At 40.7% G+C, this 1,088,444-nt stretch overlaps 6 protein-coding genes and 1 long non-coding RNA gene across 10 annotated transcripts; 3 read left to right on the top strand and 4 right to left on the bottom strand.

The window, feature by feature from the left end:
* Positions 1–8,384: 8,384 nt before the first annotated feature.
* On the bottom strand, positions 8,385–165,739 carry LOC124605205 (protein lava lamp-like). Of its 2 annotated transcripts, none has more exons than XM_047136744.1 (13): positions 165,557–165,739; positions 165,284–165,466; positions 140,139–140,359; positions 119,872–120,070; positions 113,887–114,233; positions 102,349–102,571; positions 90,974–91,040; positions 71,589–71,717; positions 52,035–58,312; positions 44,004–44,257; positions 43,421–43,557; positions 25,875–25,929; positions 8,385–9,557 (listed from the first exon to the last, which is right to left on the bottom strand). In XM_047136744.1, exons 2-13 carry the CDS (start codon positions 165,458–165,460, stop codon positions 9,533–9,535), a joined length of 8,112 nt encoding a protein of 2,703 aa, XP_046992700.1. In that variant the 5' UTR covers positions 165,461–165,466; positions 165,557–165,739; the 3' UTR covers positions 8,385–9,532. The 2 variants fall into 2 exon arrangements, with proteins under 2 accessions (XP_046992700.1, XP_046992699.1); XM_047136743.1 differs by having other exon boundaries at positions 90,932–91,040.
* Positions 58,265–82,735, top strand: LOC124605206. Its single transcript, XR_006978622.1, has 2 exons — positions 58,265–58,329; positions 82,541–82,735. It is a non-coding gene; the product is annotated as an uncharacterized LOC124605206 (long non-coding RNA).
* Positions 165,740–166,119: 380 nt separating the features above from the next.
* LOC124605207 (39S ribosomal protein L28, mitochondrial) lies at positions 166,120–204,864 on the top strand. Its single transcript, XM_047136745.1, has 6 exons — positions 166,120–166,274; positions 166,362–166,537; positions 203,015–203,273; positions 203,413–203,556; positions 204,073–204,251; positions 204,340–204,864. The coding sequence occupies exons 1-6, from the start codon at positions 166,254–166,256 to the stop codon at positions 204,401–204,403; spliced, it is 843 nt and encodes a 280-aa protein (XP_046992701.1). The 5' UTR covers positions 166,120–166,253; the 3' UTR covers positions 204,404–204,864.
* Positions 204,865–238,694: 33,830 nt separating this feature from the next.
* LOC124605322 (probable phosphorylase b kinase regulatory subunit alpha) lies at positions 238,695–489,021 on the bottom strand. Of its 2 annotated transcripts, none has more exons than XM_047136918.1 (25): positions 488,773–489,021; positions 477,298–477,456; positions 476,825–477,041; positions 435,368–435,450; positions 435,082–435,273; positions 403,910–404,098; positions 401,753–401,905; positions 390,638–390,811; positions 388,934–389,147; positions 381,658–381,767; positions 366,559–366,706; positions 338,347–338,419; positions 332,986–333,077; positions 320,147–320,311; positions 319,867–320,017; positions 315,260–315,396; positions 310,773–310,945; positions 308,254–308,376; positions 297,591–297,680; positions 279,335–279,473; positions 279,178–279,230; positions 265,482–265,640; positions 244,427–244,480; positions 244,148–244,351; positions 238,695–239,254 (listed from the first exon to the last, which is right to left on the bottom strand). In XM_047136918.1, exons 1-25 carry the CDS (start codon positions 488,848–488,850, stop codon positions 239,027–239,029), a joined length of 3,558 nt encoding a protein of 1,185 aa, XP_046992874.1. In that variant the 5' UTR covers positions 488,851–489,021; the 3' UTR covers positions 238,695–239,026. The 2 variants fall into 2 exon arrangements, with proteins under 2 accessions (XP_046992874.1, XP_046992873.1); XM_047136917.1 differs by lacking the exon at positions 366,559–366,706 and adding an exon at positions 370,087–370,234.
* Positions 489,022–489,397: 376 nt separating this feature from the next.
* Positions 489,398–494,477, top strand: LOC124605490. The gene has a single exon (XM_047137214.1). The coding sequence runs from the start codon at positions 489,605–489,607 to the stop codon at positions 490,724–490,726; it is 1,122 nt and encodes a 373-aa protein (XP_046993170.1). The 5' UTR covers positions 489,398–489,604; the 3' UTR covers positions 490,727–494,477.
* A 27,622-nt stretch (positions 494,478–522,099) lies between these two features.
* LOC124605380 (fatty acid hydroxylase domain-containing protein 2) lies at positions 522,100–732,768 on the bottom strand. 2 transcript variants are annotated; one of them, XM_047137019.1, is made up of 8 exons: positions 655,627–655,891; positions 633,564–633,738; positions 618,004–618,107; positions 608,472–608,617; positions 565,799–565,980; positions 565,120–565,392; positions 560,079–560,247; positions 522,100–523,330 (listed from the first exon to the last, which is right to left on the bottom strand). In XM_047137019.1, exons 1-8 carry the CDS (start codon positions 655,682–655,684, stop codon positions 523,259–523,261), a joined length of 1,179 nt encoding a protein of 392 aa, XP_046992975.1. In that variant the 5' UTR covers positions 655,685–655,891; the 3' UTR covers positions 522,100–523,258. The 2 variants fall into 2 exon arrangements, with proteins under 2 accessions (XP_046992975.1, XP_046992976.1); XM_047137020.1 differs by lacking the exon at positions 655,627–655,891 and adding an exon at positions 732,584–732,768 and having other exon boundaries at positions 522,101–523,330.
* Positions 732,769–768,750: 35,982 nt separating this feature from the next.
* On the bottom strand, positions 768,751–944,973 carry LOC124605612 (adenylate cyclase type 9). The gene is made up of 9 exons (XM_047137419.1): positions 944,709–944,973; positions 943,602–944,213; positions 942,333–943,390; positions 914,053–914,262; positions 866,955–867,308; positions 859,539–859,639; positions 837,469–837,624; positions 827,992–828,091; positions 768,751–776,415 (listed from the first exon to the last, which is right to left on the bottom strand). The coding sequence occupies exons 2-9, from the start codon at positions 943,895–943,897 to the stop codon at positions 774,629–774,631; spliced, it is 4,062 nt and encodes a 1,353-aa protein (XP_046993375.1). The 5' UTR covers positions 943,898–944,213; positions 944,709–944,973; the 3' UTR covers positions 768,751–774,628.
* Positions 944,974–1,088,444: the final 143,471 nt, after the last annotated feature.

Consider the following 1,088,444-nt stretch of genomic DNA (forward strand, 5'->3'; position numbering starts at 1 on the left):
ATTATAGTAATGTGTAGGAAGTTGTCTTTTAGGGGGTGGGGGTGGGACTGACAGGAGAAAGGACAGAGAGAAATTAATTTAATAGCAGTTACTTCAGAATGATACTGTCCATCTTATGACTGCTGGAGTACAAAGTTCTGGAGATATGCAAAAGATGAGAATAAGGAAGAATCCTTCAGACCTCTTGAAAAAGCTTCTCTTATAAAAAGTTGGTCATTTGTTAGTAATTATGCATTCATATGCATAAAGAAGTGGTTGGCTCGCAATGTTACTGACTGGACCACATAGTATTGTAACAATATAATGAAAAGGAACCACCTGACATCTGTACCTGTCCAGTGTCTGAAGCTCACTGTCCATAAACAATCAGTACAAATCAAATGTTTTAAAAATACTAACCTTTCTAAATATGGATTGTGCACTCTGTTCAGTAACTTGCATACTTTCTCTCTATTCAACAATGATTGCTATGCAATTAGTTTAACTACTGCCAGTACTATTCTATGTGGACTTATGATGAAACAGGACTATTAAATTCAAATTTTACTTTTCTGTCTGTCAGACTTTTTACACCACTGTGTAAGTGATCAAAGATTTTTAATGCAGCACTGTGCAATCCTTTTTTTTTTTTTTTCAGTAAAGACAATCTTAATGTGGAGTAATGAATGTCATTTTTCCATCTGGTACTGTAATTACATACCTCATTGTTCCTTTTTGTTGTGACTCGCCGATCTTTCAAAGTGCCGCCGCGCAGTTACGCGCGTCCTCTACATGTGGTGCTGTCTGCCAGTCATGCACCAGCAGCGCCACCTAAGCGGCCAACCAGCCAGCGGCCGCTAGACTTAGACTCAGTTATGATTTGACTGTTAAAGTGTAGACACGTCTTACTCTGTTTACTTGATATGTGACTTTCATGTATTGCGTATTCCTTGAAATATATTTGTTCAACTTGAAGTTATAATAACTGTCGATGATGATGGGATTTTTCTTTTCCATCATTGATGTTTTCATGGCTACTTTAGAGCAACTATTGCAAGGTCTCATAGAACAGCAAACGCTTCTCACAAATGCGATTCGTGATTTCGACGCGGCATCAAATGCGGGGCGTCTCTCGTTGTCGTCTCTACCTACTTTTCCTCCTTACGCCGAGATGACGGAAGGCTGGTCTAATTACGAAAAACGTCTTTGACAGCACTTCTTGGCATTTCATGTCGTGGACAAATAAACATGTAAGTCTCTGTTCCTTTCATGGATTTCACCTCAAATATATTGGTTGTTGTCACAATTGGCTCCTTTGAAAGATCCTGCATCTTTGTCCTTTGCTGAAATGTGCTCACTTCTGTCCGTCTATTTTCAAAAGCAAACGCATGTAGTAGCCTCTCGTGTTGCCTTTTATTGTTGTCAAAAACAACCGAACCAATACTGTCACGCTTGGGCTGCTGAACTTCACGGCCTCAGTAGAAAGTGTCAATTTGTTACTGAAGTTCACAAAGAATCCTACGCCGATTCCAAGGTATGGGATGCTATTATCCGATCGGCGCCCGACAAAGAAGTTAGGCAACGTGCCCTTCAGTTGGCAAATCCTACTCTAGATGAATTCCTATCCATTGCTCAGTCTTTTGAAATTTCTCGCACCGCTGGAGCGCAAATAGAGGCATGGGGCGATGTCGGGGAAATAAAACCTCTGTGCGATGTTTACGAAGCGTGTGGCGTGCCCCCGCCGGCAGACGTGGCCACAGTACGCTCCCCAGCGCAGCCTCGGCCTAACCATAAACAAACCTCTAAGAAACTGCAGCAAAACCCACGGTAACTTCCTTCATGTCCGCGGTGTTTTACGAAACATTCAGGAGAAGACTGTCCACAACGTTGGGCCGTGTCTCACAAATGCAAAAAAAAGGGTCATGTGTCATCTGTTTGCAAATCCGATCACATATATGCTGTTCATGAATGTGACGCTGTTTCTGATTCTGTGTTGTCTGTCAATTGTACTTCTTCCCTTTCAGGGAAGTTATTCCTCACTGTCCAAATACTTGGTCGAGATATTCGCATGCAGGTGGATACTGGTTTTGCTGCCACTATCATCAATTCTCAGAATGAAACTAATTTCTATCTGGCCACGGAGGTAAAAAACATAATCACAGATACTTATCAGCTGTTAACCCTCACTGGCTGGCTCCTACGGAAGTGATGATTTGGTGTGGAATGTTGGTTTCTCGAACTGCTGAGCCTTTCTTCATTTAGGTTCACTATTAGCAACCTACTATCCACAGATGTTAGAACAACATGTGCTGCCACCACCTCTGTCTGAAGACGGGACACTTCCAACTTCCCTTCAGCAAGACGGTGCCCCATTTCATTATGAGCCCGCTGTCTGGGCATATTGGGTATATAGTTTCACCGGAGATAGATAGGTCCAGTGGAGTTGTCGCCACATTCCCCGGGATTAGATTTCTATCTCCGAGACATATGAAGACAATTGTGTATATGGTGAAGATCGGAAACCTTGCACTCCTCAGTGAGCAGATTTTTTATGCTTGTACTCACATTTTGGTACAAGTGTTAATCAAAGTCCATGAGGTATGGATGAAAAGGAGAACATCATCACAAACTGCCGTACAACTCATGGATCATATTCTGTAGTGGTGTTCAAGAAGTCATCATAAGCCTCACGTCATTGTACAACTGTAGAAATAAATAGCTGTTTTATTGGTGTCCCTGCTTTTGAATCTGATAAGGAATGGTGATATATCAAAGTTCACACAGTCGGAATGCTGTTTTCTAGTCTAAGGAAAATTTCTATTATATGCAAGAATTAGAAATGAACCCATCTCATGTTATGATGTGGGTTGGCATGTCATAAAGATACAAGTACCTACCACATTTTGTGAAGGGTAGACGAATGGAAATTTTGATAGGAACAGGTATACCTGTGATTAACATCTCAGCTTAAAGACAGGGAAATCATGGATCCTATGTCACTACAGCAGGATGGAGCTCCAGGCCACTTTGATATTAAGGTGCAAGAGTTCCTTGATTAATGATTTTGAGGTTGCTGGGAACAGCAGGCTTTAGCAACATCTCCCACCCCATTGAAATGGCCACTAAAAAGCTCAGACCTTACCACACCACACAACCTATTATGAGGAATAATCAAGCTCCATTTGGCTTAACGTTGTTACAATGCTAATGAAGAACTACGCCAGTTGATGAAGCCTTCTGAAACATAATTCCTGAATGCTCCACAAGATGTCAAGGAGGTTATGGAGATGCATAAATCACTGCATAGGGCATGACAGTTTACATACAGATCTGCTGGATATGTAGTATTTATATGTAAGTATTCCAACATAAAATACTAGCTGACAAACCCAGCATTGCCTGGGTATACATTTTGCCAGTTTTCTATTAGAAACAAAAACAAAATAATGAACTGTGTAGTATAATATCATGGACAGTTTCTGTACGCTCAGCACAGCTGCTTTGTGTGCCTATAGCACAATTTCGTGAGTGTCTCTAAGGCAATGCCTCTTCATAGCTCTACAGACGGTGACTGTTTTTCCCTACAGTCGTTTGTGCTTCGTAGTTGAAAGCTTTCAAAAGCACTGCCATGTGTCATGGATTACCTTAAGTTGACTTGACTGTAATAGTGTCTTAGTAGTACAAAATAAATGTATTAAAACATTATGCATGATGCAGAATTTTCTCACACATCTGTATATTTATGTCTTCATATCTCCTAAACTATGTCTTGTACAATGATATATTAGTGTAGGTACATGCAACAGCATATGTAGATAATATCTGCAAAATAAGTTGCAAGAAGAATTAGTAGCAAAGAAGTAATAAATTTGAATGTCGTGGACAATAGAGCAGTTTTTCGTGCATCTCAGTGTTTATGATGCCATATCTCCTGAACTACACATGGTACCATGCTGTAATTTTGTAATAGCATTTAGTGACACCTGTGGATACTGTCTGCAAAATTTATTGTGAATGGAGATCGTAGTACAAAGTAATAAATTTAAAAGTCATGACTGATGTGGCAGTTTTTCACACATCTCATTGTTAATGATGTCATGCCCCATGAAGTATGATAGGTAGGTAGTTCATACTCCCAAAGCAATTGTTGCCAGACAGTAAGGGATGTGTGTGCCAAGTTTGGTTGAAATCGGTCAAGTGATTTAGGAGGAGATGTGAAAATATAAACAAATGCGCGCGCGCGTTCCTTTCATGCATTTCACCTCAAATGTATCAGTTGTTGTCGCAATTGGCTCCTTTGAAAGATCCTGCGTCTTTGTCCTTTGCTAAAATTTGCTCACTTCTGTCCGTCTATTTTCAAAAGTAAACGCATGTGGTAGCCTCTCGTGTTGCCTTTTATCGTTGTCAAATACAACCGAATCAATACTATCACGCTTGGGCTGCTGAACTTCATGGCCTCAGTAGAAAGTGTCAATTTGTTACTGAAGTTCACAAAGAATCCTACGCCGATTCCATGGTACAGAATGCTATTATCCGATCGGCGCCCGACAAAGAAGTTAGGCAACGTGCCCTTCAGTTGGCAAATCCTACTCTAGATGAAGTCCTATCCATCACTCAGTTTTTTGAAATTTCTTGCGCCACTGGAGCGCAAATAGAGGCACGGGGCGACGTCGGGAAAATACAACCTCTGTGCGATGTTGACAAAGCGTGTGGCATTTCTCCGCCGGCCGACGTCTCTGATGCTATTCCTTATGCTCAATTGGATTCCTTGTCGACGACATTTTCGTCCCTTTTTTCTACTGGGTTAGGCCGTGCAAACCACTTTGAAGCTCATATCATGCTCAAACCCACTGGTCGGCCTAAGTTTTTTTTGGGCTCAGCTCATTCCTGTGGCCCTTCGTGATCAGGTCAAACAGGAGCTGGATTGTCTCACTGCTTCAGGGGTCTTGCTTCCTGGCAATTCCAGTGAGTGGTCCTCTCCTGTCGTTGTCGTTGCTAAGCCAAATGGTGATATTCATCTCTGTGGCGATTTCAAAGCCACTGTAAATGCTCAATGGCTTATCGGCACTTACCCTATGCCTCGGCCTGAAGAACTGTTCACTAAACTTGCTGGAGGCCAGTATTTTTCTAAACTTGACCTGTCAAAGGCTTATCATCAACTTCCTCTCGACACTGCCTCCCGGCAGTTTCTGGTCCTTAACACGGCTTTCGGCCTCTATCAATACCAACAATTGCCATTCGGGGTTGCCAGTGCCCCTGCTCTCTTCCAGCAATTCTTGGAACAATTATTGCTCACTGTCCCTGGGTGTATAAATTACCAGGATGACATTGTTGCCACTGGCTCCACTACTGACGAACATCTTCAAAATCTCCGTACACTTTCTCATGTCTTACAGACTGCCGGTCTCAAGTGTAATCTTCAGAAATCAAAATTTTATCACGTGCTTGGGGTTTCAACTCTCTCGGGATGGTATTCATCCGCTTCAGCAAACTGTCGCTGCGATCAATGCCCTTCCTCGCCCTACATCTGTTAAGGAACTGCAGGCCTTCTTGGGGAAAATAGCATACTATCACAAGTTTTTACCGTCTGCGGCTTCAGTGGCTCAGTCGTTGCTTTGCCTGTTGCATAAAAACGTGCCTTTTCACTGGTCCGCGTCATGCGATGCGGCTTTCCAGAAATTGAAGACTATGCTGAAACAGGCCCCGTGCCTGGCTACTTATCGACCTGGCCAACATCTTGTTCTTGCCACGGACGCCTCTCAATACGGGGTCGGTGCAGTCCTTGCGCACAGTTTTTCTGGCGGGTCTGAACAACCCATTGCTTATGCCTACAAAACGCTCATGGATGCCCAACAAAAGTATTCTCAAATTGAAAATGAAGCTTTGGCTATTATTTATGCTCTTCATAAGTTTGGTGTTTTTCTCTATGGATGCAAGTTTCATCTTGTTACGGATCACAAACCACTTGTTCCCTTGTTTCATCCATCAACGTCACTTCCTGACAAGGCTGCACACCGCCTCCAGCGTTGGGCTCTTTACTTGTCTCGTTTCAATTATGAGATTATTTCCGGCCGATGGCTCAACATGTGAATGCTGATGCACTGTCTTGCCTTCCCATGGGTCCTGATCTGGCATTCGACAGGGACGAACTTTTGTGTTTCCACCTGGATGTTGCCGAGCAGCAGGTTGTGGACGGGTTCTCCACCACCGGGGACCGCCTGGCGGCTGCTACGGGTTCTGACCCTACACTCTCCCGGGTTTTACGCTGTATTCAGAAGGGTTGGCCAGATCGTCCATCCACTAAGACTTCCCATCCGTTGTGGAACTACTATGCTTTGCGTTACTGCCTCACGGCTAGGGATGGTGTTATCCTTCTTTCCACTGACAATGCTTCGCCACGTGTTGTGGTACCTGCGTCTTTGCGTGCTTTGGTCTTGCGCCTCCTTCACTAAGGGCACTGGGGTGTCTCTCGCACAAAATCTCTGGCGCGCCGTCATGTGTACTGGCCCGGCATCGACTCTGAAATCGCACAAATGGTCGCTGCCTGCGGCCCTTGTGCGTCACAGGCCGCCGCCCTGAAGTCATCTTCGTCACCGTGGCCTTCGCCTGAGAAGCCCTGGGAGCGTATTCATGCTGACTTCAGGGGATCTTTGTTAGGTACTTATTGGCTTCTCATTATTGACACTTATTCTAACTTTCCTTTCATTGTCCGTTGTACGCTGCCTACCACCGCGGCAACCACCAATGCTCTAGCTCGCATTTTCTCTTTGGAAGGCCTTCCCTCTACTCTTGTTACTGATAATGGTCCACAATTTGCCTCTTCCGATTTTGCGGATTTTTGTGCCCGTCACGGCGTCTTGCATGTCACGGCCCCTCCATTCCACCCACAGTCAAACGGTGAGGCTGAATGATGGGTCGCACATTTAAGGCTCAGATGAGGAAACTCCTGACTTCTTCTTCTGCTGATGATGCGCTTCTCCAATTTCTGGCTTCTTACCGTTTCACCCCCATGGGCAACCATAGCCCGGCTGAGCTCTTACATGGCCGACAGCCCCGCACACTACTTCATCTTCTGCAGCCTTCCACGTGACGGCCGCGGGTGCCTTTGCTTGACCGGTTCACCGCCGCCGACCCTGTACAGATACGGGGATACGACAGGCGGCCAAAATGGAGTCCTAGCCACATCTTACGACACCGTGGCCGACGCCTGTATGAAATCCAGATGGACGTGGGTGTTGCAGTGCGTCATTCGGACCAGCTTCGGCCTCGTGTGCCGCCAACGCATGTTCCGAATGCCACTATACCACCTTTGGCTCTACCTGACGCTCGGGATACTGGAATCTCTCATTACTCACAACACAGTCCTCTCACCATCATATCGGTGCCAGCACAAGAACTGACGCCACCAGGAGACATGCCCATGCAGGAACTAGATGACCATCATCTGTCGGAGCAACTCTACTCGCCTCCTTCTCCTACGGACGCGGATTCATCACCCATGCCTCCTGTTATAACAACAGGACTTGACACAATGAGCAGATTGGTGCACGGGGGGCCAGCAGATTCGACCCCCACGTCTCCTGTCATCTTGACCCGTTATCATCGGGGACACTTCCGTCCGTACGGGAAGCCTCCTCCTTGAGACTTTACGGCCAGTTAAACAACGCCTATGGACGTTAGCAATCTACAGGCCACCTCCATCAAGACCTGTGCAAAAAATTCAAAGGGGGGGAAAAGTGTTGTGACTCGCCGATCTTTCAAAGTGCCGCCGCGCAGTTACACACGCCCTCTACATGCGGCGCTGTCTGCCAGCCATGCAGCAGCAGTGCCACCTAAGCTGCCGGTAGACTTGGACTCGGTTATGATATGACTGTTAAAGTGTACACACGTCTTACTCTGTTTACTTGGTCTGTGACTTTCTTGTATTGCGTCTTCCTTGAAATATATTTGTTCAACTTGAAGTTATTACATAGACGTAACACAATTCAACTTTTGTATTAAGTCAGAAAGGTAACTTCAAAACTTCTAAAAAACTTATGCTATCAATTTCACTGACCATTTATCAGTATCCTGAAAATATGACAATAAATTCTGCCAAGTTACACAGGGAAAAAGTGACTTAACCTTATATCCTGTTGTAATATGTCGTCTGATGCAAAGCACAATGGGATTTGCTACTGAATCATGTCCTTTATGTTAATACTGAATAGCTTCTTTTAATAGCCTTCAAATAAAAGGTTCGATGATAATGTTTAACATGTAACGTCATAGTCATTCATAGTCATTATGAGAGTATTACTATGATGGAGGCAATAACTTTGTCGTGGCTGACGATTTGTACAAATTAAATAAAAAAATTATGAAAGCCAAAACAAAAATGAACAATGATCAGAACGGAAACCAAGTTCCACACATCCGCTTTTCTTTATTTTGTGTAAAAAAGCTCTCATCAACATGATAATTCAGACATTTTTCCCACCACTGGGGTCACCTCAGTCCTGTCAGTCACTAACTGCGCTTCAAAAATATGTACATGTGAACTAATATTGCACAGAAAACTGTTTCTGCTATTCAGTTTGAGCAACCTGCCACAAATCTCTTTTTCTCCCTCTTCCTACAGCCGCTGCGTAACCTCATCCTAGCACCTACATATCTGTATCTTCCATTTAATATTTCATACCATTCATTTTAATTTATACCGTGTACATTATTTAATTGGTTTGAGCTACTATTCCAGAACGTATTCTTGTCTCATTTCACACTTCTTAGAATTCTGGTTCATATGCATGTAGTAACATGACTTGCAGAAACATTTCAAAATACCTATCTCCACAGGTTGGTTTTAAAGACAAATCTCATAATTTCAATTATGTTTTGAATACCATTCAACAATACCCATTCCTACACCAACCTTATTAGTACAGATATCTGAGCACAGCTGTTGATCTGTGAACAACATTTTTCTCCCAAAGAATAACACAAACTAATGCAAAATTTGAACAGTTTCTTGCTATCCATTGTTTAAAAAAACGGTCAGTATTACCAGATGTTCAATTTTAATTACGTGTTTTATTCTAATGAACTTTGCACTTCACCTGGAACTGGGAGCAATGCCTCAAAAACCACATGAAATCTGTGGTCCTTTCCAGTGTTGTAAAGATAAAATAATCACAAATTAGTTGGTTTACTTATATACACATACATTTTCATATACAATATGTATTGGACAATATAAAGTAAAAAAAAAATGGTCCGACAATCAGTACATTAAAAATAAATTCAACTTTTTCTTTCAGTAAGCACTTGTTCCATACTCAGTATAGTCACTGGGATAAAACTGATATCGCATAACAGTAATCATGTAGAAAAACCGCAACAACATGGAAGCACTCCCAAATTGCTTATCACAGATGAATGAACTTGCTTCATGTTTATGGACTGCAGCAAAATAACAAAACTGCACTTGGCGTTTGTGAAATTTTAACCACATTAACCAATGTCACCAGGATGTCCAATTCCTTCAAAGTACTTCACTGTTCAGTGATTTATCAGCTCATATATGCATCACCTTGGGTGTGCTGGAAACAGTAAAACAACGCAAATAATGATTCGTATGTTCTTTGATTTAGGGATATTCATATTTCTTAATACACAGAAATATAATTAATGAACAAACTAAATTATCTGTAAAACAATTACATGCATTTACTGTGAACTTCCTACAGTTAGGTTCTGAGCTTCTTAAAATTGCACTGAGCACAGAAATCTATTAGAACCATTTTCAGAATGATGGTTAAAGTTCTACTTGAATCAAATGATAAATAAATGGACTAATAAATAATAATTACCATATTCTAATATAACAAGACAAATAATAAACTTTTGACAAAATAATTTAATTGGATAGATAAAAAATCTATTCACCAAGCAGCAGCAGCAGAACGCACACATAAAAGAATAATTACAACTGTCTTTTTTGTATGTGTTCTGCCACTGCTTGGTGAGTAGATATTTTATCTATTCAATTAAATTAATTACCATCTTCTGTTACATATTGATTATGTGCTTAATTAGTGCACAAATAGCACAAAGTCAATATATCACTAACTGGCTAAAGTGATGTTGAGTCACAAACAATACATTTCAATTTCATGTAAACACAATAGCAATTCCAATTATAAATTTTCTTACCCCACTCAGAAAACCATTAATGTTTTATTAATTTAAAAGTAGAGAAAACAAGAGCAAGATGAGTTTTAGACCGCTGTTTGTGGAATCTATGTCGATTGACAGAGAGGAGATATCTTGGTCTTCAAAAAGGTTCCCCATATAGCAACAGTTGATGATAGGTCACTGGACCAACTAAATGCTGCTTTTGATTGGAAGAAGCCACAGGCAGATGTGCACAGCTAAAGGCCTGCTGCTACTGCTGGTCAGTGGCTGGAATGAGCTCGCAGGTTCCACATTCCTATCCCATGCATCCGCTGCCTGATCTTCTTACCCATCAGCCACACTTCCCCAACTCTCCCTCCCGCTCCCTGCCTCCTTTCACCCCTCATTTACTGCACTTTACAAAACCCCTTATCCCAGTCAATCTGCAGTGTTGGCATAATTTAGTCTGCTAGAACAATTTTGCAGTACAGGTTTGTGTGTGTGTGTGTGTGTGTGTGTGTGTGTGTGTGTGTGTACTCAGTGAGTTGTTATCTTTAATCTTTAAATCATTTATACTCCACCAAGGACTTTCTATTACTATTATTTACACAATACTCTTGTTACTTATTGAAACTCCAAGCCCTCACCCCAAGAGATTAATACCTAAAGTTAACACTACTCTGATGTTCTGCAATTTGTTTCTTTTTCAGATTTTCTCAGTGCGATTGATTAATAGTGTGATTCTGTGGGTTTTGACAAGCCATTGTTTCTATTTTACGTACAATAATTCGATGACTGGTACGGCCATCTTTTTCAGGTGCTGCATGTTTTGCTATTACATGCACTCGCTGGCTGACTCCGATGACTCTGGTAACTATTCTTTGTCTCATGCTGCTATTTATAGCCAAGTTTGATTCCTGACATACATTACACTCTTTGATGCACTTTTCTTCTTCAGAACTCACACTGATATTCTACGAAATACATATTCTACCATTGTTTTCAAACTCTGCTGGATGCGATGGTTGGCGAGATTTTAATAAATAGACTGCCGGGCCTCAAGCATTATTTAAACTGAAACTACCATTCCCATTTATTAGGTTTTCTGACACCCGCCTTGCATATAATCATGAAACAAAATACAATGAGACTAGTATCATGATGCAAACACCTCGTTTCTGAGACAGCATAACTAAGGAGTCTGTTGAAATAAAGATGACAGAAAACCTAATAAACAAGGACAGTGATTTGACTCTAAATAATGCTTGGCAACCAGCACTCAGTTTATCAAAATCTCGTCAGCCATCACATGCAGCACATTTGGCAGATGCTGAGAAAATGTGCATTTCACAGAATGTCAGTGCGAGCTCTAAAACCCACAAGAGTATCAAAGGGCATAGTAGGCATCAGGAACAGAACTCTGCTATAAATAGCGGTGTGAGACCAAGAATAGTTCACAGTCTGGTTGGAGTCTAGGCAGTGAGAACATGTAACAGCAAAACTCACAGCATCTTAAGAAGAAGAGTCGATCATCTTATTATTGTGCATAAATGGAAGCAACATCTCCACAGAACACACAGATGCACACTATTAATCTGTTTCCTGCTACACCTATAGCAGAAATTTGTAAAACATTACTTAAGATTCCAAACAATAGAAACTCCAGGTTCAAATTTCAACAATATTAGAAAAGTATACACCGCTACTCCCTGCAAAGATGACCCACTGAGTTGCAGACAGGCATAATGGAAAAACTGTTACACATTACAACTTTTGGCCAACGCCTTCTTCGAAAGAGGAAACACACACGCATTCACGCTAGCATGCACACCCTGGAGTGGGGCAGGGAAGGGGGAAGAGATAGCAGGGCACAAGTGTGGGTGAGGTTAGAGAATAGTGCTGCCTGGTGGAGCATGCAGGGGCTAGATGGCAGCAGCCTGACAAGACTACCATGTGCAGGAGGTGGTGTGTTTGTGTGTGTGTGGGGGGGGGGGGGGGGGGGGGGGGGAATCTGGGAGGGGGGAGTGGAAAAGGAGAGGAGAAGAGAAGGGGAATGGATGGGCGCATGCATTTGTGGAGGGCACCCCCTGCCAATGTAGCCGCCTGTCCATACCCCTCCCCCCTTCCTTTCTTGTCTCCTTTCTCCCCCCCCCCCCCCCCCCCCCCCCCAAATTGACACGACAGTGTTGTCAGGTCACTATCTTCTCCCTGTGCACCCCACCAGACAGAGCACCTTCCCCACCCCCGCCCCCTTCTACATCCACCACTTTCCCGTCCCATTCTAGATTGCTATACAAATGACAATCGCATTCCAGTCAGACATGCCAGAGATAGTGGTCACTTATGCACGATGTGCACTTGCTTTGTGTGTGTGTGTGTGTGTGTGTGTGTGTGTGTGTGTGTGTGGGTGTGTGTTTCCGCTGCTGAAGGAGGCTTTGGCCAAAAGTTATAATGTGTAACAGTCTTTCTGTTGTGCCTGTCTGCAACTCAATGGCTCATCTTTACAGTGAGTAGCAATCTATTTTTTCTCCTAATACTGCTAATTTTCGAAAGATTCTTTTTGATATTAAAACAGCCTTTCAGTCACATTTTTTTCTGTATGCTAACTGAATAAAAATGTATAGATTTACTAGTTAGCACATCTTGAAAGTTGCCTTCATGTGTTGATTCTTGAACAAACTGCTCGAGATAAGTAAAAAAAAAAAAATAAAAACCATTTATAACATTTACGCAAGATTCTCTGCCTTGGCACCTATTTTATTTCCACGAGTCTTCAATTTACAGCTGTCAACTTTAAATCTACCTCTGCTGCCATAGATTAGTCAAGAGCTTTATGGAAGGTATTCTCCAAATTTTCTCTGAATTCTTCTGCCACTAAAGCTCATGAGGCAAGTGGTCTATAAAAGCATTTGATTATCATGTTTTACTCACCTTTGATGGTTACTTCCACCCAGACTTGTTTTGCTTCAGAATTTGTAATATCGTTGTGAGATACTACCCACTCCTTTATAGCAATAAATATGCCACCACTATTGATGATATATATTCCATCGAAACTGCACAAAAGAATAAAGGGGTCATTTTTTTTTGAAACCCCATCATTATTACCTGTTGTGACATAGGAGTATGAAATATGGATAACAGGTGCCTACGATCTTCCAGTGTAATGGTCCAAAACTGTGGAGCCCTCCAACATAATTATCAGGCTTGGGGACACATCATATGGCATGGTGTTGACACATGCGAAAAAAAGGCCAAAGCTCTGAAGTTCATGTCAAGTGTAAGGTGGGTTAATGATGTCAGATTGGCACCAAATTTCACAACAATTCTGCCAAATGCCACTGTGGAAATGTCACATGATTGGAAGGTCATCATCCTCCCATCCCCATCCAACCACAACTAAATCCTTCTCTTGACACCTCTGTCAGAGCCGCAGTGCCCAGAGTCGAATCATGCAGTTTACTTATGAGTGGCTAAAGAAAACATTTCACACACACACACCAGTGCTTAGAAGTGACACAAGAAAGGCCTCAGAAGGTCACGTAAAGGACATCGATGAAACCACCCCTCCCCTTGGAGTGTCAATTTATACACATTTCGCAGTCAAAAACGATAGTCTGCAGTATGATATGCAAGAGAATGTCGTTCTTCACAACCCTTGACATTGCTGACATCCACCAGATAATTAAACCCGCCTCTACAGACACTGTCGGGCTGCAACCCCTCCAGAATGTGATCAGACCCGCTTTAGAGTGCAACATAAACACAGTTTTTGCTCTGGTATACAGGGTGGTACCACTAGAGACCATTCACAACCATTTGACAAATTTTAATAATCTAAAGCAGTAAAGTGTTGTTTACGCTTTTTCAGCCCTCCTCTATTGCAAGCGCTGTGATGTGACACTGAAATAAAATGGCAAAGGGTCCCTCTAAGACCTCACAGTTCGATAACATGATCGGTGACAACCACCCACCATTGTTGTGCACTTAAAAAATGTACTTATACAGTGACAAACCCTGACTGATTCAAAGGCACCTGTGTGCAGGCTCCCCCTTTGACACTCCTCAGGTTCCGCATGCAAGCAAGCAGCAGCTAGAGCAGCACCGTAGTGCCATTCAGCTAAAGGGTGTCGATGGGAGTCTGCCGATGGTACCAGCTGCATTGCTGAACTGGGGGTCTTAGGGTACCCTCTGCCATTTTACTCATGCACATGTCAATGTCACACCACCTCATGATGATCCCACGGAAGGACGCAAAACAAGAAGGCTGATAAAGCATAAATACCCTTTGCTACTCCAAATCAAGTTCAAATTTTGTCGAATGGTTTTGAATGGTCCCTACTGGTTCCACACTGTATACTAAAACTATGGTCACATTAAACTCCAAAATAGTCAGATTACTTTAAAGGGGTTGCAGCCCCACAATGTCCTTAGTGAAGGGTTGAATCTTCTGTGGAATGTCTGCAGGGTAAAAGATTGTCAAGAACGTCACTCTGCTGCACATTGCACTGGAAACTGTCATTTTTGACTGCAAAATGTATGTAAATGAATGCTACAAAGGAAGGGGTTGTTTTGTTGGCACCCTTTTGCCACCACCTGTGGTCTTTTCATGTCAATTCTGAACAGCAGTGTGTGTGAAATGTTTTCCTCCACGACCTATAAAGAAATGCACAATTTCAATGCTGAGTGTTGCGATTCTGACTTCCATCACAGTGGCATCAAGAGAAAGGGTGAGATGGGGTTAAGGGCTGGTATGAGGAGCTTCCCATCACATGACACATCATGGCAGTGTTGAGCAAAATTGTGTGAAATTTGGTGAGAATATGACATCATTTACCCACCTTAAATCCCACATGATTTTTTTTTTTTGCATGTATTGGTACCTTGCTGTTTGAAGTGTTACCAAGGCCTATAGTGATGACACACGACGTCACACTTTTGCACCATCATGGAAGAAGGTTGTATGCACCTTTGAGCCCAAACTTCAAACTTCTGCATCGCAAAAGGGGAAATGATGGCGTCACCCTTTAATTCTTTGGCACAGTGTAGTTTCGGCCAGCTTTCTGTTCTTAGTACATAGTGGGCTTTATTACCATCAAGAAGAGAGGCTAATCAGGGTACTTCCATCATGCACACTCCTCCTGCAGTTATATAGTAGTACATTCATATTTTCTTTTTTGCTTTGGTATGACAAACATTTTCCCCTGTGATTAAAGTGGCCGACTATGATAAGCAATTCATCGTCAAATCTTCAGAGGGGATCCTCTAGCCTAAAGCTCTCCCATTTCCCAGCCACACATATTACATATTCTACTGCTCCAACAGCTACTTTTTGTGGTGTAATGATGTGTGACCTATGAGGGAGCTCCGTCAATTCTCTAGTCCATAGCAGAGGTAAACAAATCTGCATCCAAAACTGTCGCAGAATTGTCTGAGTCTGTTACTGAAGCACTTGAGTACAAACCGTAGAACCAAGATTGATTCTGGAAACAACATTGCAAATCGTGAGCAATGGTTCCACCTCTCCATCCAAGTAAGGACAGCCGTTTTGACCAACTCTGCCAGCCCTCTAAATAAATGTGAATGACCTCTGGACCCAGGCAACAGGCATCATTTATGCTGAGATGGGCTACGTCCAGTTCATTCAATAACAGCAGGCAGAACCTCTTTCAAATCTCAGACAAGACCCATCAAAAAATACACCAAGTACAGATATTTTCCCACGGGGCTCCATTATTCGGCTAATGATGGAACTGTCAATGACTAGTACATCCACCCTATATGCTTATCTGGACCTTTTTGGTACTTTGACCATAATTCCAACTGATGCATTCTGAGCTGGCTGAGTTGTGCTGTCTTCAATGGATAGAACCTCATGTCCATTGCTAAGATGTAAAGGAACAGACATGTGGCCAATACCCACATCTGCCATCTGCCCAGGGATTTGTAAACTGGAACGTCCACTACCCTCTTTCAGGTGATGACTAATAAGCCAGCCACGCACACTGGAAGGTGCAGCAACATCAGGATCTCACAGGGATTCCAATGACATCACCACAGGTGCCCCAATATCACTGGAGCTCAGGGTAGCAGCCTGGAGTCTGTTGACTGTATTCAACACAGCTTTTAACTGTTTTAATTTTATCCATGAAGGTGATTTATTCAAAACTTGACCAGTTTTGGGGCTCTTATCCACTTTGAGATAAGTACATTCAGTTTCAAGTTGAATGTGTAAAGACAAAACTGAACATAACCACTTGAAGTGAAGTCAAGTTCTAAATACTGGGTGGTTATAATATAAAGGCAGCTACTCACAGTGATCCAGTGTTCACTTTAATTATTGTATGGCAGTGAAACTTGTTAAATATTCTAATGCGTTAATGACGAACCAATTTATGCTGAGAGGGTTTAAGTTTTAACCCCCAGGTGCAAATCTGGCATCGTGAACGGAAGAAAGACGCATAGAAATGTTTCCATATGTAATGGATTAGTAACAGGATGTGGGAAGGAAAGATCAAACAAGTGAGAAACTAATGTTGTGCAGTGCCAGTTTTGCACTTGGTGGCCAAAATAAGAGCTAATTCTTTTCCCAGTGTAAATAGATTCTGCATTCATGCATCAGAATATCTATCAATTTCGTTGCCATACAACAATTATACCCCACACTGGACCTCTGTGCATAGCTGCTCTTTAATTATACCCACCCTGTAAATCACATTCAAAAATGATTAGTAGTCAATTTTATTCAACGTTGTCAGTTTTAATTGTTTCGGGACACTTGCCAATTGCCCTTCAATCTGCACTCAACAAGCACAAGTTCCTATCCATTTAGTACTAAGTATAACTGTATAACAAACATGACAGTGGTTAGTAACCTGAGAAACTGAAAAACCAACTAGACACTACACAGAGACTGCTGCAATCAGAGATCAAATTGAACTACTAAGGTGTTGCAAGTGGTGCTTTATCAGGTGGATAATTCTGTAAGATCCATAAGCCTGTTTTAAAATAATACTATTGTATATAGGACAATAGCAAACAAGAAAACTGAGCGGAAAGTCAAGATGACCTGCTGCGAATTGGCTCTCAGTGCAGGGATTGTCATTTGACTCTCGACACACATAAATGTAACATATTTTGCATAAACAGATGGAAAGACACCCACTATGGTATGATTACACTAAGGGCAATCAATCACTTGAAATAGTAACAATGATAAAATAAAAAATTTGAACATAGCTGCTGTTTAACAATGGAGAATGTGAATGATTTGAGAAAATCAGTCAACGAGTTGCAACTATAAAGGCTAACAACCCTTGACCACAGTTTAAACAATTGTAAAATTGTCTTCTTCAGAAGTACATTGACACGTCGTCATTGCCAATATATAATTTTTACGTGTTCATATAAAAGACAGTTTTACAGTAGTTTCACTCCTGGTCAAGGGTTGTTAATAGACCTTTATATTTACAACTAGTTGGCTGATTTCCTCAGATGATAAAATATCAAGCAATAATCTTGTGGGACAATCTGAGCAAAAGAACTACTTCTAGGATTGCTAGAGTGATATTTACAAGAATCCTAAGGAAATGTAATTCACCCACAATAGTAATACTGATCCCGAGAAGAACAGTGCATTTCATCACGGGTTCATCTGGTAAGAGGGAGAACTTCACAGAAATGTCTATCAAACTCTATTGGCAAAGGCTAAAACCGGGGCGCTGTGCATCACAGATAGTTTAAACTGTCAAAATTCAGAATGTGCAGTTCAAAGAGAGTCAGCCAATGTATTATATACTTTCACATGCTTTATAATAAACACAGTAACACCACAGAAAATGAATCTATCATGGATGTAACTAAAGTATATCCTACTGCACACTTTAAGAGTCTACATCTACATAACTACTCAGTAAAGATGCTGTAACTTACCAAACGAAAGCATTGGTATGTTGATAGCAGACAATAAAAAACACACACACACAAATTTCAAGCTTTCGCAACCCAAGGTTGCTTCATCAGGAAAGAGGTAAGGATAAAGCAACCTTGGGTTGCGAAAGCTTGAAATCTGTGTGTGTGTTTGTGTGCTTTTTATTGTCTCCTATCAACATACCAACGCTTTTGTTTGGTAAGTTACAGCATCTTTGTTTTTAGATATATTTTTCCCACATGGAATGTTTCCCTCTATTATATTCATAACTACTCAGTAATTTACACTTAAGAGCTTGACAGAGGGGTGTATCAAACCGTTTTCGGATTATTTCTCTACCATTCAACTCTCTATCAGCATATGGGAAAAATTAACACTTAAATCTTTCCATGTGAGCTCTGATTGCTCGTTTTATTGCAATGATCATTTCTCCCTATGTAGTGGGTGTCAACAAAATATATTTGCATTCAAAGGAGAAAGCTGGTGATCGAAATTTCATGAAAAGATCTCATCACATGGAAAAATGCCTTTGTTTTAACAACTGCCACATCAACGCACATACCATATCTGTGCCACTCTCTCCCTGTTTCATGATAATATAAACGTAAGGATACCATACCCTGGAGCAATACTTCAGAAAAGGATGGGCAACAAAGGTATAGGCAGTCTCTTTAGCAGATCTGATGCATCTTCTAAGTTTTCTGCCAATAAAAAGCAGTCTTTGGTTCCCGCTTTCCATGTGATCATTCCCATTTAAGTTGTTCATAATTGTAATCCCTAAACATTCAGTTGAATTTGCAATCTAGTAGAATATGTAAGTGGATGTACATGTATAGAATATAAATGCAGGCCTCATCAAATTTTGAAGGACAGCCTTTTGTACAAATTACTGAGAGATTCACTAAATGCAAATGATTATGACAATGTTCCAGTGATCAGGGAACAACAGGAGGATGAGCTAGTCCATGAGGAATATCAAACATATTACAGGCCTGACTCACCATGGAGTTGCTCCCTGATCCATCAGTGGTGACTAACCGGCCTCTAGACACAGGCTGGTTCTAAAAACCCCTAATTAATTTGCAGAGAACTGCATTACTTATCTTCATGATGACCTATTCGATTCACTCATCATGAAAATATAATCATGCTAGGACCATACAAAATATAAATATATAAAGGAAGTGATCGATCAACTCGTCTTGTCTTATGCATTTTAAAATTCTGAATGCTTTGAGGGACCTTGCTTTCAGGGCCTTCAGGTGTGTGACAATCAAATAAGTTTATCACTGAAAATAAGGCAAACTGAAAGGAACTAATGAGCCATCTGGGTTCTAAGATTCAGACAAACCTGTGGTTAACCATCTGCTCCAAGGGCCCTCACCCACAGCTACTGCCTGCACATATACAGTTTTCATGGATTGGAAAATCATCTTCTTGATATTTGTAACTTCATACATAATTAGGATTTATTTAGAATTTCCCAGAAGGTTATGCATCATATGAACTGGTGATAGGTCACATACTGCTGACAGTGGTAAGTCCAGCTTCCTCACTGTGAAAATATTATGTAGACTTCATCAGTGGTGGAAGTGAAGTCCCAATTCCTGGCTGTGATGCAAGTGCAATGTCTATTGTGCAGGTCCAATGAAGTGTATTTTTCTTTACACAATTAATGGGGTAACCACCACATTTCTGAGAAATACTCATGATGTTCTCTCATATAATCAATGATTTAGTGGAACATTTTACAGAGTTTGCAAATTACTGTGATGATAACATCGAATCATCTTTTGCTTGACAACCAAATGGCTGTGAGATTCTCAATGGTTAGTGATACACAAACATCTGCAAAGTGTGCATGCTTCTCCGGGTTGCAAAGTGGTAAGCCTTATCTGAGAACAACTTGGATTGTTCTGGTGCTGTGACCCACTGTCTCATTGTTCAGATATCTGCTGAATACACAATGTTCAGTCAATAAAGGGGTCACGAGATCACCTGGCTCTATATCTCTCCTGTTTCCAGCCCATTCTGTGTAGCTGCTTCCACATTCAAGTGTACATCCCCCCTTCACCTGAGATTACTTTTTTAATTCCATCTTAGCTACCAGATGGAGTCTCTAATTTGTTCTCCTACTATGACTCCCCCCAACTTTCCCCTGCACTCCCAATTTTATATTCAACATTCCTCTAACCTACTCCTGCAAGCATCTGCAGCGTCTGCAAAAGCATGATCTTTGCTAACCCCCTCCAGATCTCTTGTTTTCTCTACCAACTGAGATCCCTTCCATTACTACACTATCCAGCCACAGCCAAGATCCCTAATTGTCTTAATGGTGTAATGAAAGAGAGAGAGTGTGTGTGTGTGTGTGTGTGTGTGTGTGTGTGTGTGTGTGTGTGTGTTTGAAGAAGTATTTTAATCAAAAATTAAGCAATAATATAATACATCCTTCCAAGGAAGAAAGAATAAAAGAGAGAACGAACCCGCCCCCGAAAAATTTTCTTAAGTGAACTGGTGAAAACTGCTTGGCATCCTCACCAGACAGCAATGGGCAAATGGAATGATTCCAGGTTCTGGCAGATGGTGAGATTGATATGGCCATCATACATTGTTTTCGAGGAGTTAGGCACTTGGTTGATGGGTCTTGCTCTAGCACAGGAACGGCCTCTGGTCTAATATCCACAACAAAGTGGCCAGCATACCAAGCCACATAGTCAGATCACCATCTATGAAACTTTCAGCTATGCACCATATACATTCTCACTACATCAAGCCCTACTGCGTTTCTGGCTTTCTCTTGGTCTACAATTATTCTCTTATTCTAAGGCTCATTAGAACCCTGGCTTCACTTTGAAGTTATATGTCAGCTCGCAAACAGTTCAAAACATTGCTTGTTCTTGAAAACCTTCCCTGAAGTGACTTGTGATAGATACCCATAGAGCTGCCCCTTTCAGTCACTCATAAATAACGAACTTGCTACGGAAGCGTGTTGTGGGATAGTAAAAAATTACTAATATATTTATGACTCCAAATATACATTTGTTCCCTTGATGCAATGTACTGCAAACAATGTTGTACTGCAATTTGCTGTTGATATTTGCTGCCACTTTTTTAATATGTATACCATGCATTCTGAAAGTTCTATGAATCATTCAGTTCCCATTCACTGTTATTCTTCCGAGAATGATGTGCAATAGAGGCAGCCAAGCTAACTTATTGTTGCAAGTTTCTACAATGTGGAACTATTAGAAACTCTGAAGGAGCTCTGTTGTTATGTGACATGTAGTTGTCAGTCACTGCCAGAAATGGAATTAAAATATGTAAGGATAACTGTACAGAGATTACTGTAAATTTAAATGGAGGTTCATCTGTGAACTAGTACCTCAACTGATTGGATCTGCCATTTTGGGTTACCCTCCACTGTCAGAGCCTTCACTGCCTCAGTAACCAGAAATTTGAACAACACTGTGTTGGAGATAAAACTCTTGCTACTGGAGAGAAAAGAATGATTTAAGCAGAGGCTGGTTACATCTACTGAGCAAACTGTAAGCATCCTCTTGGGTTCAGAACTTACATGATTTTTTTTGTCTGCAGAGTCTGTGGTCAGAAGATACAATACTGTTTAGCCTGAGAACAGAAGGTTATGTATTTAGAGTGGTCAAAAGAGCTGGACAGGTGGCACAAATTTTATCCAACGACAGGACAGTAATCATTCACATCAATGTTCCTTACTGATGTTTGTCCAATAGAAGTGTAGCACAAAGACTGAGGGTAGGCCTATACAGAAATCTGTTTTATACAACAGACTGTCCTGATAGAAACAAAATAGCTGTTGATAACATGGATATTCCTCATGGGTGTTTGTCCAAACAAAATGAAGTACAAAGATTATGGGTAAAATAAAACAACGGAAAATCCAGGATGGAATAATGACAATATTATGAATAGACTGATACCCAGTAAATGGCGGATATGTTGAGTTGCTCACAGTCTAGCCTCAGCAGGCAGACACAGTGATCATTTGTGTGTGAGCTGTTTTTGGCATGAATGTGTGTGTGTGTATGTTATCTAATTCAGAAGAAGGGCTTTTGGCTGAAAGCTTACTTTTTTAGTAGTCTTTTTGTTGTTTCTGTCTGCAACTCAACATCTCCACTATATGATGATTAGCAATCTATTCTTTTCATTATATTGTCTTTGGTTAGGCATATAAAGTAACTTGTGTTACAAAACAGACTGCCCTGACAGCGACAAAACAGTAGCCACTGTTCCTGTATAGAAAAATGCACACAATAAGGGAAAGGCAACCACTCACCTATAGCACACCTTTATCATCATGCAAACCTGGCTAAAACAATACGTGACAGCCTCTACTTCATTCACAAAATCCTTTTATTTTGTAACCACAGCTTCCTGAAAGCATCACTGCAATAAAAACTCTTTCCTTTCAACAGTTGGAACAGCATTCCCAGCACTATCTGAGGAATCAAAGTTCAAATGGCTCTGAGCACTATGGGACTTAACATCTACGGTCATCAGTTCCCTAGAACTTAGAACTACTTAAACCTAACTAACCTAAGGACAGCACACAGCACCCAGTCGTCACGAGGCAGGGAAAATCCCTGACCCCGCCGGGAATCGAACCCGGGAACCCGTGTATGGGGAGCGAGAATGCTACCGCACGACCACGAGCTGCGGACTATCTGAGGAATCTGTCCGAGCTACTCCTGTTTTATGCCTGCATGGACATGCCAAGAAAAAGCATAGCAGTCAGATTCAACCCCTCATAGCTCCCCTACCATGCTTTGCTGACTTACTTTACCTTACACATTTTCAAAAACTTCCTCCACTCTCCATGAGACATACAACTCCCGAAACACCCATCTGATAACACTATTGCCAATATTTCTGCGAAAACTCTGTCCTCTGCAGAAGTCTCTGCTCTTTCTAAATCCTCACCTGTAGCTCCATACCTACGTTCATCCATGCTGCTGGACTTGTAAAGGAACTTATCTCCTTTCCTTGTTCCCTGAAATGGAAATATTTCTTTGCCAACTCCTCCGCTCCCCACCTGACAACCGTCAACCCAAACCCCTATAAAGATTCTTATTTAAAACAGTTTCAACATCCCTCCAACTGTGGCCCTCTTCCTCTTCCACCCAGTTATCCCCTCATTATCTTTCTGGAATTCCTTATTTCTAACCTGGCTTCACCTTCCTTTCCTAAATCCCTCCCCACTGAGTTTGACACCACTTGTATGGAACACAAAGCTATCTGTAACCTAAACACCACTCCATGCATGATCACTCCTTCCACAGACAAAGGTTCCACTACAGTGGTCAAGAATCTTAGTGACTATGTGGCTCAGGATCTCTGACAACTTTTGGACACCTCTGCATAAAAGCTTACTATCAGGATCCCATCCCAGAAGTCCAACGTTATCTCCAGCTGCTCCTCTAGGCCTTAGGGGTAATCCAAAGCCTGACACCTCAATCCATCTCCCTCCTCACACCAGCAACTCCCCTATATTTCTACCTTTTATCTGCTCCACAAACCCAACCCCACACTCCCTACTGGTCATCCCACTGTGGCTGGATGTAATGCCCCCACAGAATGAACATCTCCCTTTGCTAACCAGCACCTCCAAATTACTGTCTGTAAGCTCTCATCCTACGTAAACTCTCCGCCATTCCTGTGCCATTACCACCACACTCCTTGTCAGTTACTGTGGATACGACATCCTTGTACAACATACCCAATGCCCACAGCCTTGTGGCAATGGAAAACTATCTTTCTCAATGTCCTCCTGCCCACCAGCTCTTTCCTAATTCTCCTAGCTAACCACACACCGAACCACAATTATTTCACTTTGGAAAGCCATATATACACACCTGGAGGAATACTTCCTATCCAGTCGACACCTAAACCCCTTGTTTGGTTCAGGTTCATTGATGACATTTTCATGATCTGCACTCACAGTTAGGACATTCTTTGCTTTTCCTTCCATAACCTCAACACCTACGGCCAAATACACTTCATCTGATCCTTCTTGACTCAATGAGCCACCTTCCTTGATGTCGATCTCCAGATCTCAGATGGCTCCATAAAGACGTCTGTTCATGTTGCACAGTGACCTGCAATGAGGGACATTCTACCCAAAACCTTACCCACATCAATCAAATTAATGTTCAGCCACCCACTCAACTTACAGAACATCCTTCCCCATCCCTATTACAATCCTGCACCCCATGGGTCACTCCTGTCCACTCCCTTGTGGCGCGTCCAGGTGCAAGACCTGTCCCATAAAACCACAGACCAATCACAGGCATTTTCTAGACAATAAAAGGAAGGCCACATGTGAAAGCAACCACGTTATATATCAGCTATGCTGCAATTATTGCACAGCATGCTATGTGGGCATGACAAGTAAACAACTGTCTACTCGCACGAATGGCCTCCACCAACCTGTAACAAACCTGGCAAACCACAAACTAGATCATCCAGTTACTGAAACATGCTGCATACCACAACACAAATTACTTCAACAGCTGCTTCACTACATGGGCCTTTGGACACTGCCTCCTAGCACAAGTTTCTGTGAACTACACAAGTGGGAACTGTCCCACCAGCATATCTTAGACTCTTTCTATCCCCCTGGCCTAAGCCTCTGCTTTGCCAATGCCTCACCTTACGTTTCCCCTTCTTCCTTCAGTTCACACTACTCCTTTTCCATCCATATCACGTACTGCCTTCTCCCACCACTCTTGTTACCTCCATGTGGGCTCTCTCTCTCTCTCTCTCTCCCTCATTCTATTCATCTCCACCTTCTCCCCCCTTCGCTTCCCCCTCCCTCTTTCACACTGTACTCTTCCATCTTGTTGAGTCACTTGTTGAAAGAGCTGCCTCTTTCCCGCTATTCCCTTCTTGCGTCATTTCCTAACCTAACCTAACCTTTCCCTTCCCCATTTCCTTCAGCCCAGGCAATTGATAATCATTAATCAGTCTCACAATGGCCACTGGGGTGTGCATTTAGATGTCTGTGTTGTTTGGGTGAATGTGTGTATATTGGCTAGAAAGAGAGCAAGAGCTCGAAAGCTAGTGTGAATAGTGTTTCCTTGTATGTGATTCTATGCTCCAGTCAGATCCAACCCCTCATAGCTCCCCGACCATGCCTTGCTGACTTACTCTACCTTACACACTTTCAAAAACTTCCTCCACCCTCCATGAAACATACAGTCATTCACGTGGAATGGCTCACTGATGTTTGTTCAATGGAAATAAGCACTAAGATTGTGCCTAGATGTATAATGTAATTTGTGTTACAGATTGCCTTGACACTTTAAATGGGAATTACACACAACATAATAGCATTAGAAAAGTGTAATTATTTCCATTTAATAACTGTAATCAACATATTAAAGCAATGATCAAAACAAGGGTTAGTTTGTAAACAATAGCACTTCATAACATATGTTCTTGCTCAGGGTAACATGATTTCCACTATCTCTGAAGTCTGAAACAACTCACAAAATGAGTTATTGGATGAACTACAGTTTAATAAGGAAGCCAAACCATGATGTTATTTGGTGTTTTCACAATTAATAGCCAAAGTCTAAGTTATATTATCTGCAAGAAGACGGGGATAAATCAACCAAATGATCAACTCAGAACCTTAGTATCATTAATCTGACACTTTACCATTTGATTTTCAAATGGCTGTAATCAGATACAGACCACATTATACATAAGTAATAACAGAACTAGCTATTTGTACCCATGATTTTGTATAAGAAATTGAAACTAGATTTTTTGTTACCTGCGGCCTCTGATCCAGTTCAGAAGCACAGTGGACGGACTTTGGACATCCCGAGCTGTAAAGAAAAGTGGTTAAATTAAACTTCTTTAGAGTGAATGAAATGTGCTGGAGTTAATGAAATATTATGTTTAACAATAAGGACTATGAAATGTAACTTCCCAAATAAACTGGATGAAAGCAATATAATTATTTCCAGCTACAGATTTCTTGAACACAGCACAAAACAATGACAGTGGATCTCAAACTATTGAATGTTGGGGTATTTATTGTATATTGTATATTGACTGAGGGAGGGGACAAGCAAAAAGCAAGTAACAAAAATAATAGCATAATTTCTGTCTACAAGTTTCTGATACGTCTTCTTTATTTTTACAGAATGTGAATATTACTTTCTGTATTATATGCAGTGCTGGCCCCTGCATATTTGGCCACCACACTCATAATGTGCTTCACGAGCCACATATGGTCCCTGCTTTAACACTGGAGGTTGTGAACATAAGTTTCGCTAGGCTGTTTACCGCCAAGTCTGCTGCAGTTGTCACAGCATCTGGGGGCAGAAGCTGCGCCAATACGTGGCATGCACATCACGGAAAATGATGCTGCAGTTGCAGACACTAATTTGAGTCAATGCAGTCACTTGTCCATGTGACACCGCATCTGCTTTCCTCTGCAGACAGGTACTCAGGTCATGGCATGGCCCCTCAACAGCAAGTTGCATTCCAGACCGACTGCCAGCTGCCAGAATTCTGCTCTGGCTCCAGATCGACTGTCAGTTGCTTTGAGTTTATGCTTCATATCACAATGCATGTCACTGCTGCAACCACCAGAAATGCTGTCTCACACCTTCACTGGCAATGTCAATCACTTGATGTCTGTCAGTCGCTCCTGAAAACTGCACCTGCGCCTTGACAGCTCACGAGCTCACAACTGTGAAATACAGTGCCACTGATCATCCTCTGCACTTCTCAGCTCTCCCCCATTACCAATAATCATGGACTTCGTCATAGTGGGCACCCACTACACATCACTTACATGGACTTTTAAGTTGTACCAAGTGTGGACTTCTGTCCCATAAAACTGTACCGAGTTTAGTTCATGCTTAATAAACAAAGAGCGGCTACACATCATGTGTATTCAGTCACTGCCTGTTACACCACTCGACCAAGGTTGTAACAAATGGTTCAAATGGCTCTGAGCACTATGGGACTTAACATCTGAGGTCATCAGTCTCCTACAACTTAGAACTACTTAAACCTAACTAACCTAAGGACATTACACACATCCATTCCCGAAGCAGGATTCGAACCTGTGACAGTAGCGGTCGCGCGGTTCCAGACTGAAGGGCCTAGAACCGCTCGGCCACAGCACCTGGCAAGGTTGTAACACTTTCTCACTAGATACGCTAATGGGAAATGAGAGGAAAAATATAAAGTATTCGCTTGAAAGAGTGCTAACTTTATCTGGCAAAATAATTTGTTCAACCACAGCATAAAAGCACATGAAATTCTATTAAATGCAACATTTCTGGTAACGAAAACTTACTTTTTATTGTTACAATTTTTACTTACATCTGCTTACGCACTGACTGCTGTATGTACCATCTACGCAAGATTGCTGTATGTACCATTCACGCAAAATCATACCTTTTTGCACAGGTACACATATCTCTCTCTCTCTCTCTCTCTCTCTCTCTCTCTCTCTCTCTCTCTCTCTGTGTGTGTGTGTGTGTGTGTGTGTGTGTGTGTGTTAAAAGTTATGTCAGTTATGTGTGACCCACACTACAACCGCAACAAACATCTACATCTACATCTTCACCTTCATAGTTACTCTGCAATTCACACTTAAGTGCCTGGCAGAGGGTTCATTGAACCCTTTTCATACTACTTCTCTACTATTCAACTCTCAAATGGCACGTGGGAAAAAGGAACACCTAAATCTTTCTGTTCGAGCTCCGATTTCAGTATGATGATCATTTCTCCCTATGTAGGTGGGTGTCAACAAACTATTTTCACATTCGGAAGAGAAAGTCGCTGATTGAAATTTCGTAAATAGATCTCAAAGCAAAAAAAAAACCGCCTTTATTTCAGTGACTGCCACCCCAACTCGCATATCATATCAGTGACACTCTCACCCCTATTGCATGATAACACAAAATAAGCTGCCCTTATTTGCACTTTTTCGATGTCCTCCATCAATCCTATCTGGTAAGGATCCCATAACGCGCAGCAATATTCTAGAGGAAGACGGACAAGTGTAATGTAGGCTGTCTATTTAGTGGGTTAGTCGCATCTTCTAAGTGTTCTGCCAACAAAGCACAGACTTTGTTTCACCTTCCTCACAATATTATCTACGTGGTCTTTCCAATTTAAGTTGCTTGTAACTGTAATTCCTAGGTATTTAGTCGAACTGACAGCCCTTAGATTTGTGCGATACCAAAAATTTATCAGATTTCATTAAGTACCCATGTGGATGACCTCGCACGTTACTTTGTTTAGTGCCAACTTCCACTTTTCGCACCATACAGAGTTTCTATCTAGATCATTTTGTAATCGGAATTGATCATCTGATGATTTTACTAGATGGTAGATTACAGCGTCATCTGTGAATAATCTAAGGGGGCTGCTCAGATTATCACCTCGATCATTTATGTAAATCAGGAACAGCAGAGGGCCTATGACACTACCTTGAGGAACGCCAGATATCACTTCTGTTCTACTCGATGATTTACCGTCTATCACTACGAACTGTGACCTCTCTGAGAGGAAATCACGAATCCAGTCACACAACAAAGATGATACTCCATATGCATGCAATCTGATTAATAGTCACTTGTGAGGAACGGTATCAAAAGCCTTATGGAAATCTAGGAATATGGAATTGATCTGAGATCCCTTGTCGACAGCACTCATTACTTCATGGGAATAAAGAGCTAGCTGTGTTGCACAATGCGGGTAAGCTACTACAAACAGCATAGTGAATGCATTATTGTGGCCAAGATAGACAAGAAGCCCATACCTACTACAGTAGTACAAGTTTATATGCCAACTAACTCTGCAGATGATGATGAAATTGATGAAACGTATGATGAGATAAAAGAAATTATACAGGTAGTGAAGGGAGACGAAAATTTAATAGTCATGGGTGACTGAAATTCGAGAGTAGGAAAAGGGAGAGAAGGAAACATAGTAGGTGAATATGGATTGTGTTGTTGTTGTGGTCCTCAATCCTGAGACTGGTTTGATGCAGCTCTCCATGCTACTCTATCCTGTGCTAGCTTCTTCATCTCCCAGTACCTACTGCAGCCTACATCCTTCTGAATCTGCTTAGTGTATTCGTCTCTTGGTCTCCCTCTACGATTTTTACCCTCCACGCTGCCCTCCAATACTAAATTGGTGACCCCTTGATGCCTCAGAACATGTCCTACCAACCGATCCCTTCTTCTGGTCAAGTTGTGCCACAAACTTCTCTTCTCCCCAATCCTATTCAATACTTCCCCATTAGTTATGTGATCTACCCATCTAATCTTCAGCATTCTTCTGTAGCACCACATTTCGAAAGCTTCTATTCTCTTCTTGTCTAAACTATTTATCATCCATGTTTCACTTCCATACATGGCTACACTCCATACAAATACTTTCAGAAACGACTTCCTGACACTTAAATCTATACTCGATGTTAACAAATTTCTCTTTTTCAGAAACGCTTTCCTTGCCATTGCCAGTCTACATTTTATATCCTCTCTACTTCGACCATCATCAGTTATTTTGCTCCCCAAATAGCAAAACTCCTTTACTACTTTAAGTGTCTCATTTCCTAATCTAATTCCCTCAGCATCACCCGACTTAATTCGGCTACATTCCATTATCCTCGTTTTGCTTTTGTTGATGTTCATCTTATATACTCCTCTCAAGACACCGTCCATTCCATTCAACTGCTCTTCCAAGTCCTTTGCTGTCACTGACAGAATTACAATGTCATCGGCGAACCTCAAAGTTTTTATTTCTTCTCCATGGATTTTAATACCTACTCCGAATTTTCTTTTGTTTCCTTTACTGCTTGCTCAATATACAGATTGAATAACATCGGGGACAGGCTACAACCCTGTCTTACTCCCTTCCCAACCATTGCTTCCCTTTCATGTCCCTCGACTCTTGTAACTGCCATCTGGTTTCTGTACAAATTGTAAATAGCCTTTCGCTCCCCGTATTTTACCCCCGCCACCTTTAGAATTTGAAAGAGAGTATTCCAGCCAACATTGTCAAAAGCTTTCTCTAAGTCTATAAATGCTAGAAACATAGGTTTGCCTTTCCTTAATCCTTCTTCTAAGATAAGTCGTACGGTCAGTATTGCCTCACGTGTTCCAGTATTTCTACGGAATCCAAACTGATCTTCCCCGAGGTCGGCTTCTACTAGTTTTTCCATTCGTCTATACAGAATTCGTGTTAGTATTTTGCAGCTGTGGCTTATTAAACTGATTGTTCGATAATTGTTCACATCTGTCAACACCTGCTTTCTTTGGGATTGGAATTATTATATTCTTCTTGAAGTCTGAGGGTATTTCGCCTGTGTCATACATCTTGCCAACCAGATGGTAGAGTTTTGTCAGGACTGGCTCTCCCAAGGCCGTCAGTAGTTCCAATGGAATGTTGTCTACTCCGGGGGCCTTGTTTCGACTCAGGTCTTTCAGTGCTCTGTCAAACTCCTCACGCAGTATCGTATCTCCCATTTCATCTTCATCTACATCCTCTTCCATTTCCATAATATTGTCCTCAAGTACATCGCCCTTGTATAGACCCTCTATATACTCCTTCCATCTTTCTGCTTTCCCTTCTTTGCTTAGAACTGGATTTCCATCTGAGCTCTTGATGTTCATACAAATGATTCTCCTGTCTCCAAAGGTCTCTTTAATTTTCCTGTAGGCAGTATCTATCTGACCCCTAGTGAGATAAGCCTCTGCATCCTTACATTTGTCCTCTAGCCATGCTTGCTTAGCCATTTTGCACTTCCTGTCGATCTCATTTTTGAGACGTTTGTATTCCTTTTTGCCTGCTTCATTTACTGCATTTTTATATTTTCTCCTTTCATCAATTAAATTCAATATTTCTTCTGTTACCCAAGGATTTCTACTAGCCCTCGTCTTTTTACCTACTTGATCCTCTGCTGCCTTCACTACTTCATCCCTCAAAGCTACTCATTCTTCTTCTACTGTATTTCTTTCCCCCATTCCTGTCAATTGTTCCCTTATGCTCTCCCTGAAACTCTGTACAACCTCTGGTTTAGTCACTTTATCCAGGTCCCATCTCCTTAAATTCTCACCTTTTTGCAGTTTCTTCAGTTTTAATCTACAGGTCATAACCAATAGATTGTGGACAGAGTCCACATCTGCCCCTGGAAATGTCTTACAATTTAAAACCTGGTTCCTAAATCTCTGTCTTACCATTATATAATCTATCTGATACCTTTTAGTATCTCCAGGGTTCTTCCATGTATACAACCTTCTTTTATGATTCTTGAACCAAGTGTTAGCTATGATTAAGTTATGCTCTGTGCAAAATTCTACCAGACGGCTTCCTTTTTCATTTCTTACCCCTCCATGAACCATGGACCCTGCCGTTGGTGGGGAGGCTTGCGTGCCTCAGCGATACAGATAGCTGTACCGTAGGTACAACCACAACGGAGGGGTATCTGTTGAGAGGCCAGACAAACGTGTGGTTCCTGAAGAGGGCCAGCAGCCTTTTCTGTAGTTGCAAGGGCAATAGTCTGGATGATTGACTGATCTGGCCTTGTAACAATAACCAAAACGGCCTTGCTGTGCTGGTACTGCGAACGGCTGAAAGCAAGGGGAAACTACAGCCGTAATTTTTCCCGAGGGCATGCAGCTTTACTGTATGATTAAATGATGATGGCGTCCTCTTGGGTAAAATATTCCAGAGGTAAAATAGTCCCCCATTCGGATCTCCAGGCAGGGACTACCCAAGTGTCGACCACCAGGGATGTCCAAATCCGAGGGTGCAGTGGCAACAGAGATCCCAGGTGATGCTATAGGTTCCAGAGTAAGAATGGCAATATAATTAAATGAATGGCGTTTTAATATGTGCTCAACTGGGCAGTATTACCTACATGAACAGTGCTTTGTCACTGCAACGTACTATTATCCAAACCATGTTATCATTTGTGTTACAGCTTTACACATACGAAGGAAGGATGGTTTGGGTTTATCACCCCACTGATGATTAAATCTTTAGAAACAGAGAAAATTCTTGAGTAGGACAAGGAAATAAATCCGAATTTGAATTGAATATGAGTCTGATGTCTTAACTACTGCATCATCTTGATTGATCTTACATAGAGACAAACTGTTTCACTGTTGTACAAGTTTTATTAGCAACCAAGCAAAACCTACTCATGACAAAGATTTCAAACTTTCACCATTATTAACCATTACTTCTTCTTTCAGGACAGCATTATAAGCTGGCTGTGGTATGTTCTGATAGATGAAGTTGAGGCGTAACGCCTTATAACGATTCTGCCTTGGAGGCGGTTAAGTGGGAGATGTGTTTCAGAGCTGGAGAGTGACAGATGGTGACGTGAGACTGGACGCGCACGTAGTTTATGTATCAGCCGATAGAGGACAATATTGGATACGGGGACTGCGATTTTAGTTTCGATTGTGCCAACTAGAGTGCACTAAAGTAATAGAATGGTTTTCATAAGCTGTTATTGTATTTTCATAAAGTGTTAATATGTCTTTTTGTGTATGTAAAATGTTATAAATGTATTTTAGCAGTATGAATGATGCATGAGTGTGGATTAATGTTAATATGAAGATAATTGTTTAATGAGTTATGTAGTAGGTTTTAGTGTGGGAACATTTCGAAGAAGTATGGATATGAACAAAGGGGATTTTTGTAGAATAGATTTGTAAAGTAAGTTTATGGTAAAGGGAAAGTTAATTCAGGTATAAATAACAATAGTAATGCATAAGCAAAACTTCAACATATTAGATAATTACGTCGGTAAAAAGTGCAGTCATGAGGTTTACTATTTTGCGATTGGTTATTGATGAAAAGTGCGGACTGCCACGGGAGAATGTTGTTTTGCTATTGGCTGTTGAGTAAACTGACCAATGGTAAAGCAATATTCTTCGCGCGCCTTTCTCTGCTGGTAGAAAAGACTTAGATTATTCTAGAGAAGATTCAAAGCCTAGACATGAAACTGATCGGACATGTGTAGTAGCAGTTCCGATGGAAACGATAAGTTGCTGGATCTAACAGTGTTCCATACTTCAAAAGTGTTGGAAAGTGACGGCATAATTATTCCGATGTGTGTGTAGAAATTTCAGAATTTTTAAGTGAATTTTGTGACGAGAACAGGTCGGTGGCTAAAAACTGTGACTGCATTTGGTACGGACAGACTTCACATTTCGCGAGCATTCTCAATCAACAACAATCAGTATTTTTGTAGCTATTATGTTTTCGGGAAATGCAACACCATAAACTTGCTAAGGTGAGCGAAAGGGATTGAGAGTGACTGTGTTAAGACTAGCATGGGCTTGGGAGTGATACTTGTTCACCTAAGTTTCAGAATCTATTAATTGAGGACAAAATTTCCAACCTTTCATTTAGTGACAAAACTTTCTCCCGAAACATAGATTGGTGACTTTAATTGCAGCCTGGTTCATGTCGAAGTACAGAAGGTTTCACTCAGCTTTCCTACTGATGACCTGCTGAGACAATGTTCACAGGTAGGTGCAGGTCCGTCGTAAAGGGACGGAAAGAACCGCACCGCCGCAAAGTGTATGAACACCATCCACCTACCTCGAAATGGCTGCCTGTGGTTTTAGGCGATACCCAGGATATAGTAGATGTTTGTCTGGCACTAAACATTGTAGTAGCTACTCAAGTGATGTCACAGTTCAACCCAGGTTCTGTTTTTCACAGCTGTCTGGAACTAGGAACTGTGAAACTTCCCCAATCCACTAACATCATCCACGCATAACGGACAACTTGTAATTCTTATGTTGCCCAAGTCTTCTGAATGACTCACAGTTTTATACCCAAATCCTTGTTATAACTTCACTCAAATTTCCTTAACAGAAAGGAGTGCCTTATGTAACTCAATCACAACTCCCATAATTTACACCAATTTCAGCAGATTATGGTACAGGGCCATGAGTGTGACTCTGTGGTGGTGGATGCCATGCAGACGACATATGGATATTTGGAGTAGGCATCAATGATAAGTAACTGCATGGACCCCAAAAACGGGCCCGCAAAATCAAGATGAATGTGATCTCAGGCCCAGTGAGGCACAGGCCAGGGTGAGAATGACTGAGGGGGGGCTTGTCTGGTGACGCGCACACACAGTGCAGCTGCGGACCAGGCGGTCAATATCGCCATCGATGCCGGGCCAATACACGTGCCAGTGGTGTAACAAACTGAGCACGCAATGTCGAAAATCCAGAGGGATGACCACCCAATGGGCATCCAACACCGTGGCCAACAGAAGGACATCACTGACCACGGAGAGCTGGTGGGACACATGGCACCAAGTGCTGAAGTCAGTTTGGATCCGATGAGTAAGATAGGATGGCCAACCGTGGACCATGTAGCGGAGAACCTGCTGGAAGACAGGGTCTCGGAGTGTAGCCATGGCAATGTGAGCAGCCATAAGAGGCAGACCGTCCAGCGCATCCTAGCGAGCGGAATAAATGTGAAAGCAGAGGACCTCCTGTTGGTCAAATGCAGGATCGGGGCCTGCTGGGAGATGTGACAAAGCGTCTGCATTAGCATGGTGGGTGGTGGGCTTATACCAGATGGTGTATGTGTAATTCCGTGAAAATAACGCCCGCCACTGGAGACACTGAGCCGTCCTCTCTGGAAGGTGAGAGTGGGGTCCAAAAAGCGTGACTAAGGGTTTATGGTCCATCAGGAGGGTGCACTTTGCCCCAAACAGAGAGATGTGAAATTCTTGATCTATGTTACGTAGTGGTGAAACTATGAGGAAGAAGTGATGAAAAGAGACAGTACATAAAAAGTGGTAACTATGTACTATAAAAATGTTTGTAAATAATTGTTTATAGGAAATGTGTTTTTTACCATTAAATATTTTCAAGTTGAGTGAAAGTTAAACAGAAAAAATGAATATAACCTTTGCTTGCAATAGCAACTAGTTCTTTTAAATTCATTACGTTTTTGGAAAAGAAGTAAATTTTAGAAAAGATTTTCGAATAGATTTGATCTTGCCGATTTGAGTAAGCAATACTCTGTTAATTTACTTTCATTTGAATTCAAGTTAATCTAACTAAATAGTAAAAAATGAAAATAATCTCCTATACTATAAGTAATTGTATATTAGGATGTATATAAAGGAAGTAGGCTTAGACGAAAGTATGGTTTCAGGGACAGCAATGCATGTAAACCATGGAGGGACCAATAAGTGGAGAACACAGGTGTGTTATGGACGCTACAATGCAAGGTGCCATACTCAAGACTCACGGAAGAATGTGTGATAAAGAGGCGATAGTTATGTGCAGTTTTTTTTAAGGTAGGACAAAATACTATTATTAAATAGGACACCAACCGCAGTGCCTGAAAAAAGACATTCAAAAAGTAAATGTAAAAAGTTATTAAAAAATAGTTAGGAATTTTTCAAGTAAGAGGATTATTATAAAAGAAATTAAAGATTTTAGACTAGGTTAGTTATAGACTGCCAAGTCCGAAGTAAGAGATTTGTGATTTTAGTCTATAAGAATGAGAATACTTTTTGTAAAATATTTTGTAATTTTAAGTCAGGATCAATATTAGTATAATATTAAAACTTTTTGGAATCAAATTTTATAATCATAGGGGGTGTGAGGCGTAACGCCTTATAACGATCCTGCCTTGGAGGCAGTTAAGTGGGAGATGTGTCTCGGAGCTGGAGAGTGACACATGGTGATGAGAGACTGGACACGCACGTAGTTTATGTATCAGCCGATAGAGGACAATACTGGATACGGGGACCGTGATTTTAGTTTCGATTGTGCCCACTAGAGTGCACTAAAATAATAGAATGGTTTTCATAAGCTGTTGATTGACACTTGAGTCACAAAGGGGTGTCTTTTGATTGGACTCCTGCCTGTGACCAGACATTTCTCCCTTTAAATTCGATGCTGAAGTCCGCCCCTTGCCTTATTCCTTTCTCTCTGAACCGCCCCTTGGTTGTGGTGGCTGATATGTCGGCATACGGTATTGGAGCAGTCCTCACACATCAGAATACCGATGGCTGAGAACAGCCCATCACTTATGCATATAAGACGTTGACCCCGGCACAACGGAACTACTCTCAGATTGCGTTGAGCAACAGAGGCAACTTGGGTAAGACCTTTAAGTAATTATAAGAAACCTTGCCCAAAAACACCTGGAGTTCAGATAAGTCCTTGGGACGAGGAAGAGCCTCAATGACTGCGACATTGCGATCCGAAGGGCGAATGCCATCTTTGCTAAGTCAGCGGCCTATGTATTCCACTTTCGGAAGAAAAAAACAGCACTTGTCCAGCCGACAGCGTAAACCTGCAGATTGCAGAGCATGAAATAAGGCGCTGAGGTTGTGCAAATGTTCCTGGCGGGTATGCCCGATGACCAAGATGTCATCCAGATAATTCACACAGGCTGGGAAAGGCTGTGTGGGCTGCTCCAGGAACTGCTGGAAAATTGCTGGCGCTGAAGAGACACGAAATGGAAGGCACTTGTAGTTGTATAATGCGAAAGGTGTGTTGATAACCATGATGTTCTGGGAATCGGCATACAAGGGTAACTGGTGGTATACCTCAGCCAGGTCAATCTTAGAAAAGTACTCTCCCGCCACAAGCTTGGCAAGAAGGTCTTCCTGTTGGGGAATGGGGTAAGTGTCCACTAAGGACTGAGCACTGACAGTAGCACCAAAGTCCCCACACAGCTGAAGGGACTCATTGGGTTTCCTTATGATCACCAATGGTGTCGCTCAAGCACTATATGTTCCAGGCTCTAGGACGCCAGCAGCCTGGAGCCAATCAAGTTCCTGCTTGACTGCTGGCCGTAAGGCCACCGAAATGGGTCTGGCCTGGAAAAAGCGATGCTGCGCATCTGGCCAAAGAGTGATGAGCGCCTGAAAACGTAAAGCACACCAGAGATCCGTTGCAAACAATGATGCAAGAGGCTAGCATAGATCATCCTGAAAAGGAACAGCCGTGGAAACAAGCTTAACTTTGAGCTGTGGTAAAAATTACTGTTTTGAAGAGCGCGCCGTAGCGCGTAGTGTGAAGCAGTCGCCCTCCGTTTCTGGCGGTGGCGGCGCTGTGGCAATCGCAGCTTTGGTGTCTCCCTCTGGTGAGAAAGGGGGAAAGGTTGCTGGTCATGTGCATTTAAGGGGCGCTATGAGCTCGCCAAGGACCATTCTGGGTCAGTCTCTCGTCCCCAGCTTGCTAGTCTGTCTGTCGTCCGAATTTGTGAGGCAGTTAGTGTCTGTCTGTCGTCCGGAGTGCTAGTATATCTTTTGTTCGGATCAATCTTCAAAGCTGGATAAATGAGAGTCTTTCCACTCCGCCAGTAAGAGAACTCAGCGAGTGGTCGCCTGGTCGGGACTTAGTTTCTGCATCTGAGTCTGCGCATTATGCCGCCAGTCTGCTTGAGTTGCTCAGGCAATGGTCAGTGGCGGTTGGATCGATTGGTCGGTCGGTCACACAGGGAGACACAAGATGACTTGTCCGCCTTGAGCGTCGGCGCTTGTGAGGTCGCAACATGAGTCCAGTGGGCCGCACCGTATAGCGAGGGGTAGTGGCTTCGCGGTCAACATGAGAGCATCAGAAGTCAACCAACAACATCGGTCTGGCTGGTCAAGCTGCAACGCTGTGATATGGGAGATCGGCGTGCCTTCCTGCATCCGTTGAAGCGTCTGGCACTGGACGGTTCGAGAGAGGGATTTGGAGGTGCTGTGCCAGGTTTTCTCCAGAAATCGTAGTTTATTAGAAGTTAAGTGATTGGTGATGTGTTGTTCCATTTACTTGTTAAATTCTAGTTGTTTTCTTGGTGAGGTCACCAACCGCTTTGTTTTGGGGTCGTCCCACCATTCTTCTCCGTTTGCCCACCCGCAGGAAGGCGGTTATTTATGAATTGGGTGGTCCGTTTTCTTTTAAAATAAATCACAGTTAAAACTTCATCAGAAATTGAAAAGCCAAACAGCTGAAACGCATCGAGGCCAAAAATATTTGAAGCCGACAGATGGCTGACGATAAATAGGGTAAAGAGCCGTGGAACATGTTTGTATGTCACCTGGACGATGAACTGCTCATGAAGGGGAATGGAACCGTCACCATAGGCAACCGAACACTGAAATGGAGGTGACAATGCAGGGAAGCCCAGGAGGGTATATGACCCAATATTAATCAGGGAAACAGTGGCCCCAGTGTTGACCTGAAAACTGACATCCTCAGTAAAAAGACTGAGCGTGAGGAATAGCTTCTGTGCTGATGGGTCCTCCAGCGGGACGACCAATTGCAGAGCATGTACGGTATCCTGGGGCCCAGGAGGGGCAGGATGGAAGTGAGTTGAGCGACTACAACAAACAGATCGGATGTGGCCCTCCTTCTCACACAGCATGCAAGTTTTCCAGCAGTGGGGGTAATTAGCTCAAGAGTGTGCGGTAAAGCACTGTGGGCAAGACGGAAGTGGGCTGCATGAGGCTGTGAAGCCATAGAGATGTCGGAAAAAGAGGAGTCCCGATGACGCTGGCCTCTGTTGGCTGGGCCACGTCAACGTCGTGAGGACGGAACCCGCAGAGATGCACTGATAGCCGCCACTTGCGGCCATGCCATGAGATGCTCATTAGCCACCTGAGCAATTTAAAATTAGTGGGCAATGTGGAGAATCTCTTCCAATGAGGGATTATCGAGTTTCAACGCCGCAGTGCGGACCTCAGGATCGGGAGCCAGCTGAACCACCACATCCTGGATCAGGGAGTCCACATATGAAGCCTTACACTGCTGATTGGTGCACGTAAAATTGCATCGACCCTGCAAGTCCGTGACCAGGTTGTTTATGGTACTGGTGGAACTACAGCTGAGAGGCGACCACATGGTAGCAATGTGAATAATAGTTTGTCAGCAACAGACATATCTCCTGGAGAGAGAGAGCCACAGGACAGGACAAAGGTGCCAACTTGAGGAGAAGAAAGAATGTGTCTGGGGAGGCCCAAGACAAAAACAACGAGTGCTGCAAGGGGTCATCCGTGACCTGAAAAGCCATCAAATGTTGTTTCAGCCGATGTAAGTTGTTTCCCAGTCTTCATTAGCGTCATTAAATGGTGGGAACGACGGCGGACATGGGAAAGCATCGGACATCCAAGGACTCGGAAGCTGTTGTGGTAGCGTGTCCCTGGCATCGACTTTGTCCGTTAGCAACCGCATTGACTTATGTAAGATGTCTAAATGGATCTGCTGCTGCTGCTGCTGTTGTTCCAGAAGACAGACCAACTTAGCTCCATGACGACTACCGTTTATGTCATCGGCAAAATGTTGTAACTGCGATGGGAATGGTCGCGGGGTTGCCGCAAATGAAAATGCGGCGGGACCAAACGGGAGCGGCCCACAAACAGACAAGACGGACGAACGGGAATGGAAGGACAGGGACGAATGGGAATGGAAGGACAGGCACGACAACAGACAACCGAGCAAGACACCAAGATCAATGACAAAGTATTAAGCAACAGGCTCACAATAGATAACCTCACAAAATCAAAACGACATCCACTCGTAAACGGGAAGTAAGCACACACAACGTAAACACAATGTCTGTAAGCAAGATATCAACCGACTCAACGCGAATACCAGACTGCCTCACTGAGTGAGAGGCAGCCGCCTAAATACAGGACAGGGTATGTCGCTATTGGCTGCTGGGATCACGTGCTCCACAGTGGCGCCCTCACGTTAGACTCGAGCCAGGAGCACACGCAGCCACAGCTAAGGGTGCGACTGCTGCAGAGTCCTCTAGTGGTCATCTAGTTCCACTCCGTCTGGCACTGACTTGAAACCCACTGCGCTCGGTATCAGACTACCCTAAGCCTATCCTTTTTTCTTGTCATTTTCAATTACATACAACATAGTGGTGAAGCCAGTTTCCCTAAGGGAGTAACCCCGATACAAATCCAGGTCCTCCAGGTTGGCGGCTGATCATGGGGCTAACAACCCCATACCGGAAAAAAAGTTATTGTTAAGCAACCAATTCACAGAGAGAACTGGACTGTCTCAAACTTACGACAACCAGCACATGTCAAATGGCAACGATTTCGGTATATACAAACATGGAATGTAAGAAGTATTTTTCAGGTGGAGCCAGTAGGAAGCTCGAGGAGGAATTATTGAGGTACTGAATTGATGTAGCAGCATTGCTAGAGGTAAGATGGAAACAAACAGAGGTGGCTGATCTCCAGCATTATACCTTGATCAATAGCGAGGAAGAAGAAAATAGATTGGGAATAGGTTTTATGACAAAGAAGTCCGGTGGAATATGAAACAATAAACCCCAGATTATGTCGACAGAGGCTGAAGGGAAAATTTCTCCAACTTGTCGCAGATTAGCGTGCATGCCCCAACGGAAGATGCAGCTGAAGAAGATAAAGAAGAATTTCATGAGAAATTGGAGCAAGTATATGACAAGCTGCCAAAGTATGTTGTCAAAGTTATCCTGGGGGATTGTATTGCTAAAGTAGGTAAAGAGAAAGAGAACCAACTGGTGACAGGTCTCCACAGTAAACATTTGGAATCAAATAACAATGGTTGGAAACTGATTGAATTTGCTTTTAGCAAAGGATTAATGATTAAAAGCATGTGTTTCCTGCACAAAGACATTCATAAGGAGACTTGGGTATCACCAGATGGGTTGACGAGAAATCAAATAGATCATGTACTATAGATGGATGGCATGCCTCAGATATTTTGGATATGATTAGCCGGCGAGGAGCGGATATTGACTGAAGGCCATCTTTTGGTAAGAATCAAAACCTTAGAAAGGATTGCAGTAAAGCCAGAAGGGCTGGGTTGGAGAAACATAGAGTCTACAATGTGGAGATGCCCAAAGATCAGAAGAAAATGGAAGAGTATAGGAACAAAGTGCAAGAGAAGTTGCAAAGGATCAGTGGGATGGAGGGAAAGGATATCAACGTACTATGGGAGGAAACTAAGATAGCTTTAAATACAACAGCTCAAGAAGTACTTGGAGAAAGAGGAAAACAGAAAAGAAACAGATGGTTTGATGAGGAGATGTCAAAGGTGCTATATGATAGAAATCAAACTCGACAAAGAATGTTACAGAGACCAACATGAAATAATGTGGCTACATTTAAAGAGAAGAGAAGGGTAGCTAAGAATTTAGTGTGGATTAAAAAGAGAGTACAGGAAAGGGAATGGATGGATGAAATACAAAACTACTTTGAAAATAAGCAGGAGAGGAAATTCTTTTATGGTGTGGGACAAATAAAGAGAGGATATCAGCCAAGGATGGACATGCTGAAAGAAGAGACAGGCAGTTTTATTGTTGGGAAGGAAAAAATAATAGAAACAAAGGCACAACATTTTGAAGTGTTACAGTCAGACAGACACATTGTAAGTGAAGTGAGAAATGGAGGGGCTACAGAAGAAACTGAAGAAGAACATGAGGTGGATGGAGATGATAATGCAGTGGACACAGAACCACCATCGATAGAAGAGCTAAGAGCAATTATAAAGTAACTTGGGAATAACAAAGCTCCTGGATACGACCTAGTAACAGCGGAATTGATAAAACACGGAGGTGAAATATTAGTATGGAGGGTACATAAAAAATTACAGTGGCCTGGGAAACAGAGAAAATGCCAGAGGACTTGACGTTAGCAACCATTTGCCATATACATGAGAAAGGATCACGCAACCACTGTAAGAACTACTGACGAATATCTCTGCTTAGTATCATCTACAAAATCCTTTCTCTACTTACTCTCAAGGAGAGTGGGAAACAATGTATCCATTCAAATTTCCTTAGAAGCTAATAAAATTAACTAAGATGACCCTGAAAAACAGTAAAAGCTAGGTTAAAGTTCAGGGATGTCTGTCGAGATCATTCCCAATGGAAGAAGGCCTAAGACAGGGAGACCCATTATCCCCAGTAATATTCAAGCTAGTGTTAGAGAATGCAGTCAGATCAATAACCACAAACCCAGGAGGCAATATTCACAATAGACTTCTGCAAATCTTAGACTTAGATGATGTAATAATAAGTGCTACAAGTACGGAGGCACTTGCATGAGCCTTCTAAGAGTTTGAAGCTGCTGCCAAGAATCTTGGTTTAGAAATCTAAGTATATGGTAACTGACAGAGTTAGAAGAAACACAGGTGATCTACAGTTAGAAGGGTACAACTTTGAAAGAGTAGATAGCTTTATTATCTTGGCTCAGTAATAACATCAGAAAAGAAAGTGGAGGCAGATATAACAAACCGAATTAAGGCTGCAGACAGACCACATAAAGCACTACAGACCATGCTCAAAAGTAAGAACCTAAGTAGGAAACTAAAGCTGACACTCTACAAAACAGTGATCAAACCAGTTCTTGCATATGGCAGCGAGACATGGGTATTGACATAGGCTTTGGAGAAGAAGCTAAATATATTGGAAAGGAAAGTGCTGAGGAAGATTTTTGGTCCTGTAAAAAAAGGTGAGATACATTGAATTAGGAGTAATGAAGAAATATGGGCTCTGTACAAAGAACCTGATTTGGTAACCTCAATCAAAATGTGAAGGCTAAGATGGTTAGGATATGTCCAGCGTATGACAGAATAAAGGCTCCCGAAGAAGAAGAAGAAGATGATGATGATGGAACATCCTGGTGGTAGGTGGAGGAGAGTACAACCGCATGTGAGATGGTTGGAATATGATGTGGAAGCCAACCAGAGAGTAGTGGGAGTGAGGAGATGGTGCAGGCGTGCTGAAGACCAAGACGATTGGAAATCTGTGATTGATGAGGCCAAGGTCCTCAGAGGACCATAGTGCCATGGAGTAAATAAATTAGTAAGAATCTTATAAATGAACTACACACCTGTGTTACAACTTGAACTAGATTTATGAACATGAATTGGAAAAGACATGATCCAGCACCTTTATTTACAGCTATTGTTAAGTGGGTAGACTTTAATGTTTCTAAAGTGTCTGTCTAATTGCAATAAGTATAAGTATTATGAGCACTAGCAGATAAACTTTATATGCAAACTCCTAATTTTAGCTTTTTAAGCCTAAAGAATCACACGGGCTTTCCCTTCCTCTTTCTGATACTGTTATCACTAGACTTGGCTCCATTAACCAATTTTTAAGTACAATATTAGCAAATATCATAAAAAACAGAAGAAAATGAAAAACAAATGAAAGTAAAAAGAAATACTGACACGTAAGTAAAAATATCGCTGAAATGGATGAAATAATGTTTTTTACTTGCTTAAATATTTTCAAATAAATTAAGAAGACATGACAGCTACTTATATAAAAATACTCATCTCAAGTACTCACACAATGTATAGCTGGCATCAAGTACAATGCCACTTCCTCTATGCTGAAGCAACTGTATCTGCTCACTGTGTCGCTGTTCACTTTCGTCCTTCAATGTGACATCTCGTCTGTAGTCTACACTATGTAGTTGGGACAGCCTTTGGTAGCAGGAGAGGACAAAATACAGGGTTAAAATAACAAATACAGCAGATAATTCTAGAAAGCAGTTGGATTCTTTCTATGGAAAGCATATCACCAAACTGATGCTAAAACAAGAATACTTCCTTATCTTCAAGCTAAAACAAGAATTATTTTAAGTCTAATAAATATTCACATGTGATTGAGAACTACTGTGCAACCAAATTAAAGATGTTTCAAACAATGGTCTGTAGCCAATACAAACAACAGAAAGGTAATATGATAAGTTTAAGTTTTCTTATTCATTTAAGCTTTCACTAAATAGTCTGCAAATTTGTACCAGAGTGTTGTGCTTAGCAATGTGGAAGCTCATACATGAACTAAACAACTGTGTGATACAAACAGAACATAAGTTGCAAAAATACAATGTCACATCTTTATTTACTAGATCAATGAAAGTACTAACTTATCTGCAAGAGCCTGAAGATCTTCCTTAGCCTCCTCAGACTGAGGAGGTACTGGTGTTTGTCCCACTTGAACCAGTTCAGACTGATCCAATGAGGCTGCACCACTCAAAAGAGAGTGGTGTGGGGACGAAAGTGACACACTTCGAACTGGTGTGGAGGTCGCTGATATTTTCCCCAACTTATTTCGAAGGTCCTCGTTAACTTTTAAGGCATTCGAAAGTCTTAGTTGGAGAGTATCACGTTCCTCTAACAACTGATGACAGAAAAAAATAAACATGATCTGCAAAACATGTATATGTCATACTTGTATGCATCTGAAATAAGCCATAAAATTTATATTATAATGAAAAATAATTATAAAGAGCAATGGAAATTAAAGCACAGTATTCATCAAGCCCAATTTCATGATGAACACCACAATGCTTTAGTATAAGTGATCCATTCGAGGTAGGCACTATTGGCTGAGTAGACCTTAATCAACCAGTTATGAGAATTGGCATACTCTAACTGAATGTGAAATCTAGCCAATAGTGTAATTAACATTTTGCACATATAAAGCCTTCCAAGACATGAAGACCAATTTGATTCTTGTCAAACATATTAAAACTTAGCCTTCTGCCACAATGTGTGTGATGAAGTGGAACAAGCGGATCTTTTTTAGTTGCAGTGTGGGACTACGTGACCTTAGACATACTTAAAATTCCTCTTCCACATAGTTCCAGGTCATTTAACATCTATACTTTTGGGGCTCACACTCAGCTTAACCACACTGCATCAGATGTTATCCTTTCACCTTGTTCTGGATTTTTTCCCCTTCCTTCAGTCTGATTGGGTCTTCTGGACAAAGATTTGAAACACAGTCAGTTTTCAAGCATCTTACGTACACGTGCAGTCCAATGTAGCATTCTCTTCCTCAGTACCTTGTGGTTTTTCTAAAGCATAAGTAGTTCTTCATTTTTTCAGATTCTCCAAACTAGGAGGCACTCACTTTCGAACTGAAAAATGTTCATTTTTTATTTTCTTTCAAGTATTAGCAGCTATTTTTCATCTTTGTTTCCAAGAGTGTATCATCCACATAGCAGAATAGGCTCAATGACTGGTAGAGATATTTGAGTAGTGTGTTTTCTGCTGTGATAAACTAGTTTTTAAATCTGTGCAAGAACACCAGGAGCAATGTAGTTACTGATATAATGTTCAGAAGTGATAGAAATTGTGACCATTAGACTTAATTTGTATAAATGTCTCCATAAGATTTAGTTCAATGCTTTGGTATCCATCTCAGTCAAGAAGGGGTCACTCCTAATTATACTGTTAAGTGCCATTTTTTGTCACTCTACAGAAGTTCAATAAATCATAATAAAAGGGGGTGGGCATAGAAAGGGGACATAAAACTCTACTACTGTAAAAGACCACTTATATGTTGAACCACATATATCTGTAAAGTTATTTACAAGTATAATAGTACTAATCATGTGTGAAAAATGTGTACAAAGCCACATTTTCCTTAATATTGTGGAATCAGTGCAAGAGGATTGTGCACTGTGGTTTCACTGTGGTCATTATCATTTCCCTCATTCCCTATTCCATTCATGAATGATGCAAAGAAAGAATGACTGCTGACAAATATCTGTTTTTATGTTGCCAAGGTAAATATGTATGAGCGAAACCACAGTTTAATCCTAGTTTAATTAAACAATGATAAAATAAACTTACACTATGTGAGATAAACCACTGTTTAATTAAACAATAATAAAATATACCTTTCATTATATCACTCTGTTACCACATACAAGTCCTACCCCGTACTAATAACCCTCCCAAAGCATTGAACACTGCACAGTTGCATAACATCCTTGCCAAACTCTTATTTCATTACTAATTATCTCATAGACAACTGCCTCATTGGAGTATTGTACTGCCAGCTCGGAATCTGGATAATTTTCTTGCACGTATCGTAAATTTCTTCTCACTTAGCTTGCTGTTTATTTTATATTACTGCAACTCATTTGGATTTGCGACAACACAACTTATTACTTTGTTAGCTGAAGCAATAATTAACAAATAGGTACTGGCTCACAATTGTAAAACAACAATGGAACACTACAAAATAATGTTATCTGTGATTGGCGCACTTTGTACAAAGGCATGCCTGCCCAAGGGTTAATTATGTATCGAGTAGTATATGCTAGGAAGTGTTGATTCCAGTGACAAATCTGGTATGTTAAGCTTATACTTTGTTCACTAAACAACTGTGTGGAACTGTACTGAATGTGTGGTGCCACCGCCAGACACCACACTTGCTAGGTGGTAGCCTTTAAATCAGCCGTGGTCTGTTAGTATACGTCGGAACCGCGTGTCGCCACTATCAGTGATTGCAGACCGAGCGCCGCCACACGGCAGGTCTAGAGAGACTTCCTAGCACTCGCCCAGTTGTACAACCGACTTTGCTAGGGATGGTTCACTGACAAAATACGCTCTCATTTGCCGAGACGATAGTTAGCATAGCCTTCAGCTACGTCATTTGCTACGACCTAGCAAGGCGCCAGTACCAGTTACTATTGATACTGTAATAATGTACCGTCAAGACCGATGTTCACCATTAATGGATTAAAGTTAAGTATTCCAACAGCTACGTCCATTTTTTCTAAATTCTAATTTCCTTGTCCTGTTTCAGACCTCATGCCAGCCTCCGTGAGCTAAAACACGTGCCTTTCAGCCTCCTCTAGTAACCCGGTGTTGGCTCTCCTGCCAACCACAACATTGGCGATGAGGCCAAACTGCGTTCTTATCGATATTGCCCTGATTTACTTGTGTAATGGCTTCGCCACTATCTCCAGATGTACTGTCCGAATTTTATCGCTTACAGAATCAGCAGACGCAGGCCTTACTGGATGTCCTTAGACAGCTCGTCCAGGGTCAGAGTGTTTGCCAGAAAAAGCTCAGATCGGACACTCACAACCATTCCAGGCCCTTTGCTTCGCGCCGACTTCAAACCAAGGATACTCAGGCTCGTGAAACTTTGCCCATGGAAATTCATGTAGTTCATTCCACTCCGCCCAGTGCCACTCTCTCTAACAGTGACTGTGTTCATCCCACAAATAGTGTGTGTCGACATCGCCGGAACTCCCATCAAGTCGCAAGTGATTTTGTACCAGTGTCAGTTCACGTTGCACGAGACAGTCGCTCTTGTTGTCAGCAGGACAATAAACATTTTGTAGACTTGGACATTAACAACAAAGTGATACCATTCCAGCTCAATACGGGAGCTGCAGTTTCACTGATCAATCAAGACACGTACAAACTGCTGGGCACACCTCCGTTGCGTGCCGCAACTGTTAAGTTAAATAGCTATTTGGCTCACAACATCCCTGTATTAGGACAGTGCAGCCTTCTTGCAACATACAAAGGACAAACAAAACTTGTGTCATTTTACGTCCTTCGTTCTTCTTCTGCAGTGAACTTGTTTGGTTTAGATTTATTTCAGTTGTTTAACTTGTCTATAGTAAATCAGGTCCTATCAGTGAACCAGACTGTGCCTTCAGACAGTGTTTCTCGTCTATTTGAAGAATTTGCAGACATTTTTGAACCGGGCCTTGGTTGCGCTAAGAACTATAAAGCACATTTGGAACTGAATGTCAACACGCAACCGAAATTTTTCAGAGCGCGCAATGTTCCCCACGCATTGCGTGATGAGGTCGCAAAAACATTACACGATTTGGAATCACAAGGTGTAATTGAACGTGTGCAGGCTTCTCTCTGGGCTTCACCCTTAGTAATTTTGCCAAAACCTTCCGGAAAATTGAGACTTTGTGTGGACTTCAAGGCTACAGTGAATCCACAACTAGTGATTGCAACTTTTCCTTTACCCCGCCCGGAAGATCTTTTTGACGAACTGTGCCCAGGTAAATATTTTTCGAAGTTGGACCTAGCAGATGCGTACTTGCAAATACCGGTGGATGAAGAATCAAAGCGCGTTTTGGTGGTTAACACGCATCTTGGTTTGTATCGATTCAAACGACTGCCATTCGGGTGTGCATCCGCCCCTGCATTGTTTCAGCAATACCTACAAACTGTTTGTGCGTCAGTCCCTACTGCAGCAAATTATCTGGACGATATTGTGATCTCCGGAAAGATGGAAGAAGAACATTTAGCCAATCTCAGAACATTATTTCAGGTCTTGCGACAAAATGGTCTTCGCTTGCAGAAGGACAAATGTGTTTTTTGCTAGGGACTTGCCCTACCTGGGACATGTACTCAATGCCCAAGGCATACATCCCAGTCCAGAGCACCTCCGTGCCATACAAGACTTGCCTTCGCCACAGAATTTGAAGCAGCTACAGAGTGTGCTGGGCAAAATCAACTATTATCATAAATATGTGCGCCACGCCTCTTCCATTTCAGCTCCGCTTCATTGCTTACGCCGTAAGGGTGTTCCGTTCGTCTGGACGACGGAATGCGAACGCGCTTTTCGCCAGTTGAAATCGGCGTTGCTTTCCAATACTTGCCTGACGCCATTCGATCCCCAGAAGCCCCTTTTGTTGATGGTGGATGCATCGGATTTTGGGATCGCTGCTGTGCTTGCGCACAAAGATGGACCACACGATCGCCCTATCGCCTTTGCCTCCAAATTGCTCTCGTCTGCACAAAGAAATTATTCACAGATCGAGAAAGAAGCATTGGCTCTCGTATTTGGTGTTACAAAGTTTCATGATTTCTTGTATGGTCGTCACTTTACCATCATCACAGACCACAAACCTTTGACATCGCTTTTTCATCCGAACAAGCCTGTACCTCCACGTACAGCACAGAAATTCATTCGCTGGTCTATTTTCCTCTCGCAGTACCACTACGATATCTTGTATCGGTCCACTGCTAAGCACGGAAACGCCGATGCGTTGTCCTGTTTGCCTGATGCTTGCATGTTCATCGATTCAGAAACCGATGACGTGGTCGAATTGTTTCTGATTGATTTTCGTCGTGTAGCTACTGCCACAGCTGCTGACCTTGTCCTTGCTACCGTTCTACGTTTTGTTGCTACGCAATGGCGCTTGTCAAAGTCACGGATCGAGGATCCGTTGGTTTGCCGATTTTTTGCTCACAAGGAGAGACTTTTTGTGCGACGTGGTGTTTTGCTGTTGCGTTCTGATAATGATCAGTCCAGGGTCGTGGTCCCACGTTCGTTACAGTCCTCTGTCTTACGGCTTCTCCACCAAGGACATTGGGGTATAGTGCGAACGAAACAACTTGCTCGTCAGCACTGTACTTGGTTCGGAATCGATGCTGCGATTACGAATATATGCTCTCTTTGGTGCAACACATATAAAGCAACATCCAATTCATTTTGGTCCGGTCAGTGCCCTGGGGACCCATCTACTGGCTCGCCTCAGCCCCAGGTGTTACCGACGCTGCCTTCCATTTTGCCCCATGGCGCCGCGCAGCCGCCGCCGCCTGTTCTCCCGCTGGCGACGCCCGCAGTGGACGCGTCGCTGCAACCGCCGGGCGCCTCCCTGGGTCACGCGCCGCCGATCGCTTCCCGTGACCAGTTGTCCTCCGACATGGAACTCTTGCACGCTCCTGACCATATGTCGTCTTCGCCCGTCGGGTGCCTCGGCCTGATGGAGGTCGACCCTTCGGCCCCTCCTGTATCTCTGCAGGTGCATACACCGCATGTTGGCGTGCAACCTGGAGCAGGTTTTCAGGCGTTTCCTAGCTCCCCGCGGTCCGAATGGCAGGGTGCGGGTGGCACAGCCTTGCCTGTTGTTAGGCTCCCCACCTCGTCGCATACGTCAACATGGGGTCCTCCCCACGGCGGGCGGAAGCCTTATGCCACAATCGTACACTGATTTGCGGGGGAGGAATGTGGTGTCGCCGCCAGACACCACACTTGCTAGGTGGTAGCCTTTAAATCGGCCGCGGTCTGTTAGTATACGTCGGAACCGCGTGTCGCCACTATCAGTGATTGCAGACCGAGCGCCTCCACACGGCAGGTCTAGAGAGACTTCCTAGCACTCGCCCAGTTGTACAACCGACTTTGCTAGGGATGGTTCACTGACAAAATACGCTCTCATTTGCCGAGACGATAGTTAGCATAGCCTTCAGCTACGTCATTTGCTACGACCTAGCAAGGCGCCAGTACCAGTTACTATTGATACTGTAATAATGTACCGTCAAGACCGACGTTCACCATTAATGGATTTAAGTTAAGTATTCCACCAGCTACGTCCATTTTTTCTGAATTCTAATTTCCTTGTCCTGTTCCGGACCTCACGCCAGCCTGCGTGAGCTAAAACGCGTGCCTGTCGGCCTCCTCTAGTAACCCCGTGTTGGCTCTCCTGCCAACCACAACAGAATGCCTTCTGGAAGTCAAGGAGCATGGCACCAACCTGATACCTTTGTCTTTGACACTCTGTTCCACATGATCTCTGCTAACAATGGCTACGTTTATTTTTAAAATTGAGATTTTTATTCTCCAAATATGTCTTAATACGCATGTTCCATAATACTAAAAACTAGCATCAAAGTGGTTGTTGAACTGTTGGGTTGGTGCATAATTTCGTAGTGTTTTACCATCAGTTTAATAAACACAACAGATACACATGGCAGAGACTTTAGTCACCATCACTATTTTCAATAGTATGCTAATGCTGGGGTAACTTTTTGATTTTACGACTGTATAAATCATACGTTTTGAGGTGAAGCCATGTTTGGAGTGCATTTTCATCCAGGAGGTAAGTTTCTTGAAGGGCGTTTGATAGAGAGTGGAAAAGATGAAAACCTGACGACACAAGATCAGGTTAACAATGTGGGTATGGGATGACTTGCCAACTTAACTCATGTATAGTGTTTTTTGTCAGTCTATCAGAATGTAGGCAGGTGTTATTGTGGAGTAGCACCACTTCATACAGTCTTCCTGATTGTTGCTCTTGGAGTGTGTCTGCAAAATGTCTCAGGTGTTGACAATAAATGTCAGCAGTGATGGTTACAGCCTGTGGAAGCAATTCGTGGCAACCACACCATAGTTGTTCCACCAGATGAATAACATTATCTTTTGTGGATGTGTACAGGTCTTTGTACCGGGAGTTGCTGCTTTGTTTGGGCTCAACCATTCTTTTCTTTTCCTAAGTTAGCATAAGGACACCATTTCTCGTCAACAGTGACAATGCAGGATACAAATGTTTGGTGTTGTTCACAAGCCAATTGGCAACAAGCAAGCAGAGGTGCACATATGCCCACCAGCTGATTTTTTGATTTTGGCTTAGACCCATAAATCCGATTCTGAACCTTCCCCATTGTATGCAAATATTGCACAAGGGTGGAATGATCACAGTTCATCACAGTTGCCAGTTCTCGAGTAAACTGACATTGTGAATTAATGCATTTAAAATATTTCCATCAAAACATGAAGCTCTTCCTAAATGTGTAGTCATTATTGTCAAAAAGGTCCTCCTTAAAAGGAGAAAACCATTTTCTTACCATGCCCTATCAAATGGCATTATCCCCATACATGATGCAAATGTTTCTGGCTACTTTCGCTGTTGTCACCCCTCTACAGAACTCAAACAGTAGAATATGTCAGAACTGTTCTAATTTTCCCACTTGGCACTCCCATTTTCTAGCACCCACAACTCCACTTAGCACTCCGTTTTCTAGCGCCCACAGTTCCAACACTATCTTCAAATGACAATACATAAACTCAAATAGCAACAGTGAACTACAAATAAACAATGGCAATCAATAAATAAACCTAAAGCAACCGGAATAAACAGGCAAAACAAAAATGCTACGAACTTGTAACCAACCTAATATAGGAGCATCCTTTTCTGTTCATTTTAAGACTTTCAGATGCAGGGCAGTTCACTAATAGATGAACGTGTTAAGTAACCAGAAGAGAGAGAAATCTGATTACATAGCTACAACATGAAGAGAAGTGAGAGATTATCACCAGTTTTCTGTGGTAGTCTGATGTGAAATGGACAAATTGTAAACAACCAAACTGCAGCAATATTACATAAATTATAATGCTTACTTACCTGCATGAGTTCTAAAGTCAATTCATCACATCTAACATCTCTTTGGTGCAACATATATAATGCAACATCCAATTCATTTTGCTTGCCCTCAGCCATTTCCTGTGCAATATTATCATTGCTTATCTGTGCCATATCTGAAACATCTGAAGCAGTTTCTGCCTGTTGTAACCTGAAGCTCTGATATTCCAGTTCATGAAGAGCAACCTTCTGCTCTAGTTCAGCAACTTTTTGCTCCAGATGAGAAACTTTCAGCAATTCTGCATGGAGTTTTTCAGTAAGGTGGCCGATTTTTTCATCCTTGTCAGCAATTTTTATTTTTAGATTTTTTATATCCTCTTCCTTCACACAAAGTAATTCATTTGAAGTCCTCTCTTTTTCAGCCAGCACAATTCTTAAATTCTGTATGTCCTCATCTTTAGCAAATATCAAGCTTTCCATTTGTCTCTCTGTTTCATAAATTCTTTGTCTCTCATTTTCCACATCCTGATTCTTTTCATACAAGCACTCTTCAAATTTCTGCTCTTTTTCTAGTAATTTTGTTTGTAATTCCATTATATCATTCTCTTTAGCTGCAATTACTTCTTCAAGCTGTTTATGAGAAAGGTGCAATGAGGTTTCTTCCTTCTTTTGCAACAATGTTTGCAACTGACAAATTTCTTGTTTCTTTTCTGCAAGCATTTCTTCATAGTCCTGAATTACTTTAGCCAACTGAGTCTTCACTTTGGTAACATTATCTGTATCTGAAGTCTGCTGGATACTTGTCTCCAGGTTTTTCATGTCTATTTCCTGTAGTATTTCATTTTGTTTCTGAAGCTCATTTCTAAGTCTTTCAATTTCAATGTTCAAATCCTTTTCAGAAATAAAGTGTTTATTTCTGTCACTCTCAAGCAGTAACTGGAAAGCTTCAAGTTCAGAAGTTTTTTCATTTAAGGCTGTGGCCAGAGTCTCTACTTTATTCTCCAGCTCTTGCAATGTCATATAGGTGCAAAGTGTCTGTGTAAGGATAGATTTTTTCAGATAAGTACTTTCCGTTTCAGTTTCTTTCTCCAATTTAACAACTTGCTTATCGTCTTTAGTGTCTGAATTTGTAGAAAGATTTTCGGTGTCGGTTTTCCTTTCTATTATTTGCAATGACAATTTTTCATTTAGGGATACATTTTCAGTTTTCAGGAAATCTAAAGTCGTATTTAGACTCTGAATATGTTCCTGTAAGCTGTACAGCTCATGTCTTAAAGCAGAACACTCATTTGATAAACCTAGATTTTGTTCTTCCAGTTGTTCCTTTTGGAGAGCTAGCTCCTGTATTTTACCATTATTTTCTCCTGCAATTGCTTTAAAATCCTCCTTTTCCCTGCAATGCACATTTAAGTCTGAAACAATTTTCTGATTTTCATCAATTAGCATAATATTTTCTTTTTCTAGGTTACTGAGCTTTTGCAAGCATTGTTTGTACTCATTCTCAATAGTAATATACTTCTGGATATCTGCTGACATTCTATTTAGCTCAGTACAAGCTTTGTCATATTGCTCTTTTACCTTCTCATAGTCTAGTTTCAGTTCTTCAATCTCAGCATTCTGATAACCTACAGATACATTATTTCTACAGACATTCTCAATCTGTAGCCTCAAATTTCTTTGCTCTTCCAAGAGCATTTGCAGATTCTCATTATCAGCAGCCAGAGCTGCAATCTGCTGCTCCAGTTCATCGATTTTAGAATTGTCTGATATTTCCAATTGCTTTTCTCTTAAGCTCTCATTATCTACAAAAGCTTCTCGTGCTGACTTTTCTTCAATTAACTCTGAAATCTTCCAATGGAGACCTTCAATTTCATTGCTGAGTTCACGGTTTTTGCGTTCCCTCATTTCAACTTCTATGTCTTGCTTTTCTTTCATTTCAAGAAACCTTTCATTTGCTGAAGTTAACACATCAATTTGCTTCAAAAGTGACTCCTTTTCTACCTTTGTTGCTTCTCTTTCATTCTTGTACTCTTTCAGTTCTTTTTCTAGGGTGTCAATCTGAATTTTAAGCTCTTCTTCGATTGCAGAGTCCAAGTTGCAGAATCCATCAGCTGTCTTTAAAGCTAATTCTTGATTTTCTCTCATCAAATTCTCATTTTTAAGTTTGAAATCTTTCAGTTTTTTGAGGAGCTTGCCATTTCTTATTTGAGCTGCCTGCAATTCTTCTGATAATTTTGTCTTTTCACTTTCTAGTTCTCTTACTTGTTTTTCCAAGTCTGCAACATGCGTCTTCATAAAAGTATTTGCATCAACAGCAGAGAAAGTTTCTTGTTGCTTCTGCATGTGCTCCTCTTCAAGCCTTGCTTCATTTGCACTCCATCCCCAGCCATCATCATCATCTACTGTTTCTACTGTGTCCGTAGGTTCTAAAGGAGAGTAATGCAAGCCAAAAACAAAAGACTTTCTCTGGTAAGTTTCAACTGCTTCCTCTGGCATACCATCAATTTCTAGTAGTTCTGGTACATTGGACAGTCTCTGGTTCATGTCACTACTGTCTAATGCTGCTGCTGAGAAAGAATGTTCTGCAGCCAATGATGAGTTTACATTTAACTCAATTTTCTCTAAGGCTTTATCTCTCTCGGTTTTAATTACTTCTAGTTCTATTTCCAGTTTCTTTAGTTTATCTGTTAAAAGTCTGTATTCTTCCCCTGTAGGTCTAGGTTCATCTACCGGCTGCTGACCAGTGAAAGCACTTGGATTCTGCAAATTCGGCAGATGCTCAGTCTCTTTCATGTTAACACATTCAACAGCTTTGTTAATAATTTCAGAGACTTCACTTTCAGCTGTAGATTTAATGAGTTCTTGATAAATTTTATATCTTTCCTGTTTCAAATCTGATATGCATTGTTGATAGCTAACGCACAAATCCTTGAACTGCAATAGCTCTTCAATAGAGTTTGAGGACTGCTGAAGTTTTGCTTCTTTATCTTTTACTTCATTTTCTAGAAGACCCACCTTGCACTTCAATTCCTCTATATGCTCTTGTGATTTTAGAAGGTCTAACTTAAGTATGTCAATCTCTTCATTTAATTCTGAAACACTTTTGCTCATATCGTCACTTCTTGCTTCCTGGAAAGAAGGACTGCTTGTATTTTTATTCACTGATGAAAATGCATCTCCACAGACCTCAGGCGAAGGCACACCTTGGTTTGATCCAAACTGCAACTGAAGCAACCTTTGTTGATAAGTATGTAATTCATTATCTTTTTGTGACAATAAGGTTTTCAATTTGTCAATCTCAGCAGACAAGTTTTTAAAGTATTCCTCTTTACAAAGTTTGGAATCATTGTATTTTTCATCATCAGTGACTACTGGGTCAGTTTCTTGTTGTATCTTCTGGTGATCAGTGAAAAGTTGACTGACTGCCGATCTCTCACTTGGCTGGTTGTCTGCAGAAGAATTAAGTTTTCTTTCTTCCTCTAATTCACTTATCCGTGAACTGGCAAGTCTAAGATTCTCATTTAAAGACTCAATTTCATCCTCAAGTGTTACCTTGACATCATTCAGCTTTTCGAGCTGTTCGTTAATATAGCGTTTTTCATTTTCTGATATTTCTAACTGATGACTTAAGCTCTTTAAGTCAGATTCCAAAGTTTCTCTGTGAAGTTTTTCCTGTTCACTTATCGCTTTCAGATTGTGTGCATACTCTGTGGCTGACTGTTTGAATTCAACTTCCAAGGACTCAATTTTCTCAAGAGCAGCAGTATATGAGACCTCAAATGAAGACAGTCTTTCCACATCTTTCTGCAAGCTCTTTGTGGTCATTTCTGCTGACAGTAAAGATTTCTGTAAGGACTCATTTTCATCTTTCATTTCACATATTCTCCTACTGAGATCTCCATTTTCCTCTTCTGTCTCATACAAACGTTTCTTGAATGTTTCTACACTTCTCATGAGGTTAGATATTTGTGCTTCCAAAATTTCCTCACTTTCTTCAACTTCTTCTTTCTTCCTGTCAGCTTCCATCAACATATCTCTTAATGTTTCAAATTTTACTTCTAACGATCTACGCCTTTCTTCCATATTGCAAAGACCTTCCTCCAAATGTGCAGCTCTTTCTCTACTCTTTGTCAGTTCCTGTTCTAGTGCCTCTAAATACGCTTCCCGTTCTTGCAGCTTTGCTTCCATTGCAGAAGAAGTCATTTGATAATTCTCAGACATACTGCTTATCTGCTCTTCAAGATCAGCAATTCTTGCATTTTTCTGTGCAGCTGACTCCTCCAAACTTGACAATCTTTCAAGTTGCAGCTGAAGATCTAATAATTTTGCATCCTTCTCTGCATTTACTTTTATAAGAGTCTCCACTTCATTAGATTTTTTTGTGGCATCAGTTTCCATAAGTGATAATTTACCATGGAGCTCTACCAATTCATTTTCAAGCTCTATCCGTTTCATCAATATATTTTTATTTTCTTCCGTTAATTCATTTTTGAGTACATCTTTAGCAGTAAGCTCTTCTTGCAATTTATTGATGTCTTTCATAAGACTATTGATCTTTTCTTCTCTTTCCTTCATTTCTGCACTCATTTCCTGCATGATACAGCTTGTATTATTCCTCTCCTCTGATATCAGCTGAAGTTGCTGCTGTAATTCTGCACATGTCTGGGTAAGATTAGAAATTTCATTCTCAAGTTCACTGCATTTGTGACTATATTTCCTCAGGTCATCATCCTTTTCCTGTAACTGTTTATGCAGTGAAAGTATTTCACTTTCTTGCTGAGCACTAATATTTTCCTGAAGAGATTTTCCAATAGCAGCCTCTTGCTCCTTTGACTGATTTGCTGCTTCCCATAATTTTTCTTTCTCTTCATAATTTCGGACAACAGCTGCTTTGGCTTTCAGGCATTTTGCAAGCTTTTTGTTTTTTGAAATTTGCTCTGTAATTTTCTGTTCAAGTTCACTGATAGTTTTATCTTTATTGCTCAGCTCATCCAATTTCCTTGCAAGATCTTCTTTGACATTAGAAAGTTCATCATCTTTCTTTTTCTGAATTTCAAAATTTTCCTCAAACTCAGCAGCAACCTTTACCATGTGTGACAGTTTTTCACTCATTTCTTTTAAAGCAGTGTTGTTTCGTTCAGTAGTGCCAATAAGCATTTGATTTTCTGAAATCAAATCGACACACTTTTCTCCAATTACTGACAAAGCAACCTCCAGTTTTCTACAAATGCTGTTGTTCACATCAATGCTGCCTAAGCCAATTCTATTAATAACATCATCAACTTGTACTGATAAATTTTGCATTAGTATGTTCAAACTATTTACTTCTTGTTCTTTGTCATTAAAAGTAAGTTTCAGTTCCAAATATTCAGAATTGACTTTTTCTAATTCCTGTGTTCTACACATAAGTTCAGCTGCAAGTTCCTGATGTTGCTTATCTACTTCTTGTTCTAGTTCTTGTAGCTTCTGAGAAACATCCAACAAAGCAACATCTTTACTTTCCAGAGCTTTTTGTTGCTCCTTTACCGTATCTTTCAGTTTATTAATGGCTTCATCTCGTGTGGCAAGAATTCGATACTGCTCACTTAGCTTTGCTTCTAGCTCCTCAGAAATTTCTTTCTGAAATCTAAGTTGTGTAGATATGACCTGATTTTCATTTATCACTTCTTCTAAATGTCTTTCTAGTTGAACTTTTTCATTTCCCAGTTGCTCCAACCTATCCTCTACTTCAGAGCATCGCTTCTTCCATTCATTTAAGTCTCCTGCCATCTCTCCAAGTTCTTTCACAATTTCAGAAATTTTATTACCATCCTCATTACTTTCTTCTCTTTGTTGTACCTGATCCCCTAAATTTTCCAATTTTGAAATAATTTCCAGTTGTAATTCCATTTCCTCTTCTCTTTGTCTGAGTTTCTCATTTAACTCTGATATTGTTTCTCTTTGTTCTGCAATTGTTTTCCTTGCATGTTCAAGTTCACTTTCAAGAGGTTTCAATGATATTTCCAAATTGGAAGAATCCTTCTCCTCTTTTTCTGAGAGTTCCTGTACATCCCACGTTTCATGTTTTTCGTGAAACTGGTTTGAGAACTGCTCATCATTTTTAAGAGGCTGATTATGAAACTGAACTAAAGCTGTTTTCGTATTTTCTAGTTCACTGGCAAGATCATCCTTTTGTTTTAACAACATGTCAACTTGCTCCTCAAGTTCCACTGCCTTCAGTTCAGCTGTGACCTTACAGTTCTCAGTTTCTGATATGATTTGTTGCAGGTCTGCTACTTTGGCTTCAAGTGAGTTTGTTGCATGTGACTTCTCTTGTAGTGCTGTAAAAGAAAGAAAGGTTTGTATAACTTAATTTTACAACATTCAAAAAAGCAGGATGAATTAAAACAAATAACTGATGTAAGGAAACAATGATCCCATGGGCTAACTAGTTAAGATATTCCCTTAAAACAGTTCTTCTACATAGTATATACTTTGGGGAGACAAGATAATGTTTATGAAATTGGTTTGTTGTGGCAGTATACAGGTTGATTCTGTGACGACATTACAAACTTTCGGGGATGATGGAAATCGTACAGGGTAAAGGACGCTGGTTTGGAAATACTTGAGTTGAAAGTTATAAGCGAAAATCTTTCTGATACCTCTGACGGTGGACCTCTTTTATGTAAGCTCTCTGCTTTCCATATTCTGGGAGGAGGTAGTATGGACCAAAACAAGAAAAATTTTTCCAAACACAGGCTCTAAAATGCACACCTTAAATGCTGTGAGCACTTGTTCAGCGTAAGAGATGTGTTTCACAGTAGCAAAGACAAACAAATGCTCATAGCTCCTAGGGTATGCACATTAGAGCCCATATTTATTCGGCATTTTTCTTTGCTTTGGTCCATACTATCTGCTCCCAAAATATGTACAGCAAAGACCTTGCAGTACATGAGATCCACTGTCAGAGGTATCAGAACAATTTTCGCTTATAACTTTCAACTTTGTTGTTTCTGGACCCTGGCTCCCTATCTCAAATTGATACATTTATCCTTTGCCATCATCCTTAAAAGTTTTTAACACAGGGTGTATACATGGACAAGGAAAAAAAATCCCAGATTTTTCCCCAGTTAGAAATACACTTTCTTCTGGGCAAAAATACACTTTTTCCATGTTAAAATTACAGTTTTCTTTTCCTCAGAACTGTAAAACTTATTAATCTTTTGAATTGTTATGGTTTTATGCACCGGTGTAGAATTTCCCGGCACTTCAGAAAACGAAACTCAGGAAAAAAACACGTTTTGGAAAGGTCTGTAATGTGCAGCAACATGTACACTGCATATCTTTGCATTATGAAAGTATAAATTCGAATTCCATCAAACACTGCAGGTTACTTTCCAAAGCATCAAAATCGATATTGCAATGTGCTTTTGTAAGCCAGTCATAGCTCATGTCACGTGACCTCACCAGCTGATGACAGCATATATTCAGAGCAAACATACAAATAGGAGAAGTTAATGGTTTAAATTAACACACACAGTGTTCCTTTCACATATAATATTGGTATCGAAGATTAATAAGCTGCAAGAGAAGCTAAGCTTTCACATATAATGTTGATCTTTTTTGCGCATTTAAGATATATCAAACAAACATGCCAATAAAATTTTTAATAACGACATAAATGTCTGCTCATCTGGTCTCAAAATTCTTATAAATGGTCATCCTCAGAGTTGATTTTTTAAATGAGAATCAAATGCTCTGTGATTTAAGAAATTCATCGTACATTCTCGCAGATAGTTCAACTTGCATAAAAGGAAATTTACTTTGAAAGTAACACTTTTCAAACAACCATTCGCAATATTTTCCCGCAACTTGTTAGAAATAGGTTTGTTTCAGCAATTGCCAGAGAGTGCCAAATAACAGGTGTCACTCTGCTTGCGCAGCAACGATAATGCAGGAAGCCCGTATGTTTGTACATGTTGTGTCATAACAGAAACAAGACATCAGAGGATACGCCAAGAGCATCTGAATTTTATGAACCACACTAAAATGCATAATTCGGCTTAAAGTGCACATTTGTATGTCCAGATTCAGACATAAATTTTCTTGGAGTACCAGTACTGTATTATCTCAAGTTTGGTTATTTATCATAGCGTAATGCCATACACTTGGAAATGAGACACTTAAAGTGGTAAAGGAGTTTTGCTATTTGGGGAGCAAAGTAAGTGATGATGGTCGAACTAGAGAGGATAAAAAATGTAGACTGGCAATGGCAAGGAAAGCGTTTCTGAAGAAGAGAAATTTGTTAACATCGAGTATAGATTTAAGTATCAGGAAGTCGTTTCTGAAACTATTTGTATGGAGTGTAGCCATCTATGGAAGTGAAACATGGACGATAAATAGTTTGGACAAGAAGAGAATAGAAGCTTTCAAAATGTGGTGCTACAGAAGAATGCTTAAGATTAGATGGGTAGATCACATAACTAATGAGAAGGTATTGAATAGAATTGGGGAGAAGAGGAGTTTGTGGCACAACTTGACAAGGAGAAGGGACCGGTTTGTAGGACATGTTCTGAGGCATCAAGGGATCACCAATTTAGTATTGGAGGGCAGCGTGGAGGGTAAAAATCGTAGAGGGACACCTGGAGATGAATACACTAAGCAGATTCAGAAGGATGTAGGCTGCAGTAGGTACTGGGAGATGAAGCAGCCTGCACAGGATATAGTAGCATGGAGAGCTGCATCAAACCAGTCTCAGGACTGAAGACCACAACAACAATGCCATACATGCTCGAAGATGAAAACGTGCATCTGAAATGCAGCGAACAATTGAAACTAGCCAATAGTGTGGAATTAACCACTTCGTTTCAAATAAATTGACTGTCTCAGTTGAAAAGATTAATAAAACACAAATTTCTTTAGCAAACCAATAAAAATAACTTCCATTGTTCTGGCAAGGCGATTAATGCTTGACTGTTAGAAATGTGGGAAAAAATAAAATCTGCAACTAATAACACATTTTGGCCTTCCAAAATTATGTGAATGTGTTTTAATTCACTCGATAACTCCTGGCTACAGAAATCCCTTTTATTTTCATTTGACGTAAGAGCAATAAACGAAGAGGAAACAGCAAAATAACTGAACATAAACATGGGTCACATGGAAACTGCCCACCTCCCCACTACAACTCAGACTGCTCTGTGTAGCAGTCCCGGATCTACAATATTTCCGAACCGGAGCAATACTAGTTAGTAGCCCCCCCCCCCCCCCCAAGCTTTTGTGGTAGGACCCCAAAAATTTAAAAAATTGACTTTCCAAAAATGTGTTCATTCTGTAGTGCATACCTTTCTGAAGAGCCTGATACACAAAATATGTGTGTTCAAGGAAATGTAAGACATATTATTTGGTCTTAAGTATACCAAAGTGCAGTGCCATGCCTCTTCACGCAGCATTCTTCTAATGCACGTCACTGTATTTCTAAAAACATCCTATGGTGTCTGTGTTGATGGATGCCATCAAACTATATTCAGGACAGTGGAAATTAAAGTGTCCTGTCGTGCCTTTCCTGCTCCCAGTCAGCCAGTTTGACATCCTGTCCCTCTCAGTTAATACTGGATGGGATTATTTGTAAACAGGAGAACAAGATCTCTCAGAAAATTTGCACCCTTTATTGCCTATTAACTAATAACTTGCTGTTTTGTGTGACATACAAATAAATATAGGATACATAAAACCATCAAAGACAAGAGACAAGCAAGACAGTACACATTTCTTCAGTCCTTAAGTCCTAGCATTTTTCTTTCTCTAATCTTGCTACAGCTTTACATGGCGTGCTCTCCTTTCTGCGAAACAATCTATTACCTCATCAATGTTCGTCAAACATTTTGCTATGTGAAGAAACAAAACATCATTGTATAATACTGAAAAAGCTGTTAATACAAACGGCACCGAGACTGGTGCAGTTTCTCAATCTGATCATGAGTATTTTGTCACTATCTGCCTGTCTAATATTGCAGCAACTACAACACACACCAAACAGATGAGACTGTTTTGGCACAAATTGTCATTTTTCTAACATTGCAGAATATAATTCTCGAAGTACCAATATCAAATGCCTGTTAGGCCTACTACAAGCAAAAAGCTTTATGTTAGTACATGTTTAAACATTTCATTCACACGCTCCAGCTTCTCAAGCATGAGATTGAAAAGTAGTAGTTTGAACTTTTTATATAAATTTGGGATCGCCATATTCTTCCGTAATTTGTGTGATGTCCTCGTTTCTTGTCCTTCATCGTTCTAACAAACAATTTTGTCATTACTAATTCCTGTAACTATTCCTGCCAGTGTCAAAACCTATTCTCCTGTTAGGCATTATTACATGTTTGTACAAGGCGTTTTCCGCGCTACTCCCAGAATAGAACAAGCGGCTTCTAGCCAGGGACTGTGCAACTGACTCTTACTAGTGTAGTAGTCTGGCCAAAAATTTTCTGTCAAAATTTTATTTTCTTGGATTTTATTTTATTTTTTGAGTCTAGGACATAAAATAATTACAAAAACTAATAAGTATTGATTCACATAACAAATTTGCGAAAGTAAATATGTACAGTAGTATTTATGACACAGATTCAATAATATATACAAACAAGCAGCAGATAAACAAGCAGCAAGATGATTATATTTTTTGACAGGCCCAGTATTCGGCAGTTATCACAGCAGTTTTGCTGGCTGCAGTAAGATCACAGATAGTGCATGCACCCGGTAGGTTTCTGCAGACTAGCAGATGTTGTTCGTCCTGTACGTCACCACACTGGCAAGTTTCCTCCTCATTACTGAAGCCCCACTTCCTGAGATTGGCTTAGCACCTTGACACCCCATCTCGCAATCTGTTCAAAGTCTTCCCGGTCACGTATGACAGGTCTGAACCTTCGACTATTTCCTCCTTGACTGTTATGTGATTGTCTACAGCTAGGGAGTCTCGCCAAAGCTCCTCTCTGTGAGTTCTGGAAGATGAATGAATTGCCATAGTTTTCTGTAGGAAGCTTTTTCTTGACTTCAGTCTTGGCTGTTGAGGGTCATGTCCGAACAAAGGATGTCTAGGGTCGATTTCTTCTTTTTTCTTCTCCACTTCTGTTGCAGCTTGCCTTCGAATGCGTGGCGGTGCTATATACCCATAATTTGGTACAGCTTATTGACAGGAGTAGGTCGTAAGCAGCCTGTAACAGTGTGTCCTGTTTCAGGGCTGTATCTACATGTCTAGCATGTGCAGAGTTTTGCCAGACGGATGCTGCGTATTCTGCGGTGGAGAAACATAGTGCCAAGGCAGATGTTCTAAGCAGTTTTGGCTGGGCACCCCAGGTGGTTCCTGTAAGTTTGCGGATGATGCTGTTCACGCTTCTACTTTGAGGCTTGTTTCTTCACAGTGGGCTTTGAATGTGAGGAAACGGTCCATCTTCACCCTAAGGTATTTGGGAGTTTCGCAATGGAGTAGTTGTTCTCCTCTCCAAGTGATGTTCAGTTTCCTTTTGCCTTCCCTCTTTCTAAGATGGAATGCACAGACTTGGGTCTTTCCAGGGTTCGGTTTCAGTTAGTTTTCATCGTAATACTTGGTCAAATTTTCAAGAGCTGTTGTCAGTTTCACCTCTACTTCCTCAAAGGTCTCAACGTGGGCAGCAAGTGCTGTATCATCAGCGTATATGAATGCCTTAGTTGAAGAGTTCATTGGCTGGTCATTTGTGTAGATATTATATAACAGCGGAGACAGCACACTTTCTTGAGGGAGACCATTTTTCTGCATTCTCCATCGACTCTTCTTGTCTTGGAGAGAGACGAAGTATCTCCTGTTTTGCAGCATACACTGAAGGATCTGAGTTAGTCGGTAATGCTTTGTAGCTAAGTATACTTTTCTAAGCAGCTTTTTGTGGTTAACAGTATCATAAGCCGCCGTGAGGTCGTTGAAAGCCACACCTGTTATTTCACCTCTCTCATACCCATCCTCAATATGCTGAGTCAAATTAAGGATCTGTCCACAGCAAGACCTTCCTGGTCAGAAGCCGGACTGCTCTTTTATGAGTATTTTATCAATATACACTGATTTTCGATTTAGGATCAGCCTTCCCAACACCTTGTACAAATGACAAAGGAATTAAACCAGACGGAAACTTTTTGGGTCTGTTGGTTCTTTCCCAGGCTTTAAAAGTGCTATTACCTTGGCTTTACACCAGATCTTGGGGATTTGCAATTTTGAAATGCAGGTGTTCACAAGGTTTAATATCCACTGTTTTGTGGCAGGTCCAAACTTTTTGATTCGTTCCGTCCGTATTTTGTCTAAGCCAGCAGATTTATTACTCTTTATAGTTGTGAAAACTGTTTCCAGTTCTTTTAAGGTAAGAGGAGTGTTGAGATACACCTTTTCATCTGCCTGTCTAATGAATTTAGATTTTTCTCATCCTCCTTTAGTCTTGCCATTGAGAAGTAATTGATGAGCAATTTGGTCAGGGGTTATCTTTGAGAGGTCAGGGGGAGTAATGATAGGGTCATAGTTGAGGGTCTTCAATAATTTCCACGCTTTTCGGCTATTCTGTTTCATATCTAGGTATGATAACAAATCACACCATTTTCTGCTTCTGGAAACTGATATGGAATTTAATAGGTCCTCACCTGTTTTTATTGTTTTATCAGAGAGTGGATCTATTTCAAATAGTTGTTCATATCTCTCCAGCAAGGACTTGGAGTCTTCATCGAGTCCTGGGATATAGTTCGTTCTGCATCCCCTTGGGATATATTTACGTGAGATGACTTGGACTGTTTCAACAAAATCATCATACCTCTCTGGTGATGCGTCGAGATTTAGGACTTCCATATCAAGTTCTTGTGTGAAATTCTCCCACTTTGCTTTATTGAAGTTAAATTGTCATTTGAGCTGGACACCCTCTGGTTTCACAGCTGCTTCAACAGAACAAACAACAGGTCTATGTTGTGTGCGTGGGATTACGTCTGTAACATACTTCTTTAATTGTTGGGCAATATGTTCACTGGTGAAGATGTTATCTGGGTTATAACCTCTACGCCATCTGCCACTGTTGAAGGATCGTGGTAGCTTCGGGTCATGGTTTATCATCAGTCCCATTCGTTCCTCCAATCTTCCAGGTCTTCTCCATTTTTGTCAGTTTCCTTGTAACCCCATGATGTACTGTGGTAGTTAAAGACGCTGATTACTAATTTTGTTGGTTGAGAGTGGAAGTTAGGTGGCTCCTTGAAGCAGAATTTAGTGTTAGGTGGTTTATATATGGATGTCACTGTACATGACTGGATGTCCACTGTCAGGATCTCTATGTCGTTATGTGACGTGGAACCTACTGAGATGATGTTTTATTAGGTTCAGTAAACACTGTACTACCATATGTTATACTTGGTCTTTCAATGATAAGTTTCATTCCATTTACTTTTGGTCTTCGATCTTCTGGGCCTCTATGGGTCTCTTGAATTAACAGAAAATCACAGGCTGTTTGTTTGCAGATGTTAGATAATAAAACTTCTTTATCAGATGAAATACCTTCTATATTAATGGATATTATTATAAGGGCTGGCTTAGATAAAAGCCTTTGTTCTTTTTGGTCCTGATGGTGGGAGGATTCGCCGCTAGGATTCTTCCCAATGCCCAGGGTACGCCCGATCGTGCTAAAACTCATCCTTTCTTTGTCAATAATAACCCTTGCACAATCTTCGTGGAGGCTCCTTCCTTGTACCCCCTCCTTGGATATACTGAGAAGATAACAATATTATCTTTCTTACCTGCTATTCCTGTTAGTCATTTATTTTCACTCTGGTAGTCTCAATCTATGGATTTCGCTAGTAATTATAACATTGCAGATCATTCACAAACCCAGTCAATCATATAAACTAACAGCACTGGGCATTCAACCATTTGGCTTTATTCCGCTCAGCTCGTTTACCCGCATCCCCTTCTGTCTGCAGGAAAGTTTATTCCTAGATGTGTCTGGGATTCCCCTGGCAGAGACATCACATACACTATGCATGCTTTCAAAAATCAACTTAAGATTCATTCAGAAAACAGCTTAGAATGTGTTCAAAAACCAATGGGGATGTGTTTCAAAATCATATGAATACTCAATATACCAACATACGCTGGATGCTAGGCGTTTTGTAAAACAATGTTTTTCTCCTCGAGAATATGAATTTGGACCCGAACCCCCCCACCCCCCTTTCCACCCTGAAATTGCTGCCAGAGGTAGATACTCCAGTTTGCTGCCGCCCCCCCCCCCCCCCTTTCCAGATCCGGGCCTGCCACACTTTTGTAGACAGCAGTGGGAGGAGGTACTACTCATACGTAACTCAACTATGCGTGTGCATGAGCCCGCTCTCAACTGCTCAAACGAATCTAATGTAAACAGTTGTGATGTCATGCTCATCGGAGGCAATTTGTTGTTATGAAGCATTGCATAGTTTTCCTAAAGCGTTTGACACATTCCACTGTTGGCAGACGCTTGTACGAGCAATGTGTTTTGTTGTTGTATATGGCACATTTCATTTGCAACCTAAGTTTTATTTTTCGTTTTTTTCTTTCTCTCATTCACGTTTTATTGCTCCAGTATTACTCTGCAGTAGCAGGATACAGTAATATCCTTTGTTGGAGTAGTGGTTCTTACCAGTCAAAATTACAAAAATCTAACTGAAAACTAAAAAAATTCACAGAATTCTAAAGAATTCCCTGGTTTTTCCCAGATTTCTCTGGGATGAAAAAATTCCTGGGTTTTTCCTGGGTCTCCCAAGTCATTTACACCCTGAAACATCATCACAGAATCACCCTGTGTTTATGATAAAGTTAGCCATAGAAGAATTGCAGCACTGAGTAAGAGTGAAGTAGATTTTTGCAACATTCCAGGTGTTTTATAGTTTGTTTTTTACAACAGCTTGTACTTAATTTCCATTTATATAATAATATAACCTCCATCTAGTATGACTGCTTCATCAGACTATGGCAAAAAGTCTCAACTGCAACTTGTAAACCTTGAATATCTTCTATATGCAATACATACAGATAATTAAAAACACGATATACAGGCAACTGGCAGACTTTTATCCTAATGAACTGGCTGGCTTAAGCAGCAAGACAAGCTTTCAGAAGGTGAAAGATTAGAGATTAATATGTCATCCATAGTGAGATCATTGGAAACGGAACACAAGCTCGAAGTGGGGAAGGACAGAGAAGGAATTTGGCCATGTCCTCCTCAAAGAATCAATCCTGGTACTTGCCTTAAGCAATTTAGGGAAACCATGGAAAACACAAATTTGGATGGGGATATCGGGATTTATATCATAACCCTCCTGAAAGGGAATCTAACACCTTACCACTGTACAACGATGCTCGCTGGGGACAACCTTGGCTGCTCTGTAGTTTGTTTCATCCATGTGCGCAAGACCTATTAACAAATGGAATGATTGGTTGGCTGATTTGGAGGAGGGGACCAAAAAACTAGGTCATCGGTCACATTGGATTTGGGAAGGATGAGGAAGGAAGTCGATCGTGCCCTTTCAAAGGAATCACCCCGGCATTTGCCTGGAGTGATTTAGGGAAATCATGGAAAACCTAATTCAGGATGGCTAGATGTGGGTTTGGACCGTCATCCTCCTGTGAATGTGAGTCAAGTGTGCTAATCACTGCGCCACCTTGCTCGGTAACAAATGGTATTTACTTTTTAGATGCAGAACTACATGTAGTTTTCAGGACATTCTACCATAGGAGATGTAACAAAACTTAATTCTCCATGTACACTGACTTAGTGATGGCCCTGATGCCATCAAGCACTAGTGGTCACCAGAGAAATGATGCCAGTTCACCCAAAATACCCCGCTTCTATTGCCACACGTAACACGTCGAGAAGGTAGTGTTATTCTGCTGAGTAGCAGGGCATGCTGGAATTTAGTGCCATGAAATTAAGGGAGTGGCTGCCAAGGAGGCCTGCAAAATAACTCAAAGACTACTGACTGTAGAATGAAATAAAATCCATCTACATGCAGCAACTTCTTGTTGAGGCACACTACTATGCATCATGGGTGGAGGTGCAGCTGGAAGTGAGAGAATAGGGCATGATCAGAGAAGTCAACTATCCCTCACACTGTACTATGACGTACATATTGCTTTTATAAAGATAGGGATCCCTCCCCTCCCACCCACTGCCCAACAAGAAGTGCTTGTGATATACAACTATCTGTTGGTTGGTTGGTTGGTTGGTTTTGGGGAAGGAGACCAGACAGCGTGGTCATCGGTCTCATCGGATTAGGGAAGGATGGGGAAGGAAGTCGGCTGTGCCCTTTCAGAGGAACCATCCTGGCATTTGCCTGGAGTGATTTAGGGAAATCACGGAAAACCTAAATGAGGATGGCCGGACGCGGGATTGAACCGTCGTCCTCCCGAATGCGAGTCCAGTGTCTTACCACTGCGCCACCTCGCTCGGTCAACTATCTGTAATCACATTTTGAGAGAGAGCATATATTTTGCCAATAAGAATGCAGTCCATATTTTTGACAATGGTTTTGCTGTCTATTTTAAATGAAGATACACAATATGGTAAAGGCTTGCAGGTGTTTCTTTATCTTTCTATATTTTACACAGAGTGCTGGAAAGGAACATTTATCTTGGCCCTCAGAGTAGTTTTAACCAACTGTTACAAGTGAAATGACTTCAGAATATTTCTCATAGATATTTTGGCGAACTTCACCTCTTTTGCTAATTCAGCAATGTTATGAAAAGGGAAGTTGCTACTCACCATATAGGGGGGATGCTGTGTCGCAGATAGGCACAACAAAAAGACTGTCACAAATAAAGCTTTTGGCCATTAAGGACTTCGTCAACAATAGACACACACACACACACACACACACACACACACACACATTCTCTCTCTTCATTTCCCCAATACTGCAGCCATGTGTGTGAGTTGTATTTGTGTGTGTGTGTGTGTGTGTGTGTCTACATCTATTGTTGACGAAAGCCGTAATTGCTGAAAGCTTTATTTGTGACAGTCTTTTTGTTGTGCCTATCTGTGACTTACTTTTGATAATTTAACTACTCTATTTTTTATTACTGTTTTTGATGAGTCAGTTTATTAGAACAACAACAACAACAACAACAACAACAGGAGGCCAAGTTGTCATAGCAATTTGTGAGGGTTTTTGTTTGTTTGTTTGTTTGTAGTAAATGAGGCATATTGTTACTCTAAATGGTACTTGTAATATGACAGCAACTGATAAAGACTGTAATGTGGAGGGAATTTGAGGAGTAATGTGTGCTTCCCCAAGATACGTACATTCATCACTACAACGAATTTCTTGCAAGCATGGAACATTTATTTTCCTTCCATCAAGTGTTACTGCTTTCCCAACACCAAGTATTACTGTTCCTTCAAATGTCCTGAAACAACTTACTTACTCTACAGCTTGGAACCATTTTTTTTGGTGACGTTCTTCTCCACCAAGATGAAGTAACTCTGTGGATTACCTTAAGCAATACGTATGATTTACATCATGTTATTGTTGTCATCTTCAGTCTGAAGACTGGTCTGATTCAGTTCTCCACACTAGCCTATGCTGTGCAAATCTCTTCGTCTCTGTGTAACTGCTGCAACCTACATCAATTTAAACTTGTTTGCTATATTAGAGCCATGATGTTTTTGTTGTTGTTGTCATCAGACTAAGGCTGGTTTTATTTAATCCTCTCCACTAGTCTATGCTGTGCAAGTCTCTTCATACCTGTGTAACTACTGCAGCCTACACCAATTTAAACTTGTTTACTGTATTTGAGCCTTGGTCTCTCTCTACAATTTATATCTGTACACTAACTTCCATCACCAAACTGACAACTCCTTGATGCTTCAGGATGTGTCCTACCAATTGAGTGCTTCCTTTAGTCACATTGTACATGAAGTTTTTTTTTCCCAAATTTGATATTCCTATCTAATCTTTAGTGGTCTTTTGTAGCATCACATTTCAAAAGCTTACATTCTACTCTTGTCTGAATTGTTTATTGTCCACATTTCACTTCCGTTACACAAAAGACAAATACCTTCAGAAATGATTTCCTAAGATTTACATGTACATTGAATATTAACGAAGCTTGGCTTTTTCAGAAACACTTCTTCTCACTACTGCCAGTCAGCATTTTATATTCTCCTTACTTTAACCATCACCAGTTATTTTACTGCCCAAATAGCAAAACTCATCAACTACTTTGTGTGTCTCTTTTCCTATCTAATTCTCTCAGCATTGCCTCATTTAATTTGATTACATTCCATTAACCTCATCTTACTTTTTGATTACACCACACAGCTGAAAATTCAAAGCACAGTAAAAATATGAAAGATCTCTCCTTTCTGTAACACTCCATTGGTTTAAATCATAGCTATCCATGAAGTGATTACAGATACAGTCAAGTGGAAAGGATGGAGGGAAAATTAGGGTTTACTGTCCCGTTGATATCAAGGTCACTGAAGATGGAACAAGCTCAGAGTGTTTCAAGGACAGGAAGGGAAATCGGCTGTGCCTTGTCAAAGGAACCATCCTGGCATTTAGCTGGAGCGATTTAGGGCAATCACAGAAAACATAAATGAGGATGGCTGGAGATGGATTTGAAATGTCATCCTCCAAAATGTGAATCAAGTGTGCTAAATGCTGCACCACCTTGCTCAGTAATATAGCGCAAAATGACTGCAATAAAAATACTTGAATAATGTCTGTACATACAAGAATCAAAGTAATCCTAATTCTGAGCTACTTTCAGTATTTACTCGAATAAATTGCATTATTATTGCTTTCCTCCTGATAAAATTTAAGGCTTTAGCCAGGAAGAGAATAAGATGGTCATAATTCAATCTAATATCGCATTAATTAACGTCTTCCTATTGCTAAGCAAACAAAAAATTTCTCCAACATGCTGTATGGATTCCATTGCAAACATTAAAATATCAACATGAAATACAAAATGTCAAATCAACATGAAATACAAAATGTCAAATCAACATGAAATACAAAATGTCAAATCAACATGAAATACAAAATGTCAAATCAACATGAAATACAAAATGTCAAATCAACATGAAATACAAAATGTCAAATCAACATGAAATACAAAACGTCAAATCAACATGAAATACAAAATGTCAAATCAACATGAAATACAAAATGTCAAATCAACATTAAACACAAAATGTCAAATCAACATTAAATACAAAATGTCAAATCTGTTGATAAAATGAGAAACAGGAATGGTTGACAAACATAAGCGGAAGAGCAGTTACTCAGATTAATGGATTCCGATATAAACAAGTAAGCTGGAAGTAACACTGAAATGCAACAGCTGATATAATGTTCCACTGCACTAATTACAAGCTACATGCAGTTGACAGGCATAAAACACCAGTTAAAAGTGGAACATGACCAACAAAATAAAGACAGAATAAATAAATGTGTAAAATAAAGAGAGTGTGTGTGTGTGTGTGTGTGTGTGTGTGTGTGTGTGTGTGTGTGTCTCTGAGCTACAGGGCAGGGAAGACTTTATTTTTGTGCACTTCAAATATTAACGATGCTTGATTGTGTGTTTACCTTGTATTAAATCCAGTTTCTCAGACTCAATAAGAGAAAGTGCATGCAAATGGGAATCCAAATCGAGGTTTTGCTGTTTCACTCTGTCTTCTAGCTCTATTACCTTCTGCTTCCACAGATCTTCTGATCCTGAAAATCAAATCAATTATGAGTCTTTTGAATATGTGAGAGTAATTAAAAGAGTTACAAACAACTGTTGGGTTGTTTGGGGGAGGAGACCAGACAGTAAGGTCATCATCACATCAGATTAGGGAAGGACGGGGAAGGAAGTCGGCTGTGTCCTTCAAAGGAACCATCCCGGCATTTGCCTGGAGAGATTTAAAGAAATCATGGAAAACCTAAATCAGGATGGCCAGACGTGGAATTGAACTGTCGTCTTCTGAATGTGAGTCTAGTGTGCTAACCCCACCTCGCTCGGTTTACATACAACTACCTGATACCTAATTTTCGGGCTGATACTGTAGCCTTTGTAGAAACGTGTAATTTACATGTTCATTTCTTTAGCAGAATAGACTGTTTCACTTAAACATTCTGAATATGTAATATTTTCCACAGAGTCATGAGCACAACTCATTGTAAAGGTACAAGACATGACTGAGGATACTTATAAGCACCAGGATTTATTTCTAAAGTAGTTTTGTAGAACATATTACATAATAGATCATTTTAAAAACACTTAATTTTGTGTTACTGGAACTTTTACACCTTCAACACATAAATGATTCCATGGTATTTAGTTGCCTGTCTGGATGAACAGACATTAATGATGATTGACATCTGACTGAAATAAATGTAGTGAATGCTAATATCTTGGCATCATCTTTTTAGGTATTGGTGTCTATCTATTAGTGACATATGAAAACTTGTGCCGGACTGGGACTTGATCGTGGATTTGCCATTTATTGCACATAGTCACTTTAACCACTTTTTCTATCTGTGCATGCTTCTCTGAATGACCCAAACTTCTGTGTGTCACACTGTCCTCATCCCTATACCATAGAGCCCTACATTCTCCATTTAATGCTCTCAGCTTTATTCTGTATTGCCGCACCAGTGAGAGTGAGGCTACGAGGAAAAGTAAATATTACATGCCAAGACAGGTAAAAAAAATGTTCATATCATAGTTCGATGGCTCACAAGAAGCAGGAAATATGGGTTGGAGTCCCAGTCTGGCATGAATTTCACAAGTCACTAATTGGTAGCACACATCTATAACTAGCACAGCTGATTGCACGATATTCACGTTCAGTGAATTCATTTCGAATGCTTCTAGATAGTTTTGCAGTACAACACTCAAGATGGACAAGCCACACTGTACTTCTGTGTACCTGAAAATCTATCTATTAGACACAATGTAGCCACGTGAACAGCCATTCATTTTTTTTTTTTTTTATGCTACTGGTTTCAAGCTGTTCTGGCACACTGACATGTAAGTTATAGGGTGTTGATCCACACATTGCGCACCACTTGGCACTGTGGATAGAAGCCACTTACAGGAGGGAAAAATAGACAAGAGAGGAAAAAATTAAAAATGACAACTGAAGAAAGCAAGAACAACTATACAAAAAAAAAAAAAAAAACCTATAGGTTTTGATCAGTGAATTTTCAAGTATCAAAATGTGTGATGTAAATGGCCATATCTTTTGGTTGCACTGATTCTACTTGATGTGGCTACCTGTACTTGATGGACAATAAAGTGATTCTATATGGGTTTTCATTTTGACTGACTGAGGTACGGAATCCTAAAAATGAAGAAAACTGAACACAATAATAACGTTAAAATATAAACAGCATAACAATAAAAGTGAAGGAAATCTGGCAATCTTCACTGCCTACACACGAGTATCTTCTAATTCCTAGAATATGGGTCATTTATTTACTTCACTTGCAACACCTGCAGGAACTCTACTCTCTTCTCAAAGGCTAACTGCAGTACAAATGTTATGGCTTTCTATTTGCCATACATTTATGAGTATGCAGACAGGGCCAAAGAACCAGTGTCCCGTGCCTATAATGCAACTATTCTTCTTGTGGATCACTGTACTGTTCAGTACTGGCCCAAAACAAACACTGAAACATTTCTTACCCAATTCAACACCTTGATCATTCCAGTTAACTATTGTATGACACACTTTCAAGAAACTTTTCCTTTCAGCCCTCTAACATCTCTCTTTATTTATTTGATTTTTATTTATTTATTCATCCAGAGACCATCTTAAAATGAAGTAAGATTTGTCATCATAATACGATGGTAATAAATAACTCAAAAATATAGATACAGAATACGAGTATCCTAGATGCAAATGCGGCTATGTGACTAAAAAAACAAAAATTCAGTTAGAGCAACCCTCTTTTACAGTTTTTCAATGGCTGCCTAAAGCTGTATCAATCAGGCTGCAAAAATTACTAAGACATTTAAAATGAGGCGGGAAAATTGCATGTGGGTGCAAAGGTAGCCATGTCTTCAATGCACTGAATAGCAAAACCAGCCAAATCCTAATCCTCTGCAATAGAGGCTTAGTCTTAATGAATCACGGCTGCTGATACGGATGCAGAATCAGACATGTCATCTTGCCACACATTACACTTCATAAAAGTTACTTTTTTGAGCAGCCTGTGACTAAAATGTTTATGTTGGCAGTATTGGAGAGAACCTTATATGTTTTTGCTTCTATTGCTCCTTCATAAGAATGAAAATATGAGAAGGCATTGTTTTATGACAATGGGACTGGCTGGTGTGCTCATGTCATTGATGATTTTAGAAGGACTTTGTGGTCAGTTTTATTGTAGGATACTCCGAAATGGATGAGGGTAATGGAGAGAAAACTTCTACTACTGAAGAACATGTCAAAGAACCTCACAAGAATAATGCTGAGAGCACTGTTAACAATAACAGGAAAGAGGCCATGAGAAGCTGTAGTTCCAAGAAGAGATGAACAATTAAGGAGCAATGGAAACAAAATGCCAAGAAACAGAAGTAGTAAGGAAGACCTCTTCTTATAGTAATATTTAAATATTTATAGGTTACATGTTTAATATTGCTGGAGCCATGTAACTTCACCTCTGCTTAATCTCTTCATTGCCGGGTAACCTCTGCAAATCTACAACATATTTCTCCCTTTGAACACATTTCTTGTTAAACAGAAACACTGTACTTCTAATTGTTTTGACTTAAAACCAGTACCTGTTGGGTTTCAATTAATTTTGTTTGTCATCTTTAGCTACCATCTGAAAGGGTTTCCACAGATGCTGAACCGTAAACATCTAGCTAGAGAGCTGAAATGTAGGATGCTCACTAAGCAGGGCATACGGCAGATCTATGAAAAGTTTTACAAGAAATTAATTGAGACTGGCAGAGCAACTCCATTTCACAGCATGTGAGCATGTCCTCTCCTCAAAAAAGTAAGATTAGAGGAGACAAATGTCAAGAAAGCAAACAACTACAAATTTTGTACTCCCAAGAAGATGTGAATGAGCTTCTAAAAACATAAGGGTTTGCAGAGTGGCTTTCATTGGGATCTTGCAGGTCAAAAAATGAGACTCAACCCATTTTGTCAGAGTATGATGAACGATTCCTCACCTGCAAAAGCCGAAAGGAGGGGAGGTGACAGAAGAACAAAGATGTATGAAGGTGTGAAAACTGCGGCTGCCAGACACATTGAACAATTCAAACCTATTGAAAATCACTATTCTAGAGGAAACACGCTTCATCACCAATATTTGAGCAGTAAGTTAAATATGAGAGTAATGTGAGCAATGTTCAGTGAGAAAAATCTGGACATAAAGTATAACTATTACTGGGCAGTATTCTGAAATAATTTTAATATTGGCTTTGGAGCACCTGGTGTTGACACATGCTCTACATGCTTTTCCCTAAAAAGTATGATTTCCTTGGAAAATCGACCAATTGAAAAGAAAAATTTAGAAAATCAGCACATAGCTCACAAAAATTTGAGGTAATGATAAGGATGACATTGACGGTCAACTTATTTTAAGTTATGACTGCCATAAAAATTTAGTCCCTCCAAAAGTCCCAGATCAGGCGGCCTATTGTTCAAGATAGATGTCACGGTGACATAATGTCATGTATGTATCTTTAAAATTTTCCAAACTGAGCACAATTGAAAACCCTGCAGTCTATGTCGGCACACCGGAGAAATTCATTTCTGTAGTGCCCTTAGTGTTGGATGACTGCAAAGTGAGAGACTGAAAGAAGTTTGATGATGATATCATCAAAGCTTGTGGATCTTGGCACTTCCAGTTTCTCTTTTCTTCTTCTTTTCTTTTCTTTTTTCAATAGTGCTTACACAGATGGCAAACACAAATTCATGTCTTGTGCAGGGAGAGCCATTCTTCAATTTGGAGAAGGGAGAGTAAAAATCTCTTTTTAAAAGAGGCAAACAATTCATGAAAAAAGCTCTTCCTACGGAGATTCCAAAAGGAACCCCCTGAGAAAAGGTAAAATTATGGACATCAATTAGCTTCTAGCACCTCACCAGGGAGAGGCATGACCCAAGGAGGAGAAATTAAAAGTACACCAAAGTTTTTGACCATCAGGAGGTCACGGAAATGGGCAAAAATCAAAACGGCAAAGCTGAAGACCTTGATTTTGAGCTTTTGGACGATGAGGATGCCCGAAATGTTGTTTAAGTGCAGTTTAAGTCATTTTATCTTGTTATCCTTTTTTCGAAATATTTCATTTACTGATGATTTGTTTCTAAAGATTTCCCATTTTCATGAAAAGTGTTACTAATATTACGTCTGAATTGAATTACGTCTGACTAAGATTATTACTGCACCTTGTGATAGTTCAAGTTTTATATTTTTATGTAAGGCTTTAAAACAATACAATGTTCCAGCATTTTGTTCATTTAAGCTTCTCTCTTTCACACTATTTTAAAATGCTTCTGTATTCTACCATACTTCCCGACACAGCCAGATGTGCACCAAAATTATTTTTGCAGCTTGTTTTGCAACCGATTACTTTTTGGTCACAGCCACTGATGCAGGCTAAACATAAATTTTGATATAAAAATAATAATTTAGTAGTTAATGAAAGATTGTAGATATTTTCATCATTGGGTTGGTATATTTTTCCCTTTTTATTGAGAAAACAATCACATTTGTAACACTGCAATAAGAGTGAGGGTAATTTTTCTGCTTTTCCCCAAAATCTTTTAGCACTGATATAGCCACATGTGCACCTGGGCTACTCATATATAAGTAGGCTTTTATGAGTGTAGGACATGCTGTGGCCTTGATGAAGGAACCATTCTGGCAATTTAGGAAAATTACGGAAAATCTAACTCAAGATGGCTGGACAGAGCAAACTCCATTCTTATGAATAGGAGGCCAGTGTCTTAACAAGTGCCCTGCCTTATTTGGTCAGTCTCTATTGTACAACGTTACAAGTTTCTTTGATATAAATTCTATTTGCTCCAGATAACTTATATTTATATACAAAGTTTCAGTCTTCATTGCTGCACACATAAAGGACACCCACTGGTTAGTCCTGAACCATGAACATATTGCTATACCCCTTGCACCAACTCCAGACTGTTTGGAAAGCCAAATCCAGGTCTGTAAACATGCTACTATGCCCCACATGCCCTCATCTCAATGAACATGAAAAACTAAGTCAGCATCCCTCCACAATGAGTGAGATACAGAACTGAGGAGATTGACAAGACATTACTATCATGTACTACAGATCTTGACATGTGATTTTCTTGTGAAACCATTGTAATTTGATATACTGTTATAGTGATACCCTTCATTATTAACCATTACCCTGAGTCCTAAAAGTAGTTTTTCATAGTATGTATTACTTATGAGAAATGTTTTAGCTACCTTTTTAAACAGATGCATTTTAGTGATCTTTTTCACTTCCTTTAGCAATTTTTATACAACTTTACTCCCTGAGGTAAAATGCTATTTTGAGGTTTTTGTTTGTTTTTCTTAGTATGCAAGTCTAAAGTGGCTCTAGTTCCACAATTATGTCTAAAGTGGCTCTAGTTCCACAATTATGTATAGAACTATTAGTGAAATATTTAATAATGTTTTCCCTGATATGCATAGCAGATTGGAAGGTGTATTCACTTGGTACAGTAAGGATACCCAATTTTTTAAACAGTTCTTTACGATCTGCCCAACTACTGTTTCCAGCTATTATTCTTAAGGCCCATTCTGCAGTTTAAAAATGGTGTCCATGTTTTGTGCTTTCACTCATGTGCAAAGACTGCTTTAAACATGAACTGAGTGTATGTAGGAGTAGTATATCTCCATATGACACTTCCTGTTACAAAGTGATGACAGAACACTAAGTGCAAAACACAATGATTACATTCTTTTTGCCAGCATCTTTGTGTGTTTACTCCATGCTGACTGACAATCAATATTCATCCCTTTGTGCTTGTTACAAAATCTATAGATTTATCACTTATGCCTCTTTATGCCAAAGTGCATAATGTTTATTTTCTTTGTGTTCAATATTAATATTTATTACATACTGCCCGACTGTAAACATCACTGAGGGTTTCATTTTCTTTCTATAATAGGAGTACTGGTGTTTTCTCAGTGACTGTGACGTTGCTGATTCCTTCCACACTGGCATTTTGGTACATGCAGCACAGGCAGCTACAATATGGAAACAGATGCCTTTCCTATTTTTTTTTTTTAAAAAAAAAGAGAAAGGAAGAAGATTGGCTAATATGTTTGTAACTGATTGAACTTATTTAATCTGACCCAAATCACTCTCCTGATTTAAGCAATTTCCAAGAACATCCACTACATGTTTCCAAATATATATTAGTATGACAACACAAGGGTATTCTATTGTGATTGTTTGCTTGCATCCACAAAAAAGTATCACCATTTTTGTGGAAGACGATTTTCAGCAGTCCACTCCAAGAATCTAGCCTTTTACTTTAAGGCTGTAAATATCTCTTCCAACATCCGCCTAGCTCACTGCGGATCAAACTCAAGCATATCTCCAACACTGGCATTTCCTTGCTTAGCAACACTACTAAGTACATCCTTCTTCGCTCCAGTTTCAGCAACAGATTTGTATATAAATCTACAATGGAACCTTAGGCTTATACGATATAGACCACACCAAAATCTTTATAGGTACCCAACGAACATTTACATCTACACAAAACTCTACAAGCCACTTTACAGTGCATGGCAGAGGGTATACAGTACCAATATTATTTATTTGTTTTCCTATTTCATATATCGAGCAAATGCACAATGCACAGTCATTTTAGAATACAGGTTCTTCAAATTTACTCAACATGGTTTCATAAGAACTACATAGCTTTTCTTCCCGGGATTCCCATTTAAGTAACTCAATCATTTCTGTTACACTTTTGTACAGGCTGTACCAACCTGTTTATCAGCCCAGAACTGATTCTCCGAATTTGCTTTATGTTTGTTGTCATGCTTACATGACAAGGACTCTAAATACCACAACAATATTCTATTAGGTTGGTGTATCAGTTTGTAGAATTTTTGTTTTCATGTTGGCATTCTGGTTGCTATGGGTTTATTTGTTGGTTGTCATTTCTAACTTTTAGTTCATTGTTGCTATACAAGTTTACATATTGTCATATAGAGATAGTGAGTGGAGCTGTGGATGCCAGAAAATCGAGTGCTAAGTGGAGAGAGCAGAACATTTCTGAGATATTCTTCATTTGAATTCAACAGAGGCGTGGCAACAATGGAGGAGCCAGCAACATTTGTGTCATGTAGGGGGATAATACCACTGGACAGAGCATGGCAAGAAAATGGTTTTCTCATTTTAAGGAGGATTGTGACTCTCCATGTTCAAGAAAACCTTTGGGCTTTGAAGATCATTTAAGTGCATTAATCCACAATGATCCATGCCAGTGTACTCGATAACTGCCAAATATGATGAATTGTGATCATCTCACCATTTGCGACATTTTCTAGGAATGGGAAAGGTTAAAAAATTGGGTGAATGGGTACTGCATGCTCTCAGCCAAAATACAAAAATCAGTGGGTGGCCATATGTCCATCTCTGCTTGTTCACATCAATAGGCTCACAAAGAACACCCACCATCACTATCCTATATGGATATTGGTGATGAGACATGGTGTATTTATGCTAACATATGGAAAATGAAGGAACGGTTGAGCCCAAACAAAGCAGCAACTCCTTGTACTAAGACCTGTGTGCATCCACAAAACATAATCTTATTCATCTGGTGGAACAGCGACTCTGTGGTGTACTATGAATTGCTCCCCCAAGGTATAACCATCACTGCTGACATTTATTGTCAACAACTGAGATGTCTTGCACATGTAATTGAAGAACAATAACCAGGAAGACTGTGTGAAGTGATGCTACTCCACGATAACACCTGCCCACATTCTATTAGATTGAGAAAAAAACGCTATACAGGAGTTGTGTTGGGAAGTTATTCTGCATCCACAATATTCACCTGATCTCACACTTTCAGATTTTCACCTGTTCCACTCTCTATCAAAGAACTCTCAAGGAACTTCCTTTCCAGATGAAAATACACTCCGAAAATGGCTCAATGAGTTCTTTGCCTCAAAACCACAATTTCTAATCGAAACGTTACTCCATTGTTGGCAAACTGTTGTAAATAGTGAAGGAAAGTACATTACCCATGACCTAAGTCTCTGTTATGTGTATTTGTTGTATTAACAGAATTCTTAGTAGAACAACATTACAATAAATGTAAAGCACCAGATTGCTTTAAAGCAGAGTTGGATACAATAAAATTTATTGCCACAGCCAATGGCTACAATCCAGTTCTTATTGACCACATCTTGCACAGGAAACAAAAACGAAAAAAAAAATTATACCCCTCCTCTATGGCCCACCTGCTTCCCCATCCACTGTCTGTAAGAAATGGTGTACACTACCATTTCTAGGTCAGGTATCACAGATTGTAGCCAAAGCATTGAAATCCTGCAAGTAAATGGTTTCCTACTACGTTAGGAACATGACAGCCCAGTGTGTTTTTAATAGCAAAGACAAGATATAGTTATTAGCCAACAGTGGGGTATACAAAATCACCTGTTCTGATTGTGACAAATTTTACATTGGTCAGTCAGGCAGAGACATATCAACTAGGCTGGCTGAACATGAATGCAGCTGGAGGTTGCAGAATTCAGACTCTGCATTTGCTGAGCATGTACTGAGTGAGGGTCACAACTACCAGCCAGTGTCCCATGTACTTCACTTAGCAAACAAAGGCCATAAACTCAACCTGCTCGAAGCCCTGTAAATTAACAAACATCTTGCTCACAGTCCAGATCTCATCCTAAATGACCAGACACAGCTCAACACTTCCCCTCTCCTGAACTTTATATAACCATTTTTGTTGTTCATTACTTCCCACACTCTCTCTTCCTACATGTTCTCAATTTCCTGTATTCGTTAAGTTGTTTTGTTTTGTTGAAGTTGTCTTTGTATTACACATAGACTGTAGTTTCAATAGTTAAGGCTTTCTTTTCACTGGTACTTGTATTACTGTCCACGTTTAACACCCCTTGTAGTTGCCTCAAATACTGTTCATATTTTACTTTGCTCATTTATTTAATGAAAACGGTTACACAGCCACTGCTTTGATTATAATGTTAATGCTAAAATGCAGTACCACCACACTCTTAGACTGTAGGTTTCCTCAAACACCTTCATTTTCCTGCATTTATTTATTGCTTAATTTTCTTATGTATTCTGTATTTACATTGATAACTGTCTCTTCTTTTAATTTGTTGTGTATCACTCTCCATGTTCCATACCTCCTGATGAAGCTTTGTCTAGTACTAATTTTATTTTATTTTATTAGTTTTGTTTATTAGTAGAAACTGTTATGTAGGCATGCTATTCCTATTTTGCGCTAAAGGTTTTCCTGTCTACTCCATTGTTATTCATGTACAGTTCAGTTTTTACTTTTTCATTGCAAAGATGTTACTTACTGTATGTTTCTACATCAGTCTAGATTTGTTACTTCTCTTCCATTGTTGTCTGCTAACATTTAACTCCTTTGGTGATAATACTCAGTAAATGTCTGAAGATGGCCCTGTAAGCCGAAAACCGGTTTACAATAAAAGTAATATTGTAGAACAAAAGCAAACTGGTGCTTTTCATTTATTGTATTGTTGTATTTATTAAACATATGGAAAAATGCAATGAAATTATTCAGCAATCTAATACAACAGGTTGCAATAACATCTTGTTCGCAATTTCCTTTACAGATGCACTGCACTTTCCCAGAACCATTACAAGAAATCTTATGTTTGCCTGCCTTCACTGCCCCTTTCATATAGCTTTTTAGTATTATCTCTAAATAATTGTATTATATGCAAGGAGATAATATCCAATCATTTCTCTTTGGCATAGGAATTATCTATATTTATCCACATTTAAAGAGAGCTGGCTTTCATTACACCAAGTGGAAATTTTGTCCAAGTCTTTCACCAGTTACTTACGACTGTCCAATGACAATACTTTCCTGTGAAGAACTGCATTGTCAGCAAACAATCTTGCGGTGCTGCTGGTCATGCCTGATTATTCATTTATAGACGTTAACACATCATTGAGGCAAGTCTGATGTTATAATCATTTCTGTGGAATATTCACTGTTCAGTCAGTCTATTAGTCAAATATTATTTGAGGCAATCAAGTATTTGTGTACATATTACACATGATTGTATCTTGGTCAATAGTTGTGTGAGTGCACAGAATTTTTTGTAGTTAAATTTAGGATTTTTTCCGTTGAGAGTCAGGGGTGCAATATTTTCTGTACCCTCTTTGCCCATAAATGAGTAATCATATTGTTTATTAATGTTACGCTTTGAAGTATGCTTCAAATAATGCACAGTTCCACATCTTTTCATCTAATACTACATGTGAGTGCAAATATTTGTTTATGTTGTATTATTATTTCTTTGAGGTACTCCCCAGGAGGCATTCAGTGGTTGGAGTTCACCAGCAGGTGCCTCTACAGCACGAGTACATCATGGTGCTTCTGACACCAAGTGGACCACTGAAGGGGAGCATGGGAGAGTAACCAGTGTTAAGATTGACCAAAGAACAATATTTAACAATAGAATTACAAAAATGTTTTGAAATATATCGGTTGACTATATTTTAGAGAGTATTAAGGATGTTTCCACACTGACAAGTCCATGCAATAAAATGTTCATGGTCCTGTAAACAAGTCGAAGATCACTTCAAAACCTTAGAAGAACAGTTGGCAAATAATATACTTAACTAAATATACTACACGATTATATTTTTAAATTTTTGCCACCCAGAACCCTTTCAGTCAACAATGTGGTACAATATCGAACATCTTAAGAAAATTTTGAGAGAGAGAATCTATCTGATCACCTGCATCTATTGTTTTCAAAAATGTCATGCACAAATATGAATAATTTGTTAAGAATACTATGCTGCTTCTGTGCCTCATGTTTATAAGACATTCTTTGGTTTCCATTTTTATGTGGTTTAATGCTAATTACCAACCTTTCTACTCCCTCTCCCTTCTGTGTATCTGTTCCTCATACTGTCTCCCCACCCGCCAAACTGGCATTTCCATTGTGTACCTGTTCCTCATACTATCTCCCCCCAACTCCTCTTCCCCCTAACCCAAATATGTATTTCGTATGTTCCATTGCCCTTCTTATTCTTTAACCCAACTACTCTCCATTCCCTCTCCTTCCACACTTCTGCTTATTTTGCTTTGAGCAATACTTACAGTAGTTACGCAGTGGTAATAAAAGAGATCATTTCCTCATTATTTATGTGGAATTCATCTTATGTAGAAATATATTTTATGAACTCAAACCCATTTCTACTCTTCGACATATACGTTGTAGTCCAACATTACCACACAAATAATTGCTTTATGCTAGCTTCATTTTCCTTCATCTTTACTGAAGTGTTCTCTTAAAGATGCAGGGTTGTCATAGTAAACAATCCACACTTTCATTTCCTCTCAAAAATACACAATGCACATGCGTGTACACACAGTTCTAAAGCAAAGTACTGGCACTGTTAGAAATAGACATGGGAATCAAACTTGGTGTGGCCTTTTTGGAACCATCCTAACTTCCTAAGTGATATAGTGGAACCACATGAAAGTTAAATCAGGATGATTTTAAACCCCCTCTTCACATATGGAGAGGGAAGAAAAAAGGATTACATTAAATGTAATCTCAATTGAAAATATGGATAACCACCAGCTGTAGAATGGAATGACGACAATTAAAATTTATGTCATCATTCCATTCTACAGCTGATAGTTATTCATATTCACAATTGCAATTACATTTGACGTATTTTGTAATGGCTGTAGTCACTGCAGTGCCTGTTCCTTTGGATATGCATGCATGGCCAAAGGAACTTTGCTTTGTAATTCAGAATAACACAGGCACTGCAATATTATATCGTATTGGGAAAAAAAACATTAGTGTTTCAATATTGGTAGTGACAAAGGCGTTAGAACATGCTCAAAATGGACAAGAATGGAAAAGGAAATAGGCCATAGACATTATTCGAAAGAATCACCTTGGCAGTCTCCTACAGAAATTTCGGCAGACTACAGCAAACCTAAATCCGGATGGCCACATGGATCTCACTACTCCTGAACTCAAGGGCAGTGTCTTATCCACTGTGCCATTTTACAGATGACTCATTCTCTCTTCAGTCTCTCTGTACAGACAAAGGAGTCATTGCTTCTGTGTCTGTTTGTTGATCTTCTGCCTTCAGCAAGACATGATTTACAGTACGTCCTCTTTTACCTGAATTAACATTTCTTACCTACTTTCCAGGGGTAGAGCTATCTTATGTGATTTCAAGGCAATGCAATTTTAGAACCACCAACTCCTATTTTTGTACAAAACTATGGCCACTTTTAGTTTAGCATTACAGCTGGCTGTCAGGCTGAAAAAGTATCCTAATCTTGTCAATTAACGGAAGAATAATGATTTATCTCTAAGAGATATTATGCAGAAACATGCAAGAATATTCTAACACTACTAAGCAGTTAGAGATACTAAATGTCTTCATATAGCAACACAATTATGTTTTAAATAGTTATGTTCAATTAAACATGTCATACCATGTAGCACCCAGGCACAATGTATAGTTGTAAAATATCTGCCCTTGTAAAGCATTTTCCCTCATGCATGTGTGTTATAACGTGTCCCTCATAAAATAATGATTAATTAGAAACATTATATACCAACTTATATTAAAAGGTATGAAATAGTTGAATGAGTGATTCCTGGCAAATGAAGGGACCAAACCCCACAACATTAGGGAAACACAAAAGATTCTAATTTGCTTTACGCCAAAGGACAACAACAACAACAACAACAACACATCTACATCTACATCCATACTCCGCAAGCCACCTGACGGTGTGTGGCGGAGGGTACCTTGAGTACCTCTATCGGTTCTCCCTTCTACAACTAATTCAGTAGAAATTACTGAAAACAAAATAAGTGCACAGCACAAAGAAAAACAATAAACACTGATCAAACACTGTGATCCAAACTGCTGCAGATATTCATTCCCCATTCCTCTTATCTGTTTTGTCAAACTATCAGAATAAATACACAGTAATGACAGAACTGAAATTATATTACATATGGATCTTCTCTTTGTCCATCTTTATTAACTCTAACCAACTATGGACCACATAAAATAACTGCTCACAATGTGTGCTTCCAATTTATATAATTTTTTCATTACTCGGTTGTTTTCTCTCCTTCTCTGTGTAAAAAAATCTTCTGCATCTTTTTTCCTAACCTTTTTTGTAAACCATACAGGAATTTAAATTTTGTTCTTATTCTTTTTTGCTTTAAAAATCTTTGTCATATTGTCATTTTTTATCTGCATAACTTTTCCATTAGGATACTGGCAGATTTGTTTAATGTATTGGTGATCTATTCTTTCCATATGCACAAAAAAGAAGCACATACTCAGCAGATTCTAACTGATGATTTTGAAAGTTTTTCTGTAGTGTTCTCTGTTGTTTTCTAGTATGTAGCTGCCATTTTCTTATGGTCCTTTCACCAATTTGAATTCATAAAATCTGGATATCAGGGTAGATCTGTATATAAAATCACATGCTATTCTGAGATCTACAAATCAGATGATATGATACAGCTTTGGTGTTATGAATGTTTGTTTGCAAGTTGAAACTGAAGAAGTGCTTGATGCACTATCTGCCTTTTCAAAATCATCTCACATATTCTCCTGTCTGTTTGTAAAATTGTTTGTGATCTACTTGATACTGTGGGGTAAGTTTTGAAAGTTACCCTGTAATTTTTTACGCCTGTTTTGTGAAGTTGATTGATTGCTGCATATTTCCAATCTTCATTTCTGCTCTCTCTTTTTTTTGCTTGCCCCTCTTCCATAGCTAATAGGAGTGTGTGAAACATTTCTGTCCTCCATATCAGATTTAAAAAAAATACAATGATCATGCAGTTGACCTGCTGTCGTCTCCCCTGCCCCCCGATCTTGGATCTGACAATTGACAAATTGTACCATCTGTAAGGATACTTCAAGTTTAATGTCCTGCTGACAAATGTGTAATACAGATGAAGCAATGGCTCTGCTAGATGAGGATGTGGAAACAATCTGGGGCTCACCTATTCAAAGGAAGCATTCCATCATTAGCGTGAAATGAAATAAAGAAAGAATAGAAAATCTAAATATGGTAAGTCTGAAAAGGATTTTAACTCACCAGCACCTGAGTCTTCTATCACATCTAGTGTAATTCTCCTCAAAGTCAGCCATAAACTTTTAACAAAATGCCCCACACCACCTTAGAATGCTATCCACCCCGTTGATTACATATCTCTAATAAAGTGTTTGTCTCCCACAACCATTAAACTACCATCCATGACACTGCCCTTTCTGGCACACAAGCCTAACCTGGTCTACCTCCGTAATCTCCCACTCCCAGTGCATCTCCAATCAAATCATGATCTTTTATCAGTCTTCAGATTGGTTTTATGCAATTCACCACAAATACTTATTCTGTGCCAATCCCTTCATCTTGGAGTGGCATTTACAACAAGTTCTCAATTATTTGTTCTATATACACAAAACTCTGATTTCCACTACCATTTTCGCTCTCTATGACTCCCTCTCCTACCATGGAAGTTATTATTTGATGACTTGACACTTATTCTACCATCCTGCTCCTTCTTCTAGTTAACATTTTCCGCACATTCCTTTTCTCACCAATTCTGACAGAACCTCCTCATTTCTTATCTTACCTATCACTTAATTTTCAAGAGCCTTCACCGAGCGAGGTGGCGCAGTGGTTAGCACACTGGACTCGCATTCGGGAGGACGACGGTTCAATCCCGTCTCCGGCCATCCTGATTTAGGTTTTCCGTGATTTCCCTAAATCGCTTCAGGCAAATGCCGGGATGGTTCCTTTGAAAGGGCACGGCCGATTTCCTTCCCCATCCTTCCCTCACCCGAGCTTGCGCTCCGTCTCTAATGACCTCGTTGTCGACGGGACGTTAAACACTAATATCCTCCTCAAGAGCCTTCGATAATATAATATCTCGAATGCCTAGGTTCTGTTCTGTACTAGTTTTCTCATGGTCCATGATACATTTATGTACAATGATGTGCACTAGACATATATTCTCTGTGAAGTTTTTCTCAAATTAAGGACTATGTTTGCTGCTTTTTTTTCATGTGCTAGTCTACTTGTTATGTACTACTTGCTTCATCTGTCATGTATTATTTTGCTTCCAGGACATCAGAATTCCTTCACTTTATTTGTTATGTGGGCCCAAAGTTTACTGTTATGTCTGATGCTGCTGTAAGTTCCACAATAGTTCAATACTTCTATCATTATTATAGCCTCGATCTACATTCGTGCTCGGTTGACTTTCATTTTATTTAGGATGTCCTTTAATTCTTCCTCACTTTCATGGTGATTGGCAATCTCATCATCACATGATATTAATTTTCTCTCATTTTGAATTTTTCTTTCAGTTAGAATTTTTCTTTCACACAGAATTTTTATCTCAGTTCTAAGCCTTTCTTTCAATTCCTTTGTTTCCTGTTTGATCTAAAACTTGAACAGCAGACAAGAAAGAATCCCTATCATACAACCTTCTGATTGTATTTTTTTCGTGGTACTCCATTCTTATTGTCACCACTTGGTTCTTTTCTGTGGTTTTCAAACATCTTGCACCATCTTATACTGTTGAATGTTTTTTCTAGGTTGATCAATCCTAAGAAGGCGTATTTATTTTTCTCATTTCCTCCACTCACTACAAAAAAACACTGTCAGAACTGCTCTTTGGTGCCTTTATCTTTTCTGAACCAAACTGATCATCTAAAAGAGCCTCAATTTTTTTCCCACTCTTCTGTGTATTATTCTTTCCAGTAATTTGGATGCATAAGCTATTAAGCAAAGATATGGAATAGGTCTTGCATTTATGTGCCTTGTCTGTCTTTGGGATTGTATGGATGGTATTGTTTCTAAAGCCCAACAGTATGTCTTTAGTCTCAAGGACATAACTGTTGGGTGCCACTCCCTCAATAATTCTGGAAATTCCAAAAGTATGTTCATTACAAAGACAGTCGCTGTACACTATAAGCTGCACATAAAAATATCTAATTGCAAGACCAGTATTTGGAAATACCATAATCAGTAGTATATATTGTGTGTCAGGAAATTGAATATTTTCACAAGCAACTCAAGGTGTACAGCAAGAAGTCTTTTAACAATACTTACAAGATGCAGAGCATCAAGCATTCCAGATTTTCACAAAGGAACATGAATCCCATACATCATCAAAATCAACACCCATTTGTTCTACTATTGCATTAGGGGTAGTTTCTCCCTCTCACAAAGACCCTCAGTGTACTCTTTCTACCATCTACTCTCTTCTCTGCATTTAACGGTGGAACTGTCTTTGTGCTCTTTATATTGAAGCCATTGTTTTTAAATTCTCAAAAGTTATTTTCAGTTTTCTATATGCCCTTCTGGCAATCATTTCCTCAGCAATTTCTTCATATTTATCTTGCAGCTTTTTGCTTTTGTTTCTTTGCTCTTCTGACAGATTTCATACCAATATTGCTGTACATGTTTCTTTTCCTAAACAATTTTTTCCCTCCTTTAGCTGATTATATAAAGTATTTCTTCTGACACCTAAAGTTTCTTTACACTTACCGTCCTTATATCTCAAAACGAGAATTCACTTAAGAAAACCGTGAAATTACAAGGAGCCAGAGATAGCTACATAGTGCTTATTTTTGGGAGCTAAAATTGCAGTACTAGAAAAAAACTTTTGCTAGTTTTTAGAATTATTAGTTTACAATAAGTGGGTCCCCCTCAACCTGAGGTCTGAGGAACCTACCCCGCCTCCCTAATTCCATCACTCTTTTATCCCTAGCAGTTCCAAAAGCTAGGAAGAGATTTTTCACTTTCACTGTCTCTGTTGCCAGTTATGAGATTTTGCATCCTGAATGTAAGAGCTGCAAAACATCTTTGTTTCCTTGTAATTTTCCAGCTGTGGTGATATTTGCTTGTGTCGTTTATGTGATTAGCGTGTTTAGAGATGTCCCTACCTCATCAACTGAGCTATTGCTTTGTTTTTCCATTATCACAGTATTAACAGCCTTAAAGAAATTAAAATGCACTATATTATTTCTGGATAACTCAGAATCCAACTGCAGTGAACACTAATTCTTCCTGACAGTTTTCTTAAACTTCAGCCAATTCATCACCATTATTAAATTGTGATGTCACTCTGTATCTGGTTCTTGGTAGATTTCACAATGCATTACCTGATTTATCCTCTTAAAAGCCTTACGTTCAGTTCTAGACCTCTCACCAATATTCCTCTCTGATCCAAAGACATATTTCTCTTTTGAAAGGCCTAACCTTCTATCCTAGAACGAAATTCAGTCATCAACCCTGGTCAAAGATCTCCCTCCTCTCATTCATTTTAACCTAAAGTGGAAACACTTTTTCACTATCCTGTATCAACCCACATCAACAGAGTGACTGTTGAACATTGTCTAAAGCAATTCAAATTCCAAAGAAATTTCTTCTCCTCCTCTGAAAAACCAACTGCTCCAGGGATTTTCAGATTTTTCACTTTCAGCATAGTCTCCAAATCTTTCCTGAATTCTCAAACCTTAGTAAAGCTGGAAAAAATTCACAGCTGTACAAGTCTCAATGGCTTCAAATCCCTATGAAACAAATCTCAGTCCTTGTACACCAGCACCTCCGAACTCATCATGCTGAGCCTCCCATCCTACATAAAAGACATCAAGTACTTTCTGGAACATATTGAATACATTGACATCCTTCTCCCACCTGGAACCTTTTGTGTCACTTTAATATGATCTCATTCTACACTAACATCCCACACACACGACCTTTCAACTCCAGAAGACTAACTTTCCCAATACCAACCTGAAAGCCGTCCAAACACCTTGTCTATGTCACTTTAGGCAACTTGGTCTTCATCATAAGACATACAAACAGAAAAAATGTCTGACTTGGGGACAGTCAAGTACCCAGATGCTGAGTATACATTACAGCATCACTCATGAGACGTGAGTGCCTGCTCCATCACATAAGCTATTTCAGTTCTCCAACTTAGTATTAGTTTCCCTGAACTCCAGAGACACGAATTTACTTTCGAACATATTGTTGTACCTTATCAATCTCCTAGACTTAATATTCATTAATATCACCTTCCCTCTTTCCTCTCTTCACCCTTTTATTACTCTTGTCATTGGTAGAATTTCATTATGAACTGCATTAATTTTAAACCTTCTGTATCTTTATCTTTCCCCTCTCTTTCATTTTGATATTCCCCTGCTCTTCTTTTTTCCTACTTCTTAACTGCACTATTTGTTCCACTTCCAAAAGCTAGGCATAGTTTTCCCTATTTTCAAATGTTTCTACAGGAAAGTTCTTGGAATTTTGCCTCTCAAAAGGAAGCACTGGCTGGCCATTTTGTTGTCTTATAATTTTTTTTCTATTTGATTTGAATACTGGGTTGATTTTTGAATACTGGGTTGTTTCACAATGAAACATGTACGTCACATGCTGGGTTCAACTATCACTCTTTATAATTTGTTTGTGGCTCGTGTGAACGTGAGACAGAACACAACAAAATAAACACTAACACTAACACTGACACACACACACACACACACACACACACACACACACACACACAGACACCATAAACCACAGTTCCACAAGCTATATGTACAGCACCTTTTTCCAGAAAAAGAACCCGACCCTGAGCACAAATTTTCCATTGGCTTTTGTTTTTACCTTTCAGGTCATCAAAGTCTACCAGATGTAACTGTAGGTTACCTTTATCTTCTTCAAGCTCAGCAATTCTTTGATGCAATAGCTCAATATCTTCATTACTTTGTTGAATCTGGGAGCAAAAGAAAAGGTGAAAGAATTAGCCATTTCCTTAATTCTGTCACAATAAGTTACTATTTATTACATAATTTTATGCATCAAAATTGAAATGGCTGTGACTGTAGTAATTTAAATAAATATAATTAGATTCCATTTCAACCACAAATTACCTTATATTCAATCATACCCAGTTACATTTTAAATCCTGTGCATCAGTCTTTGGCATCCACAAGTGTGCCTTTATACGATTTATGTGTCAGTGAGGCAAGTCATCTTAACACTGGATGTACGAGCAAATCACAGAATTGACAAAACATAGTGCAAGTTGTTAAACAGTATGTTGCCACACTGAAGCAAGAAACTATAAAACAATGCATGTAGATGCTACAGAAACCAGAGAATCTGCAATTGAATCAGAAGGATCTGAAATGTTACTATGCATAATTCATGACTGAATGCAGAGCTTATATCATTTCATCTCTCTAATTTATCGAGTTCTTAATTTTTAATACAAAGAGAACTTATAAACTAAGCGATGGTGAGAATACTAAAACTTCATAAATAAACACCTTGTAAATGGTAGAAGTCAAAATCAGCCCAAAATTAATATGGAAAATTTGAATGGCCTGCAGTGGTTCTTCTTCATGGGGGAAAATAAAAAGAACTTGAAATAAAACAAGATTGTGTGGGAAATTGGCAAAATAAATATTTAGTAACTTTCATTATTTTATCCGTTATGGTTAGAGAACACCACAGTTGTTTTTATAAATTAGCATGGATCGTAAAAGAGAATCAAACCTCTCTCTTAAAATATGTAAAGGAGAGCTTTTCATGAAGTCATGCTGCTCCCTGAGATAAACTAAATAATTATATAACTCTTCAGGCTTTCCCGGCGAGATCTTGACATGTGGAATAATCAGGTCTACTGCCGGATGTTTGTGTCGCTCTGGCAAAATATTTTGGCCACGTAACTCGTTGCCTTCTTCAGGTGCTACCTGAGACTGCCGTATTGGAGGATCTTGTCCAGTATTTATGCCCTGAGTGCGCTGGGTGCTCTCTTTGCTGTCCGCACCCACCTGGCGCTGCTTGTAAGGTGTTGTCTCTTCCCTGGTGCTCCCTCGGATGTCCGCGCCCGACTTGGTCACCATCTGTGGCAGCTCTCTGAGGCCCGTCCTTTGTTGGGCATTCCGATTGTGGTCCGCGCCTGCCTGGCGCTGCTGGTAAGGTGTTGTCTCTTCCCCGGTGCTCCCTCGGATGTCCGCGCCCGACATGGTCTCCACCTGTGGCAGCTCTCTGAGGCCTGTCCTTTGTCGGGCACTCCATTCACGGTCCGCGCCTGCCTGGCACAGCTCCTGAAGTGTTGGCACTTCCCTGGTGCTCTGACAGTCGTCTGCGCCCGGTTTGTCCATCATCTGTGGTCGTGGCAACTGTCAAAGGCCCGTCCCGCGTGGGGAATTGTGTTCGCGGTCCGCGCCCGCCTGGCGCTGCTCCTGCGGTGTTACTACTTCTTGAGGAGTTTCTTTGTTCCTTTCGTTGGGTCCTGATAAGCTCCAGAGCCGGACTCCACACCGAGCTGAACTGGTAACCACTGTCTTGGTTTATTAGGTTGTCTGTGATCTTGATCTCGATGGCCTCCTTTATGACACTGTCCCAAAATCTTGGCGTCTGTGTCACAATTTTGGTGTTGTTGTAGTCCATTGAGTGGCTGAGCTCCAGACAGTGCTCTGCTATGGCAGATTTAGTTGCCTGTCCGAGTCTGGTGTGCCTCTGGTGTTCTTTGCACCTGATGTCCACCGTCCTGGTTGTCTGGCCAATGTATGACTTTCCACACTGGCATGGAATGTTGTAAATGCCTGGTTTACGTAGCCCCAGGTCATCCTTCACACTCGCTAGCATTGCCCTAATTTTGGAGGGTGGACAGAAGATACTCTTGATATCATATTTTGAAAGAATTCTGCTGATCTTTGCAGAAATAGGTCCAGCATATGGCAGGTATGCCACCTTCTTCGCCTCCTTGATTTGGCCACCCAGATCCCCCAACATTAAGCCCATCAAACTTTTGGGGATGTAATCGAAGGGTCAGTTCATTGCACAAAATCTTGCACTGGTAATGCTTTTGCAATTATGGACAGCTATAGAGGCAACATGGCTCAATTTTTCTGCAGTGGACTTCTAGCGACTTGCCGAGTTCATGCCACGTCGAGTTGCTGCAATCCACTGGGCAAAAGGAGGTCTGGCATGATATCAGGAGGTATCCAAGACTTTTTGTCACCTGAGTGTGTAGATTTAGCTTCTTCTGTGTTTTCTTAATAGCATATTTCTTAAATTTCGTGCAGTTTTTTCCCTCTAGTTACGAGTTTTAGTCTCACGTTTTTGTTGCTATAAAGTGTTGTCAGGCAGTCTGTAGTGCAGTTTTCATTTCTGCTGAACAGTTGGCTTCACAGCTCATAAGGTGTCAGCCTCCACTGGTGACACATAAAGTGGTTACCAAGTTGAATATCTAGGTTACTGTCTGTGCCTTTATAGTCAATTCTTAAGTTACGAATACTGGAATGGGTAGGGTGTGGGCAGGCTACGTGCGGACGCAGGAGCAGCTGGCCAAAGTTTATGAATGGCTGAATGCTGTTTTGGCTACGGTCAGTCATATCCAGGCAGTTGGCTCAGGGTGTAGCGGTGACAGAGAATCTGGCATGTTGCATGAGACACATCAAATGTCTTGTTTTGCTTACAGGCTCTGTTACTGAGGTACCTCCTAGTGTCCCCAACATGGTGGATCCATCCACTCTGGAGGATGAGTGGCAGGTGGTAAAGCGACTGCGTAGCTTTTAGCAAAGGGCTGGTGTGGAGGCTGGCAATTTGTCCTTGACCATTCGCCCTGTGAATGGACAGGTGGCCACTGCTTCAGCCATGTCTGAGCAGGTTCATGGGGGAAAGGGTTTACTAGTTATCAGAAGCTCCTACACTGGGAGTGTTATGGAACCCCTTAGGAAGATAGTATTCAGGACTGGAAATCTGAGATGTAGAGCTGGCCTTGCCTATGACTTTTGAACATGCAGGGTGCACTTGTCTGGAAGTTGTCACTCACATCGGCATCAACAATGTCTGTCACTTGCATTCTGAGACCATCCTCAGGTCATACAGGCGGCTGGGGCAGGTGGTGAAGGCTGCTGACTTTGTGTGCACGGTGCAATCAGAGCTCACAATTTGCGCCATTGTTCCCACAGTTGATTAGGAGCCCTTTTGTTTGGAGCCATGTGGAAGGTCTTCACCAAAGGCTTCACCAACTCTGTGATGGACTTGGCTGCAGATTTCTGTACTTGCCTTATTGGGTGGGGAATTGCAGGATTCACCTTGATAGGTCAGGGGTGTACTACACAAATAAAGCAGCTACTAGGGTAGCTGAGTACTTGTGGAGGGCACATGGGTTTTTTTAGGCTATGTGGTAGGTTGAGGTTCTCTGCCGAACACTCGCCAGACAACTTGCAAATAGCGATATCATACCGTGCTCAGAGTAAAGACACTTCGATTAACAAAATTTTATCAGTTAACTGTCAAAGTATTCGTAACAAAGTTCTCAAATTTACTGCCCTCCAGGAAACTTCTCATGCTCAAATTATTCTGGGACTGAGAGCCAACTGTAGCCCACAGTAAAAGGCTCAGAGATATTTAGTGATTTATGTAAAGTATATCAAAAAGACAGATTAGACACCATAGGAGGGTGTGTGTTCACAGCAGTTCACAAAAATATTGTCGCTAATGAGGTCAAATTTAAATGTGACAGTGAAGTTATCTGGTCACGCACAACAGGTCTAGGTGAAATCCAGTTAATTGTTGGATGTCTTTACCAACCACCCTGCTATGACAGTTTTAGAGTCACTAGCAGAAAGTCTACGGTCAGTAATGCAGAAATACCCAGATCATGCAGTATTAGTTGGAAGCAATTTTAACACACTGAGCACAGACTGGGAGATCTATGGATTCACTGCAGTGGATACAGGCAAACATTGTAGCGAAGTTATTTTGGACACATTTTCCAAAAACCTCTTTGAAAAGTTAGTTCGAGAGCCCACATGCAATGGAAATATTTTAGACCTTGTAGCTACATACAAGACTGACGTAATCGACAGCATCATTATTGAGAAAGGGATTAGTGACCATAATGTGATCATAGCAACTTTGGTTACCGAAATTAATAAATCAGTTGAGAGGGCTAGGAGAGTATTTCTACTAGAAAGAGCAGACAGACAGTTGTTAGTATCTCACTTAGACAATGAACTGACATAATTTAGTTCCTGTATGATGGACGTAGAGAAATTATGGGCAAAGATTAAATAGGTTGTAAATCATACTCTGGAGCTGTAAGTGCTGAGTAAGTGGATTACAGATGAAAAAGACCCACTGTGGTTTAACATCAAAATTTGAAAAATGCTGAGGAAACAAAGGTTGGTGCACTCTCAGTTCAAAATGGAATGTGCAAATGATGACAGGCTATAGCTAACAGCAATTTGTGCACCTGTAAAAAGATCGATGCACAAAGCTTACAACAACTACCACTGTCATACCCTAGCAACAGATTTTGCCGAGAACCTAAGAATTCTTGTCCTTTTTAAAACTGCTAAGTGGGTTTAAAGGCTTCTATCCACTCATTCTTTGACTAGTCTGGTGTGGCAGTAGAAGACAGCAAAAGTGAAGTCGACATTTTAAATTTCACATTTAAGAAAACATTCATGCAGGAGAATCATACAAACATACCATTGTTTGACTATCACACAGACTCCCGCATAGAGAAAATAGAAATAAGCATCTCTGGTATAGAGAAACAACTGAAAGAGCTGAAAGCATTTAAGTCTTCAGGTCCTGATGGAAACCTAATTTGGTTTTACAATGACTACTCTACAGCATTTGCCTCTCACTTGGCTTGCATTTATCAAATCTCTCATTTGCAAGTCCGAAGCAAAAGTGCAGGTGACTCCGGTATATAAAAAGGGAAGAATGAACCCACAAAATTCCAGGCCAATATCTTTAACATCAGTTTGCTGCAGAATCCTTAAACATATTCTCAGTTTGAATATAATATACTTACTTGAGAGGGAAATGCTTCTGTCCACAAATCAGCATGGTTTTAGAAAGAATCACTCATGTGAAACTCAGCTTGACCTTTTCTCACATGAGAGCCTCTGATCCATGGATGAAGGACAACAGGCGGATTCCAAATTCTGAGATTTCCATAAAGCATTTGACACAAAGTCACACTGCTGGTTTCTAACAAAAGTACAAGCATACACAATAGGTTCGAATGTACGTGAGTGGCTCAAAGACTTCTTACATAACAGAACCCAGTATGTTTTCCTTGACAGGGTGTGTTAATCAGGGACAAGGGTATTGACAGAAGTGCCCCAGGCAAGTGGGACAGGACCGCTGTTATTTTCTATATACACAAATGAGCTAGTGGACAGGGAAAGCAGCAGTCTGCGGCTCTTTGCTGGTGATGATGTGACGTGTGAGAAGGTATCGTTGTTGAGTGACTGTAGGAGGATACTAAATTGACTTAGACAAAATATCTAGTTGATGTGATGAAAGGCAGCTAGCTCTAAATGTATAAAAATGGAAGTTAATGCAGATGAGACGAAAAACAAACCCATAATGTTCGAATATAGTATTAGTAGTTTGCTACTTGACACAGTCACATTTATTAAATATCTATGTGTAATGTTGCAAAGCAACACAAAATGGAATGAGCACAAAAGGACTGTAGTAGGGAAGGCAAATGGTTGGATTTGGTTTATTGGGAGAATTTTAGGGAAGCATAGTTCATCTGTAAAGGAGACCGCATACAGGACACTAGTGGGACCCACTGCTGAGTACTGTTCAAGTGCTTGTGATTTGTACCAGGTCAGATTAAAGGACGACACCAAAGCAGTTCAGAGGAGAGCTACTAGATTTGATACCAATAGGTTCAAACAACACACCAGTATTACGGAGGTGCTTTGGGAACTCAAATGGGAATCACTGGAGGGAAGGTGATGTACTTTTTGAGGAGCACTATTGAGAAAACTTACGGAGCTCGCATTCAAAGCTGACTGAAGAACAATTCTACTGCCGCCAAAGTCCATTTCATGTAAGGACCATGACAATAAGATTAGAGAGATTAGGGCTCATATAGAGGCGTACAGAGAGTCGTTTTTCCATTGCTCCACTTGGGAGTGAAATGGGAAAGGAAATGGCTAGTAGCGGTAAAGCGTGCCCTCTACCATACACCATACAGTGGCTTACGGAGTGAGTATGTAAGTGTGGATGTAGACATTTTGTGAAGATGAACATGCCTTTGCACTATACTAGCTTAGTAGTTAAACTAAGTGTCTGACATGTTGAAGAAACAAAAACGTTTCAGTAGATATGGGTCCACAAACAAACTATTTGTGAACAACTGTGAATGTATGATTATATGCCATTTTATTTCAGTTTGAAATGTAATCTTTTCAATTAAGTTTCCATCTAACTGGTCTCAAGTTTCACCCTTGGCTCATGGTAAGGGAATGTAGTAGATACATGATGGGACAGTTGCACATTATGCTGCTGACACAAGATGACACCTAACAAGCCAATATTATCCAAGATGTGTACGTCCAAATTTTACATTTTCCTTATCTTCCACCTTGTTTCCTTCTATCAGTTTTCAGTGTCAGTAATGGTTTATTAACACCAAATTGTTTCTAATCAAACCTATATCTGATCTGACTCTCTCAGGTCAACTGAATATGAGAGATGGTCAGTTACAATTCTGCTTATAAAATTTTGTACATGTCCTTGTCTAGTTATGCACACATAATTAATTTGTGCAAAGTAATGAAATATATACTTATGGTAATTAAAATAATGGAAATTTCTTAGCACATTTGATAAATGTGGCACTCGATGTCCTCTAGTCTGTTGTACAAACACAAATCCGTTATGATTGGAACGTATAGTGAATTACTCCAAATAATTTATGCCGTACAATGCAATGAAGCTCTTGGTTGCAACAGATATTACAGAGGAGAAAATCTGCTCTAGATTTTATGCTCTACAACTGAGTACATATGTTCAGTCTGTCATGTTTAGCTAGGCCAGGGTAGATGGTTAAGTTACATGGAAGTTTGTTACACCACACGTAAAGATACAAAATTTAATGACTGTATCCTTTCAGACAATAATACCTTTGTTACACAATACATTTAGTCACATACAATATTCCTCAGCAGTAATTCAGCCTAAGAATATAATAATAAATGCAATAGAATGGTAGATACCATCTTAAACAGCATTTGTACTCCTTTCAATACATAAATTTCCTAACATGTGAAGCATACATACACCATAAATGATATAGGGAGGAAAAAGTGGAGGATAGCTCAGTTTCTCTCTTTCAATATCGTGTTCTGTGCATTTCACATTTTCAGCGCAATGTAAAAGCTTGCAGGGAAAGTGTGCCATTACTGTTTATCCTGCCAACCGTCATAGTATGATGGTGGTATTAATCCGAATATATTATAAAAATATGTGTGTGTGTTTTCCACATCTAGGTCTGAACAACAGGACCGATTTAGCAAAACTTGGTGTACTTATCCCTTACTGTCAGGCAACAGTCGCTGTGGGAGGTAAGAACCACGTACCTATCATAGTTCAGATGATATGACATCATAAAGAATGAGGTGCTGGAAAAACTGTCACATTGTGCATGATATTTAAATTTACATAGAGGTGACAAAAGTCACAGGATACCTTCTAACGTCGTTATCAAATCTCCTTCTGCATAGTGCAGCAATTTGGTGTGTTACTGACTCAACAAGTTGTCGGAAGTTCCTTGCAGAAATACTGAGCCATGCTGTCTCTACAGCCATCCACAATTGGCAAAGTGTTGCCAGTGCAGGATTTTAAGCAAAAAATGACCTTCTGATTATGTCTCATACATGCTCAATGGGGTTCATGCCGGGTGATTTAGGTGGCCAAATCATTTGCTCCAATGTCTAGAATGTTGTTCAAACCAATCACAAACATCTGGGACCTGGCAGCGTGGAGCATTGTTAAGGGAACATGAAGCACACGAATGGCTGCAAATGATCTCCATGTAGCCGAACATAACCATTTCCACTCAATGATTGGTTCAGATAGACCAGAGGACCCAGTCCATTCCACGTAAACACAGCCCACACCATTAGGGAGCTACCACCAGCTTCCATAGTGCCTTGTTCACAACTTCAGTTCACGGCTTCATGGCGTCTGCGCCACACTCTAGCCCTACCATCAGCTCTTCCCAACTGAAATAGGGATTCACCTGACCGTGCTACGGTTTTTCTGTCATCTAGAGTCCAACTGATACAGTCATGAGTCTAGAAACGGCGCTGCAAGCTGTGTCGTGCTGTTAGTAAAGTCACTCACGTAGATCGTCTGCTGCCATAGCCCATTAACACCAAATTTAGCCACACTGTCCTAACGGATATGTTTGTCGTACGTCCAACATTGATTTATAAGGTAATTTCATGCATTTTTGCTTGTCTGTTAGCCTTGACAACTCTATGCATAAGCCACTACTCTCGGCCATTAAGTGAAGACCGTCGGCAATTGTGTTGTCAGTGGTGAGAGGTAATGCCTGAAATTTTGTAGCCTATTCACAAACACGTTTGATTTGATACTTTGGATCTCGAGTATTGAATTCCCTAATGATTTCTGAAATGGAATGTGCCATGTGCCTATCTCTAACCTCCATGTCGTGTTCAAAGTCTGTTGATTCCTTTTATGCTGTCATAATCAAGTCCAAAACCTTTTCACATGACTCACCTGAATACAAATGACAGCTCTGCCAATGCACTGCCCTCTTATACCTTTGTGTACATGATACTTCCATCATCTGTTTGTGTGCGTATCACTATCCTATGATGTTTTGTCACCTCAGTTTATTACTTCTTTGGTACTAACTCTATTCGCAACATATTTCACTGGCAGTATCCGTATTTGCCACTGAATGTACTTACATAAATATATCATTGTAAGACACACAGTTCAAGAGATTCGATGTCGTAAACACTGAGATATGTTGAAAATGCCATGTCATGCATGATGTTTTAATACATTTATAATTTGCTACTAAGACACTCCTACAATTGAGTCAACTTAAGGAAATACCTGACACCTGGCAGCGTTTTAGACAGCTTTCAACTGCAAAGCACAAAGAGCTGTAGGCAAAAATTATAGCTGTCTACAGTGAGGAATAACATCTCTTAATTTGTATACTGTACTTATACATTTGCAAGTAATGTACATTTCTTTGTAAAACTGTTTCATAATTTCAAATGTGTTTTCACAAATATATGTATACTTCACTACAAACACAGAAAACTGGAAAAATGAATACCAGGACAATGCCAGGTTTGTCAGCTGTTATTAAACAAAAAAAGGTTCTTGTGGTCAAAATTTATTATATAGTTATGGTACCCATACACTGCCATGCGACCTCATGGTCTCCCACACATTTCCTTTCAATCAGTGCAACAAACACTGACAACTGTGTAGCAGAAAACTGTATCAGATCCCTGCAACAAAGTAATCAAGCAAAGCCTAATGGCTATATCAGATGAATATGACTAATCACAACAAGGTTCTTTAATGGTCCAAAGATGGTGATACCATTCATTAGCAGATCAGGTGTCAACCTACAGCAATTGTGAATTTTGTTGCACTGTGGATGGGACATGAAGCATTTTGCTTAAATGGTGAGCTGATACCTTGCTCATTCCTCTCTCTTTGGGTCACAGAAGAATCATCTGAGTGGCTAGTGATTCATATCCAAAATGGACATACTATGGCCTATCCTGGGTTAGCCAGCTTGTCGAAGTAATTGTTACCCACTGACAATGTGTTCAGATATCAGGGGTGGATTAATGAAGTTTTGTGGGTGGGGGCATTTACCTAGACGAGAAAGAACACCCAGGGGTCCTCTCCTTGAAAGTTAAGGAAAAAACCTTCAAAAATACTGTTTAAGGCTGTTTTGATACTTAAAAATATCAAAAAATTGCAAAAAGGTGTTTTATTTTAGACAAAAAAAGTTTTAAATTTCTTGAAACGTGTAGCATTCACAACCTTTTTCTGAATAACTTCTTGTATATAATTGTTAACACACACCAGCAAGCTCATAAGCCTTCACAGAGGTGTCAGTTCAATTCAGTTCACACACACACACACACACACACACACACAGCAGATTATATAATTGTAAAGCATGCCACTATGGTGTTTAACTTTGGTGCAGATTACAAAAATTACCATCTGATTTTAATTTAGTTTCAACTCTCGGAGGGGGCGATCCGGGGGCGATCCTCCCCCCCCCCGTAATCTGCCATGCCTGAAATAGTGATTGTTGTTGCTCCCAGTACGCAGTTAGCAGTTCAGTACAGGCTCTGTGTCTGAGCTGGCATTAGTCAGACGTGCTTGCTAAATGGACTCACGTGGAACACATGGTTTTGGAAGTAATGGATTCTGTATAATTATTTGTGTCACGTTCTTTGTTCTGCAACCTCATGTTATTCAGCTCTATTCAAACAGCAGTAGCAGTTTAGAGTTTGCTACAATCTGTTCTGTGGTTGGCTGCACTCGCTAGTGTGTTTTTGCTTTGATGATCTGTGCTGCGTTCCGACAGCTGTAGTTTCAGTGTAAGTGATTAAGAAGGTATTGTGGCACATGGGACATAGCTAAAACTGGATGTAGTTAAATTGTTTGAAACGAGTAAAAATTTTGGCAATAAAACATATGCAACAGGCTGTGGTTTGCTAAGAACTGTTCTCACTCAAACCCTCCATTGTCTGCTTCCTAAAAAGTATTGTGGCACATGGGACATTGCTACAATGGGATGTAGTTAAATTGTTTGAAATGAGTAATAATTTTTGTAATAAACCATATGGTACAGTCTGCAAATTGCTCAGAACTGTTCTCAACTGAACCTGATATTGTTTGATTTCTAAAAAAGTACCAGCAAAAGATTAGCTCCTTAGAGTGGAGAGAGTAGCAGCACATCAGGCAGTTGTGTTATATTACCAAATAATCACATTATTAAAAACCATACTATCTTCATAACTACCTGCAGAACGTAGTTTGTCTATGAGAGCTCTAAAAAACCTCATCTTCTGCAGGAGGAAGGTATCGGAGGATTTTATTTTTGATTGTCATCATCTAAAAAGCCACCCCACTTCCATCCATCCATCTCCCCCCCCCCCCCCCCCCCCCTCTTTCTCTCTCTCACACACATGCACAAATATATGTGAAAACGGAAAGAAATTAAATGTTTTCACCTTGTTTTCATGAATAACAGATTTCAGGCTACTAATCTCATTGTTTGCTTTCTCAAGAGCCTCTTCTAATGCTCTTACATTATCAGTTAGATGATTTTCTTCAGACTGTTTCTGTAATTCAGATTGCAAAAGAACAACTTTCTCTTGGAGCTCTGCATTCCGAGTACTCAGCTCAAATCTTGTCGATTCCAGCATCTTGTTTCTGTCTTCCATCTGTTGTAACCTGCAGAATGAAAAACAACTTACTAAAATAAAACTTAAAAAAATATACATGACTGCTGCATGAAATGATACCTGCACAACAGAACACACAGTAATAGCTCTGCATTTCTTTTGCATCTACATCAATACGCAAAAAATTCACACTTAAATGTTTCCGTGCTTTATTATGCAGTGACATGCACGTGTACTTTAAAAGACAGTGCTATGTAATCTGCAGAGGGCACCTCAGTCTTGTGTGTTTGTGAGATTTCACAAAAAACAGGAGTGGGGACCGAGAAACCAGCCATGAGACACAGCGCCAGACACTACAGATTTTTCCTGACACTCCCAAGATTATGAAAACATGACCCTAGAGGACATACAAGTCTTGTACAGACGTTGGTCAGCACATCAGCGATCAGAGGGAAGCATTGGAGCCATGCCAAGCGGGTGTGCACCGGAGGTGGAACACTCGCGCAGCACGAACCGATTACGGAGCGCTCAGGAAGAGACAGAAGTGGAAATCGAGGAAACAGCCAGGATACAGAGCACCAGACACTACAGATGATGACTGCGAACCCAGAGAGCGGCCAAGCCATATGCGGATTGCAGTGGGAAAACCAGTGGCCAGAGGGGCCCATGGGAGCCTGGCCTGGCGGGCACGGATCGCGGAGGGAACACCCAATGCAGTGTGGGCTGACTAGGGAGCGCCTGGCACCTTACAGGCATAAATACTGGACTCGGTCAACTCGAGGACCATTCTCGGGTAGCATCTGAAGAAGACAGAGAGTTACACCATCAAAATATTGTGCAAGAACGACACGAACATCCGGCAGAAGTCCTGTTTTTTCAAAATATCAACAGATTGCCAGGTAAGCCTAAAGAATTACAACACTACTCATGATGGAAACATATTGCATCTAATGGCAACAAACAGACCTGACCTCTTTGAGGATCGCCATAGCGAAACTTCAGTGACCATAACGTTGGGGGGGGGGGGAAGAGAGTACGGTCATATCTCAATGAGGAACTTGAAACTTACAGTATAGGGCAGGGGCATGTGGAGGAACTCTGGCTCAAATTTAAAAGAATAGTTGACCACGCACTGGACAGATACATACCCAGCAGAACAGTTCATAATGGGAGGGAACCTCCATGGTTTACAGTCACTGTTAAAGAAACTTCTAAGGAAACAGAGATTACCGAGTAATTGGTGTAAAACAAAGTGTAGGGCTATAGATAGAGCGATGCTGAATGAAACGCGTTTGGCTGTCAAGAGAGCAATGCACACTGCCTTTGTATCAGAATATTGTCCAATGATCTTTCAAAGAACCCAAAGAAATTCTGTTTTTATCTATAGGCTATTAGTGGCACCAAAGTTAGCTGGTGAATGAGACAGGAACTGAAACTGAGGGTAGTAAAGTAAAAGATGATATGCTCAACTCCATTATCAAATGTTATTTTACAAAGGAAAACCCAGGAGAATTGCTCAAATTTATTCCTTGTAGCACTGAAAAGAAGAATGAAATACGTATTAGTGTCAGTAGTGTTGAGAAATATCTGAAACCGTCCAAAATGAACAAAGCTCCAGGGCCCAATGGAATCCCTGTCAGATTCTATACTGAATTTGGCTGAGTTAGCCGCTATTCTAACTATAATCTATCATAGATCCTTTAGCAAAAACTGTGCCCAGTTATTGGAAAAAGGCACAGGTTACACCTGTCTACAAGAAGGGTAGTAGAAGTGATCCACAAAACTACCATATAATACGCTTGACATCGATTTGTTGTAGAATCTTAGCTCGAATGTGATGAGGTACCTTGAACAAAATGACCACCTCAATGACAACCAGCATGGATTTATAAAACATCGATCATGTTAAACCCAACTTGCACTTTTCTCACATGACATACTGAAAGCTTTGGATTAAGGCGATCAGGTAGATGTTGTATTTCTTGGTTTTCAAAAAGCATTTGTCTCAGTAAAACACCTATGCTTACTGTCAAAAGTATGGTCATATGGGGTATCATGTGAAAATTGTGACTGGACTGAGGACTTTTTGGTAGGAAGGACACAACATGTTATCTTGGATAGAGAGTCATCGTAAGCTGTAGAAGTAATTTCGGAGGTAGCCCACAGAAGTGTGTTATGACCCATGCTGTTCATGTTGCATATGAATGACCCTGTAGACAATATTAATAGTAACATCAGGCTTTTTGCAGATGATGCTGTTATCTATAATGAAGTACTATTGAGAGAAGCTGCATAAATATTCAGTCATATCTTTATAAGATTTCAACATAGTGCAGAGATTGGCAACTTGCTCTAAATATTCATAAATGAAAAATTTTATACTTCACAAAACGAAGAAACATTGTATCCTAGGACTATAATATCAATGAGTCACTGTTGGAATCAGCCAAATCAAATAAATAGCTGGGTGTAACACTATGTATGGATATGAAATGGAATGACCACATAGGTACAATGGTGGGTAAAGCAGGTGGTTGACTTCGGTTTATAGGTAGAATATGGGGAAGTGCAATCAGTCTACGAAGGAGATTGCTTACAAATCACTCTTGCGACCAGTTCTAGAATATTGCTCAAGTGTGCAGGACTTATACCAGATAGGCCTAACTGGGAATATTGAACATATACAGACAATGGCAGCACAAATAGTCACAGGTTTGTTTAATCTGTGGAGAATGTTACAGAGATACTGAAGGAACTGAACTGGAAGACTCTTTAAGATAAGACGTAAACTATTAACACAGTTTCTAGAACCAGCTTTAAACTATATACTACAACCCCCTACATTATCACTCACATAGGGGCCATGATTAGAATAATTACTGCCTGCACAGAGGCTTTCAAAGAATCATTCTTCCATGCTCCACATGTGAATGGAAAAGGAAGAAACCCCAATAAATGGTACAATGCGATGTACCCTCTAGCATGAACCTCATGGTGGTTTGCGGAGTGCAGATGCAGATGCAAATGTAGAAATTCAAAGAATGTGCTTGAAAATTGTCACAGTGTTCATTGCAATCTGGTTGAGAACAAGCTTTCAGGGGCATCACTGTTCTTTAGTGAATATGTACTTTGCGATTACATGGCTCTGAGCTGGTGTAACACTGTTCTCAGATTCTGATTCCTGTATTGTTGCTACTCTTTTGCTATACTATGAGGCTAAAAAAGTAAAGTCTGAGGTTCAAGCCTGTGACTGAGCATTTGACCTGACTGAATTGTAGACTGCAACCTTTCTTCGTCACAGTACTACAAGGAGGGGGTGGTGGGCCCATTGCCCGGCCACCTTTTACCCCGGGTGAAGACCTCTGGCACTAATTTTGTAGCAGGCTGAGTGCAACTGATGTTCTGGAAGGACTAGAATAAGAAAAATCCCCATCCCTATCCGGGACTGAACCCTGGGTCTCTAGGGCTGGACTCTAGTATTTTAACATTTAGACCATCACGGCCACATACCATACATCCACCAGCAAAAATTACTCTTTTTTTAATTCTGGCATGAAAAGCTTAAAGGTTAACCTGCAGAGTAAGAAGTTGAGTAAAGGAAGCACCTTATGCTGCTTGAAATTCATTAGTGAGTCAGTAGTGCCAGAGTGGGAAAGAAAACTACGTTAGGAATAATGCTTAACCCTTTGCAAATAAATAATTACATTTACCCAATTCAGAAATTTAATTTTTGAAGATTTTTATTAGTGTTAATTAAGCCTATGAATAGAATCATTATAGGGATATAGTTTATTTAAAAACAAAGATGATGTGACTTACCATACGAAAGCGCTGGCAGGTCGATAGAAACACAAACAAACACATGCATACACACAAAATTCTAGCTTTCGCAACCAATGGTTGCTTCGTCAGGAAAGAGGGAAGGAGAGGGAAAGACGAAAGGATGTGTGTTTTCCCTCTCCTTCCCTCTTACCTTAGGGTAAGTCTTTCCACTCCCGGGATTGGAATGACTCCTTACCCTCTCCCTTAAAACCCACATCCTTTCGTTTTTCCCTCTCCTTCCCTCTTTCCTGACGAAGCAACCATTGGTTGCGAAAGCTAGAATTTTGAGTGTATGTATGTGTTTGTTTGTGTTTCTATCGACCTGCCAGCGCTTTCGTATGGTAAGTCACATCATCTTTGTTTTTAAATATATTTTTCCCGCGTGGAATGTTTCCCTCTATTATATTCATAAGGATATAGTTTGTGAGTCATATTCATAAATGATATAAATAACAGGAATCGTGACAAAGTCAGAAAGGAGAAATGTATATTGTTAAGTTAGGGCAACATAATAAAGGTTACAAAACTAATGCCTGAAGTGATGGAGCTTGCTCATAACAATGAGAGGACTGTACCAGGTAGTCACTGATGGCCACCAACAATGTCCTGTACTCTGATTAAAATTACTTTATGATTGATGTTTCACCAAGTTGGCCCCTACAGCCAACTGCCATCCAATCATAGTTCTGCTTTGAGTGCCACATGCTCACTGTGTTTTTCGTTTTGTATGTTACATGCAGCACCTTGTGAAGCTTGGTTGACTGCAAGCTGGCAGCACTGCCCCCTGCCACTACAATCTGTCAATCCAAAAGTAATTTTAACCGAAGTACAGTGATGCTCTATGAGTGTAGGGCTACAGAGCAGTGCCACTAAAATTGTTGAGGGTTATGTAATTATGTTGCAACTGAAGAGGAGAGAATGTCAAGGAACACTGGTCAAATGTGTTCTTGTTTCATTTATTTCATGTCTGATTTACATTTATGTATGGCAAGGAACACTTAGGATCATTGTAAAATTTATAAGTTTGTATGTGATATATTGTCCTTTATGATGCTTGATCATCATGGATTATATTGAAATTTTATGTGTAAATTCGCACATGTCCCGAATGAATATGAGTGAAGTTTCATGTTCATCAAAGCAATACCAGCCAAGATATATTTTCTTGTTTGACTCCACGCACAACTTTGAAGAGAGCAAATGATAATTTCTGGTGACTTTGGGCTATTATGTTTCGGACAATACTTTGTTGAAAGAAATTAAATGTGGTCATCTTGAACAACTGTAAGTGTTCTCTTAAGAATAATAATGAAAGGAGTTTTACAAGCCATACTCAGCCAAAAAAATTTAGGCAAAATAGGCTGAAAAAATTACAAAGTCTGGCTTCCTATATCTCAGGTACGATGAACATGACACTTAGTATGAAGTAACCCAACACACAGTTCTCAGATATAAAGTTTCATTTATGTACTGCTTTCCAATACTGAATAAATTAAGTGCAAAGTTGAATATTTTGTAAAACGGTAAAAAATGTGGCATTTTCAACCTGATTTTGCAATAACCTATGTCCTATAAAAATTCCAAACTGGGCTCATTAGAAAGACCATGGTTTTTAATAGCAAAAAAGAAGTTTATTTGATAAGCCAACACAGAATAACAATGCTAATCAATTTCAATCAAAGCTGGGTGTGAAAATCATGGCATGACAAAAATGTAAACTTCAGATTCATATATCTCATAGAGTAAATGCAAGCTGAATGTGAAACTTAATACACAATAGGTCGGTAGCACAAGGATGTGGAATACAAAATTTCATTCAAATACTATTTTCCAGTGACCTAATAAGTTGTCAAAAAACCACGACTTTTTTAAAAATGCGAAAACAGGGTATATTCCTCTCTCTCTCTCTCTCTCTCTCTCTCTCTCTCTCTCTCTCTCTCTCTCTCTCTCTCTCTTTCACAAATACCATAGTGTATTACAGCTTCAGAAGCTGTCCCCCTCCCGCGAACAGTGGTTAACAGTGCTACATAAACTGAGGCAAAGTAATAGAAAAATCCTGCTGTGAAGAAATTTTAACATTGGCTTCTTATATATTGTTGATTAAAGACATATAAACATGAAACTTTGGAGACAACAACTAAGTAATGTAAGGTTTGTCAATATAAAGTATCATTCATGTACTGCTTTCCAAATTTCTACAAAATCATCTCAAATTTGATTTTCATAAAAATCACAAAAATACATCACATGCAGTTTGCTTTCAGAAATACCTTTTTTGCATGTTCTGAGCATTCAGAAAATCATGTTCGATTTTCCAACGTGCACTAAAAATACCTGAAAATTATGGACAACTTTGAGAGACTGTACCATGGTAACAGGTAACATTGCAGTAACCCATTGCCCATGTTTCATTTGCATGTGGTTTTTATTTTTAAACTGACTAATAATATCTCACTATGTTGCACTGGTCCATGGTGTCATTGTCGCTATTTGTTCAAGAACATGAACCGATAATCCCATTTCCATAGGTGTTATGCTCGCTCATTGTGCAATACCAACCAGTGGGGGGCTTCTTCATCCAGTTTCTCAAGATTGTAATTTGGTTTCTTAATTTAGGTTTCAAAGCCCTGTTGCGCTTCCTGTCTGCTTACAGAGCTGCTAAGTACCTTATCTCTTCTGTTCTTTACATGAGCACTACTGATTATTTACTTCAGCCATTTTCACAGTAGGTGGCACACAAGAACTGATCACAGCATAAATTGTAAACAATGTCACTGTGGACCAACACAATATAGTGAGATATTAATTTTCAATAATAAAAAGAAAATTGCAACAAAACACAATCAACAGATTTCTCAAATGCAGCCTCTTCCCATGGTACTTTCTCTCAAATTTGTCCATTATTTTCAGGTATTGTCAGCGTGCAACAGAAAATCAAATGTTATTTCCTAAATGCTCGGAAACATGTTCTTTCCAACTATGATTAGTTTAAAATCGGTTATGGAAATCAGACTTTCTAAAAGCAAACTGAATCTGCTGTATTTTTGTAATTTTTATGAAAATCAAGTCTGAACTGATTTTGTAGAAATCTGGAAAGCAGTTCATGGTTCATGAAGGATATTTTATTCTGGAAACCTTTCTGTTGCTATGTAGTTGTGCCAAAGTTTCATGATTATCATGTCTTTTATCAATGAGATATAAGAAGCCAAACTTAAAATGCTCTCTTTTATTTCAAAGCTTTAATAGAAAATGGTCTTTATAAAAGAAGTGCCCTATTTTCACCTTTTCAGAAAAATGAACTTTTTTTTTTTTTGACAAACCTGAGGATCATTCTAAAATAGTAGCTAATTAAATTTTGTATTCCACATCCTTGTGCTACTAACCTATTGCATATTAAGTTTTGTGCTCAGCATGTGTTTGATCTATGAGATATAAGAATCCAAAATTAACATTTTTCTCATACTGAGATTTTTACAGCCAACTGTGATTGAAGTTGTCTAGGATTGCTAGCTCACGCTGGATAATCGAATAAATTTTTGTTTGTTGTTAAAACCATGGCACTTATTAATGAGCCCAGTTTGGAAAGCTTTAGACAACATAGCTTTTTGGAAAATCAGGTCGAAAATACCAGTTTTGATCTTTTTACAAAATCTTCAACTTTGCACTAAATTATTCAGGATTGGGAAGTGGTACATAAATGAAACTTTATATCTGAGAATCTTGTGTTGTTAAGTGACTTTACGCCTAGCATCACATTCAGCATACCTTTAGTCCCTGGGATATAAGAAGCCACACTGTGAAATTTTTTTTACATCAATTTTATCTGGTAGTTTTACCTAAGATTTTCTTGCTGAATATGGTTCGCAATATTCTTTTCATTAACATTCTTAAGAGAACGAATGGAGTTGTACAATATGGCTAAATTTCGTTTCTTTCAACAAAATATTGCCCAAGATACAACAGCTCTTAGTCACCAGAAATTTATGCTCGTTCTCCGTAATATCATGCATGGAGTGAAAATATCTTGGCCAGTATTGCTTCAATGAACGCTAAACTTTGATAATGTTCATTGGGGACACTTATGAATGTTCGCCTGTTATTTCAGTGAAATTTGTTCCGAAATTAGGCAGTTTAACATGGACTGAACCAGTTAGTAGTCCTAGGATGGACACGTGTGTACACGCTGCGTGTGGACACATGAGGAACTGGCCAAAGTTTGCCAACAGCTGAAAATGCTTTCAGCTGTAATGAGCCATCTACTGGCTGCTGCTTCAGGGTGTAGTGGTGGCAGAGAATCTGGCATGTGTGGGATATGTCACGGGCTCTGTTACCAAGGAAGCTTGTAGTACACCCGAAGAGAGGGTTACGACCTTGTAAGGTGAGTGGCAAGTTGTAACGCGTTTGTGCCGCTCGAGGCAGAGGGTCAAGGTGGACACTGGCTGGCCTCGACCAACCAACATGTAAGTGGACAGGTGGCTGCTCCTTCAGCAGAGTCTGAGCAGGCAAAAAGGAGCAAGGAATTGATAGTTATAGGGAGCTCCAATGTTAGGTGTGTTGTCAAGCCCCTTAGAGAAACAGTGTCCACGTCTGGAATGAAGTTCATTGTGCGCTCGGTATGTCTGCCTCAGGGCCTCATCTGAGAAGTGGAGGCAGTGCAGCCTGTGACTATCAAGGGTGCAGGGTGCAGACGTCTGCAAGTTCTGGGTTACGCCAGCACCAATTATGTTGTCACTTGGGTTCTGAGGCCATCCTCAGTTCATATGGGTGACGGGCAGAAATGGTGAAGACTGCTGGCCTCACTCGTGGGATTCAAGCAAAGGTTACAATTTGCAGCATCGTACCTATAGTTGATTGTGGTCCTTTGCTTTGGATACGAGTGGAGGGTGCCAATCAAAGGCTCTGTTGATTCTGTGACAGTCTCGGCTCCATATTTATGGGCATGTGTTAGGGGATGGAGAATTGTAGGACTCCGCTCGATATTTATGGGCCTGTGTTAGGGGATGGAGAATTGTAGGACTCCACTGGATAGGTCAGGAATGCACTAAACAAAGCAAGCACCTACTCAGGTATCACAGTACTTGTGAAGTGCACAAGTTTTTTTATGCTAGACAGTGAGTTGAGGTCCTCTGATGAAAGCTCACCAATTGATATGCAATGAGTGAAATCGGAGAGCATAAAAAGTAAAGACATTTCATGTGTCAAAATTTTAAAGTAAATTCTCACAGTATTCGTAACAAAGCTTCTGAATTGATTGTCCTGCAGAAAAGTTGTTGTGCTCAAATTATTTTTGGAATCAAGTGCTGGCTGAAATCAGAAACAAGAAACTCGGAAATATTTAGTGAGACATGGAATGCATATTAAAAAGACAGATTAGATGCCATAGGAGAGGTCGTGTTCATTGCAGTCGACAAAAATATTATGTCTATGGAAGTAGAAATTAAGTCTGACTGTAAAATTACTCAGATGCATGTAATTGATCTAAATGAAGTAAAGTAAATTATCTGATGCTTTTACTGGCCACTCAATTCTGACTTGACAGTTTTAGAAACATCCAAAGAAAGCCTATGCTTAGAAGTGTGAAAATATCTATGTCATGCAATATTAGTTGGAGGCAACTTTAACCTACTGAGGAAAGATTGTGAAGTCTATGGATTCACTGAAGGTGTTAAGAACAGACAGTCTTGTGAAGTAGTTTTGAATATGTTTTCCAAAAACTGTCTTGAGCAGCTAGTTCAATAGCCTAAAGCAATAAAAATATTTTAGACCTTGTAGTGACAAACTGGCCTGAGCTTACTGATTGTGTCAGTTAGAGATAGGAATGTGATCATCTCATCACAGTGATGATGGTTACTAAATTTAATAAGTCCATCAAGAAGGTCGGCAGAGTATTTTTGCTAGAAAGAGCACATAAACAGGTTTTAGCAGCCAATTTACACAATAAATGGACATCATTTAGTTCCAATATAACAGATATAGAGAAACTGTGAGCAAAGTTTGAGCTGACTGTAAATTGCACTCCAGAAAAGTATAAGCCGAGTAAGTGGATTAAATATGGAAAAGACCTACTGTAGTTTAATAAAAAATGATGACAGGCAAAAGTTAGTAGACATTCATGAATCTGTAAAAAAGATCCGTGTGCGAAGCATACGACAACTTCCATCATCATATCCAAACAAAAGATCTTGTCGAGAACCCGAGAAAATTCTGGTCCTATGTAAAGTCGCCAAGCACGTCAAAGGCTTCTATACAGTTACTCACTGACCAGCCTGGTGTGGCAATAGAAAACAGCAAAAGGAAAGCTGGAGTTTTAAATTTCATGTTTAAGAAATCATTCACATGTGAGGTTTGCACAAACACATCACTGTACAGACTCCCATTTGAAGGACACAGAAGTAAGCATCACTGGCAGTACAGAGAAGCAACTGACAGAGTTAAAAACAAATATGTTGGTGGTTAATGATGGAATCCCAATTTAGTTTTACAAGAGAGTACTCTATGGCACTGGCCCCCTCACTTAGCTTACATTTATTGCGGATCTCTCACCCAGTGCAAAGTTCTAAGTGACTGCAAAAAGGTGCAGGTGTGTTCAAGATCAGTGTATTCAAGAAGAGTAAAAGAACGGACCCGCATAACTGCAGACCAATATTGTTAACACTGGGTTGCTACAGAATTCTTCAACATATTCTGAGTTTGAATATAATCATTGAGACAGTAAAGCTTCTGTCCACAAATCAGCATGGATTTAGAAAGCATTGCTTGTGTCAAACTTGGTATGTCCTTTTCTTGGATGATATCTTGTGAAAAATGGATTCATTAAGTATCTAGTCGTAATGTTGCAAAGTGATAAGAAATGGAACAAGCACGAAAATGCAGTAGTAGGGAAGGTGTACTGTCAAACTTCGGTTTATTGGGAGAATTTTGGAAAAATGTAGTGTATATATAAAGGAGACCGAGTACAGACCACTAGTGCGGCCCATTCTTGAGCACTGCTGACATTTTTGTGATCCTCGCCAGGTTATATTAAAGGAAGACACTGAAGCAATTCAGCAGCGGGCTCCTAGGTTTGTTACGAGTAGGTTCAATCAAAAGGTGAGTATTACAGAGATGCTTCATAGCCTCAAATAGGGATCTGTGGAAGAAGGATGACATTCTTCTTTCAAAATATGGGTGAGAAAATACATCTCATGCAGAGGAACACAATCATTTTCCTCTATTTGCAAGTGGAACAAGAAAGAAATCGACTAGCAACAGTACAAGGTAGCCTCTGATATGCACCATACAATGGCCTGTTTGTAGTATGTATGTACATGTAGATGTAGATATGTACAGTGTTTCGATTTTCAAACATACAATCTGTCTTACTCTGGAAAAAATGCAAGAGAAATGGATACTTACTTTACAATATCAATATTTGCTTTTCATCACTAAAACTAGTATTGCCATTAAGATTGCATTCCTGGGAATCCATATCAAGTGATATAAAAGCACGCAGGAGAAAAGAGTGAAATGTAAAAATGATAAGTTATCAGAAGCTTTCCACACCTCTTGTTTTTTGCTTCCAGTTGTTTATTCAGGTCTTCTTTCTCTCTTTTCATGTTTGCTTCAAGGGCAACAAAATTTTGCTGCATTGTCCTCATCTCCTCACGCGTTTCATCTAAGGTATCTAAAGTTGCCTTGCTTTTGCGTGACAAGTCTTCTGACATTAATGTTATTGCCTTTGTGCGAGCTTCAATTACAGAATCCTTCTCCTTCAAGTTCTCTTGAAGATCAATTATTGTATTTTCCAGTTCAATTATTTTACCATTAAGTTCTGTAATTCTATTGTCTCTCAGAGATATCTGCGAGTGCAGTTCTTGAATCTGATGTTCTGGTGACATTCCTTCTGGTATCTGCAAGAAATAAATAAAGTAAAAATAAATAAATAATACAGACTTGTGAAAACTGCATAAGCACGACCCTGGAAATGTTTTCTCTAAAGATATCTTCCTAGATTTTAGAAATGAATTTTAGTTACTTTGTCAAAATTTATGACACTGATATTTTGTCTTGCCTGAGGTTCTGAACAAAAATGAAAAAGCAAATGAAAAGAAAACGGATAGACATGAAAAGATGCTTACAACACAATTATCAGCTGTTGGCAGCATCTATGACTTGAGCTCAAGAAACAAATTAGTATAGTAAGAATTTATCATTTACTAATTAGTAAGTAAACAGGGGACTCTAAAAGAATGAAATTTAGATTCGATAAGTTTCCAAGTACCATCAATGTTTCAACAAATTTAAAAACTTAAGAAACACGAAATTTTGGGAATATGATTGGCAAGGAAACAAAAAATACTGTTGAAGCACAATTGAGACAAAAGAGGGTACAGAAAAAATGAAAGAAAAACCAAATGCTAGAGAGAAAGAACCAAAGCAAAGGAGCATCTACAACAGAAACTGAAAAAAAAAGGAACAAGCGAAAAGGTGAAACAAATCTGTTTGAAGGACAGAAAGCATGTGAACGTGAGTGTGTACCTGCGAAGCTGGGGAAGGCAACGGGAATTTGAAATCCAATGCCTGGCAATTTTACTTTGCAAAGAGTAGCGTGAAGTGATGAGGTTGAAACCCATGTTTAGCAGACTGTGATACAGCTTAATTATTGTATTCACAAGGATGGTGGGTAATTAATTAAAGAAGTAAGCAAAAAGAATACCAAGCTGTGGTTCTTGGTGCTGGGAGGAAAAAAAAAAAAAAAAAAACAAAACATTTTGTGCTTTTTCACTTGGTTTTAGGTCAAGCTACTATCCACAAGTTGACAAGTTGGTTACATTGTTGTTACAGAAATATACTCAATAAATTTTTCACGAATGATGAGTGAAACTACAACAGGGATCACTAATCTTTTAATATCCACAGATTGCACTATCAAAATCTGAATATCTTGTGGGCTGCATGCTTCCAACTTCACATTTTAAAGGTGTCCAATAAACAGTATTTTTAAATACAAAAAGTGGTTTTGATATAAACACTGTCAGAAAATACCCTAAACTGAAACATGTTTAAGGGAAGAAACATACAAATATTTTTAAAGGACAATTTTATTTAAAAAGAAAAAGCTAAGAACAACATACACAGTCTTTTATAGCTATATGCTAGTGAAATTTATGAGCACAAGTCAGTTTTACTGCAATTTAAGAAAAAAATCTAACACAACATAATGGGTTGGAGAGAAGGTTTGTTCGTAATCTGCAGTAGTTGGCTTCACGATTGCATAATTCTGGAAATACTTCAAGCTAGTGTTACCAAGGCAGTCAAGAAAAGGTCATGTATTTTGGATTCAAGTAAAAATTTAGAAGAATACTAACAAGTTCTGAAATGTATTTACAAAAGGTGATGAATGTGGTTCAACCTGCCACAAATTATTAGTGATGTTTTTGAATTTGATGCATTTCTGATTAAAAGATTGATGCTGCTTTGTTTAGAAACTTTGATTTCAAATATCTTCTCAACAATGCACTTAAAAAGGAAATAAAAAATGACAAAACCTGAGCATTATCAGCACACTACCTACTATCATATTTCTGAGGAACTACGCATTGATTATGAAACAGTCTTAGACCATTCAGATATGATGGTATAGTAACAGCTGAATTTCATATAATCTGATAGTGAATCAAAACTCCATCTGTGAAAAAAAAGCTACAGCAGAATAATTTTCACAGTTTTTGAAACAGTTAGTTATGGATGACAAAATTAGATCATGCACGACAAAGATGTTCATTAAAGTTAGGCGAAGAACTGGCGAAAGAACACTGCTGCTCCACTGTGTGATGGAGTTGTCTTTGAACTATATTTTATTGTACAAGAAACACACAAAATCTTTGCTAGTTTTGTTCCGAATACCATAACCAAAACAATGAATGCTTTATGTGACACTGAATGGTTTCATGGGCTGTATGGGGCCCATGAGCTGTGGGTTGCTGGTCACTGAACTCTACTATGTAGCAATGAAAACAGCTATTGAGGATTATGTGAGCTACACTCAGCTACAGGAGACCGCCTATGTGAAGTCTAGAGTCTAGTCAACAAACCTCTGTTGGCAGTAGGAGCATAACCGTACCACATATTATATCATCCTGTGTTAGCTGAGTGAGTTTCTATTGTCTACTAACTCACCACAATTGCTTGTACAGTGCTTGTGGAAGTAAATCTACATCCTCATCCCCCTCTCTCTGTCCCCCTCCTTCTCCACTTTCTCTATCCATCTCTTCTTCCACCTCTATCAATCATCCCCTACTCCCCCTCCCCACCCCCTACCCCAACGAGAGCTAGTTGGTTCTCACCTCCACATTACTCCTTTCCAGATAATATGTGGCATGTGTACCAAGTATCAAATTTAGTTAAAATCGATTCAGTGTTTTTTTATGTGCAGAATGTATCATAATTAATGGCACAAATGCATACAGTTGAAAGTACACAATACTAGAAGCAAAAATGTCCAGTGAACATGGGCTCTAAAACGCATACCTTACGAGCTACGAGCAGTACTTCATCTTTGATACTGTAAAACAAATCTCTTTTGTTGCACCCTCTTTGTTTCCCACATTTTGGGAGGAGCTAGTACGGACCAAAACAAGAAAAATTATCTAATAATCATGGGCTCTAGATTGCATATCTTACAAGCTATGTGCACTTGTTCAGTAGAAGAGACGTGTGGCATGGGATCAAAGATAAACAAGTATTCATAGCTCTTTAGGTATGCATTTCCATTTAGGAGCACATGTTTATAAGACTTTTTTTTTGCTTGCAGTATCATGTATTTTCAACTGTACACCTTTAGGTCATTAATTATGATACACACTGTCTGTGTGTGGGAGGGGGAGGAGGGGAGGGAGAGAGAGCGAGAGGGGGGGAGGGAGGGAGGGAGGGAGGGAGGGAGGGAGGGAGGGAGAGAGAGAGGGAGGGAGGGAGGGAGGGAGGGAGGGAGGGAGGGAGGGAGGGAGGGAGGGAGGGAGAGAGAGAGAGAGAGAGAGAGAGAGAGAGAGAGAGAGAGAGAGGGAGGGAGAGAGGGAGAGGTTGGGTGCCCGGTGACTTAATGGTAACGTGCCAGACTTATTAAAGTCCAAAGTTCTCAGTCTGATCCAGTTCAGACCTAGGATTTTTATCTGTCACTAATCACTAATTTCACCACTGGCAATGTTTGTTGATGTTAACAGTGCCGAGTTGTACTGTGGTTTGGAATCTACATTAAACTGTAGGTCCTTCTATAACTGGCTGGGTAAGTCAGTTCAAACATCAGAGGAAGGCAACAGCACCACCCTCCAACAGGACCGTTCCTAGCAAAGTATTTTGTGTTCAAAATCAGCAAGGGTGTACCCAGGATTTGAGGTAGTGAGGAAGAGGTGGTGGGGCATCTACGAGGGCAGTTCAATAAGTAATGCAACACATTTTTTTTCTGAAACAGGGGTTGTTTTATTCAGCATTGAAATACACCACGTTATTCCCCAATCTTTTAGCTACACAACACTATTTTTCAACGTAATCTCCATTCAATGCTACGGCCTTACGCCACCTTGAAATGAGGGCCTGTATGCCTGCACGGTACCATTCCACTGGTCGATGTCGGAGCCAACGTCGTACTGCATCAATAACTTCATCATCATCCGCGTAGTGCGTCCCACGGATTGCGTCCTTCATTGGGCCAAACATATAGAAATCCGACGGTGCGAGATCGGGGCTGTAGGGTGCATGAGGAAGAACAGTCCACTGAAGTTTTGTCAGCTCCTCTCGGGTGCGAAGACTTGTGTGAGGTCTTGCGTTGTCATGAAGAAGGAGAAGTTCATTCAGATTTTTGTGCCTACGACCACGCTGAAGTCGTTTCTTCAATTTCTGAAGAGTAGCACAATACGCTTCAGAGTTGATCGTTTGACCATGGGGAAGGACATCGAATAATCCCTTCAGCGTCCCAGAAGACTGTAACCATGACTTTACCGGCTGAGGGTATGGCTTTAAACTTTTTCTTGGTAGGGGAGTGGGTGTGGCGCCACTCCATTGATTGCCGTTTTGTTTCAGGTTCGAAGTGATGAACCCATGTTTCATCGCCTGTAACAATCTTTGACAAGAAATTGTCACCCTCAGCCACATGACGAGCAAGCAATTCCGCACGGATGGTTCTCCTTTGCTCTTTATGGTGTTCGGTTAGACAACGAGGGACCCAGCAGGAACAAACCTTTGAATATACCAACTGGTGAACAATTGTGACAGCACTACCAACAGAGATGTCAAGTTGAGCACTGAGTTGTTTGATGGTGATCCGTCGATCATCTCGAACGAGTGTGTTCGCACGCTCCGCCATTTCAGGAGTCACAGTTGTGCACGGCCGGCCCGCACGCGGGAGATCAGACAGTCTTGCTTGACCTTGCGGCGATGATGACACACGCTTTGCCCAACGACTCACCGTGCTTTTGTCCACTGCCAGATCACCGTAGACATTCTGCAAGCGCCTATGAATATCTGAGATGCCCTGGTTTTCCGCCAAAAGAAACTCGATCACTGCCCGTTGTTTGCAACGCACATCCGTTACAGACGCCATTTTAACAGCTCCGTACAGCGCTGCCACCTGTCGGAAGTCAATGAAACTATACGAGACGAAGCGGAAATGTTTGAAAATATTCCACAAGAAATTTCCGGTTTTTTCAACCAAAATTGGCCGAGAAAAAAAATGTGTTGCATTACTTATTGAACTGCCCTCGTATAATATTAGTTTTGCAGAGAATGGCAAAATAGATTTGAGTTTTCACAACAAACGGTTCTAGGTGCACTTGCTAGTAACCAGTGCCCATTCCATGTTCTACTTTCTTCGAAGTGATACTGAACTGACACACGCTGTCTGTGTGGCAGTGCAGGATAAGATTACACTTTATGAAGGTAACACTTTCTTCTATTAACTGGGGACATTCACAGATGGGTGCATGAAGTAAAAATTAAGACTGCTCTTACTTTTAGCCCTTATCTTTAATTACTGTAGTCCCGGTCTTTTAGTCTGAACTGAGTATATATGCCACAGCTCTAATAAAATAATTTCATTATTGACACAATTGCAGTACAGCAGAGATGGGCAGTGGTGCTGGTATACAGCCGGCCACACTTGACAAGACTCTGAACATAGATAAAGCAGGCAATGCGGGAAACACATGGCATTTGAGAAAAAAAATGCAATTTGCTGGTGACTGGCCCCTGTGATTTGACCTGCTCACCCATCAATCAGGATATTTTATTCAAATTATAGCTGTTGTTACTTTGTTCAGTGTATATATGACTCATTCAAATAAAACAAGAGAAAAAAAGCTGAAAATGAGAACTGGACTAAAGATAAAAAAAAATTACCTTATGAAAACTACACAAACTATTCTTTCCACTTTTACTGGATGTGATATAAATTTTTTCTCACAAAGAATAAACTCAACATCTAGATTAATGTCAACCCAATATGTCACTATGAATTCAGAAAATTATCACATAAAAAAACACTGAAATTAAACTTACTTCAAATGATTGAGTGACCTCTGCAGTAGGAACTGTGTGTGTTAAGGAAGCAGCTGCTAATAACCTAGTGTTAAATTCTCCTTTCAGTTCTTGAATAGTCTGTTCTCTCTCTTCCAACTGTGATCGTAAGTGTTCAACCATCTCCTCAATACCACGCTTATTTTTTGTAACTTCCTTGTTTCGCTGCTCACATTTTATTCTGCAACAAGTAGTTGGATAAAGACTACAGTTCATAAAGTTCACATGAGATCACAAATATAACGAGTAGCCACTGAATTATTATAAGATACCAAACAGTAAATATAGCAGAGTGGAAACATGACTTACTACTGCAACTCACAATAGTGTAAAACAACAGCATGAGCATCTGAGTGAGATAGAGAAATTAAATGATTTTTTGGAATTTAATAAAAATGTATCATGTGGGTATGAAGAGTTGATGTCAATATCTCGCAAACAATGCCATTTTTAGAGTGTTAGTGAACTGCTGTTGGTCAAGTGTTTTAAAACTGCTGTCTATACAGAAAGACAATCAAAAAGCAATACAAGTGTGGAAAACAAGGAAAGGTCAATTGCTCATACAAGTGTCAGGCTGGTGACTAATTCAAAGCAACAAACGCAGTATTGATGGATTCATCATTGAAACAGTTAATCTAGTGCAACGAGTATACCCGTGAGATGTTGTTGGTTGAAGAAAACAGCTACAGGTCTGACAAACCATTTTTTTATACTTTATTATCAGTTGGTTTGTATATGTTTAATATTCCATCTTTGCAGAGATGATAGGCTTTTCCCAGTTTCATAAACCCCATGATCCTTTGATGGCCAGACACTTTGACATTATTAGTTCTCCAAGTTATCTGCAGGAAATAGGTTGTAGTTTAATGTGTCATCCTATGGTGCATTTCTGATATCTGTGATGACCTCTATCTTGTTGATGGTTATCTTCAACTCAAGCTTAACTGCTATGTGGTCGAGGGAGGAGAGTTGGATGCTAAGAGTCTGGGATTGTGCAGACTACGGAATTGACTTTATTTATAATTATTTATTTACATTATATTTATCCATACGGTAAGTCTCCCCTGACCTGCAGTTCTGGGTGACTTTCCCAAAATCTACCCCTTTCCTTAGACCTCTCCAGTCCTTTTCCTTCACCCTTCTTCCTTCCTTTGCAACCCTTCTGCCTGAAGAAGGAGCCACTAGTTCCGAAAGCTTGCCCACCACAACAGTCTTTTATGTGTGTGTTCTGCTGCCTCTTTGGTGAGTAGATTTTTTATCTATTCAATTAAATAATTTTATCAATAATTGACTGTTTTTGTCATTTTATTTGTTTACATTGCCTGACGAAAAGAGTGAAGCAACCAGGAGACGTGGTTGGATTTCAATGTGACTTCATACACATTCACATCATTGGCAGGTATGTATGATTAGATCTGCAATCCTTTGTGACAGGCAGAACAGCCACCAGAGTGGATTAGTGTTGCTACCAGGCCTGGTGGCGTATATAAGGAGCATGAACAGTATCCGGCATTGAGTGATCATTGTGAAGGACATTGAAGTGTTGCATACTCATGTGAAACAATGTTATCAGCACTTAACAGCTTTTGAAAGAGGCATCACTTTTGGTCCCATTTGGCCAGCTGGTTGAATCATGCAATGTACAGATTTGTGGGGCATTAAGATGTGACCCTATCCCAGTGTTGAACTCCATGAGAAGCTGAGGGCAGGTGTACTCGTCATTAAGGTTCTAGTTGACTACATCTGACCTCACAAGGAAGGATCATATTATTATGCACCAAGACATCATAGCCCCTTCACATCTGTGCCAGCCATCTGATAACAAGTACTGGACTACCTGTAACATTCTGTGGCATCCTAAACCACTGGTCTGAGACTAAAAGAAGCCGGGCTATGGAATTACCATCCCTTGCATATCCTGCTATTACAACACAAATGGCTGTTTTTGGAGTGGTGCCATGACTGGGAAGCATCAACTGCTGATGAATGGTGTTGCAGTTGGATGAGTGATGATTGCAGTTCTGCACTACCCCAGATGACTACCAAGGACAAGAATGACGGTGACCTGGTGAGGGGTCCCATTCTTCCAATGAGAGGCACAGTGATGTTATCCCTGGCATCAAGGTATGTAGAGCCAGCTGGTATTACTTCCAGTCATGGCTGGTAGCGATTTAGGGAACTCTGACAGCACAATGGTGTGCGACAGATATCATGCGTCTGCATGTGTTACCTCTCACGGAATAGTGTTAAGGGGCCATTTTTCAAAAGGACAATGCTATTTCACACATGGCATGTGTCTCTATGAACTGTCTGCATGATGTTGAGATACTCCTGTGGACTGCAAGATTCCAAGATTTGTTTCCAATAGAACATGTGTGGGAGGACCAGCTCAGATGTCAATTCCATCCCATTACCAGTACTCAGGATAAGATAAAATGACTTCAGGAAACCATTCCCATCTGAAACAGTGATTTTATCCAGGCCAGATGGGGTGCAATGTCATACTGATAAGTGGGCCAAAGTGCCAAGTTCTTTGTAAATGAGTCTCAATAATGTTAATCACTGAAATAACATCACATACACAATCAAACTGTGACGTTTCACCTCTTTCCTCCTCCCTTTCTGCTCCCCCTCTTTTTGGTCAGGCAGTCTCTCTCTCTCTCTCTCTCTCTCTCTCTCTCCCCTCCCCCTTTTTACAGCTTTAATCTTAATTCTTGATTGCTCTATTCCAGTTTTCATCCTCTTCCCCTCAATCCATATATACTTCTCACATTATTCTTGTATCAACTCTGGACAGAAGCCAATATGTTGGCTATTATGTACTACACTCATGCTCATAAATTAAGGATAATTGCAGAATGTGGTGAGACTACACAAAACTGGCACTGATAGCATAGGCACTGGATCAGGTGGTTGACCAGCAGCTGGGATATCGCCTCCCATTCTTGCACCAGTGCCTGTCGGAGCTCCTGAAGTGTCGTAGGGGTTTGAAGACGTACAGCGATACATCAACCGAGAACATCTCAGACGTGCTCGATGGGGTTTAGGTCTGGAGAATAGGCAGGCCACTCAATTCGCCTGATATCTTCTGTTTCAAGGTACTCCTCCACGATGGCAGCTCGGTGGGGCTGTGCGCTATCATCCATCCCGATACACCTGACCTGCTACAGTTACTCTGTCAAATACACGCAGGGGTGTACATGCACCAATCATAATCCCACCCCACACCATCAAACCACGACCTCCATACAGGTCCCTTTCAAGGACATTAAGGGGTTGGTATCTGGTTCCTGGTTCACACCAGATGAAAACCCGGTGAGAATCATTGTTCGGACTATACCTGGATTCGTCTGTGAACATAACCTGGGACCACTGTTCCAATGACCATGGACTGTGTCCTTGACACCAGCCTTTATGGGCTCTCCTGTGACCAGGGGTCAGTGGAATGCACCTTGCAGGTCTCTGGGTGAATAAACCATGTCTGTTCAGTTGTCTGTAGACTGTGTGTCTGGAGACAACTGTTCCAGTGGCTGCAGTAAGGTCCTGAGCAAGGCTACCTGCAGTACTCCATGGCCGTCTGCAGGCACTGACGGTGAGATATCGGTCTTCTTGTGGTGTTGTACACTGTGGACGTCCCGTACTGTAGCCCCTGGACACGTTTCCTGTCTGCTGGAATCATTGCCATAATCTTGAGCTCACACTTTGTGGCACATGGAGGGCCCGTGCTACAACCTGTTGCGTTTGACCAGCCTCCAGTCACCCTAATGTTCTGCCCCTCATAACGTCATGAATGTATGTTCTTTGAGCCATTTTCAACACACAGTTACCATTAGCACGTCTGAAAACATCTGCACACTTACTAGCTGCACCATACTCTGGCATACACCAACACAACTCTGCATATGTAGACTGCTGCCAGCGCCACCGTGCGACAACCGTAGGTCAAATTCACCGCATGGTCATACCCCGAGGTGATTTAAACCTGCAAACCACCCCCCAGAGCATTGTTTCACCATGTATCAGTATTATCCTTAATTTATGAGCATGGACTCTTACACTGAAGCTTCCCTGCCTTTCCCCCTTGATCTTCGTCTTCCCTCATTGCCACAACAGGTGGGTCTGAGTGAATGGCTCCCCCCCCCCCCCCCCCCCAACTTTTCCAAATTATCTTTCTTTCCTAACTAACAGTTTTGAAAGCTAGGAATAATTTTTTTCCCCACTTATTATGTGTCTGTCGGCATTCTTGGAATTACGGCTCTGGTGGGTAAAGTACTGTCTCCTTGTAATTTAATACACTGTTACCTCAGAATACATGTATTTGATTCTGAAAGTACAGAATGAATGGGAGACTTCAAAGAATGGTTGCCACCCCAATCTACAATAAAAGTCACTTAAAATTTTTGGGAAAAAGCAGCAAATGTGGTTTTTTTTCTTTCATGTTTTTAAACAAGTCATATCTTGAAATTATGTTATGAGTGATGTTCACCTATTTATCACACCATTCTCTTCCCAGTCTGAGAAGTTTTCTGGATCAGGAAGTATGACTGTTCTAAAATTATACCCAGTGAGGTGCTGCAATAATTAAGGCACTGAATTAGCTTTTCGGTTCAAATTACCATTTAGTCATTCAGATTTATGTTTTCCATGATTTCCCTCACCTGATTAAAGAAAATGTAGGGGATCTGGAATGAGTAACAGTGCATATTAACAAGCAACTTCTATAGACATCATCGGTACACCAAATCAATGACAAACTATCACTCTGCTATTTGTGCTTAAACCAGTAGACAGAGTGAGTAATAAGGTATGTTTTTAATTTTCTTTTGAATTTGTTGGAATTATCAACTTCTTGTTCTACTTTAGATGGAAGCTTGCTTAACATCTTTGCACCACATTACATATTTCCACTCTGAACCCTAGAACAAGATAGCAATTCTAAGATCCTTAAAGGAACCTCTGCAAAATGAACAACCTACCGTACACAATGTTCTTACTGCTTGCTTCTGCCAAAGAAATACTTTATTTATTGCAGATGCATTGACACAATAACAAGGAATGAGAATATACAAAATAACGTAACACCTTTGTCTTTAGGTCATCACAGTGAGAGAGATAAGCCTGAGAACAAAGATGTTGATCTGAGCTCGATTAGTGTATCTGTAGAGTGAGTTCATTACAGCTTGTTATCTCGCTGGACTGGAGGAATTTAGCACATAACATTTAATTTAGTATATGTATACACATTAATGTCAGGCTGTGACACTGAAATGTCTCATTTGAGACTGCATAATATGAATTTTTGTATGAGGAAGACCTAAACTGTTAGCTGTGAACCCGTTACAGTACTGCTCAACTACCGTCTAGCAGTGTAAGGTTGAATTTGGAGATTTGGTTAGAACATTTGTGTAATCAACAAACGTTAAAATTTGCCAGACATTTCAGCAAAATAAGTGGCTAGTGCTGTCAAAAATTCTTCCTACTTCACTGGTGGTGGCAGATTAGAGTCAAGGCTGCAGTCAGTGGTTATAGATGTACTTGCTGCACCAATGTCCGAAGGCCTTTCCCTGGTCATTACCACAGCAGTTTTCCCCTTATTACCTGCAACGATCATTTGCTGGAGGGTGGGAATGCTAGCCCTATTTATCTGGAGATTTTCCTCTTTATAGTTGAAGCTATGTTGTGCCTGTGAATTTTGATGGCTTCCTTGTACAAACGTGCATGGCTGTTCTCCACTGTGAGAATCTGCATTTAAGTAAGTTTTATTGCACGTTTGGTCCAGACAGCGCATGATATACCATGGATGATTTCTCTCTCTGTCAAAACCTGCAATGCTGGTTATATTAAATGACCCAGTCACTGATGGATGATTCAGTCATTCCAACATAGGCTTTTCCGCATGTACATGGTACGCATTATACTTTTGACACTGCAATTGTGTCCTATTTGTTCTCTGCCAAGCTAAGACACTTCTACCTTGGTTTGTGTACACTTTTATACAGTGTTTATTCTGTCCACCACTCTGCAGATGTATGGTAGAAATGTGCTGGACTACATTTTGTTTCTAGATGTGTCACACTGGCAAGTGTTTGGTAGTTTAATATTTCTCATATCCCTGGTGGAATAACAATTCTTCCTCGGAATGCATACCAAGTGTTGAATGTCAACCCTGCAGGACTATGGCTCACATATTCATCTCATGTACATTACAAGCATGCTAACCATACCTCTTTTCTGGCTTGTGTGATGATTTGAAAGTTTATGCAGGTATTGATCCACATATTTTGGTTTCTGACACATGCTGGGGCGCAGGTTCTTACCTTTCCTCATAACCAGCACATCCAGAAAGGAGAGCCATTAATCCTTCTCTACCTCCATAGTAAATTCAACTATGGGACGGAGACTCTCCAAATGACTTAACAAGTCACTTAGACATTCCTTACCAAATCTCCATATGACAAAGGTGTGGAGGTAGAAAAGGCTCAAGAGTTAGTCTCGCTCCTGAAGCTCAGTCTGACAAAGTGAACCTCTGCTTTCTCTTATAGAAGTGAGACACTACCCTTGCAAATGGTATCCAATTAATTTCGTAACACTTTAGTTTGCCTAGTGGAATTTTGTTGTCAACACAATCAAAAGTTTTAGTAAGGTCTCAGAATACACCAACCAGAGAATTTTTTTGCTTAGTAACTCAGGAATTTATAAAATCTTGTGTGGCTATATCTGGGGGAAATTAGTGAATCCTTTCTGAAAGCCACTCTGAGAGACAATAAAAAAGCTCTGGACCTAGTGTCAATGGTATGTTAAGAACATAATCTTCCTTCTGGGATAGTTGCTTGTCTCATTAGAATTTCCATATTCAGCGAGCACAGACACTTGATATATGATCAAACTCTTGTAAATTCTTGTTGTTATGTATAAATATACAATTTAAAAACTTTAGTTAATGATTATTGACGATTGTGTCATATTTACTAAATGAACACTGTAGAAACACAGGAAAGTACAAGAAAGATTAAGAAATTTATTACTCTGTATTGACATGCAAACAAATGCACTTCTATCCACAGAGTACAGATTATTGTCACATTTAACCCATAATCAAGTCCAAATCCAAAAACATGGTGGTCAATGAAATCCAACACTCAGTATTAAAAAAACTACATTTTTGACTGACACTAGCTAGTACCCAGTGCTGCCCAGGTATATACAGGGCTATTACAAATGATTGAAGAGATTTCATAAATTCACTGTAGCTCCATTCATTGACATATGGTCACGACACACTACAGATACGTAGAAAAACTCATAAAGTTTTGTTCGGCTGAAGCCGCACTTCAGGTTTCTGCCACCAGAGCGCTCGAGAGCGCAGTGAGACAAAATGGCGACAGGAACCGAGAAAGTGTATGTAGTGCTTGAAATGCACTCACATCAGTCAGTCATAACAGTGCAACGACAGTTCAGGACGAAGTTCAACAAAGATCCACCCATTGCTAACTCCATTCGGCGATGGTATGCGCAGTTTAAAGCTTCTGGACACCTCTGTAAGGGGAAATCAACGGGTCGGCCTGCAGTGAGCGAAGAACGCGTGCGGGCAAGTTTCACGTGTAGCCCACGGAAGTCGACAAATAAAGCAAGCAGCCGACGGTTTGGAAAATCTTACGGAAAAGGCTAAAGCAGAAGCCTTACCGTTTACAATTGCTACAAGCCCTGACACCCGATGACAAAGTCAAATGCTTTGAATTTTCGGCGCGGTTGCAACAGCTCATGGAAGAGGATGCGTTCAGTGCGAAACTTGTTTTCAGTGATGAAGCAACATTTTTTCTTAATGGTGAAGTGAACAGACACAATGTGCGAATCTGGGCGGTAGAGAATCCTCAAGCATTCATGCAGTAAATTCGCAATTCACCAAAAGTTAACGTGTTTTGTGCAATCTCACGGTTTAAAGTTTACCGCCCCTTTTCTTCTGCGAAAAAAACGTTACAGGACACGTGTATCTGGACATGCTGGAAAATTGGCTCATGCCACAACTGGAGACCGACAGTGCCGACTTCATGTTTCAACTGGATGGTGCTCCACCGCACTTCCATCATGATGTTCGGCATTTCTTAAACAGGAGATTGGAAAACCGATGGATTGGTCGTGGTGGAGATCATGATCAGCAATTCATGTCATGGCCTCCACTATCTCCCGACTTAACTCCATGCGATTTCTTTCTGTGGGGTTATGTGAAAGATTCAGTGTTTAAACCTCCTCTACCAAGAAACGTGCCAGAACTGCGAGCTCGCATCAACGATGCTTTCGAACTCATTGATGGGGACATGCTGCGCCGAGTGTGGGAGGAACTTGATTATCGGCTTGATGTCTGCCGAATCACTAAAGGGGCACATATCGAACATTTGTGAATGCCTAAAAAAACTTTTTGAGTTTTTGTATGTGTGTGCAAAGCATTGTGAAAATATCTCAAATAATAAAGTTATTGTAGAGCTGTGAAATCGCTTCAATCATTTGTAATAACCCTGTATTTATTTCAAATCTATTAATCCATCTCCTCCTTCCCCATCCCTCTGTCTACCTCCTCTGCCTCTCTCTCTCTGTCCATCTCCTCCTGCCCCCCCCCCCTCCCCCCCCCCCCTCTCTCTCTCTGTCTCTCTGTCTGTGTGTGTGTGTATCCATCTTTTCCTTTTTACTCTCTCTCCTCCTCTTTCCTATCTCTGTACATCTCCTTTCCCTGTCCATCTCCTTCACCTCTTCTCCCTGTCTATCTCCCTCTCTATCCTTTTTCTGTCCACCTCATCCTCCTCCTCCCCCTCCATCTCCTCCTCCACCCTTTCTCTGTACACTTCTACCTTGCCCTCTCTCTGTCCATCTCCTCCTCCCCGTTCTCTGTCCACAATATCTCTGTCCACAATATCACTGTCCCCCCCCCCCCCCCCCCCCAATAAGAGGTTGCTGACTTTTACCCCCACAGTATTTCTTTCAAAGTAGTAAGATGGCCTTGCCCACATATACACGCCTCATGTATTTAGCATATTTCTACACGTATTTCACCTGCATCTCTAACGAATTTCACCTTGCAGTTTCATTTTCACTCAGCTCAATGTTTATGAAGTTATATCTCCTTCACTATGTATCATACAATGATATAATTCTGTAGGTACATTCAGCAGCATATGTGGCTACTGTTGGCGAGGTGTTGCAAAAGGAATTAGTAGCAAAGAAGTAATAAATTTAAATGTCACACTCGATGCAGCAGTTTTTAATGTATCTCAGTGGTTATGACATCACATCTCCTAAACTATGTATCATACAATGATATAATTTTGCAACTACATTCAGTGGTATATGTGAATACTATCTGCAAAATGTGTTTCACTGCATGAAAAGTGAAAATGTAATAAACGCTAATCTGTTTTCCTTTCATCATCTATATGAGTTATCAGTGAGAAAAAGTTTTTTAAAGGTTTAAAATTATGTGTAAAGTTCATTGCGAGTCACTAAGTGCTCTCTTTGTCAAATACTGGACGAATTAAGTCTGGCTATTCATACGTCATGTACTATACTTCTTTTTCACCACCACCCCTTTGATACAAGGTGGTTCTTAACCCCACATCAGTTCTTTCCAGACAAGAAATGATACACGTACCAAGTTTCGTTGAAATCAGTCAAGTGGTTTCGAAAGATGTGGAACATACACATGTGCTTGCAAACATTTTTATAATATACTTTGTATAGACTATACTATAAGATATAGTATACTACTATAATATCTACGACTATAGTAGTATCTACTATACTACTAGTATTTACTACAGGTAGACATAGTATCTACCATGAGTTGAATAATATGTGTAGACATAGTATCTACTAAGATTATAGAAGTTGAGAAGTGGAAGATGACTCTTAGGTGTTAGAGGAGGTGCTAAGAAGTTAGAGGGAAGTGTAAAATAGATTTTACTTTTACCAGGAAATATTTAATTATAGTGTACATAAAGATGTATACTTGGGCAATGAACCATGAGGCCTACTCATACAGGATAAGGGAGACGTACCAAGCATTTACTAAGGATGTAGGGCAGGCGTACCTACAAAGAGATAGGACAACCTATGGCCAGATCCTATTTGCAGTTCCACAGTAGCTTCCTCCACCACGTTGTCTGTAGTAGTGGAGGAACAAGATTCTTCACAGACGGAACTGAGCTCTTCATCCAGGATTGGTTTGGCTACTCCAAAGCACAAACTTTTAGGAACAATTTTTGGCTGCTCATGACAATTAGTGATCTAAAATTCTCCTTGACCACCTACAATGCTTATGATCGTTGCCATTGTGTAGATTTCTTTTGGAAAGCTGAGTAGCTTTCGCAATGGACAAAAGCTTCACAGTTTAAATAAGCAGCTCGACTGATGACGAACTTGTCTCATTGATGACGGTGTCTTCAAAGGCAAACAACTGCTCAGAGCAATCTTTGTTACGTTGTTGGAATAGCTTTGACAATCTGGACTCTGGTCTTCTGAATTCTATGACTTCTTTTGATAACTGCAAGAAGTCCCATCTGAGAATAACATCTTGACTACATTCTGTTAAAATGAAAAAATTCAAGGGCTATGTTCCATATATTGATAGTTATTCTTGAAATACATGTTCCTGTTGGCTGGACTTACTTCCCATTTGCGACCTTCAGCACAACTGCTTTCATACAGCAGAAAACATTCTTCTTTACTTGGCAACAATAAGCACCCCATATTACAAGAAAAGGAAGCTTCTGAGTTGACTAGCAACTGGACAGTTTGGCTGTCAATGATGATGTCAAAGAGATTTCCTGACATCTTGGTGACTGTCATCTATTGAGCATATGAATCTGTGATGGCCTCACGACCATTTAGTTTTGCTGAAGTCATTGGCTTGGAAGGTGACTGGTACTACCATGTGGCTACGGAGAATGGCAATGGCACGTTGAGGAGTAATCTCATGTAGGGTGCAGCGATGGACTTTGTTCCACAGGTCGACTGTAATCTTCTGCAACTGACTGGCAAGAGGAGAAGTGTTGTGATAATTAATGCCTGGCAGTATAGTAGTCTTCAAAAACTAGCCTTCTTTCTCTGCAGTAGTGAACGTGTCCAGGGTATTCACAGTAGAAACACACCAGATTGTTGTCCCCTGTTCTCCAAGTGTGTTCTTCTACGTGTTCTACACTGAGCTGAGAAAAGTCATACGATAGTGACATGCACACATACATATGGTGGCAGAATCATGTACACAAGACATAAAAGGGCAGTGCACTGGCTGAGCTGTCATTTATACTCAATTGATTCATATGAAAAGATTACCGACGCGATTACCGTATTTACTTGAATCTAAGCTGCACCTGAAAAATGAGACTCGAAATAAAGGAAAAAAAAATTTCCCGAATCTAAGCCACACCTGAAATTTGCGACTCGAAATTCAAGGGGAGAGAAAAGTTTTAGGCCGCACCTCCATATCGAAACAAAGTTGGTCCATTGTAATATGAGACACAATTTATGTCGAATGAATGACGATACAGCGACAGTAGTTTGGTTCGAGTCGTAAACTTAGCAGTTAAGCTTTACCAGGTAGCCATTGCTATGCATCAGGCACTCCGTCCGTATTTATACGAGTACCCTCCCTCTTTTTGACGTGCTCCGTCTGGTTTGAATCGATTGCTTATTTTGCTTTGATCTGATAAGTGCCGTTTTCTTTGTTATAGGTGTTCACGTCACTCTAAGCTGAAAATGCATTACTGTACTGTGTCATGCATTGTTTGTCGCATTCTGATAGTGCGTGTTTACGGCCTGTTGCCGCTCGTGGCACGGCCTGCTTTTGTGCGCACTACCACCGCTTACAAATTTTAAAAAAAGGGGAGAGGAATTGTCTCGTTAGCGAAACAATGGCAAGAGACTGCTATTTGTTGTTACTTACACTGCTGCTTTCTTTGATAATGATCAACAAGAACCAAATAATAGACTGTGTATGATAGAACATGATCTGAACGAGAGTTAGGTGAAAATTTTTCTCCATTTGAAAATCTTTGCGGCTGCTTCTTTAGTACATCAAATTCTGACCAGAAATTAGAGTCATCTTAGATTTAAAAATCTAGTCAGTTGCCGTGCTTCATTTCTGACTGTATCACTATTACGCATAAGAATAATATGAATATAAACATGATACAATACGTATATTCTTCCGCGTTTGCTATTGTCTCACTCTAGTTTCGTAGTTTATTACGCAGACAGGATTTAAATGAGATAGCAGCAAATGCGAAAGAATACATGGCAAAATCTTTATATTCGTATTATTCTTACGGTGGAGAGAATACTGCATGTGATTCACATTTCATCAGGTTCCTATTAGCAACCATCTCTTCTCACAGGTAGGAAAAAATTCAGAACGTAGAGTTGGCCATATTGACATACATCCTAAACAGTCTTGCCAGTCGGATTTTTGTAGTACACTGAAAATCTGCTACATTTGAAGATGAACAATATGGAATTTGTATTTACTTCGTTGGATAATGTATGAAAATGCAGTGGTCGAAACTCGGGGCGGAGAAAAAAAAGCTCGTCTTCCACCTTTCTTTTTTTTTTTTTTAAATTTATTTACTGATGCAGAGGTTTTGGCGCCAGTATTTATCTTTGTGCCTACAAAGCATGCCTGTGTAGCGCTACATATATTCGACAGCAGAAGTTAGTTGTAGCGGCACCTACCAACATTTTTCAGAACTTCCGCTTGCTTTGCACTCGATTCTAAGCCGCAGGCAGTTTTTTGGATTACAAAAACCGGAAAAAAGTGCGGCTTAGATTCGAGTAAATACGGTATGGTCGAACAACAGAAATTAACAGATTTTGAAGGTGGGATGGTAGTTGGCGCTAGATACATGGGATATTTCATTTTGGAAATCACTAGATAATTCAATATTCCAAAATCTACAGTTTCAAGAGTGTGCCAAGAATACCACATTTCAGGCATTATCGCTCACCATGGATAACACACTTAATGGCCAAGAGCAGTAGTCTTTGTGTATAGTTGTCAGAGCTAACAGACAAGCAACACTGAATTAAATAACCACAGAAATCAATGTACAACGTACGACGAATGTATCTGTTAAGCAGTGCAGCAAAATTTGGTGTTAATGGGCTATGGCAGCAGACGATTGACATGAGTGCCTCTGTTAACAACACAACATTGCCTGCAGCACCTCTCTTGGGCTCATGACCATATCAGCTGGAGCCTAGATGACTGGAATGCAATGGCCTGATCAGATGAGTCCAGATTTCAGTTGGTAAGAGCTGATGGTAGGGTTTGCGTGTGTCACAGTCCCCATGAAGCTATGGAGCCAAGTTGTCAGCAAGGCACTGTGCAAGCTGGTGATGACTCCATAATGGTGTGGGTTGTGTTTACGTGGAATAGGCTGGGGCCTCTAATTAAATTGAAGTGATCATTGGTTGAGCTGCAGACAGGCACAACGAAAAGACTATTACACATGTAGCTACTAGCCAAAGGATTCCTCAGCAAAGAAAACATACATACATTCACGCACACACACTCAGCTGCCACCACCAGCAGTGCCAATCAGAATGTGACTGCCAAGTGAATAGCAATCTGGAGTGGGGTGGGGAAGGGGAAGGGATAGTAGGGTACGGGTGGCAGGGAGAGAAGAGCACTGCTCTTCTCCCCTTCCTTTCCTCTCCTCTTCCTATCACCTACTTTTCCTCTCCTCTTCTTTTCCACTATCTTCCACTCTCCTCCTCTTTTCCACTCTCCATCTCTTTTCCACTCTCCTCCTTCTTTCCACTCTCCCCCTTTTTTTCCTCCCACATCTCACCTTCTGACACTATCCCTGGCAGTTTCTAATCCTTGAATTCCCTGTCAAACAGCATTCTTCTCTTCCCACACCCGTATCCTGTCCCCCCCCCCCCCCCCCCCTTTCCGCGCCCCTATACACGTGACAGTCTCATTCCGGTTGCAACTGCTGGTGGCGGCGGCGGCTGAGTGTGCATGAGGTGTGCTTGCTTGTGTGAATGTGTGTATGTTTTCTTTGCTGAGGAAGGCTTTGGCCGATACCTACATGTGTAACAGTCTTTTCACTGTGCTTGTCTACAACTCAATGTGTCATCTTTATGATAAGTAGCAATCTATCCTATTCCTAATATCATTGTTATTCCAACCTTGAGTTTTTAATGTTTGAGCTGATGAGAGACTGGAAATGGCTATGGTAGGCTACTTGGAGACCATTTGCTGCCATTCATGAGCTTCGTGTTCCCAAACCATCATGTCATGTCAACGGGCCTTTTGTGATTGATTTGAATAACATTCTGAGCAATTTGTCATTTGATGGCTGCAGCCTATGTTCAAGTTGGCTTAGTCCATTCTTACTGGCACATTTGGTTGGTGGCAGAGATTGGTGTTAAAGACCGATACACTTTTTCTTCAAAATTCTTTATTACCTCCTGACATATCAGGTCAACATTCAAGGCTGCTATCGAATGAGTACTCTGTATGACATTTCTGGCTGCCATACACTGCTGTATCTCTTCTCTTACTATTTGGTGTATGAAAGAGGCTAGTTCATTGTGGTCTCCCCCAACTATCATAGGGACCACATTTTGCAGTTGGTCCTATTTGTTTCATCCATCTCTTTTCGGTTCCAGTTCTTCAATTCACTGGCACCACCTCACGAATTCCTCTGTGGTCATGACATCCTTCACCAGAAGAGCTTGGTTCATATCTTCTGTGACTCCTTTCATCAAGTGTGAGATTTTGCCCGTTTCTATTATGTGTCATATGTTTCAAACATTCTGTATGTACTATTAAATCATTTCCTTATGATGTTGGGCCCTGTTCATCAGTTGTTCTTCCACTGAGTAGATTTGCTCCCGATTCTCGCCAAACTTTTCTTCAGATTGGCCTGGAATTTGTCACAGCTACTCAGCTTCTCTTCGTTACTCTTAAACCACTGCTGGGCTGCGACATCCATATAAAAGTACACAACTGTGAAACACATAATATCTGCCCAACTATTGTATTTGACTCGGTTGAATAATTTCAGCCATTTAGTCTGATCCTGAGCATAGTCTCCTTAAAAACACTGATGGATGCCCGATGTACAGCTGACTTACAGCTGTTTTGGAATCACCCCATCTCATGAATATGTGAGTCCTAGAAATGATGTACTAATTGTACTTTGATTTCCGTCCATGTGGGCAATAGCTTTTACAATGTGTAATTGTAGTCCTGGTGGTGCATGTGTTTTACTTGAAGTACCCAGTGTCACTACACAACAATCTCGTGTCAAACCACATCATCATCATCATCATCATCATCATCATCATCATCATCATCACCATCATTTAAGACTGATTATGCCTTTTAGCGTTCAGTCTGGAGCATAGTCCCCTTTATACAATTCCTCCATGATCCCTCATTCCGTGCTAACATTGGTGCCTCTTCTGATGTTAAGCCTATTACTTCAAAATCATTCTTAACCGAATCCAGGTACCTTCTCCTTGGTCTGCCCTGACTCCTCCTACCCTCTGCTGCTGAACCCATGAGTCTCTAGGGTAACCTTGCTTCTCCCACGCGTGTAACATGACCCCACTATCTATGCCTGTTCGCCCTGACTGCTACATCTATAGAGTTCACTCCCAGTTTTTCTTTGATTTCCTCATTGTGGACACACTCCTGCCATTGTTCCCATCTACTAGTACCTGCAATCATCCTAGCTACTTTCATATCCTTTACCTCAACCTTATTGATAAGGTACCCTGAATACACCCAGCTTTCACTCCCATACAACAAAGTTGGTCGAAAGATTGAACCGTGCACAGATAACTTAGTCTTGGTACTGACTTCCTTCTTGCAGAATAGAGTAGATCGTAGCTGAGCACTCACTGCATTAGCTTTGCTACACCTCGCTTCCAGATCTTTCACTATGTTGCCATCCTGTGAGAATATGCATCCTAAGTACTTGAAACCGTCCACCTGTTCTAACTTTGTTCCTCCTATTTGGCACTCAATCCGTTTATATCTCTTTCCCACTGACATTACTTTCGCTTTGGAGATGCTAATCTTCATACCATAGTCCTTATATTTCTGACTTAGCTCTGAAATATTACTTTGCAAACTTTCAATCGAATCTGCCATCACAACTAAGTCATCCGCATATGCAAGACTGCTTATTTTGTGTTCACATATCTTAACCTCACCCAGCTAGTCTATTGTTTTCAACATATGATCCATATATAATATGAACAACAGTGGAGACAGGTTGCAGCCTTGTCTTACCCCTGAAACTACTCTGAACCATGAACTCAATTTACCGTCAACTCCAACTGCTGCCTGACTATCCATGTAAAGACCTTTAATTGCTTGCAAAAGTGTGCCTCCTATTCTTTAGCCACTTCTAGTACTGTGTCCCTGTACCTTGTCCATTCCTTTTCCAATGACTGTAATTGACTACATTCACCTAACTGGTACCTTTCTGAGATCATTGTTATGTACTTGTGCCTGATTTCCTTATACTGAAGTTTCTCCACTCTTATCCTCCTACATATGGACCTGACCTCCTGCACTTTCGGCCTCACAATACCAATTTCACTGCAGATTAAATAATAATCAGTATCGTCAAAGAATCCCCTGAATACACGTGTGTCCCTCACAGCCTTCCTGAATTCCTGATCTGTTATTAAATAGTCAATGACAGATCTGGTTCCCCTGCCTTCCCAAGTATACCAGTGAATGTTCTTATGTTTAAAAAAGGAGTTTGTGATTACTAAGCCCATACTGGCACAGAAATCCAAGAGTTGTTTCCCGTTCCTGTTGGTATCCATATCCTCTCCAAATTTACCCATAACCTTTTCATACCCTTCTATTCGATTTCCAATCCTGGCATTAAAATCACCCATGAGCAGAACACTGTCCTTGTCCTTTACTCTAACAACTACATCACTGAGTGCATCATAAAAACTATCCATCTTATCTTGATCTGTCCCTTCACAATGCGAATATACTGACACAATCCTAATTTTCTTGCTAGACACTGTCAAATCTATCCACATCAGTCGTTCGTTTACATACCTTATTGCAACTACGCTGGGTTCCATTTTTTTCCTGATGTAAAGCCCTACACCCCATTGTGCTATTCCTGCTTTGACTCCTGACAGGTAGACCTTGTATTCTCCCATTTCCTCTTCTTTCTCACCCCTTACCCGAATGTCACTAACAGCTAAAACATCCAGCCCCATCTTACTTGCAGCCTCTGCCAGCTCTATCTTCTTCCCAGAGTAGCCCCCATTGATATTAATAGCTCCCCATCTCATTGCCATTTGTTTGCCAAGTCGTATCTTAGGAGTCCCTGGTTTGTCAGTTAGAGGTGGGACTCTGTCACCTCCAAAGGTCCGAGGCATTTTGCTCTGATTGTTGCCAGCATCATATTTAAAGTACCAGGGAAGCAGGTTGCTAGCCTTACTTGCCCCGAGTCCCATTGAGTTTTACCCCTAACGGTTGAGGGACTACGGCGGATTTGGTAGTCTTTGCCGTATGAGCACAAAGGTGACCACAACTCAGAATATATCCGAGATGCCCAGCCTTATTCCAAAGTAACTGGTATCCCGACTGTCGGGACCACTTACTTGGCCACTCATACGTTGCCCATGGTTCATGAACTAGGACATGACTACAGGAACCCACACCATGAACCACAATCAAGTCCAAATCCAAATGCAATGTCGTCAATGAAGTTCAACAGTTAGCAATGAAAGCATGTTTATTACTGACATCAACGTACAGCCACAACAGAAATGAACTCCTGGACAGAGAGTGCAGCTATTTATATGAACAGTGAATATTCCAGAATGCTATTACTTATACATGGAATACTCCAGAATATAAAAACATTACAACCACACAATATTTCTACAAACTTCCAAAAATGATAAATTCTGAACAATAAATAATTGCTGGTGGTTGGATTGGGCTCACAACCCGCAGGATGCCAGCCAGTGATGCTAACCATTATGCCACATTGTTAATCCCACAGCTCATGGCAATATTAAATTATGTACCTTGCCTTTTATTACCTGTCCTACACCTATACTAATATTTTATCTTCTTAGTATACCTAGAAATGGGGCATGACTGCTTGAGATCAGTCAGTCACGGTGTTGTAAGGCTGTTCCATTTTAATATCAGGTGGTTATAATTAAACTTTCCCTATTTAACACATTACAACACGAAAACTAATTATTGTGAGAGGGCAAACTTGGTAGCATTAATGTCAAGGCCATGGGGAAGGCAAATAATGCAGAATCATCTCGGATATTAATAACTGATTCAGCTGTATTTAGTCCTTTATTATTGGATCACTACTGGTTTTGTGACACTAAAAGCCATATCTTCTGGTGAATATGTGACTAAAAAGCTAGAGAGGAAAAGCTTGAAATCTTTTTACCCAACATTCGTTGTCCGTCAAAACAAAACACTGCTAAAAGATGTATGTTTTTATTCTATGAGACACCGTCTTTTAGTGGGATTTTGTTATTAATACCCAGGATGACTACTCATAACTGTGGTTGCCCCACCTACAAGGTTACCTGCAGCAATACAGAATCAATTCAATAAACATTTTTGGAACAGCGATCAAAAAAATTAAAAAAAAATTTTTTTTTTTAAGAATCAATTCAATTGAAACACTTTTAATGTGCTGCTAAAGCACATCATTTAATTACATACTGGTACCATTACGCCTACAAAAGGGGCTCAATATATGGCACCCATCAGTGACCAGAACAGACTGAAAGCACAGAATTGCATTCTGCACAGCAGAAGGAAGGATGCCCATAGGTATGCTGGTTACATCTCTTGATACGCAACACTTGAGATCAGCACGTGTGTGAGTTCCCCTGATAAACCCTATCTGTTAGGTAGCCCCACAACCAGAAATCTCTGGGAGTGAGCTCAGATGATCGTGCCGGCCACCCATTTGGAAATGATTGGCTCATAATTCAATTGCTTCCAAATGTGTTTTGGAGAAGCAGCTGAACTACACGAACGATGTGCGATGAAATCTATCGAGTTCAATGTGTCTCTCTCCTGTATCGCAGGTATGGCATGCTGGTGAAGCATATCGCATTAATGCTGGCCAGTCACATTGCACATCTTTAATCCTTGAGTGCCAGCCTGTTAAAAAATGAATGGGTCCATGATGAACGTAGCCATGAAGCCACACCATTCTTTCACCATACAGAGGAACTTCATGCACAGTGACTGGAAGTGACGATCCACACTCTCGGCAATTCTGTGTTTTCACCTCATCCGTGAGAGAACAACGAGCTTCGTCTGTCCCTAGGAAGGTCCAGGGCCAGCCCCCGTCAACTTAAATCCTTGCGAGGGAATGAAGAGCGAAGTCAACACGTCTTTGTGTGTCCTGTGGTGCAAGCAGCTGCATGATATGGATCTTGTATGGTCACCATTTGAGAATGGTTCGAAGTACCTTGCGTACAGTGGATGACGGGATGTTCAACTGTCATGATACAGCACACGCACTGTCTGACGATCGAGGATTGCATGCAGCACTTCCTGCCGTAGCAACAGCTATTTCATCAACCACCTGTGGTGCAACCGATCGTCAGCCTCTTCCCAGAGCAATGCCCAGTTCTCCAGTTGATTCGAACTACTTCATCATGCCCTGCACAGCATGTGGAAAAAGAGGACCCTTCCATTATTGTTTCAGCCAGCGATATTCTTGAAATGCACCTGCAGCATTACTGTTGCTCTGATAATAAGAACTTCACCATTAATGCTCTGCTCATTATGTCCAAGCTCACACACAAGTGCACTGCGACTGGTCAGGTGCATGAGGCTATGAATCACAATGACTGATCAGAGAACCTGGTGTTGGAACAGAACAGTGGTGCTGTAACACAAGGAAATCATGCATCCCATACTCTGGACATTAATGCTACCAAGTTTGGTGCTTGTACTGTAATTAGTTTCCGTATTATAATGTGTTAAATAGAAAGTCTAATTATAACCACCCAGTGCAATGAATTTGATTCTGGGTAAATGCCTCTCCCACAATAGTTAATCTGCCATTTTTCATTACAAAAATGTTCTATTTGAAAAATTTATAACTAAATATTATTAATGCTAAGATGTAACTGTATTTTACATACAACTGTATTTCAATTCTTACCCTCACATATATCCCCCCCACTTTCCATTTCGCTGCACAAACATTTACCTGTTCTCCTCTAATTGTTTTCTTAAAAGAATCAGGTTGCCTCTCTGAACTTTTCTTTTTCCAGTTGATTTCAATTCCTCATCTTTGGCATCTGCAGTTGCCACATCTTGCTGAACAGCATCCGGCACACTTTCAGAAACTGTAGCTTCAGTTTTTTCTGCTTTTGCACGTCCTCTTTTGGAAACCCGAGACTTAATGCCAGAGAGTTTGGTTGCATATTCCTGGAAATGAAAATTCACAATGAATTATAAATAATTCATTACTGCACATCAAATTGGGTCATAGTTAGGGACGAAGACAAGAGATTTAACCGTGTTCTGAATAACACATTTTAACATTACTAATAATAAAATGTGAAGGTATATGCATTTGTTTGTTACAGGATGTCACTCGGAAAGAAGGTATTTTGAATGTAATAGTGGAAGCCCTGAAGAGTGGGTAAAATGTTGAAAATGTCATCTCTCCACATGCAACTTGTTGCTTTCCAGCAGTGGATTGGTCCACAACATACATTTGGCGCAAAGGCACTTTGCGAGTATGGTTACACTGTAACTGCTGCTCGATACTTAAAAAGTCTTGCCAGAGCATCCATGACAACTGTTTGATAGCTCTGTGATATCCATGTAATTTCATGATTTTGCAACACTTATTGGCCCCTGTGATCACCACAGTCGTCAATACGTAATTTTTTCTTCTGGGGCTATATCATTATAATTTAGGACATCATGGTCATTTTACATCTTACCATGCTATCAAGACATGGATTGAGAATGTTGACAAGAAGGGTTCATCTTTAACAAAGAACCCACCAAAAGGTCAAAGCACTGAGTGAATCACAGAAAACATTGAAGTGATTCAATAGAAAGAGCCCATGACAACTGGTTAATCCTAAGCCGACACCTGTCATTGAATACTAAGCAGTAATCTTTCAAAATTCAATATGTACAGGATTTGAAGCCATCAGACCAAATGGAGCAAAAGCGATTTTGAGAGAGAGAGAGAGAGAGAGAGAGAGAGAGAGAGAGAGAGAGAGAGAGAGAGAGGGGGGGGGGGGGAGGATGAGAAAATTAATGACCTGCTATTTTGTGACAATCTTTTCATGTCCAATGAGGTTCATTTCCACACTTGTGTTACACAAACAAGTAGAATATTAGATACTGGGCATCTGAAAACACTTATCTATTCCAAAAGACTTACGCCACATAAAGGTTAAAGCAGAAAATAATACGATGAGCAACTACAATTTTTCCTTGAACTTTATTTGTGGACCATTTCCTATTTTTAATGCTGTATGCTGTGCCAGTAGGACCTCACACCACACACAAGAAAGTCACCACTAAAAATTCTCAAAATGTGTCTCATGCAGTCAATGTCCACCAACAAAGCAAATGAAATGCAATGCATCAAACATGAGGCAGAATCTGAGAGTTTTTAGAGGTGGTTGTGTTGTGCGAGATAATACTGGTGCATCATACAGCTTGGAGAATGGAAATAAACTTTTGGAATCCAATCTATAAAAAAATTGTTTGAGGAGAAATTGAAGCTGTTTGGTGAATTCTTTCCATCTACAAAATGAGTAATACTGTTGCACACCCAAACCAGTCATACAGCACGTGGAAACGTAGCAAGATAAAGGTTACAGTTTGGTGCACCAATCAACGCAATATGTGATGAAATCTTACTTCTTGGAAATGGGGGTGGGGGGATGGGGGGAATGAGAGGATGCAACAATAATAATTTATGAAGAATAAGTGGATATGCTACAGACTTTTATAGAACACAACTTCAGAACTTTCCTCAATTTTCATAATCCTTGGTTTTAGAAACCTGCAGCCATGGCCGATACTACCAGAGCATCAATGGCTACCAATCAACTGCTTTGTGGCATCAATGTCATTTCATAATTCTGCGACATCTATCGGCCACAATGACAACCAGTGTTGTCAGAGTAAGATTTTTTCCTCATGGGGTGACGTGTACTCCACTCACCAAAGAACAACTGCTAGGTTGGAAACAAGGACTCCAAAAGCAATTGCTGTGATTTCCAAGGAAGTAATTCAAAGTGCCACACAAAATCTCAGCATTCACTGCCAGAAATACATACATTTGAATGATCACCTTATTCACGTTACTTTTAGAAAGGTTTTTTTAACGACACTTAATGATGTTTACTTTGTTGTTAGCTTTCAAGAATAAAACGTTCAAATTAATTTTCTTTACTTTCCTGTGAGCTACTTCAAATTTTTTGTTCTTTATGCCACCTAGTATTATATTTTTGGTCTTACAAAGAGAAGGAAGAAATAAAAGTTTTCACAATTGTAAAACAGAGAACGTACAGCCATTCACAAAAAAATAGGAGTTTACATTGTTTATAATTGTGATTTTATTAACTTTGCAGCATATGAGAAACACCTGGAAAATTTAACCGGTTCAATATTAGAGGAATATTCATGCAGTTTTGTTCTTGCAAAAGTACAGGAACGGTTAACTCATTGCTGTATCTCTATCGCCTACAAAAGGCAACTCTTCAATAATTGGAAGTTATTCATTTCTGTGTTGTTAGAAAATAAACTTGTACCTACAAATAAAAGAAAATAATAAGCGGGGGACTTGTCTAGCAATGTCATATAAACTGAACTTCATAGTTTTGACATGGTATGAGTATTAATGGACTGTCAATCTGCACACCAAAATATGACCCACAGTCCCCTTCATGGTTACAAGGGGGTACAGCAAAGCATAGTAGTAGATTTTACTAGCTGTTGTTTATTGCCCATCACATCCTGCTACTCTTTCTTCTCAATGATGCACGACTACCTCAATAAATAGCAAGGATACAGCATGTCTGGGGACAGCATGTTGAGTCGTGGGATTTTGAATACATGGTTCTTTGTCTGTCAGATCTGCTAATTCATCTTCCCGAATTGCCAAGGTACCCAGCTGAATAACACCTCCTTTCTCAGCCTCTGTAGGTGGAGAACGGAGTTCTGAATGTTCTGGAAAAACCTGCCTGCGAGTACATGTATTGTATAGATTTAAGGGCAGTCACGTAGTAGCAGCAGTTAAGCAATTTCTTAACATGACTACATTCCGTCTACTCCACTGTTCTCAATATTGCACGGGATTTTGTATCGAAAACAGAAAAAACTTTTTTGGTAAATCAATGTTGAAGGCACACACTGCAAGAAACATAAGCAGCTAAGAGAGCAGCTGCTTAGACCCAACCACGAATACAGCCTTATAAGTGTGGTGCTCATTCAAAATGTAAACTACTGACAGTGTCGGATTAAGCCAGTGCAGTGCCCATAGCATATGTTAAGATGCCCTTAGTTTGCTTTAGACATAAATGTTTTTTGCTCGTGTACCATGTCGTTCCTGGAAATCCAGCATCTACTCTGTAGGAATCAACATTGATTCCGGAAACAGCGATTGTGTGAGACCCAACTCGCTTTGTTTGTTCATGAGACCCAGAAAATATTAGATACAGGCTCCCAGGTAGATGCTATGTTCCTTGACTTTTGGAAGGCGTTCAATACAGTTCCGCACTGTCGCCTGATAAACAAAGTAAGAGCCTACGGAATATCAGACCAGCTGTGTGGCTGGATTGAAGAGTTTTTAGCAAACAGAACACAGCATGTTGTTCTCAATGGAGAGACGTCTACAGATGTTAAAGTAACCTCTGGTGTGCCACAGGGGAGTGTTATGGGACAATTGCTTTGCACAATATACATAAATGACCTAGTAGATAGTGTTGGAAGTTCCATGCGGCTTTTCGCGGATGATGCTGTAGTATACAGAGAAGTTGCAGCATTAGAAAATTGTAGTGAAATGCAGGAAGATCTGCAACGGATAGGCACTTGGTACAGGGAGTGGCAACAGACCCTTAACATAGACAAATGTAATGTATTGCGAATACAAAGAAAGAAGTATCCTTTATTGTATGATTATATGATAGCGAAACAAACACTGGTAGCAGTTACTTCTGTAAAATATCTGTGAGTATGTGTGCGGAACGATTTGAAGTGGAATGATCATATAAAATTAATTGTTGGTAAGGCAGGTACCAGGTTGAGATTCATTGGGAGAGTCCTTAGAAAATGTAGTCCATCAACAAAGGAGGTAGCTTACAAAACACTCGTTTGACCTATACTTGAGTACTGCTCATCAGTGTGGGATCCGTATCAGATCGGGTTGACGGAGGAAATAGAGAAGATCCAAAGAAGAGCGGCCCGTTTCGTCACAGGGTTATTTGGTAAGTGTGATAGCGTTATGGAGATGTTTAGCAAACTCAAGTGGCAGACTCTGCAAGAGGGGCGCTCTGCATCGCGGTGTAGCTGGCTGTCCAGGTTTCGAGAGGACGCATTTCTGGATGAGGTATCGAATATATTGCTTCCCCCTACTTATACCTCCCGAGGAGATCACGAATGTGAAATTAGAGAGATTCGAGCGGGCACGGAGGCTTTCCGGCAGTCGTTCTTCCCGCTAACCATACAAGACTGGAACAGGAAAGGGAGGTAATGACAGTGGCACGTAAAGTGCCTTCCGTCACACACCGTTGGGTGGCTTGTGGAGTATAAATGTAGATGTAGATGTAGAAAATTTAGGATATAAAATGAAACAGCACTTTACTTTCATACCAAAATGGAAAGTTACATTTTCTGGGATGGTTATCATCATACAAACATTTAAAACACAAGTTCTATTTGGCAACATGAGAAAATATGAATTCTACGTTACGGAAAATCACTTTGCGCAAAATAATAAAGTTAACACAATGATTGAAATGAAGCAATCAAGGAACATAATTTAAATTTAAGAAAATAATTATATTTCAAACCAAATTAAATGACTAAAAATAAAAAGAAATAAAGGGCACAATTATTTTGATTATATTTTTAAAATAGTTATCATTCTCTAACAACTGAACATGTGACCTTCATCTCAGGAGCCTAGAGCCTCAGCCATTATGCTATGGAGCTACTGAGTAAACTCATGGTAATTTTAGTGGTTTAGTGACTCATGAGAAATTATTTTCATCATATTTTCACAAATGAGGGAACATAAGTGCGGATGGCTGTGTGGTGTCAAATCTGGCACCCAATCCTACACCACTATATGGGTAGTTTCAAGAAGTCAAACCCACCACTGGTGTCTGAGTTGCAAATAAATTTTTACGGTGTTCAGAAGTAAATTGACTGTAACAATAATTTTTTGTTATCAGTTCCAACACTGATAACTGGTAACTATACTGTTATATACATCACACATTCAACTTATTTGTCTTTATAACTTCGAAGAATATCAAACAAAACAAATAAGCTCAACTTATTCTTCGGCGCTTCTCGTTTTCCTGTCAGCAAATTTCACAATCATTAGATGACCAGATTAAATTATATTTCGCTGTCTTAATATTTTCTACTGTTGTTAAAAAGTAGTATTGCATCCTAATAATCCACAGCAACTGGCAAAAAAACAATGTCACAAAATAAAAGGAGGCACTGCAAAACTACAACACATTATCCAAACAATAGTCCAACAACATGAAAAGAAGCTTCACTCTAGACAGCTTGTGTCAAAAGTACTACATGAAAAGTAGAAGGTATGAACAATTGCAATAGCAGACTTATCAACATCAATGCAGTATTCATTAATTACTTTCATATAAGTAATAAACAGAACACCAGTCTAATTGATTGGATTATTAGGACTAGCTTGGGCAATATTAGGGAATTCCCCAAGTTTTATGTTGTTGTGAGCTTACAACACACAGTGTATGTTGTGGCCACTGCTCTCTTCTAGACACGAGCTAAAATTATTACCACTCACAGTATATTTGGGCACAATAGTATTTCCATTGGGCAGTAGGTAAAATACCATCTCCCATAAGTCCAACCCCTCGTCCAAGTCGTGGGAGATGGGCAACGGCACAAAGTAGGGGACTGCCTATAGGGGCGATGTACAGCGGGGACTTCGTGTGCCCCAGGACCGCTACGGTAGCTGAGAAGGCCCTATGGGAACCCTGAAACGTGACGGCTAACGGGGCTCTGGTGAAGCTGTGATAGGCCTAGCAAGCCGGTAGTGGATAAATCAACTGCTTTTAAAAAGGGAACATGCCTCGGATCACGGAACGGATTTAAAGGAAACCGACCAAGCAATGGAAAAGGATTACGAGATGGTTTACGACTGGGCACCTTAAACGTAAGGACTCTAACTGGGAAGTTAGAGGAAATTGTAGAAATGATGGAAAGGAGGAAATTGGACATCTTGGGACTTGCTGAGACTAGGTGGAGAGGAGTTGGTGAAAAACCACTAAGTAAAGGATGTAAACTGTACTGGATAGGGAATGAGAGGGGAAGGAATGGAGTGGCAATAGTGGTCAGAGAGGGTCTGCAGGAGGAGGTGGAAGGTATCAATGATCGAATGATAAAAGCCAGAGTACGGGTGAAAGGAAAAAGCATTGAAATCATCCAAGCATATGCCCCACAGGTGGGGTGTACAAAAAAGGAGAAGGAGGAATTTGAAGATGACATGCAAAAGCAGCTAAATGGAGGAAATCAGATTATAATAGGGGACCTCAATGCACACGTTGGCACAGACAGGAAAGGATTCGAGGAGATAATGGGACCAGAGGGCTGGGGGAACCGAAATAGAGAAGGAAAATTGTTGCTGGAATTCTGCAAGAGGAATGGGCTGGCGATCGCAAATTCCTGGTACAAGAAGAGAAGTAGTCACAAAATAACTTGGTACAGTGGGAACTGGTCCCAAACTTCAGTAGTAGACTATGTACTAGTGGATAGGCAGATGATGAGCAGCCTCACAGATGTTAAGGTCATTCCATCTGAGGCCTCAGACAGTGACCATCGGCTGTTGGTAGCCACCCTGAGAGAGAAAAAAGATAGGAGGGCAACAGATATACAGGAGAAAAGGTTGAAGACATGGATGCTGAAAGAGGATGAACGGAGGACCCAGTACCAGACACTGATCAGGAAGAAGCTGCCAAAGGAAGATCAGAGAACAGTGGAAGAAGAATGGGGAGATTTTAAGAGGGCTCTAGTTGAGGCAGCTGAGACTGTGTGCGGAAGAACTAGCACAAAGAGGAGAAGTAGGGAAACCCCATGGTGGAACAACATATGTAAAGAGGCAGTACTTCGAAAGAACAAAGCGTTCAGAGAATGGTTCCAGACCCGAACAGAGGAAGCTAGGCTAAAATATAAGGAAAGCAAGAAAGCGGCACAGACCATAGTAAGGGCGGAGAAGAAGAAGTGGATGGAAAAATGGACAAGAATGTTAGAAGAGGACAGTGAAGGGAACAAAAAAGTACTTTACACCATGGTAAGAAATAAGAGGAACGACAGAAGCGAGTGCCTGAGGATCATGGATAATAATGGAAGAGCTGTGGAGGAAATGCATGAGCTAAAAAAGAATAGGAAGGAGTACTTTGAAGATCTGTTGAATGCCGCCAAGCGGGTAACTAACAGCGATGGAGAGCCTAAGGCAGCAGACGATTATAACAGTGGGGAAATTGATGATCTAACTTGGAATGAAGTGGAAGAAGCCATAAAGAGGATGAAAGGGGGCAAGGCACCAGGTTGGGACGAAGTAACAGTGGATATGATACGAGCAGCAGGAGAAGTAGGAACCCAGTGGCTATACAGAGTGCTGAGGGTGGTGTGGAAGGAGAATAGAATTCCTGAGGATTGGAAGAAAGGAATTATAGTCCCGATCTTCAAGAAAGGGGATAAAAGGAGATGTGAGAACTACAGAGGAATCACCCTGCTATGCCACTGTGGAAAAATCTATGAAAAGATCCTGGAGAAGAGAATAAGAAGCAGTATTGAAAGTAGACTGCAAGAGGAGCAGTACGGTTTCAGACCGGGAAGATCAACAACGGACCTCATATTTGCGGTAAGGCAACTGCAGGAAAGGCACTATGAGTACGGGAAGGACTTAATCATGGCCTTTTTAGATATTGAGAAGGCGTATGACAGTATCTGTTGGGACAAGCTCTGGGATGTGCTGAACGCAAAAGGGATAGATGAAGAGATAACACGAAAAGTCAGAAAAATGTATGAGGGAGGTGAGAGTTGTGTGAAAGTGGGGAGGGAACGTACTGCATGGTTCAAGCTGGAAAATGGGCTGCGACAGGGAAGTGCACTTTCGCCTTTATTGTTTATTATTGTTATGGATGAAATCCTACAGCAAGTATCAGATGCAATTGGAGATCATAAAATGAAAGCAGTGCTTTTTGCCGATGACCTGATGTTATGGGGAAATTGCGAGAAGGAGGTGCAAGAGCAGTTAGATGCATGGGAGGCAACGGCAGCACAATATGGAATGCATTTCTCTGCAAAGAAAAGTGAAATAATTGTCACAACAAGGAAGAAGAATAGGCCAAATGTGGATATAACTTGTGGAGGGGAAAAACTACAAGTGGTAGAGAACTTCAAGTACCTGGGAAGCGTGATTGAAAGTAAGGGGGGAAACGCAATGGAAATAAATGAAAGGTGCAGAAAAGCAGGGCAGTTCTACAAATGCATTAGGGGGCTTATTTGGAGCAAGGAGGTGCCACAGAAATCCAAGGGAATTATATACCGAACCTACTTTGTCCCCATATTGGCATACGGAAGTGAGACATGGGTAATGCACAAAAGCGACAAAAGTAGAATACAGGCTAGTGAAATGAAGTTCCAGAGGAGCAGGTTGGGTGTAACAAGACGAGACAGATTGCGAAATGTGTATGTGAGGGAAAGACTAAAGGAGGAACCAGTACAGGACAGGATAGAAAAATCAAGACTGCAGTGGTATGGACACATGAAGAGAATGGATGAGGGAAGAATTCCAAAGAGAATGTTTGATCTGCAACTGGAGGGGAAGAGGCCCAGAGGAAGACCAAGAGATAGATGGGTGAAGGGAGTGAAGGAATGTGTGATGAGAAGAGGAGAGAACTGGACGAAGGTGGAAGAGGGGGAATGGTGGAAAGACAGAACACGATGGAGAGGCTTGTGTTTCCAACAGACCCAGCCAGTGGCTGGGAACTGTCCAAGATGATGATGATGAGTAGGTAAAATACCATTCATATCTAACTTGAGATAGATTTTTTACACCCAGGTGGAGGCCCCCTGTATGTGTGGGGCCTGCAGGATTTGCTATAGCTACTTAGTTAATTTGTCAATGAGTATTGAGTTAAAATTATTCTGTAGGTACTGTCCCTCTTGTACCTCAGAAAGTTTAAAATACCTCTTGGCAGTAGTCAGCTTCAACCACAGATTGTTGGTGGTATTTGGGCCCCCACCGAATTCCAATATGTCGTGCTTTGCATGGATATTGAAAGGCTGTATTTGTTTTGTGACAGTTGTTTCAATGACATAATTCTTCAAGCTTTCCCGGTGAGGAGCAGTCATGTTGATTAATCAGGGTTCTGCCAGTTATTCACGTCTTTCCTGCACAATATTTCAACTGTGTGACTCGTAGTTGAAATATCATGTAGGAAAGACGTAAATAACCGGCACAAACACAATTAATCAATATGTTTCAATGACGTTTGGTACTATAGCGGTCTTGAAACAGCGAAGAAACTGTACACATAACAAATTATAAAGAAGTGAAACCTGATGGGAAGTGGCAGTTCATTTGCCTCAGAACAGTAGCCAAATATAGGACTGGTCCAGTACATACCTGTGACAGTATAATGCTCACATGATGGATGGCACTGACAGTCTCAAGGTATATAGGACTCACAGATCCATAAACTGTGCACCCATAATCTAACTCAGGGTCATATGACAGCTTCATGAAATTGGAGCAGACAGTGTCTGCCTGCTACTCAAGATTTGTACCTACACTACTTCAAAATTTTCAGTGTTTGAAGGGACCTTGGTTTCTGGTTCCTTAGGTGTAATAACCAAAACAGTATGAAATCAAATATGAAACCCAGAAATCTAATTGTATCATTAAAGGTTAAAATGGTGTTTTTCATACGCTGATCATTTGAATTAAAAGTTCAACAAGAAAGGTTAAAATATATACTTATTTGTAGAATGTAAAATCAATATAAGCAGCTCGCTCTTCCAAACTCTTAATTGTATCTTACAGTAATTAGCTACAAAAACAGGGCTGGAGGAGGATCAAAAACCTGCACAATAATCTACAAATACGAGCACTTCAATGGTCACATTATATTATCACAGACATTATATACTTTTTATGACAAAAGATTTACACTTACAATACGCTCTAGGGGCACCATTTCCTGCTCAAATCAGTCAGTCTGAATACTACCAACTATGTATCTAGAAACACGGTAATAGAAAGCTCAGTATCACAAAAGCAGGTGTTCCGAACGGCCCACTGCTGAAGCAGTCTTGAGAGTATAATGTCCCCCAGCAGTACATATGACTTTACTGCATCAAACACTTTGCCTATCAGTTATTGCCTGCACAGAAAAAACATGTTCTCTCTGCAGCAGAGTCCATTTGTCAATGGCAGATTGATATCTCAAAAACTCACACTGAAAACTGCTATGGAAGTTCCTACATATCAGATGACTGTTTACCCCGGATCTTTCCTACAAATCCAATAAAGGCAATGTTCTGATAGCAGTTGAGGTATGTTTGATGTCTCCCTGGTTTGTGTGGGAGGACCAGAACTGCCTTCCTACATTAGCTAACTGCCTTCCTAGATTAGCTAGGCAAGTGTCTTGTCTACCATATTTTATCCACAAGTTCTACAAGAGTTTCCTTTGACATATTTCCAAGTTGCTTCAGCATTATTCTGTTGTGACTGGGTGCAATATTATTAGCCTCAGAAAGTATAGAATCCAGCTCCCACATGGAGAGAGCCTTTTATAGTAATCAACCTAACTGAACCTGAAATAAAACACTCCCCTTTCCACAATCACAGGGTGCCAATGGGACGACAGATTAATCTATAGAAGAAACTGTACCATTGCCACCTGAGCCAGAGTAGAAAAAAAGAGAAAAATCTCCCTGTCTCTAGAAAGAATTCATGGCAAGGAAAAGAAGCTGAAAAAAAGAAAACTACATGACTGCTAGAAGTAGTTTTGATATGAAACCACAAAAAAAGCTGACATCCTGGAGAAGAGAGATGCTATGTTCTGTCTATTTTACAACAGATCATACAGAGCAGCGAAGAAAGTAGGGTATCATTCATATGTACTATAAGAACCTAAATTTGGATGAAAATGGGAATTAACTTATATCAGCAATCTTAACAAGTTGAGTTCTAACAGAATGTCAGCTTTTGGTGTGAAGGTGAAGCAAAATGATGATGCTGTAGACAATGAACCACTGGGGGTTGTAAAAAAAATAACAAGTGCTACAATATTATGAAAATAATAGTCGCTACTTACCATATAGCAGAGATGCTGGGTTGCAGATAGGCACAACTAAAGGACTGTTACAAAATAAGCTTTTGGGCAACAAGGTCTTTGTCAAAAATAGATCCTCCCCCCCCCCCCCAACACACATGCAAACGCAACTCACACACTCATGACCACAGTCTCTGGCAGCTGGAGCTAGACTGAAACTTCCTGGCAGATTAAAACTGTGCCAGACTGAGACTAACTCCGGCCTTTGCCTTTCACAGGCAAGTGCTCTACCATCAAGCTGCCCAAGCACAACACACAACCCATCCTCACAGCTTTAATTCCACCAGTATCTCGTCTCCTACCCTCCAAACTTCACAGAAGCTCTCCTGAAAATCTTGCAGAACTAGCACTCCTAGAAGAAAGGATATTGCAGAGACATGGCTTTGCCACAGCCTGGGGGATGTTTCCAGAATGAAATCTTCACTCTGCAGTGGAGTGTGCATTGATACAAAACTTCCTGACAGATTAAAATTGTGTGCCAGACTGAGATTCAAACTAGGGCCTTTGCCTTTCACGGGCACAGTTTTAATCTGTCAGTTGTCCCCATACTCACATTGCTGTCTCACGTTTTACTCCCAGAACTTCCTTTAAATGTACAAACTGGTTGCATCAGTTTGGCATACAACATCAACATGGATTCAGATCAATATGAACAGCAATCTACATGTATTCTGTGCAGTCCACCATATGGTGCACGCAGAGGATAGCTTGTACCCCTACTAGACACTTTCTTTCCTGTTCCACTCACAAATAGAGCATGGGAAAAATGACTTTCTACTGAGTGTTTCTGTAAGAGTATGCAGAAATGTAACAGGACATAAAGAATGCTCCTCTGAACAATTTGAAGTGGGTGGGGAGGGGGGCGGGGAGTCGGAGAAGCTAGCTTAAGGAGATATGGAAGTAAACTTGTCAACCACTTTGTCTATAATGACTGTTTTCCAGCTTATTTACAACTAACATGTGTACAAGTTTACACGTACTGTACTGTTTATTTACATGTACATTGTTTACTTTCTGCAAGGAAACAAGGAGTGCAAACGTGATTATTAGGAAGTGATGATGCAAGTTTTGTTTACTTTACTTGTCCCTAAGGTGGCTCTGTTGTATCGTATATTTACACTGTCTCATCGTCCGCCCCGGTAGCTGAGTGGTCAGCGTGACAGACTGTCAATCCTAAGGGCCCGGGTTCGATTCCCGGCTGGGTCGGAAATTTTCTCCGCTCAGGGACTGGGTGTTGTGTTGTCCTAATCATCATCATTTCATCCCCATCGACGCGCAGGTCACCGAAGTGGCGTCAAATCGAAAGACCTGCACCAGGCGAACGGTCTACCCGACGGGAGGCCCTAGCCACACGACATTTCCATTTTATACTGTCTCATGACAAATGTGCTATGAGTCAACAACAGACCCACTCATTACTCAATGCTATTCAGAGACATACAGTACAATATGATGGAGCAGTACTGATAGAGTTTCGCAGAACTCACTGACATGAACCTCGTGTATGGAGAAGTATCCTGCAGTGCTCTCGCTGTTGAAAGACTGTACAGAAAACAATTTCCTAACAGGCATCACTTATCATGATGGGTGTTTATTTCTCTCAATCAACGACTGCGGGAGATGGTTCACTGGAAAGAAGAAATGAGGAACCTGGCAATATGGGTGCCTCTCGCACATCCAATTTTGAAGAGAAGTGCAGGAACATTTTGCAACGGACCCTACCACAAATATCGTGCTGCACTTGAAATGGACGCTAGTACTAGCATGTTGCAAGTGCTCCATGGTACTTCCATGAGTATCGCAATGACAATCAGTAATTGTTTTTGCACTTTAAGCATAGAAAAGACCAAGAAACATGATAAAAGACAAAAAAATTTGATATCTCATTTTCTACATACGCAAAGGAACACAATTTTTTTAATTTAATGGTTTCAGTTTCATTTGAGACTTAACGTAAAAAAAAAAAAAAACAACTTTCTGGTAATGGAATGACATAATTCAGACATGCATATTGTTCTCATTTACAATGAAACAATAATTCAGCTCGACCATTTCCAATAAAAATTCACAAAAATTATATTGTCCAGAGGAATAAATGGGAAACAAAATGGCACAGAAGATAAATCACTAAACTCATATGTTACTAACAAAATAAAAAAAATCACTGGTAACGGAAAGACACTTAATAGTAATGGAATGACACTTTCACTTGAAAATTACCAGTTTTATTCTGCAATGCTGAGTATGTAGGGAAAATGGTACTTATTCCTCTGGTCTGTAGTAGGTGCAGCTAGTTTCTCTACAATTTGGTCTTTTTCTACCCAATATTTATCTTCCTTTTGAGTGAAACGTAAACACCTTCCATTTGCATCATTCTTTCTAAGAAATGAAATTTTGTAAGCATCTTCAACATAAATCCACTGCCCCACAAAAAATCTTGATGTGTTTCTTCCAGTGTAGGAAACCAGAGCTAAATCCCCTTGATACAAGGCCGTATGATTGATCAGGCCCTGTGAATTTCCTTTGGCTGAAGATCGCTTTTTGAAACAGTGCACAAACGTCCAGGGAGATAGCGAGTAATGCTGGTACTCAATAATATAAGGGGCATTCAAAAAGAAACGAGCCAGAGGTGTAATTACAGAAACCAGTACCTGTATGTTATAAGTATTGACCCTGGGTGTTGAGACATTTGTTCACTGTGACACAAGGAGGCGATGGCAGTCTCATAAAATTCCTGGAGCTGCGATGTTAACCAGTTCCGCACATACAGCTGGACGTCATCGATCGAGGTGAACTGTTTGCCTCTATATTAATGTACTTCTTTGACCAAGATGGCCCCCTTCCGATTCACTTCCTGCAGCAAGGGACAACAGTGAATGGCCAGCATTCCTCAGAAACCTTGACCACCCTTTGCCAAGCGATCAAATCAAAATGACCAGGCAATCTCACCTGTGGATTCATTCTGCTCCACGAAAATGCAAAGCCACATAAGGCCAACACAGTCGCGGCTCTTGTGCAGAAATTAAAATGGGAAGTTCTCGGCTGTCCTCCATACAGTCCGGACCTCTCCTCCAGTGATTACACCCTTTCTGGTCCCCTTAAAAAGGCTCTAAGGGGCAAATGATTAATCTCGGACGACGTCTAGCTGTACGTGCGTAACTGGTTAACATCACAGCCCCGAGAGTTTAATGAATCAACCATTCACCGACTTGCGTCACAGGGGGACAAGTGTCTCAACAGCCAGTGTCAATACTTCTAACATACAGGTACTGGTTTCTGTAATTATGCCTCCAGCTCGTTTCTTTTTGAACACCACTTATATATGGAGTGATAAGTGTAACAGCATGGATGGTTTCGGTCTGCTCTATTGGAACTATTCCCCATCCATATTTGATCTAATTCCTCCTTATTCCCTGCAATTTTCAAGGCAGATTTATAAAAGATGTTTATGCCATGACATCTTTCACATGCAGTTTTTGCCAAGTCCTCAGCACCAGATAGTAAGTGTTTCCCAGATTTGCAGATATTCCAGAATGCACACTTAACAGTTCCACAGTCCCATCCAAGGCACCTTTGCTGTGTTATGTACCAAAGAAGTCCCATGAAATATTTATTCCATTGCATTCTCTGAAAAATGCCAAGTTGGCAAACAGGAAACACTGCTTAAATCAACTGGCTGCACCATCACTCATGAATGTGATGATTCTACCTCCAGGTTTGTGGATATAATGTGCTCTACAATCTTACCTACGAAAGCATGCACTGAATATTTATTATGATCAAGTTCATCACTAACAACAGCACAAGAACACGCATCATTCTGTGAGTCCCAAACATATGCTGTAAACAAAGTGATTTGTGGTTTTAACCAAGAGGCATTCTGGACTTCATTCTGCAGTTGAACAGTATAATTTTCTGCAAAATCTACTTGCACCAAGATGATGTTCCTTGTTTGCAGAATACTTTTTGTTTTCAAAAAAATTTGATTGTTGTCTTTTAATGAATGTATTTTGTAAGAACTGGGGCAGCATGCTCGAAAGAGCCTCAAGACTCTGATCAACAGTACCATGAATCTCTTTGAAAGATTCGCTGGTTCACTGCTTGCCATTAGGTCCATTTGATCAGCTTCTTCATTAAGTTCTCATCCTAAGAATAGTTATCTTTCAAAGATACATTTGCGCACTTTTCACATTTTGACATCACGAACTTCTTTCTCTTGACTGCAAACTATTACGCTAATTACGTCAGAAAATGTGGTTTTCACTCGTGGAACAACCTCGTTTATAACTTTCAAAAGGAGCTTTACTTTCTCGTGGTAGTGGCAGAGACACACGTTGTGCGGTATATCCTGTAAGGTGCACACTAACTTTAGTCTCAATGCACAGAACTTGGACAATTTTATTGGCATCTTGGGGAAATCCTCTTGATATATAGCATGTGCCTCTTTCAAGGTCTGGATCATGTACCTCTTCTCGACTTTGGTTTTTCCACCTTCTTTATCCCTCATTATCAAATAATCTTTTATTCCAAGAGTTTGTCATGAAATATCATCTCGAACATAAAATGTAGCAACAGCTTCTTTTGTGCCTAGATTTAAGCATTGAATCTGATTTTTCACCTGTTTTTCATTTACCAAATCTCCATGAGTAGCAGCTAATTCCAAGACAACTTCTTGGAGTTCTAGATAAACATAGTTTCCAAACATTTAATTGCTTTCCTTAATGTAGCTGGAGATTTATATGGACGATTGGTGTAGATGATGCAAGCATCCCCACCACTGCCTTCACTGGTGCCTCTAACTTTATTTTTGAATTTCCCTTGATTAAGTTTCTCTTCGCTTCTGAAGTTGAGCAGCAGTTAAAACTTTGCCATTTCAGCCTTGTCCTTTCCCTGTCCTTTCTCTTAATCTCATCATTAACCCTTTCCCGTTGAGCCATTTCCGGTACTTTCTCATTTTCTCAGCTGATGTGAGAGGCACGATTAACAACTGTAAAAATGAAAGACCTTGTTTGAGAATTATTGTGGAAACAGTGTAATTGCTACAAATAACCCAATATCTATTTTAAATAAAATGTTCTATTCAATATAGTGATCTTCTAACAACAAAATACATAAAAATATGTCTGTTATTTAGGTATAGTACATAGTAACCTTCAAAGATAATCAACATTCTGTTGCAGTTCATAGGAAGTCAGTAACTTCTATTGCGGCTTTCTTATAATTTGGCATTGCCATTGCTTCCCAGAGAAAGAATAGGTTATGGAAGAAGAAATACTGTTTATCAAAATAATTAACTCCATTCTACATGTGGTATGCAGCCATTTAGTCATTTCATTGTAATCTTTACTAAAGAAGCTTATTAACCCATCTTTCAGCAATTACTCTTCAGACTCACTGAATATGAGATTCTTCTCTCTGAAAAGTACATTCTTGGTTTGTGGGACTTCCCCACTTTCCCTCCAATTTTTACTAACAGTATAGCTAACATACAAAATTGCGGTATAGCCAACATATAAATGTATTTGATCTACAACATCTTAAGGAACGTCAGTCAAATTCAGTAATAAAATTATTATCATTCCATTACTCCATTTATACCATTTTGTTACTGCATGTGTGTCATTCTATTACCTTTACAAAATATTGTTTATAATGAATATATTTTCCTCTGCTGTGAGACTTTTATCTAGCTTGTAAATCTGTATTTGCACGCCTACTTTCAGGATTCTATGAAATTGCATTGACCCCGAAAAACAAATTTCAGGCTTTTTTCGGTAACAGAATGAAGGATATAACAACAAAAAATAAGTCAGCCTTGGGACTTCACTAATTAAATAAAATCAATATAACCTATTGAAATGGGCTGGCTTAAGTTCTTCAGATATTTTCTGTTAATAAATTACTTTACACTAATTTTTAGAGCTTATAGAAGCTGAAATTTTAGACAAGGTATAAAGCCATTTGTTCAGTTTCAGCACTTCGAAGCTTCAAATAAAATAAAAAAAAAAAAAAAAAAAGTTTCAGCTAACAGAACTGACAATCAGATTTGTAATAAGAATATTTTTAATTTTTAAGGGTTGTGTCCATGTTCTCATGGAACAGCCTACCGCAAACAACAATTACATCCATATCACCCACAACGAGTCCATGCAATGCTTGTGACTGACTTTGCACCAAGGGTCGCAATGACTCATTAGTTACTCCAACAATGGACTGATCAACCAGATTTCCTCCAAAATGTGCTGCTTACTGATGAGGCCTCATTTGATCACACCAGATTTCCTCCAAAATGTGCTGCTTATTGATGAGGCCTCATTTGATCACAATGGTATTTTGTACAGCAGGAATAGCCATGTGTGGGATGAGGCAAACCCTCACACTGTAGTACAGCAACACCATCAAGTACGTTTAGCTGTGAATATCTGGATATGGGCGATAATCTCATTGGGCCATCTGAATGGCCTACTGCACTTAATGTTCATGGAAAGAATTCTACCTGAGTTGTTGGACAACGTACTCTATGATGTTCATGGGAGGATGTGGATACAACATGACTGTGCACCTCACTTCAGTGTGGATGGCTGCAACCATTTCAATGCTGTATTTCCTGGTCGCTGGATTGGAAGAGGAGGTCCTATTCCTGCGAGGTTACCTGACCTGAATTCACTTGATTATTTCGTTTGGGGACGTGTATGAGACACCAGTGGATATGGCGATGGAATTTGTTGGCAGAACTGTAGCTGCCTGTGGTATGACTAACACACCAGGGATATTTGTCAGGGTGCATCAGAATCTTGTTCGCCGATGTCATGCTTGCACTGAGGCTGATGGCCTTCAGTTTCAGTACATTTTGTAAGATACAGTACAAATGTTACGTTCATTGTGTTGGTGATGGTATTTGCATTTAACTGTAACTAATGTAAATAAAAAAGTACAAAGTAATGTGATTTTATTCCTACTATCTCCTTAAGCTGGCTTCCCAGACCCCAGGTTCCTCTATGTCCTGTTAAATTTTTGCACGCTCTTATGGAAACACCCTGTATTTGATATAGCATGAGAACTGATTTCTCTTACCTTGTCTTTGCAGTCCTTCCAAGAGATGTATCTTGATGGCAGTAGAATTGTTCTACAGTCTGTCATAAGTATCAGTTCTCTATATGTCCTCGACAGTGTTTTGTGTAAAGAACATCAGCTTCCCTTCAGAGATTCCAATTTGAGCTCACAAAGCATTTCCACATTACTTGTGGGTTGACTGAATCTACCAGTAAGAAATCTAGCACTACATCTTCGAATGTTTCTGATGCCTTTATAGATTAGCTTCATTCTTCTAGAACTCTCCCAATAAATCAAAGTCAACAGTTCACCTTCCCTGCAACTGATCTTACATGCTTGTTCCATTTTATACCACTTAGCCTTGATATTTAGGTGATGTGACATCAAGGAGCACATCACTAATTCTGTATTCAAACACTGCAGGATTGTTTTAATGACTCATATGCGTTGACTTACATTTTTCCACATTAGAGCAAGTTGCCACACATCACATCAAACAGAAATTCTTTCCTAGTCATTCTGTATTCTCCTACAACAACAAAGGAAGGTTTTGGATGAAAGAATACATAAAATAAAGGAAAGGCATCCTCACCCATACCTGCCTGACGTGTGATGCACAGAAACACGCAACAGAAAACACTTTATACTAGCTTCTGAGCTCTTGCTCTAGTAGAAGCACATACATTCATACACAACCACAGTCACCCAAATGCATACGCCTGTGGCCACAGTGAGACTGACTGTTGGTTATCAATAGCATTTGGCAAGGCAGATGAAAATGGGAAGTGGGTAGGGAAGGATGTACAAGGCAAGGAGGGGCTAAAGACTACCATAAGACATACCGTTCCACAGATGACTCAGTCTCTGCAAAACAAGGCAAAAGGAGTTCAGGTGGAAGAGGTATAGAAGATACTATCAGTAAAGGAGTTGGAGTTAATAACAGATTTTGAGACAGTGTAGCACATTGTTTTAAGACTAAAAGAAAGGGTAAGCAGTGGCAATGTTGAGAAATAACTGTGTAATCACATACAAAGGAACGAGTAACAGACAGGATATGCTAGCAGTATTAGAGTGAACACAGGAATTAAGAGTGGAAGTTACATGTTCCATATAGTCAAAGTTTCTGTAGTAGCTTCTAATGATTTTCCCAAAACTTACATCTGAGATGTCTTCTTGAGTGTTAAGCGACATACTATGGCTACATAACACAATATTTCTTCAGAGTGCATCACTGCTGACATTGTTAGTTACTTTCTGGCATACCAAGATGTGGAGGGAGATGCTTTTTCGTAACACATGAGCTCTACCCTCTCCTTTAGCCTTTCATGTTGCCACAAGCATGAAGAGCTACTTAAGCATTGTTTGCCCATATTGATGTTGATGAACTCTGTCTCTTGTGTTTATATGCAAGTGCAGTTGCTCCTTCAACGAATGTAAGGCAGAGTCTCAAGTATTGTTAAGGTGATAGGTAGCCTGTGTCCCTACTCATCAGGCTTTTACCCAGCTTTGTCTGAAGATCTCCACTTGGTGAAGCCTCTATATTTGAGCAGGCTTTTCATCTCACAATAATTCATGCAATGATGGTGTTCCAAAACAGTCCTAAAAAGTGGTGTTGAAATTCCATGGAATGAACCTCACTATTCTGCAAGTTTAGATAATATATGACTTTTGACATTAACACAGGTGCTGTAGACTCCTAGCTTCCATAAGCCTTAAACTGTGAAGTAGGCTGTTTGTCTTGTCATGGGTTATACCAAATATCTAATAACGTATTTATATAATAGAGAGAAACATTCCACGTGGGAAAAATATATCTAAAAAGAAAGATGATGAAACTTACCAGACAAAAGCGCTGGCAGGTCGATAGACACACAAACAAACACAAACATACACACAAAATTCTAGCTTTCGCAACCAATGGTTGCCTTGTCAGGAAAGAGGGAAGGAGAAGGAAAGACAAAAGGATATGGGTTTTAAGGGAGAGGGTAAGGAGTCATTCCAATCCCGGGAGCGGAAAGACTTACCTTAGGGGGAAAAAAGGACAGGTATACACTCGCACACACACACATATCCATCCACACATACACAGACACAAGCAGACATTTGTAAAGGCAAAGAGTTTGGGCAGAGATGTCAGTCGGGGCAGATGTACAGAGGCAAAGATGAAGTTGAAAGACAGGTGAGGTATGAGCGGCGGCAAATTGAAATTAGAAATTAGCGGAGATTGAGGCCTGGCGGATAGCGAGAAGAAAGGATATGCTGAAGGGCAAGTTCCCATCTCCGGAGTTCTGACAGGTTGGTGTTAGTGGGAAGTATCCAGATAACCCGGACGGTGTAACACTGTGCCAACCTGAAAACAGCTTTTGCATCCCGTAACTACCCTCCCGACCTGGTACAGAAGCAAATAACCAGAGCCACATCCTCATCTCCTCAAACCCGGAACCTTCCACAGAAGAACCCCAAAAGTGCCCCACTTGTGACAGGATACTTTCCGGGACTGGATCAGATTCTGAATGTGGCTCTCCAGCAGGGATACGACTTCCTCAAATCCTGCCCTGAAATGAGATCCATCCTTCATGAAATCCTCCCCACTCCACCAAGAGTGTCTTTCCGCCGTCCACCTAACCTTCGCAACCTCTTAGTTCATCCCTATGAAATCCCCAAACCACCCTCGCTACCCTCTGGCTCCTACCCCTGTAACCGCCCCCGGTGTAAAACCTGTCCCATGCACCCTCCCACCACCACCTATTCCAGTCCTGTAACCCGGAAGGTGTACACGATCAAAGGCAGAGCCACGTGTGAAAGCACCCACGTGATTTACCAACTGACCTGCCTACACTGTGAAGCGTTCTATGTGGGAATGACCAGCAACAAACTGTCCATTCGCATGAATGGACACAGGCAGACAGTGTTTGTTGGTAATGAGGATCACCCTGTGGCTAAACATGCCTTGGTGCACGGCCAGCACATCTTGGCACAGTGTTACACCGTCCGGGTTATCTGGATACTTCCCACTAACACCAACCTGTCAGAACTCCGGAGATGGGAACTTGCCCTTCAGCATATCCTTTCTTCTCGCTATCCGCCAGGCCTCAATCTCCGCTAATTTCTAATTTCAATTTGCCGCCGCTCATACCTCACCTGTCTTTCAACTTCATCTTTGCCTCTGTACATCTGCCCCGACTGACATCTCTGCCCAAACTCTTTGCCTTTACAAATGTCTGCTTGTGTCTGTGTATGTGTGGATGGATATGTGTGTGTGTGCGAGTGTATACCTGTCCTTTTTTCCCCCTAAGGTAAGTCTTTCCGCTCCCGGGATTGGAATGACTCCTTACCCTCTCCCTTAAAACCCATATCCTTTTGTCTTTCCTTCTCCTTCCCTCTTTCCTGACAAGGCAACCATTGGTTGCGAAAGCTAGAATTTTGTGTGTATGTTTGTGTTTGTTTGTGTGTCTATCGACCTGCCAGCGCTTTTGTCTGGTAAGTTTCATCATCTTTCTTTTTAGATATAATAACGTATTTATATATAAAAACAAAGATGAGGTGACTTACCGAACGAAAGCGCTGGCAGGTCGATAGACACACAAACAAACACAAACATACACACAAAATTCAAGCTTTCGCAACAAACTGTTGCCTCATCAGGAAAGAGGGAAGGAGAGGGAAAGACGAAAGGAAGTGGGTTTTAAGGGAGAGAGTAAGGAGTCATTCCAATCCTGGGAGCGGAAAGACTTACCTTAGGGGGAAAAAAGGACAGGTGTACACTCGCACACACACACATATCCATCCACACATACAGATACAAGCAGAAATATTTAAAGACAAAGAGTTTGGGCAGAGATGTCAGTCGAGGCGGAAGTGTAGAGGCAAAGAAGTTGTTGACAGACAAGTGACGTATGAGTGGCGGCAACTTCAAATTAACGGAGATTGAGGCCTGGCGCTCCGCTAATTTCCCTCTATTATATTAATAACGTATTTCTTACAGATTTTTCTGCAGACCACTCCTGTGCAGCATGGATTGGTCTGCTATATAATGTGCCTAAATGATTCAGCTGACTTCTGCTTAATAAGAACATGTATGACAAGTACATGTTGTTAATTTTTGGTATTTGTAACAAGCAGACAAAACACATGACATCTGGAATTGACAGAGACAGGAAATATTTACAACAGTCTACGATAACGCACATCTTTGAAATGTTTCCTAAGAATATCAACCAGCTGTCCCTTCAAACACCTTTCAATGTACATTTTAACTGATGCTGATAAGTAGTTTTTCAAGAAAACTTCAGTAACAGGCACATGGATGACAGAATTCAAATGTAAATTTATACCTTGAAAATAAGCCGTACTTGAATTTACTCTGGACCATCCTGACACAAGATTTTTTCACAGAATACAGAAATAACGTTAATGGATAAAAGAAAACAATGCCTATGGCAGAATATCTCTTCAAATTTGTTGAAAATTTCATTGCTTGTGGGACCAAGGTGGATCGTTCACCGAGTTCCAAGTCTGAAAATCAAGACCAGTTGCATAATTTCTCTGAAAACTGATCCTTACTCTTAGTGAGTATTGGAATCTTCCTCATGTCAATGTCACATTGGTCCAGCATTTAATATTGATATCAGCCACTTTGATGTGATACTTACCACAGGAAGAAATAAACGACACAATACCATGATGAAAGACTGATAATGTCATTAACATGACAAAGATTTGACTCTCAAGAAATGACGAACAGATGACATCATTAAAACACCAGACCATTCACAATACAAAAACCAACAAATAGAATCTCTTCTGAAATAAAGGGTGCTTTGGGCAGTGATGTACTTGTTATTAATGATTTGAATGATATTAAAAACTTGAAAATACCAGAGCACAGAGGGAACTAGGCTTTTTTTTTCTTTTTTTTTTTGTTAATCAGGCACACAAGTATACCTATGGAATGTACAATAGCTATATAAATATATTTCCACGAAATATTTATCGGATTTGACAGCTCGCCTCACCTCTTAACTAGGTCTTTTAACTAGGCCTCGAGTTACACAACCACAATATCTCTTTCATTAAATATGTGTCATAGTAATCACACTGACCAAAGTGCAACAGTATCATAATCTTCAACACACTCGTTACCTCCTCTAGAACTATACAGAGGTTTAGACAACGGCACAATCCAAGCCACCACAAACAATAACAAACATAACACCTGCAACTAAAATATACAAATACAGACATCGAAGAAAGCATCTGCACAATATACAATGCCACACTTCATACAATATACTGTTGGCTCGTGTTGTTCACTACACTCCTTTTTCCTTCATTTTTCAAGAACCTTTAACAAGTGCTACTGCTTTCACACTCTACTACTTATTCTAGAGCCACTGTGACAATTCCAATTCCTGGATGGACTTCGTGATCAGTGCTACTTAGTAAAATAAACTGTAATTGTTGCTAATGTTAACTGGATGAAAGACAAAGTATCTACATCTACACCTTGTAATATATGACAGAGCGTACTTTGTGTACCAGTATTTCTTTCTCCCCACTCACACCCTCTTTCCTGTTCCAGTCGCAAACTGTTTGCGGAAGGATAATTGCCAGTAAACCTCCACGTTTTTGAATCCCTCTAACTTTATCTTCTTGGTGCTTTTGCGAGATACTCGTAGGACGAACGCAAATATTTATCGACTATTCTACGAATGTATGCTTTTCCTTGTCTAATGCCTCCCTTCCTTTGTCTGCCACTGGAGTTGATTGATCATCTCTGTTGCACTTCCATGCTTATGAAGAGGACATATAGTGAAACGTGCTGCTCTTCTTTGGATCTTCTCTACTTCCTCTATCAGCCCTTAACTGATACCAATTCAACAGTGATGAGCAAAATTCAATTACTGATCACACAATGGTTTTGTAAGCTACCTCTTTAGATGACAGACTATGTTTCCCTAAGATTCTTGCAACGGAAATCAGTTTGACATCCGTCTTCCCTGCAATTAGTTTTATATTGTCATTTCGCCTTAAATCACTCTGTATACACATACTCCTAGCATTTTATCGAAGTAATTACTTCCAGTGATTGTTCTGAATTGTGTAACAATAATATGCCATTCTGCCCACTTATATGCATTATGTGACATTTGTTTCTGCTGACAATCAGTTGCTACTCCCTACACCAAGTGTCAACCCTCCACAGGCCTTCCCGCATTTTGTTAAAATTTTCCAAGTGTTGTGATTTCTCTGGATGCAATAGCATCATCCAGAAAAAGTCTCATGGAACTTCCAATGTTACCTACTATGTCATTTACATATATCGGGAAAAGTAATGAACATATATCACTACCTTGGGCTACGCCCAAACTCACTTTTTTGTCTGAAGACTTCTCTCCTTTGAGTATGACATGCTGTGATGTGTTTGCTAGGCTTCACTTCTAACATACAGTTAGTTTGATATTCCACAACTCCACATTTTGTTCATAAGGCGGCAGAGAGAAACCAGAAATTCTGATTCCTCACTTGAGTGTGAAACTGCTAGATGACATGTTATTTATCCAATACAGTGTGCTCTTTGTTTAAGTGTAGAATTGTTCTGAATATCATCATACATGACATTAATTAATGTAAATAAAGTAAGTCAAATGCACATTAGTTGGGCTCAGATGATCCGCTGATCATAGATGTTTTCTATTCTACAAACCTCAACTTCCTTCTCTTTTGTGACAAGCTGTTGCTCATTTTTCCTCAACATCTCCTTCAGTTGGGCGATTAGCGTTTGCTGCTGTTCGAACTGGTCTTGAAGTTCTTTTACTTCCACATTTTGTGCAGGCGCCTGCGTCTGGTCGCCTGGTGGATCAGAACTCTCGCTCCACCACATTGTCACCTAGATGACACACAAAACATAAGCCAAACAATAATAAATCGTTTCTCGGATTGTTACAGGAACATGACACGTCAAACAATATCGCTTTACCTCACTGATTTTTTTTCTGGGCTTTTAGGAAGTTTAATTAGAACACTTCGCTCCGAGAAGTGACACATACCCTTCTAAGAGTCGTTCGTTTCGCTTCGTATTATCGAATGTGATATCAAATACTGAAACACGATTAACATTATACTAAAATTTAAAATCAAGAAATTACTTATAAACACAGAAGCCTACAATATATCCACGCCAAAGGTAGGTAATTTAACGACCATAACATCGCATGCTTATACTCGTGTAAACGAAGTAAATACATCACAATAAAAACATATGTTTCTTCACGCACTTGTCACTTATTTCGTTAACTCGATACGAAGATATGTTACTCTCTGTTAACAGAAGTTGGTGCTGCAATGTTACCACGGTGTCCTTATTAAAGAATTTTCCACGCAGGGGCGGCCAATATAAGCGGTTCATCTGTGTTCCCAACGATTAAATATCCTCCAAACATTATTTTACTGGCCCACGTATTTCAAATCTTAACTCTTTTCTTTCCTCCTCGACTGCAGACAGCTCGAATCACAGCTTAACTTTGATGTTACTCAACGTGTGTCGTGTACCACAGTCGGTGAAACAATTGAAATCAGGTGTAAACACTTGATCAGTAGTAGGGATGAGAGGAAGGTGCGTTCGGACTGTACGGATGTGTGGATGCACAAAGCGAGGAAAGCGGTTATAAGTTGAAATGGAATCTAGGCTAGCAAACGTAATGCACTTTTCTTTGTGCAATTATTCCTGCTTTAAAAAAATCTAAATACTTCGTAGAAGGTAACCCCCATACTTAATATTTCAGGGTCTTAAACTCTTATATTTTAAGAGGCCGGGGCCATTTGATCCAGGACGAGTGGGTGCACGACTTCCAGAAGCATATAGAAAATTTTGGGATGAATGGAAGGTTAGAAAGCCGGAGCCTGTCCACTACGTGCCAGAACCAGGGAAGTGGAGGCGTGACCCAGTAACTGGTGTGGTGTAAGTCTCCTTTGTGCCAGGCATTTCATTATATTAGCCATACCCCATAGATCCTGCGGATAGCGATCTGTAGGATGTGGAAAGAAATCGAGGATGTAATTTAATTTAGGTACAATAAAGTGAAATGAAAGTACAGTACTGTATTCTATTGCTAAATCTAATTATACATCATCTAAAACGTTTAATTTAAAAATTTCTTTGAAGATATTTTTCCGTGAAGTAGAAGGAATTGGCCCATAGATCCTGCGGATAGCGGTCTGTAGGATGTGGAAAGAAATCGAGGATGTAATTTAATTTAGGTACAATAAAGTGAAATGAAAGTACAGTACTGTGTTCTATTGCTAAATCTAATTATACATCATCTAAAACGTTTAATTTAAAAATTTCTTTGAAGATATTTTTCCGTGAAGTAGAAGGAATTGGCCAGTAGAAAAATTCATTAATTCAGTTTTGAACTCTACCACATTAACAAAATGATATTACAGGGGGTAGGTTGTTGACTACATATGTACCCATGTATATGGCAAGTTCGTGTACTAATGTTAACTAACTTCTTGAGGCCTTTGTAGAGGTTGTTTTTGGTTCTGGTGTTCTGTTCATGCTTTTCACTAATGTTGTGAACACTGTATTGGAAATAGCAAAGGACATTAACGAATACATGTATTGTGAAGTAGTAGTTAAAATAACCATTTTTTTTTTGATAGGTCCCTGCAGGATGATCTTGAAGGAACACCAGATATTCTTATAGCACAATTCTGTATTCTGAAAATATTACCCCAATAAATTTAATTTGCCCAGAAAATGCTTTCACAACTCATTAGCGAATGAAAATATGCAGTATAAACTAGTTCCTCAGTTTTTAAATTTCCTATAGCAGTAATCGTGTGTACTGTAAACATAGCTGAACCTAGGCCTTTACTGATAAGACAGTGGATTTTCCAACTGAGGTTGATCCGTCTTTATTTCCAAAAACTTAACACTTTGTTAATTGTTCCATTGTCTTTTGGAGCTCTGTGAGAAATATTGAACTATATGTACTGTGTCTTTTCAAAATTCAATGATGATCCATTTGCCTTGCACTATCTGTTGAGGAGGTGATTTGATTTAGTCATCTGTAGATCATCTGACAATGATATAATGTGTGCCGTTGTAGTACGCTGAATATAAATAACTCAGAATATACATAGACACAGAATATATAAATATGTTATGTATTTTCAAATATTTCAGTGTCTATATTTTAATAAGGGAAATTGGTACTATTTTGTATTATCATCTGGAAAAAGTACAAAAGTTGCATCTTCGAAAACTGCAAGTAGGTAATCATTTATGTATGTAAACATGTGGATGATAATCTAGAAATTGGGTGTACAGTTTTTGCTAATTGATAGGCTGAATCACAAGGGCAGTTTGGATATATGTTATTAGTAATGATGAGTGTGTAATATATATGTGTATTGTTATTTGTTCCATATTTAATTGGTGTTAAGAGGGAAAGCATCAGATTCCACCTGCCTGATTTGACCCATGATGGCATCGGTATGGAGGAAACACCTACGTCCAGCACGTACAAGATATCTACCATAACGGTACTATATACACACGCCAACAAATGCTAACAAAAATAAAAACACAAGGGCATATCACCCCAACAATAAAATAAGACTAATGGGACAGCCACGGGAAGTAGGGGGTTTAGGGCGGGGACAAGCTAAATACAGAAGGGGGAAAAAAACTACACCATCACAAAGCAAATATTATCCCTAAAATCAAAACAATTCTGAACTTATTATGTTACATCACAACCACAAAAACCGTAGGAGTGGTTCATTTCACTCAACCCATATAGCTCAAACGAAGCTGTTGGTACAACTCTAAAAAGCAGACACGTGCAACTCTAAAAAGCAAACTCAGATATTTCGTTCCTTCTATATAGCTCAAAAGAAGCCTTCAATACCAAATTCCAATACATGCAACCCTGAAAAGTGGAATCGAACATTTCCTTGACCTATATAGCTCAAAAGAAGCCCCTGATATCAAAAACATGACACATATAATTCCAAAATGTGGAAACGGAAAAAATCCCTTGACCTTTTTAGCTCAAACAAAGCCCTCCATACCTATTGCCAAACCAAAATTGAAAATGCCAGAACCACAAACTTCACAAACAAACCAATGATACCAACCCCCCCCCCCCCCCCAAAAAAAAAAAAACAACATATTCACTAGGTTAAATAAAATACAACTGGAGTGCCATAAATACAAACAGATAAAACATCAAAATCACTAAAATAAAACCAAAACAAAAACTGTTAGTTTGAAAACTTCCCCAGCATACATATTGTTCCACAAAATTTCAGGAGAACTGCCGGATGTTTGTAACTTCATGTCACAATATTTCAGCACAGAGTCTTCTGGCCATTTTCAGATGATACTAGCGAAAACTCTCTGAGCTCTGGTATTTCAGGCCCCGCCGGCACGTGTGGTAGATTCACCTGGCATTGCGCGTGCACTACTTCAGCGCTTTTTATTCTGCTGTGCCGCGCGCCCTCTGTGGTGAAAACTCGCTGCATCGATATCCATTCAATTGTCCTCCCGCAGTTCCATCACAGAACCATGCTGGCTACGGACGACACCAAGTTTTTCGATGATTGGATTCCATGCCGAATTCAATTTGAAACTGCCATCATGATTAATAACAGACTCACTGTCACACAGCCGTATTTCCTAGGATTCATTAATAATCGAACTCTGAAAGTAAGACTTATGGGCCACAATTTTTGTCTCATTGTATTCATGACATGAATAGTGGAAATACAGTGTTGGGCGATGGCAGACTTAAAAGGCTGAAGGAGGTGAGTATGCCACTGATGTTCTACAATGCGATCCTGCACAGTACGTGTCGTTTGCCCTATATAAGATTTGCTGCATTCACGTGGAACCCTGTAAACACCAGCCTTGCCCAGCTCTAGATTGTCTTTGGCAGATCCCAACAGCCACGAAATTTTTGCAGGAGGGCGAAAGATTGCTTTCACTTTATATTTTCTTAGTATTCTGCCTATTTGCACTGAAATATTACCAATATATGGTAAATAGGCAGTCGTTTTAAAGGTCTCTTCCTCTTCTTTGCTCCGTCGTTTACAGGTTTGCAGCACTCTCTCCACTTGCTGGGACGAATCCCCATTCTTCGTAAATACAGTTTGCAGGTGCTCCAGTTCCATTTGCAAACTATCGTTGTCAGAGATGATATGGGCTCAGTGAATCATTGTCTTCAAAACACCCATCATTTGTGCCAGATGGTGGCAACTAGCAGCTTGCAAGTAAAGGTCTGTGTGCGTGGGCTTTCTGTATTCTGAATGACCAAGTTTTTAGACGTCTTGGTGCAACGTAAGCGATGGCACACTTGGTCATTCAGCATATAGAAAGCCCATTCACACAGACCTTTACTTGCAAGCTGCTAGTTGCCACCATCCGGCGTAAACGCTGGGTATTTTGAAGACATTGATTCACTGAGACCACGTCATCTCTGCCACCGATAGTTTGTATTTGCATCAGCAAGTGGAGAGAGTGCTCAGATCTATAAACAACGGAGCAAAGAAGAGGAAGAGGCCTTTAAAACGACTGCCTATTTACCATATATTGGTAATATTTCAGTGCAAGTAGGCAGAATACTAAGAAAATATAAAGTGAAAGCAATCTTTTGCCCTCCTGCAAAAATTTCATTGCTGTTGGGATCTGTCAAACACGACCTAGAGCTGCGCAAGGCAGGTGTTTACAGGATTCTGTGTGTTATATAGGGCAAACAACACGTAATGTGCAGGATCGCATTGTAGAACATCAGCAGCATACTCACCTTCTTCAGCCTTGTAAGTCTGCCATCGCCAAACACTGTATTTCCACTGGTCATGTTCTATTATTAATGAATCTGTGGAAATATGGCTGTCTGACAGTGTGTCTCCTATTAATCGTGATGGTGGTTTCCAGTGAGTGCACATGCAACGCCAAGTGAATCCACCACGCATGTGCCGGCTGGGCCTTAAATACCAGAGCTCAGGGAGTTTTTGCCAGTATTACCTGAAGATGGCAGAAGACTCTGTGAAATATTGTGGCAGGAAGTTACAAACATCTGGCAGTTCTCCCAAAATTTTGTGGAACAAAACAAAAATTACTTAACAAAAGCCTCCTTACCTAGGTAGCCTCCCCCCCCCCCCCCCCCCCCCATAAGTACAAAATTCCAAGACACACACACACACACACACACACACACACACACCATTCCCCACAATCTCCCACCCATAAACCAACCCTATTCTGCCCAATACCACTCCCAAACACAAAACCAACAAAAATAAAAGGAATAAATAAAAACCAAAATCAATCACATCAAACCCTTTAAACACCCAACCCATAACCTACCCCATCAACCCCACAACCAATAGCCACAACCTCATCCCCATTCCCCCACCCAACTGAACCCAGCCCTTCAACTCACTACCCTCAGCCTGTACATCCTCGAAAGCCCCAAAAAAAAAAAAAAAAAAAAAAAATTCTCAGGGGTATTCTTCCACCAGCAGTGCTCCTCTAAATGGGATTGCAGGTTGGAAGAGTGCTTCTTCTCCTCCGTATAACAGATTAAATTGCCTCCCAAAACCCCTCTTTGATATTAGTGCAAGCCCCAGTGTCATTATCTTTAAACTGAATTCTACAGTTAATGACTAAATGTTCATAACCCCTCTTCCGCAAACCCCTACACAGTGAAAATACATCTGCCATAACAGTACTAACCACCTCAATATATTCCTCAAAAAGCCCCTTAAGTTCCCTCTTGCTATGACTGTACAAAACCCTGAAAACACAATCAGCATACCTAACCCCCTCCCCCAAAATAAACAAACAACCCCCCCCCCCCCCCCACTTCCATACTCATACATCAACCCGAGAATCACCCATCCCTAACTACTTCTTACCAATCTGGGACTCACCAGTTTCAGTGATCCTCTGGCCCACCCTACTTTGCTCGATATTTAACATATTCTGAACACTCATGACACGAAGAAAACCAATCTAATACAGTTTTAACTCTCATACCAGTCTCAAATGCACAAAACTTAAAAATGACTTATAACAAAAGCAATATGTAAGCAACACAGTCTTGCACAAGGCCAGCCTAGGCTTCTTGAATCAGGTACCATGTCGTATTGACAGCCGGATGTTGTCATGGTGGCACCTCTGCATGTATTGGTGCCTGGTCTGACACACTGGAACTCTCATCAACTTCATGCACTGCCCAGAAGCCTGTTAATCCAAAAAGCTGCAGAAATGTTAGGATGACAACATATCATTGCCTGAAGTAGCATGTAACAAAAAGCTGGTAAACTTATCAGTCATATTGATCCCTGACAAACATGAAAAAAATATTAAATTTCATTCTGTATGATGAACACCAGATTAATCAAACCTAACAAAAACACACAGCGCATAAACCACAGAAACCAAAAAAATCATAACAACTCACTGGAAACAGAACACACACTTCCAAAGCCACGTTACAGCACTGAGTACCCAGACTCAAACAAACCCATGTAACCACACTGATGACAAAGACTGAAATGACCTCAATATCCATGTTACACAAACAACTTCACATGTCAATCCACCACCAGAGCATGTCACCAGATACAACAACACATCTACAAATTTGAACTAATTCAAAAACGCCGTGCCGCTCTGATGTCACACACCAGACTGCCATTATGTCAAGGATCAAAGCAGGTGGGTGGAATTGCATGTTTCCAGTAACCACAGTGGTGGGAGCTATGAGCTGGTCATCAGAGAGGAAGCAGTATCTGTTAGAAAAAGTAATAAATTAAATAGTTATTGGTACTCCATAGAGCTGCGCAGCTTGACCAGACTGTACATAAGTAGTCCCACACCACAGTTTTCTTTCTTTATATGAAGGCTAATCTCAGGAACTATTATAGGGATCTTTGTATGGTTTTCACCAGTAGACTGATTCATGAGAGAGGTTTGTGTGCAATACTACATATTATAAACAAGAGCTCCGCAGATGATAAAGAGATGAGGAAAATTTAATTGTGATGGAGGACCGGAATTCAATAGAAGGAAAAGGAAGAGTAGGAAAAATAGTTGGTGAGTATAGACAGGGGGAATGGATTGAAAGAGGAAGCTGCCCAGTAGAATTTTGCACAGAGGATAGTTTAATCATTGCTAACAGTTGGTGTAAGAATCATGAAATAAGGTTGTACACATGGAAGAGACGTGGAGACACTGTAAGGTTTCAGATTGATTATCTCATGGTAAGACAGAAATTTCGGAAGCAGATTTTAAACTGTAAGACATTGGAGGGGGAGAACTGACCACAGTTTATTGGCTATGAACTGTAGATTGAAATCGAAGAAATTGCAAAAAGATAGCAAATTAAGGAGATGGGACCTGGAGAATTTGTAAGAACCAGAGGTTGTTGAGAGTTTCCGAGAGAGTATAAGGCAACATTGTATTGGAACAGTGGAAGGAATACAGTAGAAGACAAAGGGGTAGCTTTGAGAGGTGAAATAGTTAAGGCAGCCGAGGATCAAATAGTTAAAAATACAAGGCCAAGTAGAAATCCATGGATAGCACAGGAGACGAATTTAACTGATGAAAGAAGAAAATATAAAAATGCAGTAAGTGAAGTGGGTGGAAGGGGATACAGGTGTCTAAAAAATGAGATTGTTGGGAAGTGCAAAGTGGTTAAGCAGGAATGGCTAGAGGACAAATGTAAGGTTTTACAAGCATATATCACTAGGGAAAATATAGATACCACCTACTGGAGGATTAAAGAGGTCCATGGAGAAGAGAGAACCAGCTGTATGAATATCAAGAGCTCAATGGTGAACCAGTCGTAAGCAAAGAAGGGATAGCTGAAAGGTGGAAGAAGTATATAGTGTGTCTATAGAAGGAAATATATTTGAGGGCAGTTGTTATAGAAATGGAAGAGGTTGTAGATGAAGAGGAGATGGAGATATGTTGAAGCGAGAATAATGTGTCAAAGTGCTGCACAACCTAAGTCGAAACAAGGCACTGCGAGTAGACAACATTCTGTCAGAACTGCTGGTAGCATTGGGAGAGCCAGCCATGACAAAATTCTTCCATCTGGTGTGAAAGACATAAGAGATAGGCGAAATATGGTCAGAGTTCAAGAAAATACAATAATTCAAATTTCAGGAAAGCAGTAGCAGACAGGTGTGAATATTACCAAACTATCAGCTTAAATAAGTCATGGTAGCAAAGTACTAGCATGAATCCTTTACAGAAGAATGGGAAAACTGACTGAAGCCAACCTCGGGGAAGATCCGTTTGGATTCAGAAGAAATGTTGGAACACACAAGGCAATACTACCCTATTACTTTCTTAGAAGATGAGTTAAGGAAAGGCAACTCTAAGTTTATAGCATTTGTAGACTTACAGTAAGCTCTTGAGAATGTTGACTGGCCTACTCTCTTTGAAATTATGAAGGCAGCAGGGGTAAAATACAGGGAGCAAAAGGCTGTCTGCAACTTGTAGAGAAACCGTGAAATGGATGCAGAGGTTGTGAAGGGAGTGAGGGAGGGTTGTAGCCTATCCCTGGCATTACTGAATCTGTACAGTGAACAAGCAGTAAAGGAAACCAAAGAAAAATTTGGAGTAGGAATTAGTCTCTGTAGAAGAAATAAAAACCTGGACATCTGCTGCTGACATTGTAATGCTGTCAGAGACAGCAAAGGGCTTGAAAGAGCAGTTGAATGATGTGGACAGTGTCTTGAGAGGAGGATGTAAGATGAACATCAACAAAAGTAAAACAAGGATAATGGAATGTAGTCAAATTAAATCTGGTGATGCCGAGGGAATTAGATTAGGAGACGAGACACTTACAATAGTAGATAAGTTTTCTATTTGGTCAGGAAAATAAGAGATTGTGTCCAAAGCAGAGATGGTGTAGGATGTAGTCTGGCAATAGCAAGAAAAGTATTTCTGAAGAAGGGAAATTTGTTAATGTCCAGTATAGATCTAAGTGCCAGGAAGATATTTGTTTGGAATATAAATGTGTATTAAAATGGAACTGCTGGCTAGTGAAGAAGTCAGCATTGTGTCGGATGTGTGTGATATGGATTGCTGATAAATAAAATATTTGCAAACATATAAAAGTTAAAAGTTTATGCCAAAAGTTATACTGAGTTTTGTGGCCACAATAACAATGTGAACTGCAAGAATATAAAAAATGGGCCTCATCCAGCTGAGAAGATACAACTGTCTCAACAAATTGATTGAATTAAAAAAAATACAGAACTGTTCATTAATTTAAAATGAAATGTTGTTACCAAAAATGTTCATGAAATTTACGTCAGTTGTAAGATCTACATTCTTGAGGTGTATCTTTGCTGTAAGTACTCCTGAGCTCTTCTGCTATGCTGCTGTAAATGCAAAACTAATCATGTAATGTACAAAATAATTTCCAGGTACAGATTTTTGACAAAACTGCCTTATCTGTATGCAAGATGTTAGGCGGCGAAAAATATTGCTGTTGATGTTTGCTACAAACTGCCTCCCTGCTGTATGCAGTCACTGGTATTTATATAATTTATAACAGTCATTGACAATCAGAAGTTACAAATGTTAAGAAGTGATAAATAAAAGTGTGTAATAAAATTAATTCACGGTGCATAGAAAAATAATGAAAATAATGCTTTACAATTTTGTGTGGACATGGACATAATTTTGTTGAAATAATTTACAAGCTTCCAGAAAATAAAAATACACATTACACTTTAGTTCATTACAGTCAAAAGAAAGAACGAAAAGTGTTCCTGCATGTGTATAAATTCCAAATAATTCATTTATCAAAAATAGTTAACCAATTTGCTGAAAATAAATTCCTAAGCTGCAAAATGCTCTTTGTTTATGTGGGTCATTATGGTTTATGTTAAATGTTAATTAACAGACTTATCAGTGTAGCAAGTTTAGATCAATTACTTAGTAATTATTGAAAACAAAATATTCCTAGCATGTTCACAAACTTTTTATTGACTGCAGAATACAATAGCAAACTCAGATTTTACATGAGTTGCCTCAAACAGACTAATTACTGGTATAGGTGCATTGTAGCATTGTACATTAAACAATTAATTAAGCATAAAATAATTGTGGTCTATTCAGGGGGTGGCAAAGGATGCCCAAGTGGCAGTTTTATTACAGCATGGAATCAAAACATTGACAATAAACAGTTTGGACAAGAAGAGTAAAGAAGCTTTTAAAATGTAGTGCTACAGAAGAATGCTGTAGATTGGATAGATAGATCATGTGACTATTGAGGAGGTACTGAGTAGAACTGGGGAGAAAAGAAATTTGTAGAAAACTTTGCTTGAATTGGTTGATATGACACGTTCTGAGACATCAAGGAATCACCAGTTTGGCACTGGAGTGAAGTGTGATAGGTAAATTCATAGAGGGAGACCAAGAGGTGAATACAGTAAGCAGATTCAGAGAAGATGTAGGTTGCAGTAGTGAAGAGGGTTGCCCAGGATAGAGTAGCATAGAGAGCTGCATCAGGTCAGTCTTTGGACTGAAGACCACAACTAACATCAGTACCCCTATATGTGCAGAACTGAACATATTGAGTATTTTTAAAGTTGATGGTAAGGCCATTTGTAGAAAACCAGCCAGTGATAGTTTAAAGAACATTGTTTACCATTTCTTCTTCTTATGTATGCTTGTGTCAATTAAAATACTAGTGTTGTCCACGGAAAGAGCTAAGTCTGCTTGTTGTATATTAGATGGGAGATCATTTACATATATGAGGAACATTAGTGGACATAAGATGCGAGTCTTGGAGAACCCCGTACACGATTTCTCCCCAGTCAGAATAATGTCTCTGAACTACATTGGTTGAATTACGAAGTACAACTTTCTGGATTTTTTTGGTTAGATATGACATTATTCAATGGTTAGCTGTACTATCAATCCCATAAAACCTCAATGTATTTAGGAGGATATTGTGATTCAACTGTCATATGCCTTAGATAGATTACCTAACACATCAGCCAGAGCCATTTTGTTAATGCTTGTAAAATTTGGTGAGTGAAATGTAAATGGCAAACTCATTAGAACAACTCTTTTGAAATACAAACTCTGATTTATTGAGGATATTATAGCTACTCAAATGAGATACCACTCTAGAATACATCACCATCACAAAAATTTTGGAAAATGATGTCACTAGTGAAACAGGTTGGCAGTTGTTTACTTCTTTCCTATAAGACAGGGATTATCATATGGAAACAAATCTTTAGTACTCCATTTGAAACACCATCAAATCCTGATGAGCTTTTATTTTTGAGAGAATAAATATAATTTTTTTAATTACGGGAGGATTCACATGATTGAGTTTATGAGAGATGATTTTTCAACGTACTGCTGTTGTTCTCCTCTTGACCTGTTTGTCCCTGTACTTTCTACTATATTTAAGAAATGATTATTTAATATGCTTGCTATGTGTGATCATCATTTATAGCCCTTTGATTCAGTTCAATTGAGATGCTAGCTTCTTCTGTGGTTGGATGTCCTGTCTCTTGTTTTACTACACTCCATACAGCTGCAAGTCTGTTGTCAGAATTACTGATTTCTGACATTCAGTGCAAGTTCCTTGATTTTTTAATAATTTTGCATAGTAATTTGAGTTTTTTTGTAGGATGGAACTACTGCAGGAACTCTACTTGTTCTTACCAACAGTTACAGTTCCCTTTTTTCTCTCAAAAGGTACTTTAATGCCACTAGTGATCCACGGTATTTTACATAGCTGCTCAATGTCCTTTCTGACTAGCTTATGGGGAAAGTTGTTTTAATATAATGATATGAGTTTATCATGGAATAGATTAAATTTGATGTCAACATGTGGTTAATTGTCAATTTCATCCCAGGTCATCTCTAGTAAACTATCCCTAAAAACATTTGTATTTGAGTCATTAATTATGCCAAAGAATTTCCACTGAGGAGTATCAGTACTGTGAAGAACTATCTTATTTATCCTAAGTCACTGTGTGTCATGATCAGAGAGAGTTTTTGTTACTGGATTATTTTCTTGCTTTGAGCTTCACCAAAGAAAACCTTAAGCTTCACCAAAGAAAACCTTATCAATGAGTGCCCTACTGTCTTTATCCGCCTGTCTAACTTCTCAGTATACCTTTCATGTTGTTTCACTTTTAAAAGAAATAGTTAAAGATTCTGTAGCGTACTTTACATAAAAATGTTTGCAGTCATAAATTCTTGTCCCATTAGAGGACACTTTGCAACTAAATTTGAAAATTTTGCAATAGGTAATATGCAATCAGCTTGTTAATGCTTGAGTAGGTGCACCACTTTTTGTAACGTGATGGATGCCCAGTGTACTTTGTACACATGTAAATAATAGCTGTCTTTATGTTACGTAGGTAAACTTGTATAAGCAGAATCACAGTTTAATCTTAGTTTAATTAAACAACAATCATATGAACTGCCATAATATGAGCTAAAGCACTGTTTAATTAAATAATAATAAAATGAATGTTAATTATATTGCTCTATTGCCGCAGACAGTAATGACTCACTCAAGCATTAAACAGTATAGTTGCATCAGATTCCAACCAGCCACTTTTATGATTACTAATTAGCTCATAGACAACTGCCTCATTGTGGGATTGTGCTGCTATCCCATAAACTGGACCATTTTGTTACACAGATCGTAAACTTTTGCTCACTTATCTCATTGTTTATTTTATATTACTGCTGCTCATTTGACACATGACAACACAATTTATCATTGTGTTAGATGAAGCAATGATAAAGGAACAGGCATGAGCTTGCAATTTAAAACAGCAGTGGAATGGTAAAAGACAGTATTATTTGTGGTTGGCACATTTTATATACAAGCGTGCCCACTTGAGGGTTAATCATCAGGTTATATTGCCAAGTCACAGTCAGGATTTCTAGAGGATATTGATATTGAGAATTCTGTTTACACATACAAGGAGAATGTAAGGCTGCTTAACATCCATTCCATAGTAATGGGGGGAATATCAACAATGTAGGAAATGACAGATTGCTACTTACCATAAAGAAGACACATCAAGTTGCAGACAGGCACAATTAAGACACTCACATATAGCTTTCAGCCACAGCCTTCATCAGTAACACACACACACACACACACACACACACACACACACACACTACTGCCAACTCCAGCATCTCGGGCCAGAATGCCACATCACATGGGATACAAGCAGCAGTTTGGAAGGGTGGGGAAGGGGAACGGGAAGGGATAGTAGTGTACACATGGGGAGAGTGATGAATGCTCTCTGGTGAGGTGTGCAGGGACTAGACTGCCAACAGGTGCAGCGTCAGAAGTCTGTGGAGCAGGTAGGTGGGGGAAAAAGGAACAAAAAAGGAGAACAACAAGGAAAGACGTGGATGCATTGGCAGAAAGCTGCAAATAAACAGGGTGGGAGATGAGAATGGGGAAGAGATGATGGGACAGAGGGGTTGGAAACTGTTTGGTGGAGGATGTGAGGACAGTATGTTACCGTAAGTTGATGCCGGGATAATTGCGGGAGTGGAGAATGTCTTGTAAGGATAACTCCCAGGTGCGCAGTTCAGAAAAGCTGGTGATGGAGGGAAAGACTCATGGCTTGGATAGTGAAGCAGTGGCTTGGGGGTGGTGAAACCAAGTATTTTATGTTCAGCTGCATGTTGTGCCACAGGATAGTCTCCTTTGGCCCTCGCCACAGTTTGGGGGTGGCCATTCAGCCTGGTGGACTTATAAAAAGCTGTGCAGTGATTGCAGCAGAGCTGGTAAATGACATGGTTGCTTTCACAGGTGGCTCGCCGCTGATGGGTTAGGATAACCCACTGACAGGACTGGAATAGGAAGCTCTGGGTGGGTGGATTGGGTCGGTTTTGCACCTGAGTCTGCTAAAGGATTATGATCCTTGTAGCAAGGTGTTGGGATTTGGAGTAGCATAGGGATGGACTAGGGTGTTGTGGAGAGTGGGTGGGTAATGGAACACCACTTTAGGAGGGGTGAAAAATTTCTTGGTTAGAATGTCCCTCATTTCAAAGCATGATGATAGGTAATCAAAGCCCTGGGAAGGATGTTGTTCAATTGTTCCAGTCTGGGATGGTACTGGGTAATGAAGGGGACGCTCCTTTGTGACTGGTTCTTGGACGTGGTAGGAGGATTGGGGGAAATATTAATCAAACTGCAGCCAGCCAGATCCTCCCCTCCACCACCAGCTTTTCTGAAGTGCGCAGATGGGTGTTATCCTTACAACATATTCTCCGCTCCTGTGATTATCCTGGCCTCAACCTACAGTAACATACTGTCCCCACACCCTCCACCCAATAGTTTCACCCCGTGTGTCCTATTATCCGCTCCCCGTTCTCATCTCCCACCCTGTTTATTTGTAGCTTTCTGCCAACACATCCACCCATCTTTCCCTGCTCCTCTCCATTTTTGCTCTTTTTCCTCCCACCTCTCTGCCCCAAAACCTCCTGACACTGCACCGGTTGGCAGTCTAGTCCCTGCACACTCCAGCAGACAGCTTTTTGAATGGAAACTGGCCCGTGTTATTCACTGGAACTGGAACAGACACTTTTAGTCACAGAGATATTTTCTGTTGAAATTTTTTTCTCTCTCTGGCCAAATCCAGAAACTACCACTGCGATGTATGTAATTCATTTGTATGTCACATCTTTCTGCATTAATACCAGTTACCTCGGCATAATAGAGAATTTTCCTATTCATTTGAACTTTGCTGCATTTTGGAGTTTCCATTTCTAGAGCGACTTGTACGAAATTATGCAGTGAAATGTCCTGGGTGGAGATAATTTGCTCAAGATATGCTAATAACAAATCTAGAGGTCCAAGTTCAGATTTATCAAACACGCTGATAGAGTCCAGTGCAGACTTGACCATTCTTCCCACTAAAAGATGTTTCCCATCCTTTACTTCAAAGTGTTGCTTAGATTTCTTCCACAGCTCTTTTGAACACTGATCTGTGTATAGCTACTTTCTCTGTTGGGGCATACAGTTCTTGAATCTCTGACACATGTTGTGAAACGCTATTGTAGAAGTCAAGTGCAGAATTGACAATAGTTTTCCTTGTCTTGGCATGGATGAATGCTTTATGCTTTACAGTGCCACAAATACTATCCACTGTCCCTTTGCCGAGAAATGTGGCAAAAAAATTCCACTTTCCTGTCACATGGAAATCTTCAATTGTGAAACACAGATTCAGTAGCGTATATCTGTTTTTGAACTGCAAAGAACATCCATCAGAAATCACAAATACTTTTTCCTTGTTGAAACTCTGTTTTCAGCCTAGTGAGTATAGATTTTAGAAAAACCCAGACAGCCACCATATCATGAGAAAGTTCATCTCTTATAATTACAATTGGCCTCTTTGTACTTTTAAGCCAAGCACAGCCGGTGAGCACTGTTAATTGTAAATGACTCCAGTGTGCACTAGATATCTCGTCCTGATAAAAGAGCCATGTAATTCTCGGCATAGTCAACTTGTCTCTATGACACATTTTTTGCTCTCAAAATATTCAGACTGGACAGTTTTAACATAGTAGTGGATTTTCATGTATGCAAGTTTACTGTCAATTTCACTTATGGCATCTAATAATGAGCCATCAATCTCTACAAGCCTAGCAAATCATTCCACTTCATCTCATTGTTTCAATGTCAAAGGGCTGTCAAAATCCACTCCAACATGTAATAAATTCTGAACAGAAGTCTTACATTCAAGCCAAAAATCAGTTATACATTGTTCATCTTCAGTACTGCAACATAACATACTTGAAACATTCTTAGGATTTCCTGAACTCTCAGGATCTAAGGATCTCACAGATTTTATCAGGAAATCAAAATAAACGTGATACTTGAAAATTCAAACATTGCTAGGAGTTTCCTTGATTGGTATAACGAACTGAGGGCTAAGATCATAGAATTTTGATTTGTTTGAATTCATAGTTTTATTATTTTCCTTTTTAAATGGGTCATATACTTCACTAATAGTCATACACATATGTTTCTTTTTAAGTGGCACTTTTTTGTTTACTCATAGGACATGGTTTTTTTAAAAATCAAGACATAACTTTTCTAAGTGATTGTGCTCACTTGTAGATCCTGTTGGAGAAAATGTAGTTGACAGTTGTTTAGTAGTTCCAGTTACTAATAAATGTTTCTTTAAATGACATCACATCTGCCTTTCTCTGTCGTTTGGCCTTTTCAACTTAAGTTTATTTCTGCACAGTTCTTTCTTATTATTTTCACATCTTATTTTATCTTGTCAACATTCTCGCTGTAGTTTTTCTTTCCACTTCCTTTCATCTTTCTTAAGCTTTTCATGGGACAGTCTCGTCCTCTTTGCTGTGATTTAGCCATCTTGTGAAGTAAACAGAGAATTAATGTAACAGTGCCTATAAATTTTTTTTTACCATAAGCATTTAAAAGGTAAAATTTTGCAGGTGAATATCATAATTTTATGAGACATCCTTAAAAAAGTATTTATTTTAGTCAGTCATTGTAACAGGACATAACAATAAAATCTTAATATGTTACTTTTAACAATTGTCACACCCTTCACTGGTGAGCATCACACCCATCACATGAAAATTCAGGTAAGTGCATTACAATTTCAACATAATATTATACGCACATATTTGGTATCAACATAATCCAACTTTTACGAAATTTCGTCATTACAGATGAAATACGCTTCTTATAATTGAAATAAACACATACTTTTTGTGGCTGTTGTGGTCATAGTGCATTTAAAATGGTTTTCATGGTAAATCCAGTAGTGCTTGCTTTGAATGACTGTTTTATGTTAGTAATGTTTTCAATGGTATGTTATTTTCCCTCTAAAACAAAAGGCAACTGGAAATCAGAATATTTAGTGGTTGTAACAAGAGGGTAGCCACCTATCAGAATCATGACTTCCCCTCATTATAGGTATCATGCATTTTCAATTTGTATTACTGTACTAATGACAATCAACTAGATTTTTATCATCTTTTTGCATTCTTCATGGTGTGGGTTCCTGTAGTCATGTCCTAGTTCATGAACCACAAGCAACGTATGAGTGGCCAAGTAAGTGGTCCCGACAGTCAGGATACCAGATACTTTGGAATAAGGCTGGGCATCTCGGACATATTCTGAGGCGTGGTCACCTTTGTGCTCATATGGCAAAGACTACCAAATCCACCGGTTAGTCCCTCAACCGTTAGGGGTAAAACCCAATGGGACTCGGGGCAAGTAAGGCTAGCAACCTGCTTCCCTGGTACTTTAAATATGATGCTGGCAACAATCAGAGCAAAGTGCCTCGGACCTTTGGAGGTGACGGAGTCCCACCTCTAACTGACAAACCAGGGACTCCTAAGATACGACTTGGCAAACAAATGGTAATAAGATGGGGAGCTATTAATATCAATGGAGGCTACTCTGGGAAGAAGGTAGAGCTGGCAGAGGCTGCAAGTAAGATGGGGTTGGACGTTTTAGCTGTTAGTGACATTCGGGTAAGGGGTGAGAAAGAAGAGGAAGTGGGAGAATACAAGGTCTACCTGTCAGGAGTCAAAGCAGGAATAGCACAATGGGGTGTAGGGCTTTACATCAGGAAAAAAATGGAACCCAGCGTAGTTGCAATAAGGTATGTAAACGAACGACTGATGTGGATAGATTTGACAGTGTCTAGCAAGAAAATTAGGATTGTGTCAGTATATTCGCATTGTGAAGGGACAGATCAAGATAAGATGGATAGTTTTTATGATGCACTCAGTGATGTAGTTGTTAGAGTAAAGGACAAGGACAGTGTTCTGCTCATGGGTGATTTTAATGCCAGGATTGGAAATCGAATAGAAGGGTATGAAAAGGTTATGGGTAAATTTGGAGAGGATATGGATACCAACAGGAACGGGAAACAACTCTTGGATTTCTGTGCCAGTATGGGCTTAGTAATCACAAACTCCTTTTTTAAACATAAGAACATTCACTGGTATACTTGGGAAGGCAGGGGAACCAGATCTGTCATTGACTATATAATAACAGATCAGGAATTCAGGAAGGCTGTGAGGGACACATGTGTATTCAGGGGATTCTTTGATGACACTGATCATTATTTAATCTGCAGTGAAATTGGGATTGTGAGGCCGAAGGTGCAGGAGGTCAGGTCCATATGTAGGAGGATAAGAGTGGAGAAACTTCAGGATAGCCGGCTGCGGTGGTCTCGCGGTTCTAGGCGCTCAGTCCGGAACCGCGCGACTGGTACGGTCGCAGGTTCGAATCCTGCCTTGGGCATGGATGTGTGTGATGTCCTTAGGTTAGTTAGGTTTAAGTAGTTCTAAGTTCTAGGGGACTTATGACCACAGCAGTTGAGTCCCATAGTGCTCAGAGCCATTTGAACCAAACTTCAGGATAAGGAAATCAGCCACAAGTACATAACAGCGATCTCAGAAAGGTACCAGTTAGTTGAATGTAGTCAATTACAGTCATTGGCAAAGGAATGGACTAGGTACAGGGACACAGTACTAGAAGTGGCTGAAGAATGTCTTGGAACAGTAGTGTGTAAAAGTAGGATGAAGCAAACAGCTTGGTGGAATGACACAGTCAAGGCAGCCTGTAAAAGGAAAAAGAAGGCGTATCAAAAATGGCTACATACTAGAACTCAGGTAGCCAGAGAAAGTTATGTTGAAGAAAGAAAGAAAGCCAAACAGATAATTACAGCATCCAAGAAGAAATCTTGGGAAGACTTTGGAAACAGGTTGGAGACTATGGGTCAAGCTGCTGGAAAGCCATTCTGGAGTGTAATTAGCAGTCTTCGAAAGGGAAGTAAGAAGGAAATGACAAGTATTTTGGACAGGTCAGGAAAACTGCTGGTGAATCCTGTGGATGCCTTTGACAGATGGAGGGAATATTTTGAAGAGATGCTCAATGTAGGTGAAAATACGATCAATAATGTTTCAGATTTTGAGGTAGAATGGGATAGGGATGATGATGGAAATAGGATCACATTTGAGGAAGTGGTGAAAATGGTCAATAGATCGCAGTGTAATAAAGCAGCTGGGGTGAATGAAATTAAGTCGGAACTCATCAAATATAGTGGAATGTCAGGTCTTAAATGGCTACACAGGATAATTGAAATGGCCTGGGAGTCGGGACAGGCTCCATCAGACTGGACTAAAGCAGTAATCACGCCAATCTTTAAACATGGAAACAGAAAAGATTATAACAACTACAGAGGTATCTCTTTAATCAGTGTTGTGGGTAAAATCTTCTCAGGTATTGTTGAAAGGAAAGTGCAAGTATTAGTTGAGGACAGATTGGATGAAAATCAGTGTGGGTTTAGGCCTCTTAGAGGTTGTCAGGACCAGATCTTTAGCTTACGGCAAATAATGGAGAAGTGTTATGAGTGGAACAGGGAATTGTATCTGTGCTTTATAGATCTAGAAAAGGCATATGACCGGGTTCCTAGGAGGAAGTTATTGTCTGTTCTACGAGATTATGGAATAGGAGGCAAACTTTTGCAAGCAATTAAAGGTCTTTACGTGGATAGTCAGGCAGCAGTCAGAGTTGACGGTAAATTGAGTTCATGGTTCAGAGTAGTTTCAGGGGTAAGACAAGGCTGCAACCTGTCTCCACTGTTGTTCATATTATTTATGGATCATATGTTGAAAACAATAGACTGGCTGGGTGAGGTTAAGATATGTGAACACAAAATAAGCAGTCTTGCATATGCGGATGACTTAGTTGTGATGACAGATTCGATTGAAAGTCTGGAAAGTAATATTTCAGGGCTAGATCAGAAATGTACGGACTATGGTATGAAGATTAGCATCTCCAAAACGAAAGTAATGTCAGTGGGAAGGAAATATAAACGGATTGAGTGCCAAATAGGAGGAACAAAGTTAGAACAGGTGGACGGTTTCAAGTACTTAGCATGCATATTCTCACAGGATGGCAACATAGTGAAAGATCTGGAAGCGAGGTGTAGCAAAGCTAATGCAGTGAGCACTCAGCTACGATCTACTCTATTCTGCAAGAAGGAAGTCAGTACCAAGACTAAGTTATCTGTGCACGGTTCAATCTTTCGACCAACTTTGTTGTATGGGAGCGAAAGCTGGGTGGATTCAGGTTACCTTATCAACAAGGTTGAGGTTACGGATATGAAAGTAGCTAGGATGATTGCAGGTACTAGTAGATGGGAACAATGGCAGGAGTGTGTCCACAATGAGGAAATCAAAGAAAAACTGGGAATGAACTCTATAGATGTAGCAGTCAGGGCGAACAGGCTTAGATGGTGGGGTCATGTTACACGCATGGGAGAAGCAAGGTTACCCAAGAGACTCATGGGTTCAGCAGTAGAGGGTAGGAGTAGTCAGGGCAGACCAAGGAGAAGGTACCTGGATTCGGTTAAGAATGATTTTGAAGTAATAGGTTTAACATCAGAAGAGGCACCAATGTTAGCACTGAATAGGGGATCATGGAGGAATTTTATAAGGGGGCTATGCTCCAGACTGAACGCTGAAAGGCATAATCAGTCTTAAATGATGATGATGATGATGATGATGATGATGATTGCATTCTTCAATCTTTTATCTTTCATTTGATGTATTATAAGTTTGTATTGAGGCAAAATACTGATTAACTGTAAATGTCCTTGTTTGCATGGAATGGATGTTAATTTGTTACACTGTAAATTATGGCTACTGATATACTTTTCAGTGTGTCAGAGTCTTTTGACTACATGTAACTCATAATATTCTTTTCAGTATATTAGAATATTATTGAATAACAAAAAATTCTGTAGAATAGACGGTCATATCTGTCTTACAGTAAACAAAATATGTCAGTAGGGAAGAGTCTTGTATTAAGCTGTTCCTATCACCACCACCATTATCATCATCCATCTGGGAACTCATTTCATGTTCTGCCCTACAATATTCCCTCTTGAAATATGTCTAGTTTGTTATGTATGCAAATAAGAGAAAAGTTGCAGTAAATAACAGTCAAGTATAGTTTTAGAAATAGTGATTAATAAGCTTTTCATGGATATTACTATTTAGAGAAGTTTGATCACTTCCACTCTTTGGAACTGTTATGTTGGCTACTTTTCAGGGTGGTGATGACGTCATTCCTAGAGAATTGTTGGACAAATTCATGAACTCTGACATAGAGCAGTAGCAGCATGGAATGACATACCTGTATCTGTCATCCCAGCAAATTTTGGCTCTTTCTGCAGTCAAATTACAGCTGTTGTTGCCACTGACAGAGGTTGCAGGTCTATGTACAAAATTTTGCATACTGTGTACCCATGAATCACCTACAGATTTAATTTTGTATTCCTCTACTACATTAATGGCCAAAACATTGTGGCTATTGCCCATGGTGATATTGGATGCCATCCAGTGGCAGGCATGCGATGTGGTAAATGAACTGTACTAGCAGACCAGCAACAAATCGGGAATCTTTCTTGCAACAATACAGGTCACAAATGGGGCAATCTGTTGACATAATGGACTTTGACAAATGACGATTATTATGGCACGAAGTCTGGGAATGAACATATCAAAAATGATGAATCTACTCGGTTGTTCATGTGCTAGTATCCTGAACAACTATGGTAAGTAGTTGAAGAATGATGAAGCCATGGGTAGTTAACAAGGTGTTGAATGTCTATGCTTCATCTCAGGAAGTCAGAGTCAGAGGCTTGTCCACTGTGTAGAGCAGGATAGATGGCCTTCTGTGGAATATTTCATGGCAGAGTATATTGCTGGTGCAGGAACAGTCATTTCAGAGCATACTGTGCAGCACACATTCTTGAACATGTGGCTCTGCAGCCGGTGACCACTGTGTGTTCCCCACAATGTGTTTGACCTAATGACATTGTCAGTTAAGATTTCAGTGGGAAAGGGATAATTGACATGGGACTGTGGATCAGTGGAAACATGTCACCTGGTTGGATGTATCAAGCTTCTTCTTACACCAGGTCAGTGGTCATGTCTGGATATGCCATCATTCCGGTGAATGGCTGCTCAAAACAAGCACTGTGCCATTGAAGCCGGCCAATGGAGTCAGCATTATGCCATAGTTGATGTTAACCGGGGCTTACATGCATCTGTGGTAGTAACCAAAGGTCAAAGGCACCATGACAGCTAAGGGCTACATGAACATTATTGCAGGCTATCTGCATCTGCTCATGCCGTTTGTTACCCAATGGTGAGGATAGGGTAATTGACATGTCAAGGCCAGAATTGTGCTGCAGCAAATAATTACATGGTCCCTTGGTGTCATGATGATTAAAATTCTTCTGGGTGTTGTACCGCATCATTGTATAAAGTACTTTAATTATAAACTTAAATCAAAATTTTGACCATATTACAACAGCATAGGGTCTGTTGTAATATGGCCGAAACATTGACTTCAAGTTTATAATTAATATATTGTATACAATGATGTGGTACAACACCCAGAAGAAGTTTGATGATCATGTGTTACAGTAGTTTGAGGAGCACGATTGTGAAGTCATGTTGCTGTCTTAGCCACATAATTTGTCTGATCTGAATCGGTGGAACACATCTGGGACACTGTTGGGCGCCAGCTCTGCGTCCGTGAATCATTGGCCTGTAATTTACAGGATTTGCTTGACCTGTTTGTCTCATACCTCCAGGAACCTACCAAGGACGTGTTGAATCCATGGCACACAGAATCGGTATTGTATAGGATTCCAAAGGTGGGCCAACACACTATTAAGCAGGTAGTCATAATGTACATCTCATTAGTGAACGATGACAATCTTAAATTCATGGGGTAACAGCTTCATAATAAATTAAATAAGGAGCGTACCACAGAAGTGCTGTAGCACCTAAACAAATCTTTATTTGCAATGTAATTGATGATGACATATAACATTAAAAAAGCTAACATACTTCACATAGTTCCATTCATTAGTGCTTGATAGGATCATTGAAATGAAATGATAGTATGGCATTGTTGGCCGGGAGGAGGCGGGGAAGTTCGGCCGCCGTATTGCAAGTCCTTTTTAGTTGACGCCACTTCGGCGACTTGTGAGTCAATGATGATGACATTTTTGGGGGTAACTCATCAAGTCATGCTAAAAAGTCTTTTGATTCCAAAAGTATGTAATATCAAATTATTTATAATGTGAACTCATGAACTTGATGCAGAAGCCTGTTCAAGGAACTTGGGGATACTGACTACTGCTTCCCGATTCCTTAATGAAATGTGTCATAAATAATATGGTACCATATACATCTTTTTCAAACAAATAGCTAAGTGCATGTAATCAATGCAAGAAATAAAAATTATCTAAATATAGATTTAAAGTTGCTTAATTTGACCCAGAAAGGTGTTCATTAATTAGGAACACGCATTTATGGTAACTAGCTAAAAAAAGTTTAGTTATTAACAAAGCATTGGTAGCCAATTACTCCTATTCCATTGACAAATTTCTTAATAAAACCATTTGCTGTACATATTATTAATAATATCAAATAAAGTTAGTATTGTGTAAAATCATAACTAGACATCTTCAGTGCAGTAACAAGAACACTTCGTGTTGTAAACTGCTCTCTGTCCGGTGTTTTGTGCTTAATAGCCTAAGAATTTACTTACATACTGTAAGTTTATTTAATAATCCTCACATAGTTTATAATATAATGAATCCATATAACACTTGAGGTCCTAAGTTCGTGTGCCAAATGGTGTAGTGATTAACAGAAATGTCCTGATTGATATTCGTTGACATGACAACCAACTTACTATCATGCCAATGTATTATGACAATATTAATTGAAATATTTCTAGACAATGATACAGTAATCAGTCACAAACAAAACATTTCTATACCACATTCTAATAGTTCTCACTGCAGCTTAAGTGGACTTTGATAGACCATAATGGTAAGAGAGTGAAATGCTACTGTATCCTGTGGAAGCCTCATCATCTCCGAATAACTACTGCAACCTACATCCTTCTGAATCTGCTTACTGTATTCATCTCATGGTCTCCTTCTATTATTTTTACACTCCGCACACACGTACACTTCCCCTCCAATACTAAATTGGTGATCGCTTGATGTTTCAGAACATGTTCTGTCAACCGATCCCTTCTTATAGTCAAGTCGTGCCACATATTTCTTTTCTCCCCAGTTCTCTTCAGTACCACCTCATTAATTGCATGATCTACCCATCTGATCTTCAGCATTCTCCTGTAGCACCGGATTTCAGTAGCTTCTGCATTCATTCAAAGTGCCAATAAAAATTTAAAGGAAACTACAGCAGGCCAGGTTTTCATTATGTTGGCTACAGTAAGTTTCCAATGGAAAAGTTTTCGAACTGTTTTCTGTTGTGCAGTGTGTCATTAAGAAATCATAAGTGTGTAGTAACCATTTTTAGTTGTGTCAATTCATCAGTGACTATTTGCAACAGTGTTAATGATCTCAAAAAAGGCAAAAGAACAAAAATACTTTGAAATTGCAAAACATGGCAACTAGAAAGAAATTCCTCATTTATATGCACTGCTTTGTTATTCATTACAAAAGCTGCTAGTTTTCTATTAATTAATTAATTAATTTTCTTTTTCTTCACAACATTTACTGACACAGATTTTTTTATTGAGTCAATGAAATAAATCATTACAATTATTACCAGTGGATTTCTTTGTTCCTATGCTTCTTCCCCTACAGCAGGTTAGAGAAAAAAGAGAGCCAGTTAGAAAATGCCTGCCCGTACAAACCAATTTTTACAGATGTTCCTGTACAAAGATTGGTAGCTAATTTATCGGTGATATTACTTTGTAATTTTATGCTTGACATCTGGTGTTAGAAAAATATACTGGCTTGTTCCTTGCAGCACTACTAGGATGTGCTATCTTCTATTTGCATACATTGTCTGATATGAAAAGGAGAAAATACAGTGTCAGTATTTGCTCTTGTTAGCTCCTCTCTAGTTTTAAAGGTTCTTATCCTACTGATCATAGAATGAAGACTTTCACAACTGGATGACATAGCTGCCCATAAACCTTTTGGGATGTGAGGTCATTGTCCAAGAAACTCTTCTGTTCCTGACGTTTCATCCAGGACTGCACTGGACATCCTCAGGGGCACTCCTCTGCTGAGTCTTGCTGACTGGTCGGACGTCCGAGAGCAACATAAATACTCTAGGAAGGGGGGGGGGGGGGGGGGGGAGCGTGGTAAAAGTAACATGTGATGAGCAAAGATAATCCTTGTCAGCAATAAAACTTAACTATCAATTGTCGTCTTGTCAAAGATAAAACTGTGTAACGATTCTGCAGAGCTACTGTCCATATATCGCTAAGTTTCATTGCTCCCTCTTTCCTATTAAAATTATCCTGATGCTTATAAAATGGCTACTCAGGGAAAGGGGTAAAGAGAATTTTGCGACCAAAGAACAGAAGACCGAAGGACAAGGATGAACTACGACGACGGAAAAACACAGTTTCTCTCCCTTTTATTAAATAAGTAACGGATCAGATTGGTAAGATTTTACAGAAACATAACATCAGACCAGTCTTTAGGCCAACAAAGAAAATAAGCAGAGTACTCCGATCTGTGAAGGATAAACGCCATCTTCTGTCGACATGGTGTATACAAAATTCCATATACATGTGGTAAAGTTTGTATTGGAACTACCAAGAGGAGCATAAATACATGGCTAAAAGAGCACAAAAGTCTTTGCCGATTAGGAGAAACAGAGAAATCAGCTGTAGCTGATCATGCTATTCAGTCAAGAAGCCACAAAGTGAAGTTTTATGAAACAGAAATTTTATTAACAATGTCACATTATTATCCGCAGCTCTGTAGAGAAGCCATTGAAATTTATGAGCATTAGGATAATTTTAATAGGAAAGAAGAGGCAATGAAATTTAGCGACATATGGACAGTATCTCTGGCGAATCGCTAGACAGTTTTATCTTTTTATCTTGGACAAGACAACAATTGATAGTTAATTTTTATTGCTGACAATAATTATCTCTGCTCATCGCATGTTACTTTGACCACACCATCTCTTCCTACAGTATTTATGTCACTCTTGGACATCCGACCGGTCAGTCAGCAAGACTCAGTGGAGGAGCACCTCTGAGGATGTCCAGCGCAGTTCAGGATGAGACATCAGGAACAGAAGAATTTCTTGGACCATGACCTCTTATCCTACTCCCAAAAGTAAATCCCTGATAGTGCATGTTTTTTGACAGTCAAGCAGCATACATCTAGGGTCAATGGGAGAGCATAGAAAAACAGATACACAATAACAATGAAATGTAGAGTGGTATACCAGTTGAGTAGATTGTTACCTTATAGCATTTCAGTGTATGCCTGAATACCTGTAGATATTTGTGACACGTTTGACGTTACCTCTTAAATAAAAATTTATTCAAGGACTTTTGACATACACCTTTCATAATTGTTATAACCTTTAATCACTACTAAAGTGCGTGGAGATACAAAAGTAGAAACACTAGCGGGTTACATGTTACTAACTCCGTATCTGTCATTCGACTGCCGGGCCGTGACATGCGGCCGGCGCCGTTCATAACCAGGTGGCGCTCCCGCGCTCGGCCGAGCTGCGGAGCGCCTCTATCGCCGTGTTCGCGTACTAACGTAGCGGCACTTTTGAATGTCGTGGCACTGTCACAACACTTTTCCCCCCTTGAAAAAAAAAAACGCTCACTTTCGTGGAGACACGGACAGTGCGGAGACATCCATGGCCTCTTGGGAGGTCCCGAGAAGATCCCGCGGAGAAACACGAGAGTATGGTCGAAAATGTCCAGGACGGAAGCTGGCGCGTGGAACGTGCCTCCTGGACGAGATGATGGGTGAAAACTCCGGAGCAGCATCCATAGGTGTCGTGGACCTGGGGGTGTGCTCCAGCGAGATGGGTCCCGGAGAAGGCGGCGTCGCGACTGGGGCCGGTTCCGGCGTACTCGGAAGCGGTAGCGACGGCGGCGGCAGCAACACGCCCGGAAGATCGGCAGCAGCGACAGGACTGGCTTCTCGGGCTGGTGGAGACGAAAGAAAAGGGCGGTGGTACCGGCGTGGCCACCACTCGTGGGCGCATCTGGTCGTAATGGCGAACAACCATGCCGTCGTCCGTACGTATTTCACAAAGCCGGCGGCCGCGAAGAGCCTGGACCACCCCTGGAATCCATTTAGGGCGAGATCCATACCCCCGTGCCCACACGTCGGCGCCCACCTGGTATTTTCCCGCACTAGGGGACACAGTACAAGGCCTGACAGGGTGAAGCAGATGCAGTAGGGTGCGCGGTTGGCGGCCATGCAAGAGTTCAGCAGGGCTGCGATCACCCAGAGGCGTGAAGCGATAAGAACTCAGAAATTGCAACAGAGCGTCATCTGTGGAAAAATCACTAAGGAATTTTTTCATTTGGCTTTTAAAAGTGCGGACAAGGCGCTTGACCTCCCCATTCGATTGCGGATGGAAGGGCGGTGCTGTAACATGATGAATCCCTTGTCCAGTACAAAAATCACGGAAGGCCTGCGAAGAGAACTGAGGGCCATTGTCCGTGACAATCGTGGATGGAAGACCTTCTAGCGCAAAGATTTTTGACAAAGCCAGCGTCGTCGCCGCAGTGGTGGGCGACGGACAGCGAACAACAAACGGAAACTTCGAGAAGGCGTCAATCAACAGTAGCCAATAAGTGCCGAGGAAGGGGCCGGCAAAGTCAGCGTGCACCCGTTCCCACGGCTGCGCCGGATCAGGCCACGGAGAGGGCAGAGTACGAGGCGCAGCCAGTTGTTGAACACACGGAGCACACGCAGCGACCATGTGGGCGATGTCCGAATCGATACCGGGCCAATAAACGTGCCTGCGGGCCAGGGACTTAGTCCGAGAAATCCCCCAATGGCCCTCATGCAATAGTTTGAGAACAGCTTTGCGAAGAGAGGCGGGCACCACAACCCGTGGAGATGCGCCATCCGTGGCCAGAAGAACAACACCCTCACGAACAGACAGACGAAGGCGCAAGGCATGGTAGTTGCGAAGGGGATCCGACGCCCGGCCCTTGGTCCTGTCCGGCCAACCCCGCTGAACAAAACTGATCACCTGACGCAGGACCGGATCCCGCGCAGTAGCCGACGCGACCTGCGAACCTGTAAGTGGAAAACCCTCGACCGCACGACGTTCTTCCTCATCAATGTGGAAACAGAGGAGTTCATCGCGATCGAAAACCGGGTCGGGGCCCATCGGCAAACGCGACAACGCGTCAGCGTTGGCGTGCTGGGCCGTGGGGCGATAGTGAATCTCATAGTGAAAACGAGACAAGTATAAGGCCCAACGTTGCAGGCGGTGAGCGGCCTTATCCGGAAGCGACGCCGAGGGGCTGAACAGAGAGACCAGCGGTTTGTGGTCGGTGATGAGGTGAAACTTAGAACCATACAAAAAAACGCTGAACTTTTTCAGAGCATAAATGATAGCGAGCGCCTCCTTTTCTATTTGAGAGTAACGCCGTTGGGCATCGTTGAGGGTCTTGGAAGCGTAGGCGATGGGTCGTTCCGACCCATCCTCATACCGATGGGCGAGAACAGCCCCCAGGCCATACTGTGACGCGTCAGTCGCCAGAACCAAGTGCTGACCCGGACGGAATGTGGCAAGACAAGGCGCCGACTGCAAATGAGCCTTCAGGCGGACAAAAGCCTGCTCACACTCGGCGGTCCAACAGAAAGGAACGTTTTTGCGTAACAGCTGATGCAGAGGATGAGCCACCGCCGCCGCGGAGGGAATGAATTTGTGATAATAAGCAACCTTGCCTAGAAACGCCTGAAGTTCTTTGACCGTAGACGGCCGGGGTAGAGCGGTAATGGCCGCAACGTGCTGTCGTAGAGGACGTATACCCTCATGGGACAAGTGGAAACCAAGATACACAATGGAGGGTTGGAAGAACTGAGACTTGTCCAGATTGCACTTCAACCCTGCTGAATGCAGAACCCGAAACAATGAACGCAAATTGCGAAGGTGCTCCTCAGTGGAGGCCCCCGTGACAACAATGTCATCCAGGTAGTTGATGCAGCCGGGAACGGAAGCCGTGAGCTGTTCCAAAAACCGCTGAAAAATGGCCGGCGCGCTAGCGACGCCAAATGGTAACCGCTGGTACTGATACAACCCACAAGGAGTGTTGATGACGAGAAATTCCTTGGAAGATGCATCCAACGGCAACTGATGGTACGCCTCCGATAAGTCAAGTTTGGAAAAGAACTGGCCCCCAGCGAGCTTGGTAAATAACTCCTCAGGACGGGGAAGAGGATAAGTGTCAATGAGGCTTTGAGCGTTGACAGTGGCTTTAAAATCACCACACAATCGCAGACTCCCGTTTGGTTTAGAAACCACCACGATGGGCGATGCCCATTCGCTGGAGGTAACAGGAAGGAGAATCCCCGAAGCTGTTAACCTGTCTATCTCAGCTTTGACAGGCGCACGCAACGCCATAGGAATAGGGCGTGCCCGGAAAAACTTAGGGCGAGCCGTAGGTTTAAGAGTAATGTGGGCTTCAAACTCCTTGGCACGACCCAGACCAGCAGAGAACACGGACGAGAATTCAGAATACAAGCCATCCAGCTGTGGATACGGAATGTCCTCAGATATGAGGTGCACATCATCATCAATGGAAAACCCGAACAACTGGAAAGCATCATAACCGAACAGGTTTTCAGTGCCCGCATGATCCACCACATAAAACGTGAGGGGCCTAACAACAGACTTGTAGGCAGTGGAAGCATCAAACTGGCCAACAATAGGAATTTTCTGCTTATTATAAGTTCGTAGATTTCGCGTAATGGGAGACAAGGGAGGGGAGCCCAACTCCAAATACGTGCGAGAATTAATGAGAGTTACTGCAGAGCCAGTGTCCACTTGCATGCGAATGTCTTTATCCAGAACACGAACAGTAACAAACAACTTATTCGTTTGAGAAAGCACACAGTTAACATCCATGTCCGATGCCTCGTCCTCGTCGACAGGAACTTTAGGGGACTGACACACAGAAGCAATGTGGCCTCTTTTCCTACATGAATTACACGTGGCCCAACGTTTTGGACACGCGGCTCTGTCATGCTGTACGAAACAACGTGGACAAGAAGGAAGGGCGGAACGAACCTGCTTCTGTGGTTGCTGTTTTCGCTGCGAGCGTGGCGGCGCAACGCGACGTTGTTGACGCGAGTGCACCGCCGCCACATCGTCGTTTCCCTGTGAAACAGGCACATTGTCTGCGTCGAAAGTGGTCTGGACAGCGCCTACATCACACCACGCGTCTATTTGCGCACCAGCAGCGTGAGACACTTCAAAGGATTGAGCGATGCTGAGAACTTCCGACAACGACGGGTTTGGCAATTGTAAGGCACGTTGCCGAACTTCTTTATCAGGAGCAAGCCGTAAAATAGCGTCCCGAACCATTGAATCAGCGTAAGACTCATGATGAGTGTCCGTGACAAACTGACATTTCCGACTCAGACCGTGGAGTTCCGCCGCCCAAGCCCGGTAAGATTGATGGGGCTGTTTACGACACCGGTAAAAAGCCACGCGGGCGGCAACGACATGGGTGTTTTTTCGGTAATAGTTAGACAATAAGTCACACATTTCTTGGAAGGACAGAGAGGCAGGTTCCCGCAGAGGGGCTAACTGAGAGAGCAGCTGATAGATCCGTGGGGAAATCCAAGATAGAAATAACGACTTACACATAGGAGCATCGACAACGCCGAAAGCCAAGAAGTGTTGCCGCAAACGCTTCTCATAATCCTCCCAGTCTTCAGCGGCCTCGTCATAAGGAGGGAACGGAGGCGGAGAAGAGGAAGACAGACGATGAGTAAGCGACGTCGACAACGCCTGAATAGCAGCCGTCAGCTGTGTTTGTTGTTCAATAAGCGCTTGCATAAGCTGTTCCATGTCTGCCCCGACACGAACACACAAGTCCACAACGCAGGAAAAAAATTATCCGACCTCGTCGCCAAAAAGTGTTATAACCTTTAATCACTACTAAAGTGCGTGGAGATACAAAAGTAGAAACACTAGCGGGTTACATGTTACTAACTCCGTATCTGTCATTCGACTGCCGGGCCGTGACATGCGGCCGGCGCCGTTCATAACCAGGTGGCGCTCGGCCGAGCTGCGGAGCGCCTCTATCGCCGTGTTCGCGTACTAACGTAGCGGCACTTTTGAATGTCGTGGCACTGTCACAACAATAATCTTATTCCACCTTGGATTTTATATCGCGTTTTCTTGTTTCATGACAAGTTACACATCGTTGAGGATCTCCTTAATTTGGATCCACAGAGTGAGCGGTATATTTAATCTAATGATGTGATACTGCACATGTGAGTTTGTGAAAACATTGAACAAACAGACTATAAATACAGAATGAATGCATGTGCATAGATGTACTAAATGGCTGTAAGGCAAATAAAATAGCTTCTTTAATGCCCCATTGTAGATGTATTGTAAGAAATTCAGTTGAATTGGTGAGCCTCGGCTTTGCCAACAAGTAATGTGAAAGTAAACTGCAGAAATTAAGTTGTAATGGAGTAAGTCTTCATAAAGTTGTTTCCATTGCTTTCAGCATGATTATGTCATTGATTTCGCTTGATTCTTGTGGCTTTAAAGAATAATTTCATAGCACAAAAAGTGAGAGGAAGTTATGCAGGAGAGTTCGAATTTTCATGGAAAAACTTTTTCGTTATGGGCTTGAATCTTCTTCTCTTCTTCTTCAGTAGCTCTACAGCCCTTGGTGAGCCTTGGCTTCTTCAACAATCTTCCTCCACACTTCTCGGTTATTTGCTGCTCTTTTCCACCCCCGGACTCCCATATTGCTGATATCCATTATTACCTCATCGATCCATCTTCTTCTAGGTCTCCCTTTTCGCCTAGCTGAATGGATCATACGTTTCATCATTTTCTTTGGCATTCTATCCTCTGCCATTCTCTCCAAGTGTCCTAGCCATCGTATTCGCTGTGATTTAACAAATTTTACTATGTCCCTGCCTTGTATTAACTCCTGTAATTCAGCATTGTAGCGTATTCTCCAGCCTTCTTCCTCCCTTATTGGCCCATAGATTTTGCGTAGTATTTTCCGCTCAATGCTTCTTAGAGCATTTTTATCGTGTCCTGTCAATGTCCATACCTCTGAGCCGTATGTGATAACTGGGCGGACTAGGGAATTATATATTAGCAATTTAGTTTTTCTTGTAACAAGGCTACTTTTGAAAAGCTGCATATTTGCAAAGTAAGCTCTGTTTCCTGCTTGTATTCTTTCCCTTACAGCCTTTCCAATACTGTTATCATTTGTTATTAGGGCTCCCAAATGGTTAAAAGAGGACACTCCATTGAAGCATTTCCCATTGATGTTTAGGTTTTTAGGGGTTCTTCTGGCCTCAGATTGTGACATTACCATATATTTTGTTTTGTTTACATTTACTATGAGGCCAATTTTTAAGGCTTCTGTTTCCATTGCCCGGTATGTTTCTAGGAGTGTATTGGTATTTCTTCCTACTATAGCAATGTCATCAGCGTATGCACATATCTGGCTAGTTTTCATAAATATGGTGCCTCTTTTGTTGATTTTATTTACTGCACTATGCAGGGCAATGTTGAATAGGACAGTGGAGAGGCTATCCCCTTGCTTCACACCTTTATTAAAGTCAAAGCTCTCACTTGTTCTGCTAAGGACCTTTACTTTTGCTCTTGTCTCTGTCATTGTCATTCTGATTAGTCTTATTAATTTAGCACATATACCAACTTCTTTCAGTACTCTGTATAGTTCTTGCCGAATTATGCTGTCAAAGGCTTGTTTGAAATCGATGAATAAGAAATGCAGATCTATATCATATTCATAGAACTTTTCCATCATTTGCCTTATCGCAAATATTTGATCAGTTGTTCCTCTGCCCGGTCGAAAGCCACACTGATATTCCCCTAGTATGCCTTCTGCACACTTCCGTATCCTTTCGTTTAATATACTTGTGAAGATCTTATAAGCTGTACTTAGGAGTGTTACACCTCTATAGTTTTCACATGCTGTTCTGTCCCCTTTCTTATAAATGGGGACTATTATTCCAATTTTCCAATTATCTGGCATAGTTTCTGTTTCCCATATATCTGATATTAATGTGTGCAGTTCCTTTATTACAGCCTCACCACCAGTTTTTATTAATTCAGCAATTATGCTGTCTTCCCCAGGGGCTCGATTGTTTTTTGACTTGTGCACAGCCTGGGAGACCTCTTGTAGTGTTGGTTTTCTTGCCTCATTGGTTTCATTGTCTACTTCCAGCTCCACTCTTCCCTCCTGTGCAGCTGTCTCTTCATCTTCTAGGCTGGTGCTTAGTGTATCTTTGAAATATTCTGCCCATCTTCCCACTATCTGTTCTTCCTCCCTTATCATTTTCCCATCTTTACTGGAACAGGCCATTGTTTTTGATTGGAATCTATTCTTCATTTTGCCTATGGCATGATAGAACTTTCTTATTTCACTCTGTTCCTTTAGTTCTTCTAGTTCTTGAAATTTCTTCTTATTCCACTCTATTTTCTTTCTCTTGCACAGTCTGTTAGCTCTTCTCCTTAATTCTCTATATTGTTCCATATTATTTCTGGTTTCTCTCTGTAGCATTTTTGTTCTTGCCCTGTTCTTTTCCTCCATTGCTGACCTGCAATCTTCATCAAACCACTCCTGGGTTCTTCTGTTCCTTCTTATGCCTATTATTTCCTCTGCAGCATCCTTAATGGCTTTTTCAAACCTGTTCCACCTTCCATCTACTCCTTCTGTGGTCTCTTCATTGCTCAACTTTCTGCTTAGTGTTGCTTGGTATTTTTTTACTTCATCGGGGATGTTCAGTTTGTCTGTATTCCATTTCATCATCTTTCCCATTCTGTTGCCATTTGTTAGTGACAGTTTCTCTCTCAAGACTGATTTTATCAGAAAGTGGTCTGAATCACAGTTTGGTCCTCTGCAGCTCCGTACATCCGTAACTGACGTGGAGTGGCGTGCAATCACTAAAATATGATCAATCTGATTGACTACTCCATTGGCTGCAGACTTCCAAGTTCCCAGATGGATCCTTTTATGCGGAAAGCAGGTACTTTTAATAATCATATTATTCCTTGCTGCGAATTGGCATAATAAGTCTCCATTCTCATTGTTTTCTTCATGTAGTGAATATTTTCCAGAAACCCCATACAGATGTTCATTCCTCCCTATTTTTGCATTAAAATCTCCTATTACTAGCATCAGGTCATATTTAGGTACTGCACCGTATACTTTTTCCAAGTCTTCGTAGAAATGTTCTTTAATTATATCCTCTTTTTCCTCTGTTGGTGCATGTGCATTAACTATTGATATATTCCTAAATTTACCTTTTAGTCTGAGTCTGCACATCCTTTCATTTATGGGTTCAAATTCTAGAAGGCTTTTCCTAACTTCCCTAGTTATTATAAACCCTGTTCCAAGTTGGCCTGTTCTTTCTTCTGGTCCACTATATACCAACGAGTACTCAGGTTTATCTATCTGCCCATTCCCCTGCCATCTTATTTCCTGTAGCCCTACAATATCATATTTAAATTTTAAAATTTCATTAGCTATTTCTTTCATCTTTCCAGGCTGAAGCATTGTCCTCACATTCCATGATGCTACTGTTAGATCCTTTATCCGTTTCCTTTGCCGGGGTCGTGATACATGCTTTCCATCCAGTTTCCGAGGCTTCTGTTGAATTTCCGTAATATTCTTTTTTTTTACAGTATGGGGTTATTAGCCCCATGCCCAACCCCCAAACTGGAGGACCAGGATTTGTATGAGGTTTACTCCTCTAGGGAAGCTGGCTTCACTACGCCTCTAGAGCCCTCCCTGCCCTATGTTGTGGGACACACTTTGTCTGGCTCCTCTGTCGGGACCAGTCCGGCTTGGGAGACCCTGCCAGTAGCTATGCTACCGCCGGCATAGCTCTCGACTTCACCGAAGCACGCAAACCCTCCCGCCCGGCACTGAAGGTGCCTACTATAAGGCGGTGTCCCCTGAGAGGGTATGGGCTTGAATATGTCCCCCTTTTGAGACTACAGAGTTTTCCTCTCCTGTTTTGACACTGTTGCAGGGTCAATTCTTTAGGAAGAACTGTTGATTTTTGTGAGTATTTCAATACAAACTTTGATTTTCCAGAGAAAAAAATGCAATGGAATTACTTAAATTTTACAACCTGGTGCAGTCAGTATATTTTCCAAGAGTGAAACGAAACAGAAACATTATCATGGACAATATCTTCATAGATTGTTATCAAATTTATAGGTACAATGTGAGAAAAATTAGGAATATCACGAGACAGGCTAAAAAAAGGCATTACACCAAAATAATAGAAAGCTCTCAGAACAAAATTAAAACTATATGATCAATTATGGGAGAGTTATCAGGGCAGAATGAGTGTGGTCAACATCATACACCACTCATATATAAGAATCAAACTGTTGTTGATCCACCAGAGTTAGGTAAAATATTAAATACTTCTTGTCAATAGTCTGCAGATTAAATTAAAATTTTATTGCTGCAGGACAATGTATAGAACTCTTGAAAGATGGTGATATGCCATTAAAATATCTGGAATGATTTTAAGGAAGAGGCTAATGTTCAAAAGGTATAGTATTGATTATTTGAAAACTGACATGGTTCTTAGCCTTCAAACATAATGATTAATATCTGGACATTTCACATTGAGTGGTTTAGAGTAAGTGATTTATAGATGCACAATTTCAGAAGTTAGATTATAACAGTAACACTGAAATTAATGCAGCTGTGGCTTCCAGCTGTGAGCAACACTGCTGCAAAATTCTGCATCTGGGTAAGACATGAATTTGGACAATGGTACTTAATTATAAGCTGGATGTTTGTTTTCAATATGAGATAGAGGCAGAGATGTTACTTCACAGTAAATTCCTCCAGGCAGCTCTCAGGACAATTCAGCCTGCTGCGCAAGATAGCAAAACAACTCCTGGAAAATAAAGGCCTGGCAGTGTCATTATACTTACCAGACTGCTACTACTTCAGTGATGAGAGAATAGATGGGATGAAGCATCATCTCTATTATGCACAGGAAGATTACAGGTGTATTCTAGGTACTGGGCACCTGAATTTTTACATACTTTCTATATCACTTGAAACACATATTATGTAACAAAATTATGAAAGGGAAAGTTGTCACTCACCATATAGCAGAGATACTGAGCCGCTGTTATGCACAACAAAAAAAAAACCTGTCACAAATGAACCTTTTGGCCATTAAGGCCTATGTAAACAATCTCTCTCTCTCTCTCTCTCTCTCTCTCTCTCTCTCTCTCTCTCTCACACACACACACACACACACACACACACACACACACACAAATATCTCTCTGTCTCATGCAAATGCAGCTCTCACACACAACTACAGTCTCAGGCAACTGAAACCACACTGATTTAGGCCAGTAAGGCCTTCATCAACAATAAATGACACACACTATGGGTTCAGTTGCCTGAGACTGCAGTTGTGTGTGAGTTGTGTGTGTGTTGTCTATTGTGACAGTCTTTTTGTAGTGCCTATCTGCAACTCAGCATCTCCGCTATATGGTGAGTAGCAACTTTCCTTTTCATAATATTGTTACATTCCATCCTGGATTTTCCATTGTTTTATTATGTAACAAACATAGATAGGAATGTATAGTACTAGCTGTATTGTCCGTGATATTGATGCAGAAGGAACACCACATGGCAGTGCAGAAGTGATAAATACTTTCATTTGGCATGTTTGCAAATAAGTAATTGTTGGGGACCAACAGCAACAAAGTTCGTGATATTTTATTAAGATCAGAAAACAAAAGAGCAAGTACAAGAAATCATAGTACTGTGATAAAAATATGTCATCATCAGTTCTCTTATTTTACATGTAAATAGATACCTGTTATTGTGTGGTAAGGCATTTGTTTGCAACACCACTACGTGCATGGGCATCTCTGGGCAGCAGTTTGAATGCATCATAGTCACCTGATATTAACAGAGTAATTGTGCATTGAAATATGTTTGATTTACTAAATCAAAGGACTTCCCCTCCTCACCCCCCTCTCTTTGTATCATATCAGCACCCTTTTGTTTGTCTTCATTTTGAGACAATCTTTGATTTTGACATTCAAAGTGCTGCTGACTTGCCTGATTGTATTTTACCAACAGAATATGTTTTCTCTTATGCCGGCAATAATGATTCTTTCATGCAACCTTAATGTGGACTAAGAGCTTTATATTATGTAACCCGAAGTATAACCTTTGCACATTTCAGTGTATTATAAAATTAGTTCTGGTTTTATTAGCCTCCCTTAACTTTTGACACTGAAATTAATCAATTGTGATAAAATTTACAGAACTCCAGTACAAAATGTACCAATTCCTGTAAAATATCCAGCTGAAAGTCATAAGGGACTTTGGGGTGGAGAAGGTGTTATCCAAGGTTTCACAAAGAAGAAACGAACTGTCAGAAGAAATCCATACTTCTGGACTCCGAATTTAAAACGATCAGTTGTGTATAGTGAAATCTTGGATAAATATATGTCTGTTGTTGTCACTGAAAGGACAATAAACTTGATCCACAAGAATTGTGGATTTGACCACTATATTTTGAAGGTACTACTTTATCTAGCAAATTTGTTATTTTTTTGTTATGTTCCATCAGTTTTTACAGAGAAACAATATTCTTGCTGCCCAATATTTATTGATTTTTGGTTAATGTTGTGTATATAACTATTACTTTTGTATTTTGTAGACCCCTGCATGTGATCTAAAATCAGAGCTAGCAGTACGAGTTAAGCGACAGCTTCTAACAGCTTTGCTGAAGAAAGATTATCACACTGATAACTCTGAAAAGCAGAAACAGATACATGAAGATTATGGTCATTATTTGAAATCGGTAAAATTTTACAAGCTACATTGATGTTTATTCTGCAGTTTTCTCTTGCTGGTTCTTTTTCTCTTTGCGTGTGTTATCTCATTAGCTGAATAATTGTAAGTAGTTTCAACATGTTAAAAACTGAAATTATAATTACTACTTTGTGGTAAGTGTTGGATATTACATACGGCACCCACAACACTATTTTGACCATAGTGATGTAAAGATATATAATTCACATATGGTGTGCATTGAAATTGGGTTTGTTCCTTTAGTTTACATAAGTGTCGCTTTTCTTCCTTCAGTCTCAGATTTGTGTCCTGTCCTAATCAATGAGTTTGCTGTCCAGCCATTTTACCTTTCACCAAGCCTTCCCTCTATTGCATTGTTACATTGCTTCCATCAGCCTCTCAAAAAAATCTTATCATCTAATTTACCCTAATAAAATTTGAGGAATCCTCTTACAGCTTACTATTTCATAAGTGTTTCACCCTGTTCTGCTGTTTTCTTGATTGTATGGAATTCTGTCGTTAATAGTACACTGAAGAGGAAATTGAGTGGTATGGTCTGACCTATCGTGAAGCCTGCAGAAAACTCAAACAGTCAGATGAGGCTATGTCTGAGCCAAAGCCCCTAAAGCATCAGTTCAGGGCTGAACTGCTTGCTGAATTACTAGAAGAAACTCTAGTCACTGATAAAATTGTCCCAAAGGAAAGGTATGGAGCTGCATAAAATTCATCTTACATGAAATTTTTAATCTCATTTGTAATATATCATTCAAACTAAAATTTTGTTTTATTTCAGTGGAGGTTCATGGCTGTCAAGAATAAATCCTTTTGCTACTAAGGAAGAAAAACCATCAGCATAAGAAGAAACCCTTATTTATAAAAGTTTTATGACTAAGTAAATAACCTGCTTCATAAAAAAAATATTTTTTTATGAGAGAAAATTGATGTAACCTGTAGCATGTTGGCTGACTTTTATTGAAGTGTAGTGCAACTACAAAAGCAATAACTTGGGTAACACAAAACCCAGTGCATCTGCTTTTGAGGGAAGTCCGCATAAAGTTAATGTCCCAGATTAATAGCTATTGATCTGCAACTCAAGCAATCCTAGGTCTGGTTTTTAGTTTCCCCATTTTTCCCATAAAAAGAATATGCTAACACATAGCTGGTAACTATGTTTTTTAAAATCTGTTAATTTTCAAGACTTGCCAACAACTTAATGTTATATGGTAACAGAAATCATATAGCCAAAGAAGTAGATTTGAAAATTACTATTGTTATAGCAGCTGAATTTACTGAATTAAAATAAGTGCACAATACCAAAGCACTGAACTGGTCATTAGGGCAGTAAACATATGATGACACTCTTGCTTGTTAACTGCTGTCAAAGCCGGCCGGTGTGGCTGAGCGGTTATAGGCGTTTCAGTCTGGAACCGCGCGGCCGCTACGGTCGCAGGTTCGAATCCTGCCTCGGGCATGGATGTGTGTGATGTCCTTAGGTTAGTTAGGTTTAAGTCGTTCTAAGTTCTAGGGGACTAATGACCCCAGATGTTAAGTCCCATAGTGCTCAGAGCCATTTGAACTGCTGTCAAAACAAGTCCAAAGCAGAAGTCCGTAACCACAGTATGTTAACACTCAAAATTGATGTCTTAAGGCATACAGGTCATATTGAGTCATTATTTTTCTTTCTTTCCTTATATATAAGCTATGTGTAAACTGAATGAGCTATGGACCAAAGACACAGCCAAAAGTTAAATGAGTAGTTTTGTGGCAAGGTCAATGTTTATTTATTGTTCCGTGGGACCAAATTAAGGAGAAGTCTCCATGGTCATGGAACGAGTCAATACATGAAATTATAACACGATATTAGAAACAGATAAAATGAAATATAAAAAAACATATTCAGGTGACAAGTCGTAAGTTTAAATGAAGAAAATCAACAATGTAACACTGGAATTTGCTTAATTTTTTAGCTCTTCCAGGAGCTCCTTGACAGAATAGAAGGAGTGAGCCAAGAGGAAACTCTTCAGTTTAGACTTAAAAGAGTTTGGGCTACTGCTAAGATTTTTGAGTTCTTGTGGTAGCTTATTGAAAATGGATGCAGCAGAATACTGCACTCCTTTCTGCACAAGAGTCAAGGAAGTGCATTCTACATGCAGATTTGATTTGTGCCTAGTATTAACTGAGTGAAAGCTGCTGACTCTTGGGAATAGGCTAATATTGCTAACAACAAATGACATTAAAGAAAATATATACTGTGAGGGCAATATCAGAATTCCCAGATTTTTGAATAGGGGTCGACAAGAGGTTCTCGAACTTACACCACATATAGCTCGAACAGCCCGTTTTTGAGCCAAAAATACCCTTTTTGAATCAGAAGAATTACCCCAAAAAATAATACCATACGACATAAGCGTATGAAAATATACGAAGTAGACTACTTTTCGTATTGAAGTGTCACTTATTTCAGATACTGTTCTAATGGTAAATAAAGCAGCATTTAGCTTCTGAACAAGATCCTGGACATGGGCTTTCCACAACAGCTTACTATCTATCCGAACACCTAGGAACTTGAACTGTTCCGTCTCGCTTATAATATGCCTATTCTGTCTGATCAAAATATTGGTTCTTGTTGAATTGTGTTAGAAACTGTAATAACTGAGTCTTACCGTGATTTAGCATCAAATTATTTTCCACAAGCCACGAACTTATTTCATGAACTACATTATTTATTACTGTTTCAATATATTTTGATATGCCATTAAATATCTGTATGAAACAAAGTAAGAAATACACTTTTCAGTTTATTAATTCATCTATTTTCACCCCTTTATTTCGGGAAATGGTAGCATATGGATGTACGCTTCGATCTGTGGTACCAGCATCGTTAAAAATGTGTATTTTAACCATTTGCTAAAAGTATTATAAAAAGTTGTTAGAAAAGGAATACTTATTCACCAGTTATAATTTCAACTCCTATCTGTTCATCATTTCACTCGCAGCCCAGATCCTGCATAAAGAGGTTTGGTGCAGGCAATTAATTAACGCTGTATCTTTTGGAACGTTCCTGTATCGACATTGTCACACACAAGGCTAAACACAACTCAGACTCGATAGGCACGTATAGAATGTGGTTTACTTATACTAAAAATATTGTGCTACGTGTATTTAAGAACTTAGACAGATTGACAATTTCAATGGTTGTGGTCATCATTTGGTACCACACACTACTGGAAGCAGCAATACATAATGCAAATGATGTTTATTGACCTTGAATGTAATTATATTCAATGTCTGTTGATACTGGCATCAGTTAAAATTCACCCAAGATTGTGTACAGATTCATTAATTACCTTCAAAATTTTCTCAACTATTCTTTCCATCAATTTTTCCAATTATTCAAGCAATTATTAATACATTTCCACATCCATATTCAATGGCGACTGTTTAAAGGATGGCGTCGAGTGAAATATGAACAGACCTTTCCATTGTTGAGATAAAAATTCACTGGGTTGGCAGAAACTGAATGTGCATTTTCTTACAGTTGGCTGCACTGATTCAAAACTTGTCATGGAATTCGGAAACTTGACATAAGTGAGAATTACGATCAGCAGACCAAAATGCAGCTGAAAAATACAAAAAATACAAAGAAACATTTTGCACAACTTAACTCCTAGTCAGATCCACAATGCCTACGAAACAGGTCTACTTTGGTGTTGTTTGCCTAGTTCAGCTTTGGCAGGTAAAGATGAAAAGCGAGTCAAAGGTTTTAATATTAAAAAAATAAATAAATAAAGGATCAGTTGACAGTTTAATTGTTTTCAAATGCTTTAGGTGACCACATGTTGTCTCCTTGCATTTTTGGCAAGTACAAAAAATTAGGGTTTAAAATGCATTTTAATTTTCTTGCAATTTACGGAGATCATTCCAATGCATGGATGACTTCAGAATTGTGTAGGGACTGGTTATTCCATAATTTTGTACCTTCGGTGAGAGAATTTCTTTTAAACTTGGATTGCCTGAACAGAGCATGATGTAATGTTGCTAGATAACTGTACAGCCCATCCTTCAGTGTCTGTATTGATTTTCTCAGGGAATGTATTTGGGGGCTTGTCTTCCAGCAAACTTTACTTCCCTTATTCAGCCAATCATCAGGAAGTAATTCAAAATTTCAAATGTTTTTACAGGGCTTCTTTTCTCCAAGTGCATATGAATTCAGACTGTTCTGTGGTGGATTTTCAAAAAAAATCTAACATTAAAGCTGCTATTTTTAGAACTACTTTGGCATGGAATACAGTTAAGACTGCTGGTGAAAACTCTGGCCACAAGCCTATGATGAAGAAGAAACAGACACCACTGTTCCAACTGAAAATAATTCTGTTGTTAAAATGTTAGATAAAGATCAAAATGAAATTAAAACATTTGCTGAAAGATGAAGTTTTGTCCTGTATAGACATTGACAATAAAGAATCTGCAGTCAAAGAAATATCAGACGAACTGACAGTAGAAAGTTGTGATAGGCTCACAACAAGAAGGTCAACCACCAGATATCGAATGGGTGAAGATGAAGGGTCTGACATAACAAATCTAACACCTCCACCTACCTGAAATGAAGCAGTGGCCATTATTGGTACACTTATGTACTTATTGTACAACACTGCAAAACTTGTATAGAGTTTTTGGGGAAGAAAATGACGTTTGGTCTTATTTCAAATGAATAAAATATAGGAACACTTCATGTACTGTACTGTCCAGAACTAAACATAAAATCTGAAACTTACATTACAGGATGCAGGCAACAAAATTTTTCTAATTTGTTCTCTAAAATGTTTTCTGCGGTGCTATTCATTTTATTATCACTGTAACGGAGGCAAAGAACATAAAGATAAATAATCAAGGCTCAGTCACCCATGTTTACCTTGCAGCATCTCACTCCATACATTGCTATTTTTAATGAGCCTTGGCAATCTGGTATTTTCAGTAGTCCGACTACCTCAAGGTACCAGATTAGAAGGTTTCTATTGAACCTCATTCCGCCAATTCTTTGCCACATATTCCCCCATTACTTAATAAGTCACTGTGCCATATATCTCATTACTTAAACATTAATTAAACATCCTTGCAAATCCTTGCTTTGATTATTCAAAAATATTGACTCTACTGAATGACACTCAGCGTCAACAAACTGCATTATGCAGTGTCGTATGTTACGGTAAATGTTGAAACTTTCGGGGTACAAAATCTACTAAATCTGAGTACAGAAGGGTAATAAATCAGTCAAAAATTGAGAATTTTAGGAGATCGCTCAACAACATCAATTGGATAGATGTTTACGATACTTCTTACTCAAATGGCAACTACAAAGCATTAATTAAGACTTCCTCTTTTTAAAATTGTTTTCCCCTAAAGGTAATGCAAATCAAACAGAAGTCAGAATATAAACCATTATTTACACAAGGAATAAAGACATCTTGTGGGACAAAAAGGAGACTGTATCTAGTATCTAGGAACAGCTCTGATGTTAGCATTGTAATGAATTACAAAGAATACTGCAAAATATTGACGGAAGTAATTCAAAAATCTAAGCAGCTTTATTATGAGAAAAAGATAATTACAGCAGGCAATAAAATAAAAACTAGGTGGGATGTAATAAAGAAACACGTGACAGCCAAAATGCAAGAGGAACAGATAACTCTAAAAACAAATGAGACATTGGTAACAAATGTATGTAGTGTTGCAAACCTCTTAATAAGTTCTTTGTTTTTTTACTGACAGCTTGGGGTTATCGGGTCCAGTAAACAGTGCAATGAAAAATCTGATACCAGTCTTCATAAATAACTTCAATAAAATGTTAATGACACTCATATCTCCTGAAAATCGAGGTATTCTAATGGTTATGACAACACATCAACAAAGTTAATCAAAGAATACTTGTGTGAGTTGAGTTCAGTTTTAAGTTATTTATGTGATCAGTCTCCTATCAACAGAACATTTCCATCCTGGCTAAAATAAGTGGAAGTTAAACCTCTTTACAAGAATGGGGATAAAGAGATACAATCAAATATTTGGAAAGATTGTGTTCAAGAGTCTTACTAAGCACCTGATTGAAGACAATATATTGTCCAAGTCACAGATTGGGTTCCTTGAGGGTTCTGATATAGAGAAGACTATTTACACACACAGTGAAAATGTACTTAATTCACTAGATAACAAATTAGAGGCTATTGGCATTTTCTGTGACCTATCAAAAGCCTTTGACTATATGAATCACAGCATTCTCTAAAGTAAATTAGAATATTTGGTGTCACCGGCAATGCTGTGAAATTGTTGAAGTCTTACTTAACTAAGAGGAAACAAAGAGTATCATTGCAAAATACCTGTGGAGTAAGCAGTCAGTCTTCATCTGATTGGTAATTAATTGCATGTGGCGTTCCTTAAGGTTTCATCTTGGGTCAGTTGTTTTTTCTTGTGTACATTAATGACATCTCATTTGTTACATTGACAGATGCTACATTTGTTTTGTTTGCAGATGATACAAACATTGCAGTAAATAGCAAGAGAAGCACAGATATAGAAAGGCTGCTAATCAAATCTTCACTGACTTTAATAAATGGTTTAAATCTAATTCACTGTCATTAAACTTTGAAAAGACTCACAATATGCAGTTCAGAACCTGTAAGAGATTTCCGTCCAGCATGTGTATAACATATGAAGACATGCAGACAGATGATGTTGACAGTGTTAGAATTCTGGGGCTACAACTTAATAATAAATTTAGTTGGGACGGGCAACCCACAGAATTGTTGAAGTGCTTAAACAAGTCTGTATTTGCATTGCAAATGATGTCAGATGCAGAAGATATAAAAATAAAAAAACCTTGCATACTTTGCTTACTTTCATTCTATTATGTCATAAGGGATCATATTCTGGGGTAACTCATCAACCTGAGCAAAAGTTTTTAGCATGCAAAAGCGTGTAATAAGAATCATTTGTGGTGTAAATTCAAGATAATCATATAGAAACCTGTTCAAGGAACTTAGTATTCTAACCACTGCTACTCAGTATATTTATTCCTTTATGAAATTTGTTGCAAGTAATGTGTGTCTGTTTCCAACCAATAACTCAATATGTAGTTCAATACTAGGAATAAGAGCAAACTATATAAAGGCCTAAAATCACTGTCTTGGTCCAAAAATGGATCCGATATTCAGGAATGCAGATTTTCAATAAGTCATTAGCAACCATTAACAACTTGCGATCAGGTAAAGTACAGTTTAAGCAGAGTCTGAAAGACTTTTGATAGGTAACTCGTAATCTATAGATGTATGTCTTAACAGGGACTGTTAGACCAGCTTAAGTAAAAATGTCTGTTAGGGCTCAGTTTTGACAGCACTTGGCCTCAACAGTCAAGATCAGGTATTTAATTTATTAAAAGTTGCATTACTATGTTTGATTCTGACAGTGTGTAAATTCTGTAAATATTAGCAGTTCCAGTTTACTGTAATGAATTCGCAGATTTTGACAATCTCCTGAAAAAGATCAGAGAAGAGAGTATTACGTTACAAATGTTATATGTTCTTTATGTTATACTTTCGGACTTGTTCCACACTCTCGAGAATCATCTCAATTTTGGGTCTGTGGAGCGAAAACTGAATCCAATCTAATCTTATTGACAAGACCTTACCTTCTACACTGATCAGCCAGAACATAATGACCACTTACCTAATAGCCGATATGTCTGACTCTGCCACAGGTAACAGCAGCGATGCGTCACAGAACTCACCACTGTGTTCTTTGAACTATTCCATCACACTTCTGGCCTTGTGACATGGCACATTATCTTGTTGAAAAATACCACTGCCGTCAGAAAACCCGATTATCGCGAAGGGGTGTACGTGGTCTGCAACCTGTGTACGATACTCCTTGGCTGTAATGGTTCCTTGCACAAGTTCCACTGGACTCATGGTTGCCTGTGTGAATGTTCCCCATAGCGTATTGGAGCCACTGCAACTTGTCTCTGTTCCACAGTACCGTTGTCACGGAGCTGTTCCCCTGGGAGACGATGGATTCATGCCCTCCCATCAGCGTGATGAAGGAGGTAGTAGGACTCATCACACCATGCAACAATCTGTCCCTACACCAATGTCAAGTGCCAATAGTCACTTGCCCGTTTCAGTTGTAGTTACCAATGACATGGTGTTAACACTGGCACATGCACGGGTCGTCGGTTGCGGAGTCCCATCGTTACGAGCTTTCGGTGCTCTGTATGTTCAGACACACTTGTGCTCTGCCTAGCATTAAAGCCTGGTGTTAGTTCTACCACAGTTCACTGCCTGTCCAGTTTTACCAGTCTGCCTATCCTATGACGTCTGACTTCTGCAATGAGGGGTGGCCGCCCACCCCTGCGGTGTCTGAACGTGGTTTCACCACGTGTTACAGAAACTCGCCACAGTGCTCCTTGGACACCTGACAAGTCGTGGAGTTTCTGAAATGCTCGTGGCGAGCCTCTGGGCCATCACAATCTGCCCTTGCTCAAACTCACATAGGTTGCATGGCTTCCCCATTCTACACTCACTGATACTACATGCACTGTGCATGTGTCTGATCAGTAGTCATACCTCGCCACGTGACACTGCTATTGCCTGGACCGGTTTATTTCGATAGTAGGTTGATGGTCATAATGTTCTGGCCGATCAGTTTATTAGATAACAGACCAGAACCTTACTTTAATACACACTTAACTTTCTTCACACCTGAAGGGTAACTCCATGACACATTTTGTTCTTGATACACTTTATTGAAGACAACATTATTTATTTTTCTGTAACATTCTTTGTCTTGGCCTTAAGGGTTTAACGTATTTCACACATTTCTTGAAAAGATGAGAAATGAGTTTTCATACAAACAGTTGAACTTAATTTCGCTTTAAAATGAATGAATCACATTCTCACTTGTATATAATTTTACAGTTGGAATTGAACTACATATTACTTTTAAACATCTTTTCCTTCTGCTGCTATAACATTTCCATTAAATTTCACACTCAGTATTTTGACAATCTTATGAAAAGGATAAATTGCTACTCACTATACAGTGAAGATGTGGAGTCGCAGACAAGCACAACAGAAGGTCTACTAAACACATAAGCTTTCAGCCAGAAGGCCTTCTTCTGAAATACACAACATACACACACACACATTCACGCAAATGCAGCTCACATACATGACTACTGTTTCTGGCTGCCGGGGTCAGACTGGCCCCTCTCTCTCTCTCTCTCTCTCTCTCTCTCTCTCTCTCTCTCTCTCTCTGTGTGTGTGTGTGTGTGTGTGTGTGTGTGTGTGTGTGTGGGCGCGTGCACGCGCGCGCTTATTGCGGAGGGAGGGGGGGGGGTGGTCTATTTCAGATGAAGGCCTTCTGGTAAAAAGCTAATGTGTTTAGTAGTCTTTTTGTTGTGCCTGTCTGCAACTCATCATCCCCACTATATGGTAAGTAGTGATCTATCTTTTCATAATATTGTCATTATTCCATCCTGGATTTTCATTTGTTTGATATTCAGTATTTCCTGGTAATTAGCGTTTCCATATACCTTGGATTACCTCTTATTCTAAATTTCATACTTAGCTGAAATAAATCCTTATCAACACAAAATTTCCATCATTACAATTAATCCATTCCATTCTCCTATTAGTATGTGGCAAGAGTGGACTACGGTACATTAGGAACTGGCTGTCCAGTAATACACAACACAGTTAATGTACATACGCTTCACTGGAGACAGTAACTTCACATCCATCAACATCGGACACTAGTCAAGAATGCACTGTCATTCCTCTCTCTGTTGAAAGATCATTCATTCTGTACTAGCCAGAGACGTTTGGGTGTTGCTTAGAGATCACTATCCCCAAACAGCCCACTACTGGGAGTACTGTTTGGTTCTTGTGTATAAAGATTTTTAGGGTCGAATGAGTTGGGGGGGCAGCACGAGACGTGCATTTTCCAAATATGTTGCTGAACACAATGACTGTTGTAGGTAAATCTGCCATTTTGTGTCAGCCATCAAAGTCCACAGGTAAGACAAGTGGCTCACCATGGAAGACCTCTGCTAGAGATGGCCGTATGTCATCCTTGTACGCTGAGCAGGACCCACAAGAATGACTCGGTCCAGGAACTGCTGTGGCATATCAGGGCTGCCTTCATGCTCCTGTGCCACCTCTCAATGAAGCCTTTACTCTGCTGGTGGTATGCAGTAGTTTGCATGAGTGATCCCACAGGTGCTACACAGGGTGCTGAAGAGGACTAATTCAAACTGGCAGCACTGATCAGTGATAACCAGTGTAGAGTGAAGAAGTGGGTGATCCACATCTCAACAAATGCAAGTCCATTTGTCTTGACTGTGCTGTCATGCATGGATATGGCTTGTACCCATCATGACATCCCATCATTCGCAGACATAAGGTATCAAAATCCTTCCAACTCTCGCAGAAGTCCAACAATGTTGAAACCGTCTTTGGGATGGGGAAGCATCCGAGGTGAGGCTGTGTGTGACACAGCCTTTCTTGCTATGCTGGCACACGAGACAGCTTTGTGACCAGTGGCAACAGAGAATCTCACTTGATGTTGGCTGATACAAATATGTCCACGACTAGGCACACCGTTAACTTCACATCACACTGACTTAGGTTATGTTCCCACTAAAATATCTCACAGCACATTATAAGTGTCACTAATCGCCATGCCTGTTCTGTAAAATGTCTCGCAGCAGGGTTGTGTGAGACATAGGGAGAGACCAGTGTTCAGTGTGAAGTCTGTGTCATGGTTGTTAAGGAGGTCTTTGATGCTCAGGTCATTTTTTCAGCTGCTGTGTGCTTGTAGTTATATCAAAGAGAACTTGCACTGAAGGTAGTCTGTAATGATATTGTCCGCAACATGGATGTGATGTATGTCAGTGGGGTACTGTACCGTAACTTCTATATATCTGGATCATCGCGGACTGGCATCTTGAGACAGGTTCCCGATAGCATCCACCAGAGGTTTGTGATGCCACCTGTGCTTTATCGGGCAGGATCCGGTAGAACTATAGAATGTCCATATTGATGATTGGTTCATTGACATCTGTTAAATGGAAAGTCCTGGTACACAGAAGGTTCCTTTATAGATGAACAGTGCGAGTAGAGGTGCTGTAGACTGGTATCTCTGAACAGTTCGGCAAATGAAGTAGGTATGGAAGACTGTTCAAAGGTTGATGTGCTGCTGTTTGGTAAGCCCCATGCCCATTAAAAAGTACCATTGTGTAGTGTGGTGAGGCTCAAAGAGGCAACCTTGTGTGATCATTGTGGTGTGACACAAGATTTTGCTGTATATATGTGGATGGTGCTATTTCCATCCACTGATGTAATTTGAGAACTCACAGGGAGCATGACATTTGTGAGCAGCAGGTCTGAATTCACTGTGGAACCAGCAGATTGATGGCCATGGTTTGGCTGTGACAACAGGTTTGTCATTGGTCCATGGTGCAGGCAAGGTTGTCACGTTACTCCCTGCCAAAATGTATCAACACAACACTCTCATGTTGTGTTGGGCTGACAGAGAATGGGTGGCACACAAGACTTCATTGGTACAGTGCCCCACAGGGTGGCGTCTGTCTGTCTGTTTAATATTCGCTGATGTTGTATCACAGAGGACATGCAATCTGCCAGTGTGAGTCATTTTTTTGAGGTTCAAACTCGTGTGATCGTCATGTTACACCTCTGTCAGTAATTTGATGATCAGTATGGTCCATAAGTTGTACCCAACATGAGAGTACAATCAATAGTTGTGCGGAAGTAACACCAAAGTTGTGAGGGCATGTTGTCATGGAGATGCTGTTCGTAGATAGCCTCACGCAGCTGTTGTTTCAGGATTTGAGAAAAAGTCTGCAAGAGAACAGTCTGCTGTGCTGTACTTGTTTTGCATGTGGTGGAGACAGGATAAGCTCGGTAATTAGTTCAGCCTGTCCTGTCAGATGGCAGAGCAGGTTAACATGTTTTGAATTATCATCTAAAACACCACTTGCTTGGAAAATGCTGTCCACTGTTGTGAACCATAAGGCCAGATGAGTGAGGTCAAACTGTCGTAATTTGAGGTGTGAGCAGAACCTGAGACATGAGGCTTAAGAAATTGTAGTATTGTTTGGTGCAGTAGGCAATATGGCTGCTGAATGTTCATGGCACACAATTAGTTGTGGTGGCATGGTATGTGGTTGCTCATGTCCGATTTGTGCTGTGGAAGGCACAGAAGACACAAAAGTGGCATTACATTTATGTTGTGATCTTTGTTGGTTAAGGACCCTGTGTGTGGTAGTATTGTTCTCAAAGGCCAATAGAAGATTTGTTGTTGGCCACGATTGTTGAGGTGGGGTTAGGCCATTGTTGTCATGAACTGTTGATGCATTCAGTTTCCATCATTGTATTTGCACACTGACCACACTGCATAACCTTCACTGTAATCCAGAGTTGGGCGATGCATTGTGTAATGGGCACATTGTTGCGACATTATCTATTTGACTGTATTAACATTTGGGTAGTGAATTTAATGCATCTTTCACAACAGGTAAGCGGTCATCAGTGTGGGAAGAGTGGAGCATGGTATGACAGGAACTGTTCTTTCAATAAGATGCGACAAAGTTGCATACATACACTTTATTCAACAGAGTAACTTTACATCCACCTACATTGAAAGCTAACCGAGACTGCAATGCTGCTGCTGCTGTTGTTGTTGTTGTTGTTGTTCTCCTCTCTGTGCTAAAGATCATCCATGCCAGTCCAGCCAGAGGCATTCCGATATCACTTATGAGGTTGAGGTTGATATTCCCACGAGTAATATCTTGTCTACATACATTATCATACTGAACTTTTAATACAAAGTTACTCATAGAAAATTTAATCCTTTGCATACTGATTCGTTATATACATTTGTGAATAGTAGGAAATAATTGAGTTTCCCTTGCTACAAGCTAAGGGTAGGGCAGTCAAAGAATGGAGTGATTCCAGAAAAGGATAGAATCACCCAGCTCAGGGAAGTACTATGTGCTAAATAGTGTGTTCATCAGAGTTTAATGAACCTCATATCAAACGGTGGATTCACTATGAATCTGACCTCCTCCTCCATCTCTTTTTGCAACTTGGGGTGAAAACTTCACCATCATACTAACAAATATTCACCATTCCACTAGAGTACACAACAGAAGCCATGGATATTTGTCACCCAGCAAACACAATTACTTTACCTACCATAGTTACATCACAATTTATTTCCTCAACTTCACTGTACAATTTCACTGACAACTGTCCCTTGCACACAAGGATTGAAAGCTGTTCTTTGTACAGTATCAATCACCTATTTCAAAGTTTCACTGTCAAACACTTCCTGGCCTTCGCCCTATCACTCATTTTGACAAAATAGTTAACCACTGAATGACAATAACACTTTACCCTGTTTTATCTTGATATTGGCTGCTGCCACAGACTGCTCTCCTTTGCTGTATCATCTGGTTGGCTGCTTGTTGTGCGTCCAAACAATGTCATTTTTCTATTCAACTTCGTGCATGTGAATAAATTTCCAACAGTGGAATTACACATGTGCATTTGTGCATGCATAATTTCCTGGAAATGGAGGCCATGCATAGAGTGCATTGCTTCCCACCATTGGTGGGAATCTTTGCATTTTTTAGCAGATGACAGGCAGCTAGAGCCAATGTGTGTTTCACTGTGTAGTGTGTTGAGGTTATGCTGTGAAGTGATTTATGTACAATAACATCTGTTAAATCCAAACAAAGCACATTTAAATTTATAGATGATTACAGACAAAGAAAAATCATAAAGGATGCCACTTCTAAAGACTCTTTTTATTATTACTTATTTTTGTTACAGCTGTCTATGGGTTACGTTTACACAACTTCCTCACTTTCTAAAGTTCTCTTCCTTCCTCCATTGGCTCACTCGTGCACGTTCTTCTGCTGAGAATACTCTGTTCTTCCTTGTTTTCTCCTCGAAATCCTCCACCTCTGCAACCTTTTTCCTAAAGATCTGCCTGTTCACAATTTCATCTGCTGTGATCCCACATTTTTCTAGGAACTTGTGTCTTCCTGTTCTCCTGGAAGAGAAGAATCTTGTTGGCAAGCCTCTTCTGATTCCATTATTTTAATATGCCCACAGAAAGACCGTATTCTTTTCTTCATTGTGGTGGTTATATTTTCAAATCGTTGATAAAGTTCTTGATTTGATCTTAGGCGGAACGTAAATTCATTAGATATTTTTCTAGGCCCAAGAATCTTTCTGTTGTGACAGTGCCACGACATTCAAAAGTGCCGCTACGTTAGTACGCGAACACGGCGATAGAGGCGCTCCGCAGCTCGGCCGAGCGCGGGAGCGCCACCTGGTTATGAACGGCGCCGGCCGCATGTCACGGCCCGGCAGTCGAGTGACAGATACGGAGTTAGTAACATGTAACCCGCGAGTGTTTCTACTTTTGTATCTCCACGCACTTTATTAGTGATTAAAGGTTATAACACTTTTTGGCGACGAGGATGGGATATTTTTTTTTCCCCTGCGTTGTGGACTTGTGTGTTCGTGTCGGGGCAGACATGGAACAGCTTATGCAAGCGCTTCTTGAACAACAAACACAGCTGACGGCTGCTATTCAGGCGCAACAAACACAGCTGACGGCTGCTATTCAGGCGTTGTCGACGTCGCTTACTCATCGTCTGTCTTCCTCTTCTCCGCCTCCGTTTCCTCCTTATGATGAGGCCGCTGAAGACTGGGAGGATTATGAGAAGCGTTTGCGGCAACACTTCTTGGCTTTTGGTGTTGTCGACGCTCCTATGTGTAAGTCGTTATTTCTATCTTGGATTTCCCCACGGATCTATCAGCTGCTCTCTCAGTTAGCCCCTCTGCGGGAACCTGCCTCTCTGTCCTTCCAAGAAATGTGTGACTTATTGTCTAACTATTACCGAAAAAACACCCATGTCGTTGCCGCCCGCGTGGCTTTCTACCGGTGTCGTAAACAGCCCCATCAATCTTACCGGGCTTGGGCGGCGGAACTACACGGTCTGAGTCGGAAATGTCAGTTTGTCACGGACACTCATCATGAGTCTTACGCTGATTCGGTGGTTCGGGACGCTATTTTACGGCTTGCTCCTGATAAAGAAGTTCGGCAACGTGCCTTACAATTGCCAAACCCGTCGTTGTCGGAAGTTCTCAGCATCGCTCAATCGTTTGAAGTGTCTCACGCTGCTGGTGCGCAAATAGACGCGTGGTGTGATGTAGGCGCTGTACACACCACTTTCGACGCAGACAATGTGCCTGTTTCACAGGAAAACGACGATGTGGCGGCGGTGCACTCGCGTCAACAACGTCGCGTTGGGCCGCCACGCTCGCAGCGAAAACAGCAACCACAGAAGCAGGCTCGTTCCGCCCTTCCTTCTTGTCCACGTTGTTTCGTACAGCATGACAGAGCCGCGTGTCCAAAACGTTGGGCCACGTGTAATTCATGTAGGAAAAAAGGCCACATTGCTTCTGTGTGTCAGTCCCCTAAAGTTCCTGTCGACGAGGACGAGGCATCGGACATGGATGTTAACTGTGTGCTTTCTCAAACGAATAAGTTGTTTGTTACTGTTCGTGTTCTGGATAAAGACATTCGCATGCAAGTGGACACTGGCTCTGCAGTAACTCTCATTAATTCTCGCACGTATTTGGAGTTGGGCTCCCCTCCCTTGTCTCCCGTTACGCGAAATCTACGAACTTATAATAAGCAGAAAATTCCTATCGTTGGCCAGTTTGATGCTTCCACTGCCTACAAGTCTGTTGTTCGGCCCCTCACGTTTTATGTGGTGGATCATGCGGGCACTGAAAACTTGTTCGGTTATGATGCTTTCCAGTTGTTCGGGTTTTCCATTGATGATGATGTGCACCTCATATCTGAGGACATTCCGTATCAACAGCTGGATGGCTTGTGTTCTGAATTCTCGTCAGTGTTCTCTGCGGGTCTGGGTCGGGCCAAGGATTTTGAAGCCCACATTACTCTTAAACCTACGGCTCGCCCTAAGTTTTTCCGGGCACGCCCTATTCCGATGGCGTTGCGTGCGCCTGTCAAAGCTGAGATAGACAGGTTAACAGCTTCGGGGATTCTCCTTCCTGTTACCTCCAGCGAATGGGCATCGCCCGTCGTGGTGGTTTCTAAACCAAACGGGAGTCTGCGATTGTGTGGTGATTTTAAAGCCACCGTCAATGCTCAAAGCCTCATTGACACTTATCCTCTTCCCCGTCCTGAGGAGTCATTTACCAAGCTCGCTGGGGGCCAGTTCTTTTCCAAACTTGACTTATCGGAGGCGTACCATCAGTTGCCGTTGGATGCTTCCTCCAAGGAATTTCTCGTCATCAACACTCCTTGTGGGTTGTATCAGTACCAGCGGTTACCATTTGGCGTCTTAGCGCGCCGGCCATTTTTCAGCGGTTTTTGGAACAGCTCACGGCTTCCGTTCCCGGCTGCATCAACTACCTGGATGACATTGTTGTCACGGGGGCCCCCACTGAGGAGCACCTTCGCAATTTGCGTTCACTGTTTCGGGTTCTGCATTCAGCAGGGTTGAAGTGCAATCTGGACAAGTCTCAGTTCTTCCAACCCTCCATTGTGTATCTTGGTTTCCACTTGTCCCGTGAGGGTATACGTCCTCTACGACAGCACGTTGCGGCCATTACCGCTCTACCCCGGCCGTCTACGGTCAAAGAACTTCAGGCGTTTCTAGGCAAGGTTGCTTATTATCACAAATTCATTCCCTCCGCGGCGGCGGTGGCTCATCCTCTGCATCAGCTGTTACGCAAAAACGTTCCTTTCTGTTGGTCCGCCGAGTGTGAGCAGGCTTTTGTCCGCCTGAAGGCTCATTTGCTGTCGGCGCCTTGTCTTGCCACATTCCGTCCGGGTCAGCACTTGGTTCTGGCGACTGACGCGTCACAGTGTGGCCTAGGGGCTGTTCTCGCCCATCGGTATGAGGATGGGTCGGAACGACCCATCGCCTACGCTTCCAAGACCCTCAACGATGCCCAACGGCGTTACTCTCAAATAGAAAAGGAGGCGCTCGCTATCGTTTATGCTCTGAAAAAGTTCAGCGTTTTTTTGTATGGTTCTAAGTTTCACCTCATCACCGACCACAAGCCGCTGGTCTCTCTGTTCAGCCCCTCGGCGTCGCTTCCGGATAAGGCAGCTCACCGCCTGCAACGTTGGGCCTTATACTCGTCTCGTTTTCACTATGAGATTCACTATCGCCCCACGGCCCAGCACGCCAACGCTGACGCGTTGTCGCGTTTGCCGATGGGCCCTGACCCGGTTTTCGATCGCGATGAACTCCTCTGTTTCCACATTGATGAGGAAGAACGTCGTGCGGTCGAGGGTCTTCCACTTACAGGTTCGCAGGTCGCGTCGGCTACTGCGCGGGATCCGGTCCTGCGTCAGGTGACTGGTTTTGTTCAGCGGGGTTGGCCGGACAGGACCAAGGGCCGGGCGTCGGATCCCCTTCGCAACTACCATGCCTTGCGCCTTCGTCTGTCTGTTCGTGAGGGTGTTGTTCTTCTGGCCACGGATGGCGCATCTCCACGGGTTGTGGTGCCCGCCTCTCTTCGCACAGCTGTTCTCAAACTATTGCATGAGGGCCATTGGGGGATTTCTCGGACTAAGTCCCTGGCCCGCAGGCACGTTTATTGGCCCGGTATCGATTCGGACATCGCCCACATGGTCGCTGCGTGTGCTCCGTGTGTTCAACAACTGGCTGCGCCTCGTACTCTGCCCTCTCCGTGGCCTGATCCGGCGCAGCCGTGGGAACGGGTGCACGCTGACTTTGCCGGCCCCTTCCTCGGCACTTATTGGCTACTGTTGATTGACGCCTTCTCGAAGTTTCCGTTTGTTGTTCGCTGTCCGTCGCCCACCACTGCGGCGACGACGCTGGCTTTGTCAAAAATCTTTGCGCTAGAAGGTCTTCCATCCACGATTGTCACGGACAATGGCCCTCAGTTCTCTTCGCAGGCCTTCCGTGATTTTTGTACTGGACAAGGGATTCATCATGTTACAGCACCGCCCTTCCATCCGCAATCGAATGGGGAGGTCGAGCGCCTTGTCCGCACTTTCAAAAGCCAAATGAAAAAATTCCTTAGTGATTTTTCCACAGATGACGCTCTGTTGCAATTTCTGAGTTCTTATCGCTTCACGCCTCTGGGTGATCGCAGCCCTGCTGAACTCTTGCATGGCCGCCAACCGCGCACCCTACTGCATCTGCTTCACCCTGTCAGGCCTTGTACTGCGTCCCCTAGTGCGGGAAAATACCCGGTGGGCGCCGACGTGTGGGCACGGGGGTATGGATCTCGCCCTAAATGGATACCAGGGGTGGTCCAGGCTCTTCGCGGCCGCCGGCTTTGTGAAATACGTACGGACGGCGGCATGGTTGTTCGCCATTACGACCAGATGCGCCCACGAGTGGTGGCCACGCCGGTACCACCGCCCCTTCTTTCGTCTCCACCAGTCCGAGAAGCCAGTCCTGTCGCTGCTGCCGATCTTCCGGGCGTGTTGTTGCCGCCGCCGTCGCTACCGCTTCCGAGTACGCCGGAACCGGCCCCAGTCGCGACGCCGCCTTCTCCGGGACCCATCTCGCTGGAGCACACCCCCAGGTCCACGACACCTATGGATGCTGCTCCGGAGTTTTCACCCATCATCTCGTCCAGGAGGCACGTTCCACGCGCCAGCTTCCGTCCTGGACATTTTCGACCATACTCTCGTGTTTCTCCGCGGGATCTTCTCGGGACCTCCCAAGAGGGCATGGATGTCTCCGCACTGTCCGTGTCTCCACGAAAGTGAGCGTTTTTTTTTTTCAAGGGGGGAAAAGTGTTGTGACAGTACCACGACATTCAAAAGTGCCGCTACGTTAGTACGCGAACACGGCGATAGAGGTGCTCCGCAGCTCGGCCGAGCGCGGGAGCGCCACCTGGTTATGAACGGCGCCGGCCGCATGTCACGGCCCGGCAGTCGAGTGACAGATACGGAGTTAGTAACATGTAACCCGCGAGTGTTTCTACTTTTGTATCTCCACGCACTTTATTAGTGATTAAAGGTTATAACACTTTCTAAGGAATTTCCTTTCTCTCTCTCCCCCCCCCCCCCCCCCCCCCCCTCACCATGTCCTGCTGGTATGAGAGTGATTTAGATTTGTATGTGCTCTGACACAATCTAAATGATATTTCCATTTTTCTTGTCTGTTCTTCAATTGCCGCCTTTTCATTGTTGTTTGGAGTCAAAATCCCTCCTAGGTACTTTAACTTCTTAACTCTTTTGATGTCGCCATACTTGGTCCTCATTGTTCAGACTGGATCAGTGGCATTTACGTTCATATATTGTGTCTTCTCAAAAGATGTTTGCAATCCTGCTTTCACTGCTGTTTCCTTGAGGACTTCAATCTGTTATAGTTTTTTTTGCAGAGAATCTGCAAATTGCAACTAATCATCTGCAAACACAATGCATTCAAATGTAAGCCCAGACTGTTAGTGGCCTAGCCTGATTCCATTTGGAAAGTTGAACAAGATCGGAGACAGACTGTCTCCTTGTCTCAAACCTGTGTTGATTTCAAAGGACTCTGACAGTTCTCCTAAAAATTTAATATGTGATGGGGTGTTTGCTAGTGTTCTAAAGATTATTTGAATATAAATTTGAGATTTGATGCCCTAAGCATAAGTATTTGATAAAAAGTCTGATAATATTACTGTATAGAATAACATACACATGAAGGAGGAGAACGGAAGCCAGAAATTTATGGAAAATGAACTGGTGTATGAAAACGAATTAAGTCGGGTGATTCTGAGGGAATTAGATCAGGAAATGAGACACTTAAAGTAGTAAAGGAGTTTTGCTATTTGGGGAGCAAAATAACTGATGATGGTCGAAGTAGAGAGGATATAAAATGTAGACTGGCAATGGCAAGGAAAGCATTTCTGAAGAAGAGAAATTTGTTAATATCAAGTATAGATTTAAGTGTCAGGAAGTTGTTTCTGGAAGTATTTGTATGGAATTGAAACGTGGACGATAAATAGTTTAGACAAAAAGAGAATAGAAGCTTTCGAAATGTGGTGCTACAGAAGAAAGCTAAAGATTAGATGGGTAGATCACATAACTAATGAGGAGGTATTGAATAGAATTGGGGAGAAGAGGAGCTTGTGGCACAACTTGACTAGAAGAACGGATCAGTTGGTAGGACATGTTCTGAGACATCGAGGGATCACCAATTTAGTATTGGGGGGCAGTGTGGAGGGTAAAAATCATAGAGGGAGACCAAGAGATGAATATACTAAGCAGAGTCAGAAGGCTGTAGGCTGCAGTAGGTACTGGGAGATGAAGAAGCTTGCACAGGATAGAGTAGCATGGAGAGCTGCATCAAACCAGTCTCAGTACTGAAGACCACAACAACAACAACAACAACATGAAAACTGTGGACGAATATTCATGCTACGGAAATTTTATAACACAACAGTTGAGGAGCCTGCCATCTGAACAAAAGAAATGATGGGGTATTTTAGCTCCTCAACAAACTACTACAACCAGAAATTAAGGACACCAATAATGCAAAATTGGAAGACAACCTCTGTTGTAATAGATTCTGGCATCTATGAAGTTCACAAATTTGTTGAGTCTGAGAATGTTAATCTATGTATATTCTTTCATAAGTAAATCTGTGTAAACAACTTTTATTATAAAATAAAAATACAAATGACACACTGAAAGTTAATTAACCTTCACATGACAGCTAAGAACCTCCCTTAAGTAATTGTCAGTTTCAGTAACAACTGATATGCTTTGTTTTGAAATGTGAAATTAATAGTTGAAAAGCTGGTACATAAGTTGCCAGTTACTAGCTAATGAAATGTTATTCCAGCCCTATCTCTGCAGTTTCCCAACCAGAAAATCTAAAATCTCACTGTAACCTTCGGAAATTTGCAAACAAAATATCATTGTCACTTTGTGTTTCTCTTACCTCTATTATTCACATACTTCTTTACCTACACTTACTTTTACCTTTTCTTTTTCTGTCATTGTTTTATCACAATAAGTGCAATACAAGCTCCTAAGCAAGGAAGGGGATTCACAGCAGACTGCTTACGCAGTGAGGCAATGTGTGTACATGAGAACATCCATGCATAGGCCTACATGTGTTCCTTCCACAAATTTTTGTGCATGCCCTTTTATTTCCTTGCATCTGCTATTGTGCATGAGGAAAGAGACATACATGTGGACAAACCTTTAATCCATCTCTGATCCACATTGCTATGCTGCTACACCCTGGGATGTAACACCATTTGATTTCGCACACTGATTGGCTGATGTTGTCGGCTTCATTAGTGGTGGCTTCTGCTTAAAGTTCAAGTTCCCATTCATTATCTTGTAAAATTCCGTTATACTGTCCTTATATAGTGCACTGTTAGTTACTTTGGTCTATGTCACAATTTGCAAATTTTGTACGCCACTGTTCCACATTTGTATAAATTTGTTTTGCAGTAATAAACCAAATATATGTCGCTCACACGGCTTCACCATGTGTGATGACTTGGTGCCCCCTATTTTCACTCCACACACAATTTTGTTTCACTTGTGCTACCCACTATGTTCTTTGCCTGTTTATTAACACTACCACTGGTCACGTTTGATCTTAAGTTTGTATTATCCACCTGTGTTCTTGTCAATTGTGCCCTTATGGAACAAGTCTTCAAACTGGGGCACCACATGCGACATTCTGCTTACCTGTTATTTTGTTGCACTAAATTTTGAAGAAGTAATCTCTTATGTTATCACACTGATGACAGTTATGAGAGATTCAAATGATGTAAACTGGACACAAAGTGAGTTTTACACATGGTTAATCCCAATATATTTGCACTGTGCTGCAGATGGTGGCCAATTCCGGTTTCACACATCACAGTATATGATGATGATGATGATGTTGTTGTCTTCAGTCCTGAGACTGGTTTCATGCAGCTCTCCATGCTACTCTATCCTGTGCAAGCTTCTTCATCTCCCAGTACTTACTGCAACCTACATCCTGCTGAATCTGCTTAGTGTATTCATCTCTTGGTCTCCCTCTATGATTTTTACCCTCCACGCTGCCCTCCAATGCCAAATCTGTGATCCCTTGATGCCTCAGAACATGTCCTACCAACCGATCCCTTCTTCTTCTCAAGCTGTGCCACAAACTCCTCTTCTCCCCAATTCTATTCAATACCTCCTCATTAGTCATGTGATCTACCCATCTAATCTTCAGCATTCTTCTGTAGCACCACATTTCAAAAGCTTCTTGTCTGAACTATTTATCGTCCATGTTTCACTTCCATACATGGCTACACTCCATACAAATACTCTCAGAAAAGACTTCCAGACACTTAAATCTATACTCGATGTTAACAAATTTCTCTTCTTCAGAAACGCTTTCCTTGCCATTGACACTCTGTATTTTATATCCTTTCTACTTTAACCATCATCAGTTATTTTGCTCCCCAAATAGCAAAACTCCTTTACTACTTTAAGTGTCTCATTTCCTAATCTAATACCTTCAGCATCACCCGACTTAATTCGACTACATTCCATTATCCTCGTTTTGCTTTTGTTGATGTTCATCATATATCCTCCTTTCAAGACACTGTCCATTCCGTTCAACTGCCCTTCCAAGTCCTTTGCTGTCTCTGACAGAATTACAATGTCATCGGCGAACCTCAAAGTTTTTATTTCTTCTCCATGGACTTTAATACCTACTCCGAATTTTTCTTTTGTTTCCTTTACTGCTTGCTCAATATACAGATTGAATAACATTGGGGACAGGCTACAACCCTCTCTCACTCCCTTCCCAAGCACTGCTTCCCTTTCGTGCCTCTCGACTCTCATAACTGCCGTCTGGTTTCTGTACAAATTGTAAATAGCGTTTTGCTCCCTGTATTTTACCCCTGCCACCTTTAGAATTTGAAAGAGGGTATTCCAGTCAACATTGTCAAAAGCTTTCTCTAAGTCTACAAATGCTAGAAATGTAGGTTTGCCTTTCCTTAATCTAGCTTCTAAGATAAGTCGTAGGGTCAGTATTGTCTCACGTGTACCAACATTTCTGCGGAATCCAAACTGATCTTCCCCGAGGTCGGCTTCTACCAGTTTTTCCATTCGTCTGTAAAGAATTCGCGTTAGTATTTTGCAGCTGTGACTTATTAAACTGATTGTTCGGTAATTTTCACATCTGTCAACACCTGCTTTCTTTGGGGTTGGAATTATTATATTCTTCTTGAAGTCTTAGGGTACTTCGCCTGTCTCATACATCTTGCTTACCAGATGGTAGAGTTTTGTCAGGACTGGCTCTCCGAAGGCCGTCAGTAGTTCTAATGGAATGTTGTCTACTCCCGGGGCCTAGTTTCGACTCAGGTCTTTCAGTGCTCTGTCAAACTCTTCACGCAGTATTGTATCCCCCATTTCATCTTCATCTACATCCTCTTCCATTTCCATAATATTGTCCTCAAGTACATCGCCCTTGTATAGACCTTCTATATACTCCTTCCACCTTTCTGCTTTCCCTTCTTTGCTTAGAACTGGGTTTTCATCTGAGCTCTTGATATTCATACAAGTGGCTCTCTTTTCTCCAAAGGTCTCTTTAATTTTCCTGTAGGCAGTATCTATCTTACCCCTAGTGAGATAAGCCTCTACATCCTTACATTTGTCCTCTAGCCATCCCTGCTTAGCCATTTTGCACTTCCTGTCGATCTCATTTTTGAGACGTTTGTATTCCCTTTTGCCTGCTTCATTTACTGCATTTTTATATTTTCTCCTTTCATCAATTAAATTCAATATTTCTTCTGTTACCCAAGGATTTCTACTAGCCCTCGTCTTTTTACCTACTTGATCCTCAGCTGCCTTCACTACTTCATCCCTCAAAGCTACCCATTCTTCTTCTACTGTATTTCTTTCCCCCATTCCTGTCAATTGTTCCCTTATGCCCTCCCTGAAACTCTGTACTACCTCTGGTTTAGTCATTTTATCCAGCTCCCATCTCCTTAAATTCCCACCTTTTTGCAGTTTCTTCAGTTTTAATCTACAGTTCATAACCAATAGACTGTGGTCAGAGTCCACATCTGTCCCTGGAAATGTCTTACAATTTAAAACCTGGTTCCTAAATCTCTGTCTTACCATTATATAATCTATCTGATACCTTCTAGAATCTCCAGGATTCTTCCATGTAAACAACCTTCTTTTATGATTCTTGAACGAAGTGTTAACTATGATTAAGTTATGCTCTGTGCAAAATTCTACCAGACAGCTTCCTCTTTCATTTCTCTTCCCCAATCCATATTCACCCACTATGTTTCCTTCTCTCCCTTTTCCTACTCTCGAATTCCAGTCACCCATGACTATTAAATTTTTACAGATGGGGGTAGCATCATCACACACAAGCTATAAAAGGTCATTGCAATGGTCAAACTGTCATTTGTACTTAGGTGATTCATTTGAAAAGGCATCCAATGTGATTAGGGCTGCACAACAGAAATTAACAGACTTTGAATACAGAATGGTTGTTGGAGCTAGACAAATGGAACATTCATGTTGCCACTATCTGCATGAAATATTATTCATGTGAAGCTGAGCAAAAGTTTTCCAAATATCTGTGAATCATGGAACTGAAGTGGGACCTGGGTACCAGGCTGGTATTCACCTAGTGGGATAAAGGAAACCACCTAAAAATCACATCCAGGCTGGCTGGCACACCGATCCTCATCTTTATCCTTTGGACAGATTTGATCCAGTGGTTCTCCCCATCCAGGAAGCAGCGCATGCTATCCTGGGTGTGGCAAGGGGGGGGGGGGGGGGGGTGTTTCATCCAGGAATTTCCATCGATTTGGAAATGGATTTGAAGTTCAGCAGGGGGGGGAGGAACTTTGAGGTTTGCTGATGACATAATTATGTCAGGCTTGGCAAAGGACTTGGAAGATCAGTTGAATGGAATGGAATGAAGATGTTAGAAGATGAACATTATTTAAAAAATGGAGGATTAAATCAGACAATGCAGATGGAATTAGACTAGAAAATGAAACAATACAAACAGTAGAGTAGAGTAGACTTGCTATATGAGGAGCACAATAAGTGATGATGGCCAAAGTAGAGAGAATGTAAAATGCAGACTGACAACAACAAGTAAAACAAAAGATAAATTTGCTAACATCAAACAGAAATTTAAGTGTTGTGAAGTCTTTCTGAAGATACTTGTGTGGTGTATAGACTTGTACAAAAGGTAAAAATATAATAGAGGGTTTTTAGATCTGATGCTACAGAAGAAAGCAAAAGATTAGATGGATAGACTAGATAACTAATCAGGAGAAGACACAGTATATCGAAGGAAACAAATCTGGAGTCAACAGTCAACATTTATCTCTAGATTCAGAACTATCTCCTACCTCTACACTATTTAGTTGACATCATTAAACTGGTAAGGTAAATTGGGGAGCTAACAAAGAAACAGCAGACCTGTAAGGAATATACAAACTAGATCTGAACAGATATAATAAAAACCGTGTCTCGCCTTGCGGGGTGTGTAAGGCTGGCAGCACATTCATGTCGCTAGACCAGCGAAGGTCCAGGATTCACTGCTGGTGGCTGCAGTTATGTTGAAAGATGGGATCCTACATTAATACAATTAAAACATCAAAATTAGATAGTTATATTGATTGCAATTAAACAAACGGTACTCACCAATATCACAGTATGTGCTGGAAATGTTTTCCCCTTTCTTGAGGGCATGGTTCAACATGTTTACATTTATTTGCAAACACCTTTACCAATTTTTCGCATGTAATCAAATGCGGAAAATCAATTATCACTGTCTCCAGTTCATCTATTGTCTTTGGGTTATTATGATACACAAATGTTTTAGTTGCACACCAAAGGAAATAGTCAGGTGGAAACAGACCTTTCATCTAAAAGCCGTAGGGACTGATGTTTCATATGAGCAGTAGCATTATCTTGTTGGAAAAATAAATAATCTTGTTTTCATTCAGCAGGGCAATACATGGATAAATTACATGGGAACGATAGATATCAGAAGTGACAATAGTATCAAAAAAGATCAGCCCTATAATTCACACTTGCACTATGGTACCCCGCACACTGATTTTCTCTGTATCCAGCAGCATTTCTCTTAAGGCATGTGGATTTTACAATGACCAAATTCGTGACTTTTGGGAATTAATGTAGCCAGATAGGTGAAATCGAGTCTCATTAATGAAAATGGTTTGAACTAAAACACCAGCTCCGTGGCAGTTAATAAATCGCTGAAACCATTCACAATTTGCTACTTGTTTTACATGGTCCACACAATACAATTCTTGCACAGCAGTAATTTTACATGGATACATCCCCAGTTCTTCGGTTATGGCCTTAGTTATTGTCGTACAAGAGACTTTAGCTTCTTGTGATAATTTCCTCACTGATTTTGTTGGACTCTGCAATATGATGTCCAAAATGTCTTCAAGCTTATACGCTGTTAAAAAAATAAAGTAACATAAAATAAAAAATTTAAAAAATCGTAAAAGAAGAGTTCAGGGACCAAAATATGAAAATGGCATTTGGACAAAGGAGACATCAAATAAAATCTACCAATTTACAGGAAAAATACAACAGATTGAATAAGGAAACTGCAATTACAGTTTTTTGGCCACTTATGTTGAATGAATAGCAACATACTCTCAAACAAAATTCTGATGCTAACTTTATTAATGAGGAATTGAACCAGTTAGCTAAGAGGACCCCCCATGAACCATGGACCTTGCTGTTGGTGGGGAGGCTTGCGAGCCTCAGCGATGCAGATAGCCGTACCGTTGGTGCAACCACAACGGAGGGGTATCTGTTGAGAGGCCAGACAAACGTGTGGTTCCTGAAGAGGGGCAGCAGCCTTTTCAGTAGTTGCAGGGGCAACAGTCTGGATGATTGACTGATCTGGCCTTGTAACAATAACCAAAATGGCCTTGCTGTGCTGCTACTGCGAACGGCTGAAAGCAAGGGGAAACTACGGCTGTAATTTTTCCCGAGGACATGCAGCATGATTAAATGATGATGGCGTCCTCTTGGGTAAAATATTCTGGAGGTAAAATAGTCCCCCCATTCGGATCTCCGGGTGGGGACTACTGGCGTCCTACGGATTGGAGCGTGGAATGTCAGATCACTTAATCGCGCAGGTAGGTTAGAAAATTTAAAAAGGGAAATGGATAGGTTAAAGTTAGATATAGTGGGAATTAGTAAAGTTCAGTGGCAGGAGGAACAAGACTTCTGGTCAGGTGACTACAGGGTTATAAACACAAAGTCAAATAGGGGTAATGCAGGAGTAGGTTTAATAATGAATAGGAAAATAGGAATGCGGGTAAGCTACTACAAACAGCATAGTGAATGCATTTTTGTAGCCAAGATAGATACGAAGCCCACACCTACTACAGTAGTACAAGTTTATATGCCAATTAGCTCTGCAGATGACGAAGAAATTGAAGAAATGTATGATGAAATAAAAGAAATTATTCACATAGTGAAGGGTGACGAAAATTAAATAGTCATGGGTGACTGGAATTCGGGAGAAGGAAACGTAGTAGGTGAATATGGATTGGGGCTAAGAAATGAAAGAGGAAGCCGCCTGGTAGAATTTTGCACAGAGCACAACTTAATCATAGCTAACACTTGGTTTAAGAATCATGAAAGAAGGTTGTATACATGGAAGAACCCTGGAGATACTAAAAGGTATCAGATAGATTATATAATTGTAAGACAGAGATTTAGGAACCAGGTGTTAAATTGTAAGACATTTCCAGGGGCAGATGTGGACTCTGACCACAACCTATTGGTTATGACCTGTAGATTAAAACTGAAGAAACTGCAAAAAGATGGGAACTTAAGGAGATGGGAGCTGGATAAACTGAAAGAACCAGAGGTTGTACAGAGTTTCAGGGAGAGCATAAGGGAACAATTGACAGGAATGGGGGAAAGAAATACAGTAGAAGATGAATGGGTAGCTTTGAGGGATGAAGTAGTGAAGGCAGCAGAGGATCAAGCAGGTAAAAAGACGAGGGCTAGTAGAAATCCTTGGGTAACAGAAGAAATATTGAATTTAATTGATGAAAGGAGAAAATATAAAAATGCAGTAAATGAAGCAGGCAAAAAGGAATACAAACGTCTCAAAAATGAGATCAACAGGAAGTGCAAAATGGCTAAGCAGGGATGGCTAGAGGACAAATGTAAGGATGTAGAGGCTTATCTCACTAGGGGTAAGATGGTGGTGGTTGTTGGGATGTTTAAGGGGGACTAAACAGCTAAGGTCATCAGTCCCCCATTCCAAAAACAAGCGAGACAAAGTCGCAGAGCAGATAAAACCCCAAGGGGAAGGAGACTGCCCCCCCCCCCCCCACCCCCCAGGTGCTAAAGAACACAAATTAGGCAACGAACACTACAGAAAAGAAGAGTACAGACGAACACCAGACAGAAAGAAATAGAAGAAAAGAAGATGGCCGGAGACTGGTTGACTGACCACGACAACAAAAAAGGGAAAGAGTCACCAAAACAGCAACAAATATGGAGAGACGCGAGGACAAAAGACACAGAAACGGAAAAGTGCAGGACCCCCCTAAATGGATCCATAAAAAGGACTAGCACGGATAAAATTTAAAACGTCATCAGCCATGGAGGCATCGTCGCATAAAATCAAAGGCAAGGTGCCCGGGAAATTAAAAGACTGCCGAAGGGTGCGCAGTCGGGGACACTCCAATAAAATGTGGGCGACCGTCAGCCGGGACCCACACCGACACAGGGGGGGATCCTCCTGACGCAAAAGATGGCCGTGCGTCAGGTATGTATGGCCGATGCGGAGCCGACACAGGATAACAGAGTCCCTGTGAGAAGACCGCAGGGAGGAGTGCCACACATCGGTCGTCTCCTTGACAGCCCGCAGTTTATTAGGCATTGTCAAGCCTCGCCACTCAGCAGACCACATCCCAAGCACCTTACGGCGCAACACCAGCTGCTGATCGGGAGCCGTGAGGCCGATCTCCAAAGCTGGGGCGTCGAGCGCCCCTTTGGCCAGCCTGTCAACACGTTCGTTCCCCGGGATGCCAACATGACCTGGCGTCCAAACCAAGACCACCGAACGTCCAGAACGGGCAATGGCGGAAACAGACTCCTGAATAGAGGACACCAGAGGAGAAGAGGGATAGCAGCGGTCGATGGCCTGAAGGCTGCTCAGGGAGTCACTGCAGATGATGATGGACCTACCTGAGCAGAAACGCATATGCTCAAGAGCGCGCAAGATGGCCACCAGCTCTGCAGTAAAAATACTGCAGCCAGCCGGCAAGGAGCGATGCTCAACATGGGCAGCGTGAGCAAAAGCGTAGGCAGTGCGACCATCAACCAGGGAACCATCAGTGTAGACAGTCTCACAGTCCGAAAATGAGGCGAGGAGCGCAAGAAAACGGCGACGGAGGGCCACAGGCGGAACCGAGTCCTTAGGTCCCTGTGCCAAGTCCAGACGGACGGACGGCCGGGACAAACACCAGGGAGGCGTAGGTGCACGGACCTGGAAGGGAGGCAGAAGAGGGAATGACCCCAGTTCCGACAGCAGGGACTGGACGCGGACAGCAATGGAAAGCCCAGACCTAGGTCGCCGTTCGGGCAGATGGAGGACCATGGCAGGGAAAAGCAGGCGACGATTGGGATGGTCTGGCGAGCAATGCACGTGGACAGCATAGTCGGCGAGCAGTCGATGGCGGCGAATCCGCAGCGGGGGAACCCCGGCCTCCACCAGTAGACTATCTACGGGGCTGGTACGAAAAGCGCCAGTTGCAAGCCGAACCCCACAGTGGTGTATGGGGTCTAACAACTTCAACACTGAGGGTGATGCAGACCCATAGGCCAGGCACCCATAATCAAGCCGGGACTGCACAAGGGCTCTGTACAATCGCAGCAGCGTGCAGCGATCTGCACCCCAAGACGTGTGGCTAAGGCAGCGGAGGGCGTTGAGGTGCTGCCAGCATTTTTGCTTCAGCTGAGTAACATGAGGAACCCATGTGAGCCGGGCATCAAACACGAGTCCCAAGAAGCGGCAAGTGTCCACCACTTCAAGCAGGTGGCCGTCGAGGTAAAGTTCAGGATGAGGGTGGACCGTCCGACGCCTGCAGAAGTGCATAACTCGAGTCTTGGCTGCAGAGAACTGAAAACCATGAGTCAGAGCCCATGATGCTGCCTTGCGAACGGCGACTTGCAGCCTGCGGTCGGCGACTCCCGTAGTCGTGGAGCTAAATGAGATGCAGAAGTCGTTGGCATACAAAGAAGGAGACACCGACGACCCCACTGCTGCAGCCAGACCATTAATGGCCACTAGAAATAAGGAGACGCTCAACACTGAGCCCTGCGGGACCCCATTTTCCTGTATATAAGATGAACTAGAGGTGGCACCGACTTGCACCCGGAAAGAGCGGCGCAATAAAAAGGTTTGAAGAAAAGCCGGGAGCCGACCACGAAGACCCCACTCATGCAACGTGGCGAGGATGTGATGCCGCCATGTGGTGTCATACGCCTTCCGCAGATCGAAAAATACAGCAACGAGATGCTGACGTCGAGCAAAGGCCGTACGGACTGCAGATTCCAGCCGCACCAAATTGTCCGTGGCAGACCGGCCCCGACGGAAGCCACCCTGGGATGGAGCGAGGAGACCGCGCGACTCAAGGACCCAACACAAACGCCGCCCCACCATACGTTCGAGCAATTTGCACAAAACGTTGGTGAGGGTAATGGGACGATAGCTGTCCACCGCCAGTGGGTCCGCACCGGGCTTCAAGATGGGGACAATAACACCCTCTCGCCATTGCGACGGGAACACGCCTTCGCTCCAAATGCGATTGAATATCGCGAGAATGTGTCTCTGGCAGTCCCTGGAGAGATGCTTCAGCATCTGCGCGTGGATGCAGTCTGGGTCTGGTGCTGTATCAGGGCAATCGGCGAGGGCAGCGAGGAATTCCCTCTCGCTGAAAGGAGCATTGTATGTTTCAGAACGACGCGTGTGGAATGAGAACGGCGTCCGCTCGGCTCGCTCCTTTAGAGAGCGAAAGGCGGGGGGATAGGATGCAGTCGCAGAGCTCTGAGCAAAGTGCGCGGCAAGCCGTTCAGCAATGGCGGCAGTGTCCGTGCAGACAGCGCCGTCCAAGGAGAGCCCAGGGACACCCATAGGGGTCTGGTATCCGTAAATCCGCCGGATCCGGGACCACACGAGCGAGGGGGAGACATGGGAGCCCAAGGATGAGACATACCTCTCCCAGCACTCCTGCTTACGCCGTGCAATAAGACGACGGGCGAAGGCACGGAGCCTCTTAAAGGTGATGAGGGTCTCAAGAGACGGGTGCCGCCTATGACGCTGGAGAGCCCGCCGACGGTCGCGAATAGCCTCAGCAACCTCCGGCGATCACCAGGGTACAGCCCTCCTCCGAGGGTGGCCAGAAGAACGGGGGATGGCAGCCTCGGCCGCTAAAATGATGGACGTGGTTAAAACACGCACCACCTCGTCAATGTCACCCTGTGGGGGAGACTCAATGGTTGCAGCGGAAGTAAAAGCTGGCCAGTCAGCCCTGTGGAGAGCCCAGCGGGGCAACGCCCAGAAGAATGACACTGGGGCAGTGACAAATAGATGGGAAAATGGTCACTACCACACAGGTCAGGATGCACTCTCCAGTGGAGGGATGGGACAAGTCCAGGGCTGCAAATAGAGAGATCGATGGCCGAGAACGAGCCATGGGCCACACTGAAATGCGTGGGAGCACCGGTGTTCAAGAGGCTAAGGTCGAGCTGAGCCAACACGTGCTCCACGGCCCGACCGCGGTCATCGGAGACAGTCCCACCCCATTGAGGGTTGTGGGCATTGAAATCGCCCAGCAGCAAAAAAGGTGGCGGCAGTTGGGCTATCAGAGCAGCCAGGACATGCTGCGCGACAGCACCATCAGGTGGAAGGTAAATACTGCAGACAGTAATAGCCTGTGGCGTAAATATTGAATTTAATTGATGAAAGGAGAAAATGAAGCAGGCAAAAAGGAATACAAACGTCTCAAAAATGAGATCGACAGGAAGTGCAAAATGGCTAAGCAGGGATGGCTAGAGGACAAATGTAAGGATGTAGAGGCCTATCTCACTAGGGGTAAGATAGATACTGCCTACAGGAAAATTAAAGAGACCTTTGGAGATAAGAGAACCACTTGTATGAGCATCAAGAGCTCAGATAGAAACCCAGTTCTAAGCAAAGAAAGGAAAGCAGAAAGGTGGAAGACTATATAGAGGGTCTATACAAGGGCGATGTACTTGAGGACAATATTATGGAAATGGAAGAGGATGTATGAAGATGAAATGGGGGATACAATACTGCGTGAAGAGTTTGACAGAGCACTGAAAGACCTGAGTCGAAACAAGGCCTCGGGAGTAGACAACATTCCATTAGAACTACTGACGGCCTTGGGAGAGCCAGTCCTGACAAAACTTTACCATCTGGTGAGCAAGATGTACGAGACAGGCGAAATACCCTCAGACTTGAAGAAGAATATAATAATTCCAATCTCAAAGAAAGCAGGTGTTGACAGATGTGAAAATTACCGAACAATCAGTTTAATAAGCCACAGCTGCAAAATACTAACACGAATTCTTTACAGACAAACGGAAAAACTAGTAGAAGCCGACCTCGGGGAAGATCAGTTTGGATTCTGTAGAAACACTGGAACACGTGAGGCAATACTGACCTTACGACTTATCTTAGAAGAAAGATTAAGGAAAGGCAAACCTACGTTTCTAGCATTTGTAGACTTAGAGAAAGCTTTTGACAATGTTGACTGGAATACTCTCTTTCAAATTCTAAAGGTGGCAGGGGTAAAATACAGGGAGCGAAAGGCTATTTACAATTTGTACAGAAACCAGATGGCAGTTATAAGAGTCGAGGGACATGAAAGGGAAGCAGTTGTTGGGAAGGGAGTAAGACAGGGTTGTAGCCTGTCCCTGATGTTATTCAACCTGTATATTGAGCAAGCAGTAAAGGAAACAAAAGAAAAATTTGGAGTAGGTATTAAAATCCATGGAGAAGAAATAAAAACTTTGAGGTTTGCCGATGCCATAGTAATTCTGTCAGAGACAGCCAAGGACTTGGAAGAGCAGTTGAACGGAATGGACAGTGTCTTGAAAGGAGGATATAACATGAACATCAACAAAAGCAAAACGAGGATAATGGAATGTAGTCGAATTAAGTCGGGTGATGCTGAGGGAATTAGATTAGGAAATGAGACACTTAAAGTAGTAGATGAGTTTTGCTATTTGGGGAGCAAAATAACTGATGATGGTCGAAGTAGAGAGAATATAAAATGTAGACTGGCAACGGCAAGGAAAGCGTTTCTGAAGAAGAGAAATTTGTTAACATCGAGTATAGGTTTAAGTGTCAGGAAGTCATTTCTGAAAGTATTTGAATGGAGTGTAGCCATGTATGGAAGTGAAACATGGATGATAACTAGTTCGGACAAGAAGAGAATAGAAGCTTTTGAAATGTGGTGCTACAGAAGAATGCTGAAGATTAGATGGGTAGATCACATAACTAATGAGGAAGTATTGAATAGGATTGGGGAGAAGAGAAGTTTGTGGCACAACTTGACTAGAAGAAGGGATCGGTTGGTAGGAAATGTTCTGAGGCATCAAGGGATCACCAATTTTGTACTGGAGGGCAGCGTGGAGGGTAAAAATCGTAGAGGGAGACCAAGAGATGAATACACTAAGCAATTTCAGAAGTATGTAGGTTGCAGTAGGTACTGGGAGATGATGAAGCTTGCACAGGATAGAGTAGCATGGATGGCTGCATCAAACCAGTCTCAGGACTGAAGACCACAACAACAACAACAGCTGGGAGGAAGACCTACAGGAAATTGGGACAGATTGAGAAATCATTTAAGATAGTAAAGAGTTGAGCCATTATTATTAACAGTCACAGAGTTGCTGAAAAGCCCTACAATGGCCTACAGAAGGATGAAAGAACCAAGGAGGGGGGGGGGGGGGGGGGCACCAATGAAGAGATAATGGGGAGGAAAAGAAGTTTTTTTTTTTTTTTAGAAGGACAAGGCTGTTTCCTTCCTTATCCTTGCCTAGTCTGAGAAAAGCTTCACCTCTGAAAGTCTTGCTGTCAGTGGGAAGGGTTAAACTTACTTATTTCTGAGTCATATTCCTTTTTTCAAAAGAAAATTGGATAATAAATATTAACTAGAAATAAACTTCATATTATATTTTTGGAATGGGGTCATGCTCTATTACAGGACAGGTAACTGATTGATAACGGTGGAAACTATTTACCTGTAAATGTGCTTTATGAACATATAACAGATCTATTATTATTTGTATGAGAAAATGTTAGTGTTTATATATGTGCTGAAAATCTCTCGTGACATTTGGGCAACAAAGAAACTGTATTTCATGTTTAGGCAATAAAGAAAAGTGCTTATTTATCATGCATCTCTTTTATGCAAAAATTTGCACAGAGTATCGTGTTTGGTGGATCCATAGCTTCTGTGTCAGAGTACTTGATATATTATTTCATATTAGATGAATATAGTCCCACTTATGGTCCACTGTAATTGGCTGAATGCATCAGTTGTTGTTGCACTTTTACCTAACAACTGCAAAACCACTTCAGATGGGTTCTACTGTTGTAATCCTTATTATCAGTCCCAAACCACTGACTCTGAAAAAACATTAAGTAACAATCAGTTCTTAATTTCAGTGCATGCAGCATCACATGCTGACACAGAAATTTTATTCATTAATAATAATTTATAGTTAATTTTTTTTGGAAAGGAAGGAAGATTGAGTTAAGTAATCTGTCGACATCAAGGTCATTAGAGATGGAGCATAAACTTGGATTGTGTCAAGGATGGGGAAGGAAATCTGCCATGCCCTTTCAAAGGAACCACCCCAGAATTTGCCTGGAATGATTTTGGGAAATCACAGAAAGCCTAAATCTGGATGGTTGGATGTGGGATTTTCACAGTCGTCCTCCCAAATGCGAGTCAGTGTACTAAACATAGCACCACCTCAATCAGTAATTTTTTATTTTATTTATTTACTTTTAAGACTGTACAGTTAATAAAATATGTATGTTTTGTGTTTTAAAAATGTGGGAATCTATTAACAAATAAATTTTTCAATGTATTCTGACAATATCTGGTCTTATTAGTCTACAGCTATTGGCAAAAATGACATTGTTATCGCATTTGTCAACATTTTCTGCATGAAATACTTTAGTCTTCAAAACTATGACACTTTGTTTTCTGAGGTAGCACATAATGAAGGAAGTACAACTAAATGGAGAAGAGGATACTTTGGAGTTTGTGTTTTACACATCATTGCTTGAGATTCTTTTGCTCTTAACTAATTGTACAGTCCATATCTCCTTCACGTGGCAGACAATCCAGTAGGCTTGCAATAGCTCTTGTCACATATGTCATGGTTCCATAACTGCCACTAGGGGCACTGTCATAAAAATGTTGACAGATATATGCTGCTCCACCACACAGCAACCCACCCGTAGACATCATTTCACGTTGCTCTCGAGGCTTCGCACAACACAACGTAGCATCACCATCCACTCTCATCTATAAAAAAAGAGATTTTTTTTTTTGTATCATACAGTAAACAATTTAAAAGTTTCTCCAACTGCACTCTCATTGTTCTTCAATACACTAATCAAGTAAAAATCAAATACTTTTTTATATACTTACAGTCAAACTTCAAACAACCATTTTATAATGGATGAAAGAAAACTTGAGAGAATGGAAAGCCTACAACAGGATCTTTCTTATGTATATGAAAGGAGGATATACATTTAATTTGAATGATTTTTTTACTTCTACACTTCTCTCATGGCTCATTCTAAATGTAATCTTTTGCTGTCACTCCTGTCTAATTTATCATTGCATCTTCCACTTACCTCTAGACTTCAACCTCAACCACACTGTATTATTCATCCGAATACCGAAATCCCTTCCTTAAGCTATAACTACCTTTAGTTATATCCATATTTTGCACACCACTGCCAGGCATGTATTATGGTTTCTTCTCATTCCATTTGCGTACTAAGTGCAGGTGTAATGACTGCTTAAATGCCTTTGTGTGAAGTGCAATTAGCCTACTCTTGTCTTTGCTGTCTATGCAGGAGTAATATGTAGGGGAGAGTATACTCCTAGATTCTTTACTTAAAAATAGTTTTAAAAGTTGAAACCAAATGGTAACAGGTTTGTTCAACTCATGAGACAGGATATCAGAAATCTTGAAAAATCTGAACTGGCAGACTCTCTAAGATAACACACACACACACACACACACACACACACACACACACAGAGAGAGAGAGAGAGAGAGAGAGAGAGAGAGAGAGAGAGGTGAGTAATGAACTGTGTGGTAGTACCACCCTATCTTGTGACACTGTGGAGCAGGAGGAACTAGTGCCATCTACCAAACCACCAATCTCACCACATGTTTGTAACTGTCAAGTATTGTTTTTGTTCCTGTTCAGTCTCTACAGCTCTCCCACATATCCAATGTCCATACCAACAGTGTAACCATGATCTCTGCTGAAATTATTCTGTCCTAATTAACTAAATGTTTATCACAGGGGGCAGAAGCAAAGATCGTGTGAAGTTATTCTAGAAGTGCTCTCAACATACTACTTCGAGCAATTGGTTAGAAAACCAACTCGAGATGGGAACATATTAGATATCTTGGTGACAAACAGACCTGATCTTTTTGAGGAAGTTAATCCAGAAGAAGGTATTAGCGACCATAATGTCATTGTGGCTTCTATGTCAGTGGAAGTTGGGGGAGGGGGAAGAAACCGCGTAGAGTTTTCTTGTTTGGGAAAGCAAATAAAATTGTCATTAATGAATATCTTCATAGTCAGCTCCAAGCATTGACCGCGGGACACAAAGATATTGAGCATCTTTGGTCAGAATTTAAAGGTATTGTCCACCATGTGCTAGAGAAGTATGTGCCTAGCAAAAGTATAGGGGAGGGAATGGATCCACCTTGGCACAAAATACATGTTAGGAAGTTGCTGAGAAAGCAGAGAATTTTGCACAGTCGTTTTAAACGTAGTCACTGCCCCGCTGACAAACAGAAATTATGCGAAATGAAAGCAGCTGTCAGAAGGACAATGAGAGATTCTTTTAACGAATTTGAAAGCAATATTTTATCTGTAGATTCTAAAAATAACCACAAAAAATTTTGGTTGTACGTAAAATCTATGAACGCTACAAATAATTCAATACCTTCTCTTGCTGACAGTACGTGTAATGTAACGACGATGATAAACAGAAGGCCGAAATTCTAAACCTAGCTTTCAAAACCTCGTTTATGGTAGAGGACTGCAGCACCATTCCCCCTTTCAATTATTGAATAAACGATGCAAGGATGGCTGACATGGTGTTTAGTGTATCTAGTGGTGGTGGTGGTTAGTGTTTAACGTCCCGTCGACAACGAGGTCATTAGAGACGGAGCGCAAGCTCGGGTTAGGGAAGGATTGGGAAAGAAATCGGCCGTGCCCTTTCAAAGGAACCATCCCGGCATTTACCTGAAACGATTTAGGCAAATCACGGAAAACCTAAACAGGATGGCTGGAGACGGGATTGAACCGTCGTCCTCCCGAATGCGAGTCCAGTTTAGTGTATCTGGGATTGTAAAACAGTTAAGTTCCTTAGATGCCAGGAAAGCACCTGGCCCAGACGGTATCCCGTAAGATTTTATGTTGACTACGCTACAAATATAGCACCATTCTTATCCATCATCTACCAGAGATCACTGGAACAGCAGAAAGTTCCACAGGACTGGAAGAAGGTCCAGGTCTTAGCAATCTATAAAAAGGATAGAAAATCGGATGCACTTAATTACCGGCCAATTTCACTGACCTCAATTTGTTGTAGAATCATGGAACATATTTTGTGCTCAGACATAATGACCTTTCTAGACTCTGAGAAGCTCATCTGCAGAAACCAGCACGGTTTTAGGAAACAGCGGTCATGCGAGACACAGGTGGCCCTCTTTGTGCACAATATACAACAGGCTCTAGATACTGGCTCCAAGGTTGATGCCACATTTCTCGACTTTCAGAAGGTTTTCGACTCAGTTCTGCACTGTCGCTTGCTACAAAAAGTGCGCGCTTATGGTCTATCCGATGACATATGTGGTTGGATAGAAAGTTTTCTAACAGACAGTGAGCAGTGTGTCGTCCTGAATGGGGTGACTTCAACAGAAACAAGTGTAACTTTAGGTGTGCCCCAGGGCAGCATAATAGGTCCTCTGCTTTTTACAATTTACCTAAACGATCTGGTTGATGGTATTGACAGCGGCCTTAGACTGTTTTCCAATGATGCTGTAGTCTATAGGAAAGTAGTGTCACACAAAAGTTGTGAACATATCAATGAGGATTTGCAGAAAATGAATGTGTGGTGTAATGACTGGCAGTTATCTCCTAGTATTAATAAGTGTAACCTACTGCACATAACAAGGCGAAAATCCCCATTAATGTACAAAATAAATGCCCAGTCTTTGGGAGCTGCAACATCCATCAAGTATCTGGGTGTGACTATTCGAAATGATCTCAAATGCAATGATCAGATTACACAAGTAACGGGTAAGGCGAACTCTAGATTGCGGTTTATTGGTAGAATCCTGAAGCGATGCAGTCCTTCAACAAAGGAAATAGCTTACAATACATTAGTTCATCCAGTCTTGGAGTACTGTTCGTCTGTATAGGACCCTTACCAGTTGGGTCTGATTCAAGAGATTGAGAAGGTCCAAAGAAGAGCAGCAAGATTCGTGACTGGTACATTTAGCCATTCAGAGAGCTTTACAAATCTCATAGAAAGTTTGAAGTGGGACACACTTGCAGATAGACGGTGCGTAATCAGAAGGGGCTGCTCACTAAATTCCAAAATCCGATCTTCACCGAGGATGTAGAGTATATATTATTACCACCAACTTTCAAATCACGCAATGATCACAATTCAAAGGTAAGGGAAATAAGAGCTCGTACTGAGGCATTCAGACAGTGCGAATTGTGCCCTCCGCCACACTCTACTTGGCGGCTAGCCCAGCCCAGCCCAGTATGTATGTGTGTGTGTGTGTGTATATATATATATATATATATATATATATATATATATATATATATATATATATATATATATATATAGTTATAATAGAGGGAAACATTCCACGTAGGAAATATGTCTGCTTGTGTCTGTATGTGTGGATGGATATGTGCGTGTGTGCGAGTGTATACCTGTCCTTTTTTCCCCCTAAGGTAAGTCTTTCCGCTCCCGGGATTGGAATGACTCCTTACCCTCTCCTTTAAAACCCACTTCCTTTCGTCTTCCCCTCTCCTTCCCTCTTTCCTGATGAGGCAACAGTTTGTTGCGAAAGCTTGAATTTTGTGTGTATGTTTGTGTTTGTTTGTGTGTCTGTCGACCTGCCAGCACTTTCATTTGGTAAGTCACATCATCTATATATATATATATCGCAACAAACTGTTGCCTCATCAGGAAAGAGGGAAGGAGAGGGAAAGACGAAAGGAAGTGGGTTTTAAGGGAGAGGGTAAGGAGTCATTCCAATCCCGGGAGCGGAAAGACTTACCTTAGGGGGGAAAAAAGACATATGTCTGCTTGTGTCTGTATATGTGTGGATGGATATGTGTGTGTGTGTGCGCGAGTGTATACCCGTCCTTTTTTCCCCCTAAGGTAAGTCTTTCCGCTCCCGGGATTGGAATGACTCCTTACCCTCTCCCTTAAAACTCACTTCCTTTCGTCTTTCCCTCTCCTTCCCTCTTTCCTGATGAGGCAACAGTTTGTTGCGAAAGCTTGAATTTTGTGTGTATGTTTGTGGTTGTTTGTGTATCTGTCGACCTGCCAGCACATTCATTTGGTAAGTCAAATCATCTTTGTTTTTAGATATATATTTCCTACGTGGAATGTTTCCCTCTATTATATATATATAGATGTATATATAAGTGCTATCACTTTTAAAATCAAACTGCAATAAGTTGTTGCAAGATTCTATACTTTTCATTTCAGTAGATTTTTATAAAGTATGTGTGCCTCTCCAAACAGCACAGTGTGAATGGCATGTCTTACATAAATACCACCACATTTGCAGGAAATACTATACAAACCTGGCATTTCTTGATGTAGATGTTGTCATACTTATGTTTTAAATACTTGTGTTAAAACTGATGATGACTGTCAATGGACATTGTTTTAGTTCTACATATTGAGGTGTTTAAGACAACTTTGTTGTGGACAAGATAATTAAAACTTTTTATATTCAACTTCGGAGTGTAACCCTACTGCAAGATGATTTCATTCAGTCATGCAGCTGTGAAAGACTCTGAGGATACACTAGTCTTCTTTGGTAGAAAAGAACAAAAACTGTGACATATTGTTATACAATTTATAACATTTAACCTGTAAAAGTGTCAACAAATAGAGTTATCTTACCTGATCTTCCAGAAATATTTGATTCGCTTTGTGTACAAGACTCTCCACTGTTATTATGTTTCCTAAGGAGGCAGCCACATTATATTCAGCAACCAAGGTCAGTACCATCAAAGCTTCAACAATCAGCTGGCGATATTCGGGTTGTGGAATAGTATTAAGAACAGTTTCCACTGCCAATGCAAACTTAAGTTCTCCTGAAGTCATCTGTGAAAAGCCATCATTTTAGTGATGAATTATATTTATGAACTAGAATGTGCAGCAATTTGCAAAAACACTTACCTCCTGAGTCAGATGCTGAGGTAAGACTTGTCCTTCAATAGCTAATCCCTGGCACTAAAATTAAGAAATTAATACCATTTTAGTGTCACAATTATGCCTTACTTTGTAAAGGCACTATGAACTACACAATAATAATGAAGAGCATATTCAGGATCTGAGCAAAGATGATGATTGGGGTAAAGGGAGGGTGCAACTTATATTTGTTTCACAGTGAATGGCGAAATAGTCTTGATTCCATGACAACTTCTTTTTAGGTACAGTTGTGACTAATCAGTATTCATTACATGTTGCACTTTCCTCCAATTGAAACTGAATTGGTACGTCTACCTGTGAGGTTAGCGGGAGAGGGAGGGGTGAGTGAGTTAATTTTATGATGATCTTTTTTGGGGGGAGGCAGCAGACATACCCATGTTAATTATCATTAAACCACAGCAAAGAACCCTCCTACCAGGGGAAGGTATAAAGGATGTTACAAAGATTATTTTATTGATACAAATTAAATTCCACTTGTTAGCTGGTTGGTTAGTTAATAAGTTAGTTTCAACTTGCAGAGATCATTTGCACAATTAATAGTAATTATGTGGGACTAGTGATTTTATATTCACATCACAAATTAGGTGGTTCGTGGTTCATGATGTGGGTTCCTGTAGTCATGTCCTAGTTCATGAACCACGGGCAACGTATGAGTGGCCAAGTAAGTAGTCCTGACAGTCGGGATACCAGATACTTTGGAATAAGGCAGGGCATCTCGGACATATTCTGAGGCGTGGTCACCTTTGTGCTCATACGGCAAAGACTAACAAATCCACCGGTTAGTCCCTCAACCGTTAGGGGTAATACCCAATGGGACTCGGGGAAAGTAAGGCTAGCAACCTGCTTCCGTGGTACTTTAAATATGATGCTGGCAACAATCAGAGCAAAATGCCTCGGACCTTTGGAGGTGATGGAATCCCACCACTAACTGACAAACCAGGGACTCCTAAGATACGACTTGGCAAACAAATGGTAATGAGATGGGGAGCTATTAATATCAATGGGGGCTACTCTGGGAAGAAGGTAGAGCTGGCAGAGGCTGCAAGTAAGATGGGGTTGGACGTTTTAGCTGTTAGTGACATTCGGGTAAGGGGAGAATACAAGGTCTACCTGTCAGGAGTCAAAGCAGGAATAGCACAATGGGGTGTACATCAGGAAAAAAATGGAACCCAGCGTAGTTGCAATAAGGTATGTAAACAAACGACTGATGTGGATAGATTTGACAGTGTCTAGCAGGAAAATTAGGATTGTGTCATTATACACTCCTGGAAATTGAAATAAGAACACCGTGAATTCATTGTCCCAGGAAGGGGAAACTTTATTGACACATTCCTGGGGTCAGATACATCACATGATCACACTGACAGAACCACAGGCACATAGACACAGGCAACAGAGCATGCACAATGTCGGCACTAGTACAGTGTATATCCACCTTTCGCAGCAATGCAGGCTGCTATTCTCCCATGGAGACGATCGTAGAGATGCTGGATGTAGTCCTGTGGAACGGCTTTCCATGCCATTTCCACCTGGCGCCTCAGTTGGACCAGCGTTCGTGCTGGACGTGCAGACCGCGTGAGACGACGCTTCATCCAGTCCCAAACATGCTCAATGGGGGACAGATCCGGAGATCTTGCTGGCCAGGGTAGTTGACTTACACCTTCTAGAGCACGTTGGGTGGCACGGCATACATGCGGACGTGCATTGTCCTGTTGGAACAGCAAGTTCCCTTGCCGGTCTAGGAATGATAGAACGATGGGTTCGATGACGGTTTGGATGTACCGTGCACTATTCAGTGTCCCCTCGACGATCACCAGTGGTGTACGGCCAGTGTAGGAGATCGCTCCCCACACCATGATGCCGGGTGTTGGCCCTGTGTGCCTCGGTCGTATGCAGTCCTGATTGTGGCGCTCACCTGCACGGCGCCAAACACGCATACGACCATCATTGGCACCAAGGCAGAAGCGACTCTCATCGCTGAAGACGACACGTCTCCATTCGTCCCTCCATTCACGCCTGTCGCGACACCACTGGAGGCGGGCTGCACGATGTTGGGGCGTGAGCGGAAGACGGCCTAACGGTGTGCGGGACCGTAGCCCAGCTTCATGGAGACGGTTGCGAATGGTCCTCGCCGATACCCCAGGAGCAACAGTGTCCCTAATTTGTTGGGAAGTGGCGGTGCGGTCCCCTACAGCACTGCGTAGGATCCTACGGTCTTGGCGTGCATCCGTGCGTCGCTGCGGTCCGGTCCCAGGTCGACGGGCACGTGCACCTTCCGCCGACCACTGGCGACAACATCGATGTACTGTGGAGACCTCACGCTCCACATGTTGAGCAATTCGGCGGTACGTCCACCCGGCCTCCCGCATGCCCACTATACGCCCTCGCTCAAAGTCCGTCAACTGCACATACGGTTCACGTCCACGCTGTCGCGGCATGCTACCAGTGTTAAAGATTGCGCTGGAGCTCCGTGTGCCACGGCAAACTGGCTGACACTGACGGCGGCGGTGCACAAATGCTGCGCAGCTAGCGCCATTCGACGGCCAACACCGCGGTTCCTGGTGTGTCCGCTGTGCCGTGCGTATGATCATTGCTTGTACAGCCCTCTCGCAGTGTCCGGAGCAAGTATGGTGGGTCTTACACACCGGTGTCAATGTGTTCTTTTTTCCATTTCCAGGAGTGTATTTGCATTGTGAAGGGACAGATCAAGATAAGATCGATAGTTTTTATGAGGCACTCAGTGATGTAGTTGTTAGAGTAAAGGACAAGGACAGTGTTCTGCTCATGGGTGATTTTAATGCCAGGATTGGAAATCGAACAGAAGGGTATGAAAAGGTTATGGGTAAATTTGGAGAAGATATGGAGGCCAACAGTAACGGGAAACAACTCTTGGATTTCTGTGCCAGTATGGGCTTAGTAATCACAAACTCCTTTTTTAAACATAAGAACATTCACCGGTATACTTGGGAAGGCAGGGGAACCAGATCTGTCATTGACTATATAATAACAGATCAGGAATTCAGGAAGGCTGTGAGGGACACACGTGTATTCAGGGGATTCTTTGATGACACTGATCATTATTTAATCTGCAGTGAAATTGGGATTGTGAGGCCGAAGGTGCAGGAGGTCAGGTCCATATGTAGGAGGATAAGAGTGGAGAAACTTCAGGATAAGGAAATCAGGCACAAGTACATAACAGCGATCTCAGAAAGGTACCAGTTAGTTGAATGTAGTCAATTACAGTCATTGGAAAAGGAATGGACTAGGTACAGGGACACAGTACTAGAAGTGGCTAAAGAATATCTTGGAACAGTAGTGTGTAAAAGTAGGATGAAGCAAACAGCTTGGTGGAATGACACAGTCAAGGCAGCCTGTAAAAGGAAAAAGAAGGCGTATCAAAAATGGCTACATACTAGAACTCAGGTAGACAGAGAAAGTTATGTTGAAGAAAGAAACAAAGCCAAACAGATAATTACAGCATCCAAGAAGAAATCTTGGGAAGACTTTGGAAACAGCTTGGAGACTATGGGTCAAGCTGCTGGAAAACCATTCTGGAGTGTAATTAGCAGTCTTCGAAAGGGAGGTAAGAAGGAAATGACATGTATTTTGGACAGGTCAGGAAATCTGCTGGTAAATCCTGTGAATGCCTTGGGCAGATGGAGGGAATATTTTGAAGAGTTGCTCAATGTAGGTGAAAATACGATCAGTAATGTTTCAGATTTCGAGGTAGAATGGGATAGGAATGATGATGGAAATAGGATCACATTTGAGGAAGTGGAGAAAATGGTCAATAAAGCAGCTGGGGTGGATGAAATTAAGTCGGAACTCATCAAATACAGTGGAATGTCAGGTCTTAAATGGCTACACAGGATAATTGAAATGGCCTGGGAGTCAGGACAGGTTCCTTCAGACTGGACAAAAGCAGTAATCACACCAATCTTTAAACATGGAAACAGAAAAGATTGTAACAACTACAGAGGTATCACTTTAATCAGCGTTGTGGGTAAAATCTTCTCAGGTATTGTTGAAAGGAAAGTGCAAGTATTAGTTGAGGACCAATTGGATGAAAATCAGTGTGGGTTTAGGCCTCTTAGAGGTTATTAGGACCAGATCTTTAGCTTACGGCAAATAATGGAGAAGTGTTATGAGTGGAACAGGGAATAGTATCTATGCTTTATAGATCTAGAAAAGGCATATGATCGGGTTCCGAGGAGGAAGATATTGTCTGTTCTACGAGATTATGGAATAGGAGGCAAACTTTTGCAAGCAATTTAAGGTCTTTACGTGGATAGTCAGGCAGCAGTCAGAGTTGACGGTAAATTGAGTTCATGGTTCAGAGTAGTTTCAGGGGCAAGACAAGGTTGCAACCTGTCTCCACTGTTGTTCATATTATTTATGGATCATATGTTGAAAACAATAGACTGGCTGGGTGAGGTTAAGATATGTGAACACAAAATAAGCAGTCTTGCATATGCGGATGACTTAGTTGTGATGGCAGATTCGATTGAAAGTCTGCAAAGGAATATTTCAGAGCTAGATCAGAAATGTAAGGACTATGGTATGAAGAGTAGCATCTCCAAAATGAAAGTAACGTCAGTGGAAAAGAAATATAAACGGATTGAGTGCCAAATAGGAGGAACAAAGTTAGAACAGGTGGACAGTTTTAAGTACTTAGGATGCATATTCTCACAGGATGGCAACATAGTGAAAGAACTGGAAGCGAGGTGTAGCAAAGCTAATGCAGTGAGCGCTCAGCTACGATCTACTCTCTTCTGCAAGAAGGAAGTCAGTACCAAGACTAAGTTATCTGTGCACGGTTCAATCTTTCGACCAACTTTGTTGTATGGGAGCAAAAGCTGGGTGGATTCAGGTTACCTTATCAACAAGGTTGAGGTCACGGATATGAAAGTAGCTAGGATGATTGCAGGTACTAGTAGATGGGAACAATGGCAGGAGTGTGTCCACAATGAGGAAATCAAAGAAAAACTGGGAATGAACTCTATAGATGTAGCAGTCAGGGCGAACAGGCTTAGGTGGTGTGGTCTTGTTACACGCATGGGAGAAGCAAAGGTTACCCAAGAGACTCATGGGTTCAGCAGTATAGGGTAGGAGGGGTCAGGGCAGACCAAGGAGAAGGTACCTGGATTCAGTTAAGAATGATTTTGAAGGAATAGGTTTAACATCAGAAGAGGCACGAATGTTAGCACTGAATAGGGGATCGTGGAGGAATTTTATAAGGGGGCTATGCTCCAGACTGAACGCTGAAAGGCATAATCAGTCTTAAATGATGATGATGATAATCACAAATTATTTTGTAAATATGGCTACATGCTGATCATTTGCATGTGCTTTTAAAAAAACATACAGACGTGCATTAGCAATTCCCACCAAGCACTTTTTTTTACACATTACAATAATATAAATTCTACTACAAAATAAAATAAGTTGTCAAGGAGAAACTTTTACTGTTTGTTTTTGTATTTTACTTTGTTATCTGTCAGACATTTTGTATCACTGGGATTCAGCACTACAATTAACTTTTTTGTGCCTAGACATTTTCCTACTCTCATTTTACATTTGTATCTCAAAGATATTGTTAATATTGTTGTGAAGAGGTAATTATCATTCTGAGAAATCAATGAAAAATCCGGCTTTTCTAAAACTTTGCCTTTCCATCACAACAAATTATATCTTCTAAGTTGCTTCATTCCAGGGAGCTTTCACTTTTGGAGTGAGAGGAATGACAGAATTTGCTGGGTCTGGTCTCTAAGATGGGTTCACAATTCCTCACGAACTGGTTTTGGTTTGTTCTGTCTGTGAGCATAGAAGTTGTCATTGGTGAAACAAGGTCTCTCAATGGCATGCTTTTGGTCATTTCTCCTGCATTCATCAAAGAGACTTAGCAAGGCATAATATCCCATCATGATACTCTGTGGTTATTCTACTGCTATTTTCAAGTCAGACTGTGATGGATCAGTCACATCAAAGAAAGTGCACAACATTCTTATCTCCACATTCTTTGCTGACTTCAGTTTTGTTGGATATGTATCACTGTTAACATCCATGCAAATAACTGCCATTTCAGCTCACAGTTAAATTGGTCTAGTCACAGTTCATCATCAGTTACAATGTTCAACACTGATTTTCATGTACCAACATTAAACCTAGTATTCACCTACTAACAGAGCTCTAATTTCTTAGTCTTGTATCCATAAGTAGGATAGTACATTATCCAAAACAGCAAACACTTTTTAACGTTATAACTGTCACATAATATCTGAGAGACAGCTGCTGAAGCAATCCTAAGAACTCACTAAATAAGTCACGTCATGAAATAGGCACCTGTATCTATGTGCAAATAGTTCAACTGATTGATTAGTCCACATCTGACATATACAAAGAAATTGACTGACAAATACTATTTTATGTAAAAATAATCTACACAGAGAATACACCATCAATGAATCTTTAACATTTATCAAGTAACTACTTTACTATTTAATGCATCGAAGTCACACACTTTTCTTCGTCATCACTAAATAAACACACAATTTAAATTCTCTGCCAAAATAAGCTGATGTTAACAGGAGCTAACATGAGATAACCAACAAATAGTTTCATTATGGATGCTATTTATCATCAAAAGTGGATGCAGAAATGTATTTGCAATCTATAGAGTAGAAAGATATCTGGAGTGAGCACTGCATTCTGTGGGTGTTGTCAGAATCAAACTGGGTTTGTCTCCAGACAGCTTGAAAGATATCAATCTTTTAAACAGATGTCAACCAAAAAGAGGCTATCTAGGAGTTAATTTTTTTTCTTTTTGATACAATTCCAATAGATCACACCTGTGTTATTTCTAGTCAGGTTTGTCTTTTTAAGGGAGGGAAGGGGTTGAGAGGGGGTGGAAGCAATTAGCAACAACTATTTACAGTACAGAAAATTAAAAGTAAATCAAAAGTTAACATATTCCAATAAAAACATGAAATGAAGAAATGTGAAGTAAATGGAAGCTGGAAATTATTAAATGATGTACTGGGTGAAATTACAGCATGCATCATAAATACATTATCTACACAATCCTGGTACAGAACTGTTGCACTGTATAAAGGTATTCTGAATGAATATAAAAATTTTTAAGTCTCTCTCTGGCTAGTGACAAGACAAGGCAGGCTCTTGTGCAGTGTCTGTATCGGAATGTGAAATAGCCAAGAGATCTGATATTGCAATAGCGTGGCATACATCTCAGGCCACTGCTACATGTCACTTGAGCAAGGTGTCTGAATCACAAATTCAGCAGTAATATCTCCCTGAAAAGGGAGCATAACATCATTCTGCCAACCACTGCAGAAAGTAATGAACTGAAAGCCTGAAAAGAAAAGCTGGGACAACATGATGCTATGAAGATGCCGAGAAGCCTAGAAAACCAGGCCACATTTTGTCATATTCGTCAATGCAAAATGTATTGCCCCCAGCAGACAGCTACGTATATTCCGGGCGCATTGTCATTGTTTCAGGAAGGTGTGGTAACTGCTTCTGTGAGTGGACACCAGCGTCCATGGCTTCCTCTGGTGGAAAGGCCATGACAACTGTTTACATGCACCACCATACTGTGCAGAGCTGCAGTGAGCTTACTGCAGTGCTATCTTTGATGCCCATGAGTGCACCCTAGTAAACCACATCACTGAGCTGTTGGGCATCACTACTGAATGGGCAACACCTGCCACCAGCTGTGTTTAAAATATGCACCAAGAAAGAAATACCTGAATGAGATGGAAGTTGGTAGATGTAATGTACATGTACAGACAAACAAATGATTACAATTTCTGAAAAGTTGGATGATTTATTCAAGAGAAAGAGCTTCAGAAACTTAGCAAGTCAGTAATTTGTTGGTCTACTCCCGGCCCATATGCAAGCAGTGATTTGGCTTCACATTGACTGACAGAGTTGTCATGTGTCCTCCTGAGGGATATCGTGCCAAATTCTGTCCAACTGGCATGTTAAATTGTCAAAATCCTGAGATGGTTGGATGGCTCTGCCTATAATGCTCCAAACATTCTTAATTAGGGAGAGATTGGAGAATTTGCTGGCAGAGGTAGGGTTTAGCAAGCATGAAGACAGGCAGTAGGAACTCTTGCTGTGTGCAGTCAGTCATTACCTTACTGAAATGTAAGCCCAGGATGGCTTGCTATGAACGGCAACAAAAAGGGGCACATAATATTGTTGACATACTGCTGTACTGTAAGGGGTGCCAGAGATGACAACCATAGGGGTCCTGCTATGAAAAGAAATGGCACCCCAGGCCATCACTCCTGGCTGTCCGGCCACATGGCAGGTGTCGTCAGATTTAACCCCACAGCTGACCAGGTGCCTCCAGACACGTCTTCGCCAGTCATTGGGGCTCAATTCGTTTTCGCCAGTCATTGGGGCTCAATTCGAAGTAGGACTCATCACTGAAGACAGTTCTACTCCAGTCAATGAGATTATGCAAAGTTTAAGGGTGAGATAGATAAAGTAACATAACTTATTAACTACTAGATTGAAATGAATGAAAGTGTTGGGGAATGTTCTCAGAGGTCTTCCATTTATATACATAAGGTAGACATATCACATGGCCTGAGGATAATGTGACTGTAGTGCCAAATGGGGCCAGGCCAGCAACATGAGGCAGTCGAAGGAATGGGAAAAGACAGTGTGTTTTAATCAGTGACCAGTTACAATGCACTCTGGTGTTGGTCTTCATTACAACATGGCCCAGAGACAGTATCTGGATGACTTCACATGGGGAAGAATAATTGGGAAACTGGAAGGAGGACAAATAGCGACAAGTGTAGCCCAGCAGTTTGGTACTGTTCACAGTACTGTTTCATGTACATGGGGAGCATTTCAAATCATAGGCACTACTGCCTGAAAGAGAGGAGGTGATGAACTATGGTTAACTACAGCTGCAGATGATCACTAAATTGTGAAGCACGCAAGAAGAGACCTGTGTGAAACAGCAAGTGTGATTGCAACCACATTTAACACATTCACAAGGCAATCAAATGCATTCCACAGTGGCATGGTTGCTACAAGGGACTGGACTCTTTGCCCAATGACCAGTGCCTTGTGTTCCACAGACACCTGCACATTTGCGGCACCATTTGTGATGATGGCAAGAGCATAGGGACTGGACCAAAGAGAAGTGGGGTTCCATGCTCTTCTCAGATGACTGCAGATTCAGACCGAGAGTAATTCTGGATGTACCCTCATGTGATGAGAGGCGGCAACACATAAAGCACCCAGGAACACTTGAACAGAAGCATTTTGGTGGTCCAGCCGTTATGGTGTGGGAAGGCGTACTGTTGCATGGGTGTACTGACCTCTAAATCTTTGAAAACGTTACACTCGTTGAGCAGTGTTATTGTGATACTGTACTCCTTCCCCATGTGTTCCTTTCAGGGATGCATTTGGTGGTGACTTCATTTTTATGGAGGACAATGTGTGATCACACTGAACAGTGTAGGTGGAGGAGCTCTTGGAATGAGAGGATATTCGACAAATGCACTGGCCTGTCCATTCCCCTGTCCATTCTCATCAAACACATGTGGGCTGCATTGGGGGTACATATTTTAGCATGTCTACATGCACCAATGGCCATCCAGCAGTTGACAGTCATGCCGGTGGCAGAATGGAATGCCATAGTGTGATCAGCTTGGAGCAAGTTGCAGAGCATGCATTGCTGTCCATGGTGATCACAACCCCCTTTTAACAGATTGACTGCCACAGCAAAAATAAGTAAACTGTTCCCAGAAGCCATGTAAAGTGGTTGATACAGTTTGATTCATCATCTTATTTGTAGTCCATCTGTATCATCACAACTTCAAAAAACCTACGAGATATCTTGTAGTTGCATACAGAGTATAACGTTCAGCTCAGGTATTCACTATGAGATAGCTCACTGACAACAATAAATCACCAGTTTGTGTATCTCTAAGCATGTTTGACAATGGAAATCATGTCTTTCTTGTAACTGCATCGGAAATTGTTCATCCTTCATTGTAGATGATTCACTCACATTTATCATTATCTGTGTTCAATTTTCCTTGTAAAATGGCTAGTAATAAGAGGAAACTGAGTGATGTAGAACTTGACCAGCCAGCTAACATAAACAAATCAGAATGGAACAGGTTCATGCACAAATTCTCGAATGGTGAAAGTTCCTACGACCATCTTCATGCGAGCATTCAAGTGAGGACTCGAATGAAGATAACAGTGAATGCAATGAAGAAGAAGATGAGGTGGATGGCCAAATAGCACGCACTACAAATAATAGTGACAAGTGGAGTGTAGTGGCAACTTTTGACGTTGAATGTAATAGAAACACCATATGTAGCAGGAAGAGGTGGAAGGCATCGTATTAAGACTCATTTAAGCTTTCCAAGGGATTTATTGTTTCCAACTACAGTGCCCCTGTTCCTCTCGGTCTGCATCACTGGGTCCTGAAATGCTGAGGACACCACGTCACTGTCTGCGAAATGGCTGCCTAAGCGACCCGTGCACGCACTGCTGTGTTCGGACTTGTACAGCAGCGGAGTTGCGGCATCATCAGGATGAGCCGGCAGCTGACTCAGAGGCCTTCGTCTCTGCCGCCTCAGTGCCGCCCGTTACAAGGCGACCCGTGGCGCGCTCCCTCGCCAGCGTGGCTAAGAACGCGGTGACAATGAGCGCCTGTGATCCGGCGTCTGAATCTGCGGCCCTCACCTTGGATGTCTCTGGTGCGCATTGGGAGCCAAGACGACTGCCCGCAGTAGTGAGCCGTGGAGTGGCCAGTTGCTGGCTGGCTACGGACCCCGCATCGGCCTCAGAGGGTCGAACCAGTGACCTGCTGGGGACTGGAATGCTGGTGCCCCATCTGCTGCTGTGTGTAGCCAGTGGTGTGACATGCCCCGCCGTCCAGGAGAGATGTCACACTTGAATGCCTTGTTAGAAAACCGGCACCTATTTATACGTGGCTGTGTGCCTCTGTTTTGCTAACGCACTGCTCCGAGTCATATTCTCATAACACCTAGGTAGGCCAGTGGGCCCCTTCTGCCTGTAACTTGTGCCATGCAAACCGCTGCGTACACTCTTTTTAGCAGGCTCTGTGGCCTCCATTCTACTTTGCAACCACTGGTAGCGCAACTTACTGTCAACAGGCCTGCACCTGGCTGTAACTTGTGCACTCTGAAATATTGCATCAACACTGACTTTTCCTATCCCAAATGATAGTGCCGCTGCATTATTCCCCCCTTCAGAAAGACCTGGTCCCCAGGTTGACCTTTAACTACCTCTTAACTTGTTTGGGTCGGCACCTATGACATATTTCCTTACTTTTAGAAAACTTAAATGTTGTCTAGTGCTCCTTAAACACATGGCACAAAACAAAATGTAAAAATTCCTTATTGGATGACCACTGCTCAATAAACCCCTTACCTACTCATCTCACGCCCTCGGTATCCAGTCCACTGGGACTTGGACTACCCTTGGTTCCCTCTTGGAATTGGCTCTCCGCCTGATCAGAATGAAAACAACACATAACAAAGTTAAGGCTGCGAAGACACTTGGCACAGATGTGCTCAAAATAGTCGTTACTTGCTGTTGCCTTTCCCTATACTGCGCGACATGTTGCACAAGTTGTTCAGCTGATATACGCCCCTCCTGCTCTGAAACGAACTAGTTTGGTCCTATTACGTTACATGCAGTTCCATTGATTAAAATTCCGCTCCCTTCGAGCTTTATATGTTTCACTTCTGCAAATACTCACTGTTGTGGACTGGCAAGACAGCCAATCCACAGTGACGGGTAGCCGAAAGGCACGCGTTTAAGCTCACACAGGCTGGCGTGAGGTCTGGAACAGGTAAGGGAATTTATAGTAGCAAAGAACGTAAGTAACTACTGGAATACTTAACTTTAATCCATAATTGGTGAACATCGGTCTGACGGTACATGCATCACAAGATAAATAGCAATTGATAATGGCGCCTTGCTAGGTCGTAGCAAATGACGTAGCTGAAGGCTATGCTAACTATCGTCTCGGCAAATGAGAGCGTAATTTGTCAATGAACCATCGCTAGCAAAGTCGGCTGTACAACTGGGGCGAGTGCTAGGACGTCTCTCTAGACCTGCCGTGTGGCGGCGCTCAGTCTGCAATCACTGACAGTGGCGACACGCGGGTCCGACATATACCAACGGACCGCGGCCGATTTAAAGGCTACCACCTAGCAAGTGTGGTGTCTGGCGGTGACACCACACTCATTGGTCAAAACAACTTGCTACTACTATTAATTTTTTGTAGATGGAGAAGATCCAATGCATCCCAACCTGTTGCAAGCTCAATTTTGGCTCCATGATGTCCCTTGGACAGTCTATTTCTTCTCTCCTGGCTAAAAATAACTGCACCATGCACGTATCCAGATTAGTGCTTACCATTCTGGCTGGACATACCGTTACCTTTCCTCTATGGCAGCTTCATAATTCCTCGCTTGTCATCTCAGCATACCAGTTGCTAGCTGCTGAAATCAGCTATACCTCCTTAGTTTTCACTTCTACCAACTTGTTTAACGCTCCCCTTTTCAGTGACCTGAGGGCAGGGATCACCATCACCATCACCCTTCCTCCCTTTTCAAAAAGACTGCTGTCCCTAACAGGCTCACAATACTTGAAAACATATGAATATACAATGCCTAATTAATCTATGCAAACCCAATGATACAAAACAAGAAAACAAAAAAAAACTACAAATACTCTACTATTTTCTGGATCACAAAGCATACGGTACTTCATGCTGTACTCTATCTTCCTGGTTTTCTCTATGCTTAGCACTTCTCTTCACTCTCTCTTTCCTCCTCTTTCCTCCCTGTGACACGCCTGGAATCACATCAGGGCAACCCCTAAATGGCCGTAACCGCCCAATGTGTACTATCGTTGTTCTAGTTGGCAGCTGAAGCTTAACATTAACGGGGGCTGTGGTTTCAACAACTTCGTATGGCCCTTGATACCTCACGAGGAAATTTTTCCTTTTCCCTTTTTGCGTATAGGGGCTGGACAGCATTACCCTTTGCCCTACTCTATACTGTGGTAAACATCCTTTCCACTTCACTGCGTCTTCCTGCCTTTCCATTTTCGTATTTACCTTTTGTAGCTGTTTCCAAACATCCCAAATTGTTCTCGTGAATTGACGTAGAGATTCACCGGTCCTTCCTGTCCGTAGCCTCACCAAATCAAACGGTGATGGCATTTTTCACCCATACACTACCTCATATGGAGACAAACCAGTATTTGTATGGATTTTTGCATTATATGCACATACAATATGCTTCAAATACTTGTCCCACTGATGGTGATGAGAATCCACATAAAATCTCAGCATCTTCCCAATTTTTCTGTGTACTCATTCTGTCCTTCCGTTGGCCTGTGGATGCAATGCGCTCGTCCTCAACTTCTTTACGTTCAACAATTTACACAGTTCCTTCATTAAATCTGACGTGAAGTTTGTTCCTTGGTCAGTAATTACTGTCTCTGGTATACCAAACTTCAAAATCCAGTTGTTTACTAATGCTTGCGCGACCATTGCTGCCTGTTGATTTGGCATAGCTGCATCTCCACATACCTTGAAAAATGGCCTATTATTGTCAGAACGAATCTGTTCCCCGATGGTGTTCACCTGATAGGTCCTACGACATCAGTCCCCAACAAAGAAAATGCCGCTCCCGATAATCGTTGTAGCTGTATCTGTTTCTGACTCAAATCTGCGCTCTGCACACATGGTATAAAATTCATGACATACTGATCCACATCTCCTTTCCTACCTCTCCACCAACACCTTTTCGCCACTCACCTATTTGTCACTCTACACCCACCATGAACAGATAACATGTGACCATGTGCTTCCTTTAAAATCTCATCTCTCAACTTCGCTGGCACTACTACCCTTGGCCCTAACTTCGTTTCCCTGCACAGAAAACCGCCATACATATTAAATTGTGGCTTTGTCTGGTACAAATTACAAGCATTGTCAGCATCCTGTAATTCTTGCCATACCGCTAGGTCATAACCTATGACTCCTACTTTTGCCACCTTCCTACTTAGTGCATCCGCATTACCATGCTTCATCCCAGGCTTGTGCAACACCTCACAGTCGAATTCACTAAGCCTCACAGCCCATCCAGCGAGTCTAGTGAACGGATCCTACAACCCCAACAACCACTTCAATGCAGCAAGATCTGTCACTACCTGAAATCTTCTCCCATATAAATAACATTTAAAATATGTGATTTGATAGATTACGCTAAGCATCCCCCTCTCTCTGTCGTTGAGTAATTCTTCTCTGCTGCATTCAACGCCTAGATGCATAGGCTACAGGATGTTCTTTCCCATCAATTTCCTGACTAAGAACTCACCCTAATGCTTGAGTTGAGGCATCGCATGCTAGTATAAACTCCTTTTCAAAATCTGGAAACACAAGAACTGGACTTTATGTTAGCATTTCTTTCAGTTTGTCAAACACTTTCTGACACTCTTCTGTCCACTCAAATTTCACACCCTTCCATAACAATTGCGTCAATGGCGTCTAAATCTCCAAAACCCTTCATGAACTTTCAATAGAAACTGTAAATTCCGATGAATGACTGCACTTCCTTAACTGTTTTTCGTTCCCGAAAATCCCTTACAGCCTGTACCAACCTCAGATCTGTTCGCACTCTGTCCTTTCTGATGATATGACCCAAATATTTTACTTCTTCTAATGCAAAATGACACTTCTCCAGGCTCAACATCAAATGAGCTGCTCTTAACCTCATAAAGACTTCCCTTAACCGCTGTCTATGCTACTCCATACTACTTTAAAACACTATAATATCATCCAAATAGACAAGACACTGGCATGGTTTCAAACTCCTCAAGACACAGTCTAGCAACCTCTGAAATGTTGCTGGAGCGTTTTTCAAACCAAATGGCATTCTGATGTAGTGGTAATGGTCTCCAGGAGTAGAGAAAGCAGTTTTTGGGCGATCCTCTGGAGCCACCTCTAACTGATGATAACCACTTGTCAAATCCATCATAGAAAAATACTGGCATGTCCTAAGTCATCAAAGCCCCCAATATGTTTGGAATGGAGTATGCATCCATTATTGTCTTATTATTGAGGTATCAGCAGTCACAACAGAACCTGCATTTCTTAGTTCCATCCATAGACTTTTTAGGCACAATGACAATGCCTGCTCCCCAGCAACTATTACTGTGTTCTATAATACCGTCTGCAAACTGCTGATCAATGAAATCCTCCACAATCGACTGCAAATACCTCGGTATTCTGTATGGTTTATGGTAAACAGGTGCTTCATTCCCTGTTGGTATCCTATGTTGAACTAGTGGAGTTGTTGGCAGTGGCCCTTGCAGAAAAAACAAGTCCTTAAATTCCGACAATAATTCTTCCATATGCTCTCTTTCTCCTCCTTTCAAATGCTTAATTTTGTTACGCAATGCAGTACTATCGGCATTTAGAGGTTGAGCCCTTCACATACCTCTCGAACACCAGTTTTCATCATCTGGTACATCCAAATTTGCTACTAAAACTCCTTTTCTCAAATTCACATCTGCAGCACTAAAATTATCCACGTTCAAGGGAACTACTCACCCGTCATTCCCCTCCTGAACGCATACAATACTACGTTTCACAAATCAACCCAATGGACCCAAAAATTCATTATCCTCGTATGGTTCAACAACACATACTGTACCCACAGGTTGATTCGACTCCACAGTTACCCAAAGCGACTTCCCAGTGCCACCAGACACACATTCATGAGAATTAACCCTTAATGCTAATGTACGCGGTCCAATTGGTTTGTTCATTACGCTGAACGCCCCTTGCGACAGCTCTCCATCGACAACAGTTTCCCCTAGCTGAAATAACATTCCACCAAATTCCACAGTTCATTGTCCAAGATCAATTTTGGCATGATGTTGATGCAAGAAATCTACTCCTAGGATCATATCGTAGCTCTCGCTTACCCATGGTACTACCTCCATGCATGCATCAAATCGGAATTCACCTATGCGAAAGTCAACTGCCACTGACCCCAAAGGTGTGACCTCGCTATCCCCCCTCCACGCAGCCTATAACGTGGTGGGTCTAACATCCTTCGTCCCATTAAACTTGTAGTAGCCACTGACACTTGCACCCCTGTGTCCAACAAAATCTTCAACATTTTAGTTCCTATGCCTCCTACCACTGAATGTCCTACCTCTGCATACGTAGTTGTAGCATTGAAATTAAACAGGAGCTCCCTTGGGTGGGTCTTGGGCCCCCTCTGCCGTTTAACGATTGTTCACCTCTACTAACTCCACTTTTCCATCCTCCAAGCTGCTGATTTCCACCCCTTCCTCTATTCCTCTGTGACTGGGTACATTGCCTCTGCACATTTCCTGTACGACCATTCTTATAACATTTTCTACCCGCTGTAAACAGTTTGTCTATCACGTACCCCCATTGCCGCATTTATTTCCTCACATTGGAGAATACAAATCTTTCGTAGTCCCTTCACACACTTTACGCGATATATACACAGGAAACCCTCTCAAAAATACATCAAGTCCCCTTTGCTTGGCCTTCTGCAACAGAACACCATTAGCTTCATTGCTCTGACCCAATTCATAAGTGTACTCGTTAATTTCTCTTATTCCGTTCGCAAATTTCTCTACCATCTCCCCCTGTCTCTTCGTCATTGTACTCAAGCTCTCCCTAAAGTACCAAGTGCTATTTTGTTTCTTGTACCTCTGTAAAAGCACCTCCTTTAACTGCTTAAACTGTGCCTTCCTTAAGGCCTCAGAACACCTTACACATCCTTCACTTCACCCGTTAATCTAAATCTTGGCTACATGTAACAACTGTTCATCCGACCAACGATTCATCATAGCTGAAGTTTCCAAGTCCTCCACAAACGAACGCACATCCTCAGATGCCAGAAAACAGAATAATCAAACTCGTGGCAGCTAGATCAATCTCCTGCTGCAGAATCCTAGGCAACAACGACTGATCAAACACGGTTTCCCGCTCACTTCTAGATGTTAATTCACTCCTCAACTGTATATTGTCCACTGTCAACTGTGCTACCTTTTCCAACACAATCCATACTGCTACTGGTGCCAGCACACCTTGCGTTCCTGACTCTGCCATTGTGTTGCTTTCGTTCTCAGTTAGTCCCGAAACAAAACATTTAACTACAAGAACAACCCGACTTCCTACAGCTCCATATCATCACACTCAGTATCATCATAAACCAATACAAAAGTAATCAAATGCCACGAAAAACAACATCTACACTAACACTTATTCTGACCCAAAAAAAAAAAAAATATGCCTACGCAAAACATCCAAAATGGCCTGCCAAGAGCCATACTCAAAACACAAACAAAAAAGAAAGAAAATGTCTCCAACACTCAAAAAGAAAAATTGGTCAACACTCACCACATTTTGTGACTGTAATGCAGGCAGTGGGCTCAAACATCGTACTGTACAGACGATGTCCGCTATTCTGACACCAAATGTAGTGGCAACTTCTGACACTGAATGTAACAGGAACACCAAATGTAGTGGGAAGAGGTGGAAGGCACCATATTAAGACTTGTCCAAGCTTTCCAAGTGATTTATTGTTTCCAACTACAGTGCCCCCGTTCTTCTTGGTCTGCAGCACCAGGTCCTGTAATGCTGAGGACACCACTTCGCTTTCTGCAAAATGGCTTGGCGCAGAATGGCTGCCTCAGCGACCCGTGCACGCACTGCTGTAAGTAAGCCTTGTACAGCAGCGGAATTGCGGCATCGGCAGGATGTGCCGGCAGGGGACTCAGCGGCCTTCGCCTCTGTCACTCAGCGCCACCCGCTGCAGGGTGACCCAAGGCGCGCTCCCTCCACTGGCGTGGCTAAGAACGCAGTGCCGAGCGACCGCGATCCAGCGTTCGAATCTGCGGCCCTCACCCTGGATGTCTCCGGTGCGTGTTGGGAGCCAAGACGACTGCCCGCAGTAGTGAGCAGTGGAGTGGCCCGTCGCTGGCTGGCTACGGACCCCGCATCAGCCTCAGACGGTCGAAACAGCGACCCGCCGGGGACTGGAATGCTGGTGCCCCATCTGCTGCTGTGTGTAGCTGGTGGCATGACACGCCCGCTGTCCAGAAGAGCTGCCACACTTGAATGCCTTGTTAGAAAACCGGCACCTCTTTATATGTGCCTGTGCATTTCTGTTTTGTTAATGCACTGCTCCGAGTCACGTACTCATAAGACCTCGGTAGGCCAGCGGGCCCCTTCTGCCTGTAACTTGCGCCATGCAAACTACTGCATTTACTCTTTTCAGCAGGTCTACAGCCCTGTGGCCTCCATTCTACTTCACAACCACTGGTAGCGTAACTTACTGTCAGCATGCCCACGCCTGGCTGTAACTTGTGTGCTCTGAAATTTTGCACCAAAACTGACTTTTCCTATCCCAAATGGTAGTGCCACTACAGGAGTGACATTCCTCAAGATCCACCAGTATTTGCATTCAACAAGGATGTGGGACTGAAATTAGACATAAAATTTGGTGTTAACGCACTTGTTGATTTGTTGGTTTTTTTTTTCCTTTTTTTCCTTGAAGAATTCTTAATGTCATTATGTGAACAAACAAATCTATATGTGAGCCAGGACGGAAAAGAACATGGGAAGACATTAATGAGGCTCCTGAGATGGACGCATACAGACGTTGTGGAAATGAATGTATTTCTGGGGCTGTTGTTGCACTGGAGGACAAGTCCTTCTTACAGTGTCACGTTCTGGAGATCTGTTATGAGTAGAAACCGATTTCAGGTTTTACTGAGATATCTACATTTCTCAGACCACTCATGGCAATCCAGTGAACAACTACACAAAATTAGACCAATTTTGGACCATTTCAGTAGCATAATATTCCAAACAGGAATCTCTGCATTGATGAATCAATGGTTTTGTGACACAACTGTCTGTTTTTCAGGCAGTATATCAAAAACAAGAAACAAGTATGGTGCAAAACTTCACGAACCATGTGAATCTAATGGTGAGGTTCTCAAAATAAAAATTTGCTGTGGAAAATCACAGGAGAAGGCCACGATGGGTCATGCATCTGAAGTTGTTTTACAGCTGATGGAAGCTTTCTTGAACAAAGGATATTTGCTTCATATGGACAATTTTTATAATTCTATATCACTTACAATACTGTTTTTGACTTACAAAACCTATCTGTGTGGAACATTATGTAACACCAGAAAAGAAAATCCAAAATTGTTAAATACTACGAAACTGAAGAAACGTCAGATGGTATGGAAAAGAAATGACAGTGTTGTTCAAATGGTTCAAAGGACTCTGAGCACTATGGGACTTAACATCTATGGTCATCAGTCCCCTAGAACTTAGAACTTAGAACTACTTAAACCTAACTAACCTAAGGACATCACACAACACCTAGTCATCACGAGGCAGAGAAAATCCCTGACCCCACTGGGAATCGAACCCGGGAACCCGGGCACGGGAAGCGAGAATGCTACCGCACGATCACGAGCTGTGGACGACAGTGTTGTTGTTTGTAAATGGAAGGACAAAAGGGAAGTCCTGACCATTTTTAATATGCACCATGCTGAAATGATGGAAATTCACAATCGAAACAACGAAGTTTCCTTGAAACCAACATAGTCACAAACTACAACAATGGCATAGCTGGTGCTGATCAGTCAAATCAAATGCTGTCATATTATTCAGCATTGTGAAAAACTATTGGATAGCTGATAACACTTGTTCTACATGTAATGGAAAGTTATCTGCACAATGCCCATCAGTTTTATAACTGCAGGAAAGAGTAAGTATTAAGTCAGTCTCTCTACACACTGCATTCAAATAATTCATAAGGCTGACTGGGCAATGGATCCACTTTCTTCAGTGCAAATGCATGAATACGTCTCTAACTCGTGAATAGGAGTAAAATGGACAGCGACTACGGATAGGTGTGATGCTCGGTGGAAGTGTACATCGGCTGTGAGGCATACCAAGGTGGACTGTGCAGTTGTGATAATGCTGTGCCCCGGATGGTGCACTGCTTAGTAAGCAGATCCCGGGTTCATAGCCTAGTCTGGTACACATTTTTGGTTGTCACCACTGATTCCGCTTAATGTCCTGCTGCAGCTGATAGCAGTCATCCCCCTTCAATTTACATACAGTATTAAGTCTCTAGCTTTTACAGAAAAATTTATTCAGCCACTGACAGAATATAACATGCCAGACACTTAAAAGACAATCAGGACAAATGGCAGCTTTCATTATTTAGAGGCAACACTCACCATTAAGAAAAAGGTGCACCCAACAAAGACATGCAAAGTGTGCACAAACAAAAGAAACACCTTGAATCACAGTACTTTTGTAGCATTTGTGAAGAAAAGCTGGCTCTTGGCGTGGAAGAATACTTCACGACATGTCATCAGTAAAAGAACTTTTATTTTCATTACCATTAGTGACACAAAGTGTACATTTTATGCCTAAAGCTAACATATTTGTATGAATTTTTGTATGCACTTTGCTGTTAGTTTATTCCAAATGTGAAAATAAAAATTTTGTTAAACCATTCCCAAACAATTTACTATACCTGTCCCTGACGACCTGTAAATCGCATATCTTTACTACGAATGTTTACATATCTGACTTTATGCAGAAACGCGTTTCCTACAAGTTAACTTAGTTGGCACCAGTGGTCAGGTCATCAGGTATGACATAATTCATAGCTGGCAGTCGATGTGTTAAGAACCACATCCTGCCTCTTGTAATATCCAAGGGAACATCATAAATCATGGTGACTTCAGTGTAATTATTATCTTTGAATAAAAGTGTCATTTCTGTTCATCTCATTGTGTATTTCCTTCAGTTACCTTCTGTACTACACTGTAGCAGTTCTTTCTATGTAGCATTTGAAGGGTAAAAACTAATAATAATGATCATGAGAAATGTACGTACGCGTTCTAGGACTCCCCATACTCGAGGATAAAAGTCTCGTGGAACTCTGTTCAATGCTCCATCTAGTCTTCGCCGGCGAAGCCACTGGCCCTGCCGATCTGGCTCCACATCATCTTTCCCTTCTAGGTCTGAGCCCAGCAAGATACCAATCTGGCTCTTCTGTAATCATTAGCATGTAATAAATTCAGACAAACTGCATAAAATATTACAATTTATGTAGTCCTGTACACTGCTTAATCTGAAAGGCAGGCAAGTACAGTATTATCAAATACGAATAAAATATATGTGACAGGAATGCTCTGTGGAAATGAGAAATGCACAATGTTTCTAAGGTGGACACAGCAATTAACAAAGGCCATCATAGACAAAGACACAACTAAATTTCAGAGTACTAGATAATACAACTAATACCAACGTGAGCAAGGCAGAAAATACTGATGCTTATATTATTTGCCCCCTGCCCCCTCACTCCATATTTGTTTCATGTTTGCTTTTTGGACAACAACAAAAAAATTCAAGTAAAAATTTAATACGGCATTTGCCTTCCTATTCAGCTCAGATTCAAACCATTATTCAAGATTATTTCTCTACGAATGGCCCATGAAAATATCTGGCCAGGTCACTGACTATAGCGGCTTAGCAACTTATGGTGATGCTATACTCAAAGGATGTGAGCGACTTTCACCTATTTGTGCTCATAACAGTGGTTTTCCTTAAGTTTAGAGTCGCTTGCTGATTGTAGCATCCTCCTTTTCCCTCCAAACCTTCCTCAATTTCATCATAATTGTCATGATAAGCTACATCCCTGATAACTGATACCACTGCCTGCAAAGAAATAGGAAGAGGGGGACAGAATTCGTGGACCTAAACTTGTGCATAAATAATTCAACATATATGGTTATAATAGAGGGAAACATTCCACGTAGGAAAAATATATCTAAAAACAAAGATGATGTGACTTACCAAATGAAAGTGCTGGCAGGTCGACAGACACACAAACAAACACAAACATACACACAAAATTCAAGCTTTCGCAACAAACTGTTGCCTTATCAGGAAAGAGGGAAGGAGAGGGAAAGACGAAAGGATGTGGGTTTTAAGGGAGAGGATAAGGAGTCATTCCAATCCCGGGAACGGAAAGACTTACCTTAGGGGGAAAAAAGGACGGGTATACACTCGCACACACACACATATCCATCCACACATATAAAGACACAAGCAGACATATTTAAAGACAAAGAGTTTTCTTATCTGGCTAGGGTGAAGGCATGTTTGCGGAGGGAATGTAAATAAAACTTAATGGGGTCGTTGTGGGGGTGTTGTGAGGGTGACATGGTATCAGAAGGAGGTTGAAATGAAAGTGAAAGATAAAAATATATGGGAAGAGATAAGGGTGAACTAGAAAGTAACTGGAGATCTGGTATGAAAAAAGGCGAAAAAGTGTTGGTTAAGTTGATCCTGTGGTGAACTTGGGTTGGTAGACAGCGATGTGCATGAAGGTTAGGTGGTTGTGTTGCCGCTAAAATACGTTAAAGGACGGAGAAATTCGGGAAAATTTCGAAAAAACGTGTAAATGTATTAAGGAGTGGTGTTGTGGTGAAAGATAACGAAAATGGGGCTAACAATTGTCTGACGAAGAAATAATGACGTTAAAACCTGTGGGGAGCGGCTAAAAATGATCAGTGATTTGCGAAAAACGGAAGTGGAAATAAAGTGAAAGTTATTAGAACTAGCCAAAATGGTTGTTTAATACGTGAAAGCAGCTGTTATTGAACTAGACACGGTGGATTTTATAGCAGCGGTAGTGTTGAAAGTGGAAAATAAAAATTTTTTTGTTATGGTTTGGAAGTGGGTTACGTATTATTGAGTATATATAGGCGGGATAAAATTGTATTACGGTAAAAAGGGGAAGGTGAATACAAAGTGAGACTACTGGTAAAAACAGAAAGAGAAAATAAAGAGAAAATAAGACGACAGGAAAGATTTCGAAATGCAACAGCGACAATAACAAACATAATTGTTGGGTTCAAATTAATGATATGGTTATAATAGAGGGAAACATTCCACGTAGGAAAAATATATCTAAAAACAAAGATGATGTGACTTACCAAATGAAAGTGCTGGCAGGTAGACAAAAGAGTTTGTCTTTAAATATGTCTGCTTGTGCTGTATATGTGTGGATGGATGTGTGTGTGCGTGCGAGTGTATACCCGTCCTTTTTTCCCCCTAAGGTAAGTCTTTCCGCTCCAGGGATTGGAATGACTCCTTACCCTCTCCCTTAAAACCCTCATCCTTTCGTCTTTCCCTCTCCTTCCCTCTTTCCTGATGAGGCAACAGTTTGTTGTGAAAGCCTGAATTTTGTGTGTATGTTTGTGTTTGTGTGTCTGTCGACCTGCCAGCACTTTCATTTGGTAAGTCACATCATCTTTCTTTTTAGATATAATTCAACATATAGTAATAAATACTTGTGTATGAATTTATTTTATGTAAATGTAAATGTAAATGTAAATGAGAGCCAAATGCATGTTTACATGCAAGTCATTGAAATAAGAACAACTGGCCCAAAGCCAGTGGATGGAAGTATAACATGCCCTAAATTATTTTTTGGGAGACACATAAGGAGTAGGGAAAAAGAGTTATTTTTAGTAGCAGAGAACTAGTTGATGAAATTAAAACCTCAGAATGATTATGAAGTGCAGCACTCCCGCTCTAATGGATCTGACATTAACAGCTTTCTTCTTCCGTAAAAGCATACATTTTCATTAAATTAATTGGTCCTGTTAGTCAGGAATACAAATGATCACCACAGTGTGAGTATTACAATGTCTTTGTGACCCCATAGACGGGATCTCACAAACAATAGTCATTAGAGTATCACACAAACCAAGGGGCTTGCTTGGTCTTTGATGAGAAAAGTACCTGCAGTAGCCAAGAATATACCGAATGAAATGTATGATTCAGTTATATTTTCACATCACTGACAGATGCAAACTGAACAAACTTTCGTGGGATGTGGTTTGTCTAATGCAACTAAATGAGCAGCTGTTTTTATTGTGCCGTAGATGTTCCACTTTTTTACTGGTGAACCATTTTTAGTGGCCTGTAATACAGTCTATTTTTGTATGTAATAATTACAGACTTGTTACTATATTACAGATTTTTGCATCATATCTTCCTATACAACAAATTTCCTTTGTCTCTCTCTTATTATTTATTATGCTCCTTTACTGCCCCTAATCCCTGATATTTTTCTACCATAAATTCTTCTGATTTATGCAATGTACTCTGCTATGCCAAATTTGCATTTTCTACAATACTTTTGGTTTTGTTTCCTCCTATTCTTCCATATCTAATTTCATTCATATTTTTCAAAATACTAGGTGGAAGCTACTTGCAAGCAATCAGAGTTAATGCACATAATTTCCTGCTTTTGTTCAACCCACCTGCATCATTGTCTTTCAAGTGCAAACCCCAAAAGAAAATGAACTTAATGGCATCAATTCTGAGTAAGGATCTTGTCACTTTCTTCACAACCGTATGTCTTTGTTTCTTCTTCACATGAAATTATATCATATTAGACCCACTAACTTCTATCTGTGTAGATGTTTTGGCCTGATGAACCCCCCCCCCCCCCCCCCCCCACCCCACTGTCATGTCATAGACCTTAGTTGTCGGTGCCACCACAATGCTAACAATGAGCAAAAACAATCATTTAACGTTTATTTCAGAGATTTTAGAATGCGTGATGAAAATAATGATCTCATCAAGTGAGAGATTCATAGTGTAAAACAGTTTCTGAATGAAAAAAAACCCACTCTATCAAAATTTACTGACAGATAAACAAAATATATTGAAATATGATGAATGAAGCTTTAGTTCAAAAATGGCGCATCATTTTTCATGGCAGGCAATCAAATATTCAGTACCAACAACAATCCCCTCAACCTTCTGTTGTGACTGATGAACTGAAATCAAGGATTAAGGGGAAAAAAGGGTAGATAGACATTTCACTACTGATGGACTGAGCTTTTGCTTTCCTAAAAATGTGCAATCAGTTCCTTATCAAATCATTGGAGGTGATTTGGGCAATAGAAAAGTGTATGCCAGAAGAGAGAGAGAGAGAGAGAGAGAGAGAGAGAGAATTATGAACAATTTCTCCCTCCTCCCTCTATAAGACAAAGATCGGTGAAGAAATTCTGAACTACTATGTTACTACTGGTGATGAGATCTGGGTCGCGCATTACAGTCCAGAAACAAAATGACAGTAAATGGAATGGTATCATTAATGCCCCCCCTCCTCCCTCCCCCCTCAACCCATCACAAAAAAAATAAGTTCTGAGCACCAAAAAGATTATGGCCACAGAGTTTTGGGATCGAAAGGGTAGCCTACGCATCGACTTCATGCCCTGAGGAGAGAATGGAACAGCCTATTGTCAGATCATAGACCCATTACACTGTGCTGCTCAAAATGAATGGTATGGACTCTTGTCCAACAACATTGTGCTTCCTTATGATATGCTTAGTCACATTTTGCTATGTTGATGAAGGATTTGCTTCAACAGTTTAACTGAGAAGTTTTTTAGCATCCTCCTCGTAGCCCAGACTTGGCCTCAGGTGATTACCAAATTTTCCCAGCCTGTGTGGAAAGCAAAATGGAAATGACAACGAACTAACTGACAGAGCATGTTTGTGATTGGTGGCAACAGAGTATACAGAAAGCATAGAAAAAACAGTTATACATATTTTCCGCTCCCCATGAACCATGGACCTTGCCGTTGGTCGGGAGGCTTGCGTGCCTCAGCGATACAGATAGCCATACTGTGGGTGCAACCACAACGGAGGGGTATCTGTTGAGAGGCCAGACAAATGTGTGGTACCTGAAGAGGGGCAGCAGCCTTTTCAGTAGTTGCAGGGGCAACAGTCTGGATGATTGGCTGATCTGGCCTTGTAACACTAACCAAAACGGCCTTGCTGTGCTGGTACTGTGAATGGATGAAAGCAAGGGGAAACTACAGCCGTAATTTTTCCCGAGGGCATGCAGCTTTACTGTATAGTTAAATGATGATTGCGTCCTCTTGGAAAAAATATTCCGGAGGTAAAATAGTCCCCCATTTGCATCTCCGGGAGGGGACTACTCAAGAGGACGTCGTTATCAGGAGAAAGAAAACTGGCGTTCTACGGATTGGAGCGTGGAATGTCAGATCCCTCAATCGGGCAGGTAGGTTAGAAAATTTAAAATGGGAAATGGATAGGTTAAAGTTAGATATAGTGGGAATTAGTGAAGTTTGGTGGCAGGAGGAACAAGACTTTTGGTCAGGCGAATACAGGGTTATAAATACAAAATGAAATAGGGTTATGCAGGAGTAGGTTTAATAATGAATAAAAAAATAGGAGTACGGGTAAGCTACTACAAACAGCATAGTGAACGCATTATTGTGGCCAAGATAGACACGCAGCCCATGACTACTACAGTAGCACAAGTTTATATGCCAACTAGCTCTGCAGATGACGAAGAAAATGATGAAATGCATGATGAGATAAAAGAAATTATTCAAATAGTGAAGGGAGGCGAAAATTTAGTAGTCGTGGGTGACTGGAATTCAAGCGTAGGAAAAGGGAGAGAAGGAAACATAGTAGGTGAATATGGATTGGGGCTAGGAAACGAAAGAGGAAGCCGTCTGATAGAATTTTGCGCAGAGCATAACTTAATCATAGCTAACACTTGGTTTAAGAATCATGACAGAAGGTTGTATACATGGAAGAGCCCTGGAGATACTAAAAGGTATCAGAGAGATTATATAATGGTAAGACAGAGATTTAGGAACCAGGTTTTAAATTGTAAGACATTTCCAGGGGCAGATGTGGACTCTGACCACAATCTATTGCTTATGAACTGTAGATTAAAACTGAAGAAACTGCAAAAAAGTGGGAATTTAATGAGATGGGACCTGGATAAAGCGACTAAACCAGAGGTTGTACAGAGTTTCAGGGAGAGCATAAGGGAACAACTGACAAGAATGGGGGAAAGAAATACAGTAGAAGAAGAATGGGTAGCTTTGAGGGATGAAGTAGTGAAGGCAACAGATGATCAAGTAGGTAAAAAAGACGAGGGCTGGTAGAAATCCTTGGATGACAGAAGAAATGCTGAATTTAATTGATGAAAGGAGAAAATATAAAAATGCAGTAAATGAAACAGGTAAAAAGGAATACAAATGTCTCAAAAATGAGATCGACAGGAAGTGCAAAATGGCTAAGCAGGGATGGCTAGAGGACAAATGTAAGGATGTAGAGGCTTATCTCACTAGGGGTAAGATAGATACTGCCTACAGGAAAATTAAAGAGACCTTTGGAGAAAAGAGAGCCACTTGTATGAATATCAAGAGCTCAGATGGAAACCCAGTTCTAAGCAAAGAAGGGAAAGCAGAAAGGTGGAAGGAGTATATAGAGTGTCTATACAAGGGCGATGTACTTGAGGACAATATTGTGGAAAAGGAAGAGGATGTAAATGAAGATGAAATGGGAGATACGATACTGCGTGAAGAGTTTGCAGAGCACTGAAAGACCTGAGTCGAAACAAGGCCCCGGGAGTAGACAACATTCCATTAGAACTACTGACAGCCTTGGGAGAGCCAGTCCTGACGAAACTCTACCATCTGGTGAGCAAGATATATGAGACAGGCGAAATACCCTCAGACTTCAAGAAGAATATAATAATTCCAATCCCAAAGAAAGCAGGTGTTGACAGATGCGAAAATTACCGAACTATCAGTTTAATAAGTCACAGCTGCAAAATACTAACGCGAATTCTTTACAGATGAATGGAAAAACTGGTAGAAGCCGACCTCGGGGAAGATCAGTTTGGATTCAGTAGAAATATTGGAACACATGGGGCAATACTGACCCTACGACTTATTTTAGAAGCTAGATTAAGGAAAGGCAAACCTACATTTCTAGCATTTGTAGACTTAGAGAAAGCTTTTGACAATGTTTACTGGAATACTCTCTTTCAAATTCTAAAGGTGGCAGGGGTAAAATACTGGGAGCGAAAGGCTATTTACAATTTGTACAGAAACCAGATAGCAGTTATAAGAGTCGAGGGACATGAAAGGGAAGCAGTGGTTGGGAAGGGAGTGAGACAGGGTTGTAGCCTCTCCCCGATGTTGTTCAATCTGTATATTGAGCAAGCAGTAAAGGAAACAAAAGAAAAATTCGGAGTAGGTATTAGAATCCATGGAGAAGAAATAAAAACTTTAGAGGTTCGCCGATGACATTGTAATTCTGTCAGAGACAGCAAAGGACTTGGAAGAGCAGTTGAATGGAATGGACAGTGTCTTGAAAGGAGGATATAAGATGAACATCAACAAAAGCAAAACAAGGATAATGGAATGTAGTCTAATTAAGTCGGGTGATGCTGAGGGAATTAGATTAGGAAATGAGGCACTTAAAGTAGTAAAGGAGCTATTTGGGGAGCAAAATAACTGATGATGGTCGAAGTAGAGTGGATATAAAATGTAGACTGGCAATGGCAAGGAAAGCGTTTCTGAAGAAGAGAGATTTGTTAACATCAAGTATAGATTTAAAAGTCAGGAAGTCGTTTCTGGAAGTATTTGTATGGAGTGTAGCCATGTATGGAAGTGAAACATGGACGATAAATAGTTTGGACAAGAAGAGAATAGAAGTTATCGAAATGTGGTGCTACAGAAGAATGCTGAAGATTAGCTGGGTAGATCACATAACTAATGAGGAGGTATTAAATAGGACTGGGGAGAAGAGAAGTTTGTGGCACAACCTGACTAGAAGAAGGGATCGATGGTGTACTCAACGACGAACCTGGGTGCACGAATCGCAAAACGTCATTTTTTCGAATGAATCCAGGTTCTGTTTACAGCATCATGGTGATCGCATCCGTGTTCGGCGACATCATGGTGAACGCACATTGGAAGCGTGTATTCATCATTGCCATACTGGCGTATCACCCGGCGTGATGGTATGGGGTGCCATTGGTTACACGTCTCGGTCACCTCTTGTTCGCATTGACAGCACTTTGAACAGTGGACGTTACATTTCAGATGTGTTACTACCCGTGGCTCTACCCTTCATTCGATCCCTGCGAAACCCTATATTTCAGCAGGATAATACACGACCGCATGTTGCAGGTCCTGTATGGGCCAAGCAACTGGCTCGTCACAATATGCCAGTCACTACTCTTGATGAACTGTGGTATCGTGTTGAGGCTGCATGGGCAGCTGTACTTGTACACGCCATCCAAACTCTGTGTGACTCAACGTCCAGACGTATCAAGGCCGTTATTACGGCCAGAGGTGGTTGTTCTGGGTACTGATTTCTCAGGGTCTATGCACCCAAATTGCGTGAAAATGTAATCACATGTCAGTTCTAGTATAATATATTTGTCCAATGAATACCCGTTTGTCATCTGCATTTCTTCTTGGTGTAGCAATTTTAATGGCCAGTAGTGTAGACCTAGGTGCAAGACATGTCCCATACATCCTCTCACTACTACCTACTCCAGTGCAGTCACAAGTATCACCTACCTCACCAAAGGCACACCTACTTATGAAAGCAGTCACGTGATCAACAAGCTAAGCTGCAACCACTGTGCAGCATTCTATGTGGGCATGACAACCAACAAGCTGTCTGTCCACCAGAATGGCCACTGAGAAACTGTGGCAGCCAGACCATGCAATTGCTGAGCACACTGGTGACTGCGATGTTGTTCACTTCAATGACTGCTTCACAGCCTGCACCATCTGGATTATTCCTAAACACACCGGCTCTTCTGAAATGTGCAGGTGGGTTCTCTCCCTGAAATATATTCTAGGTTCCCTTAACCCTCCTGGCCTCAACCTTCGTTAGTCACTGTCCTTCACCCACCTATCCTCTTCCTTGTTCCCACTCCAGCACTACACAGCCCTCTATTCCACCAACACACCCACAGTCTTTTTACTTCTCTGTCTCCCCCCCACCCCCTTCCTCTGTCTATCCTCCCCACTGCATCTAGTCATGCTACCCTCTCCCAGCTATCATGTGCTGTTGCTCACAGTCTAGCCTCAGCAGCCAGACATAGTGGTCGTGTGTGTGTGTGTGTGTGTGTGTGAGAGAGAGAGAGAGAGAGAGAGAGAGAGAGAGAGAGAGAGAGAGTTGAGTTTGTGTGAATTTGTTAAACATTAAGTGCTGCAACATCAACATAACAAGTTAGTTTGATTTTAGTATACTTTTGAAGCATTAAAAATTCAGGACATATAGTAACAGGAAAAAGGATAAAAATTATTAAGTATCCACATGCTCAAGCAGTGTTGGCAGAATCATAGCAAAAACTACAATTTATGGTGGAGAGAGTGGAAAATTGCGAAAAAGAGTGTGGAATGAAGATACACGTAGGTATTTAGCAAGTTTAGCGATGGAAACAAACTGTCTGGAGGAAATAACAAATGGCATATCTAAAGTATAAAAGCTTTTGTAAAAGCAAACCTTTGTTGATAGCAAAAAGAACCCTGGCAGAATTAAGAAAGATATTCATGAAGTTTTTCATATGGAGTGTAGTTCAGCTAACAAGAAAGAAGAACTTGTGCATATTTAAAATGTGGTGAGAACAGTGCATAAAGAGAAAGGGAATGATAGAATAGGAACTGTAGAAATAATTGTAAAAAGTGGAGGAAGGAATAAAGACAAGTCATAATGAAAAGAACAAAGAAAACATATTAGCTGAGACATATATTGTTAAGAAATTGTCATGAATAAAGAGGCAGCAAAGGAAAGATTAGAGGGAACAAGAAGCAGCATCTCGGAATGATAGATGACATGTAAAATGGTCAAAGTTATCAGCAGATTAAGAAAGAGGCATTCGACAAAGGAAACACGAGAGTATGTAGATTATGCAACAGTTTCAATGGATTGGTAAAAATACATCATTTAATACAAGCTCTATGGAAAAAAGGAGGCCTAAAAACATGTATTATTTCATATCTAGTAGACTGAAATATTATATGGTAATTGAAAGTTCTTGGTGTAATATAAATAAAGCAAGGAGTAAAGGTTACAATTCATCGTATAGTTCAGGAATTGAGTCATTGATAGGCACATACACAAGACTGAGAATATTGCTTAGGTTTCAGATGAGTATCGAATGCATAATCAACAGCACCTTTACTTTGACAGCTGTAAGTAGTTCCATGTGAAAAAAATCCCTATCATACAGCCATGGCACCTACAGTGTGAAGGGAAACAGGAGATATCCAAATACGCTATTAATGTTGTCAGAGGTTTTATAAACAGACAATATCCTGCTCAGTTAGTATAAAAACAGATTTGCTCAATCATTTCTTTTCAAGAGACCAATGGTCACCCAAAGCAAAATCTCATCACCCATCCAACCTAAGAAATATGCTAGCCCATTTTAATTCCAAACCTGGACCCAAGTTTCACTACTTTCTTCATTCCCCTATGGATGGTCCAGATGCAAGATCTGCTCCATTACAACCAATCATTAACACCTACTGCAGCCCTATCACAGCCATGTGTAAAAGCAGTCCTGTCATATACTGGTACTGCAGTAACTGTATATGGTTCTATTTGGGTACAGCTATCTGCCCACATGATTGATCATCCTCAATCTCTGGCAAACTGAAAACAGTAGCTGCAGTTGCTGAGTATGCTGCACACTACAACTTCAACAACTACTTCGTTGTCAATGCCACTTGAATGAAAGTCATGAAACAAATGAAAAACCTCCTAGGGACAAAAAGGCTATAAATTTCTAAAATTATATCGTAATCGTGAAATTTAATACCAGAGCTACCTAAACAGCTCATGCGTGATATTATTAAAAGGCATGGACGGCCAAAACCTCTGTACTCATGCAGATCTCTCTCACCTAACTGCATATTTACCCCACTACCACACTACATTGAATAAAATAACTTATCAGTAGTATTTAATTATTTTTGGCTCACTGGACACATAATAAAATTTATAATTGGATGAAAGTGTAAGCAAATGGACAAGAGCAGACAGTTTCACTGGTTTTCACCTCTCAGGCTGATATGTAATCGTGACATATATAGTTTCATAATTGAGAACAGCCTTTCACACCCATATGTTGATCAAAACATTGATATCACATTTGTAACCTCATTGTAGAGGTGTGGAAACTCTCCTTGAAAACATCTTTGTTGAAATCCAGGACAGTTTTAATTTAATTTGTCTTTCAAATGGAAATTACATTGCAGCACAATCAGTTCCACGTGCACCTGTACAGGGGTGCTTTTGAATAAAATGGCAAACGTTCTGAAAAGCATCTCAAAACAGATGAAAAATTGGTGGTGTCCTGAAAACAATTCGAAAACTTTTCCTGTAATTCTTTCAAAGCCACAGTGAATTCTTCAAAATACCTGTTTTCCTTGACCTAGTGAGCTTAGGGAAATGATTGTGTTCTTTGTCAGAAGCTGTTCCTTCCACAATGTGATTTCCTTTTTAAATGCATCCACTTTCCCTGTCAAATCAGAAAAAAAAAACTGCTTCACCTTGTGAGATCTTACTGAGAGCAGTGTCCAGGCATGTTCACTTAAAATACAAGGTCTGCAGTCCATTCTGGATTTTCTAATTTTGGTTCCTGCTTTTCTTTTTCATTCAAATATGCAACAATAGTGTTTCTTAAATTGAAATATTGTTATAGGCGTGCCCCTTGACTTAACCAATGCCCTTCACAGTAATATACAGGGTGTCTCAAAAGGTATGCTACAACTTCAGTGTGTTATAACACCCAAATTAAGATATTCACACCACTTTTGGCGTATGTGACACACAAACTCATATAGTTTTGTTGGTGTGTGTTCCAGATTGTTGTGAGGAAGCATAATGAGAACAGTTCAAGAAAAGGCTTAGTGTATGTAATGGTTTATTCAGACCAAATAAAACATGCAGGATCAAAGGAACTTCCAAACATAGCATATGAAGTGAAGCATCCACCCTCACCAATGTTGCCACCCTCACCAATGTTGAGATGCTGTTGGTGCAGAAATTTTATGCAGACAGGAAGCGTTGATATGAAGTTTCATACTGGATGACCCAGAAAAAGTGAAGCCAACAAAAAACAAATACCATTGGCTTTTCAATATCCACCACAGAAGTCTGTTCGGAGGGTGTCGCAGGAGTTGCAAATCCCTAGAGCAACCATGTACCGGGTTCTTCGGGAATGTCTACAGACGCATCCATACCGACTACAACTGTTACACGCACTAAAACCAGACAAGAAGCCATAAGATATGAAATTCACTGTGATCATTCTTCGCCATTCAGAGGACAATGGAAATTTTCTAAACGATCTACCATTTTCTGTCACCTGACTTTACACCCATGGCCTTCTTTCCATGGGCGTAAGTTAAGGACAGAGTCTACCAAATGCCTGTCAACACATCAGTAATTTAAAGTACCAAATTACTGTTACCATTGCCACAGTTGATGTGGATATGTTGCACTGGGTGTGGATACAGCTTGAATACAGACTGGATGTTGTGCCTGCAGTGAAAGGTGCACATGTCGAAATCAGCTCAATGGTGCGAAAAGTTTGTGAGATGTGTGTCACGTAAGCAAAACATGGTGTGAATTTCTTAATTAGTTTGGATGCTATAATACATTACAATTACACCGTATGCTCTGAGACACCCCATCAGTCTCCTAGTCTTTGTTCAATTCAATCGAAAATTGTTGACTCTGACTGTGTACTGAAGCATGTGACTACAGAAAATTTACTATTTGTACCACCAATTCCATCACATGTACCCGCCTGCAAACTTACCAAAAGCATTTCTTGATGTACAAAACAACAAATCTCATAAAAATCATCCTTAAATTCTTTGTGCACAGTGTTTTAATGCCACTGTACAGAAAATTTGTGTTACCTGTTGATTATGTGATGGCATAATAAGCATTAATAATTCTCATCCTTCCCTTCAAAAAATAACTGTGACTCCCATTCATTTTTGAAGGTTTGTTATGATAGATACTAAACTTCTGATTTTTGTGCAAATGGCTGCTTGAATGGTAAATGTCCTTTATATCACGAGCAAATAGTGAAGAATAAACAACACTGACACTAGAATTCTGCGAATAGAAAAACGTCCTGCTGACCAAGAAATGCTACACCAAATGCCAGAAGAAACAGTGCTGAATAAAATGTCACACTGTGCCCAGCAGTGCTGAGATGGACCTAGCAAAGTCAAGAAATCCCAAGTAGTGCCAACACAGACTGAGCCCTGAACTAGACACATGCAGCACATTGTGCATGTGTAAAGTTTTGCATGCCATGGCCAACCCTGTTATAAGTAAGACAAACATTGAGTGAGACACTTATTGAAGGACAATACAAATAAACACAATTATCAAAGCTACATATTATGAATTACATGTGATAAAGTGTTGATTATCCTTACCAATATTATGCTGCCTCTTGAAGCTGCACTGATGCATGAACCACCTCACTTACGTTGGTAGTGTGTAACTAGTTTTCCTGCTTACTACATACTCTTGCTCAAATATAAACACTTGTTCTTTTACATCAAATAGTTGTTTTCCTATGTGTGCAAACATAGTTTTACCATGCATTTCTTAATCACTTTCCCAATTATTTCTCCTCATTTATATAAAAGCAATGTTCACATTATTAAGATAAGATACCAACCTTACTAACACGGCTCGATTTGCTGCTGATTACGGAGAAGTTGCCATGTCCAACTATATAAAAATTGAAAAAAGAAAGCTGCATTATACATTCTGGGAATACATTTCTTTCAAGGATTATCAAGTGCACTGCTATCAGCATATAGAACACTACTTACCACTGCTTAGAGCAAACTCTTTTCCACTTAAGATGTGATGAAGCAGATTTTTCATTTCAAATGGTGACAAATTAAGCAGATGTTCTGAGGCTTCCTCTCCAGTGCAAATGAGTGTGCGGGAGAGTTCTGTAGCCATTACCTGAAGAGAAGGAGAAGAAAACCTTAGGTGAAACAAGACACTGTTGAAACAAGTATACATTCATAACTGATGCATCACTTCAGCAATTAACAGAACAAATAAGGAACTATATGATCTGTGAAGTTTTCACAAGAAACACTATGCCAACTAAGCAATTCAAGTATGCCTAATGACACAATTCAGCAGATTAAATAAAACAGTCTACTAGTGAGTACGGATTTCCACCCAGAAAGTAACCACAGGCTTGGTATAAACATATCAACCACATCTTGAAAGTCTCTTTGGGTTTGCTGCCGGATCCTAAAATCAACTTGACTCAATATTTCGTCGATCCAACTGTTCGCCATCTTCAGGAAAATGCTGCTTATGCTGATGAGTCCCGCTGAGAACTGTTCTCAGCGGGACTCATCAGCATAAGCAGCATTTTCCTGAAGATGGCGAACAGTTGGATCGACGAAATATTGAGTCAAGTTGATTTTAGGATCCGGCAGCAAACCTGAAGAGACTTTCAAGACTTATTACGCCGGGAAAGCCTACGTAATCACATATCAACCATGTATCCTTGAACAAACCATAACTTCAATTTCTTACTTTTTCTTTACACACCAATATATCAATTCTATTGTAGCTAGTTCTAAATGGGATCCCTAAATATCAATGGGTGGTCTTCTGCATGGGAGACGACATGACTTTTGAACACACAGACCCATGTTTCACTTTCTACTACATAATATATCGTGTGGTGTGACTTCCTACAATATTACTTGCCCCCATCACCACCACATTCAGTACTACGACATGAAAAGAAATCATTTCTGTTCATCACCATTCATGCCTTCTCTCTCAACCTACATGTCACTGATAAGAAATGGTTTTCCAGACCCCGACATTTTGGTTGCCCTGACTAGCAGGCATGTTGGGTTGGAGTAGCATTGGCTCATTGTATTGATCTGCTTCCGATGGCAGCCTGTATGTCAGGGGCAAATAAATTAATTTAAAGTCCCTACTGTGTAGACTGCCATGCATGACAAACATGTTGTGGGTGCTTTATTGAACTGTATTACAGGGGTTAAACTTTTGTGGGAGCTTTACTGAACTTTATTACAGGGGTTAAACATGCCGATGGCATGCCTGGGGGCAGGTGGGATGGATAGTAGAGGGAATGGACAGAGTCACAGAGAGGAGGAAAAGGACAGAGAGGGGGGGAGATGTATGAGGCAGGTGCTAGGTGTGGAGGGGTGATGTGCAGATCGAAAGGAAAAGGGGGGTGGGGTGGAGATGGAAATAGAGAGGGGGAGGAAGATATTGTAAGAGGGGGGGGGGGGGGGGGGGAGAGGAAGATGTGGTCAGAGGGAGGGGGAGGAAGATATGGTCAGAGAAAGGGAGTGGAGGCAATGGACAAAGAGGGAGGGGGGAGGAGATGAAGAGACAAAGATAGTGGGGAGAAGGATGAGGTGGATAGCGAGAGGGAGAGGTGGACGCATAGGGGTGTGTTCAATATACACTTAGAATGTGTACGTGGGTGAAGCTGTGGGAGAAAAGGCTAGTATCTCAAAATATCCCACTATATACTCTGTGTGTTTTTAGAATCTCTGTTATGCCGAAAATACATCTGGTGTGGCTTCACATTAAATGAACATGCTGAATAATTTTCGGCAAAATGTTAGTTCAGTAAAATGCTATATTTTGCACAAAGCAGAAAAGGATGGCTGATAACACTGAAATATATGCTGGGCTGACAAGCATTTTGTAGCCATTATTCTGAACTGATTAACATTCATTTAAAACTACCAGTACACTGAGCTCATACTATTGCGATAGAAGAATTAGGATGATGAACTGTAATATGCACAAGTAGTTTTCTGATATTATGGATGAATGAATGGATAGAAGGTGCTCATCTAACCAAATGCAAAGTTAGAGAGAACTTAGGGGGTGGGAGAAAAAAAAGAAAGCCCTCCGACTGGCAGTGTGTGATTAAGCAAGTCTAGTGATACTAACAGAAGAAGGGTCAGTCTCTAATATGCGAGTGGACAAGTATTATTTGCAAGTTAGCAACAGGAACTTAATTAAATATGCATTTATTATGCACTGGGTGAAGGAATGAACAGACAGTGAAATTGTGATGCTAATAGCAAGCAAAACTGAGTGTCATACGTGGAGCAATATTCGAAGAGAGTGTGAAACCCAACAGAGGTCACTTATGTAATGGCTTTGCGCATACATCTCTGCGCCAAATTTTTAGTATAAAGTTAGTGATGTGAACTAGCAATCTCCAGTGCTAAACACACACCTAAAGATGCTGAATGGTTGTCAGCCAAAAATATCGTGGCAAGAAGTCACAGAGTCATCTGGCTGCAATCCTGAACTACACGGGATACAAATACAGAGAGTTTGAAAAAGAATATACATATTACAAAGTATTATGTTGTCAAAATTAACGATTACTGCAGCATGGTTAAGTTATTGCAGGAACCAGTACATTGTCTAATTCATACTCAGTGTCACTACATGTTGGTTTTCTTCTGTATGCTTGGTTACCATCATATCTTGCAAAATGGCCACTCTGTAGCAGAAATTGCTTTGTGTTCTCGAATTTGTGAAGTGTAATTCCAGAATTATAGCGCAAAGATGATTCAGGTTGAAGTATCAAACTGATCCTCAGAGTGGATGGAACATTCACTGATGGTATCGACATTGTTTAGCAAGGGGATGTGCATGTAAAGGAAGGAGTCCTGGCTGCCCTCATGTTTCTGATGTAAATGTAGCACAACTCAAACAACTTTACGATGTAGTCCAACAAAATCAACCTGTCACACCAGATGCGAGGTACAACCACCTACAACAACAATGTTTTTTGAGTATTAGTTGGTTATGCAGCTGTACAAGTTACAGCTGTTATAGGCTCTACGTCATGACAACAAATGCAAAAGTGTGGCATTTTTTGATGAGCTTCAGAATGATATTGACAATGATAACGCTTTTGCACTATGCATTGTGTTTGGTGATGAAGTGACATTCCACCTTAGTGACAAAGTAAACAAACACAATGTCCAAATTTGGAGCCTACAGAACTCACATGCACATGTTGATCATGTACAAGATTAACCCAGAGTCAATGTATTTTGCACAGTTATGGCTGGCCCATCCTTCTTTGATGGAAACATGGTTGACAGTCAGCAGTATCTTACTATGTTACAAAACTGGTTATTTCCTTGGCTAAATGGGGACAACTTCATTTTTCAGCAAGATGGGGCATCTCTTCACTGGAGTCACCGTGTGCGCGAATATCTGAATGAAACTCGATTGGGCCATTGGATTGGCTGTCAAACAACCATGTGACCAATAATCACATCTCAGCTGGCATCCACTGCCACTGGATTTGATGCACTATGACTACTTCCTCTGTGGTTGCTTAAGGACAACATTTAAGCACACACACTACCACAGAACTTAGAAGATTTGAAGAACCAGATCTGTACTGCTATCAGTGATGATGGACATGCTTACCCAAACATGAGAGGAACCTGAATATCTATGTGATATCGCTCATGTTGCTGTTGGAGGACATATTGAACAACTGTAATCTAAATTTCAGAGATTTATAAATATGAGTCCCAAGTGTCATAGATGTCTGTCTTACAATTTAATAATATATGAATTTAAAGTATGTATATTCTTTTTGAAGCATCCTGTATTATGCTACAAGCTTATGTTGAATTTAAAGTTGGTGGTATGATAATGAACGGTGGGTTCTTGGAGTAACTGTGGGCATCATATTTATGGGCATAGACTGTCTAACGTAGAAAAAGGTTACATTAAATGTTGAAAGGAATTTTTCCTGTTTACAATAGAAGGAAATAAGACTGATCATTTTTTCAAGGCTGTAGACAGGGGCAAAAAATGAAAAGTGGAAGTTGCCTAGTCTTAGGAGGATATAATTAAGAAGCAAATAAAGACAGGCTGGGGCAAGATGAGTTCAAGCAAAGAGTGTTAAGACCAACAAGTAACCAGTAAAGAAGAACTGTAGAAACTGGGGTCATGAATCCAAAGAATTCACTATGAAATTTACTGCATACTTTGAAAACTAATAAGAATGTGTTATCTATTAGAGCCAGTATCATTTAACAGACTACCATAAGCTGCACGTAAGAGAATATGAGACTTTCTGTTCCATGTGGGTACATTATAGTGTGATTTAATGGTAATAGATCCCTTTGGTTGGAAGCACCACTGGCACTGGGAGAGTCAGAGGGAAGTGCAGTGATGATTAGGTACATTTAAGTGCGACTGCAGGGATGGTGTCTCTCTCTCTGTCTGATAGGGTGTCAAGTGGCTTGTGTGGCAACGGCAGATAGTAAGCTGCATGATGTCATGGGTGATAAGATCTTTGGGTCACTGCTACTGTTGAAACATTAATCAGCGTGAGTTATATGATGCCCTTTGTCAGTCTGATCAGTGGAGATTGCCCAATGTAGAAGTTATTCAGGTGTGTTGCTTGTGCACCTACTTGTACTTGGATCTGGATCACTTGGAAGAAGACTCTGTACACTGTGGCATCGATTTGGATACTGTCAGCCAGTTCCACATGATTGAACATGAATGTGATGGGTGGATGTGCTGAACCAAATGCAGCCACTGATTGGGTGGTTCTTGACTTGCATTCTTACTCCCTGGAAATCATAGTGAGCATTCAATTAGTCACAACTGTTGTCGTTTTTGGGTGAAAAGGGCTATTTTTTTACTTGCCATCCTGGTTATCCATCGTCATCTGTAAAGCAGTTTTTGTGGCTTTTGAAGTGATTCCAGTTAAGTCATTTTACTGTGTATTCTTGGCTATTAAACTTGTGATGTGGAAGCCTCTCGACTGAGTTTGGCCACAACTGGTGTTATCCCAATTACACAGTATATAACGTGATTTCAGCGCACGGCTCGATTTTTTCCAATTTTCTCCAGTGTCTTTTGATATCGTAATTTTTTCTAAAATTGTAACTAGTAATTTACATGTTACAGGATACTTTATGTACACAAGTGGCTTATATTGTGAGTTCCACTAAAATGATCTTGAGTAAAATAAATATCAGTCCTCTCTATTAACAGTTTTAAAACAAGAGCTTAAAAAAATCAGCTGGCCAACAAGGTTGGGTGTTGTTAATTAACAAAAGGTAGAAGCTATTTTGGGCCTACGCAGACACCTTGTCTGCACAACCAACTAATTGTATTTTAGGGATTGCTTTTTTTCCCTAATTACATGCAATCTGTTTTACTTGCCAGTGGATGTCGGATTTTAATGGCCTGATGATTATTTCTGTAGGTTTCTAAAGCTTAAATCTGGAATGAGTTGTTAAATGCCACAACAATTACTAAACATATGTGTTAACGCTTTGATTTAATGCCAAGGTGCCAGAAAATTTTTCTTAAGACTCTCTCCCTATTTTTTTTTTAATGTTATTTTAGAGGTTTTGTATATTCTAGCACCATTTGTCTTGCTTTCAAAAGAAAAGATCATTAGCAAATTAAATTCTGGTTGTAGGTGCTGTCTTTCTTAAAAAAAATTCTCGAATGTTATTTTAGAGGTCAGGTAAATTCTGCCACCAGTTGCCCTGCATCAAAAAAGAAAATTCACTAGTAAATTAAACTCTGCTAGTAGTTGCTGAGAATGTTAGGTTTCTTTGTTGTAGCAATAAAGTGGCTTATTTTTTATTATATTTGTTAGTAAAATTATGGTCCACTATCCTTTCACTCAAAATCAGCTCCCTACTGCATTTTACTTTCTTTTGCAAACTATGTCTTATAAGCTTTGGTTATGAGGATGAATGGACAGGTGGGATTCTGAAACCTTTAAAAAATGAAAAAGAAGACAGAGGTCTGAGCTCTGTTACCAGCTTGTGGCATTAATAGCATAGGTTCATTGGTAACAGTAAAACTTTCATAAATACCCTTCAGCATGTGACTCTTCTGAACCGAGAATAAGATGATAATGAATTTGATGATACATAGTTAAGCACAGCAGAGCATATCCCATATCCCCAGAATCATATGAGGACAAACCCACCTTCATAATGAAGAATTATCAAGTTTTATTTCATGCAGTGTAGAAAATGCGTATGTTTGTGTTGGTAGACATGATTAACTGGACTATTGTGGTTGTAAGTCATTGAGATAATTGAAAACCCAAATAACTGAATCTATGAAAAAAAGCAATTTTTGTATTGTTTACTGTAGAAAGACGACCTGCATCCCCCGCATATGGTATATTTTTATGGTCATCTAAGGTACTTAATTTCGCTCATCATATTAAATGATCCAGGAAAGCCTTCAACTGAGTCATTCATGATGTAAATAGTGAAAACTGCACCAGTCACTCATTCTTTGATGCTTAGCACAATGCATTTTGAGAATTTATTCTCATTTTCAAGTCCATTTGTACATTTGTTTACGTGAATATGGTGACATTTGCATGCATGATTTTCTGCCTCTCTTGTGTCTTTTTGAAGTATTGTGCCTCCTCCATTACACAGAATGTCACACTCATGTAAATCATCACTTACACTGTCTGTTTACGAACATATTTATGTGCACAAATACACTTGAAAATGAGAATAAAATCTCAAAATGCATTGTGCTAAGCATCAAAAATAATTAACTGGTGCAGTTTTCATTGTTTGCATCTTTCTAGGGTTAATACACAATCAGGATGTTTACTCAAAACAACACAAGTGAATTAAATTTATAAATTCAACAAAAATCAATGTTTGTTAAGAGATTACAGACACATTTTCATACATACATACACATTTTGTTAAAATTGCTGAAATATCTTACAAAAGTCACATAAGTCAGTCACTGTAGTTTAATTTTGTTTAAAATATTTGGTAATTGCCTTTTGATGTAAACAATTTTTTCTCTTTATTACTGCTACATCATGAATCTTTTAAGTGTAGGAAACTAATGGTATCACACACTGTTTGTTTTTCGAACCATTTGAAAGCCATTTCCAGAACTTGAAATGCTTACACATGAGTGTTTCATATTTTTGAATTTCCTGCTGTTTGCTTGCCTGCAATATGTTTCCAATGGTCTGAAGATCTTGAGCATTACTGTCACAAGTGAACTACACTTTCATATCATCGGCATCAAATTCCTGGCATATTTGTGTTTGTCATTAGCTCATTTATATCCTCGAGAACATAATCATCTGTACTGCTTATTGAATTTCCATGCTCTGTTCTATCATTCTGTTCCAAACTTTGTTCAAAGTATTCCTTTCGATCAAATCCCACACCTCTACAACAATGTAACAACATTCTTTGAATTCATTTGCTTAAAAAATGACAAAATGGCTGCTATGTTACCTTCATCTACAGATAAAAATCTGTGTAAAAGTTGTTTGCTATAAAATCATTTCAATGTTTCAATAATGCTTTGATCCACTGCTTGAAGAAAGGATGTCATATTAGGAGGTAAAAATTTTAATGTCGATACTCAATTTTTTCCTAACAGTTCTGCTGGTGGAGGGATTGGCACATTATGCAGTAAAAGTAGGACTTTTCCTTGTCTACCAATTTCATTCTGAATTTCTTTTACTTCAGGGATAAAAAAAGTGTTGGTGTACCAATCAACAAATATTTTAGTGTTAATCCATGCACTTTTTTGGTTTTTACAAATTAGGGAATCGTGTCATAGCATCTGAAGTTTTTGGATTTTCCAATAAAGAGCAAAGATATTTTATGGGTCTCAGTAGTGTTTGCACAAAGTAATACTTTTACTCAATCTTCACTAAGTTTTATATCCTGGAGTTGAACTCTCTCACCAAAAGCTAAAAATTTTGATAGTATTAATTTCCAATTTCATCTGACTTCTTCTACCACAGCCACTTTCACCCAATTCTGTTTTAAAACCATCTTTAAAAGAATTTGCTGCATCTATAATAGCTCACGTTTTTTAACCTTGTACTTCCAATTCGCAAATTTCATGATGAGATTTAAATCTGTACAACAATCCTTTACTTGCCATAAACAATTCATTGCCACCTATTTATTTATTTAACTGTAACACCTTTTCACACAGCAAAGGACCAGATGGCAGTTGCCCATTTGATCATTTTTGTAAAAACCAACAATATAAAATTTCTTCCAAGAATTAATTTTTCTGTTTCTGCATCACTTTTAGATTACCACTTGCTCCTTTTTTTCCATAGGTCAATAATATATGTAAATAACTGCCGCAACCAACAGGTGGCTCCATGCACAGGAATTTGGGTGCCCATTGTCTCTGCCTTGCAAATTTGCTGCATCCACTTTCGCTCTCATAAAATGTACAAAAGAAACAGAAAAATTACTGCACAGTATGCACCCCAAAAACAAATACTTATTAAAATTACAGTACATAAAATCCCACATTTTTCATTGATTTCCTGGTTAAAAATACACTTTTTTCCGGATGAAAATACACTTTTTCGTCAATGAACATACACATTCTTCTGGGTGAAATTATACTTTTTCCGCATTAAGAAACACGACATTTTCCCTTGGAGCTAAAAAACTTATCAATCCTTTGGATGGTAAAGATTTTATACACCAGCATAGAATTTATGGGCACAACAGGAAACAAAACACAGTGAAAAGATATTTCGGAAAGAGCTTTGATGCGCAGCAACATGTACACTGCGTATTTTCTTATTACAAAAGCATAAATATGAATTCCGCCAAATACAGCATGTTAGTCTATAAAACACTGAAATCAAGATCGTGATGAGCTTTTGTCAACCAATCACACCTCATGTTATGAGATCTCGCCAGTCAATGAGAGCAGATGGGATGTACTCAGCCAACAGCAACATCACTCTTATGTAGCGTGAACACACAAATAGGAAAAGTTGATGGTTTAAATTATTGTATATATAGTATAGATATAAGCAAAGCCGAGCTTTCACACGTAATATTGGTAATTTTTTGCATGTGTTCCCTTTAAGATTTATCGAACACAAATGTGCCAGTAAAATTTTAAATAATCATATAAATGACTGGTCTTCTGGGACTGAAATTTTTCTACATGGGTGGTTCTCAAACTGATAAGTTTTGAATGAGATTCAACCACTCTACGATTTAAGATAGTCACTGCACATTCTCACATGTAACATAATTCATCTAGCGTAAAAGGAAATTTACTTTGTAAGTAACGTTTCTCAAATCCCCATTCACAATATTTTCCCACGAAAATGTAAACAATTGTTACAAAGTATTGCATAGTTTCCAGCATAAAGCCTTTGACACATTTTGCTGTTGGCAGATGCTTCTTTGTGAGCTATGTTTTGTTATAAATGGCACATTTTCTCTGCAATTTAAATTTCATTTCAGTGGTTTTTCTCTTGTTTAAATTTTATTCCTTCAGTATTATTCTGCAGTAGCAGAGCAAAAAAAATTCTTTGTTTCAATTTCAGTTCTTATCAGTCAGAATTTAAAAAAAAAAAATAACTGAAAACTAAAACAATGAAAAATTCCCAGAATTATCAAAATTCTTGTGTTTTTCCTGGCTTTCTCCCACATGAAAAAATTCCCGAGTTTTTCCTGGATTTCCCAGTTGTTTCTGACTATATACAACCTGCATGAAAATGCAGTTGCACATCAGAGATTCGCTGTGGACCATGGAACATCGCTGAGCATGAGAATGATCATGACATCACTGGTCAAGAGAAACCAGAAAGGACGTGCAAAGCAGAAATGACAAAGACCAATCTGTATTGTGAACGTTGTTAAAGTCACATGCCGTAGCAAAATATGAAATGGAAAGTATATGACAGAGGTGAAATACATGTGCCATAAAGGAACAGTACATAAATCTATTTTGTTGTAATTGATGTTTGAGCTATCCAGCTGGAATGGACTTTGCATCTTTTTGACAGGAGTCTGCAATCTCAAGATACAGCAACATGGTCAGGCAGGTACTACAGGTAAGTGACGGTGACCACAGAACCTTTAGTACAGCTCCTTGTCATGCCTGGACAAAGGCAGGTGCAATACATATCAGTCTGCAGGTACGACACCATGTTTATATTTACCATAAGTATTAGAACACACACGTGCCCATGCGCCTGCGTGCATGCGCCCATGGCCGCCCCCCCCCCCCCCAGACACACACACACACACACACACACACACACACACACACACACACACACACACACACACAATAATTACTATAAGTGCTGGTCACATCACCGCTGCAAGTTACATAATGTAACTTCAATGATAAATACCAGATTGGCCCAAATATAAGTCATGCCTTTAATTCTAAAGGGGGAAAAAAAAAACGAGAGAAACTCAGCAGACAAAAATTTACTCATTTGCAAAAAAACTGTTCACAATATGGAAACTCTTAATTTTTTAAAAATTTTTAATATAGTTCAATCACACAGAAATAGCCACCTTATATTCACAATCTTCACTAATGTCACTGCTATCTTCACTACCATTATTTGGTTCATAAAGGACTGTGTTTTCATTGTTCTTTCCCCAAAGTATGTCATCCTCACTACTATCCAAGGTATTTGACAGACAACACTTCCTGAATACTCTGCTGACAGAATCTAGTGATACTGTTTGCTGTAAAGAGAAAATCCATTCACACGTGATGCTGACTGATGGTTTCTTAATCTTGTCAAATGGAGTGAGTGCACGATCCCCTTCTATAAGCCAACTGAAATAGTGTTTTCAGAGACAGTGTCAAAAGAACTTCTTTATGATTACATCAAGCACCTGCTGTTTTGGATGCAGATATAATGTATAACAGCTAGGCAACTGGTGCAGAGGACACAAGGCGTGACATTGCCACATCAGAAATATATGCCTCTGAAGTCAATGAGTTTCTTGGCAAAATCTTTTGGCAATCTATTTGCTAGTGACATACTGCACTGGACAGAGAAAAATTTCCACACAGGAACTTGCGATCTGAACAATACACCCACAGAATGGTGTCTGTGGCACATTTAAGGTCTTTGTAATTTCCAAGGTCTTTTACTGGATTCCTTGTCGAGAGAGCCATCTTTCCTTTAATCTTGTACCACAGAAAGAATCCTAGCTTCAAATTCTGGACATTTCCAAGCTTTTGGCCCTCTGTAAGATTTCATTATGAAATGGCAATTTGCAGGTTATTTTCCAAAGAAATCCAATGCCAGATTTTTGTCAGTTTCTATACTAAATGCATTTTTGACCTAAAGAATAACTGAAGTTTGAAATTTGTATAATAATTATGCTGAATTCCAAAGTTTGTTAAAGATTTTTTTAGGCATTACCATTCATTGGTGAAGACTAAATTTTTACTCTTTACTTAGAGAAAAGAAATGCTTGTTCTGTCGGGTAATATTACAGTACTACGAACATTTCAATAACCACTAGCTAAGTGAAAAATTAACAAATGAAGAGGGCTACATTGTTACCTCGTATACAATGATTAATTTCCAAACACTACCAATATAGCTGCTCCATTTTGCACTAAGAAAATATACCGATGTCTTTATGGTCACACAGGTAAGATGCATTCATCTTTTTCATGGTTGAATTTTGGGAGAAAGTGTGGCTTATATTTTGGCCAATACAATAACATATTTATCTTTCTTTCATAGTGTTTGTAATTCATTCATAAAGTTTTTGGGTCAGTTCTAGTGTCCAATTCCACCCGTTGGCTTTGACCAATGATGTAATGTGTGATGTTATTTTGTTTGTACCACAGATTGTAGTTATGAATGTTAAATGACTTTTCTGGATTTCTTCGTTACGCGCATATATCAAAAATCCCATGTACATCATTCTGTTTTCTTATCTGTTTTATGTTTTGTTTTTGTTTTTTTTGATGAAAGTATTTATGATTTATCAGATTCCAATTTCTCACACAATTGCTTTACATCATGAATGAGTCAGTAGGCTGTACAGCGAAAATTCTCCTTGATGAAATGACTGACCATAAACCTATTACAAAATTTTTACAATCATTGGGCTTTATTGCAGAATTTTGCAAGTGCAGCATTTGTGGTAATTATATAGTGTGGGTCAACGAACGTGATACAAACTGTCAGCTTTGACCAACAATGTCACAGTTTATTCATAGATATTAATGTCTTTATTTTCAAGCCATAGATAATAAGTCAGTTATGTTCCATGGTGAGGCATCATCATTGGAAATCGAAATAAATGAACGATGCTTTTAAAAGACAGCACTAGACATTCCGTAAAATTTTTGTCGCTTGTATTAATTTAAATCATTTGTTCATTCCAGTTCATTCGGTATTTATTTTCATTCTTAATGAGTCTGAGATATTTTGGAAGAAGTGTTTTTCATTCTGGACAATTTCTATTTTTTGATTTTCATTTGAAGGGGTGGATTTATCTATTCCTATGAATATGGAAGACTTGAAGCAGGATTCACCAACAGTACAGAATACAAATTTTACAGTTGTTGCTTTTTTTGCCTTCACTAGCACTAGTATTACTACGACATTCTTCACTCTATATTACCGTCATCAAAGACGAAATGACCGCCATACGAAAAATTTGTATCCTGTACTTCAGTTCACTTATATCAGATGAAAAAAGCAACATACTGTATGCAACATTGGCATCCTGTATCTCAGTTAACCTATATGAGTCAACTGAAGCACAAGACACAACTCTTATGAACGTTTCTATTTTTCGCCTGTGCTTATACTAGTATCCTATTCTTCAGTTGACCTATAAAGTTCAATTGAAGTAAGGGATACAAATTTTATGCATGTTGACTTTTTTGCCTTTGTTAATACTAGTATCTTTTCTTCAGCTGACCTGCATGGGTCAACCGAAGAATGAGGTACAATCTTTCCTGTTGCAGGTTTCTTTGCTGTTGCTAGTACTACTACGATAACTTTCAGTCAAAAATACTATTAGTATCGAAGAAGAAAAAAAAATGCATTCCATCTTCACTAGCATTAGTATCCTATTCTTCTGTTGACCTACATAGATCACCTATAGTATGGGATACAAATTTTACATACGCTGTTCTTTTCGCCTTTGTTAGTACATTATCAATTGAAGAATAGGATACTAGCAGTAGCGGAAGCAAAAAAAGGAACAATTGTAAATTTTTTATCCCATACTTTAGTTGACCTACATAGGTCAACTGAAGAATAGGATAATAGTGCTAGTGAAGGCGAAAAAGTTGACCTACAATAAATTTGCATCCCTTACCCAAATAACCTACACAGATCAACTGAAGTTTGAGACACAACTCATACATGTCAACTGTGGTATTCCATGCTATCTTCTGTCCCTTTTTTCTTTATTTTTTGCACTAGTATCCCATTCTTCAGTTGAGCTATACAGCATAACTGAAGCATAGAACACTAGGACTCAAAGAAGCGATACACTTAAGGTTATGTTCGAAATATGAATTTCTCTGTCCTGAACTCTTTAGTTTCTCACCATTCGTCTTTGCTGTCTCTGGTAACATCTGATGTCTTTGGTCAAAGCTGATGGGTTGTATTCCATTCCTCAATAATCCCTATGGTGTTGACAAAGGTTCCACTTCGAGAACTTCCGATGAATACAAGTGGACGTGCAGAAAAAATAATATATGGAAGTCTATACACAGAGGGACCTAGTTCGAAAGATAGAGGCTGAATTTATAATAATAGTCATGTTAACTTACTACTTTTGTTATGAATATTCTTCTAAATCCGTCATGCATGAGACAGGAGTTGTGTGTGGCACCACAGTTGACTGGTTTTCATTTTGTATAGACGTTTGCAGGGAATTTATAAAGTACAGGGGATCATTGGAGGGGGGGGGGGAGGGGGGGGGGGTGTTTAGAGTTGAAGTAGACGAGTCACATTATGTTATGGAAAGAGAAAGTATGAAAGGGGGCATGAGATGTTTGGGCTTTGGGTTTTGGAGTAGTAGTTTCTGGAAGGGATTGTGCTGATGTTGTATTTAGGGTCGTTCCAAATTGTACAAAAGAAGTGTTAACATCTTTATTCGAAGAATATGTGGAATAAGGTAATGTTGGGTGGGTTTGCTTCATACAAGGGGTTGGGTGACAGAGCTTATCATTATTTGGTTGTAAATCACAATATTCAGCTTAAAGATTACAAGACGCGGGCATGTACCAATATTATCGAGGGGTATTGGGGAGCTGTAAAATCTGTTGCTGGGAGGCAAAAGAGAAGGATTTCAGTTCTGAAAGGCCATTTGGATGAATACTGTTGGAGGAAGAGTATTCCTTAAAGAATATTGTGTATTTCCAGCATTTATGAAAATAGTCAGCAAAATGTTTTGTTAGGTGTGGGTGGATTTCACATTTGTTTCTTGCTTTATGTTGAGGTTCTTTTTTTTCTTTTTTTTTTTCTTTTTTGATTCTCTGGGGGAGGTTTTTCTGTCGTTTTAATATTTTTTGGATAGAATGGTAGGGTGAGGCATTGGTTGTTATATCTTGTGCTGCTGGGTTTATTGGTTCAAATGGCTCTGAGCACTATGGGACTTAACATCTATGGTCATCAGTCCCCTAGAACTTAGAACTACTTAAACCTAACTAACTTAAGGACAGCACACAACACCCAGTCATCAAGAGGCAGAGAAAATCCCTGACCCCGCCGGGAATCGAACCCGGGAACCCGGGCGCGGGAAGCGAGAACGCTACCGCACGACCACAAGCTGCGGACTGAGTTTATTTGATTGACTTATTTTTATTATTTTAAAATGGTTGGTGGGAGGTGGTAGGGAAGAATTGGTGGTGCCTCTTTCATGCCTGGCAGTTTTTGTTTCTTACTAATTTTTTAAGTTAGTCTGGTTTTTGCTTATTTCGTTATAGTTAAATCTTCTAACATTATTATTTCTTGTTATGTCCTTATTTTGTTCTTCTTGTCAGCCTCGCTCTTTCACTCCTTTGAAACTTCATATGTGGTAGATTTCTATTTATGTGGCCAGTATCATGTTTTCCTTTTCGGTGTTTTTGCTATACTTCTGTTACTTTTACTTCAATTCTTGAGGTATAAATTCTACCATTTGTTATTTTCGAGCTATTGTATACCTAGTATGACTTACGTGTAGTATAGTCATTGGTTCCAAGGTTTTGTCATTTTTGCGTTTTATTTTTCTGAGTGTACAGTGATGTTTGTAACGATTTTCATGTTTAGAAATGTTTTCTTTACCACTTTGGACAATAATGTTCTTTGAAATGGGTTAATAAATTTGTCCTATATAGGTGAATTCTTTTGTCAGTTCCAAGGTATGCAAGTTCTGCATTTTTACAATGTGTTTTTGCAGTGGTTCCTTTCAGTATTTCCATTACTGCTTCCCTCTTTGTCCTTCCGTGACAAATAAACAATTTATTAATTGCAGTAGTACAGAAAGTAACAGCAAAATAGAAATCCTACAACATACTATGGTACATAATTACTGCAAAGACGTTGAAAAATAATGATTTGTGGAATTGCTAACTACAACTGACCTGTAATGATATATTATTTATAATGGAAAGCATGGAACTGACAACTGGAATTTAGGTATACAGATCAATTCCAGTTACTAATTACAGCCATTCGATGGTTCTGCCTCATATGTAATAAGATTTTTCCATTTGCGATTGCTCTCTGAATTATTGCGAAACAGCTACAAACATTGGAATCGGTAAATCGGTAACTAAAATTCACCTCCTATGTAGGAGGTCAATTCCAGTTACCAATTCTACCTATTCGATAGTTCATTAATTACATCGTTTTTCCAGGTCACTTTATAAATACAATACCATTTCTGCACTCATAGCTGCTTTGAACTTCTGCAAAAAAGTTAGCAATATTTGAAATGGTAACTAGAATTAAATGATATGGTTATAATAGAGGGAAACATTCCACGTAGGAAAAATATATCTAAAAACAAAGATGATGTGACTTACCAAATGAAAGTGCTGGCAGGTCGACAGACACACAAACAAACGCAAACATACACACAAAATTCAAGCTTTCGCAACAAACTGTTGCCTCATCAGGAAAGAGGGAAGGAGAGGGAAAGACGAAAGGATGTGGGTTTTAAGGGAGAGGGTAAGGAGTCATTCCAATCCCGGGAACGGAAAGACTTACCTTAGGGGGAAAAAAGGACGGGTATACACTCGCGCACACACACACATATCCATCCACACATATACAGACACAAGCAGACATATTTAAAGACAGCTTGTGTCTGTATATGTGTGGATGGATATGTGTGTGTGTGCGCGAGTGTATACCCGTCCTTTTTTCCCCCTAAGGTAAGTCTTTCCGCTCCCGGGATTGGAATGACTCGTTACCCTCTCCCTTAAAACCCACATCCTTTCGTCTTTCCCTCTCCTTCCCTCTTTCCTGATGAGGCAACAGTTTGTTGCGAAAGCTTGAATTTTGTGTGTATGTTTGTGTTTGTTTGTGTGTCTGCCAACCTGCCAGCACTTTCATTTGGTAAGTCACATCATCTTTGTTTTTAGATATATAACTAGAATTAAACTCATATATAGATCAATTCTAGTTATCAATTGCAATATTTGTTCCTTTATATGCATTTTCTTTACTTGTGTACCTGCTTTTTTAAGAGTGTTGGTTTCTCCATACTTCATGTTAGAAATTCGTATTTGTTATCATTCACTTTATTTTTCCATTGTTCTGTTGTAATTTACTTTCTCCCCACTCAAAACCCCTACTATCCTGCGCCTCTCCCTTTTGAATGAATAATTAATATTAAAATTAATGCAATTTTATAATAGTACAACTTCACCATGTGCAATATGATAATGCTGTTTAATGGTCCTCTATGCCACCCTACTCTCATAAATTATGATAATAATTCTAATCACACATAAATTTTTCCCCCTTTGTTCTTATTTATTTCGTTTATCTTCAAGTCACTTATATGTAATTCATGTGTAAATAATAAGCGCATTAAATCTGAGTAATTTTATCGCATGCTACATTCGTTTGGTTATGCGTATGATCCGTTCCTATCATAAAAGGGCAGTGATTGTGACTGGGAAAGGGGGGGGGGCGCTATGGGGCCTATTGCACCCCCCCCCCCCCCCCAATGGAGTATCATATTACACTGGATAAAATGACTTCAGAAATCAGTGAATATATGGCTTCAACAGATTCAATCATGTTTTTTATAATTATGTGGCAATATAGGTTGCAATGTATTTCAAACACATTCTAACAAAAGAATAAGAGCGGCAAATAGTTTACTAGCTAAACCAATAAATATAATTTAACTTAAAATGGGCTTCTTATTATTTATTAATATATTAAAAAAAGATGCTGTGACTTACCAAATGGGAAAGGGCTGGTAGATAGACACAATAAAAAACACATAAACACACACACAAATATCAAGTTTTCGCAACCTACGGTTGCTTCATCAGGAAAGAGGGAAGGAGAGGGAAAGGCAAAAGGATGTGGGTTTTAAGGGAGAGGGTAAGGAGTCATTCCAATCCCGGGAGCGCTTTCCCTTGTGGAATGTTTCTTTCTATTGTACTCTTATTATTTATTAATATACAATGGATGTTTATTAATGTACGAGTGCCACTTACAATAATCAAAAAAGCTAAATATGCCGGGTATGCCTACTAAGACTCAAATTGCTGACCCCAGACAAAAACTTGGAAATCACCAGACATCTGGGTCTAATTGTGTTATTTTCCTAGGCACACACATTCTGTAGACCCGTTTTTATCCCGAACTCCAAAACAGTTACCATAAACTACTTTAAGCAACACCAAATTTTAACAAATTTGTCAGTGGAGGACCCAATCTCTCATTATTCCATCCGCCCCCCCCACCCCACCCCCACCCTCCGCTGTTAGACCCCCCCCCCCCCTTGCCCGACTTCTAGATTCGCTCCTGCTTTCATAGACTTCCTCTATGCAGCATCTTTGCCTTAAGAATGATGTCATAGGTCAAAGCCGACAAGTGAAATCAGACACTAGAATTTATCCAAGTTTTTCTTGAGTAGTTTTTTTATTACATATGTAGCTCAAGAATTGCACCTAGCTTGACATCAAAAAATTTAATTGCATATAATTTCAGGATTTTGCAATAAGTTTTACATAAAAAATATTAAAAAGGTTTCATCTTACCTGTATTATAAGCCCAACACGTAATCTCAACATTTCTAAAAACAGCTGAGGCTCTGTCCTTATGAACATGGCTAAGTAGACCAAAAGTTCCTAGGGTGAAGAGAAATCCTGTAGTTAGTATTAAGTTATAAAAGAAACACAAACAAGGAAAGACATGTTTGTTTAACTACATTACTCTGACGATTTCTTTTTTATTGGGTTCATAATATATACAAGGGTCACTCCAAAAGAAATGCACACTATTTTTGTAAAACTACAGTTTTCATTCTGCATGCGTGAAAGTTTTACAGTGTGTAGATACATCCTTCCTGCTTGTTTTCAAGCTTAGTTCAACCTGTTCCTGTGAGTGGCGCCGTCAAAGCATGTATTCAAGATGACTGCTACACTTGATGTTCGTCAGAAGCAACGTGCTGTCATAGAATTCCTGTGCTATGAAAACGAGACAGTGGGAAACATCCACAAGAGGTTGAAAAAGGTGTATGGAGATGCTGCTGTCAATCGCAGTACAGTTAGTCAGTGGGCAAGCAGGTTACGTGATGAAAGCGGGAACGGCAATATAGAGGATTGTCCTCGCAGAGACAGGCTTCATACTGCACACACTCAAGACAATGTGCACAGAGTTAATGAATTGGTGACTGCTGACAGACATATCACACTGAACAAATTGTCATGCTAAGCTGGGATAGAGGAAGGAAGTGTTTGCAGAATACTGAAAGTGTTGGCGTTAAAAAAGGTTTGTGCCAGGTGGATTCCCAGGATGCTGACAGTGGCTCACAAAGAAACAAGAAAAACGGTATGCAGCGAACTTCTGGAACAGTATGAGAATGGTGGAGATGAATTTCTTGGAAGAACTGTGACAGGTGATGAAACATGGCTCCATCATTTTTCACCAGAGACGAAGAGGCAATCAATGGAGTGGCATCATGCAAATTCACCCAAGGGGGGGGGGGGGGGGGGGGGGGGGGGGGAGGGGGGGGGGGAATTCAAAACGACACTTTCTGCTGGAAACGTTATGACTATGGTGTTGTCGATTCTGAAGGACTCTTGCTTGTGGACATCATGCCTAGTGGAACCACCATAAATTCTGATGCATACATGATGGCACTGAATAAACTTCAAGCTCGACTGAGTTGTGTTCGAACACATCGGCAAAAGCAGGATGTTTGACTGTTGCATGACAATGCACGGCCACATGTCAGTCAAAAAACCATGGAAGCGATCACAAAACTCTGATGGACAACACAAACACCCGCCTTACAGTCCTGACCTGGCTCCATGTGACTATCATCTCTTTGGGAAACTGAAAGACTCTCTTCGTGGAACAAGGTTTGAAGATTATGACTCCCCTGTGCACGCTGCCAAACAGTGGCTCCAACAGGTTGGTCCAGAATTTTACAGTGCGGGTATACAGGTGCTGGTTCCAAGATGGCGTAAGGCAATTGAGAGGGATGGAAATTACTCGAGAAATGAAAATATTGTTCCTAAAGGGTGTATCTACACACTGTAAAACTTTCAAACATGTAGAATAAAAGATGTCATAGTTACATTATTACAAAGAGAAGTTTTAGATATTACAATTATTTTGTAACAGCAAATGAAATGACTTTACAAAATAATACAAATAAAAAAGTGGTACTATATATGAGAATGCAGGTTTGCTCAGTGGGTCTCAATTATGTATCTTCTTTGATTATTTGCCAAGTAACAGCATTATTCATCAGTTACAGAAGATTTCATATGCACTAATGCAGGTCGTTGATTCGTGCAATAGTTTGAAGAAACTGGAGTGGTTGACCTCAACAATTGGAATACATGGGTCGCACATTGAAGTTTGTGTAATCAAGAAGAGAAGAGTTAACACCTTTATAAAATGATATCAACTAAAATGTGTATTATTTAACAGCTCCAATAATTAGCCTACAAATTTCTTTAACATGTACAGAAAAATGGGACTTACACATTGCTTTCACTGAATCAGAAAACACAAGTGTTCACAGGACATATTAAGAAGTTCAAAATGGATACACACACATCTCTAATTTCCTTTTCAGATCACTGTCTTCAGCAACAGAAAGTTGTACAACTTCCTACTGAAAAGTTACTTTATCTGATATCTTTTTAAAGTATTGTTTGCAGGGCAGTGAAGTCAATTAAGTGTGAAGAACATAAGATTCAAACAGAGGAATGTTTGAAAACATTACTTCACTTCACACAGGCATTCCAATACTGTGACACTATTTCTGAACTACAGTAATACATAATTTGCAAGTGTTCTCTTAATAAAGTATGCTTAAAAGCAACTTTTCCTCAGTGCAAAAGGACTTCAGAAATCAAGCACTGAGTGGGGACTCCATTAATAACTTTCTAAAGTAACAATGTAGGAAAGAAATGTATCAAATGTTTCCATTTTCTCGTTTAGAATTGGCAACGCAATTGATGAGGGTGATGTTTTTGTTACTGTCTACTGTACAGAAACTAAGAGATATGAATGTGTTCTGAGATGATTCAACTGAAAAGAGCAACATGCTTTAATAAATGAAGAAGTTCGCACACTGGAAAGCAAGCATTAAGTGCAAACAGCACAGACGGGGTCTTAACCAAACAGAGGGGATCTAAACACTGACCACTGATGAAAGTCATCAGTTAAAGGATGATTGATTTGATCTAGCTGCACAGTTTTAATACTGCAGCCAGAATGTCACACACAATGAGAAAAAGCTTGGTGCACTCAATGGATAGTAAACATGAAGAACAGTTGTCAGTAACATCTGTATGATGGCAAACTCCTTTTGCTTTATAATTCTGGTTAATATGCAATATGTGTTTCTAGATTCAGGCTAGAATTTGGGCTCTTGCAATTTCCATGAATAAAGCCCTCCAACGTACACAAGATCTTTCGTGTAGTTGAGGAATAGTCAAATACACTGCCCATATAGAATCAGACAACTAGCTATAAATGTGATGAGTCATGGCTTCAATGTAACAGATGCCTTCTGCCTGCTGCTCTTGCCGAGCGATGTCACCACCTTACAAGCGCCAAAATATTAACTCATTATTATACCTTAAATTCCACCTCTGCAATACAACAAATGGAACAGAACTTTGTAGAACAATTTGATATGTTAGTATCCAGCAACTGTGTTAATTTCAGCTTTTGTATATATTGAATTTTTAGAGATACACAAAATCATACAAACCTGCAATACAGAAGTTCCATGAATCGGTTATTTCACAATAACTTCCTATTCAGTAACAAGGGAAAACAGTTTCCTCTTAAATACTTCATTTTTTCGTATTTTCATTGACATTATGTTTTATGTAATATTATACCAATTTTATTTGTTTCTTACTTGGGTGAATGATGGAATCTACATCTACATCCATACTCCGCAAGCCACCTGACGGTGTGTGGCGGAGGGTACCTTGAATACCTCTATCGGTTCTCCCTTCTATTCCAGACTCGTATTGTTCGTGGAAAGAAGGATTGTCGGTATGCTTCTGTGTGGGCTCTAATCTCTCTGGTTTTATCCTCATGGTCTCTTCGCGAGATATACGTAGGAGGGAGCAATATACTGCTTGACTCTTCGGTGAAGGTATGTTCTCGAAACTTTAACAAAAGCCCGTACCGAGCTACTGAACATCTCTCCTGCAGAGTCTTCCACTGGAGTTTATCTATCATCTCCGTAACGCTTTCGTGATTACTAAATGATCCTGTAACGAAGCACGCTGCTCTCCGTTGGATCTTCTCTATCTCTTCTATCAACCCTATCTGGTACGGATCCCTCACTGCTCAGCAGTATTCAAGCAGTGGGCAAACAAGCGTACTGTAACCTACTTCCTTTGTTTTCGGACTGCATTTCCTTAGGATTCTTCCAATGAATCTCAGTCTGGCATCTGCTTTACCGACGATCAACTTTATATGAGCATTCCATTTTAAAACACTCCTAATGCGTACTCCCAGATAATTTATGGAATTAACTGCTTCCAGTTGCTGACCTGCTATTTTGTAGCTAAATGATAAGGATCTATCTTTCTATGTATTCGCAGCACATTACACTTGTCTACATTGAGATTAAATTGCCATTCCCTGCACCATGCGTCAATTTGCTGCAGATCCTCCTGCATTTCAGTACAATTTTCCATCGTTACAACCTCTCGATACACCACAGCATCATCTCCAAAAAGCCTCAGTGAACTTCCGATGTCACCCACAAGGTCATTTATGTATATTGTGAATAACAACAGTCCTATGACACTCCCCTGCGGCACACCTGAAATCACTCTTACTTCGGAAGACTTCTCTCCATTGAGAATGACATGCTGTGTTCTGTTATCTAGGAACTCTTCAATCCAATCACACAATTGGTCTGATAGACCATATGCCCTTACTTTGTTCATTAAACGACTGTGGGGAACTGTATCGAATGCCTTGCGGAAGTCAAGAAACACGGCATCTACCTGTGAACCCGTATCTATGGCCCTCTGAGTCTCGTGGACGAATAGCGCGAGCTGGGTTTCACACGACCGTCTTTTCGAAACCCATGCTGATTCCTACAAGAGTAGATTTCTAGTCTCCAGAAAAGTAATCATACTCTAACATAATACGTGTTCCAAAATTCTACAACTGATCGACGTTAGAGATATAGGTCTATAGTTCTGCACATCTGTTCGACGTCCCTTCTTGAAAACGGGGATGACCTGTGCCCTTTTCCAATCTTTGGAACGCTATGCTCTTCTAGAGACCTAAGGTACATCGCTGCAAGAAGGGGGCAAGTTCCTTCGAGTACTCTGTGTAAAATCGAACTGGTATCCCATCAGGTCCAGCAGCCTTTCCTCTTTTGAGTGATTTTAATTGTTTCTCTATCCCTCTGTCGTCTATTTCGATATCTACCATTTTGTTATCTGTGCGACAATCTAGAGAAGGAACTACAGCGCAGTCTTCCACTGTGAAACAGCTTTGGAAAAAGACATTTAGTATTTCGGCCTTTAGTCTGTCATCCTCTGTTTCAGTACCATTTTGGTCACAGAGTGTCTGGACATTTTGTTTTGATCCACCTACCGCTTTGAAATAAGACCAAAATTTCTTAGCATTTTCTGCCAAGTCAGTACATAGAACTTTACTTTTGAATTCATGGAACGCCTCTCGCACTACATTTCGCTTCCCGTAATGTTTGTTTGTCTGCAAGGCTTTGGCTATGTTTATGTTTGCTGCGAAGTTCCCTTTGCTTCCGCAGCAGTTTTCTAACTCGTTTGTTGTACCACGGTGGCTCTTTTCCATCTCTTACGATCTTGCTTGGCACATACTCATCTAACGCATATTGTATGATGGTTTTGAACTTTGTCCACTGATCCTCAACACTATCTGTACTTGAGACAAAACTTTAGTGTTGAGGCGTCAGGTACTCTGTAATCTGCTTTTTGTCACTTTTGCTAAACAGAAAAATCTTTCTACCTTTTTTAATATTTCTATTTATGGCTGAAATTATCGATGCAGTAACCGCTTCTTGATCGCTGATTCCCTGTTCTGCGTTAACTGTTTCAAATAGTTCGGCTGTGTTTGTCACCAGAAGGTCTAATATGTTTTCGCCACGAGTCGGTTCTCTGTTTAACTGCTCAAGGTAGTTTTCAGATAAAGTACTTAAAAAAATTTCACTGGATTCTTTGTCCCTGCCACCCGTTATGAATGTTTGAGTCTCCAAGTCTATATCCGACAAATTAAAATCTCCACCCAGAACTATAACATGGTGGGGAAATCTACTCGAAATATTTTCCAAATTATCCTTCAGGTGCTCAGCCACAATAGCTGCTGAGCCAGGGGGCCTATAGAGACATCCAATTACCATGTCTGAGCCTGCTTTAACCGTGACCTTCACCCAAATCTGATAGTTAAAAGACTGTGGCATAATGGAAAGTGTTACATAATCAGCATAAATGATGAATGTGCAAACTGCAGATTTTCTGTGTGAACTGTGACTTCCATTTGAATAATTTTGCAATTTTAACCAAGAACTGTCAAGTTGCAGCAGGCACAATGAAAAGATTGTTTCATATTGAGCTTTTGTCCAAAGCATTGCTCAGAAGTGTGAAAGTTGTTTCACAAGCATGATTGTGTGTGTGTGTGTGTGTGTGTGTGTGTGTGTGTGTGTGTGTGTGGGTGTGTGTTTTCTTTTCTAAAGAAGGCTTTGGCTGAAATGTCAATGTGTAACATGCTTTTTATTGTGTCTTCTGCAAATCAACATGTCATCTTTATGGTGAGTAGCAATCTATCCTTTTCATAATATTGTTGATATTCCAAACTGGGCTTTCCATTGTTTGATTCTAACCAAGAGTTCAAAGCAAAAATCTGAAGAACACTGAGTGAGAATTCAATATGCAGACAATCCATGTGTATTTTAGGTATCATTTCAGGGTGAAAAACCATGAACTGATTGCTATGGGTAACTGTGGTGTACACTGAAAGTCGCTTTCCAAATTATATTTAACACAGACTGCGTGACATAGTTTGTATTAGAAAGTGACAATATATTTGACTTTTCATTCAACTTCTTTCACTCATTTGGTAGTTAGCAAGACCTGTAATTTGAACTATTTTGTCTGTCAACATGTGCAGAGCCATGCAAAGAAACATTGCTTGTAGCTTCAGGGGAGGTATGGCTGCAGAAGAGGACTTCATCGAAAAGTGTATGAAAACTCTTGTGTAGGCAGTACACTGTAGCACTGCATACTGTCTCCCATTACAGATTGTCGAGCATTTCTGTGATACTATCTCACTGACCAAACGAACCTTTTTTAAGAATTACGCAGTTCTTTAAATTGTCTCTTTTTTTTTTTTTTATTAATCTGATCTTGTAATGAAACCTATTTACAAATAATACTAAATAATTAATTTAACGAGGGCTCCATAGGAGACCTTTGTGAATTTTAACACTAAAAGAATTTTGTACTCAAACAAATGTAATGCATAATTACCAGCTATGAAGAAAAGCTAATCCAATGGTAATAGAGAGTTTCTCAAACTTGATTAAGGAACAAAAGTGGCTGGATGTTTATAGTGCCGATAACACAGACGACAAATATAATACTTTCCTTAATTCCTTTCTCATGCTCTTTGAAAGTTGCTTTCCATTAGAATGCTTTAAATAGGGTACTAGCAGTAAAAGGCAGCCTCGGTGGCTGACTAGTGGTAGAACAAATTGGGAATTATATTAAAATGTAAGAAGTAGTCACAATCAAACTATAGTAGCCCATTACAAACAGTTCTGTAAAGGTGCTTAAAAAGTTATTAGGAAGGCCAAGAGTATGAGGTATGTAAATAGAACAACTAGTACTGTGTTGCACATACTAGCTCTGAAGTCAGCCATATTTGTAATTTTTCCTTTAGGAATGGTCAGTTTCCTGAATGACTGAAGTACCCGGTAGTAAAGCTGCTTTATAAAAGGGGATAAAGGAATAATGTAGATAATTTTAGATCTATTTCTATGCCATCAGTGTTTGCTAAAGTTATTGAAACGGCTGGTTATGTAAGGATAATTGATCACTTTATTTCACATAATATGCTATATAATGCAGTTTGGTTTCAGAAGTGGTTTAACAACTGAAAATGTTATATTCAGCAACCTTCAGCAATTGGTTAGAAAACCAACTCAAGATGGGAACATATTAGATATCTTGGTGACAAACAGACCTGACCTTTTTGAGGAAAATAATCTAGAAGACGGTATTAGCGACCATAATATTGTTGTGGCTTATATGTCAGTGGAAGCTGGTGGGGGGTGGGAGCGGGGGAGGGTGGGGGGGGGTAATAATAATAATAATAATAATAATAATAAATCAGCATAGAGTTTTCTTGTTTGGCAAAGCACATAATGTCATTTATGAATATCTTCACTCCACGCATTCACCCTGGGACACAAAGATATTGAGCATCTTTAGTTGGAATTTAAAGGTATTGTCCACCACGTGCTAGAGAAATATGTGCCTAGCAAAAAGACAGGGGAGGAATAGGATTCACTTTGGTTCAACAAACATATTAGGAAGCTGCTGAGAAAGCAGAGAATTTTGCACAGTCGTTTTAAACGTAGTCACTGCCTTGCTGGCGAACAGAAATTATGTGAAATGAAAGCAGCTGTCAAAAGGTCAATGAGAGAATTGAAAGCAAGATTTTATCTGCAGATTCTAAAAATAGCCCCAAAAAATTTTGGTTGTACGTAAAATCTATGAACGCTACAAATAATTCAATACCTTCTCTTGCTGACAGTATGGGTAATGTAATGACAATGATAAACAGAAGCCCGAAATTATAAACCTAGCTTTCAAAACCTCGTTTATGGTAGAGGACTGCAGCACCATTCCCCCTTTCAATTATCGAATAAACGATGCAAGGTTGGCTGACATGGTGTTTAGTGTATCTGGGATTGTAAAACAGTTAAGTTCCTTAGATGCCAGGAAAGCACCTGGCCCAGACGGTATCCCGTAAGATTTTATGTTGACTACGCTACAAATATAGCACCATTCTTATCCATCATCTATCAGAGATCACTGGAACAGCACAAAGTTCCACGGGACTGGAAGAAGGCCCAGGTCTTAGCAATCTATAAAAAGGGTAGAAAATCGGATGCACTTGATTATCGGCCAATTTCACTGACATCAATTTGTTGTAGAATCATGGAACATATTTTGTGTTCAGACATAATGACCTTCCTAGACTCTGAGAAGCTCATCTGCAGAAACCAGCACGGTTTTAGGAAACAGCGGTCATGCGAGACACAGCTGGCCCTCTTTGTGCAGAATTTACAACAGGCTCTAGATACTGTCTCCAAGGTTGATGCCATATTTCTCGATTTTCAGAAGGTTTTCGACTCAATTCCACACTGTCGCTTGCTACAAAAAGTGCGCGCTTACGGTCTATCCGATGACATATGTGGTTGGATAGAAAGTTTTCTAACAGACAGTGAGCAGTGTGTCGTCCTGAACGGGGTGACTTCAACAGAAACAAGTGTAACATCAGGTGAGCTCCAGGGCAGTGTAATAGGTCCGCTGCTTTTTACGATTTACGTAAATGATCTGGTTGATAGTATTGACAGCAGCATTAGACTGTTTGCCAATGATGCAGTAGTCTACAGGAAAGTAGTATCACACAAAAGTTGTGAACAAATCAATGAAGATTTGCAGAAATTAAATGTGTGGTGTAATGACTGGCAGTTATCTCCCAATATTAGCAAGTGTAACCTACTGTGTATACCAAAGCAAAAATCCCCATTAATGTACAAAATAAATGCCCAGTCTTTGGAAGCGGTAACATCCGCCAAGTATCTGGGTGTGACTATTCCAAATGATCTTAAATGGAATGACCAGATTACACAAGTAACAGGTAAGGCAAACTCTAGATTGTGGTTTATTGATAGAATCCTGAAGCGATGCATTCCGTCAACAAAGGAAATTTCTTACAATACTTTAGATCGTCCAGTCTTGGAGTATTGTTCGTCGGTATGGGACCCTTACCAGTTGGGTCTGATTCAAGTGATTGAGAGGGTCCAAAGAAGGGCCGCAAGGTTCATGAGTGGTACTTTTAGCCATCGCGATAGTGTTACAAATCTCATAGAACTTTTGAAGTGGGACACACTTGCAGATAGACGATGTGCTAAACGGAAGGGGCTGCTCACTAAATTCCAAAATCCGATCTTCGCCGAGGATGTAGAGCATATATTATTACCACCAACATTCAAATCGTGCAATGATCACCATTCAAAGATAAGGGAAATTAGAGCTCATACAAAGGCATTCAGACAGCGGTTTATTCCCCTCACACAATCCAAGAGTGGAACAGAGGAGGGGAAATATGACTTTGGCGTGAATAGTGCCCTCCGCCTCACACCGCTTGATGGCTAGTGGAGTATATATACGTAGATGTAGATTGAGGATCTTGTTCAAAGACTTAATGCTGCCATTTTTAATATTAAAACAGTAACTGAAGTAAGTGATGGCTTGATATAAAAAGTAGTCTACTTTGCTTACTTTCACTCAGTTAGGATGTATGGTATTATATTTTGGGGTAACTCCTCTCATTCTCAAAGCATATTTTTGGCTCAGGACTGGGGGGTTCTGGCAATAAGTGGTGTAAGTTTGCAAACCTCTTGTTGACCCCTGTTCATTAGGCTGGATATTCTGACATTGGCCTCTCAATACATATATTCTTTACTGTTATTTATTGTTGACAATATCAGCTTATCCCCAAGAATTAGCAGCTTTCACTCAGTTAATATTAGGCAGAAATCCAGTCTGCATTTGGATCACACGTCCTTAACTCTTGTGGAGAAAAGTGTGCAGTATTCTGCTGCGTTAGCTGTAATCCATGCACTTTCAAGTCTAAACTGAAGAGTTTTCTAATGGGTCACTCCCCCTGTTCTGTTGACCAGTTCCTTGAAAAATTACGCTGGTTCCTGTGTTAAATTATTTACTGTGTTTACATAAACTTATAGGTTGAAGTCTTTTTTAAGATTCATAAACATTTTATCGGTTGGTAGGACACATTCTGAGGCATCAAGGGATCACCAATTTAGTACTGGAGTGTGGAGGGTAAAAATCATAGAGGGAGACCAAGAAATGAACACACTAAGCAGATTCAGAAGGATGTAGGGGTCACCTATATAACACTTATGATTACCTGTGTAAGCATTGCTGTACTTTCATCATCACCATAAGCTTGATGAATAACTTGTCTCAGTTCCATCTCAGGAAGTGGTGCCGTTATAGTGTGTTCATTATTTGGTGGCATACCAACTGTGACCTAAAGTGCAAAAAATATTCTTCCATAAGGAATCTAATAGTCATCATTATCAAAATAAACATGTTACAGCTAATGTCGAGCACCATTTACCATGATCTGAAATACGTAGCATACAAAACAATAATGAAAATACATGAAAGTGATATTCACCCAAGAAATGGACAACAGCAAGAGAAGCCTATGTTTGTTACCTTTATCATTTTGTTGACCTTTGAGAACCAAATACTGGAAAGAGATTTCTCAATACAATGTGACTGTTGTCAAACACATAAAAAACTATTTTAAATTGAAGTAGCTGTTTAAGATTTTCACAAGCAGTGTAGGAAACAATGTACATTGTCCATACCAGTATGCTTTCATTCATGTAACACATGATTGTCATGTTTTTCATAACAGATTAACAGGAAATTAATTATACATTTGGAAGAGCAGTGGCATTTTAAAAAACAGTGGCTTCTCTCATTATTTGAAAGAGATTATTTCACAATCTTTTTTCAATGTAATGGAGTGCAGCAGGTACACTTGACAAATAAACTGCCCACCTTTACTGACAGATCGTTCTTTATATTACAATAATTCAAAGTTACGAGGCAGAAACAATGTACAAAAATGAAGATAGTCAACAACTCTCCTTCATATATGTTGTTGCCACACAGGTGTATAACAGATAAGGTAATCACTTCCATGGCAACAAACAGTCAATGAGTAGTTGTTGACACGGATGGATGAAGAAGAAAGTAAACATGTATGTTAATAAGGATGAGGCAGACGGGCTAAGGATGATATGATGAGGGTGGCAGTAGGGAGGGGTGTGGGAGATGGTAGGGGGAAATGTATAGAACAAGAAGGGAGTAAGATAATGGTGGTAGTAGTAAAATGGTAGATGATTAGTGGTAACCGAACTGAGTGGGCAGAGAGTGTGAGAGGCTTTCGGACAGGGGTGGAAACAAATGAGAGATTAGAATTTGAGGATAAAGATTGGAAACTAGCAGATATTTAGAGAAAGGTGATTGCAGGAACAGAGAGGAACTGGAGGGTAAGTTTCCACATGCGCAGTTCAGAAGCATTGATGCTTTCTTTCTGTCTCCCAAATACTTTCCTACCAACTCTTTGTGCAACTATACTCTTCCCCCTCCCCCCCATTTTTTACTGGACTACCCCCTCTCTTCCATAATACTCATCTCTCTGTATTGACAACCCACTCATCAACAGTTAGTTTGATAGAACACACTGACATTTAGCTGTACCTACATTTCAATTTTAGGGGCGCAGTTGCCCGTTTTCAATTAACTGTTAGTAAAATGTTTTACTGCAACAGATTTCTGCCGTAATATGAATTTTAATTCATCCCTGAACACTATGGGTTGTCTTTCATAGGAGGATGTAAGTGCTTCAATGAATAAATGAATTAATATTACATTAATTGACTGTTCAGTTGGATCCTGGAAGAATATTTTGCAATTATAAATGAAAAATCAAACAACACTGGTGTAATATTCTACAATATTTATTATTTTACAAAGCAGTTTTCAATTGATACGCCATTGTCAGGTGCAAAGATGAATGTGTGTGGCTGAGAAATTTTTGTGGGAGCAAAAGTTTTAAAATAGTATAACTGTAGAGTATCTTGGTTGGTTTCGAAAGATGATATCTGTTATCACTTGACTGAAATGAGAGGGATTATTTCAGTAAAAATGCCGTGTAAAATATTTAAGTTGGATAAAATGTGTTACAAATTAAATATTGAACTACGTGAAACATTACAGCAATTGTTCTGGGAGGAAAAGTGAGTGAACAAAATATAGGAAAATTTGGTGACATGTTCTAAGGGGGGTGACTAAACAAGATAATCTTGCCCTTAAAAGGTCCAATATTACCAACTTGCATGATAAAAGAAGTGAGACCAAACAGGTAAATGACACATTTGTAATTATTCAAAGTAAAACTTATAACAGGACAAGTGGAACTACAGTACATGAAATAAAAGGAAAAAATGGGTCATGTGACAAGGAGGGGTAATTTACAAAATGGTTTGGATGAGATTATTAGCAGTGTCTGCTATTAGAAGTGGTGAGTAAGGGAAGTATTAAACTTGGATGAGTGGACAAATGTTTATATTATGTTATGTTATGTTATATTATACTGCACTTTATTATATTATATTGCATACTTCTTTATGTCTGAACCTGTTGCTGCCCTTTAAGTAAATGTGTATACAAAATGTTGACAAATTTGAGGTTGAGGTTATTTGAGACTGATTAGGGGCATTTATATGCCAGTTTTCACAACACAACCAACAGGAGCAGCACTCAAAGTGCACACAGTATATTTTCTTACAATTTTTTTCACTCAAGCTTGAATACACATGAAATTGAGCAATACTGCAATTGACATACCTGCTTCTGGTGAACCAGCAAATCAGTGACAGCCTTGGCAAGATCTTCAACCCGTTTTCCAAGCATTCCAGCTGTATGGCGAACTAATCCCCACAACTTTTGCTGGCAAGCCTTTTCATACAACACTTTTAATAAATCCTTCACGGTAACAGGCTTCTTGTCTTCCTCCATTCCTGAGAGATCAAGGAAAAAAACTTTAGAATATAATGCTCTGATGATTAAACTAAAATCTCCCTCCTTGAAGTTTAAAGGGGTAGAAAGAAACCACAAAATATTTATGTGTCTGTCTGTTTTGGTTGTTTACATAAACGAAATTGTACCAGAAGTCAACTGCCTGCGTATACAGCGTATCACTGGCATAACTTCTTTGTAACAACAACTTCAGCTAAAGTGGTAATACATGCCATCACAGATATTTTATGATAAAAAACTGAAAATGGCTTATGATTGAAAGTGTATAACACCTAATAGTTGCTGGCATCAAGGAGTCATTCAATAATTCATAGTTACTATGGAACCAAGGGAAAAAAAGACATATATTATCAAATAGCAGGTTTCCAGAATATTTGCTGGTGAGAGACAATGGCAGATGAACTCGGGCCCATAACAGCCAATGGAAACACCCGTCACATGGAAAAAACCTCCACCTCCCGCCCAACAGAGTCTTGCTGGTAAGCAGAATGCATCGCTTAGGAGTGATTTTCAGTACACTTGTACTCTACCATCAGCATGTACCAATGTATACTGGTCCAAACAAATTCGTCGCATACTTTGGGCACTGAAGTGGGTTGTTCCTGCATTCGTGCTAATCTGTGTGCCTCAAGATGTGCTATAAGCAGAGAAAGTTTGTGCTGGACCAGGACTTCAGAAATATTTCATACAACTACTCAATGTCAAATCACACATAAGTTTTCTGAATTGGAAGGTGGGAACTCTTCCTGCAATATATCCTACATTTCCATAACCTCCATGTCTTCCCCACCTGATTATCCCCTTACCTGCTCCCACTCTTGTACTACACACATCTACCCCCCCCCCCCTCCCCTCCCTTCCCCCAAATCCACATTCATAGTCCTTTCCCCCTCCCTATTTTCTGCTCAGCAACCCCCCCCCCCCCCCCCAACCCCCCACCAACACCCCCAGTAGCAGCCCTATCCTGTTCTTCCCCTACTAACACCGTGCTATCCCTCCATCTGGCCACTGCATGCCTCTTCTGTACCCCCACTACTCACCCCAGCAAAGACAGCTGTCTACCTTGGATGTTGTCAGTCTGACCTTAGGGCCAAGTGTGTATGTTGGGCTTGAGTGAATGTGTGTGTGTTTTCTAGGGCTGATGAAGGACTCAGTCTGATAACTGGATGTATCTAGCACTCTTTTTCATTGTGCCTGCCTGCAATGTAATGTCTCCTCTATGTGGTGAGTAGCAATCTGTCAGTTCCAACTGTTGTTATTCCATTCTGATGTTACAGTCTATCATCTCCTTGGTGAGATCAACTTAAATGGCATACAATCCCACTTCAGGACCAAAGACATGGCATATTTTTTTGGGGAGTTAAAAAAGGAAGCCTCCTCAATGTGTTCAAGCTACAGAAAAAAATTATCAGAGTTATGACTGGAACAAACTATACACAATCATGGAAACCTTTATTTGCAAGCCTTGATTTACTGACAATTCCTTCCATGTTTGTATATGAAACACTTCTCTTTGAATTAAAAAACCTCCATCTTTTTGAAGGAAATTCATTCAAACATGCTTATGAAATGAGGCACAAACAAGATTACATGTTACCTTGCCACAGACTAATTATTTGAAAATACTCCATATTACATGGCTTTGAGGCTTAGCAATAAAATGTGTTAAAAGTTGAAGGATTGCAAGCCAGAACCTACAGGTGCAAACAGTGAAAAATATTTAAAAAGCAAATGCTACTACAGTGTGGATGATTTTATAAATGAGGAAGGCAAGTAGAAGACATTACCTCAATTTTTTTTTTTTTTATGTGTATGCATATGTTCCCTTTTAATGGACGTATAAGTTCTTTCTATCTGTGTCCATGCTTATAAACTATGTAGTGTGTCAACTATATATCTAAATATCTACGTGTATACATATATACTACTTTTATGAAAGTATGTGCTCTTTGAAGTAAGTCCGTATTTATAAACTAGGAAACAAATATGAAAAATACTTAAAAATAATGATTTTTAACCACTGCATCCTGTGTTTCCTGTAGCAATTACTAATCAGTGCATGGCAGATGGTCACCATACAAGGGCAGACTCCATAAAATTAAATAAATAAATAACATTCTTCCTAAGATAATTACAACAAACTTAGAGTGCTGAAGAGCACAGGATTTCATGCGGAAGAACATCAACAGAAAAACATGAATACATATAATTTTCTTTTATTTCACTGGATTCAAGAATGGGCTCATGTGGTGATCTTTAGTTTTTGTACCATAACATTAATTACTGAGTGCAGAATAAAAACAGTCAGAACATATCTAATGTCAGTGATCTTAAGAATATTCATGAAGAGACTAGGGTTTAACTGTGACATGAGAGAGCTGGCTAAAGTTACCACTATCCAGTCACAGGCGTCACTGTATGCGGATATGGAGGGGCATGTGGTCAGCACACCACTCTACAGGTCGTATGTCAATTTCTGAGACTGGAGCCACTACCTCTCAATCAAGTAGCTCCTCAGTTTGCCTCACAAGGGCTGAGTGCATCCCGCTTGCCAGCAGCGCTCGGCAGACCAGATGGTCACCCATTCAAGTGCCAGCCCAGCCCGACAGTGCTTAACTTCGGTGATCTGACAGGAACCAGTGTTACCACTGCGGCAAGGCCATTGGCACAGAAAATACATGTACTAAAAATTCAGAAGAACCTAAGCAGACTGATCACTGTGTAATGAATCCAAAAGTGGTCATGATAGAAGCAAACATAAGCCATGCTCATAGACAGACTGAAAGGCCTTATATTATTTGACTACTAGAACAATAGTAAACCATGGAAAGCACTATCATATACCAAACAGCTGAGAAACATTTTTTTAAATATCTGTCTATGGTGAATGAACGTGGAAAGCAAATAATGAAACAGGTAAATGACAAATTACAATTCAGCCACAGAATTCTGAAAAAAGATTGTCCATGTAAGAATCTGGTTCATAAATTCTCAAGAAGCTTGTCCACCAGTACTGCTTCCCATTCCCTTACATCACAGCATGACAGTAAAAAACAGAAAGGTTCAAAGGAGAGCTTTCAAATTTATGGAGAGGATTCAGGCAGCAATACTTATAGTGAACAATGCAAGTAGCAAGTGCAGGTAATGTACTCTCTATCTGCCAATACTGTGGTACACAGAAGAGCGTGCACGCACACAGCTGTTGTTTAGAACTGTGAGTCAAAGATAGTGTTGATGTGGAGCTCTGGCCCACTGACTAAAGGGTTTGCTAAGGCAAATGATGGCTGAATCGCCACAGAGTCCCCTGTGGGAGTGCGGAGCACGGGGGAGGGGGGGGACACAGGAGTACCTATAAGTGGCTGCAGATGACATATTCGTGCGGGCGTAGGTGACCATCTGTGGTTTGACAGGTTTTTTGAACAGCACACAGTTTGAGCATTTCTTGGCCTGGTGGCAAAGGAAGCACGGCATAACTGTCTGTGTCGTATTAATGCAGTTGATACTGGAAATGGTGGAGGTCATTCATTAGTCTGATAGCTCTGCTTTGGAGAGGGGTGAGGGAGGCAAGGAGATGGGCTGTGAGGGTGATGAGATCATAGTTGGAGTTGTATTGCAATACGAAGCAGAAGTTGTTTCCTTGCAGCTGTGACAGTAAGTTTTCTGTCATCAGATAACTGTGAGATAATCGTGTCTGGGTCAATGTCATGTTGGGGTCACCCATGTGGAGAATGTCCCGTTAGGGATACTCTGAGTGAATGTGCAGCAACTGCGGATAATGTACACCTTATGTGCTGATGCTGTGGTACACATGAGAGAGCATGTGCACTCAGCTGCTTCTAAGAGCAAACTGCCAGTCGAAGATAGTGCCATAGTGGAGCTCTGTCCCATTGACCAAAGAGTTTTCTATGGCAATCGATGGACGAGTTACCACAAATACATGCCAAATCTCACTTCAGAGCAAAAAAATTTATGTGGAAGATCATCCATGATATTACAAGAAATACACAAACATAAGGAATTACTCTATCCTCTTCACTGGTTAACCAAAGGGCACTCCAGTTTCTTCCACATTTAGATCTGCAGCAAATGCATTGGTAAAACTACAGGGAACCAATGGAGCAAGGCTTTTACAAACCAGAACTGCTTAGTATAATGCATATATATGCCATGGAGAAGCAATAATGTGTGATACTACTTCTAGTATATAATACACAACGGCCCCCCTTGTAAAGAATAATACACAAATTTTCTGTCTTCTCATACCGTTTCTCTAAACTGTCGTCTTTGTAACGTACCTGTATTGAAATTCAACCCTTGAGAATCCACCAAATACTGCAGTATATCACCTTGCTCCTCAAGGTTTTCAGTCTCTCTAAGCATTGTAAGCAGCTCCTCCACTTCTGTGTCTGCATACTGAGTTTCTGATGCACCTCTGAAAGTATGGAATAGAAATTTAAAACAAATGACATAGTTACAAAAGTCAATTCATTAGCAAATAACAGTGAAAATTTGAATTCAGGTGCAAGCACTATAATGCTATTAATAGCTGCACAAAATCAAATGTGACAACCACAATTTTAATTAGTTAGTTAGTTACTGGCATGTTCCATGGATCATAATTGCAACTATGATTTGGAGTGAGCCTGGTTTACAAGTTTAGTTCATTGTGTACGCCAACATGCTGACCATTTACACGATGACACACACACACACACACACACACACACACACACACACACACACACACACAAATCATACTACAACACACTGAGAAAGTCTTCTATGGAGTGGAAGGTGTTGGCCAGTAGTTGTGACTTCATTCTGTTTGAAGTCGATTTTATTATCCATTAAATTATTTATGGCACTCAATAGGTGGTCACAAATTTTTTATAATTGAATACCTCACTCCTTTCTGTACCACTCTAAGGCGGAGTGATGTATAGCGTACACCATTTCTCCTTCTACTACTGTATTTATGAATGTTGTTATTGCTTTTAAACTGTGACTGAATCAGCAAAACTGCTATTTTGTCCTTTATAGTTCATGACACTATCAATTATGCTACAGTTACATCATAATAACAGCCAATTTATTATGTGGTACAAAATTTTTTACAAATGTCTCAAGGCTGTAACCACAGATGTTATAATTTGATATTTAGCCATAACAAATTGTAACAAAAGAATGTGCTTCTGAGAAATCATCTAGGTAGCACAGAGTTGAAATGGGACACTTTCATAATGTGCATGATATAACATGAAATGCATCAACTACAAGAAGCTTTAACTACCGATATGTAGTTCCCTGTCATTTTATTATAACAAATTGCACCAAAAATGTTACAAATTGCACCAAAAATGAAGCGTTTTCAAGAGATCCTCAACGTGTTACTGCTTTGAAACAGCTTATTTTTATAGCACATGTGTTACAATAAAAAACAACCAAAAATGGAGTTCAGTTCTATAACAATGACTTCAACTCCACATGACTCAATCCAATATGGCATCTCTTTAAGTTCTACCTGTGACGTAAAACTGACACAGTATGTCATTGGCCATGTTTGTTTTCAGGAGCCAAAAATCTGACTTGGCTGAATCTTCTTTTCGCACTTTGAAATGTAATGGAATGCGAAATTCCTCACTGTGATGTCATGAAATTCAAACAGTTTCTTGTCCGTGTCTCATGATAGGACACCTTTACTGCAATCAAGCCTTCATTCCCTCTACAAATTTTATCTCCCACACTTCCTTCAATTCCCAAAATGACTATTCGCTGATGCTTTAAGGTGTGTCTTATCAATTGATACCTTCTTTTAGTCAACTTGTGGTGTAAATGTCTCATCTTCCCAATTCGGTTCAGAAGTTCTTGAGTAGTTATCTAACCCACCTATCTAAACTTTAGCATTCTTCTGTAGCCTTACATTTATAGAGCTACTATTGTCTTCTAGTCACCATCCATGTTTAATTTCCATACAAGGCTACACTTCAGACAAATATTTTAAGAAAGACTTCTTACCACTTAAATTTATATTAGATATTAAAATTTTTCTCTTTTTTAAATGTTTTTCTTGCTACTGTCAACCTGCAGTTCATATCCTCTCTACTTTGGCCATTCTCATTCATTTTTCTCCCCAAATAGCAAAACTAATCTACTACTTTCAGTGTCTCATTTCCTAATCCAATTCCATCTGAGTCACCTGGTGTAATCTAACTATACTGTACTGCCATTTTATTACTTTTGTTGATGTTTAACTTTTATATTCTCTTTTCAAGAAACTGCACGACTAAGTCTTTCCTCATCCCTGATCAAATTACAATGTCATTGGCAAACCTTAATGTTTTCATTTATTCTCACTGAGCTTTAAATTCGTTTCTAAATTTGTCTTTCATTTCATTTAGTGCTAGCTCAATGTTGAAACTGATTAACATTGGAGATGGGCATTTTCTATACATTTTGGTACAGTGCATACACACGTCTACCTCCGAGCAGTGCTTACTTTCACATTTTAATGTAAATTTCCTTGAACAAATCAAGCTGTTAAGCTGGACACATCATTCTACGTGTTAACCTAAGCATACCTAGAGGTTTTTATTACAATGTAGTTTTACACTGACTTGAGAATACCACTTCCTATTGAAACCAGTTGTCAGTAACACATAATACACTAATAGCAGCTGACGGTAATATCATGAGTTTCTTTAAATATATTAGAGCTGTGGAGCATGTTTTAGACAAAAATTTCAGTGAAGAAAGTGTAATTTAATGTCTGCCACAAAAAGTTCAGAAGGAAAGGAACAAAAGAGTAGCAGCCTGAATATCCATTACAGTATAACAAATGAATATCCAGTTGGTAACATGAATTAAGACAATTTTGAAAAAGATTGCAATGAGACCAATTACTAGTTGAGAAATCACCTCTATTAAAGAATTCTAACAGCAAAATATTACAGTTTTATTGTTCTTTATATAGTCACATGCATTATTTCCAGGCTCTAGGGAATTACATAAATAATTTTATGTGACACGGAAAGTGAAGGGCATGATCGCTGGTTTAACTTCTGAAGCAAAGGAGTAGCGGTTAGTAATACTGTTGCCAGTCAGTTCAATATCCTCACAGCACTTGAGCAGTTAATATCCAGTTTGCAATTAATTTATACTACATTAACCACAAAGAATACCAATAAAACTACAAAGCAAAAATAAATATTAACTAGCTCTAAGATCACTTTAGTTTTTCCTTAGTAACTGTGAAGCCAATATTAGTGTGGTAGCAGAGTTTTGTACTAAGATTACATCCTTTCCAGTTCAGCTGACACGTGCAATGTGTTGTAAGTGGAACTCAAAAATATGCATAGGGATATTTCTTAAAATTGACTGCGCACAGGAAATATCTTTTTAAGTTAACATAAACTCCTCTAGTTTTTAAGAATTCTGATAATTAGATGGGTAGATCACATAACTAATGAGGAGATACTGAATAGAATTGGGGAGAAGAGGAGTTTGTGGCACAACTTGACAAGAAGAAGGGACCGGTTGGTAGGACATGTTCTGAGGCACCAAGCGATCACAAATTTAGCATTGGAGGGCAGCATGGAGGGTAAAAATAGTAGAGGGAGACCAAGAGATGAATACACTAAGCAGATTCAGAAGGATGTAGGTTGCAGTAGGTACTGGGAGATGAAGAAACTTGCACAGGATAGGGTAGTATGGAGAGCTGCATCAAACCAGTCTCAGGACTGAAGACCACAACAGTAGCAACAACAACAACAACAATTTTTAATGTGCAAGTTGTGACTTCCTACTCACTCTTCATTTTTTTCCACTGTTTTTACTCACACCCATCATGTTATCGGCTGCCAGTGAAGGAATACCTACATTTATAAACTTGATATTCATTACCTGTATCTATTCTACATTGCTCTGAGTGCAAATGTAGTTGTTCCAGTTTTGGAAAAACATTCTTTTCTTGTATTTATCCAAACATACATTACATTCTCCATTCTGGCCTCTAACATTTCAAGTTAAAACGGTGGAAAGTTTTATAAATGTAAGGAATTTTTGTTTTCTCTGTCCCTTAATAAAGGCTCATGAGTGGGATTTTTTCCCATATCCTTAAGTCTTGTCAGTCTTTTTTCTTCCAGTGCATTCCTTTTTTCTGCGAGGAGGAGCAGCTCCAAAGCTGGCATTTTAAAATCTTCCTCCATGTTTCCAACTATTGCTGCTTTTGCTGATCAGTGAGTAGATTTTTCTATATTGCTATAAATATTTTCTAGCCATTGCCTACTTGCATTGGCACAGAAAGAGTTGTAATTTACGTATTATTGAATCTCGGGCTGTAGGATACCTAAGGTTCCTTTTTCACTTATTACTGCAGAAAAAAATGGAAACAAAATATTACAGGGAATTGTTAACAGCTGAAGCAGATAGACCAGAGAAGTAGTTAAGAAGACAAATACAGTGACTTTTAGTTATGCCTTTCTGAGTAATGGTCTCTTAAAACTTGTTCTGAAAAGCATGTATTACTCCCTTAAGCCTGTCCAGATATTTTTATCCCTCTTTTGTTATGTTTTGGTCCCTGTCAACAGAATGTGCTTCAGCATGATATATTTGATGTACTCTTATTCATAGCTTTCTTCTATGGGGCTGCTGTTTGTCATTTATATCAGAAAATAATGCCATGGATATTTTGTAAAGCTGTGTAAATCCAAAATACATAATATGAAAAGTCTCTACGAAAATTAGAAATTCACTGCTAATATCCACTTACACTCACAGCAGAATTAATTTGTTCACAACTGAAACTTCTTGGATTTACAGTGGTTTGGTTGATACAGAACAAAACATATGATCCATTAATAGTGAAAACAAATATCAATGAATGAATAAAAGTACAGATACTAACCTATGCCTGTGGAATGAAGTGGTCTGTTGTTTCCATAAAGGCTCTTCTGGTGAAGGTGAGCGAGCTTCTTTCTTTATTATTTCCAAGTCTGCTTGTGGTATGTGGATAACAGACTGGCGTCGCTCATCTGGCTGCAGGCTAAGCGATTCAGCTGCAAAGCAATTATCAAATTGTTCACTAAATCAGTGGAATACCTGTAACACCTTTAAGATGTTATTAGCAACAACTATGGGGTCCATTAAAATGTATTTTGTAAATATATGTTGTAATAAAAACTTACGTTCAACTGCTATTGACCTTGTTTTCTTGATAGCTCCTTTCACTGACATGCGTCTTCTGTAATTGCGGCCCTTTTTTGTGGGTGTACGGCTTAGAAGTGTTGAACGTGGTGTAATTGATTTAAGTAAGTGCTCTTCCAGATATTTATAAACTTGAGGGTTCAAACCTAAAACATTTTGAAGTATATGATAAAGATAGCAGTTTTTTTTTTATTTCAATTGCTCATTTACGTTAATTTTATTTAGAGACTCTATTAATATCAAAACAATATTTAATTCAGTCACCAAATATTTTCAAGAAACAAAATCATCTAACAATGCAACAGAATGAAAACAAAAAATTATAGATTTATGTAAATGCACAAGACTGCTTATCAAACAGATCTGCAAAATACTTTGAACCAAAATATCTTATCCACTCAGTACATAAACTATAATCTCAGTTTCCTGTTAATTAGGCAGATGTAAATTGGTGCAAAACAATATCTTGCAGACACTTTCTATGAAGTCATTTTTTATGCCAGGGTTCAAAAGCTTCTCAACATTCCAAAGGAAAGAACGAAGAGTAATGCAATATTTACATCTAAATGAAAGGAATGTGACACTATTTTTTTTATTACAAACCCACATCAGCATCAACTTACAGCAGAAAGTATTAAACACAGGAGAGCAGTATTCATTTTTATAACAAAAATATTGGATATTTTCTACTGAAGTAATGACTATAGTGTTCCAGATTTTCATTATATAAACTAATATTATACTAACAATCATCACTTCAGTGATATGGTCTTAAACTGTTAAGTTACTCTTGAATGAGATAATAATGGATATAAGATCATGTACTAAGCAAATCAGTGTCTCCATGTTTCACCTTCCCATGGTATAATGAATAAGTAACAAAAGGAAAAGTTCTCGGGTGAATGGCCGCATAGTCATGTCAGGTATAAAAATAATTTCAAATACAGAATGAATTTTCATCATCAGGCACACTTAGGAACTGATGCCAGGAAGCTGCAGTGCCTTCTTCTTATACCTGCAGACATTGTCATGGCTCAGTCATTCCATACTTTGGCTGCAACTACATCTGCATGAGAGTGCTATACTTGGCTCACTGTCATTATTTCCACCTTTTCAAACAAATATCAAATAAAGAGACTGGGCATGCTGGACATAATTTAAGTGAACCAAGCAAGGCATTTTGGTGTATATAAAATACAGAATGCCTGAACCACCGATAATTCCTGCAGGTACAATACAGTTACTGGAGCAGAAATAGCAATAATTGCTCACAACTCATCAAACCACAAAAATGTCACGGTCTTCACCATTTCAAGAGGCTATGACAACAGGGCACTTAAAAAATAACTGTTTTTGATTTATAATGTAATATTTTCTGTCTTCAGTATTCACCGCTATGGGCTGCATGGTAAACTTAGTCCTGTGATAGATCATAGTAGAATAACCTAAAAAGCAATTTGTAGCTGTTGTTCAAATATTTTTGTACTCAGATGCATGTTGTGACCACTTAGATCACACTTCTACAATGTTGTAAGGTGGTCTCACTGTCGTATGCTATTTGCGTAGCAGATTCAATGGAACTTATCTCACACTGCAAGTTTAAATGTTAAAACCATGTGTACGCAGATTCTTTTATCCATGGTGCAGGCACCAATATTCCTGATGCTTAGATTAGGGCCTGGACTCTGAAGCTACCTAACTCTACTACATTCATTAACTCCCCCCACCCCCACAATAGTTAATATGCAAGCACCTCACCTACACTTAGAAACTATTAATGGAGAATAAAAGATTGCAAAATTACGTATGCAATTACATGCCACATATAGGATACACCAAGATCAGTTGATAGACCATTGACACAGGCATCACCAACATCTACCTCTTCACATTATAGTCACAGCACTCAGCACTGTGATCAACACACGTCCTTGGTAAAAGCACTGCCATCACACCTCCATGCCATGCCGTCATGTCCCATCATATCACATCATCCCAGGTGCCACCAGCTGCAACATCAGCCATTTGCACTATCATCAGCATCACGATCCTACTCAGCACTGATTGGTTAGCTGCTACTAGCCAGCACATGAGCTTCTGGGTGTGCGGTTACAAGTGACAGCCAGTTCCCTCTGCCAATTACCTAGAATTGTCCAGGACTAAACTTCCTGGCTCTTAAAAGAGGAGAGAGGGGTTTAGTGCTCTTGCTGAACACTGACATGAACGAAGACAAGGAAAGATCCAAGACTGTTGGGAGAGCACCACGTGTGAATAATGCAAATCCAAGCAGCACCACTGCTAGTGCTGCACTTGTGACAGTAAGCTATGGATAAAGGGCTTTCCAAGTTCTCCTCGACTCCAGCGATATATTTATGTTCACAATTTGGATACACCTACTCACTTATATCAGTATCACAGTGGCTGTTAACTTGGTTAATGATCGGCTTCATTCTTGGACAGTTTGGTGTTTGCTTTTCAACATACCTTTGAAATGGTCATGGCATTGACAATCTCGTGATTGATACAGACATTGATCTAGCTGTTGAAACACTATTTATTTGGAAATTTTTGCAGTGCCATTGTCCAACTGTCCACTGCAAGCATCAGTAGATTGACAAACTAAAGCTAGTGTTGTTATAACACAAAGTTAGTGACAACTTTTCCTGCCTAAGTGGCATTGCCTCATGAAAACAAATTGACCTAAAGCCTACCTTTGAAGTTATTTTTAGACAAATTACCAACTGGATCTAGACTAAAGGGAACTCCTACAAATTAGTCACTGACAAACTACCAAGGAGAACATACTCTTAAAAAATTCACTGCAATCCATCAAAGTTGGCAACTACTTCTATTTACGAAAAATTACACCCAAGTTCTTGAAATTTCATCCACAAAATGAACTTTCAGGGACTGGGGATGTACACTGAGGCACAAAAGAAACTGGTATGCATGCATATTCAAATGCAGAGATATGTAAACAAGCAGAATACGGAGCTGTGTTATAAGACAACAAGTGTCTGGCACAGTTTTTAGATCAGTTGCTGCTGCTACAGTGACAGATTATCAAGATTTAAGTGGGTTTGAACATGGTATTATAGTTGGCACACAATCAAGGAGACACTGCATCTCCGAGGTAGTGATGAAGTGGGGATTTTCCTGTATGATCTTTTGACAAGTGTACCGTGAGAATCAAGAATCTGGTAAAACATCAAATCTCTGACATCACTGCGGATGGAAAAAGATCCTGCAAGAACGGGAGCAATGACAACTGAAGAGAATCATTCAATGTGACAGAAGTGCAAACCTTCCACAAATTGCTGCAGATTTCAATGCTGGGCCATCAACAAGTGTCAGTGCGCAAACAATTCAAAGAAATGTCATCGATATGGGCTTACGGAGCCGTAGGCCCACTGAAGTACCCTTGATGACTGCATGACACAAAACTTTACAAGTTGCCTGGGCCCATCAGCAATGACATTGGACTGTTGATGACTGGAAACATATATTGCCTGGTCAGACACATCTCATTTCAAACTGTATTGGGTGGCTGGATGTGTACAGGTATGGAGACAACCTCATGAACCCATGGACCCTGCATGTCAGCAGGGGACTGTTCAAGATAGTGGAGGCTCTGTAATGGTGTGAGGCATGTGCAGTTGGAGTGATATGGGACGCCTGAATGTATATATATGACTGGCAGGTGACACATACATAAGCATCCAGTCTGATCACCTGCATCCATCCATGTCCATTGTGCGTTCCGATGGACTTCGGCAATTCCAGCAGGACAATGCAACACCCCACACGTCCAGAATTGCTTCAGAGTGGCTCCAGGAACACTCTTCTGAGTTTAAACACTTCCAATGGCCACCAAACTCCCCAGACTTGAACATTACTGAGCATATCTGGGATGCGTTGCAACGTGCTGTTCAGAAGAGACACCAACATCTCGTACTCTTCGGGATTTATGGACAGCCCTGCATGGTGTCAGTTCACTGCAGCACTACTTCAGACATTAGTTGAGGCCATACCACTTTGTGTTGTGGCACTTTTGTGCGCTCGTGGGGAGCCTACACAATATTAGGCAGGTATACCATTATCTTTCGTTCTTCAGTGTAGAACAAATCATTGTGGCTTGGGGTCTTTACCGCTGGGGCAGTGCTGGAGTGTGGACGTGACCACTTAACTGGAATAAAGTGACATGTTTTAAACAGTGATTTTCTATTTAGCCCAACCAGCTGCATTAAGTGAACAAATAACATGTAACACTAGTAGTGGCAAGCTATAATGTGTAATAGTCTTTTCATTATGTCTGTCTGCAACTCAACATGTCATCCTCAGGGAGAGCAGCAATCTATTCTTTTCCTAATATTGTTGGAAGTTAAAATAAGAGAAAGCATAGGTTAATAAGAATACAGGAATATGACAGCAGCAATACATTTGAACACACTGGTTCTTGGTGTAGCTTCTGTAATCACTCTCTGAATGTAATGTAAACTTCTACCCAATAAGGGATTTTGCACTCTTTGGAAGGTCTGAATGTTATTATGATCAAGTTCATATAAATTTTCGGGTGATTTGTTTAACTGTAGCATTATTAACTACACTGAAGTTTGTTTTGTCACGTTTGAGGAATCTAAAAGAACATGGATTACGTGTGTGGTTAACCAGTAAATCCAGCGATTATAAATTCAGAGTCGAATTAAAGCTATTAAGAGCACTGTCTCACTGTTCATAGGCATTCCAGAACCTATTTTCATCAGTTTGTCAGATTAATAACAATGTTCACATAGCTTACAATTGTTACACAACAGTATTGCGCTCATGTGAACTACATCTTAGAGCTTACACTCACTCACTAATCATTAGCCATGCATAACTAGTTAATTGCGATTATCCAAGTCAGAGAATGCATCATTAATTAATGGGAGGGGAGGGAGGGGGAAGTAAAGCACATATATTTTTGCCAGTGTCATGATATGAGTTGATACTGCATGCCATTGTCAAAGCCAATTTTTTCATTTTTTGTGGCTTAGCTCAAATATAATTAAGCTTAGTAATTCACCTTTAAGGGATAAGAAGCTTGTTTATATGGAGTGTAAAATAGATATACAATTAATGATGACTTGTAAATGAACTAATGTTAAAAGTCTTTCCCTGTAGAAGGACTATATATATTTATATACATAAAAAATGTTGTATACGCAAGAATACACTGAACCAATATAAAAAAGGCTGAATTATAAAATGTTAGTTATTAGCTTTCTTTTCACTGTTACAAGAGCAAAATTTTTCATCTCACCATGTATTTCATTTTACCCACAAAATTTGTTAATGTAAGTCAATTTCTTTTCATGTTGCAAGAGCAGCTGAGTTAGTTTATCCACATGTGTCAGTCTAAGTTAACAGTATAGTCATTACATTTGAGAAATTAATTGCAAATCATTAATTTGCCAACAGTATTTAAGCTATGAAACAGTTCGTAATGCACCACCTATTAGCCATTAGTTTATTTACTGTGAAGAAGAGAAAGACTATGGGATTGTATTAAGAATCACTGAAGTTACAACAAAAGAGTAGTTCTTAATACAAAGAAATATAGAAAAATAATACATGTTTATGATTTATGAAAACCAAATTCAATTAATGTTAGATGTTCATAGCCTCAACGAAATTTTTAAAACCATATATCATGAGGCTACAGAGGGGGTACTTAGTCAGGCACTGAACCACTATGTAGTACAGCCACCTCCATGACGCAGACTGAAATATGTTATATAATATATTTTTATGCATATTAATGAATTTTGTATTGTTCACTATTATTTAGAAGAAAATACAAAATATTTGTTGGTGTTTGTATTTGTGCATGCTCAATGTGGAGGCCTGGTGTAAGCAGGTGGATATTCTGTACGAACTTTTTTGGATTGCTGGACCGCATTGTGTGTACACAAACAGCTGTTCCCCAGGAAAACATCTTGCAGCTTTTTCAAGAAATCCAGTGTCCATTGTTAACATTCATGTTATCTTTAAACCAGTTTTGATTTAGTCATGATCGCTATCACACATATGCTGATTAGTGTAAAGTTTTTATTACTGTGTGTGTGTGGGTGTGTGTGTGTGCACTATTTTTAATACATATTATAAATTATTTCTATTCATTTTTAACTAAATATGAGATTATCAATACAATCCAAATACTTCCATCGTGCTGTATCGTCTGACTCTGTACCTCTACGTAGTTCTGCCACCTCCATGATACATCGTGAAGTACATCACATGATCTACTTTTACGCATGTTAATGAATTAGAGAGGGGGTGGGCATAATTTATTATGTAAGTACCTGAAAAAAGTTATTTTAAAAATTGTCTACTAGAAGGATACTTCAAATAATTGCTATACTGAATTACAACTAAAAAGAAAGTAGGACACAACTGAAATAATACATTTTATCTCTGGTCCTTAATCCTTTCCAATCCAATTTTTCTACTCACTGCATTCTTCCCAACCCTTATTTATTTCACACCAATGAAAATGTGTTGGACATAGTCTGCCAATGAAGCCGCATTGGAAAATAGTAACGTCAGATGTAGAGTTAAATATTATGATGATGTGAATTTTTGACAGATTATTTAATTAATCATCCACAAAGTCATAGTGGTGAGATAACAATTTGAACTTATTTGGTGCTTGTTATAACGTCAAGTTTAACACATATATTTCAGAACGACACAACACATATAAGTCACAGAGTAAGTTGACAAGCAAGACATGTGTACACGTTAGCATTCGAATGAGCACTGCGTCCCAGTCTAGCGGCCGCTGCTCGGCTGGTCGCTTAGGTGGTGCAGCTGCTGCATGGCTGGCAGACAGCGCCGCACGTAGAGGACGCGCGTAATTGCGCGGCGGTGCTTTGAATGATCGGCGAGTCACAACACTTTTCCCCCCTTTGAAATTGTTGCACTGGTCTTGATGGAGGTGTCCTGGAGACGGCTAACGTCCATAGGCGTTGTTTGACTCGCCGTAAAGTCTCGAGGAAGAGGCTTCCCGTACAGACGGAAGTGTCCCCAATGATAACAGGTCGAGATGACAGGAGACGTAGGGGTCCAATCTGCTGGGGCCCCATGCACCAATCTGCCCATTGCAGCAAGTCCAGTTGATATGACAGGAGACATGGGCCATGTGTCGGCGTCCATTGGGGGAGGAGGTGAGTAGATTTGCTCTGACAGAGGATGGTCATCCGGTTCCTGCATGGGCACGTCTCCTGGTGGCGTCCGTTCTTGTGCTGGCATCGCGATGACGGTGAGAGGGCTGTGTTGTGAGTATTGAGAGATGCCAAGATCCCGAGTGTCAGGTAGAGCCAAAGGTGGTGTAGCGGCATTCGGAACAGGCGTTGCCGGCACACGAGGCTGAAGCTGGTCCGAATGACGCACTGCAACACCCGCGTCCATCTGGATTTCATACAGGCGTCTGCCACAGTGTCGTAAGATGCAGCCCGGGCTCCATTTTGGCCGCCTGCCATTTCCCCGTACCCAGACGAGGTCATCGGCGGTGAACCGGCCAAGTGAAGGCACCCGATGAAGTAGTGTGCGGGGTTATCGGCCATGTAAGAGCTCAGCCGGGATGTGGTCGTCCATGGGGGTGAAACAGTAAGACGCCAGGAACTGGAGAAGCGCATCATCAGTAGCAGAAGAAGTCAGAAGTTTCCGCATCTGAACCTTAAATGTGCAGACCAGTGTCAGCCTCACCGTTGGATTGTGGATGGAACGGCAGGGCCGTGACATGCATAACGCCGTGCCTAGCACAAAAATCCGCAAACTGGGAAGAGGCAAATTGCGGACCATTATCAGTAACAAGAGTAGAGGGAAGGCCTTCCAAAGAAAAAATGCGGGCGAGAGCACTGGTGGTTGCCGCGGTGGTAGGCCACGTGCAACGGACAATGAAAGGAAAGTTAGAGTAGGTGTCAATTACGAGGAGCCAATAAGTACCTAAAAAGGGTCCCGCAAAGTCAGCATGAATGCACTCCCAGGGCTTCTCAGGCGAAGGCAACGGTGACAAAGATGACTTCGGGGCAGCGGCCTGTGACGCACAAGGCCGCAGGCAGCGACCATGTGTGCTATTTCAGAGTCGATGCCGGGCCAGTACACATGACGGCGCGCCAGAGATTTTGTGCGAGACACACCCCAGTGCCCTTGGTGAAGGAGGCGCAAGACCGAAGCACGCACAGACGCAGGTACCACAACACACGGCGAAGCATTGTCAGTGGAAAGGAGGATAACACCATCCCTAGCTGTGAGGCAGTAGCGCAAAGCGTAGTAGTTCCGCAACGGATCAGAAGTCTTAGCGGACAGGCGATCTGGCAAACCCTTCTGAATACAGCGTAAAACCCGGGAGAGGGTAGGGTCAGAACCCGTAGCAGCCGCCAGCCTGTCCCCAGTGATGGGGAACCCGTCCACAACCCGCTGCTTGGCAACATCCAGGTGGAAACACGAAAGTTCGTCCCTATCGAATGCCTGATCAGGACCCATGGGAAGGCGAGACAGAGCATCAGCATTTGCATGTTGAGCCGTTGGCCAGAAATGAATCTCATAATTGAAACGAGACAAGTAAAGAGCCCAATGCTGGAGGCGGTGTGCAGCCTTGTCAGGAAGTGACGTTGATGGATGAAACAAGGAAACAAGTGGTTTGTGATCCGTAACAAGCTGAAATTTTGAGCCATAGAGAAAAACACCAAACTTATGAAGAGCATAAATAATGGCCAAAGCTTCTTTCTCAATTTGAGAATACTTTTGTTGGGCATCCGTGAGCGTTTTGGAGGTATAAGCCATGGGTTGTTCTGAACCGTCAGAAAAACGGTGCGCAAGGACTGCACCGACCCCATTTTGAGAGGCGTCTGTGGCAAGAACAAGATGTTGGCCAGGTCGATAAGTAGCCAGACACGGGGCCTGTTTCAGCATAGTCTTCAATTTCTGGAAAGCCGCTTCGCATGACGCCGACCAGTGAAAAGGCACGTTTTTATGCAACAGACAATGCAATGACTGAGCCACTGAAGCCGCAGACGATAAAAACTTGTGATAGTATGCTATTTTCCCCAAGAAGGCCTGCAGTTCCTTAACAGATGTAGGGCGAGGAAGGACATCGATCGCAGCGACAGTTTGCTGAAGCGGACGAATACCATCCCGAGAGAGTTGAAACCCCAAGTACGTGATAGATACCTGAAAAAATTGTGATTTCTGAAGATTACACTTCAGACCGGCAGTCTGTAAGACATGAAAAAGTGTGCGGAGATTTTGAAGATGTTCTTCAGTGGTGGAGCCAGTGACGACAATGTTGTCCATGTAATTGATACACCCAGGGACAGGGAGCAATAATTGTTCCAAGAATCGCTGAAAGAGAGCAGGGGCTCTAGCAACTCCGAACAGCAAGCGTTGGTACTGATAGAGGCCGAAAGGTGTGTTAAGGACCAGAAACTGCCGGGAAGCAGCGTCGAGAGGAAGTTGATGATAAGCTTCTGACAGGTCAATTTTAGAAAAATACTGGCCTCCAGCAAGTTTAGTGAACAGTTCTTCAGGACGGGGCATAGGGTAAGTGTCAATGAGGCATTGAGCATTTACAGTGGCTTTCAAATCACCACAGAGACGAATATCACCATTTGGCTTAGCGACGACGACGACGACAAGAGAGGACCACTCACTGGAAGTGACAGGAAGCAAGACCCCTGAAGTAGTGAGACGATCCAACTCCTGTTTTACCCGACCATGAAGTGCCACAGGAATGGGCCGAGCCTGAAAAAACTTAGGCCGAGCAGTGGGTTTGAGCGTGATATGAGCTTCAAAGTCGTTTGCATGGCCTAACCCAGGAGTCGTTTGCATGGCCTAACCCAGGAGTAAAAAGGGACGAAAATGTCGTCGACAAGGAATCCAGTTGAGCATAAGGAATAGCATCAGAGACAATGTTGACAGAGTCATCTATGGAGAACCCAAAAACGCGAAAGGCATCGAAATGAAAAAGATTTTCTGCGTTGCTCTGGTCGACCACAAATATGAGAACATTGCGAACGACGGATTTGTAAATTACCTCAGCATTAAACTGTCCCAAGAGAGAAATCTTCTGTTTATTGCACGTCCGTAATTGCCGAGTGACAGGAGTGGAGAACCCAACTGAAGATACGTCTGAGAATTAACTATAGTGGCAGCAGAACCGGTATCCACCTGCATGCGAACATCTCGACCAAGGATTTGGACAGTGAGGAATAACTTCCCTGAAAGGGAAGAAGTGCAATTGACAGACAACACAGAATCAGAATCAGCGTCATGTTCATGAACATCATGTACGCGGCCGGATTTGCAAACGCAAGACACATGACCTTTCTTTTTGCAACTGTGACACACAGCCCAACGTTGGGGACAATCCTCGCGTGAATGTTTCGTAAAACACCGCGGACATGAAGGAAGTTGCCGGGGGTTTTGCTGCAGTTTCTTAGCGGGTTGTTTACAGTTAGGCCGAGGCTGCGCTGGGGAGCGCACCGCGGCCACGTCGGCCGGCGGGGATGCGCCGCACGCATTGTCAACAGCGCACAGAGGTTGTATTTCCCTGACATCACCCCACGCCTCTATTTGCGCCCCAGCGGCGCGAGAAATTTCAAAAGACTGCGCAATGGAGAGAACTTCATCTAGAGTCGGATTCGCCAACTGAAGGGCCCGTTGCCGAACTTCTTTGTCGGGCGCCGACCGGATAATAGCAACCCGTACCATGGAATCGGCATAGGATTCTTTGTGAACGTCAGTAACAAATTGACACTTTCGACTGAGGCCGTGAAGTTCAGCAGCCCAAGCGCAATAGGATTGATGTGGCTGTTTTTGACAACGATAAAAGGCAACACGAGAGGCTACCACATGCATTTGCTTTTGAAAATAGACAGACAGAAGTAAGCACATTTCAGCAAAGGACAAAGACGCAGGATCCTTCAAAGGAGCCAACTGCGACAACAACCGATACATTTGAGGTGAAATCCAGGAAAGGAACAGAGACTTACATGGTTGTTTGTCCGTGACATGCAATGCCAAGAAGTGCTGTCGAAGACGTTTTTCATAATCAGACCAGTCTTCCGTCGTCTCGTCGTAAGGAGGAAAAGGAGGTATAGCCAACGACAAGAAACGCCCCGCATTTGACACCGTGACGAAATCACGAATCGCCGCTGTTAGAAGCGTTTGCTGTTCAAGGAGATTTTGCAATAGTTGCTCGACAGTAGCCATGGAAACCTGTGGTTCAACGGTGAAAAGGAAAAATCCCACCCTCGTCGCCAATTGTTATAACGTCAAGTTTAACACATATATTTCAGAACGACACAACACATATAAGTCACAGAGTAAGTTGACAAGCAAGACATGTGTACACGTTAGCATTCAAATGAGCACTGTGTCCCAGTCTAGCGGCCGCTGCTCGGCTGGCCGCTTAGGTGGCGCAGCTGCTGCATGGCTGGCAGACAGCGCCGCACATAGAGGACGCGCGTAATTGCGCGGCGGCGCTTTGAATGATCGGCGAGTCACAACAGTGCTCACCCGTAATCATCTTGTAGACATCTGTTTATGGAGTTGGGCATTCGTATTACTGCTTCACAGAGTATTTTTTCCCTCATGAAGTTTCAACATTATAAGGGAAAAGACAGATTGCTACACACCCTAAAAATGACACACTGAGTTGCGAACAGGGACAACAAACAGACTGTTACACTTTACGCTTTTGAGCAAAGCCTTCTTCAGAAAAGAAAAAACACAGACACACACACACACATTCACACATGCAAACCATGCCTCAAACACACATGACAGCCATCTCCTGCAGCTCGGACCAGAATGAAACTGCCACATTAAGCAGCAATTTGTGATGGGACAGTGAAGGTGGAGGAATATCAGGGCGTGAGTTGATTGAGAGAAGAGCACTGTCTGATGGAGCGTGCAGGGACTGGACTAGATGGAAGCATGAGACGACTGGGAGGCTGTGGGGCAGTGAGATGGTGGAGAGGTGAGAGAGGAGAGGGAAGAGGAGGGAGGGCAGGGATGCACACGGCAGGAGGGGGGATGGAGGCAGGTAGAGGGAGTGGAAAAGGAATCGGGCAGGTAAGGGGAAAGACGAAAGATGGGTGGGTGGATTAGCAGAGGACAGCACACAATGAGGGTGAGGGGATGTGAATAGAAAGGAGGCAATAGGACAGAGGGGTTCGGAATGTGATGGGTGGACAGTGTGGGGAGCTAACCTACTGTTACGAATCGTTCCATATCATTACAATTTACTGTGCAAAATGATCCATGGAACACGAAACTAGCTAAATAACTTTGAGAAACATTAATCTGTGTCCAGAGGTTAATGGAAGTCGTAACAGAGCAATATTGTTTTATCTCTAGTTCCTATAGTAACAGATAATCTACTGTGCAGACATTATGATAAATTTTAACTTGAATTTTTTACCAAATGAAGATAGAATCATTTGTTTCACTTTTCCATCTAATAAGCATGTTAGCTTAACCTGCAAAAAAATAATTCAGAAACAAATTGCTAATATGATACCCAAATAGGAAGGCTAGTTAATTTTGAATGTCAAATGCTAAATCAATACAACAGACAACTATGATTGTGCTACTTATGTGGGTCATAGCAATATATTATTCAGAAATAGGCTAATACACAGAACAATAGTAAAGGTGTATGGCTATTCTATCAGAGTTATGGTACAGTGGATTGCACAGAAAAATAGCTGCCTATATTGAAATTAAAAGTTTCAGTTTGCTTTGATTCAGTGAGCATTTACCAAGTACTTACGATCAGGCATTCCATCTTCCTGACTACCAAGAAAACTCAAATTTGTTATACAAGAAGTGTTTAGAAAATCTCTCAAGAAGCCCAAAGTCACTCTGAAAGAGAAAGAAAACCGAAATTTGAGCTCAAATAATTAAGTAATTTTCTGTTTCTCTGCATACATACTACACTCAAAAGCTTAATTAAAACAGTAATACAGGGTGTCTGTAGTTAAAGTTCCATTTCAAAATGCTGTAGACAAAGAACCGCAGCTCCGAATCACATCAAATTTGATCAGCATATTATTGATGCAAAGGGAAACATCAGGGGAAAAAATTGTAACCTTCAGAAATGTACAACACCAGATGCATGGCACACTGCTGTTCCTCAGTTTGCATTTAAGACACCCTACATGGCTGTCTCCTTGAAGGCTCACAGATAGTTGGTAAATCTATTTTACAAGAACAGTGACTGTGAGGCAATAGCCCTTCTGAAGTTCCAGACACTCAAGGGTACGAAAATGGCGCAGGTTTGATGTCTGCTAAGAATCTAGAGATTCGTAAAGACAGGTTCTTTTGAAGTGCAATGTAGCAGAGGGAGGAAACCAGTTGATCCAACATCTGTCAAAGATGTGACCACTGGACTGCAGGAGGGCTCAAGTGGTCATGGGCAACCATGCAGTGCATGGGGAATTGTCAGAACGTTAGACATGTCTGCGAGCATGGTGTATAAAAACCTATGAAACATCCTGCATTGCTATCCATACAAAATCACCCATGTTCAGGAGTTGCTTCTTGCTGACCTGCCAGCAAAAATGTTCACTTCGGAATTGCTTGCTCACATGGAAGTGCACAAGGAATGGCCACGGAACATTCTGTGGACAGATGAAGGCCATGTCCATCCCAAAGTACACGTCAATATGCAGAACTGCAGAATGCGAGCAATGGAAAATCCACATGTCCATCAAATGGTACCACTTCAATCTGCAAAGGGGGCTGTGTGGCGTAGGTTTACAGTAGTAATGGGACAACCGATTATTTTTAACGACTGACTGGGGAGGCAATTGTTTTTTTGTTCTGTCTGTTTATCCAGCTCTATGAAACAACCAAATAAAACCAGTCTCCACGGCCACATCAGATGCATGAATGTTTTCACTCACTCACCGATTTTGACTATTTCGCAGTTAAGAATGACTATTGCTAACTTCTGTGTGAGCTTGATTCTCTCTAATTTTTACATTCATGGTCTTTTGTGAGATATACATAAGAGGAAGCAACATATTCCTTGACTAAGCTGAAGAGAAACTAAAAATAAACCTGAAACTTATAACACGTGTCTGCTATAACATGTGTCTGCTATAACATGTTTAAAAGCAATTGAAAAGTTTGACACATACAAGACTAAGAAGCAAGAAATAACTGTTTAAATATAAAACTTTTTTAATATATCGTGTTTTTAAAACAAACTAAAAAGTATAAAATAATCTCTCCTAGACCCATACAGATTCTTACTGCTGTACAGATAGTCCTGAAAATTTGTGCTTGTTAATTTTTAATAGCTATGACAACACTTGTAAAACTGAAAGCAGAAAACATGGTGTGCACGCAATAGGCAACAGTGAGAAATGTAGATTTAGTAACTGTCATTGAGAAAAATCACAGAGCAGTTCATATCATCTGAAGCGTAATAAAATTGTTAACGATGTAGGTGAACTATTCACGCATCAATTACCTATTGCATGCATCCCACATTTTTTGTTTTAAATTCTACAAGGTTTGACATTAAAAATTCACAAGCTCAAATTTTAGAACTATCTGTAGGACGTCAGGAATCTGCTTGGGACTAGGGGAAATTATTTAATACTTTTTAGTTCATTTTAAAACATGTTATATTAAAAAGTTTTTACTTAAATAATTAATTCTAATTTAAATTTATTGAAGCTCTTTCTCTCTATCTCTAGCTCTCTCTCTCTGTCTCTGTCTATCCCCCCATCGCTTAGCACCCAACACTGATAATTCTTTTTTCGTAAATTCTGAAGTGAGGTATTTTAAACATATACTGCCACTTGTGGGAAGTATTTGTTTGTGAAAAATTTTTGTCATTATTTGTCAATTTCCTCTGAATTTCTTTCCTTAATATAGTTTCATAATGTGAATCATCCTTGCAGATATTTTTTATTGCACTGAATTTATCTTGAGGATTATATCTAACTTAGTCGTGTGAATAAGGCTTTGGCACATCAGAATCACTTGCTGTATTGTTTGTCTCAATTTAAACAGTACAGACAAAATACATTCCTGATTTCAAACTTTGCAGCTTCTTTCAACAATCAAAATACAATGATCTTGTGATTCTTGAGTTTCTCCGGCATATTTGATAATCAAAATATCCACGGGTGTGCTGCCGGTCTATAGTGTCCAACGGGCACAATATTTCGGCGATCATACATGTCGCCATCATCAGGTGAACTGACGGACTGAGCTCCTGTGAACGTGCCGGCACGGAGATCCGTACGCTATGGCTGCTCAGAGGGAACTGGGTTCGGTCGCGGCGGCGGCCGATTTAAATACCCTCCGCCCGCGGCGTGCTCCCATCGCCGTCCACGCCCCGCGCCACGGTCGCGCGGTGGAACAGATTGCGACGGCGTCTGAGATGACGTCGGTGTGATGGCTCTGTCCGCCGTGGTCGTAACAACTATACGTTTGCTCGATTTACTCTGGGGGTAGGGCTACCCTCTGGTGGTGTAATCCACTGCTTTAGTTCTGGCTGGTTTCATTCTGAAGACTTAACAGACAGTCAACTAAAAAATTTAAGTGTGGTTTCAGCTGAAAGAATGAATAAATGGTTGAAGTGACAGAAAAACTATTGACTGTTTCCACTTGAAAAGAAAGAATGAATAATTCAGTCAATACAAAATCCAAACTGTGTCGAATGCTTTCATCTGGTTGCTCCCACACACTGCTATTACTCGGAAAAAAAAACTATCCAACCGACGTGTAAAGTGACAACTGACTGATTTGACTGTTGTAATTCAGTTGCCCACACAGACTGGTTTGGGGGGGGGGGGGGGGGGGCAGGAACCACTTGCACAATTAAAATAAGGTAGTATTGGTATGAAGGATCTAATGACATTAATTGTACAGTAATCACAGTTGGGTAACACTGTGCTAAACAGCAATAGCTGTATGCTCTATGAAATAAAATTTCATAGAGCAGCTAGCACAAGTTACAGCGCTACTTGCAGTAACCAAAGTTAATTTGGCCACTGTTTCTACAGTGATCAGAACATTAAGAGGAGCTTAATGCATTGAAATCAAGCTCTTCGATTCCCACTTCTGATTAGGTCTGGAGACACTAACACACCCCAATAATTTCTATTTTTTAAGCAGTTACATTATTATTATAATCTTCTGGTGACATTTTAGTCTTTTGATGCCTAGTTCACCTATTTATGCTGATCACAGTTATACTCTGCAATGTAAAATAAAATAAATAAATAATAATAATAATAATAATATCAATTCATAATACGATAGAGTACAAGCATATAATGTGCTACTAAAGAAATATGCAAAGCAACTTAGGAAAAAAGTTAGAAATCTGAGTTCCTCATTTGAAAATTAAGACTATTTATTTCAGATTCTGATATGTTAAATAGTGAAAACATACATAACAGTTTTGTTGAAGCAGCTTTTGGAACTTCAGGCTAATGGCAAAATATCATAGTATTCTCAGCAAATAAGGAATTTGACTCGGACCCTACATTTTTATTCTGTTAAGACGTATAGCTACTTAAGTTTGTCAAATTATATCACCAAAGAACACTCATTATGATTACGGAGAAGTTCTTTATTTATCAACAGTGGCCACTTTTCTACAGCAACTGAATTTGGGGAAAACCTGCACTTCAAGGATTCTGCAGAATAAATAATTTCTCTAAATCTAAATCTTTTGAGCAGACAGGTAAAGTTGCAAGACAACTGTATATCAAGCTCATCTTATTTAAAGGTCAGCAAAAACATTACAAACATAGAATTTCAATAAAAACATTGCAAAAATGAAATGACAATAATAAGACTGTAGAAATGAAATAACAATAAATTATTTTATAATTTTTTGAGTGATTATTATTATTATTATTATTATTATTATTGAACTACTTGTGTTAATTACTTGTAACACAAAATTTTCTTAAAAATATTCTCGTTCACAGTGGATTGGTTTTTGCAGCTACGGCTGAATGCTTAAAATACAATCAAAAATACAGAATTTCTGCACCAGTCACCATTTCTATAAGTTAACCATAACATGTTTTGAAGTTTACTACATAAACTTCAGGTGGTACCTGCTGAAATTGCATTGATTTAGGTTCAGTTTGTGAGTAATGAGAAGTTATCTTGAGTACACTAACAGGTTTTTAATTGTCTTGCAGTTTTATTGGCACTGAAAAGTTTATCCATATTTCAATTGAAATGTCAGCAGTTGTTGCTGCCAGTGCACTGCTTACTGTATTTTGGAGAAGAAATAAAGCTAGCATGAGCTATTTGCAGTTAGTTAAAGGTAATTTCAGCTGTAGTCATAAATCAGAAGATGCCCTTGACTGCAGAAAAATGGTGGACAGGAATTAAATTTGCTTCATGCATGACAGATGTATATCCACACTATGAAAATTAAACTTATTGGCTGCACCAAACTCTATGTCATCTGGAGCCTTTCCACTCTTACTGGCTAATCTGAACTACTCTTGCATTTACCAACCACACAACATACAACCCATGGTATGTCATGTTTTTGGGTCTGACATGAATATTGTGAATTGTTATTTACAATGAATTTCCATTCATAAACAGAGAGAGACAATTCTCAAAAAAATAAGACTGATGACAGTTCTTTGATATTAGATGAAAAACTGAATCAGATGATACCATCAAAAACATCAGTACAGCTATTCAAACTTCTGAAGTACATTATACTTATCAAAAGAATAAAATATCGTTACTGGAGATGGAATAATAATATTAAATTCATTTTCACTTAATAAAGAAAAGAGTCACACAAGAGGCAATTAACATTAAGAGCTGTGACAGGCTGCAAATGATACTCTATCATGTTTATGAAGCTCCTGTCACATGCACTAATGTACACACTTCGGAATATATATAAATGTTTATCACACATAACAGCAACTCTTATGTCTGACCAATACAACAAAAAACTAACTATAGTCAGTTATGTTAAAACCTCAACATCCGTCAAGTGTTACTTTGGACAATATGGTGAAGTTTGAAGATGAGGCAGAAATACAATTACAAACTAGAAATTCGTTTGTGCACAAGATAACAATGATTTTTGTAACTACACCACCGAAAATTAAGATGGTCTCACCTTGTTCCATTAATGTAACCACTTTTCAGTTTCTTCATAGTAGTCACCAATGCAAGTGGTATTTTTCCCTGATCTGGAAAGAACCAAAAACAATTAATGTGTTGACTGTCAGATAAGAAACAGTCAATGCTTTATACTGGTGATCATGGAATCAAAGGACTTCATATTCACATAATTAGATGATATTATAAGCAAAGCATACTTATTCTTCAACAGTTATATTGTTAGTTACACACTTTTTTCAAAGCACAATTTGTTTAAAAAATACAACAATTATATTGTTATGTTGAAGTTCACATAATGTCAAAACAACAATGTTTGTAAACGAATGATTCTCCAAGTACTGTGTTTTTCAGTCTAGGATATGGACTGTGTTGTAAAATAAATTTAGTTGTAAATAACACAGAAAGTATATACTGACACAGGAACCAACATATTTTAGCACAAAGAATAATACATCTGAATACCTAAGCTGCTCAACCTTACCAAAGTAGTTGCAGAGAGACAGACAGCAGACAGGCAGCCCCCCCCCCCCCCCCCCCACACACACACACACATCATTCCTTCTGTTATGTGAGTGGTAGACCAGTGCGGCGCATTGCATTTCAAGTGTGAAAACCTATCACTCTTGAATGGATTACAAAGTCTTCACTGTTAATATGATTAGGCTGTGAACAATTTGTATGGATTAAGTGAATGCATTTTTTGAGCCAGGATAAAAACAAGGCCAACTTTCACCACAGTAGCACAGTACATATGCCCTACTCAACCTAGGTCCGGAGTGACCTGCTCTTCCCTTTTGATCTTCACCAACATCTCTCTCCTCCCAAAGGAACAAGTTAGTAATTCTGAAAGCTTGTGTCATTTTATATCCTGTTATACGAGTCTATTGTTGTTACTAAATACACTCCTGGAAATGGAAAAAAGAACACATTGACACCGGTGTGTCAGACCCACCATACTTGCTCCGGACACTGCGAGAGGGCTGTACAAGCAATGATCACACGCACGGCACAGCGGACACACCAGGAACCGCGGTGTTGGCCGTCGAATGGCGCTAGCTGCGCAGCATTTGTGCACCGCCGCCGTCAGTGTCAGCCAGTTTGCCGTGGCATACGGAGCTCCATCACAGTCTTTAACACTGGTAGCATGCCGCGACAGCGTGGACGTGAACCGTATGTGCAGTTGACGGACTTTGAGCGAGTGCGTATAGTGGGCATGCGGGAGGCCGGGTGGACGTACCGCCGAATTGCTCAACACGTGGGGCGTGAGGTCTCCACAGTACATCGATGTTGTCGCCAGTGGTCGGCGGAAGGTGCACGTGCCCGTCGACCTGGGACCGGACCGCAGCGACGCACGGATGCACGCCAAGACCGTAGGATCCTACGCAGTGCCGTAGGGGACCGCACCGCCACTTCCCAGCAAATTAGGGACACTGTTGCTCCTGGGATATCGGCGAGGACCATTCGCAACCGTCTCCATGAAGCTGGGCTACGGTCCCGCACACCGTTAGGCCGTCTTCCGCTCACGCCCCAACATCGTGCAGCCCGCCTCCAGTGGTGCCGCGACAGGCGTGAATGGAGGGACGAATGGAGACGTGTAGTCTTCAGCGATGAGAGTCGCTTCTGCCTTGGTGCCAATGATGGTCGTATGCGTGTTTGGCGCCGTGCAGGTGAGCGCCACAATCAGGACTGCATACGACCGAGGCACACAGGGCCAACACCCGGCATCATGGTGTGGGGAGCGATCTCCTACACTGGCCGTACACCACTGGTGATCGTCGAGGGGACACTGAATAGTGCACGGTACATCCAAACCGTCATCGAACCCATCGTTCTACCATTCCTAGACCGGCAAGGGAACTTGCTGTTCCAACAGGACAATGCACGTCCGCATGTATCCCGTGCCACCCAACGTGCTCTAGAAGGTGTAAGTCAACTACCCTGGCCAGCAAGATCTCCGGATCTGTCCCCCATTGAGCATGTTTGGGACTGGATGAAGCGTCGTCTCACGCGGTCTGCACGTCCAGCACGAACGCTGGTCCAACTGAGGCGCCAGGTGGAAATGGCATGGCAAGCCGTTCCACAGGACTACATCCAGCATCTCTACGATCGTCTCCATGGGAGAATAGCAGCCTGCATTGCTGCGAAAGGTGGATATACACTGTACTAGTGCCGACATTGTGCATGCTCTGTTGCCTGTGTCTATGTGCCTGTGGTTCTGTCAGTGTGATCATGTGATGTATCTGACCCCAGGAATGTGTCAATAAAGTTTCCCCTTCCTGGGACAATGAATTCACGGTGTTCTTATTTCAATTTCCAGGAGTGTATTTTGTCTCATGAAGCTAAGTTCTTATCAGTCATCTTTTCTCCTCAAACTTTTACCAGTTGAAATCTATTCATGGTTTATTAAAAATGTAATGGCTCTCGGTCTAAATTTAAATGCTATCAGCTCACAATGAAGTTTCATGTGGAACCATCTATTGATTGATTTATTGTAAAACCACAAAAGTCACTGTTTTGATCCAATAGTCACTGGACTAAGAGTGAAAGCAAATAATAATGGCTTCAAAAATCACTGGTCACATCAACTGTAAAGTATGTGCTATATTCAAGTTATGTGTACAAAAATATCCACAAAAGCCCAAATTCATCGTGAGTTATGCCTAGTTCATGAGCCTACATTAATGAGTGAAGGGAAGGTCAAATAATGCTGCTAACACTTAAAAACTGGCTGTACAAATGCAGACCATAAGGAGCATGAGTGCCAGGCCCAGTATCCAGACTGATGAAATTTTGCAGCAAGCAGACCAAAATCTGCAATCAAATCAATGATTCGTGGTTGGTATCCTGGCTGATTGATTTCCTGATGCTGAACACATAAATATTTACACAATTATTGTGGAAATTCTTGGATAGTGTCAGGATGGTCTTCTCTATGTCGTCATGTATCCATATGCTGCTGCCTTTAACAAGAATAAAATTAAGCATTTCCATTGAGAATTTTTCAACAACTCACCCAAAAGTTCTGACCTCACATCAGTGATTATAATCTTTTCTTGTACTTCAAACAATGGGTTGGTCAACCACTGTTTGAAGATTACTACAAACTACAGACCACCAATATCAACTGATTCAATTCCTGTGCAAAGAACTTTTATCCAGAGGAGTTGAAGATGCTAGTTTAAAGTTACTGTAAGAGTTAACAAGTGAATAGCAATTATGTGGCAAAGTTAAGTATGTTTGTAGGAAAAAAACTGCCAGAGAAATGTTTTTCTAACTTTTTTTTAAATAAACAAATAACCCTAATTTTCTTACTGTATCATCCTTGTATACAGCACAACTTCTTTGCCACATGCCACAGCGCATGTAATGCGGTGTAGCAGTTAGCATCACTGGCTGGTGTGCTGTGGGTCACCAGTTCAAACCTAATCACTGGCAGTCATTTGTCATTTAGTATCTATCAGTTCTGGAAGGTTCTTGAAATTTATTATAGTTGTAATGTTAGTATAAGCAGCTGCATTCTCCATCCAGTAGTTTAGTCCAATTGGTGTTCATAATAAATGTGATTGCATGCTAAGTCACTGATGTCCCTGCTTGTCGACTTGGACTTGATTCGGGTTACAATGTGACTATTTTTGGAGGAGATGTTGGGTACTTCAAAAACATCTACATCACCACAGCTCCAATTAGGCAGTTTAAATGCTGTCACCTATATGGGAACATTGTTCCCATGGTTCATAGATTCAGGAGACCAACTGATTTCAAAACAGCAGTAAGTCAGCTGCACAACACATACTCATGTGTTTTCTGGAGACACTAGACAAGACCCAACAAAATGGTCATAAGGATTTGACTAAGTTGTGAAATACAACAGCTGGATGACAATTTGAGAAATATGTACTTTTACTTGGGTGGTATAGCCCAGCAGTGGGTTGAGAACAACAAAGAGAAGCTCAACTGACGGGATAAATTCCACAGGCCAAACTGAAGAAAATATTTAGCAGCAATCAGCAGCAAGCCCATTTAGCTAAAGAACAACTGAATCTGAATATGACAGAAGCCAACAGAACTTCACACTTGGTGAAAAGAGTCTCAGAATACATGTACCAAGCAGGACACATTCATCAAGTTGTACCAGCACATCAAGAATAAGCAACATAAAAAGAGTCCGATGAAACGGGTACGATTGACTCCTGAATGTAGTCCCTATGGCAGTTGTGTAAGGCCACATTGACCTCACTTCTCTCATACACCAGGTTGTAACAGAAGAGATACAACAATTTATGGCAGCCAGAACACTCATACCAAGTAAGTGAGAGATATCAGGAATGAATGTCTACCTAATATGGCTGGAGTAATAGAGAATGTTGAAGATGAGATGTATTGAGTTTAGGACCGATCTCCACCACCAGTTGAATGCTCCATGAAGAATGGACTCTGCCAACTCAGATTTATACAGCAACTGTCAAATGACAATCCAGATTCCAACCAACTCAGGTACAATCAACATCTCTGCCAAGTGTAATGTACTGCAGAAGAATAGACATTTTGAGGACAGAGGACAATATGCCAGTTTCCATAACAGATACCCTGGACTTGTAAGCTACAGGAGAGAAAGAAGGCAAGTTTCTGACAAACTCTGTGCCATCAAATGTCAATCATCTCAAAGCTAATTCATGAGTTAACTGCAGACAATTATAGGTGACCTGTACGACACAGAATATCACCGTATCCTGTACGAGGTCACTCCCCAACATACCATAGCCATTCCCTGTCCCCTTATGGAGGTACCAGCTGGATCCCTACCTGCTGAGTTAAGGAAAACTAAGCAAGGCATGATGAAGGTGACACATATGAATATCTTAAATAGACAACAGTCACCAAGAAGTCGGTAAATCTGATTAACATCATTCTCAACAGCCAACCTGTTTGGATTCTACTTGATTCAAGAGCATCCTTTTCTCTAATGTTAAATGCTTATCTTCAGCAGCTAAAGAATACTATCAGGGACGATCAAAAAGCTTCTACTCAATGGTGGTATAGTCCAAAATCAGTATGCCAATCTGGCAAAATCAACATAAGCACTACTGCAATCCATCCCTCCGACACACAATGTTGAAGATACCTGTTTGGTAAAACATCATGTCCAACTGCTTGAAGAATTCCCTACTTGCCTGCCGAACATCTTTGTCAGACAGGAATCATTGGCCCTTCAAAGTCTTTTTTAAGGGAATGAAGGCATGATAATTAAATGGGGAGAGATCAGGACTACATGGCAGATGCTCGAGTGTCTCCCACTTCAGTGAGGCTGGCCTGCCAGATTCTGTAAAAATGTAACTATCACAGAACTTGGCACACCATTCCACAACGATGTTGATAGACATATTACCACATACACATTCTTCATTCTGTGATGGATGTCTGCTGGTGTTTGTCCTTTGGTGGCCAAGAAAAGAATAACAGCACATTGGTCCTGTTTGGATGCATCTGTTAATAATGTTACCGCATGTACCAAAGGCACATCACAAATATGAATGCCACACTAAACTCTTGCCTACCTGTCAGTACTTATATACTCGCATCAGAGTCATGCTACACTACACATGTGCTGCAGCAATGACATAAAACAGAAACTTTTTGATTGCACCTCATATGTTCCTTGACATGAAGTGATTTTACTGAAGTATAAACAGGAAATATGTCCAGCTGAAAGGAACATATATTGCAAGAATAACTTATGAAGGACACAAGACAACCCTTTCAATTTGTCCTTTTATCAGAATGTAGTTGTAATGTCATTCTTGAATGGGAATTCCTGCAGGTAGCAGAAAGAGACACTGACTGTGGTAGATCAAAACTCCATATCGCTGTAGCTAATCAAAAACGTACACACAAAAAAGATTGTCTGGGTGATTGTTTTCCATCATTCCGTCATCATCAATGAGGTCCTCACGCTAGGTGATCAGTTAAACTATGAAGCTTTCATCAACTGCAAAAAAATACTCAGGCTCATAAAACAAATCTATGTGCCAAGGAAAGTCATAAGCATTGTACATGGTGAAGATGAACTTCGGATCACTACCTGCCTTGAGCAGCAACAGCTCGTCCCTAAAGATACAGGTGTAGGGACAATTGAACCAGTCCAAATGAGCAGCTTAATACCATAAATAAAGAACCGTGCTGCTCTATCCCTACAGATAAAGTACGGGAGGAAGCTACTATAGAACAGCCAAAAGGATTTGGCCTGACTAAGGAGCAACATTGGTGAGTGTTAGCAGCCCTGCATCAATTTACTGACGCTCTGCTGGAGTGAAGAAAAGACAGACCAAATGGTCAATGGTAAAACAACATAGCAACATTGGGGATCATCCATGAATTATCCAGTGCTTGTGTAGGGTGCCACCAGCTGATAATCCATGAGAAAGTGGAGAAGATGCTGCACGATAACATTACTGAACCTTCAGAGCCCTTGGTCTTCTACCACAGTCCTTGTGAAGGAGGAGGATGGCACATGGCATTTCTGCAGTGAATAGCGACAAATGAACAAAATAACAAAAATCAGTGTCTATCAACCACCATGCATTAATGACACCCTAGATTACCTGAGAGGAACAAAGTATTTCTCAACAATGGACTTGTAATTGGTTATTGGCAAATCGCGATTGACGAGACTGACCAAGGAAAGACTGCCTTTTTAATTCCTGACAGCCTCTGACTGCAGGTCTCTGCCTGAGTCCAGGAAAGCGCCTCTTTACCACACAAGAAGTAAAAATCATGGGGCATCTAGTGAATGGCAACTAAGTCCATCCAAGAACTAAGAAACAATATGGTTGGCTTGCATATGGATCCTGGACACCCAGTTGCTATAACACGAAGTACTGGTCGTAGAGGTACAGTTCAGATGACTTCATATGGATTTTTACACCTGTGCGGAATGTGTAACTGTAGGAAAAGTTACTAAAACACCACTTTGGGCGCTACTGTAACGTTTATCAGGCATTATATATGAAGTCGAGCATTATGAGCCTTCATCAACAAGGCAAAAACACAGAGATGCCATTCACATCCTCCATATGAAACTCCGCAACAGTCCTGAGGTGCAGTTCAATGATGAGGGCTTCTCTTTCAAGAAAACTGAATATCCACATGAACCCATATGATGATTGCAAAGCTTTGATGGGAGCATCACCTTTGATGCTCATCATAGTGAAGAGGATGTGACAGTTCTGATCTTCTAAGCTCCCAAGAGGTAGGGCAAGCAATGGAAGTACAAAAATATTTAGGACATTGACTATGATGTAGTACAAAAACTACTGAATGAAATATCAGCTTGCTACACAGCTGAGTCAATAGAAAGACAAAAAAAATAATAATTCTGCGTACTTTTGATTTCAGTCTTGATCTTGAAAAGTGGGCACTTAATAGCAGGTGAAATGTTGTTAACATTTGCCATGTCAGATCTCTTGAGCAAGGCTGCACTATGTGCAAAAAGTAGTGTTGAATGTAATAATGTTCTGTCATTGATGTAGATATCAACTATTGAAGCATACATAAAAGTTTCAGGTTTCTGATTCTGGTTCCCATTATAAAAAGAAAAGAACCAATTAAGAGTCTTGGGTGCCATCTACAACCTATAATCTGATGATTCTTGCAAGGTACCTTATTTCTCTGAATTATTTGACACTACACTAAGGCTGACATGTGTAATCAGCATTCTCCACCTTTCCACAGTGACTGAGGATATAATAGACGGCAAAAATTCAGCATTTAGTAACAGTAAATACCCCTTGCTTGATATCTGCTTGTCTTGTAAAAGGACAAAATGGAACTCGCCCATAATTATTTCATAAATCTCAACATTTGACAAACAAATAAGCAAGCAGAAAGACAGTAGAAATCTCGTGTATCGGCAGATTTTTAATTTTTAGCATTTTCTTTTTAAGTGCCTACCTTTTTTCTTTCCCCCCCCTCATAATGATAAATGGAGTGTGACTATCCAATAACATCCATACAAAAATTTAGACACTAGTCTTCCCATTCTTAAACTGACATGAGACAGGGATTAGGTCACATTAAGAACTTCTTTTTGTCTTCTTAATTGTTGCTTTAGTCTTGAAGACCTTGTGTGTGTTCTATATACCTCCACCAATTGTTTCTGTTCCTGGCTTCCATGGTCCATTCTATTCATGGGTTCATTGCCTCCGTACCCTTGGTGATACCGTCCTTTGTGTCCGTGGTCTTCCTTTGCCCCTTCTACCCTCCACAGATCCTCAGAATGCTAGTCTCGGCAGTCTTTCCTCTTCCATCCTAATTACGTGTCCTGCACACATCAATCTACTTTTCTACATCCTTTGAGCAATTTCAGCTTGTGAATAAAGCTCTGCAATTTCCTTTTTATTTAATACCATTCATTTCTGAGACATAGGATCCCTCTTGGTGCCAAACATTTTGCTTAATATCTTTCTCTTGAAGACCTGCAACTTCTGCTCATCTGCTTTCCTTAATGCCGGCCGAAGAAGCCGCGCGGTTCTGGCGCTGCAGTCTGGAACCGCGAGACCGCTACGGCCGCAGATTCAAATCCTGCCTCGGGCATGGATGTGTGTGATGTCCTTAGGTTAGTTAGGTTTAACTAGTTCTAAGTTCTAGGGGACTAATGACCTCAGCAGTTGAGTCCCATAGTGCTCAGAGCCATTTTTTTGCTTTCCTTAATGCACAGAGTGATTATAATTAAAGTTAAACTTTCAAAACGCTGTAGAAATAACACCACTGGTCAAAATGATGTCAAATTGCAACAGAATATTATCGGGGGGGTTCCCCCCTTTCACATCTGTGATGTTCGCCATGACTGTCTCAATGCAGAAACGTGCTCTGCTTGTAAAGAATGACGACTGTGCACATCACTCTGCAGAAGTTCCAGACATTGAAGGGTTTGGAAAAATGGCGTGGGTCTGATGACTGCCGTGGAAATTCGAAAAGAAGGGTTCTTTTGGTGTGCAACATGGTAGATGGAGGAAACAAAGTGATTCGAGGTCAGTGGAAGTAGAGGCCACAGCAATGCAGGAGGAGACAAGTGGTGGTGTGCACACGTGTGGTGCACAGAGAATTGCTTGAAGGACATAGCCATGAGCACGGTGTGTAAAATCCTACAAAACATACTTCTTTGCTACCCATTCAAAATTACCCATGTGCACGAGTTGTTTCCTGTTGATCTGCCAGCAAGAGAGAGACCTTCGCTTTAGAATTTCTTAAGTGGAGGTGGACAATGACCGGCCGTGGAAGATTTTGTGGACAGACGAAGCCCACTTCTATCTGACAGAATATGTCAGTACACAGAATTGTCGAATATGGGCAATGGAAAATCTACACACAAACCAACCAGCACTTCATCCTGAAAAGGTCACTGTGTGGTGTGGGTTTACGGCATCATTTATCATAGGGCCATATTTTTTCAAAGAGACAGGTGCTTCCGGTCCTGTTATCTGTACCATCGCTGGTAAGCACTATGAGAGTCTTTTGCGCAACCATGTCATTCAAGCTCTCCAATAGTGTGGATGTGTGGGTGGGATCATTTTTATGCAAGATGGCACACCTCTACACATAGCAAATCTAGTTAGGCAGCTGCTGCAGTGCCATTTCGGAAACGCTGGAATTATCAGCCACCGTTTCCCTACAGCTTGGCTATCCCAATCACCTGATCTTAATCCGTGTGACTTCTGGCTGTGGGGCTATCTGAAAGATGTTGTCTTTAGTGCTCCGATTGCAAACTTAGCTGCATTTGTGCAACACATTCTGAACGTGACCCCGGAACCACTCCGATCAGTTGTGGAACATGCTGTTTCTCAAATTCAACTTGTTGCAGAAAACGGTGGAAGCATATCGAACATGTTTTGCGCCAGTCACACAGAAATTAATAATCAGATTTGATTCATGCTTTTTATGTGGTTTTTGACCTCAGGACAATTAAAAACCGATGTGATTGGCGCTTTTTATGCTGTTTTTGGCCTCAGGACAATTAAAAACTGATTTTTCCCATCTGATGTGATATGACCTTGCCGTGGCGGATGGCCTTAGGCAACTAACAGCATCGCACCTGTACACAGACGCACACTGAGCTGTACAGTTTGTTTAACGTCAAATGTACACCTTAGGCATTACTGTATGATTCATTTGTCATTTGTAATCGACCACTATTATGAAGCTTACAGCGTTGTCTATTGCTACATTTTGTAACTATTTACTTTACTTCTGCCTTATGTTTTCCCCCTTCTCTGATAATATTCTGTTGCAATTTGACGTTATTCTGACCAGTGGTGTTATCAGTACAGGGGTTTGAAAGTTTAAATTTATAATCACCCTGTGTATGTTTCAAACCCATACAGAGCTAGATGGAGAATTACACTGTTAGTGTAGTTTGATGTTAAAATTTCACGAAATGGCTCTCAATTTGTCACTGTTATCCTTGCCTTAACCCCAACTTCTATTCTATTCTGTTTGATAAAAATGCTTCCCAAATATTTAAATGTGTCTGCTGTTTTAAAAGTGAAAGAGAATTCACCAACTGTCAGTGGTGTACAATCACTGAGTGCCTTGCATATGACCATGTACTAGGTCTGTTCTCGTTAATTTTTAACCCTGCTTCCCTTGGAAAATTACTGTAAAAACCTGTCATGAGCTGCAATTTCTCTTTGCTATCACTGCTTAGAATAACATCACAAACATGTCCAAGCTGATTTACTGTGTTATTACTCAGTCTTATTCCAGCTGGGTTTAATTTTTTTGCGTTCTTTTCCGTCTTTTTTTCTAAAAGTGTATGGAGATATTGCTTCTCCTTGCTTAAGGCTGGTTCTGACTCGAAAACGCTCTGACATTTCTATACTGACCTCTACTGGACAATTGAATTTCTCTAAACCCATCTGTACTAGGCATATTAACTTTTGTGGAAATAAACTCTTTCAAAGCATTGGTGACTGTGTCCAAATATATGCTGTCACAACACTTCTTTGAAGTCAGCAAAAACCATGTGAATATCAACGTTAAGTTCCACCCTTTCTCAATTACCTGTCTGAGCACAAAAAGCTGATCTGTAGTTGAGCTAGGTCTTTTAAAACTGCATCGATAGTCATATAAATCAAATGGGATCATTTTCTTCAGTACAGACTAAGATAGTGTTTTGTAGCTTGCATTAAGGAGTACAATCCCTTTATAATTAGCATGTATCAGGGTCACATGTTTTTAGCATAGGACAGATTATGCCCATTTTCCAGTTGTCAGACAATTTCTCATATTCCCAAACTTTTTAACAGTTTCATAACTATTTGAACCAGTACCAGTCCACCACCTGAATTAGCTCTCCTGCAATTTGATCTTGGTTGTATACCTTATTGCTTTTTTAGGTTTTTTAATATTTATCATATTTCTACTTCATTGGTGGATCTCTACTTTACCAATGTCTGGTGCCTCACTCAAAATAGTCTGGTGCCTCACTCAAAATAGACCAATTAGAGTCATAATACTTTACTAATACTGTGAAGTACTCTGCCCATCGCTGTTCTACTTCAGTCTCATTCATAAGGATATTACCATGTATGTCTTCAATACAAGTTTTCTTTTCTTTATATTTCTGTGCTACCTTTTATACAGACCTCTTCAGCTTCTTCTATTAGCTCTCTGTAATATTTCCATCTCTACTGCAATAATATAGTTACTGTTTTCTTCCATATTCTGAAATATTTATATTGTAGCTCCTGATCCTTCATATTTTCTACCAGCATATTCCTAGCCACCATCATCTCTTCTGTTTTTTGTTGGCACATTTGACTGATCAACCAGACCTCTTCTGTTTGTCTAGAACTTCAAAAACTACACTGTTTACCAGTTCCTTAATTTGAGACCAGTCACTATTGATACCACTGTCTCATACCTTTTTGCCACATTTAACTACGTCTTTTGCTAGTTTTAACTCATATGTTCTATTAAACTGTTCTCTTTTAATCTACTTACAAGGTGCTACCCACAATATCTAAGAATTTCATTGTACCAGACAAACCAGTACCAATATGACATTCTGCTGCTATGTGTCTCGAGGTACATGTCTTAGCTACTGCGGCACAAAGTTGCCTCATGTTTGGCACATTCAGTTGTGAGTTGTAGTGGTGCATGTCAGGATGTGTTTCAGTGCTTCTGCAGATTATGACATGGATAATGTGAAGGGGCATTGGATTTGCATCAAATTCTGTTTCAAGTCAAAGACAACTCCAGGTGAAACCCACTGCATGCTGACAGAAGCATTTAGTGGCAATGCCCTGAATCAAACAAGAACATTTGAGTGGTTCAAGGCCGAGAATCTGTGGAAGGTGATAAACCTTCTGGGTGACCATCAACATGTACAACACCAGAAATGATCATGCAAGTGCGTGATATGATTTAGAATGATCAAAGGCAGACAGTCCACGATGTTTGTAATAGTTTTGGCTGTTTTATGGTACATGTCAATGATTTCTAGCCAATGAACTGAACATGAGACAAATTGTAACAAAGTTTGTCCCTTGCCTTCTAAGCAGTGACCAATGAAACCTCAATATTCAGATATGCACTAAACTGCAGCAAAGAGTTCGAGAGTTTCCAAAATTCTTATCTAGAGCTGTAACAGGTGATGAACCTTGGGTCTACAGTTATGAGCCTGAAACAAAGAAGCAATCATCACAATGGAAAACACCATCTTCTCCTAGGACAAAAAAAGCTTGATAAGTTCACAGCAACATGAAGTCAATGCTAATAATATTTTTCTCATGTTTGGGGAGTTTGTTCCACTTGGCCAAACTGTCAACAGACAGATTTACTTTGAGGTTTTGAGGTAACTGAGGGAAAATGTTTGGTGTGAATGGCCAGAATTATGGAAAAATAAAGACTAGTTTGGTGCATCATGACAATGCACCCGTGCACACTTTGCTCATTGTGAAGGAATTCCTTGCCAAAACCAACTGGCAATGGTCCCCCACCATCCCTACTTGGCATTTCTAGCTCCACGCAACTTCCACCTGTTCTCAAAGATGAAAATGACATCCAAAGGGCAACGTTTTGACTTGACTGAAGACATCCACGTGGTATTGCAATGGGTCCTGAGCACCATTCACCCTGCAGACTTCCAGGAGTACTTCCAAAAATGGGAGCAACACTGGGATTGTTGCATACATGCCCAAGGCGACTACTTTGGAGACGACAGAGGACATCAGGATGTAAGTATAGTTTTCTGTTTTTCACAATGAAATTCTTGGATATTTTAGGTAGCACCTCGTATATCACAATATGTAGTCTGCTTTGCTGTTCTACACACCTTCTTAAATTTAATGTTCACGTTACTTATCACCTGGAAATCATGTGTTACAGTCTGCTCCTCTACAGGTTTGCGTATCTTTGATGCTGTTTGTTTGTGGATGCATACATGGCCTATCTGGTTTACAGTTTGCCTCTCAGGTACCATCCAAGTACCTTTATGCATGGTTTTATGTTGAAACCATGCCAATTGTGAAACTGATCAAACGGGTGCCATTGTCACTTCACTTGGTTTACAGAAATTTGTTTATGTTCCAGTAAAGAGCTCTGAACAATACGGACATAAGCTAACAATGCTTTTAGCATTCATATTTGTTGGTAAGTTTCCAATATTGCAGAACGTTGTTTTTTAACCAACACATTTGAGTATTGTTCATTTGTTACTTATACTTTTGCTTCTATCAAACAAAGAATTGTTATCTAACAGTTATAATCTTTTATGGGTTATTACAAATTTGGTTATATTTGTCACTGCAGCAACATGCATGAGATTATTATCCACACACAAGTTCACTGATTCAACAGGTAACACCCTAACTTCAAAATCAATAATGTTTTACTTATTAATAAGGTGTAACTATCAGAGAATTTTATTGCTTCAAGTATTTTGAGAATGTAGACCACATCTCCCCAACAATAATATGACCAATAAGTTTAAATGAGTAAATGATCACCACCTTCCAAACCAAATTTACATCAAGGACCATAAACAATATGATAGAATTTGTAACCTGGGAAGTCAGCCTTAAATCTTCTGAAGAGATGAGCAATTGTGTACACAGTACGTTGATACACAAGTTGAGCAAAAATATGGAAATACCAAAAACATAACACATTACCATGCCTAATACAGGGTAGAAAACATGCTGGTATTCAAAACAGCTTCCACTCATCTCAGAATGGATAAATACAGATCCTGTACAGTTTTAAAGGGAATCTTATACCAGTACTCCTCAAAATTTTGGCAGTTTCAGGTGATGATGGAGGAGGTGGATCACAATCACACACATTTCTCTCTAGTTCACAAATGCTCAGTAACATTGAGATCTGGTGACTGTGGTGGTCAGGATAGATGTAATAATTTATCCTTATGCTCACAAACCCAGTCCTGGACAAAGCGAGCTGTGTGAACAGAGGACCAGTGAACCTGGATCATCACCACCACCACTGTGGTACAAATATTGTACCATAGCGTAGACCTGATCAGCAAAACTGGTCACATAATCCTTGGCAATAATGTGCCCTTGCAGAGTATCCCTGGAGCTCGTGGAATACAGTGATGTGGCTGCCTAAATTATCACCAAAGCCCCACCATGTTTCACTCTTGGCATGTAAACTGGATCAGAAGTTGGAAACTGTGTGAAACAAGACTCATCCCATGAAATGACTTTCTTCCATTACTCCAAAGTCTAATTTTCTTGGCTTCAGCACCACATTTTCCAGTCATGAGCTTTTGCATCACTGAAGAGTGGTTCCCAGCTCGCTCTGCAATTCCTTTCTTCTGAAGCTTCCTTGATGCTATTTTGGTGCTTATGGGATTTGTGAGTGTGACATTCAGTCCTGCAGTGACTTTTACAGCTATCATCCTCTTATTTTTCACCACAATCATCCACATTGACTATTGTTTGTTATGGCAAGTCAAGACAAAGCTCCACCTGTACAACTTAGTGGATGATATTTCTCCACTTTCCCTGTATGTGGAAAAAATCTACACCACCACATCTCTTGAAATACCAAACACCTTGGCTCCCCTGTTTATAGACACTCCCACCATACAAGCACCAACAGTTTGCTTACATTCAAATTTACTTAGATCCAACATAATGTGATCCCAACTACATAGAATACTATTCTGATCAAAACTGACACTTGTAACATATTGAGTACATTGCACAAGTGTTATTTATGGTGGAACACAACAGTGCAGCATACAGGCTTGGTTAGCATCTGCATTTATGGTAAAGCACGCATCTTTTTGTTCAAACCTTGCGTAAAAAGTTAATCCACACATAGTTTTTCAACAACTATGAAAAGGATAGATTGCTGCTCACCACAAAGATGTCATGCGGACAGGCACAACAAAAAGACTGCTACCACTGAGCCTTTGGCCAAAGGTTTCTTCTAGAGAGAAAGGAAAACATACATACATTCATGCAAGCAGGCAGATCTTACATAAACATAACCACTATCTCTAGCCACTCTGCAATTATTGTGTTGATGAAAGCAGCAATCTAGAGTGAGGCAGGGAAGCAGGAGGGATAGAGGGTACAGGTGGGAGGAGAGAAGAGCACTTCCTGGCAAAGCATGCAGGGACAAGACAGCAGCAGAGCAAGGCTGCCCAATGCTGTGAGAGATGGGAGGAGCGGGTGGGGAGAAAGGGGGGGATGGAGGGGGGGGGGGATGGAAGAGAAGGGAAAATTGGTGGGTGCATTGACAGAGAGCAGCACACAATGAGGGTGTCAGGAAATAAATTGGGAAGATGTAGTATGATAGAAGGGGCAGAAATTTTGTGGGGACAGTACGCTATTGCAGGCTGGGGCTGGGATACTTTTTGGGAGCAGAGAATGTGTTGTAAGGATAACTCCCTGCGCAGTTCAGAAAAATTGATGGTGGAGGAGAGGATCCATATAGCCTGGACTGTGAAACAGCCAATGAAATCAAGCATGCTATTTTCAGCAGCAATGTTGTGCCACAGGGTGGTCCACTTCCCCCTGGGCCACTTTGGCAATTCATACTGGGTGACAGATGGTCGGTAGTCATACCAATATAAAAAGCTGTGCAATGATTGCAGCAGAGCTAGTATACAACATGGCTTCTTTCACAGGTGGCCTGCCCTCTGATGGATTAGGATTATCCTGTCACAGGACTGAACTAGGAAGTGCTGGGTGGGTGGATTGGCAGGTATTGCACCTAGGTCTTCCTCAGGGATATGATCCATGTGGCAAGGGGCTGGGACTGAGAGTGGCCTAGGGAAGAACAAGGATGTTGTGGAGGGTGGGTGGGTATTGGAACACCACTTTAGGAAGGGTGGGAAGAATCTTGGGTGGAATGCGGTCTACCCGACGGGAGGCCCTAGTCACATGATATTTACATTTCAGAGCATGATGACAGATAATCAAAGGCTTCTCAAAGAATGTGGTTCAGTTGCTCCACTCCAGGGTGGTACTTGGTGACAAAGAGGGCACTCTTTTGTAGCTAGTTCTTGGAGGAGGTGGGAGGACTGTGGGCATGTGGGGATATGGCAAGGGAAATCTGTTTCCGTACTAGGTTTGTGAGATACTGCCTCTCTGTGAAGGCCTTAGTGAGACCTTCAGTATACTGGGCAAGGAAGTTGTTCTCACTGCAGATACACCATCTCCAGGTGGTCAGGCTATATGGGAGGGATATTTTGGTGTGGAAGGGATGGCAACGGGCAAAATGCAGGTAGTGTTGGTGATTTTAACATAGACAGAGGTGTGGATGGAGCCATCACAGAGGAGGTGGTTAACGTCCAGGAGGACGGCACATTGGGTTGAGGAGTACCAGGTAAAGTGGATGGGAGAGAAGGTGTTGAGATTGTGAAGGAATGCAGATAGAGTTTTCTGGCCCCGTGTCCAGGTCACAAAGATATCATCAGTGACCCTGGACAGACCACAGGTCTGGAATTTTGGGAGGCTGAGATGGTTCCCTCTAGATGGTCCATAAACATGCTGGCATAGAAGAGTGCCACACTGATGCACAGGCCTGTGCCACTGATTTGTTTGTGTACCTTCCCTTCATAGGAGAAGTAGTTGTGTGTTAGGATAAAGTTAGTGAGATACATGTAGAGTGACATATTGAGTTTAGAGTCTGAAAGATGTTGGGAAAGGTAGTGTCCAATAGTGGGAAGTCCATAGGTATGAGGGATGTTAAGTGCATAGGGAAGTGGCACCAACAGTGATGAGTAGGGATCCAGGAGGTTAATGGGTAGGGATGGTGGAGAGTCAGTGAAGAAAGTGGTTGGTGTCTCTGACATGAGAGGCTAGATTTTGGGCAATTGGTTGGAGGTGTTTGTCACTGAGGGCTGAAATTCTTTCAGTGGGACACAATAACTGGCTACATTGATTATATCTTCATTATCTGGGCTCAGAGCCAAGACACCCTATAATCATTCCTTCATAACATCAACACCTTCTCTCCCATCCACTTCATTTGGTCTTCCTCAATGCAATGTGCCACCTTGGACGTTGACCTCATCCTCTCATGGGTTCATCAACACCTATGCTCACATTAAACCCATACCGCATCAACAGTACATGCATTTCAACTTTTGCCATACCTTTCACACCAAGAAATCCATCCCATACAGCCTGGCAACCAATGGAAGGGGTATCTGCAGTGACAAGAACTCCCTTCCCCAGTAAGCTGAAGGTCTCACAAAGGCTTCACAGACAGGCATTATCTCCCAGACTTAGTCCATAAACACATTTTCTGCACCACATCCCTACACACTCCCAATCCTCCTACCACCACTGCAATCGTCCAGAACCAGCCATAAAGAAATGCACTCTTCGCTGCCCAATACCATCTCAGTATGGAAAAACTGAATTACATCCTTCATTAGGGCTATGATTATCTATCACTGTGCCCTGAAATGAGGGATATCCTACCCAAGGTCCTTCGACCCCTCCTAAAAAGATATTCCATCATCCACTCAACCTCCACTCCATCCTAGTCCATCCCTAGGCCACTCCCAATCCCAACCCCTTGCTGTAGGGATCACATCCCAGACCCAGTTGCAAGACCTGCCCAATCCACCTACCCAGCACTTCCTATTCCAGTCCTGCCACAAGCTTATCCTACCCACTCAAGAGTCTGAGCCATCTGTGAAAGCAGCCATGTCATAATCAGTCCGGCCGCAAGCATTGCACATCTTTTTATACTGGTATGACTACCAACCAGCAGTCAGCAGAGATGAATGGCCACCCCCAATGGTTCACCCTGTGGCATAACAAGCCGCTGAACAAAACATGCTTGATTTCAATAGTTGCCTTACAACATAGGCCACCTGGATCCTCCCCTCCCCACCAGCTTTCTTGAACTGTGAACATGGAAATTATCCTTACAACACATTCTTAACTCCCAAAATTATTACGGCCTCAACCTACAGTAACCTACTGTCTCCACACTCTCCATCCACAGCTTCCATCCCTTCTGTCCTATCACCTCCTCTCAATTAAAGTCCCCTCAGCCTCACCGTGCACTGGTCTCTGCCAGTCTTTCCCCTCTCATTTTCTGCTCTCCATCTCCCCCCTTCCCCACAGTCTCTGGACACTGCATCTGGCAGCCTTGTCCTGCACCTTCTAGTCCCTGCACAGTCCGGCAGGCAGTGCTCTTCTCTCCCACCACCCGTACCCTTCTATCCCTCCCCCTTCCCTGTCCCACTCCAAATTGCTGCTTTCTTTCAACGCAATATTTGCAGTCTGGCCAGAGCAGCCAGATACAGTGGTCATGTGTGCATGAAGTGTGCCCGATTGTGTGTTTTCATTTCTTTTCTGAAGAAAGCGTTGACCAGAAGCACAGTGTATAAGAGTGTTTTGGTTGTGCCTATCTGCAACTACCTGTCATCTTTAAGGTGAGTAGCAATCTATCCTTTTCATAAATGTTTCATATATCCCTTTCATAATTTGTGTAACTGACAACTGCACTAAGAGTGACAATTAGTCACAGTAAAGTAGCGGCATTCTATGTCTGTAGATTGTCTTTAGTAAAGAAAGTTCCCTGTGGTATGAGTACTCAAACAGAAGTCAAAAATCTACCTGCTCACAAAAATATTCATAAGAAAATAATGTGAGGACTGACTGAATAAATATAACGACAAATAATAAAGTGCAAATTTCTGCAAGTCAACAAAAAATAAAAAAAATAATTAAAATACCAGAATGATGGAAATTTTGCCTCTGGAGCTATTAGATACAGAGAAAGTAATTAAAGAGAACAGAGTTGAAAATCTTAGATGGCTGTAAAACAAGAGAACAGAAATTAATGATGAATACATGACCCTAAAAACAGAAGCAAGTCAACTCTGGAGGTCAATTAAACAGTAGATCTAGGCCAAATTAATTTCAGTAGTAGAATACGATATTTATGGAAGACAAGAATTTGCATATGAAGCAATTAAGTATTCAAATAATGATACAGATGGTAATATGAACATCAAAGTGATAAGTAAGTTACAATGATTAGATTACTACTGGAAGTTTATGACAAATGAGAAGCAAACAAGTAGAATCTAACGAGAACAAACAGTAACACCTGAAAGAGGTGAGATTGGACAGAATAAAAAATAAAAATAGAGGATATGTTATGAAAAATTAACAACAGGAAGACACAAGGAATCAACAACATAAACACTGAACTGATCAAGTATGCATCTCCTTGTATGAAATTTACATTCTTTCTTTTTATCGACAAATGCTGGCCAAGAAAAGAATTTCTTTTTGCTTTGGCATAGTACACAGCAGTTTCTTCTACCTCTATTTCACTCAAGTTTCATTATAGAAATCAACGAATATCTCTAGATTATACCTCAATACCAGTTTAAAGCTGAAAGCAGTCCCAACATTAGATGCATTTATTCATATTTCCTCAATGATACAATGAAATACATGCAACTTGGCCTATAGTGAATGCATAAAATCCATTGATAAAATGGTAGAACAACCAGTCATTAAATCACTCTATCTGGTATAGTGACTGGTAGACTACAGAAGGCGAAAAAGTTGAACTTGTGAGCCTGTCTAACCATTAAAGTCTTCTATCTAGAAAATTTGAGATCAGAAATACCATTAAATGCTAAAACATGTACCACATTAGCTGCATCACCAGTAATGACTCTTGGTTCGGATTCCACATTACACTGTATATTTTATTATTATTATTATTATTATTATTATTATTGTTGTTGTTGTTGTTGTTTCTGTTGTTGTTGTTGTTACACACTGTGCCACATTACCTCCCACACAGTTATTCTTTACTATTTCAATTCCCTGAATTCTATACGCCATGTTACTCAGCAGAATACCACATCCCTACCCACCCCTGTAGAAAGAGTAGGATATGCTGACCTGTCTGGACTTCTTTACCTGCTGGGTATACAACATGGAATCCTAAAAGGTACCAAGGGAGTCAGAGTAGATGAGGAATTTAGTGCCACAATTACACCTCACCTGCTTCAGTGCCCTCACACTCAGATATATACTTGAACGTAAAAAGTGAATTCAGCAGGTAGACATATCTTGAGCACACACTCAGATAATACCAGAGTATGCATCTGAGTCCAGCTCACTGCTGTTAACTACAATGCAGTTGTGGTGCTGTACTAAAATTTCATCAAATATGCACTTAACTATGTCCACAGTACAAATCTTTCTAAAATAATTCGGGAACAGGATGGTAATATAATATAGACTGCACCATTAGATCCTCTTTATTGTCAATCTCGAATGGTCTTGTTTATTATCGTCAGTTCATAGTTATTCACTCAACTCAAGGGCAAGTAATAGTACGGAATGCTGGTGAGCCCAGGATTGATAGTACATATTATGTATTATGCATCATCATGAGAAGCAGCCACTGGATAATAGGTAATTGTTCACCAGACTCAACAAATAGTGCCAGAATTGGGGTGTCTCTCTGCCAGTATAGAATTTTATGATCAGGTACTTTCAGCCTACTCTCATGATTTTAGTAAATGCAGTGCCTTTAGATCTTTGGCCTTTGCATCCATTGGATGCGGTACTCATGTAAACCTATTCACTTAAATGAAACCCAGAAACGTCTACAAGTTCTTAAGATTAAAAACAGTGTTTCTCATTTAGAGTATGAGTAAGTTAAAAAGGTGATGTAGCAACTAAAACTGATATATACACATGGTATGTGATGTTGCTGTTGTGGTCTTCAGTCCTGAGACTGGTTTGATGCAGCTCTCCATGCTACTCTATCCTGTGCAAGCTTTTTCATCTTCCAGTACCTACTGCAACCTACATCCTTCTGAATCTGCTTAGTGTATTCATCTCTTGGTCTCCCTCTATGATTTTTATCCTCCACGCTGCCCTCCAATACTAAATTGGTAATCCCTTGATGCCTCAGAACATGTCCTACCAACCGATCCCTTCTTCTGGTCAAGTTGTGCCACAAACTTCTCTTCTCCCCAATCCTATTCAATACTTCCTCACTAGTTATGTGAGCTACCCATCTAATCTTCAGCATTCTTCTGTAGCACCACATTTCGAAAGCTTCTATTCTCTTCTTGTCCAAACTATTTATCGTCCATGTTTCACTTCCATACATGGCTACACTCCATACAAATACTTTCAGAAACGACTTCCTGACACTTAAATCTATACTGGATGTTAACAAATTTCTCTTCTGCAGAAACGTTTTCCTTGCTATTGCCAGCCTACATTTTATATCCTCTGTACTTCGACCATTATCAGTTATTTTGCTCCCCAAATAGCAAAACTCCTTTACTACTTTAAGTGCCTCATTTCCTAATCTAATTCCCTCAGCATCACCCGACTTAATTAGACTACATTCCATTATCCTTGTTTTGCTTTTGTTGATGTTCATCCTATATCCTCCTTTCAAGACACTGTCCATTCCATTCAACTGCTCTTCCAAGTCCTTTGCTGTCTCTGACAGAATTACAATGTCATTGGCGAACCTCAAAGTTTTTATTTCTTCTCCATGAATTTTAATACCTACTCCGAACTTTTCTTTTGTTTCCTTTACTGCTTGCTCAATATACAGATTGAACAACATCGGGGAGAGGCTACAACCCTGTCTTACTCCCTTCCCAACCACTGCTTCCCTTTCATGTCCCTCGACTCTTATAACTGCCATCTGGTTTCTGTACAAATTGTAAATAGCCTTTCGCTCCCTGTATTTTACCCCTGCCACCTTTAGAATTTGAAAGAGGGTATTCCAGTCAAAATTGTCAAAAGCTTTCTCTAAGTCTACAAATGCTAGAAACGTAGGTTTGCCTTTCCTTAATCTTTCTTCTAATGTAAGTCGTAAGGTCAGTATTGCCTCACGTGTTCCAGTGTTTCAACGGAATCCAAACTGATCTTCCCCGAGGTCGGCTTCTACTAGTTTTTCCATTCGTCTGTAAAGAATTCGTGTTAGTATTTTGCAGCTGTGACTTATTAAACTGATAGTTCGGTAATTTTGACATCTGTAAACACCTGCTTTCTTTGGGATTGGAATTATTATATTCTTCTTGAAGTCTGAGGGTATTTCGCCTGTTTCATACATCTTGCTCGCCAGATGGTAGAGTTTTGTCAGGACTGGCTCTCCCAAGGCCGTCAGTAGTTCCAATGGAATGTTGTCTACTCCGGGGGCCTTGTTTCGACTCAGGTCTTTCAGTGCTCTGTCAAACTCTTCACGCAGTATCACATCTCCCATTTCATCTTCATCTACATCCTCTTCCATTTCCATAATATTGTCCTCAAGTACATCGCCCTCGAATAGACCCTCTATATACTCCTTCCACCTTTCTGCTTTCCCTTCTTTGCTTAGAACTGGGTTTCCATCTGAGCTCTTGATATTCATACAAGTCGTTCTCTTATCTCCAAAGGTCTCTTTAATTTTCCTGTAGGCAGTATCTATCTTACCCCTAGTGAGATAGGCCTCTACATCCTTACATTTGTCCTCTAGCCATCCCTGCTTAGCCATTTTGCACTTCCTGTCGATCTCATTTTTGAGACGTTTGTATTCCTTTTTGCCTGCTTCATTTACTGCATTTTTATATTTTCTCCTTTCATCAATTAAATTCAATATTTCTTCTGTTACCCAAGGATTTCTACTAGCCCTCGTCTTTTTACCTACTTGATCCTCTGCTGCCTTCGCTACTTCATCCCTCAAAGCTACCCATTCTTCTTCTACTGTATTTCTTTCCCCCATTCCTGTCAATTGTTCCCTTATGCTCTGCCTGAAACTCTGTACAACCTCTGGTTCTTTCAGTTTATCCAGGTCCCATCTCCTTAAATTCCCACCTTTTTGAAGTTTCTTCAGTTTTAATCTACAGGTCATAACCAATAGACTGTGGTCAGAGTCCACATCTGCCCCTGGAAATGTCTTACAATTTAAAACCTGGTTCCTAAATCTCTGTCTTACCATTATATAATCTATCTGATACCTTTTAGTATCTCCAGGGTTCTTCCATGTATACAACCTTCTGTCATGATTCTTAAACCAAGTGTTAGTTATGATTATGTTGTGCTCTGTGCAAAATTCTACCAGGCGGCTTCCTCTTTCATTTCTTAGCCCCAATCCATATTCACCTACTATGTTTCCTTCTCTCCCTTTTCCTACACTCGAATTCCAGTCACCCATGACTATTAAATTTTCGTCTCCCTTCACAATCTGAATAATTTCTTTTATTTCATCATACATTTCTTCAATTTCTTTGTCATCTGCAGAGCTAGTTGGCATATAAACTTGTACTACTGTAGTAGGTGTGGGCTTCGTATCTATCTTGGTCACAATAATGCGTTCACTATGCTTTTTGTAGTAGCTTACCCGCATTCCTATTTTCCTATTCATTATTAAACCTACTCCTGCATTACCCCTATTTGATTTTGTGTTTATAACCCTGTAGTCACCTGACCAGAAGTCTTGTTCCTCCTGCCACCGAACTTCACTAATTCCCACTATATCTAACTTTAACCTATCCATTTCCCTTTTTAAATTTTCTAATCTACCTGCCCGATTAAGGGATCTGACATTCCACGCTCCGATCCGTAGAACGCCAGTTTTCTTTCTCCTGATAACGACATCCTCTTGAGTAGTCCCCGCCCGGAGATCCGAATGGGGGACTATTTTACCTCCGGAATATTTTACCCAAGAGGACGCCATCATTATTTAATCATACAGTAAAGCTGCATGCCCTCGGGAAAAATTACGGCTGTAGTTTCCCCTTGCTTTCAGCCGTTCGCAGTACCAGCACAGCAAGGGCGTTCTGGTTATTGTTACAAGGCCAGATCAGTCAATCATCCAGACTGTTGCCCTTGCAACTACTGAAAAGGCTGCTGCCCCTCTTCAGGAACCACACATTTGTCTGGCCTCTCAACAGATACCCCTCCGTTGTGGTTGCACCTACGGTACGGCTATCTGTATTGCTGAGGCACGCAAGCCTCCCCACCAACGGCAAGGTCCATGGTTCATGTGGGGGTAGTATGTGATAACAATCTGAAACCTACCCTATGTGTCCACTCCTCCAATTACCCATTATAATGGCCAATGGTTATTACAAATCCAGAAAGAGAACAGAATATAGCAAAGTCATCCACAAACAACTGGCTGAGAGTCTTAACTCTGGATGTAATGCTATTGATGGCTATAACAAATACAGACATAATTAAAATACATCCCCAACAGACACCATTCTCTTATTTCTCTCTCTCTCTCTCTCTGGTGAAGTGTATCTGTGTCCAGCCACTTTTTTAGACATTAAATCAAAGGATTATATGATACTGGGCAGGTGTCTCCAAAAGCCCAATCTGTGAAGCTGTCCAAGGACATTATGCTTCCAAATATTGTCATAGACTCTCTCAGTAATGGAAAATACACCAACAAGAGATTAATTGTGCTGGAAATATTGTACTGGCACCTCCAGATGGTGAGGTTGTCACAGGTTGAACATTATCATCTGAACCCACAATGGGAGTTATTAATTAAAAAGAGTAATTTCCTCCTGTCAGCAAGATTAAAAACAGCAATGAGAATTTATCTGCCTGGTTTTCAAGGTTCTCTAAAACTGCTGTAGTGGATTCAGTGATTGGCCAGGGCAGTCTCCTAGGCTTCAAATAAGGCACAAGGAAAAATTCCACATGGAAACAGAGACTCCTGTACGGCTGTGTTGTTGGGATACAAGTTCCAACTAGCACCATACATGCTCTACAGCAAGAAAAATCTGAATTCTGGTTTATAGTGACAGTGTTTGAAACAAAATGTTTTGACATAATCTAAACAATCACTTGGTGTAGTTTAATGATACCCCTGCTTCAGTATAGTAATTACTGTTGACCTGACATTTTTGCCAGGTATCTCTCTTGTAGCTTCCCTCACTTCTGTGGTGGTAGTAGTATGATACTTCAAACCTAAGAACACATGCCATGGTTTTTTCTCTTCCTATCATTGCTCTTCAAGACTTTGCCTTTGCGATTCAAAAAGTTGCAAGATTCTCAACAGATGGTTGGCGTTTGAGCCATTGCATAGTTGCACGCTAATCCGCAACTGCAGAACAACACTGGTCATACCATAATAGGATATGTGGCATATGAAGTCTCTTGAAGACTTAGGAATAAATGTTTGTGGCAAGATCCTTCTAGTTCTGGTCACTGTTTTGGTTTTTGGAAAGAATCAGTTGGCTGTAAAATTTCCAGTCTGCTCTGCTGAACATGCTACATGCTTCTTCTTGAGTTCTGTCCCATCTGATTAGTAGCTTTAGACAGTGACGTAGGCAACTGAGTGAAATTCATTGTTCACTTTCTACTGAGCAGCATATACAAGGACAGAATGTGAGATATGTGAACTTGATGGTTTACTAAAACAGAAAGAGGAGAAGTACGAGTGCCTGCTTGAGCAAGGTTTACTAACACAGGAAGAGGAGAACTAAATGGATCCATTTGAGTTTAGTTCAATGTGTGTCACAGAGAACTCATTATCTGATGTAACCAACTTATGATCTTGTAGTTGTCATTTTTTTCCTGGATTTCATCAGTTCTCCCTTTTTTACGATGGTGCCAATTTAGAATGAGGCATGCAACAACAAATGCTGGAGTTGTGGTGATCTGTGAAACTGTTTTGGTTCAACAGCAGATTTGTTAGTAATTTTATTTTTGCAAGGGCACTTTTATGAGCATTTATATTAATACCCATGGCCTGAGTCGGCTTTGCTAAAAACTTTTTCTCAGTATTTTTATTGAGGGTGGCTGTGACAGATGTAGGAAGCTGAAGGGACTTGTATTCCTTCTTTACCTTAGTATGTGATATGTTTTTTGCACCTTCAGCTCCTGGATCCTTCTCTTTACGAAAGATGAGGCATTACATATTCCCACCTAGTGTTCACCTAGGCAGTTCAAATGGAAGTATGGGCCAGTGCATTAGATTTATTCAGCAAGATGGAGAATTTCACATTTTCCACATGTTTCCGGACCATTACAGCTCTTAGTGATTTGCTCAAATTTCTGTCAATTAAAGCACCATAAGGTTTGAGATATTTGGTCTTACTTTTAGCCAAATAAATACAGCTATTATATATTGTAGGACAACTTGTGAGTCAATCATCAGAGAGAATGCTACTCCCCCTCCCTTTTTTCTTTTTAAATACCATTAATCGACACATTACGTTATGAACTTCAATGACTTCTTTGTTTAACCACTTCTCCTGATCCTCTATAATGTCTACCTGAAATGCTGTGTGTAGCTCTTAATTTGGACTATGCCTGATCAGGAGGTCTACACTTTTTTTTACCTCAATAACTATCCACACCATTGACACACTGCTCCTTGAAGTTGGTAATTTTACAGTTCAGTGTCAACTCAAGATACGGTGACACGCAACATTTCAATGTTGTAGTGTGCAGTAATTGCATGGCTAGAGCTTAGAGCTGATAGTTCTGGCAGTGATCACGAGTCCCCAATTCAGAAACCCCAAGTTTGCCAGACCGATGGACGGCAATGTCTGGCTGAATTCCCTGGTGTTTACACCATTTGGCTTGATGCAGTAGGCATCTATGGTGTGTCAAAATACTACTACCTGGTAAGCAGAGAAAGAGCAAATAGCCTTCAGTGTAGCATATGGGACAATAGGCCCATTTAGAATGTTCAATAAATGCTTATCTTAAGTACAAATTAGCAGTATCATGAAATAATTAACTTTAGGGAGTTTTAGCCATGTTCTGTGGAATGCTTACAGTGATTATGTGGAAATATACAAAGTAAACGGCAATTCAAAATGAATCTAGTTGTAACAAATGACTAACTATTTAATGCATAGTGATACAAGGATAACAATTAGAATGTAAAAGGTAAATTACAACACTCACCAAATAGCTGATGCAATGAGTTGTCAATAACAGGCACATGAAAAATAATAACTTTTGGGCAAATCCTTTGAGAAGCCCCCCCCAGCCCACCCCACCAAACACAAACACAAACACACACACACACACACACACACACACACACACACACACACACACACACACACGTGCACATGTGCACACTCATCAAAGCCTATGCATTAACTATCTATACACACAATTAAGTTTGTACAGAACATCTAGAGTGGGAGTCCTATTCACACTTGCCCGGTTTTTATATCATTAATGGCAATTGTTAATGTTAAAGCTATATTTCACATTATTTTGACAGACTTACCAAAATTTTATGTCTATAGTAATTTTTTATCTGCTAAATGCTGCAAGAGGCACTTTACCCTCAGCACATTTTCGCTCCTTCCTGTAAAGACTGTGCACAATCCATGCTATACTAACTAAAATAACATCCTGATTTCCACAACTGAATACGTAGCCCAAAAAGGCTTATATTCAAAAATCAGGCAATACTCCATTATACATGGTGTCTTTGACATAAAAACAAAGATGGGTGTCAGTCATACAGTGGACAGAGATCTAATGATAAGTAAATGTGAAAAGCATAAATTTTATGTACAACATTTCAAAGCTTTTAATTAAATGGATGAAGGTGAATTGTTTTCTTCATACAATTATTTCCTGTACATAATCAGTAAAAGTACAAACATTTGACTCCATAATTGTTCTCAGGCATTTTCCCGTAAATTCAGTAATATTTGTAAAGGAATTATTTTGTAAAAATCAAATTATATGTTTACCTAGCAAGCCATTGTGGCCAATTATTGTGACTGTCGGCCTCCCCAGCATGTGTCGCCAATTCATGGTAAGAAAAGCTAGGTCATTCTTGAAATTGTTGATGAGCAGGTCAACATCATTTACCGTATAATATTGTTCCGTGTCAAACTTCTAAACTTCATCAAGTAGAAAAAAAAAAAAAAAAAAAGACATGGATGGATTATTTAAGGAGCACAAAATACACCTGCAATATCTAAAAGGTGAAACTTAAGAAGGAAGCACAAACATGGGAATGTGACAGTATCATTCATACAGTGATATATTCAAATGCATGCACTATTGCACATATGCACGAGTGAATGTTTTCCCTCAGGCACTTGCGCATACAGACTTGCACACAGACATATATATGCACATGCACACGCTCATGCAAATACACATAGGTACAGAGCATGAATTAATGCGAGGGCTGTCCACAAAGCAACTTCCATTTCTATTTCTATTCATGGCAGTGCTATGATCCCAGTTCCGAGCATGTGCGGCAGTTACTCTGACTCAAGGAGAAGACATGTACGCCATTTTCAGATCGCTGCTGCCGACGTGTGCTTTGTAGTGCTTCTTTAGTGTGTCAGCTGTAATTGAAAATGCCACTATGTGTGAAATCAGATCTGTGATTTGTTTTCTAAATGTAAAGAAAGTTAAACCAATGGAAATTCATCGGTAAATTTGCCAGGTTTATGGACAAAATGCTATGAGTGATTCAATGGTTAGAAGATGGGTCAGACTGTTCCATGAAGAACGTGATCAAGTGCACATTGAAGAATGAAGTGGATGTCCGTATGTGGTTACTGATGAACTGGTTCACACAATTGAAGATTAAGCACAACCATAAGTTTACACTTAATGCCCTTGCTATGCAAGTTCCGCAAATCTCACGATCACTAACTCATGAAATTGTTACTGAAAATTTAAATTTCGAAAACTTTGTTCAAGTCGGGTACCCAAAATTCTTACTGAACAACACAAAAAACAATGGACTGGCAGTGCACTTCAGTTTTCGACATGCTACAATGAAGAAGGCAATGGTTTTCTTTCTCAGATAGTCACGGGGGATGAAACTTGGGTATCATACAACACCCCTGAAACAAAACGGCAATCAATGGAATGGAGGCACACTTCACCCCCATTGAAGGTTAGGCCTAAGCAAATCTTGACACCTTGAAAAGTCATGTGCACCGTTTTTTGAGACAGAAAAGGCATTTTGCTGATTGATTTCTTAGCACGAGGCCAAACAATCAATGCACATGTTTACTGCGAGACCATTAAGAAATTGCGCTGCACAATACCCCATGGTTGAATACACAGGCAGGAACCTTCTATGAATAAGGTATACAAAAACTTGTGCCACGCTATGACAAGTGCCTACAAAATTTTGGAAACTATGTAGAAAAGTAGTTTAACAGTTGTAGATTTTTGTATGATAAATATTTTTTCTGCATCTGTGCACGTTTGTTTTATATAACCAAATGGAACTTATTTCGTGGGCGTACCTCGTATAAAAAAAGAGAAACACAGACTGAATTAATGTGGCAAAAATTTAAATGCATATGAAGTTGCAGTTCCCATGTGGTGGAGAATCTGTCTTTCAGCTGACAGAAGTAGTAAGCATGCGGCACTCAGTAACAGTTAACTTACTAGAGGAACTTTTAAGTATCAGCATTTACACGAAATTTGTTCATGGATTTATTTCGTTTTGTTCCCAAAAATTAAGTTTTTCATTTTGTTAATGTATTGCATATGTTGTGCAAACAGAAAATTAAGGTAACAAATGTGAATGAAGATATTGCAACAGTTATCAAAACAATTTAGCACATAATTCACATGGAGTTGCCTCTTTTGAAGAAACTATTCAAAATTTTTATATGTATGCAATACAACATTAAAAATGAACAACTTTTTACTCTGGGGGAAGAAAAATTAATGATTTCACTACATAAATAGACAAACGATAATAGCAAAAGCCAAAGAAAATTCATTTCACTTGAATTCTCCCTCTACGATTCTTCTGGCAAAATTTTTCTTGAATGGATAATTATGACATTTTGAAAAAGTTTACTATCTGCTTCGAGACAGTGGAACATATTCATATTAATTACGAATTGTTTTATGCAAAAGTCTGAACATAAGATAGCACATCAATTATCAGTTAGAGATATAAAATGGTTAGAAACAACTACTTATATTCCATACAACTTGTTTCACTATCTCACTTGAGCAAGTTTTTTTTCTGAAATTTAGTGCATAATACAGATGCATCATATGTACACACATACTAATATTTTAGTACATGCTTTTTATTACTGAGCTGAAGAAAAGTGCTACTAGTTTTTCAAATTTTAAATGCAATCAAAAGTATTAAAGAGTCATGCCAACTGGCCTAACGACTGTATTAAAGGAAAGGCCCAAAATAATACACCAAACAAACTGAGGTAAAAAGATATATACACACTCAATGTAAAAATAAAAATGAAATATAACAAACATTTGTGACTAAAGAAGTGTCTTCTTGTCAGGTGTTGAAAGAAACAACTATAATGATGCTAAAGCCATGTGCAACATTGTGTATTTGTCAGTCTGCTAAAGTTGCTCCCATTTTGCTGACTGACAAGTAATCACACCTCTTTGGCCAAAGATATTACTAAAAATAATAAGAAATGATCTTTTTACAATGACAAGATTCCATAATCATTGATTTCTTTTCTTCCCATGGAAAATTGTTATCTCTAATACATCCACGTTGTGTTAACTTACTCTACTATACTTCTGTGCTAATTTTCTCTAGTATATTATTGTTGATTTCACTCTCTCTCTTTCTAAAATTCTGGCTACAAGATGAGACTTTAATAATAAAATCAAACTATGTAACATTTTATAAAGGTACACATGAAACCCTTCTTCAAACACAATTAATAGACCATGAGTCACAGATTTACATTCTTCTAAACTTCCATTCAAACAGAACTGCAACTCTGTAAAACACTATTATTTTTATGACTGTCATCAGGTCTTCTGGGATCCAAATCATATTAATACTTCAGCATAAACAGGTGCAGTGAATTACTATGGCATAGAAAAAAATTGCTAAGAATTAAATTCACTTTGGTTAAAACATAATCATCAGTTTTCTCCAGCATGTATATTCAGTGTATCTTCATATATATGCTGTATCAGATCAGTTGTACTGTCAGTCAGAAAGGACAGCAACTAGTGATTAATTGTCCTATTACTCGCTGAGTGGGGAGGTTTACATGCTCTAACACCAACATTAATTTGTTTAGTTGACATACATACATACACATCCAGGGCACAAAACTTGCTGCACATTCCAGACAGGTAATTTAGATTGGTTTCTGTTTATTAGTAGATAAATCTCAGCTTATTATTTTTCCACTCTGTCAAAAGACCACATCAGAATGGATTATTCACTGTACGGTGCATCAGTATATTTAAAAGGAAACTGTTGAACACCAAACAATAAATGCAACAAATACCTAAGTGAACACTTCTTATTATCATCACAACAAGTGGACGGCCAAGCATATTCTGCCACGCTGACTTCAGAAAGTTAAATTCATTCTTGAAAATATCGATCATCAATTCATAATCAGAAGCTATGTAGAACTGTGTCAGATCAGTTAGCTAAAAGCAAAAAGAATAGCAAATGCTGCACTAAAGATAAAGTGACAAAAATTAACAAAAGGAAATAACTTATTAATATGAATATCAATAAAATAAATGAGGTTCTTACATTAAAGTGAGCAAAACTGTATAATCGAGACACCATTGGAAAAGATTATTGTGGACACAAAAACATCAACAACAGGAAGGTACAAATGGCTATAGTCTGCATTCATTATAACAGAGGAAAAAGAAGCACAACAGGATGTACTGTGAAGCTGTCATTCTTTTATTGTGAAATTAGTCTGGGTACGAGCTTTCAGCCATTATAGACGTACCTACATCAACAGTTTGTAATGTCAAATGAATACATGACAAACTGTCAATAGCTCATGTATGGCAGAGTTTTAAGTTGGACTGACAACAGAGGATTGAAAAAGTAATTTGGTCAAATCAATAGTTTTTAGTACCACCCGCATCAAAGGACTCCTCAGTGTGACAGTATCTATTTTTAGCACTATTGCCCTCCAAAGCAAGGGAATAAATCAATATTTTCTTCTAGGCGAACACCACAGTCTGGTGACAGCCTCGACGTGGTCTACCCCCCCAGTATCGTGCCGCACAACGATCGCATTGCGAGAAGAAAATCGAAATGCTCAGAACGAGCTGCGACACGAGAAGCAAATGTCACCACCAAACGGCGGCCGGACGTAGTAATACCTCCCGGCCCTTACAGGCGAAGTTACGCAAGAGAGCGAGACAAATGCCTCAGTTTCCCCCCCGGAGCCAAGTGCGTGGACGAATACGTATATGCCAAGTTAACATAGAAGGATACACGAGGACAAAAGGAGACATCCTCACAAAGCTACTAACAGAAGAAAAAATTGATGTGCTGACCCTGCAGGAAACACATCTATCAGAAGAAAATATCTCGAGACTTCTAATACCAGGCTATGAAATTGTGGGCTATAAAGCCCATAATAAACACGGTATTGCAACACTGATCAAGAAAGAACTGGTTGATAATATTGAGGAAACTATGCACCACGAATTTGCCGTGGGAATCAAACTAAACGATATGACTGTGTATAACGTGTACAAGCCACCTTCAGATAAATGGGAACAACCTGTTTTACCTAACCCACAACACCCTGCAGTCATAATTGGTGATTTTAACTCCCACCACCCCAGATGGGGCTATCAGTCTTGCGACAAAGAAGGACTCATGCTGGCAGACTGGGCAGATATAAATAATTATACATTAATATACGATGCAAAAGATACCCCCATCTTCTGTTCAGGAGCGTGGGGCACAACATCAACGCCCGATCTTTGTTTTGTCTCATCTGGAGAAACTGGAATAGCACTTCCGTCCAAGAGAACTGTACTGAGCCGTATTCCTCGGAGCCAACACAGACCAGTTATTATAGACCTTGGGATCCAAATACCAGTAATAAAGAGCCCCCCTATAGCCCGCTGGAACCTCAGGAAGGCTAACTGGGTTAAGTTTAAAGATACCATTGAAAATAATGTAAACAGAATTCCCCTAATTCCAGAAAATTACGACAGATTTACAAAGTTAATTATTAAAGCGGCACATAACTCAATACCAAGAGGAGCGCGGAAAGAATACATCCCATGCTGGACAAAGGAGTGCGAACAACTACTCGATGAATATAACAAAACATAGAATCCAGAACTAGGAGAACAGCTCATAAGAGCTATGGACGAGGAACGCAAACAGAGATGGCAAAAGCGGATAGAACAAATGGACTTTACGCACTCCTCACAGAAGAGCTGGAGTCTACTGAGGAAACTTGGTGGAGCACAATTCAAGGGACGGAACATCAATAATAAAATGACCCCTAACAAGATATGCTCTTCTATACTACAAACATCCAGAATCCATGCCTCCGCCTCGAAGAAAAAAGAACTGCACCAACTGATGAACGAAGAGCTAGATGCAAGCGAGGAGGAAGCAGGTTTAGCGAACTGGGTAACACAAGAAGAGATAAATATAGCACTAAAGAAAATGTCACCTGGTAAAGCAGCTGGCTGTGACGGCCTTCTTCCAGAATTCTTGAAGAACCTCGGGCCAAAGGGAAGAGCATGGCTGTCTTCTCTTTTCTCTAATATCATAGATACCAGCTGGTTATCAAAGCAATGGAAAAACGCACAAGTCATAGCCATCCAGAAACCAGGGAAAACAGGAGAGAATGCTAAAGATTATAGACCGATATCTTTATTGTGCACCACTTACAAGTTGTTTGAACGAGTCATCCTAGGCAGAATAGAAAGTAAAATAGAAGCTGCTCTTCCCCCAGAGCAAGGCGGTTTTCGAAAAGGAAGAGATTGTTGCGACCAAGTTCTCGCCCTAACCACTTTCATTGAAAGAGGTTACCAAAACAAAAAGAAAACGGGCATGGTATTATTAGATCTCACCTCAGCATACGACACCGTATGGACAAAAGGGATACTGTATAAACTGTCAAAAGTCGTGAAATGCAAGAAGATCATAGATCTAGTCCGAAATATGTTGATAAACAGGAAATTCAAGGTATCTCTGAATGGGAAAACAAGCAGCTACAGGACACTACAAAATGGTCTCCCCCAAGGGTCTGTGCTGGCTCCATGCCTTTTCAATTTATACATAGCGGACATCCCAAACCTGGAATCTCGTTCTTTTATGTATGCAGATGACATCGCTATCGCGGCTCACGCCAACACTTTCGAAGAACTGGAAGAAATTTTAAACAGGGATCTGGAACGACTACAACAATATTATGACAACTGGCACCTCAAAGTAAATCCGACTAAATCCGTGGCATCAATAATGCACTTGTGTAACAAAGATGCAAATCGTGAGCTAAAAGTGCAAATAAAAGGTAAATTGTTGAAAAACGATAGAACGCCAAAATATCTGGGTGTTAAGTTAGATCGCACTCTCACATATAAGAGCCACCTGTACGAAGTCGCCCAAAAAATGAAAACAAGAAACAACATCATAATGAAACTGGCAGGAACAACCTGGGGATGTTCCACTGAAACTCTACGCACATCAGCACTGGCACTTCTGTATAGTGTAGCGGAATATTGCGCACCCGTCTGGGCCCGCAGTAGGCATGTCAGATATATTGATGTGCAACTTAACGAGACAATGAGGCTCATAACAGGAACAGTAAGACCCACCCCGAAACCTTGGCTGCCCGTCCTTGCCAATATCGAACCACCCTCGATTAGACGTGAAAGAGCAATCCAGAGGTACAAAGAAAAGTTCAGGGACCTACCCCCTCCCCCTGACAGACTGATGTCAAGAAATCCCTTCTGGAAAGAACTCAAACAACAGATTGATATCGATAACCTGTGGAAACAGCAATGGCAGGAAAGCAAAGTGAATAACAGTTTCCTTATTGAGGACCCATCTCAACGAGTTCCAGGCTTCCAACTCCAACGTAGAGTGTGGGTAACTCTAAATCGTCTGCGGACAGGTGTTGGTCGGTGCGGATATTTGTTGAAAAAGTGGGGTTTCTCCCAGGACCCCAATTGTGAGTGCGGAGAGAGTCAAACCATGCAGCATATAGTTGAGTGCGACGTACACGGACTTAAGGGAGGAAATCTGATGGACATACATGTGATAAGTGACCAAGCACTTTTGTGGCTGGAAACCCTGACAATTTTATTGTAAATCATTGTTAATGTTAATTTAAATTTTTATGTTGATGTTTGTAAGTGTATCACGCTTTGCCTGTAGCTGAACGAGAAATAACCACAGTCTTGATAAATTTGAAGAAAGACATTATTCCACTGGGCTGTATTTCAAAATACTTTACACCATCCAACGAGTTTTAGGCACAGTCCAAATTTAAGTGCATCTATAGCTACAGAAGTGGATATATCATCCTCGAATCAAATACAATTTGCATGAAATGCATATTTGTGCAGAGCACTGTCATCAATGTTCATCTTGTAATGCATAGTTACAAATCACACTTACGTTATAGGCTGCGTTTATTTCAGTATGGTCACTGAAATGAGAGACAGCGGGACATGGATACAGTACAGAGTCATAGGGCTTTGTGAAGCCATCTTGTCACAATTCACCTGGAGCGATTTAAGAAAACCATGAAACAAGTAAATAAGGATGGTTACACAAGTATTATCAGAAGAGAATGGGTGAAAAAAAACTCTCAAGCTTACAGAGAAACTAGATCCTGAAAAGAAATGCATTGTATCACAAAAGGTGTTCCTCTGATATTTTCACATAATTTCACTGTGGATGACTTGAAATATCTGCTTTTGAAGGCAGTTCATATCATAATTGTATAAAATTATCAACACACAATCGAATATGGGTAATGCAGAAACAGGTTTAATAATGGCTAAGAACATAGGAATGTGCGTGTGACAGTGTGAACAGCATAACGAATGCGTTATTATAGCCAAGATAGACACAAAAAAGTAAAAACATTGTGGACCTTCTGCCAAGGCTGCGTGCAGACAGAAGATGGTTGCTATGACTGGTTTGCCACAGGCAAAGGAGTGTAACTGGGCAATGCATTGTCACAGCTTCAACTCATCGCCATATGGATGAAATAACGATGTCTCTTAAACAAAAACTGACAATGACTTTGAATGCATTTACCTTTGCATAAGATGTGATGATGAGGACGAGCACAGAAGAAGAAATACACCAAAAAATAAAATGCAGGACTACCAATTTTAGCCCAAAAATTAACCACACAAAAATGGTTGTGATGGCACTCAACAAACAAGAATTTGAGAACACTGATCAAGAAAAGAAGCTAGAAAATGTGGACCACTTTCAGTATGTTGGTAGTGTCGTAACTCAAAAAGCCAATTCTTTCATAGAAATCATTAACAGAATTAAAACTCAAGAAAATTTTTTACCTTACTTATTTTTTACCCGTAACTACATACAGCCTTGAAACCTAAGATGCCTACAGGTCAGTTCAGGAAACTGATCACTTAATTGAAACAGTATATGGAAAAAAGAGGAGTAGAGTGGCATCAAGTCAAGAGGAAGAAGTGTACCTGGACAGACAAAGATGGAAAGCGATCTTGTACCACAAATACACAACTGAGGATGATGATGATGATAGATAGATAGATAAATAATAGATAGATAGATAGATGCACAACCAACATCCATCACATTACTACAAGTTTATATACACATTAGCTTCACATATTATGAAGAGTTCAAAACTGTCTGACGAGGCAAAACAAATTATTCAGATTGTTAAAAGAGATGACAGTTTAACTGCGATGGGGCATTGAGTATCATCTAACATGTGGCATAGGATGAGTAGCACATCACAGTCACTGCAGAGTGAGGGGAAGGAGTGGTTGTCTCCTCTCGCCAGACCAGGAAGCCAAACATTATATGTTAATGGACACAATCCTATTGGGAGTCAGGTCAGAGTGATTTCATCCCATCAGAGTGACTCGTATGAAGTACGCCACAGCCAAATACTTGGCTACACTGACCGCATCTTATTGCCGCTTATGCCTTGCCTCTCTTCTTCTCACAGATGTTTTGCTTTTTGACTCAACAGTGAGAGGACAGCCTGAAGCAAAATGGAATACAGAGTTATACTGAGTTCCCTCCAGGTTTCCATGGCTGTGCTACATATGATAGTTCATTTCGCTTAATTTCTACATGTTCTAGTACCTAGCAGAATGACATCTATTTCCCCTGTTGTTGACAAAGAAGTAGTTTGTCTTGTATTAACTGGGACATTTTCTCTGTTGCGTACATTTGCTACAAAGCTTGTAAAGTACTAACAGACTCAGAGCAGATGAAAAACATTTTGGTTGAGGGGTCTTGTTGAGGGACTGGATGGTTGCCTCAGATGGACATCATAGTCCACTGTCTCTCAAGCTAAATCATTAGAAACATCAGGCTGAATCAGATGTACTATAGTACAGGTATAGCTATACTATAGTATAGGTATAGCACCATATTTAGTGAGTATTCAAATCATATTCACTTTGAAGAAATTTCATGTCTTTCTTTATGGCCCCAAGTTGCACCTGGTAATGAACCATGTCACTGACCACATTTTTCAACCCAACATCTCATGTCTGAGACCGTATTGCTCATTAGCTTCAGTGCTGGGCATTGTTCCTCAATAAAAATCTATGCAATCAATTTCAGAGGCACATCCCAGGATGGAAATGTGGATTCTCTTTCCTGCCTCCCCTTGGTGCCAGATTAGAAGTTCCATTAAGAAGAAATTCTTTGTTTCTGCCTAGACAACAAGGCTCAACAAGCTGTGGACAATTTTCCCATTATGGGATCAGTCTGCATCACCACCACCACAGAGGCAAATGCCGCTCTCAAACAAGTTTGCACCTTCATCTTCAGTGGGTGGCCAGAGTAGTTGGCCAGCAACAGTCTCTCCTCTCTTTGGCATTACTAGGGGTTGCAACACCATTTGCTTTAGTTAATGATGTCATCCTTTTTAATCAAAAACCACACTGCAACACATGCAGTGATTCCACAAGCCTTACGACAACAGATCCTACAGTTGCTGTATAAGGGGCATTGGGGCACTTCCAGGACCAAGCTGTTTACTCAATGCCCTGGTTATCAGATGGGCATCCACCAAGAAATGGAGAACTTTGTCCATCAAAGTAACAGATGTGAAGAACAGCAGGTGGCCCCCAAACAAGTTTTTTTTGCCTTGGCCAGCATCGACCAAACCTTGCAAATGAATGAATCTTGATTTTGCAGGCCTGTTCCTGAATACCATGCGGATCATCATAATTGATACTTTTTCCAGGTTCCTATATATTGTTAACTGCCATACAACAACAGCAGAATACATAGTGATTGTGTTGCTGAAGATTTTCGCCATCGACGGTGCTGCAAACATTAGTGGAGGTCTTTGAGAAATTTTGCACTAAAAATGGAATGAAGCACATCTGTTCACCTCCTTTTCATCCCCACTTAAATGGAGAGGCTGAGAGGTTTATTCGGACATACTCTCCAAAGTTCCGTTGGTCCGGCACATCCGTGTGGGACGAACTGTTTGGCCAACAAGATCATTGGTTTCCAGCCATCATTCATCAGCATCATGGACAATAGCTTTTTACACTTGGTACTAGAGACCAGATCATCAGTTGATGCCGGGACCAGCTGTGGTTACACAATGCCCCTCGACACCCCCCCCCCCCTCCCCCCAATCTTTTTCTCCCCAATCCCACTACCGCATCCTGTTTTTATATCATTTTGTGGAAGAAGAGCTCATCCTCAACCCCACTCCACCAAATCCTCCTCCCTCCTCTAATACCACCATCAAATGTTCCAGGTCAGCACAGCCACTGGGGGCGAGTCCAGCCTCTATGCCAGCTTCCTCACCCTGGGGCAGACCAACAATTTGCTTCAGATTGAGCTACCAGTCGGGGACATCCCCAGACGGTGCCTCAGTGGAGTGGCTGCCACTCCAGAGCCAAGTTGTGGTCATGACGTTGTCTCCAGTGTCCACCACAGAGGCTGCAGAAGAGATGGAGGTTGCACACCTTGCTCTCCGCCCGGCTCGAGGTCGGATCAAGTGGTGGTATCGATACCCCCTCCATCCTCACCCCATGGAAAACCAACAGTTACCACTACCTTTTGCAGTATGCCTCACTCCAGATCCACGTACTGCACCAGCCGTATGAGAAACTGGCCACACCGGCACACCACAGATGTTACTCAAGCCACTGAGATATGGATGCAGGGATCGACAACAGAGGGTCCACCTTGCCCAGTCAAGATGCTGCTACAGGCTACAGATTGCTCCGCCTCAACAGCTGTCCATCTCATTGGCACAACAGGAAACTCTAAGAGTGAAGTTTTTTTAGGTTTGTACCATCCTTGTAATGTGGATGGTTAAGTCAAGATCATCTCTTCTCGTGACACTCAACATTCTCTGCTGAGCCTTATCGAGATCACTGAAGCATGCCTAGATCTGTGCTCACAATTTCATACAGCCAAAGAGGCATGTATAGCTTATAAAATTCTATGGATGCAGTGAGCATTACTGTCTCCCCTTTTACTTTATAATTAGCTGTGGTATACTTTCCTCTCCTGCTAAACCATACGTTTACAGCTACATAAATGCTCTGTAAGTCAGTCTACAGTGTTTGGCAAAGTGAACTTCCTACCAGTATGAGCTTCTCCCTATCATGTTCCAGTCAACAAAAATGTACTCGCAGGGGAAAAAAGGGGACTGCCTGCATGCCTCTATACAAAGCCTACTCTATCATCTTAGTCTCACAGTACTTAAGTGAGATACAGGATTGATGAAGAAGAATAGTTTCACAATCTGTGTCACATACCGGTTCTGTAAATTCACCAAACAGTGTATTGGGAGAACTAAGTTGTTCTTTCTTAGGTGTCCTGAGTACCTCCGTTACACTTCTGCGTGCACTATAAGAACCTGTAATGATCCTAGCAGTGTGTGTGGATTCTGTTAACGTCTGCTGTAATGCCTACTCTATGTTGTTGTTGTTGTTGTTGTGGTCTTCAGTCCTGAGACTGGTTTGATGCAGCTCTCCATGCTAATCTATCCTGTGCAAGCTCCTTCATCTCCCAGTACCTACTGCAACCTACATCCTTCCGAATCTGCTTAGTGTATTCATCTCTTGGTCTCCCTCTACGATTTTTACCCTCCACGCTGCCCTCCATTACTAAATTGGTGATCCCTTGATGCCTCAGAACATGTCCTACCAACCGATCCCTTCTTCTGGTCAAGTTGTGCCACAAACTTCTCTTCTCCCCAATCCTATTCAATACCTCCTCATTAGTTATGTGAGCTACCCACCTAATCTTCAACGTTCTTCTGTAGCAACACATTTCGAAAGCTTCTATTATCTTTTTGTCCAAACTATTTATCGTACATGTTACACTTCCCTACATGGCTACACTCCATACAAATACTTTCAGAAACGACTTCCTGACACTTAAATCTATACTCGATGTTAACAAATTTCTCTTTTTCAGAAATGCTTTCCTTGCCATTGCCAGTCTACATTTTATATCCTCTTTACTTCGACCATCATCAGTTATTTTGCTCCCCAAATAGCAAAACTCCTTTACTACTTTAAGTGTCTCATTTTCTAATCTAATTCCCTCAGCATCACCCAACTTAATTCGATTACATTCCATTATCCTCGTTTTGCTTTTGTTGATGTTCCTCTTAAATCCTCCTTTCAAGACACTGTCCATTCCGTTCAACTGCTCTTCCAAGTCCTTTGCTGTCTCTGACAGAATTACAATGTCATCGGCGAACCTCAAAGTTTTTATTTCTTCTCCCTGGATTTTAATACCTACTCCGAACTTTTCTTTTGTTTCCTTTACTGCTTGCCCAGTGTACAGATTGAATAACATCGGGGATAGGCTACAACCCTGTCTTACTCCCTTCCCAACCACTGCTTCCTTTTCATGCCCCTCGACTCTTATAACTGCCATCTGCTTTCTGTACAAATTGTAAATAGCCTTTCGCTCCCTGTATTTTACCCCTGCCACCTTTAGAATTTGAAAGAGAGTATTCCAGTCAACATTGTCAAAAGTTTTCTCTAAGTCTACAAATGCTAGAAATGTAGGTTTGCCTTTCCTTAATCTTCCTTCTAAGATAAGTCGTAAGGTCAGTATTGCCTCACATGTTCCAATATTTCAACGGAATCCAAACTGATCTTCCCCGAGGTCAGCTTCTACCAGTTTTTCCATTCGTCTGTAAATAATTCGCGTTAGTATTTTGCAGCTGTGACTTGTTAAACTGATAGTTCGGTAATTTTGACATCTGTCAACACCTGCTTTCTTTGGGATTGGAATTATTATATTCTTCTTGAAGTCTGAGGGTATTTCGCCTGTTTCATACATCTTGCTCACCAGATGGTAGAGTTTTGCCAGGACTGGCTCTCCCAAGGCCGTCAGTAGTTCTAATGGAATGTTGTCTACTCCGGGGGCCTTGTTTCGACTCAGGTCTTTCAGTGCTCTGTCAAACTCTTCACGCAGTATCGTATCTCCCATTTCATCTTCATCTACATCCTCTTCCATTTCCATAATATTGTCCTCAAGTACATCGCCCTTGTATAGACCCTCTATATAGTCCTTCCACCTTTCTGCTTTCCCTTCTTTGCTTAGAACTGGGTTTCCATCTGAGCTCTTGATATTCATACAAGTGGCTCTCTTTTCTCCAAAGATCTCTTTAATTTTCCTGTAGGCTGTATCTATCTTACCCCTAGTGAGATAAGCCTCTACATCCTTACATTTGTCCTCTAGCCAGCCCTGCTTAGCCATTTTGCATTTCCTGTCGATCTCATTTTTGAGACGTTTGTATTCCTTTTTGCCTGCTTCATTTACTGCATTTTTATATTTTCTCCTTTCATCAATTAAATTCAATATTTCTTCTGTTACCCAAGGAGTTCTACTAGCCCTCGTCTTTTTACCTACTTGATCCTCTGCTGCCTTCACTACTTCATCCCTCAGAGCTACCCATTCGTCTTCCACTGTATTTCTTTCCCCCTTTCCTGTCAATTGTTCCCTTATGCTCTCCCTGAAACTGTACAACCTCTGGTTCTTTCAGTTTATCCAGGTCCCATCTCCTTAGATTCCCACCTTTTTGCAATTTCTTCAGTTTTAATCTACAGTTCATAACCAACAGATTGTGGTCAGAGTCCACATATGCCCCTGGAAATGTCCTACAACTTAAAACCTGGTTCCTAAATCTCTGTCTTACCATTATATAATCTATCTGATACCTTTTAGTATCTCCAGGATTCTTCCATGTATACAACCTTCTTTTATGATTCTTGAACCAAGTGTTCTCTATAGGGATTACAAACACTTGGGCAGTACTCTAGAGTAAGCTGCATTAGCATCTTGTATGTGGTTTCATTTACACATGCAGCACACTTTCCCAGAATTATTCCAACAAATATGTCTTCCATTGCACAACTACTGCTGATTTCATGTGTTTGTACCAGTTCATAGCACTGTATATTAAACTCCTGTGTTCAAATGCTGTGATAGAATCCATAAGTTCCACATTTGCCCACATTTAGCAGGCACCTTTATTTTCACGTTTAATATGTTGGCTCTATATTGACACACGAATTCACATGATTTGCTATCCTTTCAGCTATAACTGCTACATTTCAACACATTTGTCTTCCCTTAGCTTTGCTGCTGGAAAATTTAAAATTATGTTACAACACAGACCGACAATTTCAGTATATATCAGGTATTGTCAAAGAAAACATATTTGTGCTCAAGACTTTTGTAGCTATTTACATTTCAACGTAATATATTAAGCAAAACAAACAGCAGTGCACCATAAACTATTTGTGATTTCCACCATGTAATTAATATTAGTATTACAGATGGGATTAAAACAACAAGAAAAAATATTTTTGTGTAAATATAGCAATGTTACCTGTGGTGTGAATGCAAAGATACGATCATGAAGTGAGTACAACTTGCTTGTACTCAAAATACCAACATCATGAGATTTACGGCCTGCAAGTCCCAATTTCTTGTTTCGACCTGGAAAGATTTCGCTGTATCATACATGGAGAATTACCCCTCGCACAAAACATGTTGTAATAATGCAGTGTCTCTTTTTAGAGGACTCCTGCATACACATACTAAAGTAACAGATTATTTTATTGTACTGTGCAAAGATCAGAGCAGATTTAAAAAAAGAAATTGAAATTCTTTAATAGGCATAAGCAATTAATTATCTAGCATGTTTAGGTAGTTTAGTGACGCCATTTGAAAAGTGTCAGCATAATACAGCAGCAGATTCCTTACAAATACTAAGAAGAAAATGACACTGGTGACAAATGGAACAGTAACAAGTAACTATGTGTATTGTTTCTATTTCATCTCTCTCATCATAAACTAAGAGTGTATAAATACAAACTATGCCGTCTGCTTTGACATCAATTGTTGAAAAGTGTAGTCCATTTCACTTTGTACGCTCTCCAATCTTAACTGGTAAGTTGTAACAATGGAAAATTGTACTGAAATGCAGGAGGATCTGCAATGAATTGACGCATGGAGCAGGGAATGGCAATTGAATCTCAATGTAGACAAGTGTAATGTGCTGCGAATACATAGAAAGAAAGATCTTTTATCATTTAGCTACAATATAGCAGGTCAGCAACTGGAAGCAGTTAATTCCATAAATTATCTGGGAGTAGGCATTAGGAGTGATTTAAAATGGTATGACCATATAAAATTAATCATCAGTAAAGCAGATGCCAGACTGAGATTCATTGGAAGAATCCTAAGAAAATGCAGTCTGAAAACAAAGGAAGTAGGTTACAGTACACTTGTTCACCCACTGCTTGAATACTGTTCACCAGCGTGGGATCTGTACCAGATAGGGTTGATAGAAGGGATGGAGAAGATCCAACGGAGAGCAGCACGCTTCGTTACAGGATCATTTAGTAATCGCGAAAGCGTTACGAAGATGATAGATAAACTCCAGTGGAGGTCTCTGCAAGAGAGACACTCAGTAGCTTGGTACGGGCTTTTGTTGAAGCTTCAAGAACATACCTTCACCGAGGAGTCAAGCAGTATATTGCTCCCTCCTATGTATATCTCGCGAAGAGACCATGAGGATAAAATCAGAGAGATTAGAGCCCACATAGAGGCATACCGACAATCTTTCTTTCCATGAACAATACGAGACTGGAATAGAAGGGAGAACCGATAGAGGTATTCACGGTACCCTCTGCCACACACCGTCAGGTGGCTTGCAGAGTATGGATGTGGATGTGGATGTAGATGTAGCAAACTTGTACACACATTATTTGTCATTGTCATAGGATTTACATTACTTTTGCTTATTAACAAAACCAAAAGTAACTTTGAAAAAGGTTATCGCTTTCAATACAAGCACTTACATAATAAAAATTCATAGAACAAGTCAAAATTGTCACATTCTCTGCTACAACTTAGGGTAGTTTACTGATATAATCCAAAACAGGTGTCTTCATTTTAAAGTTAAACACATTTACAGTCATGTGCAACTGAGTAGCTGTAGTATTGGAGAGAAAGTGAAATTTATTGAGGTGTTACGTGAGTCCAATGACAGCAGACTTTGAACTGGCTGGTGAGATGACAACCAAGGACAGTATGGGTTAGATATACAGTATATTAGATTGAGGCTAGATGAAAGGTGCCCTAGATATGAGAACATCTCATTTCTGAGGTATAAATGGAAATGTCGTGTGGCTAGGGCCTCCCGTCGGGTAGACCGTTCGCCTGGTGCAGGTCTTTCGATTTGACGCCACTTCAGCGACCTGCGCGTCGATGGGGATGAAATGATGATGATTAGGACAACACAACACCCAGTCCCTGAGCGGAGAAAATCTCCGACCCAGCCGGGAATCGAACCCGGGCCCTTAGGATTGACAGTCTGTCACGCTGACCACTCAGCTACCGGGGCGGACATTTCTGAGGTAATGCATGGAATGAACATGGCAAATTTTAACAACGGATATAGAGGCAACAGTGCAAAAAATAATTTCCAATAAATGAGATAAGAAATGCCCGCAAACAACAACATCATCCAGAATGAACATCTTGCTTCATGGTAAAGGAGCCAATGCCCCAGCCATGGACCTCTTTATGGTACATGTCATTGCCCATGAAGGTTAGTATTAAAGTAAAAACAAAACCATCTGACAACTATGAAGAAAGGTTATCTGAACGGTGGGTGCAGGTACATGTTGGTACATACCAGCACAATGTGCAAAAATTACTAATCAAAGATCTGCTACCATAAAATACTTTAGCCAAACAGAATTACAAAAATGCAGGAATTTGAGCATCCCCAAAAGAACTTTCATAACATCTTGGAAATAGACAGGACTGTTCCGTGAAAAATGGAACAAATGGATGCCCTAATCCAGCTCCAATCAAACACCAGAAATTCTGGACAGAAGTTGAACAATCATGGATCACTAGGACTTCCCATCACTTTCATTACCTTACACCACAGTGTGTTCCCACATCAAGGCAGAAGAGGATGCAATATACAAGGTAGGTATCTCTAATTCAACATGTCATGAGTGTAATTTAGTCTGCATCTACTACATTCACTGCTGTCACAGCTTTTGTACACTGATCTGTAAACTTTTGAGGAGTGTATATATCTGCAAATTCATCTGCTGATTCTAGATTGCTGAACAGTTTCCTGTGGTGAAGCCATCACACAACTGTTTGATGAAGCATTACTTATGCACCAGTTGTGAAATATTTATCACAACATGTTTTGAGGCTAAGTCATCCCATTATCAAGTACTATAAAACAAGGAAACAATTTAAAACATTGTAATCTACACATACTGATGACCATGTAAATATTTATATTGCTTCTATGCTATTAGGCACCATCAAAAATCAAAAGGTGTCAGCAAATGTGCATTGTCAAACACAAGAAACTTTTCCTAGAACAACTCATGTTGGTGTATCATACTCTCACAAGGTTTAGTGTAAACTAATGGTAGCTGCTGCATCCCCCAAACAATCATAAAATTGTTTAATGCTGTATGTCAAATCCTAGCAAAATAAATAAATCAATACTGCACCTATGTTGTGATGTGTTCATCCATACTGAATACCAAAATAAAATATTAGACCTAATGCTGCTAATCAGAATAAGTTTGTGCCTGCTTCTCAAAGAACACATTGCTAAACTGGATACATAAAAATTCACAGAAACAATCACACCATGTTGGGGAATTATCTCATATAAACTACTGAGATTATTTAACAACTAAGGGATTAAAATTGCATTCAGGATCGATGACAAACTGGAGCAGACGCTGCAGCATCAGATTGGTACAGGGGAGAACTGGATGTGGAAGGTGTTGAGCCTGTGTACTGGGAGAATGACTCGTGCGTGCACAGAGACAGATGGTCTGAAGTGGATTCAGTCGAGTACGTAGTTCTAATTTTCATCTACTAGAGAACAGTAGCGGACTGGACTAAACAGAAATAACTATAATGTAGTTAAGAATTTTGACCACCAGACTCCAGTAGTGCACAGACATATTCAAGAAACAGATCAAGAGAAAGTTTTTGTGAACTGTTATCTTTACTTCTTGAAGGTTTTTTTGTTTATTTATGTTTGTATAGTTTTTTATGTGCTTTTAGTAGTGTGAATGATGCATGAATGTGGTCTAAAGTAAATATGTAGATCCTTGTTCTACTAACGAACGCTGTACGAACTAGTGTGAGAAAGTTTTAAAACAGTGTGAAGGCAGATGACAGGAAATTTTGTATCATAATATGTTAAGTAAGTTGATGGTAAAAGGAAAGCTAATTCCAGTGCAAATGAAAATAGTTAAAAACGTAAAGTAAAACAAAATATCAGAATGTTAAATATTTATTTCAGGAAAAAGTTCAGTTCGAAAGTGTGTTATCTGTTGATTGGTTAGTCATGAAAACTGTGGGCTAAGGCGGGAGATTATTGTTTTTCTATTGGCCTTAAAGAAAACTGACCAATTAGAGTGGAGTATTCTTCACATGTCTTTTCTCTTGGAGATATAGAATGCTTACAGCAGTCTAAGGGAGTCTGAGCTCAGCCTTTCAATGGTACGGTCGTGTGTAGGATGAGCTCCATAGGAAGTTATAATTTGCAGGTTTTAGTTGTGCTACATGTTTCAAAAGTGTTTTAAAGTAAAGGCATATTTACTCCAGTGTGTTTTTTAGAAAGTATGGATTTTTTAAGTAATTTTGTGTGTGAGAAAAGCTTGGAATACTGCGTAGACCGTTGACTAAAAGCCTGAGTGCATTAGACACTGTTAAACTTAATCGTATGGCGAGCATTTTCATTTAAGAACAATCCGTGCTTCAAAGCTGTTTAGATTTCGGGAAATACATTATCATAAACTTGCTAACCTGAATGAAAGGGTTTGTACATGACTATGTTAAGATTAGCACGGGCTTGGCAGTGAATGTGCACATCTCAAGGTTCAGAATATACATATAAACATGTGAAACAAATACTAACAAAGAGATAGAGGGGCTAGCCAGTACTTACCTCAGATCAGTACAGCCGATAGATACACAAAAAACAGAACCGAAAATTTACGTTCCTAGCTTTCGGAACAAATGTTCCTTCATCAGGGAGGAGAGAGGGGAAAGAAAGGGAAGAAGGGAAAGTGGATTCAGTTACTCACAACCCAGGTTATGAAGCAACAGGGAAAGGAAAACAGGGAGGGTAGCAAGGATGGAGGCATGGTTGTCAGAGGGAAGCCAAAGATATTCTACTGTAAGTACTGTGCCAGCTTCAAACCAAAGAGGGTGCATACAGAAGTAAAGAGGTACATAGTATAAAGATAAACTCAACTATGTAGGATGAAAAGATGCGTGAATGGCTAAAGAGGAAAGGGAAAGAGGAGAAGACTGAAGAGTAAATGGGAGTGAGAATGTTTAACGTAGGTTCAGTCCAGGGGGATGGCGGGATGAAAGGATGTGTTGGAGTGCAAGTTCCCATCTCCGCAGTTCAGAGGGACTGGTGTTGGGTGGGAGAAGCCAAATGGCACATACGGTGTAGCAGGTTCATAGGTCCCTAGAATTACGCTGGAGGGCATGTTCCGTTTCTGGGTATTGTACATCTCCTAGGCGGACAGTTCGTCTGTGTCCGATCATGCGCTCAGCCAGTTTAGTTGTTGTCATACCGATGTAAAAGGCTGTGCAGTGCAGGCATGTCAGCTGATAAATGACATGTGTAGTTTCACACGTGGCCCTGCCTTGAATTGTGTATGTTTTACCAGTAGCGGGGCTGGAGTGAGTGGTTGTGGGGGGATGCATGGGGCAGGTTTTGCAGCGGGGTCGGTTACAGGGGTAGGAACCGTTGGGTAGAGAAGGTAGTCTGGGAATATTGTAGGGTTTAACAAGGATGTTGCGGAGGTTAGGGGAGCAACGAAAGGCAACTCTGGGTGGTGTGGGGAGAATTTTGTCAAGGGATGATCTCATTTCAGGGGTTGACTTGAGAAAGTCATATCCCTGGCGGAGTAATTTGTTGATGTATTCGAGGCCAGGATAATCCTGGGTGACAAGGGGGGTGCTTCTGTGTGGTCTGGGGGTAGGAACATTGTTGTTGAACGGGGAGGAATGTATTGCTCGGGAGATCTGTTTGTGGACAAGGTCTGTAGGATAGTTGCGGGAGAGGAAAGCATTGGTCAGGTTATTGGTGTAATTGTTGAGGGAACATGCCCTCCAGCGTAATTCTAGGGACCTAGGAACCTGCTACACCGTATGTGCCATTTGGCTTCTCCCACCCAACACCAGTCCCTCTGAACTGCGGAGATGGGAACTTGCACTCCAACACATCCTTTCATCCCGCCATCCCCCTGGACTGAACCTACGTTAAACATTCTCACTCCCATTTACTCTTCAGTCTTCTCCTCTTTCCCTTTCCTCTTTAGCCATTCACGCATCTTTTCATCCTACATAGTTGAGTTTATCTTTATACTATGTACCTCTTTACTTCTGTATGCACCCTCTTTGGTTTGAAGCTGGCACAGTACTTACAGTAGAATATCTTTGGCTTCCCTCTGACAACCATGCCTCCATCCTTGCTACCCTCCCTGTTTTCCTTTCCCTGTTGCTTCATAACCTGGGTTGTGAGTAACTGAATCCACTTTCCCTTCTTCCCTTTCCTTCCCCTCTCTCCTCCCTGATGAAGGAACATTTGTTCCGAAAGCTAGGAACGTAAATTTTCGGTTCTGTTTTTTGTGTATCTATCGGCTGTACTGAGCTGAGGTAAGTACTAGCCAGCCCCTCTATCTCCTTGTTAGTATTTGGTTTAGAATATACTGAAGTTTTGCCAGTATTTCCGCCTTTCGTTCAAAATTAAGACCATTTCCTGATTCTTAGAATAGTTAAGTTGTATGCAGCATGGTGCGAGTTGCAGTACAGTAGGTTTCTGCTTGGCTTTCCTACCAGCGATCTGCTGCAATGTGTTCACAGGTAGGTGCAGGTAATGGACGGACGTAACTGTGCTGCTGCAGCATGTGTGTTTATGAAAGAAAGTGTTGGGATTGCGAAAAGGGGTAGAAATTTTAAATTACGGTTTAAAGTGCATACTAATAAACAGAATGGCTCACAAGAGGTGGCAAAGCACTCAAGAATGAGCAGCACTAACTGGATAACATCATAGACAACATGAGAGTACAGCACTTTGAGGACAAAAGATGGTTGCTATTAAATATAGAGGAAGTTGAGATTTTTTGTACTTTAACACAGGAGTGCACCAGTGTGTTAAATGTGAAGACTTAAGTGTTCAAGGGACATTTATGGACCCACTTTAGTGATGTTCTCCTTGAGGAGCAGCCAGCAACTTATTCTCATTAGAGGCATTAGATATAAAATTTTATGTTGGTATTCGAAATGGATGCACACAATGAAACAAAGGTGTTGTATAGGTTTTTATAATTTTCTAGTCCTTGAAATACAAAATTTACAGATTTTATGATAGACAGTATTATCATTTGGGGCTGTGCTACATTACAGTATAGTGCTTATCTTTGGTAGGTAAAGATGGCTGCCTTTAGTTTACAAATATGCCTTGTGAGAGTATGATGCACCAATGTCAGATGTTCTAGAATATGTTTTATGTTTGACAATGCATGGTTGCTGCTGACTTTTTGCTTCAGTTTTGAAGTAGTAACTAATTTATCTGCACTCACCGAGATATGTATATAAGTGACTCAGAACACGTGCAGGTTGAACTTCTATGGGAGCAACTTCAGCTATTGTTTGGACAGTAATATCATGCTGTGCTAATTTTTCCCTGATGTCATCACTTTCAGCTAATATAACAACCTGCACAACAACATCAGGTTTCTTTTCAGAGCACAATCTGCGATTTAACGGATCAAGCTCTCCAACTGCCAAGAAACCCTGTGCAATGCAAATGAGACAAGAAATCAATAAAAAGATTCACCATTAACACCAGCAACATAATAAAATACTCTTCAGAAGTTAAAAAATTTCTTTAAAAATTTGTTACAATCTTCCAAAAAAAATTCCAGACACTGCACTAGCTGCTGACAATCCATTATTCCAAGATTATGCATGACCAGTTTGCGATACTGTTATCACATCTTCAAATGAAGAAATACAGTAATTAAAAACCTCAGAGAGATAATTATGGTTTGCAATGTATCTCATCATCTAAACTCTAAAATATGAGTCATGAGAACATTGTCAAAGCTGTGGACTAAGTACAGAATCCTGAAACAGACATAATTAACTATTACCTGAATTAATATTTCTTACTTAATGTCTCTCATGCACTTGCTAAATGACCCTTAATTGTGAAGATTATTGTTAAAATTTGTCCTTTTATAATAAGCCTTAAGATGGCTACCTGGCTGTCAGAAATAATATCATGGCAAGAAGTGGACATCATTTAACTCAAATCCTGAAATCTCATGGAATAGTCATTTCATGAGGGGAAACTTCAAAAGACAATGAGATTATCTTTGACATTTCCCGCTTCATCTTTGTCCCATACATTCTCACAGAAGCTGGATACATCTCATACTGGCATCTGAGTAACCCGCCCTCCCCAACCTACACCTCAGTCCACACTGAGGAAGGAACTGGTAGTTCCAAAAGCTAGGATGGTTTGTTTCTATTTCGGTATGTGTCTATCAACAGTGCTAAGAATTTTGGCTGTTGAAGATAAGTATTGGCCAGCCAGTCTGTCTGTATGTCTGTCGCACAAAATTATTAACAGATGAACTCTTGCAGACATACAGATTTATCAATTGTTCCTTAAACTTTCATTTAAAGTACCTCTTCTATTTTTGCTTTAACAAGAACCATTTGTATGAAGTCATATCGTTGCAAGCTGTGCTACATGTAAATGTGGTGTAAAGGTTAGCGTTGTTGGCTGACATGTTGTGGGTTGTCAGTTCATACCTGATCACCAGAAATTATTTGCTATTTAGCACTTATTAATTCTGGAAGATTCTCGAAATTTCTTATGTTTATAATATTTCCAGAATCTGGAATGTTTTAAGTTTGTATAAATAGTGGCACTCTCTATCCTGACGGTCATTTCTGTTCTGTCTGTATGGTGGTGTTTGTAATAAATGTGCTTTCAATACTAAGTGTTGTACTTCATTGGAAACTTCGCCTTTGGATTAGAATTCAATTGTCGTTACAGCCTGACAATAATGATCTCATAAACTAGGTTAAAAAGTGATACAAACTCATGGAAAGAAATCAATTACATCATATTTAATTTGCAGCCTGTTTCTTTCCCCATTTAATATATTCATAACAATAATTTACAGCACAAGATAATCTATTAGGCAGATTTTTGAAGTGTAGTTTTAATCAAATGGTCAAAGAAACAAAAGAAGAAACTGTAGTAATGGTACCTCTTGCAGAAGCTTGCCCAGAATGTATAAAGACTGTGCCCACATAAAAGGACAACGACCAACAGCGATGCGTTTCTGACTTCCTGGTTCTTGATACTCTCCAGACACTTTGTCACCAGGCACTGCATAGAGTTCTGGCACCAGTCGTAGACCATCCTCTGTACGAATCAATATCTGCACAGAGAAAATATCTGGATAGAAATTTTGTTGGTAAAAAATAATATGTACCAGGAAATACTAAACTTTCCTACACAAATATTAGGGTCAATCAACTTACACAGCTCCATATAGATACAAGGATATGTCAAGAAATGCACAGACTGAGAAGGTATATGGTAAAAAGCATGAACTTGTTTGCCCTACTCACTCTAGATCAACATATTTAGAAGCGAAACGTGCAGCTAAACTTTGACCACTGGAAGTTACTGTCTTTTACAACAATATCACGTGTTCATAAAGACGGTTTGTGACCAGTACTGCTGCAGTATGTTCGAAGACTGTTCAAACTCTCTCAAGTTTGATGCAGTCTGCATATTAGTGACGTATGTTCAACAGTTACTTGTTAATTGAAAACTGATACATGGGTCATTCTACAAAATCAGGCACACTTTGTAAAAGGTTTTATTTATTTTTTTTTTAATTTGAAAATAATTAAGTTTTATATATTTTTATGTTAGCACAATCAAGTAAATCAGTACTCAAATACTGGTTCCAAAAAAATTATACTAAAAAAAAAAATAAAAAAAATAGGAAATTTATTCAGCATAGTAAAGAAGCTTGGCAGTAATGGAGGTGATAACTGCCTAAAATATCTGAATATTGGATAAGTTAGAGGTTAATAATCGTCACTGAATTATAAAATGAATCATCGAATGGAAAGATTTAGGTGTTCCTTTTTCCCATGCGCCATTCAAGAGTGGAATGGTAGAGAAGTAGTATGAAAATGGTTCAATGAACCCTCTGCCAGGCACTTAAGTGTGAATTGCAGAGTAACCATGTAGATGTAGCTTTACTGTTTGTACTATTACAATATGAATATATCAAGATACAAATGGTACACCAGGCTAAAATATAACAATTTTTCAACTCATCAAAGTAGTACTGTCCTTGGTTATTGATGTTTAGTAGATTTAAAACTGACACGATTTCACATCGTTCTCCATGACACACACTCTTTTTAAGGGAGTACACACAAATTGCCTTAAAAATCTCAGGCCGTACCCCAAAAGAAGACTGTGCGTGCAGTGAATAGCTTTAAAAACTATAACACATTAGGCTATTATATGAAACATTAATATAAATTTAGTCAGCAAGCATATATGAGCTACATAATTCCATCACTACTTTTTAAAAAGTAAATAAAATGGGATCTTTTTGTTGCATGAGGCTAACCTTTTAACATTTTGAAAACCATCTTTAAAAATGTCAAGGTCTAGCTAAAAGATAAATTTCTCACTTATATAGGGACATTGCTTTTCTAATTTGATAAATAAGAGAGCTTATTTTATCATTTAATCCCTAATCAACACTACGTTACTAAATTCTCACCTATGGGAAAGTCAGTTTCCACGAAGATGAGAAATATTCACAAAATTAGATGTTGAGCTGCTTCTTTTGAGGTTAGACTTTCCTATCTCCTTAGTGTTAATTTACTATTAATGTATAATCAGTTGATAAAAATAACAGTTACTAATGATTAAAACTTACCCAAAACAGCTCAATAACAGAGGTGATGCTCATTAATGTCAATATTTCTTCTTGGCAATGTAATAACTTAACTCAAACTTTACAATTACACAAGCCACACTATAAACATGCCCTTTTTTAGAATGACCCGTATTAACAGCACAATGAACAGGAAAGTGTCAGTAACATATTACATCAACAATCCTTAAATGATAAACACAGGTACGGAGATTCTGAATTTAACATTTTTGGCTGTCAAATGAACCTTGTGTGTGTCTTAAATGACTAACACAGAGGAATCTTGCAGAAGAAATCCTGGTCAACTGTAAAGGCAGTCACTGGTACCAAAGGTAGTGGTCAGACACTCAAGGATGGCACTGGAGCCAAAATTGAGGGTAATAAGAAAAATCAGAAATGTTGAACTCTATCTTCAAATACTCCTTTACAAACGAAGAATCGGGAGTACTGCCCCAGTTTAATTCTTGAACTATTGTAAAGATGAGTAATATAAATGTTAGTACCAGTGGCATTCAGAAACAGCAGGAATTGCTAAAATCAACAAGGGCCCAGAGCACAGTGGTATAACTGTCAGTTGATATATGGGTCATTACAATGTCAGTTCAACCAGGGGCTCTAGCTCATTGTCTCAAATTTGACTGAAATTCAGTACACTAATTCTACCATGTGTGGAACACTCACGTACAAAAATTTGAATTCCCCTGCCAATTACTTCCAAAATTATGACTTGTGAAAGAAGGTGGTGTGACCCGTAAATTGCAACCCGCATCTGGCAATCTATCTTCAGACCCAACTTCAGGTCTTGGGGAATAACTTTGGAACTATTCCACACAGTCCACTGAAATTTTTACAACCCAGTAACATCCATTTAGAGAATACACTCCATGAATCAAAACACCAACAACATATTTCTGACAGAAAATAAAAAATTCCAAAATGAGATTAAAAAAATGTAATACGTTTAAAGATACATATTGTAGGTGTCCTCTGTGCCAAATATAATTCACTCACAAAGGGTATAAATTTTTTTGTGGTAAGCTTAATGGGGCCTAAACACACACAGAACTCATCGTGCCCATATCAGTCACAAAAACTGAGTTACATGCACACTTAAACACAAAAATTTGAAAAATTTTGTGCTACCACACTTTCGAAGTGTGGTAGCACAAAAGGGACAAGTGGTATCCAAGCCAAATTTCACACAGTGCATAAGTAGACCATAATGATATATATCTCAAAATTTCAGCATGTTATTGCAAGATGCTTGTGTACAATAGAAGTTGACAGATGTATTTGGTGATGTGGCCATTGTTCCACAACACAATTTTGTAAAAACATATCGTAAACTGTTCTGCCTCTTCTTAGCCTCTCCCACAACTGTTTAATCACTAAGCAACAACAGACAGACAGATTAACACAACCTATCATTAATGTTTACTGCACCTTAACTGCTAAAAACCAGTCAATTGTGCTTCGAACCCGTCAAATTGTACTGTCTTCCTGACACTGTGGTAGGAACTGGAACTGTCATAAGAATATGTTCAAAAGGAATCCAGCACCTGTCTGCCAAATGTGGCCAATGAAATGATCTTGCTGGTCCTGCTGGTGCCATGAAGTTCACAAATACATCACCTTCTGCTTCACAGCACTCTGCAACACATCCTAAGTACCATTTGTCATCATAAACAGCAATAACATAGCAACCTGGTTGTATGTTGCTGCTTTTGCTTCTGAATCCTGAGTCAGACACACTGTGAAGACACATGTTGTGCATGAACCTATAGTTATAACCGGACAGTCTGCTCATCTGCACATTGTCAGAGTCTGCTGGAGAGAAGTGATGATGGCTCCTTGTGCCTGCAACAGTTTTAACGTGTTCTAGTCTGCTTTTTAGCAACTCTTCAACTGATTTCACCTCATCTTTCGAAACATAGAATGATTGTGTGCCAGAGATATTTTTCTGTACCCAGGTAAATAATTGAAGAGATGTGAGAATGTGACCTTCTGTAGGGTGCTGCAGAGTAGCTTGTGATGCCATGCGCTTAATGGTAGCACCAATACCATCACATACATTTTTACCATGACTTGTTTCGAAAAAATTCCATTCTGCATGAATCTGAAAATCATGGTAATGCATGCATAAATTTTTGAGATTTTTACAGTTTTTGTACTGACTAGCTGCCCTATCACTTAAGTATTTCACAAAATGTATGCGAGGCAGCTTGTTTTTCACATATGCCATGACAGTGTGAATGTGGGCATGAACTGCAATGGCATCATGAATTAAACAGTCACTAAAAACGTACAGGTTCATGACAGACACATCACCCACCTGATTCACCTCTATAGTAAATCGCAAATGGCTGGAGAGTTGCTTGACTGTTGTCCCGATGATATCCTTGGGTGGCATCTTGAACTATAAATACATAATTTTCAGATAAGTCTAGTATTACTATAATTTCATCTTGTTTCAAATTATCCTTACAAAACTGGAGATAGGCCAATTGTGCTGTTGCTGTGAAGCTGTGTGTGGTCAGTTTGTCCGTTTTTTGACATTTCAACAAAATCTTCCACTGTACATTGCTTTGTTTCAAGACTTGTGCGATCCATGTGTGTCCACTCTTTATAAGAAACAAGTTTATCGTCATCCATAAGGAGTTCACCATACAGTTTGTTATTCATGTGTTGTGCAAGATTTGCCTTACCAGGACACTTTTCACACTTGTGTATCATGCACTGGTAGGAACTGATGTCACACACTAGCAGCTTCATTGCACCTTTGTAATCCAGACCAGAATCCTTTATAGCAGCAAACATCAGCTTAGCATTTTGATGGGTCTCACATACACAAACATTGTGTGTGCCCCTTGCACTTACAGGCACAACCCATTTTGGCCGAAGATTGAAAAAAGATGATAAACCTACTTTGGTATTGGGATACTTTTCCTTGAATTCTACATATAGGTCTGATATGCAGCATAGCAACAGTCTTTTTTGCATCTGTACACGTACATTTCCCATTTTCACTATTACATAGTCTTTTTTCTAGGCATTATTCGGCTGTAGTCATTATTTTCATAAAACTCCGACACTAGCACCTTTATTTCTGAACTCAATTGCTTACCCTGAGCCTGTTGAAGTTGTGGAAGCACTCCTTGGGTTACTTTTATTTTCCTAGCTTGCTTTACCATATATGTCGAAACATTGAATTCCTTTGCAGTGTAGTCAATAGACCAGCCGGAAGGTGCAACGGTAAGAATAGCTACTTTTTCTGGCATGTGGATATGCCACATTTTTCTTTCAAATCATGCACAATTTTGTCCAAATCAGAGCATTTCTGGCATGATTTCTGTTCCTTCGGAGCAGATAGTTCTTCCTCTTCCACCATTAGTGTGTCAGCTCTTTTGTGTTTTAATTCCATTTGAGCTTCTTGCAGCTTCTACCACAGCTGGGCCTGTCTCTTTTCCCAACTTTGTGTATCTTCATGGGAGACAAACCAAGAGCAGTCACTGAAGTATTTAATTGCTCATCCGCTGTGGTTGTTGGTGGCTGATACTCTTTGTCACTGTCATGTAAATTATCAGAATATTCTTCATTTTTTAGCAGTGTAACACACCTGGAACATAACTTTTGTCCTGGTTTCATGTTAAGTCCCATGTACTGATTCACTTTCAATACTGATTTTATATCAATTTCTCTGAGGCTACACTCCACTGTCTTCTTATGAATCCGAAATGGATCAAAACAACTTCTTTGTAGGAATTAACACTTATCCAGAAACACTTTCATATGATGGTAACAAACACTAAAGTTTCCTTGAACTGTACTTCTTGTGCCCACAGGGTGTATCACGGATCTCCATAGCAACAAATCTTGGTCCAATTCATCCACATCATACAGTACAAAGCGAATGCCACATGTTGTTCCATATGTTGTTTTACGACATTCAGATGCTTGCGCTCTACCAATACTGTAACTTGTTTGAACAAGCACCACTAGTACACTCTTCTGCCTCCATACTGACTTTCCACAACAGTACTGACCAGTCTGAACTAGAAACTTAAAAACATGACTAACCTGTAATTGTTGCTTGTTTCCTTTGTTGTTCCTGCCTAATAATGACTCATTCTGTCCCTGAAAACTACCATTGTTCAACTTTCTGTTGCCTAATGGTTCCCAACAATTGCTGCAGCTCTATCTGAAACAAGCTGCCTGCATCATCACTATTACTTGCTAAAGCATTTTAAAAGAAACATAACCAAATACATCTCTGTCAACTTTTATTGTACACAAATGCCTTGCAATAACAAGTTGAAATTTTGCCACATATTATATTATGGTCTACTTATGCAGTATTTGAAATTTGGCTTGGATATCACTTGTACCTTTTGTGCTACCACACTTCGAAAATCCATATTTTTCAGGCAATTTTTCAAATTTTTGTGTTTAAGTGTGCATGTAACTCAGTTTTTGTGACTGATATGGGCACAATGAGTTCTGTGTGTGTTTAGGCCCCATTAAGCTTACCACTAAAAAATTTATACCCTTTTTGAGTGAATTATATTTGGCACAGAGGGCACCTATAATATGTATCTTTTAACGTATTACATTTTTTTAATCACATTTTGGAATTTTTTATTTTCTGTCAGAAATATGTTGTTGGTGTTTTGATTCATGGAGTGTGTTCTCTAAATGGATGTTACTGGGTTGTAAAAATTTCACTGGACTGCGTGGAATAGTTCCAAAGTTATTAAGACCTGAAGTTGGGTCTGAAGATAGATTGCCAGATGTGGGTTGCAATTTCTGGGTCGCACCACCTTCTTTCACAAACCATAATTCTGGAAGTAATTGGCAGGGGAACTTAAAATTTTGTACATGAGTGTTCCACACTTGGTAGCATTGGTGTGCTAAATTTCAGCCAAATCTGAGACTATCAGCTGGAACATTTTCTCAAATTGGTTGAATTGACATATGTAATTTGCAGCTCAGTTAGACTCTCTCTTAATCGTAATGTAACACAGTTCCTCAGACAATAAACTATACCCAGTTGGTTGAAGAAGGCACAGGTTACACCCACTTACAAAAAGAGTAACCAAAAAGTCCAGACAACTACCATCCAATATCACTGACATCCATCCATTGTAGACTCTTATATATACAACCTTAGCTCAAAAGTAATGAGATATCTCGAAAGGAATGACAGTCCCCACACCAACTACTGTGGATTCTGAAAACAACGATCACACAAAACCTGTGCTTTTCACACATGATGTTCTGAAAGCTTTGGATCATGCTAATCAGGTGCATGTAGCATTTATTGATATCAAAAACAAAACAAAAAAGAAACATTTAACTCAGTACCAAACCAACGATTATTAACAAATGTATGATCAAACAAGGTATTGAACAAAATTTGTAATTGGACTGAATGTTTCTCAGCAGAGCAGGCACAGCACATAATCTTGTACGGAGAGTCACTGACAATAATTGTAGAAGTAGCTTCAGGTGTGCCCCAGATATGTGTGTTGGGAACCTTGCTGTTTATGCTGTACATTAATGACCTGGCAGACAACATTAATAACAACATCTGCAGCTACATACACAATCCACAAGTCACCATACAGGGCATGGTGGTGGGCACCTTGTAGCACTGCTAATCATTCCCTGTCCTGAAATCACAGGACACTCTCACCTTAACACTAAACTGGTTCTTGGCTAACAAATGTCTACCATGTAAACAAGAGAAAACTCAGCCTCTGCAGTTAGGACTGGCTAACGAGGTTAGGCTTTAAATCCATAAAACTACTTGGAATACACATTGATTCCAAATTTAACTGCCAACCCCCAATCAACCAGGTCTGCAAAAAGTTATCAAGAGTGTCCTATCTCAACTGGAAACTGTTTGATCTAGTGAATAACAAATATCTCAGAACAGCTTACTTTGGAATTTTTCAGTCTCATATATCTTATGGGCTGTTACTATGGGGCCACTCACGTCATGTCAGTGATGTACTACTGATGCAGAAAAAGGTGCTATGAATAATGTGCAAGACTGGTCCAAGGGAACTCTGCCCTCCCTTATTCATCAAAATGGAAATAATGACAGTTTTATTTATTTATTTATTTAATTGTATGGCTAGGGCCCTCCATAGGACAGGCCGTTCGCCGAGTGCTGGTCTTTCAATTTGATGCCACTTCAGCAACCTGCAGTCGATTAGGATGATAATGAGGACAGCACAACACCCAGTCACTGGGCGGAGAAAATTCCCCGACCCAGCTAGGAATCAAACCTTGGCCCAGAGGACTGACAATCTGTCACACAGACCATTCAGCTACTGGGGTGGAAGTAATGACAGTGATAAATCTTTATATTTATGCATCACTGATACATGCTAAAAAGGACAGAACAAAATTTAATATTAGAGAGAATATACACTTTCATGACACCAGAAACAAAGAGAGTATTGACATTCCTAGACATAGGCTGACAAAAATGGGCAAATCTCACAAAGTGAACTGTTTGAAATTATTTAACAAATTAACACACACTGCACTCAATACACATTTCAATAATTTTAAAAAGTAAACTGCACAAATGGTTAATAGACAATCCATAAGACAGTCTTACAGAATTCTTGGATACTTTTAACACAGAAATTGAGTTTTTAAGTCTATGATTGCAATACTGTACAACTGATTAATGTAGCATAAATAATTTGTATTTATTATGTAAACACTAATATAGCAACTTCTTATGTATCTTGACATCATTATAAAGCCTATTTCACTGAATGTGGTCAATGGCAAATAAAGAATCTGAATCTGAATCTTGCAAATGGAGTGAGGGAAACACAACTGTCTATATGCATCCATACAATCCCCGACTTCTCTTACCTTGACTCTATAGTCCTCACTTGAGATGTCTGTTGGTGGCAGTAGGATTGTTCCGAAGCCTGTCGCAAATGCCAGTTCTCTGAACTTTCTCAGTAGTGTTTTGCTGAAAGGATGTCTTCTTCCTTACAGGGACTCACATTTGAGTTCACAGAACTTGTCGGTAATACTCGTATATTGGTTGAACCTAACAGTAACAAATCAGACCTCTGAACTGTTTTGGTTGTCATACATTGATGACATCATGACTTGTACGTTGATACGCTTAAGGCTATTGGGAGCCATCAAGGACACTCCAAGGTAGGAGACCAGATACCCAATGCAGAGAGCAGGCGAAAGTGGTACTGTTTAGGTTACCGCAAATAAACTAGAGCTCTGGAAACTGCAGATGCTCTGGGCAGCTGACCCAAGGGAGAAGTTACACCTCAGAGAATTAACTGGTAACTCCAGTCACCATCTAGATGCTGTCATTGTAGAAGATGGCAACAAACAGGCACGTCTTAGCAGTGGCAGCAAGTTTTATACTTGCTCCTGAGAACTGCAATGTCATTGGGTTTACACGGGTTAGAGTACTACTACAGCACTCCCCATTCACAGGAGAACGGATGGCAGGGCCAAATGACATAAAACACTGTTGTTGCTGACCATAATAGGAGTGTCAGTGACATTTAACTTTCAGCTGAATATTACTGATATCAATCTTGGAGTATGTTAATGTAAAATTCAGAAGCGTCCCTACTTACCAAACAGGAGTAGGGGAGGAATCTAAATGCGGTTGGCCGGAGGTGCCCTGGAGGCGCAGAACGACTCACCAGATTGGCTGAAGCTTGTTAAGTGCCGGTGGATTGGTGGGTCAACTATAGGAAGGGAGAAATCACGTGCCACAATGATTCTTTAAAAAAAAAAAAAAAAAAAAAAAAACATGTTTTTGTATTCAGAGGGGATTCTCAGTCAGACTGATGGTGTGGCAACCCCATGTCACTCGTGGCCAGCCCTGGTAAGCTCCGACATGTCCTTTTTTCTCACTCTGAGTGCTGCTCTCAAGTTTGTGCTTCTGTTGAGCAACCACTTGCCTCCTTTGCTATTTCTAATGTTAAGAATTAGTCTTCGGTGCATTAATTAGTCTGATCATAAATAAATAGTGTTAATCAGACCTTTGAATTCCAAGAGGCTTCTCCTGCAAATGTTCTGTCGAGTCCCAGAATCTGCATCTCTCGTAAGTGCCCTGCGACAATGTTTGGTGCAGATCCAGGTCAACAATTGCCTTCACTGGGAATTTGTCTTTCTGCAGTTGCTCCTCACTGCAGACTGCCCAGAAACCCCCTAACTTCCCTCTAATGCAATCGGGAGGGTATCCCAAACTCTCTGACAGTAGTCAAAACACCTTCCACAAGTGTTGTTAAAATTGTCTACTTTACAGTTGAGCTACACTTTCCTAGAGTTCTTCCAATACACTGAAGTCAACCATTCGCCTTCCCTACACAGACCTAACGTACTCATTCTATTTCTTATCATTTTGCAATGTTTCAGCTACATATTTAATTGTCCTAACTTGTGTCAAGCAACACACCACTAATACTGATTCAAACATTACAGACCTCACATTTTTCGCAGATGGTGCAGTGTACTATAATGAAGTGCATCTGAATAAAGTTGCACAAATATCAATGAATCGCAATTTGAGTCTGTCAACTCGTAGAAATATCTGCATATGACAATTTGTGGGAGATATAATATGAAATCATCATAAAAGCTCAATCAGAGATAAAGCAGGTGGCTGACTTTGATTCATTGGAAGAGTCCAGGGAAAACGCACTCATTCAGCAAAGGAGGTTGCATACAAACCATTCACGTGCTTTGCCTCAGAGTGTTGCTCAGATGCATGGACTAATACCAAATGGGACTAACAGGGTGTACTGAATGTATAATGAAGAGGGAGCACGAATGGTCACAGATTTGTTTTATTCAAGAGACAGAATTACATAATTTGCTGAAAAATTTGACCTGGCAGACACTTGAAGACAGACATTTGAAATCCCGCGAAAACTTACAAGGACCAATATTGAATAAGGAATCTAGGAATCCAGTAAAGCCCTCTGTGTGTCATTGCCATATCAATCACAGAGGCAAGTTTAGATGAATTACAGCATTCACAGGAACATTTAACCAGCCATTCTCCGTCTGCTTTATATGTAAATGGAACGGGAAGAAACCCTAACAAAGGACACATGAGGAAGCAACCTCTGCCAAGTACTTTACAGTTGTTTATATAATATGGATGTAGATGCACATTAATATTCACCAATGACAGAGAGAAATGAACAGCAAATGAACAACATTTTTCAGTAACCAACTGTGATAATGGATGGTATAAATCTTCCAGAACGAAGTGATAAACAGGAAGGCTGATGAGGATATCAAGAAAGTCTACAATGTAGCTGCAAAGTGCCAAAGTGGAAACATGTCATGAGAAAGTCACTATTTCATATTTTTAGTAAATCATTTAGACTTTTCACTTACCTCTTCCAATGCTTCTGCATATTCTGTGACAGCTTCTTTATTTCCTTGAAAGCAGTAGTCAAGTATCAAATAACAGAAGAACAATGGCCATTCACATTCTATTTTTTCAAACATTCTCAGTTCCCAAGGCTCATAGTACAAGCGGTTTGGATCCTTTAATACAAGAGTAACAATTTATAAAACAAATTATCGTATTGAAAATGAAAAAGCAAAGCTGAGAGTGGTTAATCTTTACATTACAGTTCTACAAAGAGGTCCATGAACATGATAAATTAGTTTTCAAGAGGATTGCTGCGATAATAAATTGACACCAAATGCCCTAGATTTTGAATTTAAAAAAATAACTCACACTCACCAAAATACAAAGCCTGTATTATTTGCGAAAGGAGAATCACAAGGTGAGTCTACTACAACACATAGGCACCATGAAATTAACACGCTAACTGAAAAGAAAAGTCTTCCAATACCACAATAATACAAATAAACTGTTATCCTTATTACTTAGAAAGGCATTAAAAGTTACAAAAACAATTATTTCATTGCAAAAACTGAAATACTAGAGGATTGCAGGATATATCTTATTTCTTGTACATGCCTAATAATACCTGACACAGGAGGAGGAATATTCTCTAAGCATTAAATCTGTCCATAGAGGTGAACACAAAATAAATCATGAAAGTTATACATTAATTGCCACCTCTACTCTGTTATCAGACATAAATAATGGAAGGAGTAAAGGTAACAAGGTAACAGCCTAATAAGGTGGGTAGAAATCTCTTTTGGCATCATCCGTCTTCATGGTTGAAATTTTAGGTGTTTCAGCTGTATTTCATTAATATACTGTTATGGGATAATCCATTCGGATATTTTATTGGTGGCGTTTAATTTACAAGACTGATTCCAAAATTATACAATTTCATCTTCTGATATGCCTGTGGCAATCCAACTCAACCAAAACACTGATGTACATTAAGTGATCCAAAACGTAACCACACTCAAAATGAGTAGTGCTATTGTAAATACAAAATATGCCAGTTCTTGCGTGCATCCAATATGGCGGCCAAACATACAGTAACTGAATTTTGTTCAGGGAAAAGTATACTATACAGAAATCATAGCTAAGTTTTCAAACAATGCAGCCAAATTAATCAATGTAGCAGTTGTATCTCTATGTCTGTGTTTCTTGTTTATTAGTCGTTTGGAAGGATATGAACACAAAGTTTAACAGTGAGTCCTACCTTACATCTGCACCCATGGACTGGTCAACTTCACAGTTATACAGTAAATGGTTATCTCCATTCATAATTTGTATTTCACTCAGTACTTTTCAATACCATATTAGTATTATCGGACTTTGATATTATTAAATTTTCCCTTTTTTCTGGTTGTGAGTACTACAAATATTTTCTAGGTGTATGGTACTGATCTGACACTAAAGTGAAATCACCTTTTTATGTAAATTCCTGTATTGTTCAGATACCCAAGTAAAATACAACAAAACAGAGTGATTTGCTAGTAAACTGCAGTTAATCAGTCCATATCTCTCAAAAACAGATGTATCAAACAATAGAAAATCCCGGACAGAATAATGACAAAATTATGAAAAGACAGATTGCTACTCACCATATAGCCGAGATGATGTCACAGACAGGCACAACAAAAAGACTATTAAACACATAAGCTTTTGGCCAGAAGACCAGACTACGAGCAACTGGCCTCAGCTGCCACTGACAGTGTGTATGTTGTCTGTTTCAGAAGAAGGCCTGTTACTAGTCTTTTTGTTATGCCTCTCTGCAACTCAACATCTCCATTATAAGGGGAGAAGCAATCTACCCCTTCATAATTTTGTCAAAAACAGATATATACTATTATAAAAGGTTTTCAGCTCTTGTTTATGGATGTAAAATGTATGAAATTTAGGAAAATCAGTTTAGGACCACATTAAAATTGTTTCCAACCTGTAAATTGTTTCTCTTTTGCAAACTGTTTAACTGGATGCAAATAGCTTACACACATCTTAAGTGATAACATAATTACATGGGAAAAGGTGACAGACGTTACTGGTTGTGTATCACAGATTTTTTACAATTATAAATTTATAGTTTGATTCAAACTGATAATTTTTTTAACATTTACAATGCATAATCACTAATATACCTCTTTTGGTGTTTTATACCCATCTCTTAAGAAACGTTTGCAACCATATCGCCCCTGTAGCTTTGACACAATGGCTGAACGTGTCAGCTGGATCAGTTGCGGATCATCCACTGCGAATGCAGGGAAACTAATAATTGATAACAATCCACTGTCCAACTCCTTTGAGTTTGATTCTCGAGGTAACATAGACTGCAAAAAATTAATAAGGAAAATGCATATTACACATTTGAACTCAGCATAAAGATGTGAGTGTTAAGCACTACAAAAAAACACAAACTCTCTGTTACACTGGTTAGTACAAATGACAACAACAAACATCTGAAAATAATGCTACATCTTGACAACTTTTCTCCGTGGGATCTTAAGTTTTTAATTACACATACAGCTCAAACAAATTGTACTTTATATACCACAAATGATAACAAAATTATTGCAAGATGGTAACTCTTCCAAGTTATTTGTTGGATGTCACCAATAATACTCTAACTTTAGCAAAAATTTTATTTTGTTTGTCAGAGATACAGCTGAAGGCACTAGCATAGCCTGGGAGGATGGCACTTGTCTCATAGGTAGCTGGTCTAAAACTTTGTGGTGACTGAAATTTTCGATGATAGTATTTTGTCACTAAAGGGAACAGAATAGAGATCGTGGTAAGCAGTTCCTGATCACAGTTAGATTAAATTCCGAATCTCTTCATGGTGGCTCATAAAACAAACAAACACTGTCCAAACAGACCTTGAAGGCCCAATGGTACCGACCGGCCGTTGAGCCGTCCTCAGCCCTTAGGTGTCACTGGATGCAGATACAGGGGGTATGCGGTCAGCACACTGCTCTCCTGGCCGTTGGCAGTTTTCGTGACCAGGGTCACTACTTCTCAATCAGGTAGCTCCTCAACTGGTTTCACATGGGCTGAGTGCACCCCACTTGCCAGCAGCACTTGGCAGATCTGGACAGTAACCCAACCAAGTGCAAGTCCAGCCCAACAGCACTTAACTTTGGTGATAGACAGGAACTAGTGTCACCACTGTGGCACACCCAATGGTTCACTAGGTATGGTAATCCCCAACATTTCATTGAAACTTCCTTGCCAAGAGACTGTGGCTGATATAGAAAGAAATTATTCCTTAACGCTTCGTCTCTGAGTGCAGGATTTAATGAAACAGGTCAGTGGTATACTTACAGTGTTCGGTAAAGAAAATGATAAACTTATCATGGTCAAAAAAATTTTTCATAAAATATATTTTTTACATATTTACATTTATAATCCTGATGGGGTTTATCTTCTATTTTGGTATAAGGGATAAGGGACTCTGGTAGTTCATTATAGAGTTATTGCATTTCATTTGGTTACTGGCCCTACTTAGCCTTGTATCTGTATTGCACTCAAAATGGTGCACAACAGTGCTGTGTCCTGTTTGCTCAGGGTATCTAGTGTTTGCGACACAAGTACCCATTTTACTTTTTGTCTTCTAGCTCGCATTCAATACTGCTTGGTTCTGTACTGAGTTCATTTTTGTGGCATTGTTAGTTTACAAGAATGGTAATACACAATGGTATGGCTATATTTACTGATGAAGAGTTGGCCAACATGCACCTCTGATTATGTTTTTATTTCTTGTTAGAAGTGGAATAAATGAAAGTAAGTTGATCTCTAGTCCTACTCAAACCAAAAAACAAGAATTTGATGAAATGGACAGGATCGTTCCTATCATTAATTCTGATAGGAAGAGAAGTTTTGTAGAGTTGTTGGTCATTAAAAAGGAGAGGACTGATACCTCTATAAATGGGGTATGAACCCATTAGCTTGATTAGCTTACCTTTTTACATTAAGGTGAATGATGCACATTAGTTTTTGATACTAAAGTAAAGTAAATAAGTACATAAAATTACCTTCATTAAACAAATTACATAAGACAGAATTAATCTACCTCCTTTAGTATCAAAAACTAATGTGCATCATACACCTTAATGTAAAATGGTAAGCTAATCAAGCCGCCGTTGGATAAACAGCTGCCAGCAGAAAGTCGTATACTCCTAGCTCACTTATTTGTTACATAGTTTAATTCTTAATTTCTTTGCGTGTTTTTGGTACTTGCATTGTTTAATTCATAAATTTCGGGCGTATTATAGTATTTGAGAGCTGTAGCATCGCGTTTTAGTACCTGAATAGCGTAAAATCGCGTAGTCTCCTTCCGCCGCCGAGCAGTGTATCAGCAGTGCGCAAGTAGCAGCATTACTGCATTTACTAGGCAATCTTGTATTTTAATAACCATTTAAATTTTGTGTCGATTTGTTTGTGCTCTCTGTAGAGTAGTTCAGACGTTCTTTGCACAACAGTTTTTAGCATGGATAGGGACTGCAACTGCTGTGTTCGGATGCAGGCTGAGTTGGCATCCCTTCGCTCCCAGCTTCAGGCAGTGTTGGCTTCGGTCACACAGCTTGAGGCTGTTGCCAATGGGCATCACTGTGGGGGTCCGGATGGGGGTTTGTCGGGGACGGCCAGCTCGTCCCACGCATCCCCCGATTGGACGACTGTGGCTGCCCGGGATACTGCCCACATTGAGGCTGATCCGTCACCTGTGGTAGAGTGGGAGGTTGTCTCGAGGTGTGGCAGGGGGCGAAAGACATTCTGGAGGGCTGAACAGAAGGCCTCTCCAGTTTGTCTGATGAACAGGTTTCAGGCTCTGTCTCAGGCTGATACTGATCTTCGGCCGGACATGGCTGCTTGTCCTGTTCCAGAGGTTTCCTCAGTCTGCAAGATCCGGGCAGTCGCAGAGGGTGGGCTTACTGGTAATTGGGAGCTCCAACATCAGGCACGTAATGGAGCCCCTTAGGGATATGGCAGCAAGAGAGGGGAAGAAAACCAATGTGCACTCCGTGTGCATACCGGGGGGAGTCATTTCATATGTGGAAAGGGTCCTTCCGGATGCCATGAAAGGTACAGGGTGCACCAATCTGCAGGTGGTCGCTCATGTCAGCACCAATGATGTGTGTCGCTATGGATCGGAGGAAATCCTCTTTGGCTTCCGGCGGCTATCTGATTTGGTGAAGACTGCCAGTCTCGCTAGCGGGATGAAAGCAGAGCTCACCATCTGCAACATTGTCGACAGGACTGACTGCGGACCTTTGGTACAGAGCCGAGTGGAGGGTCTGAATCAGAGGCTGAGACGGTTCTGCGACCGTGTGGGCTGCAGATTCCTCGACTTGCGACATAGGGTGGTGGGGATTTGGGTTCCGCTGGATAGGTCAAGAGTCCACTACACACAGCTAGCGGCTACACTGGTAGCAGGGGTTGTGTGGCATGGACTGGGCGGTTTTTTAGGTTAGATGGCCTCAGGCAAGTACAGAAAGGGCAACAGACTCAAAAGGGTGGGGGGCAAAGTCAGGACATGCGGGGACCAAGCAGCAATCGGTATTGTAATTGTAAACTGTTGAAGCTGCATTGGTAAAGTACCGGAACTTCAAGCACTGATAGAAAGCACCGAAGCTGAAATCGTTATAGGTACAGAAAGCTGGCTGAAGCCAGAGATAAATTCTGCCGAAATTTTTACAAAGGCACAGACGGTGTTTAGAATGGACAGATTGCATGCAACCGGTGGTGGCGTGTTTGTCGCTGTTAGTAGTAGTTTATCCTGTAGTGAAGTAGAAGTGGATAGTTCCTGTGAATTATTATGGGTGGAGGCTACACTCAACAACCGAGCTAGGTTAATAATTGGCTCCTTATACCGACCTCCCGACTCAGCAGTATTAGTGGCAGAACAACTGAGAGAAAATTTGGAATACATTTCACATAAATTTTCACAGCATGTTATAGTCTTAGGTGGAGATTTCAATTTACCAGATATAGACTGGGACACTCAGATGTTTAGGATGGGTGGTAGGGACAGAGCATCGAGTGACATTATACTGAGTGCACTATCCGAAAATTATCTCAAGCAATTAAACAGAGAACCGACTCATGGAGATAACACCTTGGACCTACTGATAACAAACAGACCCGAACTTTTCGACTCTGTATGTACAGAACAGGGAATCAGTGATCATAAGGCCGTTGCAGCATCCCTGAATATGGAAGTTAATAGGAATATAAAAAAAGGGAGGAAGGTTTATCTGTTTAGCAAGAGTAATAGAAGGCAGATTTCAGACTACCTAACAGATCAAAATGAAAATTACTGTTCTGACACTGACAATGTTGAGTGTTTATGGAAAAAGTTCAAGGCAATCGTAAAATGCATTTTAGACAGGTACGTGCCAAGTAAAACTGTGAGGGATGGGAAAAACCTACCGTGGTTCAACAACAAAGTTAGGAAACTACTGCGAAAGCAAAGAGAGCTTCACTCTAAGTTTAAACGCAGCCAAAACCTCTCAGACAAACAGAAGCTAAAAGATGTCAAATTTAGCATAAGGAGGGCTATGCGTGAAGCGTTCAGTGAATTCGAAAGTAAAATTCTATGTACCGACTTGACAGAAAATCCTAGGAAGTTCTGGCCTTACATTAAATCAGTAAGTGGCTCGAAACAGCATATCCAGACACTCCGGGATGATGATGGCATTGAAACAGAGGATGACACGCGTAAAGCTGAAATACTAAACACCTTTTTCCAAAGCTGTTTCACAGAGGAAGACTGCACTGCAGTTCCTTCTCTAAATCCTCGCACAAATTGAAGTGGAATGATCATATAAAACTAATTCTTTACTAAGACTAATTACAGTTTTATTATTTAAGCAAATAAATTTGTTCTTTATAAACCAAATTTATTCAGCCAGAAACATGAAAACTCAAATTAAATTTATAATATGCTTATCTCTCTTATCTCTAGGGGGCTTAACGCTATTCCTTGGGTTCCTGCCAAAATGAATTGTTATATAATCACTCAAAGAAAACAACATAACAATCACTATAACAATTATAGTTGTACTAGCTACAATTAAACTTTATTACTATATACGAATTAGATTTTCAGCTCCAATTATATCACATAGCAAAAATTCGTGATCAATAAAGATAAAGTCTCAAAAATCAAGAATTTCAACAATAGGATAGATTTCAACATCAAATTTAATCTCATTATACTAAGGACTTACATTAATTAAGATTTCAACATCAACTTTAGTCTCATTATGCTAAGGACTTATATTAATTAAACTAATAACCTTCAAAGTTATAATTAAAAGAATAATGTTTTAGGTCTTAGTAAAACTTTACACCTATAGAATTGCAGTCTAGAATCATAACTGAATATAAGACCCAACTATGGTAAGAGAGAAAGTATCTCATAAGTAAATTTACAGTCAGCCACCTTTCCTATCTTACCGCAAAAATGATTATTCACAACAAACCATAAGGACATTGGTACTTCATATTTTTTATTTGGAGCATGAGCAGGAATAGTGGGAACATCAATAAGAATACTTATTCATGCTGAATTAGGTTAACCAGGATCACTAGTTGAAGATGACCAAATTTATAATGTTATTATTACAGCCCATGCATTTGTAATAATTTTCTTTATAGTAATGCCTATTATAATTGGTGAATTTGGTAATTGACTTGCACCACTAATAATTGGTGCACCAGATATAGCATTCCCATGAATAAATAATATAAGTTTTTGATTACTACCACCTTCATTAACCCTTCTTCTTACATCTTCTGTAGAAGATAACGGTGCTGGTACCGGACGGACAGTATACTCCCTCTAGAAGGCGCTATTGCACATGGAGACGCATCTGTAGATCTAGCCACTCTTTCATTACACTTAGCAGGTGTATCATAAATTCTTGGTGCAGTAAACTTTATTACAACAGCAATTAATATACCATCAGAAAGTATAACTTTAGACCAAACACCCTTATTTGTTTGGTCTGTAGCCACCACAACCCTTCTTCTTCTTCTTCTTCTTCTTCTTCTTCTTTCACTTCCAGTCTCAGCAGGATCTATTACCATATTACTAACAGACCGAAACCTAAACACATCATTCTTCGATCCTGCAGGAGGGGAAGACCCAATTCTGTATCAACATCTATTTTGATTCTTTGGACTCCCAGAAGTTTACAGTTTAATTTTACCAGGATTTGGTATTATTTCACACACTGTATGCGAAGAAAGAGAGAAAATTGAATCATTCGGAACACTAGGTATAATCTATGCCATACTATCAATTGGATTAATAGGATTTATTGTATGAGCACATCATTTATTTACAGTAGGAATGGATGTCGACACACGAGGGTACTTCACATCAGCAATAATAATTATTGCCGTACCTACAGGAAATAAGGTATTCAAATGATTAGCCACATTATATGGAACTAAATGCAAGTTTAAACAACCATTATTATGAGCTCTAGGGTTAACTTTCCTATTTACAATTGGTGGGTTAACAGGATTAGTATTAGCAAATTCGTCCCTTGACATTGTATTACATGATACATACTACGTAGTAGCCCACTTCCATTACATATTATCTATAGGAGCAGTATTCGCAATTATAGAAGGTGTTATTCAATGATACCCACTATTCACAGGGCTAACCATAAATAATACATGATTAAAAATTCAATTCACAATTATATTCATTGGAGTAAACTTGACATTCTTCCCTCAACACTCTTAGGATTAACCGGAATACCATGACAATATTCAGACCACCCAGACGCATATACATCATGAAATGTAGTGTCAAGAATTAGATCTACAGTTTCTATTGTAGGTATCATTATACTTATGGTAATTGATATGAATATAATAGAAGGAAACATTCCACGTGGGAAAAATATATCTAAAAACAAAGGTGATGTAACTTACTAAACGAAAGTGCTGACATGTTGATAGACACACAAACAAACACAAATATACACACAAAATTCAAGCTTTCACAACCAACGGTTGCCTCATCAGGAAAGAGGGAAGGAGAGGAGGGAAAGATGAAAGGATGTGGGTTTTAAGAGAGAGGGTAAGGAGTCATTCCAATCCCGGGAGCGGAAAGACTTACCTTAGGGGGAAAAAGGGACAGGTATCCACTCGCACAGGCACACATATCCATCCGCACATACAGACACAAGCAGACATTTGTAAAGGCAAAGAGTTTGGGCAGAGATGTCAGTCGAGGCGGAAGAACAGAGGAAAAGATGTTGTTGAATGACAGGTGAGTTATGAGCGGCGGCAACTTGAAATTAGCGGAGGTTGAGGTCTGGTGGGTGACGGGAAGAGAGGATATATTGAAGGGCAAGTTCCCATCTCCGGAGTTCTGACAGGTTGGTGTTAGTGGGAAGTATCCAGATAACCCGGACGGTGTAACACTGTGCCAAGATGTGCTGGCCGTGCACCAAGGCATGTTTAGCCACAGGGTGATCCTCATTACCAACAAACACTGTCTGCCTGTGTCCATTCACGCGAATGGACAGTTTGTTGCTGGTCATACCCACATAGAAAGCTTCACAGTGTAGGCAGGTCAGTTGGTAAATCACGTGGGTGCTTTCACATGTGGCTCTGCCTTTGATCGTGTACACTTTCCGGGTTACAGGACTGGAGTAGGTGGTGGTGGGAGGGTGCATGGCACAGGTTTTAAACCGGCGGTGGTTACAAGGGTAGGAGCCAGACGGTAGGGATGATGGTTTGAGGATTTCATAGGGATTAACCAAGAGGTTACGAAGGTTAGGTGGACGGCAGAAAGACACTCTTGGTGGAATGGGGAGGATTTCATGACGGATGGCTCTCATTTCAGGGCAGGATTTGAGGAAGTGGTATCCCTGCTGGAGAGCCACATTCAGAGCCTGATCCAGTCCCGGAAAGTATCCTGTCACAAGTGGGGCACTTTTGGGGTTCTTCTGTGGGAGGTTCTGGGATTGAGGGGATGAGGAAGTGGCTCTGGTAATTTGCTTCTGTATCAGGTCAGGAGGGTAGTTGCAGGATGCGAAAGCTGTTTTCAGGTTGTTGGTTTAATGGTTCAGGGATTCCGGACTGGAGCAGATTCATTTGCCACGAAGACCTAGGCTATAGGGAAGGGACCGTTTGATGTGGAATGGGTGGCAGCTGTCATAATGGAGGTACTGTTGCTTGTTGGTGGGTTTGATGTGGACAGATGTGTGAAGCTGACCATTGGATAGATGGAGTTCAACGTTAAGGAAAGTGGCATGGGATTTGGAGTAGGACCAGGTGAATCTGATGGAACCAAAGGAGTTGAGGATGGAGAGGAAATTCTGGAGTTCTTCTTCACTGTGAGTCCAGATCATGGAGATGTCATCAATAAATCTGTACCAAACTTTGGGTTGGCAGGCCTGGGTAACCAAGAAGGCTTCCTCTAAGCGACCCATAAATAGGTTGGTGTACGAGGGGGCCATCCTGGTACCGATGGCTGTTCCCTTTAATTGCTGGTATGTCTGGCCTTTGAAAGTGAAGAAGTTGTGAGTCAGGACAAAGCTGGCTAACGTAATGAGGAAAGAGGTTTTTAGGTAGGGTGGCAGGTGATCAGCGTGAAAGGAAGTGCTCCATCCCAGCGAGGCCCTGGACGTGCGGAATATTTGTGTATAAGGAAGTGGCATCAATGGTTACAAGGATGGTTTCCGGGGGTAACAGATTGGGTAAGGATTCCAGGCGTTCGAGAAAGTGGTTGGTGTCTTTGATGAAGGATGGGAGACTGCATGTAATGGGTTGAAAGTGTTGATCTACGTAGGCAGAGATACGTTCTGTGGGGGCTTGGTAACCAGCTACAATGGGGCGGCCGGGATGATTGGGTTTGTGAATTTTAGGAAGTAGGTAGAAGGTAGGGGTGCGGGGTGTCGGTGGGGTCAGGAGGTTGATGGAGTCATGTGAAAGGTTTTGTAGGGGGCCAGAGGTTCTGAGGATTCCTTGAAGCTCCACCTGGACATCAGGAATGGGATTACCTTTTCAAACTTTGTATGTAGTGTTGTCTGAAAGCTGATGCAGTCCCTCAGCCACATACTCTCGACGATCATGTACCACGGTCGTGGAACCCTTGTCCGCCAGAAGAATGACGATGGATCGGTCAGCCTTCAGATCACGGATAGCCTGGGCTTCAGCAGTGGTGATTTTGGGAGTAGGATTAAGCTTTTTAAGAAGTATTGAGAGGCAAGGCTGGAAGTGAGAAATTCCTGGAAGGTTTGGAGAGGGTGATTTTGAGGAAGAGGAGGTGGGTCCTGCTGTGACGTGGGACGGAACTGTTCCAGGCAGGGTTCAATTTGGTTAGTGTCTTGGGGAGTTGGATCATTAGGAGTAGGATTAGGATCATTTTTCTTCGTGGCAAAGTGATATTTTCAGCAGAGAGTACGAGTGTAGGACAGTAAATCTTTGACGAGGGCTGTTTGGTTGAATCTGGGAGTAGGGCTGAATGTGAGGCCTTTGGATAGGACAGAGGTTTCGGATTGGGAGAGAGGTTTTGGATTGGGAGAGAGGTTTGGAGGAAAGCTGGAATTTTGTGTGTATGTTTGTGTGTCTATCAACATGCCAGCGCTTTCGTTTGGTAAGTTACATCATCTTTATTTTTAGATATATTTATGGCAATTATATGAGAAAGGATAGTTACACACCTAGCAATCATATTTAGAGCTAATATAAATAGATCAACAGAATGATTACAAAATAATCCACCTGCAGAACATAATTATTCTGAATTACCATTAATTTCTAGGTTCTAATATGGCAGATTAGTGCAGTACATTTAAGCTCTACAAATAAAGGTTTCACCTTTTATTAGAAACCCAAAATGGCAACATAATCAAATTTATCACTTCAAGATGGAGCTTCACCATTAATGGAGCAATTATCATTCTTCCATGTCCATACTATGGTCGTATTATTATTAATTACAGTAATTGTAGGCTACGCCCTAAGATATATATACATAGTATTTATTGCCTACACAAAAAGAATACACTTCATGGACATCTAATTTAAACTATTTGAACAGCATTACCAGAAATCACCTTAATTTTTATCGCACTCCCCTCAGTACTACTATTATATTTACTTGATGATTCAGTAGACACAATAATTACAATCAAAACAATTGGATGACAATGATACTGAAGATATGAATATTCAGACTTTATAGACATAGAATTTGATACCTATATAACACCAGAGCATGATTTAGAAAATGATGGATATCGACTTCTAGACGTAGATAATTGGACAATTCTTCCCATAAATACAGAAGTACGAGTATTAACAATAGCCTCGGATGTCCTTCACTCATGAGCAGTACCTGCTCCAGGGGTTAAAATTGATGCCACACCAGGCCGACTAAATCAAGGAACATTCACAATAAACCAAACCTGGACTATTCTTCGGCCAATGCTCAGAAATTTATGGAGCAAACCGCAGATTCATGCCAATTGTAATTGAAAGAACTTCAGTAAATTTATTCATCAAGTGAAATGAAATGTCATGTGGCTAGAGCCTCCTGTTGGGTAGACCTGTCGCCTAGTGCAAGTCTTTTGAGTTGACGCCACTTCGGCGACTTGCGTGTCGATGGGGATGAGATGATGATGAAGACAACACAACACCCAGTCCCTGAGCGGAGAAAATCTCCGACCCAGCCGTAAATCGAACCCGGGCCCCTTTGCATGGCATTCCATCGCACTGACCACTCAGCTATCGAGGTGGACATTCATCAAGTGATTACCTAAGATAATTTAAGGAGTTAGTTAAAATATATAACACTAGAGTGTCAGTCTAAAATAACTAAATAATTAGTACACCTTGAAACATCAGATGACAAAGTAAGTAATGGTCTCTTAAACCAAATAATAGTAAATTAACAACTACTACTGATGGGGAAGTTTTAATCCAAATCCCTCAAATATCTCCTCTCATATGATTCTCTCTATTCCTTGTATTTTCAGCCACTTTAATTCTATTTAATCAAATAAACTTTTTCTCATTTAAACTAATCTTAATTAAAAGAGCAGAAAAAAGAACAACTGAGATAAAAAACCTAACGTGAAAATGATAAACTTATTCTCAACATTTGATCCATCAACTAATATCTTCAACTTATCATTAAATTGAACTAGAACATTTCTAGGATTATTATTAATCCCATCAATATTTTGACTTACACCATCACGAATTAATATCGTCTGAAATAAACTAAACTTAACCCTACATAATGAATATAAAACATTATTAGGACCAAAATCATTTAATGGAGCAACATTCATCTTTAGCTCAATTTTCATTATAATATTATTCAATAATTTCATAGGATTATTCCCTTACATTTTTACTAAAACAAGCCACTTAGCATTAACGTTTGCAATTGCTTTACCTATATGATTAAGATTTATACTATTTGGATGAATCAATCACACTAATCACATATTCACACACCTTGTACCTCAAGACACACCACCTGCATTAATATCATTTATAGTATTACTTGAAACAATTAGAAATGTTGTGTGACCAGGTACACCAGTAATGCGACTAGCAGCAAATACAATTGCTAGACACCTATTATTAGCCTTGTTAGGAAATACAGGCCCATCTATAGCAATAAATTTAATTTCACTACTAATTATCGGACAAATACTCCTTTTCTCAATTTTAAGAACTTAATATTCTAGAGAAGTATACTAAACTTATGATAAAAACTCACTCAAACAACCCACTCCATTAAGCAGACTATAGACCTTGACCATTAACAGGAGCAATTGGAGAAATAGTCCGAGTATCCGGATTAGCAAAATGATTTTAACCTATTTAATATTAACTTATTCATAATTGGATTTGGAATTACCTTATTAATTATAATTCAATGATGATGAGATGCAGTCTGGGAAGGAACATATCAGGGATTACATACAGGATTTTTATCAATTGGATTACGATGAGGAATAATTTTATTTATTGCGTCATCGTATTCTTTGTATCTTTCTTTTGAGCCTTCTTCAGCAGACGACTAGCACCAACAATTGAACTAGGAATACTATGACCTCCAATAGGAATTAAACCTTTCAACCCTATACAAATTCCATTACTCAATATAATTCTTTTAGCCTCAGGAGTAACTGTAACATGGGCACACAACAGTCATAGAATCTAACCACACTCAAGCACTACAAGGCTTATTCTCCACAGTACTATTAGGATTATATTTCACAATACTTCAAGCATATGAGTATTGAGAAGTACCTTTCACTATTGCAGACGCAGTATATGTATCAACATTCTTTGTAGCAACAGGATTCCATGTACTCCAAGTAATTATAGGGACAATCTTCTTAACAACTTGCTTACTTCGATACTCAATAAATCAGTTCTCACCAAGACATCACTTTGGATTTGAAGCAGCAGCATGATATTGACACTTTGTAGATGTGGTATGATTATTCCTATATATCTCAATTTATTGATGAAGTGGATAATTGTTTTTCTAGTATAAATTGTACATTTGACTTCCAATCAGAAAGATTGTTATAACTCAAGAAAAAAATCCTAGTTCTATCTACAAGAGTTTTCATTAGACCTATTATTCCAATAATGATTATAATCCTTGCAAGGGCACTATCAAAAAAATTAATTAATGACCAGGAAAAAAGATCACCATTTGAATGTAAATTTGATCGAAAAAGATCAGCACAAATACCATTCTCCCTCCGATTCTTTTTAATTGCCGTAATATTTCTAACCTTTGGCGTAGAAATTGCATTAATCCTACCAATCATAATTATTTTTAAAACTTCAGACATTATAATCTGAACAGTATCAACAATATTCTTCATTCTAGTCCTATTAGGACTGAAGCCAAGGAGTTTTACAATGAGCAGAATAGAGGGTTGCAGTTAACTATAACATTTGGGTTGCATTCAAAAAGTACTGATATAATCAATCAACCTTAAATAGAATAAGAAGTAAACTATTGTAGTCAGTTTCGACCTGAAAGATTGGTAAATAATATACTTTTTTTCTTATTAATGAACTGAAGCCAAAAAGAGGCATATTACTGTTAATAATATAATTGAACTATAAAGTTACAATTAAGGAAATGTAAAGCCACTATAAAAGCTGCTAACATTAACATTTCTAACATTTATATAGTTTAAATAAAATGTTACATTTTCAGTGTAAATATAATATAAATTTTATTTATAAATACCTAAAAGTAAAAATACCTCCTTAACATCTTCAGTGTCATGCTCTCATTATAAGCTATGTAGATATAAGAAAAATAACATTACTAAAATAAATATTCAAAAAATCAAAGTTAAAAGATAAATCTTAAAATTTGAATCATATCACCCTTGAATATAACCAATTAATTAAATAAATAATCTATACAAACCCTGACCGCCGAATAACTCACCCCAACCATAATCAAATAATTTTGATGAATAATAACCCAACTTCAAAGGTTTATGTCAAACAAACTTGGTTGAAAGAAAGGGTATAAATCAGATAGAACCAGCAAATCTAACAAATGAAAGTATACTTAAAGAAAACAATAAAGAAGTAAAAACAGAGAAAATAAACATTAGTTTTAATAATATTTAAAAAAAACACTGGTCTTGTAAACCGGAAATAAGTCTAGCCCCCACTTTCAAAACTTCAGAGGTGAAAAAGCTTCCATCGTCAGTCCCCAAAACCGATATTTTAAATAAACTAACCCCTGAAAAGATCAAATGGAATAAATATTGATTTTACTAAACTAAGATGCCCAATATCAATAATACTCTTCATTATCGTTCAAATCTTCCTTGTTGGATTAATAACAGGAACAATAATGGAAAGTTATTGATTATCATATATTTTATTCTTGACATTTCTTGGTGGTATATTAGTCCTATTTATTTATATCACAAGAACTGCATCAAAAGAAATGGTTCAATCTAATCAATTACTATAATCATCACTTTAACAATATGGGTCTTTATCATAGCAACATTAATTATTTTAGACATGATAATATTTATAGACTTCTTCAAAAATACCAAAACTATAAAAATTTATAACTCAATCAATTATCAAGAAATAACAATATCTTTAGAAAAATTATATAATACACCAACAAATATTATTGCAATAATGACGATAATTTATTTATTTTAGCACTATTAGCATTAGTTAAAATTACTAATATTAACCAGGGACCTATTCGTAAAATAAGATAATTTTACTAATAAACAAACCCCTACAATTAAGACATCCTTTAGTTAAAATTATTAACAATTCCTTAGTTGATTTACCTGCACCAACAAATATTTCATTTTGATGAAATTTTGGGTCCCTATTAGGGATGTGTTTAGTAATTCAAATCGTAACTGGACTATTTGCAGCAATACACTGTACATTGAATATTGAAATAGCATTCAGTAGGGCGGTACACATCTGCTGGGTTGTAAATAACGGTTGAATCATTCAGTGTCTAATAACCCTTTAGGACTAAATGGAGATATTGAAAAAATTTCCATTCCACTCATTCTTTACTTTCAAGGATTCTATCACATTTGTATTAATATCATCATTATTAATTATATTATGCCTAATTATTCCTTATCTACTAGGAGATCCATTAGTAACACCAGTACACATTCAACCAGAATGATATTTCCTATTTTCCTATGCAATTGTACGATCAATTCCTAATAAATTAGTAGGTGTTACTGCATTATTTCTATCAATTTGAATCTTAATAATTTTACCATTTTACAACAAAACATCATTCCGAGGTATTCAATTCTACCCTATTAATCAAATTCTATTCTGAATTATAGTAGTTGTATGTTTATTAACATGAATTGGTAAACGACTAGTTGAAGAACCATATATAAATCTTAACAATTATCTACTTTACATACTTATTAATTAACGTTCATGTTGCAAATGCATGAGACAAACCAATTAAGGAATAAAATAAATAAGTTAATTAGCGTAGGAAAAATATATGTTTTGAAAACATACAACTAGAAGTTTAACTGTTCTATTAAGTTTTATTAAAAAATTTCACTAGATAAATGTAACAAATAAAATCTTTAAACCAACAAAGGAAATAAAAAAATTCAAAGACAAAGGTAAAAAGATCTTTCAAGCCAGATATATTAACTTATCAAACGAAACAGGGGTAAAGTACCTCGAACTCAAATAAACCCGAAAGATATAATATCAAGCTTAATAAAAAATATAAAAGAATAAAAATCACCACCTAAAAAACTTAGAGCCAACAACAGTATCATAAAAACAATTCTAGTATATTCAGCCAAAAAAAATTAAAGTAAAACTATCTGCACCATATTCAGTATTAAACCCTGAAACCAATTCAGACTCACCCTCAGCAAAATCAAAAGGAGTCCGATTATGGACTGGAATGGAAGAGCAGCACAATGATGCTACAACGTTATGCTGAGCAGTTCCTGCAGCAACAGCAACTGCATCCCAGTACTATTGTATTGTCTAACAGTTGTGGCATTACTCTACTTTTGTGTTGGATGACTTGGTTCACTATTGTAGGTAATTTCACAGAAACAAGGGTGATTGCAGTAACAAATGGAATATTTCATAATTATATTATTACTCTGTAATTAATTGCTGGCCATGGGTTCCATATATCAAAATATTTTTTAATTCAAATAATGTAAACTTCAAAACTGTTGAACGTATTTTGTGTATTCATGTAACCAGATACATTGATGATTGTTGGTGTTGTTGTTGTTTCCAGTATTGATATCGATTATTGATACCATTTAAAATACTAAACTAAACATAATTTGTATTTGAAATGCGTACTGGTCATGCACTTTTATTTAGCCCCTCTGTGATCAGTAGAAGTCGGCTGACTTCACGCCATTCCAGAAGGCTTATGGTTGCTGCCGACATTAGGTACGTAACAGTACTATATACCATAGCAATAAGTAGCTGTTTTGAATACTGTGATCACCCTTATGTGATGTTGTGTGCAATGGCTGTTAATATTTATTAACAAAAGTGAGTGAAGAGGCTGTACCTGCTTCCTGTAGCGATTCGCCATCAACTTTAGAGTACTTCTGTGATGCATTAAGGATTAACGTATTACACTTTCATACCTTTTATAAGCTGTAAGCTGGCTGCTCTAGAAGGAGGAGGCAGGGCTTGTCTCAGTAGCCAATGTGCTATGAGCTGATTGCAAGCTTCTGCTGAAAGCACCCTCCACTCAGAGGTCAATTAGAAGTGTGCAATCAGTATGAGCAGCTTTTTTTTCATTGATACTTATGATGCTTTGGATGTTTTTGGCCCCGGGGGGGGGGGGGGGGGGGGGGGGGGGGGGGGGGGGGGTGGGGTGAGAGATTGTGTTCAACAAGCTTTTGTAATAGTGCTATATACACTAGGATGATGTGTTTCAGAACATGTGAGAAGACTGCTAATAAACTGTGGAACAATGCCACAAATGGTCTGAAACATTACATTTAATTACTCATATTAAAAAACTGATACCCTGAAGTCTATTATGGAAGCAGTCTCATATCACTGTAAGTACTGTGCCAACAACAATGAAATTTAACTATGAAGGGGGCAATAAACAGATAATAAGTAAAAGGACAAGTACTTCTCACTAATTCGAAAATATTAATGTACAATTCTAATTTTAACTCTTATATTTACTTTTCAAGGAAGTGAGGAGTAATTTCCCAAACCATATCACAATGGGTTTTGCTATAATTACTTACAATATTTCTGCATAATACTACTCTCAATGGGTAGCTTACAAGGAGACGTCTTCAGAGATAAAAGGGCAACTGCAGCAAGGGCTAGATGGGTCCCAGAATTTATAAAGCTCCATAGAGGGCCTCACCATTAGTCGTGAGATGTCGAATGCATGATTATCTCTGGATAACCTCATCCTCAGTTCAACTGTCATGCAGTCAGTGAGAGATTGTGTTCAACAAGCTTTTGTAATAGTGCTATATACACTAGGATGATGTGTTTCAGAACATGTGAGAAGACTGCTAATAAACTGTGGAACAATGCCACAAATGGTCTGAAACATTACATTTAATTACTCATATTAAAAAACTGATACCCTGAAGTCTATTATGGAAGCAGTCTCATATCACTGTAAGTACTGTGCCAACAACAATGAAATTTAACTATGAAGGGGGCAATAAACAGATAATAAGTAAAAGGACAAGTACTTCTCACTAATTCGAAAATATTAATGTACAATTCTAATTTTAACTCTTATATTTACTTTTCAAGGAAGTGAGGAGTAATTTCCCAAACCATATCACAATGGGTTTTGCTATAATTACTTACAATATTTCTGCATAATACTACTCTCAATGGGTAGCTTACAAGGAGACGTCTTCAGAGATAAAAGGGCAACTGCAGCAAGGGCTAGATGGGTCCCAGAATTTATAAAGCTCCATAGAGGGCCTCACCATTAGTCGTGAGATGTCGAATGCATGATTATCTCTGGATAACCTCATCCTCAGTTCAACTGTCATGCAGTCAGTGAGAGATTGTGTTCAACAAGCTTTTGTAATAGTGCTATATACACTAGGATGATGTGTTTCAGAACATGTGAGAAGACTGCTAATAAACTGTGGAACAATGCCACAAATGGTCTGAAACATTACATTTAATTACTCATATTAAAAAACTGATACCCTGAAGTCTATTATGGAAGCAGTCTCATATCACTGTAAGTACTGTGCCAACAACAATGAAATTTAACTATGAAGGGGGCAATAAACAGATAATAAGTAAAAGGACAAGTACTTCTCACTAATTCGAAAATATTAATGTACAATTCTAATTTTAACTCTTATATTTACTTTTCAAGGAAGTGAGGAGTAATTTCCCAAACCATATCACAATGGGTTTTGCTATAATTACTTACAATATTTCTGCATAATACTACTCTCAATGGGTAGCTTACAAGGAGACGTCTTCAGAGATAAAAGGGCAACTGCAGCAAGGGCTAGATGGGTCCCAGAATTTATAAAGCTCCATAGAGGGCCTCACCATTAGTCGTGAGATGTCGAATGCATGATTATCTCTGGATAACCTCATCCTCAGTTCAACTGTCATGCAGTCAGTGCAAAGTCGGCATCTAAATTTGATTTAATTCAAATTGCTTCTCCTTTTTGTTAAAATTATCAAGCTGTTTATATATCTTAATAACTTGGCACAAATCTATTGAGCACGGCTGGCTGAACTCCAGGGGCTAAGTTGCCGATACAAGTTTTTTTATATGTACCACCAGACAATCTTAAGGAGAGGACGTGATCATCCATGCAACCAATACGGAGTTTTGGTTGATTTGGCCAGTGTGAGCCACATTGAGGAAGATGGGGCGACCTCAGACTGAGACAGTTGCTACTCCATATGTTGCATCTGCTGCTGCAGTTGGAGCTCCTGCTGTACATGGAGCACATGCTGATGCTGCTCATGTAATTTTTCCTGTAGCCCCAGTTGTTTCTGTTCTTGTTTGAAGATTTTAAGAAATGGAGCTTTTGTTTTTGACACAGTGTCTTATCCTTATAAACTGGCTAGAGCTACACACTGCTCTGAACACATGACATTTATGGTCACTAATATTGTAGCTGTCTTGCACATGAGACTAATACCTCATCACCATTTGCTGTAATCTACATAAAATACACAAACACTTTTAAAGTTATGATATTTACTGGGCATCCAATATTATTACAACTGAAATTATCGTATTTTTGTATCCAGGAAAATTTAATGGCCACAGGGAAACAAGGACAGAAGAGGGATCAGACATCCGAAATTCCAGAAGTTCAGAGGAATCTATCGCAAGACACAATAACAACAATGCGAGAATTTTCAGTTTTCCCACACAACACAGGCCACAATAGCACAGGTATCATGAGGAAATGTTTCAAGAGTGTTTCATCTGTAGTTGATCACCGCTGACAGAGTCAAACTCCCATGGTAGTACAACAAGATGAGATGAATTAGGTAGAGTCCAGCCAATCGGAGCAAAGTCATATTCAGAATCCAGCAGCAGTGGTGGAGAAGACAGGCACACAGTAGCTAGCAATGGTCTGCTGGAGGTGGCTGCCTGAACAGAAACTGACTTCTGCCTGCTCTGTGGCTTGTTATCTTGCACCTTTGTTCCCAGGCAGCCTATGTGTGAGGCCAGCTGTAACATGGCTTAGTTACCACCACTTGTGGTGGAACTACTGTAACTACAATGTTAATTTTTTCCACAACTATATGTCTTTGTCCATTGACTGTGAAGAGATTTCTACACAGGCATGAAGTACAATATTTTGCATATGGTGAGAAACCACTCGTTATACTATTTATGAAATGTATCACAATTTGCTTAAATCTACAGAAAATATTTACAATAGCAACTTCAATAAAAAATAAAATAAAAAGAAATTTAAGTGGGATTACACTCACTTATAAAAAATGTAGCATTTTAATCTTTTTTTTTATATAATGGCCTGATGTAAACCAAAATCCCAGAGCATAGCACATTATTGCTATGTATATCTCAAAAGTCAAGTAAATCTGCCACGGGTGAACAATGTATACAGAGGTAATTTACTGGACTGTGATGGCACTATGATATTCAACCAAGTCCCAACCTGATCAGAACCAGCTGCCAAAATTCATTCAGGAAGTGGATGATCAAATCTTTTCATAAATATACAAAGGAATGCACAAAGAATCTGACTCTTCAAATAGTCTAAGACTCATATGCCTCAGCTGCAATGCTTCTGCTCTAAGCTACAGGAGTGGTGCACTTGATCAATAAAGCATCTGCAAGAACGAGGTTAACCTTGTTAGGTTCAAGAGAACTGAAGTATCCCAGTTGTAAGTGTTAGCATGTTGGCAGTTTCACCACCTACAAGAATCAACAGCTTGATATTCCATTGTTAATTCCCTGAATAAGTCACTGTTTGCCACTGTAAGACCTATTACAGGAAAGGGACAGGCTTTTAGAATTAAACCAAAGTATCCAGCATATGTGAACTTAATCAGCAACACTCAGAAAGTCATCAAAGTTTGCTAAACGGCCTGTCTGAAGAGATGACTCAAACAAGTGTAACTACATGTAAGCAAAATCTCAAGTAAGGAGTGGGTTATTCTTCCTGCCCTTCACGATAAAAATGTGAAATGTGAAATGTGTAATGTCTTTTATTCATCTCATAACATACACAATTTCAGAACAAGTGTCTGATGTACAGGAGACATGTCAAGGTTAGAATTTGCTTATTTAAAATTTTGTCACACTTACAATAATACTTTGTGGAGCGTTTACTTACTTGCAATTTGTCAAACTTACAGTATTTACATTTACTATAACTATCATAAATTTTTATTCCATTTTAGGGATACAACTCAAAGTATCACTTCCACAGAGTAGTAACATCATTCAAATACAAAATCATGTAACATGCTTTTTAAAATATTTATCTTCATATTCATTATATGACACCCTTTTATTGAGTTGCGAATTGTCATGGCTATATACTGAGGAGTCTAAGCACTCAGTATTAAGCGATGAGAGGTGAGCATAAAGCTCTCTTTATGTCTTGTGTCATATGAGTGTTCAAAATGATTTTTTTAATAGATCAGTTCTGCTACGTAGGAAAAGAACCACCTCAAAGATGTATAAAGAGGGGACAGTTAATGTTTTTAGGTCTTTAATGGTCAACATAATGCCCTCCGCTGTGCAACTTTAAAATTCGTGTAACATTTCCCCGAAAAATTATTCCATATCGAATAACCGATTCAAAGTAGTTATAATGTGCTATTTTCCTGGTGGCCATATCAGTGGCACAGGCTAAAATTTCCACTGCAAATGCAAGGCTTTTTAATTTATTTGCTAGATATTCTATATGAGAATTCCAACTCAAAGTTTATTCCCAGGAACCTGACTGAATCAAGTTCTTCCATTTTTTGATTGTTGTTAGCGACACAGATTTCTTCAGTTTTTGAATGTTTGGTTTTAAAACTCATCAAGTGGGTTTTTGAAATGTTTAGCCTCGGAACAGTAATCTTTTCTGCCCACAAGACCAACATTACTTTGCTATTGTCATGTGTTCTTTTGTCAAGTTATGGAGTTTACAATGAAACTGGCTTTGGTCAAGCATTTTCAGACTTTTCACTTAATACACACAGACTGCAGATTACGTAAATTAACTTAGGTGCAAATGTCACTATGACAGCAACCACACAATGTTCAAAGAATGAATGGAGGAAGACTTTTCCTGCATACATAATGCACACCACACAATGATGATCCATGTGTTTAAGATGTAATGATTTGCCTCAAGCCAAATTAAGTTTGTAATTACCCTAAACGATACATTTTTCACTAGAAAGAAAGAAAATTAACAGTTTATCAATGAATATGTAATTAGACTTTGAGCAGAAGCTCACACTGAAATACAACTGTGTCCTCTACAAAAAAAAAATTCATTCTGACACTAATCTTAAATGATTTAGGAAAACCAAAAACAACCTCAATCCACACATGTCCAAGACCAGTGCATAAAGACTGTGCTTTCCCTTTCACCCAACAAAATGTTCCAGAATCTTATCAACACAGAAAGAAATTTTGAGACTCAAAAGTGGAAAAGACTGACAAATATGACAAAAAATTATTACAGGGGCGAACTTGAGATATAGGATTGCAATTACAACACAAGGGGAAACACTCAAGAGTAACACATTAAAATAGTTTTCTTTCTGAGAATTAACACAGGGTGAATACGTGGACGTGGAAAAAAAAATTCCCAGATTTTTCCCGGATCTTCCGGTTAAAAATACACTTTCTCCAGGGTGAAAATACACTTTTTCCGTGTTAAGTGACCATACACTTTTCCTCGGAACTGTAAAACATGTGAATCTTTTGAATGGTTATGGTTTTATACAACAGCTTAGTATTTCCCAGCACTTTAGAAAATGAAACTCATAGGAAAAAAACACGTTTTGGAAAGTTCTTTGATGTGCAGCAACATGTACGCTGCAAATTTTCGTATTATGAAAGTATAAATTTGCATTCCACCAAACACCGCATCTTACTCTCCGCAGCACTGAAATCGAGGTTGCAATGCAGTTTTGTAAGCCACTCGTAGCTCATGTCACGTGATCTCGCCAACCAATGACAGGGGATATTCAGAGCATAGGACACATGATGTAGTCAGTCAATAGCAACATCATTGTTAAGTAGCACGAACACACAATTTCAAGGAATGATTGCCTCTCGAAGTCGCGGGGTCCAAACGATACATATCAAATGTGCGATCCTAAATCAATCACGCGACTCTGGTGGCGAGCGTTATGATCAATTATTTGTGATCATCACTTTTATCTGTTTTCTGTCATTCTCTTAGTTGCTCTAAGTTACACACCTCCGCGAATTAATGGCAAAAAGGGAATTGTTCCCGTAGCATACACATGACATGGACTTTCACATGACGACAATACCGAGAACGAGAGAGGTAAGTTGTCTCCTTTGTAATTACAAGTATTTTTGTGACGCTCTTCTTTTGTCATTGCTGTAGTGACCACTGTAAACATACTCATAACATTCGCCACCAGAGTCGCCTGCTCGATTTAGGATCGCACATTTGATATGTATCATTTGGACCTGCAACTTCCAGAGGCAATCATTCTTGGAAATTACCAAAGTTAACATACATAGTGCTGCTACAAGAAAAGAAAAGCTTTCAGATATAGTATTGGTCTCTATAATTTGTAAGCTGCAAGAGAAGTTAAGCTTTCACATCTAATGCCAATCTTTTTTGCGTGCTTTACACTTTAATATACATCACACAAATGTGCCAGTAAAATGTTTAATACCGTCATTAATCTCTGATCTTCTGGGCTGGATATTCTTCCAAATGGATTGTCATCAAAGAGTTGATTATTAAATGAGAGTCAAATGCTCTGTGATTTAAGAAATTCATCATACATTCTCGCACATGGTTCATCTTGCATAAAAGGAAATTTACTCTGAAAATAATGGTTTTCAAACCACAATTCGCAATATTTTCCAGCGATGTGTTAGAAATAGATTTGTTCCAGCAGTTTCTTAGAGAGTGGCAGATAAGAGGCGTCACCGCGTTTGCGCAGCTGCAACGATGTAGGAAGCCCGTATGCGTAAAACATTAAAAGATCTTACATTATGTCATAAAAGAAACAAGACATCAGAGGATACTCCAAGAGCATCAGAATTTCGTGAACCATACTGCAATGGATAATTCGCCTTAAAATACTCATTCGTATGTCCAGATTGCCAACGAAATAGGCCCCGACCTCTTATTAAGCTCTTCAGTGTGATGTTCGGGATGTCAGTTTTCTTGGATTACCAGTACTGTATTGTCTCATATTGAGTTCTTTATTTTGGCATAATGCCATACATGCTAGATGATGAAAATGTGCATTTTAAATGCAGCAAACAGTTGAAACTATCCAATAGTGTGGTAAGCACTTCGTTTCAAATAAATTGGCTGTCTCAGCAGAAAAGATAGATAGAAACTAGATTTTGGTAGCAAAGCGACAAAAGTAACTTCATCATTCTGCAATGCTTGATTGTCATAAAGGTGGAAATAAAATGTGAAACTAATAACGCATTTTAGCCTTCCGTAATTACGTGAATGTATTTTAATTCACTTGATAACTCCCAGCCACAGAAATCACTTTGTTTTCATTTGACATGAGAGCAGTAAACGAAGAGCAAACAGCAAAATCACTAAACGTAAACGAGGATCACGTGGAGAATAGCCGCCCCCCACGCCACCACCACACTCAGACACTCAGACTCCTCTGTGCATCAGCCCTGGATCTACGATATTTCAAATCACGGCAATAGTAGACCCTGCCAGAATCACCCATTTAGTTATCCAGCGATTGTTCTCCAGTTAGATGTTATTACACGCTCATACAACGCATTTTCCGTGCTACTCCCACAATATAACTTAGCAGCTGCTAGCTGGGGACTGTACAACTTGCCCTTTGTAGTTTAGCGATGTGACCAAAATTTTCTGTCAAAATTTCATTTCCTTGGATACACTGAGAACATAATGCGTAATCTTTCTTACCTATTATTCCTGTTCATCGCTTATTTCCACTCTTGTAGTCTGAATCTATGGACTTCGCTAGTAATTTAAACAACTCTGATCATTCGCATATCCAATCAATCACATAAACAAAAAGCCGTTGGCATTCACCTGTTCAGCTTTATTCCACTCAACTCGTATAGCCCCGCCCCCTTTTGTCAGCAGGAAAGTTTATTTCTAGATGCAACGAGGATTCCCCTGGCAGAGACATCACATAAACTACACACGCATACAAAAATCAACTTATGATTCATTCAGAAATCAACTTATGATTCATTCAAAAATCAACTTATAATGTATTCAAAAATTTTCAAAAACCAACAGGGATGCATTTCAAAATCATTTGAATAATCGATAAACCAACGTGCGCTAGATGCTAGGCGCTTTGTGACAAGGTTTTCTTCCTTAAGAATATGAGTTTGTCCCCCCCCCTCAAAATTTCGACCAGTTCAGATACCACGGGTTGCTGCAGGGGAAGGTATTACTCATACACGACTCAACTGCGCAGGCGCATAAGCCCGCTTGTAACTGCTTAAAAGGATCTAATGTACACAGTTGTGACGTCATGCAAATCGGAGGTAATTTGTTGTTACGAAGCATTACATAGTCTTTCACACATTTTGCTGTCAGTAGACACTTGTATGAGCTCTGTGTTTTTTTATATGGCACATTTCCTTTGCAATTTAGGTTTTATTCTCTCGTCCATGTAACGTTGTTGCACTATTATTCTGCAGTGGCAGGATACAGTAATATCCTTTGTTAGAGTAGCAGTTCTTACCAGTCAAAATTACAAAAAATTTACTGAAAACTAAAATAATGAAAAATTCCCAGAATTCTAAAAAACTTCTGTGTTTTTCCCAGTTTTCTACCGGATGAAAAAATTCCCGGGTCTTTCCCAGATCTCCTGGTTGTCCCATGTTGTATACACCGTGTAACACAATCATTTACAAGTGGTGGTGGTGGTGGTGGTGGTGGTGGTGGTGATATAAGTAATAGTAATAGTAATAGTAATAATAATAATAAAGATAACAGAAGAATTCAGCAATGATATAAGTATGGCTTTTGGAACAGACAAATGTAAGAAAAATAGCATAGTCAAGGGAAAACACACTAAACAAGAAGATTACATATTGGATAACCACAGCGACTGCATAGAAGCGATGGAAAAAACGGATGCCTATAAATATCTAGGATACAGACAAAAAATAGGAATAGATAATACAAATATTAAAGAAGAACTAAAAGAAAAATATAGACAAAGACTAACAAAAATACTGAAAACAGAATTGACAGCAAGAAACAAGACAAAAGCTATAAATACTTACGCTGTACCAATATTGACCTACTCATTTGGAGTAGTGAAATGGAGTAACACAGACCTAGAAGCACTCAATACACTTACACGATCACAATGCCACAAATATAGAATACATCACATACATTCAGCAACAGAAAGATTCACATTAAGCAGAAAGGAAGGAGGAAGGGGATTTATCGACGTAAAAAACCTACATTATGGACAGGTAGACAATTTAAGAAAATTCTTTCTAGAACGAGCAGAAACTAGCAAAATACACAAGGCAATCACTCATATAAATACATCGGCTACACCACTGCAATTTCATAACCGCTTCTACAACCCTTTAGATCACATAACATCAACAGATACGAAGAAAGTAAATTGGAAAAAGAAAACACTACATGGCAAGCACTCGTATCATCTAACACAGCCACACATCGATCAAGACGCATTCAACACATGGCTAAGAAAAGGCAATATATACAGTGAGACAGAAGGATTCATCATTGCAATACAGGATCAAACAATAAATACCAGGTATTACAGCAAGCATATTATTAAAGATCCCAATACCACAATGGATAAATGCAGACTTTGTAAACAACAAATAGAAACAGTAGATCACATCACAAGCGGATGTACAATACTAGCAAATACAGAATACCCCAGAAGACATGACAATGTCGCAAAAATAATACATCAACAGCTTGCCTTACAACATAAACTTTTAAAACAACACGTTCCTACATACAAGTATACACCACAAAATGTACTGGAGAATGATGAATACAAATTATACTGGAACAGAACCATTACAACAGATAAAACAATGCCACATAACAAACCTGACATCATACTCACCAATAAAAAGAAGAAATTAACACAACTAATCGAAATATCCATACCCAATACAACAAATATACAAAAGAAAACAGGAGAAAAACTTGAAAAATACATCCAACTGGCTGAGGAAGTCAAAGACATGTGGCATCAGGATAAAGTTGACATCATACCAATTATACTATCAACTACAGGAGTCATACCACACAATATCCACCAGTACATCAATGCAATACAGCTACATCCAAACATATATATACAACTACAGAAATCCGTAATTATTGATACATGTTCAATTACCCGAAAGTTCCTAAATGCAATATAACACATACCGTACAGTTAAAAGGAAGTGACGCTTGATCAAGGTCCGCGTCACTCCATTTTTAACCGGACTTAATGTCTGAGAAAGTGAAGGAAATAATAATAATAATAATAATAATAATAATAATAATAGCGCTAAAGAAGCCTCGGACAAGCGCCGTCATGGTCGGGGACGACGCTTGAACCCTATGCCCGCCCACAATGGTAACGACACTGCTAGCCAACTGGAAAATGATTTAAATCCAAATGGAGGTGTTTTGCAGGATATGCTTCCTGCAACCACCCTAGAAGGAAAACAAAGACAGAGGATGAGATGGTCAGATGAAGTTAATCGACACCTCATGTTCTGTTATTACCAAGCAACAAACCTAGGAACCAACACAACTGGATACAGATCACAAGTATACACAACATTTATTACCAGATACCCGGAATTAAAATTTTTAACAGAACAACGACTAGCTGATCAGATCCGTGTAATAATAAAAAATAACAGCATACCCCAGTCAGAATTAGAAAACATCAAACAACAAGTACAACAAATACTGGAACAAAATAATGTGCAATCAGAAGAAGAAGAAAATACAGTAATGGACTCAAACATCCCAGAGCAAACAAACAAAGACCAACACGCATCAATTAAACAATCAGAGGAAAACTAAATCTTTAGACAGCAACCAGAACAAGCACAAATAGAACACGAAGAGACACACGTGTTAGATATAGAAGAGAAATTTCAGCTGACATATATAGAATACAAAGACACAAATACAGACATCAGACCATTCTTGCATAGACCGCCAAATAACCCACAAGTCGAAACAACAATAAAAACTATCAACACAATCATACACAACAAAATAAACGAAAATACAACTATGGAAGAGTTACAACTACTGGTTTATATAGGAGCACTCACTACACTAAATATACACACTAGGCAGAGATCAGAACAAACCAACACACAGAAGAAACCCACAAAACCAGCATGGCAACACAGGCTACAGATCAGAATAGAAAAACTGAGAAAAGACAACGGACAGCTAACACAATTTATAAGAAATGAAATATCAGACAAAAAACGAAAAAGGTTAGGTAAAATCTCACAACAAGCAGCAATAGAGCAATTAGATGAAAAGAAGCAGAAATTACAAGCATTGGCCGAACGACTTAGAAGATACAAAAAAAGTGAAAATAGAAGGAAACAAAACCAAACATTCAACACAAACCAAAAGAGATTTTACCAAATAATAGATAACACACACATTAAAATAGACAATCCACCAAACATAACAGACATGGAACACTTCTGGAGCAACATATGGTCAAACCCGGTACAATATAACAGGCATGCGCGGTGGATACAAGCAGAAACAGACACATACAAGATGATACCACAAATGCCTGAAGTGATAATTTTGCAACATGAAGTCACCCGAGCAATTAATTCTACACACAATTGGAAAGCCCCTGGAAATGATAAAATAGCAAATTACTGGCTAAAGAAGTTCACCTCAACACATTCACATCTAACTAAATTATTTAACAATATAATGGAAGGAAACATTCCACATGGGAAAAATTATATATAAAAACAAAGATGAGGTGACTTACCGAACAAAAGCGCTGGCAGGTCGATAGACACACAAACAAACACAAACATACACACAAAATTCAAGCTTTCGCAACAAACTGTTGCCTCATCAGGAAAGAGGGAAGGAGAGGGGAAGACGAAAGGAAGTGGGTTTTAAGGGAGAGGGTAAGGAGTCATTCCAATCCCGGGAGCGGAAAGACTTACCTTAGGGGGAAAAAAGGACAGGTATACACTCGCACACACGCACATATCCATCCACACATACAGACACAAGCAGACATATTTAACAGTCTGCTTGTGTCTGTATGTGTGGATGGATATGTGCGTGTGCGCGAGTGTATACCTGTCCTTTTTTCCCCCCTAAGGTAAGTCTTTCCGCTCCCGGGATTGGAATGACTCCTTACCCTCTCCCTTAAAACCCACTTCCTTTCGTCTTCCCCTCTCCTTCCCTCTTTCCTGATGAGGCAACAGTTTGTTGCGAAAGCTTGAATTTTGTGTGTATGTTTGTGTTTGTTTGTGTGTCTATCGACCTGCCAGCGCTTTTGTTCGGTAAGTCACCTCATCTTTGTTTTTAAATTATTTAACAGTTACATTGCAGACCCATACACATTCCCTGATACACTTGCACATGGAATAACCTATCTGAAACCTAAAGATCAAGCAGACACAGCAAACCCAGCTAAATATCGCCCCATAACATGCCTACCAACAATCTACAAAATATTAACTTCAGTCATTACACAGAAATTAATGACACATACAACACAGAACAAAATTATAAATGAAGAACAAAAAGGCTGCTGCAAAGGAGCACAAGGATGTAAAGAGCAACTGATAATAGATACAGAGGTGACATATCAAGCTAAAACTAAACAAAGGTCACTACACTACGCATACATTGATTACCAAAAAGCCTTTGATGGTGTACCCCACTCATGGTTACTACAGATGTTGGAAATGTACAAAGTAGATCCTAAATTGATACAGTTTCTAAACATAGTAATGAAAAACTGGAAAACCACACTTAATATTCAAACAAATTCAGATAACATCACATCACAGCCAATACAGATTAAGCGTGGAATATACCAAGGAGACTCATTAAGTCCTTTCTGGTTCTGTCTTGCTCTGAACCCACTATCCAACATGCTAAATAATACAAATTATGGATATAATATTACTGGAACATACCCACACAAAATCACACATTTGCTATACATGGATGATCTAAAACTACTGGCAGCAACCAATCAACAACTCAACCAATTACTAAAGATAACAGAAGTATTCAGCAATGATATAAATATGGCTTTTGGAACAGACAAATGTAAGAAAAATAGCATAGTCAAGGGAAAACACACTAAACAAGAAGATTACATATTGAATAACCACAGTGACTCCATAGAAGCGATGGAAAAAACAGATGCCTATAAATATCTAGGATACAGACAAAAAATAGGAATAGATAATACAAATATTAATGAAGAACTAAAAGAAAAATATAGACAAAGGCTAACAAAAATACTGAAAACAGAATTGACAGCAAGAAACAAGACAAAAGCTATAAATACTTATGCTATACCAATATTGACCTACTCATTTGGAGTAGTGAAATGGAGTAACACAGACCTAGAAGCACTCAATACACTTACATGATCACAATGCCACAAATATAGAATACATCACATACATTCAGCAACAGAAAGATTCACATTAAGCAGAAAGGAAGGAGGAAGGGGATTCATCGACACAAAAAACCTACATTATGGACAGGTAGACAATTTAAGAAAATTCTTTCTAGAACGAGCAGAAACTAGCAAAATACACAAAGCAATCACTCATATAAATACATCGGCTACACCACTGCAATTTCATAACCACCTTTACAACCCTTTAGATCACGTAACATCAACAGATACGAAGAAAGTAAATTGGAAAAAGAAAACACTACATGGCAAGCACCCGTATCATCTAACACAGCCACACATCGATCAAGACGCATCCAACACATGGCTAAGAAAAGGCAATATATACAGTGAGACGGAAGGATTCATGATTGCAATACAGGATCAAACAATAAACACCAGATATTACAGCAAGCATATTATTAAAGATCCCAATACCACAACAGATAAATGCAGACTTTGCAAACAACAAATAGAAACAGTAGATCACATCACAAGTGGATGTACAATACTAGCAAATACAGAATACCCCAGAAGACATGACAATGTAGCAAAAATAATACATCAACAGCTTGCCTTACAACATAAACTTATAAAACAACACGTTCCCACATACAAGTATGCACCACAAAATGTACTGGAGAATGATGAATACAAATTATACTGGAACAGAACCATTACAACAGATAAAACAACACCACATAACAAACCTGACATCATACTCACCAATAAAAAGAAGAAATTAACACAACTAATCGAAATATCCATACCCAATACAACAAATATACAAAAGAAAACAGGAGAAAAAATTGAAAAATACATCCAACTGGCTGAGGAAGTCAAGGACATGTGGCATCAGAATAAAGTTGACATCATACCAATTATACTATCAACTACAGGAGTCATACCACACAATATCCACCATTACATCAATTCAATACAGCTACATCCAAACTTATATATATAATTACAGAAATCCGTAATTATTGATACATGTTCAATTACCCGAAAGTTCCTAAATGCAATATAACATATACCATACAGTTAAAAGGAAGTGACGCTTGATCAAGGTCTGCGTCACGTCCCATTTTTAACCAGACTTAACGTCTGAGAAAGTAAAGAAATAATAATAATACCACACAATATCCATCAGTACATCAACACAATACAGCTACATCCAAATGTATATATACAACTACAGAAATCTGTAATTATTGATACATGTTCAATTACCCGAAAGTTCCTAAATGCAATGCAACATATACCATACAGTTAAAAGGAAGTCACACTTGATCAAGGTCCATGTCACTTTCCATTTTTAACAAGACATAACGTCTGAGAAATGAAAGAAACAATCATAATAATAATAATCATGAAATCTTTTTACCTGAAGTACAGCTTGGCACTTTTGAGCCTCATCAGCAAGAACATGTATAACTGAGGAAGGCCCTCCACGTGCACCAAATAAATCCAACTCATTCATTGCTTCAAGGGCAGCTTTTGCCATGCCAATTGAACTAGCATTTAATTCAGGAAGACCATGATTAGTTTTGTCACCTCTTTCCCATATGCCATAATCCTGAAAGCACAATGAAATTCACATATTTAAAAAAAATGTAACATGGTTCTAATACATACATTCATTGGAATTAATAGTAACACAATTTACCTACCGGTGTACAATATGCCGATTCAATGTAGAATACCAGGTTCTGAATAAATGCCACTTCATCCAAATTGAAAATAATCTGCAGACCTTTAAAAGAGGAATAAGAAATTATATTTTCAAAATAATAAAAAAATCACAAATTTTTAACTGAAATGATATTTCCCAGAAATTTATTTCATTAATCTCATTTTGCTTTGTATGTTGTACAAACAGATAAAAAAATTATTTTCATAAAAGTTTTGTATTTCTTTTCCAAGTCCAAACTGGAAATTGGTCACAGAGTACCAAACTTTTCAGAAAATATCTCTGATGATACTGACAAATGATGCATTATTTATTTTTTTATGTATGCTGCTCTGTCATTCTTTTATTTTAGGGAGGAGCCATTTCATTGATTTCTACCTGTAAAATGTCTTGTTATGTACCCAGAAAACATTACATGTAAAGCAGGACATATGAAAACGTTACTTATGGAAGACGTGAGTCTTTTTTTTTAAGTATGATCAGAGCATTCACCTACAGTTATTTGGAAAACCCTGAATAACACAGATCAGGACAGCTCAAGGAAGTAAAAGAGCTTAAATCTCTTTACATAAACTGTTTCACCAGTGTTGAATTCTTTTAGTAGCTACAAGACCTAAACTACTTACATATTACATCAAGTGTAATACAACAAAACTTCACGTTCTAGTTATAACACTGATTATACTTCCTGTGCATAATCTTAAACAACTTTTAGACTAGGGACATGTGGTTCTATTGACAGATTCCTTTCCAAATCATAAACACAGCAATGTGGCATGGTTTTAATACAATGGACCCTGGACTCAGATTCATAAGGAGCAGGGTTTGAACCCCCATCCAGCCATCTTGAAGTGGGTTTCCAAAGTTGCCAAGCTGAATGCTGAAATGGTTCCATTCAAAAGGGCATAAAAGGCTGTGGCCAACCTGCCGTCCCATCCTTACCCAATCCTGTTCCATTGCCAACTTGCCCTACAATTACCTGATCTGACTTGAGTTTTACTGTTTCTGTTTAATATCTAACATGTCCTATATTATTGTGTTGAACAGTCAAAGGACAAATAAATAAATAAAATAAAATACTGTTTACTGTTCAACCCATTTCAGTAAATTACATTCCCATAACACACTAACTGGACCTATTACTAGAATTACAAAAAATCTGGGATGGAAACAATGCGTGAAAATGAGGAAAGGCAACTGAATCCAGCTTGCAACTGGTTTCAATCTGGCCTACAGAAGAAATTCTTGGGAGAAAGCGTGGATGTATTAGAACATTGCAACTATTGAAACTGAAAGTAATTTACAATGAATTAGCTCTTGCTTTTATAGGTGTTTATTTTTCCATGACAATGTTTCAAGATGCCTAAAATCCTATCTTCAGATGTTTACATTTGGTTGCGTGTTGTGAACATTGTTTCTTCACTAAAAGCATTGCATAATTTTGCAATGGAAGCTTTTATGACTGCTATTATAAAACATAGTAACTAAGAAAAAATGTCCATGACACAGGAAAGGAGGAGAGAGAGAGGGAGAGTGATTTGTTGGTTGGTTGGTTGGTTGGATTAAAAGAAGAGAAAAGGGACCAAACTACGAGGTCATCAGTCTCTTGTTTCAAATAAAACAGTGCCACAAGTGTGAGAATAAAACAAATGATGCTGACAACTCAAAACAGAATGAAAGCAAAAATCATAACAATGATGAAGGGCAACAAACATATAAATGGACAAAAGGGGACAAGAAAACCACAGAAATGAAAGAAAAGGGATGAAGAGATTAAAACAACAAAGCAAATTACCATGGCTGGCTGACGATGAGAATAAAAAAGGAGAAGCCAGACACTATGCAACACATTAAAACCTCCATCCTAGAAGCACTAGGTTGGAGGACACAGAGGGACAAAGGACATGTGCTAGAACTTAGATCAAATGATAAAACCCACCCTCATGAATAAAACGTAAACCTAAATCACCTGATGATGGGGTTGTCAGATAAAATTAGCGGCAACAAGTCTGGTAACCCAAGATTTCGTTGCTGGGCAGTCAAAGTGGGACAGTGCACCAGAATATGGGCCTCTGTCAACCGGGTGCCGCACTGACACTCAGGCAGGTGTTCATGGCACAGGAGGTAACCGTGGGCGACCCAACCACGGAAAATGCAAAGCTGGCAGAAGACAACTGATTCCATGCTAGAGGCTCACATGGAAGCCTTCCACACATTCGTAGTCCCCTTAATGATATGCAGTTTGTTCTGTGTACTGTTATGCCATTCCATCTCCCAAAGCCGAAAAACCCTATGGCGTAAATCAGAACGCAGGTCAGGTTCAGAGATGCCCATGTCCAGAAGCCTGTCAGCAAGTTTGTTGCCTGGGATTCCAATGTGCCCTGGAGTCCACAGAAACACCACTGAACGATGATACCGGTCCAGGGCATAGATGGACACCTGGATGGACGCTACCAAAGGATGGCGAGGGTAGCACTGGTTGACAGCTTGTAGGCTGCTCAACGAGTCAGTAAACAGAAGAAACGATTCCCCAGGGCATGAATGAATATACTGAAGTGCACAAGAGATGGCCACCAGCTCTGCAGTGAATACGCTGCAGACATTGGGCAAGAAAAGCCTTGGAGACACTGAAGGAAAGAGGGAGGGAAGGAAAGAGAGGGAGTGAGGGAGTAAGGGTGTGGGACAGTGAGGGGGAAGGAGGGGAACTATTTACCTCTGGAATTTTTTACCCAAGAGGACACCATCATTATTTAACCACACAGTAAAGTTGCATGTCCTCGGGAAAAACTACAGCTGTACTTTCTCTCTGATTTCAGCCGTTCGCGGTACCAGCACAGCAAGGCCATTTTGATTAATGTTACAAGGCCAGATCAGTCAATCATCCAGACTGTTGCCACTGTAACCACTGAAAAGGCTGCTGCTCCTCTTCAGGAACCACATGTTTGTCTGGCCTCTCAACAGATATCCCTCTGTTGTGGTTGCAACTATGGTACGTCTATCTGTATCGCAGAGGCATGCAAGCCTCCCCACCAATGGCAAGGTCCACGGTTCATGGTTCCTTGCACTTACAAAATGTAAATTTGATGCTTATGTAAATTTGACCTCAAAATTTTGTGAATTTTGACAGATTAACCCCTCTGAGCACAGCTGTTTTGCAGTAAGATCAGAGGAACAAAATATTTCATTCTTAATTTTGTGCTTTTAAAATCCACAAAATTTTGAGGTAAAATTTATGCAAATGTCAATTACACCATTGCAAATGCAAGACCAAGAAGTGTTTAATATTCACAGATGAGTTTAGTGACAAAAAGACATTAGCATCAAACAGTTACGACCAACTAAGCTGGTGGTGAAAGAAGGGGACAGGACACTAAAAATCTCACACAGTGTGCACATGTATTATCTTAGGTGGCTTTTGTAGGTCAAAATGAGGTGGAGTCCCAGGTTGATAGATCACAAATGCCCTATATCAAATTATTCATCGTGCCTTCCCCTGCAGCACTGTGGTACATAGTAAATAGTTATCATTTTCACACAGTAGGACAAGACATTAGGTCCAAACAGTATCAGCAGAGAAGTGGAGGAGCCTGCAGACAGAGCATGAAGGAATATTGCACGAGGTATTGATTAAAAGCAACATGGTACAGAGTTGCTCAAAATGAAAAAAGGAGGAACAATAATAAGAACATCAGTGTTGATCATCTCATTGTAGAGTATGTAGTTTACGAGTAAGTAATACTCGCATCCATAAGGTAAAGCTGTCTTAACACGAATGCTGATTTGTCCAGCACCATGCTTTAGCCAGTATGGTCCCACAGACTTAAGAACTAAGTTATCAAACCATTTGTTGGAAGACTTACAAATGTGGAAAATTATTAACATTCTACAAACTATTTTGTTGATACTATCACTGTTTCCAATTAAATTATTTAGTCAAAAATTGATTGTTTTCATTGTTACATTACGTTCGAATGTTAGACTTGGTTGACAGGGTCACAACCTCACATCTGCTTGCATTACTTCATCACTATTAAAGCGAAATCCTCGAAGCTGTGTCATCAATGACGCCCCTGCAGACCTCGAGGTGCTGGGAGAGGATTCTATTTTGGAGCGGTGGTCAAACTGAATTGTTGTTGTTGTGGTCTACAGTCCTGAGACTGGTTTGACGCAGCTCTCCATGCTACTCTATCCTGTGCTAGCTGCTTCATCTCCCAGTACCTACCGCAACCTACATCCTTCTGAATCTGCTTAGTATATTCATCTCTTGGTCTCCCTCTACGATTTTTGCCCTCCACGCTGCCCTCCAATACTAAATTGGTGATCCCTTGATGCCTCAGAACATGTCCTACCAACCGATCCCTTCTTCTGGTCAAGTTGTGCCACAAACTTCTCTTCTCCCCAATCCTATTCAATACTTCCTCATTAGTTATGTGAGCTACCCATCTAATCTTCAGTATTCATCTGTAGCACCACATTTCGAAAGCTTCTATTCTCTTCTTGTCCAAACTATTTATCGTCCATGTTTCACTTCCATACATGGCTACACTCCATACAAATACTTTCAGAAACGACTTCCTGACACTTAAAACTATACTCAATGTTAACAAATTTCTCTTCTTCAGAAACACTTTCCTTGCCATTGCCAGTCTACATTTTATATCCTCTCTACTTCGACCATCATCAGTTATTTTGCTCCCCAAATAGCAAAACTCCTTTACTACTTTAAGTGTCTCATTTCCTAATCTAATTCCCTCAGCATCACCTGACTTAATTCGACTACATTCCATTATCCTCGTTTTGCTTTTGTTGATGTTCATCTTATATCCTCCTTTCAAGACACTGTCCATTCCATTCAACTGCTCTTCCAAGTCCTTTGCTGTCTCTGACAGAATTACAACTGAATTAGTAATGTATTTAAAAATATGTCACTGTGTTCTATTTAGGGAGAAATACACATTGCAGAAAAGCAATCAAAAGTGTACCAGGATGCATTTTGTGCCTTTGTTTTTTATGTTATCAAGAATGGTACAGTGTGTGGTTCAAATGGCTCTGAGCACTATGCGGCTTAACTTCTGAGGTCATCAGTCCCCTAGAACTTAGAACTACTTAAACCTAACTAACCTAAGGACATCACACACATCCATGCCCGAGGCAGGATTCAAACCTGCAACCTTAGCGGTCGCGCGGTTCCGGACTGAAGTGCCTAGTACCACTCGGCCACACCGGCCGGCTACAGTGTGTGACGGCCAGCACTATGTGTGGAGTACAGGTTCCACCATTCCCTTTTTCTACACAAGCAGTGGCCAAAAAACTAGCCAGTGCTCTGAAATGCAATAACTTCTTTGTTATGCATTTCCTTCAACTGCTGTTGACAACAACAGGCACTCCTATTAACAATCTTTAAGTTTTTTGTACTTTTGTGACAGACACAGTGTTACAGTGCAAGTAAACGGCTAATGGAAAGTGACTTGAACATTACCATTGTAAACATCAGTTACATGTGTAATGCAGATTAATTCCTCTGCATCTAAGCTGTGCTTGCATTAATGTAAAAGGTATTAATGGTTTTTCTTATATGGACTGCTGTTAAAGGTTTGCATTAATATAAAACCATAACGTGTAGAAAGAGGTAAAAGAGGAAATTATAAGTCTGCTGGAATGAAGAATTTAAAAAGACAATGAAGATAGATACAGTTTTCCAATGATCAGCAACGTGTCCAGAATGGGGATATACTAAAACTACTAATGAAAGCAAAATTGGAGAAAAGTCTGGACAATTTAAAAGCGGAAACTGAAAGTCAGTTGAGTTGCAAAAATGAAACGGGAAGATTCTGGCAGTCTGCAAGTTCATAGAGGACATGGTATCAGCTGTGAAAATAAATCAGGTGTAAATGTTGGTGATACACAATTTGAAAACAGACCACCTGCAGATTGTTGTTCTCAGCTTTACAATAACCAGCAAAATGCACATTTTAGCACGGACAGAGGGTTATTCCAAGATAAAGTGAATCAAAAGATTTCACAAAACTTTAAAATAGCAGGCCACACCAGCCACAGGCTCCTTCCCATACAGACACTAAGACCAAAAGATCTTTTGGCAGTGATTATTACCATAATTTTTCTAAAACAGATCAGAAAAATGATTGATTTTAGTTACAGCATGGCCCTGCTTTAAATGCACTATTCTGTGTAGCGTGCTGATTATCTGTAGATGGAGAAAAAGTATGGCATGGTGGGAAAATTAATGATTGGCAAGCTCTAATCAAGAAAATAAAAGTACATTAAACTTGCACTGCACACTTAAATGCATATGTTACTTACAGCACGTTGAAACATGACAAAATGATTAATACACTTTTCAATGAGGGGCATTAGGAAATGAAAGTTATACTTTCTAGAATACTGGATGTAACAAGAACATCAGCTTTTTGTGGCCATCGTGAATCGGAAATATCGTGAATCTGAAATAGGGGAACAGGGTGGCAGTCTTTAAGTACGATAGACTTTCTCTTCAAATATCATGCTCTACTGAGAGAATGCCTTTCAACTGAAATTAAATATTCGAGTCCACAAATTCAAAATTAGAAGACACAGCTGCTAAATGATTGTGTTTTAGAAGAGATCATCAGTACTATTGTTGTAAGATATTCGTACTTAGTTTTAAGAAAACCAGACAGATAGGTGTTTGAAATAAAGGACTCATTTTAAGGATTTCTTGAAGTAAGGGGCCAAGATGCTGCAAGTTTCAAAAATGAAATAATAACTCATTTAGAGAAGGTGAACGTACAACTGGATAGGTGCAGAGGTCAAAGCTACAATGGTGCTGCTTCTACACTGGCATCCAAAATTAAATCAACGAACTGCTATTTCCCCACCCTGTATCTCATTCATGGTATAATCATATGAGAGTAATCCCAAATGTAAGGTCTCCCATTTTTTTTTACAAGTACAGAACTGTTTGTGTGGCAGTTGGTCACACTGTTATGAAGAGTGCTTCACGCGTTGTGTGTAAACATGCGCTTGGCAGCCGTTGAGAATGGAGCTCCCACTGGATGTTACTGCCAAGTGTGAATTGTGCACAGTTATTTGGTTTTTGCACGCAAAGGGCACTGCGCTGATTGGAATCCATCGCCAATTTACGGAAGTGTATGGTGAGTCAGGCATGGATGTCAAAAATGTTCGTAAGTGGTGTCGAGAGTTTGCAGCTGGTCAGACCAAAATTCACAACAAACAAAGGAGTGGGAGACCATCAATCTCTGAGGAGACAATGTTGAAGATTGAGCAAAGCATTCGTGAAGATCGGCGGATCACCATGGGTGATCTCTGCACGTTGGTTCCTGAGGTTCCCGAAGCACCTCTCACAGAATTTTAATAGAAACATTGAACTACCGGAAGGTGTGCACAAGATTGGTGCCATGCATGCTGACTGAGGACCACGTGCGGCAATGAGTTGATGCCTCGCGTGCATTTCTTCACTGCCTCGCAGCCAAACAAGACAACTTTCTGGACTCAATTGTCATGGGTGACGAAACCTGGGCATACCACTTTACACCTGAGACCAAGCAACAATCACACCAGTGGCGGCAACCCTTCTTCACCAAGACGCGGAAATTCAAACAAACACAGTCTGCCGGTAAAGTCACGACAACCATTTTTTGGGATTGGAAAGGGGTATTGTTGGTCGACTTAATGCCCACTGGGACCACAATTAATGCTGACAGGTAGTGTGAGACTCTTGAAAAACTCAAACGGGCAATTCAGAACCGGAGAAGGGGAATGTTGAGCAAGGGCATACACATTCTCCATGACAACGCTCGCCCACACATTGCTCGGCAAACCGTTGCTCTCCTGCAACAGTTTCAGTGGAACATAATCATCCTCCCACCCCATTATCCTGACTTGGCACCCAGTGACTATCACCTGTTCCCTAGGTTAAAAGAACATTTGGCCAGAAAGCAATTCAGATCCTACAACGAGATGAAAGAAAAGGTTCATAACTTCCTGAACAGCATGTGGCAGGCTAGTATGACATGGGCATACAAAAACTGCCACAGCATCTACAAAAATGGATCAACAGAAATGTTGATTATGTCAAAAAATAGCTAAAAGTTCAAGCTGTAAACTGATGTAAACCATTGTAGAAATAAATAGGTCTATGTACTTACAAAAAAAGTAAGAGACCTTACTTTTGGGATTACCCTCGTACAAACTGCCAGCCAGATGTCAGTACAATCATGTTCTGCATGGAAGATGGCATTCTGGCCAATGGACAACCATGCCAACGATGATGTCAGGGCACATATGAAACAAGGTAGTGTTTGCCGGGTAGCCCTACATCCACAATCACTGGGTACACAGTCACAGATGGTGCAGTATGGCACAGAAAAGATGCCTACAAGACTCTCTAAGATGGAGGGCCATAGACAGAAAGGAAGTAGGACAGTCGCAAACCGTTGTGGCCTGATGGCTAAATGTGAATTGTTCTGTTGTTTCTTGGATGCAACGATGGTTTATAGAGACTGAAACTGTATCCTGAGGACCAGGGCAGGGCTGACCACTTGTGACCAGAAGAGAGGACCATTATTCTACTGTGAGGGAAAGACGGTACTGCCTTAGTACTGCACGGCAACTGGCATGTGAGCTTGCACCATCCTCTGGACATGTTGTATCAAGACAAACGGTGCGCAGAAGGTGCATAGTGGCTTTAATTGTCAGAGACCTGCTGTATGCCTACCTCTGACATGTCTTCCCAGGAGGGAGCATCTAGAGTCGAGTCATCAACATGCACCTGGACAGTCGAACAGTGGGCCAATGTTGTTTTCACAGATGAGTCCCGATTTAGTCTGGAGAGTGATTCTCAATGGATTTGCATCTAGAGGGAACGTGGAACATGATTTTGGAACCCAAACATTGTGGAAAGAGACTGATATCAAGGAGGATCCTTAATGCTGTAGGCAACTCTAACCCTTCTTCATGAAATTGTATGGGTGAATGAGCAAGGTTTAACTGCTGTCAGGTATTGTGACAAAATCTTGGGACCGCATTTGCGGTTGTTGCAAGGTGCTGTGGGCCCAGACTTCATATTGATGGACAATAATGCTCGACTTCATAGAGCACGGGTGGTTGATGTTTTCTTGCAAACAGAAGATACTGCAAGCATGGCGTGGTCTGCTCACTCCCCCAATTTGAATCCGATAGAGGATGTCTGGGATGCACTAGGGAGATGGCTTGCAACACATCAGCATCCACCAACCACTGTCAAGACTGCAAGTAGCTCTGCAGTAAGAATGGGAAATATTGCCTCAACATGAGACTGATGATATCATTTACAGCATGCCCCTTTGTTGTCAGGTCATGCCACATACTGAGCACATCAGCCAGTTCTCGGAAAGTGTGTGCAAATCTGTTAAGTTAGAAAAAATGAAGGATATTTTTGTCTACCATTGCGCATGTTGCAGTTTTGTATGCTTTACTTTCTTTCTACTTTACCATCACCTGTTTATAGTGTTTGTGGAAAAATAAACACAACCTTGCAAAATTTCTGTTTGTTGCTTTAACTTTGGACACCAGTGTATAAGTGGCAAATATGCAGATCCGCAGTCAAGAATTAAAGCTCAGGTTATAAATGCTGAGTTTACACACTATTCAACATATAATTTAAACTTCGATACATGTTTGAAAGAACAGACACTGTTGACGATCCACAGCTGTACGAAACACCTCAAAATTAATATCCCAATTGTAAATTTCTTGACATTAGCTGTATTAGGTACAGATCTACTAGTCAACACTGACATATGACAATTTGTGCTGCACCAGGACTTGAATCCGGTATTCCCGCTTACCACAAGTGGTTGCCTTAGCCACTTCGGCTATATGTGCATGCTCCACAAACCAACCTATACTTTCATAAGTCACACTGCATACATCCTTATATCACAGTCTTCCAGGTTCATCACATAATGCTCAACAGTACTTGGATTTCCACATAATTTAAATTTGATACTAAATGATTTCATTATGAATATAGTGAAAATGGAACAGTTTCATGAGAAAATATAACACATTTATCTTTTACTTAGCAATTACTTGGTTCAATGGACCAAATAAACAGAACTGTTGCAACTGACAGAGGTGTTTCAATGATTCTGAAGAAACTGTGTCCAACTAGACAATCTTCCACATTTGGTCACTGTTACCAATTTAATTGAATTTCATACTAATTTTGCAGCGTCTATCCAGTATCATTTTAAAGAGCAAGGAGGAGGCAGGGGAGGAAGAAGCTTCTTGTTGTTGTTGTGGTCTTCAGTCCTGAGACTGGTTTGATGCAGCTCTCCATGCTACTCTATCCTGTGCAAGCTCCTTCATCTCCCAGTACCTACTGTAACCTACATCTCTTGGTCTCCCTCTATGATTTTTACCCTCTACGCTGCCCTCCAATACTAAATTGGTGGTCCCTTGATCCCTCAGAATATGTCCTACCAAGCGATCCCTTCTTCTAGTCAAGTTGTGCCACAAATTTCTCTTCTTCCCAATTCTGTTCAATACCTCCTCATTAGTTATGTGATCTACCCATCTAATCTTCAGCATTCTTCTGTAGCACCACATTTCGAAAGCTTCTATTCTCTTCTTGTCCAAACTATTTACTGTCCATGTTTTACTTCCATACATGGCTACACTCCATACAAATACTTTCAGAAATGACTTCCCGACACTTAAATCTATACTCGATGTTAACAAATTTCTCTTCTTCAGAAACGTTTTCCTTGCCATTGCCAGTCTACATTTTATAACCTCTCTACTTCGACCATCATCAGTTATTTTGCTCCCCATATAGCAAAATTCCTTTACTACTTTAAGTGTCTCATTTCCCAATCTAATTCCTTCAGCATCACCCGACTTAATTCGACTACATTCCATTATCCTCGTTTTGCTTTTGTTGATGTTCATCTTATATCCTCCTTTCAAACAGTGTCCATTCCGTACAACTGCTCTTCCAAGTCCTTTGCAGTCTCTGACAGAATTACAATGTCATCGGCGAACTTCAAAGTTTTTATTTCTTCTCCATGGATTTTAATACCTACTCCAAATTTTTCTTTTGTTTCCTTCACTGCTTGCTCAATATACAGATTGAATAACATCAGGGAGAGCCTACAACCCTGTCTCACTCCCTTCCCAACCACTGATTCCCTTTCATGTCCCTCGACTCTTACAACTGCCCTCTGGTTTCTGAACAAATTGTAAATAACCTTTCACTCCCTGTATTTTACCCCTGCCACCTTCAGAATTTGACAGAGAGTATTCCACTCGACATTGTCAAAAGCTTTCCCTAAGTCTACAAATGCTAGAAGTGTAGGTTTGCCTTTCCTTAATCTACCTTCTAAAATAAGTCGTAGGGTCAGTATTGCCTCACGTGTTCCAATATTTCAACGGAATCCATACTGATTTCCCCGAGGTCAGTTTCTACTAGTTTTTCCATTCATCTGTAAAGAATTCGGGTTAGTATTTAGCAGCTGTGACTTATTAAACTGATAGTTCGGTAATTTTCGCATCTGTCAACACCTGCTTTCTTTGGGATTGGAATTATTATATTCTTCTTGAAGTCTGAGGGTATTTCGCCTGTCTCATATATCTTGCTCACCAGATGGTAGAGTTTCGTCAGACTGGCTCTCCCAAGGCTGTCAGTAGTTCTAATGGAATGTTGTCTACGCCCAGGGTCTTGTTTCAACTCAGGTCTTTCAGTGCCCTGTCAAACTCTTCATGCAGTATCATATCTCCCATTTCATCTTCGTCTACATTGTCTTCCATTACCATAATATTGTCCTCAAGTACATCGCCCTTATATAGACCCTCTATATACTCCTTCCACCTTTCTGCTTTTCCTTCCTTGCTTAGAACTGGATTTCCATCTGAGCTTTTGATATTCATACAAGTGGTTCTCTTTTCTCCAAAGGTCTCTTTAATTTTCCTGTAGGCAGCATCTATCTTACCCCTTGTGAGATAAGCCTCTGCATCCTTACATTTGTCCTCTAGCCATCCCTGTTTAGCCATTTTGCACTTCCTGTCGATCTCATTTTTGAGACGTTTGTATTCCTTTTTGCCTGCTTCATTTACTGCATTTTTATATTTTCTCCTTTCATCAATTAAATTCAATATTTCTTCTGTTACTCAAGGATTTCTAGTGGTCCTCGTCTTTTTACCAACTGGATCCTCTGCTGCCTTCACTACTTCATCCCTCAAAGCTACCCATTCTTCTTCTACTGTATTTCTTTCCCCCATTCCTGTCAATTGTTCCCTTATGCTCTCCCTGAAACTCTGTACAACCTCTGGTTCTTTCAGTTTATCCAGGTCCCATCTCCTTAAATTCCCACCTTTCTGCAGTTTCTTCAGTTTTAATCTACTGTTCATAACCAATAGATTGTGATCGGAGTCCACATCTGCCCCTGGAAATGTCTTACAATTTAAAACCTGGTCCCTAAATCTCTGTCTTACCATTATATAATCTATCTGAAACCTGTCAGTATCTCCAGGCTTCTTCCATGTATACAACCTTTTTTTATGATTCTTGAACCAAGTGTTAGCTATGATTAAGTTGTGCTCTGTGCAAAATTCTACCAGGCGGCTTCCTCTGTCATTTCTTCCCCCAACCCATATTCACCTACTACGTTTCCTTCTCTCCCTTTTCCCCTTTTCCTACTACTGAATTCCAGTCACCCATGACTATTAAATTTTTGTCTCCCTTCACTGTCTGAATAATTTCTTTTATTTCATCATACATTTCTTCAATTTCTTCGTCATTTGCAGAGCTAGTTGGCATATAAACTTGTACTACTGTAGTAGGCATGGGCTTTGTGTCTATCTTGGCTACAATAATGCGTTCACTATGCTGTTTGTAGTAGCTTACCCGCACTCCTATTTTTTATTCATTATTAAACCTACTCCTGCATTACCCCTATTTGATTTTGTATTTATAACCCTGTATTCGCCTGACCAAAAGTCTTGTTCCTCCTGCCACCGAATTTCACTAATTCCCACTATATCTAACTTTAACCTGTCCATTTCCCTTTTCAAATTTTCTAACCTACCTGCCCGATTAATGGATCTGACATTCCACGCGCCGATCTGTAGAATGCCAGTTTTCTTTCTCCTGATAACGACGTCCTCTTGAGTAGTCCTCGCCCCGAGATCCAAATTGGGGACTATTGTACCTCCGGAATATTTTACCCAAGAGGACGCCATCATCATTGAACCATACAGTAAAGCTGCATGCCCGCGGGGAAAAGTTATGGCTGTAGTTTCCCCTTGCTTTCAGCCGTTCGCAGTATCAGCACAGCAAGGCCGTTTTGGTTAGTGTTACAATACCAGATCAGTCAATCATCCAGACTGTTGCCCCTGCAACTACTGAAAAGGCTGCTGCCCCTCTTCAGGAACCACACGTTTGTCTGGCGTCTCAACAGATACCCCTCCGTTGTGGCTGCACCTACGGTATGGCTATCTGTATCGCTGAGACACGCAAGCCTCCCCACCAACAGCAAGGTCCATGGTTCTTATCTAATAAAAAAATATGGAAACGTTTGATTTTGTCCTGCCTCTCGGATTATAAAGTAAGATTTTGGAAAATATTAATCTAGTTTCCAAACTACTGCAGACCCCTAATGCTGACAGAGAGAATAGCTCTCACCTTCTTCAAACCACAGAGAAACAATCTAGTCCTCTTAAGAAACAGTTATGAAATAGTAGTAGAAGAATCTAAAGTTTGTAGCACTGATTCAATGTCCGCCTCAAAAGGTATCCATAAAGTGAAGAACTTTTTTGATGAGCTTTCAGCAGATCACAGGACTGTGGATGCATTTAAGTCTATTCAAGTCACAGTTTTCCATGCTTCTGTTGATATTTTAATTCAACTATTACACCCTTTACCAACCTACAGAACGTTAATGATAATTTTTTTCTACATACTGTTTACATTTTTCAGTCATAAAATAAAGATATTCAGAAAAAACAGAAAAGCTGGAAGTAAGTATGAATCAGATTTGATCATCAAACTTTCAAATGATTTTTTTACCCTAAAAACATTTATGCCAAAACAAATAGGAAGAAAGGAAACACATTCTCAATTACAGCTCTTGCATTTTTTTAAAGAAAATACTTTTTTTTTGCAAAGTAGTCTCCCTCACATATGCACAGTTCAGCTGTACTTGACTCTGCCAGTTACTCCTGCTATGGCAGAAAGATCGTTTTCTAAAAAGAAACAAATCAAAATTTTTCTTAGAAACTCAATGTCCAAGTCTACATTAACTGCTTTAGCAGTCTTAAACAACGAACATGAAACATATCATTCTCTTAACTTGGATGACATTGTCGACAAGCTTTTGAGTCCAAAGTGTAGGAAAACTGTCAATATGTTTCTGCTTCAGCATGTAGCCTCACTTCAGAAAACTGAAGACTTTGTTTGTTTAATGAGTGCATCAATAAGTGAGTTTATTTTACTTTCATCCTGAATTATGGTATGCGAATGTCTAATATTTTTATATCTGTTCTTTGAAGGCTTATTATTAAACAAGGTCCCCAAACATTATTTGAATGGGGTCCCAAAAATTAAGTTATGCCACTGCCTTGAAGTTGTTCTTTATGTTCAGGAAATAGATAACATTGGATGGAGGCACATGGGAACTATATGGAGGATGATCAACGACAAAGAACCTGAAGGGTCTCTCTGTTTCAGATGTCATAGCATTCGTGTGTGGTCATTGTCATACTGAAGGAGAGGGTACTACATGTGAGGACAACTTGTTCGAATTTGAATCTCGATTACAGCATGCTGTTTCTCATGAACCAACATAGTTACATTACACACCGCCACATTACACATTACTATTCGGGGTCCTGTTATCGGAAGAAGGCTACAAATACGTAGGCATGAAGACTGAAGATGTAGAACATTAACATCTATGTTATTTAAAAAGCTTTAAGTTTTCATATTAAAAAATTTAGGGCGTTACTTTTCAGCATGCCCTTGCACTAATGGGCTGAATGCATTTTGTGCATGCATAATGATCTTAATTATAGGACTGGCCACACTGCCAGGAGGCAGTGCCCTCACAATGGAAATACATAACTTATTCATCTGCTGGGTTGCCTCTCACCATGGCCCTCAACACATTTTGTCCTTTGTTGAAAGAAACTCTGGAAATAATGAGATTTCACATTTTACCCAACTAGTAGCTGCTGTACTGGCTAATAAGGTTTTGCAACATGTGCATCTCCATGCATTCTCCACTAATGGAATCCCAAAAAGAATTAGCAATAGCCAAAATTGTTGTTTTACCAGATTCTGTTGTGTGCCCACTGCATATCCAATGTTTAGCAAAGACATACTGTCGGTTGCACAAGGCAAGTGCGGCACTTATGTTCTATACAACATTCTTCCATACTGCATTTGGTCTGATCTGTATAAGCCATACCACAGATTAAAAGGTGTTTATATGCTCAGCCTTCCCCAATAATAAATCATCCTTCACCAATCCACGAAGGTCTGTAATCTTAACTGTACATAAGACCATTTAATTGTGAAACTTCTGGAGGATCCTGCCTAGCTGGAATGTGGTTAAGATGGTGCAAAAACTCCACTAATTTGTCCCCTCCATGGGGCCAAATGTGAATGCTTCACCAACACACTTCCAGGAAAGGGCTACTTATTGCAGGGCTCTCTCCTCAAAATCCTCTATTCAAAAGAATCCTTGCTGAAGTAAGTTTACATAAGAGAATGCCAGAATAAGGCTGTGATGTTCACCTGAAATTTATTACAATTATTACCAGACACACTGCAAGTGGGACCCTTGTAAAAAGTGAACTCACATCAAAGCTAACTAAGCAGTTTGAATTGCGTAGATGAAGTAAGCCAAGTTGCATATGTGGTGCACACACTGGGAGCAAGATGTCTAGCTAAATACATAGGAGCAACAATACTAATTACTATTGGGTATAATGGTAGACCCTCTTCATGAACTTTAGGAAGACCTTACAATCTGTTTGAAACACAATGATGCTTGATGATAGCTTTAAGTAATAAAGAATAATTCAGGAGTGCTAGAGTTTGTCATTGCAATCAATCTGTGTGATCACAGTCAATTTTCTGCAACACAGAGCACTTAATAAATGATGTTTCCTATTAACACAGAGGCTATGACATACCAAAACTGTCACATTACCTTCACCAGCCTTGAGTATCACTACACCTAGGGTACTCCAAGACTCCATAATGCAGTTCTTTCCACGGAAGTTATGTTGCTTCATATTGGAAGAACTTTCATACGTGCATGTGAAGTTTCCCATCTAATTTCTTTTGTAGCATTGAAAGAATGGGATTACACAGCTTCTCCAACACCAGTGACAAAACTTATTAAAAGTGGTACTTCCAGGGTATTGGTTCAGAGTTCAGGCCTTTACCTAATACAGACAGTGTTGCATTGTCCATACTTTTGTCTGTGAAGCTGACTATGGATGTGACATAATCACCTGTTGGTGCTGGCTGTTTAGGCAATGGGTGACAAAATTTTGACATCTGCTGAGTCACAGAACACTAATTGTTCCATTCAAACCTGGCCCAGGTCACACCATCAATCCAGCCTCTTCATACAGAAGAAAGATATGTTACCATCTGTATATATAGAAGGTGTAATTCTTCCAAAACAGTATTCAAAGTTTCATCTTATATAATGAATTTTGCTATAGCAAAACTAGCTTCCTCTGTGATCTTCCTTACAGCAGCAATCTTGATTAAGTGTGTTACCCTTGAAAATTTTGGTATTGTGCCATGGTCGCAAAATGTTACTAAAAACTTAAGGAATTGGTAATGTCATTCTCTTGCTGTGTATTTTCTCATATCTTGTAACACATGAACCAATACCCTTCCCACAGAACTGTCACATGAGAATCATGTGATGTTCCTAGAGCACAGCTGGTCGTGATTTGTTATTATGCACAGTACTTCATACGAGCACCACCGGGACATCTTCAGGTGAGTGTCAAATGCTGACATCAGTTACACACATCACACAACTCATTAGCACACTTTATGCCCTTTGTGTATGTGTCATTATTATAACTGCAAGTCTGACCACACGGCTAGCATGTTTGTATGAAGTATATATTTTTTTGTGCCAAATTGTATTCTCATTGTATTGAGCGAGGTGGCTTAAATGATGGAAATTTGTCTGTGAACCAAGATGGTGGTATAATTACATAACATTCCTGCACCAGTCAACCAGACCAGTGAGGCTACATTTTTTCTGAGACCAAACCTATCCACTATTTTCCTCTCATGGGCTAGAGAAGTGTCTCATTGCCCTTTTGACATCAACAGATTGCTGGAAAGACCAAATAAATCTGTAGCGCCTGCCACAATGTCATCTGCAGTCATCATGGACAGCAGTTTTGTGGCACTATCATACAATGTTATAATTCAGTGTTGAGTGTTGTAACCGGTGCCCCATGGCTGTCAACCAGTTCCACATCAAATGACCACGGGTGCTGTGTTTATTTCTCCATACAACCTGTGTTACTCTCTGTTTAAAACATTTCTTACTTTAAAATGTACACTCCATGTAATTACTTTTCCTAGATATTCTTTTAACCTGGTTACTGTCTAAGTCTGTTCACATTTTTGCTGTTCTGAATTATTTCCTGTAGTGAGAAAACAGAGCTGTATCATAAAACAATTTCAAGGTGGTGATAACTCTGAGCCTAATAAATTTGTTTTCTCCAGTGTGATGTCTGGTTACTAAACATAAGAACATGCAAATGCAACAGTCAATCAGCCGAAAGTTGTGCTGTAAACGACAAGTGGTGATCCTGACATGATTTAGAGAGAAGAGCAGATCTGCAGCAAGCCTTTTCTTACAAAACAGCAAGATATCTGAAGAGCCATTTCTTGTCTAGGAGTCTGCCTACCTCCATTCTGGCCCCGTCATCTGGTGCTATGGTTTGCACAGGCGGAAGCAGGTTTCTGTTACGCTGGAACTACAGATGATGTGACAAAGTTTGTTCTTGTGGTGAGCCAGCTGGATCATTGTTTCACAGCAGAAGTACAAGATGTTAACATCGCACCTCTGCAGGCAGAATCCTACGGCAAACTGAAGTTCAAACTTACACATCGAGTTGCAGTCTCACAAGAAGACAGGATACAACAAGCACATATCCAGGAAGACATAGGAGCTTGAAAATCCTCACAAGACTTGAGACATCCTCGTGGCAAAGTGAGCACTATTACCATTCTGGGGAATCTGTCACATACACTGATACGCTGTGCCGCAGCAGGTTACCACCACAGGTGATAGCGATAACAACATCACAAAAGGACAGGCCATTAGATGCAGTGGTGGCACTCACCCACCGAATACAGGAGGCCATCACCCCAACACAGGTACGTGCAGTCACAGCCCAGTGCAACAGAACATCTGCACGGGTGACCGTAGCATTTGCAGCTTATAATGCACTACCAACAATAGCAGAGCAATTGTGTGCACAGGTCACATGTTGTTGTCTCAAGGTGGTACAGGAAATGGTCGGAAATGCTATCATATATGTTCCTGGAGCATGTCAGCCAGCAACACCAAGCTGTCTTGTGGTGAGCAGTCATAATGTTGGTACTAATGACGATTTGGTGATCAAGCAAAGAAATATACAATACCACGTAGCTACCCAGATGCCAGCGGCAGTCGGTCCCAGGTGCAGCCGACAGACGATTGTTGTCAAAGCACCTATCCATCAGTGACTGTGGCTCCGGTCTGAAGTTATCCATTGATACTGGCTCCGATTTAAGCACTGGTCCACGAGTTTCAAAGTGCCACTGCAGGCCACCTACTGCTTTCTGTTTAACAGCTGCCAATAATTCATTCATAACTACACACAGAACAGAGAACATGGATTTGAACCTAGGATTATGTCATTCATTCAGCTGAAGTTTCACCATCGCAATGTCACAGAGGTGATAATCGGTGCGGTTATTTTGGCATACTATAATTTTCCCCCAGACGTGGCCAATGCTTGACTGGTTGACAGTGTCACTGAGCTAGCTGCGGCTGGGTTCCCCTGCAGTGCCACCTGTCACAGTGTGGAGCTGATAAAGGCACATGAAGGTGAGTATACTGCTGCGCTGAAAAACTTTACAAACCTGATCAGGCCTCTTGTACTATGAAACAAATTCTGCATAATAATGGGTCTCATATTAAGATACCCTATGGACTGCTTGTCCCGTGTAGGTTGGTTGGTTGGTTTGGGGAAGGAGACCAGACAGCGTGGTCATCGGTCTCATCGGATTAGGGAAGGATGGGGAAGGAATCGGCCGTGCCCTTTCAGAGGAACCATCCCGGCATTTGTCTGGAGTGATTTAGGGAAATCACGGAAAACCTAAATTAGGATGGCCGGACGCGGGATTGAACCGTCGTCCTCCCGAATGCGAGTCCAGTGTCTAACCACTGCGCCACCTCGCTCGGTGTCCCGTGTAGACTGAGGTGTCTGGCACCTGATCTCCCCACTACAGCCAAGGCATACTGTGTCACTATGCTGTGCAAAGGCATCATCAGACTGTCCAGCAGCCCATGATCCTTTGCCTTGCAGCTTGTGTCCAAAAACAACAGAACCTGGCACCCTTGCCGGTATTACAACACCTTCAATGCAAAAACAATGCCTGTTCAGTATCCACTGTGGTTGCTTAGAGACTGCAACAAATTCTGCGACCGTTTTCAGTGTCTTGGATTACACGAAGGCTTGGACACAAAATACCAATGGCCAAGGATGATATTCCAAAGACAGTAATCATAATGCCTTTCAGACTTTTTGAGAGTATGTTTATGACATTCAGGCTGAGGGACGTGATGCAGACATGGCAGAGGTTTGTAGATTCCATCCTTCAAGGTCTTTCATTCTGCTGCACATATTTGGATGACATGCTTGTGTTCTCAGCTGACACGGAACAGCATTACCAAGACCTGCCAGAGGCATTTACCTACACAGAACATTACAGCGTCATTCTGAATTCAGCTAAATACATTTCTGGACAGTCTGAAGGTAGCTTCTTGCTACACAAAATCTGCTCAGATAGTTCATTGCCCCTAACAGAGTATTGCGAAGATTCTTAGGTACGTCCAAATTTAATCACTGACATTTGCCACTCACTGCTGAAATACAGGAACCACTGACTGCAGCGCTTGCAGGACCAAAAGTGAAAGGCAGTTCCTCAGTACAGTGGACAAAGCAATTTGTACCGTGTTCGACAATGTTAAGCAAGGAATGGCTAATGCAACGCTTCTTGCTCAGACAGCCTTTGGCACAGCACTACAACAATTGGCAGCCACTATCCCCTGCCACATACATAAACTATCACAGTCATGGAAGAAGTGTAGTGCTTATGATTGTGAGCTACTGGCTGTATATCAGGCAGTTAGATATTTTCATCCACAGATGGAGGCCTGTGTATCCACAATATTTTCCAACCATAAGCCTTTGATTTATGCGTTAAGCAGGACAACACTAACTGCACCTTTATAGACATCGTACACCTGCCCGTATTGCATCTCATGACGAGGTGCACAGAGTATAGACATTCTATGGGACGGCAAGAACTTGACTGTCTCCTTTAATAGAGTCAAGCCTGTGTACGTGTTCCAGGAAGCACCACCATCCATAACCAATCAAAGACAACCATTGCCTCCAGAACCTGCAACCTGCCCTTTGTTGCACAGGCGGCTATGGCTGAACACCTCACAACCACTGGCACTAACAACCAGTTCTGGATACAGGGTACATTTCCCTGCTCGTTTCCTCGACACTGATGTTCTGCTTCCACCAAGGGGGCTAATGTAATGTCTGCCACAATGTCTTCTACAGTCATCACGGATAGCGGTTTCATGGCATGACCGTACAACATTATGTTTCAGTGTTAAGTGTTGTATCAGGTGTCAAACAGTTCCATGTCCAATGTTCCATGTCCCCACAGGGGCCTGTGTTTATTTCTCCATGCAATCTATTTTACTCTCTATTTAAAACAAACCTTCCTTTGATATGTACACCACATGTAATTACTTTTCCTAAATATTCTTTTAAGCTGGTTATTGTCTAAGGTTGTTCTCATTTTTGCTGTTCTGAATTATTTGCTGTAGTGTGAAAACAGAGCTTTACATAAAACTATTTCAAGGTGGCGACAACTCCAAGCCTACTAGATTTGTTGTCTCCAGTGTAATGTCTGATTACTAAACATAAGAACATGCCTATGCAAAAGTCAGCCAGCCTAAAGCTATGCTGTACCTGACATATCTTTGTTAAAGGGCATCTTCTAAACACCAAGAGCCATAAGCTTACATCATCGGTGGCACCTGACACAGATGACAACAAACAATTTTATGTACATTGATATATACAATATGACAATTGTATACAGAGCAGCAGAAACATAGGATTACTTACATTATGTATCTCTACACGAATGACATGCATGTCAGTTAGATGTTCACCTAAAAAGCAAACAACCAAGTGGATATATAGAACCCAATTCCTGGTACTGAAACAGAGGATGACAGACTAAAGGCCGAAATACTAAATATATTTTTCCAAAGCTGTTTCACAGAGGAAGACTACACTGTAGTTCCTCCTCTAGATTGTCGCACAGATGACAAAATGGTAGATATCGAAATAGACGACAGAGGGATAGAGAAACAATTAAAATCGCTCAAAAGAGTTAGGCCGCTGGACCTGATGGGTTACCAGTTCGATTTTACACAGAGTACGCGAAGGAACTTGGCACCCCTTCTTGCAGCGGTGTACCGTAGGTCTCTAGAAGAGCGTAGCGTTCCAAAGGATTCGAGAAGGGCACAGGTCATCCCCATTTTCAAGAAGGGACATCGAACAGATGTGCAGAACTATAGACCTATATCTCTTATGTCCATCAGTTGTAGAATTTTGGAACACGTTTTATGTTACAGTATAATGACTTTTCTGGAGACTAGAAATCTACCCTGTAGGAATTAGCGTGGGTTTCGAAAAAGACGATTGTGTGAAACCCAGCTCGCACTATTCGTCCACGAGACTCAGAGGGCCATAGATACAGGTTCCCAGGTAGATGCCGTGTTTCTTGACTTCCACAAGACGTTCGACACAGTTCCCCACAGTCGTTTAATGAACAAATGAGCATATCGACTATCAGACCAATTATGTGATTGAATTGAAGAGTTCCTAGGTAACAGAACGCAGCATGTCATTCTCAATGGAGAGAAGTCTTCCGAAGTAAGAGTGATTTCAGGTGTGCCGCAGGGGAGTGTCATAGGACCGTTGCTATTCACAATATACATAAATGACTTTGTGGATGACATCGGAAGTTCACTGAGGCTTTTTGCGGATGATGCTGTGGTATATCGAGAGGCTGTAACAATGGAAAATTGTACTGAAATGCAGGAGGATCTGCAGCAAATTAACGCATGGTGCAGGGAATGATATTGAATCTCAAGGTAGACAAGTGTAATGTGCTGCGAATACACAGAAAGTAAGATCCCTTATCATTTAGCTACAATATAGCAGGTCAGCAACTGGAAGCAGTTAATTCCATAAATTATCTGGGAGTACACCTTAGGAGTGATTTAAAATGGAATGATCATATAAATTTGATCGTCGGTAAAGCAGATGACAGACTGAGATTCATTGGAAGAATCCTAAGGAAATGCAATCCAAAAACAAAGGAAGTAGGTTACAGTACGCTTGTTCGCCCACTGCTTGAATACTGCTCAGCACCGTGGGATCAGTACCAGATAGGGTTGATAGAAGGGATGGAGAAGATCCAACAGAGAGCAGCATGCTTCGTTACAGGATAATTTAGTAATCACGAAAGCGTTACAGAGATTATAGGTAAACTCCAGTGGAAGACTGCAGGAGAGACGCTCAGTAGCTCGGTACGGTCTTTTGTTGAATTTCGAGAACATACCTTCACCGAGGAGTCAAGCAGTATATTGCTCCCTCCTATGTATATCTCGCGAAGAGCCCACACAGAGGCATACCGACAATCCTTCTTTCCATGAACAATACACGACTGGAATAGAAGGGAGAACCGATAGAGGTACTCAAGGTACACTCCGCCACACACCGTCAGGTGGTTTGCGGAGTATGGATGTAAATGTAGATGTAGAATTACAACCATGTCTATGTTAATACATTAGGATATAAAATACATCCTACCTCAAAGTATACATGTTGTCGTCTATGTTACTGCTGTGAATTCTTAGGCAGTGACATTTCTCGGTTATTTGACATAACTGTCATATAACGTGAACACAGAACAGAGAGCTAGGCCAAAGAGTCCATGTTACATGTCTTTTTTTTTATTTCTGAGATCATATTTATATGAATGTGTGACATGGAGGTATTATAAGAGGAGATTCCATGATGTCACAAACTTTAAGCTGATGTCCACCCTGTCAGTTGCCCTGAACATTAGCTTCTGATGGAAGTGTTTTGGTAAAGAAAATATGCCAGCATGGGTCATTTACAAGTCTACTATTCAATCTAATTAGAGTCTAAAGCATAAAGGAATCACAATTCATTTGTAATTGGACTCTTTCAAGTGATATTTTCTTTTATATACATGGATTTTAGCTGTGCTGAGTACTTTTAAAGTAGTGTTTCTTTCTGTTATTAAACTTTAGATTTCCTATCAGTCCAACTCTAAAAGCTCTCTAAAAGCTGTCTAGGTGAATGCTGTGAGAAGGAAAGACTGGAAAGAGAGCAAACTTATCAAAACACATCCTCAGTATTTTTGGGAAGAGGACTCAGGCCGAATATCAGTTTCATTGGCTCATATTAAGAAAAACGCTGTCGTAAAGAAAATACTGGATTATGAAAGCAGCCTTGTCACTTATTGTCTCTTATGTCTCTAATTGTTTTCTTATAACAAAAGCAAAGTTACATTAACGAGGCTAAATACTACTGGATCAAATATGTAATCATGACTAGAGAAACTTCTGAAAATGATACTGCGATATTCACAAAAGCATTGCAACATTTACTATTTAAAACAATGGTTATGTGCACATGACAGAAACTAAGAACAAGAAGCACCTGTAAATAGTAGTTTGCCAATGTTTTGGGACATCAAACACAATGGCACTAGATTTACAACACAATATAGCATAAGTATGTAGCACCATTTCCCCTTATTGTATCTCCAGGATCTTTGACATGCATTCACACACGTAAAATATTACATTTTGACAATTGAGCTGCAGACAGGCACACACTGAGCTTTTGAACAAATCCTTCTTCAGAGAAAAAAATCACACACATGCATTCACACAAGCAGACATACCTCACACAAACAAGGCTGCTATCTAAAGCTGCTAAGACTGCTTTGCTCACAGTGCAACTCTTGCACTGAATGAAAACAGCAATCTGAAGTGGGGAGGAAGGGGGAGGAATAGCAGGGTACGGATTGGGGGAAAGAAGAGCACTGTCAGGCGAAGCGTGCATACGTTATATGGCAACACACCAATACTGTGTTGTCCCTGTATGAGGTGGTTTATGGTCGGAAAATACCGCCACCATTTGATTTGATAAAGGCAAAGAAAGGTAAAGCTGGAGAGTCAGTACATGAGTTTGTGAAAACAGTATGGGAAGTATGGAAACAGATGGCAAATACAAAGGCATTACAGAAGCAGTAGGAATCAGTGCAACATATGGCCAGTAGACCACAGTATAAAGTAGAGCACTGTATGATGTTATCCAGTACTTATACACTGAAAAGGGAGACGAAGTTCGTCACAGGGTATCAAGCTCAATTGACAGCAAGAATGACAGTAGTACACATTGGACAAACACACCCTTTTTGAGGTAGTGCGGAATCGAGTCCAGGAATTTCAACGGTGGAGCCAGAGAGAATGCAAGGAGAAGGAATCAAAAAAAGAGACAGGAAGACATGGTTGGGCCTGTGCAGCTTTGAAAAGAAGGGGTATTTGTCAAGGATTCCTTTTTTTTATGTTTGCACATGTACAGGATTGTAGTGAATATGTTATGTTAGTGTAAAAATCTTTTCTGTTACTTTTGTTGTTTGTGAATGGGCTTGTTAGTGGCAGTAGCCTACCCCTGTCCTCAGGTTGTGATACATAAAGGTCAAGAATGGAATGAATGCGAGTCACAACAACAGTAAAGTGAAAAATGGCCAAGCATGATTGTGTAATCTAATTTGACTCACGGTAGTAGAAAAACATGCAACGTTTAAGTGATATGCCATTCACACATATCCAATAAAGTGAGGAGTTCTTGGAAAATTTGTGCAGGTGAGGATCCGCACGATATTACTAATTTTGGAAGATGGTAGCAGGCCTGCAATAATGATTGAAGATGAGTTACAATGTTGTCAAAGGGGGACAGTCATAGTGTGTCTGACCATTGTAACACATACCAGCCAGAGCACAAGTTTCAGAGCCAGTGGCTTGGCAGAAGGGTTGAAGGGGAAGGAAGAGAGACGAAGGGAAAGGAATTGGAGAGGTTTAGGAAAAGGGGTAGAGTCTGGAGTCACCCATAACCCCAGGTCAGGGGACAGGATGAGAAGGAGAGACTGATTGTTGGGGACTGCACCGGACGAGATTTGAAAACCTGAGAGCTTAAAGGTGGAAGACAGCGCAATATGCAAGACAGAGATTACTCTTAAAACACCATTCATGAGTTAATAAGAGTGAAAAGCTAAGTGCATTGTAGATAACAAAGGTGGGAGGCGAACAGCGAAAAATAGACAGGTCAAAAGATTTAAAAAAAAAAAAAGAGTCAATAAAGGAGTAGTTACTGTGAAGAAATGCTGAGGTGGAAGGAATTAATGTGAGTTAATGTCATGCAGTTGGTGAGAACCACAGACATGTTGTAGCACTAGTTCCCATCTGCTGAGTTCTGAAGTCTTGGTGTATAAGGGAAGAATCCAGATGGTGTGTGTGGTGAAACAGGCATTGAGGTCACGACTGTCAAGTTATAGAGCATGTTCTGCAAACAGGATATTGTGTGTTGCCATTATATACCCTCTGTCTACACTCATTCATCCTTACGGATAACTTGGTGGTAGTCATGTCGATGTAAAAGGCTGAACATTGTTTACATAACAGCTGGTATATGAGATATGTTGTGTTTCACATGTGGCTCTCCGTTTGATAGTATATGTTTCACAAGTTACAGGGCTGATATAGGTGGTAGTAGGAGGGTGCATGAGCAAGTCTTGTAGTGGTAACAGTTACAGGGCTAGGGGGCATAGGGAACAGATATGGGTACAGAAGAAGCATAGTGTCTGACAAGGATGTTGCAGAGATTGGGAGGGCGACGAAAAGCTATTCTGTGTGTGGTGGGCAAAAATCTTAGACAGAAAGGATCTTATGTCAGGACGTGACCAGGGAGGACCCATTTCAGCTGAACAGTTAGTAGGAGGACAATCACGTGTGACAGTGATTCTAAATGCCACAATACCAAGTGTCACAGTGGCTCTAACTCTGCTGTGCATACCTTTTATTCTTTTGAGACAGAGCGCCGACCATCAGGATAAACCACCAATAGTCCAGGTTCCAGCAGACTGGATCCCCAGGGCATAAGAGAGTGATTGTGTAACCATATAGTGTGAATTTGGAAGAACATAAAAATTTAGGGCTAAGGGAAAAGGAAGTAACAAGACAGGCTGTGAAGGTTAAACTGCAAGAAGCACAAAACGACTATGTTAAACAGACTTATAAGTAATGTAATAATAAACAGTGTAGTAACTAATACTGAATGCAGTATCTAACCTGGTCAGCAAGCCATTGGCTGTTTTGGTTAAAATTTTTCTATATTTTGTATGAACATGAAGGTAATATGAAACTGGTTTTAAGATCAACCCAAGGGACATGGCTCACAGCCACACCCCCATGTACTGAGGGTGCTACAGAATATAAAAAAAAGTATAAAATTGTAAAATATAAACAAAAATGGAACAGATTGTAAATGTTACAAACTACACCTTGAACAATTGGCCTTAACGCAAAATAGACTCTTTGGCCTATTCGTCAGATCCACACAGGCGCCGACTCCATGGGGCCTGAGCTCCCTCAAAAATTTGTTTGGGCGGACGGAGCCCCCCTCCCCCTCCCCCTCCCCCCAATAATTAAAAAAAATTATTAATATAATAGAGGGACTTTAAACATAGCTGCGCTACAGCAACGGTTCCACGTAATCAGACTAAGAGCAGCCGACCAGTTGCAAAGGATAAAGTAATCTTTACCTAGGTTTCAATAGATATAAATCTATCTTCTTCAGAAGACGGCCTGAGGACAATGAACATCGTAATATATATTAAGGTATGGAACATGAGTCAAGAATAAAGTTTAACATATATTAGGAAAATATTGTATTACAAGATGTGAGAAAGATTCCTGGTACTTACAGTATTATAACAACATGAAGTGATATGTCCTTATCGTTTAGGCAAACATCTGCATAGTTACATTAATCATATAAAATATAGCCCTGAAAACAGGGTTTGTCAGACAAATAAAATAGGTGTGTGTATACCTATCCTTTTTTCCCCCTAAGGTGTCTTTCCGCTCCCAGGATTGGAATGACTCCTTACCCTCTCCCTTAAAACCCATATCCTTTCGTCTTTCCCTCTCCTTCCCTCTTTCCCGATGAAGCAACTGTGGGTTGCGAAAGCTTGAATTTTGTGTGTGTGTTTGTGTTTGTTAGTGTCTCTGTCAACATACCAACGCTCTCGTTTGGTAAGTTACATCATCTTTGTTTTTAGATATATTTTTCCCACGTGGAATGTTTCCCTCTATTATCAGACTAAGAGCAGCCGCACACACACACACACACACACACATATATATATATCTCCATCCACACATATACAGACATATCTGCTTGTGGCTGTATATGTGCAGATGGATGTGTGTGTGTGTGTGTGTGTGTGTGTGTGTGTGTGTGTGTGTGTGTGTGCGCGCGTGCGCAAGTGTATACCTGTCCTTTTTTTCCCCCCTGTGTTTGTTAGTGTCTCTGTCAACATACCAATGCTTTCGTTTGGTAAGTTGCATCATCTTTGTTTTTAGATAAGAAAATTATTAGTTATATTATGATTTGTAAAATCACAAAATTATGTTGGAATTTTTTATTTTCCTTTTTTAATGGTGGTTACATTTTAAAATACAACCAATAATGTGACTTAAAACTTTAATTACTACGGTAGTAAGCAGGTTAACTGAAAACGAGTGGTGTGAATCACGATAGTGTTATTGTGCTGCAGGCACACTTAAAATTTGTCCCAGTGCGCGAACCTTCAGGTGAAGTCTGGCGCCGGTGGGCCAGTGCTGCAGCCTTGGTAACATCGAAGGGACTGGAGCAGAAGCGCCTGGAACCCTCCGCCTCACGTCGCCTTTATGCTTCGAGACATTACAACGCCGTGGCTATATAAAGCCCACCCTGCTGTCGCAGTCATTCATTGTGGACAGTTCTGTTCAGTGCACACTGCAGACGTGTTTAGTGTTCTGGCTTTAGTGTCTAGTGGACTATTTTACGTGACTATTTTGTATTCGTTTACTTTAGTCTCTCAGTGTATTGTGAATTAAGTTTGCAATGGATAAATATGTTACCAAAAAGGTGCGCTTGGAAGTTGATGATAATGCAAGTCAACCTCCAACAATTATTGTGTCGTCAATTGCTTTGTTGGTTTCAGGCAAGAATCGTTCACAGCCGAAAGCTGGAGAATCCGGTAAGGGAAGATCATTTCAGAAGACTTGGTTGATCAAATATACATGGCTAGAATATGAAGCATCTACCAAAAAAGCTTTTTGTAAAATCTGCAAAGAGGCAGAGAAAAGTTAAGCTTTCACGTATAACAGTGGTCTTTTAAGCATGTGTTACACTTTCAGGATACATCGCACAAATATGGCAGTAAAATTTTTAACACTGACATTAATGTCTGGTCTTCTGGGCTCAAAATTATTCTCAGTGGCTGGTCCTTAAAGTTCTAAGTTTAAATGAGAGCCAAACGCTCTGTGATTTAAGAAATTCATTGCACATTTTCATATGTAACATAGTGCATCTTGCGTAGAAGAAAATTTCCTTTGCACATGACGCTTTTCGAAGAACAATTCGCAATATTTTCCCGCGACCTCTTGGACATGGGTTCATTTCAGCAGCTGCTAGAGAGCACCAGAAAACAGGCATTACTGCACTTGGGCAGCTAAGATGACATAGGAAGCCCGTATGTTCATACACATATAGTATTAAGGGAGCTTACATGAGGTCATAACAGAAATAGGACATCAGAGGCTACTCCAAGAGCATAGGAATTTCATAAACCATACTAAAATGCATAATTCGGTTTAAATGACACATTCAGATGTCCACATTCACAGTGAAGTATGCCCAACCTGACATGAAGCTTTCCAGTGCACTTTTTGGGATGCAAATTTTCTTGGAGTATCAGTTCTGTATTGTCTTATCTTTGATTCTTTATTATTGCATAATGCTATACATGTCAAAAGATGAAAATGCGCACTTGAAATTCAGTGAATAGTTTAAAATAGCCAATAGTGTGGAATGAAACACTTAGTTTCTTATAAATTGACTGCATCTGCAGAAAATATTAATAAAAGCCACATTTACTTAGCAAACGGACAAAAATAATTTCATTGTTGTGCAAGGGGTTTAAAGCTTAACTGCCAAAAAGGTGGAAATAAAATAAAATCAGAAAACAAACTAATAACAGCCATCCATAATCATGTGCATGTATTTTAATTCACTTGATAGCTCCTGGCCACAGAAATCTGCTTTGTTTTCATTTGACATGTGAACTGTAAATGAAGAGGCAATAGGACATCAGAAAACAGCAAAATCACTAAACATAAACACAGGTCACTATCCCCCTCCCCACTAAAACCCAGACTGCTCTGCTCATGCGTGTATCCGGCAGCTTGGACACGACAGAAAAATTTTTCTCTGTAGCTTGACTGCTTCTTGCTACCGCTGCAACTACACTTCAAATAGCCAGAAGTCGGAGAAGGCACTGCTCATATGCAACTCCACTGCGCATGCACATGAGCCCCCCTGCAACTGTTCAAAAAGGACTTCGTGTGAGCAGTTGTGACATCACACTCATCAGAAACAGTTTGCTGTTATTAAGTATTCCATAGTCTTCGTCCTAAAGCCTTTCACACATTTTGCTGTATACCAGCTCTTACCAGCCAAAATTACAAAAATTTAACTAACGACTAGAACAAAGAATAATTCCCACAATTTTAGAAAGTTCCCAGGTTTTTCCCAGTTTTCTTTCCCAGTTGTCCCAGAGCTTATAAACCCTGATTTTGCAAGCCACACAACATAGAGAGACTTGGCAAGACTGTAGGCACCGAATAATCAGGCTCAGTCCTCCCTGAGCTTTGAGGGAAATAGTTTACTGGCAATATGAAAAAGAGCAAGGTTGTAATGAACCTACAGTGGAATACATTGCCTGAGTTACGAGAAGCATATTGGGATTGGTTCTCGATCACACGGAGGAATACGTCATAACAAACTTGTTACAAGGGTTGAATGCTGAAAGTAGGCAGAGGCTAAAATTGTGTCAGATACTTAGTACATTTTTACAATTCAAGGATCTGATCTGACAGATTCAAGCTACAGAGTACCTCAACTATCGCAGGTACAAATGGGAGGGGAAGAATTTTGTGAGCAACAAAGTGAATACAGAGGGCAATACTGTCCAGGTCAGGGTACAATCAGGAGGTACTGAGGAAGAAGATTCCATGAGAGGGGAAAACACGAAATTAAAATGTTGGAATTGTAATAGGCCAGGTTACATGAAACAGGGCTCTATGAAGAAGACATTGCAGCCTTAGTTATGACAATTGTTGTATCATAGAAAGTATAAACTAATATATGTGATTACAGATACAGCCACACTTGGATTTACAGAGTACTATCTCGGCAACTGATTCTGACTGGTTCACCCAACATCGAGGTGAATGTAAGTGGGAAGGATTGTCATTGGAAAATGGATTATTTGTAATGGCAGACAAATCAAGTTCAACAGTTAAAGGGAGTTTGCTGCTTAAGGTGGCCTTGGGAGAATTTTTGCGGAAAACTAATATGAAGACTGTTAAAAAAATCTGGCGACATCTTGCATACGTGGAACTGACTTCATTGGGAATGTGGGTTTAATTACAGTTTGGGCCACGAGGAGCTTATATTTTATATTGAAACTGAGAACTCTGTTCAAGTTCTGCCATTGTGTTGAGGTTATTGCCATTGTAGTCAGGAAGAAGCAATCCCAAGAAATCAGGTACTTGTAATGATCGATTGAACAATTTGAATGTGTTTGTTGAGAACAAAACTGAAGCTCATGAAGTCTTCTCAGGTTATCAGCCAAGTCAAGGCATCGTTCTGTGGCAATGTTTCACCAAATTTTCTACTTGTCATCTTCAGGCTCAGGTGTCGGGTTCATGTCATGTCCAGGTCTTTATAGCCGCTGGACCACAGGCTCCCCTGCCTCGGCTGAATCGGCAGCATCAATCGCGTGCCTCCAGAATGGGTGTCACAGCCCATGGTGGGAGGACAGCCGGTGGTTGCGGAGGCTCCCTGCATGCTGGTTGGTTTGGGCATCATGTTCTGGTAGGGCTTGCCCATTCCAATTGCTACCTTCAGCAGTTTTGCATCAAATACTCCTGTCATATTTTTGTTATTGCTGCATCCCATGCAGTGCTAAATTGGAAACTGCTATCCTAGTTGACAAAGTTATCATGGACACTTACCTCAGCAGCCTCTTTTGAAGATTGAATCCCAGAACCCATTCGCCCTGCACAGCAGCTTTGTTTGCTCGAAATCAAACGTACTGTTTTAACTGATACTGCGTTCTGCCACTGCAAATTTCTCCATTTGGTCTCACCAGGAGATGAAGCCCAAACCACCTGCATGCAAGGAGCCCCCACCACCAGCCACAACTCTTCCCCCTCCCCCATCTCATGGCCATGAAACCCCTTCTGGAGGTACTCGATTGGCACTACCAATGCAGACTGGCCTGAGGTCCAGCTGCTATACAGCAGAATGATGCCGTTACTTGGCTGATTACCCAAGAGGACTTCATCATCGAGATTCGGCGAGAAATTCTAAATTCACAAAATTGAAGCTGTTTGTTTCCAATTTCCATATGTTGTAACAAAGAAACTGGGGGTCACTCACATGCACGCGGTGGCACTGAGTTAGTGGACCAGGCGTCAGTTAAGGTGACACTGCATAGGTTATTTCCACCAATGAGGAAGATACTAAGAGAAAAAAACAAAGAAAATGTTTGATCAATGTGTCATTCATCACTTTAAGTCACCCTAAAGGGCACCAATATTTCTAGTGCCTAAATAGATGGGGGGAATCTCTGTCGGTAGTGGATTATCGGGAACCACTCGTCCTTTGGGTGGTTCCGAGGGGCTCGGGTTTTTACCACACTAGAGCTTAACCAAGCGAACAACCAGATAACTTTAGATGACGAATCCAAGTCAGTCACTGTGCTGGCACTAACTGGACTTTATTTGAATTTAATAGAGTTCCTTTTAGGCTGGCAAGAGGGGCTGCTCTTCTGTCACGATCAATGAATGTTGTATTTTCTCATGTGAAGTTCAAGTTTGTGTACTACTATTTAGATGATTTAGTGGTACAGAGTAACTTATTCAAGAGCACCTGGTACATTGGAGGAAGAGTTTGGGCAGTTGTGGAAGGCAGGCCTTACAGAAAATCCTGAGAAGGTGCATTTTGCATCCCCTTCAATGAAATTCACAGTACATATTGTGTCAGGAGAGGGGATCCTCATCGATCCAGATTGAGTGAAAATTATAAATCAAGTGCTTGGTTCACATAATGTTAAACAGGTTGCTCAGTTTGTCAGAATAGCAATTTCTTCTGTAAGTTCAGTGATGGGTTTGCTGAGAAAGCGGCTCATCTGAACGAAATCTACCGGTAGGGGTATAAATGTATTGGGGGTCCTTCTCAGGAGGCTGCATTCTTAGCACCTAAGTGGGCATTACAATCTGTGACAGTGTTGTGATGTTTATAAAGCTTTCCCGGCGTACTGATTGTTCCATAAAAACACGGGAGAACTGCCGGATATCAGTAACGTCCTGCCCCGATATTTCGGCGTAGAGTCTTCTGGCCATCTTCAGGTGAGTGCCACTGTAGTAGTACTGGCGAGTACGCGCTGAGCTCCGCTATTTAAAGCCGTACTGAGGTGACACTGGGCGTGCGCTGCTCAGCGTGCGCGTTCATAACAGCTCTGTGCGCTGCGCCTCGCGCCCTCCACGATGAAAGCTTGGTGTATTGATATCAGGTTAATTTTCTCCTTTATGCACATAACTAAGTCGACTATTAAGTTTCTCTATAACAGGATTCCAAGCAGAGTTTAGCTGATAACTGCTATCTCGATTGATGAGAGTCTCATTGTCAGACAATCTTATTTTCACAAATTTATTGATAATCAAGCTCCAAAAGTTTGATGTATGGGCTAAAATTTTTGTGTCATCGTAATTCATGGAATGGTCTGTGGAAATACAATGTTCGGCGATTGCAGACTTGGTGGGTTGGAGAAGGCGAGTATGCCGTTGGTGTTCCACAATGCGTTCCTGCACAGTTCATGTTGTTTGCCCTATATATATATATGATTTGCCGCATTCACACGGAATTTTGTAAACATCTGATTTACGCAGGCCCAGGTCGTCTTTAACGGATCCCACCAGTGATGAAATTTTCGAAGGAGGGCGAAAGATGACTCTCACTTGATACTTTCTCAATATTCTGCCTATCTGTGAAGAAATATTCCCAATAAATGGTAGATAAGCAGTCCACCTGGAGACCTCTTCCTCTTTCTTGTTCCGTCGTTTGTAGGTCTGCATCACTCTGTTCACTTGCCTAGGTGAAAAGCCATTCTCCAGAAATACTTTTGGCAGGTGTTCCAGTTCTGCTTCAAGACTGTCAGCGTCAGAGATAGTATGGGCACAGTGGATCAAGGTTTTTAGAACGCCCATTGTTTGTGCTGGATGGTGGCAACTAGTAGCTTGTAGATAAAGGTCAGTATGAGGGGGGCTTTCTGTACACCGAGTGACCAAGTGTGCCATCACTCTTCCGTCGCACCAAGATATCTAAAAATGGCAGACAACCATCTTTCTCTATCTCCATGGTAAACTTTATACTTTCATGTATGGAGTTCATGTGATGTAAAAATTCTTTGAGACGGTCCTGACCATGAGGCCACACTATAAAAGTGTCGTCAATGTATCGCCAAAATACTGTCGGTTTAAAAGTGGCAGAGTCGAGTGCTCTCTCCTCAAAACCTTCCATAAAAAGATTAGCCACCAGGGGAGACAAAGGACTCCCCATGGCGACACCGTCAGATTGCTCGTAAAATTCGTTGTTAAATATAACAATGAGGTGTAGTGAGTCCACCAGAGGCACCTTTGTGAAAAGTGAAACCACATCAAGACTGACCAATAAGTTGTTACTTTGCAGTTGTAGTGACTGAGGTCAACTGATAAAATCACCAGAATTCTTTATGTGATGTGTACACTTGCCTATCACTGGTTTGAGCAAAGACGCCAGGAATTTTGCTAGGTCGTAGGTGGCTGCTCCAATGTTACTTACAACTGGACACAATGGCACATTTTCCTTGTGGACCTTAGGCAGTCCATATAGCCTAGGTGGAACTGAACTGTTTGGTTTCAGTCTCTTGAAGACCTCCTTCGGTGGAGAACTGCCGCTTTTCGTACCACTCGGCTCATGGGATCCTTATCGATTTTGTGATATGTTGAGTCACATAATAAAACACTGATCTTATTAATATAGTCATCCCTTGGTATGAGGACAGTAGCATTTCCTTTGTCAGATTTTAAGACTACTGTATCCACATCTACTCGTGAGATACGGAGGGCTATCCTCTCCATGGGCGAGATGTTACTCTTCATAGGTGCACCCCTGGTCAATACATGGCAAGACTCTAGCTGAACTTCCTCCGCTTCATCTGCATCAAGACGGCGTACAGCTTCTTCGATGGCACTGATGAAATCCACTAGTGGCGGTGAAACGGGTGTGGCAGCAAAATTCAGTCCTTTTGCTGGCACAGACACAGTCACGTCATCTAAAGTTTTCTCTGTCAAATTAACAGCAGATCGTCGAGTTGGAACTTCCTGTTGCATCTGTTTAGAAAGTCTGTCAATCTTGGCAGTTTGCCTCAACAAAGCTTTATCATGGCTCCAGTTTGCTTTAGCCCATGTCACACCATCCACCTAGTCCCACGACAGAGAAGATAGTCTTGCTGCCAATTCCAAATGTATGTGGAACAGGTCCTTTGACACAGAATCCAATTCACACCAACTAAAACGAATCCTTTCTCTCACCAAAGCCACAATTGCTTTACGTTTGATGTTGTTTGCAGCAGCGGTATTTATGAAATGCACAATTTTGGCAAACGTAGGAATAACGCCCTTGTCTCTGCAACTTAATAAGAATATCAATGAGCTCAGCAGCCTCGCTCTTCTTTCACGTAACTTGTCGAACCTTCGAATACATTCCATCACTTCCATCCTGTAGAGTTGCTTGATGTGATGTTTAAAGCTTTCCCGGCATACTGATTGTTCCATAAAAACATGGGAATACAGACGGATATCAGTAACGTCCTCCCACGATATTTTGGCGCAGAGACTTCTGGCCATCTTCAGGTGAGTGCCACTGTAGTAGTACTGGCGAGTACGCGCTGAGCTCCACTATTTAAAGCCGTAATGAGGTGACATTGCGCATGCACTGCTCAGCGTGCACGTTCATAACAGTTCCGTGCGCTGCGCCTCACGTCCTCCACGGTGGAAGCTTGGCGTATCGATATCAGGTCGATTTTCAGTGTTACCTCTACCAGATTTTAATAAAGAATTTCTTTTACAAACCGGTGCCTCGGCACAAGGACTGGGCAGGGTTCTGTTACAAAAAAAGGAGGTGAGCAGAAGGCTATTGCTTATGCCTTAAAATGTAACCAGGTCCAGAAGCCCAGCTCCAACGTCAAAGCTAATGTAACTTCTCATACCAGCTCCATTCACCAAATCTAATGTAGCAATCCCATCAATTCAGGTTTAACATAGTACCGCTGATCGTACCATGTTTTACATTTTTGAAGGTGATAACTTCGCTGCAGAAAGTCTTTGGTCACTACCAGACATACACCAATTAATCTGTAGTCAACAACTGTTTATTTGTTACAACTTTATACAGGCAGTAGAACACACCAGCTAGTCCTTCAACCACACTTCGCCCTTCTCCAAGGCTTTGGACAAGGTGTATTTATACATCTTTTAACAATATGTTCTTTGACATTATTATGTTATTTCATGTTTGATGTTACAATTGCAGTAACTCAATCCACCAAAAACTGACATTAGAGAGTTTCAGTAAAAATTAAGACAAGTACAATGATAATGCATATTTCCAAAATGAACGATCTTTTACAAGTGCAGTTTTGAAACATACAATTGAGTTCTTACTATTCAGTCCAGAACATTCTCGATATATCTTTACGTAATTTAATTAATTATGCGATTTTATTAAACAATTTTGAGCTGGTAATATTCCTACAACACAAAATTACAAATCAAATGTTCAAACTGACTTTTTGCAACATTTGAAGGCTAAACTGTAGAATAATTATGTACATCACAAAATCTTTAAATCGTGTTACAAAAGATTAATGAATCATTCTAATAAGATTATTTATGATACAAATTGACTTTCTGAATCAGGTTATGTCTCCAATTTAAACAAATCTTCTCTAGTTTTCATAATATGTGGACATTGCACTGAATGTTCCAGAAACATTAATTACGAGTTCAATTACAGATTTTTAGTTGGTGATTTCTGTAAGAATATGTTGTCCTGACTTGCAAAGATACATAAATGTTAAGCTTTTCCAAACTTAACGGTTTACACAGTTAATTTGTGTTATGGTAAACAATCAATTTTACTGATTGAATTATAATTATAAAACTGAAGGAAAAGGGTTACTCTGACTCCAGAACTTGTTCTTTCTCTTCAAAACATCCCGAAATTCATCTCAAAGTGATAACGACTTATCCTAACTGTACATTACATTACCTGATTAAGTACATACATTAATTGGTCTGTAACACAGTTTAACATTTTCGTTATAATTATTTCCCACTGTTGCACTAAGGGACCTTATTCACTAAGTGTCCTTATACACTACCCACATCTGTTTGAGGGTGTATTGCATACAACGGAACCTGCTGTATTGGGTACTCCACATGAACAATACAGCCTGTTTTATTACAGCCTCTAGAGGGTTAATTGAGTAGGAGAGAAAGTACTCTGTATATGAGCTAGAAGCCCTCCCTCTTTTGTTGGGGAAGCAGGAAATTAAGTACCACCTGTAACATCAGTAATTTATCCTGGAAACTGATAATCACGCTCTAAGCTGGGTACTCACTAGGCCCCACAAGACACGATGAATTGCAAGGGGGGCTACCAGGATTCTCACATTTAGATTTGAGGTCTGTAGTATCAAGGTCTCTGAGAACATGATGGCCAATGGTTGAAGTCGCACATATGAACAGAAGAATGATAGTCCAATAGATCATCCTCCAGATGGTGAATAGGAACAGGCAGGTTAAACTAGTCCCATCCTGACTCAAATCCTTAGTCTGTTCAGAGATATTAGAGAATTTCAAGCTCAGGATGAACACCTGAGGGTCATCAAGCAGATAATTCAAGATAGTGAGTATGTCAATCCTTACTTAATGAAAGACCAGGTGCTGTGCTGTAAGGTGCACAGCCTGGAACAACCGAAGGTTGTAGCACCTGAAGAACTGATTGTGCTGTTATTTACATTTTTCCATGAGCCCCCCCCTCCCCATTGACATGTGAGAGGTGAAGGAGGGGGGGGGGGGGGGGGGGGGCAGCTGGGGGTACTCAAAAAACAGGAGAAGATAAGGCAGTTTTCCTTATGGCTGAAAATGAAATGGACATGGAGATTTGCAAGAGGGTAGCGAACTGTCAGGTATGTGCTCCAAGTAAATCAACTCAGAATACCAAGGTCAGGTACTTGGCTTTGAAGCCCTCTGATAATGCATTTCAAAGTATGTACATTGACTTTGTCAGTCCCCTGCTGAGATCTAGGGGTGGGAACAAGTGTATTTTGGTTTGTATTAATTCCTGTACCAGATTCATATGGTTGTTACCTACTGGAGGGGCAATGACAAACATGGCCACTTAGAATTTAAGTACAATTTTTGGGAACTTTGTACAGCAAAAATGCATCATTACTGAAAATGCAAGCTGTTTGACCACCAAGGTATTTAAACAATTTTGTTTAGGGATGGGAGTGCATCACATGACGATGACCCCATATTATCCTAACCTCTCCTACATTGAGTGCCTCAATCACAATTTCAGATCAATGCTGACTGCCTACTACCATAAGAATCAAAGTAATCATGACTGTTCTCTGCCCTACTTGGCCATGGCATGAGGCTCATGGATCAACATTGGCCAAGTTACTTCAGGGTTATCAGTTGGTAACTCCACTGTACAGCTTGTGGGCAATTGAGGATCTATTACCTGGAGGGAAGAATCACAAACAGGTTGCTGTACTGTGCAGATTGGCCAAGTGAAATATGTGGGAGGCCCACACGAAGGAAGCTTCGAGTTGTTATCAGCAGCACCAGCCAAATGCTTACCAAGTTGGTGATGTTATCTACATTAATAATTTGCAGGGGGGTCAGTAATGAGGCAGAACGAATCTCTAAAACATTGTTGCCCTGGTATAGAGGGCCACTGTGTATTAGAAGATTTCTTACCCTGGTAACAGTGCTGTTAGATCAGCGCACTGCTAAGAAGGTTACAGCTCACCTCACTCCGATTAAGCTGGGTGCTAAGAATTAATGAAGGATGTTTTTGGCCCTGGCCAAGATCTGGGACAGGAGGGGGGGGGGGGGGGGGGGGGGCGGGGAAGGGGGGGGGGGGGGGGAAGGCAGCTGACTATATGCCATATCAGCACTAGTGCCACCTTTTTCCTACTGCAAGAACGAGGTTCATGGTCTGCGCCACCTGAAGGCATGATGAGGTAGCACAGTGCTGGTGCATGCTAGAGGATGCTGCTATAGGTGGAGCAGGGAGTAACAGCCAGGATGGTGGCGGACAGTTAACAATGTGACCATGAACTTGGGCAGACTGTGGATTGTGCTGTCCACCATACGGCTGGACTCTGGGATCATATGCCCATGCTGTCCATCAGTCCAGGAGGTTTGGCAGAACAGCTCCGAGAACAGTGTGTGAGAATTGTACTCAGAGGCCTGCATTAGCCCTGGCTGAATTGACATCATTTATCCGGTGGGACACACTATTGCCCTTCTGACTTGTGAGTGGTGGCTACACGTCATAGTGGAAAAGTAAGACATGTCAGAAGTTGTGTAACTTCCATGAGACCTGAGTGGTGCAGTCATGTGATTGTAAGAGGAACTTGGCCTCTTACCAGCACGCAAAAAATTAGGGAAGATACGCTTTGTCTTTTAAATCTTAAGGTACTGTTTTAGTGTATGCTTGTTCTGCAAAGTGTAATTCATGAACTACTCGTGGTGAGGATATATTTGACAGAATCGTTTTAAAGTCCCTATGTTTCTTGCATGTTGTGGATTCTTGAAGGCAGTGCATTTCAAAGTGTTCATAGTAACGTACAACTATTCAACTAAGACTGACTCGGTGAGTGCTTCACTTCATGATTTTCCTAAGAGACTCTTCCTAATTCACTGATGTTAATTATTAGTTTTCCACTTTAAGAATTGCTACATTTCAAAGGTTTCATTAAATCCATTTCTCATGCTTATGAGATTAATGCCAATATGAGCAGTCAGCAATTTTGGGGCCTGTTGGCTAGTTTCTTGTTAATGTAAGTTAATGATTAATTTTCTGCTGTGTGTGTGTTACTTTTTTCCAATCATTTGTGCATTACTGGCAAAGTTTACGATTGATACAATGACAGATGGTTTGGATCAGCTATATCAATGGTTATTAGTTTACGTATGTTTATATTGGCTCAGGTATTCATTCTGGTTCATCAATCTGTTCTAGGCCACTCTATATTTACAAAGTGTGGTACTTTATGCTTGTTTTCTTAAGATTGGGTCAACTTGGTATATCTTAATAAATGTAGCTCAAAAATGCATTCCAACTCATGCTCAATCAGTCGCTCAATGCCTTTACATCCACCTTCCTGTTACAACATGCATGTCATTGATATACAGATTCATAATGTAAATAGACTTATATTCCCACCGTTATGTATGCAATTGTCACATTGTACATGTTGATGCACATACAACTGATGATGAGTTATAAAACTGAATTCCTGCCTAACTATTAAACATTTTAAGTGCAGTTCATGGTGTTAGAAGATGTCCTTCAATGAATAGTTACTAGGAAAGGAGCACCAAGCATTCAAGATTTTTTACTGAATAAATCTCTCTAATGTGTTTCTCATTTCTTTTCCATACAATTAACATCCTTGCTAAATCCATACATTCTCTTATCTACGACTATTCCAGCATCATCAATGGTAAAACATGCTTCATCTAGAAGAAAGCCACTTTAGAGATGAGCAGTGACAGATTTTAGTTGACATGCAAATGTAGTTCAGCTTACTGTGACAATCACATAATAATTGGCAAGTATCAAGGATGGACAACACATTCAACCAAATCCATTAAAAATAAACACATAAAACCCTATAAGATAAAGCTGTTATTCTTGTGCCTGCTTGATGCACGGTGTGACATAGACTTCTCCCACCTCCATCAAAGCCTCAGAATTTAATAGATGTCGTCTGACTCTAGGGTATGAATTTGATTCCTGACATTCACAGATGTGATCCGAATCTACAATATATGTATGGTATCTGCAACCCATCTGATCTGAATGTACACCAATTCTTTTCATTTCTATATCCTCCCTCAAAATCCCGCCACCCACACACAATCTCGTTTCCGTCATTTGTAGGTTCTTGTCATTTCTTTCCTTTAGCTTCTTTGTCCTTACTTATTGCTTCTTTCCTACTTAGCAATAACTGTGAATGTTTTCAACTGGGCAACAATGTTTAGTATGAATTGAATGAAACTTAATGGAGCAAGTTGAATGAAATCTATTAGGAAAAGTTGCAATGAAAATGTGGTCTTATGTCTTAAGAGAAAGTGATTTTGTTCACACAAAATACATAGGATTTCCTACACCATAATAAAAATACTGAAATTTATCATTTAAAATTTTTCTCTTGTATTTTTAAATTGCTGTTTCATTATTTATAGTTAACTTATGTTTAACAAGACCCCTCTAGGGTTCAAGATGTTATATCAACATTTCAATGTCATACCTGAAGCAGTCATCTGAGCTAGTATCAGTAGGTACAAGGAAACAGCATCCAACTGTAAATGGCCCCATTCAGAGTCAGCCACGACTGTTTGTCCTGTACTTGAACTGTACTTTGCATGTAGTGAATCAAGTGGGTTTTGGCTTGATTTAAATTTCTCCACTTTATCTTTCTGTTGCATCATGGCCATTAACAGACCACGCATAAGTTTCACACAACTCTGTGTAAGAAATATAGAGCAGATTTCTGATAGTGATACACATTTCTTTGTGAAGTATTTAAGAATCATACAAATCTTATTAATTTTTTCACAGTTTTTAAATACTTACTGAGTGACAAAGTCAAATACATAAAAAATGTTGGTTCAATGTTGTTATGTTTTTAAAAAATTAGCTGTAATTTACAAAATTTTCACATTAACTATAGAAGCATCAGTGCCAATTACAACAAGATAAAGAAATGAACACGTTTCTTACCTGCTCCAACTCATAGGTCTTTGCTCTGTCTTCATCCATGTCTGCATTTTTCTTGTAGGCCATTGATAAACCCCATACAGCCAAAATACAGTACACATTGTCACGTATCCATGCATGATTATTTTCAGGGCTTGCTGGGAACAATCCTGTCACAGGATGCTGCAAATTATAAAACAGAAGGCATTTATAATGATTCACATAAAAAACCTACATGGATGTGTTTGCAACAGTTAAACCAATTAAGATATTTTTTCTAAAATACTAAGAACTAATTCCCTTTCTTTCTCTGCTTTGCTCCCTACCCTTCTCACATCAGATACAACACCCTCAGAATTCAATGCATTTCTGTATGAAAAAGTGTGAATTCAATTGGGTGATGCATTTTAAGATGTGTTTCAGGGAATGCAACAAAGTAACTGAGGGAATTTCCCTCTTTAGATCCATCAGTGTCATAGCACTCAGTTAAAATATGAACAAACATAGAGAACTGTAGAAGATAATGAGAAATTACACCAACTCTAGGTAAGAATGGTCACTGGTCTCACACCATGTCCTAATAAATCTGGCACTTGATTGTTTGAAAATTGTCCCTTGTTTACAAACAATCTGTGAAGTTTAATTCCATTTGTTGGTGAATAATATTACTGTACTCTTGTTACTGAAGTAAAAATAGAAAGAAAAAAACACTGTGTATGGTGTCTGAAAGACTTGACTTCATACAATTATGAAAATAAATGCTTGTTTTATTGGCTTCCTTACTTTAAATCTGATAAAAAGATTTGAAATGAAAGGATTTAGATCAATGTATGTGAATAAATTATTTGAAATGACGCGGAGCAGTCAGTTGCAGGCTTCTATACTTTGTTGGTGTGATTTCCAAATACTGTGTCTCGATTATGGTGTTTGCTGTTTTCTGATGAATAGGCAAAATATCACAGTTCAAATAGGAGTAACATGATTTTGTGGTCTAAGGAAAATCCCCTTTACATGCAAGAGTTAGAAAGGCACCCATTTCATGTTATGATATTGGTGAGGATGTCATCACGTACCTGTACACACTATACTCTTTTGAGTTATATGAATGAAAATTCCTATTTGAAAATGTGCAAACATGATAAGTACCCCAGTTCTAACATAAGGGAGTCATGGATCATGTGTAGTTATAGTAGGGTGGAGCTCCAGCAAACTTTACTGTTCAGGTGTACAAGTCCGTTGATGAACAGTTTTGAGGTCACTGGATTGGTTGTGGTCCATCTCCAGTTCCACTGGAATGGCCACTGTGAAGCCAAGACCTTATCACTCCAGACAACTAATTATGGGGAATAACAAGCCCAAGTGACTCAACACAGGTACAAGTCTAATGAAGAAACCTTTCAAAGGATATCTCCTGAGGTGCTCTGGAGGGCACTGAGACACACAAATCTTTTGCTTGCGATAAAGCGAACTTCTTAGCAAAGATCACTTGTAAACAACCTTTATTGTTGATTATCGGTTTTGGTAAGCATGTTTACCATCTTCAGATCTTGATAGGGGACATGTAATAACTTCTTGTCTCGAAACCAGTAATTGACAATAAAGGTTAGTTGAAGCAAATGAAAGTTTGTATGTCTATTTATTTTTATAAGTCGACAGAGTTAAGAGATTCCTGTACCCAGCAGCATACTTCAGAGAAGAAAGTGAAAGAGAGTTTGCAGCAGCAAGGAAAGTCAGCCAAGTATGTCAAGTAAGTCATATCATAAAAGAAGTGGAAGTTAGTATATTTACTTCGCACTTAAATTGTTGTCAAAGCCGTTATAATGTGGCAACCAGTGAGAAAGGACTGGAAAAAAAAAAAAAAACAAGAATTCTAAGACCAAAAAATGAGGAAAGAAGCTGTTGTATGTTGCCATAGCAACTAAACCAAAAATGGCAAAGAATTTACTCCGAGATAATGGAACATGTTCAAGTACTTAAAGGAACAAAATTTTGAATTGAGAAATAGAGAAGAAGATTCCAGTGTGTTTCTCTAAGAAGATATGTGCCAAGAACACTTCGATTATGAAGATCCAGTGCGGAGAGTGTAGAGCTCTCACATACACATCGCGGGGACACAGGCGCGGAAACCAACATCTGACACCGCCGGCAGCAGCTACTGTTCACCGGTGCTGACCTGCCTCCACATCCGCTCACCAATGCAGCGAAAATTCCCTGCCGGGTGAGCGTAAAACAGAACTTTATTCTTTTAGTACAAAGTGGTACAAACTGTTCAGTGAACTTTATTAGTGTGGTTACCATACTTAAAGTTAGTTAAATGCTTACAAGATCAAAAGCTTGCAAGAATATGGGTAACATACAACGAGTCAAGGAAACTCGAGAACCAGCTATGGCTATGAAAGTTAGTAAGGAAGTACCTGACTGGTCTGAGATAGTAAATTTAATCAAAACTCAAAATGTGACTAAGTGTAAAACTAGACTCCGTACATTCTCAATTAAATAACCAGAGTGAAACCTTAAGTAGTCAAGGGGCAAATATAGGTTTGTTAAATATCAAAGTTGACTCACAAAGCAAAGAATTTAGTATTCTTTGCAAAGGCATGGATGCTTTGAAGACTGAATTCGATGCCTTAAATAGTAAGGTAGAGAATTTAAAACTAGATTTAAAGAATGAATTGACTAGTTCCTTGACCATTCACGTAAATCAAATGGTCACTGGCTATAGCCAGAAACAGAATGATAATTTTCAGAAGTTGACAAAAAGGTTAGAACTGAATATTGATGACAAATGTAATATTGTAGAATCAGAGCTTAATGAAAAATTAGGATCCTTTGAAAATGTGCGCAATGTTAAATATAATGCTGTAAAACAAGGGTTGAGTACTTTGAAAGAGTGTGTCGATAAGCAGGATAATTTAATGCCAATAATTCAATCGCAAATTACAGGTGTTAATACATGAGTAGATAATGTGGAAAGGAACTTCAAAGAGAAATTGGCGAACTCTGATATCATAAATATAAGTAGTTTGGACAAACGGGTGGAAGAAATTATAGTTCAAAAAGTTATCGAGAGAGTAACATCCAGAAATGTATCTCCTATTCTATCTTCTGAACTTAATGATACCAAGAAAGGTATAGAGGACCTAAGGAAAGAATTCAACCTTATCCAGGATAAATTAGACAAAAGGGTAATTTCACCTAATGTGGTATTAACTAGTGAAGTGATGACTGATCTGCAATGGGGGACTAATTCAGGATTATCCAGGCAATTCCCTAAATTTAAGCCAGACGGGCATGTACATCTGACCCACTTTTTGAAAAGATTCAACCAAGCTTTGCCAAAGAATTGGGAAGATTCTAAAATGATAAGAGTGTGCTGTGGGGTACCTTCTTGGGGAGGCCTCAGAATGAGGAACCATGAATACTTAGAATTTTTCTTCTTGGGGAGACTTCCAAAAGAAATTTAAAGAAAAATACTGGTCTGCTAGTGCAAAAGAAAAGTTAATCTCAGATGCATGGGACCCGGGCAGAGTCATCTGTCCCCCAGGGATGTTAACATTGTGAGTTAACGGGCAGAGTGACTACCATCGGATCCCGAGCTGTTTTTAGTGTTTCTTCCAAAATAGTTTTCCTGCATCGAATTCCTTTAAAATCTTAAACTATTCTGTCATCTATTACTAACAGCTTAAACTATCTTACAGTCATAGTGCTTAGAAAACTGGATACAACTACAAGATAAAGAAAACTTAGGAGAATCACAGAATAAGAAATAAAGTGATATCGACATAAAATAAAATGAGTAGAGTATTATATTTATGGATAATCTAATATGAGGTGAATAATTAAACAGCTGTTTTGTATAGAGTACTTTGTACCTTTTATCAGATGTGATGTAAATGGGAGGGTTTGTATAGGTTTTGAAGGGGGTGGGTATTGTAAATAAAAGCATGGTTTAAGGGAGCAAATAAAACATGGCTAACATAAAACACACATCACACCTTTCAGACAAACCTCGCAAACCAGTGTGCCTGATCCTTCACCATTTGCCATTTCCCTAGGGTTGCTAAGATTTCCTTTGGGGACCTCAAGAGTGAAGGTGGGAATGTCTGTTCTGTAGGAGATGATTTAACACCAAACCTCCTCCGGCGTCTCACTCAAGTACCTGAGGGGTAGGGATCCTGGGGAAGGGGTGTGGGAAGGGTTTCTTGTCTTTGGGGCTATCTTCTTTCTCTTCTTAGATCTTAGCAACCATACTCTCTCCCCCCCCCCCCCCCCCTTCCTTTCTTACTTCTCATTTGAGGACCTATCTATTTTTTCCCTCTTTCCATATTCACAAACTTCTATCATTTAAGTACTTCCTTGTTTCCATGGTTTCTAATAGCCTTTCCTAAGAAAAGGGGACAGTATCGTGACAAAAGTCACAAATTTTATAGGCATTATTCACGAAAGTTTGAATTCTATGCACAACTAGCATTTGTTACGGTTCATGTAAGTTTACGAGTGTCAAAAAGAACACTTTCATTTTGCCCAGAGTTCTTCCAAACTACAAAAAAATAGTAAAAATAGTATATACCAAAGAAAAGTAGAAAAAAATAAAAAAATAAAGAAAAGAAAATCGAAGAAGAATGGAAATAGATTACTCATGTTCTTGAACACCTGAACTTTACGATTGAAAATAAGGAAAGAGTCTTTACAATTCCCAAATACTGGGGAAGCTGACTGAACCACAAATAAAAGCTGATGTCTGGATATCAAAGTAAAGTAAGAACAGAATAAAGAAATGCTCAGCTATAGATTGTTCTAGAGAAGAAAAAAAAGATTGTTGTGGAGGTGAAAGATGAATGTATAAACATGTATAAGAAAAGTATATTGTTATGATATGAAATGTTGTTATGAGTGATATTATTTACATAATGATTGTGTATAAAATATCGCGTGTCTTATCTGAGGGGGGGATATGTAGTGTTTCGAGAATTTCAGTGTAAATTCCAGAACCACTCTGCCTTCTACCATCTCGAACACATGATGTTTTAGAAGTGAGTGTGGGATGATAGAATCCTACTTACTGTGCATCACCTTTGTGTGTGCAGTTTTGAAATTCAGTCATGAGAAGAATGTAGACATGGCAGTCAAACAACACCAAGTACCTGTCGGGCGGTCCATGAAAGTTCTAGTGCAAGGGCATACGAGAGGACCATGGAGTATTTATGTTACTCTGTGATAACAGTGTCAGTGACTATTGTTAGTTAAAAAAGAACAGTTGAGAAGGTACTCTCGAACAAAAACTCTTGTCTTAGTCTTGTTGAAGGGAAGAAGTGTAATACGGATCAGGTTGAGACTGGACATGGTGTTTATGCCAACTTTCTCTTATATGTAAATTAGTTTTTTCTAATGTTTGGAGACATGAGAGGCTTACGAAGCAGTATATATTTACATGAAGAGTGGGATTTGTAAAATGTCTGAAGCTGAAATATATGTCGTTAGTTGAAGCAAATGAAACTTTGTATGTCTACTATATATCTAAAAACACAGATTATGTGACTTACCAAACGAAAGTGCTGGCAGGTCGATAGACACACAAACAAACACAAACATACACATGAAATTCAAGCTTTCGCAACAAACTGTTGCCTCATCAGGAAAGAGGGAAGGAGAGGGAAAGACGAAAGGATGTGGGTTTTAAGGGAGAGGGTAAGGAGTCATTCCAATCCCGGGAGCAGAAAGACTTACCTTAGGGGGATAAAAGGACAGGTATACAGACACACACATCCATCCGCACATACACAGACACAAGCAGACATTTGTAAAGGCAAAGAGTTTGGGCAGAGATGTCAGTCGAGGCGGAAGTACAGAGGCAAAGATGTTGTTGAAAGACAGGTGAGGTATGAGCAGCGGCAAATTGAAATTAGCGGAGATTGAGGCCTGGCGGGTAACGAGAAGAGAGGATATACTGAAAGGCAAGTTCCCATCTCCAGAGTTCTGACAGGTTGGTATTAGTGGGAAGTATCCAGATAACCCGAACGGTGTAACACTGTGCCAAGATGTGCTGGCCGTGCACCAAGGCATGTTTAGCCACAGGGTGATCCTCATTACCAACAAACACTGTCTGCCTGTGTCCATTCATGCGAATCGACAGTTTGTTGCTGGTCATTCCCACATAGAAAGCTTCACAGTGCAGGCAGGTCAGTTGGTAAATCACGTGGGTGTTTTCACACGTGGCTCTGCCTTTGATCGTGTACACCTTCCGGGTTACAGGACTGGAGTAGGTGGTGGTGGGAGGGTGCATGGGACAGGTTTTACACTGGGGACAGTTACAAGGGTAGGAGCCAGAGGGTAGGGAGCACTATGAAGCTTTCTATGTGGGAATGACCAGCAACAAATTGTCCATTCGCATGAATGGACACAGGCAGACAGTGTTTGTTGGTAATGAGGATCACCCTGTGGCTAAACATGCCTTGGTGCACTGCCAGCACATCTTGGCACAGTGTTACACCGTTCGGGTTATCTGGATACTTCCCACTAATACCAACCTGTCAGAACTCTGGAGATGGGAACTTGCCTTTCAGTATATCCTCTCTTCTCGTTACCCGCCAGGCCTCAATCTCCGCTAATTTCAATTTGCTGCTGCTCATACCTCACCTGTCTTTCAACAACATCTTTGCCTCTGTACTTCCGCCTCGACTGACATCTCTGCCCAAACTATTTGCCTTTACAAATGTCTGCTTGTGTCTGTGTATGTGCGGATGGATATGTGTGTGTGTGCGCGCGCGAGTGTATACCCCTTTTTTCCCCCTAAGGTAAGTCTTTCCGCTCCCGGGACTGGAATGACTCCTTACCCTCTCTCTTAAAACCCACATTCTTTCGTCTTTCCCTCTCCTTCCCTCTTTCCTGATGAGGCAACAGTTTGTTGCGAAAGCTTGAATTTCATGTGTATGTTTGTGTTTGTTTGTGTGTCTATCGACCTGCCAGCACTTTCGTTCGGTAAGTCACATCATCTGTGTTTTTAGATATATTTTTCCCACGTGGAATGTTTCCCTCTATTATATTTGTATGTCTACTTATTTTTATAAGTAGAAAGAGTTAAGAGATTCCTGTACCTAGCAGCATACTTCGGAGAAGAAAGTGAAAGAAAGTTTGCAGCAGCAAGGAAACTTGGCCGAGCACGTCAAGCAAGTCATCTCATAAAAGAAGTGGAAGTTAGTATATTTACTTCAAACTTAAATTGTCGTCCAAAAACATTAGGCATTGCAAAGACTTATAACACAATTACGACAAAAGGCTAGTATGTGTGCAATGATTTCAAGGTGAGGAAAATATATTATTGAAGACTTGAACCTATTTTGCTTGGTTATCCAAACAGCCACAGGATTAGAGGGCTTTGCCATCATCAAGATATTAGAAAACACTATGCCTAAAGGAATAAAAGAACATATAATGTGAAGTATTGATCTTCAATTCGAGAACTGTATGTTTTATGTGCCTAATATAAGCTCTACACTGATGTTTAGTAAGAAAATATAAGAGATCTTTCATATATTAATATGTTATTACTAAGCCAATTGCAGTAGGTATCACAATGTACAGAGTGACTAAAAATATGTACATTGACACACTAAAGATGATATTTGTTTCACAGGTCTACCACAGATTAAAATAATGATACTTTACTGTTTTCCATTAGCTGCAGTTGATTAGATTACTCGTGGTGATGTTGAATAGTTCTAAGATTTTTCAAATTATTTATATTATTCTTAACACATAGAGAAAATAAATAACTTCAAGATAATAGGAGTAGTTCATCTTCCCTATCCAAATCAGAGAAGTACACAATTCAGTCACTCCAGATGGAGCAATTACATGAAAGATAGTTTTGGTTTCCAAGTGGTTTTGTTTGTATTTTGTGAATAATATCAAACTGCCACATGTATAGTAGGTTATGATGGTTATGTGTTTTGTACTCTGAAATACGATCCTTCTGTGGAATTGCTTACTTGGTTTCACCTGTCTGTTTTGTGTGTGGTCTCGTTTGATTGATGATGATGAGCTAGATTCATAATGATATGTTAATGTGAAGTTATCCCTATGCTTTCAGAAATTTGATAACAATGAAGTCCATGATAAACCAACACAAATGACAGACACTAGACAAGGAACTTCTACTGAAGATAATGTTATATTGTGATCTGTAATACGTGGAACAATTAACAGTCATGTCAGTGCTGTGTCATGATGTGGGTAAATATTTTGGTTTGCAATGAATGAGATTCCCAGCTGTTTATACCAGAAGGCAGTTCAACAATCGGCCAACACAGTCTTGATTGTTGTTGTCGTACTGAGAACAGTGTGTTAGTAAATCCTGTTTCCTATAATGAAATGGTGAATGAACCAGACACTCAGTACCAGTATGATACGGTTATCAATCAGTTTGCAATGGACCATATTCTACAGAGAATTTGGTTATGAAATTCCATAACATATACTCAATTCAAACTCGCAATAAATTTTTCAATCTGAATGAACTGGATTTTTTACTTACCACTTCCGAATCAATAGATTTCAATGCAAACCAGACATTATTTAACAGATTGTATGTACTAATCTTCCTTTTTACAGACTGCAGTGTCCTTGAAAATTATTTATGTATTTCAAAAGCATTTCAGGTTCTCGGACCATTGCTGTGGGCATGTCACTTTCAGAATCTGATTCACACATTTGTTCATCTCAAGGATCAACCCTGTTCCTGATCATCCCACACCCTTGCTGATATCCCGAAGTACTGCTACGGCCATCATCTCAAGTTTATCTCCACCTACCCTTTGGCTTCACGGAGGCATCGTGGCAATGCCGTGCTCAATTGTTTCCGAGCTGGAAGCTCCGTCTCCACTAATGGACAAACCATACTATGAAGTGAATTAAAATTTGATACTGGCATGTTATGATGATCATTTGAATTAATTGTATCTCTGAGATGTGAAAGAAGACTGACAGAGCTTTGTTCCAGGTTTTCAACAGTTTCCCTCAGGACCCCACCCCCGAATGGGGAAGCTCACAGAAACCCGTTAGATCCATGATGGCGCTAGCTGCTCCTGATGTAAGAGAAGCACTAATTGCAGTAATTTATCAACCTTGGGACAATTTACATAGCACATCATAATCACTATCCTGTCTCAATAGTCTCAATTTAATATGCTACCACTATTCAGTAAAGCAGCAAACAGCAATGCATTCATCAGATTTTTACATTTTTCCACAAGTAACAAATAATAGATTTTTCCAAACAACTTCAGTAACACACCCAGATATAATGGTAGTAAGACTGTTAATGAATTGAAGTTTTGCTGCCATAGGGGACTCTGTACTATCCCTTTCTTGTGTTTGTGACTCTCAATTACTGTTGAACAATATTATGCCAAGCGCAAAGTCCACACAAAAGATATTATTTATATGCATCGACAATGGCAGCATCGGAGCTAGGCGCTCTATGGATTGCAATGGCATTATTCCACTAAGTTGAGATGTTATTAATAAGGAGTGGATGTCATGCCTCCATTTTTTGTTGATAATTTATACTCTCTTGTCACAGTGGTACTTGCATAACATATACAGTATTATTTGGCCCTCTTTATTTTATGGGATCAGAGGAATTTGTGAAAGTTGGGTGACTGAGTCAGTTCAGATTGTTTATGCCCATTGCCAACCTTAGCTAGGAAACAATAGAGCATAACATAGCATTGTAGCATACTGTTAGGCATTCTGAATACAGTGTTGATTTTAGTGTACTGTTTGCAATTCAATGAGGAGGTGAGGCTTGTTCCTCCTGCACATCCCTCCACCCACCCTCCTAACTCTGCAGCAGTCAACGTGCTAGGTGGTGATTGCATGCTTATTATTGGAGCATCCCCTGTGAAATGTGTCAAGTTATGTTATGTGTACACTACACATTATTTTCTTCTAGAAGATTTTTTCTGTTGAATTTGTTCTGTATAGTGCTTCTTTTCATTGTCAAAAGTTTGTAATCACCACAGGAAAACAGTTCTACATCATAAACAGAATTTCTCAGTTCGGGAAACTTTCTCTAGGCCTGCCAAGAGAGTTTCGATGATACTGAGTATCCTAGTGCAACTCATTTCTATTTAGCTCTAATTGAGATGTGGGCCTATATATTCATTACTGTTTTAATTTATGTTTTTGTTGAAACTGATTGAAAAACTTTCTTGAAATCTATGATATTAAAATTGCAATAGAAAAATTAAGTTACTCAGAATTAGAAGACATTTATGGTCTCTCCAATTTTGTGCTAAAAAATTGTGACTATAATAGCATATCCAGTAGAACTTATGTTCTGTTTAAACTGGATGTTTGTTAGTTACTGCTTCCTTTCGTTCTTAAAAAATTACAATTTTAATTTCTCTGCACAAAAAGGTGACAAGTCTTGTCTTTCATAATTACAGTCCAGTCTGGACTATTGCATACAACTCCAAATAAGTCAATAAGTGTCCATCTGATGCATTTTTTGTAATTAGGAAATTTGAAGAATCAATTGGAAAGCAAGTAAACGGAAGAGCAAAAATGACCTAGATTGTTTCTACAAATTTAACAGGAGATGTCATAGCCAAGCTCTGTTTAAAACAAAGGGTTATTCTCCAAGCAATGGAGTGATCCACGTCAGTAATTACTCATACAGTCAGGAAAACCAAAAAATGTATCAGGAAGAACAATGAAATACAAGATGCAATTACAGCCATGATGAAAATGAAACTGAAGTTATGGGATATACAGCACGGCAAAAGGATGGCAGGAAGGTTACTTGCCGAATTTCAACAGATAAGTAAAGTCCAAGATGATGTTTTAATGAAAGGTGGTTCTATGGCATTGGAAAACATACTTGCACAAAGCTAAAGACTAATGCATGGAAAAATTTAGAGATCAACTTTATCCAGTACTGGATGTTGAATGTACGATGATATGTTGAAGTGCAAAAACATTGTAAAAGACACATAAGTATGCTACTTATTACAACATTACGTAACCGCTTCGTTAAAACTACAGCAATGTAGAAACTACATTTTTACGTCTGTAATTATCTAATAATTAGGGTTAATATCGTATTTTAAATCACCTGCGTCTCACATTCTAAACTGCACACAACAATATAAAGGATTCCACACGGTGATTTTATGGGTGATTTCATATAAAACCGCCAAATTTTACATGCCACAAACAGTTATGGAAAAGGGGGGGGGGGGGCGGGGAAGGGGACGTGTTATCTTAGGAGCGTTATTTGATGCTTACGAAATACCAACAAAATAACTGCAGTGACTTATGTTATTCAGTTTCTTCTTGAAGTTTCATAACTTCTATATTGTCTGTCCCATTTCATATTTGTCCATGAGAAAAAAGGCGTCATACGCCAAGCAGCATGATTCATAAACAAGGAACGGAAAAAACTGACACTTATACCAATACTTTTATGTACAAGATATTACTGGGTTTTGTACTCACTTGATGGCTCATAATAATTTTTTGTACAATTCGTTGGTAATAATCTAACCTAACACCTGAATTACTCCTGCTCCTCATATTTACAGAGTTTATTGCTGAACTGCTCTTTGTAAGTGTTAGATAATTTCTGCCCTTTATAGGCTCTTTAAAGAAACGGCACAGTCGTTGTGTCAAACAATAGCACGGCCCCGATGTTTACATTATTTTGACCTGTCCTACACCCTTCACCGCCTACGTTATAAATAATAACAGCTGAGACAAATTTAAATACAGACTAGCCAACGTTCCTGGGTATTAGAAAACTTGACATCCGCCATTTGAACGCAAACGTGTACAAATTGTCCAGGATCCGACTTCAATTTTATTATTGTACACTATGTATAACGTATTGTTCCTTTCATTTCTGACATACTTAGTGCACTCATTTCAACTGCAGCCCAGATGAGGTACCGGTAAACTTGAGTCATTTAAAATATCTCTTGATACTTCATGCTAAAATCGTTATCGTTATCTATATGCATTTTTAAAGGTTCAGAAAGCGTCGAAGATTAATATTTTTATGATTGTCATGCCAGTTGGTAGCCAGTAGGGTACTTCACTTCCAATTCATTGGCCAGTTCCCTGGCACGTCCTGTCGCGGGGGTCTACATGTGCATTGTGCAAGTTTTCATTGAGTGTGGAAATCCAGCTACGCTGCAGATATTTTGTCGAAAAGTTTGCTATCCTGCTGTCAGCTGGAAGGGAACAGTTGTGTAGTGGATAACGTCGGAGCTTGTGTGTTGTGAGTTTCTGCAGTCTAAAATATTATGACAGTTGATTAGGGCCTGTGAAAATGTTACTGTTTCGTATTACTGAAATTTTGTGCTTCGCTGCAGTGCTCTCGGCCGATAATACTCCACTAACAACAGAGAAGCCCAACAGTTTGCAACAGGATGCATCTAAAACAGATGTGTACGATATAACTGGGCTTTTTGAGCCCAATGCAAAATCTGTAAATGGCTCTAAACAAAACTTTGAACATCGTGCGATTGCCTTAGAAGGAGGTTCGTCTGTGATTGCCAACGATACAATAGTTTCAGAATCGAAGAGACCGAAGGAATTGGTTCAAAAAACCATTTCAGAACAAACTTTGTTTGACAATGGTACTGGTGTAACTCCAAATCATTCTAATAATTTCCATGAAGCTATTCAAACCGAAGGTGGATTACTGGAGATACCTGTAAGTACAGCAGCAGCTGGCGAAACCACCAAACTGGTACCGAGTGAAGCAACTGATTTTATCAAAGATTCTTTCCCGTTAAATGTGGGAGAAGTAAGTGATCATCCATCTGTGGTACCAAGAAAGGGCGTCTCGCCAAAAATTGTGCCGAGAAAAGGAGCAGAGCCGTATGAACCATTTGTTGACCTCGATGACAACACAGAAATGAAATCGGAATGCAACTGTTGTGAAACGCACAGTTCTGAACAAAACATTGGAAACTATACAGCAGACCCGAGATGTGTTTCATGTTGTAACACAACAGGCAGTAAAAAGTCAAGTACTTCAACCACAGGATTAAAAAATGACACTATAGAGTTCAAAAGTACAGGTAACAGCAGTAACCATGATGATTTCAAAATTGCCAATAATAGCGTTAACTCTACAGATTTCAAAAGCGAAGCAACCCTAAACGAGTCCAATTCACGTGATGTGTATAGAGCTTACCCCCCTCTGAAGAAAAAGTCCAAGCCACTTGTTACTTCAGATACTGACATTGAAATGAAACAACAAAAAAGTCCACAGTCTTCAAGTTCAGAGAAAAGTGACTTTGTAATACCTGTGGTTTTGTTAATTTTAGCAGTACCTGTAGTAGTCGTCCTAGCAATGCTTTTTTACAGAAAAGGAACAGAATTTTGGGAACGAAGGCATTATAGTAAAATGGACTTTCTTATTGATGGAATGTACAATGAGTAATTCATAACCACTGCTGTTTTGGAAAAAGGAAGGTGACTGCGATAACTGGAATGTATTTCATTACCCGACATTTTACATATTGTATTAATATATATATATCACACATACATATATCCTGTGCCGTCCTTAATGACCTTACTGTCACTGTGACTTTAAACCCTACAAAAAAAAATTGTATGTTGAAACATATTGTGTACCTGTCAGTTGCAGAATGTTGTAGATAAAGTTCTCACGACTGAACGTTTTAAAAATTCAAACTTTGCAGCTAGACTTCTTGTGATGTTAAAGGAAACTGAACTGGTGATGGAACGTTGTAAATGGCAGGTAAATTATAGCAGTGCTTTGGTAACGAAAAAGCTATTTTCAGCCTTTTATCTGGGAAAATACTGTGGGTTACCTAGCTACATATTATATATGTATTCCTTTTTAAAATCCAGTAAAACAGTAATTTATCTGCTGTAATATAAATTATTGTTAAATTGGTTAACTTTCAGTAAGAGCCATAATAGAAATTTGTAAAATGTGTTTAAATTTTAGTGTTTCATTTTCAGAATTATCATTTATGGATGCCATTACATACACTAAAAGAATATGTGTTTGTTTCCTAGATTACAATAATTAAAAGAAAGAAAAGTCATCTGCATCATCTTACCACAGCTGAAAATTCATTGTTCTGAAGAATAAAATGCCTTTGACAATTATACAACTAAGACCTCTATTATTTGCTGGAAATTAAGCTGATAGTCAAAAGTGTAGCCATTGTTTGAAAAAGTTGAAGTTTGTATTTTAGGATTTGACACATTTTTGATGACAATAATATATACATATAGTGCGTAATCAATGTTGCATGAAACGACGAGAAGATGCAGCAAGAACATTGCTTTGTATCAACACTGCCTATTCTATATTTAACATTACGACTGCCACGAAGCTGCTGGCAGCCTCAGCACAGTCTTCTGCTGTAGTTGGTGGCAGCCATATGGTATTCAACATGTTAAAGAAGTATTGCAAGAACAAAAACATCAGTACATGTGAGAAATCACCCTGTACTGTTTTGTTGTAGAGCTCTTCTTTCTTGATTACTTTCTATTTCAATGATATAGTGCTCAAGGTCTTAGCTGTATTGTACAGTTATGTTGTTTTACATTTAGAGCACATTGTTTTACTGTGGGATCTTTTACAACCTCAGCCAATAAAGACTAATGTATCCATTAGTTTTATTACATCTGTTCTATCAAGACAAAAACACTCAGTCGAGAACTGTTTTACTGAATTTTGCAGTTCACAAATTGTTATACACAGACCAACTTTTTGAGTTGCTCTGCTGGTGGTTACAGAGAAAATTTAAAATAAATTACAGATACCAACTTCTCAGAATGAGACTAAACATGCAGCCAAATACATGTTCCATGTTTATTGCCATAGTCACTCAAACATAGTAAAACTAACAGGACTACTGTCATTAGGAATCTGAAATGCTTTTGAGCTAATGAAACCACTTGTTCATGAAAGCATGTGTTTTTCAGTTGTATATGAGAATGAATATGCTTTTATGATCAGAAAGAAGTTGTTATATTTATTAAACATATTGACTGCCGCATTCATACTGATGAATGTTTCACCGCCAGGCCTCGGCGGCAGGCTTTAGTTCTACTGTGGATGGTGGCAAGTGCATGGTGTCAGGTAGAAAGACCTTCTGTGGCCTTGTGACAGTCGTCATGTTAAAGTAGACTCTGAAACAAGATCTTTTATTTATTTTGAATCCTCACCAATCAATAAGAAGGTTGTTAACCCCCTAACTTACTGCTTCCTCTTTAAAATGTTAAAAATGTTTCCAAACTTGTGCTGGTGAATTGTAAGTCATGCAATTGATGTAATATGTAGCAATGTAAATGGGCATGAACTTTTTGTTATATCAGTTGGGCATATTTCATTTAATATTCAAAACCCTCATGATTATTAAATTTTCAGCTATTGTTTAGCTAAAAAAAGGGGGATTTTAATGTGCCCTCAGTTTTTAAGATTTCCTGACAGAAAACGTGGATGAATGTAAGAAAACTCGGAAAAGTTTGTTATGTGAAATGTTTGAATGAGGTGTATAATCTGCTTTAGAAAACACATGTATCATCAGATGGTACTCACAGTAACATAAAAACAGGGTAAATCTGCCATAGCGCAAACTATTTGTACCCATATTCTTAAAAAGTATGTTGTAAGGTTAGCAGGCAGTGCTGTACATTCTGAGATCAAGTGAGTTATTCTGACAACTTTAACTGTACAGAACATCTATGTATTTTGTTAATAAATGGAAAACATAATGCGCCTTGTACTGGAACAGAGTTGTGTTTGGGTTAATTAGTTTTATAGTGTTTTCTCAAGTATTTAGAGCTTGTAAGGTGTTGCTGCATTAATAAGCTGGAGCCAGTCATATACCTATGAGCACAGTTGAAAACATGTTTTTGTTTCAAAAACTTTTGAACTGTTATTGGGTAATCTGCATATAGCAAAACTTTTAAGCAGTTAACCAAGGGTGTCTGTATCTATAGGTATTTCCTATTCTAAGAAATTGGACTATTCAGAAACTGAAATAACTCACTAATGTCTTAATCCTTCTATTCATTACTCAAAAGTCCAACAACAAGGAAAGTGACAATCTGTTTGCTTATATACTAATAAAATTCAAGTCTGTGATTAATTTGCCTGATTTGTTTCCAGTTATTTTCCTTTCCTTATTATGGTCCTTGCATTTAACATTTCCATACATACCTTGTAAAGAAGTACTTTAATTTTAAATGTCTGCAATTATGATTGTCAGCCTTTTTGTACAGTTTTTTTTTATTAGTACATACTGGGACCAACAATTAAAATTGTCTTTACTGTAAACCTTAATCATCATTGGGTGCAAGGTTTAATATTATACATGACTTTTTTATGGTGTGTTAGTAATGCAGTTCGTCATTTAAGTTACCGCCAAGCTTGCTTGTGTCAATGATACAATTTGTGTGAATCCGAGGCCACTGAAATTATGTATCAGTGTAACAACTCTACAAGATGTTAGATACTGAAAAAGTCTCTGCATGAGGGCACAGATAATGAACATATCCTATTGTACAAATCTTGCTGTTCTCATAGCCCTTGTATGACTATAATGTAGCTCATTCAAGAGCTGTATAAACATGATCCGTAGGTTATATAAAATTTGAATAGATTGTGTGATGGGTATCTCAATGGTTGGAGGTTATATAAAATTTGAATAGATTGTTTGATGGGTATATCAGTGTTTTGTTGCTGCAAGGTAGTAGCACTATGTATGAATTCACATTTACAGCTTGCTGGTATTGCTATGATTGATCTTTAGCTTTTAATATTTCTTAAAATTGGGGGGGGGGGGGGGGGGGGAGATAATGACGAAACGAGTGTGGCATCACGTGATGTGCACTATAACACAGAATTCAGTTGGAGTGGCCTTCAAAAGGCTGGAAATAATGTAGTGTCAGAAATTACACGTTAATGATAAAGACTGCCATATTCAAATGTAATCTGCAATACTTGTATCTAGTTTTGCAAATCAGTAACATCTTGTTTAATACTGTAATAAAGGTTGGCAGTTTTAGCATTAGATTTGTTAGCTCGCATAAATAATTTCTACGTATTTTTGTATTGTATATATGTCAATAATTTTTTATTGTTTTCTAATGTAATGTGATTGTAAATAATGCCTTGAGTAAATCTTGCGAAGAAAATTATAAAACTGAGTTCTAGTTATTCTTCCACATTTAGCTTGGAAGTGAACTTTAAAGTGGTTTACTTTGTATTCAATAGTAATAACAAAATCCCTCCTCCCAGAATGCTACTTGTACCACACCAGAACATTCATTAGATTATTGTGGCAGGCAGATAACTTATCCTACATCTCTTCCTTACGTTTCTGCAATAATGTTGCAAGAAAAAATAGTTGTCCACTACTTGCTTATCAAAGATGGGCACCAAAATTATAAACTACAACTTTCACGATGTGAGACCACCAGACAAATTATTTCCCATGTAATAAACAACATTATAAAAAACCAAGATAGTTGCTGTTGAAACAAGATGACCATTACCAAATAGAAAATAGAACCTCTGAACATAATGTGAGCACTATATGTAGATATGTTAAGTGTTACAGGTTTTAGGTTAGTGTATCACTTCATAGAACAAAAATGGCAAAAGGAGGAATTGCTCTACATATCGTGAACTGCAATATATTTAGGAATATACACATATGAAGGGTATTGTAATCTATCCATAAATCAATTTGAAGCTGTATTTAAAAGTAAAAACAAAAAGATTCCCGGTGATTTTAATATAATTTTTCTAAAACCAATATTGGAGATAGTGAAGGAGGAAACTGGTAGAACCAGTGGTGAGGAGGGGCTGATAGTTTAAGCAGTAAATGATACAACAGATGTGTGCAGTGTTAAATAAGCATAACAGTTACTGAAAATGTGGGCTGTCATTCTCAGTATATGCTATCATGAAATATATGAAACCAGCCATTATAAATGATTTTAGTAATACGAAAATGATCCTCACTCCAACAGAAGTAGTAATGTTCACTATACATTATGATAACAACACGCACAAGACTTATTAATCTCAATTTTTTCCCAACAAAATTTTTATTGTTGGTTTTATCAAACATGTTTCACCTGATAGTATTATACATCTATAGTGGAGTACAAGGAAATAAAAGAGAGAATTGTTTAACTATAAACATTTTGTCGAGACATGTGGTGTTACTTGACAGCTCACATATCTCACACTGAAATATAATCTGTCCACCACAACATCTAAATTTCAAAGGTATTCTAGTCATTATGATAATGTCCCAAGAACAAGAGACCTGCTGGAGCCAGCTGCCAGAGACTGTCGTCAGTGTGAGTTGCATGTGTGTGTATGTTTATTTTTGACAAAGACCTCGTTGGCTGAAAGCTAACTTTCTGACAGTTTCTAATGTAACACATGGATTAGGCATTAAGCCTGATCTAACAGGCTGACTGCTATCTACTAGTCAGTGTGAGGAGTGCTCTATGATCGTGGGACATGTGAACAGCATTTCACCAGTCCGTCCAGCCATAATCCTCCCCACACACACACACAAAACTTTATATCATGGGCATTAATAAAAGGTTTCCTGTCAATTCTTTGTTACGAAATTAAGAAAAACACATTCTAAACAGATCACAACCTGTAAGAGGTTTCCTTACAGAATACGACTAAAATGTGGTGACAGGCAGACAGTATAAATTGACAACGTTGAAATTTTGAGATTAAAACTTGATAATAAATTTTGTTGGGATTATGCTAACTATCCTCATAACATTGCTGTAAAAAATTGATAATGTTTGCTCTTAGATTGTTCTGAGCGAAATAACAGTAGATATTTTTGTTAGTTTTCAGAAAAAATGTTGCAGTATGTTCATGTACATAACAGAAGTAATAGTCTTGCAGAAAAAGATCAGTCCAGTAATTCATGTTGCAATAATTATACACCAAAATCTTTTTTTCACATCTGTCAGAGGCTCTGGTTGCAACTGATGAGGATTTTCAGGACTCCAACATTGATTGTTCTACAACTACACATATCACAATAAAGGCGGTCACAGATAATGAAGCAAAAAGTGCAATTCAGGATCAGCTTCTCCACATCATGGACAGACTGCAATAGCCTGTCACAGTGTTTCTGTCAAACAACAGTATCTGAATTAGTCAGTCAATACACTACCATAACTTTGAGTTTGCGCATAGCTCTGTGAGCAGATGGTACTGACATAACCAATCTCAAGTGTTAAATGATGCAATAATTTGCTCAGATTCCTTTCCAAGGAAATTCTTAACTTTCCTGGAATGCATTTGAACTATGAAGGGTAAAGGTTTGTTTGTGATCATGTTAGTGAAATAATTAAAGAAAGACTTGTGAGGGATAGAACAATCTATCAGCTTCCTGAACATCCTTCCAACAACAGCGAGGAAAACAAAATAATCAAGAAAGAAGAAAGAAAATACAACTCTGCTGAGATTCCTAATTTAAACTAGAGGTATGTGATGCTGTAGATATGATTCCCAATTACCAAATCGTGAATACGCCCGAACTAAAAATTTATCACCGTAATGTGCAATCCCTCCGTAGTGAGATTGATGAAATTAACGTACTGTTAACACATGAACTTAATGACATCCCTGTGTTATGCATTTCTGAGCACTGGCTTAATCCAGAACACGAAAATAAACAAATTTGTTGTGGCTGCAGGAAAAACACCAAACAGGGTGGGGTAGCAATTTACACAAAGGATAATGTAGATTTTATTACACTACCTGACTTAACTAGGGCAAATGTCGAAAAGGATTATGAAACTGCAGCTATAAAAATTACTCAGTTCAACCTGGTTATTGCTACAGTTTACCAATCACCATACAGGAATTTTGAACTTTTCTTAAACAAAATGGAGTCATTGCTAAATAAAGTAAATAAAATGGATTGTGAATTGATAATCTATGGTGACTTCAATATTGATTTCCTCACGAATAGTGGAAATAGGGAGACCGTTTTGAACCTTGCAACGTCCTGCAATTTAAAGGCTGAAGTAAAAGCAGCTACCCGAGTAACAGAAACTTGCCAAACAGGTCTTGATCAGTTTCTAGTCAAGAAGAGTTTACACAACACCTCACTAAAAACTTTCAATGCTGGTTTTAGTGACCATCATGCTCAAATACTAAGCATAAAAGTACAAGGCAGTATTATTAACAACATGTCTTTCAGAACAGCATATCAAAGTTATAATCAGCATAATGTAAACTACTTCAACAACTTATTACAGAAAGAAAAATGGCCAGGAGTGTACAAAATGAACGATATAAATGAAACATTCAACAGTTTCATTGATGCTTTAACCCATTTCCTTGAACTTGCATTCCCACTGAAAACATTAACAATAAGGGGGGACTCCAGAACAAACAGCTGGATCACAAAGGGCATAAGGGTTTCATGCCAGAAGAAAAGACTACTTAATGAAATATGTAACTCAAAAAATTCCTCGCCTGTAGTACACGCATACTATAAAAATACGCCAAAATATTAAGAAAAGTAATAAAAGCAGCAAAAATAATGCATAATGATGAAATCATTTATAATTCAGCTAATAAATCAAAGGCTATGTGGAGTGTTATAAAAAAAGAATGTGGAGAATACAGACAATCTTGCAAAAATATAACACTATCACATAAAAATAAAAAAGTAACAAACCCCTTAGAAGTAGCCAACACATTTAACAACTTTTTCACAGGTGTTTCTGATAAGATGTTACAATCAAACTTTAAGAGCACCCAGGCAAATGAATATAAAATAATTGCATGTAGAGGATCAATGTACATCAGTTCTATTTCACAAGATGAAGTAGCTAAAGCAATAAAAGGACTAAAAAATTCCAAATCAGAAGGTATTGATGGTAGACCTGCAACAATGTTAAAGAAGAGCACATCAAACCTAATTGAAGTACTCACACACTTATGTGACTGCTCACTTCAGGCAGGCACTTTCCCCGATGTGTTGAAAACATCAAAAGTTATTCCTGTATATAAAAAAGGGGATAAAGACAATGTAAATAACTACAGACCCATCACAATTTCCTCCTGCATCTCTAAAGTACTGGAAAAAGTTATTTATGAGAAACTTATGAAATTTATAAATAAAAACAGCATCCTATGTAATGAACAACATGGATTCAGAAATAAGAGGTCAACGACAACTGCTGTCTATGAGTTCATCAATTCCATCCTAAACCTGATGGACAAAAAACAGGAAACAATAGGAGTATTTATTACCTCGTCAAAAGCTTTTGACATGGTGGACCATAAAATTCTGCTATCAAAGCTTGAAAGATACAGTATTCAAGGTCTGTCCAACAAGTGGATCAGTTCCTTCCTGACTAATCGTAAGCAGGCAATGTGCATCAAGCACACAAATATTGAACTAAAAACTGTATCTAATCACTTATCTGACTATAAACAAATTGAATGTGGTGTACCCCAAGGATCAGTATTGGGACCCCTTCTGTTTCTTCTGTACATAAATGATCTAAGCTTGAATGTTGATGCACACAAAACAATAATATTTGCAGCTGGCACCACGATTCTACTAAAAGGAGACGGCGACGACGAACAGTTACAGCAGACAGTAAACACGGTCACGAAACAACTTAGCAGCTGGGCACAAAGTAATCAGCTTGTAACAAACAGTAAGAAAACCATTGCTCTAAAATTCCACAATGATCCTAACAAGGACATGTTTATCCCATCAGTCTCTATCAATGACGAACCAGTGGGTAACAATACTGAAACCAAATTCTTAGGACTTTGGCTGCAGAGTAACATCAGATGGAACAAGCATATTGAATATCTCAATGCAGAACTGAGGAAAACATGTTATCTTCTTTGTTCATTAAAATCATGCTGTAGTGAGGAAACAGTATTGAATGCATATCAAGCATACTTTCATTCTCATCTTAGATATGGGGTCACCTTCTGGGGAAACTCTAAAACAGCAAATAGCACTTTTAAACTACAAAAAAGGGCCATTAGAATCTTGTTTGGGTGCAAGCCTAGAGACTCTTGTAAACACCTGTTCAAGAAATCTGTAAACACCTGTTCAAGAAATCTGGTATTCCTCCATTACCATGTGTACACATTATGGAAACCCTTTTGTTCTTTAAATTAAATGTAATAGGTGAGGACTGCAAAAAAAAAAAAAAAAAAAAAAAAAAAAAAAAAAAAAAAAAAAAAAAAAAAAAAAACTGTGATATACATGATCACTTTACAAGACAAAACAGAAACTTACATATGACTCAAATCAGCACAGCACTGTGCCAAAAAGGTACTTTTCACATAGGAGTTAAGCTTTATAACAAACTTCCTGAAAACATAAAAGCTATCACTGAGGTCAATACATTTGGAATATCTCTAAAGTCATATTTACAGCATCACTGCTTTTACTCCACTGAATAATATTTAAATTCATGAAATGTGTTAAATAAATACTTACATGTAAAGTGTATTATTGTAACCTTAAATATGTATGCCTTGAAATGACTTTCAGCCTGTATATTTATAACTTGACTTGTCCAATGTCTTATGCATAAGCTGCTATGTAGACAACAGGACCAATAAACAATACAATACAATTCCTAAGGATACCCTTCTAGTTTGGCTAAAATCTATATCCTTTGTTGCATAAAGAACATACCTAAATACATCTTCAGTGTAGTAAGGTGTCATAAACCATTACATGTTTTATGGTGGATGGTTACAATTGATTGAGGGGTTTTTGGTAGGCAGGATGCAGCATGTTATCTTGGATGGAGAGTCATCAGATGTAGAAGTAACTTCAGGTGGGACCCAGGGAAGTGGGTTGGGACCCTTGTTGTTCATGTTGTATATTAATAACCTTGCAGACAATATTAATTGTAGAATCAGGCTTTTTGCAGATGATGCAGTTACCTGTAATGAAGTACTATCTGAAAAAAGGTACATAAATATTTAGTCAGATCTTAATAAGATTTCTAAGTGGTGCAGAGATTGGCAACTTGTTTTAATGTTCAGAAATGTAAAATTTTGCACTACACAAAATGAAAAAACTGTAGTACCATATGACTATAATATCAATGGGTCATAGGTAAACTGGGCCAACTCATACAAATACCTGGGTGTAATACTTTTTAGAAATATGAAATGCAATGATCGCATAAGTTCAGGCATGTGTAAAGCAGATGGTAGACTTCAGTTTACTGGTAGAATACTGGGGAAGTACCATCAGCCTATAAAGAGGATTGCTTACAAATCAATTGTGCGACTGGTTCTAGAATATTGCTCAAGTGTGTGGGACCCATGCCAGATAGAACTAACAGGCGATATTGAACATATACAGAGAAGGGCAGCATGAGTGGTCATATGTTTGTGTAATCCATAGGGGTGTGTTACAGAGATATTGAAGGAACTGAACTGGAAGACTTGAAAATACACATAAACTGTACCAAGAAAGTCTATTAACAAAGTTTCAAGAACTGGATTTAAATGACTACTCCAGGAATATACTACAACCCCCATACCTATTGTTTAGATAGGGATCCTGAGGATAAGATTAAAGTAATTACTGCACACACATGGGCATTCAAAGAATCATTCTTCCTGTGCTCCATATGTGAACAGACAGGAAGAAACCCTAACAACTGGTACAATGGAATGTACCTCTGCCATACACGTCATGGTGGTTTGCAGAGTATAGATGTAGATGTAAATATCCCCAAAAATTTTTCATGCACTTCACTGTGTATAGAATAACAATAAAAGTTAATATAGTTTGCTACTCACCACATAGCAGAGACATTGAGCAGCAGATGGGGACATTTAGTGGGGAGTTTATTGAAAAAATTACTTCATCACTAGATAGGAAAGCTAAGGTCGCAGGAATATTCTGTGATTTTACAAAAGCATTCAACTCTGTAAACCATGCTCTGATACTTTTCAAACTCAACCGGTATGGAATAAGGGATATTGCTTTGAAATGGTTTGAATCATATCTCTTGGAGACGAAACAAAGAGTAGTAATCACATCAAATGTGATTTAGTCTCTGTTTTAACCGAAATATACCACAGATCACTCAAACTGTCTCCAGCAGTTGGGAGAGAGAACAGTTCGTACTAGTCAACAAGAAGTGTAGTAGGTGAAACCCATAACACTGTCATTCAATATCCTTGAAATCAATATGGTATAGAACCTTAGAATGTACTCGGAGCTCAGTCATAATGAGGTTATTGATGTACCTTCAACAGAATGAACTCCACGCTACCCAGCATGGATTCTGAAAACATTGCTTCTATGAAAATCCAACTCGCACTTTTCTTGCGTGACGTCAAGAAAGCCATGAATCAAGGCAGTCAGGTAAATGCAACATTACTTGACTTCCAAAAAGTATCTGACTCAGAACAAGACCTACACTTATTATCAAAAATATAACATTAGGCTGCATTAAGTGAAATTTGTGACTGGACTGAGAATTTTTTGTTAGGGAGGATGCAACAAGTTATCTTGGATGGAGAAGTAACTTTAAGTATGCCCCAGGGAAGTGCATTGGGACCCTTGCTCTCTGTCTTGTATATTAATACAATATCAATAGCAAGTTCACATTTTTTCCAGTTATCTACAATGAACTACTGCCTGGAAACAGCTCCCAGTTTAGTAGCTTGCTCCTGAAGCTACTTATAAGAGCCAACCGAGAAGAAAATGGAAGTTCATTAAATATTTTTAGACTATTGATTACATGGAAATTTCCTGTTCTTGTCAGCCTGTGCCTAGGTAGGTCTAATTTTGTTTTGCCTCTGGTATTATGGTGATGTATGTTTTCCCTCATTTCAAAATCTGCTATATTGTTTTTTGCATACAATGCTGAGGCGTATATATAAAGATTAATAACTGTTAATATTTTCAGCTGAATGAACAGTGGCCGGCAGTGCTCTGATCTACCAGAATTGCTCATTGCCCGTATCACTTTCATCTGAATTTTTAGAACTTCAGTGATGTGAAGAGAGTGTCTCCATACTCTATATGTGACTGAAAGAGTCCATAATAAATAACTCTTAAATATTCTTTTGTCACCAGGCTTCTCAGTTCCCACATTAAATACGTAACTTGAGACAATCTTGTGCAGGTATGGTTGACGTGTGTTTCCCACGTTAACTTAAGAGTCTACATGAATTCCTAGAATTTTAACTGCTTTCACCTCTACCTCTTTTGACAATCCTGGTATAATCTGTTGGTTTTTACCAGGACTGCAAAGCAGTGTATTTGATGAGAACCAATTTAGTGCTGCTTTCAGGCCATCTTGCATCATATCTTGCAGAACTGATATGTTCTCATGCTGAGCAAGCAAAGTTGTGTCATCAGCATAACAAATAACAGTATTGGGGATACAATGGGGTAAATCATTGACTGCAATTATAAAAAAGAATAGCCCAAGGACAGAACCTTGTGGGACTCCTGTCTTAATTTCTAGCAAATGTGAGTCTTTGTTTCTGACAGAGGCAAACTGCTTCCTATTGTTTAGGTATGATTCAATTACTGCCAATGCAGAGTCTTGTACACCATAGAATTTGAGTTTAGCAAGTAAGATATCATTAGAAATGCAGTCAATGCCTTACTTAAATCATATAAAAGAAGTGAGGCTTTATTTTTATTCTTGAAGACTGTTATTACTTCATTCACAATTGAAAGAAAAGCAGTGGAGGTATTTCTTCCCTTGCGGAAGCCAAATTGACTATTAGAGAGTAAGTTATGCAACTCAAACTTGGTTATAAATAAGAGATTCAAATATTTTCGAGAAAATGGGAACTAATGAAACTGGTCGGTAATTTTTGAGATCATGTTTGTCCCCTTTTTTATACACTGGGATAACTTTCGATATTTTTAGAGTTGTAGGATAGACTCCAAACTCTAGACACCTATTAAACAGAAAGGCCAATGGTTCACTAATTATATGCACTGTTTTTATAATTATGTAATTGGACAACCAAGAGTAGTCCATGCTCTTGGAGTTTGAGAACTTTGTTACTACCTTTGTAATCTCAGTGGGTGCGATTGTCCTCCATTTAAAGGTATTGTTTGCAGGTTGTTGTTGCTTAAGTAGATCACTTGCATTAGTGTTTGTTGTTTCAATTTTGTTCTTAATATCACTTACAGAGTCCATGAAAAAACTATTAACTTTATCCAGGTCAAGAGCTATGCTATGTTCATCATTCCTGCAATGCTCTTGTGCAACAACAATCCATGCAGCTTTGCACTTATTAGGAGCCCCTTCAATGTGTCTTTCGTATGCTGTTCTTTTTGCCATTCTAAGCTTAGTTCTGTAGGTTCTCTTACATTCAAGGTACGCTTTGTACAATTCATCTTTCTGCTCCGTTCCATATTTACGAGAATTTTTATACGTGTGGTACAACGATAACATATTTTACCTCATATTGGTAAGTTCATCTGTGTACCACTTAATGTTTTTCTTTATAAGTTGGTGTTTATGATTGATTTTTATAAGAGGAGAACAAGAATACCACAAATCTAAATAAATTTTAATTAAGTTCTCAGAAGCAGTTTCAGTTTTATTTATTCCCACTTGACAGTTATACATACAGCCCCACTCAATATCTCCGAGTTTCTGAATGAACTGGTTTACTACTTCTTCCTTCTGCTCTCTAACCCACGTTACCTTTTCCTTAGCATTGGCACCTGTGTTTAAGGGGAGTCCTTCAGTTTTGTTTTGGTTGAGTGTGAGGGGTATTGGATCATGGTCTGCAAATCCCCCACCTACAATACTGACAGTGTACAAATCCCTATCAAAGATAACAATGATGTTATCTATACATGCTCCATCACGCGTGGCATTTCTATTGCTACAATATAGATTGAACATTCTGAGGAGGTTGAAAAAATACTTAGTCTCTTGCTCACAATCATTACCCATTTCTATATCGAAGTCCCTACAGATAGCAATTTTTTATTTAGAGTTTAACAACTTTTCCATGATTAATTCAAATTTCTCAAAGAAAACACACGTCACCACTTGGTGATCTGTAGAGACATTTAAAATAATTAGGTTATGATCCACAAGATTTACACAGGTGAATTCCCCATCCATTTCAGAACAGTATGGGCTAATATCAATTTTTCTGATTATTGTCCACTCTTTAACAAAAATGCCTGTCCCACATTTTTTTTTTCACTTCCCGACACATTACATCTGCAGCAACATATCCCTGAGGAATAAAGCAATCTACCTCATTACTCCTCAGCCAGTGCTCTGATACACAAACAACATCTCCTTTCTTATCAATGCAGAAATGCTCCAGTTCCAACAATTTATTTCTAATGCTACATAAATTCACTTGCATCACAGTTAGTGTTTTGTTAATATGAGAAAGTTTTTTAGTCATATTCTGTGTCATGTCCTGTTGTGTGTCATGGTGAGGCTCCAAAATTGCTTGAGAAGTTTCTATATTTTGATTACTTTCATGATTTTTATTTAGAGAAGATATTTTTGATTTGTCACCCCCTACAGACAGTATCAGTTTATTTTTAATTATTCTACAGATATCAATGAGCATTTTACTAAAATTCATTGAACCAAGTCTATTTAAATGAACGCTATCCATACCCAGACATTTGTCACTCACGAATTTGTTTGGGTCAATGAAAATTGTACCAAGTTCATCGCACTGTTCCCTAATGCCACTGTTTTAAACAGGTTTGGCACAGCGAATTATGTTTCGTGTTTCATTGATTATTTCTTCCTGGCTGTTGCTTTGAAATGAATTCATCCCTGCACGTATTACAACAGCTTTGAAATTTGTCTTAGGACCACTATTATTTCTGGAGTTAGAATCATGCTTTTTGATATTTTTAAAATGTCCTAGCATTTTTTCTCTCTACTCTGGCTACAGCTTTACATGGCGTGATTTCCTTTCTGGGAAAGAATCTACTACCTCATCAAAGTTCGTCAAACGTTTTGCTACATGAAAAAACAAAATGTCATTGTCTAATACTGAAAAAGCTGTTAATACAAATAGTAACCAAGACTGGTGTGGTTTCTCAATCTGATTACGTGTATTTGTCACTGTCTGCTAGATAAAATGAAATAGCCCTTCCTAATATTGCAGCAATTATAATACATGCCAAATAAACAAGACTGTTTTGGCATTTTTTATAACACCACAGAATATAATTCACAAAGTACCAATATCAAATGCCTATTAGACCACCTGCAAGCAAATAGCTTTATGTTAGGAAATAGTTTCACATTTCATTCATACGCTCCAGCTTCTCAAGCATGAGATCGAAAAGTATTAGTACCAAATTTTTAATACAAATTTGGAATTGTCATGATTTTCCATAATTTGTGTGATGTCCCCGTTTCTTCTCCTTCCTCGTCCTAAAAAACAACCTTGTTATCACAAATTCTGTAACTATTCCTGCCAGCGTCAAAACTTATTCTCCATTTAACTTCACTAACCCTGCCACAATCACTGGTTTAGTTATCCCACGTTTATTCTCCGGTTAGGTGTTATTAAGTGTTTATACAACGCATTTTTCGGGCTACTCCCAGAATACAACCTTAGCGGCTGCTATCCGGGGACTGTACAACTGACCCTTACTAGTGTAAAGGCCTGGCCAAAACTTTCTGTCAAAATTTCAATTTCTTGGGTACATCGAGAAGATAATACGTAATATTTCTTACCTCTTATTCCTGTTACTCGTTTTGCTACATGAAAAAACGAAATGTCATTGTCTAGTACTGAAAAAGCTGTGAATACAAATAGTAACCAAAAACGAAATGGGAAGTGATAATATAAAGCGAGTGCAGGAAGAGATATAACGTCTGAAAGCTATAATTACCAGCGTCAGTAGTGACTTAGAAACTTCAGATGAAGAATTTCGTAATATGAACTATCACATCGGTAAACATAGGGTTCCGTAAAAATACAGACTAACAGGAAAAAAATGCAGGCTAACACCACAGTAGAAAATGAAAAATCCCCATCACAAGAATGGCAGCTACAGACAGCTAAAACATCTATGTGGAAGAAACGACAATATTCGATCGTCAAGCATCACACTAAACAAGGACACAGGCAGGAACTCAAGCAAAGTGGAATTGCCGAAAAAAGATGAAAAGAACTTATGCTCAAAACGGAAAATTCTGCTACTAAGTGACAGTCATGGTAGACAGTGCACAAATATTCTGAATAATATTCCAGAAAAGAATTACACCATAACTTCATTTATAAAGCCAGGTGCACGTTGGTCCAAAGTTACAGAAAACATTAATGAAAAGACCAAAGGTTACGCAACAACTGACAGTGTAATAGTGATTGCTAGAACAAACCACAGCTACAATGGAGAAAAACCATACCTATTTCGTAAAGCTGTAACTGAAGTAATACACAACACAGCACAGATGAAATTAATATTGTGTACAATCCCTTACAGATATGACATTCCCAGCAAAAACAATTCACTTTATAAATTAAACAGTCAAATAATGAAAGCTGCGGCTGAGCATGATCATGTTACAGTCATTGATGTTAACACTTTTCTGAGCAGAAATGATTATACATGGCATGGGCAGCATCTGGTATCGACAGGAAAAATTGCTTTGTGTAGAAGATTGAAACCAGAGGTGATAAGTGAGGCAAATAGGAATACATCAACAGCAACTAATATATATATTGAAACCAAAACAGTTATCCAAAATTAATCTTAGCTGTACTGTGAGATCTCTGCAGGAGAAGTGATGAAACCAAATCAGAATTCAATATATGCTGCAGAAGAAGAAATAATGTCACTGGAAATTAATCCAAAAGACAAAACCAGTGATTAAGAGCAACAACAAATAGTTAGACCTAACAATACTGGTCTGAATTGCAACATATTCACAGTAGAAACGAAGACAGTGATTGAAAACCAAAAAGAGTTTAATTCTGAGAGCTCTATAGTAGAAATGACAGAACCAACTCAGCACCAGCACCAGAAAAAGCAATATCATTGCAAATTAATCTGAAAGGCAAAACTATTGATCAAGAGCAACAAAAAATTGATAGACCTAATGAGACTGAGCTGAATTGTAACATACCCACAATAGAAACATGGACACCTAATAAAAACCCAAAATCCACCGCAGAAGAAGAGCATATATTACTGGAACTAAGTCCAAAATGCAAAAGCAACAAAGATGAAGAACAGCAGCAAACTGCTGCACAAAGGAAAAAAGGAAAGCCTAGTGAATCAGTGCCAATGAGAACTTTAGTAAGAAGAAAGATGATGTCTCAACATTTGGGAGATGATTTTTATGGTACAGCCAAGGGAAGCAAAAAACTGGAAGTTAATGGCAAGAAAAATGAACATGCTAATCAAATAGAGACTGAGAATTTTATTAGTAAGCAGAGAGAAATTAAGCTCAGAATTCTGCACCAAAATTTGCAATACATGAGTAATAAATATCTAGTAGTAGAACTACTGGCACATGAAATATGCCCAGACATATTTTGTATAAGTGAATATGGCTTATAAGAAAATGAAATTTGCAGTCTTACCAGAAAAATTATGTTCTTGTAAACTATTTCTGCAGATAAGAATATAGAGGTGGAGGAGTAGCAATATTTGTCCAATCAGCAGAGAATTATGATAGTAGTATGAATGATACATAGAAAACCTTACCAAAATGCAAAGAAAAAGATTTTGAAATTACAGGTGTGGTCTATGATGAGTTATGAGTATTCTGTGTGTACCGATCACAAAGTGGCAAAATAAATCCTTTCCTCAAAAAAAGTCCATTCTACTATAAAAAAACAAAATTAAAGATTGTGTAATACGTGGTGATTTTAAGATTGATACGGGAAGAGAGACAGAGAAAGCAAAAATTTGAGGAGCTACTACTACAATACAACATGAAGGCAACTGTTATGGAACCAACAAGAGTGACTTTGGAAACTGAGTCAGTTATTGACAATATTATCTCTAAGATAGATAGCAATGCATATACAACAAATATTATACAAACAGGAATTTCTGATCATTTTGGACAGCTTTGTGAAGTATGTGGAAATCTGAACTCACAAAAGGAAGATAAAAGTGTAGAAAGAGATGTTAGGCTTATCAGCCAACAAAATATTAACATCTTCAAAGTGATGTTAAGAAAAGAACAGTGGACAGACACACTTCAAGCCCAGGGTACAGGTGAAAAATACAATGCTTTCCAAGACACCATAACACATTACTTCAATTTAGCATTTACAAAAACCAAGAGGAAAAGAAAAAAATCTCAAAAATAAACTGTGGATCATGAAGGAAATAATAGAACAGAAAGCTACCTTATGAGAAATGAAACAGATAGCAAATATTGAAACCTACAGGCAGCACAAGAAGAAATACAGCCAGCTGATAAGAAAAAAGTGAAATTAATTAATGAGACTATTTCAAAATCAACAAATAAAATGAGAGCAACTTGGAACTCTAATAGGGGCACGAAAAAATACTCTCAGAAAACAAATGAAATAGAAACTATGACAGTAAATAACAAAATCATCACAGATAAAACAAATATTGCCAACATCGTGAATAATAACTTACACAGATGCAATAGAAAAACTAAAGCATGGATATAATAGCCAAGGAACTTATCAAACTATTGCGACAGATAAGCCAAGCCACTCAATGTTCCTGAAACCCGTGTCTGAAAAGGAACTGACAAATGTTATGAAAAAGCTAAAAGCAAAAAAGTCTGCAGGACATGATGAAGTGTCAAACTACCTAATCAAGCAGGTGACAGCAGAAATAATTATGCCACCACTGGATATTGCCAACTGTTCTTTCCAGGAAGGAGTATTTCCAGATAAACTCAAATTAGTTAAAGTAGTACCTGTATATAAAAGGGAAAGCATGACGACCCTAACAACTAAAGGCCAGTATATTTAGTATCAGGCCTCTCCAAAATATTAGAAATTTTCATGCTAAACAGACTAACTGCTTATTTGAAAAAAACATAACGTAATAACTCCAGCACAGCACAGATATCAGAAAGGGAAATCAACGGAAACAGAAACTGTATCATTAACTGAATCAATCGTACAAGCCTTGGACAACAAGATGGTAGTGTCTGGAGTCTCTCTTGATCTATGAAAGGCGTTTGACACAGTTAATCATACAGTCCTAGCAAATAAACTAGAGAATACTGGTATTTATGGACATAAAGCAAACTGGATAACACCATATCTAAGTAACAGGAGGCAATATGTAGCCATTAGCAACTTATACATATCAGAAGTTAGAAGCATTAAGCATGGTGTACCTCAAGGACCTGTAATGTGATCTGTTCTCTTCAATTTATTTGTGAATAATATACAAACATGTGAAAATGAAATAAAAAAAAATACTTTATGCACATGATATGACTGTGCCAAATGTTTCCAACAATTTGGAGGCACTTGAGCAAAATACATTCATATCAGTCAGTAGTACAGCACAATGGCTCTCTGAAAATGAGTTAATTATTAATCTGAAAAAAAAAAAATTATCTACATGGTCTTCAAAAATAAACAAAAAGAAGAACATATGGATGTTTTCTTAGATGAAAAAGGACTGGAAGTAGCAGCTTCAGTTAAGTTTTTGGGCATTACAATAGACAGTGAGCTAAATTGGAAACAGCAGATAAATACTGTTTCCCGTAAGCTAAGCTCAGTAATATTTATAATGAAACAACTGGCTCAGTATACTCACTGAGACATCTTGTGCACTGTCTATCATGGACCTTTTGAACCATACATGCGATATGGAATCGCAGTATGGGGGAACTCAACTATCACAGGAACGAAGAGAATATTCACACTACAGAAGCAAGCCATTCAAATTATACTGAAAAAGAAGCAAAAAGAATCGTGGAAAAGTTGTTTCAAAGAACTAAAAATTCTAACATTTCCATTATTGTACTTATTCAAGACCGTTGTTGAGTGCGTTACATGATCACACAAAATTGGATACTAATGAGACTGTTCATACACACAACACAAGGAACAGAAAACAACTGCAGTGCATTCCACATAGACTTAAGATTTTTGTAAAAGGACCCAAATACTCTGGCATCAAGTTAATACAAGCAATGCCAGGGAAATTACAAGACCTCACAACTGAGAAAACGTTTCCCACAACTCTAAAAAAGTTTCTGATACAAGGAGAATTTCATAGTGTAGCTGACTACATTAGCAAACAGTGATTTATTTATTTATTTGGTCCTGTTCATTACATATTATACAGCCAGTGAACAAGTAATATCGGACAAGTCAATTGATTTAATTACAGTAGTACATTAACATTTATACATCACATTGCACAGACATTGGTTTATTTTACAAGAACAATTACTTGCATGCAGTATTAAAGCCTGCATTATGCCAAAAACAGTTTAAGTGATTGTTTAAAATAGTAGAATAAGTGACAGTGCATATTTTTATGCTACTGACATATATAAGGAAGTAAATTTTCTTCATGGTCATGGTTTGAATGAATACAAGTTTTAACTGCATTCCTTAAGAAGAGGTTTAAGCGAATGCTCAAGAGAGTGGGATACATGGGAGTTCACATTTTCTCGTAATGAAACAGATAAATTTACATTTTATCACCACAATTTCAGTGAAACTACAAGTAACAGCATCACACTTAATCTTTAAGGGAGTGCTTTTCTTAGGCAGTTTCCCCCACTCTTGTATATCATAACTCTAAGTATTCATTCATTTTATAGAAAGTTTGTTCAATGATAAATAATTTTAGTTTCCTTTTGAAAACCTGTACATTATTTATTTCCTTTTTTATATTGATGGAGAGCTTATTGAAGACCTTTATACCTGACTCAGTAACTCCCCTATGTACTTTAGTGAGAGCTGCAGAGCCTTGATGAAAATTTTTCACCTGTCTTGTGTCATGGTTGTGGATGTCACAATTTTTCTGAAACAGATCCCTGTTGTTGGCTACAAATAACATCAGTGAGTATATATACTGACCTGTGATGGTAAGCATCCTGAGAGATTTGAAGAGCTCTGCAAGATGTCCCATTAGGGACCCTACATATTAGCCTCACTGCTCATTTTTGTATTCTGAAGACTTTTTCAACACCTGCAGCATTTCCCCAGAAGCTTATGCCATAGGAGAGAACAGAATGGAAATATGCAAAATATGACAACAACATTATTTCTCTGTCTACTAACTGAAGGAGAGCTCTTAGTGCAAGGAACGCTGAGCCAAGTTTCTTGACCAGCTGATCAATTTGCTCTTTCTATCTTAGGTGACTGTCTATCTGGATACCTAGCAATTTTGTATGTGTGGTTTCATTAATTTTGTGAGTGTTAACATGTATTTCAGGAGCTTTATTTTTTTATTTTTTGTCAGAAACTGTATCATATTGGTTTTTGAAATATTTAAGGTTAGGCTATTCGCAGTGAACCATTTGTGTACTTGAGTAGAGACTGTCATGGCTGTATCCTGCATTGTGGAGTTGGGTCTTTTTACGAGGATACTTGTATGGTCGGCAAACATTACTATTTTTGCTCTGTTGTTAATTGTGATTGGTAGATCATTAATGTAGATCAGGAAAATTAATGGCCCAAGAATTGAGCCCTGTGGGACTCCATACTATATATTTCTCCAGTCTGATGTTAATGCTGTTCCAGTCCCCCTTAAGACAACCCTTTGCTTCCTGTTCTGTAAGTATGATTCTAACCAAGTCAAAGATTTGTCGTTAATGCCATAATGTGGCAGCTTTTTTAAGAGTGTGTTGTGATCTACACAATTAAATGCCTTGGCAAGGTCACAAAATATCCCCAATGGATACCTTTTGTAATTTAGTTCACCTAAAATTTCATCTGTTAGGTTAAATATTGCTCTGTCTGTGGAGGAGCCCTTACGAAAGCCAAACTGTGTAGGAGCCAGTAAGCCATTTTGTGTAGTGTGACTATAAATCCTATCATACACTTTTCTCTCAAATACCTTTGAGAATACTGGCAGCAGGGAGATGGGCCGATAGTTAGATATTTCATCCCTTGCTCCACTTTTGTGGATTGGCATCAATACTGCATGTTTTAATCTATCTGGGAACACACCAGTTTCCATAGATTAGTTGCACAAATAGCACAATATATAACTGATTAAGTCTGCACATGATTTTAAAATCCTACTTGATATGCCGCCGTATCCACAGGAATCTGAGTTTTTGAGTAATTTTATGGTTTTTTCAATTTCTTTAGGGGTTGTACTTCTGAATTGAAGTGCTAATTTAGATGTTATTTGCATGTGGTTAATTAGTTCAATAGCTACTGTGTGAGCCTGTTTATTATGGTTCACTGTTTTTTCAGCTACAGAGAGAAAAAAATTGTTGAAATCTGAGGCTGCAACTTTGTGGTTATTAGTGTCAGGTTTTATGTTCCTATTTGTCTCACTTTTTATGATGTGCCAAATGGTTTTTATTTTATTGTTTGAATTGCTAATTTTTTGTGCATAGTGCAACTGTTTGACCTTCTTGATTACACTTGTTAGAATTTTTACAGTATTTCTTGTAATGTAACTTTACTGCTGGGTCTGTACTAGTCTTCTATTGTACATACAGACCTCTCTTTTTGTTACATGATATTTTTATGCCAGTAGTTAGCCACTCTTTCCTTTTACTACAGGTTGGTTTGATTTTAATCTGTCTTTGGGGGAAAGAAGCTTCAAAATGTTTAAGGAATAAGTTCAGGAATGAGTTGAACTTCTCATTCACTGTGTCAGCCTGGTATACTTCCTCCCATTGTTCATGGCATAAACTATTTCTGAACAAGCAAGTAGATTCAGCATTTATTGATCTAACATGTTTAACTTGGTTACAATGGTCATGTGTTGTTTTTCTGCTGGCAAGTTTTAGGGTTGTCATTTGACCGTCGTGATCAGACAGATCATTTGTTACTGCCCGTGTCATCACTTCATTGTAATTTGTGGGATCTAGGAACAGATTATCAATCAGGGTCTTGCTGTGCCCATATACTTTTGTTGGGAATGAGATCATGGGGAGCAGACTGAAGGTTAACAGTAGTGATTCTAATAGTTTTTGGTTGTTATTTTTGTGAGTAAGTTTATGTTAATGTCACCGCATATGATGACATTACTATTGTTTTTGTAAAGTTTAGTAAGAACTGTTTCTAGCTGAAAGAGAAATTTTTGAATGTCTCCCATAGGTGACCTGTAAACTGTTACTATGATCAGGAACTGTGTTTCAATCTCTAATTTGACTGCACAACTTTCAAAGTGCTGTTCAATACAGTATTTAGATACATCTATAACTTGTGACCTAATAGTATTGTGTGTGTAAATTGCCGCTCCAAAAGTTCATCCTGTGAGTGATAAATCTCACGCATCATACAAAGAACTAGCAACAGAAATCAGTATTAAAGAAATTAACTATAATTAGGAACCACTGATGTATAATATAAGCTAATTATAGCTCACAAAATTATTATTCTAATTGTATATATCATGTATCATAAGTCATTTTGTAGCATGTAATATTATGAATATACTGCATCATAAGTCACTGTGTACGATGTAATATTATATATATATACTGTGAAAATTCCTATGTATATTTAATGTGCAGGCTATTTTATATACTTTTATATTTCATATTATCTAGATTGTAAGCCTAATGACCTGTCCTATGTTACAAGTACGTATCTGTACAAAAGGTAATTTACGGGACCAATAAAAATCACAATCACAATTTCCACTCTGGTAGTCTCATCCTATGGATTTCACTAGTAATTATAAAAACGCTCATCATTTGCAATCCCAGTCAACCATATAAACAGTGATTGGCATTCCCCATTCGGCTTTGTTCTGCTCAGCTCGTGTAGTCCTGTCCCCTTTTGTCTGCAGGAAAGTTTGTTTCTAGCTCAGACGGAGATTCCCCTGGCAGAGACATCACGTACTCTATGCACGCATTCAAAAATCACATTATGATTCATTCAGAAATCAACTTAGAATTTATTCAAAAATGTTCAAAATCCTAAAGGGATGCAATTCAAAATCATATGAACAATTGATAGACCAACAGGTGCTGGGTGCTAAGCACTTTGTGAAACAATGTCTTTTTTGTCAAGAATATGAATTTGATGTTAACTTAAAAAGTGTGTGACTGCTGTTTTCTGTTGTGTATTTCTGTGCTCTACACTACTGGCCGTGCTACAGACGCGAAATTCAACCGACAGGAAGAAGGTGCAGTGATATGCAAATGATTAGCTTTTCAGAGCATTCACACAAGGGTGGTGACACCTACAGCGTGCTGACATGAGGAAAGTTTCCAACCAGTTTCTCATACACAAACAGCAGTTGACCGGCGTTGCCTGGTGAAACGTTGTTGTGATGCCTCGTGGAAGGAGGAGAAATGTGTACCATCACGTTTGCAACTTTGATAAAGGTTGGATTGTAGCCTATCACGATTGCGGTTTATCGTATTGTGACATTGCTGCTCGCGTTGGTCGAGATCCAATGACTGTTAGCAGAATACGGGATCAGTGGGTTCAGGAGGGTAATACGGAACACCGTGCTGGATCCCAACGGCCTCGTATCACCAACAGTCGAGATGACAGGCATCTTATCCACATGGCTGTAACGGATTGTGCAGCCACGTCTCGATCCCTGAATCAACAGATGGAGACATTTGCAAGACAACAACCACCTGCACGAACAGTTCGACGACATTTGCATCAGCATGGACTATCAGCTGGGAGACCGTGGCTGCGGTTACCCTTGACGCTGCATCACAGACAGGAGCGCCTGCGATGGTGTACTCAATGACGAACCTGGGTGCACGAATGGCAAAACGTCATTTTTTCGGATGAATCCAGGTTCTGTTTACAGCACCATGATGGTCACATCCGTGTTTGGCGACATTGTGGTGAATGCACATTGGAAGCATGTATTCGTCATCACCATACTGGCTTATCACCCGGCGTGATGGTATGGGGTGCCATTGGTTACGCATCTCGGTCACCTCTTGTTCGCATTGACGGCACTTTGATCAGTGGACGTTACATTTCAGATGTGTTACGACCCGTGGCTCTACCCTTCATTCGATCCCTGCGAAGCCCTACATTTCAGCAGGATAATGCATGACCGCATGTTGCAGGTCCTGTACAGGCCTTTCTGGATACAGAAAATGTTTGACTGCTGCCCCGGCCGGCACATTCTCCAGATCTCTGACCAATTGAAAACGTCTGCTCAATGGTAGCCGAGCAACTAGCTCGTCACAATACGCCAGTCACTACTCTTGATGAACTGTGGTATCATGTTGAAGCTGTATGGGCAGCTGTACCTGTACACGCCATCTGAGCTCTGTTTGACTCAAAGCCCAGGCGTATCAAGGCTGTTGTTACGGTCAGAGGTGGTTGCTCAGGATACTGAGTTCTCAGTATATATGCAACCAAATTACGTGAAAATGTAATCACGTCAGTTCTAGTATAATATATCTGTCCAATGAATACCCTTTTATCATCTGCACTTCTTCTTGGTGTAGCAATTTTAATGGCCAGTAGTGTAGTTATCAGTTCACTAAAGGTACATGGTTGTCTTTCCTTGTTTTACGTAGTGTGAATACTGTTTTCTGCTGTGTGTTTCTGTGCTCCACTATAGGTGATTGGCTGCCTTACCCTTATTATAGGTATTGTTCCATCCAGGAATTTCCATTACTGTTAACTGGGAAATTTCTATTTTTAATGCTGTTCCATGTCTCCCAGTCACTAAATGGTCTGGTGATTTTTAGTGTCCATACCACAATTAGAAAAATGGAACCCTTATAGGATCAATTTGTTGTCCGTTTGTTTGACTGTTCAAAACACTTTTTCTCAGGAACAGATAGGCGTATCAAGTTGAAGTTTATGACACAGATAAAGATCTATGGTTCCTTGACAAAATAAAAAAAAATGTGAAGCTTCTTAGTCAGTGCAATCAAAAGATATGGCCACTTACGAAGGTGGTTTGAAAAGTTCTCAGAAGGGAACAGAAAAAAGTACTTACATCACTGCGTCTTTTCTATTTTTCAATGTAGTCTCCTTGTAGATTAATGCACTTGGTCCAATGATGTTCCAGTGCCTTGATTTCATCTCAAAAATGAGTTTCCTCCAGGCCTGCAAAATAGTGTCAACTTCGGCTACCAATTCCTCGTTTGAAGTGAATCTTCATTCACCAAGAAAAATTTGCAGTTTTGGGAAGAGATGGAAGTCTGTGGGAGCCATATCAGGTGAATAAGGCGGGTTGGCAACAATTCATACTTTAATTATTTTGCCATGGCGACGGCACGTTTTTGATCCAGCGCCAAGAGTCGCAGCACCCATCTTGCAGATACTTTTTCATTTCTAATTCTTCAGTTAAAATGTGATATACACTTTCACATGACATCTGGCAAGCGTGAGCAATTTCACACACTTTCAACCGGCAATCCTCCATGACCATTTTGTGCACTTTCACAATGATTTCTGGAGTAGCGACACATCTTGGCCGACCACTGCAGGATCATCATGTAGGCTCTCCCAACCAAACTTTAATTCATTTGTCCACTTGGCAACAGTTGAATATGAAGGAACAGAGACCCCCAGTGTATTCAGGAAATTGGCATGAATGTCCTTTGCTTTCATATCTTTCTTTATGAAGTACTTAATCATTGCTCGAATCTTGATTTTTTTCAGTCTTTACAAATTACTATGTGGGAACAACAGAGCCATGTCACCACCACAGCTCTCTTACAAGACCACTGAGGTGGTACGTGTTTACACGCAACAGTCCAATGAATATCACATGAACAACTTTGCACTCGCGCTGACCTCTTGTGGTGATTCTGAGAACTTTTCAAACCACCCTTGTATAATACATATTTCGATATTAGCACACTCGCTCATTAAAAGCTATAGGGTACTTCCCATTGACCTAGAATAATGAAATTTGCCAAGATGCAAGATTTCACACTATAATGAAAGGAAAAAATCTGAAAATTGTAAATTTCTGATTATACCACACAAAAAAATCTGTCATTTGATATCAGATTGTTTGTCTGTCCGTCCGTCTGTTAAGATTGCTTTCTCTCATGAACAGGCACATGAATCAAGCTGCACACTAAGGTATATGTTCTCTTGGCAGTATAATAAAAGTTAGCTTCTTAAGTCAATGCAATCAAATGATAAGGCCATTTATGTCGCATATTTTGATAATTGTAAATTTAATCTTTAAAATGCCTAGGGTACTTCCCCTTGATCTAGAACCATGAAATTTGGCAAGCTGCAAGGTTTCACTGTACAAGTAAAGGAAAAAAATCTGAAAATTGTGAATATGTAATTATATCACATGAAAAAACTGTCATTCGCTATCTGATTGTTTGTCCATGCCCCTTTTCCCTCACGAACCAGTAGATAAATTGAAATTTATGTCACAGATTAAGGTCTATGGTCCGTTGGCAAAATAACAAACATTTGCTTCTAAGTTAATGTAATCAAAGGCTATGGCTAGAGGTCTGCACGGATGCGGATATCCGCGGTATTTGTTACTTGGTGGATAAAATCGTGACCGGCGCGGGTATCTGCGGGTCATCTGCGGATAATGAGCAAGGCATCTGCCCAGTACGTATGTTGCAATGTTAGTTGAAAACTTCAAGTCTGTTGACATTCTTGGAATCTTGCAGGGCCCGGCTAGAGCGGATGTCTGTTGTCCTCAGCCCCAGGCTACGACCGACGTAGCTGCACCCAAGAGAGCTGCGCCTAATCTGTTTCCACGACCGTGTCTTTTGCGTGGCCTGTGAAGTGCACTCTGGGTGGCAAACCTGCCCACTGTCTACCAGACAGGTGCCCGTTGCAATTTTCCGCTGCCTTCAGTTAGCGCTTCGTAGTGACCGAGTGACAACGTGCATCGTAGCAAATATCAGTGAGAGTTCTTTCCTCAAATGAACACCATATCGATGGATACAATTTCGTGTAAGGTGAAAAAAGGTGATTTTACATTAGTGAAGGAAAACAAATTGAAATTGCCAATTTGGAAAAAATTCGTCTACGTATTTGATGGCAACGAAAAGATAAAAGATATAGTGGCTTGTTTTGCATGTAAAAAGGTATATTCCTACACTGGACACAAAAGTGGAACTTCAAATTTACCAAAACATTCGTGTGAGGCTGAACAAAGTAGCATAATTACTTATTTAAATACCAAGAGAGACGTGAAAGTTCCTGAAGTTCCGCCAAATTTGAAGACAGCCGTGACAGAAAAACTTATCAATCTTGTCAGCAAAGACATTTTACCATTCGAAGTTGTGTGTGGATCTCGGTTTCTCAAAACGGCACAGTTTCTTACTGATGTGGGGGCCAAGTACGGTGCAGTGAGTGCTAAGGAACTGCTACCTCATCCAACCACCATATCCAGAAATTTGAAGGAAACGGCCGATCGTCTGCGTGAAACTGTTTCCCCAGAAGTGAAGAATATATTAAGAGATATAGGTGGAGCACTAACTGTTGATTTATGGACTGATTCGTACCGTAAAATAAACTATATGGGAGTGACTGCACATTATGTTAATTATCAAGAAGTGAAACTTGATGATCGAGTGTTGTGCACCAGAAATTTTGAGAGTGAGATTAAAAAAGCAGGAGAAAACATTAAACTTGAATTAATTAAGATACTACGGTCATTCGATTTATTCAGTGCTGTGAATAACATCGTGTTCGTTACGGATAGAGGTCCAAATACAAGAGGCTCTCGTGCTCAGCACACATTCTTAATACTGTGCTGGAGCACACGACTCGAGGAGACCCGAATGATGAGAAGAGTGACGTGCAGCGACTAATAAATTCCTGTCGAGTTATCACAACTTTCTTGAAAAGATCTGGTCTTCAGAATCGCCTTCAGAAGTCGTTGAAAGGAGATATAGACACACGATGGAATAGTAAATTGGATATGTTTGATTCTATTAATTCACAATGGTTTGAAGTTCTGTCAATTTTGTCAGAGAAAAATCCAGATAATTTGATTGATTCTATAGACAAGAGGACATTGGAAAATATAATAACCTTTCTGACACCATTTAAAATAGCTTCTTGTAATCTCCAAGCCTCCAAAACACCTACGCTTTATTTGTGTGTGTTGTGGAAGTTAAAACTTCTCTCCTTCCTTGAAAAAAAAAATGATGGCGACAGCCCATTTCTGATAGATTTAAAGAGTACAGCCACATCTATTTTAATCAGCAAATGGGACATAGCAGTAACCCATAAAGTTGCTTATTGATTGGCGACTCCATGGGGTGTCCTGTGCACCACGACCAGATAATGGGTATACTTGGAAGCAGAGACAGCATTGGTCGTACCTTTTTGTTTTTGTTTTATTAACCGCAAAATCGATTTTCGGTCACTTAGTGACCACCTTCAGTGCTGTAATATACAATTTAAATTGGTAGGCACTGGTGTTAACAAGCTTACAGTTTATGTGATCGCTTGCTTCTGATTCAAATTCTGTAAAAGAATCAGATGAAAAAAATTGTAACTAATTCAGATAAGCCCAAAAAATACAGTGAAGTAAGAGAAGCTGTACAAGTACCTTTTTACTTTGGAAGATTACTATGCATCGACATGATGTCATCAATCGTCTGTGGCTTCAAAGACGAGCGTCGGTCCTGCATTATTTGTCCTGGAGTAGACCACCTCAATGTGCAAGTCCTACTCGTACCAGGCCAGATTTTCAAAATGAATAATAAAATGCAATTAAACTAATATCACACCTTCTCTTAATATTAAGATATAATAATAAAATCTGAGTGCAATGTAACAAATACGGTTCACAATTGCCAAATCGTAATCATATCATCAAAAATCCTTTGTGACAAGAAATGAATTGTGACATGATAGGTTTAAGCTCAAAAGGAACCAATTCTGAATGTATCAATGTGTTTACCATGTACTTTCTAAAGCTTTGCGCTGACTGTAGTTAGTTTCACGAGTTTCTTTACAGATTTCATTTTAACCCATTCAAAACTAGGCATGATTTTTACATTCCCAATTACTGTGAAAAGATACATCAAGTGATTTGTATTTTATACATACTATTTAAAATATGTAATCCAATGACTTTTCATGGGCGGAGAAGGCAGACTTGGTGTATATCAGTGATTGCAATGAAAATGAACAAAAAGCTATCTTTGAATTTCTGTAAGTTATTCATTACTTGTTTTTAATCACTCACCCTTACTTGTTCTTTAGAGACAGACACTTATCACTGTCCTGCCTTGGCCACTACCTATGTAAGGATTTGTAACTTTTGTTAACAATAAGTATATTAACATGAAATCGCATAAGTGTTTTTTTCAAAGAATGATAATCACCATTTTCACAGCAGATGAATTTTTGTAAGTACATTTCGCAGAGTAACGGCTTGCTGACAAGTAACTGGCAATCATTTTTTATATCTCATGCAGACTTCTGCTAACAGCAGCAAATTTTTTCAGAGCCTGCAGTCATTAATTCTCTGCACAGTCTGATGTCTTACTGCGATTAAATTGACATGCTTGTAATAATTATTACTCAGGCGGTTGCAAATTAGAAATTTTGAGCCTGTTATTCCAGCAGCAGACAATGATTTAACATATCTCAATCTCAAAATCACAATATCCATTCTTTTATTCATATAATTCTTCCTCTTGGTCTGAAAGGAAGAGCCATAATTAGCCACTATTTACTCTTATAAAAGACACTTTTGCTTTGCTCTTGCTTCTGTACTTTACACGTACTTATCATGAGTATCTATTCTGCTTCCCACATTTCAAAATGTATTTATCCCTTCTAGATTCTCTTTCCTGGATGTAACATTTAGTCTTCCGGCATGTAAACCTGTGACACTTTCTTCTTATTTAACAACAAAATCAATAATTGATAAAATTATTTATTACTGAATTATTTAATCAATCTATCCAATTAAATAACTTCTTCTTATTTATGTGCATATCCTAACCTACATTTAGCACAAAACCTAATTCCTGTTCACTTTCTGCTATCACAGCTGTCTCATCAATTACCCATACTGTGCTAACCTTGACAAACAACAGTCTTTTAATCCCCTCATTCCCTTTTCTATGACCAAATAAATATCAGCAATTAACTGTCCTTAACACCTATGCTGGTTTTAACTTCTTACACAAACCTGCCAGTACAGTCTATGCTAACTGGTTTTGAAGGAAGAGTGAGTTTCCAACTCACTCTGGTTTTGATACCACACTGCCTAAAAGAGGGAAAACATTTTATTTCTTACCACATTATAAAATGCCTTTCCATATTTATTGTACCACAATAAACTCCAAATTGCGACCTCATTTTCATTTTCATTTTCAAGCTGCTTCTGCATTCCTCATACAGTATACACAATCATTTCACAATGTGCTTATACAAGACAGTTGGACAACACTGCAGTAAGGAAGTTGCAGAAAAGCATTGGGAGTTTCGTGACTCAGTGTCTCAGACTTTGCTCTTGTTGTTTGCTGTTGCACTACTGTACGTTATGATCAGTATTTTCAAGATTTGTATTTTACACTGATAAACATAGAAGATTGAACTTAAAAACATACTTGTGCTTTAATTGACAACTTGTTTCTCTGCAACTTTGAATAAAAAAGGAAAATCCACCAGGAAAAAAAATCATCATGATAATAATAATGGCAGATAATTACACATTTTCTTTCTGTTGTATGACACAATCTTGTGGACATACAATAATTTATTCTTAAAATCTGCATACATGGTAAAAAATTACAGAAATATCACAAGAATATGTTTCACAGCGTAAATTACAATTTGGTTTTGTTTGAACATAATACTTGGAGAGTAAAAAAAAGCTTCACGAAGGACATTTATTAATGAAATACTTTAAATATTATCATTTCAACAGGCAGTTAACAAATCCAATAACAAATACCAACATATGGTTTCTGCAGTTCTTGGTAGTGGATCATATTGAAGGTGAGTAATACTTAACATTCTTCTTCAGCATGGAAATGGCTTAAACTTCTAAATTTATGGAGATTGTCACTCAGAAAATTAACTGTATGAACGATTTTATTGCTCAAATAGTGATTACCCATTTTTTCCCACAGAGAAAAAAAGTGTTAGCAAAGGATTCAACACAATCCACAGGAAATGTAATTGTTTCAAACAAGCTTAATCTTCTCATTTTTGTAAATTTGATGACATTGTGGCTTGTGTATGTTGCAGAATATGCAGGAACACATTAAATAATAGAAATTTAGGGCCTACAATTAGGTCATAAGATTAAGCATACAGTATTACAAAATAACAAAAACTGTGTTGAGATCTTACAACAAAGTAAATCACTGCACCCAATCGCTTCAGAGAGTGAAAAGATAATTATTCTAATACTTTCACAGCACCCAAACAGATTTTATAAGGTTGCAACCTGTTACATAATTTGCCTCCAATTTCTTTTCAAGTTCTTCAATCATCTCTTTACATTTTAAGTTTATTATTCATATCACACAGATTTTTGATAGAAAATTAAATTCAGGAACAGAGACAAATGTTTTACAAATGTTATCTTTATTATTGCATTGTGTGACCCCTAAAGACTATTAAACATCTGCTGACATAATATGAAATAAATTAAAAACAATCAAATTAGAAAATACTCCATATAAGACATACTCAACTTGTATGTCAACATAGCTGTATTGATCAGAATTCTTTATACACATATTTAATATTACAGGAAACATAAGCACTGTGGACAGACTGGTTACTTACAGATCATTGCATATAACAAAATACAGTTTTTGTATATAAAAATTACAATGAAAGCTTTCTCACACTGTAATACAGAAAGAAATGTTAACAACATAAATATTCTGGAAATTAAATATTTGTATACTTCTTTCTTTCAATATCTGTTTTGCAGCCATCTTGCTTCAGCTTCCCTGATGTAAGCTAAAAGCAAAAACAAAATTGAAGAACAAGTAAATTTGAGTTTAAATTCCAGTTATTACTAAACCATAAAGTTAACAATGTGTTGTTTATGAGGGTACCACTGTAAATAATAATCTCTGGATAAAATGGTAAGATGGAAAAATAATGATGGGACAAAAGATTCAGCAGACCACCTACTCTTCTGAAAACTTGTCTTAACAGGCAGTTGAAATTTCTAAAACCTCAAGGCTCTAGTCATGAGTAGAGCTCCCTTGCAAAGTAACCACAGACTTTATAAGTGTTGTAGAATGTATTTCAAGTTCAGGTACAATATCCTACTGGGAAAAAAATTCTCAATGGCAGCTGGCAGGGATTTTGAAAATTCAAAAACCCCAATCATGCAAAATGTCATCTAGCACTCTTCGCATAAAGTGCTAAGAGATATGGATAGGAGTAAACAGATGAATGTAGTGGTGTGGCTTTTCAAAATGCATTCTTCTAAATACTACCCCAATCACAATAAAAAAATAATAGCATATAGACTATCTTGTTGTTGATCTCCACTTCTCTGATGGCTCTGCCATGGCAAATAAACACCAACAATGCCTACATTTTGATAGATGCCATGTCTGAATAGTGAAAATATCATCTGTAAAATCCATACACACCTACATCAATACTCTACAAACCACTGTAAAGTGCATGGCAGTGGGTACTTCACACTGTACCATGCAATATAGCTTCTTGCTGCATCAGTGTATGGGGCTTGGCAGGAATGACTGCTGAAATGCATTGGTGCATGTGGTATGTCATTCAGTCTTGTCTTCACAGTCCCAGTGGGAGTGCTGCATACAAGGCTGTAGTACATTTCTAGGTTCCTCACTTTATATTGGTTCTTGAAAGTCTGTAGCTGGACTTTTGAGGTATAATTTGCATCTAACTTATAGCATCAGCCACTTCAGATTCTTCAGTATTTCTGTTGACAAAGAAACCTGTGATCACTCATGCTGTCCTCCTCTGTATATGTTTAGCATCCTTTGTTATGTGGTATAGCTCCCTCACATATGAACAATAAACCGAGCCAAAAGACTGAGGTCTGCCACCTGCTTTACCTATGACTGAGTCTATCAAATTGTTCAATTTCATAACCCCACAAACTGTTAGGCCTAGACCTAGTTGTTTGTACAAACTGACTGATTCCTATTGTGACTCACCGAGATTGTCATTATAGGATATTATACTTCTGCATTTTGTGATGTGTACACTTTTACAATTTGGAACATTTTTAAAACAAGGTGTCAATCTTATTAAGATCTAACTGCATATTTATGTGGCTTTCTTAGGATAGTAATTCATTTAAGAGAACTTCATCAACTGCAAAAAGTCAGTGGTCACAATTAACATTGTCCTCAGCCATGTCTGAAATTATATATGTCAATGACTTTCCATCCAAGATAAAGTGATACGAAGAAATTTTCAATCCAGTACGATTCCTATATGATAGTACTTTCATTTTTAACTGTTGGTGTGATGCTCAGTCAAATGCTTTTTGGAAGTGGAAAAAGGATATATCTTTCTGACTGCCCTGATCCAAGACTTTCAGGATGTCACCTGATAAAAATGGAAATCGAGTCTCAGACAATCAATGTTTTCATAATCCGTGCTCATTGGCATGGAGGAGGTCATTCTGCTTCAGTAACCACATTCTGCTTGAACTCAACAAAACTGACAATTCTGTATAGAACTCGAGAGGAATTTCATTTAGCCCTGTGATCTTGTTCAGTATTAATGGTTTCAGCTGTTTTTCAATGACACTGATACTAGTATCTACACCACTCACCTCTGTAATAATGTTCAAATCAAATTGAGGTAGTACTTATGCATCTTCCTTTGCAAAGAAACATTTGGAAATGGAGTACATAAATTCTGCTTATGTAATGCTACTCTGAGTTTCCGTTCTTGTGTACAGACTAGTAGCAGCACACATACAGGCACTGTGGAACTGCAGCATTCCCTATTTCCACTTGATATGATCGAGAACATGTTATGTAATTCATTTTTTCTTCAATTCTTTCTTTATATTTACACAATATATAATCCTCAAGCTTAATGCCAGTAGACATCGCCAAGTTTATGGAAAAGATACAAAAGAAATTGTGCGCTTCACAGTTTCGCAGGACGGTGTCTGGCCATGGTGGCCATGTGCACGTAAGAAGATGCACATGAGGCTGTGAAAGAGTCAGAACACTGTCACTCCCACAGTGCCAACTGCCAACTCTGGTGTTATGGAGGGAACTTTTTTTTTAAATTTCATACATGATGTGCTTAAAAATAATATACAGTATTCTTGAATGTGATAAAACTGTAGAATTAGATTATTATCCAGCTTCCAGTTATTCTATTTGATTCATTTTCCAGTTTCTTTTATTTTACAGAGAATGGACTTTCATCGCCAAGAAATAAGATCTTTGACTATAAGTGAATTTCAACAGCTCAAGTTTTTACAGCTTTCTCTCCATGAGAAGGTTACAATTAAGAAACGAGTCATTCAACACTTGATATTCTAATATGTCAGCCATGGATGAGCAATTCGTAGCTGCCAGCAGAAAAGTTGACTTTGTGGCTGTGAAGTAAAAAATGCACTGTTTTGATCTCTGTGTTTCCTGTTTGGAGATGACTTAAAGAGGGCAGAAGACAGTTTCAGAAATATAAACAAAATGAAAGAAAAATATTAAGAACTTCTTAGCAATTCACAGAGTGTCAGTCAATGAGCATAATGTACAGGTTATAAAGAACTATGAAATGTTCTCCAAACTAAGACTGTATTTTCTTTTGTGAACGCTTAGCAACTCTCTGACATGGACGTGATGAAAAAGGTGATCCACACATCCAGCAGTATTTATACGATTAGTAAATTTTATGCATAAATCAGATTTCAATTTAAAGAACCAATTACAAACTAGTTAAGTCTTTGAAGGTGTTTCTAAGACTATTCAAGATTAGATGCTTGACTCCTTGCTATAAATATACCACGAGGAGGATGGATTTCAGAAGCTTCTTTTACAGCTGTCATCGCTACTGACACAGCAGATGTTTCAGAATACTCTCAAACCGTTCTTTTTCTACAGTACGTATTGAATGGAGAAATACTGGAGCCATTTCAGAGATTCTTTATTCCACAAAATCAAACTGTAGATGGCATATCAAAATGTATTTTACAACAACTGGACATATTCCTGACAATGCAAATGTCGTGAAAGGTAACAAAGCAGGAGTTCAAGAAAAATTGAATGCAGTTTACAGTAATGTGCATTTCATTCACTGTTATGCACATCAACTTACTCTAACAATGAGTAATGCAGCAAGTATTACACAAAACGCAAGAACATTTTTCTCTAACACTCTGACGGTCCTATTCCAACAGTTTTTTCAACATCACTGCAATGTGTGTCCATTCTCAAGAAGGGTACGGACACAAGCATTCTGCCCCATTCCTCTACAAAGTGGAACTTCAACATACAAAACATAAACACAGTTCCTTAAAATTTGTGACCTTTATATAACTGCCTTACAGAAATTCAGTCAACATTAAATGCAGATCAAGGCACTGCAGAAGAAACATGAATTTTAAAATACCAGAACGATGACAATTTCAAGTTCTAGTTAGAGCTTTTTCATCAAATTACACCTCATGCAGAAATAAATCTGATATTTTAGAATTAAGAAACTCAATGTACTGTGAGAAACAATCACAAGCACTCAGGGCAGAAGATTAAGAAACATGTGACTGAATATGCATTGATATAAGGGGCAGGCATTTTCCATTAAGCACTTAATAGCTGCTGGATTGTTCAACAAGAAAGCTTCACTGGTTTTAAAAATGAAGCAGAGGAGCTGGTATTGGTAACTGAAAGATTTCTTATGACTGACAAAGAAAAGCTTGAAACTGAAATAAAAGTATTCTACTCTCAGTCTGATGTTTCATAATCATTATCATCAGTTATCTGCTATATTAGCAGGTCCTTTGCCTCTCCATTTTCTGCGATCCATTACTTCCTTCTTAAGGCTGCTGTATGTTGTGCCGTCCATCATGTCATCCAGTATCTGGAATCTCTTCCTTCCTCGCTTCCTTTTCCCTTCTACATAACCTTCTAAAACTGTTTTTATCAGTCCGTCATTCTTTCTTAATATATGCCCAATCCAATTTCTTTTTCTTCTCTTTATTACATCTAGTAACTGTCTTTTCTCTCCCACTCTTCTCAGTACCTCTTCATTTTTTACTCTGTCCATCCAACTTATTCTTTCCATCTTCCGCCATGTCCAGATCTCAAAAGCCTCCAGCCTTTCTCTGTCTTTTTTCCTCATAGTCCATGTTTCAGCGCCATATAGAAGAACACTCCATACAAGACATTTTATGAGTCTCTTTCTGAGTTCTCTGTCCAGACTGCTGCAGAAGATTCTCCTTTTCTTATAAAACGCCTCTTTTGCCATTGCTATCCTTGTTTTAATTTCTGTGGTGCACTTCTGTGGTGCAGTGTCTATCCTGCTTCCAAGATACTTAAAATTTTGCACCTGTTCTAGTGTTTCTCCATTCAGCACAATTTTTATTTCCTTATTTCCTCCTATTGCCAATACTTTTGTTTTATTTGTGTTAATTTTCATTCCATATTTTTTTCCGTTAGTTGCAATCCTGTAATTCTTTTTCCCATGTGGCTAGAAGGACCATGTCATCAGCAAATCTCAAGCACCCTACTCTTCTTCCTCCAACTTCTACTCCTTTGTCATCTAATGAGCATTGGTCAATCATATTTTCCAAGTACAGGTTGAAAAGAGTGGGTGATAAACAGCATCCTTGTCTTACTCCTTTCCCTAGTCTGATCCAGTTTGTACTTTCTCCTCTCACTTTAACTGAAACTTTTTGATTAAGGTATAATGAGTTTATAAGTCTTCTGGTTTTCCAGTCCACTCTCTTTTCCCTCATAATAGTCGGCAGCTTGTCCCAGACCACATTGTCAAATGCCTTTTCTAAATCGATGAAGCACATATACAGGTCTCTTCCTTTTTCAATAAACCTTTCTCCCAAGATTCGTAGGAGCCCTATTGCACCTCTGGTGCCCGTATTCCGTCTAAAGCCAAACTGCTCCTCGCCGAGATTCTCCTCTATTATTTTTTCAAGTCTTTTATTAATTATTCTTAACATCACTTTGGCTGCATGTGAAATGAGGCTGATTGTCCTGTGCTCGCTGCATTTCTTGGTTCCTTGTTTTTTCGGTAATGGCATCATTACTGTTGTCAAAAAGTCCTCAGGCCATTCACCACTGTCATATATTTTATTACATAACTTCAATATTTCTCTTATTCCACTGTGGTTCAAGCATTTTAGTATTTCTCCCGGTATTGTATCTGTACCTACTGCTTTGCCATTTTTCATTGCAGCAATGGCAGACTTTACTTCTTCCATTATGATGGTCGGTCCTTTCTCTTCATCACTTACACTGTTGTGAGATTCAAGTTCCAGAGTTTCTGGTTTGCTATTTGTGTCATATAGCTCTTTTATATATTCTTCCCATCTCTGGAGGATATCGTCACGATCTTTGTACACTACCTCTTCGTCTTTACTCAAAATTTCCATAGTAGCACTTCCTGCTCTATTTTGTTCCCATGTCATAGTCTTTACTCTGTTGTATAGTAAGTCGTATCTTCCCTTCCTGTCCAGTTCTTCAATTTCATCACATTCCTCTTTTAGCCATTTTTTCCTAGCCTGCTCTGTTTCTCTTCGCAGTTCATTATTTAACCTTCGGTATATCTTTCTTGCATCTTCAGTGTTCTTGTTTTTCAATTTTCTTCTCTCCTCCATCTTGGAAATCATTTCTTGTGTGACCCATGGTTTTTTTGACCTTTTCCCTTTTACATACCCTATATTTTGCTGTCCTGCTTTAATGATTCCTTCTTTCAGCATATTCCAGTACTCGTTGGCATTATCACGTGCCTCTTTGTCTCGTAATGTGTTTAGAAAATCCCGAGACAGCATTTCTGTAATTTGTTCTTTGTTGGACCTTATCTTCTCTAGATCCCACTTCTTCACCATTGTCGCCTTTTTCAGTTTTTTCATTCCTATTTCTATTTCTGCCATAAGTAAGTTGTGGTCACTATTAATATCTGCACCTGGTAATGTATGCACCTTCTTGATTCCATTCCTGTATCTTTCTTCTACCAGTATAAAATTGATTTGGTTTCTGTATTTATCCCCTGGTGATTTCCAAGTGTAGAGCCTCCTCTTATGGTTCATGAACCATGTGTTTGCCCCTATCAGCTGCCTTTCCCTGCAGAAGTCAATTAACCATTCACCTCTGTCATTCCTCTTTCCAAGACCATGACTGCCTACTATGTTTCCCTCTTTCCCTTCTCCCACAATGGCGTTCCAGTCTCCCATTACTATTTTGCAGCATTTTTTATTTTCGTCCATTATTCTCTCTATTACATTGTACGTTTCCTCTACAATTTGGTCATCATGTTCTGAAGTTGGCATATACACCTGGACAATCAGTAAATCTTTTTGTGCTCCTTTCAGCCTTACACCAATAACCCGGTCATTTGCATAGTCTACATATTCCACACATTTAGCCAATTCCCTTGTCATAATCATTCCTACTCCATTAATTCCTTTTACTTCTCCTCCTGAGTAGTAGAATACATATTCATCTGACTGCAACTCTCCATGTCCATTCCATCTTACCTCAGCAACTCCTACGAGGTCCATATGATTCTTTTCCATCTCTCTTTTAAGGTTTTCTAGTTTTCCTGCTTGTAGCAGAGTTCTGACATTCCAGGTACCAATTCTCATTTTGATTTTTTGCCTCCTTTCAAGTTGTCCCCCCCCCCCCGAGATCTGAATGGGGGACTATTTTACCTCCGGACACTGATTTAACATGAGAGGAAGCCATTTTTTGTGCATAAAATGGAGACTGCATTATGCAGGGAAGATAATCTGCGGTGGTATTCCGTTGCCTTCCGCAGTTCTGGAGGCCGCCCCTAACATGGGACACAGACGCCTTTTGCAGCTGCCCACTCCGCGTCAGATGCTGCATGAGAAGTATAGGTTGGAAAATGAAAGACCCCTAGCCCTCAAAACCTAACAGCGTCAGGGTCGGAAAAGAACAAGAGCTGGCTGAGGGTGGCCAGATAGGAAAGATAAAAGTGAGGAGCCTGGCATAAGTAAGTGGAAGCAATGCCAGGACTCAGCTCGGGGCCCCGTGGTCGCCAGCCACGTATCACTAGGTGTGACTCCCTGAGGCAATACCGTAAATTAAGTGAGCTGCCAAAATGTAACTTGGAAAATAATCTAGACGATGTTCTTAGTGAAACAGATGAAAATCCTCTTGGCATTTCCCATGATAAAAACTTTTCAGAAAGATGTAATGTGCTTGCAGTACTTTAAATGGAGAAAAAGTTTTTCACTTGTCATCCAGAGATCAAGGAAAAAATTACTGAGCTTTTTGCGCAAATTAAAACTAGATAGATGGATTTCATTTTTAATGAATAGGTCAAGCTTGAACTGTAACAATTTAGACTACAGTAAGTAAAAAATGTTTGACCTTGTCTTTTACAATTTTATTAAGTTTCTGAATAAATTTTCTTTTTATACAAGTTTGTTTTCTTTTACATAATTTTAAAACAAAGGCTGAAAAGAGTAACACCCCCTCTAATTTTAGCTAAGAGGTAAATTTGGTATGACCTACAGCCTTTCTGTATGACAAGAATTTCTTTGGATATTGTGATAGGTTTTCCCATTATGGCATAATAGTTGCATTGCTCTTCTCACAGCCAAACATATTTCATTTAGTACCTCTCTATCTATAGTCATGTCCTTCATTATACACCTATTGTGCAGCAGTCACTATTTCTTTACACATTTCATTATAGAGATTGTATAACATGGAGGGTCCCTCTAATCAAGAACTGTTCTAGTACATACATATCTATACAATGCTTGGTCAACTACTCTTCTAAACTTGAGCCACAGTTCCTCTATGTGATCATCCATTGAGCCAAATGTTCTGAGTTCTTCCTTGGGATAAGATATTACTAGCCCTTTACCTACTTTACTCTCTTTCTCCTTTCTTATAAGCGTTCCACAGAAAGTAATGCAACACATTTTTTTTCTCAGCCAAAAACAATGGTTAGAATACAAACCTTTATTTGGCATTACATGAAGTTTCTGGAGTGTGCATGCGAATGTTCCATTTCCTCCGACAGATAGAATGTTTCAATATGGTGTCTGTAAGTGTTGTACGCTACAAGCAGCATGTCGTCATTGAATTTCTCACTGCAGAGAAAGAACTCCGTCAGTTGTGCAGTTTATGGACCATCTGCAGTCAAGAGAAGTATAGTTCATTGCTGGGAGCAGAGGCTGAGGCCATTAAGAGGAGGAGGTTCCGTAGAGCTCCAAGATTCGCAGCATTCAGGGAGGTCATCCACAGCTGTTGGACCTGACACAAAGCAGTTTGCTGAAGTGCTCATTCATGAGGACAGAGACATAATGACTCAGCAGTTGGCGCTGAAGCTGTCAATCAAGCAAAGATAGTATGGATGTTTCATGACCAGAATAAGGAGTGATACGATATGGCATAAACAACATCATGCCTTGCTGGAAGAAGGCCATAGAATGAGACAAGGATTGCATGTAAAAAGAGGAAGTGTAGAAGAAACCTCATTCTTTCTTCTCTATGCATTTCACTGTGTTCAATAAATAATGGTTGAAGAAAAAAAATGTGGTTACTTTCAGAGCAACTCTCATATACTGCTGGAGGACTTCACAGGCACAACTCCCAAACTTTGAATGCAAACAGATCTCTGTGCAATATCAGAATGTGACCATACTAATCCAACCACACCAAACTGGAAGAAGGAAAAAAAATGCAATACCCACACTTCTTTTTTTTTTTTTTTTTTTTTTTTACACAATAGCACTACAAGCTTGTGTGATAGACTCCCGTGCAAGTCCTTTATCATGCTTATGCTCATCACATGTTGCCTTGTTACTCTTACACTCTATTAGAGCAGAGTGAACATAGGCACTTATAGTACATCTGAGGGTTGGGGGGGGGGGGGGGGGGGAGGAGTAAAATAGACTAGTGGCCATTTGAAAATCCAGACATCATAGTAACTGTCAATACACATTATGGAGTTATAACAAGAGAAAATCTCAATCAAGAGATTAATTTGATAAGAAGAACCATATAGACTGTACAGACAGAATAATAATAAACTACAACTACAGGCACCAGAACACACAATTAATTACAATACATTAATATTATAGTCTTTAAAATTACTTGATAGTTGACGTCTGTCACTTGCCACTATGGTGTTGCCACGTGGCCACCGCCTACTGTTCAGTTATAGGTAACACACAAACACAACAAATCACTTCACAAATGTTATTAATGTGTAACATGGAGCAATGGTGGAAGTGGCCACCGCACGGCATGTCGGAAATGAGAGATGCTCTATCGACAGCTGATTTTAAGTGACCAATAACTGAACTGCAGCAGCAGACGTGTTTTAGACTGAATTTAAACTCATGTCCTAAGCTAACCACAGCCTCGTGATGTGTAGTGTATCCAAGAAACCAGTGTTCAACAGTTTGTGGCAGAACTAAAATCATGAGCACTTTGTTCACAGCTATTAAAGCTAACCTCTATGAGCAAACTGAAGACCAAAGAAGTTCAGTTTCAGTGCTAAAAGCAACTTACTTTCTCGCTATCATTGGTTACCAGAAACTATCCTCTCATGGGCAGCTCAAGCTGCCATATTATAACAACCATTGAGAAGTCCTCGTTGGCACTTGGGTGCACTTTATAGACAACACAAGTAAATTCCAGACAACAGAAGAATGATAGGCAGAAAAATAAGAGAATATAAAAAAAAGTCAATACAATGATGAAAAGGACATGGCAGAGCATCAGAAATAAAAAGTTACATTTAAACAAATTAACTGAATAGAAATGATAAACTCTTTTGATTAGATTTAGAAATTTAAAAAAAATTTTAGTAGTTTGCGAGATACAAAACTTACAACCTTCAGCCCTGCTGGTTAATACGCTAACCATTACACTAAACTACAACACTGAGTTAAGTTGCTGTATGTCTGACAGTGACCACCCAGTCGCAATGATGAACTGCACCCTTCAAAAACTTGGTTTCACTCAATGTTGTGTGAAGCTTATCTAATGTTAAGATGATCTCTGTGAATATGATAACCACACATGTGATGATGAATTGCATCTTGTGTGGAAGTATTACATAGTGTTTAGATAGTGCTGTGTATGAAATGTATGTATTTCATTAGCATCATTGTGTGTGTGTGTGTGTGTGTGGGGGGGGGGGGGGGGATGGGGGGGGGTTATTATTTATGCTGTAATATGCAATAAAAGTGCCAGACCCATGATTCAGGATCCAAACACATCGAGAAAGAATGCCAGACAAGGAATTGGAATTAAACTGACCAATTGTTGTGGCACTTTGGCAATAGCGAACGGTTCAGGCGTGACACTGAGCGCTCTGATTAAAGGAAACCAGCTCCAATGCAAAGTGTCCACTATCAAGTAATTTTTATCAGACTATAGTCTAAGTGCAACTTTTGTTTCAGAAACAGTGAATCACACAAATGAGTGATCTCATTTGAAATTCCAAGTACTCATCCATCAAATGACAGCCTTATAATGGGAATTGTTTGTAGCCTTTGAGTAAATGCCAAAAATGACTAAATTACTCTAATCAGTTCATTATACAAGGGGCGTCTGAAAAGTCCGTGCAAAGACCGAGAGATGGCACCACCGGCATGTATCGAGGTCATGTTTAGTTAGTAGCACCTTTGGAAAGAATGCAAATCAAGTTTCAGCCATATTGGTCTATTTCTTTGTGTTTGGCATTCATGTGAATCAAGGAAGTCAAGTGATTGTCAAAAAATGTACGAAAAAGAATTTCGTGTGGTGATTAAAAATTACTTTATGAAAGGCAAAACACCTCCGGAGACTAAAGAGAAGCTTGATAAATGTTACGGTGACTCTGCACCTTCGATTAGAACAGTTTATAAGTGTTTTCAAAATTTTCGGCATGGCCATATGGGCACAAGAGATGCTGAACGTTCTGGACACCCTGTGGAGGTTACGACTTCATAAATCATTGATAAAATCCATGACATGGTGATAGATGACAGAAGAGTTAAGGTGTGTGAGATTGCTAATGCTGTGGGCATCTCGAATGAATGGGTACATAATACTTTGCATAAACATTTGGACATGAGAAAGCTATCCGCAAGATGGGTTCTGCGATTGCTCATGCTTGACCAAAAACGGAATCGTGTGAAGTGTTACAAGGATAGTTCTTTGACGGAAGAATCCGGAGGACTTTAAGTGTCGTTTCTTCACTGTGGATGAAACAGGGATACATTACTATACTCCTGAGACCAAACAACAATCTAAACAATTGGTTACCAAGGGAGAATCTGCACCAAAAAAGGCGAGGACCATTCCTTTGGCCGGAAAGGTTATGGTGACTGTCTTTTGGGATTTGCAAGGGATAATCCTCATCAACTATCTGGAAAAGGGTAAATGCATTTACTTTATGAAAGGCGAAACACCTCAGGAGTCTAAAGAGAAGCTTGATAAATGTTACGGTGACTCTGCACCTTCGATTAGAACAGTTTATATTATTCATCGTTATTGGACCGTATGAAAACCGAGCTGCAAGAAAAATGCCAGCAATTGGACTACAAAGAAGTCCTTTTCCATCAAGACAATGCACCAGCACACACCTCAGTAGTTGTGGTCACAAAATTAATGGAAATAGGATTCCAATTCATTTCACATCCCCCCTATTCTCCAGACTTGGCTCCCTCGGACTACTATTTGTTCCCCAATTTGAAGAAATGGCTGGCGAGACAAAGATTTTATTCAAATGAGGGAGTGATTGCAGCAACTAATAGCTAGTTTGCACACTTGGAAAATTCCTATTACTCGAAAGGGATCAACAAATTAGAACAGTGTTGGACGAAGTGTATACGTCCAAAAGGAGACTATGTCAAAAAATAAAAAAGGTTTCCCCCAAACACGTAAGTAGTTTTTATTTTTGCACGGACTTTTCAAACGCCCCTCGTAGATATATTCGATGCTGAACAGAAAATGATAGGACAGCTTACAATAAATACTTAACTATAAGCATCATCTCTCTAAAATAGGTCACTATTAGCTGTGAAATCTTTAGATGTAGGCACATTTTGTTATACACAAGTATAAATGTTTGTTTACCAATTAAAAGATGCAATGAAGCACAATAATGTTGAGACGAAAGTATAGATCAACACATTACATTACTGTTAGCTTTACATTTGTGTTATTTGATTCTTTTACATCTTTCATGTGTTTGGGAATCATGTTTTATTAATTAAATGATTTCAATCAAATACTGAAATAAACATGTGATATATGATATTACAGTAATCAGCTGCACAGTGGCCATACAACAATGTCATCGGATCTTAAATTAAAACCCTTATTACAAGCTGATACATGTACCTGTAAGGCGCTAACAGCCTTTGAATATTAAACACGTGGAGGTTGGCCTTGGGTATCTAAGCAGAATCATTAAATATCTTAAAGAGCAGATGATGTGCATCATACAGCACAGCCCCTTTGTTTCCTGAAATCACAGTGTGGTTATCTAGCTGATAAGTAAGTTCATGAGGTTGATGATAGCAAACTTAAATTTTCACTGACAGCAGTGAACTGTTGCACTAGTATTAGTCTTAGTTGTAGGAAAGAGAATTTTGTTAAAAATTCAGTAAAGGCGCAGGTGGGCGATGAAGTCTGGGGCCGCTGGCAGTGTGTGGTAATAGTCGGCAGCCAGTATGCCAGGCAGAGCAAACATGGCGCAGAGCTGCAATGACGCATTGCACGTACGATTTGTTTGGAGTGGAGCAACAGCAAGGCAGGGAACTGCAGCATTGCTTTAAGTTATTGCGATGTATGAGGCAAGGCAGTAGGCCAGAGCCGGGAGTGGCGATGTGAATGTGGCTGACGTATGGGAATTTACCCCTGCCATAGTTTCTGTCTCTCTCTGACACTAAGTCAGAAGCGAGGGGAAAAGCAATATAAATAGTCAGGCACTTTTAGCTGGAGGGGTGTGTCAGGTCAGTCGAGAGTCAGGTCAGATCTGTGCTGGTCTACGCTTATAGGGGCCAATCTGGTAGCAACGTTGTAAATATTCTGAGTAAACCTGTACTTTGTTTCTATTTACTTGTTTGGGCTGTATTCCGCCTCCAGGGACACAACACTGGGGCGGGACGGAACGGCAGCTGGGTACTTGGAGACTGCACAGTTTGCCTGAAGGAGGGCAGTGACAGCGATCTGCAGCGGGTCCAGGACGGGCCACATTCGCTTTCCACCTGGCGTACCAGGGTACAAGCGAGGCATACGCTGCGGGAGGCACAGCAACGCTGAAACAGCATTAGGGACGGCAGCAGGTGTTGCCATCCGGTAAGCACCACTAGTGGCAAGTTGCGGCACGGCATCCATGAGGGTGCGGGTTCGAATCTGGTCCTGTCCTGTGAGCAGCAGCGACCGAGGGCCACGGGTCACTTGTACAACCACCTTTGTCCCATGGTCAGACAGAGCAGGCCAAACGGGTTGGAGGGTGGCGGGGACCAGGGACTCTAACAGTCTCCGGAATCGCGGGCAGTAGAGCGGCACCAGTCACCATGCCTCAGCGAGTGGCGACCGTGGCTGACTCCCAATGTCGGGCAATCTTGATGACAGCAGCAGTGGTGCCGGCAGTCCAGGCGTGCTGAAACAGCCGGACTCACGGAACAGCGCGCGGTCGACGCGCTGACATTATGCTTCTGTAAACGAGCTGAACAAAGGAATACTTCCGAATACTGCTGTATCACTGTGCACTGCCCCTTGACACTATTGAACTTGCTCAGCCTCTTGCGAGAAACAGCGCGTTGAGCCCCGACTTCAGCTCTGCCAACTGGAGTCCCGGGTTCAACCATGGACAATCCACAACAGTTGTGTCAGAAGTAGTGACAGTTACAACACTGGTACCAGATTTCCATTCCCACATCTTATGTCCAGCAAGTAGCGTTGAGGTGTGCCTGTGTAGAGGGGTAGTGGAGGTGTTTGGTTGTGTTCGTGATGGGTGGTCGTACACTTCCTATTACGTTTTGTCGTTTTGGGAGTGTTTGTCCATACCAGTATAGGGAAGAAAGCAGAACTGTCACCTGTGCACGAGCATGATGGAGATGGATGAGTGACGTTTGATTTATTGTTTATGTGTCATTCTTTTGTTACTTAGGATGGACCTTTTGAAGGTGTCTTTTGTAAGGCTGGAGGAGCCTGTAGATTTACTAAATTCAGGGGAAATGGGTGACATGACGACATAGTGCCTAAGCGATGTAATTTTTGTAACCTGTCAGGCCACGGATTACCGTGAACAAAGTGGGTGCCAAACAGTTGTTTTATTTGTAACAGATTTGGACATTTGGTGTACAAGTGTTCAGAATGTAGTTGGGCGATGATTCACCGCAAGAACCATGACTTAGGAGAAGCAGAGTGGGATTAATACTAACAGTAGAGCTTTAAGCAAGAATGGTGGAAACACGGCAAGCAGCGGAAGCTGCGGCATGACTGCAGCGGAAGCTGTAGCTGCTCTAACTGAGCAAATTCGGGTATTGTTGGAAACAAGGATAAGGGACAAAGAAAAATATGAAGAATTAGCGGGGAGATTTGAGGCATTGCAAGTAGGGGAAGGAATGTTGGGTGAAAGTAAATTGCAGGTCGGGGAGTGTCATAGACCATTTGACCCGACAATTGCAGCATTGATTAAACCCTTTTCGGGTAAAACAACGGAGGATGTGTCAGTATTCCTTAATGACATTATCACAATGGCTGAGGCCAATGGGGGTCGGACGTCATAATGTTGAGAGTGGCGAAGTTACGTTTGATAGGAGATGCCAAGTCATACGTACTGTACTATGAAATGTTGAACAATGTGGGGATGTTTTCAGAGCTCGAGGCTGAGTTACACCAGAATAGAACCAGGTTTTTTTGGGAAAAATTAATAAGAGTGTTAGTTATGAGAAGAAATGAGACTGTGGAGGTTTTCTCAAACAGGATTCAAAAGCTGAATGCACAAACGTTCAAACTGTCACCGAATGGGGAGACGAATAGAGTGCTGTTACAGGAGGTCGAGAACAGGGCATTAGATGTGCTTTTGCGGGGAAGAAGATGTCACGTCAGGTGAGAATGGAGAATCCCAGTGATCTTGCAGTGGTTCTAAGGATTGCCACACGCTTAAGAGGAGGTAGATTATGCGACGAAGCAAAGGGTGGAGCATAAAGTTCTGGCAGCAGAAATTAAGTGTTTTAGTTGTGGCCAGGTAGGGCATATTAGGAGGCAGTGTCAGCGTCAGCTGCAGTGTTACTCATGTGGGGAAAATGGGTCACCGGGCAGTGAACTGCAGGAGTAAAAATAGGGAGGAACCTCTGCGACAGCAGCCGGTAAACGAGAAGGGACTGCTTCAACCATTGGAGGGGCGGTCCCAGTGAAATTAGATAATGCGCTTCTAGGTGCACAGACGGAATGCTGCTTAGTAGGCTTGGTGAACAGAAGGAAACAGAGGTTTCTGGTTGACACGGGGGCACACGTGTCTGTTATTAGTCTAGACCTGGATAGCAGGAGGCGGCTTGAGCCACCACGTTATAGGTTACATGGGGTGGGGGATAATAAAGTGGAGTCATTGGGTATGACGGTACTGCAATTTGTGATCGCAGGAACTAAGTTTAGTGAGCAGGTAGAGGTGTTACCGTGTTTGGGTGAGGGGTATTCGGTGATTCTTGGACTGGACTTCCTTGACAAACATTGTGCGAAGACAGATCTTTGGCAACAAACAGTGGAACTCAGTGGAACAATGTTTTGCATAGAGGAAACTGTTGCAAATGGACTGATGTTGCAAGGCGCACTTAACGTGAAGATGACGCCAGCTAAACTGTGAACGGATTCATTAAAGGTCGATCAACAGGATAACATACCGGCAGGTACAGGGAAGGTAGTCTGGGCTTCGATAAATATGGACTTACCAAAGGAGATGTTGTACATGGTGGAACCACTCTCGAGTAATGAGGAGTTGGATAATGTGCACTGTTTTATGCGGAGGAGTTTAGCTCACGCAAGTTATGTGGAAGGAGATTATAGGTTTCCTGTAAGTATAGGTAACTTTGGTAGAGCAGATTTTAGCTTGTCAAAAGGGTTGTTATTGGTCACATTGGGGTTCTTTGATGAAGATGACCTCAACAGGGAGGATTTAGAGGCGAGCCATTAGCAAAATGTCGATGCAGTGCAATTGAGGGGAAAATTACAGCTTTTGCAGGGAGACGACAGGGTCACATTGGAGGAATTGTTATTGACATTTAGCAATTTATGCGGAATGGAGGGTAGGTTACCGGCAACACCGATTATGAAGCATCACATATCAACTGAGGATAATACACCAGTGTTTAGGAAACCATATAGGTGAGCACGTCATATGCAACCGCTACTAGATGAATTTCTAGAACAACAACTATGGGATGGAATCATAGAGCATAGCGATAGTCCGGATTTAAGCAATGTAGTTCTCATGCATAAGAAGTTGGTGGATGGTACAAGGAAATATAGGTTTTATTGTGATAATACGTTTCTGAATGCAAAAACCATTTCGGGTGCATATCCGATTCCGAATATCAAGGACACATTGGATAATCTGGGACAATGTAAGTATTTTACAGTGATGGATTTACGGAGTGGATGCCACCAGTTGGAAGTAGTGTCAGAGGATACGGCAAAGACAGTTTTAACTGTTCCTGGGGAACACTACCAGTATATACGTATGCCATTCGGGTTGAAGAATGCACCAGCCACTTTTCAGTGATTATTAGATGGGATTTTAAGGGGATTGAAACCAAAGACATGTATGGCTTACCTAGATGACATTATAGTATTTTCGAAGGATATGTATTGCATTTAAGACAAGTCCTTAGAAGATTGCGGTCGGCACGATTAACATTAAGTTTAGAAAAATGTAATTTTGTGCAGACGCAGGTCAAATATTTAGGTCATATAATCAGTGAACAAGGGGTTCAAACCAATCCTCGGTTAACACAGGCAGTTCAAAATTTTCCAACACCACATACAACGAAGCAATTACAATAGTATATTGGGTTGTGTTCATATTATTGTAAATTTGTAAAAGATTTTGCTAAAATAGCCAAGCTGTTATCAAAGCTTTTAAAGAAAGGGGTTAAATTTCAATCAATGGAGGAATGCCAGCAAGCTCTCGATGAATTAAAAATGAGATTAGTTTCTGGTCCTGTGTCGGTGTTTCCAAATTCTGAAGTAGACTTCATCTTATCATGTGACACTTCAAATGGCGCAGTAGGAAGTGTTATGGGGCAAATGGTAAAGGGACAGGAGCATCAAGTGGCATATGCTTCCAGACAGTTAAATAGGGCGGAGCGGAATTACCCACAACGGAAAAGGAGATGGTGGCTGTAATATATGGAGTAACGTATTTTCATTGTTACCTTTATGGTAGGAAGTTTAAGGTCATGACAGATCATGTGGCGTTGAGATGGTTACTGGGACTCAAGGATCCTTCTAGTTGGTTAATATGGCGGGCTCTAAAATTAAGTGTTTTTGACTCTGACGTAATTCATAACCCAGGGAAGAAACACAGGAATGCAAATGCAGATGCATTAAGTCGCAAGTTAGATGCATTAGAAATAATGGGTAAGAGTGTCACAGAATGGCAAAGGGGACAAGCAGAGGATGAAGAGTGCCAGGGTTTTAGAGCTTAACCACAATTCATTGTGGAGGGAAATTTGTTGTGTAGACTTACCAGGTATGGACCACAGGTAGTGGTACCAAAGAGTTTGAGAGAGGAAGTCTTAAAGGAGGCCCGTGATCATGTGCTTACAGAGCACGGAGGTTGCCGAGCAATGGAAAGACGAGTAGCAGAACGATTTTGGTGGCGCACTCGGAGAAGGGATGTGGAACAATACGTGGCAAATTGTGTGGTGTGTGTGCAGTGAGCGGATGTGACAGTGCAAGACTTCTATTGCAACAGTTACCAGAGGCTTCGAAACCTTTCGATATCTGTGGGCCATGCAACAAAACACTGGTAAGGAATCGTTACATTTTAATTATAATTGATCACTTTTCGCGGTTTCTAGCCATGGTCACAATACCAGACCAACAGGCAAGTACAGTAGCACAAGCTTTAGTCAATAACTGGTTACTGAAGTTTGGGGAGCCTGATACCATAATTACAGATCAGGGAATGAACTTCATGTCCGAATTAATGACACAGTTGTGTCAGTTATTGAGAATTAAAAAATTACGGACCAGTCCATTTCATTCACAGGCGAATGGGAGAACAGAGCGAGTACATAAGACAATTTCAAAAATGCCGTACAGGTCTACGGATTGCGCGCAGCCATACGGTACGTAACACGCGCTCGCCAGTCGACCTGTCTGGAATGCTGACAATTTGCTTGGTCAGTAGATGGGCGTCCGGCCACACTGCAATGCAGAGTACGCCACTGGCTGCCGTCCACATCGTCCAGGATTAACTATCGCGGCCTCGGGTGCAAATATGTCTCTTTTCTTAGCTCACTATGGAGCCTTCAATACGTCTGTAATTAAACACTGTTAGGATGTCAGACACAGTGATGATGGGTGCGCGTAGTGTGCACGTTTTATAATCAGCCTTTGTTAATAAAACTGTTTAAACTTGCTTCTCATGTTCGCATATTGCCGTAACTCAAGGACCCACCGCTTACAAATCCTGACAAATATTCCGCCTAATTGTAATCCAGGGCAACAACACAAACTACCCCCTTATAGAAGTGGTGTCTGCATGGGGATAATTATGGAACATCTGCAGTCCTGAAGAGTTGCAGGACAACGTGAACTTCGAGCAGCAGCATGAATATCTTACGACTATGCAGGGACATCCAACGCTGGTATTCAGGCTGGTCTACTCCAGTTTGGCTAGAATACGAAACGCAATGATGGATTTTTATTTTACATTTGTGTGACTCATTGGTGATAAATTAGACAAAATGTCGCAATCCAGTCAGAGTAACATTGTCGATCTACAAACTGTTATTAATGAACTGCAAGAAGAGATATGGCAATTAAAAGCAGAAAGAAGTGAATGTAACATTCTGAAAGACCTGTCAAATGATAGTTCATGCAATACAAATACAACTACAATAAAGAATTTTTCATTATTGCCACCAGTACCAGTGTTTAGCGGGAAATCCAAAGATAATATGAAAGTGTTTTTTCGTAAACTTGAACGTGCCGTCCAGTTAGGATCCTGGACAGATTCCGATAAGCTCGTGGTTGCCAAATTAAGAATTCAGGGAGCAGCACAAGATTTCATTAGTGCGGAGCCTACTTGCGTGAAAACAGAAGATTACAATAAGTTTAGAACGATTGTTGTTCAAAGATTTAAACATAAAAACACAATCAGATTTTACAGAGAGCAGCTTTACAGCCTGTGAATGCAACGAGATGAATCTATCGAACAGTTTGCTGACAGAATTCGAAACATCAACACTCAAACGTATGAGTTAGTAGAAGAAGAAAATGAAAATCACATTCAGTTGTTCGAAACCGACCAGAGAGGCTTGGACACATTCATTCATGGGTTGCAAGGAGAGGAAGTAAGCAAAGCTGTTCAATTGGCACGATGTAAAACGTTTCACGGAGCAGTAGAACCAGCTGTTGGTTTCGTTGAAGCACTAAGACGACTGAATGAGATGCAGAAACAAGAATGCAGAGTTTTCAACACAACAGTACAATGCTGTAGATGCAATAAGCTGGGTCACAAGCGTAAGGATTGTAAAGAGAATCGAATCTGCTATCATTGCGGGATGCAGGGTCATGTTTCGAGAGATTGTCACAACAAGAAGAAAGGTAATGCGAACAACAGACAATCTGCCAGATCTTTAAATGAGTACGGGGACGTACGGGCCACCACTCCATCCAACCCTTGCCAGAGACAGTGAGTCCTGTTAATTCCAATGAAAATCAGACCGAAAATGACTTTGTGATAGGTGCTGTATATCGTGGGAGAAACATCAAACTACTTATTGAGACAGGAGCACAGACCTCATCAATGTGGTGTGACATAGATAAATGGGATAAATTGAAACCGCCACTATTAAAAGTGTGAGGGTTAAATGGAGGAAAGCTCCGTAACTATAGAGAAGTTGACGTAGAATTAATTCTTGGCCAAGGGCAAGATGAATGTGAAAATAAAGGTAAAGATAAACACACAGCAAGAGTACAAGTAGTTTCAAATAACGAAATGCGTTATGACGGTGTACTTGGATTTGATTTTTTGTCCGCTAATGAGGCAGAGATATTTGTCACAGAAGGAAAGATCAGACTAGTCCCTAGCAACTACAACCTAGGAAATCGTTCTTCAGATCGTACTCAAAGGAGCAGCAATACTGACGTTGTGGGAATGGACCGCCCAAACGATGCATCAGTTCAAACCGTCCAAGTTGATGTTCAAATTGATCAGCCTCATCAAATTCCCTAGGGAGCAGGAAAGACAATCTACGTTGAAGGTAAGTCACCCCAATGTAAGGAAGGAACTTTGTTATTAATTGAGCGATCCGAGAAAAGTGAGTTACCGAATACAATGCACTGTTATGTTGCTCGAAGTGTAGACGTCGCTACAATGGTGAGACAGAATGTTGCAAAAGTCCCGGTTACAATAACAAATATGAGCAATGAGGATATTGTTTTGCCACGAGGAACAAAAGTTGCTGAAGTGTCGAGCGCAAGTAAAAGTGACGTAATAAAGATTCCACATGAGGTAACAAATGCTGCAGTTATAAACACAGATTTTTGTAACAATACCACAAAATTACAACGAGGAAACGAAGTTAATAATGAACTGCAGTGCAAGATTTGGAAAAAGATAGAACACTTAACAGTTGATGAACAGAAGATTTTAGCACCTGTTTTGCTGGAGTATGCAGATTTATTCAGAGAACGTACAAATTTACCTTTCACTCATTTAGTTCAGCATCGTATTCATACAGGAAATGCAGCCCCAGTCACACAAAACCTTACCGAATACCATTCGGCCAAAGAGAGTTGGTAGAAGAAATGGTTAAAGAACAATTAGAAGCCGGAATTATAAAACCAAGAGATCCTTCAGACCCACCGTAGTGTTTGTCTGTTGTAACTGTAAAGAAGAAATCAATTTCTGAAGAACTACAGTTCCGTTTTTGTGTTGATTACTGATCTTTGAATGCTGTGACCACCCGACATTTATCCCTTACCAAATTTAGTGGAAACCTTGGATCTTTCAACAGATGCATCCAAATTTGCCATAGATGCAATCTTGTCCCAAGAAGTAATCCCAGTTTTCAAGAAGGGACATCGAACAGATGTGCAGAAGTATAGACCTACATCTCTAATGTCGATCAGCTGTAGAACATTGGAACACGTATTATGTTTGAGTATAATGACTTTTCTGGAGACTAGAAACCTACTCTGTAGGAATCAGCATGGGTTTCGAAAAAGACGATCATGTGAAACCCAGCGCGCACTATTCGTCCACAAGACTCAGAGGGCCATAGACACGCGTTCCCAGGTAAATGCCGCGTTTCTTGACTTCTGCTAGGCGTTTGATACAGTTCCCCACAGTCATTTAATAAACAAAGTAAGAGCATATCAACTATGGAGATAAGTCTCACAAAGTAAGAGTGATTTCAGGTGTGACACATGGGAGTGACCTTGTGGATAACATCAGAAGTTCACTGAGGCTTTTTGTGGATGATGCTGTATTATATCGAGAGGTTGTAACAATGGAAAATTGTACTGAAATATAAGAGGATCTGCAAAGAATTGATGCATGGTGCAGTAGGAAGAAAGATCCTTTATCATTTAGCTACAATGTATCAGGTCAGCAGCTGGAAGCAGTTAATTCCATAAATTACCTGGGAGTAGGCATTACGAGTGATATAAAATATAATTACTATATAAGATTAATTGTTGGTAAAGCAGATGCCAGACTGAGATTCACTGGAAGAATCCTAAGGAAATGCAGTCCGAAAACAAAGGAAGTAGTGGAAGACTCTGCAAGAGAGACGCTCAGTAGCTCGGTACGGGCTTTTGTTGAAGTTTTGAGAACATACCTTCACCGAGGAGTCAAGCAGTATATTGCTCCCTCCTACGTATATCTCGCGAAGAGACCATGAGGATAAAATCAGAGAGATTAGAGGCCACACAGAGGCATACCAACAATCTTTCTTTCCACGAACAATACGAGACTGGAATAGAAGGGAGAACCAATAGAGGTACTCAAGGTACCATTTGCCACACACCGTCAGGTGGCTTGCGGAGTATGGATGTAGATGTAGAAGTTGATGGTCATGAACATCCAACCTCATTTGCTTCCAGACAATTAAACTAAGCAGAATGTATATATACTACTACTGAGAAGGAGTTTTGTGCTTTGGTTTTTGGTATAACACATAACAGCTGTTTCTTAACAAGAAGAGAATTTACAGTTATTACAGATCAGGCCGCATTTAAATGGTCATTGATCTTAAAGGATCCAAGTTCCAGATTAACCAGATGGGCATTAAGACTGAGTGAGTACCAATTTAAGGTTTTTTTCACCGACCTGGTTAACAACATGTGAATGCTGATGCAATGAGTTGAAAAGTCAATGTTTGTGTTACAGTAAGTCGAGAAGAAGAGTTAAAGGCAGCTCAAAAAGAAGATCCACAAGGCAAATTATGGAAAAATGATCAACTTTTGTCAAAATAGATGGATTAATGCACAAAATTACTAGTAAAGGAAACTGCACAGTTATTCCAGAAAGCACGAAAGAGCAAATCATGAGAGAGCAACTTGATTCTTTATTATCAGGACATTGCGAGCTCAAATGTTTTGGTGGCCGAGCCGAAAAGCTGACATTTTTTAGTTTGTTTCACAATGTGATTCCTGTAACAGCTGGAATAATGTAGGAAAAAGTAGAGCACCATTGCAAGAACTGCCAGAGACAAGTTAACCATTTGAACGAGTAGGACTAGATGTTGTAGGACCTAAGACTAAAGATGGAAACAAATACATATTGACAATGTTAGATTATTTCTCTAAATACATTCTCATGATACCAATACTTGATCAGAGTGCTGAGGCTACAGCTACAGTTTTTGTAAAAGAATGGATTCTTAAGTTTGGATCACAATTAAGTATAATTAGTGATTAAGGAACGAATTTTATGAGTGTCTTACTTAAACAGACTTGTAAGCTCATGCAAATAACTGAGTTAAGGACTACACCAGCACACCCTGGAGGAAATGGAAAAGTCAAGAGAGTCCACAGAACAATTATTAAAATGGTTAGCATTATGTGTGCAGAAAACACGACAATTGGGATGTCTGTTTACCGTAGTTGGTAAGTTGTTACAATGTCAAAATGCACAGCTCAACTGGCCTAAGTCCATATGAGATCGTGTACGAAAGAAGAATGCATTCATCCTTGGACTTTGCATGATCGACTGCCAGAATCAGTAATAAACACGTAAGGGATCTAGCCTGCAAGCTAAAGGAAGCATGGAGGGGAGTGAAACAGCAAAATCATCAATCCTTTCTTCAGCAAGCAAGACAACACGACCGCCAAGCAGCAGTGCCACAGTATCGAGTTGGAGATCTTGTGTATCTGAGCAACGTGGTGTTAAAGAAGAGTCACGTCAAAAAGTTTAAGAAGTCTTGGAAAGGAGCATATCCAATCTTGGAGGTGTTGTCGCCAGTGACTCTTAAGCTCCAACTGCCCTTTAGTTCGACTGTCATTCATGTCAACCACGTAAAGCCATTTCTGGGTAGATTTCTTGCAGTATCGCAAGCCGACGAGGACCGACCGAGAGGCAGGCCTGCTGTTCTCAAACCCAGGAAGCGAGAATCGTGAGCCTGCAGTACACACTTTTGAGGCCGAGGCATCGCCACGTTCTGAGCGATACTGTTCCAGACACCCCTACAATCTGCGTAAATGTGTGTAGTGCGTGAGAGTGCAATGTGTGTGTCTATTTCATCATATGCTTATGTGAAAATGTTGTGAAAATTTAGTATTGAAGCTATTGCACAAGTGAAACTAAACCTTTTATTCCACAGGTTACCACAAGAAACTCATTTATTTTATGTTTATTGTTAACTCTAGTATTTAGAACTAATTAACCATAATCATTTTTATTCTAATGTTTACTACTATGTATTCTACTAATGTTGTAGTAATAGTACCACAGTGTACAGGTGTTTTGTTTCAACCATGATCAGACATGGTAGTTTCAACTAATGCAAAACTTGTCCTCAAGTACAATCTGAGTGAAATCCAGCAACAGATCAATTCTGTAAAGAAGCAAATTGATGTAATTTGTTCAGTTAAGGGAAATGATACAATTTTGGAAATGGGTGCATCTTGGTATAACAACTGGATCACAGCCAAAATGCAGTTGAGGTCTACATTTGCTAATTATGAACAAGAGATTTACTGTTTTTTAAAGCTTTTGCCACACAAAACTTTAATTAGGACTGGTTTGATTTTGGAGGGAGTATCCTTCGTACTGTATTTGGTACTTTAACTAGTTGAGATCTACTGGAAGTTAAAGGCAAAATATTAGCTCTTGAACAACAGTCCAGTACAGATTCAACTAACCTCTCTAATGAAATTATCGTATTAAAGAATATGCAAAGAACAATTACAGGGTGTATACATGGACAAGGAAAAAAAATTCCCGGATTTTTTTGCGGATTTCCCGGTTAAAAATACACTTTCTCCCAGGTGAAAATACACTTTTTGATGTGCAGCAACATGTACTGTGCATATTTTCGTATTACGAAGGTATAAATTTTAATTCCACAAAACACCGCATATCACTTTTCGAAGCATTGAAATGGAGATTGCGATGCACTTTTGTAAGCCAGTCAAAGCTCATGTCATGTGATCTTGCCAGCTGATGACAGCATAGGACACGTGATGTAGTCAGCCAATAGCAAGATCACTCTTAAGTAGCGCGAACACACAAATAAGAAAAGTTAATGGTTTAAATTAATATACATAGCATTCACATATAATATTGGTCTCTAAGATTGATAAGCTGGAAGAGAAGCTCCCCATGTATAATGTTGATCTTTTTTGTGCATGTTACACTTTCAGACACATCGCACAAACGTGCCAGTAAAATTTTTAATAACGACGTAAATGTCTGATGATCTAGGCTCTAAATTCTTCTAAATGGTCGTCCTCAAAAAGTTGATTTTTAAATGAGACTCCAACACTTTGTGATTTAAGAAATTCACCGTACATTCTCGCATGTAGTTCATCTTGCATAAAAGGAAATCTGCTGTGGCTGTAACGCTTTTTGAACCACCATCCGCAATAGTTTCCTGCGACCTGTTAGAAATAGCTTTGTTTCAGCAGTTTCAAGGGAGCGCCAGATAACAAGCGTTACCACACTTGCGCAGCTACGAAGACGCAGGAAGCACATATGTTCGTAAGTTTAAAACATTAAAAGATCTTTCATTATGACATTAAAGAAACAAGACAACAGAGGATACTTCAAGAGCACCTGAATTTCGTGAACCATACTAAAATGCATAATTCGGCTTAAAATGCACATTCCTATGTAAATTTTCTTGGAGTACCAGTATTGTATTATCTTATATTTGGTTCTTTATTATGGCATAATGCCATTCATGCACTGGAAATGCAGCGAATAGTTGAAACTAGCCAATAGTGTGAAATAAAACACTTCGTTTCAAATAAATTGACTGCCTCAGCTGAAAAGATTAATAAAAGCCAAATCTCTTTAGCAAACCGGCAAAAATAACTTCATTGTTCTGCAAGGCGATTAAGCTTGACTGTCAGAAAAGTGGAAATGAAATCTGGAACTATTAACATATTTTAGCATTCAGTAATTATGTGAACGAATTATATTCATTTGATAGCTTCCGACCACAAAAATCCATTTTGTTATCATTTAACATGGGAGCGATAAATGAAGAGGAAACAACAAAATCACTGAACGTAAACACATGTCACGTGGAGACGACCCACCTACCCACCACAACTCAGACTGCTCTGTGCATCAGCCCCAGATTTACTATATTTCCGAACTGGAACAATATTAGGTAGTGGCGCCCAGCCACACTTCTGTAACCAGAAGCGGGAGAAGATAATACTCATACGCGATTCAACTGCGCATGCGCAAGGGTCCGCCCGCAACTGCTCAAACAAATCTAATTTATACAGTGGTCACGTCACGCTCATTGGAGACAATTTGTTGTTATGAAGCATTGCGTAGTCTTCCTAAAGCATTTGACACACTTTGCTGCTGGCAGTTGCTTGTATCAGCACTGTTTTTTTGTTGTATATGATGCAATTACTTTGCTTCTTAAGTTTTATTTTAGTTTTTTTTTCTCTCGTTAATGTTTTGTTGCTGCAGTATTACTATGCAGGTGCAGGATACAGTAATCTCCTTTGTTAAAGTATTGGTTCTTACCAGTCAAAGTTACAAAAATTATCTGAAAACTAAATGAAAAACGCCTGGAATTTTAAACAATTCCCAGGTTTTTCCCGGTTTTCTCCCGGATGAAAAAATTCACGGGTTGTTCCCGGATCTCCCAGTTGTCCCGGGTCGTATACACCCTGAATTACTAACCACACAGTTTTCACTGAACAGATTGTACAGCAATTTCTCTCACATTTCCACGTAATTCGTAATGAAATGAACACAAATATCCAAGAATTAAATGCTATGATTGGACACTTAGACTTAAACACACTTTTTTGAAGGATTACTGATAGTTTAACAAATTCTAGAACTGATGCCCTTAACTTAAGAACAGCCTTAGGAAGTTCACTACTGGCCATTAAAATTGCTACACCAAGAAGAAATACAGATGATAAATGAGTATTCACTGGACAAATATATAATACTAGAACTGACATGCGATTACATTTTCACCCAATTTGGGTGCATAGATCCTGAGAAATCAGTACCCAGAACAACCACCTCTGGCCGTAATAACAGCCTTGATACGCCTGGGCATTGAGTCAAACAGAGCTTGGATGGCGTGTACAGGTTCACCTGCCCATGCAGCTTCAACACGATACCTCAGTTCATGAAGAGTAGTGACTGGCGTATTGTGACGAGCCAGTTGCTCGGCCACCATTGACCAGACGTTTTCAATTGGAGAGAGATCTGGAGAATGTGCTGGCCAGGGCAGCAGTTGAACATTTTCTGTATCCAGAAAGGCCCGTACAGGACCTGCAACATGCGGTCCTGCATTATCCTGCTCAAATGAAGGGTTTTGCAGGGATCGAATGAAGGGTAGAGCCACAGGGCGTAACACATCTGAAATGTAACGTCCACTGTTCAAAGTGCCATCAATGCGAACAAGAGGTGACCGAGACGTGTAACCAATGGCACCCCATACCATCATGCCGGGTGATACGCCAGATGATGAATACACGCTTCCAATGTGCGTTCACTGCGATATCGCCAAACATGGATGTGACCATCATGATGCTGTAAACAGAACCTGGATTCATCTGAAAAAATGACGTTTTGTCATTCGTGCACCCAGGTTTGTCGTTGAGTACATCATCGTAGGCGCTCCTGTCTGTGATGCAGCGTCAAGGGTAACCGCAGCCATGGTCTCCGAGATGATAGTCCATGCTGCTGCAAACGTCGTCGAACTGTTCATGCAGATGGTTGTTGTCTTGCAAATGTCCCCATCTGTTGACTCAGGGATTGAGACGTGGCTGCACAATCCGTTACAGCCATGCGGATAAGATGCCTGTTATCTCGACTGCTAGTGATACGAGGCTATTGGGATCCAGCACGGCATTCCGTATTACCCTCCTGAACTCACCGATTCCATATTCTGCTAACAGTCATTGAATCTCGACCAACGCGAGCAGCAATGTCGCGATACGATGAACCGCAATCGCGATAGGCTACAATCCGACCTTTATCAAAGTCGGAAATGTGATGGTACGCATTTCTCCTCCTTACACGAGGCAGAACAACAACGTTTCAATAGGCAATGCCGGTCAACTGCTGTTTGTGTATGAGAAATCGGTTGGAAACTTTTCTCATGTCAGCACGTTGTAGTTGTCACCACAGGCACCAACCTTGTGTGAATGCTCTGAAAAGCTAATCATTTGCATATCACAGCATCCTCTTCCTGTCGGTTAAATTTCATGTCTGTAGCATGTCATCTTCGTGGTGTAGCAATTTCAATGGCCAGTAGTGTAGTTCAAATGATTGTTTGAGCAATATACTACTACATCCAGAACAATTTTTCAGATTCTACTATCAGTTGAACGAAAACTAGATGCAAAATATACTATGATTTACCCTGTTAAGTCTTACAATTTATATGTTTACTACAAGTTAACCACCTCACACTTCTTAATGATTGAAGATGAATTAACTGTTATTGTATCTATACCCATTGCTAGAGCAAAGCATAATTTTGAAATGTATAAGATTTATACTTACCCTGAGAAATGGAGACAGACAGGTATTCATGTAAAGTACATACTGAATGATTATCTACTGATCAGCAAGGATCAAACATATTTTGTGTCCCTAAATGAAAATGATTTGCATATGTGTAAACGTAGTCATAAGTTAATTTGCCCTGAATCAGCAGTATTCTTAGACAGTAGAGCGTAGAGCTGTGAGAAAGAATTGTTTATGAATCATCCCCCAAGAGATGGTTGCCCTATAAATTTAACACCTTTATCATCCATTTCTTAAATGGTGTCCTGAAGATATAATTTTCTCATTTAACTCCACCCTTCATGTCACATTTACATGTAAAAATTATGATACACATGAGCTATCCTTTACACTCAAATTGAATAACAGTGGATTAATCTTGAATGCCACACATTGTGATTTATCATGTGAACTATTTGATATGCCTAGTGTATTGCCAACTACATTTCATGCAACTGGACATTTGCCATTAACGTGAATGTTATCTGTTTATTAAAATGATTCATACATATTAACATATGGAAAGCATTCCTTATCAAGTTTTTCTGAAGACAGTAATTTAATTAAGGATATCCATGAAAAGGTAATCTCTTCCAATAATCAGTTAAGCTTCATTGAAGCAGCAAATAAAATTAAGTCCTTCAATTCATCCAGTAATGTTAATGCATACTTGATTGTCAGTATTGTGTTTTTATTGCTTTTATTAATTTGTCTTTCATCAACAGCATTTTTCATGTATGAAATTGTCATGCTGAAGGCATGCTTCCCTGTACTGAACGTTACTGTGTCTACAAGTGAAATACATGCTGCAATGCCTTCCGATGCCACAAACGGCGAAGTAGATTTGTAACGTCCAGGAGGTCGTTTTGAGCCACCTATGGTTGCTCTTTTTCTCCGGGGAGAGTGATGTAAGGGCCTACGGATTGCATGCAGCTGTAGGGTATGTAACACGTGCTCGCCAGCCGACCTGTCTGGAATGCTGACAATTTGCTCGGTCAGTAGACACGCGTCCGGCCAGAACTACGACGCAAAGTACGCCACTGGCCGCCGTCCACAGCACACAGGATTAACTAGCGTGGCCTCGGGCGCGAATATGTCTCTTTTCTTAGCTCACCATGGAGCCTTCTATACGACCGTAATTAGCCACTGTTAGGATGTCAGAAACAGTGATGATCGGTGAGCGTAGCGTGCGTGTTTTGTAATCAGCTTTTGTTAATAAAACTGTTTAAACTTACTTCTCGTGTTTGCGTATTGCCGTACCTCAAGGTCCCACTGCTTACAAATCCTGACAAACATTTTGCCTAATTGTCATCCAGGGCAACAACACAAACTACCCCCTCATAATGCTAAGTTGTTAAGTGAATGGAAACCATGATAACAGGGACATTTATCTTCCGTACGTGGCGGAATGTCACCGTTCGAGGTGGTCTATGGAAGAAAGATGCCATCACTGTTTAACGTTCTATGTGCGAAACCTGGAGCTAAAGGGGACGCAGTGAGGAAATTTGCACGGACAATACGGGAAGTCTGGAAGAGGGTACAGAAGGCCAGTACGAAAGCGTTAGAAGGGCAGGAAGAACAGAATAAGGGGTCGGGACCTTTACCACAGTACATGGTAGGTCAATGGGTACTAATCACGAATCCACAGACACCTAATGGAAAGACGTAAAAATTCTTGACAAAGTACCACGGACCATACCAGGTTGTGGAGATGACTTCGCCTGTAAATGTTAAAGTGCACCTGCCAACAAAAACATCCGTTATCCACGTAAGTAGAGTAAAGGCTTTTAAAGGAATGGTGGATGGATTACCTCAATTACAAGGAAGAGACCCAATTGCAGAGGCCAGGCAAAGCAAACGGAAGGAGAAGGTCGCGGCAGAGCAACAACAGCGAACGCATAATGTTCCGTATGTGTTACGGTCATGGAGCATGGAGGGAGTAAATTATTATATGTTTAATATTGTATGGCATGTTTACATTTTGTGTTTTTGCATCAAGGGATAATTTGCGTGGTGTTTGTTTTTTTTGTGGGTCCGATAATAGTTGCGTTTTTCTTGTTTGTTGTTTTAGTTTTGTCATTATATGGGGGAGTAAATTTCAGAGAGTTCGATAGGGGCTGAGTGTACTATCGGGAATTTTTGAGGATTACAATTAGCGAAGAGGCAATTTCCACCAGATATAGAACATGTAGTGGAAGTAACACGGGCCACTATACCAATATTCTTTCATGTGTCCTTGGCAGAGGTGAGGACGGATGGGGCGTGAGTTTACATCGATGTCAATTTTCCAGTAGTCGGTGTTGATTCACTTTATGAGTGTTACACTATTCATTCATACCCAGTGAAATGGAAGGAGAACAGGGAAATGGGTGCAGATTAGGATGCAAGATGTACTTTTTATTTCGGCGAACAGAGCAGCTCACGGAGTACTACCATTAAAGGAGATGGAGCATTGTATGCAAGTACAAGTGATGATTTGCCCTAATCGACCAGTTTTTTTGGACAGTAGTACATGCAAAGTTAGATTGTTCCTGGGGATTATGAATGGCTCAGATTGTGAGAAAGAGGTGTTATCGACACATTCCTACTTCCAGAAGGTAGGGAGGCATTGGTTACATTTGGTATTTATGCCAATATGGGTGATGGTCACTTGTTATACCAATCAGAGAGGAGATAAAATAAGGAGGTTGCAACTGCGGGAGAGTGGAATAATTATAAATAATATGGTTTGTGAAATTGTGGGGAAGGATTTCCGTCTTCCAGCATCATGTAAGGGTGAAACAGCTTTAACTTTGTAACAGGGAATGTTGTTTTATCCAGAAGGGGTTCTGGAGATATTACCAACGCAGAATCGGACATATTTAAACTTGACATTAAATTCAGTGTTTTTGGAAACGTTGCATTCCTTTATTAATGCACAGGAAGGATCTATCACAGTTAATAAAGTATTGGAACACATTAGAATGTTACAACTGCCAGGTCAGTCAAGAGTCTATGCTTATAGGAGCCAGTCTGGCAGTGATGATGTAAATATTCTGTGCAAACCTGTACTTTGTTTCTATTTACTTGTTTGGGCTGTATTCTGCCTCCAGGGACACAACACTGGGGTGGGACGGAACAGCAGCTGGGTACTTGGAGATTGCACGGTCTGCCTGAAGGAAGACAGTGACAGCGGGTCCAGGACGGGCCACGTTCGCTTCCCACCTGGCATACCAGAGTACGGGCGAAGTGTACGCTGTGGGAGTCGCAGCAGCACTGAAACAGCGTTAGGGACAATGGCGGGTGTTGCCATGAGGCAAGCACCACTAGCAGCAAGTTTCAGCACAGCGTCCAGGAGGGGACGGGTTCGAGTCTGGTCCTGTCCTGGGAGCAGCAGTGGCCGAGGGCCACAGGTGACCAGTACAACCACCTTTGTCCTGTGGTCGGACACAGCAGGCCAAATGGGACGGAGGGTGGTGGAGACCAGAGACTGTAACAGTGTCCAGAATCGTGGGCAGTAGAGCAGCACCAGTCACTATGCCTCGGTGAGCGGTGACCGGGCGAGCGCGGCTGACTTCCATCATCGAGCTGCGTGCCGACATTACGCTTCTGTGAACTAGCTGAATAAAGGAATACTTCCAAATACTGCTGTATCACTCTGCACTGCCCCTTGAAGCTATTGAACTTGCTCAACCTCCTGAAGAAAAACCCGGGTTTTAGCTCTGCCAACTGGAGTCCCGGGTTCGACCATCGACGGTCCGCAACAGAACAGTTGAAACTATTTTTCAGCCAGAACAGTTATTCAGTTCAGAATATTTAAAGCGATTAAAGACTTGTGCATCCGGTGGATAGTGAATAATTGATATGACAGTTTACTTCAACAACAATAATGGTTTTTACATTTTTGTTTCATGTAATGTGTTTTTGCTTTTGAGCTCATAACAACTTAGTGAGATGATAACATTATAATTGCAACAGTTCATTTCATTAATCTTGCTGCACAACATTTTGTATGGCAATAATGCAAGGATACATGGTCCCCCCCCCCCCCCCCCCCTTCACCTCCCACTGTCATTTATTAGACAGCTTAAAAGCGAATGATCCAAGCGATAGGTTGTTCTACTACAAACGAAATCTGGACTGGTACACCCAGGTTCAGAAAAAACAGAACACCTTGAGTAACTAGAGACAGGACTTTCATGTACACAGCACATGTATATTAATATGTTCGGCAGAAATGATTAGCATTTGAACCATGTCAGCCCACAGATTCAAGGTCAACATCGATATCGCGGTGCAACACTACCTACTGGTAAAATGTACCTGCAGCTCTTGTTGTCACTAAAAACCGAAGGTAATGGATCAGTGTGACTTGAGCAGAAGTGCAGGATGCCTTGCAGACATGTTTGCAAACTGTACTGTCAAATCAGCATTTTTGAAAGAGGGTGCATTATTAGCATGAGAGAATGTGATGCATCCATCTGGGAAATTACTGCTCTTGTAGGATGAACTGTTTTTGCAGTGCAACGAAAGTGCGCAAAATAATTCATGGAAAGCTGTAGAATACGACAAGGTGGGTCAGGTTGCACCACCCAGACCATCCCTTGAGAAGATCGACACCTCATCCGAATGGCATTGCAGGACAGAGATGTGTCCTCCTCACCTCTGGCACAACAGTGGGACAGTGTAACATTTTGTACAGGGGTGACAGTCAACCGCCATTTATTTCGTTATGTGTTACGTGCATGTTGTCCACTCCTCCGCCTACCTCTGACGAATGTGCAGAAACATGTTAGATGGCAATGGTGTATGGAATGATGTAACAGGGGACTGGAATGGCATCAAGTAGTGTTTCTGGATAAATCCAGGTTCTATTTGTTTGAAAATAATGGCCACATATTGGTTGGTTGCAGAGAGAGGGAGCGGCATCATTCGCACAAGAGAACCAGTGCTAACTCAAGGCCTTATTGTGCGGGTGCTATTGGGTACAACCACAAATCACAGTTGGTGCATGTCCCCAGGGCACTGTGACCAGTGTGATGTACGTGAATGACATCCCGCGGCCCGTAGCCATACCATTTCTTCACAACACCCCAGACGCCGTTTTTCAGCAAGACATTGCACAACCACATGCTGCTGCATGAACATGTATATTTTGCCCTGGCCCGCCAGATCACCAGACTTGTTGCCAATGGAAAATGTGTAGGGTTTGGTGAAATGACAGTAGCAGTGCTGTGGCCCAATGCCAAACTCCACAGATGAACTTTGGAACCAGTTGAATGCAGCATGAATGGCTACTACACGATGCCATTCACACCTTTTGCATGTCGGTGCCATCACACACGGATCAAGTTATCCCAGCCCATGGCAGATATGTGCCTACTAGGCAACACATGCTGTACTGAGGTGACTAAAATGCCAAACATCTCTGCAGGGTACACTGATATACATGTTCTGTGAATATGAACGCCGTATCTCTAGTTGTTCAAGGTGTTCTGTTTCTTTCTGAACATTAGTATATTTGTGTGTTTTACAGTGTGAATAAGAATTTGTTTTCTGACTAGCTCTTCTCTCTCTCTCTCTCTCTCTCTCTCTCTCTCTCTCTCTCTCTCTCTCTCTCTCTCTCTCGCCCTTGTCCTTTTTTAACTTCTCACCAGTTCTGCATCCAGTTCACTTGCTCTATCCAAGAGAACCATTCAACCCAGTTAGGATGTAGCCCAAAATGTAATGTGTGTGTGTGTGTGTGTGTGTGTCCGTGCACGCCCCCCCCCCCCCCCCCATTTTTTTTTTTTTTTTTTTAATATAAAATCAGAACTACAATATTCAGCTTCTTGTTTGTGGGTGTACCTACTGCAAAGTACAGGGTGATTCAAAAAGAATACCACAACTTTAGGAATTTAAAACTCTGCAACGACAAAAGGCAGAGCTAAGCACTATCTGTCGGCGAATTAAGGGAGCTATAAAGTTTCATTTAGTTGTACATTTGTTCGCTTGAGGCGCTGTTGACTAGGCGTCAGCGTTAGTTGATGCTAAGATGGCGACCACTCAACAGAAAGCTTTTTGTGTTATTGAGTACGGCAGAAGTGAATCGACGACAGTTGTTCAGCGTGCATTTCGAACGAAGTATGGTGTTAAACCTCCTGATAGGTGGTGTATTAAACGTTGGCATAAACAGTTTACAGAGAATGGGTGTTTGTGCAAAGGGAAAAGTTCTGGACGGCCGAGACAGAGCACTTCATCACAGGCCTCCAAGAAGCCCTGATCTTACCCCCTGCGATTTTTTCTTATGGGGGTATGTTAAGGATATGGTGTTTCGGCCACCTCTCCCAGCCACCATTGATGATTTGAAACGAGAAATAACAGCAGCTATCCAAACTGTTACGCCTGATATGCTACAGAGTGTGGAATGAGTTGGAGTATCGGGTTGATATTGCTCGAGTGTCTGGAGGGGGCCATATTGGACATCTCTGAACTTGTTTTTGAGTGAAAAAAAACCTTTTTAAATACTCTTTGTAATGATGTATAACAGAAGGTTATATTATGTTTCTTTCATTAAATACACATTTTTAAAGTTGTGGTATTCTTTTTGAATCACCCTGTACATCTTTACTGATATCTTCGTTTACAATTTTTTAACTCTTTTCCTCCCTTACATTACATGTCGAATTAATTACGATGTTTCATCATTGTCATCTGTTCATCAAATCGTGTAACTACAGGTACAGATGACACTGTTTGTTTCACTATATTCTTCTTCCCCACAGTGTGCAATACCATTGACAACAAGGCAAAGTACAATTAGATGCGCACTATCATTAGTCATTAAAGTTACATAGAAGATCTGAAAATAAAGATTGTAAATACTTTTGACAAAACTATCTTCCAGTGCTTGATTTCAAAAAAAGCTTCCCTTTGGGTATCTACAACTTTTAGCACTGTCATCTTGAATGAATGTGACTTCAATAATGTGGCATAGCTTTCACAGAATTATTCAATGTAATATTCATTAACATCCAAGGCCCGGGATTTCAATTTTTGTTTATAGTATTTCATCTCCACAATGCGCTCAATCTATTTTTCTCATCAACTACCTTACAGCTGCAGTAAAGTAACAAGATACCGAAAAATTTGAACATAAATTCCACAAGCTGTGAGGAAGATTTATACAAAAATAGTGCTTTTGCCAATTTCTTTAGTGTACTGTGGACACTACAGTAAGAACTTTCAGGCTGATGTTGCTATCTCATTGTTTGCTGTATTGGTAACTTCAGAGTTGTTGCTTGGATTAATTTGGATATCCAGTGTGTATTTCTCCTCTCTGAGAAACTCTGTGACTGGCCCAGCCAATGATCAGCAAGCAAATCTAGTTTGAAATGGAAGCTGAATCCAACTTCAGCAGCATATAGATAATTACTCCTCATTTTTATTTTTACTTATTTACTGAGGACTGTGACTGGTGTAGTGGCTGTGGGAAACAATTGAAATGTGAAGTACTGTAGATCATATAAACTTCTATATACACTTGTACATGAAGACAAGATAATTTTCATAGCTATCAACATGGATCCTGCAGCAATTCTGTTTCGATACCACGTGTTGCTAAGTGAAAACAAATACAAAATACAGTGTTTTCTGGAATTAACCATATCTTATCTACACAAAGTTTCTGGGACACTGTGGTCTGATTACAGAGTGTGCTTCTACAATATCAATAGAGGATGCTTAAAAGCATCTTTCCTTCATTATAAAATTGATTTTTTGTTTGTAACTACTATGTTGGGAAAGTTGTAGGAAACGATCACCATTAATGAAATTGATTACTTCATCCATTTATAGAATCTTGTAATTCTGACGAGGTACTTGAGCAACTTGGGTGCAACTGTTCCTCACTGAAAACAAGCTGCATAACTAAGGTAGAAAAATTAGAAAGAAAAATCAACAAGAACCTTGTGTGTTAAGAGATGGATTATTAATTGGATATTGTCATTTAAATCCAGATCATAAAATGATGGCTGCGGGTGTGAAAACTGAAAATTATATGATAATTATGTTAACATTCAAGAAGTAAATAGTGCAAGATAATGAAGTACAACTGTGTAAAATATATAGTCCTCCAACACTTTCAACCAATTATTTAATTTTCACTTACACACTGCACAAATTTTGGTTTGCATTTGGTTTCATCTGGAAATGCTTCCCGTGCTGGTATGAGGCTAAGCATCATTATATGCCGTGCATAAGCCCGTGTACTACGAAACACGGTGTCTGTACCATGCAAGCGATCCAGGACTCCCAAAACACCAAAACACTGGTTGAACCTGTGCAAAAAATTTCTATTATGTAGATTTACATTATTAATTCAAAATGAAAATAACAAACTAATATTAATCATCCCGCAAAAGAGGGAAACTAAGTTTATTAACCAGCTAGAACAGAAATAAGTGGAGAACAACTAAGACAATCACAACAGTTAAAAACATAATTCTTTCATCAGCAGGAAGTGAAAGATAGAAAAGAGGAAAAAATTGCAAGATATTCAGATGTTCGAAAGAATGAAAATTGACTCAAGAGACGTAAGGTGCAACAAAGATTTAGAAGTAACAACGAACACCACCTGTTGCAATGTTAAGATGTCCTAGGTACAATGGTACACAGAACTTGTGAAATTTCCACAATAAAGCCTAATAAAAGAATTATGACACCTGCAGACAAATTTCGGGAGAATGGCTACAACAATAAGGTCTGATGAGTCTTTAAGCTAGAAAGCTTATGTCATCTGTTCTACATGAGAAAAAAAGCAAAATCTGTACTAATGATATTTTTCTCTTATATTTTAAAATTGGAAGAACACCACAGAAACACAAAATCAAGCACATATCCCATACATTGCCAAAGACCAAAACTTTGATGAGGCCTGGAGAATGACTAGAAGTCCCATAACTGAGAATCTACCACATGCCATGCCACTGTGGGGAAATTTAAATAAACAAGACTGTCCAGATTTACACATGAGAGGTGCACACCACAGTACAGGTGCCATATGCCTAAGTAACAATGAACAGTCAGCTGGTGCAGAACACTATGCCTCCATAGCATGTGTCATGACATATGGCGGGACCAATCTATTACAATACATTTTTGGACTGCATCCTAAAGGAATTTGAGGACACATTTTTAATAAAGATAATAGCTTTCAGCTTAGTAAAGCATGGAGACCGGCTTCAAGTGCAATGCCAGTCAATTCGAAAATCTAGTCATGCTAATCCAACCAAAGAACCATAAATATGCTCCAGCATTATCTCGAAACAAAAGGCAGCAGTATGGCGATTGATGGTTATAGCTTATGCTTGACACCACACTTGCACGTCTACATACATCCTCCACAAAGCCACAATATGGTGCAAGGCAGAAGTGTACCTTGTACCACTACTAGTCATCTCCTTTCCTGATCCACTCGCAAATAGAGTGAGGGAAAAACGACAGTCTAAATGCCACCAGACAAGCTCTAATTCTCTCATCTTATCTTCATGGAACTTGAGCAAAATGTATTTTGGCAGCAATAGAATCATTCTGTTCATATGCCAGTTCCCTAAATTTCCTCAATAGTGCTTTGTGAAAAGAAAGTAATCTTTCCTCCAGAGATTACCATTTGAATTCACAAAGCATCTCCATAATACCGTAAGTGCTGATTGTACCTACTGGTAACATATCTAGCAACCTGCCTCCGAGATGCTTTATGTCTTCCTTTCAACTGACCACCTGGCGATTCCAAACACTGCAGCAGTAGTCAAGAATGGGGCACACTACTGCTCTACATGTGGTTTCCTCTACGGATGAACCCAATTTTCCAAAAATTCCCCCAATAAAACTGTCACCAATTTGCCTTCCCTGCTATCATTCTTACATGTTGATTTAATATTGCTTTGCAACATTATGCCTAGTCTGCAGCTCGTGGTCTCATGGTAGCGTTCACGCTTCCCGAGCACAGGGTTCCAAGTTCGATTCCAGGCGGGGTCAGGGATTTTCACCTGCCTCGAGATGACTGGGTGTTGTTGGGTCATCACCACCACCACCACCACCACCACCACCACCACCACCATTCATCCACATTACGGTCAGAAGGAAGGCAATGGCAATGGCAAACCACCTCCACTACGACCTTGCTTAGTACAGTGGTGCGGGCTTCCCGCAATGTCCCCTACGCTCTGTTACGGAGTATGGGACTTCATCATCACATTGTTGTTGTTGTTGTTGTTGTTGTTGTTGTTGCTGTGGTCTTCAGTCCTCAGACTGGTTTGATGCAGCTCTCCACGCTAATCTATCCTGTGCAAGATCCTTCATCTCCCAGTACCTACTGCAACCTACATCCTTCTGAATCTGCTTAGTGTATTCATCTCTTGGTCTCCCTCTACGATTTTTACCCTCCACGCTGCCCTCCAATACTAAATTGGTGACCCCTTGATGCCTCAGAACATGTCCTACCAACCGATCCCTTCTTCTGGTCAAGTTGTGCCACAAACTTCTCTTCTCCCCAATCCTATTCAATACTTCCCCATTAGTTATGTGATCTACCCATCTAATCTTCAGCATTCTTCTGTAGCACCACATTTCGAAAGCTTCTATTCTCTTCTTGTCTAAACTATTTATCATCCATGTTTCACTTCCATACATGGCTACACTCCATACAAATACTTTCAGAAATGACTCCCTGACACTTAAATCTATACTCGATGTTAACAAATTTCTCTTTTTCAGAAACGCTTTCCTTGCCATTGCCAGTCTACATTTTATATCCTCTCTACTTCGACCATCATCAGTTATTTTGCTCCCCAAATATCAAAACTCCTTTACTACTTTAAGTTTCTCATTTCCTAATCTAATTCCCTCAGAATCACCCGACTTAATTCGACTACATTCCATTATCGTCCTTTTGCTTTTGTTGATGTTCATCTTATACCCTCCTTTCAAGACACTGTTCATTCCGTTCAACTGCTCTTCCAAGTCCTTTGCTGTCTCTGACAGAATTACAATGTCATCGGCGAACCTCAAAGTTTTTATTTCTTCTCCCTGGACTTTAATACCTACTCCAAATTTTTCTTTTGTTTCCTTTACTGCTTGCTCAATATACAGATTGAATAACATGGGGGAGAGGCTACAACCCTGTCTCACTCCCTTCCCCACCACTGCTTCCCTTTCATACCCCTCGATTCTTATAACTGCCACCTGCTTTCTATACAAATTGTAAATAGCCTTTCGCTCCCTGTATTTTACCCCTGCCACCTTTAGAATTTGAAAGAGAGTATTCCAGTCAACATTGTCAAAAGCTTTCTCTAAGTCTACAAATGCTAGAAACGTAGGTTTGCCTTTCCTTAATCTTTCTTCTAAGATAAGTTGTAAGGTCATTATTGCCTCACGTGTTCCAACATTTCTTCAGAATCCAAACTGATCTTCCCCGAGGTCGGCTTCTACCAGTTTTTCCATTCGTCTGTAAATAATTTGCATTAGCATTTTGCAGCTGTGACTTATTAAACTGATAGTTCGGTAATTTTCACATCTGTCAACACCTGCTTTCTTTGGGATTGGAATTATTATATTCTTCTTGAAGTCTGAGGGTATTTCACCTGTCTCGTACATCTTGCTCACCAGATGGTAGAGTTTTGTCAGGACTGGCTCTCTCAAGGCCGTCAGTAGTTCTAATGGATTGTTGTCTACTGCCTGGGCCTTGTTTCGACTTAGGTCTTTCAGTGCACTGTCAAACTCTTCATGCAGTATCGTATCTCCCATTTCATCTTCATCTACATCCTCTTCCATTTCCATAATATTGTCCTTAAGTACATCGCCCTTGTATAGACCATCTATATACTCCTTCCACCTTTCTGCTTTCCCCTCTTTGCTTAGAACTGGGTTTCCATCTGAGCTCTTGATATTCATACAAGTGGCTCTCTTTTCTCCAAAGGTCTCTTTTAATTTTCCTGTAGGCAGTATCTATCTTACCCCTAGTGTGATAAGCCTCTACATCCTTACATTTGTCCTCTAGCCATGCCTGCTTAGCCATTTTGCACTTCCTGTCTATCTCATTTTTGAGACGTTTGTATTCCTCTTTGCATCACATTATGCCTAGATATTTCAACAGAACTGTGTCCAGCAGCACATTACTAATGTTGTAGTCAAAAATTACCCGAATGTTTCTCCTACTCATCAGCTTTAACTTGCATTTTTTCTACATTTAGAGCAAGCTGCCATTCACAACACTGGCTAGAAATTTTGGCTAAGTCTCCTTGTATGCCCCTACAGTCACTAAATGACAACACCTTCACATACGCCACAGTGCAATCAACAAACAGCTGCAGATTACTGCTCCACTTAGGAAGTCTTCAAGCCATTAATATATCTGGGAGCCTATTCCATATGCTCGCAGCTTTGTTAACAGTCTATAGTGGGGGATTGTATCAAACACTTTCCAGAAATTAAGGAATATCGAATCTGTCTGTTGCCCTTCGTCCATAGTTCTCAGTATATGTGAGAAAAGAGCAAGCTGTGTTTCATACAAGTGATGCTTTCTCAATCCATGTTGTTTTGTGGACCGAAGCTTTCCTATCTCATGCAAATAATTATATTTGAACTGAGAAATGTTCAAGCTACTTGCTACTTCATCTTTCCAAAGAAGCCATCAAGGGCCTGGGATCAACAACATGAAGGTGCAGATACAGCCATAGGGTGACAGTCTTCAAGACTTTCTAATGATAAAAAGAAATCAGTTTACCGAAACATCACACCGTCTGGGTGATAATGTAAAGCTGAACACATGGGAGCAATTCAAAATGACCACATCTCATCTCTGTTCCTCAATCCCCTATTATTCTGTCTTTGTGTTGTTTCTCTGTGTCACCTCAAATTTATGATTAGAAAAGTGACATTTAACTTAGGAGTAAAATAAACAGTCTGAAGGCAGTCATGAGTCATGCCTGGATCGCTTAGGAGATTACAACATAGCTCACAAAACACTAGGACCTGGGTTTTAGTTCCTGTCTGACACACAATCTTAACCTGTCAGTAAATTTCAGGGCACATCTGCAATGTAACACACTAATTCATCGATATATCGGCTTTTGTAATGTTAGTTCAAACTTTCTTTGCAAAGATACAACAGCAACACTATAGTAAATGATGATAATAAAGAATAAACTTACTTAAGATGATGAAAATCATGCGCTTCTGGTGATGGGAAGAAAGGCAAATGGTAGCCTGAATGAGCATTCAATGTTGATAGTATAGCAAGTGAAAACCACAGCCAGGCTGTTGCAACATGTGACCCCATAATAAAAACACCTAAGAAAGGTGGTAACAAATTTGAAAAAATATGCTCCACCGGGTGACAATAAATTGCTGTCACAGCAACTGGAGCTGTCCATTCATGATGCCTCTTGTGGATGTGGCGATAAAGCTGACGGCTATGCAACAACCTGTAACATAATATTTCAAGTGAAAATTCATTGAGACAACTGCAAAACAAACAATAAGCAAAAGTTAACTGGTTCAGAAATCATAGGTATCCCAGAAAATGACATATGCAGACGTTAAACTTTTAGAATAATAATTGTTTAGCAATCTTCAGTGAGTAGGAACTGCAACTAATATAACAAACATACTAAAACTAATGATTGTGTCTGTATCTCATAGCAAATCTTCAGAATAGTATAATTGTTTCACATTTGTGCTGTTCAAGGAACTTTATAGTACCTTTCAGCAGTCACAGTTTCTCTTCTTCTTTGAAAAGAATCACACACAGTGTTAATAATCAGCACCAATTTCTGAGTACAAACAAATAGTTTATATCATAACAAGATTAACATCTTATTTATTTCCTACCTATGAGAATAGTAGAATCCAACTTCTTCCATGAGGATATGAACTGCCATTTCAGCTAGAACCCAATGAAAAGTAGGCAGTTCTCGTAATGACGGAAAGCCTCTCCACTGCATTAGCAAGTAGCTGAGGAACGCTGTCGGCAGACCCACAACAACTTGGTTAAAGACGACCCAGCCTATCACCTGTACATGGATAAGTTTTATGAAGAAAACTGCCAGCAAATTCAATCTTTTTATGAGAAAGGTGCAGTATTTTCCTTTCTCCAAAAACTTTTTTTTTACTATTAATGATGCATTTAAGATCTAGAAACACGCAGGTCATGTCTATCAAAACAAATATTTCCATGTGTTTTCACTGTAAAAGTTTAATACACAATATTGAATTATAGTATTTTTTCTTTTCAGTCTAATCTATCAGATTGTGATTCTATATGGAACTACTACAGCAATAATTGAGATGAGCCTATATACTGCTAACACTATATGTGGTTGTCATTCCTTATATGTCTTTATGTTTTCCAATACCATATTAATCAGAGCAATACTCCTTTTGTCTTTTCTGTCCCCTGTGGATACTTTATTGTTTCGGAATATTTACACTTGTGTACAAAATATTATATTATATAATTTGTATGTTTTGCAGTTGATGTTTTATGGTAATCATATTAATACTTTATTCCAAAACAGAGTCGTTGCAATTTATTGCCCAGAATCAAAATTGTTTAAACGTATCTTAAGCTTTGTTTGCGATACAAGAAACTAATGCTTGTTCGTGCATGTTTTGGCAATGAAATTCTAGATGCTCAAAAGATCCCAGGCTACATCATACAGTGTTTAAAAGGGATCTACGAGGGTAATCCCAAAAGTACGGTTTCCTATTTTTTTTTTTTTTTTTTTTTAATACATACAGAACTGTTTGTGTGGCAGTTGGTCACAATGTTATGAAGAGTGCTTCACGTGCTGGGTGTAAACATGCTATCAGTCTTGGCAGCCGTTGTGAATGGAGCTCCCATTGGATGTTACCGCCAAGTGCGGATTGCGTGCGGTTATTCGGTTTTTGAACACAAAGGGCACTGCGCTGATTGAAATCCATCGCCAATTGATGGAAGTGTATGGCGAGTTGTGCATGGATGTCAAAAATGTTTGTAAGTGGTGTAGCGAGTTTGCAGCTGGTTGGACTAAAATTCACAAGCGGGAGACCGTCAGTTTCTGAGGAGACTGTGTTGAAGGTTGAGCAAAGCATGAGAAGAGGAATGTTGAGGAAGGATGTACACATTCTCCATGACAATGCTCGCCCACACATCGCTCGGCAAACCGTTGCTCTCCTGCAACAGTTTCAGTGGAACATAATCATCCACCCACTCTATAGTCCTGACTTGGCACCCAGTGACTATCACCTGTTCCGTAAGTTAAAAGAACATTTGGCCAGAAAGCGATTCAGCTCCGACGACGAGGTGAAAGAAGAGGTTCATACCTTTCTGAACAGCATGGCAGCAAGTTGGTATGACATGCGCATACAAAAACTGCCACAGCATCTACAAAAATGCATCGACAGAAATGGGGAATATGTCAAATACATATATATGTCTGCTTGTATCTGTATATGTGTGGATGGATATGCGTGTGTGTGCGCGAGTGTATACCCGTCCTTTTTTCCCCCTAAGGTAAGTCTTTCCGCTCCCGGGATTGGAATGACTCCTTACCCTCTACCTTAAAACCCACATCCTTTCGTCTTTTCCTCTCCTTCCCTCTTTCCTGATGAGGCAACAGTTTGTTGTGAAAGCTTGAATTTCATGTGTATGTTTGTGTGTCTATCAACCTGCCAGCACTTTCGTTCGGTAAGTCACATCATCTGTGTTTATATATAGGGAGACCTTACTTTTGGGATTACCCTCGTAGCACAGGCTCATGGTTCCCTAAATCGTGGCGTCTCACAGCCCATAAATATGGTGAAGGTACAGTCATGGTATTGAAATAGTTAGTGTGAATGCAACAGCACACTCAACATTGTGAACAGCGAGAGGTGTCTAGACCTACATGTACATAGCAATTGCAAATTATTTGTGGCAAGTGGATAACATAACCAAATTAATGTCTGAAAAAAAAAGTGCATACCAGCTTTAATTCTGGTATAAAGTTCTTGAGTAACTAAATTATTTCTGATATTGTGCAATTATCAGTTGAGTTGGGACTACAATAAGTGATCCCAATATTACAGGGTGTCTCACGTAAAGCTCCCTGATTTCGAAGACCCAAGGGAGGGGGGGGGGGGGGTGAACCACACAGTAGATATGACAATGAAAAAATGCACCACAGTGTAGAGCATCTCAAAGAATTTATTATTTATCATCAATACACCTCTATATGTGAACCATTTGTAGGACAGCAAATATCGAGTCTATATTCAATTTATTGCCAGGTTCTTTGTAACATTTCCTCTGTTATTGTTGCAATCACTTTAGTGATATGTCACAACGTAGGCATATTGTCCATGTTGGTCACATATACATGCAGTCCTTCACGAATCCCCACATGAAGAAATCAAGCGGTGTAATGTCGGGTGAACATGGTGGCCAGGCAATGAGTCCTCTGCATCCGATCCCACGACTGGGAAAGTTCCTATCCAGGAACTTGCGAACAGCCATTGACCAATGCAGCAGAGCTTCATCTTGTTGAAAAATAATGTTGGGTTGCAAGTCTCGTATCTGAGAGTACACAAACTGCTCCAACTTGTCCAAATACACTGACCCATTCACTGTTTGTTCCACAAAGAAGAACAGTCCAACAATCCTACCGTGAATTAGCCCGCACCAGACGTTTAGCTTAGGGCTATCATGTACATGTTCAATGACAATGTCGGGATTTTGTGAACCCCAAATCCAAACAATGTGCCTATTAACCATTCCTGATAGATGAAAGGTTGCCTCATCTTTCCAGAAAGCTGGCATCCATATCAATACGCTGCAGCATATCCTCAGCAAATTGTTGTCGGTGTGGTTTGTCGTTCGGCATCAGATCTTACAGAATTTGCAATTTGTAAGCACACATACAAAGACGCTGGTGTACTATACGATGCGATGTTGGCCGAGGTACATCAAGTTGCCTAGATGCTTGACTAATTTACTTACGTGGGCTTCTGAGAAACGTTAGTCTGATGTCCTCCACTGTCTCTTCTGAAACTACGTAATGTGCACTGCCAGAGTGTTTCAGAACACTTCCTGTTGCCAGAAACTTCTTGTACCATTCCTTATTTGTTTTCACATCAGATGGATTACATTCATACACACGACGACAATTTCTTCGCACAGCAATTGGCAATTTTGTTTCTGCAAACCACTCTACTGCTTGAACATGCTGCTGTAGAGTCATCATTTTCACTTCATACGACCATGCTGGACTCTGGCGATGATACTTGGCACAAACAACTTAAATTGGAAGGAACACACAGAAAATGTTGTGGGGAAGGCTAACCAAAGACTGCATTTTATTGGCAGGACACTTAGAAAATGTAACAGATCTACTAAGGAAACTGCCTACACTACGCTTGTCCATCCTTTTTTAGAATACTGCTGCGCTGTGTGGGTTCCTTACCAGACTGACGGAGGACATCAAAAAAGTTAAAAAAAGGGCAGTATGTTTTGTATTATCGTGAAATAGGGGAGAGAGTATCACTGAAATGATACAGGATTTGGGCTGGACATCATCAAAAGAAAGGCGTTTTTCATTGCGACGGAATCTTCTCACGAAATTCCGATCACCAACTTTCTCCTCCGAATGCGAAAATATTTTGTTGACACCGACCTACATAGGGAGAAACGATTACCATGCTAAAATAAGGGAAATCAGACTTGTATGGAAAGATATAGGTGTTTGTTCTTTCTGTGCGATATACGAGATTGGAATAATAGAGAATTGTGAAGGTGGTTCGATAAACCTTCTGCCAGGCAATTAAATGTGATTTGCAGAGTATACATGTAGATAAAAATGCTCTGACATGGGAATATAAATTCTTTGAGATTCTCTAGAATGTGGTTCATTTTTCATTGTCATATCTACTGTGGTTTTTCTTTCCTGGGTCCTTGAAATCAGAGAGGTTTGAGTGGGACACCCTGTATTTAGGGTGGTAATCTAATTGAGGAAAACTAGAAGAAAAGAATACTTGTTTCATCGTAAAGGTGACATGATGAATTGCAGACAGACACATTCACACAGACAAATACACCTCACACACACACACACACACACACACACACACACACACACACACACACACACGACTGCTATATCCAACTGCTGTGGCTGGACTGCCAGTTTGCCCACAACATCCAGAGAGAGCGCTCATGTGTGTTTTCCTTTCTTTTCCGAAGAAGACTTTGACAGAAAGTTCAGTACGTGATAGTCCTTTCATTGTGATTGTCTGAAACTCAACATGTCATCTTCATGATGAGTAGCAATCTATCCATTTGACAATTGTTGATGTTCAGGCAGACTTCTCACTTTGTAAAAGTGAGGTGAATTTATAAGAAGGAAAGGCAGAAGACACATTTGTTGATGACAGAGTGATAACATTGCGTAAAACAATAAAAATGACAATGGGAAAGCTAATGAAAGTTTCCAGACATATAAAGAGGTGGTTAGTACTGTTCTATGGCACACACACACACACACACACACACACACACACACAGAGAGAGAGAGAGAGAGAGAGAGAGAGAGAGAGAGAGTAGAACAAGGAAAAATTATTAAAACTAGAAATAATTGGTGTATACATTATGTTAACAATGGAGTAATTCCAAATGCTTGAGGTATACACTACCGAAATGTGATCAATAATATGAGGGCTCTGACAATTTTGTCAACACTAATGACAAAGAGGCTACATAAGACTGGGACAGGTCATTAATGAAATAAAATCTTCTCAGATTTTTTTTCAGGGTCAATCTGTAGTGTGTTCCCAACATATCAGAAGGTTCTTACTCTCCTTTCATCTTTGGGTGAAGTACTGGAGTCTAGCACTTCACCAGAACATGGAAGGGCATAACATGTCTTTCAATATCTCACAAACAGACTGTAGATTGATGTGGCAATGAACTTGGGCAAAGATGGATGGAAGCTATGAGAGTCATACTGCTCCAATCCCTTTCATAAAAGAAGAAATAAGAGTATAAATTCTCTGACAATTTAAGAGCTGAGGTTCTCAAGGTGACTGAAGATAAAACAATACCAGTTATGGAAAACTTGCTAAATGATTGTTTAATGCAGGGAAGAATTCTGATACCAAAAGAACAAACAGAAGTTGTTACTCTTAAAAAAAAAGGAGAAGATAAAGCACCTTTACTTGCAAAGTCATTGAATCATTTTCACCAAAAACCACTGTGCAAAAATAAAGGTGTCTTCTTATGCAAGAATTGACTGAAACTGACGGAGTTAAATGTCTAACTACAGTTTTCGTTAAATTATGAAGGGACAATCAACTTAAGACACAATAAACTACGCAACAAGCATTACTCTAGATTCTGATAAGGTATAAGCCATGGGAATAATAACTAACACCACAAATACATTTAAATACCTGTAGTGACCAATTTATTTCTTGCGACTTCATGAATTGGGATGGCGTACACCCATTACAAGAGGTTTTAGGGACTACAGAAGTAATCAGTATGTGAGAGGAACGGGTAGGTAGAACCATACAGAAAATAATTACCAAAGATTATTCTCATGGTTCATAGATTTTCTGGGATATTGTTGTTTTGGTCTTCAGTCCAGAGACTGGTTTGATGCAGCTCTCCATGCTACTCTATCCTGTGCAAAGTTCTTCATATCCCAGTACCTACTGCAAACTACATCCTTCTGAATCCGTTTAGTATATTCCTCTCTTGGTCTCCCTCTATGATTTTTATCCTCCATGCTGCCCTCCAATATTAAATTGGTGATCCCTTGATGCCTCACAATATGCCCTAACAACCGATCCCTTCTTCTAGTCAAGTTGTGCCACAAACTCCTCTTCTCCCCAATTCTTTTAAATACCTCCTCATTAGTTATGTAATCTACCTATCTAATCTTCAGCATTCTTCTGTAGTACCACATTTCGAAAGCCTCTATTCTCTTCTTGTCTGAACTATTTATCGTCCATGTTTCACTTCCACACATGGCTACACTCCATACAAATACTTTCAGAAAAGACTTCCTGACACTTAAATCTATACTCGATGTTAACAAATTTTGCTTCTTCAGAAACGCTTTCCTTGCCATTGCCAGTCTACATTTTATATCCTCTCTACTTCAACCATCATCAGTTATTTTGCTTTCCAAATAGTAAAACTCCTTTACTACTTTAAGCGTCTCATTTCCTAATCTAATTCCTGCAGCATCACCCAATTTAATTTGACTATATTCCTTTATTCTCATATTGCTTTTGTTTATGTTCATCTTATATCCTCCTTTCAAGACACGGTCCATTCCGTTCAGCTGCTCTTCCAGGTCCTTTGCTGTCTCTGACAGAATTACAATGTCATCGGCGAACCTCAAAGTTTTTATTTCTTTTCCATGGATTTTAATTCTAACTTCGAATTTTTCTTTTGTTTCCTTTACTGCTTGCTCAATACACAGATTGAATAACATTGGAGATAGGCTACAAGCCTGTCTCACTACCTTCCCAATCACTGCCGCATTTTCATGCCCCTCGCCTCTTATAACTGCCATCTGGTTTCTGTACAAATTGTAAATAGCCTTTCACTCCCTGTATTTTACCCCTGCCACCTTCAGAATTTGAAAGAGAGTATTCCAGTCAACATTGTCAAAAGGTTCCTCTAAGTCTACAAATGATAGTAACGTAAGTCTGCCTTTCCTAATCTATTTTCTAAGATAAGTCGTAGGGTCAGTATTGCCTCACGTGTTCCAACATTTCTATGGAATCCAAACTGATCTTCCCCGAGGTCAGCTTCGACCAGTTTTTCCATTCCCCTGTAAAGAATTCGCGTTAGTATTTTGCAGCCATGGCTTATTAAACTGATAGTTCGGTAATTTTCACATCTGTCTACACCTGCTTTCTTTGGGATTGGAATTATTATATTCTTCTTGAAGTCTGAGGGTATTTCACCTGTCTCATACATCTTGCTCACTAGATGGTAGAGTTTTGTTAGGCCTGGCTCTCCCAAGGCTGTCTGTAGTTCTAATGGAATGTTGTCTGCTCCTGGGGCCTTGTTTCGACTTAGGTCTTTCAGTGCCCTGTCAAACTCTTCATGCAGTATCATATCTCCTATTTCATCTTCATCTACTCTCTTCCATTTCTATAATATTGTCCTCAAAAACATCGCCCGTGTATAGACCCTCTATATACTCCTTCCACCTTTCTGCTTTCCGTTCTTTGCTTAGAACTGGGTTTCCATCTGAGCTCTTAATATTCATACAATTGGCTCTCTTTCCTCCAAAGGTCTCTTCAATTTTCCTGTAGGCAGTATCTATCTTACCCCTATTGATATGTGCCTCTATATCCTTACATTTGTCCTCTAGCCATCCCTGCTTAGCCATTTTGCACTTCCTGTCAATCTCATTTTGGAGAAGTTTGTATTCCTTTTTGCCTGCTTCATTTACTGCATTTTTATATTTTCTCCTTTCATCAATTAAATTCAATATCTCTTCTGTTACCCAAGGATTTCTATTAGCCCTCATCTTTTTACCTACTTGATCCTCTGCTACCTTCACTATTTCATTTCTCAAACCTACCCATTCTTCTTCTACTGTATTTCTTTCCCCCATTCTTGTCAATCGTTCCCTAATGCTTTCCCTGAAGCTCTCTACAACCTCTAGTTCTTTCAGTTTATCCAGGTCCCATCTCCTCAAATCCCACCTTCTTGCAGTTTCTTCCGTTTTAATCTACAGTTCATAACCAATAGACTGTGGTCAGAGTCCACATCTGCCGCTGGAAATGTCTTACAATTTAAAACCTGGTTCCTGAATCTCTGTCTTACCATTATATAACCTATCTGATACCTTCTAGTATCTCCAGGTTTCTTCCATGTATACAACCTTCATTCATGATTCTTGAACCAAGTGTTAGCTATGATTAAGTTATGCTCTGTGCAAAATTCTACCAGCCGGCTTCCTCTTTCATTTCTTCCCCCCCCAATCCATATTCACCTACTACATTTCCTTCTCTCCCTTTCCCTACTATCGAATTCCAGTCAACCATGACTATTAAATTTTTGCCTCCCTTCACTATCTGAATAATTTCTTTTATCTGATCATACACTTCATCAATATCTTTGTCATCTGCGGAGCTAGTTGGCATATAAACTTGTACTACTGTGGTAGGCTTTGGCTTTGTATCTATCTTGGCCGCAATAATGCGTTCACTGTGCTGTTTGTAGTAGCTTACCCGCATTCCTATTTTCCTATTCATTATTAAAGCTACTCCTGCATTACCCCTACTTGATTTTGTATTTATAACCCTGTATTCACCTGACCAGAAGTCTTTTTCCTCCTGCCACCGAACTTCACTAATTCCCACTATATCTAACTTTAACCTGTCCATTTCCCTTTTTAAATTTTCTAACCTACCTGCCCGATTAAGGGATCTGACATTCCATGCTCCGATCCGTAGAATGCCAGTTTTCTTTCTCCTTATAACAACGTCCTCCTGAGTAGACCTCGCCCAGAGATCCGAATGGGGGACTATTTTACCTCCAGAATATTTTACCCAAGAGGACTCCATCATCATTTAACCATACAGTAAAGCTGCATGCCATTGGGAAAAATTACGGCTGTGGTTTCCCCTTGTTTTCAGTCGTTCGCAGTACCAGCACAGCAAGGCTGTTTTGGTTAGTGTTACAAGGCCAGATCAGTCAATCATCCAGACTGTTGCCCATGCAACTGCTAAAAACGCAGCTGCCCCTGTTCAGCAACCACACGTTTATCTGGCCTTTCAACAGATACCCCTCTGTTGTGGTTGCACCTATGGTACGGCTATCTGTATCACTGAGGCATGCAAGCCTCCTCACCAATGGTTTTAAAATACCTGTTAGAGGAAACTGTCTGCTATGATGCAAGTTAAAGGATATGTAGTCCACAGAGATTACCTATTGCTAAACATTTTGAGAAATTCTAGGAGACAAAACGAAGAGAGAAGAGTACACACAATGAAACTTTTACATACTTGATGTAAATGAACTTATAGTAGCCTCAAAAAAATCCGTATATTGTTCAAACTGTGATTCTCTTTCTCAAGGAATCTCTCAATCAACTGATTCACAGATCATGAAAAAATGTTACTCAAGAATCATTCTTAATTAAAGGCAAAATCGTACGGCTCATGTAAAGCGAGCAAGTAATAAAGTAACTGTAACCAGACAAAAGATTATGAATATAGCACAAAATAGATTCTGATTGCCACTAAAGTTAGAATAAATCAAGAATTTATATTAGTGCATACACGGATATGGAGCCAATACATGGGTTTAGAGACTGAGAATATTCATATTAGCCAAATACTGCACAATGAAGTATCCTGATAAGACTAATTGCGGCTTGTCGAAGAATGTCACCAGGTGCTCTCCTAGTTAATATTTTGATATGACCCACAGAGTATCGTCTTTGATACAGATGTGCTGTTTACTGGCTTTAGGAAAGAGTTATGGGAGCTGAAGGGGAGTATGCAGGCAGTAAAGTTTTAATGTGTCTGTGATGGCAGTGGTGATCGTCTGTACCCATTTAATCATCATCATCATTTAAGACTGATTATGCCTTTCAGCGTTCAGCCTGGAGCATAGCCCCCTTATTTATTAAAAGAGAGTTAAAAGGAGAGACAGTTATAAGTGTGATGGTGGCCTACTGGGGACCTTAGATATCACATATCTACACTCATTGTGTTTACAACACAGTTAGGGATACTGCAGTATACGTAACACTGCACACTCCTGTCCTGCTTGCATACTTGCTTTGTTAATGATGATTTGGTCTTCTGTATTCAGCCTATACACATTTGTCAGTATGCACAGCACACATAAAGTATTCAGACTTTCCTATCATGTTAACGTGACCAAAGATGCAGGCTCATTAATGAACAGACCCTGGTAACATTTTCTGACCCACCTCACTATGGGACAGTTTTGTATTTCCTTCAGTAACAAATGCTTGAACTTGTCTTATCTTGTTCCCTCCTTTTTGTTTATCTGTTTGTGACTGAATTATAGCCAATCACCTTAATGTCATTCCAAACTTCTTCCTAAAAATGGTCAGAAACAAAGTGATACTTTGTAGTTTAATGACCTAAATGAGTGAGCAATGTTATAAATACCAGTAATTTCCTTTTCTTATCTCACTAAGATTGGCCAATGTGCAATGTTTGATGAAATTTAACTGTGGCATACAATTACATGTCAAAATCGTTACTTCATATCTTTCTTTGCCACTAATCAAAAACAGTATTAATATTACATTAAATCCCAGCTGATCACCTGCGACTACAGTTACCTGCGAAATACCCACAACCAGTGGGTCATTATGTACAACTGTTGCAGGTGTCTTCCGCCAGAGACAGTGCACCCGCTGGGAAACTCTAACACCGGGCGGTGCACGCACTGAATGTATCACAACATTATAGCTGACAACATAAGCATGCCTGTTGACATGTTAATCTCCAGCCGACATCACTAGAGGCACCGATCTTGCCCACCAGCAGCACACGCATCGATGACAGCCATGCTGCAATTGCTGGCACTATGTTGCAACCATGAATTATATGCTCATCAAGAGCTGTGGGCTCAGTGTCCCAAGCCGGGTATTATTCTGTGGAAAGTAGACTGTGAACTGGTATTCTTTTGTGGAACTTACACTGTATCCTGTGCCTAGTAGTACTGTCACAAAGGACTTTGACTGCCCCATATGGCCATCAGATCAGGAGGGTCCTCTAAGGAGTCTATAAGAATCTACATTATATTGAATCTTGCTCATTATGTGTTGTGCTACTGACATGTTACATAACACTCTACCTGGGAATCATCATTTACTGCATGTGTGCCTGCCACTGCACAACACAAAGGTTGGTGACATGGATCAAGTCAGCATTCCCAGTACAATTATCTGGTATCACAGCAACTGGGCTGGGCTGCCACAGTGTCAGATGTACATGCTGCTCTCCTCAGCTGAACACAATCTACCTCTGCTGCTCTGCATCTTCACCAAGAAGATACAGCCTTGGTCAGTCTTCCTCACAAGTATGACAAAGCATTTCATGCCCTCCTCACATCTGGGTTCCATGCTTCAACTTTTCCTCTCTTCCAGGTGTTCTCCGGCACCCTCAGCACACAATGGAAGGATTTTCTTCCATCATGGTTCCAGCTCGCTGTTACCCTTCCCTGGCCAAGCCCAATTCTGGACACCCCCCCCCCTCCCCTCTGCCGTAGCTTGCCCCAAACATTGCTAATCTTCCTCATGAGGCACAAGGTTGGGGCAGCACTTCATGCATCCTCTATTCTGGGTGACTTGCACCCATGTGATGGTTTTTTCCTTATTTTCTCCAGTGCTCCAACCTCTCCTAGATTTTCATCCCTTTTCCAAGATGAAGATCCTGTTACCCCCCCCCCCCCCCCCCCCCCCCCCCCCCCCCACAGCATGCCATTCATGACCAATCTCCTTGCATGCTCTTTTTATGCTCTTACACATACCTCACTTCTGGGATGTCTTCACATCACTTCAGGACTTCCTACCACTCTTTCTACTTGCATGCTTCTTCACATGCCACACATCCTGGACATGAGCTTTTCTCTTCACACATCCTCGGGATTCCCATCAATCCAGGCCCAATCTAAAACGTCCTGGTGTGTCCCTTCCCCTTTTCGGGATCTTTACACATTCCTTCTGGTGACCATTACCCCATGACCATTGTCCCACAGAATTCTCAGCTGTTGCCTAGAATTTTTTGATCAAGTCCTGCCTCCCATCGGTCACTAAACCCTCACCAGTCTACACACCTCACACACTGTCACACCTCCAGCAGCTGCTCTTCATCAAGCCCTGCCTCCCACCAGCTGCCAACGTCCCTCCAGCATATCACCCCACCAGCATGTCCTATGGAATCATTTTTCTTCCAGCAGATGCAATCGCTTCTTCTCCAGAGCATGATTCATCTCCTGCGACAACTCAGCTTCTGGATATGAGACCCTCTCCCTGATGCAGCCTCTTAGCCTGTGGTCGGCAGCCTGCGATGCAGAGTTTGGTCTCTTTTGCCTGAGGTGCTGCTGTTGCCCATGGGACCTCTCACAACTCGCCAAATGGCTTCAGCTGGTCACTGGGACTGTCAATGTGGGCCATCAGCTGATCTTACCTGGCTCTGCAGTCACTCCTTTGAAGACTGCTCTGTACCACCAGCTGGCCTCCATCAGACCACACCTGCTTTACAACAACTATCCTGCATTCTTTCTCTTTTTTCCAAGCTTTGTTCAACATTACCTTCCTCCAGCGGCTGCACACAGGTCACCCACAACCTTTTTCAGAAACCACTTCACAACCTTGGGTTCTGGATTCAAGGGTCAGAGTTGCAGTTGCCAAGACTCCCCACACACTTTGACATCTCCTATGACGACACAGGGAAGGCGCCGCTAACTGTAAGGACACCCATTAGCATGTGCTCTCCATCTTTGGATTGGCACTGCGTCTCCCCCCCACCCACTCTCCCCCCCCCCCCCCCCTCCCCCCAAGGTGGGTAGGGGAAGGAGGAGGGCAATCCACAATTTTTAAATCAATATCAAGATGATTCCACAAAACATTTTACCTCAAGTGTAAGGAATATTACACTCCTGGAAATTGAAATAAGAACACCGTGAATTCATTGTCCCAGGAAGGGGAAACTTTATTGACACATTCCTGGGGTCAGATACATCACATGATCACACTGACAGAACCACAGGCACATAGACACAGGCAACAGAGCATGCACAATGTCGGCACTAGTACAGTGTATATCCACCTTTCGCAGCAATGCAGGCTGCTATTCTCCCATGGAGGCGATCGTAGAGATGCTGGATGTAGTCCTGTGGAACGGCTTGCCATGCCATTTCCACCTGGCGCCTCAGTTGGACCAGCGTTCGTGCTGGACGTGCAGACCGCGTGAGACGACGCTTCATCCAGTCCCAAACATGCTCAATGGGGGACAGATCCGGAGATCTTGCTGGCCAGGGTAGTTGACTTACACCTTCTAGAGCACGTTGGGTGGCACGGGATACATGCGGACGTGCATTGTCCTGTTGGAACAGCAAGTTCCCTTGCCGGTCTAGGAATGGTAGAACGATGGGTTCGATGACGGTTTGGATGTACCGTGCACTATTCAGTGTCCCCTCGACGATCACCAGTGGTGTACGGCCAGTGTAGGAGATCGCTCCCCACACCATGATGCCGGGTGTGCCTCGGTCGTATGCAGTCCTGATTGTGGCACTCACCTGCACGGCGCCAAACACGCATACGACCATCATTGGCACCAAGGCAGAAGCAACTCTCATCGCTGAAGACGACATGTCTCCATTCGTCCCTCCATTCACGCCTGTCGCGACACCACTGGAGGCGGGCTGCATGATGTCGGGGCGTGAGCGGAAGACGGCCTAACGGTGTGCGGGACCGTAGCCCAGCTTCATGGAGACTGTTGCGAATGGTCCTCGCCAATACCCCAGGAGCAACAGTGTCCCTAATTTTCTGGGAAGTGGCGGTGCGGTCCCCTACGGCACTGCGTAGGATCCTACGGTCTTGGCGTGCATCCGTGCGTCGCTGCGGTCAGGTCCCAGGTCGACGGGCACGTGCACCTTCCGCCGACCACTGGCGACAACATCGATGTACTGTGGAGACCTCACGCCCCACGTGTTGAGCAATTCGGCGGTACGTCCACCCGGCCTCCCGCATGCCCACTATACGCCCTCGCTCAAAGTCCGTCAACTGCACATGCGGTTCACGTCCACGCTGTCGCGGCATGCTACCAGTGTTAAAGACTGCGATGGAGCTCCGTATGCCACGGCAAACTGGCTGACACTGACGGCGGCGGTGCACAAATGCTGCGCAGCTAGCGCCATTCGACGGCCAACACCGCGGTTCCTGGTGTGTCCGCTGTGCCGTGCGTGTGATCATTGCTTGTACAGCCCTCTCACAGTGTCCGGAGCAAGTATGGTGGGTCTGACACACCGGTGTCAATGTGTTCTTTTTTCCATTTCCAGGAGTGTATATCCCTGCCATTACAGCTACTAGTGCAACACCCATGATCAGTGGGTGATCATGCTCCAGTGCCACAGGCATCCACCCCCGGAGACAGCAGACACACCGGGCAATTAAAACACTAGTCAGTGCAAGCACCATGTGTATGGCAACATTGCATCCAACAATATAATCATGCCTGCTGATGGGCTATTCTCTAGTAGGTGATACAAGCCTCACCCACTGGCAGAGTCCACATCGATGACAATGGCACTGCAATTGTGGTCACTACGTTGCATCCACGACTACACGCTCACCAAGTGCCATGTGAATATCCTCCGTCAGACATATACAAGGGTAGTATGAAAAGGTCTGGCCTAACAAGGTAAAATAAGATATTTTTTCTTCAAATTTATTTTTTAGCATGATATATTTGTAAGTTTATACACTTATCCCATCTCTTTAACCTGTCCAAATAATAGTTAGTGTTTTTCACTGCAAAACAGTTGTTTACAAAGGTGATGACCTCTTCATTTGATGATTTCTATGCTCTGAGATCAACTTTTTTTAGCCAAAGGGGGAAAGGGGGGGGGGGAAGTGGCGCTTGGGGGGCTAGATCTTGTGAGAAAGGAGGGCAGCCAAGCAGCTGATAATGCAATTCATGGATTTTCACCATGACAACTGCTGAGTTGTGAGACAGCACAGAGTGAGCAATCATGACACCCAACGTGCCATCAGCTTTCTCACCCCTAAATTTTCCATCACTATGAGACAAACACATTCTTTAGATACGCCCACAGACTCTGCTATCTCTCTCACCTTAATCTGATAATTCTATGGCACCATTTGGTGAACTTGAGCAATATTATAACCAGTTGTTGCAGTTTTTGGCTGTCCCAAACATTCATCAACACCCAAATTGGCACGGCCCCGTTTAAATTCATCTGCCCAAAATTTCACAGTGATAAATGATGGTGCAGTGTCTCTGTAAACAGCCTTCAACTTGTTTTTAATTTATGTAGGTGTAATGAGTTTCAGAAACAAAAATCTAATGACAACTCATATTCGATTTTGTCCGTTTTCTCAAAAACACATGCAATAACTCACTAGAATGATTGTCAAACATCTGCACATCCAAAGTACCTCAAATTTTGGTAGCGCTTCTTACTAGGCCTGTGCAAACAAATTCCCAAGCTTTTGTCGACGAGTGCTGCTATCTTCATACTGAGACTGGAAACTTCTCAGACTACCCTAATTTTTAAGACTGTGGCCAAAAATAGCAAATAGCTCACACTGGCCCTACCCAGTGGCTCCATCTCTCCAAACTCACCGCCTTCGTGCAGCATCTGGACCTACATCATACCACGATGCCACTCCAGCACCAACAAAGTAAGACACTCAATGGTAACCATACTGAGCCGTCAGCCACCACCACCTGGAGCCTTCACCTACTCTGGCAGGGGGCCCATCTCAGGACTATGTCCCAGGACTGGTATTCTATGGAATGTAGACTGTGAACTGGTATTATTCTATGAAACTTGCCTGTGAACCTAAGTCTAGTAATACCATCACAACTTATGTTAGAATGGTCTCTGATTTTGTCATATTGTCGCAGACAAAGCTGAGTAACACCGTGGTGTAGTGGTTATGATACTAAACTGTTGCATGGAGGGTCATGAGCTCAAAACTCACCTGGACTGTACAATTTTAATTTCTGTATTCGGTTCGAGTACATTCTAGAAGTAGTCACAAATGTCAAGAATCACTGTACTGGAATGTTCTGTAGCTGTATATATACTGCATGTGTTCTGGCCAGAGGCAGTTCGCTTCGCGCTCTTGTATGTGCAAGTGCTGAATAAACCTTCGTTAAGCAAAGTTAGTGTTCGTCATTCATCTAGTTACACCTCCTTCTACGTGACAGTATTCTGGTGGAGGCACTGTGTATTGGAACTTGTTATAGCGCACAGTATCGACGACACCGTGGCTCCCAGCAGACCACAACAGAGCCGACGTTTACATGGCGAGAAGCCAGAGTTCGAGCCACATTCAACAGATCACAGTCTATCGGAGACAGAAAAGAAAGAGGACATTACGATGGCAGCAACAGTGTCCACCACCTGAGACATCCTTCTGGGTTCTCTGGTGACAATGGCCAATATCCAAACAAGTGGCTGAAGGTATATAAGTGTATAACCAAATTTAACAAATGGGATGACACAGTGTGTTTGGCTAACATATTTTTCTACTTGGGGGGCACTGCCAAGCAATGGTATCAGAACAATGAAGAGAAGTTCACAAGCTGGGAAGTATTCCAGGCAGAACTGCGCATGTATTTCGGCGACACACAATGACAGAAGTGCAAGGCTAAAGATAAATTAAAGTGCAGGGCACAGCGTCCAGGAAAAACTACAGCATCCTACATTCAAGATGTCTTGGAGCTGTGTAAAATAGTGGATCATAGAATGAAGGAGAAAGATACGATGAAGGGCGTTGCTGAGGATATGTATCAAGCCCTGCACATGAAGGAAATTTCGACAGTAGACGACTTCATAAAATGGTGCCAGTATATTGAGACAATGCCTCAAAAAAGAATTACACATAAGAAGTTTTAATGGCTTCCAAACATCGTATTGATGTCTGTGATGAAGGAAGAAACAGATTTCTCAAGTGTTCTTTGTTGGATAGCGAGAGAGGAAGTTCAGAAGGCACTTGGATTGCATGCCAAGCAAAAAATCAAGACACTCCAAGAGGTCATAAGGGAAGAAGTGGAACAGACATTGAATCCAACCTCTCAGCCTTCATTTCCCTTTAGAACAGTGAAAAAGTCGAGACACAGGTGGAGTTACGTTCCTACAATGCCGAATGAGGAACCTGTTTGGGCACCAAGGATAATCAACCAGTATGTTTCCACTGTGGACGACCGGGACATGTGGTGCGCTACTGTCGAGAAAGGCGACAGGTATTTGATGACATCCGCACCAGAAGACAGCAGGCCAAAACTCCGGCATGATGAAGATAATCAAGAAGATGTGGGTGCGGGACAACATCGGTCACCATCGCCGCTGGAGAGTACGCTCCCCAACATGCCAATCAAGGTCTCCATCGCCGTTTAGAAGCTCCAGCCGATCACCTAGCCGCCGCAACATGGAAAACTAAAGGGTGCAATCTTCCTTGGAGGTGAGACTGCCAAAGAGAAAAATCCTCCGCCGTCGATCACTACAAAAATGATAGGAAACTACGTCGATATCTTCATGGTTGGCTGACCAACCCAAGCTCTTGAGGACTCTGGAGCATCATATTCAGTCATTTCGGAGAAGTACCATCGCCAGTTGCAGAAAACTGTATTCGTCGACAACAAAAAAATCTCTGCTGAAGGTGGCTAATGGGAACATTCATGTAGTTATAAGTGGCCATGCACAGCCCCTAGAATTCTTCATCTTACAAGAGTGTAGTCGTGACGTCATTCTCGGATGGGACTTTTTGAAACCTTCTCAGGCAATTATAGATTGTGGTCGCTCGAAGATTATGCTAGACAAGATGAAATACTGTGGACAGGAAGATGTGGATTCGAGTGTGTGGAGACTGTGTGCTGGATGAAGTGATCATTCCTGCAGTCAGTGCTAAAAAGGTAACTGTCATGTGCCACGCCATGCATCACCCCTTCGATCTTTTAGTGGAATGTAAGAGAAGCATACCAATGAAATAACTTGGTCATCCCAACCTCTGTCATCTCGTTTGAGAACGGATTCGGTGAATTGTGGATAGTTAACTACCGCCGGGAAACTGCAGATCCTTCCAAGACGTATGTGCGTAGCAAACGCTGAGCCATTAATTGAAGAAAAGCTGAACATCATAGAAACCGCCCACGCCGAGTCTGCGGGCGAAATTAGCACTACCACTATGAGACGAGATCTTCTAGCTCGACTATCACCAGATCTCACTAAGGAACAACAGAAGAAGCTACTTGCCATTCTTCAAGAGTTCTATGAATGCTTCAATCCACAGGTGAAGAGCAAATTAGACAAATCGATGGTGAAGCACCGGATTAGCACTGGAGACCATCAACCAATAAGCCAGAGAGCATACTGTGTGTCAGCAACGGAACGTCGAATAATTCACGACGAGGTAGAGAAAATGGGCTGTCACCAGTGGTCCTCGTAGGGAGGAAGGATGGCAGTTGGTGCTTCTGTGAAGATACACTAGACTGTCTGAAGCACCTAAGGTTTTCTCAACCATGGATGTGTACTCGGGATACTGGCAAATCGAAGTAAATGAGGCTGATTGTGAGAAAACTGCATTCATCACCCCTGAGGGCCTGTATGAGTTTAAGATAATGCCGTTTGGCTTGTGTAATGCACCAGGAACTTTTGAACAGGTGATGGATAATCTTCTACGTCACCTGAAGTGGACGATGTGTCTTTGTTATCTACATGACATTATATTATTCTCAGAGACATCTGACAAACATATAAAAAGACTGAGGGTCGTTCTTAAGTGTCTCCAACAAGACAGACTGAAACTTAATCCAAGAAAGTGTCTCTTTGGAACAAAAGAAATCAAAATACTTGGACACCTTGTGCCAAATGAAGGTGTGCGACCAGACCCAGAAAAGGTGAGATCTATAACGGAATTTCCTATTCCTAAAAGTATTAGAGATGTGAGAAGCTTCCTAGGATTATGTTCTTATTACTGTCATTTTATCAAAGACTTTTCTATCAAAGCCAGGCCAGTCCAAGAGTTGTTACAAGCAGATGCTAAATTGATCTGGGCTGGAGCTCAACAAGATTCTTTTGATGTGCTGCGAAAAGCTCTGATGACTGACTCTGTACTTGGTCTGTATGATGAGAGAGCACCTACAGAACTACACACAAATGCCAGTGGTTATGGGATCAGTGCTGTTACGGTGCAAATTTCTGATGGAAAAGAGAAGGTTATAGCCTATGCTTCTAGGACACTTACAAAAGCCAAGAGAAACTAATGCCTTGCTGTGATCTGGGCCACGTGCAAATTTCGACAGTATCTCCATGGAAGGCCATTAACAGCTGTTACAGGCCATCATTCACTTTGTTGGTGGACAGGTCTTAAGGATCCAACAGGATGACTCGCCAGGTGGGCACTACGTCTTCAAGAGTATCACATTACCACTGTGTACAAAGGTGTAAGAAAACACCAATATGCTGACTGTCTCTCACAAAACCCTGTGCAAAACCATCAAGACTTTGATGAAGATAGTGACTGTCTTGCTGCACTCCAGGATCTCTCTGCTGAGCAGAAGAAGGAAACCAAAATATCTCAAATTATGCTTGCCTTAAATCAGTCAGAGGATGTGAAAGGACAATTTAAGGAAGTTAATGGATTACTTTGCAAGAAAAACTTTGATCCATTTGGAAAGAGGTGGCTACCAGTGATTCCTAAACACATGCGCTTAGATGTTCTACAGAATTTCACGACACATCTGAGGCCAGACATTCAGGTTTTATTAAGACATATGATAGAATCCGCAAGAGATTTATCTGGCCAGATTTAGTTAGGAGTGTCTGTCACTATGTGTCGCACTATCAAGAGTGCCAGAGGAGAAAGGCAGTTCCTCAGAAATCACCTGGCCAAATTATACAAATTCCACCAGCCGAAACGGCTTTCCAGCATGTTGGGACTGACCTCCTCGGACGATTTCCAACGTCTGCTAGTGGCAGTAGATGGATTACTTTTTGCACTGATTATCTGACACGCTATGCCATTACAAAAGCCGTGAAAACAGCCGAAGCATCTGAGGTAGCCAAATTCATCGTGGAAGACATCATATTGAAACATGGTGCCCCAAGGTCATTAATCACGGATTGTGGGAAAGTTTTTCAATCGAATCTTGTGACAGAGATAAACCGGTCCGGCACACAGTTTTAATCTGCTAGGAAGTGTCATATCAGCGCACACTCCGCTGCAGAGTGAAAACCTCATTCTGGAAACATCCCCCAGGCTGTGGCTAAGCCATGTCTCCGCAATATCCTTTCTTTCAGGAGTGCTAGTTCTGCAAAGTTCGCAGGAGAGCTTCTGTAAAGTTTGGAAGGTAGGAGACGAGGTACTGGCAGAAGTAAAGCTGTGAGGACGGGGCATGAGTCGTGCTTGGCTAGCTCAGTTGGTAGAGCACTTGCCTGCGAAAGGCAAAGGTCCCGAGTTCGAGTCTCGGTGCAGCACACAGTTTTAATCTGCCAGAGTTTCATATCAGTGCACACTCCGCTGCACAGTGAAAACCTCCTTCTGGAGTGATTAACCGTCAGTGCAACATTACTCATCACATGACGACTGCCTACCATCCACAAACTAACGGGCCTACTGAACTCCTTAATAAGACCTTGGCTGACGTGCTATCAATGTCCGTCAATGTTGAGCAGAACAACTGGGATGAGGTGCTACCTTTCGTGCGTTTGCCTACAACACCACCAAACAAGACACCACAGGTTTTACGCTATTTTTCCTGGTGCATGGGCATGAAGCGACTATGACGATGGACACTGTGTTGCGTTGCATTCTACATCTACATTTATACTCCGCAAGCCACCCAACAGTGTGTGGCAGAGGGCATTTTACGTGCCACTGTCATTACCTCCCTATTCTGTTCCAGTCGCGTATGGTTCGCGGCAAGAACGACTGTCTGAAAGCCTCCGTGCGCGCTCAAATCTCTCTAATTTTACATTCGTGGTCTCCTTGGGAGGTATAAGTAGGGGGAAGCAATATATTCGATACCTCATCCAGAAACGCACCCTCTCGAAACCTGGACAGCAAGCTACACCGCGATGCAGAGCGCCTCTCTTGCAGAGTCTGCCACTTGAGTTTATTAAACATCTCCGTAATGCTATTACGGTTATCAAATAACCCTGTGACGAAACGCGCCGCTCTTCTTTGGATCTTCTCTATCTCCTCCGTCAAACCGATCTGGTACGGATCCGACACTGATGAGCAATACTCAAGTATAGGTCGAACGAGTGTTTTGTAAGCCACCTCCTTTGTTGATGGACTACATTTTCTAAGGACTCTCCCAATGAATCTCAACCTGGTACCCGCCTTACCAACAATTAATTTTATATGATCATTCCACTTCAAATCGTTCCGCACGCATACTCCCAGATATTTTACAGAAGTAGCTGTTACCAGTGTTTGTTCTGCTATCATATAATCATACTATAAAGGGTCCTTCTTTCTATGTATTCGCAATACATTACATTTGTCTATGTTAAGGGTCAGTTGCCACTCCCTGCACCAAGTGCCTATCTGCTGCAGATCTTCCAACATTTCGCTATAATTTTCTAATGCTGCAACTTCTCTGTATACTACAGCATCATCCGCAAAAAGCCGCATGGAACTTCCAACACTATCTACTAGGTCATTTATATATATTGTGAAAAGCAATGGTCCCATTAACACTCCCCTGTGGCACGCCAGAGGTTACTTTAACATCTGTAGACGTCTCTCCATTGATAACAACATGCTGTGTTTTGTTTGCTAAAAACTCTTCAATCCAGCCACACAGCTGGTCTGATATTCCTTACGCTCTTACTTTGTTTATCAGGCGACAGTGCGGAACTGTATGGAATGCCTTCCGGAAGTCAAGGAAAATAGCATCTACCTGGGAGACTGTATCTAATATTTTCTGGGTCTAATGAACAAATACAGCGAGTTGGGTCTCTCATGATCGCTGTTTCCGGAATCCATGTTGATTCCTACAGAGTAGATTCTGGGTTTCCAAAAATGACATGATACTCGAGGAAAAAACATGTTCTAAAATTCTACAATAGATCGACGTCAGAGATATAGGTCTATAGTTTTGCGCATCTGCTCGACGACCCTTCTTGAAGACTGGGACTACCTGTGCTCCTTTCCAATCATTTGGAACCTTCCGTTCCTCTAGAGACTTGCGGTACACGGCTGTTAGAAGGGGGGCAAGTTCTTTCGTGTACTCTGTGTAGAATCGAACTGGTATCCCGTCAGGTCCAGTGGACTTTCCTCTGTTGAGTGATTCCAGTTGCTTTTCTATTCTTTGGACACTTATTTCGATGTCAGCCATTTTTCCGTTTGTGCGAGGATTTAGAGAAGGAACTGCAGTGCGGCCTTCCTCTGTGAAACAGCTTTGGAAAAAGGTGTTTAGTATTTCAGTTTTACGTGTGTCATCCTCTGATTCAATGCCATCATCATCATCCCGGAGTGTCTGGATATGCTGTTTCGAGCCACTTACTAATTTAACGTACGACCAGAACTTCCTAGGATTTTCTGTCAAGTCGGTACATAGAATTTTACTTTCGAATTCACTGAACGCTTCATGCATAGCCCTCCTTACGCTAACTTTGACAATGTTTAGCTTCTGTTTCCTAACTTTGTTGTTGAACCACGGAGGGTTTTTCCCATCCCTCACAGTTTTACTCGGCATGTACCTGTCTAAAACGCATTTTACGATTGCCTTAAACTTTTTCCATAAACACTCAACATTGTCAGTGTCGGAACAGAAATTTTCGTTTTGATCTGTTAGGTAGTCTGAAATCTGCCTTCTATTACTCTTGCTAAATAGATAAACCTTCCTACCTTTTTTTATATTCCTATTAACTTCCATATTTAGGGATGCTGCAACGGTCTTATGATCACTCATTCCCTGTTCTGCACTTACAGAGTCGAAAAGTTCGGGTCTGTTTGTTATCAGTAGGTCCAAGATGTTATCTCCACAAGTCAGTTCTCTGTTTAATTGCTCGAGGTAATTTTCGGATAGTGCACTCAGCATAATGTCACTCGATGCTCTGTCCCTACCACCCATCCTAAACATCTGAGTGTCCCAGGCTATATCTGGTAAATTGAAATCTCCAACTAAGACTATAACATGCTGAGAAAATTTATGTGAAATGTATTCCAAATTTTCTCTCAGTTTTTCTGCCACTAATGGTGCCGAGTTGGGAGGTCGGTAAAGGGAGCCAATTATTAACCTACCTCGGTTGTTGAGTGTAACCTCCACCCATAATAATTCACAGGAACTATCCACTTCTACTTCACTATAGGATAAACTTCTACTAACAGCGACAAACATGCCACCACCGGTTGCATGCAATCTATCCTTTCTAAACACCGTCTGTGCCTTTGTAAAAATTTTGGCAGAATTTATCTCTGGCTTCAGCCAGCTTTCTGTACCTACAACGATTTCAGCTTCGGTGCTTTCTATCAGCGCTTGAAGTTCCGGTACTTTACCAATGCAGCTTCGACAGTTTACAATTACAATACCGATTGCTGCTTGGTCCCCGCATGTCCTGACTTTGCCCCGCACCCCTTGAGGCTGTTGCCCTTTCTGTACTTGCCCGCGGCCATCTAACCTAAAAAACCGCCCAGTTCACGCCACACAACCCCTGCTACCCGTGTAGCCGCTTGCTGCGTGTAGTGGACTCCTGACCTATCCAGCGGAACCCGAAACCCCACCACCCTATGGCGCAAGTCGAGGAATCTGCAGCCCACACGGTCGCAGAACCGTCTCAGCCTCTGATTCAGACCCTCCACTCAGCTCTGTACCAAAGGTCCGCAGTCAGTCCTGTCGATGATGCTGCAGATGGTGAGCTCTGCTTTCATCCCGCTAGCGAGACTGGCAGTCTTCACCAAATCAGATAGCCGCCGGAAGCCAGAGAGGATTTCCTCCGATCCATAGTGACACATATCATTGGTGCTGACATGAGTGACCACCTGCAGATGGGTGCACCCTGTGCCGTTCATGGCATCCGGGAGGACCCTTTCCACATCTGGAATGACTCTCTCTGGTTTGCACACGGAGTGCACATTGGTTTTCTTCCCCTCTCTTGCTGCCATATCCCTAAGGGGCCCCATTACGCGCCTGACGTTGGAACTCCCAACTACCAGTAAGCCCACCCACTGCGACCGCCCGGATCTTGCAGACTGAGGTGCAACCTCTGGAACAGGGCAAGCAGCCATGTCCGGCCGAAGATCAGTATCAGCCTGAGACAGAGCCTGAAACCTGTTCATCAGACAAACTGGAGAGGCCTTCTGTTCAGCCCTCCGGAATGTCTTTCGCCCCCTGCCACACCTCGAGATGACCTCCCACTCTACCACAGGTGAGGGATCAGCCTCAATGTGGGCAGTATCCCGGGCAGCCACAGCCGTAGTCCGATCGGGGGATGCGTGGGACGAGCTGGCCGTCCCCGACAAACCCCCATCCGGACCCCCACAGTGATGCCCATTGACAACAACCTCAAGCTGTGTGACCGAAGCCAACACTGCCTGAAGCCGGGAGCGAAGGGATGCCAACTCAGCCTGCATTCGAACACAGATGTTGCAGTCCCTATCCATGCTAAAAACTGATGACGTGGATGACAACTACATCAGCCAGGCATTAACCAGAGCTGAGGGAGCTCGGCAGTTAGCTCGACTCCGCACGCTGCAGGCTCAAGAAAACGATCACTGAAGGTATGAAACGAGGCACTGCCCTGTTGTCTACCAGCCTGGTGACCTCGTCTAGATCTTCGCTCCTGTTCAGGATGTTAGTCCCTCTGAGAAACTCCTAAGGCGCTACTTTGGACCACATAAGGATGTAAGACAGTTGTAAGATGTTTCTTATGAAGCTGAATATTTCAGCCCCGACACAAGACAACGAAAGATCAGAGATATGGTCCGCGTCCTTCGAATGAAGGATCCTGCAGCTCTAGCGACAGCCAACAAGCGGAAAATTGACGAAGAGCGGCAAAAGAAGTTCTAAGAGATCACTGCCTAGGGCGAGCATCAGTCGGAGTATGCAGGACCAATGACTCGTTCCCAGACTAGGATGACGTAACACCAAGACCCTGTTCTCTTTAGGAGGAAGCAATGTCGCAGAAGAAGCTGGGTAACACCGTGGTGTAGTGGTTATGATACTGAACTGTTGCATGGAGGGTCGTGAGTTCAAAACTCACGTGAACTGTACAATTTTAATTTATAATTCTGATTCAAATACATTCTAGAAGTATCTACAAATGTCAAGAATCATTGTACTGGAATGTTCTGTAGCTGTATATATATATTTTATATGGTCTGGCCACAGGCAGTTCACTCCGTGCTCTTGTATATGCAAGTGCTGAATAAACCTCCGTTAAGTGAAGTTAGTGTTTGTGATTCATCTAGTTACACCTTCTTCTTCATGACAATATTTCCCTCCCGTCAGGGGGATGCTTCAGTTGTGTCTATCAGAATCTACAATACGTGGTGTTTACAAATGAATATTGGTGTTTTAACACTTTACAATATTTATTACATTAAACTTGCAGTTAGAAATGATATGTCAAATGAAAGAGCAACTCAAACAGTTGTGTCTGGCACCAGTGTGCATGCGCAGCATGCAATGTTTTCGCCACAGTCTGCTAGACAGCGGTAGTAGTGAAGATGGCGATTAGTGAACAGATAGCATTTTGTGTTTTGGTGCAGTTTGCAAAGACTGAATCCACAGTTACTGTGCAACATGCATTCCGACTGAACTTTGGTTGTGATCCTGCAAGTGATAACAACATTTGTAGATGGTATCATCAATTTGAAGATACGGGCTGCCTTTGTAAAGGGAAGAGCACAGGACGACCAAGAGTTAGTGAAGAGACTGTTGAGCGAGTGAGAGGTTGACTTGTAGCCCAAAGAAATCAGTCCGGAAGGCTAGTCATGAATTACAAGTTCCCGTGTCGACTGTTTGGAAAGTTTTAAGAAAACGCGTACAATTATGTCCTTAATGTTTACAGTTATTACAGGCTCTAAAGCCAGCAGACCATGGATTACGTGCCAACTTCGCAAACGAAATGTTTCACGACAATGAAGATTTTTCTGGATCATGTTGTCTTCAGTGATGAATCGACCTTTCACCTTAGTGGACATGTTAACACTCACAATGTGCGCATGTGGGGGCTCAGAAAATCCTCACAAGGTGGTACAAATGCAATGAGATTCCCCTAAAGTGACTGTTTTTTGTGCTATATCTCGGCGGAAAGTTTATGGGCCTTTCTTTTTTGGTGAACCTACTGTAACTGGCACTTCTTACCTTGATACACTAGAGCAATGGCTCTTCCCTCAGTTGGAAGAAGACGAGCCAGAGAACTTCATTTTCCAGCAAGATGGTGCGCCACTTCACTGGCATAGCGAAGTAAGTAATTGGTTGAACTTCACTGTATCCAAGCGCTGGATAGGCCGCAAGGGGCCCAATGACAGGGCTTGATTTGCGTGGCCTTCATGTTCACCCGACCTAAAGCCATGCAATTTTTTCCTTTGGAGCTCCATCAAGGATTGTGTGTACATACCTCCGCTACCAGCAGACTTCCCTGAATTAAGAAACCGGATTGAAGCAGCTGTTGCTACAATCACTGTAGACACTTATCAAGGTTTGGGAAGAACGCGGCTATAGACTTTATGTATGCCATGTGACAAATGGTGCTCACATTGAACATTTATAAGGTTCTTGGTAAAACTGTTTGAGTTTCTCTTTCATTTGACGTATCATTTATAACTGTAAGTTTAACATAATAAATATTATAACGCGTTAATTTTGCGATATTCATTTATAAACACCCTGTATGTTGAAACTTGCTCTTTATGTGTAGGGCTAGTGAAGTATTAGTCATACTTTCGTGGTACCCACGAATCGCTATTCGTTGCATGCATGCCTACCACCAAAGTCACAAAGTATTACTTTTCATCTCCTGTTTGGGATATCTTTTCAGAAGCTTGTCATTATGTTGTAACTGCAGATGTAATAATAATTGTGAACTGTATCAAACACACGATGAAACTTTTAATTTTTCTGGAGAGATTGTACTCACTCTAATTTCATAACCCCACTGAACATTATCATCGCCATTATTACACGATGAATCTCAAGCTGTGGCACTGTTCATTTAGAGAGAATTTAAATATTTTAGTAGTTAACAAAATTACAAAACACATGAATGATTAATCTTCTAAGCCAGTACTATCTTTATGATGAACAAATCTTCAACGTGTGTCCTATGCCATAGTCACCATATGCAGTGAAACAATATTTATTACTTTTCCATATAGACAAGTATACAACTGGAATTGGCCTGACATAAAGCCGAAAACTGAAAATATTACATACCTCATCAGGCCTTCCACACAATTTAACACAATATTTGGATTCTAAGATGTGTATATAATGATGACTATATTAAACAGATATTTATTTGTGAGACTACCACTCCTGGAAGAAAGGAATGTAAGAGAACTTATATGAGTTTGGAAGGTGGGAGGAGGGCTGTGTGGGCAAGTTGTGAGTCGTACTTGGATCACTTAGTTGGTAGAGCACTTGCTCGTGGAAGGCAAATGTCCCAGATTTAAGTCTCAGTGCAACACAGAGTTTCTGTCATAGTGGCCTCTTATCTGTTAGAGGGCCTGTACGACAGACAAGCAAGTTGAGCTGCCGACCTCCCTTCAAGAGCTCATATCAAAAACATCGCCAGTGAATGTAAACATCAACAGACTTTCTGCGTAAACATAGCACTACTTCTTTAAAAGCAATGTGACAGAGATCCACCAATTTGAACTAATGTAACTAAGTTTAGCACTCTGCAGAATCAGTGTTATAAGCATGCCAGCAGAATCAGACCGGCAGTGTGTACCTACAGCTAGGACACCTCCGGCGAATACCTATGCCAGATCTAGCTCAGCAGACACTCGCCATAGTCTTTTGTAGAAATTTGTATCTTGTTGAGCGTGATGTCATTTTGGAATTGTGTAGTGTAGTATTTTGGTTGTTGTTATTACTTTTCATTGTCTTGTAACTTTTATCTGACTTCTGCCACCACAAGAATTACTGTTTCTCCAGTTGTTCTTGAGTTTGAGAATTAGTGCATGTCAGAAAGGCGTTTTAGTTGAATAAAGTGTGTTTAAACTTGATCATTAGTTCTTTCCTGCCGACTGCAGGACATTACAGTTAATGGCCTTTTCTGGTACAAAAGCCTCATGTTTGGCATTGCCAGTGCCCCCGCCATTTTCCAATGTTATTTGAAACTCTTCACAAGTCAGGTACCCAGTGCGGCAAATTTTACGGTGGTTCAATCGCGGTGGACCTCGCGGACCATCTGTTTTAGGTTTTTCTCTGAGGCTAACCTGTGTTGCTGGGAAGAAAAGTGCCATTTTTTTGCATGCAAGGTTAGTTATCTCAGGTTCACGATTGATGCCCATGGCCTACATACATCTAAGGAGTATCTTGAGGTGATTCAAAACCTACCTCCTCCCACCAATGTGAAGCAACTACAACCTGTCCTTGGTCAAATTAACTATTATCGGCACATTATACCTCATGCAGCTAAGATTTCGGCACCCCTGACCGGGCTGTTGCGCAAGGGTGTGCTTTGCGTTTGGGACACAGCATATGAGCTGGTTTTCACAAGTCTGAAGTCAGCTCTCTCCCAACCTCCTTGTCTGACTGCTTACAACCCTTCCCTTCATCGTCACCGATGCATCGAAATATGGCCTGGGTGCAGTCCTCTCGCAAGTGGTAGATGGTGTCGAGAGCCCGGTGGGCTCCGCATCCAAAAAATTGACCAATGTTCATACTAAACGTAGTCAAATTGAAAAGGAAGCTTTAGCACTGGTTTTCGCCCTGATAAAATTCTACGATTATGTGTATGGTCGTCATTTCACTCTGCAGACTGACCACAAACCTTTGGTTTCTTTGTTTTACCCAGGTGCCGCAGTGCCCGCCCAGACAGCGCACCACCTGCAGCATTGGACGCTGTTCCTGGCAACGTTCGACTTTGATATTGTCTATCACAACTCTGAAAGGCAAGCAAAATCCGATTTCCTTTCCCAGCTGCCTGCCGGAGCAGACCGTAAGTCGGACACCTTGCCCTTGGTTTGTTTCCATATGGAATCGAACGTGAATGCAGCTCTGGACATGCTTCCATTGGATGCTGATGCGGTATGGCAGGCCATCACGCAGGATCAGACACTGCAAGCTCTCCACCACCAGATTACTGCAGGTTGGCTGAACAGCCATCGTAGCATCTGCGATGCGGAAGTCCAGCAGTTTTGGGATCATTAGCACAGTCTCTTTTTCCGCAGCGGTGTCATCCTTGTGCATAGCAATTCAAATGTTCCCCTGGTGGTCGTAGCACATGCATTGCGCCGCCATGTCCTCGACCACCTCCACGCTGTCCATTGGGGAAATTGTTCTCTCCAAACAGCTGGCCCGACGATAACACCTTCATTGGCGCAGATTGGATAAAGACATTGCCTCTATCGTGTTGGCCTGCACGACATGCCAAACATTTCAAACAGCACCCCCACGTCAGTATTTTTCGTGGCCAGATGCAGCTGCTCCATGGGAACATCTCCAACTGGATTTCAAAGGCACTTTTCACAGATCACAGTGGCTCATTCTGACCAATTCTAGGTCAGGATAACTTATATATCCTGTATGACGAACACCACTTCTGCTGAGCCTATCAAAATTCTCCAGTGCCTCTTTGCTGTCGAGGGACTCCCCAAAATGATTATTATGGATAACGGTCCACAGTTTACTTTGATTGAGTTTAAGCAATTCTATGCTGCCAATGGGTTTTCCCTCGTCCACACCGCCCCATTTCACCCTGCATCAAATGGCCAAGCAGAACATTTTGTGCAGATGTTCAACACCCAACTTGATAAGCTGCTGAGCCATCACCTGCTGGAGGAGGCCACACTTCTTTTCTTTGGCTACATACCGCACTGCCATGGATGTTAATAAAAGTACAGCAGAGCTACTTCACGGTCGACCATTCCACTCTCCATTATCCATCCTTGTTCCCGAGACTTCTCATCTTCCAACCCGCACTCAGGCGCACTCCTCCCATGTTGGCAGGGAGTCTGGGCGCGGATCTTCTATCATCCACAGGCGCACTGGGTACCTGCTGTCATCACCAAGCTCTCCAGCTGGACGATGGCATCTGTCTAGTGGGCCGATGGGTCTCTCACCTACTGGCACCTCAACCAGCTCCGTCCCTGTCTGGTGGACCACGATGCCCAGGGGGAGCTGCCACCGCCTGTCGACGGCTGCCCTGTGATGGAACCTCTGCTTCCACCTCCGCCTCGGCCACTGCCTCTGCCGCCAGCTGCCCCTGCTGTGTCACCGCATCCAGCCCCTGACAGCCGTGAACCAGGATGCCCCCACTCCTATGGACGTTTGTGGTGCTGTGCAATGTTTTTCCAACGGGAGAAATGTCGTAGCGACCCCTTATCTGTTAGAGGGGCCGCACAACAGACAAGTAAGGTGAGCTGCCGACCTTCCTTCAAGAGTTCACATCAGAAACATCGCCAATGAATGTAAACATCAACAGACTTTCCACATAAACACAGCACTACTTCGTGAAAAGCCATGCGATAGAGATCTAGCAATTGGAACTAATGTAACTAAGTGCAGCACTCCGCAGAATTGGTGTTATAAGCAAACCAGCAGAGTCAGACTGGCAGTGTGTACCTACAGCTAGGACATCTCCTGCCAACACCTATGCCAGATCTAGCCCAGTAGACACTCGCCTTAATCTTTTGTAGAAATTTGTATCTTGTTGAGCGTGATGCCATTTTGGACTTGTGTAGCATAGTATTTTGGTTTTTGTTATTTCTTTTCATTGTGTTGTAATTTTTATCTGGCTTTTGCCACCACAATAATTATTGTGTTTCCTGTTGTTCTTGAGTTTGAAAATTAGTGCACGCCAGGAAGGCATTTTAGTTAAATAAAGTGTGTTCAAACTTAATAATTAGTTCTTTCCTGCCGACCGCAGGACTCTACAGTTTCAATCTGTCAAGAAGTTTCTTATATACAGCTAATAATAGTCTGCATAAAGTACGTTTTTTTAGATATATTAAATAAACACAGCATCGGAGTAGTGTAGGAGGAGGAGGAGGAGGAGGAGCAGCAACTTTGTGCATGTTAAGAGGGTAAATAAAATTTGGAAACAAACATAAAAAATAATTTAGAAATAATTCCCTTAGTTGTTAGGAGTGAGCAGATTAGCACTAGTCACGATTTATTGTTAATATACTTTACAGAAGTAACCTGGATTGGATTCTTCTGCCTATTATACCCAGGCTCATTCCATGTCACTGAAGGCTCACATAAGGAATAAGATGTATGACTGTGTGGAATGAATGAATGTATGCATGTATGCATGCATGAATGTATGCATGTATGCATGCATGCATGTATGCATGCATGCATGCATGCACCTAACCACCCCTTGGTCACCATTCAGGAATTACTAACCTCTAACTTGGCCTCACTATCCTTCCCCAGATCACTTCTCAAGAACAAAAACCTCTCACAGGAGGAAGGATAATTATCTCCAAACTCAAAACAGACTTTCTTCAATCATCCTCTTTTCAAGCAAAGGCTCCACCACTGTTGTGATGAAACACAGTGATTACCTGACAGAAGGCTTCTGTCAACAGACTGACTCCTCCACCTACAGGCTTTGCCATAGTGACCCCATCCCAGAAGTCCAACATAACATCAAATCCCTACTCAAATGCTTCGACCCATTCCTAAACCTCTCTCCTGAGTACATCTCCCTCCTCATGTCAATATCTTCTGTACATTTCCCAAAATTCACAAACCCAACAATTCTGTATGCCATGGTGTAGCTGATTACAGAAGACTGCCCCTAGCCTAGCCACTCATATCAGAGATACAAACCACTTCCTTCATCAACTGTCAATCATCTGCATCCATTATCATTTAGATCTTTGCACTTCACTGTTGATTCCACCTCCCCCTACACCAACATCCCCCATGACCACAGCCCTGCTGCTATCGAACACAACCGCTCCTAAAGTCCTTCTGAATCCAAACACATTATCTCAAACCTATACACTGTAACAACTGTATCCTCACTCACAACTACTTCTCCTTTGAGGAGATGGTAAATATAAATTTGCAGCACAGCCTTCAGCACCTACATGGCACCCTTCTATGTAAACCAGTTTATTCGGTATATACAGGAAACCTTTCTAGCCTCCCAAAACTACATATCCTTTCTCTGGTTCAGGTTCACTGATCACTTCTTCATGATACCCTATCCTCATTCCTCCTCACCCACCCAACCTACACGACATCCTAGTCCATGCCTATCCCCCCCCCCCTCTCTCTCTCTCTCTCTCTCTCTCTCTCTCTCTCACTCACTCTCATCCCCTTGCCACAGGTGTCATATCCTTGTTGAAGACTCAGGTGCAAGACTGACCTGGTTCACCCAACCAGCACATCCTACTTCAATCTTGTCACAGTCTTATCCTGTCTCATCAAAGGTGGAGCCACCTGCGAAAGCAGGTACTCAGCTCATACAATGATTTCTTCCGAAAGTTAGCAAAGGTTTCATTCTTTTTGTATGCCTGTGAATGAATTAATGCTTCTGTTGTTCGAAGAGTGGTCTCCTTCACTTCCAAAATATTTAGATTCTGCTGGAACTTTCTTTAATATACAAATACACAATTATATAGCTATAATTTTATACATGAAAACCACATTTTACAACTGACAAAGGGTGTAAATACAGTCTAATATATACAGACGCGACACCCACTTCTGTGAAAGTTGTTACCATCTGACAGTTCGAGCAACACTAGCACCCTAGTGGAGAGAAAGCTTGTCATCCTGTAACACCAGATGAACCGTAACAATACTGTTTCTTTTTAATCTTTTGTGTACATAATTTATAAAATAATTATTATATTTTAGCATCATGGGTGCAAGTACACTCACAGGAGACCTGAAAGATTGTAAATAAAGTAAACAGATCTCAAACACATGAATGAAGTGAAATAAGTTCGAAGAAATAGTCTGTAAAATGCATGTAATTGCACCTTATTACGCTCAAAGTAAGAAAATACATACAGTACATCACAAGTAAGAGGCATAAACAGGGTGATTATAATTAAAGTTAAGCTTTCAAAGTGCTGTAGAAATAACACCACTGGTCAGAATGACATCAAATTCCAATGGAATATTATCGGAGAAGGGGGAAAACACATGGCAGAAGAAAAAAAATACTGTGAAAATTGATCAATAGATGGCACTGTATGTGTCAGAATATGTAAATGGAAATACCTGTCATGCACATGATCCACTGAACTTGGTATAAACACACCGGGTACACGGCTTTTTCTCCTTTCGCATCTGCGACGTTCGCCATGACTGTCTCAATGCAGGATCACGCTCTGCTGGTATAACTGTTATTACAAGAATGATGAATGTGCACACATCGCTCTGCAGAAGTTCCAGACACTGAAGGGTCTCTCGCGTAGAAGTGGACAATGATTGGCTGTGGAAGATTTCATGGACAGACGAAGTCCACTTCCATCTGACAGTATTTGTCAATACACAGAACTGTTGTATATGGGTTATGGACAATCCACATACAAAACAACCAGTATCACCTCATCCTGGAAAGGTCACTGTGTGGTGTGGGTTTACGGCATCATTTATCATAGGGCCATATTTTTTCAAAGAGACAGATGCTTCCGGTCCTGTTACCTGTACCATCACTGGTAAGCGCTATGAGTGTCTTTTGTGCAACCATGTCACTCCAGCTATTCAACAACATGGTTGTGTGGATGGGATCATTTTTATGGAAGATGGTGCACCTCCGCACATAGCAAATCCAGTTAAGCAGCTGCTGAAGTGCCACTTCGGAAATGCTAGAATTATCAGCCGCCATTTTCCTACAGCCTGGCCATCCCGATCACCTGAGCTTAATCCGTGTGACTTCTGGATGTGGGGCTATCTGAAAGATGTTGTGTTCAGTGTTCCAACTGCAAACTTCACTGCACTGAAGGCACACATTACGCAACACATTCTGAACCCGGAAACACTTCGATCAGTTGTGGAACGTGCTGCTTCTCAATTTCAGCTTGTAGAAAATGACGGCCAGCATAATGAACATGTTTTGTGCCAGTCACACGGAAAATAATAATCCGGTAAGATTTTGACTGATGTGTTTTATACGGTTTATGGCCTCAGGACAATTAAAAACCGATTTTCCCCATCTGATGTGATATAACCTAGCTGTGGTGGATGGGCTTACGCACCTGTACACCCATGCGCACTGAGTAGTACAGTTTGTTTAACGTCAAACGTACACCTTAGGCATTGTTGTATAATTCATTTGTCATCTGTAGACGACCACTATTAAATTAAGATGCTTACAGCACCATCTATTGTCACATTTTGTAACTACTTATTTTTCTTCTGCCGTACGTTTCCCCCCTTCTCTGAAAATATTCCATTGCAATTTGACATCATTCTGACCACTGGTGTTATTTCTACAGTAACTTGAAAGTTTAACTTTAGTTATAATCACCCTGTATATGCTCGTCCAGATATAAAAAAGGAGCGACACACTACTTTTCATTCCATTCTGCTTTGAAGGACATCTGCTTCCAAAAGCTACAACTTTCATCTTACTCTCTGTGGCATCAGGTTCTTTTAGTTATGAGCAGAAATGTGATTAAAACCTTATTATAATACATTGATTATCAATTACACACATTCATTTAACAGCAAAGAAAAATAAATTAATGAAACTGAAAATACATTAACAGCCCAAATAAGCCAGTTTCATCACTTTCTTATTTTGTATCTTGCTCCTACATAGTAAGTCTTGAGTCCTCAATTTAATGATACAAAATAGCCTCATTTAACAAATAATCTCATTAAAATGGTCTTTGTTTCAGCACAACACTCACACGGAAAATTCAGAATGTTTATCAATAAATTTACAAAGAATGCACCACAGTTACTTTTGAGGGCATTTTCATCAGAAACAGAAGTCATTTGACTCTCATAATCAGTCAACAATGCTCCGACATTTTCAGTACGAATAAACAGACTGCCAAAGTTGCCTTCATAACTTTTAACGTGACAGTAAAGTTTGTCATTTGAATATAGTTCTTGGCTGCTATGTACACGTATTGTCTTACAGTTATAACACTTGTGAATTGAAAACAATTTTTCCAACTGTCTGCCTCTCCAAGACTTACTGGACCTTCCATATTTGCTAGGCTCATTACTGGAATTGTATCACTAATGGCCAACAATGGTAAGACTTGTAATTTGGTAGCAGACTTTTTATTTACAATTGCCTAACCCCAGTCAATCCCTCACAATTGGAGCTAGCTACATTGTGTGTATGCATTTTAATTTGCTTAATGCTCGATTACTGAATGCAACCCAAAGCTGTCACTGTGATGGATCACTGCAAAAACCACCCTTGTGCCATATCATAGAGAAAAAGTTTTCCAGTGGCTCTTGGTTAACTTTAAGTGACAGTACATACATTTTGGTTCCATGTGAATCATCAACAGCAAACATGTGCAAAGCAGTCATATTTTCTAAAAGTCCTTTTACATACAAAATCCTGGAGGAACAATTTTTTACCATAGAAACCTACAAATTTCCATGGCTGAATCCATGGCTTTAGTGTCTTCAAAATTTCCAGGTGTGTTGAAGCACAGGTAACACAATACCTTAAAATTACACGACATTTAATACTGTGTGCGCTAAATGCTAAAAATATCATTCAATTTTTGGAAAAGTCTGCAGTAGCTGTAGCAGATTATGGCGTGGTGCCACATGCAATAAGTATTTCAATACCAGATGCCACTATATGGCTCAACACAGATACTGCAGTGTTCACTTTCATTTCTGAAAATTCTGGTAGTTGGACAGCTTTTTAGTGATCTCTGGGGCTAATTAGTACTTCCTTTCACAACCAACTGAGTAGAGCTGACAGATGAACCTGAATAAATTATTCCTTATACTTTTTGTCATGTGTGTGATGCCATAAAAAAGTATACCTTACTCCCTTCATGTACTAAGCACGGACTACCTGGTGAGATTCCCAGACTGTGCCTACAATCCACAAAATTTCAGTCTTGGTCAGTAACACATTTTCACAACCAGTCCAAATTCTGTGAGCTTTTTGACAACTTCATAAAATATACGATCAAATGGATGGTTCCTACTACTCCTTTAGAAAAATAATACAGTAATGGCTGTTTAAAATTGGAAAATATGCCATTAATCATTATGATCAACACAGTATTGGCAACCTTAGATGTACATATGTAACCAACACCCTCAAACCCAATGACATGAACAGCACAGCTATCGCATATCAAATTTTCCACTAGTGATATCCACTGAAAAATTAACAACTATATCTCTATAAGATGTATACTGATGGAAGGCTAAAACAGTGTAGGAAAAACTGTTTGTCTGAGTAATGTAGTACAATAAGTTTAATGCAAATAACTTTTTTTCATCTTTCCCCCTAGCTCCACGTTTTCTGTACAATGGAATACTGATTTAGCTTAATAATAAAACAATTATTTAACATAAGCTTGTCTTTTTCACAATGTTTTTGTTTGTTTATTCTTACAATGGGCACTTTCCTCATCGCGTAATAACTCTGTATGGAGTCTAACGATGTGCACGTTTTTGCGCTTAACACAGTTTTCCAACACATGAATGATTCTGCTTAACCTAATGATTTCATCTTCAAACAACTTCTGCATTGAAGATTCTGCCATTTATGGCTGTTTCTGGCTCTCATGCAGGAACAACTGTGAAATCTGTTTCTTCTGTGTCAGGAGACAGTTTTATTGTTTTGGATGTTTCATTTTCACACCTGTATGGCAACTTTCTCTTATGGACACTGTGGTGGCTTATTTAACACTGCAAATATCGTAGAAATTAGAATGAAATTTTCACTCTGTAGCAGAGTGTGCACTGATTTGAAGCTTCCTGGTAGATTAAAACTATGTGCTGGACCTAGACTTGAACTCGGGACCTTTGCTTTTTATGGGCAAGTGCTCTCTAAACTTTGCAGTAGAGTTTCTGTGAAGTTTATAAGATAGGAGACAAGGTACTGGTGGAAGTAAAGCTAAGAGGACGGGTCATGAGTCATGCTTGGGTAGCTCAGTTGGTAGAGAGCTTGCCCGTGAAAGGCACAGGACCCGAGTTCGAGTCACGGTCCATCACACAGTTTTAGTCTGCAACGAAGTTTCAATGTAGGAACTGCATCTCACAACAGTTTTTTATTTTCTGCATTCATGAACTTATTCGGCTCTAAACATAACAAACAGAGCATCAAATTAGGCCATGTCTTCTACTATTTATTAGCCATTTCTTGCTCCTAATCATCAGTAAACTAATGCAATATACAAGAGAACTGTAACTAAAAGAGCCTTTTAATGTGATGTTTCAGACCTCTCAGTGTCCTTCAGAAACGGCAAATGTGGTGTCTTTCGTCTGTTATTGCTACAATTTATTGAACTACATATGCTCCCTTTTGTAAATACCATGATAAAATTCAGTATATAGTTTATTGTTTACGTTCACCGAATATCACAATCAGCTGTGTAGCTTATCTGCTGCTTGGGGTGCTGTTGTCACAGTATTTAACAAAAAACAGCGGGACTGTTGTGATTGCGTGTGCTAGACTGTAGTGTAAAGGTTAAATTTACAGTTACACTATTTGAAACTGCTACACACAAATTCTCAGGATTTATAAAAACATACACTATTCATTTAAAATTATACATTACTGGCCATTAAAATTGCTACACCAAGAAGATATGCAGATGATAAACAGGTATTCATTGGACAAATATATTATACTAGAACTGATTTGTGATTACATTTTCACGCTCTGGCCGTAATAACGGCCTTGATACGCCTGGGCATTGAGTCAAACAGATCTTGGATGGCGTGTGCAGGTTCAGCTGCCCATGCAGCTTCAACATGATACCACAGTTCCTGAAGAGTAGTGACTGGCGTATTGTGACGAGCCAGTTGCTCGGCCACCATTGACCAGATGTTTCCAATTGGAGAGAGATCTGGAGAATGTGCTGGCCAGGGCAGCAGTCGAACATTTTCTGTATCCAGAAAGGCCCGTACAGGACTTGCAACATGCGGTCCTGCATTATCCTGCTCAAATGAAGGGTTTTGCAGGGATCGAATGAAGGGTAGAGCCACAGGTCGTAACACATCTGAAATGTAACGTCCACTGTTCAAAGTGCCTTCAATGTGAAAAAGAGGTGACCGAGACGTGTAACCAATGGCTCCCCATACCATCACGCAGGGTGATACGCCAGTATGGCGATGTTGAATACACGCTTCCAATGTGCATTCACTGTGATGTCACCAAACATGGATGCGACCATCATGATGCTGTAAACAGAACCTTAATTCATCCGAAAAAATGACATTTTGCCATTCGTGCACCCAGGTTCGTCGTTGAGTACACCATCACAGGCACTCCTGGCTCTGTGATGCAGCATCAAGGGTAACCGCAGCCATGATCTCTGAGCTGATAGTCCATGCTGCTGCAAACGTCGTCAAACTGTCTGTGCAGATGGTTGTCGTCTTGCAAACGTCCCCATCTGTTGACTCAGGGATCGAGACATGGCTGCACGATCCGTTACAGCCATGCGGATAAGATGCCAGCACGGCGTTCCATATTACCCTCCTGAACCCACCGATTCCATATTCTGCTAACAGTCATTGGATCTCGACCAACGCAAGCAATCATGTCATGATACGATAAACCTCAATCGTGATAGGGTACAACCCGACCTTTATCAAAGTTGGAAATGTGATGGTACACATTTCTCCTCCTTACACGAGGCATCACAACAACATTTCACCAGGCAATACCGGCCAACTGCTGTTTGTGTATGAGAAATCAGTTGGAAACTTTCCTCATGTCAGCACATTGTAGGTGTCGCCACAGGAGCCAACCTTGTGTGAATGCTCTGAAAAGCTAATCATTTGCATATCACAGCACCTTCTTCCTGTTGGTTAAATTTCGTGTCTGTAGCACGTCATATTCGTGGTGTAGCAATTTTAATAGCCAGTAGTGTATGATAAGGTAGTTTATGCGGTACTATTCATAATGCCACCGTTATAGATTGCTTTTTGTTTCAGTCAAAATTCAATTATCTCTCTGGTTCTTCTTCTTCCCTTTCACTTATTTCTTTTTCAGCTGCCTCATGCCCCATGAGACTGAGAAAAGATTTTTCAATATACAGAAAGTTTATTTACAATTTGATTAATCAAGGCTGGAGAGTATTAAATGTGTTTCCATTTCTATAAGAAATGACACATCTTTTTTTCTGTTAGAACAATGATCTTACTGTGCATAAGAACGTGAAGAACCATTGATGCCACTTCCTTATACACAAATATTCCGCACGTCCAGGGCCTCGCTGCAATGGAGCATTTCCTTTCACGCCAATCACCTGTCACCCTACCTAAAACCTCTTTCCTCATCACCTTAGCCAGCTTCATCCTGACCCACAACTTCTTCAATTTTGAAGGCCAGACATACCAACAATTAAAGGGAACACCATGGGTACCAGGATGGCCCCCTCGTACGCCAACCTATTCATGCGTCGCTTAGAGGAAGCGTTCTTGGTTACCCAGGCCTGCCAACCCAAAGTTTGGTACAGATTTATTGATGACATCTTCATGATCTGGACTCACAGTGAAGAACAATTCCAGAATTTCCTCTCCAACCTCAACTCCTTTGATTCCATCAGATTCACCTGGTCCTACTCCAAATCCCATGCCACTTTCCTTGATGTTGACCTCCATCTGTCCAATGGCCAGCTTCACACGTCCGTCCACATCAAACCCACCAACAAGCAACAGTACCTCCATTATGACAGCTGCCACCCATTCCACATCAAACGGCCCCTTCCCTACAGCCTAGGTCTTCGTGGCAAACGAATCTGCTCCAGTCCGGAATCCCTGAACCATTACACCAACAACCTGACAACAGCTTTCGCATCCCGCAACTACCCTCCCGACCTGGTACAGAAGCAAATGACCAGAGCCACTTCCTCATCCCCTCAAACCCAGAATCCCCCACAGAAGAACCACAAAAGTGCCCCACTTGTGACAGGATACTTTCCGGGACTGGACCAGACTCTGAATGTGGCTCTCCAGCAGGGACACGACTTCCTCAAATCCTGCCCTGAAATGAGATCCATCCTTCATGAAATCCTCCCCACTCCACCAAGAGGGTCTTTCCGCCGTCCACCTAACCTTCGTAACCTGTTAGTTCATCCCTATGAAATCCCCAAACCACCTTCCCTACCCTCTGGCTCCTATCCTTGTAACCGCCCCCGGTGTAAAACCTGTCCCATGCACCCTCCCACCACCACCTACTCCAGTCCTGTAACCCGGAAGGTGTACACGATCAAAGGCAGAGCCACATGTGAAAGCACCCACGTGATTTACCAACTGACCTGCCTACACTGTGATGCATTCTATGTGGGAATGACCAGCAACAAACTGCCCATTCGCATGAATGGACACAGGCAGACAGTGTTTGTTGGTAATGAGGATCACCCTGTGGCTAAACATGCCTTGGTGCACGGCCAGCACACCTTGGCACAGTGTTACACCGTCCGGGTTATCTGGATACTTCCCACCAACACCAACCTATCCGAACTCCGGAGATGGGAACTTGCTCTTCAATATATCCTCTCTTCTCGTTACCCACCAGGCCTCAATCTCCGCTAATTTCAAGTTGCCGCCACTCGTACCTGTCATTCAACAACATATTTGCCTCTGTACTTCCGCCTCGACTGATATCTCTGCCCAAACTCTTTGTCTTTAAATATGTCTGCTTGTGTCTGTATATGTGTGGATGGATATGTGTGGATGGATATGTGTGTGTGTGCGCGAGTGTATACCCGTCCTTTTTTCCCCCTAAGGTAAGTCTTTCCGCTCCCGGGATTGGAATGACTCCTTACCCTCTCCCTTAAATCCCACTTCCTTTCTTCTTTCCCTCTCCTTCCCTCTTTCCTGATGAGGCAACAGTTTGTTGCGAAAGCTTGAATTTTGTGCGTATGTTTGAGTTTGTTTGTGTGTCTGACGACCTGCCAGCACTTTCATTTGGTAAGTCACATCATCTTTGCTTTTAGATATATATTTCCTACGTGGAATGTTTCCCTCTAATATATATCTCTGTGTGTGTGTGCGCTCCGATGGCAAGCAGGAGGCAGTCTTACCTGGTACTCAGTTTGTTCCAATCCATACAGCAATAACGCAACCTTTCTCCACACTTCACTCATTTTGTTCTCATGTTAATTTCTGTGCCGTGTTAAATAAAGTGAGAAGAGGTTAATAAGTGAGGTGATGGCTTCTGCAGACTATACCAACGAGGTTATTTTCGATGGCATAAATTCTCAACAATGTTGTTGTTCTGCATTTATGATGAGTGATTTACTGTACTGTGGGCTATCTAGCCATGATTGCAATAATATGATACTCAAAGGCAAACCCTACCATCAATATCATGTTGTTCATTGCTGTTCATTCTGATAGTGTCCGTTTTCTTCAAACGGACTGGTAACTCATAGCACATGCTTGGGTTTGTGGGATATGAAGAGATCATTGCTCGCACAACTTGGGAGATGGAGTGTCCTGGCATCTGGCAGCCATGACCTGGCTGCAGTCAAATGTGCTGCTACCCGACATCTTCCCCTTCCCGAGCATGCCAGCAACCAGCACATGGGCTCAAAATACCCCTGTTATGACAAGCTGAACTACTACTATCTTTAATTCGATGAGTGATTAATGTACATAAATTGGTTTATGTCTTCCTTGGAAAATTGTCTGAGAACGATTGCGCAGTTAGATCAACATCCTTGTTTCCTGTAACACAAAGTTCCCAGTTACAGGGAACTGGGCAGTACTGACCAGTTCCTAACTTGGAAAACCCATATCAGCCAAGTCTGACTGAGTTCCCTGAAATGCCTATAGGTCGGGACAGGCAGGGAGCACAAGCGCTTAATCATATGTAACTACTTTTTTTAAAAAGAGGTGTGTGAGAAAAATAAGATGTAGAGAACAGAGGGAATGTATGAGAATGAAGCTGAAGGATGAGAGGAAAACAGTAGCAACAGAAATTACAACAAGGTAACTTCAGATGGGTGGTTGGAGCCAGCTGTATGTTTGAAAATATTTTCAATGATAATGAATACAAATCACTGATACTGCTAAACAGGGATAACGAGACCACAATTCAGTAGCTGAACTGGATACTCAAATGCCAGCTGTTAATCTGCAAAGTACCTTAATCAACAGAGAAGCCCATACTGTCAGAATGATCAGCTTCTCTCTTTTTTTCGATTTCTCCTCACAATCAACATTTTCTGCATAGATAGTGGTCTTCATTTTTACTGTTTATCATTCATTATCTCATTTCACATTCTGCATTCTACTTCTGCATCCTACACCTCTCCTGCACCTTGTCTCTCTCCTTCTAGTTGTCCCCTCAGGCATAATTTTCTTCCAGTAGACTTTCTGTGTCTTTTCTTTATGCTTTCTTCACATAATTTTTTCAATGGCCGCTTTAATTTCAGAATCAGTACCACTCAGTTTCTAAACCTTAACATATACAAGTCTCCTCACAAACGTTCAACTTTCATTTAATTATGTAGATACTCACTTTCATTAAACGTTTTGTGTCCACTGGCTCATTTGTCCCAGGTTGAATCTTATACCTGCGGATGACAGATGGTTTGTTGGTAATATCTAATATTGTGTATATTCCCCCAAATGTCCAGTAGACAACAATTGTTAGTGCTGTTGTACCTGTCAAAACATAGTGAAAATATGGGGAATGTAGTGGCTTTGACAGAAAGAAATATATAATGACATAAAAAGAAATCACAGGATATGTTACAAAATACTTTTTGTAAAAATTCCTTGACATTTATAACAGTAATCCATAAACAATCATCATCAACACTGCAACAACAACAAACTGGTATATTTTAAGAAAAACAAACATTTGCAATTAATATGGTTTAAACTTTGGAGTCTTTTCTCTCGGTATTCTAACTCTGTCACAAAGAATTCTGTACATGTGACTTGTCATTCTATTTATACATTTTTCACTTCAGGCAAACATTCTGTGCGTGTTAAAATTTCTGATTCTCCTCTTCAATCTTTATTCTGATTCATACGTAAGTGACATAAAATACTCTTATATCATATATTTCAATGTGAGTACATAATCTACTAATTCACAAAATGATCTAAGTTTGTGTTCAATTAACGAAAAGTAAAGGTAACCATTTATCATTTACCTGAGCGACTGAACCACTGAAAGGCACATAAGAAAGACTGAAAATTTGGTGAGCCTTCAGACAATGTCTTCTTTCATAGCTGATTTACACAAAAAAAACATAGAAATACATAGCTACATTGTACTAACCAACCAAACTGTTCTAGCTCAGTAATTGAGCTGCAGTGCCAGAACAATGTAGTCATCTGGGAAAATGTAGTTCCCCCCCCCCCCCCCCCCCTCTCTCTCTCTCTCTCTCTCTCTCTCTCTCTCTCTCTCTCTCTCTCTGTGTGTGTGTGTGTGTGTGTGTGTGCACACATGCGTGTGCGCGTGCATGCATATGTTTTCTTCATTTGGAAAGATGGCACTGAAATTTCAGCAAAATGTCCAATCTTGTTTACATGTCCAACAACCACTCAGTGCCTTAACTATGAAGTGAGTTATAACTTTTACCCTTTCCAGTATTTATATTTCACTCAGCACTTTCCAATATCATATCCAGGATTATGTTTCATATGTCCAACAAAAACTGGCCTAGAATAAAACTGTAACAAAACAGATACCTTTATTTGGCTAATTATGAAATATAATACATGTCCTTCGGACTTCTTGTTTGAATATAAAACACACTATGACCTATTTTTGAGGGATGGGGGACAATTGATATCCCTGATAAATGCCACAATAAATCAAATTTTGGAAACCCAGTGCCAAATACAGGGTGTTACAAAAAGGTACAGCCAAACTTTCAGGAAACATTCCTCACACACAAAGAAAGAAAATATATTATGTGGACATGTGTCCGGAAACACTTACTTTCCATGTTAGAGCTCATTACTTCTCTTCAAATCACATTAATCATGGAATGGAAACACACAGCAACAAACCGTACCAGCGCGACTTCAAACACTTTGTTACAAGAAATGTTCAAAATGTTCTCCGTTAGTGAGGATACATGCATCCACCCTCCGTCGCATGGAATCCCTGATGCGCTGATGCAGCCCTGGAGAAGGCGTATTGTATCACAGCCATCCACAATACGAGCACGAAGAGTCTCTACATTTGGTACCGGGGTTGCGTAGACAAGAGCTTTCAAATGCTCCCATAAATGAAAGTCAAGAGGGTTGAGGTCAGGAGAGCGTGGAGGCCATGGAATTGGTCCGCCTCTACCAATCCATCGGTCACCGAATCTGTTGTTGAGAACCGTACGAACACTTCGACTGAAATGTGCAGGAGCTCCATCGTGCATGACCCACATGTTGTGTCGTTCTTGTAAAGGCACATGTTCTAGCATCACAGGTAGAGTATCCCGTATGAAATCATGATAACGTGCTCCATTGAGCGTACATACTGACGAAACTAAAATGAGCTCTAACATGGAAATTAAGCGTTTCCGGACACCTGTCCACATAACATCTTTTCTTTCTTTGTGTGTGAGGAATGTTTCCTGAAAGTTTGGCCGTACCTTTTTGTAACACCCTGTATACAGGGTGTCCCAGCTATCTTGTCCACCCAAAATATCTCTGGAACAATAACAGCTGTTGGAAAACGACTTTCACCGGTATCAATGTAGGGCTGGGGCCCATGAATGTACATATTTGGAAACATTCTAAAATGAAAGCATATGTGTTTTTTAACACAAACTTATGTTTTTTTTAAATGGACCTCCTATATTTTTTCTTCAGCAATCCATAGCATGACAAAGCACAAACACATTGGCATTGATTGCATCGCAATATTCCCATTACATCCCGAGATATTGAGACGCGAAGTTGACGCTTGAAACACCCGACATGCGCTGCTAGCGCACGTCCTGAGGCTCAGGCGTGAACCCAATGCTGCCGGTAATCGCGATGTGATTGACATGTGTAATCACACTTCCATACTTATCAAGAGGGACACTTACTTGTCAATCAAATCGCGATTACCAGCAGCATGGGACACCGAGCGAGGTGGCGCAGTGGTTAGCACACTGGACTCGCATTCGGGAGGACGACGGTTCAATCCCGTCTCCGGCCATCCTGATTTAGGTTTTCCGTGATTTCCCTAAATCGTTTCAGGCAAATGCCGGGATGGTTCCTTTGAAAGGGCACGGCCAATTTCCTTCCCAATCCTTCCCTAACCCGAGCTTGCGCTCCGTCTCTAATGACCTCGTTGTCGACGGGACGTTAAACACTAACCACCACCACCAGCAGCAGGGGGTTCACGCCTGAGCCTCAGGACGTGCGCTAGCAGCGCATGCCGGGTGTTTCAAGCGTCAACTTCGCGTCTCAATATCTCGGGATATAATGGGAATATTGCGATGCAATCAACGCCATTGTGTATGTGCTTTGTCATGCTATGGATTGCTGAAGAAAAAATATAGGAGGTCCATTTAAAAAAACATAAGTTTGTGTTAAAAAACACATACGCTTTCGTTTTAGAATGTTTCTAAATATGTACATTCATGGGCCCCAGCCCTACGTTGATACCGGTGAAAGTCGTTTTCCAATAGCTGTTATTGTTCCAGAGATATTTTGGGTGGACAAGATAGCTGGGACACCCTGTATGTACTTTATATTTGTAGAGAGGTACACCAACTAATTGACATAGTCAGTTAAGGAGACATGTCATCAGTAACAGTTCAGTATTAATTAGTCTTGAGTGCAATATAAAACACCATTTAGATAACTGATTTTAGTCATTGAAGAGTCACCTTCAGATCTATGAAAAGTAACATCAGTGAGTATGTTGTATCTACTCATTCGTGAACAGAGCATTTATAGTTTCTCATTTTATTTCATCCCATATAATTTTCCTCATTATATACATTTTAATAAACTGATGTTTATGTACCCTGGGGCCTGCAGTCAGTTTTACTTTTGCGGGTTTAACAACTCCTGTGGGTAAATGTCGTTCCTCCTCCACCTACAGAGGGCATCTGTATTTCCACGTTTCCCTTCTCCTGAGCAATTTTTCTTTGCCTTTTTTCATACTGTCTAATAAACCAATAATGACATGTAATAAATGCCTATGTGTGACTTCTCAGTCAATTTTTTAGGAGATTGTTATACTAGAATTTTTAAAATGCTACCCTTCGTCATTTGGATTTTTCTGTAACTTTTAACTGGAAATTTTAACTGCACTTTCCTCTCATGTACTTACATTATAGCTGTACATCTCTGCACATCCACTATCTGTTGAGTTTGGATACTCGTGTAGGTGGTGCACAGGAACTGACTATCATGCTGGTAGGGCACAATTTTTTGTTAGCAATGCACCCTTATTAGTTATGTTTCCCTTTCTGATAACCATTCCCCTTTCCTTTTCACAGATATGAAGATCGTTGTTTTGCAACCAAAATCAGTTATGAAATAGCTTCTTTGTATTGCAGTCATAACACACAAATCTAATGTGGACCACCAATAAACAGCTGAAGTTGCTGAAAGAACAAGGTGCATAATACACAAATGCAGTAGAAATATGAAAATAACAATGGATAACATCATACATAGACCACATGAGTTAATTCTCAAATAATCACAGAGGAAGACCGCACTGCAGTTCCTTCTCTAAATCCTCGCACAAACGAAAAAATGGCTGACATCGAAATAAGTGTCCAAGGAATAGAAAAGCAACTGGAATCACTCAATAGAGGAAAGTCCACTGGACCTGACGGGATACCAATTCGATTCTACACAGAGTACGCGAAAGAACTTGCCCCCCTTCTAACAGCTGTGTACCGCAAGTCTCTAGAGGAACGGAGGGTTCCAAATGATTGGAAAAGAGCACAGATAGTCCCAGTCTTCAAGAAGGGTCGTCGAGCAGATGCGCAAAACTATAGACCTATATCTCTTACGTCGATCTCTTGTAGAATTTTAGAACATGTTTTTTGCTCGCGTATCATGTCATTTCTGGAAACCCAGAATCTACTATGTAGGAATCAACATGGATTCCGGAAACAGCGATCGTGTGAGACCCAACTCGCCTTATTTGTTCATGAGACCCAGAAAATATTAGATACAGGCTCCCAGGTAGATGCTATTTTTCTTGACTTTCGGAAGGCGTTCGATACAGTTCCGCACTGTCGCCTGATAAACAAAGTAAGAGCCTACGGAATATCAGACCAGCTGTGTGGCTGGATTGAAGAGTTTTTAGCAAACAGAACACAGCATGTTGTTATCAATGGAGAGACGTCTACAGACGTTAAAGTAACCTCTGGGGTGCCACAGGGGAGTGTTATGGGACCATTGCTTTTCACAATATATATAAATGACTTAGTAGATAGTGTCGGAAGTTCCATGCGGCTTTTCGCGGATGATGCTGTAGTATACAGAGAAGTTGCTGCATTAGAAAATTGTAGCGAAATACAGGAAGATCTGCAGCGGATAGGCACTTGGTGCAGGGAGTGGCAACTGACCCTTAACATAGACAAATGTAATGTATTGCGAATACATAGAAAGAAGGATCCTTTATTGTATGATTATATGATAGCGGAACAAACACTGGTAGCAGTTACTTCTGTAAAATATCTGGGAGTATGCGTACGGAACGATTTGAAGTGGAATGATCATATAAAATTAATTGTTGGTAAGGCGGGTACCAGGTTGAGATTCATTGGGAGAGTGCTTAGAAAATGTAGTCCATCAACAAAGGAGGTGGCTTACAAAACACTCGTTCGACCTATACTTGAGTATTGCTCATCAGTGTGGGATCCGTACCAGGTCGGGTTGACGGAGGAGATAGAAAAGATCCAAAGAAGAGTGGCGCGTTTCGTCACCGGTTTATTTGGTAACCGTGATAGCGTTACGGAGATGTTTAATAAACTCAAGTGGCAGACTCTGCAAGAGAGGCGCTCTGCATCGCGGTGTAGCTTGCTGTCCAGGTTTCGAGAGGGTGCGTTTCTGGATGAGGTATCGAATATATTGCTTCCCCCTACTTATACCTCCCGAGGAGATCACGAATGTAAAATTAGAGAGATTAGAGCACGCACGGAGGCTTTCAGACAGTCGTTCTTCCCGCGAACCATACGCGACTGGAACAGGAAAGGGAGGTAATGACAGTGGCACGTAAAGTGCCCTCCGCCACACACCGTTGGGTGGCTTGCGGAGTATCAATGTAGATGTAGATGTAGATGAAAATGAGTGTGGTTCAACAAAAAATGTGAAGATGATGTCAGCTACAGATGACAAAACATATAAGGTTACAATGCATTCATGAATAATGAACATCAATTTTGGTCAAATATAGTGAAGGAAAATAGTCAGAATCACAAAAGAAAATGATGAGGAAACAGTCAAAATAATGGTATAAGCAGCTCAGTCAGATTTTCTTGGTAAGAGAAGTAAATTATTCCATAAAAAAGACAAGAGCTTCACCCAAGGGCAATGAGGTCTTATATTATTTACATTTCACCAAGGAGTTTCCATCACCATATGAATAAATGATTGAGTCAGATGGCAAAGTGGCTAGTACCCAGCCAACCAGATTTAGGTTTCCCATTATTTTCCTGAATTGTTTAAGGCAAATGCCGGGATGATTTGCTTGAATGGACACAGCTAGTTTCCTTCTTAATCCTTCCCAAACATGAGCTTGTGCTCCATTCCTAATGACCTCATTGTGGACGGGACATTAAACTCCAAACTTCTTTCCTTTTTCAACAAATGAGATTTTGAAGAAATATTTCCCTGAACTCCTTAGGTCCTAGTCAGTTACTGGAATATAAAAACAGAATGAAAACAACTTGAAGATTGAGGTCAGAATGGACGTAGGAGACCTGAACATGGGTACAAGTACAGAATGGAATGGAATCCTTGCTAAACTTCTTAAAGCTGAAAAAAGGCTAAAACACTTAAAAGAAAGGTCCTGTGAAAAGTCAAGAGCAGTGGCTACTGAAAGAAGACCAAGGCCTTTGAAAAGGAACAAATACAGATAGTATGATAAAACACTGTAGAATGAAACAAGTCATCATTTGAAAAGGAAGGAAGGAAGGGAGGGAGGGAGAGAAGGAGGAAGGGCAACTGTCAAAGACAGCTACAATCTCATACCCACCAGACAAGAAGTACTTGCAAGTTATAGATGGCCAGCAGATCTTGAGTAACTGAGCATCAGGAGGGACCTATGAACTGATAACAGAAGACAGAGATCCACAAATAGAACATAGCAAAATTAAAGGGTCCCAACAAAGGTAATAAATGTATTAATGTCCCATTCTAAATAAAAGATAAAAAAAATGCAGTAAGAAACTTATGATATAATTTCCTGAAGACAATTTTCATGTATCTTGAGGCAAAATGAATGTGTGTAAAGAGTCAATGCGCATTACCAAGGGGTAATTTACCACATGAGACAAAATACACCCACTAAAATTGTAGAACATTGCCAGTTGCCATGGAGGAAGACAAGTAGAGCATGTGGTGAGGGCCACAGGCAGAACACACTAGATAGACTGCAATGTACTGACTGTCTCACTCTGTGCACAAAGCTATATGCATTCACATTCTAATTTGCACACCACAGTCATTAACACAGCGTTTAGTCATTTAGTGGTACAATCTTACTATTCTAAACTAACAATAATATGTACCGAATCACAATTTTTTTCCAGTTTTGCAGTCATTTATTAAGGTAATTCCAACTAACAGTGTATTAACAGTGTATTTGGAACTCTTAATTATTCTTGAGTGAGGGAGGATATACTAAGTTAGTAATAAAAGAATACTAACAGCTTAAACACTGAATACTGAAAAGTTGATGCTAGTACAGGTGGTAGGTTTGACAGGAGTCTCATGGAGAGGCAGGGGTAGAGAGAGAAACAAAGAGAGAGTGTAATGCATCACCAGTGGTGCTCTAGTTATTTTATATTACCGTATTTACTCGAATCTAAGCCGCACTCGAATCTAAGCCGCACCTGAAAAATGAGCCTCGAAATAAAGGGAAAAAAAATCCCAAATCTAAGCCGCACCTGAAATTTGAGCCTCGAAATTCAAGGGGAGAGAAAAGTTTTAGGCCGAACCTCCAAATCGAAACAAAGTTGGTCCATTGTAATATGAGACACAATTTAGGTCGAATGAATGACGATACAGCTACAGTAGTTTGGTTCGAGTTGTAAGCTTAGCAGTTAAGCTTTACCAGGTAGCCATTGCTATGCACCAGGCGCTCCGTCCGTATTTATACGGATACCCTTCCTTTTTCACGTGCTTCGTCCGGTTTGAATCGATTGCTTATTTTGCTTTGATCTGATAAGTGCCGTTTTCTATGTTATAGGTGTTTACGTCAGTCACTCTAAGCTGAAAATGCATTACTATACTGTGTCATGCATTGTTTATCGCATTCTGATAGTGCGTGTTTACGGCCTGTCGCTGCTCGCGGCATGGCTTGCTTTTGTGCGCGCTACCGCCGCCTACAATTAAAAAAAGAGAGGAATCGTCTCATTAGCGAAACAATGGCAAGAGACTGCTATTTGTTTTTACTTACGCTGCTGCTTTCTTTGATAATGATCAACAAGAACCAAATAATAGACTGCGCATGATAGAACATGTTCTGAACGAGAGTTTGGCGAAAATTTTTCTCCGTTTGAAAATCTTTGCGGCCGCTTCTTTAGTACATCAAATTCTGCACAGAAATTAGTCATCTTAGATTTAAAAATCTAGTCAGTTGCCGTGCTTCATTTCTGACTGTATCACTATTAGGCATAAGAGTAATACGAATATAAACATGACACGGTACGTATATTCTTCCGCGTTTGCTGTTGTCTCACTCTAGTTTCGTAGTTTATTAGGCAGACAGGATTTAAATGAGATAGAAGCAAACACGAAAGAATACATGGCAAAATGTTTATATTCGTATTATTCTTATGGTGAAGAGAATACTGCATGTGATTCACATTTCATCAGGTTCCTATTAGCAACCATCTCTTCTCACAGGTAGGAAAAAATTCAGAACGTAGAGTTGGCCATATTGACAAAAATCCCAGTCTTGCCAGTCGGATTTTCGTAGTACATTGAAATTCTGCTACATTCGAAGATGAACAATACGGAATTTGTATTTACTTCGTTGGATAATGTATGAAAATGCAGTGGTCAAACTCGGGCGGAGAAAAAAAGCTCGTCTTCCAATTTTTTTTAAAAAGTTTTATTTACTGACGCAGAGGTTTTGGCGCCAGTATTTATCTTTGTGCCTACAAAGGATGCCTGTGTAGTGCTACATATATTCGACGGCAGAAGTTAGTTGTGGCGGCACCTAGCAACATTTTTCAGAACTTCCGCTTGCTTTGCACTCGATTCTAAGCCGCAGGCGGTTTTTTGGATTACAAAAACCGGAAAAAAAGTGCGGCTTAGATTCGAGTAAATACGGTATATTTCATTGCTTCCCATTAATAGTGCTTTACTGAGAGAGGGGTAAAATGCCACCTAGACTTAAATATGCAAGATCTGATCTTAGGCGATCCTTTCAGTATTTCATTCACCATGTGAGAACTGGTGTAACCTTACAAACATTATAAACTTAATAATGTTTTACAACTATTGTGGAACTACAGTGATTGTGCTTGCAGTTTTAGTCAAAGAAGTTCAAATTGCAATAACTTATTTACTTTTGATTCTGGTAACCAACTTCAGCCCATAGGACCATCTTCAGGCAAGAGAGATTGGATGAGATAAGGAGTCAATTCACAGAGCCACTTGGTAGTACTACTGGAACCTGTCGCAACTGCTCAATTGTGTAGTACTGGTACATACTACTGAGTGGCTCCATGAACTAGTTCCCTATATCATCTGGAGCTTCTGGCCTGAAGGAGATCTCATAAACCAAAACCAGTTACTGGAATCAAACATAAAAACATTGTTGGAATTTAAACTACTTTTTTATTAAAATGGTGAATTATACTTGCAAAGATTTTTTTATATGATATTTTGCTTGCTAAGTAACATACCATACACCCAAAATGTTGCTGGGTTCTCGCCTGTTACATCTAGTAGACGATCCCAAAGTGATTGCCAGAAATCACCAGATGCTCCCCAGAACCTCTGCAGATGCCTGTTTCACCATCATGAGAAAGACACAAATAATTCTAAATCACAACAGTAAAAGTTAATTTCAATAAAAACAACTATGACAATCTGTCAATATATAAAATGTATAACACTTCACGGTACAAATAACCAGATGGTACTCGCCATCTATAGGAGATGCTGAGTCGCAGACAGGCACAACAAAAAGACTCTCATAATTAAAGCTTTCGGCCAGTAAGGCCTTCGTCAACAATACCCCCCCCCCCCCCCCACACACACACACAAACAAACAGACAAACGCAACTCTCACACACGACAGCAGTATCAGGCAACTGAAACCACACTGTGTGTGTGTGTGTGTGTGTTTGTGTGTGTGTGTGTGGTCTATTGTTGATGAAGGCCTTAATGGCTACTTTAGATTGATGGTGAGCTTAGACAACCAGGTGTTCCAATGCATATAAGATTTCCTAAATAATAAAGGTGCTTGAGAAATTGTTTTTATATTTTCTGAGAATTCAGAGACATACATATCAGTCTGTAAGGGAGTTTATGGCACAGCAGAAACAAGTGTAACACAGATACCTAAGAATATTAAATTTCTGGTGATAAAATGTTAAACATTTACAACAAAGTTCCACAGTTTGAAGTGATCCTAACAAGCACTAGAGATCACATAATACTAGGTACATAGATGGTTAAAACCCAAAATTGATGGCAGTGAGATTTTTTAAGGGAATCTAACACAAAGCAACAGGCTAATGGGACATGGAGGAGATGTATTTATCACAATAGACAAGAAACTCAAACCCACCGAGTTAAAAATTGAAGCTGCGTCTGAGACTGTATGGGCAAGACCTGTGCCATAGGTGCACATGATCTTACAACTGGATCCATATATTGACCACCAAGACAATCCCCCTCCCCCAGAGGATACAAGAAAAAACTTTGAGGACAACCTTAGCTCATAAGCATGTATGTTATCCAATCATACTGTGACCACTGGAGGACAGTTTACCGTTTAGTAAGCACTGTGCAGGACATGACAGTTTGCAAAACAATACTAAATGCTTTCTCTGAAAACACTTAGAACTAATTGTTCAAAAGCCCAATGATATCAGAATAACAAGTAGACTTGATCTCTATGAGGATGTCCACAATCAAACTGGGATCAGTGACCAGGAGACAGTTGTAACAACAATCATTATCAATGTTCACACTGTAACTAAAACAAGAAGAATGATTTACATGTTCAGTAAACTGGATAAAGAGGCCGCAATGTCATATCTCAAAGAAGAACTTGAAACCTTTAGCTCTGGGGATGAGCATGCAGAGTAACTGTGGCTCAGGCTTAGAAGAGTAGCTGACCACACACTGGAAGGATATGTGAAAAGTTTTGGGAATGAGCACGCAGAGTAACAGCAGCTCATGTTTAGAAGAGTAGTTAACCCTGCACTGGACAGATATGTACATACTAGAGCAGTTCTTGATGTAAGGGACCCTCCATAGTATAAAGTCTATGTAAAGAAACTTCTGTAGGAACCATGAGTACAGCACAATAAGTGTAAAACAAAGGATACAACTGTAGATAGACATGCTAAATGAAAAATGTTTGGCTGTAAGATAGGTATTGTACAAAATCTTTAATGATTTCTGTAGTAGAATCTTATTGAGCGACCTCTCTCAAAGACCAAAGAAATACTTGTCAAATATAAAGGTTGTCAATGGCATTAAAGCTAGTGTTCAGACACTCATGGACAACATAGGGACTGAAATTTAGGGTAGAGAAGCAAAAGTAAAAGTGCAGAACTCCATTTACAAATGTTCCTTTACATGCAAGCTAAGTATACATCCACAGTTTAATTCTTGCACCACTGCAAATCTGAGTTTTGAATCAGCTATCTGACCTTGATGGTTAACTCCTCACTCTGCATGACAGTATACCTCTCAAGAATGTTGTTGTGAAATTCCTCTTCAAGATGATGAAGAAACGGAAAAATTATAGGACAATATATCTCTCTACTGCTTTTTCAGGCATACTAGAAAGATTCATGTATACAATAATTTTCGATTATCTAGATAGATTTATTATTCCCAGCAGTCTGGTTTCCAAAAGGGTCTGTCAACTGAACAAGCAATCTATGCTTTTATAAATAAAGTTGTGGAGTCTCTAAATGACAAAATGGTGACAACAGGATTATTTTGTGATTCATCAAAAGTCTTTGACACTGTGAACCAACAAATACTACTACTGAAAGCAAACCTTTTAGGAGTAAGTGGTGTATGAAATAGGTTGCTACTATCATACCTCAAAGATAGGAAGCAGAAAGTGGTATTAGACAGTACAGATAATTTTTATGGTGGTCTGGCTTCAATAGAATGCAGAAGCACCAAATATAGAGTGCCACAAGGACCCCTTCTTAGTCCTTTACTGTTCCTTATAATTATAAATGACTTACCACAATGTAAAGAGCTACAGTGAAATTTTACTATTTTTGCAGATGACACCTACATCACAATTGACAGTAATGTGTGCAAAAATCTTCATGGATATATCAGCAATATTCACATCGATTTAGTAAAATGGTTTAGTGTCAATGGGCTCTCAATAAACTTTAATAAAAACTAACTATATTCAGTTCATTACAGCTGCCAAAACTGAGGTAAAGCTAACTGCTAAGTTTTCCACACAGGCTGTAGAAGGAATTGAAGCTAAGTTCTTTAGTGTTATGACTGACTGCACAGGTAATAGTTCTCATCATATAATAAACCTTCGTAAGAGATTCAGCTCATCGATTTTTGCCTTACAAATTATATCTGATAGTGACAACTTAAACATTCTCTAATAACATAAAGAATTATATTTTGGAGAAATCAATCACTAGCAAAGAAAATATTCTTGGCCCAAAACATGTTTTAAGAATAATGAGTAGAGTAAGACTGTAGATGCAGTTATAGAAACTTTTTCCAGAAACTAAAAATTCTCACTAATAATTTCTAATTTATATTTTCATTTGCGTGTTTCATTAATAAAAAATACCAAGTTGTAGAAAAGAAATAGTGAATATCATGAACACAATAGAAGGAGGCAGCATAATTTCTAGCGATTGTAAACATCTGATGATGGTGCAGAAGGGTGTACAATACACTGGCACAAAAGTTCACAACGTTCTCCCTTCAGATATTAAATGTGAGTTTGTTAACAAGTCCAAATTTAGGCAGCCTCTGAGGCAATTTCTTTTGGATGGGTCATTTTACAGTTAGTCACAGTGAAAAAACCTCCTAGAACTATAAAATTTGTGTGTCATGTAATATAATGTGAGACTGAACAATTGTGAAGATAATAGTTTCCTTTTTATTTTTCACTCGGAATGACTGCTAACTGGTGTGATCTTCTATCAGCTTACCACTAATCTAGTATTACTTCTGTCTTTTTGTAACATTTGTTGGTTTGTTTAGAAGGATCACAAACAAAATAAAGTAAATACAAATATTAGTGTCAGTGGTGTTGAGAAATAACTAAAATCAATAAAACTTACAAGGCTGCAGGCCCTGATGGGATCCCTGTCAGATTTTATACACAATTTGTAGCTGAGGAAGTTCCACTTTAACTATAATATACCACAGATCCTTTCAACAAAAGATTGTGCCCAATGACGGGAAAAAAGGGCAGATCACACCTGTCTACAAGAAAACAGAAGTGATCTACAAAATTATCATCCACTTTCATTGACATCCATCTGTTGTAGAAACATATTCTGAGCTCAAACACAGTGGGGTATCTCAAGCAGAATGACTAAATGCCAATGAGCATGGATTTCAGAAGATTTGGTCCTGTGAAACTCAATCCTTGTTTTTCTCACATGAAATCCTGAAGACCATGGATAAAGGGAGTCTGGTAGATACAGTCTGTTTCTTGAATTCAGAAATGCATATGGCTCAGTACAACACCTACATTTATTAATGGAAGTATGATTTAATGGGGTACAAAGCAAATTTGTGGCTAGATTGAGGATTTCTTGGGAGGGAGGAAAGTCATCAACAAATGTAGAAATTAAGAACCTTCAACATCGCAGCACATCAACAATCGTTGGTTAATATATTAAAAAACTAAAAACCCGCCTTGATTGCGAAAAAAGCGCCTAGTGCTAAGTGTTAACCCAGGTTTCAGCGTAGATAACTACACCTCCTTCAGAACAACAATAAAATGCACAAGTGCCTAAGAAGACCTTTGTCAGTGATTAAAAGAACACCATAGCTATACATTAAATAATAAAAAAGGGAAAAACAAACAGTATATATGTACAAAGTCAAAACCACTACTTAACTTAATGGTGTACGCTCCACCTCACACCAGCCTATGTTTGATGGGCCATGACCCGCCATAAACTTTATGGCGGGTCATGGCCTATCGAATATAAGCCAATGCGAGGTGGAGCGTACACCATTAAGTTAAGTAGTGGTTTTGACTTTGTACATATATACTGTTTGTGTTTTCCTTTTCTTTTTCATTTATAAATGTATAGCTATGGTGTTCTTTTAATCACTGACAAAGGTCTTCTAAGGCACTTGTGGGTTTTATTGTTGTTCTGAAGAAGGTGTAGTTATCTACACCGAAACCTGGGTTCACACATAACACTAGGTGCTTTTTCCGCAATCGAGGCGGGTTTTTAGTTTTTTAATAAATGTAGAAATACTTTCAGGTGTGCCCCAGAGAAGTGTGTTGGGAACATTGCTGTTCACATTGCGTATTAGTTGACTATGCAGACAATGTTAATACTAACCTCAGACTTTTTGCAGATAATAAAGTAATATCTGCAAAAAAGCTGTACAATTATTCCGACAGATCTCGATGAGATTTTAAAGTGGTGTAATGACTAGCAGCAAGCTTTAAATGTTTTGAAATGTAATATTGTGCACTTCACAAAATGCAAAAGCATAGTGTCCTATGACCACAATAAATACTTTCATGTAACAATCTGTGGAGATATGAAATGGTAAAGAAGGTATAGACTGAGTTCATTGGTAGGAACTGGGAAAATATAGACTACACAGCAAATAACTTACAAAATACTTATACTTTGTGACCCATTCTAGGATACTGTTCAAGTGCGTGGGAACCACAACAAACAGGTCTAACAAGAGATACTGAACGCATACAAAGAGGAGTAGCATGTATGGTCACAGGTCTGCCTGACTCACAACAGAGCATCTCAGTAATGCTGAAGAACCTGAACTGGCAAACCCTTTAAGATAGGAACCAACAATTTCACAAAAGCCTAATTACAAAGTTTCAAGAACAAATATTAAGTGACAAATTCTGGAATATACTAGTCTCCAAAATAACATACCAACAGTGGCTGCATTTTAGCTGTCATTCTTCCTACACTCCTATCGTGGAAAGGTAAGTAACACTACTACATGGTGTAACGGAAAGTTCCTGCCGCCACGCGTTTCACAGTGGTTTCCAGAGTATGTGTGCCGATGTAAATGTATAAGCCAAGTACTGAAGTACAGAACATTCTATACACTTACATATGATTGAAAGCAAGTGAGGGTAGCAGTACAAATTAGACAAAAAACAGGGATTTTCACAAGGATCAATACCAAATTAGGAAACAACAATCCTTCACATACTGATAGAGTACTTCTGCTCATCTCACAACAGTTTGTGATGTGTCCTGTACAATTTTGTTACATCCTGCTCATTCTTTTTATGATTTTTCAATTTTTCTATGAGTTTCTGTTGATCTATATTTCATGCTTATTTTGTTTCCAAGCTGTTTGGGTTCTCATCATTTGGAGTGTGGTTACATTTCCTCCCTCCATTCCTCAGTTGCTTCACAATTTTTTTTAGTTGTTTCTACTGCTCCTCTGCTCAAATTCACTTGCTAAAATTTAGTTAATCCGAAGCTTGCAGCATCTCGAAATTTTGGGTTTATTTGCCACTGTTTCTTTGTTTTACATTATACCGTGGCGCTTCCTAAACTATAAAATTTTGCGAGACCCACAGTCTGCCCTAGCAGACAACATACATCCTCCATATACCCATTTCATAATGGACACTTACCACCTGGATTGTCCCCCCCACCCCCAATCTCCCTGTAGGCGCTTCTGCCAGAATTCCTATCCATATGCAAGGCAAGCACCCTTCGGCATGCGCAAGTGATGAATGGTTGATGCAGCATCTGGGCAAATGCTCCTCCTTTTGTTGTGTACCAGTGTTACCATTTGTGAACCAATGCTTCCATTTATGAAACAGTGCTTTCAACAAGGACCTGAGGAATGCCACATGATGACAACTCAAGGCCAAATTGGGTGAGTCATCCTTGAGCATTGCTTTGGGTAAATAGCTTGGAAGTATCATGCTTTATAAGCAGGGCCAGTTGCGACCTAGAGGGTTGTGGTTCACAAGAGGTTTTCCCTTTAATTTTCCTGAGACATTTCGAAAAGCCACCTTCTGCTTCTGGAGGCTGTAAATTCCATTTGCAGTGACACATGTAAATGCCCCATACGTTGTACTGCTTTATGCCAGCACTGAGTGCCCATGTGGACTATCCCGTTCAATTAGCACACAACTTTGCATCTTCCACTTCGCGCATGACGGTGCCTCACCACAGTGTCCCCCTTTACTTTTATTCACCATTATCCATGGCCTCTGCTAGATATGAACTTTTAATGTTTACATTGAGCTTTCAAACTTTTTGTGAACCTTAGTGAAGGCTCCCACGGATGTGAACTTTAAATGTGTGTGTGTTCCTGCACTACCTCTGATAAACTAAGAACCGTCACTGTGCAAGTCGCACAACTGTGTACAGTCTACCTTAACAAATGGTTTGTGTCACCAAAAATTTGCCCCTTTGCTTTTTCATGTTGCTTCACTGGAACACGCGTTCCACATCGTTTCCCACCTTCTCCTTCTTTTCTCCTTAATTTTCCACGAGCGAGAGCTGTGATGTATGTTGTGCAATGAAATATTTTCAGTGTTACCACGGTATTGCATTAGAGTCACCAGTGTGGTAACACTGGCAGCACAAAATATTTGATTGCACACTATACATCACAGCTATCTCCCTGGACTTAAGTCCTTGTGACTTTGATTCGATTCCGAATGTGAAGGAACCACTTCGTGGCATTCGCTTCAGAACTGTTCCAGCGATTCAACAGGCAGTAGACCGCTCCATTCGCACTATCTACAGAACAGGCTCTGCTAATGGTATACTACATCTTCCACATCACTGGCAACGGGTTCTACACAACGCTGGTGACCACTTTGAAGGACAGTAACAGGTGCAAACGTGTAACTCTTTTGTATTGGTTGTGAATAAATATTTGCCACTATTTAAGTTCCAACCCTCGTATTAACACTTTTGGTTACCCTTTACCATAAATGTTATTGATATCAAATGAAACAACAAGTTTACTTTTACCTGCCACTGTTTGTTTATTACCACAATGTGTTTCAAAGGTTTAAACCTCTATCATACAATGGATTGATGTGGGTTAGTATCACATGTATTTACTATGCAAATACTACCCTGGAGTAATCTATGGTACTGTCTCCAGTGGTCACAGGCTGCCATGATACATCACATATACTATTACAGTTCATAAACACAGAGGGAAGAAAGATGATATTAGAGACTGGTTAGGTGCTAGCATCATCTCTGGAGCTAGGCAGACTCGCGTACATAGAACTCTCGCTAAGTTAAGTGATTAATATTGAAATAAGAGCTAATCTAGTTAATATTACATTTTTGACTAGTGTATATACTACTTCTCTAGGCTTTTCTGACCTTATTTAGATCGAAAAGGAAGTATTTCGTAAAATGCCAGTAGTCACTAGTTTTGTTTACGTTTTTTAGGTGTAAATTTCATGCTAGTGTAGATTTTCCTTTTTGACTAGAGTTCTCGCTTCAAAGTCAAATTAATTCGTGCCGGTCATACAGAGTTCAGGTAGTTAAAACTTTCGGAAGTTAGTTTAAAAGTTTGTTTACATTAGTGTTTATTTACGGATTAGTGGGCTACAGGTTACGAAACTACTGTGGTTTTGTGCCAACTTATTCTCTGCTTTTGTGTTAAGTTTGTCTATCAAACCATGTGTGACCAATGTGGTGGCTGCCGTAGAATTTTGAAAGAGGGGGTATTCTGTGTAGACTGTAAGCTATGGTTTCATTGGGGTGAATGTAGCGGCGAGGAAACGAGGGTAGAAAATGAGGATCTTCCATGGCAGTGTAGGTTATGTAGAAAGGAGAGAAAAATTTCTGAACAGCAGGCAAAAATTTGTGCCCTTAAGGCTGAATTAGAAAATGCGAACTTGGAATTATGTAGGTTAAGGGAGGAAAAAGAGACTGGGAATAGGTAGCACGCAAAGGGCAAAAAAGGGAAACAGTTGAAAAACTCCAGAAATTCAATTAGTAAATCAGTTTGGCTTGCTATCTAAAGCGGAGGAAGGGCCTCTTCCAGATGCAGTTGAAAGTAGGTTGAAGCATAATATTAGCTTAAAGAAAAAAAAGACAGGTTGGGATCAAACAAGAATAAGAAAAAAGGATTCTGCTTATAGGCAGCAGTCATGGGAGGGATGTGGGCCAGCAGCTTCAGGAGAAATTAGGTGCAGGGTACCAGGTCACAAGTTTAGTGAAACCAAGTGCTAGCCTTAGCCAGCTGACAGAAAACTTAGGTCAGCTATGCAGGGACTTTGAGAAAGAAGATCAGGTAATTATAGTTGGAGGAGCAGGAAACAGCCTGGCTATGAGTCCAAGATACAGTATTAGGAGTGACCTGGATAAAATAGGAGCAGAAACTGAGCACACAAATGTGGGGTTTGTGGAGGTCTTTCAGTGCCATGGTCAGCCCTGGGTAAACACTGCTGTAAGGCATGTTAACACTGAGCTGAACAGGATGCTCCAGACACCGGCCAAATTTTACATAAGTGTTGTTCCAGTAAATGCTAGTGGTAAGTGGGGATACACTACAGATGACCTGCACCTGAATAGAAAGAGGAAAAGTAAGTTAGCTTCTCTATTAGCAGAAATTGTTAGGGGGTCCACAGTCACACAAAGGCTGATCCCTGTGGTTAATGGGTTCAGGCAGACAGGTTTTTTAGGTTAAAGCCCAAGTCCAGATAGATAACAATCAAGATAAATAGAATAAAAGAAACTTCACATAAAGTTAATTGGGGTAAAGCTAATGGCAGTATCAACATACTTCATCAAAATATCAGGGGAATAAAAAATAAAGTAGATGATCCATCAGTGTGTTTAGATGATCTCATAAATAAGAGTGAGATTGATATAATCCGTCTGTCCGAACACCATGTAACTGTGGGAATGGATAGTTTCAGTATAAGTGGGTATAATTTAGCATCTTACACTTTTAGATCTAGGATGGATAAAGGAGGAGTTGCCATTTTCATAAAACAAGGGTATAAATCCAAAACTGTAGAAGTAAGCAAATTTTGCATTGATCATCACTGAGGTTTGTGCATGTGAACTTCAGCTAGATAATGTAGTATTGATATTAGCAACCGTGTACAGGTCCCCATTAGGAGACTGGGAGCTGTTCATAAAAAAGTGACTCCCTATTATGCTGTCTGTTAGACAAAAAGAAGTTATTAATCTGTGGTGATGTCAATATAAACGTTCTAAGTAATTCTGATAGGAAAAGTGAACTAGAAGTGCTTTAACAACATATAACATGTATAGCTCAGGACAGTAGCACGCTAATAGATAATGTATTAGTACAGAAAGAGGATGTAAAACAAACACATGCTTTCCCTGTGGTAAATGGATTGTCAGACCATGATGCACAACTGATTTACTTACAAAACCTAACAGGGTGTACAGTTCGGAAACCATTAAGTAAAAGTGTGAGGTCGCTCAACCCGGTATCTATACAGCACTTCAGAGAAAGCTCAATAAATGTTAATTGGGGAGATGTACAAATGAGCGAAATGCTAATGATAAGTGCAAAATATTTGCTGATAAATTTATATCCGTCTTTGAACATTGTTTCCCAAAGAAAATTACTAAGTATAACACCACACACTTTTCAAAGAAACCTTGGATTACTACAGGTATTAAAGTGTCTTCAGAAAGAAAAAGAAAACTGTACGAGACAGCAAGAACTAGTAAAGATCCAGAAGTAGTTTCACACTATAAAAGTTATTGTAACATACTGAGAAAAGTTGTAAGGAAATCAAGAAATATGTATGTTAGAGAAGAAATTAACAACTCTGGCAATAAAATAAAATCAATATGGAATGTTGTTAGAAGGGAGACAGGAAAAGTAGTCACTGTGCTATGTAGCATTACTGTTAAAGAGAACGAGACCATCCTAACCAACAGTACACATGTAGCTAATGTATTTAACTATCATTTCTTAAGTGTAGGAGAAAAAATTGGTGAGAACAGTTCAAAAGAAGAAGCTAGGCAGTACATGGAAGAGTCTGTTTTGAAAAAATTTAGTCAGATTAAGTTTCACCTAATGACCTCTTGTGAAATAAGTAAAATTATTAAATCTCTGAAAAATAAATGTTCTGTTGGAGTAGATGACATCTCTAATACGATATTAAAACAATGTGGAGCAATTACAGCTGATGTTCTGAGCCACATATGTAATGCATCACTAACTCAAGGTATTTTCCCAGACAGGTTAAAATATGTCATTGTCAGGCCTCTCTACAGAAAGGGGGACACCACAGGTGTCAATAATTATCTGCCAGTATCCTTGCTTACAGCATTCTCAAAAATCTTCGAGAAAGTAATGTACTCAAGAGTGGTTAGCCATCTCAACAGTAATGGGATACTTAGTAAATCACAGTTTGGATTTCAAAAATGCTGTTCCACTGAGACAGCAATATACAATTTCACTGACCACTTAATAGAGTCTTTAAATAGTAAAATGTCACTAATAGCAATTTTCTGTGACTTGTCCAAAGCATTTGATTGTGTGAACCATGACATTATGTTATAGAAATTACAAATCTATGGTATAAATGGAATAGCATATGAGTGGTTTAAGTCCTGCTCATAGAACAGGAAGCAAAAAGTTTCCTTATATGGGTCAAGTGATTTAAATAAGTTTGCCACTTCATCTAACTGGGGTGAAATTACTTTAGGTGTTCCACAGGATTCAATCATGGGTCCCCCTCTGTTCTTGATATATGTGAACGACCTCCCTTCCTATTGAAACAGGAAGCTGAACTGACACTGTTTGCTGATGATACAAGCATCATTATTAATCCAGTAAAAGAAAGTCCAATTGAAAATGATAGAAATAAGGTCTTTGGAAAAGTCATTAATTGGTTCTTTGCAAATGCACTTGCTCTAAACTTTGAAAAAACACAGTAAATCCAATTATTCGCTGCAAAAAGTACAGTTCCTTCAATAAACAAAACACATTAACAGAAGTCAGTAGACAGGGTAGAGCATACTAAGTGTTCGGGTGTACGTGTAGATGAGAATCTTAATTGGAAAATTCATGTCTTGGATCTCTTAAAGCGACTAGGTTAACAGCAACTTCTGCAATCAAATAATTGCCAATTTTGAGGACATAGAAATTAGGAAGCTAACATACTTCGCATACTTTCACTCTCCGATGTCATACGGAATAATATTTTGGGGTAACTCAACATTTAGACAAAAAGTATTCACTGCTCAAAAGAATGTGGTTAGAATAATGTGTAGGGTTCATAGTTGCACATCTTGTAGGCAACTTTTAAAAGATTGGGAATTCTTACAACAGCCTCACAATACATCTACTCACTAATGAAATTTGTTCTCAACAACATGGACCAGTTTAAAAACAACAGTGATATTCATGATTATAACAGCAGAAAAATAAAGGCTTACACTATCCTTTGCTCAACCTACCTTTGGCACAGAATGGGGTAAAATATGCTGCTATAAAAATTTTCGACATATTACAGATGAAATAAGGTGTCTGACAGACAGCAGTAATGGCTTCAAAAATAAATTGAAATCATATCTCCTTGACAACTCCTTCTATACCATAGATGAATTCTTAAATAGGAATAAATAAAACTATAAATATAATGTCTGCATTTTATGCCATTTAAGGGAATGGGGTAAAAAGTAGAAATATTAATCTTTAACTCTGTATTGTAATATAAGTAACTATAACACCTAATCCTTCACCTACACATCAACTCAGCCAACGAACACACCCGTCAACTCCTATCCTTAATAAAAGTCCTCAATCTTTCCTCTCCCACATCCACACCGGCTGTTCAGAGCATCCTCGTACAGGCCAACCGCAAATTAGAACAGCATGCCACCCTCCACCTCAAAAAACTATCCAATCTCCTGGTTTCCCACCTCCGGAAAGGCAACTCACTCACCCGTCACAACCTTTCCAGTAAACCTCAACCTCTTCTCATTGCGCACAAACCCAGTCTTTCCCATCTATTCAATCTCCCACTTCCAGCTCCACTCCCTCCAAAACCTCAAAATTCCAATCAACGCAATCTGGAACCACAACACCCTAATTCAGTAGTTAACCTTTCCTCCAAACCTCTCTCCCAATCCGAAACCTCTGTCCTATCCAAAGGCCTCACCTTCAGCCCCACTCCCAGATTCAACCAAACAGCCCTCGTCAAAGATTTACTGTCCTACACTCGTACTCTCCGCTGGAAATATCACTTTGCCACAAAGAAAAATGATCCTAATCCTACTCCTAATGATCCAACTCCCCAAGACACTATCCAAATTGAACCCTGCCTGGAACAGTTCCGTCCCACGTTACAGCGGGACCCACCTCCTCTTCCTCAAAATCACCCTCTCCAAACCTTCCAGGAATTTCTGACTTCCAGCCTTGCCTCTCAATCCTTCTTAAAAAAACCTTAATCCTACTCCCAACATCACCACTGCTGAAGCCCAAGCTATCCGTGATCTGAAGGCTGACCGATCCATCGTCATTCTTCCGGCGGACAAGGGTTCCACGACCGTGGTACTTTATCGTCGGGAGTATGTTGCTGAGGGACTGCGTCAGCTTTCAGACAACACCACATACAAAGTTTACCAAAGTAATCCCATTCCTGATGTCCAGGCGGAGCTTCAAGGAATCCTCAGAACCTTAGGCCCCCTACAAAACCTTTCACCTGACTCCATCAACCTCCCGACCCCACCGACACCCCGCACCCCTACCATCTTCCCAAAATTCATAAACCCAACCATCCCGGCCGCCCCATTGTAGCTGGTTACCAAGCCCCCACAGAGCGTATCTCTGCCTACGTACATCAACACCTTCAACCCATTACATGCAGTCTCCCATCCTTCATCAAAGACACCAACCACTTTCTCGAACGCCTGGAATCCTTACCCAATGTGTTACCCCCGGAAACCATCCTTGTAACCATTGATGCCACTTCCTTATACACACATATTCCACACGTCCAGGGCCTCGCTGCGATGGAGCACTTCCTTTCACGCCGATCACCTGTCACCCTACCTAAAATCTCTTTCCTCATTACCTCAGCCAGCTTCATCCTGACCCACAACTTCTTCAATTTTGAAGGCCAGACATACCAACAATTAAAGGGAACAGCCATGGGTACCAGGATGGCCCCCTCGTACGCCAACCTATTCATGCGTCGCTTAGAGGAAGCGTTCTTGGTTACCCAGGCCTGCCAACCCAAAGTTTGGTACAGATTTATTGATGACATCTTCATGATCTGGACTCACAGTGAAGAACAACTCCAGAATTTCCTCTCCAACCTCAACTCCTTTGATTCCATCAGATTCACCTGGTCCTACTCCAAATCCCATGCCACTTTCCTTGACGTTGACCTCCATCTGTCCAATGGCCAGCTTCACACGTCCGTCCACATCAAACCCACCAACAAGCAACAGTACCTGCATTATGACAGCTGCCACCCATTCCACATCAAACGGTCCCTTCCCTACAGCCTAGGTCTTCGTGGCAAACGAATCTGCTCCAGTCCGGAATCCCTGAACCATTACACCAACCACCCGACAACAGCTTTCGCATCCCGTAACTACCCTCCCGACCTGGTACAGAAGCAAATAACCAGAGCCACTTCCTCATCCCCTCAAACCCAGAACCTCCCACAGAAGAACCACAAAAGTGCCCCACTTGTGACAGGATACTTTCCGGGACTGGACCAGACTCTGAATGTGGCTCTCCAGCAGGGATACGACTTCCTCAAATCCTGCCCTGAAATGAGATCCATCCTTCATGAAATCCTCCCAACTCCACCAAGAGTGTCTTTCCGTCGTCCACCTAACCTTCGTAACCTGTTAGTTCATCCCTATGAAATCCCCAAACCACCTTCCCTACCCTCTGGCTCCTATCCTTGTAACCGCCCCCGGTGTAAAACCTGTCCCATGCACCCTCCCACCACCACCTACTCCAGCCCTGTAACCCGGAAGGTGTACACGATCAAAGGCAGAGCCACGTGTGAAAGCACCCACGTGATTTACCAACTGACCTGCCTACACTGTGATGCATTCTATGTGGGTATGACCAGCAACAAACTGTCCATTCGCGTGAATGGACACAGGCAGACAGTGTTTGTTGGTAATGAGGATCACCCTGTGGCTAAACATGCCTTGGTGCACGGCCAGCACATCTTGGCACAGTGTTACACCGTCCAGGTTATCTGGATACTTCCCACTAACACCAACCTGTCAGAACTCCAGAGATGGGAACTTGCCCTTCAGTATATCCTCTCTTCTCGTTATCCGCCAGGCCTCAATCTCCGCTAATTTCAAGTTGCCGCCACTCGTACCTGTCATTCAACAACATATTTGCCTCTGCACTTCCGCCTCGACTGATATCTCTGCCCAAACTCTTTGTCTTTAAGTATGTCTGCTTGTGTCTGTATATGTGTGGATGGATGTGTGTGTCTGTGTGAGTGTATACCTGTCCTTTTTTCCCCCTAAGGTAAGACTTTCCGCTCCCGGGATTGGAATGACTCCTTACCCTCTGCCTTAAAACCCACATCCTTTCATCTTTCCTGATGAAGCAACCGTGGGTTGCAAAAGCTTGAATTTTGTGTGTATGTTTGTGTTTGTTTGTGTGTCTGTCGACCTGCCAGCACTTTCATTTGGTAAGTCACATCATCTTTGTTTTTAGATATAACTAACTAACTTGTTTCATCTGATGTCAAACTCCTCTTGTCGCTTTTTTTCTACTAGTTAAGCAGTTTTTTGCTGTATCACTAACAAAATCTGTCTAATCTTCAGAAGTACTTAGCAAAGCAAATAAGAAGTAGTTAATTGCTAAAATTCTATGTATTTTGTTTATAATTAACAGCTTCATTCTCAAAACAAATTATGTTACATAAGCTCTGTATAACAAAACACCAGCTTGGTTATTAGCCACCAGTCCTAAGCAGTGTAATTATCTGTGTTACACAAACAAAAGCATGTACAAGTAAGAGCATTAATGTCTTATAGTTATTTCACTCTCAAGTGACATAATGGAAGAAAAAGAGTATTACCATGTTAGAGTGTTTCTAAAAGCGGCAAAACCGATGAGAGCAGAACTAATGACAAAAAGTACACTCCTCAGTGATGATAGAAGAGTTGGCTGTTGGCTTGACACAACCACTCCATTAGTAATATCCTTCTTGCTGTTCAGTAGTGATGGAGGCTGGAATTCAGTCATATTGTGACCTAAAAATGGGACAAAAAGTTAACAAACGGGAATATAAATGAACCATACATTTGTTAGTTTTTCCTATTTAAACATGACTAGCAGAGAAAACGACAAATATTCTGTATTATAGCATCATCGTTTTTCTTAATCCTGACATTTTAGTGCTTTCAATACTCAATAAGAATACAAACATTATAAGGAGACATAATGGTTGGTGAGTACTAACCTTCAGGAGAAAAAACTCTAATTCTGGTTGACAGACATTTATTCATTTACTTTAGCCCTGAGAATATTATGCGGTACAATGTACAAATGATACAGGCCAAGTCATAAACATTAAAACACAAAAATGTGGCAGAGAATAAGCTATAGTAATAAAATTATATAAAACAGCTAACTTAATCTACGAGGAGCAAGGATGTTTTATTGTATCTTACAAGTAGAGGAAGACATCAGGAAAATACGTAAGTGAAAGTACTCCTCTTGGTTAATGATGTAAAAATATTGCCAAGAATTTAAACTGAATGCTAAGAAATTGGTCAGTTTTAGTGCCACAACCTAAAGAAAATCAGTGCTGTGCAAAAGAAGCTTGGGGAGCTCAGGAAGAGAATCATTAAAATTAAAGGCAACAGTTAGAATATTTCACCAGAATGTTCAGTACACAAACAACAACACATATGAATTAAAAGTTTTATTGAAGGAACATAAGAAAAACATTCTAGTAGTCACAGAAAATGGGGTATAAGGATACCAAGTAGACATCTACAACTTGAAAAATTATGCAAATATGAAGAGTTTGAGCAGAACATTGCATAAAAATCCTACAAATCAACTAAAGCCATCCAAATTACCACAAAATATACTAGGAAAGTGAGCTTGGAAGCTACAGCAGGGGAAATAAAAATTGCAGGGAAGATATGCTGTGTATTGGGCCTTTACCAATCACCAAATGGGGAAATAAAACTACTCTGAACAACTACAATATTCAACCAAGAGCTTTCAAAAACATACTTATCACACGTCTTTCTCCCTACATTGTGCTCAGTCGACTGCCAGCTTTTTCCTGGCCCACGGTGAGAGTACAGGGGTGAGGTAGGGGTTTACGGTGGGTTGGGGTGAAGGATAGTGTGTGGCAGAAAGCAGGGAGGGGGTTGGGGGGAGTGTCTAGTGGCTCCTGGGAGAGTGGGTAGCCATCTGTGGGCTAGCTAGCGGTGCAAGTAGAGGGGGATTTGAACATAGACCGAAGGAAAAATGCAAACAACATTAAGACATTACTGGACTTACTGCATACTTACAACCTAAAGATTAAACTACATGAAGGCACCAGAATAACTATGCCTAGTGAAACTACTATTGGTCGCCTGCTAACAAATATTTCTTCATGCTACAGAAATGCACAAGTAAAACTCCACACTAGAGGATCATTTTGCAATCTTGATAGACATTAACATAAAGACCTGGAAGTCAGCAGGAGATACGGGAGTGAAAAAGGTAGTAGATTTACTCACAAAACATAATTCAATTAACAATGGTGTTAATGGCAGAAAAATAGGAAAATTATATGCAATGATGGAAATTTAATATGACCAATTCATCTTCCTTTATTGAATTATTGTTATAATGCTACATGTTTTGTCAGCAAAATCCTAATGAAAAAAATAATAAAAGCTGAAAGCCTGGGGAGGTACTCCACACAAGAAATAAAATATTTCACAAGCTCCCTAGAATATAGTTTACACAACGACACTAGATTGCAGGCAACTGTGCTACCAGCCACTACACAAGCGCACTGCGCGTTTGCGCAACTCGTCAGTGAAACTAAACACTTTCGGCGTGTTCCAACTTTGGCGACACTAGTTGCATAAGTTTTGAGGTTGTGTGTGTTCGTAGAGTGTAGACAAACTGAAATATGACATCACGTGCGGTCAGAACATAGATAGTTTGACAATATCTGAGATGCAGGGCGATTGAATTATCCTGCAGCATCCTTACAACTTATTCAGACTGTTTCTAACCACCCTGTATAGCTCTAGAAGATGAACTGATTATAAAAAAAAAAAAAAGTACATACAATGCCGAAAATTCCACATATAAACCATACCACTGCTTTCATCCCAGCAACTGATGCATAAGTTTCAAATCTAATAAAGTAACTAAAAGTCAAATATTCATCTGGCTTGGATGATGTCATATCTCATCTAAGGAATGTAGGGAAAGTATACAAAACCTTTAACACATATGCTGAAGTGTGCAACAGAAGAAGATACATTTCCAGCAAGTAAATTAAAGCCAGTATTTAAGAAAGGAAACAGAGATAACTTAGGAAACTAGAGGCCAATATCTTTGATCTCCACCTCTGCAAAAATCTATGAAATGCTGATAAAGAAAAATCAACAGATTTAGCTAAACATCTTTGGGGTTCACTTGAAAGGCAACAGAAGACTTGAGGGACATTCATGGACCTATCTAAAGCGTTTTACTGCATGTATCATTCGAGGCTAATGGAGAACCTCTATCGGTATGGAATTTGAGGGAAATGCTATGACAAAGTCAAATCATACATAACGAATAAGAAACAATGCACAGAAATCAGGCGTACAAGTGGGGGGGGGGGCGGGGGGGGGGGGGGGGGGGATATAATTAGTTACAGATTTGGGTTACAAATTATCAGACTTGGTGCATCACAAGGTTACATGCTTGGGCCAATACTATTTATTCTCTATGTAAATAATCTCATAATATATAAAGCAGAAACTTACAATGTATGCCAATTATGCTACAATTATATGTGCAGCTGAGATAAAGGAGGAGCTTGAAAAGGTAGCACTGCTAAATATTGAATCTGCACATAAATATCTAGTACAAAACAATCTTTATAAACCAAACAGAGCAAAATGTAGAACTCAAATATTAAATTAAATAGAGAGGCAATTAAAGAAGGAAGCAGCACAAAAATTTTACGAACTACTGTAAATGAGCATTTGACATGTAGATGAACTCTGTAGAAAGATAAACACACAGATTTAATTCATGCACAAAACAGCAAAAGTTGTGGATGGTTAAGTCCTCAGGACAGCGTAATATGGACTTGTATCCCTTTAACTGTGCTACTCATTCCATATATGGGAAAGTGCACAAGCTAGCTACTTGAAAAGAATATTTAAAATCCAGTAAAGAACTGTAAAGTGTGTAGTGAAAATACCACCCAGACAGACTTGCATACAAGTAAGTAAAGAAGTACATGACCAAACAACAAGAGGAGAGGAAAATTATTATTAGGTGTAATTATTACACTCAAAGTGACCATGAGTGCTCCAAATGAAGCAGGCAAAAGGTTTTTAACAAACTAGCAAAATGCATTAAGGAAGAAAAGGAATCAATTAAAAAAATTCATCTGAAAGTGTATCTCACAGAGAAATGTATAAAGCGCAGAGTGTCACTCAATGAAACATGGTACACAGTGGAACATCCCATTTCAGCTGTCTCTAGTAATATTTTTTCTTTGTTTTGATATCACTGTATGTTGAGTTTTATTAGAGACGTCTTTGACTGTAATGATGGATAATTTGGTGAACTACATTCTGTTTTATATGTTACTGCATATTTTTGATAGAAATTACAATGAACATCTATTTATAAATTTAATATTTTCCATAATACATGCAGCTAACAGGGATTTGCTATTTTATGATCAAATACACACTTTCAGCTATGCAATGACCAGTTTCAGAGATGGTAGATACATAGGTTATGTATCTTGAACAATTTTTTGTTTATGTTGTCTTTAGTACACAGTGAACACTTGTATACGATACACAGTGAACCACTGTAGACTCATGGATGCAGAGAAATTCAGGCTTATCACAGTTTATAAAGTTGCAGAATGTGCCGATGAAAAGTTTCTGAAGACAGTGACACCAACAAATGTAACTTCTGGATGTAGAAAATGTAGAATTTATCCACTTAATGTTAGCATCTTCTATAAGTTGGATTTCCTTGTGTCTGTGGTTTCAGACCACTCTTTAAATTCTGATGGTGTGCCTAATCCAATAGAAACACTGGATTATTATTATTATTGGATGCATGACCCCTCCAAAAACTTTGGAAGATGATATGCAAAATGTTGAGGCAGTCGCCTGACATTCATACACTGATAACAATAGCACCAGCAAATCCTATATCTCACCAAAGGAGTTTCATGGTTTCCGAAAAGCAACTCATAAAAAAATAACAACACTCAAAAGGGGGAAGCATCATATTGACTTCAGCATCTGAGGAGGCAGCTATTGAGGGGGAAAAAAAAAACTTTTAAGGATAAGGATAAAATTTAGAAGAAAAGATAACAGAAGTGTGAAGAGAGCGAATAAGCAGAAAACTAATCATTGTGAAAGTAAAAGGGCTTCAAGCAAAACTGATGAATAAAATGATAAAAATGAGCTGTCGTTCCACGGATCAGGGACTTTTATTCTACCTTCATCATTGCATATGGCTACCAAGAGACTATAAAATTATATTCTCTGTCCAGTCAATTTTAGTAAACTTTATGTTCACTGGGCAAAACTTTTTGTATTTTAATGTCTGTAATTGTATTTAACATAGATATTAACGTTTTGTGTGTGACCTACGCTATTCAAGTATTAATAATGTAAAAAATCATAACCGTTTCACTGTGTACTATGCATGGTACACAGTGAAATATTTGCAATGTCTTTTTAGGGCTCTAATTTCATTTATTAATTAGCTGCCACATTATTTTTGTTGGCAATGAATTGTTCTTTTAAATAAATGCAAACATTTTGTTCTGTAAGAAATATTTTCTACAAAATCATCATAAATGCAATTTTTGTTTCACTGTGTACTACTCTCCCCTACAGTATGAGTGAGTATTAAATTCAGCATTAGATGTTATACTGTAACAGAAAATATGTAATAACCTCATACGTAAAAATCTGAATGCTTGATGCTCTGCAACTTTAAGATATTTATTAAAGTACACCTTCTGAACATTATGAGCTGCATCTGATATGTTTATTTGCCAAATCGGTATTTGGGTGTATCACCAATCAGTGGCATTTAATTCAAAGGAACAAATAACTGTAGGTGTGTCAACTTCTACAACATGACAATTGTATATATAATAGCAGAAACATAAGTCTACTTACATTACGTTATCTGTAGCAATGACGTCTGTATCAGTTGTCAATTTTTTATGATGTTCAGATTGGTGTGCATCGAGAATGCAAACCACCAAGTGGACACCTAGAACTCAATCACAACCATGTCTATGTTAAAATGATAGAATATGAAATCTATCCTATCCCATAGTACACAGGCTGTGAGGTATGTTGCTGCCATACAGAAGCATAAGTAAGCAGACTTAATTTTTTGCTATTATATATATATATAGTTGTCATGTTGTAGAAATTGATGTACATACAGATGTTTGTTCCCTTGCATCAGATGGTACTGCTGATGGGTTACACACCCGAATACCGGTTTGGCAAATAGACATAGCGAGTGCAGCTCACAATGTTTAGAAGATGTCCTCTAACAAACCTCATATGTGCCTATAAAGTGTAATGCAGTTTCCTTTATTGCATATTTATTGTATATACATTGTATTTAAGCCTTGGTGTAATGTAGCATGGTACATGCAGTCATCACACAGATATTCATCAGTCTTACTCATTGTTATGATGCACCCTATGCTCTCAGTTGAAAATTATCGTCTAGAGCCCATAAGCAGAGACTAAATAAACAAATAAATTGAAAGTTGTTATTAGCATAATCTAAAGGAGACTTTCCTCACAGAAAATTATTTTTGTGACAAAGTAGATTCTAGTGGGATACAATATGTCTTGCTAATTCAGATGTTTCCTATTACACTTCCTCACAAGGCAAATAAGTGTGTGTAACCACTCATACTGCTCCTCTTTGTGTATGTTCTGTTTTCACTCTTAGAATGTTTTGCAGTCTCTCTCTCTCTCTCTCTCTCTCTCTCTCTCAATCAGTCTGTGATTTGCTTTACTGACATGTTAATCTTTCTGTCAATTCCATCTCATATCTTGTTGCAGTGTTGTCAACAAGTAATTATATGACATAATCGAAGCCAGTTGTAGCTCAATAATCATTAGCTGGAATGCAAGAGAGAAGAAAAAACTGAACCAATAACCAATTGTAAATTAGGTGCACAACAGAAAACATACAGGAACAAAGTGGGTGTAACTGAAAATCTTAATGCAGGGGGAAAAGAGCCTTTATTTAGTAGTGAGTGTCAAACTGCTGCAGACAATGAATTGCATCATGAAAAATTGACTCATCTTACAATAAAGTATAAGAGCCCAGCTTCCCGTATTCACCTCCATTACTCTGTGTTGTTACCATTCTCTTCCATTAAAGATCCAATCTATCACCATTTAAATAACTCAGTTTGGATCTATCCTTTTTGCTGCTACAAAATATCCTCTCCCACAGTATTGTTATGAGGAGATGGTTATCTGTCATTCTTTACAGGCCAGCTACGTCTCTGCAACTTTCTAAATCTAACAGTGTTTTCATATTCAGAATCATCATTTCCCTGTTTCTTCATTTGTGCTCAGATGCTATTGATTGTTTTCAACAACGTGACCACATTTTGGATAGTATTTTCTTTTCAAAATCATTTCAATTGCATTCATTTGCTTTTGTTAGCATTAAACAGTCCCATGAGAAATAATTAATTAGTCTTATTGGTGTTTTATAGACGTTCAGTTTCAGCATTCTATTAACTATTTTACTATTTAAAGTCTTAAATTAGCAAAATATGTTGGGTTTTTACCTTGGGTTCTGTCTTTATTTATGTCTGCCATAATTTTCTGAATGTCTCTTAGATAATCTAGATATTTTAATGTACTTAGAAATGCAATTTTTACAGACATTTAGTAAGTTAATTGTACATCATTCCTATGCTATCAGTGTTACAGCCATAAATTTTTTGTTTCATTTGACTGGCTTCTGCCTCTGGTACAGCATTAAGTATAGCAAAATTACTATATGTTCGGCGCTGTAATTTATATTACTTTTTAACTGCACTGAAAGTAATTGCCTTAAGTAGAAGTAATAGTTTGTTAAGCAGTATTTATACATCCATCCTTTTGTAAACAAAGCTTCTTTTAAAATAAATGTCCACCTCCATTCATTATTATGTATTTATCCATTCTGAAGAACAATGTTACCTTCACAGATATATCCCACCTTCAAGTATCTACAAAAAATTCTGATAAAGCTACTAGTGATAATACTTTTTTTGTATGGTTTTGATGAACTGGATAGGAATCTAACTAAATGCAGAATGTAAGCACACTAAAATGGTTATTTCTCACAGTGAGGTTCCCAACAAAGTAGATAGGTAATAGCCCATCAGCCATTAACAACCTGTTATTAGATCCAAATACCTCCAGTGACTTAGATGTAAAAGTAAATGGTCTGTTGAACCATCGTGGTCAAATACTGATGGCAAAAGATGTTCTCAGTTAGGCTCATATCACAACAGAAAACTATTACTGAATCACAATTAATGACTTCGTCAATGTGTTTAGATATGTTCCCTGAACATATCATCACAGCATTTCAAGTTCTGTACTGAACTAAAATGTACAAAAATCATAGAAACTTAACTTTATAGTGTATTAATACTAAACTACCACTATACTTCTAAATGCTATTCACTCAAATGTCCTCTAAATTTAACCAAGTAAACTGGAAAGAAAGCTGCTTCTCTGGAAAAAGATACTACCTTCTCAGTTATACTGTACACCTGCTGTTTCCCTGCTATTACTATCTTAATCCAGTTGGGTGCAACTTTTTTCCCTTACAAAATTAACAGTTATATTACACGCTGTTCTTTATCATAGTCTGGTAGCTTAATATTTGCTTGGTCATACTTATTTTCCAAAGAAATAGTTACCTACAGCTGTAAATCCAGAGTCCTCTTTACTAAATATTACTACTGACCATGCAGCTTTGCAATGTACAATGCTGTTTGCTATCTAGTAAAACGAATTTTTGAAGCCTTGATCTAGATATTCAGACAATTTACAGAAAAAGTGGCTTGTGAACTATGTTTCTGTTTTTTTTTTTTTTTTTTTTAGTTAGCAGAATTTTCAAATCTCTCATTTTATGTTAGGTTTGAGCTCATTGAATGCCTTTGCACCAGAGTAGACAGTTCCATTCTGAATACGAGACAAGGAGGAAAGTCTACACGTAAATTATTTTTGTATCTTGCATTGCAATTGTGCAGATCACATTCCGTAGACATCGGATTTTTATTGTCACCGACAAAAACAATTAAGGTGTAAACTAACTGTGAAGCTGGTATAAGAATCCCATGATACTTAAAATGGGTTCTGCAAGATGTAGCGTTACCTATTTCATACAATATTCTCACTGCTGCTAAATAAATACTCTGAGAACACTGTCCCAGAAGATAATAACATAAGAAACAGCGAGTGAAAATATGCAAAAATAAGCCAACACCTTTGTCTTTAGATGAACAATGTAAGAGGTCTCTAACTTGTTTTATCTATCGGACTAAAAATGAGTCCAAGCAAAATTATAGGACAAAACTGCACATGATGTAAGCACTTCAAATTCAAAGTTTATGAGTCTTTTAGGTTCAGCAGGACTTGAAATTGGATACATGTGTCAGAAACTTTTCCACCAGAATATCAACAGTGTGCTATTGTATGGCTATACCAAAATTTAAAAGTGATCAAAAAGTGCTGCATTCATACAGTGCAGTATAAACCATTTTTGAGGGAATATTGCTCACAGCAAAAATGTATTTAGAATGCAAAAGAGAGCAATGAGTATAATTTGTGGCCTTAACTTGGCTGTTCTATTAAGGCGTATGTTGCCTGAAAGTAAAATACTTTTTTATTATTATTTTTTATATGAGAAATGTTTGTGAAACTCATTGACTTTTTCTATAATTGCACGAGATTCTTGTGATTCAAAACATTTTGGTTATTAAAATAGTTGTGTTCCAAAAGTTAACTATTACATATGTAGTGCTCAAGTCAATACGGCCAAAAAGAAATTCCATTCCTTTATCATCTGAAATCAACATATTTATGGGTTTTACTGCCTTCTCACAGCCGTATGTTGTCAAAGATTTAATTGATCCATTATCAACAGCCAACTTGTTTTGCATTATTGTTCAAATGAAATCCTGCTGGCAGAGTGTTCTCTGGGTTACTTGACTGATGAAATGCTGTAACTTAGTTTGTGAATAATGACTACGGCAAATAAATCACTAACTGGTGCCAAGACAAAGGCGAATATAAATGTTTCAAATAGTGAAGACTCAGTTTCTGATTGTAAAGCTAAGATGATCAACAGTTCTAAAGCAAGGCTGCAGTGACTACTACAGTCAACATTGTGTCAGTAATACACAAACTATTCCTTCAAGAAATTGTGCAACAGAATGGCAGTACACCCAATTCTGCAAAATAACCCTCTTGCTGCACCCAACATTATTAAAGCTTCAAGGTGTGCAGCTGATATAATAACTGACATAGTAAGTTCATTTGAAGTAGTCTTCTATACAACTGAGAAGGAAGTTAATGGAGAGGGAAACTACTGAAGGTGAGTGAATTTATGGTCAACAATGGATAAATAATGACAGTGTTCTGTTTCAAGCGTATTCACACTGTTAATTCTTGCTGGTGTACATTGATTGTATAGGTGAGTAAACAAAAAGCTGCGATACAAGGAACCAGGCTGAAAATGTTTTGGGTAACAGTGTTATTATAAAATTTCAGTAAAGTAGCATGTATTATGTACTCTCATAAGAAATCTAGTACAGAAGGAAGATAACACACTGTGAAATTTGCTGTACTGTGTAATATTTGGAAAAAAATGAGTAGAAGTAATTCCTAAATTACATACCTCTGGAGCAAAGGTGACTGTCTATAAACAATCGGTACAGAAAGTATATTGCAAATAAACCATATGTGATCTTTGTTACAGTGAAACATCATATGTATTGAAAGTGGAGATTTCTGCAGACAAAGGAATGGGAGCATCACCATATGAAAACCGAGGTGCTTGATCTCATCAGTGAACTTAAGAGGTCAGAATGTAACCTTTGACAATTTACTTACTTCTCTAGATCTGGTCAGCAGCTGCAAAAAAGGAAAGTAACACTTCTCGGAACTACATAGAGAAACTAGCCAGAACTTTCACAGAAAATACAAGAGAGGTAAATTTATAGTTTGTCATTTTACTTCACAAATGACACTTCTCTGGTCAATGACATTTGAAAGAAAAACAAAAATGTCATGCTTAATAGTATGATGCATCATGGTGGCTTGAGGACTGCAATAAGTCCCAGTTGGAATGCATATAAACTGACAAGAAAAATGCTGTTCTCAGAACTTGGACAACCACTCATACAGCAACATCAAGAGCACATCATCTATGGTTGGATGAATAACAGAAAATTGTCAAGAAACCCAAACTTGTAAGTACTATTGCAATCTTGGAATGATCTCACAACACAGGAAACTATAAAATGTGTGTGCTGTAATTCCTGACCATCAAACATTGACAATAAGATGAAGTTGGTGTGTGGAAACTGTAAGAGACGTATATCTGTAAAACTTACATTACTTACTGGTGTCAAAATAGTTAACAATGAATAGCAATATTGTGTTGGAGATTCATATTACATACTTGCTATGTTACTATGCAAATCCATTGTGTAAAACACATTTTAATAAAAATATAATTCACAGACACAGTCTCTTTGACTGTTCAGAATTGTCACTGAACCCACCCAAAGATGTACAAGGCTTGTGTTGTCTGTAGTTCAACGACGCCTAGACGGTCAATACCATGGTTTGATCACGTCCGCATTGTTACTTTGTGCTAGGAAGGGCTCTCAACAAGGGCAGTGTCCAGGCATTTCAGAGTGAAATAAAGCGATGTTGTTTGGACATGGAGGAGATATAGAGAGACAAGAACTGTCGATGACATGCCTCTCTCAGGCTACCCAAGGGCTATTACTGCAGTGGATGACCGCTACCTACGGATTTTGCCTCGGAGGAACACTGACACAATGCCACCATGTTGAATAATGCTTTTCGTGTAGCACAGAACGTTGTGTTATAACTCAAACTGTGCGCAATAGGCTGCATGATGTACAACTTCACTCCGGACGCCCACAGTGAGGTACTTCTTTGCAACCACGACAACATGCAGCGTAGTGCAGATGGGCCTAACAACATGCTGAATGGAGTGCTCAGTATTGGCATCACATTCTCTTCACTGATGAGTGTCGCATATGCCTTCAAATGTTCAAATGTGTGTGAATTTGTAAGGGACCAAACTGCACAAGTCGTCAGTCCCTAGACTTACACACTACTTAAACTAACTTATGCTAAGAACAGCACACACACTCATGCCTGAGAGAGGACTTGAACCTCCAGCAGGAGGAGCCTTGCAATCTGTGACATGGTGCCTCAAACCGCACAGCCACTCCACATGGCCCATATACCTTCAACCAGACAGTCATCGGAGACATGTTTGGAGGCAACCCGGTCAGGCTGAACGGCTTAGACACACTGTCCACAAGTCCAGCAAGGTGGAGGTTCCCTGCTGTTTTGGTGTGGCATTATGTGGGGCCAATGTATGCCACTGGTGGTCATAGAAGGCGCTGTAATGGCTATACGATAAGTGAATGCCATCCTCTGACCAATAGTGCAACCACATTAGCATCTTACTGGTGAGGCATTCGTCTTCATGGATGACAATTCATGCCCCCATTGTGCAAAACTTGTGAATGACTTCCTTCAGGATAACAACATGGCTTGATTAGAGTGGCCAGCACGTTCTCCAGACATGAACCCTATCGAACATGCCTGGGATAGACTGGAAAGGGCTGTTTATGGACGAAGTGATCCACCAACCACTCTGAAGGATCTACGGCGAATCGCTGTTGAGGAGTGGGACAATCTGGACCAATTTGATGAACTTATGGATAGTATGCCACGACAAATACATGCATGCATCAATGCAAGAGGATGTGCTACTGGGCATTAGAGGTTCTGGTGTGTACAGCAATCTGGACCACCATCTCTGAAGATTTCGCTGTGTGGTGGTACAACATGCAATGCGTGGTTTTCATGAGCAATAAAAAGGGCGGAAATGATGCTTATGTTGATCTCAATTCCAATATTCTGTACAGGTTACGGATCTTTAAGAACCGAGGTGATACAAAACTTATTTTGGTGTGTGTGTGTGTGTGTGTGTGTGTGTGTGTGTGTGTGTGTAATTTTCCATTTTGTGCCCAATTTTAGTATTGGATTTTATTTTCCATTTTATGTCCAATTTTAGTAGGTCACATCATATTGATGCAAACACTATACCTACTACGTAAATTTGAACAGAACTTCAAGGTTAAAAAATAAAGTCTTGAGAACATTACTATACTGAGGTTGACATTCGAAATATTCCAGATTTATTGATCCTCAAAACAATCTTATTCACTAGGGGCTACCACATGAAAAACCGTGTACGAGTTTCTAAACATGTAAACAGTGATTTCACTTTAAATTTTTGATTAACAGTACGTGTATAGTGAGCCATTTTCCGTGAAAATGTTTCACCATCCACCTATGTTCTACAACTGAAAATGCCAAAATGCTCAGTGTTATAAATGCTTCCAGAAACATTGTACCTCGAATTCACAGCATTCTTTTTTCCCCTGCATTACAGCCCAATGTCAAATAATATTAAAAATATGAATTTACGAATTATTCATGTGTACTTGAACACCACTTGCCTAACAACAAAATAACATATACAAATTCATATACACTACTCACTGAAAAAGTATGAGCATTGATAACCTATGTTACAGGTGCATGCAGCTTCTTTAGTAATTATGTTATTACCACAGTGTTATTTTTATTTAACGCCTTCACACTGTAACAGAAAAGTGATAAAGATATGTATATTAAATAAATATTTGTTCATTAATACATTCAGTTTTTCAATGGTTTAGAGTTTTAATTTGTATAAAATTGTGTCTAGTTTTCTCCATACCGCCCCTATCCAAGAAAATTGAACTGATTATCAGCAACGAAGACCATTAAGGAGTAAATTTATTGGAAAGTGGCTGTAAGAAATCCAGTATCCTTAAATAAGTTACTGCATGATGCATGGCTATCTGATTTACACAATGTTGCTATTTTTTGCTTCTACAGAACAAAATCTTTATTTACTTTAAGTGCAGTGCTGCAGAAACCATTTTCTTAAGACAACAAGGAGTGAAAATATGCAAAATAAACTGAGACAATGAGAGATTCTTCTAAGAGGGTAACATGCTAAACTCAGCTTCTTAATCAGTTTCTCTAAATGTTGATTCCATTTTAACTTGTTATCCACCTGGACCTAGGTAATTTTACACTGTGTATGACCATTAATGCCTTGTTCCAGTGATAACAGGTCATTATTGTTGGTTGGTAAGTGCATACGTCTGTTTGTTTTTACTTCAAAATGGTCCTAATGGCCTTTTTTTCAACAAAAAATTATTTTTGTGTTAGTGCTGCTAAACTTTCTCCACACGGTAATTCCATATTGTAAGTACTGTTCAAACACGGCATGGTACACTGAATATACCAGCTGTTTATTAGCATAATGTGCAAGCTGTTTCATAATAAATATTTTGGTGCTTAATTTGCAGCATATATTGTCTGTAAATTGTCTCCATTGGAGCTTACTGTCAACAGTAATTGCTAAAAATTTTATAGAGAACTTCTTCCAATCCTGTTTCACCCATGAATAATCTACGTGATCTCCATTTTCTCTATTTGTGAATACAGTTAACACTGTCTTTTTTTAAATTTATAATTAAGGACTGTTCTATGAGAACATGGACACAAACCATAAAAATTAAAAATATTCTTATTACAAATCTGATTATTGGTTCTGTTAGCTGAAACACAACTTTTTTTTTTTTTAATTTGAGGCTTCACTTTCATGTTAAGAAGTGCTGGAACTAAACAAATGGCTTTATAGCTTGTCTAAAATTTCAGCTTCTAGACCCTCTAAGGAATTAGTTTTCAAAAGTACTACAATGATGCATAGTAAAGTAATTTATTAACAGAATCTATCTGAAAAACTTTACTTTAGAAGTATCTTAGGCCAGCCCATTCCGATAGCTTATATTGATTTTTTTAAAATTAGTAATGTCCCCATGTTGGTCAATTTTTTATTATTGTCTCCTGTCATTCTCTTACCAAAAAAAAAAAGCCTGAAATTTGTTTTTCAGGGTCAATGCAATTTTATAGAATCCTGAAAATATGCATGCAAATACAGATTTATGGGGTAGATAAAAGTCTCAGAGCAGAGGAAAAAATATTCATTATAAACAATATTTTGTAGTGGTAACAGAATGACACAGTTGTGGTAACAGAATGACAATAATTTTATAACAGAATTTGACTGACATTATTTAAGATGTTGTAGGTCAAATACGCTTATGTATGTTGGCTATACTGCAATTTTGTATGTTGGCTATACTCTTAGCAAAAATTGGAGGGAAAATGTGGAAGTCCCACAAACCAAGAATGTACTTTTCAAAGAGAAGAAACTTACAGGCAGTGAGTCTGAAGAGCAACTGCTGAAAGGTGAGTTGTTAAGCTTCTTTAGTAAAGATTACAATGAAATGACTAAATGGCTTCATACTACATGTAGAATGGAGTTAATATTTTGATAAACGGTATTTATTCTTTCATAACCTATGCTTTCTCTGGGAAGCAATAGCAATGCCTAATCAAAAAACTTCAATATTGCCTATAGAAAAAGAAGTGACTGACTTCCTATGTACTGCAACAGAATGTTGATTATCTTTGAAGGTCACTATGCCTAAATAATAGACATTTTTATGTATTGTGTTGTTAGAAGATCACTATATTGAATAGAATTTTTCATTTAAAATAGATATTGGCTTATTTCTAGGAATTACACTGTTTCCACAATAATTCTCAAACAAGATATTTCATTTTTACATTTGTTGTTATCAGCTGAGAAAATGAGACAATACCAGAAATGACTCAACGAGAAAGAGTTAATTGACAAGATCAAGAGAAAGGACAGGGAAAGGAAAAGGCTGAATGGAAAAGTTTAACTGCTGGTCAACTTACGAAGCATGGAGAAAAAAGAAAGTTAACCAAAGAAAATTCAGAAATAAAGTTAGAGACAGCAGTGAAGGCAGTGGTGGTGATGCTTGCATTATCTACACCAATAGTCCATATAAATCTCCCACAACATTGAGGAAAGCAGTTAAACATATGGAAAACTGTATACCTACAAGTCCAAGAAAGTGCAAAGAAGTTGTCTTCGAATTAGACGCTTCTGATGGAGTTTTAGCAGGTGAGCAACAGGTGAAAAATCAGATTCAACACCTACATCCAGGCACAGAAGAAGCGGTTGCTACTTTTTATGTTCAAGATGACATTTCATGGGCAACTCCTGAGATGAAATATTATGTGATAATGAAGGATAAGGAAGGTGGAAAAACATAATCATGACCTTGAAAGAAGCCCATGCTATATATCAAGAGGAATTCCCTGACATGGCAATAAAATTGTCCTAGTTCTGTGCATTGAGACAAAAGTTAGTGTGCACCTTACAGGATACATCACACAACGTGTGTGTCTGCCACTACCACAAGAACGTAAAACTATTTTTGAAAGTTATAAACGAGGCTGTTCCACAAATGAAAACCACGTTTTCTGACTTGATTGGCATAATAGTTTGCAGTCAAGAGAAAGAAGTTCGTGATATCAAAATGTGAAAAGTGCACAAATGTATCTTTGAAAGATAATTATTCTTAGGATGAGAACTTAATGAAGAAGCTGATCAAATTGCCTAATGGCAAACAGTGAACCAGCGAATCACTCAAAGAGATTCATGGTACTGTTGATCAGAGTCTTGAGGCTCTTTCAAACATGCTGCCCCAATTCTTACAAAATACATTTATTAAAAGACAACAATCAAAATTTTTTGAAAACAAAAAGTATTCTGCGAACAAGGATCATCATCTTGGTGCAAGTAGATTTTGCAGAAAATTATACTGTTCAACTGCGGAATGAATTCCAGAATGCCCATTGGTCAAAACCACAAATCACTTTGTTTACAGCATATGTTTGGGACTCACAAAATGGATATTCTTGTGCTGCTGTTAGTGATGAACTTGATCATAATAAATATTTAGTGCATGCTTTCATAAGTAAAATTGTAGAGCACATTATATCCATGAACCCAGAGGTAGAATCAGTCACATTCATGAGTGATGATGCAGAGTGAATTTAAGCACTGTTTCCTGTTTGCCAACTTGACATTCTTCAGAGAACACTATGTAATAAATATTTCTTCAGACTTCTTTGCCACATCATATGGCAAAGGTGTCATGGATGGGAATGGTGGAACTGTAAAGTGTACAGTCTGGAATATCTGCAAAGTTAGGAAAAACAGACTATCTGGTGCTGAGGACTTTGCAAAAATTGCATGTGAAAGATGCCATGGCATAAACATTGTTTATACCTCTACCTAGCAAATTGCAGAGAATAAAGAGGAATTAGATCAAATGTGGATGGGAATAGTTCCAATAGAGCAGACCAAAACCAACCATGCTGTTGCACTTATTGCTCCATACATTATTGAGTACCAGCATTACTCGCTATCTCTCCAGAGGTTTGTGCACAATTTCAAAAAGTGATCTTCAGCCAAAGAAAATTTACAAGACCTGATCAATCATACAGCCTTGCACCAAGGGAATTTGTCTCTGGCCCCATGCTGGAAGAAACAGATCAAGATTTTTTGTGGGGCAGTTGATTTATGTTGAATATGGTTAATAAATTTCATTTCTTAGAAAGAATGACGCAAATGGAAATATATTTACATTTCCCACAAAGAAAGATAAATGTTGGGTAGAAAATGACCAAATTTTTGAGAAACTAGCTGCACCTACTATAGATCAGAGGAATAAGTACCATTTTCCTTACCCAATTAGCAGCCCAGAATAAAACTGGTGATTTTTAACAGAAAGTGTCATTCCATTGCTATGAAGTGTCATTCCGTTACCAGCAATTTTTTTTTTATTTTGTTAGTAAAATATTGTCCGCCCCAATAGCTGAAAGGTCAGCGTGGCGGTCTGTCATGCCAAGGGGTCCGGGTTCGATTGATTTCCGGCTGCATCAGATTTTATCTCTGATCAAGGACTGGATGTTGTGTTGTCCTCATTATCATTTCATCATCATTAGTGGAAGGCAACGGGAAACCACCACTGGAATCACTTCGCTAGACACTTATGCGGTGGACCTCTCTGAAGAGGCTTCCCCATGACAAGACCTGCCATAAGGCAGAACATAAAGTAACTAGAACATTAGTTTCGTGCATTTATCTTATATGCCATTTCGTTTCCCAATTATTCCTCTTCACAATATAATTTTTGCGGATTTTTATGGGCAATGAGCAAGCTGAATTATTGTTGCCTTATAAATGAGAACAATATGCATGTCTGAATTATGTCATTCCATTACCAAAAAGCTTTTTTTTATGTAAGCCTAATTATATGAATGAAACAAACTATTAAATAAAATGTGTTCCTTTGCTTACACAGAAAATATAATATTAATTTTTTTGTTTTTTAGCATGATTCTTGATCTTTTCTATGCTTAAAGTGCAAAAACAATTACCGAGTGTCATTCCATTACTCATGGAACTACCCTTAAGTCATTCTGTATGAGCCACTGTACTGTGTTACGTATCAACATAAACACACTTATCTCCAGTGTTTCCAGATTTTCTTCTACATTCATTAATATCATGCCATTCACATGCAGCAGCATTTCTTTTGATCATTCTCAATAACTTCAATATTGTTAACAAATACAATGAACAGGAGTGGGCCAAGTACATATCCTTGAGGTGCACCATACTGAATATTTCCGCTTTCAGATCTGCATCCAGACTGCATCGTCACTTATTGCTTTCTGTTACTAACACATGATTTTATTCATTGCAGTGCATATCCAGTTATGCCATAGCTTTCAAGTTTTTCGGTTAGTGCTGTATTGGTGATTGTGCCACAAGATTTAGACAAACGTAAAAACATAGCAGATACAAAGTCTCTTTTTTCTAATGCTCTACAACAGATTCTTGTTAGGCTTGAGTTAGCAGTTTTTGTAGATTTCCCTTTTCGGAAAACACATTGTACTGGAATCAGAATGCTATGTTTCTCTAAGAACATGGTCATCCTAGTATACATCAGCATCTCTAATGTTTTTGAGAAACAGATACTATTATGTAGTTATTTGGGTTATCTTTCTCACCTTTCTTGTGCATTGGAAACATTTCACTTATTTTTAATTTCTATGGAAATCCCTTTTAATGAGATGATTGTAATGTCGAAAAGAGGTCCAATTATTTCTTCATGCACATGCTTTATTAGACAATCTGATACTTCATCATCTCTTACACATTTCTTGGATTTTAATTTCTGAATTACTTTTATGAGTTCCATTTTTGTTACTGGTTCCAGCAACATTGACGGGATGGTTGCCCATGTGTTATTGGGCGATTTGACCCCTGATGATTTCAGAGTATGAACTGTATATTAGAAGGAAACATTACAAATTCAGAAGTGCCAATTAACCACATTGGAGAATCATTCAAAAATACGAGTGGACCCAGTGCCCATCCTAGTGGCACTCCACATGTTGTGTTCGCCAGTCTGACATTAGCTTCCCACCTGAGAACAGTTAATGAGACCCTTGGCTTTCTGTTATGAACGTAGGAACATCTACATCTACATCCATACTCCGCAAGCCACCTGACAGTGTGTGGCGGAGGGTACCTTGAGTACCTCTATCAGTTCTCCCTTCTATTCCAGTCTCATATTGTTTGTGGAAAGAAGGATTGCCTCTGTGTGGGCACTAATCTCTCTGATTTTATCCTGATGATCTCTTCGCGAGATATACGTAGGAGGGAGCAATATACTGCTTGACTCCTCGGTGAAGGTATGTTCTCAAAACTTCAACAAAAGCCCTTACCGAGCTACTGAGCGTCTCTCCTGCAGAGTCTTCCACTGGAGTTTATCTATCATCTCCATAACGCTTTCGCGATTACTAAATGATCCAGTAATGAAGCATGCTGCTCTCCGTTGGATCTTCTCTATCTCTTCTATCAACCCTATCTGGTACGGATCCCACAATGCTGAGCAGTATTCAAGCAGTGGGCGAACAAGCGTACTGTAACCTACTTCCTTTGTTTTCGGATTGCATTTCCTTAGGATTCTTCCTAAGAATCTCAGTCTGGCATCTGCTTTACTGACGATCAACTTTATATGATCATTCCATTTTAAATCACTCCTAATGCGTACTCCCAGATAATTTATGGAATTAACTGCTTCCAGTTGCTGACTTGCTATATTGGAGATAAATGATGCGGGATCTTTCTTTCTATGTATTTGCAGCACATTACACTTGTCTACATTGAGATTCAATTGCCATTCCCTGCACCGTCCGTCAATTCGCTACAGATCCTCTAGCATTTCAGTACAATTTTCCACTGTTACAGCCTCTCGATATACCACAGCATCATCCGCAAAAAAGCCTCAATGAACTTCCGATGTCATCCACAAGGTCATTTATGTATATTGTGAATAGCAACGGTCCTAGGACACTCCCCTGCGGCACACCTGAAGTCACTCTTACTTCGGAAGACTTCTCTCCACTGAGAATGACATGCTGCATTGTGTTATCTAGGAACTCTTCAATCCAATCACACAATTGGTCTGATAGTCGATATGCTCTTACTTTGTTCATTAAATGACTGTGGGAACTGTATTGAACGCCTTGCGGAACTCGAGAAACACGGCATCTACCTGGGAACCGGTGTCTATGGCCCTCTGAGTCTCGTGGAACCCACCCAAGCAGGAGGGACACCATTAATGTCATAACACTTTAGTCTGCGAAGTAGAATTTTGTGTTCTGCTCAATCAAAGCCTTTGAGAAGGTCACACAATATATCAACGTGACAATTTTTTCTTGTTTAGCTCTGCCAGGACTGCAGTTGTAAGGTCATGTATTGCTTTCTCTGTGGAGTCTCTTTCACAAATGCCATACTCAGAGGCAATTAACAAGTTCTGCTTACTACATCAGTATTTACATCATTTGCCGACAAATTATTATAGTTATCACAAGTTATATGTTTTTAGGTTTGGTGGTACCTCCAAGTACATGTGGCAAGATCAAGCCAATAATGCTTATTTTCCCCTCGGCTCCCAGTCAGGTGTTGCACTGCCAATGTGTGGACACAAAATAGTTGGGCTATACTGACAGGCATTATGACCATGCCGAAAATATCAAGTTGTTAAGTTTGTGACTTGACTGTGGGAAGATTGTTTGACATAGAGGAAAGAAATGACCAACCAACACAATGACGTGTATACATGTCAAGGTACCACATATAAAAGTATCTGCAGTTCCACACATTACACACTGTATATTAACAGTACACCCAGCAGTAAGCATAAGCTGAAATAATTTGCTGTACATTCTGCTCTCAATAAAATGATATTCTTTTACTTAAACTGTCCCGGTAGTAATAATATTAGTACATCACATCCAAATGATGACAGAAAGGTAATATGCAATTTGCACCGTCCTATTTGAAAGAGTAATATGATGATAACAGGTATATTTATGCCCACAAATCTTTGTTCCACACAAGTAAATGTCTCCTAATCACTTGTGCTGGCAGCTAACATGAATGGCAGTGGTACAAAGGCATAGCATTATAAAGATCTGTATTCCAACTGAGATTAAAAGTTTCCACTCCATAGCCTGTAGTAAATGTAGTAAATGACATAATGCCTGATGATATTAATCTTCAACAAAGAAAAATTTTTGATTTTGTTCTCTGACTTCTATTGTCCACACAGCCCACCAACACAGCAAACCGTGTAGTGTCATATAATTTCCAACTGAAACCCACAAGAATTTTTTTTAAAGTTTACTAATCATTCCCTAACGGTACATAATCTCAGACTATACAAATACCCACGAACATGAACAGTAATCAACAAAAAAGACTTCTGCTGCTTTTATTTTCGTATGTATTTTCTACTGATATGGAATACTCTTTCTTCTTTAACTCTTAAATCTTCATAAGGGCTTGTTAAAAAAAAAAAAAGTCGCCATGGTTCCCGCTCATGCATAACTGCTCCAAATATGGACAGTTGTCTTGGTTCCCACACATACATCAAAATTACAAGAATACCCTAAACGCCGCCCCCTTCTCGCAAACAAGCACTCGAACATGAATGTTGTCAGGGAAGAGCGGGAAAGAAGACAATTTGAGGTATTTCAGAACTAATAAGATACATACAGGCAACAGAAATTCATCCATCAGTGACAGCTTTTTTTCTGTAGCATACATTTCACATAGAAAATAAGTCTACGACGCTATTCCCCAAATTCTTTGTTTTACAACGACAATAGATTATTTGAAGAAAACGAGTCAACAATACTGGTATTCTAGCAATATACTACACATTGTTGTCAATAGGACGCTATATCAACTTTTTACTTCAATACTGCTCGAGTATGAAGGGCTGTCAGCATCTTTATGCTGAAAGGAAGCCACTGACAGAGGGAAAGACACTAACACTTTATTCTGTGGCTTGATCGAAGCTAATATCTTGCAATTTGTGTGACATTAAAAAAATCCACACGTGATTTGTGTTTCAATTACAATTTAAGCATTACTGTTCAATTCCAAACAAAAATCAAGTGATTCGTTGAGGATGCAGTTTTACACTCCTTGCTATACACATGTAGATGCTGACTGCGTACTTCTCTGTCTGTGACGTCGTCTCCGTTGTTTCCCTTGCACGATGCCTTTGTGAATCATGACAACACGCTATGTGACAACTAGCGTATCTGATTAAGGAGGGCGTCGGTGGCTGCATACACTTCCGTCAGCAGATTCTTGGCAACTAAAGAGGACCGCAGTCCTGTTGCAGAATACCTACACTTGTAGACAGTATAATCACGTGGCACGCTCAACTGACAGTTACGACGCATCCTCTCCCTACTCGCCACACGGAGAGCACTGCTATGAACCAACGTCACACACGCAACCGGTTTCTGTCACCTACATTCGCTCTTCAACTACCGTGTCACATACGCACTCGTAGCAACTTCTGCACCTCAGCTGTGCTACTTGCGGACTACCTAACGGACCAACAGCTATAAATGCTTCCTTTTTTCCTCTACTTTCCCTTCATCAGTGGCATTTATCCATTATGCTTTGACGACGCTTTCTCCCGTTCAAGACGCATGACAACGCATTTGCTTTCGTGGTGTGTCACATTTGTCTTTCTGTTACATAGGTTAATTTTAATAGAAGATTACGCCGGGAGATATTTCCTTCTAATCAATGGTTCTGTGATTTTTTCCTATAGTTACGGTGTGTTTTGATTGCTTTGTAATTTATAGTGAACCTAGCACTCTTGATCTACGGTACGACAGTGATTTTCATCGTTTACAACTGCCCTGCATGATGTATGGTACTGGCCTAGATTGTTGATTAGTTCGTTAAAGGATTCGCCTATCACATCACAGAAAATCTGCACTTGCTGGCTCTTTATCGGCTGCCGCATGAAATTTCGCTGTCGGAAATATTAGAAACTGAATGGGCATATTAGACATGAGCGTAAGCATGTTCTGTCCAGACGCGGTTTACCCAAAGACGGAGCCATACCGAAGGGGTGGCGAATAGGTCCCTGCTAATGCTAAGCACAAAAAAAAAAAAGTTTAAGAACTAACCGGGAGTGGTAAGTAAGATCTCCCATACCCTGCGTCCCTATCTTTGGACTTCGAGAAGAAGTCTTTCCCTCGGCCCGAGAGTGTAAATCCATGCTATTGTCATAACGTCATGTCTCCAGTGCCATTTCGTCCGAGTGCGATCATACAGACGACCATAATAGAACATAGGGCCACCGCAAACATCGTTTGGGTGACAACAGTCCACGTGGTTCAAACAGTTGCCACCTACATAGCTAGCTCACGCCCACCAACAGAGTTCCTGCCGCTACTTCGATGCGATATTCTACGATCTAAAAGGTCGACGGGTGATGAAGCAAATTGTGATTTCACCTAAAGCTTACTAGTTTTGTTGATTTCTGTCGACTGAGGAATGGGGACTGTTCAAGCCACAGTGCTGCAAAGTAATAAACTATCTGATAGCACAGTATTCGAACACCCCTACGTAATGCGGAGTTGACAACCAGTTGCCATGTAGAGTCGGATCCATCAATATTGTGATGTCAGTACCGAAGCAGTCAGAATGGCTTGATCAGGAGAGCTCAGTAACTCAGAATTTGGACTAGTCATTGGATCTCAGCTGAGTAACAAATCCCTCAGGCCGTTTCAACGCTTTACGAGTTGTCCAAGTGGACAGTTGGTATTGTGTTTTTGAAGTGGGAATGCGAAAGAACAGCCACAGCTCAATCAAAACAAAGCCAAACCTCATGTACTGACGGGCGAATGTAAAAAATCGCATGAAATCTGCAGGATGAATCACTTGTGAATTCCAAAATGCTACCGGCAGTCTAATTAGCACAACGACTGATCGGGACACTATGATTCAGCAGCTCCTCATAAGCCAGATATTTCTGTAGTTAATGCTAAGCGGCGCTGAGGTGATGTAGTGAGAGCCGCCACTAGACAGTGGACGAATCACGCTATACCCTATGGCAATTCGATAGAAGGGTTTTGGGTTTCATGAATGTCTGGAGAACGTACTGCCGACAGTGGAGGACGTACAATGTGGCATGGGGGTGCTTTTCGTCGTATTAATGGGTGCTACATTCATTAAGTTTGTCCGTAAGTCAACAGGCTATCTTCTTCACAATTCCTTTCCGGTTAAGATACTCAACTCCTGATTTAGTTTTATTATTGAATAAACTCTCTTTTTTTTATTTCCTTCATCTGCTGTGGTGCTGAGAACTAGCCGTATGACACTCTTTTTGGTACATAATCTACAGTTGTCAATTTGTCTTCAAAACCATACGATGAGGATGAAACATCCCTAGACTTCGACGCCTTCGTTTCCTGCGGTATTTGCTTGTTGTTTTGTTTCAAGGCTTCCATTATTGTAATCTTTTCCTGCAACATTTCTTCAAATAATCTTTTCCTGCAACATTTCTTCAAATAACGGAACACTTGCGAAAAATTTATCCTTTGTAATATTTCCTGGGCAACCTATGGATATGAGTCACAGCTGGAATCTGAACTCATACAAATATCTTAGTAGGGACATGAAATGGAACGATTACACAGGCACAATCGTGGGTAAAGCAGGCAGCAGACTGCAGTTTATTGGTAAAATGCTGTATTGCTTACAAATCACTCGTAAGACCTGTCCTAGAACATTGCTCAAGTGTGTGGGATCCCTACCAAATATAGCTAGGAGGACATGCCGAGCATACACAGAGGGCAGCATGAATAGACACAGGTTTTTCTGGCCCGTAGTGTAATGTCAAAGAGATGTTGAAAGCACTGAACTGGCACTTTAAGACAGACGGAAGCTATCTCGAGAAAGTCTACGAAGTTTCAAGCACCGGCTATAAATTATGACTCTAACACTAGCAATATACTACAATCCTATACGTACTACGCCCTTACGGATCGTCAGGGCAAGTTTAGATTATTTAAAAAACGCATGGAGGCATTCTACCTGCACTCCGAACAGTAATGATACGGGAAAAGCCCGAATAATTGGTACAGTGCTATATACCCTCTGCCATACATTTCGCCGGATGTTCCTCCCAATGTCTTCGTTGGTTCTTCACTGTAGTAGAGGCAACACGCGTTTGTTTTGTCTGATCTGGGTCCAAAAAATGCATTCACTTCATAAGACGATGTAGTTTGTCATTTTTTCCTTGATAATAGCAATGCGCCTACCTTATAAATCAGCACCACGCATCATTTCCTCCAACATTCTTTTCGAGATAAAATAGTACCATGCGTTCCTAGAATGGTTCAAATGGAATTTACATGATACCATGTACTTGAATGTGTTTTACTCGAATTAGTACCACGACCAATAAAGAAATCCATGCTTCTGTAGTCTGCCTTCACTTGGAATGCTAGAAAACGTGGATTCATTATTCTGGGAAACATCAGTTTCAGAATTACTATCATGTTCCTGATCAAAATGAAATTTTATCTCCAAACCATTCTGGATCTGTCGATTAAAAGTTCTGATCCCTTGTGCTGACTTTGATGATGGTCTTTTGCTTGTAACATGTTATATGGAATATATGGTGTAAGTAAAGGATAAAATTATCGCTAATTATTTTGTACAAGAAACTAAATTCATGCTCACCACAAAATTTTGGCGTAAAGAAATACACTTAGCTTCCAAAAGAGTATACATTTGTAGCTCTTGCAGTACTGACTTTTCAACAATGTGTAGTTGTGCTGGACTGTTTACTTGGTTCAAATGGCTCTGAGCACTATGGGACTTAACATCTATGGTCATCAGTCCCCTAGAACTACTTAAACCTAACTAACCTAAGGACAGCACACAACACCCAGCCATCACGAGGCAGAAAATCCCTGACCCCGCCGGGAATCGATCCCGGGAACCCGGGCGTGGGAAGCAAGAACGCTACCGCACGAACACGAGATGCGGGCGACTGTTTACTGTTGTTAGTAATCTTGCCAACACAATGTGCCATTAAGACCAAAGATATTCACTATCGAAAAGATGGCTTGTTCGGTAAGAGGTCTAAATGACCCCTACCAAGCATTAGACATGCAGGATTTCAACATTAATTGCAACATTAATAAAGAAAAATAATTGATTTGATTTGCACCAAACAATGTTTTTTTCTAGAGAGTCAAGTGCATTTCCAAGGATTACACATAACGTAAACAAAAATACACAATTTTGAAGACAGTTTGTTGATGAAACGGAAAGTTGCCGTGTCCAGAAGACTGCTGTTATCCATCCAAGGACTCAAGATGATAAAGCTAGTCAAGGTCAACACCTGTGAAAGCAGACTGAAATTTAGCTTTCTTTTCGATGAAATACGATTCAGCTGCTAAACTTGACGTAAACAATATAGCCAATAAGTTTGGTTTGCTCAAATCGGGGATACTTTCTCAGCTCTCAATTATGGAACTTTTTCTTTCATTTCTAATTAATTAACGTAATAAGATGTGAAAATTACCGAACTATCAGTTTAATAAGTCACAGCTGTAAAATACTAACGCAAATTCTTTACAGACGAATGGAAAAACTGGTAGAAGCGGACCTCGGGGAAGATCAGTTTGGATTCCGTAGAAATGTTGGAACACGTGAGGCAATACTAACCTTACGACTTATCTTAGAAGAAAGATTAAGAAAAGGCAAACCTACGTTTCTAGCATTTGTAGACTTAGAGAAAGCTTTTGACAACGTTAACTGGAATACTCTCTTTCAAATTCTGAAGGTGGCAGGGGTGAAATACAGGGAGCGAAAGGCTATTTACAATTTGTACAGAAACCAGATGGCAGTTATAAGAGTCGAGGGGCATGAAAGGGAAGCAGTGGTTGGGAAAGGAGTGAGACAGGGTTGTAGCCTCTCCCCGATGTTATTCAATCTGTATATTGAGCAAGCAGTAAAGGAAACAAAAGAAAAATTCGGAGTCGGTATTAAAATTCATGGAGAAGAAGTAAAAACTTTGAGGTTCGCCGATGACATTGTAATTCTGTCAGAGACAGCAAAGGACTTGGAAGAGCAGTTGAACGGAATGGACAGTGTCTTGAAAGGAGGATATAAGATGAACATCAACAAAAGCAAAACGAGGATAATGGAATGTAGTCAAATTAAATCGGGTGATGCTGAGGGGATTAGATTAGGAAATGAGACACTTAAAGTAGCAAAGGAGTTTTGCTATTTAGGGAGTAAAATAACTGATGATGGTCGAAGTAGAGAGGATATAAAATGTAGACTGGCTGGCAATGGCAAGGAAAGCGTTTCTGAAGAAGAGAAATTTGTTAACATCGAGTATAGATTTAAGTGTCAGGAAGTCGTTTCTGAAAGTATTTGTATGGAGTGTAGCCATGTATGGAAGTGAAACATGGACGATAACCAGTTTGGACAAGAAGAGAATAGAAGCTTTCGAAATGTGGTGCTACAGAAGAATGCTGAAGATAAGGTGGGTAGATCACGTAACTAATGAGGAGGTATTGAATAGGATTGGGGAGAAGAGAAGTTTGTGACACAACTTGACTAGAAGAAGGGATCGGTTGGTAGGACATGTTTTGAGGCATCAAGGGATCACAAATTTAGCATTGGAGGGCAGCGTGGAGGGTAAAAATCGTAGAGGGAGACCAAGAGATGAATACATTAAGCAGATTCAGAAGGATGTAGGTTGCAGTAGGTACTGGGAGATGAAGAAGCTTGCACAGGATAGAGTAGCATGGAAAGCTGCATCAAACCAGTCTCAGGACTGAAGACAACAACAACAACAACAACAACAACAACAACAACATGTTATTAATTTATGAGGAGCTTATAAAATATATTCATTACCCATCATATGATAGGCCAATGTACAGCAGCTGCCACAAACAACAATTTACAGATTTTGGCTTACTTTAATTCTTTTAGAAAGCTTTATACGATCCGTCGTTTATTTAATACAATAAAACATTTAAATTGTTGTATGAAACAATTGTCATCTGTATAGTTTTTTTATGTAATATTTTCAATAATACTTCATGATTATTAAACCTACTTTTAAAAATTTAAAATCTATGTAGAGCAGGTAGTTTATTGTGGGAAGCAGAGAAGTGGAGGGTGAATGTTTGGATGTACTGTCAGGGGTACACTAAGTACAGCTCTGTTCCGAAATTTTAATCTATCCTGAGTTGTAAACTTTATGATGCTATAATACCACATTTCATTTTTTTAACCTGAGTTGTAATAATTCATAATCAAGTCAGCGCCTGTGAAAGCAACTATCGATTCTGCTTGGCGGTAATCCCAGCGACGAAATCTGTATGCGATTGCAGTCGTTCTCGGCGAATTCCACTGATGAATTCTTCTAAACGCCACCACTCGGCTGATAACCCGAGAAGATTTCATTGACAGAAATCTGAAATAATGGCAGTAGTTAATCTTGTCACTGTCGGGCCTGTGGTCTGGTGGTAAAGCGGATTCCTAGAAGCGAGAGGTGCCAGCCAGACCACAGATATTTTCAGTCTGCCTTTAATCTAACCTTCACCATCTCAGCCAAGAAGGTACAACACGAGGTTTAGGATTCCACGTTAAACTGTAGCATCACAGCAACATCATCTTAAAGTTTTGATATACAGATGATATTGCACTATCAATACAATTAAAATCTTTCGAAGAACGAGAAGAAAGTTTCACAGAGGATCCATAGAGTAAACACAGGGCTATTACAAATGATTGAAGCGATTTCATAAATTCACTGTAGCTCCATTCATTTACATATGGTCACGACACACTACAGATACGTGGATAAACTCATTAAGTTTTGTTCGGCTGAAGCGGCACTTCAGGTTTCTGCCACCAGAGCGCTCGAGAGCGCAGTGAGACAAAATGGCGACAGGAGCCGAGAAAGCGTATGTCGTGCTTGAAATGCACTCACATCAGTCAGTCATAACAGTGCAACGACAGTTCAGGACGAAGTTCAACAAAGATCCACCAACTGCTAACTCCATTCGGCGATGGTATGCGCAGTTTAAAGCTTCTGGATGCCTCTGTAAGGGGAAATCAACGGGTCGGCCTGCAGTGAGCGAAGAAACGGTTGAACACGTGCGGGCAAGTTTCACGCGTAGCCCGCGGAAGTCGACGAATAAAGCAAGCATAGAGCTAAACCTACCACAGCCGACGGTTTGGAAAATCTTACGGTAAAGGCTAAAGCAGAAGCCTTACCGTTTACAATTGCTACAATCCCTGACACCCGATGACAAAGTCAAACGCTTTGAATTTTCGGCGCGGTTGCAACAGCTCATGGAAGAGGATGCGTTCAGTGCGAAGCTTGTTTTCAGTGATGAAGCAACATTTTTTCTTAATGGTGAAGTGAACAGACACAATGTGCGAATCTGGGCGGTAGAGAATCCTCACGCATTCGTGCAGCAAATTCGCAATTCACCAAAAGTTAACGTGTTTTGTGCAATCTCACGGTTTAAAGTTTACAGCCCCTTTTTCTTCTGCGAAAAAAACGTTACAGGACACGTGTATCTGGACATGCTGGAAAATTGGCTCATGCCACAACTGGAGACCGACAGCGCCGACTTCATCTTTCAACAGGATGGTGCTCCACCGCACTTCCATCATGATGTTCGGCATTTCTTAAACAGGAGATTGGAAAACCGATGGATCGGTCGTGGTGGAGATCATGATCAGCAATTCATGTCATGGCCTCCACGCTCTCCCGACTTAACCCCATGCGATTTCTTTCTGTGGGGTTATGTGAAAGATTCAGTGTTTAAACCTTCTCTACCAAGAAATGTGCCAGAACTGCGAGCTCGCATCAACGATGCTTTCGAACTCATTGATGGGGACATGCTGCGTAGTGTGTGGGAGGAACTTGATTATCGGCTTGATGTCTGCCGAATCACTAAAGGGGCACATATCGAACATTTGTGAATGCCTAAAAAAACTTTTTGAGTTTTTGTATGTGTGTGCAAAGCATTGTGAAAATATCTCAAATAATAAAGTTATTGTAGGGCTGTGAAATCGCTTCAATCATTTGTAATAACCCTGTATATCTGGAGTGAGCATTCAGATGCGCAGAACAGATTTTGTGTTGTCAACATACATTGCCGGCCTGGTCACGTGATCTCGGGACGTCGTGCGTGTGTCCGTATAGCGCCCTATATATTTAGAATCTCACTACATCCCTTTACAGACGGATTCTTTTCGTACGTGTCGTGGATTATTTATATATGTTGCGCAGACATTTTAACAGTATCCATTTGATACCGGGAATAAACTAGCTACGTAACTTTTAAGGGCAAGTGATATAACATTCTGCTTCTTTGCGATAGATGTCACAGTTCAGATGCACTCGATTTTTGGTAGTTTTTGGTATGATACGGCACTTTATAGTATTACAGAGCCTGACGTACATTTTTCCAGTGATAGTCTTGCAAAACGACTTGACAGTACGGTAGTACTTTTGCAAGTGTCCGAAAAACACAGAATTTGACACACATTAGCGATCATACCCTGCTAATTCGTCCTTTTTTCTTGTATTTCTGCGTATTTATTTTCTCGTTTTTGCGACCTAAAGCACAATTTTTCTTACTGGTGGCACTTTGAGGCATTTATTTAACTCATTTTAAGTACTTGCTCCCAGCTTATTAAATAAGTAGTAGACTGAGTAATGTATATACATAATCGACATGTCACTGATAAATGCATGGAGGATAGTATTTACTGAAACAATTAACCATTCCCTTTCCTATTCCACTAGCAAATTTACGAGAAGGAGCGACTGTTTGTAAGCTTTTGTACGAGCCGTAATATCTATTATATAGTCATAAAATCGTAGAAAAATAGGTCTACAGAATCAAGCCTTAATTATAAGGCGTCTCGAAAATTTTAGCATATACAGTGTCTCTTACTAATATGATAACTATAATTAAAGCTACATGGTATGTACCTATGAAAAGTTACTATCCCTCCTTTCATATATTTTTCTTTGCATCTGTAGCAACAAAGTAATTCACCCTCGCTATTGCACTATCAGCAAACGGTGAAACACAACAAAAACTCTTGATATTATAAACTTCAAACGCTGCAGAAAGCACACACGCACAGCGAAGTCCCGAAAACACGTGACAATCCTGGTTTAATGTTGACAACATGCGCGCGCAGAACGCAATGCTCACTCCAGAGATATTTACTCTATGAGAGGATCTAAGTATGTTAAACAGATATTGTAAACAGCAGAGATTGTCACAACTCCAGTAAAGCAGAGAATGCGTATTCCACTTCCACAACCAACTAGCCGATAACGGTACAAAACTTAATATCAGCATCTGCCGACCACTCAGATCACAACGTGCATCCTAAACAAAGCTCTCTGACATTTAGAAAATATTTTGAAAGAACTAAACAAATTATATTATCAGAAAGCTGACTTGTACAAACTGGGGCACACAAGTACTCCTGTGTGGGGTATAAGCAGTAACGTCAGCAAGACTGATATCCAACTGAAATACACATTATTGTCACAGATCGGTAAAAATCAACGCCAGTTCCCTGAATTCATATATTGTCTAATATGATACCACCAGATCTCATACAACGGGCAGCGGCCTGAAATGGATAAGATTTCAGCAAAATTCTCTCTCCTTCTCCAAATACCAGGCTTACATCTAGAAAGCCTGTGTGTGATCTCAACAGTCCCCACCAACCTGGTAGCTGCGATTTATAAGTTTACTGGAGACAAAACTGGATACTGTTAGCTAGAGAGTGCCTCGCGATTCAGACTGATCCAAACCTGGCGCCTACAGGCACGCAGTTGCCGCGCAAAATGTGGAGCCGCCTCAAACGCATCGGAAGCAGGCACGAAAGATGCAAAGCTTGTCTTGGGGAACGGGAAATCGTACACAGTTCCAAATAAGAGTACCGCAACGAAGCAAACAGTAGAACACAACGTCACAGCACTCGTGTGCGTTATAGCATTGTCGTGCTGAAGGAGAGTGTACTCCATGTGAGGACGAACTCTTCGAATTCGAAACTTGTTTCTCACGCATCGACACAGTGTTGCGTTACACATCGCCATGTTACAAGCTACAATTCAGAAATGTGGTGGATACAGAAATTCCACAAGGAGGGAGGCGCTAAAGAAATCTTTAGCTACCTTTAATTTTACCGTAATAAAAAATAAAGTCACATGCAAAGTTTAAGAAAGTTTTATTTAAACTTATACACGTATGCAAGACAATGTCATGTAATGATATAAACAAGTTACAATTGTGGTTCTCTTCCTTAATTGCCCGCATCTCGTGGTCGTGCGGTAGCGTTCTCGCTTCCCACACCCGGGTTCCCGGGTTCGATTCCCGGCGGGGTCAGGGATTTTCTCTGCCTCGTGATGGCTGGGTGTTGTGTGCTGTCCTTAGGTTAGTTAGGTTTAAGTAGTTCTAAGTTCTAGGGGACTGATGACCATAGATGTTAAGTCCCATAGTGCTCAGAGCCATTTTTTCTCTTCCTTAATTGATGAATTCTATGCGCCTGTTCTTCATGGTAAATTGGTTAATTAGATTGTCAATACGACAATCAATGTCAGGGTGAGTGTTCAACGGAGCTAAGCCAATAAGCCGATTCCTATGCGCCAGACAGAAGCGTATAGGGTTGGCCTGATTTGGGGGAAAGAGACCAAACAGCGAGGTCATCGGTCTCATCGGATTAGGGAAGGATGGGGTGGGAAGTCGGCCGTGCCCTGGCAGAGGAACCATCCCAGCATTTGCCTGAAGAGATTTAGGGAAATCACGGAAAACCTAAATCAGGATGGCCGGACGCGGCATTGAACCGTCGTCCTCCCGAATGTGAGTCCAGTGTGCTAACCACTGCGCCACCTCGCTCGGCCAGAAACGTATAAAATAGACGAAGCGGACGCGCGTGCTACATAGGAAAGTACAACTACTTGGCAACTCGATTCAGTCGACCCGACTGACGAAAGAAACTAATGAATAGCGTGCGGAATGACTGGCGGGCGCGGTGCGCGAGGTCCCGCAAGGGACGGGGGGCGTATGTAACCGCCACTGCTCTAGCGGCAGAGGGCTGCAAATATGTAGACACGATGAATAAAAATGTCGAATGTTAATACCGTTTGCTTTATTTAAAAAGCTTTTATAGTTTTGACAAAAAATCGGGAACATTACTTTTATGCGGGCTCGTACATCGTATTTTTATGTTTTCCGTATGTCACTATTTATGTAGTTTTGGCTTACGATAAATAAAAACTTCGTATAATGTCCTGCACTCAGTGTGCCTTGTTTAAGTTAAGAGTTAAACACCATTTCTTTGTCAGTGTTCAGTTTTGTTCAAAGCATTTTGCAAAGGCGTTAATACACACATTCTCTCCATAGAAAAGGAAAATAACGCAGATTCATTTGCTTTTTATGCTGCGGTTTATCAAATGCCTCTGAGCACTATGGGACTTAACTTCTAAGGTCATCAGTCCCCTAGAACTTAGAACTACTTAAACCTAACTAACCTAAGGACACCACACACATCCATGCCCGAGGCAGGATTCGAACCTGCGACCGTAGCGGTCACGCGGTTCCAGACTGTAGCGCCTAGAACCGCACGGCCACCCCGGCCGGCTGCGGTTTATCATTCGTGTTCAGGTTATAAAGAACTAGGCTTGATACTGCATCTTGGGGAATTGGGGAACTCCTGCTCTGATGAGTCGTTTTACAGGCGTTGACGATAGGATCATGTTAAATGGGTTGGGGGGAACGGGGGGAGGGGGGGGGGCGCACGGAGGGGAGCGTGTCATGAGGGTCGTAACTTCCGGAGAATAAAATAACATGAAAACTAAGTGTCTCGAAAATTAAATGGGAATTCGAGAAAATTGCAAACCAAGTTTAATACAAGATGCTACCATGGTTCTAGCTCACGTGGATGAGGTTACTTCCTGACCGCCAGCAGAGAACATGCCAGGCAAGAACAGGCGCCTAGGCACAGGCTGACCGTAGCTGCTGCCAGGACCGGCAAATCATAGGATGTTGAGGGGGAAGCCACTTTGGCATAGCTTTACTGGTTTGGAACTGTTGTGGTACCTTGATCTTATTGAAGACGTTCGTGAAATGGGTAATTGCCAATGGCGGCTGTCGTGTAATAAAACGTTAGTAGTCGTTTTATTCATTAGTGAGTTGGTCGAGACATGGAACCTTCTTTTTGGGCAGCATTTCGACGATTTTTTGCTAATCTTCAGAGGTAGAAATCAAGCAAGTCATTTTTTCATCTTCTTTTGACATTACCTTTGGATAGTGTCTTCATATCCTCTGTCCTGTGCTACTTTTATCGAAAATGCGTCTCAAATACGTCGAGAGCGCATTTGCCCTGACGGAACTGCTGACAAATCTGTGCTCGCCATGCAGAGATGACAATCTGTAGAATGTTAATCACTCTCTTGGCTTGCCATGGTTTATTTTCTTCGTTGAGAAGCATGCTGACCATTCCTGAGTGGTCAATAAGCACTACTTTCAGGTGTGTCTCTTGCACGTCGAGCAACTTCCCAATATTTGTATTTCTTATGAGCTTCCACTGTTTACCGATCCTATTTACGCTTCTAACTTTCTCAGAGAGATGATGTAATCTTTCCAAGAGAGGACTAAAGGCCGATTCATACGGAAAGGCGGACGACGTCATCGCCAAATATTTGTGTCTTCACACTAGACGGATATCACTTCGCCAGTATTGAAGACGAAACTGACATTATTAGATACCATCCGTAATAACAAAAAGGTCGAAACATAGTATCATATCTCATGAACTTGCAAAGAGAAAGTTTATTAATTAAAAGACAAACTTTATGACACGTTCTTGATAAAGTTGCGTAGAAAATTGCTGACAAGTGAAACAACACGAACAGTGTCGTTCAAACATTTCAAAACATGACAGTTATTCGCTGGCGGAAATACATATATACGAACATATCACACGCTATTTACGAGTATAAGGCAAAACATAGAGCCTGTTTACATTATGCGTTGTATTTTTTCCTTTCTGAGTAACAAATAATGTCTAACAGGGCTGTATTTTATTTATTTATTTCTTTCTTTAACCTGATCTGATTAGGGCCAAACGACCGATGTTTACATCGAACCTAGATTTCACACATACAGTAGCACTTTTATAAAACAATTAACTAATAAATAACAATTTTAATAGACTAGTAGTATTAAAATGACCTGTGTGTCTGAAATGGAAGTGTGAGTAAATTATACTGACTATGAACTAATAAAGTTAATACTGGTAATACTTGCACTTTTGCAGTTGCTGCCAGTAACAGTGATTACAATAATAGTAGCAGTAGTAATAGTAGTGATAACAACACCAATAATAATAATAATAATAATAATAATATAAAAAATCATAGTAGCAGATATAAGATAAATCTGTAACTGTACAAAATTGATGGTTTCTTATATAGAAAGTCCTAGGGAAAGGAAATTAAAGGAGACTGGATAGGCTAAGAATACTGGGAACTGAGGAACATCAGTTTTGAAAGAGGGACATTCAAGGGTAACAATTGTATACAGGGACAATGGTAATCCTTATTGCTGCTTTAGTATATATGTCATTAACTGTCTTCAGATGCTGTAGATGTTATTCACTTCTCCCATATAATGCGGGAGGTTATTCCAGAGCCAGGATCCTGCTCCTGCTACTGATAGTGAGAGTTGGACTTCAAGAAAATGGCTAAATGATGGAGAGAGACAGGAAAGATTTTGCTCTGAAGGGAGAGTGTGTTCCTGCCACGTTGTTCAGACAAGTGCATTAAGGTCGAGGAGTAATTATGATATGCACAGTTTATTGATAAAACAGTAGAGAAGACAGAGGGAATGGAAATTTTTGCACTTGTCTACACACAGCCAGGATAGCTGTGCATATGATGGTGAAATGTGATCAAATAGCCAAACATCACAGATATAACTAACACAGGCATTCAAAACCAATTCCAGGTGCAGTACCTTTCCTGAGAAAGGCCTTGCAGGATAATATCTTTGTAATTAGAAATGTTTGTACATGTTTCTTTTTCAGGTCAAAAAGGAAGAGCTTTTTATATTTTTGTAGGGCTTGGAGAGATGGTGATGCCTTCTTGTACACTGCAGTTACGTGCTCAGTTCAATTTAGATTTTCAGCCATTATTACTCCTAGAGTCTTTGCTGAAGGAGAGACACTGATACTTATCCCATTTAGAGATAAATAGGGATTCCTGATATTTTGGGCTAATAAGTCTAGAACACCCAACCAGTACTGCGTGGGTTTTGGATGGGTTGAACTTCAACCTCATGTCCTGTACCTATTTTGATAGTGCAAGCAGGTCGGTACTGAGATTCTTGATAGCTGTCTTCAAGTTTATTAGTTTCGCGCTTAGAAACAACTGGAGGTCATCAGTGTATATGTGATATCTGCAGCAGGACTAAAACTGATGATACATCATTTACATACAATGAAAAGAGTATAGAACCTAATACCGAACTCTTGAGGAAGCATCATACTATCTGCTTTCATTGTGATTTCAGGGTGCTGGACATCAACACTTTGTTCCCTGAAACTGTTGCAATGAACTTGGCAAGAAATTTGCACTGCTATGTTTGGAAAGTAAAATGTCACAGTTGATAGTGACAAAGGCTTTGCTAAAGTCTAAGAACCAGATGATAGTTGCCTCTTGTGCTTCCATGGCAAGTTTCGGGTCACCTTTATTAAGGCAGATGTGTTCCAATGTTTAAGGAAGCCTGACTGGTATTTGTCTAGTAGGATGTTTGTAGTTAGGTAGTTTTTGAACTTGTCGTGGACTATACATTCTAAAATCTAAGGCATTGGACAGTGCAGGAAGAATGCAAAGAGGTTGGTGATCAGAGGGTGCTACAGCAATGTTCCTTTTAGGTATGGCTTAACAAGTCCCTGTTTGCAGGCCTCTTGGAAAGCACTTGTGGTCAAGGAGTCCTTGAAGATACCTGTTATTGTGGCCAGTAGTGGATCAAGAACTAGCTTCACCATTTGGACTGTGATGCCATCAAGTCCAGTGGATGGTGATCTGATACATATGATGGCTTTTTTAAGGGTGTTGCAAGTAAAATGCTTTAGATACAACTTTTCATCTCTAGTTGTTTACCCCTATGAAGTAGTCAGTCAGTCTTGGTTTCATTTGTGTTTTAATTGTGTTTGTAGGTAAAGTGAAGTACCAGTTCAGTTCATCAGCTGGGACAATGGGATAACCTGCGGCTTTCACTTTGCCTATATCAAGACCATGCAGTTTTTTCCACAGGACAGCTGGTCTGTTTCTGTTGTCAGTTAATGTATGGGCATGCCTGAGTTTTGTATTTTCACAGCTTGACACTCTGCTCAGTTTCTGCTTTTAAGTAGTATGATTCTCAAGTGTGGGGCATGTTTGTACGCCCCATGTGCAGCGTCACTGAGATTCATGAGCTCTTTTAGTTCTTCAGTTAGCCAAATTGCAAGTTTCCTTCTTTCTTTTCCAGTCTTCCTCCTTCAATAGAGCTGACTTTTTCACTGGTAAAATATGTCACGTAATGAAAGTTGTTTCAACAAATAATGGACTATTTCTAAACAGCATAGACTTTTTCTCTGTTCACATATAGTAAAATCTAAACAATTTTTTACTTTCAGACATCTGGTCTCTATTATGGAAGAAGATTTTGGGAAAATATAGTGAAGTCATCATGGCATACTTGCACTATGTCACAAAAAAAGAAGAAGAAAGAAAGCATAACAATAAAATAAAGAATAAGAAGACGCAAAAGCAGGAGATCCGTTATTGTAACCTGAGTGACTGTGAGAAATTAGGTTAACTTCTGATCTTAACAAAAATGACACTTCCCCTCTCCACCTAAGTCGATGACTAAACACCTTAGAAAGCGTTGAAGTAGTTGACCTCTTTTTTCGCAAACATCCCCTTCAGTTCCATTCATGGTCTCTTTGATAGCCTGCAGTTGAAATATATTGTGGAATATTCTGATGTTAAATTCCATTAATTGTGAACTGGCTATAATACATCTTATCCGTCAACTGGCAAAATTTTCTAGCATCTGCAGTTATTACCTTACCTCGGTAATTGCTGCACTCCTTGAAGGTAGTGCTTCTGAGGTCGTACTGTACGGGAGGAGGGTATCAACTGGTCTCAAGTAAACTCAGTAAGATCTGCGTTCTCGTAGTATAGTCTCCAAGCCTAAAGTGCATCATCATCTGAACAGTATGTGGCTACGAGGGCTATTGACAATGTTCACCCACGTAATATTTGTTTCCTTGAAGAGAAGGGAGTGCAATTCTTTCAAAGCATACATAGTGCTATTTTTTCATCTGTGGAGTCTGTTGGAATTCTATTTTAGTTAGAGGAAGTGTATTTTTGTTATAGTACATTCAGTATCAATAATAGTTTTGACATTAAAATGTTTAACTGAATTATTTTTGTTCTTTTGTCTCTTCTAATACAAACTTTAATTCTAACAACAACTGAAAAATGTATGACCTGCTGTGTCTCACTCTAACACTGCAACAGCTGAACCGTTAGCTTTCATTTCACGCAAAGATGTGTTAAGTCTCTTCGACATCTCAACAACTGGACTGCAAAGTCTCTCAGACACTACTAAGTCATTCTCTCCCACAGCTAAACTGTTAGATGTCAAGGGATTAAACATATTACACCTTGTAAAAATATTATACTTTGATAGAACTTTTATATATTGTAAAAATACATTTCTGTACTTGGTTTACTACGGAAATAAATCTCTATTTTCTTTCTTTCTTTTTTTCTTCATCAGCCCTACCAACTCTACAATAATTTCCACATAACTGTTTTTATATGCTTTAAATTTACCTTTTATTGCAAACAAACCACCTGGAGCACTTAGGTAGGCCACCTGTAAACTTGACTTACATGGAAATTCTGTACATATCAGTAATACTAGCTGTTATCCTCATCATCAAGGACATTATGGTGCAGTTTAACATGTGTTCGTCATAGACAGAGTTTTTCATTGTGATCCACATTGCACTGTAGAAACCGAACAGGTTCATGGCTCTTGAATACTTTAAATCTAAGTGCTTTCTTAGGTCTGGAGATCTTAGCTTCATCGTATCACCTCCAAACTTGTTGACAGTGGATGCATTGTTGCTGCTGAAGATTTAGATGTCTTGAGGGAATGGACTGTATTTCATTGTCATGCAATCTTATACTTATTTCAGATTGCTGCACAGTTGATCCTATTCCATATCAATGAACTGCACCTTTGTACACTGCCAGGCATACTTTATTTCTACTGTGACTTTGAAGTCAATGTCGGGTGTTCAATTGAGATAGCGTGCTTCAATCTGTCAGTGGCCAATTGAGAAATAGTGTTGAACAGCAGTATTCTGAAAACACTTAGATGAGGCTTGATGAGTGGTGCAAGTATTGGATACAGTGAAAACTAAAATCTGGAAACAATACTGCATCCTGCTCCAATCTACATTTACATCTACATGATTACTCTGCAATTCACATTTAAGTGCTTGGCAGAGGGTTCATCGAACCACAATCATACTATCTCTTTACCATTCCACTCCCGAACAACGCGCGGGAAAAACAAACACCTAAACCTTTCTGTTCGAGCTCTGATTTCTCTTATTTTATTTTGATGATCATTCCTACCTATGTAGGTTGGGCTCAACAAAATATTTTCACATTCGGAAGAGAAAGTTGGTGACTGAAATTTCGTAAATAGATCTTGCCGCGACGAAAAATGTCTTTGCTTTAATGACTTCCATCCCAACTCGCGTATCATATCTGCCACATTCCCTCCCCTATTATGTGATAATACAAAACGAGCTGCCCTTTTTTGCACCCTTTCGATGTCCTTCATCAATCCCACCTGGTAAGGATCCCACACCGCGCAGCACTATTCTAATAGAGGACGAACGAGTGTAGTGTAAGCTGTCTCTTTAGTGGACTTTTTGCATCTTCTAAGTGTCCTGCCAATGAAACGCAACCTTTGGCTTGCCTTCCCCACAATATTATCTATGTGGTCTTCCCAACTGAAGTTGTTCGTAATTTTAACACCCAGGTACTTAGTTGAATTGACAGCCTTGAGAATTGTACTATTTATCGAGTAATCTAATTCCAACGGATTTCTTTTGGAACTCATGTGGATCACCTCACACTTTTCGTTATTTAGCATCAACTGCCACCTGCCACACCATTCAGCAATCTTTTCTAAATCGCTTTGCAACTGATACTGGTCTTCAGATGATCTTACTAGACAGTATATTACAGCATCATCTGCGAACAACCTAAGAGAACTGCTCAGATTGTCACCCAGGTCATTTATATAGATCAGGAACAGCAGAGGTCCGAGGACGCTTCACTGGGGAACACCTGATATCACTTCAGTTTTACTCGATGATTTGCCATCTATTAATATGAACTGCGACCTTCCTGACACGAAATCACGAATCCAGTCGCACAACTGAGATGATACCCCATAGGCCCACAGCTTGATTAGAAGTCGCTTATGAGGAACGGTGTCAAAAGCTTTCCAGAAATCTAGAAATACGGAATCAACTTGAGATCCCCTGTCGATCCAATACAGCAGGTGCTGCTTTATAGAGCCTGTCTGCATGCCGACTTGAGTTCTACTGCTGCTCAAGTGTATCATGCACTGCACCATCTATATTAGAGCACACACGAGTGCTTGCACACAAACACACATGCTTGTACACGCCGCCTGCCCCCCCCCCCCCCCCATACACACACATTAAATAATAATAATAATAATAATAATAATAATAAACAAGTTTTTCCTCTCTGGAGGTGGTAGATTTCTGGTGACAATGATGATCAACTTTTCACAATGTTGCAGAGAGCACAAGTGGTGTGTCCACCTGATAGCTATTAAACCTCACCACTGAGGATGAGTGGTGGAAGTAGGCAACTACAGTTACGGAAGCTAGAATAACTACTTAGGGTTTTTGACATCAAATTCACTGATTTCTATGCAAAATTGACTGAAATTCTACATGAATGCACTACAGTATCTATGTCCATTTCCTATTCTGTTGTTTTGGATAGCTGTCTTTCTGCTTTTCAGTTGATTCCATCCTGATGTTTGCATATTTTCATCCAGAATCTTTTGACCTCACTTTTCATTGTGTTGACCATGCATTTTCCCAATACTGTGTGGTCACTGTAAGCACCAAAGTGTTCTTAGCTGCATCTGTCACAGTGTCACTACACATTTCTATTTCATCTAATTTCAAATCACATTTATATACTCTACAAGCCATTATGTGACATATAGCAGAGGGTATTCTGTGTCACTGAGTCATTCCCTTTCCTTTTCATTCACAGAGGGAACGATGGGAGAACAATGACATTCTCTAGGTACGAGCTTTGATTTCTCCTGTCTTTGCGATCCTTACAGGCTATGTACTATATGCTCGTATATTCATCACAACAAAAATAATATGTTTTCAGATTACAGTACAAATGGTAAAGTGGTCTGATTGATAGTCTTAGTTCTGATCCCTCCTAACACAGTCATTGTCTGATGCTGCTGAGTCATCAGACTTTGCATAAAATATACAATACTCCATTGCTTTAAAAAACTGGAATAATCCACTGTCACAAGATGAATCTACAGACAGCCCCTATGTCACTATGTGGAGCCCAGTGTCATGGTATCTAGAAAGGGTGTGTATTGGAACATGAAGCGAACTTGACACTGCTGACAAATTATTGTACCCGTAACGCCATGCCCCTTTATACTGTATAGAACAATAGAGATACCTTGTGTGTTCCCTATCAAGTAATTCTGTCTATATTGTCAGAAAAAGGCTGATATCTGTGCACCACTTATATGTACATCTCCAACATATCTGTGTAGCATTGTCCAGCAGATTTTGCTTTACAATATGGATCGAAGGACTGTAGGATTATCATCTCATTCACATTGTGGGTTTTTACAGGTGTTCAGTGCTGCTAGTGCACAATTTCTTAACTTGCATACCATCTAACTCAGAATCAACCTCTTCAAGGCTAGCATGCATTCTATGGAATGATGGAAAATTGCAGCTGCCAATCCAGGGAACATTTGATACAATATACCTAGGGCTAGTGTCATGCAGAATCGATACACTAATAGACGTAAAAGATATACCAACACGCTACTCTGTGGATCTTAACTTGTGCCTTACAAAAAGAGAAATCAATGAATAATAATCACAGTTCCTATATGATTACTGTGCTGGAGTTTAATCCCTTCGTGTTTTTTGGTTACTGTGTGTGGAACTCTACACAGAAAATCATTTCCGGGTGATACTAGGCAAGCCGTTGGTAACAGATTTCCTACACTGGAGTGTTAATAGTGACGCATTCCAGATGCCTACGAGACCTGAAATAGCTCTAATAAACATAACAGACACACCACATCCCTTTAACACTATTGGCTGGTATTCTGTTCTAAAATTACAACATGGTTGAGTGCGAAATCATGTGGCCAGCTGTGGTGATGGCACACTACCAATAGTGTACAATAGGCAACTGACAACTGCCCACATTCAAAACTGATGACATAGTATAGTGACATAGATTTACTGCTTGCTCTGACAAGCAGCGATGGAAGTGGGGTATGGGGTACATGGACACCACAGGACTTTATCCAGGGCACAGACTGGAGTTGAGTCATTACAGCTATATGCACTAGCACCTCAAGCCTGAAGGATGCAGCTGTAAAGACAGGCATCAGTTGAATAGCCTCGGTGTGATGCCTTTCCACGGGCTGCTGTTAGCATTGTGACCAGACTATGCTACATTCCATACCAGATGATATGGTATCCCAACTAGCAGTTCATCACAGGTATTCTGCAAGCTCAGACACACAAGGGTGAAAGTGTCTGGCCACAGACAGAGATGGGACAGCACATTGTATCCTGCATCCATAGCATGCAGTTGACCACCATCTGGCAGCAAAGGGTGGTCAGCTGCAAGGCATGTAGCAGCAGCAATGACAGTGGCAGTGAAGTGTAGCATGTCTGCTAACTGGTGTAATGTGGTACAAGTTCTGCAAGCAGATGTGCACGATTGTTTACCCAAATAAAATGTAAGTGCATAACTCTCCTACTCCTATCCTACTAGACATGACAGTAACAAGTGTTAACAACCATGCAGGTTGCACCACTGAGCTATACAATTTTAACGTTAGAACAAATGATATATTTCTGACAATCAGTGGGCTTCCCATCATTTTAAACATAGGTTAAGTGGAGTTTTGAATTTCTTGATATCAAAGTGAGGAAAAGTGGATTTTTTAATTTCTCGATATTTTAAACTTAGGACAAATGTTTTTGAATTTCCCACCATTATAAACTTAAGAGAAATGATCTCTAATTTCAAACTTAAAGTGGCAGGCTGTGACATCAGAGGGATGGGGGAAATCAGTAGACGTGCAGGCTACACTGTTTTAAACTTGGGAGAAGTGACTTGATGTCAGCAGTAAACCCAACAACTATCTTGGACCGATATCTTGAATCCACACACCTATACAATATACTGGACTGTTCTAGTATGCCATGGTCACCCTCTTGGATTTAGGTGACACTGATGAAGATGGTCTCAAAATGAACCTTAGGTCAGACATCTTGGATTTGTGGACATATATGACACTTTAGACTGTCCGATGGTCAGTCAAATTGCATTTTTTTAATTTCCTGCCATTTTATACATAAGTCAATTGGCCTACCCCTTTCCCCACCCTCCTTATGACATCACAGATGCCATTATAGGCAGAATAATTGGCTGATACGTGCATCACTTTAGGCTGTCCCAGACCATATCCAGCCGTACTACTATCCATATCTGCTTCTGGAAATGTTTTGTAGTTGAAACCTTCCAATATCTCTAGGTCTCTCTGATATACAGATCTTTTTCTCGTGTTTCTAAAACCAAATGTTTGCAATTATTAAACTCAGCTTTGTGTAAAATTCTACCACCAGCTCCCGTTTTATTCTTTCCCTCTCGTCGCAATCTTTAGCTATTTTTCTTTCCCTTCCTTTTCTTACTATTGAATAGCAGTCATCCATCACAAATGTAATCTCCCTTAATGAAATGAATTATTTGTTGTATTATTCCTTCACTTTCCTCGTTGTCTGTGGAGCTAGAAGGGTGAACACTTTTACTCCTGCAATGTGTGTTGGTCTTGTGTCGATCTTCACTACGATAATGCATTCACTATGTTGCTTATAGTAGCTTACACACATTCCTATTTTCTTATTAATTATTACAGCTTTTTCTGTATTACCACTATTTGATTTTGTATTTATAATCCAGTAATCATCATCATCATCATCATCATCATCATCATTTAATCACTGAATGATGTGGCCTCTCCCAGTACTGAAATAAGGTATATCTGCAATTTCTTCTTAATTGAGCAATGATCTAAGATTATGTTCACCCAATTAACTCCTGCGATCTTTTGCACATCTTTTCCCATCACTCTGGGGGTCTTCCTTACGGCCTGTCTGCCTGTCTCTGCCTTTTGGACTCCATTACAGCAGCACCTTTGTCCATCAGTTGTCATTTGTTCAGCCAACATGGCTAGCCCAGTGTCATTTCAGAGCGCATGTTCTCTCCAGAATCTCTTTGATGTTGGTAATCGAGATGATGTCTCTTACTTTCTTCCCTTGTTAATTCCCATATAGCCCTTTCCATGCCTAGCTGTTCAGTTCTAGGTTTCTGTCTCATGTATGCATTAAGAGTCCAGAGCTCACAGCTATGCATCAACATAGAAGACCCAAAATACATTGAAAACATTTAGTTTAAAACTGCCCTCAGAGCTCAGGTTTAAATTTTCTTTTGGTGTTTCATCTACAAAGTGATTTCTTTCACTTTGCCCTTCCATTTCCCTGTGCTGCCAATTGTTAAATTCAAGTCAGGATTTTTCCAGTATCTTCAGCTATGTTGTAACTTCTTGTATAAATAATATCCCAAAATTTCTCTTTTCTTTTTTTCAGTCTTCCACTAGGCTAATAATATTAGCACTTTCAACATGTATTGTTGGTTCCCTTGCTTGAAGTATATGTTTCCCAATCAATTCCGAAAAAAGTGACTACATCCACACAACTCTCTGCACCATGGATGTCACAATGATCTAAGGGAATGTGCATCACAAGGAGAGAAAATTGCCGACAGATTTTTCTTTTAATCTATGTGCTTGAGCTCCCTGACAGATCTACTTCTACATCTACACTCTGCAAACCATTGTGAAGTGCATGGAAGAGGGTACATTCCATTGTACCTGTTATTACAGTTTTTTCCTGTTCCATTCATGTATTGATTGTGGGAAAAATTATTATTTAAATGCATTTGTGTGCATTGTCATTAATCTAATCTTGTCCTCACAATACCTATGAGAGCGGTGTGTAGCAGGCTGTAGTAAATTCAGAGTCAACATTTAAAGCTAGTTGCTTAAACTTTGTCAGTAGACTTTCTCAAGATAGTTTCTGCCTGTTTTCAAGAGTCTGCTATCCCAGCACTTTCAACATCTGATTCACACTCTTACATGGGTCAAACAAACCTCTGACCATTCGTGCTGCCCTTCTCAGTGTACATTCAATGCTCACTGCTAATCCTATTTGGTATGGTTCCCACTCAATTGAGCAATATTCTAAGAAGGGATGCACAAGTGATTTGTAAGCAATCTCCTTTGTAGACTGATAGCATTTTACCAATAAATCAAAGTCTGCTACCTGCTATAGCCATGATTGGGTCTATGTGACCACTCCACTTCATGTTTTTACTAAGTGTTACACCCAAGAATTTGTACAAGTTTACAAATTCCAACTGTAACTCACTAATATTATATTCATAGGATACTGTGTTTTTTGCTTTGTGAAGTGAGATGCCGCTCGTATAGTTCCCACTGCCATAACCCTGCCCACAACAGTGTGAAAACTGTAACCCATAATATTTCAGCTCATTGCAAATCATTTTAGTGACTCACTGATCAGTCTTCTGGGCACAGTCAACGAAGTCAAGAAAACGCACTCTAATTCTGTATTGATTGTCTTCACTTATGGCAACACAGTGGAGTATAAAGCAATTTTTCTCCGTTTGGGCTTCATCAGATGTCGCATCTACCATAACAAAAATTTGTCACATTTTATCTCCATTACAATAGTTTGGAGAATAAAATTTCAAAAAAATTGTTCTAATCATCATGAGTTAGATAATGAACCATGCATTTCCCTCCTTGGTGTTACACTTCAAATTTTCTTAAATGCTCTTTCAGAGCAGGATCAAATTTCACCAGAAACACTGAGATGTCCAAATAATTGTCGTTTCAGCTGCCTCAGACAAAGCTAAATATCATGCAATGAGAAAAAGAATTGCTTCAATAGTAGTAGTAGTGGTAGTAGTATTACACAATGTAACACATCTGTCCAGTTCTTCTATTGTCTTACAGTGTTTTACTCTAAGAGATTTTCTATGGTTGAACTAGTATTTAGCACATTTTCTAATTTGCATCATTCTAAGCATGATGTACTGTGATGAGTGCCACTTTCATGTTCACTTAGTTTTTGTTTTGGTTTTTTTTCCAGCCTTTTGATAATCCCCAGCCTTATATTAGAGCCAAATCAGACTTGGGACATACACGTGTCGCGGAAACAATCAGCAAGCAAAGCAACACGGTGCTTGCTTTTTTTTTTTTTCTCTAAACCAACTAATTCACTTTTGAAATTTCCCAATTCTTTAATAAGCACCAAACACATTTGAAGGGAATGGTTGATTACTTTTTGAGTAGGCTTTCTACTTGTTATTGTTTTCACTTGTTGTCAGTAGATGAGAAAAACGTGAGCCCCTGAGGCCTCTTTGGCTGTTGCGTGAGATATTTTACACATTTTTGAGTCCGTAATTTTTTTTTTTTTTTTTTTTTTTTTTTTTTTTTTTTTTTTTTTTTTTGTAAATAAAGTAATAAAAAAATGAAAATTCTCTTCCTTGTATTGCTGTAGAGAAAAGCAGTATGTATAATGATAGTTTCTTATTGTACAAATGGAATGATGCATAGAAAGAAAGAAAGTACTGCAGTGCTGACTAAGGCATACAGCAAGGGAAGGAATCTACATAATCCTATAGATATGCTGTACCGCAGTAAAGTACATCTACAAATGTTTAATTCTGAATTTATATGTTTTATGTAAATGAGCACATAATTTTACTTTCAATGTGTACATGTAACCTTAATTTGTGTAAGTTCCACAAGCAAACTATAGGCGAATTTATATTACGGGGTCACCTCTGAGCAAAATTTCTTTAATTAAGAGGAAATCACTTGACTGCATCTTTTGTATTATTTCAGCATGCCAGGAAGGATAGTGCTGAGAGAATAGCCACAGGAGTCAGAACAGTTGTGTTGGCCATGAGCTGTGAGGGCTGTAAAAGCTGTTTTGCATCTTTCCGGTTGCAGTTTCGTGAAATAGCTTCCCTCATTACTGTGTCACTTCTGCGTATCCCATCATGGACCATCAACAGGAACCTGGTAACACAAGGCACAGCCATTCTGATGAAGTTCCTAATTTCTATGGCTCTTTGGGCTTGAACACCTGCATTAAAAGGGAGTAGCACATTACTGCCTTCACCCCTCCTTCCCAGTTGCGGCTGAGAAGCATGTTTATTAAATCTGAAACTGACAGTTCAAATAATAATATACAAACTATTTGAAAGGTAGTCAAAAGGGAGACAGGTAAAATTTCAGAAGGTATAGGCAGTATTGAAGCATGTCTTAATAGAAACATGGCAGATGAAGGTGATATAGTTGCCAATATCCTTATTAACTATTGTTGGACAGTACCAGATCAAACTGGTTGTAAATGACCTATAGTTGAAGCCATGAACTTTATACAAAAAGCAGTGAAGAACACAGTTTGTCAGATGCACATACCATATAGCAGAGATGCTGAGTCACAGACAGGCACAACAAAAAGACTGTCAGAAAGTGAGCTTGCTGTGTGTGTGCGTGTGTGTGTGTGTGAGAGAGAGAGAGAGAGAGAGAGAGAGAGAGAGAGTACGTAATAAGCCAAATGCAAATAAAAATTCCACAGGTGTAGATAATATATCTGTTTCTTAAAGTACTTTGTCACATATTTAATGATGCTATAAATCAAAGCACCGCCCATAGAAGACTCACATTATACAATTGTTAAATCACTTGTCTCCAATTTGCCTCGCACTGTTACCTTGTTTACTGTTCTATATAGTATTGTATTGTATTGTATTGTACACCACCTACTTGCAACTTGTGGGGGGACATTAATGAAAAACACGCACTATGTAAAAGATGCACCAAATTAACAGTTCTGATGATATAGCAATAAAATGTTGTATCATTCTTTACATGAAATTCACCCATTTCCTGTTACGCTCTTGGGATTGTATACATTTAACATTTTTATGGAATTTAAAAATTTTATTTTCAAAAACTAATATACCATACATACTTTTTTCTTGGAACTTATTCAAGAGATTTCTACAGAATTCTCTCTGTTTAATCTCTTTGCATATAGTAAGCTTCTCTCATGTAGCTATTTGAAAATATCAATTAGAATCCTAATAATTTTTTAATTATAATTCTGTAAGTATAATATAAAATTAATGCAAATTTCAAAAACTTTGCACCATATCTCAGCTTACGCTCATAATTTCAAAATTTACTCGTTACTTTATTATTATTCTTTGTATAAAGTTGGCTGGAGTGGTCCAATGAAGGCTGTAAGGCTGTAAAATGCGAATAATATTCACATTTTACAGCTTTCATTGGACCACTCTAGCCAACTTTATACAAAGAATTTATCAGTTTCCTGTCAGCCCAGTGCTTCTTCATTCTCTCGGATCTCATCCTTCTTTCTTCATCAGGAATCACCCTTTCTATTGTCTGTCTGTTGATTCTAGTTTGCAGTCTGGTTTGTTTGTCTGTGAGTTTCCTGATTTTGTCAATTTTGTTCTTAGGGCTTCCGATTAATCTGTAGCTCATCCATATCTTCCTTGATTTTTGTACTCAACTTAATGTTGCACTTACTATTCCACAATTTTTCTACGAGGGTAATCACAAAAGTAAGGTCTCCTTTATTTTTATAATTACATAGACCTGTTTATTTCTACAATGGTTTACATCAGTTTACAGCTTGAACATTTAGCTATTTTTCGACAATCAACATTTCTGTAGATGCATTTTTCTAGACACTGTGACAGTTTCTGTATGCCCATGTCATACCAGCTTGTCACCATGCTGTTCAGAAAGTTATGAACTGGCGTGATTGTTGCTTGGTCTCAGGTGTAAAGTGGTATGCCCAGGTTTCCTCACCCGTGACAATTGAGTCCAGAAAGTTGTCCTGTTCGGCTGCAAGGCGGTGAAGAAATGCGCAGAAAGCATTAAATCATTGCTGCATGTGGGCCTCAGTCAGCATGTGTGGCACCCAACTTGCGCACACCTTCCAGCAGTTGTGTTTCCATTAAAATTCTGAGAGTGGTGCTTCGGGACACCTCAGGAACCAACGTGCAGAGATCATCCAGGGTGAAGTGCCGACCATCAACACTGTCTCCTCTGAAACTGACGGTCTCCCGCTCCTTTGTTCATCGTGAATTTCGGTCCAACCAGCTGCAAACTCTCTGCACCACTTACGAACATTTTTGACATCCATGCATGACTCGCCATACACTTCCGTCAATTGGCGATGGATTTCAATCAGCACAGTGCCCTATGCGTTCAAAAACCAAATAACTGCTCGCAATTCGCACTTGGCGGTAACATCTGACGGGAGCTCCATTCTCAACGGTTGCCAAGCCAAGACTAAGCGCCTCAGCGCAGCATGTGCATGTTTACACACAGCGTGTGAAGCACTCTTCATAACAGTGTGACCAACTGCCACACAAACAGAGCTCCGTACTTATAAAAAAATAGGAGACTTTACTTTTGAGATTACCCTCGTATTATTCTCCTGATGATCTTGTTCTCAGGTGTTCTGATTAGATGTCCAAAAAATGAAATGTGTTTCTTCCTGATTGTACTCATTACCAGTTCTATTTCCTTGTAGACAGTTTCATTTGTGGCTGCTCTCCAGCGTCCATCTTTCTGGTACGATTTGTTGATGCACGTTCTGATGATTCTTCTCTCTACTTTGAGTATTTTGTCTATTTGTGCAGTGTTAGTTGTTTCGAAGATGGTTTCACTTGCATATGTTATTTCTGGCTGAGTGACTGTTTTGTAGTGTTTTAATTTTGTTGCCACTGACAGGCTCTTTTTGTTGCAGGCGTTCTTGGTGATATATTGTGCCCCAGTCAGTTTGTTTATTCTGTTATGCGATGTTGGCTTTTCATTGAGGTTATATGTTATGATTTCTCGCAGATATTTAAATTTATCTACAATTTCGAAATGTGGTGCTACAGAAGAATGCTGAAGATTAGATGGGTAGATCACGTAACTAATGAGGAGCTACTGAATAGAATTGGGGAGAAGAGGAGTTTGTGGCACAACTTGACCAGAAGAAGGGATCGGTTGGTAGGACATGTTCTGAGGCATCAAGGGATCACCAATTTAGTACTGGAGGGCAGTGTGGAGGGTAAAAATCGTAGAGGGAGACCAAGAGATGAATACACTAAGCAGATTCAGAAGGATGTAGGCTGCAGTAGGTACTGGGAGATGAAGAAGCTTGCACAGGATAGAGTAGCATGGAGAGCTGCATCAAACCAGTCTCAGAACTGAAGACCACAACACATCTACAATTTTGATTTCTTGTTTTCCTATGGCAATTTTGTTTATGAGTGGTGCGTCAGTAACATGATGACTGTTTTTTCAAATGATATTCCAAGACCAATTTTCTGCGCTATTTCCTGTAGTGAGATAACTTGTTGTCTTTGGGTCTTCTAATTTGGATGTTCTTTGGGTTAGTCTTGTAACATTCCCTCATAATTCTAACCTTCATAAATTATGAGAAAAATGTACACACACTTTTTAAAAAAATTCAGGAAATTCAATTTAAAGTTCAATATAATGATTTTTCTTATGTTACCTCTTCAGAAGGTCACATTTTTGTACTCAGGGTTCTCTTTCCCAGCAAGGCTTCTCTTCTGGTTTCTTGTTTTCTGCCTTCTTTCCTTTAACAGCTCCTCTAATGACTTTCTAGCTGCAGGGAGGCACTGTAAATCTATTTTTCTCGAAATGTCTTGAGTGAAATTTCCTACCTTAAAGCCCACTCTCTCCAATACCTTCATCCTCCCTACATAAACATCATTAAACACAAGAACTGCATCGAAAGTTGCAATTCTGACAACTGTCGCAGATGAAAATGTGGCAAACAAGAAGTGCTTCTTCATAAACAAAGCAGCTGATTTGTTATTGTTTCTAAAATATGGAAAAGAGTCATAGGTGTAGAAAATTAAAGAGTATAACAACAAATTATTTAATTGGATAGATAAAAATATCTAATCACCAAGAGGCAACAGAACACACATAAAAGACATAATTCGCAAGCTTTCGGAGCCAGTGGCTCCTTTTTCAGGGAAGAGGATTCAAGGGGAAGGAAGAAGGGCGAAGGAAAATGTCTGGAGATGTTGTGCAATAGTAGTAGTATTTCAAAATAAGTTCTTTATAATAGTAACTATATACAGAGCACCTTCAGGGAACTTTAACCTCTTCATAAAAAATTGGGAAGCTCTGTCGTACTTTCTCACAGTAAAAAAAAAGGAAATAGTGGCTGCTGGTGATTTTAATGTGTATTTATTGAAAAGCTCTGTTAATTAACAATTATTGCAGTCAGTAACACTGTCATTCAATTTACTTCTTACTGTCTACTTTGCAACCAGGATATGTAAATGCTCTAGACTGCTATTGATAATGTCTTTGTAGACAAATCTAGGAAGAAAAGTCAAATCACAAAACCAATAGTAAATGGGCTGTCTGATCATGACATGCAGCATCCTGTGTTTAACGTTGAAATGTGTCAGGATAAAAAGTTTATTAAATCTGAGTACAAGAGGGTAATAAATCAGCCAAAAGTTGAGAATTTCAAGAGAGTGCTCAAAGAGATGGACTTGGTAGATGTTTAAAATACTTCTGACTCAAATGGAAAATACAAAGTATGCATTAATAAAGTTACTTCAGCTTTTGAAAACTGCTTTCCCATAAAGGTAACACAAATCAAGCAGAAGTCAAGGAAAAAACTGTGGATTACCCAAGGAACAAAGAAATCATGTGGGACAAAAAGTAGACTGTATTCACAATCTAGGAACAGCTCTGATGTTAGCATTGTAATGCATTACAAAGAGTACTGCAAAATATTGAAGCAAGTAATCCAAAAATCAAAGCAGCTTTATTATGAGAAAAAGGTAATTAAATCAGGCAACAAAGTAAAAACTGTGTGGGATACAGTGAAGACAGACAGTTGGGGTAAAAAAAGAAGAGGAACAGATAGCTCTAAAAATGAATGAGACATTGGTAGCAAAAGCATGTAGTCTTGCAAATCTCTTAAACAAGACTTTATTTCTGTTTACTGACAGCTGAGGGCTATCAGGTTTGGCGAACATTGCAATAGATTATCCGAGACCAGTCTGCAAAAATAACTTCTGTAAAATGGAAATGACACTCACTTCTCCCAAAGAAGTAGCATCCATCACAAAATCATTAGATTTTAAGTATTCTAGTGGATTTCATAACACATCAATGAAGTTAATCAAAGAGTGCTCGTGTGAGTTGAGTTCTATCTTAAGTTATTTGTGTAATCAATCTATTATCAGCGAAACATTTCCACATTGGCTAAAATATGCTGAAGTTAAGCCTCTTTACAAGAAGGGGATAAAGAGATACCATCAAACTATCAACCAATTTCACTTTTTCCGGCTTCTTCAAAAATATCTGAAAAAGTTGTGTTCAAGTATCTCCTTAAGCATCTGACTGCAAATAATATATTGTCAAAGTCAAAGTTTGGATTTCTTAAGGGTTCCAATATAGTGAAAGCTATTTACACTTACATTGAGAATGTACTTAATTCATTACATAATAAATTAGAGGCTACTGGCATTATCTGTGACCTGTCAAAAGCCTTTGACTGCGGGAACCACAGCATTCTTTTAAGTAAATTAAAATATTATGGTGTCAGCGGTAATGCTGCAAAATCGTTTGAGTCTTACCTAACACAGGGCATCATCGTGAAATATCTGTGTAGTAAGTAGTCAGTCTTCCTCTGCTTGGGAATTAATTACATGTGGTGTTCCTCAATGAGACACCAACGAGACAGAACTCATGTAATTGGATAAAGGGGTTGGGTTGTTTGGGGGATGAGACCAAACAGCAAGGTCATCGGTCTCATCGGATTAGGGAAGGATGGGGGAAGGAAATCGGCTGTGCCCTTTCAAAGGAACCATCCCAGCATTTGCCTGGAGCGATTTAGGGAAATCACGGAAAACCTAAATCAGGATGGTCGGATGCGGGATTGAACCGTCATCCTCCCGAATGCGAGTCCAGTGTGTTACCACTGTGCCACCTCGCTCGGTACTAATTGGATAAAATTGTGGAAAAAATGAAAGAATATGGAACTACACACAAAATTTTGAAAAACACAGAAAATGCGTAAAATTGTGGAAAATATGAAAAAATACAAAAATGGATGAAAAATACATAAAATTGGGAAATAATGAGAGTACTTTACATACCAGCCTGTGTTTGGTCTCTGCTGATGCCTCAAATGATGTAATATTAATTGTTATTAGCAAACAGACCTTGAGTGATGTGGCATAGCATAACAACATTAATTTGTAATTAAAAATACACAATCAGATCTCTCCCTATGCTGTACCTATGCTGAATCCCACTGACTCAAGTGCCCAAGTTACAAGAGAGAAAGATGGGGACTGGGTGCTCTTTTGGTCCTGGGGGAAGGGTGTTAGGGAGGAGGGAAGAAGTGCAGTGGTGGTTCCCCTTGGTGATCTTGATCAATTGCTTGTGATTTTGCAGGGGGGTGAACTTGACTATTGAAAGGGTACATCTACATCTACAAGGATATTCTGCAAATCATGTTTAAGTTCCTGGCAGAGGGTTCATCGAACTACCTTCACAATAATTCTCTATCATTCCAATCTTGTACAGAATGCAGAAAAAACCAACACCTATATTTTTGGTGCAAACTCTGGTTTCCCTTATTTTATTATGATGATCATCTCTCCCTATGTAGATCGGCATCAACTAAATATTTTTGGATTCAGAGGAGAAAGTTGGTGGTTGAAATTTCATGAGAAGATTCTGCTGCAATGAAAAACACCTTTGTTTTAATTGTGTCCACCCCCAAGTCCTGTATCATTCCAGTGGTACACTCTCCCCTATTTTGCAATAGTACAAAATGTGCTGCTCTTCTATTAACTATGTTGATGTACTCTGTCAATCCTATGTGGTAGAGATCCCACACTGTGCAGCAGTATTCTAAAAGAGGACAGACAAGCGTAGTGTAAGCAGTGTCTTTAGTAGATCTGTTACATTTTCTAAGTATCCTGCCAATTAAATGCAGTCTTTGGTTAGCCTTTCCCACAACATTTTTTGTGTGTTCCTTCCAATTTAAGTTGTTCTTAATTGTAATTCCTAGGTATTTAGTTGAATTCATGGCCTTTAGATTTGACTGATTTTATCATGTAACTAAAGCTTAACAGATTATTTTTAGCACTTGTGTGGATGACCTCATACTTTTCATTATTTAGGGTCAATTCCAATTTTCACACCATACAGGTATCTTTTCTAAATCGTTTTGCAATTTGTTTTGATCTTCTGATGACATGACTAGATGGTAAGCAACAATATCTGTAAACAATCTAAGGCAGCTGCTCAGATTGTCTTCTAAATCATTTATATTGATGAGGAACAGCTAAGGGCCTATAACACTACCATGGGGAATGCCAGAAATCACTTCTGTTTTACTCAATGACTTTGCGTCAGTTACTACAAACTGTGACCTCTCTGACAGGAAATCATGAATCCAGTCACAAAACTGAGATGATATTCCACAAGCACACAATTTGCTACAAGCCATTCATGTGGTACAGTGTCAAAAGCCTTCTGGCAATCTAGAAATGTGGAATCAATTTGAAATCCCTTGTTAATAGCTGTCAACACTTCATGCAAGTAAAGAGCTACTTGTGTTTCACAAGAATGACGTTTTCAAAATCAGTGTTCACTGTGTGTCAATAGACCATTTTCTTTGAGGTAGTTCATAATTTTCGAACACAATGTGTGTTCCAAAACACTGCCGCATATCAACGTTAATGGTATGGACCTGTAATTTAGTGCATTATTCCTACTGCCTTTCTTGAATATTGGCGTGACCTGTGCAACTTTCCAATCTTTGGGCAACTTTCCAATCTTTGGATATGGATCTTTTGTGAAGCGAATGATTGTGTATGATTGTTAAGTATGGAGCTGTTGTGTCAGCATACTCTGAAAAGCAACGTAGCTGGTAATACAGTCCGGGCCAGAAGACTTGCTTTTGTTAAGAGATTTAAGTTGCTCCAGTACTCTGGGAATATCTACTTCTATGCTACTCATGTTGGCAGCTGTTCTTGATTCGAATTCCAGAATATTTACTGGTATGGACCTGGTTGGAGAGCACAAAGACACTGGAACCACAAGATAAGTCATATTTTAACAATGATTCATTAAAAACAGTCAGAACCTGTACACCGGGAATAATACACCAATAATAGTATAATAGGAAATGGAAAAATTTTGATTTTTTCTTTAACACTTGCAGTACTTGTGGAGTTCAAAGGTAACAAGCCAAGAAAAATAAAACAAAATGTCTTATGGCCAAATGACAAGTGTCTTCCACAGTTAGAGTTTAAATAAGATTTAAATTAAACTCAGTTATGCCCAATTACCCATTAGTGCATGTTAAAATAGTTTGACAAACCTTTAAGATGCCATCGCACCAGATCTGGTTGAAGATGATGAGGAGATGTCGCTTGTAATCAAATGAGAGATGTTTAATCATCGGACTGTGGATCTGATCTGGCCCAGGATCTGTGTTGGGGCAGTGTCCAAGGGCACTGAGGAGCTCCCACTCTGTAAATGGGGCATTATAGGTTTCACTGTGGCGTGTAGTGAACGAGAGGACTTTCCTTTACAGCTGACGTTTGAGAGTGTGAAAGGCTGGGGGTAATTCTCCGATGCAGAGGCTTGAGCATAGTGCTCACCAAAGTGCTCTGCACTCGCATATGCATCGGTATGTAACACGTCATTTATGTTAACACCGGGAACACCTGTTGGGGTCTAGTACCCATAAACACATTTGATCTTTGCCCAGGCTTGGGAAGGTGACATATGGCACCCAATGGTTGAGACATATTGTTGTGACAGTGCCACGACATTCAAAAGTGCCGCTACGTTAATACGCGAACACGGCGATAGAGGCGCTCCGCAGCTCCACCGAGCGCGGGAGCGCCACCTGGTTATGAACGGCGCCGGCCGCATGTCACGGCCCGGCAGTCGAGTGACAGATACGGAGTTAGTAACATGTAACCCGCGAGTGTTTCTACTTTTGTATCTCCACGCACTTTATTAGTGATTAAAGGTTATAACACTTCTTGGCGACGAGGTCGGATATTTTTTTTTCCCCTGCGTTGTGGACTTGTGTGTTCGTGTCGGGGCAGACATGGAACAGCTTATGCAAGCGCTTCTTGAACAACAAACACAGCTGACGGCTGCTATTCAGGCGCAACAAACACAGCTGACGGCTGCTATTCAGGCGTTGTCGACGTCGCTTACTCATCGTCTGTCTTCCTCTTCTCCGCCTCCGTTTCCTCCTTATGACGAGGCCGCTGAAGACTGGGAGGATTATGAGAAGCGTTTGCGGCAACACTTCTTGGCTTTCGGTGTTGTCGACGCTCCTATGTGTAAGTCGTTATTTCTATCTAGGATTTCCCCACGGATCTATCAGCTGTTATCTCAGTTAGCCCCTCTGCGGGAACCTGCCTCTCTGTCCTTCCAAGAAATGTGTGACTTATTGTCTAACTATTACCGAAAAAACACCCATGTCGTTGCCGCTCGCGTGGCTTTCTACCGGTGTCGTAAACAGCCCCATCAATCTTACCGGGCTTGGGCGGCGGAACTACACGGTCTGAGTCGGAAATGTCAGTTTGTCACGGACACTCATCATGAGTCTTACGCTGATTCAATGGTTCGGGACGCTATTTTACGGCTTGCTCCTGATAAAGAAGTTCGGCAACGTGCCTTACAATTGCCAAACCCGTCGTTGTCGGAAGTTCTCAGCATCGCTCAATCGTTTGAAGTGTCTCACGCTGCTGGTGCGCAAATAGACGCGTGGTGTGATGTAGGCGCTGTACACACCACTTTCGACGCAGACAATGTGCCTGTTTCACAGGAAAACGACGATGTGGCGGCGGTGCACTCGCGTCAACAACGTCGCGTTGGGCCGCCACGCTCGCAGCGAAAACAGCAACCACAGAAGCAGGCTCGTTCCGCCCTTCCTTCTTGTCCACGTTGTTTCGTACAGCATGACAGAGCCGCGTGTCCAAAACGTTGGGCCACGTGTAATTCATGTAGGAAAAAAGGCCACATTGCTTCTGTGTGTCAGTCCCCTAAAGTTCCTGTCGACGAGGACGAGGCATCGGACATGGATGTTAACTGTGTGCTTTCTCAAACGAATAAGTTGTTTGTTACTGTTCGTGTTCTGGATAAAGACATTCGCATGCAAGTGGACACTGGCTCTGCAGTAACTCTCATTAATTCTCGCACGTATTTGGAGTTAGGCTCCCCTTCCTTGTCTCCAGTTACGCGAAATCTACGAACTTATAATAAGCAGAAAATTCCTATTGTTGGCCAGTTTGATGCTTCCACTGCCTACAAGTCTGTTGTTCGGCCCCTCACGTTTTATGTGGTGGATCATGCGGGCACTGAAAACCTGTTCGGTTATGATGCTTTCCAGTTGTTCGGGTTTTCCATTGATGATGATGTGCACCTCATATCTGAGGACATTCCGTATCAACAGCTGGATGGCTTGTGTTCTGAATTCTCGTCCGTGTTCTCTGCGGGTCTGGGTCGGGCCAAGGATTTTGAAGCCCACATTACTCTTAAACCTACGGCTCGCCCTAAGTTTTTCCGGGCACACCCTATTCCGATGGCGTTGCGTGCGCCTGTCAAAGCTGAGATAGACAGGTTAACAGCTTCGGGGATTCTCCTTCCTGTTACCTCCAGCGAATGGGCATCGCCCGTCGTGGTGGTTTCTAAACCAAACGGGAGTCTGCGATTGTGTGGTGATTTTAAAGCCACTGTCAATGCTCAAAGCCTCATTGACACTTATCCTCTTCCCCGTCCTGAGGAGTTATTTACCAAGCTCGCTGGGGGCCAGTTCTTTTCCAAACTTGACTTATTGGAGGCGTACCATCAGTTGCCGCTGGATGCATCTTCCAAGGAATTTCTCGTCATCAACACTCCTTGTGGGTTGTATCAGTACCAGCGGTTACCATTTGGCGTCGCTAGCGCGCCGGCCATTTTTCAGCGGTTTTTGGAACAGCTCACGGCTTCCGTTCCCGGCTGCATCAACTACCTGGATGACATTGTTGTCACGGGGGCCTCCACTGAGGAGCACCTTCGCAATTTGCGTTCACTGTTTCGGGTTCTGCATTCAGCAGGGTTGAAGTGCAATCTGGACAAGTCTCAGTTCTTCCAACCCTCCATTGTGTATCTTGGTTTCCACTTGTCCCGTGAGGGTATACGTCCTCTACGACAGCACGTTGCGGCCATTACCGCTCTACCCCGGCCGTCTACGGTCAAAGAACTTCAGGCGTTTCTAGGCAAGGTTGCTTATTATCACAAATTCATTCCCTCCGCGGCGGCGGTGGCTCATCCTCTGCATCAGCTGTTACGCAAAAACGTTCCTTTCTGTTGGTCCGCCGAGTGTGAGCAGGCTTTTGTCCGCCTGAAGGCTCATTTGCAGTCGGCGCCTTGTCTTGCCACATTCCGTCCGGGTCAGCACTTGGTTCTGGCGACTGACGCGTCACAGTATGGCCTAGGGGCTGTTCTCGCCCATCGGTATGAGGATGGGTCGGAACGACCCATCGCCTACGCTTCCAAGACCCTCAACGATGCCCAACGGCGTTACTCTCAAATAGAAAAGGAGGCGCTCGCTATCGTTTATGCTCTGAAAAAGTTCAGCGTTTTTTTGTATGGTTCTAAGTTTCACCTCATCACCGACCACAAGCCGCTGGTCTCTCTGTTCAGCCCCTCGGCATCGCTTCCGGATAAGGCAGCTCACCGCCTGCAACGTTGGGCCTTATACTTGTCTCGTTTTCACTATGAGATTCACTATCGCCCCACGGCCCGGCACGCCAACGCTGACGCGTTGTCGCGTTTGCCGATGGGCCCCGACCCGGTTTTCGATCGCGATGAACTCCTCTGTTTCCACATTGATGAGGAAGAACGTCGTGCGGTCGAGGGTTTTCCACTTACAGGTTCGCAGGTCGCGTCGGCTACTGCGCGGGATCCGGTCCTGCGTCAGGTGATTGGTTTTGTTCAGCGGGGTTGGCCGGACAGGACCAAGGGCCGGGCGTCGGATCCCCTTCGCAACTACCATGCCTTGCGCCTTCGTCTGTCTGTTCGTGAGGGTGTTGTTCTTCTGGCCACGGATGGCGCATCTCCACGGGTTGTGGTGCCCGCCTCTCTTCGCAAAGCTGTTCTCAAACTATTGCATGAGGGCCATTGGGGGATTTCTCGGACTAAGTCCCTGGCCCGCAGGCACGTTTATTGGCCCGGTATCGATTCGGACATCGCCCACATGGTCGCTGTGTGTGCTCAGTGTGTTCAACAACTGGCTGCGCCTCGTACTCTGCCCTCTCCGTGGCCTGATCCGGCGCAGCCGTGGGAACGGGTGCACGCTGACTTTGCCGGCCCCTTCCTCGGCACTTATTGGCTACTGTTGATTGACGCCTTCTCGAAGTTTCCGTTTGTTGTTCGCTGTCCGTCGCCCACCACTGCGGCGACGACGCTGGCTTTGTCAAAAATCTTTGCGCTAGAAGGTCTTCCATCCACGATTGTCACGGACAATGGCCCTCAGTTCTCTTCGCAGGCCTTCCGTGATTTTTGTACTGGACAAGGGATTCATCATGTTACAGCACCGCCCTTCCATCCGCAATCGAATGGGGAGGTCGAGCGCCTTGTCCGCACTTTCAAAAGCCAAATGAAAAAATTCCTTAGTGATTTTTCCACAGATGACGCTCTGTTGCAATTTCTGAGTTCTTATCGCTTCACGCCTCTGGGTGATCGCAGCCCTGCTGAACTCTTGCATGGCCGCCAACCGCGCACCCTACTGCATCTGCTTCACCCTGTCAGGCCTTGTACTGTGTCCCCTAGTGCGGGAAAATACCCGGTGGGCGCCGACGTGTGGGCACGGGGGTATGGATCTCGCCCTAAATGGATTCCAGGGGTGGTCCAGGCTCTTCGCGGCCGCCGGCTTTGTGAAATACGTACGGACGGCGGCATGGTTGTTCGCCATTACGACCAGATGCGCCCACGAGTGGTGGCCACGCCGGTACCACCGCCCCTTCTTTCGTCTCCACCAGTCCGAGCAGCCAGTCCTGTCGCTGCTGCCGATCTTCCGGGCGTGTTGTTGCCGCCGCCGTCGCTACCGCTTCCGAGTACGCCGGAACCGGCCCCAGTCGCGACGCCGCCTTCTCCGGGACCCATTTCGCTGGAGCACACCCCCAGGTCCACGACACCTATGGATGCTGCTCCGGAGTTTTCACCCATCATCTCGTCCAGGAGGCACGTTCCACGCGCCAGCTTCCGTCCTGGACATTTTCGACCATACTCTCGTGTTTCTCCGCGGGATCTTCTCGGGACCTCCCAAGAGGGCATGGATGTCTCCGCACTGTCCGTGTCTCCACGAAAGTGAGCGTTTTTTTTTTCAAGGGGGGAAAAGTGTTGTGACAGTGCCACGACATTCAAAAGTGCCGCTACGTTAGTACGCGAACACGGCGATAGAGGCGCTCCGCAGCTCGGCCGAGCGCGGGAGCGCCACCTGGTTATGAACGGCGCCGGCCGCATGTCACGGCCCGGCAGTCGAGTGACAGATACGGAGTTAGTAACATGTAACCCGCGAGTGTTTCTACTTTTGTATCTCCACGCACTTTATTAGTGATTAAAGGTTATAACACATATCTCTGCCAACACTCCCGCTTCCGTCGTCTGATAAGTTAGTGAACACTGGCATGGAGCCATTGAAAGGCATGAGGTGCTCCAGGTAAGGGTGCCGCTCATGCCACTGTAGAGCTCACCGACGCTCCATAATTACTTCAGCAACGTCCGGCGACCACCAAGGGACTGCCTTTCGCCGTGGGCACCCTAATGAGTGAGGGACCATGTTTTCTGCCACAGAAATGATTGCTGTAGTCACCTGCTCAACCATCACATCGATGTTACCATGTGGGGGAGATTCAATGATAACAGCAGAGGTGAAATTTTCCCAGTCCGCCTTGTTTAAAGCCCATCTGGGCAGGCGACCATGGGCCAGCTGCTGGGGCAGTGACAGGAAAATGGGGAACTGGTCACTACCACACAGGTCATCATGTTCTCTCCAGTGGATAGATTGGAGAAGTCCTGGGCTACAAATTGATAAATCAATGGCCGAATAACTACAATGTGCCACACTGAAATGTATGACAGCCCCAGTATTTAAGAGGCAGAGGTCAAACTGAGACAGTAAAGTTTCGAAATCTCTGCCTCGGTCTGTTAGCACAGTGCCACCCCACAAGGGACTATGGGCATTAAAATCTCCCAAAAGTAGGAAAGGTTTAGGGAGTTGATCAATCAGTGCAGTTAATACATTCAGGGATACCGCACCATCTGGAGGAAGATATACATTGCAGACAGTTATTTACTGTGTCGTCCTTATTCTGACAGCCAAAGCTTCAAGAGGTGTTTGAAGGGGCACAGGTTCACCACAGACTAAGTTTAGGACATAAGCGCGAACTCCACCCGACACTCGATTATAGTCGCTACAGTTCCTGTAATATCCCTTATAGCCATGGAGGGCAGGGGCCCGCATTGCTGGGAACGAGGTTTCCTGGAGGGCAATGCAGAAAGCAGGTGTAAAGCTTAACAGTTGCCGTAGCTCAGCCAGGTGGTGGAAAAAACCACCACAATTCCACTGGAGGGTGACGTCATCGTGAGACTGGGAAGGCATGGAACATTCAATAAGGCAGTTTACACCTCAGAGTCACTTGCTGCCACCGACTTTCTGCTTGAGCAGTCTATATCCATAGCGTCTGAGGGTCCACCGAGATCTCGGTCCTCAGCAGACGCAAGAATCTCCACCTCATCTGCAGACGCAGAGCTTTCTCTCGCTGCTCCTTGGGTTTCCCTGGCTGGGCTGGGAGGACATCACTGATTCAGTCTCCGAGGCTGAGGATGAGTGTGAAGCCCTACGACCAGCTGCTTTTGGGCTCTTCAGCAACTGACGGGTGTCATCTTTCCCACTAGCAGAAACCTGGGAAGGGAGTGACCCAACGGACCCCTTCCTAGCAAGAGGAGCCAAAGACAACTTACGCTTCTCCGGCTCAGAAGTGGGGACTAATATCCCTATTGGGTGTGTGTGTGTGTGGGGGAGGGGGGAGGGGGGGGGGGGGGTTGCTCACAAAGTAGATGGTGCGGGAGCAACAGGGAGGGAAGTGCCCCTCACCATCAAGGGGGCAGGTGTAGTCTTCTGGTTCTGAGAGGTGACAACTGTTCTCGTAGCGGCGGCGTAAGATGATGTCATAGCCACAGGATGTAGGCGCTCAAATTTCGTCTTAGCCTCAGTTTAGGTCAGTCATTCCAGGGTCTTATATTCCATGATTTTCCCCTCTTTCTGTAAAATCCAGCAATCTGGCAAGCAGGGTGAATGACGCTCTGAGCAGTTGACACTGATGGGAGACGGGGCACATGGAGTATTGGGAAGTGATGGACGTCCACAATCATGACATGTGACACTGGAAGTACAGTGGGTAGACATATGGCCGAACTTCTAGCACTTAAAGCAACGCATCGGGGGAGGGATACATCGCTTGAAGTCACAGTGGTAGACCATCACCTTGACCTTTTCAGGCAATGTGTCACCCTCGAAGGCCAAGATGAAGGCACCGGTTGCAACCTGATTATCCCTAGGACCTTGATGGACGCACCAGACGAAATGAATATCTCACCGCTCTAAATTGGCCTGCAGCTTGTCGTCACACTGCAAAAGAAGGTCTCTGTGGAATATAATACCCTGGACCATATTTAAGCTCTTATTGGACGTGATGGTAACAGAAACATCCCCCAACTTGTCACAAGTGAGTAACGCCCGTGACTGGGCAAAGGATGCTGTTTTTATCAAGACTGACCCAGGGTGCATTTTGGACAACCCCTACACCTCCCCAAACTTGTCCTCTAAATGCTTTACAAAAAACTGAGGCTTCATCTAGACAAAGGAGTCCCCATCAGCTCTCGTACATGCAAGGTACCAGGGCAAATAAGCTTCATTGCCATCCTTAGCCTGGCGTTCCTCTCATAGTGTGGCCAGGGAGGGGAACGATTTGGGGTCATATTTCTTAGCATTGAAGTTAGACTTTGCCCACTTAAGAGACTGCTGGCAGCGGACCACCCGCACGAGATGATGTACTACACTTCATGGCATGTCATCCGCCCTGATGCCACCCTCTCCGACCAGGGGCCCTCCCCACAGGCGCCATTGAGCCGCAGCAAAGACCACCTGGCAGGATGGCCATTGCTGGCAGTCCCGATACCCCAGGGTAATGGGCATCTACTCCTTGGCATATGTGGGGAGTTTACAGCGCAGGCATAAGTAGAGCGATTCCTGTGCAGTCAGGGGGCTACAACAACAACGGACTGGCTATTGTGCTGGATATGAGGTGCAAAGAATTCCATAGTCATCATGGTCATAGAAAATGACACTGCATAGTGGGTGGCGGAAAATGCACTCAGGAAGATGTCCTCGCCCAAGAGATGGAGAATGATCAGGACTGCAATGCCTCGAAGAGAAAGTAGGCTCAAGATCTCAATGAATGATGGACATGATGCACCATGTAAGGCACCCTTACCCAATTGGCTTGCTCTTCAGGAAAATTTTGAAAAATGGAGGTCAAACCCTACAGGGGACCATCACATAAAGGCTGAAAGGTGTCACTGGAAGTACAGTGGGAAGACATATGGCTGACCTTCCAGCACTTAAAGCACCGCATCAGAGGAGGCTTCACGTCACAGCGGTAGACCGTCACCTTGACCTTCTCAGGCAATGTGCCACCCTTGAAGGCCAAGATGAAGGCACCGGAGGCAACCTGATTATCCCTCGGACCCCGATGGACGTACCGGACGAAATGAACACCTCACCGCTCTAAATTGGTGCGCAGCTCATCATAGACTGTACAAGGAGGTCCCTGTGGAATATAATACCCTGGACCATATTTAAGGTCTTATGGGGTGTGATGGTAACAGAAACATTCCCCAACTTGTCACAAGCAAGTAATTCATGTGAATGGGCAGAGGATGCTGTTTTTATCAAGACTGACCCAGAGCACATTTTGGACAAGTCCTCCACCTACCCAAACTTGTCCTCCAAATGCTCCACAAAAACTGCAGCTTCACAAATATGAAAAATTCCCCATCAACTCTCGTACATATGAGGTACCAGGGCGAATAAGTTTCACTGCCATCACTAGCCTGGCGTTCCTCCCATGGTGTGGCCAGGGAGGGAAACTATTTGAGGTCATATTTCTTAGCATTAAAAGTTAGACTTTGTCCACTTAGAGACAGCTGGCGGTGGACCACCAGCAAGAGATGATGTTCTACGCTTCATGGTGTGTCATCCGCCCTGATGCCACCCACTCCGACCAGGGACCATCCCCACGGGCGCGACCCAGCCGCATAAAAGACCACCTGGCAGGATGGCCATTGCCAGGAGTCCCGATGCCCCAGGATGACGGGCATCTGTGTCTTGGCATGTGTGTCGAGTTAACAGTGCAGGCATCAGCAGAGCGACACCTGTGTATGCAGGGAGGTTACAACCAATAGGGTACATGGTGGCCCCACCACAGCAGACTGGCTAATGTGATAGATATGAGGCACAAAGAATTCCATGGCCATCACTGGCGCAGAAAATGACACTGCAAACCACACAGGGGACCATCACATAAAGGCCAAAAGGTGTGAGACTCCTTTTAGTTACCTCTTACAACAGGCAGGAATATCTCAGCCTATTCTATCCCCCCCCCCCCCCCTCTCTCTCTCTCTCTCTCACACACACACACACACACACACACACACAGCGGGAGTTTGGTAGTTCGCATAATTGATTTCTAGGTTAAATAATTAAAACTATAGATGTACAAGCACCATTTTACAATCAATTATTGGCCTGATAATCTGGAATGTACCAGTATATACATCCACACAAGTAAACAGTATTTACTTTAATTCTCCAGAAGCTGCTGGTTTAGATCTCACATCAGTATGTCTTAGTATCCATGATCATCTGGTCACGCCTTCTAAATATGATTGGACTTGCAATCCAATTACACTGTTTAGTGTGCTGCGACATGGATACACCTGGGTCATGGGGTGGGGTATGTATCCAGAAAGGACAACGACAAGAAGCATACAGAGTGCTACTCTGCATACCAAAAACTCTTATTACGGATGTAAATGGGATATGATACTTTATTAAAGTATCAGCCTCAATGTCTTAAAAAAAGTATGCGAGATGCCACACCCAAGCCCATCAACCCTAGCATGGAGAGTTGCCAAGATGTATGGATATCCTTGATTATCATTTTAAGTATAATTAAGACATGCATTTGGCTAAAATAATACACACAATCTAGACTTAGGTCCTCAGTGCCGCACTTATACACCCTCTGTAGTTGCAGTAAATGTATCAAAATCATTATCTTATGAGCACAATAGCAAGAGTTTGAGTGACCGATTTCTATGCTAAATAATTAAAAATACAGTAAGATAAATAACATTTTTAATTATAGACCCACATGTCAGACACAGTTTCGTCTATGATTCCTATCAGTAGCAAAAAGAAGGCATATAGGTAAAGACTCAATATGAACAGCACTTTTGGTCAAGTGCTCCAAATGTGGACATAATTATACACTATTTTGTATATGTGTGTGCTGCCACATGGATACCGATGACCCGGGGTAAGGTATTTTTTCTGTATTCATGTTGTTACTCAAAACTTTCTGTATTCATGTTGTTACTCAAAACTAAGTGAAAAGTACACTCCATGATCAACCACAGAAAGGAGAAGGGAGATGATGATGATGATGATGATGATGATGACGATGATGATGACGGTGAGGAGGAGGAGGAGGAGGAGGAGGAGGAGGAGGAGGACTGCTCTTTAAAAATGGATACTTTTCACAAATTGGTCACTAAAAGAAAAGTGCACCACAGTAAGAACCATAGAAATAAAACTGGAAATATTTTGAAGGCCCCATGTCACGTGGTTGCATGTAAGCAATGTTAACACAAATAACAATGAAAGATATAGTGATGGTTTTACCAGGAAAGGAACAGGCTGAAAATGAAAAGGGTCACTTTGTGTGTGTGTGTGTGTGTGTGTGTGTGTGTGTGTGTGTGTGTGTGTGTTGTTTTTTTTTTTTTTTTTTGGGATCTTATGGGCACCCAACGGTGAGGTTATCAGCACCCTGAAATCAATTAAAACAAATGAATGTGGATAAGAACGAAAACTGTCGTACATGCATGCACACAAAACGACCACACAATGATTATCGCACAGGCACTCTCACATGCACTAAAACCAATGAGGAGGCAAGATAGCTAATCAAGAAATTAAAACAGAGGGAAAACAAAACACAAAAGAGCTAAAAGAACAGCACAGAGAAATGTGACTGGCTGACCACTTACGAAAAATTTCGGGGAGCCAACCACCCATTGACACATTAAAAATATCTCCCCAAAATCTTGTTAAAAACGTGGGGCCATTCACTGAACCTTAAAACGCACACCACATTCATTTGAGCATTGCATAAAATAGACTGCAGATCCGCTGGCAAATCCGCTGCAGTTTACTGGTCAGCAAATAAAATGCAGTCCAATAAAATGTGGTGCACCGTGATCTGCACGCCACAAGAACCACACATCGGAGGGTCCTCTCGCCAGAATAAAAATCCATGCGTCAGAGGGCTGTGGCCGATGGGAAGATGAGTAAGGAGGACCTTGTCCCGTCGGCATGGCTGGAAGGAAGTACGCCACGGCCAAGTTGTGCGCTTGAAGACACGGAGCTTGTTGTCTGTCACGTCCAGCCACTCGTGTTCCCAGTGACACAGAACTTTATACCTCAGCAGCAAGGTGAGGGCATGCAGCGGGATAGCACACTGAAAGACCTGACAGTCACGACATGCCTCCTTGGCTGCTCCATCAGCCCTTTCATTCCCCAGATTCCCGTGTGCCCTGGTACCCAGCAGAAAGACACCTCCTTCCCCAGTCGCTGTAGTTGGAGGAGGGCATCATGGATAGTCTGGGTTCCTTTATGTGCTGGGTACAAACGCTGGAGAGAGTAAAGGGCTCTCAAAGAATCTGAACAGATGAGAAATCTAACACTGGGGGAGAGTCATCTGCTACAGTGCCCGCAAGATGGCATATAATTCTGCGTCAAAGATGGTTGGTTGGTTGGTTGGTTTGTTTGGGTTGAAGGGACCAAACAGCAAGGTCATCAGTCCCTTGTTTTAAATGTGGTCCATTCCGATAGTGTAATATCTCAGAAAAGTCAGAACGATAAAAGGGAAAAGGTTAAAAAATGTAAAAGGGCAGTCATGTTGTCAATGGTAAAACAAAATGAGGTAAGTCAGCAAGAGAGAGAACCCAATATCCCACCTCTGAAACAGCAGAGGCAAGACCATCTGCGACTTAAAAGGTGCAACCGCTAGAATGTAGAAGTGCGTATGGAGAAAAGGAGACTAACCAATCCTAAAAAATGATAAAAACAGAGTAAAAGGGGAGAAAAGAGGATCGCGGTCAGGGAGGGGAGTCGGTAATCTCCAAACACGTCTTACAGTGGGAGATACGCCAACACTCACCGCCCTGCCCCAACACCAGAGAGAGATTAAAAACCTTAAAACTGAGAATAAAAACCACTTTCCTGGAGGAAACCAAGAACCAGGTCGACCATCCGGGAATCGTCAGCCAACATCAAAGGTAAAGTGCGGGGGAGCCAAAAGAAGGGGGCATTCAACCAAAATGTGGGCTACTGATTGGAAGGCTCCACAACCACAAAGTGGGGGTGGCTCATAACGCAAAAGAAAACCATGCGTCAGCCTGGTATGGCCAATGCAGAGACGACACAGTGTGGTCGAGTCCTTTCGGGAGAGGCGAAAGGAAGAACGCCACGGGCCTGGTGTCATCTTAATCGCACGAAGTTTATTAGACAGGAAAGTAGCCTCCCAAGAGTTGGCCCATGATTGCGCGAAGTGGGATTTGATGTGAAGCCGTAAATCCGCTGCAGGAGGAGTTACAGAAAACGGGGGGGTAAGTGACTGCTCCCCCAGCCAAACGATCAGTGAGCTCATTACCCGGGATATCCACATGGCAAGGGACACAAAGAAAGTCAACGGAACAAGCAGCATGGTGAATATCAGCAAGATGGTCATGGATGGCACAGACCAAGGTATGGCACAAAAAACACTGGTCAATAGCCAGAAGGCCACTCATTGAGTCCGTACATAACAAAACGGGGTTGTGTTGGGACTGTTTAATAAAGGTAAGGGCTTGGGAAAGTGCCATCAATTCAGCAGTAAACACCCCACATGTAGGTGGCAGCAGATGATTTTCCGTTCCAACAGAGGACGTGAAGGCATATCCCACATGATCAGCACATTTAGAGCCATCAATGTAAAAAACAACAGCATCCTGAAACTCCCATAAAATTCGGCGGAAAAAGAAACGGAACACCATCGGGGGATGGAATCTTTCGGACCTCAGCGGAGATCCGTCCGAATTCAAGGCCGAGGAACAAACCAAGTGGGGGTGGGGGTGGGGGTGGGGGGGATGGCTGGGGGGGGGGGGCGAATGTGGAGGGGAGGGAGCGAGGAAGACAGGACAAAGAAGGAATCTGAAAATCACGGCAAAGAGACCCAAGGCGGAGCCCAACTGGTAAACCCGCCCGAGGGCGGGAATCAGGTGGGTGACGTCCATGGACTTGGAACAGGAGAGAATAGGAAGGATCAGTGGGAGAGGAACAGACAGCGAGTGCATAAGACACCAGAAGCTGGGGGGACCACCGAACAGAAAGAGGGGGGGGAGGGGGGGGGATCCCAGCTTCAACCAGTAGACTATCAACAGGGCTAGTAGGGAAGGCACCAATGGCCTAACGGATACCATGATGGTGGACTGGATCCAGCACGTGCTATGTGAAAGGAGCAGCCGAACCATAAACTAGACAACCATAAACTAGACAACCATAGTACAATCGAAACAGAACTAGAGCACGATAAAGATGGAGGAGGAGGGAGCAGTCCGCACCCCAAGAGGAGTGGGCAAGGAAGCAAAGGACATTGAGTTTACGGAAACATTCTACCTTCAGAAGTCTGATATGGGGCAGCCAAGTGAGCTTGTTGTCGAAAAGAAGACCCAGGAAACAAAACTGTGGGACAACAGGCAATCGTTGTGCATCAAGATAGAGCTCTGGATCAGGGTGGATCGTAGTACGGCGACAGAAGTGGACCACCTGCGATTTTAAAGGAGAGAACTGAAACCCGTGTGAAAGGGTGCATGCAGAGGCACGCCGGATAGCAGTGTCCTCCCTGCCGCCGTTGGATAAGCAGCTGCCAGCAGCAAGTCATATACTCTTAGCTCACTTATTTGTTACATAGTTTAATTCTTAATTTCTTTGCGTGTTTTTGGTACTTGCATTGTTTAATTCATAAATTTCAGGCGTACTATAGTGTTTGAGAGTTGTAGCATCGCGTTTCAGTACCTGAATAGTGTAAAATCGCGTAGTCTCCTTCCGCCGCCGAGCAGTGTGTCAGCAGTGCGCAAGTGGCAGCATTACTGCATTTACTAGGCAATTTTGTATTTTAATAACCGTTTAAATTTTGTGTCGAATTGTTTGCGATCTCTGTAGGTTAGTTCAGACATTCTTTGCACAACAGTTTTTAGCATGGATAGGGACTGCAACTGCTGTGTTCGGATGCAGGCTGAGTTGGCATCCCTTCGCTCCCGGCTTCAGGCAGTGTTGGCTTCAGTCACACAGCCTGAGGCTGTTGCCAATGGGCATCACTGTGGGGGTCCGGATGGGGGTTTGTCGGGGACGGCCACCTCATCCCACGCTTCCCCCGATCGGAGTACGACTGTGGCTGCCCGGGATACTGCCCACATTGAGGCTGATCCCTCACCTGTGGTACAGTGGGACGTCGTCTCTAAGTGTGGCAGGGGGCGAAAGACATTCCGGAGGGCCGAACGGAAGGCCTCTCCAGTTTGTCTGACGAACAGGTTTCAGGCTCTGTCTCAGGCTGATACTGATCTTCGGCCAGACATGGCTGCTTGTCCTGTTCCAGAGGTTGCCCCTCAGTCTGCAAGATGCGGGGGGTCGCAGAGGGTGTGCTTACTGGTAGTTGGGAGTTACAACATCAGGCGCGTAATGGGGCCCCTTAGGGATATGGCAGCAAGAGAGGGGAAGAAAACCAATGTGTACTCCATGTGCATACCGGGGGGAGTCATTCCAGATGTGGAAAGTGTCCTTCCGGATGCCATGAAGGCACAGGGTGCACCCATCTGCAGGCGGTCGCTCATGTCGGCACCAATGATGTGTGTCGCTATGGATCGGAGGAAATCCTCCCTGGCTTCCGGCGGCTATCTGATTTGGTGAAGACTGCCAGTCTCGCTAGCGGGATGAAAGCAGAGCTTACCATCTGCAGCATCATCGACAGGACTGACTGCGGACCTTTGGTACAGAGCCGAGTGGAGGGTCTGAATCAGAGGCCGAGACGGTTCTGCGACCGTGTGGGCTGCAGATTCCTCGACTTGCGCCATAGGGTGGTGGGGTTTCGGGTTCCGCTGGATAGGTCAGGAGTCCACTACATGCAGCAAGTGGCTACATGGGTAGCAGGGGTTGTGTGGTGTGGACTGGGCGGTTTTTTAGGTTAGATGGCCTCGGGCAAGTACAGAAAGGGCAACAGCCTCAAAGGGTGCGGGGCAAAGTCAGGACATGCGGGGACCAAGCAGCAATCGGTATTGTAATTGTAAACTATCGATGCTGCATTGGAGAAGTACCGTAACTTCAAGCGCTGATAGAAATCACCGAAGCTGAAATCGTTATAGGTACAGAAAGCTGGCTGAAGCCAGAAATAAATTCTGCCGAAATTTTTACACAGGCACAGACGGTGTTTAGAAAGGATAGATTGCATGCAACCGGTGGTGGCATGTTTGTCGCTGTTAGTAGAAGTTTATCCTGTAGTGATGTAGTAGTGGATAGTTCCTGTGAATTATTATGGGTGTAGGTTACACTCAACAACCGAGCTAGGTTAATAGTTGGCTCCTTTTTACCGACCTCCCGACTCAGCAGCATTAGTGGCAGAACAACTGAGAGAAAATTTGGAATACATTTCACATAAATTTTCTCAGCATGTTAACAGAATCTTCCGTCGGTTCTTGGTAGAACAACATTATAATAATAAATGAAAAGCACCAGTTTGCTTTTGTTCTACAATATTGTAGAACAAAAGCAAACTGATGCTTTTCATTTATTATTTCTCAGCATGTTATAGTCTTAGGTGGAGATTTCAATTTACCAGATATAGCCTGGGACACTCAGATGTTTAGGACGGGTGGTAGGGACAGAGCATCGAGTGACATTATACTGAGTGCACTATCCGAAAATTACCTTGAGCAATTAAACATAGAACCGACTCGTGGAGATAACACCTCGGACCTACTGATAACAAACAGACCCGAACTTTTCGACTCTGTAAGTGCAGAACAGGGAATCAGTGATCATAAGGCCGTTGCAGCATCCCTGAATATGGAAGTTAATAGGAATATAAAAAAAGGGAAGAAGGTTTATCTGTTTAGCAAGAGTAATAGAAGACATATTTCAGACTACCTAACAGATCAAAACGAAAATTTCTGTTCCGACACTGACAATGTTGAGTTTTTATGGAAAAAGTTCAAGGCAATCGTAAAATGCATTTTAGACAGGTACGTGCTGAGTAAAACTATGAGGGACGGGAAAAACCCACCGTGGTTCAACAACAAAGTTACGAAACTACTGCGAAAGCAAAGAGAGCTTCACTCTAAGTTTAACCGCAGCCGCAACCTCTCAGACAAACAGAAGCTAAATGATGTCAAAGTTAGCGTAAGGAGGGCTATGCGTGAAGTGTTCAGTGAATACGAAAGTAAAATTCTATGTACCGACTTGACAGAAAATCCTAGGAAGTTCTGGTCTTACGTTAAATCAGTAAGTGGCTCGAAACAGCATATCCAGACACTCCGGGATGATGATGGCATTGAATCAGAGGATGACACGCACAAAGCTGAAACACTAAACGCCTTTCTCCAAAGCTGTTTCACAGAGGAAGACTGCACTGCAGTTCCTTCTCTAAATCCTCGCACAAACGAAAAAATGGCTGACATCGAAATAAGTGTCCAAGGAATAGAAAAGCAACTGGAATCACTCAACAGAGGAAAGTCCACTGGACCTGACGGGATACCAATTCGATTCTACACAGAGTACCCTTCTAACAGCCGTGTACCGCAAGTCTCTAGAGGAACGGAGGGTTCCAAATGATTGGAAAAGAGCACAGATAGTCCCAGTCTTCAAGAAGGGTCGTCGAGCAGATGCGCAAAACTATAGACCTATATCTCTGACGTCGATCTGTTGTAGAATTTTAGAACATGTTTTTTGCTTGCGTATCATGTTGTTTTTGGAAACCCAGAATCTACTCTGTGGGAATCAAAATGGATTCCGGAAACAGCGATCGTGTGAGAGTCAACTCGCTTTATTTGTTCATGAGACCCAGAAAATATTAGATACAGGCTCCCAGGTAGACTTCCGGAAGGCGTTCGATACAGTTCCGCACTGTCGCCTGATAAACAAAGTAAGAGCCTAGGGAATATCAGACCAGCTGTGTGGCTGGATTGAAGAGTTTTTAGCAAACAGAACACAGGATGTTGTTATCAATGGAGAGACGTCTACAGACGTTAAAGTAACCTCTGGTGTGCCTCAGGGGAATGTTATGGGACCATTGCCTTTCACAATATATATAAATGACCTAGTAGATAGTGTCTGAAGTTCCATGCGGCTTTTCGCGGATGATGCTGTAGTATACAGAGAAGTTGCAGCATTAGAAAACTGTAGCGAAATGCAGTTACTTCTGTAAAATATCTGGGAGTATGCGTGCGGAACGATTTGAAGTGGAATGATCACATAAAATTAATTGTTGGTAAGGCTGGTACCAGGTTGAGATTCATTGGGAGAGTCCTTAGAAAATGTAGTCCATCAACAAAGGAGGTGGCTTACAAAACACTCGTTCGACATATACTTGAGTATTGCTCATCAGTGAGGGATCCGTACCAGATCGGGTTGACGGAGGAGATAGAGAAGATCCAAAGAAGAGCGGCCCGTTTCGTCCCAGGGTTATTTGGTAAGCGTGATAGCGTTACGGAGATGTTTAGCAAACTCAAGTGGCAGACTCTGCAAGAGAGGCGCTCTGCATCACGGTGTAGCTTGCTGTCCAGGTTTCGAGAGGGCGCGTTTCTGCATGAGGTATCGAATATATTGCTTTCCCCTACTTATACCTCCCGAGGAGATCACAAATGTAAAATTAGAGAGATTTGAGCACACACGGAGGCTTTCAGACAGTCGTTCTTCCCACGAACCATATGCAACTGGAACAGGAAAGGGAGGTAATGACAGTGGCACGTGAAGTGCCCTCCGCCACACACCGTTGGGTGGCTTGCGGAGTATAAATGTAGATGTAGATAGCTCCCTGGAGCTGCCATTCTGCAGAGGCCATCGAAGAGGAACTAACAAAATGCAGAAATCATCCACATACAGGGCAGGGGTGACCAAAGGACCGACACAGGCCACAAGTCCATCGATAGCAATGAGGAAAAGAAGAAAACTCAAGACAGAACCCTGTGGGATGCCCGTCTCCTGGGTCCGTGAAGAACTAAAAACAGTACAAACCCGAACCCTGAATGACAGATGGAACAAGAACTGGCAGATAAAAAGCGAGAGTGGGCCCCAAAGACCCCACTGATGAAGTGTAAGTAAGATGTGATGACGCCAGGCCGTGTCATAGGCCTTGCGTAGGTCAAAAAAATACTGCAACCAAATGGCGGCGGCGGGAAAAAGCCTGCCGAACTACGGATTCCAAGCGAAGTAAATGATGGATCGGAGACTGTCCCTCTTGGAAGCCACACTGGTAAGGGGACAATAGATCCCGAGATTCGAGGATCCAATTGAGCCAACGGGCTACCATCCGCTCAAGTAACTTGCAAACAACATTTGTCAGACTAATTGGCCGATAGCTGCCAACAAATAGGGGGTTCTTACCAGGTTAAAGGACAGGAACCACGATGCTATCCCTCCACTGAGAAGGGAAGTCACCCTGGAGCCAAATACGGTTAAACACCTGGAGAAGGTGTTACCATTGTGGAGCACTGAGATGTTGAAGCAGTTGGTTAGGAATGGAGTCTGGGGCAGGGGCTGTACCACGAGAAGAAGAAAGTGCGGAAAGAAATTCCCATTCGGTTAAAGGTTTGTTGTAAGATTGACTGGCAAGGGGTAAAACATAAGGTGGAAGCTTCGGCCCGCTGTTTCCGGTGAAGGAAAGCAGCCGGATAGGAGGCTGATGCTGATGCTGATGCCACTGCAAAATGGGTCGCAAGATGTTCTGCAAGAACTAACGGGTCCGTACAAAGGCCATCTGGGAGGTGAAGGCCTGGGAGGGTGGACTGCTGGTGGCAACCTTGGAGAGAGGGAAGTGTAGCCCACACCCTTGACATAGGGACAGTAGAACCGAGGGAATAAACAAATCATTCCCAACATATCCGTTTGCTCTGTGTGATTAAATAACAGGCTTTAGTGCGAAGGCGTTTAAAGGAAATAAGGCCGGCAAGGGATGGGTGCCTCTTAAGGTGTTGCAGAGCTCGATGGTGATCACGGATGGCGATGGCAATGGTAATGGCCGTACTCCACCACAGGACTTGCCGGTGACGAAATGGTCCAGATGAGCGCAGTACAGCAAGGCTAGCAGCACGAACAATCGCGTCAGACACGTCACGTAGGACGTCATCAATACATCCCAACAAAGAGGGAGAAAACACGACCTGTGCAGTGTATAGAGGCCAATCGGCGCGTTGGAAAGACCAACGAGGTAACCTGTCCACCAGGGATCAGGAAGGAAGAGAGAGAATCAACAAAAAATGGTCACTACCACAAAGGTGATCGTGTGGCGACCAGTGTAATTAAGGGAGGAGAGAGGGAGAAGAAAGAGAAAGATCAATGTCAGAAAAGGTACCATGACCAGCACTGAAATGAGTAGGGGAGCCATCATTAAGAAGGCACAAGTCGTGGTCTGTAATAAACTGATCTAAGAGAAGACCTCGTCTAGATGGAAATGCACTGCCCCACAAGGGATGATGAACATTAAAATCCCCAAGGAGGAGGAAGGGAGGAGGCAGTTGCTGAAGAAGGGCAGTTAAGGCAGCAGATGTAAGAGTCCTGTCAGAGGGGAGATAAAGATTGCAAACCGTGACCTCAGAATCCAGGTGGACCCTAACAGCAACCGCTTCCAATGTAGTTTGAAGAGGAATCCACATGCTAGCAATGTCTGTACAGACCAACGTACAAATGCCACCAGAGGCCCACAGGGGTCCGACCCGATTTCGACAGAAAACACGGAACCCACGGAGAGTCTGTGAGTGAGCATCAGTAAAATGAGATTCCTGGAGAACCACACAAGCTGCAGAGAAAGACGAAATAAGGGATTTCAATTCCAGAAGGTAACGGTAGTATCCATTACAATTCCATTGGATAACCACAGAACGATGATTTAAATGGGGGCTGAACAGGCTAAAGCCAGTCATACCGCCGGGTCACCACTTGTCACCGACAAGGGGGGGGCGGGGGGGGGGGGGGGGGGGGGTGACATGCATGAACGATAGGTCAGAATCTGGTTGTGAAGCCGGTGATGGGACCTCTGGTGACGCCAGAGGCTCTTTATTCCGGGGCTTATGTTTCTTCTTTTTTTCAGGTTGAGATCGAGGAGGGCTGTGTGGCATAAAGGAGCCAGCTGCAGCAAGATCGGAAACAGAAAGAGATCGGCGACCTGTGGGCAGACAGACCCCGGTTCTCGTGGTCGTCACGTGGCAGCAAACCTTTGGCCTGGAAGGCGCCGGGAAGGGGCATCCTGGGAGGGGCGCCCTTGACCGGCAGACGCCGAGGGAGTGGGACACTTCTCCAGCTGGGGAGGGGGAGCAGCACCCGGAGGAGAAGGTGTGGGAGCCACAGGGGAGGAGGGGAGGAGAGGGGTCCGGGACTGGGGTAAGGAAGGGGGAGGAAGGGGTTAAGATGTAACTAAAGCATAACTAGACGTCATGGACACAGGGTGAAGACGTGTATACTTCTTACGAGCCTCTGTGTAGGTTAAACGATCAAGGGGCTTATACTCCTGTATCTTCTTTTCCTTCTTATATACTGGGCAATCTGGTGAACATGGAGAATGATTGCCATGAGAATTAACACACACAGGAGGGGGAACACAGGGACTCCCCTCATGGAGTGGACGTCCGCAGTCACCACAGAGAGGGGCCTGTGAACAGCGGGAAGACGTGTCCAAAACGCAAGCACTTAAAACACTGCATAGGAGGTGGGATGTACGGCTTCACATCACATCGATAAACCATAAGCTTTACTTTCTCAGGGAGGGTATCCCCTTCAAAGGCCAGGATAAAGGCACCAGTATCAATGCAATTGTCCTTTGGATCTTTCTGAACATGCCGAACAAAGTGAGCACCTCGCCGTCTGAGATTGTCCCGAAGTTCCTCATCAGTTTGAAGGATGAGGTCCCTGTGAAAAATCACACCTTGAACCATATTTAGAGACTGGTGGGGGGTAATGGACATAGCAGCTGAAGCAGTTTTGATCGGCAACGAACCCGACCGCATCTTGCTCGGGGAGTCCACTTCGCCAAACTTGTCTTCAATGTGTTCCACAAAGAATAAAGGTTTGGTATTTGTGAAAGTATCCCCATCAGTCCTGGTGGAAACCAGATAGCGGGGGAAAGGCTTTGCCCCTAGCCGACGGGCCTGACCCTCTTCCCAGGGGGTAGCCATGGAAGGGAAGGCCGAAGGGACAGGAGAAGCAGCACTAGAAGAATCAGTTCCACGCAGAAGAACGGCCAGAGTTCTGGACCCGTATGCATTTCATTTGCATAGCGTCCACCCTGATACCACCCACTCCGATCAGGGGCTCTCCTCATGGGCGCCACCCAGCCACAGCCAGGGCCGTCTGGCACGGCGGCCATTGCCGAGAGTTCCGATGCTCCTTGATGATTAGCAACCACTTCAAGGCTTGCATGAGGAGGTCACAGCTCAGGCATCAGAAGTGTGATCCCTGTGCGTTCAGAGGGCTCAACCAAAAGGGTACATAGCGACCCCACCGCATGGGATGGCTACCGTGCTGGCTATGCACCCTAGCATCAGACAACGACGTGAAAGAAAAGGTGGAATGAACTAGGAGGGCACACGTCGGAGACACTAGGTAAGGTGCTCTTCCCCAAATGGCTCACACTACGGAAGAGAAATTTAATAGTGGAGGTCAAACCCCAGAGGGGGACCAGGGAGTGCCAAAGGGAGGTGATTATGCAACAAAGCTAAATTGCAAAACCAACATAACCAGGAGGATAGCGGGGGTCAACATAACCAAGGACACCAAGAGAGGGAGAGGAGAGGGCAAGGGGGAAGGAGCAAGGAGAGGAAAGGAGGGGAAAGGGAAGGAAATGCAGCCCTGGAAAGAAGGAAGGTTGCAATAGCTCGGGGCCCCGTGCTTGCCACACACATATCCACAAAAAAGTTGTGGACCCCCTGGGGGAGGGGGGGGGGGGGGTCAAAGATAGTAAATTCGGGAGGCAGTCTGACCTTGAGGGCACGATCCAGGAAGACGACAGAACAATCAACAGTCATCCTACTTAGACTCATCCATAATAACAGCTACATCGTCATGGTGCTCAGATAAAACGGCAGAAAAGACCGCATTAAAAACGGAAGCAGGAGTGCTATCTCTCCTGTACCAAACCAAATCTAAAATCACTCTGGGCCTCTTCAGTAACCAGGGTGGCAGGCGGTTAAAACCCTGGATTTGGGGTCGTACAGACTCCACACCGATGGACTCCAGCACACATTGCACATGGATCCCAAATGGCATCGTAGCCTAGGGATGGTGGGAAAAAAAGACGGTCCAGAGGCAGATGAGCAACAATATGGTGAGCAGGCGAGGTTGGAGCTGCACGGAACTTACAAGCCTGGTGCACCAGTAGGAGCTGCCGCTGGATGGTAAGTGGCAGTTACCTGGCCACAGCACAGAGGCTGGATATGGGACTGGTCCAATAAGCACCCATGGCCAGTCGAATCCCCGCATGGTGGACAGTGTCGAGGATCCGCAAATAAGACTGCCTTGCTGACCCATACACCGTGCACCCATAGTCCAGCCACAAACGCACAAAAGCCTAATAAAACTGGAGAAAACACACCCTGTCCAGTCCCTCTGACCTGTGGCTGAGGCACTTGAGGATGTTCAGTGCCTTCAGGGGTCTGGCTTTCAAGTCTCGTAGGTGTGGCAGCCATGACAACCTGGAGTCAAAAATTAGGCCCAGAAACCACACAATGTCATAGGACCGTTGCTATTCACAATATACCTAAATGACCTTGTGAGTGACATCGGAAGTTCACTGAGGTGTTTTGCAGATGATGCTGTGGTGTATCGAGAGGTTGTAACAATGGAAAATTGTGCTGAAATGCAGGAGGATCTGCAGCGAATTGATGCATGGTGCAGGGAATGGCAATTGAATCTCAATGTAGACAAGTGTAATGTGCTGTGAATACATAGAAAGATAGATCCCTTATCATTTAGCTACAAAATAGCAGGTCAGCAACTGGAAGCAGTTAATTCCATAAATTATCTGGGAGTATGCATTAGGAGTGATTTAAAATGGAATGATCAAATAAAGTTGATCATTGGTAAAGCAGACGCCAAACTGAGATTCATTGGAAGAATCCTAAGGAAATGCAATCCGAAAACAAAAGAAGTAGGTTACAGTACGCTTGTTCGCCCACTGCTTGAATACTGCTCAGCAGTGTGGGATCCGTACCAGATAGGGTTGATAGAAGAGATAGAGAAGATCCAACGGAGAGCAGTGCGCTTCGTTACAGGATCATTTAGTAAACGCGAAAGCGTTATGGAGATGATAGATAAACTCCAGTGGAACACACTGCAGGAGAGATGCTCAGTAGCTCAGTACGGGCTTTTGTTAAAGTTTCGAGAACATACCTCCACCAAAGATTCAAGCAATATATTGCTCCCTCCTACGTATATCTCGTGAAGAGACCATGAGGATAAAATCAGAGAGATTAGAGCCCACACAGAAGCATACTGACAATCCTTCTTTCCACGAACAATACGAGACTGGAATAGAAGGGAGAACCGATAGAGGTACTCAAGGTACCCTCCGCCACACACTGTCAGATGGCTTGCGGAGTATGGATGTAGATGTAGAGTGTCTCTAAAATGTAGGATAGAGTCCCTCATATGCAAGGCAGGCAAATTAGAAAGATGATGAGAACGATTAAAATGAACACAAACACACTTATCGGCAGAAAACTGAAAACCCATCTTTGCAGCCCACTCCTCTAACCGCCGCACTGTTAGTTGCAACTGACGGCTCACTGTTGCAAAACTGGAGGAAGAACAGAAAACAGCAAAGTCGTCCACAAATAAGGAGCACTGTACTGGGCTCCTCACAGCAGACGTTATACTGTTGATGGCTATGGCAAAGAGGGTAACACTTAAAACACTGCCCGGGACACCATTCTCCTGCTCAAATCGATCAGATAGTGCGTTACCAACACGAGTTCAAAAAAACCACTGAGACAGGAAAGACCGAATGAAAACAGGGAGCTGGCCTTGTAAGCCCCAATGATGCAGTTGTGCAAGAATACAGCATCTCCAAGTAGTATCATATGCCTTACTGATATCAAAGAATATGCCAGTACAGTGATGCTGACTGAGGAAAGCATGCTGAATAGCAGCCTCAAGGAGGGTCAGGTTGTCGACCGTGGACCGAAATTTTCAGAATACACACTGAGAGCAGCTAATAAGTTGCCTGGTCTCCAAAAGCCAGACCAGATGATGGTTAACCATCCATTCCAGGGTCTTTCCTATACAGCTCATTAGGGCGATGCTCCGATAACTACTTAAACACATGCAGTCCTTTCCTGGTTTGAGCAGAAGGATCAGAACTGCTTCCCTCCACGAGTTGGTGAAGTTACCTGTTAGATTAAAACAGTCGAGGAGGATCTCCTGGGATCCCTCTGGCAAATGGTGAAGCATGCAATATCGGATGTGGTCCTGACCGGGTGCAGTGTCAGCAGTCTCAGCCAGTGCTGATTTGAGCTCCCACATAGAGAAAAGGGAGTTGGACCTTAAGTCCAACTTTTCCCCCTCTACAGTTGCATGGTAGTGACAAAACACGGAATCCTGGCTTGCATTGGCAGTAGTTTGTGCAAAATGCTCAGCCAGCATCTGTGCAATGTCTCTGGGCACTGTTTGGAGGCACCTCTGTTTCAGCACTGCTGCTATCGGTACACGGCTGCGTGTACCGGAAATCCTCCAGATGGCTTCCCATACTTTTGTGGAACAAGTGGAATGGTTGATGAAATCCAGGAACTCCTGCCATGACCGTTTTTTTGCTCTCTTTAATGACACGGCATGCCCTGGCTCTCGCGATTCGAAAGGCCGAAGATTGACTGTTGTTGGGCGGAATTTAAATCATCGAAGAACCGCACGCCTGTCCCGGATGGCTGAATGGCACTCTTCTGTCCACCAAGGTACAGGTCGCCACTTAAGAGGGCTGAAAGACTCTGGTATGGACAGGTCAGCAGCATGATGGATCACAAGTGTGACGTGATCCACCCATTCCTGGACACTGTTACGGCGTTCACAGACAGCCAACCGACTGAACAGTGGCCAGTTAGCCCTGCCAATCATCATTGTTGGCGGCTTCTGTTCCAGCAACACATCATCCAGGAGATGAATGCGGACAGGGAAGTGGTCGCTGGAATGAAGGTCGTCAATGACCTCCCAGTGAACAGAGTTGGTGAGGGTTGGACAGCAGAAAGATAGGTCAGTGGCTGAGAGTGACTCAATAGCAGCAGAGAAATGACTGAGTACCAGTGTTGAGGACACACAACACTTGAGATATCAGGAGGCTCTCCAAAACTCGACCCCAAGCGCAAATAGGTGAGCCCCAAAGGACATAATGGGCATTAAAGTGGCTCAGGAGGAGAGAAATGGTCGGGGGAGTTGTTCAATAAGATCTGTGAGAGCCTCTAAATCCACTGCATCCAGAGGAGGTAAATAAAAGCAGCAAACTGTAAGCCTTCAACGCGAATAAATTTCAACTGCAACTGCTTGCAAGTCAGTATCCAGGGGGAGAGCAGAGGAGTGGTGGCCATTATTGACAAACACGGCGACCCTGCCTTTGGCCCTTTCTGCAGTCAGGTCATCCTTGCGATATAGCGTGTAGCCCCTTAGTATAGGAGCATCAGATGTTTTTAAATGTGTTTCCTGTAAACACAAGCACAGGGGGCATTACTGTGCTAGGAGTTTCAGTTCCTCCACACGTGTCCGGAATCCATTCATGTTCCCCTGTATAATGGGAGACATCTATCAGGGTGGAAGTACCTTCATACTGACTTTCTGCCACGGAGGGGAGCCCACAACAGGTGGAGGCTCAGTTTTGGGGCGAGATGATTGCCCCAGTCTGACATCAACCCCCATCGCCTCTGAAGAGGAGTCGAGAGAGACATCAGAGAGAATGACATCAATATCATCAGACTGTGTACCTTCAGTCTCCTTGAGCGGGCAAGTCTTTGCCTTTGGCTTTGATTTTTTGGTCTGAGGTAGCTTTGGAAAAAAATGGTTCAAATGGTTCTGAGCACTATGGGACTTAACTTCTGAGGTCATCAGTCCCCTAGAACTTAGAACTACTTAAACCTAACTAACCTAAGGACATTACACACATCCATGCCCGAGGCAGGATTCGAACCTGCGACCGTAGCAGTGGCTTTGGAGCCACACCTCAGAAGCGGTAGAGGGTGTAGCAGCACTGGGCAGTGCACGACTTGACCTTGGAGGGGCAGGAAGGTCCATGATGTCAGTCACCACAGCCTTTTCTGAAGTCTGGAGGGTGGGGAGCAGGCTTCACAGGAACTGCAGCAGCACATGTGTATTGACAAACACAGGTGCTAGTGCAGACAGTAGCAACCTCCGTTTGTGTAACAGCATCATTTTTCAGGACTGGCTGTTTCAGAATGGAAGAATAGGAGGCAGCGAACATGGGCGGCTGCATGGACTTGTATATCTTCTTCACTTCACCATACGGGATGCATTTTGTAGTTTTAAGTTCCTGGATCTGCCATTCCTCAAGGAAAACTCTGCAGTACCTGCTCCACACAGGGTGATCCCCAGAGCAGTTGACACACTTGGGGGGAGAGGAGCAACTAATTCCCTCATGGGTGGCTTTACCGCATTTCCTGCAAGTGGCTTCCCCTCTAAAGCTGAGAGTAGTGCGCCCAAAGTGCTGGCATTTAAAACACTGCATTGAATTTGGGTAATAAGGCTGTACATGGAGACGTAGGAAACCCGCCTTCACATGCTCCGGTAGTTTGGTGCTGTTAAAAGTAAGAATAAGTGAGTCTGACTTCGCGAGAGTACCATCCACTCTTTTCATAATGTGTTGCACATCGACAATGCCTTCCTGGGACCATTCAGCTTTCAGTTCATCTTGGGGAATGTCAATGAGATCCCTGCAAGTCACAACACGTTTGCTGTAGTTCAAGGTGGTGTGAAATTCAGTCTCTATCGCAAACTCCCCAAGGAATTGTGCCTTCTGAAGGTTCTTGACTTGTTGGAAGCTAGATGTTTCAACCAACAAGGTCCCATTTCGCAAGCACTTAACAGATTTTAAGGTGCCAGCAATGCCTTCTAAGCCTTTCTGTATATAAAATGGTGAAACTTTATCAAAACTCCCCTCTTTTCTTTTAACTATAAGAAACACATTCTGCAAAGCAGCGTGCGTTCTGTTACTGCTAACTGATTCAGGAGGACTGGCTACATGAGCCCTCTTGTTGGAATGGGTGTTGGAACCTACCAGCGGCCCACCCTTTCTGCTGGGAGGAGAATAATAAAAGTTCAAGGGTTCCATCTCGGTCCCACGAGCAGCTAGGGAACTAGTAGTCCACCTAGACAGAGCCCCGCATGCCTAGGTAAGCCTTATGCAACTGAGGTGCAGCAGGTTCCCCAGAGGTTGCCCACTAATGACTGTTCCACCTCCACAGCCACGCATCTCATCAGTGCGCAGCACACCTTGAGATTGAGGTTTTTTTTTTATAGAAGTTTATTCCATCCTCCCGATCCGGGTGGTCAAGCCAAGATCCCCATATCCTGAGACCCACAATGTTCCACTGCCACGCCGCACAGTGGTCGCTGAAGTATGCCCAGAGCTTATGGTTGCAGGGGACTGGCGGTGCTTACCAGTCCCCAGCTCAGGAACCCCGGGTTCACCAAACCTGTACCCAGGAAATGAATGCTTAGCCCTTGGGGGCTCACTTTTTGTGACGGTAAACAAAATAATGATTGCAAAGGAGAAAACACGAACAGGAATTTACATTTTCATGATTGTAGACAAAATGACAATTTTGACAGGGAAAACCTTGGTGGGAGTTCAGTATTTCATAATAACAGGCAATCTAATATTAATGTCAAATAAAATATGGATAAAATTCAAGAGTCAAGGAATGAAAATAAAGAGAATTATCAGCTTAGGATGAGGGTTTTCTGGAGGTATGGAAAGGTTTCAGTTAGATTACATCATGGTCAGGTGGGGGTTCCAAAAACATATTGGCTTGGAATGCATACCCAGGTGCAGATATGGGCACAGATCACAATTTAGTAATGATGAAGAGTAGGCTGAAGTTCAAGCAACTAGATATGAAGAATCGATGTGCAAATAAATGGGATATGGAATACTAAGGAATGAAGGGATATGCTTATGCTTGAAGGTTCTCCAAAGCTAAAGATACTGTAGTAATTAATAGTTCAGTTGAAGAGAAATGACAGCTACACACACACACACACACACACACACACACCAGAGGCACTCCACCCAACAATAAATAATAAAGCCTAGAAACATGGACAAAGTGAGAGAAGCACGAGAGAGAACACAAATTCAGACAGAACACGGGAGAATAGGAAGAAGAGCAAAAGAATGGATAGGGTGAGGTTGGGGGGCAGACCACCAAGCTCCGATAGCCATTGCCTGGTCAGGGCAGAGGAGGCAACGGATTGTCCTGCCAATCTCTAAATGGGCCAACAAGGCAGAGGGGAACTCCATTAGAGAAAAAAACCCTTCATGAATAACCTTAAAGCCATAGAGGCATTGTCTCCTAACACCAGGGTCACAAATCAGGAAGATGAAGAGTTCACCATAGGGCGGTGAAGTTAGGACAGTCCAGCAAAATGTGGACCACTGTCAAATGAGCACCACAACGAAAGTGGGATGTATCAATGCGACGAAGGAGATGACCTTGAGTCTGACAAGTACGGCTGATGCGGAGCCAGCAAAGGATGATGGCGTCCTTGCGAGAGGCCCGCATGGAGGATCTCCACAAGTTTGTTGTCCCTTTATCTACCATGCTTCATTCGGCAAAGTCAGAGTATGCCATTCCGTATTCCAGATCCTTAGAATTTGGTGGCATAATACCAGTCTTAAGAGGTGGCTTGCCAATTTGGCCAGCCCATCAGCAAGTTCATTCCCCAGAATCCCAATGTGATCAAGAGTCCAGACAAAGATCACCGAGTGCCACATTGTTTGAGGGCGAAAAGGAAATCCTAGATAGCCATAACCAAGAGATGTCCAACACCAGTCAAGCTCTTATAAACTTCTCAAGGAGTCACTACAGATGAGGAAAGACTCACTGGTGCAGGGACGGATATGCTCAAGAGTACAAGAGATGGCTACCAGTTCCAACACTGTAGCCATCCAGCTAGGACCAGATTTCATTACATCCTGCTTGGACGTAAACAAAGTCAGAATGACTGGCAACCATCAAGTCATCAGAATAAACTAGTTCTGAACCCTGAAACATGCCAAGAATGGAGAAGAATTGGCAGCAAAGGCCCTCAGGTGCAGCTGAATCTTTTGGACCATGTGATAAGACAGAGCTGAGGACAGGGAATGCACCAAGGAAATGTACATGAGCAGGCCTGGAGAGAAATTGTTAGAGGAAAGCTGGAGTTCAGAAAAAAGGGACCAGATGCGGATGGCGATTGTAATCGCAGAACTAGGTTGCCATTGCAGGAGGTGGATTTCTGTATTTGGAAAGTGGAGATGGTAGTTCAGGTGCTCCAGGTATCAACTGACGCATAACAGGTAAGCCATCAACTGTTGTTGGTGCAGAACACGCAATGGTGGTACTCATAATTGTCTGATTAATTGTGAGGGGTTACGGGACCAAACACCATGGTCATCAGTCCTGCAATTCTGAAGTTAGTCACAGGAGAGAGAGGGTCTGCTAAAAGTGGGTGGATCCAGTCAGGGGAGTCAAATTATAAAATGAGGGAGTTAAACACACACAGTGGAATGCATGTAAGGGTAAACCAAATCCAAAAACTGGAAAAAAAGAGTGGTCTTTCCATGGGGGTTTGGTCCCAGGCTGAGAAAACATGGAGAGGTCCCAACCACAACCACCCTACTCCCGCTCCAGGAGTAAAGCAAAACTTTATATCAAGAAATAAAAACTGCTTTCACAGAGAAAACTTGGGACCAGTTCAATCATCCGTGTATCGTCTGCTAATATTAAAATTAAAGAATCTGGAGGACTATACTTCGTTCAAAGGGCCAACAGAAGGGGACATTCCACCAATACATGGGATACTGTCGGACTGGCTCCACAATCACATTGTGAGGGTGGTTCGTTGCGCAGGAGGAAACAATGGGTGAGCCTCATATGACCAATGTGTAGACAACATAAGACAGTGGACTCCTCCTGAGAGGAATGGAAGAAAGAGCACCAAACAGCAGTAATCTCCTTGATTGTGCAGAGTTTTATTACTGAGAGCAGTGGCGCATCTGATGTCATTCCACTTTTGAGCAAAGAGAGATTTGACATAGATCTGCATATCTGCAGCTGGAATCATGAAAGAGAATGTAGGTTAAGTATCGACTTCTCCAGCCAAACAGTCAGCCAGTTCATTCCCTGGGATACTCACCTGACTTGGGACCCAGGGAAAGACAACTGAGCAAGTGGTACAACCGAGGGCAGAGAGAAGGTCATGGATAGCAGAGACAAAAGGATGATGAGAGTAACGTTGGTTGATTGCTTGTAGGCTGCTCATTGAGTTGGTACATATTAAAACACTGGGGAGGGAGGCCTGAGTAACAAAATGGAGGGCCCTGTTAATAGCTAGCAGCTCTGGTGTGAACACACTACATGATCCCAGCATGATCTGGTGTCCACCAAGACCCCATTAATTGACAAGGCCATAAACAGACGTGTACTACCCTTACCTGAAATCCCGTCTTACAGCTTCCCAAACTTGTGCAGTGGAAGTGGACTGATTAATGAAAGTAGTGAATTCCCTCCAGGAAGCCCTCTCCCATTCTTTTAATACTCGCCTAGCATGCGCTCTCGCAGATGTGAAGGCATTAAGATTGTCTGTAGTTGGACAGCGTTTGAAGTTCCACAGAACTGTTTGTCTGGCCCTGATTGCCAATCGACAGTTGTCATTCCACCAAGGTACAGGCCTTCGTCAAAGGTGGTTATTAGACCTGGGGATGGACTCTGTGTCAGCCCGTTGGATCTCACAAGTGATATAGGCCACCGCCTCCTGTGCACAATCCTTTTGTTCAAAAATAGCCTGTTGACTGAACTGTATCCAATTTGCCCTTTGTGTCATCCATCTGTGTGGTCTCCTGTCACTCACTGTCCTAGTTGGCAGACAGAGCCATACTGGGAAGTGGTCACTAGAATTTAAATCTAGAGTCACTTCCCATTGAACTGAGTCCGCAGTAGCTGGGGAACAAAAACAAAGATCAATGGCTGAAAAAGATCCTGAAGTTGTGGAAAAGTGTGTCATCTGATCCCGTTCAGAAGGCAGATATGCTGAGAATGGATGAGTCGCTCGATCATCCGACTACTGGAGTAAGTGGTAGCCAAGCCCCACAGCACATTGTGAGCACTGAAGTCCCACACAACGAGGAATGGGTATGGGAGTGCCCAAAAGAGTTCTGCCAATGCGTCTGCATCCAAAGCATTATTAGGGGGAAGGTACAACGAACACAGTGTGATTTTAAATGGTGCAAGAAATTTCACAGGAGAGGCATCTGTCATCAATGAAAACAGCCACTCCACCTTTAGCCCTGTCTCCAGTAGTATTGTTTTTCCTGTATGCATGGTAGCCCCATAATGCAGGCATGTCGGTGACTTTAAGAAGCGTTTCTTGTAAGTAGATGCACAATAGTTTCTCCAGGACTAGTAACTGCAGTTCTTCCAAATGGGAGCAATATCCATTCTAATTCCTCTCCAACACAGAAGTCCCTGTGGAAGCCATTTGTTAGTGATGGTTGCTCTTGACTTTCTCCTTTGGAGGCAGTGATTTAACAAGTGGGTCAGGGGGAACGTTATCTGGTTCCTTGCTATCTTGTATCTGTGACTGGACGTCCAAATCCTCAAGAGTATAGTCCCCATCAGAAAAGAAGAGAGCGCACCAATCCGAAGGTTTAAATACTGCTTTCTTTGACTTATAGCTATTTTTCGAAGGATTTTTTCTTTACTGACAGGAGGAGGTGGTTGCTGGGATGGCTTAGTTGGGTTCTGATGTTGGGTAATGAATTGGTGGCTTAGGTCGTAAGCCTATTGCTGGCGGCTTCCAAACGACTTCAGTTTCAAGTGGAGCATTTTACCCACAGGTACATCGACAAGTGCATGTGCTCATACTTTAATCTGTGGTCCGAGTTTAGCGATTGGCATCTTAAGGACTGATGCAAAGAAAAAGCAGCAAAATCCAGTGGTTGCATAGCTTTGAAAGCTTTTTTATCTTTGCCATAGGGTATGTGTCTCTCTACTTTCAACTCCTGAATGTTCCTTTCGGCTCCACACTGGGTGATCCCCAGAGCAGTTTACACATTTCGGAGGAAGTGTACAAGAATTGCCTGATTCATGAGCTAGGCCCACAATTGTCACACATAGCCTTCCCATTACATCCCACTGCAGTCTGGCCAAATCTTTGAGATTTGTAGCACCGCAACGGGTTAGGAACAAATGGGCCAACCTTAAGACACACATAGACTGTAAGGATATACTCAGGTAATTCTGGAATACTAAATGTTAGAATAAATGTTGCCGATTTTTCCAATCTGCCATTGACTCTCCTCACATAGTTCTGCACTTCAGTGACACCCATATTTTTCCATTCTTCACGTAATTCTGCGGGGTCCACCTCCATTATATCGGAGCAGGTAAACACGCCCTTACTAAAGTTAAGGATGTTATGCAACTCAGCCTCAACTGGGTAGTCATCTAAGGCCTTACATCCCAGAAGCTTAGACATTTTGTTTGAATTAGCAGTTTCGACTATAAGTTTTCCATTACAAAGTCATTTGAAACTTTTTAGAGACCCAGCAATACCTTCCAATGCCTTGTGAATATAGAAAGTGGAGATCTTCTCAAAGGTTCTCCCTGATCACTTCATGACAATGAAAAAATGGAAATGAGTGCATGGCATTGTTGGACAGGAGGTCCTGTTCGGGGAAGTTCGGCCGCCAAGTGCAAGTCTTATGTCAGTCGACGCCACATTGGGTGACTTGAGCACTGGTGATGATAATGACAATACAACACCCAGTCCACAAGGGGAGAAAACCTACAACCCAGCCGGGATCGAACCCGGGCCCGCTGCACATGAGGCAAGCACGTCACCACCAAGTGAAGCAGGTGGACACAACAATGAAAGTTTTATGGCCCACTAATGCCTTGTTACTATGATTCTGAGACTTATTTTCGGAGGAAAGACCACCTCAGGCAGGATGAAAGTGCCAGTGTCTAAATGATGGTCCTTAGGGCCCCTCTGCACATTCTGGGTGAAATGAATGCCATGTTGTTCCAGATTAGCCATAAGGTCATCATCACACTGGAAGAGAAGGTCCCCATGGAAAATTACACCCTGTGTCATAATAAGTGACTTGTGAGGATCGACAGTCATGGGAGTGTCTTCTAAACGGTCAATAGGTCCTCAATATGTTCCACAAAGAAAAGGGGTTTGGTGGCGGCAAAAGTTCCCCTTTCAGTCCTGGTATAGACCTGGAACTGTGGAAAGGGTTCGCTGAAGACGGCAATCCTGGCCCTTCTCCCAGAACGTAGTCACAGAGGGTAGCAGCGCGAAGAAATAGGAATGGAGACAGAACTATGCCGAGGAAGAGATGCAGTCGCAGAAGAGTGGCCAGTCACGGGGCTCAGCCAGGTAAGTACATAACACACGGACTGGCTACCAAGTTGGTAATCTAGCAAGGATGCAAAAGAGCTATGGTGGGTAGGGAGGGGAATGGGGGAAAATGACAAGGAAGAGGAAGAGAGGAACCCACACCAAAGATGCTAGAGAGGGAGTTCTTCCCCATCTGGCTCACACTACAGATTACAAACTTACTGATAGAGGTCAAACCCTTAAGAGGGACCAAAGAAGAAAAGCCAAAAAGGAGGAGGGAAAGCAACCAAATAAAACCACGACAGGAAGAAAAGTCATGAGGATAGCCAGGCCAACATAAGAACACCATGAGAGGAAAAGGAAGGGGCAAAGGGAAAGGAACAAGGACAGGGAAGGAGAAAGAAGGGGAAGGTACAGCAGCCCGGAAAAGAATAAAGGCTGCAATAGCTATGGGAGCTGTGCACGCCACACACATACCCACAAAAAAACAGTGAGCCCCCTGGGGGGACAGTGGGATCCTTGCCTTCACTAGGAGGGTAATCAAGGGACTAGTCCAAAATGCGCCAGTTGCCAGCGATACCCCACAATGGTGTATCAGGTCCAGGTCCAGCGTCTGTAATGTAAAAGGTGTCACTGAGCTCCGAGCTGTATGCAAGACTCCTGTAATCTACATGGGACTGGAACTATGCTTTTTAGAAATGTGGTAGAGTAGAGTGGTCCTCGCCTCAGTTGGTGTTGCTAACACATCAATGAACACTGAGGAGCAACTAACATGCCTGCTTTAGTTGATGAAGATCAGGAAACCATGTCAACTGGGCATCAAAGACAAGTCCCAAAAAACTATGAGAGTCCACTGCAATGAAAGGTTGGCCATCAAGATACAGACCCAGATGAGGATGCACTGTACAGCATTGACAAAATACATAACACAGGTCTTGGCAGCCAAACATTGGAAGCCATGAGTGAGAGATCACGATTAAGCACTGTGAAACACTCCCTGCTGTCTGTGTTCAAGCAATGACCATGGTGGACAAACAAAAATAAATGTGAAAGCCATCACCATTACCAAGAGGTGGACACCGTAGGTCCCACAGCTGCCACCAGACCATTGATAGCCACTAAGAAGAGAGGGACACTCGAAACAGAGCCCTGTAATATCTCATTCTCCTGCATATGGGACATTCTACGGGAAGTGGCAACTGTTCCTGAAAAGTGCAACGTGAAGAAAAGTTCTGGATAAAAATCAGGAGCAGGGCATGAAGGCCACTTTAATCTAAGGCAGCAAGGATGTGGTGGTGCCATGTGGTACCACAAGCTTTACGTATATCAAAGAAGACTGCAACCAGGTGAAGACACCGAGAAAAAGCCGTTCGGCTTGCAGACTCCAAGAGGACTAAATAATCGCAGTAGAGCGGCTTCAGAAAAAACCATCCTGCATTGAAGCCAAAGGGTTCTGGGATTCAAGGATCCAAAATAGCCTTTGACTCACCAAATGTTCAAGTAACTTGCAGACGGCATTCGTTAAAATGATCGGACAATAGCTATACATTTAAAGAAGCATTTACCAATTTCAGAACTGGAATAACGACACTTTCTCGCCATTAGGAAGAGATTCCCCCTTACCCCAGAGACAGTTAAACAAGGCAAGTATATGACGTTGGCTAGCCAGCGATAAGTGTTTAATCATTTGGTTGTGCACCTGGTCCGGCCCACAAGCCATGTCAGGGCAGAAAGCAAGGGCACTGGCGAATTCTCACTCACTACATAGGGTGTTATAAGGCTCCAGATGCTGCGAATGAACGACAAAGGGAGTCATTCCAGGTGGTGTTTGAGAAGATGGAATGCACGCAGATAGTGAACCAATGCTGAGGATTGGCCAAAATGCTGAGCAAAATGCTCAGCAATTAAGTCCAGACTAGTGAAGACCGAGCGAGGTGGCGTAGTGGTTCGACACTGGACTCGCATTCGGGAGGACGACGGTTCAATCCCGCGTCCGGCCATCCTGATTTAGGTTTTCCGTGATTTCCCTAAATCGCTCCAGGCAAATGCCGGGATGGTTCCTTTCAAAGGGCATGGCCGACTTCCTTCCCGTCCTTCCCAAATCCGATGAGACTGATGACCTCGCTGTCTGGTCTCCTTCCCCGAAACAACCAACCAACTAGTGAAGAAAACACCATTCAGGGAAATTCCTGGAGCACCTGGAGGAGGACAGTGGCTAAAAATGTGCCTGACCTTTGCCCCTACAAATGAAGGGGGAGTATGTGGCCCTATGGCAGTGACATATTGTACCCAACAAATCCAGTTATGGTGTTTAATTAGATACTGGGCATGGGCATGAAGCTGTTTGAAGGCCAGTAGGTGGTCAAGAGATGGATGACATTTGTAGCATTGGAGGGCATGTTGATGGTCTTTCCAAGCTGCAGCAATTTCGGGGTTCACCAAAGGATAGTCTTCGGTCGGGAAGACTCTGAGGAAGAGGGAATCACTGAAGCAGCTGCCGAAACGATGATGTCAGTCAAACGGAGTCATCAGTGCCATTGTGTGGTGGAACGGATGGGTTGACAGCCACGGAAAAGGCATTCCAATCCACATTAGTAAAAGCCTACCTGCAAAGATGTCCAGATGAGTTATGCTGAATAAAAGATAAGACAATTGGAAAATGATCACTGTCACACACATTGTCATGAGCTCCCCGCTGAACAGAGGTGACAAATCCAGGACTACAAATGGAGAGTTCAAAGGGCAAGAAAATGCCGTATGCTACAGTAAAGTGTGTCAGAGCTCTAGGACAGAGATCAAGCTGCGCCAGCAGGTCTTCAACAATACTGCTCCATTCAGTGGTCACAGTATCACCCCACAGAGGTTTATGGGTTTAAAACACCCCAAAGAAAAGGAAGGGAGGAGGAAGCTGTTGAAGGAGGGCAAGAAGAGCAGGGAGCATAGGAAGCCAGTCAGGGGGGAGATAAAGATCATATATGGTTACTGCAGAGTCTAAGTGGATCCGAATGGCCACTGCTTCCAGTGCAGTTTGAAGAGGAACCCAGGAACTAACAATGTCTGTGCAGACCAATGTACAGACATTATCAAAGACTTGTAAAGGGCTGATCCGATTCTGGCAGAAGGAACCACAAAGAGTCAGCAGATGAGTACTCACGAAATAAGACCTGCAATACAAAACAAGCTACAGAGTAAAGAAGATGGTGCAATTCCAGAAGGCAACAACAGTAACAATTACAGTTCCACTGGAGGAAAGTGGCACAAGAGCCTGCCTGGATGTCGAATGGGCCAGAATCAATCACTGTGCCAAGTCAGTGTCAGTCACTGGTAAGGATGGAGTGAAGTACACGGATGCGAGATTGGACCCTGACTGAGAGGAAGGGGACAACACCCCCTGGTGTGTCTGAGGAACCTCGTCTCATAACTTGCACACCTTCTTCTTCTCCTTTAGAATGCAAGAGGAGCTGTGTTCACGAAGACAGCAAGTCACAGCAATATCCAAATCTGAGAGAGAAAGAATGGCCTTGAGGTCTACAGAGTGTGGGTCTCCCATCCAGCTCCAAGTAGAGACTTCTTGTCCTGGAGACGCCAGGGAGGGGATAACTAGAGGGAGCCCCATCACAACAGGGTGCCACAGAAGACGGTTTCTTCTCTGACCAAGAGAAAGGAGCAGTTCCATGATGGGAGGGAATGGGAACTGTCCGAGAGAAGGAAAGGTGCAGGGGACAGGATGGAGCTCTGTAGGAACAAGGGAAAGGAAAGGACACAACAGGAGCAAAGGTATACATTAAAGATACTGGGTGGAGATAGTTGAATTTCTGTTGAGCCTCTGTGTAGGACAGATGAATTCCTGAGTCTTCCTTTCCTTTTTGTAGGTGGGCAGTCCAGTGAACTTGGAGAGTGTGAGCCAGAACACTTCATGCACTTGAGTGGTGGGATGCAAGAACTCCTCACATGGAGAGGAGGGTCACCACAAATAGGATTTGTGACACATCGTGGAAACATGTGACCAAGGTGGGATATAGGGCTTCAAGTTGCAGTGGTACACAACAACCTTTTTCTGGGAGGATATACCCCTCAAAAGCCAGAACGGAAGTGTCAGTATCAATGTGCTGTGCAAAAAAAGTGAAGAAATCTAAAAAGAAATGATTGTCAGAGGAAATGACTCACAACATACAGAAATTTCAAAACAACCTTCAGTGAAATTAAAAGCCAGGGTGGTAACATTAAGAGCACAATGGGAATTCTCCTGTTAAATGTAGAGGAAAATGTGTACAGGTGGAAAGAGTACAATGGAGGCATCTACGAGGGCGAGGACTTGTCTGATGGCGTGAAAGAAGAAGAATCATGAGTCGACAGGGAAGAGAGACTTTGGAGGACTTAAGACAAAATAAGGCAGGAGAGATTAATAATATTCCATCAGAATTTCTAAAATCATTGGGGGGAAGTGGCCACAAAACAGCTATTCATATTGGTGTGTAGAATCTATGAGACTAACAATATACCATCAGACTTTTCAAAAGACATCATCCACATGGCTCCAAAGATCATAAGAACTGACAAGTGCAAGAATTATTGCACAATGAGTTTAACAGTTCACGCATCCAAGTCGCTGAGAAGAATAATACGCGGAAGATAGAAAAGATTATGTGACTTACCATACGAAAGCGCTGGCAGGTCGGTAGAAACACAAACAGACACATACATACACACAAAATTCAAGCTTTTGCAACAAACTGTTGCCTCATCAGAAAAGAGGGAAGGAGAGGGAAAGACGAAAGGAAGTGGGTTTTAAGGGAGAGGGTAAGGATTCATTCCAATCCTGGGAGTGGAAAGACTTACCTTAGGTTCGTCATTCCCTCTCCTTCCCTCTTTCCTGATGAGGCAACAGTTTGTTGCGAAAGCTTGAATTTTGTGTGTATGTATGTGTCTGTTTGTGTTTCTATCGACCTGCCAGCGCTTTCGTATGGTAAGTCACATCATCTTTGTTTTTAAATATATTTTTCCCGCATGGAATGTTTCCCTCTATTATATTGAAGAATGGAAAAGGCAACTGAAGATCTATTACATGATGATCAGTTTGGCTTTAGGAAAGGTAAAGGCACCAGAGGGGCAGTATTGATGTTGTTGCTGATAATGCAAGTCAGACTAGAGAAAAATCAGGACACATGCATAAGATTTGTTGACCTGGAGAAAGTGTCCGACAAAGTCAAATGGTGCACGATGTTCAAAATTCTGAGAAAAAAAAGGGGTAAGCTAAAGAGAAACACGAATAATATATGATATGTACAAGAACCTAGAAGGAATGATAAGAGTGGAAGACCAAGAATGAAGTGGTCGGATTAAATAGGGCATAAGACAGGGACACAGTCTTTCGTTTCTACTGTTCAATCTATACATCGGAGTTGCACTGATGGGAATAAAAGAAAGGTTCAAGATTGGAATTAATATTCAAGATGAAAGGATATCAATGATAAGATTTGTTGATGGCATTGTTAGCCTGAGTAAAAGTGAAGAACGATCACAGGCTCTGAGGAACAATCTAATGAGTACAGAATATGGATTAACAGTATCAAAGACAGACAATAGTGAAGCGAAGTGGTAGAAAAGAGAACAGCAAGACATTTACCATCAGGATTGGTGACCATGATGTAGATGATGTTAAGGAATTCTGCTACCCAGGCAGCAAAATAACCCATGACACAAGGAGCAAGAACAACATAAAAAGTAGATTAACATTGGCAATAGGGGAATTCCAGGCCAAGATAAGTCTTGCTAGTAACAAACACAGGCCTTAAGTTTAGGAAATAATTTCTGAGAATGTAAGTTTGGCATTTGGAGCACAGCACTGTATGGTAGTGAAACATGGACAGTGGGAAAACAGGAACAGAAGAGGACTGAAGCATCTAAGATGCGGTGCTACAGAAGAATATAGAAAATTAGGTGGGCTGATAAGGTAAGGAAAGAGGTGGTTATCCACAGAGTCGGTGGTGAAAGAAATCTATGGAAAACACTGACAAGAAGAAGGGACAGGATGGTAGGACTTCTGTTAACACATCACGGAATAACTTCCACAGTACTGGAGAGAGCTGTAGAGTGTAAACACTGCAGAGCAAGACAGAGATTGGAATACATGCAGCAAATCTACTATGAAGTGAAGAGGTTGGCACAGGAGATGAATATGTTGCAGGCTGCAGAAATTTGTTGAGGGCTGCATAAAACTAGTAAAAAATAAATAAATAAAAAAAAATAAAAAATTGTATGGTTCCTGGAGCTTGTGATTTAATGCCCTCACTATCAGTTTCTGTCTCATTCATGGGTGACTGGACACTAACTTTGGTGCCACTAACAGCCTTTACGTACAACAGAATTTCTTTGGGTTCTGTGAGAGATCATTTCACACTATGCTACAATGGTAATCACTACAAGCTTCAAACACTGGTCTCTTGACAGCCAGACACATTCATTAAACATCTCTGTATCTATAGGCTTATGTTTTATTTTACACCTACTGGACACATATCTATCAAGTGCATGGCCAACTGTTCTTTTAATCAAGCCTTAGTTCCTCTACACTGTCCTGTCCTGTGCTGAAACTTGCAAGCTCAGGCTGAGATATTACACTACTGCTTCTTTATTTTACTGAAAATATAATGGAAAATCCAATTTGAGACATCGAAGATTATGGAAAGGATAGACTGCTACTCACCATAAAGGTGATACACTAAGTGGCAGACAGGCACAAGGGAAAGACTGCTACACATCAAGCTTTTGGCCAAAGCCTTCATTAGAAAAGAAAAAAAATCACTTGCATTCAAACAAGCAACCATATCTGATACACACATGACCACTATCTCTGTCAGCGCAGGGCAGACAAACTGAAATGAATGGTAGCAACAACTGGGTGGGGGGGTGGGGGGGGGTGGGGGGTGGGGGGAAATAGCACTGTATGGGTGGGGGAAGAGGAAACAGTGATGCCTGACGGAAGCCTGTAAGTGTCAGACGAGGTTGCCTGGTTCAATGTCAGGAGGCTATGGGTGAAGGAGCGAAGGGAAAATGGGCGAGGAAAGGAGAAGAGCAGATAAGGAGAAAACATCATTAGGTAAATTGACAGACAGCAGTGCACAATGAGGGTGAGGGGATGCAAGTTGGGAGGAGATGATAGGACAGGGGTTGGAAATTGTTGGGTGGAGGGTGTGGAGGCAATAGGTTTCCGTAGCTTGAAGCTGGGACAATTTTTGGAGTGGAGAATGTATTGTAACGATAACTCCTGTCTATAGTTCAGAAAAGTGGTGGTGGTGGGAGATGTGACCATAAATAAAGTTTGTCTCTCAATCAAGTGGTATGCTTTTTTGAAGTTATTATGTTATTAAGATAAGTTATTAAAAAGTCTACAAGTATGCACTTTATGTCTAAAATTAAAAACCTGGATAATAGACAAAATCCATATGAATGTCTTAAAATGGCAGACAGTGTAAGAAATCACAAAATAATGTACCATTTCTTATTAACTTTAATGAAAGGGTTATTGATAATAAGTCAAAGATAGAAGGTATTTGTAATGATTGTTTGTTAAATGTAGTAAAGACAGTAAGGTGACAGAGTTTAGTAGAAAAACCAAAGCAGTATTTTGAGAATGCTAAGATTTTATATGGTACTAACACCCACTTCCTAATCTAAGAAAAGAAGCCCATATGAAGTTGATGGTATTTCCAATAAAATCATATAAACAGAACCATTCTCTCTGAAGTAGATAAAGCATCATTGAGTTGGCCTTTTTTTCCCAGAGAGAGCAAAATGTGAAGTTGTTTAAGATTATGGGAGTGATATCAACATCTATTCAATCAGTTGCCACATTCTACAAGGATTAAATAATACAAACCAGACCTGTTTTTTCTGTGACCTATCCAAGGCATCTGATAGTGTAAACCGCAACATTTTGTTACAAAACAAAGATTTTATAACATTACTAATAGATAAACTACAAAAAGAATGCAGAAAACTGTATATCATAATTCTTCAAATTTAAATAGAGGATTTTCTTTTAGGGTGAGGGAAGAGGGGGAGTGGCAGAGATCAGTAATGGAGTTACACAAGGTTTGATACTACATCCTCAATCATATGTTAATGATATTCCATTTAATACAAATAACACAAAATTAGTTCTTTTTACAGTGGGCAAGTACTGTAACAAATCCCAACTGATACACCACAATAGAGGAAATTGTAAGTAATGTGTTTAGATGGATTATTGAATGGTCTTCTCCTAATAGTCTCTCAGTCACTTTTCAGAAAAAGAGGTATATTCAATCCTGCATACCAAAAAGTACAACACCAATGATTAAATTTAAGCATGTAAGGAATTGCAGAAGTACACAAGGCAGAATCTGAAACATTTCTGCATGTACATATTAAAGAGAACTTAAACTAACCTTCTCAAACAGCTCAGTTCACAAACTTTCACAATTAGTGTTACTGCAATTCTGGGAGAGAGGCAAATCAGTAAGTTAACACACTTGGTTTATTTTAATTTAGGAGCAGCTAATTTTGTATGTAAGTGTATCCACCATAAAGAAAGAAAGAAAGAGTCTTCATTGCACAACAGCATTAAGAATAATATGTACTAATGGTCACTTCTGAGCATCTTTTTTCTATAACCGTTTAACAGGTCAGTTATTTTAACTACTGCATCAATGCATACATTTCTCTAGTGAAACTAGTTGTAAATATCATACACAATAGAAGGAATATATCCATAATTACATTACTTCAACAAAAACTGATCATTTCTCTACACTAAAACAGACCTTGGTTCAGAATGGGATGAATAATGTGCAGTCTTTTTATCACTTGTCCTATGACATTTAATGACTGACAGATAGAAAATCTAAAGTTGGAAGTACGCTGAAGGAGAACAAAAAATTAAGTACACTCATTGGGAAGCCTTGATGGTGATTTTAGACTCAGTACTCTACCGAAACAATATTCACATCAGGTAACTAGTTAGCAAAAAAAGACTGTTGATTTGTTAGACGTAATATTTATATCACGCATCTAAAAAGTGTTAACTGTGTATCATACTGGCGCTACCTGTTTTAAAGACATATAGCGTACATTAAACGTCAATCAAAGGGTAGACCTCCACTTAAAACACAATGAAGCGTTGCACTTTATACACGCACCGGAAAACCAAACAAAACAGCCAGTTTAATTTACTTCAAACGGTAGGGTTCATACCTGACTTTTCTCGTAGTGCTTCAAGTAGCTGTCTAAAAGTTGTACGATAAGTCCACTCCTTTACATTGTAGGAATAAATTGGCAGTTACGAGAAACCACTCCAAGTTTACACCTATGCCGCCTCTATACGACCTGTCAAACGCAATGCCGACCAGCAGTTCCAAAACAACCGACAGTCACCACCTGGGGGGCGGGAAATGCAAATTAAGCGTTCTACATGTAGTTTGCATTTTTCTGTGCTCCTTCCCAGTACTCTTCCGTTCACTGTCTGCAGTTGAACCCTAAAGCAAGTCTGTGGAAGAGTTTAAACGAAGACATAGATGTGAAAAGCGATTTGAAGATAAGATCCCTAAGCGTGGCAAAACTTAAGTCATATTCAGTATAATATAAATTTTCATGATGTTCCCTAATTTTTTGGAAGATATGCAAATGCAAAAGAGCAGCGAGCGAGGTGTTACAGTTTCAAAATGACTGGAACCGCGTTCGGGAGACTGAGTTCAAATCCACCTTTGGCCATTCCGATTCTGGTCTTCCATTCATCTATAATAAAGGTGGTCACACATGTAACTACAGTATTGAGAAACTGGATGACGAAGCTCTTTACGAAAGCATCCCTTTCGTCTCTCCACAGCTGAAGCATAAATTTGTGCTTCGCATATTTGGAGCTCGGATGACGACGATTTTCTCGTTTTGACCGGCTTTGCCACTGTGATGCGAAAAAAATGAAAGAGGAAACGTGATATGTTGTGTAAAGCCTGTTTAAAGAAACGAAAAACTTATTCTCACATTAAGTTACTCTGTGAGTAGCAGATATATACACATCACTTATATCACTCTTACACCTCTGCTTACGAGAGAAACTCTCTATCGGATCCCCCTCAGATTTAGTGGTAAGATGGTCCAGTGGACAGCCGTGCAAAACCGAACACAGATCAAGCACGAAAACAGGAAGAAGGTGTACCGAACTGTGAGAAAAGAAGCAAAATCTAAACATTGAACGGTCCAAACTCAAGATGTTCAACATCGAGCGAATATTAGCAACGGCATCGTGGGTATATGGGGATAATGTTGGACTGCGAAAGGGGAGATCCGTGTTCAAATCTGCATTTATTTTCACAAAATTGCGAATTTTCCGTTCGGCTATTGACGTGTCTGTTCGCTGTATTCAGATTTGTGCCTGTGTCGTGGTGTAACGTCCGATTGCAACAGCGAGGTGTAGGGAAGGACCTCCGGACGTACATACCTCCTATTTGTCCTACACAAGTACCGCATGCTATGACTCTTTCGTTCCGATTTGGAAGTTTTTATTCTTGATTTCCTTTGTTGTTACATACAGGTAGTTCACACCAGATTGTTTTCATTACTGTGAGAGGTCTCTCCGCCATCTGGCCTGCTCTTTTCATCACATTCATTTGCGACTGTAATACATTCTTACCACGTGGTTCATATTCTATGACCAATGTAAAGTATGACAATTGCCAAGACTATAGAAGGAGAACAGAAATGTTAATGACCAGACCGGAAGTTCGCAATTTTGAGAAACAAATAGTTTCCCTTGTTAGAAAGCAGGCTATAATGATGACAGAAACTGTAACACCAAAGACTAGTAGTAATATTGCGTTTTCTCACGATATGATAACCTCAAGCACGCATCTACACACATGTGTGGTACGAGAGTGTTGATTTAAGGCGGCTACACACGCCTCAGGCTTGTTTGACCAGCACACCTGCGCAAGGGTGCTTGCCAAGGACGCAGTTACGTGTGAAGCCGCCTTTAGGCATACAGTAGGGGCTACTGTATCTCGTGTCTTCCTGTCCCAAATTAATAAATACCATCCATTATTTTCTTTTCGCCCCTCCAGTTGTTATGGGTGAATTTATCGTTTTAATAACACGTTGTCGGTGGGATATTTCCTTTGTATTTTGTTAAAAGTATAATATATACGCCGGCCGCGGTGGCCGTGCGGTTCTAGGCACTACAGTCCGGAACCGCGTGACTGCTGCGGTCGCAGGTTCGAATCCTGCCTCGGGCATGGAAGTGTGTGATGTCCTTAGGTTAGTTAGGTTTAAGTAATTCTAAGTTCTAGGGGACTGATGACCTAAGAAGTTAAGTCCCATAGTGCTCAGAGCCATTTGAGCCATAACATATACGTTACAACATTCGTCTTTGACGTTAATTCTGGTCTAATGATATCTTATGCCGACAAAGGGTGTAATAATCTTTCATACGCTTGAAACGTGGCTGGCTCTCATACCCTCCAATTGGCCTTTAAATTAATTTGTGCCAGTAAATAACAAGTTCAGTGTTCTCAACAAAAAAACACCAAAATGTACCAAGTATAAACTGCACGACTGTAAATAGAAATATAAATGGCCCATTCTCACAAAGAATACAGAAGAATGCAAAGTGAACATCGTAGACGCCATACGATGTCTCAACAAGTTTACAAACAACGGGCATATACCTTTGCTGACAGTCGTGGAAGAGGAAAGACATAAATTATGAGAAATAACCACCGAGAGCTAAATGTAACAGATGTTACCAAGTCAGGGGCACCTCGACGCGAAGCTTTGGAAAGCTGTATTGACGATCGGTAACAGCTTTATCATAATTGGGAGACGCGAATGATGTCCTTCATAACGAATCTTGGCGTGCGACGAGAATGTTAAACGAAACAGTTGAAGTGATTGTGCACCGTAATGTCAAATGTGATTGATGCTAAGTGTTTATGCTCCACAACATGACCGCTGACGCATGTTTATTCTTTGTTTTATATAAATATTCCTTGGTTTTGTCTTTCGATATTTTCTCGGGCTTTTGTGTGTCCAGGTAATGTTGCACAAGATTTCCTGCAAACGTGACGTTGCACACAATATCGATACCATATTAACTACTATCGAATTTCGTTAGCGTTCGATTGTGGCCTATAAAACACGGCCGCCTGTATTAGAGGCCGGAGTCGTCAAGCTGACAACGACGTAGCCTGTGACGTCAGTAGGCCGACTAGCGTGACCAGCTAGGCCGAGACTAAAGTTTAGATTTCGTCGAATGGAGAAGACGAGTCAGATATAAATACGCAATGACTTTTTTTTTTTTGTAGATTTGGTCCCTATAAATAAGACAGTAACCTAGAAACGCTAATTTCCCGCAGTATTACGCCGACTTTACGTCGGAATTACGCATTTTATTCTCGTTTCCTTGCAACGATGAACTTTTCAATAACTCACATGTTCTTCATATTATGACGCTTCTTACCCGAGATTTGGATATACAAGTTCAGCAAACAATTTTGTGAGTTGCCTACTAACACTATTTGCAGACTTGCAATTATTTCAGTCTGTTATTTGGAATGTATTATGATATTCCTTCCTATATAAATGACAAACACCGTCTTGGAGGCTGCACCTTAATTAAATACGATGGTAACCCAGGGAATATTTTTGGCACAGCTTCTGGTAAAAGCTGGCCTTTCACGAGGAAACTCGTGACAGTTCCCATCAGAATCCTTGTAAATCTCCACTCTTGATACGTCACTTTCTTCAAAATGTTTAATGCAAACAACACTTCCATTTCATGGAGTCGAGTCCTTTCTGGGGATATTTCTTGTCCATCGTTTTCTGTTTTCCTCTTCAGTAGGGAATCTGAACAATGAGATGTAACCCTCTTCATTGCTGGATTTGTAGTTGCTGTTGCAACCAGGAACACAACATTTTTCTGGCATCTGCAAATAGAATGATGCATTAATTGCTAACATCTTAAATCAAAATACTATTATGTAAAAATAGCAAATGAGATTTTGAGTGGACTGGTTTTTTCTACTGCTTGGATATCACGAAACACAAGTCTACAATAGAATCAAATGTGTAGAAATATTCATAATATTAACACAAATCACTTAGGAAAATGGCTCTGAGCACTATGGGACTCAACTGCTGAGGTCATTAGTCCCCTAGAACTTAGAACTAGTTAAACCTAACTAACCTAAGGACATCACAAACATCCATGCCCGAGGCAGGATTCGAACCTGCGACCGTAGCGGTCTTGCGGTTCCAGACTGCAGCGCCTTTAACCGCACAGCCGCTTCGGCCGGCAAATCACTTAGGAGAAGATTCTGATACTAACCTTATGAATTCAAAACTTTATTTTCGAATTGTGTCTAGAATATAGTAGAACTTTTGTTGCAATTGTGTAGACGAAGGTCGTTCACGTAGCACACTTGCACATATACATGTAAAAACACTACAAACTTCACAGAATTGTATACTTACATTGTGTTATATCTTCTACTGTAGTCACGACTACCTGCTATAATTTTTGCAGAGTCCAGCATAGCATAATTACACTGTAATGTCGGATAAAACAGACACCGCGAAAGTACGTAAACAACTGCTTCCGTTCGCTACCTCATAGCCACAGCCATGCGGTAGGCCTTAACGTAACGTTGCCACATTTCAGTCCTCCGGCCTCTAATACAGGCGGCCGTGTATAAAATGAACATATTTAATCCTGTGGCGCATAGTGTCTACTATAATGGACAGCTGTTCATGGTCGCTTGTTTGGCATTTTCAATCAGTCCTGAGGCTGAAAATGCACACAGTTCACTGCAGTGGGCACTCCCTACTGGTGGTGTGTCCTGCATGCATTTCCAGCCTCATGACCCATTGAAACCGTCAGAGGATTTACCATTAAAAGTTGTCCACTGCAGTGAAATGCATGCGTCACAGGGTTAAAACGCTTTGGTGACCCCAACGTCCAGCCTCAGCCGAATGCGCTGTGAGATCAAGGCGGCAGATGTGGTTCGTAGGAACCAAGAATAGGTGGATCTGGTGGACACGCTGGATCCCCAATATGGCAACGCATGACACGTTGCCAAGTTATTCCTGCGGCGTAGGCGGCGCATTCCACTGCTTCAGGTTAGCTCGGACGTCTTCAGCGGCCCAGGTGAGAAGGCCAGCGTTCTCGTGGACCATGCGGCATCATTCTCTCCAATGGAAGACGTCACGGATGTGGAACACATCTGCCTCATGCAGGAACAACTCTCCACTTCCTTGTGTGACGGGAAAGAAACTGACGCCGTCTCAGAGGAGGAGGTGGCTCAACACCAAAGAGGTGGGAAGGGGTGACAGAATTCACAGCATCCTCTTGCGCTACTTCCCGGCGAAGGCTTACCAGTCCCTTGTCGTCATCTTCAATGTGATCCTCAACATGGGGGACTACCTTACCACGTGGAAACATGCGGAGATAGTAGCTGTCCCCAAGGCCAACAAGGATCCCCATCTGGCAACCAACTATCATCCCATCAGTCTTCTTCCATTGCTATTGAAGGTATTAGAGTCGGCACAGTTGAATAAGTAATAGTGAGTAAAAGATATTTAGTGACAGTAACTATATTTGCACTTCCAGGTAAAATACATCAAACACAACAAGCAAGGAACATTATTTAACACACATAAAACTCAGAGTGTACAATAGCACCAGAGAGGTCTATTATATTTCAAATGATGCACTTTGCCGCCATCCCACACGAAATATATTGTTCATACAATTCCAAAACCGCCCTTTGAACATATATTTTGTGGTTTGCCGTCACAAGATAAACCAAATAGCCCCACAATCGCTTTGTCCAAGGGTTTTGTCAGAAGGTCAGCAAACATGTCTTCTGTGCGCAGGTAGTCCACTGCAATGTTCTGTCGCTCTATGTGGTCCCAAAGAAAATGGTGCCTTATATCAATATGTTTTGTCCTAGCACTAGTGACATCATTTTTAGCTAGGTTAATGGCTCCTTTATTATCACAGAAGATCGTTATAGGTTCCACGATTAAAGTGGGTTCTATTTCAGACATTAATGTTCTTAGCCACAATGTTTCGTGTGTGATGTAAGATAGCGCCATACACTCGGCCTCTCAGTACTCAATGCATTTTTTTGTTTTTGACTGGACCATGAAATGAGACCCCTCATTAATTTAAAGCAGCAGCCAGCAGTGGGGTGCCTATCTCACAATTCACTCCCCCAGTCTGCATCGCTGTATCCTTCTAGTTTTGGGTTACTTTCTCTATGGTATCTTAACTCATGGTTTCATGTTCCTCTTAGATATTGGAATATCCTTTTCACAGCTTTTCAGTGCTCTGCGATATCTGCTTACTGCATTGGTGGCAAAAGCAATAGCAGATCGTGACGTTTGAGATAAATATAACAGACTCCTACTGCTTCTAAATATGGAACATTCTTATCACATTCCACATCTGTCTATTTATATTTAACTTCACTCCTACTTCCATTGGAGTAGTTACGAGCTTACAATCACTCATGCCAAATTTCTTTAAGATGTTTTCTGTATATGATGATTGATTTATGCTCAATTCTAGCCTCTTTTCATCCTTGGTGATCTGCGTACCTACATAGCGTTTAACTTCTCTCAAATTGACTTGTCCTATACCATGATGTGCTTTGCAGTACAAATTGTATGATCTACAGGACCAATAATAAATCAAATCAAATCACGCACTTTAAACTTGGTATGAACTGTTTCTTAAAAATTCACATTTGACTTTCGTTTTCAGTCAGGATAAAGAAGTCGTCCACCCATATTGCCATTATTATTGTCCCTTCTCTTCTCCTTTTATAGAATATACTGGGATCTGCCTTAGATTGCTTCATATTCAAATTTATTAGAATTTTATGCAGAACCAATTCCAGCAATGTCCACTCTGTTTAAGTCCATATACTTTTTCGCAAATTCCAAATCTTTTCCATTTCTGATTTGGTTTTCATGACTTCTCTTGGTGAAATGACATATATCTCCTCCTCCAATTTCCCATTTAAATATACTGCTTTTACATCCACATGATGAAGACTTAAATTTTGTTTTGCTGCCAAGGCTATAAGTTTGCCGCAGTTGCTACAATGGTTCCCGTGAGATTATAGAAGTTAAGCACTGTCGGGCATGGTCGGCACTTGGATGGGTGACCATTCAGGCCGCCATGCGCTGTTGTCATTTTTCGGGGTGCACTCAACCTCGTGATGCCAATTGAGGAGCTACTCGATTGAATAGTAGCGGCTTCGGTCAAGAATACCATCATAATGATCGGGAGAGCAGTCTGCTGACTACACGCCCCTCTTATCCGCATCCTCCTCTGAGGATGACACTGCGGTCGGATGGTCCTGATGGGCCACTTGTGGCCTGTAAACGGAGTGGTTTTGCCAAGGCTAAAAGATATCTCAATGAGGCATACTTGACTACAAGTGAAAAAGTTTCTTTGTAATCTACCTCTTGTTTTTGTGAATATCCTTTAGTTACAAGTCATGCTTTATATCTTGATGATGAATTTTCGGGGCTCTTCAAAGTGAATACCCATCCTGCCTGTAATGGTTTCTTATCTGTTGGCATATTTAGACATTCAAAGGTTTCGTTCTGGGATAAAGATTCCAATTTCCTCTCCATCGCTTCTTTCCACTCTTGAGCGTTTGGGCCAGTCATTGCTTCTGCTGCTGTTGCTGGGTCATCATTAAAAGACTGGGCTGCATACATTTCAAAATCTGTATATTCTTTCGGTTTAGGTATGCGAGAAGAGTGCCTTACATTGTTCTCTTCATTTTGTTTGTCCTCAAACTCATTGTCATCATAATAGTCTCCATTTGCCTTTTACTGTCCTCTTCCTGTTCTTCACTTTCTCTTCTTCACGTAAGGTTTCACTCTCAGAACTAGATGATGTTAAATTAGTAGTCTTGCCCTCTTCAGAGTCCTTTCTATTTTCAAAGAATACTACATCTCTTCTTGTAACTATCCTTTTATTCAATGGATCCACTAATCGGTAGCCGTTTTAATTCTCGCTTTTCGGTCCCATTTTCCTCTCAGCTGTTTTGGAATGTGCACCACTGCATCACAACCAAAAACCCTTATATTGCTTAGGTCATGTTTCCTTCCCACCCATATCTCATAGGGCCTTCTATTACTTAATGCTTTTGGAGGAGATCTATTGTCCAAATATAAGTCTCTGTTGATACCACCTCTGCCCAACAATCTTTTGATAATCCAGCATCAGTTATCATGCTCCCTGCTTTTTCGACAATGGTCCTATTAGCCCTCTCAGCAACCCCATTTTGAGTGTAATTCAGTCAATCCATAAGAAGGGAAGTAAAGAAAAATTTTCAAATTATGGACCAATATCACTAATCCCTACCTTCAGTAACATATTTGAAACAGTTATCCTATCACAAGCCCGCCCGGTTGGCCGTGCAGTCTAACGCACGGCTTTCCGGGCGGGAAGGAGTGTCAGTCCCCGGCACGAATCCGCCCGGTGGATTTGTGTCGCAGTCCGTTGAGCCGGCCAGTCTGTGGATGGTTTTTAGGCGGATTTCCATCTGCCTCAGCAAATGCGGGCTGGTTCCCCTTATTCCGCCTCAGCTACACTATGTCGACGATTGCTGCGTAAACAAGTTCTCCTGTATGCGTACACCACCATTACTCTACCACGCAAACATAGGGATTACACTCATCTGGTGCGAGACGTTCCCTGGGGGGTCCACCAGGGGCCGAACCACACAATAACCCTGGGTTTGGTGTGGGGTGGTGGAGGGGTGAAGTGGTCTGCAGTAGTTGTCGTGGGGTTGTGGACCGCTACGGCAGGGACGGAGCCTCTCCATCGTTTCTACGTCCCCGGTTAACATAACATAACATAACATATCCTATCACAACTCACAACATTTTTGTCAAGGCACAAAATGCTTACTGAATCGCAGCATGGGTTTAGGAAAGACCTAAGCACGGCCACTGCTGTTACCAGTTTCTTCCATGAAGTATGTAGCAATATACAACAGGGTATGCACACAGCTGGAATATTCCTTGGCCTGAGAAAAGCTTTTGATTCAGTAAACCATCAAGTGAAACAGGACGCAGGGAGCCCCTCAAGGCTCAATTCTTGGGCCTTTCCTCTTTTTGGCATATATTAATGACGTTGTACACCCCATTAACATGCACCTTGTAAATTATGCTGATGACACCTCAGTTTTATTTCATGGTAAAGATTGTGAGGAACTGAAGTTTTCAGCAAGTAATGGGATACTAGAATTAAGTTTATATTTTAATGCACAAGGATTAAAGGTCAATGTAAATAAATCCCAGATGCAAATATTTACAACTGGCAGCTCACACCACTCATGCATAAATGAGGTATGTGGCATAGTGGCAGAGGAAGAAAACAAGTGTGAATTTGTAGGGGTTCATCTGAACTCAATCCTCTGGTGGATTATCCACATTAATGCTATATGCAAAAAAGTCAGCAATGGGCTGTATCTTCTTAGACAACTGTCTAAAATGGTGTCCACCCACATGCTTAAAACTGTGTATTATGCTACAATCTATCCCCCTCTTAGCTACTGTATAGAAATGTGGGGTTACGCTGCAGACATTCACCTTAACAAAGTACTATTGCTACAAAAAAGAGGGTTAAGGATTATACATGGACTAGGCTATAAAGACTCTTGGCGTGATGTTTTGTTGTTGTTGTAGAGGGGTTTTGTGGGCGCACGACAGCAAGGTCTTCAGCGCCCGTTCAGTATCATAGTGAGACGGGTGTCAAGGAAAAAAAAAAAGCTCAGAATATTTACATAAAATGGAACATAAAACACGGGAAACAATCATCGGAAAAGATGTGCTCACCCACACCGAAGCGTGGGATGAAGCAGGGCGTCAGCAGTAAAACATGGACAACACAGGAAGAAAACGAGAGAGGGGGGCTCAAACAATGTAGCAGATGGAAGTGGCTGGCTGACCGCAAGGAAAAAAAGGGAGGAGTCAGTCACTCTGCAATACACTAAAACCTCCAGCCTAAAAGTTTAGGCCAGAGTCCAGACACATCACAAAATGTTTTCAGACAACACAAATACTTCACCATTTACTCTTTGTATCTTTATAAATTAATTACTTTTTTGTCTCACAGAAAACTGAAGTAACTAAATGTAGTGATATACATGACCACAACACTAGGTCCAAAGAGAAATACCACTGACAGAGAACAAGATTAAAAATGACAGACCAGAGCCCATATACTAATGGACTGATATGGTACAATAACCTGCCAGAGTCCATGAAAAACAGTAATAAAAAGCAATTCAAATCAAAACTGAAAGAATTCTTAATTGAAAAGTGTCTCTGTTCACTCAACAAAATTGTAAATGGTTAAGTTTAAGAGCTCTAAAATAATGTACAAGTACCTGACATTTGCAAAAGCCATCATATTGATAGCTCCACATGAAAAAATCTAAATAAATAAATAAATCTAGGTGTCCAAGTCTGCCATAAAAAACCTTCCACCGAGTATACTGGATGACTAATATTTCTATGTTTACTATCAATGATATCCAACTTAAAAATACTCCTGTCATTACTTGCTGTAGTTATAACTTCACCATTTTTGTTGATTACTCTTGCTCTGTGTATGTCAAAAGTGACTGTGTTTCCCTTCTTGACAATTTCCACTACAGACAGTAGGTTAGTCACAACACTTTTTGCATAACGAACATCATGTGCTGGAACCATATTAGGTTCAGAGTTTACACTTACATATAGGTATAGTTTCCCAGCCAAATGGTGGTGGAGCCTGCTGCCATCAACAGTAGATATTCCCATATGACTCACATCTTTAACATCATCAAGAAGAGATTTGTCTTTAATAATATGCACAGATGCACCTGAGTCTAAAATCCATTCCAGTCAACAATTACCCACATCCTTAAAAGAATAAAAACATGAGAGTGCCTTACCTTTATTATTGGGCCCTCTCTCTGGGCTATCAGCAACATACCTCTTTTACTGCGTTCCTGACCTTGGTATTAATTTTTCTTTGCACTGAGATGCAATATTCCCCTTCTTCTGACAGCTGTAGCACATCACTGATTTCTTCCTTTTGTTTTTTTTTTAATAAAGAGCAGATGCAGTTTCCTTCTCCAATACATGACAGCTTGAAGTACTCTTTACATCCTGTAGGACTTTCACTTTAACACTGTCGCCCGTGATCGGTGTACCTGGATTTTACAGCCCGATAATCATAGGCACATACCTTTCAGGCAGTCCTGCCAACAGTAGTGCCCCTATCCAGTGATCTCAAACTCAATGTTTCTCAGTTGGTTCGAAATGGCTATTATTTTGTTGATGTATTTGTCTACACTCTTGCATTTGTCCAGCTGAGTGGTAATTAACTCACGTAATAATCCTACTTTCATTGTAAGACCTCCATCCTCAAAAGCACTTTGTAATTTGTTGCAGACTTCTTTCACTGTCGCAGCTTTTTCAACGTGAATGCACTGAGTCAACCAGTAATATCAACTTTCATTTTGCTTTCCTATCCTTACTTGAATAATTCTGATCTGTGGATTCCATTGTCCCATCCACCATATCCCATAGGTCGTCCAAATGTAAATACGGTTATACTGCAAATTTCCACCTTGCCTAGTTTTTGCGACCCATAAATCTTTCAACCTGTGGTATTTGTGTCGTATTCATCTTAATAGTAACACTGATCTTTCTTAATGTAAAGAATTATACCCAAGAATAATACAAAAGAGTTGCGTTCATCTTGTAAGGATAACTTGTACTTCATGCAAGTTAGTACTTTTCCAATACTTTCTGACTACTATACAATGGATATACTTATTCCAAATGCATTGCTGGGCTCATAACCTATCAGAGTCAATGCAGTTGAATAAATAATAGTCAGTAAGAGACATTTAGTGCCTAACTATATTTGCACTTCTGGGTAAAATACATTGGACCAAACAACCAAGGAACACTATATTACACACATAAAACTCAGAGCGTACGATAGCACCAGGTCTGCTACATATCACATGATGCACTTTGCTGCCATCGCACACAAAATAATTTGTTCACACAATTCCAACAGAAGGAGTATGAGCAGTTGCACGCTAAATGACTTCTGTGGCACATGGAAGCAGAGTGAATACTCTAGGACAAACAGTTTGGGTTTTGCGGGGGCCGTTCCACCATCCACCAACTCATGTGGTTGATGGAGGAGGCCATGCGTATTCTGGAGACTCAGGAATGCCTTGGGATGGTGTTCCTCAATGTGTCCAGAGCTTTTGACTCCATGTGGCATGACAGTCTCATTTATAAACTTTTTGTGCATGGGGTGCCAATGTCACACAGGGTCTTGATTAGGTCCTACCTGGCTGACCTGATCTTCCACATCTGTCTGGAAGATGGTATTTCAACCCACTGGCCAATATGGGCTCGAATGCCAAAGGACTCTGCAGTTGGGACCTCTGCTGTACTCCACATGTGGAGTGTGTGAGTTGGCTCTCTACACCAATGACATCACACTGCTCACCAGGAATATGGACGCTGCTGAAATGAGGTGACAAGTCCAATTAAGCTGTGACATGCTGGGTGTGTGGTTGACAAAATGGTAGCTAAGGTATAATGCTACTAAGAGCCTGGTAGAGGTCTTCACTAGAAGGCTGCTGCTTCCAGACTTATGCCAACCATGATCAAGGGTGGAGCAGAACCACCAGATACCTTGGGGTCACTCTGGACTAGAGGTCAACCTGCAGGCCAAACATCTAGGAAGTCAAGAGCAGAGTTGCATGGTGTCTTCATGTCCTGCACCCTCTGCTCAACCGATGTCGATGTTGCCGCCTCACCATGGCATGACCCTGCACCTGGCCCTAGTTTCACCAGTGCTACCCTATGCTGCCGTGGTATGGGGCAACACTGCCAACACTCATGTTGACAAGCTGCATAGGGTGCAGAACCAAGTACTTAGGCTCACTCTGTGCCTTCTGTGGTGCTATCCAACCACCCAGCTGCACAAGAAGACAGGTATCCTGCTATTGTGGGACCACTTCTGCCAGTCTGCATGACTGTTTTATGGTGAGACTGAATGGTTACAAAATAGGCTCACCCAGGACCTGGGACACCCAATCCACCACAGGCCAATGACACATTGGCCTGACTTGTTATGGGCTTGAAACCCTGCAACAGCCAAGGGATGCCCTATGCATCCGATAGGCTGGTCCGATGAGGGACTGCAGGAATAGTGGCCAATGCTTACCCTGCACACAAGTTGAGCCAAGGTTGGCTCATCAGAAAGTGAGTGAGAGAGTGTGTGAATTATCTCGACATTATTTCTTGGGTTAACTGATGCTTCGTGCAGTGCCACTTCAAATGTCAGACGCAAAGAAATCATGCCAAGTGCCTTCCATACACTGAACTGTAATTTTTCAGTGCAGGACTCACCACAGATTGTTGATATTTCCACAAGCACACTAGCTAACTGTGTCATGGTCTAACCATCATAATGCTGGCAGCAAAACCCAGTCTTGCAGTTTCCATAACTTGAGAGCCAGTTTGCACTAGCTCATGTGACTGCTTCTGAAACTGAGTACAATTACTTTTTCACTGTGTTGAATGAAGATATGACTACGGAAGTACACATCAAACAGGGTAGAGCAGAGGTCAGCACCCTGGACTTGAATTCGGGAAGGTGAGGTTCAAACCCTCTTCCAACCATCCTGATTTAGGTTTCCTACAATTTCCCTAAATCACTTAAGACAAATGCCAACACGTTTCCTTCAAAAGGACACAGAAGCTTTTTTTCTCCATCCTTCCTTAATCCAAGATTGTGCTCTGTCTCTAATGACCTCCTTGTTGACGGGACATTAAATACTAATCTCCTCCTCCTCCTCCAGAAGTACAGGACATTTTGGCTTCACCATGAGGCACTGACTGGTAACCAACCATTAAAACCGCCATACTCAACAACTGTCACAGCCTGAAACAAAAGGCCTAGAAAAGTTACTTCATACTGAGGAGTTAGGTGAACCTTGACTTCACAGTTACTGCAGTCCACCTGTGGACTCCAGCAAGTCAATGAAGACAATCTACAGAACATCTGGCTGTTGCATCTGTCACTAGATTTGCAGAAGATATTTACAGAATGCATCTGCAATCTTGACACGCTTGTACAAACTGTGGACCGCATTGCAGAGATGTACTCATTCACATGTGTAGCAGATATTTGCCCACAGTCAGACAATATTTTCACATCACTGCAGGCATAAATTGCTAAACTTACTGTGCAAGTCCTGCTTTGCAAAAACACAGTGTTTCAGTTGCCAATCACAGTGCTACCACTCACCAAGGAAATGTTACTAACTGCCTTCCAAAAGTTTGTTGGTACCACAGGCAGTCCGGCACTGATGCGCAGGAACGCAATCCCTCTGTGTGAGATGGAGTACTTCTCGGAAGTCAGTAGTGACAGTGACGGGCTCTCCAAATGACTCATTGGCTGTTTGTCACAGAGCACTACTCAAAACTGCAATTCCTAACAGACATAGGTGCCAACATATCGGTGTACCCATCTTCCCATCTGCCTCACCACAGCAGTAATGACTGTTGCCTTTTTGCTGTCAACAGTTCAACATTCCAGTCATATAGTCATGTGACACTATCACTAAACTTAGGCCTCCATCACAAGTTTGAGTGGCAATTCACAGAGTAGATAGAGAGTAAATGTTGAAAATGGTTCAAATGGCTCTGAGCACTATGGGACTCAACTGCTGTGGTCATAAGTCCCCTAGAACTTAGAACTACTTAAACCTAACTAACCTAAGGACATCACAAACATCCATGCCCGAGGCAGGATTCGAACCTGCGACCGTAGCGGTCGCGCGGTTCCAGACTGTAGCGCCTTAAACCGCTTGGCCACTCCGGCCGGCGAGTAAATGTTGACAATAGTCTTATAATCACCCACACCTGGGAGGAACATGTAGATTTACTAAGGAGGACACTTCAGAAATTCTCTAATGCAGGAGTAACAGCAAACTCAAGGAAATGAAAGTTTATGAGGAATAAAAGTGTGAGGAGGATTTCTTTACTCTTTACTGTGAGAAGCCATAATATACTATAATGGATCCTCCTGTGACCATATTAAGTGTCACAAGCTGCAAGTAGCACAGAATCCAACTCCCATGTGGAGAAAGTGCAGCTGTTTTCTTGATTAGTGGTAGAACTGAAGTCCAAACTGCCCCTCTCAGCAACCACTTGTAGAGTCAGAAAGCTGAATCCTGACTGACAGTGGTGGCAACTGTGACAGAACAGACTACTGTAGTATGGGAAGTGTCTTATGGGTTGGTTAGAAGACTTCCATTCCCCATAACACAGCCCTAGGCACCTTCCTCTTCTTCTGTAAATTGTCCTGTTGGTCTCTCATTAATTGTACTCTTAATGGAATGGTTTATGGTGGTCAGGAGCTGTCGGCACAAACTCTACTCTCAGCAAAAATTTGCCCTTGCTACCTGAAAAACTGCAAGATTTCCTGCTGTTGGCCTGCACTTGAACCTATGTAGAGCTGCCCACACAGCCCTGACTGCAAAGTGGCATTCAACATTCCACTTAAAGCAAACAGCCTTTTCTGCTGGCCTGAAGACTATGGATGGATGCTCTTACATTGTTAAAACACAGGAAGTTGGCTGTAAAGCATACAGTCTGTCCTACTGGGCATCCATCACAGTGTCTTTCTTTTGGGCACCACTCTGGCAGGTCAATTTAGACTGGGAAAGGTCACTTGAGTGCAAGTTATCGACCACTTCCCATTGAACAGTGTGTGCAAGGGCTTGAGAGCATAGTGAGAGATTGATAGTAGTGTTGAAGTGCGTGCTCTGCCCAATTTTCAACAAATTTTCACATGAGGGCATAAGACGGCTCTCAACTGATTTATTCCTGAGGCATGTGGTTGCAGAGGGTCAAAGCACAGTGTGTTAATTAAAATCATCACAGAGGATGAAGGGATGGTGGAGCTGAATAATGTTGTCATGGAGAGCCTCTTCAGTCCAGCACCTCATGTGGGGGCAGGTAGAGCAAACAGATTGTCAAGCTATGATGCACACGCACAGTTACAGCGACTGCTTGTTGGCTGGATGTCAGGGAGGGAAGCGAGGAATGATAGGTATTGTTCATGAATATAGCCACTCATCCTTTAGCTCTCTCTGCACTAAGGCCATGGATGTTGTGGAGAATGAAGCAACATAGCTCAGGGGTGTCAGGTAATTTAAAATGCAGATGCATATTACTTTATCCTGAGCTAATAGACATATTTCCTACACATGTCCTGAGCCCATTCAAGTACCACTGAAGTATGACAGCCATCTTAAGGGTAAGGTTGTTCTCTGTCTTTCCTCCATGGTAGTGTGATGTTGCAGCAGAGGGGAGGGGGGAGTGCAGGGGGAGGGTTACTTGCTGGACTCGCCAGTAGCCTCAGGCAGACATCAACACACATACCGTCCATAGTAAGGTTACTGTCTCATCCATCAGATACAACCAAGGTCACATGGTCTGATAGCTACAGACCAGGTCGTTTCGGTTTGTTGGTTTTCATCCCCAGTTTGGACTTCGGGGATGGTGTCAAGGCTGTTTTAACAGGAACATTTTGCTGGATCTCTTCTATTGTCTGTCATGAGGGTCTGCTTCTTACTGAAATTTATTTCAGCAACCACCAGTATTTCAATGGTGGGAAGGTTTGACTGTGTGGCCAGTGGAGCGGGCTTACAGCTACATTTACAGGTGCAGGTTGATATGCTCTGCTCAGCTATCGAAGTCTTGCACCAACATTAGTCTTCTGTACAAGTAGGTTCAATGCCAAGGCAAACAACTTCACAAAAGTGGGTGGCGCTGTGGCCTTAAATGTATTCTTTTTTGTCTCAAAATAGAAGAGGCATTGGGTGACTTACCATCCTGTATTTTATTCTCTTACTTGAAGACAAGTCCAAACTGGATGTGCTTGGGAGCAACTGACACACATGTGTGGGCAGTACATTAAAGACGTGCTTCATGGGCAGTGGACCTGAATCTTCATTTTACCTGACAGTTGTAACCCACGGTGGTGTGACCAACACAGTAAGTAACACATTGGATTAGGTACATAGGGCCTAGATTGAAGTCAGAAAAAGCCTGGCACAATATACTTGGCAACATTAGTAGACTAACTGTCAGGATAAAAGTCTCTGCGTTCTGAAGCTCACTATCAACTTTATTCATGGAACTCTATTCTTCAGTGACATGTTCGCTTTCCCATTCCTGTTAGAATTCCTTGGATCCATACCCATAATGCCCTGGCACATCACAACTCCTTTACAACAATTTAGCCCAGTGTGAAACTCGTGGTTGATAGCATATTCTTCAAGTAGTTCAGTATTTAACAACTTGTGCACTTGGGTAGCCTTCAGTTTCTTGATCAGGAGTGTATGACTGCGCAGCCTCTTACTGGATTTAAGTTGTCCTTTAAGTCCTCTAGAACTTTATATATTCAGAAAGGTGACAATTTTTCAAATTAATCTTTGACACATTCGACAGTGATAAACATATTATCTATCACAGAATATGGTCTGTTACTATTTTTGCTTGCACTGAAATCCACAGATATCTCAGGTGGCCTAGCCATGTGAGGCATCTTTAGGATTTGGGCATTAATACTGCCCAATGGACTACTAGAACTGCTGGGAGTAAAAGTAAGTGATTTAAACTTCATGGAAGTTCCACAAGCCGCTAGGGAAGTGAGTGTCCATCCAGACACAGCCCCTCTTGCCTGACTAAGCCTTGTACAACTGAAATACATGTTCCCCAGAGATTGCCTGATAATGACTGTCACACCTCAACAACTAAGTGTCTTGTCAGTGTGCAGCACACCTTGAGATTGAGCACTTTCTTAGAAAGATTTTTACTATCATGATGATTTGAGTGGTCTATCCAAGGTCCCTGTTCTCTGTGACACAAAACATTCCAATGCTGCTCCACATAGTGTTCGCTGAAACATGCCCGCAGCTTATGGTTACAGAGGATTAGCATCGCTCACCAGTTCCTAGTTCAGGAAACCCAGGTTCTGCAAGCCCCCACCCAGCAAATGAGTGCTGAGCTTCCTGAGGTGCTCGCCATTTAGAACAACACGAGGGCGGGTGCAGGGGGGGGGGGGGGCAATGTGGCTTTCTTGAAAATATAGTGGACAGGGTGAGCATTACCTTCTGCAGAATAACCACCACCACCTTCAGCAGAATCAGCACCATCATTAGCAGAGCTATCACCATCATCAGCAACAGCAGCACCCAGCAGAAGCAATTGACAGCCAATCAGAAGAAGAGAGCAAGGAGAGCAACAACTCGCAAAATCTAAATGTCAATCCCTAAACATTGTTACTGAAAAATCCGCAAGATCTAGGCAGCAAACTGTGTGAGCTGGAAGTCATTTTAAATGGTAATCTCAGAGGAGTTGAGCACTGGCTACAAAACACACCCATTTGTGCAGCTATAGCGCCATATAGTGGAGATGCTGAGTCGCAGATAGGCACAACAAAAAGACTCTCACAATTAAAGCTTTTGGACATAAAGGCCTTTGACAACAATAGACACACACACACACACACACACACACACACACACACACAAATGCAAATGCAAATGCATCTCACACACACAACTGCAGTCTCAGGCAAGTGAACGACTGCAGTCTCAGGCAACTGAGTGTGGTTTCAGTTGCCTGAGGCTGTAGTGTACATGTGAATTGACAGAATATGGAACACCATTACTTGCATCTACTAGTCCCCAACAAATGACCTTCTTAGCTAATTTAGAAGATCTTTTACATGAATTAAGAGGTATGTCAAAATATTTAATAGTGCCTGGTGATTTTCATATCAATTTTTAGCTCATACAACATGCAACTAGCTATGGATGAAATTACTAGATAGTGAGATGGGTCCAAAACAACATTTGATCAAAAGTATCATGAAAAGGATGATTGCTTTTACAGTGTAGAGGAGTCAATGAGCCACAGACAGGCACAACAAAAATAGTGTTACACATTTAAACTTTTGGCCAAAAGGCCTCCTCTGAAGTAGAAAACACACACATTCACAAAAGTACAAGTCACACAAAACACACACACACATATATTCACAAAAGTGCAAGTCACACTCACATATGACCATTGTCTCTGACCACTGTGGCTGGACTCAGCAGCCAGATATAATGGCTACAATATGTGAGAGTTGTGCTTGTGTGAATGTTTGTGCATTTTCAACTTCAGAGGAAGGCCTTTTGGCCAAAAGCTTAAATGTATAACAGTCTTTTCAATGTGCCTGTCTGCGACTCAATGTCGAGGAGGAGCAATCTATCCTTTTCACAATTTTTGTTATTGGGACTTTCTATTGTTTGATTTTACAACACTAACTCAGATGTTTGCCAACAAACAGGAAGTGATTTGGGGCTATAATATTGAAGTAACAGATATTGGTTTTTCTGACCACATGGCATTAAAATGTAGTATAGAATGGGAACATTAGGAAATGTACAATCATTGAAAAATGTGATAACAACGTAGGAATTTTTAATAGCATACTGAAATTTGTGCACTGGGACTGAGACCCCAATGATGATGTAGATAAGAAACATAGACCTCTTTTCACTGACTATAAATGAAGTGTATGCATGAATAATGCTGTATGGCACACTTTGACATTTTGTAGAATTGCATGGTTCAAATGGCTCTGAGCACTATGGAACTTAACAACTGTGGTCATCAGTCCCCTAGAACTTAGAACTACTTAAACCTAACTAACCTAAGGACATCATACACAGCCATGCCCGAGGCAGGATTCAAACCTGCGACCGTAGCGGTCACGCGGTTCCAGACTGAAGCGCCTAGAACCACACGGCCACACCGGCCAGCTAGAATTGCATGGAATAATGTTGTATGTGGCAGTCTGCAGCACCTGCTGTAATAGTCGACCTGTTTAATGTGGGAGGGCAGCACTAAACAGCGAAGAACCTCATGTTGTTTTGTTGCTTGAACAATGCTGTATGTTACAAGAATGCAAGCAGTTTGAAATGTGCAAATACTGCACAGAGAAGGAAAATTAACAGTAATTGGCAGGATATTAAGAGAAAAAGGGTCAGTGATGCTGGATTGGAACATAAATCATGAAAAGGAAAATAGATCCTGTGAAACAGCTTCTAACACAGATGGTTAGCATGCTGGACTCACATTCAGGAGGACAATGGTTCAATTCCACGTCCGACCATCCAGATTTAGGTTTTCCATGATTTCCCTAAATCACTGCAGGCAAATGCTGGGATGGTTCCTTTGAAAGGGCATGGCCAACTTCCTTCCCCATCTTTCCCTGTTGAATGAGACTGATGACATCGCTGTTTGGTCTCTTCCACCATATCAACACTCTAACACAGGTGAGTAGAATAATGCTGTATGAGTTTCATAAAAAGGTATATGTCCGTAGAGTAGCATATGTGTTCTGTACAGCAGTATGTGTTCCCTGTAGAGTACATGGCCCTAACAGTATACATTATGTACATATTCTGAAATCATTACAGGAAAATATGTAACCTGAATAAAATTAAGTAAGGTTGTGTAGTTACCATCAACAAAGAATATAATACACAATCCAAGCACAGCTATTTTATTAAAAGGGAATGTGAAATGTGATAATACAGTTGACTGTTAGATAGTAATACTGATTGGCTGCATGATCCAGGATCATATATGCAACACAGAAATATGCTCAAAAGAAGGATGCAAGAATAGAAACCCGGAAATTAAGTTAAAGCTTTATGAAGAATATCATGCCATGGCATACGATGAGCAGTTCATTTACTTGATAAAATCCATGGAAATAGACATGCCAGCCAGATGAAAGAAACGTAAGACAGACAGTTTTCATGGAAACAAGCTACATTCAAATGAAAGTCCAGTCAAAAGAAGTATGTCAAAAAACATAGCTTGACATATTCTGCATCACCCAGTGACAAATAAAGACTCTTCAAAGTGAACTAAAAGATGAAATAATCACTTCTAAAGGTGGGAGAGAAAAATATTTCAATAGGCCGCATGCCATATCATATGACGACCAAGCTCTGATTTGGGAATGCATTTCGAGTTTCCCAAATGAGCCATTAGAGCAGGAATATATTCTCAAAAGAATATCTGCACCCCAATCTCACCCTCTGCAGAATATATAGATTATTTATCAAAATGATTCCTGATTATTCAATAAGCAGTTCATATTTTTATTTATTTACATCTAGTTCAGGACAAAACTGAGGAGCAAATCTCCGAGGTCATGGAACATGTCAGTAGATGAAATTACAACATAAAAGTAATAACAGATAAAATAAAATGTTTATCAACCCAAAACAAGTCAAGTCATAATTTTAAGTAAACGCAGTAAACAATATAACATAAGAATCAGCTTAATTTTTCAAGGAACTCCTCAACATAATAGAAGGATTGATCCATGAGGAAACACTTCAGTTTCAATTTGAAAGACTGTGGATTACTTCTAAGAGTTTTGAATTCGTGTGGTAGCTTAGTATAATAATAATAATAATAATAATAATAATTATTATTATTATTATTTTGAGAGGCTAATGTCAAAATACCAAGACTAATGAACAGACATTTTTACAAAAACGAGCAGTGTGACAACTGAGTTTAATGTACCATATTTGTGTCTCAACTTGATAATGAACTTATGTTCTATTGCTTTGTTAAGACCAAAGTAATCAGTTTGCAATAAATATTATTTTTATCTTGTTATAATTTTCTTACTAACAGCTTTTGGATTCCAGACAACCTTATCATTAAAGCAGAGTACAGGGTGATGTGGAATAGTGCTGTATATCCATTGCTATGCAGTGTTTTAAGTTTTACTGCTTACTTATTAAAAAAAAAGAAAACTATGCTTGGATCAGTTTCAAAAAGCACAACCAAGTATTTTCAACACCTGTATGTACAAACAATACATATCTGCTATTAAATTATTATTTTGCAACAATTCTCTGGAAGTAACAGTTTTTGTCACTTTCCTAAAAACTGTAAAATGCACCATACAGCATTATTTGAGCACACACTTCAAATATTGTTATTTCATGGCATTCCCATTAAGGAGAATTAAACTTAATGATAAACACATGGATACTACATTGATCAGCCAAAACATTATCATAATCACACAGTGTGATGCAGGATGCTGTCAGATGGCGTTAAAGACATGTGAGACAGTAACAAAAATATGCAAGCAGAGCAGACATGGACGGGGGATGACTCTAGCAAAGATATGGGCTACAAATGGGGAAATCCACTAAGATAAGTGACTCTGACAAAGGGTGGATTATTATTATGCAAAGCTTGTGAATGAGTACCCTGAAAATGCTGAAGCTGGTTGAATGTTTACATGCTACCGTTGCGAGAATCTACAGGAGGAGCTAGAAGAGTGAAACTACCACTAGGTGCTAAATAGCTGGACGTCCATGACTCTTCACAGATTCTGGGGTTCAGAGGCTTGTCTGATCTGTAAAGTAGGATGGATGGTGATCTGTGACATCTCTGCTGAAAGAGTACAATGCTGGTGCACACACAAGGTGTTCCAGAGCACACTGTTCATCGTACATTGTAGAAACATGGAGCTCCACATCAGACTGTCTTTACGTGTTCACATGTTGATCCAGTGACCTGTCAATTATGACTGCAATGGGCATGAGTCCATCAGGATTCGACCTTCAATCAATGGAAATGTGTTGGCTCTTTGGGTGAATCACATTTTTGCTACGCTATTTCATTGGTTGTCTCCACAAATGCTGTCATTGAGGTGAACAGCGGCTTGAAACATGCAGCACACCATGGACGCTGGCTGAGCTATGGGAGACATTCTTCAGTGTTTGCATGGGACCTGTGGTAGTAATCGAAGGCATGGTGATAGCTGAGAACCACCTGAATCCCTTCATGCTTGATGTCTTCCCCAACGGCGACGTCATCTTTCAGCAGTATAATTGTGAGTGTTTCAGTGCCAGCTGTGCTACAGTGGTTTCAAGAGCATTATAGTGAGCTAACATTGATGCATCGATGACCAAATTCGCCTGATGTAAGACGTATGGAACCCATCTAGGTCACTATCAAGGCACCATCACCCCGTACGCAAATCAGCGACCCATTATTTATGTGAATTACATGACCTGGTTGCCTGCTTCTGAAACTAGCCTTGGGATTAGCCACACACTTCCAAAAACCTACGAACAAATTGTCGGATCCCTGATATGCAGAATCAGTGTTGTATTTCATTCCAAAGACAGACAGACAAGTTATTAAGCAGGTGGTCATAATGTTATGGCTCATCAGTGTACAAAGGATTTCAAAATCATTACTCACCATTAGAAATCTCAACAGACATTTCAGAATGTATATGACAGTAAAACTATCTTAGAAAATACTGAAGTGTCCACAGCGAAGTTTTACTCACAGCAAAAAGGCTAAGCAATGATTCATGTATCAACAGGCAAAGAAACAAAACAAAATTAGTTTGGAAAGAAGGAAAAAGTAAAAGTAAAACCTGAAACTCAAAAACTAAAAATTAAGGCAATTGTTGAAGACGATCACCAGATCACCGATATATTTAACTGGCACTACACAAACATAGGGAAGTCAAGTGAAATTTATGGCAGGGCTGATGACTTCTTGATAGGGAGTACACAGCAGGTTATTGGACAGTCATTGGCAGATGTAGAGGTAACTTTGGATGTGCACCAGGGAAGTGTATTGGGGCTCCTGGTATTCAATTTGTATTTTAATGATCTTGCAGATAATATTAGTACTAACCTCAGACTTTCACAGATGAAGCAGTTATCTATAATGAAGTAGTCTGAAAAAAAGCTGCACAAAGATTCAGTCAGGCATTGATAAGATTTGAAAGTGGTGCAAAGATTGGCAGCTTGCCTTAAATGTTCAGAAATGTAAAATTATGCACTTCACAAAACAAGAAAACATAAATCCTATAACTACAATATCAAGTCACAGTTACAATTGTCCAACACACAGAAGTACCTGGATGTAACACTCATGCAAGCCATCTTAGAATACTGCTCAAGTGTGTAGGATCTGTGCCAGATAGGTCTAACAGGGGATATTGAACATATACAGAGAATAGCACCATGAATGATCACATATTTGTGACCCATGGGAGAGTGTCACAGATATTCTTAAGAAACTGAATGGGTAGATGTTGAAGGTGGATGCACACTATGCAGAGAAAGTTTCAATAACCAGCTTTAAATCATGAATGTATAAATATACCACAAATCTTATGTGTCACTCTTGTAGGGATCGTGAGGACAAGATAAGATTAATTATAGTGAACACAGCGCTATTTAAACAGTCATTTTTCCCATGCTCCAGACACGTGTGGAACAAGAAGAAGCCATAATAACTGGTACTGTGGGAAGTACCCTCTGCCATCCACTACACAGTAGTTTACAGAGTACGGATGTAGATGTTTCACCAGTATAGATTCCAAGCTTAGTGACATTAATAATACTTGTTTCAGGACAAGAATCTTTCCATCAAACCTAAAACTATCCATAATACACGCACTCTGGAAAAAGGATAGTACATTTTATTTATTTAGGACCAAATTGAGGAGCAAATCTTAAAGGTAATGGAATGTATCAGTACATGAAATTACAATGTAAAGGTAATAACAGATAAAAATAAAATGTTTTTGAATCCAAAAAAAGTCAAGCCATAAGTTTAAGTAAACGCAATCAACAATTCCTGGACAGAATAGGAGGAGTCACTCAAGAGGAAACCATTCCGTTTCGATTTGAAAGTGCATGGATTACTGCTAAGATTTTTGAATTCTTGTGGTAGCTTATTGGAAATGGATGCAGCAGTGTACTGCACCCATTTCTGCACAAGAGTTAGGGAATTCCGATCCATATACAGGTTTGATTTCTGCCGAGTATTAACTGAGAGAAAGCTGCTTATTCTTAGGAATAAGCTGATATTGTTAAAAAGAAATGACAGTAAAGAATGTATATATTGAGAGGCCAATGTCAGAATACACCGACTAGTGAACTGGGGTTGACAAGAGGTTCGCGAACTTACACCACTTATTGCCCAAACCACCTGTTTCTGAGCCAAAAATATCCTTTTAGAATGGGAAGAGTTACCCCAAAATATAATACCATATGACATAAGCTAATGAAAATAAGCAAAGTAGACTAATTTTTGTGTTGAATGATCACTTACTTCAGATACCATTCGAATAGCAGGTATGGGAGCATTAAGTCTTGGGCTTTCTGTGACAGTTTACTATCGACCTGAACACCTCGAAATTTGAACTGTTCAGTTTCACTAATCATATGCCCATTCTGTGACATTAAAATGTCGGTTCTTTTTTTAAATTGTGTGTTAGAAACTGTAAAAACTGAGTCTTACTAAGGTTTAGTGTTAATTTATTTTCTACAAGCCATGAACTTATGTCATGAACTGCACTATCTGAAACAGAGCCAATTTGCACACAACATCTTTTACTACCAAGCTAGTGTCATCAGCAAACAGAAATATTTTAGAATTACCTGTAATACTAGAGGGCATATCATTTACATAAATAAGGAACAGGGTGGTCAAAACACTGACCCCTGTTGCATCTCCTATTTGACCGTACCCACTCAGACCCCAATCCCAGCCATTCTCAACACTGTGAATAATGACCTTTTGCTGTCTGTTACTAAAGTAAGAGATGAACCAGTTGTCAGCTACTCCCGGTATTCCGTAATGGTCCAACTTCTGGAGCAATATTTTGTGATCAACACAGTAAAAAAAAAAAAAAAAAAAAAAAAAAAAAAAAAAAAAAAAATTATACCTAGCTTTTGAAATGTTTTATTTAACCCATCCAGTACCTCACAGAGAAAAGAGAATACAGCATTTTCAGTTGTTAAACGACTTCTAAATCAAAACTGTACATTTGATAGCAAATTGTGAGATATAAAATGACCAATTATCCTTACATACACAGCCTTTGCAATAAGTTTAGTAAATGCTGATGGCTTAGAAGTAGGTTTAAAATTGTCTAGATTGTCCCTTCCTCCCTTTTTATAAAGTGGCGTTACTATGAGTACTTAAATCATTCAGGAAACTGACCATTCTTACAGGAAAAATTTCAAATATGGCCAAGTACAGGGCTAACATGTGCAGCACAGTACTTTAATATTCTGCTAGGCACTCCATCATATCTGTGAGAGTCTTTACTCTGCAGTGATTTAATTATTGACTCAATCTTCCTCTTGTCAGTATCATAGAGGAGTATTTCAGACATCAATCTCGGAGTTATATGATTCCCCATAGAAACTAAGTTTTTATTTAATCCACCAGCAATGCTTGGAAAATTACTGTTAAATACTGTAAATATATCTGACTTATCAGTAACAGAAATATTTTTACTACAAACTGGCTTTATATCGTCGACCCTGCGCCACTGACCAGACACTTCCTTCACAACTGACCATATGATTTTAATTTTATCCTGTGAATTATCTATTCTATTTGTGTACCACATACTCTTTGCCTTCCTAGTAACATTTTAAGTATCTTACAATACTGTTTGTAAGGGGCTATTGTAGCTCGATTGTAACTACTTCTAACATTTTGATATAATTCCCGCTTTGTTCTACACAATATCCTCATCTCACTAGTCAGCCACCCAGACTACCTTTCACTGCTAGTACCTCATTTAGAATGTTCTAATCGAAAGCAACTCGCAAAGAGCATGAGAAATGTGTCAAGGAAAGCATTACATTTGTCATCTATGTTATCTGCACTATAAACACCCTGCCACTCTTGTTCCTTAACGAGGTTTAAAAAACTCTCTATTGCCATTGGATTAGCTTTCTTAAATAGTCTGTAATTATATGTAACATTTGTTTGAGTACAAAAGCCTTTTAGTGTTAAAATTTGGGCATAATGGTCTGAAAGGCTATTCACCCTTTTACTAATAGAATGCCCATCTTGTAATGAAGAATGAATAAAAATATTGTCTATGGCTGTGCTACTGTTTCCCTGCACCCTAGTTGGATAAAAGTCTGCATCAGGTCATATGAGTTAAGGGGATCGATCGACCAACATCCTTTTTCTTGCACCATCTGACGTTTATACACCAGTGGCACTACTGAGAGGTTCTTCTGAAGTAATCAATTGAGTAATGTATATTAGGCTAGTTGGCTTTCTCAATAAGAACAACATGTTGACTAATCTTCAGAATGGGTTTAGGAAGAACTGATAAATAGAAACAGCAGTCTTTCATTTAATGAAGATGGCCCTAAATGCATTTGATAGGAATGAATTAAGCCTTTAATATTCTTAGACTTGTCTAAGGTGTTTGATCTAATCAGGCATAACTTGCTGCTTCTGAAACTACATTGCTATGGGGCCTGGGGGTTGGCCTCCAATTGGTTCACATCCTTTCTCTCTGATAAACAACAAAGAGTGCAAAATATGTCGTGAGGACAAGGGATACATTTCAGACAACAGAAAAATTATGAGCCCGTAGCTATGGAGTGCCTCTTCTCCAAGCACAGAGGCCCTCAAATAATGAACATCTAGATGGGCCCATTTATGTTACCAATTAAAAATGTTGTAAAATACTTGGGAATGAATTTAGATAGTAAACTGACTTGGGCACTAAATGTAACAGTCATAAAAGATAAATGGAAACCTGTTAAATATAATGAAAGGTGTTTCAGTCTTAAAATGGTGATCACATCCATTAATGTATCTAAACATTTTAAAGCAATAATTCAATCACATACAGATTATGAAAGTATCTGCCACTCCCCAGAAAGCCCAGATACTCTTCCTAAAATACACAGATCACAGTGTTGCCTATATGTGCCTGGACAACATGCTCCGTAGCGATAATTGCCCCGTCACTGGAAACATTAGAAACACTGTCTCACCTGTGGAGATGGTCCTTAGCAGCCAAATTTGTGCTTTAGCGGGGTCAGTTCTAAAGATGGACAGTGTTGGAGGTTAGTGTAAGCTACTTCATTGGTTTGTACTACTTACAGATTAAGAAGCAGGCATCTCTTATGCTCTCAAGTATTTTAAAGCCATTAATCACCACAAGAAAACTAAAACTAGTTTATCGTGACAACCAATTCTACTTATCTCTAATGATGCCTACTAAGGATGACACCATGGAGTAAATTAATTACACAGACATATACAGAGTATACAGAATTACTTGCGAGAATGGCCTTAGAACTGCAAGTCCCCGAGGGTCAAATTGTCAATAACATATTGGATGGGATGAGGCCCAAGGATCGATCAAGCATCACTTTTGCTAGTAAACCTTCCACCTTTTATCAACTAAGTGCTTTAGTTTCCAGAACTGAAGGGCTTAGTTGTACTGAAAATCAGCAGTTTCAATCATATTTTGGTTGTTTGGTAGCTAGTGGCTGTTCGGTTCAACCTGAATTCAACAGTGCTCCCATGACAACGATCCAAAGTCTGTTTTAATTGCTGGCTGGTGAGACATGTTGTTCGTGAGTACAAGGTTCAGCAAAAAGGGGAGATAAACAGTTGATGGTGTCGGAAGTTGGGAAAGTATTTTATAGCTTCCTTTCATAGGCATTGATTGTGGATGACAAATCAGAGAATGAAGGTGATACCTTTTTTATTGAGGACTCAAGAAGTAGTAACAAAGGAAAACATCTACATCTGTATTCTGCTAGTCAAATTGTGATGTGTGGTGGAGGGTACCCGTCACACCCCTCCTCTCCTGTTCCAGCTGTGAATGGTTTGTAGGAAGAACAATTGCTGGTAAGTTTCCGTGTGGGCTCAAATCTCTCTAATTTATCTTCATGTCTTTCTGCGAGATATACTGGGTGGATATAATATAAGCGCACCTACTGATGCAGATTCAGTGCATGGCAGCGAAACTTGGTAGATAAGCTAACACATTAATGTGGAACTGATTGACACCGGAAAAAAAAAATTGGTTCTAATATTGTCCACCAGGTGAAAATTTGGTACTGTACAGATTCTCGTTGACATCTCTGGTGCTCATATGGAACAAATTATGAAAGTGGTGTTAATAATAAAATCAACATTATGCCTTTCTTCCTTGTTTGACCTTTTCTGCCCATGTCCCATTTCTAATCCATTACATACAGAAATATTTCTAATCATCTTTCTTTATTTCACAGTGGCAGATTTGAACATGTGGCCAAAATTGGAACTATTTTTTGCCAGCTTAAATTGGTTCCACATCACTGCATTAGAATATCTACCTAGTTTCTCTGAGATACTATAATTACAGCCCACACTGCACCTTTGTGACTGGCTGCACTTTAATTATAACAACCCCTTACATAGGAAGAAGCAACATACAGGGTGTCTCAAACCGTTTGAAACAGGTGACAGTGGACCCACAATCAATTATAATAGGGGACCAATGGTTGAAAATGCATATTTATTGTGTATGGACATACACAGCACACGCCTCATGACAACAATGTAGCTCATGCACTACTGGCCATTAAAATTGCTACACCACGAAGATAGCGTGCTACAGACGCGAAATTTAACCGACAGGAAGAAGATGCTGTGATACGTAGATGATTAGCTTTTCAGATCATTCACACAAGGTTGGCGCCGGTGGCGACACCTACAATGTGCTGACATGAGGAAAGTTTCCAACCGATTTCTCATACACAAACAGCAGTTGACCGGCATTGCCTGGTGAAACGTTGTTGCGATGCCTCGTGTAAGGAGAATAAATGCGCACCATCACGTTTCCGACTTTGATAAAGGTCAGATTATAGCCTATCACGACTGCAGTTTATCTTATTGTGACATTGCTGCTCGCGTTGGTCGAGATCCAATGACTGCTAGCAGAATATGGAATCGGTGGGTTCAGGAGGGTAATACGGAACGCCGTGCTGGATCCCAACGGCCTCGTATCACTAGCAGTCAAGACGACAGGCATCTTATCTGCATGGCTGTAACGGATTGTGCAGCCACGTCTCAATCCCTGAGTCAACAGATGGGGATGTTTGCAAGACAACAACCATCTGCACGAACAGTTCGACGACGTTTACAGCAGCATGGACTATCAGCTCGGAGACCATGGCCGCAGTTACCCTTGACGCTGCATCACAGACAGGAGCGCCTGCGATGGTGAACTCAATGATGAACCTCGGTGCACAAAAGCCAAAATGTCATTTTTTCGTATGAATCCAGGTTCTGTTTACAGCATCATGATAGTCGTATCCGTGTTTGGCAATATCGCAGTTAACACACATTGGAAGCGTGTATTCGTCATCGCCATACTGGCGTATCACCCGGCGTGATGGTATGGGGTGCCATTGGTTACACGTCTCGGTCACCTCTTGTTCCCATTGACGGCACGTTAAATAGTGAATGTTACATTTCAGATGTGTTACAACCTGTGGCTCTAACCTTCATTCGATCCCTGCAAAACCCTACATTTCAGCAGGATGATGCACGACTGCATGTTGCAGGTCCTGTATGGGCCTTTCTGGATACAGAAAATGTTTGACTGCTGCCCTGGCCAGCACATTCTCCAGATCTCTCACCAATTGAAAACGTCTGGTCAATGTTGGCCGAGCAACTGGCTTGTCACAATACGCCAGTCACTACTCTTGATGGACTGTGGTATCGTGTTGAAGCTGCATGGGCAGCTGTACCTGTACATGCCATCCAAGCTCTGTTTGACTCAATGCCCAGGCTTATCAAGGCCATTATTACGGCCAGAGATGGTTGTTCTGGGTACTGATTTCTCAGGATCTATGCACCCAAATTGTGTGAAAATCTAATCACATGTCAGTTCTAGTATAATATATTTGTCCAATGAATACCCATTTATCATCCATAGTCATTTTCGGAACCAAATGGAACACAATTTCAAAAATTTAAGTGATTTGTGACAATCTCATGCAAAACAATTTTTGAAGTTTGTGGAAACTCTCACAAAGCACTCTCATTGTGAACCACCAGTTATCATGAATTTTCTTACTCACTTTCTCAACCGAACCATCAGTAATAACTGAAGGCCACCCACTCCACGCTTCGTTATGAACACTGATTCATCCACTATTGAACTGTCTCGCCCACTTTCTTACCATTTCATCAGACATTACATTTTCGTCATAAATCTCTACAAGTCTATGATGAATTTCAGTGGATTTAACATTCTATGCTTTCCAAACTTATATTACAGAATGCACTTCACAGTCAGTTGCCTCAGATGTTATCTTAAACATTTTGAAAGATCACTAATAAATGTAAACACAACACAATTTGGCTGTAATGGCGCCAGTGGGAAGAAAATGAACCAGAGAGAAGAGTATCCATCCATAAATCACTGAGTAGAAGTGTGTAAACAGATAATCCATCCATAAATTACTGAGTAGAAGTGTGTAAACAGATAATTGTTATTTGTCACTGACAAGCCCAAACAAAACAATAAAAGTTATGTGGAACAGCTAGGCAAGGTTTGGAGAAAACATCTTTCACCTTTTAATTTACACACTTTGTTTAAACAAGACCCAAAGTTTTTCAGTTAACAAAAAATTCCCAGTGTTTTAAGAAATTTAATTTAAATAAAAACATGTAATATATAACCCACAGCCAAACTCAAGTGCTTGAGGAAGGTTCACAATTCCTAAGAGTAATGTTAAGCATTACAAATTACACTTTTCTGTCAATTAAAAGCAACTTAAAAAAAAAAAAAAAAAAAAAAGTTTTAAACAGTTTAAGCAAAACAACTGTTTAAGAGACACCACCAACACATATTTTCAGGACATGCTTTGAATTATGTATGACTGCTTAAAAATATTGAAATCTGTATGATTCTAATGTACTTAATAACAATGTCTTTCAGTTAAGAAACAATAAGGAAACTCTTAAAATATTAATCATTTGAGAATAAGAAAAAAAAAAACATTTGAGAGCCCCTGCCCAAAGTACACTTTCAATGTAAGCTTTCAATAAAATTGTATAAATGCTGTATGTAACTCTTAATTCAGTGAGCCATCTGCCAAGCTGCCATCCCTCTGTTATCACAGGTCCAGGCATCCTTCCACTCCATCAGAATGGTGTCGTCTTATACAAGGCTTAGCCCTCATGCTGACAAAACTAGAACACACCAAGGCATGTGTTAATGGCCGGTTCCATACCACTAGTCGAGAAGTAGTTTCGTTAAACATACATGGGAGAGAAATATAAATCAGGTGCGAAACAGCACAGTGTCTTTGTAAAACCACAGTCAGTATCGAAACACTGAGCTACCAGGGGCTCAAAAGGCAACGGCCAGAAATCAATGCTCACAATGCCACATGGCTGTATCAAACCAAAACACCAGAGAGGTGTTAAGGAGACCCAGAACAACCAAGAGGAGGCCGACAGATGCAAAGGTTAAAGCAAACAGCCACCTAACTTAGGTCAACTCAGAGGAGGCAGCTACTTGCACAATTAACAGGTGAAGTTAGTGATACACATCCATTACCCAGATGTTGGGTGGGCCTTCATAATAATTTGATAAATATAACACAACTGCCAGCAAGATGACACTATCCAGGCTCATTCTTTCAGGAATTCACATGAGCAACTGGCTAAGCCATAAGTCAGTTTTTGCAAATAGGGTCAAAATTCATGTCCAGGATCACAACACTACACCCACTCCACCAGATAACAGAAGTTAAAGGAGGTCACTAAGTAGTGGAAAAACGACCAATGATCCCCATCAACTGGATGAAAACATCTGTGGCCCTCTCATTTTGAAAAAACAGTGGGGCCATCTCTTGTCTGTTCTGGCAGACGCGTACTAACTCCTACTGCCCCTTTCTTCTGGGCAGAGATGCTCCACCCGACTGCCCTGCATTGATCACGCCTCCTTGCGACCACCATCGCTGAAATCGAGCTGCTGCTGAGAGGTGAGTGCCTCCACCAGAACAAGAACATCTCAGAAGTGAACAAATGAAGGATAATACACCGCGTGAATTCAAGGAATCGCTGAAATCGAGCTGCTGCTGAGAGGTGAGTGCCTCCACCAGAACAAGAACATCTCAGAAGTGAACAAATGAAGGATAATACACCGCGTGAATTCAAGGAATCTGAGTTGCACCGCACAGTCTCCCCTGTCAAACCCACAGAAACTCCCTTCCCTTTCGATGTGTTAAGTGGTCAGGGAGGAGGCTAGTTCTCCTTAACCTGGGAAACGTGAACCCTGGACAGCTCACACAATTAAAGAGTGTGCACAAGCAAGTTGACCGGACTCAGTACTTGGACTATCTCAAAGGGACCCAAAAACTGGGGTACTAACTTACTAGAACAGCCCTTCTCCACTTTATGGTTAACATTGGGGCTGCACACAAAAACCTGATCACCTACCTTGCCCTAAACTCTCTGTACCCCTTATTATTATGCTCAACCAACCTCTGATGGGCCTGCAGAATGTTTCAATAAGCCTTCATCCAGTTCTCCTGCGGTATCTTAGCATCAGTATGCTCGGGGAGCAAATCGTTAACTGATCACAAGTTGGCCAGAGGTGAATTAACTTGATAGCCCAACACAAGAGAAGCAGGGGCAGCCTTCAGTGACTCATGTTGGGCCCTGTTAAAGACAAAATTAAGCCATCTCATGGAGTGGACCCATTTACTGTGCAAATTACTATGGAGTACAATAAGAACCCCTTTCAAGTTGCAGTTAACGTGTTCTGCAAAACATGGTTGAGGATGATAGGGTGTAGTTGTGATGTGGCAGATGCCTGCTCAAAATGAAATCTCCTAAAACCCTTAGGTTTAAAAGCTGGGGATTATCGCTGACCAAATACCTCGGTGGGCCAAAGATGCAAATTGTCCCCAGGACATGTCGAACAGTAATAGGGTCCTTAACCCTGTAACTAGGAATGAACCAACATAACCTTCAGAAGGTATCCACTACCACAAGCACATACCGTTTACCATTGTGAGTGCATCACAAGGGACCAATATAATTGATGAGTCACTTATCTCGGGGATATGTTTCCCCACTAGATTGCAAAAGACCTTTAACATTAAATTTTGCTCATTTGCAGACTTCACAGTCACTCACCAACAGCCAAACATTCTTATATAAGGAAGGCCAAGACACATGGTGCCTAATATTAGTAATAGTTTTGTGGACACTTAGATGCCCTCCAACCACCATGTGATGAAAGTACCGGAACACAGGCTGGACGAACTGACTGATCAAACATATCTGAAAAATCACCTGATCCCACCCCACAACGGACTAGGCATTTATGAATAAGATGACTGGCCACCTGTTCCACATTCAACAGCTTATTCTTAACGGCCTTAATCCTGCAATCACTGTCATGTCTTTTCCTGAGGTCCACGCAAAGTTCTGGGACTTCAAATAGTATCCTGCCTGCACAATCCCCTGGGCTCGAATACTTCTCCAACAGCTGAACTCCAACCTCAAACATCCGACTCAAGATGTCAGCCACCTGATTTTCAGTGCCACAGATATGCTTCACCTTGAATGAGAAAGCCAAAATTCGGACACCCTACCAAGTCATACAATATATCTTATGTGGACATGCAGACACCCAACAGAGGTCATGATTATCTGTCTCAAACAAGAATTCACAGTGCTCAGGGTAAAACCTAAACTTTTCTAAAGCAAAAAGCACCATTAGTGCCTCCCATTCATAGACAGAATACTTAAGCTCTCCTGGTGACAATCTTCAAGACGGCTAGGTCACTGGTCCACACTACCCTTCCTGCTCTTAGAGGGAGGACTTCCACGAGTAGAGGCATCAGTCTGGACCACAAGAGGCAACTCAGAATTTGGTATAGCTAGGATGCTGCCTGGTGGCACTGTGGGCACGCTATGTGGTAACAAAAGTATGTATGTGGAGCAGACACAGATGGGGGATCACCCTAGTGAAGATATGGGCTGCAAATGGGTAAATCCATTGAGATAAGCAACTTTGACAAATTGCAGATTATTATTACGCAGAGCCTGTGAACAAGTGTCTCAAAAATGGTGAAGCTGGTTTATGTGTCAAGTGCTACTGTAGTGAGCATCTATGGAAAGAGGTAGAAGGACAGTGAGACTATCAATAGCAGCTAAATGGTTGGACATCCATGACATTTCACAGAACATGGGGTTCGGAGGCTTGTCTGCTCTGTAAAGTAGGCATCTGTGGCATCGCTGCCAAAAGAGCACAATGCTAGTGCACACACAAGTGTTTTGGAGCACACCATTTGTCAAACATTGTTGAACATGGAGCTCCACAGCAGACCTACTTGTTCACACGTTGACCCATCGATACTGTCATTTGCGACTGCAGTGGGCACGGTGCCATCGGGTCTCGACCGTCAATCAATGAAAACGTGTTGGTTCTTTGGGTGCTTCACATTTTACTACACTAAGTCTTATGATAATTTCCGCAAAATGCTCTCATCGAGGTGAATGTTGGCTCAAAATGTGCAGTTTGCCATGGACACAGGTTGGTGGGAGCAGTATTAGGCTATGGGAGACATTCTCCTATGCTTGCAAGGGCCCGGTGGTAGTAATCGAAGGCACAATGGCAGCTGTGAAACTACCTGCATCCCTTCGCGCTTGACGTCTTCCCCAACAGTGATGTATACTCTCAGCAGTATAATTGTCCATGTCCCAGAGCCAGATCCATGCTGCAGTGGTTTGAGGAGCATTATAATAAACTCACATTGATGCTTCAGTGACCAAATTTGCCTGATGTAAACCCTATGGAACATATCTGTGTCGTGCATATACAAATCAGAATCCCGTTATTTATGTGAATTACTTGACCTGTGAGTAGACATCTGTCACCATATACCTCCATAAACCTACCAACAAACTGTTGGATCCCTGATATGCATAATCAGTGATGTACTATGTTTCAAAGACGGACAAACAAGCTATTAAGCAGGTGATCATAATGTTTTGGTTCATCTGTGTATGCTTTTTTCTCAAAATGCACAACAGCTCACTCCAGTGCACGTGTTTAGATTTCTACCAGAAGTGAAAGTTTCATTTGAGCAATGTTCATAATATGAGCCCCACAGCAATTTTAATTTTAAGCAGTAAGAACAACACTAGTCCTTAATGGAGAGAAAAAAAGTTTACATTTATGGAGTCAGCTGAAACACACACATTGGTTTTTACTGCTGTTGAGCTGATCATCACATTCTCCTGTGTGGCAATGTTTCATTCCATGAAGTCTGCAAAAAGTTTAATAAATATCAAAGAGCTCTTAAATTATTTTATGACAAAGAAGAAAAACATTAACGAGAAACATTGGCTTTTATTGTCACAACAATAAAAATTCACTGAGTCTCCAAAGAAGGCAAATACACATATAAAAAGCTATCTTATTATATAAAAAGATATTGCAAAGGCTAGAAAAGCTCATGCCAGTTGCAGTAGTAAAGCTGTAACTGTGAGATAAAAAGTTGTATACCAAAAGAAAATAATTTCAGAATTTCTGCAACTGGAAATAATGCATACAAAATTTGCAATATCCAATAGACAGGTTTAAAAAGTATCATCTCCCTTTTTTAATCTTTTTGTATCATATGCAGTGGTTTATATGTCAAATATATTCTAAACAGAGCTAGAATCATTTTGCCGGAGCAGTATATTTGTTAAAGTAGTTACTAAAAGTCTTTACTTTCTTGTACTAACATCTAACAGCTTCAATTTAACTGAGTAACTTGAAATGTGATAAACATGAACATCTTGTTAGCTTTCCACTAAAGCATTAGTTGTGTTCATTACACATTGACAGTTGCATGATTTAACTGTACAATGACATTTGATAATGAATATATTAATAATTATGGCAATTTCCATAACATTTAACAATACAGAAATGAATAACAAATTCCTGACTTCATCACAAGCACTACTGTAAACAAAGGAACACGTAGTAGCATTAAATACTGTAAGGGAACATGCTGTAAATAGTGTTTAATACTTATCAGACAGTAATTCCTTAGGCTGTAAACCAAACAGTCCATTGTAGTTGATGGAATTGCAATATAGATACAGATAGTGACACTAAATTTGAGAAACTTCTACAGTACTTTAAAATGTTGATTTTATGAATGCACCTTTATACATATTACCAAAAGTAACCTTCAATGAGGGGCCACTTTTCCTCAGCTAAAAATATTTCTAGAGGCTCAGAAAAGAACAACTAATGTTGACTACTTCCACTCCCTCTTTAACTTCAACATTCTAAATGTGTTTGGGTGAAAGTGAAAATGAAGAGAATAGGATATAATGGACTATTTCACTCAAATGAAACAATCATCACATGTAACAAGAGAGAGAAATGGAGCAATAAATGAATGGAAAGAAAGCATTTTTAACATTATGTTTGTTTCTGCCTGATCCACAAGAGAAAGAAACTTATGATTCTTCTAGAATAAAAGTTCCGAAATGGTACCTCTTATTCCCTTTTGTATAAATAACATCAACCTTTTTCTTCTAGCAAATAATATATTGTCAAGTGATGAATAGGTCACAGAACAATAGTTTTCATTCTGTATAGTTAAAGTACTTAACATGTGGAATACATGCAACTGCAATCCAAGCACAAAACCAAAAGAATATACTATATGGTGTAATTTCACACTACTAATTGATGTAATATATACTATATTTTTTTAAAAAAAGAAAATGATACAGCCACTATGATACAACAGGCATTTAAGCATTAGAAAACAACAATGCATACATTTATTTAAAGCTCTTTACACGAATGGCAATACTATTATTGTGTAGGTGTAACTAAATATTCTGACTTATCTCAAAGTCATCATGGAATATGATTTCAGTACACTTGCAAAACCTACTTCTGACTTCACATACAAGGTTTTGTTGACAAACTTTTGTTGAGAAATTTATGACTTAAAAGCTGACAATATAAAAAAGAATGCCCTATTAATGGGAATTATGAAGCATTATCTAGATCACGTAGTTAAATGTTTTCAGAACCATATATTCCAAGACAACTTTATCAATGGATAAGTAGTATCTCTGGAGCTACAAGACACTTCACAATTTCATTCATTATTGCTTTCTGTTACAGATAATAAAATTCACATACATTGATAAGCCATACAGTAGTGCAGTTTTTTAAATCTAGACAATTTCCACCTAACTGGAAACTCAACAGAGCACTTAACTTTGATATAAGGTCATCAGCATATGATAAGCATATAAAACTCAAAAATAATTATCTAAATGCTGAGTTGAATAGTATGCGTGGAAAAACTTCTATAATTTGTGATCAACATTCTGTATTAACTACATACATAGTTCAAGTACAGAAATGTTCCCACTCTGTCTGGCAGCTAATCACAATGGCCTTTCTACTTTACAAAATCACAAAAGAAATTATTTTATAACTAAGAATTGTAAATTTGCTACATATAACGACTAAACCACTATTTAGTGATCTCTAAGCACTAAGTATTTCTGAACATATGTGACTAGCTAATACAGTCATAAAAAAATAAACATTAAATTATTTATTGGTATAACAACATAATACTGGTGCTAATTGATTGAAGACACATCCTTGTTGCCCAACAAAAAGAATTTGCAAAAACAGATAAAGCTGAATACTTTAATTTACCACAATCATTTTTCAAGAGAAGAGATGTTTGATGCAGCAACTGTAACCAAACATAACTCTTAAGGCACAGTGCTTTATAATACTGTACTGAAATATAGCCTGACAACTTTGATCAGCTGAAATACGGCGGGTTTATCTTTTATCAATGCAACATTAGGAACTCAAATGAGATATAATCCAGTACTATTCATACTGTACAAGGCACATTAACATGATGATGCAACAGGGATGAATACTTTATATATACCTTTGAAAATCATACCTCATATGACATGGTAACTCAACTCCCATAAATTCAGCACTCATTATATAACTTCAGCTCTCATATGTAACACATATTACTCTCAACAAGCAAAAGAAATATTTTACATTATTCTTACAATTTACAGTATTACAGAAACCATCTGAGATTACAGAAGTTTGTGTCATCATTTAAAAATAGATACGCACAACACAAGTACGTAGAAAATCTCCTTACATATTATTTTAGGAAATGTTCTTTAAGAACTACCATTTATCAGTGTCTGTGAAGATTATCCAACACCAAACATGTTTTTATCAGAATTATTGATGTTAAATGATAAAATTTAGTTTGACTGTAGCACCTGCTTTGCTCTTTATATGGTCAGGCTATCATTAACATCAAATGTCCCTTAAAATTCAAAACCTTAGAGAACGGATCTTACATATACAAATAATGGAATGATATTAAATTATGGCAGAATATGATATTGTGTATCTGTAGAGTTGTGGTGTACCAAACATTAGATTCTTAGCTTTCCAGGCCTCTAAAAATTTCATTTCATATAGATGCAAACAGGGAACAAAACAACTACTACTGATATCTTTCATTGAAAACTGACAAACAATGATTGAGATGACGAGTATCGCACTACATGCATAAACAGCACAGTGGAAAATTATTTACATCTGGTTAACATTTCAATGGAAAATCCTGGATAACAAATATCACAAGAAAAGGCAACTATTCATTATGTAATGGAAGTTATGATGAGCAAACAGGAAACTGCTTCCACTGACACACACACACACACACACACACACACACACACACACACACACAAAAGGGGGGGGGGGGGGATCTACAGCAGTCATCACTTTCTGATTATCTATGTGTTGGCAATTGCTTCCTTTGTACAGTGAGCTGTCTATGCTTATGCCACTCATTTCACTGAGTATTGCAAATCATAATGCCATATGAAGTATTAAGACGTGTAGTAACTACAGATGTAATAGCCTCCCACTTTGAAATGCAAAACACATGGCACTAAAAGGTAAGTTCTTAATCTGAACTGCACTGAAGCAATAACGCAAAAATTCACACTTAATTTTCTCTTAAGATAACTACAAAATAATACTTTTCAGTGATAAAAGCAGACACACAAAGGAAAAAATACTTCCAGCACTTATTTGTAGTCAAGAAAATATCCCTCTGATTTTACAAGGAAGTTCAGAATACTGGCATCAATAAAGATAAGTAGCTCAAAATTTAATTTGCTTCTGATAGAAATAAATAGTTTTAAACACAAAGCTTGTTCCCCTTTATATCAAAATAGTCAAGACATGTGAGAAAGTAGCAGTAAAGCAGATGCTACTACAATTGCTTGTGGTGCCTTGTCCTAGAAAGTTTTCTTGTTCATAAATTTACTGTTTCAGTTCCTTTTATTTCTTTTTAATAACTTTTTTACTTTAAAAACACACACATTTTTGTTTTTTGTAACATCAGACATAATGCATGCATACAATTTACACAAATTAGCTCTCAAAATTTGTGTTATACACAAAAAATGACATAAGAGAACCCCAAAACATTGCAATGGAACAAATATTTTAAATTGGTTAAAATAAATGTTAAAGGTCCAGCCTGAATGAGTGTTAAGGTGTCTTAAAACTATTTTCATCTTACCACTTCTTCTATTCCCTCTTTTTGGTAATTATTAGTCAAGACTTTCTTCTCTTGCTGCAAATATTAACATCATTCTGTTTTAAATTAAGTTAATTGACACTGTCTGTGATTTATAGAGTTCATGGTTCATGTTAAGAAGGGGGAACTGTTAGGAAAACAGTACACATTTCCTAGTGATGTGTGTGTGTGTGTGTATTAATGACATACTATCACAGATAAAGTTAAAGTATTCATACTTTCTGCAGAAAAGAAATCAAATTTTTGTTACACTGATCTTCTCTATTCGATTATATTTCAGATGACGGTGATGTATGTTTCTCCTCTGCCTATGACAGTATTCAAGTACTTTTCATTCAATATAACAGCCCTCCCTCTATCAGAAACACAAATGGGCATTTCCACCAACTGGCAGGTGTGCATCAATTGTATATGAAGCATGTGTGAAATGCAAAATCCTTTGAAAACTCAAATGACACAATCAGATTTTTGTGCCAGGGCAATAATAATACTACTGAAGAATAAAGAAGGAGAAAAAACTAAGTTTACCATAAACTAAGTTCTGGCATCAGCAACTAAATAAAAAAAATCTGTAAAGGATTATTGGTTATGCAAATATGAGGTTCTGATACTGTAATTATGTGCATGCTCATGTAACACAGGAGGCTGTTAGCAGAAGCAGCAGCAGATGAACAGCATGGAATAAACAAAGAATAATTCCCAAATAAAATTTTGTTTAAGAAACAAAATTAATGTGGGTTCTCATAACTTCATAATACTTCCATGTGGTACAATTTGGCATAGCATCACTGTATAAAGACTGGCTTAGAGATGCAAGAAATAGCATGAATATCTAAGTCCTATCACATGTTGTAGTAACAGAAAACTTACTTTCCTTACTTTCTGATTATCAGTATGTTGTATAGCACAGAAATGAATACTGTTGGGGTTTGACTTAGAACGTCAAACAACTGTACAAAAGAGAGAGAGAGAGAGAGAGAGAGAGAGAGAGAGAGAGAGAGAGAGAGAGAGAGAACCACAACACAGGAATCACTAACTATATGTATAGGAAGAATCAATCAGCCTCCTCTTAACAGTAATTGAGGCCCAGTACTGATAAGCTGAATCAACGAGAGATATCCAAATTAACTTGTTCTCTTGTGCATGATTATGATATTAGAATGCTGCACATAAAATCTCATTCATTCACTCCAGTTGTGGCAGTTTCTCCAAGTTAATTGTTTATGAAGACCACGTTAAAATAACAAAATGATCAGCCATTACAAAAGCACCAAAAATATAAGCTGAAATTATAATGATGTGGTGACCTATGCACAAGCATCAGGATGGTACTTGGATTTCTGGAGGATGTAAAAGAAAGTAGTTTAATTCAGTGACAGTACTTCAAAGTAGATGAGTGTACAAGTTAATCAAGACAATCAAGAATACTTTCTTCTTTTTCCATTACATTGTGCAGTGAATAGACTCCATAATTATACTTCACCATGAAAGATTTAATTTAGGTAAAATATTTGGCATTTAAATGATACATGGTACCAAATTCATTGCAAGTTAACATTTACATTATCATCTCTCAACCACTGACTGCACTTACTTCTCCACATCTCCCTTTTAAAAGGAAAACTTCCATATGATCTTTACCTTTAACATAAACTGAACCTCTCGGTTCAAATTCATATCGTTCTGACAATATGGGCAAACAAGCTCCACCAACTTGAATTCTACCGCGAATACCTGTTGAATCCATTCGACTAGCAATGTTAACAGCATCTCCCCAAATATCATAATACAGTTTCTTTGTTCCTATGACACCAGCTGTTACATCACCAAAATTATAACCCACTCGCAAAACTAAATTGAATTCTAATAAATTACGGTTGAAATCATCAATTACTTTTTGCATAGCTATAGCGAACTCCATTAATTCAAACAAATGTTGATTTGGATGCTGACTTTGTCTACGTACACCTGGATTCAGACCTGATGCTGCCATAAAAGTGCTTCCTATAGTTTTGATTTTTTCTACATTTCGAAATTCTGGTTTTGTTAATAATTCATCAAAGTCTCCAATCAGTTCATTAAGAACTCTCAAATATTCCTTTCCTCCAAGATAAGATTCATCATACATTTCATTGAAGTTTACAATAGAAGCAAATATTATACCAACATCATGATGGTTTTCAGAATACTTGGCAGTGTTCTTTAACTGATCTGCCACATGCTTCGGAATAATATTATGCAAGAGTAAATCTGCCTGATTTTTCATGTTCTGAACCCTTGCCTTATCTCTTGCAGCTACTACATTTCCATGAAAACTCAATCTGTAACTTATCTCAAATTCACGATTCAAAAACCAAACTAATATGAGTAACATTAAAACATCTAGAAAAATTTCTCCATGATACAAATTATTTATGTGATATACATGCTCATATAGAAATGCTTCAGATTTTCTGGAAATGTCTACTTCTTTTGTACTCAACTCGGAAGCAGCAATTCCATTATGCATGGAGTTCCTAACAGCTAATTTTATTTGGCCATTCCAATTATAAATACTTTCATTACTGGCATTTACACTTCTAAGCCATGTTGAAAAATTGCTTGGTATGTTAATAAAAAATGGGCAAGTGTGACTAGCTATTAATGCAATGTAGCAAACTCCGGCAAGTGTGGCCAAGCAACTTTTCATCCAGCAATTTAGTTGGGTAAAGTTACAAAAGTGAACCAGACTGACAAATAACAAGTAACTATAATAAAAGTCTGCATTTGAAGCTTCTTCAAAATTTAAACACACAAAATTTACAAGAACAGATATGACAGGCAAGCTCACAAGGACAGCCCCAATAAAATGCCATGGGTACCAGCTTGAGAAAATTTTCAAGAGTCTTTTGGAGATCCTTTTTCCAATTAAACTCACATGTCTTGCTGCAACCAGTTGACTGATACAAAGAAACACTGCTATGAGTTGCACTGTTGTTGCTCCCACACAAACAGAAATCCAAGCAACTGTGGGCCTGTATAACAGGAAAAGAGAAACTGTGACTGCAAGATAAACTAATGCAGATATGAGAATGTCAAAGTATGTATTATATCTTGAAGTAGCTAAAGTTGGAGGAGAATCAGCAGTCTTGTCAGTCACACGATGAGCATTGGCTCTATATTCTTTTTCCATTTCCTTCTGCCGAAAAAACAATGAGAAACCACGTAGAGGCGGCTTTACAAAATAGCTTCGCTGTGATGTAGCGCTGTCCTGCACACATTTTATCAACTGTAGATCTGACTGCTTTCGAAGACTTTGGAAACACATTCCCAAGTTATCTGCTAATGGTGGTGGCAACTGAACTGGTCTCCGATCTGGATCTAGAAAAGAAGAGAGACATAACAGTACCTTGTTTAAAAACAGACTAATCAAAAACAACAATGACAATTTTCTAGGTCTCAAATATCAGCACAAATAACTTGATTTTTAATGAATCTGGTATACTGTGAATCATTCTCAACTTTTTATTGTGTCACTACAGTGCTGCAAATGGTGCTGCACATATGAAAAAATGTACTATTATTTTTTACATATATAATACAAATTTGAGTTCTTATCTCAAAAAAAGTGATCAAACTCTTTCAGAGTGAAATCAAAACCTGAAAAAAGCTAGCACCATCATCAATTGTTAACTAATTCTACCATTGCACAAATGTCAATTAAGAGATTTGAGGAAGGCACAATAAAATTTTCATGCAAGAAAAGAAATGTAAAACTGTAACTTTGCAATTGTTACCTGATTATTTTCCTATCACAGAAAATTCAGTTGCTTTATAGTTATCAGAAAGGAATGGTAATTTTCAACATTATACTAACAATGATCACAAATTTCTGGACACCAACAACATTTTTAGCAGGAAATGCATATAGTTGAATAATAATCCAACAGAGCTGTTTTTTATATTTTATTTGCTGACTCTGGATTGGTGCAACAGCTCATTCTCAAGTGGTACCTGCATTCAATTAAACGATTATCACTGCATATAGCACTGCATACACATGTAAATTTATAAGTTTTGTTTGTTTTACAATATTTATTGATGTCATGTATTCTTAGCCCTTTAGCTGTTGTCGGATTTATACAAGACCTGCTATGCCATTCCCCAGGTACTGTGGAAGCGTATACGTGCACTGCTTGGATTTTACTACAGATTTATGGATGTCTGAGAGCACCCTGAGCCACCGATCTCTCACTGCTGCGGATGAGTTACTTCCACAAATAAAAAAGTTGTGAGTGTTTATAACACAATATATGTGCCTCATTGTGTGCTATCTTTTGCAGGAAACCTTGTCATGGTATCTTGAATTTTTTATGTGATATGGTGATTGTTATGACCATATGATTTGCGATGCGCAGGGACACGTATGAGCGCATTGCTCTTGATGTCCTTCAGATATAAAACCCAATAACATGTGAACGAAATGAGATATCTTCTGCGCACAATTTTAAATAATATTTCAATATGTTATCTACATTTCATTCACTGCAATGTATGAGTTAAAAATCAACCATAAGAAAAGTTACATAATGCATTTTTACCTCTTTAATATTTCATGCAATGTTTTACTTAATTTGATGCAGCACAGTAAGTATGATGGATAATGAAAAAAAAATTCAGTTCCTTATCCAGTGAAGGTGTCAGATTGCAAGATGTGTAAAAACCAAAGTTTTTCACCCAATTGTTTTGAAAAATCAGATGGTAAGTATTTCATATCAGCTAGAACGCTATCTCTCCGCATAGGAACCAGCATTTAACTAGCAGTACAGCCATAAGAAAAGCAGCCTAAGTATGGAATGCAAAGAGATCACCTGCAGCAGTGAAAGGGTTAAACATTATTTTTCAGATATAATCTTTTTTCACCAATGTCTATCATTCTAGGATGTTGAAGGGTCAGCAACTTGTGATACTATTTCAATATGACAATCAACCAAAGAGCCAAAGTTGTAAAATTTGATGGATGATTTGAAAATGGGTTATGAATAAAAACCCAAAACTAGCCATCATCTAATAATAAAAAGAGCTATTTTACAACTTTGGCTGTTTGTCATACTGAAATAATAATCTTTTGTTTAAAAAAAATAATTTAATTGGATAGATAAAAAACCTACTCACCAAATGGCGGCAGGACACGCACATAAAAGACGATTGTAATTGGCAAGCTTTCAGAGTCAGTGCCAGTGGCTCCTTTTTCAGACAGAAGGGTTGAAGCAGAAGGGAGAGGACCGGAGAGGTCTAGGAAAAGTGGAAGATTTCGGCAAAGTCACCCAGAACCACAGGTCAGGGGAGACTTACCGCACGGGATGAGAAGGAAAGATTCTTTCCTTCTAATCCCATGTGGTAAGCCTCCCCTGACCAGCAGTTGTGGGTGACTTTCCTGAAATCTACCCCTTTCCCTAGATCTCTCCACTCCTTTTCCTTCACCCCTCTTCCTTCCCCTTCAAGCCTTCTGCCTGAAGAAGGGGCCACTCACTCTGAAAGCTTGCCAATTACAACTGTCTTTTATGTGTGCCTTATTTTGTTTTGTATTATTTGCAAATGTCTGTTTACAGTGTCAATTCATGTGTCAGAGATATTTATGTTTTTAAATTTATATCTTTGACAAAAATCAGTTTCTATCGTATGCAAAATTTAGGACTGCCTCTTAGGTTTTGAATTATCTACAACAGTTAAAAATTTTGTCAGAGTTCTCAATATATTGTCAAAGTTCTCAATATATTGTCTGAGTAGATTGAAAAATCAGCTAACCAGTTGCAAATAAAGGTTTATTATCTCTTGACCATGGGTTTGATATTTGTAAAAATATCTTCTTCAGAAGCATTGATCCTAAAAACGTGTACACCAGTTACAAAATAATTTTTACAAACATAATAAAATGTTAATAGAAAAATATTTGTGAAGTAAATGTACTCACTTATTACATCACATGATGCCACAATAGATTAGATGAAGCTGAGCGGCTCTTTTCATAAATGAAGTTGATGAAACAAGAGTTATTGCAAGCCATGGCTTTAGATAGCGCCAGGTCTCATGTATTGTACTTCAGAAAGACTACTTATTAGTAAACGTCCTCAGGTAGAGGCTCTCGTCAACATGTAAATGTAAAAGGCATCACAAGATAAAATAAATGTGTAAGCTACATGTTCCTTATGTCAGAAACTAAGGCCAACTGCTACAAATATACAGCCCCAAAAGACCATGAAAAATTGGGCTACAGAGGATGCTAAACACATGTGCGTAAGAACTGCACCTTAGTTGTGTTGACAACATCCTTTTATAATAAAGTACGAATGAAATTTCCTCTACAAGGCTGTTGAAAATATAATAAGTTTACAGGTGTACATAAAGTATAAAATTATTAATACATTTGCTGACAGAGTAATATTATACATAAATTCAGTGTGCACAAGGTGGAGGTCTGTCTGCAACAGACCACTGTTACAAATGCAATGGGGAAAGAAGAGAAAACATAAGTTAAAATAATGTCACTAACAGGAAAAAAATTCTGCTTAAGCGATAAGAAAAATGGGAAAGCAGTGGGCGCTATATACATGCGTGAAAGCACTGAGCCTTGTTGGTGTTAAGTAGCATAATTTTAAATTAAAGTGATTTGACAATTTCTTATAGAAGACCATTGAAAAATGCAAGAATTTTAGAGGTATACACTAAATATAAAATCCATAAAATATTTATGTAGCACAGTGATACTGCACGGAGCTTTAGTGTGCAGTATTTAATGTATATCTCTAAAACTGTAGCATTTGTTAGTGGCCTTCTATAAGAAATTGTCATAATGCTTTAATGTAAAATCATGCTACTTTGTTAACACCAGCAAGACACAGTGCTTATGTGCATGTACATAGTGCCAACTGCTTCCCCATTTTTCTTATTGCATAAGCTTCCGTAGTGTTAAGCAGAAGTTTTTTCCTATTGGTTAGGTTGTTTTACCTTATATTTACTCTTCTTTCCCCCTGCATTTGTAACAGTGATCTTTTGTAAACAGAAATCTACCTTCTGCATGTTGAATTTGTGTGTGATTTTATTCTGTCAACAAATGCATTAATAATTTTATACATAATGTACACCTGTAGATTTATTATGTTTTTAACAGCCTTGTAGAGGAAATGTCATTCGTACTTTAATATAAAATGCTGTTGTTCAACACAACCAAGGCGCAGTTCTTATGCGCATTCATTTAGTGCCCTTCCTAGCCCAATTTTTCTTGGTTGCTTGAGGCTGTAAATTTGTAACAGTTGGCTTTAGTCTCTGGAATAAGGTATATGAAGCTTACACAAATATTTTATCTTGTGACACCTATTGCATTTACATGTTGAAAAGAGCTTCTACCTGAGGGAATTTACTAATGAGTAGTCTTTCTGAGGAATGATACACGTGATCTGGCGCCATCTGAAGCCATGGCTTGCAATAACTGTTGTTTCATCAATTTCGTTTTTGACAAGAGCCGCTCGGGTTCATCTAATCTACTGTGGCATCATGTGATGTAATAAGTGCGTATGTTTACTTCACAAATATTTTTCTATTAATATTCTATTATGCTTGTAAAAATTATTTTGTAACTGGTGCATGCATTTTAAGGACCAATACTTCTGAAGAAGGTATTTTTACAAATATCAAAACCATGGTCAAGGGCTAATAAACCTTTACTTGCAAGTGGTTACCTGATTTTTCAGTCTATTCAGAATTACACAGTTACTTTTCGCAGTCACTTTTCAGATTTTCTAGGTTTTGTTTGTTTAAAATTTTTAGAATTTATTCTCTGTGGAATATTTCTGAAAAAAATTTGTGACACATTTCGTTATATTAAAATTAGTATTTGCACAGAGAATAAACTAGGAATGAAGACAATACACAGAACAAAGTTACAAAATATGACCATTCAGGAATATGTAAAATTAAATGCACCAATTCTGACATGTTCTATATTAGACAAACAGGATGAAAGTTATTACAAAATACAAAGAACAAGTAAACAAAAGTGAAAACAACCTCTTTGCATTTGTTATGTGTCTAAAGAAAATCCACAATCTACCACAGACATTAGCACTAATCTCTCCATCTTTCATAGTTCCAAAAAAGCAAACTTCATGAACATCTTAAAGGATATAGAAATACACAGACATTGGCAAAAAATCCTAACAACATTTTAAACAGACAAACATAACTTAGAAATTTAAAAAAATACATTAAGAACTTACAAGGGGAGGCCGCCAATTGTGAAATTCAGATTTGATTCATACTGCGCATAATAGAAGCTCATGGCCAGAGGTGTAATGTGGCAAAGCACCAAGATGCACTTCTCAGCCGTTGTCGAGAAAATCGAGTTAAAAGAAACCGTTGTGGTGAAATACTCTCTACGATTATTAATTTTTTATAGCGTCGTGGCGCAGCGGTAAGCGCTCGGGTTCATAATCTAAAGGTCGCCGGATCGAATCTCGCGCCATGCAACTTTTTTTTTTTATTATTTGTTTCTTTGTAATTCAAATGTGTATATAAAAATTCCCAGCAGTCAGTTGCAACAATTATGCATATAATAAGTTGTTGAAAGTCGTTTGTCGTGGAAAAATAAAACTTGAAATAAAACACAATACCACAAATAGTATTCAAGTGGATACAATTTATTGAAAAGTACGGTATACAGTCGCACATAATTAACAATTAGTGACCAGAAGTAGCTGGAATATCGCACGAAGCAGAGTGATAGTTATCACAGAAACAAGGGAAGCAGAAAACAGCACGACATCGAGCACATCTGATAAACGATGACTAATGACCTCAGCAGTTGAGTCCCATAGTGCTCAGAGCCATTTTGATAAACGATGCGTTTTTACAAGAACAATTGTTTTTTAAATTATCTGTTGGGAAACACACCTGATTGACATTCTGAAAAAATTATTCTATCGTTCGTCAGGTTTGATGCATACCATGCGTATCGTATCATATCGGCAAAAATCGGAGAAGACAGTTGATGGTGGATATATATATATATATATATATATTGTGAAATTCAGATTCGATTCATACTGTGCATAATAAAAGCTCATGGCCAGAGGTGTAATGTGGCAAAGCACCAAGATGCACTCGTCAGCCATTGTCGAGAAAATCGACAGTTAAAAGAAACCGTTACGGTGAAATACTCACTACGATGTATAGTTTCCTACAGCGTTGTAGCGCAGTGGTAAGTGCTCGGGTTCGTAATCCGAAGGTCACTGGATCGAATCTCGCGCTATGCAAATTTTTTTATTTTGTTTTTTGTAATTCAAATGTACACACACACACACACACACAGAGATATATATATATATATCTCGCGCTATGCAAATTTTTTTATTTTGTTTTTTGTAATTCAAATGTACACACACACACACACACACACACACACATATATATATATATATATATATATATATATATATATATATATATATATATATATATATATATCTCTGTGTGTGTGTGTGTGTGTGTGTGTACATTTGAATTACAAAAAACAAAATAAAAAAATTTGCATAGCGCGAGATTCGATCCAGTGACCTTCGGATTACGAACCCGAGCACTTACCACTGCGCTACAACGCTGTAGGAAACTATACATCGTAGTGAGTATTTCACCGTAACGGTTTCTTTTAACTGTCGATTTTCTCGACAATGGCTGACGAGTGCATCTTGGTGCTTTGCCACATTACACCTCTGGCCATGAGCTTTTATTATGCACAGTATGAATCGAATCTGAATTTCACAATTGGCGGCCTCCCCTTCTTAGACAACATTTTTATATGTCACAGACAACTTAAAACAAGAGGCAACCCTAAATTTTATACACAATGTTGTTGCTGTGGTCTTCAGTCCAGAGACTGGTTTGATGCAGCTCTCCATGCTACTCTATCCTGTGCAAGCTTCTTCATCTCCCAGTACCTACTGCAACCTACATCCTTCTGAATCTGTTTAATGTATTCATCTCTTCGTCTCCCTCTACGATTTTTACCCTCCACACTGCCCTCCAATACTAAATTGGTGATCCCTTGATGCCTCAGAATATGCCCTACCAACCGATCCCTTCTTCTAGTCAAGTTGTGCCACAAATTTCTCTTCTCTCCAATTCTATTCAATACTTCCTCATTAGTTACGTGATCTACCCATCTAATCTTCAACATTCTTCTGTAGCACCACATTTCGAAAGCTTCTATTTTCTTTTTGTCCAAACTATTTATCGTCCACGTTTCACTTCCATACAGGGCTACACTCCATACAAATATTTTCACAAAAGACTTCCTGACACTTAAATCTATACTCGATGTTAACAAATTTCTCTTCTTCAGAAACACTTTCCTTGCCATTGCCAGTCTACATTTTGTATCCTCTCAACTTCGACCATCAAAATTTATTTTGCTCCACAAATAGCAAAACTCATTTACTACTTTAAGTGCTTCATTTCCTAAACTAATTCCCGCCGCATCACCCGATTTAATTCGACTACATTCCATTATCATCATTTTGCTTTTGTTGATGTTCATCTTGTATCCTCATTTCAAGACACTGTCCATTCCGTTCAACTGCTCATCCAGGTCCTTTGCTGTGTCTGACAGAATTACAATGTCATCGGCGAACTTCAAGGTTTTTATTTCTTCTCCATGGATACACACAATATAAATTGATTTTCATGAAAAATATATTTTTAATACCAAACCATATCTCTGCCACATAAATCAATATTGTAACAACAATGCACAAAGTTCATTGTATTTTAAAAAACATTTAACATCATACAAAGTAAGTAAAAATCATAATAGAACCAAACACCATACACACACACACACACACACACACACAAACACACACAATGCAGATAATAGTTTGATTGTATTTAGGCACCGCTTGAGAATGACCCATTGCTTGAAACTAGTATCAGCAAATTAAATACTTGAAAAAAGCAGCTTTAGTGGATTGGATTATTATTCAACGAACAGTGTATAAAGTAATGTTCACAATATTTTTAGTGTATTATTAATTGTCATGTAATTAACGTGGTAAAAAATCAAGTTATGATTACTGAAATGTATGTTAGAGAATGAACTTAATTACTGTCTGAGATTTATTGAACCATCTGACCAAAAGACAAAAATCTTCTGAGTAATTCATTCTTCATCACATTAAAACCCACAAAAATTCATTACATTTGTCTGTGCTCACTTACGATAATCAATAGTTTTACATTAAGTCTGTCCTCTTGACAGAACATACAATCTACTCTGTTAAAAAGTATGTAATTAAACAGATATACAACAAATATGACAAATTTGTGCATCATGCTGGCAGATGAAAAAGTCTTCTGTGTGAATGAGAGCAAGATTACATAAGTCTCATAGCTGGAGTGGCGTGAAGGAAATATGCATGCATGGTTTGTTATTTTTAAAGACCATAGCTGCTTGTTCCTGAGCGCAAACACTCTTCGTACCATAAATTCAACTACAAGCTGGTGCCTTAAAAGGAGACGGCTGCTTTATCATTTTGTTTGTTTGATTATAACATGTCCAACAGAGTGAGGAATGTTACTACCTTCCCCTACTTTTGTAATATTTGGCTTTTTAATTCTTGTTTTCTGTGATTGGAAATACAGGGTGTTTGGGCTAGAGCTATACACAAACAAATACTTATAATGAAAGAATTCGACATTTTATGTTGTTGGGTAAATATGCAATTGATAGACACTCTGCAAGATGTGATCCTCACCATTTTAAGAACAGCACACAGTCATATTGTGCATACGCACAAACGATTACTGTGTAGCTGGCAGACATACTCCTGATGGTCAAAAAGGATTAAAATCTGTAACACATGTTCACAGGCGTGCAAGAAGAGAATGGAACTTGGATCTTCCCCCATGTAAATCCATTTATCAGTGGGATAGAAACCTTCAAGAAATGGAAAGTTTGATTTCAAATGCTGGGAAACATGCTAAAATGCATGTGAGCGAAGAGATTGTGGAACATGTGTGCTAAGCATTTGCTAGAAGCCCAGGTAAATCCATTAGACAAGCTAGTAGGGAACAAGACCTCTCCCGTTTTATGGTGCATGACACTGTGCACAAACCTCTCTCCAGATGTGTACTTACAGACTCCAACTTTTGCATCACATTAAGCCTTAGGATCACTGCAGATGATGTGATTTTGGTGTTGGCAGGGTGCATCATATAAATTAAAACAATGACTATCTCAATGCAGTGCTGTTCAGTGATGAATCTACCATCCATATCTGTGGCAAAGTTAACCAGCGTAACTGTCAAATATGGGGAAGTGAGACTCCAAGAGAAGTGATTGAATACAAAAGGGGCACACCGAAAGTTAATGTGTGACTCATCCATTTTTTTATGGAGTGACAGGACACATCTATCTCGACATGTTGGTGAACTATGTAGTTACACAGATTCCTCCCAACATCATATTCCAGTCGGATGATACCCACCCCACAATATTGGGGATGTTAGTGTATTTCTAAATGAGGCATTTCCTGAGCAATGGCTCGGAGGGGGTGGGGGCGTCCCATATCTCCCCCTCCCCCCTAGGCTCATAAGCTAACTCTGATAGATTTCAGTTCATTGAGACATTGTTTACAAATCAAAGGTTCAAGCTCTGGTAGATTTGAAACAATGGATCTATGCTGCAGTTGAGAACATGACATCTGACATGCTTATGAACATGTGGTGAGAAGTGGAGTATTGTTTCGACATCTGTAAGCTACAAATGATACATTGAATTGTACCAACATGCAAAAAAATGTCTGATCTCCTCTGCACAATGTTGGACAAGTAAAGTTATAACCTTAACAGGTATGAAATACAGACAAATGTTTTTGTATACCTCTATCCCAGACACACTGTATGTGTTGAATCAATTCTGAGAGCACTTAAGAGAATAAGATATGAGAATGTTCTTCCCGCAACAATACTTAAATGCTAGTCTACTAACTTCAAGATTACATATAACTCTTCACATTACATATTGGCTTTATTAGGAAATTGAATCATATCAACAAGATCAGGGAAACTAATTGCATTCCCAGTTCAAAATATTGTAAAATGAGGATCTAAAATTAAAAGTGGAACTGCCTATGAAATTGAAAATAATAACGGATTCATCAGGAGTCCATCCTTGATGTAAAATATAGTCAACATCATCATTACTGAAGGACTGATTTTTGTACAAACTGCACTGGGCATCTGTATGCAAACAACTATTGTTAAGTTGTCCAATGGCTTGAAACGTGCACCTGCTGCTAAGATATGGAATAAATGTTATATGCTTGTTGAACTTTGAGGAACTGCTGCACACATTTAATTGATGGTTCCCTACCAGCAATGAAGAGGTTAGCAAGAGGGCTAATCATCAGTGCATTTGTGATCAATCTATTATGTTGATGTTTCCTGATCAGAGAAAATGACTTTAAACTGTCAGCTAAATCATCTTACATTTGAAACTGCACTAGAAAAATTTTCCTCTTAATACAATTAAGTGGTCAGATGGCTACAATAACAAGTTGGTTACCATTGTCTGCGTAACTGAAAGGAGATTTTTATAGCGAATTTTTCAAGTACCACAGGTTTTAATCATATGCCTGTTACTGCCCTTGCTGTATTCCATTGATGTTTCATTGCTTGGTTGGTTTGTTTAATGTGTCTGAAGTGTTCCACAACTCTGCCCTAGTGTTTTTTGATAAAATGGTCAGAGATAAGTGTGATAATATATCTGCTAGGATCAGGGCCAGTTTAAGACCCATGCGACAAAAGCTGCTGCTAGGGGTGCAAAGCTGAGTGGGGCACCAGTGGCACCACAGAGCTGTAAGATTTCCATACAGGATATATTGCAATTAGTAGCAGCTGCTTGGGGCACCAAGCTGAGTGGCCCAAGTGCAAGTGCATATCACAATTAATAATGCAAACTGACACAGGTGAAAGTGTACAAGGGAAAAACGGGGTCGAGGGGGTGGGGGGGGGGGGGGTGGGGTGGGGTGGAGTGGGGGGTTGGGGTGGAGGGGGGGGGGAGGTGTGCCAAATGATAAGTTACTTGTGTGAAAAAGCTTCCTGAAATAGCCCTGTCTAGACTATATCTAAAATGAGGACACTTGACCCTATATTTGCCAGTACATAAAATGCAGATTCTTAAAGTGTGGCAATCTGTAACTGGGATGACGCAATCATCACAAACTGCTGAGTTCTCTTACTGTAGCTCCAGCAGTTGGAACAGCCTTGGTGAAAGCTTGGTGGGTGAAGTAGTCAGTGCCAACTTATCCACTCTCATTCGATAACTTTGGGAACCTTCACAGGAGGTTGATTCAGATGTGGTAGAAGGGTGCTGCTACAGACGAGATTGGTACCAGATGGCAAGGAGGTAATTGCGGCAAATGTTTATGTCACTGGCATTCCTTACAGTGGCTCACATAGAGTCTAACATATTGGTACAGACCAAACCATTGATACCTGCATCTGATTCTGTCTACAGTCTTCACAATGTGGCATAGCCCGAAACATTCTTTAATGTTATGTACAACTGTATCATGTCCAAGATACAAAGGAATTAAAGACATTAGCTGCTAACAGGCATTGATTTATATCAATGGGGAAAGTTCAGGAAAGAAAGAACAGATGCCATATATATTTGTCATTTCCCTGTGATTTTATGCTCTGTTCATCAATCAACTGTTCAACCACAACATGGACTTGCCGCCAGTTGTCACTATACACTTTCTTCAGTTTGGCCTGGACTTTTGTCCCAGCTATTGAGGCTTTCTTCAATGTTATTGAATCACTGCTGGCAGTGCCACCTAAGTAACAGTACACATTTGCCGAACACATAACATTATCCCCTTGTTGTATTTAATCACCCAGTCGAATCCTTTCAGCCAGTTTGTCACGTTCTAACCAACATCTCTGGAAAACACTGAAGGATGCCTTATGTGCAGCTGACTCATTGCTGTTTTGGGATACATACATCTCCTGAATATACGTATCTTAGGAACAATGTACCACTTCTATTCCAGTTCCAGTTCGCGAAGGTGATGTATTTTATGTTGTCTAATTGGAGCCCTGGTAATGAAGTTTTTTTTTTTAAAGTCTTTAATCAAATGTTGACAAATATATTCTTGATGTTCATCAATGTTGAAAAGAGAGATTGCCTCTGATGTTATTCTCAACTGGAAACTTTTCAATGGTCAGAGATCATTACACAGGGTGCTCTGTGTTTCAAAATTACATCTTCTACAACGGTCTTTGCAATTTACTGAGCTTCAGTTACCTGTCCATGCTGACGATGATTTTTACATTGTCTACTTGGAGCCACAGTTATGTAGCTTTTCTGAAGTCTTTAATAAGATGTTGGCAGAGACTTACAATGAGAGAGACTCAGTCAAGGCAACCTCCCTGAACACACATTAAAAACTCACTTCTTAATAATTTAAAAATCAAGCTGAACAGTTCATACAGCATCCATTTTATCAGCTTTTAGAATACAGCACAGGTGCTGGGGATGAAAGTGGAGGATACGTTTGGATGGGTGCATGACAGCAAGGTCTTCAGTGCCTATGCAAAAACTGCTTGAGGTAAGTGTCAGAAAATGACTCGAAACAGGAGTACAAAACAGCAAGGAAACTAAAAGGAACACAATGTTGAAAACCATGTGTGTACCCACATAGAAGCCTGAAATGAAGTATCATGCCAATATAAAAACATAATGAAATGGAAGAAAGGTGAACAAGGAGTTAAAACAATATACCAGACCCGACGTGGTTGGCTGACAGCAAGAATAAAAAAGGAGGAGCCAGCCACTCTGCAACACACTAAAAACTCCAGCCTTAAAGCTTAGGGCAGAGTCCAGACACATCACAAAACATTAAAACTTTAGTCACACTTGTCTCATCATCAGCTAAAATAGAGGCAGATCCCCACTGACAGTTGCCTCTGCCCTTGCATCACGGTATAAAGTGCTCTCTGTCAAAATATGGCATACTGTGATTTGTACGCCACAAGCATCACAAAACGGGGGATCCTCTCACTGTAGTAAGAAGCCAAATGTAAGAGGGCAGTGCCCGATGTGAAGACATCGGGCTTCAACTAGTCAGAGTAATACGCAGCAGCAATGCCACGGCTGGACAGTCGACTTCACCAACCACAGTTCATTGTCTGTCACCACTAGCCATTCCTCACCCCAGACCTGCATCAGGGTGTGTACCCGGACAAGGAAAAAAAATTCCCAGATTTCCCAGTTAAAAATACACTTTCTCCCGAGTAAAAACACACTTTTTCCATGTTAAGTGGCAGTGTATTTTCCCTCAAAACTTCAAGACTTATCAATCATTTGAATGGTTATGGTTTTATACACGGGCATAGAATTTCCCGGCACTTTAGAAAACGGAACTCAGGGATGTGTGCAACATGTATGCTGCGTATTTTCTTATTACAGAAGTATACATTGGAATTCCACCAAACATTGCATGTTACTTTCTGAATCATTGAAATCGAGACTGCGATGCACTTTTGTAAGCCAGTCATAGCTCATGTCATGTGATCTCGCCAGCCGATGACAGCGGATATGCAGAGCATAGGACTTGTGATGTAGTCAGCCAACAGCAACATCACTGTCAAGTAGCACAAACACATAAACAGGGAAAGTTAATAGTTTAAATTAATATACATAGTGTTGTTACAAGAAAAGCAAAGCTTTCACATATATTATTGGTCTCTAAGGTTAATAAGCTGCAAGAGAAGCTAAGCTTTCGCATACAATGTTGATCTTTTCTGCGCGTGTTACACTTTAAGATATATCACACAAATGTGCAAGTAAAATTTTTAATAATGACATAAATGTCTGATCTTCAGGGTTGGAAATTCTTCTAAATGGTTCATCGTCAAAGAGTTGATTTTTAAACGAGAGTCAAACGCTCTGTGATTTAAGAAATTCATGGTACAGTCTCACAAGTAGTTCAACTTGCGTAAAAGGATATTTACCTTGAAAGTAACGCTTTTCAAACTACCATTCGCAATATTTTCCCGCAATCTGTCAGAAACAGGTTCATTTCAGCAGTTGGCAGAGAGTGCAGATAACAGTCAACACCGCGCAGCTACCATGACGTAGAAAACCCGTATGTACGTTCGTGTAAAACCTTGAAACATCATACATTATGTCATAAAAGAAACAAGACATCAGAGGATACTCCAAGAGCATCGGAATTTCGTGAACCATACTAAAATTTGCACGTTTAAACTGCATACTTAAAGTGCACATTCTTATGTCCAGATTCCAAATGAAGTAAACCTCAACCTGATATTAAGCTTTTCAGTGTGGTTTCTGGTATGTAAATTTTCCTGGAGCACCAGTACTGTATTATATCATGTTTGGTTCTTTATTATGGCATCAGAAAGGTGGAAATAACATCTGAAACTAATAACATATTTTAGCCCTCCGTAATTATGTGAATATATTTTAATTCACTTGATAGCTCCCGGCCACAGATATCCGTTTTGTTTTCATTTGACGTAAGAGTAAATGAAGGGGAAGTAGCAAAATCTCTAAATGTAAACAAGGGTCATGTGGAGACTACCCACTATATAACAGACTGCTCTGCGCATGAGCCCCGGATCTACGATATTTGCTAACCAGATCAATACTAAAAAAAATCAAATTTTCAAAAACATGTTCATTTTACAGCACACACATGTTTCTGAAAAGTCTGAAACATAAAACATGTGTGTTAGAGGAAATGTAAGACATGTTATTTGGTCTTAAAGTGTGCCAAAGTGCAGTGCCACACCTCTTCTATTCTTCTATTCCGCATTCTTCTACCGCATGTCACTGTATTTAGCTCTGTGGAATCGAAACGTGTATATTTTGTAATGGATGCCATCAAACTATATTCAGGACAGTGGAAATTGAAATGTCCGTGGTGCCTCTCCTGCTCCCAGTCGGCCGGTTTGACAGCCTGCCCCTCTTAAATAATAATAATAATAATAATAATAATAATCTCGCAATTAATAGCGGATGGGATTATTTGTAATCGGGAGAACATGAACTCTTCAGAAAATATGCACTCTTTATTGCCCATTAGCTAATAACTTGCTGTTTTGTGTGACATAAAATTAAATATAGGAAGCATAAAACCAATGAAGACAAGGGACAAGCAAGAAAGTACACAAATAACATATGGGTTTGTTGCCGGGTGACGTCGTCGGACACCGCCGATATTTCGACAGGAGCACACCCTGCCATTCTCAAGGCACAATGCAAGGAAGAAAAAATGTGCAACCAAATTTAATACCTCGGTTCATACAGGAGAAACAAGGAAGATACCACACACAGAACAAATGTCAACACAACCAAAGATAACCAACGTCAGAAATATCAATGGTTACTATTAATCAACAGGTGAGGTAGCATTAATTTTGTCCCTCTCTTTTTTGAGGAGAGACAGAGCCGGATTCCAAGCAGCATTTAAACAAAATCCACCATCTCTGTTAATAAGGTTGCTTGATAGTCTGATTTCAACAGCTTCCTTAATAACACTATCCCAATAGTTTGACGTGCAAGCCAGAATCTCCGTGTTGTATTCCATAGGATGACCGGTGTGAAAGCAATGTTCTGCAATAGCGGATTTGCTCGGCTGTTGTAAGCGTGTGTGACGCTTATGTTCAATACACCGGTCTTCCACAGTCCTGAATGTCTGACCAATATATGACTTGCCACAACTGCAAGGAATGCGATAGACCCCAGATTTACGCAAACCAACATCATCTTTTATGGACGCCAACAGGGCTTTAATCTTGGAAGGTGGTCGAAAAACACATTTCACATCATATTTCCATAAAATACAGCCAATCCTGCTGGAAATGCTTCCTGCGTGAGGCGAAAAGGCCGTAGACTTAGGTGCCACTTCGTTGCTATCGTCACTCACCCGTTGCACAGAAGGCTGATGGCGCAACGCACGTTTGATCTGCCTCTCACTATAACCATTCTGATGAAAGGTGACTTCGAGATGTGCTAGCTCAGCTGCCAAACTTTCAGGGTCTGAGATAAAGTGGGCCCTGTGAACCAAGGTGTGAAGTACTCCTTCACGCTGAGCTGGATGGTGACAACTATCAGCTCGCAGATACAAGTCGGTGTGGGTGGGCTTCCTATAAACAGGATGTCCCAACGTACCATCAGTCTTCCTTTTGACCAACACATCAAGGAAGGGAAGGCATCCATTCTTGTTCACCTCCATAGTGAACTGAATATTCGGGTGGATTGAATTCAGATGTTCCAAAAACCGGTTTAAATTCTCACTACCATGAGGCCACACAACAAAAGTATCATCTACATATCTGAAAAAACACGCAGGTTTCAAGGTCGATGACTCCAATGCACGTTCCTCAAAGTCCTCCATAAACAAATTGGCTACAATAGGTGACAACGGGCTTCCCATTGCAACTCCATTAGTCTGTTCATAGTACTGACCATTGAATAAAAAGTAAGTGGAAGTCAGCACACGTCGAAACAAATTTGTTAATTCGACACCAAACTTAACCTCAATTAGCTGCAACGAATCAGAGAGAGGAACGCGAGTGAAAAGAGAAACCACATCAAAACTGACTAAAATATCAGTCATTCAAACACAATCCCTGCAATCGACGTAAGAAATCTGCAGAGTTCGTAATGTGGTGTTCACACCTACCTACTAGTGGGCTCAACAAACTAGCAAGATGTTTAGCTACATGATATGTTGGAGCACCAATATTAGAAACAATAGGCCTCAACGGGACAACCTCTTTATGGACCTTAGGGAGGCCGTATAATCTAGGTGGTACAGCACAGTAAGAATTAAGACTCTTGATAGTCTCCTGTGACAAAGAACTTTTCTTCAGGAGGCTATTTGTCTTTCTCTCAACACTCTTAGTAGGGTCAGCACCGATTTTGCGATACGCTGAATCAGAAAGTAGACACTGCATCTTTTGAATGTAATCGTGCTTGTTCAACAAAACGGTGGCGTTACCCTTGTCCGCAGGTAAAATAACAATATCAGGATCCTATTGTGTGTATTGAACATAAGCGTCACACACGCTTACAACAGCTGAGCAAATCCGCTATTGCAGAACATTGCCTTGACACCGGTCATCCTATGGAATGCAACGACACGGAGATTCTGGCTTGCACGTCAAACTATTGGGATAGTGTTATTAAGGAAGCTGTTGAAATCAGACTATCAAGCAACCTTATTAACAGAGACGGTAGATTTTGTTTAAATGCTGCTTCGAATCCAACTCTGTCTCTCCTCAAAAAACAGAGGGACAAAATTAGTGCTACCTCACCTGTTGCTTAATAGTAACCATCTATATTTCTGACGTTGGTTATCTTTGGTTGTGTTGGCACTTGTTCTGTGTGTGGTATCTTCCTTGTTTCTCCTCTATGAACCGAGGTATTAAATTTGGTTGCACATTTTTTCTTCCTTGCATTTGTGCCTTGAGAATGGCAGGGTGTGCTCCTGTCTAAATATCGGCGGTGTCCGACGACGTCACCCGGCAGCAAACCCGTAAGTTATTTGAACATTCGATTCGCCGGGAAAAGTTAAGGTCTCACAAGAAAGTATACATTTCTTCAATCCTTAGCTCCTAGCATTTTTTCCTCTCTAATGTTGCTACAGCTTTACATGGCGTGCTTTCCTTTCTGCAAAATAATCTATTACCTCATCAAAGTACATCAAACGTTTTGCTACATGAAAAATCGAAATGTCGTTATCTAACATTGAAAAAGCTGTTAATGCAAATAATACCCAAGACTTGTGTGGTTTTTCGATCTGATTACTTCTATTTTGTCACTGTCTGCTAGATAAAACAAAATAGGCCTTTCTAATATTGCAGCAATTTTGTAACACACACCAAATGAACGAGACTGTTTTGGCACAAATGGTCATTTTTATAACACGACAGAATATAATTCACGAAGTACCAATATCAAATGCCTATAAGGCCTACTACAAGCAAAAAGCTTTATGTTAGGAAATAGTTTCACATTTCGTTCATACGCACCAGTTTCTCAAGCATGAGATCGAATAGTAGTGTTGCAAATTTTTTATATAAATTTGGAATCGTCTTATTCTTCCATACTATGTGTGATGTCCCCATTTCTCCTCCTTCCTCGTTCTAACAAACAATCTTATCATCACCAATTCTGTAGCTATTCCTACCATTGTCAAAATTTGTTCACCAATTAACTTCACTAACCCTATCAGGATCACCGGTTTAGTTAGCCCCCAATTATTCTCCGGTTAGGCGTTGTTACATGTCCGTACTACAAGTTTTCCGCATTACTTCCAGAATAGAACTTAAGCGGCTGCTAGCCGGGGACTGTTCAACTGGTCCTTACTAGTGTAGCGATCTGGCCTAAAATTTTCTGTCAGAATTTCATTTTCTTGGATACCCCGAGAAGATAATGCGTAATCTTTCTCACCTGTTATTCCTGTTAGTCGTTTATTTCCATTCTGGTAGTCTGAATTTATGGATTTCGCTAGTAATTATAACAATGCTGATCATTCACAAACCCAATCAACCACATAATCAGACAGCGATTGGCATTCATCTGTTCGCCTTTACTCTGCTCAGCTCATATAGCCCCGTCCCCTTTTGTCTGCGGAAAGTTTGTTTCCAGATGTGATGAGGATTCTACTGACAGAGACATCACATACACTATACACACATTCAAACACCAACTTATGATTCATTCAGTAATAAATTAAAATGTGTTCAAAAACAGACAGGGATGCGTATCAAAATCATATGAATAATCGATAGACCAACGTGCGCTGGATGCTAGGAGCTTTGTGAAACAAGTCTTTTTTTTACCCTCAAGAATATGAATTTGGCGCCCCCTATTCCTGGTAGCATCTAGATGCTTGAAGCGACTGCTTTTGCAGCCAACAGCCACATTCCTGTAGCCAGAAGCGGGAGAATCTACCACTCAAACGCGACTAAACTGCACATGCACATGAGCTCACTCATAGCTGCTAAAACGAATCTAATGTGAACAGTTGTGACTTCACGCTCATCGGAGGCAATTTGTTGTTATGAAGCATTGCATTGTCTTCCTAAAACTGTTGACACATTTTGCTGTTGGCAGATGCTTGCATGAGCACTGTGTGTCGTCGTCGTATACAGCGCATTTCCTTTGCAATTTAAGTTATTTTCATTTTTTTCTGTCGTTTATGTTTTATTGTTGAAGTATTATTCTGCAGTAGCGGCATAGAGTAATCTCCTTAGTTAGAGTGTAGGTTCGTACCAGTCAAAATTACAAAAATTTAACAGAAAACTAAAACAATGAAAAATTCCTGGAATTCTAAAAAATTCCTGGGTTCTTCCCTGGTCTCCTGGGTCATATACACCCTGTGCATGCACTTCCTACGTAATTCAGAAACAACAGCCTGCAACGGAATAGGACAATTTGCCACATCTTGTACTATGCAGCCCAATCACCCTGTTCATTTCCCAGTATCCCTACATGCCCTGGCACCCAGCAGAATGACACCTGCTTTCCCTGCCATTGGAACAAGTATGTTGTTGTTGTTGCTGTTGTTGATGTTGTGGTCTTCAGTCCTGAGACTGGTTTATTGCAGCTCTCCATGCTACTCTATCCTGTGCAAGCTTCTTCATCTCCCAGTACTTACTGCAACCTACATCCTTCTGAATCTGCTTAGTGTATTCGTCTCTTGGTCTCCCTCTACGATTTTTACCCTCCACGCTGCCCTCCAATACTAAATTGGTGACCCCTTGATGCCTCAGAACATGTCCTACCAACCGATCCCTTCTTCTGGTCAAGTTGTGCCACAAACTTCTCTTCTCCCCAATCCTATTCAATACTTCCCCATTAGTTATGTGATCTACCCATCTAATCTTCAGCATTCTTCTGTAGCACCACATTTCGAAAGCTTCTATTCTCTTCTTGTCTAAACTATTTATCATCCATGTTTCACTTCCATACATGGCTACACTCCATACAAATACTTTCAGAAACGACTTCCTGACACTTAAATCTATACTCGATGTTAACAAATTTCTCTTTTTCAGAAACGCTTTCCTTGCCATTGCCAGTCTACATTTTATATCCTCTCTACTTCGACCATCATCAGTTATTTTGCTCCCCAAATAGCAAAACTCCTTTACTACTTTAAGTGTCTCATTTCCTAATCTAATTCCCTCAGCATCACCCGACTTAATTCGGCTACATTCCATTATCCTCGTTTTGCTTTTGTTGATGTTCATCTTATATACTCCTCTCAAGACACCGTCCATTCCATTCAACTGCTCTTCCAAGTCCTTTGCTGTCACTGACAGAATTACAATGTCATCGGCGAACCTCAAAGTTTTTATTTCTTCTCCATGGATTTTAATACCTACTCCGAATTTTCTTTTGTTTCCTTTACTGCTTGCTCAATATACGGATAGAATAACATCGGGGAGAGGCTACAACCCTGTCTCACTCCCTTCCCAACCACTGCTTCCTTTTCATGCCACTCGACTCTTATAACTGCCATCTGGTTTCTGTACAAATTGTAAATAGCCTTTCGCTCCCTGTATTTTACCCCTGCCACCTTTAGAATTTGAAAGAGAGTATTCCAGTCAACATTGTCAAAAGCTTTCTCTAAGTCTACAAATGCTAGAAATGTAGGTTTGCCTTTCCTTAATCTTTCTTCTAAGATAAGTCGTAAGGTCAGTATTGCCTCATGTGTTCCAACATTTCTACGGAATCCAAACTGATCTTCCCCGAGATCAGCTTCTACTAGTTTTTCCATTCGTCTGTAAAGAATTCGAGTTAGTATTTTGCACCTGTGATTTATTAAACTGATAGTTCCGTAATTTTCACATCTGTCTACATCTGCTTTCTTTGGGATTGGAATTATTATATTCTTCTTGAAGTCTGAGGGTATTTCACCTGTCTCATACATCTTGCTTACCAGATGGTAGAGTTTTGTCAGGACTGGCTCTCCCAAGGCCGTCAGTAGTTCTAATGGAATGTTGTCTACTCCCGAGGCTTTGTTTCGACTCAGGTCTTTCAGTGCTCTGTCAAACTCTTCACGCAGTATCGTATCTCCCATTTCATCTTCATCTACATCCTCTTCCATTTCCATAATTGTCCTCAAGTACATCGCCCTTGAATAGACCCTTTATATACTCCTTCCACCTTTCTGCTTTCCCTTCTTTGCTTAGAACTGGGTTTCCATCTGAGCTCTTGATATTCATACAAGTCGTTCTCTTATCTCCAAAGGTCTCTTTAATTTTCCTGTAGGCAGTATCTATCTTACCCCTAGTGAGATAGGCCTCTACATCCTTACATTTGTCCTCTAGCCATCCCTGCTTAGCCATTTTGCACTTCTTGTCGATCTCATTTTTGAGACGTTTGTATACCTTTTTGCCTGCTTCATTTACTGCATTTTTATATTTTCTCCTTTAATCAATTAAATTCAACATTTATTCTGTTAGCCAAGGATTTCCACTAGCCATCATCTTTTTACCTACTTGATCCTCTGCTGCCTTCACTACTTCATCCATCAGAGCTACCCATTCTTCTTCTACTGTATTTCTTTCCCCCATTCTTGTCAATTGTTCCCTTATGCTCCCCCTGAAACTCTGTACAACCTTTGGTTTAGTCACTTTATCCAGGTCCCATCTCCTTAAATTCCCACCTTTTTGCAGTTTCTTCAGTTTTAATCTACAGTTCATAACCAATAGATTGTGGTCAGAGTCCACATCTGCCCCTGGAAATGTCTTACAATTTAAAACCTGGTTCCTAAAGCTCTGTCTTACCATTATATAATCTATCTGGTACCTTTTAGCATCTCCAGAGTTCTTCCATGTATACAACCTTCTTTCATGATTCTTAAACCAAGTGTTAGCTATGATTAAGTTATGCTCTGTGCTATATTCTACCAAACGGCTCCCTGTTTCATTTCTTAGCCCCAATCCATATTCACCTATGTTTCCTTCTCTCCCTTTTCCTACTCCCGAATTCCAGTCACCCATGACTATTAAATTTTCATCTCCCTTCACTACCTGAAGAATTTCTTTTATTTCATCATACATTTCTTCAATTTCTTCGTCATTTGCAGAGCTAATTGGCATATAAACTTGTACTACTGTAGTAGGCGTGGGCTTTGTGTCTATCTTGGCCACAATAATGCGTTCACTATGTTGTCTGTAGTAGCTTACCTGCACTACTATTTTTTTTATTCATTATTAAACCTAGTCCTGCATTACCCCTATTTCATGTTGTATTTATAACCCTGTATTCACCTGACCAAAAGTCTTGTTCCTCCTGCCACTGAACTTCACTAATTCCCACTATATCTAACTTTTCCCTTTTTAAATTTTCTAACCTACCTGCCCGATTAAGGGATCTGGCATTCCACACTCCGATCCGTAGACTGCCAGTTTTCTTTCTCCTGATAACGACGTCCTCTTGAGTAGTCCCCACCCAGAGATCAGAATGAGGGACTATTTTACCTCTGTAATATTTCACCCAAGAGGACGCCATTATCATTTAACCATACAGTAAAGCTGTATAGTAAAGCAAGTATAGTGGATCATATATCTACATCTACATTTATACTTCGCAAGCCACCCAACGGTGTGTGGCGGAGGGCACTTTACGTGCCACTGTCATTACCTCCCTTACCTGTTCCAGTCGCTTACGGTTCGGGGGAAGAACGACTGTCTGAAAGCCTCTGTGCGTGCCCTAATCTCTCTAATTTTACATCCGTGATCTCCTCGGGAGGTATAAGTAGGAAGAAGCAATATATTCGATACCTCATCCAGAAACGCACCCTCTCGAAACCTGGCGAGCAAGCTACACCGCGATGCAGAGCGCCTCTCTTGCAGAGTCTGTCACTTGAGTTTGTTAAACATCTCCGTAACGCTATCACGGTTACCAAATAAACCTGTGATGAAACGCGCCACTCTTCTTTGGATCTTCTCTATCTCCTCCGTCAACCCGATCTGGTTCGGATCCCACACTGATGAGCAATACTCAAGTATAGGTCGAACGTGTGTTTTGTAAGCCACCTCCTCTGTTGATGGACTACATTTTCTAAGGACTCTCCCAATGAATCTCAACCTGGTACCCGCCTTACCAACAATTAATTTTATATGATCATTCCACTTCAAATCGTTCCGCACGCATACTCCCAGATATTTTACAGAAGTAACTGTTACCAGTGTTTGTTCTGCTATCATATAATCATACTATAAAGGATCCTTCTTTCTATGTATTCGCAATACATTACATTTGTCTATGTTAAGGGTCAGTTGCCACTCCCTGCACCAAGTGCCTATCCGCTGCAGATCTTCCTGCATTTCGCTACAATTTTCTAATGCTGCAGCTTCTCTGTTTACTACAGCATCATCCGCGAAAAGCCGCATGGGACTTCCGACACTATCTACTAGGTCATTTATATATATTGCTTTTCACAATGGTCCCATAACACTCCCCTGTGGCACGCCAGAGGTTACTTTAACGTCTGTAGACGTCTCTCCGTTGATAACAATATGCTGTGTTCTGTTTGCTAAAAACTCTTCAAACCAGCCACACAGCTGGTCTGATATTCCGTAGGCTCTTACTTTGTTTATCAGGCGACAGTGCGGAACTGTATCGAACGCCTTCTGGAAGTCAAGAAAAACAGCATCTACCTGGGAGCCTGTATCTAATATTTTCTGGGTCTCATGAACAAATGAAGCGAGTTGGGTCTCACACGATCGCTGTTTCCGGAATCCATGTTGATTCCTACATACTAGATTCTGGGTTTCCAAAAACGACATGATACTCGAGCAAAAAACATGTTCTAAAATTCTACAACAGATCAACTTCAGAGATATAGGTCTATAGTTTTGCGCATCTGCTCGACGACCCTTCTTGAAGACTGGGACTACCTGTGCTCTTTTCCAATCATTTGGAACCTTCCGTTCCTCTAGAGACTTGCGGTACACGGCTGTTAGAAGGGGGGCAAGTTCTTTCGTGTACTCTGTGTAGAATCGAACTGGTATCCCGTCAGGTCCAGTGGACTTTCCTCTGTTGAGTGATTCCAGTTGCTTTTCTATTCCTTGGACACTTATTTCGATGTCAGCCATTTTTTCGTTTGTGCGAGGATTTAGAGAAGGAACTGCAGTGCGATCTTCCTCTGTGAAACAGCTTTGGAAAAAGGCGTTTAGTATTTCAGCTTTGTGCGTGTCATCCTCTGTTTCAATGCCATCATCATCCCGGAGTGTCTGGATATGCTGTTTCGAGCCACTTACTGATTTAATGTAAGACCAGAACTTCCTAGGATTTTCTGTCAAGTCGGTACATAGAATTTTACTTTCGTATTCACTGAACACTTCACGCATAGCCCTCCTTACGCTAACTTTGACATCATTTAGCTTCTGTTTGTCTGAGAGGTTCCGGCTGCGGTTAAACTTAGAGTGAAGCTCTCTCTGCTTTCGCAGTAGTTTCCTAACTTTGTTGTTGTACCACGGTGGGTTTTTCCCATCCCTCACAGTTTTACTCGGCACGTACCTGTCTAAAACGCATTTTACGATTGCCTTGAACTTTTTCCATAAACACTCAACATTGTCAGTGTCGGAACAGAAATTTTCGTTTTGATCTGTTAGGTAGTCTGAAATCTGTCTTCTATTACTCTTGCTAAACAGATAAACCTTCTTCCCTTTTTTTATATTCCTACTAACTTCCATATTCAGGGATGCTGCAACGGCCTTATGATCACTGATTCCCTGTTCTGTACATACAGAGTCGAAAAGTTCGGGTCTGTTTGTTATCAGTAGGTCCAAGATGTTATCTCCACGAGTCGGTTCTCTGTTTAATTGCTCGGGGTAATTTTCAGATAGTGCACTCAGTATAATGTCACTCGATGCTCTGTCCCTACCACCCGTCCTAAACATCTGAGTGTCCCAGTCTATATCTGGTAAATTGAAATCTCCAACTAAGACTATAAGATGCTGAGAAAATTTATGTGAAATGTATTCCAAATTTTCTCTCAGTTGTTCTGCCACTAATGCTGCTGAGTCGGGAGGTTGGTAAAAGGAGCCAATTATTAACCTAGCTCGGTTGTTGAGTGTAACCTCCACCCATAATAATTCACAGGAACTATCCACTTCTATTTCACTACAGGATAAACTACTACTAACAGCAACGAACACTCCACCACCGGTTGCATGCAATCTATCCTTTCTAAACACGTCTGTACCTTTGTAAAAATTTCGGCAGAATTTATCTCTGGCTTCAACCAGCTTTCTGTACCTATAACGATTTCGGCTTCGGTGCTTTCTATCAGCGCTTGAAGTTCCGGTACTTTACCAACGCAGCTTCGACAGTTTACAATTACAATTCCGATTGCTGCTTGGTCCCCGCATGTCCTGACTTTGCCCTGCACCCGTTGAGGCTGTTGCCCTTTCTGTACTTGCTCAAGGCCATCTAACCTAAAAAACCGCCCAGCCCACACCACACAACCCCTGCTACCCGTGTAGCCGCTTGTTGCGCGTAGTGGACTCCTGACCTATCCAGCGGAACCCGAAACCCCACCACCCTATGGCGCAAGTCGAGGAATCTGCAGCCCACACAGTCGCAGAACCGTCTGCCTCTGATTCAGACCCTCCACTCGGCTCTGTACCAAAGGTCTGCAGTCAGTCCTGTCGACGATGCTGCAGATGGTGAGCTCTGCTTTCATCCCGCTAGTGAGACTGGCAGTCTTCACCAAATCAGATAGCCGCCGGAAGCCAGAGAGGATTTCCTCGGATCCATAGCGACACACATCATTGGTGCCGACATGAACGACCACCTGCAGATGGGCGCACCCTGTACCCTTCATGGCATCCGGAAGGACCCTTTCCACATCTGGAATGACTCCCCCCGGTATGCACACGGAGTGCACATTGGTTTTCTTCCCCTCTCTTGCTGCCATATCCCTAAGGGGCCCCATTACGCGCCTGACGTTGGAGCTCCCAACTACCAGTAAGCCCACCCTCTGCGACCGTCCGGATCTTGCAGACTGAGGGGCAACCTCTGGAACAGGACAAGCAGCCATGTCAGGCCGAAGATCAGTATCAGCCTGAGACAGAGCCTGAAACCGGTTCGTCAGACAAACTGGAGAGGCCTTCCGTTCAGCCCTCCGGAATGTCTTTCGCCCCCTGCCACACCTCGAGACGACCTCCCACTCTACCACAGGTGAGGGATCAGCCTCAATGTGGGCAGTATCCTGAGCAGCCACAGTCGTAGTCCGATAGGGGGATGCGTGGGCCGAGCTGGCCGTCCCCGACAAACCCCCATCCGGACCCCCACAGTGATGCCCATTGGCAACAGCCTCAAGCTGTGTGAGCGAAGCCAGCACTGCCTGAAGCTGGGAGCAAAGGGATGCCGAACACAGCAGTTGCAGTCCCTATCCATGCTAAAAACTGTTGTGCAAAGAACGTCTGAACTAATCTACAGAGAGCGCAAACAAATTGACACAAAATTTAAACGGTTATTAAAATACAAGATTGCCTAGTAAATGCAGTAATGCTGCTACTTGCGCACTACTGACACACTGCTCGGCGGCGGAAGGAGACTACGCGATTTTACACTATTCAGGTATTAAAACGCGATGCTACAACTCTGAAATACTATAATACGCCCAAAATTTATGAATTAAACAATGCAAGTACCAAAAACACGCAAAGAAATTAAGAATTAAACTATGTAACAAATGAGTGAGCTAGGAGCATACGACTTGCTGCTGCAGCTGCTTATCCAACGGCGGCACGGAGCACACTGACTGTGACCAACCGACACTGGCCGTTCAAAACAAAAAGAGAAGACAAAAGACTACGCGAATTTACACTATTCAGGTACTAAAAACGGCATGCTACAACTCTCAAATACTATAATACGCCAGAAATTTATGAATTAGACAATGCAAGTACCAAAAACACGCAAAGAAATTAAGAATTAAACTATGTAACAAATGAGTGAGCTAGGAGTATACGACTTGCTGCTGCAGCTGCTTATCCAACGGCGGCACGGAGCACACTGCAGCTGGACCAGCTCCTCAGCTGGGTACAGATTCTGTACCGATTGTAAGGCACTGAGGGAATCGTAACAGATCAGAAACCGTTTGCCTTGAATACAAAACATCTACTCCAGTGCCTTCAGGATCAAGAGGAGTTCCTCTGAGAAACAGTACAGTCATCAGGAAGGTGAATCCTGGTGACATTGTCAGGGAACTGCCGTCTGCGTTACTTCTGCTGTGCAGCGAGCTACGTTAATTTAAGTATTAACTGTATTTTTCTTACTTGTCACTTCTTCTTCCGTGTATTTTTGCTTTTAGGAAGCTTTAATTGTCGAGTGCTAGTAATAGTGTTCCATAGATTTCCTGTTTGTTTTGAATACAGTCAGAGAGTCCCTTTAGTCAACCATAGTTTCAGGAGTGCTAGTGTTTGTTTTCAATACAGTCCAGAGACAGGTAGTGCTATTTTCATTGTTTTCTACAAGAAGTGTCTAGTAACCACAGTTTAGTCAACTATCAGCTGCCTTTAGTGAATTAGCAGTCCAGTTAAAAGTTGATTAACTCTCTACAGTAAATTGATGGATAGGATGTGTGACTGCTGTGTACGGACGCAGGAGGAGTTGGCCACTGTTCGCGAACAGCTGAACGTGTTGATGGCAGCGGTCGGCCGTCTACAGGCTGCTGCCTCAGAGTGTAGCAGCAGTGGGGAGTCTGGTGCGTCGCATGGTACACCCCAGGTGTTACATGCTTCACCCACTGTCCCTGCTGTCCAGACATCTTCGTGGGTACTGGACGCGGTTGGGCCAACCTCTCCCCAAGGGGATTGGCGGGCTCAGCAGTGTTCACGGCGCGCGAGGCGGACGGTCAATGTGGAAGCTGGCCGTGTAGCATTGCCAGCTCTGCCTGTGAGTGGACATGTGGCCGCTCCTTCAGCAAGGTCCAAGCAGGCATACGGGGGGAGGGGATTATTAGTTATTGGGAGCTCCAATGTTAGGCGGGTGATGGAGCCCCTTAGGGAAATAGCGGAAAGGTCGGGGAAGAAGGCCAGTGTTCACTCTGTCTGCTTGCCGGGGGGTCTCATCCAAGATGTGGAGGAGGCCCTGCCAGCGGCGATAGAGAGCATTGGGTGCACCCGACTGCAAATTTTTGCTCACGTCGGCACCAATGACTCCTGCCGTCTGGGTTCAGAGGTCATGCTCAGTTCGTACAGGCAGCTGGCGGAGTTGGTGAAGGCAGAAAGTCTCGCTCACGGGGTGGAATCTGAGCTAACTATTTCTAGTATGGTTCCCAGAACCGATCATGGTCCTCTGGTTTGGAGCCGAGTGGAAGGCTTAAACCAGAGGCTCAGACGATTCTGCGGAGATCTGGGGTGCAAATTTCTCGACCTCCGCTATCGGGTGGAGAAATTGTGGGTCCCCCCGAATAGGTCAGGCGTGCACTACAAGCAGGAAGTGGCTACAAGGGTAGCGGAGTACGTGTGGAGTGCACATGTGAGTTTTTTAGGTTAGACAATTCCCTCCCTAGGCCCAACAAGACGCCTTCTGAGACGCGGCAAGGTAGTAGGCAAAATGCAACATGGAATAACAATTTTAACTGCAGGAGCGTCTATAGAAAGGTCCCAGAACTGCTCTCATTAATAAACGGTCACAATGCCCATAGTACTAGGGACAGAAAGTTGGCTGAAACCAGATGAAGACAGTAATGAAATTCTAAACTCAGATTGGAATGTACACCGCAGAGACAGGCTGGACAGTGAAGGGGGGGGCGTGTTTATAACGATAAGAGGTGCAATAGTATTGAAGGAAACTGATGGAGATCCGAAATGTGAAATAATTTGGGTGAAGGTCACAGTTAAATCAGGCTCAGACACAGTAATTGGATGTCTCTATAGGGCCCCTGGCTCAGCAGCTGTTGTGGCTGAGCACCTGAAGGATAATTTGGAAAACATTCTGAGTAGATTTCCCCACCATATTATAGTTCTGGGTGGAGATTTTAATTTGCCGGATCCAGTGAAATTTTTTTAAGTGCTTTATCTGAAAACTACTTCGAGCAGTTAAAGAGTGAACCGACTCGTGGCGATAACATGTTAGACCTTCTGGTGACAAACAGACCCGAACTATTTGAAACAGTTAACGCAGAACAGGGAATCAGCGATAATAAAGCGGTTAATGCATCGATGATTTCAGCCGTAAATAGAAATAGTAAAAAAGGTAGGAAGATTTTTCTGTTTAGCAAAAGTGACAAAAAGCAGATTTCAGAGTACCTGACAGCTCAACACAAAAGTTTTGTCTCAAGTACAGATAGTGTTGAGGATCAGCGGACAAAGTTCAAAACCATCGTACAATATGCATTAGATGAGTATGTGCCAAGCAAGATCGTAAGAGATGGAAAAGAGCCGCCGTGGTACAACAACCGAGTTAGAAAACTGCTGCGGAAGCAAAGGGAACTTCACAGCAAACATAAACATAGCTAAAGCCTTGCAGACAAACAAAAATTACGCGAAGTGAAATGTAGTGTGAGGAGGGCTATGCGAGAGACATTCAATGAATTCGAAAGTAAAGTTCTATGTACAGACTTGGCAGAAAATCCTAAGAAATTTTTATCTTATGTCAAAGCAGTAGGTGGATCAAAACAAAATGTCCAGACACTCTGTGACCAAAATGGCACTAAAACAGAGGATGATAGACTAAAGTCCGAAATACTAAATGTCTTTTTCCAAAGCTGTTTCACAGAGGAAGACTGCACTGTAGTTCCTTCTCTAGATTATCACACAGATGACAAAATGGTAGATATCGAAATAGATGACAGAGGGATAGAGAAACAATTGAAATCGCTCAAAAGAGGAAAGGCCGCTGGACCTGATGGGATACCAGTTCGATTTTACACAGAGTACGCGAAGGAACTTGGCCCCCCTTCTTGCAGCGGTGTACCGTAGGTCTCTAGAAGAGCGTAGCATTCCAAAGGATTGGAAGGCGGCACAGGTCATCCCAGTTTTCAAGAAGGGACGTTGAACAGATGTGCAGAACTATAGACCTATATCTCTAACGTCGATCAGTTGTAGAATTTTGGAACACGTATTATGTTCGAGTATAATGACTTTTCTGGAGACTAGAAATCTACTCTGTAGGAATCAGCATGGGTTTCGAAAAAGATGGTCATGTGAAACCCAGCTCGCGCTATTCGTCCACGAGACTCGGAGGGCCATAGACACGGGTTCACAGGTAGATGCAGAGTTTCTTGACTTCCACAAAGCGTTCGATACAGTTCCCCACAGTCGTTTAATGAACAAAGTAAGAGCATATGGACTATAAGACCAATTGTGTGATTGGATTGAAGAGTTCCTAGATAACAGAACGTAGCATGTCATTCTCAATGGAGAGAAGTCTTCCGAAGTAAGAGTGATTTCAGGTGTGCTGCAGGGGAGTGTCGTAGGACCGTTGCTATTCACAATATACATAAATGACCTTGTGGATGACATCGGAAGTTCCCTGAGGCTTTTTGCAGTTGATGCTGTGGTATATCGAGAGGTTGTAAGAATGGAAAATTGTACTGAAATGCAGGAGGATCTGCAGCGAATTGACGCATGGTGCAGGGAATGGCAACTGAATCTCAATGTAGACAAGTATAATGTGCTGCGAATACATAGAAAGAAAGATCCCTTATCATTTAGCTACAATATAGCAGGTCAGCAACTGGAAGCAGTTAATGCCATAAATTATCTGGGAGTCAGACTGAGATTCATTGGAAGAATCCTAAGGAAATGCAATCCGAAAACAAAGGAAGTAGGTTACAGTACACTTGTTCGCCCGCTGCTTGAATATTGCTCAGCTGTGTGGAATCTGTACCAGATAGGGTTGATAGAAGAGCTAGAGAAGATCCAACAGAGAGCAGCGCACTTCGTTACAGGATCATTTAGTAATCGCGAAAGCGTTACAGAGTTGATAAACTCCAGTGGAAGACTCTGCAGGAGAGATGCTCAGTAGTTCGGTACGGGCTTTTGTTGAAGTTTCGAGAACATACCTTCACCTACGTATATCTCGCGAAGAGAGCATGAGGATAAAATCAGAGAGATTAGAGCCCACACAGAGGCATACAGACAATCTTTCTTTCCACAAACAATACGAGTCTGGAATGGAGGGGAGAACCGATAGAGGTACTCGAGGTACCCTCCGCCACACACCGTCAGGTGGCTTGCGGAGTATGGATGTAAATGTAGATGTAGAACATGACAGAGCAGCCAAAGGAGTTCCCTTGTATGGAGCCATCAGTGTACACTACTACACTACTGTGAAGCTGTGATGCATATCTAAAATATTAAAAAAACAGACACTGAAATATAAAATCTGACGTACAATCTTTCTTCAAGTTGGTAAAGTCTAAAATAAGTCTGGGCCTCAGGAGAAGCCAAGGTGGAAATCTGCTCCAACCATGATGTAAAACATGAAGCCAGCCACACCAATATCTAGAAGGCAATCCTGTGCACAAATCCGAAAGAACCTCATTGCTAGTTGCCGGTTACGAAAAAGCCGTTCCAGTGGAGGCTGAGCAACAGTATGGTAGACGGGTGTGCATGGTGTAGACAGTGTTTTATACACCTGGGCTGATGTGAGATGGCAGATCACCAACCTCTGCACAGAGGCTTGGTAAGGGACTTGTCCTGAATGCCCCAGTGGCCAGTCAAATCCTGTCATGGTGCACCACATCCAACATCTTTCAATAAGATGGTCTCACAGACTCATACTGTGCATCCATAATCTACCAGAGATCACAAAATGCCCAGTAAAACCACAGCAAACAAGTCCTGTCTGCTCTCCACTTACTGTGGCTAAAACATTTTAAAATACATAGGGGTTTAAGGGATTGTTTTTTCAGGTCCTTAAGATGTGGCAACCTCATAAGTTTACAGTAAAATATGAGGCCCAGAAACCTCACTGTGTCTTTAAAAGTAAGAACAGTGTCCCTCATCCTCAACTCAGGAAAGTTTACAATGGAACAAGAATGGTTAAAAAGAACACACACGGAATCCTCAGTTGAAAACTTAAAACCACTTTTCTGCATCCATTCATCAAAATGTTGAAGAATTAGTTGCAGATCTGGAAGAAGAGCAAAAAACAGAGAAGTCATCCACAAACAAAGAACACTGGACAGGACTTTTCATTAATGGCGTAATACTATTAACAGCTATGGCAAAGACAGTCACACTTAAAACACCACCTTGAGGGACACTGTTGTTCTGCTCAAAGCAATCACACTGAGCATCACCAACTCTGTATTGAAAATACAGTGACAAGAAAAAGGACTGGATAAAAATGGGAAGACATCCATGGAAACCCCAATTGTAAAGCTGCTTGAGGATAAGACGCCTCCAAGTTGTGTTGTAGGCCTTCTCGATGTCAAAAAATACGCCTAGAAGGTGATGCCAGTGTAGGAAAGCCTATTGTATAGTCACCTCCAAGACAGCCAGGTAATCAAAGGTGGAGCGATAACTCCTGAACCCACACTGAAAGCGACTAAGGAGTTGCCTGGATTCTAAGATCTAGACAAGGCAGTGGGTGACCATCTGCTCCAAGGTCTTTCCCATGCTGCTACTGAGAGAAACACTATAACAACTACTTGGGTATGTACAGTGTTTCCTAGGTTTTAAAAGAGGAATTAATACTGTCTCATGCCACAAGTCAGGAAAGTGACTTGATGCTCAAATGGCATTAAAAAGTGTGAGGAGGATCTCTTCATTTCACCTTATGGGGTGCTGCAGCATACTTAATGGATTTTGTCATGGCCAGGGGATGTGTCATAATCTGCAGACAATGCAGAATCCAGCTCCCACATGGAAAATGGGTAGTTGTAATCTTCATCAGAGGTGGGCCGGAAGTCCAATCTACACCTCTCAGAAACTGCTCTATGGCTCTATAAACTTGGATCCTGACTGGAAGTTGTAGTAACTGCAGCAAGAGAGGCCGCCATAGTCTGGGCAATGTCTCACGGATTGGTTTGGAGAACGCAGTTCCCCTTACAGCAGCCATGGAACACCTCCCACCTCTCCCAGAAATTCTCCTGATGGTATCCCATACAGCGGAACTCTTGGTGGAATGATTAATGGTGTTCAGGAACTGTTGCCAAGACCGCTTCTTCCTCTCTTGAATAATTCGGTGATACTTTGCCCTCACCACCTGAAAGGCTGCAGGTTTCTCTGCAGTTGGCCGACACTTGAATCTACACAGAGCCGAACACCTAGTCCTGGTTGCAGAGTGGCAGTCATCACTCCACCAAGGGATACGTTGCCTCACCTATTGTCCTGTGGACTGTGGAATGGATGCTGCAGTGGTGCGATGGACCATTTTGGTAATATGATCCACCCATGTCATGACATTGGCACAATGTTCAAACTGGGCCAACTGGCTATAAGGTGTCCAGTCGGCTGTAATGAGCACCCATGTGCAAAAATGCATGCTCTGTTTCACATTCAGCAAGTATGCACATGATGACACAAAAAGACTCTCGACTGCTGTACCCCAGGGACAGATAGCTGCATAGGCCCAAAGTACACTATGTGCATTAAAACCACTACAGAGGATAAAGCGGTGGGGGAGCTGTGTAATAAGGTCGGTTAGGGCCTCTTCATCGAGTGCATCATGTGGGAGCAAATAAAGGGAACATATTGTCAATGGATGATGCACATGCACTGATACGGCAACTGCTTGTAATGTCGTCCTAAGTGAGAGAGGTGAGGAGTGGTAGTCAGTACTGATGAAAACATCTATACCTCCTCTAGCTCTCTCTCCACTCAGGTCATCCATTTTGTGGAGAACATAGCCTCGTAGCTCAGGGGTGTACGATTAATGGAAATGAGTTTCCTGGAGATATAGACACAGTGGACTACCCATAGATAAGAGACAGAGTTCCTCCACATGTGTCCTGAACCCCTGAAAGTTTCACTGTAGTATGGGAGCCATTCTATCAATGTGCTTTCAATTTACCCCCATCTTTGCACCGCAGAGGCGAAGCACTTGTTGATCGAGGAGGAGTGGAGGTGCTGCCAGGATCCGAGGCATCTAACACCATGATGCCCTCCTCATCAGTCAGACGTGAAAGAATGGCATCTGACGGTGCTCGGGACAGTTTTTGACCCGAATGTTGTGAACCTTTCCTTTCCTTCGAGCATAAAGGGTGCTGAGAGAGACTCTTCCTTGTCCTGCGCCTTCTTGACACTCGCTGTAGAACTGCTGCTGGTCTTTTCTGTCGGGGCTGCTTGGATTGCTTTATCGTTACTTGCTTTGCCTTCTTCAAAACTTAGAAGAAATCAAATCTGTATAGGTTACATGTGATACACAGAGACTGAAAGATATATATTTTATGAATAAAAGTATATCAACTGTCTGTATTTTGGTTTTTATTTCCTATACATATTTCGGAAACAAAAGCTATCAGTGCTTCCAGATGTCACTTAAGTTTTTCATCATGCTCTAGTGATCATGGAAAATAAAAAAAGTAAAGGAGGGTGCAAACAAATGAGATGAAGTTTTTGAGAAGCCTGGTGTGTATAACAAAAATGGAAATGATGATAAATTAAAGAAAGAAAGAAAACTGAGGAAAAAAAGATTAAAATGGTATGGGCATTTGAAAAGACTGGCGGAGGTAAGATGGCCTCAGACGCCACCTGAGATGAACATGGAGATAAGGGCACCCAGGGGAAGGCCTTGGGACATGCAGCTAAAAGTAAGGGAAAAAAGACTCCAAAAGGGAGAAGGAGACTGGACCAGCATAGTGACACAGAGATGGACGGAGGATAGATAAGACATCATACGAGAAAAACTGTTCACTGTTGTTGAAAAAACTATTGTGTCCATCGTGGTCAAAACTGAGTCTGACTGTGAAGTTATCTGGACACAATAGCAGGTCAAGGAGAATTATTGTTAATTATCAGATGTTTTTACTGGCCACCTGATTCTGCCTTACAGTAGAATCGTTCAAAGAAAGCTCAATAGCAAAGAAATACCCAAATCATGCAACAGCAGTTGGAGGTGACTTTAATCTACCAAGTATAAAATGGGTCATCTATGAATTCATTGCAGGTAGTATGGACAGACAGACTTTTGAACATGTTTTCTGAAAACTGTCTTGAACAGCTAATTAGACAACCCATTTGCAATGGAAACATTTTAGACTTTGAAGTTAAAAACGGGCCTGACCTTATTGACAGTGTCAGTACAGAGCCAAGGATTAGTTATAATGATATCATAGTGACAACTGTCACTAAAGTTAAGAAATCCATCAAGAAGATTAGGAGAATATTTTTGCTAGAAAGAGCAGATAAGCAGATGTTAGCATCCTATTCAGAAAACAAATGGACATGACTTAGATCCAGTATCGTGAACACAGAGGAATAATGGGTGAAGTTTAAGCTGATTGTGGATCACATCATGGATCAGTATGTGCCGAGTAAATGGATTAAGGACAGAAAAGATCCACCATGGTTTAAAAATAAAATTTGGAAAATGCTGAAGAAGCAGATACTGTTACACTCTTATTTCAAAAAAGAATGCACAAATGTCATCTTGGTTCAAAAAAGAACGTGCAAATGTCATCAAGAAAAAGTTAGTGGGCATTCTTTCGTCAATAATAAGATCAACGTGCGAAACATACAACTTCCACCTTCATACGTTACTGAAAGATCTTGCCAAATACCTTAGAAAATTTTGCTCCTGCACAAAACTGCTGGGTGGGGCAAAGGCTTCTACCCAGTAGCTTATCGACTAGTCTGGTGTGACAATAGAAGAGTGCGAAAGGAAAAGTGAAGTTTCAAATTCTGCATTTAAGAAATCTTTCATGCAGGAGGACCATACAGACATATTGTCATTTGACTGTCAAACAGACTCCCTTATGGAGAACATAGTAACAAGAATTCCTGACAGAGAAGCAACTGAAAGTGTTGAAAACAAATAAGTCTCTAGGTCAGGATGGAACACCAGTTCGGTTTTATACAGAGTACACTGCAGCACCCTCTTACTTATCTTGAATTTTTAACCCAACACAAAGTCCCATGTGAGTGGAAAAAAGCGCAGGTGACTCCCATATATAAGAAATGTAAAACAACAGTCTTGCAAAACTACAGAACAATATCCTTAAGATCAGTTTGCTGCAGATTTCTTGAACATATTCTGAGTTTGAGTATAATAAATTTCCTTGAGACAGAAAAGCTTCTGTTCACAAGTCAGTAAAGATTTAGAAAGCATCGCTCACGTAAAATTCAGCTTGCCCTTTTCTCACTTGATATCCTGCAAACCACGGATGAAGAACAACAGGCAGACTCCACATTCCTAGATTTCTGGAAAGCATTTAACATGGTGCCCCACCACAGACTGTTAACAAAGGTATAAGCAAATGGAATAGGTTCCTGGACACTGAGTGGCTCAAACACTTCTCAAAGAATAGAACCTACTATGTTGTCCTCAACAGCGAGTGTTGATCAGAGACAAAGGTATTGTCAAGAGTGCCACAGAAAAGTGTGACAGGACTGCTCCTATTCCCTATACACATAAATGATGTGAATGGACAGTGGGTCCAGTGAATTGTGGCTATTTGCTGACGTTGCAGTGTATGGGAAGGTATCCTTGTTGAGTGACTTTGTCAAAATTTCTAGTTCATGTGATGAATGGCAGCTAGCTCTAAATGTATAGAAACTTAAGTTAATGTAGAGAAGTAGGAAAAACAATCCCATAATGTTCGAATACAGTATTAGTAGTGTGCTGCTTAACACAGCTGCACTTATTAAAAAATATCTAGCCAAAATGCTGCAGAGTGATATGAAATGGAATGTAGGAAAGGTGTCGGGAAGGTGAATGGTCAACTTCTGTTTATTACAAGAATTTTAGGGAGGTTTAGCTTATCAATAAAGGAGACGGCATATAGAACACTGACGCAACCCATTCTTGAGTACTCCTTGAGCATGGGGTAAACCCACCAGGTCGGATTAAAGAAAGACATTGAAGCAATTCGAAGGAGTGCTGCTAGATTTGTTGGCAGTAGGCTCGATCAACATGTAAGTATTACGGAGACCCTTCGTCAATTCAAATATGAAACCATGGGATGAAGAGGGTGTTCTCCGCATAAGCCACTACTGAGAAAATTTAGAAAACTGGCATTTGAGGCTGATGCAGTACAATCCTAATGCTGCCAATGTACATATCATTTAATGGACCATGAAGATGAGAGAAATTAGGACTCCTACAGAGGCTTAAAGACTGTCATATTCCCTTGCTAGATTTGCAAGTGGAACAGGGAACGAAATGGCAAGCAGTGATACGAGGTACCCTCTGGGCTGCACCGTATGGTGGCTTATGGAATATGTTTCTAGATGTACATGTAGGAGGGAATATCAGAGAAGATGGCAATGCTTGTGTCCCAAGCAGACCATGCCAGTGACAGAGTACTCTACAAGATGATGAATGGAAAAGACATACAAGCACTAATGAAAATTGAAGTACAGAACTATACAATACCCACATACTGCCATTATCTGCTTTTCTGGCAGTCCTTGGCGAAATTCCTCTATGTTGTTTTATTTTCACTATACATAGTTTATCAATAACCTCATGTATGAAATCATTTAAACTAAATATTCCATTTACAACATTACCAACAGTGTGTACAGTTCCAAGAAAATTGAAACTACTGTTGATTTATTTGGTTGTTGAAGACAAAATGCTACAAGCTGTTCAATAAATATGACTAAATTTCCTCTAAATTTGAAGAATAAAGAAATTGTTGCAATTTTGATAGTCGATTTTATACAATACTGAGTGTGCTGGTTTGTCCGTATTATTTGGATTATTTAATAATAGTTGTGCCCAGAATGCATTGAGTGCGCGCACGCACGCGCCCACACATTTCTAGATACAAAATACATGAAAAACACTATTTTTTGTGCACTAAATTAATAAATAAATTTGAAAAGTTTAGTCAAGTGTTTTGTGATATATAACATTTCTGATCTTCCCATCTACTGTGGAAAAAAAAAAAAAAAAAGCTTTTTGCATACAGTTTTGACTGCAAATGCATCTATTACATGTATGTTACACATAAACTATAACTATAACTATACTTCGCATACATTTAAACCACGAAAACTTCAGGTAGGAATATCAACAATGTAGGAAAAGACAGATTGTTATTTACCACAAAGGAGACATGTTAAGTTGCAGACAGGCACATCAAAGACACCAACCACGTCCTTCACCAACTCTCCAACATCCCCACACCTTTACTTCCTGAATTCATACTCGTCACTGTTGACGCCACCTTCCTATACACCATGGTCTTACCGCAACAGAACACTACCTTTTACAACGTCTTTCAGATCCAAACCCTCTACCTCATTACTGATACACTTTATTAACTTTATCCTAACCCACAACTGCTTCTCCTTTCATGGGAACTTAAATAAACAAATACACAACACTATCATGGGCACAGGCATGGAACCCTCCTATGCCAACCTTTTTATGGGCCATCTGGAAGAGACCTTCCTAGCCTCCCAAAACACCAAACCCCAATCTGGTTCAGGTTCATTGATGATATCTTCATGATCTGGACTCAGGGCCGAGATATCCTATCTTTGTTCTCTCACAACCTCAACATCTTCTCTCACATCTGCTTCACATGGGCCTCCTCACAACCACGCATGCCACCTTCCTAGATGTTGACCACCTCCTCTCTGATGGCTCCGTCTGTAATTCTGTCCACATTAAACCCACCAACAACCAATTGTACCTGAGTTTTGACAGCTGTCATCCCCTTCACACCCAAAAAATCCCTCCCATACAGTCTGACCTTCCGAGGATGGCGTATCTGCAGTGACAAAAACTTCCTTGCTCTGTATGCTGAAGCCTCACCAAGGGCTTCACAGAAAGGCACTAGCCCCCACACCAAGTCTGCAAACGTTCTACCCGAGATACTTCCCATCCTTTCTAAAACGATGTTCTGTTGCCCATCCAACTTCCACAACTACCTAGTCCAGCCCCAAGCCATTCTCAATCCCAACACCTTGCCCCAAGGATCATATTACTGTGGAAGACCCAGGTGCAAAACCCGTCCAGTCCACCCATCCAGCACTTCCTATTACAGTCCTGTGCCACGTTTATCCTACCCCAATCAGGGATTGGGCTACCTGTGAAAGCAACCCTGTCATTTACCAACTCTGCTGCAAACACTGCACAGCTTTTTATATTGGTATGACTACCACCCAGCTGTCCACCACGACAAATGTCACCAAGAGAAAGGTAGACCACCTTTAGTACAACATGCCACTAAACGTAAAACACTTAATTTTAATGGCTGGTTCACTATCTGAGACATCTAGATCCTTCCCTCCACCACCAGCTTTTCTGAACTGTACAGATGGGAGTTATCCTTACAACACTTTCTCTGCCAGGCCTCAACCTACAGTAACATACTGTTCCCACAACCGCCCCATTCTCATCTACCACCTGGTTTATTTGCTGCCCTCTGCCAGTGCATCTGCCCATCTTATCCCGCTCCTCTCCTTTTTTTCCCAACCTCCCTGCCCCACAAACTCTTCTCACTGCTCCTGTTGCATTATAGTCCCTACACACTCCACCATACAGCGTCTCTCTCTCTCTCTCTCTCTCTCTCTCTCTCTCTCTCTCTCTCTCTCTCTCTCTCTCCCCCCCCCTCCCCCCTACCCATATGTTACTGTCCCTTCCCATTCCCCGCCCCCTCTAGCATCCCACATGATAGACGCATTCTGGTCTGAGGTGCTGGAGTTGGTGGTCATGAGTGCACGAGATGTGCTTACTTGTGTGCATGAATGGTGTGTCTCTCTTTTACTGATGACGGCTGTGGGTGAAAGCTTTTGTAAGTGTCTTTTTAATTGTGCCTGACTGCAACTTAATGTATCTTCTCTATGGCAAGTAGTAATCTGTCTTTTCCTACATTGTTCACATACATTCAACATATTCAAAACATTTCCTGTGTATCTCTAGTGAATTTTTCCCTGCAATTTCATCTGAATTCTGAGGAAACTTGTAATTCTCTAAGTAAATGATCATCTTTGAGAGGGAGAGAGAGAGAGAAATGTCTAAGCCTCTGCTATTTTACACTAAGACTCTAGAGACAATGTTAAATGTATCTGTGGTATTGAGAAATGTGGTGGCATGCTCTTGGGCACCAAACACATTGGCAAAATTATTGGCTCGTTGCAGTGCTCATTCTCATGATGTAGTTCAAGCACTGAACAAAGCAAATAAAGAGACAGTTGAATGTCATGCTTTGAAAGTATTCCCAGTCAACTATTTACAGGAAAGAAATAGCAACAGGCTACTCTCAAACGTTTCTACTTGTCATTCTTCATTGTCAGCACCAACCCTAGTGGTGGCAAGAATAGTTTACTCCCATAGCATTGTTGTATGAATAATGAGTCATGTATATAACAAATTTGGATGAAATTGCTCCAGGCATTCCAAGTTATGCTCATATGTTACACTTTTTTTTTTACCCTGAACCCTCAGCCAAACGGGCAGGGGGTGGGAGGGGGTGTCTCATTGTCGTAGTTAAATTTTTTCAGACAGCAAGCGATGTGTGTGCCACTTTTGGTAGAAATTCCTTCAGGCATTACAGAGATATTCCGATGCATCATTGTCTTTGCAACCCTTGCATCCACACCAACTCTAAAGGTGAAATGTGTCAGCAGTAAGTGTAGTGACATTAAAAACTATGGATTTGATACTGATATCAGTTGTTATCAAATATTTTTACATGTCATGACTAATTACCCTTATACCCACCTGTAGGAGTGGTTGGGATGTATTACTTTCAAAGTATTTTCATACAAGTGATGACTGATGTGTGTGGTATCATCTACTGATACCATGCCACTGGCATTCTACAGTTGGTAATGGAATTGTGAGTTTCCTTCTGATGCCAATAGTGGTTGCATGGGATCCAGTGGACCCAATAGTGTGTGTCGCTGAGCCACACCTCTAGTATCCCAGTACTATGAGTGCCCTCTGCTGCTGCAATATACATGGGTTATCTGGAAACTAAGGTTACAAGGCATGTAACTTTAGCATGAAATGTCTGTGGGGGAAAGTGGTACCACTGCCATGTAGTGAGAAGCCAGAGGAGGGAACGAGCATTCCCAACAATCAGTAGCTCATTGATTAGTGTTGTGGTGACTGTTAGAAATGAGCGTTCTCATTCTGGCTCCTGCCAAGAGCGAAATGTGCACTGTAATTCAATATTTAAATGCTTAGGCTATGAACACTGCTGTGATTCGTCACAAAATTGTTTCAGCTTATAGAAAGGACATAATTTCAAGGTGGCATGTGACAAAATGGGTACAGAATTTCAATTTTGGAAGGACGGAAATTCACGATGAAGACAGAAGTGGAAGACCATCTGTTGTGAGTGATGGTGCAGAAAATTGAAGAATATATTCTCTTTCATTGCTGTTTGAAAACTGACGACCCGAATGCAGTTTGCACAAACATTTCACGAATTGTTGTTCATGAAATTGTAACTGACTGAAAAAATTATTGCAAGTTATGTGCACGATGGGTGCCCAAGTTGCTCACCAAAGCACACAAAATAAACAGAATCAGTACTGCTTGCGAATTTCTCAACCATTTTGAGACTGAAGGCGAGGCTTTTCTCAACTCTATAGTGACAAGAGACGAAACCCGGACTTATCGCCATACTCCACAGAGCACACGACAATCAATGCAGTGGCTGCACCCATTTTTTACTTTCTGTATGCTTATTTGTCTTGTTATTTTGCACATTGCTTAGTTATTATGGCTGCCAAGCCACAATCGTCTGCTGTGCTGCCTGCACTTCATCTAACTCAGTTTATTCAGTTTCAGCGTCAACAAATGGTGCAACTGCTTGAAGTGATAAATCACTTCATGACGGTGCAGATGACTACACTCAGGACACTGGATCCAGCAGCAGCACCGCTACCTGCACTGCCTGCATATGTGATGCCATTCTGTAAGTTTGACAATGTGAAGGAAGACTGGACAGAGTCCCTCTCACAATTCAATGCACACATCACAGCCCTAGGTACTGACAAACATTTTTATTTCTTGGCCATGGCAGAACTGACTGCAACTGCCTGTTACAAGTTCCTTAGGTTGTGTGAACAACAAGGACACACCTAAAATCAGTGGGTGACTGAATTTCAAAGGTCTTGGTACACAGTGTAGATTCAAATGTGACTGCGGCAAATACTGCAGCGATACAGTGGCTCATGATGCCATCATGAACAATGTAGCTGACTATCAAAATTGGGAACAGATTCTTAAACACCTTGTCCCTTCTTTGCAACAGGTTCTGCAAATTCTTGACTATCAGGATTCCAGTGAAAGTACAGCAGAAGTTTTAAGACAGTAAGATAGTGCCTGTTTGTTCAGTGGGCACCTGTGACAAACAGACTTTTCCACTGGCATGCAAACATTGGCCCGGCCGATCAAAGTCACAATGCTCACATCAACTCGTAATGCATTCGGCACAAGGTGTTAAGTAACGCTCTCGCTATAATATGGCATGTGCTCATTGGTCTTGCCCCTTGTGTGAAGTGATTTGCCCCCCCCCCCCCCCCCCCCCCCGCCTCCCCTTTTTTTAAATACCAAATGGGGACATATACAGTCTGTGTGCTTACAGAAACTTAAGGCACCCCCTTGTGTTACTCCTTCACACAAATCTAAGTCAGAACAGTGTGTAGTGTGTGTTCAAAGCCCCACAGAGTCCTTAGTGCGAAACAACAGTGTAATAGCCATTGAGGAAAGGTTCCCAACTAGTTTGTAGTGAAGTGTGAAGACATCAAACTTTTTGTTCCTTTTAATACTGTTGGGCAATCAGTCCATTTACAACTTGACACTGCAGCTTCAGTGATTTTGCTCAACCATAGCACTTACAAATTGCTTGGCAAACCTCAGTTATGCACATCGCGACATACACTGGTGGTTTATAATGGCCAAGACATTCTCGTTTTAGGCACTTATAGGTTTCCTGCAACTTTCTGAAATTTCATGAAGACAGTGATATTTATAGTGCTTCCCTCCTGAGATAGTACTAATATTTCTGGTCTCGACTCTTTTGATTTGTCTAGGTTAAGCATTCAGGACAGTATACTTTTGTTTCTCCTTTTGATTCTCAGGAGTGTGTTGCTCACTTATGTGCAGGATTTCGGGATTTGTTTTCTGAGTGTTTAATCAAAGCCAATTATTTTGTTGCCCACATCACAATGAACGACAATGCACAGCCACATTTTGTTAGAGCCCATTCTTTTTCCTCAGGCTCTTCAAGAACAAGTGGCTCAGGAACTTCCTGCTCTGTAAGACAGTGAGGTTGTAGCAACCTTTACTGTTAGTCGGTGGGCATCACCTCTTGTTATTCTAAAGAAGCCATCCAGCAGACTCCAGTTGTGGGTCGATTTTAAGAAATTGTGAATCCTCAAACAGTCACTGACAATTATCCCTTGCTGTGCCTGGAAGAATTGATGGGTAAATTGGGTGCCAGTGTTACCTTTCCAAATCTGGTTTGCACAACGCTTACTTGCAACTCTCTCCAGATGAGCAGTGGCAACAATTCTTTGTCATTAACACTCATCTGGGCCTCTTCAAATTTTCGAGATTACTTTTTGACAGTGCTTCTGCACCTACCATATCTCGGTACTTTCTGGAGCAGCTGACTGCAAAAGTTCATTTTTCCTCGAATTATTTAGATGGCACTGCCACCAAGGTCGTGCTCCCGAAGAACACATTAACAAACTTCACACTCTATTTCAAGTATTACCTGCAGCTGGTCTCAAATGAAGTGGAGACAAATTTGTGTTTTTTCACTCTGAAAATGAATACATAGGATATGTCATTAACAGACAGGGTGTCCATCCACTGAAATCACATTTGCCTGCTATCCACGACTTTCCACCCCCCCCCCTCCCCAAAATCTGTGAGAATTGAAGTCTGTGTTAGGGAAACTCAAATATTACATCTTGTTTATTCCTAATGCCACTCAAATGTTGAAAGATGCTTTGCTTAGTGACCGATGCCTTCTCTACTTTGATCCAGCCAAATCTGTGTGTGGTCTTGACAGTGGATGCTTCCTCGTACGGCATTGGTGTAGTTTTGTTGCTAGAATTTAGTGCTGCTGACATGTGGATTGCCTTTGCTTCAAAATTTTTGAACAAATCTCAATGTAATTTTCTGCAAAGTGAAAAGGAGCCTCCCACCGTTGTCTCTCATGTCATTAAGTTTCACCAGTATCTCTTTGGCAGAAAATTTCATTTGGTGGCTGCCATACACCTCTACAATCTTTAACCTTTCTCGTTGTTGTTGTTGTTGTTGTTGTTGTTGTTGTTGTGGTGGTCTTCAGTCCTGAGACTGGTTTGATGCAGCTCTCCATGCTACTCTATCCTGTGCAAGCTTCTTCATCTCCCAATACGTACTGCAGCCTACATCCTTCTGAATCTGTTTAGTGTATTCATCTCTTGGTCTCCCTCTACGATTTTTACCCTCCACGCTGCCCTCCAATACTAAATTGGTGATCCCTTGATGCCTCACAACATGTCCTACCAACCGATCCCTTCTTCTAGTCAAGTTGTGCCACAAACTCCTCTTCTCCCCAATCCTATTCAATACTCCCTCATTAGTTACGTGATCAACCCATCTAATCTTCAGCATTCTTCTGTAGCACCACATTTCAAAGGCTTCTATTTTCTTCTTGTCCAAACTATTTATTGTCCATGTTTCACTTCCATACATGGCTACACTCCATACAAATGCTTTCAGAAACGACTTCCTAACACTTAAATCTATACTCGATGTTAACAAATTTCTGTTCTTCAGAAACGCTTTCCTTGCCATTGCCAGTCTACATTTTATATCCTCTCTACTTCGACCATCACCAGTTATTTTGCTCCCCAAATAGCAATACTCCTTTACTACTTTAAGTCTCTCATTTCCTAATCTAATTCCCTCAGCATCGCCCAACTTAATTCGACTACATTCCATTATCCTCGTTTTGCTTTTGTTGATGTTCATCTTATATCCTCCCTTCAAGACACTGTCCATTCCGTTCAACTGCTCTTCCACATTGCAACTCAGTCAGTCCCAAATTGCACAGTGTAGGAGCTGCAACGGTAGGCTCTTCTTTTGTTACATCAGTACGAGATTGTGTATTAGCCCACTTCTAAGCATGCCAATGCAGATGCTCTTTTTCACCTCCCTGTTGGTCCAGATTCCACATTCAATGAGTCCGCTGCTTCTTATTATTACACTGATGCACAAGGCACAAATGCTTTGCACAGCTTTCTGCTTAATCACCAGAAAATTTCCCAGGCCACAGCAGTGGATCTTGATTTGAAGATTCTGTTTCACTACATCCCCACTGGTTGGCCATGTTTGGGCAAACAGATTTGTAGCTCAGTGGTTCACTGATATTTTGCCCGGCAACATGCCCTTGCAGTTCACCAAGGTATCATTTTGCTTCATGCTAATAATGACCAGTCACATGGTGTGGTTCCTCAGGTTCTCCAGTCTGATGTGCTTCGTTTGCTACATCAATGCCACTTGGGGGGGGGGGGGGGGGGGGTGTTCACACCACAGCGTCAGCACGACTTCATTGCTATTGGCATGGACTGGATGCACAAACTGAACAGTTGATTTCTCACTGCCAAGCCTGTGCTAAACATTAGTCAGTTCTGCGTCAGGAGTTCTTTGAATGGCCCGAACCTCAAGCATCTTGGCAATGTTTGCACATGGATATCATGGGTTCTCACTGAATACATACACTGGCTCATCATTGTTGACACTTTCAGCAAATTTCCCTTCATGGTTCCTATGCAATTTAGTATGGCTAGTTCCACAATCCAGGCCTTGTCATCGATCTTTTGCTGAGAGGGTTTGCCTGAAGTCATTGTGACTAGCAACTGACCTCAATTTGTTGCCACAGAGTTTGAACAATTTTGCACCGCTTCCAGTATCAACCACATTTTGAATGCACCATTGCAATTGCAATCCAACTGCAAAGCTGAACGTTTTCTACTAACATTTAAGCAACAGATGGACAAACTTTATGCCTCACACACATGGGATCAAGCTCTGCTGCCATTCTTGGTTTCTTACTGCTCCCAGGCACATGATGGACCATTGCCAGCATGGTGCGATTGAACGTTGCTTCAGTTGCTGCACACGCCACAGTGGGCGAAGTATCGCAGTACTGGTCCAGCCTTTTACAGACTGTATGGCACACAGAGGTTCCGGGAGCGAGGCACCATTGTATGATGTGTTGGACATTCTATGATTCTCCAGCTGGGACCAAGACCATTGCATAGATGCCACAAGAATCAAATTCATCCATGTGAATTGCATGATCCTGCTGCAGGCTTTTTGCTTGCGGATTCCTTGCTGCCTGGATGCAGCAGCCCTAGTTGCATCTTGCTCCTGCAGGCCCCACACAGTTGGTGCTGGTCCAGAACCAATGGAAGTCAATGCCCTTCCATGGTCATCACCATCTTATTGACAGCCTGTGTCATCTTGTGATGGGCCCCTCTTCCAGGTGGCTGTCCCACTTGCTGCCTTAGGTCCCTCTGCAGTCATTGAGATGCGTCCATCTTTATTTGCTCCTCTGCCTCTGGATGTGGGAGCTTGCCCTCTGCCCAGTTTTTCGGTCGGTGTTCCCTGGTAGGCTTGGGTTGTACTCCGGGACACAGACGGGAGTTCGCCCCTGGCCTCAGTTTCAGCTTCCATCTCCATATTTCCACCTGCATACCGCCCTCCCCATCATCACACAACATGACAACAGAGACTTGGAGAGAGGAGGCGGGGGTGGTTGTTGAGGTATGTGGTATCACATACCGAGACCACCCCACTGGCATTCTACAGCTGGTAACAAAACTGCACGTTTCGGTGGGATCTGGTGGACCCAATGGTGTGTGCCCACTGAGCCATGCCTCCGACAGCTCGGTATTACGAGTGCCCTCTGCTGCTGCAATATAGGATGGCAGTGACAGCCGCTCACACCACTTGCACTTGGAGCCTCATCACTACAATGCCATCACTTGTGCTTATATAGTACAGTGAGCCTCATCCTACCTGCTATTCTACGAGCTGAATTCTAGTTCCTGCTGCATTATTTGTAATGAGTTTTACTATGATAGTGGAAAAATACAAGTTAAGTAAATCTTCTGTATACTGTGTAAACTTGTTCGCTAATCATTTCTGCTCCTGTAGAGCTTTCCTAGGACAACAGTTGCCTCACCACTCTGTAGCCCATCCTTCCTTACTGTAGAATACGAAATCATACACAAAATTTGATTGAAATTGCTCCAGACCTTCATGAGATAATCTTCTATGTAACCCCCTTTTCATCTCCCACTACTGTGTGTAGTGGATAGTTCTTACCTCCACAGAAGCCTTCATAGGGGTGCATACAAGACCATACAAAAGTTTCATCTTAATAGGATGAATGGTGTAGGAATTTAGAGAAGATGAACAAACAAATATTCTGGTTTATATATTAAACCTTGAATGACAGTTGATGTTTTGCACAAAAATTATTGTTTGTATTGCATTATTTGATAATGTTAGCAACTCTGTAAGTTACAGTACCAACAAATTCAAGACAGTGGTATTTTTTTCTCATTACTTTTAGAGACATGTGATGATGTATGAACTCTGTCTGTCATCCTTTCATAAAAGAGAATCTATTTTCTAAACACTTCAGGAGTAAAGGAGACCACTCATTGAATAAGCAGAAGTGCTGAATCGCTGACAAGTACGCGTGCGTGTTTGCGTACCCCCCCCCCCCCCCCCCCCCCCCCCACCGCCACCCCCACACACACGCAAAAGAGAAAGAAGGAAAACTTACTAACTCTCTGAGTAATCAGTTTTCAAGCTACAGTACAAATACATTCACGTGCATGTTCATCTTCAGCACCATATCCAAGTTTAGCCATACTGGACTTGGCAAAGACTTGCTCTCCTTCTCCCGATCCCTACAGTCGAAACATTTCTTTGCCACCGATCTCTCCAGTCAAAATCAACCTAATCCCAATACTGAATGTTGCCTGCCCCAGGTCATACCATCATCTAACCATTATCCTCCCCACTTTCAACTAACCATCCCCTGGTCACCTTCGAGGAACACCTTATCTCCAACTTGGCCTCTTGATCCTTCCTTAGCTCCCTTCCTAAGAACAGTAACCTTTCAGCCGAAGAAAGGACAGCCATACAAAACCTTTAAACAAATCCTGGCCTAATCATCCTCCCTGCAGACAAAGGCTTCACAACTGTTATGATGTCATAGTGACTACCTGGCAGAAGGCCTCCACCACCTCTCTGACTTCTCCACCTATAAGCTGTGCCACGGTAATCCCATCCCAGAAGTTCAAAGTAACCTCCATTCCCTACTGAAATCCTTAGGCACCTCTGATAATCTCTCTCCCAAATCAATTTACTGACGACACCCTGCACTCCCATCTTCAACATGCTCCCCAAAATACACAAACCCGACAATCATGGATACCCCATCATAGCTGGCTATTGTGCTCCCATTGAAAGAATTTCTGTTCTTGTTGACCAACAATAATTTTAGCCCTCACTGACCAACACCTCCAAACAAATGTATGATACCTAGCCTCCCTCAACAAAGATACCACCGCCTTCCTTTGCTGACTCTCCACCATCCACACCCCTTTACCTCCTGGATCCCTAATTATCACTATTGATGCCAACTATATATACATAAACATCCATCAAGCCAAAGGCCTTGCCGCTATCGAACACTGTCTCTCTTATGACCTTCAGGCTCCTAACCCACTACACCACTCCTTATACACCTTACCAACAATATATTGACATACAACTACTATTCCTTTGGAGAGAAGAAATGCAAATAGAGCCATGGCACATTCATGAGCACCCACTTGGCACCCTCCTGTCCCAAACTGTTTATAGGCCATCTAAGACTCAGGGACAAGACACTGTACCCTCATTCCTTCACAACCTCAACACCTTGACTCCCATCCGCTTCACCTGGTCTTCCTCAACCCAATGTGCTACCTTATTGGATGTTGACTTCCCCTCTGATGGCTAGATCCTTCCTGATGGCTTTATCCACACCTCTGTCCACATTAAACCCACTAACTATCAACAGTACCTGCATTTCAACAACTGCCATCCCTTCCACACCAAAAAATCCCTCCCATACAGCCTGGCCAACTGTGGATATTGTATCTGCAGTGACAAGAACTCCTTTGCCCAGTATGCTGCAGGTCTCAGGAGGGCTTTCACAGACAGGCTCTATACCACAAACCTAGTCCACAAACAGATTACCGGTGCCATATCCTCACAACCCCCAATCCTTCTACCACCCCCAAGAATCCGCTACAAGAGAGTGCTGCCTCTCTTCCCCCTCCCCCCCCCCCTCCCTCCCTCCCACACATACCTCATCACCCAATATCACCCTAGACTTGAACAACTGAACCATGTCCTCTGTCAGGGCTTTGAGTATCTCTCATCATGTCCTAAAATGAGAGACATCCTACTCAATATCCTTCCCACCCCCTCCTAAAGTGGTTTTCTGTCACCCACCAAACCTACAGAACATCCTAGTTCATCCCTATGCCACTCCCACATCTACTGCCTTGTCACAAGGATTGTATCTTGTGGAAGACCAAGGTACAAGCAAGACCTGATCAATCCACCCATCCTCCCAGCATTTCCTATTCCAGTGTCCTCGCATGCTTACCCTACCTTATCAGAGGCCAAGACACATGTGAAAGTGACCATGTCATACACCGACTCTGCTGCAAACACTGCACTACTTTTTATGTAGGTGTGAGTGCGAACCTGCTGTCTACCAAGATGAATGGTCAGCACCAAAATGTTTCCAAGATCAAAATTGACCACCGAGTGGCACAACATGCAGCTGAGCATTAAATATTCAACCTCAAGGACTGCTTCACAACCCAGGCCAGCTGGATCCTTCCTCCCCACCATCAGCTTCCCTCAACTACTCAGATGTGTGTTATCCTTGCAACACATCCTTCATTCCTGTAACTGTCCTGGCCTCAATCTCCAGTAACCCACAGGCCCCACACCTTCTACCCAACAGTTTCTCCTCCCACTGCCCTGTCACCCCCTCCCAATTCATGTCACCACGTCAGCTTCAGCATGTGCCGCTCCTTACCAGCTCCCACAACTATGCATCACATACTTGGCCTAGGCACCTGCCACCCCTTCCTCCCACATTCCTAGCTGGCTGCCTCCTCCAGAGCTACAAGCTACCCACCCCAATCCCTCTCCATGCCTCTGACCCCTCTCTCCCTCTACCCATTCACCCATCATAATCCCCACCCTACCTGCCGAAATGTAGCAGTGGCACTGTGTGTACCACTGGCACCTTGCAGGGCATAGGTGTGTGTGTGTGTGTGTGTGTGTGTGTGTGTGTGTGTGTGTGTGTGTGTGTGTGTGTGTACTCTAGCTTGGAAAAGAATCACTCCCAAAGTTAGGAAGTTTTCCTCGTCTTCTCTTCTCCTCTCTCTCTCTCTCTCTCTCTCTCTCTCTCTCTCTCTCTCTTGCCTGTCAGTGACTCAGTACTTATGCTTTTCAGTGAGTTGTCTCCTTTACTCCTAAAGTATTTACATACATTCTACCAGCACCTTCCTACAACAGAATCTATTTCATATGGAATGTAGCCATTCTTCTGGGCAATTAGACAGAGTTTATTACTTTCCTAAATCTGCTTGAGATAACTGTAACTGGACCAATCTGTGTATCATTACAGTTATAGTCCACATATTTACAAAAAGAGCTCCGTACACACGTTCTGACACGTGGAAACAGCAATTAGACTGAATCAACTCATTTACTACTCTCACACAACATTGATTTTTATGTTTTGGAAGAAATGCAAGTTGATGTGGAAAGTCAGTCAGCATGGTGTAAAGAGTTGAATTCCTAGAGTTCTGCAATGTGCCTGATTGTCAAAGAAACTGTAACTGTGTACCAGCAGCTACAAGTGGCTCACTTATGATAGCATTAAATTTACAATATAAAAAAGCTGTATTACCGAAAATGAAGATTAATTGTTGTAAATGTACATATGAATGTTGATCAGAGTAAAGTTGTATTATAGCCGACACATGCTACTGCTGTATACTTTTTACATGCTCTGATAAGCTTTGACAGGCTCTGATAAGCTAATAGACAGATGAATATCTATACAAGAGGACACTTCCTATTTTATGTAAAAGAATTAACAAGACAGAATCTCATACCGCTTATTATTGAATTAGAAGAAGAAAGTAGCTGATTAAGAACGGTAGAATATCTTATTAATGTACAGATTTATTTAACTTAATCAATGGGAAATACAGCACAGACAAGAAAAACCTGATTTATGCATAGTCAATATAAATTAAACAAAAGTGATCATTTCCTAAGATCCGTTTTATGTATTGGCATAATAATGACTGTATAATGAAACTAACCTAACAAAACACTAGAAATAATCTTCTTATGAAACAGTTAATCTTGAATATGCATTTTTATAACTACACTAATCTGTCTTTAAGGAGGAGGGTACTATAGAACAAAACCAGATGACAAGTTTAATCAGGGCAGCTCAAAGTACCTAAGTTATTATGTTTTCATGCAAAAATTTGTAGCCAAAGGTAGAAATTAATTAAATCTCATGTGACTGAATAGTAATTATGTTTAATTAAACATCTTGATAGCTGATATGGAGCACACTCTCAAACATTTTTATAGTTGACAAAATAGTAGAACTGACATCTATAATTAAGATTTGAGCCTGTACATACCACCATCTGCTTCATTAACAGAAGACTGGCTTGATGTGTAATAACCACTCACACGGTGTGTAAGCAGATCCCCATGGACTATACCATTCATCACAAATATCTGGAAAATATGAAACAATACATGTTCACCAAAGAAAAACCAAGAAAGGTTTCAGGTACATGCATGCACAACAAATGAAATAAAGTTTTCAATAAATTGTTATCAATGACAGAACATCCAAATTACATTAACAGAAATTAACAAAGATGCTGAGTCGCAGAAAGGCACAGTAAAAAGATCCTCACAATTAAAGCTTTTGGCCATTAAGGCCTTCATCTACAATAGACAACAGACACACTGAGTGTAGTAGTTTCAGTTGCCTGATACTGCAGTCATGTGTGCGAGTTGCATTTGTGTGTGTGTGTGTGTGTGTGTGTGTGTGTGTGTGTGTGTGTGTGACATCTACTGTTGACGAAGGCCTTAATGGCCGAGAGCTTTCATTGTGAGTGTCATTTTGTTGTGCCTATTTGCAACTCAGCATCTTCGCTATATGGTGAGTAGCAACTTTCCTTTTCATAATATCGTTACATTTCATCCTGGATTTTCCATTGTTGGAAATTAACAAACTTATTCACCAACAGCAGTAACGGAGTTAAGAAAGTAAATGGAAGAACTTGAGAAAATGATGATTGACTTATCAGAAGCCAGTGAAGAAAGACAATATGTATAGAAGGGAGAGTTATCAAGAATGATTGATCAAGAGAAACACAATTATCACAGAAAAGGGTCATTGTAACAATGAAATGAAGCATCTGTGATTCAGATGCTGAGCATATTAATAGTTACAGGTAGCCTATGTACAATGGAAACTGGATGAAGCCAAAAAGGCATGACAGAATCATTTGCAGATGAGTGCATCTCGATAATGTGACCTTCTGTAACTATATTCAATCCAGCCTGCAGAAGAAATGTAAGAGAACATGGTGCTCTCACTGTACTCCATAAGGGGCACATTTTCAGATATTTACACCGATGCTCTACATGCTATATGAGTAGTGCTTTCTTATTGTCAGTAAAATTTGTAGAAGTTTTAGCGAGTTCTGCTGCCATGGCTTTGAACAGTTTTGGACATTTCATTAAGTGCTAACAACATATGATTTGCGCCTATCATCTACAATGTTATGAATGTCACATGGAAGTTATGGGGCCCTCACAAGTTCTATATTACTGTCAATCATCGATATAACATTCATCTTAGGACAAGTATTGTCGCATTGCCAACAGTAGAATTACTGACAAACAGTACTGATGCTGACCAAAATATTCTTGGTATTACAAACACGCACTGAGTGATTGAGCATGACTATTATCTGATGACAATTTGCCATTCTGTTGTTCATATTTTTCCGGTTTGCTTAATACAGCCGATACATGCTAAGTTCATGTGTAGACTTTCAAACTTTTTAAAGTGAACAAAAAATTGATGGCTTAATTTATTTAGTGTTACAGAAACAATCCTTGCCTATGTGATCAGTCAGCGAAAGTATTTCTGCATAAATATTTAAAAAATGCTTGCTAACTGTGTTTGTGGATGTTAACAGACTACAATTTAAACACTTGAATAACTACCCTGTGCCCAAACAATGCAAATTTACTTATATTTGCTTGTTGACTGGGACTGCCTATCTCAATGCCATATTTTGTTTTGCTATTCTTTCTCGTATTAATATTAGTGAATAATTCTTGTTCATAGTGGACTTATTAGAACATTGCAACTCTTGAAATTGATGGTAATTTATAATAAATTCGCTGCAAGCAATTGCCTTTATAGCCATTTATTTTGGCATGGTGACATTTCCAGATGCCTGGGCATCCCATTTCAGACATTTACATCTATTAGTGTCTCATTAACATTATTTCTTTTGCTAATGATGCTGCAGAATTTTGGGATTAGAGTTTTTAAGACAGCTACTGTAAAATGTCGTAAGTAAACAAACAATGCTCATGATTAATGTACTCTGGACAATGCTTGTTTTGAGGCTTAATTTGTTGGTATGGCATGTCAGGAAAGAGGTGCCATTCATATTGATTTGTTACCTTATAAACATTTAACATCACAGATGCTTTAGTTCTGATTATATGCACTAGCAGCCCTGCATTCACGTCATGTGATGTGACTAGGTTGCTCGTCAGTGTAAATATGAGAGTCAAACCAACGGGTTACCAAAGGTTGCCCATGCCTGCTGTAAATTGAAATTCACTTGATTTATTCAAGTGTTTCTTATTACATGCAAACAAATCACACACATTGCTTAGCCTCAGTGTTTTTATTTGCTTTAATTGTGCATATTTTTCTGCATCTCATTCCACATCCCCTTTGATCTATTCTTATTTTAATTTTAATAATACTAGGAAAAGGAAAGATTGCTGCTCACCATAAAGATGACATGCTGAGTTACAGATAGGCACAGCAAAAAGATTTTGGCCAAACCCTTATTTGGATAAGAAGACAAGTTCACATAAGCAAGGGCACCTCACACACATGACTGCCATCTCCAGCAGCTCGGACCAGAATGATTCTACCAGAGATGCCTGTCATGGGCGTGTGAGGTGTGCTTGTTTATGCAAATGTATTTTCTTTTCTGAAAGAGGCTTTGGCCAAAAGCTAAATGTGTAGCACTCTTTTTGTTATGCCTGTCTGCAGCTCAACCTGTCATCTTCATGTTGAGTAGAAAATTTCCTTTGTATTATTTTATTTTTTAGTTCAACTTTGTTTTCGTATGTTCTCTTACTCTATATCTGCATCCCCCCCTCCTCCTCCCCCCCCCCCCCCCCAAAAAAAAAGAAGACCTGTGTTTGATTCCATTAGTCCTCATTTCTTTGCAGTTTTACTCCTTCTATTTGATCAACCCTCACTATTAGCACCCTGGAAATGTCGTTTTTTAAGCTTACAGTTAAGACTGCATTCCTGGATTTTGTGTATTTGTAACTAGATGGGATACTAACTAACTATGATTCACTTGCCCACCTGTACTGCTTTTCATATAAATACAAATTGCAGGGGGTTAGAGCCCATAGATGTTCCACATGAAGTTGGAAGATGAGTTAAATAACATTAAATGGGATATTGTAGGATTACATGAAGTATGGGAAAAAATAAACAATAGTCATTTGTTTTATTACAGAAGAACATAGCAGGAAGGAAATATGGGCAAAGGCTTTGTTGTAAACAAGAAATTGAAAACATTATTACAGATATTGAGGGAATCTCAAACAGAACAGCAAGTGTTGTGTATGCCTTATGCCACTTGTAGTGTCACAAATGTGCTCCGACAGGGAGTGCTGACATAGTTTGTGTCATGCATGTGTGATATCTTTGCTGGTATTGATTCTATTCACATGTCACCAGAACACACGCATGTGCAGTCATGGATTGCATATATTCTGGAGCTTGACTTGTTACGGGAGAAGTGACTGGCTCACCAGCATTGGTAGTTGGTGGTCAGTTTTGACTGAGGACATGTGAGCACTCTTCGTTGGCCAAACACTGCTAGAATGCAGTGGCCTCTGCTGTGGAGAGATGTTGGCGCCATCATGCCAGTTGGGAACTCGACTGTCATTTATCTGACCATTGAAGGAAGGAAGCCGGCTTGGGGAACTGTTGCGTGCCCATTTGTGGACTATGGTTATCTCTTTCGTAATGGGCATTAATTCTGTGCTCTGTTGTGACATCCTGTTACCTTCCACACCTAGTAGGTAATTCTGTCATTACTCTGGTCTGCTGTTGTGAGATAAAGGCAGTCATCGGTGTTATTCATGCTTCAGATATTTGCAAATGTATGTCAAGTTTGTTGTGTACTTGCCTCATTACTGAACAGCATGAGTGACTGTAGTGTCTTCGAGGCACATTTCCTATGACCTATTGCCTGTTGCCTTGAGTTATAATACGAATAGTGTTTGTTAAATTAGTCAGTATCCACTCAGATTTCTACATCTATGTAATTACCCTGCTATTCACAATAAAGTGCCCTGCAGAGTGTTCAACGAACCACCTTCAAGCTGTATCTTTACCGTTCCACTATCAAACAGTGCGAGCCCCAACTTCTTTTATTTTATCGTGATGATGATTTCTCCCTATGTAGGTGGGTGCCAACAGAATGTTTTCACAGTTGGAAGAGAAAACTGGCGATTGAAATTTCATGAGAAGATCCCGTCACAACGAAAAACACCTTTGTTATAATGACTGCCACTCCAATTCATGTATCACGTCTGTGGCACTATCTCCCCTATTTCGCAATACAAAATGAGCTGCTCTTCTTTGAACTTTTCCAATGTCATCTGTCAGTCCCACCTGATTCAGATCGCACACCGCACAGCAACACTCCAAAATAGGGCAGACAAGTGTGGTGTAAGCAGTCTCTTTAATAGACCTGTTGCACCTTCTAAGTGTTCTACCAATGAATCACAGTCTTTGGTTTGCTCTACCCACAACATTATCTATGTGATTGTTCCAATTTGGGTTATTTGTAATTGTAATCACAAAGCATTTAGTTGAATTTACAGGCTTCAGATATGTGTGACTTATCACATAATCGAAATTTACCGGATTTCTTTTAATACTTATGTGAATAACTTCACACTTTTCTTTACTCAGTGTCAATTGCCACTTTTCGTACCATACAGATATCTTATCTAAATCATTTGGCAATTCGTTTTGGTCATCTGATGACTTTAAAAGACGGTAAATGACAGCATCATCTGCAAACAATCTAAGACGGCTACTCAAATTATCTCCTATGTCGTTAATGCAGATCAGGAACAATAGAGGACCTATAACACTTCCTTGGGGAACGTTGGATGTTACTTCTGTTTAACTCGATAACTTTCCATCTATTGCTATGAACTGTAACCGTACTAACAGGAAATCACAAATCCAGTCACAGAATTGAGGTGATATTCCATAGGCATGCCGTAGGCACGCAGTTTGTTTAGAAGACACTTGTGAGGACCAGTGTCAAAAGCCGTCTGGAAATCTAAAAATATGGAATCAATTTGACATCCCCTGTTGATATTACTCATTACTTCATGAGTATAAAGAGCTAGTTGTGTTGCACAAGAACGATATTTTCTGAATCCGTGCTGACCGTGTCAATAAATCGTTTTCTTCGTGGTACTTCACAACGTTCGAACACAGTATATGTTCCAAAATCCTACTGCAAATCGACGTTAATGATATGACAATGTAATTCAGCGGATTACTCCTACTTCCCTTTTTGGGTATTGGTGTGACTTGAGCAATTTTCCAGTCTTTAGGTACGGATCTTTCTGTAAGTGAGCAGTTGTATAAAACTGCTAAATATGGAGCTATTGTATCAGCATACTCTGAAAGGAACCTGACTGGTATACAATTTGGATCAGCAACCTTGCCTTTATTAAGTGACTTAAGCTGCTTTGCTACACTGAGGATATCTACTTCTGTGTTTCTCATCTTGGCAGTTGTTCTTGATTGGAATTCAGCAATATTTACTTCATATTCTTTGGTTACGGAGTTTCGGAAAACCGTGTTTAATAACTTTGCTTTAGTGGCACTGTAGTCTTGCCACTGGTGTGCTTTACGTATGACAAGAATCTCTTCGGGTTTTTGCCAGATTCTGAGACAAGAGTTTCGTTGTTTTAAATTTAGGCCTCATAGCTGGTCCAATTGATTTCATGTTGTGGCCTACAGAAGCTTGTATATTGGCTTACATCTAAGTTGAGCTACGTTTAACCCTATTTGTGTGTATGTGTTGCAGTATTACCCATTGTTTAATGAATTGTTTGTCAGTAGCTTCACTGTGAAATTCACTACAGAATGTCCACCCCGATAGCTGAGTGGCCTGCTGTCCTACGGGCCCGGCTGGGTCGGGGATTTTCTCCGCCCAGGGACTGGGTGTTGTGTTGTCTTCATCATCATTTCATCCCCATCCGGCGCGCAGGTCGCCCAATGTGGTGTCGAATGTAATAAGACCTGCACATAGACGACCGGACCTGCCCCATAATGGGCCTCCCGGCCAATGACGCCCAACGCTCATTTCCATTTACTACAGAGTTTTGCAATATGACTGATGAAAGGTACCTATTTTGGTATGGCAGCTGGCCAGCTTTTTTAACTAGCCCTCTAACTGTTAATTGTTTTCAGTTTATTTTTCTTTTAGCATGCTGCCCTCTGGGCTTTGCCCACTTGGTCTGTGTAACTGAGTGGCTACTGCAATTGTGTAATGTCTTGAAATTAAGCATTGGTTTCGCCTAAAGGGTTATTTAAAATAAACTCAGCCTACAACTGTGCTTCACCACTCGGCTGTAAGGACTAGTTGTATAATTATTTATGAACTTATTGTGTTTTCATCAAATTTCAGGGCACCTCTGCTAACTGTAAAGTTTGTGTATGTGTATGTCTTTCTGAAATTCTCCTGAAACGCAATAAATCCATTAGTAATTACAGTATTACAGTAAGATTCACAGCACAGTGTAAGTCTTTCTTTTAAAGCACTGTTAAAATGCTTTGTAAATCTTAATGGGCTGGTGTGTAAGTTCTTGGTGTTTTCCCATAAGTTTAATAAACACAACAGAAACATAAAACAGATACTTAAGTCATCAATAATATATAGAAACTTTCTGGCAGATTAAAACTGTGTGCCGGACCGAGACTCGAACTCAGGAACTTTGCCTTACGCGGGCAAGTGCTCTACCAACTGAGCTACCCAAGCACAACTCACGACCCATCCTCACAGCTTCAATTCTGCCAGTACCTCATCTCCTACCTTCCAAACTTCACAGAAGCTCTTTTGAGAACCTTGCAGAACTAGCACTCCTGGAAGAAAGGACATTGTGGAGACATGGCTTAGCCACAGGCTGGGAGACATTTCCAGAGTGTGATTTTCACTCTTCAGCGGAGTGTGCGCCGATATGAAACCTCCTGGCAGATTAAAACTGTGTGCCGGACTGAGACTCGAACTCGGATCCTTTGCCTTTCACGGGCAATTGCTCTACCAACGGAGCTACCCAAGCACGATTCAAGGCAAAGGTCCCAAGTTTGAGTCTCGGTCCAGCACACAGTTTTAATCTGCCAGGAAGTTTCATATCAGTGCACACTCTGCTGCAGAGTGCAAATCTCATTCTGGAATAATATATTAGCTTCCACTATTTACAACAGTCTGCCAATGCTGGGGTAACTTTTCCATTCAGTAGCAGTTTAAATCACGTGGGTCTGAGATGAAGAACTCATTGAGCCATGTTTGTAGTGCATTCTCATCTAGAAAGGAAGTTCTTGAAGGTTGTTTGACAGAGAAAGAAAAAAGGTGAGAATCTGAGGGTGCAAGATCAGGTGAATAAGGTGGAAGCAGAATGATTTCCCAGTCCATTGTCAGTCTAGCAGAATGCGGATGGACATTCTCGTGGAGTAGCATCCCTTCACGCAGTCTTCCTTGTTGTTGCACTTGGAGCACATCTGCAGAATGTCTCAGTTGTTGACAATAAATGTGGGTATTGATGGTTACACTACAGGGAAGGAATTTGTAGTACACCCCATTGTTGCTGTTCCACCAGATCCATAACATTATCCATTGTGGAAGGGCAGGTTTTTGTAAGGGAAGTTGCTGCTTTGTTTGGGCTCAACAATTCTTTTCTTTATGTTAGCATAAACACACCATTTCTCATCACTGATAATGATACAGTATAGGAATGGTGGTGCTGTTCAGAGACAATTGATGATGAACAAGCACAGATGCAGATATGGCCACCCGCTGATTTTTGTGACTTTGGTTTACAACATGTGGTACTCATACACCCGATTTTTGAATCTTTCCCACTGCATGCAAATGTTGCACGATGGTGGAATGACCACGGTTCTTCACATTTGCCAGTTCTCGAGTACAAATGACATGGATCATTGTGGATTAATGGATTTAAATGATCTTCATCAAACCTCAGAGAGCAAATGTTTCTGGCTGTCTTCGTTGCTGTCACCCCTCTATTGAACTCGAAACAGAAGAATATGTTGGAAATGTTATAATTTTTCCACTTGGTACTCCATTTTCCACCATCCACAGCCCCACTCACTATGTCCCAGTGACAAAATGAAAATATGTAAACTCAAATACCGAACGGTGAGCTACAAATAAAAAATGACAATTGATAAATAAAAACATAACAACCGGAATACCAACATTCAAAACAAAAATGCTATCAACTTATGCACGAAACTAATAAAATTTGTTTCTGGCTACAATTTTAGTTTTTAGCATTTATGTTTTTAATCTGTAACTATTGTTGCTACTCTAACTGCAACAGCCCACCTCACTTGAATTTTTCAATTACCGAAATAGAAAGATTTCTGGCAGAGCTTAATGCACCTCCACCAATTGTAACCTTGTTTCTGTGGCCCCCTGTCATTAACTCATTTAACCTCTACATGTTCTGACTTACTTTAATACTACTGGAGCTCAGGGACTGTAAGATCTTTAGTCCCTTAAAATTTGGTGTTGCCTTCATTGCGCTTCGTAAGTTTATTGGTCCATGTGCCCTTTGATGAAATTATCTGATGTAGATCACTTGCTGCAGTTAAAAGGTAAATGGACAGGCACGACACAGGTGTTCCAGTTGGTTATTGTACACATTCACCCTTGCTATCCTCCGAAATGAAACCCCATAGCTTAAGAGAGGTTTATGTCTTACCGACACCAGTCCTAAGCAATTATGGACATGCAAGCACCCCGCCCCACTTGTTGTGGCTGACGCAAACACTATTGCAGTTTCATCCAGTCTTGCTTTGCAAAAGTTCTGCTTTTTGTTACCACTGCAAGGCAAGTGCTCTAGTACTAATACATATTGAAAATTCACGTCACTCTCACTATGTGTGTGCGCATATATGCATGCGTCGACATGCCCCCGCACCCCCTCTCTCTGCCCACCAGTCAACCCAGCCAGCCAGCCACCCACCCACCAACCCCCCCCCCCCTCTCTCTCTCCCTCCCTCCCCCTCTTGTGTTCATAAATAAGTTTGTCAAAAACCATGGTATTAATGTTTTCATGATAATTCTATGATGAAATAAAACACCATATACACATATGAATAAAGGCCGTGGGAGAACAACTGAAATGACACTAGGCACACAGCAGCATGGCAGTTGGGTGAAACAGATTAAAATGAAATTTGAAGAAAAGAGTAGGTGTAACTGAGTCACACATAATTCAAACCACACAATAATCACAAAAAATTTTTTGGTCTGTGACAAAACGTATGGGAGAAGAAGGAAATGCATTGATAGTGTGCAAGCATAAGCATACATTATTCTAAGTCTTTGCGTTTTCCGGAGCGTCTTACTGTAACCAAATCAAAAGAAATGAAAGATGGCAGAGAACATTATGTGCAAAGTCTGTGGACAAACATGACACATGCATGAGATTTCAGATGTTAAGTAAACAAAAATGCTCCTCACACCAAATTCTAGGGTTTTTACCTGTTGTTGAATACTACTGCGACGGCTGTTGCTACGAATTCCAGAATCTTTGCGGCTGTTAACAGATGCACACATGCTTAGCTGATCACTGCTTGAGACTGGAACCCCGAGAGTGCTAACTGGCCTCAGTTGCTCTGTTTCAGCATGAGGTTCTACCTGTTATCAGAACTGTGTGTCTAGATTAGAACATACTTGCTTAGTTTTTCTTACACAATCCTTTCCTTTCCAACTCTCATATCATTACATACCTTTGTAACACTCTTATCAGTATATCAGGAAGCTACAAAAATAACAAACTAAATTCAACAGGAAGTCTAAAATTATGTAGGTGTTAACATCCAGAAGAAGATATCATCAGTACTTCAAGTTACACACATATGGGCATTTAATACCAAAGATTAAAGGTAATTACCATTAACTCTAAAATTTTCACCTATGTTAGATGAACTTTTTTTGTATTTAAACTTTAGTTTTAGGTCAGAGCAATAAATTATATTTCACTGCTATGCATTCAAAATCTGGATTGTTGCAATCAAATACTTTATTACTTTTCATGTAATGCTTTAACTGAGTTTCACCATATATCTTTTACATAACTTGCTGAAGTGTATCAAAACTTTTACCTTGTATAGTTAGGAGTTACAAGAAAAAGTGATTCACATAGTAAAAAATATTCAAGTAATATTATGAAACTGGGTATTCCAGGATGGAAACAACTAACAAAGGAGTAAAAGTAACATTTCAACTGCAACACTACTTCTGGAAAAACAAGAAGTAACTATTGTAATAATTGTAAAACTGATGTGTGGACAATCAGGGATTGTATCGATCTTCAGAAGATCAAATTCAATGCTGAATGTAATAATTCCTACATCACTTAAACTGTATGACAACATGAATAATGTTGTTATGTATGACTCATAGTACACCATTCATCAAATGCTATAAAAACATTCACTACCCACCTACACTGGTGTATGGCTATTTTGAGATATATTTACCATTAAATTAATTAAAATATAAGTTGTCTTGTAGACTGATTCTTACAGAGAAGATAACAGCAACCAGCTACTTTTTATAATGCTACTTATTTATTTAAATAGTGCTGGGTTCATCATCTAATGGCTTGGTCACATTAAGATACATTTTACATTAGCTTTCATCTTTTACTCCCTCATATGAGGAAATTTCCTTGGGATTGTGGTGCCCTACAATCGAAACATGGTGTGAGACAGTGTCTGTTTACCTACAATTGTGCCTCACGATGATTTTTAATGGTGTATACAAATTGTTAAAATGAAGATGTTTTGGTTATTTGTGTTGAAAACTCCGTGTCATTACGTTCCAGTGATGACGTAAAGGCTCTGAGCACTATGGGACTTAACATCTATGGTCATTAGTCCCTATGACGTAATGACATGTATTTTTCAATGTAAATAACCACAACATCATCACTTTAATCATTTGTTTACATCATTTAAAATCATTGTGAGGCACAATTACAGTTAAATAGACATTGTCTCACATCATGTTTTGGTTGTGGGGTACCCCCCCCCCCCCCCCCCCCCTTTTCCAAAGAAATTTCAGCATATGGGGAAATAAAAAGTGAAAGTTAACGTAAAATGTATCTTGACATGAACAAGTCACATAATGATAAACCTGTGAGTTTTAAACCAGTAACAGTGATATTTAAATAAACAAACAGCATTATAAAAAGTAGCTGGTTACTGATATCTTCTCTGTAAGAATCAACCTGTATTTTGCACAAAGTCATGGGCTCAGAATGTCAGTTATCAACAAAACAGCACAAATTGTTTTAACATAGTAATGTAATGAAAACTTACAATTTTCCTTAAGACGATATAATAATTATGGAAGTATAAAATTTATGTCAACAATATTAAATTTGACTGTAAGAAACTCAGGGCTTAATTTTTTTTAACTGAAACTTGAAATTTCAACATCTAAAACTCCAGATTCTTTCTTTGTCTTTTCTACACTCATTTTTTTAATCCTTGAACTCTTATTTCTTGATCAGTTCTCTTTTTAAAATTGGCCACTTAATTTTCATCAGAATTTTTCTGTTCTAAAGCTTGTATTCTCTGCGATGATGCAGTCTTCACAGCTAGTATAACTGATTTTGTAATGTCCATAGTTCTTTCTCACTATCAAGTAACCACCAAACAAATGCACTGCATTGTAAACACTTCTTTCCGCAACAACTGTGTCTTCTTTTAAGTTTTCAACTAAAACTTCTTAAACAGACAAGCCTCTTTCAACTGCAGCATTTCTATGAAACATGTATAACAGCTTCTGTACAAACTTAGTGAAATCATGGTTTGCACTTTGTAGTAAATTTATCAGAAAGTGACCAAGTTTGTCCTCCTTAGGAATGAATTGTTTCAGCTGTTTCTCAGAATATTCACAAAATTTAAAATATTCTCCTTTCAGTACATCAGCTGTTGATGGGGTCAAATGTTTTTTGTCACTAGTTCTTCCATTGCAATTGTCACCTGAGGACTTCTCAAAATGAAGTTCTGCAATAACTTCAGATTGTAAACATGAACCTCCTTTGACAATCCTTAATTTTGAAGGACTCTACTCAACAATTTTTAAATACACGCTTTGCAAAATATCTGTGCACCCGAAACTAGGGATATCCTTTTCTGTGTAGTTCTTGTTAGCACCTGTGACAGCTAATCCAGTATCTACATAACGACTTATTTATGATTACAATGTTTTGGTAACATCTGTAGCAAGTAATCTGCTAGAATTTGTCGTCATTTCCATAACAGTTTTCTTTATGAAACTGAGAAGTAAATCTATACATTAAACTGAACAGATCTATGTACAAACAGATAGAAGATGGACTCACTTGATTGATATTTTGTTAAAAAGCGCTAAAGTTTGATTGATAATGATATAAGAAACAAGTTTTACACAAAGGAATTTGTCTTCTAAATAATGTTCAATTTTTCAAAGTTTCTGTTGGTTTTTTATGTACTTCGGCAACATACGAGGTGCGGCTAGAAAAAAACCGGGCTGATGCTGGAAAAAACATTTATTTACAATTATTTACAATTTCATGTTATCTCCTTCAATGTACTCTCCTCCTCGGTCTCTACACCGCTCCATACGAATTTTCCATTGTTCATAGCAATGCTGCAGATCATTTTCGGTAAGTCCATACATTACTTCCGTCGCTTTTTGTTTTACTGCTTCAACAGTCTCAAATCTAGTTCCTTTCAAAGCTGACTTGACTTTAGGGAAAAGAAAAAAGTCACAGGGGGCCAAATCAGGTGAGTAGGGTGGATGATCTAAGATGGGAATGTTGTGTTTTGCCAAAAACGTCTCCACTGACAACGCACTGTGAGCTGGGGCATTGTCTTGGTGAAGGATCCATGACTCTTTTCTCCACAAATCGTTCCGTTTTCTCCGTACTCGCTCACGTAGGGTAGCCAGGACGCTAATGTAGTAATGCTGATTCACTGTTTGTCCCTCTGGTACCCAATCAATGTGCACAATCCCTTTGATGTCAAAAAAAACAATCATCATTGCCTTGAATTTCGATTTTGATATTCGTGCTTTTTTTTGTCGTGGAGAACCAGGAGTTTTCCAATGCATCGATTGGCGTTTAGTTTCGGGATCGTAAGTAAAAAACCACGATTCATCGCAAGTAATAACATTTTGTAAGAAGGTGGGATCACTTTCAATGTTTTCCAGGATGTCAGAACAAATCATTCTTCGGCGTTCCTTCTGTTCAATTGTGAGACACTTTGGAACCATTTTTTAACACACTTTGTTCATGTTGAAACTTTCATGAAGAATCTGCCTAACACTTTCCTTGTCAACTCCTGTTAACTCAGACACTGCTCTGATTGTTAAACGGCGATCTTGTCGAACAAGTTTACCGATTTTTTCAATGTTTGCATCAGATTTTGCTGACAGTGGTCTGCCAGTGCGAGTGTCATCACTGGTGTCTTCGCGGCCATCTTTAAATCGTTTAAACCACTCAAACACTTGTGTTCGCGATAAACAATCATCGCCGTACACTTGTTGTAACATTACAAACGTTTCATTTGCAGATTTTCCTAGTTTGAAACAAAATTTGATGTTAACACGCTGTTCTTTCTGTACACTCAACATTTTCCGACGCACAGACAAAACGTCAACTACTTAAAACAGACGCCACGGGCAGACTGAGTGCAGGAGGCAGATGAAACTCAAGCAGTAGGCGGAGCGAGAGTCACGTGACAGGCCACGTGACTTTCAGCCTTATTGCATTCGTTTTATTGTTTCACCAGTACTAGTCCGGTTTTTTTCTAGCCACACCTCGTACTTCTTCAAATGCAGAACAAGTTCCAGGGCTCTTTTCAAGATTTCAGTATTTGCACCCCATAGGTGCAAAATTTGAGAGGGAAATTAGAAAACACAGTAATGTTTGAGAAAGTTGCCCCCTTTGAGGGAAAATCCTTCATAAAGTACCATATCAACTTAAGAAATTTATGAAAATTTCATCCACTTTTATTATGAACAGTTTTCGAAGCTCCGTTCACTAGATGAAGTGAACAGCGCCACAATAAAACACTTGTGATAGATTATTTTCTTCACTGATTAGAAATGTAGCAAATTGTGCAACTTCTAGTTCACATACAACATGGTCACGAATCATCTTCAAATAATTCTTTTGGAGTAGTCACTTTGACAAAACACAGAAGTCTGGTAATGGTGTCAGTCTTTCCATGGACAAGGCCAACACATTTCTCAACTGCAGTGATTATGTGGTTGGGCAACTCTGCCAGCTTCTTAACACTTCCACATACAAGCCTTATAACAATGGTCCCACATCAAAAGAATGACACATACTCCAACAGATTCTCAAAAATTTAGACCCACCACTAAAATGTCACCTGCAATCAACTTCCCTGTCACATCTAAGAGGCTTGCAAAGGAGGACCGCTATAAAATATGGTTTTATCAAGTGCAGTTTGTTGTCAGTTACCACAAGCACTCTTCATCTGATGGATCTGTGACTGACACCTTCTCAACAATATTACAGTATGGAGAAGGGTAGCATAAAAGTCACATTGCATAGCCCAGATACCTACTCAGATGTTGCATTTATTGCTTGTCTCTTGTGGATACTAATGAGCCTCTGACACACCCTATTTTTGAATTTGAGAAATATATCCTGGATATTCTGGTCTGTTTTACCTGCTGGGTGTGACTGATGGATTGCCTGCAGAGTATCTGGAAATTAGAACAGTTTAGAGATTTCAAAGCCTGATTACAGCTCATTGGTTTCATAGCTGTCACTTGCACAGAATTCTGCATTTGACACACATAACTGATTGCAAAGACACATTCAGAAGACAGTTGGGGGAAACAGTGAATAGCTGAATATTCCCCCTCCCCCCTCCCCACCAGTTAATACTGATTAAATCTTGGCCTCATCAAGAACCGTAGTGTAGTCTGGTTTCATTCTGAGGGGCTTTATTATGTACAGGTAATTTCTCTATAATCATTGTAAGCTTGAACTGATGTTAACAGTTGCAAAATGCCAATGATTATGGCAACAATTAAAGCATATAAGGTTCTCAGGTCATAAGAAGCCTATCTAAATAAGTGACAGCAGCTTTCCTGCCTCTGTACACAGGCTTCTCTTGGGTTTGTCCCACAATCCATTTTACCAATCAGACACCTATGTATTGCAGTAAATCCAGAATTTTTAAACATGATGGACATCCTGATCCCTATGAATGCTTCATTATAGCATCATTACAGTATTCCCAAAAGCCACTCCAAAATTTATTTTTTACGGGTCGCATGTTAGGAGCTGCACCCAACAAGGGGGGGGGGGTGAAGTGAAGAACCCAGTGGCGTCATCGAGAAAGCTTTAGAAGAAAGGGGTCATGCCAACCTGATTTTAGAGTTAAGTGAAAATTACTATAATTTTCCTTCATGGACTGCTCAACATAGTTACTCAACATGCAACCTTCCGCAAACTACAATTCGTGTGGTTTGCGTGTCCACTGCAGCAATTTGTCATGGAAGGACATTTCTTCTAATTTTTGGGATACCACTATACTTGACATCTCTTGCAGGGAATCTCACTGTCACTGTGAAATGTCAAGTTTGGCAATAATTATGTTTTAAGGTGCACATTAGGAGAGAACATTGACTTTGAGCTATTGTTACGGAATACTTTCCGGTAAACACTGATTATAAAAATTATTATGAAAGATAAATGCAAATGCTATTTTGGAAAACAAAATAATGACCACATCTCAGGAATGTTGTATGAAACAACGTATCAGCAATATAGGCAGCATTATAAGTGCCCAGGCATTATTTGTGGAACATTAAAGCTTCTTGTGAACTGCACGTGGATGTCAACTGCTACACTATTGACGTGGACATAGTAATTGTCAAAGTGCAGGTGGCACATTTGACAGAACTGAGTGGAGTTATTAGAGAAAAGAGGTGGCAGGGGGCTGGCTGACAAATCATTCTGGCATGCATGGCTTCAACCCAGCGGTAAGAGAGGCATCCACAGTGGACGGTGCGAGTGCTGTAAGTGCAGGAATTGGCAGAGGCAAAATACCGGCAGTTGGTTGAGGTCTGGCAGGTTAGACAACTAGATGTACATAGCTTCAATCTCATGGTAACTCCATAGCAGCTAATATAAGTGATACAATATTGTTCAAGAAAGACTTTCAATATAATTTTGTGAGAATTAACATTACCATTTTAGGATTTGTGATTTATGTATTTTGTGGATTGCTGCTACAATAAATATGGCAAGATGAGTGCTAATACTCAGAATATAAGTGATGAGACTGCCACTCAAGGAAGTGTTGATAATAATGAGGAAAACATTAATGCTTTAGATAGCAATAAGAATGACACTTTACTTCCATTGCATAAAGCTTATAATGAAGGGTACCATGATAAATAGGGAACAAGATGTTAATAAAAGTCATGTTGAATCATCAGGGTTGTCTGGTAGTGATGATGAGATTAGAGCTGAGACTCCCAAGGAAACTGATTTTAGGGACTTACTATATACAATGAGACAGAGAGGATGATGCTCTCTCATGGTGGATGAGAATGGGAACCTCTTGTAAAACATATGACGAAATTATTAAAGAATCTTTGAGTCAGTACTGGTCAAACACCAGAAGAAGTTTTTCTGATAATGAGTGTCACAGTTAAAAAGATTTCTTTCAGAGCTACTGAGAAAGGAATTCATATAGATGATCCAATGAAGAAGAGGGATCTAATTTCTATCATATTAATCAAACAGCCTGTAAGTTTTTAAGATAAGTTAACAGGAAGTCCAGAAGACAACAATGGCATTATTTTGCATGTTCTTGGATATGCTGCATTCTCTGTCTGGCATCGATCAACATGCAGAAGGATGGAGAGGTAATGGATGAAGACAAGATAGCAGGGAAGAAAGAGAAAGGTATGAACATAAGAGTCAATTTTAGAGAACTAACTGAAAGATGTAGGGGTGGATGGAGATGCGGTGGCTATCATAATAATTATGGCTGTAACCAAAGAGAAGTAAGGAATGGAGAAGAAAAAAATGGAGCTAAATGAATGAAATGTACAGCCCAAATAAGGAAAGCTAGTTGGGGTTCTGATAAGGTATACTTGAGAACTAAATTAGAATAAGTCAATTTACTTACTTAGCATATGATAAATGTGATGCTATAATATAGATTTTAATACTTGAGGAAGTCTATTAGGCCACACTGAAGGTAGAAATATGTAGCATAGAAATTCTACTGATTTTGGATTCAGGAAGTGACACTGTATCAGTAATGAAGACATTTATATGAAAGTAACAATGGATCAGAATATTCCATTGTTGCCAGTACGATGGTTAAGAGTCATGGGAGCTATTAGTGTAAAAAGTAAGATGATAAAAAAGCAAGCAATGTTGAAAGTGGAGACTGAAGGTAGAAGATTTAGCGTCAATGCAATGACAATTCCAGGATTATGCATGCAGTAAATATTGGGAGTGAACTGGGTAATGGAAACCTCTGCTGTTGCTGATTTTGTGAAAGGTGTTGCAAGGACAAATACCGGCAAAGACAAAATTGGATTAACGTTTGTAGGATGTGTGATCCCAAAGAACAAACAGAATAGGATCCTATTAAAATATTGTGAAATAAAGTTAATTATTATCCTAATGAAAATGGTGCTGGAACAATGGAACACACATATAATATAATTGCAGCTTGTAGGAATGAATCAAATTATACCACGTACGATCACGAAAATAATTCTTGTGATCACATGGAGGAGAATTGTGGGCTTGAGGTGTGCAGATAAATTTAAATTTTACAGCATCCCAGGAAGATGCTGATGAAGTAATTAAAAATAGGGTGTGTTCAAATACAAGGTGCCCCACATAGCGAGAAAAACAACTAAGAAGCTTGTTGTGGAGATATGTAAAAGTATTCTCTGCAAGACCTGGTCTTAGGAAGGACTACATCTATCAGTTTGAGGTAGAAGAACATAGCCCTTTCGCACTGTGGCCTTATGAAATACATGGCAAAACAGGAGCCTGTGGACAAGGAAATAAAGAGAATATTGGAATGGAATATTATTGAGAGATCACAAAGCAAGTACTGTAGTCAATGTTCTGGCAATGCAAAAGGCTGGATCGGTGTGGAAAATGTTACAAGCAAGTGCAATAAATAAAATAAAAAATCCACGAATGGACAGACTAGCAATATTGGAGTAATTCATTCAAAAATGTAATAATGTACAAATTACGACTAGTATTAATTGGATAGGTAGTTTTTGGCAAGTGCCACTAGCAGAATAATGCAGAAAATACACCCATATTCATTACAAGGGTTGATGTAACTATTTCAAAGTGTGACCTCTTGGTTTAAGTTTCTCTGTATCAGCATTTTTATACTGTTAGATAGTGCATTATGAGAGGAACTCTGTCAAAGAGTTATGTTATATAGATGATGTGTTAATTCCAACTAATACCTGGAAAGAATATAACGAATTGTTAGATAAAGTATTAAGTGCATTCTCTGACAATGATGTCAACATTAATATTAAGAAGTCCAAACTTGCATGAAAAAAATTTAAATTTTTGGGACACATCATTTTGGCAGATGTTATTACGCCAAACCTATAGGAAATTTGTAAATAATCAGGCTCTGAATGTCCAAGTAGATTTTAGGCTTGACTAGAAAAAATAACAATGTATCCAGGATTCCACAAAACAAAATAAACATTATGTAATACAATAGTGCTAGCTCACCTAGATTTGTCAAAGGAAATATGTACTACAACAGATAGTACAGAATATGCAGTAGTAGCATGGATGTTTCAAATAGTAGAGCCACAAATAGTAGTGAACAGCAGATAACAGGTTTCACCAGCTGGACATTAAATAAATGCGAATGACAGCACTAACTGATGAAAAAGGAGACTTAAGCCATTATTTAGGCTTTCGAAAAAACTGGAATTACTTAATTGGTAGAAAGAATCTAGTGTGTAAGGACCATAAGGGCTTCATTCCTACAGGATTGCCAATGGACTGATGGTAGACTAATCAGGTGGGCACTGACATTACAGGAATGTAATTTTGAAGTGTAACAACAGCCAGGAAAAGAAAATATCACAGCAGATGCACTCTCTAGATTGCCAGTAGGTATCGACACGACCGTGTTTATGGACAACAGTGGTAAAAAGCCAAGATATTAGTTACAAAAAATACTCCCTTTGAAAATTACATGAAAAGGACTCTAGAGGCTATGTGGAGAGAACAATATGATGATGCCATTTTAAAGATGATCAGTGTGGACTCCCTTAACAAATATGACTTAATAATTATCTAACAACCTAAATTTGAAAAAGGCATAAAGCTGGAGTTTGCATAGAACAAAAGATAAATATAGTAAATAGTACACAATCAAATGGCAGTTCATTCTTTTAAAAAGTAATGCTTGATTGTGGCTCCATGCCATCAAAAATCATCATACAGTACGTACATCTTCAATATTGTCACTGTGGTCCATAGAAATATATCTCTATATTCAATAACATGTAAAAAAAGGGTCAGAAAGGTGTTGGAAAATATGAATTATGCAAAAAGTCTAAAGGATCAAATCTACTGACAAAAGGGCTTATGCATAGTATTACTCCTAGCCCAGTCTTACAAATACTTGCAGTAGACCTATATGGGCCACTGTCCACAATAAAAGGGTGGTTAATGTATGTGTTAGTGGCACTGGATGTCATATCAAAATATGTAAAACTATATCCTCTAAGTACAAGTAAAGACGCAGAGATTGTTATGAGGAAGTATAACTTAAAAAATATTTGGAAGCTACTAAGGGTCTTTAGTGATATTTGACCATTGTGTGTGTCAAAGGTGTGGCAAGAAATAATAAGGCAAGAGTCATAACACCAATACATATTTCTAAGTATCATCCATTGTCAGATCCTGCAGGAAGGGTAATGAGAGAGAAATACAGGTTGTTTAGTGCTTACTGTGCAAAAAACACTCAAGCTGGAGAAAATACATCAAATAATTTGAACAAATAAAGAATGAATTACAGCATTCAATGACAGCATTCCCAACTCATGAAAAAATGTTTGGTGAGAAGCTGTCAAACATTTTTGGACAAACTATTATGTTCCTCTTTAGGACACAGACGTCACTAGATGATATCAGGAAACTGGAACTTGAAAATTTAAAAGAAAAGACTGAGAAGAGGCAAGAGATAAAAATAATTGTCAGAGAATGACATGGGTATTTCAGATAGGAGAACTAAGTGCTGAAGAAAGGAAGTGCGAATTCATCAAAAATAAATAATGGAATTACTTAATTTTATGAAATATGTGAGCGTCCATTTAAAATTTTATGTGTAGCATATGCTAATGCAATGGAACTTGCGACACCTGTAACAAAGGTGTTGAAAGGAGTCTATGACACTGTAGATATTAAACATTATTGTGTATAAAGAACCAAAATTGTTGTCATCACACTGAGAAGTTAGGCATTTTTGTCAAAGGAAAAGTTGAGACACAATTAGATATTAAAATACTGATATGATGTTTATTATTAAATTAATGTACATTAAGTAAGGTTTTGTTAATACTGTGTGGCATTGTCCAAGCACGTCTTACTGATTGAGTTAAGTCAAGACAGAATGCATTGTGTTAAGCCAAAAAACAAGAAATGTCAAAACTGCTGAGTGCTTCCCAGCACTCACTGTGGTGAGAGTTAATGGCCTGTGACACTGGGAGCCATCAGCTGTCGCAGTCAAGGATGAACTAGTGACCACCAAAAGTAAAACAGGTGACTTATCACCAATTGGCATCTGACAGTGTTGTAGGGTTCAATGTTTGATTTATCAATAAGAAAAGTGACTATTCACTTACTGATTAACAAAGTAAATAATGTATGACATATCAGAATTGATTTGTTTGGATGATTAGAGCATTATTATTGTCAGGAAGATAAAGCTGTTGTATATATCTAACGTGTGCCCTTGTTTCATTTATTATTGTATGAGGGAGGAAGAACGAGGGGATGCCACATCTGAATATGATGACCACCCTGTGGATCAATGGCCAATTCTGCACCTAGAACAAAATATGCACAAATTGAAGTCATATCATAGCTATTTTGTGAGTGACACAACATAGAATCATTGCCTTATCCATATGCACCAAAATGTATAATGTAACTATGAAGTAATATTATTGTTTTAGAATCTTTTTTATTACAATCATCAAAGAAAAAATAGAAGAGCCACATCATCAAAATTCATAATAGCACATGTTGTTTCTAATTTTTTCTGACAGTAAGGAAAAGCACCTTAGTATTCCTAATAATAAATACATTTTGAAATTTCTTCAATCAAAATAGAACTTTCATTGTAACAGTATGGGAAAACCTCAGTAAGATTAGAGACTGAAAATTAAAAAAAAGAAGTCATTTTTGTTAAAAACAGAAAATGTTTAAAAACATTTGGTTGGGGATACATGGTACTTATCCGTGGTCCATGTTTTATTATACTGTTTCTGAAACCTTACGCCACTGCAACTTTGCAAGAAAGTGTGAATGGAGATTACCCACTCCACAAGTAACAAGTGGTCATGCTAAGTGGCCAGGGAGCATAAGAAGTGTACAAGAATAATCTGTGTCATGCTGAATCATCCACAGATAGCAATGAATTATATGTTAGGTTTGGTGGCAAAATGAATAACATTTAGTAGTAATATTTATGTTTAAATGTTTATACACTATCCTAACAATACTGTAGACCTTATCCACACTGATACATACCTAATCACAATTTCAATCATTCAAAATTTACTTGCAACAATTAATTAAAGAAATAGTTTAACATTACAATGACTGGTGGATTTGACCAACCAATCATGAAAGTGCCATAAGTGGACAGATAAGACAGAATTATGATATTATTCAGTCTATGACAGATTTTCAGGCAGGCAAAATGTGTTCCGCAAGTGGATATTTCATTTAATTACAATTGAGTTAATTTTTAACTTTACTTTAGAAAATATTTATATGTAGTCCTGTACTGTCATTAAGATTATGTGGAAACAGATATTGTGTGCTGGATTGTATCATGGTGCTCAATTAAGTTATTATTACACCTGTGAATGTTACTGCAATTAATGCATTCAGATTGGTTCTCAGGTGGGATCCATTGTGAAAACACATTTGCCTCATTTTGGTTTGAATTAATAAACTGTGTGGCATTCCAAAGCTTGAAACTTTATTGTAGCATATTCCCAAAAGCCATTCCAAAATTCTCTCTACAGATCGCGCATTAGGAGCCATCCCTGATACAGAAGAGGGACATTGAGGCAGCTTTAGAATAAAAAAGGTAAGGAATTTTGCTCCTGATGATCTAGGGAACAATCAGGTGAAAATTGCTAAAATTTCCCTTGCAGATTGTTCAACATAGCCCTTCACATGCAACTTTCCACAAATTACAACTTACAAGATTAGCATGTCCAACACAGCTATGAGCTATGGCATGAATATTTCTTCTTGCTTCAGTTCTAGTTAGAAGGGATAACTGCTACAAACTCAAACCCAGAACCTTGCTTTCATGGACAATGCTTGTATCAACCAGGCTACCCAAGAAGGACACATAACTTGCCCTCACAGCTTTACTTCTGCCAGTACCTCTCTCCTGGAAGAAGTGTCAGCAGAAGTAAAGATGGGTCATGAGTTGTGACTCAATCACTCTTAAGAGAAAGGTAAGGTAAGATTGCGAATTTGTATACCGCTGTTCCAGCAGTTTTAATCTGGTAAAAAATTTCGAAACAGTCCATGCTCCATTATAGAGTAAAAAGTTTCATTATGGGAAATAAAACTTGTTTTGAAGCCACTTCTTCTAGCACTTGAGCATGGGATGTAGTTAATACAACAACAATGTGATGCTGGCAGTAGAACAGAAAGTGAAGTGGCCTACAAACAGGCAATAGTTCAAAGACTATAATGTTGAATGGAATGCCATTCTTATTATTGCAAATAAAGCTGCACTTTAAACATTCGCTGTGTAACACCTTTAACTTCATAGAATTTATCTGACAGTATACTTCTGACCATGTATATATAATAGTGCTCTACATTACCAAGAAAATAAAAAGTTAGCATGGAATCATCATTTATATAACAGCTATTTTGGGTCTCCAGACATTGTCATATGCACTTTATATACTGCAAGAGCTATGCTGCTTATGTGGTTGCCTCTACCAGGGCTAGATTATGTAGGATAGAATGGCAGCTTTCAAACTGGAAGTGTTTTACGATTTCTTGACTGTAGAGGCTGAATTAGGTGGAGTTAATCATCCAATCTAAAGTCTTTTTTACAAAACTGGGAAAGGCACTGCTAACACACTTTACTTAAACGGATGAGTGGAATCCTAATTCCTTCCACAAGTTAGGATATAGGTCCTTGCTTCACAGTTTAATAAAAATACACAATTCTTTGAGTTTATGGTTAAGTTGTTGTAACAAGCTATCTTAGATCAGACCCTGCCACACAACCAGTAACATGTGCCACAGGTAGTGTGGTAATAGGCTTCACAATGAGGAGTTCATAGACTTCTTCACCACCAGAACAGAAATCATTCTCCATTCCGGCTTCTCAGTTGGTCTTAAATGGTTTTGTTATGAAAATACAGTGATCTTCATATTCTAGTGAAAGTTGTCAGATGTCAGGCAGTTGAATCATGATTCATTCTTAATCTAGTACAGAGGTTCCCAAACTCTTTTGACTTGTAGATAACAAGCCAACTTTTTCTGTTTTTCCTATATTGAATTTTTACTAATTCACCAACTTAAAACATGTTTTTGTCAGGAGATGAAGTACTCCTCACTTCAATAGGTTTAACTGTAAAAGTGTAGTGTGAAAATCTTTTAAAGAAACATATTAAGTTTTATACACTTATTACTTTAAAGTACACAAAATGCCACTCTTGTAAAATCAATACAGAAGTACTCTTAATGGGAGAGATGAGCCAATGCTTTATTAGAAAATTTTCAGCATTTGGTTTGAATTTAGTTAGTTTTAATATTAAATCTCCTTGTCAGAGATTTCCTATCTCCCCCCCCCCCCCCCTTTCAAAGCCTCTTGAATAAATAAAATAAAATTTGGCAACCACACTGAGACTTCTTTCCATTAAGTGTGAAGATGGAATAGCTTTCTTGTGACAGTCCTTAGTATTGCATAACAGGTAATTTCTATGAAGCCAGAATTGCTGATCCCCTTTCTAAAGTGTACCTTAAGTTCTTTGTTAGCAATTATTCTGGTCAGTTCTTCTCGTAATGTGAGATCCATGTCTTCAATACCACTATATGAACTGATCATTCACTGTCTTATATTTCCACAGTCAAAGCATCCTCAAATCTATTTTTAAAGTCCATGTGAAGGAAGTTTAAATACTGAACTTATGTTGAAATGTCGTCTTCCCGGCAGTTTTGTGACACATTAGGAAACTGGGCAAATTCACACTGTCCATTGTTTTCCTTAATTAGTTCAATTCTGGCAAGAAAAGTTGAAACAATGGACTTTATTTTTATCAAATTTAGATTGCCACCATGTAACTGCAAGTAAACCTCATTAAATATAGCAAACAAATCTAGATCTTCATCCACATCTATACTCTGCACAAACCACTATGAAGAGCATAGCAGAGGGTACATCCCATTGATCTGCAAATGAGCTCTAATGTCATTCAAGTTTTCTTGTAGTATGTTATTTATATCCTAGTGAGATTTTTGCTGTTTCTTTTTGCACTTTGATGGGGACTACAAGGCTATGGGAAGTGGATTAGAAGGATGTAGTGGTTCTTTTGGGATTACGACACATGATAGAGTTTGTGTCCCTGATACTTTACGCACTCCAATGCAGTTTGCTTGATTCTTCCACCACAGCTTCTCCATGTTGTGGAGGAGTAGAAGATGTCCTGGAATAAACTGACTAATGACTCCATGGAAGTCCTTGTTTTCAGGAGGCAACCATAACAATAGTAAAAAAAGGAAGTCGTCACAATTGTTTCCCTGAAAGCGCAAGGCAAACTGGAGAGCACAGTTTGGTACATACAATAATAAAATCAAGTGATAGTTAATGTATTTTCTGATGTTGATTTACTGAATCTTCAGTTTCAGCACTGCAAAGCTAATGTAAACACTACAAATAATAAGGACTGCATGGTTTTAAGTAATATTGGACACAGAATACAGCACATATTTTGCACCTTTAATTTATTCTATTTTCTTTCATTTGGCACAGACTTGACACACATTACTTCAAAATATATGTCTGACAATACAGTTAAAACTTGATAATGGGAAATTGCAATCTAAGCCTGACTTATGAGCTGCCTGGTCGTTATTTTCTGCAGGCAGCACCACTATTATATGCAAGTGTAATGTCACCATATTTTGGTACTTGTAGAAATTGAAGCTACTATAACTGAATAAAGTCAGCCTTAAAGAGTTTCATTTGGATGTAGGCTTGGCTTGTTACACATCCCTGACAGCTCTCCTTTGTGATCAGATTTACAGAATTAAATGTGTGAATGAATTAAATGTCAACCTACAGGGGTTTGTTTTATTGAAGTTGCTGTTTACTTTCCTCACTGAGTTCAGCATTTCAGTAATACCTTCGTTCACTCATTCTTTTTGTAGCTTAACCAGATACTTAATCAGCATGTCTTTACATGATTTGGCCTCATGGTTAGAATTAATTTATAATACCCTCTAGTTGTCTAAGGATGTATATGGGTATACTTTACCGAAGATCCCCAATTCACAATTACAAATACATACTGAAGCAATCATGCCCAATTACTTTGATGAAAGTGTATTCAGGATGCATAGCCTTCCCATGTTCTCTCATTCAATTAGGTTCTGTTACCCACTAGCCATACATACCTCCTACTGGGAGTGGTGTGGTTAAAGATTTAGAATTATCTGTTTTGGCCCAATATTATGTTAAGGAAAGTCACCATAAAGAGGAGACACTGAGTCGCAGACAGGATCAACGAAAAGACTGTTATACACTTAAGCTTTCAGCAAAAAGGTCTTCCTCTGAAGTAGAAAACACTGGCCAGACTGTGGTCATTGTTGTCCTTCGGAAATATCTGTATTGTATGTAGCAGTAATTTCTCCCATTAATTTGTGGACTATTTGTGTCTCCAGCAGTCTTCCTTGTGATACAATAAAGGCTCTTTATAGTAACTGTCATTATAGTTTATTGAGCATCTGTTTAACATATTGAAGCCAACTAAGCAAACACATAATACAATAAATGATAAAATTACAAAGATTACGCCTTGTTTTATCTTCACAAGCAATTTGTATACAGCAACTTATCAGGTGGAATTCACTAGTTCTAGGACAAGAGTAGTCATTAGAAATGAAAGCAACAGTTAGGCAGGAGTCATGATACGTTACTGCTACTTTCCAAACATAACTGACTTGATTGTTAATGCCAGAAGCTCTCAGTGGTTGCCTCTGGCTAACACAGTTTGCAGAGAGGTGATTTCTCACAAGTGCTTATATGTTACTGAACTCACTAGTATCATCTATTTCCTTTGACCCATTACATCATCAACATGCCAACAAACAGCTAATCGAAATTCGGCAGACATAAACAGATCATCAAAATTCAGTATGATGACCGTGATGACGGAAATATATTAACATAATAAACATGTGAGAAAAATTATCTGTTACTAATAACAAAATTATTCAACAGTAGGAAAAAATATATCAAATGAGACTGCTGCGTGAACTTGAGTTTTGTAGGAGGGGGCTAAGTAAATAAATCCATCTGCGAACATCAAACAAAAATGAAAAAATGACACGTTCCCTTGACCTGGATAGCAAAACTGAACTAAACGACACCCCACAGAAACAGATCAGTCAACACCACAAAAACAAAAAGTACCACTAACATGTCGCGTGAATTGGTATAATATTTTTAATTACTCTACATAGCCAAACTGAACTAAGGAATAAAATGAGTAATCCAGCCTCAACATTGAATCAAAACCAAAACTTATCTGAGATAAACTGCCACCATTTAAAAAGTCAAAACTGTATATATTTATAAGTTTTATATTTAAAACATTACAAAAACTGTATATATTTACAGAAAAGAATTACAACGACAATCACAGAACAAAGATAATTAAGCCTCTATAAAAAAGATGCCGTGTCAAAAAAACAATATCATGTCTCGATTTCTCAAATCACATTCTGCTACAAATGGACTGTCACATAAATTCATCTGTTGCACAAGACAGGACTACCACCTTTACCACCATACTACTGGGCAACACAATGACTGCAAGTCACCTAGCACACCATATGTTTCCAAAAATGAAATTGTACACCAACTATTCAGCTTGACAAAATGATTCATTGTAAATTGAAAACAAAACAGAAAATATATCAACACAACCTCTAAGCCCAAATTAATCACATTCCCTACAATTTTTCCGAACATAGGGGCTTATCGGCAGATAGTGTTACTCCAAATTATATGCCCTATTCCAACATAATCTATCAACTACAATATCCTTTTCAGAATCCACAACAATTTTGATCTGCATACTATGACACCACATGCCACAAACCCATTGTGCCTAGTGTCAAAGCTTATGTATAGTATCAACAGGTTCAACCAACTCCTTTTATCATATACAAATGTGATCCAACACGCAAGGAAACAAGCATCCTCTTCATTGTTCGAGAGTAGCACCAAACAAGTCATTAGCTTAACTTTCTGGATATAACAATCAAAAAACAAAACAATAAACATATGTTTGAAATTTACTGTAAACCCACAGCAACGGACACTATCATTCCTCAATCCTCAAACCATACACACTCACAAAAGCAAGCAGCACTTTGACACATGCTCCACAGACTCAGCGCAGTGCCACTCCACAAAGAAAACTACCAAAAAGAACTGGACATAGCAATGCAGATAGCACAAAACAATGGCTACAACAGTAACATATTCACACAGCTAAACAAGAAAATTAAAAGTAAAATAAAAGCAGAAAGCACCGAAATACAGACAACAACACAACAGAACCAAACACAAACACACAGTTCCATAACAACTACACAGAATAATCAGAAAAAGATGAAAGAAAACACAAGATGGTACACAATGGTACACATTTTCAAAAGACAGGGAATAAACACAGCACTTGCAACAGACAATTCTATACAAAAATACACCCAAAAACTGACAAAAATGGGGACATATACCATAAGGCAGGTATATATCAACTACAGTGTAATGCTTGTGAAGGCAGATACATAGGACAAACAGGTAGAACATTTGATGTCAGATACAAAGATCACATGAAATCCTGGAAATATGGGACAAACTATTCCAGATTTGCAGAACACCTAAGAGAACATAACCACATACCAACCACGAGAGAAGACACGAAAATAATTAGAATCAACAATAAAAACCACCTCCTAACCTTGCATGAAAATTATCATATGGAGAAAACCCTGTTGAATGATCAAGTACACATGCCAAACAATTCATTGTTTACACTAATAGATACAGCAACAGAATAACACTCCCAAAGAGGATTAATATAATAATACCACCCATTATAATAATACCACAGAACATCTTTACACTCAATTATCCATCAACCCCTCCACAGAACACTGAAATTAAAAGTCAAATCTCCTGTCACCAAAGCTTTCAACCACTTTCTAACATTCATATTCAACACTCTACAACTCAACCTCCCCCCCCCCCCCCCCCCCAAAACAACCACACACACACACACACACACACACACACACACACACACACACACACGCACACACACCGTAAACATCATGAATAAAAGTTGGTTTTGAACATACGCTTTGTTAGGTCGGCCACTCATAGGTAAACAAACCAAAGTGAAGGGAACAGATAATGAAGTTACAATATTTACATTGTTTAAAGCACAGTGTCTGAAGAAAGAGCTATATTGAGTGGCAGAAGAATAATAGTACACCGCAAAAAAGAAGAAGAAACATGGTGAACAGTGTGAAAAAGTTCGGAATATAAAATAGTGCTTATGTGTCTATAATAAAGTGGAAGAGCAACCTCCAGACCAGATGAGAGGAAACGCAGATCACAGCAAACCATATGTAATTGCTTATTTACATAAAAAATTGTGACGTGTACTATTTGATAATCTAAAAATAACAAAACTGTATTGATATAGATCCCACTAATGATGCCTTAGAGCAAGAAAAGGCGAAACGTGTCTGGGTAAAATAAATTAAGTTGCAGTAAGAGAAGACTGTTTTATTTACAAAACAAGTATTTCTGTGCTTGCTGCAGAGGATGGCTATGCGAACAAACTTGTCGTTAGATCCAACTCAACATTTTAATGTGTGGGATATTCTTCCCCTTGATTTGCAGCCTGATTGCATACAGGATACGTGGTACTCCTTGCTATATGTATAACATTAATGAGAAAAATTTTTGCTTGATACAGAGATGGGATTCATATAAGTAAAACTGAATTGTTTTGATCAGATGGCTTTTAAAAGTAATTTTTTTTATTTCTGACAAAATGCAAAACAAAAGCAAAATGAATTTCTTTGTATATAAAAAAGAATCCAACTGATTTTGTTTGCCAATTTGTTAAGGGTCTACCTTTTCACATGACAGATACAAAATAACAAAAGACTGGGTGGCAGGCAGTGACCACACGTCGTACAAACTGAAGTCATTTTCATCTGTTAGATACTTTCTGGAACACAAAAGGAATTTTTCTTAGTAGTCACTACCTGCAAAGGATAAAACAATAAAGGTCTTGATCTGCCTGCAGAACTTGTTTGCAGTGGCAAAACTGACTTTTGAAGTATAAATTGGTGAAACCTTGACTTACTTCAGTAGAGGTGGCACCCTCTGATTTTCGCTAATTTCCCCATATATGGAAATTTATGAGTGGAAAACTTTTTGAACCCAAGAAGAGGTTATCATAACCATTTGTGGGGATTTTGGAAACTTCCAGAACAGAACTTTGAGGCTACAACACTCCCTGGAAAAACAATGAATGAAATTCACTGACCTAAAAGGGGACTTTTTTTTAGCAAAAAATTATTACTTAAAAAACAGTCTTTCATTACCAGGTAAAGAAATTCTATTCTTGTCCTCTTAAGATCACCACATTGCTTTAGAAAATGACTAAGAAAATGACTTTAAGAAAGTGTGCATAAAACTGTTCAGATTATATTTGATGTGTCACAATAAAATAGTGTGTGACATCTATCGATACAATCTTTTATGTGTTTTTGAAATATACAGTTTAGGAGTTTCTTCTTAAAAATAACTTTTAAATGCAATTCAGCACGCCTACAGCACTCATTTAAATGATGAACAACACATTGGGATGGCTGCCACTTTGCTATGGATATTTACTTTCAATTGTTCCAGTGAAGTCTGATTATAGACACACACTAAAATATCCATGGGGCTCAAATGTGGTTTGCGTGGGGATAAATTTGCCAGGGAAAATTTCACAAACTCACAGTACAGACGCATTGGACATGTGTGCTGTGGCTCTGTCTAGCTGAAACCATGTTCTTTGGTTATAACCAGGAAAGTTTTGCACTTCAGGCACCAAGAATTCATTATTTAAAATTTCCACATAACATTTTGAATTCACTGTAATTACAAGACCACTCTCATCCTCAAAAAAGCATGCGCCAATTATTCCTTGAGCCAACATCATAGCCTTTACAGTAACCTCACGTTTATGATTCAGATTCGTTGCATTCCACTTGAGACAATTTTCCTTACTGATGTGACTGTTCAGGTGGAAATTAGCCTCATCTGAAAACAAGATGATGTCAAATGAAGAGCATTCAGTCACATCATTAATGAACTGCTGCCTATGTCTGTTGTCCTGAGGCTTTAATTCTTGCACCAATTGGATTTTGTACCGGTACAGTTTATGGTCTTTTTGCACAATTTAGTGCAGTTACAATCTACGCATGTCTAATAAATTTGCATGCTTAAGCATGGAGAGGTTAGGATTGTCACGAACAGACGAATTTATTCTCTCCACAAGTTCGCCCATTCTTGATGACCTTGGTTGCCTAGATTTCGGTTTTGCCAGTGTTGAACTGCTCTCCTCACACATTCTGATCCATTTCCAGATAAGGGGAAGACTTCAAGCGTCATCTACATTATGCAATCCACGATCACTGCAAAATTTCGTCTGTGCTACAGTCGCTGAATGACCATTTTTGTAAAATTCTCGCATACACAATGTGTGGTCCATTCCTGAGAGGCGCACCATATCGAATGAATTCCAAAAGGTCAAGCAAGCAATGAATGTAACCCCCCCCCCAATATCCTCCTACTTGCTGTGTATCCGCAGAAAGCTCTTCAAATATTAACTTTCTTTGAAACACCCTGTAGAAACAGAGATACAGAAATAAAACAAACATCTTAATACATTTAATTTGATAGCTCTTTAAATTTACTTACAACTTGATGAACTCCATTTTCCTTATTTTCTGCTGCAGGTGCTCTAATCATTGGTGGAGAAGAACGGCTCACTCCTTGTAAACCAAGTGGCTCTGTTTCTTCTACACAAAATATAAATAAAAATATAAGTGCCACCAACAAAATATATGAAAAATAAGCTAGTCTGAAACAAGCTAATAAATTTTTATTGCTACCCAGAAATGAAAGCAATAGTTCCTAAGTGATTTTAATTATCATAATGTCAGTTACAATAATTACGGGAAAAAAGGATTTTTCCCCAACCTACAGAAAAGAATGTGGATTATTATTATTATTATTATTGCTCACTTCTGAATTCAACAAGCTTTTCTCAAACAAGTAAACTTGCAGTATGGGTACCTCAAAGCAGAAAATTACATAAAAGTATCGAGAAAAGTCCAGGGCAAAGGGTTCAACAGAACACAGTGTGCAATGCAAAATTGAAACTGGCATAAAATGTTGGACGAAAAAAAGAAAAAGAATAGAGCCTGGGAGTATGGTCCTGATAAAAAGAATGGACAGAGACCCAAACCCAATAATGTAAAAAAGAAGATAAAAGACTGAAGCAAAGGGCACCATAAACAGCTTCAATTATTTGTTGGATATATTCCCATAAGTTAGTGCTCCCTATTACTCCCTCTAGTACCATAGAAAATAGTCCTTTTTGTCTGGAAACATGTTCCATCATTCTGTCCCTTCTCATAATCCACATATTCTCCTCGTCACCAATTTGTGTAGAACTTAATTTAATATTCACTATGCTTCTATAAACCAATTAAGGCTAATTTTTAGACTAGTAGATTTATTTTGGTGAAAAGTGCTCTCTTTGCCTGTGCTAGTCTGCTTCTTATATCCTCTTTGCCTCCGTTTGCTGGTTCCATGAACATCAAACAAGAGTTGTTTGTGGAACACTCCAAAATATTGCTCGCTCCACTGCACATTAAATTAGGTATTATGTCCCAGTTTGTGTGTGTACTGATAAGTATGGTAATGGATTCAGATATCTGCACAACATTTACAATGGCGAGTTAGGAAGAGCTTGCAGTTGAAGTATTTACTGGATTGCAGATAAGAAAAGTTAATGTATGAGCCACAATTTGTGAATGCAATCACTCAAGATGAGAAACAAGCATGGACTTGTTTGACAAATATTACTGAAAACTTTCTGGGTAGGCACATGTGTCCCCTGTACAAAGATTGTTTCAGGAACTGCTAGAAAACTCGAAAATTCATGGATGCAACATGAATGTTAAATTGGAATTTTCACTTTCTCATACAGAATATTTCCCTCACAAGCTTGAAGTTTACAGCGAGGAACATGATGAACATTTTCACCAAAGGACAATGGAAAAAGATATTATGGAGTTTGGACCATTAATATGATGGCAGACTATTGTTGGTCTCTGAAAAGAGACAGCACATCTAGAGAAGGTTATGGTGAAATGGCTTGATGGAAAAAAAAGTTCTTCATTAAGCAGCTGAATCCTGACTGTGTCAATTATTGGTTTATTTTTCCACTGTTTCTTGTAAATTATTGACAGTTCTGAACCAATTTGTAAGAAGCAATATGGCTGACAACATATGGATTAAAAATGTGTGTGAAAGCATAAATTATTGTCTTCATTTCAAAAAAGTAATGTGATGGCAAGAAACTGATTAGCTTTCAGTGTCCACAAAGTATGACAAAATGTTATTCAAAACCAAAACATAATTTAAAAGATCTTAGAATGAAGAGCTGTTCAACTGATAAGTATGGTAATTACTTCTAAGTCACTTTTTATATTTATGTTATGAGAAAAACGTTGATAAATTGTAGAAGGAAAGGCCCCTAAAACAAACACTTTACATCTATCCATTCACCCTTTGTTTTTAATTGTTGAATTCCGTTTGGATTCTTAATGTTGATTCAATTGTTTTTCATACTTACATGTGACAAAACTACAAGGCAGAAGAAAGAAGGTAAGGTCTAGGTCTTTTGATACCCCTAGCATGTTAGTCCACTAAGTGACATACTTCCCCCACATCCCCTATGAGTTAACTCATTCAATATAGGATGCTTTTTACGGATTTTTTGCACAAATACATTGGGAATGTCAACTTGGTTTTACTATTTTCTCCCACTATTATGTAATATATTCCATACAGTCTCATGATTTTTTAGAAAACTGTCTAAACAGCATTTTAACTGAAATTAGGTTAGGTTAGGTTAGTGTTTAACGTCCCGTCGACAACGAGGTCATTAGAGACGGAGCGCAAGCTCAGGTTAGGGAAGGATTGGGAAGGAAATCGGCCGTGCCCTTTCAAAGGAACCATCCCGGCATTTGCCTGAAACGATTTAGGGAAATCACGGAAAACCTAAATCAGGATGGCTGGAGACGGGATTGAACCGTCGTCCTCCCGAATGCGATTTTAACTGAAATACTTCAATGTAATGCAGTTATACAGAGGAGAGAGAAGCAAACTTTGTGTGTTACCAGTCATTCACAATTTGATTTGTGAAGACTGTGAAATGTCAAAGGAGAAAAGTGCGTGAAAAATAATTTGCTACAGCTGAACATGTAACTGAAAGAGTGTATCCTATTTTTAGAACTACTACTCATCCTTCTGCAGCATGTTTAGAGAGTCCATCAAAACATAGGGGAGGGAGGGGGAGAGATTTGGGAGGGGGGGAGGGAGGGAGGGAGGGAGGGAGGGAGGGAGGGAGGGAGGGAGGGAGCGAGCGAGAGAATAATAATGGAATGAGTAAAAGTAGCCACTTGCCCAACAGCTGAGTGGTTTACAGGCACATAAACAAAATCAAAAATTGTTGCTGAAGTTCCACAGAATGTCCTCCTTCAGAGCTAACAAGAACATACAGAAGCAAATCAGCACAACCCTGGCTATTTGAGATTCAAATTGAGACACAGTCTGTAATTGGTAGCTGAAGTCTCAACTTACTTGCAACATGATGTACATAGTTTAAGTGTTAAAAATTCTAATTGCCCATAATGTCAATGCTGCCACACACTATTCCTGTTTCACTACATACAATTTAAATGCAATAAGTATTTCATGTCAGGATGCTACAAGCCTAAAAATGCATTGGTGTTGCAACTGTCTTTCCTGGAAAATGAATATGGAAGTTTGGATGTTCAGAGAAACTGTGAACATGGATTGTGCAGTTTAGTAATAATGTAGATCTTTGGCAAGTGACTGTCAAGGTGACGCTGAGAAAAAAATTTACTAACCAATAAAAGTGTAACATTCTACAAGATGGAGCATGGGATGTCAGAGCCTGAATGTGCTAGGAAAGCTAACAAAATCTGTAATGGGTAATGTATAGGCTCAGTCTAGATGTAGTTGGCGCAGTGAAGCGAAATGCAAAGACGAGGATTTATGTTCAGATGAAAATAGGGTAATATCAACAGCAGCAGGCACTGGTGTAATGGGAATGTGTAATGGGTATAGGATTCGTCATGAATCTGAAGGTAATGCAGAGAGTATGTTACTGTGATTAGTTCAGCAACAGGTATTTTCTCATCAGAATCAACAGCAAGCCACCACTGCCAACAATAGTTTAGGTACACGTGCCGGCATCACAAGCAGCAGACGAAGAGAGAGAGAAAGTATACGAAGATATTGAACTGGTAATTCAGTGTGTAAAAGTAAATGGTAATTAAATAATGATGGGGGATTGTAATGTGGTAGTAGGAGAAATAACAGAAGACAGAGTCATGAGAGGATAAGGGTCTGGTAGTAAGAATGATAGAGAAGAAAGACTGATTGAGTTCTGTAATACAGTGAAACCCCACTTTTTCACTTTTCAAGGACTTCAAAAAAATGGTGTAAAATGAGGGAAAATGTAAAATGTGGGAAATAATGTTCTAAGCTGTAAAAGTTGTGTATAGGAGACCCCATTGCATTTTCGACCTTTTGTATGATATATGTAAATAACAGGCACAAAAGACGTCTCAAGGACTTGTTTATTATCTAATAAAGGTTTATATTCTAATAAAACCCGCTCGTTTTGAAAAAAAAAAATGTAACCGGTGCTATGTTTAAACTAAAAACATTTCAGCAACACAAAGTAAATGACTGTTTCAACTAGAGCTACATGTAGCCAAACGCCAAAACACGCTAAATATCGTTCAGTAAAGGTGTCACGATGGTCACAACAATCATGAAACTGTGTTTGTGCAGTAGAGGCAGTTTGGAAATGGTCGTGATTGGTCATGATATTTTTATTTGTACAAACCTAGTCACTCCCATCAACCACCATGGCCCATGCCACGTAGAGCTTGGCAGTGGCGGGAGATACGGCACGAATTGTTCCAATTCTTACATGTTTACCAGTTCAAATCCGCTAAGTAGAGTGCCCTGGTGTCAAGAAACTTAACCACGTTATTTGTAAACACTACTGGACAGCCAGCGTCAATTTCTCTCCACAAAAATTTTTGCATAATGTGTAAATTGCAGGAAAAATAAAGATATGTTGACACAAAATCGGGTGCAAATTAACATTGTGGACATAGGAAATTTGATAGGAATGATAAAAAATGTTGTAAATGGCTGGAAAATGTTGATACCGGGAATGTAAAAGTGGTGTTATACTGTAAATAGCAGCTGGTTTTAATGAATACACTGTATAAAAATCATAAGAGGAGGGGATAAATTGGAAAACGCATGGAGATACAGGAAGATTCCAACTGTATTACATCACGGTCAGACAGAGACTCCAAAAACACACAGTGGATTTTAAGATGTAAACAGTAGCAGATGTTGACTCAGATAACAATTTAGATATGATGAAGAGTAGGCTGAAGTTCAAAGAGAGTCATAAGGAAGAATGAATGTGGAAAGAAGTGGGATACCGAAGTCCTGAGGAATGATGATGTGCATTTGAAGTTCTCTACGGCTCTAGTACTGGAATAATGAATAACCCACACTAGGCAGTTCAGCTGAAGAGGAATTGACATGCCTAAAGAGGGCAATGACAGAAATAGAAGCTGAGCAGACAAATACTGATAGAAGATAGGTAGCAGTGAAGAAAACTTGGGTAACAGAAGAAATACTTCAACTGATCAATGAGAGAAAGTAGTTCAAAAATGTTCCGAAATAGATAGTAACACAGCAAAATAAATCACTTAGAAATAAAATCAATAGTAAGTGCAGGGAAACTGAAGCAAAATCACTGCAGAGAAAACCTGAAGAAATCTAAAAGTAAATAGTCATCAGAAGAAGTGATCAGCATATACAGAGTCAAAACGGTCTTCAGTACTATTAAAAGTAAAGGCATCACAATAAATGGTGCAAGAGAAGCCCATCATTAAGTGCACAGGAGAAAGCACATAGGAAGAAAGAGTACATTGAGGGCCCCTAAAAAGCAGAGGAGCTGATTGACAATGTGATACAAGAAGAAACTGCTATTAATATGTAAGCTATAGGAAATACAGTATCAGCATTGGAGCCAAACAGAGCTTTGGAATACTTGCAGTCAAATAACATAGTGGCACAGATAACATATCTTCTTAATTTCTACAATCATTGGGGGCAAGTGGTAACCAAATGTCTTTTGAAGTCGGTTTGTAGAACCTACAAATCTGGAGACGTATCATCAGACTTTCTGAAAAATGTCAGCCATACATTCCCAAAGATAGCAAGGGCAGGTAAGTGCGAGAATTATCGCACAATCAGATTAATGGCTCATACATCCAAGTTGCTGACAATGAATGGAAAAGAAAATTCGTAATCTGTTAGATAATGATCAGTTTGGTTTTACAAAAGGTAAAAGCACCAGAGAGGCAGTTCTGATGTGCCATATTGTAGAAGCAAGAATTAAGAAAAATCAAGACACGTTCATAGGATCCGTCGATCTAGAAAAATTATTTGCCTTGGTAAAATGGTGGATGATGTCTAAAATTATTAGAAAAATAGGAATAGACTGAAGGAAAAGATGGATAATATACAATATGTACAAGAAACAAGAATAAAAAATAAGAATGGAAGAGCAAGAACAAAGAGCTCAAACTAGAAAAGATGTAAGATGGGGATGTAGTCTTTTGTCCTTACTGTTCAATCAATACACTAAGGATGCAATGACAGAAATAAATGGAATGGAATTAAAATGCAGGGTGAAAGCGAGGAATGGCAAGAGCTGTTGAAGAGAATGAGAACACAGTATGGACAGGAGCAAATCAAGGACAGACAAATGTAATGAGGAGTAGCAGAAATGAGACTAGCAATAAACTTAATATCAAAATTGGGGACTGTAGTAATCTGTTGGCTACTACAGCTACTGCCCACAGAAAACATAAATAGGGCCAATATGGCATGCATAGTGCAAACCACCATTCAAACGGTGAGCCTACAACTAGCCCAAAGCATCCACCATGGACACCCCACTCACTGACCACTAAGCAGTACTACATGAGGCATGCATAGACCTCTAGGCACTCAAGTCAGCAAACCTGTTCGAGACATGTAAACCACTGATTGGCGACTCCATAGAGTTATTGTGATCATTTCATAAGCTTTGGTTACTGATAATGACTTGACACCAGTGCCTATGAGTTTAATTTGTACACCACAGCACTGAAGATGATCACTGTGCGATTGAAAATAGATTTTGCTGTCAATGAACCATCAATATTATGACCAATGCTGACCTTCCCTCTAATTACATGTAAACCAGTTTCATTGTGTTCTTGTCGATGTCATTCCGTGACTCAATAAATTGTGTCTCTTTAACAACTGTGCACTTCCCTATGTTCCTAGTTACACCAGAAATCCACTGGGGGGGGGGGCAAATTTTCATTTGTTTTGTATTCTGTGGTCTTTTTGCTATTTGGTCTTCCATGGAGGCTTTACTCCCATCACTTCTATAACAGCAGGCACATACAGCTATATTGGAATGGTTGTTGGCTACACTGACACAGGCTCAGTTGCAGGTTGGTGGTGGTGGTGGTGGTGGTGGTGGTGGTGGTGGGGGGGGGGGGGGGGAGGAGGGGAGATTACAGCACAAGTGTCCATGAAGTGCTTGGATGGCTTGGTTTCATGCATGCCACACATTGCTTGCAAAAGAGGGGAGACTCAAGTCTGGACTGTTTACCATTAAGTATGTGAAAGTTAGAGGAAATTTATCTCAGCAATACAATTTGTTAGCTACTGTGACAAAAAAGATAGTAATTCTCAATTAATTAAGTACAAATTTATTCTTCTAGTGAAAATAAACTGTGGTTGTAAGTTTCTGGAAAAGGAGAAGAAAATTCTAGGATATTTAGTGAAAAAGCACATATCGTTTTTGAGATCTCTTAAGTTTGTGTTCAGACAAAAATACAAACTATAGATAACTATTTCAACAGTTTACCATTGCTGTCAAACAAATTTATGTTGTTCAATGTTAACAATGTACGTTATTACCTGAATTCACAACAAGTTTTCTGTGATAACGCCATGGTTTGTATTTTGGAGAGAAGCTGGTACCAGCCAAGGATACTGGACTTTTAGTGAGTTGTCGCACATCACAGCCTTCATCTTCATTGTCAGAATCTAGTATACTGGGAAGTGAACATGCTTTGGCTTGCCGCACACCAACATCTGTCATCAAATGCAAGTAGTGTGGACGTATGGCACTACTCTGCACACAAGACTGGACACGGATGCGTGGCTGTAAACTTGGGGATATCTCCAAATGTGTTCCTCCAGTGACTGCTGTTGGTGAATGGGGTTTCCGGAACTCACATTTTCTACCAACAACAAAATATGTCTTTGTACCTGTAGAAAAAATTCCGAATTCTTTATTTCTCAAATGGACAAGCTAAATGAAAATTAACATTCGTATAATATCAAATATATTTATGATATTTAAACTCATAAATAAAAATTAAGTAATTGAGCATGAGATGCTATTAACAGTAAGTTTATTACAATTACTGAATTTTAACCAAATGAGAAAGACAATAGTAAGCCTACTTATCGCTTATGTTGAGTAATGCGGTCACTTGAGAAGAGAAGTGGAGTTTTAAAACTTGAAATCTAAAAATGGAAGGCGCATGAGAGATAAAGCAGACTCTTTAGGGCTCAAAATTATTTAACCGCACAACTCTCTCTCCCTCCCAGAAAGGTGTACACATTTCTCTATTCTTATTCAGATGAATCATCATACTGATGATATTTATAGCATTATATTGTAGCCTGCTGTATTATAACCACCTCTAATTGAAATCTATATGTTTTACTGTTTATGCAGGAGCTTGTTAATAAAAGTATTTCCACCATTTAGTTACTGCTTGGGTTCTACGTAAAAAGTTTGTGGATTATACTACTAGCTGCTTCATTTATGTATTCCGTTCTGAACTGCATAATATGAAATAATACAAATCATAGGCGAATAGAAATCCTGGGAACAGATGCACTTCACTAACAGAGACAAGATGTTAGGAAAGAGTGTGTGTGTGTGTGTGTGTGTGTGTGTGTGTGTGTGTGTGTGTGTGTGTGCGCGCGCGCGCGCGCGCAGTTCTATGTAATGTACAATATCCTTCTTGTATCATCTCAGAATGCAGTTTATTGAACATCTCTGTGACACCCTTGCCCTGAATAATAAAATCTGTGTTAAATTGTGTATCTCTTCTTAGAAACTTTTCTCCTTCTTCTGTTTATCAAACTTCATCAGAGTCCCAGATAAACAAACAATATTCAATAATTAGTCGAATGAAGATTTTGTACCCAAACTTTTTTGTATGTGAATTAAACCACCTTGGATTCTTCCAATAAATTTGAATCTGGCTCTATGTTTCCCATGGCAAAATTTGTATGACAACTCCATCTTACACAATTCCAGATACATATCCCTTGATATTTGATGGTTGTTGCTGATCCAAGATGGTGGCTTGTATGCAGACATTTCGGATTAATGCAAAAAAAGTGAAACTTATACGAATAAAAGCAGTGTGTGCGCACATTGTAGAGATGAAATCAGAAAGTTAAGTGGTTATTAAGTTGTCTTTAACTAACCATTAATGTCCCAATGTGCAATATGAAAAAACTTGCAGCTGAAAAGTGTGAAGTGCCATTATCACAAAAATCGCATACAGTTTCACGTGATAACCAAACTTTTCCAAATATGAATATTAACATTAAAACACTATTGTCTGAAAAGTGTGAATGATTACCACTGTAAAAATTGCATATATTTCCATGTGATGGTCAAATTATTTCAAATAAGTGGATTGCAATTACTACTGAACTAAGTGATAGTGATAAACATGGAAGTGTGAAGTGCTATGGCGATGAAGCTCGCGAACGACACAGTGGCTGCATAAACAAAACAACAACGAAAATAAGTGACAACAGAATCAAGAGTCCTTCGCTTAAAGATACAGTGTTCTTTTCTTAAGAGAGAGGCACCGCAGAAACTTGAGGAGTAATTTGCAAGACAGTAACAAAGATTCCCAAAGGCAATGGGAATGCTAAATCCAGGGGCAAATATGAAAAATGTTACCGATCTCGAACCACAGGAAAAAATGACATGAAAATGAATGTCGAGTGCGTAGCTGGTGCCAACAATATCGCGAGAAAAGAGGCACAACATAGAGCAAAATTATTGCAGAAAAATATGACTTAAACAACATTCATAATCATAAAGGTAATAAGCACGTTTTTCTTTCTTTCTGTCTTTCTTTCTTTCTTTCTTTCTTTCTTTCTTTCTTTTTTTTTTTTTTTTTTTTTTTTGAGAAAACATAGCAAATTAGCCCTCAAATACCAGAATCTTCAATATACAATGAATAAATCAGAGCACTTGGATGTACACTTGAATGAAACTAAAACACATTTCTTCATAGCGAGTGAATTGGGTTGCAAAGAAGATGAAGCATATGGGCAGGCTAAACAGTTATAAACTCATAAACTTGTTCTATAGAATGACGTGTATAAGTGGTGGGGTAGGGTGCAGCTTTGAAGAATTTTTTAGTTGTCTGCACGATTTGCTGGAGAAGACATCAGTGAAAAAAAACCTGCTGATTGCTGGAGATGTCAACATTGCCTCATTAAATAATAGTGTTAATTATTTGTGTTATGTAGACATACTACAGTGTTGTAACTATAACCACATGAACTGAGAACTTACAAGAATTACTATAGATACACAAACACCAGCTGAACACATTTTCACAAACATAACAAAGGAGAACATAACCACCTTTTAAAAAAAAAAAGCCACCTGACTGACCACAGAGCCTTTACTATGGAAACTCAAGTAGGGAATGTAGACATAACTAAAGGTGGTACATTGTATATAAAAGAAAATTTAATTATAATAAGTTTAAGAGGACATGAGGTAATGAAAAATGGGAACCAGTATATAATGCAACTGATCTGAATGATACATGGGAAAATATCTAAAGACTATCCTCTCAAACTTTAAATGAAACATGTCCTTTAGTAAAAGAAGTAAACAAAGCTATAAAACATAAAGCTGAGAATTTCCCTCCTGAAATCACTGAACAGAGAGAACCAGAAAGACTGCTATATATTCTTTAGAGGCAGTAAACTACAAAACACAAACTGCTCAGAAAAAACACACAGATTCCTTCCCTACCCTTCTAATGGTTTCAGTGACAAGAGAAGCAGTGCAAAATTGGATTGCGAACTTCACACTTCTCTTACTACAGTTGACTTACTTGAATGTTTAGCCAATATTCTTCTCTGAATATGAGGTTGCGTCAATCTCCACAACTTCTTCTCCAAAGAAATAATGCTGGTTAGAGGAACTAACACATACTCTCTCTCTCACTAGAAATAACTCGGTACCCTCATACTTTCAGGTAAGTTCAGGTGTATTTTCATCTCCACAAGTTTCACATAAACATACAAATTCTTGCAAGTCAACTACGACGATGCCTGTCAGATACTATTAAATATAATAATATTGTGGTGGGTTTCATAACCACCAGAAATTCAAAAACAGGTCTTACTTCTCGCAAGTCCAACACCAAGATTAAGAAAAAGTCTCTAGACAAAACATGTTACAGTTGTTCATAACAATTACAATCATTACACCGTTAAAGAATAATGCATGCTTGCTCCTTGTGCGTCACGTACAGCTTCTATGGAGCGAGCAGCAAAAACTTGTCGGCGTCACTTGTCTGACGCAGCTCCTGTGTTCCCAGGACCAATGTCCATCCTGCACACGCAGACATGTGTTGCACAGTAAATAGGCTCTCTCTCACACTTATCTTTAAAATATCGCATGTTCGAGGCGGCAGAAGGTCGAGTGGTTCCAGAATTTACGTGTAAATTCTCGAAGCACTACATATCCACCTCCTCAGATCGAACGCGTGGTATTTTATACCTAACCATTATCTACATTAATAGCGTACCTAATAACTATCCACATTTCAAAAGTAATCATTTACTGCATAAATTTATATACACAATTTCTTTCTTTCTTTTTTGCTTTCTTCCCCATAAATTCTCGTACTCTATAGAGCAGGCTTCCGATTGTTGTCTTTCTACTAATTCTTTACTCTACTTTGTTTTTAGAACATTAGCCTCTATTTATGATTTCATTCCGCATTGCTCTTACTTATAAATGGTGAGGACTTTCTCTTCAGTTCCAATCGTAAATTCCAGCTATCATAGACACTTAAATATTTCATCCTGTTTTTCTTTTTTTTACTCAGTACTGACATTAGTTTGTATTTTGGAGGAACTCTGGGCAAATGAAAGTGTTCTTTCTGACACTCATAAAACATAATAATGCTAGTAGTATGCAGAATTCAAACTTAACAGAATAATCTCTATAAAATGTGTGACTCCTGTCATGATACTGTCCATTTCCCCTTTAGGAACAGTACCTATACCTTACATATGGATTGACCCTATGAATGCACTCCCTCCTTCTGTTTTGGTGGGTACTCCCCTCTTGATTCCTATTTACCTATGGTACAGGTCAATCCCCTTCTTGGTGCCCCTGTCCGCACAGTATAGGTCAGCCTATCTGCCTTTTATATTAAATAAATGCTGGATGCACCCCCTTTATCCTTTATGAGGAGGCCTCATGGTTCATTTCCCTAGTATACATCTTTATGTACACTATAATTAAATGTTTTCTGCTAAAGTTACGATTCTAGTTTACACCTCAACTCCACTTCTTGATACTTCATTTAGCCTCCAGAGTCCTCCCCAACTTTGCAACATATACATTCTTGGTATATACTGTGCCTCTATACATCATTCAATGTATAATATGTTTACTTAGGTTATAAGAGTCCCACTATCCTACAAATCGTCAGAATATTTGTTAGATTGACATTCCTTAATCATTACCCCAATTGATTTCTCTCTGGCTTATGTTCTTTTTTCTTACTCATGCCTCCTTCTTACGTATACTCGGAAATCGTCACAGTTCTTATATATATGTATATGATATTGAATAGTCATAGTTCTTAATGTACATATATTTTCCCCTATATACATGCAATGCAGGACCTTCACAATAAACAACAATGTGTGTACGTGCAATGCAGAACCTTCACAATAAACAACAATGTGTGTACGTACAATGCAGAACCTTCACAATTAAAAACAATGTGTGTACGTGAAATGCAGAACCATCACAATAAACGACAATGTGTGCTTCCTTCCCCAGGGTACACATTCCTTTCCCCCTACAACACTTGACAGTTCTCCCCTTTTGATGTGTAAGATCATTGTTTGTGTAATTGTCTTTTTTGTGTGTATGTGTAAGTTTGTTTGTGGGGCCTGATTCTTCGGCCTACTTATATAAAATAAGTTGTAGGTTATTGGAATCCACGGAAAATCAGAAGGACTTCTGCGAGAGAAGTAGCTGAATATGGAAAGAGGGAAAGATAGATAGGTACTCAAATGAGAAGTAAGAAAGGAAAAAGTAGAAATGGTTGCAAAGATTGAAGAAGAGAAAGAAGATAGCCCCAAAGACAGAAAACCCTTCCCACCCCCCTTCCCGGGATCCCTACTGCACCAGTACTTGGGTGAGAAGCCGGAAGAGGTATGGTGTTAAATGTCTCCTACAGAACGGACATTCTCACCTTCACCTCTGAAGTCCCCGGGGATGGCAAATGGTGAAGAATCAGTCACATTTATTTGCGAGGGTCGTTTGGAAGGTGTGGTGTGGTGTGCTGTGTATTCTGTGTTAGCCATGTTTGTACTTACACTACTCACCTCTCCAAAAACTAATACAAACCCTCCCATCTACATCAAATTTCATAAAGGGTACAAAATATTCTATACTAAATAGAAAATTATACACTACTATACAATAGTTGTTTAGTCATTAAGCTTATACTATATTTTTATACACACATAAAAGATTGTGTTCAGTTCATGTTGTCTAGATATCATTCTGTTTCAATAGTACCATCATATTACGTTTTCCACTAATATTATATACTATTCACTGCATTTCATGTTTAGAAATCAGTTTATCTGTGATTCTCTTAAGTCTATTATCTTTTAGTCATAGTTAGTTTCCTAGGAACTAACATTATAGGATAGTTTAAGAATTCAAGAATAGATTACAGAACAGTTTAAGATTTGAAGGGAATTTGGTGCAGGAAAAATAGTACAGAAGAAACATCGAAAACAACTAGAGACTATTTCCTGTTTAAGTTGGTAATCGTCAGTAGGTTATTCAGGCCAAATGAAACATTTAATAAGAGGTTCACCTACAAAGGGTTTGCCTATCACTTTTAAAGGCGTCAATCCTGTTGATAAATGTGGTAGTTCATTTAAAATAAGTTCAAAGTCTTTGATCTTTGTTGCCTGTAATGTATGTTTTTCGTGGCAGAAGGTGCGGCACAATTTCCCGATCTCTTTCATTACCTGTTCACATGGATTTGACGATGGGTTATAGTTGGATATTAATACCTGATGAATATCCTCCCATGCTAGAAATTCTTTAAATTCGTTAATGACAAATTGTCGCCCATTATCAAAGAGAAATCATTTTGGTTTGCCTACCTCAAGAAAGTTTTTTTGCAGACAGTGTATCACTGTTGGTGTTATTGGTTTCTTAATACGATACAACTTAACGTACTTTGACCAACACTCTATGAGGACAAAAATATACTACACTCTTCCCTTTCCCTTTGGAAGTGGTCCAAAGAAATCCACTGCTGTAAGATCATGTAATGTCTTAGGAATGATTGGATACATTTTGTATTTAACATGAGTGTTACTTTCTTTTACCTTCCAACAGATTTCAAAAGTCCTAATTACAGATGCTACCTTCTGTCCTAGCTTCTTAAAATAATAAAACTTATTCATATGAGCCATACATTTCTTTATCCCAAAGTGTCCATATCCAGTATGAACATACCCCGCAAACTCATCCACCACCAACTTCGGGAAGCATAAACGCCACTGTCGAGATGTTATGCTGTCTCTCCAAAATAAATTATGCCCTATAATCTTCCACCCCCCCCCCCCCCCCCCCCCTACTTGCTTAAGAGGTAAGGAATTATTTTTACACATAGTATATATTTCTGTAAAGTAGGTAGTATGATGGATGTTTTGGGTTATTCTTTGAGCCATTTCTTGTACCCTGGTGTGCGGACTAGAGCGCGCGCGTGTGTGTGTGTGTGTGTGTGTGTGTGTGTGTGTGTGTGTGTGTGTGTGTGTGTGTGTGTGTCTATATACACACACACACACACAATCTAGTGTTTGGAATTTTTGGATACCCCATATTATTGCTAATGTGAAGATAGTAACTGTTCTCAAAAGAACAGATACCATTGATAACCGTGCAGCTTCTCTAGAATAAATGATAATTGATTAAAACTGTCAGCCACCGACAGGTGTTGTTGATAAACCTTGATGGGGACAGCTGAAAATGTGTGCCCCGACAGGAACTCGAACGCAGGATCTCCTGCTTACATGGCAGACGCTCTATCTATCTGAGCCGCCGAGGACACAGATGAATAGCACGACTGCGGGGATTTATCCCTTGCACATTTCCCGTGAAACCCACATTCCCAACTGTCCACAATCTACATATGTAATTCCCTCTTACGGCAATTGTCACCTTAGTGTGCATGAGTAATGAGTGGATGAGCAAATATCTATTAGGAACATTACATATGTAGATTGTGGACAGTTGGGAATGTGGGTCTCACGGGAAGCATGCAAGGAATAAATCCCTGCAGTCACACTATTCATCTGTGTCCTCGGTGGCTCAGATGAATAGAGCATCTGTCATGTAAGGAGGAGATCTCGGGTTCGAGTCCCAGTTGGGGCACACATTTTCAGCTGTCCTCATTAAGGTATATCAAAAACACCAGTCGGCAGCTGAGGGTTTCAATTAATTATCATCTATTGCTAACAGTTCTTTTTCTGTGACTGTATAGTTTAATTCATGTTTGTCAAGACTCCGGCTAGCAAAAGCTATAGATCTGTGATTTGTACTTTCCAGACCCAACTCTCCTTGAAAAGTTCTGCTGCTATACCATAGTCAGATGCATCTGTTGAAATTATAAATGGCTCACCCATAACTGGATGCTGTAATATGGGTGATTTGACCAGTGCTCCTTTTACATTTTCAAATGCATCATTGGCATCTTGGTTCCAAACCTACAGCATTCCCTTCCTTAATAAACGTAAAAGTCTTGGGTCGTTCAGCTCTTGACTTCGTATATATCATTTATAGTACCTGGCCATTCTGATAAATCCCTTCAATTGTCTTATGCTTCTAGGGTGTGGACACTCCTTAATGGCCTTTATATGATCCGGATCTGGTCTAATTCCTTGCACTCCTATGATATGCCCGAAAAACTTAAGTTCTTGCCTCACAAAGTGCGATTTAGACTATTTTACTGTAATACCTTTTGCTTTAAACCTGTTCAGAGTTTTACTCAAGGTCAGGCAATGCTCTACCCAGGTAGATGAGATTACTAGTATGTCATCTATGTATATTATTAAATCTTTTAACAATTCCTTTCCTAACGCTTTGTCCAGTGCACGTATAAACACGGATACTGAGATATTTAGCCCGAATGGTAACAAATTAAAATAATACGATTTCCCATCAAACAGAAATGCTGTATATTTCTTTGATTCAGGATGTAACCAAATTTGCCAATATCTGGCAGTCAGGTCCACCGTGATAAAATACTTTTCTTTATCAAATTTGGACAATAATTCATCAATGTTAATGGGTCTGTCTCGTTCCGTCTCTATATGTGTATGCGCATCTAGTACTAACCGCACGCCTCCCATAGCCTTTTTTACTACTACCAAGGGGTTATTCATGACACTAGAGCTACGTTCTTTTATGTTATTGTCAATCATCTTGACAATTTCTTCCTTAACTGCTTCTTTTAGACTTACCAGTATTGGATATGGCTTACAGAAAAATGGAGTATTATCTTTGATTTTAAATTTACATACATAGTCACTAATACTACCCGGACTATCAGAAAATACCATTTCATATTCCAATAGAATTTTAGATAAATCTAATTTTTGATCATTGGTTAATAATGGAGATTTGCTCACTTTGTTTTGTATGTCAGCTCTGTGTGGTACATGACTCATGTTATCGATTTTCTGTGCTAGTTGTGCTGTAGGTGTTAATCTCAGACATCGATTCTCTATTGTTTGTTTATCAATGTAGATGTCTGTCACAAACGGTATCCAATATCTACTATCTCCTTTTTCAAAACATAGAAAATTTTCCTGAAAGTTTAAAATTACTTTATATCCCAACAGCCAATCTAACCCAAATAAGATATCCCTGTTAATATTTTATACTAGTAAAAGGATCTGACAAGATGGGATATCCCCAATGCTGCAGTTTACTTGGATTTCGTATTTGACCACTTCACTTTTCGTTCCAGTTATACCAACTATGTACACTCCAGTTACTGGTAACAGCGGTAGGTGTTGTTTAGTCTGTAATGTGTTAAAGACCACTCTAGAAATCAGTGACACTTCACTCCTCGAGTCTATAGATATGATAACTTTAACATTCTCCACTTTTCCTACTATTACTGGTTGTGGATTATCGGTAGTCAAGCTTGGTGGTTCTAGCAACAGCCATTCTTTTGTTGGGATTTTATGCATGAAATTAACATACCTATTATAAACCAGGCCTCCTAATGTATTTCTACGACCTCAGCCCCGGCCCGGAATCCAGATCACACTACGTTTTCCTCATTATTGGTGGTCACTGGTTGGTTACCAAATCGGGGTATTACGTTACTATTTTGTACTCTATTAATACTTGGTACAAATTCTTGTGAAGTAACTGGACCTAAATTCGAAGGTGGAAGCTTCTTCTGATAATTTTCGTTACCATTATTCCGGTTACACTGGTGTACTCCAGCTAAATTAGTCTCATGTCTCTTAAAATTACTATTATTATTATTATTATTATTATTGTTATTATTACCTTTTCTATAAATCTGATTTTCACTCTGGTGTAGGTTCTTGTTGTGGTCTTTGTTTACGGCATCCAGAGCATCTACAAAGGATAATAATTCTTCTATAGTTTTCCACCCACTACATAATATATCTTTCCTAGCGTAGATGGGTAATCGTCTTATTAAAATTCGAACTAACCCCTCTTCCTCCATGGGCTTGTCTAAGTACTTCCCCCACGTCCAATGTCAGTTGAAATACTTTCGCATCACACCCCACGAACTGTTGTAATACTTTGGGTTCCACAAGTCGGATATCAGTTTTTCCTGGGCGCTTGCTGACCAATACTTCTCCTTAAACTTCTCCTGGAAGTCTGCCCAAGACGAAAAGTTTTCAATGTTTAGTGTGCCCCACTCATGAGGTCTTTCCTAATAGATACCCCACAGCAAATTCAATCTTCCCAAGTCTTGGGCAAGGCTTGATTGAACCTTTTCAAAAAATGAGTAGGATGTACTTCCTCATCTGGCTTAAACTTGGGGAACTGTCTACATAACCCTGAATTTGCTCCCCATTGTAAATCTGTCATTACTTCACTGGTTAACACCACATTAGGAGAAGTCACCTTCTTGTCTACCTTTTCCTGGAAGTCCCTACCGTACAGCCTAGCCACCTGTAGTCGCCGTATCTGCAGTGACGAGCAGTCCCTCTCAAAATATACCAAGGGTCTCACTGAAGCCTTCACTGACTGTAATTATCCTCCCATCCTTGTACAAAAACAAATCTCCCATGCCTATCTTTCCAGTCTCCCACCACCTCCCAAAGTCCCACAGTCTGGCCACAAAGGAGCATTCCCCTTGTAACTCGGTACCATCTGGGACTGGAGAAACTGAATTACATTCTCCGCCAGGGTTTCGATTACCTCTTGTCATGCCCTGAAATGAGAAATGTCCTGCCCACTATCCTTCCCATCCCTCCTACCATGGTATTCCCTGAAATACATCCTACGTTCCTGTAACCCTCCTGGCCTCAACCTTCGTTAGTCACTGTCCTCACCCATCCAGCACCCTCCTTGTTCCCATTCCAGCACTACACAGCCATCATTTCTCCGCCACACCCAGTCTTTTAATTTCTCTTCTTTCCGCTACTTACTCCCTCCCCCCCTCCGCACATTCTCTCCCGCCCTCCATCTAAACTGCAACACTTCACTGTCTGCCACTCCCACCATACTATCCCTTTCCCTTCCCGCCCCAGTCTCTCCTTACCCACACCCAGTCGCCATTCCCATCATGCATTGGTGCTGCTGCTCGCAGTGTGGTTTCAGCTTTCTGAGACTGCAGACGTGTGTGCAAGTTGCGTTTGTGTGTGTGTGTGTGTGTGTGTGTGTGTGTGTACTGGTGACAAAGGCCTTAATGGCTGAAAGCTATAATTGTGTTGTTCCTATTGCGACTCAGCATCTCTGCTATATGGTGAGTAGCAAGTTTCCTTCTCTGGTATGGTTTTCCTGGATAAGCTTGAATTCTTTGCATAAATTATCTATGCCTCTCTTAAGATCATTGTCTTAAGTTATCTGGATCTTAAGTTCTGAAGTTCTTAAGTATCATTAAGTTCTGAAGTTCTTACGTATCATTAAGTTCTGAAGCTAAATTTGAAGAAACGTTGTCGGAGGTTACCCTCTCAGCAACTTTTCGGTCGATTATTTCCTCTACCTGTTCCACCAGATTACTTATATTTACTATGTCCAAAGCTGCTAGTTTCTACTTAACATTTTATTCCACGTCATCTACTCGAATGCTCACACCTGCAATTTGCGATTTATCCCGTTTTTCCAAACCCTCTCTTAAGTGTGCAACCTCTGCTTCACAGCATCAAATGTAATGTTGCATATGCTTTGAAATGATCATAATTTTTGCTAAGTTCAGTTTCTACATTATTACATTTATCTTCAATATCACATTCTAGCTTTTAGCTAAATTCTGAAATTGCTCTTTCTGTCTTTGGTCAAAGTCAGTAAACAGCTGATTTACATGAGTATTCAAAGAACTAGTTAGTTCACTCTTTAAATCTAACTTCAGATTTTCGACCTTATTATTTAGAGTGTCAAATTCAGTTTTTAATAGATATATTTGTTGCTTAACTGTTCAAAGTTTCACTCTGGTTACTTAAAACTTCACTCTGAGCATCTAATTTAATATTTAATTGGGTATTCACTGAATCAAACTTAAGACTTTCAGCATTTAAAACTGCACTCTGTGCTTCTAAATTTTTATTTAAAGTAGTAATTTGGGCATTTGACTCTGTTCTTTGGTTATCTAATTTAAAACACAGTGCTTCAATTAAATTTGCTATTTCAGACCAGTCTGGCATTTCCTTAGTCACTTTAATAGCTGTGGCTGGTTCTGCTAGCTGTTGTTCTTGATCCATTTTCCTTCTACTTTTAGATAGAGTTATCACCAAAAAAAAAAAAACTCACTTCTAAATATACTAACTACAGAACTATAGTCTCTGAATAGTTTCTGTAACTTTCTATTCAAACAATTATTGTCTCTTGCTCACCCGGTGTAGAGTTTTAGGCTGCGTCGGTAAGCAAGTGTGAAATCAACACCGATGAACAGCACGGGTGCCGGCGATGATGTCGAATGTTGGTTTCCGTGTCGGCGGGCAGATCTGGAGTCACACCAGTGAACACCACGGGCACCGGTGATGTCAAATGTTGGTTTCAGTGTCAGTGTCGGCTGCAATGTGTGTGGGAGCTGTGTACTCTTCACACCAAATCTTCTTAGTTGAGATATTCTAGGCGTAACTCTTCTTAGTCTAAAAGTTGAGGTCTTCTCTCTGTTCTTTTGATGTTAGTACTTTCTTACATCTTTTATTGTGTTGATCTTGCAACTTTCTTCCATTTAGTTTCTTGGATTCAATACAATTACTCGAAACAGTTCTCGTATCTTGTTATGCCTGGTTGCTATGGCAACTCAAAATATCTTCTTCGCTTTTCAGTCTTAAAATTCCCATTTTCTTCGGGTCTTGTCACTTAGGTTGCCACGTTCTAACGGTTTCAGCGACAAGAGAAGCAGTGCAAAATTGGATTGCGAACTTCACACTTCTCTTACTACAGTTGACTTACTTGAAATGTTTAGCTGATCTTCTTCTCTGAATATGCAGCTGCGTCAATCTCCACAACTTCTTCTTCGAAGAAATAATGCTGGTTAGAGGAACTAACACACACTCTCTCTCTCACTAGAAATAACTCGGTACCCTCATACTTTCAGGTAAGTTCAGGTGTATTTTGATCTCCACAAGTTTCACATAAACATACAAGTTCTTGCAAGTCAACTATGACGATACCCGTTAGATACTATTAAATATAATAACATTGTGGTGCGTTGCATAACCACCAGAAATTCAAAAACAGGTCTTGCTTCTTGCAAGTCTAACACCAAGATTAAGAAAGCGCCTCTAGACAAAACATGTTTCAATTGTTCGTAACAATTACAATCATTACACCGTCAAAGAATAATGCATGCTTGCTCTTTGTACGTCACATACAGCTACTATGGCGCGAGCAGCAAACACTTGTTGGCGTCGCTTATCTGACGCAGCTCCTGTCCTCCCAGGACCAACGTCCATCTTGCAAACACAGACATGTGTTGCACAGTAAATAGGCTCTCTCCCACACTTATGTTTAAAATATCACATGTTCGAGGCGGCAGAAGGTCGAGTGGTTCCAGAATTTACGTGTAAACTCTCAAAGCACTACACCCTTAAAGCTCAGAATTATGCCTGTCAAATAAGCAACTTCAGTTTTGTTAGTAAAATAGCCTCAAAAACAATGTATAAAGAATGTGGGACACATCAATCTTATGAACAAAGCATAATGTTCACAGAAATAAATGAAATAATAAATAATCCAAAGAAGTGAGTAATAAATTCATACAGAAAGTTTACTACAATTGGCACAAAATAAATACATGACTGGACACCCAACTTCAGTATTAGAAACACTATCCAATCTTTTTTTATGCATGGCATTAGTGAGAGGGTCCTCCTAACAAAAATTCAAAACTGCAAGATAAGTCTTGCAGTTGGGATGATTTTTCACCCAATTGCTAAAGAAATGCACACTTAACAAATTTCTCTCTCTGCCATGGAGATACCCAGATCTCTTGAAAAACAACTGAAATTCTACCGATGTATAAGAAGAGAATGAAAACTGACAAAAGAAACTACAGGCCAGCACTGTTAACTTCAGAACTTGGCACATTACTAGAGAAAGTAGTATTAAATCAATTCAATGTATATTTCACAAACATAATCTATTCAACAACCTACAACATGATTTTAGAAAAGGAAGATCTATTATAACAGCAGTAGCAACTTCTATACATGAAATATTAAAAAAGATGGATAAAAAAGACAAGATAACAGGCACTTTCCTGGCTATGAGTAAAGCTTTTGATACTATGAATCATACTATTCCACTGCATAAATTAGAAGAATGAGAGGAGTAGCCTCAGAACTACATACCTCCAATCTGAAAGAATTGAGCTAAGTTATAAAATGAATGGAGAGTTGCTAGAAAACAGTGTGTGAAGCTAACTTACGAGGGCAGTTCAATAAGTAATGCAACACATTTTTTTTCTCGGCCAATTTTGGTTGAAAAAACCGGAAATTTCTTGTGGAATATTTTCAAACATTCCCGCTTCGTCTCGTATAGTTTCATTGACTTCCGACAGGTGGCAGCACTGTACGGAGCTGTTAAAATGGCGTCTGTAACGGATGTGCGTTGCAAACAACGGGCAGTGATCGAGTTTCTTTTGGCGGAAAACCAGGGCATCTCAGAAATTCATAGGCGCTTGCAGAATGTCTATGGTGATCTGGCAGTGGACAAAAGCACGGTGAGTCGTTGGGCAAAGCGTGTGTCATCATCGCCGCAAGGTCAAGCAAGACTGTCTGATCTCCCGCGTGCGGGCCGGCCGTGCACAGCTGTGACTCCTGCAATGGCGGAGCGTGCGAACACACTCGTTCGAGATGATCGACGGATCACCATCAAACAACTCAGTGCTCAACTTGACATCTCTGTTGGTAGTGCTGTCACAATTGTTCACCAGTTGGGATATTCAAAGGTTTGTTCCCGCTGGGTCCCTCGTTGTCTAACTGAACACCATAAAGAGCAAAGGAGAACCATCTGTGCGGAATTGCTTGCTCGTCATGTGGCTGAGGGTGACAATTTCTTGTCAAAGATTGTTACAGACGATGAAACATGGGTTCATCACTTTGAACCTGAAACAAAACGGCAATCAATGGAGTGGCGCCACACCCACTCCCCTACCAAGAAAAAGTTTAAAGCCATACCCTCAGCCGGTGAAGTCATGGTTACAGTCTTCTGGGACGCTGAAGGGGTTATTCTGTTCGATGTCCTTCCCCATGGTCAAACGATCAACTCTGAAGTGTATTGTGCTACTCTTCAGAAATTGAAGAAACGACTTCAGCATGTTCGTAGGCACAAAAATCTGAACGAACTTCTCCTTCTTCATGACAACGCAAGACCTCACACAAGTCTTCGCACCCGAGAGGAGCTCACAAAACTTCAGTGGACTGTTCTTCCTCATGCACCCTACAGCCCCGATCTCGCACCGTCGAATTTCCATATGTTTGGCCCAATGAAGGACGCAATCCGTGGGAGGCACTACGCGGATGAAGAAGAAGTTATTGACGCAGTACGACGTTGGCTCCGACATCGACCAGTGGAATGGTACCGTGCAGGCATACAGGCCCTCATTTCAAGGTGGCGTAAGGCTGTAGCATTGAATGGAGATTACGTTGAAAAATAGTGTTGTGTAGCTAAAAGATTGGGGAATAACCTGGTGTATTTCAATGCTGAATAAAACAATATATATAAATGACCTAGTAGATAGTGTCGGAAGTTCCATGCGGCTTTTCGCGGATGATGCTGTAGTATACAGAGAAGTTGCTGCATTAGAAAATTGTAGCGAAATACAGGAAGATCTGCAGCGGATAGGCACTTGGTGCAGGGAGTGGCAACTGACCCTTAACATAGACAAATGTAATGTATTGCGAATACATAGAAAGAAGGATCCTTTATTGTATGATTATATGATAGCGGAACAAACACTGGTAGCAGTTACTTCTGTAAAATATCTGGGAGTATGCGTACGGAACGATTTGAAGTGGAATGATCATATAAAACTAATTGTTGGTAAGGCGGGTACCAGGTTGAGATTCATTGGGAGAGTGCTTAGAAAATGTAGTCCATCAACAAAGGAGGTGGCTTACAAAACACTCGTTCGACCTATACTTGAGTATTGCTCATCAGTGTGGGATCCGTACCAGGTCGGGTTGACGGAGGAGATAGAGAAGATCCAAAGAAGAGCGGCGCGTTTCGTCACTGGGTTATTTGGTAACCGTGATAGCGTTACGGAGATGTTTAATAAACTCAAGTGGCAGACTCTGCAAGAGAGGCACTCTGCATCGCGGTGTAGCTTGCTCGCCAGGTTTCGAGAGGGTGCGTTTCTGGATGAGGTATCGAATATATTGCTTCCCCCTACTTATACTTCCCGAGGAGATCACGAATGTAAAATTAGAGAGATTAGAGCGCGCACGGAGGCTTTCAGACAGTCGTTCTTCCCGCGAACCATACGCGACTGGAACAGGAAAGGGAGGTAATGACAGTGGCACGTAAAGTGCCCTCCGCCACACACCGTTGGGTGGCTTGCGGAGTATCAATGTAGATGTAGATGTAGAACCCCTGTTTCAGAAAAAAAATGTGTTGCATTACTTATTGAACTGCCCTCGTATAAAAGGAATAAACAGCTGCCAACAACCAAATTAACCTAGACTATACTTTAATTTGGGATGCCTCCTCAAGTAAGTATATTAGGGCCATTGCTGTCATTTGGGCACATTAATGATGTCACTGAACCCCAAAATTGCAAGGTTGCAGGCTATGCTGAAGAAACATCCTTTGTTGGTTGGAGCTGTGGGACGAAAACAGCTGCCATCAGTAGTGAAATTAGTTACAATTTTCTGTCAACTTACCTTACTGCAAATAAGCTACTTGTAAATAAAGAGAAGGCAGTGATAATGCAGTTCATGCTTATTCATAATCAGAACATAAATGGTACTCAATTTACACCTCCATTGACACTTCATTACACAAATAAAAACAAATTTTTTAGATATTACTGATGATGAAAACCTGTCATGGAAAGACCACATAATTACATTTGTAAGCAAATCAGTTCAAATGTGTATCTGCCGAAAAGGGTCTCAGTCTTCCTAGTCCATGAAAGCTTAAGGCAGATATATTACAGACTGGTACATCCCTATCTTCAGTATGGTACTGAGTTATGGGGTGGGGAAACAGCAGTCTATACAGACTGGCATTCTATACTATGAAAAAGGCAATATGAATGATAGCTAAGATAAACAAGAGAGCCTTGAGGAATTTTCATAAAATATAAAATATTTACCATCAACTCTATGGACATCCTGCAGGAAATCATGTTTGTAAAACTAAATCCAGAACATAATGCAGTAAACAGTAATGTACATAACTCCAATATATGGAAAGGGGAAAACTTTTTACATAATTATAAGAAGAAACAAGGCTGCAGACCATAGTCCACATACAGAAGGAACAATTTTTTACAACAGACTACCATGTGATCTCAAGACAACTAATTTAAAAACCTTAAAGAATAAACTGAAGCATTTATTAATAGAGAGAAGCTATTATTCAGCAGATGATTTAAGTTGTAATGTCTCTTTATAAAACAGTGTACCTAGGTCTAAGCTGGTTTTTGCACCAAAAATGATAAATTCTAATCTTCAATCCTTATATCAATAATATAGTTATAAAAGAGTACATGTGTGAACGAAATACATGACAATGTCTGAAAACTGATTGTTACATGGATAGTAAATAAATAAATTTTAAAAATGGCAATAATCAAATACAAATTCAAACAACTTCAGTCTACATGCCTAACAATGTGCATTACATTACATGTATTTATAGTTAGTCAGGTGCTAATTTGTGCAGTGGGTGCATGTCATCTGCAAGCCTCTCTAAATTTCAAAACAATTTTCTAACAATATCCCCTACTTGTACACAACGGCAATGTCTGTCAACAGCCTCACACGGCTATGTGCATTAATTGACAAGTAATTTACATATGTTGTGGACAATTAACTTTGCTTCTGATGCCACATACTGAATTCTACTTGCAACAAAGTCTTAAATCCAAAGTTGATCGGTTCATACACATTGTATGCTCATTTTTTGGGTACTAGGTGATGCGTAGAACTGTGCCGATTACTTGAGAGAAGTCAAGAAACACAATCTCAAACTGATCTCTAATATCAACATTCTCCTGTATTTGATGGATAATTAGTTTCACACAAACAGAGTTTGTGGAAACCATGCTGATTCCTCAATCAGTGTTATTCCTTCTGCAGAAATATCATTAGACAGTAGTACAGTATGTGATCCACAATTCTAGAAGACATGGACATCAGTCACATAGTACGCCAAATTGCTACAACGATCTATGAAGAACTGGTGCTACAAGAGAAGCCAGTTCAATGTAGAATCTGAGGGCCACCTCACCAAGTCATGTGGCCTTTCCTCTATTGAGTACCTGAGTTGTTGTTTAGTTTGCTATTCACTTATTTCCACATCTGTTATTTTTGCACCTTATGTCAACCAAATGGAGGTACTGTACTGTGATGATCTTTGGTGAAGGAGTTTTGAAATGCATAATTTAGTATTTTGGCCTTCATTTTATCACTTCAGTGCAACCACGATTAACAGACATTTAGACAGACAGCTTTGTTCCATGACTAATTTTATGTAGGACCAGAACATTTTAGTGTTTTTTTCACAGCTCAGCAGGTAAGATCTTGTTCTCAAATTCACTAAATACTTCTCACATAATTGTTTGTTTTAACATTGTTCAGTTTTTGTTTGTTAACAAATGATTTGGCTTCATTTGAATCTGTTATGCAACTCTCTCTGCTGTCCATGTAGTTTTATAATACTGTTACTGGACCATGGTTATATTTCCCACTCCTCACTGTCTTCCATGGCACCAATACACCCCACACATGGCCTAAAATATATCTGAATTCGTGTCAGTGGTCCTCCACAATCTCCTTCCTGTAATTGAATGTTTGCTGCTGACTGCTCACGTACTGTTAAATAATTTTCCTATTGCACTTGTTCTGCAGAAATATCTTTCTGCCTTCCTAGATTCTTGTTCAACACTAGTTATCAATTACAAAACACTAGTTATCAGTTATACATCAATAGCTTAGCAGTTGGTGATTACTAGATCTACATTTACTGAATCTAAATTTTCATGCCATCTTGTAGCCAATAGATTTAATATTTTTCCCTCAATGGTGGGCGGTCTCACTAACTGCTCTGCATAATTTCTGGGGAAAATGTTTGATTTGATTTGATTTTTTATTGGTCCAGTTTTATCATATAGCACAAATTGTACAATTGATATTGGACAGGTCAAAGATAAGTTACAATAATACATAGTATTAGCAATTAAAATTAGGTACCTACTACAATTAATTTTGTTACTTATTCAGAAATTCTCTGACGGAATAGAAACAGTGCTTTATTAGAAATGCCTTTAGTTTAGCTTTAAATATTGGATGAGTAGTATTTTTTATTTCCTCTGGTATCTTATTGTGTAGTATTACACCAATGTTAATTACGCTCCTCTGATAGGTGGTTGTTCTGTGATATTTTTGATGTATATTTGATTCCCTTCTGGTACTATAGTTGTGTACACTTTTGTTCTGTAGCAGTTTGCCTGTTTTCAGGAGGTAGTCCCTAGTGAACAAGATAGTTTCATAAATGAATAAACTTGGAACATTTAGAACACCAAGCTCAGTAAAATGGGATTTACAGGACTCCATATTTTTAAGGCCACAAATTATTCTTAAAGCTCTTTTTTGCATTCTAAAAACCTTTACACTGTGAGTGTATCGGATTAGTGAGTGGAACTGTGCATAGTATGCCTGCAGTACTGTTGTTTTGCTTGTTGTAGCCTTTAAAATTCTTAGGCCATAGCACACAGATGATAGTTTTCTACACAAGTTATTTATATGTGTGTCCCACTTTAAGTCTTGCTGAACCCAAAGATCAAAGAATTTTGTGACACTCACATTTTCTACGGGATCATTTTTTAATTGGGCTTGAATAGACATTTGATTAGTTGGAGGAATTAAATGAAAATGGACACACACAGTTTTTTCAGTATTTATAATGAGTTTGTTTTTTGTGAACCACTCAGAGAGTCTTTTCATAGAACTTTCTGCTGTGGACCACAAAGTTTCTGGACTGGATCCAGTGAGCAATATGCTGGTGTCATCGGCAAACAGGATAGTTTTTGTGGGACTCATACATTCAACTAAGTCGTCCACATAAATCAAGAAGAGTAGTGGACCTAGGATTGAGCCCTGTGGTACACCATATTTTAATGGTAATTCCCTAGAAAGAAAGGAGTTGTTTCTTGTTTTATTCATTTTGTTGAATTCATACTGAAGTGATACTTTCTGCCTGCGGTTTTTTAGGTATGAACACAACCAGCTATGTAGCTATGTGCTACACCTCTTACTCCTCGTCTTTCTAATCTTTCGAGCAGAATGTTATGGTCCAGGACATCGAAGGCTTTTGATAGATCTAGAAAAATACCTGCAGCTAATTTATGTTGATCAAGGGATTTTAAAATGCAGTCTAAGAATTCGAAAATTGCTGTCTGTGTAGATTTAGACTTTCTAAAACCATGTTGTTGTACTGTAAGAGGTGCATATTTATTTATGAAACTTAAAAGCCTGTCATAGAAGACTTTTTCTAGAATTTTTGAGAAGGAACTTATCTGTGACACGGGTCGGTAGTTTGATATTTTTTCAGAAGAACCTTTTTTTAGCAGTGGCGAAACTTTTGCTATTTTAAAAATATCTGGGAATACACCAGTTTTTAAAGGGAGGTTGAAAATTTTTGCCAAGGGGTTTGCTATGTGGTGAGCACATGCTTTTAATATGAAATCAGGTACTTCATAAAGACCACTTAACATTTTATTGCTTAATGATTTAATTTTACTTATAATTTCATTGGGGTTTATTTCATACACATACATAGAAGCATTGAAGGTCACTGACTTGCTGGAGAAACTTGGGACTGGTCCTTGACAGTGTACTTGAATGAGGTCTTCAGCTAGTGAGGTGAAGTATTCATTGACTTTTTCCATAACTGAATTGGGGTCTGTGACTTTTGAGCCTTCTAGTGTTAATGATACATTCTTTTTCTTTGGCACTGAACTACAAGTTTCTTTCTTTATAACTCTCCACGTGGATCTCATTTTGTTAGATGAGTTTCTTATCAAATTGTCATTCCACATAATTTTTGCCTCTTTGACTACTCTACCATAGATTCTTTTGTAGGCTTTTGAATAATCTGCGAATTCTTGGGTTACTCTATATTTCTTACAAGAGTACTGCAGAAATCTGTTTCTCTCACTGGAAATTTTTATGCCTTTTAGTTACCCATTGCTTATTATTGTTAGGTTTTACTGTTTTTACTACTTTTGGAAATGCTACATTAAAATAGTGAACAAAGATGCTCTGAAAACTCATGTACATGCTATCAACATTGTTCTGAGTGGCGATGCTTTCCCACTTTTCCTTCACCAGTAAGAGATTAAAAATTCTAATGTTATCTTCAGAAAAGGTTCTTTTTTCAACTACTTTTCCGGAACTGATACTACTTGTTGGCATTTCTATACACAGCAGCTGTGCCTCATGATCACTATAACCCATGCTCAGTACTCTGCTTGTGAATCTGTAAGTTGTTTCTGAGATGAATATTTGGTCAATAATGGAATTTGTGTATTCTGTTAATCTTGTTGGACAGTGTATTGTTGGAATCATATTGAATGTGTTGGTCATATTTATCAAAGCATCTCTGCTGCTGCTGTTTTTTGAACAATCAATATTGAAATCCCCACAAAGCACTATCTTCATGTTTAGTGTACTGATCTTGTTCAACAGAACCTCTAGTTTATTCATGAAGACTGACAGGTTTCCACTTGGTGCTCTGTATATGTTGATAACTATGAAATTAAGCTCTGGCAGTTTGGTAATGGAAAGCTCAAAGTCTTCTTCAATTGAGTCAATATAACTTTTACTGACATCACAGAACTTTATTTGTTCTTTCACAAAGATAGCAGAGCCACCATGTTTAGGAAACTCTCGGCTAAAATGACTTGCTAATCTATATCCTGAGATTGAGGTTAATTTTACTTCGTCATTTCGTAGCCAATGTTCGGTAATGCAAATTATATCTATGTTTAGTGCATACTGGAGTAGTGCTTCCAACATGGAAATTTTATTTGTGAGTGACTGAACGTTATGGTGTAGTATAGCAAAATCTAGGTACTTAGTAACTTTAGTTGAAACGGTTTCTGATTCTTTATCTAATGGCATTTCTAATACAGCACTTACCCTAAAAAAATTTTTGTATGTTTCTTGTGTGTGGCTTCTGTTTGCTGGTGGCAATCAGCAGGTGAGTTAACTTCTGGAGCTTGTATAAGTTTTGCTTCATCCACATCTGTCCTCTTCGGTTTAAACCATTTCGTAATTTTCGTTTGGCTGACAACTTGATTGGTTGTTTTTTGCCTAATCAGTTTGAACCACTTGGTAATTCGCGTTTGGCCGATGGCACAGCTTGGAACTCATCTAAAACACTTCTTAATCTCTGCTTGTTTGTCACTTATACTTTTTTCTTCACTCTTCTTTGAAATGCAAGTACATATTTTTTCGGCTAGTAATTTCATTCCTGGCGTATTTAAATGAAGTCCATGGACTGTATGGAACCTTCGCTCCAATCTGTTTATGTCTAAAATATCGACATTCTTAAAGTTAGTGCATATTTCAGTGATACACTCATTTGCAACATTAATTTCGCGGTTCACACACGACCAGGGTGGTAAATCATGACGATGCGGGATATTCACAATGAGTACATTTGTGTGGGTTAAATTATTTAAACATTTCCTAATTTCTGTAATCACCTTGTGTGTCTCGTTTCTATAGACGTCATTTGATCCTCCCATTAACACGGCGAAATCGTCTTTATTCAAACTAGCTACGTCAGTTGATGTTGTTAGGTCCGTTATTTCACTCAATGGAGCCCCTGGCTTTATGAAACTAGCATTGTAAAATTCTTTGTCCTCGCATCTCATTCTAAACCACATGTCTCCCAATCTATAGATGGTAGACCGTGTTCTTCCCCCGCTGTTATGGCATGATCAGGGAATTTGCGACTGGTATTTTACAGGCTTTCTACGAAGAGCAAGTTCTTCACAGCAATAAACACACCGCCAATGTTGGAGTCCAAACACATTCCGTTCTGTGTTTAATAGTTCACTGCTGTTTGTGTGTGTCATCATCCAACTGTGTGTGCCAAGTATTATGTATGTTTTGTAAAATGAAGAAGCCGTACAACAGTTGCTGAGTCAACGCTCTTTTATTGCATACACAACCAGAAGGGAAACACTCTGAATCCAGTGGAGAAGAAGTACAAGTTTTATAAAATTCCTTATCTTGAATATATATCACAGTGGACTGAAAAGAAACTCATCAGCCAACATAGTTCCGCCATTTTTATGCCAAGAAAATTGTTGAGCAGTGGTTATAGGAGTTAAGAAGCTTTCAAAAAGGATAATTTCTCCTACCTGATGTGTACTGCATTGATTGTGATACAGGCCGGGTGTGCAAGAGCAGACATATTGGCCAGATAGTAGGAATTCTCATATGAGATTTAAATAACACAAAGATGTGGGAAATTCTAGGTCAGCTTTGACAATCCATTTGACTGACAACCGACATCAGCTGTAGCAGGTTAGTGGTAACTTAACTGTCTTATACACTGCAGAGAAAGGTTGGATATCCAATGTCCTTCAATAAATTGAAATCTTAAGATGTCTCCATTCCCATTCTATTGATACTATTAATGAACACACTGACCTGTATCACAAAAACATTTTAGTTAATTATAACTTTATTCTGGCAAGTTAAGGTGTGTATGTAACATAATATTTTCCTAGTTTTTAGATGTATAGGTTCTCTTCCCTCCCAATGTTGTGATGGTTCTGTCTCCTTTCTGCTGTCACACTCCGCTTTTCCAGTTTAAACAGTTTACCTATCACATATCTGATCCATACTGTGCCTGCACCTTGTATTGTGTGCACCACCAATACTGGTGGCTAGTAAGTATTTACTAATATTTGGTTTTGCTGTTAGTGTTCTTAGTCGGGGCCATATGGGGAGAGCAGTTCTTATAGAATTTATGTAAATAATTCCACACAATATGTTTCTTTTCTCCTCCCATCTTTAGTGCATCCTACATGTTTTATGATTCTGGTGACTGTCAAAGTCCAGTCATGATGTTAGCTTTTTTGGGATTTTTCTAGGTCGCCCTTTTCCTCTTTCGACACAGAACTTTTGTGCCACGACAACACAGGTGTGAAGATGAGCTCAGATGGTTAAGTGGTTTTATTTGTAAGTAACATGCTGTTCTCCCTTTTATTTTATTAAAAAAAAATTAACAGTATAGTTTCATATCTGAAAAAGAAACACCCTTGAGGATCCCCTACCATTATCTTGTAACACAGTGTTTTGATTATTACAGTTTACACCAGATGATGAAGCTTTAAGTGCTCCGATACCAGCCATGTATCCAATAAAAGATCATCGATTCAGCTACTGTTGTGCCATTTCTTGATTTTACAAGGTGGACTCGTACAGTTGCAGTGGTCCCACAGGAAGAACTCTTTGTATTACACACGTGGTGTTACTAATAATGAGGGACAGTAACTCTGGAACCTTACTCTGTACACTACTCCAGTCAGCGGTTATTAAGTTTAAATTTTGTTCTTTTGACTTACAATGATGTTTACTCTCTCTCAATTACAGGGGACTTGCACACAGCTCCTCAGTGTACAACATGTAACTGATAACAAAGTGTAGAGAAGGGTTTTTGTAATGTTTAAGAAAGTTTGTGTGTGTATCTCACATACTGTGCTGCACAAGTAGTTGCTTCCATTGTGTAATGTTCAGCTGGATTTTATAGGGGAAACATACAATTTACCGACTGACAGTTCGGGTCAAGAAACATACTCCCTAGAATCAACAGAGCTTCTGGTTTAATCCAAACCAGTGGGCCACAGTAGATCCTGTGGAGGCTTTTATTACCCACAAGTTGTGTTTTCAGTACCTGAGGAAGGCTAGCACCCTTCACTACTTTAGCCTGCCTCAAAAAGAAACTGAAGACTGACTCTGACAGCAGGCAACAGGCATCATTGCTATCACCAGACTGCCTGCTTCACCTATTGCATTCAATAGTCCACCGAAGGGCCTGTTACACATCTCAGATGAGATGAATGATGGGCATACAGACTTTAAGACCCAATTTAGATACTACATTGCTGAAGGTTTCCATCATCTATGTAACATTGGAGCTCCCAGTAGTGAGGAATGCGTAGCACCAAAGCTTCTATTCTCTTCTTGTCTAAACTGTTTACTGACCAAGTTTCACTTCCATGCATAGTTACACTCCAGACAATAACTTCAGTAAAGACTTCCCAACACTTTAGTCTATATCTGAGGTTAACAATTAGAATTAATACTTAGAAAAATTAAAAAAGCACAACTCAACACAAACAAATAAGCAGTTCCACTTCACTTCATTTCCACATAAATGTAAGTAACAAAACGACACAGCTTAACCCTCATCATCTGTAAATGAGAACATGAAGCATCTGAAGCTATGCACAAGGAAAACAATTGGATCAAAGAACAAGCTGGAAAGTAAGACATAATTATGACTGAATAAAAATAAAATACTGGGGGACAGGACATGTAGCCAGGTGAATGGATGGCAGATTGCTGGATTCCAAGAGTTGAAAAAAGACATTCTAATGGGAAGTGGGCAGTTATCATTGAAAAACTTAGCACTCGGTAACTCTGATTACTTTAATGACTTTACACTAGATGGAAATTTCCTTGGATTTTTCATCAGATCACTTGACTGAATTTTACTTTCCAGCTCATTGAACATTTCTCCTTGTCTCTTTTTCAACATGGTTGTGATTTCAGGTAATCTGTAATGAAGCTTGAGTTGCTTTTACCCTGACTCTGCTTACACAGGTGTCGAACCACACTGAGACTTTCACATCATGTTCAGTCCCAGAGATGAATACTTAATGTTGAGTGCTCAGGTAGACTGGTATCTGTTTCTTACTGCACCTGCCAAGAAGATATATCTTCTACCTTCCCTATCGCCCCTCATCACCCAGTCACTGATACTATAACAGCCTTCGGCCATTGATTCCATACTCTACATTAACTGAATAAAAAAAAATTCAGTTCTGTTGGTCACCAGGATACTTAAGATGTTACCCTCACAAGTCAGTAGTATTCTAACTGCTCAGGTTTCAAATATGGCATTCCGTGCAATAACACATCAGTCCTTCTTATGCGCGTGTTCTAATACAATAGTCAAAATGAATGTTGCGTGTTGAGTCATGGTCAATACTGGACATAATAGGAAACAAAACTAATTTTTTCAGTCAGGAACATGCATGTGAAAACAAAAATAAAGAAGATAAACACAGTTCCATTTGACAGAAGCAAATACAAAGAAAAAAAAAATCTTACAAAAAGGCTCACAGCAAACACTACAGTTTCTTCTCACTGTCATCTTGCATAATACATTGTTTATGAACCAACTGGCCCTCTTCATAATTGGAGACACGATTGAATGTCATTAATCTTTCTCTTTACCAGCTTGTCCAGATAAGCTTGTAGGGTATTATCCCATTCCTTCACAGTGGCCTCTATGATGCCCTGTACACTCTCTTTTGGGAAAGGACTATTGCAAACCACTCATTTTAGCATGGAGTTGAGATCTGGAAAATACGGAGACCATTCCATCTGAGTGATTCTATGCTCTACTAGGAATGTATTCACAAGATTGTGAGGAGGGGAGCATGCACTGTTGTCCATCATCATGAACCTCAATCCAATATGTTCACCAAATGGAGCCACAATGCGTGCAAAAGCATCGTCTTGACGCCTCACACAAGTCATTCTCCCATCTCGGCACACGAGGCGTCCTGCAGCCATACACGATTCCACATCAAAACATGATTCAATTGTAGAATCAATAGTGTTATATCCCAATGAGGAACTTGAAACATTCAGAACAGGGCATGAGCATATAGAGGAACTAAGTCTGAAGTTTAAAAGAATAGTTGGCCATACACTGGATAGATATGTACCCAGTAGAAAAGTTCACAATGGGAGGGAACCTCCATAGTACACATGATGATGATATTTAGTTTGTGGGGCACTCATCAGTGTGGTTAACAGTGCCCATACAAATTCCCAATCTTTTCACTGTGCAGTCTCACCACTTTCCCGCGTGGTGATGAAATGATGACAACAACACAAATATCAAATCCCCAGGTGGAGATGTGGTACCCAATCACTGTAAAGAAAGTTCTAAAGAAACAGAGATTATAGCACAATTGGTGTAAAACAAAGCATAGCACTATAGATAGAGAGATGCTGAATGAAACGCATTTGGCTGTCAGAGGAGCAATGCGTGATGCCTTCAGTGACCACCAAGGCAGAATACTGTCAAATGATCTTTCATAAAACTGAAAGAAATTCTGGTTGTATGTAAAGGATGTTAAGGGCACTACTAAGGTTAGTGTCCAGCCCCTAGCGAATGAGACAGAAACTGAAATTGAGGGTAGAGAAGCAAAAGCCGAAACAATTAACTCTGGTTCCAAATGTTCCTTTAGAAAGGAAAATCCAGAGAATTGTCCCAATTTAATGCTTTTAAGTATTAGTGTCAGTGGCGTTGAGAAACAGCTGAAATTGTTAAAACTGAACAAAGCTCCAGGGCCCAATGGAATCCCTGTCCTATTCTACACTGAATTTGTAGGAGATTAGCTCCTCTTTTGACTATAACCTATCACAGATCCCTTGAACAAAAAACCATGCCCAGTTCTTGGGGTAAAACACAGGTCACATCTGCTTACAAGAAGAGCTACACTGAATTTGTAGGACATTAGCTCCTCTTTTGACTATAACCTATCATAGATCCCTTGAATAAAAAACTTGCCCAGTTCTTGGAGAAAAACACTGGTCACATCTGCTTACAAGAAGGGTAGTAGAATGGATCCACAAAACTAATGTCCAATATCCTTGAAATTGATTTGCTGTAGAATCTTAGAATGTATTCTAGGCCCATACATAATGAGATATCTTGAACAGAATAACCTCCTCAATGTCAACCAGCATGGATTTCGAAAACATCGATCATGTGAAACCCATCTCTCATTTTTCTCACATGACATAATGAAAGTTCTGGATTAAGGCAGGCAGGTAGATGCAGTATTTCTTGATTTCCAAAAAGCATTTGACCCAGAACCACACATGTTTACTGTCAAAAGTATGATCATATTGGGTATCAAGTGAATTTTGTGACAGGACTGAGGACTTTTTGGTATGGAGGATACAGCATTTGATTTTGAATGGAGAGTCACTGTCAGACGTAAAAGTAACTTCAAGTCTGTCCCAGGAAAATGTGTTGGAACCCTTGCTGTTCATGTTGCATATTAATGATCTTGCAGATATTAACAATAATAATCTCAGACTTTTTGAAGATGATGTAGTAAGTACTATCTGAAAGACGCTGCATAAATATTCAGTCAGATCTTGATAAGATTTCGAAGTGGTGCAGGGATTGGCCACTTGCTTTAAATGTTCATAAATGGATCTGTGCACTTCACAAAATGAAAAAAACTTAGTGTCCTATGGCTGTAATATCAATGAGTCACTGTTGGAATTGGCCAGTTCATACAAATACCTGGATGTAACACTTTGTACGCACAGTATGAATGTGTGTGTGTGTGTGTGTGTGTGTGTGTGTGTGTGTGTGTGTGTGTGCGTGCGTGTGTGGTTTGAGATTTTCGGGCACTATACAGTGTGGTCATCAGCACCCAAACGCATAGAAACAGGAACACATGCGGTGAAGGGACGAAGACGGACAGCGAACAAGGAGAACGGCTAAAAGACACAGACCTGACGCAGTTCCAAATCCTCATATACAGAGGCAAAACAAGAGGAGAAGAAACCGTGACTGGCGGACATCTTACCTAAAGCCTGGGTGAGCCAGTCACCCAGCAGCACATTAAAATCCTCGCCCTAAAATCCGAGGCAACAAATTGGACAGGACACAAAACCGTAAGACCTTAACCACAATCCTTGAGTCATCTTGCAAAATAGAGGCCAAATCCGGTGGCAAGGAAACCACCGCCCTCTGGTCAGAGAATAAAAGACAGCCAAGTAAAATGTGGCGGACAGTAATCTGGACGCCACAAGCACCGCAGATTGGGGGGTCCTCCCGCCGGAGTACAAAATCATGCGTTAAGGGACTGTGCCCGATGCGGAGGCGAGTGAGGAGAACCTCATCCCGCCTGCATGACTGGTAGGACGTACGCCATGGCCGCGTGGTGGCCTTGACCAACTGTCAGCCACTCCTCTTCCCATTGATGCATAACACAAAAACGCAAAAGGGAGGTAACAGCATGGAGGGGGATGGCACATTCAGCAACGTGAGGGAGGGAGCATGCATCTTTGGCAGCCACATCCGCCAGTTCGTTTCCCCTAATACCCACGTGTCCCAGCACCCAGCAGAAAGAAACCTTCTTCCCCTGCCGTTGCAGGTGGAGTAGGGCATCATGGATGTTCTGGATGACCGTATCTGCTGTGTACAAGTGTTGCATGGTCTGAAGGGCACTCAGGGAGTCAGAACAGATGAGAAACTTAAAACTGGGAACACATCTCATCTACTCCAACGCCTGCAAGATCGCGAACAATTCGGCATCAAAGATGGTAAACGCCGCAGGAAGCCGTAACTTGACAACTCGATCAGGGAAAACAACAGCACAACCAACAGAGTCCCCCTGTTTAGAGCCATCCGTAAACACTGGTACATGGTCGGGATGCTGGTTTAAAATATCATAAAATAAGGAGGTAAAAACAAACGCAGGAGTGCAGCTCCTCCGGTACTCTGACAAGTCTTAAAGGACGCTGGGCCTCTGGAGCAACCAGGGAGGCAGGCGGGTAAAACCCTGGAGTTGGGGTGCCACACGCTCCACACCAAGGGACTCAAGCAAATGCTTGGCGCGAATCCCAAATGGTCTCGTTGCCCTGGGACGACTGGAAAATAGACATTCCATAGGCGGTTGGGCAACGGTAGGGTACGCAGGGGAAGTAGGACAGGCAAGGAATTGACACACCCGTCGCACCATGAGGAGTTTCCGCCGGATGGCGAGCGGTGGTTCCCCTGCCTCAGCACACAGGCTGGGGATGGGACTGGTACGGAATGCACCAGTGGCCAGCCTGATACCCTCATGGTGTACCGCGTCAAGAATCTTTAGATACGAAGGCCTCGCTGACCCATACACAGTGCATCCATAGTCAAGACACGACCAGACAAAAGCCCTATAAAACTGCAGCAGACGCGCCCGATCTGCTCCCCAGGACCGATGGCTCAGACACTTCAAAATATTCAGTTTCTTCAGGGCCCGCACCTTGAGGTCTTTAAGGTGCGGCAACCACGACAACTTGGAATCAAAAGTGATGCCCACGAACCTCACAGTGTCTCTAAAAGGAAGAATGGTGTCCCTCAGACGCAATTCAGGGGAGGTAAAAGGACGTCAAGAATGATTAAAATGAACACACACACATTTGTCTGCAGAAAAAGTAAAACCCGTCTTCGCAGTCCATGCCTCTAGCCGCTTTATCGTAAGCTGCAGCTGCCGACTAGCAGTGACAAGACTGGAGGAAGAACAGAAAACAGCAAAATCGTCCACAAACAAGGAGCACTGGGCAGGACTCCGGATAGTGGACGTGACACTGTTAATGGCGACGGCAAAGAGGGTGACACTTAAAACGCTTCCCTGAGGAACACCATTCTCCTGCACGTACAAATCAGATAGCACATTACCAACCCGATATCGAAAGAGAGCTTCAGTCATAGGTAAAGCAGAGGCTAGACTTCGGTTTATTGATAGAATTCTGTGGAAGTGCTATCAGTCTAGACAAGAGATTGCTTACAAATCACTCATGCCACTGGTTCTAGAATACTGCTCAAGTGTGTTGGACCAATACCAAATAGGACTAACAGGGGATACTGAATGTATACAGAGCAGGGTAGCATGAATTGTCACAGGTTTGTTTGATATGTGAGAAAGTGTCACAAACATACTGAAGAAACTGGTCTGGAAGATTCTTGTAGATAGATATATACAATCCCAAAAAAGTCTACTAACAAAATATCACAAACTAGTTTTAAATGGCGACTAAGTGTATACTACAATCCCCCAAGTATTGTTCACACAGGGATCGTGTGGATAAGATTAGAATAATTACTGCACACATGGAAGCATTCAGACAATCATTCTTTCTAAGCTCCATATGTGAACGGACAGGAAGAAACTCTAATAACTGGTACAATGTGGCATAGCCTCTCCCATGCACCTCATGGTGGTTTGCAGAGTATAGATGGAGATGTACATGTCGAATCGTCTGCATATGGGTGACAGCGTACAACACATTTAGGGTGTAAAATTTGTCCTTGTTGCCTCAACACACAACTATCATTACTGTCACAATGGAGACTGATACAGGTTTCATCAGAAAAGAGTGTTGTGTCCCATTACTGCCTAATCCACAATAAGTGGTTTCAAGCACTTGCGACACGAGCTGTCACCAAACTTGCTTTAGAGGAGAAGTCATGAGAGCCTTTCTAGCACATGACCCATGCTCATGGAGCACATTTTGTATTGTCTGTGTTGACATCTGCACTTCTTCAGCTGTTTACATTGCTGCCATAGATGTGTTGCATCGTGTTGAGGGTTTCTGATCCCTATTACAAGCAGGTATCAGTCCTGCACAACTGTTCTTTTTCCTCTGCAGCCACTTTTGTGATGATCCGCAGCTGATACTGTCACTAGAAACTCATTCCAGGTTCTATAGACACTACTTTGACTCGCAGCAACATTCGCTGTGACATCCACCTGTCTTTTCCCTACAACCATAACATTGACTAAACAGAGCCTCTAATCATACATTAACATTGTCCGAACCATCCTGAAGCAATACAACTATCGTAATGACACACAGCACAAGTACAGTAGGTTTTGCAGGTGAGACAGTTGCCATAGATAGCACATACTACCTGCTCATGGCAAAAACGTGAACTATAGCACTGCACTGATATCATAACATATTTCTGGATCACAACATTAAAGTTTCGGCAGTGAGCAACATTTATTTTGACCACTGTAACAGGCCTCATAGACTGCAGCTGATAAATGGGAGAGCAAAGGAAGCAAGAAAGATTGGCGTGTAATGTTCTGTTTATGTTTAAGGTCATCAGAGATGGAACTACGTCAGATAAGGGAGGGACCCTTTTTTTTTTGGGGGGGGGGGGGAGGGGGGGAGAGGATAAGCCACAACCTTTTAAAGGAGTCATCCTGGCAATTTCCTCCTCAAATGATTAAGGGGCATTGCAGACAATCTAAATTTGGATGGATGGACAGATATTTGAACCCCCATCCTGGTAGTGGCAGTTACCACGTGATAGTTCGCAAAACGTAACGAAAACAAGGAAATCTGACATCAAATGTTTCTGCTATAAGAGCCAAAGCTAAGGTGTGTTTACGTGTCACAAATGTGGGCATGTGATTGCCAACTGTCAAAGTCACCCATGGCAAGGTGCTGCACTGCACAACATTATGCCAGTGCCACCAGGCAACGTCAAAGCTCCACTCAAACTGATGATCTCACTAGTCAACAACAACCCGGATGCAGATTTCAAAATGGATGCCAGAGCTTCTGTATATGTAATTAATGCTTATTTGGAGGCAACTAAATTGTAGCTGGTAACATACAGTAATCAGCCTATAGCTTTAAAAGACTTAGTAACAGTCGGCATTACGTATGAATATGTATGTAGTCCAACAGTATTTCTTCACCAGATATAACCGACATTTTTAGTCTAGACAACTCTACTGGCTTCAGTCTTCAAATATAAGATTAATCTAAGTCATATCTAACAGTACTGCATTTAGTGATCTGAATGCAATAGGCAAAAAACACAATCATTTATTTAAATCTAATTTGGCTTGTGCATAAAACTTTGAACCACACATATTAAAGCATAGTGCTGCCACTCATTTTTTTGGACTTTAACTATACCTTTTACTATGAAGGAAGCAGTTAAATTTGATCGTTCAAAGGAATCAGATGTTGTGACACCATTCACATCTTGCCAATTGGCACATTCATGGTTGTAATTAAAAAAACATAAGAGCACAATTAGGATTTGTGGCTATTTTAAAGCATCTGTCAATGCTCAGTCTAATGTATATCTCTATCTGATTACGCATCGAGAAAAGCTACTGGTTAAGTTATCAGAGGGCCACTTCCGTTCTAAGACAGATGCTCAGAATCAGAGCATGTTATGGTAACACATACAACTTTTGGGCTATATCTATCATATATTGATGTGGTGAGTGCTCCTGCAACTCTTTAGAAATAATTAGAGCAGCTTGTACAGTTTACTACAAGCTGGAAACTATTTCGATTTTATTTTAATCTTTGGGTCTATCTAAGAGTAGCCTGTACAGTGTACTACAAGCTGGGAACTATTTCCATTTTATTTTAATCTTTGGGTCTATCCACAACAATTTAATACAGATCTTTAATAGATGTAAATAGTATTTTTTTAAATTTTGCATTCAGACCTTGGCCACATACTGAGCAAAGATTGTCTCGGGTCCACATCAGCTCCCACTGAAGTAACTGATAGGATTGTGTCCAAAATTTTGAAGGAGCTACAGCTGTTTTTGGTTAAGACAAATTATTAATGTAAATTTATACTGATGCTGCACAGATAATATGCCCACTCAACCAGCTTCAAAAATTTAGTTAAATTTCAGTCTCCATTGCCTGTGAGACTACTTCCTTGAAACTAGTGTTCAAATTCTGTACTGTCACATTTATGCCAGGGAAACTTCTAGTCCTGGTGACAGATACATTGCAATCTGATATAAACACTGTTCTGTAAATCCGCCTGACAGCATGGAATACACTTATAAGACACCAATAACGAAACGTGTGAATTAAAAGGGTCGGCTGAAGAAAGTGCTAACCCACGAGAACATATTTTTGAGATATTGCATGTTGTAAGTTGGGTTATATCTGTAAATTGTAAATATCAGCGAACTTATTAGTAACTTTTTCTATGAATTATTACACAATTTTCTTAATTATATACACTCCTGGAAATGGAAAAAAGAACACATTGACACCGGTGTGTCAGACCCACCATACTTGCTCCGGACACTGCGAGAGGGCTGTACAAGCAATGATCACACGCACGGCACAGCGGACACACCAGGAACCGCGGTGTTGGCCGTCGAATGGCGCTAGCTGCGCAGCATTTGTGCACCGCCGCCGTCAGTGTCAGCCAGTTTGCCGTGGCATACGGAGCTCCATCGCAGTCTTTAACACTGGTAGCATGCCGCGACAGCGTGGACGTGAACCGTATGTACAGTTGACGGACTTTGAGCGAGGGCGTATAGTGGGCATGCGGGAGGCCAGGTGGACGTACCGCCGAATTGCTCAACACGTTGGGCGTGAGGTCTCCACAGTACACCGATGTTGTCGCCAGTGGTCGGCAGAAGGTGCACGTGCCCGTCGACCTGGGACCGGACAGCAGCGACGCACGGATGCACGCCAAGACCGTAGGATCCTACGCAGTGCCGTAAGGGACCGCACCGCCACTTCCCAGCAAATTAGGGACACTGTTGCTCCTGGGGTATCGGCGAGGACCATTCGCAACCGTCTCCATGAAGCTGGGCTACGGTCCCGCACACCGTTAGGCCGTCTTCCGCTCACGCCCCAACATCGTGCAGCCCGCCTCCAGTGGTGTCGCGACAGGCGTGAATGGAGGGACGAATGGAGACGTGTCGTCTTCAGCGATGAGAGTCGCTTCTGCCTTGGTGCCAATGATGGTCGTATGCGTGTTTGGCGCCGTGCAGGTGAGCGCCACAATCAAGACTGCATACGACCGAGGCACACAGGGCCAACACCCGGCATCATGGTGTGGGGAGCGATCTCCTATACTGGCCGTACACCACTGGTGATCGTCGAGGGGACACTGAATAGTGCACGGTACATCCAAACCGTCATCGAACCCATCGTTCTACCATTCCTAGACCGGCAAGGGAACTTGCTGTTCCAACAGGACAATGCACGTCCGCATGTATCCCGTGCCATCCAACGTGCTCTAGAAGGTGTAAGTCAACTACCCTGGCCAGCAAGATCTCCGGATCTGTCCCCCATTGAGCATGTTTGGGACTGGATGAAGCGTCGTCTCACGCGGTCTGCACGTCCAGCACGAACGCTGGTCCAACTGAGGCGCCAGGTGGAAATGGCATAGCAAGCCGTTCCACAGGACTACATCCAGCATCTCTACGATCGTCTCCATGGGAGAATAGCAGCCTGCATTGCTGCGAAAGGTGGATATACACTGTACTAGTGCCGACATTGTGCATGCTCTGTTGCCTGTGTCTATGTGCCTGTGGTTCTGTCAGTGTGATCATGTGATGTATCTGACCCCAGGAATGTGTCAATAAAGTTTCCCCTTCCTGGGACAATGAATTCACGGTGTTCTTATTTCAATTTCCAGGAGTGTATGTTAAATAGTAAAAATTTGTTAACAAATCCTAGATAACTGTTTTGTTGTAACATTGTCCCTTCTCTTGTGGGTTAGCACTGACTTCATTAAAAAGTTTCAGGAAAAGTTCTAAGAGCAAAATTGTGACTTTTACTACCTTACAGGACAGAATAGTATACAAGAGTTGCCTAAAGATAAGAGAGAAATACCATCGCACTAATAACCTTAAAATATTGACAATGTAAATATGTAAGTTTTTCTGTAGTGACTAAGTTAATGTGCAAAATTTTCTGAACATTCATGTTCCTTTTCTTTTGCATTAAAAACCAGAATACTACAGAATCAATACTTGTAAAATGCTCAGGAAGAAACTGTGAGTTTTTGTAAGTGTAGTCACAACAGTAACAAAGCAATTCCTGAATCTTCATTTTCTTAATTATTTCCTAAAAGGTTTTCAAAATAGTTAATGATGTATAGGTGGTAGGTTTGCAAATAACTGTTTTGTATCTTTTCTTATATATAGATTGTGGTGCATCATATTTTCTTGCTATGTCTAATGTGGTACAGACTGCCATTCTGACTCTTTTTCGTAATGAACCATTTAAAGAACAAATATATTTCCACTTGACATCTGATATTAATTGACATGGGGTTATCATGTTCCAATTTGAGACAAACACCACAGCTTTGTTTTCAATTTGGAGAGCTCAAAAAACATATTCATTGGTTAGCAGTGCAACAATAAACTCCTTTTAAAACCCATATTTTGAAATGAATTCTGACTGGTTTGGTGTGCAAACAAACAAACAAACATACATACATACATACATACATACCTCCCTTCTCCTCAAGGAATGCCAATCTGATGAAAGGGGGTATTAAATTCAGTTTCTTCAAAGACAGATGTAGAGATATGACAGGGCAACAATATCATAATTCTTATTTGGCCACCATAGATGTTGAGAACTACGACTTCTTACATTTTATTTTAGTGTTGTGGACATAATGCACATGATCATTCTTATGCAAGATAGCACTCCTCTGCACATTGCACAGCCAGCGAAATGACTGCTGCAAAGACATTTCAGAACTGCTAGAATTATCAGTTGTCATTTCCCAACAACTTGTCCAGATCACCTGATGTCAATCTGGATGACTTCTGGCTGTGGGGTTATCTGAAAGATGATGTATTCAGCACTCCAATTACGAACGCAGCTGAATTGAAGGCAAGCATTGCACAATGCATTCTGAGCGTGACCCCTGAGCCACTGCGGTCAGTTGTGGAACACGCTGTTTCTCGATTTCAATTAGCGGCAGAAAACAGTGGACACCATGTTGAATTTGTTTTGCACCAGACTCACGACAATTAGAAACCAATGTCAATTTCCTTTTTATGTGGTTTTTGTCCTCAGGCCAATTAAAAACTGATGTAATTTTTTTTTTATGTAGCCTTTGGCCTCAGGACAATTAAACACCGATTTTTCCCATCCAATATGGTATGACCTTTCTGTGTTGCTTGGGCTTACCTAACTAACAATGCCACAGATGTTGATTGTCGAACTTGTACAGTCATGCACACTGAACACTACAGGTGGTGTAATGTGTAACTCTAACCATAGCCACTGCATTACGATTCATCTGTTATTCATAGCTGACCCTATTTATGTTAAGATGCTTACAGTACCATCTATTGGAAGAATTTTCATTAAATTTTTTTCTGTTCTGTGATATTTTACATTGCATCAATAATATGCTGTTTAAATTAGACAACATTCTAGGCAGTGGTGCTCCTTCTACAATGTTTTGAATCTGGAACAGACGCCCTGTAGTTAGACTCACAGAATAGGACCCAATACTCTGCTAAGCTTTAAGCTTTCTTTTCTTTCTTTCTTTTTTGGTAAGTTGTGTGTGTTTCGGTCAGTTGGAGAACTTGCCCAAAGCTACAGAACCAGTCTTACAGACTTATTTTTCAATGAACTACAGATTCTGTCTTAACTTGGGGGTACTTCAACTAGTCATAGGAAAGTTTGGCTGCCGGGTTGTGATCCCATCTACATCCCATTCTTATATCATCACGCTAGTACATGGGGCTCACTGGTTAAGGTCAAAGATGAAGGTGTTGGTAATGAGTCATGTATATTGCCCAACACTGACATCTGTATCGAACATGCAGTGTTTCTCCCATGGCCTATTCCCCATCAGCCATGCATCCATGTGTCTGAGCACTTTGCTGGCCTGTTCACTATGGCTATGTGGTCACTTCCAGTATACTGCCCACATGTCAATCTAGGCAACAATGACAATCTTTGCCACAGACAATGTGTCACACTCCACAGTATCCAACAATAGTCCACAGTTTACAAAGACGAAGTTCTATTCCTTTGGCAAAAGGTCACCACACCTTTTCATTTGGCACCAAATTCAGAAGCAGTATAGTTGTCAGAATGTTCAAGGCCAAAATTAGCAATGAGGCTACCACATGGGTTCTCTAGTAAGGGCTTGCAATATTCCCATATACCATGATGGACTCAAAGGGTCATCACTGGTCATGATTGCAGTATTGTATGCAGTAGTGATGAGATAAGGGCACTTGATGCAATGGCAAAATCAGCTCTGGCTGTGACAATTATATGACCTTATAGCCATGATATCCTCCCCCATGAACCATGGACCTTGCCGTTGGTGGGGAGGCTTGCGTGCCTCAGCGATACAGATAGCCGTACCGTAGGTGCAACCACAACGGAGGGGTATCTGTTGAGAGGCCGGGCAAACGTGTGGTTCCTGAAGAGGGGCAGCAGCCTTTTCAGTAGTTGCAAGGGCAACAGTCTGGATGATTGACTGATCTGGCCTTGTAACATTAACCAAAAGACCTTGCTGTGCTGGTACTGCGAAAGCAAGGGGAAACTACAGCCGTAATTTTTCCCGAGGGCATGCAGCTTTACTGTATGATTAAATGATGATGGCGTCCTCTTGGGTAAAATATTCTGGAGGTAAATTAGTCCCTCATTCGGATCTCCGGGCGGGGACTACTCAAGAGGATGTCGTTATCAGGAGAAAGAAAACTGGCGTTCTATGGATCGGAGCGTGGAATGTCAGATCCCTTAATCGGGCAGGTAGGTTAGAAAATTTAAAAAGGGAAATGGATAGGTTAAAGTTAGATATAGTGGGAATTAGTGAAGTTCGGTGGCAGGAGGAACAAGGCTTCTGGTCAGGTGAATACAGGGTTATGAATACAAAACCAAATAGGGATAATGCCGGAGTAGGTTTAATAATGTACAGGAAAATAGAAATGCGGGTAAGCTACTACAAACAACATAGTGAACGCATTATTGTGGCCAAGATAGATACGAAGCCCACACCTACTACAGTAGCACAAGTTTATATGCCAACTAGCTCTGCAGATGACGAAGAAATTGAAGACATGTATGATGAAATAAAAGAAATTATTCAGATTGTGAAGGGAGATGAAAATTTAATAGTCATGGGTGACTGGAATTCGAGTGTAGGAAAAGGGAGAGAAGGAAACATAGTAGGTGAATATGGATTGGGGCTAAGAAATGAAAGATGAAGCCGCCTGGTATAATTTTGCACAGAGCACAACATAATCATAGCTAACACTTGGTTTAAGAATCATGAAAGAAGGTTGTATACACGGAAGAACCCTGGAGATACTAAAAGGTATCAGATAGATTATATAATGGTAAGACAGAGATTTAGGAACCAGGTTTTAAAATGTAAGACATTTCCAGGGGCAGATGTGGGCTCTGACCACAATCTATTGGTTATGACCTGTAGATTAAAACTGAAGAAACTGCAAAAAGGTGGGAATTTAAGGAGATGAGACCTGGATAAACTGAAAGAACCAGAGGTTGTACAGAGTTTGAGGGAGAGCATAAGGGAACAATTGACAGGAATGGAGGAAAGAAATACAGTAGAAGAAGAATGGGTAGCTTTGAGGGATGAAGTAGCGAAGGCAGCAGAGGATCAAGTAGGTAAAAAGACGAGGGCTAGTAGAAGTCCTTGGGTAACAGAAGAAATATTGAATTTAATTGATGAAAGGAGAAAATATAAAAATGCAATAAATGAAGCAGGCAAAAAGGAATACAAACGTCTCAAAAATGAGATCGACAGGAAGTGCAAAATGGCTAAGCAGGGATGGCTAGAGGACAAATGTAAGGATGTAGAGGCCTATCTCACTAGGGGTAAGATAGATACTGCCTACAGGAAAATTAAAGAGACCTTTGGAAATAAGAGAACGACTTGTATGAATATCAAGAGCTCAGATGGAAACCCAGTTCTAAGCAAAGAAGGGAAAGCAGAAAGGTGGAAGGAGTATATACAGGGTCTATACAAGGGCGATGTACTTGAGGACAATATTATGGAAATGGAAGAGGATGTAGATGAAGATGAAATGGGAGATATGATACTGCGTGAAGAGTTTGACAGACCACTGAAAGATCTGAGTCGAAACAAGGCCCCCGGAGTAGACAACATTCCATTGGAACTACTGATGGCCTTGGAAGAGCCAGTCCTGACAAAACTCTACCATCTGGTGAGCAAGATGTATGAAACAGGCGAAATACCCTCAGACTTCAAGAAGAATATAATAATTCCAATCCCAAAGAAAGCAGGTGTTGACAGATGTGAAAATTACCGAACTATCTGTTTAATAAGTCACAGCTGCAAATTACTAACACGAATTCTTTACAGACGAATGGAAAAACTAGTAGAAGCCAACCTCGGGGAAGTTCAGTTTGGATTCCGTAGAAACACTGGAACACGTGAGGCAATACTGACCTTACGACTTATCTTAGAAGAAAGATTAAGGAAAGGCAAACCTACGTTTCTAGCATTTGTAGACTTAGAGAAAGCTTTTGACAATGTTGACTGGAATACTCTCTTTCAAATTCTAAAGGTGGCAGGGGTAAAATACAGGGAGCGAAAGGCTATTTACAATTTGTACAGAAACCAGATGGCAGTTATAAGAGTCGAGGGACATGAAAGGAAAGCAGTGGTTGGGAAGGGAGTAAGACAGGGTTGTAGCCTCTCCCCGATGTTCTTCAATCTGTATATTGAGCAAGCAGTAAAGGAAATAAAAGAAAAATTCGGAGTAGGTATTAAAATTCATGGAGAAGAAATAAAAACTTTGAGGTTCGCCGATGACATTGTAATTCTGTCAGAGACACCAAAGGACTTGGAAGAGCAGTTGAATGGAATGGACAGTGTCTTGAAAGGAGGATATAAGATGAACATCAACAAAAGCAAAACAAGGATAATGGAATGTAGTCGAATTAAGTCGGGTGATGCTGAGGGAATTAGATTAGGAAATGACACACTTAAAGTAGTAAAGGAGTTTTGCTATTTGGGGAGCAAAATAACTGATGATGGTCGAAGTAGAGAGGATATAAAATGTAGACTGGCAATGGCAAGGAAAGCGTTTCTGAAGAAGAGAAATTTGTTAACATCGAGTATAGATTTAAGTGTCAGGAAGTCATTTCTGAAAGTATTTGTATGGAGTGTAGCCATGTATGGAAGTGAAACATGGACGATAAATAGTTTGGACAAGAAGAGAATAGAAGCTTTTGAAATGTGGTGCTACAGAAGAATGCTGAAGATTAGATGGGTAGATCACATAACTAATGAGGAAGTATTGAATAGGATTGGGGAGAAGAGAAGTTTGTGGCACAACTTGACCAGAAGGAGGGATCGGTTGGTAGGACATGTTCTGAAGCATCAAGGGATCACCAATTTAGTATTGGAGGGCAGCGTGGAGGATAAAAATCGTAGAGGGAGACCAAGAGATGAATACACTAAGCAGATTCAGAAGGATGTAGGTTGCAGTAGGTACTGGGAGATGAAAAAGCTTGCACAGGATAGAGTAGCATGGAGAGCTGCATCAAACCAGTCTCAGGACTGAAGACAACAACAACAACAACAGCCATGATATGACCTCTCACAACCGAGCAGGCACCTGAGACAGCCATCATTCTTAGCTTTGACTTTCAGACAGCCCAAATCCTAGACATCCATACACTGACCATCAACATTCCACACCTTCAGCCTCGGTGAGGCACGGATGCATCAATGCGCTCACCCCCCTTCCCCTCCCGTATGGCCACTATGCCAAGACAACCATTGGCAATACAATATGGGGAGTCTATGAGAGTAAAACTGCTGATTCCAGCTGTGGATGCCCTAACCTCTTGCTGGAAGAAAATGTTCCTGCCCATTTCTCCCACTACAAATTGTCACTGACCTGTTAGCAAGGATACTTGCCTCATGCCCCTTTCTACATCACCAGTCTTGGTTTCATTCCTCCCATTAACATACCTAAGGGGTTTTTAGAGGGGGCAGTAATGTGGAAACTAACCCAAGAGAGTGGAGGTGATACCAACTGATACACATTCAGTGGGCACAATTCAAGAGCATGTCACATAGGGATGGCTGTTGGTCTGTTCCAGGAAATATACCTGGCCTAGTAGCTACATCTGTTGCTTGTATGTTGACACTGAAGCATCCATTATCCTGATATCCAAATACAACTGTTACACTGCTTTTCTAGACCCGATTGTCTGCTTTGTTGTTTAATAATATTCTGGCTTTGTTACTTCATACTGATCTGAGCTCACATTACTTGCAATCATAATGTTCTCTCACTACTGTTTTCGACCACTGAATTATCAGTGATCTTGGTATCCAGATGCTACATGGTATGTGGCTATGACACACAAATTACAAAACTGTGATATGAATCTATATCTGCCCTGGGGTATGCCTTACAATTCACAGTCGGATTTCAGAATCTCTGTTTCACCATGATGTAATCCAGCTGCTACCTTATAAAGTATCCCGTACCTTTCTGAGTATATCATCCCCTCTTCTGATTCTTTAACTGCGTACTTGTCAAAATTTATTTCAGACCTCTAGTCTTTCTCTTATCCACAATCATGTCCATATTTTTCCATAACTCCATCTTCTTTTCCCTCCCCTTCTGTGGCATTCCAATTCATCACAATTATTAGATTTTCATCACTGTTCATGTAATGAGTTCTATTGTTGGCATTGGTTTGATTGTGATTCTGATGAGAATAATTTCATCACAGCGACTCATCCTTTCCCCATCTTCCTACTCCCAAAGTTTCCTACTTCTGGTATACCACTTTCTACTACTATTGATATTAATCTACACCGAAGAGACAAAGAAACTGGTACAGCTGCCTAATATCATGCAGGGCCTCCATGACCACACACAAATGTCGTAACATGATGTGGTACAAACTCTACTAATGTCTGAAGTAGTGCTGCAGGGAATTAAGACCATGAATCCTGCAGGGCTGTCCATAAATCCGTTAAAGTAATAAGGGGTGGACATCTCTTCTGAACAGCACGTTGCACGGCATCCCAGATATGTTCAATAACGTTCATGTCTGAGGAGTTTGGTGGCCAGTGGAGGTGTTTACATTCAGAAGAGTGTCCCTGGAGCCACTCTGTAGCAATTCTGGACATGCGGGGTGTCGCATTGTTCTGCTGGAATTGCCCAAATCCGTCAGAATGCACAATGGACATGAATGGATGCAGGTGATCAGACAGGATGCTTACATATGTATCACCTGTCAGACTCGTATCTAGACTTATCAGGGGTTCCATTATCACTCCAACTGCACATGCCCAACACCATTACAGAGCCTCCACTGGCCTGAACAGTCCCCTGCTGACATGCAGGATCCATGAATTCATGAGGTTGCCTCCATACCTATACACATCTATCCATTCAATACAATTTGAAACGAGACTCGTCTGACCAGGCAGCATGTTTCCACTCATCCACACTCCAACCTCAGTGTTAACGGGCCCAGTGGAGGCGTAAAGCTTTGTGTCGTGCAGACATCAAGGGTACATGAGTGGGCCTTCCGTTCCAAAAGCTTGTATCGATGATGTTTTGTTGAATGGTTCACACGCTGACACTTGTTGATGGCCCAGCATTGAAATCTGCAGCAATCTGTGGAATGTTTGCACTTCTGCCACGTTGAGCGATTCTCTTCAGTCATCGTTGGTCCCGTTCTTGCAGGATCTTTTACGGCCACATCGATGTCAGAGATTTGATGTTTTACTGGATTCCTGATATTCACGGTACACTCCTGAAATGGTCATACGGAAAAATCCCCACTTCATTGGTACCTCGGAGACACTGTGTCACATCGCTCATGCACCAGCTACAACACTCATTTAAATCTTGATAACCTGCCATTGTAGCAGCAGAAACCAATCTAACAACTGCGCCAAACACTTGTCTTATAAAGGCATTGGTGGACCCCATCACCATTTCTACCTGTTTACGTATCTCTGTATTTGAATGCGCATGCCTGTACCAGATTCTTTGTCGCTTCAGTGTATATTTACCTAACAATATCCTGACATTCTCATTTCACTTCACTGATTGTTACGGTATCTAAGATTAAGTCTCTTCATTTCCCCTTTTAGATTTTCTAGCTACCCTACCATATTTAGACTTCTGACTTTCCACATTCCCACCTCATAGAATATTACCCTTTCATTGGTCTTTCAATATTTTTGTCCTCGTTAGGTGGCACTTTCCTCTCCAGTAGCAACACAGGGAGTACAGCATTCACTTGTGTATTACTTTATGAGCTTCTCACTAGGAATGATTTATTTTGTTTTACCTGCATACTTTGTAGTTCAATTCTTAGGTTTCTTGCATGCTATGTATTTACTAGACACAGTCCCACAGTTTAATAATTGTATGGTGTAGAGTTCCACCACCTTCATTGCTGATACGGACTGTGAATGCTTTGTTTGTATGTGAACTGAATTGATGACCTTTCACTCACAGCTGCAGGTGGTGCTGGCTTCAGTCACACAGCTTGAGGCTCTTGCCAACGGGCATCACTGTGGAATAGTGGGCATGGGGATACAACGGACATCCAGCAAGACCCACATGTCCCCCAATCTGTCCACTACTGTGACCACCCCAATTTATGTTCACACTGAGGTTGATCCCTCACCTGTGATCAAGTGGGGGGGCATTTCCAGGTGAAGCAGGCATCAAAAGACTTTCTGGGGCGGTGATCGAAAGGCCTCCTCAGTTCGTCTGACAAACATGTTTCAGGTGCTATCTATGGCTGACAAAGATACTGATCCAAATACCTGTATACCCTGTTTTAGAGGAAGCATCTTGGCGTGCATCTTGGGAATTCACAGAGAGTGGGATAACTGGTAGTTGGGAGCTCCAATGTTATGCATGTGATTGGGGGCCTCATGTTCAGTGTGCACCGTGTGTGCATACTGGGACAAGTTCACGGTGTGGGACAGGTCTTTCTGGATGCCATGATGAACAGGGTTGCAGCCTCCTGCAGGTGGTTGCTCACGTCAGTACTAACGATTTGCATAACTTTGGAGCAGAAGAGATTCTCTTTTCTGGTGGCTATCTGAAATGCTAACGACTGCCAGTCTTGCCTGCAAGAGAAGAGAGAACTCCCCACCTGTAGCATCGCCTGCAGGATGAAATGCAGACCTTTGATACAGATGGTTCTGCAATCTCGTAATCTGCAGATTTCTTGATTTGCTCCATATTAGGTGGTGTGGCTTCCGGTTTTGCTCAATAGGTCAGGGGTCCATTACACACAGGAGGCAGCTACATGGTAGCAGTAGACTGTGTAGAGTGGACTAGACAATTTTTTTGATTAGAAGGTTTTGGGAAAGTACAAAAGGGCTTCAGTCTCAAACGTTGCAGGCAAACACAGGATGAGAGTGGATCTAGGAACCATCAGCATCACAGTTGTAAATTGTCGTAGTTATGTTGAGAAAGAACCAGAGCTCCTAGTGTAACTGAAACCACTGAAGCTCACATAGTTATAGGTACTAAAGCTGGAGATAAGCTGAGTTGAAATTTTTACAAAGGACCTAACAGTATTCAGAAAACAGTAAAAAGTGGTTTATCTTGCAGTAACACTGAAGAAGATAGTTCCTGTTGGCTTAGTATGGGTGGAGCTTATACTTGATAACCGGAATAAATTAATAATTGGTTCCTTGTTCGGACCCCCACACTCAGATGATGCAGTTACTGAGAGGTTAAAAAAAAACTTATATCCTTTTTCAAGTTAGTGCTCACTCATACAATAATAGCTGGTGGTGACTTCATTCTACCCTCAATAATTGGGGAAAATACATGTTTAAAGTCAGTGGTAGGCTTAAAACATTGTATGAATTTGTAATAAACGCTTTCTTCAAAAATTATTTTGAGCAATTAGTTCAGACACGTACTTTAAGTATAAATGGTTGCAAAAACATACTTGACCTCTTGGCAACAAATAATCCTGAACAAATAGGGAGCATCATGACAGGTACAGGAAATTAGTGACCAAAAGGTCACTGTAGTGTGACTTAATACCGTAACATCCAAAGCCACAAAAACTCAACTTAAAATCCATGTTTTTACAAAAGATGATAAAAATGCACTTGACACCTCCCTAAGAGAAAGTCTCCATTCGTTCCAAACTAACTATGTCAGTGTGGCTTGAATTCAAAGAAATAGTGTCAACAGCAATTGATTTACACCAAATGAATTAACAACAGATGGGACTGATCTCCCATGGTAACCAAAACAGGTCAGGCTGCTGTTAAGAAGCAATAAAAACAAATATGCAAAATTAAAAAGAACGCTAAATTTCCAAGATTGGTAGCACAGACTTTCTCTCTCTCTCTCTTTTTTTTGTGAATGGAGAGATCATTTGACACATTTTCAAACATAGGCCAATCAAAGTGAGTTCTGCACAACCACTGTTGCACATTTCGGGTAGAATCCACCATCAGATTGTCATGAACAACTCTGTGATCAGATATATAAAAGTTACAATTATTATTATAGTGTAAAATTATGCATTACACATTTCCACATACTGTGCAACATCTTTATATCATACATTATCTATAAAACTGAGATACAATTAGTGGTGGTGACTTTTGTTATCAAGCATAAATTGCACTAACCTTATTAATATATACTTACATACTTAAGTATTCTACGTCTTGCAAAAATAATTTCTTCTTGTTTTATTTTTACACTGACTGCCAACTATCCCATATTTCAAACTTTTGAAAGTCTTTCTTAGTCACAGTGTTGTGTTAATGACTCAAATTTTAGTTAGTTGTCTTCAGAAAATTTTTAAAAAATACAACATAAATATTAATTTTATAATTCACTTATCAATCTTATTGCTTGAGTTAACAATATTAAACAAATTATCTCACCTTGGACAGTGTCACCTTCCTCTAACACATATTCATTATTCAGAAATCTTGCAGTAACTTCAGAAATATGTACTCGACCAGGTTTCCCTGTTGATTCCATTTGATTGGCAAATGTCACATCATTTGACCAAACATCAAATTTGAATCGACGGGTTCCAACTATACCACACAACACAGTTCCTGTATGAACACCTACTCTCATGTTCACATCTGAAATTATACAAAGACATAAATCTGCTGGATGTCACATGCCACGCTAAAAGCAATTACATTCACAGAAAATATCATTTGGTTTCAACGACTCACTTCCATGGAAACAATTCTAGTTTTTATTTTAGATGGATGTTATTAAACTGTAACTCTTACAAGCACATGAGCAAAATCAATTTTATTCACAACACATTTTTTATATAGCCAAAGATGGTACTGTACCATCTTTATCAACATATAATCTTTAATAAAGTATCCAGAATGAGATTTTCACTCTGCAGCGGAGTGTGCGCTGATATGAAACTTCCTGGCAGATTAAAACTGTGTGCCCGACCGAGACTCGAACTCGGTACCTTTGCCTTTCGCGGGCAAGTGCTCTACCAACTGAGCTACTGAAGCACAACTCACACCCGGTCTCACAGCTTTACTTCTGCCAGTATCTCGTCTCCTACCTTCCAAACTTTACAGAAGCTCTCCTGCGAACCCTGCAAGGCTCACAGGAGAGCTTCTGTAAAGTTTGGAAGGTAGGAGACGAGATACTGGCAGAAGTAAAGCTGTGAGACCGGGCGTGAGTCGTGCTTCGGTAGCTCAAATGGTAGAGCACTTGCCCGCGAAAGGCAAAGGTCCCGAGTTCGAGTCTCGGTCGGGCACACAGTTATAATCTGCCAGGAAGTTTTAATAAAGTAAGCTATGGTTTAAACAAATCTTAGTTAAATGACGAGGGTAATCTCAAAAGGAAGGTCTCCTATTTTTTTATAAGTACATAGACCTGTTTATTTCTACAAAGGTTTACATCAGTTTACAGCTTGAACATTTAGCTATCTTTCGACATAATCACCATTTCTGTTGATGCATTTTTGTAGACGATGTCATACCAGCTCGCCGCCATGCTGTTCAGAAAGTTATGAACCTGTTCTTCCACCTCATCGTCGTAGTTGAATCGCTGGGACCACAATTAACGCTGATAGGTACTGTGAGACTCTGAAAAAACTCGAACAGGCAATTCAGAACCAGAGAAGATGAATGTTGAGCAAGGGCATACACATTCTCCATGACAACGCTCACCCACACATCACATGGCAAGCCGTTGTTCTCCTGCAACAGTTTCAGTGGAACGTAATCACCCACCCACCCACCCACCCACCCACCCTATAGTCCTGACTTGGCACCCAGTGACTATCACCTGTTCCCTAGATTAAAAGAACATTTGGCCGAAAAGTGATTCAGCTCCGACAATGAGGTGAAAGAGGAGGTTCATAACTTTCTGAACAGCATGGCAGCGAGCTAGTATAACATGGGCATACAAAAACTGCCACAGCGTCTACAAAAATGCATCGACAGAAATGGTGATTATGTCTAAAAATAGCTAAATGTTCAAGATGTAAACTGATGTAAACCATTGCAGAAATAAACAGGTCTATGTACTTATAAAAAAATAGGAGACCTAACTTTTGGGATTACCCTTGTACTTAAAAAATGCAGTTTTGTTAACTTTAAGTAAATGCATACTAGAGAGGTTATTTATTTCAGTGAGCAGAACTTTGTAACAGAATTGTAGTTCGTTTTCACAATAAGTTCATGAGGTAGTAAGGGAATTTGCTCCCTCTTACTTAAAACAATAGAAGACATTGGTAAAAAATATGTGATTTCACAATTTTTTTTTTATATTAGACTAAGGTATACTGCCAAATAAATGAAAGAATTCTGGAATCAGGGGAAGACATACAGTACATCTCACTTATCAATATGGAAACAGGCAGACAATTGCTTTACAATTTCACGTAACTAGATATGACCCTGCATCTGATTGGTACACTGTAGCTTAATGTATTCTTAAGGTTCCTTACTAAGGGTTCAATACAATGCCCTTTCTTGTATCATGTCAGAAATCATGATTTTGACTGAGCATTTTTTTCTGAAATAATAGGAATAATATAAAGTAAGACATATCAGAGACTAGCTTTTAAACTGTACCATATTTTCACAGCTGGATATGGATTCTGGCCACAAATCATTAGTTGCGAAATGCACAATAAAGCTGAAGAAATTGCAAAATGGAGGAAATTAAGGAGACCTGGATAAATTGAAACCACCAGATTGTTGGAAGGTCCAAAGGGAGCATTAGACAGTAACTCACTAGAAGAGGGAAAATGACTGCAAAGCTTTGAGAGATGGATTAGTGAAGGCAGCAGATGAAAAACAAGACATGAACAAATCTTTGGTTAATACGTTATGTATTAAATTTAACTGATGACAGGAGAAAATATACACTGATCAGTCAGAACATTATGACCACCTACCTAATACCCAGTATGTCCACCTTTGGCACAGATAACTGCGGCGACGCATCATGGCATGGAAACAGTAAGGTTTTGATAGGTTGCTGGAGGGTGCTGGCACCACATCTATGCACACAAGTCACCTAATTCCCGTAAGTTCCAGGGTAACGGGAAATGAGCTCTGATGCCAAATTCAATCACACCCCAGACTGGTTTCAGATCTGGCAGGTTGGGGACCAGCACATCAATTGGAACTCGCCACAGTGTTTCTCACCCACACCATCACAATCCTGACCTTGTGACATTGTGCATTATCTTGTTGAAAAATGCCATTATCGTTCGGAAACATGATCATCATGAAGGGGTGTATGTGGTCTGCAGCCAGCATACAACACTCCTTGGCCACGATAGTGCCTTGTACGAACTCCACTGTACCCATGGATGCACATGTGAATGTTCCCCAGAGCATAATGGAGCCACCGTCAACTTGTCTCTGTCCTGCAGTGCACGTGTCAAGGAGCTGTACCTGGAAGATGATGGTTTCATGCCCTTCCATCAGCATGTTGAAAGTATTGGGATTCATCGGACCATGAAACACTCTGCCACTGCGCCAACATCCAGTGCCAATGGTTATGCCCCCATTTCAGTCATAGTTGCCAATGACATGGTGTTAATATTGGCAGATGTATGGGTCATTGGTTGCAGAGATCCATCGTTAGGAAGGTTTGGTGCACTGTGTGTTCAGACACACTTGTACTCTGCCCAGCACCGACGTCTGATGTTAGTTCTGCCACAGTCCACCACCTGTCTTGTCTGCCCAGCACCGACGTCTGATGTTAGTTCAGCCACAGTCCACCACCTGTCTTGTCTGCCCAGCCTATGACGTCCGACATCTGTAGTAAGGGGTGGTCACCCAACCCCACAATGTCTGGACATGGGTACACTTTGGTTTCATCACTTGTTGAAGACACTCACCACAGCATTCCTCAAACACCCGACAAGTTGTGCAGTTTCCAAAATGCTTGTGCTGAGCCTCTGGGCCATCACAATCTGCCCTCAGTCAGACTCAGATAGAGCGAGCGCCTTCCCCATTCTACACACAAACAGCACGATCATTGGTACAACATGCACCATGCTCATGACTGACTAACAGTCATTCCTCGCCAGAGGCTGCAATTGTCTGGACCAGTTTATATTCAGTGGTCATAATGTTCTGGCCGATCAGTGCATTTCTGTAATGTATCTGACTTGTCCAATCATGTGTTACTCAGTGGTTATGGATGAATAGATAAATAAATAAATATATTTATGGTTAAGTGGCCACAGTATTGGTTGCCCTAGGGAGAACAATATTTATTCATATGGAATTACGAACAGTACATTGAAATAAGACTATTATGATTCTTCAGAGATGTACGTAAAAATGTACAGCAACAATACTTATCATTCAACATAGTTTTATTTAAAATGATATTTATTTACTATGTATACTATTCTTTGTTCTGCGTTAAAAATATTAATAACTGTGAAATTGTTGAATGATTTTATGTACTGACTTACTCCGGTCTTGATCTTGGATGAGGATAGATGTGAGAGACATTGTAAGTGTATTTATGTTGCATTTTGGTTAAATATTTGTGTTCCTTTACCATCCCTACACGTTAGGAAGCTTCTGACTTATTTTTTCAGAGTATCAGAATGTGCAATTCAGTGTGAGCCTGTGGTTGATTGCTGTCAGCCATTTGCATGGTCACAAAGTTTTATTTGAATATTGCCAATATTAAGTGACACACAGCTGTGGAAATAACTTGCATTTTACTTACATTATTCAACGTCAGTTTTCATAAATTCTTGTGGTTGCTGCTACGTAAACTCAAAGAAATTAACTTCCTCCGAAATGATCAGTGATAAATATGCCACACAATAATATATCTCTACGTGAACCCATTACATTAAATCAGTATTACTCACAGTGAAATTGCAATGCAAAATGATCCTGATACATATGTTAATAGAAGAGTTAGTTCGTTGTTTCATACCACTCTTTACATGTTTCATATTGCGGCATTATACCTTCAAATAATATTTCCATAAAATGAAAGACTGAGTAATTTGCCCTTGATAAGTTATGTTGTCACTTTAGAGAGTGTGTGTGTGTGTGTGTGTGTGTGTGTGTGGGAGGGGGGGGGGCATCACTTGATGTGTAACTATATGTGTATGTGCCTAAAAATCATATCATTTGATGAACTGCACATGTACACACAATTAAAGCACACCACTTGCCGTACAGAACAGAACACAATGGCTTCATGGTGGAGCTTGGTATCACTCTTAATTAAGAACTCTGAACATGGAAGCTGCTGCACTCAGGCTCAAATTTTTATCAAGCCAAACAACAGATTTTTTCCATCTGTAAAAAACAAATACAGTCATTCTACTTGTGGCATAGTTGCTACAAATCCTTGGTATTTGGTCACAGTTAAAGGCTACTAGTTGTCCACACAGTTCACATTCACATTATTGTTCAGCTTGTAGGTGAAAGCTATATGAGTACTGACTCAACACTAAATTGCCACATGTGGGCAATCTGTTGATAACTGGTAAATTACGAAGGAAGAGCATCACATGAAATTCACATAAAGATCCTCAAACCAATGTAGCATGACTGGAACTTGGCCCATTGTCCTCTTGTATAACACTCTATTATGTGGGAAAGGAATCGACAATAAAGAGATGTAAAAGTTCAGCAGCAGTAATGGAACACACCACAGCTCCCTCTTGTAACAAATAATCCTCAGAGAAGTCAAAGCAAACACTGCACAAGATAAGTCAAAGTGAACACTCTACAGCACAATGTCATCATTACCAGTCTGCATTCCATGTGCCAAACAGTCCTTCTGCTGGAAGATGGGAGTAACTCTGCATGAACACTGATATGCTTCACCAGCTATTGTCATTCATTTGATCTCCTGCGATTTTTACTGTTCCATGGTCTACTAAGATAGCATTCTCTGCGGCTTAATAATTGATGGAAGTCACTGGGTTAATAAGACTCTTATGAACATTGGTTGCTTTGATGCATCATTTGCAATATTGAGCAAAGAGCTGCATGCCCCAAAATACTTGCCTCCCTCAGCATTGCAGTACCTTTCAACAGCACTAAAGACATTGAAATATCTTGAAAACTACAATTTGGATAAAAAAGTTATAATTCCAAATTGTTTGTCAGTGAGGGGGACATCCAATGATACCACACTTGACCCCACATCTCACCTCATGTGTGAATGGTGATGGAGCAACTTTGAAACATTCAATAAGAACTCCTGTTTTTTTTATTGCAGATTAGCTTAGCGGCCACTTCTTCGCTCGTGTAGACTGTATGGTCTGCAGAGATTTTTTTGTTTTAATTTAATCAAATTTTTGTGTTGTTCACAAAATGCAACACCTTCTAAGCTTTTCACACTAATAAGGTCATATAATCATGGTCTTTTCAAAAGTACTTCTGACCAAAAAGCAATTCTGGTAGCTGGAGTCCAAAGTTAATGTTAATCATGCCTTTTGCATTCTTGTGTAGATATTTCCACAGCAACTTTCATATTTCTTTATAATTAACCGAGGAGTGAAATATCAATTTTCATAAATTAACACTGAAATATTTTTATGTCATGAAATATTTTCTTAAAAATTTTCATCCCTTATTGCACTCCGTCCGAGGACTGAATTTCCAAAAACACTGTAACACGTATTTTTTTAAAATTTATAACTGAGAAGTCAAAGATCAACTGTCATAGATGTAGCCTTAAAAATCATTTAGTAGTTCTTTAGCAATTATTTATTTAAAAAAAAAAAAAATCTCTCACCCAACATTTTATCACCTTAGTGGTTCAATTTTCAAAAACAATGAAAAACATATTTTTTTTATTTTCTGACTGAGAAACCAAATACCGTGGTTTGTAGATCTAGCTTCAAAATTCCCTTAATAGTGATACACTTTCAAAACGCCTTTCATTCCACATTTCACAACCTTAGGAGTAGAATTTTACAATCCCTTCTTAAACAATGCCTACAGTATAAGACCCACGCCCTCTCCAAATTTCATATTTCTATCCTTAGTGGTTTGGGCTGGGCGATGATGAGTCAATGAATCAATCTGAGCTTATTTTGCTCCCTGAGAGGTTGAATTTCCAAAAAACAGTGAAATACAAATTTTTTTATTTCTAAGTGAGAAGTCAAGTTTAAAGTTTTATAGTTTTGGTTTTAAAAATGCTTTCATAAAAAATCTTATACCCTATTGCACTCCCTTAAGGGTTCAATTTCCAAACACAATGGCACACACATTTTTTAAATTGTAACTGATAAGTCAAATACCAATGTTCATAGATGTAGCTTTAAAAATACTTTAGTAGTTCTTTAACAATGATACATTTAAAAAAAGCACTTTCAACCACTCTTTCATCACAATAGGATTAAATTTTTGAAAATGCTGAAACATATATTTCTTTATTTCTGACCGAGAAACTAAATATCAGTTTTCCTAGGTATAGCTTCAAAATTGCCTTAATAGCGACATTAAAAAAAAAAAAAAAGACCCCCTTAGGGATTGTAATTTTATAACATCACCTCTTAAACAGCATGTACAGTATAAGACCCCCACCTTCTCCAAATTTCAAATTTCTACCATCAGTGGTTTGGGTCTATGAGTCAATCAGTCGGTCGGTCAGGACATTGTCTTTTATATACAGAGTTTACAATTCTATGACAAAAGTCTACATATGTTTTGTCTGAAGCAACTTCCTTTCATCACAGATGGCACTGAAATCAGAGGAACAGAAATGAGTACACAATCCTAATTTACAGCATGCTATTCAATTTCTCTTGAATACCCAATGGCATGTTGGACCCCACCTCCATACTGTGAGAGTAGAACAGAATAGAATTTCATAACTTCAAATTGGAAATCCCATTTGCAATATTGTATCCCTCCTACGTATCAAACAGGTGACTACTCGATGCACAACTGTAGCTGTGGCTTGAGGCAAATGGTACTCTACTTTTCCAATTATATTAAGTGTTCAAAAGTAGTACTGCCAACTTCAATACACTTAGTGATCTGATTTTCAAATGGCTGTGTACAGGACAGAAGCATATATGTGGGAATGTCAGCACAGGCATTTCCGATCTGATCGACCATGTGTTCACGGCCCGTTGGCACCTGCTGGTACACCTCACCTTTTAAATATCCCTGCAGTAAGAAATCCAGTGACCTAGCAAGCCAATTAACAGGGCCACCTCTGCTGATCCATCGACCAGAGTAAACACAGTGTAATACCTCCCTAGCTTCAATTGTGTAACATACTGGGCAATCATCATGCCAAAACGACCTATAATGTCGAAAGTCCAGGATACCATCCAGCAGTTGTACCATTAGAGCTGCTACCTATTCTGTGTCTGCACAACATGTGGGCTCCTGTCATGGTGTACTGTCTGTTGAGATACATTGTAGTTTGTTACATGGCCATGGTAGCGCATTGAGTAGTCCCCTGTTCGATATGTCAGAGAAATAAAATGTTGCGAATACGGTTTCCATTTACAAATTATGAAATACCAGCCTGTCCTAACCTCACAGTTTGGAACTGGTGCCCCACGTGCCATTGAGTAGCTTGTCATAAATTAAGATTGTGTATCCATTTCTGTTCCTCCGATTATAATGCCATCTGTGTGAAACGAAGAAAGTGTTTCAGACAAAATGTGTGTAGATTTTGCCACAGAATCATAATCTGCAATAAAAAATGAGGGTTCTCATTGAAGATATCAAAGTCCCTACCCCACACCCTCTCCCTGCCACCCACGGACAGGATGGGGTGGTGGGTCGAGTGCGTTACCACTGTGGATGTCCCCCTCCGAGACAAACAAATTGGAATTATAATATTTTTTGATCCAGTGTGTAGTTTTTTAGATATTGCAGTGTCTTCAGTTAAAATGAGCATCTACTAGATGAGGATGACTTTACCGAAAGCTAGCCATCTACCAGTGGTTTTCCATCATCTACCAATTTCAAAGGCTACTGATGGTTACAGCAATTAGCTGACAGACTGTGTTATTTTTGTGATTTTTAATAAACCTTTAACAACTGCTGTAGTTCATTCACATAACAGAAGGGTCGGCATAATATTCTGGCTGATCAGTCTAGACCTAAATTAAAATAAAAGTCTCAGGGAACACGTGAATCTACTCTCAGTGACAACAAACACATACACATTTTGAAATTGAGGCACGCTTCAGGAATCTGAGGAATAGCAAGAACAATGGCAAAACCCAAACAACATGAGACGTAACAGACAAGTTTGACTAAAACTGCGATTCAGTAGTTGTGTATTAACTAACAATAAATCCAGCAACATGAAGATTTAAAATGCCTGTTTATCAGTTTCCCATTCAGTTTCTCAGTGTCTTACCACATTTATATCACAGCCATCAACTACAAGATCTATCATCTTTCAAATGATTGTCTTCCTTTCCTTCTAATAATCTTCCCACGAGTTTTACAGTATTTCTTCTTCCAAGTTAATGTGTGAAATTTTCTTGACAAAATCTAATTCAAAATATATTTTCTTAAAACAAAACTGCAAAAATCAACAAACTGTATTATCATTTCTGAATTGTAAAATGACACCTGACAAATTGAAGAGTTAGAGAGATCTGGTGTGTTCAGGATTGTAGCAGTAGTTGTTGTCACCTTCAGGTTTGATGCAGATCTCCACACAAGTGTATCCTGTGCAAGTCATTTTACTTCTGCATAACAATCAAACAGATATTCCCCACATCAGCTTCTAACAGCCCTTCCATTTTTATGTAAATAATCTGTGTTGTTATTTTGCAACCATGACTTACTGAACTGATGGTTTGGTAATACACCCACCAGCTCCTGCCTTCTTTGATGTAAGGGTTATTATATTTTTCTTGAAGTTGAGATATTACTACTGTCTTATATGGGGTGTTCAAAAAGTCTCTCCGCAGTGCCTTATGATTGTTACCCGCATGTGCCGCATGAATGTTCGCCTACCTGGGTTACTTCTCTTCAAGTGGACTCTCCATTGTTTCATTTATATCAGCCAGCATCAGTAGTATCGTTAGTGTGTGTCGTTACATGTTGACATGAATGTTTAAGTTTAGATCTTTCGTTTGTTTGTTTAGTTTTTGTCACTGTTAAAATGCTAACCACTGAAGAACGTGTGTTTTTAGTCGAACAAGTGTTCAAAGCCGGCGGTAAATACACAGTTTCAGTTCGTCAAACATTTAATTCAGATTTCCCGGAGGCAACACTCCCACATTGCGATACTGTGCCAGATTTGATAAACAAATTTCGAATTACGGGTGCAATGACAGATGCACCGAGAAGTGGTCATGCTCACGTTTTGTCTGAGGACAAACTACTCGATATTTACAATAAAATGTCCATGAGTCCGAACAAGTCAGTAAGAAAACTTGCCCAGGAAATCGATGTTAGTGTCAGAATGGCAGACACAGCTGTAAGGAAAAAATTAGAACTTCCCCATACAAAGTGACAGTCATGCAAGAACTGAATAATACTTATCATGGCAAGAGACTGCATTACTGTCAATGGTTCAAAAATTTTGTTCAACAAAATGGAAGGGATATTCTTAATGAAACGTTTTTCACTGATGAGGCATGGTTTCATTTACCCAGGTACATGAACTCGCAAAATTTTTGTATGTGGAGTACTGCAAATCCACTGTGTATTCATGAGGAACCACTTCATTCTGCAAAAATAGGAGTTTGGAATGCAATTTCTAGACGTCGGATTGTGGGTACCTAAATTTTTCACCGAAACAATAAACGCACAACGATACTGCAGTGATATTCTGTACCCATTCATAGGAGAACTTGTGTTAAGTGAAATACTGAATGGTTATTTTCAACAAGACAGTGCAACCGCACATACAGCTCATGTTTCAATGTCACTGGTAGCTGATGTTTTTGGTGATCGCATAATTTCACAGGGAATTTGGCCTCCACGATTGCCTGACATAACAGCACCTGACTTTTTCTTCTGGGGTGCAGTGAAAGCAACTGTCTATAAAAATTGTTCAAAATCAATCGATGAATTTAAGCTGCAATATCCACTTTCACTGCTTCTGTTACAGAAGAAATTTTACAGCTTGTGTTTGGAAACATGATTAGACGAATTGAATTGCGTATTCAACAGGGGGGGTCACTTTCAACATTTAATGTGAAAATTTGTAAGTAAAAATGAATATTCAATAAATTAATAACTTGTATTTCACTGAGTTTCATTTTGGTGTATTCACTGCGGTATACAGCATGCGCAGCTAACAGTCATATGGCACTGCGAGAGACTGTTTTAACACCCAATACATACAAATACAAAATGGAACAGTTTTGTCAAAGTTCTCCTCCACAGTGTCTTGTTCCAACTTAAATCTTCCGGTGTTTTGATGAAGCTTTCTCACAATATCATAAAATCCACCTTATCTTCCTTTCCCATAACATTCAATTCACTTTTTTTTTTTACATAGCACTTCTATATGTTCTACTTTTTAGCCTTCACTTTTTTACTTAGTACCTAGCTTAGCATCTGGTTCTTGAAGTTCATCCAGCTGCTTCTCTTTTGTCCAAAGGTCTGTTAAATTTTCTTATACACGGCTTTATCTTATGCCATAGTCATAGAAGTTTCTATAATTTTGCATTTCTCCTCTACCAATCCTCCTTCGCAGAAGTGCAATCTGTCAATCCCATTTGGCTGCTTCAACTGGCATTATTTTTCCCTTTCACGAGGTAAGCTTGTTATCTCATGTTTCACGCAATGGCCTCTATGGGCCTCATTCCTCTTCCCCTTCCTTAATACCTCTCTTAAAGTCACCCATTCATCATCTATTGAATATCTTCATGTATGTTGCTCAGCTGCTCAATGCTACCTCTGAAACACTCAACAAACTTTGATTCTTTCAACTTATCTTAGGACCATCTCCTATTTTCCTAACTTTCTGCAGTTTCTTCAGCCTGAGTCTATGTTTCATAACTGATAAATTCTGTTCAGAGTCCATAACTACTTATGGAAATGTTCTGCAGTTTAAAAATTTGGTTTCTAAATACTTGTTTTATCTGTCTGAAACCTGCCAGGCATGCCATGTCTCTTCTCAATATATAGTATTCATTTAAGATTTGTGATCAAGTGTTAATAGTGATTACATTGTGTTTCAAAATAAAATTTTTCTCTCTCTTCAACGTCCTAAATAATGTCTCTTATCTCATGATACATTTTCCTATTTCTTTATCATCTGCAGAACTAGTAAGCATGTATAATTGTGCTACTGTGAGGAGTCTTGACTCTAAACAGTAGAGAATACATAATGCTTATTCTAGAAAATTCTAGTGTTGTAACATTTCCTGATTTTACTCATTCCTACAATAATATCACAAAGGTACTAAAGTAAACAAAGAAAAAATCAATTTATATGGATAAAAACAGAAAAATATAAGATGGAGCTGAAGAAAATACAAAGAACACCTCTCCAAATCTTGTATGCACTTCACTAAGAAACCAAAATGTCTGCAGTGAAGCCATCATCAAATGACTGTAGCATCAAATGAAGAGTATAAAAGACAACATACACGACTGATATGTTGTATACAACCAATTACATTCTAAAATAATTCTCAAACACGCAACCACTTACTTCAACGGTTAACTTCCTTGGTTGCCCTCTATGCAGCTTCTGTTCATAATCATTTCAATGGAAGGTCTAGGTCTCCTTCAGTGACAGAACTGCCAATGCAGTATTTTAATTAGAAACCAGATGACTTTTACTCTACTATTTTTAGCACCATCATTGGTCTGCAACAGTCCAAAATTTGTTTTTATTTATATAGGAGCAGATATACTGAATCTATATGAAACAGTTCTTTTCAAAAAGAAGTCATTTATTCTACCAACCTTAACTATTAATGATGTTACCTTTGTCTTTTGCTTCATACTCATTACATTTGCTGTGCTCTCTCCCAGTCTCTCCAAACACTCACACAAAATTACAAGGAAGGATACGAGAGAATAGCGGTACACAGGATAGTGGGATGTGGAAGAGTGGGAGGATGTAAGAAACGGGGTGATATGCCTAGTAGCATGAAAGAAAGTGGGGGGGGGGGAGGGATGAGAGAAAGGGGAATTGGCAGACACATTGAAGAGAAGAATAAAGGGAGAGAAGGAGAGAGGGAAGGAAGGAGAGAGGGAAGGAAGGAGGGAGGCAGGGGGAAGAGAAACGGAGGGCAGGAGGGAGGGAGGGAGAGGAAAGAGAGAGGGAGAGGAAAGAGGGAGGGAGGGAAAAGAGAGAGGGAGAGGAAAGAGGGAGGGAGGGAAAAGAGAGAGGGAGAGGAAAGAGGGAGGGAGGGAAAAGAGAGAGGGAGAGGAAAGAGGGAGGGAGGGAAAAGAGAGAGGAAGAGGAAAGAGGGAGGGAGGGAAAAGAGAGAGGAAGAGGAAAGAGGGAGGGAGGGAAAAGAGAGAGGAAGAGGAAAGAGGGAGGGAGGGAAAAGAGAGAGGAAGAGGAAAGAGGGAGGGAGGGAGGGAAAAGAGAGAGGAAGAGGAAAGAGGGAGGGAGGGCAGGAGGGAGGGAGGGCAGGAGGGAGAGAGGAAGAGGAAAGAGGGAGGGAGGGAAAAGAGAGAGGGAGGGAAAAGAGAGAGGAAGAGGAAAGAGGGAGGGAGGGCAGGAGGGCAGGAGGGAGAGAGGAAGAGGAAAGAGGGAGGGAGGGAAAAGAGAGAGAGAGAGGAAAAGAGAGAGGGAGAGGAAAGAGAGAGGGAGGGAGGGGGAAGAGGGAGGGAGGAGGAAGCCGGAGGGAGGGGGAAGGAGCGAGCGAGGGAGCGAGCGAGGGGGGGAGCGAGCGAGGGAGCGAGCGAGGGAGCGAGCGAGGGAGGGAGCGAGCGAGGGAGGGAGCGAGCGAGGGAGGGAGCGAGCGAGCGAGGGAGCGAGCGAGGGAGCGAGGGAGGGAGCGAGCGAGGGAGCGAGCGAGGGAGCGAGCGAGGGAGCGAGCGAGGGAGCGAGCGAGGGAGCGAGCGAGGGAGCGAGCGAGCGAGGGAGGGAGCGAGGGAGCGAGCGAGGGAGGGAGCGAGGGAGCGAGCGAGGGAGGGAGCGAGGGAGCGAGCGAGGGAGCGAGCGAGGGAGGGAGCGAGGGAGCGAGCGAGGGAGCGAGCGGGGGAGGGAGCGGGGGAGCGACAGGGGGAGGGAGCGGGGGAGGGAGCGGGGGAGCGACAGGGGGAGGGAGCGGGGGAGGGAGCGGGGGAGCGACAGGGGGAGCGAGCGGGGGAGGGAGCGGGGGAGGGAGGGAGCGGGGGAGGGAGGGAGCGGGGGAGGGAGGGAGGGAGCGGGGGAGGGAGGGAGGGAGCGGGGGAGGGAGGGAGGGAGCGGGGGAGGGAGCGGGGGAGGGAGGGAGGGAGCGGGGGAGGGAGGGAGGGAGCGGGGGAGGGAGCGGGGGAGGGAGGGAGGGAGGGAGCGGGGGAGGGAGGGAGGGAGGGAGCGGGGGAGGGAGGGAGGGAGGGAGGGAGCGGGGGAGGGAGGGAGGGAGGGAGGGAGGGAGGGAGGGAGCGGGGGAGGGAGGGAGGGAGGGAGGGAGCGGGGGAGGGAGGGAGGGAGGGAGGGAGCGGGGGAGGGAGGGAGGGAGGGAGGGAGCGGGGGAGGGAGGTAGGGAGGGAGCGGGGGAGGGAGGGAGGGAGGGAGGGAGCGGGGGAGGGAGGGAGGGAGCGGGGGAGGGAGGGAGGGAGGGAGCGGGGGAGGGAGGGAGGGAGGGAGCGGGGGAGGGAGGGAGGGAGGGAGCGGGGGAGGGAGGGAGCGGGGGAGGGAGGGAGGGAGGGAGCGGGGGAGGGAGGGAGGGAGGGAGCGGGGGAGGGAGGGAGGGAGGGAGCGGGGGAGGGAGGGAGGGAGGGAGCGGGGGAGGGAGGGAGGGAGGGAGCGGGGGAGGGAGGGAGGGAGCGGGGGAGGGAGGGAGGGAGCGGGGGAGGGAGGGAGGGAGCGGGGGAGGGAGGGAGGGAGCGGGGGAGGGAGGGAGGGAGCGGGGGAGGGAGGGAGGGAGCGGGGGAGGGAGGGAGCGGCGGAGGGAGGGAGCGGCGGAGGGAGGGAGCGGCGGAGGGAGGGAGCGGCGGAGGGAGGGAGCGGCGGAGGGAGGGAGCGGCGGAGGGAGGGAGCGGGGGAGGAAGGAGGGAAGGAGCGGGGGAGGAAGGAGGGAAGGAGCGAGGGAAGGAAGGAGGGAAGGAGCGAGGGAAGGAAGGAGGGAAGGAGCGAGGGAAGGAGCGAGGGAAGGAGCGAGGGGAGGGGGGGAAGGAGCGTGGGAGGGGGGGAAGGAGCGAGGGAGGGGGGGAGGAGCGAGGGAGCGTAGGAGGGGCGAGGGAGGGGGGGAAGTGGCGAGGGAGGGGGGGAAGGGGCGAGGGAGGGGGGGAAGGGGCGAGGGAGGGGGGAAGTGGCGAGGGAGGGGGGGATTGGGCGAGGGAGGGGGGAAGGGGCGAGGGAGGGGGGGGAAGGGGCGAGGGAGGGGGGGAAGGGGCGATGGAGGGGGGACGGAGCGAGGGAGGGGGGACGGAGCGAGGGAGGGGAGACGGAGCGAGGGAGGGGGGGACGGAGCGAGGGAGGGGGGACGGAGCGAGGGAGGGGGGACGGAGCGAGGGAGGGGGGAGCGGAGCGAGGGAGGGGGGGACGGAGCGAGGGAGGGGGGGACGGAGCGAGGGAGGGGGGAGCGGAGCGAGGGAGGGGGGGGACGGAACGAGGGAGGGGGGGGGACGGAGCGAGGGAGGGGGGGGGACGGAGCGAGGGAGGGGGGGACGGAGCGAGGGAGGGGGGACGGAGCGAGGGAGGGGGGACGGAGCGAGGGAGGGGGGACGGAGCGAGGGACGGGGGGACGGAGCGAGGGACGGGGGGACGGAGCGAGGGACGGGGGGACGGAGCGAGGGACGGGGGGACGGTGCGAGGGACGGGGGGACGGAGCGAGGGACGGGGGGACGGAGCGAGGGACGGGGGGACGGAGCGAGGGACGGGGGGACGGAGCGAGGGACGGGGGGACGGAGCGAGGGACGGGGGACGGGGGACGGAGCGAGGGACGGGTGACGGAGCGAGGGACGGAGCGAGGGAGGGGGAAGAAAGAGAGAGGGAGGGAAGGAGCGAGGGAGGGGGAAGAAAGAGAGAGGGAGGGAAGGAGCGAGGGAGGGGGAAGAAAGAGAGAGGGAGGGAAGGAGCGAGGGAGGGGGAAGAAAGAGAGAGGGAGGGAAGGAGCGAGAGAGGGGGAAGAAAGAGAGAGGGAGTGAAGGAGCGAGGGAAGGAGCGAGGGAGGGGGGAAGGAGCGAGGGAGGGGGGAAGGAGCGAGGGAGGCGGGAAGGAGAGAGGGAGGGGGGAAGGAGAGAGGGAGGGGGGGAAGGGGCGAGGGAGGGGGGGAAGGGGCGAGGGAGGGGGGGAAGGGGCGAGGGAGGGGGGGAAGGGGCGAGGGAGGGGGGGAAGGGGCGAGGGAGGGGGGGAAGGGGCGAGGGAGGGGGGAAGGGGCGAGGGAGGGGGGACGGAGCGAGGGAGGGGGGACGGAGCGAGGGAGGGGGGACGGAGCGAGGGAGGGGGGACGGAGCGAGGGAGGGGGGACGGAGCGAGGGAGGGGGGACGGAGCGAGGGAGGGGGGACGGAGCGAGGGAGGGGGGACGGAGCGAGGGACGGGGGACGGAGCGAGGGACGGGGGACGGAGCGAGGGACGGGGGACGGAGCGAGGGACGGGGGACGGAGCGAGGGACGGGGGACGGAGCGAGGGACGGGGGACGGAGGGAGGGACGGGGGACGGAGCGAGGGACGGGGGACGGAGCGAGGGACGGGGGACGGAACGAGGGACGGGGGACGGAGCGAGGGACGGGGGACGGAACGAGGGACGGGGGACGGAGCGAGGGACGGGGGACGGAGCGAGGGACGGGGGACGGAGCGAGGGACGGGGGACGGAGCGAGGGACGGAGCGAGGGACGGGGGACGGAGCGAGGGACGGGGGACGGAGCGAGGGACGGGGGACGGAGCGAGGGACGGAGCGAGGGACGGGGGACGGAGCGAGGGACGGGGGACGGAGCGAGGGACGGGGGACGGAGCGAGGGACGGGGGACGGAGCGAGGGACGAGGGACGGAGCGAGGGAGGGGGAAGAAAGAGAGAGGGAGGGAAGGAGCGAGGGAGGGCGAAGAAAGACAGAGGGAGGGAAGGAGCGAGGGAGGGCGAAGAAAGACAGAGGGAGGGAAGGAGCGAGGGAGGGCGAAGAAAGAGAGAGGGAGGGAAGGAGCGAGGGAGGGCGAAGAAAGAGAGAGGGAGGGAAGGAGCGAGGGAGGGCGAAGAAAGAGAGAGGGAGGGAAGGAGCGAGGGAGGGCGAAGAAAGAGAGAGGGAGGGAAGGAGCGAGGGAGGGCGAAGAAAGAGAGAGGGAGGGAAGGAGCGAGGGAGGGCGAAGAAAGAGAGAGGGAGGGAAGGAGCGAGGAAGGGGGAAGAAAGAGAGAGGGGGGAAGAGAGAGGGGGGAAGAGAGACGGGGGGAAGAGAGGGGGGAAGAGAGACGGGGGGAAGAGAGGGGGGATAGAGGGGGGGAAGAGAGAGAGGGGGGAAGAGAGAGGGGGGGGAAGAGAGAGAGGGGGGGAAGAGAGAGAGGGGGGAAGAGAGAGAGGGAGGGAAGGAAGGAGAGAGGGAGGGAAGGAAGGAGAGAGGGAGGGAAGGAAGGAGAGAGGGAGGGAAGGAAGGAGAGAGGGAGGGAAGGAAGGAGAGAGGGAGGGAAGGAAGGAGAGAGGGAGGGAAGGAAGGAGAGAGGGAGGGAAGGAAGGAGAGAGGGAGGGAAGGAAGGAGAGATGGAGGGGGAACAGAGAGGGAGGGGGAACAGAGAGGGAGGGGGAACAGAGAGGGTATGGAGGAATGGAGGGGGAAGAGAGAGGGAGGTATGGAGGGGGAAGAGAGAGGGAGGTATGGAGGAATGGAGGGAGAAGAGAGAGGGAGTTATGGAGGAATGGAGGGAGAAGAGAGAGGGAGTTATGGAGGAAAGGAGGTGGGAGAGAGGGCGAGGGATGGAGGAAAGGAGGGGGCGAGAGGGCGAGGGATGGAGGTGAGGAGGGGGCGAGAGGGCAAGGGATGGAGGAGAGGAGGGGGCGAGAGGGCAAGGGATGGAGGAGAGGAGGGGGCGAGAGGGCAAGGGATGGAGGAGAGGAGGGGGCGAGAGGGCAAGGGATGGAGGAGAGGAGGGGGCGAGAGGGCAAGGGATGGAGGAGAGGAGGGGGCGAGAGGGCAAGGGATGGAGGAGAGGAGGGGGCGAGAGGGCAAGGGATGGAGGAGAGGAGGGGGCGAGAGGGCAAGGGATGGAGGAGAGGAGGGGGCAGAGAGGGCAAGGGATGGAGGAGAGGAGGGGGAAGAGAGGGAGCAGGAGAAGGTGAGAAGGGGGCAGAGAGGGAGGAGGAGAAGGTGAGAAGGGGGCAGAGAGGGAGGAGGAGAAGGTGAGAAGGGGGCAGAGAGGGAGGAGGAGAAGGTGAGAAGGGGGCAGAGAGGGAGGAGGAGAAGGTGAGAAGGGGGCAGAGAGGGAGGAGGAGGTGAAAGGGATGCAGAGAGGGAGGAATCGAGAGGGGGAAGTAGGAGGAGGAGAGGCTGGAGACAGGGAGGGGGAGTAGATGGAAGAGAGGCTGGAGACAGGGAGGGAGAGTAGATGGAAGAGAGGCTGGAGAAGGGGAGGGGGATTTGAAGGAAAACAGGCGGGAGAGAGGCAGGGGAGTAGAGAGAGGCAGGGGAGTAGAGAGAGAGAGAGAGAGAGAGAGAGAGAGAGAGAGAGAGAGAGAGAGAGGGAGTAGAGAGAGGCAGGGGAGTAGAGAGAGAGAGAGAGAGAGAGAGAGAGAGAGAGAGAGAGAGAGAGAGACCACAGTAAGAGGAGGAGAGAGAGATGGTGCAGAGAGATGCACAGCAAGAGGAGGAGAGCGAGAGGATGCATAGAGAGGGCACAGCAAGAGGAGGAGAGAGAGAGGATGCAGAGAGAGGGCACAGCGAGAGGAAAAGAGAGAGGATGGAGATAGGAAGCAGAAGGTTGAGAGTGGGAAGGAGAGAGGGTTGAGAGAGAGTGTGAAGGAATGAGGGAGAAGGAAGGAAGCTGGATTGAGGGAGAGGGAGTAGAAGATGAGGTGGAGAGGGGGCAGAGGGAAAAGGAGGAGGAGATGGGGTGTAGAGAGAGCAGAGGGTGGTGGGGGAAATGGGGTGAAGAGGTGGCATAGGATAGGGAGGTGGGGGAGATGGGGTTGAGAGGGGGCAGGGGAGGGGTAGGAGGTGGAGAGGGAGATGCAAGAGGAGGAGTAGATAAGGGGAAGGAGGGGCGAGCAAGGAGGGGAGTGAGGGCGGTGAAAGGGACAGGAGGCACAACGAGTGAGGGTGGTGAAAGGGTGAGGGAGGACAAGGGGTGAGGGCGGTGAAAGAGAGAGGGGGGACAAGGGGTGAGGGCGGTGAAAGGGAGAGGGGGGACAAGGGGTGAGGGCGGTGAAACGGACAGGGGGGACTAGGGGTGAGGGCGGTGAAAGGGACAGGGGGGACAAGGGGTGAGGGCGGTGAAAGGGACAGGGGGGACAAGGGGTGAGGGCGGTGAAAGGGACAGGGGGGACAAGGGGTGAGGGCGGTGAAAGGGACAGGGGGGACAAGGGGTGAGGGCGGTGAAAGGGACAGGGGGGACAAGGGGTGAGGGCGGTGAAAGGGACAGGGGGGACAAGGGGTGAGGGCGGTGAAAGGGACAGGGGGGACAAGGGGTGAGGGCGGTGAAAGAGACAGGGGGGACAAGGGGTGAGGGCGGTGAAAGGGACAGGGGGGACAAGGGGTGAGGGCGGTGAAAGGGACAGGGGGGACAAGGGGTGAGGGCGGTGAAAGGGACAGGGGGGACAAGGGGTGAGGGCGGTGAAAGGGACAGGGGGGACAAGGGGTGAGGGCGGTGAAAGGGACAGGGGGGACAAGGGGTGAGGGCGGTGAAAGGGACAGGGGGGACAAGGGGTGAGGGCGGTGAAAGGGACAGGGGGGACAAGGGGTGATGGCGGTGAAAGGGACAGGGGGGACAAGGGGTGAGGGCGGCGAAAGGGACAGGGGGGACAAGGGGTGAGGGCGGCGAAAGGGACAGGGGGGACAAGGGGTGAGGGCGGTGAAAGGGACAGGGGGGACAAGGGGTGAGGGCGGTGAAAGGGACAGGGGGGACAAGGGGTGAGGGCGGTGAAAGGGACAGGGGGGACAAGGGGTGAGGGCGGTGAAAGGGACAGGGGGGACAAGGGGTGAGGGCGGTGAAAGGGAGAGGGAGGACAAGGAGTGAGGGCGGTGAAAGGGAGAGGGAGACAAGGAGTGAGGGTGGTGAAAGGGAGAGGGAGACAAGGAGTGAGGGTGGTGAAAGGGAGAGGGAGACAAGGAGCGAGGGTGGTGAAAGGGAGAGGGAGACAAGGAGTGAGGGTGGTGAAAGGGAGAGGGAGACAAGGAGTGAGGGTGGTGAAAGGGAGAGGGAGACAAGGAGTGAGGGTGGTGAAAGGGAGAGGGAGACAAGGAGTGAGGGTGGTGAAAGGGAGAGGGAAACAAGGAGTGAGGGTGGTGAAAGGGAGAGGGAGACAAGGAGTGAGGGTGGTGAAATGGAGACAGAGGACACAGAGAGGGGAGGAGCCTGGAGAGGGGAGGAGCCTGGAGAGGGGAGGAGCCTGGAGAGGGGAGGAGCCTGGAGAGGGGAGGAGCCTGGAGAGGGGAGGAGCCTGGAGAGGGGAGGGGATTGTGAGTGGTGGTGATGGAGAGAAGAGGAGATGGAGAGTGGTGGTGATGGAGAGAAGAGGAGATGGAGAGTGGTGGTGATGGAGAGAAGAGGAGATGGAGAGTGGTGGTGATGGAGAGAAGAGGAGATGGAGAGTGGTGGTGAGGGAGGGAAGAGGAGATGGAGAGTTGTGGCGGCAGAGAGAAGAGGGAGAGAGGAGGAGATGGAGAGAAGAGGGGGAGAAGGAGGAGAGGGAGAAAGGAGTGGGAGAGGAGGAGGGGATATGTGATATAGGAGGGATAGGTGATGTAGGAGGGACAGGTGATGTAGGAGAGACAGGTGGGACAGGTGAGGTAGGAGGCACAGGTGAGGTGGGAGGCACAGGTGAGGTGGGAGGCACAGGTGAGGTGGGAGGCACAGGTGAGGTGGGAGGCACAGGTGAGGTGGGAGGCACAGGTGAGGTGGGAGGCACAGGTGAGGTGGGAGGCACAGGTGAGGTAGGAGGCACAGGTGAGGTAGGAGGCACAGGTGAGGTATGAGAAGAAGAGATAAGAGAGGAGAGGTGGACAGGAGAGGCCAATGAGTGTCAGATGAGACAGGATACAGGAGAGAAAAGGCACTGACAGGGGAAGAGAGGGGAGAGTAGGATATGGGGATAAATTGTGGAGAGGGAAATGACACAGGCAGAGTGGGAGACCGGTTGTAGGCAGTGGGAGAGAAGAGTGGGTGGACAGATCAATTAGTGGCAGCCCGGGTCAATGAGCGGTCGGCAGGGGGAAGAGTGGGAGGGAGGTGAAAGGGCGGGAGGGAGGGGAAAGGGCGGGCGGGAGGCCAAAGGGCGGGCGGGAGGGCAAAGGGCGGGAGGGAGGGGAAAGGGCGGGCGGGAGGGGAAAGGGCGGGCGGGAGGGCAAAGAGCGGGAGGGAGGGCAAAGAGCGGGAGGGAGGGCAAAGAGCGGGAGGGAGGGCAAAGTGCGGGAGGGAGGGCAAAGAGCCGGAGGGAGGGCAAAGAGCCGGAGGGAGGGCAAAGAGCCGGAGGGAGGGCAAAGAGCCGGAGGGAGGGCAAAGAGCCGGGAGGGAGGGCAAAGAGCGGGGAGGGAGGGCAAAGAGCGGGAGGGAGGGCAAAGAGCGGGAGGGAGGGCAAAGAGCGGGAGGGAGGGCAAAGAGCGGGAGGGAGGGCAAAGAGCGGGAGGGGAAAGAGTAGAATGGGAAAGAGTGGAAGAGGTGGAAAGATGGCCTTGGGGGAAAAGGGAAGATGTTGGGTTAAGAGGGATGGGGGAAAAGGGAAGATATGGGGTTAAGAGCGATGGGGGAAAAGGGAAGATGTGGGGTGAAGAGGGATGGGGGAAAAGGGAAGATATGGGGTTAAGAGGGATGGGGGGAAAGGGAAGATATGGGGTTAAGAGGGATGGGGGAAAAGGGAAGATATGGGGTTAAGAGGGATGGGGGAAAAGGGAAGATATGGGGTTAAGAGGGATGGGGGAAAAGGGAAGATATGGGGTTAAGAGGGATGGGGGGAATGGGAAGAGATGGCAGGAAAGAATCGCTGGGGAGGAAGGGAGAGAAAGGGTGGGATGGAGATGAAAGAGAGGGGACTGAGGGGGCTCACAGGAAGACAGAATAGGGAAGATGAGGGAAAAGGATAAAGAGAAACAGAGGGGGAGGGGAAAGAGAAATGGTACAAAAGGGGAAAGAGAATTGGTGGAATAGGGGAAAGAGAAATGGTGGAAAAGGGGAAAGAGAAATGGTGGAAAATGGGAAAGAGAAATGGAAACAGGAAACGGGAAAGAAATTTGGAAGTGAGAAGGAAAATTGGAGGTGGGAAAGAAAATTGGAAGTGGGAAAGAAAATTGGAGGGTGGAAATATGGAATGGAGAAAAGGGAACAAAAGGGGGAACGAAAAATGGAAGGGGGAAAGGGGAATGAAAGGAGGAGGGGGGCAAGAGTGAGGAGGAGGAGGGGGGCAAGAGTGAGGAGGAGGAGGGGGGCAAGAGTGAGGAGGAGGGGGGCAAGAGTGAGGAGGAGGGGGCAAGAGTGAGGCGGAGGAGGACAAGAGTGAGGGGGAGGAAGACAAGAATGACGGGACAAGAGGGGGAAGGACTACGAGAAAGGGGACAAGAGGGGGGAGGACTAGGAGAAAGGGGAGAAGAGGGGGGAGGAGGAGGAAAAAAGCGAGGAGGAGGAAGGGAGCGAGGAGAAGGAATGGAGAGAGGAGGAGGAAGCAGGGAAGAGGGAGGAGGAAGCGGAGAAGAGGGAGGAGTAGAAGGAGAGGAGGGAGGAGGAGGGAGGAGGGAGAGAGGAGGGAGGAGGAAGAGAGGAGGTAGGAGTAGGAGGAGAGGAGGGAGGAGTAGGAGGAGAGGAGGGAGGAGTAGGAGGGACGAGAAGAGGGACGAGTAGGAGTAGGAGGCAGGAGAAGAGGGTGGGTTAAAAGGAGTGAGGGTGAAAGGGAGTGAGGGTGAAAGGGAGTGAGGGTGAAAGGGAGTGAGGGTGAAAGGGAGTGAGGGTGAAAGGGAGTGAGGGTGAAAGGGAGTGAGGGTGAAAGGGAGTGAGGTTGAAAGGGTGGGAGGGTGAAAGGGTGGGAGGGTGAAAGGGTGGGAGGGTGAAAGGGTGGGAGGGTGAAAGGGTGGGAGGGTGAAAGGGTGGGAGGGTGAAAGGGAGGGAGGGTGAAAGGGAGGGAGGGTGAAAGGGAGGGAGGGTGAAAGGGTGGGAGGGTGAGGGGGAGAGAGGAGGCAAGGTCTTGGGAGAGTGGTGAAAAAGCTGAAGAGGAGAGAAGGCAGAAGTTAGGAGGGAAGTGGGGAAGAGGAAAAGAGAAGAGGAATTGGAGGGCGAGGGGGTTAAGACGGGAGGGAGGTCAATGGAGAGAGAAGGGAAATAGGGGGGAGAGAGAGAGAGAGAGAGAGAGAGAGAGACAGAGACAGAGACAGAGAGAGAGAGAGAGAGAGAGAGAGAGAGAGAGAGAGAGAGCGAGAGAAGGGAAATTGGGGGAGCAGGGGGGAAACAGGAGAGAAGGGATGGAAAGAAGGGAGAGGGGCGGCCAAGAGGGGAGAGGGGCGACAGAGGGGGGAGAGGGGCGACAGAGGGGGGAGAGGTTCGACAGAGGGGGGAGAGGTTCGACAAAGAGGGGCGACAAAGAGGGGAGAGGGGCGACAAAGAACGGAGAGGGGCGACAAAGAAGGGAGAGGGGCGACAAAGAAGGGAGAGGGGCGACAAAGAAGGGAGAGGGGAGACAAAGAAGGGAGAGGGGCGACAAAGAAGGGAGAGGGGCGACAAAGAAGGGAGAGGGGTGACAAAGAAGGGAGGCAAAGAGGGCAGAAGGGAGGCAAAAAGGGGAGAAGGGAGGCAAAAAGGGGAGAAGGGAGGCAAAAAGGGGAGAAGGGAGGCAAAAAGGAGACAGATGGGAGGAGGGAGACGTGGGAGGAGGGAAAGGTGGGAGGAGGGAAAGGTGGGAGGAGGGAAAGGTGGGAGGAGGGAAAGGTGGGAGGAGGGAAAGGTGGGAGGAGGGAAAGGTGAGGAGAACCTCATCCCACCTGCATTACTGGTAGGATGTATACCATGGCCGCGTGGTGGCCTTGACCAGACGCAGCTTAGTTTCACCGACTGCCAGCCACTCCTCTTCCCATTGACGCATAACACGAAGATGCAAAAGGGAGGTAACAGCATGGAGGGGGACGGCAGATTCAACAACGTGAGGGAGGGAACATGCATCTTTGGCAGCCACCCATGTGTCCCGGCACCCAGGAGAAAGAAACCTCATTCCCCTGCCAATGCAGGTGGAGTAGGGCATCATGGATGTTCTGGATGACCGTATCCGCTGTGTACAAGTGTTGCATGGTCTGAAGGGCACTCAGGGAGTCAGAACAGATGAGAAACTTAAAACTGGGAACACATCTCATCTACTCCAACGCCCGCAAGATCGCGAACAATTCGGCATCAAAGATGGTAAATGCCGCAGGAAGCCGTAACTTGACGACTCATTCAGGTAAAACAACAGCACAACCAACAGAGTCCTGTTTAGGGCCATCCGTAAGTACTGGTACATGGTCAGGATGCTGGATTAAAATATCGTAAAATAAGGAGGTAAAAACAGACGCAGGAGTGCAGCTCCTCCTGTATGCTGACAAGTCTAAAAGGACGCTGGGCCTCTGGAGCTACCAGAGAGGCAGGCAGGTAAAACCCTGGAGTTGGGGTGCCACATGCTCCACACCAAGGGACTGTAGCAATTGTTTGGCATGAATCCGAAATGGTCTCGTTGCCCTGGGACGACTGGAAAATAGACGTTCCATAGGTGGTCAGGCAACGGTTGGGTACGCAGGGGAGGTAGGAGAGGCAAGGAATCGACACACCCGTCGCACCATGAGGAGTTTCCGCCGGATGGCGAGCGGCGGTTCCCCTGCCTCAGCACACAGGCTGGGGATGGGACTGGTACGGAATGCACCAGTGGCCAGCCTGATACTCTCATGGTGTACTGCATCAAGTACTGCATCAAGAATCTTCAGATACGAAGGCCTCGCTGACCCATACACGGTGCATCCATAGTCAAGACGCGACCGGACAAAAGCCCTATAAAACTACAGCAGACGCGCATGATCTGCTCCCCAGGACCGATGGCTCAGACACTTCAAAATATTCACCTTGAGGAGCACTGGGCAGGACTCCGGATAGTGGACGTGATACTGTTAATGGCGACGGCAAAGAGGGTGCCACTTAAAACGCTTCCCTGAGGAACACCATTCACCTGCACGTACAAATCAGATAGCACATTACCAACCCGATATCGAAAGAGGCGGTGGAAAAGAAAGGACCGAAACAAGTGAGAGCACAGGCAGGGGAAAGAGGAGAAACCACAAGTGAAATAAGAAAGGTAGTAGGCGATGGATAAGTGCTGAGGGGCAAAATGTGCAGAGGAGCAGGGAGTGCAGACAGGCAAAGTGTGCAGGAGTGCCGAGGGCCAAGAAGGGTGCAGGGGGGAAGAAGAGCCTAGGGGGGAAGTAGGGCCTATGGGGGAAGTAGGGTGCAGGGGGGAAGAAGGGCCTATGGGGGAAGAAGGGTGCAGGGGGGAAGAAGGGCCTAGGGGAGAAGAAGGGCCTAGGGGAGAAGAAGGGCGCAGGGGGGAAGGAATTGGGCAGAGGGGGGAGAGAAGTGGGCAGAGGGGGGGACAGGGGTGGGCAGAGGGGGGGGGACAGGAGTGGGCAGAGGAGGGACAGGAGTGGGCAGAGGGGGGGACAGGAGTGGGCAGAGGGGGGGACAGGAGTGGGCAGAGGGGGGGACAGGAGTGGGCAGAGGGGGGGACAGGAGTGGGCAGAGGGGGGGACAGGAGTGGGCAGGGGGGGACAGGAGTGGGCAGGGGGGGACAGGAGTGGGCAGGTGGTGACAGGAGTGGGCAGGGGGGGGAGGAGTGGGGACAGGAGTGGGGGGGAGGAGTGGGGACAGGAGTGGGGGGCATGAGGGAAGGAGTGGGGAGGAGTGGGGGGCATGAGGGAAGGAGTGGGGGCAAGAGGGAGGGAGTGGGGGCAGGAGGGAGGGAGTGGGGGCAAGAGGGAGGGAGTGGGGGCAAGAGGGAGGGAGTGGGGGCAAGAGGGAGGGAGTGGGGGCAAGAGGGAGGGAGTGGGGGCAAGAGGGAGGGAGTGGGGGCAAGAGGGAGGGAGTGGGGGCAAGAGGGAGGGAGTGGGGGCAAGAGGGAGGGAGTGGGGGCAAGAGGGAGGGAGTGGGGGCAAGAGGGAGGGAGTGGGGGCAAGAGGGAGGGAGTGGGGGCAAGAGGGAGGGAGTGGGGGCAAGAGGGAGGGAGTGGGGGCAAGAGGGAGGGAGTGGGGGCAAGAGGGAGGGAGTGGGGGCAAGAGGGAGGGAGTGGGGGCAAGAGGGAGGGAGTGGGGGCAAGAGGGAGGGAGTGGGGGCAAGAGGGAGGGAGTGGGGGCAAGAGGGAGGGAGTGGGGGCAAGAGGGAAGGAGTGAGGGCAGGGAGTGAGGGAGGAGTGAGAACAAGAGTGGGGGGAGGCAGGCAAGTGAATGAGATAGGGCAGGTGGAAGGGAGGGAGGAATGAGGAAGGGGTTGAGAGAGGGAGGAATGAGGAAGGGGTGATGGAGGGAGGGCAAGGACAAGGGAGGATGGGTGGGTGGGATGTAGTGTAGGAGGTAGGGTTTAGGGAAGGAAGGAGGGATGACAGGAAGGAGAGGTTTAAGTTGGGAGGGAGGGAGGACAGGAAGGATGGAGGGTGGGAGAGTGGGAGGCAGTGAGAGGAGGAGGAAGTGAAACCATGAGGGTGAGAAGGCACAAGGGAGAGAGAAGGGTGAAGTTGATGAGGATGTTGGGGGAGGAGAATGGTTAGGTAAAGAGGACAGGGAGACATTGGAAGTGTGCAATTTTACTTATAATGTCACCGATTGACAAAGAGTGTAAGTACATTTGGCTAAGTGTGTTGGAGATACTTATGGTACGTTTAAAAAGATAATGATCTGCCACTAGTGAATACTTCATACTATCCCACTTTCCTGTGTGGTATGCAAAAGCCCACAGAAATTTATAAGTTTATTAAAGGTGGGAAGGTTGAAAAGAAACTACTCATCTCATAGAGAAGAAAATAGTCCACTGTCTATCTATAACAAGGTTCTATAATTGAAATTACACCCCAAGGCGGAATATAAAAGATTATGGAGACTTCACCTGAATCAACTGGAGATAATACAGTTCTGAATTTACGACAAGTGTAAGATCGATTTTTAATGTTAGGGGTAAATGCTTATTCATTACCACTTCTGACTTGTCAACCACAGCCATTCAACTACCTCCCTGAAGATCGACTGAATTGTAAAATATTCGCAATATAAAAAAATAAAACTATAGTTTCAGGTCTAACCCTATATGCTGAAATGTTTCTGTTGGTCCTCCATAAAATGCCCTTTCCAAGTCACTGCAAGAAATCTGGCACTTCTATACAAAAAGTGTTATTTCTTGTGCTTTCTAATAGCCTTTTCTACATTTTCTTTTTACATAACACTTTGTCTACTTTATACTGTACAGTATGAGACTTGAGAAACTGCACTACACAATGCAAAGAAACTTCACATTTTTAGGGATGGTCATAAACTTCTTTTCTAGAATTGCTTATATAAAAACTTATGGAATTAAGGCTGAATGGGATGGCAATGACAACAAAACTATATCAATCATTTTCATGTCTGTGACACAGAACTGTTTTTACTCTACTTAAAATACTTAGATACTATTAACACTATAAATCAAAATTTGGACTGTTAAAAACTCTGATGATGTAAAAAAATAAAGCAAATACATCTGGTTCCTAAATATGTTAAATGGTCAGCAGCTGTCACAATAAACAGATCTTCCGAGATGATCAAACAAATAACACAAATGAGACTACTGATAGATTTTTTTTCTTTTCGTTATTGCATATAGAGAAGAAACACTGCAAGCCTATTGACAGAAAATGTTCTATCACAGTCAATTATATTCTTTAAGTACACAATTCATTTTTTTATTTTCTTTAAATTTTGGTTTTAAATACTCAGCTGTAGTAATTGAATAACATAGCTTCAATTTTATAAATTGTATGCACAACTGAGGCATATCAACAAAATACGTGCTTCATAACCTATTTTGTTACTATACATTGCCAAAGGAGAAATTTTTTAAACTACAAGCTGAGAACAAAATTACATTGTTAACTTCAATGAAACAAGCAAAAAGTCAAGAGAAAATGCAGTTCATTGTAATAGAACAATGGAGCAATAACTTTTTATGGCTGATATAGTGAAAAGACTGACAAACACTCACAAACAAGCATAAAATTATGAAGATCTTGTGATTAATTGCTATAAAATTATCAGTCGTGTTACTTAGACACGCAGTGTAGGAAAGAAAAAACAAGCTCTACTTCTATCAGGCATCAAAGATTTTAATTAACAACTATAAAATTCAGCATCAAGCAATGCATGCCTTTTAGTATAATCTAGTAACTATGAAGAATGTAAATAAGATCATGAAGAGTTACAAGAAACAATATAGTTGAATATCTGGAAGCACACATACCTTCATTTGTTTCTGCATCAAACTGTTTGATTGTAACAATCATATCAAGCCCCATTTCTATACAGGCCTTTGCATGATCAAGTTTAGGCTCAGGACAACCAGCAACACAGTAGTAGCAGTCACCCAATGTTGAAATCTTCTCACAGCCATGCTTAGCACTGAGATCATCAAATCGTTCAAATAAGTCATTCAATATGCCAACAAGTTCTTCGGCACTCTTATTGGAGCTCATTCGTGTAAAACCTACAATGTCAGCAAATAGTATACTGACATTTTCCATTCGGTTCATATTGAAAGGACGGAACAGAGAACGAATATCATTTCCACCACTAGCATGATTCTTGCCATGTGTTGGTTTCTGTAATGATTCACTATCTTCATATTCATCTTCCTGGGCACCACCAGTTTCTGACATTAGCCAGTCCGCAACCTTGGGTGGCATCACTGAGTGTATCATCTTCTCCTTCAACTGTTTCTCCATTTCGAGCTGTCTTCTAACTAATAATGACTGGCCCACTTTCATGAAAGTTCCACGCATTCTAGCATTAGTCATTATGAGAACATGAATGCCGATTAAATGCACAACAATATGCAGTAACGTCCGAACTACAACACCAGTGTTTGTATTCACACCATAATCTTCTTTAAAGTACAATGTAGCAATCAAGCATTCAAATAATATTGAAAAAATGCTACCAATGGCTACACACACATAGAGAGGTAGCTGTATCACAGTGTATATAATAAGCAATATTTCAATACAAAGAGAAAATTGTCCTACAGGGGTGATACTACTTGCCTTGCTATTTGAGGAATTCAGAATAATAAACACGAGTAGTAAGATGCAAATAATGACAGCCACAAATATGGAAATGGGAAATGCATAAGTTCTGTAAAAACTTCTGTATGTTACAGCTAAAATCAGGCCTATTATAATTAATAGTACAGCAAAGACAGCAGACACAGGAATCCAGTGTTGTATTCTGCCAGTTGCACCAGTCACAATGAAGTATACAAACCATGAAAACGATACAGCAAGGATATACACAAGAGCATATCTGAAACAAAATATACAGTTTATTTAGTACAGGAGTCAATTAATTATTTACTGAGGGGCATGCATTTTGAAAGAGAGGCTAATATTTTGCAAAATCCGATAAATTTGGATACATTTTAGTAACTGCAGGTAATAATTCACTATGTAATTTATACTTCATAAGAACCAATTGATTACAACAAAAATCAAACTCTATGGATAAAAATACGTACTGGAATCTTAGGCGCACTTGTGGAAAGGAACTTGATCGGTACTGCCCCTCAAGTATTTCAGAGTCAAAGCGAGGATCCCACCATGACTGTTTTGCTGCTCTTTCAAATGGCACTGGCAAACATGCCCCACAACAGTCAAGTTTTTGACCGCTCTGTGCCAGGTAGTTCTGTACATAAGGTGCCAATGATATTTGAATATCATCATCATCTGCCTGCTCACTTTGCCCTCTTGATCTTGAAAAGCTGACAGATGAAGCTACGGCCCTTTCATGTCTTAAAATGACAGGTGATGCCATGTTTCTCACTCATCGTCACTGTCTAAAGTACTTTTTCCTTTCATTCTAATTTTAATTATATAATTTATTAATTTCAATAAATCTCTTGTAATTTTCCTCTTGCACGAGTTCGTGATGTTGTTGCTGCACAAACGTACATTTTATACTGATGAGTAATACTTGGTGTTTCTTTGACATCAACTTGATACAGTAATGTCACAGAAAAGTACACTGGTGTAAATATCCGAATTGTGATAATTTGCTGTACATTATGATCAAGATTTTAAAGATCGTTTCCATAAAATGAAGCCTCTTGCCACTAGATCTCTTCGGACAGCTGCAACAGAAAGTAATTACTTTAATTACGGAATACGTTCGACATGGTGACACAACTTGTAAATGTTTTCACGGGCAAAATGTGTTCTGATATTCCTTAATCTCCGGAAACATGGGTAAATGCTTCACTAAGTGGGCGAGAACCGTAATGTCAATAATCTGATGAGTGAGTTTATTCATATTTGTGACTAAGTAGGTTGTTTTAGTTTTCGTATAAACTTTAAACGCCACATACACTTTTTCATCGTATGAAATTCTCATAAATAGCAGTGGTCTAGAGTTGTACTTCAAAGTTTTCGATAGTATTCACAATACATAGATCTACAAACACACATTATTTACATTAATCAAGGGGAGTGGGGGAAAACACTTCGGCTGCTATCGGCCAATGATTGACAGGAACTGTTTACAACAATAATCAGCAGTTCTATAGCATCACTCAACATAATGCGAAACAGTATAGTTAAAATATCATAAAACTAAAAATTTACCAAACCTTCTCTGTATACAGTGTTGATTTTCAGGAGAAAAAAACAATTAAAAAACTGTTGAACGTTTATGTCCATGTCCGCTTGGGCATTTAGCCAAGAGACTACTAATCAGAGATCACTGCAGTTAGCTTCTTGGAAATAAAAAAAAGGCTTAAAGTACGAAGCTGTCACATGACGACAACGATTGTTTAACTTCATTTACATTGAACGACAACCGTTTCGGCTTTCTGAAGCATTTAAACAATTTGCATATAATACAACACCATTAATTTTGACGGCCATTTTCTATCGGCGTTCAGCTGTTTCGTGAACAGTTTGACCAACGGTATAAATCGGCGCCAAAATTGATTGTAGTTTGTACAAGTACATGTTTTAGCATTTAAGAAGATCACTTTATAATCCTTGAGGTAAATATTAGGAGATCAGTCTATAGTTTAAAATATGAAGACTTCAGAATACTTATCTGAGTGAATTCACGGCGTTTGGAAGATAGTCTAATACGAGTTACATAGTAACGTGAGTATGCATGATTGACTAAAATTGCTTACAATAGCGCTGTTGTATATTTTCAAGCGAATCTAATATCGTCTTGAACTCTTATAGACTTATCTGATTACCATATATGTCATATTTTTATATTCCCGCGATATCTTTCACTCGTGTATTTTTTTTTTTGAGAGTTGAATTGTAACGTAGCAATTGTTACCCATTTATACTACATGCAAAGAATACCAGATACTTTTTTTTCTTTTTTTTAAAAAAAAAGCTCTAAATTTCACATTCCTGAATATTTGAACCAAGCTAATAATCTTTAAAGCACTCTGAAATGGCAATAAGATAAAATACATTTTGCATGTTTTTTCATGTTGCTATAGATAACTGCGAAAAGTTTGAGATTATTGTTAACATAGTCTACCATGTCATTAATAAACAACACGAGCAGTAGGATCTCAATACATTTCGTTGGGGAACACCTAAAGATATTCTACATCTGTCGATGGCTCTCCGTCCAATATAACATTACACGTCCCTACCGAGAAATCCTCAATCCAGTCACAAATTTCGTTTGGTGCCCCAATGAGCCCTTACTTTTCTCAGTAAGCGTTGGTATAATACTCAATAATATGCTTTTGGGGAGTCTAGAAGGACTGTACCTATGTGACTGGTTTGATCAATGACTTTCAGGATTTTATGCGAGTTCGGTTTTGTATGAGCTAAGTCTTTGTAATCTATTCTGGTCGACTTTGAGGGGCTCGTTGTATTCAGCTCAGAATATGTTCTAAGATTCTACAACAGACCTATGTCAAAGAACTTGGCGGTGGTTTTGTAGATCGTCTCTGCTACCATTCATGTGGACAGGTGTATTTTGTGCTTTCTTACAAATTCTAGGCATAAATTAATATTTCGAGAGATCTATGGTATAAAAGGTAGAGGTGCAAGCCCGTGGCCGGGCTAATGGTCTGACTACAGAAAAGCGCAGCCTTTCTTCGCTGCGGCGCTAGGAGCGGGAGGATGGCGAGTACGTAACTCTGGCCACTTTATACCCCTCGGAAAGATCCCCGGTACTCATTTGATAGCAGGTTGAGTGTGCCTGGGACCATCCTGGGGGGACTGGAACGAGAAAAAAATCCCGTTCATACCCATTATCAACAGGGCTGGAGTCAAGCACTCTACCCGCTAGATCAGCACGGTCTACGGAATATTATGGTCAAATGAGGGGCGAAATTCGGTTTGGAATCTGATAGGGATTCCGTCGGTACCCGGAGCTTAGTTCAGTTTTAGCGATTATAGCTGTTTTCATTGCAACCTGTACTAATATCTTTATTACTCATCTTTGTAATGGTGTGAAAATTAAACTGGGGCAGTCCCAATGTCTCCATTTGTACCTTCGTTGAGCCATGATACTACTGCTTCTTTGTCAAGTTCACTAAACATTTAAATCTCTTCACTTGTTGCCTTCACTTTGCAGCAGTGAGTGTGATGTTGTGAACCTCCGTGATAGAGTAAAGCTCTGTCTCTGGCCTTTACCGACTGAGTTATCCAGGCACGGTTGACGATCTGCTGCCACAGCTTCATTTCTGTCAACACCTTTCTCCTCCTTTGCTCCTTTGAACTTTTTTTTTTGTTTGTTTGGTCTTTGAGTGTGTACTCAATTTAGCCATCGGCAACACATAGTGACAATGTACACATAATTGAATAAACAAATACAGAAATGCATATTTACAAGAATAAAAAGCTTAACTGTTACGGTTTTGTACATAATGTTTTAAAAATTGAATTGAATTGGAAAATAATTAAAAGTGTCTTGGCTTACAATTCACACCAATTCTGAAATATCTTCACCAGCAAGACCTATTTATAATTTACGTACACCATTAAAACCTACAGATTGTAACCAGTAGCCTACTCTTGATGAAGTTAACTATCACTTTATATAGACGAACGTCTTTAGTACACGAAAGAGAAGAAGCTGATTGAGGAAGATGGTAGCCCTTACTCAGCAATGTCTTCAGAAAGACCAACCGTTCACGGTCAAATTTGGGGCACATAAATAAGATGTGGTTGACATCAGCATCCGACTCAGGATCACACTCACATGCTGGTGAACTGTAAACGTTGATCCGGTGTAGATGTTGTGGGAAAGAGGCATGATTGAAGTGGAGTCTTATGATGATAGAAATCGTGGATCGGTCCAGATGTGTCCTCATGAACCACGGCTGTGAAGGAATCCGAGGTTCGTTCACAATTCTTTCACGATTCATTCTAGTCTGTGATGGCACGATTCTTACGGAATGCAAAAAGTTCTTCATCTTACTCACAGATGGCAGGACATGTCTGAAATTGTCAATGGGGCTAGAATCGAACTGTGTCATGATATGCCAGAAATAGTTTATTTATGAGTAAACATGCATATGACGTTACAAGTGTGAGTCTCGATTTATACGTGTAATGCCTTAATTGATGAAAGGTTACGTTTGATTTGATTGCATCTATTGTTTTATTTCAGTGTGCCAGGAAAGAGGAGTCGATTTGTGCAAAAGGTGGTTCAAAATTACGTGGTATGCCAGTTTGGTTATGTGGCTTGAACGTATGTAACTGCAGACGTCTGTTTTATAGTAACAAAATCTAGCAGTGAGGCGGACGTGGTTTGGCTCATATCATCCTATGTTTTTCTGTGCTAAGATGTCTTTCCAAGTCCACATCACCCTTGTAATTCATAACACTGCTGACAGCCCTCCCACACAGAAAATTTAGCTTGACTTTCATTTCTTCTAAATACAAAGCATAGGTATTTTGCTTTTAATTTGTCTGAGAACTTGCCGCTGTCACTACTATTTACGTGAGAAGACGACATACTTCTAAACAGTAGGATTCAATCGTATACATCGACATTACTTCACTAAAATTTGATACGAATCTGAACACGATAACATTCGAAAACTCGAACTTGAAATTATTAATTAAAAAGCTTTTGTTTAAAGATAAACTTAAAAATCAAAATACGTATCTAAATATAAAATTTTATCCAAACTGTTAAAGCCGTTCCCAAGAAACACGAAATTCGCGTTTTTATTTAAAAAATTCTTTTGTGTAAAATCGCGTGCTGTAAGGAAGGACACCTATATACAGATAAACATAAAAACCAAAACCTTAACTACATTCAATGCGTACTAATAAAGTTTTACGAGATGGCGTTATAAAAACATGTGATATAGCGTTTTTACGAATGGAACTATGTAGGATATATATATTGCAAAATTGCTTTACGAAAGAATGGAACTATGTAGGTGAACTCAAAATGCAAAAAACAGTCTGCATACAAAATTTCATCCAAATCGTTAGGGGTGTTTTCGAGATACGCGAAATATAATACATAATCCAAGTGCTATTGCTCGTGTGTATGGAAGGTGTGTGTGTGTTTTGCATTGCATCTGCAACAAATAAGAGGTACGTATTTATTCATCATACTTGGATTTCTTGATTTTAATCGTGTGTATCGGGAGCTGTGTACTCGCTGTATATCGTTTCTGTCATCACTAGTTCGTGTATTACTCGCGCAAACTAAGTGGACGTCGGCGCGGTGGCTGATGGTAGCGATAGTAAATGGGAAATGCTTTTACGCTCATTCCCGTCAGCCACCGCCAAGTGTCAGCTAAGTTTTCACGAGTAATATTACGGCCTACGAACTTCGTTTGTTTGTTCCGAGCTTCCTTTGTTCACACGCATCCTCCACTTGACTGCCATCTGGCGGTCATAATCATTCGGCACGAGTCGGCATGATTCGGAGGTTGCCTTCGAAGCATAGCGTACTAAGAATCGATGAATCGTTGGAACTGGAATCGTCACGACTCACAATCGTTCTTACGTTTCTTTTGGACGATGATTCGTCCGTATCACGATTCGATTCTTACGATTCTTAATTTAGAGTCGTTCAAATGAACGATTCATTCACGAATCGCCTCAACTCTAGTCTGTATAAGGAAGGTGCAGATCCAGGACGGTGCCTAAGGTTGCCGCTTGTTTGGCTAATGCATCAACTTCATCAATATAGAGGATACCAGAGTGGGAAGGTACCCACAACAAATGGATCGTCCGGCCCGTGCGTGTGCTGCGAATATATTCAGATATCACATCCAAGATATAACTGTTGGTTATTTTGTTCCATCGACTGTACTGAATGTTTTTAAGAACGCTTTCCGAGTCAGATACTATCAATATCTTGGGGAAGGAAGTGCCAGAGACAAACTTAAGTGCTTCCAAAACTGCCACTGTCTCCGCCGTAAAAATAGAAGTGCTCATAGGCAGTTTGAAGGTTTTGCGGATCTGGATCTGAGGGCAGAAAAAAGCGCATCCTGTACACTCTTCTTGCGGAATTTTGGAGCCATCGGTATATACACAGAGAAAACCCGGCCATTGTGCTTGAACGAGACGATTGAAGCCAACGTTGACATTAGTACTGTCCAGCCAGGTCGTACTTAAATAATGGACTGGGATCTGGGAGCGGAGCGTTTGAAGATCATATTCAAAAACAGGTAGATGCGCTGAACGCTGTATAGAATGTATGACAGGTTGTAACGACAACTGTACATATAATAATTTTTTTTCTTTATGAATTTAGATAAATTAATATAAGCAATGTTTTGAATTTCTTTTTCGATTCTTTTCGTGTCACGTTAAAGAAACTGTGAGCAACTTTTGAAACGAATATTATTATTTATGTTAGATTTCAAATAATGTGGTAATCAAAGGGAAGTGTATTTAATGTTAAAACTATTGTAAGATGTGAAAATTGTAATTTATACACTTGGTCCATACGTAGGTAATGCATTAGGATATGTGTAGTAGAAAACCTGTGGTGAATACCCTACCTGTAGAGGAGCGGGAAAAGGCGGAGGCAGGCGAGGCGGGAAAACGCACACTGGCGCGGTTCGGCACAACGGGCGCAGTAAAACAGTCGGAGGCGAGCAACAGTCGGAAGTACACGTACTGTACCGAGGAGGCTACCCAGGAAAAGTGGATTCCATTGAGCCTTGGATGAACCGATTCCGACGACTACTTGGCATGGCTATATTTTGAGGCACAAAATTGGAAAGATTACGACGCTAAGAAGATGGAAAGTGCCGATGTTGTGTGAGCCTTAGCCGTGCTGGTATGTGTGCCTTGCTGCCCGCAATCTCGCTGCCCGCCAACCGCCGCACCGACTTGCACAGGTCAAACATTTATTTCATCTTTAGAAGTGTATCTATGTGGACCAGTGTCGAAACTGTTTCTAACTATTCAATAATAACGTGACTTTTACCAGAATTGCTTTAGCCATGACTTATCCTGATCACTGACCTAGACAGGAGCCTTACCTCGTATTGTGCAACCCGAGTATCCTGAACTGAAAGTTTAATGTTAGTGTTAATGAAAATTATCAGCAGATTAATCTATGCCATAAAGGAGCCTAAAATTTCTATGTGTTATTGCAAATGTTGAGAAAGAACAAAAGTATGACTAAATTGGAAGAGAGTTTTTTGAATTGAGTTAGCGATGTTATTTAATTAATTTGATACAGAAATAATGACAGTTAAATTATTCAGAAGTAAGACAAAAGAGTAGTTATCCATAGATTAATAATTTTGAGTGTTAATTTGCCTTCAGTACTTAATAGTTTCAGTATAACGACCATAACAGTTTCAGGCCCCCCCCCCCCTTCGCTTGTCCATTCTTTCAAACCTTGAAATGTGTTGATCAGATTTGACCAGTAAAGCTAAATTCTATATTAATCCTAAGTGTATTAGTGTTTTTCCATCCTTAATAGTGACATTGTGTGTGTACTTTCAAGATTGTCGATGCTAGGGCAATCTATGCCCGATTTCAGTCTGCTCAACATACAAAATGCAGTTCGTAGTAATCATTACTGTGTGGTGTTGTGTAAATTTAGCTCGTCCAAATTAGTACAAAAAGAGAAAACTTTAGTTCAGTGGATTTTTCTGGTTCCAAACTTTGCCATATAACGCAACTTTACTACGTGTAGTTATGCTTGTACATGCACCCACTTGTACAAGGAAAAACTTACTCATTGCCTAAGTAGGCTGGCGACCGAATTATTAATTATAGGTAGCATCTACTGTGTGTACTTCTTGTCTATGCTGAAGGGTAGTTATACTTTGCATTTGCTTGATGCATCACTGTAGTTATTGACTGAGAATAAGTCCGATCTTTCTTCTATTGGGTACGCGCGGTCAACTAATGTACTAAAATCCTTGTTTATAAGGTGAAGCCCGTGAACTTATTACAGTACAGGCTTTATAGAGCTAACGTACGTCCGAGCAGGGCGGTAGCGTTACAAGGTGACCAAGTGTCAAAGCTGGCACAAACGGCTGGCACTTTATTCCTTCTGTGGGATGCAATCCACAGTCGATAAATGCAGTCTCTACTTTGATAGACGGAACTGTCCATAATGGCAATGCCTTGAATGTTGAATTTGTCCGATAACATTTGGCGCCGAATGGTCAAGGGCATCTCCCCTGCTTCTATTAAAAGGGCGTTAGTGGTCGTCGATCGCATGACTCCAAGACAGCCTGCAATATTAGCAACAACAATATCCGTACATGTATTCGACTGTCAGATGTATCAGACGAAAAGGTCGCGGGATCGAATCCGGTAGGTTTGGATTTTTCAGCCTCCACTTTTATCTAGCCTTCACCTCTCAACGATGTGACGAGTAGCTAGAAACGACTAATGGTTCGGATTTCACGTTAAACTACAGTTCCCCTTTCCCCAGTCTGATAACTGGGGCCGCGCGGGATTAGCCCAGCCGGCACGGTAGCTCAGCGTGTTCGGTCAGAGGGTTAGCTGCCCTCTGTAATAAACAAACAGCCAGCACGGTAGCTCAGCGTGTTCGGTAAGAGGGTTAGCTGCCCTCTGTAATAAAAAAACTGAATAAACCGATCAACAACGAATTTAAACGGCTGTCTAACGACGTCCGCCCCGACCCGATGTAACGAATCAAAGCGAACAAAATGAGATTAAAATATATATATAAGAAAAGCGATCTAACGCGCTGCTGTCATCGACTGTGCGGCTGGTCCCGGCGGAGGTTCGAGTCCTCCCTCGGGCACGATTGTGTGTGTTTGTCCTTAGGATAATTTAGGTTAAGTAGTGTGTAAGCTTAGGGACTGATGACCTTAGCAGTTAAGTCCCATAAGATTTCACACACATTTAAACAGTTTTTTGGTAACTGGGCTAGGTCAGGAACACTCAAGTCGCCGAAGTGGCTTCCAGCTGAAAGATTTGCATCAGTTCAGTGAACTACACGAAATTATTGCTGTGGGGATAGGCTAAAACATTATAACACTCACTTTGAATTACAGCTTTCCTTTGATGAACTTCAGTTCTTATGAGGCAGCCTGATTTCTGAATATATTTATCCAGGACTAAAATTGTCACTTTTGATGTAAATGATTCAGTAAGTCTGAGGATGTATAATGTCCTAAGAACCAAAATTTGCAGGAAATGCAAAACTTATTTGATCTCAAACGAATGATAGGTATGCACACATTGTTCTTAAGGTAGATTATTTCGATACCTAAATGGTAAGCATATTTAATTAGTACACCAATTTATGTTATTAATACGAATATGAAACCCGCCTGCTTGAATCGACGTTTAGAAATCACATCCTCCTCATTATTAAGGTCAGGATGCTCAACAAGTTACTCATAACAAAATATTTTTACTCGTATATCAGTAATGTTAGGTTCACAGCAACAATGAATATTTTGAAATAGGAAAAAGAACTAGATTGAGAAGGTTCTGATACGTAGTGTTGCCGGCCCCTGTGGCCGAGCGTTTCTAGGCGCTTCAGTCCAGAACCGCGCTGCTGCTACGGTCGCAGGTTCGAATCCTTCCTCGGACATGGATGTGTGTGATGTCCTTAGGTTAGTTAGGTTTACGTAGTTCTAAGTCTAGGGGACTGATGGCCTCAGATGTTAAGTCCCATAGTGCTTCGAGCCATTTGGACCATTTGATCATAGTGTCATTCGACGTTACATCATCTGTTACACTGTATTTGCTTACAAAACTTGATTGTCTGAACTTGTTAGTGGATTTATTGCACTATTTCATGCCTTCCATTATTTAACGTTTACTGCCATAATTGAAGTTGATCAAAATATGTTTAGGAAGCCGCATTTTTTGGGGTTGTTACGATAAAGTGTAGCCTAGGGTCAGCATTACAATAAATTAATGTAGGAATCCTTCCGAAACCGCCCACAAATTAACTTTTAACAGCGTAGGGCTGAATCAAGGCGGCACACGGCAGTCCAGTTTGACACACGGGCGCCCACGCCAACTGGACTGCAGGAATCGTGACTCCATGAATGCATGTTGCGCTATACCAGTTCCTTTTCCATCTTTTCACACTTCTTTTTCCCTCGTCTCGACCGAGGCATGTGAAGTACAGACATATACATGTATGATACATGATCTTCAGATACTATCACAATAAATTTGCCGTGTAAAGCTGAAAGTAGACTCAGGAAGCCATTAAAGGTGTTCTTTGTCCGTGGGCAAATGGTTAACCACTGCTGTGATAAAGTCGTACAATCGACAGAACATTCTTGTCCACAACAGCAACATTTATATTGCGTTGGGTGTAGTCGACGGAATCGCGCCGGAGCTTCGGAGCAGTCGTGATTCGTTAAAGATACAGTATTTTCCGTTGCGATAGAAAATTTTAAATCTTATGTTTATTAGAATCGTAGACAGTCATTGTGTGAGGATTTTGTAAAGAATAAAAGCTCTGTTTACCCAGATTCCAAGTGGGGGAAGTGCCCTTTCTTGCCCCCCTTGCGAACGCCTGTGGTATATAATAGATATTCTTGTATTTTAGCACTACTACTTTTATAGTTTCAAGGTGTTCCACTAAGCATTGTCAAAAGCTTTCTCTAAACCTACAAATGACATACACTTTGGTTTGACCTTCTTCAACCTGTTGTTGTTGTTGTTGTGGTCTTCAGTCCTGAGACTGGTTTGATGCAGCTCTCCATGCTACTCTATCCTGTGCAAGCTTCTGCATCTCCCAGTACTTACTGCAACCTACATCCTTCTGAATCTGCTTAGTGTATTCATCTCTTGGTCTCCCTCTACGATTTTTACCCTCCACGCTGCTCTCCAACGCTAAATTTGTGATCCGTTGATGCCTCAGAACATGTCCTATCAACCGGTCCCTTCTTCTTGTCAAGCTGTGCCACAAACTCCTCTTCTCCCCAATTCTATTCAATACTTCCTCATTAGTTATGTGATCTACCCATATAATCTTCAGCATTCTTCTGTAGCACCACATTTCGAAAGCTTCTATTCTCTTTTTCTCCAAACTTTTTATCGTCCATGTTTCACTTCCATACATGGCTACACTCCATATAAATACTTTCACAAACGGCTTCCTGACAGTTAAATCTATACTCGATGTTAACAAATTTCTCTTCTTCAGAAACGCTTTCCTTGCCATTGCCAGTCTACATTTTATATCCTCTCTACTTCGACCATCATCAGTTATTTTGCTCCCAAAATAGCAAAACTCCTTTACTACTTTAAGTGTCTCATTTCCTAATCTAATTCCCTCAGCATCACCCGACTTAATTCGACTACATTCCATTATCCTCGTTTTGCTTTTGTTGATGTTCATCTTATATCCTCATTTCAAGACACTGTCCATTCCGTTCAACTGCTCTTCCAAGTCCTTTGCTGTCTCTGACAGAATTACAATGTCATCGGCAAACCTCAAAGTTTTTATTTCTTCTCCATGGATTTTAATACCTGCTCCGAATTTTTCTTTTGTTTCCTTTACTGCTTGCTCAATATACAGATTGAGTAACATCGGGGAGAGGCTACAACCCTGTCTCACTCCCTTCCCAACCACTGCTTCCCTTACATGTCCCTCGACTCTTATAACTGCCATCTGGTTTCTGTTCAAATTGTAAACAGCCTTTAGCTCCATGTACACTCCTGGAAATGGAAAAAAGAACACATTGACACCGGTGTGTCAGACCCACCATACTTGCTCCGGACACTGCGAGAGGGCTGTACAAGCAATGATCACACGCACGGCACAGCGGACACACCAGGAACCGCGGTGTTGGCCGTCGAATGGCGCTAGCTGCGCAGCATTTGTGCACCGCCGCCGTCAGTGTCAGCCAGTTTGCCGTGGCATACGGAGCTCCATCACAGTCTTTAACACTGGTAGCATGCCGCGACAGCGTGGACGTGAACCATATGTGCAGTTGACGGACTTTGAGCGAGGGCGTATAGTGGGCATGCGGGAGGCCGGGTGGACGTACCGCCAAATTGCTCAACACGTGGGGCGTGAGGTCTCCACAGTACATCGATGTTGTCGCCAGTGGTCGGCGGAAGGTGCACGTGCCCGTCGACCTGGGACCGGACCGCAGCGACGCACGGATGCACGCCAAGACCGTAGGATCCTACGCAGTGCCGTAGGGGACCGCACCGCCACTTCCCAGCAAATTAGGGACACTGTTGCTCCTGGGGTATCGGCGAGGACCATTCGCAACCGTCTCCACGAAGCTGGGCTACGGTCCCGCACACCGTTAGGCCGTCTTCCGCTCACGCCCCAACATCGTGCAGCCCGCCTCCAGTGGTGTCGCGACAGGCGTGAATGGAGGGACGAATGGAGACGTGTCGTCTTCAGTGATGAGAGTCGCTTCTGCCTTGGTGCCAATGATGGTCGTATGCGTGTTTGGCGCCGTGCAGGTGAGCGCCACAATCAGGACTGCATACGACCGAGGCACACAGGGCCAGCACCCGGCATCATGGTGTGGGGAGCGATCTCTTACACTGGCCGTACACCACTGGTGATCGTCGAGGGGACACTGAATAGTGCACGGTACATCCAAACCGTCATCGAACCCATCGTTCTACCATTCCTAGACCGGCAAGGGAAGTTGCTGTTCCAACAGGACAATGCACGTCCGCATGTATCCCGTGCCACCCAACGTGCTCTAGAAGGTGTAAGTCAACTACCCTGGCCAGCAAGATCTCCGGATCTGTCCCCCATTGAGCATGTTTGGGACTGGATGAAGCGTCGTCTCACGCGGTCTGCACGTCCAGCACGAACGCTGGTCCAACTGAGGCGCCAGGTGGAAATGGCATGGCAAGCCGTTCCACAGGACTACATCCAGCATCTCTACGATCGTCTCCATGGGAGAATAGCAGCCTGCATTGCTGCGAAAGGTGGATATACACTGTACTAGTGCCGACATTGTGCATGCTCTGTTGCCTGTGTCTATGTGCCTGTGGTTCTGTCAGTGTGATCATGTGATGTATCTGACCCCAGGAATGTGTCAATAAAGTTTCCCCTTCCTGGGACAATGAATTCACGGTGTTCTTATTTCAATTTCCAGGAGTGTATTTTACCCCTGCCACTTTTAGAATTTGAAAGAGAGTATTCCAGTCAACATTGTCAAAAGCTTTCTATAAGTCCACAAATGCTAGAAACGTAGGTTTGCCTTTCCTTCTGCAACCTATCTTCTGATATAACTCGTAGAGTCGGTATGGCTTTGTGTGTTCCTTCATTTCTCTGGAAACCAACCTTCGCTTCCCCAAGGTCGGCTTCCACCAGTTTTCCCATTTTTCCGTAAATAATTTGTGTCAGTATTTGCAACCATGTCGTATTAAACTAATGGTGAGCATCTGCCTTTATTTGAATTGAAGCATCTGCTTTATTTGAATTGGAATTATTACTATCTTCTCGATGTCTGCAAGTACGTGCCTCCAATATTCAATTGTTCAATTGTGTGTGAAATCTTATGGTACTTAACTGCTAAGGTCATCAGTCCCTAAGCTTACACACTATTTAACCTAAATTATCCTAAGGACAAACACACACACCCATGCCCGCCTCCAATAGACGAGCTATTTTGTAAGTGAGCGCTATGTTGGCCACCGGTCCATTTGTACTTATCGCTAAAAGTCGGCACCATTCGGAACACTTCGTATCGACTATTTTCTTTCTCATTTTGCTGCCAGGCTCAGTAACCGCAAAGTTGTGATGCTGTAATTGCCTGACGAAATGTTGTCGTTTTGTCTGTGTGAACAGATGATTAACTGGTTAATAATTATGCTTATATTTGAATGCATTATGCAACATGAGGCACGATCACATATGTTTACTAGATGTTTTGAATGTCATTTTCTTTCAACTCACTGCGTTGTATTACAGCAACCTTAATTAATTTAATGTTCCTTGCTACAAATAAGTAGCGCTTTTGATGGTTGGTTGGTTTGTGGGATTTGAAGGGACCAGATTACAAAGGCCATCGGCCCCTGGCGCTTTTGAAAATGACCGTCTGTACTGTGTGCATTCACGAATCCACGTTACTTTCGTGTCAAAGTTTACACCACAGCAGGTGATCGGTACGAATCGTGCACGTCTGTGAGTTGTCAGCACTGGAATATAAACAATAAAACATTGCCCTTGTCACTTCCAACCGACGCTATATACCCCTCTGTCCATAAGGTAAGCGACCAACGTTTACTTATCTCAGGCCGATTTCTCCATCGGCAAGATGTCTGCACTTGTTGTTTGGCTACTTTCTACCATGCGTGATGAACCACATGTAAGCATCTACAAGCTCTTATTGTATTAGTGGATTCAGTATTCTGTTACTTACTGCTCTTGTATTTTTTAGGCCCACGGCATTTTGCTATATGCATCTTATTGTTGACACTTGCAAATAATGCGATAGGTATAATCTTCTGAAGAAACCGGTTAAGAAATTAAATTTCTTTTATGCGACTGGTCGCTGATTATTTCAATATATGCCTCGTAGCATAATGTTGTTAAAAATGAAGCACAATCTGGCCACTTCGCTTAGTGGTGTTTGTTTATGCTGTAGCCTATGTACTGTTTTACTTGCTGAATCATTTAAGATGATCTACAGGCTACCAAGACCTTGTTCATGGACATTCCATGGAATATTGTAAGTTCTGATACCAACAAACTGAATCTTGAGGTGGTTTATAGCCGTGATTCCAATTAAATGTGTTCTAGCAGATGCACTGGGCATTCAGCAGTATCATTATTTAGTTTGTGCTGCAAATAATATTTCTTCAGTGTTTCGCAGCTATAAAAATCTTTCACGAAATTATCGTTCCGGTAAAAACAGACAAAATGTGAGCTCACTGACACTCACTGTTCCTGCGCGCCGTAGGGAATAGAGCAGGAAAGGAGGGGGGGGGATAGAGGTGCTTAAAAGTGCACATTGCTATAAACCTTACAGTGACTTGTGGTATATAAATTAGGCTGTAGATGTTTCTCATTATTTTAAGTTTCATTCATTTTGTGTGCAAGAAATTGTTGTAGGATACGGCCATAACTCAGTTGTTTCCAGCAACTCAGATAGCGAACTATTTCTTGCCCCCGCAGTTTGTGCACAACACATACCCTCGCCATATTGCGACTGTGGGGAGCTTCAGGACATTAATCATATCCTCTTCCGCTGCCTTCGACGCAGAACGAAGTCCGACCTGCTAATTACGCAGCAGGTCCCCATTCATCAAGCACTTCTTTCTTCTTTACGAAGAATTTAGTCATTGTAATTTACTTGTGGAATTTGTTTTAAAAGTAACTGCTAAGCGTGTGTGTGTGTGTGTGTGTGTGTGAGAGAGAGAGAGAGAGAGAGGGGGGGGGGAGGCAGAGATGGAGGGAGACAGAGAGAGAGAGAGAGAGAGCTTGTTTCAAATCTGTTTCTTAACATAAGGGGCCGATGTATTTCTGTCTGTATTATTTAGTTGTAACTGTTCATGACATTGTATGTTTGCTTTTATGTATTATTCACTAAGGAACTGCACTTTGTTTTAAGTTTTCAAGACGTATGTTTGGATTGGATGTATGAGTGCGAGACGAAGGCTAATAAAAAACCGCGTCGCCACATACACACAGCAGGAAACGAGCACATCGTAGCGTAGCGGGACGGAGGCGCGTCGTCATCCGCAACGTCACGTGACGTGACGTAATCCCGTGGTCTGCGGAATCAGATGAAGCACCCTCACAACTACAACAAAAATGGCTCTGAGCACTATGGGACTCAACTTCTCAGGTCATTAGTCCACTAGAACTTAGAACTAGTTAAACCTAACTAACCTAAAGACATCACACACATCCATGCCCGAGGCAGGATTCGAACCTGCGACCGTAGCGGTCTCGCGGTTCCAGACTGCAGCGCCTAGAACAGCACGGCCACTTCGGCCGGCACAACTACAACAAGTCGGCGTTATACTCATGCTACACGGTTACAGCATACGCATTGACTGCCCCCCCCCCCCCCCCCCCCTTGTTACGACCTATGCTGAGAGCTTAAACTATGTTTGGTATTTGTCCCTGGCTGGGTATCTCACGGAGCCAAGTGGTACGAAAAAAATACCAAGGGATTCCAGAAAATTACAAGTTATGTTTAACACAGAATAGTTTTCATTCTTTGCCTATATGGATGTGCTTACGGCCTGAGGAGAATATTCTGACCGGATAAAGGTGCTCATTCACAAGATGACCCTGCATGCTATCGACAAAACATGCAACATGGCTCGAGAGACAATCCATAGGTAGGAGTGGCAAACCATAGGAAAGTGAGTAAGCTGAAATGGACCCTAGGCTGTCAATAATATTATGCAATATTTCGTATTGCACAATATTATTTACATCTACAGATAAGACTGAAGATTGTGCAATACCTGTATATTGATGGCTCTACTGAATTTAGATTTTTATTGAACAAATTGACTAAACTGTATAATATCTGGCTAATATTCCATATCTTCGCCAGTTCAGTCTCGTATGCTAGACTGTTTATCTTGCGCAGTTTGTTATGGAAATGGCTTCAGAATACGAGGAACGGACATTCATTTGAGAATGATTGCCAGTGTAGAAGGAATTGTCAGTCTTATTATGTCATTAAACGAGTATAGTGATCACCAAAAGAAAACAGAGCAACGCGATCCGTTGTTGACGAAATACAGGGAAATGTACCAAGAAGCAGAGAAGCTTAAGTTAGTAAAGAAATTAATTTCCATTCGGTAAAATTAAAGGAAAGAAATGAAAACAACTGCAAATGCATCGAAAAGTGGAGCTGGTGCTAACGAGCTACTGGAGCCAACGTCTTGATGCTATGATGCCACGAACTTTTCGCAAGGCCAAGAGATTTTTTGCGTAGTTTCCATAAAAATGTGCGGATTTCATTTTTTTAAAAATTGGATCTAAATAAATAATTATTACTCAATGTAATCGTAATTATAAGTGTAATCAATTTCAAAAGTACATCAAATGAGCGAGCGTCTGTGCTAAGAAAGTTCCTATAATCATTTGGCTCGCTTTTCCTCAAGTCACTTATTAAATTTTAATTTGTAACTCTTCCTCTCTTCTTTACCGCTCCTTCATCGATCTACATTCCTCTTTTTCTTACATAAGATCAAAACCAGCCTAAGAACAAAGTTTGTACATTCGAGATTTGACACTAATATTGTTGAATAATCGATTCAATGTCTGGAACCAACGACCGATATGATGACCAATATTTTTTTGATAGGCTAAGGCCCACTTAAGAAAAAGTCCCCGCCCCTAAACTGTGATGGTGGGCACGGAAGAAGGCAGTGGCAAGGCGTACAGTGTCACGTGATGCTCCAGCCAACAGCGTCATACTGCTGCATCTGTCTGTAACGCGTATTTCTGGGTTCACGTAGGGCATTCGGTGTTGATTGCTTTGCTAGTGTAGGAGGAGTGAAAGTTGCCTCGAGTGTTTCTTATGTAGTCATATTCTCTCACTGCCGTTACCGGCGTTTATCGCTACTCGCCAGTCCAAACATCCTTTCCAAATCTTCGAATATGCTATGGCAGTGTTCCGTACCTTTTCCCAGTCTTCGAAACCAGAGACGGAGACGTACTGTATCGATAACATTGACGTCTTCGCAGAAAGGAACGTCTAGAGGTTAGTCGTTCACATGCCACCTGGACAGTGGGCCAATGTCCTCTTACAGATGTGTCCCGATTTGCTCTGGAGAGTGGTTCTCAAGGGATTCGCATCTGGAGGGAACTTGGAGCACGATTTCGGGACGCAAACATTGTGTAAAGAGAGCGATATCGAGGGAGATCGCTAATGGCGTTAGCAGGGATTATTTTGACCACTCGAACACATCATCATAAAATTGTATGGGCGAATCGGCAGGGTTTGATTGCTGTCAGGCATTGTGAATAGATCTTGGGACCTCATGTGCGGCTACTGCGAGGTGGGTAGGACTTCTTATTAAAGGATGATAATGCTCGACCTCATAGAGCACGCGTGATTGACGTTCTTTTGGAAACGAAAAATGTTGCACACAGGGCGTGACCTGCTCGCTTTGCTCATTTGAATCACATAGGGCATATCTGGAGAGACTTGCGCGCAGCTCTGCAGGAATAGTGGGCGTATTGCCTCAACATGAGATTGATTACGTCATTCACAGCATGTTCTATCGTTGCCGGGCCTATGTTGCTGCCAAAGGTGATCAGACCCCACACTGAGCACATTAACCAGCTGTGTGCAAATCCGTGAAATTGGAAAAAACGAAGAAAATTTTTGTCTTCTGTTATGCATGTTGTCGTTGTTTATGTTCTGTATTCTTTACATTGTTTTTGGTTTCTATCACCTGTTTGTATTGTTTTGTGGAAAAATAAACTCAACCTTGCAAAATTTCCGTTTCTTGCATTAATTTTGGACACTAGTGTACATCTGTACTTGCAGACCCTGTGATGCGCACGGTGGAAGGTACTTCTGTTAGGGTTTCTTTTCGTACCATTCACTTACGAAACGCGGTAAGAATGAATGCTTAAATTCGTAAGTGTGCGCTGCAATTAGCCTATATCTGTGTTGGCGTTTTTAAGTTGATCCCTGACAGTTGCAGTGGGCTGGGCACGGCAACTTCACGAGCCTTCCTCAAGCAACGCCATTTCGTGTATCGCTGTAGCAACGCCCCAGTGTTGTCACAGTTCTGTAGGCTGTTATTGTTTTCGCTTCACAGCTGAAAGTTGCCAACAGTGCTGCAAGTTGTCAGGGATCTTCTTACATAATTTCGATTACATTCATGTCTTGACAGTCCCTATACATACAGGGTTATTACAAATGATTGAAGCGATTTCACAGCTCTACAATAACTTTATTATTTGAGATATTTTCACAATGCTTTGCACACACATACAAAAACTCAAAAAGTTTTTTTAGGCATTCACAAACGTTCGATATGTGCCCCTTTAGTGATTCGGCAGACATCAAGCCGATAATCAAGTTCCTCCCACACTCGGCGCAGCATGTCCCCATCAATGAGTTCGAAAGCATCGTTGATTCGAGCTCGCAGTTCTGGCACGTTTCTTGGTAGAGGAGGTTTAAACACTGAATCTTTCACATAACCCCACAGAAAGAAATCGCATGGGGTTAAGTCGGGAGAGCGTGGAGGCCATGACATGAATTGTTGATCATGATCTCCACCACGACTGATCCATCGGTTTTCCAATCCCCTGTTTAAGAAATGCTTCTGCTTTAGCCTTTTCCGTAAGATTTTCCAAACCGTCGGCTGTGGTACGTTTAGCTCCCTGCTTGCTTTATTCGTCGACTTCCGCAGGCTACACATGAAACTTGCCCGCACGCGTTCAACCGTTCCTTCGCTCACTGCAGGCCGACCCGTTGATTTCCCCTTACAGAGGCATCCAGAAGCTTTAAACTGCGCATACCATCGCCGAATGGAGTTAGCAGTTGGTGGATCTTTGTTGAACTTCGTCCTGAAGTGTCGTTGCGCTGTTATGATTGACTGATGTGAGTGCATTTCAAGCACGACATATGCTTTCTCGGCTCCTGTCGCCATTTTGTCTCACTGCGCTCTCGAGCGCTCTGGCGGCAGAAACCTGAAGTGCGGCTTCAGCCGAACAAAAGTTTATGAGTTTTTCTACATATCTGTAGTGTGCCGTGACCATATGTCAATGAATGGAGCTACAGTGAATTTATGAAATCGCTTCAATCATTTGTAATAGCCCTGTACGTGGGGAGCTGTATATTTCTACACAGCACACTTCAAACGGTAAGGTACTCTCGCTGTGTAGCTGGCCTCTTCAAGTGCCTGTAAGTTCAGGTTTCTCCGCATCTCCATTGAGTCAAACAAATCTGAGACTATTCGTGCTGGCCTTCCTTGTATACATTCAATATCACTCGTTCGTTCTGTATGATAAATATTCTAGGATGGGTTATACATAAGCCCATGGAATTCCTCTGACTGAATTTTCTAATTTGATGGGGAACCTGCAGTCATGCTGATTTTCTCTGTAGATTCGTTCTGATAGAACCCATTTCTGTAACGCTGATGTATAAGAGCTTCTGTACATCATCAGGTGTATTTGCCTGGCGTCACACAGGGAGTGCTCGTTAGGCTGTTGGGAATTTCAGACACGTGGAGTGTGCGGGTTGTTTCCGGGTAATCGAGAAGGGAATGTGTATCAGTTGCAGATAGAGGAACCTGGCTCGGAAACGAATGAGATGAAACTCATAAGTGAAAATAAAAAAATAAAAAATAAAAAATTTAGCGTTGGTCTCTCCACAATGACAAACGTCCACGAACGTTCATTTTTGTGACAAATTTTTCAAAGGGAACATTAGGAAACGAGGGACTGAAACAGGGCGAAGAAATAAAAAAGAGGAATGGATAGCTTTGTATTGAAGGCAGCAGGGTATCAAATAGACAAAATGCCAAGGACCAGAAGAAATCCTTGTATAACAAACGAAATGCTGAATTTGACTGACGAGAGGAGATGTAGCAAATGAAACAAGTACAAGGAAATACAGATGTTTAAAAAATGAGACTGGTCGAAAGAGGAAAATGACAAAGCAGGAATGGCTAGTGAAGAAATGTAAAGCTTCAGAAGCAGGCATGAGTATGGGAAAGACTGATGCTGCCTGTATGAATGTTAAAAAGATCTTTGGTGAAAAGAGAAGCACCTGTGTGAATATTAAGAATTCAGATAGCAATCCAGTACAATGCAAATGCGGCTGAAATGTGGTAGGAATACGGCGATACAGAGGAAAAGAACTTGGAGACAATATTGTAGAGAGAGGAGAGGAAGTATATGAAGATGAGAAGGGAGATATAATACTGTCAAAAGGAGTTGACACAGCACTGAAAGAGTAAGTCATAAAAAGGCACCTGGAGAAGATGACATTCCCTCAGAATTATTGAGATCTTGGGAGAAGCAACAATGATAAAAATATTGAAACTGATATACAGTACATGCACTATCTGATCAAAAGTATCCGGACACTCTGTGTAACGCGGAATTGTCCACTAGATATCACGATTGGCCGACCTGCCAGTATAAAAGGAGGAGGTGAGTACACTAGACTCTCGCTAATCCGGTCATTCCTGGCACATATGGGTGCCGGATTAGCGCAAGTGCCGGATTATTGAGTGTCTGAAATTTATTTTATTCATTTATTTCGTTTTTATTCATTTTTAAAACATAGGGTATATAGTGTACTGTACTTTGTTAAATCGAAGGATACAATTTTAAAACAAAGAAGACATACTTTATTAAATCCAAAAATACATTAATTTTCAAAGAAAACTTAGTCCTTGAGTGTATACTGTGCATAATTATACAGTCGTATCACGCACTATGAAACATGTTCTTAAGTTTTAACTGTCGCAATGATGTTACGCGACGGTGGCATGCTTTATCACGCAACCGCTTTACAAGCGTTACATCGGTTCTGCATGTATCTGGTTGTTGCATAATGTACTCCAGGAAGACCTCGGCAGCTTCAGCACCAGCGGTGTGAGAAATCTTCATGCCCTCCTGTGGCCCCTTCTTCATTACTTTCTTGCACGCTTTTGATTATTCCTTCATCTGTTCCGTATCACAGTTTTCCTCACTCAGACACTTAGTAACATCGTCATCATCAATTTCTTCTCTTCCTGGAACGTTGTGGATCATGTCAGTGTACAAAGCAATTGATAATTCCGAACTGACTGGCTCATCGATGTCACTCACTACTGGATCCAACTCGGCATCAATGGATGGCCACAATTTTCTCCAGCTCTTCATTATGGTAGAGCTCTCCACTTTATCCCATGCTTCGGGTGCTTGGAAAACAACATCACGTATGTTAATTGCTTCCACGCCTTCAGCATAGTCTCGATAGAGTCGTTTTCATTTTCGTTCAGCAAGTAGATGAGATACTGGCAGAAGTAAAGCTGTGAGGACCGCGCGTGAGTCGTGCTTCGGTAGCTCAGATGGTAGAGCACTTGCCTGCGAAAGGCAAAGGTCCCGAGTTCGAGTCTCGGTCGGGCACACAGTTTCAATTTACCAGGAAGTTTCAAGTAGACAAGAAGTGAATGTCGATAATGATGTTCAATTGATTCCAATAATTCCCTGTCCATGGGCTGAATTAGGGCTGTCACATTGGGTGGGAGAAAGAGTGCCTGTACATGTACACCATCGAACTTTAGAGAAACATCTGAAGGATGACTGGAAGCATTGTCAAGTATAAGGATAGCTATCAGTGCAAGCTTTTTCTTCTTTAGCTCTTTTCTCACTGCTGGTACAAACGTTTCATGGAACCACCGAGAGAACATTTGTCTGTCCATCCACGCTTTCTTCTAAGCGCAATTCTGACTAGTACAGTGTTTATGTCAGTGTGTTGATAACAACATGGATATTGGGATTTTCCAATCACCATAAGCGGTAGTTTATGACTCCCAATTGCATTACAGCACGCCAACAATGTTACGCGGTGTTTCTGTTGCTTGTAACTACGAGCTTCCTTTTCGTTCTCGGCAGCTAATGTTTTTGAAGGAAGCATCTTGTAAAAGAGTTCTGTTTCATCAACATTTTACAAGGCATCAGCAGTTAAATATTCTTCCTCTGTTATCTTCTGTATCTTGCTTACAAACTCATCAGCATCCTTATCGTATCGTTAGCTGAGCTACTTTCCCCGGTGACTGTCAGCTGCTGAATGCCATGTCGTTTTTTCCGGTTTGATAGCCAACCTTCGCTCGCTGCAAACAAGTTAATACTGCCAAGTTGTTAAATGCAGCTGCTTTCTCTTTTATAATCGGACCACTGACTGGAATTCCTTTAGTGCGTTGTTGTATGAACCATCTATAAACAGCTACGTCCAGTTCTTCATTCTCTCTCTTTCCCATAACCTTCCGTTTTCCCGACTCACTATCCATTTGTGTTGAGTACTGTCTTCTTTCTTTTTGATGTCATGAATAGTTACTCGTCCAAAAAAGATGGTTCAAATGGCTTTGAGCACTATGGGACTTAACTTCTGAGGTCATCAGTCCCCTAGAACTTAGAAATACTTAAACCTAACTAACCTAAGGACATCAAACACATCCATGCCCGAGGCAGGATTCGAACCTGCGACCGTAGCGGTCGCGTGGTTCCAGAGTGTACCGCCTAGAACCGCTCAGTCACCCCGGCCGGCTTACTCGCCCAACATTGAACTCAGCAGCAATGGCTTTCTGCGAAGAACCTCGATTTAACTTGTCTAAAATTTCGAGTTTCTGCTTGAGGTCTAGCGTGTTTCCTTTTAGAGTACATGATTCCGAACTGTAAAGAAAGATACAATTTCAAATAGAATATATAAAGTATTGTTGCGCACGATGATTCATTGTGCACGTGTTTTTGGATATGCGCCGGATTACTGAGAGGCCGGACTATAGAGGACGGGATTAGCGAGAGTCTAGTGTATTGCGTTGTTCACATCGAAGCAGTAATAGCAAGAAGGGTCAGTCGCGAGAGCTCGGATACTTTGAAGTGAACTAATCATTGGATGATATTTGAGTAACAGATCCATCAGTGACATTTCAACTCTTCTAAAGTTGCCCAAGTCGACTGTTGGTGTGTTGACTGTAAAGTGGAAATGCGAAGGAACAAGCACAGTTAAACCGAGACTGGGCAGACCACGTGTACTAATGGACAGGCACTGTCAAGCACTATGCAGGGTCGTAGAAAAAAATTTCTTGAAATCAGCGGAGGGAACAACTCATGAATTCCACAGTGCTACCATTAGACCAGTTAGCAAAATGACTCTGCCCAGGGAATGAAAAAGAATGGGGTACAATATACGAGCAGCTCCTCATTAGCACGCATTTCTGTAGTGCTAAGTGACGCTTGAGGTAGTGCAGTGAGCCACGTCACTGGACACTGAATGACTGGAAACGAGTGATGTATTACGCTGTTCCCCTTGGCCATCCGATGGAAGAGTTTGCATTTGGCGAATGCCTAGAGAACGTTACTTGCCGTCATGTGTTTTACCAGCAGTGTAGAACGGAAGAAATAGTGTTACGGTATGAGGGTGTTTTTCGTAGTTAGGGAGTGGTTCCCTCATTACTTATTGCTAAATGCGGAAGGATACGGACAAATTTTACGGTATTGCGAACAGCTTTCAGTAGAGAAACAATTCGGATATGGCGATTGTTTGTATTAGCCTGACACTGCAGCCTTTGTTAAAGTAGTATGTTTGAGGCAACGGTTTGCGGATAATAAAAAGCCCTGAAGTGGACTTTTCCGACCAAAGTCCCGACTTGAACCCAATGGAAAACCTTAGGTATGAGTTAGAAAGTCGACTTCGCTAAAGACCCCAGCGTCCAACATCAGTACCTTTTTGGTTTCGGTTCTTAAGGAAGAATGGCCTACCATTCCTCCACAGACATTCACATATCTTCGTGGAAGTGACCCTATCAGAGTTCAAGCCATCATAACGGGGAAGAGTGAACACATCTCATTTTAATGTTCACTAATGGGTGCCACTGATAGGTGTCCAGATACTTTTGATCAGATAATGTATGAGACAGACGAAATACCTTCAGACGTCAAGAGGAGTGTAACAGTTCCAATTCCAAAGAAGGCAGATGCTGACAGATGTGAATATTAGCAATCTATCAATTTAATATGTGACAAAGGTTGTTGCAATAAATTTCAGCTGCATAACTACATCGCATTTTCTTTGAATGGGTGACAGTGAAGATATAGAGGAAACTGCCTTACTTTGCTTGCTTTTACTCTATTATGTCATTTGATATAGTTTTTTGGGTAACTATGCAGACAGAGAGAACGTTTTATTGAGTGGAAAAGCGTGTAATAAGACTTTATAAAATACATCATATTTACGCCAGTGATGTAGCATTTTCTTTATTTCATGATTGCAATTTCGGCCTTAGGCCATTATCAAGTGAAGATGTTATGGCTATTAGACTATGTCAACCAAAAATGAGCTGACACATTTATATGTCTTTTTTTTTTTTTTTTTTCTTTATTGTATTTCAATTCCCCATCGGGGCGGGCTGGCAGCAGCATATGCGCTGCTCTTCAGCCGAAAGACATAGAACAAAACAATAGAAAACATTTAAAAACAGCAAAGGAGAGAAGAAGGCGTTTTTTTATATGTCGTTTTCATTACTATTAAATACATTGGTGACGCTGTTACATAGTGCGAGTACACATATCCATATGTCATAAAACAACACAGTCTGTAGACACTCACGTTCGTTAGCCCATCACTAGTCACATATGCACTAAACTGCAGCGGCAGATTACTCATTTTTGGTGTAAATTCAATATCAGAGTGCTGAAACCTAAGAAATGAAATGAATATACTAACTACTGTTTCTCAGTATATTTATCTCTTAATGAAGTTCGTTGTAAGTAGTATGATTAGGGAAGAAGATTACACAAATTGAAACATTTCATGTTGACTGTTCTTTGTTTTCGATTGGTGCCAATTTAAGAGATCAGTACTGACTCTTACGAAGCGTTGCGAGATGTTGTGTTACGTGAATCGGTTGAGAAATAAATAATGTAACGAGTGTTTTTTGCATGAACGTCTCTTTAATCCACTTGCGCGAGTCCTTGTTATTTCCGTGTATGTTATTTACATCATAGCTGCTGATCGGTGCGAGGCAAGAGCATTTGTGAGTTGCCAGTACTGACCGAGAAACTGGTAAACATTCCCCTCTAACGAACCCTCTAGACACGTAGGCTATGTTATTCTTCCTCCGCTCGTTGCATTCTCTTGATTCAAACCGTCTTCCTTCCGCAGAAGCACGAACAGAAAGAAGACTATAGGTCGACAATGGTATCGGTTATTATAAGGAAAGGTCTCGAGTACTGCGTCATGGAAATTGTACTATCGATAATACTTCGCGGGATTACCGACAAAATGCACGTGACAAACAGGCGGTCAGTAATAAGGGATCAGCAAGGATTAAAAAGATTGCTATAATTCGAGAGATCCGGGAAATACGGGAGAGTTTATCGCCCTAGCTGAGAATGTAGCACCTTCTGCAAATTGAACTCATAAATAAATTTATTGTTGCTATTTTGGTCTTCAGTCCGAAGAATAAATCAATGCGGCGCTCCACGCTGGTCTGTCCGGTATAAGCCTCTTTATCTCTGCATAAATGCTGCAACCTACATCCTTTTGAACCTATACTCAAGCCATGGTCGCCCTCTACAATTTTTAACCCTCCCCCTCCCGCCCCCCACATCCCTCCATTATCAATAAGATGACTCCTAGGTACCTCCGGATGTGTCCTACCGACCAGCCCCCTGTTTTAGTCATGTTGCGTCAGTTTTTTTTTCTCTTTTTTTCCAGCCCCAATTCGATCCATTCTTCTGTAGCACAATGTTTCAAAAGCATCTGTCCGTTCCTATGTGAAATGTTGATCATCCACGTTTCATTTGCGTACAAGGATCCACTCCATATAAAAATCTTTTGTAAACACTTATTAACGTTTAAGTTTATATTCGATGTTAAAAAAATCTTTCTGTGTCAGAAATGCTTTCCTTGCTATTACCAGTTATCTTTCTGTGTCAGAAATGCTTTCCTTGCTATTACCAGTTCACATTTGATATCCACTATACTTACGACGTCGTCGCTTATTTTGTTACTCAAATAACAAGCCTCGTCCACTATTTTTAATGTCTCATTTTCTAATCTAATTCCCTCTCCCACTATTTAATTAGGCTACACTCTGCACCCTTGTTTTACTTATACTGATGCTTATCTTATACTATTCCTTCAAGACTACCCATTCCTTTAAACTGATCTTCCAAGTCCTTTGACATTTCCAACAGAAATTCAGTGTCATCAGCAAAGCTAAAAGTTTTTAATTCTTCTCCCCAGACTTTAATTCCCTTTCAAAATTTGCCTATGATTTCTTTTATTAGTTGGTCAACATAGAGACTGAATAACATAGAGGATAGTCACTACCCGTCTCCTTCCCTTTCTCAGTTACTGCCTTCCCGTTAAGTTCATCGCCTCATAACTGCACCTTTCCCTCCCTTTATTTCATTCATGCTACCTTCAGAATTTTAAAACCTTTTTTTCATCAACATATTAAAAGCTTTCTCCAATGTACAAAAACGATAAAAGTAGGTTTGCCTTTCTTCAGTCTATTTTCTAAGATACGTCGTAGGGTCAGTATTGCCTCCCGTGTTCAAATAGTTTTCTGGAACCCAAAGTGAGCTTTCGCGAAGTCATCTTCTATCAGATTTTTCAGTCTTCTTTAAATAATTCGTGTCTGTATCATGCATTCATGACTTCCTTAAACCTCCCATAAAATCATGGTCAGATATTGGTCATCGAACTTAAGAACATGATAAAATGTTGGTCGCCGTATTCTCAGCGGTTGTTAAAAGTAACATTCGCAGCAGACAGCAGACCTTACCGTACTCGTACTAGCAATTGCGGTGTTCTTCGAACAATGTCAAAGACAATGAGCACTCGAGAGGGATTTCGTACAAAGAAATAGCGTGTGTGTCCATGAGAAGAAGTCTCATCACTTGGAGGCTGCTACTGCGAAATCAGAGAGGACAGTCCTCATTCTCCGTTTTGTTGTCAATATCGAAGTAGACGAGTCCTTGGGCTCGACCAAGGATGACCTCGGTTCTCAGTTTAAAATTTGACAAATATTAAACGAAGAAAACGCGACTCCAGGCAATACATAATAAACACACAATGGCTGATGCAGTAATACTGTACACAGTATGTTTGCTAGCTAATATTATCAGTAACCAGAAACATGTGTATACTGCTCGTGTTCATCCTATTGGCGCCGATTCTCTCCGCTACTGGTAGCAAGGGCGCCGCAGGGAAATCGTACGCAATACTTTTTACATGATCCCACAAAAAGAAAACAGATGCGGTCAGATCGCGTGAAACAGCTGTCTACTAAATAGGACCTTCTCTTCCTATCAACATTTCTGGGAACTCCCGGCACAGGCGTTTACGAGCAACATGTTTAAAGTGCGCTTAGGCTCCGTCATGTACGATGATCCAACAGCGTAACGAATACGTGTCTCAAAAACGCAGTGCAGACCGGCACATTTGAAAGGGGAGGAGGAGGATACGAGACCTGTTAACCATTCATTTATTATGCCCGCTACATTTTCACGGCAAATTTGCATTGATGACACTTCCGAATTGTGTCGTGAGTGATCCTGCATCACGTTGGGCATCGTATCTTTCAATTTAGTCGCTTTCGGACCAGATTATCTTATAAAAACCCCTATATTAAAAGTGCGATCATAAGAGATATCAGATGAAATATTTAACTGGATTGAGGATTTCTTGGTAGGGAGAATGCAGCTTGTTATCTTGGATGGAGGAGAGTCGTCGACATACAGATACCTGGGCCAAACAGTTAGTAGGGGCATGAAATGGAACGATCACATAGGCTTACAAATCACTCGTGCGACCCATCCTATAATATTGTTTAAGCGTGTGGGAGGCGTACGAAACAGGACTAGCAGATATATTGAACGTATAGAAGGAAATCGAGCACGAATTGTCACAGGATTGTTCAGCCCATGGGCGAGGGTCACCGAGATGCTGAAAGAACTGATAGACGGAAACTACCCCCAGAAGTTACTAACAAACTTTCAAGAACAGGCTTTAAAGGATGACTCTAGGTTGAGGAGGAGGAGATTAGTGTTTAATGTCCCGCCGAGGACATGTCCCGACGAGGTCATTAGAGGCGCGGCACAAGCTCGGGCCGGCCGGAGTGACCGTGCGGTTCTAGGCGCTACAGTCTGGAACCGAGCGACCGCTACGGTCGCAGGTTCGAATCCTGCCTCGGGCATGGACGTGTGTGATGTCCTTAGGTTAGTTAGGTTCAATTAGTTCTAAGTTCTAGGCGACTGATGACCTCAAAAGTTAAGTCGCATAGTGCTCAGAGCCACTTGAACTACAAGCTCGGATTGGGAATGATGGGGAAGGAAAGCGGCGTTGCACTTTCGAAGGAACCTTTCCAGCATTTGCCTTAACGTATTTAGGGAAATCCCGGAAAACCTAAATCAGGATGGACGGACGCGGGTTTGAACCGTCGTGTTTCAGAATGCGAGTCCAGTGTGCTAACCACAACGTTACCCCGCTCGGTGATGTCTCTGGAAATATGCTACAACACCCTAAATGTCACTCCTACGATAATCGTGAGACAAGATTAGATTATTTACAACACATACAGAGGAATTTAAGAAATAATAATTTTTTCCGCACTTCATACGTGAATGGAACGGAAGAAAAGAATAAATTAAGAAAAAACCATAATGGCTAGTACAGCGGGATGTATCCTCTGCCAAGAACTTTACAGTGATTCGTAGAGAATAGATATAGATGTAGATGTAGATTTGCCCTTCACCATCATCCATTAGCGTGTGTATTATTATAGTCATCAGCACAGAAAAATCCTGTATGAAAGCAATTTGAAATGTGCAGACCCATGCCACGACCAGTTTGCTCCGCAAAGAACATCGCAACATTTGTAATGAAATGTACCATGTTGAATTTTTCGAAGACTGAGTAGTGCATTGACATCGTAGTACGAGGTCATCTCGTTCGCACACGAGACGTTTCTGATTTTTACCTGACGTTCTTTTTTTCAGAATCCACGTTACGCCGCCACACCACTGCTATTGGTTTCTCACGCTCAAAACTTTTGTGCAGAGCCAGGAACTGAAATTCCAGTGACACTGGGTCGTATTAGAGTCCATGAATTAACACGAGCGTATTATCATGTGACACGAAATGAGCAACGGGTAACTACTGCACGTGGTGAGTTGCAATACATAAAAATACTGCAGTTAAATGTCTTCCACGAATCCAGAGTACTAAAACAAATTTTTGTCTGTTATTATACTGCTGTTTTATTTGTTCAGCTGTAAGCACTGGTAACCTTCCGCAAACGACGAAGCCAACGATGCCCTGGTTAAACGTCTACACAGCAGTATCTAAAGTTTACAAACAAATAAGAAAATAAAAGAATTCAATACAGCATGAAACACTATCTTGAAGAAACAAAACAGACAGATGAACATAATAATGGAAAAATTGATGTAAACAGACTTCGAACAGTTATATATTTCAGCTTTGGAGCTCTTTTAGGAGATGAATCATGATACTGAAAAGGCCGTGCTAGAAAATAGGTGAGATAGTCTTTATTTTCTATTGTTGTTGTTGTGGTCTTCAGTCCTGAGACTGGTTTGATGAAGCTCTCCATCCTACTCTATCCTGTGCAAGCTTCTTCATCTCCCAGTACCTACTGCAACCTACATCCTTCTGAATCTGCTTGGTGTATTCATCTCTTGGTCTCCCTCTACGATTTTTACCCTCCACGCTGCCCTTGATGCCACAGAACATGTCCTACCAACCGATCCCTTCTTCCAGTCAAGTTGTGCCACAAACTTCTCTTCTCCCCAATCCTGTTCAACACCTCCTCATTAGTTATGTGATCTACCCATCTAATCTTCGGCATTCTTCTGTAGCACCACATTTCGAAAGCTTCTATTCTCTTCTTGTCCAAACTATTTATCGTCCATGTTTCACTTCCATACATGGCTACACTCCACACAAATACTTTCAGAAACTACTTCCTGACATTTAAATCTATACTCGATGTTAACAAATTTCTCTTCTTCAGAAACGCTTTCCTTGCCATTGACAGTCTGCATTTTATATCCTCTCTACTTCGACCATCATCAGTTATTTTTCTCCCCAAATAGCAAAACTCCTTTACTACTTCAAGTGTCTCATTTCCTAATCTAATTCCCTCAGCATCACCCGACTTAATTCGACTACATTCTATTATCCTCGTTTTGCTTTTGTTGATGTTCATCTTGTATCCTTCTTTCAAGACACTATCCATTCCGTTCAACTGCTCTTCTAAGTCCTTTGCTGTGTCTGACAAAATTACAATGTCATCGGCGAACCTCAAAGTTTTTATTTCTTCTACATGGATTTTAATATCTACTCCGAATTTTTCTTTTGTTTCCTTCACTGCTTGCTCAATATATGTATTTTCTATATAAAGCAAAAAATAAATAAAATTTAAAATGGTTTCATTAAATGATATTAAATTTTCAATAGTTGTTCATTTTTTATGCGTGCGCAGATGTCAGCATTTGACAGAGAATGTGTAGTTGGGCTCAAAGAAGCCGGCTGGAGTAATCGGCGAATCGCTGAAATTTGACTAGGAGCGATGCCACTATTCGACGAAGTTGGCAGGAATGGTTGAACCAAGGACGAACACAGCGTTAAGAAGGAAGCTGTCGACTTAGAGAGACGACAGAACATGGGGACCGAGCAGTCGTCAGAGAGGCACTCAGAGCTCCGGGTTAATCATTATCATCGATCCAACGAGCAGCTGTTTCTTCAGTGACCACATGGACCATTAACAGGCTGCTCACAGAAAGGGAGCTTAGCCGACTACCACTGGCCTCTGTACTCCAACAAGCCCGTTTGCAGTGGTGCGGGACACATTCGACCTGGAATTTCATTAACTAGAGTAGAATTGTCTTCAGTGATGAGTATCGCTTCGAACTGAGCCCCGATAACCAGCGAAGATGTGTCTGGAGACGCCCCGGACAGTGGTGGGAAACCAAACACACTGTCGTCCGCCGTACGTCCAGACAACCGGGAGTGACGGTCAGGGGTGCTATTTCATTTTCCTTTTGGTCGTCATCCGCGGCAGCCTTACAAATCGACGATATCGTACGATCAGTTTTGTAGCCCTTCGTGGCAAGTCACCCTGGGTTTACGCTTCAGCAAGGTAATGTCAGCTGGGGCACGGTGAGGGTTTTTGCTGCTTGTCTTCGTGGTTGCCAAACTGTACCTTGACCACCAAGATCGCCGTATGTCTCCCCAATTGAGAACGTTTGGGGCATTATGGGCAGGGCCCTCCAACCAGCTGGGGATTTTGCCGCTCTAACGCGTCCGTTGGACAGAATTTGGCACGCTATGCCTCAGAAGGATATCCAATAACTCAATCAATCAGTGCTAAACCGAAAAACTGCTTTTGCATAAGGGCCTGAGGGGGACCAATGCGTTACTGAATTGCTCAATTTCGGAAGCTGTTTCTCTTGAATAAATCATCCAATTTTCCTGAAATTGTAATCATTTGTTTGCTGGTATGCGTATATTACTTCTACCAATTTCCGTCCCATTCCACTAATTCCTTCGTGGTGCGCTGTTTCTTTTTTTTTTGTCTTAGAGTGCATATACATAAACCTACCTGGTGAATTAATCTATTAGTGAAACCCATATAAAAATCGCTACAGTTGTTCCTGAAATTAGCCTTCCCATATGGGAAGAAAAATACAAGTAAGGGCTTTATAATATATATAGACATAGCAAACTAAAACCAGAATATACATTGTGAAAAACTAACAATAACTTCTGTCATAAAAGTGTTGTATTTCACGTACATAAGAAATCGGCTTTGCAAGCGTTGGTCTATTGAGTTTACCAGTGTAGAAGTCTCTGCTGCTGATGTTGTTGTTCTGGTCTTCAGTCTAGAGACTGGTTTGATGCAGCACTGTCCTGTGCAAGGTTCTTCATATCCCAGTACCTACTGCAACCTACATCCTTCTGAATTTGCTTAGTGTATTCATCTCTTGGTCTTCCTCTACGATGTTTACCCTCCACGCTGCCCTCCAATACTAAATTGATGATCCATTGGTGCCTCAGAACATGTCCTGCCAACAGATCCCTTCTTCTAGTCAAGTTGTGTCACATATTTCTCTTCTTCCCAATCCTATTCAATACATTCTCATTAGATATGTGGTCTACCCATGTAATCTTCAGCATTTTTCTATAGCACCACATTTCGAAAGCTTCTATTCTCTTCTTGTCTAAACCATTTATCGTCCATGTTTCACTTCCATACATGGCTACACTCCACACAAATACTTTCAGAAACTACTTCCTGACATTTAAATCTATACTCGATGTTAACAAATTTCTCTTCTTCAGAAACGCTTTCCTTGCCATTGCCAGTCTACATTTTATATCCTCTCTACTCTTACCATCATCAGTTATTTTTCTCCCCAAAAAGCAAAACACATTTACTACTTTAAGTGCCTCAGTTCCTAATCTAATTCCCTCAGCGTCACCCGATTTAATCCTACTACATTCCATTATCCTCGTTTTGCTTTTGTTGATGTTCATCTTATATCCTCCTTTCAAGACACTTCCAGTCCATTCAACTGCTCTTTCATGTCCTTTGCTGTGTCTGACAGAATTACAATGTCATCGGCGAACCTCAAAGTTTTTATTTCTTCTCCATGGATTTTAATTCCTACTCCAAATTTTTCTTTTGTTTCCTTTACTGCTTGCTCAATATACAGATTGAATAACATCGAGGATAGGCTACAACCCTGTCTCACTCCCTTCCCAACCACTCCTTCCCTTTCATGCCCCTCGACTCTTATAACTGCCATCTAGTTTCTATACAAATAGTTAATAGCCTTTCGCTCCCTGTATTTTACCCCTGCTACCTTCAGAATTTGAAAGAGTGTATTCCAGTCAACATTGTCAAAAGATTTCTCTAAGTCTAAAAATGCTAGAAACGTAGATTTGCCTTTTCTTAATCTATTTTCTAAAATAAGTCGTAGGGTCAGTATTGCCTCACGTGTTCCAACATTTCTACGGAATCTAAACTGATCATTCCCGAGGTTGGCTTCTACCAGTTTTTCCATTCGTCTGTAATGAATTCCTGTAATGATATTCCGGTAATTTTCACAATTGTCAATACTTGATTTTTCTGGAATTGGAATTATTATATTACTCTTGAAATCTGATGATATTTCGCCTGTCTCATATACCTTACACACCAGATGGGAGATGTTTGTCATGGCTGGCTCTCCCAAGGCAATCAATAATTCTGACGGAATGTCGTCCACTCCTGGGGCCTTGTTTCGACTTAGGTCTTTCAGTGCTCTGTCAAACTCTTCACGCAGTATCATATCTCTCATTTCATCTTCATCTACGTCCTCTTCCATTTCCATAATATTGTCCTCAAGTACATCACCCTTGTATAGACCCTCTATATACTCCGCCCACCTTTCTGCTTTCCCTTCTTTCCTTAAACTGGGCTTTCATCTGAGCTCTTGATATTCGTACAAGTGGTTCTCTTTTCTCCAAAGGTCTCTTTAATTTCTCTATAGGCAGTTTCTTTCTTACCCCTAGTGATATACGCCTCTACATCCTTACATTTGTCCTCTAGCCGTCCCTGCTTAGCCATTTTGCACTTTCTATCGATCTCATTTTTGAGACGATTGTATTCCTTTCTGCCTGCTTCATTTACTGCATTTTTATATTTTCTCCTTTCATCAATTAAATTCAATATCTCTCCTGTTACTCAAGGATTTCTACTAGCCCTTGTCTTTTTACCTACTTATTCTTCTACTTCCTTTACTATTTCATTTCTCAAAGTTACCCATTCTTCTTCTACTGTATTTCTTTCCCCAGTTCTTGTCAATCATTTCCTAATGCTCTCCTTGAAACTCTCTACAACCTCTGGTTCTGTCAGTTTAGCCAAGTTCTACCTCCTTAAATTCCCACCTTTTTGCAGTCTCTTCAGTTTTAATCTGCAGTTCATAACCGATAGATTGTGGTCATAGTCCACATCTGCTCCTGGGAATGTCTTACAATTTAAAACCCAGTTCCTAAATCTCTGTCTCACCATTATATAATCTATGTGAAACATTCCCGTATCTCCAGGTGTCTCCCATGTATACAACGTTCTTTCATGATTCTTGACCCAAGTGTTAGCTATGATTAACTTATACTCTGTGCAAAATTCTAGCAGGCGGCTTTTTCTTTCATTTCTTACCCTCATTCCATATTCACCCACTACGTTTCCTTCTCTTCCGTTTCCTACTATCGAATTCCAGTCACCCATGACAATTAAATTTTCGTCTCCCTTCACTATCTGAATAATTTCTTTTATCTCATCATACATTTCATCTGCGGAGCTAGTTGGAATATAAACTTGTACTACGGTGGTAGGCGTGGGCTTCGTATCTATCTTGGCCACAATAATGCGTACACTATGCTGTTTGTAGTAGTTTACCCGCATTCCTATTCTCCCATTTATTACTGAACCTACTCCTGCATTACCCCTATTTGATTTTGTAATTATAACCCTGTATTCACCAGACCAAAAGTCTTGTTCCTCCTGCCACCGAACTTCACTAATTTCCACTATATCTAACTTTAACCTATCCATTTCTCTTTTTAAATTTTCTAACCTACCCGCCCCATTAAGGGATCTGACATTCAACGCTCCGATCCGTAGAATGCCAGTTTTCTTTCTCCTGATAACGACGTCCTCTTGAGTAGTCCCTGCCCAGAGATCCGAATGGGGGACTATTTTAGCTCCGGAATATTTTACCCAAGAGGACGCCATCATCATTAACCATACAGTAAAGCTGCACGCCCTCGGGAAAAATTAAGGCTGTAGTTTCCCCTTGCTTTCAACCGTTCGCAGTACCAGCACAGCAAGGCCGTTTTGGTTATTGTTACAAGGTCAGATCAGTCAATCATCCAGACTGTTGCCCCTGCAACTACTGAAAAGGCTGCTGCCCCTCTTCAGGAACCACACGTTTGTCTGGCCTCTCAACAGAGACTCCTCCGTTGTGGTTGCACCTACGGTACGGCTATCTGTATCGCTGAGGCACGCAAGCCTCCCCTCCAACGGCAAGGTCCATGGCTTATGGGTGGTGCGGTGGGAGCTGCTGCTGATATTTTGCTTTATTGTTGTTGAAGAGCCTACTGCAGATAGGTTTTAATTTCAATGAGGAAAGTGGGAGAGATGTATGGACAGCATTAGAGTTCTGAAGCTGGGTCACAAGTCGTGTCTGGATAGCTCAGGGGATAGGAGCAGAATTCCCAAAGCACAAGAATCCGGTGCAGCACATACAAAATTGGTTCAACAAGTTTTCTGTCTGTTCCCTACACGAATGCATAATCCGTACCCGTAATAATGCCAAGTTTGTCAGGAGCAGAACACTGAACAAATGCTAAATACGAAAGCGAAAAGTGCATGTATATGCATATGAGGAATTCCTTTACAGCATGGTACCATTTAGTCATTAGTGTGATCAAATGTTGATAGCACAAAGTAGGGAGGATGTCAAGTGTATGGTAAAGAAGTTGATGTTAGCATTTGAACGAAGTGAGCTTAGAAGAAATATGAACTAAACAGTGACAGTTTCAGACATGGATTTCCATCAGAAGTTTATTTTTCTCCAGTGTACCTAAGAACATTGGAGATTTTAGCGGGTACCAGGAGAAATATAAACTGCGGATCGAAACCTCTGTCCGAAATCCTTATCCACCGAGACAACAGAGCGTCGCATTCGTAGGAGACAAGGCCTTTCTGCGCAGCAGCTAGTTCCATTTTCTCCACTGGCGATCGTGGCATCAGTCGTGGTAACTCAATAACAAACAACAATGCGACGCGTTCTGTCTACGGTCCGTCAATGCACAAAAGTCACGTTTATGGCGTAGGGGGTGGCCTCTGGGTAGGCACCAGCGCCTATAACTTCGACACTCTGTAGCGTCGTTGGATGATGCCGTTACCGGACATGGGTTCCTGTTCTTGACCTTTTTCCTCAAGACAACCTGTACAATCCTTCGAAGTTTGTCGCAACATTTATGGATACCCTGTTTATGGTCGCCGATTGAAGTGCTACAGTCTGCTGTGCTCCAGTAGACAACCTGAAAGATGGCAGTTCTTTGGGATCCGACAATAATTCACGGTCAAATAATGAAGCAAATCTGAATACATCGATGATCTCAGATAGATGAGGTACATCCAATGAAACAACAATATTTTGAATATCTTTAAAACAGTTAAAGTTAATAATTTATAGTGACTAAATATTTTCGCAATGAGCCCCTGAATTAACAACTTTTAAATGAAACTTCCTGGCAGATTCTGGAAACTTTTAAATGCTTCACGCGGTTTCAACAAACGACATTTCAGCTGATAACGTTGCACTACAGCTATCACCCTTGAAAGGCACTCATCTGTATTATTTTACTTATGCGATTATGATGTATTTTCATCATTTTATGTCTGTCAGAACATCGTCTTCTCAACAATAACACAGGAAATGAATGCAGCATGAATACCTCATATCTGGCCTTACTTGTGTATTTACGTAATGTATAATTTACTATTTTGCAAGTAACTTTATTTAAATATTAATTACAGTTGTCAACACAAAATCATGGTAATTTAAAGTGTGGTCAGTCGCTTGTGTTAGCTGACACCACTAAGACTGCCAAAAGAGGCTTATGTCAAGCAGGCATGAATGATTGTTTAAACAATGTTTAGTAACACTTCGTTGATACAAAAATAATAGCTTTTTCATTTATAAACAGACCTTTATTTGTAATTCATTGCAAATGATCTGGCTCTGAATGAATATTTATACCATTTCTTTATTTAAATACTGTTGTAATATATTAGTTTCGTGTGGGATGTGGTCAAGTTGAGTCAAATCCTGTAGAACTTAAGAAGATATTTTTTTGGTGGGGACGACCTTCAGCCAATGGAAATGAAGGCCGTTGCGGAACATCACCAGAGTCAAATGCAGAGACACTTTTTTGAGTGAAGGGAGCGATTATGAACACTTTTCGTTTAGATGCTGAAGAGGACACTTGAGTTTGAGACCCGTTGGAAGGCATACCTGCCTGGCGTAACGTGTGATATTCGGTCGTTTTGGTGGTTGATCCTGGGCAGTGAACGTAACGTTTTCTGCTGGCATTATGGAACTGAGAATAGACAGAGTATGAGATATTATTCTTTTTACTGCATGTGTCAGTTCGCAAATCATTTATTTTATTATTTTGAGCTGGTGTATTGTGATCATAAAATGGACTTAGTTTTCGCGTAAACTTGGATACCTTTTTAGCTGGGGTATTCTACTACCATTCTCGTAACGCTCTCAATGCAACTTTATTGCATTTAAGAAGAGTATTTCTGTCTGTGTTGTACTTAATTACTAGAGGACCACTTTCCATTTATTTGAGCTTCACTTTCTTCAATAAATATTATTCAACATAATTCTTTGTCTTTACATCAATTAAAGACTTTAGAATTGAATTTTTTTATTAAAGTGTTCATTTATCCTTTATTTTATTTTTCTGTTTTTTTTTGTTTTAGTTTTTTTTCAATTCGCAATTCTAGCCAATGTATAGACTATCTGACTGCAAGATTACAGCTACGGATAATTGTTTGCAGCGAGTTAGCTGCTTAATGCGAAAGCAGACTTGCACGGCTTGACCCTATGACTACATCGAGCTATTCTATTTTAAAAATTGCCGTGCATAGACAAACTACCTAAGGTACGATCAACATCGGGTAAAGTTAAAGTTGCAGTTGGTTTGCTCGTACGGATTGCTGTTTAGACAGCAACCACACAACAGAAAACCTTAATGTAAAGTCGCAAGGTTGTGGCATTGTCACGAGTCCTCAGTTATGCTCGAGTACTCATGTACTCGCTCTCCGCCACTCTGGTATGGTACACTTGTACCCGACAACAGACTCAAGCGACGTGTTATCGATCAAATACAATCGAGCAGACTGTCAGTTGCGAGATCACGTCACGAAACTCGCTGGCGAGTTTGAAGCGATTTAGGGATATCTCATTTCTTATCTCTAGCAGTTATGGTGCCCATAGGCGGCCCTCTCTGTTCGGCGCAGATTGTGTCGGTTGGACCTTAAACCGAATCTGCGTCTGATCTCCCTTGTCAGATTTTGGCGGGAGCAAGGAGGCTAGAATCTCTTCTGTCATGGAGGTCAGAATCTATTCTAATGTGGCGAGTACCGCACACTCTTTCTTTCGTTAATGATACAACTAGACAAGTTTTACAAATACACACACCAAAAAAGTTTTGCATCACCTCGGTTCCGAGAGTTCCGGAACCTGTACAGAAAATTAGAATAGAGATCAACATAAACATGATTTACGCCCTTTTTATTGCTCATGAGACCACACACTGCATGTTGTACCACCATACAGCGAGACCTTCAGAGGTGGAGGTCCAGATTGCTGTACACACCGGTACTTCTAACACACAACAGCCGGCCGCGGTGGTCTAGCGGTTGTAGGCGCTCAGTCCGGAACCGCGCGACTGCTACGGTCGCAGGTTCGAATCCTGCCTCGGGCATGGATGTATGTGATGTACTTAGGTTAGTTAGATTTAAGTAGTTCTAAGGTCTAGGGGACTGATGACCACAGATGTTGAGTCCCATAGTGCTCAGAGCCATTTGAACCATTTTCTAACACAAAATAGCACGTCCTGTTGCATTGATTCATGCCTGTATTGGTCGTGCCATACTATCCACAAGTTCATCAAGGCACTATTGGTCCAGATTGTCCCACTCCTCAATGGCGATTCGGCGTAGATCCCTCAGAGTGGTTGGTGTGTCACGTTGTCCATAAACAGCCCTTATCAATCTATCCCAGACTTGTTCGATTGGGTTCATGTCTGGAGAACATGCTCGCCACTCTAGTCGAGCGATGTAGTTACCCTGAAGGAAGTCATTCACAACATGTGCACGATGGGGGCGCGAACTGTCGTCCATGAAGACGAATGCCTCGCCAATATGCTGTCGATAGTGTTGCACTATTGGTCGGAGGATAGCATTCACGTATCGTACAGCCGTTATGGCGCCTTCCATGACCACCACCGGCATACGTTGGCCCCACATAATGCCACCCCAAAACAGCAGGAAGCCTCCACCTTGCTGCACTCGCTGGACAGTGTGCCTAAGGCGTTCAGCCTGACCGGGTTGCCTCCAAACACGTCTCCGAGGATTGTCTGGTTGAAGGCTTATGCGACACTCATCGGTGAAGAGAACGTGATGCCAATCTCGAGCGATCCATTCGGCATGTTGTTGGGCCCATCTGTACCGCGCTGCATGGTGTTGTGTTTGCAAAGATGGAACTCGCCATGGGCGTCGGGAGTGAAGTAGCCCATCATGCAGCCTATTGCGCATAGTTTGAGTCGTAACACGACGTCTGTGGCTGCACGAAAAGCATTATTCAACATGGTGGCGTTGCTGTCAGGGTTCCTCCGAGCCATATCTCTGAACAGTCAAAGGGACTGTGGCTGTGATGCAATATCCACAGACAACGTCTCTCTTCGGGAGTTCTGAGAGCCAGGGTGATGCAAAACTTTTTTTGATGTGTTTATATAAGATGATGAAAGAAACTTGCTATTACATATTCGAAATGATTCGTGGTGACATTGAAAAGTAAGATTACGAAACCTCTGAAGGGCTTCAGACAATACTGGTAGGACGGACACATGTCACTTAATCTTAAATGACTGTCATTAAGCATACGTCTGAAAGACAAATATAAATTTTAGAATAAGATACATAAATCACGTACATCTCGACCTCATATAACTGAATCAGCGACCTTTTTTTTAGTCATCAGTCTTTTTATTGGTCTGACATAGCCCGCCACGAATTCCTCTCCTGTGCCAACCTCTTCATCTCAGAGTAGCACTTGCAACCTACATCCTCTATTATTTGATGGATGAATTCCAACCTCTGTCTTCCTCTACAGTTTTTGCCCTCTACGACTCCATGTACAATGGAAGTCATCCCCTGATGTCTTAACAGATGTCCTATCATCCTGTCCCTTGTCAGTGTTTTGCACATATTCCTTTCCTTTCCGATTCTGCGCAGAACCTCCTCATTTCCTTACATCAGTCCACCTAATTTTCAACATTCGTCTGTAGCACCACATCTCAGATGCATCGAGTCTCTTCTGTTCCAGTTTTCCCAACCATACAATGCTGTGCTCCAAACGCACATTTTCAGATATTTCTTCCTCAAATTAAGCCCTATATTTCATACTTGTAGATTTCTCTTTGCCATGAACACCCTTTTTGCCAGTGCTAGTCTGCTTTTGCTGTCCTCCTTGCTCTGTCCGTCGTTGGTTATTTTGCTGCCTAGGTAGCAAAATTCCTTAACTTCATCTATAAGTACTTCGTGATCATCAATTCTCCGTCCCACTGGCATAAAAATAAAAGTAAGCAGTAGGAATAATTCGTGGACAGTGAATGTCCTCCTACCACAACCTAAAAAAGATCCTCTACAGCAGTTTTAAGCATCAAAAGTGATATACGTCACCTCTCTCACTTGAACATACTATTTTTTGGAGCTTTAATCTGGACCTAAAATTTACGGTACGGATTTGCCTGCATGACATGCTGCATTTTAAATATAGACGTGAGGCTGAAATAGATAGACAGCTACAGAACATGCGTAACGAAATATAAAGAACCGTTGAATTAATTATTGTTAAATTATTGTTTTTCGAAGCTTGTGGTTTCCAATAAACTAGCGCATTCAGACTATAGATTCCGGGACATATTTCATGTTATTATATTCCTCATTCTCAGGAGGTCACAAACTCCTTCTTTCTTCTCCGAGGGTTGAATGAAAAGTATTGCCTCCACCTTCGTTAATTGGGTTTGGATGGGAATATTTTAATGAATTAAACCCAGAAATAATCCTTAGAATGTGATCTTTAATTACCAGTAATCACTTTTCCACATAATCACCACAAATTGGATACATTTCTGCCAACGATGAACAAGTTTTCTGAAGCCGTCACGGAAGAAATCGACACTCTGTTTCCGCAAGCACAGTCTCACAGTTCTCTCAACGTCTTCATCAGAAGCATAATGATGTCCCCGCAGATTGTCTTTCATTATCGGGAATAAATGGAAGTCAGACGGTGCTAAATCTGGACTGTATGGAAGATGCCGTACGGTGGTGAGATTCAGTCTCTGAAGTTCTGCTGTGGTGGCAGGTGACGTATGTGGTTTGGCATTGTCATGCTGCAGCAAAACATTTCCCTTTTCCTTTCTTGAGAAATGCCGATTGTGCTTGCAGTTTGTCCCTGAGTGATACGACGATCGTCCTGAATCAATCTGTCAACATTTTGCTTGCTAAACTCAGTGGTTGCTGTCACAGAACGTCCAACTCTTTGTCACGCAGGTCGGATGTTCCCGTCTGGACATCTTTAAACTTACTCGCCCTACGACGCACAGTACTGAAATCAACACAATCACCATAAATTTCTTTCATAGTTTGATGAATCTGCTTTGGGGTGACACCTTCTGCTGTCAAGAAATCAATGACTGCACGTTGCTTAAATCGCATGGTCCGACCGTCTGTGCAGGGTTCCATACTTTACGCTGTAACACAACTGTTCGATGCTAAGGCTTCCAGCCAACTGGAGCTGTAGACAAGAGGCTACAGAACAAGGCAGTACCTGCCGCTTACCACTGCTGCCAACTGTTGAATAGTTACGAAGGTGGAGGCATTACTTTTCAGTCAACCCTCGTACTAAACTTAAAAATTTCTCACTATCTATTTTTGCGTATGGGAAGTCGTCCGAATCTACCAAAGAAAACAAACCGATTTGAATGTGACCAACCTGGTGGCCAAAATTTGTATATTCAGGAGATGAGGCCGTTGCACTGGGACAGAGCGCGTACTAGCGTACTGGTCTGAGACGATGGGCAGTCTTCGGCCGATGGCGGTCGTCGGCAGAATTCCACGATGTCGGTGACACTTGTGACCGCAGCTTAACACGATGCAAGTGATTCGCATGACACTGGCTTGCGTCCATTTACTCGTATTAGTCGACCACAATATTATTGCACCTGGAAATAAGGGAGCTTCGGGCGGCTTACGGTGAGTTTTTATCATGATATTTCACGAGGACACGCTGAAACACTTAACAGTATACCCACAGCCGTCTTGAAATCATTCACAGCGTGATGCGATTTCCTTAGTCACCACTATACTTCTTTGCTCTATTGTCACCGCATATTTCCGATAACGGCCACGGGAGGCCAAGTGCAGTTGTATTTTGGTCGGGTCGTACGCAGGCAAGCAGTGTGCGAGTGCTGTTCTTGTATCCACTGATGCCTGACAAGTGGAACAGCACAGGCATGCCCAAAGCAGCTATATAGCCCTCCGTTCTAGAGATCTACAAGTCGACGCTGACTTTATCTCCCTTCGTTGTTTTCGATAGATGTTTGTTACGACAGCGAATATCTCGTCACAGCGGGTGAGAAACGTTGGTTGTTTGTGGGGAGAGACCAAACAGCGAGGTAATCGGTCTCATCGGATCAGGGAAGAACGGGGAAGGAAGTCGGCCGTGCCCTTTCAGAGGAACCATCCCGGCATTTGCCTGGAGCGATTTAGGGAAATCATGGAAAACCTAAATCAGAATGGCCGGACGCGGGATTGAACCGTCGTCCTCCCGAATGCGAGTCCAGTATGCTAACCACTGCGCCACCTCGCTCTGAGAAACGTTGTTGTAACAAGTGACAGGAGTGGTTTACAAATGTATTGTAGTTGTTTTTGTGACAAAATGTCCCGAAACACTTCTTTCATGTGCAGCAGTTATCGTTTTCTTTCGTGAGAGTGTTGAATCAGCAGTCATTGTCAGTAAATATTAGAAGTAGTCACAATCAAAGCTACAGTAGCCCATTACAAACAGTATTGTAAGGTGAAACTTCCTGGCAGATTAAAACTGTGTGCCGGACCGAGACTCGAACTCGGGACCTTTGCCTTTCACGCCGGCCGGGGTGGCCGAGCGGTTCTAGGCGCTTCAGTCCGGAACCGCGCTGCTGTTGCGGTCGCAGGTTCGAATCCTGCCTCGGGCATGGATGTGTGTGATGTCCTTAGGTTAGTTATGTTTAAGTAGTTCTAAGTTCTAGGGGACTGATGACCTCAGAAGTTGAGTCCCATAGTGCTCAGAGCCATTTGAACTTTTCCTTTCGCAGGCAAGTGCTCTACCAACTGAGCTACCCAAGCAAGACTCACGCCCCGTCCTCACAGCTTTACTTCTGCCAGTATCTCGTCTCCTACCTTCCAAACTTTACAGAAGCTCTCCTACAAACTTTGCAGAACTAGTCACGGTCCGGCACACAGTTTTAATCTGCCAGGAAGTTTCATCCATTTTCAATATGCTACCGCTCGAATTAAAAAATCTTAGCAGTAATCCACGCGCTTTCAAACCTAAACTGAAGGGTTTCCTCATGAGTCACTCCTTCTATTCTGTCGAGGAGTTCCTTGAAAAATTAAGCTGATTCTTGTTGTATTGTTGATTGCGTTTGCTTAAATTTATGGACTGACTTTTTTCGGGTTCATAAACATTTATTTTTATCTGTTATTACTTTTATGTTGTAACTTCATGTGCTGACATGTTCCATGACTTTGAGGATTTTCTCCTCAATTTGGTCCTACGGGCCGGCCACTGTGGACGAGCGGTACCAGGCGCTTCAGTCCGGAACTGCGCTGCTGCTGCGGTCGCAGTTTCGAATCCTGCCTCGGGCATGGATGTGTGTGATGTCCTTAGGTTGGTTAGGTTTAAGTAGTTCTAAATCTAGGGGACTTATGATCTCGTATGTTAAGTCCCATAGTGCTTAGAGCCATTTGAACCATTTGGTCGTACAGAACTTGACGTGTAAATCAAAATAAATAAAGATTGAAACATTCGCATGTGTGATACAGAGCTCTATGGCACTTTAGAATAAGGTATTGCTAAAGCGCACCAGATGGAAAGTCCATTCGGTTGTAGTATATACAATGATGGAAAAAATGGCAACACTAAGAAAGAGTTGTGCGATATAAACGAAGATTGGTAGGCATGTTTCTGCCTGATGTCTATTCACATATCGCGCCAGTCACATAAGAGTGGCGCGAGCAGCGCCACTATGAAGATGCAAATCAGATTTCCTTTAAATACACGCTGTAACGGTCGTGCGCGTTAGTTACATTTGAGACTGGACGTGGTGAGTATAAGTTAGTCAAGTATGCCTTTATGGCGACAAAGGCGCCAGTATCAACACCTCACTGAGTCTGAACGAGGTGGTGTAATAGAACTACGAGGAGTTGGATGTTCCTTCTGTGCTATCGCAGAAAAACTTGGCAGGAATGTATCCACTGAACGTGACTGCTGGCAGATGTGGTCACGAGAATGTTCTGTCGCAAGAAGACCAGACTCTGGACGGCGACGTGGCACTACCGATAGTGAAGACCATCGTGTTCGGCGTATGGCACTGGCGCATCGTACTGCATTTGCAGCAGCCATATGAGCAGCAGTTAGAACCACAGTGACACAACGAACAGTTACAAATCGTTACTTAGACAGCTAGGAACTTGACGCCCTGTAGCATGCATTCCACTGACCAAAAACCACCGCCGTTTGCGATTTCATGGTGTCAAGCGAGAGCTCATTGGAGGACAGAGTAGAGGTCTGTTGTTTTCTGACGAAAGCTGGTTCTGCCTCTGTGCCAGTGACGACCGTGTGTTGGTTAGAAGGAGGGCAGTTGAGGGCCTGCAACCAATATGTCTACGTGATATAGACACTGGACCATCACCTGGAGTTATGGTCTGGGATGCAATTCAGTGTCACAACAGAAGTGCTCTCGCGCAACCTGACTGCAAATTTGTACGTCAGTCTGGTGATTCGACCTGCTCCTGTTCATGAACAGTATTCCAGGGGGTGTTTTCCAACAGGATAACGCTCGCCCTCATGCCGCTGTCGTAACCCAACATTCTCGACAGTGTTGACATGTTGTCTTGGCCTGCTCAATCATCAGACCTGTCTCTAATAGAGCATATATGGGACATCATCCGACGATAACTCCAGCGTCATTCACAAATAGCATTAATTGTCCCTGAATTGACCGAAGCGCAAGAGGCATGGAACTCCATCGCAAACTGACATCCGGCACCTGTGCAAGGCTCGTGGTCGTGCGGTAGCGTTCTCGCTTCCCGCGCCCGGGTTCCCGGGTTCGATTCTCGGCGGGGTCAGGGATTTTCTCTGCCTCGTGATGACTGGGTGTTGTGTGATGTCAGGTTAGTTAGGTTTAAGTAGTTCTGAGTTCTAGGGGACTGATGACCATAGATGTTAAGTCCCATAGTACTCAGAGCCATTTGAACCTGTGCAAGACAATGCATGCGCTTTTGCATGCTTGCATTCAACATTCTGGCGGTTACATGGGTTTTTAATGTTCCAGCATTTCACTTTTGCAATAGCTTACCTCACGCTTACATTTACATGAGATTTTGCAATGTTAATCACTTTGATATGTTACCTAGACAGATGTATTCCGTAACTTTCATTACTGTACATTAATTATTTTTTGGTGTTGCGATTTTTTCCTTCAGATTACAATTTACAACCACTAGATGCCTCTGAAAGAGGAAATAAATGATTCAGTTCATAGTCAGCTGACAGTGACTGATGAAATGGCTCGTGTGTGTGTGAGTTGATAAGCAGAGCAGGAGTAAGCTGAACATTCCATAACCTACCATTTGTGGAAGATCTTACAGAAGTGACTGAAGCAGAAACTGTACTTGAAATTGCTACAGGTTTGACGATGAATGACAGAGAGAATAATTTTGAGTTGCTGCATGAACGTAAGGAAAAGTTTTCGTATCTTTAGCGATGAACAACATTTCTTCAGTAATGGCACAACGAAAATATAAAATTTTGGTGTCTTGGACACAAAAAAGTTCCTGCCCTGTCACGAAGCACGTTTGTGGCTTAACAAAATGTGTTTTGTTCAAATAATTTACAGGAATGCAGCCAGCCGGCGTATTCAACAACCGCCGATATACCTTGAAAATGGCAGGCTGTGCCTGTGTCGAAGTATCGGCGGTTGTCGACGACGTCGCCCGGCTGCATTCCCGTAACTTATCTGAACAATGTATACACCGGGAGAAACTCAGGTCTCACACATGTGTGTGTTCCAGATTTAGAGTTTATGACCACTCTTACGTAAACGATATCTTCTTGAATACCATCAGCTGCATTTCAGAAGGATTTATTTACCATACCAGTATTTGGGCATATAGCCCATCATGAGTGGTATCTGATAGATAGAACAAATAAGCAGATATAGACATATCGATGTAAATAACATAAGAACATTTTTATACCCTAAATTAGTAACATAAAATTACTTACGCACTGCGCTAGTCTACGTCGAACAATGTGCCCCTCAAGTATAAAATCTCTATAATAGTTAAAAATGATATGGAGCTGAAAAATAGCACGTCATGAGAAATATTGTGTGGTTATACTTCAAGCAACTTCGAGTGATCGAATTTAGGCTACAGATGCTAATTTTCCAGGTTTATTAAGAATTATTAAAATTAAAAAAAATTTAAAAAATATTTTTACAAAAATCTTTAAATGCCTAATCGCATTTAAATAACATAGGTAAGACAAGGTGACTAGCTAGTTTCGATTATAGGTAACGACCATTTTCTGCTCTGTAAACAAGCAAAAAAAGTAAAAATAACAGAAAATCATCATAGAACAACCACTTAACAAAGTAAATATACAAGATAAAAATGTTTGAAGAAGGTACAAACTACAGAGGTGTACTCTACCTCTCTGGTAAAAAATGACAGTATATAACATCGTAGGTAAAAACCGTCATTTATAAAACCTACATCACAATCGACTTTACAGCGTTTCATCGACAAAAATTTTACTCTTTTAAATGTACCAGTAGCGGTCAGTTTGCCTATTACTGTGAGCTGAATAGCATTTTACGATACTGTCAACAGACAAGATGTCTCGTTCAAATGTTCAGATGTTTGAATTCCTAAGGAACCAAACTACTGAGGTCATCGGTCCCTAGATACGCACCACTTAAACTAACTTACGCTAAGGATAACACACAACACACATGCCCGAGGGAGGACTCGAACCTCCGGCGGGAGGGGCCGCGCAATCCCTGACATAGCGCCTCAAACTGCGCGGTCACTCCGCGCGACATTGCCTCATTATATAACTATAATGTATGTATTATACCGCACAGTCAAACGATGCATAATACATATTTTCTGAATTTGGAATTCTCAGCGTGATTGTCACAAAGCGTCTCGTTTTAAAAACCAATACAGACTCTGCTTTCTATTATTTGATTTGGAGGTGGCCATTTAACTAGTAAACGTTGTATCCGTCCTTGCGATCTTGTCAAGTATAAAGTTTTACGGAAGAAGACGATAACACTATACTTTAAGATCGCCTCCTAAAACATTGAAAATCTCAGGTAATCGAAATACTGTAGGCTCTCTGCTGTCCTTAATCTATATAAACGATTTAGAGGACCGTCTAAGCAGCCGTCTTACATTTCTAGTAGATGATGATGTCGTTTACCAACTAATAAAATCAGCAGAAGATCAAAATGAATGAAAAATGATTTAGAAATGTTATCTGCATTGTGAGAAAAGTGGCAACGATAAAAAATGTGAGATCCTCCATGAGAGTCCTGAAAATACTTCGTGAAAAATTTTGTTCTACGATAAATCACACGAACTGCTGTTGATTCTATTAAATTACTAGGGATTACAATTACGAACAACTTAAATTGGAACCATCACATATAAACTGTTGTAGCGAAGGGGACTGCGTTTTATTCTCACAGCACTTAGAAGATGCAACTAATCCACTAAAGAAACTGCGTGTATTACGCTTGTCTGCCCTCCTCTGGAATATTGCTTACCCGACAGGGTTGACGAAGGACATGAGAAAGTTTAAACAAGTGCAGCTCCTGTTGTATTATCATGAAATAGGGGAGAGAGTGTGAAGGGTATGATAAGTGAGCTGGGATAATCAAAAAGCAAAGGCCTTTTTCGTCGCGGGGAGACCTTTTCTCTATATTGCAATTACCGATACTCGGAATTGTTTTTTGACTCTGACTGCGGGAGATGTGACCGTTGTGACAAAATAAGAGTCGTCGGAGCTCGTATAGAAAGATTTAGGTTTTCATTTTTCCCACTTGCCATTCGAGAGTGGAATTGACGAAAATGGTTTGAAAGTGGTTCTGTGAACCTTCTGGCAAACATTTACGTGTGAATTAAAAAGTAATCATGTAGATGTAGCTACCATAATATGGTTAAACACGTAGCTGTACTACTGACTTACCTTGTAATGTGTTACGAAGACAGCTGCACCAAACACTCCTAGGTACAGCGTTAGCAACATTATCAGTAGACTTCAATATTTCCCATTTTATGACTGCTGTTTCAGGTGATCCATACTTACTTGTTGTAACTTACTCTGAGACCTTGCGTGCGCAAAACCTACTGAAACGGAACGATGTAATCTGAACATTAGTTATTTTGTGCACGTGGAAGCCTACACGCGTGGAAACGTAGCGTAACTTATGCGACGCCGTTTGTCTAGTGCGGCACTGGCCTTCATACACTCTATGCAGCATTCGTCCGTGTATCAGATAAGCAATGTTTGTGTGTTTTACTGTTTGCACGTTATGTAATTAAGACGGAAATGAGCAGTTACCCAACAATCGCGTACACAGGTAGCGCAAAATGATGTTTTAGGGTTACAACATATTCGAAGAAATTATCGGTTTTCTCAATTTCTGCTCAGTGGCACCATGCTTGGCATGTCAGAAGTGTAAATTTCGGCCTTGTTGCAAGTACCATGTTCGATTCAGACATTTGTGTAAAACACGGGACCTCAAGTGATGAATGAAAATTCCTGTTAGGTATTTCATTCGTCGTGATTTTAAGCATTAGTTGCTATGGAAATTTTGTCTATCTGTAGTCAGTGGTGGCAAATTCCACCTGGATAGCTTGGTTTGTACGAATGAAAGAGCGACTGACAATGGAGTTGCGATCCGAAACTAATCGTGTAAAAAGGGATATAAGCTAAAATAAAAAGAAATAAATTCGATTAAATTAAAATAAATAAAAACATGTAGCAGTGGATCACCTGTTCACAATATGAATTTTTTAGTCGTGTCAATTTTTTCACCTGAGTTGGTACATTCCAACAATTTCCACCTAAAAAGACTTAGTTATTTTTCTCGTATTACTGCCAAGAAAAGACAATAAAGAAAATTACTTGCGTATAATACACACATCAAAAAAAGTTTTGCATCACCCCGTTCCCAGAACTCCTGAAGATAGATATTGACTATAGATATTGTATCACAGACACAGTCCCTTTGACTGTTCAGAGATGTCACTAAACCCGCCCAAAGATGAAAACAACCATGCATGAGCAGCGCCTTTTAGACGAAGGGGGTCTGACAGCCGATCAGTTCCAGTCATTGCTCAAGGAAGGATGTGCACGGCTCGTGCTGTCTGTAGTTCAACTATGCCTAGACCGTCAATACCGCTGTTCGATCGCGTCCGCATTGTTACTTTGTGTCAGGAAGGGCTCTCAACAAGCGAAGTGTCCCGGCGTCTCGGAGTGAACCAAAGCGATGTTGTTCGGTCACGGAGGAGATACAGAGAGACAGCAACTGTCGATGTCATGCCTCGCTCAGGCCGCCCAAGGGCTACTACAGGTGTGGATGACCGCTACCTACGGATTATGGCTCGGAGGAACCCTGACAGCAACGTCACCACGTTGAGTAATGCTTTTCGTGCAGCCACAGACGTCGTGTTACAACTCAAACTGTGCGTAATAGCATGATACGCGACTTCACCCCCGACGTCCATGGCGAGGTCCATCTTTGCGAACACGACACCATGCAGCGTGGTACAGATGAGCCCCACCAACATGCCGATTGGACCGCTCAGGATTGGCATCACGTTCTCTTCACCGATGAGTGTCGCATATGCCTTCAACCAGACGATCGTCGGAGACCTGTTTGGAGGCAACCCAGTCATGCTGAAGACCTTAGACACACTATCCAGCGAGTGCAGCAAGGTGGAGGTTCCCTGCTGTTTTGGGATGGCATTATGTGGGGCCGACGTACGACGGTGGTGGTCATGGAAGACGCCATAACGGCTGTACGATACGTGAATGCCATCCTCCGACCAATAGTGCAACCATATTGGCAGCATATTGGCGAGGCATTCATCTTAATAGACGACAATTCGCGCCGCCATCGTGCACATCTTGTGAATAACTTTCTTCAGGATAACTACATCGCTCGGCTAGAGTGGCCAGCATGTCCTCCAGACATGAGCCCTATCGAACATGTCTGGGATAGATTGAAAAGGGCTATTAATGGACGACGTGCCCCACTAACCACTCTGACGGATCTATGCAGAATCGCCATTGAGGAGTGGGACAATGTGGACCAACAGTGCCTTGATGGACTTTTGGATAGTATGCTACGACGAATACAGGCATGCATCAATGCAAGAGGACGTGCTACTGGGTATTAGAGGTACAGCAATCTGGACCACCACCTCTGAGTGTCTCGCTGTATGGAAGTACAAGATGCAATGTGTGGTTTTCATGAGCAATAAAAAGGGCGGATATGATGTTTATGCTGATCTCTATTCCAATTTTCTGTACAAGTTCCGGAACTCTCGGAATCGAGGTGATGCAAATCTTTTTTAATGTGTGTGTAAGCAGCGATCAAAATGTTTCTGTTTGAAGGCCGGACAGTCCAGAATCTATATACCAATCAAGTTAAATCGCCCTGATCACTGAGGAAATCATCCCACCAACGCTTGGAGATAACCGTTTGGTAAAACACCGTGTCCTGGTGCGTGAAGAAATCCGTAGTTGCCTGTAGCACATCCTCGTCCGCTGGGAAACTCGACCCTAAGGCGTCTTCTAAGAGATGTAAAGCATAATAATCACATGGAGAGAGAGCAGGGCTGCAGGCTGCGTGCTCGAGTGTCTTCTGCTTGTCCGTAATGGTGAGGCTGGCCTCCCAGATCGACCAGTGTCTTGTGACGAATGGCTACCAGCTCGGAACTTGGTGCGCCATTCCACAATGGTGGCTTTCAACAGAAATAGCCCGATATACATTCTTCATTCTCCGACAGAAGTCTATAGGTGTTTGTCCTGTGGAAGCCAAGAAAAGAATAACAGCACATTGTTCCTGTTTGGATGGATTTCGTAATAACGTTGCCGCAGTTGACATTTATGCGTATACCGCATGCATGTGTGAAAGACGTGAATGCCAAACTAATCCCTTGCCTATGTGTCAGAAAAGAAGCAAGCTGTTTGGCTAAATCATATGTAGGAGCTCCAGTGTTGCTCTCTATTGGACATAAAGGAAGAACTTCTTTATGAATTTTCGGTAGGCCATACAGTCTTGTTGGTACGTAACCATGTGGTCTTAACTTCTTAATGTACAGAGGAGGAATTCAGAACTGCAGAAGTTTTCCGTTGCACACGATCCTCTTGGGTCGTAATCAATCCTGCAGTAGGTAGAATCACTTGTCATCATACACACTACGAGATAATAAAATTGTTGCATTACTTTTATCAGTCCCACTACCGCTACACCACAGTCCTCTCGTAGATTTCGTAGTACAGCCCTTTTTGTGGAGGTTAAGTTACTTCGTTAAGGAGGAGCCGTCCAAAGAGAACGTTAAGTTTCTTTTCTTATTTCTTCTGCAACATCCAAAGTCTGCTTCCTCAACACCACCCTTACTTAACACAGACAGTGCTGCATCATCCAAATTTTTTCCGTAGGATTGACAACGGATTGTCATGCAGTTATCCCTTGTGGTGGCGATGGCAGTGGCAACAGATGATCAAATTTTGACACCTACCGAAAGCTTGCAGTCTTATAGATACAACCGAACTTGCCCAAAGTCACCACATCAACCGAGTTCTATGGTACAGGAGAAAGATGTGTTGCAACCTTTGAATGTAATTCTTCTGAAATGGCGTCCAGCCTTCGTCTTGTATAGCAAATTCTCTCTTTAACAATTGAATTAATTGTGTTCTCAGTAATCTTCCGTGCAGCGGTAGTCTTAATAAAACGTGTCATTTGGCCAGTTTTGCTATTCAGCCATGGTCCCATATTGAAGCTTTCGGAACTTGGAGAAAAATGCTAAGTACCATGGGCTGGATATACAGAAAGCTGTGAGCGATCGAGTGGGGCGACCTTCGGTTATAGCTGGTACAGCGCACCAGTTTCACGAAAATTAAATCAAACCACCATCTTCTCCGTTCCAAGATTGTCTGAAAGAAGTGAGTAATTGTGTTTATTTACACATTCTAGATATTGTTCTGAAACATTACTACACTGAAAATTAACTATGCTGGTCTGCACGTTATTTTTATGTAGTGCGATGTACAGGCCCTAGAAAACTTCATAGAATGTAAAAATGAAACCATTATATACGATAAGTGAAACTTTATCTTGAAAATTTATATACGATATTTCATGTTTTTTATGATCGAGAAATAAATGTATTTTAATACAAATTTTTACACTTTTGCCCCTCATAAAATCATTTTGAAAACAAAAAAGCTTACTTTGAAAAATCCTACGTTCAAATGAAAATGCGGTCAACTCAAAAAAGAAAAAAATGCTAGCGAAAATAAAATATTAATCGTGACAGAAGACAGATTTTAACCTATAATTATTGATATGTGGGTAAAATGACTTTTAAACATGAAAAGATTTTTAAAATGAAAATTATCGCTAAGGAGCAAATTTGTCAGTTTTGGCCACAGTATGATCGCCTCATTGTTCATCAGTGGCCATATGTACACCAAATAATGTGTTTCCTGGTCGATGTATTAATTGACATTTTTGTTACAAGATATGTCAGTGACACGGAGCATAAACGGTGTCTTGGAAATGTAACGTTAGAGTTAATGTACCGGAAGTGGGTTAATGTGCTCAGGACAAGACGAATCGTATTCTGAATAGTTGTTACTGCAGATATGTAGATGTAGAAACTGAAATCAGATAAATGCGTTAATTTGTAATTATATATAATTATAAATAGCACATTTCCAAGGTAAAAGTCATATCGTGTTACTACCACAATAGAAAAGTGCCTCTGTTTATATTAGTAGGAGTAAGAAAAAGACTTTTCCGTTCTATAAAACTGAAAACGATTTTTTAGCTCAGTCAGTACTTTGCCGTGCTTCTTTCCATAAGCGTCGTTCTGGATACCACCATCGAATCGGCAAATCATAACAAAAAACTGTCCAGACCAAAAACGGTAACTTTTGAAAGGTCTCTTCAAAGATGTGTTCTCTTTCGTTGTACGCAATCGCAGACGCATCGGAATAAAAGTGTTGTTGTTGTGGGCTTCAGTCGAAAGACTGGTTTGATGCAACTCTACGAGCTACTCTATCCTGTGCAAGCATCTTCGTCTCCGAATAACTACTGCAACCTACATCCTTCTGAATATACTTAATGTATTCATTTCTTGGTCTCCCTCTACAACTTTTACCCACAACACTTTCCTCCACTACTAAATTGGTGATCCTATGATGTCTCACAATGTGTCCCACCAACCAGTCCCTTCTTCGAGACAGGTTGTACCTCAAATTTCTTGTCTCACCAGTTCTTCTCAGTACCTCCTCATTAGTTACGTGACCTTCCCATCTAATCTTCAACATTATTCTGTAGCACCACATTTCAGAAGCTTCTATTCTCTTCTTATGTAAACTGTTTGTCCATGTTTCACTTCCGTATATGGGTACAAATATCTTCAGAAAAGACTTCCTAACACTTAGACCTGTATTCGACGTTAATAAATTTCTCTTTTTCAGAAACTGTTTTCTTGCCATTGCCAGTCTACATTTCATATCCTCTCTGTTTAGGCCGTCATCAGTTATTTTTCTGCCCATGTATCAAAACCTATAGTCTACTTTAAGTGTCTCGTTTCATAATGCAATTCCTTCAGCACCACCTTATTTAATTCGACTACATGTTGATGTTCATCTCATATCCGCCTTTCAAGGCACTGTCTATTCCGTTCAACTGCTCTTCCAAATCTTTTGCTGTCTTAAAGAATTACTTCAGCGTCAAATCTCAAGGTTTTTATTTCTTCTCCCTGAACTTTCATTCCTACTCCAAAATTTCGTTTGGTTTCCTTTATTACTTGCTCAATGTACAGATTGAATAACACCGAGGATAGGCTACAATCTGGTCTCAGTCCATTCTCAACCACTGATTTCTATGCAAATTTTAAATAGCCTTTCGCTCCCTGTATTTTACCCCTGCTACCTTCAGAATTTCAAAGAGAGTGTTCTAGTCAACATTGTCAAAAGCTTTCTCTAAGTCTACAAATGCTAGAAACATAGGTCTGCCTTTCCGTAGCCTATCTTCTAAGACAACTCGTAGGGTCAGTATTACTTCACGTGGCCCTACAGTACTCCGAAATCCAAACTGATCTTTCCCGTGGTCGGCTTCTACCGGTTTTCCCATTCTTCTGTAAAAAATTCGTGTTAGTATTTTACGGTTGTGACTTATGAAACTGAAATTCCGGTAATTTTCACAATTGTCAACACTTGCTTTCTTTGGAATTGGAATTATTATATTATTCTTGAAGTCTGATGATATTTCGCCTGCCTCATATACCTTACACACCAGATGGAAGAGGTTTGTCATGGCTGGCTCTCCCAAGGCAATCAATAGTTCTGACGGAATGTCGTCCACTCCTGGGGCCTTGTTTCGACTTAGTCTTTCAGTGCTCTATCAAATTCTTCTCACAGTGTCATACCTCCCATATCATCTTCATCTACGTCCTCTACCTTTTCTACAATAATGTCTTCAAATTCATCTCCCTTGTGTAGACCTTCTATATACTCCTTTTACTTTTCAGCTTTCCGTTTTTTGCTTATTTCGGGATTTTCATCCGAGCTCTTGATATTCATACAGCTGCTTCTCTTTTCTCCGAAAATCTCTTTAATTTACCTTTAGGCGGAATCTGTTCTTCTCCTAGTGAATGTGCTTCTAAATCCTTACACTTATCCTGTAGCCATTCCTACTTAGCCATTTTGCACTTCCTGTCAATCTCATTTCTTAGACGTTTGTATTCTCTTTCGCCTGCTTCATTTAATGCATTTTTAAATTTTCTCTTTTGATCAATTAAATTTAATATCTCCTGTGATATCCAAGGATTTGTACTTGGAATTGTCTTTTTACCTATTTAATCCTTTGCTGTCTTCACTATTTCACCTCTCAAAGTAATCCATTTGTCTTCTACTGTATCCCTTTCCCTGTTCTAGTCAATCGTTGCCTACTGCTCCTCTGAAACTTTCAACAACATCTGGTTCTTTCAACTTACCCAGGTCCGATCACCTTAATTTCCTACCTTTTTGTAACTTCTTCAGTTTTAATCTATAGTTCATAATCAATAAATTGTGATCAGATTCTACATGTCTTACAATTTAACATCTGGTTCCGAAATCTCTATATTACCATTATAACATCTGATTCTGAAATCTGTGTCTTACCACTACATACTCAATTTGAAACCTTCCGGTGCCTCCAGGTCTCTTCCACGCATTCATCCGTCTTTCATTATTGTTAAACCAAGTGTTAGCGATGATTAAACTAAGCTTTGTGCAAAATTCTAACAGACGAATTCCTCTTTCACTCCTGTCCCCCAGTCCATATTCATCTAACATTTTTCCGTCTCTTCCTTTACCGAATATCGAATTCCACTTCTCCATCACAATTAAATTTTTGTCTTCCTTAACTACCTAAATAATGTATTTTTTCTCATCACACACTTCTTCAGTCTCTTCATCATCAGCGGAGCTAGTTGACATATAAACGTGTACTATTGTGGTAGGTGTAGGCTTCGAATCTATCTTGGCTACGATAATGGGTTCACTATGTTGCTCATAGTAGCTTACCCGCATTCCTATTTTCTTATCCATTATGAAACCCACTACTGCATTATCCCTATGTGACTGTATTTATAATCCTGCATTCACCTGAGCAGAAGTCCTGTTACTCCTGCCACCGAATTTCACTAATTCCCACTACATCTAACTTCAACTTATTCATTTTCCCTTTGAAAAATTTCCAAGCGACTGCGAATTTAAGGGATCTAACATTCCACGCTCCGATCTGGAGAACGCCAGTTTTCATTCCTCTGATGACGACATCCTCCTGAATAGTCCCTGCCTGGAGATCCGAATGAGGGACTGTTTTACTTCCGAAATATTTTACCCAAGAGGTCACCATCATCACTTAACTACACAGTAGACCTATAGGTTCTCGGGAAAAACTACGGCTATAGTTTCCCCCTGCTTTCAGCCGTTTGCAGTAATTGATTGATAGACTGATTTTTATTTTGTCCCATTTGATTACATTTTGTACAAAGTGTGTACTTGTAGTATAGAACAAGTCAACTTAAACCTATTTTCTTGCAAATTTAACCCATTTATTACAATTTAATACATCAAAATGGCAGTACTTATCATGAAGTTGTATACATTTTCACCAATTTTTTAGCTCCTGGAAATTATTTCTATACTCATATTTACATTTTTCTCTCTGTATCCATGTTCTCAAGTTATTTACATATCATAATATGTTCAATTAGTTACAGTACCCTTATAACAGTAGTAATAATATTATTTCATTCATTAATACACATACTCTTCTACACTGCAAAATTATTTTTTTCCATTAAATAACCCTTTAAAAGTTCTTGGGATGTCTTTTTGCTCACATTGTTCTGTAAACTCTTTGGAAGGCACTTTATGCATTTGACACCCGAGTATCGAGGACCTTTTTCATCAACTCTCAGTTGGTGTTGTATACTTCTCAGCTGACCTTTATTTCTTATTTTATATGTATGAACATCTGCATTTCTTTCTAGAACTGCATTTCCTTTTATTAATGATATTATTGTTTCGTAACTCTGTAGAGGTGGAAATGTCAGTATTTTTAGACAATAGAAAGCAGTTCTGCATGAGTCTCTTTATTTCTTGATCAAGATGGTCCTAAACATCTTTTTTGCATTATAAATATTCCTTTTCTATTTTTGCTGCTGGAATTTCCCCAAACAGTAATTCCATATTTTAGGTATGGCTCAAATAGAGCATGGTACACTGTACATAGAAGCTCCTTGTTGGCATAGTGTGCAAGCTGTTTCATAACAAATATTGCAGTACTTAATTTACAGCAAACATTATTTATTTGTTGACTTCACTGGAGATTATTGTCAACTGTAACCCCAAAAATTTAATAGTGGTAACTTCCAATCTTGTTTCATCTATGAATATATCTATGTGTTCTTCCTTTTCTCTATTTGTGCACACTATGAACATTGTCCTTTTTAGATTTAAAATTAAGTCATTTTGTATAAGCCACTGTTTTGTGTTATTTATTGACATAAACGCATTTCTTTCCAGTGTTTCCTGATTTTTTTTCTGCATTCATTAGTTTCATGTCATCTGCATATAGTATTTTCTTATCTTTCTACCTGACATCTATGATAGAAGCTGAAACGTTTGTCAGGCAAACGTTGCATGGGACAACGGGGGCCACAATATGACATTGCTAGGTGAGGTCGAAACAGAGATAAGAGGGTCAACTGTGTTTTTGTAAATGGGATGCTATAGTTTGGTTCTTATTTTCTGATAGTGGCTGTCGAGACGAATCCAATGATGTGTAACAGTAAGGTCTTTGAAGGTCAACGGGGTCAAAAAGGTGGCATGAACGTCCATTTAGAGAAGGTGGTCGAAGTGATGACCATTGGTATCAATGCAGTGCTGCAATCTTCTTATCATGGATTGAGTGGTATTCCTCATCACATGGGCACTTATCAAAGCACATGCTCGGACAACGTCTTTATAAACAATATCTTTTACGAATCCCCATAAGAAAAAATCCCGAGGTGTCAAGTCTGGCGAACGAGCCGTCCACGATGCATCCCCTCCGCGTCCAATCCAACGATTTGGGAATTGTCTTTGTAACTCGTTCCTAGCCATCAGCGAAAAATATGCTGGACACCCATCGTGTTCTCTTCCTTGCTCCTAAAGGTATTTTTTCCTATAACAGACCTTCTGTTTGTTGCAGGAATGTGGTGTACTTCCTACCATTAAGATTTCCTTCGATGAAATAGGGGTCTATAATTCTGCCCTCCAGAATCCCACACCATACATACAACGACCACAGTTTTTGGTGTGCAACTTGCCGCAGCCAACATGGATTTTCAGTTGCCCAATAATGAATGTTATGCAAATTAACATTTCCATGGTTCGTGAATGTAGCCTCGTCAGTAAATAAAATCAGATTAATAAATGCGTCATCCCTCTGAATCTGAAGTTGAGCCCATCGGCAGAATTCGATGCGATGCATACAATCCGTACCAGTTAATTCTTGGTGGAGACTGATATGGTAAGGATGACACTTATGGCGATGCAGAACACGAACGACACTACTCTGGCTCATGCCAGATTCCCTAGCGATTTGACATGTACTAACTCAAGGATCTCGAACCACAGTGGCAAAAGTACCAATTTCCGTTTCCTCGTTAGTAACTTTCCTTTGCCGGATATGTATCCGATGCGTTTAAGATCCAGTTGTTCTCAGTTCATCATAAACATATTTAAATGTCCGACGTGTAGGGTGAGTACGTTGAGGATATCTTTCAGCGTATCAGTCTCTAGCTCTCACTGAATTTCGTTGGCATTCTCCGTAAATGAGAATCATTTCGACTTGTTCTTCGAGGGAATACATCATTCACATTCGCTTGATTCGACGATACTAGTCTTACCGTTCCTATTAGTGTTGTATAACGATTTGTAAAATGGTGTTTACATGTCAATGGCACGTTAGATGGATACGCCGTATTCTGCGAATATTTACTGTTTGCACGATATACGAGAGACAATGGTCAGAGCATGTGTTTCGATTAGTGCTGAAGTGGTATGGAATACCATTCAATCCACGACAAGAAGATTGCAACACTGTATTGATATCAATGATCATCACGTGTAACACCTTCTGTAGATGGACGTTCATGCCACCTTTTTGACCTTCGTTGACCTTCAAAGATCTTACTGTTTCACGTCATTGGGTTCGCTATCAGAAAATAAGTACCAAACTATAACATCCCATTTAAAAAAACAATGTTGAGCTTCGTATCTCTGACGCGTTCCCACCTAGCAACAAAAAACCAATGTCGTATTATGGCCCCCATTGTCCCATGCACCATTTGTCTCGCAAACTTTTCAGCTACTATCATATTTTCGGAGTTATTCTAGGTGTCAATAGTTAGTGACTCACCCTGTATTTTATTTAGAAATAGGTTGAACACAAGTGGGTCAAGTACAGATCCTTGAGGCACTCTGTACTTAATATCTCTGATTTCAGATCTGCATCCAGTTTCTGTTTCCACATACTGCTTTCTGTTGCTGGTGTATGATTTTATCCACTTGGCTGCATGTCTACGAATACCATAGCTTTCAAGTTTTTCAATAAGTGTAGCATGGGTGATTGTGTCAAACGCTTTAGACAAACCCAGAAACATAGCAGACACAGAGTTTCTTTTGTCTAATGCATCTATAACGGATTCTGTGAGGCTTAAGATGGCGGTTTCTGTAGATTTCCCGTTTTAGAAACCATGTTGTGCTGGAATCAGAATACTGTGTTTCTCTAGGAATGTGGTCAACCTACTATGCATAAGCATCTCTAGTATTTTTGAGAAACCAGAGATTAAAGACACTAGTCTGTAATCATTTGGCTCATTTTTGTTCCCTTTCTTAAATATTGGTCCTACTTCGCTTTCTTTTAATTTTTCTGGGAATACTCCCTCTCTAAATGATTAGTTTGCAATATCGAAAAGAGGTTTTATTATTTCTTCATTCACATGTATTATTAAATAATTTAATACTTCATCATCTCCTGCAGGCTTTTTGGGTTTTAATTTCTGGATTATTTTTATGAGTTCTGTTTTTGTCACTGGTTCCAGGAACACTGAGTGGGGTGGCTGGCCATGTGTTTCGGCATGATACGACCACTGATGATTTGTTTCCCCTTTTCACTTTTTTACGGCATTTATAAAGTTGTTGTTTAGTATATTAGCAATTTTTGTTCCATATGTAACTATATTCTCATGGAGTTAATAAAATTGCTGTTTTTTACACTTTTTTGGCTATATCTTTCACTGTTGATTATATCCCATGTTGTTTTACTTTCTTGATTTGAATTTGCTATGGCTCTGTTTAATGAAATGGCTTTTTCTTCTCTTATTAATTGCCTGTACTTCTTCTGATATTGTTTACATGCCTCCATATTCCCTGCTTGCCTGAATTCCTTCACTCTAGTCCTGAGTACAAATATTTCTTTTGTATTCCATTTCTTACTGTGACCCAGGTTTTTCTGGTAGGCTATTTTAGGGAAGACTACATGAAAGTGCTGCGTTAGTGTGTTAAGAAATGCATCATACTTCTCATTTGTACCTTGTGCCTGTATTGTGTTTGTCCATTCTTTTTTCCTCAGTGTTGTTTTGAAAATGTTCATGTTTTGTACATTGATAATTCTTATCTTCCATTTATTCTGTTTTTGAACTCCTATTTATGTGAATGTGAATTATTAACCCATGATGATTAGAGATTTCTGTCTGTACAACTTTTGCTTCATATTTACTATTTTCAATATCGATGATGATCTGACTATGTTCAGTCATCCTTGTACGACCTCTATTATTGTCTTCGTGTTACACTGTAATAATGTCTCTTTCAATTTTTGTTTTGGTTTTGATTCTTTACCCCTCAACATATTTCAACATCTTTCATTTTAATCTTCAGTAATAATTTTTCTAGATTTTTTCAGAAATGTTGTAATGTTACCACTTGGTGACCTGTGTACACAGATAACTCTGAGCTCTTCACTCGTTACACCAGTAATTTCAACATCTTTCTCAATGCAAGCTGGAAGGTTTGCGTCTTTACGGTAGTCAGTATCTTGTAGACTTGCAATTCCCTTCTTGTATATAGCAGCACCTCCACCTTTACGTTTTGCTCTGCAGAAATAACTAATCAAATCATAGTCTCCTATTATTAGCCTGCTAGGTTCCGCTTCATTTAGCCCATGCTCACTGATGCGTAATATATCCGGCACAGCAAGGCTGTTTTGGTCGGTGTCACAAGGCCAGATCAGTCAATCACCCAGACTGTTGCCCCTGCAACTACTGAAAAAGCTGCTGCTCGCCTTCGCTAACCACATGTTTGTCCGGCCTCTCAACACACACACCTAAGGCTATCTGTATTGCTGAGGCACGGAAACCACCCCACCGATGGCAAGGTCCATATTTCATTGGAGGGGGAGGGGGGGGGGAATATGCACGTACTTATAGAAACATTGTAAAGTCTAGTTTTTCACTCTATCTTTTTAAATCACTAAAATTTTGTTCTGGGATCTGAACATTACCTACTGTATTGCTCTTACTAGTTGCAGCACTGCAGTTACATTATTCACTTTAAAATTTATGAGTAACCACACGCAAATGTAAGAAGAGAGTTGCAATAGTATGTTCATACATCATTACATAGTTACATGGAAGTCTACTGAGAACATCTCAGAATTTTTAAGAAAAAGCCCACTTGGCATTTGCATTTGGTCATTAAGGACGCCTTATTGTTCTTCACTGTTTGAAATTTCATTCACATTATCTCGAATGGTTTCAGTCCCCTCAACACCGAAAGCAGAACGTAAAATATACAGGCTGCTCTCGCTGGTGTTCCCTGTGTACAGGTCGTTTCACAATTCTTACTGCAGGTTTCTAGAGGTTGCAGAGGGGACTTGGTTCATTTCCAGACATGGGTTCATTACCAAACCTTAGTAGATGAAGTTTGTTCTAGTATCCGTCTGTGATAGAAATTGTGAGACACCCTGCCTTTTTTTTAGTGACTATATGGATGCTTTATAAGTGGACAAGTGAACCTCACTAATTCAGTGTCCTTTATATGTTATTTACACATCATTCCACATGCTACAAAGTGACAGATCTTACCGATATTATTACATTATTGTGTGTTAATTTTGTGTGTGGGTTTGTTTCTTGTTATGTTGTCTGTTTGATTCCTTAGAAGCTTGTTGTTTGCTGTTATGCTTATTTTGTTGCTAATGTATTGCACTAAGTTTGCGGCTTTGTGAATGATTGAAACTTCGTTTGCAGGGAATTTGTTACCCGGCGGTGAGAAAAAGTCGTTGCACTTGCAAGGGTATGCAGAAAAATTTGTGGAAAGAATGCATGTACGCTTGGGCGTGATGGTCTTCAGGAGTTCACGTTTTGTCTCATTGCGCAAGCAGTCTGCTACGGTTCTCCTTCTTTCTTGGGATCTTTTCCGCTTTTATTGTGATGAAATGGCGACAGAAAAAGAAAACTTAAATGCGACTGTACGAAAAGAGGTATCCAAATAATGGAGGTACGAGAAATGCAAAGTGACGACAAGGATTTGTTTGCAAATTTCAGAAGCAGGTCACAACGAGATTTTAGATTTTCTCCTTGGGAAACAGCACCTATAAGTCGGGCAATAACATTTAGTTAGCTAACCGGCGACTTATAAACCAGTTTGAACTGTTTGTTTTGCATTTAAAAACAAAGCATTTCAGTGATTATTTCTGAAACTTAGAAATACGTGAGGGAGTTTCTTAGTCGTTATGTGAAAGTTAACTAACTTTCAAAGCCTCATTTGAATTTTATTCCACAAAAAAGGTGTTTACACAACTTTAATAATGAAAGACTGTATGAAGATTAACTTTGACTCCATGCGGAACCGTTTGCCCAAAGACTGTATATTATTATAAGGAAGGATATAAATACAGCAATCAGTCGCAATCTCTTTGATTTTTTATTGTTCTTCCATATTCGATTTGAGCTATAAACAGCCGTCTTCAATACATTTGAGTAAGTTATAATCCAACAAACCCCCAGCAGTACGCGTCACCATGCGACTATTGGTGTACAGGCTGGAGGACATCCACTGTTGAGGGTTTGTTGAATATAACTCACTCAAATGCACTGAGGCTGACTATTTATAGCTGTAATCCGGATGTGCAAGAACAATAAAAGAAGAGTAATGAAAAACTAATAGGACTGCGACTGACTGCTGTGTTCCTACCCATGCTTATCCACGCACTCGGCAAATATGGGATTATCACAGAAGTTAGAATCCACTAGAACGGTGGTTGTGTTTTCTAATTTAGTATTTTTTGCACCGTCAATGTCCTTCATTTCTGTTTCTAGTAGTTTGTTGAGAAGCTACACATACCCCATCATTTCATAATTGAGGAGCCTGACATCTAAACAAAAGAAATGATGGGGTATGTGTAGCTTCTCAACAAATTACTAGAAACAGGTTGTGGCATTAAATCGCCATACCATGAATATTCGCCCACATCTTTGATATACACTTTTGGTAAATTTCTGACTTATCCTTCTCTGTTTCCTACTTCGAAACTTACGGTATCTTATCCTTTACAGTAAAATGATCGTAGATCGTTATCTAATACTTGACACACAGGGCATCGCATCTCAAATTTATATTCAAATAATCTTAAGAAGCGGCATTCCATACGACTTTCCTTTATCTATAATCATCTATAAATTTAAGCGTGCTTCTTTTGGAGTCTACAGGCATTAAGACACATACGAGGTGTGGCTAGAAAAAAACCGGACTAGTACTGGTGAAACAATAAAACGAATGCAATAAGGCTGAAAGTCGCGTGGCCTGTCACGTGACTCTCGCTCCGCCTGCTGCTCGAGTTTCATCTGCCTCCTGCACTCAGTCTGCCCGTGGCGTCTGTTTTAAGTAGTTGACGTTTTGTCTGTGCGTCGGAAAATGTTGAGTGTACAGAAAGAACAGCGTGTTAACATCAAATTTTGTTTCAAACTAGGAAAATCTGCAAGTGAAACGTTTGTAATGTTACAACAAGTGTACGGCGATGATTGTTTATCGCGAACACAAGTGTTTGAGTGGTTTAAACGATTTAAAGATGGCCGCGAAGACACCAGTGATGACACTCGCACTGGCAGACCATTGTCAGCAAAAACTGATGCAAACATTGAAAAAATCGGTAAACTTGTTCGACAAGATCGCAGTTTAACAATCAGAGCAGTGTCTGAGTTAACAGGAGTTGACAAGGAAAGTGTTAGGCAGATTCTTCATGAAAGTTTCAACATGAACAAAGTGTGTTCAAAAATGGTTCCAAAGTGTCTCACAATTGAACAGAAGGAACGCCGAAGAATGATTTGTTCTGACATCCTGGAAAACATTGAAAGTGATCCCACCTTCTTACAAAATGTTATTACTTGCGATGAATCGTGGTTTTTTACTTACGATCCCGAAACTAAACGCCAATCGATGCATTGGAAAACTCCTGGTTCTCCACGACAAAAAAAGCACGAATGTCAAAATCGAAATTCGAGGCAATGATGATTGTTTTTTTTTTTTGACATCAAAGCGATTGTGCACATTGATTGGGTACCAGAGGGACAAACAGTGAATCAGCATTACTACATTAGCGTCCTGGCTACCCTACGTGAGCGAGTACGGAGAAAACGGAACGATTTGTGGAGAAAAAAGTCATGGATCCTTCACCAAGACAATGCCCCAGCTCACAGTGCGTTGTCAGTGAAGACGTTTTTGGCAAAACACAACATTACCATCTTAGATCATCCACCCTACTCACCTGATTTGGCCCCCTGTGACTTTTTTCTTTTCTCTAAAGTCAAGTCAGCTTTGAAAGGAACTAGATTTGAGACTGTTGAAGCAGTAAAAGAAAAAGCGACGGAAGTAATGTATGGACTTACCGAAAATGATCTGCAGCATTGCTATGAACAGTGGAAAATTCGTATGGAGCGGTGTAGAGACCGAGGAGGAGAGTACATTGAAGGAGATAACATGAAATTGTATATAATTGTAAATAAATGTTTTTTCCAGCATCAGTCCGGTTTTTTTCTAGCCACACCTCGTAATTCGCTTCACAGCATAACCTCAACACGCTACACAAACAAACACACGTGGGCCCCAGTTGCCTGTCGCCTGCTAAAAAGCACAGGAATTCCCACCGAAGGCAGTAAGTACTGCGCTTTACGCACGGCCTCAATTTCCAGGAAATTACGTAGGCAGAAATGTGCATGAGTAATTGAGTTGCTGGAAAATTATGCGCATGCGCAAAGCTGAACTTACGAAAGCCATTGTGTGGACGCACCTTAATTGTCATAATTTTGTGCTATCTTCCGATTTAAATTCTGCAGTTGTTTAACTTTTCTTTAGTTTTCAGTACATTCAACGCAATGTGCGCTCCACTTTTGAATTCTGTAAATAGGGCTGGTACGGTGGGTCTGGGAAGACAGCGTGGTCGTGGGCTTGTCAGCAGGTAGGCAGGCAGTCGTGTGAACAAGTTACGTGTCGCCTGGCGCCACAATATGAGCGGCATGTCGTAAACAGCACACGTTAATCTCCACTCCAGACGTCTGGCGGCGGTTAGCACTCGCGCCTGCCTACCGCTAAGTGTAGAATAATCTAATTGGCCGCCTAAAAATGGCCGTTTTATCGAAGCAGCGCGAAACAAACTCGAGACTGTACGCAGAAGTACGACTATGTTCGGAAAGATGAAGCGGATTTTAATTTCCATTTCAGAACAAATTTTAAAAGAGGGTTTTTCATGTTTATTGCGTAGAGATGAATGTGCCGTGTTTTTGCTTCTTTTATACAATCGTACTTTTCTCAGAGAACGTGAGAAAACACTCAGTGAGATAACCCATATAATATGCAGTATGTTGTTACTCTTTTCCTAACAACAGCATTGCCTACTGCCTGTCAGTGTCTCTATGTTATACAAGTTCTATATATTCGTATCTGTTATTGGACCCTGGGACTTGGCGATGCGCAACTTGCCACGCCAATTGTCCAGTCGCGAACGTTTTGTCTAAAAAATTTCCTACCTGGCAAATCTATTTGAGTTATACTTTCTTCCCTCAGATCTTTCACTACACAGTTTATTAGTATTATTTTACTTTTGCTGCGAGCCTCGTAGAATTTCACAAACTGTCTAGTTGATCTGCTTGTTTCCATTCATTTAATGTACCCAGAGAATTTTATCCCGCGTTTATTTCATATTCAAATATATGTTGCTATACTTTTCAATTTATTATTTTATCTTTGTCTTTACGTTCCTCCCGAAGTATAATTTGGACGTGAAATTTTTCCCTATTGATTTTCGGTCCGTCATTAGGATTTCTTCAATGTTCCTCCTTCTGTTTAAAATGACGGTTTCAGCCCCCTAAAGGCAGTCTGATATGGCGACTGCGATATACTGTCTCAGTTTGGAGTATATGGCGAGGCATTTTTGTTAAATAAGACTGTTTCCGTTTTGTGACAACGAATTTGATGAATAAATGTTTTCCAGACCAGTTTCCTAAAGGGTTTCATCTAAATATTTGAACTGAGAAAATCTCTCGATATTGTCGTATTTATTTTTTAAAATTTTGGGGGCCAGGTTCTTGCTAGAATGTGTTTTGTTTTTTCAAGCCCTACTCTCTCTTTAGGAATTTCTATTTGTTTTTGTGGTATTTGAATATCCTGAAATAGAATCACCAAGTCGTCTGTAAAAGCTAAGCAGTTCTGCCTAATCTTGGCTCATGAAATGTATTCGCAGTTGCTAATGTGGACAACCATCAACTATATAATAGAATGACGACAGTGCAAATTTGTGCCGGACCAGGACTCGAACCCGGATCTCCCGCTGATCGCGAGCGGTCGCCTTACGATTCTTTAAAAAAAAAAAATCTCATTTTGCTCGTTACAGGTCGTTGTATTTGTTCAGGGCAGACGTCTCCTGAGGCTTGTTCAAGTTCATCATTGACCCAGTCACTCATTTTTTTTTTTGTTACATAGGGCAGCTATCCCTCTGAACGAACACTCTTAGCTACCGTGCCGGCTTAATTTTGTTCGTCATTGTTCGTTGCATTTTGTCAAATGATTTGCTACAATGAAGAAGGCATTACCCTTCCACATACTGTTGAGTGATCTCAGCTGCGTTAAGAAAGGAAAGAAGAAAGGTTAGAGTCCTTACAGACGGAGCACACTCTCGTTTGGAGCGGAAGATTGAGGCTGTTGGTCGTGTCCTTTTCGAAGAAACCATTCCGGCGTTCGTCCAAAGCGCTTGAGAGAAACCACGGAGAAATTAATTCTCGTTGGAAATTGAAAAGTCGCACTCCTGATTATAAATCCAGAATGCTTACCATTGTGCTACCACGCTATGTTACTGCCATGAGAATGAGAAGAACATTTCTCGCCCTTACGTCAACTACCTACTCGCTATTCGATTTGAAGAAGTAAGTTTAGGGTTTCGACAGCGAAATCATTAAAAAATGGAGTACTGAACGGCTTTTCTCGGAACACGAGTCCAGTGTCCTACCATAGCGTCACCGCGCTCTGGTTCTTCGATCTAGTCCCCATTTCATACGATGAATTTGGGCTCACATCTTTCCAAATTATTGTTCTGCTAGTTCAACAAAATTTCAGTCAGCGGCTACTATGTCCTCTTCGTCTGACTCGAATATTTTTTCAACCATACATTACTTTACCCAGAATAAAGGGAAGTCATATCTTGCCAAATTTTCTGAGTAGGATGGATTTCACCAGCAATTTGTACTTCAAATTCCTCAGTTTTTTGCCGGTACCAAAATATCTTTATGGGCGAGTGCATTGTCCTAATGAAAATGTATTTGTTGTCGTTTTCTCATCATGGTTTTACCTCATTTATTTTTTTAAAATCAGATTGGTCCATGAGACTTTTATGGGATTCGTTAGATATTGTTTTACTCTTTTGTAGGTAAATGATGAGAAGAATACGGTTCTCATCCCGTTAAGCATTGCCTGTATCTTGCCAGATATGAAATCGACATGTCCTTCTTTTGTTGCGAAACCATTAGCTTCCACTCTCTTATTTTATGACTGTTCATTTCCGACGGTGAAATAATGGGCGCACATTTTATGTGGCGGAAACAGTTTGGTTCTTCGTAAAATGGTCAAAACATTCCTGATACATTTTTTTTGCTTTGAATTTTTGTCAATGCTTAACAAATAAGGCATCCATGTTCCACAAAATTTTATCATTCTCGATTATTGAAATGAAATGAACCTTATTCTTCCTTCTGGTATGTATATGACGCCAGTTATTCCACACGGTACTTTTAATCATAGATTGTTCAATATCATACTCTCTGTGTTCTCATCTGTGGTTACAGTTTCGAGACATCATTCTCGTTGACCATCTTCAAAAGTAGCATGGTCACATTTGAAACCAGCCTCCCATTTTTTGTATCTAGAAATGGAGGAGACAGTTCCTTGTATACCTTCACTAACTTCGGATTAATTTACAATGGTGATAAACTGCCCAAAACAATAAACTTTATGTCTGTACGGTATTCCAGTTTATCCATGTGAAGTAAACACCATGAATCCTGCAGTGCTGTCCATAAATCCGTAACAGTACGAGGGGGTGAAGATCTTTTCTGAACAGCACGTTGCAAGGCATCTCGGATTTGCTCAATAATGTTCATGTGTGGGGAGTTTGGTGGCCAGCGGAAGTGTTTAAACTTAGAAGTGTGTTCCTGGAACCACTATGTAGCAATTCTGTAGGTGTGAGGTGTCCCATCGTCCTGCTGGAATTGCCCAAGTCCGTCGGAACGCACAATGGACACGAATGGATGCAGGTGATCAGACAGGATGCTTACGTACCTTTCACCTGTCCGAATCGTATGTAGACGTATCAGGGGTTCCATGTCACTCCAACTGCACACGCCTCAACCATTACAGAGCCTAAGCCAACTTGAACAGTCCCCTGCTGAGATGTAGGGTCAGTGGATTCACGAGGTTGTCTCCATACCCTAAAACGTCCATCCGCTCGATACAGTTTGAAACGAGACTCGTTCGACCAGACAACATGTTTCCAGTCATCAACAGTCCAAAGTCGGTGTTGACGGGCCCAGTGGAGGCGTAAAGATTTGTGTCGCGCGGTCATCAAGGGTACACGAGTGGACCTTCGGCTCCGATAGCTCATATCGATGATGTTTCGTTGAATGGTTCACAACCTGACACTTGTTGATGGCTCAGAATTGAAATCTGCAGCAGTTTGCGGAATGGTTGCCCTTCTGTCACGCAGAACGATTGAACGATTCTCTTCAGTCGTCGTTGGTTCCGTTCTTGCAGGATCTTTTTCCGGTCGCAGCGATGGCGGACATTTGATGTTTTACCGGATTCTTGTCCTGATATTCACGATACACTCGTGAAATGGTTGTACGGGAAAATACCGCTTGATCGCTACCTCGGAGATGCTGTGACCCACCGCTCGTACGCCGACTATAACACGACGTTCAAACTCACTAAAATTTTGAAAACCTGCCATTGTAGCAGCAGTAAACGATCTAACAACTGCTCCAGACACTTGTTGTCTTATATAGGCGTTGCAGACCGCAGCGACGTATTCTGCCTTTTTACATATCTCTGTATTTGAAGACACATGCCTATAGCAGTTTCTTTGGCGCTTCAGTGTATCTTTGTTACTACTTGATGGTAAGCGCTTCCTATTTTCAACGTGTAGTATACATTGTAAATTGTGTGAATGATATTTAATATGTTTGGGTTTTTGCATAAGTAGGCTACGGCAGAACCCTAAGTAAACATTTCTCCAGATTCCCCATGAACTCAATATAAAGAGCAAAATTTCCCGCCTTCATATATCAGAATAAAGGTAACAGAATAATGCAGCACCTCACAACCTGAAAACAAGAAGCAAAAAATACACATAATCTTGCACTTGAAAGTGGGAATCATTTCCCAAAATGCCTCGAGCAAGAAATAAATAAAAGAAAATCGTGACTGGCTGCACCAAAAATTATTTTATAATCAAATAAATTGTTTTTACAGTCGCAGGCTTTCACCATTGTTTCTAATGGATAAAAAAAGAAAAGAAAAACTTAGCGATTCAATTTTCCTTTCCGATTTGGTCGTCTTCTACTTGTACATCCATCTCTTTCTCAATAAGAGTATTTCCTGTTATTTGTACACCGTCCGTCCAAAAAGTCCCGAGGCTGATTTTATCCCTGGCGTGTAAGTGACGTCAGTGCAGGAACAACTGTAAACAACAGATGTGAATTTCACCATCAGTTGCGAGTCTGCAGTGTTAAGCAGAGGACGTGTGGCAGCAGTCTGTTGCGTCACAAATCGCAATGGAGCAACATCTCTAAATCAAGTGCTCAAGACATTCTCCAGAGTAATATTTGTGGTAAGGTCTTACGGGACCAAACTGCTGAGGTCATCGGTCCCTAAGCTTACACACTACTTAATGTAAAACTTAACTACCATACGCTACGGACCACACCACACACACCCATGCCCGGGGCTCGAGGACTCGAGCCTACGACGGGTGTTGGGTAAGGGGGGGGGGGGGGGGGAGGGGGCGGGAGCATTCTCCAGAGTGTTTTGAAGAAAAGTGTGTACAAAGTCTGTCCCACACACCTTGCCTTCCGAACAAAAATAATGACGTGTGGACTCCTACTGCGATTTGTAATGCAAAAACGCTGACGGTTCTTTTATAGAAAAGACCGCCTGCTTAGCTGGGTGGTAACGTGCTTGCCTCCCGTGCAGGCGGGCACGTGTTCGTTTCCCGGTCGGGTTGGAGATTTTCTCCGATCGTGGACTGGGTGTTATGTTCTCCTCATCATTGTTTTATCCTCATCACCGGTACGCAAGTTGCCCAATGTAGCCCCGACTGCAATAAGACTTGCACTTGGCGGCCGAACTTCCCCGATTGGGCCCTCCCGGCCAACTATGCCATACGCTCAATTTTCTTTTATGGAAAAACATCATCGCGGGTGATTTATCAATACAAATCTACCACAAGACGACAATGTTAGGAAATTCACATGAAGGGTCGACACTTTGACGATGTAACCGACATTCAAGCCAATGTGACGCGCGAGTTAACGACCAAAAAAAAAAAAAAAAAAAAAAAAAAAAAACGGTTTAAATGGCTCTGAGCACTATGGGACTTAACTTCTGTGGCCATCAGTCCCCTAGAACTTAGAACTACTTAAACCTAACTTACCTAAGGACATGACACACATCCATGCCTGAGGCAGGATTCGAACCTGCGACAGTAGCGGTCGCGCGGTTCCAGACTGTAGCGCCTAGAACCGCTCGGCCACTACGACCGCCCGTTAACGACATCCGAAAGAAGAACTTACGTGAGAGTTTCAAATGGTTGTATTAATTTCTGTGAGGTGTACTAAAGTGTAGAACACCTGAAGCCTTAAAACCACAATATCTTTTTTTTTTTACTAATCCAGTTTCGCTGGTAAAATTATGAAATTCTCGTAAAAGGATAGTTTTTTCTATTTTTTTATAACAACTGCAGTCGTGGAACACCTTTTTATTTCACTGACTCGCTAATTTCAGTACAAAACACAGTGCACAGAAGTTGTATAAACTGAAACCTTTGGACGTTTCACATACATTTTATAACGATTTAAAATGCTTGAAAAATGAGTCTTACTCACCTTTCAAATATAAAATTACGTTAAATAAGGTTAGGTTTTTATTTTTGTGAGCCTCTTATGTAATAATGTAGCAATAAAATAGGTTTTATGTATGGCAAAAATTTCAATTGTTTATAAAACCTGTTCAACCTAAAAGTAGAAGCTCTCCTTTTCGGGGAATGTAGAACTACATGTTACTAATGCAACAGAAAACGAAATCAAAATTTTGTAGATTGGATTTTTTGAAAAATCATTTTTCCATAAATTATAAAAAAGTTCAGAACGCTATAGTAAAAGAACTTTGACAGGTAAGTCTAAATCGTGGATTTCTTTGTAATCATAAAGATTATCTTTAAAAAAATATCTAGAACTGTTCCAGAGACATAGTATTTTGATTTTTTTCTAATGTTCGCATCTTCAAAATGGTATGCGCAGTGTCATCTTGGGAGGGCTATGTCTCAGAGAAGATTTTTTTTTGGAGAATACAAGAAAATACGTGTTTCTTACTTAGTCCTCCATTTTAAGATATGCTAAATTCAATAACATCCGAGACTATGAAAGTAAGATTTTTTTTCGTAGCCTGCCTGAATTGAGATGGACTGTGCCTATATAAGCCTATAATGTGTGTTAATTTGAATGAGAACCAACACTATGGTGTTGTGTTAGAAAAAACACTCTCTCTCTCTCTCTCTCTCTCTCTCTCTCTCTCTCTCTCTCACACACACACACACACACACAAACACACACACAATTAAGGGGCTATCCTGATACTTCGGCCTCCAGTACAACACTGTCACTTAAAAATTCAATTCGTATCAACTCTCTTTTAGTTCGGGAAAGTATATACTTCATTACACTTTTAGTATGTATGATCCAGCTGATGAACATTTCCTCTTACTGGAAACATGCGAAAACATTCCTATTTTGTGGCAGAATTTCTGAAAGTTCTCTCTTTGAAAACATATGTTTTTTGTTCCTAGCCATTTTTATAACGTTTAATAACGTACGACGTGGATAAAATTGATTACGTAGGGCGTAAAGAAAACCTAATAAGCAGGCCAGAGCAGGGGACGGGACATTGAATGGAAGAAAATTACCCATATTGCTTGACACTTCGTACATTGAAGAGTTTAAAAAAAAAAATACAGATGTTAAAATTATTAAAATAAAACTGAATGAAATATCCAATGGTCCGCTGTAGCTGTATTTTTTCAGATCACTTATAAACGCACATAACCGGTTTCGCAACGATTTGGGTTGCATCTTCTGGTGCAAATATATGTAAAAATTGCTTTTAAAAATTAAATTAATACAATCATCTGAGATATTCTAAAGTAGTGAATGACTAGACGAACATGAAGAAAATGTTAGATATCGAGCTAGGAATCTGATGTGGATCACGTACTCCCCACAAGAACGGTTTCATTTATAGTTAATAAATGCAACTTGTAAGTACATATCAAAACAAAGTACTCACAAATGCTATGTTATAGGTCACAGAATGCCGCAGTGTAACAATGGAATAGAAAGTCAAATGAAAAACAGATAGGACTATTCCCATGTGACGTGGATTAGTTACCACAAAATGAAACTGATTTAAGTTGCGAACTGTACACATTTCGTCTAAAATACGCTCTTGTCGGCCCATGTCAAGCAACAAAAGTGACCCTCATGGATGTTATTCAAGGAAGTACTGGGCCCTGTAGTGAATGAAGAATGAAATAAAGAAGTGATGAAAACTGGTAATTTTTGTTTATTGAAATGTACTGAAAATTATTTTAACTGTTATTGAGGGGCCACCAATGACCAAAAGGAAGAAGTGTATGCTGCTGGGCAACCTTTTTTATCAATTGAAGAGTTCTGAAATATTTACCTAGCGATGCCAAATGTTACACTGTTGCATTCTGTAATCTATGACATAGCGTTTGTAAGTAATTCCTTTTGGTATGAACTTATAAGTTGCATTTATTAACTAAACATACGCCCGTTTTTGTGTAGCATATGTGATCCACATCAGTTTCCTAGCTTGATACGTAATATTTTCTCCCATGTTTGTCTAGTCATTCCGTATTTTAGGATGCCTCAGATAATTGTATTAATTTGTAAAACTATTTTCTACAGACGTTTGCACCAAGAGATGTGGTGGTGGTGGTGGTCAAGTTCCTATGGGACCGAACTGCTGAGATCATCGGTCTCTAGGCTTACGCACCACTTAATCTAATTTAAACTAACTTACGCTGAGGACGACACACACACCCATGCCCGAGGGACTTGAACCTCCGACGGGGTGAGCCGCACGAACCGTTTCAAGGCTCCCCAGACCGCGCGGCGCTGGGATAGGTAACTCAAATAGTTCGAAACCGGTTGTGTGAGTTTATAATGACCTGCAAAAATACAGCTCGACAATGCAGTTACGTCGAAGATGCGACACTGGCTGCATATTTAACGAGATTTGATACGTTCGTGGTCAATCCCAGTCATTACTGAAAAAGAACACACTGCACATACGGAGTAACAAAAAGATGGCAAATTTCTCTCGACTTAGCCTAACATAACTAGCACCAAGATGTACCCATCTACGTTTCCAGTTTAAAACGTAAAATACCTGGGGATGAATTTTGATTGTAAACTGATTTGGGCGCCACATATAAGAGTCAGAATGGATAGATGAGGATGATTTTTAAATATGACAAGACCCGTCACAGGTGTAAGACGAGAAGTCCATCCATTTCCGAATCTGATTTTTTAAATATAAGTCATCAGTCCTCTAACTGGTTTGATGCGACCCGCCACGAATTCCTCTCCTGTGCCAACCTCTTCAGCTCAGAGCAGCACTTGCAACATACGCCCTCAATTATTTGCTGGATGTATTCCAATCTCTGTCTTCCTCCATAGGTTTTGCCCTTTACACCTCCCTCTAATGTCATGGACGTCATTCCCTGATGTCCTAGCAGATGTCCTATCATCCTGTTCCTTCTCCTTCTCAGTGTTTCCCACATATTCCTTTCCTCTCCGATTCTGCGCAGAACCACCTCATTCCTTACCTTATCGGTCCACCTACTTTTAAACATTTGTTTGTAACACCACATCTCAAATGCTTCGATTCTCTTCTGTTCCGATTTTCCCAGAGTCCATGTTTCACTACCGTACAATGCTGTGCTCCAAATTACATTCTCAGAAATGTCTTCCTCAAATTAAGGTCTATGTTAGATACTAGTAGACTTCTCTTGGCCAGGAATGCCCTTTTTGCCAGTGCTAGTCTGCTTTTGATGTCCTCCTTGCTCTGTCCGTCATTGGTTATTTTGCTCCCTACGTTGTAGAATTACTTAATTTCATCTACTTCGAGACCATAAATCCTGATATTAAGTTTCTCGCCGTTCTCATTTATGCCACTTCTCATTACTTTCGTCTTTCCTCGATTTACTCTCAATCCATATTCTGCGCTCATTAGACGGTTCATTTCATTCAGCAGATCATGTAATTCTTCTTCACTTTCACTCAGGATTGCAATGTCATCAGCGAATCTTATCACTGATATCTTTCACCTTGAATTTTAATTCCACTCCTGAACCTTTCATTTATTTCTATCATTGCTTCTTCGATGTGCAGATTGAACAGTAGGGGCGAGAGACTACATCCCTGTCTTACATCCTTCTTAATCCGAGCACTTCGTTCTTGATCGTCTACTCTTATTGTTCCCTTTTGACTCTTTTACATATTGTATATTATCCATCCCTCGCTATAGCTTACCCCTATTTTTCTCAAGATGTCGAAAATTTTGCACCATTTTACGTTGTCGAACGCTTTTTACAGGTCAACAAAGACATGAACGTGTCTCCTGCACTTTCACATGTTACTCTCCTCAGGGTGTTATTGAGGGCCAAATTGAAGAGGGTTGGTGATATAATATCACCCTGTCTCACTCCTGTTTTTACTTCAAATGCTTCTGAGAACTCCCCCTGCACTTTCACTCTACACTTCGATTCCATTACACACATTTTAGTTAGCTTTATCAGCTTTTCAGGTATCTCACACTCTTCCATTATCCTCCACATTTCCTCTCTTACCATGCTGAGATATGCTTTGTTGAAATCTATAAACAGGCAAAAGGTACGAGGGTAAGCCCAAAAGTAAGGTCTCCTATTTTTTATAAGTACATAGACCTGTTTATTTCTACAATGGTTTACATAAGTTTACAGCTAGAACATTTAGCTATTTTTCGACATAATCACCATTTTTGTCGATGCATTTTTGTAGACGCTGTGGCAGTTTTTGCATGTCCATGACGTACCAGCTCGCCGCCATGCTGTTCAGAAAGTTATGAACTTCTTCTTTCACCTCGTCGTCGGAGCAGAATCGCTTTCCGGACAACAGTTCTTTTAACGTAGGGAACAGGCGATAGTCACTGTGCGCCAAGTCAGGACTATAGGTTCGGTGGGTAATTATGTTCCACTGAAACTTGTGCAGGAGAGCAACGGTTTGCCGACTGATGTGTGGCGAGGGTTGTAATGGAGAATGTGTACGCACTTGCTCAACATTCCTCTCCTCCAGTTCTGAATCTCCCGTTTGAGTTTTTTCAGAGTCTCACAGTATCCGTCAGCGTTAATTGTGGCCCCAGCGATTCAGCTCCGACGATGTCTAAATGTTCTAGCTGTAAACTGTTGTAAACCATTGTAGAAATAAACAGGTCTATGTACTTATAAAAAGTAGGAGACGTTACTTTTGGGATTACACTCATATCATATTGTGCTCCCAGTTCTTATCTAATATTTGACTGAGTGTGAATATTTGGTCGATTGTTGATTTACCTTTTATGAACTCTGCTTGTGCTGTATCTAATGTTTCCTCAATGTATGGGTTGAGCCTGTTTAGTATAATTCTTGATATAACTAAATAGCATGTGCTTAGGCGAGATATACCTCTGTCGTTCTGTGTCAGCACTTTGTCTCCTTTCTTGTATACGGGACATACAGCAGCAGTTTTCCATTCCTCCGGCATTACTTCTTTTCTCCATACCTCTTTTATCAGTTCGGGTAACCATTCATGTATCTTCTTTCCCCCTTCTTTGATGAGCTCTGATGATATCATGACTATGCCAGGGGCCATTCATGTATCTTCTTTCCCCCTTCTTTGATGAGCTCTGATGATATCATGACTATGCCAGGGGCCTTCCCATTTTCTAGTCTTTTTATTTCCTCCTTTACCTCCATCAGAGGTGGTTCTTCGATTAATGGTTGTACGTTCTGATTGTCTACTGCCTTGTTTTCATTGTTGTAGGTATCTGCCGGGTTGTTCAGCAGTTCTTTGAAGTACACTCCTGGAAATGGAAAAAAGAACACATTGACACCGGTGTGTCAGACCCACCATACTTGCTCCAGACACTGCGAGAGGGCTGTACAAGCAATGATCACACGGACGGCACAGCGGACACACCAGGAACCGCGGTGTTGGCCGTCGAATGGCGCTAGCTGCGCAGCATTTGTGCACCGCCGCCGTCAGTGTCAGCCAGTTTGCCGTGGCATACGGAGCTCCATCTCAGTCTTTAAGACTGGTAGCATGCCGCGACAGCGTGGACGTGAACCGTATGTGCAGTTGACGGACTTTGAGCGAGGGCGTATAGTGGGCATGCGGGAGGCCGGGTGGACGTACCGCCGAATTGCTCAACACGTGGGGCGTGAGGTCTCCACAGTACATCGATGTTGTCGCCAGTGGTCGGCGGAAGGTGCACGTGCCCGTCGACCTGGGACCGGACCGCAGCGACGCACGGATGCACGCCAAGACCGTAGGATCCTACGCAGTGCCGTAGGGGACCGCACCGCCACTTCCCAGCAAATTAGGGACACTGTTGCTCCTGGGGTATCGGCGAGGACCATTCGCAACCGTCTCCATGAAGCTGGGCTACGGTCCCGCACACCGTTAGGCCGTCTTCCGCTCACGCCCCAACATCGTGCAGCCCGCCTCCAGTGGTGTCGCGACAGGCGTGAATGGAGGGACGAATGGAGACGTGTCGTCTTCAGCGATGAGAGTCGCTTCTGCCTTGGTGCCAATGATGGTCGTATGCGTGTTTGGCGCCGTGCAGGTAAGCGCCACAATCAGGACTACATACGACCGAGGCACACAGGGCCAACACCCGGCATCATGGTGTGGGGAGCGATCTCCTACACTGGCCGTACACCACTGGTGATCGTCGAGGGGACACTGAATAGTGCACGGTACATCCAAACCGTCATCGAACCCATCGTTCTACCATTCCTAGACCGGCAAGGGAACTTGCTGTTCCAACAGGACAATGCACGTCCGCATGTATCCCGTGCCACCCAACGTGCTCTAGAAGGTGTAAGTCAACTACCCTGGCCAGCAAGATCTCCGGATCTGTCCCCCATTGAGCATGTTTGGGACTGGATGAAGCGTCGTCTCACGCGGTCTGCACGTCCAGCACGAACTCTGGTCCAACTGAGTCGCCAGGTGGAAATGGCATGGCAAGCCGTTCCACAGGACTACATCCAGCATCTCTACGATCGTCTCCATGGGAGAATAGCAGCCTGCATTGCTGCGAAAGGTGGATATACACTGTACTAGTGCCGACATTGTGCATGCTCTGTTGCCTGTGTCTATGTGCCTGTGGTTCTGTCAGTGTGATCATGTGATGTATCTGACCCCAGGAATGTGTCAATAAAGTTTCCCCTTCCTGGGACAATGAATTCACGGTGTTCTTATTTCAATTTCCAGGAGTGTATTTCCTCCAGTTCTCTAAATTTCCTTCATTCGTAGTGATTAGTTTTTCCCGTCCTTCATTATCACAAACTTAGCTCTGTACTCTTTTCTATAGCTATTCATTGTCCTGAAAAACTGTTTACTATTGTTCTGATTATAGTCCTCCTCAGCCTTCTCTGTCGGTTTATATATGAATGCTCTTTTCTTTCGCCTTATTACCATTACACTCTTCATTTCTTTCGTGCTGATTATTAATCGAAATTTAAGCGATGGCGGGAATCGAACCCGGGACCGATGTCGGTTTGATTAGGAATCAAAGACGCTACCTCTTTTTTCGTACTAATTTATTTATTTATTTATTCTTATATATGTTGAGGTCACATAGGACGCCCTCCAGGCGAAAAATAATGATGTGTAATTACCATTAATAACAAACAAAATAAAAAAGGGATTATAGAGATTAAAGAAAACGCCTTCCTGGCAGAACAGACAAAATGGCATCCGCGTACCGTCAATATGTGGGTAGACGCACACTGAATTCCAAGGCAGTCAGGCACGTTCCAGGCACGTCTTCATGAAGAATATTGCATTTGCCGGTACATTGCCCAGCTGCAGGGGTGATCGAAGAAGGCACTACCCAAAAAGTTGGCATTGTACTGACGGTATCGCGGATGGTGCACGAGAAAAGTAAAGCGATCTTGCAGGAACGTCCAAAAATCAAGAACACTCTTATCGCCTTCATGGAACAAATAAGAGATCTGGAGGCCTTTTATCCAGATCACAGCGTTGGTCTTCGTATGTGGGAAATATGTCTCATCTGGGAACAGAAGAGATTTCGCTGTAATGACATGGGGATTGGTACGTAGAAGAAAGGCAAGCATCTTCTGAATCAACTGCCACACCTCTGCAGAAGATCCACACATCAGTCGATGTTCGTCCGTATCAAGCGTGTGACAACGAGGGCACAGCGGCGAATCTGTCATTTTTATGGCATGTAGACGGAGTTATGTCACGTATTTTCCATTAACGACCAGATACCAGGTCGCACGAGCGTTCGTGTCGAGGAGGATATGGTGCACAGAACGCCAAACCACAGGTCCATGCGATCGTAGGATGTCGGCTTTCCACAACATTCCGAGTATGATTTCTCATCATTGGGCGGTAACAATCACGTGCCGTTGGGTTCCCGGTACTGGGCAAGTCGGCATGGACATAACTGTATTCGATGAAAAAGGTCCTGACATGTGTGAGAGAGGAAGAAATATGGGCTACTGCAACGGGTGCCACTCGAGAGGGAGGGACCAGTTCGTCAATCAGGATTCCCGATAATCCGATTCGGCGGCGGTCCACGATTTAACCATCGTACTTACATAAAGGGTAGCTGCTCTCGCTTGGACGTTGACAAGGCCGAAGCCCCCATCTCGAGGAGGAAGTGTCAGTGGGTCGTAGCGCACTTTGAAGATAAGACCCGCGATTACAAAGTAGCCGAACGCCGCCTGAAGTCTGTGTGCCTTTGCCTTTGGCATCGGTAAAATCTGTGTGTCGAGAGACTAGGTGAGTCTTAACAAAATTCACCCTTTGTAACATGTCAGATGCTCTCAGGAGGTTGCCATGAACGTTCGTGCGGATAGCTTGAAGCAGGCCTTTATAGTTAAATGAGATCGTGCGCTGTATATCACGCGTGAAGGTGATCCCCAAACATTTGGGCTTGTCCACTAATGGCAATGGAGCCACACTCTCTGCTGAAAGACCTCTATCGACGGACATAGTACTAGATTTCATCAGGTTCACACGGCAGCCCGCAGTAGTCTCGTACTGATTGATCCATTCCAGTGCCTCTCGCACTTCATCCTCCGATGGAACCAAGAACAATACGTCATCTGCATAGGCGCGGCAGAAGAAATCATTCCCCCTCATTGTTATCACTGTCAGCCGGCTCCTCAAACAGTGTAACAGTGGCTCAAGGGCGATGGCGATTCTTGACGGACCGAACGCATGATATTAATAGCGCCCGCCACAATGCCATTGACCAGCACTCACGACGTGGCACCTCGGAGGAGCCGCAAAACGATGTGTATAAACCCGTGGGGAAAGGCCATCCGTCGGAGTACGTTTGCTAGAAAGTCATGACTCACTCTATCAAAGGCGTGGTCGAAATCCACTGTCACCAAGGCACCGCTACTGCGGCAGGTCGTGGCCAGGGCTATGACGTCACGGTAATCGCTGAGTGCCGTCTGAATGTTACTGTCACCACCACAGCACGTTTGATCCAGAGATATGACTTGAGGGATGACGCACCGAAGGCGAGTGGCAAGAATCCGGGTAAAAATCTTGAAGTCACAATTTAACATGGTCAACAGCCGATAATGTCCAATTCCCCGACCTCATGATGGCTATGGGCCCGGGATAAGCAAGCCTTCTGCGAATTCGGGTGAGAGTGGAAGATCAGGGTTCATCAGTTCTTCATACATCGCAGTCCAGCGTGAGCCCATAATGTTTGTGCGGTAAAACTCCAGCGGGAACCCGTCTGGACCTGGGGCTTTGTTCGCCGCACCCTTATGAAGAGCATCGGCGACGTCATCAGCCGTATTTGTCGCTGTGAGAATCTCCGCAGCAGCCCCGTCCAGGGTACCTGTCAAGGAACGAAGGACATCAGTCGTTACCGCCACGTTCTGGTCTTCTGCTGCATAGAACTGGTTGCAGTGATCCACAAAGGCTTTTATGATCTCATTCTGGGACGTCAATCGACGACCATCTGGCATGTCGAGGGGGTTTACCAGCTTTCTCCGACACTGCTGCTTCTCTCGAATAATATGATGCATGAACGGGGGCTCTCCTCGTACACAGCCGTGACATCTTGCGTGTACTATTGTGCCGTCAAGGCGGTGACGGATAAGAGAAATTATCTACGCCTTAATCTGTTGAATTTCAACCTGTCGTTGAACAGAGGGGGCACAGTTTGAGAATTCCCAGAGAATTGTGAAACAGTATTCCATGGTATGTCGTTGCCACAGCATTTTGTCGCGACTGTAATTCATCATCGAACTACGTAAAGCAGGCTTGGTGCAGTCGAGCCACCACCGGAGTGTTGAAGGATACGCTGTAAGGCGTCTCACAAAGTTGTTCCACGTCGTTTCTACGACCTGCCTGCATATTGGAGCCTTGAGATGGGCGACATTCAGCTTCCACAGGCCTCGATCGCGCCACAGCTTCTGCCTCTGGAGCGGAAAAGTGCAAATGTAGGCGATATGGTCGGGAAAGGCGGTAGGCCATAACTCAACGTCAAGCGTGGCAGTTAAGATTCCTTGAGAAACGTACACACGGTCAAGACGGCTTTCTGGATGGCTGGTGACGTACGTTTATCCATGTTGATCACCATGCACGCGTTACCAAGTATCGGTCAGGTTCAGTTCATGCACGAGCAGCTTGAGTTCCTGGCATGTAGTGGAATGGGGATGTTGGTCCTTCTGGGATAACACACAAATGAAGTCGTCGTCAAGTAAAATATGGTTGTAACAGCCTAGAAACAAAGGAACGACCTGTTCGGAGTAGAATCGCGACCATTCCCGTCGCTTGGCGTCCGCGGGAGCGTAAGCATTGATGACTCTGACACCGTGGAAAGTCCCAGCAAGACCCCTAGCCAATGGTAGGTTAATCACGTCGTCTACCTCAATGCCTTCCTTTAAAAGGATAGCTGTCCTACTCCCACCGTCAGCACACGGCGTGAAGTAGGAAACATAGCCATAGATATTAGGAAACGTCGCCAGCCGAACTTCGTCCAAAAGGGTAACATCGAGGTCCGACGCCCTCAACATTTCATGGAGCAACTGTAGTTTGACAGGGGTGCCAATAGTGTTGACATTGATTGAGCCAATCCTGTAAGCTTGTCGTGGAATTGGGACTACTGGGACGCTCATGGAGGCACAAAGAGCAGCAACGAACAGTGAAACGTCCTCTTTGAAAAATTATACATGACTGTGCTTAAACTGACACACAATATTTTTGGCGCAACGCAATCTGACTTTCAGTAATCCCTACAAAAGAGTGGCCCTGACTAACATTAACCTATACGTTTCACAAATCACTTACCTCACAAAAATCTTCGTTACTCGAACTACTTCAAAACAGCGGGCGCCACTACTGCCAGCTAAATAAAAGATTCAAACTATGGAAGGCACTAACTACTGATAGACATAGTTAGCAAATGAAAGATTTTAATAGAGAACAAAAAATGTATTTACCTTAATAGTCTAATATATATAGCAGTTCATGACATCCATTCTTACAAATTTTCTGTTTCTGATGGACACACCTCCAGATTATCCATTCTCAAAAATCCGCCATCTCACTTCCCCACATCCACCACTGCTGGCGGCTCACCTCCAACTGCGCAACGCTACGCGCTGTTAACAGCCAACTGCCCAACACTACAATGGCCAACAACAATGCAAACCAGCGAGAGACTGCACACAGCACAGCCAGTGATTTTCATACAGAGCGCTACGTGGCGTTACCAATATAAAAACCTAAACAGCCTACTTACAACAGGAATGTTGTCCCAGTAGGCTACACATCCCCATCCAGTAACCCTGTCGATTAGCATTCGCGGGTTGGAGCAGCGGCATTCGCTGCTGTCTCAATGGTGGGTGTTTCGTCGACTGCATCGTCAGACCAGGCAAAGGTGCGTGGATGGTGTGCGTCCAGTGGAATACCTGTGCAGGCCGGCCCAAGTGCCCGTGCGGTTAAAGGCGTTGCAGTCTGGAACCGCAAGACCGCTACGGTCGCAGGTTCGAATCCTGCCTCGGGCATGGATGTTTGTGATGTCCTTAGGTTAGTTAGGTTTAACTAGTTCTAAGTTCTAGGGGACTAATGACCTCAGCAGTTGAGTCCCATAGTGCTCAGAGCCATTTGAACCATTTTGAATACCTGTGCAGTCCGAAGGCGGCGTCACGTCGGCGATGGAAGAGTGGTGCTCGCTCAGATGCTGTTCAACGTCCATAGGTACAGCCCTGGTGCATGCAAAGATGGTTGTACCTCCGACGGGGTGCATACTGGTGCTTCGACCACGGAATCGTCCGTCGGGGGGAACACCTTGATAGGTGTGGATCCTCATCGTCGTGACTGCGTGCTGCAGGTGTCAGACGGGGCAATCCGGCGTTTCCGACGTCTCTTCGGCGACCGTTGCTTGCGCACTTGAACTTCAGCGTCCGAAGACGCCTGGGGATCCGGATGTTCAGGGACAAAAGCGTCGGTAGGCACAACAATGGAGTCAAGGGCCATTCCCTGTCCTACAGATTGATCACCACTACACTTGTCAGGTGGAGGAAGCAAGGGCGTCGGTCCGTCCGCAACAGCCTGAGGCATTACGGGAGACGACGATGTGGCAGTAGTAGGAGCCAGTGGTGATCGCGGTCGGGAGTCATTATGGAGAACTTCGACAAACGTCAGCGGTAGCGTCGTCGGAGCGGTCGTGGCCGGCAGGTCCCCAGGCGGTAACTGTGTGATTCTTCGTTGCATACAGCTGGAACGGAGGTGTCCTTTTTTGCCACATCCCGAGCATGTCTTCGGCTGGCCATCATAAATAATAATAATTGCACGACAGCCACCAATATATAAGTAGGACGGCACATGTTTGGCTAGCTCTATGCCGATGTGTCGTACTCCATTGAGAACCGGATATGTAGTGAACTGAAGCCAATTGTCAGCTGTGTGACTAATCACCTTTCCATATGGGCGGAATGCTCATACCACTACCTGTGAAGGCACGTCGAAAGGGAGTTCAAATGGTTCAAATGGCTCTGAGCACTTTGGGACTTAACATCTGAGGTCATCAGTGCCCTAGTACTTAGAACTACTTAAACCTAAGGACATCACACACATCCATGCCCGATGCAGGATTCGAACCTGCTACCATAGCAGTCCCGCGGTTCCGGACTGAAGCGCCTAGAACCGCTCGGCCACCGTGGCCGGCAAAGGGAGTTCAAATACACGTATCGTCCGCAGTCCAAGTCCCGCGTGTTCCACAGTTACGTCACCGATGTGTCCATCAGAATGACGGAACTTAAGACCACTTCGAGTTGTACTTAGAATTATGTCACATATGTCTTCGTTAACCAATTTCACGTATACCTCACTGCTCACTATAGGCAGGTGGATGCCAACACGTTCGTTGCAATCAATTTTGACTTCATCTCTGATAAGCTGTTCGATTTCCAGTGCCTTTGGTTGGCATATTCAGGTGCAAAGCTTATCTTCAATGTCGATTTTCTGTGGGCATAAGTCATTCTCTGTCGAAGGAAATATAGCGCGCTAAGACGGCAGAATCACGTAAACAACTCCGCGAGCGAGGACGTAAACAACACGTCCGTGCCGCTAGCTTGCCGTAAGGCGACTGCCTCTGGACATTTATAAAACAATAATTCGACCCCACACAGACTACGATAGTATCTCCTACGACTAAGCAAACTAGCCAAGTTGCGTTGAAATCCGTCTTCCGAACATTGGGCCGATAGACTGTAGACATTAAACCTCTCTCTTCTTCAAAAGACTGAAATCGTGAGAGAAACGACAGATACCTGTAGGGTGACGGCATGTTTACCCTGTTCCTTTCTGGCTATTATTGTAACAGTAGTTATTGCCATCTGCTAGCGACTTTCACAATCCCACCGGTTTGCAAAGGCTGTAAAATCTATATCTTCTGCTTTGTGGATATACATGGAGATCGCTGGCCAGAGATCATGCAGCTTTAGTGGCTTTGGTGAGACGCGTGTGAGGGAGCGAGGCACCAGCATAAAAAGAAAGAAAAAAACGGGTATTCTGTTCTGGGACCTGATCAGTCAACCCTGGCGGATAAGATTTTCTGCTGCGGTGAGAGTGACCACTGGGGTCCACGGCAGTTAGAATGTTGAGACTACTTAGGAAGCAATTAACGGTTTTTACTTTCTTTTCTGAGTGTAATTCGGTTAAATAATACTTTATGTTGTCACTGAGTTTTCGCGATTTTTAATCCCAAGTGTAGTCGATGACATTCGTGACTCCAAACACGTGTGGTTAGATGAGTATTTGTTATAACTTATGGTTTCAGTCCGATTCTTATAGTGCTTATTCTTCGATATGTTTACCTAAATAATGTGTTTTCCAGCATTTACCATAATTTGTCAGTCTAATTTTTATAATTCAGCCAACGTTTCATTGTGATTGTTGACACGTGGTACCAGACAGTGTTTCATGTAGCTCATTGTGTTAAATGCATCCTCAAAGTATCCCTTCTTAGCTTAAATAGCTTAAACAGTGTTTCTGTAGCATTTACGGTAATTCGCGAGTGTAATTTCCATAGTTAAGTCAATGAAATAATAAAATGATCGTATGGCATTGACGGCCACATGGGGAAATTTGGCCGCCGAATTGCAAGTACTTTTATTTGACACCTCATTGGGCCAGTTGCGTATCGATGTTGATGAAATGATGAGAGGACAACACAACACCCAGTCCCCGAGGGGAGAAAATCTCCGACGCAGCTGGGCATCGAACCCGCGCCTGCTGCATGTCAGCGTTGGTCACTCAGCCAAGAGGGCGGACTAGTTAATTCACTCTTTCCTTGTTATTGTTTACACGTGGAAGCAAACTGTGTTTCTTGTAGTTTGTGGTGTTAAACAGATCCCCACAGTGTTTATTCTTAACTTACATTGATTACATACTATTCCCAACAATATGAATGAGTAATTTCTTAGTCTTTGTCAAGGTTTCTATTTCAGTCGATTCATGTGGCATAATTTGACCTTTGAACGTTGCATGGTTTTTGAATGGGAGACTACTGCACTCCTATTTCCTCAACTTTGTTTCAGTAGTGTTATAATAGCATTCCCGACGTTTCGCGAGTGAAATCGACGCGGTTTACCTGGCGTTCCTTTGTGAGTTCAGCCTCGTCGAGACTTGTATGCGGGTTGCTAGCCGATCCTATACTCGTAGCCCACCTTCTTTCCTCTTGCATGCTTCGCTTACCCACGTAATGCGATAAAATCAGTCATTTCTCCGCAGATACGTTACACGATTGGGCATACAATGATCCTTTCGTCCCTCCTGTCTCACATACGTGTGATTTGCTCGAGTGATTGTAAAAAGTATAGGTTTTACTGCGTTCAATGAGTATATGGCTTGAGAATATAATTCAATGAATGAGACTTAAGTGTGCGTTGTTAATATGAATAACCACTAGGATGATTTCACCTTCATCCTCTTATTGAAAGATTAATGATAAAGCTCTTCTTTCTTAGGTGATCGTAATGAACAAATTAAATATGGATTACGGATGACACACTATTCTTATGCGTCAGGGCCTTCAATTACGATAAACATACTTTGTAGTTGCATGCGAACATATTTTTCTCGGGATTGGAGACCCTTTTGCACCTTTTCACGCGCCACCTGCACTATATATTATTCATCAGTCTGGGATCCTTACTGATGGAAGAAATAGAGGAGACCCAACGAAGTGCGACGCGTGTCGTCACGGTATTGTTTTGTAGGGGCGAGAGCGTTACAGAGACGCTTAACAAATAACAGAGGTGTTGTGCATCAGGGAAATTTCGAGAGAGTACTTTGCAGGAAGACTCGGACAACATATTACTTTCTCCCAAATACATCTCGCGGAATGACCACGACGAGGAAATTCGAGAAATTAGAGCTAATACAGAGACTTACCGACAATCATTCTTCCCAGGTGCCATTCGCGGGTGGTACGGGAAGTGAGGATCAGTTAGTGGCAACACCGTTTGGTGGCCTGCAGACTACGATGTAGATGTAGATAGGGCACCATTCTTCGCTCGATCTTTTCATTTCAGATTTGTGATAGTACTCCCAGGTTTCGTCTCCTGTAAAAGGTTAGGTTAGTGTTGTTTAACGTCCCGTCGACAACGAGGTCATTAGAGACGGAGCGCAAGCTCGGGTTAGGGAAGGATGGGGAAGGAAATCGGCCGTGCCCTTTCAAAGGAACCATCCCGGCATTTGCCTGAAACGATTTAGGGAAATCACGGAAAACCTAAATCAGGATGGCTGGAGACGGGATTGAACCGTCGTCCTCCCGAATGCGAGTCCAGTGTGCTAACCACTGCGCCACCACGCTCGGTTCCTGTAAAAGTTCTGCTCAAAAATCTATTACGTTCCCCTGAGAACAATGTAAAAGTTGCTCACAGGCATTGACGCGATGAAGACTCAGTTCAGCAGTTAACTGACGTAACACCTCTCTCGTAGATACTTTATTATATCGGAGAACAGCATAGACAATGTTGTGTGCTGAACCAAAACTAATATCCAGAATAGTGGCTATTTCCTTTGCAGTAATAGACCTGTTTTCCTTCGAAAGCTCTACCACTGCGGTAGTGGTTTTGTTTGTCAGTAGAGGTTTGCCTGACTCGAACACAGATCCTCTTTCACAGAAGTTACGCCTCAGCTTTCTGCACCACCCTTACACTTGCTGCAGCGACCCACACGACTCACTGCACTGTGCTTTTATCCTGCAATTTCATTTAATTAATTTATTATGTCATTAACAGTTCAGAGTAACCCACCGCTGGTAGTTGCGGTGTATTCTATGTGATACCTTAGATACATACACCTGGTATTATACAGATTAAATACTGACTGAGCATTTGATATATGGAATACATAAATTTTAGCTTTACATGAGAAATGCACTTATGTTTGTAAATTTGTTAGCAGAAATAGAATGCAGTTCATTGCTACTTGAATAACTTAATAAATTAAAGAACTTAATACATTACATTTTTAGTTTTATACATACTTTATACAGAAAATACATTTAATGTATAAAAGTAATTCATTGTAGCTTTAAATAGAGAAGATACTATACTTCCATCTACACACAATAAGACGAACAATGCATTACTACTTGTGTGCTATATACTTTAAACTCTATGCAGTATGTCGTTGGGGAGTGGCAGCCTCGGAATGAAAGTTCTTCGAGCCTCCCCCTCGCAAGTGACATTACGTTATTACTAGAGACTAGTTTGTGGTGTCGGTGTTTGTTTTATGATTGTTATTGCCTGTTGTGTTATTTGTGACTGTGCTGTGGCATGCAGTGTCATGCATTGTTGGTTCGGGTCCCTTACGTGTCGATCCCTGAGTCATGTCCACTTAATGTGTTGGTTCCTTCCTCGGTTTCGGAATCTGTGGTCGTGCTTGTGTCCTCACATGTGGTTTGTTGTGTTGTTTGTGCTTGTCTGTGCCTCCTTCTGTATGGGTTTTGGCGCTTGTATTCTTCATGCAGGCTGGCCGGAGTGGCCGAGCGGTTCTAGGCGCTTCAGTCTCGAACCGCGCGACCGCTACGGTCGCAGGTTCGAATCCTGCCTCGAGCTTGGATGTCTGTGATGTCCTTAGGTTAGTTAGGAGTAAGTAGTTCTAAGTTCTAGGGGTCTGTTGACCTCAGCTGTTAAGTACCATAGTGGTCAGAGCCATTCGAACCATTTCTTCATGCAGTGTGTTCGATACGATATCGGTTACGCTGTTTATTGTGTTCCAGTCATCGGGATTGCGTATTATTCTGGCGATGTCATTGTCGTTCTGTATAGGTCTCACTTGTGCTAGCGTGTTGCACAGCAGTGTGACATGTTCTTGTGTACCAGTTTCTCCGCATACGCATACTTCATCGTTAGTTAGTCCCATACGGTTTAAATGTACCGGATACGGGCCGTGGCTAGTCAGGAAATGGACTATCCCCCGGTTTAGGTCGACATGTTTCAGTTGTAATCTTTCGCGTACCTCAGGAAAGACGGAGTGTACTCGGCGACCCTTGTAGGATGCGTCCCACTCTCTCTGCCGTGTTTGAATCCGTCATTGTTTCGTTTGTGTTTTGTTCATTATGTTGGTGCATAATTTTGGAGGCTTTGACAATTGTCAGTTTGATATGATAGCTACAAGTCTGTTTTCGTCAAGACGCAGCCCTAGATAGCGTGTGGCTTGCTTCCTCTGTATGCTTATATTGTATAATTTTAGAATTGGATTCCTCTGTAGTGTCCCGCTGAGCAGTAAATTTACAGTTTTGTTGGGAGCGATTTTTAATTTATTTTCTTTGCACCAACTGTTAATTTTCTGAACCAGTTGCGTGCCTTTTGTCTCTAGTGCTGCTCTCGAGTTGGCTGACACCGCTACGAGCAGATCATCTGCGTACACCACCACACCTCTTACCCTATGTAGTGTAACGACGTAAGTTTTGTATAAATGATTTTCTTTTGACATATGACCATGTGCAGACTTCGTCACCTACGTCAGTTACAACACACTTCAAAAATTATTTAAATTCTTTTTAAATTGTCTCTAAATGATTCTTGAACGAAACTTTAATTAAAACGTCATCTTTTGAGTCGTATGCGCAGAATTACGTCACTCAGGCCAATTGGTTTGCGCAAACTTTTTCAATTTAGATGTCGTTTGTTCCTTCCCAGAAATTATATTAATGCATGTGATCTGATTTAACAAATATTAGAACCACATTGAATAAACTTTCGAGATTCAAACTCGCGATGAACGTTGTCAAAAATTACTAATCTTGTCAACTAAATTACGTAACATAATTCTTCATAAATAAATTGTCGGAACACGTATTTAAACTTTAGTAGCATCCACTACTTTATTATCTTCATACATATAGACGTGAACCTGAGCCTTGACAAGATAGGACTGAACATTTACAACATGATTAACTTTCTATGACGTCATTGTTGTACAAACATTACAAATTTTTATTCTTTTTTCAATTTTAGAAGCACGACGCAACTCGGTTTCAGGATCTTCTGTTGCTCTTTGGCTGTCGACCCGCGACGTACAGTTGTTGTTGTTGTGGTCTTCAGTCCTGAGACTGGTTTGATGCAGCTCTCCATGCTACTCTATCCTGTGCAAGCTTTTTCATCTCCCAGTACCTACTGCAACCTACATCCTTCTGAATCTGCTTAGTGTATTCATCTCTTGGTCTCCCTCTACGATTTTTACCCTCCACGCTGCACTCCAATACTAAATTGGTGATCCCTTGATGCCTCAGAACATGTCCTACCAACCGATCCCTTCTTCTGGTCAAATTGTGCCACAAACTTCTCTTCTCCCCAATCCTATTCAATACTTCCTCATTAGTTATGTGATCTACAAATCTAATCTTCAGCATTCTTCTGTAGCACCACATTTCGAAACCTTCTATTCTCTTCTTGTCCAAACTATTTATCGTCCATGTTTCACTTCCATACATGGCTACACTCCATACAAATACTTTCAGAAACGACTTCCTGACACTTAAATCAATACTGGATGTTAACAAATTTCTCTTCTTCAGAAACGCTTTCCTTGCCATTGCCAGCCTACATTTTATATCCTCTCTACTTCGACCATCATCAGTTATTTTGCTCCCCAAATAGCAAAACTCCTTTACTACTTTAAGTGTCTCATTTCCTAATCTAATTCCTTCAGCATCACCCGACTTAATTAGACTTAATTGTCCTCTAGCCATCTCTGCTTAGCCATTTTGCACTTCCTGTCGATCTCATTTTTGAGACGTTTATATTCCTTTTTGCCTGTTTCACTTACTGCATTTTTATATTTTCTCCTTTCATCAATTAAATTCAATATTTCTTCTGTTACCCAAGGATTTCTACTAGCCCTCGTCTTTTTACCTACTTGGTCCTCTGCTGCCTTCACTACTTCATCCCTCAAGGCTACTCATTCTTCTTCTACTGTATTTATTTCCCCCATTCCTGTCAATTGCTCCCTTATGCTCTCCCTGAATCTCTGTACAACCTCTGGTTCTTTTAGTTTATCCAGGTCCCATCTCCTTAAATTCCCACCTTTTTGCAGTTTCTTCAGTTTTAATCTACAGGTCATAACCAATAGATTGTGGTCAGAGTCCACATCTGCCCCTGGAAATGTCTTACAATTTAAAACCTGGTTCCTAAATCTCTGTCTTACCATTATATAATCTATCTGATACCTTTTAGTATCTCCAGGGTTCTTCCATGTATACAACCTTCTTTCATGATTCTTAAACCAAGTGTTAGTTATGATTATGTTGTGCTCTGTGCAAAATTCTACCAGACGGCTTCCTCTTTCATTTCTGTCCCCCAATCCGTATTCACCTACTATGTTTCCTTCTCTCCCTTTTCCTACACTCGAATTCCAGTCACACATGACTATTAAATTTTCGTCTCCCTTCACAATCTGAATAATTTCTTTTATTTCATCATACATTTCTTCAATTTCTTCGTCATCTGCAGAGCTAGTTGGCATATAAACTTGTACTACTGTAGTAGGTGTGGGCTTCGTATCTATCTTGGCCACAATAATGCGTTCACTATGCTGTTTGTAGTAGCTTACTCGCATTCCTATTTTCCTATTCATTATTAAACCTACTCCTGCATTACCCCTATTTGATTTTGTGTTTATAACCCTGTAGTCACCTGACCAGAAGTCTTGTTCCTCCTGCCACCGAACTTCACTAATTCCCACTATATCTAACTTCAACCTATCCATTTCCCTTTTTAAATTTTCTAACCTACCTGCCCGATTAAGGGATCTGACATTCCACGCTCCGATCCGTAGAACGCCAGTTTTCTTTCTCCTGATAACGACATCCTCTTGAGTAGTCCCCGCCCGGAGATCCGAATGGGGGACTATTTTACCTCCGGAATATTTTACCCAAGAGGACGCCATCATCATGTAATCATACAGTAAAGCTGCATGCCCTCGGGAAAAATTACGGCTGTAGTTTCCCCTTGCTTTCAGCCGTTCGCAGTACCAGCACAGCAAGGCCGTTTTGGTTATTGTTACAAGGCCAGATCAGTCAATCATCCAGACTGTTGCCCTTGCAACTACTGAAAAGGCTGCTGCCCCTCTTCAGGAACAACACGTTTGTCTGGCCTCTCAACAGATACCCCTCCGTTGTGGTTGCACCTACGGTACGGCTATCTGTATTGCTGAGGCACGCAAGCCTCCCCACCAACGGCAAGGTCCATGGTTCATGGGGGGGCGACGTACAGTGGCCAGCAATTTTCTCTCTGGTCCCGGCAGTGAAGATGCTGTCTCCGTTCGTTGCGCCGCCCTCTCCGTACATGAAACATAAAAAATAAATACAAAACTTTAGATAATTCACAGCCATCTCAAATATTACAAAAATACATAAACAAAACTAAATTAAACCTATATTCACCTGCAAACTGGGCTGACACTGGTGGATGGGTGACGCTTCAATTTCGCGTCCCACTACACCTATCGTCACCGTCCAGCGTGTTCAGCAAAGGCTCCATTACAATATCCCAGAATATTGGTCCGCAGATCGAGCCCTATGGACATCCCTTCGTTATTCTCTTGACAACCTTGCGTATACCAGCCCTTCACTTCGCCACTCTGCCTCTGCAGTAGTCGAGGAGGCTACTGTAGAGGGAAGATGATAGCCTCATTTCCCTTAACCTGGCAAAGAGGGACGGCCACCACAGTTTGTCAAAAGCCCCGGCTATCTCGATTAGTACGGTAGCCACGTATTTGTCATTGATGCTATTTGTAACTATCAGTGCTTGGTTGACGGTGTCTTCTATTATCTACCTTCCCTGAAGCCGAATTGATGGGGCGTCAGCCCGAGGAGGCGTCTGTTGGATTGTAAGTGGTCACACAGGAGCCTTTCCTGTACGTTGGCGAGAGTATTTAAGAGGCAGATCGGTCGGTAGGTTTTGGGGTCTGTTGGCTCTTTGTCTTGTGATTTTCTGATTATTACTACAGCAGTTTTCCAGAGGGTTGGAATTCTGCCTGTTAGTAGTGTCTCCTTAAACATGTTAGTAAGAAAAAATGTGATTTGTGTTACTGTTTGTTTTAATGTTTCTGAAAGTATTTTGTCTGGGCTGGGTGCTTTTCGGTTTTTAAGCCTGCTGATTGCCGTCACGACTTCTTGTTGTGAGAATGGTTAAAATGGCTCTAAGCACCATGGGACTTAATATCTGAGGTCATCAGTCCCCTAGGCTTAGAACCACTTAAACCTAACTAACCTAAGGACATCACACACAACCATGCCCGAGGCAGGATTCGAACCTGCGACCGTACCAGCAGCGCGATTCCGGACTGAAGCGCATAGAACGGCTCGGCTACATCGGCCGGCTTTTGAGAATGGTATGGTTACAGTGTCACTGATGTATGGTTGCCTCATGCTCTCTCTTAGGTCAGCGTGGTGTCGCTCGTCTTGTGTGGGGTCGTCATCTGGGAGCAGCCTGTTCAGAAGATATTATGATGTGCTTATCCATCCTCTGGTCATTGTGCCGTCAGCTTGTTTTAGTGTTGACAGGACCGTCGGTGTCTTAACTCGTTCTTTTTCTATCTTGAAAGGTTATCCCCAGATTACGTTCTGCAACTGGGTTTTGACGAAATTGGTCCAGTAGTCTTACTTTGTTGTTTTTAGTTGTTTTTGGTATCTGTGTTTAGCGTCACGATACAGGTCAAGTCTTATCTGTCTTTCAGTAGCTGTCTTTGCTTGTTGGTACTACTTTCCTTAATGCCGTGAATCCTTCTTTAATCTTGCCAGTTCTGTCGCCCAAGGTGGTTTCTGTCCCCAACCAGTTTTTGCGCATGGTATAGCTGCTGCCTGTGCTCTTTGTAGGACCTCTGTGTGGCTCTATCCAATACCCTCCATGTGTTGACTAGTGGAAGAGATTTTGTGTTCCATAGAGAAAGGTCTATGGTACTTACACCACCGGTGTCTCCGCGGTAGGTAGGTGGCTGACCCTCCTTATTCATTATGACGAGGTTGCATTCATTTACCACGTCAACCACTAGTTGTCCTCAGTTGTCAGTTCTATCTGAGTTCCACAATGGGGATTTTGCGTTGCTATCGGTTAGAATGAGTAGCCTTTTTCTTTCTGTATGTCGTGCAATGTCTTCTATTTTGTCTAAGGAATGTTCTATACCAAACGAGTACTGAGCGTAAATAGACATCATGAGCCATACATCATGTCCGTCTGTTATTTCTGCTGCGGTGATGTGTTCAGAGCAAAACTGGGTGATCTGTGTTACTATGAAGTTTTTAGTAATTACTATTATCGCGGCTTTCGCGTTTGGTGTTCCTGCTATTGTGATGTAATGTAAGGGGAGCCCTGAAATCTTCCCGCCTCGCAGAAAAGGTTCCTGAACGCAGGCGATAGCCTACCTAGTTCTATGTTTATTAGGGTATTGCCCTGGCAATTTAGTTGTGTTACCTACAGAAGGGATATCTACTGAAAGGGTTCAGGCCCTCTCCCCTTCGCGCACATGCCTCCCCTAAAAGCTTATATAGTTCTTTGGGGTCCGTTGGCAGATTTTCAACTTCTTAGGATCATCCTGTCAGTTTGTTCTGTTGTTGGGTAGCAGATTTTATCCCCGTTTTCATGCTTGGTTCTCATTCCGTAGCGAATAGCTGTTTGAAATATATCCTGGTTTTCTAGTCTGCTAAGCCGTAGGTTAGCTTCAAAGTTTTCGTATTTTATGTGATTAACGGTATTCAGTTGGGGGTCCTTGGCTGTGTCTGGTTGTTCTTGACTGTTTGTTTGTTGCTCCGATTTCAGGTAATTTTGTTGTTTAGCGTGTTTTTCCCGCTTTCGGGTAGTTTGGAGTCTGATCTGTTATCGCTGGGCATTTCCCCTGATGGTGACTTGTAGTTTTTGATCTCTTCCGGGGACTTGTTCGTGAAAGGTGACTTGTATGTCCGTTTCTGGGGTGTCTGTGTCTGGTGTTGTGGCGGTGCAGGATGTGTCTTTCTGTTCAGCTACCTTACTGTTTTGTTTTTCGTAGTGACTGTGTGTGCTACTCCCTAGACGAAACGAATTGTTGTAATATAGGGTCTACATGTCTACATTTGGTTGTATCCTATTCTAGTTGTGCGGGTAGGGTGCAGTTATCTTTGTGTTTGCCTGTGGTGTTGGATTTATTGTGAACGCCGTGACATCTTCATTCTCAGGATGTTCAAGAACGTCGTTACATTTCTCTGTATATCTCGTTGTATTTCGTCTTCCAGTTCGTCAACTCGCAAAAGGAGACCAGACTGGAAGATGGTCCAATCGAACATGTGATGTATCAGGTGCCTGGCCACTTCATATTCAATTGCTCCCTGCATGCACGTATCGTCTATGTAGTCGGTAATGCTGAAGTACCTAAACTGTATTGGCCCCCAGAACTGAGACACTACATAAGTATTAGTATCTGTATTTGGGGGTTGTAATAACCCCATGTGTTGCCGCCAGGCAACGGCTCGCCGCCATGCTCTCATCCTAGTCGACAGCGATTTGTACCTTTGCCTGTATGTGTTATTAGCTACGTCTGTTCCTGCGTGTGTCAGAGGGATGGGTTTCTGACAGTTACGGTAGCACTCCTTATTAATGGACGTTGTCCAGAACATCGTACTCTATTTGTCTTTCGTAGAGCTGTTTATATGTAGGACAGTCTGCCCCCTTCCCTTATCGCATGTTCTGTTTCTGTGTTTGCGTGGTATACAGCCTACATGATTATCCTTCCTGCATTCTGACTTTTTGTCTCCCAGTTTTGCACATCTCCCGCATACTGGGTCCTTGTCGCAATGCTTCGATGGGTGACGGAAGCCCCATAAGTTGAAACATTTTTGTACAGCAACAAATTCGTTGATATACAAAGATTCAAATTGAATAGAAACCCTTTCTTTTTGAAGCAGCAGTAACTGTACTCTTGGCGACACTTCTAAAATATTAGTTACTGTCCTTTTGCCCTTTGGTCACGTTTTAAATTTTATTTTAACCTCGCTATCGAACTCGTCTTTAGTAAAGTGTTCACTCAGATTCATTTCGTTGAGCTCTTCCAAGAATTCCTGGTTACTTAAATATGTTCAGACATGGTGCAATGCTAGCAGGGGTCTGAACTTCTTGGGTTCTTCACACCTAATGCCCTTAAGCTGTGCTGTTTTTTCTATTATCTTTTTCTTGTATACTTGTGATTCTGTTTCAATTATTGCAGTGTTTGCTGTTGACCTGATTTATTTTATTTTTAATTTGTCTTGCTTGGGATTAACTGTTTTAGTGATGGTTTCTCCAATTGATCTCGCGTCCTGGTTGATTTCTGATGTAAAGAAAAGTGTGCTGGACTGTTTAGCTTTTGTTTGTGGAATGCATTTTTGTACTTTGCTTTTAGGTTTTGCAATCTGATCAGCAGCCGCAACGGCTGCAAATGAAAGTGGAAGGGCTTTATTTTCTGACTTTAGACTCGGATTTTCGGATTTGAGTTCCGCTATTTCTTGTTCCAGACGCTGCGATGTATTTCCACCAGTTTAAGAGCTTCACTACCCAAAAATATATAAAAAATCGCTGCTCCAACGCAGTGCAAATCGACAGTTGGGCGCCCATCTCTGTACTGACACAGCTTTCTTTATTGTGATGCAACAATGGGCTGCCAGCTGTTGATCGTTGGTCGAGACACACGGATAACTCTGACAACTGCTAAAATGATAGTACAACTTTTAGGAATTTTATTGCACTTTTAAGGTTTTAATTTGAATCACCTTCATATTATCAAATTCTCATTCAGCTTTGATGAGCCTAAGGAAACTATACGATGCAATGCCATAAAAAAAAAAAAAACTTGATGTACGAACGTACAAAACAATTTTTACGGTTACACAGGTGATAGGGCTCTGCAGACTTTCCGGCAATGAACTGGTAATTAAATTTTGCAAAAAGCCTTATAACGAGGCTGCGTCAAGAAAACTAGGTGATTTCGTTTTTCGACGAAATCTCTGCACTCAGTAGGCAACCCACGACAAGATGGAATCGAGGACGAGATATGTCTTCTCCAAACAGGTGCAGAGATTATAAGCAAATATATCCGGAAACATCTCGATAACTCTGGTTCAAGAAGAGGACTGTTTCAAGAACGTTTTACGTAATAATTACCCAGATGAAGTTTAACCATGGCTGTTTCTGATAACCCTTAACAAGAATCGTAGAACAGACATCCTAACTGTGAATGCGGAGACGAGGAGAACATTAATCACAGAGTTCTTGGTTGTTCACTGAAAAAAACGAAGACACAAAACCCCTTATCGGTCACTGCTGTTATAAACAATCAAGTATTTAAGAATCTCTTCGATAATCGCTCTTGACGTATGGTGCTACAGAAGAATTCTGTGGTTTAGATGGATAGATCAGTTAATTAATTCAAAAGTTCGGAAACAAATGTGGGGCGGGGGGGAGAAAATAAATTTATGGCACTACTTGACTAAGGGAAAGGAGGTGCTGATACGGCACATTCCAACAAGGCCTCAAGGAATAATCGGTTGTTCAGTCCGGAACCGCGCGACTGCTCCGGTTGCAAGTTCGAATCCTGCCTCGGGCATGCATGTGTGTGATGTCCTTAGGTTAGTTAGGTGTAAGTAGTTCGAAGTTCTAGGGGACTGATGACCTCAGATGTTAAATCCTATAGAGCTCAGAGCCATTTGAAGCCATTTGAATAGTCGGTTGGATACCGGTGTGAAGTCTGTTTGTGTGCGTGTGTGGGGGGGGGGGGAGGATGGTAGAGGTAGACGCAGTAAAGACCACGATACGAAGTTTAAAACTGATGTAGCTTAACGGTAGTAGCTTACAAGGACGAAGAAGCTTGAAGAGGATAGATTTGCGTGGAGGGTTGCATCAAACTAGAATCCATACTGAAAACCACAACTAATTCACATTAATCTCATAATTTCTGAGTGATGCGGGTTTCTCGACATAGCGCCGCATAGACTAGCTTCATGAAAGACCATATGTGGACTACGATTCTACAGATGATACCACAGGATCCAGTGGATGCAATAGTAACAGCTATTGTTAAGAGCCCACAACTCTCGTGTATGGAACAAGTACAACCAAACTACTTGTACTGTTTTGGTATCCTTATCTGAAGTGTTTGACTGTACGGACATATTTAATGTAGTAAATATTTATGTATCTTTAAATAATTTGATAGGTAAATATGAATATTGGCTATGAATGTTGACCCATATGGGATGATTAATATTTGCCAATATTTGCATAGTTAAAATTTCGAAGGCTAAATAAAAAAAATATACTAGTTGTTATCAAAAATCCGTATCTCGAAACATTCTTTGCAGAGCTTCATTATCAGTAAATGAAGTCTTCGGTTAAGACAGAAAAAGTTTCGCAAATAACTTTTTCATACGAAGAAGTTTAACAAACACGTCTTCAGTGTATCTCATCCTTTCAGCGTTAAGGGTTTTTACTATGAGTTTGACTGCAGTTTTGAAATTCCATGTTTAATCAGGAAGCCGACGAGGGTTAGTTCGCATATATATACATTTTCAGTCGCATGTCTGTGAAGGGAATTAGGATACTGTGGATGTTGATGTTCCGCGCCGGGTGCGAGAATTGGAGCGCCAACGGTACGATAAAAACAACAAAGGAGGCAGACACGGAGTATTGTCTTGCGTGCAGCAGATATACAGCATAGCTGATTACGTGCAGATCCCCGGAATGTTATTCCCATACTTTTTCTCCTACCTTTCCATTCTCGTGTAAACTCTGCACAGATTCCTCGGCTGCTTTGTTTCTCTATCACCACGTTACTAATAGTATGTACTGGTAGTTAAGTCCCTCACCTGAATGTGGTAGAACCTATTTCAGAAAAACGAAAATCCGTTCCATATTTGTCTTCCATACTGAAGTCTCAGATTCATCGAAGTTCCGTGTCTAAGCTTTCATTAGCTTTCTAACGTACGGGTTTATTTAGTATGTGTAATGGCTCCTGACTTCAGTTGAAAAAGGTTGTGGGAGGTCGTTTTATATTTTGTTTTTCTCTCTAATTAAGGATCGGGCAGACAGGCTGACGCTCCAGGTCAATGTACTGAATTCTAGTAGGCGCCGACAAAATGTATGCAAATGTACCCTCCAAAATTCTGATGGGGAAGAAGACACAAGACTGGGTTGATGCAGCTCTCCATGCTACTCTATCCTGTGCAAGCCTCTTCATCTCACAGTAACTATTGCAACCTACAACCTTCTGAATCTGGTTGCTGTATTAATCTCTTGGTCTCCGTATACGATTTTGACCCCCCCCCCCCGACGCTTCCCTCCAGTACTAAATTGGTGATCCCTTGATGTCTCAGAATGTGTCCTACCAACTGATCCTCTCTTCTAGTCAGGTTGTGCCACAAATTTCTCCTCTCCCCAATTCTATTCAGTACCTCCAATTAGTTACATGATCTACCCATCTAATCTTCAGCATACTTCTGTAGCACCACATTTCAAAAGCTTCTATTCTCTTCTTGTCCAAACCGTTTATCGTTCATGTTTCACTTCCATACATGGCTGCACTCCATACAAATACTTCCAGAAAAGACTTCCTGACACTTCAATTAATACTCGATGCTAAGAAACTTCTCTGCTTCAGAAACGATTTTCTCGCCATTGCCAGTCTACATTTTATGTCCTCTCTCATATTGCTGACCTTAAGTGTCTCATTTTCTAATCTAATTCACTCAGCATCATCTGATTAGATTTGACTGCATTCCATTATCCTTGTTTTACTGTTTTTGGTGTTCATCTTAGATCCTCCTTTCAAGACACTGTCCATTCCGTTCAACTCCTCTTCCAGGTCCTTTGCTGTCTCTGACAGAATTACATTGTCGTCGGCAAACCTCAAAGTTTTTATTTCTTCTTCATGGATTTTAATTCCTACTCCAAATTTTTCTTTTGTTTCCTTTACTGCTTGTACAATATACAGATTCAGTAATATCGGAGACAGGCTACAACTCTGTCTCACTCCCTTCTCAACCACTGCTTCCCTTTCGTGCCCCTCGACTATTACAACTACCATCTGATTTCTGTACAAATTGGAAATAACGTTTCACTCCCTGTATTTTTCCCTGCCACCTTTAGAATTTGAAAGAGAGTGTTTTAGTCAACATTGTCAAAGCTTTCTCTAAGTCTACTAATGTTATGAACGTAGGTCTGCATTTCCTTAACGTATCTTCGATGAGAATTCGTAGCGTCAGTATTGCCTCGTATGTTCCTGCGTTTCTCCGGAATCCTAACTGATCATCCTCGAGGTCGGCTTCTACCAGTTTTTCCATTCTTCTGTAAAGAACTCTTGTCAGTATTTTGCAAACGTGACTTTTGAAACTGGTACTTTGGTAACTTTCATACCTGTCAGCACCTGATTTCTTTGAAATTGGAATTATTACATTTTTCTTGAAGTCTGAGGGTATTTCGCCTGTGTCATACATCTTGCTCACAAGATGGAAGAGTTTTGTCATGGGTGGCTCTCCCAAGGCTATTAGTAGTTCTGATGGGATGTTACCTACTCCCGGTGCCTTGTTTCGACTTAGGTCTTTGAGTGCTCTGTCAAATTCTTCAAGCAGTATCGTATCTCACATCTCATGTTCATCTGCGTCCTCTTCCATTTCCACAATATTGTTCTCAAGTACATTTCCCTTGCATAGACCCCCTATATACTCCTTCCACCTTTCTGCTTTCCTTTCTTTGCCGAGGACTGGTTTTCCATATTGATACAGGTAGTTCTCTTTTCTCCAAAGATGTCCTTAATTTTTTGTAGGCGTTATCTATCTTACCCCTATTGCTATTTGCTTCTACGTCCTTATATTTGTCCTCTAGCCATTCCTGCTTAGCCATTTTGCACCTCTTGTCGATCTCATTTTTGAGGCATTTGTATCCCTTTTTGCCTGCTTCATTTAGTGCATTTTTATATTTGCTCCTTTCATCGATTAAATTCAATACCTCTTGTGTTACCCAAGTATTTCTACTAGCCCTCGTCTTTTTACCTTCTTGATTCTCTGCTGCCTTCACTATTTCATCTCTCAAAGTCCCATGCTTCTCCTACTGTATTCCTTTCCCCTGTTCTTATCAATCATTTGTCCTTTCATTTTATCCAGGTTTCAGCTTCGTAACTTCCTATCCTTTTACAGTTTCTTTGGTTTTAATCTTCAGTTCACACCCGATAGTTTGTGGCCAGAGTCCACATCTGCCGCTGGAAATGTCTTACAATTTAAAATCTGGGTCCGAAATCTTTGCCTTATCATTATGTAATTTGCCTGAAACCTTCCGGTATCTCCATGTCCACTCCATGTATACAACCTTCTTTCATGATTCTTATACCAAATGTTAGCTGTGATTAAAATACGCTCTGCGCAAAATTCTACCAGGCGGCTTTCTCTTTTGTTCCTTTCCCTCAGTCCATATCCAACAACTACTTTTCCTTCTCTTCCTGCTGTCGAATTCTAGTTCCTCTTGACTACTAAATTTTCATCTCTCTTAACTATCTGAATAATTTCTTTTATCTCATCATACATTTCTCCAGTCTTTTGAATATTGCTTCACATGAATATTAAATGAAACAAGAGTTATAACGAATTTGCTTTATTACAATAAAATGAATATCAAACAGTGGCAACCTGTGACAACATCAACTTGATAAATCATAGATAAACGCACACACACACACATGAATGGCAACCTGAGGCAACTTTAATATCCTTGGCATATCTGATCTAGAAGTCAGGGGAAAAGCTAACACCTTGCAAGAAATTTACTTATAATTGCGGGATGCTTAGTGATTGTCGCAAGGTTAGTGGAAGTAACTCATACTACAGAAAGGAAATGCATCACACTTATGGGCGAAGTTGAAAGGAAACTGTTCATTTCTGACCAAATGCGTGTTTTCAGAGTGAAGCCTGAAACAATCGGATTATGATAAAATCACGCAAATTTCCCAAGGCCTCTTGTGGCACAATCTCACCATAGTATTGCAGGTGGCGGTTCAGATGGCTGTGTAATTGATCATCAGTCGAACCAACGACCCTTGCCAACGAGTAAGTCTAAATTATCTCGAAATGTCTCCAGCGCATCGGGTCAAGGGGGCTCTGCGACAGCTCTCAGTGTCAAAGTCTGACAGCGGAGGCTCTGGATCTTGTTCTTGATCTGAGCTGAAGAAGTCTTGTTTCCTGTCTGATTTCTAATCGAATGTGAAGTAATAGGAGACCTTCCATTGTCGCCTTTTCCCTCTCTCATAGTATTTGGTTGGCTTGCTCCGAATCTTCTGAGCACCGACCGAGCAATCTCCTCATTACAAAAATCTCGTCTCCTTACCCTGACTGGTTAACCATTGATTTGTGTCCTACTCTACAGAAAAAACTCATATCTCTCTCTCTCTGTATCTTTTTTCAGCCAGTGAGATACTCTGCCTCGTCTCTCTTTCTCACTTAGGAGTTCCTTTACGTTAGCCAACAGTGGCGGGTTTCACAGCAAATAGACATTGTTTGTCCTCAAAGTCTCTCACTATTTCAAAGTCCCAGGACTGAGCATTCCCCATCCATCACTGACGTGTTTATCTTTAGTTTTCGGTGCTTTTCTGGGAAAATGGCCAGCTCTCGCCATGTCACGTACGAAAGTGCGTTTCATTTCTGGTCGTAAAACTTTTGCCAGTCATTTCTCTTTGGTAGATGCTATCTGCATTTGTATACAGTGGCCCGAATTTCCGCGGCGCCTCTGCCTGTCAACAGCTTCTGTCCAGGGGCCAGTGACCTGTCAAACCACCTTCGCTGGCGAAACCTAGAACTTTTCCCTGGGGGGGGGGGGGAGGTGACTCTCTTACGGCATCAACCAGTGTGCGTCACTGCTCATCACATCTCGGTGCTTTTAAGGTTTCCCACCGCTACATCATATGGAAATATGAATTAAAAGTAAGAGAACAACAAGAGGGCATCAGTTGTCTATAGACAATTACTGGTACTGTGGTTTGTCAATTTTATGGACGTAAATGAACTATTACGATTAAATGGGAGTTTCATTACTGGTCGGTATTTGTGGCAAGAAGTTTTCCAAAAAATTGCCCCGTCACAAGGTTTAACTTTGATTTTTGTTGTTATCGCTATTGTTTATGTTTCTGCCCTCCTAATGCAATTCCGACCATTTCATTATTAAGGTTATCATTACTTTCCTAATCTTTATTTATTATAAGCGTCAGTTTTTAATGATTAGAATCTTGTCTGGTAAATAACTTTTTGATCTATGCAGAAGGATACTTAAGCTACGAATATACAGGGTGATCCATTGATAGTGACCGGGCCGAATATCTCACGAAATAAACATCAAACGAAAAAAACTACAAAGAACGAAAATCGTCTAGCTTGAAGGGGGAAACCAGATGGCGCTATGGTTGGCCCGCTAGATGGCGCTGCCATAGGTCATACGGATATCAACTGCGTTTTTTAAAATAGGAACCCCCATTTTTTATTACACATTCGTTTAGTACATGAAGAAATAAAAATGTTTTAGTTGGACCACTTTTTTCGCTTTGTGATACATGGCGCTGTAAGTCACAAACATATGGCTCACAATTTTAGACGAACAGTTGGTAACAGGTGGGTTTATTAAATTAAAATACAGAACGTAGGTACGTTTGAAATTTTATTTCGGTTGCTCCACTGTGATACATGTACCTCTGTGAACTTATCATTTCTGAGAACGCATGCTGTTACAGCGTGATTACCTGTAAATACCACATTCATGCAATAAATGCTCGAAATGATGTCCGTCAACCTCAATGCATTTGGCAATACGTGTAACGACATTCCTCTCAACAGCGAGTAGTTCGCCTTCCGTAATGTTCGCACATGCATCGAAAATGCGCTGACGCATGTTATCAGGCTTTGTCGGTGGATCACGATAGCAAATATTCTTCAACTTTCCCCAGAGAAAGAAATCCGGGGACGTCAGATCCGGTTAATGTGCGGGGCTTGGTATGGTGCTTCGACGACCAATCCACCTGTCATGAAATATGCTGCTATTCAATACCGCTTCAACCGCACGCGAGCTATGTGCCGGACATCCATCATGTTGGAAGTACATCGCCATTCTGTCATGCAGTGAAACATCTTGTAGTAACATCGGTAGAACATTACGTAGGAAATCAGCATACATCGCACCATTTAGATTGCCATCGATAAAATGGGGGCCAATTATCCTTCTTCGCATAATGCCGCACCATACATTAACCCGCCAATGTCGCTGATGTTCCATTTGTCGCAGCCATCGTGGATTTTCCGCTGCCCAATAGTGCATATTATGCTGGTTTACGTTACCGTTGTTGGTGAATGGCGCATCGTCGCAAAATAGAACGCGTGCAAAAAATCTGTCATCGTCCCGTAATTTCTCTTGTGCCCAGTGGCAGAACGGTACACGACGTTCAAAGTCGTCGCCATGCAATTCCTGGTGCATAGAAATATGGTACGGGTGCAGTCGATGTTGATGTAGCATTCTCAACACCGACGTTTCTGAGATTCACGATTCTCGCACAATTTGTGTGCTACTGATGTGTGGATTAGCCGCGACAGCAGCTAAAACACCTACTTGGGCATCATTTGTTGCAGGTCGTAGTTGACGTTTCACACGTGGCTGAACACTTCTTGTTTCCTTAAATAACGTAACTATCCGGCGAACGGTCCGGACACTTGGATGATGTCGTCCTGGATACCGAGCAGCATACATAGCACACACCCGTTGGGCATTTTGTTCACAATAGCCATACATCAACACGATATCGACCTTTTCCGCAATTGATAAACGGACCATTTTAACACGGGTAATGTATCACGAAGCAAATACCGTCCGCACTGGCGGAATGTTACGTGATACCACGTACTTTTACGTTTGTGACTATTACAGCGCCATCTATCACAAAGCGAAAAAGGTGGTCAAACTAAACATGCATATTTCTTCACGTACTACACGAATATGTAATAAAAAATGGGGTTCCTATTTTTAAAAACGCAGTTGATATCCGTTTGACCTATGGCAGCGCCATCTAGCGGGCCAACCATAGCACCATCTGGTTTCCCCCTTCAAGCTAGACGAGTTTCGTTCTTTGTAGTTTTTTCGTTTGATGCTTATTTCGTGAGACATTTGGCCCGGTCACTATCAGTGGACCACCCTGTATAATATTTAAAATAGCATTTACCTCCGTTGATCCTAGACCTTTTCTCTATTTACAAACGTGAGTAAATACCATGGTTGTTATTTCAATTTTCAATAGAATGCATGAAATGTTGATTAATATTTGAACTATTATAATTATACTGACACACAGCTAATGAAAGTTAAATAACGGGCTCTGTCTTAATGCTAGATGACTTGGACACAAATATGGTCACCAGAATGCAATGTATGTTTCACCTGAAAAGCTTAAAGTACCCCAGAATATTCCTATATAAGCATGGCACACAAACGAAATGGGAAACTCATCGATGTTGGATTGTTTTTGCAGTCTACATGTATTGCAGAACTATGTAAATTTTCGAGCCCTTTTGAGGTTTATAAACTGAAAACAGAGATAGCATGAATTTTTTACTCTTGTTGAACTAATCATTACTCTTATCCGGTTTGGATTACACAATTTCATCAAAAGTACCAGGACACCTATTGGTGGGCACTACTATGAATGTGTCCACCTTTCGCTTTTATGGAGTTTTCTATTCTGCTGGAGATGTCTATGGAAGGGTGGCAGTTCGTTCTTTTTCAACAACCACTGGAGTCTGGAGATAAGTCGATGTTCTACTCATCCCAAACATTTTCCAGCAGATTAAATCCGAAACTCTGGGTAAGCCAGGAATGTTACTGTCCACAAACCATTGCCTCACAGATCCTGTTTCATGACAGGGTGCGTTCTCATGCTGATACAGGAAAATGTGTTCATATCCTTCTACATTTAGCGTCTCCCTAAGTGCAATGAGTGGACCGCCCCGTAACCACGAAAACTTCCCTGTACCGTAACACGATCTCCTCTGTACTAAACTGTTGGCACACATAAGATGGAAGTTAATGATCTCCAGGCGTTCTCCACAATTACACACTTCCATCCCATTTTCACAGGGTACAGCGTGATTCATCACTCCAAATAACTTGTTTCCAGTGATCCACTGTCCAATGGCTTCGATCTTTGTATCACCTTCCGACGGTACCTAACAGTTGTAGTGTAGTTGCTCTTCTAAACAACACCCCGTACCGGCAAACTAGTTTCATCTTTACCTGCAGTTACTCGTAATTTAGGTACGTGAGCTATGCATGGCTCTGTTTAAAAAGCATAACTCGATGTCGTCATATGGTAAAGCCGCGTACATCTGCTTTCATGCCCCGCAGCTAATTCGCTTCAAATAATAGCCTGTAGCCGTGATCCTGCATTCAAATACTTCACGCATTGACTAGAATTGTGAGTTAATAAAATACAGGTAAATGCAAAGTAAAATTCAAATGAATAATTTAACAACAGTGCTCTATTCAACCGTCTGTAACACATGTAGACGGCAGAGAATTATGTAGAATAATGTTTATCCAAGAAAGGACATCACAAATAAACAAGAAGTGTTCCTACGAGGTTCATCTAAAATATAGAAAATAGCCTTATCAAATGCAGTAAAGTTGCGTTGAGAGCGTTATGAGAATGGTAGTAAAATTCACCAAAGATATGCAAAAACTAAGTCCATTTGATAATCACAATACATGAGATATTCACCAACTCAAAAAAGTTCAGAGTTCAACAGGATGATTTACAAATTAACAGACATGATACAAGGAACAGTAACTCATACTCTATCAATCCTCAGTTCTATAATACAAGCGGAAAAAGTTAGCTGCCTACTTTGGACCACATTCAAACCTCTCGATATATAAAGTCCGTCGAGAAATTAAGGTATGATAGTGGTTGTTCACCGCCCAGAAGCTATCACCCACTCCATCAAAAACTACACTACACCACAGGTTGGTCTGCCTTCTTCCATAATGAACACCCAAGTGTCCAGAATCACCTTCTTTAGCTCTTCGCTCGGAAAAGTCCCAGCCTCTACTTGACTCACGTAGTGTGCTGATACTGTCGGCTTTTTCATTGGCTGAAGGCCGTACTCACCAAAAACACATCGTCTTTAAGTTCTACAGTCACGATTTGACTCATCCTGACTACTTCCCGGGTGAAACTAATATATTACCTAAATAAATAAATGTTATAAATATTCGGTCACACTCAGATAATTCAACATGAATACGAATAAAGGATTTTTCATAAATAAATAAGCTAGTATTCTTGCTCAAGTGTACTCACATTAAATGACAGCGAATTATCGTTAAATTTTATCTAAACAATTGAGGGGTTTGGCGCAAGAAGGAGGCAGCTCCACTTTTTGGCTCTGTTGAGTTGAACATTCTATCACAAACAAAAAAAGCCCCTTCGTTTGGTGCAAGAAAGAGGCAACTCCACCCTCTAGTTTCAGAAAAATCCAGCAGTTGGAGCTGCCTGTACTCCGAGTTTGCATGAAAACAGAGGCAGCTCCGGGAGCTGCCTCGTTCTTCCCCCAAACAATAGCAGGAAGGAGGTTGTGTTACGTATTGTTTAGCAGACCGGTGTAAACATAACGCGTTTCATATCACCGAAGTGGACCAGAGATTTATTTTCCACTCTTTTCACACGTTGAAGAAATTTTTTGTAAAGAAGCCTTACGTATCATTATCTAACAAGAAAAAAGGAAAATATTTAATCACTTAGCACAAAATATTCCTCTATGAACAGCCATACATCAGTAAAAGGATCATACAATGCAGTGCGGTCTGTGGATGACTGTCTTCAATAATGCGCAAATCTGCTACCAAGGACCTGCGAGTCTCATAACAATGGACCACCTTCGTTAAGCTTATGATTGTCTCCTCCCGCTTAAAGTCCAAAAGTTTAAAGATGTCAAAGAGCTGGCCAGAAAGTATGTTGCGCAAAACGAAATGTGGTTTTACCACCAGTTGACGTCAGATGCTTCAAAAGATTCTGAGGTGACTGAAGGGGAACTAGAAGACTGAAGAAGAACTGTAGAATTAATGTATTATGCCAATAATGTTGTACTTTCTTTATTAATAAATGCTTTTTAAACTGAAATATGATTAATTATGACGAAAATGGTCGTCCAAAGAGTTTTTCATTTACTTTGGAGCAAAACGGAGGCATCTCCAAAATTCAAAACTCTATTGCACATACCTGAGTGCATGCATTTGTGTGTATTCTCGTCAGTAGTATTAGATGCCACAAAGCCTAAAACAAGGCTGACAACTTTTTCGTTTTGGTGAAAACTGAATTTTTAAAACGTTTTTTTTAATTTGTCACAAACTGGAAGAAGTGGAGCTGCCTCCTTCTTTCACCAAACGCTTCAATTATTTTTCTCCTCTTGAGAGAAGCGTCTTTTGATTGTCTTTTCAATTGTGGTGTCTGCTAACACTTGCGATTGACCACTTTTAAATCAGCACAGTTTTTTAATAGTACTTGCAATCAACATTTAAATAAAGTTACTGGCAAAACAATAAACCGTTCTATTAAATATCTACTCAAATATAAAAATATTTGAGGTATTCATACCGTATTCATTTGCTGTATAATTGTGGTAAATAGGATGTTCTGACAAACATTTGTGTAATAAAAAAGGTATAAAAAACTACACAAGTGAATAAATAAAATAGATACATATGAGTAGCTTTCTGGGATGATAGCTATCTTGCAATATTATCGCCTGAGATATCGTTTGATGAAATCGCATAGTGTGTTTAAATGTTGTTATTCAGGGGGCTCACTGTGAAGAATGTTTATTTGCTGTGGAATATTAACATCCATAGTTTTAAAGATACTGAAATATTTTTGTCATTGGATACACCTCATTTTTGTGAGATCGCCAATGTTTTCAGGTTTATTGTAATACTTGACTGTGAAGTATTACAGATCCCGTAAGAGCTGTAAGAAGCCATCTTTCAGCTTGTCTGACACTCTGCCAATTCGTAAAGCATTTTCTGTTCTTTTAGGCGTCAAAATTCCCCGTACCGGGATTTTTGCTATCCCTGGCCACGTGATCATCCTTGTATCCGGTCTCTCCCGTACCTGCTATTCAGCCGGACCTGCTGCGGGGCGCCCTGAGACATGGGCCCGTTAACGTTCAGCCGTACAATTTCACCTTTCCTCGTACCAACTCCAGCCGGCCGATTCGCTCGCCTAGATACATCTAACGTTACAACCTGAAGTGTCGCTTAGCACTGAGTGCAGAATGTGTAGCTTGTGAAAAGCCGCTCGACCATTGCACAGCATTCTTTTCAAATCCTCGCACACACTCATTGTGTCAGCTGGACTGCTGGCAGCCCCTTGAAATTCACGAGTGATTCCTTTCGCTGATACGCGACTTTTTACAACCACCATCCGCAGTACTCAACTGTCCCTGTCCTTCAATATTTGAGGTCTGCCTGGTCTTGGTTGAGTTGTTGCTGTTCCTCCGCGTTTCCATTTCACAATCACATCACCAGTAGTCGACTCGGGCAGCTTTACAAGGGTTGAACTGTCCCTTATACATTTGTTACGCAGGTGACGACCAATAATTAGTCTACGTTTTAAATGACAGAGCTCTTCTGATCGACCCAATCTGCTGTTACTGGTTCTCTACTGACGACACAATACCTCCTGTCTCCTTTTACACTGGCAGGTCTATCTCTCGTAACATCTAGCCGTCAATTCTGCATTACACAGGGGTGTCAGGACACCTCTGACCATATAGGGTATGCCTATACTCTCATTCAATTTTTTTGTAGTTTTTTTCCACTTGATTTAGAGCTGCATAAATACGATTAGTCCGCATAGAAGTCAAAGGCTAATGCTAACTTGATCACCTGAGCAAAAACTCCTTTTTGATCTCTCTGATAATGTGATTAAATAAATCTTGAATATTAATCAACAGTATGGTGTTCTCATCTGAAATGAAGTGCAGTAGGAAAACATATTAATACTTATGTCGACAGATGAAATGATAGATTTTATTTTGATAACTATAAAATAATGGCATCAAAAATGAACGATACAAATAATGAAATGTTATACAACTTGAAAAAAAAGAAAAAATATGGTCATTATCTTCTCGCTTAACGCTAACTTAAAGAGATAAATTATTTAGTTTTAAGGACATAAGAAAAACTTCCATACAACCTCTTTTTCGTTTATTGAGAAGCTGGTAGCAATTTTGCACAATGATAGCTAGACGAGAGAGCTTACTTTGTTTAAAGATCCTTAGGAAACATTTAAATAATCCCTTTTTCCATTTGGAATTTCGCTCATACGCCAAGCGTCGCTTGAGTGCAAATCTGCCGTTTTCACCTTCTATCATATCGTTACTAAACTATCTTACTAATGAGTTCTGGAAATCAAATGCGTAATCAGCTGTCGAGAAAGTACATTATTTGCAACAGAGCCCTTCCTCTCTGGCGCTCCAGACCGCGTGCATACGAAAGTCAACCAATTAGTGTGTGATCACAACTATGAAGAAACATAAGTGGCATCTTTCTTTCAACAAAATCTACCACACTTTCGTTTTTCTTTGGCTATATTACTTGGCCCGCTGTTATCTGAAGGGATGACTCTTGCTGATCATGACCAGTTTTTCTTTCGATGGATGAAAAGCTAGTATGGATGATATAGGCGCCAAAAGCCAACCCTCACTATTGGAAACAACAGGTACCAAGGTTACATTACAACAAAACAACTACTCGATGTCTCTGTATCGTAACAGAATACGATTTCTCACTTGGATGACCGCTAGTCAGGCGTTTTTTCAACTAGGTGCAGTTATGACTCATTCAGTCAACAATTAATGCGAAAGAACTCTAAAAATGCATTGTTATTCCTTCGACAACCCCATGCCGATATCTGCCATCACTGCTGTCCATTCCAAGCCAAGAATTCCAAACATTGCGAGTAATATGTCCGCTATGCATAAATTAATTAGAGAGCTGGAGGTTTATTTGAGCGTGATGTTGCTGGGAAGTTGCCGCGAGGTAGCTGCGTCAGGTAGGTAATCAAGCGCTGGAGAGAGTTCCAAATCATTGCAGAAAGCTTGAGAGGAGATAGGGTGAAGAGCAGCACACCGTTGGGCAAAAGCCGCATGGAGATCCAGGAGCAGGGGTAAACTCTGCTATCACGTGGTTGTGGACCCTAATCAATGTGGCGAGATTCTGTGTTAAAACTAAAGCTGTAAGTATTCACCAAAAACATTAAAATCATTTTCAGAAAAGCTACAGCGTTGAAATCCCAGTAAAGAGATTAGTTCAATAAAAATATTACCATATTTATGCAACAAATATTAAGAAAGATATTAACATTTGTGTCTAAAATTGTCTGTAACAACAGCAACAAAAGCTACAGACACACTATAAATACGTACGACACAATGCCTGCTAGGGCTTCAAGTCAGACTAATTATTATGAATAAAATACTTAATAAATAGTAACTGAGTACCAAAACAAAGAGTCCTTTATAGGTACACGAAAGATTAGCTTCAGCATGAAAGATTTGTACTATTTTTTCACTTTGTTTATCTCTGTTGAATAAGAAAATTTTAAGACAATGTGTATAAGGTGTAAGTTTGACTAACGTAGTGAAGAAGCGGCGAGCTGAATAAAGTAATAAATTTAAGTAGCGCTTACGATTCCGTTTTTTGTGAAATGTAAAATACATCTTAATGTGTAATATATAATGAAGTAATATCGATATGCAAATTGTTTAAACATGTATATTGTCTCAGAAGAAGCTGAGTAATACAATGGTGTAGTGGTTATGATACTGTTGCATGGAGGATCGTGAGTTCAAAACTCACTTGGACTCTACAGTTTTAATTTCTGTATTCGGTTCGATTACTTTCTAGTAGTATCCACAAATGTCCAGAATCATTTTAGTGGAATGTTCTGTAGCTGTATGTATACTGTGTGTGTTCTGGCCGGAGGCAGTTCGCTCCGCGCTCTTATACATGCTAGTGCTGAATAAACTTTTGTAAGTGAAGTTGGTTTTCGTCATTCATCCAATTACACCTTCTTCTACGTGACATTATTCTAGTGGAGACGTCGGGTATTGGAACTTGTGATAGCGCACGTTATCTACGACACAGTGGCTCCCATCAGGCCACGACAGAGCCGCCGTTTACGTGGCGAGAAACCCCAGTTCGAGTCATATTCAACAGATCGCAGTCTACCGGGGAAAGAAGACGAAGAGGACGTTACGATGACAGCAACTGTGTGCCAGCACATGAAACATCCTTCCGGGTTCTCTGGCAACGATGGCCAAGATCCAAACAAGTGGCTGAAGGTGTATGAGCGTATAGCCAAATTTAACAAATGAGGTGACACAGTGTGTTTGGCTAATGTATTTTTCTACTTGGAGGGCACTGCCAAGCAATGGTATGAGAACAACGAGAAGAAGTTCACAAGCTAGGAAGTATTCCAGGCTGAACTGCGCAAGTATTTCGGCGACACACGACAGAAGTGCAAGGCTGAAGATAAATTAAAGTGCAGGCCTCAGAGTCCAAGAGAAACTACAGCATCCTACATTCAAGACGTATTGGAGCTGTGCAAAATAGTGGATCCTAGAATGAAGGAGGAAGATAAGGTTGCACATCTCATGAAGGGTGTTGATGAGGACATGTATCAAGCCCTACTCCTGAAGGAGGTTTCAAATGGTTCAAATGGCTCTGAGCACTATGGGACTTCACTGCTGAGGTCATCAGTCCCCTAGAACTTAGAACTACTTAAACTTATCTAACCTAAGGACATCACACACATCCATGCCCGAGGCAGGATTCGAACCTGCGACCGTAGCGCTCGCCCAGTTCCAGACTGTAGAGCCTAGAACCGCTCGGCCACCCAAGCCGGCAAGGAGGTTTCGACAGCAGGCGACTTCATAAAGTGGTGCCAGTGTATTGAGACAATGTATCGAAAAAGAATTACACCCAAGAAATTTGAAAGGCTTCCAAACGTCGTATCGATGTCTGTGATGGAGGAAGCAACTAATTTCACAAGTGTTCTTCATCAGATAGTGAGAGAGGAGGTTGAGAAGGCACTTAGATTGCAAGGCGAGCAAAAAACCGAGACGCTTCAAGAGGTCATAAGGGAGGAAGTGGAACAGACATTGAACTCAATCTCTCGTCCTTCATTTCCCTTTAAAACAGTAAAAAAGTCGAAACCCAGGCGAAGTTACGTTACCACAATGCCGCATGAGGAACCTGTTTGGGCACCAAGGAAGACTGATGTCTGGAGGACCCAGGATAACCAACCAGTATGTTTCGACTGCGGACGACCGGGGCATGTGGTGCGCCATTGTCGAGAAAGGCGGCGGATATTTCATGACGCCCGCGGCAGAAGACAGCAGACCGATCTTAGCCGACGCCAACTTCGGGACGACGAAGATGAACAAGAAGATGTGGGTGCAGGACAACGTAAGTCACCATCGCCGCAAGCTAGCCGCTGGGGAGGACGCTCTCCAACATGACGATCAAGGTCTCCATCGCCGTTTAGAAGCTCCAACCGATCACCTAGTCGCCGCAACCTGGAAAACTAAAGGGTGCGACCTTCCTTGGAGGTGAGGCCGCCGAAGAGAAAAATCCTCCACCGTCGATCACTACAAAAATGATAGGAAACTACGTCGATATCCTCATGGATGGCCGACCAGCCCACGCTCTTGTGGTTTATGGAGCATCATATTCAGCCATTTCGGAGAATTATCGTCGCCAGTTGCAGAAAACCGTATACTTCGACAGCAAAATATCTCTTTTGAAGGTGGCTAATGGGAAATATGTAAAACCTACAGGAAGATGTACCATTCGTGTGGGTATAAGTGGCCATACACAGCCCTTAGAATTTATCGTCTTACAAGAGTGTAGTCATGACTTCATTCTCGGATGGGACTTTTTGAAACCTTCTCAGGCAATTATAGAGGTGGTCGCTCGAAGATTATGCTAGACGAGATGAGATACTATGGACAGGAAGATGCGCATCCGAGTGTGTGGAGACTATGTGTGCTGGATGAAGTGATCATTCCTGCAGTCAGCGCTAGATAGGTAGCTGTCACATGTCATGTCATGGATCAACCTATGGATCTTGTAGTGGAATGTGAGAGAAGCATACCACTGAAGAATAACTTGGTCATCCCAGCCTCCGTCGTCTCGTTTAAGAACGGATTTAGTGAATTGTGGATAGTTAACTGTCGCCGAGAACCGCAGATCCTTCCAAGACGCATGTGCGTAGCAAACGCTGAGCCGTTAATTGAAGAACAGCTGAGTGTCATTGAAATTAGCGCTATGAGACAAGATCTTCTAGCTCGACTATCACCAGGTCTCACTAAGGAACAACAGAAGAAGCTACTTGCCATCCTTCAAGAGTCCTCTGAATTCTTCAATCCACAGGTGAAGAGCAAATTATACAAATCGACCGTGAAGCACAGGATTAGCACTGGAGAAAAATGATTCAAATGGCTCTGAGCACTATGGGACTTAACTTCTGAGCTCATCAGTCCCCTAGAACTTAGAACTACTTAAACCTAACTAACCTAAGGACATCACACACATCCATGCCCGAGGCAGGATTCGAACCTGCGACCGTAGTGGTCGCGCGGTTCCAGACTGTAGCGCCTAGAACCACTCGGCCACTACGGCCGGCAGCACTGGAGACCATCAACCAATAAACCAGAGGGCATACCGTGTGTCAGCAACGGAACGTCCAATAATTCGCGACGAGATAGAAAAAATGATGAAGAATGACATTATTCAGCCTTCGCAGAGCCCATGGTCGTCACCGGTGGTCCTCGTCAGGAAGAAGGATGGCGGTTGGCGCCTTTGTGTTGATTACAGGAAGCTTAATAAGATAACTAAAAAGGACGTTTACCCTCCTCCACGAATTGATGATTCACTAGATTGTCTGAAGGGGCCAAAGTTTTTCTCAACCATGGACATGTACTCGGGATACTGGCAAATCGAAGTAGATGAGGCTGATCGTGAGAAAGTTGCATTCTTCACCCCTGAGGGCCTGTATGAGTTTAAGCCAATGCCGTTTGGTTTGTGTAATGCACCAGCAAATTTTGAACGGATGATGGATAATCTTCTACGTCACCTGAAGTGGACGATGTGTCTTTGTTATTTAGATGACATTATATTTGACAAACATATAAAAAGGCTGAGAGCCGTTCTTACGTGTCTCCAACAAAGTGGACTGAAACTTAATCCAAGAAAGTGTCTCTTTGGAGCAAAAGAAATCAAAATAATTGGACACCTTGTGTCAAACGAAGGTGTGCGGCCAGACCCAGAAAAGGTGGGATCTGTAACGGAATTTCCTATTCATAAAAGTATTAGAGATGTGAGAAGCTTCCTCGGATTATGTTCTTATTACCGTCGTTTTTTCAAAGACTTTTGTATCAAAGCCAGGCCACTCCAAGAGTTGTTAAAAGCTGATGCTAAATTTATCTGGGGTGATGCTCATTTAGATTCTTTTGATGTGAAACGTCCCCTTTTGAACAATCATACAAGACTGTGCTTAAACTGACACACAATATTTTTAGCGCAACGCAATCTGACTTTCAAAAATCCCTACAAAAGAATGGCTCTGACTAACATTAACCTATACGTTTCACAAATCACTTACCTCACAAAAATCTTGGTCACTCGAGCTACTGCAATAAAGCGAGCGCCGCTACTGCCAGCTAAATAAAAGAGTCAAACTACTGAAGACACTAACTACTGATAGGCATAGTTAGCAAATGAAAGAATTTAATACAGAACAAACACTGTATTTACCTTAATAGTCATAACTTATATCTAAACATGACATAGCTCAAGCAGAAAAAAATATTACACTAAAGACAATAATGCAGACAAGGGAAATCTATATTCACATCTTAATGTCTATGTAATTAAAGTGGTACACCACAACTTATTCTACGAAAAATATTACAAAGTAGTTGAAAAGAAAATTATGTATGCAGTTACTGTTACTAGTCCCTTCTTGTTGTTCTTTCCTTTCCAAGCGCTCCTTTTTCGAAGAATGTGGCTCATAAAATTATTATTTAATAGATCTGTTGGCAGAAAGTGTTCACATTAGCAAATGTACTTAATTTTATTTTATAAAGCCAATGCTACAACGCAGCTGGAAACCAGATATTAAACAAAATGAGCAATCTCTCAACTAGAAAGACAGTAGATGTAAAATGTTTCCCATCATTTCATTAGGCATTTTAGTAAATATCATAAATTAAGAGCTCCACAGTGTAATCATATGTTTTCAAGTTTGAGCGTGTCGTATTTGCGATGCTTTCTACAAAGGAATGTCAATAGCGAGGATAATGGCCTCTCCTTTTTTTTTTTTTCTCCGCCTAATGGCTTTCTTTTGTCAGGCGGCTATCTCTCAGCTGGGCGCCCAAAACGCATTACGTCAAGGTCACTTAGCTTTCTTACTGAAATATTTACGACAGCAGTTTCCGCTACAGTCACAGTCTCATATAAAAATATTTCACAGGTCACGAATTTGCGTTACAAATCTGTAGAAACAAAATCCTATTGATATAACAGAGTCCAAAAAATTTTCGTCGGCATTGTGGTACATTCACGCATTTACACACATTTCATATCTCCAAGTACGATTCTTGGTTTCCAACATCCATTTTCACAAGTCAGTGTCCCTAACCACTACTCATTATTCCTTACCTTATTACACATATACATATTCGTCGACACTTCTTCAGTATTTCATCATAATAAATATGTAGCATAATCAAATTCCTCATATAGCATCAGTTTATTGATCATAAACATACCTCAACAGCATAATACACATTGTCATCGTAATAATAACATCATAAAAACTCAGCCAAATCTCAAAAACGCCGTAGCTTCCTGCAATAATTTCAAAACCTAAAAAAAATTCTACCTCAAACGTACTTTAAAAATCATGATCCCATACCAAATATTCATTCAAAGCTCTCATAATATCACAATGGTTCCGAAAAAATATGAGCATTTCACAAAGTACAGACAAAATACAATTTCATAAGTGTGAAGTTATCCAACTGTGTAATTACGTAAACATCTGTCACTGATGTAGTAAAAAAGTTTCTTTCTCTGTTAAATGATCAGATAGCTGTGTAATTCTGTGTTAGAGAAATATGGTACCGATGTCTAAAGTTGTATAAGCAAATACCACATTAGCTAGGGCTCCTTGTGCTTGCCAAACACATGGTACACAAAGTAAGCGTGTACCCCCCTGAGTATTAATGTAATTATACCCTCAGGTGTTACAGATTACAACAATGGAATGAAATGTATTACGGAAAACCTTTGTATCATTGTACTTCAAATATCTTTAAAAATAAATGATTTAAGTACAAAATTAATCACTCAAATAGTGTCCTGTAGCGCTGAATGTACGTCTTGCTGTAAGATAATCTCTGTGGAAATGTCGTAGTTATCGTTCTCTGTAAGCAAAGTTCTGCTGAAGCCAATGTACTTACCTCATGATACACCAAATTTCAAGTAAACCAAAATGTTGCATTAAAATCTCATTAGCAGTACTGGTAAATGTTCTAAGTATGTGAGCCTTATAGTCATTACGTAATCGTGCAACTAACAAGCAAGAATGTATAAATAACAACACTGTGTCGTCTGTTCGCAATAACAATGCATTTGCAATTACTTGTCTAAGTTACCTATGTTCTTGACTGGATAGTTAGTTAGCTTTAAAACATAGTTGCATGTTAACAGTTTGTAAGTGTGACAAAGAGTACTAGTAACATGAAGTGAAAAATTTTATAGCAATGACTAAATTAAAAAACAGTTTATCCCTCAATAAACGGTTTTACATGTGAGATGTGGTGTAACCCTTTGCTCTTCTCAGTTCGCAGAGTTTCAACTTGATTGCAATTATCATGCGGTATTCGTCCGTAAAGAATACTGGAATTTTGCTCAAGGTTAGCGTCAATGTTACTTTTCCCTGAGCCAGCGGGCGCAAGTGGCTGCCTGCGGTGCGAGTCATTGTCTGTTTCTTTGTTGGCACGCGTCGTTATTGGGATTAGGAGACCTAACTTCTACAAATTCGCCTTGCCGAGAGGGCCCAGCCCTGTTTAAATCCCGCCAGTTCTGATGAAATTCATGTCTGTCGTTACGATCACATCGTCTGTCGTCATGTCGGTAGTTCCTGTAGTTTCTTTCTTGTCGGTTAAGTGGTGGAGAATTTCTCCCTGAATTATCACTGCACGGTGGACCGTTGCGTCTGAAGTTATTCTGTCTCCCGTGATAATAATAATTTTGGTTCCCATATTGTCTGTTTCTCTAATTGTCTCTGTGATAGTCATTACCGCAGAGAGGTGATCTTTCCCTGTAATTATTGCTACTCTGCCAGCGGTTGTCATACGGATGGTGTCTGTTTTGGTCACGATTTGTGTTGTGTGAATAGCCTTGTCGTGTCCAGTTATTATTTCTTTCGTTGCGGAATTGTGACGGATGTGACCTGTAATTGTTGTATTCCTGTTTTCGCGTTCCGCGATTTCCGCGATTGTCAGCGTCAATTTCCAGTTCTTGTAACAGTCCCTGAAAAGCTTCAATGTCGTCTTTGCAACGTCCTGCTAAAATAATATGTCGCAAATGTTCAGGCAGTTTGATTAAGCAAATGCGGATGAGTTCTGAGGGGCTGTATGGGTTTGACAGGTACTGATTCTTGTGCAACATGTCTTCAAAATATTTCACAAGACTGGAAAATTCAGATTGTTCGAAATGTTTCATCATCATGATGCTATGTTTTACTCGGTCTTATGTAGCTTGAGACCAATATGCTGAGAGGAACTCATGGTAAAATTCTCCGTCACTGTGACAATCGTGAATGACCGATCGCATTCTTTCAGCTGGTTCATTCTCTAAGTAGCCACACACAAATTCTAATCTGTGCTCTAACGACCAGTTGGAAGGAAAACAATGAGAGAATTGATGGAGCCATGCTTGTGGATGAATGTCGTTGCCAGAATTCTTAAATGTTTTGAATTTACGTGTAGTAATAAACAGCTTATAGTCAAAATGGTCGTGTCGGCGAGTAGCATATCGGTCATTGTTACGTCGTGTCGGCGGTTCCATCTCAAAATTCGGTGCACCTTGCCAATTTCTTTCATAATTTCCGAAGTGTCCTGCTGCTAATAAGGCGAGTACACCGTTCACTTGTTACACATTTTTGCGAGCTTCAAACAGGTACAACTTATTTTCAGTTATCTGGGTAGTTACTATTTTATTTTTGTAATTTCTTGCGTGTTTGAGTGCCTACTAGACACAACCTTTTATTTTAATAACAGTGTAGTGTACAGTATCGCCGTTTCTATCGACCCTCGTATCGTACAGGCTTTTGTTTGTTTGGTTAGAACAGCTCAGTGTCGGTTAGACCGTCAGTGAGAGAGCACTTCGATTTCCTGCTGCTAATAAGGCGAGTACACCGTTCGCTTGTAGGGTAAACATAGTCATGTGTAGGGACTGTGGTTGTTGTGAGCGGACGCAAGGAGAATTGGCCACTCTTCACGGGCAGGTGGAGGCTTTGTTTGTTAGGCTCATCGAGCTCGAGGCGCAGGCGTCGGCTCGTAGTGGCGTTGGGGCAACTGTGGTGAGACCTATGCCTACTTCGGTGGCCTTGGAATCGCATGGAACCCCTGATGTCGCTGCGTCTTCCGGCAGTGAGCATCTTACCGGTCAGCCATCACTCCAGGGTGAATGGCGGACTGTGGTGGGCTCGCGCGTGCCTGGCCGAAAGGCGAAGGTGGGATCTGGCCGCGTGGCAGCTGCCTTACCCCTTTCCAACAGGTACGGGGTGCTTCCTAGTGGTGATGACATCGTTTCCGAGCCACCACAGGATGCCTCGCCTGTTGGGCCAGTGGCCGATTCTCCGGCAAGGTCCCGACAGTCACAGAGGGCGGGCCTATTAGTTATAGGGAGCTCCAACGTTAGGCGGGTTATGGAGCCCCTTAGGAAAATAGCGGGTAGGTCGGGGAAGAATGCCAGTGTGCACTCGGTGTGCTTGCCGGGGGGTCTCGTCCGTAATGTAGAGGAGGCCCTTCCGGCAGCTATTGAACGCACTGGGTGTGACCGGCTGCAGATAGTAGCACATGTCGGAACGAATGACGCCTGCCGCTTGGGTTCTGAGGCCATCCTTGGTTCCTTCTGGCGGCTGGCTGATTTGGTGAAGACAACCAGCATCGCACGCGGAGTGCAAGCTGAGCTTAATATCTGCAGCATAGTGCCCAGAGTCGATCGCGGTCCTCTGGTTTGGAGCCGTGTGGAGGGTCTAAACCAGAGGCTCAGACGACTCTGCGACTATAATGGTTGCAAATTCATCGACCTCCGTTATTGGGTGGAGAACTGTAGGGCCCCCCTAGACAGGTCAGGCGTGCACTACACACCGGAAGCAGCTACTAGGGTAGCAGAGTACGTGTGGCGTGCACACGGGGGTTTTTTAGGTTAGAGGGACCCCCTCTTGGGCGAAACGATAAAATACCTGACGGCTTACCAGAGAGGACATTATCATCGTTGATAAAGAACGTCCGTCCTCAGAGACCAAAAACAGGAAAAGTCAACGTAATATTGGTAAACTGCAGGAGTATCCAGGGCAAGGTTCCTGAATTAGTATCTCTTATTGAAGGAAATAGTGCGCATATAGTATTAGGAACGGAAAGTTGGTTAAAACCGGAAGTGAACAGTAACGAAATCCTAGACACAGAATGGAATATATACCGCAAGGATAGGATAAACGCCAATGGTGGAGGAGTATTTATAGCAGTAAAGAATTCAATAATATCCAGTGAAGTTATTAGCGAATGCGAATGTGAAATAATCTGGGTTAAGTTAAGTATCAAAGGTGGGTCAGATATGATAGTCGGATGCTTCTATAGACCACCTGCATCAGCAACCGTAGTAGTTGAGCGCCTCAGAGAGAACCTGCAGAACGTCGTGAAGAAGTTTCGTGATCATACTATTGTAATAGGGGGAGACTTCAATCTACCAGGTATAGAATGGGATAGTCACACAATCAGAACTGGAGCCAGGGACAGAGACTCTTGTGACATTATCCTGACTGCCTTGTCCGAGAATTACTTCGAGCAGATAGTTAGAGAACCAACTCGTGAAGCTAACGTTTTAGACCTCATAGCAACAAATAGACCGGAACTTTTCGACTCCGTGAATGTAGAAGAGGGTATCAGTGATCATAAGTCAGTGGTTGCATCAATGACTACAAGTGTAATAAGAAATGCCAAGAAAGGAAGGAAAATATATTTGCTTAACAAGAGTGATAGGGCACAAATCGCAGAATATCTGAGTGACCACCATCAAACGTTCATTTCTGAGGAAGAGGATGTGGAACAAAAATGGAAAAAATTCAGAAACATCGTCCAGTACGCCTTAGATAAGTTCGTACCGACTAAGGTCCAAAGCGAGGGGAAAGATCCACCGTGGTATAACAATCATGTACGAAAGGTACTACGGAAACAAAGAAAGCTTCATCATAGGTTTAAGAGTAGTCGAATCATAGCTGATAAGGAAAAGCTGAACGAAGCGAAAAAGAGCGTAAAGAGAGCAATGAGAGAAGCATTCAACGAATTCGAACATAAAACATTGGCAAACAATCTAAACAAGAACCCTAAAAAGTTTTGGTCATATGTAAAATCGGTAAGCGGATCTAAATCCCCTATTCAGTCACTCGTTGACCACGATGGCACCGAAACAGAGGACGACCGAAGAAAGGCAGAAATACTGAATTCAGTGTTCCGAAACCGTTTCACTGCGGAAAATCGTAACACGGTCCCTGACTTCAGCCGTCGCACGGACGCCAAAATGGAAAATATTGAAATAAACGATATCGGAATTGAAAAACAACTGCTATCACTTAGTAGCGGAAAAGCATCCGGACCAGACGAGATACCCTTAAGATTCTACAGTGATTATGCTAAAGAACTTGCCCCCTTTCTATCAGCAATTTATCGTAGATCGCTGGAAGAACGTAAAGTACCTAGCGACTGGAAGAAAGCGCAGGTCGTTCCCATTTTCAAGAAGGGTCATAAATCAGATGCGAATAATTATAGGCCTATTTCGCTTACGTCAATCTGTTGTAGAATAATGGAACATGTTTTGTGTTCTCGTATTATGACGTTCTTAGATAATACAAATCTCCTTCATCATAACCAACATGGATTCCGCAAACAGAGATCATGTGAAACTCAGCTCGCCCTATTTGCCCAAGAAATTCACAGTGCCGTAGACACTGGCGAGCAGATTGATGCCGTATTCCTGGACTTCAGGAAGGCATTTGATACGGTTCCGCACTTACGTTTAGTGAAAAAAATACGAGCTTACGGAATATCGGACCAGGTTTGTGATTGGATTCAGGATTTCCTAGAAGAAAGAACACAACATGTAATTCTTAACGGTTCAAAATCTGCAGATGTAGAGGTAATTTCGGGAGTACCGCAGGGAAGCGTGATAGGACCTTTATTGTTTACAATATACATAAATGACTTAGTTGACAACATCGGTAGCTCCGTGAGGCTATTTGCAGATGACACGGTTGTCTACAAGAAAGTAGCAACATCAGAAGACTCGTACGTACTCCAGGAGGACCTGCAGAGGATTAATGCATGGTGCGACAGCTGGCAGCTTTCCCTAAACGTAGATAAATGTAATATAATGCGCATACATAGGGGCAGAAATCCATTCCAGTACAATTATGCCATAGGTGGTAAATCATTGGAAGCGGTAACGACCGTAAAATACTTAGGAGTTACTATCCGGAGCGATCTGAAGTGGAATGATCACATAAAACAAATAGTGGGAAAAGCAGGCGCCAGGTTGAGATTCATAGGAAGAATTCTAAGAAAATGTGACTCATCGACGAAAGAAGTAGCTTACAAAACGCTTGTTCGTCCGATTCTTGAGTATTGCTCATCAGTATGGGACCCTTACCAGGTTGGATTAATAGAAGAGATAGACATGATCCAGCGAAAAGCAGCGCGATTCGTCATGGGGACATTTAGTCAGCGCGAGAGCGTTACGGAGATGCTGAACAAGCTCCAGTGGCGGACACTTCAAGAAAGGCGTTACGCAATACGGAGAGGTTTATTATCGAAATTACGAGAGAGCACATTCCGGGAAGAGATGGGCAACATATTACTACCGCCCACATATATCTCGCGTAATGATCACAACGAAAAGATCCGAGAAATTAGAGCAAATACGGAGACTTACAAGCAGTCGTTCTTCCCACGCACAATTCGTGAATGGAACAGGGAAGGGGGGATCAGATAGTGGTACAATAAGTACCCTCCGCCACACACCGTAAGGTGGCTCGCGGAGTATAGATGTAGATGTAGATGTAGATGTTATTATCTTGTGGGTGTTCCGTATTTCTAAGTCCCTCTTCCCGTGTTGGAGCGCGAGTGTCCTCTGAAATATGAAATTTTTGTATTACTTGTGCCAACTGATCTTGTACTTCCCGGATTTCTCTTTTGTATTGCGTATTAATTTGATTCTGATTTTGTTTGAATTTCTTAATTTGTTCATACTCTTCAGTGTCAGTGAAGGCTACAGGTCTTGTGTCATTCAGATCATCATCTACCTTTGTAGAAAAGTTAGTGAACTGATGTGAAAGTTCGGCTACTTTATCCGATAATGAAATTATTTCCTCTGTGTGTTTTTCTGAACCAAGTTTCAGAGTGTCCATTTGTGTTGAAATCGTATCTACTGTGTCCTTTAAGTTTTCCTGAGTTTTTGCAAGTTGCGTAACCGAATCGGTAGATGCAACTGAGTCAATTTTAGCTTGCAAGGTCTCATGATTTTCATGAACAATAGTTTGCAGTTCTTTTATGGCTGCTTCGTGATTCTGTAATGCATTTTCATGGCACGAAAAAATAGGTTGGAAATGCTTACAAATTTGTGTTTTTACGTCATTACAGACTTTTTGACATTTCGATTCGATGTTATGTAACTCAGTTGTTAAATCTTAACGTGTTTGTTCAAGCGTCGTGTCTAACTTTTGAAGATTTTGTTCCATTGTGTCTAACTTTTTAAGATTTTGTTCCACTGTGTCTAACTTTTTAAGATTTTGTTCCACTGTGTCTAACTTTTGAAGCTTTTGCTGTGTTTGTCTCTGATTTTGTTCCATTGTGTCTAACTGTTGCTGTGTTTGTCTCTGATTTTGTTCCATTGTATCTAACTTTTCAAGCTTTTGTCCCATTTGTTGCATTAAGTCTAATAACAATGCACTGGTGTCTGAAACATGTTCCTCAGTGCTTTGCGGCAGTGAATTTGCACCGGCAACATTCACATTTTGACAAGCGGAAAATGTGTCTTGACTCATTTGAAAAAACGGTGAGGACGCAAAACCTGAATCTACAGTATTTGCAAAATTGTGTACTTTCATTTCGGATTCCTGAGGCGAGCTGTTGCCGAGCGATCGATCGATAATGCTTCCCTGTTCACTACCTGTTTCACTGTCTACGCCATTGTTTGCAGCCCGCTCCATTTCCCTATGCACAGTTACCAAATTACTACTTTGAACGTCTGTTAATTCATTACACAGTGGTGCTGATAAGCTACGCTCGTCGTCACTATTATTTCTCAGTTTACTTTGGAGCCTAGTGTTACGTTTTTCACACGCCATTATTGTCACAATATTTCACACGATAACACAGAAAAGCACAATTTGAAGAGCAAAAATAAGAGAACACATTAACATAGCACTGAAAATAATATGTAGTTAATTGCAAGCGCAGCTCCGAAATACTTGGTGCAAATCTACATGCATGCCACAACTGTTTTACTGTACAACAATGAAAGACTGCAACTACAAAGGAGATTCTCTCTACAATTACGCGCTAGCAATAAACAATAGCTACACTAATTACACAAACTACAAGAAAAAAATCAGAAGATTCCAGTGAGATATCCTCGGCTAAGGGTCGACATATGAAACGTCCCCTTTTGAACAATTGTACAAGACTGTGCTTAAACTGACAAAATATTTTTAGCGCAACGCAATCTGACTTTAAAAAATCCTTACAAAAGAATGGCCCTGACTAACATTAACCTATACGTTTCACAAATCACTTACCTCACAAAAATCTTGGTTACTCGAGCTACTGCAATAAAGCCAGCGCCACTACTGCCAGCTAAATAAAAGATTCAAACTACTGAAGGCACTAACTACTGATAGGCATAGTTAGCAAATGAAAGAATTTAATACAGAGCAAACACTGTATTTACCTTAATAGTCATAATATATATAGCAGTTCATGACAGTCTTACAAATTTCAAAACTCCGCCATCTCTCTCCCCACATCCATCACCGCTGGCGGCTCACCTCCAACTGCGCAACGCTACGCGCTGTTCACATCTAGCTGCCGCTGCCCAACACTACAATGGCAGACAACAATGCAAACTAGCCACAGACTGCACACAGCACAGCCAGTGATTTTCATACAGAGCGCTACGTGGCGTTACCAATAAGAAAACCTAAACAGCCTACTTACAGATGTGCTGCGAAAAACTTTGACGACGTCCCTGTATTTGGTCTGTATGGTGGAAGAGCACCTACAGAACTACACACAGATGCCAGTGGGTACGAGATCGGTCCTATTCTGGTGCAAAATTCGGATGGAAAATAGAAAGTTATAGCCTATACTTCTAGGACAATTACAAAAGCCGAGAGAAACTACTCAACTACAGAAGGGAATGTTTTGCTGTGATCTGAGTCATGTGCAGATTTCGACAGTATCTCTATGGAAGGCCATTCATAGTTGTTACAGACCATCATTCACTTTGTTGGCTGACTGGTCTTAAGGATCCACAAGGACAACTCACCAGGTGGGCACTACGTCTACTAGAGTACGACATTACCACTGCGTGCAAAACTGTAAGAAAACACCAAGATGCCGACTGTCTATCAAGAAACGCTGTGCAAGATCATCAAGACTTTGATGAAAATAGTGACTGTCTCGCTGCACACCAGGATCTCTCTGCTGAGCAGAAGACGGACCCCAAGATATCTCAAATTATGCTTGCCTTAAATCAGTCAGAGGATGTGAAAGGCAATTTAAGGTAGTTAATGGATTACTTTGCAAGAAAAACTTTGATCCGAAACTTCCTGGCATATTAAAACTGTATGCCGGACCGAGACTGAACTCGGGACCTTCGCCTTTCGCGGGCAAGTGCTCTACCATCTGAGCTACCCAAGCATAACTCACGCCCCGTCCACACAGCTTTACCTCCGCCAGTACCTCGTCTCCTACTTCCAAACCTGACAGAAGCTCTCCTGCGAACCTTGCAGAACTAGCACTCCTGGAAGAAAGGATATTGCGGAAACATGGCTTAGCCACAGCCTGAGGGATGTTACCAGAATGCGATTTTCACTCTGCAGCGGAGTGTGCGCTGATATGAAACTTCCTGGCAGATTAAAACTGTGTGCTGAACCGAGACTCGAACTCGGGACCTTTGCCAGGGACCTTCCAGGAATTAAATCTGTGAGGATGAGGCGTGGGTCGTGCTTGGATAGCTCAGTGGTAGAGCACTTGCCCGCGAAAGGCAAAGGTCCCGAGTTCGTATCTCGGTCCAGCACACAGTTTTAATATGCCAGGAAGTTTCATATCAGCGCACACTCCGCTACACAGTGAAAATCTCATTATGAAATCTTTGATCCGTTTGGAAAGAGGTGGCTACGATTCCTAAACACATGCGCTTAGATGTTCTACAGAAATTCCATGACACACTTGAGCCTGGACATTTAGGATTTTTGAGACCTACGATAGAATCCGCAAGAGATTTTTCTGGCCAGGTTTATTTAGTAGTGTCTGTCACTATGTGTCGCACTGTAGAGAGTACCAGAGGAGAAAGGCAGTTCCTCAGAAACCACCTGGCCGACTCATACCAATTCCGCCAGCCGAAACGCCTTTCCAGCGTTTTGGGATTGACCCCCTCGGACGAATTCCAACGTCTGCTAGTGGCAATAGATGGATTATTGTTTGCACTGATTATCTGACACGCCACGCCATTACAAAAGCCGTGAAAACAGCCAAAGCATCCGAGGTAGCCAAATTCATCGTGGAAGACATTGTATTAAAACACGGTGCCCCAAGGTCGTTAATTACGTACCGAGGGAAAGTTTTTCAGTCGAATCTTGTGACAGAGGTAAACCGTCGGTGCAACATTACTCATCACACGACGACTGCCTACCATTCGCAAACTAACGAACGGGCTTACTGAACGCCTTAATAAGACATTGGCCGACATGTTCGTCAATGTTGAGCTGAGAGCCGACCTCTGTGAGTCAGCGAGTATGTCAGGCGACCCTGGGGCGTTGCTCCTGAGTGCAAATTATTAAAAAGAAATTTTAAAAATTTTAAAAATACACAACAAATAAAAAAGTTGTTATATTAACATAAGTATGTTTTTAAATTAACTTACTTATGTCATGTATTGGAAAATTTGACTCATTCCACATCATTACGAAATATCGTATTCATGATCCATGGAACTAGTATTAATCTAATCTAATCTAATCTAATCTCTAATCTGATACTGTCCATTCCATTCAACTGTTCTTCCAAATTCTTTACTGTCTCTGACAGAATTACAATGTCATTGGCAAACCCCATGTTTTTATTTCTTCTCCCTGGACTTTGCTTCCTGCTCCACATTTTTCATTTGTTTGCTTTACTGCTGATTCGATATGTAGATTGAATAACATCAGGGATAGGCTACGACCTTGTCTCACACCCTTCTCAACCACTGCTTCCCTTTCGTGCCCATCGACTGTTATAACTGCCATTTGATTCCTCTGCAATTTGTAAATGGCCTTTTGCTCCCTGTATTTTACCCCTGCCACCTTTAGAATTTGAAAGAAAGTAATCCCAGCCAATATTGTCAAAGATTTCTCTATGTCTAAAAATGCTAGAACGTAGGTTTGCCTTTCCTTAACCTATCTTCCGTGTAAAGTAGTAGGGCCAGTAGTGCCTTGTGTGTTCCTACATTTCTTCGAAATCCAAACTGACCTTCCCAAGATCGGCTTCTAACAGTTTTTCCATTTTTCTGTGAAGGAGTCGTGTTTGTATTTAGTAGTTATGACTTATTAAACTGATAGTTCGGTAATTATCACGCCTATCAACACCTGCTTTCTTTGGAATTGGGATTATATTCTTCTTCTTGAAGTCTGAGGATATTTCGCCTGTCTCATACATCTTGCTCACCAGATGGAAAGGCATGGCTGGCTTTCCCAAGACAATCAGTAGCTCTAACAGAATGTTGTCTACTCCTGGGACCATGTTTCTACTTAGGTCTTTCAGTGCACTGTCAAATTCTTCAAACAGCATCATACCTCCTATCTCATCTTTATCTATACCCTTTTCCATTTCCATAACATTGTTCTCAAGTACATCTCAATTGCATAGATCCCCTGTGTACTCCTTTCACCTTTCTGCTTTCCCTTCTTTGCTTAGGACTGGTTTTATATCTGAGCTGTTGATATTCATACAGGTGGTTCTCTTTTCTCCAAGAGTCAATTTAATGTTCCTGTAGTCGACATCAATCTTATCCCTAGTGACATATGCTTCTACATCCTTACATTTGGCCTCTAGCAATTCCTGCATAGAGATTTTGCACTTCCTGAAGATCTCATTTTTTAGACGTTTGTATCCCCTTTCGAGTAAATTCAATATCTCTTGTGTTACCCAAGGATTTCTACTAGCCCTCATCTTTTTACACACTTGATTCTCTGCTGCCTTCACTGTTTCACCTCTCAGAGCTACCCATTCTTCTTCTACTGTATTCCTTCCCCCTCTCCTTGTCAATCGTTCCCTACTGCTCCCTCAGAAAGTCTCTACAGCCTATGGCTCTTTCAGTTTATCTAGTTTCCATCTCCTTAAATTCCTGACTCTTTGCAGTTTCTTCATTTTTAATTTGCTGTTCATAACCAATAAATTGTGGTCAGAATTCACATCTGCTGCTGGAAATGTACAATTTAAAGTATGGTTCCTAAACCTCTGTTCAACCAATATATAATCAATCTGAAACCTTCTGGTGTCTCCAGGTCTCTTTCACATGATTCTTAAACCAAGTGTTACCTATGATTAAATTAAGCTCTGTGCAAAATTCTACCAGGCGGCTTCCTCTTTCATTCCTTTCCTCAGTCCATATTCACTTACTACTTTTACTTCTCTTCCCTTTCCTACTATCGAATTCCAGTTCCCCATGACTATTAAATTTTCGGCTCCCATAATTATCAGAATAATTTCTTTTATCTCATCATACATTTCCTGAATCTCTTCCTCATATTCAGAGCTAGTTGGCATATAAACTTGCACTACTGTGGTGGATGTGGGTTTTGTGTCTATTGTGGCTACAATAATGTGTTCAATATGCTGTTCATAGTAGCTTATCTGTGTTCCTATTTTTTTCTCTTTATTAAACTTACTCCCGTGTTACCAATAATTGATTTTGTATTTATAACCCCGTATTTACATGACCAGAAGTCCTGTTTTTCCTGCTTCAACTACACTTATTGCCCCTATACCTAAATTTAACCGATCAATTTCCGTTTTTAAATTTTCTGACCTAACTGCGCAATTAAGAAATCTGACATTTCACGCTGCAATCTATAGAACGCTTGTTTTGTTTCTTCTGACAGTGATGTACTCCTCAGGGGTCCTCACCTGCAGGTCCGAATGGGAGCTGTTTTATCTCTGATTTTTTGCCCAAGAAGATGCCATCATCATTTAACCACACAGTAGAGCTGCATTCCCCTGGGGAAAATTACAGCTTTTGTTTCCCTTTGCTGTCAGCCATTTGCAACACAACCACAGAAACACTGTGTTATGCAAGCTTCCCCACCAATGTCAAAGTCCGTGATTGGGGGGGGGGGGGGGGGGAGGAATTTCTACATATTGATGAATAATTCAGTATTTGGGAAAACGATGGAAAATACAAGAAACGGAATGGACATAAAATTAGTTTCGCATGGAGATAAATGTGTGAGAACCCAGAGCCAAACTTCAAAGGAAGAACAATATGTAATGAAAACCTCGCTGTGATTCACATGAATAAAACTAAAATTATTTTTAATAAACGAATTTACAATGGTGTAAGTATACTTGATGTATCTAAGGAACTGAAGTATGAGTTTCACTGTAAAGTTAGGAACTAAAATATGGTGAAAATTTTTATCTTTGCTGTGGAGACACATACAGCTATATCTGTAACCTACATACTAAAGGTTTCTGTGAAAGCATGAAATCAATGACTGATAAATCTGGTACTAGTGACTGTGCAACAGATAATATATACAATATTACACAAGTAAACAAGAAAGTTTTAAGAAACATGAAAGATGAATGTAATGGAAAAATAATGAGAGATCTTTGTGGTTTTATGGAAAAAATGTATGTTTATAAAATTGGTGACAAGATAGAGAAAAAATTGGAAGACACAAATAAATGTGTTGTTAAAATCAAAATAAGCTTTGAAGATTATAAAGACTGTTTGTTCAACAATAGAGAACCATGAAGTTTATATGAAACATTAAATATGAAATTTTTCAATTGCAGTGAATAAAAATGCATTGACTCCTCATGACGTCAAAGGATATGTTTTGGAAAATGAAACAGATACATTACCATATGGTCATTATTCATCACTATCACACTCATAATCAAAGACTTTAATTCAGTTGTATCTCTTCACTACTATCACAGGATAAAATAAAATCCTAATAAAAACTTTTTAATGCAAATGGAGTACCTACTCAAAAAACTCAATAACCCAAACAAACCTGATTTGTGTAAATACTAGCGAGCTAGAAGTAAATGCTTTGTATAACATTACTGAATGCAAATATTTTGATGCTAGATATCTAAAAAGAAGGGCAGATTAAATGGAGATACAATGGATTTCAGAAAATTTAAAATAGTGGTAATGAATTTCATGATTTGGAATTTTTAGTTTAATTCGTTTTATTACTCTTACTCACTGCTGTGCTGGTGCATATATATTTCCTCAAATGAGTCACATCATAGTAGTTTCTTACAAAATCTTGATTAATGCCCAAAATATTTTTTCAAAAAGTATTAAAAATCTATATTTGAAAACTGGTTTTATTACATTGATTTTTTTTATGAAAGGGGAACATTAGAGAAAATAAAATAAAGAATTTGAAGCTTTAGCTATTTTATATTTAATTTTTGTTAAGTGAGCTAGAAATAAAGTGGTGGACAGTAGATATAATTTGTAGGTTCTGAGTCACACACTCAAAATCTATCAAAATTATATATAAAATAGCTAAATTTTCAATTTTTTAAAAATAAAAATCATATATGTACTGGAAAAATAATGGAAGAATTTTGTGATTTGAGAGCAAAAATGTACGCTTATAAAGTTGGTGACAAGATAGAGAAAAAATTGAAGGGTACCAATAAATGTGTCGAAAATAAGCTTAGGACAGTCATACATGATTTTTATTCGTAAAAAATTGAAAAATACAGCCATTTCTATACGTAATTTTGATGTATTTTGAGTGGGTCTCTCACATCCCACTAATTACATATACTATTAGTAAGCTGTAGCCTGTCATGTCCCTAAGGACCTCGATGATGATGGGGTGCTAAACTATGACTCTGTTTGCTCCTGCCTTTCTAAAAGTAAGCATTAATTAACTGTAGGTATGAATCCAACTGAGTTGGGTGGCAGTAGCTTAGAAAACACCTAACGCTCGTTTGTATCGTTTTGGATATGTACAGAAGTCTTGCTTCAGTTCATAGTTGTTTTCGCAAAATTCCTAGACTGTGGCTGTGATGTTGTTGTACTGCTTCAATACAGTAATATGTTTGAGTTATGTGTTCCGTAAGGTTAAAGGCTGACAATGAATCACTCTTTGTTTTGGATATAAATGTTCCTCGATTCCACTTTCTGTTTATTTTCTTATTTATCTTTCGTTCTTTTTGACTAGTTCTGGGGTCGCAGCATGCCATTAGCCAATCCATCAGGCGAGTTTCCGACATTACGACTGATCACAGTTAGTTTACCGAGCTATGGAACATCTATTTCCAAAACAAATTGTCCACTATAGACTCACAAATAAAATTCTTCATAAAAAGTAGTGGAGGAAATCATGAAGCGTTCCTCTTTGTGCCAGAAACTTGCCAGCCTCTTGTTCTCAGAGGAATGTATGGTATGCTTTCCAATACCGTTATTATTCAACAATGCAAACAGTAGTCCCAGCCCATAGTGAGAAAGGACTTACATTCCACTTGGAAGTTGTGCATGTTATTATTTCCCAGTGCAAGCAGAAAATTAATTGTGCAAAATATCTTCATCGATAGACATTATATCTCGCTATTAACCTAGTCCAATTTATTGCCAATGATAAGATAAAAAATGACAGTGTCAGCAGAGAGAGCGATGGAATATGTTTTTCAAACTTTTTAAGTGCAGTTGACGATATGTGAATTGCAAAAGGCTCAACACGATTTAAAGGGGTGTTTCGCTCCAGTATCTACCTCAGAGAAAAAATATTTTACTCATAGTAGGCATTCCATTGTAGATATGAGTAAATATATTATTAGGTTACCCACATGCTACAAAAACTAAACTCTGCATTCGACTACAAAAACGTCACATCTCTTCAAAAATTTATGTACTTTTCTCGAAGAAGATCTGGAATCACTTGTAAAACAGATTTATGTATTGTCTGTATATATTACTTTAATTTTTTTTAATGATCAGTTTTGATTCCACATGAGCCATCTTCAGGTTCAGCTAATCAACATTTCTTTTACAATAACATCATATTTCAACAACAGTAAGCTCACCAAAAAAATTGTTATTAATTCAGTTTGGAAATATATTTTCATTCACATATGAGAAATGTATCAGACGTCTCCAGTTGGCAGTTGCCCTTTGGACTACAAAAACAATGTGTGTTCTTCCATGAGACAAAGTATGAACAGCTGCATTATGGACTGAGCGGACCTGAAATTACAGTGTGGAGAACGATGTTCTGTGTAACTTGGACCGGCTTTACCGTCGTCACTGGGGATCTTTTGAGTTTGGGTTTCAGTTTGCTACAGCATTCCAACGAGGAACGAGGAATATAGAGAACTTAAGAGAACGAATTTTATGTGTTGCTATAACAGCCCAGCTTAGAAAATTTTGGTGGCAGTTACTTTAGACATTACAGAATGTCTGTGTATAAATGGAACCAAGATATTTCCAGTTTGAAAAGCTGAATGGGTACTCTTTTATTAAACGCGTTCTGTTACGCCATTTAGAGTGATCAAGGTATTTAATAGCTAGAGGAGATACATGGGCAGGTCAGCTGGGGCAGCCCATGGGGTTAACCAGTAGGCACCGGCGCATCTTCTCTAGTGCATAAACGAAACTCTCACTGTGAATGAGTGATGTGGAAATTCTGCCACATATTATGGTACGACCCTTTAATGCACACACCACAACATTCAAAACTAGATCATATTATTTATAGACTTCCACATCCTCACCTAATTTTAAAAATGTGTAAATTATTTGTGTTCTTTAAGGAGAGGTCCTCAGGGGTGGGTTCAGCTTTTTGAAATCATCTATACAGTGGTTAGAGTCCGAGGTGTTGCACCCTGAAGTCATTCACCAAAGTCGGACGTTGTTTACAAATAATGGACGAAAAATAACATTGCGTAGGCGTTGAAAATAATAGCATTCTGCAGAGTGGCAACGTAGCTTTAATTAAGGCACATTCCTGATGTACAGGAGGTTGTGGTTTCGGATCCCATCTTGTGCTTTAAAATTTCTTATTGTTGAACCGTTTTCGAAATGATTTTGATCATTACTTTTATTCAACTGACTGGTTTTCATGTAATTTTTAAAAGTTTCTAATCCTTTGCCACATCACTTTAATTATTGTACTAAGTTTTATTTGCTCTCATTTTTGCTTATTGTCATTTGTTTTTCATTTCAGGTTTTTTGAGCATACAATTTTCGTTGTTTTTCTTAGTATTAGTTTCGATTTAATTTCTCTCGTTTTATCATTTTGTATTTTCGTCCATTTTATTGTATTCGTTATCTATGTTCATAATTTTCCTTCAATTTCGTTGTATTTATAGTCCCTTCTATAGTTTAAATCTTCGATTGCGTTATTTTGCTTATAATGCTACTATAATTTATGTTTTAAATTTTTGTGCTATGATTACCATCCAAAAAATGTGCATCTTGTAACGAAAAATACATTGTTGACATTATTCATAGCTAATGTAAATAGATTATTTCGCCTTTTGTTTTTTAATTGAGAGATTGACAAATGTTAAACATTTGAATGTTATGAGATATAAATAAAAATAATTGAAATCATCAAGATGCCAAATGAGAAAATAATGACAGGAAGGAAAAATGAGAACAAATAAAAAAGGGAGAACAGCGTTGAGAAAGCAAAGGATTAGAAATAAAAAATTTACATTTAAGTCAATTAATTGAATAAAAATAATAGTCATTTGGTAAAAAGTTTAGTGAACTAAATTTTAAAGTACATGACAGCATTTGAACCCACAGCATCCTCTACATCAGGAATGTATCTCAATCAGTACGCTATTTTGCCTCTATGTGTAACACTCGTATTTTAAAGACGCTAGAACATTGCACGGAAATTCATTTGCGACGAATACTCGCAAACGAGGTCCTAGTTTTATAAATGGCTTTGACGCGTGATATCTGAGACCCTAGCCTACATCATAGCATAGATGTCCACCCCTGAGGACCTTTCTTTGTTAAGTTAGAAACAAAATGTTCATATTAATGTATTATTTAATGAGAAGATATCATTTTAAATACATAGTTTTAATGCCATTTAGATCAGCGTTTGAGTGCGACTTATTATGACCCCCCTTTTATTAATGTTAGTCAATTCGTGAAAAAGATCAATTTAATTGTAATTTAATGCACGTCATCAGGACGGAGCAGCATGATAGGAAGAGAAGATAGCGGCAGCCCATAGGAATATAACTAAAAGAAGTAGTTGGCTAATGCGTAGTAAGCTGGTCTGTGGAGTCAAGGTGTTTTGAGCTATGTCATGTATGGATGCTGCCATTTTAGAAAGATTTTAACGGTGTGTGAAGCCGTAATGGCACCAACACTAATCAAGAATGTTTTATGGTACGTATTCTGTAAGTTATTCGTGTACACAGACTTGAACCCTGCTACATTATTATGTGCAGTTCTGTAAGCTGTTTTGTGTTGCTAGCATGAGACAAATTGGTTTTATATCTTAGATCTGAAGATGGCTAGATTATTGGCCGAAACTAGTAATCCACCCAAGTAAAGAAGATTTTATGTGCAGTCTTGACTGATTCGGGTTTCAGTCCCTAACATAAATAAAAATTTTACAACAGATCGCGTCTCTCCTGCTTGACAATGTCAAAGAACTTGAAAGTAAATAACAATAATTATATCGAACTCAGACTTATAGAGTCCAGGCTTGCTATAAATTGGCGTTTCACGGGACACTGGAGTGGAAAGACCAAGCACTCCTGGGGAAGCGCTACGGTCTATTCCTCTATTTGGAACGAATTCCTAGAACTCACATGGCTAGGAAACAACGCCCATTCTCTCTCACCATAGCTTTCTTCCCGAACGATTTGCTTTGTTTCTAATGCAAGCATGGTAATTACTTGGTCACCTGGGACTTGTCGTTTCATTTATAACAGTGGTCTTCAAACATTTTTCCTCAAGATCCAATACTGAAATTGTGGGATGGTAGCTCGAGCCGCACCTTAATATTAAGTACGATATTGCAGTGCCTGCATTATTCTGAATTACGATGCAAAGTTTCTTTGGACATGCATGCACGTCCAAAAGAACAGGCACTGCGACGACTAGAGCCGTCATGAAATACACGACTTTTTCGTATTTGTCCACCGACACCAAGCAAGCGAATTACAAGCAAAATGCCTCCTCTGTACGGGACTATACATAATGGATGCACGAGAACAGGTTGTAGGCGCATAGTTGATGACATATGGAGGTTTAGCTCTGGCCGTGAGTCGTGTATGGATAGTCGAATGGCATGGTGACAGCTCCCGATAAGTGGGAAATCCGGGTTCGAGTTCCGGTCATGCACAAAGTTTCATTGTCGTCATTCCATTCTACGGCTGATGATTGTCCATCTTGGCGGTTGTGAATACACGTAATGTATTTAATATTAATTGGTAATCTACATAAATTAGTTTGTTATGAGACTCCAATAGACAGGTATGGGCAACTGCCATCTGTCACCTGGAAAGGTCACCTGTCGCCACTCAGTGGGCGTCTAGTTGCGGTATGGGCGTGAAAATTCCAGCCTTCGTCGGCGAAAAACAGCAGTCAGCATGGGTGCACGAACCAATCGCCTGCCGTGGAGGCCCACACGCAGCAACTTTCGCTGAACTGTCGTTGAGAAGACCTTGTTAGTAGCCCCTTTGTTCATCTGGGCGGTCAGCTGCACAACATTTGCACGTCTATTCATCCGTACACAGCTCCGCAGCTCTCGTTCACGCCTTTCATCTATGGCCCATGTTCAACCACAGTTACTTCGGCGCCCGTTTTGCATAGAGCCATAAAAGTCTCTTCGGGTCTACTGCAAGATCCTAAAATCAACTCGGTTCAAATTTCGGCGATTCAGCTGTTCGCTATCTTCAGGAGAACGCTGCTTCTGCTGATGAGTCCCGCTGAGAAATGAGAGCCAGTTTGCCGTGCATGGTATACTTTGACCACTGCAGCACGTAAACTTACCAGGTTCGGAAATGCTTCCACCCTTAGACCGAAAGTCAACGATCGTTCCATTTTGGACGTCGGATAAATCGCTCAATTTCCGCGCTACGATAACAACTGCACTGTTTTCCGTGCCCGCCCGACACGCTTTACAAACCCTCCACTGCTAGTGTTTTCACCTGCCGGCTGTCAGTGGTTACTGCCCGTTGACGTCGAGCATAGGCGGTGGACACATTAACGCGACTGGACCGTGTAATCACCAAATGCATTCTGTTTGCCGAATCGACATGGTAGCTAGTGCGAGGTAAGACCGGCCGCCAGTGATTTAACTGGAGTAACTGGCGCCCAGGCAAAACCTCGTCCTTGCGCCCTCCTCCCCCTTACCCAACCCATTTTTTCTTCAATCCTCATTACTGCTTATTCAGTTTATTCGTTTACTGAGATCAACACGACATTACATTGATACTAAAGATTCATATTTCAGTAATTCTTTTTTTTATAATACAATTCAAAACACGGAAAAACACACAACGCAAAGTCACATTGTTTGCAACAGCAACGCGAGTCGTTCATCATTGCAAAGCCACAGCAAACACAACAATAAACACAAAAGATACTCCTTACACTTTTCGTTGAGTTGACCTGATTGGTGTAACTATATTTTGTTCATCATAAGAATAAACTTGATGCAATCAAAAAGAAACGTGATGGTTGGTCAGCACATGTACACTGGTTTTGTTACGCTCTTGGAAGTAAGTCCTACTTGCATATTGGATGTCTTAATACTATGTTACGGTAAACGAAACTTTAAGATATTCTAATGTGTTGACAGTCACGAACGTTTTTCTTAATTATGCTTTAGTTATGTAGTTTTTATTTCAAAAATCGTGTATAGTCGCACTCTCTGAACTATTGTGCTCTGATTCTCGCCCTATTAGTGCGCAGTATGAAAATGGCTGACTCTGATTCCCATTCCGTAGTGAAACAGGAGCGTAGATACCGGTTAAAAAGTGACGAGAAAGGCTGTTCTTAATAGTTTTTGCCCAAGGCTCTGAACTGTTTTCAGGAAGTGTATTTACTTCAGTTAAGCACTTTTTCAAAACACGATGCATAGTTGAATCGGTAGCGTGGAAGAGTAATAATTCTGTACGATCCGTGGATCAAGGGTTCGAATCTCGTATTGGTCTCCTTTTTTTCGTTCAATTTGGAATACCTACATCTCTTAAATGTAAAATTCATCAAATATATGCTAATTAACACGCGAGGTCGCGCAGTGGTTAGCACACTGGACTCACATTCGGGAGGACGACGGTTCAAACGTGCGTCCTGCCATTTTGATACAGGTTTTCCGTGATTTCCCTAAGTCGGTTCAGGCAAATGCCGGGATGGTTCATTGAAACTGCACGGCCGACTTCCATCCTTCCATAATCCGATGGGATCGATGACTTCCCTGTTCGATTCCCTCCCCCCAAATCAACCAGCCAATATCTAATCACAATTTTGAATTAAAAACGCATGTCTTCTTGTTTCTAATTACAGTTTTCATTGCAAATATAAATTTTTAACACTTGACATTTTAAAAAAGGTTGTTTAAGTTAAGGAAACGCAACAAATTAAATTTTAGTACAAAAATGAAAAACAGGTACTCTTTATTTGGACGATGTCCACTGTTTTATGACACAGACGTGGTCTGACACGATCCAGTGTGATTAGCGTCGCGGAAGCATGGAAAACAATAATTTTCACAGCAATGAGCAGACCATACAAGTGCTGCATTTTTGTCCGCAGCTCGTGGTCGTGCGGTAGCGTTCACGCTTCCCGCGCCCGGGTTCGATTCCCGGCGGGGTCAGGGATTTTCTCTGCCTCGTGATGACTGGGTGTTGTGTGATGTCCTTAGGTTAGTTAGGTTTAAGTAGTTCTGAGTTCTAGGGGACTGATGACCATAGATGGTAAGTCCCATAGTGCTCAGAGCCATTTGAACCATTTTGCTGCATTTTTACACCTGTGCCACTGCAATATGAACCCAACAGAACTGATTTGTCGCGAGAAGTAAAAAGACATTCGCGCTGTCAGAAGCAGTGGGCCCAAGCCATGAAGCTTTGTCGCACGTCACTGTCGGACGATGGCGGGATACAAAATGGCACGTCGTACAAGAAGAGAAGAAAATGTGGCGCTTGGATGGCTTCGTGGATTCGGTTGTTGATTGACTCGTTGTCAGTATAGCAGATGACAGTTCCAGTATGAAATGTATTTCTCGGATCCGTGTATGAAAGGAATTCAGAGACCACCAGACGACTGACTGTAACTAATACCTTCAGTGGCTTCAGTATCTTACTATAAGGTGAAATCACTGCAATACGCTTTAGCGTCATGCATATATCGCGTAGAAAAGTTACCCTGTGTTTGATTTAGGAATTTTCATCAATCTCGTTTTTAATTACAATACTATATTAGCTAAGAACGAGATCGAATTATGCTTTTCGTCGAAACCCCCAGGAAACATGTAGCATTGCTGGAGTTTTGCCGAATATTAGGTCTTTCCCTTCACAAAGTAAATGACATTCGAAGCTATATTGTTTTTCTGCTCGTGTCTTTTTACCTCGTAACTGCAACTGCTCGCATCACTCCAGGGCAGCTGGACCACTTGGCTGGGCAATGTCATCCCAGTTAACTGCGGCAGTAAAGCTGTTGTCCGGTATTATCGCTCTGTCGATGTTCGCGTAACGCAAACCATAAAACATATCCCTATTATCACACTTGACTGAACACGAGACAGCTTGGCTTCTGCTCCACCTGAAACGAAATCCAATGAGATTCCAGCAAACGCGGAAGAATACATGGTGTAATGTTTACATCCGGTTTATTCCTATGATGAACACAGTATAGTAGCCGGAAAGAAGACAGTAACTCCTCTAAATCTGTGAGAGTAAATCTTACGCAACTTTTGCTCAACACAGACCCATCTGAATTACCTCACTCATGCCAGCCCCTTTCCATTTTAGTGCGCACCAGTCCTGACCGTTCTTTTTCTCCTTCTTCTTTTTCTCCTCCTCCTTCTTTCCCCTCCTACTTCTCCGCACCCATCTCTTCCCTTTTCCTTTTGTCCTTCAAATTTGTTTCGCCTGCAAAAAATTGTGCACCTACGGCAGCGGCGTCGGGGTGCGCGCCCCAGCTGCCAAGTCCTACTAACGCCACCGCCCCACACGCTGGTTAGACTGCAGAGTGCACATTGGACGCTGCCATGTCCATATTTTGACATTCGAGAAAACCTCACTTTTGTATTTTAATTTATTTAATCAAATAATTCAAGGAGAACATTGACCTTTCAGAATGACAACGTGTCAACTGCCACTTCATTCGTTTCGTGTAAACTGATGTCAAATACTGACTAACTCATTATTCAGTTGTCTCTTCACCAATTACGGTGAGTTTTTGATGTAGTACTAGTCAATGCTTGTCACGATAAACTGTAAATAACATTTACAAAACCATTGCAATAAAAATGCAACTTAACTGTGTTAACCTTCCCCCTACCTCATTCTTTGTAAACGAGCTATTGCAAACAACCTCTGGAAACTACATGCATGTTCGCGTGGTACTTACCTCTGTCTCATTTCTTCAGTCAATTTATAGCAGCAAATTTCCTTTGTCTTGTTTCGTTACTTCGAAAAATGAACACTTTAAATGGTAGATATTTTTCCCATTTAAATCATGATGTTTGTTAGCATGGTAAGACGTGATTGAAGAAAACTCATAATTGTACTAATATTCAACTTTATTTATCATTACTTACAAGTAAAATAAATCATTAATAAAAATAAAATTAGGTTGCAGCTGTCGAATAGAACCTCGTCATTCCAACGAATCAGTCGTACTGATGTTAGTTGGAACGTCTGCGATCTCATAACTCGGCTATTTCTCCACAGAGTGTTCACGAGTACGTTCTACATGTAGCAGAAGCTAGATAGAACCTAATGACACTAACACCTCATTTTCTTAGATTTTTTCAGTCATCGACATATGAAAACATCGTGCTGTTGTTCTATTTATGGAATATACTTAATATTAAAAGATTGTAGTTAGGATGAAATTTTACTTCCAGTGCTTACTTTGGCAGGAAATAGTTGCGGCTCTAATTGTAGAGGAGCTGGAATTTCGAGGAAAAAAGGATTATGTCAACGTTATATATTTTCATTGCAAGAATTTTTGATGGAAATAGTTTATATGGACAACAAATGAAAATATTTATGAAACCGCAATATTTCCTTTGGTACTAACACTGCAGCTGCTGCTTTACTCGTCTTTAGTAATGTTGTCAGATACACATTCGCAGATTCTAAAGTCATTCGTATCTTCCATATCTTACTTTAACTTCTCCTCGATGTTAATAAACAAGGGCTGTGTAAGGATGACACCGGTTGATGTCCTATAACTATACTGTGGCCCTCTCTTTGTGTCCCCGCCTTTTACATACGTGCAGCTCATGAAAATTTTCCGTTTTTTCCTTCGTTTTCATTTACTATCTGGTTGTTAAATTTAAACTGATCATATATTTAGAATTGCCTTTTGTTTGCTTGTAAGCCCCTGCCTTGCTAGATTGCAACTTCCTTTTTCCCGTCAAAATCCATAATTACAGATCATTTGATATGAAGTGATATCCTGAAATTACTCTCGTATCCCGCTACGTATGTATTTTAACTTTAAACTTGGCATACACAAATATGTAGCACACTGTTATGGTTTTATTTATTTTCATCGTATTTAGAATTGTTGGGAATGTTAAACTCCAAATCACAGTGTGTGATTTTGAATTCTTGATGGACGTGGTCATTATATTACTGATCAAAGGTCTCACTACTTAGATGTACAGAAATCTGTCAACAGATGGTTGTTAAATGTATAATCCAGTAAAACAAAGTGTTGTGCAAAATAAATGCCTTAGGGATCATGCTCACGCAGTGAACAGTGTCCTGTGTTTAGATGTATCACCTAATCATAAAGCATTCACAATATCTTTACTTGATCGATAACAAGCGATATATGCTTACGTTATCTCAACTGCGAGATAATTATATATAAATAATGTATTTGCGTTCTAAAATTTCTCTAAAAATACACAACAAATATTGTTTAATGCACATGTTTTACATAGTATATGCACTTGAAACTGCATAGTCTAGCAATGTGACAGTTAGAAAACAACGAGGATTAAAAAAAATCGACAATATTGTTCCGATTATATTTACATATTTTTCATGCTTCTCTTATTTCTTTGTTTGTTATAATGATACACTATACACAAGTAAACGAATGAGAACAGCATGCAGCAGTCTTCAACTATTTGACATTAATTACGAAAGAAAAACGAAAAAAAAAACAGACAGATGTATTGGCCCAGTTGTACATAATTTTTACACAAATGTTTCGACTGGCAGCAGGCAAATAAGAAGCATCGCTACATGAAGAATTTAGCCTGAATCACTGTTCAGCAGCTTTGGTCACGAATTTGTTCAAGCGAAAACCTCGCAGGTCTTTGTTGCATGATTTGAGTTACTCGTTAACGAATCTTTAATCTTAAAATGAAATACGTATGTACATAAAATTTCTTCTTCGTGCATCTCACCATTCAGCATGAGCCCCATAAAATTTCCCTCCCTTCTGGCCTCGAAAAATTCAGCACTATGATATTATTGCACTAGAAAAGTACGAAAATGCACAACACTTCCTATGCCACATATGGAACTGGAGGTCCCAATACGGAGTAAACATCACATGAAGCAACTTCATCCGTACTGGGGAGAAAATTGTGATGCCAGAAACTTACTGTGGAATGACCTAAAAATAATATGTCACTTGATATGATCATGAAAATCGATAGAAATCGATGAATGAAGAACTTTGGAGACGTGACATTGGATTTCGTAGTATTTCGTTGTTTTCGTGTTATAACTTCCATGTTATGACAGTATGCCACTCATACGCAAACATGTCACTCTTGGTACGATTTCGTATAATTTACGAAGCCTTCAGGTGATACTTACATGGAAGACACTGTTGTCGAATGTTGTATGTCTTTACCGTGGTGTAGTGATTGGATATGTGGAGTCAAATGGTCGAAAGAAGTAAGTTCGCGTTGTGCTATGTTCTGCTATTTTCTTTTTTCATCTTTGCATTTTTAACAGATTATGGAGCGCTCTTGTTAATGTAATAGAAATATAATGTGTAATATCCAGTGTTATTTACATATAGGGTGTTTCACACCTTGAGTCAAATTGAAATAGGTTATAATAGGTGCACAAATGATTATATTGAGGTAGGAAAGCTATGGCCGGAAATGAATATTTATTGTGTTATGAACATACATAGTGCATACCGCATAACAACAACGTAGCTCATAGTAATTGTTCAAAGTGACGACCACCAGTCTCAACGAATGCTTGGCATCGGCACGTGAAGTTCTACCACACTCCCTCAAAGATCCCTGGTGTCTGGCGTACGAGACTTGGAACCTAGCAAACACGTCTTCATCTGTTTCTACAGGGGTTTCATACACCGACGTCTTGACGTAACTCCAGAGGAAAAACTCCAGAGATTTGAGATCTGGAGATCGCCCTGACCACGACCTCCCCTTTCAGTCCAACGATGAGTGTACGTGTTGTTCAGGAGCTCGCAGACGTTAACGTCAAAGCGGCTGGTGCACCGTCATGTTGAACCCACATCCTTTCGTCCACAAGAAGGGGTACTGTCTCCCAAGAACTGTGGCAGCGCATCTCGCAGGAACACCGAGTAACGTGGACCAGTCAAACGGGGATGTAGCAAATAGGGTCCTATTAGCTGATGTCGGACAATGCCTGCCGAAACGTTGACGGAGAATCGTTGTTGGTGGTCACTGATGTGGGTAGCGTGGGGATTGTCCCCACTCCAGACAAGGCTGTTGCGTCTGTTGAAAACACCATCATGGGTGAATGAGGCCTCATCTGTGAACAACACGAACTGTACCAAGTTCGCCAGTGTAGCACTGCGGTGGATAATCATTAGCATAAGTGAACGCGGGACTCACAATGCGTTGGTTCAAGTTTTCAGAAGTTCTTTTTAATAGGGTATAATACTGTTCCACCAGTACTCTCCTCTCTGTATTCTTCGAAGTGGTGCATTTCGTGGGCACGTTGAAGAGTGCTATTGTTGGGTGGTCGGCCACATGATTCAGCACTGTCTCATCAAAGTCTGGTGTTCGGACATGGGTTGGGCAGG

This window comes from Schistocerca americana, chromosome 3 (assembly GCF_021461395.2).
Source record: "Schistocerca americana isolate TAMUIC-IGC-003095 chromosome 3, iqSchAmer2.1, whole genome shotgun sequence".
In the NCBI taxonomy this organism is placed as follows: domain Eukaryota; kingdom Metazoa; phylum Arthropoda; class Insecta; order Orthoptera; family Acrididae; genus Schistocerca; species Schistocerca americana.

Coding starts and splice junctions, on each gene's coding strand:
- LOC124605490 (XM_047137214.1), top strand. CDS start 489,605: ATGTTACTGTTTCGTATTACTGAAATTTTGTGCTTCGCTGCAGTGCTC.
- LOC124605207 (XM_047136745.1), top strand. CDS start 166,254: ATGGAATCTAGGCTAGCAAAC. Junction 166,538..203,014: donor GACCCAGTAACTGGTGTGGT/GTAAGTCTCCTT, acceptor TAAAATTTACAG/AACTCCAGTACAAAATGTAC. Junction 203,557..204,072: donor ATGGTCATTATTTGAAATCG/GTAAAATTTTAC, acceptor TGTCGTTAATAG/TACACTGAAGAGGAAATTGA.
- LOC124605380 (XM_047137019.1), bottom strand. CDS start 655,684: ATGATTCACAAAGGCATCGTGCAAGGGAAACAACGGAGACGACGTCAC. Junction 633,739..655,626: donor ACGACGTCACAGACAGAGAA/GTACGCAGTCAG, acceptor TCCCATTTTTAG/GTCACAATATGACTGAATTC. Junction 565,393..565,798: donor GGATTCTACTATTCTCATAG/GTAGGAAATAAA, acceptor ATTATGTTACAG/GTTGTTGCATAGCCGTCAGC.
- LOC124605612 (XM_047137419.1), bottom strand. CDS start 943,897: ATGGCATCACCTGTCATTTTAAGACATGAAAGGGCCGTAGCTTCATCT. Junction 943,391..943,601: donor CAAGTGCGCCTAAGATTCCA/GTACGTATTTTT, acceptor ATTTTGTTTCAG/ATATGCTCTTGTGTATATCC. Junction 776,416..827,991: donor TGTTAATGAAGCAGATGGTG/GTATGTACAGGC, acceptor CTTCTTTTCTAG/ATCCAGATCGGAGACCAGTT.
- LOC124605322 (XM_047136918.1), bottom strand. CDS start 488,850: ATGAGGAGCAGGAGTAATTCAGGTGTTAGGTTAGATTATTACCAACGA. Junction 366,707..381,657: donor TCTTTGCATTCACACCACAG/GTAACATTGCTA, acceptor GATGAAGTTTAG/AAGTTTGACACGGAACAATA. Junction 265,641..279,177: donor AATCGAGCCGTGTTAGTAAG/GTTGGTATCTTA, acceptor TAATGATTACAG/AAGAGCCAGATTGGTATCTT.
- LOC124605205 (XM_047136743.1), bottom strand. CDS start 165,460: ATGTGGTGGAGCGAGAGTTCTGATCCACCAGGCGACCAGACGCAGGCG. Junction 114,234..119,871: donor AGGTCACTCAATCATTTGAA/GTAAGTTTAATT, acceptor TATTTCTTGCAG/ATACCAGAAGGAATGTCACC. Junction 43,558..44,003: donor CTTCAGGCTCTTGCAGATAA/GTTAGTACTTTC, acceptor CTGCTACCAAAG/GCTGTCCCAACTACATAGTG.